The sequence below is a fragment of the Callithrix jacchus genome, chromosome 8, assembly GCF_049354715.1.
Source record: "Callithrix jacchus isolate 240 chromosome 8, calJac240_pri, whole genome shotgun sequence".
NCBI lineage: Eukaryota > Metazoa > Chordata > Mammalia > Primates > Cebidae > Callithrix > Callithrix jacchus.
Genome location: NC_133509.1, coordinates 106,674,550 through 107,827,982, shown reverse-complemented (window position 1 = coordinate 107,827,982; position 1,153,433 = coordinate 106,674,550). Strand labels below are relative to the sequence as shown.

The window sequence follows — 1,153,433 nt, the reverse complement described above, 5'->3', positions numbered from 1 at the left end:
TATTCCATGGTGTATATGTGCCACATTTTCTTTATCGAGTCTATCATTGATGGGCATTTGGGTTGGTTCCAAGTCTTTGCTATTGTGAACAATGCTGCAATAAACATATGTGTGTGTATGTGTCTTTATAGTAGAATGATTTATAATCCTTTGGGTATCATAATAATGTATATACTCTACATTATAATCCTTTGGGTTTATATCTGGGTAGACCTCAGGTGATCTACCTGCCTCAGCCTCCCAAAGTGCTGGGATTACAAGGGTGAGCCACTGTGCCTGGCCTGTGTTTTCTAGAGATTAAGGAGATAGTTTTAACCAAGACTGGATGCTGAAAGTTACAAAAGAGAAATGCATTTGACTAAAAACATTAAAAATATTTTATAAGTGATACCATATACAAAGTTACTGGGCAAATGATAGTAACTGTAATGCAGATGGTAGTCAGAGTTAATTTCCATATAGTTAATCTTGCAAATTTCAGCTCCTATAAATTGACAAGATGAATATTAAATAATACAAGTAGATATTTTCTATTGCTTCCCAACAGAAAAATGGGCAACAGATATGGAGAGAAAATTCACAGAAGTCCAACTACATCCAACAGCCATATAAAAAGGTGTTCAAATTTCTTGGTAGTCAGGATGGGTCCATTGGCATTACCTTCATATAAACAAGAAAAGATTGGGGCCCCTTTTTCTGCATTCAACACGGTCAGGATGCCTGTCTTTGCAAACCATTTGTGGGCCAGATTTCTCCCCATCATCCTATGCACAAACTGCACAGTGTATGCAGTGGCCCGGATTCAGAGAAATGCAAATAAATACATAATGAAATGTTCCTTTTTATCCATTAAACTGGCAAAAAGTTAAGAAGAGTCCTATTACCTGTTGCCAGCAGGACTGTGGGGTGACAGGTGCTCCATCCGTTGCTAGTGTTGCTGTAGAGCATTCTGGCCTTTTTTTTGGGAAGGCAATCTGGCAGTATCTATTAAAATTAAAAATACATATTTCCCTTGACCCCAGAACCCTACTCCTAGGAATCTATTCCATAAAATAAAAGTGCTTATTTGTACGAACATGTGTGCAAGAATGTTTATTGCAGCCTTGTTTGTAGCTGCCAAGAACCGGTAACAGGGTGAATGGCCATTATCAGGGAATGGCTGAAAAATTAAAATATATTACTCCATAGAATATTATATGGCCATTCAATGGGATGAATATTAGCCTTACCAGATGTCTGAGAGAGATTTCCAAGAGATGTCGGTGAGCGAGAAAAGTAAGATACAGAATGAGTGTGATATGATTCCATCATGGTAAAAAAAGAACAGAAAACCTCTCCACATGTGTCAGTGTATATGAAAATGTATATAGGTGTGTGTGTATGGTTACAAGGAAAACATATACACATACACTCTAGGTTGCTGTTAAAGTTGGAGGAGAGAAAAAGAGAAGAGTTGTTTGTAACAGAAACAGCAGATATGCTATGATCCCATCCATGTAAAACTGGCGTGTGTGCATGTGTGTATACATACATGTGTACATAAATATACTGCAAGAAGTCTACCTCATTATTACTGGTTACGATGGTGAGATTTTAGGAGACTTTCATTTTCATGATTCTATCTTTATGTATTGTTTCAATTCTTCTTTTTTTTCTTTTAATTGAGACGGAGTCTCACTCTGTCGCCCCAGCTGGGGTGCAGTGGAGCTATTTTGGCTCACCGCAACCTCTGCCTCCTGGGTTTAAGTGATTCTCGTGCCTCAGCCTCCCAAGTAGCTGGGACTACAGGCACATGCCACCACAGCCAGCCAATTTTTTATATTTTTAGTAGAGATGGGGTTTTGCCATGTTGGCCAGGCTGGTCTTGAACTCCTGACCTCAGGTGATCCACTCACCTCAGCCTCCCAAAGTGCTGGGATTACAGGCATGAGCCGCCACACCCAGCCATATTGTTCTAATTCTTCATAATAGATGTGCATTGTTGTTATGTCCAGGAAAAAGATGAAATTATTTTCACATTGAAAATAACATTAAAAACAAAAACCAAATAAACATCAAACCTCTATACCAATAAGCCTCAGTAATGTATACATTCTTATTTATTGTTGGCTTGAGGGGGCTCAACTGGAGAAAGGGGTGAAAAAGAATGAACAACGGGAACACCTATTGCTCTGAAGTATTAACTCTGTTGCATTATGGGGCAGTTGGGAAAAGGTTTAAAGTCACACATGTTTTATTACTGCCCATCTCTTTGATGGCTTTACTGTGTCAGCAGAATCATTTGCTGCTTTAGGTAAACTTGGAGTCTCGCTCTGTCACCCAAACTGGAGTTCAGTGGTGTGATCTCGGCTCACTGCAACTTCTGCCTCCCGGGTTCAGGTGATTCTCCTGCCTCAGCTTCCCTAGTAGCTGGGATTATAGGTGCCTGCCACCATGCCCAGTTAATTTTTGTATTTTTAATAGAGATGGGGTTTCATTATGTTGGCCAGGCTGTCTCAAATTTCTGACCTCAAGTGATTCACCCATGTTGGCCTCCCAAAGTGCTGGGATTATAGGCATGAGCCACTGCACCCAGCCTTAGGTAAACTTTAAAAAACTTTTAGTAGAAATTTGATGTTTTGGTATTTGTTTTTTTCCTTGCAGGTATGCACCATGGTAAACTGGTTTGAAATTCTCCACTCTCCCCAGAGGGAAACGTCGAGGTGGCAGAAAGGCCAAGAGAGGAAAAAGAAACAGTATAAAGGAAAAGGAGGAGCTGGGAGTGGTGGCTCACATCTGTAATCCCAGCACATTGGGATGCTGAGGTGGGAGGATCCCTTGAGTCCAGAAGTTTAAGACTAGCCTGGGCAACATGGTGAGGCTTTGTCTCTACAAAAAGTGAACAAAATTAGCCAGGTGTGGTGGTGCGTGCCCGTAGTCCCAGCTACATGGGAGGCTGAGGTCGGCAGATCACTAGAGCCTGGGAGGATGAGGCTGCAGCCTGGGTAACAGAGTGAGACCCTCTGTCTCAAAAAAAAAAAAAAAAGAGACTTCTCCAATAGTAGGGGCACTAATGGTTGCCTGCTGCTTCAAACGTATGTGTGGTTTTATTTGTCTGAGAAAAAGGTTTCTTCCCTGCTTTTCAAGTAGCTAATGAAAATAGCATTGTGTGATATGACAAACCTGGTGTTGCAAATTTTAGATTTGAGAGTAAAATTCATTTTAATTTTTTTCTATATTTTTTTTAAAGACGGGGTTTCACTATGTTGGTCAGGCTGGTTTTGAACGCCTGACCTCAGGTGATTCGCCTGCCTTGGCCTCCAAAGTGCTTGGATTACAGGCGTGAGCCACCACGCCCAGCAAAATTCATTTTTATGTTTTGAACTTGAAAGAAGAGATATTTGAATCCTTTTATAGTTCATCAGCATGATGACTGGGTTTTCACGCGCATGTGTGAGCTGTGCTCCCTCAAACCTTGTTATGATGCTGGCATATTACCCGTCTGACGTGAAAAAAAGGTTCTTTGGACTGGAGTTTAGAGATTGGCAAACTCGTTGACCCAGTTTTAAGTGGAGGCTGCTAGTTACTATCAGTTTGCTTCTACAGTCATCCTTTGATTTCCTGCCGGTAAAATGAGGATCTTGAGAGTATGTCTAAAGAGTGGTTGAGGCCGGGCGCGGTGGCTCAAGCCTGTAATCCCAGCACTTTGGGAGGCCGAGGCGGGTGGATCACGAGGTCGGCAGATTGAGACCAACCTGGTCAACATAGTGAAACCCCGTCTCTACTTAAAATTACAAAAAAATTAGCTGGGCATAGTGGCGTGTGCCTGTAATCCCAGCTACCCAGGAGGCTAAGGCAGGAGAATTGCCTGAACCCAGGGGGCGGAGGTTGCGGTGAGCCGAGATCGTGCCATTGCACTCCAGCCTGGGTAACAAGAGCGAAACTCCGTCTCAAAAAAAAAAAAAAAAAAAAAAAAAGAGTGGTTGAGAGGCTTACACAGGCTCATTCCGATAAAGCGATTTAGAACAGTGCATTCACCTGGGAGGCACTATTCAGAGTGGTTTTTATGATGATGATGAATCCTTTCTCATTGGTTGGGCTCAGCTGTCTGCTTGAACAGGAAGCACCTTACACAATTTTTTTGGAAATAGTTTATAATGTTATATAGGGTATTGATAAAGTTTAAGATTCTGAGATATTGTCTGAATTACTTTGTGTATAATATTTCACCCAACACCGTGAACTTGAGGGCACTAAATTCTATTTGATAGCAAAATTCAACCAATGGTAACTTATAGTGAACTTATAATGAGATTTAGGGATTTCATAGGATGTGGAAAATACTTTTGATTTCTTTAAATAAATGTGTGTGTGTGTGTGTGTGTGTGTGTGTGTGACAGGATCTCGCTCTGTCACCCAGGCTAGAGTGCAGTGGTGTGATCTTGGCTCATTGCAACCTCTGCCTCCCGGGTTCAAGTGATTCTCCTGCTCCAGCTTCCTGAGTAGCTGGGATTACAAGCATGCGCCAGCACACCCAGCTAATTTTTGTATTTTTAGTAGAGACGGGGTTTTGCCACATTGGCCAGGCTGGTCTTGATCTCCTGACCTCAGGTGATCTGTCTGCCTCGGCCTTCCAAAGTGCTGGAATTACAGGCGTGAGCCACCATGCCTGGCCAAATGTGTTTTACAATAAAATCAGGCACTGTGGATTTTTACAAGTAGGAAGTTGAGCTCCATGGATGTCTAGCAGGTTCATCAACAATGTCTCTTTCTTTTTCTTTTCTTTCTTTTTTTTTTTGAGATGAGGTCTTACTCTGTTGCCCAGGCTGGCATGCACATTGCGGTCACAGTTCTCTGCAGCCTTGATCTCCTGGGCTCCAGTGATCCTCCCACCTCATCCCTCTGAGTAGCTGGGATTACAGGTGCAGACCACGACACCTGGCTGATTTTTATGCTTTTTGTGCGGACATGGTTTCACAATGTTATCCAGGATGGTCTCAGACTTCTGAGTTTAAGTGATTTACCCTGCCTCAGCCTCCCAAAGTGCTGGGATTACAGGTGTGTGCCACCGCACCCAGCCAAAAATGTCTTTTTCTAATAATTAAAAAAAAAGGGCCTTTTATGATGTCATGTTATGAGGATCAATTAAGAGATTTTGCTATTGGATTTGATGTACTGTTTCATGTTCCAATGTCCCACCACCTATTTGAGCTCTTCAGTTCTGCCATCGGAATGCTGGAGGCCATTACCAACTCCCTGCACCTCCTCCTCTCTTTATCCTGGTGTTCTGGGTAAGCTCTTTTGACCACCTACTGGGAGAGCGCTCTGGGTGCTGGAAGGTTAGGAGCCCTGAAAAGAAGGCTGGAGAAGAGAAGCCCTCATTCTTCTACATGAGCTGCGAGCCTGCAAAGGAACCCCCCCGCAGGGCCCCCAGATTTTAGAAGCACCCTAGTGAGTAATGACCTGGTGAGTAACTGCTCCTGCAGAGCACATGCGGGACTCTGCCCTGTCTCCCACCTCTTTCCTTGTAGTCCTTACTTAAAATAGAAACCAGTTAAATATGGTAGCCAGCTGGGAGCCTGACTTTCTACTCCTAATGCCTCACTTTTATAATTTTTTTTTTTTTACAAAGTGAAAGCAAGTTTGTTAAGAAAGTAAAGGAATAAAAGAATGGCTACTCCATAGACAGAGCAGCTCCGAGGGCTGCTGGTTGCCTATTTCTATGACTATTTCTTGATAATATGCTAAACAAGGGGTGGATTATTCATGCCTCCCCTTTTTAGACCATATAGGGTAACTTCCTGACCTTGCCATGGCATTTATACACTGTCATGGCACCGGTGGGGAGTGCAGCAGTGAGGACGACCAGAAGTCACTCTTGTCGCCATTTTGATTTTGGCTGACTCCTTTACCACAACCTGTTTTATTAGCAAGGTCTTTATGACCTGTATTTTGTGTTGACCTCCTATCTCATCCTGTGACTTGGAATACCTTAGCTTACTGGGAATGCAGCCCAGGAAGTATCAGCCTCATTTTACCCAGCTCCTATTTAAGATGGAGTTGCTCTGGGTCACACGCCTCTGACACCACGAGTTCAAGACCAGCTTGGGCAATAGCGCAAGACCCCATCTTTCTTGGGAGACCAGGTCCTGCTCTAGCAGCTGTTCTACATGCAAAAGCACACCCAGGCTCAGCCTGGCCCCTTGGGATTCACCCCACTTTTAGAAATGTTAAGTAAGTTTCAGCGTACATGGACGCCCTCTCCTAAAGGGCTTTGTGTGGGGGACAGAATTGCAACCCTTTTCCAGCAGCACCGTGTGCCCTTGATGCATTTAAGGCATCTGTTCTCCCTTTATTCTCCTGATCCCAGAAAGAAGATTGGAATACTGATTTGCATTTTCAGTCTGTGCTCTGGGTACCTCTTCGCAGAGTGTCTGAGGCATGAATCTGTCTATGACTTCTGGGACAAATGAATAGTCATTTGAAATATCAGCCATGGGTAAGTGTGGCCTCTGGGGCTTTTCCACAAGGCAGGGCAGGTCTAGTTTTTTGAGGCCATTCTGCCGGATGTTCAACTTCAGGTATTTAATCATTCAAAAAACATAGATATAGGCTACAGGTACAACATGGCATTCACAGAGGAAGAAGTAGAAGGTGTAGGTTTTGTGAACAAAGAAAGTAGCGTGGTTTGCAGTTTTATCACAGGTGTAAGCGACAAGAAGATAAAAAACAAAACAAAACGAAAGTGGCATGGTGCTTGTCTTATATTTGCACAGGGCGTGTCTTTCCAAGTTCTTGCAACAGGGAGAAGGCATGTTCCAAGAGCACTGTTAGCTATCCCAGCAATCCGTGCACTCTGATCGGATAGATCACTGCAAGCTAAGGCTGTTTTTTATTTTTTAATTTTTTTCTTCTAAAGCCTTGTAATCCTTCTGGGCAAAACTGGAATGGCTTGGGAATGCTTAGATTAGTCTACTGAATCTAAGTTTCTTGCAACAAAAGAACTGACTGGCAAACAATTTGAGGTCAGTGTGTGAGGTTAATTTTTTCTTCTGCTCTCAATGAATATCTGATCTGATGCAAAAACAGCTCTGGCAATGGAAGTGGGCATGTTCCCCCACCACCTGACTCAGCATAGGAGAGAAATAAATCAAACGTGTTTTACTGCTCTAATGGTATGCAGGATCATAGGTAATCTTTTCTTAGAGAAAAGTCTTAGCTCCCCTTGACTTTGCAAATGGACTCACCAAAGCTCAGTGAGGAAAAGAGGACTTACAAAGAGGACGTACTCTTTTTTGTTTGTTTGTTTTTTTGAGACAGAGTCTCACTGTGTCACAACCTCCACCTTCTGGGTTCAAGCCATTCTCCCGCCTCCATCTCCCGAGTATCTAGGACTACAGGCATGTGCTACCCAGGCCCGGCCAATCTTTGAATTTTTGTATTTTTAGTAGAGATCAGGTTTCACCATGTTGGCCAAGCGGGTCTTGAACTCCTGACCTCAGGTCATGTGCCCGCCTTGGCCTCCCAAAGTGCTGGGATTACAGATGTGAGCCACTATGGCCGGCCAAGAGGATATACTTTTGTTACAGCATATATATTTTGGTTGATCCAGTGGAGTAATTTCTTTAATTTCAGCTAGGTATCTAGCCATGGTTCTTACTCAAGTATATCACTCCGAAAGTATCCTAAGATCTGGCGGGGCACAGTGGTTTATGCCTGTAATCCCAGCACTTTGGAAGGCTGAGGTGGGCGGATCACATGAGACCAGGAGTTGGAGAGCAGCCTGGGCAAATGGTGAAACCCGTCTCTACTAAAAATACAAAAATTAGCTGGGCGTGGTGGCAGGCGCTTGTAATCCCAGCTACTCAGGAGGGATTCACTTGAACCCAGGAGGTGGAGGTTGCAGTGAGCTGAGATCATACCATTGTACTCCAGCCTGGGTGACTGAGTGAGACTCTGTCTTAAAAAAAAAACAGTATCCTAAGATCTGAGCAGTCAAAGTGTTCATTTCTGCATCAGTTTGACAGGTGGTGTATTCATTACATGTCAATATCCAGATGGGGCATTAATGCAAGATTGTCTGCCATGGACTTAATTGCCATTCACTTTCAACAAACATCTCATGAATACCTACTATGTTCCAGAATACCTACTATGTTCCATGAATACCTACTATATTCCTACTATGCGTGACAGAAGGACTCGTTTGTGTCATATTGGAGCTCTTTTAGCCTTTTCCTGTCTTCCAGATATCCATGTAAATACTGCTGTTTGGCAATTTCCTCTAGAGCTGGAACCCAAGAGGGTTTCCCAACTTTATGACTTTCAAAGGGTGGCATCCCTGCTAACTGACACTAGAGGGCGCCCAATTGCCAGTAACAAATTTGGGCGCTGGGACTTAGGGCACTATTTCAAAACTGGTTTTACTCTTTTCAGTAAAAAACAGTTGCAGAACTCCATCCTCCTCCCAATGGGGCATCAAAGGAGCAGACACTCTAATGTGGACTAGACGTTGGTTTCCATTAAGGCTTGCTTTCTTCAAACCCAGGCTTTTGGAATATCCCTGAGAACAGTGGGTAACTTGCTGGTAACTGCATATCCTGCTTGCTACATTTAATCCCATCCTGCTGTCATCCACCACATCCCTATCAAATTCCATGATATCTCAGCATGAAGCTCTCGAAAGGACTGGCTCCTTTCTAAACCCCAAAGGGCTTCAGACAGACCAATCCGGCTCTCATTTTGTTTTCTGTTTTGTCTAATGCCCTTTTTTTCTTGAATACAAGTAAGCCTTATCTCCCATTTTGGCCCAGGACTCTCTGGCTACAATGGATTTGTTTGGTCACATTTTGTTAACTCAAACTCCCTCTAACTCCACCATTCCTTGTTGTCTGTTCTTTCCCTTCTATGTTCCTCTTCAGCATCAACCAGTTCTTTATTTTATAAAAAATTTTTTTTTCTTAAAGTCACTGTAAATCAACATCAACCAGTTTTTAATCTTGCATTTTTCTATCCAGGAAGAAGAGAGAAGTATTTATCCAGTGCTGACTACATGTCAGTTACTCTTCTTTATGTTGTTTACACTATCACATGGAGAAGCTGGTATGAATAGCCCCATTTTCCAGATGAGTACACTGAGGCTGAGGGTCAAGTCACCTGCCAGAGGTTGTGTACCTTGGAAGTAGTCAAGGTGGAATTCAGGTCTAGGGTTTTTAGATTTTGCTTTCTCTGGTACCACCATCCTTCCTTCGACTTTTATATTATTTAGTATTGTCATCAGTGCTTCCGATCATATTCCTTTTGTTTTTGTTCCTTGGTTTTATCACATGAAAGTTTATCCAAAATTCTAGCTAACGACATTATAAAACTGAAAAAGAACCTCAATTTTGATGGAATTGTCCCTTCTACCCTCATTATATCTCAGAACTTAAAAGAAACCCAAATTTGAGATAGGAGTAGCTTTGGTCATGAAGTAAAACAGGTTCTCCGTTCAGCCCGCAGTGTGAGACTTCACTTGAGGAGTCACTCCAGAGCAGCTAATATGCAATATTTTGTTTTTTTCTGTCTTGCTTTATGGCTCAGGCTAGAGTGCAGTGGCGTGATCATGGCTCACTGCATCCTCAAACCCCGGGTTTAAGTGATCCTCCCACCTCAGCCTTCACACTTCATATAAATATAGAAGCACTAAACTGAAAATTGAATCTCTTCTGTCTAACAAAGTTCTAAAGGAGAAAATAGCCACAGAAATTTCTGGCATTTATTATCAGTAGATAATTTTAAAAAACAACTTAATTGAGATATAATTCATATACTATAAAATTTACCCATTTATAGTGTACAAAGCTGGACATAGTGGTGTGTACCTATAGTCCCGGCTACTGGAGATGCTGAGGTGGGAGAATCCCTTGAGCCCAGGAGTCCACTTGGGCAACATAGTGAGACACTGTCTCTAAAAACAAGCAAGCAAACAAACAAAGTCCCCGGTTCAATAGTGTTTAGTATATCCAGAGATATGTGCAGTCATCACCACAGCCAATTTGAGAGCATTTTCATCTCGTCGGGAAGAAGCCCTGTATGGTTCAGCTGTCCCCCTCCTATTCCCACACGCTTGCCCGCTCCAGCCCTGAATACCCACTAATCTCCTTCCTGGCCCTGTGGATTTCCATATTCTGGAATTTCATGAGAATGGAATCATAGAGCGTGCGGTCTTTTGTGACTGGCTCCTTTCACTTAGCATAATGTTTTCATGACTCATCCATGTTGTAGCATGTATCAGTGCTTTATTCTTTTTATGGCAGAATAATGTTCTCTTGTACTGCCGCCCCACCTTTGGTTTATCTGTTTGTCTGCTGGGTGACATTTGGGTTGTTTCCACCTTTTGGATATTGTGAATAATGCTCCCATAAACATTCAGGTCCAGTTTCTTTGTGGACATATGTTTTTATTTCTCTTGGAGATATACCTAGGAGTGGAGTAGCTGGGTCACATGGTAACTCTAGTTTTAATCATTTGTGGAACTGCTGGACTGCTTCCCCAAATAGCTGGACCATTTTACAATCACACCATCAGTATATAAGGGTTCTGATTTCTCCCTTTCTCTATTCTTGATAACAATTGTTATTTTTGACTTTTTGACTTTAGCCACCTAGTAGGTATGGAGTAATTTTTTTCTGTAAATAGAGACAGAGCCTCACTAAGTTGCCCAGGCTGGTTTTGAACTCCTGGCCTCAAGCCTCCCTCCCTGTTTTGGCTTCCCAAACTATTGGGATTACAGGTATGAGTCACCAGGCTGGGCCTAGATTTTTTTTTTTAGTTGGGAGGGATTTATATCACTAGATTTAGTAATTTGTTCTTTTACTTATTCTTTCAATGACTGATTATTAACCATCTGCTAGGCCTTGGGCCTGACTATGGAGATTTCAAGGTGTCCTATCTGGCTCTATACCTTGTGGGGTAGGAAAACTGAAAATGAGATGTACCAGAATACGAGCATTTTAATAGACCTCCACATAACACTCTGCAAAAACCCAAAGCAGCAAGTGCCTAACTTGAGATCCATTTAATCCAAACAGGTTTAGATTTAAGCTGCTGAATGGCTAAGATTAAAATATTTACTATCAGCTTTATCAAAAGGCTTTCCAGAAACATGGTGGCTTTCAGAGTCACTGTTGATGAGCCCACTGTGTCTAGAAAATAGCCCTCGTTTTCAGAATTGTCATTGAGTTCCAACTATTACAGTATGGCGACTATGCAAATATTTGTCTGTTGTACATGGAAACAATAAGTTGTGTTATCCTTCGATTGGTGAGAACAAAGAGCATCTGATGACTTTGGGATTCCAGGTACAGAAAATAAATTTCCTCTGCTGCTTAGGTCTTAAGCAGTCCACTTTTATTGGACTTTTGCCTTTCCCCCTCCCAAAACCAATTACTTCCATTTTGTCCCTTCTCTCAGTAGTCCCACCTCACTGATTTTCCCTGCTCCATTTCTCTATCTTTATTTTCTTTCGGGTACTCTGGGCTGTACCTCTGTCCCAGAACCCATTGCTGCATCGAAAAAGTTGTCCTCAGCCTGGCTGCCCTGTTGGCTTAGATGTGTTTAAAATGCACTGGGCCCTCTGTGGACCTTAGGAACGTTTGCTCACCTTCTTCTCTGTTCCTCTGGAGTAGAATAAACATGGAGGTGAGGTCCTTTTGTGACTATACAGGCCAGAGTTCATTGCCCGAGGCTGCCAGAGAACAGAAAACACCTGCTTTAATTCAGCAGGCCTCTGTCTCCTTTGCCAGAGTGGGGGACATTTTAGGTTCCATGGCTTCCATCCATCTTTCCTGCTGCGGTCACCTATTTTTATATGGTGGTGTAAATATCTGCAGAACAACAAGACTTAATATGCCCTCCTGTGCTTGGCTTGAGACTTCTCCTGGATGATTCCTGACTAATGACAGAGTAGAAGCCTGAGGTCATGTCAGTGTTGTGAGTGAGGGAAACAGGTGCCTGGGAGTGTCACCGCACTTAAAGCAACACCCTGTAGAAAGCCCTCTTTGGGGGCCTTTGAGGCATCTACTTTGTAGATGAAAAAAGCTTCTCTATCCAGGAAATGGCCAAGGGGGTGAATTTTCTTTCTTCACATGTATATGTAGTTTTAGGGGAATTTTGTTCATGCATGTCTTGGTCACTCCCCATGCTGGTAATAAGGGACAGATTTTTCTTCTGTCCCGTTCTGTCCCTGTCTGCAGGAGGCCTTGGCAGTTGCTTTGACTTAGGACAGAAGAATTACCAGGATTTCAGATATGGTGTCCACATGGGTGGGCTGAGGGAGGTCTTGGAAAATGTGGACTTGGCAGTACAGAGGATGTGAGAGAGAGGGGAGATAGCTATCTTAGAAAAATAGACCCTGTGAGAGTGCTGCAGCCAGTGGCTTTATCAGGAAGAAGACCCGAGGCCCACTTGAGATGGTCTGGCGTTAGTGAGAGAAGAGGGGAGAAGGGGGTTGGGGCTGGACTTTAGACTGTGATTACTCTGTGTGATTTGAGTGGAGAAAGCTCCTGTGTAAAAATAGCCTATCTGCTGGCTTTCCTGATGCCTGAGGTTCTAATCAAGCCACTACTTACCTGTGTGTGTGTGTGTGTGTGTGTGAGAGAGAGAGAGACAGTGTGTGTGTGTGTATGTGTGCTATGTATCTTATGAAGTCTTAATCCTTTCCTTGTGTAGGTTTTGAGGTGTCCCAGAATTCCCTCTTAAAATGCAACCACCCAGGAGGGAAACTCCTGTAAACCAACTCAGAGCATGTCCTAAGGGAAAGGGGGGGATTAGAGGAAGGGAATTTGGAAGAGGTCCCCACTGAAGGTGGAGTCCATAGAGAAAGGAAAGCTGGCACTGTTGTGGGGAAGGGGATAGTCGAGAGAATCTCAGCCCCTCACAGCCTCAGCCTGGGTTGCCCACCATTCCCCCAGGGAATAGATTTATACCAACATCAGGGGAGGGTTGGGGATGGTGGACTAAGTTCTTCCAGTAAGGCAGATGCCTGCCCTACAATAGGAAGTCTCAGTGCTTCATTGGCCTGCAGCCCTCAGGCCTTGACCTTGACTGTGTGTTTCCAGCCAAGACCAAGCTGACTGATGTCCATTCCCAGGAGCATCGTCCTGGGCCCTTCCTGTGTCCCTCAAGCCCACAGAATGCTGGTCACCAAGTCCTGCAATTCTACTTCCTTAGAAGCCACTGTTTTTGCCCTGTATACCTCATCCTGGCCTGCCACAGCCCCTTAACAGGTTCCCAGGCCTCCAGCTCAGCTTCTTCCAATCCACAGTCATGCTGCTGCTGAATTGAACTTCTAAGAAAGTCAGATCTCTTCATGTTCACTCCTAGCATAAAATCTTTCAGTGTTGCCTGATTGCCTCCCAGATGAAACACATTTCTTAGCAATGGCACCGCTCCTTGCTTCTGCTTTCTCTGTCTCACTCACCCCCGTGCAGAAACTACCTTCCTGCCAGAGGGATCCCTTGAAATCACAGTGCCCTCTCGCGCTTCCCTGAAGGTGCTGCCATGTCTGTGCGGAAACCCTTTCCTCCTCCAGATCATTTGGGACTTAGCTCAGGCATCACCTCTTCTAGGAAGATGATCCTGACCTTCTGTGTTCTGGTAGGTGCTTCTCCTCCAGCCCACAGTGCCCCGAGCTCTGTGGCTTCCTGGTTCTGCCTTGTAACTGCCTTCTCCTACCCAACCTCTCAAATATGATCCCTTTAAAGTAGGGGCTTGGGGGTTTTCTTAGGTTTTTCTGTACCCCAAGGCCCAGCAGTAGATACTCTACAAATATTTGTTGTATGAATTAGCTGTTGCTAGGTTATGGTTTTGGTGTGAAAAACCTTTCACACCTTGGCTTATTTCTAAGAGCTCCCCAAGCAAGGCCCAATTTAAATATGACCTTCTCCTTGAAGCCTTTCCCTTGCCCAGCGTGAGAGCTGCTCAAGAACTTCTCCCTCCCTCCACTGACATTCTTTGACATGTATCACTTCTCCTTTGTTTTTTTTTACAAATCTGTGAAAATCTCAGTACCTTGAAACCTTGAAAACCCAAAGGAGTGAATGCACTCAACAAATACTCAAGGATGAAACCTCTGGGGCACCAGGCCAGGAAAAGAAGACGGCTGGGCAGGCTGCTGCTTCCTCTTAAGTCACATCAAGTACTTGCTCTGCTTGCTTGTGGGGTTGAGCCTACTGTCTTTATTCTTTCTCCAGATGGATGGAAATTGCTTTTTGAGGATTGTTTCCACGTCTGGTTTATTTTTATTTTGCCAACTATGCCTAGCACAATGCCTCCCTTAGAGAAAGCCTCCAGTGAATAAATGAATGAATGAATGAACTAAGTTAGTGGGTAGCAGTAAACATTGATTCTGTTTGGCTCTGCCCTGAATTATGAGGGTTCAAAGGACTACCCCAGGAGCATCTCCCATACTGATATTGATTGTGTGTGTGTGTGTGTGTGTGTGTTTGTATGCACTGAGATACTGTGAAAAGCCTGAGAATTCCTCTCCCCACATTTCCCCAGGAAAAGAGAAAACTAGATTGCAGTTCTGATGCTCCCTTTTTTTCCAAAGAATTCCTCTTCCTCTTCAGCTCAGTGCCTGGAGAACATATCAGAGCTGGTTCTGGATCTCAGGGAGCCAGCACAGCCAATCAGCTGCTGAGGCCATGGCTGGTTGTTCTGTGGATGAATGGAGGGATTGAGGGTGAGCTTGTTCTTGTTTTTAATCCCCATGGGACTTAAAACTCCTTTAGCTCTTGGAGCCCATTGGGAACTGTATTTGTTTTGGATGACTTTTGTGGCACACATCCTCTTTCAAATGCACTCTTTGGCTGTTTGGAAGGCCTGTGTCTCCTTCCCTTACGTCTCTCTCACGTTTATATGTGCCTTTAAAAAGTCAGTTGGAAAGGTTGGCACTTGCTACAGAAATGCCATTCTTCCCTGCTTGTGGATGGGTTTCTTCTCAAAGCTTTGTGTCATTTGCTGAAACATCCCTCAAACTTTTAGGAGTAAAGAGAGATGGGGGCTGGGCACGGTGGCTCATGCTTGTAATCTGAGCACTTTGGGAAGCTGAGGCAGGCGGATCACATGAGGTCAGTAGTTCGAGACCAGTCTGGCCAACATGGTGAAACCCTGTCTCTACTAAAAATACAAAAATTAGCCGGGCGCGATGGCAGGTACCTGTAATCCCAGCTACTTGGGAGGCTGAGACAGGAGAATTGCTTGAATCTGGGAGGCAGAGGTTGCCGTGAGCTGAGATAGTGTCACTGCACTCCAGCCTCAAAAAAGAAATAAATTAAAAAAAGAGAGATGGGTGTCTTTTTGACTTAGGTTCTTGGGTCCTTGGTTGTGCCCAATGGTCCTTCAAATGGATGGCATTCAACAAATACTTGAGCTGGGCCAGGCAGTTCTGCTCACTGGCAACAAGGCTGAATTTGAGAGGGCTATGCTGGATGAATGAATATGGTTGAGAATGGTCCCCACACTTCTTTCCCTGGTGATGTATACTTCTTATATGTTTTTATTGTACAGTGCAACACTGCACAATAAAAATGCAATGCCAGCCACATGTGCAATTTAAAATTTCCTAGGGGCCTTTAAAAAAAGTAAAAATAAATAAGTGAAATTAGTCTTTAAAATGTATTTTCTTTAATCCAGTAAATCCAAAATATCATTTCAACATACAATTAACATAAAAATTATAATGAGATATTTTACCGTCTGTTTGTCCTAAGTCTTTGAAATCAGGTGCCTTGTTTTACAATTACAGCGCATCTCATTTGGGAATAGCCACAGTGCTCAGCAGTCAGTCACCTGTGGCCTGTGGCGGCCTACATTGGACAGTGAAGCTCAACATTCTCCAGGTGGGATGAGGAGGTGATTATTCCGGGGCCCCTCTGCTCTCCAAATTAAGCTGCCTAACTAGCTAAATCAAAATAAAAGAGATGGAGTACAATGAAGTATATTCAAATATATAAAGAGCTGTAGAGCTTTAGAAATGGGATTTTAGGCTACGGGTGCAGTGGCTCATGCCTGTAATCCCAGAACATTGGGAAGCTGAGGTGGGAGGATCAGCTGAGTCCCAGAGTTTGAGACCAGCCTGGGCAACGTAGTGTGACCTGGTCTCTACAAAAAAATTAAAAAAACGAACTGAGCATAGTGGTTTGTCCTGTGTTCTTAGCTACTTGGGAGGCTGAGGTGGGAGGTTCGCTTGAGCCTGGGAGTTTTTTCAGTGAGTTATGCTGAGCTATGTTTGTATGACTGCATTCCACCCTGAGCAACAGAGCAAGACCCTGTCTGAAAAAAGCAACAACAAAAACAAAACCCAGCACTTCGGGAGGCTGAGGCAGGTGAATCACCTGAGTTTAGGAGTTTGAAACCAGCCTGGCCAGCCTGGCCGGCATGGTGAAACCCTGTCTCTATTAAAAATACAAAAAATTACCCAATGTGGTGGTAGGCACCTGAAATCCCAGCGACTTGGGAGGCTGAGGCAAGAGAATCCCTTGAACCTGGGAGGCGGAGGTTGCAGTGAGCCCGGATCACGCTGCTGCACTACAGCCTGGGTGACAAGAGCATAACTCTGTCTCCAAGAAAAAAAAAAAAAAAAAAAGGATTTTAAAGGCATTTTGGTATCATCAGCAAGAGGCTTTTTTTAGGGTTATGCAGTTATGTGACTCCTCACTGAAACATCATTCCTATTATTTTATTTTCATTGTCCATTTGCTCATTTTTCTTGGATTAATGAGTTTAGAAAACTAAATGTAATGGCTAATTTCACTTTCTATTGTGTCTTGTTTTTTCGGATTCCCTACATTCCATATGCCATAAGGAAAGAATTAATTTTCTCTGTAAGAAATAATAATCAACATGGATTGAAAGCTTGCTATGTGTCAGACACTTGACATATATTACCTCATTTAATCCTGGCAAGTAAATATGCCCCAGCTAACCTAGCTGGTAAATAGTGGACTCAGGCAGATAGATTCCAGAGCTCATACTTCTGCCGTGTACAGCACCATGAAATTGCCCCAGAACTGTTAAAATTCTCCAAAAGTCTGTTTAAGGATACTGTCTTCTTTAAACACGCCTGCTCTATGCCCCTTTGCTTTTGAGCATTCTGGTTAAAAAAAAAAAAATCTTTGTATTTTAATTTAGAATATAAACACTAAAGTTAAAATAACTTTTTAATGTTAAATATAACTATTTAAAAGTCATAACTGTATTGATAGAGTTAAAATGACATTCTCCTGGGTTACAAAAAGCAAGGCTATTCTTTTTTTTTTTTTTTTTTTTTAAAGTACTGTCTTTAATTCACTATTTTCCAATTCAGTCAATAAATCTGACCTCACATTTTCAAGTTTGTCAGGTAGTCAGAGATTAGGCTGGTTTCTGCATCTAGGACTTAATTAATGATATGTACATGCTTAGAGTATGTGTTTTCTTTAATACGTAATATAAATTTGTTTTTCCTCTCTTTCCTCATTAAATTGTAAATCTTGTTCAGGGCAGGCTCTGCATTTCCTACTTCCTTTATCAGGCTGCACATTTGAAAATATGTTGTCCTCTTCCATCTGAATTGTTGTGTCTTTGATACCTCAAAGAGGTTGGTAGCAGTTCTGACTGATACTTCAAACTCATACTTCTTGTGTCAGAATATAGAGCTTGCTTTTTAATGATATCAAGGCCCACCTAAGGCAAAGCAGAGGCTTTTGAACCAATCCCTTGCCGAACTAGTAAAGAAGAGATTTTTCAAACTTTAATTTTGGAAAAAGGAGATAACTATAATCTCTGCCAAGATGCTCTGCAAAGAATTTATGAAGGAATCTCTAGAACTTGATTCTGCTTATTACATAGGCAGAGAGGAGTTAAAGATGTCAAAGCTATTACAGCGATTCAGCCATGTTCTGTTTATCTGTAAATCTAATAGTGTATGTAGTTTAAACTCTTAAAATTCTGGAATGTTTATTTTGTTTTATTCATTGTCTTGAGAGGAGCAAAAGGAAGTGAGAGGGCATAGCTTTGAAGAACTGGCAATTTGGCGACTTCTTTCCCTTGCCGCCCCTCCCCCACTATCTTAGCTATTTGACCTGATTAAACAGCTTTGGAATGGTAGCCAGACTTCTGTATGCTAACGAGGCCCCTGCCTTATTCGCGATTTAATGTGATTTCATCCACCCAGAGCTTCCCGGTGCCCAGTGGAAGCCTGACTTCGCAGAAGTCTCCCAATTTTGTCAGGGGCTCGCCAGTGAAGAGTTCACACTGACTTGAAGCAGACACAGACTCTCTGGACGCCTCGGGTCACATCAGATTATTCATTAGCAAATTCTTTCCACCTTCTATTTAGGTAGTGAAAGGTGACGCCAGAATCGCGTGTGCCACTCCTCTAAAGGGACTCTGACAACACCCGGTCCAGGTTCTACAACTTCTGCCTAGGCACTTGCTTCCTAGTAGCAGAAAGTTTCCAAAAGTTGCCTTAAGTCCTCCCTACCCCTAAGCCTAAAGGTCAGAGCGCCAGGTCCCATCAGCGAGCAGGAATCTGAGCATTTTGGAAGTTTCTGGCGTAGGGAGGGGAGAACAGAAGAGGTGGTAGCGGGAGACCGCGCAGAGTGACCCCCGTGCACTGCGTAAGGAAAGCCCTGGCTGCAGAAGGGAGCGAGTCTGACTATGAGACATTCCAGGGGGAGGGTGGGTTGCTGTCCTGGAGTCGCCAGGAACAGCAGCGGCAGTTCCGAGAAGCGAGAGAGGAAGGTGGCCGAGAAAAAGAGAACACTTAGGGAATAAGAATATTAAAAAGCCGCAGGACCCAGAGCATTAGCAAACGGCAGAGCACGTGTAGTAATTTGTTACACGAAACGGCAGTCTTCCAACTTTTGCACTGAAACACTGGGATTTACCCTTTGGGGAATCAAAAACGTTGATACGCAAAGCCAAAAGCTAATGAATGGGATTCCGTGGTTTGCTGGCAATATTTAAATATTTCTGTCCAGGAGCGCAAACTCTCTGCAGTTATTTAGAAGAGTAGGGAGTTAAACCAAACTGTAATACTTTCACGTGCGTCTCCACTTTCCCCAACCCGAAAAGGAGCTGCCAGAGCGGTACTGTCCCTTTAAGACCTGCTTGCTCTCGGGCTCTACAAAAGGGAGTGACCTCTGGGCTTTGACAGCTCCCCTAATAACTACCACCGCGCAGGCCCCGCCCACCTGGCGACCAGCCGCGCCGATTGGCCGGCGGGCCGGTATCCCGCACTCTGATTGGCCCGTCGCTTCCCCTGAGCGAACCTTTAGAACTCTGAGACAGACAATATTCTGTTACATTGTAGCAAAATGGCGACTGTCATTCACAACCCCCTGAAAGCGTAAGTAAGACTAAAAAATGTACATATTCCGCGTGGTTTCAATATGAAAAAAAAGGCGCCTTTTGCGTGGCGAGCGCTGCCAGTGCATCGCGCTTGCAGGCGCCTCCAGCCGCGGCGGGGCTTCTCTCTTCTTTCAGCTCTTACTTCTTCATCTTCTTTTTTTTCTCCCAAAGCGCAGAAACGTCAGGAGATGCAATTAACAAGAAGAAAATTGTTACATTTTTGTTCCGCTAAATTGCAGAGTGAGAGAGAGCGAGAGCGAGGGGTGGCCGGCGGAGGAGCCCGGCGCTCGAGCGCTCTACAGCGGGGGGTCGCGGCAGCTCGGGGACTGCGCGGTCCCCGGAGTCCCCCACCTCGCGGGCAGCGAGCGGGGCTCCCGGGGCGGCCGGGCAGGGGGCGAGCGCCAGGCAGGGGCCGCCTCGGTGCACTTGGCCGAGCCCCGCGCCCCCGAGCCCGCGGCCCCCGCCCCGCCGCTAGGTCGGCGGGGTCCAGCGGACGGACCGCGGCGGCTCCGGAGTTTGCAGGGCGCTCTCCGCCTTCCGATCGCTCTCGGGGAGTTTGTGCAAACCTTCCGGAGTTGGGAGCACCGCAGGGGAAGCGGTGGGTCCGGGACTGGCTGGGGATCAGGTGGTCGCCCCGGGCTTTCCCCGGCAGCCCCCGGATCTTGGAGGCGCTCAGGGCGATCGCGCGTGTGTCTGCGTGTGTTTGCGAGCGAGCTGGCTGTAGTGGATTAACGACTCGGGTTAACTTGCGGCGGATTTGGAGGCAGGGAAGCCGCAGGTCTTATGAATGGTGTTCTCGCCACCTCTGGGTGAGGCACCGAGGCGGGCAGAGAGGTGGTTTGGGGCTCCTGGCCCAGGGGCAGCGTCTGCTCCCGGCTGGGAGAGGGGCAGGTGCCTCTGGCCGCCTCGGGGAGACTTTGAGCGCTTGCCCAGATCCTGGACAGAGCGGGGCGGGCCGGCCGAGGACTCGCGGGGGCCAGCCGCTGGTCCAACAGCCAGTTTCTGCCTGCCCGCCTTCCTCCTCCTTTTCATCCTGGCTTCCTTCCTTCCTTTCTTCCAGTCGGTGGAACTGTTAAGCCGCCAAGTCCGCTCGCGATCGCGGAGCCAGGGGTGGCCTCGGAAAACTAGTGTCGCTCTGAAAGGGGTGCTATTGGGTGCTGTCGGCAGAGGGTGGCTCCCTCCGTATCCGAGGTGGGCTCGGGGTCCGCGCCCCTTCGACCAGGACTTCCCCGCCCGGATGAAGCCGAAGGCGAAGAGGGGGGGAGAGGGAGGTGCGGGCCGGGTTGGGGGAGATTTGTGCCGAATTCTCGCTGGTGAGGAGCCACTGTCGACACTGGTTCCTTTAATTCAGCGCATCCACGTCCTTACCCCTGGCTACTACTGGAGTTGAAAACCAGGTTCGCTCTGGGGGGCGGTAGGGGGGGGTTCTAACGCAATGGAATGCACAGGGAGAATCCGACGTGTTTGCACCAGCTCATCGCCCACTAGAAATAAGGAAAGGGGTAGGAATGCCCCAGAATTCAAATATATTTATATGAAAGCTGACGTTAAGAGGACGTTGGAAGCTGAGGCTGATCAGGTAGGAGCTCCTGGCTTCAGTTCTGGCTTGGAAGCTCGGATACACTGCACTTGAACGCCACAGCGTTTCACCCAAGAAAGAAAATGTTTTATGGCAGAATAAATGGGCGTAACTTCGCCGCATCCTCGCTCCCGGTTGCTTTTGCTGCAACACCGCTGATGCTGTTTCTACCGAACCCACAACTGATTTGCAGTTTCCCCATTTCCAACCGAAATCATATAACCAGGCTGATGCCATCTGGTAAACTCAAGTTAGAGAATCTATTTCACATGTGCACCAGGTTTGTTTCCTACTGGGGAAGCCGTACCCTAGTTACCCGGGAGCCCGCTTTCGCGCGGGCGGGAGCAGTATCCCTTAGCTTCAGGGTTTTCCTGCTAGCTCCAGGGTTTTTTTTGGATCACAGCAGGGTGCGTGTTTGGGGAGGGAGTCTGTGTAGGGTGAGGTTAAGGGTTGGGGAAGGGACAGACGCGGTAAAGAGGGTGGCGGAATCCCGGCTGCTTAGTGGAATTAGTTCCAAATTGTACTTTGTGTAATTAGAAACAGTTGCAGTGTGATATATTTGTAATTGCGTCGCCACACACATACACACATCAGCATACACGCAACGCCCCTGCCTGCTTTTTCTAGGTGGGAGTTGAGTGGTCATTTATAATTAGCCGTTTCTTTCTGCTTCCCAGCCCCTTTCCCTGGGGGTAAAGGGGTGTAAACAATACCCCGGAGCCGCCAAGCCACTCGCACCCTGGACGGTTTTTAACAGCTCCTAACGCGGGATCACACACGTTGTTATTGGGAGACGGACACCATCTGCCTTTATTTTTTTTAAAAAAACAACTTGTTTAATAAAACATCTTATATATTTCATTTGTTTTTAAAAGTTGCTGATCAGGAAACAATACACATGTGAATAAATTATGCATGGGATAAATTAGAACAAAGTACAGAGACACATCAAGCCGAAGGGATGGTGGCGGTGCAGGGAGGAGGGGGAGCGGGGAGAATGGTTTGGAGAGCTATGTTTTTATCCTCATGTGTCCCTCCTGACAATGAAACAGAGCTGAACGACATTAGCATTTTCTCTGTGTGCGTTCTGAGTCTCTCTCTTCCCTCCTAAAAAAAAAAAAAAAAAAAAAAAAAAAAAGCCAACACCACCAACGCCCCCTACAGAAAATGGTCATACAAAGGTTTCCTCAGGATGGGGGTTAAAGTGATGGTAGTTAGTGTGTTGGGAAGAAATAAGCTCAGGTTTCCAGCAGCACCTATGCAGGGCTCTGCCTATACTGAGTCTGGGCTATTTTTCACTGTACTAGCTTTTTCCATGTGGGACATTCAATAATTCACTTAGCTGGGGTGATGGGATGGCACAATTTTGAATCTCATTGCTTTGGGGTTTTCCTTAGGGTCCCAAGCTCCTGAAGCCACATCTCCTCTCTTAGCAATTTGGCTTTCTTCCTGCCGGTCTTTGATCTCCCCTCAACTCCCTTTCTCTTTCTTCCTTGTTGTACCCTTCACCCCCTTCCTCTCTGAAGCTGACAGCCCGGCTTCTCTCTCTGTTGTCGCCTTTAACATCTTATTACTGCCCAACAGGGTGTTAGAGGCAGAAATAGGAGCCGCCTGCACTGATCAGATCACAAAGGGGACACGGCAGGTGGCCCCCACAACCAAGCAGTCACATCTGGACAAATAGAATTCAAAAGCACTGGTGGACATGTATGATGTGTAAATGTGTATTACATGCTATTTAATTTAGCAGCTACATTGTCTGAGGAAAGACGTATGAGAGTTACCCTCATTTCTTACATCTACAAGCAAGATAACGGCCCATGTAGTGAAGTAAACACATGCAGGTAACATAAATATGGATTTGATAAAGGGCTGCATGTAGGTTAGTCACATTCTGGTTGACTTCTCCATACCTGGGAAACATAATGCTTTTATTATTATTATTCTGAGGCAGGGTGACTGGAGAATTTCTAGGTTGGGTGTCACCATCTTGGCTCACTGCAACCTCCGCCTCCCGGGTTCAAGCCATTCTTGTGCCTCGGCCTCCAGAGTAGCTGGGATTACAGGTGCACACCACTACACCTGGCTAGTTTTTGTGTTTTTTTTAGTGGTGTGGAGTTTCTCCATGTTAGCCAGCTGGTCTCAAACTCCTGGCCTCAAGTGATCTGCTAACCTTAGCTTCCCAAAGTGCTGAGATTACAGTCATGAGCCACCGGGTCTGGCCACGTAATGCTTTTAATATAAATTTGAATCTTAATATTTTATTCAGATAAGCCACTTTTCCCCAAATATGCAATCAGTCCTTTAAACAACTTACTCTTGTATTAAGTTATCAAAATGCTGGTTGCTATGCATTTAACTGAGAATGTCTGCCACCTTCTGCCAGACTTGATTATACACATATGTATCTATCATTGTAACTGGCTACTTAGAAACAAAATAACTATTATTATTATTAAATTCCAGGTAAGCCAACAGGGCTTTACCATAAGTAATTATTTATAAAGAGACTAGTAAACTATTTTGTCATGCTTATAGCTGGGAACACACACATATATGTAATTGTATTAAAACTTTCTTTTGTAAGCAGTTAACCTTGCTTGAGGTAAATGTTTATATCCCTGTTTTGTTATTAAGAACACAACTCTGGGAGAAGAAAACAAACGTACTTAGCCAAGTCAAACAGCAGGTCATGTGTGTAGATGAACCTCAAATCTGGATTTCTTTGTACATTCCATGATCTGTATTAGTGTATTCTAATCTAAAGTGGTTTTGTGCACGTGAAAGTTAGAAGCCAGACCTCACTCTTGCTGTGGCACTCAGTTTAGATATCAGAGGGAAGGGGTGGGGGTCACATTCCTGGTTCTAATCTCCTCTTAGCCCTTTCTGGTGGGGTTGGGGGATGTGGGTAGGTACTAAGTAGACAGCATGGAGGCCGGGACTTTGTGAACTTGCTGCCTTTTATGGACATTGCTTTAGCCTCTTATGAAAAAGGACCCTCAAACGTTGTAAGCCAACAGATTCCCAAGAACCTGTTCTCCATCTGCTTCTGCTTGCCACTGTAAAAAAGCCCTAAATTCTCCAAACTTCATTAGCACGCATTATTTTTTCAGTGGGATAAATGTCTGCTTTTGATGAGGCACCTATGATGGAGATAATGTCTACGAGAATGCAAGTGGAGGCATTGTCGCAGGGTAAACCTCTGGAAATAGCCTGGCCTGCAGGCCTCCTGGGAGACTTCGGAGACTGCGGGTTGAATGGGAGCTGCTCAGTCCCTTAAGGTGGGCTTGAATTCAGAGACAACTGAGTTGGAGACTCCTCATCCGCCTCTTTTTGGAATCATGCAGGTAGCTGGAATTTGGATACATCTGAAAAAGACCACAATGTCTAAAGCTGTTTCAGAGCCATCTGTTCAGATCAGTGCAAAAAATAAAATGCCATGGTCAGCATGTTTTGTTTTGAGCATGCACTGGAAAAAGAATGGAAACTGAGGCTGATGTTTCGGTTTTCTAAGGCAGCTACGCTGCCAGCAGTGGCCATGGGGGCTGGGTCATAAAAAGGCACCAGCATCCAGGCCTGTTTATTATCCCAACCTCTGCCAAGTAACTTTTGTGGTTTTTGAGTGTTTTGAAAGTCACTAGAAAACAGGAATGTAGCCAAATGTGGCAAACCTCTGGCCAAAAACATCCCACAACCACTGAAATATTTTTTGCCCAGCCACGACCCAACAGGGGTGTTATATAAGCCCTAATTTTAAATGGTCTTTAAATACGAGGGCATTTAACAAGAAAAGATAGAGAGTGGCCTAGGGTAGGGGAGGACGGAGGAGTGGATAAAACCACTATGTGGTCTGGAACTCTGCAAAGATTATTGTTGAACTGCAAGAGAGACTGCCTAGTATGATCCATTGCAAATTCCAAAGTTTTCTAGTTGTTTGAGTGACTGGGGAGAGATGAGGTGTTGCAGTGTTTTTGTAATTTGTTTTTCTTATTGGTCCGGTTACTGGTGTTTCACAGTCTGTCAAATCATATGGATGAATGGAGCTAGCATCATAAAACTGTCACTGAGGGAAGGTTTTTGAAGCCTGTGATTTGCATTAGAGTTTTAAAAGCAGTGGTTAGGAGGTGTTGGTGGGGCGGGGGGAAGAGGAGCAGACTGGAGAATTTCTAGGTTGTGTGTTTGTGAATATTAGTGTGGCAGACAGTGGCAAGGGAAGGGAGAGAATCCCTGAGGATGCTAAAATTTAGGGGCAATGTGTGGAAACAGGGAGGGGTGAGGGAATTAGGCTCAGAGCTCCTAATAATGGGGTTCAAATAGCCCACATTGAGTCCTCACCAAGCAGGCCTCAGTTCTGAGCCTATAGAACAATGCTGGCACATGTCTAATCCCCCCTTTGCACCCTCTCCTCCCTCTCTGAATCCAGGGACTGTGGTCATCTCAGGTTGCTGGGAAAAGTTTTTTTTTAGTTGTTATTCACCTTGAAAATCTGCTGTTTGAATTATCTGCAATTGGAAGCTCCACCAGAAAAATTTTCCCATCCTCACACTTTCACTTGCTATTGATGAAACCTGTCTCAACCTCTTTTCCTCTTCCGTGTTCATTTCTCACCAGTGGCTGATTTTTTTTGTAGCCTTAGTGACTTCAGAGTAACGGAGAGAAAAAAGCCCTGGGAGAGGAATCCCAAGCCTTGAGTTCTGCTTCCAGAGCTACAGGCAACTAGCTTGTGATCTCAGACACAGAACATCTTTGAGCGGCATATTCCTTGTCTTTATGATGGTGATGCACTTTGATTCCCAAATTTCTTTTCAAGCCAACAGCTTCCTGGCTCTTATTATGGTGAGTTAGGACAGGGAGGACAGTTAGGGGCCAGAGTTCTGATTTTTTCTTATTTTTAAAGTGTGGCTCTAAAGAGAACTTGTAAGACTGGAGACTTCCACAGTTTCTTTCTCTCTTTTTCTCTCTTTCTCTCTCTCTCTTTCTTACCTTCCTTTTATCTTCCTTCCTTCCTTCCTTCTTTCCTTCCTTCCTTCTTTTTGTTTCTGTCTTAAAAAAAATTTTTTTTTAATGGAGTCTTGCTCTGCTGCCAGGCTGGAGTGCTGTGGCGCAATCTCAGCTCACTGCAACCTCTGCTTCCTGGGTTCAAGTGATTCTCATACCTCAGCCTCCCAAGTAGCTGGGATTACAGGCACACACCACCACACCCAGGTAATTTTTTATATGTTTAAAGTAGCGTATACATAACATACAACACACCATTTTAGCCATTTTAAAGTGTGCAGTTCAGTGGCATTAAGCACATTCATTTTTTATCTTTAGCAGAGATGGAGGTCTCACTATATTGCTCAGGCTGGTCTTGAAATCCTGGCCCCAAGCAATCCTCCTGCCTCGTGTAACCATTGCCACCATCAGTTTCCAGACCCTTTTCTTTCTTTCTCTCTTTTTTTTTTGAGACAGAGTTTTGCTTTTTGCTCAGGCTGGAGTACAGTGATGCCATCTCAGCTCACCGCAACCTCTGCCTCCCTAGTTCAGCAATTCTCCTGCCTCAGCCTCCTGAGTAGCTGGGATTACAGGAATGTGCCACCATGCCCAGCTAATTTTGTATTTTTAGTAGGGATGGGGTTTCATCATGTTGGCCAGACTGGTCTCGAACTTCCGACCTCAGGTGATCTATCCTCCTTGGCCTCCCAGAGTGCTGGGATTACAGACATGAGCTACTGCATCCAGCCTCCTTTTTTTTTTTTTTTCCTATGGAGTCTCGGTTTGTCACCTAGGCTTGAGTGCAGTGATGCGATTTTGGCTCACTGCAACCTCCGCCTCCCAGATTCAAGCTATTCTCTTGTCTCAGTCTTCCGAGTAGCTGGGACTACAGGCATGCCCCATCATGCCCAGCTAATTTTTGTGTTTTTAGTAGATGGGGTTTTACCATGTTGGCCAGGCTGGTCTTGAACTCCTGACCTCAGGTGATTCACCCTCCTCAGCCTCCCAAAGTGCTGGGATTACAGGCATGAGCCACGGCTCCCAGCTGCCCAGATCCTGTTCATCATCCCAGAGAGAAACTTTATATCCTTGAAAGTATACTGTTCCATCTCCTGCTTCCTCCCGTCTCTGGGAACCACCATTCTGCATTCTTAGCATCCCATGTAAGGGAATCATACAGTATTTGTTCTTCTGTGTCTGGCTTATTTCACTTAGCATAATGTCTTCAATGTTTGTTTATCTGTGTTGTAGCATAGTCAGAACTTTATTCCTTTCTATGGCCATTGAATGGATAGAGCACATTTTGTTTACCGATATACCTGTTGATGAACATTTGGGTGTTTACCTTTTGGCTGTTGTGAATAATGCTGCCAGGAACATTGGCATACAATTATCTGAGTCCCCATTTTCATTTCTCTCAGGTTTTTGCTATGCCTAGGTCTCCTTCATATTTGGACTATAAAATCTAGGGACTAGGCCAGGCTCATGCCTGTAATCTTAGCACGTTGGGAGGCTGAGTCAGGAGGATCCCTGAGCTCAGGAGTTCTAAACCAGCCTGGGCAATATTGTAAGACCCAGTCTCTACAAAAAATTAAAAAAAAAAAAAAATAGCCGGGTGTGGTGGTGCACACCTGTGGTCCCAGCTACTCAGGAGGCTGAGGCAGGAAGATGGCCTGAGTTGAGGAGGTTGAGGCTGCAATGAGATGTGATCACACCACTGCACTCCTGCTTGGGTAACCGAGCAAGACCCTATCTTAAAAAAAAAAGGGGGGGGGGGCTAAGTTTCTAGATAATACAAACATTCTCCACCATATAAACTAAACAAAGAAAAAACCCAAACTTAATAGTGTTACAGAACTCAACCTCTCTGCCTCTCCTTCCACTGGCATTCCATTGTTTTTTGGGATAAATGTATTGGGAACTGGGAACCCAGAGACTCATACTTCTCCCATTCCCAGCCTTCCCCTCACATCCACCTTTTCTGGAAGGCAGGGACTCATGATTGGGGGTTCAGGGTTTGGTTTGAGGTAGTTCCAGGGGCTGTAGCACTAGCAGTTACCTGGTGAGACTTGGAGTGAAGGCTCCCTAGGTGGATGGAGGTGTGACATCTGACAACAGGAGGTGGGTGGAAGCATGGTGATGGCAGGCTAGCTTGGGGGCAGGAGTTAGCAAGTCAGGCCTGTCCTTCCAAACAGCCAGGAGAGCTCATATCTCCCTCCTCCTCCCTTCCCCTGCCCCCAGCCTGGCTTCCCCCCAGTGGCCCACATGAAATAATGGATGTGGAAATATTTCAGAAGGTAGAAAGTGCAAATGTGAGGTGTTACTATGAGAACTAAAAAGTTTCCTGTAGCTGACCGTGGCCTCCTTGGAGAGTCAATAATACCTACTATATTAAACGTTATTGTAAATATTAAAACAAAAATAAATTTGTTTCTGGCGTTACCCATCACATCTAATCATTGTTTCTCAGGAAATGCAAGGCCTACTCATCCAGCCGTGTGTAAATAGCCCTGGGATTGCAGTGGGATTTTCCCATTGTCTGGGTTTGAAATAAGTGAGAATGTAAGCACAGGGGAAACCCTTATTTCATTTCTGGTCATCAGCCCTGACCTGAGTTCACCCACCAAACCAGAGGAAGCAGAAGCATGGTGGGAAGAGCAGGGCACTCTTCTGGGAACTTGGGTTTTGGGTCCTCTCCGGGTCTCTGGCTCCTCCTTCAACTGAGAGGACTGAGAGAGGGAGAAGTGGAAGCAGGGTGGGGGCTTAGATCCGCTTGTGAATAAGGAGGGTGAGCTGTTGGTATTGGCGGTCAGTGGCAAAAATGGGTTCTTTTTCTTTTTTTTTGAGACAGAGTCTTGCTCTGACATTCAGGCTGGAGTGCCGTGGCGTGATCTTGGCTCACTGCAACCTCCACCTCCCAGGTTCAGGCGATTCTTGTGCTTCAGCCACAGGAGTAGCTGAGATTAAAGGCGCGTGCCACCCACCCAAATAATTTTTGTATTTTTAGTAGAGATGGGGATTCACCATGTTGGCCAGGCTGGTCTTGAACTTCTGGCCTCAAGTGATCTACCCACCTGAGCCTCCCAGAGTGCTGGGATTATGGGCATGAGCCACTGCACCTGGCTAGATTCTTTATAGAAAAGTAGACCAGACAGCATTGCGGTAGGGGTCAGATCTCAGAGTTACACACTTCTTGGTTGCTAGCTTCGGAAATGGTTCTGATTCAGTCTTGCTGCAAAGCTACAACTTTTTTTTCTTTTCTCGTTTATATTTTTTAGAGATAGGGTCTCACTCTGTCACCCAGGCTGGAGTGCAGTGGTGTGACCACAGTTCACTGTGGCCTCAAATTCCTTGGCTCAAGTGACCTCCCACCTCACCTTCCCAAGTAGCTGGGACTACAGGCATGTACTGCCACACCTAATTTCTAAATTGTTTATAGAGATGGGGGCCTCACTGTACTGCCCAGGCTGGTCTTGAACTTCTGGCTTGAAGCGATCCTCTCATTTGAGCCTCCCCAAATGCTGGGATTACAGGTGCAAACCACTGCACTTGGCCCTGCAACTTTCCTTTACAAGAGCAAATTAAGCAAAAAACGTCATCCCTACTCCTACTGTCTGCAACAGCAACTCTCACACATGTTCGGCCGCCAGTTGAGCATGGTAAGAACTGTCTCATCCTCTTTGGAGTTCCTTCATCCTGTAACCAACACGGATTGCCTGCCTGCCCCTGAGAACGAATCAGCATAGTCGTCTGCCTCCCTCCCTACACAGAGGAGCTTCCACTCCAACAGAGACTTCTGATCTGTCTCTTTCTTCTAGACCCTTGTTTTTTGGCAGGGCAAAGTAAGCGCTAGCAAACCAGGAGGCTGACTGCTGCCCCCGGCTTTTCCTAGGAAAACCATATAGGCGAGGGGAGTGGGGAGAGGGGAGGCAATGTGGTGCTGGTGATGTGGGGAGGGCAGGGTGGATGGGGCAGTGGGAGTGGAGAGAATATATTCTCTCCTGCTAATTACTTTCCCTGAGGACTTAGCCAGTGCAGAACCATCTATTATCGTGGGAGCGCTCTATGGTGGTTCTGCCTGTGATGAATGCTAAGTGGAAACAAGCAAGAAGAATTAACAGGCGGCTGCTTCTGTCCACCTAATTAAAATGCATATCCAAATGCATAATTCCTTATGTTTCCCCATGCACACACTCCCCTTCCAATCCCAGTTCTATGGACGAGAAAAAAAAAACACTTTCCCCCAATCATTTCTCTTGATTATATTTTCATCAAGGAAGAACTGGAGGGAGGCTTTCCCTTAGAATAGAGAAGGGCCTGTTCTTCTAACGCTTCTGAAATAGCTGGCTTTTGACTGAGATTGAGCCCCAAATTTTGGAGCTCTTTTTTGTTTTAAACACAAAAACTAGCTGCAGAAAAAAGGGAGAAGAAAAGAAGCAAAGAAAGAACAAAAAAAGAGAGTTCCCACCATTTCTGCTGACCTTTTAGATTTGTGTGAAAAGTCTGGCATGGATCAGCAATGCCAGTTCTGGAGGTCTTTTCTATCTGCTCTTCCTCTTCATTACTTTCCCTGACCCTGCACTGCCTTCTTTGGTCCCCCAAATCAACATAAGTTTTGTAGAGAGATTTTAGAAGACAAAGACACATCTACCTTTGCAGATCAGGTAGAGAGAAAAAATGCCAAAAGCTTCAGCATCTGGGGACAATATCAGAGGTGCTCACGTCACAGTCACATTGTTTGAGTCGAACAATACCTCTTCATCCTTATCGTCCCCTCACTTCACTTACCCAGCTGATCATTTTCTCTCTCTCCAAAGAATAACTTTATTCAGTGGTCATAAAATAGTTAATAAAACATAAAACTTAAGTCCCTGTGTTCAATTTGCCATCACAGCCGTCTCAGTGGCAGACCCCCTTCCCCTGGCCAGCCCACCCCTTCCTGAAGCCCCTTGCCTGCCTTCCACAGCAGCCCCAGCTGTTGATTTATCAGGGCTGGCTGGCTCAGCAGTGCATGGAGATTGCTTTTAATTAACTCTCTTCATTTTTCCCAATCTTCAGGGAGCAGCAGCCCTTTAATGATTTTAATATTTTATTTGGATTTATATCCGCCTTATTTGTTGTTTGACTTCGCATTTGTTCTTCCTGAATCGCCTCCAGACTGATATATTTATTTATTTGCCCCTTTTCCTACTACCCCAAAGACCGTTCCAGATAATGGACTGTGGATTCCAAAGAAGGCTGTCTTCCCAGGCTTCCCACTGTCCATCAGTAGACGATCTGGTGTTGGCCTGGGATATAGGCCTGTGATGGTTTGGATTGGAAACTTTGTCTTAGGAAACCCAGTCTCACCTGACTCTTAGCTTAAGGAGTTCCTGAGCTTTGCATTTTTTAAAAAAACAAAAGACAAAAAAACCACAACAACTCTGAATTTTAGAAAGTGAGATCTCTGCCTCTTTCGTGCCTCTGTAAGGGAGTGAGTTGCCTTGGAGAGTTGGTTAAAAACTGCTTCCCCTGTTTCACTGTTAGTAGTAGTTTGAGGCCTGTCATCCTGCTCAAACCCCAGCCTTACGTAGTTCAGTGGGGTTTTTGGAGCTGCAGGAAGATGATGGCTTTAGGGAAGGACTGGGTGTAGGTTCAGTCAAGTCTTCCTGCTGCTTTACGCATCTTTAGGTGTGGCTGGCATCTGCTCAGCAACTGCTTGGAAGAGTAACCATAGGTATGATCTGAAAGAGGAAGTGAAGAGGCACCAATTGCCTTCTCTCCTGGAGGCTGCCTTCTCCTTTAACCCTCAGTTCCCCTTCTCATGCCTACCCCCCAGAGGTGGGAAACACATAACCATCAAAACACCTTCCAGCCAGGTGCAGTGGCTCACACCTGTGATCCTAGCACTTGGTGAGGCTGAGGTGGGCAGGTTGCTTGAGCCCAGGAGTTCAAGCCAGCCTGGACAACATGGCAAAATCCCATCTCTACAAAAAATAGAAAAACTAACTGGGTGTGGTGGTGCACACCGGTAGTCCCAGCTACTTGGGATGCTGAGGTGGGAGGATCACCCGAACTCATGAGGTCGAGGCTGCAGTGAGCCGTGATTGTGCCACTGCACTCCAGCCTGGGCAACAGACCCTGTCTTAAAAAATGAAAAACAAAAAACAAAAAACAACACCTTTCTATCTTTCTCCTTCCAGCCTAGCTTTGGCTGCAAAGTCTACTCCTTACCCCACCAGCCCCAGAGAGGCCTGACAGACAGACTGATGAGGGGGCTAGTTTCAGAACAAGCTTGTCCACAAAATGCCCTTTTTGGCATCTTGGTTTGGTGATGTGTCTTCAGGGTTACTCGTTGCTAGGCAACTGCCAGCTAAAGTTTGAGCCTGATCTGGGGACTGCAGTGAATTGCCCTGGGTGACTTGAATCCACATTTAGGGACTCCAATTTACAATATTGGCTCTAGGAAAGGGTGGCAGATAAGACATTCTTCCATGTGCCTTTATGGAAAGAGTTACTGGTTTTTAAAGTCTAGTCCAGAGCCTGGCACACAGTCAGTACACACAGGTCTATGTTTTGGTGGTGCAAATGGTGATTCCTTCCCATCTTCTTATCCTGGAATGCTTTTCTCATTCCTTTAGCCCTGCCAGTTACTGAGCTGTATGTAGGAGGCAGATAGGGAGAAACTGGCGTCTGTACCTCAGTCTAGTGTGCAGGCTACTCAGACTTGATGTGTGTTTCTTTTTCACTTTTCTTTGGCAATCACAGGCCCTTTCAAGAATCCTATGAACATTGTGGATCATCTCCCCAGAAAAAAATGCATATAGGTATGAACATCTGCCTATGGTTTGATGGGGCTCAGAGACCTGGAAGAACCCATCTTTGGATGCCCTGGAGGCCCATGGGCTCTAGGATAAGAACCTCAGCATGACAGACATGTGTGAACTTGTTAGTCTGAGGGGTGTTCTGTGTTCCTGCCCAGAGAGATAGCTCCTGTCATATGTTCCCCTGGTGTCTCAGCAAACTGCTGTGGCTTCTCAGGACAGGTGGTTTGATTGTCCTCCAGCTCCACCCTGCCTCTGGGTGCACTTGACTCATAGGTGCCTACTCATCTTCCAGGTGGTTTAAGTGGCCCCTCTCCCTGGTGGAGCGCTTGCTGACCCTCAGGTAGAATTGACCACACCTGCCCTGGGCCACGCCTGGTCATGCAGTCCTGAGTGTACTCTTCTCTCTCAGCTACTGAAATAGTTGACTGTAGTTAGTTAGCAGTAAGGGCGTGGAAGGCAGGGGCAGTAGCCACATGTGTCTTTCTTTTCTTTCCTTTTTTTTTTTTTTTGGAGATGAATTCTCTCTCTGTTTCACCCAGGCTGGAGTGCAGTGGTGTGGCTCATTGCAACCCCTGCCTCCTGGGTTCAAGTGATTTTCTTATCTCAGCCTCCTGAGTAGCTGGGACTACAGACACACACCACCATATCCGGCTAATTTTGTATTTTTAGTAGAGATGGGGTTTCACTATACTGACCAGGCTGGTCTTAAATTCCTGACCTCCAGTGATCTACCCACCTTGGCCTCCCAAAGTGCTGGGATTACAGGCATGAGCCACCACGCCCGGCTACATGTGCCTTTCTATTGCTAGGACTTAGCCTAGCAGGCATGTAGGAAACGGGAATAGCTGAAGAAACGAAGCCTGCAGGCAGGCACCCTGCTCTGCAGCCTTTATTTGTTTCTAGCACTTTAGAAAGTTCATATGTTTCTCATTCTCTCCCTTGATAGTAGGAGTTTGAAAAAGGCAAAATTCTTCCCTAAGAGGCTTAAATTTCAGGAGTTGGGAAACAGATACAGGCTTGGCCTTGCTTGCATGTAGGATGTGCATTTATGACACATGGCAGCCTCGCTCATTCTAGCCTCTTGTTTCTTGGTCACTTTATCTAAAAAGCTTGGATTTCCCCCTTCGGTCTTGGGAAGTAAGACCTTTGCTTTGCTTTGCTTTCATTCGGGGGAGTAAGTCACCTCTGGCTTATGGATAGCCACTGACAAATCAGCTCCATTTTTATTCCATCCTCCTCTATGCTTAGCTATGTGTGGGATTTCCTTTACCTTATATACACTGGAAGACTCTTTTTTTGCTTTTGAGTTTTTAAGATAGAGAAGACCAGAAGATGCAAAACGCTGTAATGGTCTCAACTCGAGGCTGGGACCTGGTGAACATCTACTGTCCGCTCCACGGAGCTTTAGCTCAGTTTGAGTTGGCCCTCCTTGGGGACGAAGCCAGAACACTCTTTCCTTCCTTTGCGCCTCTTCAGTGCTTTTTGATCAAGATGCAATTCATGGGGGAAAGAGAAAGATGTAAATAGTGAATGAAGGAAGGGGACAAGGGATCAGAAGGAAACCTAGGCTGTTTTTGGATACATCTTCTTTGAGAGAATGCCTTTTATATACTTTCACAGTATCAAAGCCTAGAGAGAGAATGACTTTCCCTACGACTCAGTGTCCCAATCCAGTATAGCAGATAACTTCATTCAAAAAGGATGAGCTTCATTCATCCTCCCGAAAGGATGTCCTGGGGGCTCACGCGAGGGCCTTTCTCTCTCGTATTGAGAGAGATAAAGATACCAAGCATATCATTGTAACTTTTGTATGTCCTCTTATGGATTTTCCACCCTCCCAATAATTCTGTGTGGGGGCTTTTGGGAAGAGGGTACCCCCATGAAGAAGCCTGAAGGAGGAAGAGGAAGTCCCAAGGTGGAAACGGACTCTCAGAGTCAAGTTTCAATTGAGATCCTGGTCCAGATGACATTCTTCAAACTTGGAAAGCCAGAGAAAATGCTGATGATGTGCAAATATGGGCTGCAGGAACAGAATTGTAGAAAAATACTCGTTAACTCAGAAAGGTCATACTGCACTAGCAACCTACTCACAAAGGTAAGTCTCCCTCAATCCCAGTTCAGGACAGCGGGTGACACAGGGCTGTCCGATTCCTGGTGCTCATTTTCTCTCTGGGCAGCCATCCCAGTACAACAGATACTTAAACATATTCTGTCCTCATTTTATCTAATTACACATGTCTCTGGGGGATGGGAAACAGGTTTGAACCATCCAATTTTAGGTCACTTACGCACAGGGTAGCAGGGATGAACACAAATCTGTAGAGTTCTGTGAGATTTAGGAAGTTCTCATAGTTCTTCGGTCCCGAGCACACAGAGGGGATATTGTTTGTCGTCTCAGGGGCTGAAGATCCTAGCGAGGGTCAGAGGAGAGATGGAGGCTGCCTGGTTTGTGAGTCTGAATTCTGAAACCTTTTTGAGACCTTGCTAGCTCTTTCTATCCTTGGAGTAATAGGATGCTTGTTTTATTATTTTATAATCTGCTGCATGAAGAGGACCCACTACCATCAGTCCCCATCCTGCGGGTCATTTGTTCTCATCCCTTACCCGCTTGGAATGTGTTCAGTTTTCTAAGAAATACAGAACAAAAGGTGCTCCCGCTCCTGACTGATGGAACAGTCTTTCTTACCTGACGTCGCCCTGGGTGTGCTCCTCCTTTGCTACCCAGAGGAACTGGTCTGGATGGTATAAAAGCTCCACGGCATCTCCACCTCTCTCTAAAACCCAGAACTGGCAGCCTTGGGCAGCCCGCTTTCCTGCCATCTCACCTCCAGGCTTTCCTGTAGCTTTTCAAATCCTTGGGAAGAAAAGCCTTTTGCTTTTCTTTTGCTTTCTGCTGCTGATTTCATTTTCTGACTCAGAGTTAAGCCGCCCCAAGGCCCTCAGAGCCTTGAGTTTGCACCTCCAGCCTAGGTTTCCTTCTGATCCCTTGTCCCCTTCCTTCATTCACTATTTACATCTTTCTCCTTTCCCCCATGAATTGCACCTTGATCAAAAAGCACTGAAGAGGCACAAAGGAAGGAAAGAGTGTTCTGGCTTTGTCCCCTAGGAGGGCCAACTCAATCTCATGAATATGGGAGTGGGGCGAGGGAGGAAGGAAAAGGACAAAGCTTACAGGCAGCAGAGCCTGCATTTGTGAGAGAAGCAGCGGCTCACGAGGTTCCAGGTGGTGAATAGCTGCACTAAGCGACCATCCCAGGTCACCAGGGGTCCCTGACGAGAGACAGCAGTTCCTGTGGTTGGGATGTCAGGGGATGCTTCAGAGGGCAGCTGAGTTCAGAAGGACAGTGGGATCTGGGTAGGCTCAGGAGGGTGAGGCTAGGGAACTTTAGGCATGAAAGGGAAGTGAACAAAGATGTGAGACGTTGGAGGGATTCCTTCCGGGATGTCCTTCGTGTTTGCGGGAAGGAAGTCCAGATGGGAAGGTCTGCGTGGGGGAGAGCATGCAGATCTGTTTGACTGGTTGGGAGTAGGTGGGGGTGTCGGTGATCAGAAGAGAGAAATGGAAAATCAGCCTGGGCCAGGTTGGTCTGAGCGGAGCCCCATTTGGCAGTCAAGGCCTGGGGAGACTCATACACCTCAGCAGCCAAAAGGGAGGCTCCAGGGGGAGGGTAGGTGGCCATCCTGTGTCCTCCAGCAAGGGGGATCGTCTCTCTCCCATCCTCCCCTTCACTATGGGGTAGATTGGACCCCATCCTTGGTTTCCTTTGTTATGCATTTTGGATACTTTCCAGGGCACCTCCCAGAGCAGGTGGGGTAAGGGAGACACACTGAGGGACCCACACTGGTATGAGCCATCAATCCTGTCAGCTACAGGGCAGCTCTGTCCACCTGCAAGGGTGGATTTGCAATGTTGGATAGAGCCCGCCTGAGCGGTGGACCCAAATGTCTTCTTCCCTTTCTGCACTTTAATCCTCATTCACTTCTTCTTCTTCTTTCTCCATCTTCTTCTCCTTCTTTTTCAACAACAACAACCACCACCAATAAATGGTGTAAGTAAAATATACAAATTCGATCCAAGGAGCAAAATGTAAATGCCAGCCTGTGTAGCTTACAGTGTGGTGCCCTGAGGATTAGTTTCATGATTCAAACAGGGGAGAGTGAGGCTGCAGGTCTCTAAGGCAGTGGGTTTCTTCCTGGGGGGATCGGGGTGGTTTATTCTGATGGCGGTGCTGCCCTGTTCCCACTCAGGCACCCCTGCCACTGGTGCAGCTGTCTACCTGCATGTGCTGGCCACTCCCTCCCAGAAAGGCCCTGAACCTATTAAGCTAGCTCTCATGGGGAGGCTGGGGGTTACACAAGTCCTTGGGGTTACAGAGAATTCCTTGCATGCTTTGTAAGCCTTGTACACTTGAAAGCTCAGACACTTCATGGTGGGGAGCAGGAGGCTGGGGAGCAGTTGCTGTGTCACCCATGGCTTGGGTGCAAGCTCTGGAGCCAGAGAGTTTGGGTTCAAGTCCAAGCCCTGTGACCTTTGGCAGGATTCCTAACCTCTGTACCTGTTTCCTCATCTGTAAAGTAGGACTAATAGTTTCTGCCTTTATAGGGTTGTTGGAAGAATTACAAGTTAATATATGAAAAGTGCTTTGAAGAGTTGGCACACAGTATCCTTTTTTTTTTTTGAGACAGAGTCTCACTCTGTCACCAGGTGCCAAGCTGGAGTGCAGTGGCACAATCTTGGCTCACTGCAACCTCTGCCTCCTGGGTTCAAGCAATTCTCCTGCCTCAGCCTCTCCTGAGTAGCTGGAACTTCAGGCGCACACCACCACGACCAGCTAATTTTTGTATTTTTAGTAGAGACGGGGTTTAACCATGTTGGCCAGGATGGTCTCGATCTCTTGATCTTGTGATCCACCCGCCTCGGCCTCCCAAAGTGCTGGGATTACAGGCTTGAGCCACTGCACCCGGCCACAGTATCCTTTTTTTTTGAGATAGGGTCTTGCTCTGTTGCCCAGGCTGGAATGCAGTGGTGCAGTCATGGCTCACTGCAGCCTTGACCTCCCAGGCTCAAGCAGTTTTCCCACCCCAGCTTCCCAAGTAGCTGGGACCACAGGCGTGCACCACCACGCCCAGTTAATTTTTATATTTATAGTGGTGATATGGTTTGGCTGTGACCTCACCTAAATCTCAACTTGAATTGTATCTCCCAGAATTCTCAGGTGTTGTGGGAGAGTCCCAGAGGGAGGTAACTGAATCACAGGGGCTGATCGTTCCTGTGCTATTCTCATGATAGTGAATAAGTCTCATGAGATCTGATGGGTTTATCAGGGGTTTCTGCTTCTGCTTCTTCGTTTTCTCTTGCTGCCACCATGTGAGAAGTGCCTTTCACCTCCCACCATGATTCTGAGGCCTCCCCAGCCATGTGGAACTGTAAGTCCAAATAAACCTCTTTTTCTTCCTAGTCTCAGGTGTGTCTTTATCAGTTGCATGAAAACGGACTAATATAGTAATTGGTACTGGTAGAGTGGGGCCTTGCTGAAAAGATACCTGAAAATGTGGAAGTGACTTTGGAACTGGGCAACAGGCAGAGATTGGAACAGTTTGAAAGGCTCAGAAGAAGACAGGAAAATGTGGGGAAGTTTGGAACTTCCTAAAGACTTGTTGAATGACTTCGCCCAAAATGCTGATAGTGATATGGATAATAAAATCCAGGCTGAGATAGTCTCAGATGGAGACGAGGAACTTGTTAGGAACTGGAGCAAAGGTGACTCTTGTTAAGTTTTAGCAAAGAGTCTGGCAGCATTTTGCCCCTGCCCTAGAGATTCATGGAACTTTGAACTTGAGAGAGATGACTTAGGTTATCTGGTGGAAGAAAATGTCTTTTTTTTTTTTAAGATGGAGTTTCACTCTGTTGCCCAAGCTGGAGTGCAGTGGTGCGATCTTGGCTCACCACAACCTCTGCTTCCTAGCTTCAAACGATTCTCCTGCCTCAGCCTCCTGAGTAGCTAGGACTATAGGAGGCTGAGGCAGGAGACATGCGCCACCATGCCTGGCTAATATTTTTGTATTTTTAGTAGAGACAGGGTTTCACTATATTGGCCAGGCTGGTCTTGAACTTCTGATTTCATGATCCGCCTGCCTTGGCCTCCCAAAGTGCTGGGATTACAGGTGTGAGCCACTGTGCCCGCCCTGGTGGAAGAAATTTCTAAGCAAAGCATCCAAGATGTGACTTCAGTGCCATTAAAGGAATTCAGTTTTGTAAGGGAAGCAGAGCATAAAAGTTTGGAAAATTTGCAGACTGACTATAAGATAGAAAATAAAAACCCATTTTCTGGGGAAAAATTCAAGCTGCTGCAAAAATTTGCATAAGCAGCAAGAAGCCTATTGTTAATCCCCAAGACCCTGGGGAAAATGTCTCCAGGCCATGTCAGAGACCTTTATGACAGCCCCTCCCATCACAGGCCTGGAGGCCCAGGAGGAAAAAGAGGTTTCGTAGGGTGGGACCAGGGTCTCCATGCTGTGTGCAGCCTAGGGACTTGGTGCTCTGTGTCCCAGATGCTCCAGCTGTGGCTGAAAGGGGCCAACATACAGCTCAGGCTGTGGCTGCAGAGAGTAGAAGCCCCAAGCCCTGGCAGCTTCCATGTAGTGTTAAGCCTGTGGGTACACAGAAGTCAAAACTGAGGTTTGTGAACTTCTGCCTAGATTTCAAAAGACGAATGGAAACACCTGGATGTCCCAGAAAAAGTTTGCTGCAGGGGTGGGGCTCTCATGGAGAACCTCTACTAGGGCAGTGCAGAAGGGAAATGTGGGGTTGGAGCCTCTACACAGAGTCCCTCCTGGGGCACTGCCTAGTGGAGCTGTGAGCAGAGGGCCACCATCCTCCAGACCCCAGAATGGTAGATCCACCAACAGCTTGCACTGTGCACCTAGAAAAGCCACAGGCACTCAATGCAAGCCTGTGAAAGCAGGCGGAAGGAGGCTGTACCCTGCAAAGCCACAGGGGTGGAGCTGCCGAAGACCATGGGAGCCCACTTCTTGCATCAGTGTGACCTGGATGTGAGACCTGGAGTCAAAGGGGATCATTTTGGAGCTCTAAAATTTGACTGCCCCACTGGATTTCAAATTTGCATGGGCCCTGTAACCCCTTTGTTTTGGCCAATTTCTCCCATTTGGAATGACATAATCCCACTGTATCTAGGAAGTAACTAGCTTGCTTTTGATTTTACAGGCTCATAAGCAGAAGGGACTTGCCTTGTCTCAGATGAGACTTTGGACTGTGGACTTTTGGGTTAATGCTGAAATGAGTTAAGACTTTGGGGGATTTTTGGGAAGGCATGATTGGTTTTGAAATGTAAGGACATGAGATTTGGAGAGGCCAGGGGCAGAATGATATGGTTTGGCTGTATCCCCACCTAAATCTCAACTCGAATTGTATTTCCCAGAATTCCCACATGTTGTGGGAGGGACCCAGGGGGAGGTAATTGAATCATGGGGCTAGTCTTGTGATAGTGAATAAGTCTCTCAAGATCTGATGGGTTTATCCGGGGTTTCCGCTTCTGCTTGTTCCCCATTTTCTCTTGTTGCCACCATGTAAGAAGTGCCTTTGACCTCTCACCATGATTCTGAGGCCTCCCCAGCCATGTGGAACTGTAAGTCCAAATAAACCTCTTTCTCTTCCTAGTCTCAGGTATGTCTTTATCAGCAGTGTGAAAATGGACTAATACAAGTAGAGACAGGGTTTTGCCATGTTGCCCAGGTTGATCTTGGACTCCTGGCCTCAAGCCATCTACCTGCCTCAACCTCCCAAAGTGCTGGGATTATAGGCATGAGCCACTACGCCCAGCCTCATTATCCTTTTAATGGATGTTTGCAGTAACCCTGTAAAATAAGTAGACAAGGTGATATTTTCCTCACTTTGGCGTCTTTAAGAAAATGAAATAAGTAGAAGTGCTGGTTTTCTTAGAAGAAAGAAGTTCTAGAAATCTATGGCATTATTATTTTGATCAATTTATTTTTTTTACTCTTAGAACAAATGTGTAGAAGGGTCTTTAAGAAAGATTGATCTATGGCATGCTTTGTCCAGGAGCCCAGCTTATTGTGTACTAGTGAATTGGTGCTGATATTGGGTCCTTCTGAGAAAGAACAAGAATTTCACAGATGTGGAAACACAGCACACAGAGGCGAAGTGTCTCTGTAAGGTGACTGGACTCGGCCCACAATTCCATTCATGGCTGCCTCCTCCAAGGGGAAGGAGACTACTTCTTGCCTAGATAAGCTCTTCCCTTTCCACAACTGGAAGAGGGCTCGGAAGTCCTTTAGACCAAAGGTATTGAGGATTGGGAGTTTGTCCTCCAAGTTTGTCAGGGTGGTAGGAAACAGGCACCTTGCTCATCCATGACCCTCCTGTGCTGGTTGATGTATGTGTGAGTTCCCAGCACATGCTTTTGGTAGGCAGGGATCTGTGCTTGACAAGCTGACATTCCAAACTCCAGATCTCCCAAACACCGGGCCCCTATGTTATTTTTAACTGTCCAAAGTTTTTTCCACGTGGTGTAATTGATGGGACTCAATAGCCGAGTCAGAGAATCTAAACTTCAGTCTGTTTTGCATCCCTTGAATGGGCATGGGTCTGATAACCAAGCAGAAAAACACTCCGTTTTACGAATAACCTGCTCTGAATCTTCCTGCTCACCCTGCTCCCAACTCATCTCTAGGGAAAAAAAACAAGCTCAAAGATAACCTGAGTATGTCTGTTTCTGTGGCTCCATATAGGAGTGGGGACGATGGTTTCTGTCTGTGACCTTCTCTTCCCCACTGAGTTCTGATAGTGAGGGACGAAGTCACATTTTCAGGAGATAACAAGAAGGGCATTGAGGAGGTTGGCACTCTCTCTCTCTCCCAGCCCTCTTTTTCAGGCCCGCATTCCTTAGGAGGTCAGTCACTTTCTCCTGGTCCTTCCTCTGGGGACAGTCCTGGAGAGATGCTCTTATTTGGGAGAGCCTGAGATCTTGTGGCATCCAGTGACCACCATCTGTGTGACCGTCCAGAAGATTTTCAGTGGCCGTGACCAGGAGAAAGTGCACCGTTTCACACTGGCCTGTCATTTGCATTGTGGATTTTTCCAGTGTGTGTCTCACTTTTCTGCTTCATCCATGTCTCCCCAGACCAAAGTGCACTGGGCATTTATGCTGTGTTAGTTGAACACATACAATGTACCAGCTACTGTGGCCCTGGCTACATAATGGTGAGCCAAACCAACACAGATCCTATCTTTGTGAGCTTATGGTCCTCTTGGGAAGACAGATGTTAATCATATAATCACACAAATATATAAGTAAATGTGGGATCTGCATTAGGCTGAAAAGTTCAGTAAGATAGAAGGGTGTAGGAGGGGGATCTGTTCTGGTCTGGTGCACTGAGGGACAGTTTCCTTGAAGAGGAAACATTTCATCCCAGGCAGAGGGAATGGCATGTGCTCAGGTCCTGTGCGTGTTGGGGTATCCACGGAAGGCCACTGTGGCTGCAGCCCTAGAGAGGGATGAGATCATAAGAGAGGTCAGGAAAGGCCCAACTATGCAGGGTTCTGATGGAGAATTTTGAGGATTGCGTATTTTATCCTAAGAGCAGTGAGCAGCCGTGGAAGGATTGAAGTTAGGAAAGTGACTTGATCCAATGCACTGTCTAAAAATTTCCCCTGGACATGGAGAGATTTAGTGATGGACCCAGGAAGGTCGGGATGAACGGGTTTTGGGGAGGCTTGTCTGGGTGAAATTAAAAAAATTAAAATGAGATAGGCGCATAGGCAGGAAGGATAAGGGGTTAGCTGAAGAAGGCTTTGATGATGGCGCATTCCCTTTAACTGCCTCTCTTCTTCCTGTCATTCTGATGGACACTCCCTGCTTGCTCCTGGGAAGTTTTCTATGCTGTGGGTAGATTGTTTTCCTCCCAAGTAGAGTTGAGCAGTTTGCCTCTCTCTGCTGTTCCTTTGGGTTTGTCCTCTGAGGACTACCTACAGGAGGGGCACCTGGGTGACTGATGGAGAGGTAGATTCCTGGGGCTTCCCGCTGGAGCCACTGAATCAAAATCCCTGGGGGTGAGGCCATGCAATCCGATTCTCATGCCCTGGAAAGTTTGAGCACCATTGTTCTTCCGAGCTCTGCATATGCAACCACAAAGGTGATGATGCTTTAAATGTGTGTAGGGTGGTTATAAGGGGACCAAGTGCTTTGGAGACAAGGTGATTTCCTTTAGGCCCCTCAAAAATGCAATTGAGGAGACTAGGGCTCTGGGAACTCGGGCATCCTAGTTGAGACCATTACCATATGATGGAGTTGGTGAGAAGAGAGAGATGTCTGACTCCTAAGCACTCTTTGCTCTTCTTCCTTCCTACCTCTTTTTCCAGTGTTCGAGGTTAAAAAGGCATTGAATCTTACGATGTTCAGAGGTAGTTCCTTTAAAAAAAGATCAGTACCTCTTTGAGGGTTCAAAAGATCCATATCCAGTTAGTACATGAAAGGGTGGAATCAGGTGGGTTTATTGCTGTTATTATCACTTCTTATGGCCAGGTGTGGTGGCTCACACCTGTAATCCCAGCATGTAGGAGGCCGAGTCAGGCATATCGCCTGAGTCCAAGAGTTTAAGATCAGTCTGGGCAACAAGGTGAAACCCTGTCTTCACAAAAAATTACAAAAAAGTAGCCAGGCATGGTGGCAAATACCTGTGGCCCCAGCTACACGGGAGGCTGAAGTGGGAGGAACACTTGAGCCTGGGAGGTGGAGGTTGCAGTGAGCCAAGATTGTGCCACTGCACTCCAGCCTGGGTGATAGAGTGAGAACCTTTCTCAAAAAAACAAAACAAAACAAAAAGAAAACCAAACCAAACCAAAACAAAACAAAATACAATCCCCAAACCCAACTTATTGTGGAAGATATCAAGCCTATACGGCAGTAGATAGAATAGTATAAAGAACCCCCAAGTATCCATCCGCCAACTGTAATAGTCAGAGGGGGTGGGGCATCTCTTCAATTATTCAGACTTTGCCGCATGATTGAATGAAACGCCGGAGAGGAGAATGGGCAGAGGGAACAGAGAAGCCTTCAGAGTACCCCAGACAGCTATTGGCCAGAGAGAGAAAGTTCTTTTGAACCCTCTGTTCCTCAACAGTTCGGCTCATAGGAGAGCTAGTGCTTGGAATAATAGATCTAGAAACCACCTTAGAGACCCTGGGGGGTCTTCTTCACTATCTAGACACAACACCAGAGGCCTGGCATGGCCTGGGATAGTTCTCAGGCCTCACAGTTAATAAGAAGTGGAGCCAGGCCTGGGATCAGGTTCTCCAGTGCAACTCATCTCCCTTACTCGTCATAGATGTGCTCAACATTTTTTGCTCACATTTTCCAGCATTGAATCTTACAATGTTCAGAGGTAGTTCCTTTAAAAAACGATCAGTACTTTTTGAGGACTCAAAATATCCATATCCAGTTAGTACATGAAAGGGTGGAATCCGGTGGGTTTATTGCTGTTATTATCACTTCTTATGGCCACGTGTGGTGGTTCACACCTGTAATCCCAGCACGTGGGAGGCTGAGTCAGGCATATCGCTTTGAGTTCAGGAGCTGTAGCGAAGCTGTAGGAGGCAGAACTCCTATAAAAAACTGTTATACCTGTAATCCTAGTACTTTGGGAGGCTGAGGCAGGAGGATTGTCCAGGAGTTTGGGAACAACCTGGTCAACACAGTGAGACCGTCTCTATAAAAACTATTTTATTAAAAATAAAAGCTGTCCTTTTAAAATACCAGTATTTGGGCACCTAGGCCTTTGTTTCCTCCTTGTAAGACCCTTGAGGTAGCCTGAAGAGTTCATGGTTTGGCTAGAAAAGAACACACTTACAAAATGAGTACTAGCGGGCCGGGCGCAGTGGCTAATCCTAGCACTTCGGGAGGTCGAGTGGGGGCGGATCATGAGGTTAGGAGTTTGAGACTACCCTGACCAACATGGTGACACCCTGTCTCTACTAAAAATACAAAAAAATTTAGCCAGGTTTGGTGCATGCCTGTCTACAATCCCAGCTACTCAGGAGGCTGAGGCAGGTGAATCGTTAGAAGCCAGGAGGCAGAAGTTGCAGTGAGTTGAGATCACGCCACTGCAATTCAGCCTGGGCAACAAAGCAAAATTCCCTCTCAAAAAAAAAAAAAAAAAAAAAGAAAATGAACACCAGTGGAGGCAAGATGGGCTACATGCCCAATCTCCCACCGCTTTGCCTTCCCTAAAATTCTGGAGGCTCTAAGACGGCCTATGACACAATCATGGTTGAGGCAATGAGTGACATGAAATTTCGGGGAAAGAAGAAATCAATTTCACTGGCCAACTTTTTGATGGAGACAGGGCTTAAGGGGGTCTTACTGCTGGCAGAGGTTAGAAAGCTGATGAGAGGGGATCCTTACCTCTGGGAAAGGGAAACCAATCTCTCAGCACAGCACACCAACTAGAAATTGTTTAGCACCTCCTAAAGTGGAAGGCTCTGTACTTCACACCGTGGAATATTAAGAAGTCAAGGCTACAATTTCTATTCTCCAGGAACTTTCTGTCTCTTTGAGGGACAAGACATATATGGAATGCTAATAGAAGTTGAAAACTATAAGACTTTAAGATGGAAGTTGACTTTTCAGATAAGCCCGAGGAGGAATGCAGTGGAAACCAAGAGACGAATCACAAATCGGAACATAGGAGCAATATTAATGGCTTCGTGTCCGGTGTCTTCTGTGTGTGTGGCCACGTGCTGGCTGCTGCAATAACTGCGTCATTACACAGCAGCCCTTTAAAGTGATGATCGTTCTCGTTCTAGCTACCGTCGGGTGACCACTGATACTTTGCTCAGCAATCTGTGCCGTATGCTTTACATACACGAACTCATTTAATCACCCTAACGCCCCTAGGAGGCAGGTAGTATTAACTTTTTTGCTCCAAGGAGTTTAAGCAACTTACCCAAGACTCCATGGCTGGTAGCGATGGAGCAGAGGTGGGGACCTGAGCCTGAGCAATCCAATAGGGTTGGGTTCAGAAAGGAGCAGTGAGTACACCAGCCAGGCCATTGGGAGAGAGAAGTTGGACCAGTCATGAAGGACCTGGTTATAAATACCTGGGTGAAAAGTTTGGCACTGATCCTGCAGGTGCTGGGCAGTTACTTAAGGTCTGGCAGGCTGGATGTTGAGGGTGATGAATTTGCAGAATGGCTTGTGCGGGGAGGCTGTGGTGGGAACATGGACTGAGGGGACCGTGGTCTATGGAAGGGGTGGTGGTGGGAATGTGCCTGGTGAAACCAAGTAATGAAAACCCTCACAGTCTATCAAACTAAATTAAAATCAAATCAACAAACTGGCAAGCCCATCTCATACAAAGTGGAGGTAGAGCTTCCACATCACTACCAGGGCATTAGTGCTGCTTTTTTTTTAAAATCTTTTTTTGAGACGAAGTGTCACTCTGTCACTCAGGCTGGAGTGCAGTGGTGTGATCTCGGCTCACTGCAGCCTTTGCTTCCTGGGTTCAAGCAATTATCCTGTCTCAACCTCCCGAGTAGCTGGGACTACAGGTGCCTCCCACCACACCTGGCTAACTTTTGTATTTTTAGTAGAGATGGGGCTTCACCATATTGGCCAGGTTGGTCTTGAACTCCTGACCTTGTGATCCATCTGCCTTGGCCTCCTGAAGTTTTAGGATTATAGGCCTGAGCCACCATGCCCAGCCTCTTTTTTAAATTTTAATTCTTTTTTGAGACTGAGCCTCGCTCTGTCACCTAGGCTGGCGTGCAGTGGTGCCATCTCAGCTCACTGCAACCTCGGCCTTCTGGGCTCAAGTGATTCTCCTGCCTCAGCCTTCTAAGTAGCTGGGATTACAGGCACACACTACTACACCCAGATAAATTTTGTGATTTTTGTAGAGACAGAGTTTCACCATGTTGGCCAGGTTGGTCTCAAACTGCTGACCTCAAGTGATCCGCCCACCTCGGCCTCCTAAAGTGCTGGGATTACAGGCGTGAGCCACTGCTCCTGGCCTAGTGCTGCTGTCAGTCCAGTGGCAGGGACATAAAGTGACATCAGTCTGGGAGGCCTGTGAAACAGGCATGTGCTGTGTGCGGATGGCTCCTGACCTCCCTGTGCTTTCAGCCCTCAGCGAGGTCCTTGGTGCTCCATCATAATCTCTTCTCATCCTTTCCATTTCTTCCTATGGCAGAGAATAGTCCAGTGTTTTTTCATTTACCTGAAAACTATTTCCATCTCCCTGTTTTCAGCCTATGATTTCACCCCAGATTTGTTGAAGAAAATCGCAGCCACGAAGCAGAAACTTTGTGGTCGTCCCTGTTCTCTGCCTCATCGTGGCAAGGCCACCTCTTTACCCTTCCTGGACCACCGTGTCTAATATTGTCCCCGCATCACGCTCCCGTGGCTGGTTTTATTTTCTTCACAGTGTACATAATATCAGAGATTCTCTCTATGTATTTGTTTCGCCACCTTTCTTTTGTTTACCTTTCCTCTTGGAATGGAAGTTCCGCGAGAGCACAGACCTTGCCTGTCTTGAGCACTGCAGCGTCCATAGTGTCCAGCAGAGTCAATGCCTGGGACCCGGCATGGGCTTAAAAAGATAAGTGAATGAGTGATTCCCATGGCTCCAGCCAGCACCCATGACTCAACCTCCCTCTCTCCTCCTGACCGTTCTACTGCCTGGATGTCCTCCCTCACACTTCATCCTGAATGAGTCGAACTTCTTCCCTTAAAGCTGCTTATTCTCCTTGGAGTTTACTGTCATCTAAGCAAAAATATGAGGGTCATCTTTGGTTCCTCCCTCCCCTCATCCTGACTTACACTTGGTTCCCAGTCATATTGGCTTAACCTTGGAATGTCTCTGGACTCTGTTCCTTCCTCTGTTCACCTCCCATTCAGGCCACACTGTGGCTGTGGTGACACTGGCAGGAGCTTCCTTGTTGACTTCCCAGCCTGCAGTGCTTCTCCCCACCAGGCCACTTCCCACAGGAAAGGCATTGCACAGTTCAGTTTCTTTATACCTTTGATGACTCCTACTGACTATAGAATGCAGGCATCCATCCAGCCTTCCATTCCACCACCTCTTGGCAGACTCTGAGCTTGACTCACACCCTTCCATGCACTTCCTACCTCCAAGCCTTTGCTTCTGTGACTTTCGCTGCCAGGACTTCGTCCCCGACCCCCAGGTCTCTACATGATGATGCACTCTTTCAGTGTCTCTGCACACTTCAGGGCCCAAGCCTTCTTTCTAGGCAGAAATAGCTGCCCCCAGTGCTTAATTTCTGCCAGCAGAACATTTGCACAGTGGCGCAGTGACTTCTGATGGGCTGTGTCTATGCCAGCCCCTCCCACCTGCCAGAACTCCTTGAGAGGAGGAATTGAGTCTTAGCTGTTTCTGGTCTGCTGGGCACACAGTAGGTGGCTCAATGCACGCTCAAAACAAATGCACTGGAAAGCAACTTGTTTTCTTACCAGACCACTCTGTATATGTGTGCGGGCAGACATACGTGCCCTTTTCTACACATCAGTTTCTTTTTTGTTTTTTTTTTTAGAATTTCACATTTCCCAATGAAAGCAACAGGATCATGAAATTAATTTGTCACTCTGGTGCCAGCTTCACTCAGCTGACTCATGGCCTCAGAAGGAGTTTTTAAACATGTGTTTCTCATCTATGTGCTAATTTCTCTTCCCTTTCTCAGTAATCTTCTCTTCTCCTGAAACTTGTGGGTGGTAATTGCCTTCAGGTCGGTGGCACCTGCAACTCCTCCTGAGTCCACTGAGCACACAGATTCCAGCTTTGGGCCAGGGAAGTGAGGAGCTGGTCCTTGACTTGGGAAGGGCAAGAGAAAGTTAAAATGAAATGAGATGTCTTTCTCTTTTGAAATTCATTAGAGCTTATTTGTTTGCTTGTGAAAAGCCTGTAGGAATATTTATATATAAATGGAATAATATATCTTTAAGGGGGTTCTGTAATTTTTCCTCCCTAATGGTGATATAAAAATATTTCCAGGTGTCCTGGGATTAATTCAATTCAACAAATACTTATTGCTTAATTAATCACACTATTCTGGGTGCTAGACATAGAGCAGTGAATTAATCACACTATTCTGGGTGTTAGACATAGAGCAGTGAACAAATGGGTAAAATCCTTGCCTGCATAGAGCTTGCATTCTAGTGGGGGCACCCAGATGATAATGTAACTAAGTAAGGAAGTGAGATGGTGAGAAGTTTATGGGGGTAACTAAAGTGGGGAGTTGGGACCAGGAGTGTTGGGGAGAAGAGCTCCCTGAGCAGCAACATTTGAGGGTCATCTGGGAGAAGAGGATTCAAGTCAGAGGGAACAGCAGGTGCAAAGGTCCAGAGGCGGAGGTGTAGGTGATGATTTGAAGGACAGCAACAGAGGTCTTGTGGCTGGAGCAGAGTGAGAGACAGGAGGAGGAATAGGAGCACTTTGGCTTATCCCTGGAGTTGGGTTTTGCAGCATCACTCTGGCTGCTGAGTTGAGAGTAGATGGAGGAGGCAGTGACTTGGACCACGTGGTAACAGCAAGGGTGGTGAGAGGTGGTTGGATTTTGAGTACATTTTGAAAGTAGAGATGGGATCAAGAAGGAGTTAACAGTAGGATGTGACAACAAGAGAGGCATCCATCTGGCCTGAGCGAGCTGAAGATGAATGGTAGATTGCTGTGATGGGGAGGACTGTGAGGGCAGCAGGTGTGTGTGGGCTCCACTTTGCCTGGAAGGCTTGAGATGCCAATTCGACTTCCAAGTGGAAATGCCCAAGAGCAGGTGCATAGTTGAGAGCATGCAGGGAGGTTAGGGGACTGTTCAGGGGGCCTCGCTGGGACCTGGATGCAAACTGGTTGCTATAAAGGCACAGGGAACTGACTCTGGTTGTCGGCCACTGAGCTCTAATTTTTAAAGCACATTGGGATTCAATTCAAGAAATGTCTATTAGCCCTAATTATATATGACGCATTGTGCTAGGTGATGAGGATATTTCAGAAGAGTAGTGCTGAAGCGGTTTGCCTTCTTGGAGCTTACAGTCTATGGGTGAAAGCATATAATACATACATTTTTGTTAGAACAATGATAAATTCACAAATAATGTAGAACAGAGGCTATATTTTGATGAATGCATTAAAGCCCTATCACACCATTTCCATTATTGTGATAAAAATTGCAGTTTTTCCAAATTTATTCAATCTTTCTCTTTTCTCTTTCTTTCCTTCCTTCTTTCCTTCCCTCCTTTCCTCCCTCCCTCCCTCCCTCCTTTCGTCCCTCCTTTGGTGATTTGGAAGTCCTTGTGCACCAAATGTAGGCTTTATGAGGATTAGCCAAACATGGCTAGATGTTTTCCATGACCAAGCATTCATATAGGAGGTCCCTGGTTGTATTAGCAAGGTATATAAGTTATCCCTGGCAGGCAAGTTTTGCTTTTTAAAACTGCTACAATCATGTATGCTAGTAAAAAAATCCAAATTCATCCTCAAAAGTGGATGAGAAACATATTCAACATATTGAGAGAGAATATACACAACTTAAGGAGAGCTACGGGGGTTTGAACTAGCGGTGAGTACATATAACACTGAGCAAATGAGTTAAATAAGGCAATTATTAATTCTAGGAATACAAGTTATCCAGTGGAGGAAATGTAACTAGAGAATACTACATGTCACAGTTCTGAATAGAGTTTACATAATCATAGTAATAAAAAGAATAATTGCTGAGAAATAAAAATATATATTCACCAGTACACGCACAGAGTGAGCGAGAAAGGGAGGGAGGAAGGAGACAGATAGATGATAGATAGTATGCAGGCAGGCAGACAGATGGAGAATAGGGGGATGGAGAGAAAGGTTGAGTGTGTGTGTGTGTGTGTGTGTGTGTGTGTGTGTGTGTAGTGAGAACAGATAAAAAAGCACAGCCTACAAAAGGGTAAATCCATTCCTTCCTACCTGGGGAAGCCTAAAACTGAAAAATCAAGAAACAACAGTTAAAAACATGTTATTTAGAGATATGCAGGTAAAGATCACAATCTTCAGTTAAAAGAATTAAGCTGCAGTGGACCACGATTTTGTATAACAAGCCTTATAACAGGAAATTTAAGATGTTAACAAAGGGCCAGGTGTGGTGGCTCATGCCTATAATCCCAGCACTTTGGGAGGCTGAGGTGGGAGGATCACTTGAGCATGGGAGTTCAAGACCAGCCTGGGCAACACAGTGAGACGTTGCCTCTACAAAAAATAAAATGAAACTAGCCAGGCATGGTGGTCTGTGCCTGTAGTCCTAGCTACTTGGGAGGTTGAGGTGGGAGGATCACTTGAGCCTGGGAGGTGGACGTTGTAGTGAGCTATGATGGTGCCACTGCACTCTAGCCTGGGCAGCAGGGTGAGACTCTGTCTCAAAAACAAAAACAAAAGATGTTAATAAAAATAAAAGTGATATTCAAGCAAATGAAAAAAAAATGTGGGGGAGAACTTTGGTCAACATTACAGCAAAGCTTGTACAAATTCTGAATTTGGTCCCAGGTGGGCCTGGCACAGTGAGGTCAGGGTGCCCTTTCCTTTGCTGCTGTTTACTTACATGGTGGGGCTTATACCATTTCTGGTTTATTTGTCTGTGAAATGAGGAACTGGATTGGGGTGAGTAGTTGGGTGGTATTCTAGCTCTTGGCACTAGTTTATGTCTTTCAGGTTTAAATGACCTGGGACTAGATCCCAGGTGATTCAGGGATGTCTTGGAGAATACACCCTGGCCCTAAATCTGGGAGGGTTGGGGAGATGACATTGATAGTGGCTCCTTTACTAGCATGAAAACGATGTGAAGGTGGCAATTTAGTCTTGTGGACTGCTGGGTCCCCAGCATCTGGCTCAGTATTTGATGGGGGAATGAGTGAACTGTGCCCCTCACACCCAGGAGTCAAGCTGTTCTACCTATAGCAAACAGCTGGCTTTGAGCGGAGGTGTGTGGGAGCATTGCTAAGGCCCATCCCCTCTGTCCCCTGGGCCAGGGTGAAGTCAAAGAGGGATGGCCTGGGCACTGGAATGTACAAACAGACATGACACGTGATTCCAGAAGGTTGGGGGAAATGGTGTGGGGGTGGGAGGAAGCTACAGAGAACAAGTGAAGTTAAATTGTGATAGTCAAAGAGGAGAGGAAGCCAAGGGTGGTGGAAATCCCAGGTAGAAAGGCTGCCGGCTGGGAGCTTAGCTTAGCTTTGGGGAAATGTTGCTTCCCTGCTGGCCTTGAAAAGAGTTCCTCTTTTACTGTATAGTATGGAAAATTGCAAACTTATGCAGTGTCATGAACCCTCTTATACCCATTCACCCAAATTGCTCCCACAAATTGGAACTCAGAGCCAGTTTTGTCTCACTTAAAGCCTGCTCCTACTCACTCGCATTAGGGATTATTTTGAAATAAATCTCAGATATCATTTTGTCTAAATATTTCAGTATGTATCTGTAAAAAATAAAGATTCTTTCTAGAAATCTTGTCACAATCTTATTTGAGTTAACAATGATTCCACAGTATTATTAAATATCCAGTTACTGTTGAAATATATCTGTGTGTATATGTACGTGTGTGCATATAGACATACATATACTCCCATACATGGTATCGTTTAGCAGTATTTTAAAAATGCCTTTGTTTTTATAGAAATGACATATATTTGTTACTAAAAATTCAAGCAACACATAAAATAAAAAGATGAGAGCAAAAGTATCACCCCAAATCCACTGGGCGAACATAATTTCAGATACCTCTCCACACATATGTCCACACAGAACAAATAGAAGATGAATATGAATGCTGTCAGAAACACTTTGCTTGTTCAAAAGGAATCTCTGAGTCTTTTAGACCTGAAAGGGCTCCTAAGGCTTGTTAGCTTTTGCATAAGACAGGGCTAGACTGTAAACTCCTGGAGGGAAGGACCATGCCTTAGTTGTGTTTATACATTCTTCCACCCCCTATCTTAGTGCCTGGCACTCAGGCGGCCCATCAGTAACTGTGGTTTGAATTGAAGGGGTCCCTTGTGGGGTGGAACCCCACAAGGGTCATCGCAAGGGTCTGAAGACTTAGCCTGTTCCCATATAAATACTGATTTAGAAAAGAATTAGTGCCAGGCGTGGTGGCTCATGCCTGTAATCCCAGCACTTTGGGAGGCTGAGGCAGGTGAATCACCTGAGGTCGGGAGTTTGAGAGCAGTCTGACCAACATGGTGAAACCCTGTCTCTATTTTTATAAAAAAATAAAAAAAAAAAAAAAAAAAAAAAAATAAAAAAAAGGAAAAAGAAAAAAAAAAAGAATTAGAAATGTAGGCACATAGTTATTCCTTTATATAATCATATATAATCTTTTACTCACTTATAATCATAAAGATATATACTCAATATAACCTTTAATTTTACTAATGACTTTTGGGTTATGAAGCATGGAACTGAGGTGACACTGTGAACAAAGTGATCCTAAGGCAAGATGCTTTAAGCCCTCTGTCACGTCCGCATAAGGGCTGCTGGAAGGTGCCTCGGCTGCGCGGCAGTGCCGGTGCTGTGAAAGCGCCTGCTGTTTAGCCAGCTAGGGAAGGAGACATCCAAAATGACCGAAACATCTCCTTCCTGGGGAAGTTAGGAGAAAACTGCTTTTCTAAGCTCTTGTGGCAAGGCCTGCTGGCTGTCAGGTAGGCCCGTAGACATCCGGGGGCTTAACTGTCTCTGTGTGATGCTGTGCTTCAGTGGTCACGTTCCATGTACACTCTCACGCCCTGCTTCTGCACCTGGTTTCTCTTTTTTCTTAAAAGATAAGAATAATAGTAACATAATCTTAGTGTCCTTGATATTTCTGACAAACATGTGAAGAGCGCCGACGCATTAGCTTTTCTCCTTGCCTCGGCTATTTGAAAGGCTTGGCCCCCTGTCTTCAAGAAATGTGATTTCTATCACTGACCACCATTACCTCACCCTACCTTCCCTGCCCACTGCTTTGTACTCAATAAAAGTCAGAGTGTCCAGGCACTCGGGGCCACCGCAGGTCTCCGCGCTTTGGTTGGCCGTGGACCCCCAAGCCCAAACTCTCTTTTCTCTATCTCTGTGTCTGTGTCTTTCATTTCTACAGTTTCTCGTCTTTGTACCAGCAGGGAGGGGCTCACAGAACTCTATGGGGCTGGACCCTCTAGTCCCTAAGACATCATTCAATCATCTGATGGAATAGGATGCCCTACGAGCTGAAATCACTTGTCAAGATCCCACAGCTACTCAGGGTGCCTGTGGGGCTGGAGGCTGTTCTCCTGAGTCCTATTTCCAAGCTCTTTCTGCAGCCCATGGAATTTAGCCATGTAGTAGAGTTGGTAAGTGCACAAGCTTGGAGTGAGACACACCTGGGTTTGTGGTTTTTTTTTTTGAGACTGAGTCTCATTCTGTCACCCAGGCTGGAGTGCGATGGTGCGATCTCAGCTCACTGCAATCTCTGCCTCCCCAGCTCAAGCAATCCTTCCACCTCAGCCTCCTGAGTAGCTGGGACAATAGGTGTGTGCCACCACACCTGGCTAATTTGTTTTGTATTTTTGGTAGAGATGGGGTTTTACCATGTTACCCAGGCTAGTCTTGAATTCCTGTCCTCTAGTGATCTGCCTGGCTGGACCTCTCAAAGTGCTAGGATTATAGGCATGAGCCACCTTGCCCAGCCTACACCTGGGTTTGATTTTGCTCTGAACCTTTTCTATGACTTACCAGCTATGTGGCTTTTCTTACCCACATAATTTCCTTATCCTTGCGACAAGAGATGTTGCAAGGAGTAGATGAGATCGTGCGTAAAGCACTCAGTGCAGGCCGGGCGTGGGGGCTCACACCTGTAATCCCAGCACTTTGGGAGGCCAAGACGAGTGGATCATGAGGTCAAGAGATCATGACCATTCTGGCCAACATGGTAAAACCCCGTCTCTACCAAAAATATAAACAAATTATCCGGATGTGGTGGTGCACGCCTGTAGTCCCAGCTATTCGGGAGGCTGGGGCAGGAGAATCGCTCGAACCTGGGAGGTGGAGGTTGTGGTGAGCCAAAATTGCACCACTGCACTCCAGCCTGGGGACAGAGCAAGACTCCATCTCAAAAAAACAAACAACAACAACAACAAACAAACCAGAATTCATTGCATACTTCCTAGCATGTACTATGTGCCAAATAAATGTTAATTGTAGTCATTATTATTTGTGGTAATAGCAGCAGCAGTAGTAATAGTACCATTATTTTCTTATTCTTTGGGGCTTATCAGTTGAAGCTTAGAGGAAGTTCAAACCCTCCCTCCTCTACCAGTTCCCAGTTGCAGATGGAACCATGTTTAAACTTTTGCTTTTTAAGTAAGTTTTTAATAAGAAGTTTATAACTTTTGCTTTTTCCTACTATTGGGAAGAAAAGGTGATTTTATGTGGGAATTCTTGTCCCCCATAAAATTATTTTTCCTCAGTCAGAAGCTGATTGCGTCAGCTTCTGATTGGCCGTTCACATTTGGTGGTCAAAGTTTGCGTGTCTTCTCTCCATACATGGTTTAGAGGTGCTGCCTTAACAAGAGCTTAGCAAATAGTTATTCTAAGCTCTTCAAACAGAAACTCTGAGCAAAGGGCTGGGTGCAAGACGTCTGGCCTTCCTGGTCGCCCCTTCAGTCTGCTGATTCAGCAGCTCTTCTAGGTGCCTCCTCCAGGCCCTTGGTCGGTCAGGTCACTAATGGAATCTGCTGGAGGCAAATTTACTCATGAAGAAAGGGCCAACAAATCACTCCAGCTCTTGGTGTCTGCCCCTGGATGGCTGGCACTTCCCAGTAAACTCCCAAGTCCTCGGCGCACATTTCACACCTCCCCTGGGGAGGCCCGCCTCCTCTTGTATGGTTACTGAGGGGCACAGGGGCTGCCCCTAACCTCAGCCCCTCTGCACAGAGCTATGGCCTGCACAGGTGAAAAGGCCATCTGTGTGTTGCTGCTGTGTCCTCCTGTGCCTCATGCGTTATTCATACTTCTGGATTTGGGTTGGCTTAACCACTTACTCTAGTCGGGGCTAGGAAAAGGAGGGCAGATGGAGGAGGAAACAGCTATGCTCTTAACCCAGGGCATGGGCTCTTCTTCTCTGATTAAACATGTGCTCTTTTCAAAATATTATCTCCTGTGGGTGGGATCCATGCTCCAGCGGGTCTGTCTAGCCTCCATGCATTCCTGGAATGCGGTTTCCCTCCCTAGATCGGGTTTGGGGGACCTTCACAGAGCAGGCTGGGCAATAGCTTATTTCCAGAAGTGCCAGCACCCCACTTCCTCTTCCTTTTCCCCCCAACCCCTCTCACCTCCCCAAAGGTTCAGGGGAAGGTGTGAGAGGAAAGTGCTTCAAAGTCCATGGAGGCAAGACACAGCAAAACACAGGGAAGTGCCACGGAATGCCAGCGCCAGGAGGCAAAGGGACAGCTAAAAGGTAGGGGGCCCAGCTGCTGGGGGCTGCCTGCCCTGCCGGGCCTGTATACTTGGTGCCTCATGGATCCCTGAGTAAATTGACAGTGTTCTGGCTGGGAGTCCTGCTGGCTGTAATATGGATCTTCAGAGAGGGGGAAAGATGTCCTCCTTCTGTTTTAGAGGAGAAAGATCCAGGGGGAAGGATTTTGTGGGACTGGGGAACCCACCACAGCACCCTGTGATACTCTCGGAAGAGGAGAGTTAGAGTAGTGGAATTAAGGTGGGGCTGTGACTGATAACGTGTCTAGGGTGGAAAGAACAATGGACATCCTCATCCTCCTTCTGTGGTTGGAGTAAGTCCAAAGAAGTTGTGCCCTGCCCAAAGCTATTGCATGAGACAGCTCTGTGAAAGCCCAAAGCACAGGCCAGGCCACAGAAGTGTTTAATGAGGCCACAGTCACTAAACCCTTGTTTCTTTCTTTCTTTACAATTCACCCAGCTTCTTGGTAAGCCGTTGTTGGTCTAGATTCTACAACCTGTTTCCTGACATTTCCAGCCCACTAATAAAATTTGTATCAGAGTACAGGGATTATGATGTGTGGCTCTGCTGATTGCTCATGCCTCAAGCCGTTAAAAGCCCCAGAGGTTTGAGGTCCCAGCTAACAGTACCTTGATGCTAACCTTTCTCCTGTCCTGGTAAGCCAGGGTTGGAAGGGTTGCTTTGGATGGAACGTACATGTGGGTTACATACTGGCCCAGTAGGATCCTTTGCCTCCTGCACCATCCCCTGGGCCAGTGAGACTCTGAGGTTGGCTTGGTTAAAAAGTTCCCTATAAAACTAAGCTGCATAGAAGCCGGCTAAGGCCATGGAGAGAACTCCAGGCTGGAATGGAGAAGGCATGGCAAGGTGTTCTAGGTCTCCCACCAGGTGGCTGAACCTTCTAGACACATTCTAGGAAGGTCTTTACAGACCAATATCTCTGGAATACATTTCAATGCACTAAACAGGCCGATGCTTCTTCTACAGACCATGCTGCCATGGGCAGATCACCACTCTGTGCCTCAGTTACGTTTTTTATAAATTGGAGCCACTTGTAATGGCCTACTATCTCCCCAGGAATACAGATGAGATGGCACATGTGAAATTTCTTTTGAAAAGAAGGTATAGCATGGGCTCCATTCCTAGTTCCCTCATTCCTACTGATTTTTAAAAATTGTCAGCACAGTGGCTCACGCTTGTAATCCCAGTGCTTTGGGAGGCCAAAGCAGGTGGATCACGAGATGAAGAGATCGAGACCATCCTGGCCAACATGGTGAAACCTCATCTCTATTAAAAATACAAAAATCAACTGGGCGTGGTGGCACGTGCCTGTAGTCCCAGCTATTCAGGATGCTGAGGCAGGAGAATTGCTTTAACCTGGGAGGCAGAGGTTGCAGTGAGCCGAGATTGTGCTACTCCACTCCAGCCTAGTGACAGAGTAAGATTCCATCTCAAAAAAAAAAACAAACACCAAAATTGTCATGGCCAATAAGCCATTTGAGGTTTCATTTCGTTCGTCTCACAGATAAAAATGTAGACAGGTAAGTGTAGGTCATCCCTGCTTAGTAAATAGGCGTGATCATCACGGGGCCATTCAGTGACAGAGCTGCAAAAGCTGAGCCCTAGGCCTCTCAGTTTGGTGTATCCACCCCTCCTGCCTGTTACTGTTTCATATTCCATATCAAAGTCTCACTCTTTATTTCAAGTCCTATGTAGTCTGGGCTCTGATCATTCAGGGACTGCACAAGTCTTATTAATATTAAAGGTGAGGGTTTTCTTAGCCTACTTCCCTTCATTTCTAAATTAGTCTGGGAAAGGAGAGGGCAAAAGTAGAATCGGAAGTATAACTATGCCCCAAAAGGAATGCATTCTGGTTTGTTGCAAATTTGGGCTCCCTCTGGTGACTTTAAGGATTGTGCTGAATGAAGTGTGGGCAGTAAGTAACTGATTATCTGCAGAACTTCTGTGATGGTTAGAGGGTTTTGATTTCAGGGCCAGGCTGAAATTGACCAATCATCCTGCTGCCTAGCTCTGGCAAACACTAGGCCTTCAAGAGACCCAGGATGTACATTTTCCCTCCTTTCAGATTCCAAGTCACTGATTTGCTGATGACAACTATAGCTATATTCATGAGAAAAACAGCTGTAAGTTAACAATTCTGTAAAATTGGATTTTCTTATCAGCTTATCACTTCAACCTGTTTTTATTTTTTTTCTAATTGCTTTATGACTGGAAAGGGGCCTTTGAGGTCAGGTCCCCAGTTCCTGAGCTTCTAACTGAAATATTCTGTAAACATATACTTAAATGACTGAAGAAGTTGATGGCCCATGAAAAGTTCATTCTTTAAGAGAAGAAAAGTTTTTTTTTTTTGACACAGGGTTTCACTCTACCACCCCGGCTGGAGTAGCGTGCAGTGGTGTGATCTTGGCTTACCATAACCTCTGCCTCCTGGGTTCAAGTGATTCTCCTTCCTCAGCCTCCAGAGTAGCTGGAACTACAGCACTTGCTACCTTGCCTGGTTAATTTTTGTATTTTTTTCTTTTTGGAGATGGAGTCTTGCTCTGTTGCTCGGCTAGAGTACAGTGGAGTGATCTTGGCTCACAGGAACCTTTGCCTCCCAGGTTCAAACGATACTCCTGCCTCAGCCTCCCGAATAGCTGGGACTACAGGTGAGTGCCACAACAACCCAGCTGATTTTTGTATTTTTAGTAGAGACGGGGTTTCACCATGTTGGCCAGGATGGTCTCAATCTCTTGACCTTGTAATCCACCTGGCTTGCCCTCCCAAAGTGCTGAGATTACCGGCATGAGCCACTGTGCCTGGCCAAAAAGATGATTTTAATAACTGAAGAGCTTCCGGTTTATTGGTTGGTTTTGTGAGTTTGTGTGTCCTAGCCTGTCTGGTGTTTCTCAAGTCATCCTTAAAGAAGTCAAGTTAAGGAGCCTGAGTGGCTTCCTGTGTCTTGGAGGTTTGTATGACAGTGTCCTGCCAAATGCAGTTTCAACCTTTTCTTCTGGTAGGTGGGTTTGAAGATATTGTCCTTTCTTGGTATGGTACATTGTAGATGGTGACCTGAGGGTTGACAGTACTTCAGTTAAAGTGTGAAATTTTTTTTGTGTGTAAAAAAGGCAGCAGGCTGGGTGCAGTGGCTCGTGCCTGTTATCCCAGCACTTTGGGAGGCTGAGGTGGGCAGATCATGAGGTCAGGAGTTCAAGACCAGCCTCGCCAACATGGTGAAACCCCGTTTCTACTAAAAATACAAAAATTAGGCGAGCATGGTGGTACATGCCTGTAGTCCCAGCTACTCAGAAGGCTGAAGCAGGAGAAGCGCTTGAACCTGGGAGGCGGAGGTTGTGGTGAGCCAAGATCGCACCATTGCACTCCAGCCTGGGCAACGAGAGCAAGATTCTGTCTTAAAAATAATAATAATAAAGAAAGGCAGCAAGCTATTTCTAAAATCCACTGGTTTACTTTGTGCAGGCATGGGGACAAAATACCACACCTGGGGAAAAATAGATGATCTTAGAGTAACTTTTTCATTTTGTGATTTGAAACATTCAAAAGGCAACATGCTAGCTGTTCTGAAGGTAGTGAGTTATCCCGATGGATTGTTCAGTCAGTTACAGATTGAACTCCTTGTTCTTTCTTTCCCCCTTTCTCACTGTTGCACTTGACTAGTCTTAAAAAAAAAAAGCAACATGCTGATTGTAAACAATGCACAGTACAGAAGAACATAAAACAAGAAAAAGAAAAAAAGAGGTTTCCTTCCTCTGCCCATTCTGTTCCCCAAAGCTAAGGAGTTTTTGTAAATCCTTCCAGAATTTTCTATGCCTAGGCAAGCATGGATATATATATATATGCACCTATATCTACATATAGATACATACGTATCTCTATATATGCAAGGCTATTGCAGAATAGCTGTTGGTAGTTTAATTTCAAAAAATCAGTTTTAGGGGAATTTTCCTTATTTTTTGACCATTGGTAAATTGAGAGAAATCCTATTCAGATTCTTTAGGAAAGTCCTTTCTATAAACACTGAAATGTCTCCAATAAGCCCATAACATTGCATGTGGCATGGGCTCTGTTTAGTGGCCCAAACAGTATGTAGTGTGTGGCAAGAAAGTTACTCTAAATGTTAAAATGCAGGCTAAAAACATTCCATGTAGAAATAAGCGTGTAAGACAATCAACACTGACCACGTGAGTGGGGAAAAAATAGTGGGTTTGACCAGTGACATACAAGTTTTTCAGGAATCTCAGAGCAAAAATTAAAGGTCGAATAAATGTGTAATGTGAGACTGTGTGACGTTTATTGGCAATCATGGTGACAGGCTGTGATCACAGAGTGGGAGCCGTAAAAGTTCTGGGTTGGTCCTCCTAAGATGGAAAGCAGGGCAGTGCCTCTGTTTACACACACCGATCCCACCCCCTCCCCATTTTAGGAAAGGGGATGTGTGTGTGTTGGGGCGAGTTACCAAAACAGACTCAGTGTGGCAAATTGCATCCAGATTTCAATTTTTCCTCCTTCCACAGACTCCCATAGGTTGTTGTGCTAAAGAAGCATTTCTGAGCACAAATCTGGTTGTTGTAACTCTTTCTCTGGTGCCTGGCTTGGTGCACACAGCTGTACTCAGACTTCCAACCTTGTTTCACTCTGTGGCCTCCTGGGGGATGGAGCAGTGGGAGCCTTGAGGAGCACACCCAAGAGCAGCAGCTTCTGCGCCACGTCTCCCTGCCCAGCTTCCGTAGGTTCATTCTTCTCCTGCAACTTGACTCTCTCTGGAGAACCAGAACTGGGGCTGAAAGCCCGGTGCTCCACTTTCTCTTCTTCAACTTCCTGCCTTCCCTTCAACTACCTGCGGCACCTCTCAGCTTCCGCGTCTCCAAAAGGGATAATGTTCTTGAAAGTGTCTTTTGAGGATTAATTGATGTGAGCTCTATGCTTTGAAGAGAGGCAGAATCCTATCAAGTGGCTCTGCTGTCCTCAAAGTTTGCTCTGGTTCCAGCCGGTGGCAGGCCTGGCCAATTGGGAGGCTGGGCGAGCTGTCACCCCCACTGGCCGCCTGTCTGGGCATATCGGTTGCCTGCTCAGTACCTGGTAGAAGGGCGATTACCCACATGGGGAGGAAGAGATCCTCCAGTGGACATTTTGTACATTGTACATTTTTCACTTGGAGGAGTATCTGCATCAAAATACTTATCCCTCGGGAAGTTACTTTGTGGCCATCTGTGACGTTTTCTCATTTGGAAATTGTTCTTTTCTGTCTTTAAAAAAAAAAGCTTTATCCGTATAGGAGCAAGAGGAGTTATAATCTGCCACCTCTCAAAGAAGTCCCTTTGCCAGGCCATTCATATGTTAATTGCTTGTAGTTTGGGGAGGAAAAGGATGTTACCTGCTTCATGATAAGCATTTTCATCTCAATGAATTCTTTGTTCGAGTTGTTTAATCAAAGAAATGGAAACGGCAACCTACTTACTGGAAAGATCCAGATAGTGCAGTGTGAGTTAAGGACCTGAGGGCTCTATGGAGAAGATGGATAAGAACAAGAAAAAAAAAAAAGGCTTGTTTTAAGGTCAGAGCAAACAGGGATTAAGAAAAATATTAGTCAAAGACATTCTTAGGCTGGAAGGCAAAGTCAGCCAAGCACACTGGGGTCCTTTACAAAGTCCTGGGATGGGCTGATGAGGGACTGAGGACCTAATTCCGATCTCACCAATGGGACATTCAAAGGAGAACCTTCATTTCCTGGCATTCTGTAGCACCTGATCCTCCTAAAGTCTCTCAAGCACTTAGGAACTTGTTTCTCAGCACAGGTCTTTAGAGACCATTGCTCCCCTCTTCTAAGTTACATTCCTGGCTTCTTGAAAAGTTGAAAGATCTGGCAACCCTGAATCTTCATTCCACCCAGACAACCATCAGCAGCTGCTGCCCTTTTAGAAGGGGCAGCGGGACTGATACTTTCTGGTTCTCCAACTGGGGCAAATGTTGACTTCTCACCTGCCTGGGAAGTTAATGAGAAGAAAGAGTGTTAATCTAGAAACGCATGCATGAGTTCACATGTGTACATACATGCACACACACACATGCACACACACACACACATGCACACACACCCCCCACCAGTATTTAGGTCCAGGGGAGATTAGCCTTATTGAGAGGTCACCCCTCAGCAGCTTCAGGGTGTATAATCTGAACCACAGATTTGAGAAGAGTTAATCTTGGGGTGAGGTGAGGAGAATCAGATTGTCGGCACACAATAAAAGAGCTGTTTGTGACCTATGTGTGGAGTGAGGTGTCTCTGGCATGCGCAAGGCATTGGGGCAGCCACATGGATGAGTGCAGTGACTGAACAGAGCAGGGGCGGGGACATCTGGGAGCTGGATAAATATTGTCTAATGATTGCCAGCCCTGGATTTGCTGATGAACTCACATGGAGATCTGGGGGATCTCTAATTTCTCTTTGCCTTTTCTCAGTTTGCTCATCAGCAAAATGGAGGCACTGCAGTGGGCGTGGCAAGCTCAAATGCCCACAGGGGCTAGTCAGGCTTTGTAAGCTGGTAGGAGAAGAATAGGGAGTTGGTGGGAGGTGCGGGTTGGGGACTGTAGTCAACTGGGAAGTTTATGCACTTCCAGGGAGGAGGTTCACATTCAATGCTTGCTGCGTGGGAAGGTGAGCCCAGTGTTCCCCCGGCTCCTATTTTTCTGAGAGAAGTTTGAAATTTGCATTTTGATATGAACTCTAATGACTTTAAACCTAGCTAGTTTTTTTTTAGATGGAGTTTTGCTCTCTTGCCCAGGCTGGAGGGCAGTGGAATGACCTTGGCTCACCGCAACCTTGGCTTCCTGGGTTCAAGTGATTTTCTGTCTCAGCCTTTTAAGTAGCTGGGATTACAGGTGTGTGCCACCATGCCTGGCTAATTTTGTATTTTTTTAGTAGAGACATGGTTTCACCATGTTGGCCAGGCTGGTCTCAAACTCCTGACCTCAGGTGATCCAGCTGCCTTGGCCTCCCAAAGTACTGGGATTTCGGGCATGCACCACATGCCTGGCCTAAACCTAGCTAATTCAGTTTTCGAAAAGCATAGTGCATACCCAGAAAGCAATCCCAGGGGTTGTATTTGGCTCATAGCCCCAGGTTTATGAGCCCTAGGTTTACCCCAACTTCTGGGATAAAGGCTACCCTACCTAGCTCCTGACTGCATTGCTAAGTCTAGGAAACAGGGAGGGAGTAGTCATTGTGGATAAAGAGTGGCCATGAGGAGGAAGTTAGGGTGAAAGTGGGAGGTGAGATGTGGACCACACCATTACCGGGCCAGACCTGGATCTTGCTGGCTTTAGCAAGGAGAACTGCAGGGCCCGGCAGGAATTATGCACAGAGGCAGGCAGGAAGGCAGCCCAGGGGGATGGTGTCCAGGCTGTGGGCGGCAGCAGCGTGGGCAGAAGAGTGCAGAGGTCAGGGAGGCAGCCGGGGCAGCCCAGGGAGCAGGAGAGGGCAAAAGAGAGCTGAGTGGACCCTGGGGCTGAGGCTGTTTGCCCTCTGCTTGAGTCATGTCACCTGGTGGGTGTGTGCACCCCTCATCAACTATGCACAGAGGAGAAGTATCACAGCCACCAGTGGATGCTCCAGGCATGAGACGTCTGTTGAGATAAACACAAAACGTGGGCCAGCCCTTGAAACTTGTAATCATAGTTGGGAATATTGGCCTGTCACACAGGAAGAGAGTGGCAAATTGCTTTTGAAGAGAATACGTTTAGGCTCAAACAACTTGGGTTTGAATTTTACTTTCGTCACTAACAAGCCATGCAGCTAGGGGAAGTTATTTAACTTTTTTGGGGGGCCTGGTTTGTTCTTCTGGGGGTATTAATATTTCCTACCTCGTAGGGTTATTGTGAGAATGGAATGAAAATGAATGCCGTAATGTAAATGAAGTGCTTGGTACAGAGCCTGGCACACAGTAAGTGCTCTAATAGAGCTCAGTATTATTATCAGACAAGCAGTAACCTCGGTTAACTTGTGATTAAGCATGAAATCCATTGTCTCAGCAGAGAACCAGTAACAGATGCAGTAAAAACTTATCCCTTCCCTATTGCAAATACTTCCTTAAACATACTCTCTGGCCTGAACTGTTTCCAGGAAAGCAGGAGACATTGTAGTCATCTGGATAAGGGTCATCTGCACAGCTTGAGCAAATCAGTCTGTTTAGCCCTGGTACTACCTGCTCTACATAATGGTGTTTTCATTCAGCTCACAAATATTTACTGAGCGACTACTATGTTCCAAGCACTGAGGAAAGGTTCTGGAGATGTTGAGTAGAATACGACAAGCTGTGGGACTTTAGGTGCTGAATCCAGCATACAGACTAAGCTGCTATAACAAAGAGGTCCCCAAATAGAATGGCTGTATAGGCCGGGTGGGGTGACTCATGCCTGTAATCTCAGCACTTTGGGAGGCCGGGGGCAGGCGGATCACATGAGGCCAGGAATTTGAGGCCAGCCTGGGCAACATGGTGAAACACTGTCTCTACTAAAAAATACAGAAATTAGCTGGGCATGGTGGTGCGTGCCTGTAATCCCAGCAACTTGGGAAGCTGAGGCAGGAGAATCACTTGAACCTGGAGGTGGAGGTTGCAGTGAGCCAAGATCGTGCCACCGCACCTGCACTCTAGCCTGGGCGACAGAGGGATTCTGTGTCCAAAAAAAAAAACAAAAACCAAAAAACAAAAAACTCGGTTCGTATGCAAGGTAGGTCCAGAAAGTTATCATTCTGGATCCAGGTTTTTTTTTTTTTCTATTTTGTATCTCTTAAGTTTGTGTTTCAGGATGTGGGAAGCAGGAGGTGAAATCCAAGACAAGCAGCTTATCATTAAGGAGTTTCCACTCATATCCCATTGGCTGAAGCTTAGGCTCATGGCCGCACCTGGTTGCAAGGAATGCTGGGAAATGTAGTTTGGAGCAGATGGCCATATGCTTGGGTGAAACTCATGGTGGGAGCTATCGAAAGAAAGAAAGGAGAATGAGGCTGGGCACGGTGGCTCATGCCTATAATCCCAGCACTTTGAGAGGCCGAGGTGGGCGGATCACTTAAGGTCAGGAGTTTAAGACCAGACCAGCCTGGCCAACATGGTGAAACCCCGAATCTACTAAAAATACAAAAATTAGCTGGGTGAGGTGGCGCACGTCTGTAGTCTCACTTACTCGGAAGGCTGAGGCAGGAGAATCGCTTAAACCTGGGAGGCGGAGGTTGCTGCTGATATGGTGCCACTGCACTTCAGCCTGGGCAACAGAGCAAGATTCTGTCTCAAACAACAAACAAAGACAGGAGAATAAATAATAAGGCACGGTTAGCAGATTAAGCTTCAGGGAGATAGAAAAGTAAATCGGCGCTTGTAATACAGTGAGGTAAGTGCTCCTGTCAAGAGCTCTGATGGAATCCATGAATAGAGAAATACGTTGTGGCCCTCATGGAAACTTGGGCTTTGGAATCAGACTTCTGGATTAAAATCCCAGCCCTGTCACTTACCTCTAGTTCCTCCCCTACAGGATTGGTATGAGGATTGAATGACCACACACATGAAGCTCTTACGACACGTTCTGGTCCAGAGGGAATGCTCAGTAAGTGTAAGGTAAGGGTAAGTGTAAGGTAAGGGAAAGATGTGTTCAAGAAAGTCAGCCACCAACTCAGGATATCTGGGAATCACTCCTGGATTTACTACCGCCTCTTCAGTTTTACAGCTTCCCACAGGCCTTGTCTGCATGGATACAAAGTACAGTGTGGAACCCTGAGCGCTGCTTATCACTGAGAAATATGTTAATGAAGATAACACATTAATGAAGATAAACCAGGCCATCTGAATGGGTTGGTGTTTTGAAAAAAAAAATAGAGTCAATTTGTGTTTAACTGGACTGGAACTAGGGAAGGAATTTAGAGAGGATATTCCAAGGTCCTCCTCGGCTTCCTATAGCTTGAGCGGGAGCCAGTGAATTTGGTCATGGTCTATAGGCCTCTGTGGGAAGAGTAAGAGCTCATCTTCTTGGGTGTGTCTCCAGTAAAGGGCTCTGGAAGTCATTTAAAAACTCTGCTACTGGCTGGGTGTGGGACCTCACAATCCCAGCACTTTGGGAGGCCAAGGCAGGTGGCTTTCTTGAGGGCAGGAGTTCCAGACTAGTCTGGCCAACATGACGAAACTCCATCTCTACTAAAAATATAAAAATTAGCTGGGCGTGGTGGCGCATGCCTGTATTTCCAGCTATTGGGAGGCTGACGCAGGAGAATCACTCGAGCATGGGAGGTAGAGGTTGCAGTGAGCCGAGATCGCGCCACTTGTACTCCTGCCTGGGCGACAGAAGAAGACTGTCTCCAAAAATAAATAAATAAATAAAAAATAAATAAACAATAAAATAAAAACTCTGCTACTTAGCTAAATAAAGACGATGGTGGGCAGTGAGGCCTCCTAGGGGAGAATTTTAAGGAAAACCCTGGTGGCCTTTCCAGAGGCCTTTAGGCAAGAAGAGAAAAATGGAAAAATTGCCCTGCTGGGTGCTGTGCTGGCAAGAGTTGGGGTATCCTCTTACAGGGAGCCGGTGTCCTCTGATCTGCAGAGCGTATCACGTTTTCCATCTTCTGCAGGTGTCATGTGAAAAGAGAACCCTTCTCGCTTCAGAACAGGAATCTTAACTTTCCTTGGCAATTCACACAGTGGATAGATTTTAGCAGAAAAAGAAACAGATGTTGGAGATGCATTTCCACCAGCTTTCTGCCCTGTCTCTTCTAGGGTCTGGGAAGCCGTAACACTTTTTACCCCCCAGGTCTTAGAATTGGACATCACACTACTCTGGAAAGTGGCATTGGTACCATGTTGCAATGGGCACCATGATTGACTCCTAGGAAATGGGACGTGGGAGAAGGCAGCACACATTAGAAGATTCCTGGTGTTTAGGGCCTCACCTGTGCCTGTGGCGAGGCCAGCAGGAGTGGGCCAGGAGGTGAGTGTAGACGTGAGGCCTGGAGAGGACTAGCACATGGACAAGTAGGCAGCTGATGGAGTTCCTGCCTGCCTTTCGGAACCTCAGCTGACCTCTTGGACTTGACCTCTAGGTGTCACAGAGGTCTACACCTGGCTAGCCTGGGTCTGTTGGTGGCCGTCGTCCAGGGTTTTCATCCACATTTTCTCCCTCTCTGTGTGCCTCCTTTCTTCTCTATCATGGTTTCCCAGCTGGGGCTTTCACTGTTCTTTCCTTACTACTGGACTCAATATTTTGTTCTTTTTCCCTTAAGGAAGGCTTAGGAAGGGGGTTAGGGTGGAGTGGGAGCTGATTTAACTTGGTTTTCCCATTCATGGAGGCTTCTTTTTAGAGACAAGGTCTTACTCTGTCACCTAGGCTGGAGTGCAGTGGCACGATTGTAGCTCAGTACAACCTCCAGTTCCTGGGCTCAAGTGATCCTCAAGTAGCTGAAACTACAGACAGGTGCCACCACGCCTGGCTAATTTTTTGTTTGTTTGTTTGTTTTGAGATGAAGTCTTGCTCTGTTGCCCAGGCTGGAGTGCAGTGGCGTGATCTTGGCTCACTACAACCTCCGCCTCCTTGGTTCAAGCAATTCTCCTGTCTCAGCCTCCTGAGTAGCTGGGATTGTAGGTATGCGCCACCATGCCCAGCTAATTTTTGTATTTTTTGGTTTCACCACGTTGGTCAGGTTGATCTTGATCTCCTGACCTCGTGATCAGCCCTCCTTGGCCTCCCAAAGTGCTGAGATTACAGGCATGAGCCACCACGCCCTGCCCATGACTGGCTAATTTTTAAATTTGTTGTAGAGACTGGGACTCACTATGTTGCCCAGGCTGGTCTTGAACTCCTGGTTGTGATCTTCTGGCCTTGGCCTCCCAACCTACTGGGATTACATGTATAAGCCACCACACCTGGTTTCATGGAAGCTTCTAATGAGAGTTTGATATTATCTTTGTACTAGATTATACATGTAGTCACCAACATGTTCATCACAAAGCATCCAATGCATAGTCTGTGCCTTGACCATGCCATTCCTGGGGCATTCTGAGTCAATACTTAAAAATGCAGAGCCTTTGATTCTCCTGTGATCATAATTATTGTTCATTGTGTATTTGACTTTGTGTGTGTGTGTGTGTGTGTGTGAAAAATGTAAATTTGTTGTGTGAGGATCTATAATGTGCCAAAAATGTTGTAATCCTGCTTTGTATTTCTTCATTTTTTAATAACCTGAACACCTGGGGTTCTTTTACCTCTGAGAGCCCCTGTATTCAAGACCCTGCTAGATCAGTGGTCAGCAATCCTTTTCACATAAAAGGGTGATTCAGGAAAAGAAGAAAACATATTTATGGGGCATTTTTCCCCCTCCAACCAAAATGAGGAGAGCTTTATTGAGTTTCATGACCCAGGGATGGGTGGAGCGTCAAGGAATGCTTAATCCTACAGTTGGCTCTATTGAGCAGATAATATCAGTGAGAAAATGGGCACTGCATTTAGTTTTAATGTCCAGGTGTTTGGAGGCAGTTTTCTAATGTTTCATTCTGAAATTAGATCTCAGGATGCCTGTATGATTCTCATCACTGCATGGGCTAGAACCTGTGATGTGTGGACCTGTGTTTTATACATCTCAGCACCCCTTTTGCCCAACATGGTGCCCAGTGCACAGTAGGGGCATAATAAATGCTTACTAGGAAACAATATGGTGTAATGGTTAAGAGCTCAAAACTGCCTAGCTTTGTTACTTATTAGCTGTGTGACTTTGGGCAAGTTACTTACCCTCTCAGGGTATAAAGTGGGGATTACATCAATCCCAACCGCGTAGATGGAGATGGAATGAGTTAATATATAGAAGCTCATAGAGCAATGTCTAGCATATGCAAACCTTGCATAAGTGTTAGCAGCTATTATAAATATTATTATTGAACAGAATGGAAGCCCAAGTTGGCCTTCGGTGCCAGAGCCTCACAGTGAATCTTTTCCATCTCTGGCTTCCATTTTGTCACCATTGATCAGATCTCTTTAACAGATTTCCATATAAAATAACTATGCCTTTTCTACTCATTCAAAACAAGTTTTTTTAAAGTGAAGAAAAACCCAAAAACCCCAGATGCTTTTCAAGCAGACCTGGACCCAGCTGTAATGGATAGTGTGTTGGCCTCATTACCTGGGGTAGAGGCTGCACATCTAGGTTTTAGAAACGACTCTTTTCCAATGAAAGTGCCAGTTTCTTCTTTCCCTTTCATCTGTTCTTACAGAATACCGTCTCAAAATGCTCAGCTAGTCAGTCCTGGCATTGACAGGGGAGAGTTTCCCGGAATGATACATGCCAAGTAAAATATGGCTCCAAGAGCCTTGTCCACTGGACGGCTTCATCCTTAATCATGTTTGTTTTTGTTCATTGGCTAATTTCTTAAGTTTTAAAAACTGAAGTATAACATACACACCAAAAAGTCCACATATGTTCACCCACCCAAAATTTTCAAGTTGAACTTGCTTGTGTCACCAACCCCCAGAGGAAGAAACATTATACAAGTGTAGCTGTGCCCCTTCTGGGTACTCCAATGTCCCCTACCCCATCCCACCAAGGGTGACTATTCTGATTCTAACCGCCCCGGAATGGAATCTCCGAGCACATACACTTTAGTAGCTGGAATTCCCCCTTAACACTGGGTTTTTGAGACTCACTCAGCGTTAGCTGTGGTTGTAGATCATTCATTCTCAATGCTGTATAGTGCTGTGTTATGTAAATTCGCCATGATTTATTTTCCCATTTTACTTTTGATGAGCACATGATTGTTTTTGGTTTGGGACTTCCGTGAGTAGTGCTGCTGAGAACATGTTGATGCTTGTCTTTTGGATACCTTAAGTATACGCACCTGGCAGGGGAGTTACTGGGTCATGGGGCAGGTGTGTGTTCAGTAGATACTGCTGAATGCTTTTCCAAAGGGGTTCCAATGATCTGCTTGATTCGATTTTGAGAAAGAAAATTGTTCTATAATCAGATTTTGAGTTTTTTTTTTTTTTTTTTTCCTAGAGACAGGGTCTTGCTCTGTCACCCAGGCTGGAGTGCAGTGGTATAATCATAGCTCATTGCAACCTTGACCTTCTGGTCTCAAGCAATCCTCCTGCGTCAGCCTCCTGAATAGCTGGGATTACAGGCGCACCACCACACTCAGCTAATTAAAAAAAAGTATTGTAGAGAGAGAAGTCTCATGATGTTGTCCAGGCTGGTCTCGAACTCCTAGCCTCAAGAGATCTTTCCACCTTGGCCTCCCAAAGTGCTGGGATTATAGGCATAAGCCACTGCACCTGGTCTTGATTTGGGTTTTAAAGCAGAGTATCATGACACAAACTCTGTTGGTTTTCCCATGCCTTCTCCCCTTCTCTCACGTGTGTGCGCCATATGATAACCAGGTAAATTCATTCCAGTTTGCTGTAGCTCCTTCTTTTTGGAGAGACTCTTGAAAGTCTTTTAGAACTGCTACCGAAATGGAAGTTTTAAAGTTGTTTTCCTAAAATTGCTCCTTTTTTCTTTTCAAGAATAGCACATATAATCACTATACTCCATGCAAAAGAAGTCCTCCTTCTCTTCCCCAGCCTCAACTTTTTACTGAATGAAATACAGAGCTTAAGGAAATTTTGAGTGACAATCATACACCAGTGAGATTACAGATTTTCCAAAATCTGCTGATTGGATCACTCTTCTTATAATTTCAATTATAGTTGCCCCTCTTTGGAATCTGACAAAACTGGGCAAGTGGAGCGTCCAAGGCTCCCCCCCGTCCAGTTCCTAACTTTTCGTTGTAAACAACCACAGTGCCAGGTGTTTCAGAAATGTAGAAGATAGAAGCGCCTTCCCATCCAGCCCCAGGTACCTTATAAATAGGGGCCTTTAGTCTCAGAGGCAACTTAATTGAATCTGTTAGTTCTGGCCTGACCTCCCTTCCCTGACCCCCAGACAACAAGCCAGAAACAACATCCCACAGAATTACAGTAAAAAGATTTCACACACTGCTCCCTCATCAAAATCCCTTACCCAAGCGCTCTCAAATCCTGTAGCCTGAGGCAGTTATGATTTTATTTTACAGATGGGAAAATAAAGACCTGCAGAATTGACTTGACACAGTAAGAACCGGAAGAACTAGAGTTTGGAAGCCAGACCCATGCCTGGGAATTTGTACTTCTAGGAGCAGAGGGTCTCCTTTCTAAGGAGAATGTTTAGTTATTTATTTATTTTTATTTTTTATCTTTTTGAGATGGAGTCTTGCTCTGTATCCCAGGCTGGAGTGCAGTGGCATGATCTTGGCTCATTGCAACCTTCCCTTTCCCAGTCCTGGTTCAAGCAATTTTCCTGCCTCAGCCTCCCAAGTTGCTGGGATTACAGGTGCGTGCCACCATGGCCAGCTAATTTTTGTATTTTTAGTAGAGACGAGGTTTCACCATGTGGGCCAGTCTGGTCTTGAACTCCAAACCTTGTTATCCGCCCACCTCAGCCTCCCAAAGTGCTGGGATTACAGGTGTACAGGCGTGAGCCACTTCTCCCAGCCTCTAAGGAGAATTTAAGGATGATGTGGCTGAATCAGGCATTCATCATGAGGTCCTTTTCGTGGGTGACCTTCACATCCTGGGGCCTGGGCTTTTGTTGGGTTGGAAATGGTCTTTGGTTAGGACATATTGTCAAGGAATTTAGTGCTTTTTTGTTGGTAGTGGCCAAGAGTTGAAACTGAGTGAATACCCATTAGTCGGGGAATGGCCTGATAGCTTTGACACCTTTCTATAATGACTTATAACAGAACCATTAAAAGGATTTTGGCAAATTATGGTAGAATAAAAAAGGAGGGAGAGACTATGTGTGATGTATAATTCCATTTTTGTTAAACAATAATGCCCCCACACTGCCCAAGTCTTCACTATTGTTTGTGTGTGTAGAATTACATGAATATGGGGAGAATTGTGGAAGGACACAAACTAAGATGTCAACACGGGACACCTGCAAAGGCAGGGATGTGGGTAGCCATGTGGGAGCATAGGGCACAGGAGAATAGTATCAGTGATATAATGCTATTTGAATAAATTTTACCTATGCCTGTATATGTATACATATGCATAAAGGAATGCACACAATTATGTGTATAAATTAAAAGAAAAATCAAACCAGAGTGTCTCTAATATGAAGAAGGCTCTGAGCCCTGCATGGGTCCGTTACCTTGGTGAGAGCTTGGTTCCATGGCTGCAGGCTTTACCCTCTCAGCCAGCTATGTTGCAAGTGAAGGACATTGGTCAGCAGTGGGTGGCTGAGTACAGACACTGCTGCGTTTGGCAAACCGATAATTATAACTCCCATCTCTGCTGTGTGTATGTACTGTGTGCTCGCAGTGTCATAATTTCTCAAAGTCAGGTATTTTTATTCCCATTTTATGGATGAGAAAAAACAAGGACAAGTCACTCAAGACCACACAGTGACTGAGTGGTGCTGAAATTCAAGCCTGGGTTTGTGAGTCCAGAACTCCATCTTCTTCTTCTTCTTTTTTTTTTTTTGAGACAGAGTTTCTTTCTTGTTGCTCAGGCTGGAGTGCAACGGTGCAATCTTGGCTTACTGAAACCTCTGCCTCCTGGGTTCAAGTGATTCTCCTGCTTCAGCCTCCTGAATAGGTGGGATTACACGTCCAGCTAATTTTTGTATTTTTAGTAGAGACGGGTTTCTCCATGTTGGCCAGGCTGGTCTCGAACTCCTGACCTCAGGTGATTCTCCTGCCTGGGCCTCCCACAGTGCTCAGATTATAGGTGTGAGCCACCCTGCCGGCCTCAGAACTCCAGCTTCTCAGATTACTTCCTAATCGCACCTGGAGCTGGGCTTAACTGCCCTCAGTGGAGTGAGCGTCCACCTGCCTGCTTTGATCCAAGCTGAGATTCCTGTGAGGCCCTCTCTCACAGATGTGGATCCTACAGTGTGCGTTTTGCTACTTACACAAACTCAGCCACCACTGAGTGAGCATTCCCTGTGTGTCCTCGCTGGCCTCTTTCTTGGTTTTGGATGGCAAAGTTTCTTATCTGTATTTGGGGTGAGCAGCCTGTTGGGGCCACTGTCTCAGGAGAGCAGGGCCACAAAGCAAAGTAGGGCATCCGGATGTCCTACCTCAGGACAGGTGAAAGGCAGACGGGGCTGTGAAAAAGGACACTGTGACCAAGTCTGACATCTATCTGGGACCTGTGTCATTTCACCAGTCCCTTGGGGAGTCGATGCTTAGGGCTTTCATGTGGGTCTCACTTCCACTTCTGCCTGCCACATCCCCAACTCCACTAACCACAGAAGAACTAATAGTTGTAGCTTATTTGGTGGGCTGCTAACATGGCTTCCACACAAATTGCCGAGTGCCTTTGCTGTTGCCAAAGGTCCCTCAAAGCCAGAACTTAAGAGAAATATCACAGGTCTGCAAGTTGATATTACTTGAGACTCCTTCTCTTTGCTCATTTGAAAATGGAAATATGATTTTGCTCCTGCTTTCCATTAAAAGAATATATATGGCCAGGCACGGTGGCTCACACTTGTAATCCCAGCACTTTGGGAGGCTGAGGTGGGCAGATCACTTGAGGCCAGAAGTTTGAAACCATCCTGGCCAACATGGCAAAGCCCTATCTCCACTAAAAATATGAAGATTAGCCAGGTGGGGTGGTGGGCACCTGTAATCCCAGCTACTCGGGAGGCTGAGGCGCAAAAATTGCTTAAACCCAGAGGTGGAGATTGCAGTGAGCTGAGATCATGCCACTGCACCCCAGCCTGGGAAACAGAGTGAGACTCTGTCTCCAATGTACATATGATAGGTAATTTGTAAAAAAATAGCAAGAGACACATATATTGGAAAGATAAGGCTAGTTCTGTGTCTTAGGTTTTGGCTGAAAATAACTGTGCTGCTGGCACCAGCCATAATTGCCATTTAATTTTTTCATTTTTTTGAGACGGAGTCTTGCTCTGTCATTCAGGCCATTCAGGCTGGAGTGCAGTAGTGTGTTCTTGGTTCACCGCAACCTCCGCCTCCCGGGTTCAAGCGATTCTCCTGCCTCTGCCTCCCGAGTAGCTGGGATTACATCACCACCTCGGCGTCCCAAAGTGCTGGGATTACAGGCACGAGCCACTGTGCCTGGCCAGTAATCACCATTTTTATGTAGTAAGTCTGGATGTTTCCAGTGTGAATGGACTGCTGTCTTCTCCAGGGTGCTCCTCTCCCCTCTCCCCTCTCCCCTCTCCCCTCTCCTTTCCTCTCCGCCCTCCCTTCCCCTCTCCTCTCCTTTCCTCTCCCCCCTCCCTTCCCCTCTCCTCTCCTCTCCTCTCCCCCCTCCCTTCCCCTCTCCTCTCCTTTCCTCTCCCCACTCCCTTCCCCTCTCCTCTCCTCTCCTCTCCCCCCTCCCTTCCCCTCTCCTCTCCTTTCCTCTCCCCTCTCCCTTCCCCTCTCCTCTCCCCCCTCCCTTCCCCTCTCCTCTCCTTTCCTCTCCCCCCTCCCTTCCCCTCTCCTCTCCTTTCCTCTCCCCCCTCCCTTCCCCTCCCTTCCCTTGTTTCTTTCATTCTCTCTCTCTCTCTCTCTCTCTCCCCCCCCCCCTTTCGTTCTTCGCAATCTTGGCTCATGGCTACCTCCAGCTCCCAGGTTCAAGTGATTCTCCTGCCTCAGCCTTTTGAATAGCTGGGATTACAGGTGTGCACCACCATGCCCAGTTAATTTTTATATATTTAGTAGAGAAAAAGTTTCACCATGTTGGTCAGGATGGTCTCAAACTCCTGACCTCAAGTGATCTCCCCCCTTCGGCCTCTCAACCTGCTGGGATTACAGGTGTGAGCCACCGTGCCCAGCCTGGTGTTGTGTTTTAACAATGGCATCAGTGACTTCCAGGAGCAGGCCCCTTTCGTGAAAGTCGACTTGACTGTGCAGGTTAGTTGGCTGCAGGGACAGCCTCCCTGGCCCTCACGCCTTCTCTGTGGCAGATGGCCTCATTCCCCGGGTGGGGTTATTGCAGCTGGCACTGGAGCCACTGCTTGCTGCCTTCCTTCACTGCCTGTGGAAGCCGTCACAGATCCCAGGAGGGGAGGCCAGAGCAAGGACAAAGCGAGCAGCAGGCTGGGGTCTTCACTTGAGGATCTGGGGCAAGACTTGTCATGGCCAGCTCCTTTCCTCTCTGCCCACAGATCGTAGACTGAGCTTCATGAAGGCTGTAGACAAACTGTCTGGCTTCTCAGCTTATCTTTCTAGAGCGGAAATTCTTTTGAAGGAGCCTGTAAATGTTATGATTGTGAACAGTGATCTTATTGTTAGTTCCTTAAGGGCTTGGACTAAGTCTCTAGTACCTGCCACAATGCCTGATGCATAGTAAGATGCAGAGAAATGCTCTTTTTTTTTTTGAGACGGAGTTTCGCTGGTGTTACCCAGACTGGAGTGCAATGGCACGATCTCGGTTCACTGCAACCTCCGCCTTCTGGGTTCAAGCAATTCTCCTGCCTCAGCCTCCCGAGTAGCTGGGACTACAGGTGTGTGCCACCATGCCCAGCTAATTTTTGTATTTTTAGTAGAGATGGGATTTCACCTTGTTGACCAGGATGGTCTCGATCTGTTGACCTCGTGATCCGCCCGCCTCGGCCTCCCAAAGTGTTGGGTTTACAGGCGTGAGCCACTGCGCCCGGCTGAGAAATGCTCTTCATTGGCATGAAACTCCCTGTAGACCCTATGGCTGGACAGCACAACAAGTGATCCTTTAGTAAAGTTTTCTTTTTTCCTTTGCCTTCCCCTGTGCATGATAAAGTGTGGTATCAGCAAAGCTTTCCCCCACCCTTATTCTTTGCATTTATTTTACTTAAAAAGTGATTTCTGGCCAGGCATGGTGGCTCATGACTGTAATTCCAGCACTTTGGGAGGCTGAGATGGGCGGATCACCTGAGGTCAGGAATTCGAGACCAGCCCGGCCAACATGGTGAAACCCAGTCTCTACTAAAAGTAAAAAAATTAGCTGGGTGTGGTGGTGGTGGTGGTGGTGCGCACCTGTAATTCCAGCTACTCAGGAGGCTGAGGCAGGGGAATTGCTTGAACCTGGGAGGTGGAGGTTGCAGTGAACTGAGATTGCTCCACTGCACTCCAGCCTGGGCAACAGAGGGAAACTCTGTCTTGAAAAGAAAAAAGTGATTTCCTTCTGACCCATTAAGTAAAGGTGATTGGACCTTCCCACAGGCCCCTCTCCTGTTCGCATTCTGAGAGAGGATGTTGGATAGGTTCTGTTTGGTTCTGCTTAAATCTATGAGTAGATTGACCAGCTTGAGAGACATTTTCTCCATCCTGGGAGCTCTCCTGTTAGGAATGTGGAGTCTTCTGAGGTCCCAGATCCAGATAAGACAAGGGCGGGAGCTCCCAGCGGGCTCCTGGGCACCATGTAGGAGGATGTCCGTCAGAGAAAAGGGAAAACAATTCATCCAGATAGGACGATAAAAGGAACGACATCACAGTAGGCATGGCAACTGCAGGGTAATCACACTCTCCCCACGAGGTGGTCAGGACCCCAAGGGAAGACCTAGTTTCATTGTGTTCTTTCTCCCTTTAGGGCAGGCGGGAGCAGGGAGGCATGGAGGAGGGGCGCTTCTCCAATGGCCGGAGTAGGCCAGGGGTTTTGCTCCTTATCCCCACACTGCTTCCCTGTTCTGACAGTTTCTCTGGAGTACTGGTGTGCTACCTGGAAGCATTCGCATTCGGTTGCTTTATTATCCAGGGTTGCGCTGGGAGGACGGTGGGAGAGAGGGAGCAAAAAGAGAGAGCGAGGGGAGCAGATCACTGGTCAGGGAAGTAGAGATGTGATACCATCCGCAGAACGCCAAGCTCTGTCCTCGGTGCCCCCTCCCCAGAGGCTCCAACCCCTCCTGAGAACACAGTGGTCAGCTTCCTGTTCCTCACTGGCTTCTTTGGGCCTGGATTTCCTCAGCGGATCTGAAGCCATGTTTAAGTTGTGCTAATTTCAAAGCCACTTGTGTCTCCCGCATCTCCCCGTGGCACCCGTGAGGTGAATGCTGGCCCTTGGGACGTCTGGGAATGCTGTCTCTGGCAGGTGGCTCTCGAGCACAGTGCACAGGTTTTAGGTGTCGAAGAGTCAAATAAAGGGGATGAACCATGAGGTTGGTTTTTGAGGGCTCTTGGGTGTCCTGCGCTTGGAAATCATTTCTCCTTTCCTGTCCCTGTGGGGTCATTATGCCTGGGTCAGACCTGGTTGCTGCCTCGCTGCTGGTCAAGTCATAGTTGCATGTATGTCTCGCTGCCACCCTGAATTTGGGATTTTACAAGTGGGCGAGGTAGCCAGACCACAGAGTGATCAGCCAGGGGAGGCTGATGCTCCATCTTCTCCTCTTCACCTGCACTCTCTCCCCCAGCTGTGGATGCCTAAAGACATTTAAGGGGTCTCCTGGGAAGCAGGCTGTTTGGCTTCTTTAGTCGGAAGGTCTGGAGCTCCTGCTGCAAGCTGGAGAAACTGCTGCCCCAGCTCCTTGTGGCTGTGGGTCACTTTGTAAAGGATGATTGCATTTTTCTATTGAGAGAAAATTCACACAACATGAAATTCACTAGACTAACCATTTTAAAGTGCATAATTCAGTGGTGGGTAGTACATCCACCATCACCCACATCTGATGCCAGAACATTTTCATCACCCTAAAAGGAAATCCTGCACTCGGGCAGCAGAGTCTCACTCCCCTGTCCCCCCACCCCTGGTAACCACTAATCTGCTTTTTGTCTTCATGGATTTCTCTATTCTAGATATTTCATAGAAATGAAGTCATGTAACACATGTGGCCTTTGTATCTGGCTTCTGTCACTCAGCATAATGTTTTCAGCATTCAGCTATGATGTTGCCTATTTCCGTGCTTCCTTCCTTTTTATGGCTGAATAATAGTCCCTTGTATGAATACGCCATGTTTGATTTACTCATTCATCTGTTGATAGATACTTGGGTTATCTCTGCTTTTTGGCTGTTATGATTAATGGTAATATAAACCTTCATGTACAATCCTTGCATGGACATACGATTTCAATTCTTTTGGGTATATGCCTGGGGAGGAATTTCTAGGTCATATAGTAACTCTACGTTTAAAGTTTTGAAGAACTGCCAAACCGTTTTCCCCAGTGGCTGCAGCATTTTATGTTCCCATGAGTGATGTAAGGGGGGAGGGGTTCAATTTCTCCACCTCTTTGCTGACATTTATGATTCTAGCCATCCCAGCACGTGTGAAGTGGTAGCTCCTTTTTTCTTTTCTTTCTTTCTTTTTTTTTTTTTTTCTTGAGACAGTCTTGCTCTGTTACCCAGGCTGGAGCGCAGTGGCATGATCTCAGCTTACTGCAACTTCTACCTTCTGGGTTCAAGTGATTCTCCTGCCTCGCCTCTTGAGCAGCTGGGACTACAAGTGCACGCCAACATGCCCAGCTAATTTATATATTTTTAGTAGAGACAGAATTTCACCATATTGGCCAGGCTGGTCTCAAACCCCTGACCTCAAGTGATCCACCCACCTTGGCCTCCCAAAGTGCTGGGAAAGTGTTGGGATTACAGGCATCAGATTCCGTGTCTGGTCTCATTTTTTTTTTTTTTAAATTTTTGAGACAGAGTCTGGAGTGCAGTGGCACAATCTTGGCTCACTGCAAACTTCTCCTCCCAGGTTCAGGTGAATCTCCTGCCTCAGCCTCTTGAGTAGCTGGGATTACAGGCACATGCCACCACACCTGGCTAACTTTTGTATTTTTAGTAGAGAAGGAGTTTCACCATGTTAACGAGGGTGATCTCGAACTCCTGGCCTCAAGGGACCCACCCACCTCGGCCTCCCACATTGCTGGGATTACAGGCATGAGCAACCGCTCCTGGCCTATTTACGCCTTTTAAAATTGGGTTGTCTTTTTGTTGAGGAGAAATGAGTTTATTTTAACACATGATTGTTTATTTCCCAGCCTCAGCATGGTGTGACCAGCCTGTGGAGATGGAGGAGTTTAGTGGGTCACTGAGAAGCAGGCACAGATCTTTGCCTATCAGGCTACTCCTGAATATTTTTTTGGGTCTCTTCCTCCCTGGCTATCCTTAAATGTTTTTTCCCCCAGAGTTCCTGTCATTGACTCAGTTCTTGTTTTGCTCCTGATTCTCTAGCTGACCTCCTTCGAACCCTTGGCACCCTTCCCCATACATAATGTTGGTTACTCCCCATGCACATATTCATCCTGGGCTTCTCTCTGGAGCTCTGCATTTGCATATCCAACTGGGACCTCAACATGATCAAAACTCACCATGCTCCCAAGCCTTCTTCTGCTCCCGGCTTTCCCATCAGGATGAGTGTTGTCATCGTCTACCTCATTGGCCAAGCTGGATGTTATCGGGGTCCCTCCTCTCTCTCTCTCAGTCATGTCTGCCCTCTTCCCACCCAGTCTTCTTCCTTTGCTATGGTAGTAGCTCTTCCTAATGTGTTATCAGTTCATCGCTACCACTCTGCCTTAGTTCAGGTCTTCGTCATTCCCATAGACTTTCTAGCTTTGAGTTACTTTCATCCATCTGTACTCTACCAGAATGATCCATTTATATCACTGCCTACTTCAAACCCTTCAGTGACTCCTTGTTTTCTGAAGGATCAACTTCCAACTCCTTTGTTGGGTGTATGAGCCCTCTACCTTCTCTCCAAGTCATATTCCCTTGTTCATGGTTTCCTCAGAACTTACTTCAGCCATGAGGAATTCCTTGAGGTTTCTTGGATAGGTTGTGTTCCCTCAAATCATCACGCCTTGAGTGCCCTGCTATTGGTATGAGTTAATATATGTGACCCAGGATAGATTTTCAGGACTGGATTATGGACCCAGTATAGCCCAAACCAAATACTAATATGGATAGAGAACATGGTGAGTGTGGGTTGGGTGTGGATTTTGGTTCAATCATTTATGTGAAAGAATTTGCAAACTGAATAGAAATTAGATGGCATTGTATTGCATTTATAAACTACCTGTATTGCAAAGGTGATGGAGTCTTCTGGGAAAATCTGGTATTTGCCCTATCTATAGTTCATAGTTACTTTTTGAACCAAAAACAGAGGATACTTGATAGGACAAGCATATGGGTACTTTGGGAGCTGATGGGACAAAATATCTGACATCTTATTTGGATTCCAAGACTGCCATAGCTACAGACTGCTAAGAACACCAGCATCTCTTACTTGTTTGGAGTCCCACCCCTTTAACCTCTGGATTTCCTGTAACTTGGCCTAAGGATATTAGTCCCTAGCTAGGGAAATTAAATGAAATTGAAGGAGCGATTTTTTACTCTTTTCTAAATACTTTTTAAAAACCTTTTATTTATCTTGGATTGCTTAGAGCATTATCTTTCTCCCTCAAACCTTTTTATTTTCTTAATTTTAATTTTTAAAAAGAAACAGTCTCCCTCTGTTGCTCAGGCTAGAATGCAGTGGTGCAATCATAGCACATCACAGCCTTGAACTCCTGGGCTCAAGCGATCCTCTTGCTTCAGCCTGGGGAGTAGCTGGGACTCCAGGCATGAAATATCACATCTGGCAATTTTTAATTGTTTTGTTGCGATGGGGTCTTGCTGTGCTGCCCAGGCTGGTCTCAAATTCCTGACCTCAAGTAATCCTCCCACCTTGGCCTCCCAAAGTGCTGGGATTACAGGCATGAACCACACCTAGCGCTTCCTCAAACTTTTCCTTGGAAAAATGTCAAGCCTTCTGAAAAGTTGTGAAAATAGTTCAATGAACACCAATATCCCCTTTGCTCAGATTCATCATTGACTAGCATTTTACTAGGTTTGTTTTCTCTCTCCTTACCTTTTATGTGTGGGTGTGCCTGTGTGAGCACGCATCTGTATTTTCAGGAAAGTGAGATGTAGTTCATAGTACACCTTCCTTTTCTTGGTACGTTTTCAAGCCTCTGACAAAATGCAGGCCAAAACTGAAGGCTTGAGTTCGCTGCTCAGTGCTGCCACTGACGGGAGCATACTTGGACCATCCTGAACAAGTTCTTCCCCTCTCCAAGCCTCAGTTTCCCCATCAATGAAATGAGGGCTTGGATCCCCTGTTCTTGAAGTCCTCTCCTTGTACTCAATATTCTACAGCCCCTGTGATGACCAGAAAAACCCAGCCCTTTGGGAAATTGTCAGAAGATACTTAATGGACTTGTGAGATGAACCCCAGAAATTTATGGCTCGCTGGGCTTTGGCCAGGACTGCATCTGGTTTATAACAAGGAGTGTTTTTTTTTTTTTGCTTGAGAGAGCTACCAGTGCTTTGCCTGCTGAGGAGAGGAGGTGGGCTTGGTGGGGTTTCTACCAGAAGGAAGCAGCAGGAACTCTGACCAGCTTGCTGCCAAGTGAGCAGACAGAGAGGCTTGGAACCCCCTCCCCCGCCACGTTTCCTTGAGGTGCCTGCTCGTTTTATCTGCCGTTTGCCTTGCTTCCCCCACACCCTTTTATAGCTCCTTTTGTTCAAGGATCTTGCCACCTCCTTTTTCTGTCCCTGGCCCACCTCCAGGTTAAATATCCAAGAAGGACAGCAGGAGTCTGAAGATGCTGATGACATAGGGGGCATTCATGGCTGGCCCCAAAGAAAGGCTTTCATAGGTGGGGGTGATTGATATGGCTTGCTGGAGGCTTCCACGGCGCTCCCACCCGCAGGGCCCAGGGCAGAGGTCTGAGATGCACCAGGCTTATTTTATGGCTTTAATTCCCATGAGTAGGATTGGAGAAAGGTTTAGTAAAAGAGAAAGGACTCAAATGTGTTGGGGTTGAGGGAAGGAACAAGTGAGATCAGGGTGACAAGGGGTTCATTTGTCCATTTGGTAAGTGTTTATTGAAAGTCTGCTATATTACGTATAAGAGCCTTTTGACCCAAAAAGTCTGAAATTTGGGTAGCAATCATTAATTTGTGTTAGATACTGTACTATGTTATAGAAGTGGTAGAAATAATGTTAATGATTGTCGTACTTCCTTCCCCGACAATCACATGCTAAGCATGTCACATCGCTTCCATTGACTCCTCCCAACAACTTGGATGGGGGGCTATTGTCCTCACTGTGCAAGGGAGGAAAGGGAGGCTTGGAACAGTGCCTTGTTCAAGGTCGGGGAATGAGTAGAGGTAGGATGGGGATTTGAGTTCAAGTCCGATTTCAAATTCCACACACTTCATCTCTGAGTCTCTTGTTCCCAAAAACTGTTTATGGACTGGTGCCAGTCTGTGATAGTTTTCACTGACCCAAAATATAAGGACAGTGTAACTGGATTTCTAATAACGCTTACTTTTTAAAATTCAGTGGTGCTGAACTGGGGCGATTTTGCCCCCAGGGGACATTTGGAAATGCCTGGAGACTGTTTTTGGTTGTTATAACTGGGAAGTGCCGCTGGGATATAAGAGTATTGGCCAGGGCTGCTGCTGAGCCTCCCACAGAGCATAGGACAGCTCCCCGTTCTCTTCCCTCCACTGCCATAGCAGAGATTTCTCCAGTCCAAAGAGTTAACAGGTCTGAGGTTGAGGAACTCTGATTTAATTTGAAAAATTCATCTTAAAATTACATTATCCTGACTTTTGGGATATATATTTAATGCCCTTCCTTTTAAGAAACAATGGTGTTAAAAATAAGTTGTCAAGACCATGTTGAACCCTCCAATTTTGTTGTTGTTAAAAATATCTTGGATTATGGCTGAGCATGGTGGCTCACGCCTATAATCCTAACACTTTGGGAGGCTGAGGAGGGAGGATCACTTGAGGTCAGGATTTTGAAACCAGCTTGGCCAACGTGGCAAAACCCTGTCTCTACTAAAAAGTACAAAAAAGTTAGCTGGGCATGGTGGCAGGAACCTGTAATTCCAGCTCCTTGGGAGGCTGAGACAGGAGAATCACTTGAACCCAGGAGGCAGAGGTTGCAGTGAGCAGAGTCATGCCATTGCACTCCAGCCTGGGTGACAGAGTGAGGCTCTGTCTCAACACAAAATATCTTGGATTGTGCAATTCAGACATCTAGGAATTACTTAATCTAGGAATTATAAAAAAAATATTGTTGGCCCAGCATGGTGGCTCTTGCCTATAATTCTAGTACTTTGGGAGGCTGAGGCGGGTGGATCACGAGGTTGGGAGTTAGAGACCAGCGTGGCCAACATGGTGAAACCCCGTCTCTACTAAAAATACAAAACATTAGCTGGGCGTGGTAGCAAGTGCCTATAATCCCAGCTACCGGGGAGGCTGAGGCAAGAGAATTGCTTGAACTCTGGAGGCAGAGACCGTACCACTGCATTCCAGCCTGGGCAACAGAGTAAGACTCCATCTCAAAAAACAAAAAACAAAAATGAACAAAAAAAACCCCTGTTTATTAGGGATTAAAGAAGGCAAATATCTCAGGTTCTAAGTAAGGCAATGCCTGGTGATGGGTTCTTGGGGCTTCTGGAGTTTGATTTAATAACAAATATTTGGGCTGGGCGCAGTGGCTCACGCCTGTAATGCCAGCACTTTGGGAGGCTGAGGTGGGCAGATTGCCTGAGGACAGTTTGATACCAGCATGGCCAACATGGTGAAACCCTGTCTCAAAATTAAACAGACAAACAAACAAACCAACCCCAAATATTTATTGATCACATGTTGTCATGTATAATGCAAGGCCTTATGGGAGGTCAAAAGGAATTTTGCCCTAATGATCTTAATGAGCTCCATAGGACAAAAAGGGAACACATATAAAGTGAAAAACAAGGAAAGCCTGGCAGATGATGGTTCAATTTATTTGCTGATTGATGTTAATGAGGCAAACAAGAGGTTTCTACCAGGAGGAGCTTGAGGTTCTTGATTTGAGTTGTCCATCAAGTAGAGCAGGTGACCCTGGGTAAGGCTTTCTTACTGCTCTTGTATCTTGGAAGAGGGCCCCTCAAGCCCGAGTGAGAAAGCTGTTTCTGATATCGCCTTTCGTCCTGTCTCCAGTGGGACACCCAGTCCTGCGAATTCTATTTTGGGAATGTTTCTAGAGCCTGCCCAGTCTTTTCCTAGTCTGGTGCATGCTCCACCCCGTGGCCAGGGTAATCTTGCTGAAACAGAAATCTGCTCACGTCACCCACCTCTGCTTAAAACCTTCAGTGATTTCCTCATTGCCCACAGGATAAAGTCCAAACTCCTTGGCAAGTCACTCTTGGCTCCGTCCACTGGGCCCAGCCTCCCTGTTCAGTCTTCGTCAGCCTTTGCTCCTCGTTGCTTCTCTCCCTGTGGTCTGGATGCTCCAGATGGCTCTCTCTGTGCAGGCTGCTGACCCGCTCCTTTCCTCTCTTTTCTATCTTTGGAATCCCCTTTCCTCTCTTTTCTACCTGGTAAAATCATACTAATTTTTTAATTTAATTTTTCGTTTTAGACAGGGTCTCACTCTGTTGTCCGGGCTGGAGTGCAGTGGCACCATCACAGTTCACTGCAGCCTCGACCTCCCAGGCTCAAGCGATCCTCTCGCCTTGGCCTCCCCAACTGTTGGGATTATAGGTGTGAGCAGCGCACCTGGCCCATGCTGACCTTTTAATGCTTGTCTCAATCTTCTCCTCTGGAAGATGCCCCAGACCCTGCACACAGGGACCACTTCCTCACTTCTCCCCACGGGTCTGTGAACCTGTTGAAGGCAGCACCTGCTGTTTTTATGCTGCGTTGTGTGACCGTATACCCAGCATGCTTCTTAGCACAGGCAGGTACGCAATCACGGCTTGTTGAGTAGAAAACAAATGGATAAAGGAGGGATAACTTAAAGTGGAGATAATAATGTTTAACCTTTGTTACCACCAAGACTGCTTGTGGCATGTATGTGAGCATATTTTTTGAAGAATTCTGAAAAAAAACGTAAGGCTCTACAAATGCAAAGCAAGGTATTCATTATTGTTTTCAAAAGTAGAGATGATTAACCTTTGAACTATGATATCACCATTATACATTGTATTTTTTTTTGAGTCAGGGTCTGCTCTGTCACCCAGGCTAGAATGCAGTGGCATGACCTTGGGTTACTACAGCCTAAAGCTCCTGGGCTCAACTGATCCTCCTGCCGCAGCCTCCTGAGATGCTGGGACTATGGGCATAAGCCACTACAGCTGGCACATTTAAGAGAAAAGGGGGCCAGGCACAGTGGCTCACACCTGTCATCCCAGCATTTTGGAAGGCTGAGACAGGCAGTTCACCTGATGTCAGGAGTTTGAGACCAGCCTAGCCAACATGGAGAAATCCTGTCACTATTAAAGGTAAAAAAGAAAATTAGCTGGTTGTGGTGGCGCACGCCTATAGTCCCAGCTACTTGGGAGGCTAAGGCAGGAGAATCGCTTGGAGCTGGAAGGCACAGGTTGCAGTGAGCTGAGATTGTGCCCCTGCACTCCAGCCTGGACAACAGAGTAAGACTCTGTCTCCAAAAAAAAAAAAAGAGTAAAGGGAATGGTGGTTGAGTACTAGGAATTGGTATACTGAGGCGACATGTAGAAAAACCCAGGTGGCCAGAATATTGCACAATTCAGCAAAGATATGCCTTGTTGGCGCAGGAAGCAAACACGGCTTGGCTTGTGACTCAGTGGCATGGACCTGCCTGGAGGCCTCTAGTGACAGCACACCCTTTTCTTCTCTGGAACTAGGGCTGAAGATAGAGAGGGCCACGGCAGGAGGGAAGAGGGCCTTGATTTTCTTTCTCTTGTGTGTTCCACTTTCTTCTCTTTCTGATTCTTCCATTTTCCAAATATTGTTTTAACCACCCCAAGTGGAACATGGCACATGAAAGAAGCAATAAAATGGAAGAAGAGGCTATTGGACTAACTTTTACGATTGACATCTGGGAAATGTGTCTTATTCCCAGCACCCCACCCCAGGCTTTAATTCCATCCAGGGCAGGTATTTTCTTTGTATACTTTTGCATCCTCTGCAGGTGCCTTGCACATAGTAGGTGTTCATGAATGCTTGCTGAATGAATGAATGAGCTCCTAAGTAGGAATGAAGTTGACCTCTTGTGCCAATTCCTTGGTGCGTCATCTCTTCTCTCTCCTTTTCCCTGAAAAGAGGGGTTCTTCCTCCTTTTAGCCAGATGAGGATAAAGGCAATTTTCTTTGGCACTTCCTCTGGAAACTCTTATTGTCACCTACAGGTTTGAGTCTAGGGACTGGATCCCTCACTTTTCAGACCCCTGAAGGTTGCCCATAGCAGAAAGGAAGATGGGGGAGTAGGCAGAGTGCAAGGAGGAAGCTTAAAGGATTAATTGGTTAAACTTTATTACAAAGGCTGGTCCTATTGTTTACAGGCCATTAAAAACCATTATCATCTTCCCAGGCCAGGCAGACAGCAGCCAGCTGCTTTGATGCATGTCTTAGGGAGATAAGGAAAATTTATCCCTTGTTTTGACTTCACAATTTCTTCTTGGTTTATTATCGGACATGCGATTCAACTTTCTCTCCATATGTCCCTGATCTCAAGACAACTTTTTCAAGTTGTTGGCAGGAGAGGTTCAGGTTAGACTCCTACAATTTTTAGACTTGGAAGAGCCCGCTGAGATCAATGAGTGTCCCTAGCCTGCCCCCTCCCTTTCCCGCCTCCGCCCCCATCTGTATTTTTCCTCCATGGCAGAGCAGTTCCTAGACTCTCAAGTAATTTGTACTTATTGATCTCTCAGGAGGGCAGACTTTTCTCATGACCTTCAGTGAATCCTCCCACCTCCACGGTCACATCTACTCTGCAGAGAGGACTTCCTGGAGCTCGCCTGCCTCATTCCCAATGACCAGCTCCTTACTTAGCATCCGCAGGGTACTGTGCAGATAGATGGAGTTTTCTTAACTGCCATCTTCTGTGATAGGTGTATCTAGGGTTCCCCTGAATGGTCTGGGCAGAGCCTGTGGGGGCCCTCATCCACACCCCAGACAATCTGTCTTCCTCGGGGCCTTCTTGAGAGTGTGACTTTCCATCTGGATAGAAACAGGCAATGGGATGTAGGCTGTGCCCATCCTGCAGTGTTCGGGTTATCCTGTGAAATTTTCTAGGTTCTAGACCTGAACCTGAAAAGAAGCCCTGAATTGATACTGAACTTACTTTTAGCTTGTTGATGAAAGAGTTTGAGTGTGCTCTGTGAGAGTGAGTGAGCCAGGGTGGCAGATATTAGGCACTCACATGGTTGTTGAGCAAATGAATGAATGGATGTAGGGAGCAAAAATGTCAGCCATTACCAAGTTGCTCTTTGTGGGTCTGTGTATTCAATTCAGTATTTACGGAGTGTCTGCTCTGGGGAAGAGCTGGTGCTGGGGGATGGGGTCAGAAAGATGTATAAGATCTAGTTCTTTTCCTGAAAGCTAGACTGAAAAGAGAACAAATAAAGAAAAAAAGAAAAATAAATAATAATTTAAAAAAAGATCTAGTTTTTGACCTCCAAGAGTTTACATTTAGAAGAGAGAGACAGACTCATTATAAGACAAGGCATAGGCTGGGCAGGGTGGCTCATGCCTGTGATCACAGCACTTTGGGAGGCTGAAGTGGGCAGATCACCTGAGGTCAGGAATTTGAGACCAGCCTGGCCAACATGGCGAAACCCCGTCTACTAAAAATACAAAAATTAGTTGGGCACGGTGGCGCGTGCCTGTAGTCTCAGTTACTTGGGAGGCTGAGGCAAGAGAATCACTTAAGGCCGGGCACGGTGGCTCAAGCCTGTAATCCCAGCACTTTGGGAGGCCGAGGCGGGTGGATCACGAGGTCAAGATATCGAGACCATCCTGGTCAACATGGTGAAACCCCGTCTCTACTAAAAATACAAAAAATTAGCTGGGCACGGTGGCGCGTGCCTGTAATCCCAGCTACTCGGGAGGCTGAGGCAGGAGAATTGCCTGAACCCAGGAGGCGGAGGTTGCAGTGAGCCGAGATCGCGCCATTGCACTCCAGGCCTGGGTAACAAGAGTGAAACTCTGTCTCAAAAAAAAAAAAAAAAAAAAAAAAAAAGAGAATCACTTAAATCTGGGAGGTGGAGGTTACAGTGAGCCAAGATTGTGCCACTGCACTCCAGCTTGGGTTACAGAGTGAGACTCCGTCTCCCGCTCCCCCCAAAAAAGAGAGCATATAGGAAAGCTTTGGCTGGTTGTGGCGGCTCACGCCTATAATCCCAGAACTTTGGGAGACTGAGGTGGGAGAATCACTTGAGCTCAGGAGTTTGAGACCAGCATGGTCAACATGGTGAAACTCCATCTCTACTAAAAATACAAAAATTAGCTGGATGTGGTGGCGGGCACCTGTAATCCCAGCTACTCAGGAGACTGAGGAGGAAGATGTCTTAAACCCGGAAGGTGAAGGTTGCAATGAGCCAGGATGGTGCCACTGCACTCCAGCCTGTGCGATAGGGTGAGACTGCCTCAAAAAAAAAAAAAAAGATAATAAAAAAATAAAAAGAAAGCAACTTGAAGGAGCGCAAAGAGTTGTAGGTTAACTCTCAATGAGAGCATCAGGAGAACTTCCCGGAGGAGATGATTTTTAAGGATTTCCACGAACAGGGAGAAGAAGGGGGAAGGAGATACGGGTGAACACCAAGCGCAAAACTGTGGCCACCTGGGAGTGTTCTCAGTTTGCCCTGGACTGTCCTGGCAGCCCCAGTCCAAACCCACGTCCCTCCTGCAGCCAGGGTGCCTCCAGAGCCATCTCACACAGCACCGAATAATCCCAGGAATTTTTCCAGGCATATGACCCTGGGGCTAGGCTCCGGGCAGACATTCCTTTTCTCCACTTTCCTCCTCCACTGTGCAGGTGCCCCTTATTTCTGGATTTTGCTCTCCTTGGAGGATACCCTGGAGTTGGAGAAGGTAGATAAGCTTCCAGTGCCTGATCCCTCAGCTTCTAGAAGAGATTTCTTTACCTCTCCCTCCACTTCCTCACTGCCAGGACAAGAACTACCCCTTCTTCAGGCTTTGCTCATGTGGTCGCCTCTCCTAGAAGGCCTTCCATCCATTCCTGTTTGTCCAAATCTGTGCACTCTTCCCCAGGGGCTCAGCTTTCCTACAGCTGGAAGGAAGCATAGCATTTTCTGAGCTCCCTAAGCATAGATCGGCCTCTCCCTATTTCTCACAATGATTGTCACTGGGTGCCTGTCCCATAGATGAAGGTAAGAAGGAGTTTCCTACTCCGTTTTATTGCAAACAAGTATCCAGGATAAATGTGATTTTTAACACATTAAAACACTTATATACCTCCCCACCCCCCAATTCTTCCTAGTTCTCAAGGTAACTGCTTAGTTACATTTCAGGGAGTGGGAGGAAGCCAAGAAAGAATTCTGAGTCTTGGGTAGCAGGATCGAGTGCAGAAATGTCTTGGAAGTGGAAGATTCCCCTGACTCCGCACCACAGCAGCGCTGCAGCCCATATATAACAGTGGGCGAGCTCCCCCTCGCCGCCTCGCTTATCTCTGCTTCACATTCACAGACTCACCAGCCTGGAGTCTCTCTGGATGTTGGCCAAGCCAGTTGGGAATGCATAATTGCTGAGATACGGGATGGGGCGCGTCCGCCATGTCCTTGCATGTTGCAGTGAAGGTCTCCTTCTCTCCCTTGTTCCTCCCTCTTAGCCTTTTCTCTGGCATTGGGAACTAAGCTTTCTGGTCTCACCTCTGTAATCTTCGAAAGAAGGAAACCCAGATTCCACGTTGGCAGTTGGCTGTGCTAGTAATTAGGGAAACCCCTTGGAGAATTGGAGGGAGATTTGGGTGAGCAGATTTAGACCAAATGGCGTCCAGCTAGCTGCCATTTTGAAACCTCAGCTACAGTACCTGGTGAGCTTGAAACCTTCCCTGCAACCACTGCCCTCCCTCGCCAGCTCATTTGGTTTTTGTGACTAAGACTTTGGTTTTGCTTTGGTGTCCTTCTGTTTGCTTTTTGTACTGGTAGCAATAGGGATGAGAGAAGGAAAGGCCTCTGAAAAGAAGATTCTAGTCTGATGGGATCAAGAGCTTCTGGGAAATTGGGTGAGATCTTCATGGGTCATGTTGATGCTCAAAAAGTTTCGAGTTTGGGAGCATTTTGAATTTCAGATTTGTGAATTTGAGATGTCCGACCTATAGGGGACATCAACATATAAAGGGGATAGAATTCAACTTATGACACTCCCCTTCCTTCTAAAAAATTCAACTCATAACACTCCCCTTCCTTCTAAAAAAAATCAGTGTTTTTGGTGGTGTTTTTTGAAAAAGAAAAACCTGTATACGATAAAAAAATTTAAACACTATAGAAAGTAAATGAGAGCAAAAAGTAAATCTAAGTCTTCCTCACCCCTCTTCTCACATCCTCAGACCCTAGTCTTTCAATATCGACTTACCCGTTTTGTTTTTTCTTCTGTATCTTTCTGGTGATAGTATGTGAACATAAATATAAGGCCGGGCGCGGTGGCTCACGCCTATAATCCCAGCACTTTGGGAGGCCGAGGCGGGTGGATCATGAGGTCAAGAGATCAAGACCATCCTGGTCAACATGGTGAAACCCCATCTCTACTAAAAATACAAAAAATTAGCTGGGCACGGTGGCATGTGCCTGTAATCCCAGCTACTCAGGAGGCTAAGGCAGGAGAATTGCCTGAACCCAGGAGGCGAAGGCTGTGGTGAGCCGAGATCGCGCCATTGCACTCCAGCCTGGGTAACAACAGCAAAACTTCTTCTCAAAAAAAAAAAAAAAAAAAAAAAGAACATAAATATATATCTATCTTTTTATTTTTTTCTCCCTTAAAATAGTAGCATTCCAAAGTGCCCTGTACTGCTCCTTTAAAAAAAATTTGACAATCTAGGACATAGATTATTTTATTTAATTTTCTGACATGGAGTTTTGCTCTTATTGCCCAGGATGGAGAGCAGTGGAGCAATCTTGGCTTACCGCAACCTCTGCCTTCTGGGTTCAAGGACTCCTCCCACCTCAGCCTCCCGAGTAGCTGGGATTCCAGTTGCTTGCCACCACACCCAGCAATTTTTTTGTGTGTTTTTAGTAGAGATGGGATTTCACCGTGCTGGTCAGGCTGGTCTTGAACTCCTGCGCTCAGGTGATTCACCCACCTTGGCCCCCCAAAGTGCCGGGATTACAAACCACCATGCCCAGTCTAGGACATAGATTATATCTGGCCTGTTTTTAACAGATGCATAGCATTTCACTTGTATGGACAAATCATGATTTATGTAATTTTATCTCTTTTTTTTCAATACAGGATCTCACTCTGTCACTCAGGCTGGAGTGCAGTGGCATGATCATAGCTTACTGTAGCTTTGAACTCCTGGGCTCAAGTGATCCTCTGACCTTAGCCTTCTGAGTAGCTAGGACTACAGGTGCATTTGACAGTGCCTGGCTAATTAAAAAAATTTTTTTGTGGAGATGAGGTCTTGCTATGTTATTCAGTTTAGTCTTGAACTCCTGGCCTCAAGCGATCCTCCTGCCTTGGCCTCCCAAAGCTCTGGGATTACAGGCATGGGCAAGTGCACTCAGTAAATTTCACCTCCATTGATGAACATTTAGATGATTTCCAATCTTTGCTGCAATAAAACAATTTGTTTATGCCTTTCTTTACCCAGGAGCATAAGTCATCTACACATCTCACTCCTTTCTAAAGTTCTTATATAGTATATATATTGAGTATGTTTGAGAAATATTTGTTAAGTTTGTACCATGGACAATATTTGATATTTCATCATATTGAGGTCAGCATTTACTCAACCTAGTGGCTTCTCCTAGATTGTTTCTTTCTAGAAAAAAGTCAGTAATACAAATTCTTTCTTGTCCCTTTTTTGGTGGAGACAAGGGTCTTGCTATGTTGCCCAAGCAGGTCTTGAACTCCCAGGCTCAAGCTATCCTCCTGCCTCTACCTTGCTAAGTGCTGAGATTATAGGACTGAGCTGCCAGGCCCAGACTTTTTTTTTCTTGTTTTGAGACAGAGTCCCACTCTGTTGCCCAAGCTGGAGTGCAGTAGTGTGACCTCAGCTGACTGCAAACTCTGCCTCTTAAGCTCTGCCTCCCACCTCAGCCTCCTGAGTAATGTGCATGCCACCACACTTGGAAAATTTTTTTTTTTTTGAGACAAGAGTCTCTCTCTGTTGCCCAGGCTGGAGTACAGTGGCACGATCATGCCTCACTTCAACCTTTCCCTCCCAGGTTCAAGTGATTCTCCTGCCTCAGCCTCCCAAGTAGCTGGGATTACAAATACGAACCACCACACCTGGCTAATTTTTGTATTTTTAGTAGAGATGGCGTTTCATCATGTTGTCCAGGCTGGTCTTGAACTCCTGGCCTCAAGTGATCTGCCCACCTCAGCCTCTCAAAGTGCTGGAATTACAGGAGTGAGCCACCGTGCCCAGCCTAATATTTAAAATTTTTTGTGGAGATGGGGTTTCACCGTGTTGTCCAGGCTGGTCTTGAACTCCTGACCTCAAGTCATCCTCCCACCTTGACCTCCCAGAATGCTGGGATTTAGGTGTGAGCCACAGTGCCTGGCTGAAAACTTTTGCCTGTAAATCTCTAATTTTGATTGTTCATCTTTGTTTATTCCTTAGCATAGGTTTCTAGAAGTGGGTCAAATAATCTGAAAATCGCTAAGGTTTTGGGCCGTAACTTTTTTTTTTTTTTTTTGAGATAGAGTCTCACTCTGTTGCTCAGGCTGGAGTGCAGCAGTGTGATCTTGGCTCACTGCAACCTCTGCCTCCCAGGTTCAAGCGATTCTTTTGCCTCAGCTTCCCAAGTAGCTAGGACTACAGGCGTGCACCACCATGCCCAGCTAATTTCTGTACTGGGACCTGTAGTAAATAAGAATAAATAAAAGGTTCCTCTTCAAAGCTTTCCTCTTAGTTCATTATGAATAAATAATAGTTTCTTCAAAGGTTAATTTACTTTAAAGCTTTTGCTAATAATCTTAAAGTCGCTGTTAGTCATAATAAAGAAATAAGTGCATCCCGTGTACTTAGTTCTTACACTTTAACCTAGATATTTGCCCTGACATGCCTGGAAAAGCCCAGGCAGTTCTTAAGTCAAAGCTTATTCCCCTTCCTTATTTGGAAACGTTATCGCTTTTCTAAGCATTCCTCAAGTTACTTCATCTTTTCTTTTGTTCTTCTCTGCCTTAACTTCGTTAGAAAATTTCCAAGTGTTTAGCCAATCGGATCAAGAGCATAGAGCGTGAGGTCCTGTTCCTGTCAATGGGAACTGGACGCAGCAGTAGGGCGACTGCATCAGGTTATGAAAGTCATAAATGTCCCTGTCTCCTCTGTTCAGGTGTGCTCTCTCGGCATGACTGCCGCCGCGTTGCACCCCTTCCTGCAGGAAGTAAAGCTAGCCTTGCTGAATAATCCATCGACGTGGTGTGGATTTTCCCCAATGTTATGGACGCATTTTCAACAGGGCCTTAACTTTAACCTTCCTGCTAAAGCTTCTATAATAGTATTCCTGCTAAATTGCGCTCTAGAAATGTATGTTTATATTTGTCCCAGCAGAGTGCTCATCTCTCCCTACAATACTAGCATTATCATTAAAGCAAAGACAAAAGAAAAAATATCATTCAAGCAAAAAACAGAAATAAAACTCATTTGGCATATGAAATGTGCTCATTTGGTTTGGGAAATATGGCATTTCGTTGTTTTAATTTTAGCCTGTTTATTAGATATTCTTATTTCCTCTTTTGTGGTTTCTCTGTGTCCTATGGCCATTTACCTATTGAGATCTTAATGCTTTTTATATCAATTTGCATGATACTTCATATATTAAGAATATGAGTTTGTCATACATGCGGCAAATATTTTCACCAGTTTGCACCTGTGCTTTTAAAAAGTTCCTTTTAAACTGTGGCATAATTTACATTCAATAAAATACACTCATTTAAAGTATATGGTTCTGTGAGTTTTGACAACTGTGTATGCCCATGTAACACAGCAGAATATTATTATTATCCCCAAAGTTCCTTAGTGCCTCTTTGTCATTACCCCCTCTCTGTCACTATAGATTAATTTTGCTGGTTCTAAGAGTTCATATAAATACAATCATATACCATCTACTCTTTTTTTTTTTATAAGATAAGTTCTTGCTTTGTTGCCCAGGTTGGAGTGTAGTGGTGCGATCTCAGCTCACTGCAACCTTTGCCTACTGGGCTCAAGCAATCCTCCCACCTCAGTATCTCTAGTAGCTGACAGGTACATGTCACCACAGCTGGCTAACTTTTTGCATTTTGAGTACAGATGGGGTTTTGCCATGTTTCCCAGGCTGGTCTTGAACTCCTGGGCTCAAGCAGTTTGAGCCTTGGCCTTCCAAAGTGCTGGGATTACAGACGTGAGCCACCATACCTGACCACTACCTACTCTTTCGAATCTAGCTTATTCCACTCAGACTTTAAAAAAAAACATGTTGTTGTGTATATTAGTAGCTAATTTTTAGTCCTAATACCAATGCAGTAACATCTTCTTTTTATTGCTGAGTTTTCCATTCTATGAATATCCCAAAATATTGTAATCGTTCACCAGTTGATGGACATTTGGGTGGTTTCCAGTTTTTGGCTATTATGAATCAAGTTGCCATGAGCATCTGTGTGTCTCTTTTTTGACATACCTTTTTTCCCCATTTCTTTTGTATAAATACTTAGTAGTGAAACTTCTCAGTCACATGGTTAAGTGCCTGTTTTTAGAATAAGCAGCTACCATACTGTTTTCCAAAGTGGTTGCACCATTGTACATTCCCATCAGCAGTAGCTGTGCTTTTAGTTGCTGTACATTCTCACCAGCAGTTGACATGATCAGTCTTGTGAATTTTAGCCATTTTAGTGGGTGTGAACGGTAGCTCAGCTCACTGTAGTTTTAGTTTGCATTTCCCTGATGACTACCGATGCTGAGCATATTTTCATGTGCTTATTGGCTGTCTTTTGCGCAGGGCCTGTTCAAATCTTTTGTGTGTTGTTTGCCTTATTACTAAATTGCCAGAGTTCTTTATATATTCTGGATATAGATCCTTCGTCATATATGCATATACATGTATGTGCTATGTATGTACTGTGTATATACATATCAATATATATATGTACTATGAATCTTTTCTCCCAATCTGTGGCTTGTCTAATTATCCTCTTAAGAGCATCTTTTTTTTTTTTCCCTGAGACAGAGTTTTGCTCTTGTTACCCAGGCTGGAGTGCAATGGCACGATCTCGGCTCACTGCAACCTCCACCTCCTGGGTTCAAGCAATTCTCCTGCCTCAGCCGCCCAAGTAGCTGGGAATACAGGTGTGCGCCACCAGCTAATTTTTGTATTTTTAGTAGAGATGGGGTTTCACCATGTTGACCAGGATGGTCTTGATCTCTTGATCCACCCGCCTTGGCCTCCCAAAATGCTGGTATTACAGGCGTGAGCCACTGCGCCCAGCTAAGAGCATCTTTCAAAAAAAATTGTAGTAAAATATACATAACATAAAAAATGCCATTTTAATCATGTTGAATATTTAGTGGTATTAATTATGCTTCCATTGTTGTGCAACCTTATACCCTATCTTGAACAATGTATTTTTAATTTTTAAATTTTTATCTTTTTAGAGACGATGTCTTTGTTGCCCACACTGGGGTGCAATGGCATGATCAAAGCTCACTGTAACTCGAACTTGTGAGCTCAAGCGATTCTCTCACCTCAGCCTCCTGCAGAGCTGGGACTGCAGGCGTGAGCCATCACACATGGTTAATTTTTAATCTTTTTTTGTAGAGATAGAGTCTCTATGTTGCCCAGGCTGGTCTAGAATTCCTGGTCTCAATGATCCTCCCGCCTTGGTGTCCCCATGTGCTGGGATTACAGATATAAGCCACCGCACCCAGCATAACAATGTCTTTTGAAGAGCAGAAATGTAAAATTTTGAAATCTGAGTTATTTTTTTCCTTTCGTGAGTCCTGTTGTTTGTGTCCTAAGAATCTTTGCCTACACTAAGGTTCTGAAGATTTTTCCCATGTTTTCTTTGGAAGTTTTTTTTTTTTTTTTGAGGCAGAATCTCGCTCTGTTGCCCAGGCTGGAGTGTAGTGACTCAATCTCTGCTCACTGCAAGCTTTGCCTCCCGGGTTCAAGGGATTCTTGTGCCTTAGCCACCTGAATAGCTAGGATTACAGGTGTGTGCCACTATGCCCAGCTAATTTTTTTTTTTTTTTTTTTTTTTTTCCCAGCTAATTTAATAGGGGTTTCATCTATTGAATCCCAGCTTGTTGGCCACGCTGGTTTCAAACTCCGGGCCCCAAGTGATCTGTCTACCTCGGCCTCCCAAACTGCTGGGACTCCAGGCCACCACACTCGGCCTTCTTCTGGAGTTTTCAAAATAATTTTAGCTTTTCTTTCATTCTCTGATCCATTTTATTTTTTTTGTGTACGACATGAGGTAAAGGGAGTGTTTATTGACTTTAAAAATATAGATATCCAGGTAAAAGAAGTGAAAATAGGTAAATGTTAATTAGTATTCATTTTATTGTCCTCTGATTTATTCCATTGCTGTGTAGCTTAGAAATTCCAACCCCATTCAGCTATCAGATAGATATTCACCTATATAATCTGAACTTTTTTAAACCTCAATTCTTTGTGTGTGTGTTTGGTGGTGTCTTGTTCTGTCGCCTAGGCTGGAGTGCATTGGTGCAATCTTGGCTCACTGCAACTTCCGTCTGCTGGGTGGGTTCAAGCGATTCTCCTGCCCTGGCCTCCTGAGTAACAGACTATAGGCTTGTGCCACTATGCCCAGCTAATTTTTGTATTTTTTTTTTTAGTCGAGATGGGATTTCACCATGTTACCCAGGCTGGTCTCGAACTCCTGACCTCAGGTGACCACCACCCCCACAAAATGCTGGGATTATAGGCATGAGCCACCACGCCCAGCCATTAGCCACAATTCTTTGATTCACTTGGAATATATTCAGGCTGATGTAAGAGTTCAGGGTCTAGTTTGATACCTCCTACCCCTATAGCTAATTAAATAGTGGGAAAGGGAGTTCCAGATATAGTGGGGACATAAAAGTGGGAAGAGAGTTGAGTTTTGGGAAATGGGGCCCCTTAGGCTTACCTGGGTTGGTGAGTCTTGGGAGACAAGCTGCAGAGCTTCGCTGGGGCAGCCCATGGAGGACCTCTGCACCCTGTCCCACAGGGGCTGTGAGCCTCTGACAGAGGTGACTGGAGAGGTGCTTTTGCATCATATAGGTTGGTTCTGATGGAGGGATGAGGACTGAAAGTGGTTGCTGGAGATTTCTAGCTTTCAAGCGGGGCAGACTGCAGGAGAAACTGATGATGGGATGGTGGGTGGGGTAGAGAATTGCCTGTTTTTGATTCAGAAAGGGTGAAGCTGGAAGAAGGAATTAAAGATTGATCTTGAGAAGTTGGAATGTTGGGTAGAAAGTCTCTGCTTTAACCAGAAATAAAGATGACAGGAAGAGAAACTGGCTTTTCAAGGGGATGAAGTTGAAAAGTAGTGACAATTATTCACTTTTCGAGAAAATTTGTAACATTTCTTGAGAGTGTAATCAGAATAGTTCCTTATAATTCACGTAGCATTTTAACATTTCCAAAGTGCTTTTACATACTACTTCCTCTTTTTTTTCATTTATGCCCGGTGGGATAGGCAGGGCAGGTATTACCCTGTGTTCCATCCTACAGATGAGGGAGGGGAAGCTCTCCTTGGTGGGTGGGTTTGCCTGAGTTCTGTTCTGAGTCAGTAGGCTCTTGTGGTGTCAGGGGGTGGGCTGGGGTTTAGATTCTGTTCTTGGCTTCTACCCACTTGCTGTGTAGGAAAGTACCTCAGCTTTCTGAGGGTTGGAGAATATGACGTGGAGAATATCTGCATCATTAGACTCATACGATAGAGAAGGCCAGATAAAATAACTTAAGTGTAAGAATGCTGATGAGTATAAAACAGAATGCAAATGTCCATCTTTTTTTTCCTTTTTTTTTAAGACAGAGTCTAGCTCTATCACTCAGGCTGGAGTACAGTGGTATGATTTTGGCTCACTGCAACCTCTGCCTCCTGGGTTCATGTGATTCTCCTGCCTCAGCCTCCTGAGTAGCTGGGATTGCAGGCATGCACTACCACACCTGGCTAATTTTTGTATTTTTAGTAGAGATGGGGTATCACTGTGTTGGCCAGGCTGGTCCAAAATTCTGACCTCCCAGGTTCAAGCAATTCTCCTGCCTCAGCCTCCCGAGTAGCTGGGATTACAGGCATATGCTACCATGCCCAGCTAATTTTCTATTTTTGGTAGAGATGGGGTTTCTCTGTGTTGGTCAGGCTGATCTCGAACTACTGATCTCAGGTGATCCACCCTCCTCAGCCTCCCAAAGTGCTGGGATTATAGGCGTGAGCCACCACGCTGGCAGAAAATATCAATTTTATTAAGGTTATAATGTCATCCTGCTGGAGCTGGGAATCTGCTGGTTCCAGGGTGGGGAGATGGGGAGGCCCAGGGTCTTGCTTGGCTCCACAGGCTTAGCTGGTGGCACAGTGTACAGGGGATTCTCCCTTGGACTGGGGTGGGCATGCAGGGATCTGAGACACAGTAGAGATGCCTATCCAAGGTCAAGATGGGGAAGTCTGAGGGCTCACATGAACTCTGGATTTGGATTCATAGGCCTTAGGGTTGAACATGATTTTCACCATGTCCTGGACCTCGGATAAGATACTTGATCTTTCTAAATCTCAGTCTCCTTATCTTTGAAATGTTACATTACACACCCTGGAAATATGGAACTACTTATACATTTCCCAAACTTGCTATGGCTCTGTGCCTTGATAAATTCCTGTTCCCTTAAGCAGAGGTTAAGAGAGAGACAGATTGGAAGATGCAATGTAACTGGCTTTGGAGGAAGGGGCCACAGGCCAAGGAATGTAGGTGGCCTCTAGGAGCTGAAAAAGATCAGGAAACTGACCTTGATGTTGGCCCAGTGAGACTGATTTTGGACATTCTGATCCCCAGACTGTTAGACAATAAATTTGTTGTTTTAAGCTACTGAGTTTGTGGTAATTTGTTAGAGTAGCAATTGGAATGGATACCATGCATTTAAGACTTATCCACATTACTGCATGCATGGGTGCATTCCACTGTGTGGCTGCGTCGCGACTTGCTGATTGGTTCACCAGCCGACGAACACTTGGATTGTTCTCAAGTTTTGGCCATTATGTGAAAGGCTGCTGTGAATATTCCTATATATAGGTCTTTGTGTAGACATATGTTTTTATTTCTTTTGGACAAATCTCTGGAAGAAATGAAAATATAATTGTATATTTAACTTTATAAGAAATTGCCAAACTGCTTTCCAAAGCGGCTGTACTATTTAGCATTCCCACCAGCAGGGTATAAGAGTCATAGTTATTCTACATCCTTGCCAGGGCTTGGCATTGTCAGCCTTTTCAATTTTAGCTATTATAATAGATGTTTAACAGTATCTCATTATGATTTTAATTGCATTTCCCTGATGGTTAATAATGTCAAAACTTTTTTTTTTTCATGTGGTTTTTGGCCATCTGTATCTCTTCTTTTGTGAAATGTCTGTTCAGTTCTTTTGCCCTTTAAAAAAAATGGAGTCATTTGTCGTCTTCTTATTGAGTTTTAGGAGTTCTTTATATATTCTGACTAAACATTCTTTATTAGATATATGTTTTGCAAATATTTCCTCTCAGCCTGTAGCTTGTGTTTTCATTTTCATATTAGTGCCTTTCAAAGAGTAGACAATTCAAATGTTGATGAAGTCCAATATATCAATTTTTTTCTTTTACGATCCATGCATTTTGTGTTCTATTTAAGAAAATTTTTGCTTAACTCAAGGTTAGAAAATTTTTCTTCCTGAAGTTTGATAGTTTTAGTCTTCTATTTAGCTGCCATTTTGAGTTAATTTTATTTTTGAGACAGAGTCTCACTGTCACCCAGGCTAGAGTGCAGTGATGCGATCTCGGCTCACTGCAACCTCTGCCTTCTGGGTTCAGGTGATTCTCCTGAGCATCCCCAGTAGCTGGGATTACAGGCACCTGCCATCATGTCTGGCTAATTTTTATATTTTAGTAGAGACGGATTTCATCATGTTGGCCAGGCTGGTCTCAAACTCCTGGTGTCAAGTGATCCACCTGCCTTGGCTTCCCAAAGTGTTGAGATTACAGGTGTGAGCCATTGCACCCAGCTCAAGTTGATTTTTATCTAGGGTATGAGGTAAGGGTTAAGAATTAAAAAATTTAAAAGTTCTTTTTGGTAATGCCTTTAACTGGTTTTGGTATCAGGGTAATTCTGGCCTCATACAATGCATTAGCATTGGACTAGGCACTGGAGAGACTATAAAGGTAAGATCTAATCCCTGCTGCAATCTCTCTCTCTCTCTCTCTCTCTCTCTCTCTCTCTAACGCACACACGTCCCCCAAGTATAATAAAGGCAGAGTTTGGTGAGCTAATAAGAGAAGTACACATGAACTGTTATGGGCTTTCAAAGAAGGGCGAAGGCATGGGAAGCCTCAGAATCTTCTTCGTGATGGAGGGACACCCAGGAAGGGCTTTAGGAGGGCTGCACCATTGCCTCAGTGTGGAGGCACCATTCAAATGACCGTCTGTTGAGTCATCCAGGGCCACATTGGCTGAAACATGGATGGTACCCACCTGGAGTTTTAAAACAAAGTGGCCCTGCTAGAAAAGAAAACATCCACCAGCGGAGAGACTGTCAGCTGGTGGAGATGGGGAAAGGTGGGTGAGGCGGGCAGGAAACCATGCACTGGGCGAGAGAGAATTCTATTAAAGTATGCCTTTGCCTCCTCAACCTCTGAATTAAACTCCCATTGTTCTGCGTCCTTCCCACATTGATTACGGTGCTGGAGGGCCCTGGAGAGGAAGGTGGGAAGGAGGGGGACCAGCCCTCATAGAGACCCTCGTCTCTTTGCTCGAGACCCAGCATCTATCATCTCATTTAGCTCTCTCACCAACTCTGCAAGAGCAGCTTCATTCTTTGCATGTTTGCAGATTAAAAAATGAGACTCATGAAGGTTAAGTGCCCTGCCTGGGGTCAGCCGCTAGCAAGTAGAGAGCCTGGTTGCGTTCAGCCCCCTGGCTTCCTCTGGCCCCTGCCACACTGTCTCCCACTGCTCTGACAAAATGTCATTTCTGAGGAAGGTAGGCACACAGACCCAAAAGGAATGGGTGCCGGGGGGAGGCCAGGATGAGATATTTGTGAGTGGGTTTGTTCTGATGTAGCAAACTCCCTTGTTGCTGTGGGCTGGGAAGTGGCTGACTGGCTGCGTGGTCAGGGTTTGCAAAGCTTTTGCAGATCCTTTTGCTAGAGGGGCTTTAAAAGCTGCAAGCGCTCAGCAGTTTCTATCAGTTGGAATTCTTTTCCTCCAGATTGGATCCTGTCGGGGCTTTACCAGAATGACGCCGTGTCCCCTCACCTGAGCCGCACAGCCTTGCTGCCATGGCGCTCCCTGCCACCACGCGGCTCCCGGGAGGAATTCTTCCCCAGCCCCGTCCTGTGTTTTGTTTCCCCAGCCCTTCACCTGATTCTCTCAGAACCCTCTGGTTTCTCCCAGAAGTGTGGAGCCGAACCCATCAGGGACCAAGGAATGCCAGGACCTTGTCTGGATCTCAGATTTGGGTGTTTGCCCCCTTTCCTAGTCTCATAGTTGGAAGCATTTTCAAAGGAGTCCCTGAAAAGCGAGGACAGTGTGGAGAGGCTGGTGCCCAGAGGAGATGTGGCATGTTTGGGAAACCAGAGGGCACCCTGCCTGCCAGTTCCCATTGCCCCGACCCCATTCCTATCCCCATGATCCCCCAGCCCTTCCTCGCCAGTGCCTGGATCCTCAGAGCCCTCTCAGGGAGCCGCGCCCACCGTCCTCTTGGGCATTTGGCTTCCCATCCTTTGTTTGGTCACCATGGGCCCTGCCGCTGCCAACTCAGGCAAACAGAGCTCGGGCCAGCTCTGGGCTGCCCAGCCTCCCGGATGCATTGCATACTGCTCTGCGTCAGCAGAAAAAGTATCCACGACAAACAGCATTCTAGAGCGCCCTCTCCCCCCAGGCCTGGCCTCGAGGCCTCTGTGCCCTTCTGAGCCCTGCCTGCTAGGTCCAGAGCACTCTCCGCCCACCAGCAGCACTTCAGGAATCCTGAGGTGCAGCTCAGGTGGCTCTCGGTGACGTCATGGGAAGTGTTCTGGGTCAGTTCTTTTTGCCTCCCTGCCTCCACCTCCTTCCCAGACTCGCCAAGGATGTAGCCTCCAAGTCCCTCCCAGCTCCCAAAATACCAGCCCTGCCTCCTGGCCCTGCCAGAAAATGCTTAGCACATTAGCGGGTTTAGCTGCCACAGTGGCAGTCAGTGGGGAGCTGCAGAGGCACAGATTTCATTCTGGAATTCTTTCCAGCTCCTCACTATTTTGACAACACTGGGCAATGCAGTTACCAGGGACCTGCCCTGCCTGTGGGATGGGACAGGCTGGGAGCCTGGGTTGGGAATGGGAAAAAGGTAAGGGGGGCTGGTGGGAGCAGCCTCAGGGTAAGGGACTATGAGAGAAGCGGGGACTGCACCAGGATCTCATGGTGCCGTGGCCGCCTTGGTTTTTAACTTGGACTTTAACGTGGCTGGCCTTCCTCCTTGCCTCTTGGAGCTCACTCGGGGCAGATCTTAGATACAAGAGAGCTCAGCGCTGGGGCTTCTGCTCACAGGAGGCAAGAGGTTCCAGGATGGCCAGAGAGGCAGCAAGACAGGCTGAAAGAAAACAGCCACACTAACGTGGTCTTGCACTCAAGACTTTACTGTAGACCCCTCTCTGCCACGCCAGGGCCGGGTGTCCTGGAGCAAGTCACCAACTCTCCGAAACTCAGTGTTCTCATCTGCACAATGGGAATAACCTACAGCCTGGCCTTCATCTCAATGGGATGCCCTTCCCATCTCAGTGTGAGATAGGGGGATACACAAGAGACAACGTGTGTCAAAGTGTTCAGCAAAGTGAAACGTGACAAACATTTGTATGCCTCAGAGCCCTGGAGGGCAGGACCTATGTCTTGTTTACATTTGAATTCCTTCATCATGTCTGGTTTATTGGGTAGAAAAGTAAATGTGGAGACTTTTCTGAAATTTCCAACTTGCCTCATTGGTAACCAGTGTGGTGAAGGATAGCAGGTTCTGGGTGTATTCGTTTGTTAGAGTGGCTGTAAGGGCCACAGACTCGGTAACTTAACAGAAATTTATTTTGTTCTAGTCTGGAGGCCAGAAGATCAAAGTGTTGACAAGGTTGGTTCCTTCTGAGGGCTGCGAGGGAGAGTCTGTTCCAGGCCCCTCTGCCAGCTCCTGGGGCTTGGCTGCCAGTCTTATGTTTGGCATTCCTTGCTTTATAGATGTATCACCCCAATCTCTTCCTTCATGGTGCAAATTTCCCTTTTTTATAAGGACACTACTTGATATGATTTGAATGTTCGTCCCTGCAAAGCTCATGTTGAAATGTGATTCCCAGTGTTGGAGGTGAGGCCTGGTGGAAGATTACTAGCTCTTGAGGGTGGATCTCTCATGAGTGGCCTGGCACCATCCCCTTGGTGATGAGTGAGTTCTCACTTGGTTAGTTCTGGTTATTTGAAAGTCTGGGACTTCTCACCCTTGTTCTCTTGCTCTTGCTGTCACCACGTGACACGCCTTCTCTCCTCTTCACCTTCCACCATAATAGTGGCTTCTTGAGGCCTCACCAGAAGCACATGCCGGCACCATGCTTCTTGTATAACCTGCAGAACTGTGAGCCAAATATACCTCTTTTCTTTACAAATTACCAAGTCTTCGGTATTCCTTTATGGTAATGCCCACAGACTAATACGGTAGTCCTGTTAGATAGGGGTCACTCTACTCCAGCATGACCTCATCTTAACCAACCGTATCCGCAATGGTGTAGTGGCTCCAGGAGTGCTGGTAGAAGGGGAGCCGTCATGCCTGCACATGAGTGGGGAGAGGGTGGCTTGTGTGGCCGTGCTGACCTGCCAACTTCTCAGTCTTTCTGGCAATCCCTATACCCTTTCCTGGTGCTATGTTCCCCCAGGTCCTAGATGGAGGGACCATGCCTGGTTTCGGCAGGCAGTGGCCAGGGCGAGGCAGCCTGAGCCCTGTGTGGTAACGATGTGGGAGTGTCTGTCTGTATTGCTGTAACAGAATACCAGGAACGGGGTCATTTATAAAGAAAAAAGGTTTATTTAGCTTATGGTTCTGCAGGCTGAGAAGTTCAAGGGCATGGCCCTGGCCTCTGGTGAGGGCTTTCCTTCTGCATCACAACATGGCAAGGAAGGTCAAAGGGAAAATGGACATGTGTGAACAGGGGTAAACCCAAGGGTACCCTCGTGTTTTAACAACCAACTCTCCAGGGAATGAATTCATTCCTGTGAGAACAAATCCAGTCTTTTTTTTTTTTTGGAAACAGAGTCTCACTGTTTTTGCCCAGACTGGAGTGCAATGGTGTGATCTTGGCTCACTGCAGCCTCCGCCTCCCACGTTACAGAAATTCTCCTGCCTCAGCCTCCCGAGTAGCTGAGGTTACAGGTGTCTGCCACCACGCCCAACTAATTTTTGTATTTTTAGTAGAGACAGGGTTTCAACATGTTGGCCAGGCTGGTCTTGAACTCCTGACCTCAGATGATCCGCCAGCCTCCGTCTCCCAAAGTGTTGGGATTACAGGCATGAGCCACCGCACCTGGCACAAATCCAGTCTTCTGAGAGTATGAATGTTAGACTACAAGGCACTGCCAAGTTAATCTTGTCTAGAAGGAACAGATGAGCAAACAGGGGCTCAGAGAGGTAAAATCACTTGCCTGGGTTTGCACAGCAGGCAGGTAGTATGGTTGGGGCTAGAATCCAAATTAATAGGATTGCTCCTAGACTCCTAAGAATGCCAAAATCCAAACCATCACTTCTGAAAACAGATGTCCTCACATGCCTGCAGACCTTTGGCTGGCTTCCTGGTAGAAGAAGCTGTTCAGACCCCTCTCTCTTTCTGGTTCCCTGCCGCTTCATGCTACTGGAGGGAAGCAACAAGCTGGTTTTTCCCCTCCCAGAATAGGAGGCATCCCCGAGCATGTTGGCTTGGATTTCCAGGCCAACTTTCTAAACACTACCTCATCCTAAGAGTAAATGGCGAACTATTTTCACACACTATTAAAATTTTAATTTGGAAAACTCCTGTCCTTGGAATGCAAAGTTCACCAGGCATTTTACATCCTGGATGCTGAGCTAGTTACTAGAATCTTCTTGCAGATCCTGCTTGTAAGTCCCACTTGTAGTATTGCAGCAAGGACTGGGGTGATTTGTACAGCATAGTGACTCTTACTATTTGAGTTCAAAATGTCAAAATGTCCTGCTTGTTTTTTTTTTTTTTTTTTTTGAGAAGGAGTCTTGCTCTGTTGGCCAGCAGGCTGGAGTGCAGTGGTGCGACCTCAGCTCACCACAACCTCTGCCTCCCAGTTCAAGTGATTCTTCTGCCTCAGCCTCCTGAATAGCTGGGATTACAGGTGTCCACCACCACACCTGGCTAATTTTTGTATTTTTAGTAGAGACGGGTTTTCACCATGTTGGCCAGGTTGACCAAACTCCTGACCTCAGGTGATCCACCCACCTTGGCCTCCCAAAGTGCCGGGATTACAGACGTGAGCCACCGTGCCTGGCCTCAAAATGTCCTGCTTGTTTTAAAATGTCCACTCAGTTAAGGTTTCTTCTTCCCTCTCCCTGCTCCCACTCCTTCAGAGAGCAGGACATTTGGATGCTGTAGTGGGAGGTGGAGGTGAAAAATTAAAGTTATTATGTCACCATCCATCAGATGGTCCTAAATCTCACCTCAGTTCTGCTGTCTCCAGCCCTGACCCTTACTCCATTTCTAACTTCCTGTTCTAGATCTCCAATCCATCTTTGATCCTTCCTTTTCCTAGTTCTCAGTCCATCCCTGACCCTACTCCATTCCTAACTCCCACCTCTACCTTACCTCATCTCTGAGCTTATCTTTCCCCATCCTGGAGGTCAGGGCGGAGGTGACCCTCAGGGAGGGAGGGAGGCATTTGTTTCTCACATTACTTGTTGTTGTTGTTTTTAGAGACAGATTCTTCTCTGTTGCCCAGGCTGGAATGCAGTAGCGTGATCATAACTCACTGCAGCCTCAAACTCCAGGGCTCAAGTGATCTTCCTGCCTCAGTCTCCTGAGAAGCTAGGACTAGAGGTGTGTGCCACTGTGCCTGGCTAATTTTTAAATTTGTTGTAGAGATGGGGTCTCACTGTGTTCACCAGGCTGGTCTTGGTCAACAAAGTGAGACCTTATCTCTTGGTGGTGCCTTGGAGCTCTGGTATTTATACTCTTGTAAGACTGGATTTGTTCTGGCAGGAGTGGATTAGTTCCCTGGGGAGCTGGTTGTTAAAAACCAGCCTCAAGAGATCCTCTGGGCATCCTCTGGCCTTGGCCTCCCCACGTGGTGGGATTACAGGTGTGAGCGAACTGTACCCAGCCTATCTGGTATTTTTTTTTTTAAACTGAAAGTTGATTGGTTTTTTAGGTGTTGCCAAAGGGCCCTCTGTCAAAAGCAGCCAAGTCAAAGCGGCAGTATCAGAGTTATGCTGAAGCCAGTATCGCTGCAGCCCTTTAACCTGTCAATAATAGTAATAATAATAAATAATCGTGTATTTATTGAGCCTCTGCCACATATTAAACCATGCTAGGTACATTCCCTAGTGCTAATTCATCAAATCCTCACAATAATCCTAAGAAATAGGTGTTTCAATTCTCATTTTATTGATGGGAAAGCAGAAACAAATATTTTAAGGAGTTTGCCCAAGGGCTAAATTATAGAATTACTAAGGGACAGAAGCTCATTTAGTCTGTGTCCTGAATGGGTGAAATGTTTGCTTCAAGGTCCCTAGATCTCTACCCTGTGGGCCTGCTTGAGGATTCAGGGTGGTCTGATGGTGGGCCCTGCAGTGCCCAAGGTCACAGAAAATTCACCTCCTTGACCCTGTAGGGTAGGCCAGCCCTCTCTAGGGCCATGCTAGAAATAAACCCAGGAACAGTTTTCAAATGGGCAGACTTTCCTGAGGAATGGAGGGGGGCAGAGATGAGGTTTCCAGGCTCAGGTAAACAACTGGTGCTGAATTACTCCCTGATCTTGCTGCATTTCAACCAATATTTAAGCACTGGGTAATATAATGTGGAGTCTACAAAAAGATCCGTCAGTTGGAAGCCCTTCAGAAGCCCACCACTTAGAAGAGACCCACAAAATGACTCTGCTGTAAGGTAGACAAGCAAAGTGCGAAGGGAAAGTGGGCAGGGAGGGGAGAACTGGGGGTGGGAAGGACACACAAAAGCATGTGGAATTCCAGGAGCTCTTGGCTGCACTTCCAGTAGAGATTTCCCACATTTTCAGAATAGTGTTGGTTGCAAGAATAGGTTCTTTTGCCCAGTGGGGGAAAAAATAGGATTATGATATAGAGTGTTTTTGCAAAGTTTGCAGAATTGAATTTTGTTATTACAAGAGGTAAAGAGTGTGGAGGTGCTTGGAGTCTTTGAAAGCCCTTTGCTGACGTAAGATGAGAGTTGGAGCCACAAGTGTGGGTGTGGGGAGGTGAGCAGAGGGTTAAGAACCGGGTCTTATTTATTGTCAAATCCCCACCACCTAGCAGGGGCTCAGGGAACTTTTGGGGAGAAACTAAATGAATGAGTAGAATCAAGGCTCTGAGGGTTTCAAGGAGCACAGGGAGAATACTGTCATATGTTGGTTGAGCAGCAATACCACCCATGAGTGGCCACTGGATTTGGCAAGAAGGAAGAAATTAGTCTCCATGAAAAAATAGCATCTGAGGAAGGATGGCTAAGAGCTGAGGGGAACGGGCAGAGGGGAGGAGCATGTATTTGATGAACTTTTCAGTAAACATTAAGGAATGAAGTTAGATCATTGCTAGGTGGCCCTTTGACGATTTAAAGGACTTGTCTTGAAGACCCTCAAAGGGAAAGGAGGCTGAGGAGTGTCGACGCTGAAGGTACCTGAGCACGAAGGAAGGTGCCCTGACTGGATCCCAGAAGAGACGGAGCCCATGGGAGCACACTTCAAGTGGAGGGTCCCCATTAGAGAGGAGAGAGATGTTTCCCTTAGAAACTAGAGATGTGCTAGGAAGCACCAATCCTGTTTTTCATATCTTTGCTGTATATATATATATATGTATATATATATTTTTAGATGGAGTGTTGCTCTGTTACCCAGGCTGGAGTGCAATGGCGCGATCTCAGTTCACTGTAACCTCCGCCTCCCAGGTTCAAGCAATTCTCCTTCCTCAGCCTCCCGAGTAGCTGGGATTACTGATACCCACCACAATGCCCAGCTAATTTTTGTACTTTTAGTAGAGACAGGGTTTCACTGTGTTGGCCAGGCTGGTCTCAAACTTCTGACCTCAAGTGACCTGCCTGCCTCGGCCTCCCAAAGTACTGGGATTATGGGCATGAGCCACCATGCTTGGCCACACTCTTGCTATGACCCTGTGTGTGCATGTCATGCTATGACTGTTCCATTTGCCCTGGGTGGGCCTTGGGCTTCCGTACAGTTTTTATTTTTTATTTATTTTTTGAGATGGAGTTTCGCTCTTGTTGCCCATGCTGGAGTGCAATGGCATGATTTCAGCTCACTGCAACCTCTGCCTTCCAGGTTCAAGTGATTCTGCTGCCTCAGCCTCCATAGTAGCTGGGACTACAGGCATGCGCCACCATACCTGGCTAATTTTGTATTTTTAGTAGAGATGGGGTTTCACCATGTTGGCCAGGCTGGTCTTGAACTCTTGACTTCAGTTGATCCACCCGCCTTGACCTCCCAAAGTGCTGGGATTATAGGCGTGAGCCTCTGTGCCCGGGCTTCCATGTGGTTTTAGAAGCCACAGATTTCCCCCTTTCTCAGTCACAGCCTGTATAGGCCAGTCCTATGGGAGACTGGGGCTGTGCCTTGTATTTAGGAGAGAGAGAGGGAGACAGAGACAGAGAAAGTGAGAGAGAGAGAGAGAGAGAGAGAGAGAGAGAGAGAGAGAGAGAGAGAGAGAGAGAGAGAGAGAGAGAGTGTGTTTGCATGTCCAGGGCTGTGGAACTCCCTCATTTTACACAGGAGGAAGCTGAAGCTCTGAGAGGAAAGTGACCACTGCTTTGTTTTTTCCTTCCATTGCTCGCTTGATGCCTAGCATGTGCAGATAGGGAACACATATCTCTTGAATAAATCAAGAAAACTGTTAGTTAGTGGCCGTGATATGGAATTCAGATATTCTGATTTCTTATCCCTGTCTTCCATGACACCTCCCAGTGTTCTGCCTATTTTATCCCAACATCCCTGGAAAGTAATTTCACTGGAGCAGTAAGAAGGAATCTCTTTATTAATGGAATGGTTTCACAGTAGAATCAGATTCAACTACCTTAAAGGGCTTCCTATGTGTCATACGCAACAGGGGCCCTGTCTCCTGCCCACGACATCCTCTACTTTCTGCCTCCTTATTGGAAAAACAACAAAACCTCAGAAACCGCCCCCAACTTGTCAGCCCCTTCCCCCAGTACTCTCTCAATTCCAATGAAAGAAGGCCTTGTGCTTAAATAATCACGTGAAAAGAGAAAAATCCCACCCTCATGTAAATGTGAAAGGGTACTGGCTTAGGCAGCTTTCAGCCTTTTCTGCATTAGAGATTTTGTGGATTGTTGTTGTTTTTGTTGTTGTTTGCTCTCGGTGGGGTGGTATCCAGTACTCCAGTGTTCACATAATGCCCTGACTTCGCTATCGCTTCTCCTAGGATAATTATAGGTTGGCATAATGTACCTATTGTTCTATTCCACAAAGATGCACTGTCACAGGATGATGGGGTGGGGCTGGCGGGAGGCACACAGTGTGGATCTGGAAGGGGGAATCTTTGTCTGCGTGTGTGTGAGTGTGTGCGTCCTGGACAGCAATGCTGCATCTTGAATTATTTTTCCTGTACCCTTCTTTGGATTCCTACCCATTCATCCCTTCTCTCCCGTCATTTGTTCCTTATTGTCCCCTTCACATTCTTGTTTCTTGGTCTCTCTGCACCCTTCCCTTCTGGGGTTATCACTGTGACTGGGCATGGTGGCTTCAACCATAGATGCTGAGCTAGGGTGCTGGAGGAAGCGCTTAAAACCCTTTCAGTGAAGTTATTTGACTGTGTATGACAGGCTCAAGGGCTCGCCACATTGCCAATGACAGTACCGGTCACCCAGGCCCATCCCTTTCACTGGACGTGTTTGTGTTTCTTATTTGAGTTGTTCAGAGCCTTTTGCACTACAAAGCTCTTGACACTTTCTGGGACATATCAGAGAATGTAGGTATTCATTCATTCATTCATTCATTCATTCATTCATTCACTTTTCATAAGCTCATCAGAGGCTCACTCTAAGGCTAGGTCCTGGACTAAGTGGACTAGTACACAGGAAAGAGGAAAACAAAAGACACCATTCCTACCCTTGTGGACCTTCCACTCCAGCTGCCCGCCTATGCAGGTCAAAGATCGGCAGGTACTGTCTGGTCCATGTGACCTCTGTGGGATCCATGCTGGGCTTGTCTCTTGCATCTAGAAATCAGAACTAGATTTTCATGGCCCATTGCCAGCCTTCACCAGGCAACAACCTCTTTTTTTGTAGTGAGATTTCCCTGGGAGGTTTTTGTGGTAATATCTGTTTCTCGTGTCTCCTCTCCAGACCCTTCTGCATTGGGGCTGGTAGTCCTGCTTAGACCACAGCTGTAGGCAGCTGTTTTGACTAAGAACTGTTGGTGTCTGAATGGGATGACTACCTACGTGCCTATTGGCCTTGGAAGCCAGGGCCTTCACACCTCACCCTGAGAGAGGGGCAGTGGCAGATTTCACTGAAGCCAGAGGACAGAAAGGCCACTGGGATGAGATTCTATGAGTACAAACTTAGGAAGAGAGGAGGACTTTTCTATCCGTGGAAGGAGCCTGCGTCAGTTGCGCTGTCTGGGAAGGCACATGTTATACTAAAATATGATTTGTTCTCCATCTGACACTTGCATTTCACTGGGAGTCCTGTATTTTACCTGTCAACATGACAGGGGGTGGATAGGTGGAGACGTGGGCACAGGTAGAGAGGTGGGCAGTGGGGCAGGGGCTCTGTACCCCCATGGGGGTGATGATGGCAGGATGTGGTCATTGGAGTGCTGAGGTCCTGAAGGGTGGTGTGAGAGCTGCCCAGGTCCAGGCTATCATGTCAAGACAGGCTAGAAGGGAGATCAAAGATCTCTGCCATTTGCAGTCTTTGGAGAATTCACTGTGAGGAATAGCACTCACATGAGCTAAGGGAAAAGAACAGTCTTTATAGCCTTGCTCCTCATCTAGTTTGTATCTGAAAATATACAAATGTATTCCCTTTGTATATATTTTAAAAAGAATCCAAATTCTTTTCTCTTGGTAAGTTAAAACAAACATTTCCAGGGCTGGAAATCCGTGTACTTAGGAACTGTCAAAAATGTGTCAGGTCTGGGCTGTTGGGGGCATGTGGCTCGAGGTGTGTGCTGACAAGAGGGGGTGGGGGCTCAGAAGCTTTGCTCCCACTCCCAGGAGCTAATTCTGAGCTTTGATATCTATGTGACTCTCAAGAGCATGCATGTGGGACCCAGCAGGTCCTTGGAGAGTAGCCAGTCTGAGAGATGGGGACTCACAGCACTTAGGAGCTGTGAGGGGTTCACTCTCGACAGATGAGCAAACTGGAACCTGGAATACTTCATGATGCACTTCAGGGCCCCAAAGCAACAGACCAGGGCAAGAACTCGGGTCTCCTGACTCCAGGTTGTGTACAGTTCACTGTGACTCTGCACTCAGTGGTCCTGTGGCCTCTCTCAAATATAAGCATGTTGAGGGCAGAAACCAGGAGTCCGGTTTGCCTCGTGGTGTTCAGGTGATGGGGGGTAGGGGGCGCTGTGACAGCCCTGTGCACCCAGCTGTCCCTGCGTGAACATCTGCCTGCTCACGTCACTCACAGGCTGCCACTTGTTGGTGCCACTCTCTTTGCTTCTCAGCAGGAATTTGTTTTCCATGGCTCATCCCATGCCTGTGTTTTCTTGGCTCTGAGTCACCCTGAAGGTGAATGCCTGGCAGGGGCAGTGTCAATCCCTAAGGATAAGTCCCTAAGAATCTAGTTCTTCCTAGCTCTTGGAAACCACGATTCTTTGATGTCCTTGGGGTGTTTGTGTGTGAAACTCTGTTTTCTCCTACTGTCCTGTACCTTCAGTCCATGGCTGTAAGAGACATGAGATGACAGGTCCTCCTGTGTTGTGTCTTGTGCCTTGTGTTCAGGGCGGCATATCCAAGCATGCATGGGCCTTGTCCAGGCACCATTTAGTATGGGACTGTTTTCCTGATCTGTCCCCACTGGACGTCCACGTCCTGTGCAAAGTGAGAGCCGAACCCACCCAGCTACAGTGTCACTCCTTGGCAATCCCTGGAAGAATTCTTCCACTCAGACCTTTACGATGACTTCACAAAGACAAACAAGGAGAAATGTGATTCATAGGGGTGTGAACGATATGTAGCTTTCTAGGCAATTGCCTGAATTGTGAGCATATAAACCATGGTGAAGAATTCAAAGTGTGGTTCTGTGTGAATCATCAGTTACCTCCTTGAGGTCATGGTAATGTCTTCAGCCAGGTAACTGAGGGACAGGCCTTGTCCTGGATCTGACTCTGGTCTCTATTGCTGCTATGTTTTATGTTTTCTCAGTTCTTTGAGTCACTTACTGTCCCTCACCAGCCATCCTTGAGTCCTCACATCCATGTTTCAGGACCAGAGCCTCATGGATGCATTTGTGGATACTGGCCTGCAATTCTTCCATGTCCAGACACCAAAACCCAGTGCCTGCAACCTCTACAGCTTCTTCTGTTTCTGTGGCTGCTGCCCAGATTCAAGTAGATGCTGGGGATTGAGTGAGGCTGCCTTTTAGGGCCAGCTTTTCACAGCTACCTGTGAATGCCAGGCCTGGCTTTTCTTTGTGCTCCACTATTGGTGAGGTGGTGTTAACCACTGTGGCTTGAGAAGGAGGAGAGCAACTATGGGGTGAGTACTACCCAGAGTCATCTCCCATTATTCCAGACACCCAAACCATGCAGAAGTACGTCTATGGTTATCTCCTTTCCTATATTATCAAATGGTTCCCTGACTGCAGTGGCCTGCAGTTTTAATTCTTTAGTTGTATCATGCCTATTTGTGTGTAGGTTCAACTTGTAACTACATAACCGCTTGCTTGTCTGCCCATCCATCCATGCATCCATCCATACTTGCACCATCCATCCATCCATGCGTCCATGCATCCATGCATCCATGCATGCATGCATGCATGCATCCATCCATCCATCCATGCATCCATGCATCCATCCATGCATCCATGCATTCATGCATCCATCCATCCATCCATTCATGCATCTCCCCATGCATCCATCTATCTGTGCATCCATCCATCCCTCCATCCATGCATCAATCCATGCATTCATCTATCCATCCATCCATCCCTCCATCCACCCATCCCTCCATCCACCCACCCATGTATCCACCCATGCATCCATCCATGCATGTGTCCATCCCTGCATCCATCCATCCATCCAATAAGGGATGGTAAACTTATATATTTAAAGGGACCAGGCAGGTAAAGTAAATGAGAAAATGGGCTTGGCAAAGACAATAGGGAATGGTGGGGACCATGGTGAACTGCAGAGGGCAGTTCACTGTGCTGCCATCTATAGCATTCCCTGTCTAGAATTTTCTCTCAGGTTTGATGTATGGCATCTGACAAGCCACAGTGAACCATCCTTATTTCAAAAGCATTTGAGTTCAAGCAGCCTACAGATATTTGGATGGGGCCCTTGGGGTCTTCCTCAGCCTTATTAGAGTCTGTTGGTAACATCAAATGATGGGGTGTGCATAAGGCAGGGCTTTTTAAGGTTGCAAATGGCAAGAAGCTCAACTCACAGTGCTTAAGCACACAGAGGAATGTGTGGGTTCATCTAACTAAAAGCTTATGAGTGCATCTGCTCTTTTGTGACTCGGTCTAGGGGCTCAGCAAGGTCCTCCTGACTCCCTCCATCTCTCCTTCATCTCTCAACTCCATTTTCTTTACATTGGCATCCTTTGCAGACAGGCCTGCTTGATGGGTGGCTCCCAGCAGCTTCAGGTATATATTGTTATCTGCTTTTCCATACTAAGAGAAAGAAAGTGCCTTTTCCCCCAGAAGTTCCAGGATTTACTCTAATTTGCCTGACTCAGACCACATATTCGCCCTTGAACTGATCACTCTTGAACTGATCACTAAGGGATGTGGTTCTCTCTCTCTCTTTCCCTCTCATATGTGTGTGTGTGTGTGTGTGTGTGTGTATGAATGAATGATCTTGCTCTATTGCCCAGGCTGGAGTGCAGTGGTGCAATAGTGCCTCACTGCAGCCTTGACCTCCTGGGCTCAAGCGATCCTTTATCTCAGCCTCTAGAGTAGCTGGGACTACAGGCTTGCATCACCATGCTTGACCAATTTTTGTAGAGACAAGTTCTTACTATGTTGCTCAGGTTGGTCTTGAACTCCTGGCCTCAAACGATCCTCCTTCCCCAACCTCCCAAAGTGCTGGGATTACAGGTGTGAGCCCCCATGGCCAGCTAGAACATGGGTGGGTTTCGCCTAGTCACAAACCTGTCTCTGAAGTTGGAGGGTGAAGTGGGGTTGATTTTACACAACTGATGGTGAGGGAGAGGTAGAAAATGAGGTACTGTTACTAGAAGGAGGTAGAGTGGTATCTGGGCAGGCAGACAACCTATGTCCATTACAGGGAGGATGGGTTGATGGAAGGACAGAGCTCTCAAAATTGCACTGTCAAGGAAGACCCAGAGCCCTGAGCAGGACCAGTGCTGCCCATCCATTCAGTGCCACCCACCCATCCATGCATGGTTTGGGTTGCCATCCTGATAGCTTCTGTCCAGCCCCATCACCTACAGGATGGGGAGAGCACACTGCCTCGGGACAAGGCTGCCTTTTACTGCCTCCTGCATACTCGTGAAACCCTTGGGTGTGAGGACACCTGATGCTTTCTCCAGAACCGTGACTTCCAAAGGTTTTGGGAGTTTTAGGAGAGGGCAGGAACCCAAGCAGGCCCTTATATGCCTGGAGCACCCTGTGAACTTCCAACCTAGTTCTGCCATTGTGGAAGGAGTTGCCAAGCTGAAGGATTTCCATTTAGCATTGCCAGACCTGGGCTCGGAGCTCAGTGACACTGATCTCATGACTTGGCCCAAGGCAGGAACGGAGGCCATGGAAGACCCATATTTGGATTTTGTAGCCTCTGACTTCCCACACTGGGCAGAAGTCTCTGGAAAGGGAAAGGGATCCAGCTGCGTCCTCAGCAGCTGGCAGCCCCTGCTGCAGCCAAGTAGGGACCCAGAGTTCTCCACAGGAACTCGGGTGCTAGAGGCTAAATCTTGCAGGTATCAGGTCTGACCTTGGTCATGTAATCCTCAGTGCCAGCAATATTAGCTCTCTTTGGATTGAGCAATAGTTTTCTCCACTATCAAGGATAATTTTAGCTGTTTCCTATCTTGGATTCATACATGTATGTATGATGTATGTTGAAAATGTGGTTACTGGGATGCATGCAGAATATTAAAAGGAAGATAGCAAAAGGATAAATGGGGTCCTTAAGAGGATATATTATAAAAACACTAGAAACCATCAAAAAGTAAAACTCTGCTTATAGAGGAAGTAGAATTTTTTTTTGAGACAGAGTCTAGCTCTGTCTTCCCAGGCTGGAGTGCAGTCACTACAACCTCCGCCTCCTGGCTTCAGGAGATTCTCCTGTCTCAGCCTCCAGAGTGGCTGGGACTACAGGCACCCACCACCATGGGTGGCTACTTTTGTATTTTTAGCAGAGACAGGGTTTCACCATATTAGCCAGGCTGATCTCGAACTCCCAACCTCAGGTGATCCGCCTGCCTCAGCCTTCCAAAGTGTTGGGATTATAGGCACGAGCCACTGTGCCTGGCTAGAAGTAGAATCATTGATGGTAAAAAGTGCTCAGAGCCTTCCCATACTATCTTATTTGCTACAACAATCCTGTGAGGATGACAGGGAAAGGTAATTTTTTTTAACGTCTATTTTATAGATGTAGAAATGGTAATTAAGGGAATTAGCAAGGTCTCCCAGTTACTGGGAGAGTTGAATCTAGAACCCAGACCTCTAAGCAAACAGTCTAGTTTTCAATCACTGCATCCTACATTATATGTTTGTGTGAAATTTTCTTTTCTGTTTGTCTAAACTTGGTGAAAAAGAACATTGGCTAGGAAGAAAAAAAGAAAATGGATTTTAAAATTCGGTAACTGGTTACCCTAGTTAAAAATATTCCTTAAGCTGAAGTATCACGATGGAATTATGCAATCTTACAGGATTTCAGTTTTCCAGCATCTGTCATTTATTTATTCACACTTTTATTGATTTATCAGTTTAATACTTTATTCATGAAGCATTTACAGTGTAACTGTTATATGCCAGGACTTTTATTGACTGTTGAGGATATAAAGAGGAAAGAGACATTGACTCCTGCCTGTATCTGTTAGTTTTGCTGTTTACCAAAACACATCAAGCTGTAAAGCTTAATGGCTTCAAATAGCAACCATTTGTTTTGCTTACTATTCCGTGGGTTGGCAATTCGATTTAGGCTCAACCAGCTGGTTCTTCTGATCTGGGGTTGGTTACCCTAAGTGTCTGCAGTCAGCTTGTCCTAGATAAATAGCTTCATCTAGGCCAGCTTGTTTCTATTCCATGTCTGCTCATTCTCCAGCAGGTTAGCTCAAGTGTATTCATGTGCCAAGCAACTAGGCAGGGTTCTGGGAGAGCAGAGGGGAAGCTTGCAAGGCCTCTTGAGGTCTGAGCTCGGAACCAGTGTAATCTAACTTCCACTGTGTTCTATTGGCCAAAGCAGGTCAATGAATGTATCCTAGTAGACCCCACAGCCGCGGGAAGGCAGCTTTACTTAGTCTTCTTTCCAGGTGTGATGCTTTGTCCTGTACCCTTACAGGTTTGGCTTTTCTTGTCACTTCTTCGTGCCTTGCCTTACCCTATTGGAAAGACTTGGCCTTTTTCCTTCCTCCTTTTCTCTAAGCCTCCCTACCGTTTGGAGTCTACCTTTATAAAATCTCTTGTGGTGATTCCAGACTCAACTAACTTCTCAGTTCTTTTAGTTGGCAATGATACCTGTAGCTTGCATTTACCACTCGCAGGGTATTTGAGTATGGAGTTGGAGATAAAAAAACTATTCCTGCCCCCAAGAGATCTACTTTTTTAGGAAAATAGGAATAATAAACAGCACCTCATAGAGTTGTTATTAGCATTAAATGAATTAATGCAATACAATGTTTAGTGTAGCATCTGAGAGGTAGTACATGCTCTAAAAATCCACATGCCAAGGGTTTTACATATTTAACCCACGCAGTAGTCTTAAGGGGCAGATTTTCCTGTCTCCATTTATTTATTTATTTAGCTATAAATAAATCTCACTCTGTCGCCCAGGCTGGAGTGCAATGGTGTGGATCTTGGCTCACTGTGACCTCCACCTCCTGGGCTTAAGCGATCCTCTCACCTCAGCCTCCTGAGTAGCTGGAACTACAGGCACATGCCACCATGTCTGGCTAATTTTTTGTATTTTTGGTAAAGATGGGGTTCTGCTATGTTGCCCAGGCTGGTCTTGAACTCCTGAGCTGAAGTGTCTCAGCCTCCTGGGATTACAGGCATGAGCCACGGCACCTGGCCTCTGTCTCTTTTTATAGATAGGGAAAGGGATGCTGAGATAAATTATGTAATTTCCTAAAGTCACCCAGCTGATTAGCGGATCAAATTCAAGTCTAATGCATTCTAATATGGACCATATATATATTTATATATTTGAACTTCACCCGAGAGATTTCAATGATGGAATCAAATGGTTCATGTAGATAAAGTTCTTGTTCCTTTGGTCTTTGCCTCAGTTTGCACATGTGCAGAATTAGAAGGCAGAAAGATTTGTGATAGAAATAGTTGACTATAAGCTGTAGCTCAAATTTATCACAACACAATTAAAAATAAAGTACAATTGTTTATAAGAGAAAGACATACAGGGAAATAGAGCTCGGGTTTGTGGAAGAGAGGAGTGTGTGGGCCTCACCTTTTCTTCTTTCTGCAGAAAGTAAACTGAGATCCATGATTCTGGACGATGTCCTGACAGGGAAATTTGGATCATATCTCTAGATCTTTGGGTGTCTCTGCTGGGGCTCCTGACCTCAGCATGAAAGGGTTAGTCTGCATTGACCAAACAGCCCCTCTGGGTCCTGGGACTTGACAGGGCCTGGTAGTATTTGCTGATAGCCAAGTAGTTCACATCAAGCTGGTTTATTTAGTGACTGGGTCTGATAAAACCAAAGTAACAGAGTAACAGTACTGAGCAATTTCTTAGTTGCCATTTACTAAGAATTCACCTTGTGCCAGGCATGGTGTGAAAGATTCTGTGTGCATTTTATTCTTTATTCTTTTTTTTGAAATGGAGTCTTGTTCTGTCACCCAGGCTGGAGTGCATTGGCATGATCTCGGCCCGCTGCAACCTCTGCCTCCTGGGTCCCCGTTCAAGCAATTCTTCTGCCTCAGCCTCCCGAGTAGCTGGGATTACAGGCATGCGCCGCCATGCCCAGCTAATTTTTGTATTTTTAGTAGAGACAGGGTTTTACCATGTTGGCCAGGCTGGTCTTGAACTCCTGACCTCGTGATCCACCCACCTCGGTCTCCCAAAGTGCCGGGATTACAGGTGTGAGCCACCGCGCCTGGCCTGTTCTTTATTCTTTAGGATACATGAACCCTACAATGTTAGTGCTTCCAGTTGGGAAAATAGAAGTTCACACAGAGGAGCTTCTGGTTTTGAATAGCTTCAGCTGGGACTGATGGTGAAGCTTAGATTTGAACCCAGAGCTATGTGGCTCCAAATCCCTTGCTCTTGGGCATCATATGCTTTATACTTTAATTTTTTCTTTTTTTTTGTTAAAAAGAGGCGCTTGAGTATTCCTGGGCTTAGGACATAACTGCGTTTCTCCCAGTTCCTCGCCATTGCTTCCACAGTATCCAAGTGTACCTTGCAGCAGCAGCAGAACCCACCTTTGGTAGATGCCCCCAAAGATGTCCACATCCTAATCCTTGGAACCTATAAATAGGTTACCTTACGTGGTACAAGGGATTTTGCAGGTGTGATTAAGTTAAGGGCTTTGAGATGGGGAGATTATCCTGGCTTATGTGGGTGAGTCCAGTATAATCACAAGGGTCCTTGTAAGAGGGAGACAGGAGGGTCAGAGCCAGAGCCGGAGATGTGATGATGGAAGTGGAGGTAGAAGTGACACATGGGAGGAAGGAGCTGCAACCATGAAGTGTGAGCAGCTGCTGGGAACTGGAAAAGCCAAGGGAGCAGCTGCTCCCTTAGAGCTTCCAAAAGGAATACAGCCCTGCCAATGCCTGGATTTGTAGCCTTAGGACTCGTTTTAGATTTCTGACTTCTAGAAACATAAAATCATAAATTTGTGTTTTCATAAGCTACAAAGTTTTTTTTTTGAGACAGAATCTTGGGTCTTACACTGTCGCCCAGGCTGGAGTGCACTGGCACGATCTCAGCTCACTGCAACCTCTGCCTCCTGGGTTCAAGTGATTCTCCTGGCTCAGCATCAAGAGTAGCTGGGATTACAAGCACCTGCCACAATGCCCAGCTAATTTTGTATATTTTTAGTAGAGATGGGGTTTCACCATGTTGGGCAGGCTGGTCTCAAACTCCTGACCTCGTGATTCGCCCACCTTGGCCCCCTACAGTGCTGGGATTACAGGCGTGAGCCACCGCACCCGGCCAAGCCATGAAGTTTGTAGTAATTTGTCTCTGCAGCAATAGAAAACCAACACAACACTTTTCTACTTTTCCTATGGATATCCCAAAGTTCAAACCTGCTAAGGCTCCTCCTTCCTTGTGACCCAGTGCCCTTTAAACAAAGGTGATGGATGCCTTCGACCCACTTCTGGGAGGATCTGTGCTGTGAGATAGGTTTCTGCTGCTGGGGATGGTTTTTCGTGGAATCATCCACACACTGTTGGCTGTGCTTCTGACTACTGATTCTACTGCCTCTACTGCCTAGAAGCTGACTGGTGAGATGGTGGTGGTGGGGCAACCTGTAGCAATGGCATTGAGCTATTTTATTTTTTAATGCATTCTGCTTCGGCTCATCTGTGTGGACAGAGAGGCCCCTGGAGTGGATAATAGTGTCTGGGAGTTAACCCATGAACTGCCTTTTTCTGCCACTGGTGGCAGTGAGTGGAAGATAGGACTCCGCATCGTCATAATAACCGCTAATATTTACTGATCACTTATAGCAAGGCTGTCTCATTTGTTCTCGTCAGTGAGTCCATGAGAAGGGTCCTATTATCATACCCATTTTGCGGATGAGAATAGTGAAGCTTGCAGAGTTCGACAACTCCGACAGCAAGTAAGCAAGGAGCTGGAACTTGAACCTGGAGTCCTAATGCCAGTGCCCCAGCCTTTCATGGAAGAGTTTTGCTGCCTCCCACTTGGGGCAGCATGGCATGGAATGGGCAGCATGGCATGGAATGGGCACTCCTTGGATGTTTCCTGACTGAATGAATGTTCATGTTTACTGGCCATTTGGATAGGCCAGGAGCAGCTTCATGAACCCCCATCCAGAGGCAGCAGGGTGGACTGGAGGGTGGCCAGAGAAACCCAGCTGGCCAGTGAGGCCTTTTCTCCTGCAGGTGCAAGAATCATATGGAGCAGGCTGTGTACTTGTTATTAGGCTGCCACATCTGGACTGCTGGGCAGGTCCAATGAAATTCTTGTTGAATTTGCTAGCATCCTCTATGCGAGGGAGCTGCAGGCAAGCGAGAGGTGGGGATGGAGATCTGTCAATGTCTCCCTCTCCCCTGGGGCTTCCCCACCCCATCTTTGGATGCACTACATGGCCCAGCTGGTGATTCAGGATGGATGTTGGATGCCGGCTTGTTAATTTCCTTTCTTCCTTCCTGGATATGGAAGAGAGATGGAGGTAGAGCGTGGGGATGGAGATAAACATAGCATGAAGCTGCAGGGTGAGCCCATATGGCCTTTGCCTGCCTGAAGATTACCAGTGTCCTTAACAGACTGGCAGCTTGTGTGGATGTTTTCTGCCTTTTACTTTCTTTTATGTCTTGCTTCTGTGAGAAAGAGGAGAATTTACCACTAGTGAGCCTCGTGCTGTACGATGAGGAGAAAGCAAGTGACCTCAGCCGTCTCTCCCCTCCCTCTGTCCCCAGGAATGTCTTGTCAGCTTGAGTGGTCTCCAGCCAGCCAGTCCGCATGGGGCAATGCTGCCTTGTTAAATGGCCTCATGACTGCGGTGCGATGCTTTCGGTTTCTTTTCTCCCCACATCTCCCTCAAATTATTACTTCATTTGCAGTGGTGATCAGAACAAGGCAGTTCTATTGATTTCTCTCCTTTCATTCTGAGTTTCTCCATAAACTAATGGGACCTAATCATGTTTGCAACCCCATCTTCAGGAGGAATTGAACTTTCAGTGTTTAAAGGGAGGGACAGAGAATGATTTTGGAGTGAGAGCATTCAAATTCTATTTGTGCAGAGATTTTAAGATAACACCCAGTTCTGTGTTTCAGCGGTGGTTTTTTTTTCTTTTACTGTTTTGAAGAACTGGTCTCAGTTCTGGATATTTTCCTTGCAGTCTATAAAATGTTATGGGAGCCACTCCCCTGGAGAAGTAGCATCAGCAATCTAAGATTTGGAGGGGTTGAGGGAGAGAGGTTCAGGTCAGCTCTGGAGATTTGGGCCACACTGGGTCACTGGAAGTGGCCTCTGCTCACTGTACCTGGTTCTGTCAGGACACAGTGGGACTTTGCAGGGAGGGGTGGAATGGTCTGTAGGAGCAGGCGCTGCTGCTGCTGCGGGTCCTTGGAGTGCTTTGTTACCCTGGGGAGTGAGAGCTGGCCAGCAGTCACGTGGACCAAGGTTGGGAGGCTGTGCTGAGCTGGGTTCTCCAGGAGTCCATGGTGTGGACTATTTTGGGCTCTGTGGGGGCAGCACTGTGGGGTGTGTGTGCAAGAGAGTATGTTTGCCACCAAGAATCGCTCCCAACACTAGAAATGCGGGTTTCTTTTTCTTTTCTCTCTCTCTCTTTTTTTTTTGGCCATTGGTTCCTAAAACATAAAAAGCCAAAGCCTTTGGATCTTGAGTGGCATTCACAGGGGATGTGTCTTTTCCCTGCAGAAGGAACTTTGGGAAGTACAGTGGGCTCCAGGCCCAGTGGCAGGAGGCCTTCCCCCTCTTTGTGTCACCCTGTCCCTCCCCTCCCCTTCATTTTCCTCGTGACAGTCCTGGGCATGACTTGGAGGGGTCTGTGCTTGCAGGCATGTTTTGTTAAAATGCTGGTGTATGCCCAAGGACCAGTGATGACTCCCAGCTGGCTCTGCAGGAAGGAGCAGTGGGTCAGGGGTGGGGCTGGGGGGCATGTTCCAGCTCCCTGGCTGCTCAGCATTCTCTGTGGCCAAACTGCTGTGCCCCTTGAACAAAGTGACTCTAGGCAGCATGAAGCCTTCTGTGCCCTTTATCCTAACTCTCACGCTGCTCTACGTGATCTCCTCCCAGCCATGGGTCGCTGGCATCTCTGAGCTGCCTGCCTGGTTTAGGTTCGAGTCTGTGGTCCGTCTGTCATTCGAAGGGATCGGTCATGAGGTGTGTACTGGTGGGAAATTAAGGCTTTATAGATTTGGGCTGACCTGGTCTCTTATTCAAGTTTTGCCCCTTAGTAGTTTTGAGGTTTTGGTTAAACTCCGTAACTTATGTGACTGTTTTTCTCATCTTTAACATAAGAGTGAATGTATGCAAATGCAACCCAGACCCTGCCACATTGTAGTTGCTCACAAATGATATTGTGATTCTGAAGCTGTGATGGTGGCTTTGTGTGAGGTACCAGGACATCATCTGAGGGGTCCTCCAACACCCTGCCCTGGAGGAACCTTTCAGCACAGGGGACCCCTGCATTGGACCCGATGCTCTCTGCTTTCTCCTAGTCTTGGTCAGACAGCTGGCTGTGGGCTTGCTGGGCTCCCTGGGGCACTGCTCTCCCTGGTGGAGCTACCAGGGCAAACCCTCAAGCCAGCAAATCAACGTTTATTTATAGGTCTTGGAGAGAGAGAACGAACCCCAGCAGCAAAGAAGGGCCTAGCGAGGCAGCTGGAGTGATGAGGGGACAGCGGCAGTGGTGGGGGAGCTGGGGGAGGGGCAGAGGCCATGTGGCACTGGTATGTCCGAGAGTCAGGGTTCCAGAAAAGCAGCGGCTTCACAAGAAGTAAACCCAGGGGTGTTTAATACCATGTCTAGTTTCAAAAGTGTGGGCAGGGACTCACATGAGGGGCTAGTGCAGCAGTCTGGGGCTAGGTTCGCAGAGTGGGGAAGGTCACTGGATTGCAGAAGTAGCTGTATGAAGGGGGCTGGCCCACGGGAGCTGTGACCTTCAGTGGGCAGATGCAGACACTCCATAGTGACCTGGCAGGAAGGGGCTGGGAGAGGAAATCCCCTGTCTCTCTCTTCCCTCTCTGGATACCTGCCATTGACCCAGACCATCAGAAGCAGAGGGAAGTGGGCAAGCAGTTGATCTCACTGGACAGACTCCTGCAGCACCCAGCGGGGAAAAGAATGGTAGAGAGAGCATCTGGAGGGGCCGATGGAGGAGAGCCAGCACACAGGGGCCAGAGAAGGAGGCAGTGGGGCTCTCAGAGGGGAGAAGTAAGGCTGGGGTTGTTTTAGAAGTTCAGGGGTAAAGAGAGTCACTTTGCTAAGGGGACCCAGCCAGGGGCAATGAGGAAGCATGCTTAATGTCATGGGCTCAGGGGGATTGATATAATGTGGGTTAAGTCTTACCCTATTTCTGTATGGTCTTGGGCAATCTAGGTAACCTCTGAGGCTCAGTTTCCTCATCTGTAACATGGGAATGATAAAGACAATATTCTCTCCCTCATGGTGGGGTACAGTGAAATCCTAACCTACTCAGCAAGGTGCCTGGACACTGTAAAGCCTCAATAAAAGACAGAAAGACGGGTTTGCATAAAGTGTCCAATTAAGTACCCAACATGTACTATGGAAGGCTCAGTGGGGACATCAGAGAAATCATTTATCCAGCTAATATTTATAGAGTGCTTACTATATGCCAGGTACCAGCTTTAGGTACTGGCGACACAGGGGTGAACAAACTAGACTGATCTTTCTCCCAGGAAGCTTTTATATCTAGTGAGAAAAGCAGGTAGTAAATAAACATATACATTAATTAATTATATATATATTTATTATTATTTTTTAAGAGATGGGGTCTTACTTTGTTGACCAGGCTGGTCTTGAGCTCCTGGTCTCAAGCCATTTTGCCATCTCGGCCTCCCAAAGTGCTAGGATTATAGGCATGAGCCACCGTGCCTGGCCATTTAATTAATTTTAAATAGGGATAAGCTCTTACTATGTTGCCCAGGCTGGTCTTGAACTCCTGGGCTCAAGCGATCCTCCCATCTTGGCCTCCCAAAGTCCTGGGATTACAGGCATGGGATCCTTGCACCTAGCCCATACAATAATTTTTGATAGTTGGCATCATGCCAGAGTGATGGGAAAGGAATGAGTGCTGGAGCTAAGGAGTTTGGGGGAGGCCCCCTGAGGAGGAAGCAGTGAGTGGAGTCCTGAGGAAGAGATCACCAGCCCAGCTCGGGGCTCATGCCTGTAATCCCAGCACTTTGGGAGGCTGAGGCAGGTGGATCACTTGAGTTGAGGAGTTTGAGACCAGCTTAGGCAAAAAAGTGAGACACGATCTCTCCTGAAACAAACAAACCAAAATAGCTAGGAGTGGTGGCACATGCCTGTAGTTCCAGCTACTGGGGTTGCTAAGGTAGGTGAATTGCTTGAACCCTGCAGGTCAAGGCTGCAGTGAGCCATGTCACTGCACTCCAGCCTGAGAGACAGAGTGAGACCATGTCTCAAAAAAATTTAATTTTTTTAGAAAAGGATGATGTAAATAAATGGATGGATATAACACAAAATGTCCTAATGGATCAGCAGACCTTTACTGTAGAGGTAGCATGGGTGGAGGGGTTAAGGACCCAGACTCTGAAACAAGACTACCTGGTTCAAGTCCTGACTTGGCCACTGACAAAGTGACTTGGCCTGGGAATTAAGCTCTCTCAGCTCCCAGGTCCTCAGCTGTACAATGAGGGGCAGTAGCAGCATCTCTCTCATAGCGCTGTTGTGGAGATGAAATGCGATTCCTGTTTCTAAGCAGGGAGGGCAGAGGCCCGGCCAAGTGCTGTTATGGTGGCTCAGGCTCTGCAGTCCTGATCCTGTACTGATCCAGTACCCACGTTTCCCAGGAGCTCACAACTGGGATGGCAACATGCCTTTAAAGAAATCACGCAACCCAAAGCAACAACCGGATGGTTTTCAAATAAGTAGCCAGGCCATTGTTGGAGGGAGGCCTCACTGGAGGGCCGGAGTGGGGATGGGAAGGCTTTGAGGAGGGATGTGAAGACCAGAAGATAAAGTTAATCCTAACCAGATCTGAGGGCATTAGGTGAAGACAAAAATCACCTGTCAGTCTGCCCCAAAGCATTGCTTGGCCCTCCCCACACTGTTTGGCAACAGCCTGTACTTCCCCAGCTGTGGCCTCAACTTTGGGACTTATCTACCAATTAGGGACAACCCACCATCCCCTTTGTCAGCTACGGAACCTTTCCATCTGTTAAAAGTTGTCGTGATCCTTCCACCTCCACCTCCTCCAAGGCTGAAGAGGCAAAGAAAGGTTAGAATTCAGAGGTCAGAAGTCAGGAGCCAGGGCGAGGGAGGGCAGTGTGGATGGAACTGACTAGAACCCTGTGTGTCTGGTGACTGGCAGATTCTTCTGTTAAGATAAGTGGAACCCTCTGCAAGGTAATTATTAGAGAGCATAAATTCCCCAGATAACCTGTCCTCCTAAGAGATATTGATGGCTGTGGGGCATGTGCCGGAGGCGCTCTCCCTCCACCCGCAGTGACTCCGCGGCCCCACTCCTCCTCCTCCTCCTCCTGTTCCCCTCCTTCTTTGTTGCTTCTTCCTCTGATCAGCTGCCCTGCCCGGCCCTCCTCCCCACAGACCACAGCCTCTGCTTGCATGAGCTCTTCTGAATCTTTCTCAGTGCTCACCTCCTGCTCATGTAATGAGGTCCAGGACACAGTGTGGTCCTCCTGCATCCTGTGGTCCAGCAGGATTGGCGGCAGAGATGCAGCTGCCATGGGGAGGAGGAGTTTTCCAAGAACAGAAGGAAGGCTTGAGCTTTGCCTGGTCCAGGTCCCCAGAATGAACATGGGCCAAGCGCATGCCCGTCAGGGTCAGGCACTGTGAAGGGCCAGGGTCATACCTTGTCCCAGGGATCAGGTGCTTAGCATGGCCAGGCAGGTAGTAGGCACCTGCTGGCAGGTTTCCTTTCTCTTACAGTACTCTCCGAAGCCCTCTCTTCTCTCCAGAGCCTGTGGACCTCCTGTGGGGGAGGGGCTTACATTTTGGCAAATATTCTTTAAATGTTTGAAGACGTGAGGGCTGTGTGCCTGGCAAATGGAGAAGCCGGGCCACCTGAGCAGGCCAGTTCTGGCCCCAGACCTGCACCCCACCTCTTCACCAAACGGAACCTGTCTTCCTTAGAAGCCCATGTATCGCCATCACTGTCCCTGCCTTGGGCAGGGGTGGTGTCTCTCCTCATTCCTACCACAAACAGCTTATTAGTAGAGTGACTATCATTTATCAGCCAAACAAGGGCACTTTGAGAAGGAAAAGTCTAATAATCATTACAGTGGGACCTTGATGCGAATCGGATTATTCCATGAAAGCCGGGTCCTATTTCTCAAAGTTCTCTGCCTGAGTGACACTAGTAAACCTGTCTACGTTCCTGGTCATGACTTAGTGTGATTGGAGACTGGGGCCCGGGTGCCGCCGGGTTGGCCTGCTCCACCCCTTAATTTGGCTCTGCACATGTGAAGACAGTCTCTCCATTTGACACATGGGAGGCCTGGGCCCAGAGAGGTTGAGAGATTTGCCAAAGACCCAAAGTGACTAAATTCCGACTCCAGTCTGGAATCCAGATCTCTTATTTCCCACATCAGCCTAACTGGGGAGACCCGCTTTTCCCTATTCCATGGGATGAGAGAATGGTGGCGTAGCGTGGGCTGGGCTTCTGTGGGCTGTGTTCCTATCCTGATGACTTTCTAGGGAGGAAAGAGGCATCAGCAGGGCATGGAGGCACAGGAGGGAGAAGAAGCCAAAAAGAGAGCCTCTCCCATGCCTGGCTGTTCCTGAGGGTTCTATTTGAAGTGAAGGGCATAAGGAGGGTTTTGGCACCAAGGCCTTTGACAGAGCATCAGCTCTGAGTCCACTCTGGAGAGAGGGCAATGCTCTCAAGTCTTCAGCTGCCTCAGCAACAGCCTTTGATTCAACAGGAGGAAATTAGGGCTGCGTGCCTCTAAGAAGCGTCCTTTCGTCCACTGGCCAACAGCATTTCTTAAATGAAACAGGGCTTTCAAGGGAGGCTAGAAAAAAACCCAACAAACTAATTTTCAGCTATGAGTTTTGCTTGCTGTAGTTAACAATAATTATTAAATAGGTAGGGTGAGCTAGTGTTTGTTTTCCTTATGATTAACTGTATTTATGGGTTTTTATTAGGTTGTACCAAGCTGAGATAATTGTAAAACTATCTGCTTAAGCTGTGTGACTCTTTGGTTTCCTATTCTATTATTTTGCATTCTGAGGGTGGAGGCTTTTCATTATTCAAGGCTTATGTTATAAACCAGGAGTCGGCAAACTTTTCCTGTAAAGGTCCAGATGGTAAATATTTTAGGCTTTGCGGGCCACATGGTCTCTGTTGGAACTACTCAGCTCTGCCATTGTAGCACAAAAGGAGCCACAGACAATATGTAAACGGATGGGTATGGCTGGCCTCCAATAAAACTTTATTTACAAAAATTAGTCCTGGGCTATATTTGGCCAAGGGGTTGTAGTTTGTAGACCCCTGCCATAAATAATAGAGGAATCCCTGAACTAGGAGTCTGGGCTGGGATCTGATCTCAGCTCTGCCTTGGTATGTCCAGAGGATATCACTTCACCTCTGTGGTTATTGATTTTCTTTTTCCTTCCTTCTTTCTTTTCTTTCTTTCTTTTTGAGATGGAGTCTTGCTCTGTTGCCCAGGCTGGAGTGCAATGGCATGATCTCGGCTCACTGCAACCTCCACTTCCTGGGTTCAAGTGATTCTCCTGCCTCAGCCTCCTGAGTAGCTGGGATTACAGGCATGTGCCACCACACCCAGCTAATTTCTTTGTATTTTTAATAGAAATACAAAAAAATTTCTATTAAAAATACAGAAAGTTCACCATGTTGGCCAGGCTAGTCTCAAATTCCTGACCTCAGGTGATCCAACCTCCTTGGCCTCCCAAACTGCTGGGATTATAGGTGTGAGCCACCGCGCCTGGGCTGGTTATTGATTTTCTTTGCAACTTTCTTTGCTGGTACCAGACTAGACAGTGTCTAACATTCTAGGATTCTTCAATCTGACCCGTTTATGACTTTCTGGCATTTCATTTTTTCTGCCTTGGTCGATGTTCAGAACCACAGGGCCTCGTAGAGTCCATTGCTCCTTGCTCACATTTGGGATGGATTTGGTTTCTAAACTGCATAATAGCATTTTGTATTTCTCTGATGGTATCTTTTCAGGAAGCCCCGTATTAACTCTTTTTGAGTTACTGCATGGTGGCTCTGTGATAAGAAGGTTTATTTCTGGGTTACTTGACAGTTTGGGAAACTGAGGCATAAAGAAACGAAATAGCTAAGTTTACCCACCAAGCTGGTGATGCTCATGGAAACCTAGTGTCTCCAAGAAAGGAAGTGTTCAGGTTATTGTAGTTCTGGAGGCAAAACTCGTTGTGAGGCGGCAATGGCGCCCTTGTGAGAGGCCAACAGTGCGGTGGCCAAGAGTCAGGTTCTGGCAAGACTGCTCAGACTCAAGTATTAACATGGCCATGTAGATCCCTAGCAAATCCCTAGCAAATCTCTGCGCCTCAGTTCGCTAATCTGTAAAGTGGGGTGTGTGTGGGAGGGTATAAAATCATGGAGTTGTATGGAAAAATACAATTACAAGTTGTATGGGCATAATACATATAAAGTGCTTAGAACAGTGCCTGGCACACATAGTAAATGTCAATAAATATTAGCTATGCCAGTATTGCTCCTATGACCAGCATCCTGTCATCCTTCTGTAAATATATTGAAGGTGTCTCTTCTTCATTAAAATATTTTTTTTAATTAATTTTTTTTTCTGTAGAGGATCTCGCTATGTTGCCCAGGCTGGTCTTGAACTCCTGGCTTCAAGTGATCCGTCTGCCTTGACCTCCCAAACGGCTGGGATTACAGGAATGAGCTGCTGTGCCTGGCCTCTTCTTAATTTTATACCATATTCATTTTCACCTTTAAAAATTTTTTTGAGACAGTGTTTGGCTCTTGTTGCCCAGGCTGGAGTGTAATAGCGCGATCTTGGCTCACTGCGACCTCTGCCTCCTGAGTTCAAGTGATTCTCCTGCCTCAGCCTCCTGTGTAGCTGGGACTACGGTGCCTGCTACCATGCCCAGCTAATTTTTGTAGTTTTAGTAGAGACGGGGTCACCATATTGGCCAGGGTGGTCTTGAACTCCTGGTTTCAAAGGATCCTCTGGCCTTGGCCTCCCAAAGTGCTAGGATTACAGGCGTGAGCCACTGCACCTGGCCCATTTTCAACTTTTGGTTTGGAGACTTAGGCTGACTACTTTACTCCCAGCCTGTATTATAAGTGACTCTTGATGAAGTGGAGGAACTGGGAAAGAAGGTGGTAGAGGGGAAAGGCCTGGGAAGGAAGGGAGAATGGGAACTTGTGAAAATAGGTTTAGGGAAAAAGGAAAAGCAGATTCTAGATTCAGCCAAGCTAGCTGATATTTTTTAGAATGAGAAGAAAATGAGATTTCCCATCAGCAGTACAGAGGTTTTGTATCCTTTGTTGTTATCCTGGGATGTAGAGGTGACAAGGGCAGATTTAGGCATTTCTAGGGTGCACTCAAGATTCCAGTTTCAGTCCTCCTGGTTCCCAGTGTGTTTTTACTTCCTCCACCAGAAAACTTAAGTCTGGGGACATAACCAGCCTCTCCGTCAGTCTGGCTTTGTTCTATTTACAAGTGTGTGCCTCCAAAAATGGCAGGTCTGAGATGGTTTTCTTAGGAGGCTGTCAAGAGAGATTGGGGTGACTCTCAAGCTTGTGGAGGGTTAAATGAGACTCAATGCTTCTTTGTTTGGCTGGATGTCCCTTAGAAGGGTGGCCTGGAGATCATTTGGTGTGCAGGGCATTTGCTTCTGTAGGCTGATTTTAACCAACTCTGACAGGAGGGCAGAGGCCCGCAAGCGAGGTCAGGACCACAAGTCCCATGCCGGCAGGTGCATGATGGGGAGACTGCGCCCTCCGGATGACCTTCAGTTCACATCGATTTCCTGTCAAGCAGCTGCCCCACCCCTATCCTGCTGCTGCCCCTGGCACCACCCGTGGGCCCTGGGTTCTGCTGGAGGACATGGATCAGCTCTCTGGGAACGACCACACAGAGGAGGTTAATCCTTTTTAGGGACATGGATGGGTACATTGGAGACCATCTTTTGGCACTGCTAGTTTCCAGTGCCAATATCAGGCCTGGAATGTCCCTTTTGGGCATAGAAAGCAGTGACTGATGTCTTGAATGGCATGGTTGATCTACCTGGCTCTAGTCTCTCTCCAGGTTTGGGGTATGTGGGTGGCATTGTAGGGCCATGAGCAAGATTTGAGTGTGGACTGTGGAACGGGCCACTGACCTGCTGTCATTCATGGTGTGTTGCGCAGGGAGGGCCAGGAATGAGGCGATGGCTGTGTGATTCTTATTCCCTGTGCTGGGGGCCTCCCACCAGCACTGACTTCCAGCCCTCTACAAGGCCAGGCTCCCATATCATCCAAGCTGTCAGTTGCAGATGGGCCTATAACTTTCATGTATTTGTTCAGTGATATCTGTCGAGCATTTCCTATGTGCCAAGTCTTGTGATAGGGGCTGGGGATCTGGTGAGACAAGGACCCTGCTCTCATGGTGCTTACAATTTAGTTGCATAGAGATGATCAGTAAGCAAAGAGAAAAACTTTGATAGTGGCATTATGAAAAAATAAAGGATATGAGATAGTGGGTTGGGCTACTTCCAGATAGGGTGAACCCAGGAAGACTTCTCAGAGGAGCAGCCAGCCACAGGAAGATCTGGGAGAAGCATGTAGTGCTGGTAGAGGAGATAGCATATGCAAAGGTCCTGAGGTGAGCTGCCTGTAGTATAGAAGAGGAACAGAAAGAGGTGCAATGATGATGGAGCCCAGTGGGGAAGGAGGCAGGAGACAGGATGAAGTGGGGAAGGTGAGCCCAGCCAACCTGGGGATCTGTAGCCATGGGGAGGAGTTTGGATTTTATTCTGAGTGCAGTGAGAAGACATTGGCAGTGTTAGTGGGAGAGAATGCCATGGCCTCCTTTCCATTTTTAAGAGATCACTGGGGCTGGGGGTAGTGGATCATACCTGTAATCCCAGCTCTTTGGGAGATGGAGGTGGGCTGACCTCTTGAGCCCTGGGGTTCCAGACCGGCCTGGGCAACATAGCCAAACCCTGTCTCTACCAAAAAAACAAAAAAACAAAAAACACACAAATTAGCCAGGTGTGGTGGCATGTGCCTGTAGTCCCAGCTACTCTGGAGGCTGAGGTGGGAGGATTGCTTGAGCCTAGGAGGTGGAGGCTGCAGTGAGCTGTGACTGTGCCACTGCACTCCAGCCTGGGCAACAGAGCAAAACCTTGTGTCCAAAAAAAAAAAAAAGGTCACTTGGGCTGCTGTGTAGAGAACTGACTATGGGAAGAACATGTTCTTTGTGGCCATGTTAAATACCAGACTGATATCCTTTACTGGGAGGGCAGCGCCCCTTGTATTCCAGTGGAAAGATGAGGGCTGGGGATCTGTTTGTCTAAGAATTGTCTCTAATCAATTGTCTGCTTCTACAGGCGATCACACCCAGGGGGCAACATCCCAGTGCCCTGCTCACAGTGAGGGTTTCAGAAAGGACTCAGTCTGTGGACCAGGAAACTAAAAATACTTTCTCAATCAATGAAATTTCTGTGATGGATGTGTGCTTTCTCTCTAGGTATGATTCACCCTGGATAAAGCAGGCTTCCCCCCGCCTCACTTTTGTTGCTTTCTACATATTCTTTAGCCTCCAGAGGAGAGATTTATTTGGTCACGTCTGGATGGCATTTGAAAGGCAAACCTTGGATACAAAAAAAGCTACAGTCCTCTTCCTCCCTGGAGCATCCCCTTCCTGCCGCCCCCCGCCATTATTTACTGGAAGGAATCACTCTGCTTTTACTCTGCCTCCAGCCTCCTGTCCTTGGCAGCCCCTTGACTTCAACCCCGAGATCCGTATGTCATCAGAACACCCAGTGGCAGCTCAGAAATCATGGCCAGGTTCAATATAAATTCCATCTTGCTTAGGCAGCTTTGCATAATAAGTCCCTGAAAAGTCTTCACCAGGGTAGATGCTGGAAAAGGGATTTATTGAGTCTGGTGGGCCTGTGTATCAGAGTGAGCCACGTGGACGTCATAATGAAGGTTTTAGGGTTCAAGCCGTTTGTCGGACATCACTTTCACAAGGGATACCTTTGTCCCCAATGTGCCCTTCCTGGGATGTTTTGAAGGTCACAGCCACCCACAGAGTGACTAAGGATGTCAGATCTTCATACATTAGCCTTGACCGGGGCTTTTGGCCATTTTGTAGGGGATGAGGACGTCTGTGGGATTAGTTTGCTCCAGGTTAGTGCTGCCAGGGTGATCCCTGCCAGCTTCCTGAAAGAAGTTTACCCACAGGAACAAAACCAGCTGAGTGAAACAAAGTGGGCTAACTGGGCCACCCAGCTCTGCCATTCAAACATGGCAGCCGAGGAGCAGCACAAGCCCCTCTCCTTCTTGCCCTTGCTTTAGAGGTTGGGGAGCTATCTTTAGATCAGCTAGTCTTGTATTTCTCAGGATCACTGGGGAGCCGATGTCTGGATCACATCCCAAGCCTCTAGGATCAAAATCACACAGCTTCCCACCCCTTACCGATTTTTTCACAATCCCAAGTTTGAGAGCCATTCTTTTGGAGAATGTGGTGATGGCATTCTCACTAAGCACAAGAGGGGCATTGCTACCCCCACAGAGAAGGAGCTCGTTCTCCTGGCATAGGTCTGATGTCGGTATCATTGAGAATTCAGTGAGCTTCTTGTAAAGTTCAGAGAAGGAGAATGTCAGTTCTGTGGCACCTTGCAGGGTGGCATGAATTTGCACATGGAGAAATAAAAATCTCAGGAGCTGAAGGAACCTTTTTTAAGGATATGGGAAATAAAGTCAACAGGATTTGAACTGGGAGGATATCTATTTTCAGATGCCCAATCCTGGGCTCTGGAGAAGTAGCCAGATAGCTTCAGGCTTACCTCGTATTCCCATGGAGAAAGTTAGGAAACCCCAAACACCTCTCATTAGCTTTCATTAGTTTGCTGAGGATGACATGATATTTCAATCAAGCAACCCGTCTATCACATGCTTCTACATGTGTGCATGGGTTGGGTAGCATGCAAGCACATAGCTCTCAGTTCCTGTCTTTAAGATACTTCCAATCTTATTAAGTGAGCCGAGATAAGGAAGGTGCAGAGACCAGTGAAAATAAAGTGAGGCAGGTAGGTAGCTCAGAGAAGCCAGACAGCAAACCCTACTGGCAGAGATAACCTGTGAACCTTCCTGGAAGAGGCAAGCCTTCAGCCAGCCTTTGACTAGGCTAAGATCAGCCAGGTCGAGGATAGAATACAAAAATTCCAGGTGGGAGGAAATAAAGTATTTTGTTGGTGATTCAGGAGTACGGCTGTTTCATATGTGCAGGGGAATCAGAGGAGGATTCACTCACTCACTCACTCACTCACTCACTCACTCATCATTTAGCCCAATGTGACAGGCATGACCCAACATATACTGGGCTTTGTGAGAGAGCAGTAAATGAGCTAGATGTGGTCTCTGTGCTTAGGGCCGTCCTTGGGTGGATTGCTGGGGTCACCATCCACCAGCTGCCCTGCTCTCTTGGATGCCTGAGGCTCAGCCTTGGTGACCCCAGAGGCCTTCTGTCCTGGGACAGAGGTTTGAGTGGGTTCCCAACAGCCTCAAGGATACTGCCATAGTGAGTGTGGCATCACATGGCAGGGATCAGCCTGCTCAGGCAGAGGGTCATGCCACAAAATGGCAGCAAGTACTGCACTTTGGGGAAGGAGAAAGGAGGCTATTTATTGCAGGCATCTATGTCTGTGTGCCAGAAGTTCTATCTTATTACATTTTCTCACAGGTCTGAAGTAGGACTCTCACAGGTCTGAAGTAGAGTTTAGGCCCAGGGAGGGTAAGTAACTTGCTGAGGGTTGTGTAGCCATTAAGAGGTGGAGCTGGACTCAGACATGCTCAATTCCAAGTCTTCTTTCCACTCTACCCCCATATATAGTTTTTCTGGAAACCTCCACAGCTGGTAGAGGAACTTGGGCACCACTTGGATTCTACACTGAGGAGTGAAAGACTAAATGCTGAGTTTGAGGGAGAATTCCTCTTGCCAGGCTGGGTAAGGGTAGGGCTGCAGTTCTTGCAGTTACACCACCCAGGTGCTGCAATGACCCAGGTACTGGGTGATGAGGACTGAAGGAGAGCAAATGCAGACCTTCTCTTAATGTTTTTTCTGAAGCTGTAGTGGACAGCCATACAGTTTAAATCACCAATTACAGACTCTGCAGACTGTGCCCATGCATGCCACATGCGTCTTCCTGCTCTAATTTAAATGCCTTCCCTAGGTGAGTGGAAGGTGAGTTGTCAAATGCTATTCAATGGGGACTTACTGGGCATCTATGATGTGCTGGGCGTTGTGCTGAACACTGGGGGTAAATCAGCAAGAAGGCCAGGTGTGCAGGGGTGCTGGGCTCCCCCACTTGAGGGGCTGACCTTCACGTTGATGATAATGTGAATGGTACTTGCTAGAGTTTTTCAGCCTGAGAGGCTGTGTGCTGTGGCTCTGCAGATGTGACCTCTGCCCTCATGGAGTTTATAGTCTAGTAGGGAAGAAAAATACTAAATGTCGAATTGAGTTGAAGTTCATATTATAGTATTATTATTGTTGTCTTTATTAGAAGAAGAAAAAATGAGGAAGGAAGGGGATTGGAATCTCTTACTTGTCCTCCTTAGCCCTTTTTTGGGAAACATCTAGAAACCCTTCCTTAGTCATGTCTAGCTGCTATATTAAAATGCCATAGACTGGGTAGCTTCAACCACTAGTCCCCAACCTTTCTGGCACCAGGGACTGGTTTCATGGAAGACCATTTTCCCACAGACTGTGGGGGGTTTGGGCTGATGCAAGTGCATTAAGTTTATTGTATACTTTATTTCTATTATTATTACATAGTAATATATGATGAAATAAGTATACAACTCTCTATAATGTTGAATCAATGGGAGGTCTGAGCTTGTTTTCCTGCAACTAGACAGTCCCATCTGGGGGTGATGGGAGACAGCAACAGATCATCAGGCATTAGAGTCTCATAATGAGCGCACAATTGAGATCCCTCATGTTTGCAGTTCACAGTAGGGTTTGTGCTCCTATGAGAATGTAGGGCTGCCATTGATCTGACAGGAGGTGGGCTCAGGCAGCAGTGCTCACTTGTCCCCTGCAGCTCACCTCATGCTGTGCTGCCCAGTTCCTAGCAGGCCATACACTGGTACTGGTCTCTGGTCCAGGGGTTCGGGACTCCTGGCTTAAACAATAATGATCTGTCACAGTTCTGGAGGCTGGGAAGTTCCAGATGAGGGTGCTCCTGATGGCTTGCATACAGCTGCCTTCTTGTGTCCTCTCATGGCAGAGGTGGAGAGAGTGAGAGAGCTCGTTCATGTCTCTTCCTTACCTGAGGCCTAATCTCATCATGAGGGCTCCACCCTCATCACCTAATTGCCTCCTGGATTAGGCTGTTCTTGTGTTGCTATAAAGAAATACTATTATAGTATTATTATTGTTGTCTTTATTAGAAGAAGAAAAAATGAGGAAGGAAGGGGATTGGAATCTCTTACTTGTCCTCCTTAGCCCTTTTTTGGGAAACATCTAGAAACCCTTCCTTAGTCATGTCTAGCTGCTATATTAAATGGGGTAATTTATTTAAAAAAGCACTTTAATTCACTCATGGTTCTGCCATCTGTACAGGATGCACAGTGCTGGCATCTGCTTGGCTTCTAGGGAGGCCTCAGGAAACTTACAGTCATGGCAGAAGGCAAAGGGGGAGCAGGGATGTCACATGACAAAAAGCAGGAGCAAGAGAGAGTCAGCCAGAAGGCATCACATGCTTTTAAATGACCAGATCTTGCAAAAGCTCACTCACTATCACAAAGACGGCACCAAGCCATGAGGGATCTGCCCCCATGATCTAAACATCTCTCCTCTCACCATGCCCCACCCCCAGCATTGGGGATTACAGTGCAACATGAGATTTGGGCAGGGGTAAATATCAAACGATATCACCTCCCAAAGGCTTCATCTCCAAACACCGTTGCATTGTAGATTTTTTTCAGGTGAGGAGGAACGACACAATTCAGTCTGTAACAAACACTAAACTTGGTCTTCTTTCAAGCGCTGCATTAGGAACAGGACCACTTCAAGGAAAACAAAAACTTGGCCGGCCGTGTCTCATGCCTGTAATCCCAGCACTTTGGGAGGCCAAGGTGGGCAGATCACGAGGTCAGGAGTTTGAGACCAGCCTGACCAACATGGTAAAACCCCATCTCTACTAAAAATACAAAAATTAGCCAGGTGTGGTGGCACGCACTTGTAATCCCAGCTACTCAGGAGGCTGAGGCAGGAGAATCACTTGAAGCTGGAAGGCAGAGGTTGCAGTGAGCCGAGATTGTACCATGGTGCTCCAGCCTGGGTGACACAGCGAGACTCTGTCTCCAAAAAATAATAATAAAAAAAAGTATTCTCCCACCTTGCCAGATATTGCCCCCTGCATGCTGGTTTTTCTAAAAGACTGAATGGGAGACAGAGCTTTCCATGAACAGTTTGAGTTAAACGTGTTTAAATGCAAATAACAGGAAGTTAGCATATTGGTGTAGATGAGCTTTCTTGTGTGTTTGTGGGTGGCTCTGGCAGTGTGAGCAGCTGAGTGAGACAGCTGGAAAACTCGGTGCCCACAGTGAGGAAGAGGCGCCACTGGGGGAAGGAGGGCCCTGAAATCCTGCCACAGGCTGGGGCTTCTCTTCAGCTCTGCTTATCTCTTCTTCTGTGCACAGATAGCAGTGATGGGCCAAGGTCCTGTTTATACAGCAAAGAGGACTTGGGGCCACAGAGGGGGAGTGGAGAGAAATGACAACTTCCTGAGAAATGAAAGAACTCAGTTCCAGATGGGATGAAGGCAAGGGAAGGGTCAAGGCCAACTTGTTAGGGAGAGGGAGAACGGCATAGCCTCGGCCCCCACCCCCACCCCTGGGAGGATTGAGACGGGTGGACGTGAGCAGGCTTCTGGCAGAAGATAAGAAACTTGCTATGAGACACGTATTTCTGGTGTGACAGGACACCTGTCCTCGGGTCAGAACACAAAACCATAGAGATAGTGAAATGCTGGACCTGACAGTGATCTGAGAAACTGGAGTGAGCAGGTATGGTCTTGAGAGCAGGAGGTTGGAGGAAGAGGAGCAGAGGTCTTAGAGGGCTGTGATTGATGGCTCTGAAAAATCACATCTGGAGCCTGGTTGGCAGCTCATGTTTCCCATTCTGAGTCTTTTTTGGCCCCCTGGAATCCATCTCTCCACAGATATACTCAAAGAGGGTTTCTGGAAATCTCACATAGGAATGCTCAGCTCTCAGAGCAGGGGCGGCTCCTCATTTCAGATGATAGGATCACACAGGGACCTCCATCTCTTACAAAGCCCCTAGAACTAGGCAGCCAGCACTGCTGCAACCAGGATGCTGTCTGGGGGGTCTGGGGAGCCCAGCAATTTGTTCCCCTTGCCTTTCCTATTTCCGATTGCAGCCTTGAGTAGCCTGAAGTCAGTTGTTGATGAGAACATCATTCTACCCTGCCTTGTACCATCTTCCTCCAGCCTAAGACATCAATCATCCCTTGGGGATCCAGCCCCCTTGGTTTGGTTTATGCAGGTGATGGCTGGGGCTGTCCATGTGTGATCCAACTCAGGGGACATTGGTCATCACTTCACGGATGAAGCATTCACTGCCAGCATGTCCTTGCTCCCTCTGACCCCTTCAAGTTTAATATAAATATTATTCCTGGGATCCTATCATTGTGGGATTTTTTTTTTTTTGGTAGAAATACCATGCTGGAAAGGACATTTGTCCTCTCTGCTGTTTAAAATGCTTTCTACAGGTTAGGGAGAACTAGCCATCGATTTTCTTCTAGAGAGCATAGCAAGCGCTGTGAAGATTTTGGCTAATTAACTTTTGGAGAAGTGCTTCTTGAATTTATCGGGGAGGTTGAAGTCTTCTTTTCTCCTCTTATGTCTTGAAAAAGGCTTCAAATTTTGGTTCCGAATCTCTGCCAACACTTGGTCTGTTTAAAAGGACTTCCCTGGAGATGGTGGTAGAGGGACTGTTGAATGTCATGTTTTTGCAGCTTCGATCTTAATACAGTTGTTCCAGTCCACGGAAAGTGTTCTCTGTTTACATAAGAGAGGTATCATTCACACAAAGATTACATTTAAAAATATACATTTCCCCCCCAGCATGCTTGTTACTAATAACATTGCATGTTCTTAAAGTGGAAAGTATTTAAGATGAAATTAATTTTCGCCCAGCGTGCCACTCTGTTTGACTTTCTCGATCCAGTTGGTATGGGGCACCAATGTTGGCCAACCTCACTTTGCATTTTTAGCAAGGCCACTGTCTTGTTCTCTCGTCTGGATTGACGCTGCTGGAAGTGAGTTACTAGCATATTAGGACAAGTCCACTTTGGAATTCTACTGTGTAGATTTCTTTTGTATTGCTTTCTAGAAGTTTATTTTGAAAATATTCATCTCCAGTAGATGAGTTTTGGAATAAAATTTTTAGTTTTCATTTTTTGGGGGGCCTGATTTTAAGGGTTCACTTTTCAGCAGAATTTTTGGGGTTGGGATAATTAGCATCTTTATTTTGGCAGTCTGTCAAAAGGTCCTGGGAAAGAAGATTGCTGCTCTCACGTTGGACACCCCTCCATCACATGTTCTCATCAGTTCTCATTGATGTGGCGTGGCTGCTTGCTCTTTTGTGGGTGGGGGCTGGAGCATCCAAGACACCCTGAGCAGCCTGTGTCATCTTATCTGGGCCAAGCTGCCTGTGAAGGCTCTATTCCACTGAGCTACATCGCCATCGCAGAAGGAAGTGTTTAAGCTGGTGTGACACAAACACTTTGTAAAAAGTGGTTCTTTATTTTTGATCAATCTCATGATCCTTGTTACCAGCTTGGATTATATCAGCTTATGTGCCATTCAGTTTCGTAGCATTTTAATGGGCTTTCATCTCCCCTCCCCAATTCATTTCCAGCTGCATGACTATTACAATTTGATTACAGTTTGGTTTTGCAACTGCCAGGACACTCTCTGAGCATATTATGCCTTCATGTGAATGTGAAGGTGTTCAGAGGTAAAAAAGGAGCAAAGGGGTTTTTGTTTTGTTTTGTTTGTTGTTGTTGTTTTTTTTTGAATGCTTGTCAACAAGTGATTTCCAAATGATGCCTCAGAAGCTTCCAGGATTGTGTTTTCCCATAGTGAGATATTTGCTTTAAGCTCTTTGATAGGACCTGACCCACTGACTTTTTAAAAAGAGTATAGAATAGTGCATTTAAAACTTTGCTTTCTAACAAGTGGTGATGAGAATGTGGAGTAGATGGAACGCTTGTACACCACTGGTAGAAATGTAAAATGGTACAGCTGCCGTGAAAAACAGTGTGGTGGTTCCTCAAAAAATGAGAAATAGAACTACCATGTGACCAAGCAGTTCTACCTCTGGGTATATACCTAAAAGAATTGAAGGTAGGTTTTTGTTTGTTTGTTTGTTTTTTGACAGAATCTTGCTCTGATGCCCAGGCTGGAGTGCAGTAGCAGAATCCTGGCTCACTGCAACCTCCACTTCTCAAGTTTAAGGAATTCTCCTGCCTCAGCCTCTTGAGTAGCTGAGATTACAGCCATCCGCCACCATGCCTGTCTAATTTTTATAGCCAGGCTGGTCTTGAACTCCTGATCTCAGGTGATCCACCTGCCTCAGCTTCCCAAAGTGCTGGGATTACAGGTGTGAGCCACTTTGCCCAGCCTGAAAGCAGAGTTTTGAAAAGATATTTATATACTTATGTTCATAGCAGTGTTATTCATAATAGCTAAAATGTGGAAGCAACCCAGATGTCCATTGACAGATGAGTGGATAAGCAAAATGTGGTATGTGCATACAACAGAATATTATTCTGACTTAAAAAAGAAGGAAATTCTGACATACGCTATAACATAGGTTAACCTTGAGGATATTATGCTAAGTCATATAAACCAGTCACAAAAGGACAAATACTGTATGACTCCACTTTTATGATATGACTCTACTTTTATAAAGTACTTGGAGTAGTCAAAATCATAGAGATAGAAAGTAGTGGTCAGGTGCAGTGGCTCATGTCTGTAATCCCAGCACTTTGGGAGGCCAAGATGGGCAGATTACCTGAGGTCGGGAGTTCGAGACCAGCCTGACCAACATGGAGAAACCCTGTCTCTACTAAACAACAACAACAAAAAAAATTAACCGAGCATGGTGGCACCTGCCTGTAATCTCAGCTACTTGGGAGGCTGAGGCAGGAGAATCACTTGAATGTGGGAGGTGGAGGTTGCAGTCAGCCAAGATCGTGCCATTATACTTTAGTTTGGGTAACAAGAGCAAAACTCTGTCTCAAAAAAAGAGAAAAGAAAAAAAAAAATAGAAAGCAGAATAGTAGTTGCCAGAGATGGGAGCAGAGTAGGAATGGGGAGTTGTCGTCTAACGGGTAGAGTTTCAGTTTTGCAAAATGAAAGAATTCTGGAAGTGGATGTAGTGGTGGTTGGAAGCACTGTTGTCTGCATGTGCTTCATGGGAAACTTCATGTTATGTGTATTTTACCACAATTAAGACATTGAAACAAAATCCCAATTTTGCTTTTTAAAAATTCTTCCAAATACTTGGGTTAAGAAATGTTATTTTTAGAGACTTTCCCTCTCATTTTAAGCTGTTATAATCCAATTTGAAATCTACATAGAATGAAAACAGAAAGACATCACAATATTGCTTCAGAATAAACCCTTGATTCTCCCTTTTGCCCTATGACCTCTGTGGTTCCTTCCCTTTCTACTTATTCTTCCCACCGTGCACTCCTTTGTGCCCCTGCCGCCCGACCCCAGGAAGAGGCTTAAATTTACCTGGCATAGGTTATGTTATGTGTATTTCCTTGAGGCATTTATTAGTCTGTGCCTATATTTTATTTGTTAGGCATTTGATCTCATTGATTATTTTAGTGCTTTGCATTTGATCAATTATATCGTGCTCTATTTTTGGTCTTTGAAAAGGACACTACCTTAAAATCAGTACCATCACCACGTGTCCAAAAACCAGAGTCAGGAATGTAAAATTTACTGTGCTTAACCAGATTCTCAGTCCAGCAAACCAGAAAGGTCTTTCTATTTGTGTTTTAAACTCCGTGAGTTGAATTATTTTGAATTCGAAATTGTTGAATTCCGTTAGTTTTTTCTCAGAAAATTATTTTTCTTTAAGTAATACAGTTTTAAAAGATTGGTGCCTGTTCCTCTATGCCTCCTTCCTCCTGCAATAGCCCTACTTTTATAGAATGTTTCCTCTGTCCTTCTAGTTTTTGTTTATATGGAGTGTTTCTCTTCCGTTGTAATGGAAAACTGGGTATCTTTGCTGGTGGTTTGGGTTCACCTAGAGTGCCTTAGCTGGTGACTTCTGAGAACAAAACGTAGCCAGTAGGAGTGAGGAGGTTCTAGAAGCACGATGCCCTCTAGATTCTGTACATAAGGTTGTTCCCGAGCTACCTCCCCTCTGGAGTGGGACCTATGCCTTTGAGAACATGGACCGTTCTCTCTTACTGGTGATTCATTCTTGAAAGCCCATGCTCTTTATTAAAGGAGTTTCCAAGTTGCTTGGCGGATTTGGGATAGAAAATAAAACCTGGTCAAGACCTGACACTGAGTTGCATTCTGCTCGTTCACAAGGCTCTTGGTGCTCATTGCCTTGGTCTTCATAACTGGGAGATCTTCAGTCTTCCCAGGGAGGTGGGTGTTTGACATCAGTTTCCCTCTGGGTGTGTTTCAGTTTTCCCTGGCCTCACTCCTTCACTCTCTGACTCTGGCAGGCTCGGGGACCAGTTCTACAAGGAAGCCATTGAGCACTGCCGGAGTTACAACTCCCGGCTGTGTGCAGAGCGCAGCGTGCGCCTTCCCTTCCTGGACTCACAGACTGGGGTGGCCCAGAACAACTGCTACATCTGGATGGAGAAGAGGCACCGAGGCCCAGGTGAGCTATGCCACTCCTGCTCTGGAGGGAGGAAGACCAGAGCTTGTCTGGGAATCCAGGCAGCCTGGGTGGGATCGGGGCGGGGCAAGCTGCACATGGGCCTCTGAGATACCTTAAAGAAACTCAGCTACTTTTATACTCATGGCAGGTGTTCCAAGGAATGCGTGTGAGTCATTGAAGCCATGTGGCAGGGGTGGGGTAGGGTGGGAAGTGAAAGAGCTAAAGGTGTTTATCCCAAAGAAGGCCAGACCGAGGACATGACAGCAATCTTCATCTTTTACCTTTGGGTGTTGGTTACAAGCTGGAAATCTGCTGTTAGATCTGAGTGTGAGGCCTAGCTTTGTCATCAAATTTCTGTCCCTCAGGTTCTTCATCTGTAAAATGTGAATAATAGTACTTACCACATAAGATTTTGTCTGAAATAAATGGGAAGTTTGATAAAAACTCATAACATGAGTTTAGCACATGCTAAGTATGAGCTTCCAAATTGCTGGCTATTATTATTATTACTGTTATTACTACGACTACAGGACACTAGTCTTCTAGGCCCCAAAGAACAGAATAAAGACCTTCTTATTAGGGAGATGGCTACAGGAATGTGACTTTTTGGCTCTGTCTGACTCTATTTTTTAAAACGTTTTATTTGGAAAAATTTCACATTTATATGAAACTGAAGACAACAGTCAAACAAATTTCCATGTAACCCTGCTTCAACAGTGATCAACTCAAGGTCAATCGTGTTTCATTTATACGCACTTCTCACTTTCCTCCCTGACCTCAGATTATTTGGAAGCAAATCCACGAAAGCACATGATTTTATCCGTAAATATTTTGTTGTGTATCTCTAAATGGTAAAGAACTTAAACAAACAAATCAACCCACAATCACTATCACAGCTCAAAGAATTAGCAATAAGACTTTGATATCATCAAATATTTGGTCAACATTCATGTTTCCCCCTGTAGTTTAAATCAGGATCCAAATGGAAGCCCTACATTGCAAGTGACTGATGTGTCTTTTAACATCTCTGGGTTTCTCTCTGTCTCTGCCTGTGACTCTCTCTTTCCTTCTTGCGTGTTACCTGTTGAAGATGCTGGGTTGCTTACCCTGTGGGGTTTCCCAGAAGGATTTGGTGGTTGCATCCCCACAGTGTTATTCCTATGAATTGGTAGTTAGGTCTGGAGACTTACTCAGGTTCAAGGTTTTTTTTTTTTTTTGGGCAAGAACAACTCCTAAGTGGTAGTGTGTACTTTCATCAGGAGGCTCATACAGTCTGGTTACCTTTTACTGATGTTAGCCCTTCATGATAATTGCCTAGATTTTTTATCCCATTAAGTGTTGCAAAAAGTTAATATCCAATCCAGGACTATCATTATATCTTCATTTGTTAGCTCTGCAACTTCTATAAAGAAAAACATTCCCTCATTAAAGTTTTAGTTATTGCGAGATACAGTTCACATATGAAAGGCAGGATAAATGACTTTTTTCCCCTCTGTTTACCAGTTTTCAAAATAATGAGTTGGTTCTCTAGCATTCTCCAAAGATGATCAATGTAATAGTAATTATTTTTTTGAATACCACCAGAAACTCACAGATGTAAACATATTTGATGTATTTTAATCCAGTGTAGCTATTACTCTTAGGATGCGTACCTTGCCTCATCTTTGGTCCTTCAGGATTCTGGCCAGTGCTGGTGATTTGAAACAACCCCAGTAGTTTCTGATAGCCTTTTTGCCACCCTACTATTAGGATAAAATATATCAGGCTCATCTTGTACACTTCTGGCTCTCCAGGCCTGAAATCAGCTATTTCTTGAAGAAATTCTGGCTTCTTTCTGTAGGAAATGTTACTCAGAGACCACAGTCTGGTGGTGGTCATTGCTACTGGCTTGGTCATTGTTTCTAGGCCTTATTGGTGACTAGAACTAAGAAATAGGATTTTTTTTTCTTTTATTTATTTATTTATTTTGGAGACGGAGTTTCCCTTTTGCTGACCAGGCTGGAATGCAATGGCGTGATCTTGGCTCACTGCAACCTCTGCCTCCCAGGTTAAAGTGATTCTCCTGCCTCAGCCTCCCGAGTAGCTGAGATTACAGGCATGCACCACCATGCCAGGCTAATTTTTGTATTTTTAGTAGAGATGGGGTTTCTCCATGTTGGTCAGGCTGGTCTCCAACTCCCAACCTAAGGTGATCCATCTGCCTCAGCCTCCCAAAGTGCTGGGAATACAGGTGTGAGCCACCGTGCCCAGCTTTTCTTTGTCTTTTTAAGAGAAAATACACTATAAAATTATGTTGATACATTCCATTCAATTCAGTTTTAAACAGTTTTTACTTTGCTATCTTAATTCTGTATCTCCTTTCTCCTACACCAAAAAAATCCTAGAAATGTTACTGACATAATTACTTATGTGCTTTATTTGCATACACACTTATTTGCATACACACACACTCACACACACAGTATCAGAATAACAATATAAGTATTAACAAGATTACTGAGACGTTACTAAGATATTTTCTTTTTTTGCAATTCTTTTTTGTCCTTAGGATATATTCCATTAAACATGTGCGGTCAAATTACTCTGCTTTAAGGTGACTTGAAATAATTCCTCTATGTGGTTGTGTCAGTAACTCAATACACAGTTGGATTTATTTGTTTCAATTTTCTTTCACTTATCAGGATTTGATTTTTGAGTGGGGAGGGGGGTTCCTATAATTTCTTCTTTATTAAATCAACTTTTCATCTTGAAATAATTAATAATTGCAATTGTGACTATATTTGCAATTATTTGAAGTTGCAAATATAATATAGACAGGTCCCTTGTCTGCTTCACCCAACTTCCTCCAAGATAAATAGATCTTACAATATCAAAACCTGAAAATTAACATTGGCAAAATGTATATACGTAGCTCTATGTCATTTTATCACATGTGTAGATTTGTGTAACCACCTCTACAATCAAGATACAAAACTATTACCACCCAACACTGTCATTATTTAAATCCTTTACCCTCCCCCATTTAAAATATAGTTGTTTAAACATTTCCTCTACATACACTGAAAAGCATACTAGTGTTATAATTTTTGCTTTAACCATCAAGCATAATTTACAAACTATAAGAGAAGCGTTTATTGTATTTACTCATATTTTTACTCCTTCATTGTTTTTCTTTCTTCGTGACATTCCAAGATTCCTTCCTTTAGCATTTCCTTTCTGGGGTAGTACTTTCTTTCACCATTCTTTTAGAGTAAATCTGATGCTAACAACTTCGTAGTTTTCCTTCATTGGAGAATGTCTTGATTTTGCCTTCATTCCTGGAGGATATTTTTGCTGGACATAAAATTCTGAGTTGATAGTCCTTTTATTTTGGCAGTTGAAAAAGGTTTTGTTACTTCTTTCTGATGGGTAGTGATAAGAGATCTGCTGTTATTTAAATATTTTTTTGTCTCTTATAAGTAAGGTGTCATTTTTCTCTCATTGTTTTCAAGTTTTTTCTTCTTTGTTTTTAGTTTCAGAAATGTGATTTTGATGTGTTTTTGTATACATTTCTTTGGGTTTATTCTGTTTGAGTTTACTCAGCTTCTTGAACCTGTAGGTTTATTTATATTTATTTTTGGCCAAATTTGGGAAATTTTCAGCCTTTATTTCTTTGAATACATCTTCAGTTCCACACTCTTTCCCCTCTCCTCCTGGGACTTCAACAACACAAATGTTAGCTCTTTTGTTACAGTCCCATAAGTCCCTGAGGCTGTGTTTATTTTCAAAATTCTTCTCTCTGTGGTTCAGCTTGGGTGATTTCTATAGTTTTCTCTTGAAGTTCACGGCTTCTTTTATTCTGTCCTCTTCCTTCTGCTGTTCAGCCAATTCGTTGAGAGCATTTTTATTTTTTGTTATACATTTTTTCAGTTTTCAAATTCTATTTGGTTCTTCATATTTTCTATTTCTTTGCTAAATGTGTCTTATATGTTTGTAATTGCCCGTTGAAACACGTTTAATGATGGTGCTTTAAGATCCTTGCCCGATCTAAAATTTTAACATTTTTTGTTACTTTTTGTTGATATCTATGTCTTTTCTCATTTGAGATTTTCCTGGTTCTTCATATGATGGGTGGCTTTGACTGAAACTTGGTCATTTTGGCCATTATGTTATGAGACTCTAGTTATTATTTAAATCTTCTGTATTAGCTATAATCTTCAAGCTGTGCTAGTAGGGGAGGCGAGGCTCCTCTCATTACTGTCAGATGGGTGTGGAAATTCAGCGTCTCTACTTGGCTTCTGTTGACATCCTAGTACGACATCCTCTTTAATAGGAGAGGAACACCTTGCTGTTGCTGGGTGGAGGTGGGAGTTTAGGCTCCTCACTAGGCCTCTGCTGATATTATCCTACTTGGGAGGAGGAGAGTCTCTACTGATACCACAAGGCACCTGCTCTTCCCTTAGCCTTCTCTGACACTACCCCAGCAAAGCTATTGGGATGCCTGCTTGTCTTGCTAGGCTGCTCCTTTACTGGGTCTCTGGCTAGAGAGAGCAGGATTTTCTGAAGGCTTTTTTTGGTCTTTATTTGTTGGCGTTTCTGGGTTGTCAGCTTTTCCAGAATCCAGTCCAGGATATATGAGGTATAAAGGATACCCAAGATTGGGCTGGGCACGGTGGCTCATGCCTGTAATCCCAGCACTTTGGGAGGCCAAAGGAGGAGGACTGCTTGAGCCTAGGATTTCAAAACCAGCTTGAGCAACATAGTGAGACCTTGTCTCTATAAAAATTTTAAAAATTAGCCACGTAGGGTGGTGCATGCTTGTAGTCCCAGCTACTTGGGAGGCTGAGGTGGGAGGATCACTTGAGTCTAGGAGTTTGAGGCTGCAGTGAGCCAGGATTGCACCATTGCACTCCAGTCCAGGTGACAGAGTGAGATGTCTTGATAAATAGCTAGCTAGCTAGATAGTTAGATAGGTGAGTGGATAGGTAGATAGAAAAAAGAATACCCAGGAGCTTACCACCCACCATGTTGTTTCTGAGATCCCAAAGTCCCTAGCTAGTCTGACTGGTTCCCTTCACCTTTCAGTTATTTCTTATGTCTCTTCTATGAATAATGTCCAGGATATTTAGTTGTACTTAGTTGGAGGAACATAAAAATGTGTATCTATTTCATCTTTCCAGAAGCAGAAATCCCAGAAATAGCCTTGTCATTAAAAAAGTTTAACAGCTTTATTGAAGAATAATTACATACAATAAATTTCACATACTTCATGTGCACAGTTTGATAAGTTTTGACATGTATTCACCTGTGGAACCATTACCACGATCAAGATAATGAACATATCCATGACTTGCAAAGGTTTCTTATGTGTCTAGTAATCCATCCTTCCTGTGCTTCCCTTTGTCTCCACCCTTCTTCGCTCCCTCCCCAGAGGAAGTCACTGGTTTGCTTTCTATACTGGAACCACATACCATGTACTCCCTTTTTTAGGGGCAAGGGCATGTCTGGCTTCTTTCGCTTAGCATAATTACTAATTAATACTATATCAGTAATTCCTTTTTATGCTGAGTAGTAGTCCATTGCATGGCTGTATCACAGTTAATTTATTCATTCACCTGTTGATGGACAATTGAATTGTTTATTGTCTGACTATTACGAATACAACTGCTATGAACATTTGTGTACAAGTCTTTGAATGGACATATGCTTTCCTTTCTCCTAGCTAGGTTAACTACATAGGAGTAGAACACCTAGATCATAAGAGAGACAGATGATTAACGTTAAAGAAACTGCCATGCTGTTTTCCAAAGTGGTTTTACCATTTTACGTTTACTCCAGCAATATGTGAGAGTTCCACTTCCTTCATATCCTTGCCAACACTTGGTGTGGTCCGTTTGAAATATTTTTAGCCATTCTAATAGATATATAGTAGTATTTCACTGCAGTTTTAACTTGCATTCCTCTAGTTAATAATGATTTTGAGCATTTTTATCTGTGCTTATTTGCCATCTGTAAGGGAAAACAAACTTTTCTTCTCTGTACTTTTTTTTTTGAGCCGGAGTTTCACTCTTGTCGCCCAGGCTGGAGTGTAATGGCACAATCTTTGCTCACACAAACTCCACCTCCCAGATTCAAGCGATTCTGCCTTAGCCCCCAACGTAGCTGGGATTACAGACATTTGCCACCATGTCCAGCTAATTTTGTATTTTTAGTAGAGATGGGGTTTCTCCATGTTGGTCAGGCTAGTCTCGAACTCCTGACCTCAGGTGATCCGCCCACCTTGGCCTCCCAAAGTGCTGGGATTACAGGCGTGAGCCACCACGCCCGGCTCTTTTCTATGCGTTTACTCAGTATTTCTGTGACCAGATGTGTGGATGCCCTAATTTCATATGCCAGTTTCAAGTCCAGGTTGTCAGCTGTGCTTCTGACTGATGGGCTATAAATGGAGGTTTCCATGACTGGCCATCATTTGCTAGAACTCAGGAAAACCATTTACATACTAGACTGCCAGTTTATTACAAAGGACATGTATCTGAAACAGCCAAATGGAAGAGGTGCACAGGGCAAGGTATGGGGAAAAGGGGCATGAAGCTTCCATGCCTTTTCCAAGTGAGCCACCCTCCCAATGTTCACCAACCCAGAGCTCTCTGAATCCAGTCAATTTGGATTTTCATAGAAGCTTCATTATATAGGAAGAGTTGATTAAATCATTGGCTATAAGTGATTAGCTCAACCACTAGTGCTGCTTTTCTTCCTAGAGATCAGAGGTGGGAGGTTAGAGCTGGGGCTAAAAGTTACAGCAGCTAATCTCGTGGTTGGTTCCCCTGTTAATAATCCCCTATCCTGAGGCTATCCAGCAGGGTCATCCATTAGCTTTTAAAAAGACACCGCACTTGGGAAATTCCGGGGGTTTTAGAAACTGTATGCCAGGAAGTGGAGATTAAGACCAAAATGTGTATGTCTAATTATATCACAATATGACATCATCCATGTATGTTCTTTGATAAAGTTCAAATCTTTCATCCATTTTGAAACTGAGCTATTTGCTTATTATTGAATTTTGATTGTTCTTTATATGTTCTAGATACAGGAATTTTATCAAACATATGCTTTGCAAATATTTTTTCCAGTCTGTGGTTTGTATTTTTATTAACTTAGCAGTCTCATTCAAAGAGCAGAAGTTTTCAATTTTGGTGAAATCCAATTTATCAATTTATTCTTTATGAATTGTGCTTTTGATGTTATATCTAAGAAATTACTACCTAATGCGGGGTCAGAGCTTTCTTTTTTTTTTCCTAAAATTTTATAATTTTAGGTTTTGCATTTACGTCCATGATTCATTTGGGTTAATTTTGTATATGGTACAAAGTATGGATTAGTTAATTTTCTTGCAGATGGCTTTCAATTGTTTCAACATAGTTTGTTGAAAAGAGTAGCCTTTCTCCACTTAATTGCCTTGTCAAAAAATTAGATGTCCGCACATATGTGTGTCTATTTTTGGACTCTCAATTCTGTTTTATTGACCTATTTTTCTGTCTTTACACTCTTACCACACCATCTTGATTATTATAGTTTTATAATGCTTGAATCAGGTGGTGTTAGCCCTCTAAATTTGTTCTTGTTTTTTTTTTTTTTGAGGCAGAGTTTCGCTCTTGTTACCCAGGCTGGAGTGCAATGGCGTGACCTCGGCTCACCGCAACCTCCGCCTCCTGGGTTCAGGCAATGCTCCTGCCTCAGCCTCCTGAGTAGCTGGGATTACAGGTATGCACCACCGTGCCCAGCTAACTTTTTGTATTTTTAGTAGAGACGGGGTTTCACCATGTTGACCAGGATGGTCTCGATCTCTTGACCTTGTGATCCACCCGCCTTGGACTCCCAAAGTGCTGGGATTACAGGCGTGAGTTTTTCTTTGTTATTTTGATTATTCTAGGTCATTTGCTCTTTTATATGGATTTTATAATCAGTCTTCAATTTCTACAAAAAAAACTGGCTAGGATTTTGTTTGGGATTGTGTTGCATCTGTAGATCCATTCAAAGAAAATTAACAGTTTTCAGTGTTGAGTTTTGCAGTGTGTGGATATAGCATAGCTCTCAATTTATTAATATCTTCTTTAATTTTTCTCATCAATGATTTTTAATTTTTAGTATATAGATCTTTCACATATTGTCAGATTTATCTCTAAGTACTTAATATTTTTGATACTATTATAAATACATTTTTGTAAATTTTAATTTCTGATGTTTGCTGATACACAGAAATACAATTGATTTCATATATTCTTCCTGTATCCTGCAACCTTGATAAACTGATTAGTTCTAATAGCTTTCTATAGATTCTGTAGAATTTTCTGTATAGTTGATTACCTGTTAGTTCAGTAATAGATAATCTGAATAGTAAAGAAAACTTACTTCTTTCTTTTAATATGGATAACTTTTATTTATTTTATTTGTGTCTTGTACTGGCTAGACTCTCCAATATAATATTAGGTTAAAGTGGTGAGATTGAACATCCTTTTGTTGTTTCTGATCTTAAGGAGAAAGCATTTATGTTTTTTTTGTTATTAAGTATGACATTGGCTGTAGATTTTTTTGCAGATATTCTTTATCAGATTGAGGATGCTCCCTTCTATTTCTAGTTTGAGAGATTTTTAAAAATCACAAATGGATATTTGATTTTGTCATCTGATTTTCTGCATCTATTGAGATGATCATATGGTTTTTCTTTTGTGGTTTGTTAAGATAATGAGTTACATTGATTGATTTTTGAATGTTAAACCATTACATTCCTAGGATAAACCCCACTTTGTTGTGCTATCTTATCCTTTTAATGTAGTGTTAGATTCATGTTGCTCAAGTTTTATTAGAATTTTTGCATCTATGTTTATGAGAGATATTGGTCTATAGTTTTCTTGTAATATCTGTCTGGTTTTGGTGTCAGGGTGATGCTGGCCTCATATAATGAGTTGGGAAGTATTTCTTCCTTTTTAGTTTTCTGAAACTTTATATAGAATTGGTATTATTTCTTCCATAAATATTTTATAGCATTTACCAGTAAATTCATTTGGATCTGGCAATTACCTTGTGGTAATGTTTTTAACTATAAATTTAACTTATTTTATAGCTATAGGGCTATTTAGGTTATTTATTTCATCTTGAGTAAGCTTTGGTAGTATGTGTTTTTGTTTATTGGTTGCACAAAGTTGTTCATAATATTGCTGCATTATTTTCTTTTAATATATGTAGTAAACACATACACACACACAAATACATATATATATATGTAGAATCTGTGGTGGCATATTATTTCACTTATTATTTTGGTAATCTGAATGTTCTTTTTTACCTCATCATTCTGACTAGAGGTTTATCAACTTTATTGATCTTTTCAAATAAATAGCTTTTGGTAGAATTGATTTTCTCAATTGTTTTTCTGCTCTGATCTTTATATTTCCTTCTATTTACTTTGAATTTAACTTGCTCTTCTGTTTCCTATTTCTTTTAATTTTTAAATTTTTGTGGGTACATTGTAAGTGTATCTATTTCTTAAGGTATAAACAGGTCACCGATCTGAGCTATTTCTTCTTTTCTACTATAGCATTTTCTAATATAATTTCCCTGTAAACACTGTTAGCCTCATTTAAAAAGTTTTGATACTGAGTTTTAATTTTAACTCAGTTTAAAATATTTTCCTTGTTGGATTCTTCTTTTACTCCCGTATTATTTAGAACTGTATTGTTTAGTTTCCAAACACTTGGGACATTTCCAAAGATGTGTCCATTATTTATTTCCACTTTAATTATGAATGGTTAGAGAGTAATTTTTATGGTTTGAATCCATTTAAATTGATTGCTACTTGTTTTATGTCCCCAGATATGGTCTACCTTGGTAAATATTCCGTTTGCTCAGGAAAAGAATTGTGTTTTGCTCTTGTTGGTTGGAATGTTCCATAAATATCAATTAGGTCAAATGGGTTAATAGTGTTGTTTAAATCTTTGACATCCATACTGATTTTCTGTTTATTCTATGAATTACTGAGAGGTGGGATATTGAAACTTATGACTATAATTGTGGATTTGCTTATTTCTCCTTACAATTCTATTACTTTTTGTTTGATGTGTATTGAAGCTTTGTTATTAGGTACATAAACATTTAGTATTGTTACGTCCTCTTAATAAATTGATTCCTTTTTCATTATAAAATAATCCTCTTAATTTATATTAATATTATTTTCTCTGAAATTTCCTTTGTCTAATTCTAATATGGCCAGTCCAGTTCTCTTTTGGTTAATATTAACATGAAATATCTTTTTCTATTCTTTTACTTCTTGCCTATTTGCATTTTTATATTAAAAGTAGTTTTTTAATAGGCAGCATAAAGTTGTGTTATGCTTTTTAAATTTAATCTGACAATCTGTTTTTGAATTAAGGGCATTTAGACAACTTACATTTAGTGTAATTATGTTTTCTCTCTTTTTTGTTGGTTTATTAACTACAACACTTGTTTTGTTATTTTAGTGATTGTTTGGTATTTATAGTGTACATCTTTAATTATAGTTAACCTTCAAGTGATATTATTCAGCTTCATGGATAGTATAAGAATTCTATAATGGTACTATGATAAACAGAATAAGGCCCCTCACTGACCCCAGGCATCCACATTCTAATTATTGAAATCTGTGCATATGTTACCTTACATGGCAAAAGGGACTTCGAAGACATGATTAAGGATTTTGAGATGGTGCGATAATCTTGGATTATCCAGGTGGGCCCAATGTAATCAAAGAGGTTCTTATAAAAGGAAGGCAGGAGGTCAGAGTCAGAGTAGATGTGATGATGAAAGCAGAAGTCAAAATGACATAATAGAGGAAAAGGCCATGCACCGAAGAATGTAGGTGGCCTCTAGAAGCTATTATAGAAAAGGCCAGCTAACAGGTTGTTTCCTAGAGTCTCTGGAAGGAATGCAAATCTGGTGACACCTTGGTTTTAGCCCACTGAGCCTGATTTTGGACTTCTGACCTCTGGAATTGTAAGATAACAAATTTGTGGTGGTTTGAGGCTCTAAGTTTGGGGTAATTTGTTACAACAGCAATAGGATATTACTATAAGTATACTTCTATTTTTTAAATATTTTTTCCCCTACTGATCTTTGAGCAATTGTTGTTATACATTTTATTTTAACATGTGGTATAAACCACATACTACATCATCATGATGTTTTTAAAAGTAGTTAATCATCTTCTAATGAGTTTAAAATAATAAGAAAAATATCTTATATAATTATTAATATACTAAACCATTTATGATGCTCTTCATTCCTTTGGGTAGATCTAAATTTAGATCTGGTATCACTTTCCTTCTGCCTAAAGGATTTATTTTTAACATTTGTTAGAGTATGGGCCTGTTGATGATGAATTCTTTCAGCTTTTGTATATCTGAAACTATCTTTAGTTAGCCTTAGTTCTTTTTTTTTTTTTTTTGAGACGGAGTTTCGCTCTTTTTACCCAGGCTGGAGTGCAATGGCGTGATCTCGGCTCACCGCAACCTCCACCTCCTAGGTTCAGGCAATTCTCCTGCCTCAGCCTCCTGAGTAGCTGGGATTACAGGTGTGCACCACCATGCCCAGCTAATTTTTTTATTTTTAGTGGAGACGGGGTTTCACCATGTTGACCAGGATGGTCTCGATCTCTTGACCTCGTGATCCACCCACCTTGGCCTCCCAAAGTGCTGGGATTACAAGCGTGAGCCACTGCGCCTGGCCTAGCCTTAGTTCTTGAAGGATATTTTAGCTGGGCATAGAATTCTAGTTTGTCAAGTTTTTTTTTCCTTGCTGTATTGTAGGGACGTTGAACCACTCTTTTCTTGCTTGCATTGCAAAGATAAGGATGTTTCTGTAATGTAACATATCTCCTTTCTCTGGTTGCTTTTAATACTTTTTCTTTATCACTACTTTTGAGCAGTTTTGATTATGATATGCTTTGCTATAGTTTTCTTCATGTTTCTTGTACCTGGCTTTATTGAGGTTCTTGAATCTATGGGTTTATAGTTTTCATCAAACTTCAGAAATTTCCAGCCCTTATTTCTTTTTTAAATCCTCCCTCCCTCCCTCCCTCCCTCCCTCCCTCCCTCCCTCCCTCCCTCCCTCCCTCCCTCCCTCCCTCCCTCCCTTCCTTCTTTCCTTCCCTTCCTTCCTTCCTCCCTCCTTTCCTCCTTCCCTCCTTCCCTTTTTCTCTTCCTTTATCTCTCTCTCTCTTTTTGTGGAGACAGGATCTTACTGTTTTGCCCACCTGCTCTCAAACTCCTGGGCTTAAGCCATCCTCCCAAGTGTTGGGATTAAAGGCATGAACCACTGCACCTGGCCTCCAGCCATTTTTTCTACAAATATTTTTTCTTCCCTCTCCTCAATTACACATATATTAGACGATCTGAAGTTGCCCCACCACTCATTTATGTCATTCTCTCCTTTTCTTCTTTTTTCCTGTAGGTTTCATTTTGGAATAGTTTCTATTTCTGCATTTTCAAGTTTACCAGTCTTTTCTTCTGCAATGTCTAATTTGACATTAACTCCATCTAATATGTTTTTCATCTTGCATATTGTAGTTTTCATTTCTACAAGTTAAATTTGAGTCTTAAAAATATAGGTATCTCCTAAATTTTTACTAAACTTGAACACATAGCATACAAATAATAGCTGTTTTAATGTTCTTGCTACTAATGCTAATATCAGTTTCAGTTCTAGATTGGTTTCATTTGATTGATTTTTATTTTCTTCATTATAAGTCATATTTTCCAGCTTCTTTACAGGCCTTGTAATTTTGGGTTCGGTGCCTCACATTGTGAATTTTACCTTGCTGAATGCTGTAGATATGTTTTATTCCTATAAATGTTCTTGAACATAGTTTTGGGACATATTTAAGTTATTTGGAAACAGTTTGATGTTTTCTTTTCTTGCTTTTAAGATTTGTTAGGTGGAGCCAGAGCAGTACTTAGACTAGGGCTAAGTGTTGCCTATTAGTGAGGCAAGATCTCTTTGCTCTGCTCTGCTCTGCTCTGCTCTACCCAGTACTCCATGAGTCATGTGGTTTTCCATATTGGCTGGTGGAAACAGACTATTTCTGGCCCCTTGTGCACACCAGACACTGTTACCTCTAATCTTTTTGGGCAGTTCTTTTCCCAGTTCTGCCTAATTTCCTCACAAACTTACACGGTTCAATTCTAAGCTGAATACTTGAAGGGGACCCTCCATGGAGGTTCACATTCTCTGTGCATCTCTCTTTTGTCTACTGTTCTGTTATCTTGGGTTCTAGTCATTGTGATCTCCTCAGACTCTTGGCATTTTCTCTTCAACTCAAACATGGGGAATCTGCTGGACTCTACCTGTATTCCTCCTCCTTGTGTTCCAATCTGGAGACTCTCTGAAGGCTGTAAGCTGGAACAATCATAGGGCTTATCTTGCTTGTTTTCAGTGTCCCAGGGATCACTGCCCTTCAGTGCCTGATGTTCATCGTCTCCAAACCATTGTTTGATTTTTTATCTCCCTCTCTTTTGGTTTTAGGTGGGAGCTAAAACTGTCTTTATACTCCATCTTAGTCAGAAACAGATATATGCTTTTTATTTTAACTTAATTTTACTTTATAATTGTGTATTTGCAGGGTTCTAGAGTCAAGTCTATAAAGCACGGCCTATTAGAGAACGTCTAGCTGCGTCTTCACTTTCACCCTGTTTCTTCTTCCTATAGGCAATTTCCCCTTCTTCCTTCTCTTTTTCTTCTTGCTACTACTATTTTATTTTTTCTCTTTCTCTAGGTAAGTTTTTCTTTAGTTTTTGGCTTATACCCCCATTAAAAAACCCACGCAAACACACCACACATATATATTTGTCTAAGTATGTGTGTATCACCATTCGTTAAATAAATGATAGTATGTTAATATACATAACAGTCATCCTTTAGTATCCACTAAGGATTGGTTCTAGGATCCCAGAAGATACTAAAATCTGTGGGTGATCAAGTTCCTTATATAAAATGGCATACTATTTGCATATAACCTACACATATCCTCCCGTATTCCTTAAATCATCTCTAGATTACTTATAATACCCAATACAATGTAAATGCTATGTAAATAGATGTTATACTGTATTTTAAAAAATTGTATTTAAATTGTCGTATTGTTATTTTCTATTCGGAGACTTTGATCCTGTTGCCTTGTTCTGAGCAGGTATCATCACTACCTCTTTCCTACAACTCTTGTTCCTCTCTAGTTCCTTGGCTTCTTGGTTAGCTCCCCTTCAAACCCAAGCGGATATAAGGGATGCAGGATTGGAATGTAGCTGTTTGCTGTTAGAACAGCAGGTGGACAAATTGGTATAACTTATAGGAAGATAGATTTTAATTCAAAATACGGGCTGGTGAATCTCTTTATCACAGTAAGAGTTGGCTAACAGTGGGACACTCTGTCCTATGACGTAATACATTTTCAATTGCAGGGAAGTTTCAGGGGCAGCTGCGGGCCCACCTCTCTGAGATCCTGTGGGAAGAGCCTTTCCCTGGGGGGCCTGAACTGCCACAGTTCAGCTTCGGATGGGAAAAGAGGAAACTACTTCAGTTCTTTTCTTCCCATGCCAATTGCTGTCCCTATTCCATATCCTTCCTTCCTTCCTTCCTTCCTTCCTTCCTTCCTTCCTTCCTTCCTTCCTTTCTTCCTTCCTCTTTTTTCTTTTCTTGACAGAGTCTTACTCTGTCACCCAGGCTGGAGTGCAGTGGGGTGACCTTGGCTCCTATAATCTCTATCTCCTGGGTTCAAACAATTCTCCTGCCTCAGCCTCCTGAGTAGCTGGAATTATGGGCATGCACCACCACACCAGCTAATTTTTGTATGTTTGGTAGAGAAGAGGTTTCACCATGTTGGTCAGGCTGGTCTTGATCTGCTAGCCTTGGCTTCCGAAAGTGCTGGGACTACAGATGTAAACCGCTGTACCTGGCCACTTTTCCTTCTCTTTTCTCTCCTATTTCATCTTCTAAATTCTGAGTAGCTTATGCTTTGTCTGTGAGAGATGCCCAAACCCTCAGGATCCGCCTGCTGAATGTGTGCAATGTGCATAACCAGCTCTTCATCTGGAGCCTGCTGACCATAGAGGCATCAAGCCTTTCGGTGCCAAATGTTTCCATGGAGCCGGTTCTCCCAGCAGGTGTGTGAGTTTCTGATTGTGTGTGTGTGCATCACATTTGTACTTGCACAGCAGCACGACTGTTGTAACTGGAGTTGCAGCTAGTAACAGAAAAGTAGTTTGCTCAGTGGGGTATGTGAGCTGAGGGGTCGCGGTGGCCTTGGTGACCAGGGAGGATTGGTTTCCCCTCTTGTCTTCAGCCACTTGTTTCCCCTCCTTCATATCCCCTCCCCAGCCTTGGGCTCACTCCTCAAGGTTAATTTCCCTGATAGCAGCTGGGACTCCATCCTCCTTCCCCCACCCCCATCTGCCACATATGCACACACACGTGCACATGCACAGAAACACACACACACACACGCTTTGAGTTATGTGCCTCCTGTTCTAATGAGATAAACAACATAAGTCTCATGGGGCCCTGCTCTTCCCTCTGTAAGTGGAACTCCAGGGCTGAACGTGGTGTTCCTATAAAGGAACACTGGTGCCTGTCAGCCTTGTGAGGAGGGCAAGGAAGGGGCCAAGGACCCCCAAGAAAGCTCTTGGGGTCATTTCCTTGTTGTGATGAGGTGGATTCAAAGAAGAAATCAAAGAAAAAGCTAGTTTCCACCCTCATGGCTAAAGAACCGAGGGACAGCATGGTGGGTGGGGCAGGCCGTGTTGTGTGACCGTGGAGTCCAAGACTAGAGTCAGCTAACTCGTGATAATTAACTACTGACATTTGTCATCTTCATGGGTATAGCGAACTTTCTCTTGAATATAAGCGAATCCCTGTGACAGCCCCTAGGAGCTAGGCATTAATGTTATTAATGTCCCTATCTTACAGGTAAGGCGACAGGCTCAGAAAGGTGTTAGGATGCTTCCCAGGACTCACGTGTTCTTCCTCTGCACTGCTGAGCTTCTCCAATCCAGCAGAGAAAGAATGAAACAAAAACAGCCCCTTCTTCTAGAGATTCATACTAGTTGCTAAAATGAACTCTCCCAGAAGAGTGGACCTAAAGCTACGAGCAGATTGGCCTGGGGCTTCCCTGGTACCACTGACCACCAAGCACAGTGACTGCTGTTTCAGGGAGGGTGTAGGACCTGAACATGTGTGGACACTTTTAAACTCTTGCCTCGTAGACCTTTTGAGAGTGTGGTGGGGCCAGCTCCCTTGTACTTATCTGCGTTTGAACAGGTTGGAAGCACATGAAGCAGCCCTGGGGCACGGAGGAAAGCTAAGGCCCAGAACCTGTCATGGTGGGAGAGGGGGTGTAGAGATCTCTGGCCTCAGTCCTGAACCCTCACTTCTGGAGTCCCTCTTGGATGGTTTGGATCTGGGTGGATAAGTCCCTGGAGCTGGGAACAGCAGGGCCAATGGTCATTCGATTCTGACATTTCTGAGTCCAGGTCAGTTCTGGTTTTTAAGAACCAGAGGTGCGGAGCGGTCAGAACCTCCAACTTACTCACAATCTTGCAACCTGTGGGAGCAGCTGTGTGATTAAACATAAAGAGACCTGGATATTTTGGTTCCTTTAATGCTGGGATAATTGACTCTGTTTAGGACCCATCCTGATAAATGGGTAGAGTTGACTGATAAAAATGAAAATGAATGAAGGAGTGTATAGCAGTGAAAGTTGCATAGATTTTTCTCTGCAAAGGTGAAAAATGATACCAGTTTTCCTTCTTAACTTTTAAGAGCCCTAAACTGGAAGATAGCAGATAAGAATCAGGTGCTGATGTTTTCTGAACCCATGGTCCTAGGTGTGCGCAGTGACGCTTTTGCGGGAGGCCATCTGTGTCCAACAGCTGTCATGTGCCACATTTACCTGCAGAAGACAGAATTGTGACTTTAAAAGGAAGCTGCAACGTATTCATTCATTCATTCAATGAGTATTTAGTTTGATTCTGCTCTCTGTCGGGCACAGTTCTGGTTCTGGGGTTTCTGACAAGAACAAGATGGAAAATTCCCTGTCCTCATTAGGCTTTTCTCTCTGTTAGAGGGTGGTTGACTTGCTGGTTTATTATGGGGGATATCAGACAGTCTCGTTAGACTGCAGATCACCTAGCCGATCTGAAAATTACCTAGCCAGTCTCAAACACCCGCCTCTTTACCCCTCAGCCTCCACCCTACCCCACTTCCCTGGAAATAGTGTGCAGCCTAGCATGGAGAAGCCCCTGGTCCTCCAAGGCCTGTGGCTGCCACCAGAGCCGCAGAATTGTTGTCTGGTGAACAGGAGGGTTTCCCGTGGTGCTTGGGATGACAGTATGCTGCTGGGTCAAAGGCCACATACATGGTGTAACATGCAAGCCCAGCCCCTGGCCTCCTACCTATTTCTTTTTGCAAGGCCCACACACACAGGTGGGAACACAGAGGTATGTGGGCTCTGCGGGTCATGCGGCCTGGTCACCAGAGTGGGCTTATGTCCTCATGGGGGTTACACAAGGCTCCGTTTGTCTGTAGTGAGCTGCCAGCAGCTGGGAGTGGGTGGGAGATGCCTGAGTAGATCTGGTGTTTTTGGTTCTGTCTTCTTGTGATGCTTCTCAATCCAGGCTGTCCATATGGTAGGCCAACTGACTACTGCTCCATTTTGAAGGGAACCTGCTTAACCTGGATCAGGATGGAGGGGCAGTGGATAGAGATCCAGTGCTATGGAGACACCGCAAAGGTCCCTCTTGTCTGCAGGTCCAGGTGGTGGTCTCTCCAGGCAGGGCAGCAGAACTGGTTTTGGTGAAGGCAGTGGCTCTTGTTAGCATGGGCTTGCTGAATACCATGGTGAAGCCGACAGAGCCAGGGTCCTGGGGTCAGATGACCTAGACTCAGCCCACTAGCAACCAGCTTTGTGACGTTCACCAGTTACTTCTCTCCGGGCTTCAGCTTCCTCTCCTTGTGAATGACAGGGTTAGTCAGGGTAGTTTCCAAGGCCCCTTCCAGCCTGGAGCCTTTAATCTTCACACTGTCTTTGTCCACAGGCCTTGCCCCAGGCCAGCTGTATACATACCCTGCCCGCTGCTGGCGTAAGAAGAGACGATTGCACCCACCTGAAGATCCAAAGCTGCGGCTGCTGGAGATAAAGCCTGGTCAGTGCCCTCTGGAGCTTGGCTGGGTCCAAGATGGGAAAGGTGGGAGGACTGGGCGGGGCCCAGGACAAGGTTGGTTTGCTCGTTTGTCCATAAGCTAAATTTTCTGGGAGAGGGAACATGCCCATACTGCTCAAGGGTGCGCCTCTGTGCCTGCTCCTGAGTAGAAACATGACCACATGTCCACCTGAGGTTTCCTCCCCTCTGGGTGTCTCATGCCTTCCCTTTGCTACCTGGGGGGAGGAAAGAAGCAGGAGCTGAGTCGGGCCAGTTCCAGGATGACTTTCCCAACAGGACTGAAGGATGTGCAGCTCTTTCGGGTCATGTGATACCTTTCTTGTGGCCTGAAGTAGAGAACTCTTGGCCCAGTTTGTATGTTTCTAAGGAGAAGAGAGCACACAGCGGACCTTCTACCCCCTTACTCTGTATGTGCTTTGGAGCATCTTACACAGAAAGGGGCCAATTCACTAAAAATCACACTTACCTTGGATATGGAACTGGAAGAGTTTGAGTTTAAAATTCACCCGAGTGGTACAGATTGCTCTGTGGCCACACAGGAAGAATTGGTGGATTTATCTTTATACTGACCTAATATATATATATTTTGAGATGGAGTCTCTCTTTGTTGCCCAGGCTGGAGTGGTGGTGTGATCTTGGCTCACTGCAACCTCTGCCTCCCGGGTTCAAATGATTCGCCTGCCTCAGCTTCCTGAATAACTGAGATTACAAATGTGCGCCACAACTCCCAGCTAATTTTTGTATTTTTAGTAGAGACAATGTTTCACCATGTTGGCCATGCTGGTCTCGAACTCCTGGCCTCAAGTGATCCTCCTGCCTTGGCCTCCCAAAGTGTTGGGCTTATAGGCGTGAGCCACTGTGCCCGGCCTATGCTGATTTAATATTACACTTCTGACTACGTGGCTGTCTTCAGACCTGTGTCTGTGTTGCAGCAAAGCCAAGTGATTACCCCAGGTCCTCAGCTTTGAGGGCATCTCTGGTTTTGAGGGTGCCAGGCTGGGATGTGACTCACAGTGGTAGGAACGGTGCTGTTCTGTGGCGCAAATAGAGTTGATATGCTTTCTCCCACTGTCACCAAAGCGTTGCAGTCTGCCACGGCTGGCTACCTGGCAATGGTACCTCACTCATTCCTTTCAACACGGGTCCTATAGGCTGACTTTGCTCTGCAAAAGCCCTACCTGCAGTGGCTGGAATGTTTTCACTCACAGTTCCATTGTTACGACTGCTTTGATTGTTCCTTTCAATCCACATTCCACTTGAGTAGAAGTTTTATTTGTTAGGGGTGAGTGGAGGCTAGATTCTTCAATATGCTCTATCCCAGTTCTCCAGGGTCCTTATGTCAATTTACAGACCCTTGCAAACACTGCAGGGTGATGACCCAGGTTGTCCCAACCCCTGCGTTGTTGCAGATGGTAGGAGATCAGGGTCTCCTAGACCAGCGCAATGCAATAGAAATATAATGCAAGTCATGTATGTCATCTTACATTGTCTAGTAGTTACATTAAAAAAAAAAACAAGGGAAATGACTTTCAATAATATCTTCCATTTAACCCAACATATCAAAAACATCATTTCAGCATGTCATTGATATAAAAATTATGAGTGAGATCATCTATGATTTTTTTTTTTTGGTACTATTTTTGAATTCCAATGTGTATTTCACACATCCCCACATCTCTTTTTGGGCTAGCCACATTTCAAGTGCTCAGTAGCCACATATGGCTAGTGGTGACTGTATTGATCAGTGTGGCTCTAGAACTACATTCAAAGTGCAGTCCTGGCCTGCTGTGGCAGCATCACCTGGGGCTTGTCAGATGTGCAGAAGCTTGGGCCTCACTCCAGACCTGCTGCCTCAGAATCTGCATTTTATCACAATCTCCTGGAGTGCATCTGCAGAGTGCACGTTGAAGTGGGAGAGGTGCTGGTCTCAAAGGCTTATGGGTACCTAGATTACAGGTCACCCCGGCATGACCATAAACACCAAAAAAGCCATATGTAATTTTCAAATTAAAAACTTGTAAAATTTATTTGACTTTGAGTAGCAAATACAGTTACATGTGTTTTTATTTTATTTTTTATTTATTTTAGAGGATAGGATCTTGCTGTGTTGCCCAGTCTGGTGTACAGTGGTTGCAATCAGCTCACTATAACCTCCAACTCTGGAGCTCAAGTGCTTCTTCCATGTTGGCCTCAATGAATACGTGGGAACTACAAGTGCGTGCCACTGTGTCTGGCTAATTTTGTCTTCCCCTGGGAAGCCAGGGTCTCACTATGCTTCCCAGGCTAGTCTTAAACTCCTGGCTTCAGATAATCCTCCTGCCTCGATTTCCAAAGTGCTAAGATTACAGGCGGGAGCTACTGTGCCTGGCAGTTACATATTTTGACATTCAAAAGATAAAAGGATATACTGTATCATGAAAAATAAGACCCAATCTCCCCAGAGGTAATCAATGGTAGCAGTTTTTTTGAGATTCCTTCAAGAGAGTCCATGCATGCACCAGGAATTAAATCTATCTGACTTTTCCTCTTCTTTTTACGTAGCACAACCACTCTGGATTTTGCAATTTTCAGTTAAAAATGTGTCTTAGATATTGTCCATAGCAAAATATAAAGTTTCTTTATTTCTTTTTGTGATTACATAATGAATATACCACAATTTGTTCGACCAGGCTGTTCTCAATTTTTATTTCTAAATCTTCCAATTTAACCAGTGATGCAAAGAATATTTTGCATATATATGATGATGTCTCATGTGTAAGTTGTTAATTTAAAGGGTTTTACTACAAGTACTTGACATGTTTTAAATTATTGATCTTGATTCATAACATTTCTATAAAAAGTCGATTAAGAATAATTTATATCAGACTAATTAGATCTTCTTTTATGGAAGCAAAGACATTTAGCACTGTACAATACCTTAGATATCAGTAACTCCAATTCTTTATTTTACTGGAGTCTAGACAGTTTAAGAAACTTTTTCAAAGTCACACAGGAATTTGTGTGGATCCAGCAGAGAATCTAGGTTGCTTGATTTCCCTGTTCAATGTTTTTGCTGCTTCCTCGTATTGCTGATAGGTATACTAACTTAAAGAAACTTTAGCAAGGCCTCTTCTCTTAAAAACTTTATTTTATGATTATAAAACTAATATATATTAATTATTAAAATACATCAAGATATAGTTGGAATTCCTTTAGTCATAAACATTAGAAGCTCAAGTCAAACTATCTGAAGCAGAAGAAGGGAAGTTGGCTCATGGACCAGTAAATTCCAGGGTTCACTGGCTTCAGGCATAGCTGCATCAGGGTGTTGAAGCATTATAGTGAGGGTAGTGGGGGCTACATGTCTCTCCCCGCCCCCTTTTTTTTTGGCAGAGTCTCACTCTGTTACCCCAGTTACAGTGGCATGATCATAGCCCACTGAAGCCTCAACCTCCCTGGATGGCAGCAGGCAAAGAGAGAGCTTGTGCAGAGAAACTTGTTTTTAAAACAATCAGATCTCATGAGACCCATTCACTAGCATGAGAACAGCAGGGGAAAGACCTGCCCCTGTGATTCAGTCATCTCCCAGTGGGTCCTTCCCATAACATGTGGGAATTAGGGGACCTATAATATGGAGGACACAGAGCCAAACCATATCATTCCACCCTCGGCCCCTCCTAAATATCATATATTCACATTTCAAAACCAATCGTGCCTTCCTAACAGTCTCCCAAAGCCTAACTCATTTCAGCATTAACTCAGAAGTCCACAGTCCAAAGTCTCATCTGAGACAAGGCAAGTTCCTTCTGCCTATGAACCTGTAAAATCAGAAGAAAGTTAGTTACTTCCTAGATACAGTGGGGATACAGGCATTGGGTAAATATACCAGTTCCAAATGGGAGAAATTGGCCAAAACAAAGAGGCCACAGGCCTCATGCAAGTTTGAAATCCAGCATGACAGTCAAATCTTAAAGCTCCAAAATGATCTCCTTTGACTCCCTCTCTCATATCCAGGTCACTGATGCAAGAGGTGAGTTCCCATGGTCTTGGGCAGCTCCACCCCTGTGGCTTTGGAGGGTACAGCCTTTCTCCCAGCTGCTTTCATGGGCTGACGTTGAGTGTCTGCGGCTTTTCCAGGTGCATGGTGCAAGCTGTTAGTGGGGGATACCATTCTGGGGTCTGGAGGATGGTGGCCCTCTTCTCACAGCTCCACTTAGTGGTGCTTTAGTAGGGATTCTGTGTGGGGGCTCCCACCTGACATTTCCCTTTCACACTGCCCTAGTGGAGGTTCTCCCTAAGGACCCCAACCCTACAGAAAGCTTCTGCCTGGGCATCCAGGCATTTCCATACATCTTCTGAAATCTAGGCAGAGGTTTCCAAACCTCAGTTCTTGACTTCTGTGCCCTCACAGGCTCAACACCACATGGAAGCTGTCAAGGCTTGAGGCTTGTACCCTATAAAGCCACAGCCCAAGCTCTAAGTTGGCCCCTTTCAGCCACAGCTGGAGCAGCTGGGACACAGGGCATCAGGTCCCTAGGCTGCACATAGCAGATACGCCTTGAACCCAGCCCACAAAACCATTTCTTCCTCCTAAACCTCTGGCCTGTGATGGGAGGGGCTGCTGTCAAGACCTTGGGGATTAATATTGGGCTCCTCATTACTTATGCAGATTTCTGTAGCCAGCTTGAATTTCTCCTCAGAAAATAGAATCTTTTTTCTATTGCATTGTCAGGCTGCAAGTTTTTTGAACTTTTATGCTCTGCTTCCCTTATAAAACTGAATGCCTTGAATAGCACCCAGGTCATGTCTTAACTGCTTTGCTGCTTAGAAATTTTTTCCACCAGATATCCTAAATCACCTCTCTCAAGTTCAACATTCCACAAATTTCTAGGGCAGGGGCAAAATGCCACCAGTCTCTTTGCTAAAACATAACAAGAGTCACCTTTGCTCTAGTTCCCAACAAGTTCCTCGTCTCCATCTGAGACCACCTCAGCCTGGATTTTATTATCCATATCACTATCAGCATTTGGGGCAAAGTCATTCAACAAGTCTCCAGGAAATTCCAAATTTTCCCACATTTTCCTGTCTTCTGAGTCCTCCAAACTTTTCCAACCTCTGCCGTTACCCAGTTGCAAGGTTGCTGCCACATTTTCATGTATCTTTTCAGCATTGCCCCACTCTACTGGTATCAATTTACTGCATTAGTCTGTTTTCCCACTGCTAATAAACACATACCTGAGACTGGGCAATTTACAAAAGGAAGAGGACTATTGGACTTACAGTTCCACATGGCTGGGGAGGCCTCACAATCATGGTGGAAAGCAAGGAGGAGCAAGTCACATCTTACCCAGATGGCAGCAGACAAGGAGAGAGCTTGTGCAGAGAAATTCCTGCTTTTAAAACCGTCAGATCTTGTGAGACCCATTCACTATTATGAGAACAGCATGGGAAAGACCTGCCCCCATGATTCAGTCATCTCCCACTGGGTCCTTCCCACAACATGTGGGAATTATGGGAGCTACAGGATGAGATTTGGGTGGGGACACAGAGCCAAACAATATCACCCAGCTATTTTTTTTTTTTTTTGGTAGAGATGGGGCCTCACTATGTTGCCCAGCCTGGTTGCAAACTCCTGGCCTCAAGTGATCCTCCTGCCTCAGGCTTCCCAAAGTGCTGGGATGATAGGCATCAGCCACTGTGCCCAGCCAGTCTCTCTGTACATCTAACACTCTCATCTCCTTGTAGGGCAAGTGAGGGGGCTGTCAGCAACTCCAGCCTGAGCACATACCACACCCAGCAGAAAGGCAGTCCCCCTCCATAGCTATGGCAGAGAAGGCCCAGGAGGAGCAGATTAGCTGGCTGGGGTTATGTCTCTCCCACCAGTTGCTGCCACCAGGGGAATGGGACACTGGTTGGGCATCATCATAACCAGAGTCTAAACGGCATGCTGTAGTTCACGCAGCATTTTCTTTCATGTTGGTTCCTTGGTCCCTACCATAACCCTGGGAGGTAGAGAGGGAAGGAAGAGGTAAGAGTGTTGTGAGCCCATTTTAGAGGTGAGGGAAATCAGACTGTGGCTAGAGCCAAGGAGACTTTGCTGTGCTGCTCATGTATCTGAGAGGCCCCTATTAGTGGGATTGAGGCAGGGGCAGCTATTTCTAGAGGGTTTGCACCTTCTGCCCGCAGACATTTACTTCAGGCACACTGGCCTGCCAGTGTTTATGCCTGGCCTGTGGGTGAATGTGGAGCAGCTGGGTTCACAGGCGGCTTTGGCCGCGCCCTGTCGTTGGGCCTGCCATGACACGCAAGGGGAAGGAAAAGGAAGAACCCAGGGCTGGTGGTTTTCTGTAGCCAAGTCCCCACCCCACATGGCGTCTTGCATCTGTGGTCATTTGAGAGCTTTCTTCAGCCTCTGCCCAAGCATGAGGCAGAAGTGGCTGGACTGTTTCCAGGGGTGAACGTCCACCCCGGGGATGGGCAGGGGCCCGGCAAGGACCCCATCTGCGGAGACAGGTGCCAGCTTTTGCGATGATGGGCCCCCAGGGGAAAAGTTGGGTTCCCCCAAAGCAGGCTCATTCCTCCACACCAGCCCCCAGATGCTGAGAAGCAGTGAACAGCCGGGGCTGGAGTAAGTGGCTATCACGTGGCAGAGCACCTTCTCAGAGGAACTTGTTCTTTCTTTGGGTAAACAGACCTACTACTAGGCCTGCTAAAAACACAGAAACAACCCCCACAAACCCTAGGCCAGATACTTGTCATTTCCCAGTCCTGTTCTGAGTCTGAACAGCCAGGGCTGCCCCTGGCTCCCAGAATATACCACCATGCCAGCCTGCAGCTGCGGGTGGTGAATGAAGAGGCCGTTGGAGTGCCCTGGAGTCAGGGGTAACGAGCCTCAGCCTGGTACCTCCAAGCAGCCGGGCCCATCTAGAGAATGAGAAAACAGTGCAGCCAAAGAAATGTACCACTGTCTTCCCAGAGGTGACGCAAGTTTGCATTTGAATTTTTTGCACAGGCCAAAATTTTAGAAGAGTGACTTCTCGGCTAGCTCATATAGTTCATTTGTGCAAAAGTGGAGGGTGGTACTCCCTGGGAGGGTGAACATTTACAAAATGTATGGTGCCCTTTCTGGTATGTTAGTACAGCATGAGCTAGATCTCATCCCCCCTCTTCTGTGCACCTGGTGGGCAGTCCCTGTGCGACCTGCCCACCTTCCAGAGCCTCTGCCCTCATCATTCATAAAATGCACACTTTCCACTTGAGAGAACTCCTCCCTTTTGGAGGGGTGTGTCCTCCCTCAGGACCAGGCTAACTCAGGCAGTATTTTAAAATAACTATCTCTTATTTTTATTCCATTTTATTTGGTCTCAAGGAGAGCTCAGTTTTTTGGCTGATACTTTGCGTGTGACTCGGGATAGAGTCGCTGGCTGGAGTCTCTGGGGAATTTGCTGCAAATTCTTAGGAGGTGGTGACCATCAGCTGGGTGGACTGAGGCTGCCCTTCCCAAGGGGAGGGGAGCAAGTGAAGGAAACAGAGATGGTGATGGAGGGAGAGGCGCTTTTACATATTGCTATGGAATCGTAGCACACACAATAAAGTGTGACTTTTTTGAAGTACAATGAATAGTACCTACCAGTATTTAAAACGCATATGCCCTTTGACCTAGAAATTCTATTGCTAGGAACTTATTCTATAAATAAATATATGCATATAATATATATTGCATATATATTTTTTACTGTGGCATGGTTCATAATAACAATGAATGGAAACTTCCAGAAGGTCCATTGATAGGGGACTAGTTAAATATATAGTACTTGTATATTCTGTGAATGGAATATTATTTTGTCTTTGAAAAGCATGAGTAGAAAAAAATGGAAAGATGTTAAAGATATATTGCTAAGTGGCCAAAAAAAAAAAGCAAATTATGTAACAAAAAGCAAATTGTTCAACACTGTATATAATCCTTTGGGCCAAACTTGCTGAAAATCAGTAATTTGTGCATCCTGAGCTGCATCTCTTTAAATTGACAGAAACTTGAAGACTGAGTTTATGTTGGAAGAAACCGAACTAGCCAACTCATCCACCCTTGGTGCCCTCACCACCAGCCCCTGAGGGTGCCTGTCCTTTCCTCTTCTTCCCTCCCAGCCTCCTGGTTTGAGCTCCCCTGGATAAAGGATGTTCCGGGAATCTAGTTATGCCCAGGACTCTTGAAGCCCACCCGGTACCACCACCAGCACTCCCTGACATGTCCTCATGTCCTTGGGGAAGAGGGAGAACAGTTTGCCTGCTCTTCGAAAGATGGAGGGGTCACTGGCCTGGAGCAGAATGTCTCAAAGCATGAGCTTCCTTCCACGTCAGACTCTCCTTTGGACAGTGAGGAGATGTCACAAACACTTTATCATGCCAACTTGTCATGTCCCTCCTGTATATTCCTTTCTGTCTCTGCCTGAGTCAAGCAGTGATGGGCAGGTTTCAGCAGCAAAGGCCAGGAGTGATGAGGGTCAGGGTTGTCTCTGACCTCAGGTCTGCAGAGCTCTCTCTGTCAGGAAACCAGGTCTGAGCAAAGAGGGGGTGGTGGGGTGCATGTTCAAGAATCTTAAGGGCTGTTGGAGAAGATCTGAGGACAGGGCCACAAAACCACCCTTTTCTGATTCAGTCCCCCAAAGCACTTTGCTCATGTGGTATGAGTGGACCTTCCAGGCTGGAAAGTGGGGAGCTGAGCCTAGGTGACATGGTGAGACCCTCTCTCTACAAAAAATAAAAACTTAGCCAGGTGTGGTGGTGGGCACCTGAAAGGTGGCGTTATTAGTGAGGCTGAGGTAGGAGGATCAGTTAAGCCCAAGAGGTTGAGGCTCAGTGAGCTGTGATTTCTCCACTGCCCTCCAGCCTGGGTGACAGAGGAAGACCCCGTCTCAAAAAAAGTGGGGAGCTGGGTCAAGTCATTTGTTCCTGGGTGGAATTATTCTCTCATGGAGTGACTCCCCAGTCCTGTTGTCCTCACCCCTTCAATATCGTAAATGAGCCATCCTGCCTCTGTTTCTTTACTATTTGCTAAAAATAAATATCTGTCCTCACGGGGGTAGGAAGCGCCTGAGACCTGGGAAGAACTCTGGAATTTGAAAGCATTCTTGGCATCCCTGGACCTATGTGTTTCTCACGCCAAACGTTGCTTCTCCAGTCAGTCTTGAATAAACATCTTGAAACCTCCTCCTTGCCTGGGCATCTGAAGGACAACACATACAACATGATTTCTCCCCACTGACTGACAATTGAGTTCAGTGTTCTCTGCAGCTCGCGCTTGGCCGCAGAGGCAAACGCAAGGTGTTTCATGATGTAGACATCACAATTCTGCAACACGAAGACTCCGGCAGGGGCCCAGTGCCAGCGATGTGCCTCCCCCGGCCCTTCTCCCCAAGAATAGGGCTCTGTCCTTGTGAAGGGGGAGTGGAGCTGGCAGAAGAGAAAGGTGGAGAGTAAATATCCACCAGAAGGCCTGGGAGCACAGCAGATGTTGGGCAAAGGCCAGCTGATTAAAAAAGAGGCCTTTAACTTCACTTTCTTTCTTTCTTTTTTTTGAATGAAGGAAAGACAAAGGCTGGGAACAAACTTTTACTTGTGTCCCCTTGGAGTAAAGGCTCAGATAGTCTGCTTAGATCAATTTAGCATCTTTCAACCCCAGACCTTCAGTCCCCATGGTCTTGGACAGACACTATCTTCATTTTAGAGACTGGGAAACTGCAGCACGGAATTAGGAAGCTGATTTCCCAGGTGATGCTGGTGATCCCTAGGACAGAGCCCTGTGGGAGCCTGCTGGAGCTGGTGCCGTGTTGCTTCAAGGCCCAACACGCTTGCTCATCCAGGACCCACAGATTAAAAGGGCTTTACAGCCGATGCTCTTCCTGCACCTGCAGTGCACCTGAGGCCTTGTGGATACCTTCTGCTCCAGGACACGTGGGGAGCAGGGTGGTTCTTTGCCACCCTCACCAAATTCTGAGGGTGATGGGAGGGAGGGCAGCCAGGAATAGGGTTCTCTCTCTCTTTGTTTTTTTTTCTGTTTTTGGCGGAACTTCAATGACTTGGGATGAATGACCAGGATGGTCACCCTCATCACGTGTTGTTGGGGGACACTCAAATGAGAGGGCAGGCGCCTTGGAGACGACAGTGGCTTAGGGTGTCCCAAAGCAGAGAGGGCCATAGGCCAGCCAAGAAGCAAGTCACAGGGACCTGCAGAGGGGTATCCCCCAAAGGGGCGGTCCAGGCGGAGGGACCTGAGTCTTGCCTGCTCTGGCAGGGGTGGTAAGGCGGCTTCACCCGCCCAGGGTGCTGTCCCCGCTGCGCTGAACTGCCAGAACTCTACAGATGGGAGCAGGCTGCGGCCAACTTCCCCCGCTTTTGAAAATCCTGCATCTTAATTAGTTCCCTACTGCTTTTGTACATGGCCCACATTTTAATAGTCTCTAGGCTTCTCCACCATTTGCTCTCTGATGTTCAGTGTGATTTCTCTTCTCCTCAAGACAGTGCCCCTGGCTCCTCCGACACCCTCCCAGTCCGGGAACAACTTAAGGAACGCCGAGGTGCCAAGCATGTAGCCTGAGATTGATGAGCCTGTCAGCCGGCTCCCTCTGCCCCCAGCCTTCCCCCTCTGCTGTGTGCTCCTCAGATGGATGAGCCAGGCGGGGGTGGGCAAGAGGGGGGAGATGGAGGAAGGGACCCACGGAGCCTCAAGCCAGGTGTGAGCCAATGGACAACGTGACCTTCTCCTGGCCTGCAGAGGAGTCTGGCTGTGTCCTTCCGAGGGGGAAGGACGCTCCGGCTCCCACCCCCATCTGTCAGTGCTTATCTGTCTCTGGGCAGGGGGGTTGCCTGAGCTTGGTACGGCTGGGAGAATGGATGCCTTCAAGTGCATCAGGGGGAAATGACCAGTCATTTATCTCTTTCCTGCAGTGTCAGAGCCTGCAGCCATCCATCTGGAGGCCGGGAACAGCAGCCTCGTCAGCACCGGTTGGCCTCCTAAGAAGGGGAGCTGGAGTGAGGCGGGCAGGCCGTGCAGCTCCCACTCAGGCTGTGGCTATTATGTGCTGGAAGTGACCTGTTCCTTTTGCCTTTCTGTCAGTCACAGGAAAGGAGCCAGGACTGGGGGATGAAGTCTGGGTGTCCTCACCTCTGCTCCTGTTCCCCAGCTCTGCTGGTGTTCTGCAGGGCTCTGGGAGCTGGGGCTGGCAGAGGAGGTGGGCCAGCAGCAGGCAGTGGGCAGGGCAGCGGCATGGCTGCTGCTGAGTGTCCACGGTCATGTTTTGCAGTGGAACCTGGCAGAGCCACGTGTAGAAGGATCACCCATTATGCTATCACTTGCTCACCTGTGCCTCTGCCCACTGGGAGGTGGACACCTTGATGGCGAGGGCGCATCTGTTTCTTCATCTGCATCCCTGGCACCCAGCATGAGGCTTGGCACATAGTACATGGGCAGTACGATTTCTAAAGGGATGAGGGAAAGAGACGTGTCTGGTGTTTGATCTTAACCTTGGAGCACGTGACTTAGCTCTCAACATCTCCGCTTCACAGATGAGGGAGGCTCTGCCGGAGAGGAGAGGCCTGGGGCCGCTGAGCTAGGCTTCCCTTGCGGTTCCCAGCCTGGCCTGGGGCCCCCAAGTGTTGCCATCCTGCCTCTTTGGTTTTGGGTTCTAGGGGTCTTCCCTGTCCAGATCTCCTTGTTCTGCAGGAGGAGAGGCACCAAATGGGGATCACAAGGCCTAGGTTCAAGTCCAGATCCCTGAAGCCACTGGCTTTGTGATTTTGGGCAATTTCCTAACCCTGCCTCAGTTCTTCATCTGTGAGACATGCATCATGGTGGTTTTGCGGGGTTATTCTGAGAGGTGTGTGGGGTGGAAGATGGAGGACTTGGCAAGCGTGCAGAGGCGCTGTGATGCCACCTCCACACTGCACTGCTGGGTGGGTCTCCGCAAAGTGGTTGCTGTCCCCAGCACCGATGAGGAATTTGCTGCAGACAGCTCACTGTCCAGCTGGAAAAGTGTGTGCCATTTGGCCCAGAATGGCAGCTCATTCTGCCTGAGAGTCTATTCGTTTTATTTTATTTATTTATTTTTAGAGATGGGGCCTTGCTGTGTTCCTCAGGCTGTATTTGAACTTCTGGGTCCAAGTGATCCTCCTCCTGCCCCAGCCTCCAGAGTAGCTGGGAATTCAAGCATGAGCCACCATGCCCAGTTGTGTTTTACAGTCTTTTAAAAGGCTCCAGCCTATAGATGACCTAGAACTTGGCTGTGGGACTCACCTTTACCAGAACCACAACTTGCATGGCCTCATTCCTACATCCCAGAGCTCAGCCCGAGGCACCCGTGGCCCAGGGCACAGAGATGGGCTCTGAAGGCCTCTTCTCTGCTTTTACTACACCTGTTATCTCATGGTATGCCAGGCTGGGCCCATCTGGCTGGATCTTTTTCCCTGCCTTTGTTCTAGGCTGGTCCACTTTCCTCTTGAAGAACCATTCCTCCATGGACTTTCCCTGGTATGGCTCCACACCTTTGCCCCCTTTGCACTGGATGCCAGGCTATCCACTCAGCCTCCATCCTGGTTCACTGGGTGAAGAAGCCCCCTGCTCAGGAGACTGCTTCCTCCCCAGTGCCTCCTGCCCCCAGGACACATCTGAGAACCACCATGTAAGCACCATGAGGACAGAGCTCTGTCCATATCATGCCTAGCTCCCTCCCCAAGCACCAGACTCACTGAGAGGGCTCCACACACCCTGCAGCCACTCCTCACTGGTCACCCCACATCTGCCCTGACCCCCTTCACTTCTTCTCAGAGTGATTCTGTTAACATGCGGGCATCATTGTGTCATGCTTTGCACCTCCAGTGGCCTGCCATGGCACGTGGGGTGGAAGCCAACATTCTTGCAGGTGACTACATGGCCTTCGAAGCCCCTGTAGCTCCCCAAGCTGGTCTCCTCCCATCCCCTGGCTTACCCTGCCCCAGGCAGATGGGCCGGTTTCAGAGCTTTTGCACTGAAGGCTCCTTCGCCTGGAACATTTTTGCCTGGATGTCAGTGTAGCCCCCTCCCTCTCTTCCTGCAGGCTTGCACTTTCCTGGCCACATTTAAAAGTGTAACCCCCCTCCCATCACCCTGATGCTCCAACTTCTCCTTGGCTCTGCTTTTCCTCCAAAGCACTGATTACCATCTGTCACACTGAAGGTTTCACTTGTTTGCTTCGTGTATTGTTTCTCTCCTGCTAGAATATAAATTCTATGAGGGCCAGGATTTTTGTCTCTTCTCTTCACAGCCATTGCCCCAGCACCTAGAACAGAGTCGATACGTAGTAGGTGCTTAATGACATCTTGTCAAATGAAGGGAGAAGGCAGGGTATCTTCCACCGTGGTTCTGCTGTGATTTATTCCCCCAAAGCTGCAGAAGCAGCATCCACCCTGGACTTGGAGCAGCACCAGCATCTCTGCTTTCCAGCTGCGTCTCAGTCTTGGCCTCTTCCATCCGCTTACCTGCCTGAGATTCCATTTGTGTCCATTCTCCCTGGGCTCATGCCCTTGGTGGGGTTTGCTATGCCTCACCATGTCTGGTGGTCTCAGAGAATTGGAAAGGTGAGGAGTTTTTGCTGAAAAGCACAAGGAGAGGAAAACTGTGGGAGGTAAAGAGAAGGGAGCTCACACTGAGCATCCTACCTCTGCCAGACACTTCATATGTGTTATCTCCTTTGGCCCCACAACAATGGTGGGAAGTGGGTTTTGTTCTCGTAGTGTTACAGATAAGGAGATCAAGGCCACGTGTGTGCTTAAGGGTAATGGAGCTGAGAGTTCACCCCGGAGCAGCTTCTTGCACTTTCCAGTTGTCTGTATTCCTTTGAACTATGCTTTTATTTATTTATTGTTTTTGAGACAGAGTCTCGCTCTGTCACCTAGGCTGGAGTGCAGTGGTGTGATCTTGGTTCACTACAACCTCCCCCTTCCAGGATCAAGTGATTCTCCCACCTCAGCTTCTCGAGTATCCGGGACTACAGGTGTGCACCATCATGCCTGGCTAAGTTTTGTATTTTTTTTTTTGTAGAGATGCAGTTTCACCATGTTGGCCAGGCTGGTCCCGAACTCCTGACCTCAAGTGATCTGATCACCTTGGCTCCCAAAGTACTGGGTTTATAGGCATGAGCCACTGCCTCCAACATGCATTTTTATTTATTATTTATTCCTTCCAAACTTTATTAAGGCATCATTGACAAATAAAAATTACATATATTTATGGCACACAATGTGATATTTAAATATATGTATACATTGTGAAATGACTAAATGAAGCTGTGTCTGTCACCCCACTTATTTGTCATTTTTTGTGTGTGAGTGAGTGAGAACATTTAAGTTCGACTCTCTCAGCAATTTTCATGACTGATAAGTAGAGTCACATGCTGTACGACAGATCTCCAGAACATGTTCATGCTGTCTAACTGATACTCTGTACCATCTGACCAGCCTCACCCGCTTCCCTGACCTTGCCTTTGGAAACACTGCCCGCACTCCCTCCACTCCCACCCTCACCCTGCTGCTAGTTGCAATTACCTGGTCTGCTGGCAGCTCAGCGGTGAGCTTCCTCAGGCAGTGTGAGTATTTTTCTGTCTTGACCCCTTGTCTGTGGTCCTGATATCTATATGCTGGAACCCATCCTGGTGTGTCTACTAAGGGGTGAGAGGTAGGCACAGCAGAGGCCATATGGGGAAGGGATGCATCCTCCTGTTATATGGATATCCTAAGATTCTTTTTTTTCTTTGAGATGAAGTCTTGCTTTCGTTGCCCAGGCTGGAGTATAGTGACATGATCTCGGCTCACTGCAACCTCCGCCTCCTGGGTTCAAGCGATTCTCCTGCCTCAGCCTCCCAGAAGCTGGGATTAGAGGCACCCGCTACCACACCTGGCTAATTTTTTTATTTTTAATAGAGATGGGGTTTCACCATGTTGGCCAGGCTGGTCTCAAACTCCTGACCTTAAGTGATCCCCCTTGTTTCGGCCTCCCAAAGAGCTGGGATTACAGTGATGAGCCAACATGCCTGGCTGATATCCTGAGATTCTAAAGCAAGTGGTAACAGGGCCTGCAGGGTGCAGCCTGGGTGATGGGTCCTCAATGTGAACCTCATCTATTTTGAGCTTTATGAGTCACAAAACAGGGAGTCAAAGGCAGCCAAGAAAATGGCACCCCTAGGGAAGGAGCAGATGGATCCCTGGGCCTGCCACCATCTTAGGAAATCAGGCCTCTGATCCCCTCCCAGTCTCTTCCCCTGTGAGGTGAGAGATAACAATACCTCCCTCCCTTCTCCCTCCTCATGAGTCTGACAGTCTGATGGGGATAAATGAAATAATGATTCTTAAGCTCCTTTCTTCTTCATGTAAGTTGATATATAAATCCAAGGAAATATGATGAGCTTAACTCCTCAAAATAATAAGCACCCGGAAGAGAAAACTGCATGTTTGTATTTTTAAAGAAAAACTAGAGGCCGCTAAAAAAAATTAAAAAAAAAAATGGAGCACTCACAATCTAGCAGGAGGATTCTTTGCCATTGTCTGTGGGATTTCTCCCTCCCTTTGCACCATAACTCTATCTCCAGGCCCCTGCGTCAGTGGGAGCCCATGATGGATGGACGGATGGATGCGCCTTGTCGGGGTGTTTCACCACAATTTCCCTGGGGGCAGTCTGTCTGTTGGCAGAGCACACAGCCTCCCGAAAGATGGTATCTCTTGCAAACTCGACAGCTAACAGACAGCTCCTCTCTTTGTATATTTCCCCAAAGAAGAACTGTCTTAATCTGTTTTCTATATGGCGTATTTTATTATAATCCATATATGACTTGCAGGTTTCCAATCCTCCATCCCGAGCCAAATAACGAAGGAGTCAGAGGCTTCGGGAGCTCATGACATTCGTGGCGTTTGCATTTTTAAATGACCTGGGATTTAATTACTCACTGTGCTCCCATGTTGCACTTTCAGACTCATCTCGCCTGCATTCTGTTAATGAGCTCGGTGGCTCCACCAACCCAGTGGAAGCTTTTCTTTTAGTATGTTGGGTGGCAGGCTTGGGGCACCTGTGTCAAAAGCTTGTGGCTTTGATCTGCACCCAAGAGGATGGCTGCCCTGTCTGTAGCCCTGAAGAGAAGAAGCCATTGCTCTTTGCTAGATTTTTTTTTTTTTTTGCTTTTATTTGTGCTTTTTTTTCCCCCTATGCTTCAATCCTTGTTTGTCTAAGAGGTTTTTTCTTATTTAGAAACCGATTTGCTTCGGTTTGCACAGAAGCTGTCTCTGGTGTGATGGATCGTGCTGGAAGTCACCCAAGGAGTATCTCTGTTCCCAATTAGAAGTAGAGGCAGAGCTGCTTACGGGGCCCGGGGAGGCGACTGGCTTGGGTGACAGCTGCTGCCGCTCTGGAGAGAGTAACGATCCATGGGTTTATATCCATGTGTATAAAATCAGGCTAATTTAAAGATGAATTATGTGTGGTTTTAGACCATTTTCTTTTAATGTTGAAGGTTCAATGGCTCCTGTCGGGCTATGTGGGCCCCAAATTTGTGTGAGTTTCAAAATGAGCACACCTTTAAAGAATGATTAAATCCTATATCCAGATGGGCCATATTAGAATCAAATTGAATCAATGAATTCCCTAAGGGCTCCATAGATGTGTGTCTAGGATGTACATTGTGCAAGAGCTGGGACCTGTTACCTTTCTTTCCCCTTCACTCTGGGACCTCCTGTGATCAGGAGGCAGAGTGCACCCTGTGCTGGTTTGTAGGGAGGGGTGGCTACCCTTTCACTCTGTCCTTGCAGGCCTTACCCATAATGCTTTGCAACCAGGGTTTGCCAGTGGTCTATTAGAACTCTGCTGTTGGAATGGCACTTGGCAGGTATTATGTAGGCAATATTAAGAACCACATTAAAAATCTTCCCAGTTTTTGGAAGCAAAGTCATAGTCAGTGTTACTTTTAATGCTGCAAACCTGCACTGTCGGGTATGGTAGCCAGTAGCCACGTGTAGTTATAGAGCACTTGAAATGTGGCTAGTCTGAACTGAGATACACTCTAAGTGGAAAATACCCACCAGAACTTTGAAGATAACGCAGATAAAAGAATGTAAAATTGGCCGGGTGCAGTGGCTCAGGCCTGTAATCCCAGCACTTTGGGAGGCCGAGGCGGGTGGATCACGAGGTCAAGAGATTGAGACCATCCTGGTCAACATGGTGAAACCCTGTCTCTACTAAAAATACAAAAAATTAGCTGGGCATGGTGGCACGTGCCTGTAATCCCAGCTACTCAGGAGGCTGAGGCAGGAGAATTGCCTGAACCCAGGAGGCGGAGGTTGCAGTGAGCTGAGATCGCGCCATTGCACTCCAGCCTGGGTAACAAGAGCGAAACTCTGGCAAAAAAAAAAAAAAAAAAAGAATGTAAAATTTGCATCCATATTTTATATTGATTTCATGTTGAAATGGTAATGTTTTAGAAAGGCCAGATTAGATAAAATATCTTATTCAAATTAATTACACTTGACTTTCTTCCTTCTTGTAAATGTGAATACTAGTAAGTTAAAAATTACGTAAGTGTCCCCTGTTATATTTCTGTTGGACAGTACAGCTGTATCATTAAAATCAAAAGTATTCAAATTTCGGAATAACATTTAGCATTTGTAGGATACTTACAATGTTGTAGATTCTTTACATATATGATCTAATTTTGAATATAAGTTTTGAATAGTATAAAACAAAAATGGATAAGCCTCATCTTCTACTCTATTTCTCACATTAGTTTTTTTTTGTGTGTGTGTGTATCCTTTTAGAGTTTCTTTAAACAGTGCATTACAGTGTTTGTTTCTGCAACCTTGTGAAATAGATACTGTGACCACGCCCATTTAGCACATATGGAAATGGAGGCTTAGGTTATGTAGCTAGCCCATGGTCACCTGACTTAATAAAGCAAGGCTGGGGTTTGACTCCATGGCTGTCTGAAGGCAGAATCTATAGGAGTCAATTAAATATTGTGGTAATTAGGGAAGCATGATGCCACTGAATGTCTCTGTGACCCCAGGAGAGTCTCTATATCTTTCTGTGCTTCACTTTCCTGTTTAAGGGATTAGACTCTCAATGCTATTGGAGATTCCTCCTTCCTTTTTCCATTTCACTTTTCCCATTTGCTTCCGTTTTTCCTCTTGATTCTTACACTGCTTATCTGGTAAAGTTTGGTTAAAGAGGACCAAGAGAGTAGATTCAATTACGGGAAAGCAGGATGGAGGCATATTTAGCAGGGGAGGAAAGAGGAGCAGGAGAAGGGAGAGCGGAAGTTTGCTACTGATGGAAAATTCTATAGTGGGTAGATACTGTTGAGGAAGAGCCAGCATTGCATGGGGATGATCATGTAGGGCAGGACCCGGTGCCATGACACGAACCTACCCTCATCCTTGGCTAAAGATCTGCCCTTTATCCTGAAATATGAAAACGATGGAGTCGCAAAATGCAATGAAAGTATAAAGGTTTGGAAAAAGACTTCTCAAGGAAGGACCACAGAGAGACAGGGTGTAGTGTGTGCAGCCTAGTTAGGTGAATGGGTTTGGAGGCAGACAGTTCAAGGCTGGACTTCGCCGCTTACCAGCTGTGTGGTATCAGGCAAGTTCTCAACCTCTATAAGCTGCACAGCCTTCACCTGTAAAAAGGGGTTGATAACTGTGCTTTTGGGAGTGGTGGGGTTGATGCATAGCAGTAACAGCTGCCAAGTTTTGAATGTTTGCTACTTGCCAAGCCCTCTGCCTGTACACAGAATGTACCACAGCCCAGTCAGGGCTCAGCCGGGGCCTGTCAACCACTAGTAAGAATACAATGAGTGGGGGACCCTGTCACGATTCCAGTGGCATCTCAGAAAGATCATTGGGCTGCATTGTCATTCTGCTGTGTGGCTTTTCGTGGTTACTTAACTTCTCTGAGTCTCGGGTGACTCATCTACAAAGTGAGATGATTGAATTAGCTGATCCTTAAGGTCTTTTCCAGCTCTAAAATGCTGTACAATTCTGGGAAATAACACTAATAGGATTTATTTCATGCTGAGAAGGCTGAGGGGGATACTAAAATATGAACTTCAACTCTGTATATATGATTATTATAAGTTTGAGGGATGGTGACCAGCTGTTCTCTTTTGACTGAGGACAGGACAGGAGGCAACACATGCTAATTACCTTGATTAGGCATTTGAAAGACTTTTCTGACTTGGGAGAAAGAGTAATATGTCATCAGAGCCGGCTGTGGAGCTGCACGCCCTGAGCTCATTAAAGCAGACAGTCGGCTGTTTTTCTGACACTCACCTTAAATGTAACTTCATCACACAGGTGTTCCCTGACTCCCTGATCTAAGGCAGACCCTACCTTTATTCTTTCACGTTTTATTCTGTTGTTTGCCTCCATAGCACTTAAGACAATTCACAATTGCATCTTGATTTTGTATTTAGCATTTAATGTCTGTCTCTGGACTAAGCCTCCTAAAGGCAGGGCCTGTCTTTATTTGGTTCATCTCCCATGTCCCTAGTCCCAGCACAGCTGTGGTCACAAGGCAGGTACTCAGTAAGTATTTGTTGGATAAATAGATGGGTTCAGAGGTGGCTGAACTCGTGGTAGCACTCCTTGATGGGAAGTGGATCCTTTGCTCTTCTTTTTTGGTAAGAAAAATCCTAAAGACTTTGTCTCTCAAGAGATTTTAGATGCTGTTTCTCCTTCCCACCTTCTTTTTCTGGGGGTGTGCATTTGTTCGGTTTTAATACATGCCCACGTGCCCCTTCCTTGGGGATTGGTTAGCCTCCCTCTGTTTCTGGTGGAGGAAATGGGAAGTGTAGGTAGGGTCCTGTTGGAGTCGGAATGGAGCCCAGTGGAGCAGACGTGATGGTGCCACTCTTCCCATTTGCCCCTCCAGGTCCATGCTTTGTCTATCTTCACCCTGCTCGGACCTCGATAGGCTGCGTGAAGGGGGCTCCCTTCCCATCTCACTTCTGGTTAAGCTTGGGGTAGGAGGGAATGACAGAGCTGCGTGAAGGGGGCTCCCTTCCCCTTTCACTTCTGGTAAAGGTTGGCCTGTGGGAGACAACACAACAGACTGATGGAGGATGGCTGGAGAGAGTGGCTGGCTGTCCCTTCCCTTGGTTCTGGCCTCTGCAAGCCACAGCTCCTGCCCTGGGGCTCTGCTAATGGTGCTGTCTACAGACATTTGCAAGCACTCTACCTCTGTCCCTCCAAAAATAGCGGCAGCAGTAATGACCCCTTCCCACCCTCATCCCCACCCAAAACCCCCCTGGGGTGCTTTACCCTACCTTAATCTCCTCCCCCATCTCTGTAAATAGTCCCTGCGCTAAACTCTCAAAACCTCCATAAGAGCGGGCCGTTTGTCTCTCCTGTTTTCTGGGGCACCACCGCATCATAGTTCCGGCTCCCAGCTTACCTGGTACAGTGGGAGGGTCCACATATCCAACTGCGGCAGTGTCGGGGCTATGAGGTCCAGGATCAGAGAAGTATTTTTTAGTAAATCAGAATGATCACCTGTACCTTAGGTTTGCATCTTTAATTAAAACAGCAGGGTATGGTGGCTCATGCCTGTAACCCCAGTGCTTTGGGAGGCTGAGGCAGATGGATTGCTTGAGGCCAGAAGTTTGAGGCTGCAGTTAGCTACGATAGTGCCACTGCACTCCATCCTGGGTGACAAAGTTAAGACCCTATCTCTAAAAGCAAAGAAAGAAAGAAAGAAAGAAAGAAAGAAAGAAAGAAAGAAAGAAAGAAAGAAAGAAAGAAAGAAAAGAAAAGAAAGAAGCCCAGTTTCAGCGACTCACACCTATAATCCCAGCACTTTGGGAGGCTGAGGCGAGAGAATAATGAGGTCAGGAGTTCAAAACCAGCCTGACCAACATGGTGAAACCCCCATCTCTACTAAAAATACAAAAATTAGCTGGGTATCGTGGCGGGCACCTGTAGTCTCAGCTACTCGGGAGACTGAGGCAGTAGAATCACTTGAACCCGGGAGGTGGAGGTTGCTATGAGCTGAGATTGTGCCACTGCACTCCAGCCCGGGTGACAGAGCAAGACTCCCCGTCAGAAAAAAAAAAAAGAAAAAGAAAGAAAAGAAAGAGAAAGAAAGGCTAAGAAACACACCAACCCTCTGTCAGGTCAGGAGTTTGGGACACCTGGAGGAAGGGGTTCAGCTTCTCTCTGGTCTCTCTTCTGGGAAGGGCTGGCTTGGTGACCTCAAACCCCAGGTAGCTGATCCAACTCCTGATACCTTCAGAAAAACAAGTTGTGGTGTGTGGGCCATGCAGTGCCCACTCTGCTAATCTGGGGCCTGTTAGGCATTTGCCCTCGCTCCTTCTCTTCCTGTGGCTTTTGAAGCCCTCACTCCCCCATGGGTTGATAAGAAGAGCCTCTCTGAGGCTGAACTAACTTTTCATGGAGGAAAGCAGATTCGGACAGCCAGCATGGCCACGGGGAGGTCACAGAGTTGCCAGACAGAGCTGGGGTAGGAGGGAATGAGCATAGTTGGTGCCAGCACTGTGCATTGTTTGAGTTTCAAAACACTTTAATGCAAATGAACACATTTCTCCCTACAAAACCACCTGTGGGGTTGGGCGTTGTTATTCTCACTTTGTGGATGCAGTAAGCGCTCCGGGCTCCCCCACACCTGCGTTGCCCGATGTCATGGCTGGAGAGGTAGAAGCATGGCGTGTGAGCTCATACCCTTTCTGCTCTGGCCCAGCTTCCTCTGGGGTGTGGGCAGGGTCGGAATCTGTCTCTGGATTATGAAATGGAGATGGAAAAGCTGGACGCAGCTCCAGTGTTCCTCTCCCTCCAGGAGGAGAGAGCACAGGCCCCGAGTCCTCCCAAGAGCCCTGGGCCCTGCGTATCCTCCAGGACTGTCCCTCCTGCCCCGCCTGCTTCTAGTGGCCTGACCTGCCTTTCCGTCTTTGTTTTCCAGAAGTGGAGCTGCCGCTGAAGAAGGATGGGTTCACCTCAGAAAGCACCACACTGGAAGCCTTGCTCCGTGGTGAGGGGGTTGAGAAGAAGGTGGATGCCAGAGAGGAGGAAAGCATCCAGGAAATACAGGTATTCCCGCACCTGCTGGGGACCCTGTAGAGTGTCACGGCGCTTACAGAACTCCAGCACCGACTTGGCTCTGGATCCTCCCTGCAAGGGCTGGAGCTGAGTCTCAGACTGCCTCGTTTCCATGGTGGCCAGGAAGCTCCCAGATTCTTTTCCAACTTAACATATCTTCCAGAGGGAGTCATTATTGCCTCCACCTTGGTTCCCCTCCCTCTCTTCTGCCTATTTATTCAAAGTGAATTTGTTGAGCCTAGTGAACACAGGGGCTGTGTGGGGTTCCAGGGACACAGGGTGGAAAAAACAGCCTGAGTCCTTGTCCCCGTGGAACCAAGAGTCCATCGTCAAGGCTTGAAAATGTGGGCGAGTGTCTTCTCCAGTTAGAGCCATGTGAGTCTGGCTCACCCACCCCCCCACTCCTCACACCCTGCCTCGCTGGTCTCCACCACTGCACACTCCCTTTCCCAGCCATGCCCACTCATCTCTCAAGCCCATGCAGTCCTCACCCTTCAGGTGGGCTGGCTGCTCTGTCCTCATGGGTCCATCACCCTCTATCCATAGATAAAGCTCTCACTGAATAGGATTATCATGGTGCATACCTACCATTTCTTTTTTTTTTTTTTGAGACAGAGTCTCCCTCTGTCACCCAGACTGGTGTACAATGATGTAATCTCAATCTCGGCTCATTGCAGCCTCTGCCTCCCAGGTTGAAGCGATTCTTGTGCCTCAGCCTCCCAAGTAGCTGGAATTACAGCCCTGTGCCACCATGCCTGGCTAACTTTTGTATTTTTAGTAGAGATGGGGTTTCACCATATTAGCCAGGCTGGTCTTGAACTCCTGACCTCAAGAGATCACTTGCCTCAGGCTCCCAAAGTGCTGTGATTACAGGTGTGAGCCACCGCGCCCAACTTCACACCTCCATTTTTTCTTATTTGTCTGGAATCCTCATTGTCTACTACAATGTTCGGCATGGAGTGTTGTAATACGAATTAATCTTACTATAAAATAATAGCATTGATAGTTAAATATGAAATCATTAAAATTAAATTGTATTTCTATTAAATTTATATTGCATATTAAATATTTCTATTTTATGCTATACCTAATGTGCATATTTAATATTCAATTAATTAATTAATTAATTAAAATTAAATTTTAATTAATAATAATGGAATACATTGTTGGTTAGCTTGGTAAGTTCCATCAAGCCAGGGACGATGCTGTCATGCTCACCACTGTGTCCCCGTGGTCTTTCCCAAGCTAGGTACAGAGTTGAGTCTCCATCAAGGCATTGAATGAGTCAGGGAATCTGAACTTCTTCTCTGCCATTCCTGTGTTAAGATGAATTGTCAAGTCTTTTCCACTGAGTTGCCACGGCATGGCTTGTATTTGTTCCCTCCCCTCCTTTCCGCGAGCTGCAGCCCTAGTGAAGATCCTCATTAACGGTCACCTTTATTTGTCTAAGAGACCTTGCAGTCATCTTTGACTCCTGCCTGTCTCTCACACCCGACATCCTGCTCATCAGGAGCCCTGCTGACAGTGCCTTCAACATAAACCCAGTTCCTCCACATCTGCTCTCCCCGCACCTGCCACGGGCACCCTGGCCTGAGCTGCCCTCATCTCTCGTGTAAACTGCTGCGGTTGCCTTCTCAATGGTCTCCCTGCTAATGCTCCAGAAGCAGCCTTAAACAATTTTTTTTTTTTTAACAGCAGTTTTAGGTTCACAGCACAATGGAGAGGAAGATACAGAGACTTCCCATATACGCCTGGCATAGCCTCTCCATGATCAACATCGCCCACTAGAGTGGTACATTTGTTCATATAGATTAGCTGCACTGACACATCGTTATCAACCAAAGTCCAGAGTCTGCATGAGGGTTCACTGTTGGTGTACATTCTGTGGGTTTGAACAAATGTGTGACGGCGTGTGTGTCCACTCTTACGGTATCATACAGAAGTTTCACTGTCCTAAAAATCCTCTGAGCTCCACCTGTTCCTCCCTCCCTCCGTCCTAATGCCTGGCTGCCACTGGCCATTTCCCCATCTCCATAGTTTTGTCATATACTTGGACTCATGGGGTGTCACCTTTCCAGATTGGCTTCGCTGACTAAGTGACATGCATTTAAGGTTCCTCCATGTCTTTTCATGGCCAGATAGCTCATTTCTTTTTAATGCTGAATAATATTCTGTTGTCTAGATGCACTACAGGAGAGGGAGCTTTTTAAAATTTAGGCCGATTCCTATCATTCCTGTGCTCAGAACCCACTACTGCCCGTGCTATCTCAGAGTGAAAGTCAGGGCCTCCTCACCCTTCTCTGACTCCACCCCTTTCTCTTTTCCTCACCTGCTCCCACTCCAGGTATAAGGATCTCCTTTTGCTCCTTCTAGAACATGCCAGGCATGCCCCAGCCCTCAGGCCTTTGCCCTGGCCATTTCCCCAGGTGTCCACTTGCCTCTCACCCTCACCTTCTTCATTTTTTAAATGTTTACTTTTTATTATTTATTTAGACAGAATCTCACTCTGTTGCCCAGGCTAGAGAGCAGTGGCATGATTGCAGCTCACTGCAACCTCCGCCTCCCGGGTTCAAGCAGTTCTCCTGCCTCAGCCTTCTGAGTAGCTGGGATTACAGGTGCACACCACCATGCCTGTCTGATTTTTGTACTTTTAGTAGAGATGGGGTTTCACCATATTGGCCAGGTTGGTCTCAAACTCCTGATTGCAGGTGATCCACCTGCCTCGGCCTCCCAAAGTATTGGGATTACAGGCCTGAGCCACCACACCTGACCTGCCTCATCTCTTAGAGACACCCCTGACCACTGCATTTCATCCCACACCCTTGCCCTTCCCGCCCCTGCCTCTTGATTCCACTCCACTTTTCTCATTCTTCTCCATCACTCTATCACCATCTAATGTACTTTCTAATTTACTTACTTATTATGTTGTTGTTTATTGTCTGTTTTCTTCCAGTAGAATGTAAACTCCTCGAGGGCAGGATCCATTGCCAGTTTTGCTCGCTCATATCCCGCAAGCACCCAAACAGTGCTTTGTGCTTACCAGGTGCACCATACATTTTTGTTGAATGGATGCATGGGGGAACAGATTTCAGGAATCGCCCTCTCTGACATGTCCTACTTTGCTAGCTGACCTTTTGTTCTAGAGCAAAACTCTGCTAAGAAACTGTTGTTTCCCACTAAATAAATCCAAAACGATGAGTGTGACCTTCCCGGGCCAGTCCTCTCCGTTCCTAACCTAGTTTTCAGGCTTATTTTCCACGACTCCTTTCCTCCCTCTGATCTTCAGCCTTCTTCCCTCCATGCCATTGGTCCCGCTGTGCCCTTTATCTGGCATGCCTTTTCTTCCATCTCCATGTGTACAAATCCCACTCGTCTTTTAGGCTCAGCCCCAGTGCCACCTTCCCCATCAAGCCTTTCTTATCTCCCCTCCAGCGAGGGGGATCTCTTCTTGGCTTTGGTGTTTAATCCACCTACTGCTTTCTTCCTCTTGTGTGTGTGTGTGTGTGTGTGTGTATGTGACTTTCAGATTCTGAATCAAGGTCTGTCATCTCTGTGTTACTTGCTAGAGTATTTTTTTTGCTCAGTTCATGTAATTTGACAGAATCAATGAATAGGGCAGAGCCATTGCCCAGAGTCTTGATGCTCTGGGGACATGGTTCGCTTTCCCTTTAAAGCTGGTGGTGGGCTTGAGTTCTTCTGATGCAGCACTGCGCTGGGTCCATATTGTCATCATCACATCACCATTGTCTCTGATGTAAACCAAGTGTCTGCTCAGTGCAGTGCATGGGTCTGCTATCAACTGTGCTAGAAGACAGAGCCAGGACCATAAGTCCAATGAGTGTACATGTTTTTTATTGCTGTGACATTATTAAAATACACCTGTAGCTGGGTGTGGTGGCTCAGTAATCCCAGCATTTTAGGAGGTAGAGGCGGGTGGATCACAAGGTCAGGAGTTTAAGACCAGCCTGGCCAAGATGGTGAAACCCTGTCTCTGCTAAAAATATAAAAATTAGCTGGATATGGTGGCACATGCCTGTAATCCCAGCTACTTGGGAGGCTGATGTAGAGAATTAATTAAACCCGGGTGGCGGAGGTCGTCATGAGCCAAGATCGCACCACTGCACTCCAGCTTGGGTGACAGATTGAGACTCTGTCTCAAAAAAAAAAAAGTGTAGTAAATGAATTATGCATTCATTCATTCATTCATTCATTCATTCGACCAAAGTTTAATGAGGGTTTCCTTTGTGCAGGCTAGGGACCTGCTGGGTGCTAGGAATACAGAGACCAAGAGAGACCTGTCCTCTCCACTCATATTCCAATGTGACATACAGGCAAGAAACAAGGAATACAAATAAAATAATTGCATTTTAGGATAAAACCCATAAGAAAAAACAGTATGAAGATTCAGCATCAGAGGAGGGACAGATTCTAGGTAGAGTCCTGGGGGAGATGAAGGATTTAACCTCAACCCTATGGGATGAAAAGAGCCAGGAAAGGGAGGGTCCTGGGGAAGAGCTTTCTGGGCAGAGGAGTAGTGGGTGTGAAGGCCCCTAGGCAGGTCAGAGCTGGTTGTGTGGAGAGAATAGAAGACCTGTGTGGCCAGAGTACTCTGCCAGGGAGAAGGGAGACCAGGAGTTCAACAGGTGGGCTGAGACCAGACCACCGAGTTCCCACAGGACACGGAGGTAGCTTTTGGTTCCATGTGAAATAAAGAAGGAAGCCATTTGGAAGATTTTGATGAGGGCCGTGAATTTATATTTCATAAAGATCCTGTTGCCTGCTGCGTGGAGAGGAGATTGGATACAGGGCCAGCAATGGAAGGAGGGAAATCAGGAGATTTTTGCAGTATTCCAGGCCAGAGATAATGTAGTCTTTAAAAAGGATTTTTTTTTTTTTTTTTAAAACACAACCACAAACCACTGTTATCACCATAAAGACTGTTTAGAGTAACAGGGAGAAAAGTTATTTTAAAATGTGTTTATTTTCCAGATACTGTCCTTGGACAAGGAATGCATGTCTGTTACTGAGGGATCAGCTGACTTTGCTGGACACCCCACCCCCACTCCCCACTCCTGATTCAGGACTCCCCCTCTGCTTCCTGAGCCCTGAAACGAACTTTGTTTATTAGAAACTCCTGGCTCCTCCTGAGTTATGTCCAGAGGCGTCTGGGGTCAGGGCCACGTCGCAGGAAATGCAGACTCACTGGGTCCGCTGCCATTACATTTGAGGCCTGGGGCATAGACAGAGCTTTGGAGTCATAGGGCAGCTGATAGGCAGAGGGAGGGTGGAGCCTCAGGGAGAAGAGAAGTCAGTTTACTCCCAGACATTGAGGCCAGGTGGCACTCTGGGGACCAGCTCAGCTGCCTCTACCAGTCTTTCACCTTCCAACCCAGAGTCCATACTGCGGGTAATAAATACCCTTATCATGAAAAATAAGAGTCAGAATTGTAGCGAGATGCCAGAGGCAATGACCTTTAAATTCGAGGCACTTGGAACTTACCATGATTAAATGACTTCAAGACCTGGAAAGTTTGCAAGATGACTGTATGAGCAGCAGCCTCAGTCATAATCAGGCCTTATATTTATACTACGTCTTTGCCCCTAAGGCTGCAGAGCATTTGGCCTGTCACGGTCTTGGTTGGCTTTTGCTAATGTTCCCACCTACAGGTCGGGAACCCAAGAGACTTACTGTAAATGGGGGCCTGACATTTCCTAGTTATGGGCCAGAGGTCATGTCCAGCAGACAATGCTCTTTCTGTTAGATGGTTAAGGCTGGCCCAGAGACCCATTAATTGCTGTCAGCTGGTGGCTTCCCAAATAAACCTAGTAGATAAGTCAAAGAAGAATTTACTAGACCTGTTTTGAGTTTTTTGGATGGACTGGGAGACTAGAAGTGTGATTTGAAGCAGAACATTCTAGCCAAGGGGCCGTGGTGGAAGATCACTGCTTGGTGGCTCAATCCTGAGCTTTCTGCTTTGAGGACAGGCCAGAGGTGTTGTCCAGGACGCTGCTTAAACAGCGATGGTTATCAGATGACGGTGCAGTGCATGCTGCTGTCTCAGCCTTCTCAACATTTTTGTGGTCTGTGACCCATCGCCGCAAGGAGGAGGAGATGGAGTTATCTTGTATGATAGGATACCTGTCCCCCTTACTAGCTCCATCTTATGCCATCTCTCCTTGAGCCACTCAGTACCGGCCACACTGGCCTTTCTGCTCCTCAGATGAGCCGTGTTCCTCTCCCTACCTCGGGGAGTTTGCTCATGCCGTTTCCTCTGCCCAGAACCTTTTCCCTCCCCGTCCCGCATTTCCATTCACAAGGCCAGTCTTTGCTCATCTTTCACATTTCAAATTCCCTAGCTCACATCCTCATGTAGGCCTTCCCTGGCCCTTGGATTAGGAAAAACTCCCTCCTAACACCCTCTCATAGCACTTTGAACTTGCCTACACTGTTTTGAGAACAGCTGTAATTATATGGTTGCATATGCACATTGTTTAAATCTGTCCTCCCTTCTCTAGACTGTAAAGTCCTTCTGGGGCCGGGACTGCAGCCATGTTGAAGCTTGCCTAGCATAGAGCCTGCCATGTAGTCAGCACTAGATAAATGTTTGTAGATTGAATGAATATTTTGTAATTGAGGAAACTGAGGAATGAAGAGATGATGACTTGCCCCAAGGTCACACAGTGAGTCTATAAAGAAACCCCCCCAGGTGGCCAGGGTGGTAGCTCACCTGTGTGATATGCCTGTAATCCTAGTATTTTGAGAGGCTGAGGTGGGAGGATCACTTGAGCCCAGGTGTTCAAGACCAGCCTGGGCAACATAATGAGAACCCCATCTCTACAAAAAATGAATTAGCCAGTCATGGTGGCATGTGGCTATGGTCCCAGTTGCTTGGGAGGCTAAGGTGGGAGGACTGCTTGGGTCTGGGAGGTTGAGGCTGTATTGAGCTGTGATTGTGCCACTGGACTCCAGCCTAGGCAACAGAATTAGAACCAGTCACATGGAGCCCAGTGAGCTCCATGCCCCTTCCCTCTTTTCCTATTCCCACTCTGGGGCTGGGTCCTTTGCCACAGTCTTTCATCCCTCCGTTAAACTCAGGAAAACATCCTACCTCCTCTGTCCTCTAAAGGCAGTGATGTGCATGGAGAGGATGCCCCTCCATGGAGAGTATGCCTGATTACATCTTGGAATTCTCAGTCACCATGCTGAGAAATGAATGGGAACCCCAGAGCCAGTGAACCTGACCTTGCCTTGGTCATGGCTGCACTGGATGATCTGGACCACTTAATACTGTTTTCAGCCTCAGTGTATTCACCTGCAAAATGGAAATTGGATTCTATGTTGCAGTGAGACTGGCAGGCAGTTGGAGAGAGATAATTTCAAATTCATGATCTTTAAGCTCCGTGACAAGTCAGGTGCTAAATGAAAGTCTATTTTTCTTAAAAAAAAAAAAAAGCAGTGGCTTATGATGAACGTGAATTTAAGATTCACGCAAAATCTGCTCAGATGAACAGGAAGTTACTTGTTTTCATCAGACAGTGCAGGGTTCCAGAATGGCAGGGAAAGGAGAAACAGTTTTGTATTTCTGAGGTGGCTCTTTGGGAACAAAAAAGAAACATTACATTTTAAAAAGTAAGTTTTGATAAAACATTTTGGCCCCACATAGAAAAGGGCCCCTACCAGCATAGTCTCTTGTTAGGAAACTCTTGATGGGCAAAAAGAATGGAAAAAGGTCGGTGTCCTGGGAGCACTTGTCTGGAAGGGACCAAAGGACTTAGGAGAGCCTCGGTAGTGCCAAGCGTTCAAATTCCGGGCAGCATTTTGGAGGCCCAACTGCCCAAGCAATGGTGGAGTCTTCACATCATTAAAAAATAACAGCAAAGCAGACCACCCTTCAAATGAGCCTCTGATGGTTTTCCCCTTTGCATTTCATTTCTCACCTTTTCTATTTTTTTTTTTTCACTTCAGAGGGTTTTGGAAAACGATGAAAATGTAGAAGAAGGGAATGAAGAAGAGGATTTGGAAGAGGATATTCCCAAGCGAAAGAACAGGACTAGAGGACGGGTAAGTTGGGGATGACATGAGTGAGGAAAAAGGTTGGGAGGCTGGGGTGTCTGGCCAGCAGTTGATCTCCACCTCAGCTAGATGGAAATCATGGCCATGGTCTTACTTGGAGAATGCTCAAAGAAGAAAACTCCAGAACAGCTCTGATCCCAGGTCATAGGCTGGAAGAGTTTAGAGCTGGGAAGAAGGAGGAGAGGAGGCAGAGGGGTTGCCCCGAGTGGGTGGTGAGGTCAGGGGAGGGCCGAAGGGTGGGATCAAGGTGAGGGTGAAAGACAAGGAGAATGTGCCTGTTGTCACCACTACCTGGTTACTAAAGAAGGCTGGACGTTTCCTGCTTTGAGCCTGGTGCTGCCCCAGAATGACAGAGTATGCTTTTGAGGTATGCTTCACTAGGCAGAATAGAAGTTTGCTGAGGTAGCAGGGGCTGCAGCTGGTGGCTTCCAGTGGCTTTGACTTGGCATGAGCTCTGGAGGCTTGAGACCATTGCAGGGGTCTTGGTATGGGACAAGGAAGAAGCCAGAGCCTGGGGAAGGGCAGAGGGAAAACCGAGGTAGAAGGAATAAAAATAAAAGACCGGTCAGGCGCTTCCAGGCATTTTTAGGTTGAGTCTAGAGTTCAAGCCTGAAGAGGCTTTCTGTGGTTGCCTTCAGGGGTCTGCAAGGGCATGTGACAATAACGAGGTGGAGGGGGACCTCCAGAAGTAAACTGCTGCTGTCTACCTGGAGAATTAGCTCTCAGGCTTGAGGATCTCACCCCTTCAGGCTCTAAGCAGGACCCTTACCCCTCCCATGGATAAGCAGTTAGTCCTGGGTGTTCTGTGAGTTTGCGACCAATGATAATCACAGTAGGCCTCTCCACTCTCATGATTCTCATGCTTCAGCAGACATCAGTATCCCTGAGAGAGCTTATTGAATGCAGATTCCCAGGACCCCACTCAGAAATTCTGCTTTAAGAGCTCTGGGGCAGGGCTTTATACTGTATTAGAAGCAAGTTCCCAGGTGGCAGCTGCAAGTCAGCCAGTGCTGCACACACTGTGAGCTGAGACGTTCCAGCCTGGCACAGTGTGGGGCTGTGCAGCCTGGTCAGGGCCTGGGTAGGTAGCTCTCTGATGGTGCAGCCCTGGCACAGCTGGCACCAGACTCGTCCCTTAGCAAGATCTTGACTATCTTGGCTCATCTCTTCTTTTTTTCTTTTTACTTTTTGTTGATTTATGTTTGTGTGATTTGTTTTCTGGAATATTTGAAAACAAGTCCTAGATGTCTTATGTAACTGGCACATGTCTCAGTGTGCCTCTCTAACAGATACTGTTATCATACCCAATAAAAGAATCGTTATACCTGCCATCTAGTCCCTTATCCTTTCCCCCTTTGTAAAAAAAAAAAAAAAATGCCTTTTTGTAGTTGGTTTGTTTGAAACTTAAGTCTCTCAGATTCCATGACCTACCTCTTCTGTATTACACCCTGACACACACATTTTTTTTCTCCTCCATGTCATTAATTTGTTGAAGAATTTCGGTTGTTTGTCTTGTGGAATTTCTCACATTCTAGTAGTGGTGGGAGGGTGGTGTTTAATGTCTTTCTCCATCCTCTGCATTTCCTGAAAACTGGTAGTTTGATTAGAAGCTTGCTTAGGTTCAGGATGTGTGTGTGTGTTTGCGTATGTGTGTACAAATATTTCTTGGGGGTAGGTAAGGATCTTTCTTAGGTGGTAATAGGTTCTTCTTGTATACATCAGGGGCATATCTTGACCAGTTCTGCTTGGAGTGGGATTATAATGGATCAGTAGACTTGAGTGTTGTCAGCCTGATCTCTCCCTTACAAAGTTCCTCATCAAGATTTCACTTAATGATTTTTGCAGCCATCGGTAAACTGGTCTAGACCCATTCATGGAGGGGAGGGTATTCAAAAGAAAATCTAATTCCATTTTTAAAGGACACTTTTGGGCTTGGACTTCCTGGGCCTTTTGTGAACTCCAAAGAGCTGTGTACCTCCAGACCTGCTTCCTTTTCTCCTCTCACCCCAACCAAACTGACTCGACTGTGGAAAATGGTCCTCTTTTCACCTTCTCCACCCCCAACCCACATTTACAAGATTGAGCTTGCAGTCAGTGAATACAAATTGGGTGTCTTTGTGAAAACATTAGCAGCCACTGCAACCATTTATGCTTACGGTGCACTTCCTGTAAACCAGGCAATGTGATGGGCTCTGTATAACAAGGGCTACCGTGTGGAGGGATGCCTTCGTGCCAGTTGCTTTAGACTACCTTCTCTGTTTCCGCACTGTGCATTATGGCAGCTGCTGGCCACATGTGGCTACTGAGCCTGCAACACGTGGCTAGTCCTAATGGAAATGTGCTGTAAATGTAAAATACACATGAAATTTTGAAGACTTAGTATGAAAAAGGAATGCAGAACAGCTCAGTATTAATTTTTATATTGATTAAATGATAAATGATCATTTTTGGATATATTGCTAAATAAGATATATTATTAAAATTAATTGGAACCTGTCTCTCTTTTTTTCTTTTAAATGTCCTATTGGAAATTTTAAAATAATGAGTGTGGCTCACATTGTATTTCTATCGGTCAGAACTGCTTTCATTTCCACAAGTTGGCATTATTGTCCCCAGGGGGGTTAAGTAATTTGTTCAAGGTCACTCAGCCTAGTAAGGAAGGAGCTAAGATTTGAACACAAGTCTGCGCTTTTTCCTCTGAGTTCATGCCTGGCCCAGGGCCCAGCATGTAGCCCATGACCAGCTTGTTGAATGAATAATTGAATGATGGAAAAGAGAAAAGTCATATTTCAGGTGTAGGGGAGATGAGAGAAGCCTGAACACAGTGAGAGGGCTAGAAGGAGCCTACACTGGCTCTGGGCCCACCGAATACTGGCCAAGAGGCATCTGAATGGCTCCATGTTGTATAGTGACACTGTGGACATGTCACCTATGTGGGGAGCCATGGAAGGACCCAGAAGGCTGTGGGCAAGCCTCTTGTGCTGGGGTGTGTGAAGCTGCTGCACTCACAGCCGCAGTTCAGCTGTCTGGCCCACCTTTTATTATTATTATTATTTAGAGATGGGGGTCTCTGTTGCTCAAGCTGCTCTGGAACTCATGGCCTCAAGGCACTCTCATGCTCTCACAGGCATCCAATGGAGTTTTCCAGAGGCAACATGACAGGTGATGATGCTGTCACTGTGTGTGTCTGTATTCTCTAGTTTAAAATGTTTTATTTTTCTTTTAAATCTTTTTTATTGGGCTTCCCCTTGATGCAGTAGGTCCATGGGGTGGGGGCTGAGCACCTGCCTTGTTAATAGGCACCCAGATGATGCTGGAGCTGCTGGGTCAGGACCACGCTTTAAGTGATCCTCCTGCCTGGGTCTCCCAAAGTGCTGGGATTACGGGCATGCGCCACCAGGCCCAGCTCATTACCCACCCTTTAGAGTGGTATATTTCAGCTTCTGCTGGCACTGGGGAACTCCTGTCAGAACCTAGAGGCAGTCTGTGTCTTGATTTCTCTGTGTGTGGTCCCTGGACTGTAGCATTAATATCACCTGGGAGCTTGTTAGGAATACAGAAGGCCAGACTTCACACTAGACGACTTAGAGTCTGCACTTTGACAAGCCCCCAGGTGCTTTGTGTGCTCACTGAGGAGGTCAAGGCTAAGGTAAGGATTATGCCATAGGCTCTGCTTTATTTGACCTTAGACCTTGAGAGTTCAAATTCCAGCTCTACCACTTACTACACGTTGGGTGAATTATGTAACCTCTGTGGCCTGATGATGGCCAAATGTATAAGGACCCTGGGCCTCAGTTTCTTCATCAGAAAGTTTTGAGTGCTTCATACCAGCTAGGTATTATCAGGAGGGTGAAAGCAAAGGGAATAACTCTCGGAACTTAAATACTGCATATTCTCTTGAGCGGTGAGGGAAATTCAAACCCAACGATAATTGTGTCTATGGTAACTTTAGCCCAAGAAGTCAAAGCTCTTTAAAATCCATGAGTTACTTGTGAGTCATTCATGTGAGTGTTATCAATTAATCAATCAATGCTGAAGTATTTATTGATGCACTATGGTATTCGGGTGCCTCTCAAATTTTACGTGCATATGGAGCACGTGAGGATCTTGGTAACTTACAAATTCTGATGCAGTAGGTCCAGGGGGTAGGGGCTGTGCTCCTGCCTTGTTAATAAGCTCCCAGGTGATGCTGGAGCTGCTGATGTAAAGTCAGGACCACACTTTAAATAGCAGGGGTGTAGGGTGGGGGTGGTGGCTCACACCCATAATACTAGCACTTCGGGAAGCCGAGGTGGAAGGATGGTTTGAGCCCAGGAGTTTGAGACCAGCCTGGGGGCAACATAGCGAGAACTCATCTCTTAAAAAACGAAAAAAATTAGCCAGGCACAGTGGTGTGCACCTGTGGTTACAGCTACTTGGGAGGCTGAGGTGGGAGGATCACTTAAACCTAAGTGGCCAAGGCTTCAGTGAGCTGTGATTGTGCCACTGCACTCCGGCCTGGGTGACAGAGTGAGACCCCATCTTAAAAAAAAAAAAAAAAAGCAAGGGTTTAGAGCAGTGGTTCTCAGTTTTTTTGATCTCAGGAATTCCTTACACCGAGAGCCCCCAAAGGCTGTTGTTCAGGTTATAACCAGTAATATTCATATCACTAGTGATCTTTGCCATATTAGAAATTAAAAAGGGCGTCTCGCTGAACCTATTGTGGTTCAAGGGGCAGCCCAATAAAAAGATTTAAGAGAAAAATAAAAAATATTTTTTTTGAGACAGAGTCTTGCTCTGTTGCCCAGGCTGGATCTCGGCTCACTGCAACGTCTGCCTCCCAGGTTCAAGTGCTTCTCCTGCCTTAGCCTCCTGAGTAGCTGGGATTGCAGATGTGTACCACCGCGCCTGGCTAATTTTTGTATTTTTAGTAGAGATGAGGGTTTCACCATGTTGGTCAGGCTGGTCTCAAACTCCTGACCTCATGACCTGCCCGCTTTGGCCTCCCAAAGTGCTGGGATTACAGGTGTGAGCCACCATGCCTGGCCAATTAAAACAAATTTTAAGCTAGAGAATACACACACACACACACACACACACAGTGACGGCATCATCACATGCTATGTTGCCTCTGGAAGACTCCACTGAAGGCCTGTGAGAGCGTGAGAGTGAAGAAGACAAATAATGTTTTAGGACTCTTATGAAGATAGTGTAGACAGTTGCAGAGTTCCTGAAAGGACACTCAGGGGGCCCCCAGAATTCCTGGGCCACTGTTTGAGAACAACTGGCATTGTTGAGATCTAGCTCTCTGCTTGGGACCGAGTCTGTCCTAGTCAAGGGTCTTTCAGCTTCAATAAAAATGGGAAGGATTCAAAAAGCTGCCAGGCCATTGCCCCAGATTTGAGCAACCTTTGTAGATCCAAACCACAGGAAGATCAGGAAAGTGACAGGGACTTAGAGTGGGGAAAGAGTGAGGAACCCAGGTTGTTTCTGGCCTCTACTTCTCCCTCCTTCATTCTTCCTGCTTCTCTGAGCATACAGCCCCATAAGCTCCTGAATTTATGGGTTCTCAGTTCTCATGGTCTATACTAACTAGGGTCACTGTTTTCTAATTCCAAGTCCCTTGGAGGTAGGATCTGATTGGCCCAGCTTGGGTCAGGTGACTACTCCTGAGCCAGCCAATTAACTATGGCCAGTGGGGCAGGACCATCTGGCACACTCATGGCTGCCATGGCCCAGTAATGTGGGGATAGGGGTAGGGAGGAGTGGAGTAGGGTGGGCAGTTCTGGGGGAAGGAGGATTGGCTTCCTTTGGCTAGTCGGCTTCAAATCTTTCTATAACAGAGCCTGGAAACCTAGGCCCTGCTCCTGCTGACCCTGGGACTGTGGACAGGTCAGAACCTGCTTTATCAAGGGCAAGATAGGAATCATAACACTACTTGGTCTAACTCATAGGGGTATTGTAGGAATTAACTGAGCTAATATGTAAAAGAGCTTTGCATGCTATGTGCTAAGTGTTAGGGGTTCATAATAAAGTATAGAATGCCATCTTTGCCCTCAAGGACCTTAGAATCAAACTGGGAAGAAGATGCTAATACCCATGATACCATTAGAAACAGCAGGCATCTGACTATTCACTAACCAAAGGCAACAGGAGTTCAGAGGAGAGAGATCAACCTAGGCAAGGAGGGAAGTAACGTATCGAGCGCTTCCTGTGGACTTAGTGCTGTCCCCTGCGGCTTCACACACTCTCAGCTCGAACACTCCCAACAGCTCTGCTATATAGGTGTTGCTGTGCTCATTTTATAGTTGAGAAAACTAAAGCTTAGAGAAGCGACTTGTCCAAGACACGTAGCTGGTGTTGCCATCTGTGTCTATCTTGACTTTAAGTGGATGCTCTTTCACTCCTTAGTGTGGCAAGAGGAAGATTCTTGGAGAAGTGGAGGTTAGCAAGGGCAAAGCCTGGATCAGATGTGCATGGGTGGAGGAGAGCATGAATGTGGGGTGAACCCGAGGGGTCAGTGCTAGGTTGCCATTGGCTGCATAAGTGGGTTTAGATGGCAGTGAATGAATGAATGTGTGAATGCATGAACCAGTGACCATGGGCTCCTGCCTTTCATCCCTTTGTCTAATGGTCTGAAAGTCCCGTGGGATGGGCTGGGGGCAATGTGGTGGTAGATCCCCATTAGTGAGTTATTTGAGCAGTTCAGCGGTCAGTCACTGAGCTCCTGGATGTGCAATAGAAGGGAATTGCAAAACCTAGATGGCCTTTGAAGGAAGAAACAATAGCATTTGGATATAGAGCATGAAGGAGAAGAACCAGAGATGACTGACTCGCTGCCTGCCTGATTGATTCATTTATTTGGCAAATGTTTATTAAGTGCTTCTTGTGTGACTGGTCCTATGCCAGGTTCTGAGAACAGTTGTGGCCCAAATAAACATGGTCTCCACCCCCATGTGGGGGAGACAAAATCAACTCGTAAACCAACACAGGTATAATCTAATGCCGGACAGTGCTCAGTGCCATGAGATGGGAGGGGAAAGAAAATGATGGAGAGGGCGTGAGTGGATGTAAGTTGGTCAGGGAGGGCTTCTCTGAGGAGGTGACATTTGAGCAGGACAAGTAGGATTCTGAGTTTCCAAACCTGAGATCTTCCAGGAGACTCTAAGAGTGCTACTGCCTCAGGAGGACTCCCTTATATGTCCCCTGCAGTGCCCTATAGCCACAGTCCCCATTTTGCAATTGAGGAAACTAAGGCACAGGGAGTGTGGCACACAGAGTCACCCTGTGGTCAGCCCTGCTGCGAGAGATGAAAGCCTGGCTCCCACCATGCCCTCCCTTTCCTGCTGGCAGCTCCCCCAGAAGCCCTCATGCTTTGAGTTCTGCTCAGCTCCTCCCCTTCTCCCTGGAGGTATTTTTAGTCTCCCAGAGCCCCTTCCCCAGTCTGCTGTTGCCTCGTCATTCTGCTTGACTTGCTTTCACCTGCTCAGAGGCAGCTGTGACAGGGCTGTGGGCTGCATGTCAAGCTGTCCCTGGCTTCACAGAGGGGTGTGGAGGGGGAGGGCAGCTGAGGGTGACCACCTCGGCAGTGCGGGCAGGCGGAAGGCCTGTCAGTGCCCGGGGTGACTGCCAGCGCCTACAGATCCCTCTTGGGGTCAACTCCAAGTAATGAGGGCAAGGGGAGGAGGGCTGCTGGCTGTCAGTGCTGCAGGGGTGGCATGGGGAGGGAGACTGGTGGGAGGGAGGGAGGAAGTGGAATTCGTTTTGGAGAGAGACAAGCTGAGGAGGTGGCAGAGGTGGTAGCTTGGCAGGTGGTGTTGATTGGGAAGTGGGTGTGTTTTGTGAGTGTGTGAGTGTTGCAGGCCTAGGGGACAGGCCTTTCCACTGTGACGTCCCCAGTGAGTGTGTGCATGGAATGTGTGTGCATGGAGTGTGTGCATGTGTGTATATGAGTGTGAATGTGTGTGTGAATGTGTGAGTGTGAATGTGTATGTGAGTGCATGTGTGTGAATGTGTGTGTGAATGTGTATGTAAGGGTGTGAATGTGTGTGTGGAGTGTGTGTGAGTGTGCATGCAAGGAGTGAAAGTGTGAATATGTATGAGTGTGAGTGTGTGTAGTGTGTGATGTGTATGTGTGAGGGTGAAAGTGTATGAGTGTGTGAATGTGAGTATGTGTATGTGTGAGTGTGTGTGTGAATGTGTATGTGAGTGTGGGTGTGTGAGAATGTGTATCTGAGTGAGAGAGAGAGAGAGAGAGAGAGTGTGTGTGTGTGTGTGTGAGAGAGAGAGAGAGAGAGAGAGAGTGTGTGTGTGTGTGTGTGTGTGTGTGAGAGAGAGAGAGAGAGAGAGAGAGAGAGAGAGAGAGAGAGAGCATCCCAGAGACTTTCCACCATTAAGTCCCCATGGCCACTTTTCCCAGCCAGGCCCCAGGGGCTGCCCCATTTCTCCTACATCCCAGGCTGCTGCCAGATCTTATTCCTCATCTGCTGCCCCTTCCTCTCTGTCCCCAAAGATCCCAGCAGGCCCTTTCCTCGGTTGGGAGTTGACTGCTACTTATTACCAAAGAAATGACCTGGAGAGGCGAGGTTGCTACACACGTGACCTGTGTCAGACTTACAAAGGTTTAAAAATAAACCTCACCGTGTTCTTGTCACCACTGCCCTGGGGCTGCAGAGCTGCCAGCAACCTCTCTGCCTGGGCTCTTTGATTCTTGAAGGTAGAGCTCATTCCACCCCCACCCCAGGTCATGCTGACCCTGTCTGGGAGATGCACACAGGGTGGTATATCAGGAGTCCAGCCCAGGAGACCATGAGGGTCAAGGTCTCTGTTACTGGCTGGAGGCCCAAAAGGCAGACCACACAGGGAGGCCGTAGCCAAAGCCCACCCCTACCAACTAGGCCAGGTCTGGGGTGGTGGCGAGAGCTGCCCTGTGGCTACACTCATGCCTTGGGCCTGGATACCAGGACTGTCTGGCTCTTGGGACACCGGAGGGGTGGGACGTGTGGGCACAGGAACCTAGGAAGACAACTGCGATTACGCCTCCTTGCCCTCATCAGGACTTGCTCCTGATACATGCATCAGCTGCTCAGCTGAGGGACCTGGGGTTGTCATCCTCAGCGTGTCAGTGAGGCTAGAAGGCTGAGGAGCTGGAGGAAGGGCCCTTAGTGGCACAGTAGTGTGTGGGAATTCGGTAGAGGGGGGCTTTTCAGTGTGGCTGCCCTGAGTAGCCGAATGACTTGGGCAAGCTACTTAACCTCTCTATCACTTCAGTCCTTTGATCTGTAAAATGGGGACCCGAGTAGAAACCACTTCTTGGAGGTGTGAATATTTAGTGAGATGACATAGATGAATGATTTGGGGCGAGTTCCCTGACCTCTCTGGGCCTGTTTCCTCGCCTGTAAGATAGGACTGTTGGTGTTAGCACAAAAGTTCGGATGAAGATGGTGTAAGGAGCTGCAGGTGGGGTGCTGGGCCTTGCAGAGCGCGTGTTCCGGAGCCGTAGTGGTGACCATGGTAACAAACATCTGTACCCCAATGTCTCTCCAGGCTCGTGGCTCTGCGGGGGGCAGGAGGAGGCACGATGCCGCCTCTCAGGAAGACCACGACAAACCTTACGTCTGTGACAGTAAGTACGGGGCCGGTCCCACCTTCCTTCCTCTGACCCTACCCCCTGGCCCCCCTTCCCTGTGCTTCCTGGGCTGCCAGCCTGCCAGCCTCAGTGCACGCTTGCCTCTTCCTCTCCATCCGCACCCCAGCTTACCTGCCTGCTTCCTCCACCGCAGTCACCACTTCCTTGGACCACTGCTGCCCTGGGTGTTTCTGCAGAGGGGAAGCCAGCCAGGTGGCCCTGCCCTCAGTTCTGCGGCCCCCGCCTCCTGCCGTGCCTCCTGCCGTGCCTCCCGCGTGGCCACCTCTGGCTCTCTCTCTCTCACGCTCTCTCTGTCTCCTTTAAGATTCATCCTCTATTTCTTTCTGTATTTCAGAAAGTTACAAACAAAAGCATAACTCAAAACTCTCCGACAGAGTTACTTGGTTCTCGTGGCTTTTCATTTGTTTCCCTTTAATTTCCTTTCCTTCTTTCTCTCCTGTCCTAGGTAGGGCAAGTTATGAATCTTTCTATGACAATGACTTACTTTAACAAATGGCCCTCGATCCATCTCCAGCCTTTCTTGCTTGCTTCAGAAACATCTTTTGGACAAGTGACTGCCTGGCTTGCTCCTGGGTTTAGGGTCTGCAGACAGAGCTAGGGAGCCCACGGGAGGTCTTAGGGAGCCAGGGCAGTGGGTGGACCTTGGGAAACCTGCAGCTTGAGGAGGGAAGTGGTCAGCTCCAGATGGCAGAGCACTGGGTGGCAGATTGAAAACCCATGCCCTAGTCACCTTCTCACTGTACTGGGTACCGTTTGCTCATTCTATGGGAGGCCAGGTCTCACCACCATACTCCTGAGGATCTTCACTTGCCGTCTTCTCTGGAGGGTGCAGAGCTTCACCATAGGAGGGGAGGGGCTACAGCGAGGATGGTAGTGAAGCAGTCAAGGCCAGACCCTGGCACGGGGCTCCTTCTGGGCATCCCACCCATCTCACCAGGTCTGCAGTCTCCGTGAAGGCAGGGAGAGAACTAGGGGAGAGGGTTGCCCAGTGGGCACGCTAGGGGTCGTACTGATTTTCTCCACCTTCACTGGCCTCTTTTGATTTCAAAAAGTTGTTCTTTGTCCGATGGGGTGACAGCTGTTTGGAGAACATTTTGCTAGAAGAACTCAAACTCCATGACCCCCATTTGGCTGCATGATAGTCCGTGCAGATGCCATTCCCGAGACTACTGCAGGTAACGTCTCCACCCCAAAGCAATGTCAGTCCAGGATGTGGAGGGAGCAGGGCATGGGGTCTGATGCTTTGGCCTGGTTCTTGCTTCCTACATTGCATTTTCTTTTGGTCTGATATGTAGAGGCCCAAGCATGCTGACCCTTGAGAGGCTGGCTCTAGGCCATGGGCTGGGAAGGGCCCTCAGACTCCCTTGGCCTTTCCAGCTGTGTTTGCCTGGGCCAGCCCCTCTATCAAGAATGCCAACAGCTGCTTTGGAACTGGGGCATTGCTACTCTATTATTTTTATTTATTTAACTTTTTTAAGAGAGGCTCTCACTTTGTCACCCAGGCTGGAGTACAATGGTGCAATCATAGGTTTATAACTCACTACAGCCTTGACCTCCTGGCTCAAGCAGTCCCCTTGCTTCAACATACCCAGTAGCTGGGACTACAGACCTGTGCCACTATGCATGGCTATGTTTTTAAAATTTTCTATGGAGATGGGGTCTTGCCCAGGCTGGTCTTGAACTCTGTTTCAAGTGATCTTCCTGCCTTGGCCTCCCAAAGTGCTGGGGTTACAGAGGTGGGCCACCATGCCCAGCCCTTCGTTCCTCTTTTAAAAAGCTGTATTTTCTTATGTGATTGTCTGCTGCCATAGATGGTGGGATTTCTTTCTGTTCTCTCTCTACAGCTTTCACTGGATTCCCAGCCAGTCGTAATCCCATGGATTCCCAGACACGCACACCTCTGTGCCCTTTTCTTCGAATTCACTCCTCCCAGTTCCTCTTCTCTCACCTTTGCCTCTGACTTCTGCCTCCTTGTGGATCATCGCCATGCAGTGCCTTTGTGGGGGTCCTACCGGACACCCCTCTTTGTGCACAAAGTGCTTGCATCAAGTGCTCTCTCCTGAGCCCCTGTGGCTTTGTTTTGGGGCTCTCTCCCGATGCCCGCCCCGCAGGCTCTCTCCAGCCTCCTGTGTGCCCTGTAGTGCCTGGGAGGCCTGACAGTGGGGAAGGCTTTCTGGAAGTCTCAGTGACTGCTTTCTTGGCTCTGCCCACATGTGTGTGCTGCCTCCCTCTCCCTCCCTTGGTGGAGCAGGGGCCACCGTCGATTGCCCTTCTCTGTTCTGGCTCTCTTAGGAAATTGTGTGGCAGCTCAATGATTAATAGACTTTATTTTTATCTGGTGCCCTTCAGACATGTGATCCTTTGGGATAGAAATGACCTTTGGAGAGGTCACGAGGCCCACCCCCCCACCCCCAAACTGGGCAAGGAGTGCTTTTAATAATCTCTAATGCATCCTAAGTAGAGAGGTGTCTGGCCGCCTCCTCGAGCGTCCCCAGGGATGGTGTTACCATAAGCTGCCCTTTCTTCCATGATGCCAGCTGTGCTTTGAATGAGTGTTTTTCCTTAACAGGAGCTGAAGATGTTCTCTCCTACAGGTCTCCTTGTCGTTTGTGCATCTTTTCCCAACTAATAGGCACATTAGGCCTTTGTCCATTTGGGAAGCCTTCTAAACATGTGTTCTTGGTTGACCTGGGGCCCCACCCCATTGTCGCTGTGGCACCCTGCTCGGAATTCCCCTCCAGGTCTACACTTCAGCATGGCACTCCTATTGGAAGTAGCATCAAGTCCAGGTGGCTCACAGAGCAGTAGACATATTTCCTTATTTACATTATGCAGCAGCTGTTAGCATGGCCCAGTGTCTGTAGAGGACAGAAGTCTCTGGCCACCCCTCACCCTGTCCACCCTCTCAACAACTTCCCAGTCGGAGCCCCTCCTAGCCCCGGTGCCAATGCCTCTCTAGGTGCATGCTCTTTTCCACTTATGCATTTGATTATTCCTTCTTCCATAAATCACCCTGCATTTGGTCCCATCGAGTCTCAATAAACAGATCCAATAATATGTGACTTCAATATACAAGATTCAATAAAGACAAATTTAAAGACATTGCCCAGTAGTTAAATTTCATTCTCCACAGATTTGCCATCCCTGCCATTTTTGTATCATCTATGGTGTGATTTGCATAATTCCCACTCCATCTTTTGAGTTATTTATGAAAACATTAGATCACCTTGGACCCCAACCCCTTTCTGGGTTTATGTGGAGTGGTAATAGCTATCTTTCAGATGTGATTTGTTTAACCCTTTCTGGAATGCGTTCCTGAATATAGCTGTCCTATTGTGCTCTTGGTACAAGCTTCCCTTTCAAAATGGGTGGCTGGAATATGATCGTGGCTGCTAACTCCAGGTGATAGAGAGTGTGCCTGATGCCTTTCACTCAGTCATTGAATTTCTTCCATCTCAGAGAAACGTTAAATCATCTGAATATGATTTATGTTTGACCCAATCCGTGGTGTATGGGAGTATGAATACTTTGTTTTCCAGCAAGCAACCAATCTCTTTTAATTACCTTGAAAGTTTACCAAGCTTAAGGATTAAAGTTCTGTTTCTTCCCTTTTAATCTCTTGCCTAAGGAAAAGTGTTCGTTACATACAAAGAAAGCAACTGAATAGGCCACTGTGGAAAAGGCTGGTGGTGTTTGTGAAACTGTAGGCTGGGCCATCTGCATAGCAATGCCTAGTTGCTTCTTAGAATTCAGACTCCCGGGCCCCACATCAGAACTCCTGTATCAGAATCGCTGGAGGGAAGGCCAAGGGGCCTGCATTTTCTGAGCGCTTCGGGGGATTCTTGTGTCTTCTGGCTTTTGACAGTGACAAGGCTTCATTGAAACATGCAGGCTTCTGGCTCCTGACTGCTCAGCTCTTATTATTCCCTGCTCTTTGCATCTGGACATTCTGGAGTCTCCAGGAATTCTCCAGGCAGGTTGCCACTGGCTTGCATCAGTGTTTTAGTTGGTCTCCTTAGAATCTATTCTTTCCATTTATTCCGCATTGATATACAACTCAGCAATCCAGCACTTGATTTTTAATTCACTTAGTCCCTTTAAATCCTGGCAGTATCCTTAGCCCCATTTTATAGGCGGGATGGTCACTGGGGACAGGTATATGGAAGCTATCCTTGGGTTTGGGCTGCTAGAGAGTTTTAACAGTCATTTCGAGAGTTTGCCTCTTCTCTTCCTCACTGCTCCCAAGCCTGCATTTTTCTGTTAGCGTCATTGGAGCAGACTCCTGATGAGAGACCCACTTTTCCATTTTCTTTGTTCAGGAAACATCACAGAAAAGAAGCTGGTGATGACGGTATGATGTTCAGGAGAACATTTTGTCTCTGAGCATTAGCCATGCAGGGAGGAGCAAAGTAGGCATGTGCCCTTTTGCCAGACTCAAGGGAAGCCATGTGGGAAGTTTTCTTTATTCCTTGAAGTGTTTTCTGAATCACGGTCTTAATTCCCGCGAGTGGGTGCTTAGGGTGTGTAGAGCACTAGGCTAAGCGTTTCACGCGGATTAGCTCTGTAAACCCCCACACCCCACACCAACCTTGAGAGGCAGGGACACTCAGCCTCATTCTACCATGAAGAAACTGAGGCTCAGAGAGGTGAAGGGCCTTGTCCGTGGTCACACAGCTGGGATCTATGACACGGACACTGGGATATAATCCCAGCATCCTCGACTCTAGAACCGTCACACCCCAGGACATCTTCCATCCTAACTGCCCCTTAAGTATGCCCTCCTACCCTGGAGTTTGGTTCTCTTGAGGCCTGAGGAAAAAACGTTTTCAAAGTTAATTAATGAGCATGCACACGTTATTTATGAGGTGAAGCCCTGGCCGCCGTTGACGGGCAATATCTAGGCATCAGGGCTGGCAAGCTGGAGTCAGGTAGTAATTACCATTGAAGTGGAATGGAATGAATTGTATGATTTCCAGCCTGTTCAATTTAAATCGATTAAAATCTCTGCCCCCGAACTAGGGCATTAGGCTAGATGCGTGACAAAAGGCGAATAGATGTGGCTGAAGCCCTCCTGGAAGCGTGGCTCACTTCTGAGTCATGCCCGGTGTCACACACCAGAGGTGGGTCCTCTCCAGGCAACCTCTGGATCAGCAAAGTCTTTGTTCTCTATTGCCTCCACCCCACGATATGCATCTTCCATTGTGTGGCCAGTTCGCCCCATTGCCTCCCTTCTGGAACCCAGCAGGGGTGTGTGCAGCCATGCCCAGTGGGGGTAGTATCAGAATAGGGTCTAGGGTCTCTACCCGTCCTACAGTCCCTTGCTTCTTGGCAGTGGTGTACTTCAGAGAGAAGGGTATCAGGCTGAAGGGAGGAGCAGGCTGGAGGTCTAGCCCTGGTTTATACCACAATTGCTGTGTCACTGGTTTCCTCCTTTGTCAATGAGGGAGTGGCTCCTTCCTTGGGTCCCCAGACTGCCCTAATCATCACTCCTTTCCCCTACGGTGGCACCTTTCTTCCCAGGCAGCAGCTTAACAATGACGCTCTTTACTGGGAGGCAAGATGTCTGGAGGATGGGAAGGGAGCAGTGGACTGGGGAATTTAATGGGAAACTGCCACAGGCCAAGAGGTGTGATGGGAGGGGTGGATTGGTGGATTAGACAGACAAAACCTTGAACCCAATGCAGTCCCAGAAAATCTGCTTGACTTCAACCTCCTTTAAACGAGCCTGGTTTTACCCTTACCTGCATGCAGCAGGGACAGTTAGATGACTCTTGCAGTTTTGCTAAAAAAAAAATTTTTTTGAGGGCATTAAGGCCCATATTCTTTAAGACTCATGTGCTTTTAGCTTCAAGCTGCAGTGGAAAAGCCAATAACGTGGCCTTCAGGCTCGCTGCTTTTGTTGCTGAAGGGAAGCCAGGCTCATCACTCAGTTGTCTTGCAGGTCCTTGGATGGGGGAGGATAGGAAAGGCTCGGTGCCCCCAGAAACTTGATTTGTGGAGTGGGGCATGTGGCATGGGATTGATCCCTGGAGATTGAGTGCGCCCGTTCCAGCAAAGCTGGGTCAGTTTAAATATTTAAATACCATTGTGTCATGGACGCAGGTTGCAGGTGCTCGGCAGGGCTGGGCAGAGGCAGGGCGGGGGAGAGGGTGGAGTTTCTCTTTGCGTACCTAGACCCTCCTATGTCCGCCTCCTCTCCTTCAGGGCTCGCATCTTGGTGTTAACCTCCTCACCTACACCTGCCTTTTCTGGGCTGTGACCCACACCCTCTGGAGTTCTTTTCTCTTCAGTCACAACCTTGTTCTCCACTGACTGTTTCTTGATGCAGACTTTGTGACAATTCCTATTACTGTGTGGATGACCCATTATAGGGTTGATATTAACGTTTGTAGAGATGCTTTTTGTTATGTTTTAAAGTAACTTTTTCTATGGAAATAGTAGTTGTTCATTGTGGAAGAATCAGAAATTACAGATATGCAAAAGAGATTGCAGTGAGCTGAGATCATGCCATTGCACTCCAGCCCAGGTGACAGAGCAAAACTCCGTCTCAAAAAATGTAAGAGGGAAAAATAAAAGTCACCCATAATCTCACTCCTCAGAGATAACTGACATTTTGTTTTGCTGCATTCCATTCTAGAATTCATTCTCTCTCTCTCTCCACACACACACACACACACACACCCCGACTCAAATGATACGTACCATTTTAATGCCCCTCTGCCCCACTCAGCGATACATCAGAAACATCTTTCTGTAATACACACATTTTTATGACATCGTGTTTAGGGCTGAGTAGTGTTCCATGATGCAGCTGTGCCACAGCTTATGGACATGTCTCCTAATTTGCTCAATGTTCTCCTGTGAGATGTTTAGACAGTCTAAAATCTGTTGACTGTAGAAAGCACTGTTCCAGCTTTCCAGCTATACCTTTGCATGATGCTTTACTGTTTCCTACAAGCACAGCTGTGAGGCTGCAGGGCCTGGTGCATGGCCTTTGATCTCTCTTATTCTGAGTCATGGCAGGGAGGTAGAGGAAAGCAAGGAGCCTGGTGGGTCTGCCAGGTTGCAGAGAGCTGGGTGAAGCAGGATGTGCCCTGACTGTGGAGTGGCTCTGCTGCTTGTTATCTGTGACATCGAGAAAGTCATTTGGCTGCTGGGAGTCTCCGTGTCCCCAGGCATGTGGTGGGGATGGGGCGCGCTGGGAAAGCTGACTGCGATGATGTATGTAAAAAGCTTTGCATGTGGCACGTGCTTCGCAAAGGTTTCTCCCACCTTGGTCTTCTGATTTTCTCTTTCTCCAATATACTTGGAAGGAGAAAGGCTGATGTCGCAGGAGATAGCACACTGCCGGGCGGTATTTCATCGAGGGGACAGTGTGCACTGAGGGAACAGAGGAGGGAGTGGTCACTTGAAGAGGGGCTGCTGGGTCATAGGATGTGGCCCCAGGATGCCAAGGAGGCCCTTACGGCACACGCATGGAATCGATGCTGGCTCCCAGGGATGAATGGTGTGTCCAGGGGTAGGGGGAAAATGTAATAATGATAATGCTGAAGTTTGTTGACCTATATTATGGACCTGGAATGTTCTATTGGCTTCATCTACATTAACTCTTCAACCTATAAGGAAACTGGGAAGAGAAGGGGTTAATTCACTTTCCTGAGGTCGCACAGTGGATAAATGGCAGAGCCAGGGTTTGATCCCAGTCATTCATCTCTCTCTCTTTTTTTCCTCTCACTCACTCTCCTTCCCTCCCCTGCCACACACACTATCACTCCCCCTTTCTGGAAGCTGCTGGTACCTTGTGCATACCTCCCAGGCTGTCTCCCACAGTGCGCGATGACAGTTTGTTTCTCTGCTCCCTCAGGCTGGACTGTGAGCCTTCTGAGGGCAGGGCCCAGGCCAGAATCAACTTGCAGCCCAGCCCCAGCACAGTGGTGCTTTCAAACTGTTGAATGTCTGGAGAAGGGAACGTGGGATGTGCATACCAGGACAGAGGATGGATCAGCTCGACTAATCCAGAGCATGTGGGTAGGGAGACTAGGTGCTCAGAGTTAGACCAGGATTGCTGGAAACATCAGGCTGAGGTGCTTCGAGCCACAGTACCCAAGCTTTTTGGCACCAGGGACTGGTTTCATAGAAGAAAATTTTTCCACAGACCAGGGGTCGGGCAGGTTTAGGGATGATTTGAGCACATTACACTTATTGTGTGCTTTATTTCTATGATTATTACATTGTAATATATAATGAAATAATTATACAGCTCACCATAATGTAGAATTAGTGGGAACCCTGAGCTTGTTTTCCTGCAACTAGATGGTCTCATCTGGGGGTGATGGGAGATAGTGGCAGATCATCAGGCATTAGCTTCTCATAAGGAGTGGACCACCTATCCCTTACTTGAGCAGTTCACAATAGCATTTGTGCTCCTATGAGAATCTAACGTGAGATCTAATCTGATCTGACAGCAGACGGAGCTCAGGTGGTAATCTGAGCGATGGGGAGCAGCAGTAAATACAGATGAAGTTTTGCTTGCCCACTTGCCACTCACCTCCTTCTGTGCAGCCTGGGTTTCAGTCTGTAGCCTGGGGTGTTGGGGACCCCTGGCTTAGAGGTTGGCCTGCATGGTCAGAGGTAATTCATGACAATCCTGGGGACATCACTAGGAAGGTTGATCTGTAGGATTTGGTGTTCAGGGAGGAAAGCCTGAAGCCTGATGACCAAGAAGGGTCTTTTCTAGTCAGCTAGGAGAAGACATGAAATCTGGAGGGTGATGATAGCAGGAATGAAATGGACGGGGCAGACAAGGAAGGCTTAATGAAAGCAAAATTCACAGAACCTGGCAGATGATGGACAGGGTGTGGAGAGAAGGGAAGAGGAGAGAGGGAGGTGGCAATGATGACTCTTGACATCTTACACTTGAGTTGTTGAGACACAAGGGGAGGCTTAACTGGAATATTCTAAAGGGGGGAGTAATTTTGGGAGAGTGATGAAACTGACATATGCGTTTGTGGAAATGGCAGTAAATCCAGGCAGAAACATCTAACAGATGCTAATGGACATTTGTTGTTTCCTCAAAGGAACTGAGGAACTTACACTGACATTGTAGGTGGAAAAAGGCCTACCTCAGGCAGGGGTGGTAAATCACACTGGATAGCCTTGGACTCACAAATAAGGCCTGCTTGAAATTGAGGCCGTACTGATGTCCCAGCATGCGAGGTGTACAGAGATGTCGAGAGAGAGCGCTAGCAAGAGGGCTGCCTCAGCAGAGAGGAATCAGGTCTGATTTTTGACCTTTCTCTTTTTACCTTCCCCAGAAATGTTGACAATGACATTTGTTATTTAAATTTTTCTTTCTTTTTTTTTTTTTTTGTAAAATTGAAAAGAGAATTCGATGTCACTCTTAATTGAAGCTAATTAAGGGCATGGTAACATAGGACTCACTAGAATCAGGGATCAAAGACACTGCCCTGTGAGGGATGCCATTGGAAGAAGGTGGCTCTGGAGTCAGAAGGCCAGGATTTGAATCTTTACCACGTCACTTCCTAGCCACGACCTGAGGCAAATCGCAAAACCTCCTTGAGCCTTGGTTTTTTGTTCTGTTAGGTGAGGATAATAATATTAACCTTATCGGGTTTCCAAGAAGGTTAAATGAGACAATGTGTACAAACAATTAGCTCCCTGCTTGGTTCATAGCTGTTCTCAATAAATGTTTATTTTCTTTATGCCAGATCTAGGAAAGGTATTTATTTAACACCTGAGCCGGGGCCCCAGTTGTGTTCTGTGCCCGAGCTGCTGGAGCTGTCAGCGTCTAGGGAAGTCATCTGATCAAGTTACATGAATGATCAAAATTAGCTGGTGTTTGTGGAACATGTGCTGTGTGCCAGGTGCTGGGCTGAGCATTGTACAAAGATGAACTGCAGTTCTCACTACCCTCCTCATGAGCTACAATAAATTGCCCTCATTCTACAGACAAGGAAACCGAGGCTTAGGGCGATTAAGTAGCTTGCCCAAGGTCACATTGCAAATTAGCTGACCCAAGAAGGCAGACCCCAGAGTTCGCCTGCGTTCTGCTACCCTGCTTCTCAGCAGGCGGGAAACATTCCTGTAACACATGCTTTGGTTTTAGGGGTTTCTGCGTTTCCCTGCTGAGGATCCAGAATCAGGTGATGGAATATGTTGAAACAAGAGTCTGGTTGCTTGTCTCTGTTCTTCCTCACATCTAGTAAATTCCTAAAATAAGCAGGACACTCTCCCTCGATGAAGACACTGGGCTTTTGGGTCACTGGAGTTTGATAGATCCTGGCTCACTGCCAGGCCCCAAGGAATGTGGCTGTGAAAAATCAGGATGCTTTACCCCACACCTACCCCCAGCCCCCTGTGTTTCCATCCAAAGGAATTCGGTTTAAAATAAGCAGCAAGGGTGGCCTGAAAGAAGGTATGAAGCCATGGGAACTGCCAACCATGCAGAGTGGGATGGAGGGGAGGTGGCTGTAGCTAGCCCCTGGGAGCCTCATCATTTTCCTATCACAGTTGAGGAAATAATAGCTTCAGGACGTACAGAGAGTTGTGAAGTGCTGGAATGCAAAGGACTTAGAGATCATTTGGTTCAACCCCCGTATTCTGCAGTTGAGAAAATCAAGGCCTGGCACAGTGGCTCATGCCTGTAATCCCAGCACTTTGGGAGGCTGAGGCAGGTGGATCACAAGGTCAAGAGTTTGAGACCAGCCTGACCAACATGGTGAAACCCTGTCTCTACTAAAAATACAAAAATTAGCCAGGCGTGATGGCGCACACCTGCAATCCCTGCTACTTAGGAGGCTGAGGCAGGAGAATCACTTGAATCCTGGAGGCAGAGGTTGCAGTGAGTCAGGATTGCGCCATTGTACTCCAGCCTGGGTAACAGAGTGAGACTCTGTCTCAAAAAAAAAAAAAAAGAAAAGAAAATTAAGACCCAGAAAAGGGTATGAATTTGTCCAAGGGTGCTAGTATCAGACCCAGGGCCAGACCCTGGGTCTCCAGAAGGCCATCAACTCTGCTGGCCTCTGAGCCTCCAGGGCAGGGGAGGGAGGAGAAGCCCGCCTGGGTGCTGGAGCCCTGGACTTGCCCAAAGGGGCTTCTTTTCACTTAAACAGGGGTGGGCCTAAACATCGCAGGACCCGGACAAATCTTGAAGCCTTGACTTGTATCACATTGAGCTCTGTGGATCCGCTGTTGGCTTTTGAGAAAAGCCCGGGCAGTTGAAGTGGCTGTGGGATGGAGAGCTGTACCCTGTGTACCCAGCCTGAGCAGGTGGCTTTTGGAAGTATCTCCTGGGCTTTATCCCGATCTGAGTTTGTATCTGGGAGTCACACTGGGCTTTTCTCAGTTAGTCTTCTCCCCGCTTGGGGGAATTGGTTGTAGGAATTTCTCCATCCCCCAGATGGTTCTGCAGAGAGAAGACGGAGGGTTTTTGGGAGATGTTGGTGGCCCCAAACTTCTATGAACCAGTCTGCTAGGGGGTGAATATGCATCATAATGGTATCTGGCAGGACGTGGGATTCCACTCAGAAGGGCTACATGTAAAGGAATGTGATGCCAGAGTGATTCTGAAGGTGTGGGTGAGATGAAGGTGCTGACAGGGAGAGCGGGGAGCCTTCCCTATCCACAGCTCCAAGGAGCAGGGCAGACATGGGGTTCCCAGAGCCAGGCAGGGCTGGAGTCTTGGAAGAGGGCCCTGTATAGCTCCTGTACAGCACAGTGGCCAAACAGGGCAGGGCCCAAGTCCCCACGTGTTTCTCTTCCCATCCCCCCCCACCGCCCCCGTTCTCCTGCTGGTGCCTCCTTCTTGCTGAGAGCAAGTCATGGGAGCAGGCCTGTCAGCCCCAGGCCCTTGGGGCAGGAGGGGAGGGAGGCAGTGCCAAGCAGAGACTCACCAGCATACTTTTCAGATGCGTGGTTCAAAAGCAGATAGACCAGGGCTCAAATTCTGGCTGTGCCATCCAGAGAATTGCTTAAATGCCCCCAGACTCAGTTTTCTCATCTGTGGAATAGGGATCCTTGCCTCCTGAGCTGTGAGATTCTGCATGAGAATGGGTGCTGCTGGGCATGGCGGGGCCTGGGTGACAGATGAGGAAGTCCAGCTGCCGAGAGAAGGAAGTGGTATCCTCAGGGTTGTATGTCAGTGCCACGGGGTAGAGCTGGGAATGAGGTGCGGCTGGTGACTCCTGGGGCACAGGCTTTGTCTCTGGGACACTCATCCTGTAATTGCCTTCAGTCACTGCTTTCAGTCTCTTGGAAACCACTGGCTCAGATACCCACTGCGTGCTCCAAGTTTGGCTGATGAAAATGTGCCAGAGTCATTAAGTTATCAGTGGGGAAGGCTGCCGCTTCTCCCCGGCAGGAAGGATTCTGCTGTCTGCTGCAGTGGCTTTGTTCACAAAAACTGCCCCTGATTCCTCCTCCTCCCTTTCCCTCCCCGTCCACCCCCCACCCAGACTAGGAGTGAGTGGGGTGGGATTGAAGGGGGCAGGGGGCATGCAGTAAATATTTTGGAGCAGCACTGAAGGCATCCGTAACTCCAGACAGGAGGTCCTGCCTGCAGAATCCAGTTCTGGATTGGGAAGTGGGCAAACACTCCTTCTGCAGCTTGACAGATGGATCCGCCCCAGGGGGAAGGAGAGAGAGAAGGCAAGCTGGACCTCCCTTATTGTCACAGCCACTGCTCTCCATGTGCACCGTGCCAGGAACACAAAATCCAGGTGCATGCTTGCCAAGGTGAAAAGAAGGACCTTGGGTTGTGCATAGGCAGGGCTGCCTGGTCCCAGGGGTGGTGGCTTCAGAGGTGCCTGATGCAAAAGCACCTGCCCCTGGGGAAGGAGACTGGAGTGGGAAGCTGGGGCATGGCCTGCTCTGCTGCTTCAGCGCTCCTGGGGCTCAGGCTCATTCCGCACGACAGATATTTCCAGAGTGAGAATGCGACATGATAAAAGGAGAGCAGATGGTTTCAGTATTTTGTTTTGAAAATGTTTCTTTTCCCACCCCCTTTTCCTTCTATTCCACTCCAGACTTCAGAGGAGAAATAACTCCCCACTTTGGGGTTTATTCTCTTTGTTGGGCCACTTTGACTGCAGTGGTGATGAGGGCAGCTGAGAACAGCCTCGACCTCCGATGAGCTGGGCATTGTTTTGAATGCATTCTCTCCCCTGGGTCTCACTGCTGGGAGTAGGTGTGCTGTCATCATCAACCTTGTTTTACAGAGAGGATGCTGAGGCACAGAGAGGATCAGGAACTTGCCCAAGATCACACAGTCAACAGCAGAGCTGGGACTGGAACCCAGGCAGCTCAAATTGAGCCTGCCTGCTTACCTGCTACAGAGTCTGCCTCTCTGAGGGCAGAGGCGATCTAGAAGCCAGGCCTGAGTGGCTGATGGCACTGAGATGATGTCTCCTGAGCGGCTAAGCACTCTGACCAGACGTTCAAGGTTATCTCAGAAGGGAATTTTATGCCTGACTCAGGGCTGGTGGGGAACCTGGGTTTACCTTGGCAGCTCTCATACTATCAGGTCAGCGATTTGGAGTAACTTAGTCCCAGAGCTCCACTCTGAGTCCAACAGGTTTCTAGAAGCGGCTGCATGATTTCTAGGGTCCACTGCAAAATGGAAGTGCGGGGGCCCTTGTTCAATAAATATTAAGAATCTCAAGATGGCATCAGCAGGGCATTAAACCAAGCGTGGGGCCTTTCTGAACTCGGACCCAAACTAGACATACAGGTCGCAGGCTCACGAAGCTGGTCCATGGTGCTTGCAGTGACAGGAAGACATGATTAAACACAGAAGGAGAAACAGTGCTGGCTTCACTAAGCCAGTCAAAGCAGGGTTTCAAGACATCTCTTTCCATTGTAACGAAGCAGTTTGATCCTGATGCAATCCAACCAAAATAAATCTTGGAAGTCTTTGCTGTTCCTCTTGCCCCTGTGATGAAATCATTCGAAGGACTGGGAGTTGGGAGTCAGAAGCTAGCCTGGTAAAATGCAGGCTCCACTCTGGTCTCCTCTGACCCCAAGCTCCCCTCCACCCGCCAGCCTCCCTCTTTCCTCCCTTGCACAGCTGGCCCGTCAGCACTTCCTCATTTCTCGGGGCACCCTGTAGCTGTGCTCCACGACTTTGCAGATTCTCTTCTTGTTAAGGCAACTTCCCAATTGCCAAATCCAGTGGTCTCCTCTCAGTCTCCAACCTTCTTGACCCTTCTCACGCATCTTATTTATTACTGTGGCTCTGCCTCGGTGCGGAATCTCCTCATCTTTCTTTAACATGGGGATACAGGTTACTGTGAGTTGATTTACTTGAAGCACTTGGAATGGGCCTGGCCCACGGTAAACACTCAATAGCTGTTGGCAGGAGCTGTGACTGGTGGCGTCATTGTTACTGTCATTTTGAAACTCTATTCTTTTGGCTTATGTTGCTCACTCCTGTGTGAGCCTTTCTTAACATTTGTTAATTTTTTTTTGAGACAGAATCTCTCTCTGTCACCCAGGCTGGAGTGCAGTGGCATGATCATGGCTCATTGCAGCCTCGACCTCCTGGGCTCAAGTGATCCTCCCACCTCAGCCTCCTGAGTAGCTGGAACTACAGGTGCATGCTACCTGGCTAATTTTGAATTTTTTTTTTTTTTTTTTTTGTAGAGATGGGGCCTTGTTATGTTGCCCAGGCTGGTGTTGAACTTCTTGCTTCAAGTGATCCTCCCAAAGTGCTGGGATTATAAGGGTGAGCTGCCACACTCAACCCTTTCTAAACAGATTTGTACAGTTTCTCTTTCTCCAACAGTCTCTTAAGATCCTGGTGTTTTCTGAGTTCTTTCCTGCGTAGGCACCTCTTTTTTTCTCTTCCACAATCTCTCTTGACACTTTCCCCCATACCCACAACATCCATTGCCACCCTGCTAACTCCAAAATCTATGTCTCTTTCCCCAGCTTCAGGTGAACTGAACTCATTCTCTTCCTTCTTTAAATCTGGTTTTCCTCCTTCATCCTTCTACCCAATTGCCCAAGTCAGAAACCTGGGCATCTTCTTTGCTTTCCCTAGCTGACATTGAGCACCTGCCGCAAGCGAGGCCCTGTGCTGATCATCGGGACACAGCACCTGTGGACACACAGGACCTGCCGCACTTGCCGCCCGTGGGGGAGATGCACACAGATGCTCATCCTCTTATGGTGGGGCTATGTCCCGTCAAACCCATCAGAAGTTGAACATATCCTAAGTCAAAAATGCATTTCATACGCCTAACCTGTCGAATGTCATAGCTTAGCCTAGCCCACTTTTTTATTTTATTTTTTGAGGCAGGGTCTTGCTCTGTCACCCAGGCTGGAGTGCAGTGGTGTGATCTCAGCACACTGCAACCTCTGCTTCCGGGCTCCAGTCATTTTCCCACCACAGCCTTCTGCATAGCTGGGACTATAGGTGCATACCACCATGCCTGGCTAATTTTTGTATGTTTTGTAGAGACAGGGTTTTGCCATATTGCACAGGCTGGTCTTCAACTCCTGGGCTCACGGGATCCTCCCACCTCGGCCCCACAAAGTGCTGGGATTACAGGTGTGAGCCACTGCACCCAGCCCTAGCATACTTTGAACACATACATTAGCCTACAGTTGGGCAACATCATCTAACACAAAGCCTTTTTTTACAATAAAGCATTGAATATCTCTATAATTTACTGAATACTGTACTGAAAAACAGAACAGTTGTATGGGTCCTTAAAGTATGGTTTTATGATTGTAAAGTTGAAAAATCAAAAGTCAAACCATTGTAAATTGCGGACTGTCTGTATTGACACGTGATTAGTCCTAGGAAGGCAGAAGAACTAAGGTTCTAATTTTGATTGGAAAGATGTCCCTGGGGGAGGACATTTGAACTGAGATCAGAAGGATGATTAGACCTTAATCAGGCAAATTGGGGATGGGGCCATTCTTAGCAGAGGAAAGAGCTTGTGCGAAGACTCTGTGGTGGGAAGAAAAATCTATAATAAATGAAAAGGCCAACGAGCAGGAGGGCTGCACAGGAGGCGGACCCTGGTGTCAGAAGACGCTGGAGAGGTGGACGGGGCTGGGTGGGGCACGGCCAGGAAGGCCGAGTTAGTCTTTCTAGGTTCTTCCATGCTTTCTTGCTCACTCCCTCTTCCACCAGATTCTCTCTTTAACCCTCTCCCACCCCATTTTTCCCCTCCATGCATAAGTCCTCATTGCTTCACAGGTAAACAATTAAAATAACCCCTTGCCACCTTCAAATCCATCTTCTGCCCTACAATCTTAAGCAGTGTTTCTAACACATAAATCGGCTTAAGTTGGTCCTCAGGATAAAATCCTCCCCTGGCTGCCCCGAGGTCGGGGAAAGCCCTGCTCAGCTTCCTCTCCTGTTAGTCCCCCTCACATTCACCCCACTCCTCCTCTCCACCTTTGTTAGACTTCTCTCAGCTCGCAGAGATGATGGCTGCAGGTGCTTTGGTCCTGCTTTGCCTGCTGAAGTCCTGCTCACGTCAGGGGTTCCTCTCCTGGGAAGCTACCCCACTCACTCAAGCCAGCTTCCTGGCCCCTCTTTGATATCCCCCTTTGCCCGGCAGGGGCTCACACTGTTTCCAACCTTCCTCTCCCTGGCTTGTTTACATACAGATCCATGCTAGACTGCGACCTCCTCCACGGAGGAGTCTGGGGCTTATTCATCTTTGTCCCTCTTGTGCCACAGGGTGGGGCATATAGTAGATGTTTAATAAGTATTTCTTGAAGACCTGGTGATGAAAGAGTGACATGGTACAAGCACACGGTTAGAAATGGAGCTCCAGCCTCAGCCTCCTGAGTAGCTGGGATTGCAGGCACGCGCCGTCATGCCCACCTAATTTTTTGTATTTTTAGTTGAGACAGGGTTTCACAATGTTGACCAGGATAGTGTCGATCTCTTGACCTCGTGATCCACCTGCCTCGGCCTCCCAAAGTGCCTGAACCCAGGAGGCGGAGGTTGCGGTGAGCTGAGATCGCGCCATTGCACTCCAGCCTGGGTAACAAGAGCGAAACTCTGTCTCAAAAAAAAAAAAAAAGAAAGAAAGAAATGGAGCTCCATCCAGGGGTCTCTTCGTGAAGAAGTCTGGCTTCCAGGAACTCCACGGACTGTCTGGTCCAGATTGTACTGATAACTGAACACAGGCCTCAGGGCTGCCTGCCCTGCCCCTGCCTGCCACGGCCATCCATCTAGAAGGACGGGTGAATATAGGGTGGGTGGAGTCAAGCCGAAATAGGTCTAGCCTTCTAGCCCAGTGGTTCCCAAACTTTAGTGTGCACCAGAATCACCTAGAGGGCTCTAGATTGCTGGGCTCCACCACCAGTGTTTCTGATTCAGTCAGTCTGGCATGGAGTCCAAGAATCTGCATCTCTAACAGGTTGCCAGGAGATGTTGATGGTGTGCTGGTTTGGGGACTACTGTTTGAGAATCTCTGTTCTAGCGAAAAGATTTGCTCTAAGTATGATTACTTTCTACCATGTTGGGGAAAGAGAGAGGGAGCGTTTTGCTTAGGTTTGGTTTTGTAGATTTTTAAGAACAATGAGTCTGAGCTTAATGTGGATAGAAGTATTAGATTCTGCAAGCTTGCCTCTTCCCCCAACTCCTGGCTTTCCCACAAAGTGGTTCTGTATTCCTTCATCAGCCACTCAGCAAATATGTTTTGAATGTGTAGTATGTATATGTCAACATATACAGTGGAGTTGTTGATATCAAGATGAAATTGATATGAAACTGTCCTTAAGAGAGGTCCTTCAGTGCAGACATAGCCATAATTCAAGGAGTCTAGAGGAGAAATGCCTGCTCTGAATGGTGGTGAGTTTCCTATCAGTGGTGTCCAGAACAGGCTTCTAGAGTTAATGGGAATAAAACATTTCTCTAGATACACCAAATGACCATTAAGATCCAGAAATTGTGTGATTAAGCAACAGTGATGATTGACATAACAAAATGGCAAAAATGAAATGCTATGAGTTTAAACTGGGGATCTACAGAGGCGGCTGAGGCCTCCTTGTATAAATACTGATATCAATATCATTATTTTTAATAAACGTTTATTTTTTACTAACAGTATGCTTGGCGACTAAATGGATTTATATGCAATGACCCCATAATTTGCTGTATATTAACTTCAGATCATCTAAAAGGTTAAATAGAAAAAGCCACAAGCAAACTCGGAGTGCACCTCCGGGGCCTTTTTTGGGTCCGGCTTACTGCGTCACATGGAATTGAGATGCATAACATCATTTTATTTTATTTTTTGAAATATTTAGGAGAGAGAAGAAGAGAGAATATATGAATGTAAGCGGTCAATGATAGGCCTGTTTATTTTAATTTTTTATTATTTTAGATTCAGGTTTGTTACATGCCTATATTGCATAATGTTAAGATTTGGGCTTCTATTAAACCCGTCACCCAGATAGTGAACATACTACCCAATAGGTAGTTTTTCAAGTCTTGCCCTCTTCCTTCCCTTCCCCCTTTTGGAGTCTGCTGTTTCCATCTTTATGCCTTTGTGTACCCAGTGTTTAGTATATACCGTGGAATATTACACTGCCATAAAAAAGAACAGAATCATATCCTTTGCACATGGATGCAGCTGGAGGCCGTTATCCTTAGTGAATTAATGCAGAAACAGAAAATCAAATACCATACGTTTTCACTTATAAGTGGGAGCTAAACATTGGGCCTTGAATTTATAGTCACTAGGTCACCAACTTGAATTTCAAACTCTCATCTGGCCTTATCAAGGAAGTCCAACCAATTGCCAGATTTTATAATATGAGGCAAAGGTCAAAGTCCCTCTTTTTAGGAAGGTCCAGTAATTAAGATGTGGCAAACAATGCTGACAGCCCTTGCCCCTCACTTACCATTTATTGAGCATCCATTATGTGCTGGGTATTGAGAGAGCCACTTTACAAATGCTATTTATAATCCCTTTACCCATCCTTCAAGATAAGTACTGTTATCCTCATTTTCAGATAAAAGAAAAGGCACAGAGCTACGGTTTGTCCAATTTCACGCAGCAAAACTCTTCAGTTCATTTTTAGAGATCAACATGACCATAAAATTGAAACCTGATAAAAGATAGTCCAAAAATTGTAGATTGAGCTCAAGTCTTAGCACAGATTCAAGAAGCACTATTAGAAAACAGGATGCAGCAGTATATCAAATGAATAATATACTCTGATCAAATGGAGTGCATTCTAGGAATGCAAGAATGGTTCAATAATTGGAAATATTAGGAAATCAACATAATTTATCTTAGCAACAAACTAAAGGAGAGTCATATTACAGTAGCTGCTGAAAGGGTAGTTGATAAATTCTCCTGTAATAAAACTCTGTGACAGGAATAAGAGGAACTACTTACATTTGGTAAAGACTAAAAATTAGCCAGATACATCATTCTAAACAGCGAAGTGCTGAATCTGCTCCATTAGAAATGCTTACTTTTGCCATTTAAAAATATTGTTTTGGTGATTCTTATAAATGATCTAAGCTAAGATAAAAATCATCTATGTAAATATGGGGAAGAAGAAATGACATTATCTTGGCCAATGTTTGTCTACTGAAAAATCCCGAGAGAACCTGGTAGAAAGAGAAACTCTATCAGAAGTAATAAAGGTAATGGATAAGATGACTGGCCAACAGCACTTCTCTATACTCTAAGGACCAGCCAGTGAACCTCAGCAGTTGGAACTGGGATTTGAACTTAGGTCAGATGCTGAAGTTGTGCTCTTCCCACCTTGTGAAGCATTTATGCTTTCTTGTAGGACTCAGTCATGTCAGCACAAGGGAGAAGTCTTTTAGACTTTGTAACTTTCAAGCACTCCAGCAGAGCAGGTTGGTTTGCTCTGATGGGGATCCAGGCTGGGGGCAAGTGTAGAAGGTTGGCATGGGTGTTTCACCGTGAAGACTCTCGAGGTTTCTGCTACCAGCAATGCTCTCTCCCCGCAGGGGCTGAGATAAGAAGTCTATGCGGGGAGCTCGAGGGTGATAGTGTGGCCTTGAGCCATTTAGCCAGACTTCTGCATCCCAGGAACTGAGCATCTAACTAACAGAACTGCTGCCCTTTCTTCTTGGCTCCAAGAAGCCAGATTTCGATTGCTCGCTGCCCTTCGCCCAAACTGCCCCACTTGAGAGGTAGTACTTGTGAGAGCACCTTTTACAGATTTGGCTGCCCTGGGGCATCAGGGGCACAAGCTCTTGGTGACTACACCCACCAAGGATGCCTTAACTCCATGGCGTTCATGGTGTAAGTGGAGCATGTGTTTCTGGAACAAAATCACTGGGTGAGACATCAAAAGTATTATCCAGATAAAACTTTTCTAGTGTTTGCAGTGGCCAACCATGGTGGGGTGGAGTGGTGGAAGGGACAGTGCACAGGAACCCAGGAGACATGGGTTCTGGTGGCTCTGCCAACTAGCTGTGTGTTCCTGGGCAAGTCACCTGGTGTTGCTGGGTCTCACTTGCCTCATCTGTGTCATGGGATGTAGGATTGGGTAGATTCCCAGGGCCCTTTGAATTCAACATCCTAACAATTACGCTTACAACGTGCCTGACACTGTTTTAAGTACTTTGCATAGAGATTAACTTATTACAATAACCCTATGAGGTAAGTACTGTTATTATTCCCATTTTAGCTCTGAGGAAACTGAGGCACAGAGTGGTCAAGTGACTTGCCCTGGGTCTCACAGCTAGAAATGGTGGAGTGCTTACACAGCACTCCAACGTAAAACTTCATGTTTTACTTTTACAGTTTTCCTTCCATGAGCCGTGTTATGAGGGTGTTGGTTCTGCTGGGTAGGGGAAAGGGGTTTTGGGGTGGGAGACAGTTTTAAGGGAAGCCTGGCTCTGGGGTGGATGGATGGGGGTCACTGCATGGGAGAATGATAGTGGTGTCTGCACGGGCTGCTAATGTTTGCACCTCTCCCTTTCTTCCTCTTTTCCTCTCTAGTCTGTGGCAAGCGCTACAAGAACCGGCCGGGGCTCAGCTACCACTACGCTCACACTCACCTGGCCAGCGAGGAGGGGGATGAAGCCCAAGACCAGGAGACTCGGTCCCCGCCCAACCACAGAAATGAGAACCACAGGCGTGAGTGCCTACTTGTTAGGTTGGGGCAGTGAAGAAGTGGGGTAGGCAGGCTGGGGAGTGTCCTTTGTTCCTTTTTCTCACCGCTGGCATCTTCTGGTAGCAACTGCTGAGTGGTCTCAATATACTGGAGTGTGTTGGCTCTTTCAGCCAGCCAGCCAGCTGCCCCGCAGCTCAGCCCAACCCCAGGCTTAGCAAGAACAGGGCTCACACACCCGGCTCTGCAACAAGAGGGAGGAAGGTGAGTATTCAGCAGAAGAGAAAGCCCTTACCTGGCCACCGTCAGATGCCAGACCCACAGCTCTTGTTCCTCAGCTCCTGAAGAGCCACTCAGACTGGGATGGGCATAGCTCTTGGGTGTGTCAGTTCAGACAGACGTTCAAAATGCCTGCTTGCTCACTAAGAGCCTTAGAGTATTCTTAATTATTGCTGTGGTTTTGTTGTAGTGGGGAAGGGGTCACAGTTTTGATATAGGGCTCTCCTGCCTTAGAAACGCTGCCTGGAGAACCCATGTTCTTTGCGTCAGCACTCAAATGGCAAATGTGATCTGCATGGATTTGTTGTTTGGGATGTTGGGCTCTTAAGACCCAAAATGATCCTGAAGATTCGTGTTTCCATTTCTGTTCTTTCCTACCTGAACTTCCACGTATGAATTAGCGAACCCAAAGGGGCTTAGCATTTTCCACTTGGCTTTCCTCTAGAACATCCCTTGTGGTCTCTGCGCCTGCAGAAATCTCAGCATGGAAATGGGATACTGAAATCTTTAGAGCCTGCTTGAAGATGTGGACCACACTGAGATCTCACAGTGAAGGATATTTGTGGACAGGCCATATGTTTTTCATTTTGTTCAGACAAAAGTGTTGGTGGCAGGTATTCTGAAAGAGTACAACTCAAAATGCAGTGAAAGGGCTCAGACCTCTCAAAGTACTCAGACTCTAGGATTCGAGGATACATGTTAGTCATCAACTTAGTCAACCCACGTCCACTGGCCACCTTCACCAAATATTTGAAGTAATGAACACACCTACGGCCAAGACCATTCTTCGTATTAGTGTGGGGTCTCCCTTAACCTCCACTCCACTTTCCCCCTGTAACACTACCTTCTTTATGGGTTTGCTAGGGCTCTCATAACAAAATCCCACAGATAGGGTGGCTTAAACCACAGAAATTAATTTTCTCGCAGTTCTGGAGCCTGGAGGCCCAAGGTCACGGCGCTGGCAGGGCTGATTTCCTCCGCTTGGAGTGCAGATGCCACCCTCTCACTGTCCCCTCGCACAATTGTCTTTCTGCACACGTATGCCCTGGCATCTGCTTTTGTGTCCACATTTCCTCTTCTCATAAGGACACCAGCAGGTCGGATACCAGAGTCTATCCTAACAGGCTCATTTTAACTTTACCTCTTTAAGGACCTCTTTAAGGACTCTACCTCCAAACCTAGTCACCGTCTGAGATACCATGGGTTATGCTTTCAACGTAGGAATTTGGGAGTGTGGAGGGTATGCAATTCAGCCTTTGGCATCTTCTCGAATTTTTGCTCACTTCCAAGGTGCAAGCCTTTAGTGTGACAGACCCTTGCCCTCTCACCTGCTATCGTCATCTGGACAGAACCTGAACAGCAGAGCAGGAGGTGCCCCCCGCACCTTGCCCGCCTCTCCTCGCCAGGGCCTGAGGAGCTCCAACACTGAGGCCTTCTCTCTGGGAAGAGTTGTCCTTGGTCCACTCACCCTTCTCTTTCCAAAAGGAAAAGATACTGACCTGTACGGAGGCAGCCAATATTTGCATTTCCCCGTCTTTCCTCTTTTCCCTGATCTAAGTGACCAAGAGGTCGGACAGAGCTAGCTATTGTCTCCTACCACGAGGAGGCCGAGAATAATTGCCTTGGATTTTGGTCGCTCTCCGAAAAGTGTTTCTTCGCCATTGTTGTGCTCTCTAAAGTGTGTATTAGCTTGGTATTATTTCTCACTCCCCTGTGCTAGCTTAACTCTTTATATCTCTTCTCAAATGTCAGGCCGTTTTGTTCCTTTATTCATGCTCTGGGGTTTGGAATGCCTCTTGTCTGTGTCTCATTTTCCTTGGTTCTCCTGTAGCCTCATTATGAAAGGGGTTTGTGTGTGGTGTGCGCGCGTGTGTGCACATGTGTGTGCATCTGTGTCTGCATGTGTGTTTGTGCACATGTGTGTGCATGTGCATGCATGTGCATGTGTTCGTGCATGTGTATGCATGTGCACGTGTGTGCAGGTGTGTGTGCAGTGGGAGTGTGTGGAGAGCGTGTATGTGTGCACGTGTGTGTGTGCATATGTGTGCATGTGTGCATGTGTGTGCGTGTGCCTGGTGTTTGTGACCGCAGCACGGAGAGGTGTGCTGCAGACCCTCAGTAGAAGGAGGCAGTCTCCCTAGCGACCCCTGTGGTTCCCTCTGGATTGGTTGACTTCTGAGACCAGCACTCGGGTGTGGATCTTCTCATGCGCCCTCGTGGGCAGGGTGTTTGGCCTTCTTGGGTCCTCCCCTTGAGGCCACATGGCCTTGCTCGGGAAGGAAGGTATGCCTGTCTCCCACATCCTACATGGGACGTCTGCCTAGGAAATCTCACGGGTGGCTTGTTCTCACCTCTGTGGGCTTGTCACTGAGCAGCATGCACTCCAACTCCTCCCTCCCCCTTTTCTCTTTCTCACCTCGCTGTTGAGAAAGTGGGTTCTTCAAAAAGGATCATTTGCCTGGCCAAGGGTTTAAAACCTCCTAGAAAAGAATAGGTATTCCCAGGCGGATCCAGGCCTCACATGAAGAAGTTTCCAGAACCCTCACAAACACCTTTTCAACAACATCTCCTCACCGCACCCTCCCCCAAAACTCTGTGATTAACCCAGTTTTGCTAGTGGGGAAGGTGCAGCAGAAAGGCCCTTAGTGCCTGCAGAAGCCATTCTTCTCCCTACCCCCAATTTCTCTGGACAAACCCATGAGGTGGCTGCTCATCCGGGTTCTCTGCACCCCACACACCACTGACTTGCTTGCCGCCCAGAATGTGTGCTCTGTTCCCTCCCCGCTGGTGAGCAGCCCCCCCACTATTTTCTTGTGAGCACTAATTGCCAGCATCATTAATACCCAGTCATTAGCTGCTCCCACTGTTTGGTGGTAGGGGGTGGCTCCCATCCATCCTGCCCCTAAATGCCACTGGGGCTGTGTGCTGAATTGGATGTGACAGCTCAGCAGCATCCTAAGGTCTCAGCTCCATGATCCTCCCTTGGCGAGGCTTTTGGAGGGGAGGGGCAGGTAGGAGAGCTTAATCCAAGAGGCTAACCTGCAGCTCCCCCAGGAGAAGGTCTGGACACCAGTGAAGTGGAAATGCTGACTTTTTCCCCCTTTAGCAGAACTGCAGGGTGACCCAAGCTGCATGTGAGCAGACGCCTAATGGAAAAACAGCCTTACAGACACAGGGGTTTGCAGGGCCAAGGGCAGCTGGGCTCACACCACCTGCAGCAGTAGCGACCTTTTGACTTTGGTCCTCCTGCTGTCGCTTGCTCCATCGGCCCCCAACTGTGTCTTCAGCAGAGCCCATGTCTCATCCTGAGCCTGCTGCTGCTGAAAGGGCAGAGTGGCCTGCTGGAGCCAGCACTGACCTTCCCCGCCCCCGCCCATGCTGCCCCGGGCTGCAAGCTCAGCAGTCCACTGCCACTCCTGATCGCCTGGGCCCCCAGCCGACGCTCTCACGCCTTTGTTTCTCCCTTCATCTCTCATTTTCTCCTGAGTATACGCTTCTTGTGTTTCCTCTGGATTTGTCCCCTTTCCTGTGTGCCCCTGCCTCTGCCTCAACTACAGACAGCCAGGGATGCTTGGAGCTCAAATACTCCCCTTTGGGAGGTCGTGTTTACTGATGGGGTCCTTCGCACGTGACTGCATCTCATCCTCTCCCTGCATGAGGCTGGATGCCTCTTCTCCCTCCATTTCTTTTTACCACCTTTTTGCATATGAAATAAATTACCATGTATGTACACACAAACACACACATAGATATACACATGCATGAATAAAAGGAGGGCAGCTGGGGAGGATAGGACTCTGAAGGATGCCCTCAGAAGCATGCCATTGTGACTCCTGAAATGCAGTGTTGGTAGGGAGCCCCAGTGGGACAGGGTAGCAGAAAGAGCTCTGGATTAGAATTCAAACCCCCCTTAATATAGGCTCACGATGTTAAACTCTTTGAATTTCTTTTTAACCTTCTCTGCACAGTGGGAATTGATTATAGATGATGTTTTCAAGGTACTTTGTAGTGAGGATAGGCATTTATGAAGTCCTGGACCTGGATGAAAAAACTGTGTAAATAAATTCAGTCTAATTCATCCATCCATTTGCCATCCATCCATCCATCCATCCAGCCATCCATCCATCCCATTCGTCCATCCATCCATCCACTTAATAACCATGCATTGAACACTGTCTATATGCTGGGACTAGGAAGGACAGGCATGTAAATAGGACTCAGCCCCTATCCTTGAGCTCACAGTCTTGAGCGGGAGTGTGCCATGGGTGTGTCCAGAACTGTGAGGGAGCTCAGGACTCAAGGGCACAGGGTACTTTCTAAGCCTTAGGGCAGTGGTGTTCCAAGTGTGGCATTAGCGTCACTGGGGACCTTATTGAAAATGTAGATTCTCAGGTTCTACCGGATCTCCTAAGACAGAGACTCCAAAGATGGGGGCCAGCAGTCTGGGTTTTACAAAGCTCTCCAGTGCACACTAAGTGCACACTAAAGCTTTAGGACCACTGCATTAGGGGATTTGCAAAGGCTTCACTGAGGAGGTGATATTCAAGTTAGCTCTTGGTGAATGAGGAAGAATTTCTTAGGAGGGAGAGGGCTTCCCAGGTAGAGGGAACTATTCATCCATGAAATAGCAGACAGACAGATATGAAATAGCAAGGCACATTCAGACAATTGGAAATCATTGGGTCTGACAGTAATGCTGGATTTAGGGGATGCAGAGGAAAGGTAGAAATGTACTCAGGGCCCACAGTGGGAAGCGTCTTCTATGCCCCTCTGTGTAGTCTTTATCTTATAGGCAATGGGAAGCCACAGCAGCCATTACTAGAAGGCAAGAACAAATATAAAGACATCTGTTTGGAGTCTCATTGTTATATGGTATATCTCTTCTATTTAATAGCGTAAGTAAATATGACATACTCTCTATAGCATACTCAGAGCTCCCAAGAGGGAAATCATATATATATATATGAGTCTATAAAATTTATTTCAAGCTTATTTTTCAGGTCCACGAAATTGAAGTTGGGTTGTCCTCGGTTCCTGGAGGTCTCAGCCTTTTGTGCAAGGGTGGTGTGCCTGGCGCAAAGTTAGGCTTTTCATCTCTGTTGAAAGAAAAGTGGCCCCAGCCCTAGCATGTCTTTGAAGGGCATATAATACCCTGCAGTGCTGAGAGGGGAGAACCGAGTTGATTAAGGGTAATGGCTGCTGATTAGATAATCTGAAAATTCATCTGATAATGTGCAAATTATCTAAAAGAAGCATATGATGTCATTGCCACACTGTTGGGGAAGATCTAACAGATGTTAGTCCTCTGACATCTCTTGTCCTCTAACATATGGTCCAGGAGTGGCCAAAAGCTTTAAGAGATAGAGTGAAAATTACCTTTGAAACAAGCTTCGACATTTTGGATCACTCTGAAAGGTGAATGGAAAGCCATAAAGCCCACACAGCCAACCATGTACCTAAACTTGCCACAGGAGATCCAGCCTTTGTTATTAGGGGAGACGGAGGGAAGCTGAGATACAGAGCTCCTTCCGGGAAATTGGCCTGCTGCTTCCTTCTCAAAGAGCTAATTGGGAAACTAGCAACAGGTGTTTTTTAAGATACATTATTTAACTAGACAGTTTTCAGATTATAAAGCAAAGAATCCATGGCGTTGCTCTGGTCTTTGCAGGGATACTTGGGGCTCACTTTCTGGCCTCAAAGGTCATCTACATACTTGACCTTGTGGCTGAGGGAATGGCTGTGCAATTGATCAGTCCAGGGTGTGAATAGTGACCCTGCCACTCTGCCATCTTCGAGTGGCACAAATATCGGCCTCTTACCTACACTTGTGCTTCTTAATTGCCTCGTCTATAACATGGAGGTAATAATCCTACTGACCTCACGGGGTTGCTGTGAGTCTTAAATGAGATAATGTGAGTGTTTGGCACCGTGCCTGTGAGCACTAATGTCCCATCTCTGTCCCATTTGGGCCCACAGGCATGTCTATGACCATAGATGGCTCCTCTGAGTTATGGTTCCATCTGAGCCCATGTGATGGGACTTTGCTACCACTGTGAAGCTAATGACCTGTGGGTTCTCATTGGCATCAACAGTAACTATCAGAGCCTGACCTGGCCCTGGCATATCCTTGGCTAAATCTTAGCTATGGGACACAGATCTGTTTAAACAGGCTCACTATGAGTATTTATTGAGCACTTACTGTCCCTGCACCCAGTTGTGGGGAGAAGGGTAACTGGGCCTCCAAAAAGGGGTAACGTGGTCTCAGCCCTGGGAGAACTTCTGGTGCAATTGCAGAAGTAAGACAGGGACATAAAACACAGCCAGAGAAAGCTGTGTAGGGGAGTCTAGACAAGTGTGGCACCCTGTTATTTGCCATGCCATCGCCCTACGATTGGGCCTCCACATGTCTCTTGGCTATCTCAGTTTTATTTCTTTCACATTTGGGGCCTAATTACCTAGAATGTGCAGAATGGAAGAGACCACATAGCGAACAGCAGCAGTGGCAATGGTGCTCGCTTGCATTCCCAGAGTGTGTCAGACATGGTGCTAAGCATGCCATGTTGATCTCATTCATTCCTCACAATCACCCTACAAGGCAGGTGCTGTATCCCCCAGAGGACAGCAAGGCACACAAAGACCAAGTCATGTATCCATGGACAGGGAGGATGAATGTGAATCCACGAGTCATGTACCACTTATTGGGAGAGTTTACTTAGTTTGGTCTTTGATTTTTCCTGCATTGTTTTAGAAATAAGATTGTCTTGCATGTAGAAGAGGAAAGGGGGAAAGAGATGATGGAATAACTACTGGGTGTCAGGCATTCTACATACATCATCGCATGTTATCCTCACAAGGTCATTAGGCGCTTGTTATTATTCTCATTTTGCAGACAAGGAAACTGAGGCTCAGAGAGATCGAGTAACAGACAGCAAGGTGGGAAGCTGCGATGTGAATGGGCTTGAGTTGGTTACCATTGAGTTACGTCAGGACTTTGGAACCCTGAGTGATGGGCCCCAGTCCCAGGCTTGGATCTTTGTCATGGTCCTACTGATGTCCCTTAATTTTTTTCCTCAAGACTAGTTGTCTAACATAGCATGTTGCATGGTGGCTTTTCAAAAGAGATGAGCATATTAATAGGCACTGTCTTAATGGGCTTGGGCTGCCGTAACAAAATTCCATAGACTGGGTGGCCTAAACAACAGGAATTTATTTCTCACAATTTCAGAGACTGGAAGTTCAAGATCAAGGCACCGGCAGGGTGAGAGTGTGGTGAGGGCTCTCTCCTTGGATTGCAGATAGCCACCCTCTCATTGTGTCCTCATAAGGCCTTTCTTTGGTGTGTATGGGTGGAGAGAGAGAAACAACCTTTTTGGTGTCTAATAAGGGCACTAATCTCATTACAAGGACCCCATCCTCATGGCCTCACTAAACCTAATTGCCTCCCAAAGACCCTTTTCCAAATATCATCCCTTTGGGGGTTAGGGCTTTGACATATGAATTTTGGGGATGAGGAACACACTTCAGTCCATAGCAGGCACATTTGTTCTTCAAAGCTCTTTACTAACTTTGGCTGTTTGGGATGTTTTATAGACCCTACCCCTGCATTACAAATTCTAGTTCAGACTTTAATTTGTAAATGACTTTGTAGAAAAAAAAATCACACATCATTCTATTCAATAATTTTCTTGAGTCTCTCTCATTCTGTATTTCACTGTCTTTCCTGGTTCTCTTTTTTTCTTCTAAACTTTCTCTTTAAAGAAAAAAAAAGCTTGTGCCCAAAGTAAAATACTAGGATTCATCCTTGCCTCTTGGTTTTCCTTCAGTCCTCCAAAATAGACCCTACAGTGTCTTCCTCTCTCCATCTTCTGGCCACCTCTGGCTTCTGCCTGGGTCATTACAACTTTTTTTTATTGGTCTCCCAGCCTCTAAAGCAGGCTGGGCTTGGTGGCTCATACCTGTAATCCCAGAAGTTTGGGAGGCTGAGGTGGGCAGATTGCTTGAGCTCAGGAGTTTGAGATCAGCCTGGCCAACATGGTGAAACCTTGTCTCTACTAAAAATACAAAAATGAGCCAGGCATGGTGGTGCGTGCCTGTAATCCCATCTACTCGGGAGGCTGAGGTGGGAGGATTGCTTGAACCCAGGAGATTGAGGTTGCAGTGACCCATGATTGTGCCATTGCACTCCAGTCTGGGAGACAGAGTAAGACCTTGTCTCTAAAAACGAAACAAAACAAACAAAGTTTAGAAAATATAAAGCAGATGATGCCACTCCTTTGCTGTCAACACTTGCATCACATTTGAATACAACCCAAACTCCTCATCTTGAGGGTCTGTGTTTTGCCTCTGACATGTGGTCAGCATCACCCGGGGCTTGGGGACACCTCGTCCAGGTCTGTGCAGCTATAGCACTGAAAGCCCCATGCCCTGGAACCCTCTGTCCCAGGCAAACCTGGATGCATGGCCACCCTTCCAGGGGAGCTTTTAAGACATGTAGAATTTCAGGCTGTACCCTGGATCTATGAATTCCAATCTGAAATTTAGTGAGATCCCCAAATGATGTGCACAGCAAAATCTGGGAAGGCCTGGACTGTAACGCCCTGTGCGTCTGCGTCTCCGACTCACCTTCCCTCGGGTGTGTGGTTGTCTGGGTTCAGAGCCAAGTGAGCCACTCACTGACTGACATGTGACCTTAGCCGAGCTGCGTAGCCTCATGGATCACTATGTAAAATCAAATCATTAATGGCATCTATCTCATAGGTTATGATAAAGATTAAGTAAGTGACTTCCAGGTGACGTGGCTGTTAGTCCGCATTAGAGCCATGTTTTCAAGCTCGAGTCTGCATCAGAATCACCTGGAACATTCGTTAAAACACAGCCCACTGGATCCTACCCCCAGAGTTTCTGATTCAGCAGGTGGAAGATAGGGTGGTGGAATTTGCTTTTTTTTTTTGAGATAGAGTTTTGCTCTGTGGCCCAGGCTGGAGTGCAGTGGCGTGATCTCAGCTCACTGTAACCTCCACCTCCTGGGTTCAAGTGATTCTCTTGACTCAGCCTCCCGAGTAGCTGGGATTATAGGCATGCACCACCCCGCCTGTCTAATTTTTGTATTTTTAGTAGAAGTGGGGTTTCACCATATTAGCCAGGCTGGTCTTGATCTCCTGACCTCAAGTGATCCACCTGCCCTGGCCTCCCAAAATTCTGGGATTACAGGCATGAACTACCATGCTTGGCCAGGAATTTGCATTTTTGACAAGTTCCCAGGTAAAGCACTACCTTAGAGAAATCCAGCTTTCCAAGACTGATGTTCAGTCAGTCACTTCCCTTTTAAATTCCTTTTTCTTTTGGATGCCAGGTAACTTGCCAGGAATCAGGTTGTATTGTCAAATTGAAGGGGTAGCCTTGGTTTTTGCTCTTTTCCTAATGCTCTGTCCCATATAGGACAGATGTCTCTGGCTCTCAGCACTGACTTCCTGGCCTGCCTTTGGGGTGTGTCCCTGCCTGGGCCCCCATTCCCAGGCTGTGTTGCCCCTCAGCTCTGTGGTCTCTTGATTCCTTCTAGATGCTTGGGTCTAAAGCAGGAGGTTCAAGCTTTTCTTTTCTTTTCTTTTTTCTTTTTGTTCTGAGATGGAGTTTCACTCTTGTTGCCCAGGCTGGAGTGCAATGGTGTGATCTTGGCTCACCACAACCTCCACATCCCAGGTTCAAGCGATTCTCCTGCCTCAGCCTCCCGAGTGGCTGGGATTACAGGCATGCACCACCATGCCTGGCTAAATTTGTATTTTTAGAAGAGGCGAGGTTTCTCCATGTTGGTCAGGCTGGTCTCGAACCCCTGACTTCAGGTGATCTGCCCATCTCAGCCTCCCAAAGTGCTGGGATTACAAGCAGAAGCCACCATGCCTGGCTAAGCTTTTCCTTTTCTTAAATACTGCTTTCAGTCTGAAGAACAAAGAAAATGCTGGTCCTCTTGCATTCTGAGTTCAGTGGTGCTGGTGAAGAAGACTGAGAGGGCATGGCTGGGCAAAGCAAAACAAGGGGCTTGCTGAATCCTAATTATGTCAATAATAATATCCCAACAACTTAAACAGACAAAGCTTATCCAGCTCTAACACATCAAGGTGTCCTGGAATACATGAAGGGGAGTGACGTCACTTTGTTTAGAGCGCAGTTGATATAGTTGCTCTTAAATTAATGTTTTCTCCTTCAACAAACTCATTTGGTAGCAACCACAAGTTGCCACACCAGCGCATGAACCGACCCATATCCCCAAACACTGGAAAACAGAAATATCTCATTACGCGTCCCGTTCCCTCATCGACACTGAAAATATTCCTGAGCTTTACTTGGTCTTTTTCTTACCTTTCTGACGCATTAATGGCAGACCCAGCATTGCCCACCTAATGCTGGAGCACAAAGGACATTCCTTGGGGTCCATGTGACTGTCTGCCCCCAGATCTAGTGACATGGTGCACACACTCCTGGCATTGTTGTGGCCTTTTGGCAAACCGCAAATCACAGCTCTCACCAAATACATCCACCAAGATGGGGACATCAGTGTGAGTGGGTATGTTTTCTGCTTTTACAGCACAGTTTTTAGGAGTGACTATTCACAAGGTTCGTATGTAAAGGTGTAGGTCTTGGATAAAGATGGAGGAAAAGAAGGCAGGCACAGGAAGGGTGGAGGGCTGACTCCACGTTTTGAAATATTTGTAATATTTCTACAGTCACCAAAACACACAGCAAGATGAGGCCTATGTTCTTACTGGCTGCTGCTGGGCCCCTGGTGAGAGACTGAATGAGACTCAAGACTCCAGGACCAGCTGAGCCTGGGAATTCTTGATGCCTTCCATTCTGGTTGACTAAGAAATGCCTAAGAGGATTCCTGGGGGAGGCAGATGCAGTGGCTCTCCACACCACAGCTTTCTTCTCTCCAGTGTTTCTCCTTCCCACTTCCTCTGTGCGAGGATACGAGAGGGACTTAGGATGGTCACCCTGTGCTCAGGGGACTCTCCATCTGCTCAATTCCTGGTCATTAACTTCCCTTTGCCTGGCAGATTTTTTTCCTTAAAAAGCCTCTGTGACAATTTGTCCATCCTTTCCCTCAAGATTGATTGTCAGCTCTGTGTCAGTCGCTACCAGCCAGGTGCCAGCGATACAGAGGTGAAGGGCATGGCTCCTGCCTTCAGGTAGCACATAGCTAACAGGAAAAGAGGCATTTATACCAGCACAGAAGAGCGATGAAAGGCTGGGTTCCTCTGGGCGTGGAAAACTTGGTTTTTCTGTCGCTTACCTGATGATAATAGTCAAATAATAGACCTGAAAGGGACCCTAGGACTTCACCTAGCACATTCTCTTGCCTCTCGATCACCAAAGTAGTCAAAACCTTGGGCCTCGGGGCCCTTCCCTGTGTGCAGAGGCCGCTCCAGAGAAGCCCGCCCTGATTGTGGCTTTAGTCATTAACCACATGCCTTTCCAGCTCTCCTGTGGCACATGCTGCCTTTCCAGCTCATCTTGCTTCACCTTGTCCTTGACGGCGTGGAGTGTGACAGTTTATCAGCCCCATCCGTAATTGTGAGGACTGATGACAGTGGCCCCGGGCCTCAGTGCCTTCTGCACCTGCTCCCGAGCAGCCCCCTTCACTTTCCTGTACATTCACGGTGCCCTCAGGGCTGGTGGCAAGATGGCCTGTGGGGAGAGCAAGTTGTCTGTTGTTGAGGACTCTGATGGTTGGAGGGTCCTATAGGGAGCAGGCCCTGGTGTCTGCTTCCCCACTAGGCTTCCAGGCCCCTTGCCCCTCCACATTTGGGAGGAAGGTTTCCTTTGTCTTTCTCCCGGAGCCCTAGGGTGGGGCCTGAGTTGCTATTAGGTGGCCAAGGAGAACTAGCCAGAAAGAAAACCCCACACTTTTTATTCCTGGGATCTGTGGGATTTATTTTTTCATCAGTTCTAGGGAAGCAATGAAAAAAGGTGTCAGGCCTGGGGGATAATTTATATGAGTAAACACGACCAGCAAGCAGGAGCATGAGAATTAAGGCCATTTATCCCAGCTTTGATGCTCCCTTTGCCCTCTGGTCCAGCCTTCCCCACAGTCTCTATCACGCCACTTTTAACCCTATCCTGGCTCTGCTCCACTCTGGGCCTGCCGCAGCTCCTCGCAGCCGCCTTCTCTCCCCTGCCTGCCTCCCCCTCCTCCAGCAGCCCTCATTAAAGGCTGGGCAGAGGTAGCAGGCTGTGGCAGTGGCCTCCAGCTGAGGCCTGCTCCTGATTCTGCAGGGAAGGCACGTCAGGGTCCACCCTTGCTCCCCACCTCCTGTCTCCTGCCCCCAAGCTTCCTCCTCTGGACTGGCTTGGCTGGCATGTCCTGCCTGGCTGGCCTGAGTTCCTTTCCTCTTTCCCTCCTATCCTCTCCCCTTTCCTTCCCTCCGTCATCCTCTGAAGATGCACTCTGCACAGCCAAGTGGCACGGGGCTAGCATCCTTTACACTTGAGAGATGAAGTCATAACAGGTGGCAAGAGCGGAGGCTGCTGGAGCCCAGGATTCCGGTTGCCATGGAAACATGTCAGACCTGTAGAGGGACACGGGAACTGTCAGCCTGTGGAGGGTGGCGGGGGGAACAAACAAGAGGGGCGAGGAGAGGCGCATCTCTTCCCAGAGGGTTCTGCTCACTGCCCCTGAATTCCCCAAGGGCTGTGCACCCCATCCTCCCAGCCTAGCAGGCTCCGGAAATGGAGCTGCTCAGCTGTGGCTGGGACTGGGGCTGGGGCTGGGTGGTGGGCACTGAGCATGGCTGTGCGTTTGTGCACACCAGGCCCTGGCAGGCGGTCAGAGCGTCTGCTCAGGATGTGAGGCCATGCTTTTGTGCACGTGCCAAGGAGGAGCCTGAACTTCTGGCCTGCTTCCTATTCCCTAGGATGCTTGGGACACAGCTCCGGTCTCAGCAGAACCCAGATGAGTGGCTGTTGCCGACGGCTGGTTTGTCCCCGCCACTCATTCTTTCTGTGAGTGGCAGCCACATCACAGCAGAGATCAGACTCGGAGGGGGAGAGGCGGCACTGCCTGGGTGGTAGTTTTATGGAAGATTTGGAGCCTTGTTTGCCGTAGACATAAAACCTGATTTAACTCAAAAACCCTGTAGTGTGCACTAATGCCTTTCCAGAATGCCCGCTCTCCCTTCCCTGAGCGTGGTGGTGGGACTGTGTGAAGCTTTTCTTTTCTTTTTTCTTGCTTTGATTTATCTGAATGCTCTTCCCTGCCTTCTGTTATTTTTTTTTCTACTCTCTTCATGAAATTTGTTCCTGATTTCCATTTTTTTCTTTGAGCTTTTTAGAGTTATCTCCCTCAGGTAGATTTCTAAACTCTTAAGGCTCACTTTATTTTCTCAGCAACTTACTTGTATCTCTTATATGATCTCGGTCCATGAACATTAATCAACAGAAAACCACATCCATCATCGCAGATGCTGCCATAGAGATACCACTCGGGTCTTTGCCCTCCCTGTCATCTTACTCTATAAAGCAGGACTCAATTTCCCATAAGCAGAAGCAAAATCTCTATTTAAATCCCACTTGCAAGGTCTAGGCGAGCTTTCTATTTATAGTAAAATCCTCTTTATAATGATCTCATATACGGTACCAGGAAATTGCTCATGGCTGGGTCAGGCCATAGGCCAATCTAGCCATGATGTGAGCTTTACTTAAAAAAATTCCTTCATGAGCCTCTGGAATTCTCCAGAGAAGTGTTTTCATAGAGTAGATTACAATAAACAGGATCACCCAGGATGGATTACTGTAGTAGGGACATTAAATTTAAGTTCAAAGGGAATTTCCACTTTTATCAGGCCAGTCTCAATAATTTTTATCGCTTTGGGCTTTGTAAATATCATATTGGGCAAATCAGGTTGACTCTAAAGAGATTTATGAAACATTTTATATGCAAGGTATGGCTGGAAAGTGTTTGCCTCTGGACTTCCCAGGAGGCAGAGAAGTGTGATTAGAGGCACAATCTCTGGGGACACAGACAAGCTGGGGGTGAATCCTGCCTTCGAAGAACCCAAACGAGGCTTGGAGCCAGCGCTTTAATCTCTTTGGAGTTCAGTTACTGCATTGTCAAAAAAAATCCCTACTTCACAAAGTTTTTGCAAGAATCAATGAAATAACATGTATAAAGCATCCAGCAGAAGATTTGCCACAGTTTTGTGATCAATGTCTGCTTCCTTTTCTTCTCGATATGCAGTTGAACAAAAGGGAGGCTGAGTGGATAGGCATGACCTGGTATCCTCTCCTCAAGAGACAATGAATCATTGTCTTACATGTTCTTGTGTGTTTGGCATAGAAGATGTCTCACCTCCCACAAGAGGGGCACAGTGTTATTCTTCCAGTGACGCGGGGCTGTTGGCTGCTGACTTCTGTGTACTCTCGAGGCTGGCTGTGAGACCACATGACAGGCCAATTCATGCACACATGGACCAGCTCTCCTCCGGTAGGGAAATCAACCAGGAGCAGTGAATGATATCCAGTGGTCCCAGGGGCATCACTGTGCCACCCACTAACATCCCTGCCATTGCTCTCTAAGTCATTCATCCCACAGATTGTAGGTGTTCCAGCAGCAAGTTAGAGCTGGTCTCTGACCTGAAGGAGTAGATCTGTTTAATATGTAGAGATGATAATGTAAAATGGGGAGAGGAGGCACACAGACGCATGTATAAACAAGGGTCACGATGGCAATATCGACAGTGTCCTCCCCAGAGCATGACTGATATGTTTTAGCTGAAGTTTGAGACAGTTCCATGGGAGAACCCTTGCTCTGAAACTAACCCCAAGTACCAAAAAGCGTAAGGAAATCAGGTGCATAAGCAATTAGTCCATTCCACACCATCTGACCACAATGAAAGGATGCTTTGAGCTCACTGTTATAAGAAGAGAGTAGAAACTGAAGCAAAAATGATTTCTCTGAAAATAAAACATAGCTGTTCATGATCATTTTCTATACAGGGCCATTGCCAGATGAAAAATGTACTTCCACACCCCAGATGACCTGGCATGTCACACTGCACACACCAGGGCCTACACATGGGATTTTAGACCCTCCCTCACTCCTTGGACAGGAACTTCGTATGGCCAACAGGATGCTGCTCTGACTCCATCTCCTCATAAGCTTCCCTTCTTCAGATGAATTCAGTTCTTTTCCTTTGGTCTTTTTGCAAAGGCTCAATTTCTCCATCACTGCCTGCTTAGCTCTACCACATCATTTCTGATTGTTTTTATTTCTTGTAGTATTAGAGTTCATGATTCAATAGGGTGTTCTACCAATGGTCTGTTGGTAGTGAATGCTGTATAGAATTGTATTAGTCCATTTTCATACTGTTAGGAAGAAATGCCTGAGACTGGGTAATTTATAAAGAGAAAGAGGTTTAATGGACTCATGGTTCCACCTGCCTTGGGAGGCCTCACAATCATGGCAGAAGGTACAGGAGGAGCAAAGTCATGTCTTACATGGCAGCAGGCAAGAGAGCATGTGCAGGGGAACTGCCCTTTATAAAACCATCAGAGCTCATGAGAATTATTTACTATCACAAGAACAACATGGGAAAAACCTGCCCCCATGATTCAGTTACATCCCACTGGGTCTCTCCCATGATATGTGGGGATTATGGGAGCTGCAATTCAAGATGAGATTTGGGTGGGGACACAGCCAAACCATATCAAGAATTAATCTGCAAGTTTTTATACTCTATATTTTACTTCATCATCCTCAGACATCACAAGGGATACAGTGTGCTGAAGAAAATGAGATTCTTTGGTTACTTAAAGATCTTGTGGATGGGGAGGAAATTGAACGTTATAGGAAGTCCCTAAGAGTATACGAGAGAGACAGCTGAGAGAATAGGCCCCCTGCACGTTTTTATGGAATGATATATATGGGATTCTTTGATTGCCTTCTATGCAGGAAGCTACCTAAGTAACAACTGGCATCTCCACATTTTATATCTAGTTCATATCAATTGTGACACTTAACTTAGGTTTACTCTCAGCCCCTAAAAGTATAGTATACCCGATCTCTTCTTTCTGTTCATCATTTGATAGATTTCCATCCATCTCTTGATGAGGAAATCCTGAGTTTATTTGCTTCCTAGAGATGCTTGGATTTTCTTAAGAGAATTCTAAAAATGACGAAGATGGCAATTGAGGGAGAAGGGAGAAAGGGACACTGGTACTTCTGGGTTTGGGTAATGAAAATTTTATAGGCAGAGTAAAATTTTTGCGGATGTACTTCTTTTTGGAGATTATTTGCAAAACCATTCTGTATGCCATGCAGATGTGTTTGAGATCCAGGGACTGATGAAAAAAAGCCCACACTCAACAGACCCCAGAATGTGGCCAGCTCCTCTGTCTCCCCCAAACAGCTAACACTTCTTGCAGAGAATTGTCTGCCTCCCTGAAGATGGAAATCAATGACTTAGAAACCAATTAAACAATCCAAATAGCAACTGATAAATGGATTAACCCTCTATAATGAAATTCTGCTAGCTTTTGTCTTCCGCCTTCCTCAGGTAAGTTTTCTATTCCTGGAGGCAAAGCAGAGGCATGGAGGAAGTGGAGGCCAGAGGGAATCACATTAAAGTGGGTGAATCTGTTTATCACTTACTGTCTGGATGGTATTTCTGCTCACATCTCTGCTACCTTTTTCAGATTTGTGCCCTATGGGAGCCTGATTAACATTAGCCAGTTAATAATGAAAGGCAGCAGCAGACACTGGGTCTGGAGAGGAGGAAGATACTTGGGTGGTTAAGGCTGATCCCATAAAAAGAGAGACATTTCTTCTTAGTCACGAACAGGCAGTGTGAATGTGACAAAGAAATGCCTGCAATGGGGAAGGAGAAACAGAGAAAAAGGGAGGCATTTCTCGCTCTGCAAATAACCTGTTCAAGACTTCTCAAGCAGCCGCTGGAAACGGAATGATTTTGGTGCTTGAGAACACAGGTGCTGTTCTCCTCACAGGCTTTGTTTTCAAGGTTATATTCCAAGAGTTATTTTGGCCTTTGTTTAAGGGCTTCTGCAGGAGTGGGTTTTGAAGTCAGTGTGTTCAGTTACTTGCGATGGTCTTAAGCCTAGAGATATGCTCAGTAACTCACCGTTTAATCCATCTCTGGCATGAGGCTGAGCCAAGCGCCTAGAAACCTGGGTCTAGTTCTGATTCTAGGCACTTGGGGTCTTGGGTACTTCCCAGAATCAATGCGTCTGGGCTTCAGGGAGATGGGGCTCCCCTTCAGGGAGACTGATGCCCTACCAAGATGTCTGTCAAAGTTCCCAAGAACGTCTTTGGTATTATTCCTGGAAATGACCACCCATCGGTGCTTCTTTGTTCTCCACTTCAGGGACAGGAGGAATATCTATTAAACAAAAGCACCATTCCCAATGACAAGGTTCAGACACGGGTTGTTTCCTCTCCCTCTTCTCACACTGCGGTGTGTGGTTTCCATCTGATGCCTGGAGCCTGGGCCTGCGGGCCTGATTGTTGAGGGCTGAGAGTAGTTCACTTGACCAGTACCCCTTCCAGATGGTTTGATCATCTAAGGATGCAATCAGAGGAGCAGGGTGATTTCCACAATAACATAGAGTTGGGAAATACTCTAAAAATGAAAATAAACTCTAGATGACTTGAAAGACATTAGTACCATTAAACCCGAAAGGGTTCAAAAGAAAGCCTAGCCCAATTTGCCAACTCGGTTATAATAAAACTTCAAATTCCTTCTGGAGCAAATTCTACCACACTGTAGGAAGAGAAGGGGCAGTTGAAACTCACGTAAGCCTGAAATTGGAATGTTTTAAATGTTCCCACAGCCCAGAAAGGACCAGATGGAACAGTCATTCCCAATAACTACTGTGACTTCTGCTTGGGGGGCTCCAACATGAACAAGAAGAGTGGGCGACCCGAAGAGCTGGTGTCCTGCGCAGACTGTGGACGCTCTGGTGAGTGTGACCCCTTCCCGCACTGGGTGCTCGTAGACCAGGAATGCTCCTTTTGCATTCCTCTTCCATCTTGTGGTGGTGGAGACTGGAGAGGGATGCGATGGCAGTGACGCTTTCTAGTGGAGAGGGGTTTTCAGCTCGTCCTGATATTTTTCCTCTTTGGGTCTCAAGAACCAAAAGTTGTGCCCTAGGATCCAGGGAAAAGGGCAAAGAGAAGTTTTGTATTTGTGTCTGGCCTTTCCATGAGGTGCCTATTTCTTTGTGCGTGTTTTTACAGACCACAGCGAGGTAGGGTGGAAATGCCTGGAGAGAAGGCAACGTGCTTTCTCGTAGTGGATGATGCACATGTAACAAAAAGATGTGTTTGTTCTGTGGAAGTGCCTAGGGCAAACCCAAAGAGTGTGGTATGGAAACATGAGTATTGGGAGAGCAACCACATCTTGGATTGTGGGAGTCAGAGGTCCCTGGGCTCCTGGCCAGCTGCATAAACACCACCTCCATCGGCCGCTCATCTCATTTTCTAAAATGGAGCAAAAGAGACCCTGATAGATCAATGAGGCAAAAGGACAGGCATTCCTAGGGCCAATCTGGGGTTGATTCAATGTGTATGTTTATATTTCAACCTATCTAAAGGCTAAAGTAACAAAAAGAGACTTCTGGTCTTGTTCCTTCATTCTTAAAATGAATTCAGGGCTTCAGGTTACGTTCAAGCTGTTGTTCTGTTTTTTAGTTCTAACCAAACCATTATTTTTGGCTGGCCATGGTTGGTTGGTACCCTCCATTTTTCATGTTGTATTATGTCATCGCCAGACCACAGTGCAAGGCAGGGAGGAAGGAATTTAAACCTCAGTTTTAGTATCATCAGCTCCTGATATGAGTAGGTGAAACAGTTTGATTGGATGCTTGGTTCCAGCAGTGAGAAGTCATTTCTCCTTTTTACCTTTCTATCCAGTGTCTTTTTCACTCCCAGTCCCCAGAGAAGGACTGAGATGACCCCCTCATGGTTTACTGTAGCAACTCAGTTCTTTCCTTGCTCTGGGTCTGCCAACCTTAGCTTTAGCCGTTTTATATTTTGATGGTAGGGCTGTTTAGAGCTTAAGACTGGCTTGAGTAGCAAATCAGCAATTTAAAAAGGACTGTGGTTTCTGCTGCATGCAACCCTCAATGTGTAACTCTCAAGGATCCTGACAGGGTGGTCCATTTGTGCAATTCTGTCAGTTCATTTACTGTCCAAACATGGTACCTGATGTTGAATTTTTTACTCTACTGATGCTAGCTTAGAAGACAGGGCCCTTGTGATAACGGGCTCTGTTTTTTTTAGATGCTTCTAAAAAAAAAAAAAAAACAAGATAAAATTCAATGCCGTGTTTTTTAAAAGCAGGCAATCAGATGAAATCTCTACTTCCAGAGGCAAGGTCACTTGGAGTGATGTTCTGAGCAACATGTTATGGACTGCTGTAGGTTTGGATGGGTTGTGGGGGCAGCTTGAGAATTCTTCTTGCAAACTGCTATAATGTATATCTCCCCTTCCTTTCTTACAAAAGATGGGGTGCTAGAATCCCAGCCATGGGATGTCAGGAGTGGGAATTCATTTTTTCTATGCAAAGCTCTTTCCACAATCTTCTCTCAGCTTTCCTCGCTGTGTGGCTTGGGAGCCATTTTCTACCAGCCATTTCTAGATATTCTCATTGCATTTGCCGATGATTAGTTTTGGTGGATCATTTAGACAAGGTCTGACTCTGGTATTCCTGAAATAGTTGACACCTTGGGAAGAAACAGGTGTCATTGGCCCATGAGATGAGATGTGCTTGTTAAGGGAGGTGGGCGAGTACTTCCCTGTGGCCTCCCTACGGTCCTTCCAGAGAAGAGTACGGAGCTTGGAAGAGCTTCCTTCCCGCTCCCATCTACCCCACCACAGCTGTTTCCTGGGAAAAAATGAGATTCCTGAAATTGACACCATGTGGATTGTATCATTCCCTTATACAAGAACAGTCCTGGGGCTCATTTAGAATGTGAAAAAGTTTAAACCTGAGTTTTACAGATTTCAGAATGCTCTGTTTTATTAGGACTTTTCTACTCCGATTTCTCACCTTCTTAGTGCTCTGAGTGAGACTTGACAAGTGAACTTTCTGGAGTAACCAATACCCGGGCTCGGTTGGTGGCTGGAGTGTGTGTGTGTGTGTGTGTGTGTGTGTGTGGTGTGCGCATGCACACATGTATGTGGATACAGTTCACAGCAATTTCCTCCAGTGGTTAAAGAAAGCAAACCCTTTTATCACCTGCCACTTATCAGACTTTCCAACTTCCTTTTGCTTTCAGTGCAAATGAACTACATGGTGTAAGGGGAGAATTGAAAGGGTTCTGAAAGGATGGGATTAGAAGCGGGTAAAAATAAAAATGAATGGAGGCTTAACCACCTTGAATGGGTTATCTGACAGTAATACCTTTGTAGAGCTGACTGTCAAAGTGAAGGACAATCATTGTTCAAAGAAATACCAACAGAAAACACCAAAGAAATGCCAGCCAGGCTTAGAAATCACCAAGGAGAATCATTGTCTGGGGCAGGGTCGAGTGAGCATGCAAGCGTCTGTGTGTACGCACAGCCGAAGATCATGGGTGGATCTTTTGCTGTCTGAAGCTGTGGACATATGTACTGTGGTAGAGGCAATGCCTTTTTGGGGAGTGGGGGAAGCCTCTTCCCTGGAAATGTTTGCGTTGTCCCAAATCCCCGCCACCAGGTGATGCACCTGGTTAATCCCTTTGGTGTGAAAATGGTTTAATATCTTGCTATTAAGAATAACATTGTAATATCATAATGAGAATATTAATAATGCTGTCTATTGCTTAACCCATGTGCTGATATATTCATCATACATGTCAGCTCATTTGGGAGGAGAAGGCAGGAAGGAGAAGGAGGCAGCGGCCGCAGCACGCACCACGGAGGACTTATTCGGTTCCACGTCAGAAAGTGACACGTCAACTTTCCACGGCTTTGATGAGGACGATTTGGAAGAGCCTCGCTCCTGTCGAGGACGCCGCAGTGGCCGGGGTTCGCCCACAGCAGATAAAAAGGGCAGTTGCTAAACCCATGGAACAGACTCTCTGGCCAGTTAGCCATCCCCCTCTGACTTTGGTCATTGTGCTGGTTCTGATATATTTTTTTTAAATGACAGACAACTTTAGGTTTTACCTCTACCCTTGCTTTTTTCCCCCTCACCTCCCATGTGCCCCTCTATCCCTCCCCCAGCCCTCTGTTTTGGGTATGTACAACAGAAGCACAGACTACTGAAACAAAGCAAAAGAGCAGAATGAACGTTCTTCCAAGAGATGGCATCGTGATGTGCTATTTATTTTCCGTAGAAATAGGAAGTTAGGTGGATTGTCTCTTTTTTGAGGGGAAGGTGGTCTTTTTGACAGGAGCAGAGTTGATTTCCTCAGTTTTCATATTTATTGGCAAAAGGAAGAGAAGAGGAACTTTGGGTTTGGAAACAAAGAACCAATAACATTAAAACATTATTATTTATATATTGTAGCTATTATTAGAATCAGACTTTTTTTTTGAGAGAGAGAGAGAGAGAGAGAGAGAGAAGGGAAATCAAAGAAATTGAAATAATATCCTGTTTACAGGCAAACCACTGGGGGAGAATTTCCTCAATGGGAGGTGGTCGCACTTTCTGTGCCCCACAGAGTTTGTGGCTCCCTGCGCAGACCCCTCCCTCATTCTCCTCCCTGACCTTTCCATCTTCCTCTCTGCTTGCGAGAAAATGTCAGTAGTTCCAGAGAAGTCGGGGCGTCTATGCCTGGCCTCCCTCCACACCCGGGCCCTGACCAGCCGCCTCCTGGGATCCTCCTCCTCCATCAGTAGAGCTGCTGTTTTGTTATTGCTGGTTTTTCCTCACTTTCCTCCTGGCAAAGAACGACTTCCAAATGCAGGGATGGAACATAAGCAGAACATCACGGGCTCAGCAGCGACTCCACCACCTGAGGCCAAGACTGTGCTCCTGGAAGAAAGAGGGAGACCTCACCGTGTGTTTCCCCTCCCCTTGCCCCTGTTAAGAAACATACCAATACCCGTTGGATGATGAAGCCTACCGTATTTCTTCTATATTTTTTTATAGTGCCCGCCAGGCGCTTTGTTTTATGTTTCCAATAGTACTTCCTGAAATAAACCAAAGCAACACTGCTCAAGACCCCTGGGGCGATGGAGAAGGCTACCCACCTCACTGATAGTCCCAAGAATGACCAGCTGCAAGGTCCTAGTCAAAAGGTATGTCTTGGCTAACCTGTCTTACAGTGTGGGCAAAACCATCATATCTATTTTTTAGTTTTCTTTTTCCTTTTCCCCCCAGCTTGCTTTTTCGTTTTCCTGGGTTTGGACCCACTTCTGCGTGTAAGAGTGGCTACTGGAGTATCTCCCCCGGCCCTCTGTGGTCCGTGTGTGCATGGGAACTCACGTGTGCCCAGGCGTAGGTGTGGGAACTGAGTCTTGCTTGGAGTACGGGAGGGGCTCAGTGTGGAGAATGGCAGGCTTCTGGCTTCCACTACGAGAGAAAATGGCTGGGGAAGTGCTTGGCTAACCCTGCCTCCCTTAGCTAGACCTGGAAGTGGAGTCCAGGGAACTGAGATTGGAGTTGGCTGCTGGATTTGGGTAGGAATAAGGAGGTGTGGCACTGCATGTATAGGTGGTATTTCTTACTCTGGGTTCCAATTTCACAACCAGGGGGATGAATCCATATTAAAGAAGATCCCTGATTAGGCACAACACTCAACTTAGCTGTTTGGAAGATTCTGAACTCCTTTAAGGTTGGCCAAGTCTCCGGCTCCAGGAGTGCACAGTTCCAGAAACGTAGGCAGAACCGTCTGACATGGGCTGGGAGACCCAGGTAGCCGCCTGGTTAACAGGCTGCTTATCCACCCAAATGTCTGGGAAGATTTGCTTTGACGGTCCAGCCCCTGCAAATCCTTACGAATTAGACCGACTGTTGAAATAAAAAACTAACCCAAACACAAGGACAAGCAAAGAAACCCAGAAATAAACTCTTTGTGCTTTCCTGGTAGCCTGAGACAGAAAGGGCTTCCACTTTTCTCATGCGTGAGATGTGTATGTGACTGCCTGGGCATTTATTCTCAGTTGTGAGAGAATGAAAGTAACAATCCCACCCACTTTTGGGATGTTCTGTCTAATCTGTATGTGGCCTGTTCCTAGGAAATACGGCTAAACCTCCAACATTGTCATACTCTGCATGCTAAGCCAATAGAGTTTGCTCCAGTGAGTTTCTGCTAAGGAGATACAGCCCACACTTGCTGACATTTTCCACCTCTTGACTCTGTACTTTTGACTCAGATGTCGGATTCATGGGATTATAACTTGCTTTCATTGGTAAAATGTGAGCTTCTATGTTAAATAAATATATGTTCAATCCATACTCTTATCTGAATTCTGTGTAGTTGCTTATAGTCCCAGAATTCTCAATGACTATTTGCCTTTACACTTGAGGGGGTTTTCCCCCCTAAAAATCCACATAATTAAGGCAAATTATAAAGGGCTACCTAATTTCAGAGTCTAGCCTGGAGTCTCACAGAGAAACTAACTGTTTAGAACTAACAAGGCAAACCCACAGGAGAATGTTTGAGAATGGGTATTGCTTGTCTACTTTAATGATGTAGCTTGATCTTTGATGTGCATTTCCTCTTACTGGAGGTAGTAGACGTCCTCGCCTTTCTTACTTGGGGTAATAGAAGCGCAGTAATGTTTTTTAGCATTGCCAGGGTGTCTTGTCTCACCTTGCTTATAGTGTCTTTGAACAGACTCAGAATGTATATCCTTAAAGAAAAACTGGAAGGGACTTTTAAGATGATCAAGTTCAGATCTTTCACTTTTCAGTTGAGAAAAGTTGACCCAGAGAGGTTGAGTTGAGTTTGCAAGAGTGGAATGGGCATTGCTTTGGAGGGAATTGTTTTAAGGCAAAGGAAAGAAACTCTGAGAGACCGTATTGGAGGAGGAAGCTGGCTGTCCTCGGTTTCCAGCCACTTTAATGTGGATGCATATCTTTGTCTCCCTTTCTCTAGATAGCAGTCATCAAAATTTATGTGTAAGGCATTGTTCCGGGTGCTTTCCTTGGAATATTTCACTTCATCCTCATGACTACTCCCATGAGACAGGTGTTTATATTAATCCCCAGTTTGCAGAAACTGAGGTTAGTAATAAGGTTAAGAAATGTACAGCTAGGAAGGAGCCAGGTTTTGGTCTTTGGCAACCTAATTGTAGAACCTCTACTCTGTCATTGCCTGCACTGCCCCTAGCATTGTCTATGATTAAGGAATACATCTATGTGTGTGTGCTCGTGTACATAGTTTGCTATTTCTTAATTCCAATGGAAGAAAATGTAATGAATATAGCTTTTTAAAGGTAGTGTCATTAAAATAGATTTCAACAACTGAAGAGTAAGCAATTAGATCCCATAAGAGAGAATTCTGATTCAGATTCTGTGTGGAATATTGTAGATAACTTACCTTCTTAATCGTCATTTCTAGATACTGTACAAAGAGATCTCCTTTTTTGTGACCTCAGGAATTATAGGAGCTGTGTGAACAGTCAACACACCTTTCTGTTCTTGCTTTTGTTAAATAAGTGTCACTACTCAAAATGTAAATACAAAAGAAATGAGAGTCATCAAGATGAAGATGATCTGACTAGCTTCCTTTGCCCTCAGCTCAGTAAAGTGTCACCCTGAGTTTTCTGAGTCCTAGCCCAAAGAGAGGGGAACCAAAGATATAGAACTTTCTAAATTTGTTACACTAGTTTAATCCCCTGGAGAGGGGGGCTGTTGACATAAAGGTGACAGTTGTTATCATTTAGCTGATTTTTTTCCCGATCTAGAACAATCGAATCCTTTATTTCTGTTACTAGGAGACTATGTAGAGATCAGATGCTATAATCACTATAACCCTGGGAATTAGAAATCTGCATTTAATTTTTTAAAGGTACTTTAAAGTCAGTAATCCAATTTGCTACTGGTATGTTAGAGAGAAGAATTTAATATAAAAACTTGATGTTCACATGAATGGCATCCCTTTAAGGGTTCCTGCTTACTCTACATTTCTCTCTGCACCTAATGGGCTGCAGACTGAGACTGCCTTTATCCAGCACTGGAGGGAATGCAAGATCATTACTCGGGGAGAGAACTAAAGGCTGTCTGGAGGTTCTTGCTTTATGGTGGAATAAAATTAATTCACTTTATCCCACTATGCCTCCTGTTACCTCTGATGGATATGATCTTGAACATGTACTTAAAGTTGGAGCAGACTCATCTGTTAGGAATTTTTCCTCATGGGATTTTGCTTCGGCTTCGGAGAAGTGACTTGTGTTGTGTATTCTCTGAGTGAGGTGTCTTTGATTTGGTGTGTGGAAGCCTAGAGTAGAGATAAAAAGTTCTGGGCTCTGGACTCAGCTCACTGTATGAATTTGTTGACAGGGATCTCTGCCTCAGTTTCTTAGAGAGGAAATGGACAATTCTTTCCCTATTAGAATATGTAACTCATATTGTCTCTTGATGATGCTTAGTGCTGTGAAGTAGGGTAGACGTTATTTATTCCCATTTTACTGATGAAGGAAACTGAGTTTTGATCCTGTTTGATGACTTGTCTAAAGTTCCAGACTCAGCAAATGATGTATGGATCTTCTAATAAGCTTTCCTCAGTCTATACGGACTTCCCTGGAGATCATCTTTTGAAGAATTCTTGAGTGAAATCACTAAAGTCCATTTAGGTCTTTTATTTAAGAACTTATTGGATGAAAAGGAGGTATTTGATGCTGTAAAAGAAAAACAAAACCAGCCGGGCACAGTGGCTCAAACCTGTAATCCCAGCACTTTGGGTGGCTGAGGTGGGTGGATCGTGAAGTCAGGAGTTTGAGACCAGCCTGGCCAACATGGTAAAACCCCATCTCTACTGAAAATACAAAAATTAGCTGGGTGTGGTGGCAGGCACCTGTAATCCCAGCTACTCAGGAGGCTGAGGCAGGAGAATCACTTGAACCTGGGAGGTGGAGGTTGCAGTGAGCAGAGATCACCCAACTGCACCCCAGCCTGGGTGACAGAATGAGACTGTCACAAAAAAAAAAGAAAAGAAAAAGAAAAATAGAACCGAAAAAACATAAACCCCAAATGAAATGATGACCTATTAGAAGAATGTTTCTGAGAAGCAGCAATGTCTAAGTCCTCAGGAACTTTCTGTGAGAACTAAAGTTGAGCTTCCTAAATGGTCACTGTTTTGGTGGTGCCTGTGGTGGGGGGTAAAGGTGGCAGGGAGTGAACATTTTGGGCATGTTTTGGTCACAAGCCCAGTTGCTTCTAAAAAAAAAACTTTGAATTATGTAATATTGTTGTGTTCAATAAAAGTGATTTCTGATTACTCAAATAACAGTATAGGAAAAGCCATTCTGCTTGATTGATTTGCAAAATAAATGAGAATGATGGAAGAGTCCTGTTAGAACCGAATTATTAACTAAAAAACACTGAAAATTAGGTTTTCAAAGTATCTTATCACTGGCACCCAACCAGTAACTAAGACTTTTTGGAAAAAATTACTTTTGAAATAATTTTACACTTACAAAAAACTTAACGAAGGTTAGACCAAGCATTCCCATATGTCCTTCACCCAGATTCTTCAAATAACCACAGCACAGTGATCACAACCAGGAAATTAACATCGATGCAATACCAGAACTGACAGACTGTATTCAAATTCTGCCAATTGTCTCACTAACATCCTTTTTCTGGTTCAGGATCCCATCCGGGATCACAGGTTGTCATGTGCTCTTACCAGCCTTTGAAATAGTACCACAATCTTGCTTTTCACAACCTTGATACTGGCTAGTATTTCATAGAAAGCCATTCACTTCTGGCTTGTATGTTGTTTTTCTTTTTTTTTTGAGACAGAGTCTTGCTCTGTCTCCAGGCACCAGGCTGGAGTGCAGTGGAGCAATCTTGGCTCACTGCAAACTCTGCTTCCTGGGTTCAAGCAATTCTGCCTCAGCCTCCTGAGTAGCTGGGACTGCAGGCATGAGCCACCACACCCAGCAAATTTTTCTATTTTAGTAGAGATGGGGTTTTACCATGTTGGTCAGGATGGTCTTGATCTTTTAACCTTGTGATCCGCCCGCCTCGGCCTCCCAGAGTGCTGGAATTACAGGCGTGAGCCACTGTGGCCGGCCCTGTATGTTATTTCTCTAATGACTACACTGAAGTTGTACGTTTTGGTTAGAATACCGTAGAAATGACGTTGTCTCCTTCTCAGTGCATTACATCAGGAGGTATGTGATTGATGTACCCCATTACTGGTGACTCAGACATTTGGCCTTGCAGCTGAGATTTCAGGCTAGTCTGTTTACAGACCTTGGATGATAACATTTTCATTCAGATATACTTTGGTTCATTTGGTAACTAGGGACTGAGTAATAACAGTATTCATGCCACTGCTGAGCACTGTGAAGGACGGGATCAAATTAGACATGGGGCCAGGAATTTATCAGCCATTGGATTTATTTTGTGACCTAGTGGATCAGACTAGAAATTCACAATGGTTAAAATCGTGTGAGAGCTGTCATGGGATAGTTTGTGATTATTTTTGCCAAGGATCTCAGTAGACAAGAAGATTGTCTTGGAGGAAGCCATCTAGATCAACAAAGAGCTCCAGACTGACTGTTGCTGTTGAATCTGTAGGCAAGAATGTCTATTGTCAGCGAGAAGGGAGATCATATTTGAACAAAAAGCAAAACTGGGAATCACAACCTGACCCATGTAAAATGGCAAAAATCACCGTTTGAAAACCCGCCTAAGTACCATTCCATAGCAATTTGTTTCTGCTGCTCTTGTGGTTATCGCAACACACCATGTTTGTTTGCAGTCCTTCTCAAACAGATGGCGTGTTCCTTGAGGGCAAAGGTGATCTCACTCATGTCCCCCAGACAGTGCCTGACACGGGTGTGCCATAATTATTTGTTGAAATACACCGAGAACTGAATTGTTTCTGAGCTAATTAGTGGAAGTCTTACTAAATCTCACTCTATACATAGTGGATGCTTAATAAATATTGTTGACAGAAAGATTGGAGAAGTCGTCTTTGGACACAGCATCCATTGGTTGAGTCAGATGGGGCAGGCGGGAGCCAGGAGGTGTTGAGGTGGTGAGGGGTAAAGGAGGGAAATGGGGGATGTCAGGACAGGGGTGGGGAGGGGTTGGCCACATGTGGAGGGGTAGAAAACGATACCTTTTTGCAGGGGATTGAGAGCAGGAGTCTAAGAACATAGCTGCACATTTTTCCATTTTTGTGGCCTGCAGTTGACCTAGCCGGAGGAAACAAAAGAGAAAATGGGGTGTTAGGAGTGCAAAGTTGGGAACTCACCCACGATCTTCTAGGTGGCTTAAATGGGGCAAAAGAAAAATATGTTTGTGTACTGGGGGGTCAGGGGTGGAAATCTGAGGAAACTTAAAGTGCATGGTTGTATGCTTATGAGACAGACTCACTACAGAGTGGCAGGTAACATCTGATCAGAGGGTCAGGGTATTGGGAGAGGGACAGAAAGACTCCTGGCAAGGAGTGAAATTTTGACAGGTGCTCAAGGAGAGAAAATCCGCAGGCATTCTGTAGGAGGTCCCAGGGAAGGCCACTTGGGTTTGATCACCCAAGGGAAGGGGTTAGAGACAGGTGGGACAACAAAGAGCATGAGGGAAGAGGGCGCTCACCAGCAAAGTGGATCAGAAAGGGAGACAGTGGGGTGGGATGGGGTAGAGGCAAGGAACAGGAGCAGGTGTAGAGGGAGGACTCAGTCAAGGAGGAAAGCTGGATGGATGGAGTCTCAGCTTTGGAAGAGCATCTAATCCAGGCTTGTGCACCTGGCCAGTGAATGACACCATGGGTACCAGGAGAGATGGGGCAGGGGAGGGGGCTTTCAGCTTGAAAGAGGCTGAGCTGCTCATTTGCTTTTGAGCTTTCTTCCCTGCTGGCTTGGCCATTTTCCATTTAGGTCCATCCTCTCTCTCTTCCCTCCCTCATCACTCAGCTTAATGTGACCTGGGCACTGTTGGGGCACCCATTTCTGCCTTCAGAAACTGCTTCTGGGGTGAAATGTGAGAGTTCTTGGTCTTATTGCTTACTCCGTTACATCCACTGCTTTGTTCCAAAGAGCAAAATGGCAGATTTCATTTCAGTTGGAAGCAAAAGCTATGCTTGGCTGTCCAGGCTAAAGGGCCCACCTGGTGTGAACCAGCACCTGCAGGTTCTAAGGCTGATAAAGGGATCACTGGATTAGTGGAGGACTGGAGCAGATCTCTTGGTTGGGGTCTCTCTTCGAGTAATTCCGACACACCCGAATCACTGGGGCAGGGTTGGAGGTGAGTGTGTGTGCTTGTGAAGGAAGCAGTGTCCTTTTGGACTTGTTAGGCCAAGTGGGGCATCTGATGGGGTTTTCTGTGGCCGAATTGGTTCTATCCCATAGAACTACTTGTTTCTACTTGGATCACAGGGAGAGAGATGACATCATAAAGGTCCTTTCTGGGATGTTTTAACTGTGGAAAGATTCAGTTTGTTTGGTTTCCAAGTGGAAGGACAACTTTTTTTTTTTTTTTTTTGGTGAACACCCAGTTCTGCCTGCTACACCACCTGGAAATTGAAAATCCAGCTGTGTTCTCTCTGCCTCTGGCTCAGTAGCAACTGACCTGCCCTGTCCTGGCTGATCTCGTGCTGCTGACGTTCAAGGCACTGGACACACTAGCCTGATTTTTGTTGCACCTGGCCTAGCCATATTAGCTTGGCGATTCGTTGGTGGTTTTCTTTCTTTCTTTCTTTCTTTTTTTAAAAATTCATTTCATTTCTGTCACCCCCTTAGTTTTAATCTTTCTTTTTTAGGTAGTTGTTCCATGCTGTTGTTTTTTGTTTTATCTTTCATTGCCTTTCCCTCTGCAGTCAACACTGTGACCTGGGGACTCCAGCATCCTTCAAGCAAGCCATTTCTGAAGAAGGTGAAAAGAAGCCAGGATGATTGGCTCCTCCTCCTCCTCCTCCTCCTCCTCCTCCTCCTCCTCCTCCTCCTCCCCCTCCCCCTCCCCCTCCTCCTCCTCCTTCTCCTCCTCCTCCTCCTCATCCTCCTCCTCCTCCTCTTCTTCCTCTTCCCTTGTCCAGCCCCCTCCTGTGCGTGTGTTTCAGAAAAAACAGGAGCCAACACGGAAGTGGAAAATCCTGCGGCGCAACTCAGCTCAGCTCAGCTCACAGACGCCTCGGGAATGGCCTCCGTTTGTGCAATAAGAAGATTTTTTTTTTTTCTTTTTAAAATTCTTCATTACATTTTCTTTGATTGTCTGTGAGAAAGTACCCAGGTCAGCCTGGAATTGCTCTACAATAGAAATAACTGAACACAAACAAACTGACGGAAAAAAGAGTTAACTATTTTATTTATTTCAATATTTCAAAGGAAAAAGTGCTGGCATTGCACAGTATTTTTGTTGAAAGTACCTCCTACTTCAAACGTTAAACACAATTTGTGAAGACATGAAATCATAAGAGTATTTACTGTAAAAATAAAAGACTGCATATTAACTCTAAAGAAAAATACCCCACATTTTTAATAAGAAAATAAAGATCAACTCTGCTCTCTTGGGCTTTTTAAAAAGCCATTCATGTATGTGCTTTAGGTATTTTTATTTCTGCGAGTTGGATGTGGTAAGTGAGGAGTGATCAGTTTTTTTTCCCTTCCTTCAAAAGCCTATTGAAAATGTTGGTGATGTTAAATGATTGTGTGTTAAGACTTGACTGAAATAACGTAGCCACAAATCAGCAGTTTCCCCTACCCTCACTGCCCCCACAGCCCAGGCAAACCCCTTTTATCTGAATGTCAGAAGCAGCCTGACTCCTGGTTATCATGTCTGATGAGGTCTAGCTCAGAAAGGAATTCCATCTAGTGATGGAATATATCCCCTCAAGTTCAATAGATTCAAACACAGAGAGCTTTGTTTAAAATAATGCAGTGAAAAAAAAATAGCAAAAATAAAAGCATCAGCTAAGATGATATTAGTTCAGTCACCTAACAACTCCTAGAAGAGATGAGCAAAGAGAACCTTCTGCTGAACTGGCTTCTGGGACCTCAGCTTCCAGAGCTGTCCCCAAGGGCTAGGAAAGCCAGCCTGAAGGACGGGAACCTCGAATTCAGTTGCTGGTTGGGGCCACGGAAGAAGGCGAGTATACTAACACGGCCCTTTCTGGTCATCGGCGGAAGTGGGCATTCTGGCCGATGGGATGTATCTCAGTGTTGTGTCTGGGCCCAGCAAAGGTGCAGGGCTGACTGGATGAGCCACTGGGTTCTACCCGCAGGCTCCTCGCTGTACTGGACCTTCACACAGCCATGCTGTTGGGTTTCCCTCCCTTGTAAGCAGAGTCATAATCTAACACACAAGCAGAGGTCCTTGAGTCACAGTGTTACTAAAATCTCTTGCCTCAGACAGGGGAGGGTGGGTGGGCACAGACTTCCTGCCAGTCCCTTCAGGTTTCCTGTTCAAAGCCAGTCCTGGTGGTGGAGGGGATCACCGAGAGTGTCTATATCATTTTGTAGCCCTTTTCTCTGACGTTTTCTGGTAGAAAATGTCCCTTGTCAAAATGCTAATAATGATCATAATAATCTGCTTTCCAACCAACTCCCACAAGTGACAACCTGTGTAGAATTGTGATAAAGGTTTGCATAATGTAGGGTTTGTACCAAGTGTGTGTAAGTTTCTGTTAAATAAAAGCCTGTTTCCAATGCTCCTATAGCATCTCTGTAAAATTTGCTTGACCACCCAAGCTCATCCTGCATGAGTTCACTTTCACACTGTCATGCGGCAGGGACTCCTGAGATGATTCTTCCACTTGCATGCCAAGATTTATTGAACCTTGTTTTACTTACAAGCACAGTCTAGAAGTGCAGTTGCCACTGGCTTGGCTGACAGATGGTGGCCTGTAAAACGAACAATGCCCAGGGTTGGTGCCAGTGTTCGTTCTCTGAGCCCAGGGTTGCTGTCACCCACTCCCCCATCACCATCACCATCACCATCCTCATCCTCTCCGTGGCCAAAACAGATGGATTGAAAGCCTGATTATGTGTACAGACTTGGTATACCTATCCAGTGTTGCTGTCACACCTGTGCCAAGAACAGACGTTTTGCACAAAAGTGCAAGATGTAGTGTGTGCTTAGAATAGGTAGGAAGTTAAGGTTTTCATTGCCTGAAATGAGCTGTTGGTGTAGCCCCCCCCAAGCTGCCGGTTGGTGCAGCTGTAAGCTGGACCCCCCAGGGTAGGCTTTCCTTGAGCGTGAATATGGACCCTCTTATCTGATGGGTCCTCCAGGTCAGGCAGAACCAGGGCAGCATGTCAGGCCAGGTCTTGACCTTTGAACATTGCCGGCCCCCAGTGGGGCCAAGTGGAGAGGAACATGACATTGTAATGCTGCTGCTAGTGTACTTCTATTTTTCATTAGACTGAACATCACCTTATGACTCACATTGTGAACTTCGTAAGTTTTCCTAGCCGTAAAAAGAAAGGCCCATATCAACATGGTGCCCTCCTTAGGTTTTTTTTTCCCCCTCTTTTATCCTGCTGAAGTATGCATCATATGAAATTTACCTTTCTAACCACTTTTAAGATACAGTTCTGTATTAAGTACGTTTACATTTTTGTTCAACCATTGCCACCATCCATCTCTAGGACTTTTCATCTTCTCCAACTGAAACTCTGTACCCTTTCAACACATACTCCCCATTCCCTCCTGCCCAGCTCCTGGCACTCACCATTCTACTTTCTGTCCCTCTGACTCCTCTAAATACCTTGTGTAAATGGAATAATATAGCATTTGTCCTTTTGTTACTGACTTATTTCATTTAGTGTAGTATCTTCAAGGATCATTTATATAGATGTGTGAAACTTTCTTTACTTTTGAAGGCTAAATAGTATTTCATTGTATATATAAACCACATTTAGTTTATCCATTTATCTTTTGATGAACACAGAGTAGAAATGAAGTTTCACATATTTATTACACATCACCCACTTCCGATAGTGACTCCAAATTTGAGACATTAGGCTCAATTCAGAAGTCACCTAAGGGATTAACTATCTTCTTCCGTGGGAAGTGATTGCACCCTTTAATTTACTCCCTAGAAAAGATCTGATTCTGAGTCAAGTGCTTTCTACCTAGAATGTGTCTTTCCTTGTGACTTAGGCTTTCTTTGCAGATACTGCCTTTGGGCTGCTTACAGTGGCTGAGAGGTCTGGCATGAAGTTGTTCTATCAATGTAAATAATTAAGAATAGAGGAGATCCAGGATCACCAAATGTCCAGAATGAAGGGTCATGAGGACAGGGACTGAGTTTTTCAAGTGTCTGATAATTGGTTGTTGGCCAATAATGCTTTCTGTCTGTAGATGGTCACTGATCAAGAGGGAGGGCAAAAGTATACACATGGTATGAATGAAAAAGAGAGAAAGAAATTATGTTCCTCATCCACTTGGAAACATTTAGTTACCATAGATGGTTAGCTCTGGGGTTGAAAATTAGATGCTGACCAAGCAGGTATCTTTGGTGAGTGAAGCAGGGCAGGTGTGACAAAAATGACAGTGCCAGGGAGATGTGGAACAGCCCTTGAGGCTCAGCCTCAGGTCGCAGGGAGACAACAGGAGTGGTAGGGAATGTCTCCAGCCAGGAAGCCCCTATGCTTCCAATGGGGCAGCTGTGACTCAAGGGATGCAGCCTGCAGGAGGTGGGCCCGGGGTTCCCAGGTCTTCTGCTTTTTCGAGAGAGGTCACAATTCAAACATTTTGATGAGATCTCCCTATTTTTTGGTGTTGGTAGTAAATGAAAAATGAAAACTGAAAATTGGCTTTGAGTTTCCTAACTGAACATGACCGTGTGCCTACCAGGCACACTTGGATGGCTTTGGGGCAGCTTTTCCCAAGGGCTGCCGGTCTGGGTAAGGTGGAAGCTGAGGTTGGAATGCCTTGTGTGGATTCTCCTAACAGAAGATCCTTGTCTTAATTTGTGGATGCCTCTAGTGGTATCCTGACTTAGGGTTGTTATGTGGTGGAGATGGGTCCCTGGGTTGGTCTCCGGATGAAGCTAGGTTATTACTCAGCACGTGTTAGGGATGATTCAGGATATGGCTCTACCAGAAAACATTCCTCCTTCCATTTTCTTTTCCTCTGCTTCCTGAGTAGCTGGGATTACAGGTGCATGCCACCACGCCCGGCTGATTTTTTGTAATTTTAGTAGAAACAGGGTTTCACCATGTTAGCTAGGCTGGTCTCGAACTCCTGACTTCAGGTGATCTGCCCACCTCAGCCTCCCAAAGTGCTGGGATTGCAGGCATGAGCCACCGAGCCCAGCCCTAATTCACTTTATTCTTTTTTTTTTTGAGACGGAGTTTCGCTCTTGTGACCCAGGCTGGAGTGCAATGGTGCGATCTCGGCTCACCGCAACCTCCGCCTCCTGGGTTCAGGCCATTCTCTTGCCTCAGCCTCCTGAGTAGCTGGGATTACAGGCACACACCACCATGCCCAGCTAATTTTTTGTATTTTTAGTAGAGACGGGGTTTCACCATGTTGACCTGGATGGTCTCGATCTCTTCACCTTGTGATCCACCCACCTCAGCCTCCCAAAGTGCTGGGATTACAGGCGTGAGCCACCGCACCCGGCCCACTTTATTCTTATTGATGACCCGTTGTCTATCACATCACATTCCTTTTACCCTTCTTTTCTATGAAACCCAAATCATACCATGTAACTAGAACCATAGTCGAGTTTTATTGTATCCCTAAATCAGCAATTTCAGAACTTCCTTTGATTAAAAAGTAATCCTTCCAGAATTTTAATTTAATCTTTTAAGTATTTTGTGTATAGATGTTACAGATTTTTTAAATGAAATTTTTTTGTGGGTACATAGTAGGTATAGGTATTTATGGGGTACATGAGAAGTTTTGATTCAGGCACACAGTGTGAACATAAGCACATCGTGGAGAATGGGGTTTCCAGCCCCTCAGGCATTTTCCCTTTTGTTATGAACAATCTGATTATATTCTTACATTATTTTAAAATATACCTTTAAGCTACCACTGTCTATAGTCACCCTACTGTGCCATCGGATAGTATTTTATATTTTATATGCATCTCATTTCAGAGTATACTTTGTAAGAGAGTTAGGCTTGCTTTTAATTATGCAACCACTACTCGCTTGGCTCAGGGTTGTTTTCTGGTTTTGTTTTCTTTTGTTGGGTTGGAGAGGAGGTTATTCTGAATAAGCAATTTATTTTCCTTATCATTTATAATGGCGATCAGCAAACTTCTCTCCTGTAACATGCCAGATAGTAAATATTTAAGGCTTCGTAAGCCAGACATCTGTCACAACTACTCAGCTCCGGGGTGAAGCATGAAAACGGCTGTAGAAGATATGTACAGGAATGGGCGTGGCTGTGTTCCAATAAAACTTTATTTACAAAAATAAGCAGTTGGCCAGATTTGGCCCATAAGGCATAGTTTGCTGATCCCTAATTTAAAAATAGGGAGTATTGCACTGCTTAGTTGAGGGGTAGGCGGTTGTGGTAACAGGGTGTTTTCTAAGCCTCAGGACTAAGGAAAGATAATTTCACGTTACCAGGTAAAAGGCTACTGATGCATTTCATGATCAGTACTGTAAGCTGTTTCAAGGCCAAATGCAAAAAGTGTTTCACAGCCAGTAAAATCTCACCACAAGAATTTGGAAAGCTCTTTACTAGTTTTTCTAGTTTTGGGACAGAGTCCAAACTGCAGTAGTGCAATGTTTACCAGAAGTGTCTATGAATAATGCAGCCATGCATAACAGTGACTCTCTGTTATGGACATGATGACTGATATTATTCATCTCCAGCAACTTGGGTCTTATGAGTCAAGTGAACATAGGTGGTAGAGTTTCACCTATATGAGACAAATGATAGGGGACACTGAGAGTGGGGTCCAACTTGGGAGATGCGGATTTGTTGCAGTTAAAAAAATGGTCTCTTTGTGGTGAGCACAGATTCTTTAATGGCTGTGGTTCCTTAAAGTAGTTAATTATGGGATGTTGAGGATATTGTTAAGATGTATTTATTCCTAAGTACTCAGATTTTTCATATTCAGAATCACACTTCCTTAATTTCTTACTTCACCTCCCAAAACAACCGATGAAAAAACATGTTCTTCCTTGGATGGTGGAGATTACTGATACCAGACCTACTACTGAATTGAAACCTTCTTACTAGTTGCACATGGAAGTATCAATGAGCTAGTTATGTAGGTGGTAGTGGTCAAGTTAAGTTTATTGAAGGGATGCTCTTTAGTGGATATTCCATTGTGCTGAGAGGATCAGTGACTTTCAGACCTCAGGATAACTTTCAGTGGGGTTTATTTCTAAGTTTCCCCAGTTATCTTCAAGTTTCCTGAAAAGGGGCAGTGTTTTGGATAAGCATGTTAAATATCTGCTTCATTTTCTCCAAGCTCTACCCCGTGATCACATATGAAGCCACCCAGAAGTTAGTTTTCAGGCGTAGACTAGGAGGAGAAAGAGTCTTCAGACTAAAAGCTAGAAAATGCTCTGCTTTGTATTTTACTAAATACGGTGTGAGCAGCACACACCTTTTGGTTACCTGATCTTTTTTACACCAGACTGGGAAACCCTGTCTTGAGAGGTGATGACAGTGGTCATCAGTGGTTTAGCATCAATCTGCTTGACTGGATTATGCTGATTGTATTCTTAGCCATCACCTGGCAAGGCACAATTGTAGCCGAGACAGATCTGGAAGTCCTGGTAGAACTCAAGGTGGAGGAGTGTCGTGTGGTTTACTGTTAAGAAAGCGTCATAAGCAGGCTGTGTTAAACGGGGAGTGATGTGGAAGTCTGGGAAGCGATGCTCCAGCTCTAATGTTTGACACCACGGTATTTGAATTAGCTGAAAAAGACTGTGGGAAATCCAAAAAGTACAGAAAAGCTTGTTAACGATGTGTTTAGCAGGATGAACAGTAAGCCCTTTGAGGAAAGGTTTGTGGATTTGGGGTTGTTTAACTTGGGGAAGAGAATCAGGGCCCACTTAATAGCTGTTATTATGTGTATCACTGAGATAAAGGCACTGACCAGTTACATTTGGTGTCCGGGGAGCACAGGAGAAACACCCTAGTGCCTAAAACAAATAGACAAGCAGTTCTTTTGACACCAAGAATTTTAGACTGTCAAGGTGGATGGATGGGGAACTCACTGACAGCCAAGCATTTCTCTTGCATAGAGTTGAGGGCATGGGCTAGATGGCCTCTTGGGGTCCCCATCTAGCTCTGTAATGAGCTAGATGGATTCACATTATAGATGGATTCACCTGGAAGAGCTGGTGCCTAACTCACCACCAGGGAGTGGAGAGACGTGGAGAAAGTTAGTTTCACGGATATGTATTATAGTCACTAACTAAAATTACATTTCCAGGCATGTTTCTATTCATGCTGAAGCAAGGTCTCAAGCCTTTTGTTGACTTCCGTTATTTTGGTAGCATGAGACACCAGCTGAAAAGTGAATGCAGTGGCAAGAGACATTTTCTTCCAGAGAAATGCCAAGTATGTGAACAAAGAACAGTGAGAAGAAACTGTAAGGACAGTAAGGTCAAAAGGCCACCAGGTGAAAATGGTTCTGCTGAAACTCCATTTGAGTTTCACTCCACTTTTCATATCACTGGACCCACCACATCCAACATCATCCTCAGTGCATCGATTTCATAATTGCTCATAGGACGTGGATATTCTCAGCATGATTTTTGTTGAATGACCTCACTAATATTCATGGTTATCTACTCTATTCTCTCCAATCTGAGGAGGAAAAGTCTTATTAGAAGACAAATTTAATTATATATACAATTATATTTATGTATGTTACATATATAGATAAATGACAAGAATTCTACTTGGGAAAAGAAGTGATCAGCATTCTTTCTAAATACTTATGAAAAGAACTCCTTCAGAAAAATTTTGCTGTGTGTTTCATTTGAAAAAGTAGCAAGGATTGTACCACATTTAGCACGTGAAGTGAACTTTCTGTGGACCATGAATATAACTGAGTTTGAGGATAGAGATGAGTCGTATAGGAAAGAATGAGGTATGAATTACCAGCATGAACATTTATGCTGAAACTTCTGCTTGGCTGAGTGATGGGCACAGAGAGACTGGCAGTTTGTAATCCTGAAAACTTCTGTAGCTAAAAGAGATTGTTTTACCCTCCATAGATCTCAACCTTTTGTCCATGATTGAAAAACTAGATCGATGTGTTTTGACGGCATGCTGTTACTTTGTATAATGACCCTCCAGTTACTGGTTTGCTATATGCTACTGATCAAGGAATCAAACCTTTACCGAATGTCTTGTGTTGCAGTAATGTGCTAGGTTCCGCAAGACATGAAAGAGAAGCAAAGGGGAACTAGAATAAATTTTGGGGGGTTACTCTCTATGCATGAGGTACTGAGTCTAGGCTTTTTATAGATATTAGCTTGTTAAAGCCACGTAACAGCCCTTTGAGATTAAGATTATTATTCCTGTTTTACAGAGATGGAAATTGAGGCGAAGGGAATTTGAGTTGACAAAGGCAGTAGTGATTCCTGGTGGTCTGATTTTTCTGGTCAAGGATTTTTCTGCCTCTAAAACCTTCTCCACTGTGTAAGATACCTTTTCTGTTCTGGAGGAGGAGAAACAGGTGGTTAACATGTTATTCAAGACAAGACCGTTTATAATTAAGTGCCAACTTGGTGGAAAGTGTGAGTGCCAGGTAGGCTCAGGAAACGGAGTTACCAGTGCACGTTGGGGTAGCAGGGGAAGGATAGAAAGAGGCACAGAGTTGGGGTAGACAAACAGAAGGCAGACCCCCAAAGTAAGAGTGGGAAGTACCTGAGCAAAAGCTCTGACATGAGTGGGTCCAGGAGGCTTAGAGCCAGAGCAGAGATGAACCTGAATGAAGTGGAAGGAAGATCTCAGGCTGTCGGGGGGAGTCACAGGCATGTTACTAATATCCACACTGTTTTGGGAGCTTGATTCACAAGGGCATTAGGGCACAGTAAGAAGGAGGAGGCCGGCCATGAGCTCTTGAGCAGGATGCATGTGATGTGTGGGATGACTGTGTGAGGACAGTTGAACTGGGCATGTCAACCTTCCCCCACCAGGTTGCCTCTGATCCTGTTGTGATTGTAGGATACTAGACCTTGTGGGGAAAAGAAGTGATCAGTACCCCTTCTAGATGTAGATGTCATAAGAGAACCCCAGTTTCTCCCGTCGTCTGGGTGATACTTACCCAACTGATAAAATGTTCAAAGCACGGCTGGGTGCAGTGGCTCATGCCTGTAATCCCAGCACTTTGGGAGGCCAAGGCGGGTGGATCACCTGAGGTCAGGAGTTTGAGACCAGCCTGGCCAACATGGTGAAACCCTGTCTCTACTAAAAATACAACAATTAGCTGGGCATGGTGGTGGGCGCCTGTAATCCCAGCTACTTGGGAGGCTGAAGCAGGAGAATCGCTTGAACCCAGGAGGCAGAGATTGCGGTGAGCCATTGTGCTCCAGCCTGGGCAACAAGAGAGAAACTTCATCTCAAAAAAAAAAGTTCAAAGTGCTAAGTGTCAATTCCATGGGCATTTCCCATGAGTTATTATTTTGAAACCAGATAAACTGCAGTTTTACTACCTGCTGGGTGATAATGCATTTGGAAGGAGGGTGGGGTATCCTGAGAGGCTGGCTGGCTCCAGAAAGCTTTGTTTCTGAGAGGCCAATTGAATTTGGGATCAAAATCTATAATTGTTTTCTTAGTCAAGTTGGAAAAGGGTTTATTTGAAAAAGCGCCCTCTATCTAGACTGATAGGTCACTGAATGTGGTGTGAGGAAAAGAGAGGAAACCTGGCTGAGATGCTGGCTGTGACGCTCCTTGGGGTCTGACCCTCAGCTGATTGACTTCTTGGAGGACCTGAGAAGGGCTGGCTTGCAAGCCCTGAGTCCTGGCTTCCATTTCCATCACCAGTTCTCTTCTCTCTTCACTTCACCTTGTCGGTGGGCCCCTGAGGCCGAAAGAGGTGCAGCCATGTGTGAGGAGTGTACATGGCGAGTCAGGGAATCTGAGCCATCTACTCCACAGTGCCCGGCATGGCCGGCCCTCCCTGACATGCTGAATAATCACCAGTACGCTCTCAGTGTAATCTTCCTAGCAGCCTTGTCAGAAGATATTGTCCCACTTAGCGGATGAGTAGACCAATTCTTGGAAGGGTTAAGTGACTTGGGCCAAAGCTATGCAGAAGCGATAGGGCCAGCCGGGACTCCAGGTCTTCATTCCGATGTTCGCGTTAGTGTTAGTTCGCGTTAGTAACACTGAGTGTTACTCACAATATCGTTCAGTGACAATTGTCTTGCTTAGGCCTGGCTGGAAGTGGCAGAGCCCCGGACTAAAAAGGTTATTTGACAGCATGGAATTGAAACCCACAACAGAAGAATACCCAATCTCCTCCTGAGGAAAGGAGAAACCATTGGAAGTGAGTGTCCACGCTGACCTCTCTTCCCCGCTCTGCCCACCCCTGCATCATGTGTATAGCACCTGAGCCTTGTACAGCGTGGTCTCACCCAACCCTTGCAAACTCCCTCTTCTGTTCATCTGCCTTCAGGTTGTAATGTTTATGTAGATCTGGTGCAGCCTGCATTCTGGGGCCCACTGTTAATTGTGCATTCAGGCAAATGGGGTAGTGTTCTGTTTTATGCACCCACCTATGTTACCTACATACTCGTTTGAAATTTCATGGCGTACTCTACAATAAAAGCCCCAGGTCTGCCTCTGAGGGCCATAATAGGGCTATTGCAGGCAGTCCTCTGAGTTGATTTTGCCTAGCAGAGGTTGAGAAGTTTGGCTCTAAAGGAAGTCTCTGCCTGCTAAATGGCCCAGGGAGAGAGACTGCCTCCATGCTTCTCCTGCCTTAGTTTCAGGAAACTCTGCAGCTTCCCCCACCAACCCCCTGCCACCATCCCTCTGGTCTCTGCTGTGCTAATCACAGCTCATTCTGGCTGCAAGCCTCATTTGGGGAAAGAGTGCTCCAGGACTCCCAAAATGTGAAGAGGGAAATTAAGGACAGTTGGCCAAATGAGTCAGCCCTCCACCACCAATGAGTCATGGGGACCACCCCACTCTCTAAGCCTGGGAAGCTTTGCGGGGAAGGCCCCTCTGCCTTGTTCAGGGCTCACTGGAAAAGACTTTCCCTGTGGGCTTTACCTTTGGAGCAGGTGGTGCTGGCTTTTATTCTGAGAGAAAGGGAACCAGGCTCACTGAGTGTCCATTCCATATTACCCCAGGTTCTCTAACCTCATTGCCCCTTATGTGACAATCCTGTGATTGTCCCCAGTCACGGGGGTGTTCCCATTTTATAGCTGGAGAGCTGAGGTCGAGAAAGTTTGACTTGCTCAGGATCAGGAAAATGCACATGTCTAGTAACAGAGTCCAGCCAGCCCCGGGGAGAACCCATCCTGGCTGTGAGTCTTGTTGCCCATTGGCTGGTCAGCAACGTGGGGTTACGCCAGTGTGTGAATGAGCCTGAGCTTCCCAGCAAGGGCAAGCTGGGTGGTTGCAAAGAGCCAGCTGCTCTGGCCAGTCTACCCCATGCTGGGCAGCTCTACGGGACCCTACCACGTGGCTGGCTGTGAGACTGTCAGGAGGGGAGCAAAAAACCCTCTCTCAGCCCCAGGCAGGACACTTTTCCTCTCCCCAGATTTCTTTGCCTCTTGTTACCCCATGTTAAGCCCACAGACATCATTTGGTTGTACCGCTTTAAAGGAGATTCCGTCACCAGCTTTGTAAATAACAAATACAACCTGGTATCAGTCAGATGGTCTTGAAAGTTCCCAGATGCCATTTTGGTGAGAATGTGACATTTAAAAAGTTACTCTCTTCTTCCATCCCCCTGTCTTCCTGCCTTACCTCCATTGCCCAAACACAGGAGTGCTTCCTAGAGAGGCTTCCTTTCTGTTAAAGCCTTTGGAGCTGTCTCTTTTGGAGACTTCTCCCTCCCAAGAGGCTGGGAAAAAGAGAGCTGGGTGCAGAGCAGACAGGGCCCAGGAATATTTTGGCTCTGGCTTCTGATGTGCATTCATCCTTCCGGAAGGCAGGGTCAGGGAGGGGTCAGTCGCTGGCTGAGGCCCCAGGGGCTGTTTGCTGTGGTGGTTGAACAGGAAGAAGGAGCAGCCCCGGAGCACAATGCCAAGATTCCAGACCCCCTGCCCGCCTCCATCCTGGGCTACCTCCCTCAGGGGCCAGGGCCATGCTGCAGAAAGACTTAGGAGACCTGGCTGCAGTTCCAGCTCTGCTGCCACCTGCTCCTGTGACCCTGAGCCAGTCACTTCACCTCTCAGGGGCTTGGTTTCCTCCTGCGTCTCAAGAAGGGGTTGGACTTGGTGGTCTCCAAGATTCACTCTGGTGCTGACAGTGTCTGAGTTGATCAAGTGAGGAACCTCGATAGTGTTATCCTCTTTAAGAAAGCTGCTTGCGTTTTAACTGGGGGGTTTTGGAAGTGTGGTTTTAAGGCACTGGGGCAACATCAGTGGTGGAAGTTTCAGCACTGTTCCCAGGGTCCGTGGAGGGGAGACGGCATTTTGTATACCTCTCATCCACACACGCTGATCCTGTCGTGGAGGGAGATACCTCTTTTGTCCTCTTAGTTTGCTCATACCTGTGACTCCCTCTGACCCCCTAGCTCCATCACCTTTTACCTCAAAGAGGCAGATGGAGAGGTGGCATGGTTGGAATTATAGGGGGCATCTGTGTGGATCCAGGGCACCTATGGGCTGTGCGTCTGCAGAGAGCCACTGGTCTCTCCCCTACCACCTCCGCTTTAAAGAGGTCACGGCCCTCATAGTGTGGCTATAAGGCTGGACCCACTCCAGATGAGGTTGTGCTGGCCACAGGTGCAGCCCTATCCTCAGCTGTTGGGTGCAGCGAAGAGACCCTAGAGCTTGTCTGACAGAGGAGGAAACAGACAGCAGAGAGCCATTGCCAAGATCCCCTGGCCCCCGGGGTGTGCTGGCCCGAGTCTCTGGAGTCCTAGCTGAGTGCAGCGTTCTCTCCCTAGTGGGGCTCCCTTCTTCAGCTGACCCCTTTATCCAGTCTCTGTTTTCCCCCTTTCCTTTCAGGGAGCTGATCAACTTCTCTGTCTTTTCTGCCTTTCCAGTTCTTCGCCTTTAATTCTGTGGGGATAGGGTTTGGAAGTGGCCTTGACCTGGTTTTGCCCTGGGGTCATTCAGGGAGTGCCTTTAATCCTGGAGCTTAGATTAGCTACCAGGGCTGGGATGAGCAGCCCCCCCACATCCCCAGGCCACCCTCTGGGTCCTCGTGTTTCCCTCAAGGGCAGCCTGGAGTTGGATGGGGTGGGAGGGTTGTGGGAAGAAAGCAGGACTTGAGCACAGGTGGGCAGGCGTCTATTGCCCCAGCTCTCTGGCAGGGAAGGCCACCGGATGGTCAGAGCCCAGTGCTCTCTGGAGTCTGCTCATCAGCCCCTTGGCCTCCTGTGTCAGCAGAAGGGTCTCTCCTCAGTGCTTGTTTCTTGTGGCCCAGCAGTGTAGTAGTTACTTGCATGGATGTTGGTTGGAGTAAGATATGGGTTTTCCTCTTGTCTCTGCCAGCAGCTGGCTGGGCTGTCTTGAGTGAATTACTCAGCTGTTCTGAGCTTCAGCTTCTTTGTCTGTAGAATGGGGACAATAATGCCTTCAGCTTCTTTGTCTATAAAATGGGGAGTCACAGATTATTATTTTTTATATATATTTCATTGCATTTTAGGTTTTGGGGTACATGTGAAGAACATGCAGGATTGTTGCATAGCTACATACCTGGCAATGTGGTTTGCTGCCTTCCTCCCCATCACCTATATCTGGCATTTCTCCCCATGCTATCCGTCCCCAACTCCCCACCCTCTGCTGTCCCTCCCCTAGTTCCCCCCAACAGACCCCAGTGTGTGATGCTCCCCTCCCTGTGTCCCTGTGTTCTTATTGTTCAACACCCACCTGTGAGTGAGAACATGCAGTGTTTGATTTTCTGTTCTTGTGTCAGTTTGCTGAGAATGATGGTTTCCAGGTTCATCCATGTCCCTACAAAGGGCACAAACTCATCATTTTTATGGCTGCATAATATTCCATTGTTCAAAGTGCCTAGCACATAGGAAGTGCCTCATTAAGTTGTAGCAATAGTACTAATAAATTAATACCCCTCCAGGGATGAATCAGACAATTGAGTTTCTGCATCTTTTAAAGAATTTGGCCAGAATTCTGGTTGAGCTCCTGAGTAAGCAAGGACCAAAATGACTTTCCGAGTTCTTGTTCACCCCTTCCTTCTCGCTCCTTTTTTCTTTGTCTCCTGTCTTCTTTCTTTGTCTCTTTCCTTCCTCTTCTCACTTTATTGCTTCTCTTTGTCCTCACTCTTCTGGAACCTGTGATGACCTCTTTTCTTTACTTATTCATGATCCAAAGTGCATCCTGGCAGTTCCTAAAGCTGGTGATATGCAAATAATTTTCTGCTTGCTGTGAGTTCCACCTCCTGCCTCCAGCTGAAGGCTCCCCGCTTGGCTGGCAGGGTACTCACCACCCTTGAGATGAGAATTGTCCCACTAAATCCTTTCCCATCTTAGGTCTTTTTTAGCTTTCTATTCTTTGGGTTCCCAACCACCATGACAAATGGATATATGAGTCTGGAATTCAGAAAGAGGTTCATGCTGGAGATATACATTGGGAATAACAAGTGTATAGAAGATACTGAGGGGAAGTGAATTGACATAAAAGGAAGAACTGGGAGAAAGGGAGAAGAGGATGATTCAGCAAAGAAGACCAAGAAGGGGCAGCCAGCAAGGTGGGAGGAGAGCCAGGCGAGTGTGAGGAGAGGGGAGAGTGTGGAAAGGAGGGGGATGGAGGGAACTGGCCCTTTCCAGGTATGCTAAAAGGAGGATCAGAGAATTTGGGCACTCAACACAGGGGGCTGCTTGGTCAGGATGGCAGCTTTTACAGCTCGTTTGCATGCTGGCTGAAAGGTCTGCTAGAGAGAGAGAAAGATTGATGATACAAGAGGGAATAACAGCAGGAGCCAAATTCTCAGGGTGAAAGGTGGGGAGCCTGGCGAAAGTGGGAGACTGGGTTTGGGTTAGGAGCTGAGATCATTCATTCCTGGTAATAGGAGGGAGACAAGCATAGGGATGCAGATGCAGGGAGCTGGGTGGGCGTGATATGGAGAAGATGCGATAGTTTTATTCTTTTTTTTTTGAGATGGAGTCTCACTCTGTCACCCAGGCTGGAGTGTGCAATGGTGTGATCTCGGCTCACTGCAACCTCTGCCTCCCAGGTTCAAGCAATCCTCCCACCTTAGCCTCCTGGGTAGCTGGGATTACAGGCGTATACCACCACATCTGGCTAATTTTATATTTTTAGTAGAGACAGAGTTTCACCATGTTGATCAGGCTGGTCTCCCACTCCTGACCTCAAGTGTTCCATCTGCCTTGGCCTCCCAAAGTGCTGGGATTACAGGTGTGAGCCTCTGCACCTGGCACAAGAGTTTTATTCTGATTGCTTATGTATTTTTCAACTAAATAAGGAGAGTGTGAGGAAGGGATATATAATATGGGAGATTTGAAAAGATGGAGAGAGATGGGAGAATAATTTGATTAGAGAAATATGGGAACAATGACCATGACTGCTTAGCACCATGGTGTATTTTTTTTGCTCTTGGTATAGGCTTAGAGTAGGTGAAGAGTTAGTCTTAACTGAAAGTTGAGTAAAGAGGAAAAAGGGGTAAAGGGGTAAGCAGACATGTGCAAGGCTGCATGTGGAATCTAAGATGGGTCCACGAGCAGTGACAGTGCAAGAGGAGGTATGGTGAGAAGTGGTACTGTCTGTGGACTGGAGCTCCTGGCGAGATGAAAGAATGGATGGCATCTGCCTCCCTGCCCTTAATAAGTTAGGACCAAGCTTGCCACTATTGGCCATCTCCTTGTGATTTTTGGCTCTGGTATATTCCTCTTAAAATAGTTGAATAGACACTAAAATAGAAAATGGTCAAAAGCAATGCTTGTTCTAGGGCTGTGGAATCCATCATCATTTAATGGGTGCAATCTAATTAGGTTGCAAAGACATCCAAAGCTTCCTAGTGAAACAATGGAAACTGTGTCTATTATTATTATTATTTGAGATGAATTCTTGCTCTGTTGCCCAGGCTGGAGTGCAGTGGCATGGTCTCGGCTCACTGCAAGCTCCACCTCCCAGGTTCAAATGATTCTCCTGCCTCAGCTTCCTAAATAGCTGGGATTACAGGTGCCTGGTCTCAGCTCACTGCAACCTTTGCCTTTCAGGTTCAAGTGATTCTCCTGCCTCAGCTTCCCAAGTAGCTGGGATTACAGACACCTGGTCTCAGCTCACTGCAACCTTTGCCTCCCAGGTTCAAGTGATTCTTCTGTCTCAGCTTCCCGAGTAGCTGGGAATACAGGTGCCTACCACAATGCCCGGCTAATTTTTTGTATTTTTAGTAGAGACAGGGTTTCACCATGTTGGCCAGGCTGGTCTCGAACTCCTGACCTTGTGATCCGCCCACCTCGGCCTCCCAAAGTGCTCAAGGCTGGGCACAGGCATGAGCCACCGTGCCTGGCCTGCAGATTATGTCTTAAATCTGTTCTAAATCTTTCCTAACAATTCAGTTGAATCAGTCCTACAAATACTGGAGTGGGCATTTGTGTTTGTTCTTAACCTACAAAGGAAATACTCCAAATGCTTTGCCTTCGAAAAGGCCTTATCTAGGGGAGAGAGTATATGGTGCCTGTCTCAAGTTGCTGAGAGGAAGCTAAGACCTCCTGTTTATGCAGGAGACCCACAGGTCTCTGGCAAGCAGGATTGCTGTTGGGAAGACAGTTTGTGCCTGGACACTGGCCGGCGTGGACTGATGTCCTTTGCATGCAATAATCATAGGCCTGTCTGAAACACTTATGGGTATGTTGACAGTGGGCTGTGAGGTTGAAAGAAATTTGGAATTTCTGGGAAAGGGCATAGAGGTTTAGTGGTGCCTAAGCAAAGCAGAAGAGTGATAAACCTTGGCCTTTTGTTCTTTTAAAGTTTTCCAGCTTAACAAAGTCGTCGTACATAGCCCGTGGTCTTGATCCTCATAATAGAAGAAGGATGAGGTGGGCAGGAAAGGCTTTCGAGCCCTAATTGAGCAAGGCTGACTCAGATGAGAGTGGTGGGAAGACTTGGCTGTGTGTCCACGCACTGCGTTATAGAGCAGCTCACTGATGTGCAAAAGCCCCCAGGAGGCGCTGGCAGCAGAGGGTCTCCAAGTGTGCCCAGGGCCATCTGCATTTGAGCCCCCTCTGGATACTAGCTAAACAAGCAGATGCCTACCCACGCCAGGGCAGGGGAATTAGAAGCTTTGGGGCCTGAGAATCTGCGTGTTTCAAACTTCTCTTGTGGCGATTCTTCTGAACTCTGAAGCCCGAGAGCAGCTGGGTCACCAAAATTGCATTGCTGTGCCTTGCAGCAGTGAGGGGGCCAGAAATGGACGTTTCCGCTCTGAGGTCCTTGTTCTCCAAAGGAAAAACTCCCCATTAAGGCAAGGGTGGTAGAAGAGCTGGGTGCCTGGGATGTGTGTTTGAAGGATGGGTGGAGAAAGGTCTTCAGGGATTGAGCGACCTGGGTAAAGAAGAGGCATCAGGGACTAAGAGCTTCAACGAGGGAATCTGATTTATGAGCCGCCTCCATGGGGCTTCATCCACCAGCAAAATTAGTCTTGTTTTACTGGTTCCAGCCTTGAAGTCCTGCCCCTGAGAGTGACCGAGGGGCTTCTATCCGAGGTCGTGGGCATCCTTTTTAATTTTTTTATTTTTGAGACTGAGTTTCGCTCTTGTTACCCAGGCTGGAGTGCAATGGCGTGATCTCGGCTCACCACAACCTCTGCCTCCTGGGTTCAAGCAATTCTTCTGCCTCAGCCTCCCAAGTAGCTGGGATTACAGGCACGCGCCACCACGCCCAGCTAATTTTTGTATTTTTAGGAGAGACGGGGTTTCACCATGTTGACCAGAATGGTCTCAATATCTTGACCTTGTGATCCACCCACCTCAGCCTCCCAAAGTGTTGGGATTACAGGTGTGAGCCACCACGCCCGGCTGGGCATCCTTCTTAAAGGCAGTGCATTGCTGATGCTGAGAGCACTCACTGGGCTTGGCGTCAGGTGGACTCCACATAGCGGCTGTGGTGCTGTAAGCAGGTTCCCCATCCTCTTAGGACTTTGATTTCCTTATCTGCATTAGTGGGTAGAGAAGGCATCAAAGAAGTAAGGTCCTCTGGACTGGACTTGGAGGATGAAGAGAAGTTCCCAGGACAGGCAAAAGGTGGAAGTAGTAGTTTATTTATTCTTTTATTCATATCTGCATGGATAGATTTACTCATTTAATGATAGTTTATCTGGGGCACACCTGGGTGAGGGTCCTGAACCTAGAAGAAGGCATTGGGCCTCGTGGTGGTGAAGTGTGTTTTGTACTGATGGCGCAGGACCGGGTGAGGCAGTGGGAACTTGATCTTGGAGTCATGGAACTGCCTGATGGCTGGCGGCCCTTGCTGGATCTGGTCTCCTCAACCTTCGTGATCCAGATGGAGTGGGTGTAGTGCTGGGCACCCATGTTGATGAGAGTTTTTTTGGTGGAAAAGTGAAGAGAGAAGTCAGTGTGGAGAGAATGAAGACTGAGTCGGTGTCCCAGAAAGAGTGAATTTAGAGAAGTGCCTCTCAAAACACACTGTGCATGGGAATCACCTGGGGATCTTGTTAAAACTGCAGATTTACAGTCCCTAGGTTACAGCTGAGGTGAGCATTTCTAACAAGCTCCCAGGAGAGACTCCTGCAAGTGGTCTGCGGACCCACTTTGTATAGCCAGAGTGTAGACAACCTGTTTGACAGGTTCGGTGATGAATGGGAGTTGAGCGATAGTGAGAGACCTTTGTGTGGAAAAGTGGAGGGCAAAAAGAACAGTGCTGTTTGGCGGTGGGGGTGGGGATGTGGCAGATACTCTTCTGTGGTGGGGTGGAGGCTGGGGTCCACGAAGGGAAAAGGGCAGTTGTGACCAGACAGCAAAGAGGCTTGCAATGCTAAGAAGCTTACGGCATGCTGCAGGCAATGAGAGACAGAGGAATTACTTAAGGAGGGGTGGGTTGATGCCTTCTAGCTGGTGGAGTAGAAAAAATATGAAACATCATTAAGAAATCCCTTCTTACAAGACTGGGCAGCACAGGGAGACTCCATCTCCATATAAAATTTAAAAATTAGCCAGGCACGGTGGCACGCACCTGCAGTCCCAGCTAGGGCCAGGGTAGGTTCGGGGACGGGAGCGTGGATGCTGAGGAGGGAGGATTACTTGAGCTGAGGAGGTGGTGGCTGCAGCGAATCAAGATTGCACCACTGCACTCTAGTCTAGCCTGGGTGACAGAGCGAGACCCTGTCTCTCAAAAAACAATTTTTGCTTCTTAGCATCTCTAGATGATTTTCTTTGAAAACAGAACTATATGACTATAGCAATACTGTGAGTCCAACCACAAAACATGGCCACCATTTGGTTTAAGTCTTAGCTATTGTGATAGAGTTTCGGCCTCATGGAAAGGAAAACAGAAGTTACATATTTGACAGTGACCTACCTAAGATGTTTAAACCTATGAAGCTTAATAGCTCCTAGCTCAGGGATAGCAAGTAGGTTTCTTCCTGTATGCAAATGTGAGACTGGTAACAGCCACTTGGAGTGCTGTGCTGAAAAGGATCCATGCAGATTGGAAGAGAACATTGAATTGATTAGTAATGTCTGCTATGGATACGGGATAGAATGGTGGCATATGTGCCACATATTTAGCTAACCCTGAAAGGAAGTCAGATTTCTGGTGATCTATTCCTAATTCTCTCGCACCTAATGCTCAGGTGAACCAGAGCCATTTTAGAGATGGTTGGTGCTTTCATTTCTCTGATTATGGAATGGGGTTGGTCACTGCTTATCCAGAAGGGCCTTGTGAATCTTTGAATACTTGTGAGGCTGCTCTTGTCTACTTTACAAAGTACCGGGAAAGGCCCTCACTGCTGCACTACTCTAATATTGATGGGTGTTTTTGTACTGAATAGACCAAATAGACTGTATGTCTTAGGGCATCATTTCTATTAAACCTGAAGACAGATGCTGGTAACTGGAAATAGCCATTGATTTGCTTTCTTTTATACTATTCCAACTCCCTAATTTCTCCAGAGGAAAAAAAGAAAGCCCACGTAAAAATCATCCCCTCTAGCTTTTTGAGTAAACAGCAAGATCAATTCTCGTTCAGGAATTTGTTGGATAAATATTTGATTGTCAGGAAAAGTTGGATTAATCTCAGATGAAAATGTGGCTGCTGGAAATGGATCTATCAGTTGGGTTTAGTGATCACAGATACAGGAGGAGTGCAGACCTGGTGCTGCCTGGATGTTGAGGCTTGGAAGCAAATATGCAGAGGTAATACGCTGCCAGATGGTGCTGGGTTTTGATGTACTCCCATGGAGCTCCAAGGATGTTTCTCTGTAAGCAGCATCGGCTCAGCACGATTGCTGTTTCTTCCTTTTTGAAGCTGTTGAAGGACATCAGGTACCTCCAGGGCTCAAGAAGCCTGGGTGAGAGACTTCTGGGAAAGCTGGTTGTCACCATCATCATCCTCATTTTCCATTCTCCTGCCATTGCAATTTGAAAAGTGAATTCATGACTTGGGGAAATCGGAAGGTGGAGAATGAAAGGGGGAAGAGAATTAAAAGGAGCCAGTGATCATTGGGGTCTCTGGTGGGGGTGGGGTTGTGGGTCTCTTGACTGTAGTACAGTCTGGCGATGCCAAAAGCGGACCCTTCTTGTGTGCTCTTTCGTTCCTTTCTTAGATGAAGTGAGTGAGGAACATTCCTGTCCTTTCTTGACTGATAGCGTAATGGAGGTGTGGTGTCAAATCGGCTTTGGATGCCAGACGTCTTTCTGTGCTCCTCTCAGAGGCTTCACAGGGAAAGCTGGTGATGGGTGGTTACTCGGGGGAGCCCTAGGGAGGACCTGGACACCCAGCCCCAAGTGGGAATAACTGGCTGACCAGTCTGAGTGGGGCCGTGAGGTGGCCGGGAGCGGGGATGACCCCTCCTCACTCCAGCCACGGGCTGAGGAGCTGTCACCAATGAAGTCAAGTACCTCTGCTGAGATTCTCAGGAGCTGAAGCCCAATAACGCCACCATCGGCTGCTGACCTACTTCCTGCAGCCTCCAGGCCCCTTTGTGTGGGCTGGACTGGCTCACTCCTGAGCAATTCTTCCCCAGGGTTTTCCAGGATTAGTCACTGCCAGATGGTGAGGACTCAGTGCCCTGCCTCATTGTAAGCAAGTCTGGCTTCTTGAGGGATTTTGCTAGAGGCATGGAACTCCCAAAGGGGCCTGAGGGGACAGCTGGTGCAAATTGAGGAAACTGAGGCATGAAGAGAGTCAGTGACATGTTTCGTCATGCCTTGGCAAACTTTTTATGCATACAAGGAGAAAATGTTGCTGTATTTAGCAGTTTAAACAAGGAGCTGAAATGCCGTTGGGTTTCCACTTTGGGGTTGGCCATCCTGGGACGGGGTGTAGTTTGAGACCGAAGGATTAGAACGTGAAGACATGGATGTTCCACTAGCCCGGCTCCACTGCTTGCTGGCTGTGGCTACCTGAGCCATGCTGAGCCTCGACTTCTTCATCTGTAAATCAGGAATACTCCCATCTGTCCTGCCCACCTCACAGGGTCGCCATGGGGAATCAAAACAAAGTCAGTGACTAGAAAGGTGCTTCCTTGGAAATGTAAGGATCATTGAAGTATCCAGACATGGCTTTCTTTTGGCTAAGATGCTGGCTGCAGGTTCTTCCTCTGCTCATATCAGTTGGGCCATACTTCTAGGAAGCCTCTGACTTTCTAACCCTGGGGTGGTGTTCTGGGGAACCAAAGGGGAGGCTTGTTGGAGGTGAGAGAGGCTCAGGCAGGTGGAAGGAAGGAAGAGCAGGGTGAGGGTGAGACGGGGACATGGAGGGCGATGCCCGAGGGGAAGATGGCAGGGGAAGATGGTGCAGCAAGTCTCCTCAGGCCACGCTGTGGAAACAGGTTGGACCCAGGCAATTGAAGGCAGATGCACTCACCTTGCTGTAAATGCTGAGGGGTACACCCATTCACATTGCCACCGAAATCATCTTTGTTCCCACTATTAGCTCTTTTAAATAAGATTCATTTAAAAAAAAATAACAGCATGGAGGAGATAACTGATCTAAAATCCCAAACCCTGCTCCTCTCTATGGTCCAGCCCAGCACTGGACCTCACTGTGGCTGGGAGCACAAGCCAGACACTGCCTAAACAGGAGTTCTGTCCTATGTCTGCTTTCCAACCAGACCCCTTACTGTTCCTCCTTTGCCATTGTATTAGTTAGCTATTGCTGTGTAACAAATTATCCCCCACCTCAGCAGCTTAAAATTGCAAACATTTATTATCTTCTAGTTTTTGAGGGTTGGGAACCTGAGAATGGCTTGGCCAGGTGGTATGTCCACAAAGTATCCCATGAGGCTGCAGTCCAGATATTGGCCAGAGCTGCAAGCCTCCTCCAGGGCTGAAGGAGCCACTTCCAAGCCCACTCTCATGTTACTGGTAGGCCTCAGGTCCTCATGAGCTGCTGCGCTGAGAGCCACAGTTCTTTGCTGGCTGAACAGAGGCTTCCCTCAGCTCTCTGCCATGTGGGCCTTTCTATGAGGCAGCTCACAACACAGCAGCTGGCTTCCTCCAGCGTGATCAATTAGTGACAGACAGAGATATAGAGACAGGTGCACCATCAAAACAGAAACCACAGTGCCTTTTATAACTTAGTCTCCAAAACTGTATACGATCACTCCTTTTTACTGTGTTTGTTAAAAGCAAGTCATGAAGTCCAGTCTACATTCAAGAAGGGGGGAATAGCTTCCCCATCTTGAAAAGAGGAGGACCAAGGAATTTGTGGGCATCTTTACAAAGCACCACAGCCAACAACATTGCTGCCTGCCACCATTTCTGTCCTCGCCTCAACATTCCGCCTGGCTCCCAGTGCTGCTCCTCCTGCCTTTGGCCGCAACCTCCCTCCTGGAGAATTTTCATGACTGCCACTTGACCAGACTCTGGGACTGTGGGAGAAGCCTCCACCAGGATATGCTCCAGCCTCATGGACAGGGATCAGTCACCTAGGACTGAAGAGCTTCAATCCAAGGTCAGAAAGAAAGGCATGGCTTCCAGTGGGATTTGATTCATCTCCTGGGGAAGGACAGAAACTGAGGCTGGCAGAGGGCCTGGCTTTGGCCCCAGAATCCATATTGGAAAGTGATTCCCGCTAAGAATGAATGGAGTTGAGTGAAGACAATGCTCCTGAGATCATCGCACATGGTGCTTCCAAGCTTGAGTGCTGGACAAAGCCTGCAGCAGGAGAAGCATGCTGTGAGACCATCTGTGTGTGAGTTCTTCCTTCTGCGCTGCTGAAACCAACAGTGGATTGGAGAGGCGTGAAGGCTCGCTGCTACTAGCGACAGTGTTAGTTCTCTCATCACCAGTGGCTCACCCAGGGCAACACGTTCTCTTTGGTTCTGATCTTACTTCACCTGTCATGTGGTGGTAGTACCACCCTTCCTCTTTCTTGGATGCCATGAAGTGCCTCTCTCCAGGTCCTTCTCCCTTCTGACCACATTGTCTCCAGCTTTCTCAGTAGACTGTCTTCTTGGTGCTTTTTAATGCTTTCAAGTCCCGTGGTTACTCTTCCCCCTACCCCTAACTAGGTCCTTTTTATTTTGTGCTCTGTGGTCTCTCCCTGAGTGTCTTGCCAAGTTCCAAGTCTTCATCAACCACCCAGACCTGATAATTTCTAAATTTGTATCTCCAACCTGGTCCTGTCTCCTGGATGTAGGCCCACATTTTCTCATTGATTCCTGGGCATCTTCATCTGCACCATAAATGCAATGTGCCATTGTTATGTTCTGCAAGCTGCGTCTCTGCTGTTTTGTCATCTACTCTGTGACCCAACCTAGGAATCTTGCTGCCATTTTTTACTTCTCCCTCTTCCTCACACACATGTTCATGTAGGCATCATGTCCTGTTGACCAACTCTACCTCTCAAATGTTTCCTTCTTTCATCCCCATAATTATTAGATCTGCCCTGGACTAATGCCTCTCACTACAGCGTAAGCTCCACAGAGGTAGGGTTTTGTCTGTTTTGTGTTGCTCAGCACCTATTACAGTGTCTGGCTCATTGCAAGTGCTCAATACAACTCATTGAATAGATGGATATAGTGACTGGTCCCCCTTTCCCCAGCCATCTCCAACACATCTGCCTTCTGCCCTATCCCCAGACTCATCTCTCTAAAGCATGGGTACAAGCACATCAGGTTCTTGCTTAAAAACCTCCTAGGAGTCCTCACTGTTTAAAGAATTAAATTCATATTCTTACACCTACATAAGAGGCTCTTCGTAATTTCTCCCCATACCTTTCTAGCATCATCTCCTGCAATTCCTCTTTTCCCTCCCTTCCTTGAGCTACTTTGCTTTGCCTGAGTAGACCATGCATCTTATATTTCCTGCTGTTCCCTTTCACTGTAATGCTGTTTCTTCTTCCTCTTTTTTTTTTTACTTAGAAAACTCCTATTTATCCTTTAAGAACCAACTTGAAAGCTACCTTCTCTCAGTGGCTTTCCCCTAGCCTCCCCAGCATTATTTATTGCTTTCTAATCTGTCAGAACTATATTCATTCTCCTATTATAGCACTTATCACATTGTATTATAGTCATTTAAAAGAGTCTCTTATATATAGTACTTACCTGCTGCTGTGTAACAAATAACTCTGAAACTCAACAGCTTAAAACAACAGACACTTATTATCTCATAGTTTCTGTGGGCCAGAAATCTATATGTGGTTTATCTGGATGCCTCTGATCTAAGGTCTCCCATGAGGTTGCAGTTGAGTTGTCAGCTGGGGGGCTGTGGTCTCATCTGAAGGCTCACTTGGGAGAGAATTCAATTCCAAACCCACACATGTAGGTTCTGGCAGGATTCAGTTCCTCCTGGGCTGCTGCAGTGAGGTCTTCCTTCATATGTTGCCACATGGACCTGTCTGTAGAGCATGTCACAATATAGCAGCTGGCTTCCCTTAGGGCAAGTAAGTGAGAAAGCATAAGAGAGAGTGTGGAAGATGAAAGCCACAGTCTTTTTGTAACCTAATATTATAAATGACATCCCATCACTTCTGCCATATTCTACTGGTTTGAGGTGAGTCATTTAGTGCAGCCCACACTCAAGGGAAGAGAATGACACAAGGGCATGAGCACCAGGAGGGGGATCATTGGTGGCCATACCAGAGACTGCCTAGCACACCTACCAAACTGAGTTCCTCAAGGCAAGCATCATGTCACATTTCTCTTTGAAACTTCAGCACCTTGTACAGTTCCTGGCAATGAACAGGTGCTCAGTGAATTTGGCCAAATTAAGTGGAATTATTTTTTTATAAGAATCTGATCACAATTGGATAGATTGCAAAGTCCACAAGAACCCTCAAAATTAGACTAAAATGATTTCAAAATGTAAAAGAAAGTGTCCAAGTGTCATGAGTATACTGTCAGTCCTCTACTTCTAGGTACTTCTAAGGCTTACGTAGGCTTCCAAGGTATTGCTTCCAAGGCTTACATAGAAAAGGATAGAAAAGCGGGAAAGTATCTTTTTTTCTTTTGATTTAGCACAAGTCTGTGGAATATTTTTTGGAAGAAAAAATGAGAACGCTACTTCAAAGGGCCTCAAGCAACTCAAGAACTTAGACCACTCATGAATTCATATTCTAATTCATGAATGATCAGCAGTTGGAGGAACATGGGTAATCAAATGTTGGCTAATCACTGCTGTTTTCCACCAGCTATCCATCAATTATAGACATTATAAAACTCTCCTGGATGTACTTAGGGCAGTAGGAAGTACAGGGATTACAGGTCTTCAGTCTAAGCAATGGTTTCTTTTTCAGGCCCATTTTCATGAAGAAAACACAAAGCCTTCAGCCAGGGTCCATGGTTGGATGCTCCTGAGATCCAGAAGGGCCTGGAATACATGGCTGATGTCAGGGCTTTGCATCTAAAATCGACGTCAGGCTCTGGACAATGATTCAGCTTGGCCTCCACACACTGTTGTGGGACAAGAACCACTCTGGGCAGCTGGTTACCTACAGTCTGCAATTCCAGAGAAGCATTTAAAAGGAAAGCCATCCTGAGTGCTCATACTGATGACCCTCTTCTCTTAGTCGCTCCCTGCCTGGCAGTATCTGCTGCTGTCACACAATCAGCTCAACCCAGCTCAACCCAATCTCACATTCCTCATGGATAGAACCTTGCCTAAGGCCTCTGTCTGCCTTCAGTTTATGACAGCTCATCTGTATAGACCCAACTTATTGCATGGGGGTGGGTGGTATTGTTGATGAAAAGTGCTTTAGATTTCTATATTTCCTTTGCTTTCTGTTGTGGCCATCTTTTGTTGTGTTGACGTTGGGCTAGGACTGTACTGGTTAATATGGGAAAATTGACATGAATCTAGAAGGACTCACTGGCTATTTACATTTCTTTCATAGTTTTTTTTTTTTTTTTTTTAACTTTGAGTTTTAGTTGGCAAACTTTAGAAGGCTTATGTATCCCACCAAGCAGATGGGCAATTGGGGATCAGTAGTACCTCTCAAAATTTATGGGTGGCACCGACAAAGCCACAGCTTCATTGATAGCAGATTCCAATGCTTTAACTTAATATATTGAAAAATAAATGTCCAGAGAAGTCAGGTGACTTGTACAAAGGACTCAGGTGCTGTAATGTATCTCAAAGCGTGGCGGTTGTAACACGAGGGCAGGGGTTTGGATTTTCTCACTGCTATATCCCCAGTACCTAGAAAAGTGCCTGCCACATTTATGTATTCAACAAATTCTGTCAAAGGAATGAATAAATTATTTTTGATCAGGGGCTTTGGGGTCATTGCTATGACCCTCAACAAATTTCTAGTGCTGTGCGTTGGCCTCAAGTTGAGTCGAGTAAGTTGTATAAATCCAGGTCAAGGCTTCCCTATCCCATTATTTCACTTTAAGAAGACCTATGATGCATGCCCATAGGTTTATAGACAGGTATAGATCCACTTCCTGGAGACTCTACCTTGGACCACACTTGATCTTGAAAACTTGGGAAATTTCTAGAACCATTTGAGAATGGCGCCATGAGCTCTTGGCTGTTTAGCCCATTAAAAGTGCCCATAATGCTCTCGCATGAATGTGCTTTGTGTGGTTATTTATAAGAATGACTGGTGCAACAGCCCCTGTGGCTTGCATCCCATGTGGTTCCTGAGTGCGCAGACCCGGACAGCTGGACGAGAGGATAAGCAGACTTCTAAGAGGAGTGGAACTGGCTGCATAGGAAGGTGCTTTGCCTTGGAAAGGGCAGCCACCGCTCACACTATTATTTATTTTTAATGCATTTTTGTTTGTTTGGTATTTGTCCTTTCCATCCTGTTTCTCTTCTTTGTCCTCTTTGAAGTACGATAAAAATGGTGAGAGAAAAAGGGAGCCATTCAGATGCCTCTGGAGTGCCATTGTGATCATAGATTTGCAGGTGTCTTCAGCATTAGAAGTAACATCTGGGGGCAGATAGAGATAAACCTGCAGACCTTTGCAGAAAGGTTACAAAGCAGGGCTTGAGAAATAATTCTGTGAAGTAGCAGCGCCCAGTTATCGTACTTGCCATAATGTATACATAAGGAGGTTGAACTCTTGATTGCTTGGAATTGGTCCACCCCTCTCTCCTTTACAGATTGAATGTAATGATTGAGGCTTCTTCCCTCCACCTGCCAAGCTGGGTCTCAAAGCAGAGGAGCATGAAGAGAGGGGGAGGGAATGGGGCAGAGGGAGAGAGGAGAGAAACAGAGAAGAGAGGAGAAAGAGAATGAAAATGAATGGATCTATTGAGTGAGATGGCTTCCTAGAGAGAACTAATAATAATATTTTTTCTCAAATTACTCTGTAGCATGATGATTCAGATATGACTATACTTTGCATAAATGCTTTAGCTAAAACTACATATGTACATTTGCAATTTATAAATACCAGGAATTTTAGATGTATATGAGAATATAGAGAACTATTAAAAATTTGAGCCAAATTATTTTCTAATGAATGGCCATGGAGACTTGTTTTTGGTGCTATTTTGGGTTGAAATTGATTCTGTGTACTTTATATAATACAATTTCTATAAATCAAGAATCAGAACAAGGAGCACAATTTGAAATTTGCATTTACTTGCCTGAGAACCATGGATATTTAAGTTCTTTTTCCTTGAGAAGTTAGTTTTTAAGAGATCAACATTGATAAATAAGGTCATAAAGTATAATTAGATGTTTATAATTTCACAGTGAATAAATAATAGACCATGCTGGTTCCAAAGTTATTTGTATTTATTTTATTTATGTTTTCCACACATACCTAGCAAGGTAATTTTTTTTTCCTGGAGCCTTAATTCAATCAGTGATGTGGCTTAGCCTAGTCTAAATTAAATACCGGCGATAATGAAATAAAAGCTCTTTTAATAAGGATCATAATATAAGAGACACATGTCATAGCAGTTTGTGTATTTCTTTTGCCCAGGGTTTGTTGAAAATGAACTGTGTTTCTCTCAATGTACTGAATATCTATAGAGGAGACTGACTAGTAAGTGACTTAGGTTAGCTTTTAAGTTACAATCATAATGTGAGCTTAATCCACAAGGTATATTTAGATATTTTCTCCCCTATACGTCTGGAAATATCCTTGTGTCAGGGCAGTTGTGTATTAGTATGCATGGAAATGGGCAGCTGTGAATATGAAACGAACACTGGTTTTGCCTGGATATTCATCTGTGTGCCTTCTCACTCAAATACCACAAAATCCCATTTGCTGTCCCTTGAACATTTTCAGCATCTGTGTACATGTTTCTATAAAGACATGAGATGTGTCCTTCCAGTGGCATCTCATGCAGTCACTGCTCTCAGAGGCCTGCCTGTCCTTTTCTACTGAGCTCAGTAGGCTGTAGTGTCAGAAACACTGGGTACTCCCAGCCTCATGGACTATCATCTGAGAAGTTTCCCATCCCCGTTGCTTTCCTTTTTCCTCCATCTGCTGAAATAGCACCTCAAAGCCAAATCCTGAACACCCAAAAGTCTGCTCCAGAAGTTAGATCTCCCATACACAGTGGCCATGGGTGACACACCCAGTGTCAACCTCTAGGGAGGATTGAGCTGAGTTCTGGAAGGGTTAGGGCTGAATCAGGAATGCCTCTTCAGACCACGTTCACTACTGAACCAGCAAACAAGCTGGCAGGAGATTTACTGAAGGCTCCTGATGGAATAACTTTGGAGGAACACCCGGCAAGGACTTGGTTTTTAACGATCCGGCTGGGCCGAGTCAAGCACACTGCACCATTTTCTAAATTCATTTTGGTAATTGGAATCTGATAAATGTTCTGTTGAATCATGGCACCCAGGGGGCCCTGAGAGGGGTTGTCTCTCCTCTTCTACACTGGGCTACTTAAATAGCAATACGGGTATTTTGTGCTTTAAAGAAAACTGGAGATAGGAAAAAATCTAGATTTCCAAGCAAGTATTAGGTTGGTGCAAAAATAATTGCAGTTTTTGCCATTAAAGTAATGGCAAGTACTGCAGTTACTTTTTCTATAGAATGAGGGTTCACTTTACCTAAGAAATTATGATAGGGATCCTCAAATATTGAGTGACCATAAGTATTATAAATTACCTTATAGTAATGTGGCTCTTTTTTTCTTGGACCTTTGAATTGGAGAGACTGTATCTGTTATTCTCTCACTTTCAAGGCATTTAGGAATTCATTCTGGGCAAAAGAAGGAGTTCTATCAGTGAACCTTAGAAACTTCTTTTTGTCCGACAGTGTGTATTATGTAAGTAGTTTTTGTGGCAGGTAAGAAGCCTCATTCTTGCAGTTTTATCCAGCAAATGATATTTGCAGTTTTTGGAGAAAGGCGCAGGAGCAAACCTGTTACAGTGGTCCAGGCAGGAGGATTTAGTTCTAGGCTCAGTTTTTGCACCTGCAGATGGCTTAACGTTCTGTGCCTCGCCCTCCCTGGCTGAGAAGTTACAATAAAATCATCCCTCCCCTACTTTCCTCTTGCACTTGAGTGTGGAGGGGGAGGACTTCTGCAGCCAGAGCTGAGGCCTGTCTCAGTTCTGCATTTTATTGGGGGCTTGAGGCTGTGTGAGCTTAGCGCCCTTCCTCTGGTTTAAAGATATTCAGGAGGCTGATGACTTTCTCAGGATGGGAACACAGAGAAAGCCATGAGATCATTTCAGAAACTTCCAACAGGTGTTTTCAAAACCCACTTGCTACCATCCATTGTCCAAAGCTATCCCAGAAAATGTCTTCATGGCTCAGCACAGGAGTCTTAGAGCTGGCTCTCCATAAATACGGGTGGAGTGGTGCTAAACGCATGCAGTACGCACCACCCCCAGACCCTCCTCACGGAGACAGCTCCAGATGCACAGTTGGCTGCTGAGTTCTGTCATATTCTGAAACATGCTGACTTTCCTTCCTCGGGAAGATGGCATGACTGACAGGTGTTATTTTTAGGAGGCTAGCTTTTGCCCTGATCTGTCAACATTCCCTCATTCGGTTCTTTACTGAGCAATAATAAACTGCAGAACCTGTGGCGGTGAACAGTTGACCACCTTCTCTGTCTTGAACCCTCTTCTTTTGGTTACTGTGACCCCATACTCGCCCGATTTGCTTCTTACCTCTTGGGCCATGCTTCTTGCTTTCCTTTGCTGGTTCTTTCTTTTGATCTCTAAATAGCTGAGCTCCTCCAAGCTTAGTCCTAAACCCTTTTCTTTATTCTCCTTTCCTCTCCCCTTTTCCTTTCTTTCCCTAGATACTTCCTCATTCCCCTTTCCCTAGATAATTTCATTAATTCTTATGGTTTCAATGATCACCTATTTAGCAAAATCTTCAGAATTTCAACTCATACATTCAACTATCCACTCAACATTTCCACCAGAAGTCTCATAGTCTCAATTTCAACATGCTCAACACAGAATTCTCTCTTCCTCCATGTGGTCCCTGAAATCCTTCTGCGGCCTTCCTCATCTAAGTCTCCCTGTCGCCTGTAATCTACCTAGTTTCTTGGGTCAGAGACTTGGGAATATTTCTCATCACTTTCCTGTGTTCCCAACATTCAAACAATAGTCAAGTCCTGTCAAGTATTTTTTTTAACATTTCTCAAATTTCCACCTTAGTTGAATCATACTTGTATCTCTCCTGGTAGCTGCATTAGCCTCCTAATTAGTTTCCTGGCAACAATTCTTACATTCCTGTACCCACCCACCCCCCCAACAATTCTTTCCTTAGAGACAACCCCTTTCTCCTTCCTTTCTCTCTTCCCTCCCTCTCCCCTTCACCTCCCTTCCCCCGTTTCCCTCCCTTCCCCTCCTTTCCCCTCCCCTTCCTCTCCTCACCCTTTCCCCTCTTTCCTTTTCCCCTCCCCTGTCCTCCCTCCCCTACCCCTTCCTTCCCTTTCCCCTTCTCCTTCCTTTCCCTTCCTTTTTTCCTTCCCTTTACCCTCCCCTTCCCTTCCCTCCCCTTCCCTTCCCTTCCCCTTCCCCTTCCTTTTTCCGTTCCCCTTCCCCTTCCCCTTTCTCTTCGCCTTCCCCTTTTCCTTCCCCTTCCCTTCCCTTCCCCTTCCCCTTTCTCTTCGCCTTCCCCTTATCTTCCCCTTCCCTTCCCTTCCCCTTCCCCTTTCTCTTTGCCTTCCCCTTTTCCTTCCCCTTCCCTTCCCCTTCCCCTTTCTCTTCCCCTTCCCCTTTTCCTCCCCCACCCCTCCCCTTCCCCCTTCCCTTCCCCTTCCCTTCCCCTTCCCTTCTCTCCCCTTCCTTTTCCCCTTCCCTTCCCTTCTCCTTGCCCTTCCCCTCCCTCCCTCCATCTTTCTCTCTCCATCCCTTCCTTCCCTTTCTCTTTTCTTTCTTTTTTCTTCTTTTCTCCTTCTCTTTTCTTTCTTTCTTTTCTTTTTCCTGCCTTCCACCTTCCTTTCTTTTTCATGATTTAAATGTTTGTTTTCCTTATTTAAAAATATATTTTCAACTATTTATTTTGACATAATTATAGCTTCATAGGAAGTTACACAATGTATCACAGAATGGTCCATGAGCCCTTCACTCAGTTTTCTCCAAGGGCAGCATCTTACATAATTATAGCACAATATCAAAACCAGGCCATTCACATTAGTACAATCATCGACTTTTTTCAGATGTGATTGGTTTTACATGCACACATACATGTGTGTACGTGTATGTATAGTTCTGCGCAGTCTTATCACATATGTAACCACCACCACAATCAAGATACAGAACCACCTCATCCCAATAGCCCCCACGCTAAAGAATGCTCCCTTAAAACAATGCACTCCACTCACTGCCTTGCTCAACTACCTTTAATGAGCTAAAGGCCCCAGATTCTTAAATAAGGGCTGCAAATGCCTGTAATCTGGCTCCAGCTACCTCTGCAGCCACCTCTTACCCCTTTCCTTTTGCTTACCAAGCCTCTGCTCCCTGGCCTTTCTCCTTGTAATTTGCTAAGCTGCTTTCCTGCTCAAAGCCTCCACCCATGTTGTTCCCCTTACTTGGAATCCTCTACTTCCCACCTAGATAACTTCTCATCTGCAACGTATCAGCTTAAAGGTTTCTCAGGCAAGGTTTTCTTGACATCTCAGGCTAGGTTAGGTTCTTCTATTGTTTGTTTTTATGGCCAATTATACTTTTCCTTCATGGCACTAATCATACAATCGTAATTGATAGATAGGTGTGTATGGCTGATTTGAGGCCTCTTAGGCTAGGCTGGAAGGGCTTGAGGTGTCTTGCTCATCTCATGGTGTCTTTTCTGTCTAGCACAATGGCTGGCCTGGAAGTACTTGGCAAGTTAATGAATAGTTATCCTGAGCTGGCTGGGTGTGGCTGGGGTGTGGCAAAGAAGCCGGCAAAGTCAACTTGCCTCTATGGGCATCTGTTCCATGACCTCATGTTCATGCTCCTGGTGGTGACCTGTCAGAGAACCTGGGCATCCCTGGAGTTCCAAGCAGATATTTCCTCCCCAGTTCCCATCCCAGTGTTCTCTCTGAGAGATTGGAATAGGGAGCAACCCTGGCTAGTGTTCTTCTTAGACAGATCTTTGAGATGCTTTCAAGAATGTCGGCTGGCTGTTCACCCAGGCTTTTAATGTACTACTTCTTAATCCTTGGGGTCACTGTCATGGTGTCACCTTGAGAGGGTTATTAGTTGAGAGCTGTGGGAATTTTAAGTTGGATGGTACCTTGAAAAGCGATTAGATCCGGCCTCTCCTTGCTTCTTCTGCATGTATTCACCGAGTGTCCCCCCAGATGCCAACAAGTCATTTCCACACCCCTTGAACTCTCAGAGATAACTCAGTGTGGTTTCTATTTGTGGAGTTAAAATTTGAAGGATCCTTACATTGGCTGAATTGACAGTATTTCATCCAAATGGCCATGATGTGAACATGGACTCTGAAGACTTGGAAGGAAGGAAATGGGGGCTCCTGCTAAGATGTGGCTTTGCCAAGGGCGGTGGTGCCATGGGGGATGCTGTCTGTGGAGGACACTAGGTTGGTGGTGCTAATCATGCTGTCTCTAGCATCCTTCTTTAAAGCACATAATCCTTCAAATGAAAGAGGCAACACAAGGCACCATATAATGGTTTGGCAGAGTTGGAAGCTCTGGAGAATGGTGAATGGCCAGCACTGGACAAAGCTGTCCATTTTTTTGTGATAGAGTCAGTAATGGGCTTTGCCCTGGGTGCTCTGGGCAGATTCTGATCTGGTTCACAGCCCTGGGAGCCCTGGGAATGTCATCCAAGTTTTCCTTCCATACCAAATAGAAGGCCAAGGGTCTCCACATTCTACAGTTCATGGCCGTCTTCTCCCTGAAAGCACCTCTCTGTTAGATGACCTAGGTCTGCAGACAGAGTCCAGCTCTGCAGGCCAAGTCTTCATCATGGCCCACTGGGGCTGTGCTTGCAGGTCACAACTTGATGCGCCTCCTCTCATCTTGTGATTGGGTTGGCTCCCAGGAAACTTGGGATGGAGAGAAGAGTTAGAGCCAGTGACCAGTCCTTTTGGGATAGACCTGGCCATTTGCTCTGATGCTCCATTTTTTTGCCATCCCTGACAGTCCACTTCCTTCTGTAGTCCCTGGTACTGTTCAGGATGTGGACTTTTGCTAGTCTCATGGGTATCAGCATGGATACTTTAGGTACCAGTGCAATGTCTCATCCTACCCTGGAGCACTGATCCTGGAAACCTCATGCAGTCCTTCTGATATCCTCCCTTGCACTGCAAGGCAGTGTGAATAACTGGTTGAGTCAGAAGGCCAAGCTCCAAATAGTTCTTACTTGTTGCTGCTGCCATAGCTGATGCTGGGGCTTGGAGGGCCCTGCTGGTGTTTCTCGCAGTGCTGCCCTGGGCTGCGTGCTCTGCAGTTTCCTCTCTCGTTTTCTCTGATCACTGTTTTCTATCCTTATCAACTGGTTACACCTACTGGGGAGCATGGTCTTAGTGCAAGTGGAATTGGATATGCTTATATTTCTCTTTTGCCCTTGATCTGAATAATGGGGCAGTGAAGAATGTAGGTAGAGCCGTGTCCGGGCCCTGATTCTTTTCCCTACACCATGCCACCCTGCCCTGACTACACATTGGGCATCAATGTGTTTCCAGTTAGTGGTGTTGAGGGGTGGCAGGTCAGACCCTTTGGCCCTAACTCTGCTGTTTCTGGCTTCCTCCAGGTCACCCAACCTGTCTGCAGTTCACCCTGAACATGACCGAGGCTGTCAAGACCTACAAGTGGCAATGCATAGAGTGCAAATCCTGCATCCTCTGTGGGACCTCAGAGAATGATGTGAGTGTGGGGCTTTCCCTGTGGGAGGGAGAAATCCAAAGAGCTGGGGTCCTTTGAGAGGTGAAGAGGAAGGAAGGACTCTTGTCATTAGGACCCTGGGGCCTGTTACCTTGGCACTTGGGAGCAACCTGGCCGTTAGCCCTTGAGGGTTCAGTGACTGACAGGGGTGACCACTGCTTACGGCAGGGATGTGTCTGACTGTTTCCACCATGTTACAGTATGTGATCTTATTTGGCCTAAATGTTAAATATAATACATGCAGAATTTTCAAAAACATTTTTTATTATAGGAAATTTCAAACATTCCATAGAGAGAATAATGGAATTGATGTGCGCCATCATCAGCTTCAACAAAGATCAATACACGTCCAACATTTTTTCATAAATGCTATGACCTCCCCCCTCCATAGTCTGGGTCATAATATCATTTTGCCTGTAACTATTTCATATGTATCTCAAAAAGATAAGGAAGCTTTGAAAGGCTGAGGCGGGTGGGTCACGAGGTCAGGAGTTGGAGACCATCTTAGTTAACACAGTAAAACCCCATCTCTACTAAAAACAGAAAAAAATTAGCTGGGTGTGATGCAAGGGCCTGTAGTCCCAGCTACTTGGGACGCTGAGGCAGGAGAATCACTTGAACCCAGAAGGCGGAGGTTGGAGTGAGCCAAGCCTGGGCCACTGCACTCAGGCCTGGGTGACAGAATGAGTCTCAAAGAAAAAGAAAAAAAAGACTAAGGACTTACTTTTACACCTAAATAACCAAAATATTAATGTAGCTAAAAAATCAGTAATTCCTTAGCATCATGAAATGTCTAGTTAGCAGTTCTATTTCCTCAGTTGTCTCATCAGTGTTTCCGTTGCAGCCTGTTTATTTAAATTGGGATTCAAATAAGGCCCATACTTTGCAATTAGTTGATATGTCTTGAAGTTTATCTAAATATTTGTAGGTTCATGTAAACATATACATATAGCTTTTTAAAATTGTTACATCTGAGTGAGTTGTTAGGAAAACGCCACACTCTGAAATCTGATTGTGAGTCCTTTATCATCAGCGACCGAGAGTCAGCTCATGCTCAAAATCTCTCAGCCCCGAGGAAGGGGTTTGATTTCCTTTTATATGTTGCTCAGAGTAAGGGGGCAAAGCGGAATTTGATAGAAGCAGAATAAGCAAGTTAGGGGAGGAGGCTCCCATGATTGTTGATTAACTAAGGAGGGTATACACAAATGGTTCCCATGATTGCTGGTTACTGGGGGGGCATTCCGTACTTTCCATACAATCGATCAAGGGGGTATTCAAAATAGCGAGTGGGCTTGTCAAGCAGGATATGGTTACAACGGTTATATGTTTCTATAGTTCTAAGCACAACATGACCCAGCACAGTGTGGCCCAGGTATGCACTCAAGGGAGAAATGGTGGGGTGGGGGGAGAAGCCAAGATGGAGTCAGTCAGGCTCACATCTAAGACGGAGTTAGTTTGGTTCATCTCAAAATAACACATAGATTTTTTCCTCCCTCTTATTCTCTTTCTTCCTCCCTTAAATTCTTCGTTAAAATTATATCATTTGTTCAAGTCCTCATGACTGTGTGCCTGTGCTAGTTGACATTTTTTTCTGTCTCTTAAATTTCCTGTAAATAGTTAGGGCGAGAGGCTTGATTGAGGTTGTCTCTCTGTCTCTCTTTCTGTGTCTGCCTTTATCTATCTCTCTGTCCTCTCACCAACTCTGTCTCCGTCTATCTGTCTCTCTCTTTTGGCAAGACTACTTCATAGACGGCGGTGTATACTTTCATCAGGGGGTTGTCTAATGCCTGATGTTTCTCTTTTTGTAAAGGTAGCATCTATTGATAATCTTTGACTAGACTGACTATTCTGTTAGCGGTTGCAAATAGTGATATTCTTATTGGATAATTTCTTTTTTGTTTATTGCTGGAGTAATTCCAGGAAGAGAAACTTGCCCAATCTTTTATTTGGTTACTTTCAGGTATAGATCGTATAGAAATGGCAGGAAAAATGCTTGATTCTTACCCTTTGTCAGTTTTCAAATAAGCAGTGTGGTTAAAATATCTATTTCTGATAAAAACATTTAAAAATAGTAATTGTGGGTTATCTTCTTAACATGATAAAGTATTTCTACCTTAGTACTAAAGCCAGTATCATATTTAATGAAGAAAACACTAGGCACAATTAGGAACCAGGTGAGGATTCTCACTATCTCTATGACTATGGTTCAACACTATTCTAGAGATATTAGCTAATGCAATGAGACAGGACAATTTAATTAGAGATGTAAGAATGGATAACAAAGCAGTAAAACTATTTTTATATTATGTGATAATATATCTGGAAAACCTTAGAGAATCAATGATAAGCTAACTCAAATATAGAAGGTAACAGATTATAAAACTAACACACAATAATTAATAGCCTTTCACATACAAACAATAACTAGTTAGAAAACGTAATTCCATTTATAATAGCAACAAAGAAGAAATACTTAGAGATATATTTAATGACAAATGTGCAAAACCTACATAAAGAAAACTTTCAAACACTTTTGAAAAGACACAAAGAACAAGTGGAAAGGCATCCTAAGATCTTGAACAGAATGACTTGACCTTATAAAGATGTCATTTCTTCCGGAGTTAACTTAAAAATTGGACTTATCTCAAGTCCAATAAAAATATCAATGAACTTTTTTATGGAGTTAGACAAATTGTTACTTAAGTCCATATGAAGAAACAACATGCAAAAAATAGCCAAGAAAATATTGATAAACAAACTGTGATGAAAACTAGCAGTACCAGATATTAAAACATACCATAAAGCCTCTATAGATAAAACAGTGTAATACTGATGCATAAGGAGACAAATAGACCAGTTGGGATAGAATAGAAAGCCCATAAATAGATCCAACTACATATGGAAATATAGTATAGGGTAAAGGTTGCATCTAAAATTAATGGGTCAGAGATAGACTTTTAAATGAATGGTGCTGGGACAATGGGGTAGCCATTTGAGAAAAGACAAAATTAGATTTATATCTTATACCATACATAAAAACAATCACCAAAGACACTGGGGATCTAAATGTACAAAGTAAAACCATGCTAGTACTAGAAGAAGCAGAAGTAAATCCCTCTCTAATCTAAATACAGGAAAAGGTTTTCAAACTGTACTCAAGATCCAGAAGTAATTCAATGAATGTTGGTACATTTGCCTACATAAAAAAGTTGCATAGTCAAAAACATGATAAAGTCAGAAGACAACTGACAAACTGGGAGGAAATGTTGGTACCATATACCACAGTTTAAGGGCTAATTCCATATATAAAATGTTAAACATTGAGGACAAAGGACCAGGCACCTGATAGGAAATGAGAAAAATACATGAAAGACAATCCACAAATGATATAAAAATGACCCTTAAAGATGCAAAAAAAAAAAGTTCAAATGCACTCACAAAGAAACTCAAAGCTGAGATATCATTTTTTTACCTATCAAATGGGCAAAAGTTGCAAAATATGACAATATATTCTGTTGATGCAAATGCAACAGATATAAATGCAAAAATGGTGCATTTATATACATTGTTGGTGGGAATACAAATTAGTACAACCATGTGGAGGGGACTCTGACAATACCTAACAGAGCTAATATACACTTAACTTGTGTATATTAAATAAATAAAACTTGTGTTATAATTTGTGTTAAGTGTATATTAGCTCTGTTAGATATTGTCATAAGCATTCTCACCTATAGGAATCTATCTTGAAGATATACCCTCTACAGGTGGAAATACATATGCATAAGGTTATTTGTGGTAGCATTGTTCATTATTACAGAATATTGGAAACAACCTAAATATCCCTACATAGAGAAGTGTTGTTGAATAAACAATGGCATAGCCATACAGTGGAGTACTATACAACTGTAAAAAAGAATAAGGTGGCCGAGGCAGGTGGATCACGAGGTCAAGAGATTGAGACCATCCTGGTCAACATGGTGAAACCCCATCTCTACTAAAAATACAAAAAATTAGCTGGGCATGGTGGCGCGTGCCTGTAATCCCAGCTACTCAGGAGGTTGAGGCAGGAGAATTGCCTGAACCCAGGAGGCGGAGGTTGCAGTGAGCTGAGATCGCACCATTGCACTCCAGCCTGGGTAACAAGAGTGAAACTTTGTCTCAAAAAAAAAAAAAAAGAATAAGGCAGATGTCTATGAATTGATTTGAAGTTATTTCCAGGATATGTTGTAAAGTAAAATAGAATAGCTATAGTTTGCTGACCTGATTGTAGGTAAAAAAGAGACATAAGAAAACCTACATGCATTTGCTCACTTGTGTCAAAGAAATGTAGGAAGAATAAACAAGATGCTAATGAGATTGGTTATCTACACAGGTCAGGGAGAATAGGGTAGAGAAAAATGGGAAAATGAAAATGGGGTAGTAGGGATAAGGGAGGAACAACACTTTTCTGAGAATACTTTCTTGTATACCTTTGACTCTTAGAGCCATCATAAGGTTTTCCATACCTCCCAAATAGATAAATACTTAAAATCAACTAGGATGCAGGGAAAACCTAATATGGAATAGAAACAGTAACAAATGAACCTACCTATAACATAATTAGATAATATAACCATACCGAAGGGTGAGAAAGAAAAGAATAACCTAAGTAACTTTGGAAAACAGTATTTTGACTGTGTGTTGTAAAGCTAAGGACAGAAATAACTGTACCACAAATACTGTACTCTATTTTCATAGATATATGAATTATTAATTCGGAAACTACATATGCTAGGTTTGAACTAATAACTGTGTATTGTGACTAATGAGAGTCCAGTTTCTCAAAGTCAGAAAAAGAATAACCAAATAAAGGAGGGAAGGCTAGATTGAAGGCATTGGATTGGAATAGTGGTAATCAGTATAAACTCATGATTTTACATACAGTATATTATGTATAGTTTATATATTATATCTATATCTAGCCATATGTGTACAGACCTATGAATAGGCAGAAAGAAGTAGAGATGTATACATGTGTACCTATACATACATTTATTTCCTAGCTCTGTTGGCTGGGAGGGCCTAGAAGCAATGACAACACAGAAGCAATGAGGACACATGGCATCAAAAAATTGGTTTCTAAACACCATTCTCTCATAAAAAGAACCATGAATGCTTAGAGAAATGGCTGATGCCAGGGCTGGGATGCAAAATATGCCAGATGAGCTTGGAGTACCATGTGGTGTCAGAAAGTAAGGAGGTGTTCAAAGAATGAAAGGGCATGTTTAGAGGACACAGGAAGCAACTTGAAGGAACCCCTAATGACCAAATCTAGGAAAACTTGACCTATTATTGTGTTATAATCTGAAGAAAAAATAAATTTCTATATTAATATAAAAAATTGAATAAATAAGTAAACAGAGGAGAAGGTAAGCTCTTAGAGCAGAATTCCAATGAATAAATGTAGAGGTAATCATTGGGAAAACTTCACAGTTGTGGTTGTAAGCAAGAAACATCAATTGATGCTAAAATTAGTGGGCAAAATATGATGAGAAATAGGATATTTGCATAATCTCAAATATTTTATTTCTCCTGTTGGGGAGATAATCTCAAAGTATCTCCCCAACAAGATTACATATTAGTATATTACAAAGGGAAAAATAGTAACTTTGCAGTGAAAAAAAAAAAGCAGACACTACCTTAACTATATGATCACAGTTAACATTACAAGTAATGAGCTATACTGGCATCAATATCCCCCAAAATGATGTGCTGAGAAGGGCACATCAGTTTAGTGGTATTCTTGCCCCAAAATGCATGCATATGTGGATCTTCTCATAAAAGATCCAACTGAAATTGAGTGACATGTACAAAATCACTGGCTTGAATTTTTCGAAAGGGTCAAGCTCATGAAAGACAAAGAAACTGAGGAACTGTCACAGATTGAAGGATACTAAGAAAACATGACAGTTAAATGCAGTGAGGGATCTTGGACTGGACCCTGGGTAAAGAGACATAGGTAAAAACCGGAGAAATTCAAATAAAGTCTGTACATTAGTTAATAGTGTTACACTAATGGTAATGTTCTGATTTTCATAATTCTTCTATAGTAATATAAGATGTTAATATTAGGTCACACTGAGTACAATTCTCTGTACAATTTCTGTACTTTTCTCTAAGTTTAAAATTATTTCAAATAAATAAACATATAGTGTGATGTTTCTCTAGCATCTTCTGAAGGTGACTAAGGTTTTAAAAACACGATGTTTATGAACTTAAGAATTTAAACATATTTTATTTGTTGTAATTCATTATAGGTAAAAATTGTCCCATCTTTGACCAGTGGTAACATATTCAGGTTGGATCCTGAATCCTTTTGACATAATCCTAATAGCATACTCATAATAGCTTCCGTACTTTGTAATATCTAAAGATATTTGTACATTTTATGCACCAGACCTAGAATCACCGATTTCTCCCAGAACTCCTAGTACCTGGTCTTTAGAGAACATAATATGTGTGCTAGAGGTGCTAATTTTGCTGTTAGCCATTGTTCTGGAGCACTTTCTATGAACAAAGGTAGAAAATATTTTTTGCTTGTTTTAAAGATAAACTACACCATGAATTTATACTGATGCATCCAGTTCATACTTAGAACCAACTACTGAATTTTGATTTAACTTCAGTGGCCTACATTTTTATTTTCTTTCAATCATGTTACAAAATCTTGCTTTTCAATGATGCCAACATAATTACTCATTTGATGCACACAAAGCAGTCTCAGAATATTGATTCCAATATTTAAACCAATAATATAATTGCTGAACATTGTACACACATGCATACATGTGCATATTTGATTTACTTATGACCTTAAGGTATGTCCTACTAAGGATGTATTGCCAAATTACTTGTTTTATAGCCAGTTGAAATAGTTTATCTCTGTGTGGTTATGCCACCAATTGGATATATAACCAAATTCATTTGCCTCCGTTTTCTTTTTTTTTTTTTTTTAGGGATATATTACTATTTAAATTGTTTTGTGACCGTGTAAAATATTTATTGGTTGGTCCTAAAATAAAATTATAAAGAAACATTATGTCAAAAGAAATCTAGCTTCTCAGTTTACCCCTTCCACACTAGTCCCTCGATCTGCATGTAGGTAACCATTAAAATAATATGGTTTGGGTTTCCATTTTGTTTAAATGTGTGTGTATATGAATCCGTAGAAAATGTTAACAAATATACATGTTTTCTCTATCTTGCTTGTTTTCACTGAATATCTTAGAGATTACTCTGGAGAAATACTAGACATATGCTTCATTCCTTCCTACAGCTGCATAACGTTTACTAGCCTATTCAACCAGTCTCTTACTAATGGACATTTGGGTTGGTGCTGGTCTTGGGCTTTACAGATAGTGTTAACATAGGTTATTTTTTGGTGTTGATTTGGCAGGGCCTTCGAGGAGTCAGGGTGAGGTTGCTGGGGCACTGGGTTCCTCTCACATGGTCAGGGATTTACCCTGGATATCCCAGAATGGGATTCCCATTCTACTGGAACTGTAGTAGTAGGTGAATCCTGGTTCCTGGACACTTGGTAGTAAGAAGTACTAAAATTGTGTTTGTCATGAAGTTAGCATGAGATGAGGGTTCTTGGTGATGGAGGAGAAGAGAATATGGTGCTAGACAATGATCAGCCCATGCAAAATGCACTTAAACTCTCAGATGCCTAGTTTTCCTTTGGGAAATTGTAATCCAGGATATTCTACCTTCTTTTATGTCCCATGTCAGTGCTATAGTAGGGTTATTACTGTTTTTAAGGCATTAATAACACTGTTTCTGACAAGTCCTGTCTGTTTTCTGTCCCCATCCTAACTTGTTTCTCCTTGTATTATCCTTAAATCAAATTGTCCTATAGCTTATGCTGGCTCTGCAATAATGACGTAACTTTTTTGGCATAAACCACAGTGTGCTTGTCTTCATCCTACCTTTCTGACTGTTCCTTCTCAGTATTTTTCTCTGCCTGTCCTGTAAAGTTGGTGTACCCCAAGTGCCCATTCTTGGCCTTCGTCTCAGGAAACTCTTTTGGGTCTCTGATCTTTCAGAGAATTCAATGAAAACTACGGATTTACTTTTTTTTGTAGAAAAACATATATTTCTACCTATGTACAAACGTGTATATTATTTCAAGGGGTTCGTGGACACTCCTCTCTGAAGACAAGTTCAAAGACATTTGCTCTCATACCCTGGGCTTCCTCTCTGAGGACCTTCATTTGCCATCTAATTACAATGACCCCCAAACCCATATCTCATGCCCAGACTTCTCTCCATTGGAGAACGGCCTCCAGGTCATCCCTATGTGTAGGATATGTCTATAACTGAGGTTGCCCTCTCCCTCCCATGAGTCTGCTTTTCCTCCCATGTCCCAATGGGTGGCTGCATCATCTAGCTTGCTGACCAAGCCACGACTCAGAGGGCATCCTTGGCTTCTTCCCTGTCACTCTCCCCATCTAATCAATGATATTTAAATGGGAGCAAGACCCATTTCTTTCTCCCATGCCACAGTCATAATTCAGGCCACCATCATCATGCACCTGGATAGCAATAGCAGCTTCCTAACTGTTGTCCCGGCCTCTTGAATGAACCTCTCCCCTGCTGGGTATCTACTCTTACATAGTAGCTAGTAAGATCTTGCTGAACTGCAATCTGATGATATCACTCCCCTGTGATAACTCTTCAAAAGCTCTCCTGTTGCCCCCCTGACAGGCTTTAGCATGACAAAAAAGCCCTCATTGCTTGCTCCCTGGGGATTCCAACTGCTATATCTCATTTTATCCAGGATTTCTGCACTGGTGGGAGCCAAGGTGAGATTTGATACAAAACTTTATTTTACAAAAGCCTCATAAGCCATCCAAACAGGTTCAGTAATCACCAAATACAACAGGGCTGAAGCCAGAGGGTGGGGCCAGACCACAGTTTCTGAGCAGCTCCTGTATGCAAGGAAGTCACTGCAGTGGAGGCAGTGATGAGGAAAACAAGGTTTTGCCCCGAGGACCTTATCGTCCATAAAGGGAATAAAGGGTGGAAAAAAGAGGCATGCTCCAAATGAACTATTGAAGAAAACAAACATGTAGATGTCTTTTTTTTTTGAGACAGAGTCTCACTCTGTTGCCCAGGCTGGAGTGCAGTGTTGTGATCTAGGTTCACTGAAACCTCTGTCTCCCAGGTTCAAGAGATTCTCCTGCCTCAGCCTCCTGAGTAGCTGGAATTACAGGTGTGCTTCACCACGCCAGGCCAATTGTAATATTAGTAGAGACGGGGTTTCACCATGTTGGCCAGGCTGGTCTCGAACTCCTGATCTCAAGTAATCGACCCACCTCCCTAAGTGCTGGGATTACAGGCGTGAGCCACAGTGAGAGGCCAAGAAAACAAATGTGTATAGATGTCTACCACGTGCCAGGCATGTAACATAAAGCAAAATGCAATTAAATGTCACAGAAAGGGAAAGTACCATGGGGCTGCAAGAGCAAAGAGAGAATTTCCAGTTGAGGTAGATTAGCAAGGTCTTCACGGAAGAGAAGTGCTTGAAGAAGACTTACTTGAAGAGCAGGCAGGGGATGGACATGCAGAGAAGAGGCCAGGGCCTGGAGACCCTCCAGGCAGATGTAGCCACAGGTGCAAAGATATGGCCTGTGTCCTTTGAAGTTAACCCACAACCCTGGGGGTTTCTGCTCTCACCTGGGCTCCAGCCTCCAGACAGTTGAAAGCTTCTGGAAGCCAAGGGATGGCACTACTTGCATGTTTCTACATTCTAATAAAACACTGAAGAGGTTCTGAGGTTTATCCCAGTACAGCCGTTGACCATTTCACAGATGGCCAGAGTGGAGTCCAGAAGAATTCAATTAAGATTTTCAAATATATAGTCGTGGAGGATAGAGACATTTTCTGCCCTTTGGAAGCAGAGCTATTGGCTTTGGAAATTCAGAAGAATAAGTGATCCCTTTAAATTTGGATGTGAGGTGGTAGTCAAGGAAGGCTTCTTGGAAGAGGTATGAGTTGAGCAGAAACCTAAAATGGGGGTAGGATTTATATAGGTTGGAAAGCAGAGGGGGAAACCCCAGGTGTAGGAAAAGCACAGGCGTGTTCAGGGGACAGTGAGGACTCCAAGTGGGGCCTGGAAAGGGGCATCCAGTAAGGCTGATGTGGAAATAAGGCTGATGTGGAAATAAGGCTGATCAGTAAGTGGGGGCCGGACATTGGCCTCAAATAATGGAATCGCTCCTCTGTGCTTGCTCTGTGTTCCACCAGGACCAGCTACTCTTCTGCGATGACTGTGACCGTGGCTATCACATGTACTGTTTAAATCCCCCAGTGGCTGAGCCCCCAGAAGGTAATGACGATGAGGCCAACAGTAATACCAGCAACAATAGTACTCGTAGCACTTACTGAGCCCTCACCATGGCACAGGCCTTGTACTAAAGGCTTTACATGTCCTTGTCTTGTCTCATTTAATCATCACAACCCTACAAGGTAGGTATGACAACTGCCATTTTACAGATGAGGAAACTGAGGCACAGTCCCAGCAGCTGAAATTTCAACTTGAGGGCCAAGGAGGTTTTTCCCGGACATTCAGTGGAGAGGATGGGGAGTGAGCTTCTGGGGGACCTGGTGCAGGCCCGGTGACACTAGTTGGAGCATGACCAGGGAGTGAGTGTCCTGATCAGAGCTGAGCCCATCTCCTCCAAGCACCTGCTTTCTGCTGAGCCACAGACGCTGCCATGTTTTCAGGCCTGAAACTAGGTTTCTGCATGACGAAAGTCCAAAGAAAACAGGGTTTACAAGAAGTTAGGACCACTGGGGTGGGGCCCCAGAGTCAGGAGAGGGGCTGCTACTAAAGCCATCTCATTTCTTGCAGGAAGCTGGAGCTGCCACTTATGCTGGGAACTGCTCAAAGAGAAAGCCTCAGCCTTTGGCTGCCAGGCCTAGGGCCCCAGGTCACAGAATGTGACTTGCTGCTGGAGAGGCTAAAGCAGAGCCCAGTTCAAATCAGAAGGCGCCCTCCTCCCACATGTCCAGACAGACTGACTGTAAGGAAAAGAAATAGTCTCAGAGGGGCACAGACACATGGAACCAAGAGGGTGCGGCGTCTCCCAGCCTCCCCCTATACATGCGGGACTGCGGCCAGCACCTCCTCATCTCCACCGGAAGGAAGCTGCACTCTGGAAGGACACCCCAGACCCAGACCCGTGGAACCCTCTCACTGTCACCCCAGCACTGAGGCCCTCTCCTTTCTTCCCAGTTGAAGGGAAGCCATTTCGTGACGATTCACCCATCACTTGTGTGTAGTGTGGTGTTTTTTATCTGTTGTGTTCCAAGAAGTCTTCGCACAGCCTCCGCCCCCTCCCCCCAGCTTAGGCTCTTCATCCTGAAACTCACCAGCGGAACAAAGGGCTGTGGAGAAGTTATCGTTTATGGCAAGCCTCGCTGGAAACTTCTAGACTCAGAGACTTGAAACCCCTCCTTGTTCCTTGGAGTTGTCTTGGAGACAGAGAGTTGCCTTCTAGAATGCATCAGTGGCATCCACAGCCAGCCCGGTCTCCATCCACTGTGTTAAGTTACTAGATGGGGGTGGAGAGGGAGGGAGAGGCCCAGAGACATGGAGGAAATGTGGCGGAAGTGGTGCCAAGGCCCCGCCATAGCCAGTCAGTATTTGCTATCCATCGGGAGAGACTCTGCAAGAGGCCTGGCTGGTTCCTTGACCTTCAGAGCTGGGCATCCTCTAGGTGAGACCAGCCAAAGTCTATGGACAGAGGAAGATGGTCCAGCCTCTGCCTCTCAGCCCACCTGAGTCTGGAGACCTGGTTTAGCTTCCCCTGGTAGGACTCAGGAACCAGGAAGGGGAGCGTAGGCTGCCCAATCATGTGTCCGAATGCTGGATACAGAGGGCTGCAGCTTTGAGAAACCTTCAGTATTGATCCGACGCTCTGAATTCCTTTTCCCAAGTAATTTCTTCCTTCCATGTGGTGTATATTTGCTATTGTCTACTGAGCCCTGACTGGGAATTTTAGGATGGGAGAGAGATGATTGTTATCTAAACAAATAATTGGGGTGAGGTGGTCATGATTCGCCACCAGGGTGGCCACGTGTTAGAACCCTCAGGGCGAGGGCTGCTGTTGTTTCTGAAGCTCCCCAATACATACAGGACTCTCACTTTCCAAAAATTGTGTCTAGAAAGGTGGGGAGGCTGCGCTTCCGAGAACTCTGTGCGTTGGAAGATAGCCCTGAGGGTTGGAGTGGATTGGGCTGACTTTGAATCGAAGCAGCAGCGCAATCACTGACATATTTCTGGAAAAATCATTTGCCCAAAGGGCAGGTCTCAGTGAGTGGGACCCTTGCGCATGCCTGGCTTCTCTGAAATCAGCTCCATCTCAGTGGTCCAGCTGCTTACAACAAAGGCCCGGGTTATTTTTAGCTCTTCGTCTCCTGAAGAAGCTCCCAGAGACTGTGGCTAGTTGGGCCACTTCTGCTCAGCGGCAGCATTTGTGCCGTCCCTCAGCGGGAGTGCTCCTCTCCAGGCTAATTGCTCTTGGCCAGTGGACCCAGGGCAGCCTGGCATGGAACCAAGCAGTGTGGGTCTCCCCCATGCCTCTGCAGAGTGACCTGTGGCAAGAGACAGGGGTCACTCTCCTGCAGGGCTCTGTGGTCTCAGAGTGAATCACATACATACATAATGGTCTCATTTAAAGGGCCCCTGTCTGGATGGAAGTTTAATCTTCCTCATAAGTAATTTCCTTCTGCCTGCTGGTCGGTGAGCTCGTCTGGATCCTGGAGGGACCAGGAGGGTGACATTACATCAGAGGGGCACATTTTCTCTCCTGACTACTCCAGCTCTCTCTCTTCCCACAAAACCCAAAGCAGGCTGTCTCCAAAGGCTAATGATGGGTTTTAAGAGTCATTTTAATTTAAATTTAGAAAAAAAAATGTCCCAAATATTCCCAAATGCCACAATAGCTTAAAAGTTTAAAAAGCAAGTCTGAAACCCCAAATTGTGGCTCCACGACTTGACAGGTCCTCTTTGGAGTATGTGCAAATTTGTTTTTCACAGAAGTGCAGGTGATGGGGCACCCCCATTCTCTCGCAGCCCCACGTCTGCTAAGGATGAGCCTAAGCCAGGTCTCAGGGCTCTGGGACTTGCCTGCAGTGGTGAGGGTCAGGGCTCTCGAGTGACATTAGGAGGGCCCTAGAGTTCCCTGCGTGCTTCATTACTTGCAGAATGGGCCCAACCCCTTCACCTTTGGAGGCCTCAGTTTCCCCATCTGGAAAGCAGGGATAGCAATGCCAACTGATGGGCTGGCACTGTCAGGGTCCTGCAGCAGACAAAAGCCTTCACGGCCACAGTGATTGCCTCTGTGTTGAAAAGAGGACGGCATTGGTAAACTTTAAATTGGTCTCTTTTTTTTTCGAACCCCAGATAATGAGCTAGAATCATAGGATGCATGTGAAGGATCAGGGTTTTTGTGTTGCCTCTGCCATTGTGTAGCTGCGTGACGTTGGGCAAGACACCAAACTTCCCTGAACCTCAGTTTGCCCACCTGGAAAATGGAGATTGTAACACTGGCCTTGCCTATGCCAGAGTGACATTGGGAGTCTTAAGCATCATGTTACATCAACAAGCACTGCAGAATCTTGCTCGTCTGGGAAGACCACCACAGGTTTTCCATGTCCACTTTCTTGTGTGCATTAGCCAATGTCAGATGTCTTCTTGGTATGCCCCTTGTGACCAAAGGGGGTTTCTATTGCCAGGGCTGGGCTGCCCATGGTCAGGGTCCTGGCAAAAGCTGAGACCAAGGACATCACAACTTGCATGGGCTATGGGGTGGAGGTGAGGGATGTACCATGGGGTTGGGGATTTAAAAATGAAGATGCTCAGGATATTCCCTTCTGTAAGATCAATGCAGTTTAGAAGGGAAAGGTGACTTCTAGAGAGGGCTATGACTCCTTTCAGTTCATGGGTAATGCTCACTTTCGGACCAGCACTGCCACTTTCTAGCTGACTGACGTTGGGCCAATGACTTTACCTCTCTGAGCCTCATCTCCCATGTCTGTAAGGTGGGGAAATGTGGCCTATCCAGCGTGGTTTTTGCAGGTATTCGAGGTGACGTTGGTAAAGATCCTGGTGTGGGTCTGGCATGATGATGGATTCCACTCCATGGTGGCTATTGTCATTTTCTGCAGAGGCCACCAAATGGAGATGATGTGGTTGTCATCCAGCTCAAATTCCGGGAACAGCCAGGAGACCTTTTCTGGGCTTCACCCCTCTGTGTTGTGGCTCCAGCAGACCAGAGAGGTGAGGCTGCAGGATCCAAGCCGGAAGTGGAAATCCTGTTTCCTGTCGGCATTTTTGAAACCCTGCATTTTGGACCTGTAGCAAATCCAGTGTGGGCAACATTATGTGGAAATAGAAACAGGGCTCCTGCTAGGAGAGTGACATTATGGCTTTCCTTCGGAATTGCTCACTGACTCATCGCCCCTGAAGCAGAAGCCATCAGGTCCCAAGGCTCCCTGGCTCCTGTCCCTGCCCCAGGGCGAGGTAGGAAGCCCAGGCAGGCTGAGCCCAGCCAACTGGAAGCAGGGAAGAGCCCATGGGTGGGTGGAAGGGAGGGGAGGCCAGATTCCTTCAGAGCTGGGGAAGATAATAGGTTTCGAAGCTGGGGGTGGGTTTGGGTTTCACAGTGGTGGTTTCATGATACCCTGGAGCGTTACACACTCATGGTGCATTTTTGTCTTCGTGCTTTGAATATAGCTCATTCCCTTTCAACCCTCTGCTTAAAAAGTTCCTATGTTTTAAGGAAGAAAAATGAGATGATTGTTATTACTTTTCCTTTGGGGGCAAGGCGAGGAGACCTGCACTGTGCCGCTGAAGAAAGATTGCTGGCAACCTCAGGCTTCAGGACTCAAAGAAGAGGGGCTTCTATCTCCTCTTTGGGTCTGTGTGTGAGGGAGTGGGGGGTTGCGCTGCCCTTGGCCCAGGGCGGGCCCTGAGGACCACATCCCTGCCCCCCAGGCTGGGTTTTAGCCTGTGTGGAAGTGCTGGGACAGGAACAGCCCCTTCTTCTCTCACTCACTGGCTACCCTCCCTGGCCCTTCTTAAGGGGGGTTCCAATGTCACAGCCCAAAGGAGAAGTTGGCTCTGGCCAGAGCCATGCTCACACTCCCATGGAAGATGCCATAAGTCCCAGGCCTGGCTCTTTGTAGCAGTAGTGACTTGGTGTCCCTTTTAGCAGGCTCCTACCATGGGGAGGGAGTGAGACAGAAGGGGCTGGGGAAGGGAGGGTGGGTATTTGGGAGGGGCGAGGATCTCTGGGGGAACAAGGCAGGGAGCTGGATGTCCCCAGGTAAAGATCCTGGAGCTTAGGAGTGGGAGGGCATCAGGTGGGTGTGATTGTAACCTTTTTTTTTTCCCCTCAGGCCTGTGATCCTGGGCAACAGATCATTTACTTGTTAAAAAAGGTCAAATCTCTGCCCAATTCTGGACACAGATTCAGCTCCCTCTCTCTTGAGGCCCCCGGTTGGTTGTGTGGGGTTTTAGGGATGTTTCTGAGAGCAAAGCAGGCCCCTCATCCAGCTGGGGGGAGAGAGAGATGGCAGTGAGGGAGGGCTAGATCGTGCCTGCAGCCTTGGGGAGTGAAGCCGTTCCAGGCACTGCTACCAGAGGGCTCAGGCCCCTCAAGGCCAGGACACCAGTAGCCGAGAAGAGGAGTGGAAGCCTGGCCAGTCCTGCCCCTCCGCTCCCTGCAAAGTGGACGGAGCTCCTCCACTCCCTGCTGTGTGTTACCCTGCCTGAAATCTTACTCCCATCTCCAAAGCATGCTTTTGGATACCAGGTGAAGGGGAAGGATAGCAGTGGTGATGAACAGATATTTTACTTTGTCTCAGGCCTATGATTCTCCCTACCTGATCCCCAGCTTGCCGTAGAGTCTAACTGATCCGTGTTGAGAAGGTGGGCTCCACAGCTGTCTGCGGGTTGGGGCCCCCTCCCCCATTTCTGAGCGTTCCCAGGGTTTGGGAGTCTGTTTATGATTCTCTGCCAGAGGCCACGGCCACCAGCCCTGACTGTGGAAAGAGCGGGACAGATGGCCTTTGGGTAGCTGGCGGAGGGGCTTGGAGAGCTGGGAACCCCTTTCTCGGGAGGCTGGAGACCCTCTGCTCTGAGTGGACAGCTGAGAGGGAGGCAGGGGGAAGGAGGGGAGAGGAAGCTGTGGGTGCTGCCTGCTGGCCACCCGGGCTGTGGGAGGACGGACAGCCTCCCAGGCAGACTGAGTGGGAGCTGGCTTGGAGCCTCTGAGCAGCTGTCCCCCAGGGAGGCCTGGCTGTGCAGCAGGCGCCCCCTCCATGTGCGCAGCCCAGGCACTTGAAGAGAGGCCCAAAGGAAGTGCCGCCAGGAAATTTGAGGAGGAGGAGGGGTCTGGGCTTGCCAGTTCCCTACCAGGGGGTTTTCCAGAAGGAACAGGGAACTCCCTGCATGAGGGCAAAGTTTTGGAAGTGAGTGGGTTCCCGGAAAGGCTCTCTATCTCTGGGTTCTGAGTGTGCCCTGGCTGTGAGGAGGTCCTGAGGTGACTCCCTAGGACCCTTGGTTCCAGCTTCCATTCCCGCTCCTTCTCTTTCTCTGCTCCAGTGCTGGCCTCAGATCGCAGGGCAGGTGGCCTTGAGAGAGTGCCCTTCCACAGTGTCCCCCTCTTGGCCCCACCAAGAGAAGGAAGTATTTTGCTGATGGTGACATTTCCCAGGGCAGGCCAGAGGAAGGCAGGAACCAGGACTGGCAGGCAGCCAGAACCCTCTCGGACACAGATATAATTACTCATCATGACCTCTAGCCCAGGCAGTGAGCAAAATGGCCCTGCCGGCTGGCACCAACCCTGTCTAGCAAATAAACGCGGCTGTGGGGGGACGGGAAGGGCAGGTCAGTGGGCCCAGTAGGAAATGGGAGAGGCCCACAAGCCCCTGGGCCTCTACATTCCCTCAGCAACACAACCCTACAGACCCCCAGGTTAGATTGTCACTCACTGCCTCCCGCTTGCTCATTTGCTTGCCTCTCTGCATCTGTTACTCGTTTCAGTGTTATGAATATTGATGATGAGAACAGGGATGCCCATGTGCATGTGCGCGCACGCACACACACCCTGCTTAATGAACTCAAGGGAAACTTTGATGTTGCTCCAGGACTTGAGGGAGAGCCAGGGGCTGCCAGGCAAGGTGCATCTTTCCCGAAGTCTTCTCCAGTCCCGCTCCCCCAGCTCTCAGCTCTGGCACAGCCGCAGGGGTTGCGAAGGGAGTCTTGTGCTGTGCTTGGAAAGGCCCTGGCTCCATGACCTCTCCCCTTCTCTTCCCTTCGTTCACCTATGTGTCTTTTTGGGAGAGATATTTGACAATAGTTGGAGACTTGAAAAGTCTCAATTCTGCTATCAAAGGGATGCAAAGCTTTCATGGCTAGAATTGGGGTTGTGGGTTTTATGGACTTGGTTTGCCCTTCCACGTCTACTCCCCACTGAGACCTTGATTCTCACCCTGCCCTCTCCCTTCCCTGCACTGCTTCCTCCCTTCCCTTTACCATGCTAGATGCTAAGGGGTGGAGGTGGGAAGTGGGAAGCAACAGTGGCATAAAGGAAAAAGAAAATATACCCCGTGCACATTTTCAACATGTAGTTGAAGAGGCCTAAATTAGGTACTAGAAAAAAAAGGAAAGAAACATTGCCTGATATGTGAGTGAGAGAATGAAAATATAGAACGATTATCTCAGAACAGAGGAGGTGGGGAGCAGGTGGCTGGAGAGAGGCGGGGTAGGTAGGCAGGGTGTCCCTGGCTCACCAATGCAACTGGTCCACATGGCATTTGGGAAAGCAGACGGGTCATGCTTAGGGGGCATTTGTGTTCCTCAGGCTGGGAAGGGGAACAGAGTCCACTGGAATTGTCCCCCACTCATCTGCCATGTTTGTCCACTCTTGGGGGTTCTCCTCTGAAGGAAAATGAATCCATCTTTTGCCTGCCATGAGTCATTGCAGGGCAGGCTGTTACTGGCTAATTTAAAACCCCTGGCAGGGCATCGACTATGTGCAGGGCAATGCTCTAGGTCCTGTAGGGGCTGGAAAATAAACCACATCCTGGCCTAGCCTTCAAGTTGCTTTTCAGCCATAAAATTAAACTCTGCCAAGGAATCATGACTGCAGGTCAAGTCTCGCGCCACCACGGAAGGTGTATGTATATGTAGGTTTCTCTGTTGAGCATGTGTGTTCATCAGTAGAAGAGAAGCAGGTAGGAGCATCCAGTGATTTCTACCCTGTGGAGCTTGGGGGGTGGGAGGAAGAAAACAGATGACTTCAGCCTAGTTGCTTTCATTTGCTTTTTAAAGCACTAGATGCCCTTGGATAATGGCGTCCTCGGCACTAAAACTGGTGAACCGAAGAAGGTGCTTGGGCTGGAGTGTTGGGCAGCCAGTGCCCCAGTGCTGCTTGTGGGGTCCTGGGCTGGAAGGCAGACAGGTGCAACTGGCAGGGCCTGATCAGAGGCAGAAAACGACCCCCACAGTGGTCTTCTCTGTGCTACAGAAAGCGGGGGTGGGGTGGGGGAGCTTCATGCACAGATTGGGCACACTCCACCAGACCCCAGCAAGGTCGGCTGCACCATGCTTCCGTCTAGCACTGCAGGTGTGCGCAGGGATGAACCCAGCATCAGAGAAGTTTTCAGCAAACCTTCCATGTTCACCTTTGGCCAGGTGCTTGTCAGATCCTAGCTTTATGCTGCCTTAGACTCTCTGTTGTTTGTGTTGACAGCATTGGGAAGAAACCATTTGTTTCGGCTTTCCTTTTCTCCGCACGTGTCACCGCCAGATTTTAGCTTTGAGTTATTCCCTGAAGAAGCCACACCAAGCTTGCTTTCAAGCATAATGCCTGGGCTTGGGGGAAGGCATGTATCTGTCCATGTGTGGATGTCGGCTCAGAGCTGTAGCTCCTCTGTGGGGGTGGCCTGAGGGAAGGCTCCTCTGGGGCCCTGGGCGGCACATGGCTCCCAGGGTGGGGGTGGGAATTCTGGTGATATCTGTGGAGGTAGTCAGGGACATAGGCTTTGCTGTGAGTCTGGTTTTAAAGTGCTTGAGAGCTTGAAAAGCATGTACGTTGGGGTCTGATCACTCACCTACTTGAAAGTCGGTGAGCAAGGCTCCTCTGAATGGCCCTGCTGGTGGAAAGGGTGAGGCAAAGGCCTCTGACTTGGACTCTATACAGACTACACTGGCAGCACTGCCCCCAGGCAGCCAGCAGTTGACCCTAAGCCCTCAGGTCCCCAGCTCCTCGAGGGACGAACCTGGGAGCCCGAGAGCCTGTGGCTGAGCTCTGAGAAGGCCCCATCTCCCACCTGCCCTAGAGTGTGCTCTCAGGCTGAGCACATGGTCTGATCTGGCACCTTCCAGGCCTGATGCTGTGCTGTCTGTGTCACACGGTCAATTCACAAAAGCCAGAACTAGTCCTCAACCAGGTCGGCTCCCCCTTGTCAATTGGGTTCAGGCTAAGGGCAATTTTAAAGCCTGGTTTCTCTCTTAGCCAAGAAATGGAGCATCTCTGCTAAGAAGTCAAAAGAAATTGGTTTTCTTCTTCTCGTTGCTGAAGCCCCCTGTGTCTCTCTCAGGGACAAGCTGGTCCAATGGCTTTGGGGAGGGCACCTTCATTTATAAACGCTGGGATTCCTCTGATGGGTTTTGGCGGCGGCTCCTACAGTAGGAAGGACAACGAGGTCCCTGAGAAGGAGCTGCCTACACTGCTGCTCCATGAGGAAGCTCAGGCCTGCACAGGCTCACCAGGCCTTGGTTGCCCTCTGGTTGAGTCAGAAAGCATGAGGACTTGCAGAAGGGGTGTGTGTGGTCCTCATTGCCCTGTCTCAGCTGGTGAATAGAGATCCTGGGCATCTCACAGCCTTAGGAAGGTACTGCCTCTCCATCGCTTTAGACTGCATTTGGAAAAGGAACCCTGGAAATGCACTGAGATCTCCAGTGCATTTCTAGCCAGAAGATCTCAGGCTCTTTTCTCACAGGTTAAAGACTCTGAGCCCCTGACATTGACTCTTAGCTTCAGAAAGTGGCCCTCCATGTGTCATGTGGCAACTAGGGTTCCATGGGAGAGTTTGCCCTAGATCTGGGTCGCAGTGTCTAAGACACAGTTCCCAGGCAACCCCAGCCCAGCCTCCCTAGGATAAACAGAGGTGGGGCTGGCACATTTTGAAAGCCACTGAGCTCACTGTCTCTCCACTTGGAAAGTCCAACTCTAAATCACTGCTGTCAAAGTCCTGTACATCCCTCAAGGTTCTGCTCCAACGCACCTACTCATGAAGCCCTTCTACAGATGATCTCCCTTCCTGTTGCTGCCTCCACTGGTATCTCTAGAGCTGCAGATATGATGCAAACCGGGGGTCATTTCTTCCAGGTGTGGGCACCAGAGAGGGAAACCAATTCAACATTTTATCCCCATCACTCCAAAATGCTTTCTTGTCTCTTTTACCCCACACGCACAACTCCTGAGACTCTCATTCATCAAAGAATGACCAAGAGAGTTGTTCTCCAGTGGCAGAAATGCCTGTGAGAGTTTCCCTTTCTGCTCCTTGAACGCCCTCCTCCCGATCTGTGGGACCTAGTGCCTCATTGCTGATGAGTTTTTGCCTTGGGCTGCTTGGGTACTTGAGACCAGGACTGAGGTTGACACAGCTTTCATGAGGTTACAGAAAAGGGCTACAGATTTGGGAAGTTGTGTGTAACGGTCGTAAGACATTATTTCCATTTGGCTCACACCGGCTTCTCTAAAAAGCAACTACAGCCACAGATAAACAAAAAGCCCTGCCTCCCACCCCACCAGCTGTCCTCCTCCTTCCGCTGTGATGTGGTTTCGTTCTCTCTCTGTAGGTGTATGTGCCACCCCGCTCCTCTGTCCTCTGGGGATCCGCCTTTCCCACGTGTGTCAGGTTCCCACTCTTTTGTGGCTCCTAACATGAAGTGCTGTGATGTTTCTGGCCTGTCTAATGGAAGTATCAAGATTGCTCCGTGTTTCAGTGCTGGAGATGAGGCTGTGCCATGTCTCCCACTGTCCTAAGGGGATACGCTGCTTCTGTGACTTCCCAGAGAGCTGGCAAGTTATGACAGTCTCCAGGAGGATCTACACATTGGAAGCAGCCCACACCTGATGTGGACTCGCTGACCCGGGACTTGCTCTTCATGCAGAAGACTGGTGGCCCATGTGCCAGGACCACCCCACCTCTCTCGCTGCCTTTTCTCCTGTCCTGACAGGGTTCTGGGAGGGGGACCTGTAGCTGATGAGAGAATGACATGGGGATCGAGCAGCCTTCGTCTTTGGGACCCTTCGATATCCCAGCCCCTCTGTGGAACCCTCGCATGTTCACAAAGACTGTCACAAGCCCCCGTCCCTTCCTTGCTGTGGTTAGTATCTTGTTCTGTGATTGGTTAGCAATGTTGACTACCCATGTAGTGACTCTTTTGTCTGCAATTTAGAGAATGTGTAAACAAATAAAAGGCTTTAAAAATCTTGGAAACTTTTATTTTCTGTGGTTGAGCTCTCTAAGAAAGTTAACTGTCTAAGAAGGCTCTCTGTTTCAGTGTTGGAGATGAGGCTATGCCACATCTCCCACCGACCTAAGGGGACATGCTGGTTCTGTGACTTCCAAGAGAGCTGGCAGGTTGTGACAGTCTCCAGGAAGATCTACAGATTGGAAGCAGCCCACGCCTGATGTGGACTGCTTGCCATTTAGAAGACCAACATTTAAGGCACCAATTGCAAATGTAGAGATCCTGTGGGGGTCGAGCCCTTTTGTGTTGGGGTGTGCAGTGAGACTGCATTGTGTGTGTGTGTGTGTGTGTGTGTGAGAGAGAGAGAGAGAGAGAGAGAGAGACACACACACACACATGCATGAGCATCAGGCTCCAGAGAAACACTAGTGCTTTCACGGTTGCAAGTTAACTCCAGGAACAACAAATTCCAGGTCTCAGTTTCTCCCTGGTGATGGACTTCTGACCACGTCATACGTAGCACCAGGGAAGCCACAGTCATGTCGGCAGTTTTTATGGGCACTGTGGGCAGCATAGCTTCAGGCCTTAACTGAGAGCCTCATCTGCAGGAGTAGAGCAGCTCATTATCTGGAGACCCTCAGAGAAGACCCTAGGGCATCCTGAAAGGAGCCTCCTAGATTTTCTGGGGGAAGGGAAGTTGATGACTCAGAGATGATTCACAGAAAGGTTGGGGAATGTGGTAGGGGAGAGAGAGACCTCCAGTGCAGGAACCATCTAGAAGCCAGCTGAGTCATTGCTCCTTCCCTCTCGGCTGCCTTCCATAAAGGCAGTGAGTTGGCTGCCCTGGGCAAGGAGCAAGAGGCATCACAGAGGATACATCTGCCCCTAGAGTCTCCAGAGTCTGCTTAGCCTTAAAGGAACAGCCTCTGGGCACAGGACTCCTGGTCCATGCGGGAATTGGTTTCCAGGGGCTGAAAGTTAAGAGTCAGTCTTCCAAAAATAAATTTTAGATAGATAAATAAAGGCCTCTACTCTATGTTATGTACTGGAGCTGCAGCAGAGAAGACAAAGCTCCCTTCTCATGAGGCTCACAGTCTTGCCAAGGAGGCAGGCACCAGACAGGTATCACCAACATGTGATGAACGGGGTCAAGGGGGTAACTGAGGGAACTAGAACATGAGCTCCCAGTCTCAATCAGTCAACGTGGTTTTAGTTGAAATCTGCTGTGCATTTTGGTAAGACACAGGTGGGCATGGCAGTGGGGAGACACCATGTCACTTCTCATTCCTCCCCTAAGTGAGTGTTCACTGTTCTTTAGTAAGTCATCCATGTGCCTTCAGCCTTTGCTTTTCTAAGCATAATATGGGGCTGTTATTTCAGCAGAGGAGCCGTTGATGGTTGCTGCAGACATGGGCCATTGAGCAGGTTGTTGAGCCATCTCTGCAGTGGGAGTGATGTCTGCGTTCAGGGACCAGAGGAGAAAGGCCAGGCCTTTACTCAAAGCAGTTTCGAGTGACAGCTGGACCTGCAATGCTGCTAATTTCAGCCATCGGGGGGACTTAGGCTCATAGCAAAGTCCAGGCAGCAGAAGATGACACAGACACCCACATTCAGGCCTTTCATCTGCACAGAGAACTGTGCACGTTTCTGTTTTAACCTCAGGGAACTGGGCATTGCATCCTCGTCTGCTACGGTATGAATGTTATGTCTCCCAAAATCCATATGTTGAAATCTCCACCCCCAGGTGATGGTATTAGACGCAGGGACTTTGGGAGGTGATTATGTCATGGGGGGCAGAGCACTTATAAAGTGCCCTTATAAAGGAAGCCCAAGATAGACCCCTTGCCCCTTCACCATGTGAAGGTAGTGTGAGAAGGTGGCTGTCCATAAGGAAGCAGGCCCTGGTTGGACGCTGAATCTGCTGGCACTTTGATCTTGGACTTTCCAGTCTCCAGAATTGTGAGAAATAAATTTGGCTTATTATTTATAAGCCACTCAATCTATGGCCCTTTGTTATAGGAGCCCAAACAGATGAAGACTGTCTTATCCCACCAATGGCCGAGAGAGGGCTTTTGAGAAGCCAATAGATGTGCCATGTTCTGCTGGGCCTGAGAAAGTTAACTATCAACACAGACCAGAAACTGCCATTGCCCTGAGTTGGAGGGATAGAGGAGGGAGGGGGTGTTAGTCCATTTTGTGTCACTAAAGGAGATACCTGAGCCTGCGTAATTTGTAAAGAAAAGAGGTTTATTTGGCTCAGGGTTCTGCAAGCTATTCAAGAAGCTTGGCACCAACATCTGCTTCTTATACGGACCTCAGGAAGCTTCCACTTGAGGAGGAGCAGGTGTGTCACGTGGCGAGGAAGGAGTGAGACAGAGAGAGGGAGGTCCTAGGCTCTTTTCAACAATCGGTTCCGGTGTGAACCAATAGAATGAGAACTCAGTCATTCCCTACTGTTGGGAGGGTACCAAGCTATTTATGAAGGATCTGCCGTCGTGGCCCAAACACCTTCCATTAGGCCCCACCTCCAACACTGGGAATCACATTTCAACATGGAATTTGGAGGGAACACACATCCAAACTATCAGCCGGGAAAACTGGAGGGATCCAAGTTATATAAGTTCAAGCAAACACAGAGCAGAACGACCCTCCTCTGTTTTTTCCCTTGGGGAGAAGAAAAGTCTTGGAATGCTGGTGGAGTGAGGTGGAGAGGCACAGGAAGAAGGGACCAGTGGGATAAGATGTTGATGAGTGGCTCAGCACCCAGCAGTAGAGGGAATCTGAGGGATGGGGTTGCCATAGAGATAAAACATGGTTTTCCTCCCTGGGTTGGCAGAAAGGCTCCTGAGACAGGAATCAGAAGTTCTAGGTCTTGTCTTATTGGCTGGGTGACATTTGACTTTACAGATACAGGCATGAGTTTCTATAAACTCAGCTCTAGACTTGGTGGGTTTGGGGAAGGGGTCATGCAGACCGGGGTGTGCATGTACCAGAGGACCGTGCCTGTCTGTCAGTCCCCATAGCTGGCCTGAGTCAGGGGCCCTTGGGGACATCTGGCCAAGTGTGTTTCCATGCAGTGCCTTGGAATGGCATGATTTAATAGCAGACACGATGAGGCCAGAGGTTTACATTGTTCTAGAACAGTGGTTTTCCAAGCAGATTCTGCAGAGGCCTAGGCTTCTGGGAGGGATTTGGGGATGCCCAGAGATCTTGGGGGACAGGGGTGGAAGGAAAGTCCTTGAGCCCCGAGCCCCAACTTCCAACTCAAACCAGTGACCAGCACAGCTCCCATTCGATCTGTGTCTCCTATTGGTGGTTCTGCTGCTTCAAAAAACACACAACAGTCTGAAACCATCTTTGGGGCTAGATGGTGGGAAGGGCACAGGGGTGTCCCCTGAGGCTGTGGGAGGCAGAGTGATGATGGGAGGCCACCTCCATTCCATGAGCCTCTGCCATGCACAAATGGATGCAGCTCATTCCCGGCTTTGGGTCTAATCTCCACTTGGGGCTTCTCCCTTGGGTTACTCTTAGGAAGAGCAGAGGGACATTGGTGTCATGACCAGGAAGTCCTACTCTGTCTACTCCTGGGCATTCCTGCAGTCTGCAGCACGCACTACCCTACCTGCCCCCACCCTGGCTGGCCTTGGTGTTCTGCTGTCAGGTCTTGTCATAAGCCTCAGCCCCTGTTTTGAACCATCAGCGCTTTTAGCAGGGCCAGAACAACAGTGTGTCCCCAAGGCGGGTGGGTTAGGAATGTTCGGGCTAAACTTCAGGTAATTAGCATTGTTAATGCTCGTTCTGTGATAGTACAGCTGTGAGCCTCATTAAAGTGTTCTCCGGGGGAAGCAAGCTGAGATCCAGGTGTCAGTTCTCTCTGCGCGCAAGCGCCTGCCTGCCATCTCCAAGGCCCTGTGCCGAAGCCTGGCTCATTCCTATCCCCTCCTCCTGCTCCTGCTCCCTGTCTGCTGGCATCTGGGCTGGGCCTGCTTCCCTTCACTGGGATTTGCTTGTTCCCACCCCACTTCTCCAGCACAAAAAGCTCTGTCCCCTCTTTACCCAGAGAGAAACATGCCCACAACAGGGAGTGGAATGGCTGCCGCTGGTCCTCAGTCACTCCAACTCAGCTTTGAAAGAAAGGTTATTCTGCTGCAGGCAGGGAGCCCACACCTGCCCTCTACAGTGCCACGGCATTTTATCCAGGGCCATACCCTCCCTTGCCTCCCAGAAGACCCAAGACCCGGTACCCCCACCTCCTGGCTGTATTTCCTGGGCCCAACTGGCATCTGCTGCAGCAGCCCCGCCTCAGAAAGAAACCGGAGTCCCTCTGGCTTTAATTTCTGGGATTCCTGATTCCTGGGAGGGGAGGCAGGGGACATTTGCCAAACAGAGAAATATGAAACGCTCTTCAACCCCCTTGAAACCTTGAGGAAAATAATGCCATTCCCACCAGGGACTAAACACAGGCTCAACCCAAAACAGAGAGGGAAAACACAATTCCAGAGAGCTTCCCTGGGGCCTGCGAGGAGCTCAGGAGGGGCCCAGACCCTGCGCTGTCTCCTTTTCTGCCTTCCTTAACCCCCTGGGTCCTCTGTGTCCACAAAGGTGCATGTTCAGAGTGGTCATCCAAGCCATTTTGTTGGACACAACTCACTGTCTCATGTGGCTACAGACTTGGAGGATAAAACTTGACAGCAACTCGAGAACTTCCCAGTGGAAGCAACTTGTCAACTGGGGTACAGCATGTAGATTGTTGCCTTTAACTCAGGATGGAACCACAGGTATGTGGTCCCATAGGCACATAGGAAGGGAGATCATCTATAGAAGGGCATTGGAGCAGAACCTTGAAGGATGCATAGGACTTTGACAGCAGTGGTCTGGGATTGGGGATGGGCTTTCTGAATCGAGAGGGTAATTTGAGTAACTGCCCCACCTCCGTTTATTCTAGGGATGCTGGGCTGGGGTTGCCTGGGACCTGTGTCTTAGACACTGCCACCCAGGCTGCACCCCAGATCTAGGGCAAACTCTCCCATGGAGCCCTAGTTGCCACAAGACACATAGAGGGCCACTTCTGAAGCTGAGAACCGACGTCAGGTGCTCAGAGTCTTTAACCTGTGAGAAAAGAGCCTGAAATCGTCTAGCAGCTAGTATTCCACTTTGTTTGATGTGTGAGCTTGCATCCCATCACACTATAACTTTTACTCTCTCTCCCATCCTCTGTGTAGCCTGCAGAAAGATAGCTCCTTAAACCTCTGTCTGATTCCTTTTTGTGTGTTTTCTTACAGTCTTCATTTCCCACCAGGAACTCCCTCATTTCCCACAAGGAACCACTCTAACCTTCTCTTTTTGCTTTTGTCAGTGTGTTTGAATGGAGATCTCTGATCTGGAATCTCTGGAATGCCACCCCCACCACCCACACTCCGGCTTTCTTGCACACACATTCGCTCTCCACCTGCAAACATTTCTAAGGCCTACCTCCATGTTTTGCCTGTATCTCTCATACAGCACCTGAGGCTTCCTGCTCCGTTGACAGCCTCCCTGATGAGATTAGCTCTTTGAGTTCACTGTTGAATGTCAACTGCCCGGATCATGTAAGGGAATGGATGGATGGATGCAGGGATGCTTGAATGAATGACTGAGTGTGTGAATGAGTGAATGAGTGGATAAGAGGAAATCCAGTGGGGTGGGGCATGGAGCACAGTTTGTCTCACAGGCATGGAACTTTCTCCCTCTGGGGCATGGCCCTGGCAGAATCAGAAGCAGATTGCCTCCCCTGGTCCCCGTGGGAGGAAGGCAGTTCTGTTGGCTGGGAATGGACTGGGCTGCTAGGCCTTTACCCATCACTCTCGTCGGGTTACTACAGCCCACTTAAAACCCAAATCCTTCAAGTCTCGCTGCATTATTAATCACGATCTCTTCTAAGTGGGCCACCCTGTGTTCCTCCTAAAGGAAATCCGTTAAGCACTTAAAGAAATAATAAATTATGAAAATGATCTCCATCTTTCTCTGGGGCAAAATGACCAACTTTCTTCTGAAAGAGCTCATAGAAGACCTTGAAAAAAAATTATTAGATTTACTTCCTAAATAGGCATTCACAGATTAAAACTACTTATAAACAGTACCTAAAAGCTCAGGGCTTAAAACTGGTGGCTTATAACTATCCTTTTATTTTAATTATTTTTCTTTCTGATTTTTTTTTCTTTTTGTTTATCTTCCTCAGTGATCCTTGTTCTGATACACTTTGATTTTAAAGGACCAGAGTCGAGGCCTGCCTTTCTGAACCTGGATCTAGCGTTGGAGGGGAATGGAATGCAGCTTCTGGGGTGATCTTTCAGATGTGCTTTTGTTGTGCCATAAAATCATTAACTTTCCTCTAGTTATGCCATTTAAAAATATATGTTGCACTCCTGTATGCTTTTAATTATGTCTTGAGGCCAAAATTATTGCCCTTGGGAATACATTTCCAATTACATAATGGAAGTCAGAAAGAAAATACTTTCAGTTACAAAAATCACTGGACTCTCACCTTTGGTGATCCATTTGCCAACTGGAGAGAGGCACCAGGAGAGCTCACCCCGGCCTCAGTGTGCACTGTGAGCCTGCTGGTGCGGTGGAGGGTGGCTTTGGGGCTGGGGAACCCTTGAGAGAAGGCTGGCAATGCCACTCACAGGCTGGATGACTGGTGGTGGGTATATTACATAACCTCCATGAGCCTCAGTTTCCTCGTCTGAGAAATGGGGAGAGTGACACCTGCTTTGCAGGGTTGCTGTGAGGATTAATCACATGTGTATAGTGCCTGGCACGTACGGTTCTTCCTCTCTCATCCTTCTACCATCCTCTCCCCGGCCATGGAATCACCAATATGCCAATAAAAACTTGATCTGAGAACACCAGGGGAATAAGTTTCTACTCTTAAGACACACCTTCCCTCAGGGAACTTAGGTGGCAGAACAGGGCAGAGGAAAGCACCCTGGCTTGGGAATCAGAGAGACATGGCTTTGCCTGTTCTTCCTTTTTCTCTTAATGGAGAGAATTATAGCCACCTTCAGGCTTGCATTCCTGGGAAGGTTCAATGAGGCAATGTGGGTGGAGCCGTTGGCCCCATGTCTGGCACACGACAGGCTCCCAGTAATAGCAGTATCATCTGGGATTGTGAAGTTTACCTGTGGAAATTGAGGAGAATGTGGTGGAGGCCACAAGCACCCCCAGACACCGTGCCATGAGAGTTCAGAGGGGAGGGCGCCTCCAATTGGAGAGAAAGCTAGGAAGGTTTCAGAGAGGAGGTGGCATTTGAGCTAATTTGAACCTTAGGTGGCAGGGAGGAAGAGATTATGTCAGGCACATATGTGTAGACAAGAAAATGTGGCTGGTAGTCCAGGTAGGCCAGTGTGGAGGAGAGTTGTTTTATTGATTTTTAATTGACACGCAATAATTGTACATATTTACAGGATACAGGATGATGTTTTGATACCTGTACGCACTGTGTAATGACTGAATTAGGGTAATTAGGGTAATTACCAAATGCGTCGCCTCAAACAGTTATCATTTCTTTGTGCTAAGAACATTCCAAATCTTCTCCTCTCACTCTTTTGAAATCTACAATACATTATTGTTAACTGTAGCCACCCTCCTGTACAATACAACAGCAGAACTTACTTCTTCAGGAGAGTTTTAGAAGATGAGGCAGGAGTGCCTGGGGCTGAAGTCAGACCTGAAGCACCTTCAGTGGGAGAGGCCGCAGCTTCTTCTGGAAGTGACAGGGGCACGGTGGAAGGGTCCTGAGCACAGGTGGGGTGGGAGCTGTGCTGAGGGGGTTAGATTCGGGAATAGGGGTGGTGAAGGAGGTCCCTGGCTCTCAGAGCAGGCTCTGTCAGAGCCTGCTGCTGGCTACGATGGTGGGAGGCTGGCCAGGCTGGGCCAAGGTTGCTGCTAAGGGTGTGTGAGCAGATGCTTTGTAGACTACACCTCCCAGGACAGGCTGAGCCCCTTTTCGGGTTAGGATGAAGGGCTAGAGGCTGCGGCCCCTTTAGTCTGTACCTCGTCTACTAAGGGAACCATTCCCTTTCCTTACCCTTTTCCTGCTCTTCCTGCCCAACTCCTCCTCCTGCTCTTCCTCCCCTTCTCCCTCTACTCCTCCCCCTGCTCCTCTCCCTCCTTCTTTTCTCCCTCTTCTTTCCCGTCCTCCTTCTCCCCCTCCTCCTCCTTCTCTTCCTCCTCCTTCTCTTTCTCCTCCTCCACCTTTCCTTTCCCCTTTTCCTCTTTGCCTCTTTCCTGCAGCTGTAGCAGGCTGGGGGGAGGGCTACCATCAAGTGGGAGGTGGGGGGAGCTGTGCAGGGAGCAGGGCCCTTCTGCTGGTGATGGTGGCCTGGAGGTGGAGGGGAGAGGCTGGGAAGCTGGGATGGCCAGTCCGGGTGGCCGCTTGGCCTGGCTGGCCCTCCTGTGACTCCTTTGGTGTTTCCTCCAGCCCAGGGAATGAGGAGGTGCAGCTGGTATGGTGTGGAGGAGCCCAGCTGGGGGCCAGACTCAGAACATGAACACAGACAAGATCCCTGGGTGGCCTTTCTCTAGACCATGGCTGGGTTTCAGGGCTCCATGAATTGTCTGTAAAATTGTGTGTGTGTGTGTGCGCGCGCCCACACGCGTCTGCCTGACTTCCATCAGATTACTCAAAAGATCTGTGACACCCCAAAGCTTAGACACCCCTTGTCAATGCAACCCTCCATTTTCCAGAAGAGGAAACTGAGGCCTAGAGAGGGGGCGTGACTTCCTGTGTCCCACAGCTAGTTCACTACTAGCCTGGGCAAACTGAAGGAGAAGAACGTTGGGCAGGGGAGCAGGGGTGCTGGGAGCTGGCCCAGGGCTGGGGACAGAGAAGAGGGAGGGAGAGAGGAGGGCAAGAAAGGAAAGCCCAGAATCGCCTGGGGAGCAGCCATCTGTGTGTTTTGTAGGGGCCAGTGCCCGGCCAGGATACCTGATCCCCTTCCCCAGGTATTGTTCGTGTACTTTCCCAGGGTCCACGGCACTGGGCTGGGTAGATCGGGAGAGAGTGAAGGCAGTAACAAGTTGACTGTGTGTGTGTACATGTGGCGGGGAGAGAAAGGAGGATCAGGAGGGAGGGGGGAAGGAGAGGGCTGGAGAATCACACAATGACACAATGACAATGACAGGCAGAGGAGGAGGCAGAGGGCCAGCTGGAGGGGCAGGCCCTCCCTCCCTGCCCTGAGAGGGGAGCTCTCCTGGCTCTGGAAGTCCTCTCCAGGCCTTGGGGCCAGAACAGTTGTAGATAGAGACTGAGGCTTCTGCCAGAATTTTCCCGAGGGCAGTTCCAGAAACAAGAACCCGAGGACTGTGTTCGCCCACAGGACCAGAGGCAGGTCTCAGGGCTTGCCTCTAAAATCTTATCAGTCCTTCCTCAGCCCCACTTCTCCCCGCTCCCCACTCTCATCACAGGCTGTGACTGGTGCAGACTCGGGCAGCAGGAAGGAATCTTAGCAGTCAGTGAGCTCAGTGGTTTTAAAAATGTGCTCTGATGAGCCCTGGGGGCACCATGGGATGAATGGGGTGGGGCCAAGGGCTGAGGACACCCCACCCCCAGTGCGGTTCCCACCACAGCAGCACCGCTTTTACTGAGTAGTGTTCCTTCTAAGATTTCGTTGGGGAAAGAGTTTTTTGGCTAAACGTATGAATTCTAGCCCTCCTGCTCCCTCCCCTGAGTTTTATGGGAGAGGAGAACTGAGGTTGAGGCTTCCTTAGGGTAACAGGGAATCCTGTGGCTGTGCTGGGTCTCCCAATGCCCAGACCAATTGCCTGATCTCTTCCTTCTTCTCCCCAGAATGAGCTCAGTCTGAGGGAAGAGGAGACCGAAGTCCTAGCAGGGGAGAAGGAATGGGCCAGGGCTAGGGAGACATAGGAAGCCCCCTAGAAGGGTAGTGGCTCTCCTGCTGGCAGAGCACAGGGAAGTCCTCCCAAAGAGAATCCTGGACCATGGGTCTGGCTGCTTGCTCCTGCCAGAGTGTTGGGGAGGCGGAAGCTCTTTGCTCCTCTAGTCCTTGGGTGTCAGGATGACTCTTGTGCCCTTGTCAGCTTGGTGGGAAGCTGTGGCAAGCCTGTCTCTCTGTCTTCCGAGGCTGAGCAGACAGATGAAAGCAGTCCCTAGCCGCCGAGCAAGGCACTCTGAGCAGAGGTGGCTTCTGGACAGCTGTGGAAGGCCTCGTTTGCATATATGCAAATGATGCCTGGCTTCTCTCTCCCTGCATCATTCAGGCGGATCCAGGTGCTGCTGGAAGAGCTCCAGATCTTGCATCAAAATTAGCCTCTTGAATGAGCTTTTTCGTCTCTCAATGAGAAAATTCCTTTGAAATCTTTCCAAGACCCTGGGACCCTTCCTGGGCCCCAGTTTCACTCCCACTTTCAGTCATGTCAACCTCTCAAACTCTTGGAAACAGAGCTGAAGAAACAGATTTAGAGACATCCCGGGTGGAGGGCAGCGCTTGAGCCTGGCAGTCAGGAGGTTCTAGGTGCTGGCCCTGGCCCTGCCATGGTGCAGTGTTTCCTGGATGAGCCCCCTAACTTCTCCCCACAATGTCCCAGAGGGGCAAAAGAAGAGAGGGGTTGCGGGTCCCTTCCAGCTCCCTTGGTCTGCAAATGTTTGCAAACACCTGTGCACTGGGGCTCTTTTGTCATAAATAACAGACACCCACTCAAGGCCACAAAATTAAAAGATGGCCATTTAAGGAGGGCACAGGGTGTCTCAAGAACAGCCTTGAGTGGGCATGGGGTGGGTTCAGGAGGGGAGGAAAGGAGGGTGTGGAGAGCTGCCAGCTCCCTCCATCTCTCTTCTCAGCTCCTTTCTGGGCAACCGCCTCCATCCTCTCTCTCTGGGGGCTGATTTTTCTCTGCTTCTCAGTGCACGTAGTGAAAAATGAATGTCCCACGGTGCCCAAGTCCAGGAAAAATGACACCCAGAGACTGAGTCCAGTGTCTGTCAGGGTCCAGCACAAAGAAATGATCAATGTTTGAGATGATGGGCTACTCTGATCTAATCACCACACATGGCAGGTATCAAAGCATCACCATGTACCCCATAAATATGGACAATTATTATGTGTCAATTTTAAAAGTCTGGCAGGAGCCTGATTCCAAATTACTGGGAGAAAACATCGATGAATTCAGCCTGAATGAAAAGATTCACTCTGGATCACTCAGTCATGGCCGAGAGGTCAGGGACACGTAGCCGAAACGTGGCTGCCTGAGGCCCACAGCCCTGGTGCTTCCAGGTGCTGGGTGTAAACTCCTTCAGTGTTTACACCCCACTAAGCTGAATTACAGTGAGAGCTACTGAGCCTTTACAATGAGCCAGACACCATGCTAAATAGGTTTCATACGATATTCAATTAAACGAATGCATTCAATGCTATTATTATCACATTTCATCCTCACAACTGTCTCTCTTTTTTTTTTTTTGAGATGGAGTCTCACTCTGTCACTCAGGCTAGAATGCAGTGGCATGATCTTGGCTCACTGCAACTTCCACTTCCTGGGTTCAAGCGATTCCCCTGCCTCAGCCTCCTGCATACCTGGGATTACAGGTGCATGCCATCATATCCAGCTAATTTTGTATTTTTAGTAGAGATGGGGTTTCGCTATGTTGGCCATGGTGGTCTCAAACTCCTGACCTCCAGTGATCCACCTGCCTCAGCCTCCCCAAGTGCTGCGATTATAGGTGTGAGCCAACACCCAGCCCCTAACTCTTGAGATGGGTTTCATTATTCTATCCTTTTTACAGAAAAGGAACCTGAGGATTGGTGAGGTTAAGTAACTTGTCTATGGTCATACAGCGAATGTGAGGCAGAGTGGGGAATCTTACCTGAGTCTCTCTGAGCATCACGTTTATCTTCTCTAAAATAAAAATTTCTGTTTAATAGGACTCTCATGAAGCTGAAGATGTAAGATACAATGAGTGCTTAACAGAGTGTTTGGCATGCAGTAACCACTTCGTTATGATGAAGTGGCTCTTTGACCTCTGCTCGAAACCCTCTAAGAATTAGGGATTTAGTATCTTTAAAGGCAGTCAATTCTTCCTCTGGGCAGCTCTGACTGTTAACAAGTTCTTCATTTCCTGAACTTTTTTTGCTGGACTGAAATTGGACTTTCAGTAACTCCTGTCTATCGGCCTTACCTCTACCAGTTAGGGGCTGTAGTCATTGCCTCTTGAAAGTGTTCATGTCCTAATCCTCAGAACACGTTGTTCGATGATGAGGGAAAATTAAAGGTGCAGGTGGAACTAAGGTTGCTAATCAGCTGACCTTACACTAAGAAGGTTAACCTGGATGATGCAGGTGGGGCCAACATAATCACAAGGGTTCTTAAACGGTGGAAGGAGGAGGAAGAGTTGGTATCGACTGAGAAAGACCTGACGTCGGAGACGCAAGGGAGCGACAAGCAAGGAACGTGGGCAGCTTCTAGAGAACGGAAAAGGCAAGAAAGTGGATTTTCCCCAGAGCCCGAAAGTAATGCAGCCCTCCCGACACCTGGACTTTCGGACCTCTGAGTCTCAGAACTGAAAGGTAATACGTTTGTGCTGTTTTAAGCATTTGTTACAGCAGCGATAGAACAATGACTACAGGCGTCGTTCTAAGCAAATCAGAACACTGGTATTCCCTTCCCGAGTGTCTTCTTAGGCTGTACAACCCTGGTGTTCCTTCAAGTGCTCCTCACATAAATGTTTTAAAGAGCTCAAAGCCCTATCAGAATCAAGATGAGATCATTAAGTTTGGCAATTAGTGGGGGGTCACCAGTGGGCTTTCTGTGGAGGTAAGTGATTTAAGCATCGCGAACGCGAGGAGTCTAGGCCATAGGGGTTTGCCACCGCGTGATGGTGGTGGTGTGGAAAAGGGTAAATGCAGGTACAATTTATCACTTCTCAGGCTCTCTCAACATCATGCTAAATATCAGCGTAACCTTTAAAGAAGGCAGAGGCCATCAATTAAATAAACAGATCCTTGGTGGAGAGTGGAAGTGTAAACACAGGCACCATCTCATAATTTACTGATGGTAAATCAGCCTTATTCACTTGGTGGGCTGTTCTCTGTTCACCCTCAAGAAAAAGGAGGAAATCCATCACAACAGCATGAGGACCTTCATAAAACCTGCTAAGCACCAACATAGATTACAGAAAAAGGTTTGACATTGTATTCCTGGGGCTAAACTTTTTTTTTTTTTTTAAACCAAGAGGTTGCAGGAATTTGCTGGGAATGATTTAGTCAGTGCCTTTGGATATGCAGGGTGTGGATGAGATGATCTTTGGACAATTCATCCTGCCTTTTAGTTCCAGGATACACAGGTTCCCGCTCATGATTAAACCATACCTACAGGTTGCTTAATATAGATAGAAAAATACACTGACCTGAGGATGCGTGTGACGCATTCAGCAGAATCGGGCCAGGGATTAATACTGCTAAGGTCAGGATGGTCATTTTGGGCACACAGGGGGTAATCTTTTATAAGGGTTTTCCACTCTTCCATATCTTAGTTCATCTATAATGAACTGGCAGAGAGAGATGGTTATTAGCAAATAAAATGCACTTAGAGTCCCCCATGAATCATTTATGGAAGACACCACGCTTAGCAGAGACTATGAAAATATGGCTGTTAAGGGCAACTCGGGCACTATTTCTGGATGACTTTCAAGCATGACCACTGGCTACAGGACTGGGCCTGGACACATGAGAAGAATTTAGGGCTTCAGATGGAAAGGCAAATGTGTGGACAGAGTCTGAGTCCAAGGGAGTGGCCTTCAGGAGGCACCCTGTGGTGGTGTTCACAGTGCAAGGCGTCCCTCGCCTGAGAAGGGAGCTTTTTCTGCACAGGATGACTCGTTACATTTGCATGTTCCCACCATGAATGAGACAAAGAGAGGTCAGCTGAAAAGGCAATTAATTCAACACAACTGAGGTTTGGCAATTAACTTTTAAGTATGCAAGCAGTTGAGGAGAGAGGAAGTGGTTTCCTCTTAGCACAGCCAGTGAAAGATGGCGCTATGTTACCAATGCTTTTGGGTAACCAGCAAAAAGTTTTAAAATTCCTACTCTGCCCACAGTCAGAGTATGAGTGGTGATAGCCTAATCATAGGGGTGCAGGAGCCCAAAGCAGGGGAGAATTGGTGTTCTCTGGATCAACTATAAATAGAACTTAAGATCTTTCTAGAAGGCTGGGGGAAGCAATCAGCTAGCTAAAGATTTGTGCAGGAGTTTGCCCGAGAGAACACTTCCACCTAGGCTTTTTATTTCCTTTACAGTCTGTAACTAAAGTGAAATAGATGAGCTTCCCCACAGGTGAGTTCGAGTTCTATGACCGCCTGCTGGGAACTGGGAGGGGTCCTGTGGTGGAGGTGGCAGTGGGGCAGGAGGGCTCCGCTTTGAATCTTTGCTCCACCATGTTTGAGTTGTTGGACCCTGGAAGCCCTTTTACCTGCTTTGGACTCCTCTGTAAAGTAAGGTCAAAATACTTACCTGGTAAAAGACTTGCCTATTGTGAAGATGAAAAGATGTTTCATAAGCCCACACTATGTTTTGGGGCTTCTAGGGAGATAGAAATGCCTGTCTTGGGAGTGAAGAGATCTGGGTTCTGGTCCCACTCCCACCACCAACCCACTGTGAGGCTTTAGGAAAATCACCCCCTCTCCCCTCTGGTGAACCCTCAGTTTCTTCTTACAGGATGAGGGAGTATACCGCATGAACTACACTTTGCTGTTGAAAATTTATTTGGAAAAAAGTATTGATGTGCTGTGGGCCTCACCCTTTCCAAGAGGGAGAGTGAGAGGTACCTGTCCTTCGTCTCAGATCTTGTGAAAGGAGCTTCAGGGAGACCACTCGGTTTAACATCTTGTATCACCTGGGTGGTTCAGCTTCCTGAACCCCTCTTCTGGACATTCTAACTCAGAAAAGGTGGGCTGCCTCAAGATTTTTTTTTCTTTTTTTTAAAGAATCACTGGAGATGTTTGGGAAACACTAGATTGGATTCCCATTTTCTAGATCTAGCCGATCATGAGAGTTACACAGTGGATACGAAAACATAGACATCCAGGGTCTCTAGCAATAACGTCTGGAAAGCTGCATTTCTTTCAGCTCATATAATCAGGTATGTTTAGCAAACACGAGTCTAAATCTTAGAGTCAAAGTTTCTGAATAGTTCTACTCAGATCTGATGTTCAGCTAAGATACACAGATCTGAAGCCTTACTTGACTGGCAGCATGGAAGGATGGCCTCTGGGTGACTGATGCTCTTTCTTGGGTGTGATTGTGGGTGTTTAGGACTCCTTTATTCTACCCTTTCCTGCAGGTCCCTTGTCCAGGATGGCCACCCCTCAGCATGCCCACAACTCAGAGGAATTGGAAATCATGTCAGCTTTTCTCTGCTGAGGATTGCTCACCCCTCGAAGTGGCCTCTTTTGAACAGGGCCCACTGTGACCACACCTGCTCTCCCTTGTACCATTGGTTCACAACTGGTCCAAGGGACACTATCGGGTATCCCTGCCAAGCCACATTCTGAGAGCACGTAGGTCAGCCCTAAGGCTGCAGAAACATCTCCTTTCTTCCACAGTGGGAGCAGCCAGGCAGCTCATCTCTCTTTGCCATCCACTGTTCCATTCATCGCAGCAGACATGTACCAAGCTTTCCGAGTGGTCTCCCTGAAGCTCCTTTCACCACATTTGAGATGAGAGACAGGTACCTCTCACTCTCCCTCTTGGAAAGGGTGTGGCCCACAGCACATCAATAATTTTTTTCCAAATACATTTTCTTCACAAACCTTCTCGCTTAATCTTGAAAAGCCAGGCCATTTTATACCCTCAATGTAGGTATGGGTGGGAAGCTTGAGTTCTCTAATAAACTTTTAGCTCTTTCCTTGAAAATATGCATCATCTGGCACACTGGAATGTCATGCCTGTCGTATCATGGTGTCTCAGGCAAACCTTCAGTTGAACATCTTGTTATACTTCCTTTGGTCTTAATGCAATTGCAGGTGGAGTTAGGAACAGCCATGAAAAGTTCTAATGCTTGAAACACCATACTGTGCCCCATGTTCATGCCATATATTTCTTGTTGAGAATTTCTTGGGAACCAGTGAATTTGGCTGGACCATCAGAAAATTTTGTGACTTCTCCCTCTGCCTATTGTCCAATGACGACGAAGAGACGAACCCTTGTGGCCAGAAAAGATGCTGGTGATTTCTCAGACTTGGAGAGCATTTTCAGAGAGATCTCAGGGTGCTTTTTCCCTTTCTCTTTATTGGCTTCTTTGTTTCCCATGGGATGACTAATGAAGCCTAGTTCTCCTGGAGTTGAGTGTGGTCAAATGGTAAAGAATCCCAGGTGTTTGTTGCTATTCTTCTTTGTCTTGGACATTTTGGAGGACTCGCCTCCCACGACTGGAGAGGAGGTGAACTGACTTTCCAGGGCCTCTGTTGGTTTTAGCGTGGCAGAAGGGGTAATGGGCATTGAGGAGATGGGAAAAAAGAGAGCAGAGAGAAGAGCTGCCATCTTAATTCCACCAAGGATGTCCAGGGTGGGGCTGGCCGGGACAGGATACCCAACCCTTCAGGCTAGATGTATCCATTTGTTGTCTCTGGGCATGTTTTCCATCTGTTTTTATGTGTGGATGTTTATTCTCTTCTGCGAACTGGTCTGCCACACAACAAACTCAGAGTCTGCCTGTGTCCTCTGCTTCCAACACCCACACAGTCCTTGTGTAGGTCACTGGACACAGTAGGCACTAAGTAAATGCTGATTGAGTGACTGTGAAGCTGAACGGGCTCAATTAGAAGCAGTCACCAGAAAACCTCATTTACATTCAGTTCCCTTAATGCCACAAGTGTTCACAGAGGGCTTTCTAGGTGCCTGGCACCATGCGGAGACTTACATTATTATTTTGGTCGAAAGCCAATGGAGAGATCAAATTTAGTTCTCCAGCCAAACCTGGTTTAATAATGGTTATTATGGGGGGAAAAATCAGGATAAAAAAGGAAAGATAAGATGAAAAAAATCAGCTGTAATTCCACCACCAAGAAAATTATTGTTAATATTTTCTTAAATGTCTCTAGTTTCATGCATGCCATTTTAAATAATTGAATTTACTTTTATATTCAATTGTGTTTCCTTCATTTCCAGTATGATTTAAAACTTGTTTCTAAACATCATTTTGCTTCTTTATATAACGTTTTTTTTCCCATTTATAAAAACAATGCATGCCCATTGCAGGAAATTTGGGAAAAAAGTATGAGTATAAAGAAGGGACAAAATAGCATCATAAAACTTTCACCCAGACAATGACTGCATTTCCTTCAAGTCCGTTTTTTTGTGTATGAATTTATTTATGTATGTTTTACAGTACTGGTAACCATACACCATGCACGGTTGTTTTAAGTGTATTTTTTAATGTTTGGTAAAATAATATGTGCACATCATTAATAAAAATGGTATAGTTAATAAAAATAACAGAGGGCTTAGGATGAAAAGCAATCCTATTGCCTCCTCCCTCCCTTCCCCAGTCCTGATCCTCAGAAACAGCTGCTTCTAGCCCTTCTGGTCTTTTGTTGGTGGTTATGTCTGCCTGTACTTCTCCAGCTGACATGGGTTTACCACCATTTCCTGCTTACCAGTGTTAGACTTTATCCACTAGACTTCCTGCCCTCATGATAGGCTCCTCTGTCTCCACCTCCCAAATAGTTATAATTCCTTTATTGGTTACTTTTTGCTGCAAGGAACACAACATTTATCTTTTTACTCTTGTTCTATCAACTCTACCGTTATTTTGACCGTTGCATCCCCTTCCTCACCTAGCCCCAGGTAACTACTATTTTTGTTCAGAATTTTATAGAAAGGAAACTTACAATGGGTACATCTTTATGTCTGGCTTTTTTTTCTCAGTGTAATGTTTTTGAGATTCTTCGAGGTTGCTGCATTGTTCCTGTTTTTACTGAGTAACATTCCATTATATAAAAGAGCCACAATTTGTTTATTCATTCACCTGTTGGTGAACATTTGGGTTGTTGCAAGTTTGAGGCTATTACGAATAAAACTGATGTCTATTCATATTCCAGTATTTTTGTGAATGTATATTTTTATTTCTTGGTTAAATATCTAGGATAGGATTGCTGGGTTATGTGGTAAGAGGAAGTTTCAGTTTATGCGAACTTACTAAACTTTTCTCCAAAGTCATTGGACTATTTAAACTCCCACCAGCAATGAATGAGCGTTCTAGTTGCTCCACATCTTTGCAATGCTTGGTATTGTTGGTCTGTTTCATTTTAGACATCCTAATGGTGTGTAGTGGGATCTCATTTGTTTAATTTGCATTTCTCTGATGACTACTAATGTTGAGCATCTTTTCATGTGCTTACTGGCCATTTGCATATCCTCTTTTGAGAAGTGTCTGTTCAAATCTTTTGCTACTTTTAAATTAGGTTATCCTCTCGTTTAGTTGTAAGATTGTTTTATATTTTGGAGTTGAGTCTTTAGTCAGATAGTCCCTTTGTGTGTTTTTGAACCCTGTGTTCCCCCTACTTAATACTGCATGGTAAGCAATTCTTTGTGTAGCGACTTTGGAAACGTGATTTTTAAAGTTTGTTAGTCTTATAGTATATAATGGTGTCATTATTTATTTTAATAGTTTTCTTTTTCAGACATTAATGTTTCCATTGTTGTGATTGCTGTAATAATGTATATCCTCTCACAGAAATCGGGTTTGTTCCTTAGGATAGATTCTCAGAAGCAGAGGAACAAGGTCAAAGGGGAGAACATTTCAAGCACTTTTGATATTGACAGGTGTGTGTTTGTGTGTGTGTGTAATGACATATTGCTTCCCAAAAATGTACATCAATTTTTTTTTTCTTTTGAGACAGGTTCTCATTCTGTCACCCAGGTTGGAGTGCAGTGGTGCTATCTCAGCTCACTGCAACCTCTGCCTCCTGGGTTCAAGTGATTCTTGTGCCTCAGCCTCCTGAGGAGCTGAGATTACAGGTATGTGCCACCATGCCCAGCTCATTTTTCTATTTTTTGTAGAGATGGGGTTTCGCGCTGTTGCCCAGGCTGGGTGGAACTTCTGGGCTTCAGTGATCAACCTGCCTCGGCCTCTCAAAGTGCTGGGATTACAGGCATGAGCCATGGAGCTCAGCTGAAGTTTGCAGCAATTTTAAGGGCCCCCAGCAGCAGGTGAGAACCTCACTTTACACTCCAACTGTGAGCTCTGGATATTTTTATTTTATTTTATTTTAAATACTGATTTAATGGGTGGAAATGGCAGTTAGTTTTAAACTGTATTTCTTAAATTATTAGTGTAGTTGGACATCCTTCCAAGTGTTCAGCAGTCATGTATTTTTCCTCATCTGTGAATGGTTTATTCATGTCTTTTGTTCCCAAATGGATTTCTGAGGCATGCTTCCGAACTCTGCGAAGGAGCTGTAGCAGGTAGAAGCGTTTGGTGTTGGAAGAGAGGTGGGGAGTGCTGGCAGCCGACAGAGAAGGGGTGCTGGCTTGACAGGATACCTGGGACACCCAGGGCCCCTGCACACGACCATCCATCTCCCGTGCACACTCCTTTCTTCACGCAGGCCAACCAGTTTGTGGAAGTTCCCATTTTTTTTTGGTAAATAGCTAGGGGGCAACAAAGAGGGGGTGCCCCAAAAGAAAGAACAGAAACGTGCCCTGTGAGAGTTCAAGTGTAACTTTGTTACCTAATGGAGCATAACATGACATGTGAGGTCACCAGACAGGGTCAAAATGGCTCCAGGCCAGCAAGTTTCGATAGCAACCACAGCAAAAGAATTGCCAGCCCTAAATAATGTTCATTACTCAGAAGGGGGAAGGGGTGAGGTTCTCGGTCATTAAAACGAGTATAGAAATGCCCCAGGCCCATGGGTAAAAGAAGGTCACAGGAGTTATAATCCTCAAATTTCACTGGAGTTTGCCTCAGATTGATCGTGCCGAACATCTAATTCCTGCAAAGGACCCCCAAAAGTTCAAGCCTATGCTCTCACAACAAGTGCCTGCATGAGGAGGTAGGAGTCCTCAGAGGCGTCTCTCATGAGCTCAGGAATAACAGTCCCTCCCAGGTCTTTCTGGGAATCTCTAGGGCACATCTCAGATATACTCACAAATGAAAGACCCTTTTACAATATTTATGATAATCCCCAAGGAGTCCCATAGATGAGCTTGCAAACAACTCTTCCCAAGTATTTCTGGGAACTCCCAGGGGCTATCTCACAGAGGTTCACAGATGAGAGTTCATCCCAATATTACAGGGGTCCCTAGGTAGTACCTTATATCTGTACCCTAATGTGTTTCTGTGCCCAGATATTCCTGGGAATCCCCAAGGAGAGTTGCACCCTAGTTCCCCAACAGGGCTGCCTTTTTTCCTGCTCTAGCTAGAGGTTCCCCAGGTTCTGGAGCCTCCCAGACACCTGGTCAAGCACGGCCATCTCTTGCTGGCCGATGATGTCTCCCGTTGTTGGAAGCTTTTGAGATGCCAAAGCTGCAGGATTTGTGAAGCAAAGCAGAGTAGACTCCATCTCTTTCTGTAGCCAAGCAGGGCCTCAGGGTGGCCAAGCAGGGCTGGTTGTGCCCAAGGTTTTACACAGTATTAGTAGACAGTTCTTTCTACCTTACTGATGGTTCTCCTGTCCCAAATGAGACTTCAATAGGGCGCACGTGGGCTGGGCCGGGAGATGAGTCTGAGGGGCAGAATTTTCCTGCAGATCATGGAGGCTTTACTGCTGGCTTAAGTTGATCGCATCTGACTCTTACCCTCGAGGTTGGACTCTTTCCAAGGAAACGCTTCAGGCTTTCTTGTAAGTGGGCATATTAATTATTTGCTAGTTTAAGGATAAAGGAGTTTATTATAAGTTATGGGGTGGATTTTACCTGCATCAGGAAATGGGTCAGGAGAAATGCCCAATGACTATTGGAGCAGAAACTCACTGCTGGGCCCGCCTGGACCCACTTCACTGTCTCTAAGATGAGGGACGAAGTGGTTAGAACCATCACAGCTTCCCCCAACAACCAAACTCCTCAGTTACCAGTTCTGATCTCCCCATATATGGCTGCCATCTCACACTACTCAGTCCTGTTTTCCAGTTCTCTCATGGGTATGTCTGCTTGGTGGAAAGTAAGTCATGTGGGGGCTGGAAATGGATGTGGTTTCCAGTTCTCAGTCTCTAAGTCCGGGCATGACTCACACTAGAAGGGCTTGGCATGAGTTAGATGAGCTATCATGGGCATTCATGGATGTGTCTCATCAGCTACCAGAAACAGGCAGACATGGCTGACCCTCAGCTTATGTGAAAACCATGCTCGGAGGCAAAAGGCTGTTATGGCTGGACACCGTCCTAACACTCTCTGAAGGCTGTTGCCCTGGTATGATGATTCAATCTGCCCATTCTTTGTGGGGATTATATTCCTGTTCAGTAGATGAGTTTGTGAGAGTATGTTGTTTTAGTATTAAATATTCAGATAATAGGACTAATGCCTCTTATTCTCACTGGTTGACTAATTGATTGAGTCATCAAATATTGACTGAGCAGCTATTCTACACCGGGCACTGCAAAATGGTATTTGGGAATATTAAAAAGAACAAGATACCATCTCTGTTCTCAAGAATCTTCCTGTCTTGTGGGTAAGGTAGACAAGGCATCAGGCCATTATGAGATAGCTGGAGACTGAGATGTTTTGGGATGAAGTAGGGATGGGTTGTGTTGGGTGTATTGTTTCAAGATAGAGTAAGCTCTGCATGAAAGGTCAGAGAGGGTGGAGATTAAATAGGCCCTTCTGACCAAAGTGCCCTCTGTTGAAAGCATCAGTATCTCAGTCCATTTGTGTTGCTGTAAAGAAATACCTGAGGCTGGGTAATTTATAAAGAGAAGAGGTTTATTTAGCCCACGGTTTTGTGGGCTGTACAAGAAGTGTGACACCAGCATCTGCTTCTGACAAGGACTTGAGGCTGCCTCCACTCATGGTGGAAGGGGAAGAAAAGGAAGCAAGAGAGGGAGGGGGAGGTGCCAGGCATTTTTCAGCAACCAATTTTCTCAGGAACTAAATATGAAAGCTCACTCAATCCTGTGGGAATGGTAACAAGCCATTGATGAGGGCTTCACTCCTACGACCCAAACACCTCCCACTCTGCCTCTCCACCAAAACTGGGGGTCAAATTTCAGTTTCAACATGAGACTTGGTAAGGCCAAACAGACCCTATCCAAGCCATAGCAATCAGGGGACACTAAGCTGTGCAAAAAGCCTGAGTCCAGAGATAGGAATGAGGATAGGTCAGGACAGAGAAGTCAGTGGGGGCCAGGCCATGAACGACTTGCAATTCTGTGATCTGAAATTCAGATTTTATCTAGAGGAGAATTCAGGTTTTATTCTGAAGACAGACAAGGAAGAGTTTTCAACAGAGTACTATGTTCAGATTGGGTCTTCGAAAGGTAGTTCAGATAGTTATATGGAATACAGACTAGAGAGGACCAGAGAGAGCAGATTGAAGACCCAGTCTGGGTGAGAAGTTCTGAGACCTGAACCAATGGCAATATTGGAAGGAGAGAACAGGATGGATAGGAGAAATATATAGAAGGTGGCCCCTCAGGCTCATCCTTCATGGGACAATGAAGATGAGACAAAGGGAAAATAAGTTAAGGACAATTGAGCGGAGGCTTTGATGTTCTACCAGAACTCTTCAAGACTAAAGGACTTATTCCTCCAGCTCCTGGGAGAATTGCCCTTGGCTGAAGACAGCCATCTTGTCCAAGGTCACACTGCCTTCCTGGACAGCTCACATCCAATGACTGGTCAACATTTGGGTGTAAAAGCTACAGCCCAGACCCCTCAACCCAACTGAAGACAACTTTGTAGGGCCATCCCTGCTTCAGAGCTCCCAGAGGGGCTGGCTGAGGCCTTGGTTGAGACTGTGTTGCAGCTTAACTTCCTCTTCTTTCCAACCTGCTTTTTACCCTTTCCTTCCACAGGTGGGATCTGAAGAGCTCTTTCTAATACATCTCCTTACGTTCATATACATCTCAGAGTCTGCTTCATAGGAAACTCATGTCCGCAATGTCTTAGTCTCCTGGCTTGAGAAGAGTGTAGATGGTGATGTCATTCATTGATTTGTGGAATAGGGAAAGAAGAGGTAATTTGGAGTAGATGGGAGAGAGATAGTGAGTTCAACTTTAGAAAAGTTGGAACTTCCTGAGACTTTCAGAGAGTTGAGACTAAAGTTCAAGAGAAGTGAAAGTATAGATTTGGGAGTCATTAGTGTTCTGGGATGGATAAATTGGTCCTTATCCCAATCAGAAGCATATATCGAATTTCTTGGAAATGAAGATGATGGTTGGGTCTCTTGGTCTTTGTCTTTGCATCTAGCTCCTGACTGCATCTTGGGTTCCTGGTCCACTGGGTTATTATGGCCTCCACCCCTGCTCAGCCTGGACTTGGTTTAATGTCAACTTCCAGACATAGCTCATCTCCAGCCTCTCTTATACTTGCCTGCTTCATTTTTAGCCTTGATTCAACCCCCCGACCCCACTTCCAAAAACCTGGCTTTCCTACCTGACTCCATGATCCAATGTTAAGCCTAGTCCTGGTGTGAATCCCTCTGATAATTCTGAGCATCCTGATGGTAAATATTGCTGAGCTGGTCACTGTCAATCTCTGCCTTCCGCAGTCTCTCTCAGCTGCAGGTGGTGATGCCTTCATCCCATGGCAGAATCTCACCTTGGGCCTTTCACTGGCTCTTTTCCCAACCTCTGTATGGTTAGCTGGTCCCTTCTTGTCATTCAGATTGTCATTCAGCTTCAAATGTCATCTTTTCAGAGAGGACTTCCTTGACCACCCCATCTAAAGTACCCATCCAGCCCCTATCATGTCACCCATTTTTACTTTTCTGCATGGCAATTATTACTACCTGACATTTTCCTGTGTTTATCTCTCTGTCATCCCCTGACTGAAGTACAAATCTCTTAAAAAGAGAGGTTTTGATGTTAACTGGCTATTTTATCCATTCTTTGATGTAAAATAGCCAGTTAACATCAAATGGCAGTAACCCTAAATTTAAGTCGACTAAATCCCCCAATCAAAAGATACAGCCAAAACCTAACGATATGCTACATCCAGACCCATTTCACATCCAAAGATACACAAAGACTTAAAACAAAGGGATGGAGAAAGATTTACCAACCAAATGGAGAGCAAAAATAAATAAATAAAAAGCAGGAGTTGCAATTCTCGCATCTGATAAAAAAGATTTCAAAGCAACAAAGATATAGTGGTAAAAGGATCAATGCAACAATAAGAGCTAACGATCCTAACACCCAGATACATAAGACTCATAAAGAGATTTAGACTTAACCAGACATAAAATGAATAAGGATATCCAGGACTTGAACTCAGATCCGGCACAAGTAAACTCAATGAATATTTATAGAGCTCTCCATTTTAAATACACAAAATATACATTCTCCACCTTAAATACACAAAATATTGATCGGCCATTATTAATACCCATTTTTAGAATAAAGTTACATTCCCGTTTTCTCTCCCTCTTTTTCTTCCCTTTCTTTCTCCTTCACTCCTATTTTTCTTTCTTTCTTTCTTAAAAAAAAAAAAAAAAAAAAGGGAGGTTTTGTGAAAATTGTTCGCCATTCTGTCTGTCCCCAGCACTCAGAGTGATGCCTGGCCCATGAGTGTTCAATATACATTGAATGGCTAAGTGAATCTGCCATTGGCTGTTGTTGATCTTTATTAGATTGAACTTACTAGATTGAACACCCCAGACAAGGTACCCACTGGAATGAAATTTGAAGCCCACATCCCCTGTCTCTGAGTTCCTGGCTTGCTCTAAAGCAAAGCCTGCCTGAAATATGGCCATTTATGTTATGAAATCCAGATGCACCCCCTGCTTCCTTGGCCACCAGTTCATTTCACCTCTTGGATGATCATCCTTTCTCATTTTGTTTTCTCCTGCACCACTGGCTTGATTAGTGGTGATTAGCAGAGGGTGGTCCATTTATGTGAAACACCTGCTTTCCACCTGTGTCCCCATGAGCAGTCAGCTCTGGACCCAGTGCAGGAAGCTGGCGGGTGCCCTTCATGGCTGAGTGGGATTCCAGAATTTTTTATAGGAGTCAGATCCAAACTGGCACCATATGGGTAGCCACCTGTATGACATTTTGCCAGCATTGCATTGAACACATCTGCCAGCTTATTAAAGAGACCTGGTGAGGCCTGGGTTATCAAGAAGGTTTGGCAGAGAAGCTGGCCCGAGAAGAAGGCTGAGCCAGAGGGAAGCAGTTTCCACTTTGTGACTTGGTTGTGATTTAATCAGCCTCCCTTCGCTTCTTCATGGAACCAGCAAACACTAGCCCAGAAAACTCTTCTTGCAATACCATTTATCCACTCTGAGAACAACACTCTGAGAGTGGACAAATATGTCAAAGATTATTTTACTCCAGTCCAAAGCTCATCTTGACACAGCAATGTTACTATGTGTACTAGTCAAGATTCTCCAGAGAAACAAACAATAGGATCTGTCATCCATCCATCTATCAATCAACCATCCATCTAGATCTGGATAGATATGTGAGAGGACTTATTAGGGGAATTGGCTCATACCATTATGGAGGCCAAGGAGTCCCATGACAGGTGTTCTGAGAGCTGGAGCCTGACCCAATATGAGAAGGTGGCTCACGGCTTGTATGAGGGAAGCTAGTAGCATGGCCTGAGAAGCAGGAGAGCTGGGGGTGTCACTCTCAGTTTGAGGCTGAAGGCCCGAGACCCTGGGGGAACTGCTGGTGCAAATCTCAGTCTGAAGCCTGGAGATCCTGGAGTTCAGTGTCCAAAGGAGGAGGAGAAGAAGAGTGTCTCAGTCCTGGAAGAGAGTGAATTTGCCTTTCCTCTGCCCTTTTGTTGTACCTGGGCCCTCAGCTGATTAGATAGTATGTTTGCATAAAAAGTAAGGGCATTTTTTTTTTTAAACTTAGTCCACTGATTCAAATGCCAATCTCTTTAGGAACCACCCCCACAGACATACCCAGAAATAATGCTTTACCAGCTCTCTGGGTTTCCCTTAATCCAGTCAAGTTGATGCCTAAAATCAATCATCACACCATGATAAAAACCAGACGGGGCAGAGGCTGTGACCATTCCCCTAGTGATGGCATCATAGCCACGTCATGCATCCACTACCTAGTCAGGCTACACTACACGCTAATGAACAGATGTTGTTCTTTGGGTCAGGGATAAGACTCACAGAACCAAGAGTACACGCCTTTTATTGCATGGGTCTAGTTGGAACACACCAGCCAAAACTGTAAGGGAAACCCTAAGCTACAGGTATTCCATTTGAAAACATGTCTCAGTTTTCCATGTTTGGTTTCCACGTGATTCTGCCATCCTAATCTTCAGTTATGTTTATCCCAAGCTATTGTCCCATTGGGTGATTTCCAGTCTTCTCCATTGTTTTTTCATAAATGCAATCATTTATACTTTTGAAATGGTTATTGTTCCATGCTGTAACAGACACAGGGGATACAAAGTTGACTACAATAGCATCCTTGCCCTGTAGGAGCCCACAGGCAGGTGGGGGAAATAGGTGTTACAGATTAATACACTGTAATAGCTCAGGAAGCAGACCCAGCTGTGCTTTGCCTATGGTTTGTTTCCACCAAAGCTCATGTTGATAGTTGATCCCCAATATGGTGGCATTGGGAGGTAGGGTCTGTCTTAGGTGTTTAGGTCATGGGGGCAGATCCTTCATGAATGGTTTGGTGCTTTCTCCTGGCAGTGGGTGAGTTCTCCCTCGGGCAAGACTGGATTTTTTTCCCTGGGAAACAAATTAGTTCCCATGAAAGTAGGTCGATATAAAGCCAGGAAACCTCTGGGTTTTGTGTCTTTGCACGTGTCCATTTCCCCTTTGATCTGCCATGTTGTGATCAGCAGGAAAGCTCTCACCAGAAGCCAGGGCTATACTCTTCCCAGCTTGCAGAACCATGTGCTAAATATAACTTTTTATTGATTAATTATGCAGCCCCATGTATTCTGTTATAATAACATGAAACAGACTAAGACGCTTATCCCAAGTTTGGAGGAAAGAGGAATCAGAGGTTTCTAGAGAGAAAAGGCTCTTGTGATCAAGTTCTAGAGGAGGAATAGGATTTGGTCTAGTAGGGGGACAAGGGAAAGTGTTCCAGGCAAAGGGGCAGCATGTGCATAGGCTGCTAATGAGAGAAGAACCACTGGGACACCATGGGTAGTTTCAGTATGGCAGCAGCTAGGTTCACGCATGTGCAAGGGATCAGAGAGGCATTTGGACACACATCCTAAGGGCAATAAAAGCTATTGAAGGATTGATCAGAGGCATTACAGGATCAGACCTGAAATTTCTAGAAGGCGATTATGGCTGCAGCGTGGAAAGTGGATTGAAGAGGACTGGATTGCATGCAGAAGACCCTGCTGAGCTGTCGTGGTAAGAGCTGGAATCAACCTGAGTGGCACTGGGGAAGGAGGAATGTAGTTGGCCTGAAAGATATAAAAACAGAATTTGCGACTGACTGGATGTGGAGGCAGATGAAGGAAAAGATGAGAGCCAAACCGTAGCCCTGAGGGTATGGATGGCTGGGGTGCCATGAACTAAGGCAAGGAACTCAAAGAAGCAGCTGGTGGAAACATACTTTCCTCTTTCTATAGCCTCTGAAGAAGGCGGCCTGGATCTACTAAGTGGCCAGAAGGAGCTGGGCAGGGGGCTTCATCTACTGGGGACTCTGAGGATCCCTCTCCTCTCAAGAGGCTGCCCCAGACATGAGACTGCCATTGATTCCCCTTAGACAGCCTGAAGGGGATGGGATGGTCACATGTGGCATTGGGCACTAGACACTGCCAACCCTGGGGCGCAGAATGAGGCTACTTGCCTGTGAACTAAAGAGAAGTGTTCCTGAGCCAACCACCCTTGCAGGGACTCTGGACTCTGACTCAATATGAGAAGGTGGCTCATGGCTTGCACTTGCTGCCATAAGGCAGGCAGAGTAGATTGAGGGCAGGACTTTTCCTGGAAGATCCTGTTTACTCCTGAGGCCCAGGGAAGTGAGTAGTTCTGACCATGGTTAGCTGGAGACCTGAGTCCTATCTTGGCTGTGTAGGAAGCTGAAGAGCTGCTTGAAAGAGATCACATGCATAGATTATACCAACATAGACTCTGCTTTCTCTGAAAAGCCATTTCAAAGCCACTCCATGCTCCACCTGCATTTCGCTAATAGCCCGATTACAGCCACACTAATAATCTTCAAACATTCTTGGCCTTGGCTCCGAAAGGTGTCGCCTCCCTTTCTCCTTGCCCTATCTCATGCTTCCCTGTGACTGCAATGAGAACAGCTGTGCATTCCTCCCAGGGCCTTTTCCTACTTAGAAAAAAGGCAGATGGCTGTGGGCTAATTCCTAAAGTGCACTTCTGGGGACCATCAGCCTCAGCTCCCACTCAGGGCTACAGGTCAGAACAAGAACAATTCTCCATGAATATGGATGCCAAAGATAGGAGCTGCTTGCTTCTCTCCTGCAGGGCAAAGCTGTCACCCTGGGTGGGGGAGGGCATTTTTGCTGAGATATAAGGTCTAGGGAAGTGGTGTCCTCTGAGTCACGAGGCAGGACATCTTAAGATTTAGGATGCTGGCCACTTGGAGAAAGGTGTCTCTGCCAGGAGAGGCAGAACAGAGGAATTTGCATTTGTCGTACTTTCCCTCCATTAATTATTGCCTCTTACTCTTACAGCACTAAGTTAAGAGGTTGGATGGTCACGATGCTGAGAAGGATTTTTACAGTAGCTAAGAATTTGAATGGATGAACAGCAAAGTGTCTTCCAATTGAAGAGGCTAGGTGTCCTCATTTGTGCTGTAGCTGGTATTATTCCCCCTGGGTTGCACTTTGTCCCTCTTTCCTGTTGTCTAAATCTCACCCAATCTCTATGATTCCATTCATGCTCCACCCTTCTACTCTTTGAACCCATCCCTGATGGCCCAGTCCACACTAACATGACTTTTACTGTCTGAAGAGCTTAGTTATGACAATGGCCTCCAGGTGGCACCTTATATGCTGCCATGTTTACTTGTTGCTCTTCCTGGATCTCACCTATCCCGTGAGATTATGAATACCTAGTGATCAGGGCTGACACCCTTTGCTGTCCCTTCCTAGTTTCCTATGTCAAACTGGTGAGTGTTGAACAGCCTATATTCTAAGGAATGAGTCTTCAGGATGCTCAGAGGGGCCGGGCATTGTCACTTGATGTCATTATCCTTGGGCTGCGGGAATGCCTCACCCCAAGAGAGATGCCCCCGATGACAGGTCCACAGGCTTCCCTTTAGTGTCTCAGGGCAACAGGACTGGACATTTCCTGTTCTTCCATAGCCCCATGATAGAGCTGTGGAGGAGGGATGCATTCTGATCACTGTTAGTATTTGGCTGACTGGCTTTTTGTCTGGTGCAACAGCCAAGACAGAGTGCTGTGCTCTGGCCTGATTTAGATGGTCTTTTACTAAAGATGGTACAGGTGGCACATGACAGTGATGGCCAGGGACAATGATTACCCATTTAGAGGCCCTGACCCACTCAGGGACTTCCAGGTGGTGGTCAAGGAGGACCTGGGCTTGTTCTCCTCTGATTTCCTGTGGTGAGCACACTGGAGTCATCCCTTTTCCTTAGGGTAGATAGGCCATTGATCAAGTACCCAGTCAGTTAGATCTGAAGCATGGCGGGGAAACAGACAGACACTGGGAACTAGGTACAGTGGAAGGAGTAGCTAGAGATGAGATAGGAGCATAGGCTGATGCAGGTAGTTGATACACAGGTTGATACATTTTTCTAAGGATTACAGACTTCATCTCATCTAGGGTCCCCTTCTCCAGCCTCTCACACCACCCCACTTGCTTATTCCCCAAATGCCATCAATGATCATAATTCTACAGCTTTACCCAAGCCATTTCCTCTCCCTGAAAGACCCCTCAGCATCCCTTTCATTAGTGTCCACTTGACAAATACTTACTCACCCATTAAGCCTTAGCTCAAATATCACCAGTATTCTGTAGTTTCTTCTAACCCTTGGCCCCCAGGACTCCAAAATGTTTTTATAGTCCCTTTTACTTTTGCACTTTTCCTAGGAAACCATACCCGCTGTGTGCCTGTCTCACTGTGAACTCTTGAAGGGCTCAGACTGTGCCTCATTCACTTTGTATCCCAACGCTACCCCAGTGCCCTACACATCATTGGTGCTCAATTCATGCCTGAGAAATTGTACTGAGTGAGTTTTGATGGCATTAGGGAGCCACTGAGATGTTTTAAGTAGGAAACAGATATTTTTCTAGTTCTAGGAGCTTTTGATGGGACAGGGATGTTATTGCAAATAGTGAAGGTCAAGTTCTGGACCTCAGCTCAGAGGAAGTAGGAAGGGATGGAGTGAACACAGATGTCACAGGATTTGATGACAGGTGGGGCACAGAAGGTGAAGGAGGAGGATTAGAGGTCTTTTATGTGAGGAGGTGGGACTCACAGATGCCATTACAGGAGGCATGTCCTATGGGAGGAGGAAGATGTGAACATGTCCCAGAAAATGGTGAAGGTTCTCTAAAGCCCAAGAAAAATTCAAAGAGCATTCCTTTCCTGAAATTAGTAAAAGAAGGAGCTTTCAAATGAGGAAATCTAAGTTCTAATGGTCAGAGCAGATAGATCCGGCTCTTTGCATTCCGGGTTAAAGAGAGAGAATCCAGGCCTAAGGGAAGGTCAGGTCATTTTGGCCACTTACTCTGAGGGCTGGAGCATTTAGAGGTCAAGGAGGGAGAGGAAAGGCTTTTATCCTGTGCCAATTCCCCAGCCACTCATGCAGTCTCTGCAGTCTGCCTCAAGGTAGCTCATGCTGGGAGTCTTAGCTCTGACTTCTTTTTCTGTTTAAAGCGAAGCGTATTCTGGGTTTTGAAAGCAAAAAGCCCATTTGTTACTGGGGCCGATGGCTCAGGTTAGATCATCACCAATCTTGCTCTTCCTGTGTCCCTCAGATCTGGAAATAGTAGCTCAGTGCTATGGAGAAGTGGCTTTCTCCTGTGAGGGCTGAGCTGGACTCCTTCCAAGGATGTAGGACAGAGAAGTCACCATGCAGCCTTGAGTTGCCTGATAGGTAGGCAGTGCTTCCAGCAGCCTGTGTACCTGGAGCACTAGGGGCATTTTCATTAAGTACATGGGTAAACCTGAATCCAGCTCTCTTTAAATTACATGCGTCTTGATGTTTCCCTGGTGACATTTCAGCTCTTCCTCAGGCAGGATAGTAAGAACTGGAACTGCACTCAATATGGGTGTTTTTCAGAGGTGGGGTTAAAAGGAGCCAATACAGAGGTAGAAAGGGTGGGAGAGAGAGAGTAAACGGTCAGTACTAAGAGCTGGTGGATGCTGCAGGAGTGTGGAACCCTGGCCATGTTTAAACGAGAGAATACTCTGTTTCTTCTTTGCTCTGATGTCTAGAATTCAGCCATAGAGGACCGCCCTTAGCAGATCACATTTCAAACTTTTAACTTATTTTCTCAGAAAATTTTCCTATTGATATGAATTACATATGGCTATGAGTAGAGAATTTTGGGCAACAGAAATGATTGGTAATATTGTATCACTCAGGAGTTACTGATTATAATGAAGGCAGTTCAGGCTCCATTGTTATCGTCAAATAATAGACCTGCCTGCTGCAGCCCCCTGTTGGGAACTTCAGTGCAGATATGCATGAAGATGACTTTAGTAGATAAAATGGGGCTCAGCCTCATGTGCCTGGGGCCCTCTTCCCACAGTCTCACTATACAGATTATACTGATGTTCCAGAAATGAAAGGAAGGAGTTCTCTGTGTAGACGCAAAGGCTTCCACAAGCGCATGTGTTTACTACACCTGAAAGGCACAGGGCATCTTGAAGCCTTAGGCTCTCAACCCAGAGCCCAGTTTTAGAATTTGGTGTAAATTAATATTACTAACATTAACATTACTAATATTTTGGTTCTTCTCTGAAAATCATCAGTTCTTGCAAGGTATAGTGGACAGCAGGTTAGAAGCATTGAGAGGCTGGAAAGGGGCAGCTGGATCCATTATGCTGAGAAGCCTGGATTGACAGTGGGGGAGAAGAGAGCCAGATTTTAGCTCCCCAAATCTGTCTGCATCATGGGATCACAGCATGGGTCAAAGAACAAGCATCACATGCCTGTTATCACAAAACGATGTCATAACAGATACACATTTTGATAATTTTTTTTGCAAATAATTCTGTTCCAAATGGCTAAAATGAACAGACAAAAGGGTTTATGTTTCAAGGTGCTGAAAGCATTCTATGAGATTACAGATGTGTCGCAATCTGTCTGCTGCCAATAGTATATGAAAGGAATGACATCATTGCGTTGGAAACATGGGTCCCTTTGCTACATACTATCACCATTTATTTTATTTCTACTACAGATAGGATAATGCTTTTCAATGGAGACTCCGTGTGTACTTTCTGGGAGGAGAACCATGTACAATCCTGCCTTGTTGGGAACTCCACAATATATCCTCCCTTACCTGGCCAAACAGAGACGTGTCTCAGCTGGTTTCATAGGACCTGGAGGAAATATCCTATATAGAAAAACTGGGAGAATAAAAGTGGTACTTTCAAGGAAAGGAAAGTAAAATGTGACAAGAGAGCTTTCCCCAATTGCATTCGAGGAGACTGGAATTTGGTATGAGGCAGTTCACCTAGAATCTAGGGAAGTGCCCAATGACTGAAAAATCAAAGGGCTGTTGGCATCAGATTGCCATGCTTGTGAGGCAGTTCTACAAGATGTCCCCTGAAGACAGGAATGGGAACCTCTGGCTCTGGCCATCTGAGAAGACATTCAGGAAGGATGGGTGGGATGCCAGGCCAGAATGTGGTCAGGGAGCCAAAGGCAAGCCGATCTGGCGCTCAGACAGGCTGGCTTAAAAATGGGATTGCTTTTAAAAATACATTTATTTTTAATTGACACATAATAATTGCACATATTTATGGTATACATTATGGATGTTTTGACACCTGTATACATTGTGTAATGATCAAATCAGAGCAATCTGCAATTTCATCACCTTAAACATTTATCATTTCTTTGTGGTAGGAGTATTCAAAACCTTCTCTTTTCGTTATTTTGAAATATCTGATACATTATTTGCAGAACTGATGGAGGTGGTGGAGAAAGCTTTGTTCCAGATGTCCTTCTGCAGGCCATCTGGATGAAGCTGGAAGCATGCCCATCCCTTTGCTGTCCTTGCTGCCTTCAGGCCACCAACCTGTGAGCTCTGTCCAGGACCCTATCTCCTTCTGAAGGAACACTGGTTGGTTATTCTATCCTCTCCTCATCCTCAATGCCCTCACCCACAGACATCCAGGTCACATTTCCATATTCCTGCAGGACAAGGGCACCAGCCCCGGCTTCCAGCCTCTTCCTCCATTCCACATCCTGCTGTCATTTGGAGTAACCCCAGTGTCCCCTGATGACCTACACAATCCCTGCTGCCAGGACCTTCATCTTCTCCATCATGACCTTTGCATGCCTCTCCAGTCCAGCTACCCCATGGCATACACCTGGGTGCTTCACAATTGCTCTACCTCTGAAACAACACACTCTGAATGCTACCTTCTATCATTTACCCACCTTACAGCTTCTATTTCCAGAAAGCTTGCCCCTAGGCTGCCAGCTCTATCCTCACCCGCTTTGGAATCTGCTCTGGTATCTGCTGGCTCCACACAGTCCCTGCTGCCTCCTCCCACCCCCTCCGTGGCCCAGCTTCATGTTACAGCAGAATAGGAGTGACCACCCCAGCAATCGGCACTGTAATTCTTTGAAATCCGCAACACCCACCTCTCCCTTTCCAACCTCCACATTGAGTCGCCAGGGGCTTTACATCCTACTGCAGCATCTCATGAATCTGTCCCTCTCTGCACCCTCCCAGCTAGTCCCTAACCTGGTTTGAGCCATCATGACCTGTCCTTTCTCAGCCTTCATGCCTACTCCAGTTCCCCACACTGCACACTCTGCTCATGGAGTCCACCCACTGCACCCTCTCCAGGTGGGGGCTTTTCATGCTACCCCCTTCCCCACTTCCTCCTAGGTCAAGTGAGTTGCCTCTTGCCATGTACATTCTATTTGTACCTATGCCCCTTTTACTTGCATCATGGTAGGTTACGTATCTATATCTTCTACTAGAAGGTGTGGTCTTTGAGGACAAGAACCACTTTCACTCAACTCTCTGAGCTTAGTAGGTAGCCTAACGCCTGCCACGTGGCCAATCTCAATAAGCACTCATAGACTTAAATGTCCTCAGATATACCTTCCATCAGACCTGCCCCCTGGGTCATTATCAGGACAGCCACCAAGCCCGGCCTCACTCCTATCTTTTTCTGGGAGGAGACACACACCTGCCTTCCTCTTTGCTGGGCAGATTGCTGGAGTGGTCATTTCTATTCTGCTGTAGCAGGAGGCTGGGCCATGGAGGGGGCGGGAGGAGGCAGCAGGGACTGAGGAAAGTCACAGAACACTGTGCAAGTGAACTGGCAGAAGTTCTGTGGGCTCACCAGCTGGCACCCTGGGAGAGAGCCAAAGAGAAAGTTCATTTTTTCCTGCCCAAAGCTTGGAATCCTGAGAGCAGCCATGAGTCTGAGTGCTGAAGGCTTATGAATGAGAAGTGTCAATGTCACCTCTGCTTTGTGTCTGACCGGGGATGGGCACTATGGATGTTGCATGTGTGTGTATTTGTGTGTGTGGGGGGTTGTTGCAAACCACTAGGCATGTCTGGATAGCTAATAGCATGCTTCCTCAGCAGAGCGAGAGGACGATCCACTAATCCAATTTGTAATTTATCTTTTGGTTTGCACCCAATGTTTTCCCTTTGTTTCTGACTTGATGCATTTATCTGAGGGCTGAGTTCACCTTGGCAAAGTCTTGCATGAATAGGAGCATTTAACTCAATAGATCAGCTCGCAGTTGTGTGTGTATGTGTGCATTCATGTGTGTGTGCATGTGTGTGTGTGTGCAAGCATGTGTATATGCATCCTCCTTAACCCCTAACTGAGGGCCTCCCTCCCAGGAAGGGAACCCAGGATTGGTTGCTGCAGAACAGCTTTGTGAGGGTGGCAAGCAGAGGTGGTTGGAACCGGTTTAGAGAAATTCTGGATGCAGCAAGGCCACGGCTCACAGACTGGGGTAGATGGAGGTGGGCATCTCTGGTTGGAGAAGAGGCGAATAGGAGGTATTATCTATTATGGACTTCAATCTGACTCCTTTCCCGGAGTCTTAGTGTTCTCAAGCTGAAAGGAAACACAGGGCATCTGGTTCATGGTTGCCATCTGCCTGTGCATCCGAATCACCCAGAATTACTTGTTAAAAATGTAGATTCCTGGGGTCCTTCTCAAACTTCCTGATTTGTAATCTCTGGAGGTGGGGCCTATGACTCTTTCTGTTAAACATTTGCCCCAGGTGAGCTGGGGTACCAGCTGCCTACAGCCCCACTGTTAGTGGTGAACCAAGTCTTCCCACTCTCCATCCAGGGTGTCTGTTCTTACAGCTCAAGTGTCCCTGGGGCTTCAAGCTTTAGGAAACAAGGCTTTTATTTGACACAAAGTGGGCATGTGAGTAGCTCTCTTATGCTGCTGACCAATAATCCATCTAATTAAATTCTTTTTTTCCTATAAGGGGGCTCAAGGGCTTCAATCTCCATTGTGGGCAGAGACAGCTTAAGACCACTCGCTCTGGGATGTCCTGGCCCCTTCCAATCCTGTCTTTGGCACTATGCAGGATTCAAAGTCCTCTGTGGCTGCCTTACCTTCTTTCTCTAGGGAGCAGCCCTGTTCTCTTGGCGACTTCGAGAAACAGGCTTGGATTCGTTGTGATCTGTAGCTAGCTCTTTTCTCTCTCTCCTTCCCTCCCTCTCTTTTTCTTTCTCTCTTCCCTCTCCTTTCCTGGTCCCCTTCCCTCCCTCCTTCCCTCCCTCTTTCTTTTTTTTGTTTTTCTTAACAGCTTTACTAAAATGTAATTCACATACCATACAATTTATTTGTTTCAAGTGTATAAGTCAATGGTTTTAAGTATATCCACAGAGTTTTGTACAATCTGTACACATCACTACAATAAGTTTTAGAAGATTTTCATCACCCCTCAAACTCCATACCTATCAGCAGTGACTTTTCATTTCCGCCCCACCAATCTCCTTGTCCCTAGGCAACAACCAGTCTCCTTTCTCTCTCTATCGATTTGCCTGTTCTGGACATTCTATGTAAATGGAATCATACAATGTGGCATCTTTGGTGACTGGCTTCTTTCACTTAGCATAATGTTTTCAGGTTTCATCCGTGTTGTGACATGTATCCATACTTCATTCCTTTTTATTGACAAATAATATTCCATAGTATGATTATGTCACATTTTGTTTAACCCATTTACCAGTTGAATTGTTTTAGATGTTTGAAGTGTTTCCATTTTTTGATTATTATGAATAATGCTGCTATAAACAATTTGTGTCCAAATTTTTGCATGGCTCTGTTTTTTTATTTCTCCTGGGAATATATCTAGGAATGGAATTGCTGGGTCATAGAGTTAACTCTATTTTTAACATTTTGAGGAAATTTCAGACTGTTTTCTAAAGCGGCTGCAGCATTTTACATTCCTACCATTTTATATTCCAGAACTCTTTACAACCTCACTGACACTTGTCAAAATCCGCCTTTTTCATTATAGCCATCCCGGTGGTTGTGAAGTGGTATCTCATCATGGAATTTATTTGCATTTCTCTAGTGACTAATGATGTTGAGCATCGTTTCTTGTGCTTGTTGGCCATTTGTGTATCTTCTTTAGAGAAATTCTGTATAGATCCTTTGCCCGTCATTTAATTGAATTATTTGTGTTATTACTGAATTTTAAAAGTTATATATATTCTGAATATAAATACCTTGATAGCCAGATATTTTTTCCCAATTTGGGATATCTTTTCACTTTACTGATGGTGTTCTTTAGACCACAACAGTTTAAAATTTTGCTAAAGTTCAATTTATCTATTTTTTTCTTTTGTTTGTATTTTTAGTGATTTATCTAAGAAACCATTGCCTAATCCAAGATCATGAAGATTTACTTCTCTGTTTTCTTCTAACAGTGTGATAGTATTAGGTCTTTTAACCATTTTCAGTTAATTTTTGTATATGGTATGAGGTAGGGAATCAAATTTCATTTTTCTACTTCCATTTTGTTTAGTTATCCCCGAACCATTTGTTGAAAAGATGATTCTTTCCCCTATTGAATTATTTTGGCACTTTTGTTAAAAATCAGCTGGTTATAAATGCATGGGTTTATTTCTAGACTCTCAGTTCTGTTCCATCTATCTACATGTCTGTCCTCTTATCAGTACTACACTGTCCTGTCTGGATTACTGTAGCCTTGTCATGAGTTTTGAAATCAGGATATTTCTGCTTTTTATGTCCACCTTTCAGCACACACAGCAAGGCTAGGGCGTGGCTTGGGTGGAATTGTCTGACTAGATGGGCTGAGGACATATTAGGAGAGGAAAGGCCATGGGAAGCATGAGACTGGGAGTCAGGGACCCTAGTCTTTAATCCTTGCACTGAAATAAGCCTGTATAACCTTATGTAAGTCACTTGATGCTTCTGGGTGTCTGTTTCCCATTCTGTAGAATGAAGGCTCTGGACTGGCTGATTGTTAAAGGAATTTTCAATTCTAATAATCTGTAGGCATGGGGGATTCAGTTTACATAGGAAAAGTCCATCACAGGACCCTCTAATTTTATAGCTACATATTCATAGACTTTCACTCACTTGAAACTTGGGTATGGGAGAGGAAATGTACAAGACAGGTCTGGATTATGCTGTCATACCAGATAGCAGTGAAATTCTCAAAGATTATCAAGGTCATGTCTAAAGACTCAGGCCCTCAGTGGCCGAAGATAAGGTACTTGGGACATCAATAAGGACAATAAATGCAATGGATCAAAACATATTAAATATATTTAAATAATGATGCTTAGCAAAACTCCAATTATTTGGAACTTGTGAATTTTTAGACCTCTCACTGAGGGGACTCCTGAGTCATCTCCTCCAGTTGACCTGGTTTTCATGGCTGCCTCACTCTACCCTGGATCCCCATGTCCCTGGGGTCTATTCCAGCACTTTGTTTCCAGTTAGCTTTTATCACTTTGTTAAATCTGTGTTAATCTATTTGGAGAAGGCATGGGAGAGCTCAGAGTTACTGGTAGGAGCCAGTCAACCTAGAGTTGCACCAAGCACTGCCTACTAACTGAACAGATAATGCCTCACTCTGCTATTCACTATTGCTTATACTATGAGGTAACCACCACCACAAATCAAGATAGGGAATAATTCCATCACCCCCTTGTGCCCCTGTATAGTTCCATTTCCCACTCTGATAAGCACCACTGCTTCCCTCTGTTTCCAGGTACAGTTGTCCCTCAATATTTTTCGGGGAGTTGGTTCCAGGACTCCCCACTGTTCTCACAGATACCAAAATCTGAGGAGCCTAAATTCCCTTTTAGAAAATGGTATAGTATTTGTCTGTAACCAAGGCACATCCTCCTATATACTTTATATTATTTCTAGATTACTTAGAGTAATTAATACAATGTAAATGCTGTATAAATAATTTTTATGCTGTAAGGTTTTTTAATTTGTATTTTTAACTGTTGTATTATTTTTTAATTTTTTTCAAATATTTTTCATCCATAGTTGGTTGAATCCATGGAAACTGTGGATACAGAGGGCTCACTCTAAGTAACTTCTGTCAGATGAAGAAAGCATGCATTCTCTTCCTTGTGCAGGTTCTGTGATCATGTGCTTTCTCACACTGGCTCACAGCATTTTTCTGAGACAGAATTTTGCTCTTGTTGCCCAGGCTGGAGTGCAATGGCGCGATCTTGGCTCACCACAACCTCCGCCTCCTGGGTTTAAGCAATTCTCCTGCCTCAGCCTCCCAAGTAGCTGGGATTACAGGCATACACCACCATGCCTGGCTAATTTTTTTTTGTATTTTTAGTAGAGATGGGGTTTCACCATGTTGACCAGAATGGTCTCGAACTCCCGACCTCAGGTGATAGCCCAGCTTGGCCTCCCAAAGTGCTGGGATTACAGTTGTGAGGCTCACAGGCTTAAGGGGGTTAAAAAGGTGACTTTTGTGAAGAAGTAGGGCCAACCAGCCTGAGGATCTGGGTGGTAGTCATGACCTGAACGCTAACCCCTGTTCCTCCAGCTCCCTCTGCTCTTCCCACTATAGCCACAGTTTCTTTATGGATAAAACAAAAGGCTGAGGAACGTGCTACCTAGACAGGCAACAGTGTGCACTAGCTGAGTGAGGGGAGCCAGGCTAGGGTCACATAGTGTATGACTCTTTGGATGTGGCCCTGCCCTCCCCTCTCCTTTCCTTTTTTTTGAGACAGTCTCATTCTGTTGCCCAGCTCTGTGGCTGCCGTGGAATTGTGTGATCTCAGCTCACTGCAACCTCCACCTCCTGGGTTCAAGCAATTCTCTTGCCTCAGCCTCCCAGGTAGCTGGAATTATAGGTGCCTGCCACCACCCTGGCTAATTTTTGTATTTTTAGTAGAGACAGCATTTAATTATGTTGGCCAGGCTGGTCTCAAGCTCCTGACCTCAGGTAATCCACCTGCCTTGGCCTCCCAAAGTTCAGAGATTACAGACGTGAGCCACTGTGCTTGGTCTGTATGTGGCTTCCTAAAAAAAGCAAAACTACAGAGTCAGAAAACAGACCAGCAGCTTCCAGGAACAGAGGGGCAGGGGGAAGGAATTAACTAAAGGGGGACAGGAACGTTTAGGGGTATGAAATTATTCCCTATATTGATTTTCAGTGGTGGTTATATCATTGTATATATTTGTCAAAACTGGTAAGTGTTGTAATATAAAACGGTGAATTTTAATGTAGGTAAATTATAGCTTAATAAACTAAGTCTCTTACGCGCACACACACACACATGTGTGCACACACACACACACTCAGACCAGAAAAATCTCAAAGGTTCCTCCCTGTGTTAACATTCAGTGTTCTCCACGGAGGGTGCGATCACAGGTGAGGCCACAGGAGGCGATATCCAGAGACTGGTCTCATTTTTTAAATGTGCCCTCCCTCCCTGCTCCCTCCTACCCCTTCCCAACCCACGGCAGTCCTGTGATGTACTGGGAGGAAGAGAAGAACTAGGCTTTCTTTTCTTGGTTGGAAGTTGTAGGAACGAGGCTGCCCCTTCTGTGGAGGTCCAAGTGTTCCCTTGGACGCCGGATGTTCTCAGAGGATGGAGGCAGGTCTCTGTCCTAGGTCAGAAGGCAGAGTCACTGGCCTGAAATGGAGTATTTTGGAAGAAGAGATCAGAATCCAAATCTCACTGAAGCAGCCACGAAGCCCATTGGGTAAATGGAATCTAGATGGACAGCGTGAATCTCCAGCGTTTCCATTTTCCACTCAGGGTCTGGGGAGGAGGCCTCCGGCCCATCACTCTGTTTCTCATGCCATTAATGCAGGGTTATTGATTGAGGCCATCCAAGTGACACAATGAGGGAACCAGAGCCTTGTCAGATGCAGAGAGAGGCCACTGCCCACACAGGCAAACAAGGCCCACAGTCTGAAGGCTGGTAGAAGGGCTGGTATGTGGGAGGCGGGCTGCCAGGGAAACTGCCCTCTGGCAGGGATTGCAAACATACCCTCCCTTTTCTGCCTTTCAATGCCTATCTCAGACATGGCTCCTGCTAACACCAGCACCCATTGTGTGAACATTTACCATGTGCTAGGCCCAGGCTAAAACCTCTAGATTAATTCATAGCCACCCTAGATGTTGAAATTCTCTGGACTGTTTCACAAATGAGGACACTAAGACTCAGAACAAGGGTGGCTCAGGCTCTGCACTCACGGGCTGTTCCTCTGTTCTGTCTGCTGAAATAAGCCAGACCTGGCCAGGAGAGCTCAGGGCTCTGAGGAGGAGAACCGAGCCCACGCTTTAAGTGAGCGAGAGCGTACCAGAGAGCTCTGTGACAGATGGAGCTCTTGTGGATACATCCCACGCCCCAGGCCCCCTTAAAATAAGCCAGATCCTGCAGCCTCTGTGTATGGGGTCTGGGGCGGATCCAGTAACCAGCATTGGGTGTGCTGAAGGGTGGGATACACGGAAAGGGGCCTAGCTGCAGGTGTCGGAAGTCCCATGATGGAGACCAGGAGTTCATGTGGGTGTTTCTGTGAAGGAAGGGAGGTGGAGGGAGAGCCTGCTGGGCAGAGCTCCATGGGCAGGAGGAGATAGGCTACTCAGAGAGCCACTTGGTTTTGGAAGCTGCCACATCCCAGGAAAAGTTCTAGGATCAGAGACGCCCATCAGAGGCCCCGGTGATTCCTCAGAGGCTGGGATCAATGAACAATTGGTGGCTGGCACCGAGGGAGAGGACAGCTTCATGCCTGTTAGGCCACAAGTCCCCAGAAGAGTGTAAGAAGAGAGGGAGCCGGCAGGACAGCTGTCATTCTTGGGCGGGTGCAGCTTTTTGTGTTATAACTGGTAACCTCAAATCTCCACCTTGATTCTGGACCTGAAAGCAGAGCTCTCCTCTTGGCGGTCAGTAGGGCCGTGCGCATGCACCGCAACAGCCTGATAAGCAAAGATTCTGGAACTAAGCCAGATGGCCCAGCTGAGTAGCAGGTGCAGCTCTAGGTTCCCTGGAGGTGGTGGCCATGGTCAAAGAGGACAGGAAAGCATAGCTCCTTTCGGGGCAGGCCAGGACATGATGTGGGTCATGTTATGGACCTGAGGCAGATGTGACCTTGATCTTGACTCTGTGGGGCAGAAAATCCTGCACAAGGGGCTGGCCCAGGGGTTTAGAGACAAGTTGGTTCCCTTCTAGCTGTGGCTAGAGTCCCATTCTCAGGCCTCTGAAATCATTTCTACCTTTAGGAGCAAAATTTCCGCCACGAAGTATGCAGCTAACTGTTGGCCTTACCGTTCATGGAGGGATTGCAGTACAGTAGCACTGCTTTTACCTTGTGCTCATCTTCCTCTTGTTGGCCTGATGCTCAGGCGCTCAGAGTCCTGCTGCTTTGGCGTTAGTGGGAAATGCAACTGTCTGTCACTCAGGAAACAGACTCCACATAAGAAGGGCTGTCTGTATACAGCGGATTCCGAGCCTGGGATCTTATTCAAGAGGGTGTCAGAGCAGCCACAGGATTTTGCACCTGAGTACAGACAATGGGGAATGGAGAACCCCCTTCCCCAGCCAAGGAGACTCTAGAAGAGTCAGGGACTTTGGCTTTATGGTGACACCACTGTCTCTACCTACCAGGATGAGTCCAGTGCCCCAGAGAGCTGGCTTTTTCTGTGCTGCTTGGCATCCTGCTTGGGAGTGAGAAGTAAACGGTGTGTGTGTGTGTGTGGGGGAGGGTAATGGGGAAGGGCAGGGTATAGGGAGGGGTGGTCGATGTTTCTAGAGGAAAATCCTGCCCAACGAACCCCCAAACCAAGGAGCCACACAGAGTTAGCTGGATTGAAGTGGGTTCAAGTTATTTATTTTTAGAGTACCAGCATGTTTGGTTCTGGGGTCCAATCCCCAAATTCCAGAAAAATAAACTAATGAGAACCACATGCACTAAGAGGAGGGCATTCCGACGTTTCCATGATCATGCGGTGAGTGGGCTTAGAGTATAGGATGGGGGCCCAGTGTGGGGCAGGACTTTGTGCCCCAGACAGCTGACAGCAGCTGGCTCTGAGCCCTCATCGGGGCTGGGGAGAGGGCCAGGGCCTGGTCATTTGGACCCTGACCCCATATGGACCTGGGCCCCTTATTGCTACATTTGCTACTTTGCTACTTTATGGCCCCTGGGCCTAGCCCAGGGGATGCCTTATCACTGGGTGGTACTAATGAGTAGGTTGTTGGCATCTGCTGTTGCCATGGTTACATGAGCACAGGCCTCTCTTCAGAGGGTCCCATGGTGAGTTATTAGTGATTCATTTGGCCACTATTCAACTTATCCCATGGCCTTTGCTACATATTCAACTTGGGCAGTTCCTTTTCGAGGCTGGTGGCACATTCTCTCCCTCCCCATGTCCTCCCCAAGCCCAGAGCTTCCCAGCTCCTCGACATGGCAGCAACACCTCCCTCCAATATATTCTAGAAGGCCCAAAGGCCAAGAGCCCTTAATCCTTTTCTCCTTCTGGGAAGGCTCTCCTGGTGGTGGTTTTTGAAGCTCATGTATTTGGAGCAGAACAGGAGGGATGTATTTTAGGAAAAACGTCATCTTCCACAATCACCAAGGGGGCCAGTTGGGTGGCAGGCTCCCGGTTCAGTGTCCTGTTGGTGAGGTAGTTTGAACATCCCGGGAATCCTGCCAGGAAAGAAGCCCCTGGAACATGTCCCCACATGTTTAGCTAGTCCAAGCTGCAACTCAGTGGCGAGAGGCCCTTCCCAGGGTGCTGGCCGGGCACCTGACTGCTCAGTGGTGGTGGGCCTGGAGTGCAGGCCCAGCTGACTGCACTGGCAGTTGGGCCCTGCTTTGTTCCTGGGGTACAGCAACACCTTCCCAGGAGAACAAAGCTGATGCATCGCTTTCTGGAAGGGCAGGAGCCTCCTTTCCAGTCTGGAGAGTTCCTGCTGCTTCGGTCAGGCCATCTGGCTGCGGCTGGTCATTTATATGTGCCAACCTACAAGCTTTCCTCTTCCCATGTAGGGAGATGGCATTTTAGTCAGATGCCAGTGCCTGGTGTATCTAACCTGATGGGTGGGTGGTCACTTGCTACAGCTGCCCTGACACTATGGCTGTGGCTGTGGGGCTGCCAAGTTGTGGCTGAGAGCATTTTTCCTCATAGGGAGGAGTCCTAGGTTCAGAGACCATACCCAGTCAGGGAGGCTAAGGCAGTTTCTAGGGGGCAGGACTGGGTAGGGGAATCTGCTTTGCCACAGAACTGCCTGCAGACGTCTAATCTAGTCTGATGTTTTGGCTGTGTAGACCAGGCCAAAGGGGGATGGGCCAAGACTAGATTTTCCAAATGTACTTGCGTGACCAAGGTCTGCATGGTAGATGAACCTTGGGTTGGCAGCCTAGTTCTACTCCCTTCTTGCAAGCCCCTGGCTTGATCTACTGGGGAGCATGGGCGCCTTCACTAGGGGGTGGTGTGAGGGGTTATTGCTCTGGGTTTGAGCCCATCTGAAGTCTCCTTAGCTCTGTCGTGCTTACTGACCCTCCCCTCTGGATGCCCCCAGAGGTGCTTGGAAGCCTGCAGCCAGCTTCGTCTCAGGGCCACAGTCCTCCTTGCTCTGGGCAGATCCTCTGAGGATCTCCAGGATGAGACCGGTCAGAAGGAGAATGGGGCCAGAAGGAATGGCCGAGAAGCCAACCCTGCCCTGTCTGCGGCCTGGCTTAGAATGCCTTTTGTACCATGGGGAGCAGCAGGGGGCAGCCAGGCCCCTTGCCCTGGATGACTGAGGGCACAGAGGTGCCTGCTACTTGGGGACACCCTTTGCCCTATGCCCTGTGCCTGCGGGTCAGCACAACCTGGGGATCCTTGGGCAAGGCTAGGTGCAGATGAACTTAGACTGCAATTTTGTTCTGAAACAGGTTTATGCAGAGAGAAATGGGATGAAAGGGGAGTGTCAAAAGACCCTGTAACTTGGAATGGGACTTCATGGCATTCATTTACTCATCCAGTGGTTACCGAGTGCCTCCAAAGTACCAGCCTCTGTGCTGAGCGTGTGCAGGTGTCCAGCAAGAATCTGGGTCTATACTGCTGCCTCTGGAGACAGAGCAGCACTGAGGATTCAAGATCTGTCATCTCTCTAGTTTCCACTGTACCTCCAAGAGAGGAACTATTACCAGTGGGGGAAACTGAGGCATGGTAGTCAAGAACTCACGAGGATACGACATAATGAAGACCCCTAATGCCCATGGTGGCATTGCTGTGAGGACAGAAGGCTGCTGCCCGGGGGCCAGGGCTGTGTGGAAGCAGGCATAGACAGGACTCGGAGGTGGCAGGGTGGAAAGAGGGGTCACTGGGGAGCACCCAGGAGGCTGGGTCTGCAAATAAGAATTTGAGCCTTCGGTGGTCACCAGCTGGTGAGTTTGACTACATGAGAAAAGAAATACCAGCAATCGCTTTATTGCTTCTATGTTTTTTGTTTATATGCTCCCAAGGGAAACTTTTGTTTTAACCTATGGCCAAAAATAGATCAAAGGAGGATAGTCATAGCAAATGGGGGAGTGAATGTCTGGAATCCAAAACAGGTTACTTAACACAGCTCTGTCTGGGGGCTCCTGGGTGTCACAATGACAATGACGATGACAGTATTAGCTACCATTTGCTAAGCACCTCCATGTGTCAGGCACCTGACCCAGTGCTTTACATACATTACCTCAGAGCTGAGATGAAAATGGTCATTTTGACACACATACAGGGAACACAGGTGGGTCTTTCGCAGGTTTTTGCCCCCGAGGCAACTGGTTTAGTGGGGATGCCTTTGCTGGGCCTTCAGATAAGACTAGGAGGAGAACCCTGTGGTCTGGCCTGGTCCCATCATAGCATGCTCTGCCCCAGCTTCACACATAAAGGGGACCTGAACCAGCAGGGGTCTCACCACGCCTGTCAGGATGCCACCACGTGGGGGCTGCCAGCCCTGCAATCCAGCTGCCTCCCAGGCTGGGGACCCTCCCAGCTCCCATCTGGGGCTGCCGGAGGGGAGAATCCTAACGGCCCCTGAGTTCATGGCCATGTTTATTTTGAGTAAAACATGAGGGAATAAACCAAGGAGCAAGGGGGCAAAACCAGAATAAATTATGAAATAATTTATAAAAAGATGGTCAGCAGAATCCCTGCAGCTGTGAAACAACGAGCTCTGTCATCGACACCAGTGCTTCCTTGAACACTGGACCCTTGAGACCTTTGATGGGACCCAAGGGCAGCCACCAGGCTGGTGGAGACCTCTCTGAATGCTGATCTCAAAGAGGGTGGGAAGAACTGGAGGTGCAGCAGTCCATGAGGTTGCTTTCTTGCTGAAGACGCGATTTGGACATTCTACATGGAAGCGGTGCTTGGTGCTGGCAGTGACACCCGGGTGGCTATGCAGACATGAGGGATGACAGGCGGCGATGGGGATGTGGTGACTGACTATGGGAGGTGCCAGGGAGGTGATGCATAATATTGGATGTGCTCTTGGTCCACTCATCCCTCTTGAACTTGCCAGAAGGTGTGAGCGCCCCTGGACAGCTGGGGAGTGAGGATAATAATATAATCTCAGTGGTACTTGCGACAGGAACCCTGTGACGTGTTCTGCCCTGAACGAGCTGGGATCAGGGCCTCTTAGCGGGTGGAGTGTTGGAATACAAGTGTACAAGGAAGAGAGGGCTGTCGATAGGCGCCGCCGCCGGGCCGAGTCTGGGCTCTGTGGACTCTTTCCTTCTGGCCTCCCCATTCACCCACTGGGTCTCCCCACCGTCGCCCATCATGGCCCTCACTCTTTCTCCTTCACAGTGACCAAATCTCCCCGTAAGGAAACTCTGTCCGCGGAGGTGGAGCGCCGCCGGCTGCCCGTGGGGTCCGTGGGCCCGGGCCCTGGACCTGCGCTGGGGACGGTCAGGAGGACTGCATCAGGCCCGTGAGGCGCTTGCCCGCCAGCGACTTTCCCTGCAGAGAGACAGTCGACAGAGAGGCACGCACAGGCGCACACACACAGATAGGGACAGAGACAGAGAGCCGGACAGGTGGATTAATTGTTGCCTGAGCCACGGAGGCCACATGACCGACCAACCCAACTGATCGCCTTAATAGTTTATCTCAGGCTATACGGGAGCCTTAACTTTGGACAGCTGGAGAAGCCAGGGCTCCAGGGAAGGTTAGGGGAGTCCTGGAGGGTCCCCTTGTGAGGGCGTGTTGCTGATACTGTTTTTGGGGTATGGCAATTTTACTTACCAAAACCAGGTATTTAAACCCTGAGGTAGAGCAATTTTTAATTCCAGTGGGCTGCCCTGAACTTGGTTTTATTCACGTGGGGAAGGAAAAGGTAGACTGGGGTGTACTGAGGACAGGGAGGGTGGGTTGACTCAAATAGAGGGTGACCCAGCATCTGGGTAATGCGAATCTAATGAATGAACGAGTCTTAAGAAGGCAGAGTCCTGTTTGGAATGCAGGGTAGACACGAAGGCCTTGAGTCCTCTTGATGGTGCCTTCCGGGACCGTGAAAGTGAGCAGCATTTGCTGGGGCTTGGAGCCATGGTAGGTACCCAGGCAGTACACTCCTGCTGTCGCCTATGTTCTTGGCTTCCCATCTGTGGCACCCACTGGTGGAGTTTGATGACCCTATGCCAGGAAACCTACAAGCCCTTCAACTATAACCCATGTGGGAGATCCTCTCAAAAACTCAGACGATGAACTGAATCATGAGGCCGGGTGCATCAGCCATAAAGGCACCGGGAGAGGCCAGTCGTGTATGTGTCCTGGAGAGGTGGCAGAGAAGCCCCCTGATCTAGGAGGGGAGTTGTGACTGGGCACCAGGAGGAGGGTGAGGGGGGCAAGTGAGGCTAGGTGACTTTGCTTACTGTCCTTACATAGTGTGTGCCTGTTCTCCAGCTCACCCTCTTTAAAAATCCATATCACTGTACAGGGGTCTAGAGGAGAGTGTGGTTGGGCCCAGGCAGATTGATCACTGTGTCTGAGAAAGCACTCCAGACCCATCCTATTATTGACAGCGGGTCAGCGACACCATTGCCATCTGTGAAGGGCTGCAGTGTTTGGCCGTGAGATTGCAAGGGCCAGTGATTCCTCATGTTCATTTCCAAGTGGGGTGTGAGGGCTCGTCTTGTTTACTGGGCTTGGCTGAGTGTAAGCTAGATGTAATTAAAAAAATTGATCAGGTTTGTGAAGCCTGATAGGGTCCTCAATAAACCTGCTGATTGATGAATTGATGGATAACAGGTCTGTCTAATAAACGAACGACACGGGCTGTGGATTTGCTGGATACAGGACAATGTGGCATCTGGCTTAGATCTCCATGGAGGGGCATGGCCAGCCTGACTTTGAGAATTCATGGGAGTTTGTCCAGAAATGAAATTGCCCTCAGGAGCTGTCAGAAAGTCTGCCTTTCCCTACCTCTCCTTGACCTTTTCCCCCTATTTCTTTCACTGCCCGTTTTCACTAGACCAAACTTATCATTTTTTTCTCCCCATCTTAAAAAACACACACACATGCCCACATAATCTCCTCATCAGCAACCTTATCTGAATCTTCAACTACACTAAACTTGGCCTGCAGCAGGATACATTTATACTCAGCTAAGGAGTTTTTAATCAGATTTTTAAAAAAAATCCACAAGGGTTATGGTGTCGGTCTTTGAAAATTGCTAAGATAGAACGGCTATGCCTTTGTCCAGAGCGGGTTAGGTACAACAATAGCTCTTAGAAGGCAGAGGCTGACCTTCAAGGGCTCCCCCGCCCAGCCCCGGGTTCTGTGGCACACACCCAGCTATGACTCTCCTTGAGTGCCCTTTCTTACATAGAGTGTGAGGCATTTGTCACTTGGGAAGGTGCCTTTCTGGTGCAGGCCTGAAGGCAGGAAGCATGGGGGTGTGGGGCATCCTCTCTGAGGAAATGTGGGGCTGTTGAGCCTAGGGGCCTGCTTGTGTGAGAGCTGTTAGAAACCTCCCCTGCCCTGTTACCCATGCCCATCCCTGCCCTATGAAAGGCACAAAGGAAGTTTGCTCTCCTCTTAGGTGCTGCTTATTGCTGTGATCACCACCACATACTAATATTGGCTCCTCCTCCTTCACACATTGTGTATCCACATATATATGTTCTGGGTTTGCAATCCATAGCATTTGGGGCTCTCATTTAGCTGGTGGATAGGTGGAAAAAAAATCACTCAAGCTTCTGAATAAGTCTGTTGCCAGTATGTACATTAAAAGCCTGGAGACAAAGGAGGTGAGGTTTACCAGTTGCCCAAACCCTCACTGCAGCTTCATTCTTACTAGCAAGGTCATTTTGGCTGGAGTAGGGACTGTGGGTTGAGGGAGGTTAGAGATTCTATTTCTGGAGGATTCTGTGTCTGTCTGTTTTAGGTGAATTTGGCCCTGAGGCTTCCCTATCCTCAACTCTTCCTCGTTCTACAGAATGGGCTGGGCTGGACTTGAAGGCACTAATTAATCTCTTCCTGACTAAATCCTGGAGCTCAGCCTCACAGTTCCGACTCCAAGGACCTGTGGCCAGCCTGTCACTGCCCGCTCCTCTGCTTCCCCCAATTGCTTTTATTTCCCAGGACTTCAGGGAGGGATGATGCGGCTGACCAGCCCAGGGGCCACCCCTGGGATTGTTCCCAACCTCTCAGCAACCTAGGAGGTGCTGTTTGGCATTTTTGTCTCCCTCTCCCCATTCCTGCTTTCACGCATTTACCAAATGCCAGCTCTGCTGCTAAAGATGGAGGTCATGAGGGTTCAGGTCTGCTTGAGAAGCAGCTCAGCCCAGCTGCAATCTACCCGCTACCCAGCGACCTCCTGGGTGAGTGAGGGCAGGCTCAGGCTGGAAGGCGGTTAATCATGCAGGATGCAGGCATGGCTAGATGCCTGGCCCCGGGCTTTGGGGAAGAAATACTGCAATCACACTTGCTCAGCAGCTGCCTCCCTTCTGAAGAGCTGAGCTACTCCTGTAGTTTTCAGTGATCAAAGTGAAATCTGATAGCAGAGGCTACCTGTGTTCAGAGATGAGCTGCCCTGAAGTGCATGCCCCTATAGGCTTGCAGGAAGCTCCCAAGGAACTGTCTCCAGAGAGAGGGGAGCTCCTGCCTATTCCGGGCATTTACCCCCAACCCCCACTTTACTCTCATCCCTGCCTCCAATTTGGATGATCCTGAAGGAACCACTTTAGAAGGGGAGTGGTAATTCTGCCTGCCTGTGCCTGGCATTTGCATAGTTACAGAGGAAGCAGTTTTTTTCAGGGTGTGAATATATAATGTTCCTCAGTGCTGGTCAGTTGGGAACGGATCATGGTGCCAGGAAACGGCAGCCAGCTCAGCCCGAGGCCTTGGCGTAGCTGAGCAAAGCAGCTGAGGATGGTTGAAAATGCTATTAGCAGGCAGCCTTTGTCCAAGTGAAAAAATATACAGTGATTAAGAACTGAGCTGCAGAAGGTACATTCCAGAGACACCAAAGCCTTGCATACCGACAAAGTGCTTTTCACCTTTGAGACATTTGGCAAAGTGTAATCCAATAGAATTTGGGATCCTTCAATTTCATGGACCATGGACTCAGTGCTGGGTTCACTAACACCTACACATTCAATTCCCACCCTCCACTCTGATTAATCATTTCAGCTCCGTGGCCATCTCGATGGCTAGAAGCCTGGAAGAAGGTGGTCATGGAATCCTTTGTTTCTGAAAGGAAACACACAAAAGGAATGGCCCCCTTTTGTGCAGTGAGAAAAATCAACATGCTGCTTGACATGCTGTGGCTCTGTGCATTGCACTTCCACATATTAATCAACAAAGCATGCACTATCTGGGTTACCAAGAGCTTTTGCCACTTACTTACCTGGGAGACTGAGGCTAAACTCTTTGGCTGGGAGGAGGGCTGTGACTCAGAGAGTAGCCCTGGGGTCAGATTGGGGCATAATGAGGGACAGCAGAGCCAAGCACTAGCAGCTCAGGGAGGACCTTTTCCAATACTAAGAGAGTAAAGACACCTGAGCTTCTGATGAGATTCTTTTGCTGATATGCTCAGATGAAGTAAGACCAAAGTTACAAATCTCAAGTCTGCCAAGTCAAAATCCAGGCTATTATGGGGAAAGAAATCAACCATGGTTGCCCCTGGGGGAGGAGGATGAAATTGATTGGAAAGGGACATGAGGGAGCCTTCTAGGGTGATGGGGTATACGTTACACGGGTGCATACACTTGTCAAATTCATTGAGCTGTACACTTCAGATCTGTTCATTTTACCATATATAATTATATCTCAAAAAAAAAAGACATTAGGAAAAAAAAAACGTCCCAGCTATCACATCTATGCCTTGGAGTTTCCCACTCCTTATTCTTCTTCCGTTGCTGGGCCCATCCCTGGCCTTGGAGAAATTCAGTGCTTCCCCCTCCAGTATAGGAGGAACCTGGATTCCACTGTTAGGGGAATTCGAACTTGCAACAGAACTTATGTGGAACACTATTTCTAGCCTCCATTGACCCAAACGGACCCCTTGGGTGTGACACACAGACATTTTTCATCCTTGCTCATGAAAAATGGTGTTCTGTTGAAAACAGCTCACCAAGCGACCTTAGCAGGCAGGAAGTGAAGACCTCAGAGATGAGCCGTACTTTCAAGGAGCCTGAAGGTCACCTTTGAATAGATGGTGCTCAAGTTCATAAAGGATGTATATGTGTGGAATTAGGGTCCTGGGGCTGGACTGGGGAGACTTCCTGATGACAAGGGTTGGGAGCCCAAGAGACAGGTGGAAAGATAGGGGATCCTAGCTTGGGTTTGCAGGATGGGAGAAGCGAAAGACCTACTTGACTTCATCGGGTGACTCCCAGAAGAAGGTTGTTGCCCCTGGTGCCCCTTCTCCACCGAGCAGAGCAAAAGAAATACTTTTTAAAATGGAGTGCAAAGAATTCCATGGCATCTCCTTTCTCAATGATGTCTAAAACTGGGGGGAGAGAGTGCTGTCTGGGATGCCTGAGAAACGCTGGCAGGGGGTGGTGGGAAAATCCACACTCAACATAGAATAATTTGAAAACACTTTTAAAATTCTCTATTTCTTATCACCCACTCTGTTCAACTCTGTGAAACAAGGTGGGGCAAATGAAATGAAAAAACGGGTTAGGGGACCTGCTATGGCTCTTCCACAACAGAGATAGGTCAGAGTGGCATGGGAAGGAAGGGAGGCCATTCCTGGCTTTCTTGCCCTTCCCCAGTGAGGAGGGGCAGGAGCCTGTGGCTGACCTATTCCTGGAATCTGTGTTACTCATAGGTCCTTGACAAGCTTTCTGATCTCTCTCAGGGGCTAAAGGGCATTTTACATGATTTTAAAATGTTCTGTTTATTTGACCCTTTTTAAATAGGAAGCTATATAACAAATATAAAACAATACCCCAGTCTTATAAACACCAAGGGATTGATGAAAAGAAGATTAATCAAAAAAGAAGTTCACTGGTTGAAGAATTAATATATAGTGGACTCATGGATACTTAAAACCGAACCTGTTTAAAAAAAATAAGAAATTTGATCAAAATAATGATTTTTTTTTCTTTTTTTGCAGTAGCCCCTGTCTTATGTACAGTGATATAAACACTCAGGTTCTGCCTAGTAGACAGAGGGGATATGGGATCTACCCAGGAGTAGGTCATCTGAAAACAATTTCTACAGAATGTCACTAGGACCACTGGTGGGCTCAGACGCCTTACTCTACCCTGTATTGGTGGTATGTGTCCCCACCCAAATCTCACCTTGAATTGTAATCCTTATAATCCCCATGTGTTGAGGGTGGGAACTGACAGGAAGTAATTGGAGCATGGGGGTGGTTTCCCTCATGCTGTTCTCGTAATAGGGAGTGAGTGAGTTCTCATGAGATCTGATGGGTTTAGAAATGTTAATACACATGGGCTCTCTCTTGCCTGCTGCCACAGAGGACGTGCCTCCTTCCCTTTCCAACATGACTGTAAGTTTCCTGAGGTCTCCCCAGCCATGTGGAACTGTGAGTCAGTCAGTTAAACCTCTTTTCTTTATAAATTACCCAGTCTTGGGCATTTCTTTATAGCAACGTGAAAATGGACTAATACAAGTGGCAACTACCAGTGCTTTAAAAATTTTTAAGTTTTTGAATTTAGAAAAGATGAATTGCCAGTTATCCTATCTGGATTAAATGTAAAAGGACCCACCTATCCCCTGATTTCCCATGGGCCTTTCTCTTTGAGTTTCTTATTCCAGTTTGATGGAGTGGTGTGGATAGCTGATGTACCCTCCCTTCTCAAGTGCCCTGCTCTTCAAATCACCCAGGCCTTGACAGGGGCATGGTGGGAATGGTCCCCCTGCTAGGAACACATGTAGCTGTGAGGACAGTTACTAACAGCCACCTGCCGATGGACCATTGAGCAACTATTGTGTGTGGAGCACACGAAGCATTTTACAAACACCTGGACTTGTGTTCACAACATGCTTGCCAGTTAGGCATTTCTATAAATGCCACTAAATGAGCAAGGAAACAGACTCAGAGCTTGAGTAACTTGCCTGGGAGTGCATGGCTAGTCAGTGGCAGAGCTGAGTTGGTCGGCCTTCACGACCCATGCCTCTCTTCCTTTGCATGTGGCTGTCATTCTCAAGGAAGGAGGCAGATGGAAACACTTGGGGACGAAGGAGTCCCCCGTGCCCACTCACACCAGGCAACCTCTCTGGGCAATGCAGGGTGATTTTCTCAACTTCCCTGAGAAAAGAACTTAAGCTCTTGAGCATGCCTGAACCCATCTCAGGCAGTTTCTACCCTGTGAAGGGGCTTCCTCTCATCACATTTGGGAATCCTGAGAGAAAGGAGGTACCATCTGCTGGCTGGCTACCCTGGCAAAAGGGGCTTTGGTTACTGCACTGAGCTGGGGCACAGGTCACCATGGCTTGGTGCATGTAGATTTCAGGTGGTGGCTGCTGGATAGCCTGGGTGAAGCCACCATTCTGTTTGTGGCCCTGTGTTACTGGTGCTGATTCCTCTAGGAACACACATGGCAAAAGCTCCAGGGAGAACAGAAGCAGGTGTGATGTTCACCATTCTTAGGTGGGGCAGGCAGGGTGGACTTACTCTAATGAGAACCAACCCCACTTCGAATCATTCTAAGTCAAGTGCCTAATTCAGGGTGCCCAGCTAGGTGGGGGGAGCCTTCCCTGCTGGTGTTCCTGGCACCTCTAACCCTGCCCCCGCCATGTTCATCACCTACTTCTGCCTGTCAGTTTTGCTGAGTGATGGGGGGCCTTTCTCCATGGTCCCCAGCTGTGTAGGGACAAATCTGGAGTCGGGCAGGGATGCCAGGAGAGACAAGGACTCAGCAGCAGAGGCCTACATGAGTGGCAGAATGCCAGGCCCAGACTCCCCGGTCTCACGTCCAATTTGTGCATTGCCGTTTTCCCTGCTACTCTATATCCCCGTGTGGTGGAAATGCCCCGTTTTCACACCAGCTCTCTCTTCTCTCCCTCCTCTCACCTGACTGAACAATCCTGTTGCTCTTTCTACTCTGAGGTTGCGGGAAATTCTTGGCGGCTTCAGGAGTAGAATGGAGGGGGGCATTCTGCCTGTAAGGCCTCTCAGTGGCATACCTTCCTGTGACCCACTTAATGCCCTCCTGTTCCTCTTCTCTTCCTCCTTCCCAAATGGACTCTGGGATCTAAGCTCTTATTCACTCCAAATTAGGCAAAGACCAAAAGACTCCAGGAAACAGGGACATGGCTGTGCTGCTATTGGCAACAACTTGATGCTACTTTTTTCCAACTAGGAAATTCAAGTAACCCTTGACTATGACTATGGGAGACAGTGAAGCCAGAGTTTAGTTACTTGATACTGTGGATGAAGCAGAAAGTTATTTGCTTGGCAGTATGTGATATTCCCAAGGACCTGTGAGGAGGACTCTGACTTCATCCTCCTAGGGACACTTATCATTTCTTGCAAATGTTTTTGCCCAAAACACATACGTTTGTTGAGGTCCTTGGTTTAGCCAGCTGATAAGGCAGAGCCTAGAACTGCTGACCCCTCATCCCCTCACAAAAGCATAACACCAGTGAATGTCCATGACCATTTGGATGCATATGCAAGGAGGGCTGACTCATTTCTCTTTCTTCCCCATGCTCAGGAATGCAATTCAGTAGGAACTTACCAGACATGCATTCCTAACCTGAAAAAGTACAGCAGGGAACAGACTAAGCAGCATTTTCAAGAGATACCTGGATAGAAACTTGGGTCATTGGAATTCTTAGCTACAGGGAACCTTATTTCTCTACAGGCTCTTTACGGATTGCTGAGATGCTATCAGTCCCTGTGGGACAGGGGATGGGCTGTTTCCCAGCTTTCTTCTCCCTGGTGGTATAGTGTGTAGAAATGTGAGATTGCTATGTTTCCTGCAGGACTTGGCCAAGGGCCCACAGAGGAAGAGTTATGGCAGCTTTCACCAGGAAATGAAGCCTAAGGATGCTGCTATTGGATTTAGAAGCATCTTCAAAGATTGCAGGCATTCCCTATTCTGCTAGGGAATGGGGACCAGGAGAAGAGAGTTACTGGGTCAGTACCTAAGGATATTATCTGCACATTGCCTCTGGGACAAGGGACTCATCTCAGCATCATTTCTGGACCCCTCAGCTCTTTGTTTCTTAACGAGAGAAAAACTATGGGTACAAAAAATGGGCAACAAACATGGAGACACCAAGAAATGGGTGCTGCCAACTGTCCCTGAAACCAGGGCATGAGGACAGAAGTGGTGGGCAAAGAAAAGGCCATGGACAAACAGATCATCTCTTTTGGATTTTGGGACACCTTCTGTGCAGAAGGATCCCACAGGTCAGAGAGCGTGCGAACGCCGGGATCACTCACCCACTGCTGGAAGGAAGCCACCTCGGGGGTGAAATGCAGCGGCCATTCTGACTCTGCGCCAGCAGCACTAGGCAATTGTGTTTTTAGGAAGGGAAGTGAAGAATAACTTATCCAGCTGAAACTGTGAAGACCTGTGGCTTTAGAGGAGCCCCTGCCCAGACACACATACAGCTGCAGCGGGCATGCAATCCATGCGACAGAGACCCTTGCAGGTTTGAGGCATATGGTTATACACATACCATACACCGAACACAGAGGCGGACATCAGGCAGCCGGCACATGCACCTGTGTATGCGTTCATGTGCATGTTTAGACCACAGGCACTTACAGAAGCATCTCATGCGAGGTGCACAGGCAATTGCTTGTTTGGCTGTAGAGTTTTATATCAGCTCCTAAGATGCCACTCTGACAAATACTGCAAACTTAAAGCATTCACCTTAAAATACATATATAAAAACAGAATCCTCCCCCATGAAAAAGCCATTTATTCACCTCCCTGGAAATGGCTTCTCCGCTTCTGCTTCTGTCGGAACGATAGGCAGTAGGAATGCCCACCCCAGGGGTCCGGTTTATCAAGGGATTTCAAAGTATCCCCTGCTTCTGACTCCTCCACTACCTCACTTTGGAACAAGTGATTAAAAAACGGAAACCTCTGTTTGTCGCACCAATGGAGCAACTAGACTTTGTTGAGGTTGCATTGCTCAGGGTGGCTCCAGGCAAGCAGACAGCTGAGAGGCGAGTGTTTCTGTCATGTGGTGGGGCCTACATTCGGAGGAGTGGGTTTCACCTTCTTATCATGGGTAGACCCATTCCTGATCTGTGTCTGGTAGTAGGAGGCATCTTTGGGTCCCGCACCTCTGTAAGGGACCAAATGCCAGATCCCCACAACACATGCGCCATTTGCCCGCTGGCCCTCCCCACCTCCCATCACCTTACAAAAGGCTGACAAGCCCCGTGGCTCCCACTGCTTCCTGGGAAGTGCTTAGGGCTCCAGGAAATTGACCACAGAGCAGGAGCTGGCCTGCTGGGCACCACAGTCCCTTCATTTCCAGGAAATGCAGAAAAACTACCTCTCTGAGTTGAGTTTAAAAATAAGCCAACAATAATAGCTACCATTTATCAAGTAGTTACCATGAGCTCATCTCTGTAATAAATGTACTCTGCACACACTGTCATATATGAGATACCCACATACCCACCCTCAAGCACAAAATAGATATAATCATGCCTACCTTGCAGAATAGTGTTGGAAATTAAATAAGTGCAGAGCTAAGTATGAGCTGGCTGCAAATAACATGATGATGATGAAACTGATTCTAACAGCCATACCTATTAAGCAAACACCCTGTACACAGTGTGCTAAGCACATTGTGAATTTTATTCCTACTTATTTACTCTTATTTCCCTTTTATGGATGAGGAAACTGAGGCTTAGAAAAGCTGTGCAATTCACACAGCTACGGGATGGAGCTGGAGTAGAACCACAGTCCATCCCAGGTGAAGCCAGCACGAGACAGTACAACATTATGAGCTCCCAATAAATGGCAGCTCTTGCTATCACACCCTCATTTAATGCCAGCCTCTTCCCTGTGCAGTGGGCTTTGCTGTACCCACTGGGCATGCAAGTGACTTGCCCAGGATCATATACTTCTATCAGGTGGAGGAAAAGGGATTCAGCTGGGTTGTCTGACCAAACTTAGCTTACTTCTGTGCATTCTGGTGGGTACTAAAGGGACGTGGTTCTTAAGAGGTCACATAAGCAGGTTATCTTCGGTAGTGGATGAGAATGCAGTTAGGGGAAATGTCCCTGCCAGGTTTTTGACATCTAGCTCCAGGTCGTTGGTGCTGTTCAGTTGCAGTCTAGCTCCTTGCTCTTTTGACACATGGACAGTGTGGTAACTGGCTACCTGCAGGATAAAAGGCAGTTTGGTGGGTGTGGGACTGTCAGCCACAGGTAGCCAATCAGGGGCCTCTCAGAAACACAGTCCTGCTTGGGCAAGATGCACCTCCCTGTGTAGTCATCTGTGTAGTCTCGGGGAATATAGAAATAAAGGGAACCTGGATGAACCTGCTCACACACATAACCCACACTCATGATCTCCTACAACTCTGATAACTCTTCAAGAAAGCTACGGGTGGGGCACAGTGGCTCATGCAGCACTTTAGGAGGCTGAGGTGGGCAGATCACTTGAGGCCAGGAGTTCAAGACCAGCCTGGCCAACATGATGAAACTCTGTCTCCACTAAAACTTCAAAAATTAGCTGTGTATGGTGGTGCAGGCCTGTAATCCCAGCTACTTAGGAGGCTGAGGCAGGAGAATCGCTTGAACCCTGCGGGTGGAAGTTGCAGTGAGCTGAGATTGTGCCACTGCACTCCAGCCTGGATAACAGAGTGGGGCTCTGTCTCAAAAACAAAACCCAGCAACAACAAGAAAGCTATGATTAAAGGCTAGCCAAGAATGAGATCCGAAGCTGAATCATTATCAAGGAAACCTCCATCAGGTGTAAAACCACAGGATGGTGGTGACTCACAAAGGCTAGTGATTGGCTCCTTTAATTATTTAAAATTATGGATTCCTCAGAACCTTCCAGTATTAACCAGGGCAGAGCAGCGGTCAGAATTCCCCCACTACTTTTGCTGCAGATGACAAGGTTGGGTTGAGTGTTGTCTTGGATGTCCCATCTTCCTTTCCCAGTGTAATCTGCTATGATGTTAAGGCCAGGCTTTCAGTCCTTGCCTGACAGTCTGTCTTTTCCTATCAGGCATGGGGGCTTAGATGCACTTGACACTTGGTGCACGTGGAACAGGCCAGGGGCATAGTGTGGAATGTGACTCCAGCCCTGTGACTAAGTTCAGGTGCCCTCTGCCTCCCTGCCCTCCCTTTTCCCCACCTTTTATGCCCAGGCACCAACTGTGCCCGATAGAGTTTTAATGGAATATATGAGGGAACATAGTAGCAATCAACCCTGACTAGGCTTTCTTTAGCTGTAAGAAGTGTCTATTAAAACTTTGCTGACTTTACCAGGATTGCCATGCTTAATAAGAGGCCTCAAAGAATTTGAAAGCAAAAGATGAAGAGAGGAAAAAAGCCACAAGCTGTAATAACCATAATTATACAATCCCACGATAGTTGAAAGCAGCCCTGGTGAAGCCCAAGAGAGGAGGGAGTGTCATCGGCAATTGGGTGGCTCTTAGGACAGCTGGAAAGAATGTGACATGGGAGCCCTTTCCTTCCCCTGAGCTGGGCTGAGGACGTCTCCCAGCAGGGCCCCAGAGGAGGGGAGCTGGGATGGGGGGACAGTTTCTTCTCAGTTCGAGGTCTCTGGGGGTATGCCCTGCTCCTGGCCAGCCTGAGGTGTTTTTTGTTTTTGTCCGAGATGGAATTTTGCTCTGTTGCCCAGGCTGGAGTGAAGTGTGAGTTCAGCTCACTGCAACCTCTGCCTCATGGGTTCTAGTGATTCTCCTGCCTCAGCCTCCTGAGTAGCTGGGATTACAAGTACCCACCACCATGCCTTGCTAATTTTTGTATTTTTAGCAGAGATGGGGTTTCAGCATGTTGACCAGGCTGGTCTCGAACTCCTGACCTCAGGCAATCCACCTGCCTTGGCCTCTCAAAGTGCTTGGATTACAGGCACGAGCCACCGCCACCCAGTCAGCTAAGGTGTTTTTGATGTCAACTCATTTACCTGGAGTCTGCAACTGGCGTTGGGTAAAAGGCAATTGATTTCATGATCCTTTTTGCTTTCAACAAAATGCCTTTCCAGATGGGAACTATGACAGGAAGAGCTTTCTTCAACCTGGGGCCAGGACGCCCCATGCACATGGCCACCCTGGCTGTGCTGGGGCTCACTGCACCCCGGTTGCCAGTGCCCTGTGCCAGCGGGCACCTGTGTCCTCCACTCACTGACCTCCTTTTAGGCATTCAGGAGAGAAAGCCCTGTTGCCCAGAGCTCAGCTGCTGTGGCAGCAAATGACAAAAAAAAAAAAACAAAAAACAAAAAACCAAGGATGACATGTGAAGGGCAGTGATTCCATTTCCTGACGGTTTCCCTTGGTTTGACTGTGTCATCGTGTGGCGTTTTCTCCCTCAAGGCAGAGTCTAGTCTGAGTCTTTCAGATCCCTCTCCTCCAATCACAGCAAACTCCCTCCATATAATTCATTCTCCTTTTCCACGACTTATTTATAAACCACAGAATGAAATGCAGTAAGATCCATTTAACAGCTATTTGGGGCAGCATAGAATTCCGGTTGCAAAACAAAGATCTTGGGATCTGGTGTAGAAACCTACTCTATACCATCCTTGGCCATTCAGCTTCTGATTGGCGAGCCAGGGGCTCGTTGCTAATTTGAAGGGATGTAGTCCATAGTTGGAATATTTTGTTACTGTTAGAATATTTTTAGTATCTTTTTATTTTCTAGCCATTTGTTCCAGCCTTGCTCTCTGGAACAATCCAGAAGCGTCTACTCTCGAGGACAAATGCAAAGAGAGCTCATGGTGGCCACTGTGTCTGCTGGGGACTAGATGTTTTTACTTCCGACTCTTGTGACATGGCTTCCAGAGTCCCTATCTCTCTCTAGTTCTCTCTGCATTGTTTCTAGATGTTAACGTTCCCGATAATGTGGGGGCTTAGAACCGATACTTAATATTGCTTAGAGCAACAAAAAGCAATGGAACACTTGTCCTTTCTCTGACCATCCCACTTTTGATATAGAGCCTAAAGTTGCCCTTTGGAAAGCAGCTGCATTCTGCTTTTACTTGCACTAAGCTTGTAGTCAATGACATCCCATAGAACTTTTTTTTTTTTTTTTTTACTTGATTTTTAGGAAAGGCTACAAATGCCATCCTGTAGTTGGGAAACCAAATTTTAAAAAACCGTAACTATGACCTGATACAATGTTATCTGTTTTTGACCCATCATCATCCCAGCTACAGAAATGCTTTCCAAATAGAATTCCATTATCTACCAAATGAACCACACTTTGGAGGTCTGGATCTTGGAATGTGGTTGGAAGGTTTCTCTCTCCATCTAGGTCATCAGAAAGGATGTTGGATGGGCCATGGCTGAACACTTGTGGCCCACTGCCTTTCCAGCAGACATAGATGGACTCACTCACCCTCTCACCTGCCATGAAGACGCTGAATATACTCACTTCAGCCACATAGGGGCAAACGGAGGCAAGTGGAGGTGAGCAGGGGGAGGGAGGCAGGAGTGGACATTGCTTTCAACCTTATTGTGCTGTGAACAGGCCACATGTGGTTTTTTTCTGGAGCAGGGCATGTATTTTTTTAAGATTATCCTTCTACAGTAAGCCAGACTGCCATGGGGTGTGTGGAGAGAATCTGCCAAATATTACACTAATGAGGCACATTCCCATTTGTGGCCATGGTGCTGTTGTTCAAGCTGATGTGATTTGACCATGATTAGGGAGCATGAAAGAACCACTGCCCTGTGGGCCCTGCCACTGCCGGGGTGACTCCATGCTTCCAACCCTGTCTCACCTTCCCACCCATTGGCAAGTCACTGAGCAAACACCCAAGGGTCTTTCTCCCATCCACCTTTGGGCAAACGTGACAAAACTAAAAATCCCACTGCTCTGAGCTCTTCTAAGCGCCCCTCCCTGCTGCCGGCAGTGTCCCATGTAGCCACACAGCTGGAGGGCAACATCTTACGGGCTGTTGCTACCTATGGACTGATATCGTGCCCTCCTTCCAATATGTCATGCTTTCCTAACTCAACTCGAACTAGGGACACTCATTCGCTATTTTAAAAAGAGAAAGCATCCCCCGTGGTTTCCACCAGGAGCTTGTTCTAGGGGGACTTCGTGAAGGTCTTACGTCTTAGTCTTTGAGGTCCTTAGACATGGAGTGCTCTGACTTCTCTTTGAACTTTCTAGTCTGGACCACAGGCAGAGTTGTATCTCCTCTCCTTGACCTTGACATTGGCAGTGCTGTCCCCTTGCCAGGCTCCTGCCATTGGATGCTCTCTTTCTGGCCCCTTCTGCTGCAGTGTTGCTGCTCCCCACATGGGACTGAGGCAGGCTCTGCTCTTGGCAGAGGTGGGCATCCTGTCTCCTGTGTGGTTGGCCTTCCCATGGTTTATCCTGTGAAGGGGCTCCTACACTCCCCACCTTCTCACCAGGCAGGTGGGAGCCCACGCAGTTCCCATGTGACTGCACAGGAATGGCACTAGGGTCTGATTGCACATGTGACAAGCAGCAGGCCGAGACCTCACAACCCCATCGGCTGCTTGTGAAGTGAGAGTGCCTTCCTGAGAGGGGGTGGAAGGAAGCCACCGCCATGGCGAAGGGCTGCAGGTTACCTCCTGAAATAGATCCCTGCCTGTCACACACACACTCTGCCCCCAGCCTGCCTTGCTGGAGACTGGCCGGGTACGCGATTTGGATCTGAATCAGTGGCTGTAAACACACAGCTGTGTCCTTCTGCCTCAGAGGATTTGATTTTCACTTGACTGCTTGGCACACTGGGGTCTGGGGAAGGCAGGAGAGGGCCTGGGCGGGGGGTGAGGGAGGGCTGGTGAGGGAAGGCCAGTAGCGGCTGCCCCCACTGGACCCCGATCGCCCTACATGTCCAGAAGCTGAGTCATGAGTGGGGTTTTTCTCCAAGTGGGCACTCTATGGGGATGGCATTTTGGCTGCTTTTGGCAGACAGGTTGAACTATCAGCGGGAACAGCTGGGGTTTTTTCATTCCAAGGGAAATGCCAGGGTCTAGGGCCCAGTGTCTCAAAAATGACAACCAACCTGTGGCCCTTTAGGATAAATAAAAGCCTCGAGATTCTTCCCCATTGACCCCGTGGGGAACCACTTTGCCACTGTGTCTTCTCTGCACCCACCAGCCTTGCTGAGTCTGTTGTTTTACATTTTATAGTTTATTAAAAAAAACTTATATTTTCATTTTCCGGCTACTTAATCAAAACAGTAAATATGCTTTTCCTAATTTCACACAGAGCCGAGAGAAAAAGTGAAGCATGGAGGAGCTGTAACTTGGTCTTACTGTGGACTTCACCACTGATTGGAAACAGGATAACACCGTCTCTCCTACCCTTATTTCCCGTCTCTAAAAGAGGACAGCAACAAGCCGGCCTAGGGCTCCCGAGGGAACCAGAAAGCCTGGTAGCAGGTGAGCAGCAGAGTGTGCCGAGATTCCCAAATGCTCACATTTCATCCTTTCCCATACCCATAGGGCCCCTGAGCCCCAACAATGCATGCAGTGATGTGGCAGCACCCACCCTGGTGTCCACCTTTCTACCCAGTTGACCCCATCTGACACACACACAGCTGGGCACCTGGACCAGAAGGGCGGGGAAGGAATGCAGAAGTGGCGAGGCTGCAGGGTGTGGGGCACTGATCCTGTTCTCTGTGAGTCCTCCCTAGGCCTTCAGCAACTCACTATATATGAGTGAACCCTGAACAACCCAGCAGGGCTTGCAGGGCAGGTACGGGGAGCCTAGGGCACTCAGTTCTCCTGCCAGTGCATGTCCAGGGTTTGTAAATACACCCCTCAACTCTATCCACATTTATCTCCCAGCCTCATAGGCTGGCAGGCAATTCCGAATCAGGTAACTAATTGGGCAGGAAGGTAGCTCCTCTCCCATTCTAAGGAATAAGCCACATAACTCAGAAATCTCAGGACAGAGGGAAGCACAGAGCTGCAGAATACTCCTAGCTGGAAGGGATGAGATGACCCTGTCCATGTCAGAGGAGAAAACCAGGGCTCAGAGAGGGCTAGTGATTTGCTTGAGGTCACACAACTAGCACGCTGAGGCTGGAAGCAGGAGCCACTCTGTACGGTGGCTACTGCGGCATCTCAGAGGCCCAGACTTGGACTCGCTGTTTGAGGCAGGTTTCCATGCTTGCCCTCCCACCTTGATGGATGTCTCCCTCCAGATCCAGCCAGGGCCAGGGTTTTACTGCAGCTGGATCTCAGCGCTCTGAGATGGGAGAGGCTGGCACTAATGTTTGTGACCCAGTAGTCCCAAAGGAGTCCAAGGACTGTTCGCAATAAAAACTAACTCCTTGAAAGGATTTTTAGTTAATTGGCCCTTGCCAGAGGCCTGAAAAGATTATTTCAACTGAGGTCAAAGCCCTCTGGGGACTCTGCTGAGTCTAGGTGTTTGGGAACTCATTCCACTGAGGTGCGCGGCTGTTTACCCTGAAACCTTGAGGAGGGGAAAACAATACTGCCCTCCCGGGGCAGGCAGGAGCTGCTAGGCTGACTGCCCTTGTTGTCTGCCTTCCCCTCCCCTGCTGAGAGCCTCAGCCCTCCACTTCAGGTCAGCACCTGGGCCTAGAGCTGGGGGTTTCTCTCTGCAGAGCTGCCTGGGGCTGGGCGTGTGGGTGAGCTGTTGACTTCTTGGCTCTCATTAGCTCTTCTTTGGCTTTTGGCAGGGGAAGGAAGAGGGGGAGGGAAGGAGGGGATGAGGGAGGCTGAGTGGCAGCTGGCTCCCCAAGCTTCCCGCTCCCCATCTGACTTGCCTGCTGCATTCCTTGGCAGACAGGACAGAAAAGCCTGTCGCAGAGATGCCACCCATCACGTGCCAAGGCTTCTGCAGCTTCCGGCCCTTGCTGCCGCAATTCCAAGGAGCAACTTGGCAAAGCTAAACTTCGATGCTCTCTTAGGAGGTGGATGAACGCCTGGTCCTCCTCTCCCCTCTCCTCTGTGGCCTCCAGTGCTTGCTCTGGCACCAGCAACCCCATTTCCCATCTTCGGAGCCCAAGGCTGGAGCCGATGAAGCTCTACAAGAGGGTAGGTGAGGTTTCAGCTGAGCGCCTAGACAAAGGTACCCAGGAGGTTGACGCCAGCCTCACTCGGGGCTGCCATTTGCTCCTAACTTCAGTGCCGTCACTCTCTGTGGCTTTTTCTGTGGAACTGGACGTGAGGAGCAAAGGACTTTCTCCAGCTTCACTCCCCCCAGGTTGGAGTTCTCACCAGATGGCTTCAGCCACTTTCTCAAAAACGGAGCTGCTGCAGTGGCTTGGCTAAGGGCCCCGTTTCCTCCTGTCCCCTCTCCCTCCCATGCATGCTCCTAGTCGTCTATGCCAGAGCCAGGCTCTCTGTGGTGAGGCCCCCACCCCACTGTGGTAGACTCTGTGGAAGCTGAAGGAACAAGTACACATAGAGAAGGGGGCCTGGTGCAGTGGCTCACGCCTGTAATCCCAGCACTTTGGGAGGTTGAGGTGGGCAGATCACTTGAGGTCAGGAGTTTGAGGCCAGCCTGGCAACATGGTGCAATCCCATCTCTACTAAAAATACAAAATTTAGCCAGGCGTGGTGGCGCATACCTGTAATCCCAGCTACTCTGGAGGCTGAGACAGGAGAATCGCTTGAACCCAGGAGGCATAGGTTGCAGGGAGCCAAGAGTATACCACTGTACTCCAGCCTGGGAGAGCAAGACTCTGTCTCAAAATAAAAAAAATAGAGCAGGAGGAGGGTGAGCCTTTTAGCTCTGGCCACCTTCATGCCCCCATTGTCCTCTGTCAACTGCAAAACTAGGAAGACAGCAGAGTGGCAGGCTGGTCAGCACCAAGCAACAGGAAATGGTCTTTAGTGAGAGAAGGCCCCTCCTCTCCTTGGTCAGTAGCCCCGAGACTTCCCACCAAAGAATCTGAAGAGGAGCTGGAAGGTGAAGCAAAGGCAACCCACCGTGACTAGCTAGATTTCTCCTACCGTGGCTTTCAAAGTTTACAGCCACTGAGACAGGAAGCTTCCCCGTGAGCAGGATTAGGCAGAGACAGGCTCTAAGTCACATGACCTGAGGCCAGGTATGGGGGGCCCTTGAGAAGCTGCTATGTGTTACAGCTCTTTCTCAAACTGAGGCTCCTTGGACAAGCGCTGTCATGTACTGTGGTGTGGATCATTCACTGCACAAGGGCAGCTGAGGATCTCTAAGGGCTAAAACCCAGCCTGTGTTTTGCCTGGCCAGCTGGGCAACTGAGGGGTTGAGCCCACCGGAGGGAGTCTTGTTTTCCATTTTGGGTGAATGTGCATTGCAGGCTAGGTGCACGCTGCCGTGGACTTCAGTCACGTTTGGCTCAGAGCCTGGGCCTTCCTGATCAAATGAGCAGGGTGTGTGGTTTCCATCCACAAAATGACAGGATGCTTGGCGCAGGGTTCCCAGAGATTTGCTTTGTATATCCAAGTCCTGAGTGACCTGGAATGAAGCTTGCATTGGAAAGAGAGGCTCACCCAGCACTTTCTCCATTGACTGGGGAGTGCCAGGCCTCTTCAGCACCCAAACTAACATGGCCCTAAAGATACCATGAACCATACTAAACATCTTAGGATTTCGTGGAAAAGGGGGCATGTGTGTTCTTAACAGATAATCCCGCTATGACATGGCACAACTTAAGACTTGGAAACAATTTGTTTTTTTCCACGTTTCTCTTCTACCAAAAAAAGAAAGGACATTGGCATGTTCTGGGGAGAAATTCTGAATTCAGATTCAGACTTGACAAGCCTCCAGCTGAATGATCTATCCAATCACCTGGATAGCTTTTTTTTTTTTTTTTTTGCCATTCATTAATCCTAAATGGCAGTTGGCCTCACTTCTTTAGTCCGTGAGCTGCCCAGCTTCACTCCCCCATTTCCATTATTAGCCCCATGACGTGGGTCGTGCTCTTATGCATCTCTCCCAGCAACATGGGAATGAATGTTAGAAATGAGCCCTTCATTTAGTTTATAGCTTGTAGTACACAGCAGATGAAACATTCATGTGGATCTTCTCTTAGACAAATCAAATACTTTATGCATATGATATTCAAAGAATGACTATCAGACTGTGAGGCATATTGGTTGGTCAGTTAGTTCTATTTGATGAACTGGGCTATTGCGATTAAATTCCTGCATTCCAGTCTAAAGTAATCTGAGAGCCAACACACGGGTCATATCCCCAAACTTCCACAGTTGTGGGCCATATCCCCAAACTTAGCCACATCTTGTGGGGGCATGGTGTCACCCAAGAGCACGAGGAGCATGGATGAATGGCAATCCATCTCCACCCATGGAACCCCAAATTCCAAATGCATCACCTATTGAGTCCCTTGTTCATAAAAGAACAGCAGGGAATTTAGGTATTTTTTTTTTTTTTTTTTTTTTAAGTTGGGGCCTTTTATCCATACCCTCAGGACTCCTTCAGCTCGCCCTGAAACTCTCTCTCTCTGCCAGTTCCCCATGTGTCCACTTCAGACACTTGGGGGTGACTTGGTGCTTTCTTGATCCAAATGCTTTGCTAACAGACCTTGGAGAACCACTGAGCCAACGTCACTTTTGGGATGAAGGGAAATCAGTAAATGCTCCTCACGGAGCTGCGGTGAGACCATTCTTGCCTTTCCTGATACTCACTTCTCTTGAAAAGCAGTGCGAAGATTTTTGGACATCCTGTTCAAGTACCCAGCTTCCTCTCTCTCACCCTCGGCCTGTGTGGTCACCCTGAAGAGCTTCTGGAGGGCTGTTAGAGCTCTGCTTTCATACAGTTTGTACCCGAGAGTCACAGGCACTCTTGGCCTGTCAGCAAAATCTCTAAATATCCTGTACCCACAGAGTAGCCAGGCCTCAAAAGAGACAGAGAGATGGGACCCCACCACCTTCTCTCAGGCCATCACGGGGTGAAGGAAGGCCCAGAGGCCTTGCCTCTGACAGCCTGTGGCGGCTTCTTAGTGTGCGGAGCCACACGGCCATGGCAAACCAGCCATGAAGACAGGCGAGGCACCTGCAGGGCGTGCATTCTCTACCTACTGATTTCTCATGAGGGAAAGCCACGGAGAGGGAAGACAGAGGAAGGGAAGGGATGAATACTGATTTTTAACAGCCACCTACTAGTTATTTGATGTTTACATGTAGCAAATTCAAGACAATGTTTAAAGGCATTTAAAATGCATCTAGCTATGACAGGTCAGTGACTAGGTTGCTTTCGACCCGAGATCCTTAGACTTTTTATCTTAAAAGGATGAAATACGCATACCAGTCACACAGTAGTCAGGTTTTACAAGGACTTTCCTCTTCAACAGAGGTGGAAACAAGGCAAGTCAGTGTCAGCAGGCTGCCACCCTTCAGAAAGGGAATGTGGACAGTCCCCTGGGTGGGAAACCTGCTCCCTGGTTGCTATCTTGGTTCCCTCTGGTTTGATGTTCATGGTACAGGCAGGGCCCTGTGATTAAGCAGGATTGACTATTTCTTGTGCGCTGAGCTTGACATTCACATCTGGAGGTGACCAGCATGGAAAGAGGAGATTGGCCTGTGCTGTTCTACAGAGACGGTAGAGTGTTTCAGCCATGCAGCCCAGGGAAGAGCCACGGACTCCCCACTCCCACCTGTGGCCACAGCCGTATTTACGTGCCACTGTGGGAGCTCTACCACTCTCCAGGTGGGGCGGACCGTGAAGCTGTAGGAACCTGAAGCCCATCTCGACCCACCCTGTCAGTCAGAATCAAGGCCTGAGGAGGCTGTGAGGACCTTGCCCCTGGGAGTACCCCAGACGGCTCAGGGATTCAGCTACTGCCCTCCTCTCCCTGGCCCGCTGTGCACATGAGGCCAATGGGGGCTGGAGGGGATTCATGCAGAGGCGACTAACACACACACCAGCTAGGCCACAGTGCCAGGACCCATGCAGCACGGCCGCTTTCTGCACACAGCAAAAGCTGCCTACACAGCAACATCAGCTCGCAACCCGCACCGGCGTGACTGCCAGGATTCACAGAGGGAAATCTGGCTTTTTTTTTTTTTGAATGAGCTATGGTTCTGAGCCAATGTATTTCACGGTATAGTTCCATGGCTTCTCCCTGGGCTGCTGCAGAAGATGCACAATGCATGGCCCCAAGGGCGGCAGGGCCCTCAAAGCCGTGAACCCACGATCAAATGCCCAGGCCTGAGGCTGGGTGATCAAGTGTGCACCTTCTGCAGAGGGAGCCGCTTGCTCTTTTTGCATTTGTATCCCTAGAAGAGAAGCTGCAGACACTCGCAAAAGAAAAGAAAAGGGCTGAGTCGAGGGAGAAAGCACTGGACTCCCTCCCACCCGAAAGGAAACAACAACCAAAGGAAAAAAAAGAAAAAATCAAAATCAAAAGAAAACTGGAGGGAAGAAAACCGACTGAACTTACCACACTGCGAGTGAACTTTTCTAGGGAAGTTCTACGACCTTGCTCACTTTCTGGCTTTAGGAAAAAAAAAAAAAAAAGGTAGGGAGAAAAATACAGGAAAAAAAATCTTCAGCTTACACATGGTTTCCAAACAGCAGTAGCCGCAGCTAAAGAATCACAAAAACCAAAGCAAAATGGGGTGAAAAATGGGAAAAGAGAAGCAGCCAGCGGCGTTGGAAGAGTCAACGTGAGAGACAGAAGACAGAAGCCCACAAGAAACGGTGCTGCCTCCTTGGAGCAGTGAGCACAGAGAAGAGGGTTTACTTCCCCAGGGACCATGAATTGTGCTGCGGGGCTCGGATCAGAAGCCTCACGACTTTGCACAGGACCGCAGTTGGTGGGTTTGAGCAGCCTGTTTGCTGCTTTCAACCTGCCGTGCCCACAGGCAGGAGTCCTGGTGGTTGTGGCACTGAGGCCCTGGGGCCCTGGGGGCTCCACGTCCTGACTCATAACAGACTAGCTCCGAGGGCCAGCGGGGTGTGGGAGGGGGAGGGATGTCAGGAAGTGGCCGCCGGGGAAGTGAAGTCGTCTACTCATCCCTGAGTCTGGGTTAAGACTGTTTTCTTTCTTGAGATTTCCCTGCCCAGAGGCAGCCAGAAAGTTTGCTAATTTCCGTGACTTCCTAATGACCCTCCTCTGTGTCGTTAGAGCAAGGAGGGTCTACTCACGGCCTTTGCCATGGACAAAGGGTCTTGGGTCTCAGAAGACAATAAGTCTTCTGACAATGGGGATTGTTCTGAGAAACAAAATGTTCTTTCTGTATCTGAGAGGTGACATAACACCTGCCGAGATGTGAGCAGGACAGGCTAGAGGAAGCTCAGAAGCCACTGTGGGAAGCTCTTAGCTGGAAGCCCAGAACAGGGGCGAGGAGAGGCAAAGCCCTTGACGGGCCTCCCAGGCCTAGCCTCCCTCTACTACAAGAGGAAGAGAGGTGTGGATGCTCCTGACCTTCCCTTCACCCCATGTCTCCTACCTGCAGGGGTTCTGGGAGAGTAGAATCACTGCCCAAATACCTGCTAGAGTATCCTGGAGCCCCGTTCCAGGGTCCTGAGCCCGGGGCTGAGAAGTTTGGAGACGCACATAGTACACCCAGCAAATAACTGAAATGAGGGAGCTAAAGAGGCAGCCGGGTGTCTGTGGGGCTGCGGATTGTGCTGAAAGCAGAGGGGACAGGCCACACGCAGCTGCCTGTGTGGATGAAGTCGGGGGCGTCCTTGACAGCCAAGCCCCTTGTCAGCTCAGCCAGCTGCCAGAAGACAGATACGAGGTCGCAGAAGGAAAATACAACACAAACGACACATCACCAGAGAGTTGGGCTGGGCTTGCTTTTGCACTAGAAACTGAAGGACTCATGCTTGACCCCGGCTCCCATACCAAGTCTCTATTCTGGGGAGGGCAAGACTCAGCTTTAACCCTGTGGTCAGCCTGGGTGGCATGCATTTGGCTGAAGCCCGGTCAGTCCTGGTCCTGCAGCTGCCATTCTCGGTCTATCACTCTTGGCGTCTGGCCCACAGAGGGCAGCCACTGGTATGGCTCACTTGGGCTCCTCTGCCTTGCACTGGTCACTGAGCTGACCTTCTCTGCCTTGCACTGGTCACTGAGCTGACCTGGAAAACCATCACTGGGACAAGTTTCCTAGAATAGCCCTCAGGACTCAGCTCACCTACCCCCTGAGAACTTGGTTCTTCAGTGTAACTATCACTGATTTTGAAAATATTAGAAAAGAGGCTGTGCCTCAAGACTCTGTCCAGGTCAGTCCTCAGCAGACAAAAGGCTGATTCATACTCCCCCTCTCTCCGCTGGAGGTTGTGACTCTCACATACCTTTTATGACCTGGATACAGTGAGCCCATCCCTGAAATCAGACAAATACTCTCGGCCTACCTGAAAGTGCCGAGTTACAAATCAGATCCGTACCTGGAGACTCTCAGGAAGAAATAGAAGAAAGTAGGTTTTGTCACTGTTCTGGGAAGCAACTCCTCGGTATTGGAATGTTGGTTTCTGCAAAGGTTTCCTGTCTCAAGAACATCCCTGACTTTGAGAGCTGGGAGGATAATTCTAAGGAACTTTTACCAGGCAGGTTGGCTGTTCCTTCCTCACTCCGATACCTCCTCTGAGAGGTTTTCTTCTTGGAAAGGAGGATCTGCAGGCACCAGGGTCTCAGCATGGTTTGGGGTACATTTTTCCTTCATGTTGAAACCCACAAGGAGAATGAATGGCCTCTAGCTTCTCCTCTTCTAGGTATGCAGACAGGCCCAGATTGGTCACACTGCTAGAACCTTAAAATGTCCCCAAATTGTGATCAGGTCAGGTGTCTTGAGCCACAGAAAACAAGGGAAACTTACTTTGACCTTTGCCCTTGAGATCTGGGCTAGAGATATCAAAAGTTCCTATAACCTTTCTTTCCTCTAGTTCTTAGAAAAAATGGGCATTAGAGCCATGTCTGGGGGTGTCAGCCTCCTCTAAAGGAGCCTCTCCATTGACATCCTCCAGCGGGAGTCGACAGGAGGCCAGGCTCCACACTGTCCATCACAGTAGCCACACCTGAGGGGGAGGGATGCAGGAAGCCCAGAGAGCTGAGCTGTTGACAACTGGGATGCCCCAGAAGTCCTCTTCCCTTTCTCAGACTATGGCCTCTTCCCAGGGCATGCAAGGGCAGGAGAGCAGGGTATAAATGCTCTCTGGGACTCTGGAGCTGTGTGGTCCCTACTAGATACGCAGACAGGATCCTGGCACATGAGGGTGACGACACACAGAAGACTTGCATGGCTGAGAGGCAGCCCAAAGGAGAGCGTGGGATGGGCAACGATGTGCTTAGGGCCTGGCGCTGGGAAGCCAGGAGGGAGGAGAAAGGGATGCATGTGCTCTTAAGTGGCATGGCACAGAAGTCATGGGGTTTGATGCAAATTGAGCCACACTTAACCACACATGGGCCTCAGATCAGAGCTGAAATGCACAGAGGGTGGGCAGGCATACTGAAACCAGGAGCCCTCTCTCTTGCCCTCCATTCCCTTCCTGGACCCTATTCCCCTGCATGCTGAGAGCCCCTGCACCACAAATCTATGACTCCACGGGCTGCAAGAAACCATGGCTGAGTTCTACAGAGGAGGAGGAGGAAGGAACTGGGTGCAGTTACTTCTTGGTTAAGAGAGAAAACACGGGGGGGCAGGTGAGGGAGAGGAAGGGGGTGTCCAGGAGGAAGAAATCCCAGGATGACTTCAGGTACTGGATTGTGCTCTTGAAACTGACAAGACTTTCTGTCCAGTGAGGGAGCTGCCCCAGCCGTGGCCTCATCCTCACTTCTGGGCTGGTCAGGGAGAGAAGTCGAAGGGAAGGGCTCTGGACTTTGCAGTGAGGGGCTCTCTCCAGTGTCCTGAGGGTTTTGCTGGTGCTGCTGTCAGCCCCGTGCTCCTGTGCTGAGCCACTGTGGCCTTGGCATTTTGTCACCTCACATACCCACCCCCGCCATGGGCAGGACATGCAGACAGAGGCAATAGGGATGTGGAGGCAGGATGCCCCATCCTGGACTTAGCAGCGGGGTTGGGGTGGTGACCATCCTAACTAACTGTTTCCATTAGAATGGGAGCAGATAGAGAAGGGAAAGAAGAAAAGAGGAAACAAAACCCAAGGGATGACATTCTCATTTCAAACCAGCAGCAAGCAGCAGGCAAGAGTAAACAGTGCTAAGAAGGGCAAGCCTGCCCTTCCCAAAGATACCTTCTTCTTGGCCAGCAGCAAGTCCTGGTAAGCATTTGACCGGAGGAAGCGGGCATAGCTGTCACTTTTCATCAGCTTGTAGATGTGCTCCTGGGGAGGAAGGTGACAAGGAGACACAAGGAAGGGCTGTCAACCAGTGCTAAAGAATATTACAATCCAACTGATCACTCTTCGGGGGAAAGAGGCAAAGGAACTGAGGTCTATTTGCATGTACCTTGAAAACTTGCAGCAGGTTCCACCCTCATACCTCCAAACTCAGAAGCACCAAATAAAAGATCCCTGAGGATCATATCCCAAGGGATTTGTAACTGGACCTGGGTGCCATGCTGGGGTGCTTAATGATTACAACCAGACACGGCAATGAGAAGGAACAAACTGTTCTTACACCCAACAGCGTGGATGAATCTCAAGGGAATTATGAGTGAAAAGGCCACACTCCAGATTATAAACTATATTATTTCATGTATGTAACATTCTTGAAATGACAAATTAGAGAGATAAAGAACAGATTAGTGTTGCTGGGGTTAGAGATGAGTAAGGACAAGGGATGAGGGAGGTATGGTTATGAAAGGCAACAGGAAGTATCTTTGTGGTGACAGAATGGTTCTGTATTTTGACATGTCTTGACCCACATGATAAAGTTGAATAGAACGAAATGCACACATATATGGGGTACAAGTAAAGTTGAGAGATATGAATAAAGTCAGGGGATTGTAGCCATGTCCATATCACGGCTGTGATATTGTACTATAGTTTTGCAAGACGTTGCTGTTGGGGAAAACTGGGTAAACAGCACATTATTTCTTACAACTGCATCAGAATCAATAGGTATCTCAAAAAGTTTAACTGAAAAATGAAACAAAACAAAACAGGCAATAGGGATTTCCGCCAAGATGGCCAAATAGGACCAGCTCCAAAGTGCAGTTCCCAGAGAGAGGGATGCAGAAGGTGAGTGATCTCTGCATTTCCAACTGAGGTTCCAGGTTCATCTCATTGGGACTGGTTAGACAGTGGGTGCAGCCCAAGGAGGGTGAGCTGAAGCAGGGTGGGGCATCACCTCACCTGGGAAGCACAAGGGGCCGGAGAACTCCCTCTTCTAGCCAAGGGAAGCCATTAGGGACTTTTCCCGACACTCTGGCACTCTGGCTCAGATACTGTGCTTTTCCCATGGTCTTCTGTCTTCACAACCCACAGACCAGGAGATTCCCTCTGGTGCCTACAGCGCCAGTGCCCCATGTTTCCAGCACAAAACTGGGTGGCCATTTTAGCTGCAGTGGTTTGTTTTTTCTCATATCCCATTGGCACCTGGAATGTCAGTGAGACAGAACCACTCATTCCCCTGAAAAAGAGGGCTGAAGCCAGGGAGCCTAGAGACCTGGCTTGGTAGGTCCCACCTCCATGAAGACCAGAAAGCTAAGATCCACTGGCTTGAAATTCTTGCAGCCAGCACAGCAGCTTGACCTGGGACATTCGAGCTCAGTAGGAGGAGGGGTCCACCATTGCTGAGGCTCTGGTAGGTGGTTTTAACCTTGCCTATGTAGGCAAAGTCCCTGGGAAGTTTATACAATAACTGGGTGGAGCCTACAGCAGCTCAGCAAGGCCTCTGCAGGCTGACAGTCACTAGACTCCCATCTTGCTGGGCAGGGCATCTCTGAAAAAATGCAGCAGCCCATCAGGGACTTATAAATAAAACACATACCTTCCTGGGACAGAGCACCAGGGAAAAGGGGTGGTTGTGGGTTCAACTTCAGCAGACTTAAACATCCCTGCCTGGTAGCTCTGAAGGGAGCAATGGATCTCCCAACACAGTGCTCAAGCTCCGATAAGGGACAGACTGCCTCCTTAAGTGGCTCCCTGACCCCCAGGTATCCTGACTGGGAGACACCTCATACAGGAGAGCTCTGGCTGACATCTGGCAGGTACCCTTCTGGGAGGAAGCTTCTAGAGGAAGGAACAGGCAGCAATCTTTGCTGTTCTGCAGCCTCCACAGGTGATTCCCAGGCAAGCAGGTTCTGGAGTGGACCTCCAGCGAACTCCAGCAGACCTGCAGCAGAGGGGCCTGACAACAGTCAGGAAAACTAACAGAAGGAAAACTAACAGAAAGAAATAGGTTCAACATCAACAGAAACGTCCACTCAGAGACCTCATCCAAAGGTCAGCAACTTCAAAGACCAAAGGTAGATAAATCCATGAAGATGGGAAGAAACCAGTGCCCAAAGGCTGAAACCTCCAAAAACCAGAATGCCTATTCTCCTCTAAGGGATCACAACTCCTCACCAGCAAGGGAACAAAACTGGATGGAGAATGAGTTTGATGAATTGACAGAAGCAGGCTTCAGAAAGTGCATAATAACAAACTTCTCTGAGCTAAAGGAGCATGTTCTAACCCAATACAAGGAAGCTAAGAACCTTGAAAAAAGGTTAGATGAAATGCTAACTAGAATAACCAGCATAGGGAAGAACATAAACGACTTGATGGAGCTGAAAAACACAGCATGAGAACTTTGTGAAGCATACACAAGTTTCAATAGCCAAATCAATCAAGCTGAAGAAAGGATATCAGAGATTGAAGATCAACTCAATGAAATAACGTGAGAAGGCAATATTAGAGAAAAAAAAAAGTGAAAAGAAATGAACAAAGTCTCCAAGAACAATGGGATTATGTGAAAAGACCAAATCTATATTTGATCAGTATACCTGAAAGTGACAGGAAGAAGGAAACCAAGTTGGAAAACACTCTTCAGGACATTATGCAGGAGATCTTCCCCAACCTAGCAAGGCAGGCCAACATTCAAATTCAGGAAATACAGAGAACACCACAAAGATATCCTTCTAGGAGAGCAACCCCAAGACACATAGTCATCAGATTCATGAGGGTGGATATGAAGGAAAAAATGCTAAAGGCAGCCAGAGAGAAAGGTTGGGTTACCCACAAAGGGAAACCCATTAGACTCACAGTGGATCTCTTGGCAGAAACCCTATAAGCCTGTAGAGAGTGGGGGCCAATATTCAACATCCTTAAATAAAAGAACTTTCAACCCAGAATTTAATATCCAGCCAAACTAAGCTTCATAAGTGAAGGAGAAATAAAATTCTTTATGGATGCGCAACTGCTGAGAGATTTCATCACGACCAGGCCTGCCTTATAAGAGCTCCTGAAGGAAGCACTAAACATGGAAAGGAACAACCAGTACCAGCCACTGCAAAAACATACCAAATTGTAAAGAGCATTGACACTATGAAGAAACTGCATCAACTAACAGGCAAAACAACTAGCTAGCATCAATATGGTAGGATCAATTCACACATAACAATATTAACCCTAAATGTAAATGGGCTAAATGCCCCAATCAAAAGACACAGGCAAGGCAAATTGGATAAAGAGTCAAGACCCTTTAGTGTGCTACCTTCAGGAGACCCATCTCATGTGCAAATACACACACAGGCTCAAAATAAAGGGATGGAAGAAGAGTTACCAAGCAAATGGAGAGCAAAAAAAAGCAGGGATTGCAATCCTAGTCTCTGATAAAACAGACTTTAAGCCAACAAAGATCAAAAGAGACAAAGGCAGTAATATCATACAGGGAGGGATCCAAGATGGCTGATTAGGTGCAGTGCCCAGCGAGAGAGTGGAGGGTGAGTGGACACTGCCTTTCCAGATGGATTTTTATTGCTCACAGATCAGGAGATTCCCGGGTGGAGAAGCCCCATGGGTCACCAGGGCGGATGTTTTGGCCAGCACAGTGGGTCTCCACACAAAATACATGGGTCTAGGCACCATTTTAGCTGGCGATTGGAGTGCCTGGGAGACAGAGTTGCCTGCTCAACTGATAAAAAGGGGACTAAAACAGGGAGCCAGGCCAGGAGATTCCCAGACAAAAAAGTGCTACAAATCTCCAGCGTGGCTGTTTCAGCCAGTGCAGTGGGTCACTGCTCGGGAAACCACACAGATCTGGATGCCTTTTCAATAGGTGACTGGAATGCCTGGGAGACAGAGTCACTCATTCAACTGAAAAAAAGGGGACTGAAACAGGGAGCCAGGCCGGGAGATTCCTGGGCAAAAAAGCACCACGAGCCCCCAGTGTGGCTGTTTCAGCTGGCACAGCATATCTCTGCACAAAATCTCACACAAATTCAGGTGCCTTTTCAACTGATGACTGAAACACTGGGGAGACAGAGTCGCCCATTCAACTGAGAAAAAAAAAGGGGTCTGAGGCAGGGAGCCAGGTGATCAGGCTCAGCCAGTCCCACCCCCACAAAAAACAGCAATCTGAAACGCTCTGGATTGAGAATTTCACAGCAAGCACAGCTGAACCCTGGATGGTCCAGCTCTGCGGGGGAGGGGCATCCGCCATTATCAAGGCAGTCCACCACTACTGAGGCAGTCTGCCATTACTGAGGCATTCTGCCATTACTGAGGCAGTTTGCCATTATAGAGACAGTCTGTAATTACTGAGGCAGACCGCCATTACCGAGGCAGTCCACCACTACTGAGGTAGTCTGCCATTGCTGAGGTGGCCCTCCATTGCTGAGGCAGTCCACTATTACAGAGAGAGTCTACCATTACAGAGGTGGGCTGCCATTGCCAAGGCAGTTCTAGCTATATCCCTATAACTGTAGGGAAGTTCACACAGCAGCTGGGTGGAGCCCACAGCAGCTTAGCAAAGCCTCTGCTGACAGACTGTGATTAGGCTGCCTCCTCACTGGGCAGGGCAGCCCTGAAAAAAGGCAGCAGCATGACAAAAACTTATAAATAAAGCCCTACCTTCCTGGGACAGAGCACTTGGGGAAAAAAAGAAAAGGCATTATGAGTTCCGCTGCAGCAGACTTAAACGTACCTGCCCAGTAGCCCTGAATGGAAAAACGGAGCTCACAGCTCAGCACTTGAGCTCTTATAAAGGACAGACTGCCTCCTCAAGCAGCTCCCTGACCCCTGTATATCTAAAGAGTCACCTCATAAAGGAGAGCTCAGACTGACATCTGGTGGGTATCCTTCTGGGACAAAGATAGCAGAAGAAGAAACTGGCAGCAACCCTTACTGTTCTGCAGCTGCTGCAGGTGATCCCCAGGCAAGCAGAGCCTGGGGTGGATCTTAGCAGTCCTACAGCAAAGGGGCCTGACTGTTAGAAGGAAAACTAAGAAACAGAAATAAATAACTTCATCATCAATAAACTGGACATCCACTCAGAGACCCCATCTGAAAGTCAATAACTACAAAGACCACAGGTAAATAAATCCACAAAGATGGGAAGAAACCAGTGCAAAAAGGATGAAAACACCCAAAACCAGAATGCCTCTCCTCCTCCAAGGGATCACAACTCCTCACCAGCAAGGGAAATAGGCTGGATGGAGAATGAGTCTGAAGAATTGACAGAAATAGACTTCAGAAGGTGGGTAATGAGAAACTTCCCTGAGCTAAAGGAACATGCTCTAACCCAATGCAAAGAAACTAAGAACCTTGAAAACAGGTTTGATGAAATGCTAATGAGAATAAACAGCTTAGAGAGGAATATAAATGAATTGATGGAGCTGAAAAACACAACACAAGAACTTCGTTGAGCATACACAAGTTTCAATAGCCGAATTGACCAAGCAGAAGAAAGCATACCAGAATTCAATGAAATAAAGTGAGAAGTCAAGATTAGAGAAAAAAGGGTAAAAAGAAATGAATAAAGTCTCCAAGAAATATAGAACTATGTAAAAAGACTTAATCTACATTTGATAGGTGTACCCAAATGTGATGAAGAGAATGAATCCAAGCTGGAAAACACTCTTCAGTATATTATCCAGGAAGACTTCCCCAACCTAGCAAGGCAGGCCGATATTCAAGTCCAGGAAATACAGAGAACACCACAAAGATATCCTTCAAGAAGAGCATCCCCAAGACACATAATTGTCAGATTCACCAGGGTTGAAATGAAGGAAAAAATGCTAAGGGCAGCCAGAGAGAAAGGTCAGGTTACCCACATAGGGAAGCCCATCAGACTCACAGTGGATCTCTCAGCAGAAACCCTGCAAGCCAGAAGAGAGTGAGGGCCAATATTCAACACCCTTAAAGAAAAGAACTTTCAGCCCAGAATTTCATATCTAGCCAAACTAAACTTCATAAGTGAACGAGAAATAAAATCCTTTACAAACAAGCAATTACTCAGAGATTTCATCACCACCAGGCCTGCTTTATAAGAGCTCCTGAAAGAAGCACTAAACATGGAAAGGAGCAACCAGTACCAGCCACTCCAAAAACATACCAAGTTGTAAAGAGCATCGACACAATGAAGAAACTGCATCAACTAATGGCCAAAACAGCCAGGTAGCATCAAAATTGCAGGATCAAATTCACACATAACAATATTGACCCTAAATATAGATGGGCTAAATGCCTCAATCAAAAGACACAGACTGGCAAATTGGATAAAAAACCAAAACCCATCAGTGTGCTGTTTCCAGGAAACCCATCTCACATGCAAGGATACACAAAGGCTCAAAATAAAGGGATGGAGGAAGATTTACCAAGCAAATGCAGAGCAGAAAAAAGCAGGAGTTGCAATCCTAGTCTCTGATAAAATAGACTTTAAACCAACAAAGATCAAAAGAGACAAAGAAGGGCATTACATGATGGTAAAAGGATCAATGCAACAAGAAGAGCTAATGATCCTAAATATATACGCACCCAATACAGGAGCACCCAGATACATAAAGCAAGTCCTTAATGACTACAAAGAGACTTAGACTCCCACACAATAATAGTGGGAGACTTTAACACTCCACTGTCAATATTAGACAGATCAACAAGACGGAAAATTAACAAGGATTTCCAGGACTTGAACTCAGACCTGGAACAAGCAAACCTGATAGACATTTACAGAACTCTCCACCCCAAATCCACAGAATATACATTCTTCAAAGCACCACATCATGCCTACTATAAAATTGACCATATAATTGGAAGTAAATCACTCCTCAGCAAATGCAAAATAACAGAAATCACAACAAACAAGTCTCTCAGACCACAGTGCAATCAAGTTAGAACTCAGAATTCAGAAACTAACTCAGAACCGCACAGCTTCATGGAAACTGAACAACTGGCTCTTGAATGCTGACTGGATAAACAATGAAATGAAGGCAGAAATAAAGATGTTCTTTGAAACCAATGAGAATGAAGACACAATGTACCAGGATCTCTGGGACATATTTAAGCAGTGTCTAGAGGAAAATATATAGCAATAAATGCCCACATGAGAAGCAAGGAAAGATCTAAAATCTACACCCTATCATCAAAATTGAAAGAGCTAGAGGAGCAAGATCAAAAAAACTCAAAACCAAGCAGAAGACAAGAAATAACTAAGATCAGAGCAGAACTGAAGGAGACAGAGACACAAAAAAAACCCTTCAAAAAAATCAATAAATCCAGGAGGTGGTTTTTCAAAAAGATCAACAAAATAGACAGACCACTAGCCAGATTAATGAAAAAGAAAAGAGAGAAGAATCAAATAGATGCAATAAAAAATGATACCACAGAAATACAAACCACCATCAGAGATGACTACAAACAAGTCTATGCATATAAACCAGTAAACCTGGAAGAAATGAATAAATTTCTGGACACTTACACCCTCTCAAGCCTAAACCAGGAAGAAGTCGAATCCCTGAATAGACCAATAGCAAGGTCTGGAATAGAGGCAGCAATTAATAACCTACCAATTAAAAACAGCCAAGGTCCAGATGGGTTCACAGCCGAATTCTACCAGACATACAAAGGAATGATACCATTTCTTCTGAAATTATTCCAAACAATCCAAAAAGAGGGAATCCTTCCCAAATCATTTTATGAGACCAACATCATCCTGATACCAAAACCCGGCAGAGACTCAGCAAGAAAAGACAACTTCAGGCCAATATCCATGATGAACATAGATGCAAAAATCTTCAATAAAATACTGGCAAACCAACTGCAATAGCACATCAAAAAGCTTATCCACCATGATCAAGTAGGCTTCATCCCGGGGATGCAAGGCTGGTTCAACATATGCAAGTCTATAAACATAATTCACCACATAAACAGAACCAAAAACAAAAACCACATGATTATCTCAATAGATGCAGAGAAGGCCTTTGACAAAATTCAACAGCCCTTTATGCTAAAAACTTTCAATAAATTAGGTATTGATGGAACGTATCTCAAAATAATAAAAGCTATTTATGACAAACCCACAGCCAATATCATACTAAATGGGCAAAAACTGGAAGCATTCCCTTTGAAATCTGGCACTAGACAAGGATGCCCTCTCTCACCATTCCTATTCAATATAGTATTGGAAGTTCTAGCCAGAGCAATCAGGCAAGAAAAAGAAATAAAGGGTATTTAGTTAGGAAAGAAGGAAGTCAAATTGTCTCTATTTGCATATGACATGATCGTATATTTAGAAGACTCCATTGTCTCAGCCCAAAATCTCCTGAAACTGATAAGCAACTTCAGCAAAGTCTCAGGATATAAAATCAATGTGCAAAAATCACAAGCTTTCCTATATACCAATAACAGACTTAATGAGAGCCAAATCAAGAATGAACTGCCATTCACAATTTCTACAAAGAGAATAAAATACCTAGGAATACAACTGACAAAGAACATAAAGGACCACTTCAAGGAGAACTACAAACCACTGCTCAAAGAAATAAGAGAGGACAAAAACAGATGGAGAAATGTTCTATGCTCATGGTTACAAAGAATCAATATTGTGAAAATGGCCATACTACCCAAAGTAATTTACAGATTCAACGCTATCCCCATCAAGCTACCAATGATCTTCTTCACGGAACTGGAAAAAAACCACCTTAAACGTCATATGGAACCAAAAGAGAGTCAGTATAGCCAAGTCAATTCTAAGTAAAAAGAAAAAAGCTGGAGGCATCACACTACCTGACTTCAAACCATACTACAAGGCTATAGTAATCAAAGCAGCATGGTATTGGTACCAAAACAGAGATGTACACCAATGGAACAGAACAGAGGCCTCAGAGGCAAGGCCACACATCTACAACCATCTGATCTTCGATAAACCTCACAAAAACAAGTGATGGGGAAAGAATTCCCTGTTTAATAAATGTTGGGAAAACTGACTAGCCATGTGCAGAAGGCAGAAACTGGACCCCTTCCTGACACCTTACACTAAAATTAACTCCAGATGGATTAAAGAGTTAAACATAAGACCTAACACCATAAAATCCCTAGAAGAAAATCTGGGCAAAACCATTCAGGACATAGGCATAGGCAAGGACTTCATGATTAAAACACCAAAAGCATTGGCAACAAAAGCCAAAATAGACGAATGGGACCTAATGCAACTCTACAGCTTCTGCACAGCAAAAGTAACAGTCATTAGAGTGAATCAGCAACCAATGGAATGGGAAAAAATTTTTGCAATCTACCCATCTGACAAAGGGCTTGATATCCAGAATCTACAAAGAACTAAAACAGATTTACAAGAAAAAAACAAGCCCATTCAAAAGTGAGCAAAGGATATGAACAGACATTTTACAAAAGAAGACATACATAAGGCCAACAAACATGAAAAAATGCTAACCATCACTGGTCATTACAGAAATGCAAATCAAAACTATGTTGAGGTACCATCACACGCCAGTTAGAATGGTGATTATTAAAAAATCTGGAGACAACAGATGCTGGAGAGGATGTGGAGAAACAGGAACACTTTTGCACTGTTGGTGGGAGTGTAAATTAGTTCAACCATTGTGGAAGACAGTGTGGTGATTCCTAAAGGACTTAGAAATAGAAATTCCATTTGACCCAGCAAACCCATCACTGGGTATATAGCCCAAGGATTATAAATCATTCTATTATAAAGACACATGCACACAAATGTTAATTGCAGCACTGTTTGCAATAGCAAAGACTTGGAACCAACCCAAATGCCCACTGATGATAGACTGGACAGGGAAAATGTGGCACATATACACCATGGAATACTATGCAGCCATAAAAAATGATAAGTGTGGGTCCTTTGTAGGGACATGGATGAACCTGGAAACCATTATTCTCAGCAAACTGACACAAGAACAGAAAATCCAACACTGCATGTTCTCAGTCATAGGTGGGTGTTGAATAATGAGGACACATGGACACAGGGAGGCAAGCATCACACACTGGGGTCTGTGGGGGGAAAACAGGGGAGGGACAGTGGGGGGTGGGGTGTTGGGGAGGGATAACATGGGGAGAAATGCCAGATATAGGTGATGGGAGGAAGGCAGCAAACCACACTGCCATGTGTGTACCTATGCAACAATCTTACATGTTCTTCACGTGTACCTCAAAACCTAAAATGCAATTAAAAATAAAAATAAAGAGACAAAGAAGAATATTACATAATGGTAAAGGGATCAATGCAACAAGAAGAGCTAACTATCCTAAATATATATGCACCCAGGACAGGAGCACCCAGATACGTAAAGCAAATTCTTAATGATGTACAAAGAGACTTAGACTCCCACACAATAATAGTGGGAGACTTTAACCCCACTGTCAATATTGGACAGATCAATGAGACAGAAACTATCCCAAACAATACAAAAAGAGGGAATCCTCCCTAACTCATTTTATGAGACCAAGGATATCCAGGACTTGAACTCAGCTCTGTACCAAATGTACCTAATAGACATCTACAGAACTCTCCACCCCAAGTCCACAGAATATACATTCTTCTCAGCACCACATCAACTTATTCTAAAATTGACCACATAATTGGAAGTAAAACACTCCTCAGCAAATGCAAAAAGAATGGAAATCATAACAGTCTTCAGACCACAGTGCAATCAAATTAGAACTCAGGATTAAGAAACTCCCTCAAAACCACACGACCACATGGAAACTGAACAACCTGCTCCTGACTGACTACTGGATAAATAATGAAATGACGGAAGAAATAGAGATATTCTTCAAACCCAATGAGAACAAAGACACAACGTACCAGAATCTCTGGGGCACATTTAAAGCACCGTGTAGAGGAAAATGTATGGCATTAAATGCCCACAAGAGAATTGAGGAAAGATTTAAAATTGACATCCTAATGTCACAACTAAAAGAACCAGAGGAACAAGATCAGATAAATTCAAAACCTAGCAGAATACAAGAAATAACTAAAATCAGAGCAGAACTGAAGAAGATGAAGACACAAAAAATCCTTCGAAAAATCAGTAAATCCAGGAGCTGGTTTTTTTAAAACATCAACAAAATAGGTAGACCACTAACCAGACTAATAAAGAAGAAAAGAGAAAAGAATCAAATAGTTGCAATAAAAAATGACATAGGCAATATCACCACCAATCCCACAAAAATACAAACTACCGTCAGAGATCACTACAAACACCTCTATGCCAATAAACCAGTAAATCTAGAAGAAATGAATAAATTCCTGAACACTTACATCCTCCCAAGACTAAACCAGGAAGAAGTTGAATCCCTGAATAGACCAATAGCAAGGTCTGAAATAGAGGCAGCAATTAATAGCCTACCAACCAAAAAAAGGTCCAACACCAGATGGGTTCATAGCCAAATTCTACCGGAGGTACAAAGAGGAGGTGATACCATTCCTTCTGAAACTATTCCAAACAATACAAAAAGAGGGAATCCTCCCTAACTCATTTTATGAGACCAACATCATCCTGATACCAAAAACCTGGCAGAGACACAACTAAGAAAGAAAATTTCAGGCCAATATCCATGATGAACATTGATGTGAAAATCCTCAATAAAATATTGGCAAGCCGAATCCAACAGCACATCAAAAAGCTTATCCATCATGATCAAGTCAGCTTCATCCCTGGGATGCAAGACTGGTTTGACATATGCAAATCTATAAACGTAATCCATCACATAAACAGAACCAAAGACAAAAACCACATGATTATCTCAATAGATGCAGAGAAGGCCTTTGACAAAAATTCAACAGCCCTTTATGCTAAAAACTCTCAAACTAGGTATTGATGGAACATATCTCAAAATGATAAGAGTTATTTATGACAAACCCACAGCCAATATCATACTGAATGGGCAAACACTGGAAGCATTCCTTTTGAAAACTGGCACAAGACAAAGATGCTCTCTCTCATTTCTCTTATTCAACATAGTATTGGAAGTTCTGGCTAAGGCAATCAGGCAAGAAAAAGAAATAAAATATATTCCATTAGGAAAAGAGGAAGTCAAATTGTCTCTATTTGCAGACCACATGATTGTATATTTAGAAGACCCCATCATCTCAGCCCAAAATCTCCTTAAGCTGATAAGCAACTTCAGAAAAGTCTCAGGATACAAAATCAATGTGCAAGAATCACAAGCATTCCAATACACCAATAACAGACAAACAGAGAGCCAAATCATGAGTGAACTCCCATTGACAATTGCTACAAAGAGAATAAAATACCTAGAGATTTTCTAAGAAGGGATGTGAAGGACCTCTTCAAGAATAACTACAAACTACTTCTCAAGGAAATAAGAGAGGAAACAAACAGATGGAAAAACGTTCCATGCTCATGGTTAGGAAGAATCAATATCATGAAAATGGCCATACTGCCCAAAGTAATTTATAATTTCAATGCTATCCCCATCAAGCTACCATTGACTTTCCACAGAATTGGAAAAAACCACCATAAACTTCATACAGAACCAAAAGAGAGCCTGCATAGCCAAGTCAATTCTGAGTAAAAAGAACAAAGCTGGAGGCATCATGCTACCTGACTTCCAACTATACTGCGAGGCTACAGTAATCAAAACAGCATGTTACTGGTACCAAAACAGAGATACAGACAAATGGAACGAAACAGAGGCCTCAGAAATAATGCCACACATCTACAACCACGTGATCTTTGATAAACCTGAAAAAAACAAGCAGTGGGGAAAGGATTCCCTATTTAATAAATGGTGTTGAGAAAACTGGCTAGCCGTATGCAGAAAGCTGAAACTGGATCTCTTCCTTATACCTTATACAAAAATTAACTCCAGATGGATTAAAGATTTAAACATAAGACCTAGCACCATAAAAACCCTAGAAGAAAACCTAGGCAATACCATTCAGTACATAGGCATGGGTAAGGACTTCATGACTAAATCACCAAAAGCAATGGCAACAAAAGCCAAAATAGACAAACGGAATCTAATTAAACTTAAGAGCCTGTGCACAGCAAAAAACTATCATTAGCATGAATCAGCAATCAATAGAATGGGAAAAAAATTGTAATCTATCCATCTGACAAAGGGCTAATATATAGAATCTGCAAAGAACTTAAACAAATTTACAAGAAAAAACCCCCATCAAAAAGTAGGCAAAGGATATGAACAGACATTTCTCAAAAGACGACATTTATGCAGCCAACAAACATATGAAAAAAAGCTCATCATCACTGGTCATTAGAGAAATGCAAATCAAAATCACATTGAGATACTATCTCACACCAGTTAAAATGGTGATCATTAAAAAATCAGGAGCAACAGATGCTGGAGAGGATGTGGAGAAATGGTAACACTTTTACACTGTTGGTGGGAGTGTAAATTAGTTCAACCACTGTGGAAGACAGTGTGGCGATTCCTCAAGGATCTGGAAATAGAAATACCATTTGACCCAGCAATCCCATTACTGGGTATATACCCAAAGGATTATAAATCGTTCTATTATAAAGACACATACACACATATGTTTATTGTGGCACTGTTCACAATAGCAAAGACTTGGAACCAACCCAAATGCCCATCAATGACAGACTGGATAAAGAAAATGTGGCACATATATGCCATGGAATACTATGCTGCCATAAAAAAGGATGAGTTCATGTCATTTGCAGGGAAATGGATAAAGCTGGAAACCATTATTCTCAGCAAACTGACACAAGAACAGAAAACCAAACACCACATGTTCTCACTCATAAGTGGGTATTAACAATGAGAACACATGGACACAAGGAGGGGAACATCACACACTGGGCCTGTCAGGGTTGGGGGCTAGGGGAGGGAGAGCAGCAGGTTGGAGGCGAGGAGAGGGATAGCATTAGAAGAAATATCTAATGTAGATGATGGGGTAATGGATGCAGCACACCATCATGGCATGTGTATACCTATGTAACAAACCTGCACGTTCTGCACATGTACCCCAGAACTTAAAGTATAACAACAGCAACAACAACAAAAGCAAACAGGCAATAATGCAGTTGGATCCGTTTGTGTATTTCAGGGCCACCACCTCGTTCTGGAAGGAGTTCTTGGCAACCACATCACAGGACATGTAACTAACACCTAGGAGGGACAGGTACTACAGCAAGGTGCCACCTCTTCTCTTCAGCTCCCAGGGGCATTTATTACACATTCTGGCCTTGGAAAATAATTTCACCCCTGATTTCCAGCCAGTTCCTAGAGTCTTGTGGTCCCTTCCAAACAGATCTGTCCTCACCAAGGGTAGGAAAATACTGTTCCATTAGAAAAGAGGTCTTGTCAGTGGACAAAAGATTATTTATTTATCCATTGAAGTGGAATTCAGCTCAGCTGCAGAGGAAAGCTTGGCTGTTCCAAGAGAGAATGTGTTAGGAGGGAGGTTGGCCTTCATTAGGGAGGGCAGGCTCGTTAGTTAGTGGCTGGCCTGGTGGAGGAAGCATCTTCCCCCATGTATGCTTATTGTTCTTCCCATGAAGCCAGCCAAGGGCCCTAGTGGTGGGGGGAATGGAGAGCTAGTCAGGGAGGAAGAGAGTACTCAGCTGAGAGGCAGGACTGGTCATTAAAGGCCTCTTCCTTTGGTGCTCTTTCTAGGGAAGGCATGGAAGGAGGAGGCAGAGACTTCCCATCAGCTGGGGGACATATTTTAGAGATGCCTGGCCAGAAAAAGCCAGAGCAATGACAAGGATTCACCAAGACTCACTCCTTACCCAGCAAAAAAGAAACAGAGAGCACAGTAGATAAGATATGGAGTCAACCTATACATCCATCAATGAACAGGCAAATGGGTAAATGCAATGAGGTATACAGGCATAATGGAATACTATTTGGCCTTAGCAAAGAAGGATATCCTGTCATTTGTGACAACATGAATAAACCTGGAGAATATGATGTTAAGTGAAATAAGTCAGGTACAGAAAGACAAATATCACTTCTTCACTTACGTAGGGAGGCCTTGGAGATATTGTGGGTTTGGTACCACCAGATCATCACAATAAAGCAATTCATAAGAAATATCTGATTTCCCAGTACACATAAAAGTTATGATTATACTATATGGAGTCATGATGTATGCAATAACATTATGTCTAAAAAACCAAGGTATGTACCTTAATGAAAAAAATACTTGATTGTTAAAATGCTAAGGACCACTTTGGGAGGCCGAGGTGGGTGGATTACGAGGTCAAGAGATTGAGACCATCCTGGTCAACATGGTGAAACCCCGTCTCTACTCAAAATACAAAAAATTAGCTGGGTATGGTGGCGCGTGCCTGTAATCCCAGCTATTCAGGAGGCTGAGGCAGAAGGGTTCCTTGCCTGAACCCAGGAGGCGGAGGTTGCGGTGAGCCGAGATTGCGCCATTGCACTCCAGCCTGGGTAACAAGAGTGAAACTCCGTCTCAAAAAAAAAAAAAAAAAAATGCTAAGGACCAACTGAGCCTTTGGAGAGTCATAATCATTTTGCTGGGGGAGTGTCTTGTCTTGATATTGTTGGATGCTGACTGATTAGGGTGGTGACTGCTGAAGGCTGGGGTGACTGTGGCAATTTCTTAAAATAAGACAATGAAGTTTGTTACATCAATTGACTCTTTTGCGAAAGAACAGAAAATGAAATACTGTATATTCTCACTCATAGCGGGGTGATGAAAAATGAGAACACATGGACACAGGGAAGGGATTACTACACACTGGGGTCTATTGGGGGAACGAGGGACAGCAGCGGGGGGAGCTGGGGAGGGATAGCCTGGGGAGAAATGTCAAATGTGGGTGAAGGGGAGGAAGGCAGCAAAACATACTGCCATGTGTGTACCTATTCAACTATCTTGCATGTTCTGCACATGTACCCCAACACCTAAAAAGCAATTAAAAAAAAAAAAGATTTGTCTGTAGCACGTGATGCTATTTGACAGCATTTTACCCATGGAAGAACTTTCAAAATTGCAGTTCGTCAAATCCTGCTGCTGTTTTATCAACTAAGTTGATGTAATAGTCTAAATTCTTTGTTGTCATCTCAATAATGTTCACAGCATCTTCATTAGGAGTAGATTCCATCTCAAGAAACCACTTTCTTTACTCTTCCATAGAAAGCAACGTTTCATTCATTAAAGTTCGATCATGAGGTTGTAGCAATTCAGTCACATCTTCAGGCTCTATTTCTAATTCTAGTTCTCTTGCTATTTCCACCACATCTGCAGTTACTTTCTTAACTGGGATCTTGAACTCCTCAAAGCCATCCATGAGGGCGGGAATCAACTTCTTCCAAACTCTACTCAAAATACAAAAAATTAGCTGGGTATGGTGGCGCGTGCCTGTAATCCCAGCTATTCGGGATTAATTGACATTAATATGTCAATATTTTTACTTCTTTCCATGAAACACAAATGTTCTCAATGGTATCCAGAATGGTGAATTGTTTCTAGAAGGGCTATGATTTACTTTGCCTAAATGCATTAGAGGAATCACTCTCTGTGACAGCTATAGTTTTATGAAATGCATTTCTTAAATAATAAGACTTAAAAAGTTGAAATTACTTCTTGATCATAGGCTATAGAATGGATGTTCTGTTAGCAGTCATGAAAACAACATTAATCTCCCCGTACCTTTCCATCAGAGCTCTTGCATGGCTTGGTGCATCGTCAATGATCAGTAATATTTGGAAAGAAATATTATTTTTTTCCTCAGCAGTAGGTCTCAACAGTGACCTTAAAGTATTCAGTAAACCATGCTGCAAACAGATGTGCTGCCATCCAGACTTTGTTGTTCCATGTAGAGAACACATGCAGAATAGATTTAGCATCATTCTTAAAGGCTCTAGGATTTTCAGAATAATAAATGAGCATTGGCTTCAACTTATAGTCACCAGCTGCATTAGTCCCTAGCAGGAGAGTCAGCTGGTCCTTTGAACGTTTTAAGCCAGGCATTGACTTCTCTTCTCTAGCCCTAGATTTATCTTCTCCCAATATAAGGCTGTTTAATCTACACTGCAAATCTGTTGTTTAGCATAGCTACCTTCATCATTGATCTTAGCTAGATCTTCTGGATAACACTGCAGCTTCTATATCGGCGCTTGCTGTTTCACTTTGCACTTTTACGTTACGGACTTGGCTTCTTTTTGTAAATCACATGAACCAACATCTGCTAGCTTCAAACTTTTCTTCTGCAGCTTCCTCACCTCTTTCAGGCTTCAAAGAATTGGAGTGAGATAGGTCCTTGCTCTGGATTACCCTTTGGCTTAAGAAAATGTTGCAGCTGATTTGATCTTCTATTCAGACCACTAAAACTGTCTCCACATCAGCAATAAGGTTGTTTGCTTTCTTATCATTTGTGTGTTCACTGCAGTAGCATGTTTAATCTTCAATAACCTTTTCTTTGCATTCACAACTTGGCTGTTTGGCATAAAGGGACTTACTTTCAGCCTATCTTGGCTTTCAACATGCCTTCCTCACTAAGTGTAATCATTTCTAGTTTTTAATTTAAAGTTAGAGATGTTCCTCCTGCTTGAACACTTAGAGACCACTGTGGAGTTATTAATAGGCCCAATTTCAATATTGTTCATCCCTGCTTCTTTCAATATTGTTGTCATTTCAGGGAATAGAGAGACCCAACGAGTGGGAAAGAGATGGGGGAATGGCTGGTTGGTAGAGCAGTCAGAAAACAAACACACACAACATGTATCGATGAAGTTCATTGTCTCATACAGGTGCAGGTGGGCACCCCCAGGGCAATTAAAATAGTAACATCGAAGATCACCAATCATAGACAACCATAAAAATATAATAATAGTAAAAAAGCTTGATGTTACAAGAATTACCAAATTGTGACACAGACAAAGAATGAGCACATGCTATTGGAAAAATGGTGCTGTTAGACTTGCTTGATGCAGGGTTGCCGCAAACCTTCAATTTGTGTTTTTGACAAATTGAATAAACCCACTGGAAGGACTCAAATGAAATTAAATAGTGGCTTGGTTCTTTTTTTCTCTTGTGAGACAAAGTCTCGCTCTGTCACTCAGGCTGCAGTGCAGTGGTACGATCTCAGTTCACTGCAACCTCCGCCACCTGGGTTCAAGTGATTCTCACGCCTCACCCTCCTGAGTAGCTGGGATTACAGGCACACACCATCGCACCTAGCTAATTTTTATATTTTTAGTAGAGACAAGGTTTTGCCATGTTGGCCAGGCTAGTCTTGAACTCCTGGCCTCAAGTGATTCACTTGCCTTAGCCTTCCAAAGTACTGGGATTACAGGCGTGAGCCACCATGCCTGACCTCAAATAGTGGCCTGGTTCTAAGACTACTTGGATAGTCCAGATGTATTCTGATTTAACACGCTTGGTGGGAACATACTTCACTAAGTATTTTTCTGAAAATTTCAGACAAAAATCCAGCCCACTCTTGTTTAAGTGCCTTGAGGAACAACAGCATGTGTCTATCGTTTATAGACGCATAGTGTCTAACACAGGGTCAGATGTTAGTCAGATATACATGTTCACTGAAATGTCTGTTTGAATTTAATGTTCAGCAAGCTTACTGGCTACATACTTGTTTGGGTTTACGATTGCATCAAACTCCTGCTCTCTGCATAGAAGGAGAGTGAGGATTACACTCAGTTCAGAGTAGCATGAGTATCTTGGCTCATCCATCCCTAATGGTCTTGGAGCCCAGGCTGAGGGGTATCCTTGGTCTTTGCTTTCATTTGTTGTCTCTTTAAATTGTTCTAACTTTTTTTTTTTTTTTTTTATGGAGTCTTTACTCTATTCCCCTGGCTGGAATACAGTGGTGTGATTTCGGCTCACTGCAATCTCTGCCTCATGAATTCAAGCAATCCTCCTGCCTCTGCCTCCAAGTAGCTGGGATTACAAGTATGCGTCACCATGCCTGGCTAATTTTTATATATTTTTTAGTAAAGACACTGTTTCACACCCTGTTGGCCAGGCTGGTCTCGAACCCCTGGCCTCAAGTGATTCACCTGCCTCAGCCTCCCAAAGTGCTGGGATTACAGGTGTGAGCCACCACACCCGGTCAAACTGTTCTAATATTTAACGCTTAGGTACAAATATTAGTCCTGAGTAAAAATGACACACTGTCTCCTTGTGTCAGGCATTACTTCTTTTCTGGCTGACAGAGCCAGGTGGCTCCTGAGTCATCTGGAAAGGCCTATCATAGCACCTGGACCCTCTCCAGACCCTTCTCCAATGCAACAGTTCCCTGCCTCTTGTTCTGACTTCTCAAAGGAATTGAAATCCCCAGTCATTATCTCACAGTACCCCTCTGCTGTCCCATGAGAAGTAAGGAAACCTTTCCTAGCCAGCTCTTCTGGCTCAGCACCAAATTTCCCACTTGATCCAGCTAGTTCCTATAGACTCATTGTGGGGAGGAAAGGCCTGGTTCATGAAGAGAAAGAACTTGTCCATCAAAACAGAGCAGGATAAAGCAGATGCCTAAACATGGAATCAAAATGATATTCAGCAAATATTTATTGAGCATTTACTAGATGCCAGGGCACTGTGTCAGACACTGAGATAACAGCCTGAAGAAGACAAGTAAGTCCCTTGTGACAATAAAGCTTAGATCCAGCTAGGCAAGATAGACTTTGCACAAGGATGCATTTAGCCAATTCAGCTAAGGGCTGCAGAGATAAAGTAGAGGCACAGGGTATAAATGGCTGTGGCTGGGGATGACCTATCCTGCTACAAGTGGGGAATGGTGGTCTAACAACCAGAAAGATTCTCATCAAGGTGGAACGATCTGAGTAGACAGACAGAAATATGTCTCCTAATTCTGTGGGAATTGCGGGGAGGGAGGGTGTGATCAATCAGAGGAGAAAGACAATCAAGGGGCAAGGAGGAAAGGGCAGCAGAGGTCATGTGGGTCAGAGGAGCAGCCTGGGCACCGCTCTCATCTTCTCCATGTCACGTGGCCAACTCCAAAGCCAGATACAAGGTGAGGATGGTGTGGGGAGAAAGATAAGAGGATAAGGACACAGCCTACTGGAGGTGGTCTTACCACGCCAATCCCCTTGCTAGCCCTTGACCACCATTATAACCTCAGCCATCCTTCAAGGGAAAACTAGCCAAAGCAATAATAGCAGATTCAAGGTGCAGGTGAGAAAAACGGAATCTGAGAACCTCTGCGGATCTCCCACACCCCGTGCACAGCCCATGGCCTCAGCCTCCCTCTGGCCTGGACCTCTCTTTCCCACAGCCTAGGGACCTGTGACTCTCTCCTGCCCCGCAACTCCTCCCCCAAGCAACGAAAGGCAGCCTTTGATGATCCGGTTATGGAACTGTGTTCTTTCCTCCTTGCCAGCTTTGTCTAGGAAACACAAAGACGGTAAACAAGGGTGGGTAAACAAAGAGCTGAGATTTTTCTGGGAATGGGAATTAAGATTGGACTCAGGGTCTCTGGCCATTTCCCAAATGCAATGAGTTTATCATTGCCAGGGACAGCAAGAGTACAAAGCTCTTGGCAGTGACCTCTGCTGATTTATGGGGGTGCTGGTTTGTTTCCCCTATTCTGCAGACAACCAGTCTTAAGGGAAATGTATATCCAGAATCTGCAAAGTGCAAGGGAGTCACTGGCAAAACCAGCCAAGCTAAGCCCCTGCTGAGAGTAAATTCCTAAGGGGATAGCGAAAAAGCACTCTCTCTCTCTCTCTTTTGCTTTGTCTTGCCTTGTGTTCTTCCCTCCCTTCCCGCTTCCTTCCTCTGTCCCCTCCTCTTTCTCTCTTTCTTGCTCTCTCTCTCTCTCTTTCTACAACAGATGACTGAGCTGACTATGAACAAGCAGAACTATCAGACATCACTCCCACCTTGGGGTGCAGTGGAGAGGCACCTCCTCCAGGGAGGATGAAGATGGTTCTCTAAACAATGAGAAACCAATGCTCTAGGGCTCTAAGTCACGCGGTGTCTTAGCCAGAGTCCTCGGCAGTGGGAGGAATCACACCCCCGGCGTGGTTGACGGCTGTAGTGCAGGGATGTTACCCCGATGATCCACTCTGCCTTTATTTTCTCTTCTTGGGCCAGGAGAACTCTGCTTGCCTGGGATGCTAAGGCAGAATCAAAACCAACTAGAATCAATAGGGTCCGAGGTACACTGAGAGCTGGAGAGAGCATGCAGTACAAACTGTCTCAAAACCGCACCTGCTGGAAATCAATACATTGCTGTGAGAGTCCTCGTTTGGAAATCTCTTCTTTTTAGATAAAACACAGTGACTGTCTCAAGAAGTGGGGAAGGTAATCAGACAAATGACTGGAGCCCTGGGCCACAAGCACACAGCCTAACTCCTCAAGAAGACCCTTATGTCCTCCCCTTTGCTGTGGGCTCCTAAGACAGCACAGATCTCATTTCCCAGCTTCAGAACGTCCTCCTAGAGTGGAGAACCACTCGGCTGCAGTGCTGCACAGCAGCCAAGAGCTCTTCTTGTGATTTTCAAGTATCCTATTTTTCTTTTTGCAGGTGTTTGTGCCTCATCTCTGCCCTCCATACCTAAGCTGCCTAGAATCACATCCAGACTCTGGGAGCTGTTGGGTCCCATGTAGTCTCTTGAAGGAAAATGAGGCTGTGTGGGCAGGATGTGGTGTTGCTGTGTGGGGTGATGGAGAAGGAACCGGACTGGGAGCCAGAGGCTCACCTTTCTAGTCCTGTCAGTCACACAATTAAATGTGGAAGTAGAAACAGAAGCACCACAAAAATGATTGTACATGTCAAGTGGCAATGATAATTGCATGCTGTGACTGTCCTTGCAAGGGATGATGTGTAGGATGAGAGAGAAGATTCTGGAAAAAAAAAAAAAGCAAAGAGGATCTGGGAGCAGAGTCTAGCTATATTATTTTAGTCATTGGTGATGTTTGCTCTGAAGCAGCGCTTAGGTTTAAACAACCCCATTTTACAGATGAGGATACTCAGACTCTAACAGGTCAAGTGGCTTGCCCAAAGTAAGTACGGATCCAGGATTTGAACCCAGAGCTATGTGACCCCAAAGCTCATGCTCTTCTCATGTTGATGTGTTGCTTTTCATTGACCTTGACTTGGGTCCCAAGGGGAGTCAGCACTGCTTGGCTGAGAAAAAGTCCTTCATGTCGTTTCAGGAACGTTAGGGGCCTCCTCTCGAGTCCTGAACCTGAGTCCTCCTAGTAGGATATGTGGCCACTGCTTACGATTCCCTTTTGGGTACCATTCACAGTCACTGCTGTTAGCAATGGTAATGGCCAAGACAATAGGGATGGCCCAGGTGTCTTGACAGGCAGGTCATGCACAACCTGCTATCCATACTTGAAGGAAGCTACAAACATCTTTGGAAACAAGGTCCCAAACTGGTAAAGTGTTGAGGGATGATGGGCTCTTAGGAAGTCATAAGTCTGTATCCTTGAGTCTCACCTTTCGGGAGACTTGAATATGTTTAACCATACCAAAGGCCCTCAGACCTTAGGCATAGTTAGCAGAAGCCTAGGGAAACTGGCTTTTCTTCAGCATGGTTCTTGCAAGACAGCACAGTGGTGAGGACTTGAAGTGGATCACAAGTCAGTATTTGCTTCGTAATCACAGAAGAGGCAACAGAAAACACACTGCAGCAATACGGACACCCACGTAAGTGAAGGGTAGGAAGCTGGTTGCTCCTCCTGGATGCGTCTTTGGACGAACATCTTGGCATCATGTGGATTTAAAATGAGAAGCCCCCTTTTGGATTTCCTTAGCCTCTTAAGTAGGACATGGGAACTCCTTGTTTCCACATAAGGCATCATTCCAGGTCATAAGAGGATGTAAGAGTAAATGATCATTTACCTTTACTCCGCAAAGCATTTATTAAAACATATTTAATTTAACTGGCCAAAGGGCACATTATTTTCATGCTGTTCAATCCCTATTCTTAGGTAACGGTAGCTTCAAAGACAGCTTTGCATATTGTCTTTCACATACCCAAATATCACAGATATTAACATGGAAAAGTGTTTTCCTTTTCCTCCTCAAGTAGGTCGGGGGTTTGGTACAAAAAACCTATGCTCAGAAGTAGAAACCAAGAAATTTTGGAATTGAAATCTTTGAACTACTAGTCTGTGGGGTAATAAACAGAACTGGATCACAACTGACTAATTTATTCTTTGCAAAATGCATCCCTCACTCTGCTGTTCATCTCCCAAAAATAAAACCACCCACAGGATAAAATGAGCAACTTCCCTAGAGCAAGCAGTGTCACAGACTCCCTTATTAAAATATGTCTGGCATGAGAGTCTACCAGGAAATGCCCTTCAATAGAGGATTAACAGCAGGAAACTTGGTGTGGTCTTGTGATACTGGTATACAATGCCGCCACCTCCACCACTGGAGCAAAGATGAACAGCTGGGAAGACTTCTACTTCTGAGTAATCTGGGCAAACATGAAATCACACTCCACTGGACTTTGGCTTTTAAACCAAGCAAATAGTAGAAACCTTGCCTTCCTTATTTAAACATCTGCATTTAGGTAATAATATAAACTTTTTGCTAGCGGCTTCTTGTCTGCTCATGGTGGGAGTGGACTTGACAGTATCTTTCTCAGCTCTTTTATCGCCCAGACCTCATTCTGGCCTTCAGCTTGCTCTTTGATCCTCTCATGAGTTCATGATGGCCAAGGAGAGCTTTGGTGAGTCAGACTGAGGGCCACTTAAGGGAAGGAGCCCACCTATGCTCTTGTGTATTCACAGCGCCTAGAACATCTGGCACTTAGTGGGTATTCCAAGTTTTGCTGAATTGGCATATTGTAGAAATTTAATGTAAGTCACCTTTCTTGATTACCTAGTAGGTGTACTCCCCAAAGTTGTCTGGCAAAGCTCTCCAAAGTTGAAAGCTAAGGGACAAATTGTCCCCCACTTCTTTGATGATAGGCACAGCTAAGAATGTTATAATTCTGGACTGAGTTGTCAGCGTTCAGCATTGCCTTTGTGCTGTAGGAACTTACAAAGGGTAAAGAAGACCAAATCTCTGCTCCCATGAAAGAACTTTCAAATACAGAGGTCTGGAAGACCCAGACACTCCAGGTACAGGGCAGGGTGGGGCACCTCAGCAGGTACCGCAGGTACCAGGAAAGCAGTGGAGCTGGGACAAAGAGGAAGGTGAGGTGGGGAACTGTAAGGACCAAAGCGAGCAGCACTGAGCTGGCTCGTCCTCCTTCGCTATCGGTCCATTTAAAGGACAGATTTCCAATCCAATCCCATCTCAATGAAATGCTTTCTTAGGTCTTGTTTGTTTAGTTTGTAAAGAATGATGTGCTTTTAGACAAGCTCTGCCTGATGGCTAGCCATCTGGGCCTCCTATTTCCTGTGTTATTTCCCTCTGCACAGAACCTCATGCCCCACAGGTCAAGGTTTCCCAACCTGAATGGGAAAATGGATGCTCATGACGTGGATGGATGGGCAGATGGACAAATGAGTTCCAGGGCCATTGTCCTTGGAATGTCCTTGGATACTCTGAGACTTTTAAAATGGAAGCCAAGCAGCCACTGTGCTGGCAGCTGATTCCTATCTCCTCTAGAGCCTGTGGAGGCTTTGGAAAGAGGCAGATGTCCTACAAGGAAGCTGTAGGTTCTCAGTACTTCCTGTGGTTTAATTCTCTCCACCAGTAACTGCCAGCAGAGCTTTAGACGACATGCCCCAGGATCAGATCTCCCTCCTGGCTCCAGCCCGCTCTGCCCATCACCATGGGATTCACCGGCTTCCAGGTGAAAGCCTTCAATGCATTGCTACTGTCTTCAGGATGAGAAGCTCAAATTCCTTAAGATGCACTCCAGGATCAGAACATTCTGTTCTTATATCCTTTTCTGGCATCCACCCCTCCCAACGCCCCATCTAAGGGAAGATACTTGGAGAGAATTTCTTTTGGATTCAGCTTGGAATTATGAGACCCCCCCCACCGAGAGTTCATTAATTTTTGAGAGTTCACAGTTACAAATATATAGCACTTTTTACTTTTTCAAAGATTTTTCAGGGCTATTAGCTCATCTGATTTCTCTAAAATCCTTAGCAGGCTGTAGAGAAGAAATCACCCCCATTTTACAGATGAGGAAACTAAGGCACAAAAGGTCAAGGCTTTTGCCTGAGACCACATAGCAAGTAGGTGACAAGGCAGGTCCTTTGAGGCCCCACGGTTAGGAACAGAGAATTCAATCCATAGCATAAAGAACCGAGTGTCCTTTAAAAAAAGTAATCGTGGACCATATTTTTTCTCCCCTCACAAGGCTAAATCTATGAAATTGGAACAACACAGCAAACAGCTGAGGGCTATGGTCGCAGCCCACAGACCTTTATGGAAGATTTGGTCTTGGCCCAAATTTTCAAAGCTAAATGGATCAGCAAAACACAAGTGCAAATGCTGGGCTCATGCTGACAGGGTGTCTTGTGAAATATTTCCACAGGAAGCAAACACAGGCAATTAACTTGGCTCCAACAATGCATGTGGTCAAATAAGAAAGAAAACCCTTGCAGAGAGCCTGCACCCACCCCAGTCCCTGCCTCCAGTGAATCCATAAATCTGGCTGTACTTTCACCCAGGCTACTGAGCACTAAGGTTAAAGCACATGATGACCACAGGGGTATACGAGAACCATCAGGACCATCTGAGAAAGCCGCCCAGAGTCCCTGAGCCCAACGGGCCACCCGAAGGGCTGAGATATTAACATCCCCATTTACCAGATGGGCAAACTGAGAAGAGAAAGTTTGAAGAACTTAAATGTAGAATTCTACAAGGAACTTCTAGACTCTTGGCCTTTCTCTAGGGACTGTCACTTTTCCAGGTCTCAGTGTGACAACCAAGCTCTCAGCACTAATAATCCAGGGACAGAGTGGTCTGAGCAGAATCTCAGTCAGCAAGTGAGGCCATGGCTGGTCATGGTCTGCTAAGGATTTTAACCTTCTTGTTATACCCGGGAACTTCTGAACTTCACCTCCCTTGCCAGGGCAGGCAGCCAGTGCTGGCCAGGAAGGTAAGGCAGTGTGAGTCTCTTGGCACCTGCTGACCTCTGCTCTGCAACACTCAATCCTGATAGAGAAATATTCACAATTCAGACTGATGTGCTGCCATGGCTGGGTCAAAACAAAGTCTCCTCTAACCTACTCTCTGAGATCCATCATGCCCAATCCTCCAACCTGTAGATTTCTGGATTTCTTGAAGCATTTCAATAATTCTCATGACATACTATTTAGTACAGGGCCTGGGATTCAAATGGCTGAAGAAAACGAAAAGAAAAATTATATTTTGTGAAAAATTGTATGAAACTGGATTTCACTGCTCATAAACAAACACAGCCGTAGGTCCTCATTTATGCTGTCTACATTGCTGTGTTGTGGCATCATCGCTGCTTTTGTATGGCAGAATTGAATTGTTGTGACATAGACCATAGGACTCACAAAGTCTGCAATGTCTGCTATCTGGCTCTTTTTAGAAAAAGTTCAGTTTTTTAACTGACCCCTGGTTTTAGGTAAAAGGCAGGTTACAGGATCACCGTATTTGCAAACTCCCCTGTTGTGGAATGATGTTGTGTCTCCCTAAATTTCATATTGTGGAAGCCCTGATGCCCAGTGTGGTGGTATTTGGAGGTGGGTCTTTGGGGAGCTAATTAGGTTTAGATGAAGTCATGATAGAGGTGCTTATGATGGGATTAGTGTTCTTATAAGAAGAGGAAGAGAGACCAGAGTGCGCATCCTGCTATAGCTTATAAGGACACAGCAAGAAGGTGGCCACCTGCAAGCCAGGAAGAGAGCCCTCAGCAGCAACCAAATCTCCCAGCACCTTGATCTTGGATTTCCCACTCTCAAGAACCGTGATAAATAAATTTCTGTAGCTTAAGCCACCCAGTCTGTGCTATTTTGTTGTAGCAGCCTGAGCAGACCTTACACGTAGCTACACACATAAATCAAGGAAGAAAATATGCCCAAAGAGGGGTTATCTTTGCGTGCTAAGATTACATGAAATTATTTAAAAATTTTCACCAAATACATTCAACATAAAAGCATCAAAAGAGAATATTAGTGACGTTATAAAAATAAGATGGTAGTATTTACTCTGTCTTACTGTGGGGCAGACACTGCTAGCGGTTGACATGCTTCCTTTCGCCTGGTCCCCATTCCACCCCATGCATAGGCTCCATTGCATCTCTGTCTTACAGGTGAGGGAAGGAAAACTTAGGGAATTTAAGTAACTTGTCCAAGGTCACTCTGCTAGCAAGGAGCACTTTGGATATTACGATGGAAATACACTTAAGAAGCGATAGAGAATTGGGCTGAAAATAGGGATTGGCTTAGAAAGATTGTTTTATTCCCTTCCTGGAGACTAATCCTAGCAGATAATGGAGAAGATGGAGATGCTTCTGACATCCTCATGTCTAGTTTACCTCACAAGATTGCTGTGAAATGAGACGTAATGTACTTAGAAGCACCTGGAAAATGGCAGAGCACTGTACTAATGGAGGTTGGATATTCAGAAACTTGTCAATGTCTAACTTCATTAGGGTCACTTCTCCACTTCTTCCATCAAATCTTTCTGAAATTTGAAACAACATGAACGTCTAAGAAGAGAGAACTGGCTGATGAAACTATGGTGCCTCCACGCAATGGAATACTATGCAACAATTGCAGAACGAGGCAATAGTCACATTGTTGCTCTATTTTTAGTGTTGTGGTTTAGAGGCTGTTCTGTGTAGCATAAAGCAAATGAGTAATTATGCTATCATCCACAGTGCCCTTGAAAGTCAGGATTCTCAGCGTAGAGAAAAGAGGCACAGATATAAGAAATGAGTGGTTAAATAAAATCTCCCACGGGTCAGAATTTGAATTAAAAGAATCAGTATGAACTCATGATATATTTTTATTATGAACAACAACACATTTCCTAGCTCTGTCAACTGAAAAGGGCAGAAATGATCAACAATCCAGAAACAATGAGCACTCTTAAGTGCCTAAATTTTAGTCTCGAAAACCATTTCTCACTAAGCAGAATCAGGGATGCTTGGAGAAATGGTTTATTCTGGGTAAGGGCAAAGCCTGGAATATCTTAGCTTCCTTGCTATTTGGATGACATCAAAGACCACTAGGGCTGTGTCAGAAAGAGCTAAAGAGATGGTCCAATCCAAGCATCAATAAAAATAATCAGCAAAATGGATTAAAACATAGCACATATGTTTAAACCCATGAGTTTACAAAGAGAGTAAAATCAAAACAATAGACCCTAATGTTTACCATAGGAAGATAATAGTAAACCACTCATGTTGGAAACTGGCAAATGAAGGGATAGAATCAAACATTCATCCTGCTCTTCTCATGTGAACTGTACTGCCAGTTAATCCCATAGCAGTGGAGGGAAGTTTCTCTTTGTCAAAGTATTCCAAATACTAAGTAAAGAAAGAATGATGAACTTAGTATGTCATCATTTTGTAACCTCTAATTAACTAACGGATATAAGCAATAGACATCAATATCTGCAAAAAAGACAAAAAGAGAGGTGGCTACACATGTGCCTTCTGATAGGAGAGTACCAACAATCCATGACGTCGTTTTGTGCATAAAAATCAAACCTAAATCTGATTAAATAGCTAAAACAATTAGTTTATAGGAAAGAGAGATGATAGAAGAACATGATAAATTATACCACATGGCTGCAGTCAGAAAAATCCAGAGCTTGGAAATCTTTACAGGACAAAGGATCTAATTCCTTCATCAAATAAATTGCAAGGGGATGTGGGGAGGGGAGGGAAATAAAGGACATCGTGGCAATGTTAAAACAAAAGGATCTGTTTTCCTTAGTGATACATATCTCCGTGTTGCAGATAAAATGATGCAATATCTTGGATTTGTTTTAAAGTCAACCTGGTGGCAGGTGAAAAAGTAGGTGGGGCTAGAGATAAAACAAGATCAGACATATACTGATGATTTCTGAGGCTGGATGAGGATCTATAAAGATTTGCTGTTTTGCTCTTTCCACTTTTCCAAGTAGTTAAAAGTTTTCATGATACAAATTAAACTCCTCCTGATGTCATGCTTGAAGTGGTAATACTATGCTGGCTGCATCGAGTTTCTGACCAGTATCCCTCTTCTCGTGTTTCATGAATAATGGAGCTTTGAGCTTCAGCTCATCCATGCAGGGAACCCCCACGGATGTTCCCTGTCACTCTCTTCTCTGGCCAAGTCAATATGGTGCTTGAAAGCCTACATACATACACATAAGCAAAAACATCTCAGCAAAGAGCTCTCATGACTCAAACATTCTGCTTTGAAGCTGCAAGGGGGATAAAGGAGTCATGATTTCATGACTGGCACAGGCATCTGATGGAGTTCGTGACAGGAGGAGAGAAGTTATGGTGCTGAGGTTAGCAGGGGTTTCCATCTTGAAGCTCTCAGCAAAGGACAAGGCAAATCCGGATGACAAGGGACACTGTGTTCTCACACCATTATTTGCACTGATGCAGCTACACTGAATTTCTTCAATCAGATAATAATGTCTGCAAGAGGTCAAACTACCCAAATTCTCTACTGGGGACCCCAGAGGTGAGAGAAATCAGTGGGGCCAAGGAGATAAAGAAACCAATCCTATGCTTATTTTTAGAAATGGCACCTCCCAGCCATGAAAGTTTAGTCTGCTGTTTAGGGTAGTTTCTGTTTCTTCAGCCAGCATCACTAGCATCTGTAAGCATCCTAATTGTGTCCTATAGGGCTGGGGGTCCCTCCTGCGAGCTTGCTTTAACCAAGGGCTCACCTGTTTGGGGCACTTCCCACACTGTTGAAGCTGCCCGCTTACTTGTCTGTCTCCCACACTTGCTGGTAACCTCACTGAGAACGGGGGTTTTGCCTGTTCTTTGTGGTATCTTACCACATAGCACGGAGCCTGGAATGTGTTTAAAAAATATTCACTGCAGAGTTGGAGATCGCTGCAGAAGCAGGGTAAAGGGGCAGTTATCAGAGCAGGCTGCAGAGGTAGACAGATGTGGGCCTGACTCATGGCCCTGCTAACTCACTACACCCACTTTCCCAATGCTGTGTTATGGTTTCCAGATTCTACCACCGACTTATTACAAGGCTTCAGATTTTGCAAAACACTTTGAGCCTTTCCTGGAATACATAAAGCATACAACTGCACATTTTTGTTTCTATATAATAATGTAACTCATCTAGGAAAACGATCCTCGGATTTTGCTGTGCATCTATCTGGAATGGTTTCCATGGATGGACTTATAAATAACCAAATCTGAAATTTTAACTACCCACAGTGCCTTGGACTTGAGTTACTAGGTCAGGTGATGAAGTGGACAAACGCACACCTTATGACAACCACTTGAGTAGATAAGCAAACCTGGGCATCCTCAAATGTGTATCTCCCTCCATCCTTGACGTTTTGACTGGTTATCTCATAGCTGTGAGAATCCAGGTTGATTGCACTTGGAGCCCCTGGAGCCAGAAACTCTTGCCAGATTTCTTCTACCCTCTTGGCCACATCCTGTAGGGGCTGTTTCTTAAGATCTTGGACAGCCAGCCAGAACCTGAAGAGGGAGCAGAAACACAGTCAATTCAAGAGGGCTCAGCATCGGGATCTTGCCAGAGATGGCCCCAGAGCTGACGGCCCATGAAACCCATTCTGCTGCATCTCTCAGCCTGCCCTGATGCCACCACGCAGGCTGCAAAGACCATGGAGATGACCGAAAATATCAAAGGTGTTCCACTGTTGTGGAGGACAGAAAAGAACTGCATATTAAAAAATCAATGTGCTTCTCGTTATCAGAAAGAGATTTCTCTCCCTTTACAAGGTTTCTCAAGCTCAGCACTATTGCCACTTCGGGCTGTGTAAGTCTTGGCTGTTGTGTATAATGTAGGATGTTCAGCAGCAACCTTGGCCTCTACCCACTAGATGCCAATAGCAACCCCCCTTCCCAAGTTACGACAACTAAAAATGTTTCCAAACATTGCCCAATGTCCCCTGGGAGATGAACTCATTGCTGGCTGAGAACCCCTGTGCTACATACATGCTACCACACAGACAGTGTGAGTCCCTTTGTCAAATCTAGTTGGGATCAATTGGTGGCATCAAAATGAAGGAAAGATCACAGAAGCAGGCAGGATCCTGGAATCATAAAGACTATCTGTGCGAGAATGAACTGGCCATTCCTATTCATTTCTATTATAGACGGAGAAACTGAGCCAGTTCAGATCGGTGTTCAGCATGGTGCTTGGTAAATAGTAGGTGCTCCATACATGGGTTTCAGAGGGAAGATGGGCGCATCTGGAACAATGCAGAAGAGGCACACACTGAAGACTTCTGCTCATTTCCCTCTGTTTAATCCCTCAGCATCCGCATGGGAGCAGCCCGTGGGAGAACCGTGTGTGAGCTCTTTTCTGCTAAGAGCAGCAGCAGCCAGAGCCAAAGCTTGGACAACAGCTACCGGGTCTGGAGGATGCTTCCCAGGGCAGCCTTGCAGCAGGACCCAGGTCTGGGTGTCACATCCTTTGCCCTACGAATGAACAGGCCAGCTCCCCCACATCAGTGAGTTAGAGAGAAGGTCCCTTGCTGGTTCCCACAGCTGTGGGAATCATAGGTAGTCTAGTTGACAGAAAGAGAGGGACAATCCAAGCTGAACCACGACGTGGTGGAAAGTGCGGCAGTGCATTCGATCTGTCATCAAATTTCAACCAAAGTAAGATGTACTTTTTTTTTTTTTTTTTTTTTAAGGTTAAACAGGTTTTTGTGTTGCTGTTCAGAGAGAAATGTCTTTGGAGCCAAGTGCATGGCCCAAAGGTGCCACTCAGTGGCAGAGTGGAGTAATGCAGCCCCATTTCCACAAAGTGAGAAGACACGTGTGTGTATGTGTGTGTGTGTGTGTGTGTGTGTGTGTGTGTCCCGTCCCCAAGTGCTGGGCTCCAACTTTTCCCCTAATTTGCGATTTGTGGCCATTTAGGATTCTGATTTCCTTAAAGGAACCCCTCAGTGACCCTGCAGAGACAAGGCAGGGAAGGCTTCATGACTCCCATCAGATGAGGAAGTGGGCTCTGACCTCCTCCTGTTTATGCATATCTTGTACCTTTCTGGGTGCCTCTCTCCTCATCTGTAAAATGGGCATCGAGTGGATGGAGGGATATGTGACATGGCTTGGGAAAACTTCCCATCCAGACTTAACTCAGAGCTTTCAGGTCCTGTGAGTGGGAGCTGAGGAGGGGTCAGTGTGGTGGCCAAAGGCTCAACGCTGGCTCAGTGTGACCCTCAGGATTCCAGCCCTCTCTCTGCAGGTGATCTGGGCAGACACTGCTGCCTAGCTCTTGCTGCTGCCATCTGGCATCCCCTGCTCTTCCACAGCTCTCTGACTGCCCCAAGTCCTGGCACTCAGGTCCTTCTGGCTTCGGGGTGAGAGGAAAGCAGTCATGTTCCTTTATCCAGAGCCCAGAGAGGGTAGAGAAGGAAGGGCTTGAAAGGAGCTTCAGGTGGGCCCTAGACTCTCAAGCTGGGGCACGGGTCTCCTCCATCTCCCAGGCTGGCCCTAGGTTCCTCAGGGCTGTCTGCTCACTCTCTCAGGTCTCAGAAGGAAGTGGCTGAGAGGCTTAAAGGTGAAAACGGCCATCTGCTGGCGAGAGTACCTACAAGGCTTTCTCTGCCTGGAAGGCCACATCTGACCAGCAGGTAAAGGACGCAGGGACCCTGGCTGTAAAGGAAGAAGCCAGTGTTGGTGTTTCCGAGCACCGGAAGGAGTCAAGTCTCCAGAGATGAAGTCAGTGAGTGCTCCTCAGTGTGATTCTGGGCAGATAGGAGAACCAGGCTCACATAGGGAGGCGCCTGGGCTGAACCCTGGCTGGAAGCAACCTTCTGGGTCAACGTCTTCCCACGCCCCCTGGGCCCCTGCAACTTCTCACACAAATGGATGACACCCGGGTGATTTCCTGCCCCCTCAATCGATGCCACATGGGAGGCTGCCTTCTGCCATCTCTGTCAGCACTGAGGAGGAGCTGCTGAGACCCTCTGGGAAGGCCCCGAAAACCCCAGGAACTCTGCAGTCTCCCTGCAGTTCCTGAGGGCTCAGGGTCCTTTCTGCAGGATGATTTGGTGGCCACATGAAAATGCACATCACTCAGCTGGGTATAGAGATAATCCAGAGCTGATGAAAATACAAATTTTAGAATATTTTTTTTTTTTTTTTTTTTTTTTTGAGACAGGGTCTTGCTCTGTCACCCAGGCTGGAGTGCAGTGGCTCGATCTTGGCTCTCTGCAACCTCTGCCTCCCAGGTTCAAGCAATTTTACTGCCTCAGCCTCCTGAGTAGTTGGAATTACAGGGGCATGTCACCATGCCCAGCTAATTTTTGTATTTTTAATCAAGATGGGGTTTCACCATGTTGGCCAGGCTGGTCTTGAACTCCTGGCCTCAGGTGATCTGCCCACGTTAGCCTCTCAAAGTGCTGGGATGACAGGTGTGAGCCCATCACACTAGGACCCAGAATCAAATTTAATAAATATTTACATAAAAATTAAAAGGTTTCCTTTGTCACATAAAACCAAGAATTTTTTTTTTAAGTACAAGGAAAAACAACAGGCATGCTGGAAGAAGAGGAAGGGGAGGGGAGAGACAAGGAGGGAAGGAAGGGGAAAGGGGGAGAAGGACAGGGGAGGGTGTGGGGTAACATTCCCTAGACAGCAGTTTTCTCTCCCTGCACACACTGGGGACTCTCCCTGGCCTTCTGTGCGCCGTGGAGCTGACCTGCCTTGTCTCTCTCAGACAACAGCATCCTGACATCCCATGAGTTTACCATCACTGGTTTCAAAGAACCTTTGTGTCCATTCGAAATTCAGAACAGGCTTTGGTTCATGTTGGCTGGCCATCTTCAAGCTCCACAGGCCTGAGCCAGAAACTCAAGAGCCCAGGCTGCCCAGGCCACCCTCCCCAATGCAGAGAGCCTCAGAAGCCCCTCTCTGCACATCTGCTGCCCATGGGAGGCCTGTTGAGGCTTTGGAAGCTTCTGCTCTTAACCTGCAGGTACCACTCCTCCCAGAAGGCAGGAGTGGGGAGTGAAATGCCGGCAACTGCATCAAATCCACCCATCCTGCACTAAGCACCATGGCTTGCTGCAGAAGGGCCACTGTGACTGGCAGGCCACAGGGACTGGTATCTGGGAGACCATTTGGCCTGCCCTGATCCTGGTCCATGCCAATTGTCATAGCAGCAGTGGGGAGGCAGCTCCTGTGCAGGCATTTGATCCCTGTTCACGACTTAGAAATGCTGGTAGGGCTGGGCGCGGTGGCTCACACCTGTAATCCCAGCATTTTGGGAGGCTGAGGTGGGCAGATCACCAGGTCAGGAGTTTGAGATCAGCCTGACCAACATGGAAAATCCCTGTCTATACTAAAAATGCAACAATTAGCCAGTGTGGTGGCACACACCTGTAATCCTAGTTACTCAGGAGGCTGAGGCAGGAGAATTGCTTGAACCTGGGAGGTGGAGGTTGAAGTGAGTCAAGATCACAACACTGCACTCCAGTCTGGGCGACAGAACGAGACACTCCACCTCAAAAAAAAAAAAAAAAAAAAAAAAAAAAAGAGAAATGCTGGTGGGGAAACTGGCATTTGGAGAGAGGCAGCCCAGGCTCAGATACCACTGAAGCAAAGCAGCGGAGAACAGGATGGGAGGGCCACCCAGGGGGAGCCCCCTTTCTCCCTAGAGGCTTTCAAGGAATAGGATTTTCTCTCAAGGCTGGCTGTGCAAGACAAACCGTGTGGCCTGATCATTCTCCATCCTGCCAGGTCTGGGCAGACCCTCAGTCACCACTTTACATATCTTTTCAGAAACTAGAATTTTCATGGGTTTGAAAATACAGTTTTTGGTTTGTTCCCAGAGAAAAAGCAAACTCCGGGAGAGAAGAAAGTGTTTCTGTGCCCTCTGCTGGTCAACGGGAGATGTAGGAACTGGGCTTAAACTTTGTTTAGTTCCCTGAGGGGCTGAAATTCCCAGGCACCTACGTTAGTAACCACCTCCAGCACCACTGAGGCTGAGTTCTGCTCACTGGGCAGTGGCTGAAACCTTGCAGATGGTTGTGGTGTTGTGGGAGTCATCTCCGTTCCTATTAATCGTGGGTTTGGTAAGCGGTGGGTCCTGCTGGGCCTAGCAAACCTTCTGAGGTCTTCCTAGGACTCAGGGCCCCTGCCAGAGACTAGAGCTCTGGAGAGGAACCAGGCACCCCACTGTGTTCCCTTTTAATTGCTTCTCCCTTCAGCCGACACCGTGTGGAACTCGGATCACCAATCTTCAGGTTAGAGGAACAACTACCTTCTCTCAGGCGATGTTACAGCTCATAAAAAATGTACAGGGGACACTCTTGGCTGTGGATTTTTAACTCATTCTCTGCCATGCAGCAGAGGGCGTAAGCCAGGGAGGACAAAAATTTGTGTGGGGGAGATGTGGGAGAGGGCACAAAGATGGATGGCAAGGAGTGACTGTCACTATTCCAGGAAAATGCACAAAGCAGGCAGAAGGATGAGGCCAAGAAACTCAGCAGAGCTCCCTGTCTCAGAGCTGTGAGGCCCCTGCCCTGTGGGCAGAGCCATCTGCATTCCCAAGGTACTCAGCAAACAGCTGTCTGTGGCTCCATTCAGGGAAAAGGGAGCCTGCACCTGGCTCAGGGTGGGTCTGAGAAGGAGAAAAAGAGGTCATCCTTGCCACAGACAGCTCACAGCTTCAGCAAAATGCACTGCTGGCAACAGCCCACCCAGCCCACGGAGATGACGCCCCACCCTCATCTCACAGAACCACCTGATCAAAAGAAACTGATCAAAGGGGACTTCAAATTCTATTATGTCATCATAGAAGTCATTCCTTAAAGGATCCAGGGTGACACTTTGGTTCTCCTCCATTCTGCATTCTGAAGCTCTGATACAAATTTAGCTGCTTGGCTACTTAATTGGCACCCCGTAGGTTGCACAAAATGTGATAATCTAAGCATCCCTTTCACTGGAGAGACAAGAGGGAGCACAGGAGGATGGAGGAAGTGGACAAGCACTTTGTAATTTACCCAGGTGAGTTCTGGGTCAGGCTTTTTCTGGCCATGCTACAATGCCAGTGGCCTGGGCCTCTGGCCAACCCTGCAGAGAAGGGATGGCTCCAGCACAGCCAACGTGACGGGTTGGCAGGATCCTCAAGTTGTGCCATGTTGCACAACTCCCAGGGACTGCTATGGCATGGGCCACAGTGGAGGTGCATCTGCGTGGCTGTGGATGGCTGCCCTGATATTTATGCAGTCAGCTTTGAATCCTCAGGCCCTGTGCCATGGTAGGTGCTACGTTGGTATCTGCAGCTGAAGGAATGGGGAAGAAGCCACCCTGTGATGGGTGACAGAAGAGTCCTACTGGACTTCTTCTCCCACCCACCATGTAGCCAGTCATGCTGAATATCATAAAAATGTAATTTGGGCATCCAGAGAGGATTTCAGAGGCTCTTGCCTCTCCTTTTCCTACCTACTACTGTTTTCCTTACTTCCTCTCCTGTCATGGATCAGGGGTGACCCTCTGAAGTCTGGATTTCTGCATGCTAGGGGGTGTGGCTTAGGCTCTGGCACACAAACACATGCTCACATGTGTGCTTTCACCCAAGATTAAATGTAGCACAGGGAAAGGAGCTGGCAGAGGTGCAGGAGGTGATGGCAGGAGGAAGCACTGAACACCTGCCAGGGACACACTCCTCGGTGCACTCCAGGCCTTAAGTGTGATGCATAATTTGTGGAGCTAGTCTGAATCGCTGGGTGGTTCTGACTACACTCAGAGCTTTCCAGAATAAATGCTCTGACCAGGCAAGGTGGCAGCTGAGCCAGTGGATGCTCCTGGGACCCTCACAACGACCAAATCATGGGTCATTCTTCAAGCTCTCTGCAATAGTGCAGGCAGTGCTACCTGTGGGCTGAGATGTAATTAGGTAAAGGGGACTCTACACCACTCCATCTTGGAGACCCAAGGGGAACAGGTAAGAAGGGGAGATGAGAAAGACTCCCAGAAGTGGCTCATAGGGGCCATGGTGGGGGTGGAAACTGGAACTGAGCTGCCTACACAAAGAGACCACCTGGGTCCATCAAGCTGGCCACAGAGGGCTTTCCTTCCTATGCCCGGGAAGCTAGTCTGGGTGTGTCCCTGGTGAAGAGTATGAGAAGTCAAACCTTCTGTTACAAATGCTTCATCAGGCATTGAAGCAAAGATCTGAAGTGTCTGGAATCATGCTTCAGCATAAGGAAAAGTGCCTGTATCATAACCCAAAATAAGATACTCAGCCTTATCTGGTTTATAACAGACACATGGATGCCTAGAATGGTATGCTCCATACAGCTAGTCGGCATCTACGCGTCCTCCCAGGACCTTACAGCGTGGGAGAGTCGCACGGCCACCCCTTTCCTCATTTGGTCCTCCAGCCTGGGGTATCCTCTCTCCTTCTTCCTTGTCTACTGTTATCCTGTATATCCTTTAAAGTCCAGCTTATGATTTAACCACTTCAGCTTTCATTGGTTCTTCTCCTCTAAATGCTTTCAAAACGGTTCTTAGAGTTTACACTCATTTACGTAAATCATTACATTCAACGATTTAATCACTTCTTGTGCTTTTTCCTCAAGGACCTACAAGGTCGTTGCAGGCAAAGATCACACATCTTGACTTGCGTCTCTCAGCAGACTCTCACAGGGCTTGATACAGCACAGGTGTGGCATAAATATCACTTGATTGACGTATGGGACTGAGATGGTCTCAACTTCAACTAAGTAGATGGATGTTACACATTAACTTTGGAGGGGCAGTCCTTTGCCTGCAGCACATGTTCTGAGTTTTTAAAGTAATATGATATTTAAACATTATTAAAACATCTTTAAAGCAAACAGCACTGGAAGATGGGTGTTACTCTGCTATATAAATCAGAACCTGGCACAAAGAAAAAAGAGAGAGAGAAATTCCATCTTACCCGTTAAGAAATCACCAGTTTGCTAAGATCACTAGGTAAGTCTTAGATAAGTCACATTTTCTTCAGATTTCTGATTCTTCATCGAATGCGATAAAAGTCTAAATAAACAAGTTCCCAAATTTTTCATGACCAAAGAGATCTTCCTTTTAATTTGCCCCCTTTTCTTCCTCTCATATTAGACCTAAGTTTTTGAGTATCTTATTTTTCTCCTATTAAACAATTATTATTATTATTTTATATATATATTTTTTGAGACGGAGTTTTGCTGTTGTTACCCAGGCTGGAGGGCAATGGCACGATCTCGGCTCACCGCAACCTCCGCCTCCTGGGTTCAAGCAATTCTCCTGCTTCAGCCTCCCGAGTAGCTGGGACTATAGGCACGCGCCACCATGCCCAGTTAATTTTTGTGTTTTTAGTAGAGACGGGGTTTCATCTTGTAACAGTAATTATTAATACATTCTCATCAAGTACTAGTTTATAGAACAACAGGATCAGTCAGATGTTCTCACTGGCATCAGATGATAAGAGTAACCACTATTTGGAGTTGACAGAAGTTCTAAAAGAAAAAAGCATGTTTTTATTGGCGGCTACAGTTACGTAGCTGCTACAGTTACATCTCTGGTTATTGAGCGGTATTTACTTTGCTTGTTGAAACTCTGAAATGAGCCCACTGACTCCTCCCTCTTCTGTTTAGCATCTCAGATATTCAGGTCCCTAGACTGGGAAGTTGGGAGGAGAGAGCCTTTGAGCTGCCTCTCCACTCTGAAGCTTCCTGGTGCTATGGCTGTACTTAATGAATAATGTCATAAAATCCGTTTGACTATTTATTATTGAAGACTTACTTCCAATTAGTTGAACAAAGGTCATAGAGACTTGAAGTAAAACACGCCGACGTTAGTCGGTGCTATTACGGTAGAATCAGAGTTGCATATTTTAATTTGTTCTTCCCTCTTTCAACCTCAGCCAGATTAGCTGGTATTTGAATTTGAATCCTGATAATGTTTTATTGAGAAAGAGAGATGGAGAGACTGATCATGCAGATTTCTTCACACACATTCTGCACACAGCTCAAACTTTGAGAGATTTACCTGAGGTTTTCTGAACTGAATTCGGACTCCAGGAATCGCAGAAACTGGTCTCGTCCCACCTGGTCTTTCAATATCTCATCGAAAGAGAAGCCCCATCTTTTTACCCGCTGTTGGCTGGGCTCTTTGCTTTAGGGTGAAAGAAGAAGGTTTTAAAAAAAATCAATACCAGGGGAAAGCTTGTATCATATTCTCTTCAGTGACTCAAAACTGTTTTGCAGTCATGTACCAAAGGGAAACATCTCCTATTTAAGGGGAAGATTCTATAAAAGCTGCACAAATTCCGAATGCAGACCTCTGTATACCAACAGTAACCAATGATGAACAGTTTCTTTAAGAAGGCATGTTAAGGGATGGTCACCAGCATGCCTTTCAAATGGTTGCTGTCTACCATGCCATTTATTAAGCTCCCTGGGCCATTCCTGTCAATTATGGACCCAACTTTTGACTCCATAATTTTTTCATGAGTGCTATAACCCAGGATACTTCATGGACCCAGTCTTTCATCAAAACATATTATCCCCCACCTCCCACATCTCCTTCAACCCTCAGGGGAGAAATTAGGGTCCTGCTTAGAGTCAAGGGATGTACAACTGGTTACAAATGTATTGACACATCCAGAATAAAGCATATTCTCTGGTTAGAAGCAGACTGTTACATGCATTTATTGCTTTAGCAACCATGGACAGTGCTTACCATGTGCTAGACATGGTCCACACATTTTACATCTGTTAACTCACTGAGTCCTCACAACTACTCTGTGAAAAATATACTAGTATTATTCCCATTTTCCAGATAGAGAAAGTGAGGCCTCATGATAGTTTGCCTAAGGACAAACAGCTAGGAAGTAATTAAGTCAAGAATCAAATCTAGACAGCAAGGCTCCAGTTTTTTTTTTTTTTTTTTTTTTTTTTTGAGACTGAGTCTCACTCTGTCAGTGCAGTGGTGCGATCTTGGCTTACTGTGACCTCTGCCTTCCAAGGTTCAAGTGATTCTCCTGCCTGAGCCTCCTGAGTAGCTAGGACTACAGGCATGCACCACCGCAGCCAGCTAATTTTTTGTATTTTTAGAAGAGATGGAGTTTCACCATGTGGGCCAGGCTGGTCTCAAACTCCTGACCTCAGGTGATCCCGCAATGTGATGTGTACAGATTCACTAGGGTGGTTGGCAAAATATTAAGGGAAATATTTGGGAAAGTGGTAAGATTATAGTCTCAAACCTTTTGGAAAGCTGAAAGGTTTTTATTAACTTATGGAACAGGCTGAAGGCAGCCAGTCCTTACCTTAGAGCCTGAGGTCATAGAGTGAAGCATCCCCAGTTAAGTCTGTTTAACCCTACATTCCTTTGTCTCTACTCTACCTACTTGTTTACTCATATAAACTTTGTGCTGGATAGCCATCTCGGGGAGGTTGAAGGGGAATTACTGGTTAATGGTGTTTGCTCTGGGCTCTGGAACCAAACCTTTTGTCATTTGTAAAACCACTCTTTTAACCATGTTAATTATCCACAAGCATGTTGACTTAGAACCTCTGTTATTAAATCTATACTGAATAAATGTGAGGGCGAACAGCAAGTAGGGGTTGGTTAGCTACAGTTGCCCTCTGAGAGCAGCTGATGACCTCTCTGGCTCACTCAATTCACTGTACTTTGTGTGTGAGTGTATTTATTCATCCATCACAGAATCGGGGTCTGCAGGACAGACCTCTGGAAGTGGTGATCAGCATCTCAGATGGTGTCTCTGACATGATCAATACCACAGTGATGGTATTAGGAGGCAGAATCTTTGGGAGGTGATTAGGTTATGAGTGGGATTAGTACCTATGAGAGACCAGAGATCTAATTCATAGATGGCTGTCTTCTTGCTATGAAGACATAGCTTTCTATGTCAGATCCTTGCCAGATATTGAATTTGCCAGAACTCTGATCTTGGACTTGCTTACTCCAGAACTGTGAGAAATAAATTTCTGTTGTTTATAAGCCACACAGTCTATAATATTTTTGTTATAGCAGCCCTAACAGACTGAGACAGAAATTGATACTGCAAGTAGGATGCTGCTGTAATCAACAACTAAAAATGTGAAAGTGGCTTACAGGGTAATAAAGAGTTTTGAGATATATGTTAGAAAAAGCCTCAGTGGGCTGGGTGTGGTGGCTCACGCCTGTAATCTCAGCACTTTGGGACACTGAAGTGGGTGATTCATGAAGTTAATAGTTTGAGACCAGCCTGGCCAACATGGCAAAACCCCATCTCTACCAAACATACCTATACACACACACAAAATTAGCTGGGCATGGTGGCGGGCACCTGTAATTCCAGCTAATTGGGAGATTGAGGCAGGAGAATCACTTGAACCCAGGAGGTGGAGGCTGCAGTGAGCTGAGATCACCCCACTGCACTTCAGCCTGGGTGACAGAGTAAGACTCTGTCTCAAAGAAAAAAAGAAAAGAAAAAGCCTAAAATGCTGTAACCAGGCCTTTATAGGATATTCTGGTGAGGGCTCAGAAAGAAAAGAGGAGAGCTGTAAAGAAAGCCTCAATCTTCCTTGATAATACCTAAATAATCCTGAACAGAATGTTGGTAGAAATACAGATGGTAAAAGCCATTCTGATGACTTTTAGACATAAATGAGACTTAGATTACTGGAAACTGGAGAAAGTTGATCCTCACTATAAAGTAGCAAAGAATTTGGCTGAATTGTGTTTGTATTCTAGTATTTTGTGAAAGGTAAAACTTGCAAGCAATGAAATTAACTATTTAGCTGAGGAAATTTCTGAGCAATGTGTTGAAGGTGCAGATTGGCTCCTCCTGACTACTTATAATAAAACATGACTACAGAATTGTTAAGCAAGAAGAAACCAGAACCTGAAGATTTGGAAAATTCTTAGTCTATCCATATTGCAAAAAGAATAAGACCACTAATAGTGTGGCCAAGTGACTGTTTGATAAGGATATTAGTATGGATGAGTCATCTTAATAGAATCCAGGAACTATTCTTCAAGACAATGGAAGAATTATTCAAAAGCAATTCAGAGCTCATCAGGGCCGCCACTTGTACCAGAGGTCCAAAGTGCAAGGGCCATGTGGTGGGACAGCAGAACAGTTTTAAAGGATCAACTCATCTCTTCAATTTAGGTAGGCCAGGATACCCCTACCCAGTGCCTTGGGGATGAGGTCCCCACAGACAGCTGCAATGTGGGCTGCACCCAGCAGAGCCATGGGGGACTGGGCTACCCAGAAGGACCTGCAGGCAAGGAACCCCAGCCTGGGAAAGCCAAATGGGCCCCAGGAGAAAGCTGCTGTGGGGCCATCCCATCAAGCTGTGGGGATAACGCTGCCACCCAAATGGGCCTGGAAGACAGAGCATCAGCCCAGGAAAGCCATGGGTGCATGACTCCAGCCCAGGAGACCTGTGGAGGTGGGGTTACTGCCCCAGTGGGTCTAAAAGACAGAGCATTGAGCCAAAGAGAATTATTCTAGAGCCTTACAGTTTAATGTTTTTTGCCCTGTTATATTTTGGACTTACTTGGGACCCATTACTTTTTTCTTCTTTCCTATTTCACATATCTTCCTTTGGAATGAAAATGTCTATCCTATACCTCTCCCATCCATTGTAGTTTGGAAGCACATAATTGTTTGGTTTCACAGGTTCGTAGCTGGAGAGGAATTTGCCTCTGGATAAATGATATTTTTAATCTCATTCATATCTGATTTACATGATATTTAGATAAACTTTGGACTTTAGAAGTGATGCTAGAACAAAGACTTTGGGGACTATTAGGATGGAATAATGTATTTTGTATGCAAGAGGACATACACTCTAGGGATCTTGGGGTAGAATGTTATGGATTGAATGTGTTCCCCCTCAAGTTTACATGTTGAAATCCTGATCCCCAATGTGATGATGTTGGGAGGTGAAGCCTTTGGGAGGTAACTGGGTCATGTGGAATGGGATTAGTGTCCTTATAAAGACACCCCAGAGCTCTCTTGCCTTTCTGCCATGTGAGGATACAGCAAGAAGCCAGCCGTTTATGAACTAGGAAGGAGGCCCTCACCAGACACCCAATCTGTGGCATCTTGACCTTAAACTTCCCAGCCTCCAGAACTGTGAAAAAGAATTCTCTTCTTTTTAAGCCACACAGTCTATGGCATTTTTGCTTTAGCTGTCTGAACAGACTAAGATAGGTTATTAGAAAAATTATGAAATAATAAGACAGTTCCTTGAAAAGAAAATAATCCAGTATCCCCATCTCAGAGCCAAGGCTACTGAAGAAACAATCATAATTTTATTTAATACCCCAAGAACAACCTGAGGGTCCTGATTATGCCAATGGAGAGTGGTCCAGTTATTTACGTGGCATAACAAACCATCCTAAAAGCCAGGGGCTTGAAAAAGCAACTTATTACTCCCTCACTCTCCTATGGGTTGACTAGGCTCCACTGGAGCTGTGCATCCAGGAGGGCTCATCACCTAGCAGGTGATGCTAGTTGCTGACCAGGAGCTCAGCTGAGGCTGTTGACCAGACTCTCTGCACATGGCCTCTCCAGTGGCTTTAGCTTCTCACAGCATGGCAGATGGATTCCAAGAAGGAATGTCTCAAGAGCAAATATTTAAAATGACCACGGTGGAAGCCACCACAGGGGTACTGCATTACTTGTTCTCAAACAGCTTGAGAGAGGGAAAAAGATGTTCCCTTCTTTTCATCTGGCCTTGGTCTTGTTGTTCTACTTGATATAAACAGGGAAGGCACCAATGGGACATATTTGTAGATCCACTACCATAGGAAAGGAGCTTGACTAACTTCCTGGATTAATAGTTCTGTCAGACTCGCTGTGCATGGGCAGCTCAGGGATGATCTCTGCCTCTCAGCAGGTCAGGCTGGCTGGGAGTGAATGCCTATGGCCAAGCTGGACAAGCCAGGTTCCTTGCAGCTCTTTGCTCATGTGCCTGATACCCAGAGAGGGAGAGAAATACGGAAGTCATGTGGCGAGAGCAAATCACAAACCACATTCTGCTGGCAGCACCAGGTTTCATTAGACTCCAGCATCTGGTTAGTGGCATCACCAGAAACACTTTCCATATGTGTCTCTGGGACACTCTCCTGGTGGTGTTCAGATGACATAAAGAATTATGTCATCTGGCAACTTTTGGCTGACTTTTTCTCAATGAACTGTGAGAAAAAGAAGCCCTGGTGATCACTATTTCCTTTAATTAAACTTTATTTCTCAGAATTGACTCTTTTTTTAGGGGTCTTGCTCTGTCACCCAGGCAGGAATGCAGTGGTGCGATCACAGCTCACTACAGTGCATAAACTTGAGATGTGGTTTGCCCATCCTTTAAAACAGTAGCCTTTTTCCCCTCTGCATATAATACTTTTATTCTTCAAATTCCAGATCGAACAGCTTGTCTGAGAAGGAGAAAGCACAATTTTCTACTATTTACGCTATATCTTATGTCATCTTATCCATATTCTATTCAACTACTATGCCATCCTCCATTTGGCTGTCTGTAACCTCCCCATGGCAGACAGTATATTCTCCACCTTGCAGAATTCAGACATGGTCTGTGACATCCTGGACCCTGGAAATCATAACAAGTGTACTTAGATCCCTTCACCCAGCCCAGTAAAGTCCAAAGCCCCCCTGAGACTGACATGAATTCCCGAGGGAGTCCTGCTTTCTCAATGTCTCCACTTTCCTGCAAATCTTGATCCACATTCTCCAAACCCCTCCTCACATTAAGTGTTTGGGAGGGTGGGGGCCTTCATTGGAATTTGAAGATCTTGAGATGGGGGTACATATTGCACCTCCTGGCCGCCTACTACTTAAAAATTACATACTAGACATTCCTGTGTTTGAAAAGTCCCTGGTCACCTCAGTGTTAGGCATTTCCCTGGCCCTGCACAGAGACCTAGTTTTTGTTGGCCTCTAGCTTCTCTCCCTCCTCTGTTTTCCCTCCCCTTAGTTCTCCCCTCTCAGGAACAGAGAATTCATTTGTCTCATTTTCTCAGGGGCACAGAATAACCCCATCCCTTTGTTGTTTGAGTCTCTGCCAATCTCTCTGCCCTAAGGGCCTTACTTTCTACCCCAAGTGGCTTAGTGTCCTTTGCCAAGCAAGGAGGAGTTCTGGTGCCAGATGGTAAGATAGCATGTTTTATTTACCTGGCTACATTGGTATCCCAAGAGCCCTTCCTGTTCAGAACACAGCAGATAGTAGGCTTCTATACGTATGTGCTGAATTAAACTGAAACTGAGAAAAAGTGACTCAATTATTTTACTGGTCATCTTCAGCCTTCATTGTGTGGCTGAAACTGTCCGTTGGCTGAAGTGCGATGTTGGCACTGATCCCACACTCTGTTTTTCCTAACATCATTGCCAGCAACTAAGTGGGTAGGAGCAGTTGGAGGAAGAAACAGGGCTTCGTTTTCACTTGTATCCGAATGCTTGATTCTGCCTGGAAGTGGACAGAACACTGTAGCTGTCTTAGGTTAGGCATGAAGCTCAGAGTTGAAGCTGGAACAATAGCAGTAGAACCAGGGCATGAGTCGTAAGGGGCAGGTAGCACCTTCTTGGGGAAAAAGTGCTGAATAGGTTGGAATAAACCAACAGGCCAGGCGGCCCCATTTTCCTAAATGATTACATACTTCTTTGCTGACTTTCAAGAACAAAAGAGGAAGTTCATTTTATCATGGTGAATTAGGTTCACATGCTTGCCTCTCCTCCCTTCCCAAATACCAACGAAATGATCAAAGAATGACTTATTCATCCATCCTCCCTCCAGCCCACACGGTGCCCACTGTGTGCCAGATAGGCCCAGGCGCTGAAATAATCCTAAGTCCTGTTTAGAAAGGGAGCCAGTGGGAGGACAGAACAGCTGGAGGGTGGGGCGGTCACTCCAGATTGGTGGTCACAGAAAACCCTTCTGAGGAAGGGACACTAACGCTGAGTGAGACCTGAATGAGAAATGAAGATAGCCATGCGAGGATCTGGGGGACAAGTGGCCGAGGAGGAGGGAATGGGCAAGTGCTCAGAGATAAGTAAAAAAAAAAAACAAACAAAAAAACCCAAACAACTCCAAAACAAAAACTAAACATAGTATATAGAGGCAAGGAAATTTCCTATCAGCAGATGAGAGCTCTGAGATATTTCAGAAAGGCACAAAGCAGATGGACTGAACTTGTGACATAGCTGATTGAGAGCAGTCTACAATTTCAGTGAAGGCATCAGAGAAGGAAATAGCTGAGTGTCCCCAACAGAAGCCTGGGCATCAGGCCTGGAAGTGGAGGCAGTGGGTGGGCATCAGACAAGGGGCATATGGAAGCAACTCAGGAACATGGGACAGGCTCCACATGGCAGAAAGCATGTGCTAAGTTAAGGGGGCTGCTTCCTGGCCAGCTTCTGAGATGGACACTAAGGCCAGAGGACTGTGCTTCTGCCAACTAGAGGGCAGCATAACATGCAGAGGAAAAACATCTTGGGAACCGGGGAGACTTTAAAGACTTGCTAGCTTTCTCCCCACCTTCCACTGGCTTCTGCAGATCCAAGTGGGTTCCCCTAAGACCCATCAGTGGAAGGAGAAAAGTGGACTTGTTGGGGAGTATCGTGGTGAAGAAACAGAAAGACATCAGAAATTCCACTGGGGCTTGAGCCACAGAGCAGAGCCCTTGGCTGCAGGGATATCTCACTAGGGAGGGTGGGGTCTACCTCCCCAAGACTCCCATTGCCACCTGTCTCACTGTAAGAGAGGACCCAATCTTTTAGTCTGTTCTTGGACCACATACCCAGGACCCAGAGAGGAACTGTGGCAACGGACCTATGCCCATCCATTCATACATTCAGGTGCAGCCCTACACCCGTGTAAACCGCTCAGGAGAAAGCCGGCCAGGGAACTCTGTGAACCACACCAGGAGTTCTTAAACCGTGGCAGCCTCAGAATTGCCTGGGGTGCTTGCCTAAGATGCAGATGGCCAGAGCCACCCCAGTATGTGTGTATTTTTTCTTTCTTTCTTTCTTTTTTTTTTTTTGAGATGGAGTTTTGCTCTTGTTACCCAGGCTGGAGTGCAATGGCGCGATAGCAGCTCACCACAACCTCCACCTCCTGGGTTCAGGCAATTCTCCTGCCTCAGCCTCCTGAGTAGCTGGGATTACAGGCACGCGCCACCATGCCCAGCTAATTTTTGTATTTTTAGTAGAGACGAGGTTTCACCATGTTGACCAGGATGGTCTCGATCTCTTGACCTCGTGATCCACCTGCCTCAGCCTCCCAAAGTGCTGGGATTACACGCATGAGTCACTGCGCCCGGCCCATGTGTGTATTTTTAATGAGCACCCCAGGTGATTCTGATGCACAGCATGGCTTAGAACCATTGACTCACACCATCACTGAGAGCACCCTCACCAGCTACTGATAGAGTCCCAGGCCATGGCTGCACCGTAGACTTTTGTGTCTCCCCGAATGTGGGGAGATCAAAAACAACAACAAAAAATCTAGCGTCCAACTGTCCAACTGCCAGAAATTCTGAATTAATTGGCTGTGTGTGAGGATCAGGCATTAGTATTTTTTAGAAACTTCCAGGTGGTTCTAATGTATGGCAGGATTGAAAGCCAAGACCTTCCTTTATAAAAACGAGCAGTCTTCCAAATAGCTGGGCATATGAAAAGAATGATCTGCTTTGAGCAGTGACCAGAGGAATGAAACAATGACCAAAGATGATGATTCTCTAACAAATAATCCTGAATGAAAGTAAGTGGCAGAAATAAAGAGGAGACATGAAGATATGGGAAACATATAAAATATGAAAAACATCTGTATCACATTTCCAGGGACATTAAGATGATAAACACCAACAGAGCAGAGCAGGCTGCTAAGAAAAGAACAGTCCAAGAAGTATTAAGAAGTGTTGGGAATGAAAAGTGCGGCTGTCAACCACCCGCCCAACACTCAGAGGGAAAAGAAAATCTCCCTGAGTATAAAATCACGAATGGACGCTGCTGAAAATCAAAGCAGTGATTCTGAAGAGCAATTCGGGATATCGTACCCTTTGAATATAGAATAAAAAGACTATAAGATGGAAATTATAATGGGGAAAATATAAGAGATATAGCAATTCCATCCCAGAGGCCCAGAATTCTTAAAAAAGGATTTTCTGAAAAGTGAGGGTAGAATGGAAAAAAGAACAGCAACAATTGAAAAGAGAGAGAGAGAGAAAAAATCCTGAATTAAATGAAGAGTTAAGTTCTTGACTTAGAACAGAAGAAACTACTTAGGTCTCATCAGAAATATTAGAAAGAATATACATACTAAATGCTAGTTATTTTTTAAATGTTCACAGAAACATAAGTTCAAAAATGTTACTTTAAAATATAACAAGTTAACACACCTCTGGGAAGAATGGGATTTAAAGGAGGCAAAAGTAACGTCTACTTTTTATTTTATATGCTTCAATCTTATTTGTTTAAATTGATGATGTTTTTAATTAAAACATTTAAAAGGAAATGCAACTAGAATAGAAACTAGAGTTTTTACAAAGTTAACATAAAATTTGATTAATAAAGTAAAAGGGAAGAGAAAAAGAAACAAGAACAAAGAATGAGATTCAGAAATATGTCAGGAAAAAGATAAAATATATAATTCAAGTAAATGTGGCTGTTGTATATCTCAATATCCAAAGCAAAACATATTGCTAGGATCTGTCTAAGAACAATGTGAAAAGGTTCTCAAGTATATTAACAAAGAAACGAAGGAGTAAAACGAGAATGATTTTAGCCTTTTGGATTTGCAAAGATAAAAAGATTGATGATGCTTGGGATGGTAAGAATGTGGGGAAATGGGCACTTCTAAGCTATGGGAATGAAAAAGATGTGTTACGATTTTGCTCAAGAGGAATCTGGACATATGAACTAAAATTAAAATATGTGTATCATTTCTAGGAATTCTACTCCTGGAAAATTTATACTAAGGAAATAACTGAACTTGTGTACAAAGATGTTGCTGGAATCATTGTTTTTAGTGGCAGAAATGGAGGATATAACCTAAATATTTATGACCCAGGGATTGGTAAAATAAATTTTACTTCACCCATGCCAGGGGATACTATGCAGCTATTAAAAAGAGTAAGGTGGATCTATGTGTTTACGCAGAAAGACTGCCATGACATATTGTTAATTTAAAATTATTGGAATATATTATATTCATATATACATATGTATACACACACAGAACCCAATAGCCAATATACAAAAGGATGGAATATTACACATGCATAAAAATCCAAAGGAATAGACACTAAATCAGACGTTCCCAAACTTGCTGAGCTCATGGGACCCTTAGTGTCTCAGTAACTTTTTTGCAGTGCCCCTGAGCCAAAAGAAATACTTAACAGTGGCATTTACTATGGCCAGGACCAATTAACTTAATATGTATTTGTATCCTGACAACTTAGTAGCTGTTTGAAAGACACATGAATGGATTTTTTTCATTCTTAAATAACTACAATATGTACCTATTGGGCACTACATGTTTTCTTAAATTTTGGAATTAGATTGGACCTTACCATCCCTATGTCCTATTCCATGTTAATTTTCTCACAGTACTTGCTTTTTATCACAGCAACTGCACCGAAAAGCCAGGTTTGCAAAGATGTTTCATCACAAGGGATGTAATGTGGTCTAACGTTGAAACGGAACCATCTTAAGCTAGCAGTTTATGCAGTATCTGGCATGAGTCAACTATCACTGTTTTTCCCTCAAACATTTGGGATATTCTGTGGTAACTCTCTGAGTTCCCCACAGTGCCCAGGGCGCTCTGGTCCACTTTGGGAGCCACAGCATCAGACTAGAAACAAAGGTTCTTTTCGGAAGACGAAATTGGGTTGGAGGAAGAGAGTGTTTTCTTCTTTATGCACATCTGGATAATTTGAACTTTTTACAATAAGCATCTGTGGCTTTTATTACTTTTTATAAGATTTTTTCCCTTTCAGGAAAAGAAGCCAGAAAAGGAGCAAAAGACAATGTGAGAGCGACAGAGACATGAAAACGGAAATAAATGCGGGGGTGCGAAGGCACATCACACTAGCTTTGTCTGTGTGTTTCCTTCCATTATTCTGAAAGTAGTCCAGGCCCCTCTGGGCTTTGGTTCCTCCCCTCTTAAGTAAACACACTGGCTTCCCTCATAGGGAAGGAGAAACTGGCTGGAATCACTGCCGGAAGTTACTCCGAGAGCGCAGAGTGATAAATCATGGTTCTGGAGCCCTCTGCCTGAGTTCTAGCCCTAATTCTGACGTACTAGCAGAACTTGACCTGGGGCAAGTTCCTTTACTCCTCTGTGCCTCAGTTTCCATACCTGCTCAATGGTGAGAATAGTAATGTTTACCTGTCAAGATAATTCAGTGAGAGACACTTACTGCAGGATGTGGTCAATGTGGAATATGTGCCAGCTATTACCACTGTTATTGCTGTCTAATAGGAAAAAAATTGGAACAGCGAATCCTTTCCTTCCAGCAATCAGAACTAGGGAATGATGAGGGACTGTCCCAGTTATCATGATATCCAAAGGGTCAGAGGGATGGCTTTGCACAAATCAAAGCTATAAGGAGGTAGAAACTGTAAGTAGAACTCAGCGGGAGGCTACTTGAGGCATTTCTGTTCTAGCAATAAAAAAACTCAGGATAGAATATAAGGTAACCTCATGATCTCATGGATTTTTGCCTACATCCATCCCACTCCCAAACCTTAAAACATTTTTTACCTCATCTCTATGTCCCACAAAGCAACATCGTCGCTGATCCAAGGGTTGGATGGCTCGGCTGGTGTTATCAAAGGGTCATATTCCATGTATTGTTCTGTGTAGGCAATTAAGCTGCAGGAAGAAGGCAGACCAAAGAATGCCACTGATTTCCTTAAAAAGGAAAAAACTATTCTATTTTACACAAACATTATGGCAGTCTTCACATAATTCTAAATTAAAGGAAAAAATTTATTTCCACTCCCACTTCTGACACATCAAACTGTTTTCATTTGTCCTTATTTCCTTCTCATTATGAACATGACATTTTTGCATTGTTGCAGCCATAATATACACATACATTTTCTATCTCTTTTCCCTACTTGACTCTTTACCTGAACCTTGGTGCATCTCTCCCTGGTTATGCTAGCCTTGCTGATGTTAATGCACTGGTTAAACCTGTTTGTGTATTACCCTCCCACAAAGACTGGTTCTCAAGGCATTGGATCTCACAAAAGGCAGCTCCACCAGATTGCTAGCTCAGCATTCCCAGCTGAAGGACTTTCTTATTACAAAGTTTTTTTTATTGCATTTTAGGTTTTGGGGTACATGTGAAGAACATGCAAGATTGTTGCATAGGTACACACGTGGCATTGTGATTTGCTGCCTTCCTCCCCATCACCTATATCTGGCATTTCTCCCCCCAACCCCCACCCACCGCTGTCCCTCCCCTATTTCACCCCAACAGATCCCAGTGTGTAGTGCTCCCCTCCCTGTGTCCATGTGTTCTCACTGTTCAACACCAGGGAAAATGTGGTACAAAGATTTTTAAATACAGGCAGACCACAAGGAGTTAACATAAGCATTAAAAAAACTTAATTTTTCTGGTTATAATTATGATCTAATAGATGTTGATTTAATAGATTAACAATCTATTTTAGACTAATTTTATTTTTATGAAAATGTATGTGAATTGTTAGAATAATAAAATAGTACCAAATGATTACATATACTAAAAAAGCAAAGGAATTATTTTTTCTCCTAACCCTTCTTAGAGAGGCATCTACTTTCTACCTTGTTTTTTTCTAAAAGTTACCTATGTATTTCTAAATTATATGCTTTTATATCCATTCTAGATTTTTTTGATTTTAGACAAGAATTTAACTTTCTGTTCACCAGTCCTCAACTCCCACCTTTTTCCTACACAGTCCTCCAAGTAGACTTGTATAATAATTTTTGTTAACTCAATGGTCAGTATCTACATTATTAAACTAGATAAAAATTGTTTGCTGTTTAGCTGAATATCATACTACTTTTTCCAAGTGTTTTAACAAACCTGCAAAACATCTAGCAATCATTTTTTTTCACATCTTAAACACACCAAATAATTGAGCACTTCTGTCTCCTTGTTTCCCAGAGATTATCTCTCCCAAAGTCTTTAGTCTTCTTGCTCAAAACTGGATCATTTGTTCTATTGGCTTGATGCACAATTATCATCTTGGGACTTCCTTCATTTCTGTGTTGAAGCCCATGTTTACTGGATTCCATGCCTATTTCTTGTTTTTACTCCCTGGTTGTGTTGAAGCACATCCTTTAGTAGTTTCCTAATAAAGGATGCATGAAAATCTTTGCAAGTCTAAAAATGCTTTTATCTCCATACCTGACTAATAGTGCTAGACACAGAACACTAGATGAAAATGTTCCTTTAGAATTTTGAAGGCATCACTTCATTTTTTTTTTTTTTTTTTTCTGGCATGCAGTGTTACTATTAAGAAGCCTCGATCCATTTTGGTTCTTATTGTTTTGCTCAGTTTCTTTTCTCTCTGTCAACTTAGAATCGTCTCTTTATTGCCAGAATGTTCTGAAATTTCAACATGGCTCTTGCTGGTTGTTTTTATTCATTATGCTTGGCACAGTGTGCAACAGATAAGAAAATATTTTATCAGGAATTTTATAGTATTTCATCACTAACTTTATACCCTTCATTTCCTTGGTTTGCTTGTTCTATATTTTTTCCAGTTCAATATTGGACATCTTGAATTGTTAATTTATTCTCCCTACCATTTTTCATCTCCTTGTCTTTTGTTAAACTCTCTTTCAACTTTCTCTTTATTTTTTAATTTTGAGTCATTACTTTCTTAAGTTTCCAGAATTTCCTTTTCGTTATCAGAGTGTCAAGTTCTTGTTTTATGGATGAAATATCTTCTCTTATCTCAGATAAAATTAATTCTATACTTTTATTATAAGTTTCTTTTACATGTTGAATTATTTTGGTTCTTCCAAGGTCCTTTTTTCTGTCTATTTTGATTATACTCTTTCACGCGGAGGCTTGAGTGTCTGGAAAATCTTTGGACATCCATTTGTGCTTAAGGGTGAGGTACTGAGACCTGCTTGGAGGCTCAGTGTGCATGTGGATGGGGCTGGTCACTGACGGGCTTCATAGTCACGGGGAAGTTAACGAGTGTTTTCATGGGAGCTCCACATAAGGCATCTGGAGTCTTTCCTGGGGGATCTATTTTTCTCTAGAGCAGGCATTGGCAGGCTTTTTCTACAGGGCCCAGAGAGTAAATATTTTAGGCTTTGTGGGTCAGATGGTGTCTGTTGCTACTACTCAGCTCTCCTTTCATGGCATAAAAGCAGCCATAGACAACTTGCAGATGAATGCGTGTGACTGTATTCTAATAAAATTTTATTTGCAAAACAGACTGGAGTATGGATTGGCCCACAGGTTGTACTTTGACAGTCACTTGCCTGTGGGTATATATGCTTGGCTCCTGGAGGCCTGAAAGCAGGGCCAGGGAGGGGCCAAGGGTCTGTTGGGGCTCAGAACACGATACTCCAAAGTATGGCACTTTGGTATGCTGAGTACTTTGAACTAAAGGAGACTGAAAGGGCCTCAGAAGCCAAGGCTTTCACTTTCTCTCATGCCTCTATCTCCCATCCCTTTTTCTCCCCTGACACCAGTCATAGAAACAAGAATTTTTTTTCCCAAGGTGGGTCATAGAAACTAGAATGCCTTTCTCGCAAAGCAAGCCACAAAACCTAGAAGGTCACTCTCTCCCTTCTCCCTGGAAAAGCCTCATTCCAGAGAGGTCCTGTTCTATACCCTAGAGGAAGGAACTACTCAGAGAGACTAAGAAGAATCTGAACAGAGAGGCCTTGCTGGGTTTCCCCCCTCACGTTGTTACCAGTAGATCACACCCTTTTTTCCAGTCACATTTCTATGAGGCTGCCCATTCTTCATGGAACCTAAGCATAAAAACAGACAGTTTTTTCCGGGTCTTTGAGTCTTCGTTTCTGAATGCTTCTGTGTCATGTAAAACTTTGATGAAATAAATGCATTCATGCTTTTCTCTTGTTAACCTCTTGTGATAGCAGTGTTGGCCATAATCCTGATGGTGGATGAGAAGAGGTATCCCACTTTCCATCCCTACAGGCCTCACAGCTCGGTGTGTAGAGCTTGCATGAATTCTCTTGTTTTCGGCTGGCCTCTTATGATATCTGATGTGCCTGTGTTCTGAGCGTATGTGGCTCAATTTCTTTCAAGAATAAACTTCCCATCTCCTGTCGTGGTGGTAGGTGGGAAAGATTGTTTCCTAGTGGGGCAGGAGATCTAGGGGTGCAAAGTCTCCTGAGACAGACTTGAGGGTTCCTCTGCCATTAGCCCCATGCCTCATTCCTGTCTTCCACGGTCCCTGGTGCCTTCAAGAGCCAAGGCCAGGCTTTGTTGGGAAAATGGGCTCACTTTGTCACATTATTTCTGCCCCCAGCATGTAGGTTAGAATGTTCTTCACTCTGTCCCTATGCACTTTGTTTTTTCTCTCTCTCTATTTTTTTTCAAGGTGGAGTTTCGCTCTTGTCATCCAGGCTGGAGTGCAATGGCATGATCTCTACTCACTGCAACCTCCGCCTTCTGGGTTCAAGTGATTCTCCTACCTCAGCCTTCTGAGTAGCTGGGATTACAGGCATGCGCCATCACACCAAGCTAATTTTGTATTTTTAGTAGAGATGGGGTTTCTCCATGTTGATCAGGCTGGTCTTGAACTCCCAACCTCAGGTGATCTGCCTGCCTCAGCCTCCCAAAGTGCTGGGATTACAGGTGTGAGCCACTGTACCCGAACCTGCACTTTTTTTTTAAATTAAATTTTGAAAATTTTCAGGCATACAAAAAGGTATAAAAATTGTAAGAAATCACCCTTGTACTCACTGATCAATTAAAAAAATAAAACATTACAAATAGAGACATGGGGGCCTGTACTTATGTTCCCCAATTCTGTAGACTTTGTATCTTGGACAAATATGTTGAAATTATTAACAAATAGTTTGGTAACCTTGTGTGTTAATGCCATTTTTGTTCCTTTAGTGACATGTTGCATTTGAGGAAAGGAAGAAGATGAACAGATGTCTACAATATTGTGTTAGTTACATTGAGCGACTTTATTACAATTTACTTAATCATTTCCTTTATATTAGACAGACTTTAAATATTTCTTCTTTAGTATACATAGGACTGTTGTAGAGCCACTGTTCATACAGATTTTTTTTTCATCTTCCGGGTTATTTATTTAGAATTCACATCCATGCAGAACTATTTGACTCAAAGGTGTGAATATTTTTATGGTTATTGATCCACAATAAAACTTTCCTTAAGGATTGCCAGCTCATGTGTCAGCAACTTCGCCCACAACAGCAAAGTCAGAGCCACAATTCCTACTATTGAATTGCGAAGGGCAAACATGGCCAATTAGCTTAATGCTGAACACACAGAGAAATTAGTCACAGGCTCCATCTCATGCTGCTGGAAATGTGAACCATGAACCAGCAGCACTGGCATAACCTGGGAGCCCATCAGCAATGCAGGATCTCAGGTCCCAGCCCAGGCCTCCTGAGTCAGAATCTGTATTTTAATAGGATCCCCCAGGTGATTCACATGTACATACAAGTTTGAGAAGAAACACATCTCATTCCTCAATTTTGCAAAGGGTTCAGGACATGAGATGTTTCATTTATCAAATCAAAATGGAGAAGCCCCTAGTAATTTTGGTTTTGAAGATGGATGTACATTTTCTGATACCTCAGAGCCTCCCCACTGTCCCAGGTGTAGACTGTGACCCAGCGGGCTAGAAGAAGCAGTGGTCACAGTTGAAAAGCACTGGTTTGAGTTCTTGGTTGAGCCACTTAACTGAATCTTTGTCAAGTTCATCATATGTTATGTAATGGCCTTGCTGAGCACTCAGGACCATTGTGATAGTGGGAAAGCATCTCACAAGAATCTTGACAATCCTCTACAAATATAAAATAGACAAGTGAAACCACGTGCACAGTAGAGGCACATCCTCTGTCCTACAGATCTCCTGCCAGGTATGCATCTTCCCCAGGGCCAGGCTTCACCAATAAGAGCTGTATTAGTTTGATTTCATGTTGCTGATAAAGACATACCCAAGACCGGGCAATTTATAAGAGAAAGAGGTTTAATGGACTTACAGTTCCATGTAGTTGGGGAGGCCTCACAATCATGGTGAAAGGCAAGGAGGAGCAAGTCATGTCTTACATGGATGGCAGCAGGTAAAGAGTGAGCTTTTTCAGGGAAACTCCCATTTTTAAAGCCATCAGATCTCATGTGACTTATTCACTATCGTGAGAACAGCACAGAAAAGAACTGCCCTACGATTCAATTACCTTTCACCAGGTCCCTACCCCAGCACCTGGGAATTCAAGATAAGATTTGGGTGGGGACACAGCCAAATCATATCAAGAGCTATACAGCATCTCAGGCAGAATGAACATGTGCAAGGAGCTTTAAGAAAGCTCTGTGGCAGGAAGGGTCAGGCTATAAGTTGGTGATGCAGTAGGCAGCCACTTCTTAGCCACTTGGGCTGACTGAATTCTTTATAAAAGAAATGGTGTTGCATGTTAAGGAATATGTTGGTTTTCTAGAGCTGCTATAATAAATTACCACAAATGGTTAAAACAACAGAAGTTTATACTCAGTTTTCGAGGCCAGAAGTCTGAAATCAAAGTGTTGGCAGGGCCATCCTCTCTCTGAAGACTCTAGAAGACACTCTCCTCTCTTCTCCTGTCCTGTCCTGTCCCGTCCTGTTTCTGGTGGCTCCAGGCATGCCTTGGCTCGTGGCTGCATCATTTTCATCTCTGTCTTCACATGGCCTTCTTCTCTGCCTGTGTCATCTGCTCTCTTTTTTTGTCCTATAAGGACACTTGCCATTGGATTTGGAGTCTCTCTGGATAATCAATGATGATTTAGATATCTTTAACTGAATTACATCTGCAAAGACTCTTTTCCCAAAGGAGGTCATATTCACAGGTTTCAAGGGTAAGGACTAGGACCTACCTTTTGGGGGTCCACTATTCAACTCACTACAGGGAATGGGAGAGAGTAAGCTGGATGTGGGGATAGAGAGAGCACACTGGGCCACCTGTCTCCTTTATTCAGATCAGCACAAACACAAGCCAACAGCAAAAAACCAAAATCCTGTTCAGGGGGTGATGGGTCATAATGAGGTGCCCCAGAGAATCTGAGTCATGATGCCAGATTGGGGGGTTCTCCCGATTATGAGACATTTGAGCATCCATGGCATTCTTAAAATCTGAGATGAGCATACAGCCTGGGACCTTTTTCCTCCCAGGACATATGCCTCGGCCATTCCAAACATCTCAGCCTTAGTTAGCTTTGAATCGGAAATAAAAGACATCCACTTGGCAAGCTAAGGCAAAAGGTAGGGCCTCTTTTAACTAGTTAATTGTGTTATTGGGCAATGTTTTTTAAAGACCAGAAACAGGTTTTTCTGAAGTAGAACATAGGGATTGAAAATGAAATTTCCTCCCCTCCTCCCTCTCATTGCCTTATTTCACTGAGACCGGCTGGGGTTTTCATCAGACTCCTCCTGGAATGTGTTCTAGCAGACCCTCCATGTGGCCGTATCTCCAGCCTGGGAAGGAGGAGTCCAACCAGCCAGGTCAGGTCCTGTGGACAAGTTCCCATATGGAGCCGAGTGAGTGCTGGGGTGAGGGGGGTTAGGTGGGAAGGCTCAGGAGAGGCTGCGGTGAGAATTCAGCCGGCACCTGGTCCCTTAAGGAGCCTGTGGGGTCTAGCTGACTATTACTGTATGCACAGCAATGAAGGCAGCTGCCCGCTGACCTAAGGCAGCAGAATCTTAAAAGTCCAGAGAGCAACTAAAGAAATGGGAAGTAATATGTAATTACTTAAGCTGTAATGAAATACAGGCACATAGCCAGATCTCTTTAAGAGAAATCTGGGAATATCTTCAGAGAAGTGGATGGAGGGGAGGTGGTGAGAGCTAACAGTGATGTTGGTTTAGGAGAATGTGGTTGAGAGCCTGAGGTGAGATTTTTGTAACCACCCAACATAAGAGCACAAGATATGACTTTATAATAGGTATTAAGCATGAACTGAATTGTTCCTGTAAGCTTGTGCCACGTTGCACCTTCTCCAAAAAAGGTCTGGGCAAGTGGCATCAGGACACGTTGTAGAGGAACACGTGGAGAAGGAACACAGAAAGTCCTGATGATCTGAACCAGGCAACAAAGCCAAAATCGTTATGAGCAACTCATCTGTCAGCCAGTGTCAGTGATGAGTGGTATTGGTCTGAAGGGAAATTTATTCTATTAAAAGAGGGAAATCTATTCTTTTAAGTTACATAAAGTCAGAGGCTTTGAAAGGAAACAGTAAAATTCTATGGCCATATGTATTTTGAATGATGTAATTCATTGGTAGAAAAAGGAAGTACCGAATCATAGAATTAGACATATGCACACTGGGGCTATAAGAGGCACTCCTAGTCAGCAGGGCGCTTGGAGATGCTGGTATATTCAAGACAATGAGGATGAACAATTTGGTCTTCAGATTCTAAGACAAGGGGAGAGACTGGGGTTTTATATTTGTTTCTAATGGTTGCTGAAACAGATTATCTCATATTTAGTAGCTGAAAACAATACAAATGTATTGTCTTATAATTCTGAGAGAGAAGTCTGAAATGGCTCTCACTGAGCTAAAATCAAGGTGTCAGCATGGCAACGTTCTCCTAGGGGAGAATTCATTTGCTTGCCTTTTTCCAGCTTCTAGAGGCTCCCCAGATTCCTTGGTTCATGGCCCCCTTCCATCTGCAAAGCCAGCTATGGTTGTCTCATGCTGCATCACTCTGACACTGACTCTTCTGCCTCTCTCTCCCACATTTCAGGGCACCTGTGAGTATCCTGGGCCATCTGGGCAATCCAGGATAATGTCTCTATTTTAAGGTCAACTGATTAGCACACTTAAGTCCACACTGTCACAACCCATGCAAATAAACTCAGTGTTCATGGACCTGTGCTCCCTCGTTTGTCCTATTTGCCATCACCACTGCATGGAAAAGACAGGAGACGGCAAAGTGCATCTCACTGGAGGCTCCTACAGGTCACGTGGGCTTTTAGTATTCTGCTGCCTCAACTGCTCTCCCAGCTTCTTGGGGCAGGGACGGGGGTTGTATGTGATCCTTCCCAGAGAGAACAGCAGAGAGGGTTAACTTCACAGCCAGGGTAGCTAAAGACTGAGAGGAGCTGAAAGAACACCCCCTACTGGACAGACAGGGAAGGTGGCCTCCTCTTCCCTTAGGCTTCTCAACATCATCACACTGTACAGAAACAGCACAAGAAATGAAAGCAAGGACTCCTTGCCTTTTCCTTGCTTTCCTGTCTCCTTAATCTGGGCTGGAGGTGCCTTACGCCTGGTAGCTAGAGCTTCCAAGGTGGGACACAGGAAAGAAATGAAGGTTGGCCACATAGGGTAAGATCTAAGCTTAATGCAAAGAGATGAAAAGGCTTTTGGGTTTGTGCCTAGGTTGTCCAGTGCCATTTCTCAGGCATGAAAGGAGAATCCAAATGGAGATAGAAGTGCTGCCTAGGAATACAGTGAATGAACTGGGTTGTGTTGACCCTTATGCTGGGTCTCTTGAGAATCTGAGTGAAGGAGATAGGAATTCTGGATGGTAAGAAGTACTCCAAAATGGGTGAGCAGGCATAGAAGGCCTCTCTGGGTTTCTGCTCAGTTCTCCTTGTCTCCTGACATGTACACAAGGCTACTTCAGGAGCTGCCATGTATTTATTTATAAGCCCTGATCCTGGCCACGCTTGATTTGTCCAGGAACAGACAATGATGCAAACGGCATTCATATACTCTTTCCCCAGCTTCAGCAGTAGAAGCTTACATTAGTCCATTCTCACATTGCTATGAAGAAATACCCAAGACTGGGTAATTTACAAAGGAAAGAAATTTAATTGACTCACAGTTCAGCATGGCTGGGGAGGCCTGGGAAACTTACAATCATGGAGGAAGGGGAAGCAAACCTGTCCTTCCTCCCATGGTGACTGGAAGGAGAATGAGAACTGAATGAAGGTGGAAGCCCCTTACAAAGCCATCAGGTCTCATGAAAACTTACTATCACGAGCATAGCATGGGGGAAAACACCCCCAAGATTCCATTACCTCCCACTGGGTCCCTCCCACCACATGCGGCAATTATGGGAACTACAAGATGAGATTTGGGTGGGGACACAGCTAAACTATATCGAAGGTGTATAGTCACAAAGTTCAAGGGTTAGTGGTGTCATGTTTCCTAACACATGTCTGTCATTAAAGAGAGTAAGGCCAGCAAGGAAAATGGGCAGGAGCAGAGAGGAAGAACAGGTCTTGGAGGCGCTCAAGGCTCTAGCTCCAGCTCTTCCTGAGCTCAATGGCATTGCCGCCTTTCCCAGGGTTCAATTCCACAGCCCCTCCTTGGATACTGGGAGCCAATGTATGCTCTTATTTTGCAGAACTAGGTTCAAGCTGGGGTTTTATTGCTTGGAATCAAACAAATATAGTTGCAAAGGGGATGAAGATGATGTGAATGTGAAGGCAAGTTCATCAAGGCAGCCCTTTGTAGAATTATCCAGAGAGGTTCTCTTTCAGAACATGTGCTTCCTGGTGGTGCACAGATTACAAGATGAACACAGTCGGTTTGCAACACACAAGACAATGAGAAGGCCAGGCAGGCAATGGCCGATGCACAGTCAATACCAATGACTGCAGAAAGACTAGAGGTAGGAGAGGAAAAGTAAAAAGGGAGAAGAAAATAGAGGCATACAATGAGCTTTGTAGGATGTCCAGCACATAACAGTACACAGCAGAAATGGTCCTCCAACTGCTGGGTGTGAGTGGCAGAAAAGCAGAACTGGAACGAGATGGAAGAAAGAAAATAAATATAGGGAATTCAGAAGTCCTTTGAGAACAATATTTCTCATTGAGTAATTTTAGCATTCTTGTTCCTTTATCCCTGACTCCTGATTGATAGGTAGTTTTGTTATTTTCAAATGACAAATTCTCACATCACTAGAAGATGCTGATCTGTGAAGCTTTAGCAAATGTGCTACCCACCATTGTCATGGGCTTTGAACTAGGTCTTGGGTAGAAGTGTGGAACTGGCCGATTTGTTCACATACTCCTGTGCCATGACCCTTTAGTAAGTGGCAAAGATCTACCAGAGGGCTGCCAGGGGCACAGTCATCTGTAGACATTATGCAGTACCTATTATGCCTTTAAGTAGCAAACAGCTCTCTGGATCTCAGGGAGTTGTTAGGGCTGAGCTAACAGCAAAGTCACAGCTTCTAATCATAGTAACCAGTCCTGGTAGGAGGGCAGTTATTAATGCAAAACATTCCCAATTTAGATTGCCAGTGAGGGTCTACCTTTGACAAACTTGGAGGGGACGGAAACAATGAAAGAGAATTAGAGTCTATACACTTGAAAAAATATGAGAAAAATAAAATTTTAGATTTTCTTTTTTCTCTCTTAAAAAAAGACTTATAATTTTATTACAAATTGTATATATGCGACCAAAAAGAAAAAAAAAACTATGATGAGTTGGAGGAAGAAGAAATGCTGTCCATCCTGAGTTAAGCAATGCCTAGGAGGAATCCCTAGAGCTAAGGACACATACAGAGCAGGTGGGGGGAAGATGAAGAGATACCGACATGGCTAGGCTCCAGAAAAAACGGACAGAGAAGTATGGCCTGCAGCTATGGGAAACTATTATTAAGAAAAACATACAAAACTGAGGCATGGAATCGAAAGGATTATGGAATATGACCATTAGTCCTACTTTAGAAAGACAATAAAAATGCACTAGATCACTCATGATGAAATCAGGGACTCTAAATGAGGGAAGACCTGGAAACAGAACGTGAAAGGGAGTGAAGGGCAGAGCATGCTGGCACGCCTCGCTTTGCTCCGTGTGGTTTCTGAACTGTGATGCACAACAGGGAACCGGGACAGGAAGGAATGATTAGAAAGGCAAATGAGAAGCAGAGCAGCACTGCGGAGAGGAAAGAAGAAAGTTTGATTCCCAGCAATTAATTAAGTAATCTAGCTTTTTTTCACGTGGAGAAGGTGGGAAGTAGAGAGAATATAAAGAAGGAAATCCTTAATTGCAGGCCACCCAGAGAAAACACATTCAATAGAGTAATTTGGGATGAGTGAAGGAGCATGAAGGTGATTCAGTCCTGCAGGAGCAAGAGCTTACACTGGGCCGGGTATGGAGGCCCTCCTTTCCCAGATGCAGCAGACTCCAGATCTTGTTCTGGATACGGTCACCCTGGCTATAATGATACCTCTGGTCTTTTTTTTTAAATTTCTGTCACCTAGAACAGGCTAGGAGAAAGGAGGAGTAAAGACCCCCATGGTTTCTGGAATCCCATAAAAGCAAAGTTGTAATGACTACTGTGACCCTCTGTTTTTCTCCCCTGAAACTATCATTAGACATTAAGTTCACAAACCTCTATCACCCTAGCAGGTTTTTAATAGACGCTTAGGGTGTCCAGTCCCTTGCTGTCTTATCTCATTTCATTAATTACATTTCATGATCACCAAGGGTCAGGAGGTGGAGGAAGAACCAGCATCCAATTTCAGGGAGCAGCGGCAATCTCAGACATGGGCAAGCAAGATGATGCTTAAAAAAATCAATTCAGCAGTCAGCTGTGACACACAAATGGCTCCCAGCAATACTGTGAGGATGAGCCAAGTACAGACGTAGGTAAGAAATGAAACAACTCGGTCTCTCTGCGTGCCAGCAGTGTGTTGGGATAGCTGCAGTGACTGAGGTGTAGCTCGCTATGGGTGGGAAGAAGTCTCTGGGGATCGCAGCCACATGTGGAGACTCTAGACAGTTTGGGAATAAAATGCATGGAGTTCTGCTTCTCACAGTTGGTTTGTCAAGTGCTATAAGGCTTAGGTGAATTAAAAAGGGGCTCCCTTGGGGATGATTGCACAGAAGAGTAAGACCTCATTTACCTGGCAACTTCAATTGTCCAGAGAGCACAAATGAGCTAAGAGACTGTAAGAGCCCACGAGCAGTCTACAGATGAAATAAATGCCACACCTCAAGGTTCATTGTCTGTTATTTGGGAGAACACACCTCCCAAAAACAACACACCTCACACTTGCTTTAGGATCAAGGCTAAGAAGTTTGGTTATTAGATTTCCTGGTGTAGTTCAGTTTCAAAAAAGGAGTCTATTTCTCAACCCTTGAATCTAGTCCAGCTTAGTGACTTGTTTTACCCAATACAAGGAAACAGAAGTGACAGAATGCTAGTTCTAAACCACAAGAGTTTTGTTCGCTTCCGTTCTCTCTCTTGGAATCCCACTATCCCCATGTGGAAAAGGTGAAACTAGCCCTTTGGAGGGTGGGAGACCATGTTAAGGGGTGCTCAATTGTTACAGCTGAGGCCATCTTAACCCAGCAGAAGCCAAACACGTGAGAGAACGCGGCAAAGATCAGCAGAGCTGCCTAGACAACCCGCAGCCACGCAGGAAACGTGGCTGAGACCAGTGGAGCCAGGAGGCACACACACATGTGAGCAATAGTAAAAACCTATTTTTTAAGCCACTGAGCTCTGGGGTGTTTTGTTACTCAGCAACAGCTGATATCCTGGTCTGCTACAGATTGGAAAGTGGGTGGGTGGGGTTAGTTAGAGATGGGGAAGGGTTAGTAGAGACAAGCAGACAGACAACTAAAAGGCAGAAACAAGAATTCAAAGGACATTATCATCTGGGGCCATTTAGGGAAGGGGAAGCAGTTTTTGGCACCTTAGAAGATCCCGACCACTGACAGTTTTAAAGCACAATAGAAGACACCTGACTCTGAGTCATCTAGAAAAAGTAACTGAAATGTAGTGTCCTTTTATTAGGAAGGCAAGTGCATGAACCATATTTAAGAAAGATTGCCATTAAAAATAGTTAAAATCAAAGGCTTAGGGGGTTAAGTGTCATTTAGCTGAGACATTCATGTGTGTGTGCAGGGACAGGACGTGCTGCAACAGAAATTGGCTAACAGCTCAGAAAGGCTCGTGTGTCGCTCCAGGGGCAGAAGGCAGCCTAGGAAATGCAGTTCGGTTGCCATGATGCTGGCATTCTGGGGACACTTAAGCATTCATGAAGACAAGGGACAGAATATTTGGAACTGGGATGGCCTGAGAAATTCTGTGCTGAAGTGCAAGTCCTTTCTCCCCCAAAGCCCCAGATTAGTGATGGCGTGTGAGGCGGTGGGAGGAGACAGGCAGGGCAAGGTCAGCCTGAGGCAGCCTGCAGAGACCTCTGTGCGGGAGACTGAGAGCAGACAGGGTGCGGGAAAGAACTGCATTAGCGGCCTCCCTCCTTGGCCTGCCCTTTGCTTGCTCCTCTAAGCACCGTATATCCAGTTCATTCCGTGCCATGCACTTGAATTCTGCTCTCTTCCGAAGCCCGATCAAGTGCCATGCTAGAAAATCAGCAGCAGCAGCATTCACATTCCTAGTGTGCATAATGGACCAAAGGACTGGACCAAGCTTTTGCCATGCGTGAGCTCATTAACCCTGTAACTTAAATGTGACTACTACCTCCCCTCTAAAGAGGTGAAACAGGCACCGAGAGAAGCCACTGGCTTCATCAGTTAGAAAATAGGAAAGAACAGAAAATCAAACACCATATGTTCTCATTCATATTGAAGGGTTATGAACAGGCAGGTGTTGAACAATGAGAACACATGGACACAGGGAGGGGAGCATCACACACTGGGGTTTGTTGCAGGGGACTAGGGGAGGGACAGGGTGGTGCGAGGTTGGGGAGGGATAACATGGGGAGAAATGCCAGATATAGGTGACGGGGGGGATGGAGGCAGCAAACCACCTTGCCATGTAAGTACCTATGCAACAACCCTGCACGATCTGCACATGTACCCCAGAACCTAAAGTACAAAAAAAAAAACAACAACAGGAAATGGCAGAGGCAGGATTCAAACCTTGATGATCAGTTCCAGACCCATCCCCTAAACTGTCTGTTCTGTCCCTTTAGTTTGTAAAGTTCTCTTATTCCCTCCCTGCTGGTCTGGACACACCCTTTAGTCCAACCCTGACTGCAGCCATCCCAGAACCCAGCTTCGCTGCCCCCAGCCCTCCTGCCTCTCCTCACTGTTAGTCCTCACAGAACTCAGTGAAAAATGATGAAGACCTTTCCTGGGGGATGCAGTTCTGATGAACTGTCGCTTATCACCTGGAGCAGGCCCAGGAAAGCCAGATCGGGATGGGGATGTGGATGTGCGTGCCCACCTGAGAGAGCTCAGTCTGCACCTCTGGCAGCTTCTCACCAGCTGCCAGCACCTCCTCCCTGGCCCCATCCTCACAGACCCCTGACAGGCCCTGCTCCCAGCTGCTTTATCTCTAGCTAACACGCATCTCCTCTCCCTCCTCCTCCCTATCTGGGGGTTTCCTTGCGGCTCTAATGAAAAACCCTAGTGTCACATTGAAAAGTTGCCAATTATTGCTGCTGGGAATAAAATCCAGCATCTGCCGGGCAGAGACTCATGAAAGCTTCTAGCGGGGCTCTGAGGAGTAGCCAGTTGGAATAATCCTTCAATATGAGCAGCCTCTCAAGTGTAATTAGGTGATACTAGGTGGGCCCCTCCGTGACAGCAAGGAAACAGACAAATAATAGGACAGGACAGGCTCCCCACCCCCACCTTGACTTCCTCCATTCCTTGGCCTCTGCACACCTTCCCTGGAGTCTGCCTATCTCATCTGACTGGTTCAGGCTCTTTCCCTGCATTCCAAGATACAACAGAGTGTATGTCCTTACTGATGTGAGCTCTCAGGTCAGCCTGAGTAGCAGGCAATAGCTTCACCAGATTGTGAAAGGCCAGGTCAGTCTACCTGAAGATTATCCAAAATGTGGATTTCTTGGCTCTACCTTGGAACCACTGAATCTGAATCCCTCGGGCTGAGGTTTGGAAATTTCAATTTTTTAACCCCTTCCCTCACCTAGATAATGCTACTTAGAACCACTGGACCTGAGCAACTAGATCCAAAGAAAGATACTCCTATATTTATGCTCTTCTAAATTGTAAACCTTAAAGAGCCCTTCCAAGGCCAGACATTAGCGTTGCTGGCACACCGACCCACAAAGTATACTAGGACAGTCATTTCTGTCCCTAGTTCACAGAGAAGGAAGCTAGTGGTTCCTCACAGACTATAGATGACACCAAGAGAGTTGAGGACATGCTGCTGTTTCACTCACAGACACTCTTCTGGGGCAAAGGAACCAGAGTCAGACCTAAAAAGCATTTTCAGAGCCTGGTTCTCGCGCCAGAAGCTACACATAATGAGAGAGGCAGTGTGAGGTGCTTCTGCAGCCTACACAGCTAGCCGAAATGGTGACTTCAGGCTGATTGGTACCTGAGTGTAAGCTGAGTTTCAGCCACGGCAACTTTCTAGGACTTTTGCAGAGAGAAAGCAGGAATATCAGTGATTCTCAATGGGAGTGACTTTCACCCTACCCAGGGGACATTGGCAACGTCTGGAGACATTTTTCATTGTCACAACTGTGGTAGTGTGGGGACTACTGGCCTCTGATGGGGAGAGGTCAGGAATGCTGCTAAATATCCTATAATTCATCGGACATTAAGAACACAACAAGGAATTATCTGGCTCAGAATGTCACTAGTGCTACGATCGAGAAACCCTGGAAGAGATGAAGACGTCAGCCCAAATGGAGGGACGCCCTTAGCCCCCAAAGGTAGGGTGTTCAGTCAGGCTCTTCGTTTGGGGTCGGAGTTGTTATAGCTTCCATTTGTTGTTATTTATCTAGAAAAAAGATGTGGATCAACACAGGGGCCAGCAGAGAAAGGCTTACAGGCTTCTAGGGACCTCACACAGCTAGCTCCCATAAGAGCTGGGCTTAAAAGACTCACTTTATCTGGTATCCAATAAAGACCAAGATCCAACTTAAGCTCTTGATTCCTTCAGCAATTGGTCATTGCTTTAACGGTGGCAGATGGACAAATAAATATTCAGTACTCAGCTGCCTGGTTAGATTTATTCCCTATAAAGTCCCCATGTGGTCTTCTGTCTTCATGGAAGAGTTAAAAAAACAGACCATTTAGTTGATAAAATTGAGTCTCCCACAAGTTAACGGAGCGGAACTAGCTACTGATGCAGACTGAAGCACACACGCCATGGTGGAGGACAGGCTGGAGGGGCCAAATATTTTCTTTCCAGCTGATCCGATGCAGTTCAGTGGTTGATGGTATGTGGAGGCAGATCTCTTCCTGATGATCCAGTCCCCTCCTGTCTATCCGGCCAGCGCCTCAAAGGACACACATAATTTCTTTTCCCCTATAAAGTGAATCTGGGCATTTTATAGCTGAAAAGGGAGCAATTTCCATTTGAATTAATCAAGAGGCTGAAGGCAAAGGTGCAGTATGTAGCTTTTCAGGATGTTCTTCCTTGATTGACAAGGTCCCGTGGCCACTCCCTGTATGTAAAGCCTTAGCAACGGAATATTTCTTGACATCACTCCAGGGAGTTATGTTATCTTAGTTATACTCACATGGAGCCTGTGGGGTTTTTTGTACCTCAGTCTAAGGAGTAACTACAGTCTGACTCTTGGCATTGAACACATTTGTTAACCACAACCCTGTAACATTTCTTCCTTGTTAAATTAGAAGAAAGGAATAGTATTATTAAGAGAAAACATACCTTTCAGCCACTTTGGACATTTTCAAACAATGTCTGTCGATCTGTGCATTCAAAAATGTTATCTGGGAAAACAGAGAACATAGATGTTAAGACCGAACTAAAATTATTTTTTCCCTTTGCTCCCCAAACCCAAATCCTGCATTTCCACCAAGATCCAAACACCTCCTGTGGCCAGACATCTCTGACTCCAGCTCTGCCTTCCAGAAACTCAGCTGTGGCTCTGGACATCCCTATCACACAAGATTCATATTCTACCATTTAACCTGCATCTCATCTCCTCCTGTATTGTGGTGTGATTTAAGTCTTGCTTTCTAAGACTGAAAGGCTTAGTCTACAAAGCTTAGCAACGGCATGAACAGGTGAAATGTGCACTACAGATACCTGTTTTGAACAATCCCCAGTGAGCCTTCCTCTGCCACCTCTCACATGCATGTCACACCTGTGTTCTTGGCATGCTTGACGGGGATCATCAAATAGCTTTTTTCTTTTTTTTTTTTCAAGATGGAGTCTTGTTCTTGCCCAGGCTGGAGTGCAGTGGTGTGATCTCAGTTCATTGCAACTTCTGCCTCCCAGGTGGAACTACAGGCACACACCACCACGTCCGGCTAATTTTTTTGTATTTTTAGTAGAGATGGTGTTTCACCATATTGGTCAGTCTGGTCTCAAACTCCAGACCTCAGGTGAGCCACATCTGCCTCGACCTCCCAAAGTGCTGGGTTACAGGTGTGAGCCACTGTGCCCGGCCAGACAGCTTTTTTCCATACATCCGTTACCTCTTACCCACAAGATAATAAACTTGTCAAGGGCAAGCACCTAAAAGTTTACTCCTTTGCATTTTGCTCTCTAGGACCCAGCAAGGCATAATATAAATAATAGGCCCTAACGTTGCTTAATTATTAGTAAATCAGAAGGAAGTAATATAATTAGCCATTGGCTGTTGACATGGGCTCTTCATCATGAAAAAAAAAATAACATTCAACTAAGTAATATTGAAATGGCATTGGGAGTAGGGCTTTATTTATTCTTAAAATTTCCTTTCAAATCAGAGCAATAAAGTCCACCATCCTGAGCCGGTTTAGTCTGGAAGTGCATTCCAGTTTTAAGGACTGTGCGACATGAGCCCCTCCTTTCTCCAGCTCCCAGAGCGGACTGTGGGAAACCCCGCTGGCGCAGTTACCCCCAGGCCCGGGGGGACTCATTTACACCCTTTTCTAATAACTGCTGGAGGAAGTGGGTAGAGAATTCTTTCTCTCCAGCTTCCGTGGCTGGTTCTCAAACAGCACTCAAAGGTTCAAGTCACCCACAGCTGGGTTCCACTGTGGTTTTCAGGAACTCAAAGCTTGCTCAATCTTCAGAAGTGAACATTTGAAAAGGTTTTTAAACTAGCCACATCTCCTCCTGCGAGCGCGAGCAGACAATTCATTCACCTGTTTCCGGATATCCTCTTTTGTAGTTTTCCTGATTGGTTGGCTGAGTACGTGCACCGGGCTCTGTGACTGGGACTCTTCGGTCACGCCATACACGGACTGGGAGAAGAAGCAAGAATGTAGGATCATTTACCCGCAGAGTCAGAGGGTAGCTTAGGGGTCAGCTAGTTCAAAGACTCATCCAATTTCTTGAATCCAATCATGACAATAAGAGATCGGTCTCTGCTTTTATTTCTTCAATGATGAGAATGTTGTCTCTTAAGGCATCTCATCTCATCTTTGGGGTACCACTGTAACCTAAATCCTGCCTTTTATTGGGCTGAGAATAGCCTCCTTGTATCTGTGTTTCTCCGAATACAGTCCATAGACCATCTGCAAATAATCGCCTGGGTGTGCTTGGAAAAGACACATTGCTGAGTATCCCCTCGCCCCCTGGACTTACTGCACTGGAATCTTTGTGGGTGGGTTTGGGAATCTGCACTTTTATCAAATGCTCCAAATGATTCTGCGGTGAAAGGAGGTTGAAGAGCCACCGTGGAAGGGTATGCATGAAAGATCCCCTTGACATTTCTGCTGGTCAGCAGATGACCATCTGGTACAAAACTGGGATAGCGGGGTTTCAGGTTTTCCCTTTCAAGTTAAACAGTTTTCTGGCCTCAGTTTCTCCACAGGTCTGTAGCTATAGCTATGTTTAAAGCTGTTCCTGGGATTATGGACAGACTAAACACAATCTTTGCACTGGGAAAGAAACAAAACCCTGAAGTGTATGCAATGTATAGCCCAAATTCTGAAAATCAAGAAGGGCTCACATAAAGTGGATGTGACTCCACGAAATTCTGCAATATTAGAATTAGGGGGGTCTTGAAGATGAAATGAGGACATTTTAGGACTAATATTTTAAAGTATAATATAGTGGGTATTGTTATCTCAGTGAAGAACAAAATACGTAAGGAGATTGAAGAAGTTTATATGTATGTGCACGCCATGTCGTGTGTGTGTGTGTGTGTGTGTGTGTCTTTGTTTTTAAATACAAACACAAGAGAGAGCTAATTGGTCATCAGAAGAAATAGGAATGTATGAGGACACATCGCCACTCTGAAAATTAATATTATGGAGTCTGGTCATGCTCTCCTGCAATACTGTCCCTGGTGCTGTGGAGAGGGTGGGACATAGGGATTGTGGGGGGTGTGAGCATGGCACCCTCAGATATGCTGTGGCCACTACTTCTTTCAGTAAAGTGAAACACAAGTGACCACTGGGTCATTAACAATTGGGCAAGATGGTGGTTTGAGTTTGGATGATCCAGCTCTACCAAAAAAATAAAACATAAAAAGACTTTCATTTGTTTCTAACTACAAAGCTCACTTTCACTTGTGAGCTCTGCTACTTCTTGTTCCTTTTGTTTCCTCCCCTCCCTGCCACCTCCCCAGAGACACCTGCAACTTACCCTTCAGAACACCTGACCCTCTTTCAGGAAGTCCTTGGGAAGCCCCTATCCCTGCCCCCTCCAGCTGTGGCTCAGCTGCCCCTCCTGGGCTCCTCAACTGTCCCATGACTCTCCTAACACAGCATTCATGGCCCTGTTGCCTGTTGGCTTGTTTTACTCCCTGCCAGGCTGTGGGCTCCGTGAGGACCTGCCACTGTATCCTAGCACAAACACAGTGCCAAGCATGCATCGGCTGCCCAATCAATATTCACGAAATGGTTATGGTTTCAAAAGACAAAAGGTGGCAGAATAGCAAATTACTGTTTGAATAGTACTAGAACTGGGAGGGCTATTCACATCAAGAATTTTTAACTCAGCTAAGCCAGCGAACCTTTTTAACCTTTTGTGGATTCTTCAAACGTCGACATTTTCGGATATCCATTTCTGTTGTGTTCACACAGCCTGGCTGAGGAAAAAAAAAAACACATCATATAAATTACTAAGTGAAAATTATACTTCCAATTTAGCCCATGTAACACCATTAGGACCAACCTTTATCTTTTGCCATTACAGATAATGAATGATTTTTTTTTTCCATTTTGCCATAATATGTGTTCCTCTTGGAGTTCTCATACAACATAGAAGAGCTTACCTCATAATCTAAGGATGATATGTAAAGGGTATAGTGCACAGTTTCTAAGTGAAAATTAACTATTCAAGTGGCAAGACTACATCAGCAACAGCCTTTTAAAACATTTTACATGCTTAGCCATTTGGAAAAGACTCCACAATATCAGGATGAGTAGCTATTTCTTTATTTTTTGCTTTCAATCAAATTTTAAGAAGACAAATAGTTTATTCCCTTTTAGTTCCATTTCATGAGGAAAATGAAAGATTTGTTTTAATAAAGTGAAATTAGAAATACAGTCAAACCTTGTTATCTACAAATTTTACATTCGTGAATTTGCCTACTTGCTAAATGTCATTTGTAACCCCCTAATCCATAGTTGCCCCTTGAGTAGCCTGACGTGCGTGTTTCCCGCTGAAATTGAACAAGGCGACGTCCTGCCTTTTTGTTTCAGGCCTGTCTATTTAGGGCTTATTTAGTGCCCACTTTTCTGCATTTTTTTGCTTTATGTTGGTGATTTTGTTGTTTAAAATGGCCCCAAGGACAGTGCTGAAGTGCTGTCTGCTGTTCCCAAGCAAGAGGGCTCTGATGGGCCTTTGGAGGAAATAACCGTGTTAGCTAAGCTTCGTGCAGGCATGAGCAATAGTGCTGTTGGCTATGAGTTTAATGTTAATGAACCAATGATATATATGACATAAGGTATCTTTACACAGAAACACATTTAAAAGGTTATGTATTGATCGGCTGATAAAATGTTGTGGCCACAGGCCCTCAGGGACCTCGCTTGGTAGTTCCCACAGGAGTGATGTGCGCTAATTCAGTGTTTGCGAAGACTTTATAGAACGTAACTGCCATGGATAACAAGAATTAAGTGTATTTGGCAGAGAATAGTTTAAGATTTAGAGTTGAATGGCAGTGGAAATGAAAATTGTCGATTTGGGGAATGTAAACCTTTGGGGCCCAAAGGTCTTTTGGTGGAATTCTCATAGCTCCTCCATTTTCAATTCCATATTTTCATGGATGAATAATTTTTAAAAGGTGGAACTTACAGATATTCCAGAAAATTTACTGAGATTATATAACTGAATGGCAAAATCAATTCCACAAAGCGCAGTCATTTTCTTAAGAATGAGATACCTGGTGGTTAAAGACAGTCTTTTCCTTATTCAGATGAAAATGAGAAAATTAAGGACAAAAGAAATCTAGAGAACTGAGTAGAGCTTTCTCACCACAGGCCTGTGGACATCCCAAAAGGCTCGTTCTTGACTATCCAAAATTTTCCTTTCTGTCTTGTCCTTTTTCCGGTCAATCCTGAAAGAGTAAAGAGAGGAAGGAAATAAGAGGCTTTGTATTCCGTTTTTTCCCTCCAACACTTGCCCCAGCATTTGCTCCTGTTTTAGGAGCTAAGTGAACACAGGGCTTATTGGTACCTGCACAGTGCCTGCTCTCTGCAGACTGAAACAGGGGTGTGCACTTCCCTCCCAAAAACCTCAGAAATTCCACACATGGTAAGAGAACTTGTTTTAGGCTAGATTACAGATTGTCATATGGGTAATGAACATGGTGGCCTAAAGGGAAGAACAAGAATGCAGCTGTTCATCTGAAGTATTGAGATTTGGATTATTAAGAACTGATTTATCTACTGGCATGCCCCTCTCATCAAAAAGGATACTGCATATACAAATTATAAGAAGGAACAGAACCACCATCTTGCCAGTGTTTCATGTTCAAATTTGGAAGTTTACTTTAGATTTAGAATCAGTAGAAAGAACCGTCTTTAAAACGCAGCAATTATGTGTTTTATAAGTCACGTACACCGTCTGGCTTTCTTGAGGCAGTATAATGGCCCTAGAGTGAGACAAGATCCAGGAGGCAAATATCACTGGCCTTAGCTGGGGAAGGCACAAATTGCAAGAGGGAAATTGCAGGTGACAAAGACAGATTCTTATTGTTTTGATCTGCAACAACGATAAGAGGTTTTTTTCTTTTTCTTTTTCAAAAAAGCATGTATTACTTCACTTTATTTCTTCAAGTAAAAAGCAACTCAGATTAATTGCCGTGTAACTCCAGTTCTTGGCTCTCTTGGGAACACTTTAGTTTTCTGGACTGAAATAAACCCACAATCACCCTACAATTTTTGTAATAATTACTGTGTACTTAGATGGCCCACAATTATAATATAATCACAGAGTTAATAAAAAAGTTAATCGAGAAATACCATATATTTATGAAGTAACAATTTCCCCTCTGTTTATAACCTGTGATGCTGCTTGATCCTGGAAGAACAAATTAGTGTTCCTCTTTGCTCTCCAGTGGCTTCTGAGTACACAGGCACAATTCTGCGTCAGCCCAGTAGAATCCCAGTCTCCATCCCACCTACTCTCCCACCTTCAGCTCTTCAGGGCCACCCAGTGCCTGGTACCCGCCTACCCTGGGGGCTGCTGGGTGGTCAGGAGGTGGCTTGGCATCATGGGCAGGAGAAGGGCAGAAACTGCAGGGGGAGGGTTACAGCAATGGCAGTGTGCAGGCCAGTGGACCAGATGGCCTCAGGCCATTTCCAGCTGTGACCATAGCTCACACAGCCTGAGACCCAGCTCCGGGCCATGAGCTGCAACACCCCCCAGGAATGTGAGAGGATTTCTCTGAAGACCCAGGGGCTGCTCACATGCAAGTGGTACCCAGAGGAAGTGTAATCGCATTCTCCCAGCTCAGCATCCCTTTCCTGTTCCTGTCCCACTTCTCCTCTTAACCATCCTGGCTAACCTAGACACCATCCCTGGGAAGGACACAGGAGATCCAGGTCCAATCATTCTGTTTCCCAGAATTAAATGGATCTGGTTGACAACCATGGGTTTGTGGAGTGGGGAACTTATAGTATCCACTCCTCAGGCTTCCTTAGAGAGGAAGAAATGTCCACTACAACCAGGAGAAAAAAATATGGGAAAAACTCTTCTAACTTTTTTCTTCCTTTGATCTCTTACCCTTTGGGGAGAAAATGACTTAACTAATTGGTAGACTTGAAAGAAGAAACTGAGAAAGTTCAGGCTTTCCCCTCTGGGCCCCCATCTGGGTCAGCCTGAGCTCAGGATAGCTGCTCTGTGTGTGCAGGAAACTTACAGGGGTCAGCTCTGCCCTGGTGGGGTGGAGGTGGTGATGTGGAGGAGAGGAGGCCTATAGATACACACCCCTGTCCAGGAAGAGCAAGTTTAATTTGCACCTGTGGCCACAGATCCAATGTCATGCCCTGTAATCTTGCTTTTTTTTTTTTTTTTTCAGAGTTTCACTCTTATTGCCCAGGCTGGAGTGCAATGGCACGATCTTGGCTCAATGCAACCACTGCCTCCTGGGTTCAAGTGATTCTCCAGCCTCAGCCTCCCAAGTAGCTGGGATTACAGGCATGCACTACCATGCCTGGCTAATTTTGTATTTTTAGTAGAGATGAGATTTCTCCATGTTGGTCAGGCTGGTCTCGAACTCCTGACCTCAGGTGATCTGCCCACCTTGGCCTCCCAAAGTGCTGGGATTACAGACATGAGATACCATGGCCGGCCCTAATCTTGCTTTTAATTAATATAATAATCTGATATTTTGGACTCCAACTGTCTGACTTCTGTGCCTTATTTTTTTTATTGGTTCTAAACTCCTCCCCTATCAGGGAGAAGAAGACAGGGCTACTTGTCCTTCCTAAAACTCAACCTGTTTTCCTATGAAGACAAAATCTCCAGTCCAACGAGTAAAATGGGATTTCAGCCTTTGAGCACAGAAAATACCTGGAAATTTCTTAGGTAAATAGGTACACCTTCTTATAACCAGCGTTCTACCTTTGGGAGGATCTCCCTTGCCTGCGGAAACACACACTTCTGAAACTGCTTTAGAATAATATTGGTTATGAAGATGAAACTTATCCATCCTGACCTTAATTTCTACTCAGTTGGTCTCATGCCAGATTAGAAATACTAGCGCCACCTGGAAACTTCACTTTGGCAATCCCCCCTTCACACCATTTCCAAATTCCAGAGTCTTTTCCTCTCTGAAAAGGTCTCTGTTAAGTCCACCTACTTTACTTGTGCTTCTGCTTGCATAAAGATGAATTCCCACTTCCTTGCAAAGGCCCTCTGGAGTCTCGCTAAGTTTTCCTAATGAGAAATGAAAATCAACAAGAAGGCATTAATCATTGTAAATTAGCACATGGACGTCTATGTTTTTCATAAGTCAGCCATCCATTTTGGTTACTTCCGACAAAATAGCAAGACCTGCTTTGAATCCCCTGGACATGCATCCAATCTGACTTTGCACCAGACCCTGCTGTACAGAGCTGAACTATTAATACTCATTTACACACCCATTAAGTCTGAAGTCTCTATGGTTCACCAGATTCCTTTCTTCATATGTGTTTTACAAGAATGCAACTCACATAGCACTTGTTTCAAAGGTTGCTGAAAATAGGGAAAATTGTTTGTGGCTATTGGGGAATTAATGACGAGTCTTCGCCACCTGTTGGTATCTCCAGGCGCAAAACCAAGGCTGGATTTCTCAGGACTCGTCCTCCAGCAGGGAGCTGGAAAGGAGAACCAAGGGGACCTGGCTTTCATACTTTTTCTAATGTCAGGATTCAAAAGTGGCCCAGGCTGGGTGCAGTGCCTCACACCAGTAATCCCAGTACTTTGGGAGGGCAAGGCAGGTGGATCACCTGAGGTCAGGGGTTTGAGACCAGCCTGGCCAACAGGATGAATCCCCACCTCTACCAAAATTATAAAAATTAGCTGGGCGTAGTGGCAGATGCCTGTAATCCCAGCTACTTGGGAGGCTGAGGCAGGAGAATCGTTTGAACCTGGGAGGTGGGGAGGCTGCAGTGAGCCAAGATTGTGCCACTGTACTCCAACCTGAGCAACAAGAGTGAAACTCCATCTCAAAAAAAAAATTTTTTTTAAGTGGCCCAAAGGGAGTGTCTACATTTGTGATGTTGATGAAAGAAAAAGCCAAAACAGAAAGAAAGTCACTGAGGGTTGCCATTAGAGAAAAAGAAAAGTATTTTCTCTAAGTCTATAGAGTTACCTCGTGGAACATGAGGACAGACGGTGAGGAGGGGAGTCTGACAGGCGCCCTAATGGTCTCCCTAAGTCTGATGAATGCAAGGCTGGAGACCATATTATGGTATGTATTTTCATAGAGCTCCTGCCAACACTAATTGATTACCCTCATTAATGGATTATTAATATAAAAGGAGCTTCAGTTGGAGAGTACTACACATGAGCTCACAGTTACTACCCAGGCTTAGTGCACAAGTACTTCTAAAAAAACTGTCTTTCACTAGAGTGGATCGGCAACCAACAGAATGGGAAAAAATTTTCGCAGTCTACCCATCTGACAAAGGGCTGATATCCAGAATTTACAAACAACTCAAGCAGATTTACAGGAAAAAAACCAACAAGCCCATTCAAAAGTGGGCAAAGGATATGAACAGATACTTTACGAAAGAAGACATATATGAGGCCAACAATCATATGAAAAAATGCTCATCGTCACTGGTCATCAGAGAGATGCAAATCAAAACCACATTGAGATACCATCTCACGCCAGTTAGAATGGCGATCATTAAAAAATCTGGAGGCAACAGATGCTGGAGAGGATGTGGAGAAAAAGGAACACTTTTACACTGTTGGTGGGAGTGTAAATTAGTTCAACCATTGTGGAAGACAGTGTGGCGATTCCTCAAGGCCTTAGAAATAGAAATTCCATTTGACCCAGCAATCCCATTACTGGGTATATATCCAAAAGACTATAAATCGTTCTACTATAAGGACACATGTACACGAATGTTCATTGCAGCACTGTTTACAATAGCAAAGACCTGGAATCAACCCAAATGCCCATTGATAATAGACTGGATTGGAAAAATGTGGCACATATACACCATGGAATATTATGCAGCAATCAGAAATGATGAGTTCGTGTCGTTTGTAGGGACATGGATGAATCTGGAAAACATCATCCTCAGCAAACTGACACAAGAGCAGAAAATGAAACACCGCATATTCTCACTCATAGGTGGGTGATGAAATATGAGAACACATGGACACAGAAAGGGGAGTACTAAACACTGGGGTCTATTGGGGGGAAAAGGGGAGGGCCAGTGGGAGGGGGAGGTGGGGAGGGATAGCCTGGGGAGAAATGCCAAATGTGGGTGAAGGGGAGAAGAAAAGAAAAGCACACTGCCATGTGTGTACCTATGCAACTGTCTTGCATGCTCTGCTCATGTACCCCAAAACCTATAATCCAATAAAAAAATTAAAAAAAAAAACAAAAAAAACTGTCTTTCAACTCTTCCACTGCTCATAGGAAGCAAAACTGGTAATGTCTAAATGCCAATCAACTGTGACACACTTATAGTACAGAATTCTAGGCAGCCATTAAACACAATAATGTAGATTATAGTTACTGACATGGTAAGGGCCCCGAGATACCTCCAGTAGAATGACTGGGGAAAGAGAAGTAGCTGACACAATAATGTTTATGATATGATTCTAATATGTTTTGTAGAGAAAAAAATGTATGCATAGAAGAAACAGGTGGGGGAGAGTCACAGGTTATAGTCTCTCCTTTATTGTTTGAATTTTTGTTTTTGTAAAAATAATATGTAATCAAAAAATTTATTAAAAATTATTGCATTTTGGAAGCAAAATGCTTTTTTTTTTTTTGAGACGGAGTTTCGCTCTTGTTACCCAGGCTGGAGTGCAATGGTGCGATCTTGGCTCACTGCAACCTCCGCCTCCTGGGTTCAGGCAATTCTCCTGCCTCAGCCTCCTGAGTAGCTGGGATTACAGGCACGCGCCACCATGCCCAGCTAATTTTTTGTATTTTTATAGTAGAGACGGGGTTTCACCATGTTGACCAGGATGGTCTCGATCTCTTGACCTTGTGATCCACCCACCTCGGCCTCCCAAAGTGCTGGGATTACAGGCGTGAGCCACCGTGCCCAGCCAGCAAAATGCTTTTTTGGATTCAAATCATTTTTGTGCAGAATTTCAATCTGAGAGCACATCCCACTGCCACATTCTTTACAAATCCCAGGACAGAACATGAAGGGACAAGAGAAGAGACAAATCAATCAAATACAGCATGAGGTGATACTGTCTGACATCTGTGTGGGACCTTTTCTAAAACATAAAAAATATGGGGAAGAGACACACAGGAGGGAAGGGTCCCAGGCTTCTGCAGTCCGGGCCTTTCCTCTAGGTTGTGTTAAGGAAGTAACATCATCATGTCAAAGCGACTTGCACTGGGTGTACAAAGAGTCCAACAGCAGTCTTTTGAAGCGGGGGTGATGTGACTGCTGGACATTGGGGCAGACAGGGGCACGACTGGGCTCCCAGGATGTCCAGAGCACAGAACAACCAGGCCAGGGTTTATCCAGAGAGATCATAATGTTCCAACATATGATCATCCGATAATGCAAGCTTTAGCCAGGTCCTGAGGCTCTTGACAAACTGCTACAGTGTTTCCTCCTCTACTGCCCCCCGAGCCCTATTCACAGGTCCATCATGCCAGTGGGATAAAAGAGGTGAAGGGCCGTGCACAGATCCTGCTCTCCAATGGCATGCACGTTCTTACTTGGGCTGTAGAGAGGAGAGCAATGGCCCAGCTGGCTTGGTAGGCTGGGGAACATGAACCTAGGAGAGGTAAGGCCTGGCAGAGTAGGACCTCACACTTGTTTTGAAAGACCGAGACAGTGAAAGCAGGACAGTCTTTGGAGGTGGGTGGGTCTGAAGATGCTGTTAATGCAGATTATCCAGGGAAGGATTCTCTGCTGCCCTTAATGTTGCCCCTCCTCCCACAGCTGCTGGCCCTTCAGTCATTCATGGCTCAGCAGCACATCCTCTGGAAGACTTATGGGAAGAGGGAAGTGGAAGGTATATGAAAGTTCAGCCAATTTCTCCCATTCTCTGTGACCCATATAACGTTCAGTTTGAGGGAAAAAGTTAAAACAATAAAATAAAATCTATGAGTTTTCAAGTGCTTTGGTTTCTGGGCTGTGTCAAATGGGAATGGACCCAAGCTTGGTGGCGGGGCCTCTAATTTTTGCAAGGAGCCCCATCTTATGAAGGAAGATGGCAGAGGAAGGTAAGAAAGCTGGGAAGTGATACCTCATGTGACATACATCTTATTTTCTGAAATTGAATTTTACCCTCAGATTCTGCCTCTATTACTGAGCACAGGAGAGTGGGTAAAAAGATGCAAATTAAAATTTCAATTTAAGATACTATTATACAGCAAAGTTGACTTTCTTCCTTTTGTACAATTCTGTAAATTTTAACACATGTATAGATTCATACAACCATCATCACAATCAGGATACAGAACAGTTCCATCACCTTCCAAAATTCCCCGACCCCATCTGTAGCCCTTAGCAATCAGTGATCTGCTTTGTATCACAATAGTTTATTCTTTTCATGAATGTCGGGTTTCTTTCATCCAACATAATGTCTTTGGCACTCATTCAAGTGGTCATGTGTATCAATAGTTCATTCCTTTTTACTGTAGTGTAGTATTCTATTGTATGGATGTACCACAGTTAGTTTAACCATTCACCTGTAAAAGTGCATTTGGGTTGTTTTCAGCTTTTGGTTACCACAGATGAAGCTTGTATGAACATTAGTTTACAGGTTTTTGTGTGAATGAAGTGGGACTGCCTGGTTATATGGTAAATGTATGTCTAACTTTATAAGAAACTGCCAAACAATTTTCTAGAGTGGCTGTACCATTTTACATTACCACTAGCAATGAAGGAAAGTTCCAGTTGTTCTCACCATCATCCTCACCAGCACTTGGTATGATCAGTATTTTTTATTTTGGCCATTCTAATATGTATGTAATGGTTTCTCACCATGGATTTAATCTGCATTTCCTAAATGGCTAATAATGTTGAGCATCTTTTAATGAGATTATTTAGCATCCTGTGTCATCTTTAGTAAAATATCTGTTAAGTCGTTTGCCTATGTTGAGTTCTTTTTTTTTATTGTTGAGTTTTAAGAGTTATGTAAAAATACAACCTTATTGTGATGGTAAGAGAAGCTGAGAACAAAGGAGGAGAACTAGAAGATACTTCCCTTCCACTGTGTGAAGGGATCAAAAGGGAACAAAAGAAAAAACAATACAAGCCTAGACAGAGCTGCAGATGGGATTTTGCTCTCTTCTCATATGTATCCTGGAAAATAATCATACTTACTGCTTCATAATCTGCCAGTTCCAGTCTAGCTTTATTCTGCATTGTCCTCTTACAAAGATAGATGGCTGAGGGAAGAAAAGAAATGACAACATGTACAAAACCAGCATCACAGTGGAATCATAAACCCATCTGTCCATCCATTCACCCATCTATCCATCCATCCATGTATCCATCTATCCATTCATCCATTCAACCATCCATCCTTCCATCCATCCATCCATCCATCCATCCATCCATCCATCCATCCATCCATCCATCCATGCATCCATCCACCCACCCATGCATCCATCCATCCATCCATCCATCCACCCACCCATGCATCCATCCATCCATCTATCCACCTATCCACCCATACATCCACCCACCCACCCATGCATCCATCCATCCGTCTACCCACCTGCCCTTGCTATGTTCCCAGCACTGCCCTTGCTATGTACCCAGCATTGTCTTGGGAAAAATATATTTTCTAAGTGGAAACAGAAGGCTACGAAAATGTCTTTACATTCTTGATGCACTTTAAAGATGCCAAAACAGGGTAGTTTATTTCAAAATGTGGTTGATTTAAGAAAGAAACTAAAACTATTCAGCTCATAATCAAAGAGAAGACTTCGGTCCTACCTCACAAGGCTGTCAAATGAGTGGTCATTTGTTTATCTTACCTTTACATGAAGTGATTAAGGTGTATATATGTCATTAAAAAATTATTTTCTACTTACTAACTTTTCCAATGAACCAAGCAGCTGTAGTGTTCCACTGTATCTGATAAAGGGGTGTCTGATCTATCACAAAGTACTTCCTTCAGTCTCTTGGATCGCTGGCAGAATTAGGGGTAATCTCAGGCAGGAAGCTTGACATGTCACCAGCCCCACAGGGCCAGGTCTTCATTACCTTTGAGCAGTGCAGGGCAGTGGAGGTGGCAGCTGCTTTGACAATCCTGCCCTAGACGGCATTTTGCACTGGCCAAATGTAAAATCAGAGAAGGCGAACCTGGACTTGACTATGGGTTTTATGCAGGCAGTCACTCAAGAAATCTTTGGACATCCAAGATATGTCCAAATGTGACAGCAGGGTTGTGAAGTCAGGTATCATGCACAGAATGCAGAGCTGGGGCCACTCCTGATGGCCCTGAGTCACAAGGTCACACACTGAAAGCTCACTTCCCTGGCCTAAAGTCATACAACAAATCTGTTCACCACAATGAGGGAGGTGGGAGGTGGCTGTTCTTGGCATAGAACTCCCTGGGGCTTGTCTGCATGCCATAATACCTTCACCAGGGCCTGCTCTAACTTCCAGCCAACTCTACTGACCACTGGTGACAACAGCCAGCCCTACAAGAGGGCATCTGGAAGAACTGTCTTAAGCTCAGATACTGGTTTTTCCTGGATATTTAATTCCTTACTGAAAAATGTATATTTCCTTGCCCTCACACCTGGCATTGCACCCTTACCTGTGTCTCATCTCCCATGCAGATAAACCCACTGCCATCTGAAGTTCACCATGTGTCACCACTAAAAAGTGGAACATGTTTAAAAACTGTATAAAGGGAACAGATTCATGTATTATATGTGCAATTAAATTTCTTAAAAAATATTGAACTTATCGAATTTCAATGTGCTTAGGAAACTCACCCCTTTCTATACTGTCTGCCTTTATTTGTGACATCACCATTTACCTCAATCTCCTAAACTAGGGAACCTATAACTCACTTATTTCTCTGTCTTACTCATATTCTCTGATGACTTTTTAGAACAACATTTTAGCATTGGAAGTAACCTTGGCAACCATCAAGTCCAGACCCCTCATTTACAGATGGGGAAACTAAAAGCACAGAGAAGTCAAGTGATGGACCTGAGGGCTAGTGATGGAATCGGAATTAGAATTGAGGCCCAGTGCAGAGTTTCCTCTATGACATCACTGATCCATTTGCTCATTCATTCACTCATTAAAAAACGTACTGAGTGTCTCCTATGGGCCAAGTACAGTTTTAGATGCTGGAAAAATCACCATCGTAGCAGCTACTGCTTCCACTGAGCCCAGTGTCAGGGACTATCTGGCTAAATCGCAGCCCTTACTTAATCCTCCACAGCCCACTTACTAAATCCCCATACTAACCCTATAAGGTGGGTTCTGTTATTACCCTCTTCTTATAGATGGATTGATTTTTTTTCCCGAATTGGAAAAAAACCTGGGAAAGTTTGTTCATTGTTGGGTACCCACAATAGCTCCCCCAAAGTGCTGAATCCATTCTAAATGTCTCTCCTTGACTGCCCCTCCAAAGCTATTCAGCCTTCTCAATCATTTATCACATAAAACCTTTGAATACTCAAGCCAGATCCTCACACCTTTCTTCCCTGCTTCTTGCTGCCTCTTCCAGCTTGGAATGCCTGGGAGAAAAGGCTGTGACTTACTTAAATCTCCAACACAGAATCTGACAGAGTAGGGACCAGTAAATGTTTGTTGATTGGATGAAAATCTATGGGGTACTTCATCATTCCAAATCATACTACATTGAATTCTTAGCTTCAGTTTCACATCCTTCCTGGTGACAGGGCCACCTCGGTAGTAATGACATCAACCAACATCCCAGTGGCAATAATACCAACCCCACCCCATATTAACTCAGCAAACCTTACATGCATTTCATTTCTTCCTAACAAAACAACACAAGAAGACAAGTGCCACTATTCCTCTAATTTTAACATAAGGTCTCTGAGGCACAGAGAGGTTAAGTAATTTGCCAAGATCACCCAGCTAGTGGAACTGGTTGATCCTGGGGCTCACTGTGCTGGATTCTCTCTTGGTAAATACATCCTGATTTTCTAACTAAACTGCTTTGGAAATCCTGGGGAGTGCCGGTTTTTCTCTGTTTTAGAGACAGGTCTTACTCTGTGGCCCAGGCTGGAGTGCAGTGGCACAATCATAGCTCACTGCAGCCTTGAACTCCTAGGCTCAAGTGATCCTCGCATCTCAGCCTCCCGAGTCACTGGGATTACAGGCATGCACCACCATGCCCGGCCTCTGGTGAATACTTCTGCATCCTGAGCCTTGATTTCTTCCTCTGATTTGCCATAGTGGCACAGGAATTTAAAATTACTTTTCTTTAATGAGAGCCTCAAACAAACTGTTATTTCTATCCCTGTTCATGGTGCCAATTAAAATTATCAAATGAAGAAAACCTGCAGACACACAGAAATGATGCTGTTAGTACTCAGCGTCAGATGGCGCAAGCTTCAGTGAAGTACATATTTTAATCTTACTTGGACCCAGGTATCTGGTCTTACTATCCTCCCACCCGCTCCACTGCTTGAAAAAATACTGGTTTTCACTTTCACAAGGGTACACGCTACTGCCTGGAATCGAGCTATAATTATTCGAATTCCAAGCAGGGCTTTTGTGAGCAGTCTTTTCAGCCCCAGAAGCACTTGTTTTATGAGCAGTCAAATGCAGCTCTCGCTTGCAGCCAGAAGCCTTCCTGGATCCACTTATCACATCAGTTATGGTGCGGCAGTGTCAGAGGGCCCACAGTGGTGCCTGTGGATAGCCAAGCAGACAGCCCCAGGGCCTGCCCTTCTGCATGACTGACGACTGAACTCCCAACTTCACCTACTCTTTATTTTCCTAGTCCAGGGTAACTTCTGTATACCCCTACCTGGTCCCTCTCCCTTTTCCCCTAAATTGCAACTATCAAGAACACCAAAAGGTTCTTAGTAAGTTTTGACAAGTCTGTGAGAACAGAAAGGGCCAGGAGGAGGTAGCCCCTTGATCCAGCCCTCCCTGAAGTCCTATCCCTAGAAAGAACAATTAAAAGTCACCATCCCATAGTGTTGCTGTGGGATCCTGGTTCTCCATAGGCCCTAGATGAACATTTTGACCACCCTTGATAAGATTTTTCTTCCCTCTCCTGCTTCCCCTCCAAGGACTACATCTTTCAGTGAGCTGGGCCCTCCTCTGTTACGTGGAACAGGACGTTTGTTATATAGCAACAATATGAGAAAGGACTAAGCAGAGAGGACCCTCCTCCCCATGTACCACAGTTGCCCGGACACCAAGCATTTGTCTTCTGCACACCCGGAAGTGACACACAGTGTGGGCTGTGGCTTCAGTTCTCACCATAGTCAGTGTTTTCAGGTTCCCAGCAGTTTGAAGGCCAGAAGTACGGAGCCTGCAAAGAAGCATGGGTGTCAGGGCTCAGAGGCGTGCCATGCTGCTCTTCCCTCCCACACCCAGGGAGGAGCCTCCCGCTCTCCCCCATCTCCTTGCTGGTGCTACCCTGCAATGCTCTCCTTTTTGCTAATGCAGCTGAGGTGAGTCAACATTTTAATCTAAGCATTGAGAGGCAAAATCTAAGGCAAGCAAAACAAATGCAAAATTGAGAAGTTTTGTTCACAGGGGAATATATTCCTATCCTGAGACAATAGAAGTCTAACTGCAAAAGCCAACCTGGCACAACGTACTGGGGACCTAAGCCCAAGTTCCTTTTCTCCCTTTAACCTAGTCCGAAGAACTCTTTTCCCAAACACTTTTGTTTTACTCAAGCCCCTATCCTCTGCCCTCATTCCCTCTAGGGAAGGATCTGGGAGAAGGGATGCCAGATGGGTGGGGAGGATGATTAGGCAGCAAATAGAAACTTGAATCTGGGAAGGTGGCATGAGACAGTAGAAAGATCAAGGTCTGTGCTAACAGGCTCACTTAGGTTCATAAGGCTGCCTCCTGCATTTACTAAACGCCACTTTAATTCTTTGAGCACTTCAGCTTTCTCATCTGTAAAATGGGTGATATTTACCCACTAAAGTGTGCTCTTCAGAATAAACGAGGAAATCTATACAAAGTGTCTGCCATGGTCTGAACGTCTGTGTCCTCTTCAAATTCATATGTTGAAATCCTAATCCCCAAGGTGATGGTATTGGGAGGTGGGGCCTTTGAAGCCCTCACAGATGAGATGAGTGCCCTTATAAAAGATCTTGGGCACCTTGATCTTGGACTTGCCAGCCTCCAGAACCATGGGAAGCACCTTGTTGTTGTTTATAAGATACCCAGTTTATGGTATTTCACTGCAGCAGCATGAATGGACTAAGACAGTACCCAGGGAATGGTAGGCTCTCAATGACAGCCTTTTACTATTCTTCAAGTGGGTCACCCAATCACCCAGTCAAAAGTTCTCTTGGCTTTCCCAGAGCTGATGAGGAGTGAGGGTTTCTCCCTCAAATATCCCTTCGGTTTTCTTTGTAGTTCTAATATGAGATAAAATGATGTTGAGAAGAAATGATTCTTGAGGAGAGGGAGCCAGGAGGCTTACCTGGAAACGATAAAAGGTGCCATCATCCTTCATGGTGAGAACATGGTCTGAGATTGGGAAGATGTAGCCCTGGGCAGCGATAAGGCTTCCCAAGTGTATTGCTTCAACTGTGAGAACAGAGCACAGGGAGAGAAGGAATTAGGAAGCAGATTATTCAGCTGAAAACTAACCTGGGAGAACAGAAGTCAACTGTCATTGCCCCCAGATGACATGTTGATGATATGATCACCCTTGCTCAGTGTGAGGGTGAGGAGCGTGCCAATGGCTGGAAAGGGCCACTATATGTCTGGGACTTGTCTGAACCCCACCTCTGAGAGTCTGACATTGCTTAACCCTTCCCCACTTTGACCTTCAGAAGAAAGTCTGGCTTCAGGGTCAAGGGCATAAGTTTTGGCATAGATGAACCTGTATTTAACTAAGTGAGATATTTCATATAAAGTGATTAGCAGTGTCCATTACAGGTCAAATACTCCGTAAGTGCTGGCAGCTCTAATTCATATATTTAGTTTCATCATCCCCAGAAGTAAGAATGCAGCCTCACTGCCCATAGAGACAAAGGAGTCCCACTGCGTTCCCCAATATGACAGTCACATCAGGGATGAGAAGGGTGTTACCTTCTCTTATGGACAAAGAGGAAAACCTCACTTCCTTGGAAAGTTAGAGGAAGGACACTGAAGTAGGCAGTGACAGAGGGAGGCTGACCTGGTAGAAATACTTATATTTTTGCCACAATCAACCTGTTCCTTTGTTCCTTTAGCACCAGCCATAAATAGATGCACATAGAAAGCTGAGAATATAGGCCTGGCACGATGGCTCATGCCTGTAATCCCAGTACTCTGGGAGGCCAAGGCGGATGGATTACTTGAGCTCAGGAGTTTGAGACCAGCCTGAGCAACATAGTGAAATCCTGTCTCGATTTAAAAAAAAAAAAAAAAAGTTAAGAATTTAGATTTAACCTGAGGAGAGCTAAGAAAAAAATAACAAACCTCAATGCTTCTACCACACACAATAATCTTTCACAAATCCAAAAGTACTGTTACAGGTTAAAACTAATTTTTGGACATGGAAATTGCTGACATGCTCAGGGAATCTCTAGCAATTATTAATTTCATGAGCTCTGAATTTTTAAGAGTAATTTGTTTTACTTTACTTGCAAACTTTTCAAGAAGTTGAATATGATGCAATGTTTTGCTTATTAAGAACTCATTCTCCTTTGAAAGAAACATACGTGTAACCGGTGGAATTAGAATGAACGAAGTTTTATTTTATTTACTTAGTGATGACCAATTTGCTTTTTTTAAGAGGCAGGCCTCACTCTGTCACCCAGGCTGGAGTGCAGTGGTGCAATCATAGCCCACTGCAGCCTTGAAATCCTGGGGTCTAGTGATACTCCTGCCTCTGCCTCCCAAGTAGCTGGAACCACAGGCACATGCCATCACACCTGTCTCATTTTTTTATTTTTAAATTTTTTGTAGAGATAGGGTCTCACCATCTTGCTCAGCCTGGTCTTGAATTCCTGGGCTCAAGCAATCCTCCCAGCTCAGCCTCCCAAAGTGATGTGATTACAGGCATGAACTACCATGTCTGGCCAGTTTGCTTTTTAAAGTCTATATGCTTCAAGAATCATGAGTCCAGCTAGAAGTTTCATCAGCAGCAGCTGCTCCTTCCCCAGGGAAGGAAGAACAAAATCCAGTAGGAAGGTGACTTTCATGCTACCAGTCTGAAAGTCTTTTTGACTTTCATGCAAAAAGGAAGGAGAGAGGGGCAGATACTGGATCTGCTCGTTTCCCAAGGCCTTGGTTTGCTTCATCTCCCTGCTTCTATTCCCAGCTGGCAAATTGTTCTTAGCTCCTCCTCAACCACTTTGCAGAGCCCAAACAGGCCCCAATACTACAGTGTCTTCCCAAGGGCATCAGAGTGTAATGGATCTTCATAGAAATAACTCTCATCATTCAGGACCCTTCACAGAAGCTTCTCATGCCAGGGCCAGAGGATTCGGAAGCTCATTTTCACATACTGCTAGCCAATTTAGGTTTCTCATAACAGTAATAATAAAATACATGTCAGAACTGCATTGATTATTTTGAGGGGGGAGGGTAAAGAAGCCAGTGCTCTTGGGAGAGAAAAGGCGGCCATGAGGAAACATGTTCCTTAGTTTAGGATTATAATCACAGGAAACACTGACTTTAAATAAACACAACTAAACAGGTAGACACTGATCCAGTCCAGACTTTCCAAGAGGACACTCAGAAGCCCAGGCTGCATCAGAGATAACACATACGGGGGTTGCTTGGGGTTCTATCCCTTACAAAGGGCTGGCATGTATAGTTTTCTCCCTGTGAATCAAGAACTTGACTAGAATTCAGAATTTTCACGAGTTATGAGAGTAGCCACTAATCAAGGGGGTAAAAAGACTCAGGTCACTTCTATGAACGATCTGCTTTTCTGGCACTCAGAGTTCTAACAACTATATATAATTAAACTGTACAGAAATTGTATCGTTTTGCAGTCAACAGGTTAGAAATGTTTGGTTAAAATACAGGAATGCCAAGCTGACACACTGATTCCAGCGAGGAATCACAGCTGAAGGTCACAGAGCGAGAATGGGCACTTGAAAACCATCTTCAAAAAGCACTGTGGTTTGCGGCCATTTCATTTGGGGCAGATAAGTCTAATCACGCCAATGTCCATTAAGAACATAGAGTGAATTAGTGGATCTTTATAAATGTGACCTTCAGGCATCAAGAATACTCAGGTAATCAAGGCAAAGGAGTATGTAATACATTCAGAAAAGTATTAACTAACAGCACATGGGGATAAGCTTTCCTTGCCTTGAATTTTTATTTTTCTGGAACACCCCCCACCCCATTTCCTAATTATGCTGTGAAAATAAATTTCACTGCTTATTTTCTGGTGGGAGGACAGATTTGGAAATTGTTTTATTGGCCAGGGTTTTGCTGTTGTTTTCCTGGTAAGGCCTTCCTAATTGAAATGCGCAATTAAAGTTGAAAAAAAAATCATTCCTTCACTTCTGCAGAAGCAGAAAACAGAGGGAGTCTTAGCAAATAATTAAACATCTGAATTGTGGATCAGGCGATCTAATTTTAAGAGCTGGCTCTGGAAGGCTGTTCAGTGGCAGTGCTGCAACTTATCTTTAATTGCTGCAGCTAAGGAGAATTCAACTCATTTCACACATTATTGTATTGGGCTCTTTGGCATTCTAAATAGTTGCTCATTTCCTCAAAGCATGATTGAAATTTAAAGATAAATATTCAGTGGAGAAAATAAATTAATTCTATTTGTAAATAGTGTGATTCCACATCTTGGAATTCACATTTACGAGCCCAGTTCTCAGGAGGGTAGGAGGATCTAGTTTGGAACTTGGTTATGGGACGTTTACTGATATAAGGGTAGATGAGGGCAGGGTCAAAGGTCAAGTACCTGGGTCCTCAATGGAAAGGTTCTTCATAAGCCACTGCACAATGTCAGTACCTGCAACGATAAAGCAATTTCGGCTGAAGACCTCATGAGTGTTTAACGCTGTGGCAGAAGAAACATATTTACCTAAGAGAATCCTAATTCCAACTAGTACACACTGTAGAGTGGAATAATATGGACGCTTTCTGTTTTTCAGGACACTTCCATAGTTACAATTCCATTCTTGGCCAAAAAACACTCACTTCCCATGATGCAGGAAGAGCTTACATTCACATTTCTAGAAAGTGTCTATAGAGGACTTCCCAGAGACAGGCTAGGTGAAACTTTATCGTGCCTGGCCCCCTGACCATTTCTTGAAGAAGGAGGCCTCTTCAGCTCCCTGCTGTCACTGACAAAAGCTCACTAAACACAGGTGACCTTATAGGCTCTTGCAAAACTCTCATCTCTTCTGGCATAGGCCTATCCTGAATGCATGTGCCCCTGTGTTTGTGGCAGAAACGTCTATGTATTCACCAAAATCTCTTTCCTCACTGTGCCACAGCCAGATTACATCTCCAGACTCCCCTGCACTTAGGCATGGACTGAGTTCTGCCAATAGAATGTGGGTAGAAATGACCTATGCCACTTCCAGACCTGGAAAAAAAACTCCTACATGGCTCTGCATAGCTCTGCCCCTTTCAATTACATTCCCTGGCTGGATGTGGGGGACTCCAAAGATCTGGGGGGAATGCAGAGCCACAATAGGGAGGGAGCTATGGTTCCAGCCACGGACATTAAGCCCATGTGGGGCTCTGACTTGACTGAGGAATACACTTTGCTGTGTGAAGCCCCTGAAATTTGGGGCTTCGTTGTTTTGGTATCTAGTATTACCTTAACAAATGTTAATCTTAAAAGTCTGAAGGCACTTTTAAGTTGAACTTGTATAATTTGGAGGAAATTGACACATGGGCACATGTACACACACACATACACACACACACACACACACACTCTCTCTCTCTCTCTCTCTCTCTGTGACTAAGAATGTGAATGAATAGGAGTATTTTTGATCAGAAGTTTAACTCACAGATGCCATTCGTGAGCATCTACTACTCCAACCCTAGCCAATACATGAGTCCCATCCACAACACCCTGGAGAAGAGGTGTTGTAATCTGAGTTTAGAATCCCTAGTACCTGGAAAGCCACAAATTCCCCCTACCCAGCCTGACCCAGTTAAACCAGCCTTGATTCGTCTGAACAGAAACTTGCCCCTCTGACTTCCTCATTTTGACCTTAGTTTTGCTCTTTGATGACCGAAAACCAAACCCTGTCCTAATCACTGTGTGACAACCCTTTGGCTATTTGGACAGCCCTACGGGGTACCAGTGACATCCTCCCTCCAAATGCAACAAGCCTGGGTCCCTCAGCTGCTACCTTGCAGGGCATGGCCTGGAGGTCCTCACCATATGTTCCCAATCCTCTGAATACGCTCTCTTTTGTCTGCCTCTCTTTGAAAATGTGACCCGCAAACAATGTTCTGAGAGTAGCACTGTGTACATGGAGGAGAGGAGTCTGGTTTTCTGGAAGGTTCTGAATTTCTGGTCAAACCACATTTGCTACCCAAAAATCTCACTTTAAACCAGTGCAGAATATTGAAGGTGTAGCATTGTCACTTCTGAATTGTTTGGTGGAAAACAGCCTGCAAGGGGAGATGTTTCTAGATATCAGAGTCCTACCCTGGGTCTGAGGCTTTGGTTACGAGGGAGGGGATGAGCCAATAACTCTTCTGGGCTGGATTCCTGGCTGAAGGCCTGGGGATCCAGCAGAGGGGCTTCATGAGGATTGCCTTTTCCCAGAAAGCAGATTTCTTGGATACATGACTGGTGGCCAGAAGTGGGTCTGGTGCAGGACAGAGAGCCTGGACATTTTGTTTTCCTCTGGCTCCGTGACATGTGACATAACCCTGAACAGTGGAACTGCCAGGGCCATCCTCATCCTCCTGTGTGCCCTCTTTCTGCTGACACAGCCTTGCAATTTTGCAATGTCCTCGCACCAGCCTCAAAGGCAGAATTTCTAGGCTTCTTGCTCTTGCTGCTCACAGATAGCATCTGTGAGTTAAACTTCAGAAGAAAAATATTCACTCACATTCTTAGAAAGACAAGGAGCGAGAGAGTGATTGTGTATGTGTGTGTGTGTGTGTGTGTGTATGTGTGCATGTACCTGTGGCCGTGTGTCAATCTCCTCCAAATTATACAAGTTCAACATTTGTCCCAGGAAATGAAGAACAAAGCAGAAATCAAAAAAGAACTGTAGTCCCAAGCTGGGGTAGGGGAGAGACTCTAATCTGTTTTTTCCTCAAAAGAAAAATAGTTCTGGCTGGGTACAGAGGCTCACACCTGTAATCCCAGCACTTTGGAAGGCTGAGGTGGGCGGATAATGAGGTCAGGAGATCAAGACCATCCTGGCCAACATGGCAAAACCCCATCTCTACTAAAATATAAAAAATTAGTCATGCTTGGTGGAGGGTGCCTGTAGTCTCAGCTACTCGGGAGGCTGAGGCAGAGGAATCGCTTGAACCTGAGAGGCGGAGGTTACAGTGCGCCAAGATGGTGCCACTGCACTCCAGCCTGGCGACAGAGGGAGACTCCCTCTCCAAAACAAAAAAAAAGAAAGAAAAATAGTTCTCTTTTTGTGGGTTGCCTAGAAACTGCGAGGACTCCTGCATTAGCTGAGCTCTCCCCCAGGCCGGCAGATTATCTTTCTGCTGAGCTTGCCGAACCATTATTTATCACCTGCCAAGATTGATTACTCACCCTGGGACAATGACAGCCCTTCCTTTCCCCTGTTAATTACTGTCATCATTAATATCCATGTCACTAATTAGTATTCATTCGCATTGAATGAAACTCCTTCCTTGCTATCATATCCGCTCCCCCCACCACCCGAACCCCCGGCTCAGCATCATTGTCTGGGTTTCTGCCCCCTTTTGGTTTCCTGTGCTCAGTCTTTGGCCTAATTGTTCTCCCTGGTCCACCAGGCCCTGGTTTGCATTTACAGAGTGGAAGGATCACATTTGAGCACCTTTGTTTCTAAAGAAAGGAAAGTCACAAAAACCCATTTCCTTTTTTTCCCTAGCCCCATGGAGACCACAGAGCAGAATTTCTTTTCCCTGGTTCAGCCACTGTGACAGCTGCTATTTCTGCTGGGGGCTGATCTGAGCTCAGGCCCACGCAAGGGCTGAGCTGCTGCCCCTGGCTGCCTGGGACACTGCATTCCATCTGCAGTGCCATCCACTCCGCCACCATCCCTTCCATGCCACGGCACTGCCTGGTAGACTTCATTTCAGCACAAGCAACAACACCTAGAGACAGGACGCGCTCACTCTTGTGGGCATCAGGTACTGCAGGCTTCCATGGACCAACCCAGGAGTGGCCACGCCTCCAGCCTGTGGCAGGAAGTAAACCACAGTGTGTTCAGCCCCAGGAACAAGAAAGGGAAATGTGTCTTAACATTGCATCCTTTAAAACATTTACAGTTATTATGCTGTAGCATCTGACAAGAGTAGTTCAAACATCCAAACCACCAGCAGGAGAAAGCATTTCCATTCTTTTTTCACTTTCCTTTCTTGCTTCTTTCCTTCCTTCCCACAAACCCATGATCATTCTTTCCTTCCTGTTCTAAAGAGAATTTGTAGCTGATTCCTTTTCTGTTCCATCTAAAATTAATTGTTGACTTGTTATCACGCTTGGTTTCTGGATCTTATCTTAGTCAAGCTGCTTTGCCAAGGACTTAAAGCCAATATAACAACATTACACACGCTTTGTTGAAACAACAAAACAAATGCAGGACGACCACTCTTTAATCCCACAAATCCTAAAACACTGAAAGCTTTCTTTTTGAGGCTGATTTATCAATATATATTCCAGGGATATCCATGAAATACACCAGGAGGCACCCAAAGCACCTCTCTGTTGTTGCATGTGTGTTTTATTAGTGTATTTAAGGATATATTTATGATATGTAGTTATGGGTTATGTTTCTATATGTGTTACAGGTATTTCAATTATGTCTTTTATATCTAAAATCATGTTTATTAGATGACTGGGAACAAACCAAAAGCCCTCTAATAAGGGATTGAATAAATTATGGCTCATTCATGCAATAAATATTTATTAAACATCTACAGTGGAAAAGCATCTTGAGAACAGGATGAACTGTAAAATATTTACATTCTATTAATTATATATGTCTCTATATAAATATGGAGATGAAAAATTCCGGATGTATATTCAAATTGTTAACTTTAGGTTATTTTGGGGAGAAAGGAGGCATCAAATAATGGAAAATTTCTAATCTTTAGATTTCTGTATTATTCAAAGTTCACAGAACATTCGTATAATACTTTCACACTAGAAAAATAATTCTTTATTTTAAAGAGCTAAGAGAGAAGAAAGAATTGGCCTTTGAGGCCAAAGTGGAAAGGGTATGGGTAACTTTGGATGGCCTCTGGTGATCCTCAAGCCCTGGGCACTTCCTGCTCTCTGGGGAAAGGGCCAGGAAGACCCAAGCTGTCTTTTTCCTGAGGGGTAAACAGTGGGAGGCTCAATAGTGTGCCTCCAACTGGCCATCTGCCACTCCGGGAATAGCCGTTTATCGACTCTGACAGGGCTGTCCACCCAGAGCCCTGGCCTAAGGGTGACAACCTGCACCTCCTCGCTGTGTTTGTTAGTTTATTTACTCCGTTAGAGTAAGACGCAGTCATCTTTTTCTGGTGATTTTCCACGCTGAATCAACTCTATTGAGTAAGCTGGTCAGGGGTTTCTGTTTCTGGTTTCAGGCAGACATAAAATTCAGGGCATTGTCTTCAGGCATTTTAAGCTCCTCTAAAACTGTAGCATTTGACCCAGATACCTTCCTCCCACGAATGTGTCCGAATAGCAGGGGATCCTAGTATGAAACACTCCCCCAACTCTTCCCAAAGCATTCTATCAATCTGAGCCCAGATCAGATGACGCGAAGTGGATAAAAAGACTGGTTCCCATCACCTGCAAATTTCCAGTTACTTGAAACCTGGTGGATTATACAGTACATCATAGTACTGATAAATGAAGCAATGTATACATTAATTATCAATCTTGACTGCTGGGGAAAGACACTTTCTTTTGAGTAAAATGTTTCTGGAGCCCTATGAATGATCAGATGGTTCCTGCCATGAGTGAACTCACCATACACCCCAGTCAAGGTTATAACTCAATCCACTGGATTTTCACATTCCTACCAGGTCTCTGCTGCACCTCTGGGTGGGGAGGACAGTTCCTGCCACCTTATCACATAGATGTCATGTGCAGGCCAAAGCGTATGAAGAGGGAGTGACATTTCCTGAGTACCCATGCTGTACCAGGCCAGAGCTGGGCATTTGACCCTTTTATCACATGCCATCTTGACAATAATTGTGTCCAATACAATTATTATTGTATCCATTTTAAAGATTAGGCCCAGAGAGGCTCAAGGCCACACACTAGTGCCTATTTAGAGCCAAGGTTGCAATCCATGCAATTTCACGCCAAATGTTATTTTCACGGTACCATTCTGTGTTTCTTAACTCTGAAGAACTTTCCAAGTAGTATAAATAAAAACAATTCGAAAACTGATATTCTGTATTCAGTTTTTTTTCTGAAACAGGCATTAATTTAGTGATAATAATAATTGGTACTATTATTAGCTATTGCACTAATAATGTATTGAGCAGTTTCTATACTCCACGCTTTGGAATAATCCTACTCTACTAATCCTATGTGGTAAATAGCTTATTATTATCTCCATTTTGCAAGTGAACGGAAGGATATTCTAAGTAGGGCAATCTCTACAGTCTCAGACCTTTCTTTTATGCCTTAGTTGAAAAAAATGCAACCATCAGCTAGCAGAGAAAGCTTAACCCCAAGGAAATGTTAAACTGGGCCTGGGTGGGTGAGCACAGCGAGTAGCTGGCAGTAGGCAGAAGGGAGCACAGCTGGGAGAAATGGAGTGATGACAAGTTCAGTGGCTTTTTCAAATAGTATTGTTTGGTCAATGGGCTTGAGTTTTTCCAAGGAAAAGAGTGGGAAATTTCACATCACTTGCTTACCAAGCATATGAAACAATAAGGCGCAGTGTTTATAAAGTCAGACACACTTGAGAGCAACTCAGGGTACATCACTTACAAACTGTGGGAACCTGGGAAGGTCCCTTACCCACCACCTGCCCTGATTTCCATTTCTTCATATGTCAATTAGGGGGAAGTACTATATAGTTAAGAATAAGACCAGGTATACAAAACCCTCTTCACCATGACTATTTTATGGTTTTGCTGAAATGGCCTAGTTGTTAGCAAGCCATCTGCTGGCCCTGTGCCTTTATTCCCTCCTATGAAAAGAGGACAGTATACTTTGGGAGGCCAAGGCGGGTGGATTATCTGAGATCAGGAGTTTGAGACCAGCCTGGCCAACATGGTGAAACCCCAACTCTACTAAAAATACAAAAATTAGCCTGGTGTGGTGGCCGGCACTTGTAATCTCAGCTACTTGGGAGGCTGAGGCAGGGAGGATTGTTTGAACTCTGGAGGTGGAGGTTGCAGTGAGCCAAGATCGCACCACTGCACTCCAGCCTGAGAAACAAGAGTGAAAGTCTCAAAAGAAAAGAAAAGGGAAGGGAAGAAGAGAGGACAGTAATAATGGGACCCAACACCTTGGCTGTGAAGAGTAATGAACCTGGCACATCATAAGCATTGCTATTAAAACACATTGGCTACTCATAGAGTCCATGTTTCAGGGGCCTCACACCAGCCAAGTGTCTAACCCAATCATCTGCATGGCTGGAGAGATGGCAGCAACTTGGAATCCTTGTGTATTTACCAGCTTTTACATTTTAGGTCTTAGAAAATCTCAAAATGTCTTCTAGTACTTTTAGGATGGATCTTCCGATAGCTTGTTGGACGAAGGGGAAAGGAGGAGGGCATTGTGGCCGGCCAGCTCTAGATACCCTGGCGAGGACTCACTGAGAGACTGGGACCCCTGACTGGAAGCTTTTCTGACCTTGATCCAGGATGTGCATTTCTCAGAAGTGAGGGCACAAAGCAAAACAGGTGCCCTCACCCCACTGTAATTCAGCTGAATTAAGTTTGAGTTTTTCCAAGGAAAAACTCAATTTTTCCAAATTCAGTTGAAGGTAACAGTATCTTTCTGGTTTGGGTGCTCTGGTTGCTGCCCATCCCAATGCCCTCTTCTTCCCCCACCTCTCTGGCCTTGGGAGCAGTTTTCCCTTCCCAGAATGCACCAATCTCCGTCGCACAGCAAGCCCTTTGCATCTGCTCCTCTCTGGGCCTATAATGCCTTCCCTTTCTCCTCCCACCTCTTCCTCTAGCTCAGGGGTCCTCATCTCCACAACAGGTAATGATCCCTGGCCTGTTAGGAACCAGGCCTCATAGCAGAAACTGAGCGGCTGGTGAGCAAGTGAAGCTTCATCTGTATTTGCAGCCACTCCCCATTGCTTGCATTACCGCCCGAGCTCCCATCAGATCAGCAGTGGCATCAGATTCTCCCAGGAGTGTGAACCCTATTGCGAACTGTGCATGTGAGGTAGGTTGCACTCTCCTTATGAGAAGCTAATGCCCGATGATCTGTCACTGTCTCCCATCACCCCCAGATGGGACCGCCTCCTTTCAGGAAAACAAGCTCAGGGTTCCCACTAATTCTACATTATGGTGACTTGTAGAATTATTTCCTTATATGTTACAATGTAATAATAGCAAGAAAGTGCACAATAAACATAATGTATTTGAATCATCCCAAAACCATCCCTCTGCACCCTGTCGGTAGAAAAATTGTCTTCCATGAATCTGGTCCCTGGTGCCAGAAAGGCTGGCGACCACAGCTCTAGCTGACTCCGACATACCCCTCAGCCCTAACTCCCTCAGGAAAGCCTTCATTTCCCTCCAGACTGGGTCAAGGTTCTTTGGCTTTCAACCTCAAGAGAAGGAGGTTCTTTCTCCTTGGAGCATTTATATCAATTTGGAATTAGCCACAATGTAATTATTTGATCAATGTCTGTTTCCTCTTTATATTAGTTTGCTATGACTTCCATAATAAAGTATCACAAACTGGGTGGCTTAGACAACAGAAATTTATTGTCTATGGTTCTGGAGGCCAGACCTCTAAGATCCAGGTGTCAGCAGGGTTGTTTCTGAGGGCCGTGAGGGAGGATCTGTCCCAGGCCTCTCCTGATCCTCCCACTTCAGCCTCCCAAGTGGCTGGCATCATAGGCATGCACCCCATACCGGCTAATTTTTAAATGTTTTGGAGAGACAGGGTCTTCTTATGTTACTCAGGCTGGTGTCTAACTTCTGGACTCAAGCAATCCTCCTGCCTTGGCCTCCCAAAGTGCTGGGATTACAGGCATGAATCACCATGCCTGGCTCAATTTTCTCCTTTTAATAAGCATACCGGTCATACTGGATTAAGGCCTACCCTAATTACCTCACCTTAACTGATTACGTCTGCAATGAGTCTATTTCCAAATAAGGTCACGTTGTGGAGTTACGGTGTTTAGAACTTCAATATATGAATCTTTGAGAGGACATAATTCAACCCATAAGACCCACTAAACTGTAGCTCTGAGGGAGCAGGGACCCTGTTAGTTCTGTCCCTGGCATGGAGCAAACATCTGGTGCAGAGCTGGGGTTTAATGAATGCTTATTCACTGATAGTTGTATTCAAATATACGTCATAATACACAAACACCCACACACATGTATTAATTATGTTTTAAAGTTTTCCTCAGTTTTTTTGCGGCCCTTGAAAACATCATCACAGACTAGTACCAGACGTCATATAGGCAGTTTACAAACACTGCTTTAGAGGAAAGGTTCAGGGCCTTTCATCCATTGATACGGTTTAAAAAAAAAAAAATCACATCTTTTTTCCTGTAATCCTAGCACTTTGGGAGGCTGAGGCAGGTGGATCAACTGACATCAGTTTGAGACCAGCCTGGCCAACATGGTGAAACCTTGTCTCTACTAAAAATACAAAAATTAGCTGGGTATGGTGGCGGGTGCCTGTAGTCCCAGCTACTCAGGTAACTAAGGCAGGAGAATTGCTTGAACCTGGGAGGCAGAGGTTGTAGTGAGCCAAGATTGCACCACTGCATTCCAGCCTGGGCAACAGAGTGAGATTCCATCTCAAATAAATAAATAAATAAAAATAAATCTCAACAAATTACTACTTAAACAAACATTAGGCAGCAATTCAAAGCCTTCTTCTTTTCCTATGAAACACTGACTGTCACTGGGAAGAGGATGGCAGGCAGAAGGGCAGAAGGAAAGGTAACGTCTTCAGCTCCCTAGCTCTGGGCTGAGAGATACTCACTGGCCCCCTCTTACCTCTTCAGGCTGGCCTTGCTGCTCAACTGCACTGTGAGCCTACTTTTTGACTGTTTTTTGTCCAGTGGGTGATTTTCCTTTTTCTTTTCTCTTTTTTTTAATTTTTGAGGTGAAGTCTCGCTCTGTCGCCCAGGCTAGAGTACAATGGCATGATCTTGGCTCACTGCAACCTCTGCCTCCTGGGTTCAAACTATTCTCTTGCCTCAGGCTCCCAAGTAGGTGGGATTATAGGCTCCTGCCACCACTCCTGGCTTTTTTTTTTGTTTTTTTTTTTGTATTTTTAGTAGAGATGGGGTTTCATTATGTTGACCAGGCTGGTATCAAACTCCTGACCTTGTGATCCACCCACCTCAACCTCCCAAAGTGCTGGGATTACAAGCATGAGCCACCGCACCTGGCCTGATTTTCTCTTCTTAACACGTGGGCCTTTCCGTCATTCTGATGTTGTCTTGAACAGGGAGGCATTACATCCAGACACAGCAAATATGATTTTGGGCCCAGTGATGCCTCAAGCATCCTGCCATATGCAGTCCTAAACCAGGGCCACCTCCCTGGTATCTTCTCCCAGGTTGGCCAAATCAGCTTGCTGGCCTCCACGGGGTATATGTCAACTGCACCCTGTGGTGACCCGAAGAAGGAAAGCGAAGGTCCTGACTGTAGCTGGGACAGAGAAGGATGAACCTCAGGCTTCTCCGGATATTTTGCCTCAAGAACTGGAAATTGATCTGGGAGAAGATCCCATGCTGAGGGAGAAGCCGCAAGACTGAGAACAGATGGGCTCATCTATTAGAATGAAACAGATAAGCTTGAAAGAGCCAAGGTAGAACAACTCCTGAACTGTTCAGGAGTAGAAAACCTGCAGCAAAGGCCTGCGGGGAAGGGGCAGGAGAGACAATCAGCTTCGGGGAAGCCCTCGGCCACTGTTCTCCCCCAAGCCCCACCCCTGCCTCCCTCCCACTCAGACTGTGCACTTCCCCATTCTCTGATATTTAAAGTTTCCCTGTGCATTATGAAAAATACTAGGGGCCAGGAGACCCAGCGAGGTTATTACCAACTCATAAATCAACCAGGAGGCTCCAAGGGCTGTGGTGAGGTGTCTGAGATGGGTTCCCCTGGTTTGTGATCTCACCCAAGCCCCCATGATTGATTCATAACCTCATAACCCTCCCGTGTCTGAATACCAAATCTTGTATCTAATTGTCAGCAGCCGAGTACATGATTTGCAAGAGGATGTGGGCAGCAGCAGACGTGGGGGTGGAGGAGAGATTAGTTTTGTCAATCAAAAGCATCCAGGGCAAGGGGAGAGTGCACGGGATTTAGCTCAACAATCAGCTTATTAAATGGAGGCTGGGTATGTGCTACGTTGATTAGGCCTCAGTGCAGGGAGACGGAGGATCATTACCACTGTGGACGTCGCTTCTGTTCCTCAAGGGTGACTGCCACTGATGACTGCCTTCCATTCAATCCAAAGGCAGAAATGAAAATCAAATAAGCAGAGCTGAGCTTTGGGAGAGAAGTGATCTAATGTCGGGTGCCCAGTAGCACCCACCAGAGAGCATTACGGATATTTTGAGGACAGCTGAACATTACGGATGTTTTGGGGGCAGCTGAGCTGAAAGGGACCCCATGGCTGGCAGGCTTGGGAGCTTTATTACCTTCCAGTGGTGTCTAATGGTCACTTCATTATGCATGTTTGAATCTGCAAAGTAGTTTATGAATATTTCATATTGAAAATAACCTAGGGGTGGCAAGCAGCGGTGGCTCACGCCTGTAATCCCAGCACTTTTGGAGGCCGAAGTGGGTGGATCACGAGGTCAAGAGATCGAGACTATCCTGGTCAACATGGTGAAACCCCGTCTCTACTAAAAATACAAAAAATTAGCTGGGCATGGTGGCGCGTGCCTGTAATCCCAGCTACTCAGGAGGCTGAGGCAGGAGAATTGCCTGAACCCAGGAGGCGGAGGTTGCGGTGAGCCGAGATCGCGCCATTGCACTCCAGCCTAGGAAACAAGAGCAAAACTCCGTCTCAAAAAAAAAAAAAAAAAAGAAAGAAAGAAAATAACCTAGGGGGCTAAGGCTTTCTTGAGGAGAACAGGAGAGGCAAGGGGGAATCTTTCAGATGCCAGGGCTGCAGGCTGCAGTCACTCACCAGGAATGTGATAAGCCTAATCACAGTGTTGGAGCAGTAATGCTGTTAGCAGTTCCACAGCATGCTCTGAGATTGAAAGTTTGCAAAGCGCAACAAAGTCTGCCACCACCTTGGAAAAGAAGAGGTCTGAACAGCAGGGTGTGTGAGTAAACCAGGTTTCAAGCGTGGTCTGGGACACACAAGTTCTTGAGCAAAGATCTTATTGGTGTAGTGCTCTGAACCTCAGTTTACCCATCTGCAAAATGGGGCCAAGCCTAGGAACTACCTCAGACTCTGCTGTATAAGGGTTTAAAATGAAGAAATGTAGGTAAAGACATTTGGCACAGTCTCTGGCACTTACCCTCCCTCCTTCTCCATCACGTGTCCCTTCCATCTGTTGAAACTAGAAGCTGTCTTGGAACTGATCTCCTGGTAGAGGTTCCTAATTTATAATCCAGCCTTTCCGCCCCTTCTCCTCAGGCCTTTGCTATGGGTTTTCTTGTCCTAGACAGTTCAGAAATTGTTCTACCTTGACTCTTTCAAGTTTCTCTGTTTCATTCTTTCTCAGTCTGGAGGCTTCTCCCTCAACATGGAATCTAGTCCCAGATCAATTTCCAGTTCTTGAGGCAAAATATCAGAAGAAGCCTGAGGTTCCTCCTTCTCCATCCCAGCTACAGCTAAGCTCCTCACTTTCCTTCTCCCATAGGAATGGCCAGAAGGCGTGTGGCTTGGGTATGAATCCCAGCTGCCCTCCCGCCAGCCCCGTGACCTTAGGTATGAATCCCGGCTGTCCTCCCGCCAGCCCCGTGACCTTGGGTATGAATCCAGGTTGCCCTGCCACCAGCCCCGTGACCTTAGGTATGAATCCCGGCTGCCCTCCCACCAGCCCCGTGACCTTGGGTATTAATCCCGGCTGTCCTCCCACCAGCCCCGTGACCTTAGGTATGAATCCTGCTATCCTCCCACCAGCTCTGTGACCTTGGGTATGAATCCAGGCTGCCCTCCCACCAGCCCCGTGACCTTGTGTATGAATCCAGGCTGCCCTCCCACCAGCCCTGTGACCTTGGGTATGAATCCAGGCTGCCCTCCCACCAGCCCTGTGACCTTGGGTATGAATCCAGGCTGCCCTCCCACCAGGCCTGTGACCTTGGGTATGAATCCAGGCTGCCCTCCCAGCAATCCTGTGACCTTGGAAGTAGGCGCTGCCCTTTCCATCCTTCGGTTTCTGCAGGATATGATAGGAGCACAGTATGAGAGAGTGAACGTGAGGATGATATCTGTAAGATGCCCTGTCCTATGTCCTGTGACACAGCCAGTGGCCGGTAAGTGTTGAGTTTAACATTGTTGTCATTGCCATCATTACTGACTTGAACATTTTTATTCATTTACCTGCAATGATGAATGAGACAGGGCTCTGTCCTTAAACAAATTGGTGTACCAGAATGTTACAAGGGCTATGATTGAAGGATTTGTGGGGTGCTAGCGGGGCACAGGCACGGGAGTAATTCTGGCTGACCCAGTGTCAGGAAAAGGCTCACATAGGGCACACTTGGGATCAATGGGAAACAGTGAAGAGATTGACTGAGCAGTGAGTATTGGAGGCAGACTCAAGGAGGTCTCACACACAACAGCCTGCAGCTCACCATGCTAACGGGACTCTGTGACAGCTAATATTTATATCCAGGTCAAGGCGGGTTTAACAGCAAGTCCCTATGAAATGGAAAAGGGTCCTAGAAGGGCAAAGTCACCAGCATGCTCTGGCATTACCTATATGCAAAGCACCAGCCTCTACTGCCAGACACCAGAGATTCAAGCATCAAGCAGGAAGAGAACCAAGCTTAAGAACTGGGGGAAATCATCTCAGCATTGATAATGACCGATCTGTTTCTCAGCATCAGGATGCAAATGTTTCCCTCCATCCCAGTTCTCAGCCTCATGTTTGGGGCTCATGGCATTCCAGCATCGCTGTGAGTGAACCTTTCCTGCAGGCTGCTTTGCATAGCTGGTGCACTGCTAGGTCAGTCTACGTGGCCAGGAGCTGCGCCTCTGGGCAATGCCAGTTGGCAGCCCCTACCCCTCCACTGCTGGGGGCTGGCTATCCAGAAGGGCTTGGTGTGCGGAACAATGGCGTACCATCATTATACCCCACTTGCCATCTTTTGAGGGAGAGCCAGCTGCTTTGGGCGGTGCAACAGACACCCAACTCATTCCTCTCTAGGGCCATCTGCTCTGATGCCATCACAGGACATCCTTGAGTGCTGGGCAGCCTGAGGGCAGGGAAGTTGTTTTGACCACAAAATAGGACTGGCAGCAGCAGTGACAGGAGCAGGTCAAAGGCTTGTCCTGGCCCTGCTGAGGGCTGGTGAGGGCCCTGGATGTGAGACGCCAGTAGGATGGTGCTCAGTGCCCTGGCCAGCCACAAGAGGCCAGCACTCTGGCCAGGAGGGGAGCCTGCAGTGACCAAGGTACACTGCCCAGGAATGCATTTCCTGCCCTACTTTTTCCTCCTAAGATCCCTAATTCCGTTTTTTTCTTTGGACATTTAGATAGGGGGTCAAGGCCTGGCTTTGGAGGACTGGTGAGAAAATTGAAGTCAGCCATGTGACACTGAGGGGAGATTTTAGAGACTGCAATTCAGACCTTCACACCTGCCTTTTCTGGTTCCTGCAAGGAGAGGAAGGGGCACCAAGGGGAGCGAGGCTAGGTCCCTGAGGCTGCAGGGGCCTGCCTTCCTCTTCTGCACTCCTTCAGTTTCTCATTCCAGCCCTCCTTCATCTCCTGAATAGACAAGGTGCCCTCTCATGCCTACCCATCAGTATCAGCGCACAGTGATTGCCCATCTCTCATTAACACAGATGCCGCAGCTGTACACACTCACACAATCATACACACCTGCACACATGTGGAGATGCAACAGACACCCAGCTCACATGCAGGCAACACTCACGCAATCATACACACCTGCACACAAGCGGAGATGCAACAGACACCCAGCTCACATGCAGGTAACACTCATGCTAACTCATCCACCTGCACAGATGCACACGTAACACACAACTCAGGCATGCATGCAACGCTCACACACATTCACACCCACTTATACACACCTGTGCATGCAAACAGATGCAACACATGCAACACTCATATATGCCTGCAGCTCACACACACACACCTAATTGCTTCCGTAATACGTTCCCACCCCTAAAACCCTGAAAAATAACAAAAGCAGCTCAGGTTAAGAACAAAGTTTTAGGAAATAACTCTATGTTACCTGCCAGAAATCTAAGTAATAAGAAGCATAGGTCAAATTTCAACATCACTCACATGCTCAACTGCTCTGAGTCCATTTGCTAGAAATCATCTGAACTGCCTGCCTGCAGTAGTTGGAGAGAAGCAAAGAGGGTCTGAACACAGCCCGGGGGAGGGAGAAATAAATCCCCTGCGCAAACGGCATTCATTTTCAAGATGTCAAATACATTTTCTCTTTCAGGCTCCTAGGCGATTCTGGTCCTCTATGGTTAAGGAATGGTCTTGTAGCTGAGGGGCAGAAGGCTGGGATATCAGGCAGGAAAAGAAAAGGAAGAAGGCAGAGTGCAAGTGCTGTACCTGCAGACAGGTATATTTGTAGAAAGCAGCAGCACGTGGAGGCCAGCAGGGCCCTGAAATGCCACAGCTGGGGAGAGTGTCAGGAAGGTGTTTTAGACAATGGTTTAGGTGGGTTAGGGATTGTGGAGCAGCCTGCAGCTAGAGCAACAGCTAAAGGAAGTTTTCCAACCTTAGGTCAAACAGGATGGCAAGAAGGAATGGTTACAGGAATCCACAGGATGTGGTCTTTCTAGGAGAAGGTGGACAGAGAGGGGCCACAGCCTTCAGCAGAACACAGCTACTTTCTGATGAAATTTTCATCTGCTAGTGAATAAGTAATGTGGCCTCCCTTTCCTGCCCTCTGATCTCCTTCTGGTGTCACCATCAGTTGAAGTCATTGTACCCAGAGGGCAAGGGAGCTTCCTGAGGCAGCCTGTGAGGCACAGAGGCAGGTAAGAAGGGTGGAGAGGGGCTCTGGAGGGACAAGTGGAGAACGTCCAGCTCAGATGCAGAGGAGAGGAAGTATTTATTGCATAGGATTAGCAACAGCATGGGAGAGGTGAGCTTTATTACTTGGCACACTTTGCTTCTGCAGAGCAGGGTTTTGCCCTGATGTCCTGGTTAACACAATGTACACTGACACTTTGCATCTATAAGGAGATTTAGGGCTCAGAAAGGCCTCATATCCATCACCTTCCACTTTACCCTCACAATACACCAGAGTCTCTTCACTGATGTGCCCATTGTACAGCTGAAGCAACTGAGGTTTGGGTCACCTCATGGTTTCTTACTTTGTTTATGCATTTTCTAAAGCATTTATTGAGCTCCTACTGTGCCCCATATCCTACTGTGCTCCTCTTTGTGCTGAGGTGGGGAATGAGACAGAGATAGATGTGGTCCCTGCCCTCTCCAGGCTTACTCTCTAATGGAGGAGTCAATGAATAAGAAAACTGCATAAGACCAAGAAAAACCAGTGCAATAATAAAGCTAAAATGGGAGATGGGAGAGAGGGTCACTGGGGACTACTGGGATTGGAGTGGGAGTGCAGTGAACTTCATTCATTGAAAATAAAGAGCTCAGGGACAAGAAGGAGATGGCCATGTGACTCTTTGGAGGAAGAGCTCCCCATCAGAGGAACAGCTAAGGTCAAATCTCCAAGGCAGGAAATAAGCTTGACCCACCCAGAGGGCAGGAGGCAGGCTTGTGTGCCTTAAGGCTGGCCACACAGGACACGGTAGAGAGGAGGCCAGGAAGGCAGGGGCTGTGCTGGGTTTTAAAAGCAACAGGAAGTCTCTGGAGGGCTTCAAGTGGGAAGGGGTCCAGTTTATGTTTCTAAAAGATCACATTGGCTGTGAGTGCAGAATAGATTGTCAAGGGACAGGAGTAGAAGCAAGGAGACCAGTTGGGAGCTGTGTCCACTGGGTTAGCAAACGGAAGGCTGGTTGGGCATAGGTGGTATGGTGAAATCAAGAGGGGCAAATGGGTCTGGAGGTGGGGCTCCTGGTCCTGTCTGATGGATGGGGCCTTGCCTGTGGGTAAAAGAGGAGTCCCAAGTGACTCCAGGTTTCTAGCTTAACTAGTTGGGTACACGGTGGAGCTTACATCAACTGAGATGAAAAAAACAGGGTGGGAGGAAAGCTGGGCTTGCGTGCTAGCCTTGTTCCTCGTGAGGTCTGTGGGAGCCATCCGAGTGGGGACGTTGAGTGGCCAGTGGACCTATGAATCTGGATGTGGGGGAAGAGGGCCGGCTGGAGATTGCATTTGAGAGTCACTCGTGTAGGAATGCACTTTAAGCAGTGAGGCTGGATGAGGTCACCCAGGGAGAAAATGCAGAGAGAGAAGAGGAGCTTGGAGCCAAGGCCTTGGCTTGTAAGTGGGTGGCAACAGGGACCTGGCCTGTCTGTTCTCAATCTGAAATGCCTCCTGTCACCTGAGTTTCACTCTTCTGTAACTTAACCTGTGATCACGGCAGTCCATTCTCCTCTTTCTCGGGAGAAAGCAAGAAAAACGAGCTCTAACAGCTGAACCCTCCACCAGGCCCTGCTGGAACCTGCCTGTGATCTCCACCCGCCCCTTTTCCTGCTCCTGTCTTGATTCACAAAGAAATCGACGCTGACCACTGATGGCAGCTGATAGCTCTGCTCCATGACCAAGTCAGATAGACAGCTGAAAAAGCCTGTTCTCTTCTGATAACTAACAAGTTAAAGCCTGTTTTCTGACTTGTCTATTACTAAGTCACAGCAGACTCCCTGAAGTGTCTTGTGTAACTTAGGAGTGGTGGACGCTGCTTCCACGTGGACAGATCACACAGCCAGACAACTGACTGCAATCCCCAGATTCCAGTGTGCTGGGACACTGTGGGGTGGAACGTCATCAGAGCCATGCGCCTTTCTAATGCGCGGTCTTCCTCTCCCATGGATCGACTACAGACCAAGAGAAATGGACTTCTGTTCAGAGAACAGGCTAAGAATGTTCCCAAATGGGAAAACCCTGTAACTGGGAAAAGGATGGCATAAATGTCAAACTCATCACAGGTTTATTCCTTTCAGCCCTGTTTTCTCAACCCAACTCCTGCCCCCAAGTGCTGGTCACTTGCAGAATGGATTAGATTTGAAGCAGTGAATAATTTTAAAAACTGCTAAAACTAATAATGAGAATACAATAGGACCCAGATAATGAATGAGGAGAGAGCTGAATGAGGAAACCCTAGCAAAGGATAGCTGCTGTTAGTGGTTATGGAATCTAGCCTGTGATTCTCTCTTTTTTTTTTTTGGATACAGAATCTCACTCTGTTGTGCAGTGGCACCATCTCTTAGCTCACTGCAACCTGCGCCTGCTGGGTTCAAGTGATTCTCCTGTCTCAGCCTCCTAAGTAGTTGGTATCACAGGCAGCCGCCACCATGCCTGGCTAATTTTTTGTGTGTTTTTAGTAGAGATGGGGTTTCACCATGTTGGCCAGGCTAATTTCAAACTCCTGACCTCAGGTGATCCCCTGGTCTTGGCCTCCTCCCAAAGTACTGGGATTACAGGCATGAGCCACCACACCTCGCCATGATTCTTGACAATATAAAACAAAACAAAACAAAGGTACTTCTTGGTCTGTCTCTCCATGAATGCAATGGAGGTTCTTAAGGAGAGAGACCCTCATCTCCTCAACCCTGCCCTCTGACTCACTGCAGAGGCCACACCATAGATTTCCAATAAACATCTGCTGAATACACTAAGGAGTGTTGCAAAATCAATGACTTGCATCTTTGTGTCACTAATAACTACGCTGCATTTCCTTACAGACATTGACTTTGATGTGTTCGATTACTTTTTAGGTCCTTGACTCTTGATATTAAGAGTAAGACAGGTCAGTAGAAAGTGACCTTGCTATTTCCTATTTCAGGTTGTTAAATACGTTTACGTTAAAGATGAGGAAATAACCACATAGCCCTATTTTGAGCTACTCAGGGACTAGAAATTGACAGGTCAGTAGCCCATTCCTGCCCACCTGATTCTCCAGGGAGTACAATGTGGCCCAGGATCAAAGCTCTGGAAGAATGTTAACGGCCCAGAATATTGAGGCTGCATGGCTCAGCCCATAGGCAGAGCTAGAGGCTGACAACTGATCAATAATTGATAAACACACTGTCTGTTTTTGGAACACATTTTCTGAGCAATGGTCATATTGAAGCTGACTGCCTGTCTGTTCCTTAGGCAGGGTAGTAGGCTGAGGGAACCAGCCTTGCAGTTTATTGAGAAGAGAGCTATGCATAGTTTTAAGGGACTGAGATCAGGTCCAGCTATATGTTCCAGGAAAACAAAAAACAAATAAGATAAGAGTAGCTTAAGCAAGATAGAAGTGTATTTGGTAAAGGAAGTCTGGAGGTGGCTCCATGGCATCCTCAGGAATTTATATCTTAATGTTTCTCTTCTACCGTCCTAGTGCTTGGCTTCCATCCCCATAGCCACCTCATGGTTCACAATGGCTGCTAAAGAAACAGCCATCACATTCCAGCTTTAGAAAGGAAAGAAGAAGGAAAGGCTGAAGGGTCAAGGGATGTCCTCCTCAGTTGAGACACCTCCCTTTCAGCACATGTCTGAAAATCCCATACTCTGTTTACACATTATGATAGAATAATGGCCCCCCTTAAAGATGTCCATTCCTGGTCCCCAGAACTGTGAATGACACCTTACATGGCAAAAGGGACTTTGCAGATGTGATTAAGGACCTCAAGATAGAGAGATTATCCATGTGGGTTCTAGCTCATCACAAGGGTCCTCATGAAAGAGAGGTAGAAGGATCAGAGAGAGGAGATGTGATGACTTGATAACACAGCAGAGGAGGGGGTGGAGGGAGGGATGGGGGAGAGAAAGAGAGAATATGAGAACAAGAGAATATGAGAACGAGAGCACAAACATATCAGAGAGCTGCTGGCTTTGAAGACTGAGAAAAGGGCCACGAGACAAGAAATGCAGGTGACCTTGAGAAGCTGGAAAAAGCAAAAAAATGGACCCTTCCCCTGTAGCTTCCAGGAGGAATGCTGCTCTGTAGCCTCTAAGATCCATTTCAGACTTCTGGCCTTCAGAACTACAAGATAAGTGAGTGAGTGTGTGAGTGTGTGTGTGTCTGTGTGTGTTATGTGTGTGTTTTGAGATGGAGTCTCAGTCTGTTGACCAGGCTGGAGTGCAGTGGCACAATCTCTGCTCACTGCAACCTCTGCCTCCCAGGTTCAAGCAATTCTCTGCCTCAGCCTCCCTAGTAGCTGAGATTACAGGTGCCCACCACCACATCCGGCTAATTTTTTTTGTATTTTTAGTAGAGATGGGGTTTCACCATCTTGGCCAGGTTGATCTTGAGCTACTGACCTCATGATCCACCCACCTCAGCCTCCCAAAGTGCTGGGATTACAGGCATGAGCTACTGTGCCCGGCAAATGTGTGTTGTTTTAAGCCACAAAGTTTGTAGTAATTTGCAGCAGCGTAGAAAACTCCTACACACGTCTTTGGTCAGATCTTAGTCACCTGCCCAGGCCTATCAGGGAAGCTGGTTTCAGTGGTTCATTCTGGGCAAGAAGGTGCTCAGCCCAAAATGGGGCTTTATGACTAAGGAGGGAAGGAGAAATGGACGCCGGGGCTGGTAACAGCAGATTGCTTTGCAGGGCTATTACAGGAACCGGAGGGTCCCTATGCTTAGGACATCAGAAATGTATTCTTCTCCAAAGAGAACTGGCCACATCTTGAATCCGTCTTGAGGAAATATACCTAAGAAGTCAGCATAAAAAACCACAAGTACTGTGGCAACTGATTCAGAAACGTTTCCAGTTATGTTTAGGGCAGAACATTTCCTGGCCTGCCTATGTCAGCTGAAAGTTACTGATCACAAATGCGGTGGCCTGAAGGATTGGTGAGCCCAGCTGTGAAGTTGAGAGGCTAAAACAGGGCTCTGAGTTGGAAAGAAAGAGCTCATTCAGTTATCAGTCAGACTTCTGGTCTCTAACATTTTTTCTTGTTAAAGTCAGGCCATGACCAAAGTCACACAGAATTTGGTTCTCTTTTTGTCCCAGTTAAATGTGAGGACTGACACAGAGATTACAGATCATCAGAAAGAAGCTGCTGGTAAAGAAAAGCACTTGGTTTACATCACAGAGGCTCAACAGGTGTTTTCTGAACAGAGGAAGAGAATGAGTGCGTTAATAAACATATGAATGTAATGGATTTCAGCAGAGTGTTACTATTTATTCAATGTGAGGGCCTTCTATATTCTAGGACTATGCTGACTGCCGGGTACAAAGCCAAGTGAGATGTGGTCCCTACACTCCAGGGGCTTGAAACCAGGGGGAAGACAGACAAGGAAACCAACAACTGTGCCTCAATGCATTGAGTGCTACCAAAGATACATTTTCAGGAAGCATGGACAAGGCCCTGCGTCAGACCTGGGTGCCAAGAACACTTGGCTGGAGGAGGTAGGGCCTGAGATACATTAAATACATTTTTTTTTAATTAAAAATTAAAAATGTTTAGAGACAGGGTCTCACTCTGTCACCCAGGCTGGAGCACAGTGGTGAGAGCAGAGCTCAATGTAGCCTCAAATTCCTGGGGTCAAGCAATCCTCTTGCCTCAGCCTTTGGAGTAGCTGAGCCTATAGGTGCACATCACCACCTCTGGCTAATTTTAAAATTTTTTTCTGTGGAGACGAGAGCTTTCTATCTTGCCCAGGTTGATCTCAAACTCCTCGGCTCAAGAGATCCTCCTGCCTCAGTTTCCCAACGTTTTGGGATTACAGACGTCAGCCACTGTGCCCAGCCTTGAGCTGAATCTTAATGGACACGTTGGAATTGGCTAGGTAAGGTAAGGTGGCATTGCAGGATGAGAGAGCGGCATTTTCAAAGCCACAGAATCATGGAGCACAACATCAGCAAACATTTACATAGGACTTCTGTTTCCTAGGCACTGTTCTCCGTAGTTTACACATATTTGCCCGTTTGTATGCACAGCACCCTGATGAAACAGGTGGTCATTATCCCCCTTTTCAGTTACGGACAGTGAGGCAGAGAGAGGTTAGGTGACTTGCCTGAGGTCACAAGGTCTGTAGTAAGTGGCAAAGAGCTGGGAGTCAAACCCAGAGTTTGGCTCCGGACTCAGTACTTAGGGTCAGTCATCTTGCACACTTGCGAGGAGGCCGGGGAGTTGCATCTTGAGGGTATGACTTAAGAGGCAAGAGAAGCTAGAACCTGAAAGCTACCGAAGACCTGACGGGCGTTACTTAACTGACAGGTGTTAAGTAGGGGAGCTTCCTCGACATCCTACTCATGATGGTCTCCTTCCTAAAACGACTTTTTTAGTTAGGCTTTTCTTCACTTTCTGGACGATTCTTTTTTTGTCTTAATGTAATTTTTATTTTTGTTTTAAGTTCTGGGGGACCTGTGCAGGACGTGCAGGTTTGCAATATAGGTAAATGTGTGCCATGGTGGTTTGCTGCACCTATCAACCTATCACCTAGGAATTAAGCCCAGCATGCACTAGCAATTTTTCCTGATGCTCGCCTTCCCTATACCCCACACCCCAGTAGGCCCCAGTGTGTATTGTTCCCCTCCCTGTGTCTGGACCATTATTACCAAAGTAACAAACAGGGTGGCCAGTCTCCCAGCTGCCTAGGACGGGGAAGTTATTTCTAGTTTCAACCTGTGATTTGTTTTCAGGCAATTTCCGGGGACATGTGATCAGAAAACCATCAGGTGGAGTATAGGAAGTTCTTTGCACCACATTAAACCACCAGTCATATCTCACCCTGTCTCTACCTTCTAAACACCTCTTGCCAGTCAAGTTGTGTGTGGTCATTTGGATGGTTCAGAGCTAAGGAAATGAATAAGAAAGAATCACGTATGCCCTATGAGTTCCACTCCCCAGATGGAGCTACACCAGGGACTGATAACTGATTCTTCATCATCCTTACTCCCTGCATTGGAATGGTGTGTGACACTCCCTTTCCACAGTGTCTGCTGGCTGCCATTAGACTGTATTTGGTTGTGATTGCAGAATTTGGCTAAATATTTCCTTCTGCTTCAAGAGGCTACTCCTAAAGCATGGTTCTGGGGTCACAGAATTTTGTGAAGATAAACAACAACCAAAGGGTAGCCTGTGGCTTATTTCCCAGTTTATGGCTCCCATTCATCCATGCTTTCTGGAAGCAGAGATGCTTTAGCTGGAGTGAGAGGAAGACCCTTCTTCTGTTCTACTGCCTGAAGGAGGTGGAGTGGACAGGGGCAAGCACTAAGTGGGCTCCTCAGGAATGCATTATGAGGTTACTGTACTAAGAAAGATACAGTACCTTCTGATTAAGGACCAAAACTTATAAACAGATCTGGTTAAGCAAACACACTGGGTCTGCCTTCCATGATCCTTCCTCTTGCATACCTTACCTTCTCCACTGTCTCTTCTCTTGTGCATGCAGCTGCCCAATACTTGGGACATGTCTTTACTCCTGGAAGGTGAGATGCCAAGGCAGAGGCTGTCTTCCTTTCTCTTTAAATGACATCCTTCACTTTTGTGGATCATGTAGAATTGTTAGCTGCCAGAACAAAGCCTGCCATTGATGAGGACTAGAAAACTGACTTGCACAAGGCAAGTGGGCCATGCTCATCAACACGGCCCAGGACTGGTTCTGAGGAGGAAATTACTCTTGCCAGGGGACAAAGGACTCCTGTACCCCATATCCCTGGCTCCTGAGTCAATGTCTTACAGGGATGTATCTAATCAGCAGAGCCTGGATCATATTCAATGTCCCGGCTTCACCAGAGATGAGCAAGGTAAAACAAAAAACAAAAAACAAACAAACAAACAAAAAAAAAAGAGATGAGCAAGGTAATAGCTATTATTTCTCTATTGTTGGGAGTGGTCTTTGCCCCTAACAACATTCATTCATTGGGGGTTTACTAATCCAAAGCAACATACTCACATTTGGACACAGAAGACAAGTGACCAATATCCCCTAAATTTCCTCCTTGCTGACCCTGTCTCAACCTTCTAAACATTTTCTCATTCAAAATGAGAAAATCCCAAATGCCAAGACCAGGAAAGTCTTAAGGGAAAAAAGGCAAAAGATATCATGGACTATCACTGGCATAAGAGGGGAAGAGGCAGCCCAAACTGAATGGCCATTGGGAAATCCAGTGGGCATTTGCCCAGAGAGCTTTCCCTGCACTTATCCCTTGGGGACCTGGTGATGGGTGCAGGGACCTTGAAAAGCAGGAGGATGAGATTCTAAGAGCTAACATCTGGTTAGGAGAAAGAGAAGTTCAAAGCACTCTACAGTGCCTTGCAGTATACATGCCCAAGGCAGACATATCACTCTAAGCCAAGAGATGAGACCAGCCTGGGCAACATGATGAAACACCCACCGTGTCTACTGAAAAACACACAAAAAATTAGCTAAGTCTGGTAGTGCATGTCTGTAATCCCAGCTACTTGGGAGGCTGAGGCATGAGAATCACTTGAATATAGGCGGTGGAGGTTGCAGTGAGCCAAGATCGCACCACTGCATTCCAGCCTAGACAACAGAATGAGACTCTGTCTCAAGAAGAAAAAAAAAGAGCAAAAGCAACTGGGTGCTTATTAAGATGGCAGATTTCAGGGCCCTATCCCATCAAGTATAGGATGAGCCTTGAAGTCTGCACATTTTTCACAATTCTGCAGGGTGATTTTGGAGCAGGTGGTCTACAGTCCACACTGAAGACTTCCACTGCTACACAGAGCAGGTGTCTGGTCCACTTAAAGAATCCTCATACCCAGCTTCCTTATTGTTTCCAACTGGACAGTAAGATCCTAGTACATATAGACTTTCCTCCTCTGCTTCCTTTCTATAGCCTTGTAGCACTGTGTAGAGTATGTGCTTAATAAATGTTTGCTGCATGCATGATGCAACACTTGCATACCCATTATTCATGCTGTCTCCAGGGCTTCTGAACTTCACCCCCTCCAGTTGGATGGAAATGGATAGCCAGCAGGAGGGAGGAAAAGACCCAGGAGAGGTCTGAATGAAGCAGAGCAGAACAAAAGAATGTTTTCTAGATTAAATAGTATTTTCTGGGCCCTGCAGACCACAGACACCAGCTGTTGTGGGTTTTAAAGCCATGGTTGCAACCGTCAAGAAGCATGCCCATGGGTGATCCACATTTGGGAGGCAAGATAAAACAAGATGCCGAAGATCACAAAGGAAGTGCCTGCATAGGATTCGCCTACTCACACCCTGGTGAGGAAACACAACATCAACACCACACAGAAAAAAACCCAAAACCAAAACCAAAAGCCTGCAGGTGCCAGACACGTGCTGGGACTCTGGGAGAGAAGGGCTTTGTAACTCAGAAAAGGTGGCAATTTTGCTGAGTACAATTAAAGGCATCTTAGCTGGAGACCTTGGCTGGGTGCACATTCCAAGCTGCTGTGAAGCCAACAAAGGTGAGCCTGTGCACACTTATTTCCTGTCTGCAGAAGAGAATTCTGACCTGACCTCTGCAGTTTCTTCCCACCCTCAAAGGAGTGTCCTTGATCAGCCCTAATGTTTTTAGGCTTTTGTGAATGTGAATTGGGGAGAAACTGGAAGGGGAGTAAAGGAAAAGTCAAGTTTAAATAATGACTGGAGAGTTTTAATGTTTTGCTTAGTTGCAGGTGGAGAGCTTAGAGATGATACAGACTAGCTATTGTGTGTCAGTGAAGTGGATGGGAGAATGGAAAGGCTATTTTAAAGAACATCTATCTGCATATATAGATCCCTTCCCTGAAGTCTGAGAGCTATATGTACTTTGCGTTTTCTCCAGATTGCATGGAGCTTGTTGCATTAGTCCATTTCCATACTGCTATAAAGAACTCCCTAAGACTGGGTGATATATAAAGGAAAGAGATTTATGGCTTGGGAGGCCTCAGGAAACTTACAGTCATGGCAGAAGGTGAAAGAGAAACAAGGCAGCTTCTTCACAAGGCAGCAGAAAGGAGAAGTGCTGAGCGACGTGGGGAAGTGCCCTTTGCAAAACAATCAGATCTCATGAGAACTCACTATCATGAGAGCAGCATGGAGGAAACTGCTCCCATGATTCCGTTACCTCCACCTGGTCTCTCCTCTGACACATGGGGATTATGAGGATTATAAATCAAGATGAGATTTGGGTGGGGACGCAAGGCCTAACCATATCAGTTGTCTTCTAACACTGCTGCAAGCCTTCCTACTTATGCAGCCCATCTATGACAAGGCTTCCCTAGGCTACTTCCATCCTATGGCACCTGAGCACATCTGGAAGCCACGTGAGCACGTTGCAATATCTTCTCTAAAAATACAGATTTAAGTTCTGATGAATTATATAAGATGTTTCTCCTCAAATTCCCATCTCCCCTATACCCAGTATCTCTTTTTCAGGGCCGGTTTCATTCTATTGTCCTCAGCCTGTCCTGTACTTTTCTTCATAGACTTTTCCAAATCCCTCAGCTAGCAAAAATCCTGGCCTTCATAAGCCAGATAACAGTCTCAGCAGAAGACTAGAATGAATTAACTGATCACTGACTCCTTTTTGTTTTTCAAGAATATACCTGGGGCCCTCAACATCCACTCACCCTGCCACATATGAAGTTAAGAATGCCTAATTTAAACCTAACTATGCAGGATGGAAATGATTCCCAAAGTGTGGTCTTAGCAGTATCAGTATCACCTGGGAATTTGTTAGAAATGTGCATTCTTTTTTTTTCCCCCTGAGACAGAGTCTTGCTCTGTTGTCAAGGCTAGAGTGTAGTGGCATGATCTTGGTTCACTACAACCTTTGCCTCCTGGGTTTAACCTGTGCCTCAGGCTCCCAAGTAGCTGGGACTACAGGTGTGGGCCACTACACCTGGGTAAGTTTTGGTATTTTAATAGAGATAGGGGTTCACTATGTTGCCCAGGCTGGTCTTGAACTCCAATCCACCTGCCTTAGCCTCCCAAAGTGCTGGGATTATAGGTAAAAAATGAACATTCTCAGGCTTGCTCAGCCCTGCAGAATCACACCTTCTAGACACACACACGTGTTTGAACAAGACCTTGTCTAGTTGACAACTACTGACTTAGGAGAAAGTTTGGAAAGGGTAGATTCCTTTTTACCAACAGCATCACTATTTATATTTCTACAGAATTGAAAGTGCTACAGGTTGTGCCCACTGGGCTTTCTATTCCCAAGTCAGAGATAAGACCTGCTTCCTATCTGTTGCAGCAAGGCTGCTCTTCAATAGTTACATGGAATTGAACCACTGGCTACAGGAGCCATCACAAGTGGATAATGAAGTTGTTTAACCAATGATGAAGGGAACTCTGCACTGAATGCCTGTACACCCCAGTAACAGATCAGTCCAGAGAGGGCTTAGCCTCCTCTTTGCCACCCACTGCTTCAAACATTCAGAGAGAGCCTCGGAGATAACAAATGCTCCTAGGGCTATCTCAGAAACACTATCACTCCTGGGCAAGCTGAATCACCCACAGAGAAATCCTCACATCTGTCCATTCATCCATCTGTCTGTTCATCCACTGCCATCTACCATCTACCCACCCACTCATCCATCCATCCATCCTTTGATCCAACTAACACACAAATATGTAAAATATGTATTAGGTTACCTGTAACTGCTGTTAGAAATGTTGAGACCAACTAGTACCCCCCATCCTTGCTGAGTAATATCCAAGTGCCTCTGGAGTCCTGTTATTTCTCTGTCTCATCTCTATATTGCTTTGAGCTCCCTCTTTCTTTAATCAGTCCCTTTCCCACTCTCCACACAAACATCTGGAACATCTGTTCTCTGGCTCTATTGGTGAGATAAGTCCCCATCTAGCCTTTGCCTAAGCACAGAAAGATCCCTTTACCACTTGGTATTCATGTGGTTTTTTCCAACACCCTTTGTTCTTTTCACCTTCTCCCACCTCTGCCGCCTAAATTGTGGTTGGTAGGGAAAATGAGCATCTTTCTTGCCTTTTGATGCCCTTCATGACATTCCTCCTTTCTCTCATGTAAAAAATTCTTGATTATTTGAGCTTGTATATTCCATTAGCTTCCTCTCTACTCCTCCAAGCAATTTTCAAACAGAAAGAGTAAAATGGTTTGAATCTGAAGAACACTGGAGTAGAAGACAAGGAATTGAGAAGCTAACATATCGAGTAGGTCCCCTTCATGGATAATAGTGTCACCAAGGATAATGGCAGGTTTGGGGTGGAGAATAAGGTTGTGATCCAGGTGCCAAAGTCTGCTACAAATGAGGAGGAGTTAACAAAAATAGAGATGACAGGCCAGACTCCCCCTTCCTTGCCACCTAATTTTGGGTTAGGAGGGAAATGAGTATAACAAACTATCCCCAAAAGACTAATCACTTATTTTACACAGAAATCTGCAATTTGGGTGGAGGTTGGTGGGCTCACCTCACTTTGCTCAATGCAACATCAGTTAGGGTAGGCTACTTAGGAGCAGGAGGATCTACAATACTCCCATTTATCCAAGATTCCTAGTGGATACCTGCAACCGTGGATAGTACTAAATCCTATATATACTATGCTTTTTTCTATATATCTATTATAAAGTTTTATTTATAAATTAGGCATAAAAGATTAACAACAACTAATAATAGAACAATCATAGCAACATAATATAATAAAAGCTATATAAATGTAGTCTCTCTCTCAAAATATCTTATTGTAATATACTCACATATTTTTGGGCCACGGTTTAGCATCAGTAACTAAAACCTTGGAAAGTAAAACCTTGAACCTAAAGTACTTTCAAGATGACTCACATGGCTGGCAAATAAGGCTGATGGCCAGGAGCTCAGCCAGGGATGTGAGTTGGGCATTTCAGTTCCTTTCCATATGGTCCCCTCCACAGAGCTGCTTGGGCTTCCTCACAGCATGGCAGCTGGATTCTAAGCACACACATCCCAAGAGAGCAAGGCAGAAGTGCATGGAATGTTGATGATTTAGCCTTGGCAGTTGCATAGTGTTGCTTCTGTTCCCCCTTTTGGGATGGAGAGGTGAATAATTTTACAACAGTATGAGGGACACAAGATATTACTCCAGATATCTTTGGAAATACAATCTGTTACACAAGATTGGCCCTCAGTCTTGTTAACCCATGACACCCATATGGAAAAGGAGTTTAAGAGAGACATCACCATATCACAAACCTTTAAGAGTATTATGGGACAAACTGTTAATGAAGTTATGAATTTATTATACCGAACTGAAGTAGACAGATCAGGCATTTAGACTGAAAGTGTTTAAATCCTAACTTTACCACTTACTGTGTACAGCCTTGGGAATGTCACTTAACCTCTCTGAGCCTCAGCTTCTCCTCTATAAAATGGGAATAATAAATGTATCTTGCCTACTTGACACAAATAATCGAATGGAGTAAAGCCAAGGTAAGAGCTCTCAATACCATAAAATAGTTTGCTCTACACCTTTGCAGGCCATCAGCAGTCTAATGGTCATTTAGATTTTTGGTTTGAAGCAAGAGATGATAGAGGAAGAAGCACTTAGCTATGGGTGTGGCACCCTAGACTTTATGGCCAATTTTACCATTCATTAACTATGTGATATTGAATAAGTGATTTAACTTTTCTGAATCTCAGTGTTGTCATGAAGAATAATGCTCTGCTTAACTATTATTGTAAGGGCTTAATATAGGTTAATTCAGAGGCCCATGAAAAGAATTTAGTAATATAGGTTAGATCAGTTGGTTAATTTAACATAAACATACAGTTGCAACAAAAAACAACATAAATATTATGATTATATTATCATCTAAGCAGCTATGAGTTTTATTTTAGAAATTTCTTTTGTTTAAAGAGTTTTAATTAAAACTTTAGAAAATATAGCTAAGCAAAAAGAAGAAAAGTCAAACATAATTTTCCCCTGAGTCTCTCTTTCTCTTTTCCCCACCCTCTTGATTTTTAACATATTATGGTGTTATATCATATCACTTCCTTTAGCTGAAGTAGTTTTCCAGTTTTTTTGTGCAATGATAAGCCATACAGCAATAAGCAGGTGCAACTTTTCATGCCTCCTGTGATTTCCTAAAGATAAATCTCTAGAAGGAAACTTTATGGATCATTTTCAAGGTTTTGAAACATACCATACAACCAGTCTTTAAAACCAAATTATCCTCCCTTTGGAAGTACATATATATGCTAGGCTGGATCTGCATTCTTGTTTATTTTTGCCAGTCTGATTGTGAAAAAATGATATCCTGTTTAGAAAAATAATTGTTTTTATAAGTGAGATTCAAATGTTTCTAATACATTTATTGGTCATTCGTATTTCTTCTATTTGGGTACTCATATTTGTATACTGATTAATAGGAATTCATTAAGTATTAGGATATAACTGAATTATCTGAAATTCATGTTATAAGATTTTCCCCTTCTGGTCAGGTGTGGTGGGTCATGCCTATATTCCCAGTGCTCTGAGAGACCAAGGTGGGCAGATCACTTGAGGTCAGGAGTTTGAGACCAGCCTGGGCAACATGGTGAAACCCCACCTCTACCAAAATTACAAAAATTAGCTGGGTGTGGTGATGCGTGCCTGTAGTCCCAGCTACTTGGGAGACTGAGGCATGAGAATTGCTTGAACCTGGGAGGTGGAGATTGCAGTGAGCCAAGATCTCACCACTGCACTCCAGCCTGGTTGACAGAGTGAGACTCTGTTTCAAAACAAACAAACCAAACAAACAAACAAACAAAAAACTGATTTTCCCCTTCCAATCTGCCATTTATACTTCAGTTGCCCTTCGAGGCAGAGTTTTAAAATATTTTATGTTTTAATCCATCAATTCTTTCTTTTATGGTTTCTGCCTTTGGTATCATCCTTGCAATACTGTCGAGATTTTTTGTCGAGTTGTTGTTGAATTCATTTATTCAACAAACACTTACTGAAGTAACACTTAGTGAACGTTTCCTGAATGCCAGGCACTGTTCTCAACACTGGAGCGTCCTCTGAAGCATGGAGCTGAACTCAGGATGAAAACAACCATCACTGAAGGGTTTGTAAACTGAAATACGCAGAAACCTCAAACATATGCCACTCTATTGAAAGGCCATCTGCACAGGGAAAATCTTGGTTCTGGGCAGGGATTATAGCATTGCCCCCGGCAGAACTCGCATTCCTGGATCTGATGGCATTTTACAATGAATAAAATCCATATAAACAAGATGATGTCCAGAAAATACTAATGCACGTATCCATGAATGCCAAGGATTAAAATCACACTAAAAAGTATTAACAGCATTTTCCCCATATCAGCCGAGGAGGAATAATCAGCAATGATACAATTTTTCACTTCATTAGGAAGATAATACAGATATGATTTACCCTCTGGGAATCTTTTTTACAATCTCTCTGAAACAAAGACTCCCAGCAAGGGAAGAATTCTATCTCCTTCAAGAGTTTCACCAAGAAAGGCCAGAAAGCAACAGAATGGCATGTCAGGATCACCCACCCTGGCCTGGACACACATCAGTTCCACAAGGGCTGCAATGCCCTTCGTTTGCTGACCTCTGAACTGAACGAGCCTCTATTTATTTGTTACACTTTACTTCTTTGAATCCTGCATTTTTCTTTTTAAGTGAAACATTTCAAACTTCCAGAAAACTTACCCCCAAACGAAGTGCCGTGCCAAAACTGCAGAGGACTCAAGCCCACAGCACTTGACACATTCTAGCAAAGACTGGAACAGGACACAATACTTGGCCTGCCCTTGTGACCACAGGAGAAGGGACATGGGCTTCTAGGCAGGGCTCCAGGCCCTACCAGAATAGACCCAAGCAGGGTGGCAACCCAAGGAGACTGTCCCAGCTCCATTTATAGGTACCACCTCATGCCTGCCATGCCACCTGGATGGCTTCATCCTCAGAGGAAATGCCTCCACGAGACTGGAAGCTACTTGTGCAGAGGGATGGGTTCGCTTTTGCTTATCACAACCCCAGCCAGCATTGAATGAACGAATGGATGAGAATGAAACTTTCAACTAGTCTATAATTCCTAGTGTCACGGGAGGGATCCTTACTTATGATTTGTATGCAGTCAATAATTTTGGAATGAATATTGTTTTTTGACTTTTAGGCTCAGGGGGTACATGTGCAGGTTATATGGGTAAATTGCGTGTTGTTGAGGTTTGATAGACAAAAGAACTCATCACTCAAGTAGCGAGCAGAGGACCCGCTAGGTAGTTTTTCATCCCTTGCCCCCCCCCCCAACTCTTTCCCCTCTAGTAGTCTTCAGTGTCTATTATTCCCAACTTTGTGTCCATAAGTACCCAGTGTTTATCTACCACCTGTAAGTGAGAATAGGCAGTATTGAGTTTTCTGCTCCTGCTTTAATTCCTTTAGGATAATGACCTCTAGCTCCATTCATGTAGCTGCAAATAACACGATTTTGCTCTTTTCATGGCTGTGGAGTATTCCGTGCTGTATGTGTACCACATTTTCTTTAACCAATCCATTGTTGAATCAATAACTTTAACAGTTATTTCCATCTCATCTCGTATCTTATAATTAGAGACCAGACATCAGCTTTCGAGAGGAAAAAAGCAGCCCAGGGCCATCCATGGGAGCCTGTGTGCCAGGTAAACATTACATGGGATGGGGAGACATATGGGTGGAAAAAGAGAGTCTCCATAAGTGGGACAAATTTCTGTCTATTTCATGACTTGGTCTGTGGCTAAATCTGACACCCATAGTCCCTAAAAAGAATCTTTTCCATCTCATATTCCTTGCTATATTCAACATGCTGCTAAGGAATGGCCTTCTTCACAAATCCTTTTCAAAACCACCTTCCCTGTGGCTCAACTCTCTGACTCATCTGCCACGTGGCCATCTACCTGGCCCTTCTTCTCTTCATAGTCTTTTTCTTCCTTTGTGGGTTAAAACAATAGAAATTTATTCTCTCCCAGTTCTAAAAGCCAGAAATTGGTTCTTCCTAGAGCTGAGTCCACTGCACGCCCTCTCTGGGCTGCTGCTGGGCATCCTTGGTGCTCCCTGACCTGCAGGTGGGGCCTGGATCTCTGCCTCCATCCTCACCTGGACTTCCTCTTTCAGTCCTCTTCCTGGGCCTCATAAGTGAGTCCATTTGTGTTTGACCTTGTCTGCCCACAGAATGGCAAATCCCCACATCTGTCACCCATGTGCTTAGCCCTTTGATGCTGCGCATAATGGCACCACCCATTCTCATGGGGACACACACAAGCCGTGGGCACCCACTCCCCAATCCTGGACAACGATGAGGGGTGAAGCTGCTCTCCTGAGTACACAGGGCTCTCCCAGTCTCCTGGGCTGGCCTGCTGAACTGTGCCTGAGCTTTCCTGGAAAAAGAAGAAGTGGGCCAGGCACGGGGGCTCATGCCTGTAATCCTAGCACTTTGGGAAGCCAAGGTGGGCAGATCACGAGGTTAGGCGTTTGAGCCCAGCCTGGCCAATATGGTGAAACCTCGTCTCTACTAAAAATATAAATTAGCTGGGCATGGTGGCCCATGCCTGTAGTCCCAGTTACTCGGGAGGCTGAGGCAGAAGAATCTCTTTGAACCTAGGAGGCAGAGGTTGCAATGAGCTGAGATCAAGCCACTGCACTGCAGCCTGGGTGACAGAGTAAGACTCCATCTCAAACACACACACACACACACCCCCCAAAAAGCAAGACTTTTCTCTCACTCACTTGACTCTGCAGCTCCAGTTTGGACTGCTTATTTCTCTAGATTTGTTTTCTCCAAGATTGCAGACACTAACAAGAAGTTACTGAGCTACCCCCCTCCTTTATTATGACTTACAATATACTAGATACTTTATGTTATTATGTCGATCAGTATTATAGCATAACTCAGATGTAAAGCCCCTGTTGCAGTTCTAAGGATATACGAATTGTATTTTTACATCCTATTTGTATTAGTCCATCTTCACACTGCTGATAAAGACATACTAAGACTGGGCAATTTACCAAGGAAAGAGGTTTAAAGGACTCACAGTTCCACATGGCTGGGGAGGCCTCACAATCACAGCGGAAGACAAGGAGGTGCAAGCCATGTCTCACGTGGATGGCAGCAGGCAAAGAGAGAGCGTGTGCAGGGAAACTCCCCCTTATAATACCATCAGATCTCCTGAGGCTTATTCAGTATCATGAGAACAGCACAGGAAAAACCTGCTCCCATGATTCAATTACCACCCACCAGGCCCCTCCCACAACATGTGGGAATTCAAGATGAGATTTGGGTGGGAACACAGACAATCCATATCACCATTTAATCCATGGAATGATTCTGCGAGGTCTGCAGGGAGCGTGATCCCTGCTTTTCAGAGGAAACAGGAGCCCAGTCTTTCTTGCAGCCCACAGCAAGCTACGTAGCACAGTGGCCTCCAAGGGAGGAGGCATGGGGAGCTGTGCACAGGGTGCAGGTGATTAGGGGTGCAACTGCCCAGAAACAATGTAAGCATCATAACATACATCTGTGATGAATACTTTCTGCCCTTGGTGCTCCACTGATGTTGGGACTAGAACCCAGCTGTGGGGTTTCTAGGCCAGTGCTGTTTCCCCTCTCCCATGGCCCCTCAAGGTCAAGGCGGAGGTGATTTTAGAGGCTCCTGGAGGGGCACATCCCACATATTCAATTCACAGTCAGGAGAAATGAAATCCTCTTTTCTCAAAGGGGTATGTTAGGTCAGCCTGCGGTGGGGAGGCAGTCCCCAAGGCATCATGTTAGAGCTGTGAATTCTCAACTCTGGTGATGCTACTCCTCTGTTCTGGGTGTAAGATATTTCAATACAGTTTTTGGTTCATTTTAGAGTATAAATGATGACATTTCCCATAGGTTTGATGACCAGGAAAATCCTACCCCAACCTCACTCTGCTCCCTGCCTCCCAGCCCAAGGCAGCGCACCTCATCTCCACGTGGCTCATCACACCATCCTGCCAGACCACTGTTCTGGCCGCAGTCCCTTCCTTTCCCCTCACCCCACATTTCTGATGAAAATTATTCCAACCCATCCATGCTGCTCACTGTCCTCTTCCTGACTTCACAGGGGAAAAGAGATCCTCTCAAAGATAAGACAGATTCTCAGTACAAAAGAAAAATAATCTACCTGCATCCATCTTTTGGCAGACAAACAGTCTGTTGGCGGAAAGCAGAAGTGATCTGGGCATGAACAGGTGTCCTTGCTTGAGGCCGGCATTCCTTTCTGCCTTATTTTCAATCACTCCCTGGTTGCAGTGCACAGTATTACCACATAGGGGCGCTGTTGCTCTGGAAAACCATACACTGCTTCTGCAGGGAGCTGTCTTCAGTTAAGAAAAACTGCCAGGTTACAGAGGTGTGCTATTGATTCTTTATTTCTTTTAAATTAATAATCACTGGCATTCTGAATGCTACTTAATTTCTTAGTTGCAGGGTTACAGAGCTGAGCCTGTTAGATGTTGTTTACGGCATTTTCCAGAGGCAAATAAAGAAGGCCCAGGGATAGCTTGGCTACAGTAAAATTACTGACGAAGCTTTTTCATGAGTTTAACAGTGTTCCTGGACCTTCAGGTAATATGAATTAAATAATTAAAATGTTAATTGCAGAGATCCAAAAGATAAAAAGAAAAAAATGAATTCACAGGAAAGAAAAGTTTTAGGTTTCTTAAAGGATAGGGGTGGGGACAGAGTTAGCAGAAGGGAGCAGGAATCATCCTATCTCAGACCTCACAGATAATGTAGTGATGGTGACTGCTTACTGAAATGTGTCATTAAGCCAGCAGTTCCAGAGTTCAGGGGACTGTGGAGCAGAGGCCTAGCTTCCTCAAAGTTATTTGCAGCAAATCCCGATTCCCAAACCTCTAGCTTCTCCCACTGTAAAGGGGGTGCTTATTCTTGCCTGCAGACAGTTAGCATTTGACTAATGTTAACTTCAAATACGTAATTTTGGAGACCCTCAAACAGAACAGGATATAAAATCATAACACCCTCCTGGCATCGTGAGACCCTTGTTATCTGCATGTTTGTGCCGGGAGAGCAGGCCAAAGAAAACTGGGGGCAAGCCCGGGGTTTGAGACTTACTTCTGCCATGAACTTGGTACACTGAGTGAGTCACATATCCAAATTCTTTCTTCTTTCATCTCTCAATTGAAGCTTATAGCTAAGCTTCCTTCTGAGTCCATTCTGATTCTAACAAACACCTCCCCTCCCTGTGTTCAGCCCACTCGGTGCCAGCCTTCCTGGCCTTCTAGTCCACTTCTCTGTCTCGCAGCCTTATGGGGGCAGACTGGACCATTTAGTTCTACTTCTCTCTACCTACAATGTCCTTCTTCCCGTTCCGCTGCATTTCTATGTGTGTGTGTGTGTGTGTGTGTTTTTTCTCTCTTACTTCAAGTCTTAGGGCAAAAGCCACCCACTCCGAGAAGCATTCCCTGATGCCACAAAGGCAGTCTCCCGCTCTTTCATGATTTTGCTGCACTTTACCTATACTTCTCTTTAGCACCTGCCCTTTTCTCTTTTGAGTTATGATGATTTAAGGAGCCTTTTTGCACTAGCCAGGTCTCCAGGGGCATGATTGACATCAATTTATCCATCCCACAGGGTCCAGCTCAGTGGCCAGCGCACAGCAGGAACCAAGAAAATGGCTGATTAACAACCACATGTGCATAGAGCATCTGGGCTCGACTTAAGCACTGATGTTCAGCTGACAGGATTTGGTCCCTGGTATACTCACACTGTCTCTCTCCTATGATTCAGGCAGGCTTCCGCAGTGGTCAGTGCTCTTGGACTCTGAGTGAGACTGCCTGAGTTCATAGCCTGGCTCTGCCACGTACCGGCTATGAGAGCTTGGACAAGTTAATGAATTTCTCTGTGCTTCCATTGCTCACCTATGCAGTGAAGATAATGACAGTATTCTTTTTACACAGATGCCGTGCAAATAAAATGAGCTAATACTTGAAATACACTTGAAAAGGTACCCAGTGCAAAGCAAGCTCTCAAGAAAGCTACTAGCTTTAAATGGTATTTTTACTACTATTAATCAAAATATAACAACCCTGGGACTTCCTGCCAGTTAGCTGTATCTTTCTCTAATGGTAAGAACAAAATATCCCTTTGTATTTATCCTGGTGCCCATTCATGTCTCTAGTTAGTTTTACTAGCATCCACTGTAGAAGGCTGGGGAACTCATCCAAGACAGCCTGCTCCCTGAGTGGGCTCCAGCTTTGGGTCTTCACAGCGAATCTCAAAAACCTTGAGTGCATGGAAAACAGATGAACTCACCATCATTTCAGCCTGCCACCAGCCATTTGCTAAACTGCACAATTTGATCTGGTGTGTGTGCTCCTGGCCCCTCTCAGACCTGCCCAGGCGCCAGCATTGCCCTTATCTATATGGTGCTATGGCTGTAATTCATCTGACCACTTGTGACATGCATCCTCCTCTCAGCAGATTTGTCCTTTTATCTGCTGCGATTCAAGGACAGCAGAAAGCAAAGGGAATGAAGAGAGATGAGAATAAATAACAGGAGAATAAATCCATTTCAAGACACCTCTGTGCAAGGATTTTCGAGACGTTCTCCCTCCAGGTTGGAGCTGAGCAGCAAACGTGCCTCTCCATCCATCATTGGGCTAGCTCAGCCTGTGTTTGGCTGCAGTATTATTTCAGAGAAAGCTTCTTTTTCTCTCTTTCTGATCCTACTCTAATTTCCTTCTACCTCCTCTTAATCCTATTTCCTGGTAAAGAAGTTTGTTTTGAAGGGAGACACTGGTAGTAAAGATGACGTCTGCCTGCCTCATGGTCTTTGCCCAAACTATCAGGATCCAGTAAAATGGGCTGAGGCTTTTGGCATGCACATCCAGGTGGGGACAGGGGGATGGAGGACAGGTGGGAGAATGATAGAAACAGGGACAGCCTAACCTGTCTTTTTGCCTCCAAGTGTTCAGATCTCCCCCAAGCTATTCTATATGTCACTGCCACATTAAGCTTCAAGTTCCACCAGAGCTCTCTGGATCAAAAACTTGGGTGTAAAAGGATGTAAAATTATGTGGTCCAGTGCTCCTTGTTATGGATATGGAACCTGGGGCCCAGAGGGGCCAAGAACAGTCAGCACCTACGTAGTTCTGATTATGTCAAGCACTTCATTTAAATGTTGACACAGATGAACTCATTTAAGCCCCAGAACAACTCGTGAGGTAGGTACTGCTCTTTCACGCACATTTTGTAGGTGAGGACCCAGAAGTGCAGGCTTGCTAAGGAATGAGTCCAAGGTCATCTGGCTAATGAGTGGCAGAACTGGGAGTGAAACCCAGAGCTGGCGGCAGAGCCATGGGTTCCCCAAGTTATGACGCCTCCTAGGAGTGATCTGTCAACAGAGAGTGCCAGAGGGTCTAGGGGGTCTCATGTCTCCAAATCCAGTTCCCTATTATCTGGGGGAGAAAATAAGAAGGCCTGGATCTTTAGACTGGCTTTTTACACCTTCCCCGCCTAACGCCATACCACCTTTCCAGCTCAGCTGGCATCTTCTCCCAAATGCACTTAATTCTCCTGGATGGACGGCACAGTGAAGGAGTGAATAAGAAATGAAGGACTGAATTCTCCTAGGTTGACATGAGGGGGGTCATCTCCCTACTGCAGTCATTCAGTAGACTGAGAATATTTGACAATGACCTCATCAACATTTCAATCCATCTTTCTCATTCTTTCTGAGCCTAACACTTTTCACACAACGTGGCTGGAACGTTACGGAAACCAGAATGCCGGCTGCACAATTTCATGTTTTCCCTCCATGCAGGTGGCATGCTCAGGGAGTGACGCTGCGAAATCCCTGAAGGGTTAAGGTCTACTGCCCCGCCCTGTGGTGGCAGCAGTAACAGTACTGACAGTAACGTGATGCAGTGCTAACATCTGCTAAGGCAGATTCTGTGCCCGGTGTTGTCCCACGTGTTTTGTTTTGTTTGAGATGGAGTCTCACTTGCTTGCCCAAGCTGGAGTACAGTGGCGCAATCTCGGTTCACTGTAACCTCCACGTCCTAGGCTCAAGCGATTCTCATGCCTCAGCCTCCCGAGTAACTAGGACTACAGGCGTGTGTCACCATGCCCGGCTAATTTTTCGTATTTTAGTAGAGATGGAGTTTCACCATGTTGCTCAGGGTGGTCTCAAACTCCTGAGCTCAGGTGATCTGCCCACCTTGGCCTCCCAAGGTGCTGGGATTATAGGCAGGAGCAACCGTACCCATCCTGTCCCATGTGTTTTATACACACCTATCAACCCGTGTAATCCTCATGCCACGGTTATAGTGGTACATACACTATTATTAGACTCACGTTGCTGAGACATTGAGAGATTAAGAAACTGACCCAGAGTCACATAACTGGCATCAGAGGTGGTATCTGAACCCAGGCAGTCTGTTGTCAATATTCACACTCTTAACCACACTCTTTAGAGAGTTCAAAGAGAGAGGTTCTTGCTCCTGCCTGAGTTTAACTTCGGGGGATCATTTCCCTGTTTGCAATGGGCAGCTGCTGGCACAGGTTATATTAGACTAGAGCCTAAGGTCGGGTGCCCACTGCTGCTTCCTGAGAAGGGTTGTGGAGTTCAACCCAAATACCCGAAACTCTAAACAGATGACGTAAGCTTAATTTTGTTTTTTGATTTTGTTTTTCATGGTGGGGAGGAGGCACTTTACAGTTTTCACTTCGGGTTAATATAATTAACTGAGAGCACTGTGAAATTAAAGTTCAGTCAAGCTACAAATCCATACTTCATAAATGTTAGGCTTCATGTAAAATACTGGCATTTTTGCAAAACTTTTATCACGCAGAGCTCAGAACAGGGGACAAGGAGAAAACGAGACCCATCTTTATATCTTTTGCCGGCGCTCAGGATCCATGAGGCATAGGAATATGCAGATTAGTGTTTCTCAAAACTGTGTAATGCATACAGCTCTCTGTTAAAGAAGAAATCCTCACAGTGCTCTGGTATTTCTTTACACTCTTTTAATTTCAATGCCACAAATGCAAAACTAAGAATACGCTTTTTTTTTTTTTTTTTTTTTTTTTGAGACAAGTCTCACTCTGTCACCCAGGTTGGAGTGTAGTGGCACAATCTCAGCTCACTGCAGCCTCTGCTTCCCAGGTTCAAGTGGTTTTCCTGCCTCAGCCTCCTGAGTAGCTGGGATTACAGGTGCGCACCACCACACCTGGCTAATTTTTGTATTTTTAGTAGAGATGGGGTTTCACCATGTTGGTCAGGCTGATCTCAAACTCCTGACTTTGTGATCTGCCTGCCTTGGCCTCCCAAAGTGCTGGGATTACAGGCATGAGCCACTGCGCCCAGCCTAGGAAAATAAACTTTTAATGCTTTTAGTTCTTACACAAGTGTACAACCAAATGAATGCACATAAACACAGAGACAGAGATGAGTAAAATTCAAATCAAGAAGCAGTATTTCTCGTGATGGATGTTGCTTTGGTAGCACTGGTCACCAATGTTGTGCGTGTCAGGTCAAACCATAGGCAGCTGCCACTTCTGTAGATCAGAAATAAAAGTAGTGTTTAAAAAATTTTTAATTGGGAGGTCATAAGGCTGAAGCAATTCTAGAATGTTATGTTCCTATGTAAGCAAACCAAAGTCCACTGTAAACGTAAAATGAAACTAGAGAAGTAACCGATCAGAAATCTCCAACTAACCTCTAACTGGGGACTTTCTACTCTAACAAATCAAATATGTTTTCTTGGTCTTACTTCCACGTTCAGCCTATTAAAGCTCACTACCCACGCTGCTGGGTAGAGCTCCCTGGACCTCTTCTGGTTGAGTGCTCCCCGATTCATGAATCCTTTAATCTGCACATAAACTCTGTTAAACGTGTTGTGTCCAAAGCTTTTCCTTTTAACAGTGGGAAAAGGACTAACTTGCATGTTCCATTTTTGTTGACTTGAATCTTTTGACCCTGAACAAGAGGGACCCCCTCATTGGAGTCTCTGTTTTTATTATGATTTTAAAATAATACGCTAGTTTTTTGTTTGTTTGTTTTGTTTTGTTTTTTGAGACGGAGTTTCACTCTTGTTACCCAGGCTGGAGTGCAATGGCGCGATCTCGGCTCACCGCAACCTCTGCCTCCTGGGTTCAGGCAATTCTCCTGCCTCAGCCTCCTGAGTAGCTGGGATTACAGGCACGCGCCACCACGCCCAGCTAATTTTTTGTATTTTTAGTAGAGACAGGGTTTCACCATGTTGACCAGGATGGTCTCGATCTCTTGACCTCGTGATCCACCTGCCTCAGCCTTAGTTTTTACAGAAGTAATCCAAGTGTGCTCCAACATACATGACTTAAAAACTTTGTTTCATTAAAGTAAGAGTCATTTTGTATTTTATGCTCTACTTTCTGCCGCAGAATTATTCCAAGTTGTTGTGAACTAAGATGGAACCCAAAGCAGACGTCTTCCAGCCAGGCGCCCCAGGTGTGCACGTTACAGGGCAGGCACCCTGTGCTGACTCCATTCTCCCAATCACTTTTATCCTTCCACATTGCTCTAAAACTGGTTCGTTAAGCTTGCCATGACTTTACTTAGCGGAAATGCACCAATTATCTAATAAACGCTTTTCTGCTCTTTATCGTTAAATTGTGACACTTAACGTAATGTGTGCCTCTTATGTACCACGCCATTTCCATGATGTCAAATTGATTTAATATCTACTCCAAGAAACTAAACTCTTGGTCTATAAGAATGTCATTCAACTGTGAACTATCACGGCAAAGGAGTTTTGCTTTCGTACCTGATGATAGAGTCCCACACAGTACAAAATGAGGACAAGACAGATTTTATCAACCCAATCACAGCCAGATATGCCTTGCAAATATTTAAAGTCAAGTGATGTTATTTTAGGTGATGTCTTGGTTACCAGCAGGACTGGGAACAAAGGCACTGAAATCTCATGACAGTTCTAAGGTGGTCATCTAGGGCATATATATGTATTATTATCATAAATACTGAAAAGATTATCATAAAAAAGTTTTTAAAGTCATCATAAAAAAACACACAATTTGAAAAATCAGTAGAATTTGCAAGTCATCTGAGAACCACCAGGGGTCTGTGGATCTTAGTATAAATAGACTTGAGTTGATCTGAAACTGCTGAGTGCAAGTCAGTCTTCAAAAGATAGGGCTTTGCCAACTATGCTGTCACAACAGAGAAGGACTCTATCATTTCCTTTAAATAGTTAAGTGTTATAAGTGGATTAACAAGCATGAGTCAGTTTGTTAAAACTTGATTTAAATACAACTTTTTTGGAGCATACCCTCCATACAAAGCAAGAGCCAATTACTATAGTTCTCTCCAGTGGAGCAGGGGGAAGGCCCCCGGTAATCAGAAAGCAAAGAAAGCCTGGAGGTTTCATAATTGGCTATACTGTTGCCAATATACAGCTCCTTCGGAGAGTAGTTTACCTCTCTACTTAACACAGACTGCAACAATGTTACAATAAGAGAAAAGCGCACTTAAGAAAGCAACAGTAGTAATGGTGCTCTGCATCTGCTGAGGCGTGAAATGATCCAGCCATCATCGCAATGAGCTATTTCCCTTGCACTTCAACTACTGGGGTAGGATTTTAATGTCATTGCACTACAATGGTCAGATTCTAAAGAAAAGTAACATTTTCTGAAAAACGGGGATTTACAAGCCTCTTCCAGCTCCCTGTCTGGAATAACACAGACCTTGCAGGAATTACATGGCAGTTGAAAAATACAGCACTCACAATAACGTTTGACTAAATATCTAAGCACCCAGTGGCAACTGCAGATCCGGGGGCTTCTCAGCCTCCATAATCACATGAGCCAGTTCTTTACATAACTCTCTTTATACACACACAGACATGCAGCACTCACCAGAAAGACATTAGGAAGAGCAATACAATAGGACACCCAGAGGGAAGCAGCGCTTTCCATTGACAGCCACCAGGAAAGACGCCATACTACAAGACGGTTCTCCAAACAACAAGCGGATAAGCAAAGACTAAGACAGAGCTATGAGAGTCATGAAGCAAAATAAAGTGGGCAGCTCAGCATAGGTAGCGTGGGGCAAGGCTGCATGGACACACAGAGGGGACTCGGATCCTCCCAGAACTATCATTGTTCCACCACGTGAGTTAGAGGTGGTCATCGATTTTTAAGACAGGAACACTATAATCCCAGCACTTTGGGAGGCCAAGGCGGGTGGATCACGAGGTCAAGAGATCAAGACCATCCTGGTCAACATGGTGAAACCCTGTCTCTACTAAAAATACAAAAATTAGCTGGGCATGGTGGTGCACACCTGCAGTCCCAGCTCCTCGGGAGGCTGAGGCAGGAGAATTGCTTGAACCCATGAGGTGGAGGTTGCGGTGAGCTGAGATCCCGCCATTGCACTCCAGCCTGGGTAACAAGAGTGAAACTCCATCTAAAAAAAAAAAAAAAGACAGGAACACCTGGGGTCTTGGTGTTAGAACTTAAAATAGAACATGATACATTACAAATCTATATAATTATAAACAGAATGTAACAACATCAATGTAACGAAAGCAAACTGTATAGACAGTTTTCATTAGCCAACATGGCTTTGGCTATTCTCATCGGTTATTTTCATGAAGTCTGAGTTAATGTTACCTGGTGGTGTCCGGACAATGTGGACCAAGCTGACTATTGAGCTCACAGCTGGATATCCACATAGTGGCCACGAGCAAAGCTGCAGCCATACTGAGTACAGCCTTAAGGAGGCTGACTTCCCTCTCCGTCCAAAGGTGTCTGTTGGTACCTGTAACCACCTTTGTGTGGTGGCTGGTTTGGGAGTTTTGTCCCCAAAATATTCAGATGAACACACCCATATTGCTCCATATCTATTATAAGGCAATAACAGACATTGCCAAACACAAAGAAAACACAAAATTGCACTCAGCTCTACAAAGGAAGCTTTACCCATCTTTAGGAGAAATCTGGTAGGTAGTGGCAGAAATTAACACCCACCTCCTGACACCCAGCCTCTACTCCCTTCGTAAACAATCAGTGAGCTTTGGGAGCCTCTTAACTCTGCACAGCTTCTGTTCCTGGTCACCAGCTCCTACACATGACTGCCTTTGCCTCAGTTTCACAGAAGTACTCAGGCATATGCAGCAAACTGCTTATTTGATGTTTTGCTAAATAGCAGTTTCTTATTTTATTTTTGAGACAGTCTCACTCTGTCACCCAGGCTGGAGTGCAGTGGCACAATCTCAGCTCACTGCAATCTCTGCCTCCCGGGTTCAAGTGATTCTCCTGCCTCAGCCTCCTAAGTAGCTGGAATTATAGGCAGAGCCACCACACCTAGCTAACTTTTGTGTTTTTAGTACAGACGGGTTTCACCATGTTGGCCAGGATAGTCTCGATCTCCTGACCTTGTGATCTGCCTGCCTTGGCCTCCCAAAGTGCTGGGATTACAGGCATGAGCCACTGCACCTGGCCCTAATTTCCTCTTTTGTGGCTAAGAGCCTTTCCTCCAGGTAACTGGACAATTTTCTCTAAACATCCTCCTTCCCCCACCCGCTCCCATTTACGTCTACAGTAATATTAACATCTGAACATAGACAGCCCTAGCAATCCTGGAAGAAATCTTGGGAATCGGAGGGTTATCTTCTATAAAACCCATAGCAGCTCGGAGAAACCAAATGGCATTCCAATCTTTAAAAGAAGGTACAAGGGGGTGAAACTGAAAGCTGATTACATTTCTAGAAATAGAAAATTCAATCCTATCATCAAAGGAAGTCCCTGCCAGAGATTCTTCCAGCCCTCAAGAGGGGCAGGCAAGGAGACCTAGTACTAATGTAGAGGTTTGTACTTCCCAAAACGCTGGTTGTTGGGAGCTTCAGCGAACTTCCCTGTGATGACACAAGGCCACATGGGTTAGAGGCAGTCATCATTTACCCATAAATGATGTGTACTTGTATACATACACATGTAAAGACTGTATATGTCATCATGTCTAAGCACTCACCAATCAACCTGGGTATATGGAACTGCTTTACAGAGAAGGTTGTTAAGGCATGCATGACTGCTCAATGTGACACTGTCATTGGTGGAGCCACACTCTGAACCCACTTCAGAAAGCAAGTCATTTATTCTTCACTTTGCTGTGTTGATGTCCTTTCAGAAATTTAAGTAGTTAAAGAAATGTAGGGGGTAATTAGTATTATTTAGTGGCCAGCTGGCTTCCCTGCTAGGAGTAGACTGCCTACTCCATGGTTGAGGGAAAGATGGAAATGCTGCTGTGAGGTCCTCTCCTCTCTCTTCTCTGTGCTGCCTTCCAGGCTCCCTCGCAAGTTACAGGATCACAAAGGAGTGGATTTGGAAGGCAGTGGAGACCTTGCAGAGATACATTCCGGCCTCTTTGCTGGCGCCAGCCAGCTCTCCCCTTGACATTCTTACTATAGTGACCCAATCTCAGGAAGCTGCTGATTCTGTTTTGAAACCTCTCTGATTGTCAAGGATTGCTTTTCCCTTACACTGATCTTAAAAAGTCTGTTCCCCTGCAACCTTGTCTCATTGGGCTCTGCCCTCCTCAACTTCTTGTGAATCCCTTTAAATTCTTCTCTTCTCCAGGGTCCCCCCTTCCTCTCACTGCTCTTCATCCTGACAAATCTTCCTGGCTCATCACTCTGCTGGGCACTCCCCAGGGAGAAACTAAGATTTGTCATTGTTCTCTTACAGTGGGTACCTCAACATAAGCCAGCACTTCTGAGGTGCTCTCGCTACGTTGGGATGTGGGAGGACTCCACATCTCTCGATTCCGACACTCAAATTCCACCTGTGGTAGTAACCCTGATGGCAGCCCTGCCACTCTTTCAGCCTTCATTCTGGCCAACGCTTAGACAAACTAGCTCTATAAACCAGAGAACTCTGATGCCTAACATGTCCTTTAACTTGGCTCATCAGTTGAAATCTTTTGAGATTTGGCCTCTTTGTTGTGCTTGCCCTATGGGGCCACACAGAGTCCTGAAGCATGCAGGGCTGCTGGCAGGGGCCTGCATCCCGGGGAAAGCTCACCCAGCATCATGGTTGGGAGCACAGGAGCGGGCATCAGGGGTTTCCCTGAGGGAAAGGGTGGTTCTCAGTATCTGGAACCAGAGGCAGTGCTGGAACAAGGCAGATGGGACATCAGGTTCTGGCTTCATCCAGAACACATCAGACAAACTTCAGTAAACACCTCCCCTCAAGCTTCAGGAAATATTCTCCCATCCATCCAGAATTTCCAGCTGTCCCATGGCTTCATAGCCTCAGGCATCTTAAGGGAGCTCCTCAGATCCACAGAACTGACTTTTGTTTCTAACTTTGAATCACTCATAAACATGACTTTGACCTGCACCTCCTGTCTTCATTCAAGACTTTCACAGAAACTTGAATAGACGTGGGTCAAAGAGAAGGGTCCTGTGCCCTTTTCTCCTCATGCCATGCAAGCATCACTAATGAACACTAGTGCATGACTGTCTAACCCGGGTCAGTACAATCTTTCTGTATGGCCAACATTTCCTCAGCATATTCATTACCAACCAAACTTTGAGAGGCTCCATTAAATAGCTTCCCGAAATCAAGAAACCTGAGATCCTTCACATTCCTTTTAATTTTAGTAACTTTATTATAGGTTCGATAATATGCTACATTGATCCTTTCTGGAAATTAAACATAATTTTCTTTCAGTGCTCTCAGGTAAGATTCATTTGGGCTTGCAGACAGGCTTAACAGAGTCAAGCATTGGCTTATTGTTTTGACCATTTTGGGCTTGTTTCTTCTGCTTTCAATGTTGTTTATTCTTTACGTTACTTTTAATTGAGTATAATCATTGTACATCTTAATAGGGTAGGGAGTGGCATTTCGATAGATAACAATGTGTAATGATAAATCATAGTAATTAACATATCCATCACCTCAAACAGTTTTCATTTCTTTGTGTTGGGAATATTCAAAATCTTCTATTCTAGCTCTTTGAAAATATACAAAAGCTACTGTTAACTGTAGTCACCAGAGAGCGCTACAGAACACTAGAACGCACCCCTCCGACCTGGCTACAATTGTGTATCCTTCAACCAACCTCTCCAGCTCAGCCCCTCCTACCCTTCTCCACTTTAAATAACCACAATTGTACTCTCTACTTCTAGGAGATCCACTTGTTTTCAGCTTCTGTATGTGAATGAGATCATATGGTATTTGTCTTCTGTGCCTGGGTTATTTCACTTAACATAGTGTCCTCCAGGCTCGTCCATGTTGCCATGAATGACAAAATTTCATTTTTAAATGGCTGAATAGTATTTCATTGTGTAAATATACCACACTTTCTTTATCCATTCATCTGCTGATGGAAACTTAGGTTGATTCCATAGGTTCCATATCTTAGCTATTGTGAATGGTGCTGTGATGAACTTGGGGTGCAGGTATCCCTCTGATACCTACAGGTTCCCTTTCTTTGAATACATGCATAGTAATGGGGATTGGGCATGGTGGCTCACACCTGTAATCCCAGCACTTTGGGAGGGCAAGGTGGACAGATCACTTGAGATCAGGAGTTCAAGACCAGCCTGGCTAATATGGCGAAACCCCTTCTCAACTAAAAATACAAAAATTAGCTGGAGATGGTGGCATGTGCCTATAATACCAGCTACTGGGGAAGCTGAGACAGGATAATCACTTGAATCCAGGAGGTGGAGGTTGCAGTGAGCTGAGATCACACTATTGCATTCCAGTCTGGGCAACAGAACGAGACTGTCTCAAACAGAAAAACAAAACAAAACAAAACAGAAACCTAGTAGTGAGATTGCTGGATTTTGTTCTATTTCTAGCTTTTTGGAGGAACCTCCACACTATGCTCTATAGTGGCTGTACTAATTTGCATTCCTACCAACAGTGTGTAAGTGTTTTTTTGCATCCCTGTGAGCATGCTATTGTCTTTTTGATCATAGCCATTCTAATGGGGGTCAGATAATATCTCACTGTGGTTTTTATTTGCATTTCCCTGATGACTGGTGATGCTGAACAATTTTTTCACATACCTGTTGGCCATTTGTATGTCTTCTTTTGAGAAATGTCTGTTCAGATCATTTGCCCAGTTTTTAATCACAATGCTGTTTATCATTTTCTTTCCAGTTAGACCATTGCCTTTGATAAGAAAGATAAATGTGAAGTTGTTTGTACTTCAGCTTTTTTTTTTTTTTGGAGACGGAGTTTTGCTCACTGCAACCTCCGCCTCCGGGGTTCAGGCAATTCTCCTGCTTCAGCCTCCTGAGTAGCTGGGATTATAGGCATGCACCACCATACCCAGCTAATTTTTTGTATTTTTAGTAGAGACGGGGTTTCACCATGTTGACCAGGATGTTCTCGATCTCTTGACCTCGTGATCTACCCGGCTCGGCCTCCCAAAGTCATCTGCTTTCTTCATATCAACTACCATAGCACTCAACCTCTTGAAGCAGGAAGTACTTCCGTGCCTTCTTGCCCTTACTGCTGGATATCTCTATTTGTTCCTTCAGAAATGCTCCCTTTCTGTACCCTGCTCTGAGCCCTGAAAGGGATCTTGGATGGACTGGATCAATGGGTTTCTGTTTGCCTTCTGGTTTCTGGTTGGGTTCAGCCAACGGGAGGCAGCACCAGGAGGTGGTGGGGCAGACAGTGGGTCAGTTCCCTTCCTGCCCAATCCCATGGGGTGGCTGAGCTCCGCCATTGAGAGCCAGTGCTTCCACTATGGGTCCCTTCCCCACAGATCACTCCCATCAGGGTCCAACTTGCTCCATCTCTCGTCACTTTCCCTGTATCCTACTCACACCTTTTAAAATCTTCTTTTTATTAAAATATCCTCAAATATCTTTAGTGAGCCCTCTGTTTCCTCTGAGATCACATCATCTTTCTTGTCACTCCAAATCAAATGGTCTTTTTGCTGTGGCAGTGGCTGACCTCAGGATGTTCTGCAAGACTCCAGTCTTTTCTGAGTGTTAGCCTGTCTGAATGTCATTCTCTCAGCTTTGGATGCTCTGTTTCTTTCTCCTTATCTTCCTTGCTTTATTTTTTTATGCATCCTTCCTTTATTATTTTATGCATCTTTTAAAAATTTCAGCTCTTCAGAAAGAGCTACCTAGTTTTCTAATTTAATTGCACAGGTTTCCCCCCCCCCCCACCTTTTTTTCTCAGTAGAAACATTTAGAAATCCCAAACTTGCTAGAGAAACTCAAGTTTGAAAAGGAGCTGGGGATCACAGGAGGGTTACTCAGTCTGGCTCTTCTCATTCTATGCCCTCCCTCAGGCAGCACCACACATATTTAAAATCACGTTTGACTTTTGGCTCCATATTTCCAGTTAACAGAGTGGTTGTGATTCCTTCCCAAATGACGGAGTGTGTCACAACAGTGAGGCTTGTGAACCACTCACCCAGCTAAGTGACAAAATTATTCTCTCTGCTTTGAAGCCATTCAGGAAAACAAGCCAGGCCTGGAAAAGCTTAAAAGAGGCTCAGTCAAAATTATTCTGTAAGAATTGATCCAACGTGAAGCATGCTAAAAAAAAAAAAATAGTTAACATATTTATCTGCCCCTACTCTAGGAAACACTTTATGGCTTGATTTTACATCAGGGATTTGTGCTCATAAAAGTATTTAAGGAGTTACACTTGGAGTAAAGATAAGTTAGAGAAGACTGATCATAAGATTTCTCTAACCTAGCAATGCTTAAGAAAAATAAATAATTACAGCATCAAAATAGAGAAAGCAGCCAAAATTCTTATTAGAAGCCACCAACCAAGGACAGGGGCATAACCTAATGTCACACACTTCCAAAAACCGCAGCCAAGGAAATGCTGCAGAGAAGCAGTGGAGAAAGGCTTGGCCTGCCCCTGTCACCTGCCCCTTCCTCACTCCTTATGCTGGGGAACCTTTGGCTTGAATCTGGAAAAGATGGAGCTGCTTCTTCAAACCTGGGAAACCTGGAGAAATCTGCTGCGGAGGATCAGAGATAAGAAGGTAGGTGGAGGATGGGCTGTCTGTCAGTGACGGAAGTGAATTTATAGTACCATGCCATTTTCATAAAAGTGAGTCTGGCTATCTCTCCAGTCTGCCAGACTTCTACTGATGTATATGCATAGAAGGAATTCAAATATAGAGACAATACTGAACAATTATGATGCTTATGGCTAGTGAACAGAATCAGCACAATGTCAAAGAGTGATTTACTTTTTCTTTCTATTAAAATGCAAGTCCCATGATGTGTGAGAATCTTGTCTGTTCCATTGATAGCTTATAGCTCTAGGTTCAGCACCTTGAAGGTGCCTTGCACAAAGGATTCTCTAAATAAACACTGGTTGAGTGAATGAATGAGAACAAACTATAAAAATTGGGAGGTGTGGCAGAGAAGTGAAGGAAGCATTCAAATTATCTTTCATTGCTGGAAGTTGACTGATACTCTATAAAAGTAAAACGTTAATTAATAAAAATATGACTCCAATGGCTTTTATAATCTCTTTTGATAAGGCATCTATAAAAAATCAATATGTTCGATAGTAAAAAAAATTTGTACGAGGGTCTGAATTCCTCCTGTGTTACTTTAGTTTCATTTACTTCTGTATATAAGCACAGCGGATCTGAATATGTATTTTTTAAATTAAAAAATGGCATTAGAGTATGATTCCATTCTTATAGTGTGTCTATCTAGCCAGCCAGCTTCTCTCTCATAAGTATGTATCCATATATATGTATAAATACACACACATATATATCCTTAATCTTGGAAAGAGTATGAAATGATGACCACGTCATGCTCAACATCATTATTTTTGGAAGGTGAGATTTAGAAAATGATTTTATTTTCTTTTTACTTTTCCATAACTCTTGACTTCTTTAAAATGAGCACTCATGGTCTTCACAGAAACATACTGCCATTTTTCTTTAAATTTATTTGAATAAAGCAAGGTGATAATGAAAGTAGAAGCTGGTATATCATGTTACTGCCACAGACTGAAATGTCTAATAATTTGATTTTGCTTCTTTTAAAATAGATGATTAATGATAGCTCTGAGCTAAGACTGTAGGTTGAATAAGACTTTGCTTATTGGCTGGGTGCAGTGGCTCATGCCTATAATCCCAGCACTTTGGGAGGCCGAGGTGGGCAGATCATGAGGTCAAGAGATCAAGACCATCTTGGCCAACATGGTGAAATGCTGTCTCTACTAAAAATACAAAAATTAGCTGAGTGTGGTGGTGCACACCTGTAGTCCCAGCTACTCGGGAGGCTGAGGCAGGAAAATCACTTGGACCCGGGTGGCAGAGGTTGCAGTGAACCAAGATGGCGTCACTGCCCTCCAGCTTGGCAACACCATGAGACTCTGTCTCAAAAAAGAAAAAACAAGACTTTGCTTATTTACAAAGGTTTTCTTATTTACAAAGGTCTTCAGTTCACACACTCTCTCTCTCTGCCTTTTTCTAAAGCACACTGTCACAGAGGCTCCCAGCTCAAGTCTATATTGGACTGATAATGTCAGCACATGCTAGAAGACAACTCCATTTTTAATACACCTAATTATTGGCTATTAAAGCTTTCCCGTAGTTTATAGGATCATTCCAAAATGCATTCCACTGAACAGCACATTCCTAGACTTGTCTATTTTCCTTCTCTGTCACACATATGGGCAAGGTAAATTGAAAGAATCAGACTTCCAGGAGGTATTAAGTCTGTAGGTCACACACGAGCGTGTGAAGCACCAGTCTCACTCTGCGCACTAGTCTACAGATAGTGTGCATTTCAAAATCACCCTATTCTCAGCACACAGTAGAAAAGGCAGTTTTAATGTGTGTTTTGTACTCTTCTCAGCAGCAGATACGGCAGGGCATATAGTGAAAGGTGATGAGTTTAAGAGTCGGGAGACTTGGGGTCTATTCTTTGTATTCGCTACTGGTCAACACGCCTAACTTCTCTGTGACTTCGTTTCATTATCTGGAAAAGGGCTAGGTTAGATCCTTGGTTCTACACTCAGGTTGCACCTTGGAATCACCAGGGGAGCTTTACTAACTGGTGATGCCTTGGGTGCACCCCCAAAATTTCTGGGGAGCTTGGACATCAGAAAGGCTGTAAAACTTTGCCTGTGATTCCAATGGTAGAGTCGGGGTTAAAAACCATTGAGTTTCTTGATCACCAGAATCTCTTTATTCTAAATTCCACGTTACATCACAGAATATTTCACTGCTGGCTCAGTCCCGGCTCCCCAACACTCTGAGAAAAGTGGGGACAAAAATGTGTCAGATCTTCATGTGTAAGGGTGGCTTGGAAATCCTCAGGTATGACTAGGCAGAAAAACATCCCTTCTATCTAAGCAGATAAGCCACAGATGAAATGACATCAGACCCTTTGTTCATTAACATGCCACGCAGGGTTCAGTATTATCTTCAGAAGCCTGTCGCTTTTTATTTGATTTGGCCATTAAGAGAGTCTCTTTTACCTCCACTTTCTCTAATTGTAATGGTGAAGGTTTGCACTGCTGCCAAATGGCCTTATAATGTTATTAGCTGCTGCTTCTCAACCTCTGCCTGCTGGCAGCTCATTTGGAAATTCCAAAGTTTTTCCCGGCACAACTGGTGTGTGGGGTGAGAGGCTGCATCACCAGAAAGTGCACACTTGACCCTGGAGAGAAGGGTGGGATCGGCAGGAAGGAGCGCGGAAGGCTTTGCAACCCTTCTCCATGTCGCAGCCCGAGGGGCTTGTGGAGCGTTAGCTTGGAGAGGCTCCCCACCCAGATCTCCTCTCCTGAATGTTTCTGGTTCGAGTGGGCCAGAGATGTTTCCACGTGAGATTTGCAGGAGGAAGGGAAGCAGCAGCCATTCTGTAGCTCACACCTGTTTTATCTGTGGTTCACGTTGCTGGGTGGGGCAGCAGCCGCGTCGCAAGTGCTCTACCTTCCCTGAATTCTCCTTCAGCTCCTGTGACTCTTGGGCCAGGCGTGTGTGTATCTCTGTTACTATGGGAGGCGGCACATCCTGCAGGACAACTACAGCACTCAGGGAGGCGGCAATGACTGACATGGTTCTGGTGGGTCTTCATGGGTTCTGTGTGTGCGTGTGGGTCCCAGCCCATCCCTACTCTTCCAACTTCATACACATCTTCCTCTGCTGACCATCTGCCTCTTGAACCTCAAGCTCCAACATCTCATGGTCAGATGTAAAGACAACAGCCTTACAGAGATTGCTTAACTAGCAAACATAATTGCATAAGGACAAACCCTTGTGACAAATATATACATACATACATGTGTATGTGTGTGTGTATATATATATATGCACACACACAATATACACACATATTTATAATGGCATTCACATATATGAATATATGCACACATACACATAGTGCTATATCCTAGTAGTTCTGCTTTTCTGATTGAGCCCTGACTATTAGTGGCCTTTTCAAAATTCACATCTGAATTTTGTCATCCCTATTGAAAACCTTCAATGGTTTCCCACAGTTCCCCAAACCGAAGTCCTGTCCACCCCTCCAGCCTCACACCACACTGTGCTCCTCTGCCTCCTTTCTTGCCCCAGCCACCATGATCATCTTTTAATCCCTGCTCTTGCCATCGTCTCTTCCACACTAGCATTTTGCGCACACTGTTCCCTCTGCCTGGATCTTTCTTTCCAGCTACCATCAGCTGCTTAACACCAAATTCAGCCTTCATATCTCAGCTCTTAGGTCAGCTGAGTCAAAGTGTCCTCTGGTGATCTCTTCCGTGACCATGTGCCTCTCCTCTGAATGCAAGCACAGCCTTGACAGTTAACTTCCTTGTGTGATTTCTTGCCTAACGTTTCTTTCCTCTATTGGACTGGAAGCTCCAGGAGGGCAGGGAGGGCTGCCTATTCTTTTTCTTTTGAGACAGTCTTGCTCTGTTACCCAGGCTGGAGTGCAATGGTGCCTTCTCAGCTTACTACAACATCCACGTCCCAGGTTCAAGCGACTCTCCTGCCTCAGCCTCCCAAGTAGCTGGGACTACAGGCACATGCCACCATGCCTGGCTAATTTTTTGTATTTTTAGTAGAGACGGAGTTACACCATGCTGGCCAGGCTGGTCTTGAACTCCTGACCCTGTGATCTGCCCACTCTGGACTCTCCAAGTGCTGGGATTACAGGCATGAGCCACTGCACCCAATGGGCTGGCTATTCTTACTCTTCATTGGGTCTTTCCTACCTCTAGAAACTTCCTCAGTAGACAGTTTACTTTCTTCTTGGCACAAGAAATGTGATTTGAGTGAATGAAGAAATAAAAGATGTAGCCTGGCCAACATGGCAAAAATCCCATCTCTATAAAAAACACAAAAATTAGCCTGGACATGGTGGCACACGCCTGTAATCCCAGCCATGGGAGAGGCTGAGGCATGAGAATCACTTGAACCTGGGAGACAGAGGTTGTAGTGAGCCAAGATCGCATCACTGTGCTCCAGTCTGGGTGATAGAGACCCTGTCTCAAAAAATAAAAAAATAAAAATAAATACAAGCTGTTAAATGGATGAAGGAGATGGAGGAAGAGTGGCAGAAATGGCCCAGGGGGTAAGATGTAAAGGGATTTAAGGCTTGGAGCCCAGCCAGGTCTGGCGATCTGTCCGGATCCACCACTATGGGGAAAGCCCACCCCGATGGCACACAGGCACCTAGCCTTTCTCCAGTGAGAGTGAGAAACTACTCACTCGCATATGGTGTTTAATTTTTTTCTTGAAGTTTGAATTTCTTTAAAGTAGAAGTCGATTTTGGAAATGCAGCATTCCCTTCAGAATAAATTAGTGAGTGTCTGCAGAAGAGAGAAACAATGAAAACATTCATGCATTATGGTTTAGTTTTCACCTTTCTTTCCAAGGGCAATTTATATAAGAAAAGCTGTTTGTCCTGATTTCGGTTATTTATTCATGTGCTTGCGTTTGCCTAAGTATATTTGAGTTTCACAGTCTCTGCTTCCAGCCCAGGACAACACCCTCGTAAGCCCTGGACAGGACCCTGGAGCATGAAATCTGAGTGGAAGGTTCTAGCTTGGTGCTTATCTGTGGCTCCAAAAGAAAGAAGCCAGCAGCCGATGAGAGTCTGTCTGGTCACTACATCTCAGCCCTAGAATAAAAGCCAGGAAACCTGGCTTTAGCTTCTGATTTCACCACTATTTAGCCATGAGTCCTTGCAGGGCTAACCTAACCAACCTCTCTGAGCCTCCATTTCTTTGCTTGTAAAATGAGTGCTGGACTAGAAGCTCACAAAAGATCATTACACTCAGGAATACTATGATTCTAAGGTTTACTTTTTCCGGCAGCAATCAGGGCAAGTGGTTTTTTTCCCCTCTGAACACTTCACCTCTAGACATTTACACATAAATATTTTAATCTGAAGATAACATTTGTGTGTGTGTGTGTGTGTGTGTGTGTGTGTGTGTGTGTGTAGGTATCCTATAACTTTCATTTTGCACTAGAATTAAAATGTACAATTAACTTTTCGTAACTGTCCCTATGTCTTCTTTCTTCTTCCCATGAAACCTTTTTGTCCCAACTATAATGAAGATTTTTCCAGACATTGCAATAGCTGATGTGAAAAGCTTTGCTTTCCACTAAGAACTATGGCTCCCAGCTGGGCATGGTGGCCCATGCCTGTAATCCCAACAGTTTGGGAGGCCGAGATGGGTGGATCACCTAAGGTCAGGAGTTTGAGAGCAGCCTGGCAAGCATGGTAAAACTGTATCTTTACTAAAAACACAAAAATTAGCTGGGCGTGGTGGTGTGTGCCTGTAATCTCAGCTACTGGGGTGGCTGAGACAGGAGAATCGCTTGAACCCAGGAGGCAGAGGTTGCAGTGAGCAGAGATCACATCACTGCACTCCAGCCTGGGTGACAGAGAGAGACTGTGTCTCAAAACAAAAAAAAAGAGAACTATGGCTCTTTACACTTTGCTTTTTATTTAATATTCATTTGTTTTAAAGACTCATTTATTTTTTTAAGAATTTTTCCCACTTTCCTACACTTTACTGTTCCCACTATCTGTTTTGAGTCTTGAATGCTAACAAGTTGGACTTTTGCTGTTAATTTAAGAATATACAATTGTATCAGAACAATTTCTGAAAACTAATTCAATAGACTCATTAGTTAACATAACTCCAAGATTTTTATTCACAGACTTCAACTTTACTAATTTACACAAAGCATTCAAACTCAAAAATAAGCTATCCACAAACAGCTTTTTATTGTGAATTCCCCTCCTCATTCTTGCATAACAGTTTGTGTTTAAATGACTAGAAAACAAATAGCCAATCACAATTACTGGGGAGACCGCTTAGGAGGCTACCACTCATGATGATTGGTTTCCAAATATTCCCTGGACCGTCTGTCAGGCCCTGGGGATCGGGTTACAGAACTCGGGAAGCAGAACCTCGCTCTCTGATGTGGGTGGGGCCTTTGTAAGGTTTCCCTGGTGTCACTGGCAATAATGTATTCTGATAAATTAACTGAGATAATTATTTTCCACCACACTTTTCACCCAGTGTGTGTGTCCTTGCCTTCACCCCAGGGAGCAGCCAGGTGAGGAGTGACCACACAGAACCAGCAGACCAAGAGTCAGTGCTGACATTTGACTCTCAGAAGGTCATTTATTATCTTAGGGCATCCTGGGCAAAGCAGGCTCCCGAGGACTAGATGCTAAGAAGGAAAGAAAGCGGGGGTGGGGGTGGGGCAGCCTACCCTGGGGTTGGTATGGGGCCACACAGTTGATAGAACATCCAGGACAGAGACAATTAGCACTGCTCTACTTCTCAAGGGAAATTCAGGAAGTCGGCAAAGTCATACACCTCCCTGTGCCCCAGCCCGACAACCTGTATTCCCAGCATGATGCAGGAGCAGAAATATGGGCCTAGCCCACGGGCCCAAGACAGCCCAGGAGAATTTCTCTCTCACAGCTAAGAGAAGTAAATGGAGTACTTTATGTGCTTCTAAAACCAAAACACCAACGAGGCAAACACCACAGTAACAATACTGCTACTAACACTTACAGTGTATTTTACTACAGGGCAGACACAATTTTAGATGTTTTTACACACTAATTCATTTAATCCTCCCAACAGCCACATGCAGTAGACACTATTATTGGTAGCTTTAATTTACAGATGAGGTAATCAAAGCACAAATAAGTGAAGTGGTGAAGGTACACAGCCTGTAATGAGTAGAGCTGGGATTCAGACCCAGAGAGTAACAACAGAGTCAAACTTAAGACGCCTTAGGGTCAGGACAGAGGATACGGCAATGATGCATGGGAGTGGCCAGGCAGGAATGAGGCTAAGGGAGGCCATCCTGGAGAAATGACTGTGTACCCTGACAAGGTCCAGAAGAGCTGCATGCCTTCCCTGGCTGAGACCACAGACACCCCCAGCGCCATGAACTGAGATGCAACTTTGAGAAAAGGGGGACTCGAAGCAGAAGTTCAGACACAGGAGAATCAAATGATAACTCCTGCACAGCTGTGTGTGATGACTGTATTAGCTACTGCACTGATGCGGAAGGTCATAGATGCAGGTTACAAGCGATAAGTTATGGGGACCAATAAGTAGCACAGTCCTTTGATCTCATCAGCACATATTTGGGTCACAGATGATCTCTGCCTTGTTTGAAATATACACACACATATGTATGTATATATATGTATGTGTGTGTATGTTTTCCCATATTTTTTTTTTTTTTTTTTGAGACAGAGTCTTGTTCTGTTGCCCAGGCTGGAGTGCAGTAACACAATCTTGGCTCACTGCAACTTCCACCACCTGAGGTCAAGAGATTCTCCTGTCTCAGCCTCCCAAGTAGCTGGGACTACAGGCACACACCACCACAGTTGGCTAATTTGTATTTCGGTAGAGATGGGGTTTCACTGTGTTGCCCAGGCTGGTCTCAAACTCCTGAGTTCAGGCAATCTGCCAGTCTCAGCCCCTCAGAGTGTTAGGATGACAGGTGTGAGCCACTGCACCTGGCCCCCCAAATATTATTTCCTAGTTTGCCATCAGACATGACTTTGTAAATATTTTCAGACGGGAGAAAGTAAGATAAAATGATGAGGAATGGATTCTCCAGGTCAGTGCCAGGACTAGACACAGAAGGCAGGCGACCCTTGCTGCCCAAGACATTGGGTTTCTCCCTTCAATCCATGTCCTGCCCATGCCTAAGAAAGCCCCAGGGGTAAGTCTGTGATGAGGGGAAATGCTCATCCAGGAGCATGACATTTTTAGGGTTTATCCAGACCCCAGCAAGCACATGTTCTCTTTCAGAATATTCAAGCAGAGTTTCTTGGTGGCAAACGAAACATCAATATGTGACATTAGCTTTCTTCCACTCTCATTCATGATGAAAAATGAACCAGATTGAAACTAGATTTGGACCATATTTACAAATTAAAGAGCAGTTCAGAAAATGTTTCACCTTTCCCACTTGCCCCACAGCAACCTTTTGTCTGGCATAACGTTGAAGGTCAAAGCCAGGGCTAAACACAGGAGAAAGAAGATGGGAGACAGTGTACCCCCTGGGGCCTTCAGAGCCAGACACACCGACCATGTCCTGGTTCTGCTGCCAGCCAGCCTTGTGTCCCTGGGCAGGGCAGGTCAGCTTCCTTAGTCTCACCCTTGCAGTCATCAAAAGGTCCCCACATACCTGGGCTTCACATCATTGTTTGGAGTTTCAAAGAAGAAAACGGGCATTCAGAACGGATTAACCAGTCCCATCCCCCACTATATGTTTAAGGAATATGCCCAATTGACTGAAATTTCTTTTTCAAGAATTCTTTCACAAGAAACACCAAGGAGACTTGGCTAGCGACAATCCTTCCACATGTGCACAATGTCTGATAACACTACTTTACAGCACCTGTCTTCCAAAACTTTTCTTCTTTGTGTGATCCCCTAAGAGAAATTGGAAAAATGACATCCCCTCTTAACATATTTTTAGCATAACGTCTAAACATTTTAAAGTACATTGAGATAACTGCAAAGGATGTAATTTCAGGTGTAATGTATATTAGACCCAAGTTGTGAATATGTTTTTGACAAAATCTTTGAGATTCAAATATTCTGTTCATGGAAAAACGATTACCCTATAAACTACATGGCAAGCAAGGTGTGTTAGAGCAGACCAAGTTAAGGAAATTGATATGCAGAAGCTAAAGATACCATTAAAAATATGCAAACCACGTCTCCCCTCAGTTAAGAGTCCACTGGTTATGTCTCCTCCTGCTCTTGGTCCTTACCCAACTGGATTTCCCACTGACACTGGGGACCTGACCAGAAAAGAGAATCACAGAATACACCTAAGGATTTGACACCCAGAACACAGCATTTGTTACATCCTCTCTTTCCTGACAACAGCCAATATGTGATCTATGATAAAACTGAAATGTCTGCAAACAGTCCAGTTTAGGCAGGCAACCACTAAATTATGCTAGTAACATAATGTGTCATTTTCCAAAATTTCTTTGTATCCACTTTTAAAACCAAAAGATAGGAAAAAGTACACATTTCATTTTAAAAGATATTTCTAACATGCAATCATTACTCTCATGTGTGCCGACATGTGTATTTACCAAACAAAAAGAGTATGTCTTGCACTTGTTACTTTCACTTAAAACAATTCAAATATAATTGCAAAACACAAATATAAATTCCAAGTGGTCACACAGTGCGACAAAATTGAAATAATTTACATTCTGTTTTTTTCATCTTTTCCATCACCATGCTCCAGTGTTCATTTTAATGAGAACATGTGGACACAGAGAGGGGAGCATCACACACTGGGGTCCATTGCGGGGGAGCTGGGGGAGGGATAGTGGGAGGGAGGGTGGGGAGGGATGACGTGGGGAGAAATGTCAGGTATAGGTGATGGGGGGCTGGAGGCAGCAAACCACCTTGCCATGAATTTACCTATGCAACCATCTTGCATGATCTGTACATGTACCCCAGAATCTAAAGTACAATTTGAACAAAAAGTACCATACAGGTCTGAGACACGCCCTGTGCCCAGTTCCACACTTTTAGGCACTTATTATACTCTCAAAATGTGTGTGTGTCACTGAGTGTGCTGGCAGTCCTGTGCAACTTCTGGTTCTCTGAGTTAACTTCCATGTAGAATATGATAAGTAATTAAAATATGCTAATTTGACATTTACGTATATATATTATTATAATGCAAAAGTAATCATAGCAATTTAGAACTCTTAGACCAACAAAATAATTTTTAGGGGAGGAATATTTTAATGCTAACATTGTTTAGAACTGCACAGTGTAACATATAGCAGCTCACATTTTTATGATTATGTTGAAATTCCTTGCATTTGCTGTGGATGGCTCCCCGAGCCCTGCCCTTTGTTCACCACTAGAGGATAAATGTCCGTTCTTGGGAAATGGTAAAACAGAAGGAATTAAGTGAGAGAAATTAGTACTGAAGATGAAGTTGTCTGCTCTTTTCCTTCACAATCCTACTTAAGAACTGGACCGGTGATCCATAAGGGAAGGTATCAGCTCCATGCAGAAATACTGTGTGTTTATGGCTATTAATAAGCTGAATATATGATAATTGGATAATAACTAGAGCGCAGCCAGATGGATCACACTGCAGGTTTACAGAAGCTTGGCAATGTGGATGAGACACACAACACCCAAAATAATACAGTCTGTTTGAAAATACTTAAGACTGAATGGTGTTCAATCATCTCCTGCCTACCAAAAGCCCAGTGAGACTAATGAGTCAGCACAATCCTAAAAAGCACAGTGAATTCAAATTCATCTTCCACAAGTGAATGTGTTCATTTAGTCCCACCTCATGATACACTTTTATTTTACATTCCTTTAAAATCAATCTTTCTTTCTCCCTCACCACTCACACACATACTAGTGTGTATGTGTGTGTGTGTATGTGTGATGTGTGTATGTGTGTGTATGTGTATGTGTGTGTGTGTGTGTGTATACACACACATATACATACAGTTGTTTTCATGGCTGTAAATAGAGTACATATATTTATACAATGGTAAACTCCCAAAAATGTTCTCATTGTGAAATTTATCATAAGCATATATGTAAAAGTATAAAGATAGATTCTAAAATAAAGGTACTCACAATCCAGTAAAAAGAAGAAAACATTATGAATACACTTTGAGATTGATACCAAGTACCTCCATACCTAACCCACAAGTTAGCCCTTCTTTTCAAGTTTGTATTTTTACCATTTAACCAAATATGCATGAATCATTAGATGATATAATGATCACTGTAGGCTGATTTTAAACTTTATATAAGTGGCATCATGAGATGCCCTGTGCTTATTTTTCATGAATATTGAATTTTTAAACTGTATTCTTGTTAAAGCCTGTAACTGATTCATTTATATAATTCTACCATCTGACTGTAACATACTTTCTCTTTCCATTCTAGAGCCAAATGCCATGCCTGGATTATTGCAGAATTTTGCTAATACGAACAATGCTGCTAAGATGAGTGTCCTCGATCACTTGCACAATTGCTTCTCTAGTCTACAATACACTCCTTGTAGTGAGATGCCAAGTCACAAGTATGCAAGAGTGCAGCTTCAATTGGCATCATCACCATGTTGTCCAGTGTGGTCTGTGGATGCACACTCCCACCAGCATTAGCTTAGGATTCCCTTTGTTCCACACGTTTGTGCATACTTGGCATGGTCAGTGTTTTTGATTTTTTCCAGTTGGGTGAATTAAAATGCTATCGCACTGTAGTTTTAATTAAGTTGCATTTTATGATTGTTAATGACGTTGAACAACTGTTATATACTCATTGGTCATGTATATTTCCTCTTCTATGAAATGTCTGTTCATGGTTTTGCCCATTTTTCTATGGCATTATTTGTCATTTTCTAATTTTTAGAAGTCTTCTATGTATTCATGATTCTAATGCTTTGTTGGTGGGTGCTGCAAATATCTTCTTCCAATTGGTGGTTTCTTCTTACTTTAATAGTATCTTTTGATGAGCAGAAGTTTTACATTTTATTAATGCAGGTGAACTAAATTTTAATATTTTACATGACTGTAATTAATTTCAACTTAAAAAGCCATGCAGAAGAATGACTGCTTAAAAAGCCATTAAGAAACCATTCTTCTGCATATGGGTATCTATTTTTCCCCAGCACCATTTATTTTAAGACACTGTTTTTTTGCCCCAATGAGTGTTCTTATCAGTCTAGAACTACTAAGTATCTTGACCATTTTTCCAAACAATAGAGGACCTTTATCAATTTGCATGCTCTTGTTTTCCAGTAGGGAGAAGTCGTTTGGGTTTTTACTAACTCCCCATAGTGGACATTATTGCTTTTGCGTTCTACAGTCCATGACTGTTCAGATTAAGCCACACTTACCACATTCCTTACTTATCATTCCTTTTGACATCTCAAACTTTCTTCCGAGGTAATTTTCCTTCTTCCTAAAATGTATTTCGTAAACAGGTTTTGGGTTTTCTTTTGGTAAAGATAGGGTAGTGACATCTTCCTTTCATTTTTTTGTATGATAATTTTGCTCTTGTCGAAAGATAGTTTCATTACATGTAGAATTCTAATTGTTTGAGCACATGGAAGATTTTCTTCTCTGCCTATAGCTTCCATTTTTACATAGGAGCTTTCTGTCAGTCACTTTTTGATAAGCAGCCTTTTATTTCTAGTTGTTTTTATTTTAAAAATTGACATGTAAAAATTGTACATATTTATGGGGTACATAGTGATGTTTTGATACATATAGTGTATAGTGATCAGATCGGAATAATTAGCATAGTCTATCATCTCAAACATTTATCATTTTTTGTGTTGAAAACATTCAATATTCTCCTTCTAGCTATTTGAAACTATGTATTACTATTAATTAGAGTTACTCTACAGTGCTATAGAACACTAGAGCTTATTCCTATCTGTAATTTTGTATCCTTTAGCAACTCTCTCTCCCTGTCTACCCTTCTCAACCTCTAGTATCCTCTCTTCCATTTTCTACTTCTATCAGATCAATATTTGTTTTGCTTCCACGTATGAGTGACAACATGTGGCATCTGCCTTATTTCGCTTAGCATAATGTCCTCCAGTTCCATCCATGTTGCCACAAATGACAGGATTTTATTCTTTTCCTAAGCCTAACAGTATTCCATGACATACATCTATGTATTAACAAACACCACATTTTCTTTGTTCATTCATCTATTATTGAACACCTAGGTTGATTCCATACCTTGGCTATTGTGAATAGTGCTGCAGTAAGCATGGGGGTGCAGATATCTCTATGATATACTCTATCCTTCCCTTTGGATAGATGCCCAGTAATGGGATTGCGGATGCTATAATAGTTCTTTTAGTTTTTTGGGGAACCTCCATACTGTTCTCCTTAGTGGCTGTACTAGTTTACATCCGCAACAACAGTTCATAAGTTCCCTTTTCTCTGCATTCTGGCCAGCATTTGCTATTTTTGTCTTTTTGATAATAGCCATCCTGACTGGGTGAAATAAGACCTCATTGCGGTTTTGATTCACATTTCCCTGATGATTTCACAATGTTGAACACTTGTTTCCTGTATTTTTTGGCCAGTTGTATGTCTTCTTTTGAGATATGTCTATTCAGATCCTTTCGCCACTGTAAAACTGTTTTTTTTTTTTTTTTTTTTTTTTCTGTTGAGATATTTGAGTTCCTTGGATATTCTGGCTATAAATCTCCTGTCAGATGGAAAATTTGAATATATTTTCTCCCATCGCGTAGCTTGTTTTTTCACTCTTGATTGTTTACTATACAGAAGCCTTTTAGTTTGGAATAATCCCATTTGTTTATTTTTGCTTTTGTAGTCTGGGCTATTGGGGTCTTATTCATAAAACCTTTTCCCAGACCAATGTCTTAAAGCATTTCTTCTTGTTTTCTTATACTTGTTTTATGTTTTCAGATTTTATTTACATTTAGGTATTTGATTTATTTTGAATTGACTTTTGTATAGGATGAGAGATGAGAGTCTAGTTTCATTCCTCTATATTTGGATATCTGATTTTTCCAGATTATTTATTTAAGACACTGTTCTGTCTTGTTTTGCCTTAGTGAGTGTTCTTCACATCTTTGTCAAAAATCGTTGGCTATAGATATGTAGATTAATTTCTGGGTTCTCTATTCTACACTATTGGGCTCTGTGTCTATTCTTATGCAAGTACCATGCTGTTTTGGTTACTACAGCTTTGTAATATATTTTAAAGTCTAGTAGTGTGATGCCTTCAGTTATGTTCTTTTTGCTGATGATTGCTTTGGCTATTCAGGGTCTTTTGTGGTTCTATATACATTTTTATAATTTTTTCTATTTCTGTGAAGAATATCATTATAATTTTGGTAGAGATTGCACTGGATCTATAGTTTACTTTGGGTAGTATGGTCATTTTAACAATGCTAATTCTTCCTATCCATAACATGAGATGTCTTTTCATTTGTATCTTCTTCAACTTATTTCATCAGTGTTTTGTAGTTTTCCTTACAAAGGTCTATTGCCTTTTTTATTTCTTTTTCATCAGTCCATTGTTCAAGTACAGAACCACCACTGATTTTTGTATGTTGATTTGGTAACCTGCAACTTTTCTGAATTCATTTATCAGTTCTAAGAGTTTTCTGACAGAACTTTTAGGTTTTTCTACATATAAGTTCATGTATCTGCAAACAGAGACAATTTGATTTCCTCCTTTTCAATTTGGATGCCCTTTATTTCTTTTGCCAATTGCTCTGGATAGGGCTTCCATTACTATGTTGAATAAGAATGGTGAGAGTTGGCATCCTTGTCTTTTTCCAGTTCTTAGTGAAAAAGCTTTCAGGATTTCCCCATTCAGTATGATGTTAGCTGTGGGTGTGTCATATGTGGCCTTTATTATGTTGAGGTACTTTCCTTCTATAACTTCTTAATTGAGAGCTTTTATCATGAAGAAATGTTGAATTGTATTAAATGCTTTTGCTGCATCTTTGGAGACAATCATATGTTTTTGTGTTTCATTCTATTAATGTGATGTATTATATTTATTGATTTGCATATGTTGAATCATCCTTGCATTAATGAGATAAATCCTACTTGATCATGATCTTTCTGATGTGTTGTTGGATTTGGTTAGTATTTTGTTGAGGATTTGTGTATCTATGTTGATTAAGGATATTAGCCTGTATAGCCTTTTTCACTTTTTGGTTGTGTCTTATCTAGTTTTGGTATAATAATTACACTAGCCTCATATAATTAGGAAAAATTTCCTCCACCTCAGTTTTTTGTAATAGTTTAAGAAGGATTAGCATTAATGTTAAGATTTAGTAGAATTCAGCGGTGAAGCCATTCAATCCTGGGCTTTTCTTTTGTGGGAAACTTTTTATTACTGGTTTAACCTTATTACTTGTTAATTGATCTATTCAGGTTTTCTATTTTTTTTTTTTTTTTTTTTTGGTTCAATCTTGACAGGTTGTATGCATTCAGGAATTTATTTCCCCTAGGTTTTTAAATTTACTGGCATATAGTTGTTCATTATAGTCTCTAATGATCCTTTGTATTTCTGTAGTATTCATTGTGATGTCTCCTTTTTCATTTCCAATTTCATTTATTTGGGTCTTCTCTGTTTTTTTCATTGTGTAGCTAAAAAATTTTTTTTTTAATTTTGCTTACCTTTTCAAAAAACAACTTTTTATTTCATTGATTGTATTTTTTTTTTAGTTTCAATGTTGTTTATTTCTGCTCTGATCTTTATCATTTCTTTCCTACTTTGGATGTGGTTTATTCTCACTTTTCTAGAGATGCATATTGAGCTAATAATTTGAAATCTTTCTAGTTTTGCAATCTAGGAATTTATTGCTATAAACTTGTTTCTAAAACAGCTTTTGCTGTGTCCTATACATTTTAGTATGTTGTGTTTCTAGTTTCATTTGTTTCAAGGAATTTTTAAATTTCACTTTAAATTTCTTCCTTCACTCATTGGTCAATCAGGGGCAGGTTAATTTTTGTGTGTTTGTATAGTTTCAAATGTTCCTCTTGTTATTAATATCCAGTTTTATTCCATTGTGGTCAGATTAAATATTTAATATATATTTTTTTTGAGACAGAGTCTTACTCTATTGCCCAAGCTGGAGTGCAGAGGCATGCTTATGGCTTGCTGCATCCTTCCTGCAACCCTCCTGCGTTAAAGAGATCCTCCCACCTCAGCCTTTTTAACAGCTGGGACCACAGGTGTGCAGTACCACAGCTGGCTAATTTTTTAATTTTTTGTAGAGTCAAAGCCTCACTATGTTGCCCAGGCTTGTCTCAAACTTCTGGGCTCAAACAATCCTCCTGTACTGGCCTCCCAAACTGCTAGGATTATAGTGCTGGGATTACAAACATGCCTGGCCTTAATTTTGATTTTAAAAAGCTTTTTGAGATTTGTTTTGTGTTCTAATATACGGTCAAGCCTGGAGAATGTTCCATGTGCTGATGAAAAAAGTGCATATTCTGCAGCTATTGGGTGAAATATTCCGTAAATGCCTGTTAGGTCCATTTCATTTGGTCTATAGTACAGTTTAAATCTAATGTTTCTTTGTTGGTTTTCTGTGTAGATGATCTGTCAGAGGCTGAGAGTGCAGTGTAAAAATCTTCAATTATTACTGTATTGTAGTCTATCTTTCCCCTTAGATCTAATATTTGCTTTATATGTCTAGATGCACCAGTATTGGGTGCATACATTTACAATTGTTATATTCTCTTGCTGAATTAATCTCCTCCTCATCATAATGCCCTTCTTTGTCTCTTTTTGTAACTTTCATCTGGAAGCCTGTTTTGTCTGACATAAGTACAGCTACTCTGCTTTTTGGTTTGTTTGCATGGAATTGTCTTTTTCCATCACTTTACTTTCAGTCTATGTGTGTCTTCATAGGTGAGGTGAGTTTCTTGTGGGCTGTATATTGTATCTTGTATTTTTAATTCATTCAGTCAGTCTATATCTAAATGAAGATTTTAATCCATTTACATTCAAGGTATTATTGATAGGTGAGGACTTTTATCATCCTATTGATTTTCTTTTCCTTGTTTTGTATATCCTTTGTTCCTTACCTCCTCTCTTATTTTTGTGGTTGGGTGTTTTTCTGTAGTGATACGGTTTGGTTCCTTTTTCTTTCTCCTTTGTGTGTTGGCTCCACCAATAAGTTTTATGGTTCTGCATGTCTTCATGAGTGGTCATTGTCTTCTCACTTCTAGATGTAAGATTCCCTTGAGTGTTTCTTTAAGGTTGGTCTAGTGGTGATGAATTTTCTTAATTTTTGCTTGTCTTTGAAAAATTTTATTTCTCCTTCATTTCTAAAGAATAGCTTTTCCAGGTATAATATTGAATAGTAAGTTTTTGTTGTTTTTTTTTTTTAGTACTTTGTCTTTATCATTCTAGTCTTTCCTGGCCTACATAGTTTCTGATGAGGAATCTGCTCTCAATCTGATGGAGATTACCTTATATGTGACTTGATGCTTTTTTTTTTTTTTTTTTGCTGTCTTTGACTTTTGACACTTTGACTAAAATGTGCCTCAGAGAGGACCTGTTGGGGTTATATCTATATGAGGTTCTTTGAGCTTCCTGGATCTTTCTCCTAAGACTTGGGACATTTTCACCTATTATTTCATTAAATACTTTTTCTGCACCTTTTCCCTTTTCTTCTTCCGGAATGTCCATAATGCAAATATTTGTTTAATTCCTTTGACTTTTTAATTCCTTTTCATTATTTATTTAATTTCATCTTTTTTTTTTTTTTTTGGCCTGTATTATTTCAAAATACCTGTCTTCAAGTTCAGAAATTCTTTCTTCTGCTTGGTCTAGTCTGCTGTTGAAGTTCTCAATTTTATTTTTTCTTTCATTCATTGAGTTCTTCAGCTATAGAATTTGTTTGGTTCTTTTTAAATGATATCTATATCTGTTGAATTTCTCACTCAGATAATGAATTACTATTTTCATGATTTCACCAAATTGTCTATATTTTCTTATATTTCACTGAATTTCCTTAGGAGTATTCTTTTGAATTCTTTTTCTGTCATTTCATATATTTCCTTATGATTGGGGTCTATTACTAGAGAATTGCTGTGTTCCTTTAGAGGTCTCATGTTTCCTTGCTTTTTCATGTTTGATGTGTCCCTACACTGATTTTCATGTTTGATGTGTCCCTACATCTGATGAAACAGTCACTTCTTCCAATTTTATGGAGTAGGTTTAATAGGAAAAGACTTATTCATTTATATGGGTCTTGGGGTATGGGTTCAATGCAGCACATTGGCCTTGGTTCTTGGTAGACACAGTAGTATAGTACCCAGTAGTTTCTTAAGCTGTAAGCCATACTAGTGACACTTATGAATGCCTCAGTGGCCTAAGCTTAGACAGTTTGTAGTGGTAGTGGTACAGCTTTCCCAGGGGTGGGCTTGCTGAGATGTTTCTCAGATTGGGAGCATATGCCTGTACATAGTAGGTCAGTCTACTTGGGGTCTGGCTCATTGGTTTTGGGACCATAGGACTGTTACTCTGTCTAGGCGCACATGGTTTCTCAGCTGGCCTGGGGGCATGCTTGCTGGGGCAGCCTGTAGGGCTCTTTCTCAGGCCCAGGAAACGGGTTCACAGCTGCTCAGCCAGCCTAGGAAGTGGTGGCTTCATACCAGGGGTGGCCCATGGTACTGTTTCTCAGGCCTGGAACACAGGCACAGGTCTGCTCAGCTGGCTCTCTCTAGTCATTTTAAAGATTATTTTTGCGTTTAGTGTTCTGCAATTTGACATCAGTGCAGCTTGTTTTCATTTTATTTTGCTTGGAATTTTTTTGGCTTTTGTAACCTGAGGACTGATTCTTTTAATCAACTCTGAAAAACTGTCAACTATTGGATCTTTAAATTTGGAAGGAAATAGCAAAGACAATGGGGAAGAATTGCTCCTCCCATTTTCTCTATTATTATCAAAATTTGATTCGATGTTATAATTTATCACTTTTTTCAAGTCTTTTAACCTCTCTTTCATATTATTTATGTTTCTGCCTTTCCATGATACAATCTGAGTGCTTTTATCTGCTTTATCTTCTAGTTTATCAACTGTTTAGCGGTGTCAAATCTTCTGTTTAATGTTTCTATTAAGTTTCTAATTTCAACTGTATTTTTCATTTGCAGAGATTCCATTTGGCTACTTATCAAAGCCTCTAGTCCTTTTTGAGAATCCTTCATTCTCTTTTCAACATACTTCTAGTACTCTTATTTCTTTAAAAACATTATGTTAACCATATGAAACTGCAGATAGTTGCCAGCTTTGACCTATGAAAATAGCAATTTCATATGATACAATACTCTATAATCTGAATGTAATCACAATGTCTGCTACCTTTATGTGTTGGATTATGCCCGTTTTGCTTTTTGCTGACTTATCCTCATGTTGTTTTGTTTTCTTACGTTTCTAGTGACTTTTGTTTTTATTGGGAACTTTTTGTGGTCTGTACTTAATGTGTGTTTCTCCAGAGAGAAGATGTGTTTGCTTCTTCCTGGTAGCTGGGGGCAGTACTGAAATAGAGAAAGTTTAAGTTGTTTGCTTGAATTTTTGGGCCACGTGGGGTTTAGTGAGACATACCAGCAAGAGTAGACTTAGAATTTGGAATCAGGAATTTTCTAGGGAGACTTTTTCTACTTTCTTTCACTCTCTTAATAGCCAAAGACAAAACAATTCTTTCCATCACCTCCTTCTCCAAAGCCCTTCCCTCTACTCATCTCATAATGACATTGCTCTTCAGGAGTCTCTGAACTGACTGCCACTCTACTCAATGTTTTACTTGATACCCATATACATGGGCTTTTAAAATTCATGCCCTCGGCTACCCAGGATGGACAGATGTCCTCTGAGAAAAGACTAATCGAAAACCAGTTTACTTTTCTGAATTCTTACTTTTCATTTTAAGGCCTCTAAAAATTTCCCTTACTTTCTTACCAGTTCAGTATTCTGCACCAGTGGGTATTGTTCTGGCTACATGACCAGAATAATATTTGGCTGTATGACAAGAACAAAACAGAAGTCCTAGTCTCTATCACTAGGTCTTATATCCAGTTTCTTGAACAATATGCACTCAATGAGGTGCCAATGGGAAATAATTTTACTTTTCCCTTATGACATCTTGGACAGACCATTTAGCTTTCTAGTCACTTGAAATTTAGTCCAGTTTAAAATTTAAATCCCATTTTGTCTTTTATTTTTTCCCCTTCTACCAGCTCTGTCTAGAGATACCTGGACAGGAACAGGGTGTGACCCACTCCCTCCTTTCCTCTCTCTCTCTGTCTTCCTCTCCAGTCATGGTCCTCCTTTGAGCCTCCAAGGGTCACAGGGATCCCGGAGGTGGAAAAGTGAGTGCTCCATGTATTTCTCCTTAAGCATCACACTACAATATGGGCCCTATTTGCCTTTTGGTGTGGGCTGCCCTATGCAGCCTCTTAGCCTCAAGAAGCAGACACCAGTCTCATTTCCCATACATCCGCAAACACTAAGAGGGACCTGGCAAATGGCCTATGAACCTTTCTGTATTTTCCTCTCTGGCAGCAGAAGCAAGGATGAGCCATGGGTTCAACAGCTCAGCAAGAATCCAATCAGGGAGAAGGGTTAACACCTGCTTCCTGTGGGACCCCTAACCATCACGTGATTCCCCTGGAGCCCTCCTTATTTGGCTTAGTGGGAGGAAAAATTTAGATTTAGAAAGTGTTCTTTAGAAAACCTATAAACTGTGACTCTGTTGTAGAGTGTCCTCTTTTGACTCCCGACCCACCCTCCACCCAACCTAGAAGTTTACTTTTATACCTGGATAAACATGGGAGATTTTAGACAACATTGATAGTCAACAAATGTCATCAAAGATAAGCTCAACAAATGTTTCTGTTATTAATTCTCACAAAAAAAATAATATTCTAGGGGCATATTATCTGATGACTATATAGGATAGGTCACTGTAGAAAATCCTGAGCCAATGATATTGCTCTTGGATCTAGAAAGTGATGTCATAGAACTTGAATTAAGTGTTGGAATTCAAGTTTTATAGAAAAATGACTTTAAATTTCCTGTGGCTGCAACTGATGGTAGAATTAGACTTTATTTGTACAAAACATGCCTTATTAAACTCAATGTGTTTAAGGAGAACAAAGCCTATATAAATAACACAATAATACCTTCTAAATTTAGTTTTTAAGATTTTGTATATATAATACATGGCATAATTATTTTAACATGCCAGTAACAACAATGTTTTGTGTTTAAAGCTTGTATCTGGTATCACTGTCTTCAGTAGAACAAAGTAACAGAATCAATTGCACAAGGAGCCAAGCTGAACACGCATGTTCTCGAAGCTCACAATGTGCACAGACTTTCTGTCAGAAGCATGACTTGCTTAGGGTCTTCCCACCAGCACCCCAGGAGGCCATTTTCGTGTACAGAATTTAGTGCTGCAACGATGATGCAATAACATCCATAGTAATTGTTGCTACGGAGCATGAGGTCCACTGCGGTTTCCCAGCTCCTTCTCTACAAGAGAGTCAGGGATCCCGGGTCAGCTACACCAAATCTGGATTCCATTCTCTTCTCAAATTTTATCTTAACTGAAACAGTATTTTTTAATAGAAATGTTTAAAAAGAAATTTTGGAGTACAATTCAGAGTTTCTATTGTGCCTTTTGACTTTTAATAAATGGTCTGTATTTTCCTTCCTTCATTCCACTTAGCATTTCTTCTTCCAGGAGAAAAAAAAAATCACACAAGATAAAATGTTGAAAAGATGAATTAATGTGACACTTTGAGTAAGATTTTAATAATAAAAAGGCCAGAAACATCAGAGATATGCCTTTGCTTTCACAGTTATAAGTTAACAGGATTTCAAGAGGTTGTTACTGAAATGAATCTCATAAGGAGAAAAATTCATACATTTTAATAAAACATGCTACAGTGAAGTTATATTTGTTAAGGCAACCACAGCATAATTAATATTGAATTAAGCATTGTGATTTTCAGAGTTGGTCCTACAAAAGCCACACCCTTCTTTCCATCAGTATTGGCTGTGCTACAAAAGTTTTTGGAAATCCTCTTTGAAAATAAACTTATGAAATAGCTTTTAAGGACAACAAGAAAACTGACTTCATTTACCCAGAGTCACATCTTATTTAAATCAAAATTGGCATTCCTCTGTTTAATTACCAACTTCATTGACCAAACTGACTTCAAATTACCTTTTGTAAAACAAAAGGAAAAAAACTATTTTTATTGTGAAATGTTATACAAATAGAAAAGTGCTAAGAAGAAATACTGTGGGAACAGTTTACATTATTTTTTTTAAATCATGTTACCATGATTATGTTTAAAAAAAATTTTTAACACTCTGGTTGTCTCTTGCAGGTACTGTCCAAATCACAATATACTCCCTGCCCCTTAGAGGTAAACAGTAGTCACTGCCCATCACAAATTTATTTAATATAGTTGCTGCCTTGGCATCCATTTTTAGGCCTAACCTAAGTTAACCCAGATGTACCTCATCACCTTTGGCCTAGTTGAAACTTCCCCTCCCTGTGTGGTGAAGATACAGCCTCCTTGTTCCTCATCTCCCTGACCCAAACCCGACACAGCCCATAGCTGCTGACCATGGTAAAACCTAATGGTCAACACCAGAGTCAGGTAAATAAGCTGTCACCTTTGCATGTGATTTCCTTAAACTAGCAAATCCACAACCCTCAGGGCAAAGGGGATAACATCCATGGGTCTTAATGAAGGCATCATCTGACAGGTGCTCTCTTGGATTGCCAAATGTCCCCAGGGCAAAAACAGCACCCAAAGCCACCGTCATATCTATGGATGTTTATGGTAGCACGAATCTTGGCCCAGTAATTCCTTATTCTCTTGTTAACTCTCCAGTGACATAAAGTAAATTTTTTTTACCAGATTTTATAATTCTTCTCATTCAGACAATTGGTCTGAACAGGCTAGTCTACTATTCTCCAAAGCAGAATCTCCAAATCAATTTTGATTACATAAATGTATAAAGGGTTATGAATTCATGGCTTTGCTTCTCTTGAGGATATTTAAACAAGTTCTAGAAATTCTAAAAGCTCTTACTGGAGGAAAAAATCTGAAAACAAAAATCGAAGCAATGGAAGCATTATTGAAATAAATATACCACTTCTCAAAGTGAATATCTGAAGAGATTATTTTATATATGTATAAATTCTGGCATGCTAATTAAGAATAAATTTTATTTTATAATTGATTTAACTTCATTACAAATGTGGAAATAATATGATTAGTTATGATATCCAAAAGCTATTTTAAACTACATTAAATGTGGACAAATAAGATCTATAACATTATTGAACAATTTAAGCTGAGTGATTATTAAATAATTATACTACATAAGTTCATGTTAGTATAATTTGCTTTCAAAATTAATTTTATAATGTATATTTTTTTTCACTAAAACTTTGGAATAAAACTGTAAATTTTGTTTATTTCTTTTTTCAGTAAATAAATCTCAATTTTTCTAAAAAACCATTGTGTCATTTGCTTTACAGTATAATGTGTTTAGTGTAATTTTGGCAATGTATTAGTTTTCTACGGCTGCTTTAACAAATTGCCACAAACTTTGTGGCTTAAAACAAGATAAATTTATTATGTCACAGTTCTGGAGGCCAGAAGTCCACAATTGGTTTCACTGGGCCACAATCAAGGTGTTGGTAGGGCCATACTTCCTCTGGAGGTGATAGGGAAGCTTCTGGTGGCTGCTGGCATTCTTGGCTTCTGGCCACATCACTCTAATCTCTGCCTCTGAGGCCATATGGCCTTCTCCTGTTCTGTCTATACCAAGTTTTCCTCAGACTCTCATTTATAGGGATACATGTCATTGCATTTAGGGCCTACCCAGATGATCCAGGACCAGCTTGTCCAACCTGTGACCCATGGGCCACATGTAGCTCAGGATGCCTTTGAACGCAGCCTAACACAAATCTGTAAACTTTCTTAAAACATGAGACAGTGTGTATGTGCATTGGGTGGAGGGTGGTGGTGATTTTTTTTTTTTTCTATCATCAGCTATCATTAGTGTTAGTGCATTTTATGTGTGGCCCAAGACAATTCTTCTTCCAATGTGGCCCAGGGAAGACAAAACATTAGATACCCCAATCTAGAATAATCCACCCATATCAAGATCACCACACCTGCAAAGACCCTTTATCAACAAAATGTTTACAGATGCAAAGAACTAGGAGCTGATATTTTGGGGGGCCACTCTCCAGCCCACAGCATGCAGCCAACAAATATCTCTATTTTGAGACACTTTTAAAGTTCTTCCTTCCAATGATACAGAAGCAGAAGAGTAACAAAGACTAAGAATGCTGCTTAACTTTGGGCAATTATCAGGGAATTACTAATTTGGGTAATCCATTTCTCTATTTGTAAGAAAAAGATAGAATTGGGATGAATGAACTGAAGCAAGAGGCAGGCAGGGAAGTTCATTATAAAAAAAAGAAGTTTCTAAAGGTGAAAGTTGTCCAAAGATGGAATGAGAGATGATGCCATCCATCACTGCAAGTTATGAAAACAGAGGCTGGTTCTTATTCTTTGTTTTTTTAATCTGGAAGTACCACAGTACAATGGTCTGGATGTCTCCTCCAAGACTCATCTTGAAATTTAATTACACTGTAACAGTATTAAGAGATGGGATCATTAATGAGTGATTATATCATGAGGGTTCCACCCTCATGAATGAATTAATGCAGTTATCCTGGGAGTGGGTTAGTTATCCAAAGAGTAGGTTCCTGATAAAAGGCTGAGTTCACGCCCCCCGTCCTCAGTTCACACATATGCTTCCACGTTCTGCTTTCCACCTTCCACCATGGGATATACCTTGTTAGATGTTGGCACCATGCTCTTAGACTTCCCAGGCCCTAGAACTGTAAGAAATAAGTTTCTCTACCCTTTCCCCAATCGGTGGCATTCTGTTACAGCAACAGAAAACAGACTGAGACACACATCTTAAGACAAAACTGGTGGCCTGGATTAACTCAGAGGTAGATTCAGTTAGAACATCTTGACAAAAAATGAAAAGCATTCACTTCAGATAGGACTTTGTACATATCTTGTGAAGAATCACAGAAGATCAGAGCCAGAACAGACCATAAATATCAATTAATCCAAACCTACCAATTAACAGATGAGAAAACTGAGGCCCAAAGAAGTTGGTGACTAGGTCAAGGTCACACAGTGACCAGCTCAGGTCACATAGGCTGTTTGGAGCCCTAGACTCCAAACCGCGTTGCCAAGAAACCACAAGAAAAATACTTTTAAATGTTTAGGTCAATATAAAGCTATTAAAAATAAATTTGTGCATAATGAAAAGGCAGAAATGTATTCATGAAAAAATATGTTAAGTAAAATAAAAATGCATGTATGTACCTCAGATATTTTCTGAAAATTATTTGTACACGAAAATTCCATAAGGAAGAGCTAGGTGGGCATACATTTAATCAAATCCATTCCTCTACTCTTTGTGGGACAGAGGTAGAATTGGAACTAATGCAGTGAAGGAACAGGGAGGCTGGTAGATTCATTATGAAAAAAGAAGTATCTCAAGACAAAGTTCTCCAAAGATGGAATGAGAGATGATGACATCCATCACTGCAGACTGTTAAAATGGAGGCTGGAAAGCACTCTGTAGGGGTCTTACTCATTCCCAAATTTATACAGGCTGTAGGAGACAAATCTGAGAAGTTGCTGAAAATAGAGGTTCCTGAGTCCAGACCCATGGGGATGTCCTGGGAATCTAATTTTAACAAATTATGCAAGTGATTCTCATGTTCAGGGAGAACGCAGCAAACACCTTTAAGAACTGTTGCAATCCAAGAGTCTATAATTTTGCACATGAGGTCATGGGAACAGTTTGCAACGGCGGTGAGGAATCCCGATTCCAGTCTTGTTTCTGTCCCTAACAAGCTGTGTGATTTTTGAGCACATTACATCATGTCTCTGGGACTCAATTTTCCTGACTAAAAGAATAAGTGAGACTATATGTATCTTATGGCTCTTACACACTAGAAAGTCGTGTTTCTGAGGGTGATCTTGGAGAAATCAATCTCTAAAGTCCCTGGAAAATTCTTCATGACATTAAGGTGATGGAGAATTATGCTGGAACAACTATCTATGACAGCTGGGCAACGCTGCACAATCTGGCTGCTTTCCTGGGGCTGGTAGGCATTCTGCCCAGGATATGTCTATCATCTGCAGGGCAGGTGGGGCAGAGAAAGAGCTGGCATGCTGAAGTTGGAAACTCTGAAGCTTCACCATCTTGATTCCAGTGATCAACTTTGTTACCTACTTACTATTCAAAGAGAGTCTGAGAAGGCTGGTCTGTGGTCCTGAAAAGGGATTGGTAGGGTGACTCTGAAGTATCCTTTCTATGGACACCTTGCTCAGAAATCTTAAGCCTCTTGAAGATAAGATGGTTTGCATGCGACTTCCCCTGCAAAGCCAATGAGCCTTGGAGTTTGATCTAATATTGGGCTCTCCTTTCTTCCATATTTCCTTTTCTCTCCAATTCTCTACCTATTTTTGCTTAGGGAAGATTTATTTGCTAAACCTTACCCCTTATAGCTCTTAATTTTTCACTTTCTAAGAGAGGGATTGTATTCTAATGGCTAACTTTTGGATTTGACCTTCTCCCAAACATACCCATCCGCTATCTCAGTGCATTTACTCCCAGGGCCAGCCTTCCCAATCCCAACATTTCTAACCCACAGGTGAACCAATGGGCATTCCTTTTCCCTCTTATTCATTGATATCTCTCCTTCAAGTTTTTCCATTCCCTTGCATCATCTCCCCCTCTCTACTGAGTCATTTCTAGAATACAAACATATTATCTTTTTCTTAAATTAAAAATCTTCCTGTTCTGACCTAATGAACCCCTCTAGAGCTGACTTCATTTTACAAAGGAAACTCCTTCCAAGATTAACTATCTTGCCATCTCAAATCGCTCTCCTTGTACTCAGACTTCAACACATTCCAATAAGGATTTTTGCTCCCAATGTTTCACAGAATGTGCCCTTACCAAGGTCAGCAATGAATTCAGTGTTGCTAAATTCAGTGATCAATTCTCAGCCCTTAGCTTATCAGTATAGCTATAGTAGGTCACTCCACTCTTCCTTAAAATACTTTCTAGAAAAGTTGGCTTCCAAGAAATTATATCCTCTTGATTTTTCCTCCTTGTCTCCAGCTACTTGTTGTCAATTTATTTGGCTGTTTTCTCCATCTCTCCCTCACATCTATAGATTGGAGTTTTAGGACTAGGACTGTGTGTTCTATCTATACTCACTCCCTTGTGACTTCATTATTCCCATGGCTCTAAATACTGTCTACATGCTGATGGCTTATGAACCCATCTCAAACACTCCCTTAAAATCCAAATCCACATACTCAAATACCTACTTGTCATCTTCAACTGAATGTCTAATAGGTCACTAAAATTGATCTGTCTAAAATTTATCTTTTGATTTCTTACCCTTTAGCTAACAACTGCCCCCACCCCCACTCCTGGTGCCACATCATAGTCTTCCCCATTGAAATTAATAGCAACTCCATTTTTCCTGTTGCTCGTGCCAAAAAGTGTGGATCATGGCTAATTTCTTTTTTTCCTCCCACATTCTATATCTGATCAATCCCCTAATACTGTCTGTTCTACTGTATTAGTCTGTTCTCATGCTGCCAATAAGGACACACCCAAGATAGGGAGATGAAGGAAACAGGTTTAATTGACTGACAGTTTAGTGTGGCTGGGAAGGCCTCAGGAAACTTGTAATCATGGCATAAGGGAAAGCAAACACATCCTCCTTCACATGGCAGCAGCTAGGAAAAGTGCAGAGCGAGGAGGGAGAAAGGCCCCTTATAGAATTATCAGATCTCATGAGAACTCACTGACTATCATGAGACCAGCATGGAGGTAACCAACCCATGATTCAATTACCTCCCACTGGGTCCCTACCAAGACATGTGGGGACTACTGGAACTAAAATTCAAGATGAGATTTGGGTAGGGACAGAACCAAACCATATAATTCCACCCCAGCCCCTCCAAAATCTCATGTCATCACATTTCAAAATTCAACCATGCTTTCCCAACAGTCTACCAAAGTTTTAACTCATTCCAGCATTAACCCAAAAGTCCAAGTCCCAAATCTCATCTGAGACAAGGCAAGTCCCTTCTGCCGATGAACTGGTAAAATCAAAAGCAAGTTATTTACTTCCTACATACAATGTGGGTACAGGAATCGAATAAACCTGTTCCAAATAGGAAAAGTTGGCCAAAACAAAGGGGCTACAGGCCCCACACAAATCTGAAATCCAATAGGTCACTAATTAAAGTTCTGAAATAATCTCCTTTGACTTCATGTCTTATATCCAGGTTGTGCTGATGCAAGAGGTGGGCTTCCACCATCTTGGGCAGCTCTGCTCCTGTAACTTTGCAGGCTATAGCCCCCCTCCTGGCTGCCTTCATAGCTGGCATTGAGTGTCTGCAGCTTTTTCAGTTGCACAGTGCAAGCTATTGGTGGACCTACCATTCCTCCTTGGGTCTGGAGGACAGTGGCCTTCTTTTTACAGCTCCACTAGGCAGTGCCCCAGTGGGGACTCTGTGTAGGGGCTCCAACCCCACATTTCCCTTCTGCACTGCCCTAGCAGAGGTTTTCCATGAGGGCTCCAACCCTGCAGTACACCTCTGCCTGGATATCCAGATGTTTTTATACATCCTCTGAAATCTAGATGGAGGTTCCCAAATCTCAATTCTTGTCTTCTGTGCACCCATATGACAAACACCATGTGGAAGCTGCCAAGGCTGGAGGCTTGTACCCTTTGAAGCCATGGCCTGAGCAGTACCTCAGTCCCTTTTAGCTATGGGTGAAGCAGCTGGGACACATGGCACTAAGTTCCTAGGCTGCACACAGTAGTGGGGCCCTAGACCCAGTCCAGAAAAACACTTTTTCCTCTTAGACCTCTGGGCCTGTGATGGGAGGGGCTGCCTTGAAGGTCTGTGACATGCCCTAGAGACATTTTCCCCACTGTCTTGGCAGTTAACATTTGGCTCCTCCTTACTTCTGCAAATGTCTGCAGCCAGCTTGAATTTCTCCTCAGAAAATGGTTTTTTTCTTTCCTACTGGTTCAGTCTGCAAATTTTCCAAACTTTTATTCTCTCTTGTGTCCACAGGTGTCTGGTATCACCTCTTGAACACTTCCCACCTAGACATTCCTTGACAGATACCCTAAATCATCTCTCTCAAGTTGAAAGTTCCACAAATCTCTAGGGCAGGGGGAAAAATGCTACCAGACTCTTTGCTACAGCATAATGAGAGTTACCTTTGATCCAATTCCTAACAAATTCCTCATCTCATCACCATCTGAGACCACCTCACCCTAGACTTCATTGTCCATATAATTATCAGTACTTTGGTCAAAACCATTCAACAAGTCTCTAGGAAGTTCCAAACTTTCAGACATCTTCCTGTCTTCTGAGCCCTCCAAGTCTCTGGGAAGTTCTAAACTTTCCCACATTTTCTTGTCTTTTTCTGAGCCCTTCAAACCGTTCCAACCTCTACCTGTCACCCAGTCCAAAGACGCTTCCACATTTTTTTTTTTGAGACAGGGTCTTACAGTCTGGAGTGAATTGGTACAGTCTCAGCTCACTGCAACTTCTGCTACCCAGGCTCAAGTGATTAGATTACTAATCACTTGAGTAGCTGAGATTACAGGTGTGTACCACTACCATTGGCTAATTTTTGTACTTTTAGTAGAGATGGGGTTTCACTATGTTGGCCAGGCTGGACTTGAACTCCTGACCTCAAATGATCCATCTATCATGGCCTCCCAAAGTGCTGAGATTACAGGCATGAGCCACCACACCCGGCTGCTTCCACATTTTCAAGTATCTTTACATCCATGCCCCACTCTCTGGTACCAATTTACTATATTAGTCCATTCTCATGTTGCTAATAAAGACATACCCAAGACTGGGTAATTTATAAAGGACAGAGGTTTAATTGACTTATAGTCCAGCATGGCTGGGGAGGCCTCAGGAAACTTAAAATCCGTGGCAGAAGGGAAAGCAACCTTCTTCACATGAAAGCAGTAAGGAGAAATGCAGAGCAAAGATGTAGGAAAGCCCCTTATGAAACCATCAGATCTTGTTTGAATTCACTAACTATCATGAGAACAGCATAGAGGTAACCATCCCTTTCATGATATGTGGGAATTATGGGGACTGTTATATAACTCCAGATGAGATTTGGGTGAGGACACAGCCAAACCATATCATCTACCTTCAGACTTGAATCAGAATCTGACTACTTCATACATCTCCAGTACTAATAGCTTAGTGTATTAGGCCATTTTCACACTGTTATGAAGAATACTTTAAGACTGGATAATATATAAAGAAAAGACAATTTATTGACTCACAGTTTCAGATGGCTGGGAGGGCTCAGGAAACTTACAATCCTGGCAGAAGGTAGAGGGGAAACAAGGTATGTCTTACATGACAGCAGGAGAGAGAGAGAGAGCAAGGGAAAATGCCACACTTTTAAACCATCAGATCTTGTGTGAACTCACTTGCTATCATGAGAACAGCATGTGGGAAACACTCACATGATCTAATCATTTACCACCAGGTCCCTCCCTTGACATATGGAGATTATAATTTAAAATGAGATTTGGGTGGGGACACAGAGCCAAACCATATCACCTAGTCTGAGTCACTATTTTAATAGTAGCCTCCTATCTGGCACCAAAAATCCTCCATCCCCCAGGGAACTCTGAATACAATAGAGTGATCTCATTGAAAGGTAAGTCAGAGCATGTCAGGCCATGTGCAAAATCCTGCAGTGGTAAGAGGCTAAGTGATCTAGCTCACCATTCTCATGTGGCTTCATCCCTGCTCTCCTTATTTTCTTGACTCTATTTTAGCTGCCCTGGCTCCTCCTCACAGATCCTCACTGCTCCAGGAAGTCTCCCGACTTGGGCACTGAGCTCTGGCTGTCTGGAATGCTATTTCCCTCAATATCCATATGATTCAGTCCCTCATCTCCTTTCCATCTTTACTCAAATGTCATCTTCTCAAGGAGCTCTTCCTTGAATACCTATTCCAAAATTGCAACATTCAAAACTCCCCATCCTTTTTGTGTATTTTATTTTTTCTCCTTGGCCTTTATCACTACCTAAAATTCTGCAAGTTTTCCTTACTTATTTCCTCCTCTACCAGAATATAAATTCCATGAGGGTAGAACTTTTTATCTGTTTCATTTACTTCTGAATCTCAAGTCCTTAACAATGCTTTGAGAATAGTTAACACTCAATAAATATCTAAACGAATAAATAAAAAATGAATGACCGAGCACATTGTAAAAAGAACCAGAGGAAATTTTAGAAATAAAAAATAATGGAAATTACATACCTAAAACCTGGATTAAAGGGATAATTAGTTTTCAAAGAAAGGCAGGATATCAACAAAAGGGAGATATTTCATGGCTCATTCATGAGGCTAGCATAAATTTGATACTCAAACCAGCAACTATGGTAAGAAAAACAACAGACCAATGTGGCCCATGAAAGGGATACAAAAATCTTAAACAATGTTATTGAACAAAATCTAACCATGTGAAAAATAATATAATAAAATTACATACAGAATATATATGTATAATATATATAGTAAAATTCCATTTACATAAATTTTTACATTAGAAAACACTAACAATACAAGTATCCTTCATTACCCAAATCTATGTGGGATCTATTTTGGACTGAATGTGTCTCCTCCAAATTTATATGTTGAAATCTAATCCCCAATGGCATTAGGAGGTCTTTGGGGGGTTTATGAAGGAGCACCCCTCATGAATGGAATTATTACCTTATACAGAGAAGCCAGAGAGCTATCTAGCTCTTTCCACAAAATGAGGATACAACAAAAGTCAGCAGTCTACAACCTGGAATGGGCTCTTACTAGAACTCATGATGGCAACCTGATCTCGGACTTCCAGCTTCCAGAACTGTGAGACATACATTTCTGTTCTTTATAAGCCACCCAGTGTAAGGTGATTTGTTCTAGCAGCCTGAGCTGAGTAAGACAGAACCTTAGTTCAAACAGTGACATTCTGAATAATGAGTTGGGATACTTATGAGTACTTGAACTGGGTCCATTTATTTTTTAAGTTAATATACAGTAATATTGACTCTGTGTGTATGTGTGTGTGTGTGTGTGTGTGTGTGTGTGTCTGTGTGTGCATCCTGTTCCATGAATTTTTGTTGTTGTTGTTGAGACAAAGTCTCGCTCTATAGCCTAGGCTGGTGTGTAGTGGCACAATTTCGGCTCACTGCAACCTCTACCTCTCCCAGGTTCAAGTGATTCTTCTGCCTCAGCCTCCCAAGTAGGTGGGACTACGGACACACACCACCACAGCCAACTAATTTTTGTATTTTTTAGTAAAGATGGGGTTTTGCCATGTTGGCCAGGGTGGTTTCAATGTCCTGATCTCAGGTGATCCACCCCACTCAGTCTCCTAAAGTGCTGAGATTACAGGCATGAGCCATCATGCCCAGCCTGTTCCATGAATTTTGGCCTGTAGAGAGAGTCATGTTACCATCACCGCAATCAGTACAGGGAAATGTTCTATCATCTTATAAAACTCCCTCCTGCTGTTTTTTGTAGCCACACTTGCCCTGCAACTGCCAGTCTATGGAAATCACTGAGCTATTCTCTATCACTGTAGTTTTGTGATGTATAGAATGTTGTATACATGAAAGCACATAGCATGTAACCTTTGAGACTGGCTTCTGTCACTCAGAAAAATGACCTAGAGATTAATCCAAGTTGCTGCTGGTATCAACAGTTCCCTGGCTTTATTACTGAGTATGGAGAGAAAACAGTTTGTTTATCCATTTTCCCCATTCATTGAAGGACATTTGGGTTGTTTTCAGTCTTTGGAGATTATGAATAAAATTGTTATATTCAGTATACTTCAAAAAAAAGTTGCTATAACCACGTACATACAAGTTTTTGGGTAAACACCAGTTTTCATTGCTCTTGGATGAATACTCAAGAGTGGGACTGCTGGCTCATATGGTAAGAACATGTTTAACTTTGTAAGAAAGTGCCAAACTATTTCCCAAAGTAGCTGCATGATTTTGCATTCCTATTAGCAATATGTGAGAATTCCAGTTGCTTCACATCCTCACCAGCACTTGCTACTATCAATATTTTTATTTTTAGCCATTCTAAAAGGTATATAGTAAAAACTAAGTCCTTCTGGTTACTGAATTTTGAAAAGCATATAGGCAGATTAAGAGATTTATCTCAAATGTTATCTTAATTTATTTGGTTACTTGTTTGGATAGCAAAAGATACATGCCTAGGTAGTAAAACTATGAAGAAAACAATGAATTGATTAGTATATGAGGAGATAATGTTTAGGGAAGTGGATGTAATACAGTAGATACCAAGGGGGCTCTAAGAGATTGATAATATGTTCTTTATAAGGCAGGATGGCAGATACATGTGATGTGTTTTATTATTCTTGAACTGCCCACGTGCTTGATATATTTCACAATACAAAATTTTAAAAGAAAGATGAACACACAAAACACAATACAAGGAATGAAAAATATTTTAAAACCTCTTCCAGGACTTCAAGTATGGTGAGTTAAAAAACTGAAAATAGAAGCATTTTGTAGAATTTGAACATAGCACTTTCTTTGTTTTAGGTATAAGTTTTAATTTGATCATTTTTTGGTCCAGTTAGCTTAGATTCATCATATGCTTTTACTCCTGCACAATTGTCAGCGTAGTTATTCAGTACCTTGTCTATAAACTGCACTGTGCCACTGCTGTGGCTAGTGCTAACAAAATGTAAAGTATGTCCTTTGTTCTCAAGGATCTTATAAAGGACCTGGGCAAACAAAACTAATAACCTGAAGTACATCGTATCATACACTGTTAAAATCTCTCAGTGAGTCTCTATTAACATTAGCATTCTGTGTTCAATAAGGCTTCTTTCATTCCCCATCCCATCCCCTTAGCATGTTTTTTTTTTTTTTTTTTTGAGAGACGTAGTCTTGCTCTGTCACACACTTTCTTAAAAACCTGTTTAAACTTAATTTCTTTAATATTTCGGTGCTTGTGTATATCCCACAGGCAAAGTTTCTAATGGGCCACTTTATTAATGGGCTTATTTATTTCCAGAGGCCTCAATCTACATGCACTTGAACGGCTGCTCATGGTAAAGTCATTCTTAATGATAGGCAACAAGTAGCTTCTTCCTAGAACTAAGACTAGGATGGAACCCGAGTCAAGAAACATTCAGACATCCCATCAGGCCACAATCTAGACTTATAACTCTTTGGTAGTTCTGATTGTTACCAGCCCCGGAAGGAGGTGTTACCTGTGACAACACTGGGGATTTTGGAGAGAAAGCTCTTGACTGTTCTGATGGGCACACCCCCTGTCTTGTCATCTTGCATCTTTGTAATGATGTCTTCAATCTGAAAGAGGTTCAGAAAAGAAGTGTTATTTTCTCCCATGATATAATCGTAAATGGTACCTTTTTAAACAGCCCAAATGTGTAAACTTGGACATCAACAACATACCAGAAAAAGCTCCCATCTAATCCTTCAATAAATACAGTATCGGTATTTGCTATCTACCACATGCTGGGTATAGGGAGGTCTGAGGTATACATACAGAGCCTAAGTCATGTCCTGGAACAAGTTCCCAGTTCAACAAGGTATGGAGGAAGAAATATACTAGGATTCTTGATGGGATCCAACATATAATTTAATATGAATGTGATCACAGTCTCCTTCTTTCCCAAATTGGGTTTATACATAGGTTGAAACATATGAGATTTCTACATTCAACCCCCACTCCTTCCACAAAGGTAATTTCTTATGGTTCAATCTAATATGTTGACATAGATTAACATGCTGCTATTGCGAATTGCAGACAGGGCTACCTTTGGGATCAGAGAAGAATACATCTAGAGTCACATGAGAGAAAACAAGACATGGAAAGCTCTGATCTGAAGAAGCTGGAAAACAGGTCTCAGTGGTCATAAGTGGTGATGTGTGGATAGCTATTTGAGCCCGTACTAAGGTGGTCAAGGACAGGATCTTCTTTTGGTAAGACCAGGCTAACAGGAGAAAAGATCACAGTGAGCTGTGACATCTTACTGGGGAAAACAGAACAGAGAATGAGGATGGACTGATGAGGGTGTAGGTGCCTCCTACACCAATTTTTAGCTAATAATTTACAAGCCAGAGACATTTCCTGATCAGAAATATTCAGAACAGGGTACAGGAAAATTTCTGTATTAAGGACAGATCTTTTTGTTTGGGGAAGGGAGAGCAACTGAAGGGGAGAAAATAATGTTTAGTATTTTCACGTTTTATTTTCCTAACCAATAGAAATATCTTCAGAACACCAGGATGGAGTCTCTGAATGAGTCCTTAATAGAGGTTCATAAGGCTAGAAGTGAGTCTTACAGCTCACTTATTCTAACACACCACTATTGCAACTTGATGTTAAGTGATTTACTCGAAGATGTATGACTAATAACTTGTTAGAGACAAAGTTAGGGCATGGCATGACATCATCATCAGCACTAGCAGCCAAAATATGTTAAAAATTTATTATGTGCAAGGTACGATTCTAAGCATTATAACACATTATCCTGTTTAGTTCTCATAATTACTTCATGACACAGATTCTACTATTATCTCCACTTTTTCATATAAAGAAATGAAATTTAGTGAGATGCATCAATCAGGGTAGGGTGGATTAAGTTATGGTAGCAAATAAACCCCCAAATGTCAATGGCTAAGCACAAAGGTTATTTCTGCTACATGTCTAACTCATGCTACATGTCTAGTGGAGGTTAATAGGGGAACTCTGCTCATTGGAGTTATGTCACCTTGCATGTTGCTGGTCACTGTGCCAGAAGAGAGAATTCTGGAGAGTTTCTCACTGGGTATTACACAGTATAATCCAGAAGTTACATAAAGCATGTTTGCTCACAATCCTTTGGCCAGAACTGATCACATAGCATCGCCCAACCACAAAGGAGCCAGGGACTCAACCCTCTGGGTGCCAGGAGGAAAGGGGAACTGAAGATCTGTGATGAACATGAGTGACAACTGCAGAGGTTAAATAACCTTTGCAGGGTCACACAGCTACCCAGGTGTGCAGCCAAGTTTGAATCTAGCCATAGATCCCAGAATGGCATCTAACCCGAGCCATTCTGCCTACCAGTAAGATTCCCAGAAAATCAGCCAAGCATGGAAACCATTCTCACTGGATTCTTCTGGATTACTCTAAGAAGTACCAAAAGTGAAAAAGAATCCTTAGCTTCCAGCCCTTCAGAGGGTAGATGAGTGTCATGCTAAAAAAAAAAAAAAGTCATTCTCTGAAGACCTGAATTCTGTTAAACGAAAACTGAAGAGGGGGTTTTATCGTAATTCATGTTAATAATCTCAGTTACTGCTGGCCTTTTGTCTCCTAAACTCAACCCAACAATTGAGAGCAGTCTGAGTATTATCTGATAGCCAAGGAGAGCTATTCCTAGAAAAGTGGTCACATTTTCAAGGTAAGTTATGCATTTGATGTAGCATATTATTTGAAACCAGAAGTATCAGTTACATTGACGGTTTCTATGAAAATGGCCAGAAAAATCATTGAGAATTGGAAGGAGTCCAATAGTTTGAGTCAGGTAGACCCCTGAGTGGACCTTAGATGGTAATGATTTACACCTCTGCTGCTGTTGGCTGGATTTGAAGGACTGGCTCTGTGACTTCTTTTTCCTCCACTCAGTTTAGTTATCTCACCACACAACTGAATCTTAGAAGGCTCATTTACTAAAGAGGTCCTGTCTCCTTATGTTGGCCCCTAATGAATGACGTACTAAGAGGTACATCATTCATCAGGGGTCACAGCTAGATCAAAAGGACAATCCTCTCCACTAACAGACAGGAGACTACACTCCAGGAATAGTCTGCAACATCACAGTTGTGGAAGAAGGAATGATTGACCCTCAATTTCTGACTCTGCCACGGTATTAATAGATACCTGAATACTTGCCCTGGTCTCATGGTGAGCAGAGTCTACCTCTTCTCTTTTGGGTTTGGCCATATGATTTGCCTGGCTACTGGGGTATTATCGAACATGATAGAAACAGAGACTTGCTGTGTACTGCATGGCTGTAGTTACTCTCTTCTCTTGCCCTTTTACCATGAGAAAAACATGCCTCAGATAGTTGTTATTCCAAGAAAGATGAGAGACATCTGGAGCAAATGGTACTGAACCCATTGCTAGATCAGCCAAACTCAGCTGGCCTGTAGACTCATGAGTAAGAAATAAATGCTTATTTTTGTAGATCATGAAGTTTTAAGTGGTTTGCTCTACAGCAAAATTATGACACAACAAGGCTCTGAAAAAAAATGCATTTATCAGAAATTTTTGAAGCCACAACAAGTACTTGGCAATCAGAGTCAGTGAATTGTAGAATTGGTGTATCTCTCAATCACCCTTTGTAAGAATGCAGATATTCAATTTGTTACCACCCATCTATTTAAAAACTCTTAGGGACTACATATGCTATTTAGGCAGTCCATTCCTTTGTTGTGTCAGACAAATTTTTGGTGTTGTTGTATTTGATTCTTGAGCACAGTCCACTACAATATCAGCTAATAAGGCTCTCTGAAATTCCTTGTCATGGCTTCTGGAGAATTCCCAAGAGTGCAGATCCAATGAAAATTACAAGTGGGCTCTCAGGAACTGATAAAAATAATTACAAATCTTTTCTGAACATCTATTTTATGATCGATACTGCCCTCGGTATTTAAATATTTGATTCTCCAGTCATAAAAGTTATTTAATAAAGACACTGAAATTGAGGCTCAGAAAGGTTAAGCAATTTGTCCAAGGTCAAACAGCTAGAAAGTGGCAAAGCCAGGATTCCTACTCACATCCTCCTGACTCCGACGTGCAGCCCAGTTTAAAGTTCATCTTCTATTTCTCAGACATTTACAAAAACTTGTGTACAACCCTTCCCTGAGTAGTGTGACTATTAGGTTCATCAATGAGGGCAGCTCCTGGAAGGTAATGTTCAGAGGCATGAACCCAGTGAGTGGCCCAGAGACAGGCCAATCCTAGGAACCTTACTTCTCCTAGCGCCATATGCCAAGGTTACTGCTTTGTTTGCTGTGGATCCCAGGGTGAGCTCCAGTGGAGTCTGGAGTTGGCCCCTTACACTATACAACCCATTAAGTCTTGAGCTGAACTTGGCACCCAAAGAAAGCTTTTAGTCTCAGTGCCACCTGGTACACTCCAAATTCTTAACCTTTTTGCCTCTATTATTTTTAATTCATTTCTGCCTTGCTGGACAATGAGTATAATTTATTTTACCTTACAAAAGGGGCAACTCTTTGTCTATGGCCTTAGTAGTTGATTGAAAATACAAAACAGAGGCGTATATACATAGCCTCTCATCTCCCTCCTTAGATTCAAAGCCTTTTTTTAAAGGCAGAGATTATAGTTGAGCTTTCATTTTCATTTTCTTAGTTAACATGAGTTGAGTATCCACTCTGGGCCAGGTGCTGCTCTAAGAGCTTTACCTTATAAACTCACTGAATTCTCACAGGAGGTAGATTATTCTATCCCCATTTTATAGACAAGGAGACAAAGATTCATCTTTGTGTCTTCAACCAAAGCCTGCCAACAACCTTTTCAGACACAAGGCACTTAATACCATTTGCATTGAAGGGAAAGTTTAGCACAGGCCTAAAAGGGCAGAGGAGGATGCAGAGAAATCGATCCAGATAATCAGATTCTCAACCATCTCATGATTTATTTCTTCCCAGTGAATGCTGCTGTCTTGCTGTGCAGCGTTCTCTCCCTTTGTCCCATGGGTTTGGTTAGATTTATCTTTCACTGGTAGATCATGGCTTCTGGGTCAGGGATGGGGTGATGGGAAGGTACAGAGACTTATGTTTTCCTGACTGTTCAGTTCCCTCTAATATCTGATACCTTTTGTTCCTAAAGAAGAGCAAAATCAATTCCCCAACATCCTTTAAGATGAAGTTCTGTGTCATTAGGAAGGCTGTTTGGACTTAAGGGTCACTGTGCCAATCAATAAGCAGGTGGCCCTTATCTGACAGCCAAATGATGCCGAGAAACCACTTGGCCAGCTCAGCTGGTTCTGCCTGGAGGGGCCAAGCCATGGGAACATCCTTCTTCAAGGAGCTCAAAGCTCAGAATTGACAGGCAGGTAAAACATTCTTCCAAACAGCAGGGCACTGGAAACCATTATGCCACAGAGTGGGTTTTCTTTTAAATGAGAACTGCATAAAGGTAGATATAATTCATCGAAATAGCCCCAAGAGTGTGTGAAGGGAGTGAGGAGAAGCAATCTTCTCTTTACAAACCGAAGCCACAGACGAGCAGTAGGAAGAACGTGGGGAAGAACCCAGGAGACTGGCTGGCCTCAGCTTTTCCCACATGCTGTGTTGACCTGGGACAAGTTGCTTCACCTCTCTGGGCTTCACTTTTCTCATCCCTACAGTGATAGGCCTGGTTGCTAAACTGAGGTTTCTCATTCTCAAACTGGAGAGACTTCTCTAGCTTGACAGTTTGAAACTGTCTGTGAGGGAAGGGCAGGACAGGAAGCCAGGTCTCTGGGCTCTTCTCCACGCTGTCTGTCTTACCAGGTGGGTTCACACAGAACACGTCCCTGCACTAGGAGGTGCAAGGTGGGGGAAGAATGTTGGGCAGGACTGGGGAGTTTCTGATGTTTCCAGAAACTGCGCTGGGCAGATGTCATCAGAAACCAGACAGAGCTCTGACCCAGAGAGGCCCTCACACTGCTCTTTCTCCATCAGCCCACGCCCCTTGTCTCTGCTTGTACCCGTGACACTCCTAACAGAAATGACAAAGGGCAATATTAATTTTGTTTCTATAAATTAATGATCCAATGAGCTCATTTATTTAGCGCCTTCAATTTTTCCCCAGTGGAGACTTTAAAAACTTAAAGTATAGCAAACTATAACGTGATTTTTTAAAAAAATCCACCACGACTTCGACAAAGCAGCAGAGAGTATGCCTCAAGCATGAAGGTTCTTTTTACTGAAGCATTTCATCTTGACTTTGCAATCAATTGCTTGTTTCTAGCTACTAATGACCGTCACTTCGGAGTCTGCCTTTCACTAAAGACCCCTTCTGTTTTGGTGTCTGCAAATGAGTGAAACTGATTCCTCGGACACCATCTTATCAGCCTAGAGGCAGAAATCTGAGCTGACTAATGATAATCATATTTCTTAATCCAAAATGTGCACGCTTCATTGTACAGGCTCTGCCCCATATGTGTTTCAAAAGATCAGGCCATTTCTTTTTTAAAGACACAGTGTGTTGCTATTTCCGACTTTTGCATGTGTTCGGGTTATGTACTGGCTTAGTGGACATTCACTGAGCACCTCCCAAGTGCCAGACACTGTGTTCATTTCCACAGTTACGCAAATAGTAGAAGACAGAATCTGTTCTCCTTCCTCATGGACTAAAACATTTCAGAGTGACTTGGGGATCTAGGCTTAGGGAGTTAAGGCTGTGTTTGAGGCTGAAGAGCTAAGTATGGGTTCCAAGGAGGCTGGAAGTGAAACACTAAGGAATGCCCCTGTAGGCCCATGGAAGGAAACCATCACGGCTCCCTTCCTCTTTCCCTGCCTCTTTTATCATCCCATTCAAAGGCTGTGACTTCAGTGGCACAGGGGAATTTGGGGATTCCACTTGCTAACTATGACAACGATCAAAATGCCTATTAATTTGTTTTCGGCTAAGCCTATGTTTGGATTGTTGTATCTGTTTAGAACACTTTGAATGGAAAGTAACAACCACAATAAATCCAACTTCCAAAGATGGGGGCTGATATTTTCCACATAACACACAGTTCATATGTGGGTGGTGCTGACATGTCTGCAGAAGCTCGAATCTACAAACACCACCATCCTGGGTGTTCCCTTGTGGTTGCCCGACAGCTGCCCAGCTCTAGTCATCCCTTCTCTGTGAAAGGTGGGAAGTGGGGAGGGGGAAAAGCTGCACTCATTCCTTTTATCAGGGAAAGTACATTCCTTCCTAGAAGACCTCAACGGATCTCTGCTCAAGTCTCAGGCCAGAGCAGGGTCACATGCCTACGCTGAGCTGCACAGGAGGCGGGGAAGAACGTACTTCACTTTTCCAGCCTCTATACCACACTTCTCTTTCCATCAGGGAAAGAGAAGAATGGAAATGGGTTAACCCTATAACACTGTCTGCCACGAGACCCTGTGTTAAAGAACACTCATATAGGATGGTTGGGCAGGCCCTGAAGCCTCTCTGATCTGTTTCCCACACTGCAGCCTGTATGATACTCTTAAGAGGGAAAATCTGAGGGGAGGGATAGCACTAGCAGAAATAACTAATGTAGACGACGGGATGAGGGATGCAGCAAACCATCAGGGCACGTGTATAACTATGTAACAAACCTGCAGGTTCTGCATATGTATGCCAGAGCTTAAAGTATAATTTAAAAAAAAGGGCCGGGAGTGGTAGCTCAAGCCTGTAATCCCAGCACTTTGGGAGGCCGAGGTGGGTGGATCACGAGGTCAAGAGATCGAGACCAACCTGGTCAGCATGGTGAAACCCTGTCTCTACTAAAAATACAAAAAATTAGCTGGGCATGGTGGCGCACGCCTGTAGTCCCAGCTACTCAGGAGGCTGAGGCAGGAGAATTGCCTGAACCCAGGAGGCAGAGGTTGCGGTGAGCCGAGATTGCGCTATCGCACTCCAGCCTGGGTAACAAGAGTGAAACTCCGTCTCAATAAATAAATAAATACATAAATAAATATAAAAAAGGGAAAATCTGATCATTTAACTCCCTTACTTAAAATCTGTCCATGGTGTCCCAGTGCTTATCCTGTTATAAGCTCTTATTAAACCCTCTATCTTTTCTCCACATCAACAATCGCTCTAATTTGCATTTATATCTCCCATTGGAGTGTTTCTATCTCCTGTTAGAGTCCTAATAATAGGTACTCAGTAACTATTTCTTGAATGACTATATCAATGAATGAATGAACAAATGAATGACATGAGTGCTATATTCTTAAAGAACTTTATCTTAGATTCCAGCATTCAGTGAGACTCAATATATTAAAAGGGTCTTAGGGGTGGTGATGTCTGCAGTTGACAGTAAATTTGTTATTTACACTTAAGATCATTTTGCTTTGGGAATGCGTTCCATAAACAAAACTCTCGAGATTTCATGAACCTTAGCAACAATGTTCAAGGTAAAGCTCCAAAGGCATCCATGTACCATTTGAGTGGGGAGCCAGTTCCCCGATGTACTGTGCCTGACATTACCCAGGGGCAGTAGTACCAGGGCAGATGGATGAGGCAGCATTATTTGTTTTGTCCCCTAGCAGCTTACTTTTACAGTTTTCATATTGCCATATGGAGTGCTTCATAAATTACTTTTATGGAAAACATTTCATTTTCTTTCATTTAATTGGAGAGAAGAGCAGACAAGAATGACCTTCTAAGTCTGAGATCAAATGGCTTGTTGATACCTTAGGAAAATGTCTTTCCCCTAAGCTTGGCTAGAATAGCCAAGCCTTAGAAGGCATCATCTTTCTTGTTTAAGAATCTGTTGTTTGCTTTGCAATGTGAGTGGAACAATTTCTTTGGTCAGGCCCTGGACTGAGGAATCTCTGACTGCAGACGGCCAGCAACAATGTAGATGAAGACAATAGATATTGGCCAATGAAACATCCTAGCAACTGCAGAAGACCTAAAATCCCTTCATTCTAATCTCCTCAAGTTACCTGAATTTGAGTGTGTCATCTGCTTCTTGTTGGGAACCATCCCTCCTTTAAAGAAAAACATGCTGATATTTGAGAAGGGTAAATTGCTCAAGGCCAAGTGAGACTGTTGGATAAATGAGATTATTGGCATGAACCAGAGCTGGCTCCCTGGATCACCACACCAGCTGGCCAGGGCAGCTGCCAGGGAGGCCTCAGCTCACCTAAGGCTTTAGCTGAGTGGAAGAAGATGCAGAAAACAGGGCCATGCCATAAGCAATAAAGCTTAATACACACTAGTAGAAGGCAGAAAAATGTTCCCCCAAAAGATATCCCTGTCCTTATCCCTGGAATCTATGAATATGTGACGTCATATGGCAAAGGGACTTTGTAGATGTGATTAAGTTTAAGGACCTTAAGATGGGAGATGACCCTGGTTATCCAGGGTAGGCTCTGTGAATCACATGAGTCCTTGAAAGCAGAAGACCTTTCCCAGCTGTAGTTGGTTAGAGACAGATGTGATGATGGAAAAGGTGTCAGATAGATGAGACTTTGCTGATTTTGAAGATGGAGGAAGGGGCCACAAGCCAAGGAATGCAGGTAGCTCCTGGAAGTTGGAAAAGGCAAGAGAACAGATTCTCCCTTAGGGCCTCCACAAACAGTCCTCTAGCACCTTGATTTTAGCCCAGTGAGATCTTTTCAGGTTTCTGACCTTCAGAATTATAAGATAATAAATTCATGTTGTTTTCAACCATTAAGTGTATGGTAATTTGTTATAGCAGCAACAGAAAATGAATACACATAGTGATAACCATCCACTAGCAAATCTTTGGCTAATCAGTATGCCATATTGTTTCCAAAACAGATTCGTATGCACCTTTTCCTTTTGCGCAGGCAGGGGGTGGATTTCACCAAACTCTGTGGCTCTCTCTTCCCTTCTGAACAGCTTAATGGCCAAACCAATCATCATCCAGGACCTGTGGCAGCCCGCTTGGGAAGATGTCAGGGATGATGATAGGAAAGATGCCTGTTTATGAATACTAAGTCATTGCCTCCATGGCATTTTCAATACTGCGTTTCTTTGGTTTATCCGGGATCAATTAGATGGGTGGCTTAGAGGTTATTTCTGGGAGATTTTTTTTTGAGATCGAGCCTTTCTTGCCCAGGCTGGAGTGCAGTGGCATGACCTCAGCTAACTGCAACCTCCACCTCCAGAGTACAAGTGATTCTCCCGCCTCAGCAGCCCAAGTAGCTGGGATTACAGGCGTTCACCACCATGCTTAATTTTTTTCTTTTAAAGACAGAGTCTTGCTTTGTCACCCAGGCTAGAGTGTAGTGGTCTGATCTTGGCTCACTGCAACCACCCAGGTTTAAGCAATTCTCCCACCTCAGCCTCCTGAGTAGCTGGAATTACAGGCGTGGGCCACCATGCCCAACTAAGTTTTATATTTTTGGTAGAGACGACGTTTCGTCATGTTGGCCAAGCTGGTCTCGAACTCTTGACCTCAAGTGATCTTCCACCTTGGCCTCCCAAAGTTCTGGGATTACAAGTGTGAGCCACGAAACCTAGCCTCTGGGAGCTTCTTAATTGGGTTACAGTAGCCTATTTAAGCATCACAAGCATAAAAAAGCAAAGATCCTTTTTAATTTCTCATCTCACATTTTACCCAGCCACATTTGTAACCCAGCTCACCAAGGAGAATTGTATATGGAATACCATGTGGCACCCTAGCCCAAATAATTCAGCCAGCACTGTGACAGGCTGCACATTTGAACATAAGGCCTTTAATATTAAGGTTCTACAGAAACATTCAAGTTCTAACATACATATCACTTTTCCCTTACCGCTGCAGAGAAGTCAATAACCTTGTTTCCAAAGAAAAACATGTCCATCTAGTGTCCTGGACTATTACTACTATTGCTTCTTCCTGGAAAAGGGCAAGGGACATAAGATCTTGTCCTCCCTCTGACCCCTAGACTCTAGGATCACTCATCCTTTCTGGTTTACTTCCTGTCCAACCCTTCCTCAAACCAAACAAGTGAACTAGCAACTAGAGTGAATTTGAGGGCTTGGAATAATTGATGTAAATTATTTCTTCAGTGAAAACCTGCTATGACTTCCTATGGCTACAAAATAAATGCCAAGTTCACTACTATGGAATTCAAGGTCCTCCATCATTCGGCTTCAACCACCTTTCCAGCACCACCACTTCTTCCAGCCCATTTTGCTTCTGGACATACCTATCTGCAAACCCCTCCTAAATCTGCCCTTGCTGGTCATGCTCTTCATCCACCCACAACAAACACACCTAGATCCTTGCCCTGCTTCTAGGCCCTGCTCAAAAGCTACTTCCCCTAGGAAACTCCTCCTTGATATTCTAATACCTGCATCCATGTGTATTATACATGTTGTTATGGTTTGGCCCCGTGTCCCCACCCAAATCTCATGTCGAATTTTAATCCCCAGTGTTGGAGGAGACGCCTGGTGGGAGGTGAGTGAATCATGAAGGTCGACCTCCCCTTTGCTGTTCTCTTGAAAATGAGTGAGTTCTCATGAGATCTGGTATTTAGAAGTGTGTAGCACTTCTCCCTTGTGCTCTTTTCTTCCTTCTGCAGACATGTAAGATGTGACTTCTTCCTCTTCACTTTCCACTATGACTGTAAATTTCCTGAGGCCTCCCAAGCCATGCTTCCGGTACAGCCTGTGAAACCGTGAGTCAATTAAACCTCTTTCCTTTATAAATTACCCATTCTCAGGTTCTTTATAGTAGTGCAAGAATGAACTAATACCCATGTCTATATTTTTTATTCCCATTTCCCATTCCAAAGCTGAGAGGCAAGAACCTGAATCAAGTGTTTCTCTCTCTGCTCCAATCACAAGAGCCACACACTCCTACTTAGGACCAATTTCATTTTCATTGTCTTTTTTTTTTTTTGAGATGGAATCTCGCTCTATCACCTAGGATGGAGTGCAGTGGTGTGATCTTGGCTCACTGCAACCTCTGCCTCCCAGGTTCTTCCAATTCTCCTGCGTCAGCCTCCCGAGTAGCTGGGACTACAGGTACACGCTGCCACACCTGACTAATTTTTTGTATTTTAGTAGTGACAAGGTTTTACCATGGTTGCCCAGGCTGGTCTCGAACTCCTGAACTCAGGCAATCCACTAGCCTCAGCCTCCCAAAGTGCTGGGATTATAGGCGTGAGACACTGCACCCGGCCACCAATTTTGTTTTCTCTGTTACTAAAGTTCTGCTTCTTTCCCTCTGGAACATTAACTTTCTGGAGGGAAGAGAGAGTTCTCATCTCTGAAGCACCCTTGATTCTCTACATCTGGACTGCATGAAACGGAAGTAGAGGATAGAAAGGTTCATACTTCTTCCCTAAAAAAAAAAAAATATTTCAGGGCAATGAGAGAGCCTTTCACAGTCTTCCAGAGTTCTGGAGAGAAGTGCATTTCCAGATGGAACAAGAAGAGTGAGAACAAAGTTTCCTCAGAAGCTGCAAAAACTGGAAAGCCTAGAGAAGGCTTAAAGAGTCTACATCCGAGGCTGTCATCCCCAGGCCCTCCCCTCTGCCTTCACTTTGTCTACATGTCAAAGTGCTGCCCCCAGATGGCCCACCTCGTTCTCTGGAGATCTTCCCAGCCTGCCTGAACCCGAGGGCCCTTGTCTGCCTTGCACAACGACCATTACCCTTCCTCCTGAGGGCTGCTCCTGCTGCCCCTCCCGAGCACAGCTGGCCATGATCCTATGCATTTGGGGCTTCCTCTGGCCCACTGGAACCTTCCCTAAGGAGCCTCCTTCTTTCTACCATTTCCTTAGATGGCAGCCTCCCTGCCCCAGATGGTGCCATTCTCTTCCCTGGGTGTTTTCTTTTCTCACTATGTCATTCTTCATGTTTGATGTCCCAAACTGCTCCATTGAGCACATAAGAGCCACCCCTTGGGGAAAGATACTGAGATAAATTATAGGGTAGAGAACCCTCCCCGCAATTTATAAGCAAAATCAGGTAGAAATGAGTATCAAGGTCAGCCCTGAAGGAGAAGCAGAGGAGAATAATCACTTATTCCAAATATAAATTATATTTGAGCACTCACCGCATCCTAGGTGCTGGGAAACTTGACAGGCAGGGCCCTTCCTTTGGTGCTTACTTAGAGCAGAGAGGCCCCTTGAGGATTTTAAATGACTTTAAAAAAGGAGAACAGTCCCCAAGGAGGCCGTGTGGAAGGAGGTGCAACCACAAGGCTGATTTCAAGAAATTCCTGGCTGATCCCAGCAGCACCTGAGCTCTAGAACCCCACAAGGGGCCCCAGGACAACTCCCTTCCTTGTGCTGCCTGAGGCCCAGCAGGAAGGATCCCCTTTTTGGTTTCACATTTCATGCCTTTCCTGCTGATTTTTAATGCTGCATCTGAACACACCAGCTCAGGCGCTGCTGCTTTCAGGAGTGCCTTTCCAAGTGACACCAGAGTGCTGCTCTGGCTCTGCAACTGACTGCCCCGAGACCACCATCTCATCTGGGGACTTGGGCTCCTTTTCCTCATGGTGTTCCTACACCATAAAATGCCCTCTGCATTGCCCAACTCCTCACTCTTTTACACAGAAGGAAGCATGACCAGGTCCCCACTGGTCTTTCTGAATTGGCTGGTTTCTTTACTGCCCAGCTCTTCAATCCAGCCACCAAAGGATTCAATGGAATAGGCTAAGGAGCAATGGCATTTTAGTTCTTTTGTACTGCTGTACCAAAATATCTTTGCCTGGGTAACTTATAAATAATAGAAATTTATTACTCATAGTTCTGGAGGCTGGGAAGTGTAAGACCAAGTCACACACACATTTGGTGTCTGGTGAGGGCTTGTTCTGCTTCATAAATGGCACCTTCCATGTGACCAGATGTGCTGGAAGAGCCAAACAGGCTTCCTCAAGCCCTTTAATAAGGGCTTTAATCCCATTCATGGAGGTAGAACACTAATGACCTAATCACCACCCAAAGGCCCCACCCCCTAATAGTATCTTTTTTTTTTTTTTAAGACGTGGTTTCACCATGTTGGTCAGGCTGGTCTTGAACTCCTGACCTCAGGTGATTTGCCCACCTTGGCTTCCAAACTGCTTGGATTACAGGCGTGAGCCACTGTGCCCAGTGGTGGCTTTCAACATATAACTTTCAGTAGGACACAACATTCTGATCACAGCAAATGTATATTTCATTCTCTATGCTGTACAATGATAATTACTGAAATATCTCTAATATCCATGAACTAATTTTATCAATTTTTAAAAGATAATAGTTTATTTCTCAAATGTATTTATTTTTTTAAAGCTAGCCCTATGTCTAAAATTTAAGTGAGCATGCAGGCAAAAGCTCTCAGTGCAGTGCCTACCACACAGTTGCTCGCTCCTCAATAATGTTCATTTCCCTTTCCTTCACAATTGGTTTTAATTTCATTTTCTATCTGAAGCAAATGAATAACCACAAAAGCTTCTATGGCTCCCTTCAGAAGCATGTGATTGGACCTTCTTTTGTGCTGCTCCCTGACAAAGCCCCAGAGGACAGCAGCTGGGATTGGAGACTCACGCTTTCCAAGCAGGTATCACTAAGGTCACTTCTAACATAACAAGCCCCACTTTGAATAGGTTTCCAACTATGTAGAAAATGATTATTTCATTAGCCAACTCTGCACTAATTCTGTGCTTCTGACATGGTTTGGCTGTGTCTCTACCTAAGTCTCATCTTGAATTAAAGCTCCCTTAATGCCCACTTGTTATGGGAAAGGCCTAGTGGGAGATAACTGAATTATGAGATCCTCTCATCTTTTTGCCTCTCCTTACACACACACACACACACACTCACTCACCCACACACACTCTCTCTCTCTGTCTCTCTCTGTCTCTCTCTCTCTCTCTCACTCTTTCTCTGGAGATGATACCTAATTATTTCCAAATTAGACAGCTTTCCATGAGCCAAACTGACCAATTTGACTTCTTGCAACTCTTTCCCCCATACTGTTCTGGTGGTAGTGACTAAGTCTCACAAAATCTGATGGTTTTATAAGGGTTTCCCCTTTTGCTTGGCTCTCATTCTTTCTTGCCTGCCGCCATGTAAGTTGTGCCTTTGGCCTTCTGCCATGACTGTGAGGCTTTCCCAGCCACATGGGACTGTAAGTCTGTTAAACCTCTTTTTCTTTATAAATTACCCAGTCTTGGGTATGTCTTTATCAGCATTATGAAAACTGACTATTACCCCTTCTCAGAGCAGCCTTATGTTTATCCACCTTATGTCCCAACTTCCATTACATGGCAGGACAAGCAGCAGGACCTTCCTGCCTACAGGTAGCACCTTGTCGAGGGGAGGCCCACATCTGCCTGGAGAAAGAATAAGCTATGCAGGCTCAGGCAAAGGTGTTTTTAAACTTCCAAGTTCTTTTCTTCCTGATCCTGAAATCAGGGACTGCAAGAGAAACTTATTTTTCATCCCCAAGAAAATGAGATTTGATAAAGCATGTATCTATCTGATTTAATTCTGATTTTAATCTAAGAAGGAACCCTGACTGACTCTGGGAAGCATTTGATGGACTGCAGGCTGCACATTGAAATTCAGTGGGATAAATACCAGTATCTGAAAATAAGCCCCTCGTGCCCCTTGGGAGAGCAAGAGGGTCATTTGCCAATCACTTCTGTTAATCACACAGATTAAAAGGTTTTTGTAGCTTGTCTCCCTGTAGCTCTTCTGCAACAGGAGGGTGAGCAAGTGCAAGGTGGAGTCTGCAGCATAGTCAGGCAGGGCCTAGGAAAATGCCTGGGCCCAGCTCCATTTAGCAGGAAGACAGCCAGCTCCATTTAGGAGTGCTTCCTACCACTCATTGAGCTGGCCAGGTCACCTCACTGCATGTGTTCTGATGGGGATGTTGCTGTCTACCCTACCCAGCCATCAGGAGAAATGAGAAAGGGCACCCAGCACCTCTGCTCTAAACAACAGGGTTCTTCTCTTCTCCTTCCTCTGCTCGTGGGTTAAGGAATTGCAGGGAACCAGGAGGTGGAGAGGAGGGATGTAGAGCTGAGAAACCACTGCATTTGAAACACTGGCCATAATAATGTGAAGAGTTTACCCCCAACCTAAGGAGAAAGGCTTTACAGGGGAGGGAGTGTCAGATAGGTGGTGGGGATTAGAGGTTAAAATGGGTGATATGGGTGGGGATCAATTCCAGAGCTGAGCCACAGCAGAAGCACTATGTCTCACATGTGACTTTCCTAATGGGGGCTGCACCTGCTTTGGGAAGCTTTGCTTGAGGGGCGCTATCCTACAACAACTCTTTGGGAATCCCCTTGTTATGGACTGAATTGTGCCCCATCCCAAATCTATACATTGAAGTCCCAATTTCCAGGACCTCAGAATGTGATTGTATTTGGAACGGGGCCTTTACGGAGGTAACCAAGTTAAAATGAGGTCGTTAGTGTGGACTCTGATTTCCTCACAAAGCGGGGGAATGTGGACACAGATGGGCATGCACAGAGGCAAGATGCTGTGAGGAGACACAGGGCAGAGTCAGCTACAGGCCAGGGAGAGAGGCCAGGAGCAGCCCCGGGAGGGAATCAACCCTGCCTGCATCTTAGACTTCCGGTCTCCAGACCTGTACACAATAAATGTCTGTTACTTAGCCCACCCTGTGAAACTTACTTGTGGCAGCCCTAGCAAGCTAATATACTCCTGAAAGGACTTTGCAGAGCATACACATTTTTTTCCCAACTCTTTCTGACTAACATGCAATGAAAACTATTTCCTCTCATCTTTTTTTTCTGTCCTCTCTTACTTCACCTTCCCCATTGCCTCTCCTTACACACACACACACACACACACACACACTCTCTCTCTCTCTCTCTCTCTCTCTCTCTCTCTCTCTCTCTCTGGAGATGATACCTAATTACTTTGAAATTAGACTGCTTTCCATGAGCCAAACTGACTAATTTGACTTCTTGCATATTGTTTAATCCCCAGTAAGCTACACAGCACAGTACTTCAAAGCGCGGTTTTCTGAAAGCCAGTACTCTGACTCATGTTAGGGGATAGGAATGAATGCCAGATTCCTTGACCAGATTTAAAACCAGGAGGGTCAAGAAAGACAGTGTTTCCTAGATTCGGGAGTGAGAAGTGTCATCAGTAAGGTGGTCTTTCATTTGTTTTAGGATGATATAAAGTAAGGAATAAATATAAATCCTTATACTTATGGTATAGACATATAGTTAGAACAGCACACAGTTTGAGAGATAAGTGATTTAGTAGCCCAAATAGAAGCTATTTTGCAATTGAGTCAACTGAAAAATTAGAATATAATACGGCAGCAAAAACCAAAAGGTTAATTTGATCTCAGGATGCATGAACAGAAACATAGTGTCCTGAGGGAGAGCTGGAGTTCCTTCATCTGCTTTGAGTTCACACTGAGGAATACCAAGCTCCCTTCTGCTGCTAGACTTAGCAAGACACATCCACAGGCTATGGTGATTACCAAAGCCAGTGACCTAGATTAGCCACAGGGAGAGGACAGTCATTAGATCTTCTCCTCAAATATCTTATCAATTTAAACCAAGCTTGTCCAACCCGTGGCCCACAGGTCACATGTGGCACAACACAAATTTGTCAACATTCTTAAAACATTAAGCTCATCAGCTGTCGTTGGTGTCAGTATATTTTATGTGTGGCCCAAGACAAGTCTTCTTCTTCCAGTGTGACCCAGGGAATACAGAAGGTTGGACACCCTTAATTTAAACAAAACTATAAACTGTGTAAAAAGCATGCTTGTTCTGTGAGCGCAGCTCCAAGCAAAGACGGTAGCCCTTGGCCCTTTCCACAGAGACTCAGGCTCTGCCAAGCTGTAGAAGCACCTGTTGAGCCTTGTCCCTGGGAGTCGCATTTTCACCTTAAAATGTAAGTCAGCCTGGAAGGGGAACTTGGTAGTCTATTAATCTAGTCCTCCCTAGGGTGAATTAGTCCCTCAGAGGAACTAACTCTCTTCAGGGAACCCAGAAAACAGGAGCACCCTGAACAAACAGGGACGGGGGCAGTCAGCAGGGGAGGAGGAAGGAAGGGTGGCCTGCAACATGAACTCTAAGGAGGGAAAGCCTAGGTGAGGGGCTGTATTGGTCTGTTTTCATGCTGCTAATTAAGACATACCTAAAATTGGATAATTTACAAAAGGAAGAGGTTTAATTGACTCACAGTTCTACATGGCTTGGGAGGCCTCACAATCATGGCGGAAGGCAAATGAGCAGCAAAGTCACACGGCAGCAGGCAAGACACAGCTTGTGCAAAAGAACTCCCCTTTAGAAAACCATCAGATCTCCTAAGACGTATTCGCCATCATAAGAACAGCACGGGAAAGACGTGCCCCTCGTGATTAAATTACCTCCCATCCGATCCCTCCCATGACACATGGGAATTATGGGAGCTACAATTCAAGATGAGATTTGGGTGTGGACACAGCCAAACCATATCAGAGGCTGCAGGGAGAAAGGGTGTGGGTGGCAGGTAGAAGCATGTGGGCGGCAGGTAGAAGCGTGTGGGCGGCAGGTAGAAGCGTGTGGGCAGCAGCTGGGTGGAAGCGCATCTCTAGAGCCAGGGAAAGCCTAAGGCAGCCAGATCCTATGGAGAGATGCTGGAGGGTGGGGAGACTCCTAATGGGGGTGTGGGGAGAGTCTCGTCTGGAAAGCCTTCCCAGAGGCTTCTCTGCAAGCAGTTCTGACCCTTGCTAGGTTTGCAGACATCACTTTCCTCTGAGGTCTCAGTCCCCTCGTGAATGAACTGGATGAGTTCCACCACGGAACACATTCCTGCCAAAAAATGTTTCAGATCAACATCCTTCATGTCCCTGAATTCTGAATGCCTCTGTGGGTGCAATTTGGGTTTCTGGGTGTTTTCAAGTCAATTCAGCCAAGCACCTTTTCCTCCTGCCATCAAGGTGATTGATGGTTTCATGGGGGAGGGGTGAAGAAGTGAGGGGAGAGGAGGGAGCAGAGCCTTGTGGCTTGTTCACCCTATGGCCTTAACCTCCCCACCGCCTGCCCTGCCAGCTTCCCCAGGTTTTCATAGGCTTCAAATGAGACATATAGGAAGGCTCTTTCAGGAGCTGGGAGGGGCTGTGCTTGGCCCAGCTCCCAGGCTGACTTACCCTCCAGAGAAGTGGGGTTTGGCATGAGCCTTGGGGGTGGGGTTCTGGCTTTGCAGCACTGGGCCTTATAGAAAAGGACAGCTCATTAAACGCAGGGGTGAGCACACACAAAACCCTTTTTGTCCCCACGGGGCCTCTTTCTGAACAGGAATTACATGCTGGCTTCAGACGTTCTCCTGGGGCATTGAAGACTCAGGGGTGGTGGAGGTGGAGGTTTAAGGGGAGGTTGTGGGTGAGATGGAGAAAGGCCTGCACTACCTGCATTTGTGGTAACACATGTGCAGTGAAGAGAGAGACAGACAACTTCGATTTGATAACTTCTGACAGATAAAAAGCCTTTGCCCACAGGTAGGTCATTTGGGGATGCAGAGATTTAATGGGAATGGAAATCTGGTGTGTGTATGTGTGTACTTGTTACCTTGCAGTGCTGGAAATAAATCTCAGCCAGTGGGTGTCTATATTGTGCTAGCTCCTCTGGCAGGAAGGGGGTGAGGGGGGTTGGGGAGTGTGACAACAAAGGTGCTGGCCACCCCGAGGTCATGGGTGTGATGGGGAGGGCCCTTTCCTGCTTCCTCTAGCACACAGTGTAGGTGCTGTAGTGGGGCCCAGACCAAAGCATTTCAGCTTAAGCCCCAAACGCCAGCTGAAGACAAGACAGTATACAGATTCTGTGACACGGTAAGTGGCTGGGAGGAATGTGATTCCAACAGTGGAAAGTGCCAACCAAGTAAACACAGCAGTGGGAGGTGCATGGAGAGGACAGAAGGAAGAAGGCCAGGGAGCTGTCTGCAGTTCTGAGCATTCACAGAAGCAGGCCTGACAGGACGCCCATCGGATGGGGCGGCCACAGCCTCCTCCCAGTGACATGCCCATGCCGGTCCCCCGCTTCCCTCATCTCTCCCTGGGCTGGCTGTCCTGCCCAGTGACTCAGGCAGGAGCTGATTTGCCTTCCCAACTGTCTGCTCAGGGTCTGAGAAGCTCAAGGACAAAGCCTCAACAAAACACCTTTACTTGACTTCATTTCACGATATTTCCATTTTCCCCCAGAAGTGATCATTTGCTGTGAGTAGTAGTTCAGTTACTGTGCATCCGCTAAGCGTATCACATTTCCCAAGGAAGGACAGATGAAGTAGGAATGGACACCTGCCCTGAGACCCACAGTGGGGTGGAGCCACATAGATCAAGAAGCAGCGTGGCTCCCCGTGGTGAGATATGGGTGTGAAATGCCCACTGCTGTGTTCTTCATACCATGAGGGGCGGGCTTTAAACTGCAAAGCGCCACACAGATTCAGCCCTGCCCCTAACCAGCTATATAACAATGAGGGAGTCCCTTCACCCCTATGCCTTCATTTGCTTCTGTCAAAAGAGAGGATTCCAATGACTTCTGAAATCCTCTCCAGCTCTTGCAATCTGACTTCCTCCTCCAAATATATGCAGGTCCCATCTCCCTGGGAGATATATGGGATCCTGTTTACCCCAAGGAAGGCTTTTCCCCAGATGCCCCTATCTCTTGCCACAGCCTCCGCCCTCTCCTTGGTAGGAGAGGAAAAAAAAGCTCACCTGAAAAGTGAGATGAGACAAGGAGAAGCGAGAAATTGGCCCTGGCTTCTTCCTGTAAGGAGCTGGGTGTTTGCAGAAGGTGTAGCTCCTTTCTGTTCCTGCCCCAGGGTACAGGGACCCAAGATCTTGCCTCCTGGGGTGAGGCAAGTGAGGCAGATGGTTGCTAGCACTGGACGTGAAAGTATGTCTCTACGCTGGGGTTTCTCATCAGGACGTCCCCTGTTCTCTGAGAGATCTGTTGGTGACAAAGGTGATGTTTTGAACTCAGTCTACCTCACTCCTCTCTCTTTTTCTTTCATAGGTTCCAAATTCAGATGGGAACCGGGGGTGTTATTAAATGGACTAAAACCTCAACAATAATCCTGGCATTCACAGCATGCAGGCAAACCTGCCGCCTGGACTGGAAGATTGCCAACTCTCTCTTTTTTGGCAAAGCTTTCAGGACTCTGCAAAACTCCTCTCTAGTTTGTGAGCCATCTGGAGCCAGGAGGAGCTTAGTTCAAGTTGTTCTCAAGGAGACCTGGTTCTGGCAGCAACCCACCGTGTCTGTCAGATGGTTTCCCCAGCCAAGTGGAAGCTCTCGGGCCACAGGCTGCACCTCCAAAGGAACTCGGGCTCAACAGTGTCTAGTCAGACGCTGAGCCAAGAGTCCCTCCAGTTAAATAATTCACAGGCCACATCTGGTTGTGTAAATACAGCCCTATCTAATGCGGGCTGACAGGTGATTTTACGCATCATTTAACTCTTTGCAGGGCTGAGGAATGCAACAGAGATTATATAATTGGAATAATTTCACATTGTAAACAGCTTTTTTCTCTAAGGGACAAAATATCGCAAACATGAAATGTAAAATAATAACGCATCTGGATAGCTCGTGGAGAAAAACAAAATCAGGTGTTTGTTACGATAATGATTTTTCACTTCTTCCCTTCCTCTCCTCCACTCAGGGTGAGTGGCCTTAAAGAAAGGTGTCCAAGGCCAGTAGGAGGTACCACCCGAGCTCTGTGCTGAAGAAACTACCTGGAGGCAGTCAAGGGAAAAAGAGGGGGAGAGAGTGAATGAGTGGAACGGGGAGACAGAAAGAATGATGATGGCCTAAGGGCAGTACCCATGGGTTGTGGAACTGTGGTCTCAAAGGGACCCCGGAGCCCCAGGTGAGGCAGGTCTTGGCCGACACAGAGTGGAGATGCAGCTGTGGGTTTCTGAGCTATGCTCCTGGGGCAATTATCTCCACAGAATACTGCACCACATTCAACCCTCTGTAATAGAAACTTCATCAGGCATTCCCAGATTGTAAAAGCAGGGCACATCCACCCTGCAAGAGCACAGTCTGTTGGCTTATGTTTATTCCAGGGTTAAAAACAAAATCCTAACGTCTGCTCGCCTCACTAACAAACTGCTATGTTCTGTAAGAAAAGTGTTCAAACACCAAATAGCTGATTGTTTTTTTAACAACAGGGTGGTTTTAAGCTTGGTGATAATGATTTAGGACAGCAGGCCAGGACAGGTGCTATGGGAAAATGGAACAGGTGGACCCAGCATCTTGAGTCTTCCTGACCTCCACTTTTGGCCAAGTGACCTTGTGTCCTCTGTTCTAACAGAATCCTGGAGGAATCCGCTGCCTTGATCCCATCCCTCTACAGACTGACCCTCCGGAGGGACTCAGCTGAAAGCCCTCTCTGGCCTAGGCCAGCAGCCTTGTCTGTGTTGTCAATGATTAACTGATTAACTGGATCAGAGGAGGCTCCTCGAAGGCACCCTGCACACCACTGGGCTTTGGAAAGAGCACAAAGTGACAAAAACTTGCAGCTTGTCTGGGAAGATGGGGCACACCAAAAACTTAAAATGTCAACTCAGAAAGAAAAATCTCTGCAGGTGTCAGTTGAAAGCTGGGACAGAATCCTCATCACCCCACTATGGCCAGGAGCCTCTAGGAACCACATGGGGCCTGCTGGGAGAGGGTTTGGAATTCATTCTGACAAGCATGCAATAGTAACTTTAGATGTGGGCCCTGTGGATCTGAAATGAAATATCCTGTCACTAACACAGATTTTTAAATCCCACTCTGCAGAGGTAATATGAAAAGTTAATCCCCTTTTGGAGGAATCAAACTCAGCCACATGGCAAAACCCTTGATTTTTCTACCTCACTATGACCTTCCTGGCACAAGGAAGGTAGATATATGGTAAAAGAAGGTATTGGGCCTCCTTGGGTCCCCAGCTTTTCCCAGTTAATGAGTGTTCAGGGTGCCGCTGGTTCTCGAGGACTTCCTCTCTATTTACAGTCACTGATTACAGCTGAAGGGTGGTGCAGCAAGGTACACCCAAATTACAGATGCTCAAGAAAGATGAGCAGGGCTTGGAATACCTGCTCCTCTGCAGAAGTGTTCCTCCCTGTCTGGTGCCACTCTGACGTCACCAGCTTGTGTCTCACACACATTTGGTGGGTGTTTAATACACACGTTTATGGCATTAATTGTCAAGGACAAAGACTGACACTGGGGGAGAACTGGACTGGAAGGGTTCAAACCATTATCCTGGGTTGGGAGTCCCAATGGCAGATCCTAGCAAAGCAAGGCCCCTGATGCTGGAGAAATATTTGCACCTACAATCTCTGTCCCTCAGATTGACTGTGAACCTGCTGTCAGGTGTATGAGATCAGTCAGGTGGTGGGAGAAATTATAAAATAGATGCAAAGCCTTTTTGGAAGGCTGAAAGGTTTTGCCAAAGCCTCAGGAGACAGTTATGGCTGAAGGCAGCCTAATCCTCTTACCTTGATCTAATAGCAAAGAGCAGATAACTCAGAAATACAGAGGAGTTTATCTAAATAGCCTGTTTACTAAGACCAACTTCTGTCCATCCACATGCATGAGTGTTCGCTACTCAGTGCGTTGGCAATGTTAATTACCCACAAATGGTATTTACTCAGGACCTTTGTAATTAAACCTGTACTAATTAAATACAAGGATTGCTGGCTTATCTTGCTGGCTTATCAGGGCCACCACACTCCCCTTGGGGTCAGTAAGCCGTGAGCCCTCTAGCTGTGCAACCAGGCAAAAAACCTGTGTTTGTATATGTCTCTCATCCATTGTTCAGCCAGAGTCTGCCAGCCAGACTCAACAGTCAGGTGCTATGGAGCACACAGAAGTGGACACAATGCCATCCAAGGGTATAGTTCACCATGGAGGGGTCTTCACTCCACTTGGAAGTTTGGCACAGTGGCCTTTGACCTCAGAATTCAGTGTGTACAGAAGGGAAGTGGGTTGTGCAGTCAGAGGTGGGGAGAGGGGCTGCCCTGTGATGCCTCCCAGCAGGTCTCTGGACCCCATCTAGGGGATAGCTCCACATGCCCCTTCCTCCTCAGGTGGGCAGCCCCTCCCTCTTTTTTCTCCAGGTGCTCATTGCCTTTAGGCTGCTTCCAAGATCTGTCACAGAGCTGCTCCAACTGACCTACCCTCTGCACAGAGTGCTTCCATGCCAGGGTTTAGCCAACTTCCTCTTGACACTTACATGAACCTTCATGAGGCCTCATAATTCCAGGGTTCTTCTCTTTTCCTAAAACGAAAACACTTGCATGTTGCAAATTAGTCTATATTTGCCTTCCTTAGAGAAGAAAGGACTTACTGGATAGACAATGCCAGTTTAAACCTACTCAGGACAGTGCCCACTTGGGAGGATGTGGTATGGACCTTGGCCACCAGGCCGCCTGCCCCTGTGTTTCCCACAACCACTTCCTCTGAGAAGATGATGCTGTGTCTACTGGCAGGCTGCCTTGCCCACCTAGAATGTGAGGGGCCCAAGAGACTTGGCACCAGGGAGTGGAGACTTTATCTTGTTTATTGTTCCTGAATAAGATTTCACCAAACAAGGATTAATGATAAGAAGTGCCGTGAAGTGTGTGTGTGCGCGCGCATGCATGTGTATGTGTGTGTATGTAAATGAGAGTGGACAAGAGAATTTTCATGAAACTTCCCAACATCTAAAATAATAAATAGTGTTGGCTGGGCACCATGGCTCACACCTGTAATCCCAGAACTTCATGAGCCAGAGGCGAGTGGATCACTTGAGGTGAGGAATTCAAGACCAGCCTGGCCAACATGGTGAAACTCCATGTCTACTAAAAAGTACAAAAAATTAGCCAGGTGTGGTGGCAGGTACCTGTAATCCCAGCAACTGGGAGGCTGAGGCAGGAGAATCTCTTGAACCAGGGTGACAGAGGTTGCAATGAACTGAGATCGAGCCATTGCACTCCAGCCTGGGCAACAAGAGTGAAACTCTGTCTCAACGAAATAAATAAATAACATAAAATAAGAAATATTGTATGTGTGTGAGCACTATATATAGTTCACCTTTTTCTCAGTATAATATTTAATGTATTTTGGGAGAAGAGCTTAAAATGTCTGCATTTTGTGACTTCTTGAATTTCACACCCATTTCATCTTGTTCCTAACAGCTCCCAGGCCTTCCTGAGGACTCTGCTGGTTTGGGGTGTGTAGGATTGGCCCTCACAATGATGTCTGCTCTCCTCCTTGGTATCCTGTCTCCAGTTAGTTAATGTGGCCACTAGCTCACTGGTGGAGCATTAGAGAGGGAAAGGAAATTACTCTTTATGAGTCGTGCCTACCCTCTTCAGTTTCTACCCTTAGATGGCTTCGTGCTTTAGTCATTCGGGTCACTGTTTCATCTCCCTATTAATTTGTGTAGACCCTGAAGGCAGAAACCGTTTCCTGCTCCCTGCACAGAGTGTTTGATACTTTTCCAAAAATATTTGTTGAGTGCTTATTATGTACTGGGTGCTTTTCTAGATGGACTTTATGTATTCTAGACAGCATCTGTGATGGTTAATTTATGTGTCAATTTGACTGCGTTTTGAGGCACCCGAACAGTTGGTAAAACATTATTTTTGGATATGATTGTGAGTGTGTTTCTGAAAGAGAATACCATTTGAATCAGAAGACTGAGTAAAGATTATCCTCACTGGTGTGGACAAGCATCATCCAATCCATTGAGGGTTCAGATTGAACAAAAAGATGGAGGAGGGGCAAATTCCCTCCTCCCCTTGACCTACGACATCCTGCTTCTCCTGCCCTGGGACATCAGAGCTCCTGGTTCTGGGCCTATGAACTCATACTGAATGATACCACTGGTTCTCCAGCTTGGAGACGGCATATGTGGTGCTTCTCAACCTCTACACTCACATGAACGACTTCCCACAATAAATCCTTATATATATCTAGGCTATATTCTATTGTATATAATGTAGATCCTATTCATTCTGTTTCTCTGGAGAATCTAATACCGCACCTCTGTGAGGTATTAAACAGCAATTCCCATTTCACAAGTGATGCTGTGGGAGTCTGCAGAAGTCATAAAACATCTCCAGTGACAAAAGGCTGCCAAGTCGCAGTCAGGAATGACAGAACCCAAGCATCTCAAGTCCACAGCCATACGTAATTGTGCTCTAGTGGCTTCAGTCCTTTAAATCTTTTTCTAGTTGTGCCAAGGACTGGTGAATCTCTACACTTGGCTCTGAATAAAAAGCTTCACTTTTACAATCGGGAAAGAAGTATGCCTGACCAGTGAAGTACACTGCTCTCTCTTTTACTTAATTACACCTATGGAAGCCAGATGTTTAAATCATTCAGGTACTATAAGAAAATTAAAAACACAGCAAAGCACAATTATGTACCTTATTAAGTCATAATAGTTAGATGCAGCTTACTTTAATTCTGGGGGGAAAGAAGTGGAGGGCATTTACTAAGCAATTACATGTAATTGCCCAATACTTTTCCATGATTATCTCATGTAGCTTTGATCACACCCTGGGATGGGAGATTTTGACAGTCCCTGCTCCACAAAGTCAGCTGGCCTGCAGTTTGCTCTAGGTCACAAAGCTGGAGGCAGCAGATGTAGAGCTGAATTGAGATCTAAGTTAATTAAAAATTACCTTTTGAATAGGTAATACATATACATGTACAAAAATTAACAGATGAAAAGGGGGACACATTAAAAATACTTTTTAAAAAAAAATTCTTACACTAATTTAAAAAAATACTTCTTATCACCAACGCTAGCCACTCAAGTCCCCTCCCAAGAAGCATCTACTATAATCAGGTTCTTATGTATATGTGTCAGGCCATTCTTCCGTTGCTGTGAAGAAATATCTGAGACTGGGTGGGGTATTTAAGGTTTAACTGGCTCGTGGTTCTTCAGGCTGTACAGGAAGCATAGTGCTGGCACGTGCTTCTGGGGAGGCCTCAGGAAACTTACAATCATGGCAGAAGGCAAAGGGGGAGCAGGCATTTCACGTGGTAGGAGCAGAAGCAAGAAGGGTTGTGTGAACCACAACTTAAACAACCAGATCTTGTGAGTACACACCATTGCAAGGATAGCACCAAGACACAAAGGATCTGCCTCTATGACCTAGACATCTCCCAGCAGGTCCCACCTCCAACACTGGGGATTACATTTCAACATGTGACTTGGGCAAGGACAAATACCCAAACTATATCAGTATACTTTCAGGGCATTTTATTTATACACAAGCATACATTTACATAATAATTATTACTATTGCCATATTACAATAATGGTAATATACCCTACGATGCTGTCAGCACTTTGTTTTCTTAGGGATTACTTCCTTCATGGACAAAGGATTTCTTTATCTAAATTGACCAGATCTTTGTGGTAATGAGTGTATATCGGCCAGCATTTGATGGTTTGTAATCTTTCATTCTCACAAACAACATGACGAAGCATATTCATGTACCTATATCATTCACACAAGTGCAAGTACACACAACTGCACAAGCGTAACGTAAGATAAACTCCTAGAAGTGAAATTTCTGAGTCAGGAGATGCATGCAAGTTACATGATAAATACTGGCAATTTGTTCCTAATCAACATTGTACCAATTCATGGTTCCACCAAAGATGTATGAGGGTAACTTCTTTCCCTACCGTGTCGCCAACAATGTGTGATTAAACTTTTTTATCTTTGTCAATCTGAAATCAGTAGTCTTAATATACATTTATTGTGAGTGAGATTGGGCATTTTTTCAATGGTTTGCATCACGTATAGTTCTTTTTGTTAAAAACAACATTGGGCTGTTTTTAATTTTATTCAAGAGATTTTTAACATGTTAAGAAGAACAGTCCTTTGTAAATGATTTTTCTCAGTATATCGTTTTTCTTCTGATTTTGTTTATGGTGTTTCTGCTTGTTTATTTTTTCCAAAGAGGTATTCAGTTATTTCAATAGCGTTTTTGAATAGACTGATTTTTATTCATTGATATGTAAATACTACATTTGTCATATGTAGTTTCGTCTATTTTTAGACACCTACATAAAGCTTCCTGGTTGTTAGGATACGGAGATACAAATGAATAAATTCTAGTATTTGATAGCACAACAGGGTGACTAGTCAGTGATCATTTGCAGTACATTTTAGAATAACGAGTGGGTACAATTGAAATGTTTGTAACAAAATGAAATAATCAATGCTTGAAGTGATAGATACCCTATTTACCCTAATGTGACAATAATACATTGTATGCCTGTATCAAAATATCTCAAGTACCCCATAAATATATATACCTATTATGTGGCTATACAAATTAAAAATAAAAAAACATATGGAGACATACATATTTTTAAATTCTGTAGTTTTACAATACTTTTTTTTTTTTTTTTTTTTTTTGAGATGGAGTCTCGCTCTGTCACCCAGGCTGGAGTGCAGTGGTGCCATCTCAGCTCACTCCAACCTGTACCTCCCGGGTTCAAGCAATTCTCCTGCCTCAGCCTCCCAAGTAGCTGGGATTACAGGTGCCTACCACCATGCCTGGCTAATTTTTGTATTTTTAGTAGAGATGGGGTTTTCACCATGTTGGCCTGGCTGCTCTCGAACTCCTGACCTCAGGTGATCCACCCATCTCGGCCTCCCAAAGTGTTGGGATTACAGGCGTGAGCCACTGCACCCAGCCTCCAATACATTTTAATATTTGATAGGGCTAATCCCCTTTTCTTACTTTTTGTCAGAAATTTTTGGGTTGGGCTTATTTGTTCTTGGACTTTAGAATCTACCCCTGTACTTCTAAGAAGACCTATTGTTTTTTATCGCATTGCATTACATGTATAACTTAATTTAGATAAGAAATCTATATGCTAGAGTATGCCTTTCCATTTGTTTAAATCATTTTTCATGTTTCTCAGTAGCATTTAAAAATTTTATTTGTGTAATTTTGGCACATTTCTTGTTAAACTTCTTCTTATTGTAAATGGGATCTCTTCAGTTATATTTTCTAACCAGTTTCTGTTTGTGAAAATGTTATCAGGAGTAGTATTTTTGTACTCAATTACCTAAGAAAATTTCCTTACTGTTTGTACTATTTTTTCCATGTGATTCTTTTTGTTTTACAGTATATAATCATATCATCTGCATATATGATCATTTTAACTCCTGGTTCCAATTATTCTGCTTACGTTTTTCTTTTGTTTACTTAGGCTGGCTTGGCTCTCTGGAGCAATGTTAATTCATGCATTGATAACGGTATCTTTTCTTGTAGTGGATCTTAATGACACTTAATTCAGCAGTTATATCAATAGCTTTGGGGAAATGTTACTAAGTATGTATTAATATGTGTATGTGTGTATGTCTCTGTATAATAAAATACCATTTGATTATTAGTTTCTCAAGATTAGAGAATTTTATCAAATGCCTGTTCAATTATTTATGGAGATGATAAAGTGATTCTTAATTTTGATAATATTTTATGAATACAGTTGTGAATTTTGAAATATTTTTACATTTTTAAGACTAAATCCCATTTGATCATGGTAAATTCTTATCTTCGTGAGGTCTTAGATTTGTTTTCTAATATTTTAATTAGGATTTTTTTACACTGACATTTATAAGCAATATTGGTTTTTAGTCTGATTTTTTGTGTGCTCTATCTATCAGAATATGAATGATGCATGCTAGCTTCAGAAAAATCACCTGGAAGCTTTCACTTGGTTTAAATAATATTGGACCTGTCTTTTCCTTACAGCCTTGGTAGGAGTAATCTGTGAAACATTCTGGGACTGTTAGGTTTTCTTTTTCTCTACATTCTAGATTTCTCATATACTAATTCATTTCCTTAGATTGTTGTTTTCTCTCCATCTGGGCTCATGCCTGGTAATGTTTTATTTTCCTAGAAAATAATTTATTTGCATCCATTTTGGTTTGTTTACTAATGATCTATTGATTTTTCATAAAGAGCTAACTTCAAGATCGATTTTTTTTCCCTAATTATTTTCTGCGTTTATCATTGTTATCTCACATTTCCCTGAGGTTAACTTTATTTTTCTTGTACTTCATGAGTAGAAAATGCAATAAGCTGATTTTCTTTATTTTTGTGTTCATTAATGTAAGTACTTATGTATACGAATTTTCCTTTGAGCAAATGCTTTAGTTGAGCCCATAGGATATGTAATGTGGTTATAATCATTATCATTAATTTTAAATAGTCTATACATTCACATTGATTCCTTTTTGACTCAGAGTGATTAGAGGACAATATCTGCACAATTTCTGATTTGGGGAGTTTATTTAGGCTTTCTGTGAGTTTATTTAGGTTTTCTGTATAGTCAGTTCTTGGAAATGTTTCATGGATATCTAAAAGTGTGACATATTTTTAGTTTTTAGAGATGGAGTTTGATATACGTAACTTTGCTACTTACTTCTATTATTTAGGCAATCTATGTCATCTTTCAGGTCTATTTTATCTGGTAAGCCTCCTATAAAGTATTTCCATTTTTCTTTATCTTTTCAGCAGTTTTTGCTTAACTTTTCAACTGACATTGATACAGAAACACTTACGACTGTTAGATCTTCCTTGTGAATGATACACCTTATCACACAATTGTCATTATCTTTCTCGTTTAATGGTTTTTGCTCTAAATTCAACCTTGTTTTATTCTAAAATAACTGGCCTCTACTTTTCTTTTTGTCGACATTTGATAATATTCCTTTGCTCATCCTTCTATGTTCAAGTTTCTGAGACACTTTGCTTTATATATATACTGGGTATAGCATATGGTTAAGTTTTACTTTATTATTCGATTTCAGAATCTTTTTCTTTTAATATGTGAGTTTAACTCACATATTTGTTGATAGGAGAGACATGTTTGGTCTTACTTTATAGTATTTTGATCATTTTTCTGTTTCTATTGCTTTTTCTAAGAAATCTTCTACTCTTTGGTTTATATTTTCTTTTTGTGAGTAGTCCTTGTACTATTTGGGCAGGTTTGTATTGTGGTTAATTCTTCCAGTGATTACTTTTATAACTAACCCTTATTTAACTACTTAACTTCTCATGTTTCTTGAAACACTGACATTTTACTTTCCACTAAAAGCAATAAAAATTGTTCTTTTCCTTCTATCACCTGAATTTGGTTAATAAGCACTAAAAATTGGTTTGATATTTACACATTTACATACTAAACAGGTGTCTTATAAATTACATATATATTTCAAACTAACATATATGTTCATTCTTACACTTATTTTTGTATATTTAAATATACTTAGTATATTTAGTAAATATATTAATTTATTAATATATTTAGTAAATATGCTAAATATAAATATACTTGATTTATCATGTTTAAATGAGATGATGAATGAATCTACATACTACCTTCTGCCTTCTTTATCCTTATATTAGTTAAAATATTTATATACATTCAGAGTTTATAATTTTTTTTTCTGTAACAGACATTTCTGCACTTACATTTACTCAGTCTAAAAGCAGAATAGATTCAGTGTTCACTGAAAGTCCTTTTGCCATGATTTCTTCATTGGTTTCTTAGTTAGATAAAGCCTTTAATAGTTTTTTAAAGAATGACTCACGGGAATTATCTTCTCTGGGTTATTAAATATTGGACAAGTTTTATCTATTGTTTTCACATTTGAATGACAGTTTGGCTGTGCATAAAACTCTTAGGCCAAATACTTCTTTTTTTTTTTTTTTTTTTTTAAGCACTGAGGGCTTCATGGGCATTACTCTCTGCAATCTCGGAATGTTGCTGTAAGGGAGGCTTAGGTTAACCTGAGGCTTTTTAAAAAACCTTTGGTCTTATATAGGTTACTTGATACTTCTGCTGGCTTGATCAAATTATTCTTATCTCCGAGATTTATCAGTACATCTATAATACAGAGTAGTATTGATTGTTCTTTAGCAAATTTTCTGGAACATAGTAGACTTCTTCAATCTATAAATTCAAATTTTTTATTCATTAAAAGTTATATAGAATTATATCTTTGTTTATGTTTCATTTGCTTAGTTCTCTTCTTTGAGGATATTTTGTGACGTATCTGTGGGATCTTCCATGTTACCCAAATATACTATTTTATTTGTAATACTTTTAAACCATTGTTTCCCTTTTGTTTGCTTTGATCATCCTGTCCTTCATATCCTCTATTCTATCTTCAGCAGTGTCTAGTGTCTATTTTACTTTGGCAGTTTCAAAATCGTCTTCATATCTGTGATGATTTTCCTCCTCAGTTCTTCGGAGAGCTACATCAGTGTATGTTTCTTCTCTTCTCACACTACCATATTACCCCTGACCTCTTTATCTCTGTTTTGAGCTCTTTGGTGGTTTATTTACGTTGTTGAGATCATGGTAATGTTATTTTTTTATTTGCCTGTCAGAATCACCTACAGTGAGTGTTCTGCATTTACCATCTATTTTCCAGTTTTTTCTTCTTTTATGTCACAAAATCTTTGTAGTGTCATGTATAGTGTATTATAATATCCCGTACTGGTTCCTTTTTAATTGTTACTTTCCTCTGAATATGGAAACTTCTTGATTCAGATATTCAGAGGGCATTTTTGTGGGACAGGAGTCAGGATGTTGTGAATGGTAAAAAAATTGCCTGATTTACTGTGAAACCTTATTACAAAGGGTTGTGTGCTCTGAGTTATTTAAGCCACTGCTGCTTCTCAGCCAACAGGCTGCTGTAGTGCCGTAACGATCCACTGCTTCCCGTATGCACAGGATGACTGTGCATTTCCCTTTCCATTTTATTTGCTGCTACATAGTACCAGGTAGGGTTTAGGGAGGCTTCTACTTCCAGTCTTGTAATACCCTTGCCATTTTCTAATCAAAGCATTTTTGGTGTCATCCTTTAGGGTATGCCTGCTCTGAAGTACCAGTTTTGGAGATATGTTTTTTTCTCGCTTTGTCAAAATCTATAGCCTGATCATAGTCATTGTCTCTTAGCTCTTCCTGAGTTCTCATTCCACTGCGTGTGGCCAGCCTTACCTCATATATTGTGGTTCATGGATATCCCAGCTTTTTAAAAAGTAAAATTTATGCTTTTCAGTCATTTTTCTGTTTCATGATTGTAATAGCTAGTACTGAGTGGCAACTTGATTGGATTAAAGGATGCAAATTATTGATCCTGGGTGTGTCTGTGAGGGTGTTGCCAAAGGAGATTAACGTTTGAGTCAATGGGCTGGGAAAGGCAGACCCACCCCAATCTGGGTGGGTACCATCTAATCAGCTGCCGCATGGCCAGGATATAAAGCAGGCAGAAAAACGCGAGAAGGCTAGACTGGCTTAGCCTCCAACCCTACATCTTTCTACTGTGCTGGATACTTCCTGCCCTTGAACATCAGTCTCCAAGTTCTTCAGCTCCAAGTTCTTGGGCTGAGGTGGGATTTTTCCCTCCCCACAGTGCACTGAGCAATGGTAGGTGGTGAGGGGTGAGGGAGTCATGCTGCTGAATTCTGGTTGGCATTCTCCCCTGTGTAAAATGGGGGTGCTAGGGTAGGGCGGCCTCTGCTTGGGTTTGATTGTAAGATAAACCTGGAGGAGAAGCACAGTTGTCCTACTGAATTATCTGAGCAAAAACTACTGTAAGTTACTTTTGTTTTTGTCTTTTGTCAAATAAAATTGTTTGGGACTTGGACTGGCTTCCTTGCTCCCAGCTTGCAGACAGCCTGTTGTGGGACCTTGTAATCATATAAGTTAATACTACTTAATAAACTACCCCTTTTATATATATCCCCTATTAGTTCTATCCCTCTAGAGAACCCTGTTCCTCCATGATTCTCAAGAGGAAACTAGGAAGAGCTTCCTTTCTGATGACATCTTAAAATTTAAAATGCTCCATGCTGTTTTTGCTGTCAAAGCTTTTAACAGACTGAGTTTGCTTTCCGGTTTAACATTTACAATGGCCATTTCACAAATCAACACAACACAGGGGGCTAGAGGAAAAAAAGCAAACAAAAAATTCCAAATCAAGTATTGAACTTTGAGCCCCTAAGAATGTCAGGAAGCATCTGGCTAGAATCCTCAGGTAAAGTAGTGAAGGCCTTTGACAATGGAAATAGAAGAGTCAAGGCAAACGTGCACAATTTCACCCTTCACAAGCCCCTAAGGAAGCTTCTCAAGGAAGTGAAATCATTGACCTTTTAATTTTAGAAGGACACTAGTGTTAGATTAAAAAGGGACCGCAGAAGATGAATCTAGACAGAGAAAATTAGAATATTTTCACCTTAGTTTTTATATATTTCATCAAATTCCTTCAATCTGTAAGTCTTAAATAATTCTATTATTATCAGCCACAATAATACCACTGAGTGCTTGCTTTGTGCCTGATCTTGTGTCAAATGCTCCTCAAATCTCTGTGAGATGAAACTACTCTTACCCTCAGTCATACATGAGGAAATGTATGCAAGGCCAACGAACGGGCTCAGGGTCACACAACCAATCAGTGCTCCAGCCAGCATTAAGACCCAGCTCTGCCTGACTTTTACATCTTTTGCTCTAATTGCTGTAAGTGATCAGTTACCAAATTTACACTGTCATTTTAATAGAGTTGCATTCTCCATTTTCAAAGGAACATCAACCTGAGTGATATGTGAGATACACACACACACACACACACACACACACACACTTCACCTGCTTTCAATTCTCTACACCTAGGAAACAGTTTATAAGCTAGTAGCTACCAGATGGTCACTTTGAGAAGTTCAGGTTTATGATTTGGCCATGTATTTGGCTATGCAGAAAAAAAAGAAGAATGTCAATCAGTGATCTGAACACAATAAGCGATTATTATTCTTGCATAATAAGGAATGTAATGGCAGGCAGGCTAGGGCTAGAGTAACTGTTTGAGAATATCACCAAGCAACTAGACTTCTTTTACTTCCTGTTTCAACAACCTCAACCATGTCTTTCCTTCTGACGGTTAGAAGGTGGCTGCATGTCTCAAAAGTGAATCTTCTTTTCGTGAAGGAAAAAGGGGAACAACAAAGGGTAAAGGGCAACGCAGCTGTACCTGTTTGGGGAGAGAGAAATGTTCCTCAGGGAACTCTGTTTATGCACGGTTGGGAAGAACTGTGTCTACTGGCTACCCCAAGCCAAGCCACAGGGAGGCTGGAGATTTGTGGTTTCTGGCCTCTGTGACAGAAGGAGGTAAGATAGAGTGGGGGTAGAACAAGAGTTAAGTGGGCCAATCTGCTGAGTCTGCCACACTGCCCAGGAAGAACTGACTTGTATGAGCAAGTGGTGGAAGGTCTTCCTTCCTTCCTAGCCATGTGGCCCTGGGCTAGTTACAACCTCTCAGGGGCTCGGCTATCCGTCTGGAAAAGTAGAGCTAGGAATCCTACTGGGCTGGGCGAGAATTTAATGATCCATGCTTAAAAAATTACCAAACTTGGCGCCTGGCACATAAACATTAGCTCTTAAACATCACTGGTAGGTTCAGTAACATTCCACTCTGTTAAAACTATTAATTAACTTAGGAGTATTAAACACTCTTGCTAAACATAAAAGATTCCCCAGAAAAATGCAGGGGGATTTACTTTGTCAACACTGAATTACAGCTCCCTTCAGGGCAGCTATTATTCAGCTCACCTGCAGATTTCATGATTTATTCAATGTTTCGACTACTGACTGAACACGTAGCCTGTGCTATACTGCCAATTTACTGCCCGGAGCATTTAAAGAAAACACAACAAAACATTCTTGCACAATATCCCATAGCTAAAAAGGAAGAAGCCAGTGTAAACGATATTTCAAATATCTCCAACAGAAACATATTTACATGTCCAGACTCTGTTATTTCTCTACGTGGGACTGAATTATCCAGCACAGCTTCCCCGCTGTGGCGACTGCAGTGGAGAAATTCCTCCTTGGCTTTTGTGTCCAATCTCTCAGGCTGATATTTACCTATGTTTTAAACTCTGGTCTTGCTTCAGGAAAGTGAGTTTAATAAATTAGTAAAGGCATCCAAATATGATCTTCATATGTAAATAGTTCCTACCAAAAAATAAACTGGCTGTGGTTTGAAGAGCAGCAGAGTGGGAGAAGGGCAGCTTAAGGCCAGACGGGCACCATCCATCCTAAAGCAATGTTTCACACAATTTCTGGTCGTGTGCTTCTAAATACACTACAACGAGTTCTACAAAACTTTGCATGCACAGAATTTCTCACGTGAGAAATAAATTTTCTATATAACACCTTATCTCTGTTTAACATAACTTGGAGAAAGTTCTCTCTCAGGAATCTTACGTTCCCTGTTTTAAATTTCCAATAACATGGAGTGACATCTGTCTGCTTGTCTCAGCAGGAAGTGGACAAGCTGAATGCTACGGAATGTATTTTTTAAAAGAAGAGCAATATGGAAGAGTGGCAAAAATCTCTAAATTCAAGATTAGAGGACCTGGGTTCCGGTTCTGTCTTTGCCACTACAAAGTATACACTGTTGTGTGCTTCACCCAAGAGCTGCCTTTCCCCACCAATATAAAAGCTGGAAAAAGCTAAACACCCACTTTCTCAGTCATTTATATAGCTAGGAACCCCCCTAGTTCTGGCCAATGAGACATAAATAGAAGTCTGTAAGCCGGTGGATGCCTGAGAAGGTGTAACTTTTTCAAGAAAAGAAAAAGAAATATGGCGGATACTGTTTCTTCCCACATTTCTTCTTTTGACTATGTTGTGATGCCTGGACCCACAGCAGCCATCTTGTGATTATGAGGGAAAAGCCAAGAGAGTAGCAGCTAGGAGCCATGATGTCAGTGAGCTGTCTAACCCCTGAGGCAGTGGTCTGCCTCCAAGCATCTCGTTAGGAGCACCCCCTCCCCAACTTCCAACCCCCAACACAGACACTGTAAATCAGGCTTTCTGCTATTTGGAGACAAAATATTTCCAACTAACACAGTAACTATGGGTGGTTCCTCTGTCTCCTCCTCTATAAAACGAAGATAGAAGTAGCATACCCAAATCCACAGATACTGTGAATCCTGAATAACGCATAACAAATATTTTGTTAATTACGAGGTTTAGAGACAAGGGACATAAGTGCACAGAAAACGTCTGGTTGGCTTATTTAGTGGAAGTGGCTGAAAAAAGCTGGGAAAAGTGCATGAGGTGATTTTATAACTAATATCCCTCAATCATACTTAGATACACGGCAGCAAAATAACAACCTCTGTGAAGCGCAAGCTTTTATCTTCTAATACCTTTGTTTTCCTTTGTTCTGTTAGATATACTGAACCCCAAATTTCTCTTCAAAGAATCAGCATGTCAGTATGTTCAGCTCTCTTATTCTTTAATTCTCCATTTTAAAGTTTAACTTCCTTGTATTTTCAGTAAACAACCAGTCACCTGCTCCAGTCACCTGCTTTGACTCCTGGTTACCTGCTCTGACCTGCCATTCACCGTCCTTCCTGCCAAACTATCAACCCTGCTACTCCGACTTCTACCCCTGCTCCCTTTAAAATAGCCAATCAGGATTAGACTAGACCGTGTGGTGTAACCCTAGCCAATAGGGGAAGGACACAGCAGTAGGGGCAACCTCCGTCAGGCATAAGTACCCCTTCCCCTCCCTTGTCCAGGTGTGGGCTTGCCATTGTTCCATCTGTGAGTTGTGCCCTTCTATAGAAGTAAATTGCCTTGCTGAGGAAATTTATATCCCAGTGCTACTTCTTTTGCAGCACCGAAAATTTTACGCATAACAGTTCTATCTTCTTTGCCTCAAAACACCTTCTCTACCCTTACTCCCCAGCCTGCCACACATACACCATAGGCCTTTTGTATGCATCATGATGTTGTTAGTTCATTTTCTTGGTTTATCTTTGAAAGAACTTGGGAAATACGGACATAGAGATGGGAGGGTTGTGTAGATAAGCTATCTTCTCTCAATGACTTGGCTCCCTGATTTCAGAGGCAAAAGAGAAGCAGCAATTTAACCAGCAGAAGGAACTATCATAAGGGGAGAAACCGTGGCAGGAAGTTTAAGAGTAAATGCAACTCTCCAAGGGAAGGATTCGAGGCTACAAAGGGAAGACACAAAGAGGAAGAAAGAAAAGCAAGTAGTCTTTACTGAGTGCCCACTAGGTGGCAGGCTGTCACTATGGGAACCGTGGCCAGGGTGGGCTTCAAGGGCATGTGACCTACACAGTTGCACAAGACCCTGAGCTCACAAGGCCTAGGGCTTGGTTTCATGCTCTACTGCTGCATGTCTTGAAATGCTTAATATGCTTGAATAAGGGGTCCTGAATTTTCATTTTGCACAGGGCCCAGCAAATTAGGTAGCATCTCCCGACTGTATCATCTGTGTCATTTCAACCTATTAAGTCCTCTATGAGGGAGATGGTATGACACTATCCCCAACTGAAGACATTGAGAAACAAGGTATTGACAGTTGCCTGGAATCAATCACACCCAGCTAGTAAGTGGCAGAGCTGGGATTTAAACTCAAGTCGCTATAGCTCCAAGGTCATTCCCATTACAAGGTCATTCTGTGTTAATGCCAGATTCCCTGAGAAAACGCAGCTGAATTCTACAAATGTCTGGAAAGAAGGAATGAGGGGCTCCAAAAAAGCAAAGTCTCCAAAGCCAAAGAATATGAACAGCATTGAGGTGAGCACTGGGGCTATTTAGATTCCTTTGCTTTACATGGGAGAGGGGTTATGGAAGGGATTTGGTGGTCACACCCTTGCTCCTTGCTCTTTCACCTGCCATCCACTGACTGTCCTTGTGTGTCACACTGTCTTCTAAGCCTTTTGACATTGGATCCTCACAATCACCTTCTGCAGTACGTCTATAATTCATTACTTCTGTCAACACACGAGAAAACGCTACCTAAGCACCTTAGAATCTTGCAAACTTTCACATTTGTGATTTTACCCCATGCATAACTATGTTACAGGTTGGCCGGGCAAGGTATTATTAGCTCCCTTTGACAAATAAAGCAATTAATTCCCAAGAAGATCTGGACACTTGCATAAAGAAGCACATGAAATTAGAGGCACAGCTGAAACCAGAGCCTGGCCTGTGAGGAATCTGAGAGGTCAGATTCTTCTCCTAAAACATAAAAAGATGAAAAGGAAAAACACACACAAACAATAAAACAACTTATTTAGTGCCTTTACAGCTCTCTTTACTAACGTTCCTTGGCAAAATAATGAGCAATAGTAGAACTGCGTGAGAATTTATTCTCATGTTTTCGAGGGGTACATTCACCTCAAGTTTACAGAACAATATTTGCCAAGGAAAATTAGGGCCGAACACCAAAAAAAAAAAAAAAAAAAAAAAAACAAATTCTCAGCCAACGTAAGTAACTCTATAAATTCTGTAGAAGCTTTAATCAGAGTACACATGCCCCTGCAGAAACTCTGAGGGGAGCCATCCTCGTGCAGAATGAGCAAGGTGACCCTAGTAACCTCAGGCTGCCCCCAAGAGCTGATGCCCTTTCATGGGCACCTCATGTTACCCAAGAAGAGTTGCTTCTTTCTTCAATTACTAGAAATCCCAGGGCTGGAGTTTTCTGCTGGGGCCTTTTCAGATTGCTGCCTACAGAAAATGAAGAAATCGATCTTGACCCTTGCAATCTTTTGATTTAGCAAGAGAACTGGGAGCAGAACTCTGCAATTTCCTATTGCATCACCAAAGGTCATTCTTCCTTTTCCCATCAGAAGTGATACTCCGGTTGCCAGAGCTAAAAAACCAAACCACAATTTTGTATGTAAATATCCGTGTGTATCAATCATGGCAATAAAACCCCACAGCGGTCTTTTCTAATGACAGTAAGTGGAGCACTTTGAGAATGTGGCATATTCCAGAGATGCTGTTCATCATCATCATTAGAAACAAAGAGGGAGAGGAAAGAGACAAACCGAATGAACAATACAAAGGAAATTACCAGGTCGCCAGGAAATGCCTAGCGCAGGCTTGGCTATAACAAGTTTATGCTGGATTCATTTGAGCAAAATGCAACAGCTACAATGATGTTTTCTTCCCTTTTTATTTTCTTTAAGAAAAGGCTCACTTGACCTTCAGCAGAAGGATTATCCCACTTTGATGAGAGTGCATTAAACATTAACAATCTTACTATGTTACTCTCCCAGGCCAAATCTTATTAGCATTTAGTTCTGACATTGGTTCTTGCTGGTGAATTATTTTAAAAATGTAAGAATCTGAGATTGTGTGATAAAAATCACGTAGTCACATAATGGAGGTTATTAAAGGCCTTTGAAGCTTTGAAACAGGCAGAACCAGCAGTACATGAGGCTTTCAGTCACCGTTTTGCGTTCATTAAAGTATTTTGTGAAGCAAAGGGGTCTGTCCTTTTGTGAGATGATTCTCAGCAAGGCTTGAAAAACTTTAGGTGCATTGTCCCTTGTAGGAAATTAGGACTAAAAAGATGGTCTTCGCTTCTCTCTACATTCTTTAGCTCGAGTTTCCGTGCACATTGCCGCCCTCCCTTTCTGTATTCTAACGACAAGGTTGGAGGTGGCTGGAACACAGCAGGAATCTGTTTTCCTATTCTGACAACATGAGTACCTGTTTGAATTTTGGGGAACTGGGAAGTAGGTGCCTTATTGTTTTTCTCCAAGATTATCCTGGTCCCTGTGAATTCTGAACTCTAACTTATGATTTCTGACTATTGTGGGAGAAGCTGGAGTCAGATTGGTCCCTGGAAGGGTCTGGATTGTTCATGTTCCTTAAAGCAGCAGCCTGTGTCTTATAAAGTCTCAGGGGAGACTGGCGGTGGAAGGAGCTCCATGTGTTCAAGTGAGGCATACAAACGTGAAGGTGGACAGTCATTTCCAAGGTGTGACTCCAGCCTTCACCGAAGAACAGACAAGCAGAGCCTCCGCCTTCAGAAAGGGCACGCCATGCAAATTAGCCACCACATTGTATCTTGTCAAGACTTGGTTAAGTAACAACTAGAAAAATGGTGAGAATCAGTTTCTTTTCTTCCACTGCTTTTCCCCAATAATTAAGCTAACCACACACATTAGCCTCATTCCTTCTGACTAAATAGAAAGCAAAGAAAACCACTCTAAGGAATGAGCAGTGGGTGTGTCGGAGTAAAGGTCAAGGGGTCTAGGAATCAGCTCACTCCAGAAAGACAAAGCTTGGTGTTTTACACTCAAGGGAGGCTCTTAAAATGAACAGTTTAACCTTTTACTTCCTAGAAGACATAGGAGAGAAACTAACCCTTCCTAAGACTGGCTGCTGCTGCCACTGTGGCTGTACCTCTAGTGCCAGGCATCCTCTTTGACAGCCAGGAAGGGAAAGAGTCCTGGCAACCTCGGAGCAGCAGTCCTGGACCCCTGCTAGATCCCGCACCTGGCTCTGCTCAGCAGTGCACAGGGCTATGGGAACACCGGGGTGGAAAAGGTGCTGGAGGGTCATCAATAATTAATGCCCAACATGCCGAGGAGAGCTGGTGGAGAGAAGCTGCTCTCCGAAAGAGCCGACACGGGCAGCTGGCACCCTGAAAACTCAGTTGATATCAATGTTGGGGGCAAAGGAAAAGAGAAAGAGATGAGGATAGTGCCTTAAAAATCAAGACGGAAACACACTAACAGCCACACTACCCAGAATATGTCTCTAGTTACAAAGACATTCTTTGAGTTTATACTGATCATACAAGTTTGGCCAATCACAAAAATGTCAATACATATGGTCTGCAATTGCGGGTTCTCTCCTCCCTGGGCTATGACCAGAGATTTGGGGGACCAATCTGTAGCCATCATCTTCACGGATTTTTTTTTTCCTGAGCATAAAAGAAAGAACCTCTTTAAAAGAGCACATAGCTTAAAAGGATTTGCTGCTGCTTTCAGTGCATGTGTTCTTTCAAATGCATGAATTAATAATAAAACTATATTTATCAAGTAAGCAACCCAAAGTTCACAGTACCGCCTGAGGATTAGGTTAAGGAAAGTTTTCTAAACCAAGTGCAAATATACAAACTACCAACATCAATCACACTGGAAAGCTTAGAAAAGCCCATAGTGAATGTCAGTTCATGAGCCGGCTCCCGATGAGACACATGTGTATCCAGTCATTCACTTATCTGCCTAGTCATTCATGCATTGAATGGACATTAAGAGCCAAGTATGTGCCAAACAGCATGCTAGGTTTAGGGTGCGAGATTCGCAACCATGATGACAAATCATGTTTCCTGGTCTGGACACACTTTCTTCCTACTATGGCTTCTAACCTGAGGTGGCAAGAAATTCAAGATCCCACATCCACTGCCCTGTACACCAGCCTTGCTCTGACCTCTGAGGATGTTGGGAAGAGGGCACGGAAAACAGCAGCCTGATGACAGGCCTCCCTTGAGCAGCTCCAGTTCCGTATGAAATGCTTCTGTATAGACTTACAAGGGGGGCAGAGAGCAACAGTGAACACATAACACAATACACGGAGGAGCTAAAAATAGGAATTTAAAATCAAGAGGATACTCTGTACTAGCTAAAACTGATTACACATTGCAAAGAAACCAAACACTGATACTAAGGCCACTCACCCTATTATCCCTGTTGAGAGAGGCTTTTTAGAGAAAAAGATCCTAAAGTTAAGTGTAAAAAGCATGAAATGACTTGATGATTCATATCATTTCACCTAGATTTAGAGAACTGGTGGCGGTTCAAAGACTCCAAGCTTTCTGGCTCCAAGTGGCTTTTTCCTTTCTATCTCATTCTGTCTATAATAATTTAGAGGCAAATGTTGCGCCCCCTTTGGGCTAGTGCTAAATAGGAATACATGTATATTTTGAGAGCCGGACTTACATTTATTACTCATGGCTAAGTGCTCTGCATGAGAATCCTGCATTTTATCTGAGCAGATGCTTACTATTTGTTTGAATATATCTGAACAAATTTTCATATTAATTTATAATTAACTAAGCAGAACGGTGTTGACCATTTGCTGTGGGAAGGCAGAGTTCTGAGGGTGACTAGATGAATTGTCAAAGATTCTGCCTTCTCTGAGCATACCGATTTTTAGTGGATGATTTGAGACAAATATACACATAATTCTAAAGTAGGATAAAGAGGAGGATGGTACAGGGAAGGAAAATATAAAGTTTGGAAGAGGTAAAGACAATTTCTGTTTGAGATGATCAAAGTGGGCTTTGGAAGAAAGTGGATTTGAGTTGAGTCCTGAAGGACAGCTGGATTTGCAACATCCTGGTGCCCGGAACATCATGGATACTTAGTATTTGCTGTAGGGAAACTACGGACCCATTTTTGTTAACATCAAGAACAAGATAAAGACATCCTTTATCCTTTACTCAGTGTTGTTCTGAAGGGCAGCTCAAAACCTACAAGGGAAAGACACAAGGACTACCAAAATTGAAGCAAGATCAGTAAAATCATCATATTTAAAGATGATATCACTGTACACCTGGAAAGCTAGTATAAATAATGAAACATTTGATTAGATGGCTGGGGGAAGCTCATATCTAGAAATCAACAGCCTTAATATTTATAAATGACAAGTAGTTAGAAGACAGTCTCAAAGTAAGAAAAGGCTACTATTGAGATACCTAGGAATAAATGTAATGAGGCATGTGGAAGAGCTATATACACGAAACTCTAAAACACTATCAGGGCATGAAGACCTTGAAAGAAATAACATGCACATCACAGTCTTTGATTGGAAAACTTGGCACTGTAAAGATTCAATTCCTCTTACTTTAATACATGAATTTTCAATAATTCAAACACAGCAATAGAATTTCTTCATGGAGTCATAGGCAAGATGATTTTTAAAGTTCATTTGGAAAGCAAAATAAGAATAAGGAAAAGACAAATATAAATAATGAATATTAAAATATTTTAAATATGTAATAATTAAACATTCTTGTTTTTGTGCATGAAGAGACAGATAGAGCCATGGAACAGAACACAGATCAGAAAGTCTCTTAGTATTTGATAAAGATGACATTATATGTAGAAAAAAGTGTTCTCAAACTATCAACCTTAAAAACAGTTATGTTTCTTCATCTCATTCCTTATATCAGCATAGATTACAGATGAATGAAATATTTAAAGGTAAAAATTAAGCCATTAAAATTTTGACAATAACATCAGAAGAATTTTTTTAATGCAACTATAGGCATACCTCAGAAATACCTGTGTTCAGTTTCAGACTGCCACAATAAAGCAAATGTCACGATAAAGTAAGTCACATGAATTTTTTGGCTTCCCAGTGCATATAAAAGTTATGCTTATATTATAGTTGACTGAGTGTGCACTAGCATTATGTCTAAAAAACAATGTATCTACCTTAATTTTAAAACACTTTATTGCTAAAAATTGCTAAGGATCATGTGAGCCTTCATCAAGTTGTAATCTTTTTGCTGGGGGGAGGTTTTGCCTTGATGTTGATGGCTGCTGACTGATGAGGATAATGGTTGCTGAAGGTTGGGGTGGCTGTGAGTGTTTCTTAAAATAAATACCACAGTGACATTTGCCACATAAATGGATCCTTCCTTTCATGAAACATGTCTCTGTAGCATGCAATTCTGTCTGATAGCATTTTAACTACAATAGAATTTCTTTCAAAATTGGAGTCAGTCTCTCAAACCCTGCTGCTACTTTATCAACTAACTTTATGTAATACTCTAAATCCTTTGTTGTAATTTCAAAAATGTTCACAGCATTTTTACCAGGAGAGATTCCATTTCAAGAAACCACTTTCTTTACTCATCCGTAAGAAACAACTTTTCATTTGTTCAAGTTTGATCATGAGATCACAGCAGTTTAGTCACATCTTCAGGCTTTGCTTTGAATTCTAGTTATCTTGCTATTTCCACTACATTTGCAGTGACTTCCTCCAGTGAAGTCTTGAACGCTCCCCCCGCAAAGTCATCTATGAAGGTTGGAATCAACTGCTTCTAAACTACACTTAATGTTGAAAGTTTGGCTTCTTCCCAGGAATAAAAAATGTTCTTAATGGCATATAGAATTGTGAGTTCTTTCCAGAAGTGTTTCAATTTACTTTGCTCAGATCCAAGAGGAATCACTATCTATGGAAGCTATAGCCTCACAAAGTGTATTTCTTAAATAGTAAGACTTGGAAATCAAAATTATTCTTTGCTCCAAGGCTGAAGAATGAATGTTGTGTTAGCAAGCATAAAAACAACATGCCTTGTATTACACATTATTATACATCTTCATAAGGCTCTTGTGTGAATCAGGTGCATTGTCAATGAGCAGAAATATTTTGAGAGGAAATCTTTGTTTCTGAGCAGTAGGTCTCAACAGTGGTCTTAAAATATTCAATAAATCCTGCTGTAAACAGATCTAGGCTTTGTTCCACTTTTAGGGCATGGGCAGAGTAAATTTAGCATCATTCTTAAAGGCTCTATGATTTTTGGAATGGTAAATGAGCATTGGCTTCACCAGCAACAGTAGCCCCCAACTAGAGAGCCAGCCTGTCTTTTGAAGCCAAACATCGGCTTTTCTTCTCTAGCTATAAAATTCCTACATGGCACCTACTTCCAATAGAAGACTGTTTCAGCTACATCTAAAATCTGTTATGTTATGTAGCCAGCTTCATCAGTTATCTCAGCTAGATCTTCTGGATAACTCATTGCAGCTTCTATTATCACCACTTGCTGCTTTGACTTGCATTTTTTATGTCATATAGATAGCTTTTTTGCTTAAACCTCATGAACCAACCTCTATTACCTTCCAACTTCTCTTCTATAGCATTCTCACCTCTCTCAGACCTCAAAGAATTGAAGACAGTTAGGGCTTTGCTCTGCATTAGACTTTGGCTTAAGGGAATATTGTGGCTGATTTGATCTTCCATCCAGACCATTAAAATTTTCTCCATATCAGCAATAAGGCTGTTTTGGTTTCTTATCATTCCTGTTTTCACTAGAGTAGCACTTTTAATTTTCTTCAAGAACTTTTCCTTTGCATTCACAACTTGGCTAATTGTTTGGCCCAAGAGGTCTAGCTTTTGGCCTGTCTTGGCTTTTGACATGCCTTCCTCACCAAGCTGAGTCATTTCTAGCTTTTAATTTAAAGTGAGAGATGTATGGCTCTTCCTTTCACTTGAACACTTAGAAGCCACTGTAGGGTAATGAACTGGTCTAATTTCAATATTGTTGTGTCTCAGGAATAAAGAAGCCTGAAGAGAGGGTGAGAGATGTGGAATGGCCAGTTGGTGGCACAGTCAGAACACACACATTTATTAAGTTCTCCATCATATATAGGTATGGTTTGTGGTGCCCCAAAGCAATTATGATAGCAACATAAAGATCGCTGATCACACATCACCATAAAAGAAAAAAATGATAATGAAAAAGTTTGAAATATTTCGAGAATTACCAAAATATGCCACAGAGACATGGAGTAAGTACATGCTTTTGGGACAATGGCGCTGATAGACTTGCTCAATGGAGACTTGCCACAGACTTTTAATTTGTAAAAAATGCAATCTCTGTGAATCACAACAAGGCAATGCCCAATAAAATGAAGTGCTCCTACAAAGGGTGGAGAAGATGTCTCTGTGTGTAACCCCAACACCGGAATCTACAAAAGAAGGTATATTTGACAACATAAAATAAAAATCTAGGCAGCAAAACCTACTATAAACATAAATGACGTTTCAACTTCATATCATAGAAAAAGGGGTAATTTATTCAATAAAGGAAAAGCTTCCTTGAGTCAATAAGAAAAAGGTCAGAAATACAAATGACTCATAACCACATGAAAAGACACTTGCCCTCACTTCTTATAAAGATGTAAACTAAAACCACAAGGAATTGACATTTTTTACCTCTCAACTTGGCCAAGATCAGAAAGTTTGATAATGTCCTGGGTTGACAAGTGGGAAAATAGACTGCCCAGCTGCCTGTGGAGGTATAAACATTCTAGCAATTGGCAAAGTTTATTACATTTGTTTTTTTGAGATAGAGTCTTGCTCTGTTGCCCAGCCTGGAGTGCAGTGGCATGATCTCGGATCACTGCAACCTCTGCCTCCTGGGTTCAAGCAATTCTCCTGTCTCAACATCATGAGTAGCTGGGACTACAGGCACATGCCACTGTGCCCGGGTAGTTTTTATATTTTTAGTAGAGATGGGGTTTCACCATATTGGTCAGGCTAATCTCGAACTCCTGATCTCAAATTATCCACCCCCACCTCGGCCTCCAAAAGCACCAGGATTAGAGGCATGAGCCACTGCGCCTGGCCAGTGTTTATTAAAACTTAATGTGTATAGCTTTTGACCCACACTTTACTTGTAAGAATTTACTCCTTCAGATGCAAGATGTGGAATAGAAAATTCACTAGAGCATTGCTATGGAACCAGAGTAAAAACCCAATATCTACCAACAGGGAATAAGGTAAATAAATTGGTTCCTATTTATACTATAGAGTTCTGTGCAGCCATTAGGAAGAGCAAGGGCTTGCTCTGTGCAGTAATGTGGACTGATTCTAATCACCTCCTATTCAACCAGTTGGTAAAGGTGGATCCTCTGCCCTAAACAGTGTGCGAAGGCCAGACACCCAACACCCCACATCAGACAAAAGAGACAGCTGGTGGTTAACTAGTCACATGCACTTGCAGCCTGGGGGAGGAGGACACTGTTCACCATGTAGGATCACACAGGGGCCACACTCCAGAGCAGAGCAAAGCACAGGGGCTGTGGGAGGCCGGATGTGTAGTAACAAGAAGAAGAGGTGTCCTCTGGTTCCTACAGGAGGATGTGACTCAAGTCATGGGCTGGCTGGGAGGTGAAACTTGTTATATTGAGGAATGAGTAGGGCTCAGCAGGCCCAGATGATAGACTAGGTAGGGAGCCTTTCTCTTTGGGAAGGTTGGGGGAATATCTGGAGAAAGCAGGGAAACTCAGGACTTTTGGGCTCAAAGGCAGCACAATAAGTTTCCGTATTTTCCACAATACGGAAATGGTATCTTAATAGGTGAAAGAAGAGGTTTAGAATACTGTGGAGAGTATGTTACTTTTTAGATGAAAGTAGCGTATGGATGCTAATATGTTTGCATCACACATAGAATGTCTCTGGCTGAAACACACACACAAAATGAATGATAACAGATTTTTATAGGAAAGGAAACTTGTTGAGGATGGGGTAAAAAGGAGTCCATTTTTGCTATGAAATGTTTGTATTTTGTGCATATACCTGTGAATAATTATGATTTATATATCTTAAAAATGTCATTATTGAATTAACTAGTGGAGCCAGAAACTCTTGGGAAGCTGGTTGTTTTTGTTTTGCTTTTTTTTTTTTTTTTTTTTGACAGAGTCTCACTCTGTCACCCTGCTGTGCTGCAGTGCAATGATGCAATCTCGGCTCACTGCAACCTCTGCCTCCTCAGTTCAAGCAATTCTCCTGCCTCAGCCTCCTGAGTAGCTGGGATTGCAGGCACATGCCACCATGCCCAGCTAAGTTTTGTATTTTTAGTAGAGACAGGGTTTCACCATGTTGGCCATGCTGGTTTTGGACTCCTGACCTCAGATGATCTGTCTGCCTTGGCCTCCCAAAGAACTAAGATTACAGGTGTGAGCCACCACACCCAGCCTGGAAGCTGGTAGTTTTCGTTATATAAATGATGTGGTGCATGACAAAAAGCAAGGGTGAATAACAGAAAGAATATAGGTAAAGGAAAGACGATCTTGGCCTTAGATGGCTTGTATTAGTCTGTTCTCATGCTGCTAATAAAGACATAAAAAGAGGTTTAATGGACTCACAGTTCCACACGGCTGAGGAGGCCTCACAATCATGGCAGAATGCAGAGGAGGAACAAGGGCACGTCTTACATGGTGGCATGGAAGAGAACATGTACGGGAACGGCCCTTTATAAAACCATTGGATCTCCTGAGACTTATTCACTATCACGGGAACAGCATGGGAAAAATCCCCCCCATGATTCAATTATGTCCCACTGGGTCCCTCCTACCACATGTGGGAATTATGGGAGCTACAATTCAAGATGAGATCTGAGTGGGGACACAGCCAGGCCACATCATGGCTGTACCACAGAAACTGAGGGCAGGAAGGACTGAGGTAAGACAGTGTGTGTGTATGTGTGCATGTGTGTGCTGGGGGCCAGCTGAGGCTGTTTGGAAAGGTAGATTTTTAAATTGTGATTGCTTGGATTTACTCCAGTAATGATGTAGGCCCTGAAATTTCGAATAACATTAAAGAAGGTATGAGTTTTGTAGGGTTTCCAATGAGTATTCTGAAAGGGGAAAAGTTTGATAAACACTGGGTAGAAAAAAAAGAATTAGAGGTGGAAAGGACAAGACTTTGCCTGAGTTCTCCTTTTAGTGACAACTAACTTTTACATTGGGCCTTGCATTTTACACAGAATTTATATAGTCAAGCTCTCCTGGTTCCCTGGTTGAGAGAATTGGCACTGTAGCCATTCTTCCTGGGTTTGAATCTTGGCTCTGCTACTTTATTGGCTCTGTGGACTTAGGCAAATTACTTTACTTCTCTGTGCCACTGTTTCCTTTCCTGTAAAATATGTCTACTCTTATTATAGTACCTACTATTAATACCACTCGATAAATGGCAGCAGCTATTGTTAAAATTGACTACAAGCCTGTAACATAAGGAGAGCAAGCATTACCTCTTCCATTTTACAGAAGTAGCAGCTGAGGTTGGGATAATGAAGTAATTTATTCCAGGTCACACAGATGCTTAGAACAAATAGAAGATAAACTACAAATCTGTTCATCTTATAGGTTCCTTATTAATAAATATATAGAACCTTTTCCACCTATAAGCAGTATTGTAAGTTTTACCATGTTCCCCAAAATGTATATATTGAAGTCCCCATCCCTGGTGCTTCAGAATGTGACCTCGTTTGAAGTAGGGCTTCTGCACATGTAATTTATTAAAGTTGTCCTGGAGTAGAGTGGGCCACTAATCCAGTGTGAGTGGGGCCCTTACATACAGAGGAAACCTGGAGACATACAGGGACAACACCATGTGAAGATGAAGGCAGAGGTCAGAGAGATGCTTCTATAAGCCAAGAAATGCCAAAGCTTGTCAGTCAACAACATAAGCTAAGGAAAAGGTGTGGCACAGATTCTTCTTTGCAGCTCTTGGTAGGAGCCAGCACTGCCAACACCTCAATCTTGGACTTTTGGCCTCCAGAATTGAGACCACAAATTTCTGTTTAAGTCACTCAGTTTGTGGTTCTTTGTTATGACAGCTCTAGGAAACTGATACAACCAGGGAGTAGCTTCTGACCAGGATAGTTTCCATCCGTTAAGAGAGAAAATGAGAAACAGAATCACAGTTTTAGCTTCTCCACGCTGAGAAACTAAGACATGACTCTATCAATTAAAAAAAAAATCCTTCAAGGGCTAATAACAAATACTTCACTGATGATACGTTGATTTGAAATATCAGTCTGGAGTAGTCTAGAATGACACACAAAACACTCTCTCTCCTGAACCAGGGATGCACACACGTTTACTTCACTATGAAACCCACTAATCAGAGAACATGACAAACCAGAAGTTTCCATTTATTTACATTGTTCAAGGATTGCATCTTTTATTTCTTTTATATCTGCCCCATATTGTTTCCTCTGCTTGGTAAACATTGATACTATTCTTTCTGAATCTGAAAAGTTGGAGAAAAATATTAGATGGTGTTACAAATCCTCCCTTCATTTCACACAAACCAAGCTATCCCTGCTGCTTTGAATATACTCCTGTGTTCACCAGTATATCAAATCAGGGGGTTCCACAAATAAGTCGTGTTTCCCTCCCCTCCAGTTCTGTGAACTATAAAACTTCGTTTATTCTTGCACGTTTCTGTCATGGCCACATGGCCTCATTTAACATTTCATTTAGTAACAGTCAAGATCTTGTTCTGTGTATAGGAGACATCACGGTCTCACCCAAGTTGCATTTTTTTCAGTCAAATAACCTGGTGCTTGACTCACAGAAAAAGTCAAAGAAACAATAATACACATGAGCTCTATTTGACAAACATTTACTGGCCACCACCAAGATGCCAGGCACATGGACATTCTGCATGCCTGCCTTCAAGAAGACTCCAGACTCAGGTGAGTGAATACGAAGGAATTACCTGTGTATGCCACGCCCTTCACTGATGATCGAAATGTCATTTCGAGACATTTCACAACTCAGTCACATTAGTCAACAAATACTTTGCTTAGTCAACAACTGAAGTAAGACCATAAAAATCCAGGTGTTTAGCAAATAAATCAAAAACTCATGATATCCCCCTCAAATATATCTTATCAAACTGTGACAAGCCGAGACGGAATGCTTTTGCTATACTGGAATCATCAGGTCTGCAGGCACACTGTACTGCCCCTTCCAACTGGCTTCCTGTCTGTACATTCTTCCAACCCAAGCGGTGGAGTCTACTTAACTTTCATCTCTAGGTCAGCTGCACACCAGCAATCGATCACCTTTCTGAACCTCAGGTTTCATTTTTTTTTTTTTAATTTATAAATTGGGTATAGAATAACCTATTCAAGTTTTATGGGTATAGAACTTTGAAATCTAGGTTAAAGCAGTTTTTCCAAGCAATCAATAGTACCAGAAAAAAAAAAAAAGAGAAAATGTGAAAGCCCCTATCAATACATTGATCTTTTCAAGTTCACATGGTATGTTGACCTGGACAGATCATATGCTAGAAAAAGCTAGTTTCTTAAGGTAGAAATTTAGATCACTGATCTAAATAATCTAAGGAGCAAATGAAACTCAGGGTAAATAAAAGAATGAAGTGGTAAAGAGAAGAAATGAAATAGAAAATTTATAAATAATAGAGAAAAATGACTAAACCCAAAAGTTGGCACTTTAAAATATCAGTAAAATTTATAAACCTCTCTTTAGACTCACTAAGGAGAAAATGAGAGAAATGAAGATTACTGATATCAGGAAAGTGAGAAGGGACACTGCTACAGATTCTGCAATCACTAAAGGATAACAAGACTGAATGGATATTTCCGTAAGGAAGATACATACACACGCCCAACAAGCACATGGGATGATCTCAACATCATTAGCCACTAGGGAAACGCAAACTCAAAGCACCATGAGTCCTACTGCACACCCACTAGGATGACTGTTAATAAGACAGACAGATAACAACAACTGTTAGCAAGGATTTAGAGAAATGAAATCCTCCTGCACCACTGGTGAAAGTCTAAAATGGTGCAGTCATTTTGGAAAACAGTCCATCAGTTCCTCAAAAGCTTAAATGTAGAGTTACCTTATGACCCAGAAATTCTTCCCCTAGGTATATTCTCAAGAGAAATAAAACTGGATGTTCACACAAACATTTGTACGTGAATGTTCACAGCAGCACAGTAAACCTTCAAAACATGATTCTTGTATTATAAGTGTATTATTATATACTTGTATTATAATACAATAGTATTACAAGTGTATTATAAATGAAATTGTATTATAAGTGAAAGAAGCCAGTCGCAAAAGACCATGTATTACATTATTTCATTTATATAAAAAGTCTGGAATAGGCAAATCGACAGAGACAGAAAAGAGAGGAGTGGCAGCCTAAGGCTGGGGAATAGGGTGGGGAGAACTGGTATAGGTGCACGGTTCTTTGTAAGGGTAATAAAAATGTACAAAAATTGGTTGTATAGCTAAATATCTTTTAAAAACATTGAATTGTATACATTAAATAGTAAATTGTATTATATGTGAATTATATCTCTAGAAATATGCTACCATAAAAAGCTACAAAAACACAATAAAATATGGAAATTATATGAACAAATTTATGCAATAAATTTAACAACCTACAAGAAATGAATAAATTCCTTCAAAGACTAAAATGAACAAAATTACCCTAGAAGAAATAGAAAAATTGAATAGCCCTGGGTCAATTAGACAAATTTCACTAATAAATACAAACTTCCCACAAAGAACTCTCCCATCCTGGATAGGCTCACTGGCAAATTCTACTAAATGTCTGAGGAATAAAATAATAAAATCCTCTACAAGTTCTCTGAGAAATGGAGGAGAGAACATTTCCAATTATTTTATAAGGCCAATGTCGCCCAGACACCAAAAGAAGCAAGTTATAAGAAAAGAACATTGATGACCTCATAAACACAAACACAAAAATCATTAGCAAAACATTAAAAATTCAAATGTATCAATACATAAATAATAATAATATATCATGATCAAGTGAAGTTTAACCCTGGAATGGATAGCTATTTAACATTCTAAAATTAGTCAACACAGTTCAACAAATTAATAAAAAAAGAAAAACAAATGGCCACCTAGATTCAGAAAAAACATTTTAAAAAGCATTCATAATAAAAAATTTCTGTAAGAAAGAAAAAACTTCTCTCACTATAATACTCTAGTAAATTAAAATTTTATCCCACCATAATGTAGTTCTTGACTGACATCAGCTATAGAATAATCTGCAAGATAGAACAGGAAGTGACAGGTATATAATATTAAGCAATGTTTTACGAGGCTATAATTAATCAAAGATACAAACAAACCAAAACTAATTAGCAAACCTGGTAGATAAATAAAATTCTATAATCATCCAAAAAAAAAACTTCTACATAAAGAATTCATCAACGTGACATGTTAAAATACTATTTATAACAGCATCCCCAAACAGAAAGTACTTAGGAATAACTTTACTGAAAGATATGTAAGATGTATAATGAAAACTACAAAATACTGCTGAGAGAAGTTAAAGAAGATCTAAATAAACAAGATATACCATATTTAAGGATTAGAAAACTCAATAATCTTATGACTTAATAGATCTCAATTAAAATTTCTGGAGTTGTTTTGTAGAAATTGATAAGCTGATTCTAAAATTTATACAGAAATGCAAAGGACCAGAATAGCCAAAACATTCTTGAAGTAGAAGAACAAAGTTGAAGGACTTTATCTAATTTCATGATTAACATAAACATACAGATCAAGAGCATGGTTTTGCTGAAAGAAACAGAACAATGAAATAAAATTGAAAGCTGCAAAGTAGGCCCACATACATATGGTCAAATCCATTTCAATAAGATACCAAAGCAATTCAATGAAATAAGAAACAACTTTTCAAGAAATTGTGCTGGAATGACTAGATAGTCATGTGGAAAAAGAAAAGAACTTTGAAAAGTATGCCAAGTTTCCTCATATCATATATAAAAATTAACTAAAGATGAAGCATAGACATAAATGTATAGAAGCATAAATATTCTAGAAGAAATGTAAGATAAATCTCTGTGACTTTGAGGATGGCAAGATTTCTTTGAACACAGAAAGCAATAACCATAAGAGAAAAATATACACAAATTTAACTTCGAAATTTAAAACTGATTATCAAAAGACAATCTTAATAAAATAAGCAAACCACAGATTGGAACAAAATATATGCCAGACCTACATCTCACAAAGAATGCCTACAATTTAACGATAAAAAGACAAAACAAATTTTTAAAGGACAAACATCTGAATTGGCATTTGACAAAAGACAAGTGAATAGCCAATTGTCAAATTGGCATTTGACAAAAGACAAGTGAATAGCCAATAAGCTACTCTACCATTCTACTTGAAAAGGCAATCAACATTATTACAGAGAAATGCAAATTAAAGCCACATGAGAAACACACCCAATAGAATAGCTAAAAAATTTAGTCTGATAATATTAAGTGTTGACAAGGATGTGGAACAACCAGAATGCTCACATATTGCATGGGTGTGTAAAACAAATAATTGTTGTGAAAACTCTGATTTTTTTTTTTTCGTAAAAGATATACATCACTCTTATAATTCAGCAATTCTACTCCTAGGTATTTTATCCTAGAGAAATGAAAATATATGCCCACAAAAAGCCTTGAAAAAGACTTTTCATGGCAGCCTTCTGATCCTAGCCAAATACTTGAGACATTCTAAGTGTCCATCAACAGGAGAATGGATAAACTGGCATATTCATTCACACAATGGAACACTACTCAGGCATAAAAAGGAACAAGGTATGGCCATATGCTGCAACATGGATAAATCTCAAAAACATTATGCTAAGTGAAAGAAACTAGACACAAAAGAGTACATATGGTATGATTCCATTTATACAAAGTTCTAGAATAGAACCAAGTGTGGTGATAGACATCACATCTGTGATCGCTTCTGGGTGGGAAAGATTTATTGGGAAGGGGAATGAGAGAACTTTCCAGAATGATGGAAATGTAGATTTTTGGTAGAGCTGTGGGTTACATAAGTATAGTGAACACAGATCAAACCGTGCACTTAAAAGCTATGTATTTCACTGTATGTAAATGCACCTCAATACAAACAAATAACTGAAACAAACTTCTATCGAGATCTTTAAATGCACAGCTGATGGGCTATTTCATTCACATGGTAACAAACACTAATAGCAGTTTCCTTTGTGTAGTTATTTGAATTTACTCTCTTCCCACTGGCCGCTTAAATCCAATAGAATGTCAAATACTAATATGAAGCCTTACAATTGTATATTGTCCTATATAAAAATATCCTAAATATGGCCGGGCGTGATGGCTCACGCCTATAATCCCAGCACTTTGGGAGGCCGAGGTGGGTGGATCACTAGGTTAAGAGATCGAGACCATCCTGGTCAACAACGTGAAACCCCGTCTCTACTGAAAATACAAAGATTAGCAGGGCATGATGGTGTGCGCCTGTGGTCCCAGCTACTCGGGAGGCTGGGGCAGGAGAATTGCTTGAACCCAGAAGGCGGAGGTTGCGGTGAGCCGAGATCGCGCCATTGTACTCCAGTCTGGGTAACAAGAGCGAAACTCCATCTCATATATATATATATTTCCTAAATATATATAAGCAACCAAAAATTTTAAAGTAGGGGAAATGGAAAGGAAAGGGTGTTTCATATCAACAAAACCTGGTAGAAAACGTTATCACCTAAAATTATTTTATGTCTTTGCGCCTCCGTTGTTTCACTTGCAGTGAAGAGATCAGTAACTCTCCAAACCAGGTCCTGGGGGAGTCTCAGCAGCTCCCTCTGGGTGGGATCTGGGGAGGGAGGTTAGTGGGGGCACTCTTGGTCTTTCCTCTCCAGCTGCACCAGAGCACTCTCTCTTTTTCACAGTTGATTATACTGGAGTTCTAGATAAGATTTTATTTGAACAAAGGATTCTGATGTCAAAATTTGAAAAAGTATGCCAAGTTTCCTCCTACTTTAATTACTCTACCATTCTAAGATGGAGATTGGTGGCTGATATGGTTTGGATCTGTGTCCCCATCCAAATCTCATGTTCAGTTGTGATCTCCGATGTTGGAGGTACAACCTGGTGGGAGGTGACTGGATCCTGGGGGTGGATCCTTCGTGAACAGTGTAGTGCCATCCCTTTGGTGCTGTTCTCATGATAGGGTTCTCACAAGATCTGGTTCTTTATCAGTAAATGACACCTTCCTTCTCTCTCTCCCTCCCGCTCTGGCCATGTGAAGTGCTCTCCCCGTTGCACCTCCACCCATGATTCTAAGTTTCCTGAGGCCTCCCAAGAAGCCAAGCAGACGCCACCATGCTTCCTGCACAGTCTCCAGAAACATGAGCCGATTAAACCTCGTTTCTTTGTAAATGACCCAGTATCAGGTATTTCTTTACAGCTATGCGAGAATGGACTCATACAGTGGCCTAAAATCACAATTTTGGACAGGACAAACTTTGTAAAGGGATTATGGTTTTTGTAATAATACCCAACAGGCCCCCTAACCAATAAACTCACCTTCTTTGGGGTCCCTCTTACCTGGAGTACTTTCCCGGTCTACATCTCTGTTGGAGTTTTTCCTACCACTGACTCCCGGTCTATAGGTGTGGGCTCAGACAGCCATGTTTGAACAATATGGCTCTACTCATTTCAGTAACAGCCTATTGGATCAAAGGTTAACCCTTAGCCTAATAGAGGAAAATTTGGTCCCTCTTCCTCCCACTTACACAGACCAAGGTAAGTACCCTAATGTATTAGGAAAGGTGCTTGTTTTGGTTGGAGACAGTCTGTGAACAAACGGTATCTCCATATGAATTACAAAGAAGACATATAGTCCACCGATTATTATTATTTTTTGAGATGGAGTTTCACTCTTGTTACCCAGGCTGGAGTGCAATGGCACAATCTCGGCTCACTGCAACCTCCGCCTCCTGGGTTCAGGCAATTCTCCTGCCTCAGCCTCCTGAGTAGCTGGGATTACAGGCACGCACCACCATGCCCAGCTAATTTTTTGTATTTGTAGTAGAGATGGGGTTTCACCATATTGACCAGGATGGTCTCGATCTCTTGACCTTGTGATCCACCCGCCCTGGCCTCCCAAAGTGCTGGGATTACAGGCGTGAGCCACCGCTCCCGGCCCTTTTTTTTTTTTTGAGACAGAGTCTTGCCCTGTCATCCACGCTGGAGTGCAGTGCAGTCTTGGCTCACTGCAACCTCTGCCTCCTGGGTTCAAGCAATTCTCCTACCTCAGCCTCACGAGTAGCTGGGACTACAGGCACATGCCACCACGCCCAGCTAAGTTTTTGTATCTTTAGTAGAGATGAGGTTTTACTATGTTGGCCAGACAGGTCTCAAACCCCTGACCTCATGATGCGCCTACCTTGGCCTCCCAAAGTGCTGGAATTACAGGCATGAGCCACGGCACCTGCCCCAAAAAAGGGTCTTTTGTGGTGGAAGGAGTGGAGAAGCAGAGCATGTATTATATTTCGGGTCCCATTTGCACCCCTGGCTAGGCACTGTCGCACAGGACACAGCATGCATATCCATCAGCAGTACCCCTGCAATAGCTTAGCCCAGGGATTGGAAAATGAGGATCTGTGGGCCAAATCCGGCCTGTCCCATTTCTATAAATAAGTTTACTGGAACACAGCCAGGCCCATTTGTTTACTATTATTTGTGGCTACTTTGGTGCTATAAGAGCAGAGTTGAGTAGTTGCTACAGAGTCTATATGGCTTGTAAAGACTAAAGTATTTACTATCGGGCCTTGGCTGAGCCCATGTCTGATATTCCTTTTCTTCAGGTTCATACTCTAAAATAATGAAATGAACCTATTGCTGGGCACAGAATATACCGCCACCTACGGGAGCTGAAAGGGCACTTCTGGCTACTTGGTTGGCATTTGCTTATAAATAAAATGCAATGCTGGATCCTACAGATTCTAAGAATATATGTAGTTTTGTTTCTATTTAAGAGAAATGGAGGGGGAGGAAGGAAGGAGGAGAGCAGAAGTGGGAAAGGGGGAAGGGGAGGGGGAAATGAAAGGAAGAGGGAGAAAGAAAACAAAAACTAGCCCATCCAAAGAAATTTTCAAAACCTCACCTCAATCACAATCTCAAGAACATCGTGCACCTCAAATTTTTCTACATTTTTTGCAAACAGACCTTATCTGTTGCTTTGCTACTATTCTGGGTGGCCTCAGTAATCGTCATCATGCGGAGGGGCTATGAATAATAATTGGAAATGAAAACACAATTATCTTGAACTTATTACGTGATAATGGCAAAGAAGGAACCAAAAGAGATAGGTGGGGGTTCTGATGGGAATACTCAGTAAGAACACCCCCTTTGATATAACTACACGTAGATTTCTGTTTAGAGTCTCTTTAAGAAGGGCCGAAGAAACTAACCTTTTGTTGGTTTCTGTTTTGACAGAGGAGCAGTTAAAAAGGTATGAAATTCTTAGAGCTGTAGAAGAATCACAATGCAAATATCACCAGGGAAAAGTCAGTAGTCTTCAGGGATGAGAAAGAGTCTCACATGTGAGACCAAGAGCTGTTGGAAAGCGATGCTTTCAGAAAATGCAGCATTGTTCTTAATCCACCTGCCCATGTCAGGGTCCCTGGGTCATCCATGCCAGGACAGCTCTGGGCCAGTTCAGGAAATTTCAACTCCTAGTGGACCTTTACAAAGAAATCTCTCAAGAGGGTAAAGGTCCTTCCTTCCAGCGGATGGCCTGGCCCACTTCTTATGCTTTTAAGAAACTATACATCAGTGACATCTTCCTTATGTCAAGAGAACTTTGAGCTGAGTTCATCTTGCAGAAAGAATTCCTAACGGAGAACAAGAGCAGATCAGGCCGGCAGAACACTGTCGTTTTGGAAATAGCCAGTAGAGGGCACTGTTAAAACAGTATGATGGGAAAATAGAAGTTAACTCAACAGACAAGAGAAAAAAGAAAGGGTTGTTTTATTATCAGGCAGGATCAACGCATTTCCCTCTAGTCTGCAGATATGAGTAATTCTAAGTCTACGGGATTTCTCAGCTGTTTTTGATTCCATCGTTCACTTGCATTGGCTCAACCTGAATTTCTTCGGTCCAGCCAGAGTCTCCTCTGTCCTTGGCAGTGGGAGAAGCGACTGTCACTTTTGGCTGTGTATGATCAGGGAAATGCAGTGTTGTGAGACACTGGATACAGGTCCCAGCCACTGTGCTGGAAGAGAGGGGAGAACAAACAGCAGCTGGAATTGACCATACAGGGGCGTCAAGTCTATGCTTGTGACTCAAACATGCAGCTTACTAAATAAAATGTTTGATGCCCTGGGAAACCAGTAGTTTCCCATGGGGGGAACTGGGGAAGGCAGGCTCTCGGTGTGAGCATTCTCCTAAGTCTCTTCTGCTTAGGACAGTCTGGAAAATCACACAACTCCCTACCAGTGAGTTGCTGTGTTCATGTCCTTTAGGCTTGGCTTCCTCTGGAGTGTGCTACGTGATACCAGATTTTTTTTCTTTTTCTTTTTTCTTTTTTTTTTTTTTTTTTTGAGACGGAGTCTCACTCTGTAGCCCAGGCTGGAGTACAGTGGTGTGATCTTGGCTGGCTGCAACCTCTGCCTCCTGAGTCTCAGTTCAAGCAATTCTCCTGCCTCAGTCTCCAGAGTAGCTGGGATTAACAGACATGCGCCATCATGCTCAGCTAATTTTTGTATTTTTAGTAAAGACGGGGTTTCACCATGTTGGCGAGGCTGGTTTTGAACTCCTGACCTCATGATCTGCCCACTTGGGTCTCCCAAAGTGCTGGGATTACAGGCATGAGCCACTGTGCTCGGCCTCGTCACACCAGATTTTTAAACACACTGGGATGCACATATCTATCTGAACGTTTATGGGCAACTATTTCAGGGTTAATAATGGGATGCACTTTGAGGCCTCACTTGTGAAAAGGGATCAGCTCTAAAGTAGAAAAAGCACCTGTTCCTTTTTTTTTTTTAGTAACTTTCCATTGTGCTTAGTGCTTTGCCCAGTACACAAGCACACTCGGTAAATATACTGACGGGCTCAGCCCTCACTTGCTTTTTAAAAAATCTGCTATTGTGATGTGATAAAGACCCTAAAAGAAAACCTTTCTTTGAGCATGACTTTAGCCAGCCTTGTCCTTTCCATCTTTAGAAATGCTACTCTGCTCTATCTTTCTAGGTATATCTTTCTAGCCCATCAGAAAGGTTGGCTTGCTGTTCTCAATTCAACAAATACTTTTCAACACTAGCTTTGTGCAAAGAACTTGATTAGGTGCTGTGAGGTTACAGAGATGAATATGACAGAGACCAAGCCCTTGAAGAGTTTCAACTCAGCAGGGGGTAAAGGCATATGGACTACTGTAATAAAGCAGCAGAACAAAATATGTGCAGCAGTGCTGCAGAGGACAAGTGCTTCAGGGGCATTAGGGAAAGAATAATGCACTCTTCCCGGAGAGTAAAGGAGGGGGATTTGAACCCAGCCATGAAGAACTAATAGAATTTCCTTAGGTGGGAAGAGAAAAAGGGCAGTCTGGTTGGAATGATGGCATGGGGATGCAGGGTATGTGAGGGACAAATACCCGTGGAGAGCGGCTTGCCTATGAAGCTCACGGAAACAGATGGCGATGGAGTTGGACACAGAAAGGTCACCGAGGAGCTTGAATGCCATCTAAGGGCTTGAAGTTAATAGCCTAGGGAATGAGGAGTTGAGCAATTGGAGCCTGGCAATTAAGGAGAAGGATCTAGGTATAGCCTGGCCCCAGGATGTGGAGAACATAAGCTAGAACACAGGCAGGGAAAAGAGTGTGAGTTGAGAGGCACGTGGTCATCTGGCAGGAGCAGAAGCCAGAGGGACATTCACTCCACCTGCTGTTCGAGAGCCTTGTCCCTTGAGAGTCTGGCTCCCTAGATTCTACACAGTGAGTGAAAGAACCTTCTGCATTTGGAAGAACTCACATTCAAACCTTGCTCCCCTTGACACAGTTGACAGCTGCAAACAATTCAACCCAGCCATGAAAGGTGTCACTGGTGAGAGGAGCAGCTTCTAATTAATCCATGCGAGGCTCTAACATAGGTGCAAATTGGGCACTTTCTTTAAGAATCCCAAATGAGGACCAATTCCTAATTAAGCACATTTTCTTCCACTATATGCCCAGTTTCTCTCTTGCTTCCGCAGCAACATAAGCCACACTGACTTACCAGCAACAGATGATTCTTCAAATCCATCCCCAAAGGTGTCAACTAGAAGAGGGGGCCCCGTGAAGCCAAGAACTTCTTAAAGTCCGAGACTCAATAAAAGGGTTTACTCACTAAGGACCTGTTTCAAGGGACTTCCAAAATACCTTAAATTGATGCTGTGGAGAGGACGCAAGCTGAGGGAGAAGAGGGCTGGCCGAAGGTCAGAAGGAAAACAGCTACCTGCTAGGTGTGAAGCTATCAAGAGTACGGCAGGTAAAAGTCTTTTGAGAGTGGGGAGGGCACAATGAGAACCTCCGGAAAAGATTGTGGCCTAGACAAAAGATGGAGATGACATGAAAATGGAAAGGATGTCACCCTCTGGAGGAGGGGCCCCGACACTGATTAGGGTTTCTGCAGCATATTGGATATAATGCTTGAACTCAGAGACCAAAAGGCCTTTATGTGCTGTAGAATTCTTTGTGACGAAATCTCTATTTCTTCATTTTATGTGAGATTTATCTTCCTAGGATTTCTCTATTATGTTTTTCTTATTATGATTTGCCACACCAAAATGAACTTTTCATTCTCTTTTGAATGGAAAGGTCTGTCTTGATAGTGAAGAATACACACATTTTAAATGCCAATTTTCTTCATGCTTAATTTTTTCTAATCCAATCTGAGGAGTGACAGGGAAAACAACAGTTCTGACACAGAGCGACCATTAACTTTCAGCAAATCCATTAATTAGGGTCAGATTTACACTTCTCGTCGTCAACTAAACATCTGCCTAAATAGGCTTTCTTAGTTTACAAAGTCGTAGCCATCTGTCCACATGAGATAATGTACTCTATTTAAGTTTTAAAAGTATGTGAGGACTGTGGGCTTCTATTTTCTGTGAGAAGGGAGATTTAGCTGTATAAAGAATGCTGGGTGTGGAGTCAGAAGACCTGGGCTGAATTTCACCTTTGACATTTGATAGCAGAGAGGTGTCGAGCAGATAACCTGCATTTCAGCATTTGAAAAGGTAGGAGTAATAATTACCTCCCAGTGTAAACATGAGGTTCTATGATACCAGGCATTGAGGAATTCAACAATAATGTCCTGAGGGACTCTTGCTAAGAGTAGGGGTGGAGAGTGCATCTTCCAGAGCTGCTGATTAATGGTTAATACCAACTCCCTAGGTAGGGAACGTTTAAAGACTGACATGAGAAACATTGTATGATCCTTTCTGGTTTATGGTAGACACATCGTATATGCATTGTTTGTAATTCTCATTTCTAAATTTGGGCTTCATGGCTCTGCCGAGCCCTTTGCCATCTTCCATGCCATTTCAAGAACTCCCCTTGGTACTGGCATTTATAAACATCCAGGCCAAGTGAAGCTTATCTAAGTCTTAGAATCCAGATTCAGGTACTCAGAGTGAGCAGGAAAACTGTTGTCCTTTAAAAATTCTATATAAGATGTTTATGGCAGGGCGAGAAATTCATGACAAGATCAGGCCGATGCTTCAAGCGGACAGCGTTCTTGGGGGCAATCTTCCTCATGCTTCTTAGACCTCTGAGCCTTCTAATGTTCCTAACCTTCTTTCCCCTAAGCCTCATTCCTCACTTCATTCTCTAAATCTTGACCTGCAACATTCGCTGTCACTCACCATTGCATACTAGACTTGCCCCGACTGGTCAACATACATCTAGTTTCCCCAGATGGTGACTGTGACCTCCCTCCAGCCTGTGCTGTCTTCTTTCCACTTTAACCTGGGGAACTCCAACAGACTACTTAGCTTATTCTTCTTCCATCCCAATCAAACCAATGCAACCTTCTTCCCTGCTACCTGTGGGGGCAGCCCCCTAGCCAAACTGTCCTAGAATTATTGAGGGCTGCACCTGGTTGGTCAAGGGTAAAGCTTCCAGCAGTGGCTCCCTTCCATTCAATAGTATGATGGAGTGCATTTCAGTACTATGGTGCTACTCCATTCTAGCAGAATAACTAGAAGAGTCTTAAAGTAAGAACTGAATTTCCTAGTACCTTTTGAGGAACAATTCTTGACTTACTAAATTATGTATACATAATATTTCCATTATGGCTTCACTGGCAAATTCTACCAAATATTTTTTTTAAAACACCAATCCTTCCCAAAGTCTTCCAAAAAAAAAAGAAGAAAGAAAAGAAAAACTAAAGAAGAGAAAGCACTTCCAAACTCATTTCATAAGGCCAGTATTACCTGACACCAAAGGCAAACAAAGACACTACAAGAAAATAAAACTATAGGCCAATATCCCTGATGAACATAGATGCAAAAATTCTCAGCAATCCAGAAAACAGAATTCCATAGCACATTAAAAGAACCATACACCACAACCAAGAGGGATTTATTTCTGGGATCCAATGATAGTTTGACATATGCAAATCAACTGATGTAATACACCACATTAACAGAATGAAGGACAAAAATCACACGATCATCTCAATAGATGTAGAAAAAGCATTTGACCTTCCATGATAAAAACTCTCAACAAACTAGGTATAGAAAGAATTTACCTCAATATAAAAAAGTTGGTTGGCCGTGATGGCTCATGTCTATAATACCAGCACTTTGGGAAGCCAAGGCAGGTGGATTACCTGAGATTGGGAGTTTGAGACCAGCCTGGGCCAACATGGTAAAATCCCGTCTCTCCTAAAACTACAAAAAATTACCCAGGCATTGTGGCGTGTGGAGTCTGTAGTCCCGGCTACTTAGAAGGCTGAGGATGAGAATCACTTGAACTGGGGAGGCGGAGGCTACAGTGAGCCAAGATCATGCCACTGCACTCCAGCCTGGGTGACAGAGTGAGACTCTGTCTCAAAAAAATAAATAAATAAAAATACAAAGGTCACATATGACAATCCTGCAGTTAACGTCATACTAGTGAAAAACAGAAGCTTTTCTTCTAAGATCAGGAAGAAGATAAGGATGCCAGTGTCACCACTTCTTTTCACCATAGTACTGAAAGCCCTAACCAGAGCAATTAGGCAAGGAAAAGAAACCCTAGCAGGAAAGAAGGAATTGAAAATACCTGTTTGCAGATGACATGATCTTATAGCAGTAAACCCTAAAGACGCAACACAGAAACTGTTAGAACAAATGAATTCAGTGAAGTATCAGGAAACAAAATCAACATAAAAAAACTAGTCGCATTTCCCTATACTAAGTATGAACTATCTGAAAAGAAAATTAAGAAAACAATCCCGGGCAGGTGCAGTGGCTTGTGTCTGTAATCCCAGCACTTTGGGTGGCCAAGGAGGGTGGATCACCTGAGGTCAGGCATTTGAGACTAGCCTGGCCAACATAGTGAAACTCCGTCTTTATTAAAAACACAAAAATTAGCCAGTCATGGTGGCACACGCCTATAATCCCAGCTACTTGGGAGGCTGAGGCAGAAGAATTGGCAGAGGTTACAATGAGTTGAGATTATACCACTGCACTCCAGCCTGGGCAACAGAGCAAGACCCTGCCTCAAAAAAAAAAAAAAAAAAGGGAAAAAGAAAAAGAAAATAATTCTATTTCCAATAGAAACAAAAAGCATAAAATACATATGATAAACTTAACCAAGAAGGTTTAAGATTACTCACTGTAACTAAGGAAACATTGATGAAATAAATTAAAGAAAACCCCCAAAATGGAAAGATACACTGTTTTTGTGGACACAAAGACAATATTGCTAAAATGTCTGTACTACCCAAAGTGATGTACAGGCTGAATGCTTACCCCATCAAAATGCCAAGGGCTTTTTTTTTTTTTTTTACAGAATAAAAAAAAAAATCCTAAAATTCACATGGAACCACAAAAGACCCCAAAAAGCCAAAGCAATCTTGAGAAAGAAGAACAAAAATAGATGCATCACATTTCCTGGTTTCAAAATATATAACAAACCTAAAGTAATCAAAATAGTAATGTTACTGGCATAAAGACCGATATAAAGATCAATGGAACAGAAGAGACGGTGGAGAAATAAATGCATGCATATACGGTCAGCTGATCTTCAACAAGGGTGCCAAGAATATACAATGGAGAAAGATTAGTCCCTTAATAAGTTATGCTAGGAAAAAAATGAATACTTTTGTGCAAAAGAATGAAATGGAATGCTTGTTTTGAACCATATAAAAATCAACTCAAATCTAAGACCTGAAACTATAAAACTCCTAGAATAAAACATGGGGCAAAGCTTTATGATACTGGTCTTTGCAATGATTTCTTGGATGTGACACTAAAAACAAAGGCAACAAAAGCAAAAATAGGCAAGTTGGACTACATCAAATTAAAGAGCTCTATGCAGCAAAGGAAACAATCAACAGGGTGAAAAGACAGGCGATGAAATGGGATAAAATATTTGCAAACCACATATCTGACAAGAGTTTAATATCTAAGAGATACAAGGAACTCTACAACTCAATGGCAAGAAAATAAACAAATTTTAAAATGGGCAAATGACTTAAACAGACATTTCTCAAAAGATGACATAAAAATTACCAACAGGTATATGAAAAGTTGGTCAACATTGCCAATCATGAAAGAAATGCACATCAAAACCACAGTGAGATATCACTTCATACTTGTAGGATGGCTATTATCAAAAAGACAAGTTCTGGCAAGAATGTATAGAAACTGGAATCCTTGTACACTGTTAGTGGAAATGTAAAATGTTGTAGCTGCTATGGGAAGCAGTATGGAGATTGTATTAGTCTGTTTTCATACTGCTGATAAAGACATACCCAAGACTGGGTAATTTATAAGAAAAAAGAGGTTTAATGGACTCACAGTTCCACGTGATCATGGTGGAAGGTGAAAAACACACCTTACATGGTGGCAGACAAGACAGAATGAGAGCCCAGTGAAAGGGAAAACCTCCTATAAGACCATCAGATCTCATGAGACTTACTAACATGAAAACAGTATGGGAGAACTGCTCCCATGATTCAATTACCTCCCACCAGGTCCCTCCTGCAACATGTGGGAATTATGGGATCTACAATTCAAGATGAGATTTGGGTGGGGACAGAGCCAAACCATATCATTCTGCCTCTGGCCCCTCCCAAATCTCATGTCCTCACATTTCAAAGCCAATTATGCCTTTGCAACAGTCTCCCAAAGTCTTAACTCATTTCAGGATCAACTCAAAAGTCCACAGTCCAAAGTCTCATCTGAGATGAGGCGAATCCCTTCCGCCTATGAGCCTGTAAAATCAAAAGCAAGTTAAGTTACTACCTAGATACAATGGAAGTGAAGGCATTAGATAAATACACCCATCCCAAATAGGAGAAATATGGCCAAAATGAAGGGGCTAAAGGCCCCATGCAAGTCCAAAATCCAGCAAGGCAGTGAAATCTCAGAGCTCAAAAATGATCTCTTTGACTCCATTCTCACATCCAGGTCATGCTGATGCAAGAGGTGGGTTCCTATGGGCAGCCTCACCGTCGTGGCTTTGCAGTGTACAGACTCCCTCCCAGATGCTTTCAGGGCTGGCTTTGAGTATTGCAGCTTTTCCAGGCACACAGTACAAGCTGTCAGTGGATCTACCATTTTGGGGTCTGGAAGATGGTGACCCCCTTATCACAACTTCACTAGGGAGTACCCCAGTGGGACTCTGTGTGGGGACTTCAATCCCGCATTTTCTTTCTGCACTGCCCTGTAAGAGGTTATCCATGAGGGCCCCACTCCTACAGCATACTTCTGCCTGGACATCCAGGAGTTTCCATACCTCCTCTGAAATCTAGGCAGAGGTTTCCAAACCTCAATTCTTGACTTCTGTGCACCTGCAGGCTTAACACCACATGGAAGCATCCTCTAAAGCCATGGCCCCAGTTATACCTTGGCCCCTTTTAGCTATGGCTAAAGCAGCTGGGATGCAGGCACCAAGTCCCTAAGCTGCACACAGCATGAGGGCCCTAGGCCATTTTTGTCCTCCTAGGCATTTGGGTCTATAATGGGAGGGGCTGCAGCAAAGTTCTCTGACATGTCCTGGAGACCTTCTTCCTGTTGTCTTTGTGACTAACATTTGACTCCTTGTTACTTATGCAAATTTCTGCAGCCAGCTTGAATTTCTCCTCAGAAAATTGATTTTTCTTTTCTACTGTGTCATCAGGCTGCAAATTTTCCAAACTTTGATACTCCCCTTTCAAAACTGAATGCTTTTAACAGCACCAAAGTCACCTCTTGAATGGTTTGCTGCTTAGAAATTTCTTCTGTCAGATACCCTAAATCATCTCCCTCAAGTTCAAAATTTCACAAGTCTCTAGGGCAGGGACAAAATGCCACCAGTCTCTTTGCTAAAACATAGCAAAAGTCACCTTTACTCCAGTTCCCAACAAGTTCCTTGTCTCCATCTGAGACCACCTCAATCTGGACTTCATTGCTTATATCACTATCAGCATTTTGGTCAAAGCCATTCAACAAGCCTCTAGAAGTTCCAAACTTTCTCACATTTTCCTGTCATCTCCTAAGCCCTCCAAACTCTTCCAGCCTCTTCCTGTTACTCAGTTTCAAAGTTGCTTTTACATTTTTAGGTATCTTTACAAAAGGGCCCCACCCTACCAGTACCAATTTACTATATTAGTCCATTCTCACACTGCTGATAAAGACACACCCAAGACTGACTAATTTATAATACTATTCAGCCTGAAAAAAGAAGGAAATTCTGAAATATGTGACAATATAGATGAGCCTGGAGGACACTATGCTAAGTGAAATAAGCCAGTCACAGGACAAATACTACATGGTCACACTTATATGAGGAGTCTAAAGTAGTCAGAATCATAGAAGCAGAGTCGAATGGTGGTTGCCAGTGGCTGCAGGGAGGGAGAGATAGGGAATTGTTACTGAACAGGTAGAACGTTTCAGGTATGCAAGGTGAATGAGTTCTACAGATCTGTTGTACAACGCAATCCCTATAATTAACAATACTGTATTGTGCACTTAAAAATATTTGTTAAGAAGGTGGATCTCATGTTAAGTGTCCTACTACACAAACGAACGAAAATAACAAAGAGGCACAAGGAAACTTCTGGTGGTGATGGCATGTTTATTCCCTTGATTGTGGTGATAGTTTCACAGGTATTTGCATACACCCAAACTGGTCAAAATGTACACATGAAATATGCATCCTTTTTCACATATTAATTATACCTCAAAAACTTGTTAAATTAAAACTTTTTTTTTTTGAGCTGGAGTTTTCGCTCTTGTTACCCAGACTGGAGTGCAATGGCACGATCTCGGCTCACTGCAACCTCTGTCTTCTGGGTTCAGGCAATTCTCCTGCCTCAGCCTCCCGAGTGGTTGGGATTACAGGTGTGCACCACCAAGCCCAGCTAATTTTTGTATTTTTAGTAGAGACGAGGTTTCACCTTGTTGACCAGGATGGTCTCGATATCTTGACCTCGTGATCCACCCGCTTCGGCCTCCCAAAGTGCTGGGATTACAGGCGTGAGCCACTGCGCCCAGCCAAAACTTTTTCTGTTATCCTGCCAGCTAAAGAGAAATTGGGCACATGTCTTAAACCAGGCATAGCATACGCAGGGGTGGAGGGGTGTCCACTGCTACCTTTGCGGTTCCATCTTGTCTTCCAAACCCTGTTAGTGGGATACTACAGACTTGGAAATTGCAACTCTTGTTAGGGTCAGATATTAATGGATTTCTTATAATTTGGGCATTTCAAATGGTTTAAGGAAACCTGTTATGTGAAAAGGGTAGCACACTGATCATCTGTCACAGTGACCCCAAAATTAATAAATGCTGATCACTTAGAACTTAGTCACAAAGAGGTGGAAAGAGTGACATGAAGGTCAACCATGTTTGATAGAAAGAAGTGGAAAACAGGACCACACAGCCATCACATCCATCTCTGTGGCTGCCAAACTCAAGGGTCCACACCACAGCCAGGATCCTAGCAGCTTCTTCATTCTGCTGTTCCAGAAGTTCTCCATTATTCCCCATCTTGTTCATTTCAAGCCAGGATTTCCCAGAATCTCCTGCCTTGAATGTTTCTGAGCATGCATGAATGATCCAATGCACACACATCTTTTAAAAGAGCAAAAAGCTTACAGTTGCTCCATAAGTGATAGTTTTATAGCAGACAGTGATTTTTAAAAAAATATCAATGGCTTGTCACTCTTGCTTAAAATCTTCCTATGGCTTCCCCTGTGTCTTAATATATTAATAAAATTCTAATTCCTTACTGTGGGCTAAAAGGAACTAGCTCCTTTGTACCTTTTCAGATGCATGGATTACCATGTCCCATTTCCTCAGCAACCTCCAGCCACTCTGGTCTTCATTTTGTTCCCCAAGGACACGAAGCTCATTTCTGCCTAGGGCTTCTGCACCTGTGTTCCTTCTCCTAGAATGGGCTTCTTCAGATTTTCGGAGATCTGCCTCCTCATTCCTCGGGCATATCTTAACAGTCTCCTCACAGAGGCCTTCCCTCACCAACCAGTCTAAAGAGATCTCCTCCCCCATCACTCGACCCCATCACCCCCTTTTATTTCCTCAATTGCACGTATTCCTCTAGTAGTAGAAATCTGTATTATGTGAAGTCATGAAATACATGTGGCTAGTTCCCAGTCATTTCTATTGCCTTAAGAAACTTGTTTCAGGCCAGGTGCGGTGGCTCACGCCTATAATCCCAGCGCTTTGGGAGGCAGAGATGAGTGGATCACCTGAGGTCAGAAGTTCAAGACCAGCCTGGCCAACATGAAGGAAACCCAACTCTAGTAAAATACAAAAATTAGCCAGGCATGGCGGCGGGTGCCTGTAATCCCAGCTACTCGAGAGGCTGAGGTGGGAGAATCACTTGAATCCGGGAGGCGGAGACTGCAGTGAGCTGAGATCTCGCCACAACACTCCAGCCTGGATGACAGAGCAAAACTGTCTCAAACAAACAAACAAAAATCTTGTTTCACTTCTCACTTCTAAGCTTGCTACATATGCCTTATTTGTCAATTAATACAGAATAACTATCTCTGTATTAATAGCAACCAATAACTTGCAGAACACACATTCATTAGGGTCATGTTTATACTTCTTTTCATCAACTAAACATCTGCCTACATAGGATTTCCTAGTTTGTAAAGCCATAACCATCTGTCCACGTGGGATAATGTACTCTAAGTTTCACAGGTACATGAGGACTATGTGCTTCTGTTTTCTGTGGAAAGAAGCATTTGGCTGTATGAAGAGTGCCGGGCATATGGAGTCAGAAGACCTGGACTCAGTCTCACCTTTGACCCTTGATAGCAAGGGGTCTTAGACAAGTAACCTCTGTTTCAGCATTTGAGAAAGGTAGTAATAACTACCTCCTTGGACGAATGTGAATGTATGATTTCTATGATATTAGACAGTGAGAGACTAAATAATAAACTATTTCTTTAATTGCTTTTGTATGTCTCTTCTCACTATATTGCAAGTTCCATGAGAATAAGGACATTGTTTCTCTATTCATTCCTGTGCCCCCAGTCCTGGGAATAGTGCCTGGCATAGGGTTAATGGTAACTACATTGGCAGTTGGTTTTCATGATTGTTCTGTGATATAAATATGTCAACACCGCTTCACATGTGACATGCCTGAGGCTAGAGCAGATTGGCCAGCATGGCACAGCTGAGACATACATTCTCTGTACCATAACTTGGAGAGGATCAGGTGCTATAAATTATACATGTGATTTCGAGGGTCATTCAGGCTACATCTTTTACTTTGTAGAGTTTTAATTCTAAAACAAGTCTTGGGGATTGCTTTCTGTTTCTATTCCCTATTATTTTAGAAACAAACTCATGTTTTGATTCTTACAGTAATACTTCAACTGTCTGGTTCCATATGTATCCCCTGCCCTCAGCTCCCATAAAAAGAATAAGACCTGTTCCTTTTTTGAAAGAATACCCAGGTAAATACCTTTAGAGTTTGGGCTGTGGGGTGAGGTAGGGACTGCACTGACTTCACAACCCCCGCCTCCATAATGTTGGGCAGGAATGACATGTAAATAATTTTTATAGGCATCCAACACAATACCCTGTCGTAGAAAGTCAGTATCATTGAGTCCGTGAAGTAAATGTGGCTAGTTCCTACTGATGTTCTCTTTCGCTATGAATCTTGTTTGACCTCTCACTTTTTAGCAGGCCACACATGCCTTGTGCTCTGCATTAATGCATTCTGGCTATTCGTAATAAAGGCATCTCAAATGCCACCCTCACCCTTTCTTTCTCATTTGCACGTCTTTAACTCTGAACGAACACCCCATCACCACATCGCTCTTCCTTTATTTGCACCGCTGTTCTTTCTCATCAACAGAGATCCCTTTGTAGATCAGTTTCTGGGCCACTGACTATTCATCCAAGTACAGCTAATGGCTCCGATCTCCCCTAGCCCTGGACCTCATTTCTCCTTAGAGACTGTGGTGACTTTGTAGGATGTCAACATGGCTGATTTCAACTGGATTTCCCAGAATCGCCTGCCTTGTATGTTTCTGAAAAGAGTGGGCCAAAGAGACCTTCTTATGGAGGATCTTTGGCCAACAACACAGCAGCTGGGCCCACACCGCCCCACCTTCCTCTAGACCCTCCTCCAGCTTCTTTGATGTCTGGATCTGTCCTGCAATTAGCTCCATGATGCACATCAAAGTCAGAGGCAGCTAGAACTGACCTGGGTTTCAATCCAGCCTCACAGGTTCCCACTTCTGCTTGTAGGTTTCAGCTTTTTCCTGTTTCTCTAGTTTACATCTGCCATGTCCCTGCAAAATTCTTATGTTAAAGTCCTAACATCCAATATAACTGTCCTTGGGGATAGTGTCCTTTACAAAAGTAATTAAGGTTAAGCGAGGATAAGGTAGGGTCTCAATCAGATAGGTTGAGTGTCTTTATAAGAGAAAACACCAGAGAGCCTGTTCTCTTCACACGTGCACAAAGAAGAGGTCACATGAGCACACAGCAAGAGGGCACTGCCCACAGCCAGGAAGTGGGGCCCTCACCAGAAACTGAACCCTGCGAGACACTGATCTTGGACTTCCAGCCTCCAGAAGTGTGAGAGAATAAATCCTGTCCCACAGACTTCAAACTCTAGCATCTGACCCAGACAACAGCTTGATGGAGATGGTGGGACCAGCTCCTACAATTGTGTAAGGCCATGTTCCTGTAACCAATTCCTTATTTATTTATAAGTATATAAAACATATATAAATGCATATGCATGTATGTGGCTATATAAACCCACACACACACTTCCTAGTGAAGTTCCTTTAAAACAGGTATCAAATCATACAATATTTTGTGGGTCTGTGTTGTGTGCCTTAACTGCCATGTGTCTCCTACGCGATGCATATTCCCAATGCGGGGAGTAAAAACACCTCTCTCTGTCAATGTCTGTCGGAAAGCAAGCCCAAGGTAAAGTGAAGTCAACTGTTTACTCTTGACATCCCTTCTAGATTCTCTTCTCGTCTGCCTCCTCAAACCCCTCACCACAAGCCTGTAAATCAACATTCTTATATTGCCTCTTTTTCTATCAACACTAAATTGTTTCTGGACAAGGTGCATCATTTGGACACAATTGTTTTGAAAATTCAGGAAGTGTTGAAGGATGCTTAGAGATTCATAATTCATGTTTGTATGTTAAACGTAACACCAACTGACTTTCAAATGCTCAAATAGTCTGTAAAGCTCCACCCTCGGGCCCCCACCTGCACCTCCAGACACTACCGTTTTCTTTTCCCATTCTACCCCACCCTCCTATCAAAGGACACTGTCCACTGTCTTTTACTTTCAAGGACCGCGTTAAAGTACTTGGGGCACAAAGCTAGAATATTAGGGTTGAACAGCAGAGGTTTTTATTTTTATTTTATTTTACGTTATTTTTGAGACAGAATCTCCCTGTCATTAGGCTGGAGTGCAGTGGTGTGATCTTGGCTCACAGCATCTTCCACCTTCCGGGTTCAAGAGATTCTCCTGCCTCGGCCTCCCAAAGTGCTAGGATTACGGGCTTGAGCTACAGCACCTGGCCTGGATAGTAGAGATATTTAAAAGGCAAACAATGGATGCTCGAGTCGGCAGGGGGCTCACAATGAAGATCAATGTGCACAGTACCAGGAACAAAGAGGCCTCCTCTGATGCACCTGCCACCTTAAACTACCGTGAATGCACCTGGAAGAGCCCAGTTCTGGCACTGTTCACAAATCTTCCAAATTGCCAGCTGCAGTGCTGAGAGAAAGTGGACTCTGGGATGCTGAGGGAAGTTGTTCATTCATGCATTCAATTCAACATGTATGGACTGAATTCCTCTCACACCCCAAGCACCATTCTAGGCACTTAGGATAAATCAGAGAACAAAACAGACAAATATCCCTGCCTTCATGGAACTTGCATTCGACGAGGAATGGACAGCCAAAAAAAAAATTACAAGTTGGATACTTAAATTTTACTATAGATTAGTGTGTCTCAACTTTTTCTTTTTTTTAAAAAAAAGAGGTTTAATTGACTCACAGTTCCACATGGCTGGGGAGGCCTTACAATCATGGTGGAAGAGCAAGGAATGTCTTACATGGCAATAGGCAAGAAGAAAAATGAGAGAGAAGTGAAAGTAGAAATCCCTTATAAAACCATCAGATCTCATGAGACTTATTCACAACCACGAGAACAGCACTGGGGAAGCCACCCCATTATTCAGTATCTCCCACCAGGTCCCTTCCACAACACATGGGAATTATGAAAGCTACAATTCAAGATGGGATTTGGGTGGGGACACAGCCAAACCATATCAAGTATCACCCTAAGGAGGGTTTTTAGACATTTTTCCACCTCTATATGAAATTTTAGTATCACAGATATGTATCATTCTATGTACTGTATGTATATTCTGTGATTTATTTAAGACTTTTTTCACCACTCCCAATCCAGAACCAATTTTGGGTTCTCTTAAGTGCCTCCTTCCCCAAATTCTGCGCTGCTGCCCAGCCCCGGGACCCAAAGTCTTGTGGGACAGAGAGTTCCAGACCTTGGAGAGAGGGTTTCCCCTTGTGCTGATGCTGGCTTCCTAATGGAAAGATGTCCACTGCCCATCTGTCTACCTACTGCCTGCTAATTTCCTCCCATGAGGTGTCCTCTATAGCTGCCCATGGGAAGTAGACTCTGAAATATATACTACACTTTAGTTATAATTTTCCAGTATGTTCCTTACATATAGGCAAGGAAGTAACTTAGAAGCTCAAATAACCCACATATGAACATTAGAGTGAGGGGGGAAATAAGTGAGAGACACTGGTAGTGTGTGAAAGGACAGAAAGAGAAATGGGTTGCTTGTATCCCAGTATGGGCACTAAGAATGTTTTATGCCAATAGATGCTATAGATTATGTAGGAATCTTGCCCACAGAAACAGAATAACTGAGGTTTTAGCCTATATATAATTGAGACTACAGAAATTAACTCCCTATGCTACATAAATTGCCAGGTTGTAAGCTTTTGAATCTGTAGCCTGGATTTCAGTTCCTCCTACTGTGAAACCAATGGCCCGTGAAGCTTTTGTTGTAGAGATGTCTTTTGATCCTTGTACCCAACCTTCCAGCATATACTTAGTCCTTTCAGCTATCTAAAGTGCCTCATGAACCAGCCTAAATTCTAGGGTTTATGAACCAAACTTGGTTTTGGGGACTATCTGTTGAGATAGCATGTGGCCTGAATTTGTTAGTATTATGGTTTTTTTTTTTTTTTGAGATGCAGTCTTGCTCTATTGCCCAGGCTGGAGTTCAGTGGCGTGATCTTGGCTCACTGCAACATCCATCTCCCATGTTCAAGCGATTCTCCTGCCCCAGCCTCCTGAGTAACTGGAACTACAGGTGTGCACCACCCAAATTTGGCTAATTTTTTTATTTTTAGTAGAGACTGGGTTTCACCATGTTGGCCAGGATGGTCTTGATCTCCTGACCTCATGATCCACCCCACCTGAGCTTCCCAAAGTGCAAAATGCTGAGATTATAGGCGTGAGCCACCATGCCCATCCTAGCATTATGGATATTAAGTGACTAAAACTGCCATCTCCTTTTAAAATTTATAATTATTGTGTCATTTAACCACAAAATTAATGTGCTCATTAAAGATATTTTTTAGAAAATCAGAAAAGTGAAATAGTAATGCTACCTTCCACATGTAACTATTATTTAAGACAAATGAGCATTTTCTGAATTGCAATATAAAAGAAGAATACCACAGCAGACAAGCTGACCTGCCCAAAGACAATCATACACTGGTTTGTGGAATTTGTTGGAACCAGGGTGACAAACTTTCACTCTGGTGGGTGAAGGTAAGTGTTTTGTTGAAGGAAGTGGAGGTACTGTTGTTGTTCATTAACCCCAAAGTAGTTAATAGTGAGTAATGGAATAAGATAAATTGTATTACTTTCCACCTGCTTTTGTAACAAATTTTCACAAGCTCATGACTTGGAGCAGCACAGATTTATTATTTCGTACTTTTGGAGGCCAGAAGTCTTGGGATGAGTTGGCAGGGGTGAGGTACTTCTGAAATATGTGGGAGAGAATCTGCTTCCTTGCTTGGTCCAGTCTCTAGAAGCTGCCCATGCTATTTGGATCATGGTTCCTGCCTCCATCATTACAACTTCTTCTCTGACTCTAATACAGGCCAATCTCTGTATTGTAATTCACTCACATTTTCAAAATCTCTTTTACCATGTTAGGTAACATACACACAGGTTCTCGGCATGTGAATGTGGGCATCTTTGGGAGGCCATTATTTGGAGGCCCAACCTTGGGCCTGAAGGAAGAATCAAGCCTGTGGTCTTTGGGTTCATGCTAGGAAGCCATGGGAGGAAGGGAGTGATGCCAGAGGTGCAGGTTGAGCGCCCTAGTTATACCACTGATGACCTGATGGCAGGAAGCAGAACCCCAGGCTCTGGATGCAGCACTGGTGGTTGGAGACCCCAGGGGTGTGCACCTGAATTCTAATTCCACTTGACCTAATAGACTCTAGCAGAGGATGAGCCTGCCTTCGAGCTCAGAGGGGAAAGCTATTTCCGGAGCTGGTGAGGATTGGTGCTGAAACCTCTCCTAGTACGTGGTCCTGGTCACCGTAGGTTTGCCTGGAGGAAATGACTATCTAGTGTACCCCTAACTGGGTATGGCATGGGAAGAAATGACTCCCTCCCTCAGATTTCCAGGAATGATCTGGGCATAGCCACCAACTCTGTGGACTATCCTAGCCTGGCATTAGCACTGTTTCCTGTGAGGAAATACTGCTGCTGAACAGGAACAAATGGTTCTAAATTAGTCTACACACTTGAGCAGGGACTGCCTCTTCCTTTGCAGCTAGCCATATTCGCATGCATGTTCTGGAGGAAATTCCACTTCTATCTCCACATGCCAGAGTCAAAGGCATGCTTTCTATACCTTTCTCTAATGATAGCTCTTGCAAATGGATGCAGCTCCACGTGCCTGCCATACCTAACATTTTCAGGTCTGCTCGCAACCATCCAAACATCGTTTTTGAGCGACTACAAAGAGGACAATTCCTAAGTATTCTTTAGGTCTGCTCTGGGGAAGAAGGGTTACCACAAGAGATTATACTCCAGGCATTAGAAGCCATCAAGTGAAATGAATGCCTTCATAAGGCAAGAATGTTTATCAGCTGCTGATAACCATATGTCTGCTCATCTTTTATTACTTTAATTCTGAATAAGGCCCTTGCACTATTCAACAGCTTATCAATGCCAGCAGCACAGGATCGTTTATTTCCTGTGTATATACCACTGGCTGTCCCTGCTGTCCACACTTATGCTGTGTTAGCTGTTGACCCAATTTAATGCCTAGCTGAAAACTTTTCTCTCAGCTGTGATTAAAGAGGAAAAAAAAATGAAAGAAGAGGTGATTCAGTTTCTTGCATATGTATAAGTCTTTGATTAAAGAAAAAAGAAGGTGGTGAGGGAGGAGACTGTCTAATGACCCACATACATATGAGTTCTTTTTAGGCTTAAGTTTCTTACCATAATGCAAGCTCTGAAAGCCAGAATCCACTTTCTCAAGTCACTGTGGAGGGCTCACTTTCAATCATATGTGACCCCATACGTCTCCAAGTTGATTTTCTTTTCTTTTTTTTTTTTCTTTCGAGACAGAGTTTTGCCCTTGTTGACCAGGTTGGAGTGCAATGGCGCCATCTTGGCTCACTGCAACCCCTGCTCACTGCAACCTCCTCCTCCTCCTAGGTACATGCAATTCTCTTGTTTTAGCCTCCTGAGTAGCTGGGATTACAGGCGCCTGCCACGACACCTGGCTAATTTTTTGTATTTTTAGTAGAGTTGGGTTTCTCCGTGTTGGCCAGTCTGCTCTTGAACTCCCGACCTCAGGTGATCCACCTGCCTTGGCCTTCCAAAGTGCTGGGATTACAGGTGTGAGCCACTGCGCCTGGTCTCCAGGTCGATTTTCTGAAAGCCAATATTTCAGCTGTAGAGCCACAATTTTATCTCTAATTCACCTAATTCATTTACCTAATTTATTCATTATTCTTTTGGCATAATTTCCAATGTAGGAGGAAAAAAGAATGGTAGTGAACACTGCATTAGAATGCTCAGGGTCAAGATGATGGGGCTGGGCCCAAGAGAGAACTAAAAGGGGCACAGACATTGAGTTGTATATTATACAACATTCTGTACATCATTCCAGCATTTTTGATGAAATAATGGCACTTCATTTTCCACAGGCCTTCCTTTCTCCATTTCCAGTACATTCCCTGTGGAAACAAAGAGCCATGGAAAACTATAGACTGAAAGAAGATTCGAGAACATCTCACCACAACCTTGATTTTTTACTGAGAAGGAAATGGAGGCCCACAGCAGTTCAACAACTTGCCTACTGACCCTCAGCAGTCTGTTTAAAGGAGAGAAGCTAAAATCCAAGTCTCCTGATACCAGGCAAGTGCTATTTGCATATAACATGCTGTCCATCTTTCTGTCTTGACTGAGTCACCTCAATTGCATTGATTATGGTGATATGAAGTCACTCTTGGCAAAGGCCAGGTAATCGCTGTCACTCCTGAGCCCAGATCATATGTCCCCAGTCCTTATCTATCAAAAAACCAATGGTTTTAGAGAAGGATGAGAGGTGGTGGTAGGAAGATTCATTCCCCCACCCCAATAGATCCATATCCTAATCCCAGAACCTATGGATATGTTCAGCTACATGGCAAAGGGAATTAAGGTTACTTAGAATTAAAGTTGCCAATCAGCTGTTCCTCGATTATCCAGGTGGCCCCAATGCCATCACAAGAGTCCTTAAAAGTGGGGAAAGGAGGCAAAAAAAAAAAATAGAGAGATGCCACATAAGGAGGAGTCAAGTACTGCTGCTGGCTTTGAAGAGGGGAAGGGGCAAAGAGCCAAGGAATGTCGGCAGCCTCTAGAAGCTGGAATTGGCAAGGAAACAGATTCTCCCCTAGAGCCTCCAGAAAGGAGTGCAGCCTATCTATCACCCCTTGCTTTTAGCCCATCTATTTCAGATTCTGACTTTCATTTACATGGTTTTAAGCCATTAAGCTCATGGTAATTTGTTACAGCAACCACAGAAAACTAATACAAAGTTGGAATGACTGCTCACCAATCAATCCACAGGTTAAAATGCTGTGCTTTTACAGGGAAGATGCGGCACCATTCACTTAGGCTCATTTGACTACTGACCAGGTCTGAACCTGGTCACATCTACAGTGGTTGATATAGTTTGGCTGTGTCCCCACCCAAATCTCATCTTGAATTGTAGCTCCCATAATTCACATGTGTCCTAGAGGGACTCAGTGTTAGGTAAGTTAATCATGGGGGCAGTTTTCCCCATACTGTTCTCATGGTAGTGGATAAGTCTCTCGAGATCTGATGGCTTTATAAATGGGAGTTCCCCTGCACAAGTGCTCTTGCCTGCTGCCATGTAAGAAGTCCCTTTGCTTTTCCTTCAACTTCTGCCATGATTGTGAGGCCCTCCCAGCCATGTGGAGCTGTAAGTCCATTAAACCTCCCTTCTTTATAAATTACCCAGTTTTGGGTATGTCTTTCTTAGCAGCATGTGAGCACATTAACACAGTAGTGAAATGAGAGGAACAATATTAACGAGGTACAGCGGTTCCTCACTCTCTCTTTCCTCTGGCCTCCCAGGCACATGGCTGATGCTGCTTCTCCTGTACTGTAATAATCTGAACAAAAGGCATGGCTTTTAAGACCACAGTTTGTACATCTTTTTAACCCCACTGACTTGCATAACAGTCGGTGGTCAATAAATCTTGATGGAGCTGAAATGCATGACAAAAGGAGATGGCTTGTGTCTTCTGCACTTCCCCTAGAGACATGTGCACAGAACAGAAATTTTTAAAAGGAATTCTACCTAACTTTTGGTGCAATCAAAAGTTTTTTGTGGCAGAATGAGGACTTGGGAAAGGTGTAACTGCACGAAAGGTAGAAAATCGCGGCCTTTGATGTATTATAAAATTCTTTAATGACTCATCTTCCCAGCTGCCCAACAACAAATGAAGATGTATTTTCAGTCCTGCTTGACAGGCAGTGTTGGAAGTCCAAACTATTGTTGCCACAGTGGAACAGCTTGTCACAGCCACATAATTTATTCTCTTTCTCTGAAAGCCTGGCACAAGATTTGCAACTGAAACTGCTTTTGTTTAAGACTCAACTAATGCCGCCAACCAAGCCAAAATGTGTAGTCACTATGTGTGTGTGTGGCTGCATGTTGATTGTGGCAGTGTCCTCAGGTGACATCTGAAAGGCTGGACAGTTGACAGTGCACACCACGTCAGAGTCTTTGCCAGTTGTCCTCTCTCCCATCCTTTCCTATTGGCAGTTCCTGGGGTTATGCTGTTTCATTTCCCTTCGTTCTTTCTCGTCTCACTGCCCTAGAGGATTCCATTTGTTCTGGCTGTCATCCAGTCTCATGCTTTTCTGTAGACCAACACTGTGGGCACAGACCTCGTTTTAGTCTATGGCTGAGTGCCAGAAGAGTTGTACAGGGCTGAAATCCTGCAAACGAGAGCATTTTGAATGCCATGAGGAGCACGTGGCATAGGGGAATTTGATCCAGAGCGTCCCCATTTGTCAAGGTCTCCTCTACTAGCACCTCCTCCAGGAAGCCTCTCTAGATTTCTGCTAAATGGTTCTCCGTGCATAGGGCTTGAGTTGCAAGTTTTATTGGCATGTGTAGTATGCTGCTACAAATTCTAGTTTTTTGTTTTATCTCCCCTTCAAAATGTAAACTTCCTGAGGGCAGGACACAGATGTCCCTTTATCTTTTTATCCTCTAACTTCCCAGCAGAATAGTTTACATGGTAGGAACTAAGGCCATATTTGATGCATTAAAGCTATACAAAGGCTGGGTGTGGCAGCTCACACCTGTAATCCCAGCACTTTGGAAGTCTGAGGTGGGCAGATCACTTGAGGTCAGGAGTTCAAGACCAGCCTGGCCAGCAAAGGGAAACTTCGTCTCTACTGAAAACACAAAAATCAGCCGGGCATGGCAATGGCTACCTATAGTCCCAGCTATTTGGGAGAATGAGGTAGGAGAATCACTTGAGCCCAGGAGGCAGAGGTTGCAGTGAGCCAAGATTGCATTCCAGAGCGAGACTGTTTCTTTAAAAAAAAAAAAAAAAAAAAAAAGAATGGATAAAGTAAGTTTCACTGCAAAAACATTCCAGTAAATACGTGCAGGAGGTAAGGGACTCAATCATGCAGTCTCCTGGGATAAGAGTGTTTCAAGCAGAGGGAGTAGCAAGGGCAAAGGCCCTGAGTATTCGGGAGACAGCAGGGAAGCCAATGTGGCTAAAGGGAGGGAGAAAGTGATGGAAGGGAAGGCCAGAGATAGTGTGGGCCAGGAGGCAGGCTGCAGCAGTGTAAGGACTTCCGCTTTTATTTGGAATGCAATGGGATTGCCCAAAGAATGGGAAAACAGTCACAAGTCTGATCTGGTTTATCTGCCTGTGTATTGAGCATCAACTTTAAGAAGTTAGGGCAGGAGCAGGATGACCAAGAAGAAGGGTATCACAGTGCTCCAGGAGAGAGATGAGTGAGGCTTGGAGCAAGGTAGGAGTGGCAGAGGTCATAGATTCTGGGTGTATCTTATAAGTAAAGCCAGCAGGGATTTATTGCTGGATTAGAAGTAGGATGCAGGATGGGTACAGTGGCTCACACCTGTAATCCCAGCACTTCGGGAGGCTGAGGCAGGCAGATCTCGAGGTCAGGAGTTCGAGACCAGACTGACCAATGTGGTGAAACCCCATCTCTACTAAAAATACAAAAAAAAAGTTAGCCAGGTGTGGTGGTGGGTACCTGTAATCCCAGCTACTTGGGAGGCTGAGGCAGGAGAATTACTTGAACCCGGGAGGTGGAGGTTGCGGTGAGCAGAGATCATGCCATTGCACTCAGCCTAGGCAACAGAGTGAGATTTCATCTCAAAAAAAAAAAAAAAATGTAGGATGCCAGAAAAATAGAAGAGAAATCAAATCACACCAACACATTTGACAGGAGCAGGTGGAAGGATACACTGCCACTGACTGAAATGGAAAAGGTGGAAGGAGGGGAGGGAGATCAGGTCCAATTGCCAGCTGTGTGTTACTGGGCAAGGCTCTTAACCTCTCTGAACCTGAAATTCCCCCTCTGTATTCGGTAATGTCTATTTACAGATTTGTCATAAGATTCAACCAAGATAATGTGTTAGGCAAAATATTTCTTGGCATAAAGTATGTCTAAAGATTAATATCATCTTATGGGGCAGGATGGTGCCACAGCTGTTCTGCCTACCTGTCTCCCCTCTCCCAACCATCCTTTCTCACCTAAAGTCTCTCTCTTTCTCTCTCCTAGCACAGGGTGGATGAATCACTGCTACAAAGTCCATTTGAAGGCACGAGTGGCTTACAGTATCTGGTGAATGAAATCCTATATAGGATGAAAATGACTGAACAATCACACGTAGAGACGGTGCTAAGCATATCCCTGTGGGTTCTTTAACACTGATTTGTAAAGGAGAGAGGGAGGAAGTGAGGAAAATACTCTGCGGGGTGCTGTTCCATTTCCCTCAGGCTGAGACATCTCCCAAGGGAGGGGGTTCATTGCCTATCAAATCTTGTGAGGAGGTTTTCATTCAAAAGTTGCCATGAAATTAAAGAAAAGAAAAACCAGTACAGAATGGGGCAACAGGAGAACAAAAAACTCCCAATACCATACCTATAACAACCCACATCAGACTGCAGCTTGTTCTTCGGTTAACAAAAGAGGACCTCATGAGGGACCTGCCATGCTCCAGAAAGATGAGCTGCCCCGAAGCAGAGTGGGGTATTTTGAATGAGTGTTTCCCACAATGTGGTGGGTGCAAGAATAATCATCTAGACGAGCCACAATGTCAGGAAGATTTCAACAAATACAATAGAAATATCTTAAAAACCAACTGTAGAATAATTGGGAGGATATGATGGCACCTGAATGAAAATGAAGTCGGATTCTTCCAGTACATTTTCTAGGGAACTGCATGTAACCACACGAGTGTGTATGTGTGTGTGGGTGGGTGTACAAGAGTGTGAATAGGTATTTCCCATTCCCTGTATCATCAATGACCCTGGAAATTAAAATAATGACAGAAATAATCATAGTCTATGCTTCGGGGCAGAAATTAATTGGCTGTGAGGACAAAAAAATACATTTTTTTCTTGTATTAGGAATCACTGAAGTACAGTGGGCTGAAAGAACGGATTCAGCTGTGAGGAATAGTCTAACAACGAGTCTTTCATTCTTCTCCCAGTTCAGGTAATTAGCTTCTCTGCTGGCTTTTAGGAAGCCATTTGCTCCATGGAGTTGGAATGGCAAAAAATACATCTGTCGCTAACGCTCCTAACGGTTGCGTCTCTCCCCCTTGCCCCGTCAGCACCCAGTCACGAGCTATACTTTCTGGTTTCCTTGCTGTAACTCTGAGCCTGGAATCCAGCTTTAAAAAATGCATTTGGTCTTAGGCAGGGACAGCAAAAAAGTTACTTGTCTGTAAAGAGCAAGGTAGCAAATATTTTTGGCTTTGCAGGTCATCTAATAATTGCTGTCACAACTATTCGACCCGGCCCTCAGGGTGAAAGCAGCCATAGATACCACGTACATGAACAAGCACAACTGTGTTCCAAAACCTCATTTATGGACAGTGAAATGTGAATGTCATTATAATTTTTATGTATCATAAAATATTATTATTTTAAAATCTGTTTCCCAATCATCTAAAAACATAAAAATCGGCCGGGTGCAGTGGCTCACCCCCTATAATTCTAGTGCTTTGGGAGGCTGAGGCAGGCGGATCACTTTGAGGTCAGGAGTTTGAGAGCAGCCTGGCCAACATGGTAACACCCCACCTCCACTAAAAATACAAAAATTAGCCAGAAATAATTTGAATGGGGGAGGCAGAGGTTGCAGTAATCTGGATGAGACAGTTTGGGTTTGGAGAAAGCAATACAATCTTCAGAACATCAGAGAACAGAGGAGGCACATGTGGATATTGACAGCGGTGGCGGACTTTGTGGTAACACACAGGGAGAGGTTGGGACTAGGTGAAAACTAGGAGGATTGAGGAGCTGTGCGACCACAGAGCATAGCAGAGAGGATCCTGGGCCCAGGCTTTGGAGGCTTGGCCACTTCCGCTTCCTCTCTTTTGAAATGCTCACTCTTGTGGAAGCCAGCTACCTAAGAGAGGTCTGACTTCTCTGAGACCACCATGTGTGGGAGCCCCAGTGCAGAACATGCCTTCCAGCCATCCCACCAAGGCACCAGTCATGTGAGTGAAGCCATCTGAATCACCTCCAGTCCACCCATCTGCCAAGTGAAAGCACCCAGTGACCCCCTTCAATATCACAAGGAGCAAAAGAATTTCCAGCTGGAGCCTGGCTGGAATTCCCAATCCACAAAACCACGAGAGATAAGGGAAACGGTTGACTGCGTTGAGCCATTAGATTTTAGAATAGTTTGCTATAGAGCATAAACAGAACAGCAAGGATGAGGAGCTGTACACCTCCCACCTGCCCCACCCCCCAGAAAAAAGTGGTAGGACTGATATCTAGAGAAGGAAAAGAAAGGTTAATAAAGGCTGAAGTCGTTGCGGAAAGATACGGAAAAGGAAGAAACTGGAGGCTGAGGGAGCAGAAAAGGGAGGCTTTGTACAGGCAGCTGGGCAAGGCCAGGAGAGTGGACGGGAGCACAGCTCTAGTTCAGGTAGGGAGTACGTGTATGTGTGAAGAGTGGGGTGCTGGAGGGAGGGTGGGGGTTAAGAGACTCTGAACAAGGAGATTTAATATAATGAGGCAGTCAAGCCACCCTGGCTCTCGGTGGATATCACGTACCTTGTGGCCACTGGGTACCTTTAGTAGTTAGTGGCAGGTTGGTGATGGCAGAGTTAATGAGAAGGGGTGGTTGCAAGCTCTACCTCTGGCAACTTCACTATTAGTGGGATGTGATCAAGCAGCCCGTCACTTAAAAACAGGCAAACATGGCAACCCTACAGCCTGTCTGTGGTTCCCAAGAGGTCTTCTCCATCCTTGAGAGCACTGACCAGTACCTGGCAGCACATGCCCCATTTCACCCCCAGGCCTGTGGCTGGGCCAGGTGGCAGGATTTCCCACGAAGCAAGGAGAGAGACACAGGGTCAGGGGCCTTGGACCACAAATGCTGCACTGGCCACAGAGTTGCCTGGCTTGCCAGTTTTCTGATACCTCATGTATGCCAGGATGCCCAGTCCCATGTCACCATGCCCATCACACTCCATATATTGAACACCACTAATGTAATCAATCCCAAAGTGTTTTTCAAATTAGGACATTTCACATGCACTTAGCTAACCTTAAAATCTTCATACCACCATTCAGAATTTTCACAATTCTAATGAGAAGACCATCCCCTAATTCCATTCTCCCATATCGATAGCAGCTTATATGTGATTATTTGGATTTACTAGAAAATTCTTTAAGCCCCTCCTCCAACTCCCTCCTGGCAGGCGTCAGAGAAAGGTGCATCAAATTCACCCTTGACAGTTGCCAAGCACCGGAATGTAGTACTGCGAAGTTCCGGAAAGCATGGTATGTTGAAATACATCAAAGACTCTTAGAGCTGACAGACGGGATAACTGAGACATTGTGATGATAAATGGTTGACACAAGTTGGCAGGCACATTAGCAAAACTAGAATGGATTCTGCCCTCTAAATCTCCCTGGGAGAGACCCAGGGTTGCAAACTTGAAAATTCTCTTGAACTTATAATGCTAAGTGGTAAACGAACTTATTTTTGGATACTTGAACTGCATGTACTCCTGGTAAGAGTGTCCTCTAACGTATGTGCATGAAGACAAAAGACTTGGAAAATCCTTTTATGAAGACCCCACAAGGGTTGTTACAAATAGAGAGTTGCAAACAAGTTTCATGTTGACCTAATTTCTCTCTGTAAAAACCTTCTTTGGTGAGAGTACTTTCCTCTCCCCTGGACAGTAAGTTGTACTTTAAAGAAATGAATAAACATGTTTAATGTTGTAGAGTAGCCTTCTAATTCTTTGCTCCCCAGTAACCACTCAGAGTGAAGATACTGGCTGAAAGTCTGTTCCTTACAGTTATTTACTCACATTGACACACTTACTTTAAACACTTTAACAGGAAAATGCTGCTTAAAGTGCTTTAATTTAAAATGTTTCTTAAGTTTGAAATCTTATAGAGACCAGTCCCAGCTGCTGAGAGTCCAACAAAGGTAGTCATGAGCACTTAATACATACAAGGAAATATAAATTCAGGATCACTTGTTTATAATTCTGAAATTACAAAAAGCCCTGGAAACAAATGTTTCTCCTAATATGTTTGGTGACAAAACCTGACCTGAACTGATATAAGGCTACTATTGATTTTCTTTCTCCTACGTAGTATGAATATTCACAGGTTTCCCTGCAGAAATGTTAATGAGATGGATGTCTGCTACTGTCTCAGACTCTGCTACGGGTGTCAGTAAACAGTATGTGTATAGTACTCCCTTTCTGAGATTAGAAACTGAGTTCCAGAATACACTTGACCCCAAGAATTTCAGATAAGAGATCGGGCTCTTGCATTCACATGAAATGGGTAACACGAGGTGTTTTAGTCCATTCAGGCTGCTGTAACAAAATATCACCAACTGGGTGGCTGATAAACAACAGACATTCATTTCTCACAGTTCTGGAGACTGAGAAGTCCAAGATCAAGAAGCTGGCGGATTCAGTGTCTGGTGAGGGCTCACTTCCTGGTTCACCGATGAATGGTGTCTTCTCTCTGGGTCCTCACATGGTGAAAGAGGTGAGAAGTCTCTCTCAAGCCTCTTCTATAAAGGGAGTAATCCCAATCATGAGGGCTGCCTCCATGACGTAATCACTTCCCAAAAGACCTACCTCCTAATACTATCACTTTGGGGGTTAGGATTTCAACATATTAATTTGGGGGGACACATACATTTAGATATAACAATAGGTATGCATAATAGGACAGAGAAGGGGGAGGTTAGGGGAGGAGTGCAGAAACCACAGCCACAGCCATCATGCCAACAGCGCATGGTTAGCCAGGCTGGAGCCAAATCTCCAGGTGGTGACAAGGCTGGGTCGTCTGGAGAGTCTGCAGAGCAACACCTGCAAAGGCCGACATCAGTTGACTTTCAGAAAGGTTCTAATGACCTTCAGATGGAATCTCTTACATATATAAAGATGAACTAATTTGGACCTTCTCTGGACTATCAATTATATAATTATACAAGTCACAAAGCACAAATAAGTGGTTTTAGCTCAGAAACCTAGAAGGGGAAGACTGTGGACATGTCTTACAGTTTGATCTACCTGGAATCTTCCATTTGGTCCTCTCCCAGCTGTTGAGACTGCAAGCCTGTAACTACCCAGGTAGGCCCAGGGCCCAGGCTGCCGGAACATATCCCTAACCCAGGTGGGGGCAGTCAGAGTTGACTCTTGGGCGCCAGTTTCTTTCCATTTAAAGTTGCAAACTCTAAGGGCCACGTCAGCCTGGAGCTGCCCCAGGTCATCAATGCCACCCTCCTGAGGAGGATCAAGCATGGGGGGACACAGAGCTCAAGGGGAGAACAGAGGCCTGATGACATGAACCCTGGATCCAGCTGTGGCTGGCATATCTGACCCTTGGTCATCTGCTATGTGAGCCAAAAAATATCCACTTTTGCTTCAGCTAGTTTGAGTTGAGTTTCTGTCATTTGAAAAAGAAAATTTCACAGGCAATTGGTTTTAAAAGTCTCTTAAATTTGGAGAATAAATATATTTCTCAGAAATGTCAACTTGAAGAGAGCACTTTTTAAGAATCTCTTTCTTCCTCTCTGTTACAAACTGTGTTCTCCCCTTGCCCCCAAATTTATATGTTGAAGCCTTAACACCCAATGTGACTACATGTAGAGATAGGCCCTTTAGGGAGTTTAAATAAGGTCATAAGAGATGGGCACTAACAGGTAGCACTGGTGTCTTTAGAAGAAGAGAAGAGATGCCAGACAGCTCTCTCTCCCTCCCTTAAGTACACAGAAAAGAGGCTGTGTGAGGTCACAGTGAGGAGGTGTCATTCTACAAGCCAGGAAGAGAGAGGTCTCCCAAAAAACCAACCCTGACAGCACCTTGATCTTGGACTTTCCAGCCTCCAGGCTGTAAGAAAATAAACCACTGTTGTTTAAGCCACCCTGTCTGTGGCATTTGGTTATAACCGACAGCCAGAGTCAACTAATACACTCCCCATAAGGTTTCCAGGGGAGACAACTTAACAGTTTGTCTTGCTGTGAGGGTCACCTTCAATCCTGTGTTCTCCACTGTGATCCAAAAGGAACAGCTACGATGAGGCTGAATAGGAAACTAGAGGCTGCCTTCCAAAAACTGGAACTGCTAGAAGGTACTAGTGACTAACACAATTGAAAAAAAAAAGCAATCCAAGATGTTGTAGGTTAATTTCTTCGTATTTTATATAAAACATGAGTTACAGTGATTTAAAACCTCATTTGAAATCACCATGACTAAAGATAAAAATCAAAATATAATTTTAAGTATTAGGTATCATGACTCAGAAATTATCTCTAGAACAGATTCACCTTTAACATTAATTAACCAAGTAATTTGCTTTAATTCGGCTGTAAAAGAAATATTTTTCAAGTAAATTTTAGAAGAATATGATTTTGACTTTTGGCTACAAGACTTCAATTTTGAAAGAGCAGCAGTGATCCCTCCAAAAAATGATTATAATACACAGAAGATGGCAAGCGAAGGTGCCTCCTTCTGTGGAATTAGAATATTAGAATCTCAGTGTCTTTGTATTGCATGGGTTTGGTAACTGGTTCATTGAATGGTGGGAATTTAAGAATCACTTTTTTTCTCATTATTATCTTTGACATGTTCTGGTGGAAATCCATTCCCTGCAGCTGGACATCTCAGGAAGACCCCATCATTATTCAATCACTTTCACTGATAATAGCCTTATTCATGGAAACTAAGAATCATTCACCTACTAAAGGTCTAGTGATTTCATATCAAAACTTCAATCTCATATCAATTCAAAGCTTTTCCCTCCTCCTTTTATACGACCTGTAGTGGGGAGGGAGCTGTAGTCCCTCCATTTACCCTCCTCCTCCTCTTTCATTCTCTGCTCCATCACTCGGATGCTATAGCTAACTTCTGGAGTCAACACAGGGAAGTCACATCAGTGGTGAAGAAGCTGAACATCTTTCTACATTAGGTCATTCTGTTTTCACTTCTCTTGGCTACCAAAGTCATTTGTGCAAGGCAGGTGGTCGCATCCTGGGACCTTCATGGGGAGCATTTGTAGGTTCTTGAGAGGCCCACATGGACCCTCCATGCCGAGTTCCCTAACATGGTTGAAGAACCATTGGACCAGCCTTTTGTGAGCCCCTCCCCCAAAACATACATCTTCTACCTCAATGTACACGTCAGGGTTCTCACAGTCTGCGTTGCCTCAACCCAAAAGGTCACCTCTGGCCAAGGAAGCAGCAACAATTGCTGAAACTCTCTACCTTTCCTCATGTTGCTTGGCCCCATAAAAATGCACACTTAATTCTCTGCAAAAGGTGGAAGTTGAGCTTGCCAACTACTAAACATCTTTTTCTCTGTCTCACTTTCACAGGTTGCTCTAGCAACTTTGCATCTACCAAATACTGTGTGTTGGAAGCATCTGTGTATATGCTCACAGATCCCTAACGTCATCTCTGTGCTGCATTCTGATGGGCTTGGAGGCAGCTCTACAGGCATCCGATTGGGAAGTGAGATGCCAATCTCTCATGGTTGCCATAACCCCAATCTCTAGATCAGAGCCCTTCTCTCTTGGCTTGGGGTAAGGGTAAGAGCACTCTTCTCTCCATGGCAATGGGAGGGAAAATGCCCAGTACTCTTTATGAGCTTCTTCACTGAGATAACCTTCTATAAGCTCCTCCTAAATCACTGGTCATCTCTAATGTTGGCTAGAGCTGTGATGGGGGCTAGTGGTCACAAACCAACTTTGACATCTTTTATTAAACACTCCATAGCCATGTCTAGCAGCATGTTTTAGAATATTAGATAATGATCACTCATTTTCAACTTTGGAGAATTAATTCCTTCTGATAATTGGGAATGTCCCATCTAACATCCTCATTCCAAATTACATTTCTGGAAAATTAGCAACTCAGTGCTGAAAACATCTTACCAAACTCAACAAGTCTAGAAACCAAAGTGGACCTTGACAAAAACACCATCTTTACAAGGACTCACCTCTAACAGTAACGACTACTGTCACGAAGTCATAGAGCCTAATGATCATACTTTATACATTTAAAAGCATACTTAAGAGGAAACGATCCAAGATGGCTGATCGCTAACATCCCGGGATTGCAGCTCTCAGGGAAGGCGCGGAGAACTAGAGGACGCCACACTTTCAGACAAATTCTGGTCGCTCACGGAGCAGGAGATCCCCCAGTGGAGGAAACACACGGGTGGCCAGCGCGACTCTCCTGGCCAGTGCAGCGGTTCCGCCGGCACCTCGGCGCAGCAGCTCTCGGAGCAAAGTAAGCAGGTTCGGAGGACCCGCACGGGTCCCCAGCAGGACATCAGAGCCCGTGACGGCACCTCGGCGCGGGAGCGCTCAGCGCAGAGTAAACAGGACCGGTTTCCCTTCTGACCGAGGTTTGGAGTCCCAGGAAGGCAGAGTCGCCTACTACCGACACAAGAAGGAAGCCCGACAGGAGAATCCTGGGCAGAAAAGCACCATCAGTTTTAACGCCGCTGCTCTGGCCCTGGGAACTAACAACCTGGACGCCCACTCAAGAGACCTAATCTGAAAGTTGGTAATTTCAAAGAGACAGGAGGATAAATTTACAATGACGGGAAGAAACCAGTGTAAAAAAAGCTGAGAATACTCAAAATCAGAATGCCTCTCCCTCTAAAGATGATCACAGTTCCACATCAACAATGGAACAAGGCTTGATGGAGAACGAGCGCATCCCAATGACAGAATCACTCTTCAAGGAATGGATAATAAGAAACTTCGGTGAGTTAAAAGACCATGTTGTAGCCCAACGTAAAGAAACTAGGAACTTTGAAAAAAGGTTTGATGAACTCCTATTGAGAATAGACAACTTAGAGAGGAGTATGAGTGAATTAATGGAACTAAAGAATACAATGCAGGAACTCCGAGAAGTATGCACAGGTTTAAACACTCGAATTGTTCAAGCAGAAGAAGGGACATCAGAGGTCAAAGTCCAACTTAATGAAATAAAACAAGAAGACAAGATTAGAGAAAAAAGGATAAAAAGGAATGAGCAAAGTCTCCAAGAAATCTGGGACTATGTGAAAAGACCAAATTTACGTTTGATAGGTGTACCTGAAGACGACGGAGAGAATGAATCCAAGCTGGAAAATACCCTTCAGGATATTATTCAGGAAAATTTTCCTAAACTAGCAAAGCAGGTCAATATTCAACCCCAGGTAATACAGAGAACACCACAAAGATATTCCTCAAGAAGAGCAACCCCAAGGCACATAATCGTTAGATTCACCAGGGTTGAAACGAAGGAGAAAATACTAAGGGCAGCCAGAGAGAAAGGTCATGTTACCCACAAAGGCAAGCCTATCAGACTTACAGCAGATCTCTCAGCTGAAACTCTACAAGCCAGAAGAGAGTGGGGGCCAATATTCAACATCCTCAAAGAACAGAACCTTCAGCCCAGAATTTCATATCCAGCCAAACTAAGCTTCACAACTGAAGGAAAAATAAAATCTTTTATGAACAAGCAAGAACTCAGAGATTTTATTACCACCAGGCCTGCTTTACAAGAGCTTCTGAAAGAGGCATTACACACAGAAAGAACCAACCAGTATTAGCCTTTCTAAAAATACACCAAAAAGTAAAGAGCACCAACATAAAGAAGAATTTACACCAACGAATGGATAAAACAGCCAGTCAACATCAAATGGCAGTAACCCTAAATTTAAATCGACTAAATCCCCCAATCAAAAGACACAGCCAAAACCCAATGGCATGTTACATCTAGACCTGTTTCACATGCAAGGATACACAAAGATTCAAAACAAAGGGATGGAGAAAGATTTACCAACCAAATGGAGAGCAAAAATAAATAATAAATAAATAAAAAGCAGGAGTTGCAATTCTCGTATCGGAGAAAATAGATTTTAAAGCAACAAAGATATAGTGGTAAAAGGATCAATGCAACAACAAGAGCTAACGATCTTAACACCCAGATACGAGACTTAGATTCAATGAGACAGAAAATTAATAAGGATATCAAGGACTCGAACTCAGATCCAGAACAAGTAAACTTAATAAATATTCATAGAGCTCTCCACTTCAAACACACAAAATATACATTCTTGTCAATACCACATCACACCTACCCATAAGTTTAAATGAAACATTGATTGGCCATTATTAATACTCAATTTTTTTCAAAATAAAGCAATATTTCCATTTACTCTCCCTCTTTCTCTTCCTCTTCCTTCCTCACCTTTACTTATTTTTTTTTTCTTTCCTTCTCTCAAAAAAAAAGAAAAAAAAAAGCATACTTAAAACATGGCTTTCCTGTGATACTGCTTTCTGATGAAAATATATAGCCATGTAAATATTTAAATAAAATATTCTGAAATTTTTATTTGATTAAAGAACAACTGGAATGGATACTCTGGGTAAACTACTTGTTAGGAGATTAGTTTGGAAGTTTCGCTACTTTGCTGAGGTTGTTTTAATTAGCTATTTGAGACTCTTGTTCATAAGCATTTTTTAACCTTTAGTCATGATTTCAAAGTACTAACAGTAATGTCAATATTCTAATTCTACACTTTTATTGTAGGACAATGTTGTACAGAGTGCCAGCATTTTTCCATATCAATCAATCTTCTCAAGGATTCTTAGCCTTATAAAATGTATTGCTGAGCTTACTACAAGGACGTTATAGAATAGAAGTCATTAAATCAGGTGCCTAAACGCCAAGTATGAAATAAAATGTAGCCAGTAAGGCAGTAGGGAATGGCAGAGACTGAGGCAAACCTGAAATCATTGCTGCATTAAAAAATAAAGCTGCTACTCAGTGCCAATTAATGTTGATATATAGTTACAATATTAACTGATCATTTGATTTTAAAAGAAAACTTAACAATGGAAGTTTTGCAAAATCTGATTCTTTTAAATGTTGGAAGAAACTTTTTAGACATCAAGTCAAAATGAAACAAAACAAAAATCCCAACAAATGGTGGTTGGTGGACTGCTAGTTTGCAGCTTCCCTATCTAGTAGATACTGCAGGCTGCATCATGCAATGTCCTCTTTTGCAAACCCCTGAGGACAGTCTCTCTCTGTTAAGCTATTAGGAAAAGGAATATTTTTCCTGAGTTCCTGCTGTGTTGCTTATCTGGTAGACACCATGATTAAAGAAAATAAGGCTTCTATTTTCTCTTTGGCTGCTAGAAGGCACAGAAGCAAATTTGTGGCTCATTCCTAGCAAGCATATAGATCTGTATAAAAGGCACAACTTCTTGACCCCATTTTATTTGTCTACTTTTAATTTATGTTATCTTGCTGCATTTCATACAAACCCATAGGTCCACTTTAAACCTCTATAACAAAGCACAGTATAGATAATCTTCACAACAAGCCCTGTGAAATAGACATTATTTGCCCTATTGATAAATGAATAAACAGAGGCTCTACAAAATTAACTGGCTTGATAAGTAATCAAGAAGGGTGAAGATCCAAGCTTTCTCTTCTGGCTCCAAGTCAAGTGCTCCATTGACTTTAAAAACAAACAATACAGTCTTAGAGTAGAAATTTCAAACTCAGGTGCAACCCAGACTTGGGTACTATAGAAGCTGGAGAGTGCTACTCAAAGTCATGGCATTGTAAAGGGGCACAGTTCCCTAAAACACAGTGTGATCACAATACGAAAGAGGCCCCCTGGAGTTGTGCAGTGCAGCATGCCCCTTCAGAAGACAAAATCTACTGTTTTCACAATGGCAACAAATTCATGGGCTAGACGTGGAACTGACACCCCAGTTTGAATGTCAGGCTATAGAATCTGGCCAAATCCAACATGGGAACACACTACATACAGAATGTGATTCAAATGAGCCTTCTAAAGATTAAGTGGTGTATAATGGTGTATCCGATAGCCTGTCCTGGAGGGGTCCTCACTGTAATGTCATCTCCAAAATCTGGGCCATTGTGCAGTTTTATGTGTAAGACAGCCCAAATAAATCCTCTGAATTTTTCTGTAACCAAATCCCCAGAGAGTGCTCCAAAATGGATCTGCTATATACAAAACTCTGCTCTTGGCCTAGAATTGAATTATGGTGTGGTTCCAATGTATTTGGATTAAATTATAACTGTACAAGAGCACAGAATGTTCCCAGGTCTTAAGGAATTAGCTGTTTGAATTCTATATTGTTCTTATTCTTAGTTTCTTTTCTCATAAACAATGCTAGAGCAGTGGTTTATAAACTTGTTTAAGCAGAACTTTTTTTTTTTCCATTGACTTCATGGAACTCGAGTACTCTGCATCCTGGTGACATAGAGAGGGAGGCTTGTGGACTTGCCCTGGACAGGTTGCCCTTCTTTGACCAGGATTGCTGTAAATCGGCTTGGCCACTCCTCTCTTTCTGAGAGGGTGACCAATCCTCAGGGCTCCTCAGCTACTGTCTTACTAATGAGCCTGCTTTGTGCCATTTCTTCTTTTGCTATTTAGTTTTGTATTAGATTCGGGAGGTATGCGTGCAGGTGCTTCACATGGGTACACTGCATAATTGGAAGGGTTGGGCTTCTAGTGAACCCATCACCCAAATAGTGAACATTGTACCCAATAGGAATTTTTTAACCCTCACTTCTCTCCCACCCTCCTCACTTTTGGAGTCCCCAGTGACATGATCTTATATTTAGAAAACCTAAAAGATTCCTCCAAAAGACTCCTACTAGACCTGATAAACAACTTCAGTGAAGCTTCAGGATATGAAATTAACATAAAAAATCAGGTGCATTCCTATACACCCACGACATTAAAGCTGAGAACCAAATGAAGAACTCAACCCCATTTAAGTGGACATGAGGATGGAAATAATGAGCCTGCTTTAATGTGATCCAAATGTTCAGGGAAAAGTCTAAAGCAGTTCTGAAGAATCTAAGTGTTCCAAAGAACATGGCTCAAAAAGTACTCTTTTTCAGGACATATTGTTAACACAGTAATTGCCTGAGTGATTAACTATGAGGGATATTACATCCCTAGAACAAATCAGAAACACAGTGGCCCCTTATTCTGGTTTTCACAGCAACTTCTAACATCATTGGCAACAGTCTTATTGAAGTAGAACACATCTTCATGTAAAAAAGTTTTAAAAGCCCACCTCTTGCAGGTGGCTACCTATCTCGATGACATGTTCTTGGGGTGCACATGTATTTTTCATAGGATTGCTGTGTGCCTGGCCCCAATCTCAACATCACTAAGTTGACAGCTGTTTGTAGTTATTTGTTAAATTCAAATGAAATTATAAAATCAAATAAAGCATAGCATACTACTCTATTAAGAGTGAGACCACTTTTGCAAAAATTATGACACTGAGAGAAAGCTAATCAGCAAAATAGTTCACCCCATTCTGCTTCTAACCTCCCTAACTGTCCTGGGTATAGGCCAAGCTTACTATGGGAGGAATTTAGTTTACAGTTTAATTTTAAAGCAAGGAAGATAACAGTCCTTTCCCAAAACTAACCCCCCCGTCTATCCTAAGCTAACTGTCCTGGGTATAGGGCAAGCTAAACTATGGGAGGAATTTAGTTGATAGTTTACTTTTAAAGCAAGAATGATAATGGCACTTTCCCAAAACTAACCCCCTCCTTGTTTAGGGATTAAAAAACACCCTTGTAAAATTAAAGAAAAGCCACAGTGTTAGAATTATGGGAGGGGACTGAATTCTGCTAAAATGTAGGAGTAACTAAATGATAACCAGCCATGGTACCGAAGCTTGCTTTTCTATAATTTCTTACAGCTCAAGAGTCATGTAGCCAGAAGTCACATGATTGGCAACGCCCTCCAAATACTCCTATAGATAACATCACTATTTTAAAACCTAAGATGGTCTTTGAGATATTTTTTCAGAGTTTTGCATTCTGGCCACTCACTGACTCTACCTGGACCCATGACTCACACCAAGGAATGACTCAACTGGTCCTGTGGCCCCCACCCAGAAACTGACTCAGTACATAAAGACCCCAGTGATTTCATCTTTAACCAATCAGCAGCACCTATTCCCTAGTCCCCTGCAAGCCTGATTATCCTTAAAAACCCTAGCCTCTGAGCTCTTGGGACAGTGGATTTAAAAAATGTCTCCCTTTCTGTCGTTTGGCTGCCTTGCAATAATTAAAGATTTCTCTGCTGCAACACTACTGTCTCAGCACATTGGCTTTGTCTGTGCAGCAGGCAAGAAGAACAAAAGCAAGTGGTGTATTTCCTTATTGAATTTAAAAACATTTAATATGTGTTCAAAGAAGTTACATGTTTCCAGAATCACAAAAGGAATCACAAAGAAAAGCTACAAAAAGGGGGAAACATTTTACTAACATAAAGCAAAAAAAAAAAAAAAAAATTTGAACAACACTTCGTAAGTTATCACTTAGTTCTATCCTTAGAGAATGTGAACAACTTTTTCTATTTGGTAAGGAGTGATAGAAAATGTGAAATGCAAATAAAAGTTTTCCAAATAAGCAAAACACTCTTTTATATATAAAGTAAATGGTACTTTCTTTGAACATAGAGAGGTATACAATTTTTAGCAACAGAAAATCGGCCTCTTTGAAGTAAAAGGTATCAACTGAATAGTTAAAGAGAATTTGTGCCACATTTTAAGCCTGCCTAAGGTATCCACAGGTCTCAGTTCATCTCTGGGAAATGACGAGGAAAACAATTCAGAGTCTGCCTAAACAGGGACTTCAGTCCAGAACTCCATTTCACTCTTACTAGACAAAATGAAACATCAGTGTGAGGAATAACTGTGGTAGGTACAACCCCCCCGTATGTTGACATCTGTCATAGTTGTAATGTATTTTTTATTCTATGCTGTCTTCACCCTGTTTTGAGGCCCTAGCTAGAGGCTAGTCAATCCTCCTTGAGTGATTGATTGAGTTTAAATTCCCACCACTTGCCTTAAATGCTCTCACACCCTGGGCCACTGTTCACCCACCCTCATTGCTCTGGGGCCAGGTATGAGACAACCAGGGACAGCCTCTATGCCCCAGAGCCCCAAGAACATTTTCAAATTTGCCAATCCTAAACCTGCACACCCTGCCTTTCCCTTTCCTTTCCCTGGAAACCACAATAAAGCTGCTTCTCTACCATCCTCCATCTCCCTCTGCCTCATGCCTCACTCTGTGCTTCCCCTGAGTGCCCTGGCGGCACAGCCTGTTGTGTCTCCCCAGGAAACTGTGAGCATAAAAACTGTAAAATCCATCCTGTTTCTCTCTCTTGATCTGCATCTGGCCTTCAGCATACCTCAGTCAAGGTACTATGATTAAAGCACTGGTCTGTAACCTTTCATGATAAAGAAAAACTCTGAGACTAATTGTAGGTGTTGCTAGAGAAAATGTATGGAAAGCATGAGCCACTGCTATGGTGCTAATGAGCCTGGACCCCCAAGACACAGAGTTGCACGGAGACTATATGTTCTCTGACAACAAAGGGATTCTGCCTTTTACTTTGTAACTCACCCAGGATTGATAGCTTGACACATGGAGGGATGGCTGCTTCTGTGATTTATTCTCCCTTGAGCATAAAGAAGGGAGAAAAGAATCCCCAGGGAATAGAAACTTTCTAGAAATATTAGTGGTGATCAGAGTAGTTGCAGAGGGGTTCCTGGTATGCTAAAATTGGACAATAATTTAAGGCTGCTGTTTGACATGTTACACAGAGAAGCAATTAACCAGACCTGGGAGAAGGATGGGGACTGTGGAAAGGCAACTCTAGGCATGCACTGTCAAGCAGCAGATGAGGCTTCACACATGAAAGAGGATAAGGCAAGGGAAGCTGCAGGTCCGAGCCAACCATCACAAAAGAGTCGTGGCCCAACCGTGCTGCTGGCAGACTGGTGATACAAAGTGATGACTTCAATGAACCTGCACTGCCATCATTAAGCAAGAGCCCAATAATTAACCCTCACACACCAGGGAGAACATGGCTCATGCAGGATTATCCAATTTGTACTTTTTCAAAGGCCAGGCTTGTGAATCAAACTAGTAACAGATTTAAGCCATCAAAAATTGAACTCAAAAATTATTTCAGGTGATTTCATACCTTTGAAAATATTCAAGAGCTCATGAAGTTCACTGATTTATTTGTAAAATATTTGTAGTCACACTGTTTCAATAGAACAATCCTCTCCCACACTTAAACGATAATCAATCATCTTTAAGTAAATTCTGTCATCATGGTCTACAACTCAAACATTATAAAGAAGTCAGTAACATAGAATGCCACATGAGGTGCCCTGGGATGGCAGTGAGCAGAGGTGGTGCCCTGAAATGTAATGCCAGATAGACCTGTATCAGTCGAGACAGGCTCAGTTATACATGCGGCTGTAACAAACAGCCCAAACATCTTAGTGGTTGTAAACAATAAGGTTTATTTCTTAGTTATGCTATATGTCCGGCATAGGTTGGCTGATGCCCAGCTCTCTAATGGTATCAGACTCAGACGGACAGAGTAGCCACTACTTACACCAGTTCTTTGAATGGCCTGCTTTCCACTAGGCAAAGCAAGCGTCACAACCAACTTCACCGGCCACATCCAAATTCAAGGAGGTGAGGAAGCAAATCCTATGGCAGGGGCTGGCAAACTACAGCCCACAAGCCAAAGACCTGTGTTTGTAAATAAAGCTTTATTGGTACATAGCCATACCCATTTGTTTATATATTGTCTATGGCTGCTTTTGCCATAGAACTGAGTAGCTATGACACAGACTGCATATGGCCCAGAAGCCTCAAGTATTTACTATCTGGTCTTTAAGAAAAAGTGGGCAGGTCTCTGGCCTACTGTATAAGTTGTCTTTCACTAAGTTATGCAGCAGGAACAAATAACCTTTCACCCACAGGGGTGTACACAGCAAAGGTTTATTTCCCCTTCACATTACATGCCAGTGGCAGGTGGGCTGTGGCTCTGCTTTGGTCTGTCTCCACATGGTAACATGCCATTCTCATGGCAGAGAAAAGAGCATGGCTAAGTCACATGATGGCTCTGATAGCCTAAGCATGGGTGTGGATAGCCATATCACATCTGCTCACATTTTACTGACCAAAGAAAGTCACATGGCCAAGCCTGGGACCATTGGATAGAGAAGTGAACTCTTCCACAAGAAAGCACCGCAAGTCACTAACTTCATGCAAATGCTAACACAATTGACCATGCTTATCACACTTCCTGAGCAGTTTGGGTGGACAACACTAGTGGCTGGCACAAGACCTTGAGAGGTCCTGGGCAGGTGTACAGGAGCAGAGGGAGTCCCCCATATGTTTGAGTCAGTTCAGTCCTTTGAGAAACCTAGGATCAAGAGTTAACAGACCATAAATCTAGAACACATCATTGTATCTTCCTTAACATTTATAGAGTCCTCCTCTATAAAATGAGATAGCTGGACTGCATCACTGTTTTCAACCTTTTCATGTTCCTGCATTTTGACTATCACCCCTCTCCATATCATGACTATTACTGCTCTTCTGTGAGTAGCCACAGAGTGAGAATATGCTTTTGCTAAAACCATCATATTCATCAGTTGCAAGCCACTGTTTACTATTTCTAAAGGTAATTTTGAGAAAATTGTGAAAGACAGCACTTCTCTCCTGGGATTACTAATTAACACTTGAGCAGATTTGTACAGACTAACAGGGAGATGGGAGCAGACATGCTGGCTTTAAAGTAGTATTTCTAGAATTACAGACACCTAAATTTATACCGCAGATAGATATAATGGGATCAGTACTAAATTCACTAGACGGTAATCATCTGTTAATCTGTATGTTTCTCGGATTTACGGCTGTCAGATTCACTACTGAATCCCAGGGTACTTGTAATTGATACAAAGTTGATGGTCATTAATAATTTTTAAACTAACTGATAAAAGGAATCGTGTGTTCAGTAATGCTTTTAAACGTTTTTTTAAAAATCTCTTCTGTCAGTCAAGCCCACGCATGCATTTGAAAAAGAACGGTGGGCATATGCATGAGTGAATCATATTACATGTTTGGTTTACAGATAATGCAGATTTGCATTCCTTGTCTCTCCAGGGACCTTCCTTAGGTCTGAATTCTTGTACCTAAAAAGCACAAGTGCATCCATCTTAACTAAAAAACTAGTCTAACACATTCTTTTTAACTCAGTTAAGAGTCTTTGGGCCGGGCGCGGTGGCTCATGCCTGTAATCCCAGCACTTTGGGAGGCCAAGGCGGGTGGATCACGAGGTCAAGAGATCGAGACCATCCTGGTCAACATGGTGAAACCCCGTCTATACTAAAAATACAAAAATTAGCTGGGCATGGTGGCGCGTGCCTGTAATCCCAGCTACTCAGGAGGCTGAGGCAGGAGAATTGCCTGAACCCAGGAGACGGAGGTTGCGGTGAGCTGAGATTGCGCCATTGCACTCCAGCCTGGGTAACAAGATCGAAATTCCGTCTCAAAAAAAAAAAAAAGTCTTCATTCCAACGGCATGCTCATCTAGGGAATAAATGAGGAATTGAACTTAGTTTTCTACACTTTCAACAAGTTTCCCACTGGGACTAATAGTCATTAGAAAAAGTCTAAGGTCATAAAATTCCTGTGTTACACAGGATTTATTACTTTTTCTTTTTCTTTTCAACTTTTATTTTAGGTTCAAGGGGTTCATATGCAGATTTGTTACATGGGTATTTTGTGTGATGCTAAGGTTTGGGGGTATGAATGATCCCATTGCCCAGGTAGTGAGCATAGCTCAACAGGTAGTTTTTCAACCCTTGCTGCTCCTCCTATCCTCCCCTCTGGTAGTCTCCAGTGTTGACTGTTCCCAACTTCATGCCCACATATTCTCATGTTCAGCTCTCACTCATAAGAAGATGTGGCATTTGTTGTTCTGTTTCCGTGTTAATTTGCTTAATTCAAATCTCTGGACAGGCCTGTTGTGGCTCAGAAAAATGATACTCCCAAGTATAGTGCTTTGACATGCTGACCACTTCTGAATTAAAAGAAGTTGGAATACCTTAGAGGCTGCCTCAGAACCCAGGGCTTTCTAACCTTCTGTTTTCCTTGCTTCTGAGTGCAGGGAGAGGCTCTCTCTGGAATTTCCCTATCTGATTAAGAAAACGTTGTCTAAAGAAAATGCAATTGTCTTACACCCCCTTCCTAGGAATTTCATTAAATTAACAGGGAAGATTAACTACTGGAAAAGAGAAGAAAGTAAAAGCCTGACCATACCCAGACAAACAGTTCAACTCTCCTTCTAAGGCTACTTCAGGAAATGACCTAAGAAATTTTATCTGCATAAAAAGACAACCTTGTTTGCAGTGTAGTTCTGTCCCTTACCTTCCCATAACTTGTCAGTCCCATTTAGCTTCTAAAGAGAATCATTTACAAACTATTGTTTGCTCTTTGGGTCCATTAAGCTCTCCTAAAAATCATTTACTAACCCTCAATTTCATAGGTCCACCATCTCTGGCTCCTCTGCAAGTAGAGTGCTTTTTAAGCTTCAGCTATCTGGCCTTCCTGCAAGCCTCATTTTATTTTTTTATTATTTTTTTATTGCCTCATTTTTTGTATGGCTTCCATGCTTATGCACATTAATACATTTGTATGCCTTTGCCCTGTTAATATCTCTCATCAGTTCATTTCAGCAGACTTGAAACTTCATGGGGGGGGTGGATTTCTCTTTGCCCCTACAGAATCTAACCATGGATAAAGAAAAATGGATAAATGATTGAATCCACACACTTAAAGACCATGGCCTTTGTGTCCCATCTGCTCACATATTTGACTACGCCATACATTCTTATTCCTCATTGTGTTTCAAAATCACCTTGTCAAAATTTTAAAGGTAAGTAGGTAAGTATCTATCAAACTCTGATTCCATCTCCCAGATATGTTTTTTTTTTAAATAGGTGATTCTCTGTTTATTCAAGATTGAAGCCCACTGGTCTAGAGCAATGACTATTATTCTCCAAGGTGAAATAAATGAGACAGTTTAATCTTGACAACTGATTACTTTCCCCTTCTTTCTCAGATCCTGTGATTTCTTTTACCTCATAGTTACACCAGACAGAATGGATGATGACGACGGCTACTACCTCTACTTCTTCCTTTTTTTTTTGAGACGGAGTTTAGCTCTTGTTACCCAGGCTGGAGTGCAATGGCGCAATCTCGGCTCACCGCAACCTCCGTCTCCTGGGTTCAGGCAATTCTCCTGCCTCAGCTTCCCGAGTAGCTGGGACTACAGGCACTCGCCACCATGCCCAGCTAATTTTTGTATTTTTAGTATAGACGGGGTTTCACCATGTTGACCAGGATGGTCTCCATCTCTTGACCTTGTGATCCACCCGCCTCGGCCTCCCAAAGTGCTGGGATTACAGGCTTGAGCCACGGCTCCCGGCCTTCTTCCTTTTTTTTGAGAAACCACTCAATGTTTTTACATCTCTTGGGATTTTTGATCAGTGGATTTACATGTAAAAGTCAAGAGATCAACACACTGAAAGGCCACTTTCTTATAAATTCAAGGAAGAAAGCTTCGAGGAAAACTTCCTTAAAGAGAATTTGTAGGAGAGTACAACAATCATTAAACAGAAGGAAAGAGAGGTACTGTTTTTCAGTTTCTCAACCCTCTCACTCCTTACTTAAATTAATGTATCAGCTTCACCACCTCACGACTGTACAAAGCCAAAAGGCCATAAAAAAATACAACTCCAAACTGATCCCTCATTGCATTCACATTGGAGGATGAATATAAATGTCAGACGAGTCAGTCCTTTATCAGATTTCCTTAGAAGGTGATGGAGTTCAGGACATGCCACCCCAAAATACAACTGTAGGAAGCCAGAATATGCCAATTCAAATATGCCTCTTTGGCATGGGATTATTTTGAACTGTTTTTGAGAAACTGCGCATATACAAGAAACACTGAAAAGTTACCTTTTTGTAGCCTAAATTTACATCTCTACAGGACATGTCCATTAGTAAGGATGTCTCCCTCTCTGCACCATGAAGAGAAAAATGTCTAAATCACTAGAGACACTTACCAGTGCAGAAGGCATTACTTAAATCCGCATAACAAACCTTGCTTTTGTTTACCATCCTTTTCCTGGCCATCTCTTCCTTTCCCTATAACCCTCTTTTCTTTGTCTCAGCAAAGGATGTTAGTTAAGCCTGAAGACTAAGACAGTTTCTTTAGATCTGCTCTAGAGGTTTAGTCATTTCTCTGAGTTATCTCCCCTGTGCACAGCAAGTATACATGTTAATAAGTTTCTGTTTGCTTTCTCTTGTTAATCTGTCTTTTGTTACGGGGAGTCATAGCTAAAAATTCATGAAGAGTGAAGGAGAAAAGTATTTTTTCTCCCCTACAGAAATAAGTTTTATCCGGATAAATTGCAGTTATCACCGCGAGCCTCATTAGGAGAGACTCAAAGGAAGAGAGAGTTACTTAACATGGTCAGTAAAGTTGGAAAAAGATCCAGCCAGATTCAGGAAGGCAAAGTTGAGCAGTGCTCATAACTCTCGACCTGTAGATTAAAACTACCCACTGATCCTGCTAAAATGCAGAATCTGATTCCGTAGGCCCGGGTCAGGGCCCAAGAGTTTAAATTTCTAACAGATGTCAATGGGCCAAAGATCAGGCTTTTCATAACAAGGCCAAAGAATTAACATAGAACTAATTAATTTTTCCACTCAATTCAGCTGCAGCACATTGATTTGATTTGGAGGTAAGCAAGCAAAGAATGAATTATAAGAATATGTTTCTAAAAATCTCAGCTTTGGCCCAAGGTAGAGGTTCTCAAACTTTTTTGTCTTACTCTTACTGAGGGCCTCAAGGACCTTTTGTTTATGTGGGTTACAGAGTGTTATTTGCTGTACCCAAAATATAAACTGAGGAATTAAAAAAAGTGTTTATGAATTATTTTAAATTAGCAATAAACTCATTAGATGTTAACATAAATAGGAAACTTTTATGAATTATGACTCTATTTTCCCAGACAAAAATCTCTGTGAGAAGACTGGCACTGTTTTACATTCTTTGCAAATGTCTTTATTCTCCTGGCTTAATGGACCAAGCTGCCTTCTCATATCTGCGTCCACACTCAATCTATAATGATATTACATGTCATATAGTATCTGGAAAATGCCTTGATACATTTATGAGAGGAGAGAGAAAAAGGCAAATAGTGTCTAGGTCATGTTATAAAAATCACTGGACCTACAGAAACCCTGGAAAGGTCACTAGGACTCCTGGGAGTCCCTGGATTGTATTTGGAGAACTGTTGGCCTAAGATAGGGGCCACATATAAAGATGGCTTTCGCCGACACAACTGAGAGAATGCTGAATAGCTCTTCAGTGAGTACCTCTTTAGAGTCACTGTCTTCGTCTGTTTTGTGTTGCTATAACCAAATACCATAGGCTGCATAATTAAGAACAGAAATTTATTTCTCACAGTTCTAGAGGCTGGGAAGTCTGAGGTTGAGGGGCTGGAATCTGGTGAGGGCCTTTGTGCTGTGTCTTCTCACAGTGAAAGGCAGAGGAGTAAAACAGCACACAAGAGAGCACGAGGAAAATGGACCAAACTCATTCTTTTTATTAGCAACTCACTCTCTAGATAACTATTCCACTCTCAAGTCAATAGCATTAATCCATTTATGAGGACACAGCCCTGATGGCCTAATTACTCTTTAAAGGTCCCACCTCCAAACACTGTTGCATTGGGATTACATTTCCAACACATGAATTTTGGGGGACACATTCGAACCACAGAAAGCAGTATTTTATGGGTAAAACCAGAAATTAATTGCTCATGTCGATTTCACCTATGCCTCCTTGTGTACCTTTGTAGTGAATGTCTAAAGCAAGCACTATTTCCTTGAAGCTAAGCAACTGCATTTGGTCATTCAGACCAAAGTTTTAGAAACACCTGATTTCTAAAATGACCACATAAAGTTATGAGAGGATAATAATGCTTGTAGGTGTAGGAGAGTTGGTTTTGAAGGATTTGAGTTGGTTATTACAGAGCATACATCTTAATGAGATACTTCCATTAGTTGTGTTTGGGGGAACACAAAAGAGGAAATAGAAGGTATAACCCCAACTTTCAGGGAGCTCACATTCTATCTCTGGAAAAAATATTAGAAAAAGTCCAAGCTGGCATACCGCCATGTGCTACATTGTGGAAAAAACTATAAAGTGTTAGAAGAATTCAGAGAAGAAAGAAAGAAGGTAGACTTATCATGGCAAGTCTTCACAGAAGTCAAGTTATTCTAGGCGTTTAGAATAACTTCTGAAAACATCCTAGGTACGGGAATGAGAGCGCTGAGGCAGGTGTGCAGGAAAAGAGGGAGTACCCAGCATATCTGACAGCCAGAGAGCATCATTTAAGACCCCGCTCCTCTACACAACAAAATTGCCTTCAATAATTTTTTTTATTTATTTATTTTTGAGATGGAGTCTTGTTTTGTTGCCTAGGCTAGATGCAGTGGCATGATCTTGGCCCACTGCAATCTCCGCCTCTCAGGTTCAAGCAATTCTCCTGTCTCAGCCTCCCAAGTACCTAGGACTACAGGCGCTACCATACCCAGCTAATTTTTGTATTTTTAGTAGAAATGGGGTTTTGCTGTGTTGGCCAGGCCGGTCTCAAACTTCTGACCTCAGATAATCTGCCCCACTCAGCCTCCTAAAGTGCTGGGATTACAGGCGTGAGCCACTGCGCCCAGGCTTCAATAATATTCCTAAAATAACAGTAATAAAAGCCAGAAAAGAATGACAAACATAAAACATAGTCTTTTATTAAATTTTGTATATACATTCAAGTCAGTTAGAAAATTACTGCAGGACAAAAAAGAAAACAAAGTAACGGATTAATAGTTTTTCTCTATTAATATTAGTAACTAGCCAAGTGCAGTAGCTCACGCCTGTAATCCCAGCACTCTGGGAGGCTGAGGCAGGTGGATCACCTGAGGGCAGGAGTTCAAGACCAGCCTGGCCAACATGGAGAATCCCTGTCTTTACTAAAAATAACAAAAATTGGCTGGGCAAAGAGAATCGCTCAAACCCAGGAGGCGGAGGTTGCAGTGAGCTGAGATCGCATCATTACATTCCAGCCTGGGCAACAAGACTGAAACTCCAACTAAAAGGAAAAAAACTAATAATTTTTCTCTAACAAGGTTAGAGAAAGACCTGCACACAAAACTGCAATAAGGCAAGCTCTGCAACTTTATCCTCAGGACTGCTGAAGGGCCATTGCTTCATTTTGAACCTACTCTTTAAACACAGGACTAGGTATTATCACAGGACTTAGAGACACAAACTGTGCTAGCAGCAACACTTATGAACCTACGCTCAGCTGAGAATAGCTGACTTGCCTGTAGGGGGCCATTGGGTCAACAGTCATGACAGCAATCGTTTAGAACTTACCAACAAAAGGATTTTCTGGGGAGGAATATTGCATCACTGATGATAAGGTTCAAGACATACTACCCCAAAATACGATGAGTTAGAATACTGAATATTTTAAGTTGAAAGAATCTGGAAAACAGCATGTAGAGCAAAGATTGTCTGACCTTTCCCTGAAGTAGATCATGTGAAAGGAGCCCTCCTATGCCTGGAGGAAAACAACATCTTTCTCTCCAAAGCCACAGGGAGGGCAAGAGGAATGTGAACCTAGAGACCTTGCTGCTTCTCCAGTTTACTGTCCTCGGCTCATACGTCTTCTGTCCCAACACATTTCTCCATGACTCTCCACTCTTCACCAAAGCCGGCATAAAGACTCCCAGTTTTACTGTGAAGATTCCCATGCCACATAAAACTGGCATTCAATAAACGTGTGCACTTGTCTCGTTAATCTGTCTTTTATTATAGAGGCCCCAGCCAATGAACTTCAGATGCGTAGAAAGAAAAGATGTTTATCCTCCCCCACACTGACAGAGTTTAGAATTGCTGGAACATGGTGATAATAAAAACAAGACAAGCCTGGTCAACACAGTGAAACCCTGTCTCTACTAAAAATCCAAAAATTAGCTGGGCTTGGTGGTGGGTGCCTGTAATCCCAGCTACTGGGGAGGCTGAGGCAGGAGAATTTCTTGAAGCCAGGCGGCGGAGGTTGCAGTGAGCTGAGATTATGCCACTGCACTCCAGTCTAGGTGATTAAAAAAAAATTTTTTTTTAGTTGATTTTAACATTAAGACTTTTGCAGACAATGCACCTCTTATTGCCTGTATCTGGGGCCAATGGCACCCATTGTCTTAGCTGGATCCTTGACTCCCACCAAAGGCTTGGAAACGGGAAAGAAGACAAGCTTTGCGTATAAATGTGGGGTGCAGGGATGGAGGAGCTTCCTGTAGTCTCAGCAATAGGTCCCTCTCTTTTTTATCTTCAGTTACTCTGTGACTAAGTGACTCCTGGCATGAGGAAGGAGCTAGCAGCTATGATAAGGAGAACAACTGTCCTTGGAATAACTTCACAGTCTCCACTGGGAGGCAGAAGGGGTGACACTAAGATCAGGTGCAGCCACTTCCCTTCTCCTTGGAAGACAGGGACATGTTGGCAGCCCAGATTAAGGTCTAGATAGCATCATAAAGCAGGGGGCTATGATGTCACCCCCATGGTAGCACCTTTCTTGGTGAGGTAGGAAGTGTGGGTTGTTTGTTCAGAGAGAGGTAGGTAGAGTTGACATTTGAGAAAAGCAACAGAAGTCTGAAATAGAAAATCTCAAAAAAAAAAAAAAGTTAGACAAATAAAAAACCAAAAGCATGGGGCAGGGGCTGGGCCTTGTCCCAGAGGTCTTAACTGCTAACCTTCCTTGCCTCCCATTCTAGCTTTCCTCTGTTCCCTGTGCTATCAGTCTTCAGTCATCATTATCTCTCAGGGAGTAAACAGAGCCTCCAGGGTCTCAGGTTGGCTCCGTATGTCTAGCTGTTCTGAGGGTAGACTGCAGGGACTTTTCCAACTTGCTAAATATAACTGCCGTTTCTATCTTCCATATATAATTAGAGTCACTGATTCAGGCCAACAAAAATATTGAGGAATAAAATTCAAAGTAAAGCTCTAGCAAACCTTTGGAGGGTAACATTCCTGGTCCCTGATCGCCCAGGCTGTTATTTCTCTAACGGAGTGAACTGTATTCCCTCTATAGCTTCCTCATAGCTCTAGAACTTAAAAGTCACTTTGTCCCAGACTGAATAGCTGAATCAGTGACAACAAATAATGGTTATGAAGGCAAAGGGAAAAAAAAAGGTGCTTTTCCTAGAGAAGGTAGGGAGTATTTCAGTGCCTCCTTCTCCATTAAATAAAAGTAAACAAGGCTGTTCACTGAGAGCAGTGTATTTTGCCTTCATATTAAATCTAAATAGAAAGGAAAGAGTTTATCTGGTTGAAAATAGAAATATCCTTTCACCCAAATGATTTACGCCTTTAAGACTAGCAAAAGGCTCTGGGAAGAATTGGAAGGCAACAAATATCTGTAGCAAATATGCAATGGAGGGACCCAAATCAATTGCGTTGTCACGTACAACGAGCCTTTGTTTTGAGGTATGTAACCCATTTTCTCACTTGTCATACTTTTCAATTATGTCTCTCACACGGCATTATCCACAAAGCTGCCAGGGGATGTTCAAATCAAGGGTGGCTACAAAAGTCAAGGTTCAAGGAGCTGAGGTTCCAGGAACTGAGATTTGCCTGAACAGTATCGGTAGAAAAACTATGTCCTGGGTAAATATCCCAGGAAGAAGGAATCAATCTAATTTTCCATTCCTGACATTTATGACTATTTATCCCAAACAGGGTAAGTCAGAAGTTTTCAACATATTCCATGACTGTGACTTGAAAGAAATGAAATTGGAAAAATACTGCATTAAGAGATGCGTTAAAAAATTTTTGAAAACCACACCTACTATTCACCCTCGCCCATACAGTAGTGATTATTTCTGACTAATTCGTCTTCTAAAAAGTTGTCAGTTCCAAACAAATATATTCACATCTGTAATAAGAATTATCCTTGTGACAGTTCTTTATTTTCTCCTCTTCTCCTCCTGCATCACCCCTTACTGGTAATTTACCTGTCAAAAATGGCAGAAAACACCATTATTACTAATATTCAATGTTTCATGATGAAAAATATATCTACTATTGAGCACATTTACTTGTGATGTTAAAATAGAGAGTATGGGAATGCACTTGGACCTTTAGAGTTTTTATAAAGGTTATTTAAGTGAAAATATTTGAGCCGCAGAAGATGCAGAAAGAAATCTTATCTGAACTTCCCTTATCTGACTGTAGCAGAGCCTCCCAAAAATATAGCTGCCAGTAACTCCCCTCAAACGCAGTTTCCTCCTAATTCAGCTGCCATGAAGACATTCTTCCTATTTCCATTATCACTGAAAAGCCCAAGAGCACCTTCATGCCTTCCCTCTAAATCTCTAATGGCCCCCTTCACCTTTGTTAAGTTGGTATATAAACTGTATCTCTGGCTAGTTGGTGGGTTACTTACTACTGAGCAGCTCTCCCATGCCTGGGCAAATAAACGTTAATTTTTCTCTTGTTAATATGGCTACTACCAGTTAATTTGCAGCCCCTCAACTACTGAATCCAAGTTGAGAGAGAAAGAAGTCTTTCTGCTCCAAGATGCAAAATGAAGTTGAGATAAAATAGGTCATTATTTGATGTTCCACCATATCTCATTCAAGTTTCCAAATTCAAAAACTATCAAGTTAGCAAGTTAATATGATTTCAATCATATTAGATATGTTACTCGGTATGGCGGCAGTAGGACAGACACTCTGGAATGTTTCTAGCGCCCTGGAAATCGGTGTCATTTTCTGGAAAGCAATTTTTCAGCATGTATCAAGAACCTGAACAATGTTCATGTCTTTAGGCATAAAATGTGTATTTCTAGGCATTAAAATAGGTAATTAGAGATACTGTCAAATATTTAAAGAACTGTCCAACATACCATATATCTATTATTTGCAAGGACAAAAATTACAACAACTTAAATGTCCAGCAATAAAGAATCACTATATAAAATGCTAAGGGGTAAAATCAAGCGACAAAACTACGTGATCCAAATTATGTTTGATATATGCTTGGAAAGGCATTTGAAAGGAACTACATCAAAATGCCAATAGATGTTTTCTATAACCTGGAGAATTATAAGCAATTTTTGTTCCTTCTTAGAATAAGAGACAAAAAAGAAAAAAAAAGAATGAGAAAGAAAGAAAGACCAAGCTGTAGGTAAAAGAACCAAATGCACCATAATTACCTATGAACCCATTTAGTAACTATTGTCTGGAGAGTTGGATCAGAAGACAGGAAATGATTTAATGTATTTTCAAAAATAAAGTATATGATGGGAGGGGTTGTTAAAATGCACATGGACTTGGTTACATCTATATTTGATCAATATTATTTGAGTTCCCATTTTTTTGTACACAAAATGCCAGGTTTTTTCTTTTGCTTTTCTGTCTGCTTGCTCTCATAAAAGGCATAAGGCTTTTTGTTTTGTTTTGTTTTTCTTCCTCTTGAGATGGAGTCTTGCTCTGTTGCCAGGCTCGAGTGCTGTGGCGTGATCTCAGCTCACTGCAATCTCCACCTCCCAGGTCCAAGGGATTCTCCTGCCTCAGCCTCTTGAGTAGCTGGGATTACAGGCACGTGTCACTACACCCAGCTAATTTCTGTATTTTTAGTAGAGACAGGGTTTCACCATGTTGGCCAGGATGGTCTCCATCTCCTGACCTCATGATCTGCCCACCTCAGCCTCCCAAAGTGCTGGGATTACAGGCATGAGCCACTGCACCTGGCCAAAGGTATAAGTTTAATTGTTGGAATAAGCTACAAATTATCAGTGAATGGGTTAAATATTTAAATACTAAACCACATTGTTAAATACATTATAGAAATTTCTGCTGCAAACCATGTAGAAAATGTTTTAGTAGAATAGACCAATAACAAGGGCAGAAGTTGAGGCAGCAATTAAGAGCCTACCACACACAAAAAGCCCAGGTCCAGACGGGTTCACAGCCGAATTCTACCAGACACACAAAGAGGAGCTGGTACCATTCCTTCTGAAACTATTCCAAATAATCCAAAAAGAAGGAATCCTCCCCAAATCATTCTATGAGACCAATATCATCCTGATACCAAAAGCCGGCAGAGACCCAACAAGAAAAGAAAACTTCAGGCCAATATCCATGATGAACATAGATGCAAAAATCTTCAATAAAATATTGGCAAGCCGATTGCAACAGCAAATCAAAAAACTTATTCATCATGATCAAGTAGGATTCATCCCGGGGATGCAAGGCTGGTTCAACATACGCAAGTCTATCGACGTAATTCACCACATAAACAGAACCAAAAACAAAAACCACATGATTATCTCAATTGACGCAGAGAAGGCATTTGACAAAATTCAACAGCCCTTTATGCTAAAAACCCTCAATAAACTCGGTATTGATGGAACGTATCTCTAAGTAATAAAAGCTATTTATGACAAACCAACAGCCAATATCATACTGAATGGGCAAAAACTGGAAGCATTCCCTTTGAAATCCGGCACTAGACAAGGATGCCCTCTTTCACCACTCCTATTCAATATAATACTGAAAGTTCTAGCCACAGCAATCAGGCAAGAAAAAGAAATAAAGGGTATTCAAATAGGAAAGGTGGAAGCCAAATTGCCTCTATTTACAGATGACATGATAGTATACCTAGAAGACCCCATCGCCTCAGCCCAAAAACGCCTGAAACTGATAAGCAACTTCAGCAAAGTCTCAGGATATAAAATCAATGTGCAAAAATCACAAGCCTTCCTCTACACCAATAACAGACTTAAAGAAAGCCAAATCAAGAATGAACTGCCATTCACAATTGCTACAAAGAGAATAAAATACCTTGGAATACAACTCACAAGGAACGTAAGGGACCTCTTCAAGGAAAACTACAAACCACTGCTCAACGAAATCAGAGAGGACACAAACAGATGGAGAAACATTCCATGTTCATGGTTAGGAAGAATTAATATCGTAAAAATGGCTATACTGCCCAAAGTAATTTACAGAATCAATGCTATCCCTATCAAGCTACCATTGACTTTCTTCACAGAACTGGAAAAAACCACCATGAACTTCATATGGAACCAAAAGAGAGCCCACATAGCCAAGTCAATTCTAAGCAGAAAGAACACAGCGGGGGGCATCACTCTACCGGATTTCAAACTATACTACAAGGCCACAGTAATCAAAACAGCATGGTTGGTACCAAAACAGAGATATAGACCAATGGAACATAACAAAGGCATCGGAGGCAACACAACATATCTACAACCATACAATCTTTGATAAATCTGACAAAAACAAGCAATGGGGAAAGGATTCCCTGTTCAACAAATGGTGTTGGGAAAACTGGCTAGCCATGTGCAGAAAGCAGAAACTGGACCCCTTCCTGACACCTTACACTAAAATTAACTCCAGATGGATTAAAGACTTAAACATAAGATCTGGCACCATAAAAACCCTAGAGGAAAATCTAGGCAAAACCATCCAAGACATAGGAGTAGGCAAGGACTTCATGAACAAAACACCAAAAGCATTGGCAACAAAGGCCAAAATAGACAAATGGGACCTAATGAAACTCCACAGCTTCTGCACAGCAAAAGAAACAGTCACTAGAGTGAATCGGCAACCAACAGAATGGGAAAACATTTTTGCAGTTTACCCATCTGACAAAGGGCTGATATCCAGAATCTACAAAGAATTCAAACAGATTTACAGGAAAAAAACAAACAAGCCCATTCAAAAGTGGGCAAAGGATATGAACAGACACTTTACGAAAGAAGACATATATGAGGCCAACAATCATATGAAAAAATGCTCATCGTCACTGGTCATCAGAGAGATGCAAATCAAAACCACATTGAGATACCATCTCATGCCAGTTAGAATGGCGATCATTAAAAAATCTGGAGACAACAGATGCTGGAGAGGATGTGGAGAAAAAGGAACACTTTTACACTGTTGGTAGGAGTGTAAATTAGTTCAATCATTGTGGAAGACAGTGTGGCGATTCCTCAAGGCCTTAGAAATAGAAATTCCATTTGACCCAGCAATCCCATTACTGGGTATATATCCAAAGGACTATAAATCATTCTACTATAAGGACACATGCACACAAATGTTCATTGCAGCACTGTTTACAATAGCAAAGACCTGGAATCAACCAAAATGCCCATCGATGATAGACTGGATTGGGAAAATGTGGCACATATACACTATGGAATATTATGCAGCAATCAGAAATGATGAGTTTGTGTCGTTTGTAGGGACATGGATGAATCTGGAGAACATCATTCTCAGCAAACTGACACAAGAACAGAAAATGAAACACCGCATATTCTCACTCATAGGCGGGTGATGAAAAATGAGAACACATAGACACAGGGAGGGGAGTACTAAACACTGGGGTCTACTGGAGGGAAAAGGGGAGGGCCAGCGGGAGGGGGAGGTGGGGAGGAATAGCCTGGGGAGAAATGCCAAATGTGGGTGAAGGGGAGAAAGGAAGCAAAACACACTGCCATGTGTGTACCTATGCAACTGTATTGCATGTTCTGCACATGTACCCCCAAACCTAAAATGCAATAAAAAATTAAAAAAAAAAAAAAAAAAAAGAAAATGTTTTAGTAAAGAGAGAAAATGACCATCACATACCTTTCAAATGTACCTAGTACTGGAAATAAAAAACCCAAACTCTTCATATGTTGAGAAGGAAGCTTAAGTGTTTATTATCTCTAATTTTAATATACAACTTAAAAAATTCCCTGAGCTACTGCCTAGCCCTACAAATTCATAGAAGCATAATTAATAACAATAGTAGAGCCAAGAATTAATAATGAGGCTATAAACTTAATTAACAGCAACAGTTACCAAATGAGTGGCACTTTAATAGCTCCAAGAGTCACTTGAAAGGCTTATTCTGCTGCTCAGCTTCTGTGCTGTGTGCCCTGAGTAAAATGGCTCTCCATCCAAATGAAAGTCACTTCTGATAGCCAAGAAGCATAATCAGAGCTGCATTTAAACAGCAGACTTGTGTTTAAAAATGCCCCTTCCTCTGATTAACTCACAGTTGATTTGCCTACTCACTGGTTTGCTATCCATAAGGATGAGAGATCAGGGGAGATTAGGATACAGGCTGGAGCTGTAACCACATTAAGTGTGGAGGCAGAAAATCCTGTTTACTCAAAGGATTCCCTCAAACTGAAAACTCAGGAGTCCAGTGGCGATGCCATTGTTACAGAGGGGAAGAACACATGGACTCTTGTACCTCCCCACTGTGATTCGGATTTTATGGTGAAACACTCCACCATTCGTAGTGAGCTTTATGTGTGTGTGTAGATTCATGTTAGGACATTCTCAACAATTACTAGTTAATATATGAAGTACACTAAGCAGGAAGTACCAAGACAGTGATGTTAGTGAGCATCTGAAAGATCCCAAGCAGTGTTTACATTCCCAGAAGTGGCCTCTCCTATCTGAATTTGCAACAGAGTGTTCATTAGTTAGCATAAAGGGGTATTAGAAATTGTTTTCAATGGTCAGATGAAGGCTATGAGAGATGTGTGGGTTGGCTAGAAACCTTGACGTTTTCATGAAAAGGGTGCCGGGCTTAGCCAGCCTAACACTTTCAGAGGAGGGCTGAGGCCCAGAACTTCATTCACACCATTGTCCCACCACTTCTGGAAAGACTCTGTCCTCAAGAAGCAGCTTCCTGATCCTGCTGTAAGACCACTGTGTCCAGCGAGGTGCCCACTGTGTGACAGGTAGTTAGACAGGCATGAGCGGGGCAGGAGAGGGCTCTTCTCCACCACCCACTAGGAATGTCAGGTGATGATCTGACAATGATCACACTGCCTCTCTAAAAATGATAACTCAGCAACCAGTGCCAGGACACCAGGGAGAGACAAGCTTCTAATGATCCACAGCTATTAACATTAAAGTGTTAATTGAATGCAGGCACTAGGGAGAAGCAACTTCCTGGGCATGTGATGAAGAGACAAAATGGCAAAGTATGACTTCTGGGGGCACTCCATCAGAACAAGGATGGGCACACGTACAACTTCCTAAACACATTGTGCCTGCACAATTCCCAAGGTAAGGAGCGCACTGCACATGCCGGCAGCCCACCGTGAGGGAGGAATCAAGGGAAAGAGGCGAGCCTGGAAAGTCCTAGCATCACTGGTAAACGGGGCTCTGGACCTTCAGGTGCCCACTTGAGTCTCTTCCAAGTGAATTTTTCTTTCCTGTTCTAAAGACTTTTTAAATAAACTTCCACTCCTTCTCTGAAACCTGCTTCAGTCTCTTTTTCTGCTTTATGACCCTCCATTGAATTATTTATTCCGAGGAGGCAACAATTGAAGTTGCTGCAGCCCCACGTGGATTTGCTGCCAGTAACTCGGACACCTTTCACTGGTAACAACTGGGCTGCCTAAACCACAGATGGGGAACACTTGAGTTTACAGAACAGTTTGTATGAATGTTTTAGGCATGGTGTATGAATCTCCTTGCTAACAAAAGTTTCTGCGTGATGCAGAATCAGGTGGGAGGCAGGCTTTCATGATCCCAGAGCAGCTGGGAGTGACAGTAGAGAGAGACTCAGGAACCTCTTGGCTGACTTCTCTGATTGGAAGTAACTGAGAGCCACCAATCAAAACTGCCACATTGGCTTAGGTCACTTCTCAATAACTCCCTCCACAGACCCTCCCTGCTGCTACTCCCCTCACCCAATATATACACACTGAGAAAACAAGATGATATCAAAGGGGAAAAAATGTGTAAGTTCTGGTGACCAGAAGCTTAAATGGAGCCAAAGTACAAACCAAGAACTCTTAAAGATTATAACTGTGGCACAGAGCAACGCGTCGGGGGAAGGGAGAATGCAAAGTACACACACCTTCAGTTTGGCCCTGAGATAGTGACACAGACAAGAGACAGGGAAATACTGGGTAGAAGGAGGCAGTTTTCCAGCACAGGCCCTACCCTCAAGCCTGGAAACCACAGCCCTAAATGAGAAGTTATCCCTGTTTTCCCACCCAAATGTTACTTTTTTGGCCCTCCTGTTCCCCACCTCTCCTGTGCCCATATAGACCTCAGACCTTAGACAAGCAGAGACAAGCAGCTGAACATGAAGAGGAGAAGGAACTGAGTGTCGGAGACTACAAATCGATGTGGCTTAACTTCAGACAAAACAATTTCAGAGAAGAGCCTGGTCAGAGAAGGCCAGGCTTCAGAGGAAGAGTACCTTCTTCCTGTACCATCCCCTTTCTAGCTCCCTTTCCCACAACATCCCCTTTCCATCGAGAGCCACTTCTACCACTTAATAAAATCTTAATAAAATTGAAAGTTTACTTCAATTATGCCAGAGAAAGGCCTTCCATATTCTTGTGTTCACCATCCTTCAAGTCTAGGTGACCTGATTTTTCCAGGACACCACACAAGAACCCAGGTACCCAGAGGGCAGGGTGTAAAAGGTTATCACCCTGACTCTTCATTGAGCTGGTTAACACTTAGCTTCTGCAGATGGCAACTGCTAAGAGCATTGTTTGTAACACATGCCCTCTGGGGCTCCAGAGGTCATGGACAACCCTGGATGCTGCTGTGGACCAGGACAGGGTTCGTTCCTGCCACACTCGCCCCAGCTCCTGTACCTGCTCACCTGCATGCTCCCCATGTAACAGGGGGTTTGAGCATGGTAGCAGTCAAATAAGTGAGCCACACCCCTTTGCAAATCCTGCAAAGGGTTCAAGGGAACTCTTCTGTCTCAATAGCAAGCAGCCAAAGAGCACAGAACTAGGAGTGAGGAAACCTGGGTCCTCGTTTAGCTCCAACAGTTAGTAAGTACCGTAATGTCTCAGTTTCCATTATGTGGATGGCCTCTGCCTCTTCATCAGGTAATTACAAAGCTCATCTGAGAACAGACAAGGAGGAAAATGTCTGGTATACTCTAAAACCGAATGTCATGTGGGTTTTATGCCAGGGCAACATATATATTCATTGAGTAACTACTATGTATAGACCCTATGCTGAGGTGGCATATTACAGAGGTTTCAAAAGTAAGCAGAAAGCTTATGCCTACAAGAAACTTGCATAAGAATGTGCACAGCAATTTTATTCATAATAGTCACAAACGGGAAACAGCCCAGGTGATCGTCAATAAGTAAACAGATAAATTGTGGTATATCCACACAATGAAATATGACTCAGCACTAAAATGGGTACAGATTGCTGACCTATGCAAACAAAAATGGATGAATTTAATAAATGTGCTGTGAAGGAAGCCTTATGCAAAGTAATATGTATTGTATATACTTATCCCAAATAGTACGTACTATATGATTGTAGAACTGTATGAAGTTCTAGGGAAGATTAAAGTAATCCATGCTGAGAAAAAAATCAGAACATTGGTTCCCTCTGTGCGCAGGTAGGATGGAAATTGACTGGAAAGAGACACCAGCATTATCATTCTGGGTGATAAGAATGTCTATGCCTTGGCTTGGGATTGGCATTGCACAGGTGTATGCATTTCTCAAAACTCACTGAATGGAAAGCTTAAAATGTGTTTATGTTGCTGGGTGTAAATTATACCTAAAATATATATAAATATCAAACTCTAGTTAATAACAGGCATGTTGAACTGTTTAGTGGTGAAGTGTACTGATTCCTGCAATTTAATTTAAAATATACCAAAAATAAGATGAAGAGAAGGTTGAATACATGGAGAGCCAGTGAGGAAGGAAACAGAGCAAAACATGAATTGTGAAATGCAGGTGATGGGTGCAGGGGACCCACTGAGCAGTTACTTCAGATTCTGTTTGTGTGAAGTGATCCTAATAGAATGCTGGGAACATCCATGACCATTCTTTTTCCCTTTCACTTTTCCAAGCAATTTTAAGATATGAAGAAAATGGAAGTGTGTGATCAACACAGCTGCTATAAAACACATTTTTCAATGCATCATGAAAATTGCATTGTCTACAAATCTGGCTTACTTTCTTTAATTATTGAAGAAGGTCCAAAAGTCTTTAGTAGTAAGTAGCTCCATTTGATCTGGAACAAGATAGGATTTTAATGGTCTTTAAAAAGATTTAAAGAAAGCAATTTCACTTTCTAATACAATAAATGCAAGGTAATTTCTAGAAATTACGTATTTCTACATCAAAGGTGTATCTGATAAACAATACTGGACACTTGAGTTAAAATGTTGTGGTTATTCACCCAACAAAATATGCAGAATACATATATGTCCATCTACAAGCTGTTAATAGCTAGCAAATTGGCAGACTGTGCCAGAATCATATAGTCAAGGCTTAGGTTTGGTATTACAAGAATGCAACCATTGAGCCACTTATTCTTTCTTAGATATCAATGCCTAAAACTTAGGTGGCTAAATTTACCTGGTAAATTTGGGTAAATGGTATTCCCTTTGGCTGAGCCATTATAGATGGATATAATTAAAACAAAATGATAAAGGATGTAGATTACACATGATTCGTCCAGCTACAGATATTATCTACAAAGATATTTAAAACAGGACAATTGTTCATCAAAGTTTATTTCAATTATGCCAGAGAAAGGCCTTCCATATTCTTCTGTCACTGTGTGTCACCGGCTCCAGTCCCCATTGTCACATGCTGGTTTTTTAAGAAGACACAGGGACACAAGGACCCCCAGAACATGCCCTGAGTTTTCATCTGATTTTCATTTTGGTTCAGATCTTCTCATATTTTCCTCCCTTCCACCACCTCACTAAACTGAAGGTGGGGTGTGGGAGAGACTGGGATTGAGGTCCTGCGTCACCCTTCTTCCATCCACGCATACTCCTACCTGCCCACACCTACCTCATACCACTTACCATTCCAGGTGCTGGGAATATGGCAAAGACCTGCTGACCCCAAGTTTACATTCTAACAGGAGAAATAGACAATAAACAAACAACTAAATAAATACTGTGTCAGATGGCAATGGGAGCTAGGGGGAAGAATTAAGCCATGCCGCCTAGTTGACTCAACTGTAAAATGAGGACAATAACAACTTCTCTGAGGTGGGAAATCAGGCTGGCAATATGGTGCCTCTCCTCTTTTCTTCCCCTTTCCCACAAATTTGGAAATGGAACAATACAACTTCTCTGTAGAGCTTACAGCCACAAAACAAAAATAACGAACGGAAGTGGTGAGATCCAAAGATACCACAAAGAGAAAACTTGCTCTCAAAAGACGATGACAACTTACTGAGGGTCCGTCCAATGCAAAAATGTCTAAAGAAAGAATGAATCAGTGTTAGAGGCACTGTAGGCAGACTGAGTGCAGCTGGGACTGGTGGTGGTGTCCTGATTACTATGAGGCAACCTCACCATCAGCCCTACGACGGGCAGGGCAGCACTGGAGCCAAGAAGATCACAGCTCTGTGACCCTGTCAGTAAGACGCCCTATTCTCACTCAGCCTATACTGTTTCAGGCTGATAAGCAACCTTCTGGTTTTAATTCATGCTCTCATATAAATTTGCCTTCATATTGAATGCACTGATGAGAGAACATATATATCTGGTTCAGAGGATTATTTTTTTCTTCTCACAAAATAAGCAGCTGGCATCATTTCTGTCTTTTATACATCAGTCTCTTATGAGTTAGGATAGTATATGTCAGTTTCCTACATATCCATTCACCTCTGTTTATGCATATCAGAATTTTGACCCTAACACAGTTGAGACCCAGCTCTCAGAAAATGGTTACCCCTCTGAGGTACAGTCACTATGTGGGGTTATGTCAAGGGATGAGCCTGTCTTAACTGCGTGCCTTCCTCAACAAGCAAAACGGAATGACTGTGAAAATAAAAGGCAGTGTTTGCAAAGTGCTTGTCAGACATAGAACACAGGTGCTTAACGTAAGATGCAAGACACACAACACTATAAGGATTTGACTCTCCCCACCTCCAGAAAGTGAATATACTCACAGCATAGCACAACCATGCCTGTTCATTCCCTTAACCAGCCCTAAGTGCAGCCACCACCACCAAATGATGTGTTTGGAATCTCCTGCACCACAGACACTTGGAAAGAAGTCCAACTATTCGATCCTTCACCCCATCACCACAAACAGCCAGGGTCTTGAAGCCATGGCTTGCCCTCCAAAGAGCCCATGTGCCACGATGTCCACATCATGGGCTGAGAGGGTCACGCTACTGCCTCATGTGCCAAACGCCGCCTCTAGCGTCCGGTCCGTCCCAGTGAGCATGCAACCCTCTCTCTTCCAGGTCATTGTGAAACCATGGCAGGAGACACCATGCTGCCTCTGCTCACTGTGAACGTTTGTACAAACCAGCCCTGCCACACACACACTAAAAAACAGCTACCAGAAAACGGTGTCCTAAGCACTGCACCACTAGCAAGCAGACAAAGCATCGACCCAGAACGTTTGGTGTAGGTTTCAATTTAAGTGACATTTCATATGCAGAGGCTGTGGAGGCTGCTGATCTCAACTCCTTTTTAATACCGTTTCCACACTGATAAGCCATTTTTAAGTCCCTCCCACAAGTTTGCATTCCGTAAACAATTTACCTGCCCGAGCCATGCCTGCACTCTGTCCCGATGGAGATAAGCACCAGGCAGCATGTGACAAGGACACACAGACGCTCTGGGCAAGTGGAAAATAAAGGACATCTACTCTAGCCCCCAAGAAATACCCAAGCCTCCATCCTGCACATTCCTTCTAAGTGGCTGTCCTCGTCATTGCTTAGTCACCTCCAATCATAGGGAACTCATTTCTATATAAATACAAGGCCAGAGAGGCAGGCATTGCAATCAGAGCCCTTGGGGCCCTGAAGTGGGACAGGACGAAGGGCCTAACTAGGACGAATAAGGATGTTTTGGGGCCTGCTCCTTCTCTGCCAGTCACACCTGGTTTGCATTCAGGTCTACAAGCCATTTCAGGCTACAGCTCATTCAAAAGTTCAGTATCCTGAGAGCTATGTAGGCAGGTAGAGCCTGGTCACTCCTCACATCCCCTCAGACAATGCCCCTCACATCTCTTATGACCACCCACACTCTGCTTGGTGCCCCAGGAAGTATACAGACTGCATGCACACGAGCCTCAGGCTTGTCAGGCCCTCCCAGCGTAGTCCACCCCGCTTTCTGGCATCCTCAGTTCCCATCCCAGCACCTGTTCTCTGGTCCTCTTGTTATTTCATCCCCATTGATTCTTCCCTCCTTTCCCGACTTCCCTTCAGACACTCCCCATGGTGCCTGCTGAAACCCCTAGCCCATGGTCAGTAAAGTCCCCAGCATTCTTACCCCTTTCCCAGGAGAGTCCCCTCACCTCTCAGCCTCAAGCCAGACCACAAGACCTCCCAGGCAGCGGCTGCTTGTGCCACCCCATTCCAGGTGACAGAAGGATGGAGGTGACAGAGTTCTCTTCATTCTTCCATGTACTATTTCCTGACAGCAGCCTTCCAACCTACTTAAACAAAGACCTGAGGTGGGAAGGAAGAGACTGAGTCACGTGGATATTAGGAAGAGAATGTTCCAGAAAAGAAAGCAGTACGTACCAAGGCCCTGAGGCAGGAGCCTCAAGCAGCTACCTGCAGGCAGCTAATGCTCCTCTTTCTACCCGTTTGCTGCTGTCCTCCACCACCCTCTCACTCCTGGAGGACTTCAGAACCTGGGTCAGAGTCCTTCTCCCCACCCCCACCCATCCTGTCTCCATCTTAAACAGTTTCACGTCAACACAGCAGACCCCTCCAGACATGCCGCTCTAGGGTCCTGGGCCACTTTGGTCTTCGCTGGCAGGCTGCTTCACCAACGCATCTCCGTGGCCACATCCCATCCATGTTAACACCTAGCATGGCGTTCCGGCCACAGATGCTTCCTGCCTGGGTCACTGTAACAGTTTCCCACCGGTCTCCTTCTTCTACCCTTGTCCTCCTAGTATCCCTTCCTCACACAGCCTCCAAAATGGCCCTTAGAGAAGAATCTTGTCACTTCTGTGCTCGAAACTCTGCATTGTCCTGCCACCTCACTCACAGTGAACTCCAGAGAGCTTACAATGACCCACCACACCCACCATGGCCCCTTGCCACCTACTCCAGTTCATCCCCGACCCCTCTCCTCCTCACCAGCAGGGAGAAGCAGGCCCCAGCCTCTGAGCACCTTTGCACACACCATGTTCCTTCCTGTGAACACACTCTTCCTTCTATACGCATAGCCCACGCTCTCCCTCCACACCTTCCGTGTCCTGTTTAAATGTCACTTTATCAGAAAGGGTTTCCCTCATAAATCTAGCATCCCACCCAGCCCTGTCTGGCCCCATCACTCTCTACTGCCCAACTTGATTTTACTATTGTTCATAACAAGCTTACCACTGGACCTGTGGCTAGTTTTGCCTCCTGAAGTTGTCTGCTTATTAGCAGATACCTCCTCCCCCAACCAGAATGCAGGCCCTCTGAGGGCAGGGACTTGGTCTTTTCTGCTTGCCACTGTATCTCTAGCACCTAAACAGTTCCTGGCTCATAACCGATGCTTACTAAATAACTGGTGGTGGAGTACGTAAACTCCAACAGGCCTCTTAGCTCATCCTCTTACTCCCGCTGTAAACTGTCAGTTCCGTGACAGTTAAATGAAATCACAACCATAATAATTTAAAATTAATGTGGTAGTTAGTTCAGTGCCCAACCTAAGTACTATTCATGCATTCTTCATTTTAACTGGTGTGGCTGGTATTCTTATTGTCACCACTTTCCACTTGGGAAACTAACTTCTCAGACCAGCCACAACCCTGAGGGACTTCATCTACCATTCTCTCAACAGAATGTCAAGCTCTTCCCTTGAGGCCCCAGGGTCCCCATCCGGAGGATTCCTCCAATCTTCAGTCCGTTTAACAATTCACTCTCTCGGCTTCTATTTGCTAGGTATTCATCTCTGTGGAACTGAGGAGGAAATGTATCACCCAATGTCGTGCAGCCTGGCTCAGAGTTTAGGCCTCTGTGACACGCAGTTGTATGTGTTCACTTGGCAAGGCCACAGTACCTGGTTAGCCCATCAAACACTAACTGAGGTGCTGCTGTGGAGGTATTTGATAGATGTGGTTCACAGCTGCAACCAGCGGGCTGCCAGGAAAGGAGATGACCGCCGATCAAGTAGGGGAGCCTGATCTCTTTGGTTGGAAGGTTTTAAAAGCAAAACGGAGGTTTCCCTGAGGAAGAAGAAATCCTGCCTCGAGACTGCAGCATCAGCTCCTGCCTGAGTTTCCAGCCCGCAGGCTTGTCCTAGAGATTTTAAACGTGCAACCCCCACAGTTGCATAAGCCAATTCCTTGAAATAAATTTCTGTGTGTGTGTACATACGCATATATATCCATCCCACTGGGTCTCTGGAGAACCCTGAGTGCTACAGCTTCCAATCTTAGTTGGATGCTCAATGTCTCTTAGCAGTCCTCTACATTGTCCTTGGGCTCATCTCTCATTCTTCAAAACCTCAACTAGCTTTTTAAGCTCTCTGACTCTGCCCTCCTGTCTTTTAGCAAGCCCATTTTGTTTTCAATTCACAAAGACAATTAAGGCCATTAGGTCTAAACACCTTTAACTTCCAACCTCACACACATAAACAGCTTGGTGCTTACAGCCATCCTTGCCTTCTTCCATCAACACTGACCATAACTCCCAGAAGGGACAACCACAGGAGCCATGTGACATTCCTCTCTCCTCACCACAGGAGAAGATACCAGATCCAAACAGGACTAAAATGGACATTAGCTGTTCTGTCCAGCCCAGCATGTCAATATCTCTTCCTTTGGAAAACTCTTTTCTTCCCTTTCCATCTGGTTCTACTAAGCCTGACAACCTGATACCCCAATCCCAAGTCCATCAGATGATAAAGAGCTCAGGCTGAGTCACTGGTTGATTCATCCAAAATATACTACATCCCGTTGCACAAGGGACTGGCCCATGGGATTGGCCCAGGATGAAATGAGGCCAGAGCCTTTCCTCAGCAGCGTGTTGCATGGATGGTGGAGGGGCAAGTCTGATTTCTCATGTGTTACTCAGAACTATAAGGCTGTATCTCCAGATCTGCCAATGGCTATATAAGCCACACCATGAAGAGCTTGAGGTCAACAAATCAACAAAAGCTGGAAGGGAGAGAGAACCCTGATCATATTGTTTGAATCCCGGAATCTCAGAAAGAAGCTTTATTGAGTCCCAGAATCTCCAAAGGGAGCTTTATCCTTGGACTTCCCAGCTCAGAAAGCTGGTACATTTATGTTTCTGAAGTTAATTTGATCTGTGCATCTGTCACTAGCATACCAAAGTCCTAACTATTATAGAAACGAATTTCTTAGAAATGTGGGACAAAGGCCCTAAATGACTCTGTCAGTTATCTGGGAGAGCTGTGGCCAGAATCAACCCCCGAATCTGCCATGTATTTAAAATATGGTAAGAGGACTGCTGAAGCTGGGGTCCCTACAAGTGGACATGGAGGGTACATGTAGGGGGTACCAGCCCACAATAGGAGGCTCTGGCTTTAGAAGGTCAGGATGGATACCAGGCGTCCACCAGAGACATGATTTTCCCCACTAGGGTCAAGATCCGCTTGACCAGGGGAGCGTGGGGACAGGGCCCGGTACTAGAGAGCCATTAGGTATGTGTGTGGGAAGCTGGTGGGGTCAAGGGATGGCAGGAGTCAGGTGGTCAGGAAAATAGTAAGAAATCAGCATGAAAGTACAGATATTTTTACTTAAAATTGTTCATAATCATACAATTTTCAGAAGGGTTTATTTTACTCTAGTTTTGTAAGATGTTACCACTGAGGGACAATGGAATCTCTTTGTATTATTTCCCACAAATGTATCTACAATGATCTCACAAGGAAGGGAAGACAGAAAACAAGGAGCAACTGTAGAAGAAAAGTAGACGAGGTGAGAAAACTACTTACTTTCCATCTTGGCATCAATGACCTTCAAGTTCGCCTAAGTAGAATCTTCAGTGTTTCTTGTCTGTTTGCTCTCCCTACTCTGCCTCTTTGCTCAGTCCCTAAGCTGCCTGCCCAACTTCCAGTGTATCTCCGAACTCAGTCTTACACTACTATCGCTGTGCCTCTATTCAAATTCATCTTCTACCACTCAATGGCTGCAGTGACTTCCTGGTTGATCTCCCTGCCTCTGACCTCACCTTGCTCTATTTCCACTGAACCACCAGAATTACCTTTCTTAAATACAAATCTAATGTCATGCCTTCATTAAAATACTGCAATGGGTCACTACTAACAAGATGATGAACACATTTGTTAACATGGCAACCTACTTTTGTATTTTTTTTATTACTTTTTTTTTGAGACAGAGTGTGGCTCTGTTGCCCAAGCTGGAGTGCAGTGGCATGATCTTGGTTTACTGCAACCTCCACCTCCTGGGTTCAAGCAATTCTCCTTCTCCTGCCTCAACCGCCTGAGTAGCTTGGACTACAGGCACCCACCACCACCATGGCTGTGTGTGTGTGTGTGTGTGTGTGTGTGTGTGTGTTTAGTACATACAGAGTTTCACCATGTTGGCTGGGCTGGTCTCAAACTCCTGACCTCAAGTGATCTGCCCACCTCAGCCTCCCAAAGTGCTGGGATTACAGGCATGAGCCACCGCGCCTGGCCTGCTTTTGTATTTTTCTATTCATTCTTCTAGTTACCTGAGGTGCTGGTTCCTCCTGGTTCCCATCAGGGAATCTTACTATTCATCAAGATTCAGTTTAAGTGTCCTTGTGCTGTTAAGACCTCCTGGCACTCTAACACAGAGCAGGTTCTCGCTCTAATCCCAGGACATGCATGTCTTTATAATTGTAATCACTGGCACATAAATTGCTCTTCCTCCCTCCCCAATCAAGTACCTGGCATGCTCTGGACCCACCAAATAAACCAAGTCACATCTAACAGAATTTTTTCTTTTCTCCCAGAGGACCCTCTATACAGACACATCAAGTTATGTGCCACAGTTTAGCTGGTTAAACAGAAGAAATCATATTCTTCATCTCATATACTTTAATATGACAACTAGATTCTAAAACTTCAACATCTGACAAAATATGCAAAACAATAACACAGCAGTTAAAATGCTCTGTTTTTTAAAAATACTGTGTTTGAAGGCCAAATTATAGCTTATGATTATGCCTGTGCTTATGAACAATTTGTAGAATGACTGGCATTGGGAAGGGGCTTCAAAGCCTTAAAATCATTATTACCCCAAACACTAGGGATTTGTGAGCACCTTTATTCAATGTTTTCATCATTTTAATATTGTAGTCTTAGTTTAGATGTCTCCAGATAAAGAAAAATCTCCTAAACCCTGTGCAGTGGTGCTTGCCCGTAGTCCCAGCTACTCAGGAGGTTGAGGGGAGAGGATTGCTGGAGCCCAGGAGTCCAAGTCAGGCCTGGGCAACACAGTGAGATCTTGCCTCGAAAACATTTTTTAAAAACCGCACAGTATGCTATATTAAAATAAAAAGAAGGAATGAAGGGGCTCACCAAACCCCCTATTATCAAAATAAAGTGAGAAGATTCACTGTATGTAACTCTTTATGTCAATTTGATTGAACACATGCATTTCTATATGAAGGCACATACAACAGCTTCATATTTTTAATCACTTTACACACCTGCAAGAATCTATTTATTTGAAAGAAATGTGGATCTAGTGGGGAGAAGCAGATGGATGTTGTGTATATATCTGGTTGGTCTGATTTGTTTGGTGTCCTCAACAGCATGCATGGGCATGGTAGCTCACATCTGTAATCCCATCACTTTGGGAGGCCAATGTGGGCGGACCACTTGAGGCCAGAAGTTCAAAACCAGCCTGACCAACATCATGAAACCCCATCTCTACTAAAAATACAAAAAAATTAGCCAGGCATGATGGAGTGTTCCTGGAGGCTGGGGCAGGAGAATCGCTTGAACCCAGGAGGCGGAGGTTGCAGTGAGTCAAGATTGTGCCACTGCACCCCAGCCTGGGTGGCAGAGCATGACTCTGTCTCAATCAATCAATAAAGTATATAAGAATCACCTGGGGATCTTGTTAAAATGAAGATTCTGATCCAGGATGTGTGGGCTGGGATTCATGGTTTACTTGATTCGTTCACTTGATGAGTGAATGGGGCATCTAGTTCCCGGTTCATATGTTTGCCACTGGTCCATGGGCCACACTTTGAGTAGTAAATGCTACAGAGCTTACACATGATATAAAATTGGCAGCTCTGGGCCCCCCAAACATATCAAGCCATACCTAATAGAAATGTTTTTCCTTTCTCCCGGAGATCCACCCATAGAGACACATCCAGTGACATGCCACAGTTTAGCTAGACAAAAGAAATCATATTCTTCATCTCATATACTTTGATATGACATCTAGATTTTAAAATTGTAGTGTCTGATAAAATATACTAAGCAAGAACATACCAATTAAAATGCTCCCTTCTTTAAAAATACTCCTTTTGAAGGCCAAATTATAACTTGCTTTAGGAACTGCTAAATGTCTAATTAAAAATGATTTCAGTGGTATTTTCAGTTTTTTCCTTTGAAATTTCAGAGACTATGGTGATTGCTTTCAAAGAAGGGGGTGGACGTGGGCTATAGATTTGGATTTTTATTTATTCTTATTTTCCAGAACAAAGCAAGAAGTGAAAATTATATCTAAACATCCTTAAACTCTGAGGAATTTCTTTTTAAGCAAGAAAACTGGATGCTACAAAGCACCTGTTTCTTCAGAGACTCCAAAATTAACCATAACAGCAGCAAAAATCCTAAATGTTAATGGCTATAAGCATAGAAAGATGTTAGGAAAATCTCATTTATGGAATGAGCCTAAGCATCCATTGACACTTAAAGTGTACATAAATGTTACAGAATATTAGCAGCCAGTGAACATGATAGATGGAACTTATTGAAGTAGATACTTAAGATCTAAGTGAAGAAGTCAGATTCGATTACACTAAGTATAGTATGATCCTATTTTTGCAAAAAAGCACAGCATGTTTGCTAGAGAAACACATGCTATTGTATTAACATTAACAGTAGGTGTCTTCAGTCATAGTATTATAACAAGTTTGATTTTTCTGTTTTCCAAAGCAAATTATTTTTGGCTAGGCATGGTGGCTCATGCCTGTAATCCTAACACTTTGGGAGTCTGAGGCAGGCAGATCACTTGAGCCCAGGAGTTCAAGACCAGCCTAGGCACATAACAAAAACCCATTTCTACAAAAAATAATACAAAAAAAAAAAAAAAAGCCAGACAAGGTGATGCATGCCTGCAGTCCCAGCTACCCAGCAGGCTGGGGTGGGAGGATCACTTGAGCCCAGGGAGGTTGAGGCTGCAGTGAGCCGTGATTGCATCACTGCACTCTTGCCTGGGCAACAGCGTGAGGCCCTGCCTCAAAAAATAAAAAATAAATACAGTGAATGGCTTTTAAAAAATCTAATTTATAACAGGCCCAAACCAAGCCAAGGGCACTTCACGTATCACAAGACTAATTCTGAGGTTGCAAGACCCATACGCCAGAGAATATCATCTTAATTTGCAGTGATAAAACATAAATATAAAGCCCGAGCCCAGCCCAGGAGCCCAATGTCATTAGTAGGACATAATCCTACTAAATTCATCAAATGCACCTTCAGTTAAGGCTCTGTTGCTAAATATGGCACCAGGCCTTGATGAGCGAATGGGGCATCCAGGCTTGCCACTCAAGATGGGTAAACGTGTAGTATTCTTGTAGAGAAATAAGTATTTTTGTGGCAATTCTGACAGATTTAAAGGTGGGAGTCGAGGCCTTGAGAACTGCTGAATTCCTCAGTTTGGGTTTCATCCATTTTTTTTTCACCCAAACCATGCCCTTTCCCTTCTTGCTACGGCTGAGTCATAGGTGGAGCCACTTGACTTAGTGAAGCAGCAGACTGGGTGGTTTAGGCTCAGGTCAGAGGTTCTTGATTTGGAGCCCAGAGAGCAGAAGTCTATAAATCCCCAGAGATTAAATGTAATGCTTTATATGCTGATGTACATGCATTTGTAGGAACCAGCTTCCACGCCTTTCATCAGATTCACAAAGTGTACAGTATCCTAAAAAAACTTATGAGTTATTGGTACACAACTTTTTAGGCATGGGAGACATAAATTTGAGCATATCCATGATTCTTGTATGTATAGTAAGAGTACTAAAATTATTTTATGCACCATACTCAAATACAAATAACTAAATAAGACCACATAGAGCAAAAAAAAAAAACCAAACAAACAAAACCCAAACCACACCCAAACACATTTATTTTTTATTTATTTATTTTTTTTGAGATAGGGTCTGGCTCTGTCACCCAGGCCGGAATATCCAGTGGCACTTCTGGAACTTCTGCCTCCAGGGCTCAAGCCATCCTCCCACCTCAGCTTCTTGAGTAGCTGAGACTAGGCGATGCCACCACACCTGGCTAATTTTTGCACTTTTTTGTAGAGATGCGTTTTCACCATGTTACCCAGGCTGGTCTCGAACTCCTGAGTTCAAGTGATCTGCGTACCTCGGCCTCCCAAAGTGCTGGGATTACAGGAGTGAGCCACCTTGCCAAGATCCATTTCTTATTGCTTGTTGCAAATTTAAAACTTTCTTCCTCTTAAATATTGTATTTCAACTGTTGAGGGCAAAAAAATCCCAATAATAAATACCAGTTGAATTATTTCTCAGTATTTTCCTACTTAATGTTTTAATGTCTTTGCTATGTCGAATTTGTTTCTGTGTCTCTTCTCTCACTTGTCTCCTGCAGTGGTTCTCAATTTTAGCAAGCCTAGGTATATTCTGGTGTGCTTACTAACCACACAGATTCCTGGGCCCTAGCCCCAGAGGTCTAGAGTATAGCCTAAGAGCACACCTTTTTAACGAGCTTCTCAGATGATTCTGACGCAGGTGCTTCTCTCCCCATTTGTAGAATAAAACCGACCTAATGGAAGCTTTTTTCTATGCAAAATCCCCCTTCTGGATCATTTGAGGCAATCCCTTTGCATCTCTGGGTAAAACACTTCTCTTCTTGAATCTGGAATAAGACTCATCTAACCTAAGTGGCCCTTGTCTATTACTAGATGAGGTGGCATCACCTTGCCTTAGCCATTCCAGGCAAACTTCCCAGATTTATCTACATGAATAGTCTCTAAATGGGTCACATCCCCTCGATCCACACCAATAAGTGTTCTAAGCATAAACACAAATTATCACACTAATTAGAAGTTGAACACAAACAGATTTTTTCACAACCTTATCACTGGCAGGGACTAATGACTATAATAAATGGAAATTTTAATACACCCTATTAGAGGTGACAATCAGAGGTGTGATCAAACACAACTAATGAATTTGCTAATTGAACTTCATTGTTACATCACCATTGGGTTTTAAAGCATTACAAGAATCTATTTAAGAGAGTGAGTTAAGCTGCAAGATGACTTTAAGGCCAGGTTTGTGAGGCTGTTCCATTGCTGCCTCCCATAATAAAAACTGGGAAGAATATCTTAGAGTTTTTCTTTTTCAGGGATGACAGACTGATCATTGTGAAGTTTAATGAGAAAATTTCATCAACGAATTTGAACTCTTGAAGGGAAAGTCTTTACAGAATTTTAAGGAGTTTTAATTAGCATGCAGTTAAATCTCATTAATTTGAATTCCACAAACACAAGGTTTGTTGTAATTTGCTCAGAAACCACAATCAAGTTGGAGTTTGTGATATGAAGAAAGGCCTTGTAAAGTAAATTAATGAGATAAATAAAACTGCCCAGGAAAAAAGATTGAACCTCCGTGAGTACAGTACTCAGTTTTGGATGTGAAAAACTTAAAGACCATTCACATGAAGTGATTTGCTCATGGACAGCCATAGTAAAGAAAACGAGCACTTAAGGCTTCGGTCTTCCTGTCCAGAACTCTCTTTATCCTACTGATTATTATTGATAACATCTCTATTAGTCAGATGTATATCTTATTGTACTCAATAAATATTAGCAAGTTAACTGGAGCCCAGATGCTGTACATGACACTTGGTAACCTATGGGTTACAGAATCAATGACTTACTGTTTTGCAAGCTCATCCTACATTTTTGTCATTGGTATTATTCTAGTTACATCTGTCACCGCATCCTTAAAGGGAATCTGATTGGTCCCAATCTATAGTGGTCAAGGTTCTGGAATCATGCTGATTCCAGGAAGATGGGAACTGGACCTGTCCCACCCTGCACAGTATCTTTGGTACTTCTGGAGACTGGGCACTTGTTACTGCTGAAATCTTACATAAAATAAAACTTATGACATCTACAACAGTTTCAAGGGTCCCAGGAGATGCTAAAAAGTACAGCAAAGGGAGCTCCCCAGGAGGTGAGTGGGATAGAAGCCATTTACCTGGAGAATTCCTGTTCTAGGATCTGGCCCTCAACGTCCTTACAGACTCAAGACCTGGCTTGTCATCACAGGTAGAGCAGATCTCTTGGAGGTGGGGGTGGAAGACTTACATTAACTAAGCTCAGACAGAGATGCTGACTCATAAAATCTTCTATGTAAATGCACTGACTGAACTGGCAATCAGATCACAATGTTAATATTAGATTCGTTCCTATCCCTCTTATAAATTACATGGGAAGTCAAATCCAACCAGCAGATTGTTCAGTGACCATGAAAGTGGAATAAGAGTAATAAATTTTAATGACATATTCACAGTAGGGATGAAGTGGACACGGTACTCACCTATTTCACATCCAAACATCTCCTTTTTTTCTTCTTAGCACTTCTCCCATGGAGCTACAAACAAGTGGGTTTAATGGCCTTAACCCCAGTTTCCAGGGAGGGCCCTACTGGCTCAGGCTAACTAGCACACAGCAATTGTCTGGCCAAACTAATGGAATAAAGTGTTGGTATGGGATCTAAATTAGCAAAATCAGTGAAGCTCAAGAATTTTCAGTTTTTCAAGGGGAAAACAGATGCTTTCTAAGTCTTTGCTACATTTTTGCATCATCAGTGCTGATGACTGCGTTTGGCTGAATGTATCAATTAGGTTTCTTTGTTTCCCCTCCATTAAGAGAGAGAGGGTAGAAATGAATGCCATCACTTGTTCAAGGGCTTTAAAATGTCAGATTAAAGGTCCTAGCAAGTCTCCTGGCCTTTCCCTCATGAGTGCAAGATGACCTCTATAGTTCCAGGAATGACGACCAAGCCCACAAGGTAAGAAGGAATATACAAGAAGGAAGGGTAGTTCTTAGGGTACCAAAACATTTTTTAGAAATAATCAGTACAATTAAACTTAAGTCTCATTGACTAGGTCCCATGGCCGCCTTTCTAGATAGTAGAAAGTTTGAGTAATGTAGTATTCTAGTAGAGTCACTGCAAAAACAGATGTTTCTGTTAGGAAGAAAATTAGGATGGATAATGGATAACTTTATGCAAATTTTGTAGACATAAATTGCAAAATCTTGTGATTTTTTTTTGGTATGTAAAAAATTGTAATAGCAGTGGCAGTAGTAGTAGAAGAAATATATTTCTCCCAAGGTATGACTTTATGATTAATCTCTGGGACACACTAGGATCTGACTTCAAATAGGTAAGTAAAGGTAATAAGATAGGAGTGAGTGATGAGGAACTGGTATCCTCTTAGAAGCTAGGCAAGGTCTTTCCAAAGTCTTCAGACAGGGTTGTGTCCTTCAGACGATCAGAGCTGCTGCTGCTGCTAAGAAGGATTTAGAGAGGTTGGGATTGTGAATCATCTGAATCCTCCCAAATGTTTCTACTCCAATTCTCAGGGTCCCATTCTTTTCTTCCCAATGCCCTAACTTTCACTTAAGAAACACAGACAGTCTTTAAATTTAGCCTATAATTCAGTAAGTCACAGAATCAGAGCATATATTTGATGTTCAACTTCATCAACCCCGTTACTATAAGATATGATATCCTTTTAGGCCCATCAAAAATTCTCTTCTTTTCTAAGACTACATTGAGGCAAGAAATAAAAACCTTTAGCGTTTTATTTTTCTTTAAGATTTTTTAGCACAATTACATGTAGTCAGTACAGCTACATTTGTTTAAAATATTACATGGAAGCAGCCACTTGAGTTTCCCAAAATGCTGCCTTCAGTAGGCACTTCACTCCAATTAACCGTAACCAATATTGAAGGAAATGTTTCACTCCACATGCCTTCAAACTCAGCGATGTTAAATAGCTAATCCCACGTTCCCATTTACTTGACAGTCCGGTAGGTACAAGTATCTCCTGCACCAATTACTACTCTTAGTTGTTAAATCAGAATCTACTTTATCCAGGCTAAGTAGAAAATGATCAATAAAGGATATAAATAGTTCACAGAATCTCTGGGAGGGCCTGGAAACCAGGCGTGGATAATGTAGATCCAGGAACAACTCGGACGAGGGGAAAATATTTCATGTGGAATGTTTTTCAATTTGTTTTCGTCATCTCTGATTTCTTTCAGCAGCGTTTTGTAATTCTCTTTGGGGAGGTCTTTCACCTCCTTGGTAAGCTGGATTCCTAGATATTTTATTCTTTTTGCAGCAATTATGAATGGGATCGCATTCTCGATTTTGCTCTTAGCTTGAATGCTGTTGATACATATGAATGCTACTGATCTCTGTTCACTGATTTTGTGTCCTGAAACTTTGCTTAACAGGAGGCTGAGGCAGGAGAATTGCCTGAACCCAGGAGGCGGAGGTTGCGGTGAGCTGAGATCGTGCCATTGCACTCCAGCCTGGGTAACAAGAGCAAAACTCCGTCTCAAAAAAAAAAAAAAAAAGTTGTGTATCAGATCAGGGAGCTTTTGGGCAGAGACTACAGGGTTTTCTAGTTACAGAATCACATTGTCTGCAAACAGGTAGAGTTTGATTTCCTGTCTTCCTACATGGAACAACTAAGAATGTTCATCTGGAAGAAAAAAAAAATGAACAAAGACCCCTGCCTAACACCAGATACAAAAACATTCTGGATAGAGTCAAGATTAAAATGTAAAATATGAAACAATAAAAGTTCTGGAATAAAAATTGTAAATTCTATGTAATCTTGGAGATAGAGTGAGAGATCTTTAATCACAAAAGGCGGATAAATTCAGCTATTAAAATATATAGCAAAGATACCCAAAACAAAAATAAAACAAGCAATAGAACAGAAAAGTATTTGTATAACATATAACAAAGGATTGATATCCCTGATATACAGCTTCTAAGAACTGATGAGAAAAAAATTAAGTTACATAGTTGGACAAAGGATTACCTACATGAACAGGTAAGTAATCAAAGACTGCATTTAAATGTATAATAAATTAAGAAAATATGCTTAACCTCACTAGTTAGTTGGCAACAAGGAAATAGTTTTCTCCTAAAATTTCACAATTTTTTTTTAAAATGAAATATTCAGTGGAGGTGAAGAATAATCAACATGAGAAACACATTGCTGGTGGGAATCTACGGTCAATCCTTATTATTTGTGGTTTCTGTATTCACAAATTTGCATATACTATCAAATGTATTTGTAACCCCAAAGCCAATACTTGTGGCACTTTGGAGATCATTCATGGTCATGAATGGTCATGTGCAGTGTGGTTACCCAGCACGCATGTTCCCAGTCCAGGTAGAACAAGGTGACATTCTGTTTTCTTGTTTCATCCTCACAGTGTAAACTAATATCCTTTTGTTTGTCAATTTAATGCCAAATTTTCTGCACAGGGCTGAATGCCTATGTTACACATGAACTTTCTCCATAACACACTTTTACAGACTTTAGTCAAGGCACTTTCGTCTATAAAGTGCCTTATGGAGAAAGGCCATGTGTTAGATAAGCATTGTTTGGGCATGAGACATACTGCTGGCCATGAGTTCTATGGCAGGTTATCTATAATATATAACAAAGAAGCTGTATTTAAACAGAAACACATGTAAAATAAGATTAATTATTGATGGGTTGACAAAAATGTGACCAGGAGCTTACAGCAACCTAACCTGTATTTCCTCAAGTTAGTCATTAATATTAATATACAACATATTAATACATTAATACAGTGAGTCAACATCTGCTACTTTAGTGCTCAAGGTGATTTTATAGGACATAACTGAGTGGAATCATGATAATCAACTGTAATTTACCTCAAGCTTTTCGGAAAGTCGCACTACTAACAATTTAAAATGAACATAGCCTTAGACTCAGAAATACCATTTCTGCTCATCTATCATCCCCAAAATAAAGGCATTTGTAATGGCAATGAAATAAAACACGTGCAACAACAATAGGAAACAACCTGAATGTTCATATATGGGACATGCTTAAAATCCATACCGTAGAAAAATAATATAATTTAAAAGAATACAATTCTTCAGAGTTTTTTCTTTTTCTCAAGTTTTCCTTATGATAATGGACTAGTGTGCCAGTGTTTAGCCTTAAATGGAGTTTAGCATCCCTTTTGAGCTGCATTTTCAAGCAACCGGACACACATGTGAATGTGTTTGTATGTATGTGTGTAAATGTGAATACATATATAGATGTACATACATTTTTTTATAAAACCTGGAGTGTCTGGCATTATGACTTAAGTAAATCTCAAAATATTATTTATAATATGCCTAGTTTATAAAAACAAATGAGAAGCAAAAAAATAACCTCTTAAAAAAATGTATGTATGTTTGTAAGTGTGAAAAATGGGATGGAAGGGTGCTCCTGTTCACCAGGCTGCTAGTACTGTTACTTCAGGGTAAAAGAAAAAGACAGATCAACTAAGATTTACTTTTCTTTTCCTCATATTTACATTCCTGGTCACAATGAGCCAATATTGTGTTAATTTTTTTAAATTAGAGAAAAACTCTAAAAAAGAAAATTCAGTTGAATACAGATTCTTTGAGCCCACCCCAATTATTTTTGGTGTCTATGCAGCAAAGCCCTAGGATATGTTTTTTTGTTTGTTTTTTCTGTGACGGAGTTTCGCTCTCGTTACCCAGGCTGGAGTGCAATGGCACGATCTCGGCTCACCGCAGTCTCCACCTCCTAAGTTCAGGCAATTCTGCCTCAGCCTCCTGAGTAGCTGGGATTACAGGTGCGCGCCACCATGCCCAGCTAATTTTTTTTATATTTTTAGTAGAAACGGGGTTTCACCATGTTGACCAGGATGGTCTCGATCTCTTGACCTCGTGATCCACTCGCCTCGGCCTCCCAAAGTGCTGGGATTACAGGTGTGAGCCACCACGCCCGGCCCTAGGATATGTATTTTTACAGAGACCTCAGGAAATTCTTTTTCTTTTGAGACACAGTTTCACTCTTATTGCTTAGGCTGGAGTGTAATGGCACAATCTCGGCTCAAAGCAACCTCTGTCTTCTGGGTTCAAGTCATTCTCCTGACTCAGCCTCCTAAGTAGCTGGGATTACAGGCATGTGCTACCACCACCTCCAGCTAATTTTGTATTTTTAGTAAAGACAGGGTTTCTCCATGTTGGTCAGGTTGGTCTTGAACTCCCCACCTCAGGTGATCCACCCACCTCCAGCTCCCAAAGTGCTGGGATTACAGTTGTGAGCCACTGCACCTGTCAGGGAAATTCTCATGCCTGTGGTCTTCTTACCACACTGTGAGAATCCCAGCTATGTGATGGCATCCCTTTAAAATCCAGGGAGTCTTCCTGTGGGAATGCAGCTGATGAGGTTGTTACAGCTAAATGCAATCATCTCCAGTTCGACCTTCATGAGACTGCTCCTGTATCACCTTAAGGTTTTGGGTGTTCTCAAACTCTTTAACCCTCCATTGATTGACCACCTCTTCCTTTCCCATCGCAGATGGCTAATGACATCCACTGCATGTGGGTTTTCCCTCATTTAACTCCCAGGGGCACTCTGATTTTCCTCATCGTTGAGCTGGTAGGGGACAGGGTCTACCGCTAGCCCCCCGAACCTAGAACTTTGTCATTTTCCATACAAAGGTTTTTACTAGGGGAGCTATCCTGTAAAATTAAACTCCCACCCTGTATGGGCCTGTTTTTCTGTTGCTGAGGAAGAACTTGGTTATCTTTACCAAAAGGTCAAAGTTATTTCTTTATATACATTTGTAAAGTAAATGTTTTTTTCTCCAAAACCAAATGTATTTTCATCTATGTAATTATCAAAGAGAACTGTGACCTTGTCGTCCAACATAAAAATTGTGTGTCTTATCAAAGGCATGGATGGAGGAGGAAAGCAGAGAGACAAGCAAGAGATGAACAGCAACCAGAGATAGAGAGAATCGCACACCTCAGTGCTTTTCAAGGCTGATCAGCTCTTCAATCTTATTTCTACAGGCTCATTATTTCACCAGAACAGTTCCCAGTCAGCAAGTATCATTTTGAACTTACGTTAATTATTGTTTCCTTACAACCGAAATTGTAAGACCTGCAATCTGATGTGCACATGTTTGTATTTTCCTTTACATGTTAGTGAAATAATCTTTACATTACCTTACTATGTTTCACATTTAAAGAGCCTAGAAAGAAATGTGCCCTACATGGCAAGATTCCTCCGTCCTCTTGGTAACAAGATGGTAATTCCTTGCAATCGATACCTTGCATTTGTTTTGCTGTACCTGTGGTAACTAATTGGAGTTAGGATAAATGACAAAGCCTGCATGAATACACCTTTCAGGGGACACCTTTACATTTACAGAAAGCATAATCCGACAGCTAAAATACTTTATAACATCCAGCAGGTTTGGCTAGACCAAAGGCTATATCCTGCTCTGGGCAAGGCCTGAGCCTTACCAAGCGAGGCACTGAGCATGTCAATGAAACAAACTAGCTCTGAAGTCCACATAATTCTCAACAGAGAATTTGGACCTACAGAATAAGGTAAAATATATACTTCCATATACTGTTTGTTGTGAGCTCTTTAGATGATAGTGAACAATTAATCAGTAGCATATAATATTATTTAAGTATGTATGATACTTTCTGTTTTCCAAAACCTCAGGAAAACTTTAAAAGATCTAGGAAGGTAAGGGAGGAACAGAGAAACATTCCCTTCCTTTCCATCACTACCCCTTGTCAGCAAAGCACCATCCCCCAAGTACTCAGAAATAGACACAGCCTCAAAAAGATGACGTGCTGCATGAAGATCAAGTCTCTGGCTGATTGGTTGAAAGTCAAAAATGAGTTTTTACACATTTGAACAGTAAGGTCTGCTAGAAAAGGAGGAAGAGAAGAGTTGATAGCAGCCCCTCGTGCTGAAATCAGCAACGGAAGTGACAAGTTGCAGAGTCTGGCAGTGAAACGCACACCAAGTAATACAATTAAAACTGTTTTCAGTCTGTGTTACCTGGAACTCACTAAGGGAAAGGCTGGCAGAGTGTCCTGATGAGAGTCCTAGACCAGAAAACAGAGGAACAGAGTTCTAACCCTGGTCCGGCCACTTACGAGTCAGGTGAATTTATGCAAATCACAAATCTTCAAATCTCATATTTCTCATTTATATTAATAAATGAGAATAATTTTTATATCACATTGCTCTGTACAGCCTCATGGCTGGATGGTTTTCTTCTCTCCTTACCTGTTTCTTTCCTTACCCTACCTGCCATGTTTTTTAAGAGACAGTGTCTCACTATTTGCTCAGGCTGGACTCAAACTCCTGGGCTCAAGCAATCCTCCCGCCTCAGCCTTCCAAGTGGCGGAGGCCACAGGTGTGTGACACTGCACCCAACTTTCCTGATCTCTTTTTTGATAAAGGGCTGCACATACATAGTCTTCTACATATTATACATGTAATTAAGCAATTTTACTATCAATTGTCATTTTAAAGGTTCTTTTTCTTCTAACATTTGTGTTCCTTAGGGGCTAAAAATAAGATGGTGATCAGATGCCTGCACTGTAGCTCAATGACTTTTTGGAAAATTAGCTTACATTATTTTATTCTTGTTAATTTCTAAACATAAGAAATTGTAATTTATACATACACATGCTAGATAGTTATAAATTCTAAGATTATTTTTAAAACACTGTCATTATGGCAAAATCCCATCTCCACCAAAAATGCAGTCAGCCAGGCATGGTGGCATGTGCCTGTGGCCCCAGCTATTCAAGAGGCTGAGGTGGGAGGATGCTTGAGCCCAGGAGGCAGAGGCTGCAGTGAGCCGAGATTGTACCCATTGCACTGCAGCCTGGGTGACAGAGACCCTGTCTCAAAAAAAAAAACAAAAAAACACCTGGCAATTCCTGCTCGACTACTCTCCATGCCTTCCCGCTTGACTCCTTTACCCAGGTAATGCAATACAACTGGTGTAGAGATCTGACAGGTGAGAGTTTCAAAAGGGATAGGTGGTCAGGTACCTGTATGTTGCTTTGAAATGTTCCCTTTTCTTTCGGAAAGTGATGTAAAGAGTTAGAAAGATGCCCTGTTCCTCTCTGGATGTACAGGATACCCACCGACATCCTTGGAACTGGGCCTACCCCACCACTAGGGAAGATGAATTCCTTTACTCTTGCATGAGCCTACAAAGGGGGTTATGTTGTGGGTTTGTGTCCAACTGTAAGACTAGAGACTCACTCCTAGAGGGCATGTACTGATTCGGGGATTTCCTTGTATCTTCCAAAATTAATGATAGTGACAAACACATACTGGGAAACAAACATTGATTAAGCACAAAGGGGAGAGATGTCACAGAGAGCAAGAATACAAAACTGTCATCATTTATTAAATCTCTGATGTGTCACTGGAAAACTTCCAGGGTAACATGCCTGCCAATTTTTGAAAAGTCTCAACCGTATGCAGCTACCCACAGCATCTATTCACAATCCCCATGGACAAAAACACTGCCTTCACGGCCCCACATAAATCATAACACTATCTGCCTCCAGTTTTACCATTACTCTCCTCTCCGATGAAACTGCTGGCGGCTAACACAGGCAATTCAGCAAGGTCAGCTTAGCTAAGAGTCTTTGGGTTAGCAATATCAGTGTAGACTAGACAATGTATCATAAGTATTTAGCATAATTAGCATTGCCACATCCCCAAAACATTGCCCAGTGCTTCACACCTTAGAAATCTTGGTGCTGAGTCCTCAAAATGGACACAAAGGGAGTTATGTGCAATTGAGGAGTCTGGAGGGTACAGCTGGTCACAGCTGTTCTACTTGTTAAATTCTGGCCTTTCTCAGGCACGCCAACATCCGTGCCTCTAGGTGCTCTCCTCCAGGTAATATACTGGTTCCACGTTAGTTTCTTTGGTGACAGCTTTAAATATTTAGAAATCTGACCTGAGATAAAACCTAACTGCCCGGCTACTTCACCTCTCTCAGGTTATGGCAAAGCTAAATTAACTTGTAGTTAATTTACTGGCCATATTCAGTTTCTAATTTTAATTGCATGTATCTTCACTGCCTGCCCCTCTCCTTATTTTTACCAGGCTTGAGGTAATATCCAACATAACTCTACATTCCTTAGAATCAAACATGGAGAAAATAGTAACTCAGCCCTCTTCTTTTTTCCTTCAGGCTGGACATTGTTTCCTAAATTCAGAGGCTGTCTAAAAATAGGGTCTTTGCTGTTGAACTTTGTATCCCAAGTCTGTTCTAAGATAATTATTGGGTTTGGAGGTCATTGTGGATCTCGGGAACTTAACATCATCTATTCTATTTTCTCTCTTGGTTACTGCACCTCTGCCTTCAGCTGAATCCTTCCCATAAGCTTGAAACCTGTTCAAGTATCTCCCATCAAAAATAAATTATTTCCTAGTCTTCAATCCCCTATCCTCCTCCAGCCACTGTTCTATTACTGTCTTTACTGCTAATCTGAAGGAAGGGTCTAGACCCACAGCGCAATGGCCTTAGCTTCCACTAATTCCTCAACCTACCAGTTTGACTTCTAGCTCCATAACTCCCCAAAAACAATGTTTGTTAAGGTCACTAATAATCTTCAAGTCTCTAAATTCAAGATATATTTTTGAGTCCTCTTTATACTTAATATTTTAGCTGCACCTGACACTGTTAACCACTTCCTTTTTTTATTGCACTTTAGGTTCTGGGGTACACCTGCAGATCATGCAGGATTGCTGCACAGGTACACACAGCAAGGTGGTTTGCTGCCTTCATCCCCCCATCACCTATATCTGGTATTTCTCCCCACGTTATCCCTCCTCACCCCCCACCGTCCCTCCCCTAGTGTCCCCCCACCCCCACTGACTGCAGTGTGTGATGCTCCACTCCCTGTGTCCACATGTTCTCATTGTTCAGCATCTGCCTATGAGTGAGAACAAGCAGTGTTTGGTTTTCTGTTCTTGTGGCAGTTTGCTGAGAATGATGATTTCCAGATTCATCCATGTCCCTAACAAAGGACACAAACTCATTGTTTTTTATGGCTGCGCTTCTTCCTTTTTAAAACACTTTCCTTGGCTTCTGTGACACCTCTGTATCCAGGTTTTCCTCTTATCTTTCTGATCCTTCAAAACCTCCAAGATCTCTAGATTTTTTTTTTTTAATAACTCTAGGTTTTGGCCAAGATTAGGGTCAGCGACCTGCTCTGTTCACATGTTTATCTGAATTTCTTTGATGTATATGCTTAGTATTTTCTTAGAAATTTATGTACCCCCAGATTTAGAAGCAAATGGTAAAATAGAGGGGTCTGACCCTGACAGAAGATGAAATATGTGACATTGGCCATTTGTGATTATTATTTTGTTATTAAGTGTTTTGATTGGTCGTATGGATATGTACAGTCAAAAGTGTGTTGTTTATTGCTCAATTTTACAGCACCATTTGAAAGCTGTCTCTTTGTATGATGGTAAAAAAAAAAAGAAAGAAAGAAAACTGGCAGGAAAAGGACAGGGGAAAGGGTAGTCAGCAGTTTTGGAAGAGTTTTAAGATGGCATTTCTGGGAATTCAAGGCAAAGCAGAGTGGAGAAAGGAAAAAGCAGAAGACCAAGTAGGCGAATTCTAAAAGGATTTGCACTGTTATGGTGTAGTGTCTCGTTTTCTAGATAGTTGGATGCAATGACTTAGAAGTGCTCCCTCCCATCACCGCAAACATTCTCACTGAGATAGCGTTTAAACAGGAGTGAATCTGTTATTCAGGACAAAGACCTGAAGTGACTCAAAAATACAACACTCTTCTTTCTTTCAAATGACAAAAATTATTTTCCTCAAAGACTTCCCACCTAAATACACTCATAATGTGGTATCACGTCCTTCCTTGATTAGACACACACCGGTGTTAAACTCTGAACAAATTTGACAGAGGGAAGGCTTGTGGAGACCAACTACAGGAGAAAGAAATACAAGCAATCTGAAGTAGGAACGCCTGGCAGTTCACCTCTCTAGCAGCGAAACGGGACTAGAGGGACTCTGCCATTTCTCATCCTTCTCTGAGTAAGTTGCTTCTTCTGAGCCAAGAATAGTGTGCTCAATCTGCCTGTGGCTCTCACTAAAGGATTAATCCTCAGTCCACACATGGGCCAACCAAGTTTTTGAACACTTTATTAGATGACTTTCTCCATCTGTCAAAATTCCAACTCTAAAGGAAAAAAGTGATTCCGGGATAACTCAACTCAGTTTTCAGCTCCTGCAAGACAAGAGATCCACCTTCTGGGTATCCGTGTATTCTGCAAAGAGTTTGGTCCGTAAAAGGTGCTCTCTGAATATTTACTGAATACAGCAGTAATTCGTTTTGATAAGGCCATTATATAGACAACTGAATGATTAGTAACTGTATTTAAGTGGTCAATCTACTTATGTCGATTACTTTATAAGAGTGCTTTCATAAGAAAGAGCCGGGCCACACTACAGTCTTCATTCTTAGGTTCTGAGAAACTAACCTAAAACAATATAAATTGTTTACAGATGGAAAACAAGGATCATGATTTAGGTGTTCTCACTACTGCATGCTTCCTAAACAAAAGAAGTCAGGGAGCCAAGCATAAAAAATCCTTCTGGACTGAAGGCTGCTCAGTGCTTTTCTTCTGGCCATCTAGTCCCAAACCTGAATGTCACCAAGTATGGGAAAATAAGCTGGCAGTGTGGGGGGATAAGAGGATTTCCAGTGACCTTGAAATTGTCCCACATATAGACAACTATGTCACTTCCCCCAGCTAATTAAGTGGCTGAGTACAAGCATATCACTCTCTGTAATCTTAAGTTGACTTTGAATTTAAATGTTTTACTACCGAAATGACATATTTTAATAAAATCACTCACTTCGATGCTAAGAAGAAACAGAAGACAAATGTATAAAATACAGCATTTTGAACTCAAAAGATTCAAATGATTATTGCCTTTTAAGAAATAGAACATGTATACTTTTTATCTGCCTTTCATTTTCCTTGTTAGATACTAAAGGTATGCTTTTTTTTTTTTTTTTTTTTTGAGATAGGGTCTCATTCTGTCGCTGAGGCTGAAGCACAGTGGCATGATCATAGCTCATTGCAGCCTTGACCTCCTAGGCTCAAGCAATCCTCCTACCACAGTCTCCCAAGTATCTGGGACTATAGTTGTGTGCCCCCGTACCCAGCTAATTTTTGTAGAAATAGGGTTTCACCTTTGTCCAAGCTGGTCTTGAACTCCTGAGCTCAAGCAATCCACCTGCCTTAGCCTCCCAAAGTTTTGGGATTACAGGCATGTGCCACCACGTTTGGCCCTTTTTCTTATTTCACTGATATTCTTATTGAATTGTTCTTTTATTTACTGACTTGGAAGTACAGTAATAGACCTATCATGGGAGAGCAGGAAGGGAGAAAGAGCAATTACACTTTCTGATTAAATGACATAATGTAAAGCATCATCTACATTACCTGGTTACTGACAGGCATTCAATAATATTAATTCCTTTCCCCATCCCATTATGTCTTGCTGATAGGATTCGCAGAATTTTAGGCCTGGACAAATCAGCAGCATTGAACAAGTTATGCTGAAATAGTCAAGGTAGCCTCTGAGACATTTTTTCATTCAACAAATACTTAGCATCCAATGTAGTTAAGCACTATGTTGGAAGCTGGAGATACAAAGGGAAATAGAACCCCAGCCCTGTCCTCACAGACCTTAAGGTCTCCTGCAGCAGAGAGACCAATAGAAAGACCGTTATGCTAAGGGATGACATTAGTAAGACATGGGATATATCTCTTGAAACTCTGGGTTGTGACAGAAAACCTAACCCTTACTGGTTTAAACAACAAGGAAATATTTTGGCTCAAACAACTGAAGAGTTGGAGGAAGAGCTGGTCAGACATGGCTTGATGAAAGGCTCGACCCAGTGTCACCAGGACAGGACTTCTCTCTCTGCTCTGCTGTGTTTGCCTCTGTTGGTTTCATGCTCTGAGGGGCTTCCATCTGCAAATCTCTCAGCTGCAATTGCAGTAAGCCTAGCATGCATTGTGCACGTGCCTGGAGATAAAGACTTTCTCTCTCTCAGAAAGTAAAGGCTTCATAGTGACTCTCCTTGGCTCAAACTGGGTTTTGTGTTCTCTCCCGAACCCATCACAGAATCTAGAAGGATGAGATTTACTGATTATCTTAGCAACCCCTAGAGCAGAGGGTAGAACCAATTCAACCAAACTAGATGGACTGAGTAAAAGAGAGATGATTCCAATCACAGCAACTACAGCCTCAAACACACAAAGCCCCCTTCCCATGTCCCAGGCACTTCTAATCCACTGAGAGATATTCATTCTTTTCCTCCAGTTAATAATCTCAGGAGGTTGGTACTATTATTATTCTATTACTAGATGATGAGCCCTGATGAGCCTGAAGCATGGAGAGCTAAATAACCTTGCCCGAAGTCTCTCACACACAATGAACTATTTTGCCAGGAAAAGGAAGACTGTCTATTGAGTGGACAAAGGGGAAGATGCTATGAGAAACAGAGACGTAACTGAATCAGAAATGAAGTCACTGGGGCTAAAACCTGAAGGTGGAGTGAGAATAAAGCTGGGTGGGGTGAGGTGAGCCATTGATGGGAGTTGAAGATAAAGGTGTTGGCCAAAGATGTGCCAGAGGAAATGTGAGCTGCAAAGTGAGGGGCCTTGCAATCCATCTAAGAAAACCAGAAACTTATCTTGAGGGCAAGGGGTAGTCATGGAAAATTTTATTCAAGATGCTAATGGAGATTAGGCATAAAAGGTGGACAATGTAGATGTATGGATGAACAAGACTGAAAGCAAGAAGCCAGGTAACAGGATACCACACTATGAATTCACCTTGCTCATTTCAAATGCTTAGTTTCTAGTAATCTCATGTACCTAACAAATGTAACATTAAAATCATTAGAAATATAATTGAATATCTACTGGCACGTAAATGTGTTCATTATGCAACTCTTCACGAAATAATCACATTTATCCTATATTGTGAAATAAAAGCAGCAGCTTACAAAATGGTCCAAATGGAACAATTACATTTTCAAAAACAAACAATGCATATATAAAAAAAGGTGTGGAAGATTAATAGTAATTATATTTGGGCAGAGAGATTATAGGGTTTTTTCTTTGCTTTGCTTAAAAATAAATGTTATTTCTGTAATAAGTTTAAGAGGTAATGTTTCAATGGTTTCATAAATTACAAAAGCAATGTATACCAATATAAAAAATTCAAACAATATGCAAGTATACACAGTAAAGCAGGAAGCAACCCTTCTACCCTCTAGCAAATTTGATTTCTTTCTCAAGAGGAGGAATAAGCACTATTAACTGTTTGGTGTGTATTCTTCCAAACAAATGTATGTGGTTGTACATGTATTTTACATATACATATGTGATATGGCTTGGTTGTGTCCTCACCCAAATCTCATCTTGAATTATAACTCCCACAATTCCCGTGTGTCATGGGAGGAACCCTGGGGGAGGTGACTGAATTATGGGACAAGTCTTTCCTGCACTGTTCTTATGATAGTGAATGAGTGTCATGAGACCTGATGGTTTTAAAAATGGAGATTCCCTGCATAAACTCTCTTTTTTCACCTACTGCCATCCATGTAAGATGTGACTTGCTCCTCCTTTCCTTCTGTCGTGATTGTGAGGCCTCAGGCCTCCTTAGCAATGTGGAACTCTAACTTCAGTTAAACCTCTTTCTTTTGTATATTTCCCAGTCTCAAATTCAAATATGTCTTTATCAGCAATGTGAAAACAGACTAATACCATACACACACACACACAAAATATTGTGCATATATATAGAAATTATATATATAGTAGCATATGTATATATGTTTTCCTACAGAAGTGATTACATTAAAATATTGCTCTAGGACTTGCTTCTTCCAGGTAGCAAAATACTATGTCCATCTTTCCACATAAGTACATACAAATCTGTTGTTTAGTTTATTTTAGAGATGTGGGTGTGGGAGGGGGTCTCTTAATGTTGACCAGGCTGGTCTTGAACTCCTGGCCTCAAAAGATCCTCCCATCTTGGCCTCCCAAAGTTCTGAAATTATAGGTGTAAGGCCGGTTGCCTTGCCAGGAGCTTGGGCACACCCATCCCTCTCCTCACCTGAAAACTACGTCACCAGAATCTGCACTCAACACATGCCCACTTCTGCACTCTGCACCAGAATCTGCACTCAACACTAAACTCTGCACTCGGTACCTAGCTTGCCGTTGGAAAACCCTGCCAAAATTTAAAAGAAGCCCTGCCAAAACCTGCCCAATAGCACAGCCCACTCACTGGAAATCCCGCCTACCTACCCATAGCAGCTCGCCCCGTCCACATCCTGTTTCTCCACAGCCAATCAAACACCTTCACTCCCTATAAAACCCCATGCCTGAGAGGAGTCAGGCGCGACTTCTCTGGCCCCTTTCCCCGGGACCACAGAACCTCGCCCGGGAGTTAAATAAATTGGCATTTAATTGTTCTTATACTGGCCTCAGTTTCCTCATTTTAAACTTGGCAATAACCCTTACAATAGGCATAAGCCACTATACCCAGCCTGCTCATTATTTTAACTGTTGTTCAATATTCAAGAGTCAAGGCACATTATATAATTGATTTATCTGGTCTATTATTGACATACAGTTGTTTCCCCCTTTTTCTTACTATAAGCAGTACTGTAACAAAGCCCCTTGTATACATGTGCAAGAATGATTTAAGGTTAACTTATAGAAGTAGAGTTGTTGGGCCAAAGGCCATATACACTTTAAATTCTGATAAATGCCACAAAATTGCTTGCCTAGAGGCATGTCCAATTTGTACTCTCATCAGCAAACCATCCATGACTGTTTTACCATATTCTCATCAACCCTAGAGATTATCAATGTAATTTTGGTCAGTGGGAAAATAAATAATATTTCAGTTCACAGAACACACTTTAGAAAACACTGATCAGTAATTATTTGATCAGTAATTATTTTTGTTATTATCAGTAATTTTTTTCCTGAGCATTAGCCAGTATTTTTATTTCAAATGTTTTTAACAGTCTTTCCAAAATACATTGTAAAATACTGCTCAGTTATTATTTGATCAGTAATTATTTTTGTTTTTCTGAGCATTAGCCAATAAACTATTTTTATTTCAAATGTTTTTAATAGTCTTTCCAAAATACTCATCACCGGAAACCTTTGCACACAATTTTAATTTGCTTCTTTAGCTTAAATATGCAATCATCTGAATTAATTTTCAGCTAATTAAGGATCTGCATTGGTACCATTCCGTAGGACCACAGAAGTAGAAAGACATGGCTGGAATGTATGATGGCTCAAAACACATCCATGAGCTAGTGTTTGGAATGAGCCCCTGACTTGTTTAGGGTCGACCTGTGAGAGGGGACAAGGTTGGGAAGAGATACTGCCATTTTGAAAAATTTTAAAGGACAGTTTTAAAAGTAGCCTGCTTGCTCATTACATAATCATATGCAAGGCCTCCAGAGGAAGTAACTGTTTCTTATTCACTGCACAGGACAGCTCATCAGGAAAAAGGACACATTAAAGTGACACTGGGAATGTGCATGGAAGAAAGAGTAAACCAAGATGGGTAAAACAAGATGGGTACTGAGGGAGCAGCAGGTCCATTTCCAGAGGAGGCATGATGAGGGCATGGGAGCTCAATATTGTCCAGGGCAGGCTTCTCCTTCCTTAGAGGAAGCTCTGCTCCCCATAAAGATTGTGCTGGGAAGAAGATGTAGGAATCATATTCTGAATCGCCATAGTACTGCCTCTGCTCCGCCCTCTATCTGCTCATGCTGTCAGCGATTTAAAGATGGGATCTCTGCCGAAGCACCATGGAGATCTGAGAAGCCATGCAGGAAAAAACTGCCTGGAGTCCAAGGTGGCCAAACATCATGGCTCAGGAACATCCATTTAATCTCATATTGAAGAGTAGAAACTTGGGAGTGCTCCCCGTGGATATAAGTACAGCACTATGAGGTAGGCAGAATCATCTGCTTGGTCTGAATATTTGTGTCTCTCCAAAATTCATATTCAAATTCTAACCCCAAGGTGATGGTATTAGGAGGTGGGGCTTTGGGGAGGTGATTAAATCATGGGAATAGGGCCGTCAGGAATGAATTTAGTGCCCATAAAAAGAGGCCTAAGAGAGACCCCTTGCCCCTTTAATCATGTGAAGACACAGCAAGAAGGTGCCACCTGTGAGGAAGCACCCTCACCAGACAGACTCTGCCTTGCCCTTGGACTTTCCAGCCTCTAGAACTGTGAGAAATAAAATTGTGTCATTTATCAGCCACTCAGTTTATGGTATTTTGTTACAGCAGCCTGAGCAGACTAAGATTTTTCTCTCTTTTTTTTTTTGAGACTGAGTCTCGCTCTGTTGCCCAGGCTGGAGTGCGGTGGTGCAATCTCAGCTCATGGAAACCTCCTCCTGGATTCAAGTGAGTCTCCTGCCTCAACCTTCTGAGTAGTTGCAATTACAGGCATGTGCCATCATGTATTTTTAGTAGAGACAGGATTTCTCCATGTTGGTCAGGCTGGTCCTCATGATCCACCTCATGATCCACCTGCCTCAGCCTCCCAAAGTGCTGGGATTACAGGCGTGAGCCACTGTGCCCAGCACAGACTAAGATTTCATCCTTGTTTTACAAAGGTTGAAACTGAGGCTTAGCAAGGTAAAGTAACCTGCCTAAGGTCACATATCCTGTATGGTAAGCAGCTTATGGGGCTGCCTTCTAGGATGTCTTCTTCCTGGGCTTCTTGCCCTTCAAGATCCCCTCCCTCTGGAAGTGTGGACTACAGTTGGTGACTTGCTTCCAAGAATATAACAGAATGGTGGTATGTTGCTTCTGAGATTAGGTTATAAACACACTGTAGCTTCAAGTTTCTGTTTTGGGTAATGAAAAGTTTTAGAAATAGATAGTGGTGATGGTTGTAAAACATAGTGAATATACTTAATGCCACTGAATTGCACACTTAAAAATGGTTACAATAGGCCAGATATGGTGGCTCAAACCTGTAATCCCAGCACTTTGGGAGGCCAGGGTGGGTGGATCACTTGAGATCAGAAGTTTGAGACCAGCCTGGCCAACATAGCAAAACCCTGTCAACTAAAAATACAAAAAGTTAGCCAGGCATGGGTGGACACACTTGTAGTCCCCGCTACTCGGGAGGCTGAGGCACAAGAATCTCTTGAACCTGAGAGGTGGAGGTTGCAGTGAGCTGAAATTGCACCACTGCACTATAGTCTGGGTGACAAAGCAAGACTCTGTCTCAAAAAAAAAAAAAAGGTTACGATAGCAAATAATGTTATATATATTTTATCACTCACATAAAAATATTTTTCAACACCTCCCCGCTACTCCCACCGGAAACAAAAACACTAGCTTTCATCTCGGATCTTTCTCTCAGATTCCTCTCTCTAGGGGAAGTCGGCCACCCTGCTGTGAGCAGCCTTTTGGAGAGGCCCAGGGGGCAATGGACTGATGTCTCTAGCTAACAGCCATGATAGGTTTGAGGCCAGCCAACAGCCACATGCCTGAGCTTGAAAGCAGGTCCTTCCCTGGCCCCGCCAAGCTTTGAGATGACTGTAGCTTTGATACCCAGAGAGCCAAACCCGGATCCTTTGCCCACAGTGCTATGAGGTAACTTAAGCCACTAAATTTGGGATAGTTTGTTATACAGCAATAGATAACTAACAGCTATTAACTGGCAGAGATGGGATTTAAACTCGATTTTGCTTTTCTCCAGAGTCTGAGGTCTTAATTCATCTATTAATTTTTGAATGCACTCCAATATGCATTTGTGCCTATATACATGGTAGATGTTATCTTAGAGACAATACATAAAGTGATGGATGAACAAACAATCTACTTTCTCTAAAAAGCAGGATCCATCCTACGGAATCCCTGACTGTCCTCCAGGGGACAGACTTGCTGTACAAACAGAAGTGGACAACTGCAGCCATACCTGCTTTCATCTACTGCCCTTTGAAACACGTGCCTGCCCTCCCTGGGCCCCTCCCCTCCAAGGGTTTGCATCTCCAGTCCTTGTGGAGAAATAGCCTTTGCAGTCGGCAGCAAAATTGAAGGCAAAGACACTTTGCAGAACATCTGTGCAGTAACTTTGCTTACTCTCCTGGGAGAAAAAGTGGCCTTGATGATTGTGAGTTTGGCTGCAGACTCAGGAGAGCCAGATATTTTTTAATTTTCCATTAAACTGAGGGCATAAATTGGTTGTGTAAGCTCTTCCTGAAGCCCCCTATACGCAGGGATTTGTAATGGATAAGAGCTGAAACTGCTCGAACGCAGAAATGCCCCCTTGCAAATGGACTCAGAGTAGGTCCACAGGAGAATCTGGGGGTGGGGGCAGGAGAAACTTCTCTGAAATGCACTACATATGCTCTTGTTATCTGTGGCCACCTCTCTTCCTAACAGGTTTTGTAAACTTGGGTAATTAATGTGGCCCTTCCTCTGCAGTGGGGTTGATGCATGGTCTCAGCGATTTGGGAAATATTTCTCTCTGTTGGTGAAGATGACTTACTTCATATTTTGTATTCTCTAATTTGTGTATACAGACACACATGAAAACAAGAGATATTTTCAGGATGTAAGGGTCAAATATTTCTTAGCTAGCTAACCATGTTAATACATCATCATGAAGAGGAGGATATTTTCAATTTAAATCCAAATGTGTCTAGATTTTTAACCACTGTTAAAATGTACCAGTGTGCTGGTTCTTAAGTCATTTTACCAGTCAGAAGTAGTGAACAATGTTGTGTTTTTTGTTCTGTTTTGTTTTTTGTTTTTTTGAGACGGAGTCTCGCTCTATCACCAAGGCTGGAGTGCAGTGGCACAATCTCGGCTCACAGCAACCTCTGCCTCCTGGTTCTAGTGATTCTTCCCCCTCAGCCTCCCGAGTAGCTGGGACTACAAGAGTGTACCACCACGCCCAGCTGTTGGCCAGGATGGTCTCCATCTCTTGATCTCATGATCTGCCCACCTCGGCCTCCCAAAGAGCTGGGATTACAGGTGTGAGCCTCTGCACCCAACCAAATAATGTTTTTTTTTTTTTTTTTTTACTTCTTATGGGTGTTCAGTATATTCTAGACCAAGAGTTGGCAATTTTTTTCCCCCTGTGATACAAGAAGTAAATATTTTTTCCCTGTGATACAAGAAGTAAAAATGCTGTCCCAGCTGCTCACCTCTGCCTTATAGCTTGAAAGCAGCCACAGACAATAACTATTATGTAAATGAGCGGGCATTTCTGTGTTCCAACAGAACTATTTATAGAAACAGGTGGCAGGTGGAATTTGACCTTGGAGCTGCAGTTTGCCAGCCTCTAGTTTGGACCGTTTTATCCTGCCTCAGTTTATTTGGGAAGTAGAAATGGTGAGGGGGATGCATAGTAGAGAAACCGTTTTTAAGCTGTGTTATAATTTGAACATACCCAAATTTACTTCTTTAATTAAGATTCTTAGAGATTAATTTAGAGTACTGTTAATCTACAATCTGAACAGCTCAGGCTTTAGATAATCACTGTTGAATTTAAAAAGCCAAATTTAGTGTGACGTGAATGAGGGGGACACAGTTCTCAGGGAAAATTTCCCAGTTTCTCCAGCCTAGATTGCAATTATTCATGAGCTGTCATTTTTATCAGACTTGAGCTCTTTAAAGATGGGGCAAACCTTACCTGCCACTGTGCAGATTCCAATGACACATAATAGGTGCCCAATAAGTTTTAGTTGCAGGAACATATAAGAAACATGTGGCAAATCATTAGTTGCCATAAAAAGCAATTAACATATAATGATCCCCTAGAAATAGAAATGCCATTCGACCCAGCAATCCCAGTACTGGGTATATACCCAAAGGATTATAAATCATTGTATTATAAGGACACATGTACATGTATGTCTATTGTTCACAATAGCAAAGACTTGGAACCAACCCAAATGCCCATCAATGATAGACTGGATAAAGAAAATGTGGCACATATACACAAAGGAATACTATGCAGCCATAAACAAGGATGAGTTCAAGTCCTTTGCAGGGATATGGATAAAGCTGGAAACCATCATTCTCAGCAAACTGACACAAGAACAGAAAACAAAACACTGCATGTTCTCACTCATAAGTGGGTATTGAACAATAAGAACACATGGACACAAAGAGGGGAACATCACACACACACCAGGGCCTGTTGGAGGGTGGGGGGCTAGGGGAGGGATAGCAGGGGGTGGAGGAATAGGGGAGGGGTAGCATTAGGAGAAATACCTAACACAGATGACGGAGTGATGGATGCAGCAAACCATTATGGCATGTGCATACCTATGTAACAGACTTGAACATTCCGCACATGTACCCCAGAACTTAAAGTATACTAAGAAAGAAAGAAAATGATCCTGATGTATGTGACCATAATGAGAACAAGATTCTTTTCTCTACATATTAAAAAAGCAGGACCATGTAAGTCCCACGGTGGCCACCTGCTATTGCTTTCTGGTGCTGGCTCCCCAAGGCACCACTTCCTTGAGAAAGCTCACTGTGGCTGACCTAATCCTCAGAGGGTGGGCGATGCCAGTGCAGGCTGGCTAAGAAGGCTCAGCATTGTGGTTATTCCCAACACAATTTCTCTTCTTTTAAGCAGAGCATCTTCAGGAGTAAGTATCTCCTTCTAAGAACTGTTCCTAAGTCATATCGAGCCCCCTCGCCCTTTGACAATTTCCCAAGGCATGTCTAAGGAGAATGCCATCTCCTGTCACGTGTCCCAAAGAGCAATTGACTCCTGTGCTTTTCGTATTAGTCTTTTTGTGTTTGTTCCCTAAATAAATTGACAACATTGAGAGATTATTTGTTAAGTGTCTGAAATCCCCCAGACATTTAGCAAATGTTGTGAGGCTTTTGAGGTGAGGTAGACTCTGATCTGTACCGTAACCTGGGGATGAGCTACACTGAGCCATGCAGCCACTGAAGAGAATGGTGTGTTTCCAGGGATAGCCCTGTCCTGCCATCCACCCTCCCTGTGCTGCCTGCTGATCCCTTCTCCCTCCACTCCTCTGAGTTGGTCAGACCTTTCAGGGAACGCAAAGCTTCCTCCTATACGTAGAGGGGACAAAAAGCTTCAAGTGCAAACACCCTTGGAAGAAGCAAGAAGTGGACAAATCAAGTAAATTTAAATGTAGGTAAAAGTGAGACATCAGAGTCTTCACTGATGTGCCCGAGAAGCAGGACAGAGTGAAAAGGCAGTGACACAAAGACATGAGGAAGAGAGGGGACTCCAAAAGGAAGGGCAGACGGGTGGAAACACAAGTGTCTCATTCACTGTGCAGCCTGAGGCCAGCTCTGGCAGGTGGGGTTCCTGAATCAAACAGCATCTTGCTAGCCTCCAGCATCAGAAATGGTTACATTTAGCCCATGTGTCATAGGGTACTGCTGGATAGTAAAGATTCTGGACTCTGTGAGCCAAAGGGTCTCTATCACAATTACTGGACTAAGGCATGATAGTGGGAAAGCAGTCACAGACAGTCTGTATATAAATGAGTGTGCCTAAATTCTAATCAAATTTTATTAACCAAAACAGACTATGGGCTGTGTTTGGTCCACAGCCATAGTTTGCTGACTTCTGGCTTAAGCTACGTTAAAGGGAAGACATATCCTTCCACCACTTAGACCTTGTACATCGTAACGTCTTACAAAAGATTTGGTTCTAAAGTCAACAAAACAATAGAATTATCTCAGAATCCAGAATTGCCCGTGGGAACAGCCACCTATTGGGGGTAGAGCATATCACATCTCCCACACCAAGTTCCTCCCAAGTATTTCACACAGGGACAGCAGATCAGCTCATGCCACCTAAATTATCTCTCATGCCAATAACTTCTCATAACTTAAATGGAAGTGCTATAGGAAGTCAGTGTTCACAACAAGCTTGAGTAATGCATAGACTCTTTCTAAAAGAAAGATGAAATCTCCTGGACTGTTGGCATTGTTTTCGATTACTTTCACTGCAATGTTGCTTCAATGTATACAAAGCTAACACAGCTAGAGGCAAAGTGCTTTTGCTTACAACTCTTCTGTAATTCTAACACCAACATAAATGTAAAAACTAAATACAAAGCTAGTAACAATTGACTGCATTAAAATGATGCAATGGATAATGGCATTTCACTGCAATTACATCACACTGCAATTACATCATTGTAATAAAAAATAATGTAAAAAAAAAAAGTCGCCAACTGCCACAACCCCAAACTAATGCAAAGCATCATCATTCCATCACCGGGCCTTCACTCAGTGTATACACATCAATTACAAATCAATTCCCTTCTCCCCTTCAATGGCCAGGAAACTGTCATACTCACTCACAGAAATGATTAAGAATCCTGAAATTGTATATTCACTGTTTTCAAAGGGAACTCAAAGTCCCCTGAGAATGCATTTGGATACCCCAGTCTGAGAACCACTGCTAAGAGACACTGGCTTGCTTGAATCTTGTTATGTTTCTGAAGGAATTTCTGTCCTATAAACCTCTATAGTATTTACTGTTTTTGCCATTAAGGGGACATCTGTCATCTAGTACCACTTTCCTCTGTCTCTCTCTTTTCTTTTATAGGCTTGGAATATACTTTGTTATTATCTAACACATTGGTCACTGGTTCCTTCAGACCAGAGGCCAAGGCAGGTGGACTCTTCTCTGAAGGCTCATGTTCTCACCCGGGTTACAGCTGTATGACTTGAACAAGTCCATTTATCTTCTCTGAGCCTGTTTCCCCACCTGCAAATTAGGAAGTTGAACTTCAAGATCCTCTCCACCTCTTCTCCTTTCTAGTTCTGTGAGCTAAAAGAGGGGGACTAACTCAAAGCACTCTTACTCAGGTATGTGTAGAGATAAATACAGTGTCTTACTCTAATAGAAACCCCGTGAATCTGTGTTTACAGAGAAACATCAGAGCAACAGAATAGTACAACTAAAATGGACCCCAAGGACTAGTTAAGCTATTGTCCTTATTTAGTAACTTAATTTATTTGAATTGTCTGCTCGTGGCCTGGGCCTCATGTAAGATGTTGGAGATTTCTTTATTCTTTATTTTTAGACAGGTTTTGCTCTGTCGCCCAGGCTGGAGTGCAGTGGCATAATTTTGGCTCACTGCAGCCTCCACTTCTGAGACTCAAGTGAGCCTCCCACCTCAGCCTCCTGAGTAGCTGAGACTACAGGTGCACAGCATCACACCCAGCTAATTTTTTGCAGACATGGGGTTTCGCCACATTGCCCAGGCTGGTCTCAAATTCCTAGGCTCAAGGGATCCATCCATCTCAGCCTCTCAAAGTGCTGGGATTACAGGCTTGAGGCACTGTGCCTGGCCAAGATGTTGAAGATTAATAACAAACACAACAAGTACTTATTCTTATGGAGACTCAATTACACTGACGAGGTTTGAGATAAGTCCAGAAGCAATTAAAATATAGTAACAAAAATATATAATACGAAAAATATAAAATATTACATATATTAATAAAAATTGCTATGGCTACCTTAAGAGCATTGGACCTGGAGGCTCAAGAACATCATTCCCTGAAGGACCTCAAACTTATCATGACAGCAAAGGATTCTGGTGGCTGTGACCCACCGGGGACCACATGCCTTGAGTTTAGGACACCAGCTGACCTCCAGCTGAAAATTACCAAACAGAAATTTGGGCTCAATGATGTCATATTTTCTGATTTTTCAAGAGAAGTGGGATATTTGGATTTTTAAACAAGAATTACTGATTCCTAAATTTTGTCACAATTTAAATTTTTAAAAATACTATTAAATAAAGTCCTCATTCAACCCATACATCGTCCCCTGGGTCTCTGGTGCTCCCTACCCACTGTAGCCCTGGGCCTTCCCTTCTTCATTTGCCAAGTGTTAGGCTTGTGTGTCCCTCGCAGGACGGTGGAAACGTGGACCCCGGACTTCTGTTCAAAGCGGACATTTATAATGAAGTCTGAACGAGGCACTCTGGCATCGGTATTTGAACTTAATTAGAAAATATTTGTCCAGGTGTGGTGGCTCATGCCAGTAATCCTAGCACTTTGGGAGGCTGAGGCAGGCAGATCACTTGAAGTCAGGAATTTGAGACCAGCCTGGCCAACATAGTGAAACCCCATTTCTACTAAAAATACAAAAATTAGCTAGGCATAGTGGCATGCACCTGTAATCCCAGATACTTAGGAGGCTGAGACAGGAGAATGGCTTGAACCCAGGAGGTGGAGGTTGGAGTGAGCTGAGATTGTGCCACTGTACTGCAGCCAGGGTGACAAAGCAAAACTCCATCTCAAAAAATAAATAAACAAACAAACAAACAAACAAATAAATAATAAAAGAAGAAGAGGAAGAAGAAGGAAGAGGAGGAGGAGGAGAAAATATTTGGAATTTGGGGGACTGAGAGATTCTGAACATTTCTTCTACTTAAACAACCTTTTCTTTCATTCTCATTGGTCCAACAAGAGGTCAGAATGTCCCTCAAGAATTAAAGCAACTTAAGAACCTGGGGAATTTACAGATCTCAGAAACATTTGCCCAACTCAGCTTCAGTTTTCCCATCAGCACTCAGCATGAAGCGGCTACATCAGCCTTGGGGAACGCTCATTTCATAGTAGAAGAGGCAGTTTTCAGGAGGACGGAAGTCCAGATGGGAGAAGCAGAACACAAATCGCAATTCCAAAGTGGAAAATTCAACTTTGAGGTGTGTTTGACAGATGCAAGAGAAACGACTCCCAAGTATCTGAAGAGGAAAGTTGCCATGGCATTTTCGCAAAACACCACTAGACAGAAGGATAATTCTGTGGTCCACACATTTTCCCTTTTCTCTGCTTTTTCATTAGGTGAGAACTTCAGAAGAGCTCTGGAAGGAGAAAATCGGATGTCAAGGAGACCCTTTCAGAGTTAGGTTCCCACGAGTGGGGGGCATGTCACATGATGGCAGTAATTCTGGGTCCCCCCCTCCAGGCACCACAGCAACTGTGGGGAGGCTCAGCTCCATTCCTCCCACCCCACCAGGGACAGGCTGTAGCATTCATCAGCCACCACCTAACTACCAGCTAACTAATTAGTGAGGAGGGGGGCTCCCAGGTCCCTGTTTCTTAATAATGAATCCTAAACTGGTTAATATGACAGCAAGAACCATCTCCCAGCAAGAACCCACAGTGGGCTCTATCCTCCAGTCACACAAGATAGATCCCAAGAGTGGTCTTCACTCCTCCTCTCTTCCTACCTCCTGCAGTCACTTACCAGATGCGGTCTGTCCACTTTCTCTGTCTCTCCAGTCTCTACTCCTTTCAAATTCTCGCTGCTTCTCCTCTGGTTCAGTTCCCCGCCCACTGCCCCCCATGCCCGCATTTCACAGCTCAACTACTGAAATACCTCCCTGCCTATCACCTCTCCTTCTTCCACCTCACCCTTCCTTCTTTCTGCTCCCCAAAATACTTACATGGAACAGGCTACATATATCACTCTCCTGCTGAAAATCCATACCTAAATCCCCAGTGCCTATAAATTTAAGTTCAAAATCTTGGGCGTGGTATTGACTCTTCTGTGATCTACACCCACTGCCCTGTCTGGAGAATAGCATTTTTAATTATTCTTAATAAATCACTTAAGAATTATTCTTAAGTGAACACATGAATACCGGCAAACACAAGGGGCTCAGCCCTGGTGTTCCCGTGGGCACACAGGGAGAGGCCACCTTTCTGTGACTCTACACACCACTGTGAAATAGTTAACAACAGGGGACCTTGATTGCTTACTGCTCAGGAAATCGCTTATTAAAATTCTCCTAGTTACTTCCTCAACCCACTCACCATCTCACCTGCTGCTTTGAGCTTTCTACCTCTTCAGCTCTTCATTCAAGCGCCTCATTTTTCTCCCACCTTCTTGACAATTCCTTCTGCATCTCCTTTGCTAATTCCTCTTTTCTTCTTTCCCCTTCGAGGACCCAGTATCCCCTAGCCCTGGCCCCTCTTTTCTCTCTCCACTCTCATCCTTGGGGACCTCATCTGGTCTTACGGCTTTAAAGATCCTCTAGGCTGGGCAGGGTGGCTCATGCCTGTAATCCCAGCACTTTGGGAGGCCGAAGCAGGCGGATCACAAATTCAAAAGATTAAGACCATCCTGGCCAACATGGTGAAACCCCATCTCTACTAAAAATACAAAAAAATTAGCTGGGTGTGGTGGTGCACGCCTGTAGTCCCAGCCACGCAGGAGGCTTAGGCAGAACCACTTGAACCCAGGAAGCGGAGGTTGCAGTGAGCCAAGATGGTGCCACCGCACTCCAGCCTGGTGACAGAGCAAGAATGTATCAAAAAAAAAAAAAAAAAAAAGAAAGTAAAAAGACCCCCTAGACAGAGCCCTGGCCTCTGCCTAAGCCCCATATTTGAATATCCAACTATCTACTTGGTATTGTCATTAAGAGACACCTCGAACTCAATACTCAAGGACTCAAGGACACCAACAGCTTGTTTACCGCACCCTAACCTCCAACCTGCTTCTCTTCCCACTTTTATTTATTTATTCTTTTTTTTTTCTGAAATGGACTTTCACTCTGTCGCCCAAGCTGGAGTGCAGTGGTGTGATCTTAGCTCACTGCAACCTCTGCCTTCCAGGCTCAAGCAATTCTCCTGCCTCAGCTTCAGGAATAGCTGGGATTACAGGTGTGCACCACCACACCCAGCTAATTTTTGTATTTTTAGTAGAGACGGGATTTCGCTATGTTGACCAGGCTGGTCTTGAACTCCTGACCTCAAGTGATCCGTCTCCCTCGGCCTCCCAAAGTGCTGGGATTTACAGATGTGAGCCACGCGCCCAGCCTATTTATTTATTCTTTATAGAAATCTCATTAAATAGTAGCGTTAGCATCTGTCTAACTACTAAGGCCCAAAAACCTAGGTAACCTCTTAAGGATTCATTGCCCTAGTTAAAATTTCAGCTGTTCCCCTGCCCCAGGGTCCCTCTTCCGCTCTCTTTTTTCTTTTTTACCCTGACAAATATCATCTTCTGAACATGTACTATAATTCATTTTGTTTTTTGCCTTTGTTTCTTTTTCTAAAATGTAAAGTAGGCCAGGTGCAGTAGCTCACGCCTATAATCCCAGCACTTTGGGAGGCCAAGGTGGGAGGATCACTTGAGGCCAGGAGTTCAAAATCAGCCTGGGCAACATAGTGAAACCCTGTCTCTACACAAATTAGCCAGGTGTGTTGGCATCACCTGTAGTTCCAGCTCCTTGGGAGGCTGAGGCCAGAGGATCACCTGAGCCCAGGAGATTGTAAGCTACGATTTGCACTACTGCACTCCAGCCTGGGTGACAGAGCAAAACCTCATTTCAACAAAATAAAAAATAATAAAATAATAAAATAAAATGTAAGTTCCACAAGGGCAGGAAGCTTTGACTATTCTGTTTACCAGTATAACCAAGCGCCTAGAACAAGGGCAGGTATTCGACAACTATTTGAAAATGAATGAATGAGTGCTGCTCGACCCACTGCTTTCTCTCCTAGCCCACAACTGGTACAGCAACAATGATGAATGAGCTCTGCCTTCAAAATGCATGAGGATCTGACAGCTCCTCACCACCTCCACTGCCAACACTTCAATCCAGTCACCTGCGTTTTCTACTTGGATTATTCCAGGAGGCTCTCATCTGATCTCTCTGCCGCACTCAACTCCACTCATTGCACATGGCGGTCAGAATGGTCCCTTTCCAGCATAAGTCAGATCATGTTGCTCTTCACACACATTTCTCCAGTGTCTTTCCAGAACACATGCAAGCAGCATGAACTGTTTCATGAAACCTCCTGCTTCAGCCCTTGCAAGCATCCCTGGCTTCACTTCCTGCCACGCTTCCCAGCCATGGTGGCCTCTGGCTGATTGTTAGATGATCACTTTTACCTTGGACTCAGAGTTTTTCATCAACTGTATACCTTGCCTGATAAGAACTTCATGTCAGGCCTCTGTTCAAATGTCACCTGGTTTGAAAGGTTTTCCTTGGCTACCCTGCCTGCCACCTTCCACCATCACCAAACATTCTCTCTGCCTTCCTTCATTTATTTTTCTCCATACCATGTATTACTGGAAATAAAACTTATTTGACTACGCATTCATTGACTGTTCCTCTCATGACAGTGTAAACTCCAGGAGGGCAGGGATCGGTGAGCTGTTTACCTTATATCCAAAGGGTCCAGAAGTACCTGGCACATACTGGGGCTCAGTAAATGTGTATTGAATGAATGAATGGAAGTCCATTCCTGAGGCAGTGCTCAAGCCTCTGTGTCGCCTGCACTGACTATAGGGAAGGGATGTGCCCTCCCGTTAGAGGGAGCAGTTGCTACTAATGGGACATTTCCAAGGCCTGTCCTTTACCCCAGTGGGTTTCAGGCAGAAGTAAAAATAGCAGGGCCAGGCATGGGGGCTCACACCTGTAATCCCAGCACTTTGGGAGGCCGAGGCAGTTGGATCACCTGATGCCAGGAGTTTGAGACCAGCCTGGCCAACATGGTGAAACCCCATCTCTAGTAAGAATACAAAAATTAGCTGTGTGTGGTGGCACACACCTGTAGTCCCAGCTACTTGGGAGGCTGAGGCAGGAGAATCGCTTAAACCCAGAAGGCAGAGGTTGCAGGGAGCTGAGATTGCACCACTGTACTCCAGGCTGGGTGATAGAGCGAGACTCAGTCTCAAAAAAAAAAACCAGCCAGCAGCCAAGGGCATCTGCCATGGCTAGATGAAGCCAATTAGATGGTGTTTTGGGTCCTTATCCTTACGAAACTCTGTCAAGTGAACAAGTCTAAGAGAAGACAATGCCTCCATGGAAGCCAGTGGAACCTGAATTTCAGACAAATAAGAGAGCCACTTCCAATTGAGTCCCTCATGGTAAAAAGGACAAAACAATTCTGAGACAGTGAGTGAAAGAAAGAAAATTATATCCTATCAAAAGATATCTTTTAAGGCCTTTTGTTTATTTTACTGCCTTTTATTTATTGCGGTGCTTAAACCCAATAGCCTCTAAGAGTAGAGACGTGCAAACTGGATGTCTTAAGGGAGGAGCAGGAGAGGTGGTCTAGAAATTGGCAAAGCATTAATGTTAGGAAAAGATTCCCAATTCCCTTTGTCCTTTTTCTGGAAACTGAGAGGGGAATTTCCTCCAGGACCTTCTCCTGAGAGCACGACCTGGGGCCTAGGACAGGATTAGTTTCAGAGCTGTAAAACCAAGTCTGAGTTCTTGCTGTGCAACAGCCTCGCGGGCAAGGCATTAGCTTCCCTGAGACTCACTTTCCTCCTCTGCAGAGTGATGGCCTCATTTTTCTTTGTACCATCTTACTCCCTCTTCTAAAGGATTTGTTAGCGATAACTGTAAACAGAGATCATGAAACAACCTAATCTACCTGCCAGAAGACAGGGAAGAACTCTGCAAATGGTGAACAAGGTGTGGTGTTGCACTCACCACCAGGAACACAATGACTTCATGTCTCCAGATCTAATAGCATGACATTACGTCAGAAGCATATCAGAACAAATGTCCATTAACTGTTAGTGATCACTGAAGTGTGAGTCACTGAGTGATAAGAATGACTAATTCAGCCCTGCCCTCATGGAACTTACAATCAACTGGAGGAGTTTGGTGTTAATAAACAAAATGACCCAAGTGCATGTCTGCTTGACAAACACTCACTGCTCCCACCCGCTGCCCACCTTGGGGCTCAGGGCGGCCAACAAGAGGGAAGGGGCACTTGAGCAAGTTCTGAAGGATGAGCAGGGACCAGCTCTGTGAAGAAAGGTAACAACCCGTGTAAAGGCCTGTGGTGGCCGTGACCACCAAAGTCAGCATGGATGGAGCTTAACATGTGACATGGTTTGGCTGCATCCCCACCCAAATCTCATTTTGAATTGTAGTTCTCATGATTCCCACGTGCCAGGTGAGGGACCCAGTGGGAAGTAATTTATTCATGGAGGCGGGTCTTGCCCATCCTGTTTTCGTGATGGTGACTAAGTCTCATGAGATCTGATGATTTTATAAAGAGCAGTTCCCCCGCACATGCCTGGAAGACGTCTTTGCTCCTCCTTCATCTCCTGCCATGATTGCGAGCCTTCCCTAGCCATGTGGAATTGTGAGTCCATTCAACGTTTTTCCTTTATAAATTACCCAATCTGAGGTATGTTTTTTCTTTCTTTTTCTGAGATAGAGTCTTACTCTGTCTCCATTTTTGAGATGGAGTCTTACTCTGTCTCCAGGCTGGAGTGCAGTGGCACGATCTCAGCTCACTGCCACCTCCACCTCCTGGGTTCAAGCCATTCTTCTGCCTCAACCTCCTGAGTAGCTGGGACTACAGCCATGGGTCACCACATCCAGCTAATTTTTGTATTTTTAGTAGAGATGGGGTTTCGCCATGCTGGCCAGGATGGTCTCGATGTCTTGACCTCGTGTTCTGCCCACCTCGGCCTCCTAAAGTGCTGGGATTACAGGCGTAAGCCATCATGCCCAGTCAGGTATGCCTTTATTAACAGCATGAGAATGAACTCATACAACATGGAATGTCAAGACGGTTGTGCTGGGGCCAGAGATGGTGCTGCAGTGGCCTCTCAGTCACTGTGTGAGTTGAAACTTCATTTACAAATGCAGACGTGGGCCACAGTTTGCCAAGCAAAAATCTTAAAATAGTGCATTAAATATTATTTATCTTGACTACTGACTTTTTTTGACACTCTCTTAAATCTTGCCTGCTAGTACCAGCCCCATTAATTCTAACACTCTCGGGAAGCTGAAAAGGGTTTTAAGCAAGAGGATAGCAAGATTAGTTTTCAATTTTAAAATATACTGAGAAATTCCCTTGGAATAATATTGATGAGATAACTTTTAAAATACAGGAGTGACAAAGACCTGAGCAAAGGAGAGCAAACCATTGAGAAAAGAAATGAGAAACATATTGCTAGTGATGAGAGGAAAATCTATCTCTACCTGATATCCAGTAGTGGTTCGACAAAGTTACTAGGCGGGACAGTCTACATCTCTAATCCCAAGAATTTCCAGGGATTTTGAAAGGAGTCATGTGACGATGGAACAGCTGGAAAAGAGGTACAATCAGGCATTTCTGCGTAATCTAGGCGTTGGTGGGCTGCACAGCCTGGTATAAGGCTAGGATGACACCAACAGTAAAAAGTGTGCATCCCAGATTCTCAGCCCTTGTACTGCATCTCCCAGATTCTCCTCTACACACTTCTAGAAGTCTCTTTACTTCTCCCTTATTTATGCATGAATACATCTCATCTCAAAAGCCCCGTAAGGGTGCCCTGTCCCTGTCTAGGCGTAGCCTGTGGAGGGTGAGGATCTGGGGCCATTACCCCAGTGACTCTCCACTGCCCTTGAAGGGCTTAGTGTTGCTGAGTAGCCACCATTGGGCCTCTTCCTGTGCCTCAGCCACATCAGAAAATCCTGGGGTAGACATGACACCAGCCCAAGTAAAACTCTCTCCCACAACACACATACACATTCCACAATGTTGTCTTTTTCCTTATTCCCCAGTGGAGTCATAGAATCAAATGATGGAAAAATGGTTCTTTTCCTTCAAGAAATAGGCATGACTGGATGCTGAAATTGTCTGCAGAGCGTAATAAGGTGGAGCATTTTATTTACCAGGGCATGAATGGAACTGCCCATGCCAGTGAGTTCCATGAGCTTCCCTCCCTAGGGAGAGAGGCTCAGTGAAGAACCAAGAGGCTGCAAGGCCCCGGTAGCTCAGATAGGCCCAGGGTGATGATCAGGCAGAAGGGGAAAGTGCTCAGTGCACTTCCAGAAGAAAATGGGCACACAGGTTGGCTGGGAAAGGGGGACAAAGGAAGTCCTTGGGGATGGGCTGTCTGCGAGTTTGGTGAAGAAATTGAGGGTTTGAAGAGGAAGAATATTTGCAGGGGGTGAGAGAACTAAAGAGGACCACGCAAGGGCATATGAAGGAGAGTGCATATGCGTTTTTATGAATGGGAGCCTATATCCCATGCAGCCACTAGATATGTGGAATCTGGCTTATGTAAACAGTTATGAGAAAGATGCTCATCACTAAAGATGTACCTGAATCATATGCCTGTCTCAACCATGCAGTATTCATTTCTCCCTAGAAAGACCAATAAGACAAATAAAAACACAAAGGGAGTAGACGACGCTAATAAATCCAGTCCCAAGTCAGCAAATGAGGGGACTCTCTTTTGCTCCTGGTTGAATGCCCAACTGACCACTGAAAATCTGTTCATGACAGCTAGCATCTACTTACAGCTAGGTATGAAAGGACTAAGTTCTCATTAATAAAAATCACCAACTGCACAATGACCAAAGCCCTCTTCTTTCAGTGGGTTTCTGGCGGCCCCATCAAAGTGCATCCCCTTCCCTAAACTTCATGTCTCAGTCTGTTACACGGTCCTATTTCCCACTGTTTTCTTCCTTTGCAGTATTCATCAACACATGCAATTATACAGTAATTCATACAATTTTATTAAGATCTCTCTCTCCTCCTTCAGACTATAAACTTCATGAGGCATAGAAAAATGTTTTGCTATTCTTGCTAATGTTATTGGCAACCAGGACAAGGCCTAACATACTAGAAGTTTTGTGGAAGAATAAAGTAATAAATGCACCGCCCACTTTGGTGTTAAGACATATTCTGTTTGGAATTGTGCATTTGTACATAAGGTTTTATAGGAGCACAGCCACTCAATTGTTTAATAATATCCATTAACATTACCCATAGTTTTGGCTACAATGGCAAAGTTGAGTGGCTGCCACAGAGATCATACGGCCCACAAAGTCTAACACATTTACTATCTGAGCCGTTACAGAAAATGTTTGCCAACACCTGTATTAGACCATCACGCTCACAAAGACTAGAGTTACACTTCTTGTGTAATCCCTCAAGCACCTTGTTCTATTGAATAATGACCCAAACCCTCTGACTTTAAACATCCCATTTTCCTCTGGAGAGAAGATCACATAATACACTTCTCTGCTCCATAAGAGTTTTCTCTCTATTGCTCAGAGCGAGTTCTTTTTTTACAATTAATCACAGAATTTTCAGGCATATTGGTGTTGTGAGCGATTAAGTCATCATTATACTTGAAGAGAGCTGCTCTTACATCAGCCCAGGAAGAAAGTTTTTACTACTTTCAGTCAAGAAGACCACAGAAATGAAGGCTGCGAACATGACATAATGGTAGGCAAAGAAATATTCAAAATTGTATGTATTTTAATTCAGTTACATAAAAATGTGAATGCAGTGAAGCAATGACTGAAGGAAATGTAAGGTTTATTGCCAAGTTTAAAATGAGGAAACTGAGGCCAGTATAAGAAAATGAAAATCCAATTTATTCAGGTCCTGGGCGAGGTTCCATGGTCCCAGGGAAAGGGGCCAGGGAAGTCATGCCAACTTCCTGAGGCGTGAGGTTTTTACGGCTAGAACAAGCAACAGCTGGGTGCTCTGTTTAACTCCAGGGGAGCGGGATTGAGACGGGACAGGCCGCTATTGGTTAACGGGTTGTTGGGCGGGTTTTCCCGTGGGAGATCCAGCCAGGAGCCTTGCATCAGCTGGAGCCTTCCAGGGGAGCCATGCAGCAGAGCTAGGTGCCAAGTGCAGAGCCTGGTGCCGGGTGCAGAGGTGGGTGTGTCCAACCTCCCAGTGAGGCAACCAGCCTTACAGGAAATACCCAAAATGAAGAGAGTTGTTGAGATACAATAGTGAGATTATGGGTAATTTTTTCTCACATTTTAATTGATGATGACGACGACGACGACAATTGCTATAGTTAGAAACTATGGGGCACACCATCAGGCACCATGCATTTTATGGGCATTGTCTCATGAGACTCTCACATCAACTCCAAGAGGTGGGTATAGTCTGTTCTCATTACTTGTGGTGGTTCTGTTCCATGAAGTCTTGGCAAGTACTGAAGCATTGCTCCTGGGAGAGAGATACAGGCTTAGGTGCCTGTGAGCCTCTGGCCACAACACTTTCATCAACTGATAAATATATAACTTTGTTGTACATAAAATGCCCTTGCCTGTTCCTCTTTGGTTCTCTCACTCCCTGCAAATATTCTTCCTCTTCAAACCCTCAATTTCTTCACCAAACTCTCCCAGATAACCCATACCCAAGGAATTTCTTTATCCCCCTTTCCCAGCCAGCCTGTGTACCCCTTTTCTTCTGGAGGTGCACTGTGTTCTGCTTAAAGACAGTTTATGTAATACATATTGTTGATTCACTAGCATTGGACTCACAGCAACAGCACCACAACTCGTGCCTGAACGAAGCTTATCTAAGGCTCATATTTCTTCCCAAGGCACATCACAGCCGTCTTGCACTTATGAACTCTGGACAGTAGGTTGGCACTATCCTTGGGCCATCTCAAACAGTAAAATCACCAAAAAAAACCCAGAAAAATGTTTTAAAATGTGGCACTACGCTGACCACAAAAAAGGACACTTGTTTACAGTATGAAGGCTGAAACAAAAAGAGCTGTCTCCTGGTTTAACTTCAACTAGAAACGTGAATGGGGAACAATTCAAATTTTTCATTGTTTTGCACATGTCTGGAAATAACCACAAAAGCACCGTGAGCATTGATTTTCCCGTTACGAATACATTTTAGCAAGCAGCGAATTCACAAATACAGAATCTGTGAATAATGAAGATTGACTGTATTATTATTTCCTCCATTTCACATATTCTGAAGACAGGAGGAGAAAAGAGAATTGGGGGCTGAAAGGAGGGAGGGGAGGAGAGAAGAGCTGGAGCCAGAGATTTGTTAGGCTCTTTTTTTCTTTCAAGGAAATCTTAGTGGGTGTTTAAAATCAGGGTGTCCTCCTTCATATTGGATGGATATTAGACTGAAATTTCAAGCCTGCCCCCTGCTTCTCTGCCCACTGTCAAAATGGAAATCAAAGACTGCAAATCTCTGTGTATATGCAGACACTCAAGTCTACTGCCAACCCTGAGGGCATCTAACCTAAGGCAGCATGCCACCTTCTTACAGCAAAGCTAACAACCAGCTGCTACTAACAAACCACCTGTGACCTGTCAGCTTTGTGGAGGGACAGAATCAACACGATGACAGAGATATCTTTGAAAGAAATGTCTCCTTTGTGCCAATGGCATTTTGCATGTGTGGTTATACACAGCTGTGTTCTTTCTCAACGTATTCAAGACATATTCAACAGTATTCTATAAGGCAGTGCTCATTTACTGAGGCTCAAGTTTCTTGATGTTAACTGTAGATTTAAAAAATGCATCTATTTGAATAAGCGAGATATATGGATAACCAACAATAATGGCTTTACATTTTGTAAGCCCTTTTGAGCTTTTGAGGGCTTTCCTGTTCGTTCTCTCCTTTTTGAGGCATTTGCTCTAGTTACAAAGCAGAAAGTCTAAATGGCCATTTTTTGACACTTTCCATTCAGGGAGAAACTGATCCTTTCACCTGAAGGTGTGTGATCCTTACATCAGCCTTTCTGCAGCTGAGCACAGTCCTCTCAAGGGCTCAAAAGAAGTTCTGTTGCCCCAGAGACAGACATTATTCCCATGTATTTATGCAATCAGATTCCACAACGGCTTCCACTGACTCATTTAAGCAGGAACACATGTATTTGGTATCTATTTAAACAGTGCTTATTGCCACAGTAGCTAGGCACTTGGACAAGCCTGCTATTTTTATAAGAAAATGGAAAAACAATGTAGATAAAGTAAAAAGAGGTCAGTACTAAGGCCGGTAGTAATCATCTTCCTTGGCAGGCAGAGCAGGAGGGTTAGAATCAGGTCAGATTGTCCCCAGTAAAAGGCGTCAGTCATCTGGAATGTTTTTATTATCCCAGACAGAAATAGGTCACCTTGGCACACTCAAAGTTGGCCAAGTAGACCAAAGTTCTTGTGCAGTAAGAAATAAAGGAAGTAGATGTTTAGCAGAAGACCTCTCCCCTCCAAAGGAGGCAACACAAACTTCCCGGAGAAGATAAACACATCAAACCCTTGGATGCTGCAAGTTGCTTCCTTCAAGGGCAATTTGCAGGCTCGTGTTAAGGTGCTTGGTGATACTACACAGCACTTAACGCAAATTCCATCCATATTAATGCCCAGCAAAATACACTGAGAAATAACACAGGTCAGGATAGCATATAGATTTCGTCTATATTGACAAGGATTCGTAGGCTCCATCTGGTTTAGTGAGAGAGAAATGGGATCAGCTGATAAAATCTGCTTTGGTAAGGGCAGTTTTGCCTTGGCAGACATCTCTAGTCATAGGCTTTGGAGTCAAAGGCACTGGACTCCAATCTTCAATGCCCTCCACACCAGCTGCCTAAATATGGAAATGCCATTCACCTCTACTCACTTCCTCCCTTTACATAGAAGAGAATAATACTCACAGGATTATTTTGAGGACCAATGACTTGTTAGGAAAGCAGATGATGGGTAAAAAAAAATATATGTATAAATTATAATTTTTTTTGAGACAGGGTCTTTATCACCCAGGCTAAAGTACAATGGCATGAGCTCACTGCAGCCTTGACCTCCTGGGGCTCAGGCAATCCTCCCACCTAAATCTTCTGAGTGGCTGGGACTACATACAAGTGTATGCCAACATACCTGGCTATGTTTTTAATTTTTTGTAGAGATGGGGTCTCCCCATGTTGCCCAAGCTGGTTTTGAACTCCTGGGACTCAAGTAATCTGCTCACCTCAGCCTCCCAAAGTGCTAGGATTACAGGTGTGAGCCACAGCACATGGCTGATAATTTTTTATTATTTATAATTATTGCAAGTTCATCTGTGGGAATCAGTTACATCTACTTGGCAATCCATCCAAATAACTCACACTCAGTTCAGCACATTCTAGCCTTCATTTGTCATACTGTTATTTTTTGATATTAAACATTGATTGAAATAAATGTGTTATTGAGAAGACTTGGATATAATCATTACTATCATCAAGAGTTTTCTATGAGAGCATTTTGGTAGGATTTGACTTGCCATATAATAAAGCATGTCATTTACAGAAACACTCAGCTAGAAATATACATGAGATAGTTAATACCGAGTGTTACACCTTGATTGGATTGGAGGATGCAAAGTATTGTTCCTGAGTGTCTGTGAGGGTGTTGCCAAAGGAGATTAACATTGGAGTCAGTGGGCTGGGAGAGGCAGGCCCACCCTCAGTCTGGCTGGGCACCCTCTAATCAGCTGCAGCGCGGCTAGAATAAAGCAGGCAGAAGAACGTGGAAAGACTAGACTTGCTGAGTCTTCTGGCTTCCATCTTTCTCCTGTGCTGGATGCTTCCTGCCCTTGAACGTCACACTCCAAGCTCTTCAGCTTTTAGATTCTTGGATCTATACCAGTGGTTTGCCAGGGACTCTCAGGCCTTTGGCCACAGACTGAAGGCTGCATGGTTGGCTTCCCTACTTTTGAGGTTTTGGGACTCACACTGGCTTCCTTGCTCCTCAGCTTGAAGACAGACTCTTGTGGGACCTCACCTTGTGATTGTGTGAGTTAATACTCTTTAATAAACTCCCTTTCATATGTTTATCTATCCTATTAGTCCTGTCCCTCTAAAGAACCCTGACTGATACAATACATATAAACACATTTAATAGAATTTTACATTTGTGCAAACAATACTTTTGCCAGTAGGATAAAAACATTTATCTTCTTGTGCTTAAGCAAATAATAAACTTTGCCAAGTGACAGAAAGGCAAATTAAACTTTTTGGCATCTACTCCACAAGAGACCCAAGAATAACTATACAGGAACATGCCCAAGTCCTCCTGCTGCCTTTTGTTTCAAACAGAACATTTTAAGATCTGGAATATCTATGATAGGTATAAAAACAGGCACAGTTTACTTGTACATAATGAGTATAATATATATTCCAGGAAAAGCATAAATTAACTATAAACTCAGTAACTCTCAACAAAGATACCATTTTCATGGTTTCCCTCAAGTGGTTTGTTGGGTTGGGCCTCTCCCCTCTCTCAGAGTGAGTGAAAGAGAGAGAGAGAGAGAGAGAGAGAGAGAGAGAGAGAGAGAGAGAGAGAGAGAGAGAGAGAGAGAAAGTAAAATGCTTCTGTTATATGAAGAAATCACTGCATGCCAGTACTTTTACTGCTTTAATAATAGCTTAAAGAAGGTATTTGTAAACCTCACGGACTGTATAAATTATGCCACTTATTTATTGAATAATATTGGTGAGAGCACTGTGAAAGATAAAAAGATGAATGAGGTCCAGTTTCTGAATATAAGGAGCTTTGTGAAGGAGAAATGCCATCTAGGAAAAAGCCTCAAAAGGTGTGTGAAATTAGGCTACATAGAGGCAAAATGTAGGGACAATAAATTTGCTTTTAATTAGTTAAGTCCAATCAAAAGCAAACCTTTGAATTCAATATTACAGAAACTATAGAAGGTTCAAACCCATAAGAAAAACTTTGAATATGGAGACTGCTGGTAAACAACCTCCTAAATGGCATACTATTAGGATTTCATACATCAAGCATCTAGAATATTTACCCTGAGTTGAGCCAACACAAGCAACTACATCCTGCAAGATGAAGAATCACCGTTCCCAACGATCACTATACTCCTTCCCCCTCAAGACACATGTGGTCACACAGAGGTAGCTCTGAGGCACAGAAGGAAAAAGAATTCCTTGCACCTAATTTAAGACATCAGCATGCTTGCTCTCATATTTATTTTATTTTCTTCTTCTCTGTTTTTAAACATTATGCAATATCTCTTCTTCCACTTGCTGAATGTCCCCTTCCCAGCTTCCACGTTTAGCATATTATTCACGTCCTGTCAACAACACTGTCCCCCTGCTGTGTTGTAAATTTATGTACTATTTATGTACCAATTGAAACTGTGTGTCCTGCCTTGGAGTTGAAGATTAATAATTGTTCTCGGTGAGTGAATGATCAAACCACTGCAGAACCAGACAGATATAAAACCCTACCTGCAATTTTACCTATGTTATTATGGTAATTTATAGGCCTACAATGTAAGTCCTAGCCCAGACCCAGAATCTATTAATCCCACAAATTATACAAGAGGCTACACTGGGTCTTCGATCTACACGCAGGAGAGATGTGTGATTGTGAATGTAAAAGAGAGAAGAGAGGTTTTTAGCGACAGAAGCAATTCAGACAGTTTTGAGCATTACAATGCAATTACCTAAGCCAGACGGCCTCTTTGCCAGTAGAAATGGAGAGCAGCCATTGAATACTTTATATCTTGCGGTGCTTGGCTTGACCTCATTTTAAGGTGACATAAGGTAAGCCTACCTTATCAGATCAAACAAAAAAGAGTTTTTAAACTCGTAATTAATAGCACATCTGAAAGCCAGGAAGAATGTATTTCAAAAATCACATCTGCATAAGCATCTAGTTTCATGTGGTCTCCGTCAAATGTTTCTGGGACCTTACCACGTGGCTGAAGATGACGCTGGCCCCGGCTGGGTCATGGAAGCACTGAAACTACATCATTCTTTCTTTCAGTCACATATAACCCAAACAACAGAGAGTATGAATAAAAAAGTCATCAATGACAACACCACTACGTTTTTCCAAAGCGCTTCAAACACAGTTTGTAAAGTTTTGCTAAATCTTGCCCATTCAAACCTTTAACCAAAAACAGTCATTGGCACATTGTCCCACAATGGTTTTTCCCTCTTACATCCTAGAAACTTGCTGCTGACCTCATCTAAAATAGTATGAGCACTTCCCTTTTTCCTAGTTTCTTTAAAAACATCCTATTTTAATTTTCTCTCATGTGAACCAAGTTTCCACTTGACTTTCAGGATAGACAGATGTTACTGTCAGCAGTTTCCCAGAATGCCCTGTCCACCCTCTCTCTCTCTCTCAGGGAATTAAAAAGCCACAGTGCTATTGGGCTGCACTAAGGAGTGCAACCCAGCATTTTAACATTTGTTTTGTTGGCGTTAATAGAAAATATAAGCTATACATTTTCTAAAGAAAAGAATGAGAAAGAAACCTCACACCTGATTTGATTACAGAAAGAATAGTTTTCATGACTGAGTTGTGGTGAAAATGCACACAGAATCAGAATGTAAAACAAGGAGTGGACAGCAACAAATCCACGTAATTTTCCTATCCTGTTTATGGTAAATCAGTCCCTTCGAAAGCCGCAAGTAGGCATACATTTATTACTAATAATCATTCTGTTGTCATTGCATATTTTTAGAAGAAGGACACATTTTTGGAAGCTAATTAATTTTAATGTAAGCTACTCTGACTCTATTAGGCACACAGACGTTACCCAAATGCTGGTTAAAAAACAAAAACAAAAAATCCCTCATGTTATTAGAAAGACAAAGAAACAGCTTACTAGTATTCAAGGTTATAGAGAACCTAATTATTTTACCGTATCATCAAGGTATAGGTGTTTTAAAGAAAATATCAATGTATCAAATATGGTTGAAGAGATTTTACTCCACACAGTGCAAATCAGGATGCAGCACATTATGCTGAAGGAATCCGTTTAGTCCTGCTAAGCCACAGTCCAAGGCATACATGGGTTCTCCCTACACCTGGAGGCTCAAATACCAGCAATGTCAATCCAGATTTTTATTCTTCAAAGATAACACATTTAAGTAACAAGCAATTTGCTCTCTTGCAGAGCTGTGAATGATGGCAAAAAATGAATGTCTGGTCAGCCCCTTATGGTCAGGAAGACTTTGGCTTTGAACACTGTCTGCACAGCAATTATGAGAGCTTGAATCAAACTATCAGGTATTAAAATATTACTTGTCTCTGTGGCATAATAATCACCCAGTAAAGAAAATTATTTTATCTGCTCCTTACTGAGTCATGAAGGTCAAGGGATGGAAAACCCACTGCTTACACTGAACTAGCCAAAAAATTTTAACAGTAGCTTTCTCTGATGTAAATTATAATTAAATGGGGACAAATAAAGCAAAGTTCTTTACTTAAAGCAATGCTGTAGAGACACTGAAGGGATGTCTTATAATAAGTTTCCATTCCCACCCCCTGCCCAAACTTTCCAGAATTAAGAGAAAACCTGAATACAAATAGAGGTAGAAGGTTATAACATAGGTGCTTTCTTACACTGTGTTAGTCTGTGCTGCTATAATAGAATACTCAGTAATTTATAAAGAAAAGAGATTTATTTCTCACAGTTCTGGAGGCTGGGAAGTCCAAGAGCATGGCATGAGCATCTAGAGAGGATTGTCCCACGGTGGAAGAGGGAAGGTGGAAGTGAGCACACGAAACAAGAGAAAATGGCAGCCAAATGTATCCTTTTACCAGGAGCTCACTCCCAAGACAGCAAACTCACTCCCATGATAACAGCATCAGTCCAATCACCTCCCAGGGGCCCCACCCTACAAGTCTACTGCAATGGCAACCAAGTTCCCAACACAAAAACTGCTGGGAACACATTCAAACCACAACATGCACTCTGGCTATCTTGGCTACTTAAAATATGTGGGGTGAATTTACCATTTTTGAAATTGATAATGAACCAAAATAAACCTCAGCTAAATAGATGGGAAACATCACTGTGACAGAATTTCCCATGACAGCCAATTGAGTTGATGATAACCTGAGACTGAGATTTTCTCAAGGGAAGTACAAGAAGCCATGTATCATAAAGGTTAAGATCAAAGTTGCCTTCACCTGTCTTTTAGAAAGTTTGGTGGCTCACGCCTGTAATCCCAGCACTTTGGGAGGCCAAGGCGGGCAGATTACGAGGTCAAGAGATCGAGACCATCCTGGCCAACATGGTGAAACCCCGTCTCTACTAAAAATACAAAAATTAGCTGGGCGTGGTGTCTTGTGCCTGTAATCCCAGCTACTCAGGAGGCTGAGGCAGGAGAATTGCTTATACCTAGGAGGCGGAGGTTGCGGTGAGCCGAGATCAAGCCACTGCACTCCAGTGGGGTGCCTGGCGACTGAGTGAGACTCTGTCTCAAAAAAAAGAGTTTGGAGTGAGCCATTCATCTCCCATTCTATTCAATTACACAAACATTGATTGCGCATCTCTTATATTCAATTCCAACAACAGCTGCTATCTGGAGAAGTGCCTTTGTCTAGTCAACTCAAGAACTCTGGTTGCTAAGATTTCATTTGCTTGGGGATACATCTGTTAGTCAAACACTATACCCAAAATACCAGCTCAGATATAAGTAGAGATGTGATACACTGACATTTCAACGGATCACAGCAGGTCTTGGCAGTTGTAGCCACCATACAAATAATGGAGGATAAATAAACTTGGCTTGTGATTCTCCTAGCAGTAAAAGTCCAAACTTCCTTTTAAACTCCCATTCGTTTTCCACCTCCAATCCTAAACATCCAACATCACTAGAGAGGCTCTGCAGGAGAACCCCAACAGAAAGCACCGGACCCCATCAGAAATAAGGAGTTGTTCTTCTGACAGTGCTGCTGGATTTGTTGTAATCCTTATACAACAGTGGTTTTTGAACTTTAATGTGCATTAGAATCATCTGTTAGGCTTATGATAACACTGATTGCTGGACCCACCTCCAGGATTTTTAATTCAGTAGGTCTGGGGTGGGACCCAATAATCTGCATTTCTAACCAGTTCCCAGGTGATGCCCACCCACTGGTTTGGGAACCACACTTTGAGAATCACTGTTACATGAGCTGACTCAATTCACAAATAACCTAAAAGTATAGCCCTCTTCAAACACAAAGTTAACAGTATGAGGGGTGGGGAAGGGAACACCCAAGTCACACAAAATTGTTGTTGGCAGGAGTCGGTGCAAATATTTGGCTGAATATTCTCTGCTTCTTTAGTGACTGGGGTCACGCTTTGCACACAGTAGGAACTCACAGAAGGATCTTCTTTCCTGTCCCTGCCATGGGGCTATGTTACTGCTAATTAGCAGCACTGCTGCCCACAACTGTTGGGAATATCAGTTAGTTTAATAAACATTGGACCTACCATGTGCCAGGCACTATCATCAACTGAGCAATGCTTGCCAGCTCCAGGTGACTGGCTAGACATTTCTGAGACATAAAATGTAGCCCGATAGGCCTCTTCAACTAAGCCCACTGAATTTTAGGAATCCCAGCATGCCCTATCACATCTGGGGCTGGCACTCATATGCAGATTAGGCATGCATTTCAGCCACGGAAAGGGGGTGAAGGAGATTAGCTTGCATAACAGAGAAAAAGATTTTTTCTCACGAGTTTTGGAATAATCTGTTCCAATGCTGGGGCTCACTGATCCATTTTCACTTTTCAAAGCAGCTTCTTACTTTTCCAGAGAAAGTATTTGGCCAGATTTCTGTTGTATGATTTCCTGGTAATTTTTATGACTGAGATAGTTTTCACCAGGTCAGAAATACGTGCTGGATCTCACACGACCAAAGGTGGTGCATGAATGTCTAGAAACCGTAAGTACAGATATTAACTAACCCAAAAGGGGACTTTCCCCAAGATCAGATAACATCAGTTCTTTCTGGATCTTTGAAGGCATTGCCACAAGGTGTAAAACTATTCTAAATCTGAAAGTTTGAACTATTTATAGAAATTAGGAAGACCTTTCCCTTTTAAAAAATTACGTGGTATTACCTGAGATGTTCACTAACATTCTGTTTGTTATAGTCCACCACCCTGCAATTTAGGTAGGCTGTCACTAGGTGGCAGTAATGCATCAGCACCTCCCAGCCTTGAGTAGGGCTTTTGGCAAAACCCTTCTCTTTCTTTAACATGAAGCATTTTCATGAAATGTTTTGTATATACCAGATAACTAAGAACCAAGAATAGAAAGACAAACTGACCTTGCCCTGACTTCGTCATAAGTATAATTCTTTATTAAAATAGCTAAACTGCAGCAAATAATAAACACAAGTTGTAAAGATATTTTGGTACACCTCTTGAAAGAGCAGATTGGAACTCAAAGAGGTCTAGAACTCCTCAGAATAGGAGGAGGTCAGGAATGACTGGCCTCTGCTAATATGCCAGGACCAGGATTGTCTGAGGCGGGAAGGAGTGTCCCTCCTGCAGGAGGCTGGGTTCTTTGGTTGGAGGAAGCACTCTGAGATATCACAAGGGTGGGCTCCATCCAGTAGGGCAGGAGCTGGGTGGCCATGGCCTTAGGCAATTCAGGAAGAGTATCAGATATAGTTTAATATATGTGATGCTGGTTGCAGTGACTGTAACTGGAGTTAATTTGAGAAAGAAAAGAAAAGAAAAAAGGAAGGGAGGGAGGGAGAAGGAGAAAGAGAGAAAAAGGGAGGGAGGGATGGGGGTGTGAGAGAAAGAGAGAGATCAAGATCTAGATCGAGATTCATCAACCTGTGTCTACCCTGAGATGTGGTTTTCAGTGAATGAGAAAGAACAGCCAGCAGACCAGCAGAAGCATTGGCTGCAGGAATGCAAATAAGGGAGGAAACAGACTAGCTCCTACGGGAAAAGGCTGTCTGGTGGGGAGCCAAAAGTGGGGGGGAAGAAAAGAGGCTCAACCACTACCCTTGAAGGACCAATGGCACATGGCTAGACTGGTCAAATAAGGAAAACCCTAGGAACACATTTTCATAATATCTTGACGTGCAGTTGCGGATGTATAGATAACAGCATGAAGTAACTGGGCTTTTCTCAGTAATCTCCATGCCATTTTCTCTTATTACTAGAATTGGTCATTCACAACTAAGCCATTATTGACACAATTATGAGATGATGAAAGCTCAAAGGCCATTTAGGAATTTCTCTGTACAGCCTAAGGGATCCAGTAATATACCCACAGCCAATTATTCTGTATTGTGCTAGAGGACAAAACTAGAAAGCTGACCGAAAATCTTTCCATTTCTTCAATCTACCTCTCTGCCCCTTTACTTGGGTCTTTTTAATCATTATTCCCATGCTAGCTTTCCCTGGACCTACACGTAGCAAAAATTATTCTTAATGAGTCTTCCCTAGTCTCTGGTTGGATTCACACCACACTTTCCCCGGGATTTTTCCAGCACCTTCTCTTTCTGCCCTGGCACAAGCCATCTACTTACCCTGCTCTCAAGAGAGCCTTTTTAGCCTCTCTGCTCTCAGACACCCTGTTTACTACCTTTGTCGTGGGCAGAAGACTAGAACAAATCAAGTACAAATAGGCTTACCTATATGTGGCCTATGGAATCTACAGTTCAAACCTTAGATATCCAACTGAGAGACATGAGTGTCTACATCCACTAACAGACATGCACAAGATGTTCACAGCAGTTTCATTTAAAAAAACAACAATTAGAAACAACTCAAATTTCCATCAACAGGCAGATGGATAAACAAATTGTGGTTTATTCGTGCTGTGGAATTATACATGGCATGAAAAAATAAAATAACTGCTACATGCAAAATCTGGGATCAATTTCATAAATGTTACACTGAGGAGGAGAAGGTCAGATGCAAAAAAAAAATACGTGTGATATTTCATTTGTGTTAAGTTAAAGAATAGGCAAAATTGGTTGATGGTGACAGAAGTCAGAATAATAATTATCTTGGGGAGAACTTGGAAAGGGGCACAAGAGATCCTTCTGGGGTGGTGGAATCATCGGTATCTTGACCTAAGTGAACGTTACACAGGTGTGTCTGTGCACCTGTTGTGTATGTGTAAAAGTTCGTGGAGACGGATAAGATTAGTGGACTTTATATTTTCAGCCTCTTCCCGTTTAAAATCAGTCTCTCCTGGATTAAAATAATCTTTCTACACAGGCAGATTCAAGTATTTTCATCAACTCATCACTGTTCACAGACCTAAGTTCACTCTTTCCCACCTTACTCCCTCACTTCCAAGCCGTCTGGACCCCCGGAAGACATCAAGCTTGCTCTTGGCTCTCTGAAAGGGGATGTCTTCTGTATACGGACGTCAGAGAAAATGGCACAGCACAGCGGTGCCCTCACCAGGCTCTGCATGCCATCTGAAATCCTCATCTCTTTTGGTGGTATCTGTTTCTGTGGTGTTTTCCCCTTGCTCTGAAGACACCAGAGCAGGTCTGCAGGTCCTACCCTCACCAAACCAAGGAGCAAAATCCCATTCTCCCCTTCCTGTAGAGACCCCCAAAGCACATGGGGAAGTATGCCCCATCTCGTCTCTCCCCATGAGGGGTGGGAGGAGGGACGATGTATCACTTTCTTGGGTTCCACAAATATAGTTCTCCAAAACTCATGCTTTCCTCCTCTCCTCAAAAAACTGGTTCAAAACAATGGACTTATATCACTGTTATGAAACCTCAGAACAAATTTTGCCTTACTCTAACTAAGGGGTGGCCTGGAAAAATCTACAGGGACTCAGGGCCACCTGTGAGATTTGCCACTTGGAATTCATTGTCTGTTTTCAATGGAGAGCTCCCTCCAGAGGATTCTGTGTCCTTCCAATAAGCTCTGAGATGAAGAGGAGCCTGGTAGTGAACTAGGGGAGCAAGGAAGGGCATCTCTTGGTGATAGCTGACAGTATCAAGAGACAGGCTCATTCACCCAAGCCACATGGGTGGAGAGTGGGAGACCAGCACTGCCCATATGCTAGGTCAGTTTCCTCAATCCCTTCCCCTATCTCCCTCCCTCCCTTTCCTCTCCCCACTTGGCAGTCTGCTCTAGCATTTCAGCTGATACTTAGAAAGTACACACCAGCCACGGGGCACTGTGCTGATCCTAGGAGTCTCGTGACACTCAGCACAGGCGACCTTTGAGGAACCTGAAATGTAGTCTCACAGATGAGAGCGCTCATTTGCACACTACTTTGTTTCATCCTAAACCACTGTGGTTCCAGGAGAGTTTACAATCTCCTAAGCCAATGAATGATCTTCTCCATTCCACACAAACTTAACTTGAGAGGAGGAATGTGTCATTTCATCTTGGCATTTCCCAGAGGTCAGCCCAGCCCCATTCCTAGAACGTAACAAACACTCCATTAAGGTCTGATGAAGGCATGCATGAAGGAAGCGAGTTGGTATAGATAGGTTACGACCATGCTGCTTTGTCTTCGGTGGAAAGAAAAGCTGATTGTCGGCACACGGGCTATGAGACATTAGTATCACTAACTGAAAATTCTAAAAGTCACAGAATTTTAGAGGATATGCTGAGGCATATCCTCTGTTGTCTTATTTTGCTTCCTCTCTCTTACGCTGGAATACTTAACCAGAATCGGAGAGTTTTCATTCCAGGTACCTGGTATGCAAATGGAAAACAGAAGGAGAGAATTATCCAGGGTTCCGAGAGAATGGAGAGAATGATTTCTGGAGGAAAGACTCTTGGTCAAAACAGAAAAACTGCCAGGAAGACTTTTAATGACTGCAGTAACAAAGAAGTTCCGCAGGGTGACTGGCCGTCGCATGGCACTCGGCACAGACCCTCCACTGCAATGTGGAGCAGCTCCAAGACAGGTAAATCAGTCCCTTAGTGGATTCCATGGAGAACAGGCCTGTCTGGGACCTAGAGGCTCAGGCAACCACCCTGACTGCTTTCCTTCCCGTGCAGCAATTCAATGCCTTGCATCCTTTCCCATTTTACAGCCAGTAGGGAAAATGCCTGATAGGTTCATTCTCCACAAGGGCATCTGTGAGGACTACCAGCTGCTGAAACTGGCACCTCCTGACATCACTGCCACCTCAGACTGACAGCCATGCTGTTCATGGTTGATTGGCTCTGACAGGTGGGTGGGTCACCTGAAGTCATATCCTGGTACTAAGTTCCTTCCAATCTGTGGGTAGCTGGGGAGGCTCCTGGCTTGCAGGAGGTGAAAACAACGAAGACATAAGCCTTGTATTACAGTCCATATACTCTGACTGGGTCCACTTCAGGGCTAGCTACATATTGGGATGGGAAGTGGTCTTTCTAGGACCCCACAAGAGGAGAATTACATGAGATATTCTAGGGAGATTCAAAGAAAAACAATTTTTTGACACCCTCTTGTCAGGCTTACTCCTAAAACATCCCTGAGCTTCCCTGCCTTGTGGGTGGGGGGCTCAGAGCCACCTCCCAAGAACTGCATTTAGTTTGGCATCGGACTGCTTAAAATCCCACGTGGTTGCTGGGCGCGGTGGCTCGTGCCTGTAATCCCAGCACTTTGGGAGGCCAAGGCAGGCAGATCACCTGAGGTCGGGAGTTCGAGACCAGCCTGATCAACATGGAAGAAACCCCATCTCTACTAAAAATACAAAATTAGTCAGGCATAGTGGTGCATGCCTGTAATCCCAGCTACTTGGGAAGCTGAGGCTGGAGAATCACTTCAACTCAGGAGGCGGAGGTTGTGGTGAGCCAAGATTGCACCTTTGCACTCCAGCCTGGGCAACAAGAGGGAAATTATCTCAAAAAAAACAAAGCAAAACAAAACATTGCTGGCCAGGCGCAGTGGCTCAAGCCTATAATCTCAGCACTTTGGGAGGCCGAGGCAGGCGGATCACGAGGTCAAGAGACTGAGACCATCCTGGCCAACATGGTCAAACCCTGTCTCTACTAAAAATACAAAAATTAGCTGGGCGTGGTGGCATGCACCCATAGTCCCAGCTACTTGGGAGGCTGAGGCAAGAGAATTGCTTGAACCTGGGAGGCAGAGGTTGCAGTGAGCCGAGATTGTGCCATTGCACTCCAGCCTGGAGCCTGGAAACAGAGTGAGACTCTGCCTCAAAAAATAAATAAATAAAAATATAAATGCCATGTGGTCTCACCTCCATAAAGCACAGGGGTGCAGGAGCACAAGGAGCTGAAGCTGCTTCTCCAGGGAGAAGCCACCATGCTGCTGCTTACCCCTTACCCCATACTCAGAGCAGGAAAGGGGTGTGCCAGTATGTTCCAGGCACAGCATAAGTGACTGTAGCCCTATTCCGAGAGGGTATTTTTCTCTTCACAGGTGACCTGGGCATCCTCTTAAATCACTCTGAATGGGAAATCCTGGCAGCTGAGGATCAATTATCAAGAGGATACAAAATAAAGAAATATAAAGTACTTTTGAAAAAGAAATAAAGCTTTCATCTTCTGTTGGCACCACACCCCTAAAGAGAGGAGGGGACAGGAAGGTTCCTCTATGTTATTTTGATCCAGAGATCTCAGGGACACTGAGTATTTTTAAATGAAATTCATGAGACAGGCCCAAAGCGCAGATAGACAGCTCTTGTGGAAATGTCCCTCACCCATTCAAGGGACGAGATTATTGGAGAGAAACTGAAAAAACATGTGTCATGGGAAAAATGGGTTGTGTCATGACAGCTGTCTCCCCGAACACGCATTTTACTGGTGAATGTCCTTGGCAACTCAAAGCATGAAGATGGCATCCTGATCCTGCCGTGATCTCAATGCCCTGAAGAAAACCATTCTGTCACCGTGACTGGCCACAGCACCAGCTCTCATGGGCCAGAAAAAGGGGCCATGCCAAAAGGGAGTCAAGTTTACCTTTCCACACCTACCTAAGAAAGTCACCTGAACCCCTGGGAAGAAATCTAGATATTTATTCACTTTGGCACTCCTGACATTCTGAGCCAGATCATTCTGTTGTGGGCAGCTGCCCTGTACGAGGCAGGATGTTAGCAGCACTCACAGTCTCACATGCTAGATGCGAGCAGGACTTTTCCCTGAAGGATGACCACCAAAAATGTCCCTAGATTTTGCAAAATCACCAGCAGGAAAGGAGTCTGCCGGCATGTTCTGGGCACAGCCTAAGAGGCTGTGACCCCACAAACCTAAGAGGGTATTTTCTTCTTTACAGGTGACGTGAGCATTCCCTCCAATCACTACGAATGGGAAATCCCGGCAGCTGCCCTGACCCAAGTAGCACAGAAAAATATCTCCAGTTACTGCAAACTCACCCCTGGTTCAGAACTCCTGCTTTAGAGCAAGAAAAGCCTGGGAGAGCTCGTGCAGCCCTCTGCTGAGACGCCACCATAGCTCAGGACTTACCCCCACCTGACAGAGGACATATGTGTTTTCTCTCTAGCTTCCTAGCTAAACATTCAGGTCCTCAAGTGGAGCGACTCTGTTTTAGTCACTGTTGTAATGCCCGTGCCTGGCACACAGCTGGCACTTAATAAAAATCCAGTGAGCATGTGAAAGGGGCTTGAGGACATAGCACTAGATCTAATGCCAAATTGCGCACTTCTCACATATTCTAAAAGCTTAACATCTTAAAGTGCAATAAGCATCACAATTAGTGGTGGATGCAAAATATGAGGAGGGAGTCAACAAGATACCACCTGAATTACATGCATCCATGCTGGGGGGAGGATGTCTACATGTATATAATAATATACACAACACATGTTTACAAATATGCTTGTAGGTGTGTTTGTGTGTATACATACGCATGTTTGTATGTATACTACTTCTCATTGCTACAAAAATAAACACTAAAAACCACAACCTAATTTTTATAATCCCCCAAACAGTAACTAATACCACTTACTAAGCCTCAAGGGTGCTGTAAGGATAAGATAACATTTGTAAAATTCACTGGCTTCCTCCTCTAAAAGGCATTACTAGATTACACAAAAGAACTATGACATCATCTCAAAAGGACTGCTGAGTGAGGTTCTATGGAAATCTTAAAGAGTTCAGATGCATCTTAAATCATCAGTTCTTGATTTTTGCAAACTAGCGCAGCCCATTAGGAAGGGAATGAAATTGATTTCCTTGGAAGCCCCACCCTGTCAATGAGCCATTTTTGTATCCCTGAGCAGCCTAAATCTTCGTGAAACTTCCATATTTAAATGAGTTAGCCAGATCCTGAATCACAAAATGCTGAATCACCTTAGGGAACGACCATAAGGCATGGCAAGCAAATCAACCCCTGCAGGAGAACAGTGTGGTTAAGAGCTCAGCTTCTGGAGCCAGACAGCCTGGGTTAGAATCCCAAGGGATGCTGGGCAAATTACTTAGTTTCTGTGTCTCAGTTATCTCCTCTGCAAAATGGTATAATAATACTACCTATCTCATAGGGTTGTTGTAAGTGTTAAATGATACAATACACATAAAACACTTATTAATAATCCAGGTTTCAATAGGAAACGTCAGGCTAACTGAACTCACACTTTGCAGAATACTTACTCCTCTGCTCTACCACTAAAGATAACAAAGCTAAGTCAAGTTGCGCTGTCAGGCTAGGAAGTTTTATCATAGAAGCCAGACAGAGGACAAACTGTTCCTTCTCCTTTTACTTCAGATTCCCCCACCCCTTAAAACAAATCTGAGCACAGATCACCCTCAAGATATTTTAGGTGAGAAGTGAAGGAAAGTTATAATTTGGTAGAACCTCCATGACGGTGGTACCTAATCTTTTCAATACCTTAAGGGCATCCCCAAGTTGAGAAACGCTGGTCTATTGCTAGTATAGACGAACTAAAATGAGCTTCAAATAATCCTCTCTCCTCTACCACTAGGCTGGTAGTTCTTGTATATGACATTCTTCTGCTTGAATTTTTGCAGCAAATAAAAGTTGTCTTCTTCTCTACAATGACTGGCTGAAAAAAAGAAGTTGATGGGATTTGTATGTTCATGCATGTCTATACATGTGCATCTTGTGTGTGTGTGTGCATATGTATACATGCAATGCATGAGAAAATACCTTCAGCTTTCCTTTTCAGCATATGTGCATATATGTGTGTGTATGCATAGATATGTGTATAATTAAAGAAAATGGTGAGGTTTAGACATACTGGTCATGTAATAATAATTCAGTTCCATGCACAATTTAAACCGATAAGCAAAAATGACCTAGGTTTCTTAAAGTGTCTCAATATAGGAAATTCTGATGAATGTTTTAAAATAGTGGCTCTGCCCAAACCAACACAGACAGCATTATTGGAGACAGCATGCGCCCTGAGACATACAAATGCACACCAAATAACTCATTCATCTAGATAATACCCTGTATCTCCAGATCCATAGGAGAAATCAGCAAATCTCTCCTGTTAACACCTGAGAGGCTGATCTTTAAGGGCTTTTCTGTACCTATCATAAGAACTACAGATTGTTCCTGACTGGGCTGTTCTGTATACTAGGAATGAATGAATAGGTAAATATGTAAATAATTTCACAAATCGTGGTAACAAATAGATATTTTGATCATTTGGGCTAACTAAGCTGTAGAAATCAATGTTGACCTAAATAAATCATTGCCAAATGACAATAACATAATAGAGTCAAGAGAGATGAAAACTCACATGCTTAGCTCTGTATCTTTTCTAAATTTGGCTCTCATAGGGATTATGCAAACCAGTGACCTCACCCATTCACAGGACCAATGGCAGTTTTCACTTCTTAATCTTGCTGCTACTGAAAAGTGAAGGAGGCCATTGAAGAAAAAAAGAAAAAAGTAAGGGAACTGGGAAAATTTAGAGAGCATACATAGTGTGAATGCAAATTTGCCCGGCAAACTTTTCTAATGTTGGTGATTTCTTAAAATTGTCCATGAGGCTTCACTAATGCCATGTATAAGACTTTATTACACATTTTGGACACTGGGGGTACAATATGATCATTTTTGCTGGCAGAAGTTATTGGTAAGAAGGAAATACATTATAGGTATATGGCATTGTTTAAATACTTTTTAAGTATACTATCCAGGGATGACTAATTGCTATAACAAACAACTCCTAAATTTTAGTGACTTCATCATGATAAAATTTGACTTCCTGTTTATGTGCCAATCTAAATAGGCTTCTCCAAGAGGCAACTCTCCTGGATGGCTCTCCTCTAAGACACAAGGCAGGGACCCAAGATCCTTCCATCTTGTGGCTCTGTGATCTCTAAGGGTAATGTTTCTCAAATGTTAATGAGCATACGCATCACCTGGAGATCTTGGTAAAATGCAGATTCTGATTCCCTACACATAGGAGGGGGTTAAAGATTTTGCATTCTTAATGAGCTCCCAGGTGATACCCAGGTGCTCCTATTCACCGCATCTCAAAGGCAGAAGAAAAGGAGAAACAGCAGATGATTGGACAAGAATATACCACTTCCACTAGCATCCCATTGGCCATTGGCCAGTCTCAGTCACATGGCGACAACTATCTGTAAGGGATGCTAGGAAATGTAGTCCAGTTATGTGTCCAGGAGAAAAGTTTTATTAACAGCTACTCTCTGCCACAATAAGAAAACAAACAATAAACTAAAGAGATTTCAGACATCTAAATCATTACTCCTTCCTACTTGTAAGCCCAGATCAGATTTATTCAAGAGCAAGAGGCACCACTTCCCTAAGTAAGCCACTGCTTCTGTTGAAACTCTAAAGCCATGGTCTAAAGCATTCACCATAAATTCTTAAAGCTATCATACAGCAACATACTACCCACAAGAATTTAGTAAGCAAGTCATAAGGGACTCTCTAAAAGTTTCCTTTTCTAGAGATTAGATTAGTAAATTTTATTCTTAGAAGACATCTGTATCATATTTCCACAAATCTTACATTAACCCCTAACACATATAGCACATTTTATACCCTTTGAGTCCAAAAATGTATTCCTGATCCTACATCATTACTCCATCTGAAGAATTAATAATGAAAGATGAACGTACCCTACAAACCAAAGGGAGAGGGAGTGAAAAGACTCCTTCTCCCTGTAGAAAAATTGCTTAGTGATTAGATTCTGTCTCACCCAAAGAATAATAGCTTCTCAAAAGATAGTGTCAATACAGAACAATTTTACTTTCTGTGCCTGGTTATATTGACTCAAAAGTGGTGGTGGCAGTGGGAGCGGGCAGGTAGAAGGTGAGGAAGGCTATCTTCTTGCCTTGGGTAAAATCACACATAGGCAAAGGAGAGAGATCTGGAGTCATTTAGCCATGAGAGAGTGACACCAAATAGATCATAAACATCAGCTGAAAGCAAAACCACCCTAGGCCAAGAAAGGCTCCTGCCTGGGACCCAATGCTTTAGAGGGCTCTCTGCTCTAGCTGCTCCTCCTCACAGGGCAAGGGGTCCAAGGTAGCAGGAGACATGTCCCACACTTCTAGGGCAGCACTGTCCCATAGAAATGTTACGGGAGCCACAAATGCAAGCTACACATAGAACTTTAAAGTTGTTAGTAGCTATATTAGAAAGAAATAGATAAAACTAATTTAATAATATATTTCATTTAACGCAATGCTATATCCAAAACACTATCATGTCAGTACATAATCAGTATAAAAATTACTGCTTTCTTACACCCTTTATTTTTTGTATTAAGTCTTCAAAGTTGGGTGTGTTCTTTACATTTATGGAACATCTTAACCAGTGCTCTGGAGCCAACATGTGGCTGCTGGGCTGCCCAGCACAGTTCTAGACTATGCTCTGGGTCACAGGACCCTGGGATTCTCTGTTACAGGATTCCGAGTCCACTTGCAGGGCCTGAAGGAACCTTTCCTGACCGTATATTCCTGATGGTAGACCTTGTCAGATTCTGAGGCCCATGGGGGACCAAAGAGCATCTGTTTGAGGGGTGTTTATGTGGAACCTTGACATGTAGCCTAGATCATCTAAGTGTGCATCAGGTGCTTCATGAAAGGGAGGGGGCAGGGATGGAAAAAAAAAGGGGAGTGGGAGGCAAGCCTGGAGATCTCTCTCCCCACTCGGTGCACTGGCTCCAACTTTGAAAGCATTCGAGAATTTTTGATTCTTTTAACTATTTAGCCATAGAGTATTTGGTCTTCTGTTTATACCTTGATGCAGCCCGTAGGTATTAAGGCAGGAGAGCTGCTTTAAAAATCTGATAGAAACAATAACAGCAACTAGTAACAAAATCTGCAGTCCTTAGAGGGGAGGGGAGAATCTCATTCTTTAATTCCAAAATAAGTGAGGGGATAAGATGAGACACTTTGTAAAGCCCAGGGAGACCTCTGTATGATGATTGACAACTTTCGAATGACCTGCTCTTGTATTTCCCATGGTCAGAACTGTGCCTTTGCACTTGATTGTTTTCTATAGGTCCCAAAAGGTAGAGGCCATGAGGTTTCAGGTGAGTCAATGTCCTCAACAGCTTTGGGTTAAAGATATTGCCAGATATGTTTATATACTGTAGAAATTAAGCACTGCAGTTATGCATTGTTTCTGGTTTTGTTCATGCCTGTATTCCTAGCAACTAGAACAGTGCCTGCACATAAGAGGTATTCAATAAATATTTTTGCATAAATTGTCCTAAACACTTTTGGCACTTTATATAAAATGCTACAAATCCCAGAGACAACCAGGCCCTCCAATAAAGCTCAGACTCTGGCATAGGAAATACTGCATTCCCTTTCTGTATACTGCAAATATTACATATTGAGAAGAGCACAATAAGGGTTACCTATTACTATTAGCTATTCCTAAGAATTCATACTTAAGTAGTTTGTACTATACTCATACTGATGAATAAGTAATAAAAATGTCTTAGTAAACAGTGACTGCCTGAGATCCCCTAGGGTTTCTCCACAATTACTGCTGAGCCCCTCTTCCCAGAAGCCCCACCAGAGACCTCCCCACTGTTCAGCAACTGATGGGTTAACCAGGTACAGCAAGGTCCTCTAGGCAGGTGCTCCAATAGGGCCAGAGTCATTGATCAGCATTTCCTCTGCACAGAGCCTGCTCATTATTCTAGCTCTCATCCCTAGCTATTTAATATTAGCTCTTATGTTTGATATATTCTGACCCACTTCTCCTGGTGATAATAGTTTTATTTGCCTACAATATGCAAATGGCCTTTTATTTCATGTTGGTTGTTAATTAAATGTTTGGAGTAAGTGTTCTATTTTAGCACTATTTTATGCCCTAAAGCTTTGATAGTAATAAATCATGCGTGGGGTAACTAAACGGAAAGCAAGAAGATCAAAAAGTATTATCTGGCACACAGCAAAGTTTCCATTCAGAAAACTGTTACACAGAAATACAGACTACATTAGTATTCAGTATTCAGATGGAATGAGGACACAATCCATGATGGTCTCCAAAGATCCTCATCTCTTGGTGTCATGTGTAATACACACCCCCCTGAATGTATGTGGGTGGGTGCTGTAACTTGATTCTAACCAATGGAATATGACAAAGATAATGAGATAGCACTTCGGTGATTGCATTATATATAATTGTGACTTCTGTCTTGCCAGCACAACCTCTCCCTTACTGAGTTTGAGGCTGTAAATTGTCCTAATGGGCAGGCCCATCAGGCAAGGAACCAAGGCTATTCTCTGGCCCACAGCTAGGAGCTGAGGCCCCCTAGTCCGACAGTCCAAAGGGAACTGAATCCTACCAAAAACTGCATCAATAACCTCAAATGTGGGTACTTCCCCAGTTGAGCTTTCAGATTGGACCTAATCTTGTGTAACAGTTTGAGTGTAGCTTCATCAGAGACTCCAAAGCAGGGAACTCAAGTTAAGCCATGCCCAGACACCTGCCCACAGACACTGTGTGATAACAAATGTGTGTTGTTTAAAGTGTAAGATAAAAAAATCATCACCAGGAGAAGTGAGTCAGATTATATCAAACTTAATAGCTAATGTTAAAAGGCTAGGGGTGATAGAATAATAAGCACGTGCATAATTTGCCATACAGTAATAACTAGCTAACACAGAACATGTTTTCATTTAAAATATGAGTGTGTATAGATAAATGTACAGTTATGCACACACATAAATTTGTGTATGTGTAGAAAATGTCTAGACTAAAAAGAAAATTTTAACAGGTTAACTTTCTTAACTCTTGTGAAAAAGAGACTCATATTCAGGGGAGAGAAGAAATTCACTTTATTTGAATAGCCATTTGTACTATTTTGGTTTTGTAGTTCAAGTTTCATTTTTAATAAAATTTTTAAAATCTAGCTTAGATAGACAATAGATTTGAGATGCTTTTCTTTCCAAATAACATAATCTGTCCAGGAAAATACTTAAATCTTTAGAGCTGCAATCTTATCTTTCTAACTGGGATAGGATTGTAAAGCCAACACAACCTGAATCCACTAGTTCTGATGCACCAGTTTTGCAAGGAAGGGACCCTCAAGAGGCTAGCCTTGCTGATTTCACAGGTGGGATCTCAGGTGAACATGGGTAGGGGTATGCCTTATTTAAGGACCCAAACTGAGTAAGGGAGGAAGTGCTATGGTATTGTATTTTTATTTTCAGATGATGCTTTTAATCCCCACTTGACCCATGAATTCCCATTTAAGGACAGACATCAGAAATGAAAGATCTACGGAGCCAAGGTTTAGACAAGGAAGGGACACCAACTCAAGGTCTATCACCTGCCCCCCACCCCCCACCCCCAGCTCAAAGCAGAATGCCAGGACTGGGAACTCAGAAAGAGGAGCAGTTAGGACCATTACATCTTTCCCTTTAGACCACAAGACCCAATAACTAAATAGGCACTCTCCCTTAAAGAAAAAATACCTGGTATTAAAAAATGACTTATTTATTTGAAATTGACAACTGGGCTAATAAGAGATTGAAATAGGGTGAATTACTGAGCCTAAAATAGTGCCTAATATTTAAAACAGTAGCTGACGAAACCACACATGAAATGATTAGGCGAACAAGTGAGAGAATGAGAATCAAATTAGTTCAGCTACCAGTCCTCCAAAATGGCCATGAAAAGTTAGCCAGTGAAAACATTCACAATACCGTGACTACATCCGATGAGGAAGAAAATAGAATGGTGTTAGTCTGGTGATTGATCATTACCCTCTACCAGCTGTGTTGTATCTTCTGCAATCAATAGGTCTATAAAAAAGTACGTTTTGTTCCTTAGAGCATTTTCAAATTGTGAGATGGAACCACTCCTTCCAATTATTTTTTGACCTCAAACAAGAATATCTCCTATGCTTCCTTACTTAGATTTCTCAAGCCTACCTCCATCCTTGGTCTATTTCTAAAGTCTAACACAAACAGACTTCAGTAGTACACCTGGCTAGCTAGTGTCACCCTATAATGAGATCTTCCCCATCCAAAAAATTCCTAAATTCGGAAGCTCCTGAGCACATGAAACAACATAATTCCATATTTTTTTGTTATATAAAATTACTGTTCTGTATTCAGGATTCATTTTGCTTTGTCATATAAATTTACTAATCTGTACTCAGAATTTTGAAAAAATAATTATTAAAGGAATTCACAAATATAACAGAAATAAGAGCTCTTTAATTTCTATTTAATTATATATTTTAAAAAATAAGAAATATAGTAAAGCAAAATTGCAACTAAAGTGGAGATTTTGAAGGCAGGAAGATAATGGAAGTAACATAAAAGAAGGACTTCCATGGCCATCAGTAAAAACCAGTAGGGTATAACAAAGTCAGTCAGTCAGCTGGCCTGCCTGCCTGTCTCTGTCTCTGTCTCTGTCTCTGTCTCTGTCTCTCTCACTCACTCCCTCTCTCTCTCTCTTTCAAAAATGGGACTAAAGGGGATGGTTTGAATGGATTAGCATTGGAAAAATAAATTTCAGAACATTAAGATAGATATTATCGATTAAGATATCCTAGAATCTGTAATCTATGCTGTTTCGGTAAATTCAGTAACATGGGTATGTTATAAAAAGGTATTTTCTAGAATGTGGGACAAAATTTTATCAGTGCATTATTACATTCAACATAGCAGGAACTGTCTGAAAGGGTTTTAACTTGCAAAATAAACACATCATCAGAGAACAGGATCATTTTGGATGATAGAGCTCTGGAGAGGCAGGCACACTAAATGATTCTGAGCAACAACGCTGACAGGAAGAGGCAATCTTAGTGTTCGGTTGCCTGGTCTCTTCAAACACATGGCACATCACAACACATTTGTTCTTTTCAGCAATATTTTCAGAAAACGACGTGCTGGCATTTGTAAACATGTTGCTTGGGTGGAAAGATGTCCAAGCACAAAGCAAACTGTAAAAATCCATGCAGTATATTTTGCCAGAAGAAACCACTAGACCATAACGAATAAAAGCAAGCCCCCAAGGAATCCCAGGAATGCTCTTGTGAATTGTGAGCTAAACGGTACATTAACTCAGCTAAGGCGGTAGGAGAACACACTGCTCGTTATGAGCCATGCCACTTAGGACACCAGCGCTGCACATCATCTTTCCTCATGATGACACACCTGCTGGACTGCTGTGTTTCCCCTTTACAGACTGTTCCCCACAAGCAAATCCACCTGGTAGGTAGACATTCCCCAGGGATTCTTCCTTGCGTCTCTGGCTGGCATAAAGACATGGCTTGGGCATCCCATAATCACTGCACATACACATTATGCTGACTTTCCTGTGTCTGTGCCTGACTCATGTTCTAGACGTGGTGAGCAATTCAAAGTGAGAGCCCTGGATTCTTTACTTCTCCATTCCTAGCAGGGTTTCTGGCTCCTTGTTGGAATTCCCCACGTATTAGCTGAGCTGCCACTGAAGTAAGTGCCGCTTAGATAGAAGAGGAGGACCTATCATGAGCTCCAACCTTGCTGGTCTCCTCACCTCTACCCTGACTGGTTGCTGATGCCATGTCTGCTTTAGAGGTTTGCATATTTACCCTGATTTTACAAATAGAAAAAAGAATGATAGCAAGCACAGTCATGCATCACCTCTGTTAAGCCTGCCAGAAAAAAACAACTCCAAGTGTTTTACCATTTGTTAAAAAGCTAGAATAAAATTATGATTATAAATTTAAGTCAGTCGCCATTTATTCAAAATGTTCCTCCACTAGTTAAGTGTTATCATCATTCACATCAAGGTAGCCAACAAGAGGGAAGGAAGGGAGGGAAGGGAGGGAGGGAGGGAGGGAAGGAAGGGAGGGAAGGGAGGGTGGAAGGTGGGGGAGAAGGAGAGTAAGAGCGAGGATGGCAGGGAGCGTTAAGTCACGACATTTCCCACTTCTGAGAAACAACACTGATTTTGAGCCATATAACTGCACCCTGCTAATTCATAGTTGTCTGAGCTTCTTGCTCTGCTATTCTGAGGTTTCATTTCCTCATTATAAAAATGGAAAATAATCCCCATATCAGTGGGTTGTGCCAAAGATTCCATGAGGTGACTCCCTTAAAATGTCTGACACAGAGAAAAATCTCCAGCAATAAACTCCATGTCCCTTTCTCTCCCTCCCCACTCATCCTGCTTCCTTTTCTCGGTCTGACCCCATGGTTGGTCAGGCAGGGCTGCCACGAACATCTCAAGAGTGGCCAGATAAAATATTCCATCTGAGCTCTACTTGATAGGGCGAGGGAAACAAACAACCTGCACATCAAAGGCTCTGTTGTCTTTTTACCACCGTAGAGCAGTACAGTTCTGAAACTTTGGGCCTGGAAGGCAGAGATGGCTTCCCCCTCCTGGGCTCTCCTTTACTCTCATAAGATAACAAAATGCTACAACAGGACATCTGTAGACTAGTGAGTGACTCGCTGCAGATGGGTAGAGGGCAGGTTAAACAACCCCCCTGCTGGTTACCACATGTCATTTCCCACAAAACCTTCTCAGGTGGCGAGCGACCAAAAAGTGGAACCTTTTCATCTTATGAAACGTTTCCTAAAGGAACGTTTCCTTTGCAAGCCTTCCTCTTGCCACCCCTCCCAACAAAGATTCATACTTGAACAAAAACATTCTGTTTCCATAACCTCACAGTAGGGATTTCAAACCTTCCACAACCACATTTTTTACTGACAAATCCCAAGTGTCTCTTGTCTGGGTTTTCCCCCAGGTTTTCCAGCCTGTGGAGTGTCACTATTAACGCATTTATTTTCAATGGCTCCAGCCCAAGCCTCACCAATCTCATACACTCTTGAAAGTCCGGTACCTGCCTCGAAAGTTCTGTGGATTCCTGGTGGGTTTACATTCTCCATCACTGGTCGCCTGTGACTTGTTGGTCCCACTGAATTATCAACCTCACTGGCATTTCATCTCCTGTAGTAATTCTCTTTCACCAACCACCTCATACAGTAATGTGGAAACCCTTAGGGTTTTAATTTCCCAGAAAGAAGGCTCTAGTAGGTACCGTAGTCTTATATAAAGATTTTTTTTTATTTCTACAAATTTTATATTTCTATAGATTTTTGGGGACCAGGTGGTATTTGGCTACATGAGTATGTATTTTAGTGGTGATTTGTGAGATCTTGGGACACCGATCACCTGAGCAGTACACACTGAACCCAATGTGTAGTCTTTTACTCCTCACCCCTCCCATTCTTTCTCCCAAGTCCCCGAAGTCCACTGCATTGTTCTTATGCCTTTGCATCCCCATAGCTTAGCTCCCACTTATGAGTGAAAACATACGATGTTTGGGTTTCCATTCCTGAGTTATTTCACTTAGAATAATAGTCTCCAGTCCCATCCAGGTTGCTGCAAATGCCATTATTCATTTCTTTTTGTGGCTGTGTAGTGTTCCATCACATATGTGTGTGTATACACACACACACACACACACACACCCCATAGTGTCTTTATCCACTCATTGATTGATGGGCATTTGAACTGGTTCCACATTTTTGCAACTGCGAATTGTGCTGCCATTAATGTGCATGTGCAAGTATATTTTTTGTGTAATGACTTCTCTTCCTCTGGGTAGACTGAATTGATACCCAGTAGTTATGTGAAGGTTTAGAAAGTGTGGCAGACAGAGGTTATGAAATAGCAAAGCTCAGTAACAAGAGACATGACTATCTTACAGTGGCCTGCCCCCACCCCCATCCTACCTCAGGGACCATCTCCTGGGCCGGCCTCCTCAGCGCCCCTCTAGACACCACATTGCCCAAGCCCCTCATCCTTGTCAGAGCTCACCCTACTTCTACTCCCCAGAACTCATGAAATTCCTGGGGTTTCATTTTGCAGAGTGGTTCAGCATCATCTTTGCTGTGAAGCACCCTTCCAGACGGCCCAGCAGGGACTAGAGGTGGGTCAGGGTTCATTCTTTTCACAATCCAGGAAACCCAGCAAAGGAATTTTTCCAAATACAGAGTTGAAATAAATCCAACCTTTCCCTCTAGTGAGTAAAAGAGCCACCATTTCTTTTTTTTCCCTCATATGGCTTTTGTTTCTGCTGCACTTATTAGGAATTTTATGCTAGTTAATGTAAATGAACAATGTCAAATGCATACAAGTGCAAATAACTGGCTACGTCATAGTCAAAGTTTTCATTCTTGAAATTTTGAGAAAGAATTCACATCACTCAAATTTCCTAGCAGAATTCTGCTCTGCTATCAACCTTGCCCTTGAGTATACAAAAACACAGAGGACTAGATGAGAGGAAGAGGAGAAGAGAAGCACTAATTTGAAGTCAGATACTCTGGATAGACTCCCTCTTCCCGTGGGTTTCCCACAGAACTTAAAAACAAGAAGAAAACAGAAGCTCCATTATACAGTATAAAAAAGAACTCAAACTTAGTTTTTCTTCTGTTCTTCAGCACTCTAGTTGAGAGATGTGTTCAGTTTAGTGCAGCGAGCCCGGCTGTAAACAGACTTCTACCTGAAAGGCGCCGTTACTCAGCACTCCTGTAGTTGAGCAACTTGCTAAGGTTGTAGAAAAGGCCCAGAGCGACGTGCAGAAACTACACAGAAACACAACGTTCCAATAATAACCTGGCCACGTGTCTGTTTTGAGCCCCCTAGTTTCTGGCACCTGTGTGGAAAATTCCACTCTGCCTCATCCAAGACTGGCTCTGGGGTAAGTACTGAGGAATGAGGAACTGGTACCATGAGAGATCGGAAGGAGGTTTGCACAGATTCTTCCATAGACCACCGTGAAACTTAGAATACTTCCGCAATGCAAGCAAAACTCTGTGCCTACCTCACCTACCCTTTATTTTGTGATAGTCTGAAATCCTTGGATTCTACGAACTCTAAAAAGTAGGTGGTTGTATTAGATTGGTAGGGATAGTCTGAAATCCTTGGATTCTACGAACTCTAAAAAGTAGGTGGTTGTGTTAGTTTGATAGGGATAGTCTGAAATCCTTGGATTCTACGAACTCTAAAAAGTAGGTGGTTGTATTAGTTTGATAGGGCTATCATAATGAAATGATCACACACAACAAACTGTGTGACTTAAGCAACAGAAATTTATTTTCTCACAGTTCTGGAGGCTAGAAGTTCAAAGTCAAGGTGTCAGCACCGTAGGTCTCTGCAAGGGCTCTCTTTACAGCTTGTAAATGTCCTCACATGCTCTTTCTTCTGTGGGTGTGTCTCTCTGTGTAGCCAAGTTTCTTCTTCTTTTAAGGACAACAGCCATATTGGATTAGGGCCCATCCAAAGGCCTCATTTTCACTTTAAATTAATCACCTTTTAAAAGATGGTTATCTCTAAATACAGTCACATTTTGAGATACTGGGGGTTAGGACTTCAACACTGGAATTTTAGAGGAACACAATTCAGGCCATCACAGTGGTCAAGGTAAATAACTCGCCAATGGACTGAGTGCTTCCCCAACTTTTACCACTTCCATTCATTCTTGCCACATGCGATTAAACAAGGATCCCATGGGAATCAGAGTAGTCCTCTCCTACAGCATTTGATGACTCTTTTTTTTTGAGATGGAGTTTCGCTCTTGTTACCCAGGCTGGAGTGCAATGGCGCGATCTCGGCTCACCGTAACCTCCGCCTCCTGGGTTCAGGCAATTCTCCTGCCTCAGCCTCCTGAGTAGCTGGGATTACAGGCATGCGCCACCGTACCCAACTAGTTTTTTGTATTTTCAGTAGAGACGGGGTTTCACCATGTTGACCAGGATGGTCTCGATCTCTTGACCTCGTGATCCACCTGCCTCAGCCTCCCAAAGTGCTGGGATTACAGGCTTGAGCCACCGTGCCCGGCCTTGATGACTCTTTTACATATTTACTGGCTTCCAGTTTCACAGGTTGATTTGATCATGAGGGGAAAAAGAAGTAGCTATAGTTCTGCCTTCAAAAAACACACTGGATTTGTTCAAATCATTTTTATTCTCCCACCTGAATTCAGTGCGTGTTAAGACATAACATGGGCATTTCCAGTTGCCCAGGGAAGAGGAGATTACATCTACATTTATAATTTGATTGAACATTGACTATTTATTGGGCACCCACTATTTTCCAGGCATTATTGAGCCCTTTAGTACAAAGTTAAGTAGATATTAGTGCTTACCCATAACGTGGCTCATATCTAATTGGTAAAAGATACATGCATAAAGAACTGTAATTCGACATGACAAAAATAATGTTGTAAGGTATCTTAAGTTGAACTTAACATCTTGAAATTATCAAGATTGGCCATTCTTACAGGAATTTGCAAAGTTCCAAAATGTCAAGACGTAGTCATGTTAATAATATCTTCCTCCAAGCATGCGTCATCACTAAGAGAATAGAGATTTCCCCCCATTTGTTTTTGGTGTCCATGCTTGAGGACGCAATAAGAATCCCCACCACTTTGGAGAATATGGAGAAACTTGTATTTGGTGCAGTGTTCTGAGTGTTTCATTAGGAGCCCTAGAAAAAAATTACAGACCATATGTAGAGCACTGGAAACACAGTATAAAACCCACACATGGAGATCACGTGGCAGAGTTGGTACATGACTAGGAAATCTGAGGCAACTAAATTCCATGAGTCCAATCTAGGAAACCACCACATTCAAAGATTGCCTTTAGCATCAAATAGCCAAGGAGGGTTCAAAGTTCAACCACCTGGACAGGATCACAACTGGGATGCACTGACCAACTTTGAGTTTGTTGTCTCATCCAGTGTTTGCCTCTTTCATTGTGTCTCTTTTCCGGATAGCCCACAGTCTGGCCCTTCTTCCTGGGGAAAATCCTATATTTTTGGAATTCTTTTTAATGATTGCCACTCTAACTAGTGCAAGATGGTATCTCATTACAGTTTGATTTGCATTTCTCTAATGACCAATGATGATGAGCTGTTTTTCATATGTTTATTGGCCACATAAATGTCTTCTTTTGAGAAGTGTCTTTTCATATCCTTTGCCCACTTTCTAATGGGGTTGTTTTTTCTTGCAAATTTGTTTAAGTTCTTTGTAGATTCTGGATATTAGCCCTTTGTCAGATGGATAGATTGCAAAAATTTTCTCCCATTCTGTGGGTTGCCTTTTCACTCTGATGATAGTTTCTTTTGCTGTTCAGAAGCTCTTTAATTAGATCCTATTTGTCAATGTTGGCTTTTGTTGCCAACATTGGTGTTTTAGTCATAAAGTCTTTGCCCATGCCTATGTCTTGAATGGTATTGTCTATGTTTTTTCCTAGGATTTTTATGGTTTTAGGTGTTACATTTAAGTCTTTAATCCATCTTAATTTTTGTATAAGGAGTAAGGAAGGGGTCCAGTTTCAGTTTTCTGTGTATAGCTAGCCAGTTTTCCCAACACCATTTACTAAATAGGGAATCCTTTCCCCATTGCTTGTTTTTGTCAGGTTTGTCAAAGATCACATGGTTGTAGACATGTGGTGTTATTTCTTAGGACTCTGTTCTGTTTTGTTGGTCAATATATCTGTTTTGGTACCAGTGCCATGTTGTTTTGGTTACTGTAGCCTTGTAGTATAGTTTGAAGTCAGGTAGCATGATGCCTCCAGCTTGGTTCTTTTGCTTAAGATTGTCTTGGCTATACGGGCTCTTTTTTGGTTCCATATGAAATTTAAAGTAGTTTTTTCTAATTATGTGAAGAAAGTCAATGGCAGCTTGATGGGGACAACATTGAATCTATAAATTACTTTGGGCAGTATGGCCATTTTCACGATACTGATTCTTCCTAACCATGAGCATGGACTGTTTTTCCATTTGTTTATGTCCCCTCTCATTTCCTTGAGCAGTGGTTTGTAGTTCTCCTTGAAGAGGTCCTTCACAACTCTTGTAACTTGTATTCCTAGGTATTTGATTCTCATTGCAGCATTTGTGAACAGTTCACTGATGGTTTGGCTGTTTGTCTATTATTGGTGTATAGAAATGCTTATCATTTTTGCACATTAATTTTGTAGCCTGAGACTTTGCTCAAGTTGCTTATGAGCTTAAGGAGATTGTGGGCTGAGATGATGGGGTTTTCTAAATATATAATCATGGAAGCTGCAAACAGAGACAATTTGACTTTCCTTCTTCCTATTTGAATACACTTTATCACTTTCTCTTGTCTGATTGCCCTGGGCAGAACTTCCAATACTATGTTGAAAAGGAGTAGTGAGAGAGGGCATCTTTGTCTTGTGCCAATTTTCAAAGGGAATGCTTCCAGTTTTTGCTCATTCAGTGTGATACTGGCGGTGGGTTTGTTATAAATAGCTCTTATTATTTTGAGATACATTCCATCAATACCCAGTTTATTGAGAGTACTTAGCATAAAGGGGTGTTGAATTTTATCGAAGGCCTTTTCTGCATCTATTGAGATAATCATGTGGTTTTTGTCATTGGTTCTGTTTATGTGATGGATTACATTTATTGATTTGCATATGTTGAAACAGTCTTGCATCCTAGGGATAAAGCCGACTTGATCATGATGGATAAGCTTTTTGATGTGCTACTGGATTTGGACAGGTTGTGAGAAACTTCTCTAGTAACAAACTATAGAAACGATCCCTGAAAGTACAGTCTTGCATAATGTCTTAGAGCCTCAGTCTCTTCATATGCAAAATATAACTCCTTCTACTCCACAGGGCTGCCATAAGGGCAAAGAAGAAAGCAGACAGGAATGTGCTTTGCAGTTTGTTCAGTAGTATAACAACAACAATAGCAGCTAACATTTATTGAAAGCCAATCACAGAGAAGGCACTATTCTAAGCAGTATATTAGGTATTAGTTTATACATCTTCTAAAGAACCATGAGGTAAGTGCCATTGTAATACTGCTTGTTCAGATGAAGGAAGTATGACAGGTAAGTTAAGTAATTCACCTAAGGCCACACACAGAGAAAGAGGTGAAGCTGACATTTGAACTCAGGCCAACTGGCTCTAGAGCCCTTGCTGCTCCCTGCAGTGTTATACTGGATATTCTAATTAGGCTGCTCTTTGTCCCAAATCTGAGGTTCCCTTACAAGTTGTCATACATTCATACTTTTACGTAGTATGGTAAATGACTTCACCCAGTAGTTCACTGGCTCTATTATTACCCTCTTACATAAAAGGAGTGCATGTTTATGGAAATTATCTTAAAACATTACTTGATTCAACCAAGTAATTCTAGTGATGGTGTAACAGGTACCACGAGATGATGAACATAATTTTGGGCAGATGGTGGGTGGAGGAGGGGGTTGCTGGGTCTTCAAATACCCCTTAAAATAGCCTGTAATTACCTAAGTGTAAACCCCCGAAAAGAGAAAGTCTTCAAAAAACACTGGCTGTGATGGACTGAACTGTATCCCCCTCAAAAAATTATATGTGGAAGTCCTAACCCCAGTATCTCATATATGACCATCTTTGGAGATAGGATCTTTTCAGCACTAATTAAGTTAAAATGTGGTCATTAGGGTGGGGCCTAATCCAATATGACTGATGTCCTCACAAGAAGAGGATATTTAAACAAAAACAAAAACAAAAACAAAAACAAAACCAGAGAGACGGGAGGAGACAGGGAAGAAGGTGACCATCTACAAACCAAGAAGGAAAACCTGGAACAGACCCTGCCCTCGAAGCTCTGAGGAGGAACCAACCCTACCAATGCCTTCCATCTCAGATTTCCAGCCTACAGAACTATGAGAAGATATATTTCCGCTGTTAATTGCTGCCCAGTCTGTGCTATTTCTTTATGGCAACTCTAGCAAACCGATACACTGGTCAGGAGAAGATGGTATCCTTGAGGCACCAGTCCTCAGAGAAACCAAAAGAACGGACAAAGGAATAGCGGCTACGCATCTTTACATTCACTCACATCATTCCCCTGACTCTTCCTAACAAGCCAGTGGCTAAATACTAATATTATCCTCACCCACACATGATCGCCTAGTGCATTTTCCCAAAATACATCTTTCAGCATGTGGCTACCCTGTTTGAAAACCTCCAGCAGCTGCCCCACTGCCTCCAGGAAAATGTTCAAATTTCTCCCAAGTTGTCCTGAAAATATCCTGTAATTTATAAGCCAGAGAACAAACATCTTACCACAGCAGTACATACCCACAGAATTGTGGTGAAGGAAACCGGGGAAATCACCTCTCAGAACAAGGAGGAAAATTCTTCAGTGACACATAGCACCTCTGCTGCTATTGGTAGTCAAGGTACATGCAACGGGTTTTCTATACAAGAGACTTTCCATAGTTTCAAGTGAATAACGGACATGTACACCATGGAACTCAAAGGTTCTGAACTTCTGGGGCTAGAAAACCTGAACTACATTCCTATTTCCATTGGCCAGACATCTAACGGTCTCCACTGAATCTGCTTCTTGTTCCTAGGAGTCCACTTCGAGGTGAGCCCTGAATGCCTTGGTGCAGGACTTAAATTTCCTGCTGATGCACAATGCAATGGTATTTTTCTCTAAGGAACCCAGAGAGTTCTTCAGAGACATTAATACTTCCTATATTAGAACTGAAGGGTATCATCAACCTGGGTTTGGGAGATTGAGTCACTTTCACGAGAAGGAGAAGAACATTTCCTTTCCAGGTGGTCCTAATGACTCACCTGATAATGACAACAGATTAAGGGCCAGCCTTCCCATCCAGACTTCCTGGTCCCATGCCTGCCAGTCTCTGATTGTCTCAGTCTTGGTCAGCATGAAAATTCCAGTTTTCCTGCAGGCCCAGACTTAAGCTGGGAGAAGCCAACCAGAAGGCAGACTCTTGAACTGCGGCTTGTGGACATGGCTGATACCACTGGCTTTTTGTTCAAATTCCTTACTTGACTGTTCCCTGCTGAAATAGCAGATCTCATCTTACTTGCTAGAGAACTATCAGTCTGCCAAATCTCTGCCATCAATCTGACCCTTAGTAGCCACATCTTGTCACTGGACACTCATCAACCTGGTCAGTAAACAGTCCCCCAAAACGCCTGCTACCACCAAATTAGACCTCAAGGGTGAACATATGAACGTGTATCACAACTCTGTTTTATAAACACCCCTTGGCCACCACTATTTTGCCCATCCTCCTTGCTGACCAGCCCCTTCAGATACTGGTTGGCAAGCCCGCCCACCCACCTGCACATTGGAATTACTCAGGGAGACTGTAAAATTCCAGATGTCCAGGCTGCAACCAAGGTCAATTAGAATTTCCAAGAGTGGAACCCAAGTGGCAGTATTTCTTAAAAGTCTGCAGGTGATTCTAATGTGCAGACAAGCCTGAGAACAACTGTGCCAGGCCCTTTTCCCAGGTGAACCTCATTTTCTCACTGGCACAGAGATGAGGTCCCAGCCTAGTACAGGTATGCACCTAAGTAGATAATGACAATACCAGAAAAGAATACTGAAGCTGGAGAATGAAGATGAAGCGGTCCCAAGCCACCACAGGAGAAGCAATGATTCAAACGGCTGATATCAGAAGGGGAAGTTGCCAACTGTTGGGCATTTGCCACTGTGTTAAAAGTGGGTCTGAGCTTCATGTTATATTTTTAAAAATGGCTTAGAGTGAATCATAATTGGTAATCAGAAAATCCATCATAAACATAAGGAATCCAAATCACTATAATAATTAAGGTCGGAAATAAAAGTAAACCTCCAACACAGCGTAGCTCATGAATGTGGGTTTCATGACATCTTGGGAACAGGTCACTTCTCCTGAAATGACACAATTGCATTGAGTGACTATGATATTACTAATCTCAATGTGGGTGGTTAGCGCTGGAAATCATATCCTCAGGAGGACGTTGAATGAGCTTGCCTCTAAGGTCATCTTGAGTTCTGGCAAGTCTCTGATTCCAGGTAACAAGCCCTCAGGGTTCTCAGGAATGATGGAGGAAATGATCCGTTGTTAAGCCTGGGCCACTGTTCTGCTCTGCAGAGCTCAGCCAAGCCAGGGAACAGGATCCCCTGCTGTTCGGCCAATGTCACAGGCTGGATTTGGGATGGCTGCAAGACCTGAGCTAACTAGAGACAAGAATCCTGGTTCCAGAAAGCCCAGCTGTGACTCAAAGTGACAGGCAGGAGGACTGTGTGGGTGACACGGGCCCCTGCATTCTGGAAGGAATTATATGTTTTTCTGCCTTATTTGCCACCTTTCCAGAAAGCCAGCAATGAGGCCTGCAGGGTGTACCACCTAATGGTGAAAGTGTTTACTTCACTCTGGATTACCTCCATACAGAGGACCAAATTCTCTTAGGGGTTCATTACCGCCCACTACTGAATGGTGCCTGCAGGGCATCACTGAGGATTGTTTTTCTTAGCATGCTGCTTCGGAACGCGGTGGTGCTGCTGTACCTCACCAAGGTCCCCTTGAGGGAACCAGCCTCATTAGGGAATACTGATGGGGAAGAGATGTGGGGTTTTCCACTTACTGGGAAAACAGCAATCAGAGCAAACAACTGAACTGTTGGGGACCAGCATTTGCAAAAAAAATAAGGAAGGCAAAAGGAACACTGAGTATCATTTATTTAGAAAGAGACGATTTGGAAACGCTTTCGTGTCAGTTGACTGGAGCCCGATGTTGTGGCCAAAATTAGACGTCAGGTCCCTGCAGCCTGGTTAGCACCATGCAGGGAGATCACACTGTCAACACAAACTCCTGCCCTTACCCTGATTAAGTGTTCCCCAACGATCTCACTGCTAAGAAGAACGAGGGATCTCATTGACAAGTTAACTGTGCCACTCATGCTGGGCCAGTATGCATCCAAATATGGTCCCCAGTGAAAAGGAGGCAAACAGCCTTCATGTCCCACCACTCTTCACACTCTGCTTTGTGCAACTGGCCCAGTCTACCTGCTTCCCAATGTTCTGCTTCAAACACCAGATAATGCAAGGCTATCAGGCTAAGCAGCCCTGTAACCCAACCCATCTAATACCAGGTTTCCAAAGGGCTCCACGAAGGACCCTCAAAGGCTGGTTCAGGGAGACCATCTGGGCTTCAATGAGGTACGGCGTTTTCCAGCAGAGAGCAACTGGCATTTGGAGTGGGATAATTTCCCACTCCTGTCCCACTCATAATGAGACAGCCAAATATAAAGGGGTCACTGGAGAACCTCCAAGTGGCCTGCACACTGGGGGCAGGGTCTTGGAAAGGTCAGGCCATTTGCAGTGGGGAGGAGCCTGGCCCCTCCTCTTCCTGGGTGCTACCCAGGATTCAATCTGCAAGGCAGAAAGCACACTAGCAGGAATCTGGCTTTGTGGGGGAGTCCCTGTTTCCCCCCCTTTTTTCCTTTTCACCCAATAAATTCAATTCTTCTCATTCTTCAAAGTGTCTGTGAGTCCAAGATTCCATGGCCATGTGACAAGGACCTGGATGTTAGCTAAATTAAGGAGAAAGTCCTAGAACAATTACAGGACATTTTATAGCTCTGGCCCCCACCCCCGAAGTGCCAGAGGAGCTTCTCGGTCATTAATAAAATCTAAATATGCCCCATCCCTTTTCTGAAAGGCCTGGAATGAAGGTTACAATAATGTTCATGGTAAAGAACACCTAAAAAAGCATAACTAACCTGACATGTCTTACTTGTAAATGCTTTCTATGAAAGCTTTCTTCAAATAAGTGTTGTCCATTTACAAACAACTGTATGTCAGCCACTGCCCCCACAGGAAGCCAGAAACCCTATTACAGAGCTGAACCAAGTGGTCTCATTCAGTTGCTGCCGCAGAGCCCTGTACATCTTCAAAATCTGGCAGCTGCTTTAATTGCTCCAGTGATTTAGAACATACTACCCTCTGGAGCCAGCTGAGAACATCCCTGGACCATTCACTAGACAGTTCCACTTTCTGTTGCATTGAAGTTTATCTCCCTATAATTTCTACCTGCTGGACTTGAGCGTGACCCTTAAACACTGCACGCACGCACACACAAAATAAGTCTGTTACCTCTTCCAAGCAGCTGCCCTTAGAATATCTGAAGAACACTACCCTATCCCTCCTCATTTTAGCAAGCAGCTTGATCTGACTCTTCTTCAACATTTTTATCATTTTTAGACCACTTAACTGTGTGTCAGTCACTTTACCTGTGTTTTCTCTTATTTTCACAAAACCCCATCAAATAAGCAAATTATCCCCATTTGATAGAAGAATCTAAGTAGTCAACCCAAATCTCCTCGGGAAGTAAAAGACTTGGCCCATATTTACCATTTTCGAATTCATGCTTCTTCCATTAAAAACCTGTATTTCCCACACCTGACCCCCAGAATCAGTAGGACAGGTTTATTCTTAAAATAGAAATACTGTACAAAAGTCCTCAAACAGATTAATCAGAACCATATGGTTCTGACCAAACTGATCCAGAGATTGGTATTTAAAAACTGCTGCCTCATGGGATATGTAACCTCCTCAATCTCCTGTTTCCCTTTTTTAGGAAAATAAAAATCAAGACACCTCCTACAATGTGTACGCCAAGGGTGGCCTGAGCAGCACACTCCAGAACAGACCCACTTATACGTGGGACCTGAGATGCCATCTTGTCACCTGTAAGAGTGGGGAAAATGGCACCCAAGCACATGGCGAGGGATTCAGCATGGCCACTCCCCTCAGACTCCGTGCCTCTAGCTTATTTCCCTCATACTAGTCTTCACGTGAAGTGCGTCTCTCGAAGGCAATTAAAATTACACAGTGCCCTGATTTCAATCCTCCTGTAACCATGCTGAATATTTGCCACTTAAAAAAATTAAGTTTTAATTAAGTTTTTTCATCAAAACACAAGTCCTGCTGATAATGTCAGGCAGGTCTGAGAAAGTAATTACATGCGCAATCTGTTTTTGACATACTTCATTCTCCTTTGGGACATTTCTTCTGTCTCCGTTACTTCATTAAAAATCCCCTATTGCCATAGGAAAGCTTGATTTCTTCTCTATTTACCATAATACAAAGACCCAGGTTCCCTCCTTCAGTACACAGCAACAACACCTTGTGCATCAAATGGACTTTGTTAGGCATTTGGGTTACACATGTGGGTCTTTGTTCTATGTGTCCCTTTGTTCTGATCACTTACCACTGTAGTTATATGAAGGCACTTTGGTGGAGCCCATCACTCACTCTCCTTAGCTACTGTCTCAGGCTAATATGTATCTCACCATTCCATGAAGAAAATATGCTCTACTCTCTGATTTCCTGAAGGTAGACCTGATAAAGATGATACACAATTATCAACAGATCAAACACTGTTTCTGTTTGGCATCTGGCAAACCAGCACCCATATTTTCCATGTGACATGGTTTGGATTTGCGTCCCTACCCAAATCTCATGTCAAATTGTAATCCCCAGTGTTGTAAGAGGGGCCCAGTAGGAGGTGATTGTATCAGTGCAGAGGAGGGCCCTGGTGGGAGGTGACTGGGTGGTAGGGGTGGATTTCCCCCTTGCTGTTCTCGTGATAGTGAGCTCTCACAAAATCTGGTTGAAAGTGTGTAGCATCTCACTACTCTTTCTCTTCCTTCTGCTTGGGCCATGTAAATTGTGCCTGCTTCCCCTTCATCTTCTGCCATGACTGTAAGTTTCCTGAGGTCTTCCCAGGCATGTTTTCTGTAGAGCCTGGAGAACATCTTTTCTTTACAAATTACCCAGTCTCAGGTAGTTCTTTAAAGCAGTGTGAGAACAGACTAATACATCATGTCTGGCTCTAACTTCGTGTATAATTTCCTAGGACTGCTGTAAGAAGCAGCCACAAACTAGGTGGCTTAAAGCAACAGAAAATTATTCTCTCTCAGTTTTAGAGGCCAGAAGTCTGGAATTGAGGGTTGACAGGGTCACACTCCCTCTGAAAGCTCTAGGGAAGTATCTTTTCTTACCTCTTCCAGCTTCTGGGGCTCCTGGCATTCCTTGGTTTTAGATGCGTAACTCTAACGTCAGCTTCTGCGTGTTCCCATGGGATTCTTCACTTTGTCCCTGTGCCTTCTCATTTTCTTATGACACCAATCATTGGATTCAGGGCCCACTGTAAATTCAGGATGATTTCATCCCAAGAACCTTAACTAATTACATCTACAAAGTTCCTATTTCCACACACAGTAAAATTCTCAGGTTCCAGATAGACACAAATTTGGGAGGAATACTATTGGACTCACCAGTCTCCTCTGATGCAGTCCTTTTGGGATAGCAGTAGTAAGGTGGGAAAAGTCTGAAGCCACAGGCAGAATCAGAAAGACCAAGATTCTTATCTTAATCCAATAAGGGATAAAGGAGAGATGCCTCCTAAGGGAACCATCCAGGCATGATTTTTTTGACTCATATTTTTGACTGGCACAAGGTACAAAGCCCAACTTAAGAGATTTGAACATGCCTACAATTTAAATTTGGAGATATATGACCCAAAATCCATAGACTAGACCCCACAAAGTTGGCATGAATTATTTTATCAGCAAGTAGAATTATTCCTAACCCATGCCAGGCACTGTTTATCTCTACTTTTTATCTTTATTTAATAAATCTAATCTTGTATTCATCCCTGACAATTTGTTTCCACATTCAAAATAATAGATTTCAGGAAGTTTGGGCTCTGTTATAATTTGGTCCCAAACATTTCTTTATATTTCTTACTGTTCATAACCCTTCACACATCCTCCAGGCCATTCAACAGCAACCACTCCACTTCTATTGAATATAATTTCTACCTTCCTGTTTCAGCCTGTTCCTTCTAGCTGGAATGATCACTGACTTCTTTGTAAATCACCCACCATGTGGTGATTTAAAAACCTGTTCTCAAATTCTTCAACACTCCTCCCATTGAAAGGTGAACTCTAATTCCTCTTCCCATGAATATGGCTGGGCCTAATGACTCATGTCTAATAATGCCACGGAAATGATGCTGCATGACTTCTGAGGCTAGGTCATGAAAGGTGATACAGTCTCTGCCTGGCTCTCACTTTAGTCTTGTGAAACCTTGAAATTCAGCAGACTAAGCTCTGAAAAAGCTAAGAAGCCACATGGAAAGGACACAAGTAGGTGCTCCAGCCACCATCCCTGCTCAAGTTTGGCCAACAGCCAGCATCAACTGCCACACATTTGAGTGAGCAAGCTGTCCCATGTTTCCAGCCCCAGCCTTGAGTTTCCCCAGCGGACACAAGTGGTGCTGACATAAGGCATCCACCAAGCCTTGCCAAAATTCAGACTAATGATCACAGTAAATGTTGCTTTAAGCCATAACTGTTGGGAGTTTATTACGTGATGTGAGAGAACTGGAATGCTCTACTTCTGCCCATCTCGACCTTTTAAAAATCCATTCAATTTTAGGCTATGTAACAACAGCCTGCTGTATGACACCATACGACACCTTGAGTTCAACCTGTCCAAAGTAAAAGTCAACTTTCCTCCCAAATCTTCTTTTAGCTCAGCCTTCTATCTCAGTGAATGGTGTGACCATTCATCCTACTCAGCAAGCTAGAAATCTGAGGGCCATGCGAATAACCCTACCCCCACACCATATTCAATCAATACCAAGTTCTATTGATTCTGCCTCTTCCACATCTCCATAAATCATCTGTGGCTCTCTTCTTCATGCGGTCCCCCTGAATTACTATATCTTTCACCTGGGAGCCACAGCACCCTGAGTAATCTCACTACCACTCCTCTCCAATGGCACTAGAGCAATCTTTGCAAACCAAAAATGCGTTCCCTCCATGTTTACTGTGTAAAACCCATCAATAATTTAACACCATTCTTTGAATAAAACTCCCATTTTTTAAAAGACATGGTCTCGCTCTATTGCCCAGACTGGAGTGCAGTGGCACAATCCTAGCTTGCTTACTGCAACCTCAAACTCAAGTTTGAGGCACAAGTCATCCCCCAACCTCAGCCTCCTGAGAACCTGAGACTACAGGTGTGCACCACCATGCTCAGATAATATCTGTCACAAGAATAAAGTGAGAGCCAGGAAGAGACTGTATCACCTTTCATGACCTAGCCTCTCTATTTTTTGTAGAGAGGGGTTCTCATTATGTTGTCCAGGCTGGTCTTGAATTCCTGGCCTCAAGTGATCTTCGCATCTCTCAAATTTTTAAAGTGATTATGAAGTCTCGCATAGCCCAGTGGTGGTCTCCACCTCCCACTCTGGATTCATCTCACCTGTCCTCTTCCTTGTTCTCTGGTGCCAGTGCCCCTACCCTTTTTCTTTCTTTTCATTGCCTTGTGCTCTCTCTCACCACACAGCATTGACATGAGCTGCTGTCTCTACCTGCAATACAATTCTGTATCCCATGTGGTATGATTTGAATGTGTTGCCCTAAGTTCATGTGCTGCAAACCTAATCCCCATGCAACAGTGTTGAGAGGTGGGACCTTTAACAGGTAATTAGGCCATGAGGGCTCATGAATAGATCAATATCATTATTGCAAGGGTGGTTTGTTATAAAAGTAAAAGTGAGTTCGACCCTCTTTTGTTCTTTCTTGTGGAGATGTTCTCTTGGCCTTCTGCCTTCTGCCACAGGATCATGCAGCAAGAATGTTCTTGTCAGACACCAGCCCCTGGATCTTAGACTTTACAGCCTCCAGAACTGTAGGAAATAAATTTATTTTCTTTATACATTACCTGGTCTCGGGTATTCTGCTATAAACAGCATAAAATAAACTAAGACAGGAAATTGGTATCAAGAAGAGAGTTTATTGCTATAACAAATACCTGAAAATGTGGAAGAAGCTTTGGAATTTAGTAATAGGTAGAGGCTGGAAGAATTTGGAGGAGCAGGATTTTAAGAAGCATAGATTGTCATGAATGGGTCATTAAGGGTGATTCTGGTGAGAACTCAGAAGAAGAAAAGAACTTCAGGGAAACTGGGATTTCTTAGAGGTTACTTAAGAGGTCATGATCTGAATGTTGGTAGAAACATGGACAATAACAGCCATCCTGATGAAGTCTCAGAGGAAACCAAGGAACAATGTGTTGGAACCTGGAGTAAAGGCCATCCTTGTTATACAGTTACAAACTCAGGAGAATTGTGTCTATGTCCTAGGACTTTAAGGAATGCAGAACTTAAGAGTGATGAACTAGGCTAAGTAGCAAATGCTGTAAGTTACAAAGTGTTGAAGGTGCCACATGGCTTCTTTTAGCCACTTACAGTAAAATGAGAGAAGGAAATGATTTAAAGACAAATTTATAATTAAAAGGGAAGAAGTAAACATTTTGAAAATTTTCAGCCTGGCCATGTAAAGAATGAAAAAAGCATGGAGGGGAATAATCCAAGATGGCCGATCGCTAACATCTTGGGATCGCAGCTCCCAGTGAAAGATCAGAGAATGAGGACGCCACACTTTCAAGACAAATTTTGGTCGCTCACGGAGCAGAAGATTCCCAGCAGAGGAGCTGCATGGGCCGCGAGCGCGAATCTTGTGGCCAGCGCAGCGGTTTTGCCAGCACCTCAGCGTGGCAGCTCTTGGTGCAGAGTAAACGGGACTGGTTCCCCTTCTGACCGAGGTTTGGAGGAGCCGCCCATGGGTCGCCAGCACAACTCTTGTGGCCAGCACAGCGGTTGTGCCGGCACCTCGGCACGGCAGCTCTTGGTGCAGAGTAAACGGAACTGGTTCCCCTTCTGACCAAGGTTTAGAGCTCCGGGAAGGCAGAGTTGCCTATTACGGACTCAATAAGGAAGCCAGACTAGAGGTTCCCGGGCAGAAAAGCACCATCAGTCTTAATGCCGCTGTTTTGGCAGGTGCAGTGGGTTGCTCATATTTTGGCCCTGGGAATTAACAACTTGGAGTCCACTCAGAGACCTAATTTGAAAGTTGGTAATTACAAAGATGACAGGTGGATAAATTTACAATGATGGGAAGAAACCAGCATAAAAAGGCTGAGAATACTCAAAATCAGAATGCCTCTCCCTCTAAAGATGATCACAGTTCCTCATCAACAATGGAACAAGGCTTGATGGAGAATGACTGCATCCCAATAACAGAATCAGGCTTCAGAAGATGGATAATAAGAAACTTCTGTGAGTTAAAAGAACATGTTGTAGCCCAATGTAAAGAAACTAAGAACTTTGAAAAAAGGTTTGACGAAATCCTAATGAGAATAGACAACTTAGAGAGGAATATAAGTGAATTAATGGAACTGAAGAATACAATACAGGAACTCCGAGAAGTATGCACAGGTTTAAACACTCGAATTGATCAAGCAGAAGAAAGGATATCAGAGGTCGAAGTCCAACTTAATGAAATAAAACAAGAAGACAAGATTAGAGAAAGAAGGATAAAAAGGAATGAGCAAAGTCTCCAAGAAATGTGGGCCTATGAAAAGACCAAATTTATGTTTGATAGGTGTACCTGAATGCAATGGAGAGAATGAATCCAAGCTGGAAAATATTCTTCAGGATATTATTCAGGAAAATTTTCCTAAACTAGCAAAGCAGGACAATATTCAACCCCAGGTAATACAGAGACCACCACAAAGATATTCCTCAAGAAGAGCAACCCCAAGGCACATAATCGTTAGATTCACCAGAGTTGAAACGCAGGAGAAAATACTAAGGGCAGCCAGAGAGAAAGGTCAGGTTACCCACAAAGGCAAGCCTATCAGACTTACAGCAGATCTCTCAGCAGAAACTCTACAAGCCAGAAGAGAGTGGGGGCCAATATTCAACATCCTTAAAGAACAGAACTTTCAGCCCAGAATTTCATATCCAGCCAAACTAAGCTTCACAACTGAAGGAAAAATAAAATCTTTTATGAACAAGTAAGTACTCAGAGATTTTATTCCCACCAGGCCTGCTTTACAAGAGCTTCTGAAAGAAGCATTACACATAGAAACAACCAACCAGTATTGGCCTTTCCAAAAATATACCAAAAAGTAAAGAGCATCAGCATAAAGAATTTACATCAACGAATGGATAAAACAGCTAGTTAGCATCAAATGGCAGTAATCCTAAATTTAAATCGACTAAATCCCCCATTCAAAATATAAAGCCAAAACCCAGCGGTATGCTACATCCAGACCCACTTCACATGCAAGGATATACAAAGACTCAAAACAAAGGAATGGAGAAAGACTTACCAACCAAAAGGAGAGCAAAAATAAACAAATAAATAAAAAGCAGGAGTTGCAATTCTCGTATCCGATAAAATAGATTTTAAAGCAACAAAGATATAGAGGTAAAAGGATCAATGCAACAACAAGAGCTAACGATCCTAACACCCAGATACATAGAGACTTAGACTCAATGAGACAGAAAATTAATAAAGATATCAAGGACTCGAACTCAGATCCGGAACAAGCAAACTTAATAAATATTTCTAGAGCTCTCCACTTTAAATACACAAAATATACATTCTTGTCAATACCACATCACACCTACTCATAGGTTTAAATGAAATACTGATTGGCCATTATTAATACCCATTTTTTTTAGAGTAAAGCAACATTTCCATTCTCTCTCCCTCTTCTTCCTCCTCTTTCTTCCTCTCCTTCACTCCTTTTTCTTCTTTCCTTCTCTCAAAAAAAAGAAAAAAAGAAATCAACTTGTAGACCTCTAGATCCAGGTCAGCAATGTCTCTCTCATTGCCTGATTTCCTTCCTTCCCTTCTCTCCCTCCCTCCCTTCCTCCTTTCTTCCCTTCCTGCCTTTCTCCTTCCTCCCTTCCAAAAAAAAAATAATTAAATAAATAAATAAATAAAATAAAAAAGAAAAAAGCATGTTTGGGAGACAATATTAAGGGTGTGGAGATTATTCTCCAGATTTATGACTTTATGTAGTTTTTCCTGTTGGATTTGGAACTTACTTAGGACTACTCTTTTTTTTCTTGCTTATTTCTCCATTTTGGAATAAGAATGGCTATCCTATGCCTGTCTCACTATTGTATTGAAAGTAGATAAACTGTTTAATTTCATAGGCTCACAGCTGGAGGGCAATTTGCCTCAGGGTGAATCATGCCTTGAATCTCACACATATTTGATTTAGATGAGACGATGTGGACTTTGGACTTTTGAGCTGATGTTGGAATGAGTAAAGATTTTTGGAGCAATTGGTATTAAGTAAATACATTTTACATGTGAGAAGAAAGTGAATTTTGAGTACCAGGGGCAGAATGCTATCCTTTGAATGTGTCCTCTAAAGTTCATGAGTTGGAAAATAAATCCCCAATGCAAGAGTGTTGAGAGGTCAAACTTAGAGGAGGTTAGGTCATGAGGGCAGAGCCCTCACGAGTGGATTGATGTCACTATTGTGAGGGTAGGTGTGTATCACAGGACTGGGCTTATTGCAAAAGTGAGTTTGGCTGTTTCTTGATCTGTCTGGCACATGTGCTCTCTTGCTTTTCTGCCTTCCACCATGCGATGGAAGAGCAAGAAGGTTCCTGCCAAATGACAGCCCCTTGACTTTGGACTTCCTAGCCTCTGGAACTGTAAAAAATAAATTTCTGAGTTTTTAAAGTAAATTACTGAGTCTCAGGTATTCTATTATAAAAACAGAGAACATCCTTTGCCAAATGAATTGCTCTTAATCCTTTAACCTTCCCTTAAATATCAGTTCTACGGGGGAGCCCTTTGCCCCTAGACAGATGAGATTCCTCTATAATACATCTCATATCATTCAATATACATGTAATTTTACACTTACTTGAGTAATAAAAAGATTCATGGCTGAGCATCGTTGCTCACACCTGTAATCCTAGCATTTTGGGAGGCCAAGCCAGGTGGATCACTTGAGGTCAGAAGTTTGAGACCAGCCTGGCCAACATGGTGAAACCCCATCTCTACTAAAAATACAAAAATAGTAGCCCAGTGTGGTGGTGGGTGCCTGTAATTCCAGTTACTTGGGAGGCTGAGACACAAGAATCACTTGAACCCAGGAGGAGAAGGTTACAGTGAGCTGAGATTGCACTACTACACTCTAACCTGGGCAACAGAGCAAGTCTCCATTGAAGCCACCTTTACGAAATTATAACTGAGAAAATTATGATGGTAAAAGAAATCAAACCTAACTGACTCCATCTTGTTTCTGCCCTTTAAGCAGTCCTTGTTCATTCCTGAGCATAGGCTGAACTAAGGAATTCAGTTCATGGTTTGACTCTGAAGCAAAATTGATAACAGCCTTTTCTGAAAACACCCCCTTCTTGCCTGGGTGTTTTCAGAAAAGGCTGTTATCAATTTTGCTTCAGAGTCAAACCATGCAGTCTGCCTTTGCAGGACTAACAAATTAGCTGCAAGATTAGAAATCACAGTTTAGTGGTCATGCAGCCTCTGGCTCCAAAAGCCTGAAACTCCCCAAATTGCACCTGGGGAAAATATCACTACTGTAAAATCTAAGATCAGTGCTTGAGATATTTTGCAGACCCTGTACTCCATGGATCAGCTGACACCACCCATATCAGTAATCTGGCTCAATCAGTTCTACCATCCCACCCAGGAACAGAAGACAGCAAGAAAACCTCACTTCAATCCCACTATGATTCCATCTCCAACCTGACCAATCATCACTCCTCACTTCCCAAGTCCCTATCTGCCAATCTTTAAAAACTGATCCATGAATGGCGGGGGAGACTGATTTCAGTGATAATAAAACTCTTGTCTTTTGCACAGCTGATTCTGTGTGAATTACTCTTTCTCCATTGCAATTCCTCTGTCTTGATAAATTGGCTTTTTCTAGGCAGTGGGCAATGTGAACCCATTGGGCCATAACACTGCTTCAAAAAAAAAAAAAAAAAAAAAGAATCATGAATGTCTCCTCTACCAGACTCAAATGCAGAAGGGCAGGAATGGTGTCTCTTTTTCTCTCCACTCTGTTCCCAGATAGCATATGCACAATAAATATTAGCTGAGTGGATGAACCATTTCTTCTCTGTCTTTAAATACCTTGCTCCAAATAGATTTTCCATACATACGAATAAATGGAGAATGGCACTTTAAATCATTGAAAAGGGCTCTTGCAGAATAAAAGACGTAGAAGAGAAAAAGTTGAACTTCAAGGCTCAAAAATACAATAATCTTTCCACTGATGATCTATGAGCTCATGAAAGAGAAGTTTCTCTTAGGGACATGGTAACGATTATTGGAGGAAAGGGCTTTTAAAACATTAAACATAAGTTTGCAAACTTTTCCTTTAGGGCCTAAGAATTTAGCTTTTTGCCAGTTATGATTCCCAAACTTCGTTAAGTGATCACTATGTGAAAACAACATTAAATAGAAAGAAATGGAAAGAGTGGTCTTATGAATCCACACAATTCAGGCCAATTTATTATGGTTGTAATTTTTCTTTTCATTTTTGAGAGTCAGGATTTTCCAGAGTAAATATGCCAGGAAGTATGATGGCTTTCTAGACACACAATGGTCAAATGATCTGGTCTTGGGGCATCATTCTTTCAAGATTCAAAAATAATTTTCCCAGTCTTGCTAATATCTCAATGATGAGTTTGAAATTCTTCAAAGACTATTCCAGCTGTTCCTTCCATTCTTTGGTGACCTTTATGTTACAGCACCAAAAGTCCTGTGACTGAGATATCTCTTACTAATTAGATGTTAACTTGGTTCTAATCTGATGGTAGTAAATATTATTAACATTAAACAAAGATTTTATTAAATGCTGTCTTTCCTGCATTATGTTTTATTATAGACACTGTTGAGAGAAAATTGATGTCATTATCCGATTAGACTATCAATAATACTCTAAAGGTAGAAATTTAGACTAAAATGTTGGAAAATATTAGATATTGAACCTTAAAGACATGTTCTGCTAGAAGAAAAGTCTAGGAATGGCTAAGTGAATATCCCCTGAAGCTCAGAACCACATTCCAGTTTGCTGAAGTGTCCATTAATTTTGCCTGGACACAAATTGCTCCCCAAAAGCCATTAATCATGTTTGGAAAATAAGCCATTTTAGAACAATGACTATTTTTAATTTCCAGCTCAAACTGCAAAAGGCCAGTAGTCTCTTATGTATAATCCTAGAGTAAAAATTAATGTTATTAATCAACAACCGATCAAATAAAAGGCAAATGGAGGGTAGGGTGAAAGAAAATGGGCTAAAAAAGATGGTTGTCTTCTTTTTTTTTGAAACAGAGTCTCGATCTGCTGCCCAGGCTGGAGTACAGTGGCATGATCTTGGTTCACTGCAACCTCCACCTCCTGAGTTCAAGTGATTCTCCTGCCTCAGCCTCCTGAGTAGCTGGGATTACAGGCACCTGCCACCATGCCTGGCTCATTTTTCTATTTTTAGTAGAGACGGGGTTTTGCCGTGTTGGCCAGGCTGATCTCAAACACCTGACATCAAGTGATCCACCTGCCTCAGCCTCCCAAAGTGTTGGGATAACAGGCGTGAGCCATGGAGCCTGGCCAGTTGCCTTCTTTATCCAGGATTCTCCATCTCTTCTCTCCTGTACTTCCATGTAGTCTTTGAGCATGATTTCCCTGCTACCAACTTTTTGCACAATGGCCACTGATATCAGGAAGAGCTTTGCTATAAGACTGAGAAATGGGAAGGAAGGATTCCTAAGAATAGTATTAATTTATATCCATCTGAGACTGTGTTTGTCTCTTAGACTGAATTTTCTTGGATTCTTTAGTTTATGGGCCTCTTCTGCAGCATTAAGAACCCCTTAAACCATCTGCCCTTCACTTGCCACTACTAAATAAAGCCTCACCTGTGTAAACAAAGACAGGAATGGAACTATCCTTGAACATTAAATGTTGCAAACTGGTTCTTGAGGGAACAAAACATGGACTAGGTTATATTATAAGACCACTACTACAAAGGCTAATTTACAAAGAGCTGTACTTCAGGGCCCTAACTGACCATCAGCTGATGGCTCCTCTGGATAAAAGAATCCCTCTTCCTAAACCAGCTGGAAAGCCACTGCCCTTGATTCACTCTGATTTACATCAGAGAAATGCATGGAACAGATGCAAATGATCTCAGAGCCCCTTGGGACTTCCTCTGAGTGATTTTCATGCAGGCCTGGTGAAGCAATGTCGCATTGAAGGGGACTGCATTGGTATATTTAATCACTGAAAAGTTGTCATTTATAATTCATAGATACTTAGACTGCTTGGAATGCCTTATTAAAAAGGATGTCATCTCTCTCCCTCCCTCTCTCTTATTTTCCATCACTTTATGACCACAGGAAAAAGAAACCTCTTAAATGTGGTATAAGAATAAATTGTTACCAAAATAGAAGCTGGTGCCCATTAATTACATTGCTATCCAACCAGTATTTATAAAATCATCGTCATCACTCTATGAAGAGAGGAACATATACTTTAGTCTTTAGCTAGTACAATTAACAGTTTTTTTTAAACTCAGTACCATTAACAGTAACTATCTGATGACTACTAAAAATACAAATTTTCTCTCTCAGAAGGTCCTGGGTGGGTAGCTCCCTAAAGTAGGGAAGTAAATAGTAAGTATCAAGAGAGGGGTTATTAGAGCAGAAGAAGTTACTTCAATATGTATTTAATGGATGCAAGCATTTATCAAGAATCCAGCATGGTTCTAGATGCTTTGGGTGTTTTTCTTTAATGTAAAATATGTAATCTAGGAATGTAATCTAAGGAACCATAAGGAACGGGGTACCTGAGGTTATTTCTGGCACTAAATTTAACATGAATCTTGCAGTCCTAAGAGGGAATATACAGAGATGTGTTTAGAGTTGATGCCATATCCTGGAGAAACTCAACTGAGGACACAGCCAGCAAGAAGTGATGGGCTATTTCAGAGTACACTAGGCAAAGACATCTTTGGGGAGGACAAGAAATCATTGTGAGTCCAGGAGCCTGGATGGCCTGTGCCCTTCCTCACTGTCCAGCAGAGGACAGGCTCAAGGACTCACCAGCATGACAAACCGCAAGGTTTTAAGAAACTTGTCTCTCTGCAACTTCAGAGAGCTCCAGATATTGCCCAGAGAGAATCAACTCTGAAGGAGACGTAGAAACTCAGTTCTGTCCCTACAGTGCCCACTGGGGCACTATGACTGCCCACTCAGCTGAGAGAGAAGACTGAGAATTTCAGCAACAGGAAGAGTCTGACAGATCCAAGGCTCCAGGGCGGGATGCAGAGGAGAGAGAACTGAGTACTCAAGGGTAATAGAATGTGCATGAAGATAGGAGTTCTTGAGACATAAATGAGTCAGCAAAATGGGGACTGGGGCACCAAAGACCTATGTTAATCCTCTGTAGCTGGGTGTTATTCCCTCCCTGTGTCAATGGCATCAGCTGGGTCAAAGAATGGCCCCAGAAACTCCAGGTGAGGGTTTTGATCAATAATAGAGACTCAGAATATAACCAAGTCTCTGGATGCCTACTTAAAAAGTAAACTGAGAATGACTCAACCTTTGCCCTCCCAGAACTCACCATCTGACTAGAAAAATAGGGACCACGACAAGAAATGGTAAAACAATGTTCAAATACAGTTCGCCACATCTTGACAAGGATTGCAGCACATTTACATGAAAAGAGTTAAATGGTCAAAAGAACCTATCCCAAACCTATTCACTCACTGGCCCACTGCTTATCTCCTGCTGTGTGTCCCAGTTCCTAAAAGGTAACAGACCAGTTGGAGACCCCCTGGACCAAGTCCAAGCTTATGAATGGAAGGAGACAGGAACACCAGCAATTCACCACCAAGACCCTCACAATTCTGTGCCTGGCTTGCCTCCATCCTCAGACTCAAGATGCAGTCTGCTCAAACGGCCAGCTGAAAACTCTTAGGCCAAGACAAGAAACCAGAAGGAACAGTCATTGGCAGAAAGGGGCAAACCCAATGTGATCTCAGGTGCTGGCTTCATACGGGTTAATGTACCAAGGGTGCTTTTACTCAGATGTGTTGTTTTGGAAAACCCAGCTTTAACTCTGTCACAGACCTCTGTTAACATTTGTAATGGTGTTTTGGGTCATTTCTGCCCTTTTTACTTGTAAGAATCAATCATCAACTCCTTCCCTCCACCCTACCTAGCCCTCTAAGATTACAGAAAGCCCTCATTGAGTCCTGTGGCCTATCACTCTGATTCTAGTACCAGCTTCTCACCAATTAACATCTTGTGTCAATTCCTTCTCAATGGCACATAATTTTCTGAGAAAGTGGTGCCAATAACACCATATCCAGGGCTTTGGTGAGAAACCACTAATTAAAATGATTATAAAGCACTTTTCAACTATAAAGACTGTGTATAAAAGCTGAAATAGTAATAAGGGTATAGTGCCTTTTCTTCCTGCAAGAGATCCTACCAGGTGGTCAGCTAAATGTAAATCTCATTTTGCTTTTCGAGAAGCAGGTTACGGATGCTGGTGCCCTTGAAACTTCTTGCCACCTTCTAAAAAATCAAGCACATTTCCTGGGGAGCATCATAGCATGGAGATGAGCTGGTCACTGGTAAGTGGGCACATGGGCCAATTCCATCAAAACATGTCAGGACCTTTTTAACTTGGAATTGGTGAGAGAATGTCTAATGTCTACCAGGGAATGACTTGGTGGCATTTATAACACTAAATGGTTTTTTTTAACAAGTCTCCAAGAATGAAATAACTGAGAGTTAAGTGGGAAAAAGAAAGCCTGACCATTTCTTATGTGATTTTTAAATTGTTATTTAAACATGCAAGTGTTGGCACAGAATACCAAGAGGTGGGGAAAAAAAAAGTCTGCCTGGGAAATGTGAAGGACTCTCACTATGTATGAATGTTAAAGATTTAAGTGTTCTGGGTTCTAATACTTTATTCAACATTTTCATCCTCTTTGATGCTTTATTTTCTTCTTGCTATGGATTTCCCTAGCTCTTAGGCAGAACTAGGCAGAAAATAGAAACGGCAAAAAAATATAAATAAACCTTTGGTGCTTAGTTGAAATTCTATCTATAAACAATTTTAGTTCCTTACATTTTAATGCTCAGTCCAAACAATATTTTTTTTCTTCTTTGCTTTCTGCTTATTAAACTCAGAAACCAAAATAATTATGCTTTCCCACATGGAGCAAGTTTTTACTATGAAAGTTAAAATAATAGTGATTCATATGGCCCATGGCTGCCTCTAAGCTGCGTGAGCAGAAGGTGAGCCATGCCCAGTAACTAAACAAAGCTACAAAACACATTAAGCGACTGAATTAGACAGTCACTGGTTGCAAGCAACAGTTTTGTCTGGCTACCTAAAGCAGAGAATGGAGAATTGACAGAAGTGCTGGAAAACTAGGCAGAAACCAAGGGTGGCTTGGGCAGCAGGTCTTACCACAGCAACTATCTGCTCAAGACATGGCAGCCAGCACCAGCACTCTAAACTCAAGCTACTGTGATTTGAGTGGCTTTCCTTTGTTTAAAAATATATGGGGTTGGGATTATAGAGAGGGGCTCTGAGGAAGACTGGGATGAAAAACATGAGAAGTAACAGTCTAAGGCATTCTATCTCCATTTCACTTGGAAGCTACATTGGATAATATATCTCCAGAGAGTAGGTTCTCAAGTAAGCATACAAGAAAATAGTCATATTAATGTAACTGAATGTCTGAACCATAATTCACTGAACTAACAGTTTGATGGACAGCATATTCCAGTGGGCAGAGCAAAAAAGCTTCAAAGACCACTTTCCTAAAAAAGCTCAATAAATTCTCTATTTCCCAATATTTCAATTCTTTTAGGTTAAGTTTTGATATGGTTTGGCAGTGTCCCTACCCAAATCTCATCTTCAGTTTGTATTCCCACATGTTGTGGGAGGGACCCAGTGGGAGGTAACTGACTCATGGGGAGTGATTTCCCTCACACTGTTCTCGTGGTAGTGAATAAGTCTCACCAGATCTTACTGTTTTATAAAGGGCTTCCCCGTTTGCTTGACTCTCATTCTCTCTTGCCTGCTGCCATATAAGACGTGTCTTTTGCCTTCCATCATGATTGTGAGGCCTCCCCAGCCATGCTCAACTGTGAATCCATTAAACCTCTTTCCTTTATAAATTACCCAGTCTTAGATATGCCTTTATCAGCAGCATGAGAACAGACAAATACAATTTCTTTTTAAAGTTTACTGAACACCTACCATAAACCACATACTTGATCTATGCTGAAGATAAGACGTCTTTGGACCACAGTCTCAGTTCCTTCTTTCCAGTTATCAACACAGAGAGTGTCTCTTCTTTGGGCGATAGTGGGAGTGTAAATTAGACCTACCAAGAGAACAGCATAATTCCTCAGGAGAAAGGCTGTGTCAGTCCACTGCATCGATGACTTAAGCAAGTGAGATTATTCAGGAAAGGGAAGAGGCAGCTCCAGCAAAGAAAGATCCAGAAAGGCGTTTCTTCAAGGAAAATGGTAACTGTAGGGCAAATGGTATAACAAATTTCCTTGCATTTGATCTCAAGTACATACCACTGTCCAAATTAAAAACCTTGGAACAATAAGAAAATTGAGATCATGCAAAGATATTCTAAGTGTTTCCTTGACTTTTCCTCCCCCTCCTCCACTTTCCCCCCTCCTTCTCTTCTTCCTCCTCTGTCTTTTTCTATTTCAACAGTGGATTTAAACCTAAACACTGAAGACATCCTACTATTCAGGAAAATAGATTTGTTCTTTTAATAACACTCCTAAAATGGCACCATATAACCATCTGTTGTTAACCTTGCAATTCTGCATTTTTCACTCCTCTCTGAATATCAATATCACTACAGCCACCCACCAGTCCACCCACCCCCACAAAAATGTTGGGAGAAGGTGAGGAAAAGAAGTTTGGCAGAAAAAAAAAAGAATATTAGAATACTCAGAATACAATTTTGTTAACTATTCCTTACCCCTCTCTTGTGTTGTAACAACTTATAAAACAGGGACACGTTTATAATATCGAATACAAAAGACATGCCAGAAAGTGGAGGATACATAGCAGAGAAAAAGCAGACTCAACAAAATTCAGAGCTGAGAGGGAGCATGGTGATGAATTCCATCCTCACACTCCACAGATGAGGAAATCGAGTTCCTTTAAGGGAGCCCCAAAATGGCAGCCAGTTAGATCCAGCACCAGGACTACAGCCAAGTGACTCTTTGCCTCACAGTCCGGGGAGTTCTTCAAGACACCAAAACACCTTAAACTTTATCATTATAAAGTACTTAAGGCCAAGGTTTTCGTGACCATGTGTTAAATGCCATTCAGAGAACCCCAACACAGTGACCCTACCCAAGTGGCTGGCAAACTCAAGTGATAAGATACTAACTCAACCACTACCCGTGTACAAGAATTATAGACAAAAAATTAAGCTACTTTAAAACATATGTGAAGCATATTGTGACGGTTAATTCCATGTGTCAGCTTGACTGGGTTAAGGGATACCCAAACATCTATTAAAACTTTATTTCTGGATGAGTCTGTCAGGGTGTATCCAGAAAAGAGTACATGACTCAGTCTACCCATTCAAATAATTTGAATGCATTTGACTCAAATTCAAAATACATTTGAGACAAGTGCTACTTGACTTGCTACTTGAGTACTTGACTCAGTCTACCAATTCGAGTACTTGAGTCAAGTAGATCTGTTCTCACTAATGTGGGTGGGCACCACCCAATCTGTTGAGGGCCTGCCTGAATACAATGAAAAGGTGAATATGACAAAAAGATGGGGAAAGGGGGAATTCACTCTCTCTCTCTCTTCTTGAGCAAGGACAACCACCTCCTCCTCCCCGGGATATCGAAGCTTCTGGTTCTTGGGAGTTAGTTACACCAGCAACTCCTCTGGTTCTCAGGCCTTCAGACTGAGTTATACCACCAGCTCCTCTGGTTTTCCAGCTTGCAGACTGCAGATTATGGAGCTTCTCAGCCTTCATCATCACATGAGCCAATTCCCATAAGAAGTCTCTACTTCTCAATCTCTCTCTCTCTCTCTCTCTCTTAGCTCTGTTTCTCTAAAGAACCCTAACATACATGTTGCATGTTGGCATATACCTGCCTCCATTTTTGTGCCCAAGGACCTAATTAATTACTATGTTTCTACACATAAAACAAGGGAAAATAGAAAGCCAGTGTAAGGGTTGAAAAGGAATCCGCAAAGTGAAACAGGAACAAATAAATGAATGATGTCCCTACCCAATGAGAGATGGACATGTTTCTGCTTTTGTTACATCTTCTTGGTCCTTTGGGTTCCTCCTCCTTAGAGGAAGTCATCCCAGTGCATTTGAATTCAATCATATTATAAAGAAACACCACAAACTATGGCTTTGAAAACAAACCACTGTGATTTAACATCAAGTGGAGCACATTTCCTTTAGTTTGATGCCAAATGTCCTTTTACTGAATCTTCCCTATCAGCAAAACATTGCCAAAGATACTAAGATCAATGACACCAAGTCCCTGGTCTCAAAGAGTTTTTCAGAAGCTTATGGTGCAGGCCATGTCTGACGGAGAAAAAACAGCAAACAAAACATGTTTGGCTTCCAAACTTTTGACCAGGTGCGTTAACAGAGCCTAGAGAACACTTAACCATGACCACAGTCAAGTCACTCTTCAAAATGGCTGAATGCCTTCATTGTCCATTTAAAAAAAAAAAAGGAGTGTGAAGTGGAAATGCAGCTTCAAAGTGACTGACATATGCAACAAACATACAGAATGTATACAAAATGGGGCTAGGTGCGGTAGCTCACGTCTATAAACCCAGCACTGTGGGAGGCCAAGGCAGGAGGATTACTTGAGGTCAGGAGTTTGAGACCAACCTGGCCAACATGGTGAGACCTCATCTCTACTAAAAATACAAAAACTAGCCAGGTGTGGTAGGCATGCCTGTAGTCCCAGCTACACGGGAGGCTCACTCAGGAGGATCGCTTGAAGCCAGGAGATGGAGGCTGCATTGAGCCAAGATCATGCCACTGCACTGCAGCCTGGGCAACAGAGCAAGACACTGTCCATAAAAAAAAAAAAAAAAAAAAAAAAAAAGAATATATACAAAATGAGGATTATCTTCCTCCTTAGGAACACTAGAACAAAGTACAGTACCTGGTACCTCTCAGATGCTTAATTTAAATGATTGGTTAAGAAAATGAAGCCAACAGCTTCCCACATCCAAACTGCTCACGTCCAACAGGTAAGACAGGATGGGAAACAAATAATTACAAGACAATATCTGAAGAGTCGTAATACAGCTACATAAAAAGTTCTGTGGTGTCTGAATAAGAAAATGACTAATCTTAAAAACGAGCTGAGTTTAGATTTCTAGAATGGTGGTCTCTGGGGTGGTTTATGAAGATTGCCTAGGATTTTACCGTGTATTTTTTAAAAACAACTTATGTTATAGCCACAATTCAAAGTTCATGGAGCCTAGCCCCATGGCGGCCTTCTAGTAAGCACTCTAAATTAACAGGCAACCTCAAATCTACAGACTAGGTTTTCTTTTCTTTAACATATATTTAAAAAGTAGAGGTAAGAGCTGAAATAATAGGGAATGGATGCTGCAGCCGTTAACACTTGAAAATCTTTTCTCAATTTAATTCACCAAAACTGCCCATTAAATTATTCAGTCTATCCTAATTAATTCCCCAGAGAATTATCTTCAAGGCACAGTTAGTTGGTTGTTGCCTAAGGCCAAACTCCAAGCGAGCTCTGGGATGTGGGAGGGATACAAAAGTTTTCTTTTGCACTTGAGAATTTCAGTTACACAGTAACCTTGGGTGACAGACAGGGAGATGAAACTATCTCATAAAGATTACTGTTGAACCCAAAGGGGCATATAGAATTTCATATCATAAGTTGTCACTGGCAGCTTATCAGAAAATGTCCCTTACAAAATAAAACTCCTGATAAGGAAGCATTACGATTTTAAAATACTTGATTTGAGATAATAAGATTCTCCCTAAGACAAGTTGATAATTTTTTTTATGTTTCTGATGTGGACTGGGGAATCCTAAAAAGAAGACTCAAGCAGGAGATCGCAGAGGAACCTCCAAGCTAGGCCTACTGAGATAACGATGCCAAAAATCCACAGTCGGGCACTAAAATAGCTTTTTAGCAAGACTGGGTTGAAAGAACACCAGAGAAACCAGAATAAGATGATTGAGTTAGGGGACTAGGAATTTGGCTCAAGAGAATAGTCTGCAAGCAAAAGATGAAAACTAGGAGATCTGAGTCAGGTTTGGGTGAACAGAACACAAAGGTGGGCAAGGCAAGAATAGAGACAGTCGTTAAATGTAAGGAAACAGAAGAGTTGAGCTCTCCCAAGGCAGAGCCCAGCAGGCGCAAGAGGGGATCAGGGCAGTGGCTGCAAAAGGAGTCACAGTGGGAAACAGCATCCGACTCTAAGGCTATTCCAGGAGGCTGTCCCTTCACCCTCCTGTCCCCCCAGCACACATACCAATGCAACAGTCTGTTTCTTATGCATCCATTTATGTATCTGTATGTATACTTAAGACATAGCATTAGCATTCCAGAAACCTGCTCTAGGGGAAAGTGAGATAAACACCCAGGGTCATTTCCTAAGCATAAGATAGGAAAACAGTCCTTGGTGAAATTTCATCTATTTTGCTTGAGTCTGTAGCAGACCAGTGTCATAGATTAAAGACAGCCACCCATTCTTTGTCATCAACCCTGTGATAGAAAAGTAAAACTATTTTGTCTTTGTCCCCAGGTCCCTAGGCACAAAGCTTCAAAAACCGGTGGAAATTCCTGAGCAACAGGAGTGCCTTTTGTTGTTCATAATGAACTCCTTTGGGCTATTCCTTTATGCTATCAAGGTGACTCAGGGTGTGCCCTTAGATAGTTTCAAGGAAGGTGCCAGCTGCATGGGTACATAATTAGAGGGCTGGAACTTTCAACCTTGTCCCTGACCCTGGGGAAGGGACAGGGACTAGAGATTGAGTTAAATCACTAATGGCCAATGATTACCCCAAGCATGCCTATACAATGAAGCCTGCATTGTTCACTCTTGAACAATGAAGTTTGGGAACTTTCTGGCTGGTAAATGTATGATGTACCAGGACAGTGATGTGTCCCATCATGGGGACAGAAATGCTTGCACTCAAGACCCTTCTGGCCTTTACCCTGCATATGTTCTCAGCTGGCTATTCATTTGTATCATTTATAATAAACTGTAAGTACAGCACTTGCTATACTCACTTCTGTGAGTCATTCTAGTGAACTGCCAAACCTGGGGGTTCTCCCAACTCTCAGATTCGTAGTCAGCCAGGAAGAAATGTGGGTAACTTGGGCATATTCCACTTTCAGCTGGCGTCTGAAGTGGGGGGAGGCTAAGGGGACTGAGCCCTTATCCTGTAGGGTTTGTACTAACTCTGGGTAGTGAGTGTCAGAACTGAATTGAGCTGTAGGACGCTGGGTTGATATCAGACAGTTATTGCTGGGAAACAGTGGTGCCCCATCATGAGGTGGGGTTTCTTTTCCCTCCCTTTGAATCTGGTCAGGCCCCCACGACTGCTTAACGGTAAGAGGTAACAACACAGTGACAGTTCCAGGCCTTGGCCTTTGGGAGGCCTGGAAATGTCCCAACTTTATGCTTTTTGGAAGCCGTGGGCCACACTATGTTAGAAGTTCAACCACTCTGCTGGAAAAGCCACACAAAGAGTAGAGGCCCTGAGAAGGGGATAGCCCAACATCCATATAGTCAAGCAGAGCCTCCAGAAACCCCAGTCCCAGCTGCCTTCTGACTGCAGGACAGATGTCAAGGAGAACTTTCCAGCGGAGCCCAGTGAACCTCCATCTGCTGCTATGAGCCACTGGGTGTTGGAGTAGTTTGTTGTGCAGCCATAGACACCTGGGACCAACAACACAGCCAGGGCGAGGTGTGTGGAACAGTCCGAGAAAGTCATATTTCACAACAAACATCAACCACATTTCAGTTTGTTCATCCATTTGTTTATTTATTTATTAAACAAATATTTACTGAACCATAATTTGGGCTGGACTCCAACTAGGGACAGAGGGCACAGATGAAAAAGAATTTTTGCCTTCAGGGAGCTCCCAACTGAATAATCTCACTCCCTTGTTTCCTTCATTCATACAGCTGTCAACGTTTATCTTCCAGCAGTATCTCCTTCTTCAGTTTCCCTACTTTCTGGGGTAAGCAATATTCAACTCAAGCTCCCCTTCTGCATGCAGTTCTCTCGGCCCAACCTGGTCTCTAAATTTCAATTTCTCCAACCCTAGAAGAAAGCCCAAAGGAAGCTAACACTTCTGCTAAAAGACTGATATGAAGTTAAAGCAGAAATTTTTAAGAGACTTTATACCATTAAAAAAAAAAAAACTGAATAGGTGATATTTCACTGACAGTTCTAAAATGTGACTACAGAAATTCTGTGAATCACATTAAAAGCATTCACAAATGACCACTGTGGAGGGCATCTGCCAGGTAGCTACCAGGGTGGTTGCTGTGTGTCTGTGCGTACCACAGATATGGAGCCGATATGGAGCCTGAGAAGATGCACACACATATTTTGTGGGATCTGAGGGACTACAGACAGGCTTTTTCTACTTTCCACCTATATAACCACATTTCTGGGCATCCTTCAATTGATGTGCTACTATCCATCACCTATAAGCTTCACCCGCTGTGACTATGCTGGCTCTGCTGTTCAAAAGTCTTTATTTAATGAATCTGATTCATCAGAGACACCAAGGGTATCACGGTATATAATGTTTTAAAAACATCTAACAATTGGGCTTGGCAGTTAAAAAAATAATCAGCACAATCAAATGCTACCACATTGACAGGTTCAACAAACACAGTGAGATGTGAGAGCAGTGTTTAACAAAGGTGAATATAGTGTGCTATATTGAGCAGACATTCAGGCTGAGAACAGGAATGAAAACATAAACACAATGTGACTATTCACAGATTCTATTGTGGACACTGGCCAGTCATTTACTTAAGTTTGATTAAATCCCGTGAAGAGAATACACTTATGAAATCAAGCTACTTTGAACTAGGCTGTCATAGTTTATAACATTTGTTTTAATCCTAAGTGACGCTGCCTTTAATCTGATTCTCCTCATATTCTGTAATAAGACATAGCCATAAGCATTTCTGTAAATGTGCTTTTTAGAAGTCGTGCTTGCTTTTTTATAATAAGCAAAAACTTGGAAACAGCACAGATGTCATTCAAATAGTTAAACTGTGGTCCATCCATACCACAGAACACTGCTCAGTAATAAAAAGGAACAAACTCTTGATAGATGCAACAACTTGGATGAAACTTGGGCAATTACGCTGAGGGAAAAAAAGACTATTTTGAGGATTACATATTATATGATCCCATTTATGTGACATTCTTGAAGTGGTAAGTTATAGAAACTGAGAACAAATTAGTAGTTGCCAGGGGCCAGGGATGGGAATGAGGGGGTTCAGCTATAAAAGGGTAGCAGAGAATCTTTGTGTTAATGGATCTGCCCTGTATCTTGACTATCAACTGTCAATATCCTGGTTGGGATATGGTACTACAGCTTTACAAGATGATACCATTGGGGAAACGGGGTAAATGGTAACACTGGAACTCCCTGTATTATTTCTTGCAACTGCATGTGAATCTACAATTACTTCGAAATAAAATGTTTGGGTTTTTTTTTTTAAAGCCCTAGTTAATTGTGTTCTGTGCTAAAACTTTATGTGAATATTTTTTTTTATTACTTTACATTTTAAAACCAGTAATGTATTCTTCTAGAAAATACTGTTAGTTTCCCAAGTAATGAAATCCAGCTTAAGAATTATCTTTTCAAACCATAGTTTGAGAAAAAAAATAAACAAATATTAAAATGTATTCAGGCTATACTTATGCAATATAAACCTCATAATTTAAAAATTGAAGACAAAGATTCAGTGCAGTAAACGAAGTGCTGCTTTACATACTAATTTCGGAGTAAAGGTAAAAATTCATACTTTTTCAGTAATACTATTTCTTTTGTCTACCATTTTCAAGGTGGTTTCATAGGTCAGTGACTTTAAAGCATTGTTTTCCTATCTGTATAACTTTCCCCATCACTTTAACTGTTAATCATAATCTCATATCCTCACTTGAGAAGTCCCTAGAGTTTATGGCAGTCTTTTTAAACAGAAAAATGCAATGGTACTGGTCATTTTGATAAGACAATTTTAACACTGCTTTTTTAACTTGGGCGCTTTGTAACAAAACCTACAACAATTTTTTTCTCCCAAATAATATATGATACACACAAGTTCCCCCACCCTCATGCCTCCCCAGTTCCCCACCATATCAGCTAAAGCTGAGAGATGAGATAAGAGATGATGGGACATGAAGTCAGGGATGGGGTTTAAATGAAGTAGTGGTGGTGAGGGATCCATTTGTTCATTGCTTAACCATTGAAAAGATAAGCAGACAAAAGCTGCATTTTCCTCATTGACACAGCTGTATAAGCCCAGCCAGGCGACAGTGTCCTCCCACTTAAAACAGCCTCATGAAATTGGTTACACACAGTTGGCCACTTCCAAGACCCTGATTTAAAGATAGCCACATGCAAAACAGAGAACTCAAATATTTTCTATTTTCTTAGTAAGAAGTGTGTAAAAAGCACCCACTCAAAAGGTCTTAAGGAATTCAAAGCTCTCAGAGACAAAAATGCTCACAGTGAGCAAGGACTAGCCAGCAGGGCATGAAGCCACCAGTGGGTCTGTATTGTGGAAAATGAGCAGCATCACTTAACCAAAGGCTCTATGTGAGCAGAGGGAACCCTCTAGAAAATGACATCCGTGACTGGTAACAGCAAATCTAAGTCTACAATTGACTGTACTCTCGAGGAGATGGTGGGGAGAGGTTCCTGTAGAGCTGCAGTCTACACAAGCCACATGGGGGCTTTCCCCTTCACCTAACAGAGGTGTCCAGACAGCATGGGCCACTCACAGCAGAGGTCCCTGCTAGCAGGCTGGCCAATCCCAAAGTTTTCTCTGGCAAACTTCCCACAGATCTCTATTAACAGCAAAGAAGTTAGCATGTGAAGTAAATGAGGACTTTCCTCTATGAAGGGGAAAGCTAAGAAGAAGAAAGAGCCCAACCCCAAACTTCTCAAAGTATCTGAGAAGTAGCTGGATCTGTTTACTGTACTTGGGCAGACGACTCTGAAAACAAGAGCTAACCTGATTAGGCCTGCCAAACTTAATCTGCCTCACTTGCTTTTAGTTGCTTACTTCTAGTTATCTTAATGCTATATACCTAAAATTATCTAACTAAACTCTCACTAGCTTCCTCATAGGTAATATCTCTAATGTATAGGTCATCATGGTAACAGTTGCTTACAAGTTTTATAGAAACCTGAGGTCAGCTGTTATCCAGTTCAAACTGGGTGAGACCACCAACCCATCAACCAGGCCTGTGTGAGTGTCCGATGAGTGACTTTTGACACCAAAGGACCAAAAACTCCACCCTCAGATCATGCTAACAATGCCATTTCATGAGCATACATCCTATGAAAAACCATGAATTTTTGACTATGCTTGTGCAGATCACCAATTATCTCCCTTTTCCTTACCTCCAATCACCTTACCCCTCACATTAGGCCATGTTGCTTCTTTATTCCATAAATATTCCTAAACCCCATCTTTAAGGAGGCAGATTTGAGATCTATTTTTCTGTCTCCTTGCTTGGCTGCCTGGTGAACAAAATCTTTTCTCTACTGTAAAGCTTGTTGTCTCAGTGATTAGCATGCTATGCGATGGGCATGAAGGGGCCTGGATGGATTATCAGTTTGCTATTCTACTTGAAAGGGGATAGTGGAGAAGGAGGCATGGTGGTGCTGGGAAAGGCAGGGACCCACCCACCAGCACACACACAGAGCACAGCAGCCTTGCAGTCCTGAAAACCAAAACCTGATACCTCAAACTGGCAGTGGAGCATTTTTACAGCACTACTGAGGAAGCATGAGGTGCACAGTTTTCACCCAGCTGGGGCACTTAGATAGGTTGTAAAATTTCCTAGGATGCCTATCCTTGAAGCCACACAACACATACTTTCCTGAAGTGCTAGGAGTGACTCAGACTTGGGGTGCCAACGAGGACTTCCCTCTCAGGACAGCTGGAAAGAAAGGCTGGAGGGTCTTCTAATTCTATTACAAGTATCTGAAGTCTGGTGGGAGTTGGCACCTTTCATATTTGTTAAGTAATGAAAGAGAGCCTTTGCAAAAGTTTATAATTGAAAATCTTTGGAAAATGTCAACTGGTGTCTTTCTATTATATGAAACAGCCTCATCCTCATCTCTAGTGCTGCCGCCTTCTCTTATGTTGTAGATCTGACTTTTGGTCTTTACATTGCTTAGTACTGGAGAAGGGCTTGGTAGTTACAGAGGGAGCTTCAGTCTCAAGTCAGTCTTTAATTTCCAACAGTGTTGTCACTGAACTGTTCCAGATACCTTTATGTAAACTGAGCAAGAAAAATGGCTCTTTCTATAGTGAAAGTTATTAAGGAGAGATAAACAATATATAATTCAAAATCTATACAAAAAATACCTTTGATTTCTGTAGCTATAATAATGGCCAGTTACCGCAAATGCTTTTCTATTGTTAAAGAATCCAGATTTTTTTCACCAGCAATGAATTGCTTCAAACCTAGGGTAAACTGTTAATAGACTAAATTATATTTTAAATGCCTAAGACACACTCGCTGTTTAAAGGCGGCCTACGGTGGTTTGTCTTGTACAGTTAAGAATCCTAGCAAAAAGCCCCTAATTTAAATATAGATTTTCATATAATAAGTCTTTACCTAGAATCAAAGGCTCATTCGTTGCTATGCTTTCCTGTGTATTGTGTTCATTATTAAGAAAAAAACCTTGATTAAGCCAATCTTTGCCTGCGGTGGTTTCCTGCGAACTGTGCAAGGCAGATTAAATTGATGAGATCTCTGGGAGATTATAAAATGAAAAATGCAGCTGCAGACAGTGACATTCTGTTAACTAATATCGAAAGCTCATGCAAAATAAACAACATAAAGCAAAGAAGATTGTATCAGCAAACAGATTAAATGGCCATTTTTATTAAACAGTAAGAACTGCATTCCATGCCCCCGCTGCAGGACACAAAGCATCTGTCACCTACCTTCCATTTCATATCTTAATTAGTGCTTCAGCCAGCAGCTTGAGGGGAAATTCTAAGTGAATGTTATATACTGAGACTTTGAATACTTCGCCACTTGTTGATCTTTTAAGGTCCTTTAAGTCATTACTCAAAGTAATCATGCTCTGACCAGTTTGGGGTGTACTCAGTCCTTGAGCAAATGAGGGACAGGGAACATCTGTTATAGAGTCAAGTGGAGGGTATTTCCATTTACATATTTTTCATCTGAAGCTTCAGAATGTTTTTGAAAGTTTTGAGAAATATTTATTTCTTAGTAACGATATGCCATCCTTACTTTCCATAATGTGCTTGGATAAGGTTTTGGGCAGGTCAGACTTTGGAAAATAATATCACTTAAACTTCAAAATTCAGTCTGTTATTTTAAAGAATTCTCTTATCAATTTTTCAGCATTACCCGTCATGTTCAACAACAATGAAACTAAGGTGACTCCTAACTTACCTGATTCTAAGTTCAATTTTTGCCACACTAGGTTTCCATGTGCTAGTCATACTTTCACTATGGTCATGTGTCATGCATCACCATGCTCCATGTTTGGTTCCCCCGTTAAAATATGAGGAAACTGAGGCACAGACTGTCTGAGAAGCTAAACACTCTTGGAGAAATAAGAAACAGCTTTCCAATCTAAGCTTATAAAACTGTGCTTCTTGATTTCTACCAACTATCAAAGCTTGCCTTTCCTGTTTTAGAACAATTCTTTGTTAATTCCTGTATCCTAAGTTGTTGGATACCGGAGGTTTAAACTAGGAAAAAATGGATATGTTACAATAAAAAGAAACCATCCTGGCCGGGTGCTGAGACTCACGCCTGTAATCCCAGCACTATGGGAGGGTGAGGCAGGAGGCATTCAAGACCAGCCGGGCCAACATGGCAAAACCCCTTCTCTACTAAAAAATATAAAAATTAGCCAGGTGTGGTGGCGCATACCTGTAATCCCAGCTACTTGGGAGGCTGAGGCACGAGAATTGCTCAAACCCAGGAGGTCAGAGGTTGAAGTGAGCTGAGATTGTTACACTGCACTCCAGCCTGGGTGGCAAAGTGAGACTTTGTCTCAAAAAAAAAAAAAAAAAAAAAAAAAACAACAACAAAAAAAAAACAAACAAAAGCAAACAAAAAAACACTTATCCGTATATTCTTAATTTTTAAGACCTAAAAGGTAATCTTATCTTAATGATGAGAGATTTATAAGCAGCTTATCACCAGTAATGCAGTTAATTCGTGATATGACTAGAAAATGTCTGGTTTTTCATTTCAAGTTTCCACATTTAAACTTGTACCTTAAGCATAACAAAGATTCTTAGGAAGTATACAGAGCGGAAAAAAAAAAAAGATAAATTAGAACCCGGAGTACTGGCCTCATTCTGATTCAGAACAGAGGAGGGGAAATGACAGCGTGTAACAAACACGGTGATGTCCCTGCACGTATTTAACAGTCTAAGCCCTGGACCAAAATTTCTAGAGAACCTCTGATGAGAGAAATTAGTTTTACTAGGGAGAGGTGGAACATTATAGGAAAGACAAGAAAGCCAAGAAGAATGTATGTAGTGATAAATGAGGACTTTTGGAGCCTTCAGACAACCTGAGTTTGAATCTGGCTCCAAAACATACTGGCTGTGTGACTTTGGGCAAGTAAACTTAATATAACCTCATTTTCCACCCCACAAACCCCTTCTAAGCAGCAGACGTCAGTGGTTTGTGCTAAGGGCTATCATTATGGCTACTGATAATCAGATGAAGTATCTGAACTTGAATCAAGGCAACACCGACTTGGGAGACAGACAGGTTCGAACTCTGCAGAAAGGCTTATTCCAGTTTGCTTAGAGGCTTAGTCAGATACCCCTCATCTCAGGCTTAAATATGATGCTTAGAGAATCAAGAGTGGAAGTAACAGAAGCCGAGATACCCTTCACAACACAAAGCATTGGTCTCAGCCTTGAAGATGTGGTTGAATCTAGTCTCTTCTATACAATAAAGTATAATCTAGATAAGGGCTTCTTATTCTCGGCACTAGGGACCTTTTGGGTTGGTAATTTTTGTTATGGGGAACTGTCTTGTGCACAGTAGGAAGATAAGCAATACCACTGGCCTCTACCCACCAGACGCCAGTAGAATCCTGTCCCCAGTTTCGACAAAGACCTCTTCAGACATTTTTGATGGCGGTACTGGCAAAACAGCTCCCAGTTAAGATGCACTCTTCTAAACTAAGGCACCGTTGCAGACACTGGGAACACAAAGGTGATGAAGATGCAGTCCTTGAAACGTCCTCAGGAGACTGCAAGAGTCTGATATGAATACATGGGATAGTGGGGATGGACAGTGTAGCTCAGGACACTCCAGGTAGGAGACTTGGTACAGAGGAGGTTAAATGAGCGAAATATTCTTATAGAGCAGTCAGCAATTACTAGGGCTGCCCTGCTGTCCCATGCTTGCATGAGAAAGAAGGCAGCAATAAACTCTCACACCTCCCCCGTACTCTTAGAGCAATGCTTCTTCATATATATGCCAAAGAACACAGCACAGTATGTGGTACTCTGTGATCCCTAACACACTTAAACTGTACGTCTGTGCAGGTGAGCCTCCAGGCCACCTAACAAGCATGGCTGGACAGTTGGCATTCCTTCAGCGTAGACAGGCCTACAATGGAAGCCACTGGTGTCTTCTGCCCTGTCCAATTCCCATGGAGCTTTAAAATGGTTAAGGTATTCAAGACCCTTCAGGCTATGGAATAGAGCCATTTATCAGCAGTTTGGCAATACAGGTAAAGCATGGTCCAAGAAAAGCGAGGCTGCATTTGCCAGTCCTGGTTTCACTAGAATAGAGTTTAAAAGCCGAGTCAGAAACAGCACAGTGCCATCAAGTTAATACTTCACAGCCACAGTGGGGTTTGAGCAGGGAAGGGGATGTCTGGGGAGGGAGGAGCCAGCCTTCATGCTGTGCTGAAGAAGAGGAGGATGACTCTGAGGGAGAGAGGTGTGGTAAAAAGAGCTAGACCAGGAATCCTGGAAACCGAAGCTCTAGCTGCTAGTGTTTCTCATATGGGAACTGAGCAAATCTCCCTCTAAGAATCTTCAAACTCAACTTTTATTAAGATATAATTAACATACAGTAAAATACACACATCTTAGGTGTTCCAAATGGTGAGTTTTGACAACTGCATACACAAATGTAACCATCCCGCATAATAAGATACAGATTTCCAATACCTCCGAAAGTTCTCTTGTGCTCCTTTTGAATCAGTTCTCCTCCCTGACACCCAGGCCATCACTTCCTAATTTCTTTCCCCCGACATTCGTTTTACATGTTCTTCTGCATCATATAAACAAAATCCAAGGATCATGCTTCTTTCACTTAATGTCTCTGAGATTTATTATGCTGCTGCATGAATCAGTAAGTTGTTCTTCGCACGTCTGAGAACTACTACACTGTCTGAACACAACACAACTTGTCTGTTCTCCTGTTGATAAACATTTGGGTGGTATCCTGCTTTTCAGTTATTATGAATAAGGCTGCTGGTGATGTTATGGTATGTGTGGTTTCGCAAGCATATGTTTTCATTTCTTTTGAGTTACTTCATCTTTAAAATGGCAAACTGTTCCATTACTTCGTGCTTTCTGTAGAGGTACCCTGGGGATGGCCACAGGAATGAAGAAACAGAAAACAGCAAACGCAAGACTCTTCCCATAATGTTTCTACCAGAACTGCTCTGCTATCTGTTTTATGGCTGAGGCATTTGTGTAAGATGTCACTTGAAAGGTTTCCTCTGTTTTAAAACAGTATTTGGAAACCACCTCAACAGATAATCTCTAGTGCTCCTCTTAGCTCAAAGAATCTATGATTCCTTTATAGTGTCAAGGAATATATTCCATAGTTTAAATCTGAATTATGTCCTCTAAATATTCCATGACAATCTCCTACTCAAATCCCTCTAACGGGATTTCTTGCATCGCATGGAAAATACACTACAAATCCATCAGCGAGATCTTCACAACTGCTCTCCGAGTCAGTCTGGATACTTTCAAGAACAATCTCCAATATGTCTACTTCCTCCACAGCTCCAATTATAGGAAACTATTGTCCTCATAAAATAAAACAGGCAACACCCCACTCCTTACCTTTGCCCGGGCTCATTCTGCTACCAGAATATCCTTGCTGACTTCATCTGCCAAGGTTCGAAGCCTTTCATTTAAACTAGATTGGAATCCATATCCTTCTATAAACTTTCCTAAGCCCATTAGAATATTTGGCATTTCCATTAGGACATATATGATATCCATGCTTTACATCAGAGCTACCTGTGCATGTACCTCTAGTCTCACTTCTAAATTACAGGAACCAAGGTAGTCCATCAGCTCTTTCTCTCTCTCTCTCTCTCCCTCCCCCCCACCCCACCCCCCTCATTTGTTTCATGTCTAACACCAAGAATAGTCTTTGCTCATAGAGGGCTAAAATCAATACTTGAATTTGTGAGTATATATGACTGTCATTTTCCTAAATCTTCAAGCTAAATGAAAATTCAAGCCGTTTACAGAAAGAATAAAACTTGTAGGACATGCATGGAAAATTCATTCACAAACTAACTTTCATGAATGACCTTTCAAACGCACGGTCATTTCTGTAAGTCCTGCCCCCACCAAAACTACCACTTTCACAAAAGGCCCATGGAAAACTATTGGTGACTATCTCTTATGCCCACTGGGGTATGGTTTCCTATGAAAGCCCAACAGTATCTTAAAAACATGCTTCCTAAATCCTTGCATTACCAATTTTGCCCATGATCTAAGTCAACGGCTATCTTCAACTGTGTTTAAAAGCTCTTCCTGGGGCTGGGCATGGTGGCTCATGCCTGTAATCCCAGCACTTTGGGAGGCTGAGGTGGGCAGATCATGAAGTCAGGAGATCAAGACCAGCCTGGCCAACATGGTAAAACTCCAACTCAACTAAAAATACAAAAAGAAAAAAAAAGCCAGGCATAGTGGCACATGCCTGTAGTCCCAGCTACTTGGGAGGCTGAGGCAAGAGAATTGCTTGAACCCAGGAGGCGGAGGTTGCAGTGAGCCGAGATCATGCCACTGCACTGCACTCCAGCCTGGGCAACAAGAGCAAGATTCCATCTCAAAAAAAAAGCTCTACCCGACTCCTATACAGTCATGCTCCAGCCCAAACATTTACCTTCCTTAGCTTCCGTTGCTATTCCTTCTCTCCTTTTAGTATCTATTTAGGTAAACTGAATTTGTATTCCTTAAACCACGCCCCCCATCACTCTTATTTCTCTACAGAATTATTTTGCACCAACCACATATTCTCCAACTTTTATGTATCCTGGAAATCTTACAATATTATACAAATAATAGATAATATCTGTCAAAAAAAAACATGCACTGAAGCAAAAGAATGGACTAATGTCTTTTAGAAGATTCCACTGGAATTATGCCAAATAATAAAATTTGGGGGAAAGGGAAACATTAGAGAAGCATCTGGATAATTCATTATTCTCTCAGATAAATAACTTTCAACACCAAAACCACTCCTAGAAATTTTTTTTTAAGCATTTTACAATTAAGTGTAACTAAAAAGTATAATATATTCCTCATTATTAAATAGACTTTTCTAAGAAGAAATTAACGTTTTATTGCAATGTTTATTTTTATTAGGAACTCCATTGCCATGCCATGATGGCCTGTCATGCAAAGAATGCCTCAGGATGACTTAGGGATGGTGCTGTCCAGGGCTATGACCCTGTAATGACCTCGGAAAGACATTTTTGAATCCTGGGTCTATTGTTCTGCTTCTAGACTGTATATAGCAGGATTCTTCTTTCCATCTACCTCTCTGCTTCTACTAAGACAACCAGGTATAATCAAATGGTAGCCAATACGAAAGTAAATTGTTTTTCTAGGAAGGACAGGGTGCCCTTCTATGAGTAAAGAGCATGAATGGTCATGCTTGCGTAATTCAAATATAAATGGACATAATGCCAGTAAAGAGTAGAACCTTATGAAGGCATGGGGTAGGAGTGTGGGGTATAGGTGGAGGGAAATAACCCAAAGAGGAAAAGCTTTCTGATCAAAGGGAAAAGAGTATTATACATAGTAACTGGACAGGAGGGTGTTTTAGACAAACTCCAAATCTGTGAAGGTCTCTCCCATTATAGCCTTGGGGAGAAGCTGATGTTCACCAGAGGCTGCAGACGACCTATTTCTTTAAATGATAGTGAGGGTGGGGCCCAACACTCACAGCAAGGACATTCATGTACACACATGAGGACCAGAAACAAGTGGCCAGCGCTTGAGAAATGCTGATGACGACAGTGCCATAGTTTCAAGCCCAATTTTGATCATTTGTAGGCACAGACACTACTATTAGTTTATAACTCTGGATAGATGGAAACAGCCAGCTGCAGGTGGGTATCATAGGTCCCTGTGGGTCACAGGGCAAGGGAGGCAGAAGGGGAAGAGTTGTCTATGCATCCACCACACAGTAGCCAGTGGGGTCCTTTGAAGACATGAATCAGATTGCAGCACTCCCTGATCACATCTTCCATGAAGGCACTGAGTAACCAGAGTTAAACACAGATCCTGCACCTTGACCTGTACACAAGGTCCCTCATGTTGTGGCTGTCTTCCCTGCCCCATGCCCTCCTCTCTTCACTCCATCACCTGCTGTGTTAGTCCTTTTGCACTGCTATCCAGGAATTCTGGAGACAGGGTCATTTATAAATAAAAGAGGTTTATTTGGCTCACAATTCTGCAGGTTGTACACAAAGCATGGTGCCAATATCTGGCTCTAGTGAGGCCTCAGGAAGGTACAGTCATGGTGAAGGGGAGCCAATGGATCACATGGGGAGAGTGGGAGCATGAGAGAGAACAGGAGGTCCCAGGTTCTTTAAACAACCAGATCCTGGGTGAACTCATGACCTCAGGAAGGACATCAAGACATTCAGGAGGGACCTCCCCTCCTGATCCAAATGCCTCCTCCCACTAGGCCCCACTTCATCATTGGGAATCACACTTCATCATGAGACTTAGAGGGGACAAATGTCCAAACCATATTATTCACACTCCAATCTCCCAACATTTTTGCTATTTCAACATGCCACATATGTTCTCCCCCGCCTCCTCCCCAGGGCATGGGCACTGGCTCTTCATTTTGCTTGAAGCATTTTGTCCCTGTTATCTCTGAAGGGCTGCCTACATGTCAAATCAAAGGCTCTTCCTTGGCAAGGGCTTCCTCAACCACCTTGGTAGTCATGTAAACATATCATTCTACTTTACACTTGTTTTTAAATTATTATTATTAATTTCTGAGTTGAAATCTCATTCCGTCACCTAGGCTGGAGTGTAGTGGCATGATCTCAGATCACTGCAACCTCCACCTCCCAGGTTCAAGTGATTCTCCTGCCTCAGCCTCCCAAGTAGCTGGGATTACAGGCACCAGCTAATTTTTGTATTTTTACTAGAGACGGGGTATCACCATGATGGCCAGGCTGGTTTCAAACTCATGACCTCAAGTGATCCAACTTGCAGCCTCCCAAAGTGCTAGGATTACAGGCATGAGACACCACACCCAGCCTACATTACACCCTTAGGAGTACCTATTAGCACCTGAAAGTATCTCAGTGGTGTTTACCTGTCTCCTCTGGAACACTGGTTCTCAACTGAGGATGATTTTGCCCCCATGTGACACTTGGCAATGATTAGTAACATTTTTTATTATCTCAACTGCAGGGGAGATGGGGATGAAGAGAGGGCAGCATCTAGTAGGCAAAGGCCAGCAACACTGTTAAACCTCCTAAAATGCCTAGGACAGATCCATACAATAGAGAATTACCCCAATGAAAATGCCAATGATGCCATGGTTGAGAAAACATGGAAAACAAAGTAAAACCCTCAGGGCTGACACTGTACCATTAACTGTTGTATCGCCTGTACCTCTAGTGCTACCTACCACATCGCAGATGTTCATCGGCATGTGTTCACTGGCTGGCTAAGCCTCTCTTCTTCTAGCGTTCACCAATGCACTGAGGAGGACTGTCTGGCATTAACACTAGATCATCCTACAGCAATATCTGTATATTATTTGCAGCACATATGTGTGTGTATAATATCCATGTCCATTTTTGCTTATGTATCTCTACATCATACAGGACTATAAGTGGAGCATGCCACACTCTACTGCTGGCTGGTCTCAAGTAATGCTTTTGAATGTGTCATTACAAATTTAGGAGTTTAAAGATTCCATCAGGGAAGCAGATCCTTAACAGGGAATACAGAACTGATGTCTGCATCTAAGAACTTAGTGCCCTAGGTGGACAAACAGGTAAAGGTTGGCCCTTCTAAAACAGTGAACCAGCAAAGATTATTCCAATCTGAGTGGGCCACACATGACAAATGGGCTTGGTGAGACCAGGTTTGGTAGATTTATAGCATGTCAACCTAGCTAAGCTGGAACTGCTTCCCAGAGCTCTTCTCCTGCACAGTTCTGGGTTAGCATAGACCCCCAAGGGCCATTTCTTGTGACTTTTGGAAGAAAGAACTGAAGCAGCAGCTGTAGTCTTCTGCACTGGTGCATTTGAAAGTTGATGGGGGGCCAGGGGCTGCTGCAGCTTTTGTGGGTTATCTGCTGGCTCCCCAGCAACTGAGTGGGTAGGGAAGCAGGCAGACCTGTCCAGCCCTTCCCAGATCTCCTCCTTTACCTCCTCTGACTCCTGGGCAGATACAGGTTTAGTTCCATGATGAAGGGCAGTCAGCCTCTTCTGGAAGTCACCTCCATCATGGAAGTTCCTTGAAAGGCAGCAAGAGACCAATGTGGGGTTCAGTCCATCTTGACGGATTCCAGCTTATCCCCACGGGTTCTAATTTGTCTTTGCTTCCCCAGCTTCATGCCCATTTTCCCTTCCCAACTGCCTAACCTGCTGGCCTCAGGTCCCAGCATCAGAGAGAGACACATCTACTTTCCATTGTCTGCTCTACCAGAGCCTACAAATGCGTAAGTCAAATCCAGAGAAGAAATCCTATAAAGTAATCCTGTGATTGTCCTTCTCTAATCAAACCCTGAGCCAGACACTAGGGTTGAAGATTTGGTGCCTTCTCATGCCCTTCCATATTCTGTGATATGTTCCACGTCAACAAGATTGCCACATAACTGAGATCCAAGTGGATGAAGTCTTATGAGAAGGAAATAGATTTCAGCATGCAGATAAACTCAACTCTGACCCCAGATAGTAAATGATCTTTTAGATAAAGTAGCCATACTTATATAGTGCCTATGACTACGATTCTTCCGACAAAACAGGTTGGATGTGCAGTTTTTCTTCTTTCCTTTATCATAATTACTGTTGTTTCCCTTTATCATACTTGGTTGTTCTATAAGATAATCACTTTCTCACTCAGACATTTGATGAAAAGCCCTTCGATCACTTGGGATACGTGACTTGCAATGTTTAATGACTGTCATCCAAGTAATTAAGCTTACTGGGAAAAACAGCCTTAAGTCAGTTCTGTCCCCCTAATCCTCTAGAATTAAATCTTACTTTGCAACTTTGATTCTGTGCATTAAATATTTTGCATTTGTATTTATGAACTCTGCATAGGGTACACCTCAATATTCTACTGGGGAGAGAGGATCAAAGATGGCTGAATAGGAACAGCTCTGGAGTGCAGTTCCCACCAAAAACACAGAGGGTGAGCGATCATCACATTTCCAAATGAACTTCTACTGCCCAAAGGCCAGGAGATTCCCAGGTGGAAAAGCACCATGAGTCTCCAGCGTGGCTGTTTCAGCCAGTGCAGCAGGTCTCCACATAAAAAAAAAAAAAAAAATCACACAAATCCAGGGACCATTTCAACTGGCAACTGGAAGGCCTGCGAGACAGAGTCACCCATTCAACTGAAAAAAGGGGGCTAAAACAGGGAGCCAGGTGATCTGACTTGGCTGGTCCCGCCCCCACAAAGACCAGCAATCTAAAATGCTCTGGATTGAGAGTTTCACAGCAAGCACAGCTGGACCCAGGATGGTCCAGCTCTGTGGGGGAAAGGGCGTCCAGCATTACTGAGGCAGTCCACCACTACCAAGGCAGTCGGCTGTTATAGGGGCAGGCCATTACCGAGGCAGTCCGCCATTACTGAGGCAGTCCACCATTACTGAGGCAATCTGCCATTACTGAGGCAGTATGCCATTACAGAGACAGTCTGCCATTACTGAGGCAGACTGCCATTACCGAGGGAGTAACTAACTATACCCCTATAAACAAAACTGCAAGGAAATTCACCCAGCAGCTGGGCAGAGCCCATGGCAGCTCAGCAATGCCTCTGCTGGCAGATTGTGACCAGGCTAACTCCTCGCTGGGCAGGGTATCTCTGAAAAAAGGCAGCAGAATGTCAGGAAATTATAAATAAAGCCCCATCTTCCCGGGAAAGAGCACGTGGGGAAAAAAGGCGGTTATGAGTTTCGCTGCAACAGACTTAAATGTACCTGCCCAGCAGTTCTGAACAGAACAACAGAGCTCACAGCTCAGCACTTGAGCTCCTATAAGGGACAGACTGTCTCCTCAAGCACCAACCCCCGTATAACCAAAGAGACACCTTATAAAGGAGAGCTCAGGATGACATCTGACAGGTATGCCTCTGGGACAAATATAACAGAAGAAGAAACTGGCAGCAACCCTTATGGTTCTGCAGCCACTGCAGGTGATCCCCAGGCAAGCAGGGTCTGGAGTGCACCTCCAGCAGTCCTGTGGTAGGGGGGCCTGACTGTTAGAAAGAAAACTAAGAAATAGAAAGAAATAACTTCATCATCAACAAAAAGGATGTCCACTCAGAGACCCCATCTGAAAGTCACCAACCACAAAGACCACAGGTAGATAAATCCACAAAGATGGGAAGAAACCAGCACAAAAAGGATGTAAATAACCAAAACCAGAATGCCCCTCCTCCTCCAAGGGATCATAACTCCTCACCAGCAAGGGAAATAGGCTGGATGGAGAAAGAGTCTGATGAATTGACAAAAACAGGCTTCAGAAAATGGGTAATAAGAAACTTCTCTGAGCTAAAAGATCATGTTCTAACCCATGCAAAGAAACTAAGAACCTTGAAAAAAGGTTTGATGAAATGCTAACGAGAATAAACAGCTTAGAGAGGAATATAAATGAAGTGATGGAGCTGAAAAACACAAGAACTTCGTGAAGCATACACAAGTTTCAATAGCCAAATTGACCAAGCAGAAGAAAGGATATCAGAGATTGAAGATAAAGTCAATGAAGTAAAATGAGAAGGAAAGATTAGAGAAAAAAGAGTGAAAAGAAATGAACAAAGCCTCCAAGAAATATGGGATTATGTGAAAAAGACCTAATCTACATTTCATAGGTGTACCTGAATGTGACAGAGAGAATGAATCCAAGCTGGAAAACACCCTTCAGAATATTATCCAGGAGAACTTCCCCAACCTAGCAAGGCAGGCCAATATTCAAGTCCAGGAAATACAGAGAACACCACAAAGATATTCCTCAAGAAGAGCAACCCCAAGAAACATAATTGTCAGATTCACCAGGGTTGAAATGAAGGAAAAATTGCTAAGGGCAGCCAGAGAAAGATCAGCTTACTCACAAAGGGAAGCCCATCAGACTCACAGCAGATCTCTCGGCAGAAACCCTACAAGCCAGAAGAGAGTGGGGGCCAATATTCAACATCCTTAAGGAAAAGAACTTTCAAACTAGAATTTCATATCCAGCCAAACTAAGCTTCATAAGCGAAGGAGAAATAAAATCCTTTATGAACAAGCAATTGCTGAGAGATTTCATCACCACCAGGCCTGCTTCACAAAAGCTGCTGAAACAAGCACTAAACATAGAAAGGAACAACCAGTACAGCCACTCCAAAAACATACCAAATGGTAAAGAGCATCAACACAAAAAAGAAACTGCATGAACCAACAGCAAAACAACCAGCTAGCATCAAAATGGCAGGATCAAATTCATACATAACAGTATTAACCTTAAATGTAAATGGGCTAAATGCCCCAATCAAAAGACACAGACTGGCAAATTGGAGAAAAAGCCAAAACCCATTGGTGTGCTGTATCCAGGAAACCCATCTCACATGCAAGGATACACACAGGCTCAAAATAAAGGGATGAAGGAAGATCTACCAAGCATATTGAGAGCAAAAAAAAAAAAATCAGGAGTTGCAGTCCTAGTCTCTGATAAAATAGACTTTAAACCAACAAAGATTAAAAGAGACAAAGAAGGGCATTACATAATGGTAAAAGGATCAATGCAACAAGAAGAGCTAATGATCCTAAATATATGTGCACCCAATACAGGAACACCCAGATACATAAAGCAAGTTCTTAATGACCTACAAAGAGACTTAGACTCCCACACAATAATAGTGGGAGAATTTAACACTTCATTGTCAGTATCAGACAGATCAATGAGACAGAAAATTAACAAGGATATCCAGGACTTGAACTCAGACCTGGACCAAGCAAGCCTAACAGACATTTACAGAACTCTCCACCCCAAATCCACAGAATATACATTCTTCTCAGTGCCACATCACACTTACTCTAAAATTCACCACAGAATTGGAAGTAAATCACTCCTCAGCAAATGCAAAAAATGGAAATCATAACAAACAGTTTCTCAGACCACAGTGCAATCAAATTAGAACTCAGAATTCAGAAACTAACTCAGAACCACACAACTTCATGGAAACTGAACCACTGGCTCTTGAATGTTGACTGGATAAACAATGAAGTGAAGGCAGAAATAAAGATGTTCTTCAAAACCAACGAGAATGAAGACACAATGTACCAAAATCTCTGGGACACATTTAAAGCAGTGTCTAGAGGAAAATTTATAGCAATAAATGCCCACATGAGAAGCAAGGAAAGATCTAAAATTGACACCTATCATCAAAATCGAAAGAGCCAGAGAAGCAAAATCAAAAAAACTCAAAAGCTAGCAGAAGTCAAGAAATAACTAAGATCAGAGCAGAACTGAAGGAGATAGACACACAAAAAACCCTTCAAAAAATAATAAATCCAGGAGTTTTTTTTTAAAAAGATAGACCCCTAGCCAGATTAATTAAAAAAAAAAAAAGAGAGAGAGAAGAATCAAATAGATGCAATAAAAAAGGATAAAGGGGATATCACCACAGATTCCACAGAAATACAAACCACCATCAGAGATTACTACAAACAACTCTGGTTTATGGATATAAACCAGTAAACTTGGTAGAAATGAATAAATTCCTGGACACTTACACCCTCTCAAGCCTAAACCAGGAAGTTGAAACCCTGAACAGACCAATAACAAGGGCTGAAGTAGAGGCAACAATCAATAGCTTACCAAAGAAAAAGCCCAGGTCCAGATGGGTTCACAGACAAATTCTACCAGACATACAAAGAGGAGCTGGTACTACTTCTTCTGAAACTATTCCAAAGAACCCAAAAAGAGGGAATCCTCCCCAAATCTTTTTAAAAGACCAACATCATCCTGATACCAAAACCTGGCAGAGACTCAACAAGAAAAGATAACTTCAGGCCAATAACCATGATGAACATAGATGCAAAACTCTTCAGTAAAATACTGGCAAACCAATTGCAACAGGACATCGAAAAGCTTATCCATCACAATCAAGTAGGCTTCATCCCAGGAATGCAAGGCTGGTTCAACAAACTCAAGTCTATAAACATAATTCACCACATAAACAGAACCAAAGACAAAAATCACATGAGTATCTCAATAGAGGCAGAGAAGGCCTTCAACAAAATTCAACAGCCTTTTATGCTAAAAATTTTCAATAAACTAGGTATCAACAGAACAAATCTCAAAATAATAAACAAGCCCACAGCTAATATCATACTGAATGAGGAAAAACTGGAAGCATTCCCTTTGAAATCTGGCACTAGACAAGGATGCCCTCTCTCACAATTCCTACTCAATATAGTATTGGAAGTTCTAGTCAGAGCAATCAGGCAAGAAAAAGAAAGAAAGGGTATTCAATTAGGAAAGGAAGAAGTCAAATTGTCTCTATTTGCAGACAACATAATTATATATTTAGAAGACTCTATTGTCTCAGCCCAAAATCTTCTGCAACTGATAAGCAAACTCAGCAAAGTCTCAGCATACAAAATCTATGTGCAAAAATCACAAGCATTCCTATACACCAATAACAGACTAACAGCAAAATCAAGAGCAAACTGCCATTCACAATTGCTACAAAGAGAAAAAAATTTCTAGAAATGATGTAAAGGACCTCTTCAAGGAGAACTACAAACCACAGCTCAATGAAATAAGAGAGGACACAAACAGATGGAGAAACATTCCATGCTCATGGTTAGGAAGAATCAATATCACGAAAATGGCCATACTGCCCAGAGTAATTTATAGATTAAACACTATCCCCATCAATCTACCAATGACCTTCTTCACAGAACTGGAAAAAAAAGACCTTAAACTTCATACATAACCAAAAGAGAGTCTACATAGCCAAGTCAATTTTAAGCAAAAAGAACAAAGCAGGAGGCATCACGCTCCCTGACTTCAAACAATACTACAAGGCTACAGTAATCAAAACAGCATGGTACTGGTACCAAAACAGAGATATACACCAACAGAACAGAGACCTCGGAGGCAACAGCACATATCTACAACCACCTGATCTTTGACAAACCTGACAAAAACAAGCAATGGGGAAAGAATTCCCTGTTTAATAAATGCTGTTGGGATAACTGGCTAGCCATGAGCAGAAAGCAGAAACTAGACCCCTTTCTGACACCTTACACTAAAATTGATTTCAGATGGACTAAAGAGTTAAACATAAGACCTAACACCATAAAAACCCTAGAAGAAAACCTAGGCAAAAGCATTCTGGACATAGGGATAGGCAAGGACTTCATCACTAAAACACCAAAAGCAATGGCAACAAAAGCCAAAACAGACAAATTGGATCTAATTAAACTCCAGAGCTTCTGCACAGCAAAAGAAACAATCATTAGAGTGAACTGGCAACCAACAGAATGGGAAAACATTTTTGCAATCTATCCATCCGACAAAGGGCTAATACCCAAAATCTACAAGGAACTAAAACAGATTTACAAGAAAAAAAGCAAACAAACCCATTCAGAAGTGGGCAAAAAATATGAACACACACTTTACAAAAGAAGACATATATGAGGCCAAGAGCATATGAAAAAATGCTCATCATCACTGGTATTTAGAGAAATGCAAATCAAAACTACATTTAGATACCATCTCATGCCAGTTATAATGGTGATCATTAAAAAGTCTGGAGACAACAGATGCTGGAGAGGATGTGGAGAAACAGGAACACTTTTACACTGCTGGCAGGAGAGTAAATTAGTTCAACCATTGTGGAAGACAGTGTGGCAATTCCTCAAGGACCTAGAAATAGAAATTCCATTTGACCCAGCAATCCCATTACTGGGTATATATCCAAAGGATTAAAAATCGTTCTACTATAAGGACACATGCACACGAATGTTCACTGCAGCACTGTTCACAATAGCAAAGACCTGGAACCAACCCAAATGTCAATTGATGATAGACTGGACAGAGAAAATATGGTACATATACACCATGGAATACTATGCAGTCATGATGAGTTCATGTCCTTTGGAGGGACATGGATGAACCTGGAAACTACCATTCTCAGCAAACTGACACAAGAACAGAAAAGCAAACACCGCATGTTGTCACTCATAGGTGGGTGCTGAACAATGAGGACACAGGGAGGGAAGCATGACACACTGGGTTCTGTGGGGGAAAATAGGGGAGAGACAGTGGGGGGTAGGGGGTTGGGAGGGATAACATGGGGAGTAATGCCAGATGTAGGTGATGGGGATGGAGGTGGCAAACCACATTGCCATGTATGTACCTATGCAACAATCCTGCACGATCTTTACGTGTGCCCCAGAACCTAAAATGCAATAATATTTATATATATATATATATACACACATATATGAAATAAACATTAGTAATAGCTCAAAAAACAAGTAAATAAATATTCTGCATCACTTGGTGCAGGAGTTACCCGGTAGCATATTTGCTGAGATACAGCAATGCTAGCACACTGTGTTCCAGGGAGATTTATTCTTGTTTGGTCTCTTATCCATTTTGCTTGAACCACTTTCAAAGATGACAGAATTCAATGACCTTAGCCGAATCTGACAGTTTACGAAGGCAAATTAGCCAGCCTCGGGTAAGAAATTGTAAACTACCATGGGTTTTAATGATGGTCCTAGGAATGGCTTCAGAAGGTAAAGACTTAGAGCTCAGAGGTGGAGTGACACCAGGACAACAAACAAGGAGAGAGTGGCAGGGAGAGACTGGATCTACAGACCAACCTGCAGGAAGTGTCAGGGACAGCACTGACAGGAGGGAGAAGGTAAAGCACAGACTGAAACAAGGACGGAGGCTGACAATGCTGATAGACAGAGGCATGCTTTTATTTTGCACCTCTCTGTGTCTGACATACACACACTTATACATCCATCCTGCCTAGATAATGATGATGAAAAGATAGAAAACACTGACCACAACCCAAACTGGCGGCCACTCAGAAGCAACAGTCCTCAGGCCTGATTATCTCTGGGTATAAGTCCTTTGTCTTTTACAATACGACAGCCACTTCCTTTTGATTTTATACATACATAAGGCTTGAAGGACTTTAATAGATGATACAGTTTTTCCATGGACCTGTAGATTGCGTTATCATCCCCAGTTCTTCACCCCTCTCCGCGGCCCTTCCCTCGCCATCGCGTCATTATGAGCAATGTACTTCCCTCTCCGCGGCCCTTCCCTCGCCATCGCGTCATTATGAGCAATGTACTTCCCTCTCCGCGGCCCTTCCCTCGCCATCGCGTCATTATGAGCAATGTACTTCCCTCTCCGCGGCCCTTCCCTCGCCATCGCGTCATTATGAGCAATGTACTTCCCTCTCCGCGGCCCTTCCCTCGCCATCGCCTCATTATGAGCCATGTACTTCCCTACCCCTTGACTTTGGGCACCACCATGCAACTTGCTTTGGAAGCAACAGTACACCAGTTCCAAGTCTAAGCCTGAAAGAAGATGTGGAGAGCATGTCCCATCTATCCCCTGTCCAAAGAGAGTGAGAGGCCTGAGGAACAGAGCCATCGAGCTGCCCTGCAGCTGCCACCTGCAGCACAGCAGCCTGGCAGAACCCAGCCAAGCCACACAGGTATGGGCAATAATAATGAACTAACTTTCGATGGTGGTTTGTTACCTAACAACAGTGAGCTGTTAGAACATCAGACCCTTCTATAAAACAAAACCACATGCAGAGCCCTCTACACCGGTCAGATAAAAGCAGAGGTGCTCCAGTTGAAGCAGTGTATGGGTCTTTGAGTCCCCTGGTTCCCACTCATTATGATGGCTTCTGGGGCTCCTCCACCCACCACAGTTTGAAAGCTATTATTCTAGCAGAAAGGGCACTCCATCAGGAAACAGGAGTCCTGAGTTTGGATCTGCTCCATCTCTCTTAGTTATTCTGACACTCAATTTCTCCCTATATGAGGAAAAAGGCTAACACTGGGTCAGCTACCTGACCTTGTGGTAGAGCAAATAAATATGTGTAAACATACAAGGTACACTAACATAAGGCAACATTCCTACCATCACCACCACCACAGTGATCCACCTGTTGGGAGCCTTGCCAGAGCCACTGCTTTATCACTGCCTAAGCACGCAGTGGGGTGTGTGTGTGTGTGTGTGTGTGTGTAAGCCTGGCAGAGGAAAGAGCTGGTCATTTTCAGTAGCCCCTCACATGGTCCCCACTAAGTTCAAACGAAAATAAGATAATTATTTTCTGGATTTGAATCAGAGGAACGAACTTGATATTTTAAGGGTCTGCTTATCCCCCTGTATGTTTCTTATGTTCAAGGTAACAACAAATCACCTCCAGGTTCTGAACTAGATAAAGCAAGGCACCTACAGATAGTGGGGTTCTCAGATGCCCAAGACCAGGGTTTTGGAGTCACACCAATCTCGGTTTGACTTGGAGCTACTGACTAGCTGTGTGACCTGGTTGGCAAGTCATTTAGCCCCTATGACACTCAATTTTCTCATCTGAAAATGGTGATGACATTCCCCATGCATAGGACTATTAAAAGGATTAACTGAAATGATGCCTGTAAAATGATTAGTTCAGTTTCTATGAGCCCAATAAACGATTCCTATTGTAATTATCACTGGACAATCCACAATTTCACACCCATTATTTTTCCCTTAGAGGACTGTTGTGATTTCTATGATATGATAGGCCTTCTAATTAAGAGCCTGAACTTTGGAGACTGATGAATGAGGCGTAGAATCCTACCCTGCTGCCACTCAGCAGCTTTGTGACCTTGAGCATCGTGTTGCGTCTCGTAATCCCTGGAGGAGAAGCCAGGTCCCTGCCCCTAAAACCTTGTCAGCCTGGTATGGGAAGCGTGCATCAAAACAGATTACTATAACCACCACCAGTGAACAGCATGGAAGAAATGCAAATGTAAGTGGTATACGAACAAAGAGAGGGAACAACTAACTACCATGGCGGGTGTTGGGGAGGCTGAGGTGCTGCTGCTGGGACAGCCTCCCGGGCCATCTGTGGCTGAGAGCACCAGGACTCCTCCCCCATCAGCATGGTAAATGCCACCATCTGCTAATGTGACAGGGACCATCAGAATAAATCTCATACATTTTACAGTCATATCGCTCTAAGACCCAGAGCTCTCCCTGCCAGTGGATTCTGGCTTCTCAAGGGGATTATGCCAAAGAGCCAAATAGCACTGTAGCCCAGGAGGAAAGCAAAACTGATAAATTGGCAGTAGAGAGCAAACTATCTGGCTCCTTCAATGTGTTTAGTTAAGAAACTCCCTGGACCCAGATTAACTACCAGATCTTTAGTTGAGTCTGCAGGTCTGCCCATCTTAATGAGAACATAATGATTTAAGCAAATGGTCGGAATGCTCCTCTGAGGCTCCCTTTTGAGGGCACACTGAATGGCCATTTGAAGCTTCCTTGAGGTTCGTACCCTGGCGAATGCTGCTGGCCACACACATACAAATGTGATCTTCCCCAGGTCTTCTTGTGGAGGTGGTAACCTCTATTGGGAAAAGGGGTTTTGTCAACACCCCGTTTGGAATGGTACAGATCCTGGCAATCAGGATTTTTGAGTGTTCTAGAAGTCTACTAGGCCTTTTAACATGTATATGTGGCTTTGTTGTTCAACGTGTATTTCGAAGACATAAATGTGGATTGGGCATATGACCCATCCATCTTTCCATGTGAGATTATTCGATGTGTAATTTGTAAGTGGAAGTTATGTGGAAACACCATGAATCCTACTGAGAGGTGCACTAGGTTCGTCTCAGTTACCACTTCCCTTCCATGTGGGATGGCCATTCACCAGTTACATTTGTTTTTTATTGCCCTGGAAGGGAAACAGCAAGAATATCCATCCGTTCCCGATATGGTATCTGTCAGCACTTTAGTGCCTTTTCTCCATGTAAGGAGAGTTGGATGTCATTTACTTTAGCTAAAAAGAATCGATTTCTTTTTACAGTAACTGTGGAAAAGAAAATGTTACTCTGTGAACTGGCAGAGCCAGGCAAAGTGGAAGGAAAGGATCACAGATTATTATCAATCTAAGCCCTCTTCTCCAAGAGCTGTCAGCCAAGGTGGTCAGGAAAAGAACAGAAGGAGAGTCTTACAGGCAGAGGAGTTCAGATTTGATTTGGGGAACATTGAAAAAAAGCCAATGGGTTTAGGACAAGAAAGTAATCTTACAAAAGTAGAGCTTTAGGGCCTGAGTTGGTTGGTGTCTGTAGTGGATTCTAGAGAGATTAGAGTGAGGCAAGGGGCAAGGTCGGAGGGTGCTGGGTGTGACCAGACCTTGCAAAGATAAAGGCCTGGTTCAGTTTCTTCATCAGCAGAGTGTGGGCAATGTCCTGGGCTCTCCAGTCTCATATGGTCCTTGCGACAATTGTCTGGGTCAATGAATATAAAAGATCAGACAAAAAGTTTTTAGCCGGGTGTGGTGGCTCACTCCTGTAATCCCAGCACTTTGGGAGGCCGAGGTGGGCAGATCACGAGGTCAGGAGATTGAGACCATCCTGGCCAACATGGTGAAACCCCATCTCTATTAAAAATACAAAAATTACCTCGGCATGGTGGCACGTGCCTGTAATCCCAGTTACTCGGGAGGCTGAGGCAGGAGAATCACCTGATTGGTGATTGGAGGTTGCAGTGAGCTAAGATTGCACCACTGCACTCCAGCCTGGTGACAGAGCAAGACTCGGTCTCAAAAAGAAAAAAATATATATATTTCCCCAAAAACATTTCTGGCTTTTGTTATTGCTCATTCTACAGCCTTATATACCAGGGCAACAGGTTGTAGACTTCACGTAGAAATTTAACACACAAAGTAGCATAAGAATGTCCATGTTGGTATAAGTAAGAGAAACTGGATTTACACTCTGACACTCAGTGAGCTAATTTAGTAGAGAGGAGAATGGAAAGGAAGAAGGCAGGGAGACAGATGTGGCTGCCTGCCTCTTACAAGACCATTAGACATGACTTTCTGCCAAGAGAGTCAATTTCTGAGGATGTTTTTCTCCCCTCCTCTCTTCTGTGTATGTGTGTTGGGAGGGGCCAGAGAGGGCAGTGAGGCACCCAGACCTTGGTGCCAACAGTGATGAGAAGACAGTCTATTATTGGCTGCCTGGAATGGTTTACATATAAAAGAAGAAAGTGTCTATTAGCAGGGTAATTTTGGACAACATACTCAGAGTTACAATAAGTTTCTTCATGTGTAAACTAGCAATGAGGAGAATGATTTGCTCGGTGCTGAGGGTTAAGTAAGATTATGTATACCAAGCAGCCAGTGATGTCTGGAATACAGCAAATTACCTGGTGGATGGTGACAGCTGTGTAGGCCTGAACAAAGAACTCTACAGTGAAAGCTGCACTACTGGCTCTTGAAGAACAGAGAATTCACAACATTCTTCACAAAATAGCACACACTCGATGTCAGAAAGTTTTCTCTTTTGGTGCTAACAAATCTATTTTCTTGATACCTAGTAATGAGATTGAATATTGGGGTGGAAGGAATCTTGGATTGGGAGTTACAGAGGTCCAGGCTTCTGGTCTAATTTTCAAAGTATTGTGTAGTATTATTGGGAAAGCCACTTCCCTCCCACTTCCTTTAGCCAGATCTCAGGTCCTCCATGTATAATTTTGTTATACACAGCATTGTGAGGTAGGCCAGACAGGCAAGGGCCAACATATTTTTTAAGCACTTCATATGGTATCTGTCCATTGTAAGGGACTATATACATTTCTTCACTTAATGAAGAAATAAAGTATATATACTGAAAATAAGTCTAAAGCATGCCGATTAACCTGCTTCTACTCCAGCCCATGTTTACTTCTGTATTGTCATCTATTTTGCTCTGTAATTGGGTGAGACAAAGAGAATATGTTTATGCATCTCTGCATTGCATTTTAGAAACCAATTCTTTTCATTACTTCTCATAATTAAAAACTTTTTTGTCCCAGGTCCAAAAATGCTATTATCTCCCAAGTTACAGAGTCTAAAATTTCAAAAATCATCATTTTAAAAGCTGAGGAATTCTTGAGGAGATGGCAGTGGTAACAGTGATATAGTTTTTGGATCTCCCAGAATCCCTGCATATAGAGAGACAGGGCAATGAAATCGAAAAATAAAAAATAAATGGACATTGATAACGAAACTTGGAGACAAGGCATCTCCACAAACATCAAGATACAAGTAGGTAAAGATGAATCGCAAATAGCTACGCAACTAGCCAGCACCTGCTGCTCTCAGAGCAATGTCCCATACTGGAGATAAACTGCTGGGAAAAATAAAATAAAAATAGAGCAAAACAGAAAGAAAAAAACGGAGAAGATTCAGGTAAGGGTGGAAAAGGAAGAAACAAAAAAATTTACAAAGCAAATTTTTTAAAAACACGATCTAAAAACAATAGAAGAGGGAGCTCTGGGAAGTTAGAAAAATCTATCCGAACAAAGTCTCTTTGTAAAACTTGAGGAAAATGAGCAACAGAAAAGTATGGAGATAAAATTTCACGCAATAGTACAATAAGGATAAAAGAGAAAACGAAGTAAAACAACATCTCCACAGACAATGAAAGCACACCAGGAAAACTGGCTCCAAAATCAAATCACGACTGTAACATACGATTTCCAAATTTGCCAAAAGACACTAAGAAAACATGCTAGACATGAAAGAACAGTATCAATTGGAATTAGGGAAAGTTCAGAAATGAGGTGACAGAGCTTAGAAAAGAATTTGAAATTTTCTTTAAAAAGGTTCAACTAGAAGAAACTTAAAGTGAATAATAAAATAAAATAACTCTTCAGAAGTAGGAGGGGGAAATTAAATTTCTTTTTAATCAAAAGAAATGAAGAAAGATCAGAAGGCTTCAAGAATATGATAAATTTTGGAGACAGACAAGTAAGATGCAATATAAGGACAACAGGAGTCCCTAAAGAAGGCAGAAACAGTAAAACAAGAAAACATAACAAATTTTCAAAACTATAATTCAAGAAAAACTTTCTTAAGATACAAAAAAAGAAACTACATATGTGAGAACAACCCATAACTATCAACATCAAGACATATGCTAGTAAAATGACAAGACTTTAAAGAAAAAAAAAATCTCCATGGGCTTCTTGCCAGAAAGAGAATGTGGCTTGTAAAAAAAATGAAAACTGGATTATCACCAGAATTTGACAGTGTTTTATGCCAGAAAGATATGATCTAATGTATTCAGGGCACTCAGTGAAAGAAAATATAAGCCAAGGATTTTATATCCACGCAAAAATGAACATTAAGTAGAGAAAACATTCTTTTCTCTACTTAAGAACTCAGGGTATGCTGTTCCCATAACTTCTTTCTAAGGCGACTACTACAGAATGAACTTTGGACAACCAAATGACAAGTATGTAACTGACACGAAGACGGTGATGACCATCAAATGTATGGAACTAAGAACTAACATTAAATGGGGGTTAAATGGAAGAACATATAGTATTAATAACTATTATCTGATACAATAGATTAGGCATAACTATAAAATATCAGGGGAAAATGGGAATAGCACACACACAAAAATGTTTTAACTCTTTTTAGTAATCATAATTGGCAGTGGTAGTATTAATGTTGTGTGTGTAATGTGGAAGCATGCAAATGGGTAATTACGAGATATTCCAATCTAGCATACTCTATGTCCTTGAGAACCAAGATTGTTTGGGCAGCAGAAAGAAGAAATAGATGCCATACAGAAGAAATGAAAACCCTGTAGTCCTGAACTGGAACTATCACTATAAACTCATCAGGTATTTCAACTCTAAATATATTTAAATACATATAACATCTATGTATCAGTATAGAAAAAGCTTTACAGATATAACTATGGGTATTTCCCAGCTTTGTCCATGGAAAAGACTCACAAAAAAAGAATCAAGCCAGTGGTCATGAGTATCTAGTTTGTGGTTTTTACATATTTTCCACCAAAAAAAAAAAACTGGGAGAGCAGGGTGCATTCTCAGAATCTTGGTCTGGGGCAGGAAATATACAAGATGAGCCCAAAATAGAAAAGGAAGTAACCCAAGAGTGCTAGAGCTGCATCAAAAGGAATCAAGAGCCAAGTTGAAGAGGCTCCCTGTGGCCAAAAACGGGATGATTTGAGCTTCAATAAGGGTAAGATTTGCTACCGTTTGATGCTCTTCCAGTATGTTTAAACCCAGTAGTTCATGTTTTTTTTTTTTCTTTAATTGGTCACCTTCTGAACATGACAGGGAAGCAATTTAGTATCTTGAAAACTAAGTAAATAAAAGAAAAAATGAGCAGCCAGCCAGCTTTTCACATGTGAAATCTATCACAGGGTAGCCACGTAGTGATTTAAATTTATTCCATCTAAGATTTTCCAGCTAATAAATGAAAATAAAATGACAGAATATCACCATTGTGCTTCTCTCAATCAAGCTAGGTATTGGGTACCTATGGCTGTTAACATCAAAAGACAGTGAAACATAGACATCATGTGCCTCCTGATGAAAAAAACAGTCCTACCCATAGTCTTGGAAAAGGATCAGGTTAGGGTGTGATGAAACCCCTATATCCAGCTGTTGATATTCGGGAAATTCAGAAGAACATGTTACACTGCACGACGAGTACACAATCAGCAAAATTTACTCTGGGAACCTCCAACAGGTCTAATAGTCCACGTTCTTCATCAGACACACTGTATGGAAAAGAAGGGGACAATGGGGATTGTACAGACTGAGAGAGAAGTTAATACCTATGGAAAAGACTAAACGACTGTGCTAGGGATATGCAATTCAGTGATAAAACTATAAGAAGGCAAGGTAGTCATTACTGGAAGTCAAGAGAGTGGGTAATTTGGAAGGAGGAAGGAATGGTGGTTGGGAAGGCACACATGGAGGGGCTTCTGAGTGACTGGCAGTTCTATTTATTTAGCCAGGTGGTGGTTTCAAAGTGTCCACTTCATACTAGTTCACACTAAGCCACTGGTTCTCAAACTCAAGCATGCATGGGAAGCTTCAGAAGGGCATGTTAAAATAAATGCCCCACCCCCATAGTTTCTGATATAGTAAATCTCCACTGGAATGCAAACATTTGCTTCTTTTACAACTTCTAAGGCAATGCTGATCTGGAGACCACATTTTGGGAAACTTTGCATTAAGTTATACTTACTTTGTGCGGTTTATTTGAGTCTGTGTTTTTCAATAAAATGTTAAATGAATGACAGAATAGGTGGAAAGATAGATAGAACTTGGAAAAAAAGTTCTTATCAATATCATGAGAATATTGCCTTACCATGCATATATGTCTGGTCGCCTTCTGTTCTCTGATGTACTATACAACTGATTCATATGTTTGTTAAATATTCAACTGTGACCTCTGGATCTTTTTCTCCCAACCACTACCTGGGAATTTCTCAGTCCAAAAGAAGAGTTGGAATGTCATTAGGACCTACACTGAAAACATCTTATAATGGTTTATTGATAAGGTCAGGCACTGTTTTCCTTTTCCTCATAGGAAAAATATTTTATGCATAAAGCCTACATCTGGGTATCTCTCTACAAACTTGAATTTCCTTTTTAAAGAACAACTCATTCTACTGTCTCTTCTACCAGAACTTCTCTCTGCAAGATTGCTATGGAACTGTTTAGAAAAGATAAATTCTGTTCACACAGGTTATCAACTAAATAAGTGTTTCTAATGTTCTCAACATTTATTCTCAGAGGAAAATTAGATGCAAAGTGCACCTGAGAGCCAAGAGCAATAAAAATGTGGTGTATGTTCAAATATCAGAGACTAAGCTTTAGTCATTTCAATTTTAGGAGTCTTTCCTAGAAAGAAAAAAAAACAGTAGTAGTAAATAAAATAACGAGTCTGAAACATAACATAAAGAGCAAAGTTCCTGGAATTTGGTTATGCAAATAGCAGAAAACCTTGGTTATGCAAATAGCAGAGGGCGCTTTCAAGATTTATCTAGCTAATACATTCAATTCCACAAATGTTTGTATGCCTGCTGTATGAAAAGTACAAAAGTGAATAGAACATGATCCTTGCCCTCAGACTATTAACGTCAAAAAAGAAAGCTGTACCAACACCAGGCAAAATGTGAGCGGTGATATAAGGAAAGTACAAATAAAATTTCACTTGGGCAAAAATAGATTGGATTTATTAGAGGGAAAAAAACATATCAGGCGTGTGCCACTGGTTGAGGAGTCATCATCTGTGTTGGGTCTGAAATATTCAGGAAGGTCTTCATACAATCGTCATTCCCTCCCTGTATTACTGGCTGATGCCTGATACTCAACACATACAACTTCTCACTTGGTGTCTGGATCTGATTCCCACAGAGCCAGTATAATGCTCTAATAACCTAGCTGCATGTATGTTTTAGTGCAGTGAATCTTACACTAGAGATCAAGGACCTATCCATAAACACATTAACTTTCTACTTATTCTTAAATATGTGTGTACTTCTTTTTTTTTTTTTTTTGAGGGAAAAAGAGAAGAAGAAGGGGAAAAAAAGAAAAAGAGGGAAAAAGGAATATTACTTCATTCCTAAAATGGGTTTCAATAATGGCCGATCAATATTTTGAGTGTTTAAAGTGGTTAATGCATATTTTATGTGTTTAAAATGGAGACCTCTATTGTGTTTATTTGTTCTGGCTCTGAGTTCAAGTCCTGGATATCGTTATCAATTTGTTGTCTCGTTGAATCTAAATCTCATTATGTGTCTTATGTATCTGGGTGTTAAGATCTCTTATTGTTACATTAATCCTTTTACCCTTGCATCCTTGTAGCTTTGAAATCTATTTTATTAAGTGTGAGAATTGCAAATCCTGCTTTTTATTTATTTATTTTTGCTCTCCATTTGGTTGGTGAGTTTTTTTCCATCCCCTTGTTTTGAGTCTTTGTATATCTTTAGATATATCGTTAGATTTTGTGGATAATGTATATTTTGTGTGTTTAAAATGGAGAGCTCTATTGAGTTTATTTGTTCTGGATCTTAGTTCCAGTCCCAGATATCGTTATCAATTTTCTGTCTCGTTGAATCTAAATCTCATTATGGGTCTTATGTATCTGGGTGTTAAGATCTCTTATTATTACATTAATCCTTTTATCCTTGTATCCTTGTAGCTTTGAAATCTATTTTGTCAAATGTGAAAATTGCAACTCCTGCTTTTTATTTATTTATTTTTGCTCTCCATTTGGTTGGTACTTTTTTTTTCCAATCCTTTATTTTGAGTCTATGTATATCTTTGGATATACCGTTAGATTTTGTCTGTATCTTTTGATTGGGAGATTTGGTCGATTTAAATTTAGGGTTGCTGCCATTTGTTATTAACTGGCTATTTTGTCCTTTTGTTGATAAAAATTCTTCTTTATGTTAGTGCTCTTTACTTTTTGGTGTATTTTTAGAAAGGGTCATACTGGTTGTTCCTTTCTGTGTATAATGCTTCTTTTAGAAGTTCTTGTAAAGCAGGCCTGGTGGTAATAAAATCTCTGAGTACTTGCTTGTTCCTAAAAGATTTTATTTTTCCTTCAAATGTAAAGCTTAAATTGGCAGGATATGAAATTCTGGGCTGAAAGTTCTGTTGATTAAGTATATTGAATATTGGCCCCCACTCTCTTCTAGCTTGTAGGGTTTCCGTTGAGAGATCTGCTGTAAGCCTAATAGGCTTACCTTTATGGGTAACTTGATCTTTCTCTCTGGCTGCCCTTAATATTTTCTCCTTTGTTTCGATCTTGGTGAATCTAATGATTATGTGCCTTGGGGTTGGTCTTCTTGAGGAATATCTTTGTGGTGTTCTCTGTATTGCCTCGGGTTGAATAGTGTCCTGCTTTGCTAAATTAGGAAAATTTTCCTGGATAATGTCCTGGAGAGTATTTTCCAGCTTGAATTCATTCTCTCCATCACATTCAGGTACACCAATCAAGCGTATATTAGGTCTTTTCACATAGTCCCATATTTCTTGGAGACTTTGCTCATTCCTTTTTATCCTTTTTTCTCTATTCTTGTCTTGTTTTGTTTCATTAAGTTGATCTTCGACCTCTGATACCCTTTCTTCTGCTTGATCCATTTGGCTGTTTAAGCTTGTACATACTTTACTAAGTTCTCGTGTTGTATTTTTCAACTCCATAAGTTCATTTGTATTCCTCTCTATATTGTCTATTCTTTTCAACATTTCATCGAACCTTTTTTCCAAGTTCTTAGTTTCTTTACATTGGGTTAGAACAAGTTCCTTTAACTCCCAGAAGTTTCTTATCATCCACCTTTTAAAGCCTACTTCAGATAATGGAACACAGTCCTTTTCCATCAGGGCTTGTTCCATTACTGATGAGTCCTTTTCCATCAGGGCTTGTTCCGTTGCTGATGAGTCCTTTTCCATCAGGGCTTGTTCCGTTGCTGATGGGTTCTGATTTTGAGTACACTCGGCCTTCTTAGGCTGTTTTTTTCCCTTCATTGTAGATGAACCGCCTTTCTAATTAGGTTTCTGAGTCGACGTTCGATTTATTGATTCCCAGTGCTGGGATCCGAGCAACCCACTGTGGCGGACTAAATAGCAGCGATAAAACTGATGGTGCTCTTCTGCCCGGGAATCTCTGGTCTGGCTTCCCTCTTGAGTCTGCAACAAGCGGCTCTGACTTCCCAGAGCTCCAAACTCCGGTCAGTAGGGGAAGCAGTCCCGTTGGCTCTGCGTGAAGAGCTGCTGCGCCGAGACGCCGGCAAAACCGCTGCGGCGGCCACAAGAGTCGTGCTGGCGACCCGTGGGGCTCCTCCACTGGGAATCGGCTGATCGGTGAGTGACGAAAATTCGTCTAAAAGTGTGGCGTCGTCTCGTTCTCTGGGCTTTCACTGGGAGCTACAATCCTGAGCTGTTAGTGGTCGGCCATCTTGGATCTCTTCTCCGTGTGTACTTCTTTTAAGTAATAATCTAAACAAATTATCTGACCATAGTCAGATCCTTGTACTCAAAGTGTCATCCCCAGATCAACCAACAGGCATAACCTGAGAGCTTCTTTAAAATGCAGAATTCTGTACCCTACCCCTGCCCTTCTGTACCAAAGTGAGCATTTTAACAAGACCCCTGCTGAGTTATCTGCACGTTAACATTTGAGAGGCAGTAAATAAAACAGCCATCTTATAAACAAGCTCTGTTGGGTGACTTAGCTCTTGTAGTTGTGTTTATAACCAACTTGTCACCACGTGGTGCCCTGTTAATTCTTATAAGCTAAAGAGAAGTGAAAAGAGATGGGCTTGATATCTAAATGATGCTTTCATGACAAACGAAGGTCAGATAATTTCACAGCACACTGTATTTGAAGAGCTTGCAGTAATACATACAGAGAATGTGTGGGAAAACTGAGTCATCAAGGCCACAGTGGCTTTGCGTCTGGATGTAGGTTTAGTAAAAAATAACATCAACATCATCTGTCATGTTAGGTTAATGCTGCTATTTTGAAATGCTGAAGTTTTCTTTAACTTTTAAATCTGGTCTGTTCAAGTTTCATTTCCTTTATTTTATAAATGCATAAAAGCTATGAGAAAGCATAGTTTATACATAGTTTCATGTTTGTACATATTTAAGTAATAAAAATATAAATCAACAACTAAATTCACAAGACTGCTTTCCTTTAAAAGGGAAATATATCATTCACAGTTGGTAAACACTCCAGTGGTAAGAATCAAGAATGAGAACTCGTTTTGACAGAGAGGAAAGGAAAAGCATGACATGAGACAGCTGGGGATTCCCTGACAGCGCCACCTAGGGGAGAGAGAGCAAAACAGGGAGCGCCCATGGGGGCCAGAGAAACATCTCTGGGAGACCAGCCCATATGCAGCATTTGCAGGGTCTGAAAAGTCACTGTTGTTCCATCCACACCATTTTTTAATACAAAACAGAAGATCAAAGGGCATTCAATATGCTCCTGGGGGAGATACCTAGAGAGAATAATACAGTAATAATAAATAGCAAAACAGCAATTACCATGCACTAGGCCTTCTAAGAGCTTTACCTACATTAACTCATTTAAATTGATTAATAGCCTAGGACCAAGTCACTCCTTCAGAAAATTGTAAAAATGATCAAAATCCTTCTCTCATAGGCAACATCTGTTTCCTCCACCTTTGAACCTGGGCTGGCTGGAATGGCTTTCTTTGATCAATGGAATATGGCAGGAGTGATAATGTGCCATTTCTGAGTCTAGGCTGCAAGTGACCTTGGATGCTTCTAGCATACTTCCAGGAGCCCTGTCTCCTCTGTGAGAACAAGCCCAGGCCTATTCATTTCAATCTGCATAAGAAATCTTTCACAATTTGATTTTTGTTCCTTAATTAGCACACTATACTTATGATTTTCTGTAACTTTCTTAGGGTGAAAGTTTTTCTTTTCTGATATTATGTTTTTCCCCTAAGTTGTTGCATATACAAAAATATGTAAGTTCAAGAGAACAAGAAGGTGGTAGAGGTTGGCTTGATGACTACTGCTATTCAAAGAAAAAGAGATAATGTTTTTCTCCTGTGTTTAGTTGGCTAAAATTGCACAAAGGGTATTAAGCTACACAGATAAAATGGGACTTTTCCACCAAAACTTTAATGGGACTTTTCCACCAAAACATTAATTTAAAAATCATTTCAAGGGGCTGAGGGTTTTGCTTTTCTTCCTAAGTGATACTTAAATGCAGTACATGCCACATTTGACACTCAGATATCCACATATTGACTCCTGAAGACATTTTAAAAGATAATACAAGCTTAGATTCCCAATGGGAAAGGAAGGCACTGGAATTGCTATAAAGCAATGTGAAGGGGCTCCACAGGTCAGCTATTACCACTGTAAGGAAGGCCTAACTTCCTGAGACACAGGTACTGTTATATGAGCGATAAGAAAGGGCTATTTCACAGTGGCTCATGCCTGTAATCCCAGCACTTTGGGAGGCCGAGGCGGGTGGATCACGAGGTCAAGAGATCAACACCATCCTGGTCAAGGTGGTGAAACCCCGTCTCTACTAAAAATACAAAAAATTAGCTGGGCATGGTGGCGCGTGCCTATAATCTTGGCTACTCAGGAGGCTGAGGCAGCACAATTGCCTGAACCCAGGAGGCGGAGGTTGCAGTGAGCCGAGATCATGCCATTGCACTCCAGCCTGGGTAACAAGAGCGAAACTCCATCTCAAAAACAAAAAAAAAGAAAGGGTTATTTCATAAGTCTGAAATAATGGAGCTCTCAAATTCCTCCTCAGGTATTTCATACACAGTGTTTAACTCTGAACAGCAAGCCAAATCTTTGGTTCTTCTTTGGGGCCTTAAGACAACCTTGTAAATCTAGCTTTTCTAGAGCATTCTCAACTTTAAATACTCTGTTCTGTTCTACTGTTAAATCACGAGCCCTCAGTCTGACCTTGTGATTTCACGAACGAGTAGACTTTTAAGAAAAAAGTAATCAGAAATGATGAGTTTGTGTCGTTTGTAGGGACATGGATGAATCTGGAGAACGTCATCCTCAGCAAACTGACACAAGAACAGAAAATGAAACACCGCATATTCTCACTCATAGGCGGGTGATGAAAAATTAGAACACATGGACACAGAAAGGGGAGTACTAAACACTGGGGTCTATTGGGGGGAAAAGGGGAGGGCCAGTGGGTGGGGGAGGTGGGGAGGGATAGCCTGGGGAGAAATGCCAAATGTGGGTGAAGGGGAGAAGGAAAGAAAAGCACACTGCCATGTGTGTTCCTATGCAACTGTCTTGCATGCTCTGCTCATGTACCCCAAAACCTAAAATCTAATAAAAAATTAAAAAAAAAAAAATAATAATTAGGAGTCCGATGTTAGATTGCCAACCTTTAGCCAATAGAGGTATTTAAAAATAATGAACAGGTTTCCTAAAGTTAATTGTACGTTGCTTTATCAAAAATATTCTACACTGTCTTCATTTTCTTGTTTCATTGTGCACATGTGAAAACTTTCATTAGGAACTGTCACCGGTCTCTAGATCAAGGAAAGGCGCTTTACAGTCAGGCACACTAAATTAAAGTCTTGATTCCACCATCGAACAGCACGCGCCCTTGAGCTTCGGAGCCTGAGTCTTCTCACCCAGAAAATGGAGATAATACTCATCTTGTAAAGTTCTGCGATTAAAAGAAAGTATCCAAAGTTTGGCCCATGGTAGAACTACAATAAATACGCAAAAAACCCCCCAGCTTGGTCAACCTTGAGATTTTAGAGTTCTCTTCCAATTCTTGAGTATTTGTTTTTATTTCTACTAAGCTTTTTGATATTTCTTTATTCTTATTTCCTGGACATATTGTTATATTGTTTATGTAAATGGATTTTGGTAAAGCAGAAGATACACAAAAGCAAGAAAAAAAAACGTAAATAGGGAAATAGCAGCAGCTACTGTGTTAGGAATTAGAAGCTTTTTCAACTTCTAAAAGGGCCCTTCTAGAGAAGCAGCGCATCACTGGTGAGGACATACTGAATACAGTTAGAGAGATGTCCTGAATATGGCCAGAGATGAGCAGACAGACTTGCTGTCCCTCAGCCAGAACGATGTTCAATGTGGGACTACCTTTTCAGAAGCCCAATGGCAAAGAATATTCAAGCAGCAGACACTGATAACCACTACCTACAAAAGCCCCTTCTCGGCTGCTCTTTTCTTCAATGTATCATAAGGTTTGTCAACACCAAGAAGCCAACTCCAAGGATACAGGTGGAGGGCAGGTAAGAGAAGAGAATGGAAAGGGATCAGAGATCAAGGGATCAGAGAATGTGCTAGTCTGCTCAGGCTGCCAAAACACAATAGCACAGACTAAGTGCCTTAGCAACACTAAGTCCAAGACGAGAGCCAGCATAGTCCGCTTCTGAGAGAGGAGAGAGACAGAGAGAGAGTAGGTGTCTCTTCATCTTTTTTTTTTTTTTTTTTTTTTTGAAGACACTACTGCTAGGGCTGGAGTGCAGTTGTGTGATCTCGGCTCACTGCAACCTCCACCTTGCAGGTTCAAGTGATTCTCCTACCTCAGCCTCAAGAGTAGCTGGGATTACAGGTGCCTGCCTCCATGCCCAGCTGTTTTTTTCTCTGTTTTGTTTTTTGCATTTTTAGTAGACATGGGGTTTCACTATGTTGGCCAGGCTGGTCTTGAACGCCTGACCTCACGATCCACCCGCCTCAGCCTCCCAAAGTCCTGGGCCAGGTGCTGAGCAGGCATGAGCCACTGCACCCAGCCTTCATCTTCTTTTAAAAGCAGTAATTCCCCTATGAGGGCTTTACCCTTGAGACCCCATCTAAGCCTGCTTATCTTCCAAAGGTACCATTTCCAAATAACATCGTGCTGGAGGTAGGGATCCAACATGGCAAGTTTTGGAGATACACAATTCAGTCCATAGCGGAGAACGTACTTGGGAACACAGACGCACAGTGCGCATCCAAGTCAGATGCATGCTCCAAAGAGTACACTTTTCCCAGGCAGCAACCCCTGTCTTGAAGAAACACGAAAGGATAACAGCACAACAGTCCAGACCCAGAGGCCTCAGAAGCAGAAAGCCTCCTGCTGCAGCTACAGACACTCATGGTGTACATTACTACAGCACAGTGTTCTCTAAGTGCTAGGTATCATAAGACACTCATTTATTCTACAAGTATTTACTGAGCACCTATTCTGTGCCAGGTACTGTTCTGATACTAAGAACACGGAAGTGAACATATCAATGCTTACTTTTAAGTTGCATGGAGCTCAAAACAGTGGTAGACACTCAAAAATGAAATTGATGGATGAGTAAAAGAATGTCTCCGTAGACTTGTTTCATCTGTTGTTTCATTAAAACTGAAGCAGTGGCTGTCAGACCACAAATTAGAGTATCTGTGGACGAAAAGGTTTTGTTTGTTTGTTTTTGAGTCAGAGTCTCATTCTGTTGCCCAGGATAGAGTACGGTAGCAAAATGATGGCTCACTGCAGCCTCGACCTCTTGGGCTCAGGCGATCCTCCCAAGCTCAGGTGATTCTCCCTCCTCAACCTCCCAGGTAGCTGGGATTACAGATGCATGTCATATGCCCAGTTCATGTTTGTATTTTTGGTAGCGACAGGGTTTTGTCATGTTGCCCAGGCTGGTCTTGAACTCCTGAACGCAAACAATCCCCTACCTTGGCTTCCCAAAGTATTGGAATTACAGGCATAAGTCACCATGCCTGGCTGAACATATATTTTTAGATGTCAATGGCTAGATTCTATCTCCCAGAGACTTTGATTTAATTGCTTGGAGGTGAAATTCAAACACTAAGATAAATGGTAGGAGTAGATACTGAGTTGCTTACAGATAGATTCACTTAGAAAATAATTATTTACTGAGTAACTGCGGAAATCATGAATTCAATTAGGGAACAGATATTTACTGAGTAAGGTGGGAAAGACACTGGGAGCTCCTCCTAATCATCTTGTGACATCTTCAACTGAAAGTCAGAGAGTACATCAAACTGATGTTCAAAACTGAATTTATGATTCTTCACTCCCCTGTCCCCACAATGCCTTCTCAGCCTTCTTATACTCTTTCTTTCTACTATTTTTTTTTGTTTTGTTTTTGAGAGTCTTGCTCTATTGCCCAGGCTGGAATGCAGTGCTGTGATCCTGGCTCACTGTAACATCCACCTCCCAGGTTCAAGTGATTCTCCTGCCTCAGCATCCTGAGTAGCTGGGATTACAGGTGTGTACCACCACACCCAGCTAATTTAGTAGAGAGAAGGTTTTGCCACGTGTGCCAGGCTGGCCTCAAACTTCTGACGTCAAGTGATCTGGTCACCTAGGCCTCCCAGTGTGCTGGGATTACAGGCCTGAGCTCCACACTCAGCCCCTCATGTTCTTTCTTATCCATGCTGCTGTCCAAACTGTAAAACTGGAAATCATTCCCCTCCTACCAGGCCTTGCCATTACTACCTTCTAAGACTCTCTCAAACCTTCCCCTCTCTTCACTGCCCCTTTGCTCTTCACTCACCCCTCCCCTCTACGCAACAGTCTCAACCAATTTTCCTGACTCTTACTACTGTGCCGGTGACTTCCTCTCTGCTTGGCTTTCAGAACCAAATCCATGAAACGCCAACCTGATTATGGCATTCCTGTGTTTAGGATCTTTCAAGAAGTCCCCATCACTCACAGGGTAATACTTGGTTTCCCAAGCAGTGTGTTGCTTATGCCTTTGACATAAGAATTTTAGAGATACCTCCTTGGGAGGCTGCAAACACCCAGATCCTACCCTGCCAGAGCCATCTCCAATGAACACCACAGCCAAAGAATGGAGAGAGATGCTCAGATGATGTGGTCAGACAAATGTACCTTATTTACTACCATAGGGTTTTGTCTCAAACATGACGTTCATCCCCTGGTGAGTTAGGCTGACGCCTTAAAGACTCCATGTAACTGAGCTGCTAGGAATATACTGAGGAAGCTCGCTTACAGCTTTGCTCAGAGGAATCCTCTGCCATTTACTAGTGGTACAATCTTAAGTAAATTACTTAGCTATCTAAGCCTCCACACATTCATCTATAAAATGGGGAGCGTAATACAGTTGGAAAGTGCTTACTACATTTGGCACTGTAAGTGCTCAACAAAAGTAACCATGACTACTAACTACTATGACTGTCACTACTGTCACTTTCATAAAAAGGGAACAAGCCTAAAAACAAATAGTCCCAGACAAAGCCACAAGGCAGAGTAAAGAAGCATTCCTTACATGGTCAATGGCAGAGCTGGCTGAATACATCTGCCCCAAACTTTGTCTAGGGAAAGCACACTCCCTGGAAATGGGTGTTTCTAACTGGGAGCTCATTTAAGTACCCACAAAACAGACATTTAAAGAAAATGATATCGTCCTGGAAAGAAATCTTAAAGATGTGCTACTCCCTCCTCCTGTGCTTGAGTTCAAACATTAGCTAGTCTACTTCCCGGCTGTGTGACCCGGTACTAAAACTGCTTCTCATCTGTAAAATGAAGACAGTAAAGCACCCAGCTCAGAGTTTTTGTGAGATTAATGAGTTTATATTTAGAACACGAATGAATATATAGTAAATACTCAATAAAAATGAACTATTTGATCCTTGTTGAATAAACCAAATTATGAAAAAGCCATACAATTCTAAGGATGCATGGACAGAGGCTTTCTCTTAAAGTGTGCACAATAAGAAAGAAATCCACATGTAAGCTCTGTGTCTACCAGGTTAGTTTCTGTCTGCCCTGTGGCTATGAGGGCTCTAGGCACTTAGCAGTACAGCAGCACATATGACAGACACCTTCCTTGAACAATTTATCCACAAATGAGGCAGGTAACACAAACGAAAAAGGAGAACACGCAGTACAATTTTACAGGGAATGAAGGAAGGGAGGCTTGTTCTGTGTGAAGGGAATAGTTACTGCTTGGTTAGAAGCAATTTTTGGTAATTGGGGCCCAATTTTGCCAAAACTTCCAAATTTTTGAGAGAAATGGAAACTCTGGATTTTTATGTAGAATCTCCTGATTGTTAAACGTTGGCAACTCTTCCAATTATCTCTAAAAACCCTAGGCATGTCAATCAAAATATATCTGCAAGAAAAATTTGGTCTAAACTCTGACAGTTTGTGCTCGTTAAGCTAAAGCAGAACAATGCCACTAAACTCTGCCTCTGTCCACACCATCAAAAGAACAAATTGCCCCTGCCTGATGGCATACGGCATGGCGAGTGCTAGGGTTGGGCAGACAGTAGTGAGCACCTGCCACATGTCCACATGACTTCACCTCTTTCAGGGGACAGAGAAAAAGCAAGGACGGGAGCTTATTGTCTTAGTCAAGTGGCCAGGAAAGTGAAATGACAGCAAATGCTGTGACATCGAGGTACTAGAGGAATCTGGGAGAAGGGTCCATAGGGTTCAAAGGGGACCCTTCCAGGAGGACTGGGGCCCTACACGAGATCCCGGGGATGGGGGAGGTTTTGGAAAAGATGGAGAGGGTTGCTCTAGGTGAAATGAACAACAGCACAGCTGTGTTGGGATATTATAACATCTCTCTCATCTGGGCTTTTGGAAAAGTTTATATGGTCAGTTTGTTATTTTTAGAATTTGCTTCGTGTGGGTCCAGGAGAGGTATAAGCCACCTAACACAAATGCTATCGAACATCAGAAAAATGACCGATGTAGTTGACAATATATTTCCACTTTCCAAGTTGTGCCAAACCTCTGCATGCTGCACTTTACTTGGCTGATGATATCAGGCTAAGAGCTGGTCTCTGTTCCTAAGAAGCTATAATCTGGGGAAGGAATACAGAGACAAAGTGATAGGCAGAGGAACTGTGAGTGTGGGGGACAAGAAGTCACGCTGTCCAGTGAGAATAGCTGGGCTGCATGCAAAAGCCAGCAGCTGGGCTGCATCTGGGGTAAGGGGGAGTCTTCCAGGCAGAGGAGGGGGAGGAAGGGCTGTCCAGTAGCAGCAGCAACACAGGCCGAGGCGCACGATGGTGAAAACTAGTAGTTTAAAGCAACACAGCCACCCGCCCTCTTTTCCACCTCCTCATTCTTGGTCTCTGCTAATTACGGCCTTCCTGTTTCTTAGCAAGACAGGAATCTCTAGAGATCCCTATAGATTCCTAAAACTCTCTCTATTGCCATTCATTCAGATGAAAAGCAACACACGTAAAAACTTACCAAAGATCAATGTAAAGAGAATGATTCGACCTGCCGATGGTACATTCAGACGTGCTTACTGTGTCCCTGTGTTCTTGGCACAAATAAAGATGCTGTTAATAAAATAAATTCTATTTGTTTTGGATTGGAGCATTTTCTGCTCAGCCACTAACACAAGAGGATAGAAACTGCACATCAAAGCTCAGGGCTGGTTTTGATTTGATCTTGGAATTGCTGCACATTTTTTTTGTTTTGTAATTATTAATATCAAAAGCATTTTTTTTAAGTTAATGTTTACTTCTTTTTGTTCTGAAAAGGACAATACAAAGTAGAAAGCTCAAGATTTCAACTCACTCCCAAGTACTACTGTCAAGTCTCCAATGGCGTGAAAAGGACACTTGGGGGTACTAGGAGGGCAACCCTTGGCATTCTGGGTTCATTCCCTACTACATACATGCAACAGCAGTTGTATCCTCACCCTTTGCTTCTCTTTCTGACCAGCTTTTGATAACCCTTTCAATCCCCAAGAGAAGGAAGGAGACTGTAGTTGTGTATCTTCAAAGATGGTCCCTAAAGACCCATGCCTCTAGGTATCCACGCCCTTGTGTACCTGCCCCTTCCCCTGGGCTATCCAGCACAACCAACAGAAGGTGGATGCTTCATGACTTGCAAGCCCTGGTCAAAAGCTTTGCAACATCCCCCTTCGTCTCTTGGAAACTTCAGGCTCAGAACCCAGCCAACAGACCGTGACAAGCCTAAGCCACATGGAGATGCCATGTGTAGGAGCCCCAGCTACTATGTGAGAGCCAAAGCCTAAGAGATGCCAATGAGAACCGACTGGCTGAGCTCAGGCCACCCACAAAACCCACGTCTTGAGGACAGAGCAAGACCATAACCAGAAAAGGGATGCCAAGGAAAACCTGAAATCAGAGAAGAGTCTTTTCTACTTGGGGCAATATGGTAAATGATACTGAAATTTGCAGCCAAGGTGAGGTTTTTTTTTTTTTTTTTTTTTTTAAGCATAGTTATTATCTCTGGGCTCCTTTTCCTCCTGATCACCCAAAGATAATCAAGGCATTAAAGTATGCATTTTCTGTGAATATACACAGAATTAATAAGCTCTATTTCATATGTCTGTGTGTTTTTCCTTTTTTTTGTTGTTTTTAAGATGAAGTCTCACTCTGTCACCCAGGCTAGAGTCTAGTGGCATGATCTCAGCTCACTGCAACCTCCACCTCCCAGGTTCAAGTGATTCTCCCTGCCTCAGCCTCCTGATGAGCTAGGATTACAGGTGTGTGCCACCATACCCAACTCATTTTTTTGTATTTTTTAGTAGAGACAGAGTTTCACCATGTTGGCCAGGCTGGTCTTAAACTCCTGACCTCAAGTGATCTGCCTGCCTTGGCCTCCCAAAGTGCAGGGATTACAGGCAGGGGGCCACCACACCTGGTCCTCTTCATTGTTTTTAAAGTTCCGTTTTTAGCTGGAAGAAAAACAAAAGCAAAATCTTCTGAAACAAAGCAACACTTTCTCGTCCCCACCAGCATCTTTTATGTAATAAAGTCAACAACCAAATACATTGATGTAGACAATGCACCAGCATTTCCTATCTTTTCATTTCAATTATGGCCTTTGCATGACATTAAACTATGCTTTTCCACTTTCATGGTGATGACATTCAGTTTTTACATTTGCTGCTGCACAGCAAAACTCTATGCATGTGTACGAGACGTAATAATAGGCTGATGACTGGTAGTGACCTGCCCCAGCAGCATACGTTCCCTCTCTGTTCCTTGTGAATGCCCTTGCCTTTGTTTAAAAAAATAATTTTTTTTTTTTGTGAGACGGAGTTTCGCTCTTGTTACCCAGGCTGGAGTGCAATGGCGTGATCTCGGCTCACCGCAACCTCCGCCTCCTGGGTTCAGGCAATTCTCCTGCCTCAGCCTCCTGAGTAGCTAAAATTACAGGCACGTGCCACCATGCCCAGCTAATTTTTTGTATATTTTTAGTAGAGACGGGGTTTCACCATGTTGACCAGGATGGTCTCGATCCGTTGACCTCATGATCCACCCGCCTCAGCTTCCCAAAGTGCTGGGATTACAGGCTTGAGCCACCGTGCCCGGCCCTGTTTAAAATTTTAACGTGTCTGTGAAATACCCAACTTTCTGAGCTTTCTTTGAAATAAGTGCAGCCAACGTGACACTGTTACATTCATTTCAGATGAAGAGAGCAAGTCCACTGGCGAGTTCTGATGAAACTTTTGCTGTCCTGACAAAGGACAGCTGTGGCCAGCACAACCACTTTGCACCTCCCTTCCTAGGAAATCTGCAGTCAGACCAGCCATTTTGCAATCTTGAGGCAAAAGGTCCAAGGATAAAAGCTGAAATACTATGAAAAGCAGAGCGGAAAGCACAACAGTATTGCCAAGCTGTGTCAGGGAGAAAAAGCAACCCTACTTGTTACAACCACCGATGACTCAGTTTTCTATTACCTGCAGCCAAACGCACTTCTCTCTAATAGTGCTGAACTATTTGTTAAAAATAAATAAGGTTTTGCAAGACCGAGCTCAATCATAGCTGCTCAAACATAATTTTCATCAGACCATGTCCACAAGGTTGATGGGGAGGTACATTTTCAACCACTCATTTAGATAGCTGACACGTTCGCACTGAGAAAGGACCTGTCATTTAAATAGCATTGTACCAAGGGAGAGCCCACTACTCAGGCTGACAGTCAAAAAAAAAAAATCAGAAGAAAGAGCATTAGGCTTTCAAAAGCACAGTGATTAAGAAAAATATCAGAGTGATTTGTGGGATGTGTTTCTCCCCCCTTGCTTGTTGTGTAATTGCAACAATATTCTTGCCTTTGAAATATACTGGCAGAAACAACTGTCGTGCTTATCAAAGATCTCGGCTTTGCTTTAGCATTTAATCACCCACAAAGCCCCATTTATTGTCTCTCCTACTCCTCCATGGTTATCAGAATCCCATAATTAAGGTATAATGAAAGTAAACAATGTCACAGAAAACTAAATGTCTGTTAAAAAAAAGAGAGGAGTTAAAGCAAGACAAATGTGCCTAAAGATAGTACAGCCAAATGGAATTGCTAAGGAGTTTTGTTTGTGTGTGTGTTGGTGGTGATTAAAACCAAATCATCATCTAAGTGAAATATTTAGAGGACAAATTGACTCTTGATGGATAATAAATTTCATAAATTTATATTGAAGTGAAGCAAGCATGCGAATATAGTAAGATCACTACACAAATGCACCAAAACCAAGTAAAAACAAGGTCATTTGTCTCTGAAAAGTGGGGGTGACCAACCACTTAATCAACAATATCTTGTCCCCTTTCCAAAATCTGTACCTCATTACATTCACAATGATTCAGCATGCAAAACAAGTCGTAGAACAGTATGAAAGCCATTTATTTAAAAAGCCAAAATATAAATATAAATATACTAAACATAGCTGGGATGGTCCAGGAACTGCAGCTAGTCACAGCATTTACATGAGAGATTCCCAGTAGCCAACACAAAAAAAGAAAGTTTGCTTTGCATTGCTTCCACTGTTAGATAAAGAAAGCATACATTCAGTAGGAGAGTAGCATTTTCCTCGCCAGAAATTCTTCAGGTAATTTATGATAAAAGAAACATTAGGAAACATCTCTTAATAAGCCTTATGTATTTTTCATGGCACACAACACAATGTATTGTTCATTATTTGTATGATACAGCTGTATAGTACATACATATCTTTAATTACTTCTTTCATGTTTGTTTTCCCAATTAGATTGTAAACTCGAGTGAGGGATAATTTATGTTCTGTTTATCTCTAGAGCCTGGCTCAGTTTTTACACGGTCCATCGATATTTATTGAAGGAATGAACTGCTTTAAGGATAAAATTTCAAACCCCAAAATCCCTCTCCCCAAGCCTCAAGGTAGAATGCTTGCTCCCATGCAGAAGGGACTTGTAATGAGTGTCTGTTCAGCACAATGACCATGATAATTATGGAAAGGAAAACACCTAGATAACCATCAACAAGAGAGGGGAGTCATACAAGAGTCTGGTTTAGAAACTAGATACATTAGAGCAGTGCAGATTTAAAAATCTTGTATGAAAAAAAGCAAACTGCAGAGCAATGCTTATAATACTCATATTGTTTTAAAATGTGCAAAGCAGTCTGGGGGCGGTAGCTCACACCTGTGTGTAGAATCACTACACACACACCTGTAGTCCCAACACTTTTGGAGGCTAAGGAGGGAGGATCACTTGAACCAGGGAATTCAAGACCACCCTGGGCACCATGTGAAACCTCATATCTACAAAATTTTTTTCAAAATTAGGTGGACACAGTGGCACACAGCTTTAGTCCCAGCTACTCAGCAGGCTGAGGTGGGAGGATCACTGGAGCCCAGGGAGGCAGACACTACAGTGAACCATGATCATACCACTGCATTCCAGCCTGGGCGACATAGAGTGAGACACTGTCTCAATGAAATAAAATATGCAAAGCAACACTATATATAGTTGTTTCCAAGCATGCCTGGGACAAAAGCACTGAATTGAAGATATTGGTTGTCCTTGAAGAGGGAAGGAGAAAGAGATTGAGAGGGGTATAAATGAGGCTTCAATCACGTTCGTCATATTCTGCTTCAAGGGCTGAATGCTGGTTATGTTGGTATCCTTTACACACACACACACACACACACACACACACACACACACACACAACTTTTGGTATGCCTACAGCGTTTCATAATGGAATCAAGGAAAGTCTAAGAAATTGCTGTGGAGGATCCAGACACCTAACAGCACAAGTAATATGGCATGGGATATTGGAATAGAAAAAGGACGCTAGGTAAAAACTAAAGAAAAATGAAAAACCGCACGTACAGATGCTAGTTGATATTCTGTATCAATATCGGTTTGTTCATTGTAACTAATGTACTATGCTATTGTAAGGTGCTAATGATAGTGGAAACTAGATGCAGGGCATACAGGAACTCCTTGAATTATCTTTGCAACTGTTCTGTAAATTTAAAACTGTTATAAGATAGGAGGTCTATCTTTAAAAAGTAAAGGGAGCTGAGGCTGGGGTGGTGGCTCCTGCCTGTAATCCCAGCACTTTGGGAGGCTGAGGCAGGTAGATCACCTGAGGTCAGGAGTTTGAGACCAGCCTGGCCAACCTGGTGAAACGCCGTCTCTACTGAAGATATAAAAATTAGCCAGGTATGGTGGCACCCTGTCTCAAAAACAACAAAAAAGTAAAGGGAGCTGAGTGTGTGGTGGCAACATACCTATAGTCCCAGCTACCTTGGAGGCTGGGGCAGGATTGCTTAAACCCAGGGGTTTGAGACCAGCCTGGGAAACATGGCAAGACCTTCCATCTTAATTAATTAATTAAGTAAATGACATAAAAACATCCTTCAAGTGGACCTTTCCCATAATACTCCTTCAAAAAGACAAGCTCACTTTGGGAGGTCGAGCTAGGTGGTTTACTTAAGGTCAGGAGTTTGAGACCAACCTGGCCAACATGGTAAAACCCTGTCTCTACTAAAAATACAAAAATTAGCTGGGTTTGGTGGTGTGTGCATGTAATCCCAGCTATTTGGGAGCTCAAGGCAGGAGAATCACTTGAATCTGGGAGGTAGAGGTTACAGTGAGCCGAGACTGTGCCTTCACACTACAGCCTGGGCAACAGAGAGAGACTCTGTCTCAGGGGGAAAAAAAAGGCATAAGCTATAACCAATTACTAAACCTAGTAAAGGTCTTTCTGCAGGAAGCTAATACACTCCAAGTATGTCATTTGTGAATGATCTGACTTATTCTAGAAAATTAGAGAACAGAGTGTTAATACATCTGGATCACTGAATTCTTCTCAAATATCAGATGGCTCAAGGTATCCTGTTGTAAGAGCTGGAGAGCAGTCAGATACAATTTGATTCCCATGAAGTGAGTGTATCTGAGGACAAGGGTCCACAGCAAATGCCTAGAACCTGCTTGGCTCCTTCCACTCTCCGCCTCTGCTCTCCTGGCAGCTTCTCCATCCTGCTTACCTAGGTCATTCTCATAGTGACATGCAGCCAAACCATTTACATTCTCTTTAAAGTAAAATGGAGTAACAAAGATTCCACGGTATATAGGGTCATACCACATGGACTCCAACATACTTAAAAGGATTGCCTTCTCATAGTCAATCTCATATGAGTCAAAAGTTGCAAGAACATGGAGCCAGAGAGCAGCTTTGAGCTCAACTCATCTGGCCTCTTTACTGAAAGAGGAGTTCAGTAGAGTCTAGGGAGGTTGGGTAATCTGGTCCCTCCCCAACCCCTCTCTCCAGAGTGCTCCTCCAAAGCTAAGGGCACCTAACGCCCTCCTCACATGAGGAAGGGAAAATGCATCCTCAGTGGTGTCTAGGACTTCTCTTAGGGAAGAAGTTGCCTAAGCCTAGCTGCTTGCAGCAGAGAGCATGAGCAAAGGCAGCGGCCAATACCACACAGAAAATGGCCTAAGGGCTCTATGTGAGAGCAGGCAGCAGGGAGGGGACAGAGCCAGGAGCTGGAGGATAGCAAGGGTGCTGCGGATCTGTGAAGAGACAGCCAGTGTGAAGTCCCCTCCCAGGAAGAAGACAGCTGGAGGGCGAGTTGAAAATGGTACTGACTTTCTCACCCCACTGCACTACAAACATTCATGCCACTCCCTCTCCCCCCGCAAATGCTTATTAAGAAGGGTTTATTTAGTGGAAATCACTGAAGGGTGATAGGTCAACAGAGATTGCCCACCAGGAGCAGGAATTCAGTGCCAGATGACCCAGAGTAAATAAGGACCCTGGAAACAAGAGCAACCGGGGAGGAGGGAGGACCTTTCCTGAGTGCTGCAGCAGGAGCCTATGCCAATTCCATGTTGATTTCAAGGACACCACAGAAGACATCAGCAAGGCCAACGTGGGTCCTGGTAACACTCCCTGGCTGGGACTCTCCAAAAAGGGAGCTTGGTGGCAACCGTCCTACTTTGCCTTTAACCTTCTCTAAGATGACCTAACTTTTCACTGTCCATATGTGAACTTGATAATTTAAAGAAGCAGTCCCCAACTTTCTGGCACCAGGGACTGGTTTTATGGAATACAATTTGTCTATGGATGTTGGGGAGTGGGGGGAGATGGTTTCAGGATGGATAATTCGAGTGTGTTACATGTACTGTATACTTTATTTCTATGATTACATTGTAACATATAATTATATAATTATACAACTCACCATAATGTAGAATCAGTGGGAGCCCTGAGCTTGTTTTCCTGAAACTAAACAGTCCCATCTGGGGGTGATGGGAGATAGGAACAGATCATCAGGCATTAGATTCTTATAAAGAGCGTGCAACCTAGAGCCCTCACAGGCACAGTTCACTAAAGAGTTCATGCTCCTATGAGAATCCAACGCTGCTGCTGGGTTGACAGGGGTGGACGCAGCTCAGGCATTAAAGCTCTCTCGACTGCTGATCACCTCCTGCTGTGCTGCTCAGTTCCTAACAGGCCAGGGACCAGTACTGGTCCATGGGCTGGGGTTTAGGCACCCATAACATAAAGGATATAAAAAACAAAGTATTAACTTTGTCCGACAAGGACCCATATTATAAAAGAACTACAAAGGCATTTTAAGAAATCTAAAGGGGGCTGGGCGTGGTGGCTCACACCTGTAATCCCAGCACTTTGGGAGGCCAAGGCATGAGGATCAGAAGTTGGGAGTTGGAGAGCAGCCTTTCCAACATGGAGAAACCCTGTCTCTACTAAAAACACAAAATTAGCTGGGTTTGGTGGTGCATGCCTGTAATCCCAGCTACTCAGGAGGCTGAAGCAGGAGAATCGCTTGAACCCAGGAGGTAGAGGTTGTGGTAAGCTGAGATTGGGCCACTGTACTCCAGCCTGGACAACAAGAGTGAAACTCCATCTCCAAAAAATAAATAAAAATCTAAAGGGATTGTGGTTTTATGTTTAGCCACTGTTGAAGGCTTTTAAAGAATTTTTATGATTAATGAAATTTGATATGTTATATTTACATGTCTCTTAACAGTACCGATCTACTATAAAGCTGTTTGATTCCAATCTCCTTTCCTGTCAGCCCACTTGGGAGTTGGCACCCTGGTGTGGCGATGGCAATTTGGGGAGGGAGAAGGAAGGACTGTGCTTTGGAAACCTGAGGCACTCCCAGCCAAGCTAAGCTGTGAGGTGGTGATATATGGGAAGTTCTAGATCCGGCCAGGGGAGGAGGCAGGGAGATGAAGTTTGAATCATCCTTTCCATTCTGCTTTATGCCATGCAGCTCTCCCTCAATGGAACTCAAATTCATTAGCATATGTAAAATACATAAAACATTCTAGTTATTTGACTCTAGTAAATATTTTTTTCCATAGACCATTTCCATCAAAAGACCAGGAAATGAGGGCCAGGCAAGCTACTTTTAAAATTCAACAGTGATTTTTCAGCTAAGAAAACACAAATGGGATAGAGCAGATAATCTTCATATCTAACAGGAAAGACATACTGTAGACTAATTAATCCAGCTTTGATCATCAGGAAACTAATACACAATGTACAGGAAAATTAACTCAGATCATCTGATGTGGGCCTACTTCCTTTGGCAGTATTCATTGAAACACACACTATGGGGTCACAGCATTTATTAAATGCCATCCAATCTATGTGCACTTATTTTCCATCCTTTGTAATATTATTTGAGAAAAATGGGAAGGTTTTCCCCATGTGTATTGGCAGTGATTTAATTTGGTTCTATATGTAGCAGATAGGCAGTGAGTGCATTTTAATTTTCTGTTGTGCTTTTATTTCCTGAATGCTTCCCACATGTCAGTCATTGTTGTGGGCACAAGGAATTGAAGGGTGAACCAGTCAAGATTCTTGTTCTCTTTAAGAAAAGTAATTCTAATCAGGACAGCCAAAAACACACATGTGGATAGAATAATTTCAGAGAATGGCCAATTGCAGTGAAGATAATAAAAGGTGCAATGTGACAGGGTCCTTCGAGGTGGCTGGACTACTGTAGACTGGGTGGCCAGGGAAGCCCGTTCTGTGAACAATGAGAACATGTAAGCTTTGCAGAGACCTGGAGCGGGAACGTAACTGACAGGGGAAACAGCATATGCCAAGGTCTTGCAGAGGGAATCAGCTTGGAGTGACTGAGGAACAGAAAGAAGGCCGGAATGACTAGAATATAGTGAACAAAGGGCAAAAGGGCAAGATGAGGAGAGGGGTGCAGGCAGGGGCTGGAGCTTGAAAGCCCCTCCTGCAGGATAAAAAGTGTGGATGTTGTTCTAAGAGCAATGAGAAATGACTGGGGATTTTTAAGCAGAATGATCTGGTCTGATTTAAGCCTTCAAAAGATCACTCTGGCAGAGGACAGAAATGGGTTGGGAGGGTGTGGGGTGGAGGCATAACGGAAGCACAAAAATCTCATAGCTGTCCGAACAAGATATGATGGTGGCTTGATGTCAGCAACTCTGTGCCAGACAGTTCCCTTCCCTTCTCCCCAGCCCATCATTTCAAAGGAAGTCCCACTTCTGTTTTGCCAAAAAGAGCAGAAGCCTTAATAGAAATACAGGAATATATGGTGAATGCTGAGCTGAGGCCTCTCAGCCAGCAATCGGCGCAGGCAAGAGGGCCTGCAAAATCCAGGAGCCAGTCACTCAGAAACACATTTGTGTGGTAATGGGAGGGAGGAGCGCATCACAGATGGCACTTGCAGCTCTGATTCAAATGAGTGGCCCTCACATTTATTCTTATGAACAAAACATGCCCTGAAGGTTACTCATGAGCAAAGCGAGCCATGTAATCAAAACCCTGCCCCCAAAGATAGCTCAGGTAACCGGCAGCACAGAAGACTGGGGATGTTCATATTTTAAAAGACTTAAGTTTCATCTCAAATGTGGAAGGAGATGGTACCAAAAGATTCTGGTCTTCTCTTTGCTCACCCCAAAGCGCAAACTCCTCCACATTGGTCTCTATCTGATGGCTCTCCCATTCTCATCTGACCTTTATTTCTGCCATGAGGAGACAGAGACCTACTGCCGCCTAAGGATCATAGCCATGAATCCAAAGAACTGGGAACAGCAGAAACTTTAAAGACACAGATTTGGAATGAGTGAGCGCATCCACACAATTTATTTCCAAGGATCTTGGATGATCAAAATTTATGGCTCATAACTAGGAGAAACCATCATCACTGGCCCCTTGGTAGGTCTTCTAAAACTTAGTTTTAATAATACAATGAAGAGCTGTGAACCCGTGACTTAGTCCAGCAACATTACCAGTATTTCCCCCAACCATAACCACTATCCACTATTTTGAATTTTGTCTGTTTCCTTCCCCCCTACCCAAAAAAACCTTATTGTTGAAGTCGGTGTGTTTCCAAATTTTATAAACCGGCTATCAACAGGCTATCATACATGTATTTCTCTGGAACTTCCTTTTTCACTCACAGTCATTAGTAAGATTTACCCAGCTGTATGTATCTATAGTTTGTCATGTTTTACTACTTAATAATACTCCATTGCATTCCATATTTTAAAATATAGGTATATGAATTTCAGCTGGGCGTGGTGGCTCATGCCTGTAATCCCAGCACTTTGGGAGGCCAAGGCAGGCAAATCACTTGAAGTAAGGAGTTCGAGACCAGCCTGGCCAACATGGCAAAACCCCGTCTCCACTAAAAATACAAAAATTAGCCAGGCCTGGTGGCGTGTGCCTATATTCCTAGCTACTTGGGAGGCTGAGGCAAGAGAATCCCTTAAGTCTAGGAGAAAGAGGTTGCAGTGAGCTGAGATGGCGGCACTGTACTTCAGCCTGAGCTACAGAGTGAGACTCTGTCTCAAAATAATAATAATGTAAAATAAAATAAGAATGCATTCCATCTTATCTGATAAAAGAGGCAACCATACTGAAAGATATTGTGTCTTCCTAACTCAGTATTTTATAATTATGGTCCTAAGAACACAGAGTAATAAACACTTCCGTGAAAATGTGTTTAGCCAGGCGCAGTGGCTCACATCTGTAATCCCAGCACTCTGGGAGGCAGATGTAGGTGGATCATAAGGTCAGGACTTCAAGACCAGCCTGGCCAACATGGTAAAACCCTGTCTCTACTAAAAATACAAAATTTAGCTGGCCATGGTGGCACACGTCTGTAATGACAGCTACTCAGAAGGCTGAGGCAGGAGAATCGCTTGAACCCTGGAGGTGGAGGTTGCAGTGAGCCGAGATCACATCACTGCACTCTGGCTTGAGCTACAGAGCAAGACTCTGTCTCAAAAAAAAAAAACATGAAAAAAGAAAATATATGGGTATAAGTATTTAGCAGTCAGGACAATTAACTGTTTTGGGACTGTTGCTCATTAGCTATTAACTATTCAGAGACCATTTAGCTGACTGATTAGAATCTGAATCAAGAGAAAAACTTGTTTTTAACTTCCAGTTCGAAATCTTACATTTACTATCCCATGCGTCTAGAATGCAGTTCACAAGATCTTTAGGTTTCCAGTCACCTGCTTGCAAAGGAACTAGTCAGCTTCAGATAGTTCAGGGCTTATCTGCAAACAAATTCCATAAATCTTCTGCTCAGCATTTTGGAAGATTTTTGGAGGGAGGGTGGTTCACAGTTGCAGCCAGGAGGTGGGAGGGTCCAGAGAGTAGATACTTCATCAAAAACATGGCTCAAATCAGTTTACAAAATTCCTCGACAGAGGGCTCAGGGAAGAATGAAATATGTTCTGATAGAGTGTAGTAAGGAGGGAAGAGAGCTGCAAGACCAAAAAAGAATGAGAGAAAGCCTTATAAAAAGGCAAAACATCACTGTGGCTATTTTCAAGGTCACATGGTATTATAGAAATGCCCAGCTTAAGTAAAATGCACATACCGGTTCTTTCGGAGGTCAGGAGTCAGGTATAAATGCAAAGAAAAACACCAACAACTAGGGTGTCATCAATTCAAAATAACAAAGCCAAATACTGTGGGAGAAAAACTCTAGTGCCTTTAGAGCAATGGAGGGCACAGAGGTCAAGCAAATGTCTCCGGGACCCAGAACACTTTTGAAAAACAACTTCATCTCCCATCACGTTATCAGTGGGCACGGGAGGCAGAAACTTGTCGGCACAGTTGCATTTCTGGATGCACACAGCTTAACTGAAGCCTTTTCTGAGACAGTAATGATTTCGTGCATTTTATTCCTGAGGTTTTTTTTAATGACTTTAGTATGTCTCTAAGGGAAGAGTGCAGAAATAAATATCACAGCCTTCATCCTAAACAAGAAGAGGAGAGGGAAAAAAGATGAATAGAAGGAAGTCCAGGGAAGGCAATGTTTTCTCATTTATCATAGAGTGGAAACAAAGAAAACATGATATGAGTCAGAAAACATCCCCCTCACCTGGATGACTGTAGCTCCTCTGATGTTTGTTTTTTTTTTTTTGTTTTGAGATGAAATCTCTCTCTGTCTCCAAAGCTGGAGTACAATGGCGTGATCTCGGATCACTGCAACTTCCACCTCCCAGGTTCAAGTGATTCTCCTGCCTCAGCCTCCTGAGTAGCTGGGATTACAAGTATGCACCACCACACCTGGTTAATTTTTGTATTTTTAGTAGAGATGAGGTTTCACATGTTGGCCAAGCTGGTCTTGAACTCCTGACCTAAAGGGATCTGACCACCTCGGCCTCCCAAAGTGTTGGCATTACAGGCATGAGCCTCTGGGCTGGAACACCGGCTCATATCTCAGCCCAGGTACTCAGTACTTCCAGACTAAAGCCAAACCTCGTAGAGTGTCCTAGGTTGATGTCTCTGCTTTATCACTTAATACTGAGGTGACACTGAGTGAGTGACTTAACCTCGCTGGACCACGATTTCCTCACACATAAATTAAGGTAATAATCACCTAATACGATAAAATTAAATATGTCACTTATTGACCACCTTCTACTGTCATGCAGAAAGTGGTCGATAAATGTTAATATCTTTTCCTTCTGCTTTATTGATTTCTGACCCTCGAGCCTTCCTGTAGCAAAGATGCTTACTCTTGGTAATTCTACATATATGGAATTTGAGCCCGATCTGGAAGAATCTTCACCATTCTGTGAGGAAGGAAGTTATTCCTGATCAGGCTCACAGCAGGTCATTACCACATGTGCATGTTGATGATGAAGATAATGTTGCCCAAAGTGGTTGGCCTCATATGTAGCAGATTTCCCCTGCAAATCAATCCAAGGTGTGGCCGGGGGATCGAAGCTTAAGCACCATATGCACAAACATACTGTCCTCCCAGAGAGGCCTTCCACCTGCTCAAATATTTTCAAGATTATATAGCTTAGTTTATTATTTGAGAACAACTCAGGCTTCAGGAAGACGAGCAGCCACAATACTATACCCTGAGCTGGTGAAAATTAAATTTGGTTTCTTTGTTTTTTATATATGTGCAAGTTTCAGCAGAAAAAAAAAAAAAAAAAATCAATGAATGAGCTTTGACCAGATCTATGCAGGCCTGAGAGATTTCACCTGATGCACTTCCCATTGATTTCTAAAAACAGTAAAAGCATGAGCAAATGCTAACTCTAGCTGCTACCAAAATCATGAGTTCTCCTGAACAGAGAAAGGGATCCATTTTTTATCTGAGATAAGGGGAATTGCAGGACCTATAAGTACCTATAATTCAATTTTTTTTTTTTTGAGACGTAGTTTCGCTCTTGTTACCCAGGCTGGAGTGCAATGGCACGATCTTGGCTCACCGCAACCTCCGCCTCCTGGTTTCAGGCAATTCTCCTGCCTCAGCCTCCTGAGTAGCTGCGATTACAGGCATGCACCACCATGCCCAGCTAATTTTTAGTATTTTTAGTAGAGACGGGGTTTCACCATGTTGACTAGGATGGTCTCGATCTCCTGACCTTGTGATCCAAACGCCTCGGCCTCCCAAAGTCAATTTTTTTATTTTACAGATGAGGTACCCAAAGCTGAAAACAGTCCAACACCTTTTCAAAGTTGAGCAACTGAGCTAGGATTTGCAGAGATCCTTAATTGCTTGATCCAGAATGTTCTAGGACAGGGGTCCTGAACCTCCAGGTCCTGTACTGCTACCAGTCTGCACAACAGGAGGTGGGTGGTAGGTGAGTGAGCGTTACCACCCAAGCCTTGCCTCCTGTCTGAGCAGTGGCAGCATTTGGATTCTTGTAGGAGCTTGAATCGTATTGTGAACTGTGCATGCGAGGGATCTAGGTTGCATGCTCCTATGAGAATCTAATACCTGATGATCTGAGGGGAGCTGTTTTATCCCAAAACCATCCTTCCCTCCCTACAAGGTACATGGAAAAACTGTCTCCCACAAAACTGGTCCTTAATGCCAAGAAAGCTGAGGACCATCGTTCTAGGATATTATTAATTCCAAAACCACTGTGTTTTTAGGAGGGAAGAAATGCAAACACCTATCCGACATGGACTTGCATTACATGACTATTTCTGGAGGGATAAGTACAAGTGAACCTCTCTGTGAAGCTTGAATGACCTCCCTACCTGTCTTCCAGACTGTCCTGGACCCCAAGTATAAGACTGATGGGCCATCATGTTTAATTCTTGCCATTTTTTCCATGCAACGATTCTTTAGGCTGCCAGACAAGCAACACACAGGCTCACAGATATTCTTTCATAAATACCTTCTCAAATTCATTAGAATTATCTTTAGCAGAAAGTATAACAAGCAAGAAGACTAGGAATGAGTTAGAGAAACATGAAATTCAATGTGGTTGGTTAATTTCTTGCAGCCTAAAACCCACAAACTTGAGCTTCCCTTTCTGAGCAGCTCTGAGGATCAGCTCCATCCGATGGATGTCATGATAGCAGGCACTCCTCCCAGTGGGCTACACAGCATCCACACAGCCAAGTGCTTCAGTGATAAACAGCTCTTTCCTTGGCCCTGAAGGGTGAGACCCTGACTGGTCCATGTGAAGGCTTCTCAACGTTGACACTAATCACAGTTGGACCCGATCCTTCCTTGTTGGGGGGAGCATCCCATGCACGCTAGAAGGCTCAGCAGCATCTGCGGCCTCTACCCACTAGACACGAGTAGTCGGGGTCCCCAGCAAGCACAGTCAAAGATGTTTCCAGCCTTGGCCAAATGTCCTCTGGGGGTAAAACTGCACCTGGTTGGAAACCGTTGATCTATGTCAGATCCATCTGTGTCAGATTCAATAGAATTCCCGTGAATTCCATTCTTTCTTTCCACCAATTGTTCAGGAATGAGCATATCAGTGAATTGTAGCTACTGAGACCCTATAGGCACATTTTCAAGGGAGACTCTGGAAAAGATTTTCTCGTTCCTCCTTAAACACAAAAGGCAAATGGCATTTCTCATTCTTGAGCACACTGGTACATCTAGCGGTACATACACGGGAGTAAGTACACCTTGAATTTCTGTACCCACCATGTGATCGCATGACAGCTTGGACTGAGACAAAGCTGAGTAGCCTTTTGAGTGAGACAAGCACATTTCTTTACTCTTTAAGCCAGTTTGAGTTGGGATTCTTGTAACTTGCAACCAAAAGCATCCTGATACAGTACCCCTATTGCATTGTACATGACAAATATTTATGAAACAATATTGACATTCGGGATTCAAGTTCCATGACACTAGGAAATAAGCTTATTTCCCCCAAGAACTTCTGAGTTTTTTCCCCATCATTTGTGGATTTTAATTATTCCTTTTATTTTTGAAAAACAATGTAGTATGTAATTTCTTAAATTTATGATTGATGCATACTACCCAAAGTGACCTAAAGATTCAATTAATCCCTATCACAATACCAATGACATGCTTCACAGAATTTTTTTTTAAATTCAAAACTTCATATAGAACCACGAAGACCCCAAATAGTTCCTAGAACTTCCTTCTGCTGCTCTGCCATTTCTCAAATTTCATTATCCTCCAATTCACAGACAACTGTCTAAATACTATTAAAAAGTAACTGAATGACTCTAACTCCGGTCTTCTAGACCACACTGTTAAAAAAAGATCTAAAACAAATATGGCAAAAGATTATCTTTTTAACTCTTGCTGCTTGGGCTAAATGAGAACTTTCTGCATTATTTTCTGTACTTTCTGTATTTTTTAGAAAAACCATAAAAATTATGAGAAGAAAAAGTAGGCGTGGTAATATTTAAAAGTAGAAGAAAGCTTCAGTGGTTTTAAAACATCAGTTTCCAGTTTGAAGTTTTTGCTGAGTTGAAGATAGACTTGCATTTTTAGCATAAAAAGGCTCAGATGTTCTAGTTAGCCTCAAAAAAAGACATCTGGACATATTCAAGAGAAATTTCTTCAAGGACAAAGAGAAAAATCTTACAGCCTTCTGTTCAGACAAGACAAGTAAGTTAAAAAGGAAAAATAATTTGTCTACCATCAGACTTCTCGTCCGCAATGCTTGACCACAGATAGCAATAGAACAGTGTTTACACACATCTGAATAAAGAGAACTGCAGTCCGAGGCTGCACAGCTAAAATACATATTTGAGAAGGAAAAGATAATTTAGAAGAAAAACTCAAAGTATAACAATACTGGTGTCTAAGGAAGCATAAAAATTAAAAATTAAACAGAAAAGATCTCAAGGGGAAGATAAAACATGTAAGAATTAGTGATGATGCAGCATTTCCATATACAACAAACTATCTGAAAAAGAAATTAATAAAACAGTCCCATTCACAACAATAGCACGAACAAAATAGGACTTATGGATAAATTTAACCAGGGGTTGAAAGATCTGTACACTGAAAACTGTATGACATTGATGAATGAAATCAAAGAAGACACACATATATGCAAAGATATCCTGTACTCACGGATTGGAATCATTAACATTGGTAAAATGTCCATACTACCTAAAGGAATCTATAGATTCAAAGTAACACCTATCAAAATTCCAATGGCATTTTCACAGAAAGAGAGAAAGCAATCCTAAAATTCATGTGGAATCACAAAAGACCCCAAAGAGCCAAAGCAATCTTGAACAAAAAGAACAAAGGTGGAAGCATCACATTACCTGACTGCAAAATCTACTACAAAGCTGCAGTAATCAAAATGATGGTACTGGCAATAAAAACAGACACACAGGCCAATGGAACAAGGGAGAAAGCCCAGAAATAAATGCACACATTTATGGTCAATAGTTGTTTTGTTTTTTTAAACAAAGGTGTCAAGAACACACATGGGGAAAAGCTTGTCTCTTAAATAAATGGTGTTGGGAAAACTGGATATCCACATACAGAGGGTCCATATGAACTGGACCCTCATATCATACCATATACAAGAATCAACTTAAAGTGGATTAAAAATTTCAACCTAAGATTTGAAACTGTAAAATTACTAGAAGAATACATAGGGGAAAAGCTCCAAGACATTAGTCTGGGCAAAATTGTTTTTGATCAGATCCTAAAAGCACAGACAACGAAAGCAAAAACTAGGTAAGCAGGATTACATCAAACCGAAAAGCTTAGACAGTCCACAGAACAGGAGAATATATTTGCAAATAATAATCTGATCATCTGATAGGGATTAATACCCAAAATATATAAGGAATACAAACAACTTAATAGCAAGAAAGCAAGTAACAATTTTTAAAATGGGCAAAGGACCTCAACAGACATTTCTCAAAAGAAGACATATGAGTGGCCAACAAGTATATGAAACAACATACTCAACAACGCTAACCAGGAAAATGCAAATTAGGACTACAATGAGGTATCACCTCACACCTGTTTGAATGGCTACTATAGAGAAGATGAAAGATAACATGTGGCTAGGATGTGGAGAAAAGAAAACCTTTGTACACTGCGGGCATAAATGCACATTAGTACAGCTGTTATGGAAATGGTCAGAAGGTCCTTCAAAAAATGAAAAACAGAACCGCCCTAGGATCCAGCAATCCAATCCTGAGTATATATCCAAAGGAATTGAAATCAGCGTGCTGAAGAGATATCTGCACTCCCGTGTTCACTGAAGCATTAGTGACAATAATCAAAGTATGGAATCCACTAGGCGTTCAAAAGCAGACCAAGGTGTAAAGGAAATGTGGTGTGTGTATACCACAGACTGCTACTCAGCCTTAAAAAAGAAGGATATCTGTCATTTATGACAATATGGTCAACCTGGAGTACAGTATGTTAAGTGAAAAACAACCCAGGCACAGAAAGATAAGTTATCACATGATCTCATTCACGTAAAATCAAAAAAGTTAAACTCATAGAAACAGAGTGAAACAGTGGTTGCCAGAGTCTAGAGGAGGTAAGGGGACTGAGGAGGTGTTTGTCAAAGCACAAAAAATTTCAATGAGGTAGGAAGAATGAGTTTATGGGATCTATTATACACCATGGTGACTATAGTTCATAACAATGTAGTTGAAAGTTGCTGGGTGGGTGAATTCTAGGTGTTCTCACTTCAAAAAGACGAAGAGCCTGTGAGGTGATGCCTGCGTTAATTAACTTGACTTAGCACAGTGCATATATCAAAGCATCATGTTGTAAACATAAATACATACAATTTTTGTCAATTAAGAGAAATAAAACTGTAAAAGAATAGTGTTGAGCAATATTTTAATAAAAACAAATATATGAGAAAGTAGCTAAGTCTTTATAGATTATATATGTAACTAGTGATATGTATAAAAAGCTTTGATTCTTTAAACAGAGGCATGCTGCAGAAAAAAGTTAATGATATCTTAAAAGTAAAATTCTAAATTATTTCAACAAGCTCCAGAATTTTCAAGGAAGAAATAAGTGGAAAAAACAAAGGCACAAAAGCCTTCTAAATATCCTGCCTCCATTAGGGAGAATTCATGGATTTGGACACAGTAGTAAACACTTTAGCTGAAGGAGGACATCCTAGGAGTCCTTTAATTTTGGTGTATCAGTGGAGAAATAGTTTAATATATGTCTGTTCAAAATAGGAAGATGAGCATTGGCAAAACAGATATATTAATTGAATTAACAAATTATTAGGGTTAAAGAAGATTTATGAACCGATAAATCGAGTACAAGTATAGAAAGAGAAAACAGAAACAAAATATTAAAATAATAAATATAAGGGAAGATGGAAGAAATAAAATCAAAATGCAAGCTAAAACCACGATGGGTAGACAAAGTTGAAGACTTGGATTCAGAAGAATGAAGAGGAGCCTAAGTGCAACATCAGGCTAGGTATAGTATGCCATTCTCACACTGCTATAAAGAAACACCTGAGACTGGGTACTTCATAAAGGAAGATTTAATTGACTCATGGTTCTGCAGGCTGTACAGGAAGCATGGTGGTTTCTGCTTCTGGGGAGGCCTCCGGAAACTTAGAATTATGGCAGAAGACAAAGGGAAAGCAGGCACATCTTACATGGCCAGTGCCATAGTTTGGGGTGGTGCCACATACTTTTTAACAACCAGATCTCACGAGAACTCACTATCATGAGAACAGCACAAAGGGGATAGTGCTAAGCCAGTCCTAAGAAACAGCCCCACCATCTAATCACCTCCCACCAGGCCCTACTGCCAACACTGGGCACAACTGAACATGAGGTTTGGTGGGGACACAGATCCAAACCACACCACTGGGACATCTTAGGGTTGGACAGTCATCAGCGGGCTCTAGGGAGAGAAATACTGGTAGAGGGGATTGGAGAATTTTGGTACTATTCTTGGGAATCTGAAAGTAGAGGGATAAAGACAGACAATTCCTGTACTCTAACTTAAATCAGAAGATATAATACCTCAAAGATGTCAAATTCTCCCGTGAATTAGCTAAAAATTTAATGCATTCTAAATACTAATACCCTTAGGGTTTTTCCTGAAGCTTTACATGGTGTTTAACATTGATTTGAAAAAATAACCATTGGAAAAGAGGCTAAAAATTTTCTTAGCAAAAGGGCAAAACAGGTGTGCTTGTTCTTTAGATGTAAGTATGTAGCCTATAGCAGTCAAGACAGTAACAAACAGGCACAAAAAAAGACAGGCAGATTAAAGAAACAGAATTAAAGGGCTTCAAAATACAACAAATTATGCAAGAGTGTTTACTAAATATTAAAAGTCACAGTTCATCATCATGTTCCAATGGGTTGATAACTTTGGGGTGGAAAAAGGGCTTCAATGTATGTCATCAAAGCCAGAAATAGTATAGAAAAAGACTGAAAGATATGATGATATAAAATTTAGCATTTATGAAGGAAGGAAAAAAACTAAACTAAGGTTAAAAGACTAATGGAAAACAGGAGAGAATGTTTGCACTATTACTGTAAAATAGGCAAAGAGTAACATCCTTTATAGAGAGAGAGCCATTACAAATCAATAGGAAACCCCCACAATGGAAAGGTTAGCAAAACTAGTAAGATGGAATTAATATACATTTGTACAATAAAGACATGGAAAGGCACTCAATTATACCAATAAACAATTAGAAATCAATATAAGTTATCATTTATCTTAAAATACATACAACTTTCAGACAAAGTTTGCAAGGATTATAAATAACCAGTGTTGGCAAGGCTCTGTGAAAAGGAATGCCCTGTTATAAGAATGTAAATTGGTACATTTACATTATTTCCTGCAGGATAATGTGACTATATATACAGCTTTATATAATTTGGCTATATATATAACGTTTATATATATATATAATTTGGCATATACGTATAATTTGGCTATCTATAGCCAAATTTATAGGTATATTTGGATACATATATATGAAATAATTTGACTACGATAGCCAAGTTTTATAGACAGTACAGCCAAATTATGTATACACAGGCCAAGCCCGGTGATTCACTCTTATAATCCCAAAACTTTGGGAGCCTGAGGTGGGAGGATTACTTGAGTACAGGGAGTTTGAAACCAGACTGGGAAACACAGCAAGACATATCTCTAAAAATAAAAATGTAAAGTCAGCTGGCGTGGCGGCATGTGTCTGTAGTCCCAGCTACTCAGGAGGCTTAGCTGGGAGGATTGCTTGAGCCCAGGAGGTCGAGGCTGCAGTGAACTGTGATTGTACCACTGCATTTCAGTCTGGGTGACAGAATGAGATCTTGCCTCAAAAACAAAAAAAGTGTGTGTGTGTATATATATATAATATATAAATGTATATTATATATATATAAATGTTAAATGTACACATCTTTTTAGCCAGCAATCTTCCTTCTAGAAATAAACCCCAAACAAAAGGATATTCACTAGAATGTTAATTAGATTTTGAAAAACAGAAAACAAACACCAAACAGTTAGTGAAAGGACATCCTATATAATGCAATGTTATATATTAAAAACTATACTGAATAGGACAACTGAAAAGAACTGAGATTCAGAAGTGGAAAAATAAAACTTGTAAGGTCAGTAAGAGTGAAAAAGCCAAGAACACAAAAGAAACAGCCGTGGAATAAATTCTCCTCTTCCAATCATGGTGGATTGAAGAACACGCTAAGGTGCCTGTGGAGGGTGCATGCTGCTCTGGCAATGGCCCATCCTCCCTCTAGTCATGGCATGACAAAAAGAAGGAGCAAAATGTAAATGCTGTAAAGATAGTTAGAAGTCAAGGCACATGTGGTCTTCCAGGACTGCATAGAGAGAAGGTCTACGTAGGAGTTTGGGAGGATTTCACTGTCTGGAAAACAAAAGGTTTCAGACCCGGAGGGAAGAATTTGAGGAATGCATCAAGGCTAGACAGAGCCTTGTGTCGGAAGAGCTCCGTGATAGCACCAGCGACCTGCTTTTCCCATGGACTCTGGTCTGAGGAACAGAGACGACTGATCAGGTTTTAGCATATTCCCAGCAGCCTGCCGTTTCCAACACCGGCGCTGCTGTCTGGAGGTCACCCAAGGTACCAGGACAGAAAGAGGGAGGGATTCATCCTGGACCTCCAGATGCTGGGGTGGGACTTCAATAACTGCAGCTTCCTATGAATATACAGAGCAAACATCTGCGAGGAAAAGTGTCAGCCTATGAACACAGAAAAAAAACTGTACAAGTAAATAACAAAATGCTAAACAAGAGTTATTACTTCTAGGCGGTAGGATCGCAAGTCATTTTCTCTGATCCTTTATTGCCTCTCTTTTATAGTGAACGTGTCATATATTTATAATAAAAAGTATCCCCTACTATTTTGTGGGAAACAAAAGACAGACTTGATTACAAGAAAGATAAAATGTAAAAGAACTTGATTTAGGTCCCATCTTCATCTTAATTCTAGTCATAGTTCAGACATGATAAATACATACACACCATAAAATCCCCAATGCAAGGCTGTATCATATTAACTTATCCTGTTGGGTATACCAATAGTGAATAAATAAATGAACACAGGAAATAATGAAACTGAGTCTTTACAATGGAAACAAAGTAATTAAATTATATTTATTAAATGCTGAATCGTGTGGTGTTACAAGTCCTGGCTTACTTTTAAATACCATGGGAAAAGTGGCGAGTTTTCTAATAATAATATATGTAGTTGGAGAAACCAGACTGAGATAAATAATCAGAAACTATTTGCGCTTTCCTTTCACAACGAAAAAGGCAAAGCCACATACAGTATGGAGCAAAGGCTTAGAGAACATGGCAGATTTCTCAAGAAAATCCTGAACAAAACATTATTTGCATTACAAAAAGATCCTTCACTCGACTAAAACATTTCTTTTAAAAGGCAGTTCATTTACAAGTATGTTTCCACATCAGTAAGAATGGAAGCTAAATAAAGGACTGGAGTCAGGGATATTGACAACTGAACACAAATCAAAAATGAGAATAAAGTTTCTCCGAAATGATTAAATCGTTTAAAGAAAAAACAGAATATGATCTCCAAATGCAACCTCTGTTGATGACTGTCTTACTTGCCCACTTGAGAGAGACATAAAAATGTAAAAGCAAGGCACAGAACTATTTTTGCCCTCTTGTACATGAGGTAAGACAGAAACAAGTGAGGGGATGCTGGAAAACTGGAGAAACACCACTGAGCATGTAGATTCTGGGAAAAACAGGCTCTACACTGGTAAAACCTCAAAAGGTGGTACAACTTAGTTTAACAGAGATTTCCTCTGAAAATCTGACCCTTTTCAACAATAATGGTACTTGTGAAATTATTATAAAGGTGCTAATTTCCAGTTTAAAGAAATGCTCAGTTGGTCAGGCATGGTGGCTCCTGCCTGTAATCCCAACATCTTGTGAGGTTAAGGCAAGAGAACTGGTTAAGGCCAGGAGTTCAAGACCAGTCAGAGCAACAGAGCAAGACCCTATTTCTACCCAACCCCATAAAAACTCAGCTAGGCATGGTGGCAAGCACCTATAGTCCCAGCTACTCAGTAAGCTGAGACAGGAGATCCCTTGCGTCTAGGAGTTTGAGGCTGCAGTGAGCTATGATCACACCACCACATTCCAGCTTGAGCAGCAGAGTGAGACCCTGCCTCTTAAAAAATAAACAAGAAATGCTTATTTTTGTACTACCATTTTTTTCTCTCTGCTATGGTAGGAAGCGCTTTCTCCAATCTACCTGTGAGCTGTCAATCATTCCTCTGCAAATATCTTGATTTAATTTCTCCAGTCTTTTGGAAACAAACATCTTAAATTATTCTAACAGATATCTGCTAAATTGGCAGGGTAATTAGGAATACCTTTTAAATAAAACCATGGGAAAAACAATTAAACAAAGGCAAGAAAACACCAAAGTGGGGTTAGTACTATGCAAAATTTGGTTTAATTTAAAATCTTAGCCCTCAAGATGCTTTTAAGACAGAATATCCAAATAATAAAAACAATTTTTTCTTTGTATACTTAAAAGAGCTCACAGTAAAAGTTTACTTTGTGCCAGTCACTATTTCAAGCTTTTTATTCATAGATATAAATTGTACAGGAGGTCCTACAGTAACATTGCTTCATTGTAAAATTGGTGAGGAAAAAATTATTCCCGCCAAGGCCATTGTCTGTGTGGAAGTTGCATGTTCTTTCCACATCTGCACAGATTTTCTCCATATCATCCACTTCCCAAAGCTGTGCCCGTTAGGGGAACTGGCATGTCTAAGTGGTCCCAGTGTATGTGTGGATGAGCGAGAGTGTGCCCCATGAGGGGATGGTCCCATCTTGCACCTTGAGCTGCCAGGACAGGCTCAGGCCACCCACTATTCTGGAGTAAATAATTGGGTCATCAATTGTACAAATCTTTCTTAAATGTATGTATAGCCTACATTTCTTTCCATGTTTAATATTGGAAGTGTTTATGTAGAAGTCTGACCAAAACTATGCTGTAGGAACTTAACTCTTAAGTGTATCCATTAGCCTATGGGAATATTGGCTTTGTCATGCATTGTTTCACTTAAAGTTGCAGTTTCCAATAACCTATAATGGACATTAAGGATTTACTGTACCCCTTTAATCCTCATAACAATGCTCAGACATGCAGACACTATTTTTATCACTCACCCCCATTTTACAGATGAAGACGTAAAGAAACTGACAAAACTTGCGTAAGGCCACACATCTAGTGAGTGGCAGAAGCAGAATTTGAACCCCACCAGTCTGAATGTGGCACCTACATAACTAATGACTATCAAGCAATCTTCAAGCTTGGCTACACGTTAGAAATGCTTGAAGAGATTTTAAAACTCCTGGTACCCCAGACCAGATAAATCAGAACTTGAGAGTGATATCGAGGCAGCAGTATTTTTTAAAGCTCCTCATGTTGTCCAATATGCAGCCAAATTTGAGAATGACAGCATGAAATGACAGCATGACACCATATTGCTCTAATAAGGACAAGACTACCTTTGACTCTAATGTGATGCTGCTGCTTAATATATTTGACATAAAAATTAGTATTGATTTGAAACTAACTTAAACTGCAAGTCATATATTAAGTTGCTAACTGAGTGGAAGACCAGTGATGACCTGAAAGGACTGTGAACTAATAAGTAAACCACTAACTTCTCAGACCAGAGCTTCCGCTTCCCCTACACGCTCCCTGCCTCCTAATATAAAACACAGAAGCATCCCAGACCTACATCCACTTCCCAAAATAAAACAGGGCTTTTAGATTAGAGAAGGAGATGGTCCCCTGAGAGTACGACTGTGGGACCTTGATCCAGACCCTTAACTTCTCTCCATGCTTTAATTCACTCCTCCATGAAAGAGGATTAACACGGGCACCTGCCCTAAAAGTGGTGGAGAGAATTAAATGAGACAGTGCATGCCGTGTACTTAGCACTGGGCCTGGCACACAGGAAGTTGCAAAAGAAATTTCTGCTTTTTAAATTTGTATTACTAAAGTAAAAAGAATTTACAACAAGTATTGCACTTGATATTTACAGAGAAGGAACTTAAAAATACGGTGCTGAGAACAAAAAATCTCCAATTCCTGTAAGTCAGAACAATGCAAAAGCAGTTAATTTGGCCTACAACACAGAGATTTCTATGAAACATGAGGGGTAATACAAGGAATCTTGAAAACATTTAATTCTATATACTTAGTTCATATTTATGCAAATATAACAATTATTGTTTTCAAATGTGGCAATATGAAGACTAATACATATGTTGCCATGGCTAATTTCTATTCTGATTCTACTAGAGTACTGCATAAGTACCTATATGATAAGACAAACATTCAAGTATGACTATGAATATATATGTTAATTTTAAGAAACAAGTTATAGCAACTAAACTAAGCAGCTATTAAATCCACCCACCTAACAGGCAAGAATTAAGAAACCTGGCTGGGTGCCGTGGCTCATGCCTATAATCCCAGCACTTTGGGAGGCCGAGGCAGGCAGATCACCTGAGGTCAGGAGTTAGAGACCAGCCTGACCAACTTGAAGAAACCCTGTATCTACTAAAAATAGAAAAAATTAGCCAGGTGTGGTGGCACATACCTGTAATCCCAGTTACTTGGGAGGCTGAGGTAGGAGAACTGCTTGAACCCAGGAGGCGGAGGTTGTGCTGAGTCAGGATTGCGCCACTGCACTCCACCCTGGGCAACAAGAGCAAAACCCCGTCTCAAAAAAAAGAAAAGAAATCTGGTAAGAATTGGTAAGGACACGGAGCCACAGAAAACCTTGTGTACCGCTAATGGAAGCATAATTTGGTACAACCACTTTGGAAAACCATTTGTAATTACCTAGTAAGGTAGAACACGTGCCTATACAATGAATCATCAGTTTTATCCCTAGGAATATATTCTAGAGAAGATTCTGGACATATGCACCAGAAGACATGTACAAGAGGGTTCCCAGCAGCAAAATGGAAAAATTCCAATAGCAAAAATTGGAAATAATCCAAAAGTCCATCAACAGAATTTGAATAGTTAAACAAATTATGTTGAATACCTAAAGAAATTCATATATTGGTATAAATATGAATGAAGCAAATTGCAAAAGATTACATAAAGTTATTCAATTCACGTTTAAAAATAGTCAAGCACTAAATATTGTTTATTGGTACATATATAGATGGTAAAACTAAAAAAAAGCAAAAAGCAAAGAAGACTACATCCAGCTGGTCCAGTATATCTGGTAATTTATCCTGACCTACATTTCTGCTGTAAACCATGAGAAGAGATGAATAAAGTATTTTAAACATTTAAATGCATCGATGAGTTGTAACAAGGGAGTAATTAACACTCAGTGGTGAAATGCACACACCATACATACATACATACATACATACACACACATGCATACATACATATGATCCCTGTAAAGTAAGTTAAGCACTGAAGCTGGCTTTTGCCTTGGGCCGCTTGTTCCACTCCAGAGTACTTGGGCCTTGGTTTAAGACATACCAGGCAGAACCGTAACAAACAGGAAACTTGCTGAAATCCAGCCTGTCGTCCCTCCCTTTAACAAGCTGAGAGCCTGCACCTATTTAGAGTGGAGCCACATGGGCTAGCAGAAGCACAGCCCACAAGGTTCAGGGTTCAGGATTCAGGGTGAAACAAACCCCAGGGCTTGCAAAGACAGGATGGCTAAGAGGATCTCCTCTCCAGCAGCAGTATCACCACCAACAGGAACAGCAAGTCAAACTACATTCCTGGACTGCAGGGAAACTTGCCTGTCTCAAATCTTGGCCATGGATGGAAGAAGAACTGAGAATCTACTATAATAAAACTCATATTAGTTCACAGTGCAAATTCATACAACTCTTGGAGTCCCAAAACCCTAAAGCAAAAAATTTAATGTGAAGAGTTACAGTTGTTAATAATCCAGGCACATAGTAGAAGCAACCTTAAATACTCTCTGGGAGAATTCTTCTTAACTCAGACCTGGAAGAATCCTCCTAACAAAGCTATAAGAAAAATGAGGAGCACACAGTGGAAAATTAATCAACTAATTGGCAAATTCTCTCTCTTACACACACACACACACACACACACACACAGAGAGAGAGAGAGAGAGAGAAATAAAGCACAATGAGTGACAGCCAGCAAATCTTTAGATACTGGTAATACTTCAGATACTAGAAATAAAAAATATTGAAATATAAACAAAAAACAAAATGTATCATTTAATAACAGATTAGAATAAGGGCAAAATAAAGATATTTTTAGACAAAATCCAAGACAGTTTGCCATGAAGAAACCCTCAGTTAAGGAAGGTCTAAAGAATCCAAGTTGCAGAAGGTGATTCCAAGTAGAAGGTCTAAAATAGAAAAATGGGTAGTAAGCAACGAATGTGGCATATGTGTGAATAAATGTAGATAAGCATCCACTGTTACACAACAAAATCAAATGTGATTGTCGGGGCCCTGTGGCTCACGCCTATAATCCCAGCACTTTAGGAGGCCAAGACAGGCAGACTGCTGAAGCCTGGGAGTTCAAGACCAGCCTGACCAACACGGTGAAACCTTATCTCTACTAAAAATACAAAAATTAGCTGGGCATGGTGGTGGGTACTGTAGTCCCAGCTACTCTGGAGGTGAGGTAGGAGGATCACCTGAGCCCAGGGAAGTCGAGGCTGCAATCAGTATGACTGTACCGCTGCACTCCAGTCTGGGTGACAGAATGGGACCCTGTCTTGAAAAATATAAATGTAAGTAAATCATCTAAGATTAATAATTTTTAAAAATAGACTAATACACAACAAGAAAAATATACAGCACAAAAGGAAAATGGGAGTTAAAGCATTCTGAGATACTGTTTAGAAGGAAGAAAAGAGATTGACTGAATTTAGACTTTTATAAATAAGTATGCATGCTAAAATTTCTAGGATTACTGCTAGAGTATATAACAAACTAGCAGAGGAAGGAATAGGATGAGAAAAAGTATCAATCTAAAAGAAAGAGAGCCAGGCGCAGTGGCTCATGCCCGTAATCCCAGCACTTTGGGAGGCGGAGGTATGTGGATCATTTGAGGTCAGGAGTTCAAGACCAGCCTGGCCAACATGGTAAAACCCCAGCTTTACTAAAAATACAAAAAATTAGCCAGGTGTGGTGGCCCACACCTGTAATCCCAGCTATTTGGGAGGCTGAGGTAGGAGAATAGCTTGAAGCCAGAAGGCCAGAGGTTGCAGTGAGCCAAGATTGCACCATTACACTCCAGCCTAAGTAACAGAGCGAGACTCTGTCTCAATAAATAAATAAATAAATAAATAAATAAATAAATAAATAAATAAATAAATAAGAAAGAAAAGCAGAACAGAAAGTACAAAAAAGAAAAAATCCAAATATGTCAAGAATATAATGAATGTAAATAAATGAACTAAATAATCCATTTTAAATCAAATATTATAAGACTTATTTTTAAAAAGAAAGAACAAGAAAAGGAAGGAGGAGAGAAGGGAAGAGTGAGCCAGGCGAGTTGGCTCATGCCTGTAATCTCAACATTCTGGGAGGTGAGGCGGTGGATCATAAGGTCAGGAGTTCAAGACAAGCCTGGCCAAGATGGTGAAACCTCGTCTCTACTAAAAATACAAAAATTAACCAGGTTTGGTGGCAGGAACCTGTAATCCCAGTTACTTGGGAGGCTGAGGCAGAGAACTGTTTGAACCCCGGAGGCAGAAGTTGGGGTGAGTTGAGATTGCGCTACTACACTCCAAGCCTGAGCAACACAGCGCGACTGTCTCAAAAAAAAAAAAGGTGGAAGAATGGGAGGGAGATAGGGAGGAAATACTGAATAAAAAAGAAGTGGTCTTAGGCCAGATGCAGTGGCTCACACCCATAATCTCAGCATTTTGGGAGGGTAAGGCGGGCAGATGGCTTGAGCTCACAAGTTCAAGAACAGCCTGGCCAACATGGCAAACCCCATCTCCACAAAAAATACAAAAATTAGCTAGGTGTGGTAGTGCATGCCCGTAGTCCCATCTACTCTGGAAGCTGAGGTGGGAGGATAGCTTGAACCCAGAAGTCAGAGGTTGCAGTGAGCCAAGATTGTGCCACTGCATTCCAGCCTGGATAGAGCCAGACCTTGTCTCAATCAATCAATGATATTAGTGTAATCCGGACTCAGTTTCCCAGGACTTAAACAACTAACGCATCCCCCATTAGCCATTTCCTCTGAGACTTGGAATCTAAATTAAAGCCAATATAATATTACAGCAATGCTTCTTGATCTTTACTGCACACGTGAATCACCTGAGCATCATATCAAAATGCAAATCATGATTCAGCAGCACTGTGGTGGTACCTGTGATTCAGCATTTCTAGCAAGCTCCCAGGGGATGCTGATGGTGCTGGCCTCTAGACCATCCTCACAGTGTCAAAATATTACAGGGTTGGTAAACATAAATTTCTTTAAAAGACTAATAAGGTAAATATAATCTAAAGAAAAGCAAGGAGAGACCTACAGTCTAGGTGTAAGCCCAAACTTCAAAACATTTGAAAATAAGCTCTTCTTTAAATTTTGGGTTTTTTTTTTAATTCCAATTTTTAAAGTTTGCTATCAAGACTTAATACGAGGCAAAACCTTATCTAAACTGATGTGAAGTTATTGTCTTTATATCGGTGTGAATATTCAGTTTCACTAGAGAAATATTAGTGTGCATGATTAAAAAGTACTCCACCAAACCCTGCTAAATCCAAATGTATTATTTACATATATTTTTAATTTTACTTTAAGTTCTGGGATACATCTGCAGAATATGCAGGTTTGCTACACAGGTAAATGTGTGCTGTGGTGTTTTGCTGCACCCATCAACCCATCATCTAGGTTTTGAAACCCACATGTATTAGGTATTAGTCCTAAGGCTCTCCCTCCCCTTGCCCTCCACCATCCCCGACAGCCCCTGGTGTGTAATGTTCCCCTTCCTGTGTCCATGTGTTCTCACTGTTCCACTCCACTTATGGGTGAGAACACGCAGTGTTTGGTTTTCTGTTCCTGTGTTGGTTTGCTGGGTATATATGCATTACTGGATATATATATATATCTCCTTAATCTGACAAGGATTAAGGATGCCCAAAGGATTATAAATCATTCTACTATAAAGACACATGCACACCTATGTTTATTGCAGCACTATTTACAATAGCAAAGACTTGGAACCAATACAAATGCCCATCAATAATAGACTGGATAAAGAAAATGTGGCACCTATATACCATGGAAAACTATGCAGCCATTAAAAAAAAATGAGTTCATGTCCTTTGCAGGAACATGGATAAAGCTGGAAACCATCATTCTTGCAAAAAAAAAAACAAAAACAAAAAACTTACATTCCAAAATACATCTGTCCCAGAGGTTCTGGATAAGGGACTTTGGAGCCACCGTGCATTTCTTTCATTCTTTGACTAATCAGAACTTTTATGATCTTAAAAAAAAAAATTGCCTCTAGAGTATCAGAACACTGGGAGAAGAAAAAATAAGTAATTATTCAGTAGTATAATAATTATTCAGTATCAAAAACTTTTTTTTTTCCTGTAAATTAAGTACTTAAATAAAATCCCAAGTCATTACTCACTTGGGGTTTTATTTTTGTTAGCTCAAGACAAAATAACACTGACCTAATTTCAGCTTTTAAGTGGACAGCCACAAGCACCTTCTAGGCAAAGTTATTCCTTGGAGATGCCACTCTTTGAAAAGATAAACATATCACATTAGCTTAAAAGCACCTAAAAAAAAAAACCTTCTGACAAGATTAAATTAAATGTATCTTTATATACAACATATAATTCCAGTTAAAGTTCTATTGTCCTTTATATTTAAAGAAAACACAGTTTCGGTGAAACCAAAATTAGTAGTTGCTGGGCTTGAAGCAGTAAAATACAGGGCTATATATAGACGTAAAAACCTCTAGAAAAAAGTCTTTAGCCCCTACAGAGTTTTTCTAGACTGTTACCTACCTTTGATTCCCAAAGCATGAAACCTGGAGAGATAGCAAAATCTCCAGTCACCTGTTCCCTCCCCACAGTCAAACCACAAAGTACTTCTAAGGCAGTAATAAAACAGTCACATCAGGCATTGCTACAATTGGCACTTCTGAAATCAAGACATATTTTACAGATTTTTTAACTTCACCTACACAGAAAGAAGATATCTTCCCAAACATTTGCAGTAGACACTGACCTCAGACCATAAGCAGAAAGTTAACATCAACCAACAGGCAGAGACAGGATTGAATAACGAGGGCCACTTTCAAAAGCCAAGTCTACACAAATGCCTTTCACTCTTTACTCCTCTGAAAACCCTCTAGGTTTAGGAGAAGTTTAAGTTATGAAAATAAAGCAACATCTTTTATTAACCCCAACGACTTCTGAGGATCTGTTATTGTTGTTTTAAGGACAGGAAGAATATGGTAATAGAAAAAGATCGTTGTCAAGGGAAGACATTTTATCGGGTAGCGAAGCATGGGTAAATTATAATAAACAATGAGTGAACCTGGTCCTAACTCTGCCACATTAAACCAAAAGTCATATTAAGACTTAAGGGATTGTGCATCCTACACCCCAAAACAGAGTAATATAGAAATCTGTCTAAAATTATTTCAAGAAATAGTTGCTGACTATAGTTTTGGGATAAACCCTCTGGCAGATCCACCAACTTTGACCTGTAAACCACTTGACAAACCAAAGATGCAGGAAAAAATGCAATTTGTCACCCTGTTTCCCACTGTCCCCCACTAAATTCAATAAAATAGGAAAGTGGGCCAGGCGCGGTGGCTCACGCCTATAATCCCAGCACGTTGGGAGGCCAAGGCAAGTGGATCACGAGGTCAAGAGATCAAGACCATCCTGGTCAATAAGGTGAAACCCCATTTCTACTAAAAATACAAAAATTAGCTGGGCATGGTGGCGCGTGCCTGTAGTCCCAGCTACTCGGGAGGCTGAGGCAGGAGAATTGCCTGAACCCAGAAGGCGGAGGTTGCGGTGAGCCGAGATCGTGCCATTGCACTCCAGCCTGGGTAACAAGAGCGAAACTCCGTCTCAAAAAAAAGGAAAGTGAGAAACCAAAATAAAGCCAATGCTAGATGCTGAGATAACATTTTCAAAGCGTGCCAGTTGTATATTTAATAAAAATGGCAATTATATTTGAGTTTCAATTCAGATGGCTCTGCTTCTAGACAATATATATTAATCATTGATAAAATTTCTCCTAAAAATATAATGTATGTGAAAACACTTTCAGTGGGTTTTTCAGAAATATGAAATGAATCTATTATAATAATAGTTCTGGCCAGTAGCCTCCAAGATGTGACAAAATATAATGACAAGATTGATCTGTGACATATTTATATGGGTAACCACACTTTACCTTTGCCACATGATACCACTGCCACACTTCACCACTGTTATGTTTTCAAAGCAAGTTTTTTTTTTTTTTAAATCACTGATGTTCTCAAGATAAATACACATGATAAACAGCAGGGAGATTTCTTTGTGTGCTATTATTTAGCAACCAAATAGGTGACATCTATCCAATGATCTCTCAAATGCTTCTTTTGTTGTGCCAACTAAGATTATCTTCCAGTTTTATCTCCTCATTCAAGGCTTGGTGGCCCAACTAAAATGACAGTGCTGCAATCCTAGCCTGCTCCTTAAAGTGCAACAAAGCAGCGAATTCAGTGGAATCCAAAAATCACTAAGTATTCAGTTCTGCTTTCTCACTCGTCTCCTTGTATGGGTGAAAACACAGAAAGAGTTGACAGATTTTAATGATTTACCCAAGAATATCAGTGTGAATACCCTGGTACAAAATGAGTTGAAGTCATGCTGAAAAACACATTTCTCCCCAGCCATGCAGCAAAAGGAAGTAATTTTTAAATGTCTCTTTTGAGATTAAGCTTGAGGAAAGCTGCCAACTTTTTATTTCAAAGGAATTTCCAGCTCATTCCCTCTCATGCCTCCCAACAATTCAGTGGCCCCCGGATCCATTGACTTGGCCACCTCCCCATGGCCCATCCTCTGCTTCATGTCTTCATCCTCCTCCTTCACCTCCTCCAGCCTGGCCTTTGGCACCCACAATAATTGCTCCCTTGCGTGTGCCTCAGGCCACGCCTGCCCATCTCCACTTCCACATTATTCAGATGGCAAAACTATGACCATGATTAACTACAGGAGAATCCTTAGACTCTCTCCCAATACCACAGCAAATGACGCAATCTAGAGAAAAATAAAGAACTACATCGGCTGATTTTGCCTTAAAGCTGTGACAGTAATCTCAGTGTCCTTTCGGTTCTACTCAGCAATCTTATACTTCCTTGGTCAACTTATACTCCTAGAAATGACCCCTTCTGCACACCCATCTGATGATCTTATTTTTCTTAGAAAACAGAGGCAAGCAGAAGATAATCACAGCATCTTCCCATAACTATGTGCATTCACGTATATGTCTCTGTATAAATCTAGAACATGTAATGCCTTAACTCCAGCTAATGCAGCCAACCCACCACTTGCATTAGGTCCCATCCCTCTTGCCTACTTAAGGAGATCCTTCTGTCAATTTATTTCTCTCTACTAAATAATGATCAGCTTTCAAGTGTAATGTAACTCCCGTCTTCAAAAAATTAAATTTTTCTGACTTCACATCCTACATAGCTAATCTTCCTTACCTCTCACCCCATAGCAAAAATACCTCAAGAACTGTATGTTCTACTTCTATTTTCTCACCTCTTATTCTCACTTGAACCAACTTCAATAAAGCTTGTGCCCCCATCCAACCAATGACATGATATTGTCAATGTCACCATGATCTCCATGCTGCTATATCCTTTGTTCAAGTCTCAGTCCAGGTTCTCAACCTCTCAGTAGTATTTTCACGATTATCTTTTCTCCTTCTTCCTTGGCACTCTCTTCATGTAGCTGTGGAATATGTCACTTGTCTGACTGCCCTCTCACCTCAATAGCTTCTCCTTTTCAATCCCTTTCACTGGTTCCTCTTCAGCTTTTCAACCTCTAACTGTTGGGAACATCCCAGACTCAGTTTTTCAACATCTTTTCTCCTCTCAGTACACGCCTTCTTTTGAGAATCTCATCCAGGCCAGGCGCGGTGGCTCATGCTTGTAACCCCAGCACTTTGGAGGCCAAAGCAGGCAGATCTCTTGAGGCCAGGAGTTCAAGACCAGCCTGGCCAACATGGTAAAATGCTGTCTCTGCTAAAAAGACAAAAATTAGCCAGGCATGGTGGTGCACATCTGTAAATCTAAGCTACTCGGAAGCTAAGGCATGAGAATTGCTTGAAACTGGGTGGCAGAGGTTGCAGTGAGTTGAGATTGTGCCACTGCACTCCAGCTGGGGCAACTGAGCAAGACCATGTATCAAAAAAAAAAAAAAAATCTCATCCAATCTCATAGATTCAAATCCACCTATCCATTGAATGACCAACCTCGTATCTCCAGTCCTAACCTTTCCCCTCAAGTCCAGGCTCATATATGCAATACACGATGGCCATCTTCTCTTGAGTATGTAACAGCATCTTGAACCTTCTCCTCATCTGAGAAAATGGCATCATCAGCCAATCAGATGCTCAGGCCAAAGTCCACATCAAATCACAAAGTCCTAATAGCAATATTTTCAAAACATATCCTGAACCCAACACATCTCACAATTACCACACTTGCCAACTGTGTCCAAAATCCCATCGTCTCCCATCTGGACTCATGCACAAGTCTCCTTGCTACTCTCCCAGTTTGTTCTCTTGCCCTCCACAGACTACATTAGTTTCCAACATAAAGCAGGGCATGGCTCTCCCACATTCAATGCCTTCTCATCAGATGCAGGGCAGGCCCTGGTTCTGAGGCTCCTGACCACGTCGACCATGTCTCTGGCTTCATCTCCTACCCATCCCTCCTCACTTGCTCACCCTTCTTCCAGCCGTGCTGGTTTCTTTGCTGTTCTCCAAACACCCTACTACATCCCTGCCTCAGGGTTATTGCAATGGCTATTTATGCCACTTGAAGGATTCTTCCTCGGGGTAGTCACATGGGTTTTCTCCCTGCTTTCTTCAATTTCTTGTTCAAATGTCACCTTCTCAAAGCAGCCTTTCCTGACCACCCTATCTGAAATCTTGCACCTTGAGCTATTTCATTTCTCTGTTTTGTCTTTATAACATTCATCACTGATGCCACACTGTACCTTTATTTGTTTATTACCCAGTTCTCTCACTAAAATGTAAGACAGAAAGTTAGAGACTGTCTTGTTTCTTGCTGTACTGGCAGCACTGACAGCTATGCCTGGTTTACATCTGATGCCCAGTAAATGTTTGTGGAATGAATTACCAAATAAGGAAGGAATGAATTAACAATTTCACCAATACTAGCCATGGGTATGTGTTGTCAAGCAGGTCATCCTCACATACTAAAAAGATAAAGAACAATTTCAATTAGTAGATGCCATCAAAGTAAATCTGTGCTGTTAGAAATATTTTCATTTCATTTCCTATGCAGATTACAATATAAGAAGAACAATAAGAGATAACTCATAATGAGTCTTTTTTAAAGGTATCAGCTATCCAGTGGCTAATTTGTAGACAGTCATAATACCTTGCATAGGTATTTTGATCAATGTGATCTGAAAGCCTTAGGAAACAAAAAGTTATTTTTCCCAGTTGAAACCAGGGTCTCAGGAATATACTCAAAATCTCAATATTATGCTATGATCAGCTTGTCTCTTGTTCAGAAATGTGGTTAAATAAAAAGTACAGTTAAGCAGCTGGTTCCTTCTTCATTATGCAAACACATCTTCTCTGCTATATTAAATCGAAACTCCCTGAGTGTAAGGACACTTCTCTGATTCCCTACAACAATCAGAATAGGTCAGGTTACACTGGGTATGCCAAATCGGTATCCTTTGCTTGGGATTTTGCTGAGTCCCTCATCCCAACAAAATCCCAACCAAAGGATATTGCTAAAGATATATGTCTAGTACAGGTTGGTAATAATTTGTCTTATCACAGTCAATTAAAGACCCAGAAAACAGAGGCTCCATCTCAACACTTGCTTTCACAATCACTGCGGCAATGGGATGGGAAGATGATGAATCATGCACTGGCTCTTAAAGCTTCCAACACTTTTCTCACATTTCATTAGCCATAGCAAGACACAGGGCTTCCATCTACCTTCAGAGGAGGAGCGAAGGTACAATCCTACAACTTGCCAGAATATTTGCAGCCTTTAGAACTGCCACAGTCCCCTTACAGAGTCTTGAATAATAACTTTTCCATGATAACAAGTGAATATACCCATTTACCGCTCTTCTACCTACCCACATGTTTGAACACACAGATGGCAATCAATGGATAGACCCAAAATCTTTGGAAAGAAAAAATGAAGGAGAAAGTTCATGCTAAAAAAATTAAAAGCAAAATTAACTACATTACATTTTATAGGAGTTCTACCAATAACAACAAAAAGCTTTCATCACCAGGGCCTAAAATTTATTTCAGAATAAGACTTCAGTAAGCAAAACACTCCACTGATGCGTCCTTGGCACTGCTTCTAATTTTGTAGGCACTTGGTGTAAAATCTTTCTTGGCTATAATCCAGGTTTAGCTGTACTCAGTCTATTTAAATAAAAACTGGCTCTGACCTCAGATGATTTCAACTTCAGCAAAGCGATTCAGAAGCCAAAGAAACAAGGTAAGATTAATAAATAGCTAAAAAGACATTTGGTGTCTATACAGAGATTTGCATATGATGGACTAAGTACTCGTCATAAGAAAATGACAGATATGGCAGATAGAATATCTGCAGTATTCCAGTCTTTTATAGCTCAGGTTACATAAAAGCATATGAACCATGGCAAAAAAAAAAAAAAAAAAAAAAGTGGGAGGGGTGGTACAAGGGACAGGAATATATTTTTAAAAAAGATTATAAGCAATTATGTAAATGAAGAGTAAATGAATAAATACTTGCAGGGAAATTATTTATATAACATGCAAAATAACTGGATTACAGAGCTTTTATGTTCTATAAAAACCTGTGAACATTAGCACTCCCCCAGCTCTTGATTCATATGAGATTTTAAATCACCAAAGACCTAATAGAAAGGGGTCAGATGACTGCTTTTGCTCGAGTCCCTGGCCCAACATCCCCACGTGGCACAGGACTTTGGCAGGTAGAGAAGAACCTCGATGCATCTTATCAGTCATGCCTCTTCCATCATGGAGACATAGTGAAAGTGCAGCATTTAGGCAAACAAGGAAGTAAATAATTGAACAACACACACTCCAGCAGAGGTGTCTCAGCCTGTTCCAGCCCAGCTACCATAACACAATATCATAGACTGCGTGGCTTGAACAACAGAACAGAGTTCTTGAGTGTGGAAAGTCCAAGATCAAGATCGGACAATGTTTGGCTTCTAGGGAGGTCTCTCTTTCTGGCCTGCAGATGGCCACCTTTCTGCTGAGTCCTTACATGGCCTTTTCTCTGTGTTCACATGGACAGGGAGTACACACTCTCTTCCTCTTTTTATAAGGCCATAAATCCCATCATGAGGGCCCCACTATCATGATCTATTCTAACTTTACCTACCTCCCAAGGGCCTCGTCTCCAAATGCCATCACACTGGGGCTTAGGGTTTCAAAGAGAAACCCAGGGAGTCACAGGCATTTAGTTCATAACAGGAGGTGACATATGCCTTAAGTGGGTGGCATGAAACACAGACCTCTCTGGAGCATGTGTTCTAAACAGTATCAGGTTTAAAACACAATATGGTACCTGTTGGAAGTGTCAGGATACCTCACAGTTAAATGAGAATGGACCAGTAAGGAAAAAAACTACCTAATTCGGCTTCTAAAAGAACATGTGACAAGTTATCATTACACTCCCTCCCAATGTCCCTGCTCTTCTTCCATATTAAATCCTTCCAAATTGCACTGAGAGAAGTTTTAAATGATGGAGCAAACATACTCATACAAGACTTCTAAACAAAGGCATTATAAAAGCTGAAAAGCTACCATCTTGTTCTGGTTACCAAGATCCCTGAGAAAAAAGTATTGAAAATAAGCACAGCAGCTTGGTGCAGTGACTCACACCTATAATCCCAGCACTGTGGTAGGCTGAGGCAGGTGGATCACTTGAGGTCAGGAGTTCAAGACCAGCTTGGCCAACATGGCAACACCCTGTCTCTACTAAAAATACAAAAATTAGCCAGGTGTGGTGGCACCTGTAGTCCCAACTACTTGGGAGGCTGAGGCACAATTATCAGTTGAGCCCGAGAGGTGGAAGTTGCAGTGAACCAGATTGTGCCACTGCACTCTATCTAGGCTGGGCAATACAGTGAGACTCTGTCTCAAAAAAAAAAAACTACTGCTAATAATAACAAGTGCAGCCATGAACTGACTAACACAAATTAACAACCTATTTGATGGTAGGCACTGGGTTAATAGCATTTTTTAGATATAGTCTAGATAATTGGCACAACATCACACAATCAAAAGTACCAGTCAGGTCTCAGACAAAGTTGTGCCTTTAACCACGGACTGGGAAACAATTTCAGGGCCATTCATTAGCTAGTTCGTATCTGTGCAAGCACGAAGTAAACGGTCATTCACTAGCGAGGTCCGTAAGTGAGTGATTTAATCTCTCTGAACTTCAATTTCTTCCTCAGTAAAATGGCAACGTCTAGATGACCACTGATTATGCTTCTCTTTTGCAGGCTTTATGGTAACTGTTAAATAACAGTAGACCAAAAACAAACAAAAACCCTTTATATGCCTATTCCACAGAGGCTGTTATAAAGAATACATTCATGGATGTAAAAGACTGTTCTTAATGCTGATAAATAACCATGTCATTTTAGAGTTCTGTCTTCATTTTATGACCAGAAAAGGCATCCTCAAGTCTAACCAGCTGTCTTAAAATATTTCACACTGGAAAGAGTCTGGATGAGCATATACTCCCATTAAAGAAAACTACCTCAAAATGTATGCTCAATTGGCAGCTATTTTATTGCATCAACTTTAAAACATTTTCTGAAGATGAATATTCTAGCATAAGTTTAAAAAAAAACCCTTGTTGAAGCCTCAGCACATCTGGGGAAACTGGACTGATTGCAGGCACACCTTCTGCAAGCCAATGCCTCTGCTCTGGAAATACTTACATGGAAGAGGACAAGCAAAAAATAAAACCTCATCAACTGACAACACGATAGCCAGCATCACACAGCAGGATAAGTAAACACTTTCACCATGTGGACTTAATGGCAGTCACTCAGATATGTTATTCTTACATGCAGAGATGGTGTGATCCTGAAGAAGAACTCAGTAGAGAGGCAAGCCCATCTTCAAGAGACTTGGAAAGAGTATTTGGAGTTAATCCAACACTGATTGCCAAGCCAGATGGAAATTCTCCTGAGTGAAATTTTAACTTTCTGAAGATCCTGAGAACTTGGAGGAGAAATCATGGTGGCAGCTCCGCCTCTCGAGCGGCTGACTTTGTACCACCTCTGAGCAGTAAGTAGGAGCACAAAATGACCTGCGAAAGACGCTGCAATTGAGTGATTTGAGAAAAACTCACTGAAATCAAGTCTGCTAGTTTGATAATGAGTTAAAATGAGAACACTTAAAAGAAAGCAAAGCACTTAAAGGATGAGATAGGAAAGCAAAACTTCCTAGGAAGTATCTCAGCAGTGAATATCATCATGGGAAACAGCAGCATTAACAGACAGACAGATACACTTCACATGTAGCCAACAGAACCAGTGGCTCTCCTAGAGTAAATACACTCAGAAATACCCAGATGGGAAGAGCAAGAGTGTAACCACAGATTCCATGACACCCTTCTTGTAGCAGCTACAGATACAAACTGGACTATGCCCTTGACATCACAATAGGTAGACATAAATGTGCCTACTGAGGAAAACATTCTTTTTGAGACTGAGTCTTCCTCTCACCCAGGATGAAGTGCAATGGTGTGATCTTGGCTCACTGCAACCTCTGCCTCCTGGGTTCAAGCGATTTTCCTCCCTCAGTATCCTGAGAAAATGGGATTACAGGTGCCTGCCACCACACTCAGCTAATTTTTGTATTTTTAGTAGAGACAGGGTTTCAGCATGTTGCCCAGGCTGGTCTTGAACTCCTGACCTTAAGCGATCTGCCCATCTCGGCCTCCCAAAGAGCTGGGATTATAAGTGTGAGCCACCGTACCAGGCCGCAAACATTCTTAAGAGGACGGTCTTTACATACAGAAATATTTATCACACGGCCAACACATATGATAACTATGTATTTATTACAGGTAGCATGAAAAGGATATGTAATTATGGAGAGAAATTATGAGGTTTTCGTGGCCAAATACAGACAGGATCAATGTTTCCCTGACAAGCTACCATCCGCTCACGAATGGAATTAAACCTAAAAGTACTGCGTTTCATGTAAACATATATGGCTGTGTTACAGATGGTTGCAGATGTAGTACGCTATGAACATGATTAAAAATACATAGGCCAAAGGTCCTAATTTCATAGTAAAGCCCTCACTCGGCGGGAAGGGGAGGGTGGCAGGGAAGGGAAACATGCAATGAATATAAGTTTCTAAGTGTGCACAGAAATACTTCCATCCACTTGTACATGAGTTTAGAAATAATTATTAAGGCTGCATGGAAGTCACTGTCAACTAAAGTCATTGTTTTGGGGTGAAATAAAAACAAAAATATAACATATTTGATCTTTTGCAAGCTCAATTTTTAATAAGAAATTCTCTATGTACAATTTTCTTAGAAAAAATTTAATCCATTTCAAAATCAAAATCAAAGCATTGAGCCAATGGCAGGCAAGTAGGCATTTTTAGCTTGCCTTTGGTTATCTTTGGAGATGGCCATACCATAGAGAGTTACTTATGTTATACACAAGCTAAACGCTTTAACCATACAGAAACCCAAATACACAAAGTTGCTGTGCTCCTCCCAAATTAGCTAGATGCACTGAATAAGCCATCTATTGCTCTGACTGTCCAGCAGTCCCTTAGCCCCGTATCTAGGGCACATTCCTCCACTTTTCAGGAAAACTACTCTTTTCTCCATTTCCACTATGAAGCTGACAAGCATAGTGGCTCACCATCTGTCCATAGTTAACTGATCCTGGGTCAGGCATGTAACCAAAATGAAGCCAAAGCTTTCTACATTGGAGCTGGGATAGGCAACCCACTTTCCAATAGTAAATCTGTGAAGAACAGGGCAGTAATCCTGCCAAAAGCCACATCTGCTACTAAGCAGAGGGCAGAAGAGGACACCGTGGTGCACTGATGGACAGAGGCATGAGATCCTGAATGGAGGGAGGTCCTTGCATGGCAGTTGCATCCTTGCCTGTTCTTGTGATATAAACCAGTAAGTTCCCCTTTGCTTGCTTGGATTGGTGTTCTCTACTTTGCAATCCAAAGTGTCTCAAATAATCAAACCCCATAGGTAAATGAAACTCACGCATGTATGTCTAAAAGAAAACACTTGCATTGGTTTATAGATCTGTGGAATGAGGCATCCTATAGAAAACACTAGGCAGCCTCGGACCATGTTCAGAGTGCAACCTACCTGAAAGTTCACAGGAATGAGGTGGATTTGGGTAGGAGATTAAATACAGGTATTAGATACAGGATGAAGGGACTGCCAGACAGAGCAATAGGTGGCTTATTCAGTGTGTCTGGCTAATTTTGGAGGACCACGGTTTTTACGGTTTTTTGATGAGGAGAGAAAGTCATGTCAGATTAAGAAAGAATGTAAGTATAGAGAAGATAAACCATGTTCCAAACCGTGGCACACTTTCCTAAATTCTGAGAGCCTTGTTGGAGGCACACTATGAGCAGGGCTGAGAGCTCACAGAGCAAAGGCTAGTCCCCCAGGGAGCTGTGTGACCTGGTGCGGGTTTCTTAACTTCTCTGAGATTCACATCCCCTCATATGTAAATGAGAATACTACTTACATTGTAGGTTTAATATGGGGCCGTTTTTAACCAGAGGTGACCCTAGAACCACCAACATCATAATCATTTTGCTAAAACACAGATTCCTGGGCTCACACTGAGACTTACTGAATCAAAGTCTGCATTCTAAAACAAAACAAAATGCTTCCCAGGTGTTTCTTATGCACACTTGGGTTTGAGATCCACAGTTATAAGAATAAACGTTGAGCATAATTGCTAGTCCATGCTTTTATTGAATTTCTACTATTTACTTTTACCAACAACAAGCACCAAAACGAAACTCAAAAAACTCTCAAAGGCTGCTGAGCTTGAAATTAGAGGCAAGATAATTCTCCAAAGTAATGCAAACTTTGCACTTTAGAAATGAGAAAAAGAATAATTAATAATTAATAATTAAGCTACCCTGAGCTTATGCTTCTCAATATTTCTGTATTTTAAAGCAGTAATTTTCAACCTTGACTGCACATTAGAATCACCTGGGAAGCTTTTATTTTAAAAATCCCTATGTTCAAATCTGGGCTCTAGACAAAGAAATCAGAGTCTCTGGAGGTGGGGTCCAGATATTAGCATTTTTTAAACGTCCCAAGGGATTCCACTGTGCAGAGGTAAAGGTTTTCATATTCCTAGTGAGGGTGAGAAAAGAATGTCAACTACTGTGCAGTGAGACAACGGGGAGAGAAGGTGGGTGCCATCAAACCAAGTGGGCATGATACTTTGTTTTCCAGCCTCTATCTGTGAAGGCAACCACAGCTTATTTCCTCCTTTTTTTCCCTAAGTGGTAGACAAAATACATAAGAAGTCTATCCGTAGATTTAGAAACACAAAATGGGCAAAACTTGATGTCTCAAAATACAAAGAGTTGGTGAAGATGTGAACAGACAGGATCTTCTTTGCACCTCTGATGGGAGCATAACCGATACAGCTACCCTGGAAGCCCTTTCACATTCTTTTGTAAAGTTGAATGACTTCATACACCACAACACAACAGTGGTTGCTGTTCTTCCTTTAGAGATACATATACATGCAAGGGAAACCTCAGCACATGCATGTTAGGAGACTCAAATGCTTACAAACGGCTCTAGTCATTAATGTAAAAACAGGAAACAGCCTGAATGCCCAATGACACAAGTATTGATAAATCACAGTTTTAAGCTATACTATCATTTATAGAAAAACTGCAGTATAAGTACAAATAAAAATATTGCATGGCAATGACAGCATGGATAAATCTTAGTAATATAAAGCTGAGTGGAAAAGCAAGTCTCAAGAGACAGTATAAGACTGTATAAGCCAGGGCTGATACCTCTTCATAAAGTTCAAGGTCAGGCAACATGAAACAATGTGTTGCTTACCCATACACGTAGATATGTAGGGGTGAAGCAAGAGAATGATAAACAGCGTTCAGAATGGTGGTTACCTCTGGTGGCAGAAGGACAGGGAGGCGAAGGAGTAAGATAAAGGAGAATTACAGAGATACAGGTAAAAGAGAATAATGTTCTAATCCTTAGATTAGGCATTGTGTTCACAGATTTTCATTTCAAATACAAGTAAAATGAAGGAAGACCATGCACGGACAGTTGGTTTGTCATGAACCAAGAATGGAAGGAAAAGAAACTTCTGTCAGTGAAGACAACAGAATCCAACGCCAATGAGAAAAGAATTCAAGGCATGTTCTAAGATTCCAGTTCAAGTCAAATTCTTAATATGTTAGAATCATCCCATCCTTTAGGTTCCATCTTATTTTAGAAGGAAGAATCTCAAAATTGTCAGGCCAAGATGTGCAACTGTCACCTTCAAGCACAGTGCCTCCTTCCCCTTTGCAGCCAAAGATGCCTCTGGTATAGCTAAGTGAGTCAACTGTTATCAAAGAAAGAAAAAACCACAAAAAGCTCCCAAACAATAGCCTCCAAAATTCAATGTATAATTTAACAATTCCCAGTTTTTTGAAGCTTATATTCTTTATATTTCTAGCATAAATTAATGTAATGCAATCTCTGACACAGCAGGAATCCTTCAGTATGAGAGTTGCATCAATTGTCTTCACCGTTGGTTGGGAAGGGAAGGATTATTTCAGAGTATCCTCAACCTAAAAGATAGTTCATAGGATTTACAGAAATTTCTATTCCCGTCTCACCTCTATTCTTGTGATGTGAAATTAATCTCAACCATTTTGTCTTATCTCAATTTCCACCTTTTAAAACCAAGTGACAGGCTTAGTTCTTTTCCACTAGAAACTTTCGAAAATATGTTTTGACTTCCAGGAAGCATCTGAATACATAAGCATAAGGTCAGCAATTTTGACAGGCAGCAGCCAGATACAGGACAGATCTGTTTAGCATTTGACTCAGCCAGTCTCTTTAAGATCAATTTCGTGGAGGGATTTTCGTGTAGAGAATATTTCTCCTATACAACAAGGCTCTTATTAATTTGAAGACAGTGTTCTAGTTTTACCAAAAATAAATTCTCAAACTCCTACTTTGTATGACATAAAATGAAAACAGAAAAATAGGTTTGCCTGCAGAAACTATAGTCTTTAGCATTGGTTCTCAAACTTTGGGGAGCCCCCAGGAGATTATGCTAAATAAAATGCAGATTTCCAAGGCTTACAGAGCTACTGAATTAGACTCTGGAGGGTAACATCAGGAAGCTGCATTCATAGCAAGCAGTTCAGGCCATTCTGATGCAAGGGACCCCTAAACAACACTCCAGAGAAAACATGGTGCTCTAACTTACAATGAAACTCTGAACATGTGCTCTGTCCTGGACATTAGACATATTGGAAGAAACTCTGGGGGTCTGAAATCATATCCACACAACTTGATCCATAGTTTAAAAACATACTTTGGTGGCCTCTGAGAGTTAATGCACTTACAAAAATGCCTCTGTTTCCTTACTTATAAACCCTCATAGCAATTTTAAAGGAAAAGTATAGTGATGAACCAGAGGTAATCACTTGAATTTGCTATTTAATCACTGTAGAATAGTGGCATTAAAAAATTCCAGTCAGAAAAATTCTTTATGCTAGGGAATCTAATTCTTTGAGATCTTACTATAGATTAAGTAAGTAAGCAGGGAAGATTCCGACTGCTGGTCTGCCCTATTTTTAGTCCATGTGTTAGAATAAGCCTTGTCTACCATGTGGGAACAAGTAGATGCAGAACGAGGCTTCTCATCATTGCAGCAAGAGATTGGGGAGAAGCTACTCACTAGGTTAATTTGTCTATATTGATTTCACAAACATTTCAAATCAGTATATTATGAAAAGTGGGAAGGGGATGAGAGTAAGGACCTCCTACCACTTACATTCATTCTAGTTATCCATTATTAAACTCCTTTATAGGTTTTTGATAAAATGGAACATTAACATGTTCTATGTTAAGTATCAAATGAACTGAGAATATCTGTTGTCCATATATTGTGACAAAATCACAAAGCTATTTGATTAAAAGGTATATACCAGGAATCTTTTTTGGGGGGTAAACAAAATGTGCTCTTCTGACTTAAATGTTAAGTCCAAAGACTTTTTTTTTTCCAAGTCTCTAGAGCTGGAAAAGCTGTTTGTGATGCCCAAGGCCTATCTTCCTCCATCCCCTGCATGCCTCCTTTCTATTTACCATCCCACCTGACACTGGCACAGCTCCACCTTAGTTTCCCACAGAGAGCAAATCATCCTCCTAGAACTTATTAGGTGGACAGGCTAGAAGCTATAGAGGCAGGAAGGATGTTAGGATTGCGTGAAGGAGAATGAGTCCATAAAAGTGTTTTGAATTTTTTGGTCAGGTCGCTCCGTTTTACTAAGTTGGGAAAATCAGCAGCCTTAGGTCTCAGTGACTTCGTGATGAGAACAGAAGTTATAGCTCACATACTAAAAGTCATGACAGTAACTCCTGATAACACTTTTATCTCAAAGTTTTCAATTTCATGGGTGTTTACAATGAGAAATGTCACAAAAATAAAACTTTTCCTTCCTTCTACAAGGAAGTGATTAAAACCTACAATTAGGATAAAGTTTCTGCACCCCTTTCACCTCCACACGCACCCTATCCCCAACAGCCCTGTCTTTCACGTTTCCTTTGCAGGTACAGACTTTTAAATATGGTTTATTTTTGTACTTTAAATCATACCATTGGTTATTCTAACTTTCTAAGTACTAATATTTTTTGCCTTATTCTTTAATTCTGTCATCTTCTAACAGTTTTTGCTTTACCAATTTCAGTGCTAAGTTTGCATATGTAAAGAGCTATGGCTATGTAATTTCTTGGTGGATTCTAACCCTTCCCATCACAAAATATCACCTTTTGCCCACTTAAAGCTTTTTGCCTTGAACGTGCCTCCATGCTAATAGTGCCAGCCCTGTTTTCTTTTTGCTTGTGCTTCTCTAGAATCGCTTCCCATCTATTTATTGTCCAAATGGTACCATTTTGTTCAGGTGCTTTCCTTGAAAACAATGTGGAAGCAGGCAGATTTTGCTTTTTGCTTTTTTTTTTCCCCACTGCATTTGAGACTGTGTCTTCTCCTACGGAAATTTAACAAAGTTTTGCTAGTGTAATTGTCAATCAAAGTTTCTTATAAATCATCTGATCACCTTTTTTGTATGTACACGGATTAAAAAAAAAAAAACAGAATTAAATAAGGACATAATATGAAAAGTATGAGCTTGCCTTACTCCCATATGCCTCCACAGACTTTAAACAATCCACAGTTGCCCGTCAGTATACTTGGGAGATTGGTTCCAGGACCTGTTGCATATACCAAAGTCCAGGCATAGTGGAGTCCTGCAGTCCACCTGCAGAACCTGCATATGTGCAAAGTCAGCCCTCCATATATGCAGGATTTGCATCCTGGGAATACTGTATTTTTAATTCACATTTGGTTTAAAAAAGACTGGGATATAAATGGACTCCTGAATTCAAACCCGTGGTGTTCAAGGATCAAATGTGTATTGATTCCTTGCTATATGAGAAAACAATTTTGAGATATAGTGTCTCCTTTCCCATCTGTCCTCTTCAGATAAATAATCTATTATTTGTTACCTTAATCATGTAATCATATTCCTAAATCTCTATTTCTCTATGTATCAAAACTAAAGAGTACCAATTTCAACTATCCACTATGAAACAGAAGAAAAAATGTGCTCTTATACTCCATTCCACCTGAAGCCACCCTCTCTTACATTTTATCACCTATAATGAGCATTATTTTACAACATCAAGTTTTAGAAAATTCCCATTTTGTTCAGTAAACATAATTTATCTTCCATGCTTGGCGCAAAGGTTAATTATGAAAAATGAAAACTAATAAAATATTCCCAGTATTACAATGAGGTAAATATTTTCACTCAGTGCAGTTCCAGATGGTGAAACTAAATCAGTTAAAGGGGATCTAGTCCTTTGTCACCATACTAGCTGAAAGCATCAAGTTCCAATGTATTCTTTCTTTTCTTGTTTCTTATATACCATCAATTATACAGAATTCTGTCACATTTCAGTTTACCTCATGTTAAATTGGGACTTCATTTGCAAATTTCTGTTTTTCCAAGACTTTCTAATTGCCTCTTTTCTTGTTGACAGAAAGACAAGTTTACTGTCAAGTTAAGAAAACTTGTCTTTACTGCATCGACATCATCTAGCTGGTCACTTTAGGATAAGTCTAGTGTTCTTTATCTGTATATATTTAGCATCACTGTTTGGTTTGGTTTTGGTTGTTATATTTTCTACTTTCTTAAATTGCTTTTGATATACAGCATATCTTCAAAAAAACTTTTGAGAGACTATACATGGTAGATAAAATTACAAGTGCTTTCCAGTCTGAAAAGCAGGGATGAGTCAACAGAAGGTTCAGAGTTTCAAGAACAGAAACCCATCAGCAAATAAGGCAGATGTCTGCAAGAAGACGTCAGAGACAGAGCTCCAACTACAGTTAACCGCGCTCATTAGGGGATTCTAAGGGTGAATGCCGCAGCCAGCCACTCTGTGTGGGCTGCTGGCCATGACATGTCCACACCCATTTGTTTGCTTCTGTCTGATTGCTTCTGACTCACCCACTCTTTCTCTGTCTACGGATGGATGGGATCTCAGTGCATCTGCAAACGATGAGTGATTTTTGCCAGTAGAAAGCAGTAGGCATAAAGGTAGACATCACGTTTTTGCTGAGCTTTCCCAACACCTTGACTTGTGGCTTGAAGCCCTTGCTTCTTATCAGTGCCCCTGTTAAGGGCAGGTAAAGCCTGGGGCCGATGCCATGACCAGCTTCTGTGTTCCAAAAGGGGACAGTTTCCAAATTAAAATCCTTCAACTTGCCATTTCCTACTCCCATAGTCCTCCTGCTATTACTAGAAAGTTTTCCAAGGTTTTGTTGGGAAAACAATTCTATTTATTTCTAAGGATGAACCATGAAAGCAGGAGTTCGAGACTTTCTCTGTTTTGAAATCAGAACAACCCAACACAAATACACACTTAAGAAAAATTCTTTCACTGTTATATCTTTCTCTTCTCTCTACTTTCCAACTGAGAAGATAAAACTCTGACTTTCAATTATGACCAAAATGTTTAAATGTCTGGGAATTAACTCTGGAAAATTGTTTACAAATCATAATAAAAGTAATGCTATTCTCTTAATATGAATAGACAACATGAAATGCAATAGTTGCACAGAACCTGTGAGATGAACAGGGTCAGAACTTATCTCTGGGTGATGGGATTATAGAGGTTTTTGTTATTTTTAAGCTCCTATTTTTTTTAAAAAAAATGCTGCAATTGCTATGTACTGTTAGTGAAATTTGGCAGTTTAAAAAACAGAGTAGAAATAATTATGGTTTGGTTTATTATTGTAGAGATTAAGGAAATAATTTCATCTATTTTCTCTGTTTAAGAAAAAAAAATCTGCAAAAGGAAAGTGCCCCTGTAACCAAGGGCAGTCTGTATTTTAAGAAAGCTAACCTAGTATTTCCCAAAACCTGTAAGAACCACTGATAAGAGCATTGATTGCCTGGAAACTTCTAAATACCTGATGGAAAGCGTTGCAACCATAAATTTCCATTCTGATTCAAAAGGAAAATCAGCCCAGAAAAGTCCTTCATTTCATACTGCCTCATCATTTCTCTTTCTGTTGAATTGCAAAGGGAGACAGAAAGCAGTAGGGTGCATGGGAAAATGGAAAGGAGAATCAGTAGTAGGAGGAGGCAGCATGGACTCTCACCTCTGGCAGAGAAAAGACTTACAAGAGTTTTGATACCTGGAGAAGCAAGTTAAAGGACTCACTGATTCAGATAACCTTGGAAAAATTCTAGAAAAAATTTGTGGTTCTGAAGCTTGATAGAAATTCAAGTTTACAGTACGATTTGGTAACTCTGTTAAAGTGAAAACATTTAAAGATGGAAGACAATAAAACAAAACAAAACAAAGATGAATGATAATTAAGCTATCATTTACCCTTATACACACCGACTACCAGTTCAGAAATATGGCTACATAGGAAAAGTCTGAATCTGCAGTCTCTCTGATTCCATTCACTTTGCCTGGGAAATTTCTGGTTTGGCGGAACATAAGATCCTCATCCAGGTACCATGTGGTAGTTTACCTCCATGGTGGGCATCATACACTTAAGGCAATGCCCCCATCTGAGATTTGTCAGGAGTTCAAGACCAGCCTGGTCAACATGGTGAAACCCTGTCTCTACTAAAAAAAAAAAAAAAAAAAAAAAAAAAATTCACCAGGTATGGTGGCATGTGCCTGTAATTTCAGCTACTTGGGAGGCTGAGGCATGAGAATCGTTTGAACCTGGGAGGTGGTGGTTGCAGTAAGCCAAGATTGTAGCACTGCACTCCAGACTGGGCGACAGAGCAAGACTCCATCTCAAAAAAATAAAGAGAGACAGAAAAATAAATGAAGTTTGTAAATTCAAACCATTATGTGGATGCAAAAGTCAAATATTACATTTGGATAAGGCTACCAGTCACTGTTAATGCCATATCTGTTAGGCATTATTTCAAGAACTGCAGACTCACATAAGAAAGCGAGCTTTGTCCAGCCTGTGTTCCCAGTCACTGCTTACTTCCCCTGTGCCCCATTCTCTCAGTGGTCAGCTGCAGGCTAACCAATCTGATAAAGTGTGTCTGTATGATGGAGCTGATGAACGTTATTAGCTAGAACAGGACATCTCACCAGCTTCACTTGTTAGCCATTGAACCTTCGGTGTCTTCACAGGAAAGGAGGAATAATATCTCTCAGATAGGTTATGGTGATTAAACAAAAATAACACATAAAAAGCCCTTGGGTCTGGCAGACAGTAAGTATTCACTAGATAATAACCATTTCAGTTACTCATTCCAGAAACAACACTGTTTAATCATAGGCTTCTGTAGCTTAACCCCCCAAAGCAGCTAGGAGAAAATTCCAGATGAGAATATCTAGAAGATTACCAGTTCACTTGGAAACTCCAGAGTGCACTGTCATCTGGAGCCATCACTGTGATCAGTGTGTGTGGCATCGTGTCACGTGAATGGCTGCCTACTCAAGTTACTGCCCAAACTGGAATTTTGTGTAGAAGCATCTACTGTAAAGAAAATGGAGACTTACTATGTGTCCAGGCATTAGTCCTAGTGCATTTTTCAGCCATTGGATCATCTAACAAAATCAGAGGGCCGCAAGCCTAGGCAAATAAAGGTGTTGTTATGTGAAGTCAATTTTTACTAGATCTCAATATCAGAAGGCTGTGAGGTTTTCAGTACAGCTGAAAATAGATGTGTCTTCAATAAGGAAATAAATTTCTTGCCATGTTGGTACTCAAAGAGCCATTTCCTATATGACATTTGCCCTAGAATCCTGTTATCAGCTGGAAACTTCTGAAGTTATAATATCTGAAAAGTATAGCCATTAAGGGATATTTTTAATGTTAGCCTAACTCTTTTTAGTAAAGGATGAGATAAGATGAAAGAATAAGCAGAGGAGGAGGAAGAATAGAAGGAGGAAGAGTTGAGGGAGGAGGAAAGTGAAAAGAGGGGGAGGAAGAAGAGGATGAAGGAATAAGCAGAAAAGGAGGAAAAGCAGAAGGAGGAAGGGTTGGGGGAGGAGGAAGGAGAGAAGAGGGGGAGGAGGGGGAGGAAGAAGAGGTGGCGGGAGGAAGGAGAGGAGGGGGGAGAGGAGGAGCAACTATTCACTTTCACACACATTGGTACCTTTCAATCTCCTCTTACTACATTGATCAAAATAAGATACTTACTCTTTAAAAACAAAACGAAAACCCTGAGTTGGATTCTAGATTCTGCCCTACTGATGTAATTACAAGCCATGTAGATGTTGTATAATTAGATAATTAATTTTAGAAATAAAATGTTTCAGGCTGCCAAACCTAAGATTAAAATAGACATTGGACATGGGAGTTTAAAAGCAATGAAAATAAAATGAGAGGTGTGTGTATGTGTCATGCTTTAAAGTCCAAAACAGAAATTTCAGCATTAAAGCCATAACAAGATTTTAAAAACACACACATGAATAAAATTCAGGGAGTACATTTCTCCCTAACACTAGCCTGGTAATTTGACAGTAGAGGAGATGCTCTTACGGAGAAAAATGACTTTAATGCTTTGAACTCCATTAGGAGGATGGATGACATCAGTGAACCTTTGGTGAAGAAAAGGATAGACCCAAGAAGACCTCTGAGGACTTCACTAACACCAAACGTTTGAGAACCTAAATTTCTCAATACCTCCACACACACCCTACCACACACACTCACATAGACACACACTCACAAGGGCATACAAACCACACATTCTAGGATATACCCTAGAACCAGAGCCATAGATTAAGATGGCAGCACTTGCTTTTGTTAGAACAACAAAACCTATGAGAATACATCAAGGTACCACTTAACTCTGGTGCGAGTTGCCTCTGCCAACTTGCTTCTATCTTAGTTTCTACTCATCTGGTCTCTTATAACCTTAGTTGACGTGAACTCTCCTTTATTAACATATAAAAGTAATCGGTGCCAAGAAACTGGACAGATAATAGCCCTCAGGCAAGATGGTACAAATTCCCAAAAGGCAGCCAGAGACAGTAAAGTGTGAGCCAAAGAAACTGAAATAGTGGAATGAGATAGCAAAGACCTGTGAATAAACACAACATAAAACATAAAATAAGGGGGGAAACAGAGGATCCAAGGCAAGGGTTTAAGTTTGGGACAGAAGTGAGGAAGAATACGAATAGGATGCATCAGAGCGACCCTGAACAGTTCCCCTTGGAGTTATGCAAGATGGTGCCTTAATTTGAATCCGTAAGAGTGAAGGAAGAAGACTCTCTCTGTTTTAAGGGAAATTCTAGCAGCTAAAACATAGCAATCTCAGATATGGCGAGGAGACCAAACTTTCTTGATGGAGAGCCTGAGACATACCAGCTTGGCCATGTGAGCCAAGTCACATCCCGCAACATTGAATCCACGGCTCTCCTGCACCCTTCTTTGTTCCACTCCCCTTGGAGCTTCCCCAGAGTGCAGGTGGTGCTATACTTCCCTATCTTTGTGTAGGCAGTACTTCCCATCAAGAACACATTTCCTTCATTGGGATTCTGGACTTCTTTCAATTTAGCTCACAAGTTTGCTCCCATAGGAAGACTTTTTTCGTCTCCATCACCCATGTCCAACTGACTGTGCTATTCCATAGGTCCCTGTGGTACACTCTCCTACCATATTATCTGCTGTACATGTGAGCTGGTCTCTTTTTCTATATTAAATTGTGAACTACCCAGTACAACGGATGGTCAAGTAACAGGAATTTGGGAAATTATTGAGACCTGCAGTGTTCTGGCACTGTTCTCAACTCTGGAGAGACTGTGTGAATATGACAAAGTCCTTGCCCCAAAGAGCAATGAACACACATATAAAATCACACTAGGCAGTGATAAAGAAAGACCATTATGTCTGCATAATGGTTTGTGACCCTGAGTATGTATCCGTGAGTTGCCCTTAATAATCTATGATTTAACTAGACAGTGTGTGCCAGAAACTTATGATGTACAATTAAACTCTGACTACAAATAATAAGCAACATGTGCTGTGTACCTCCAAAGCACTTTACATATGTCACCTCCAATCCATACAAGATACCTGCAAGGTTTTAAGAAAAATGGAATTCTGATAAGTACATAAATTCCACAAGATCACACAGAATTCAAATCCAGAACTTTCTGAATTCAAATCCATGATCTTCCTTCAACACTGAGCCAACCAATGTATATGCATGTTCATGTATGTGGATATGTATATGTGTGTGCCACTTCTCAAAGCACGTTTTCTGGTCCAGGACTGAAGTAGCAGACAAGAGCCTAAGGAACCTGAAAATAAAAACACTCTGGGTTTGGGCACAGGGCTAAAGTCTTGAGGGAAAGAAAGTTAGGGAGGTCAGTGCCCTAAGCACGGTGTCCCATGATCAATCACTCTACCTACTTCCCACCACCACCACCACCTGGACCCTAGCTATAGCTTTCACTTCCTCTTCCTCCATTCTCCTGTCCAATCACTATCCTCCAGCTCATCCTCCTTTGGCCTTCTGTCTCTCCAGCACACCAAATCTATTCCTTTTGCTGTTTCTCCTGCTGGCAACAATCTTCCCCCAACCTTGCTTCCTTTGCATTAAACACGTGACTCAAAAGCAGCCTCCTGGGGCCACCTTCCCCAGTGACCACTGATTGAGAAGCACCCATCCCAAGTCACTCTCTACTATGTTACCCTTTTCTTTATCTTCTGATTAGCTCTGATCAAAATTATATATTTATTTTTCCCTTCTCCCCACCCCTCCCTCTGACCAACATACAAACTATAGTATTTGCTACCAGACTTATGCACAAATGTCTCATTTCCTGCCCTCTCCCTAGCGGGTGGCATAGTGCCTGGCACAGGGTAGAGGCTCAAAAGCTACTTGAATTTATACCTACTGAGACTCCCTTTCAAAGAGTCCAGTATGGAAAGGAGAGATGAAAGAGTAACTTGACGGCACAGCAATCAGACAAACGCTCCCTCAGCCAGGTGACCAAGATAATCATCAACAGGGTAAATCATGTTAACAGCACGTACCCTTGATAGGATGTGACCAGAATGGCACTTTACCTCTTGGATCTTCCCTACCAAATACCCAGAACCCCAGTCTCATCATGGGAAAAGCATCAAACAAATGGCAATCAAAGGACTTTTCACAAAATGCCATGAAGAAGTACTCCTCAAAACTGTTAAGGTAATCAAAAACAAGGAACGCCCCAGACACCAACACAGCCAGAAGGAGCCCCCAAGGAGGCATGACGACTAAATGTAATGTGGTATTCTGGTGACAAATGTATCATACTAATATAAGATAGCAGTAATAGTGAAAGCTGGGGATGGGGTAAATGAGAATTCTTTGTACTGTCTTTACAACTTTTCTGTAAATCTGAAAATCCTAAAATAAAAAGTTGGGCCAAGAGCAGTGGCTCACACCTGTAATCCCAGCACTTTGGGAAACTGAGGCAAGAGGATCACCTAAGGGCAGGAGTTAGAGAACAGCCCAGGTAACAAAGCAAAACCCTGTCTCTACAAAATAAGATAAAACATTTATTTTTAAAAAGGCAATAGAGATTTTTATCATTTGACTTATTAACATCATGACAATTACTACCAAATTCTTATAAAGGATTCCTGACGCTCTGCCCAAAGTCCCACCAGAATTGCTTTGGGCAGGAACAGATTTGAAGAGATGACAAAAGTAACCACATTTATTTGGGTTAATATTTCGTGGTGAATATAAAATTTTTAAAAAGTGAACAAAAAAAATTTTGTCCTGTCTCATGACAAAAAGTATCATAAAGAATAAAAATTCAAACTGTATGGCTCAGGTGCAAAATAACATACAAAAAAAACAAAAAAAGTTCAAAAGCCTGAGAATTAGAGGAGTTAACAATGTAACTCATAGTTCAAGATCAGTGGCCTAAGAAACCAGGGAACTGCAGATCCAGAATCCCAAGGATGGAGAACCTGGAGCCCCGGAGCTCCTCTTTTTTTTTTTTTTTTTTTTTTTTTTTTTTGAGATGGAAGGAGTCTCGCTCTGTCACCCAGGCTGGAGTGCAGTGGCATGATCTCAGCTCACTGCAACCTCTGCCTCCAGGGTTCAAGCAATTCTCCTGCCTCAGTCTCCCAAGTAGCTGGGATTATAGGTGCCCACCACCAAGCCCAGTGTTTTTTTTTGTTGTTGTTGTCATTGTTTTGTTTTGTTTTTTTTAAGTAGAGACAGAGTTTTACCATGTTGGCCAGGCTGGTTTCAAACTCCTGACCTTAAGTGATCTGCCTGCCTTGGCCTCCCAAAGTACTGGGATTACAGGCATGAGCCACCACACCCAGCTGAGAACATGGAGTTCTGATGTTCAAGATCAGAAGCAGATGAGTCTCTCAGCTCTAGAAGAGAGGGAGAGAAGGAAAAGAGGAGGAAGAAAGGAGGAGGAAAAGAGAGAAAGAGATAAAGAGAAAAAGATAATTCATCTTTCCTCTGCCTTTCTGCTGTATTTGGGACCTCAGCTGATTGAATGGTATCTGTCAATATTGAGGCAGGGCAGATCTTTCTTACTCCACAGATTCAAATGCCAATCTCTTCCAGAAATACCCCCATAGACATACCCAGAAATAATGCTTTCCCAGCTATCTGGGGTATTCCCTTCTTCATTCTCCACTCACTGCAACCTCTGCCTCCCAGGTTCAAGCAATACTCCTGCCTCAGCCTCACGAGTAGTTGGGATTACAGGTGCATATCACCATGCTCCACTAATTTTTTGTAGGAAGGAGCAGCAGCAGTGATCTTCCAAGAAAAGTTGAATAATTGCAGATATGCAACATGTGCATAATTGAATATCAGAAGGGGAAGAAGGAATGAAGCAAAAGAAATTTTGAAGTAATAATGACCAAGAATTTCCCAGAATAAATGATAGACACCAAAATAACAATCTAGGAAGCTTACAGACCATCAGTAAGCTGAATAAATGTCAAAAATACCGATACCTAGGCTATCATATTTACAGTGCTGAAAACCAAAGTCAAATTGGAAATTTTGAAAGAAGCCAAAAGAGGGAAACGTCTCATCTACAGAGGTACAGCAGGCATTTTCTTAGGAACCATGCAAGAAGACATTGGATATGTGTTGAATAGGGGAACCCACCGACTTAGATTTCTATATTCAGCAAAGCTATCCTTTAAAAGTGAAGAAAAAATAAAGACTTTTTCATACAAACAAAAACTCAGGGCATTTATTGCCAGCAAATTCGCCCTTCAAAAAAATGTTCAAAAAGGTTATTCACGGAGAAGGAAAACAGTATAGTCAGAAACTCTTCTATATATATAGAAAATTTAAAATCTAGGTGAAAATGTATCTAATATCTGGATGGTGTGTGACTGCAGGCAAAACAGCAAAGGAAATAGATACTAAAGAAAATTGTACAAATTTGACTAAATAAAAGTTTCAACCCACAAGAACATAAGACAAATAAAAGCTATACAGACTACAAATCAGGGGAAAATATTTACCACAAATCTAAAAAAGGATTAACACTCTTAATAAATAAAGAGTAAAACTAATTGAAAGGGATAATTCCAATATCACAATAGAGAAAAGGGCAAAACGGATAAAAATAAACAAGCACAGAAGCAGAACAATTAAAGTTCAAAGAAATATAAATATAATTTTATCTATCAAATTGGCCAAAAATTTTAAGAGTATTCAAGAGAAACAAAAGGAATGTAAGAGTCACTGTCACACCTTTTCAAAAGTAACTGGCAAAGGCAGAAAAAGGTCTAAAATCATTTATGTCCACACTCCTCTTTGACCCAGAAATTCCATCTCCAGAATCTAGCTGAAGAAAATAGGATATTTTAAAAGCATATAAAATATTTCTACAAACATTTTCATGGCCTCATATTTATAACCTCCTGCAATAGAACTATGAGAAATGATTACATTGTCAAATGAGGTATATTACAGCAATATATTAGGACAATATGTAGGTATTTAAAAACCACTGAATGTTTAACATGAAGGAAAGTTTATTATAGCCTGGTGATTGGAGAGTAAACAGATCTGTGTATAGAGAACATTTAAATATACACAATTTTGAATACATTATACAGATACATACAAAATGTAAATAAAATATTCCAGAATGTTAACAGTAATTACCCATGTTGAATGAATTGCAGATGATTTACATATATAGTCTACTGAGCATTCATCAGGTTCATAATTAGAAAAGTATTGGAGGCTGGGCACAGTGGCTCATGCCTGTAATCCCAGCATTTTGGGAGGCTGAGACAGGAAGATCATATGAGATCAGGAGTTTGAGACCAGCCTGGCAAACACAGTGAAATCCCATCTCTACTAAAAATACAAAAAATTAGCTGGGCATGGTGGCATACACCTGTAATCCCAACTACTCAGGAGGCTGAGGCAGGAGAATTGCTTGAACCCTGGAGGCAGAGGTTGCAGTGAGCCAAGACTGCATCACTGCCGTCTAGCATGGGCAAAAGTGTAAGACTCCATATCGAAAAAAAAAAAAAGAGAGAGAGAAGGAAAAAGAAAAAGCATTAGAGGAAATGTCTTTAGTATTAGTACTCTGAAAGCAGGCAGAAGATAAGCAATAAATTCCTTCAGATTGTAAAGCTTCAAAAATATATTACTACAATCTCTATTCTAGCAGCATTTTACATTTTTATATGTAGCAGTAGTTCTTCCATTAGTAATAGAAACAGATATGAAACCTTATCTACTGGCTCCCCATACAATGACATTTCTACTGTCATACACTGATAAGTATAAAATTTGATCTTCCTGGGAGGTGATATAAGCAAGATTACAAAATAGGAAACCCCAGATCTCATTCCCTGCCCACCCCGCCCCCAGACTTACCAACAACATATGATCCAAAAAGCCTTTATAAGACCTACAGAAACCAGTTATGAAGACACAGTGCCCCTCAGCAAATGCAAAGTGAAGAACAGTAGAATTAAGACAGGTAAGAAAAGTCATTTTATTTTGCTATTCTTAGTCTTTCTCCAGGCTGGCACAGCTCAATGAACTGGGAAAAAACGACCTATTCAGAGCTTCTCCTTTGGGAGGGAAAACAGAAGAGTGAATGCATATCCAGTGTTCATTCCAGTTTTTCAGGGGGCTGCCTCAGAGACTGGTTTGTGTTTTGCTTAATGTAGGCCATAATGGGGAACTGGCATACTTTGGATACCTGGGGGCTACAGAGAACAAAAGAACTTGATGGTTTATTGCTGTACCAGAGAATCTGGCCTACTGCAGAGTGTCACCAGAGAGAGCAGGAGATCACAAACTCTTAAAAAAGAAATTAGCAAACTTCTCTAATTGGGAAATTACATGCAAGCCCAGACAAGACACATCTCCAGAGGAAGTTTCAGAGACCCTCAGAATCTATAGCCAGGCTGACTGGTAAAGGTCTTCCCCTATACAAAGCCAGTCCATGAAGACTGGAAGAGCTAGTTGTTTTTTTCAAATGCCCAAATCCCAGCAAAAATCAATGCATATGAAGAATGAGGGGAACATGGCTCAATCAGAGGAATAAAATAAATCTCCAAAAGTAGACCAGAAAAACACGTATCTATAAATTACCTGACATAAGATCCAAAATAACCATCTTAAAGAAGTTCAAAGAGTTAAATGGGTACACAGAAAACCAAACAACCAAAAATAACACCCCCGCCACAAAAAATGAATAAAATTATAATATAAACATAAAGAAATTGTTTTTTAAAAAAACCTTACTGAAATTCTTGAGCTGAAGAATACAATAACTGACTTGGAAAATTTAGTAGAGGAGTTTAATAGGACACTTGATCAAGACAAGAAAGAATCAATGAATTTGAAGCCAGGTAATTTGAAATTTTCTAGTCAAAGTCAAAAAACAAAGACAGAAAGGAACACCAACCAGCTACACATCATGAGAATCCCTGAAAGAGAAGAGCAAGAGAAAGGAGAAATTAATAACTGAAAACTTTACAAATCTAGTGGGAAAGAAGAATATCTAAATTCAAGTAAGCCAATAGACTCCAATTAGGATGAATCTAAAGAACCTAAACTGAAGCACATTATAATCAAACTGTCAAAATCAAAAACAGAGAGATAATCGTGAAAACAGCAAGAGAAAAGTGAGTCATCATGTACATGAAATCTTCCATAAGATTAGTAGCAGATTTCTCAGCAGAAATTTTATAGGCCAGAAGGAAGTGAGATAATATATTTGACATGCTAAAAGAAAAAAAAAATCCAACTCAAAATACTGTAGCCATAAAAGATGTCACTCAAAAATGAAGGAGAAATAAAGACTTTCCCAAATAAACAAAGGCTGGGAGAGTTCATCCCCACTAGACTTGCCTTACAGGAAATGCTAAAGGGAGTCCTTCAAATGGAAGGACGTTAGATATCAATATGAAAGCATATTAAAATATAAAGCTCCCTGGAAAAGGTAAATACATAGACAAATACAGAACCCTGTAACACTATACCAGTAGGTCATATGTCATTTTAAATTCTAGTATAGAATTTAAAACATAAAAGCTTAAAAGAAAACTAAAATTATAAAACTATGTAAATGGATATGCAATATAAAAGCATGCAGTTTGAAAGACTGGTAACATAAAGTAGGAGGGGGAATGTAAAGGAATTTTATATGTGATTAAAGTTAGGTAGTTAACAGTTTAAAACAGATTGTTAATGACTATAAGATGTTTTTTACAATCTCCATGGCAACCACAAAGAAAATACCTATAGAAGACATATAACAAAAAATGAGAAGGAAATTAAAGCATATCACCACAAAAAAAAATTCAATGAAACACAAAAGAAGGCAGCAAATAAAAAGAAAAAGAGGGATAGACAGGTACAACACATACAGAACAGTTAACAAAATGACAACTGTAAGTCCCTCCCAATCAGTAAGTACTTCAATGTAAATGGATTAAACTCTTCAATGAAAAGACAGAGTGGCTGAAGGGATTAAAAAACAAGCCCTCACTATATGCTGTATACAAGAGATTCCCTTTAGAGGTAACATCACACGTAAGCTGAAATGAAAGTATGGAAAAAGATATTCCATGCACATGATTACCAAAAGAAAACAGAGGTAGCTATGCCAATATCAGACAAAATAGATTTTAAGTTAAAACTGTCAGAAGAAACAAAAAAAGGACATTATATAATGATAAAAGGGCCAACTCATAGGGAAGATACAATAAGTATAAACGCAAGCCCCTTTCAGGATATGTATTCCTCCTATAAACAACCATCAGAGATTATTACAAACACGTCTATGCAAATAAATCAGTAAATCTAGAAGAAATTAATAAATTCCTGGACACTTACACCCTCCCAAGACTAAGCCAGGAAGAAGTTGAAACTCTGAATAGACCAATAACAAGGTCTGAAATTAAAGCAGCAATTAATAGCCTACCAACCAAAAAAAGTCCAGGACCAGACAGGTTCACAGCCAAATTGTACCATAGATACAAAGAGGAGATGGTACCATTCCTTCTGAAACTATGCCAAACAACACAAAAGAGGGGATCCTCCCTAACTCATTTTATAAGACCAACATCATCCTGATACCAAAACCTGGCAGAGATGCAACTAAAATAGAAAATTTCAGGCCAATATCCATGATAAACATTGATGAAAAAAAATCTTCAATAAAATACTGGCAAACTGATCTAACAGCACATCAAAAAGCTTATCCATCATGATCAAGGCAGCTTCATCCCTGGGATGCAAGGCTGGTTCAATATCCACAAATCTATAAATGTAATCCATCACATAAACAGAACCAAAGACAAAAACCATGATTATCTCAACTGATGCAGAGAAGGCCTTTGACAAAATTCAACAGTGCTTTATGCTAAAAACTCTCAACAAACTAGGTAACAATGGATCATATCTCAAAATAGTAAGAGCTATTTATAACAAACCCACAGTCAATATCATACTGAATGGGCAAAACTTGAAGCATTCTCTTTAAAAACTGGCTCAAGACAAGGATGTCCACTCTCACCACTCTTATTCAACAACACTGGAAGTTCTGGCTAGGGCCATCAGGCAAGAGAAAGAAATAAAGTGTATTCAAATACAAAGAGAGGACATCAAATTGTCCCTGTTTGCAGATGATATGATTGTATATTAAGAAAACCCCATTGTCTCCGACCAAAATCTCCTTAAGCTGATAAGCAACTTCAGCAAAGTCTCAGGATACAAAATCAATGTGCAAAAATCGCAAGCATTTCTATACACCAATAATAGACAGAGAGCCAAATCATGAGTGAACTCCCATCCACAATTGCAACAAAGAGAATAAAATACCTAAAACACCTAGGAATACAACGAACAAAGAACATAAAGGACCTCTTCAAGGAGAACTACAAACCACTGCTCAATGAAATAAGAGAGGACAAAAACAGATGGAGAAACATTCCATGCTCATGGTTAGGAAGAATCAGTATTGTGAAAACGGTCACACTGCCCAAAGTCATTTATAGATTCAATGCTATCCCCATCAAGTTACCAATGACTTTCTTCACAGAATTGGAAAAAAACACCTTACTTCACATGAAACCAAAAAAGAGCCTGCATAGCCAAGACAATCCTAAGCAAAACAAAAACAAAATCAAAGCTGGGGGCATTACACTACCTGACTTCAAACTATATTACAAGGCTACTGTAATCAAAGCAGCATGGTACTGGTACCAAAACAGAGATAGAGACCAATGGAACAAAACAGAGGCCTCAGAAAGAACGTCACACAACTACAACCATCTGATCTTTGAGAAACCTGACAAAAACAGGCAATGGGGAAAGAATTCCCGGTTTAATAAATGGTGTTGGGAAAACCGGCTCACCATATGCAGAAAGCTGAAACTGGACCTCTTCCTTACATCTTATACAAAAATTAACTCTAGATGGATTAAAGATTTATACATGACACCTAACACCATCAAAACTCTAGAAGAAAACCTAGGCAATATCATTCAGAACACAGGCATGGGCAAGGACTTCATGACTAAAACACCAAAAGCAATGGCAACAAAAGCCAAAATAGACAAATGGGATCTAACTAAACTTAAGAGCTTCTGCACAGCAAATGAAACTATCAATAGAGTGAACTGGCAACCAACAGAATGGGAAAAAATTTTTGCAATCTACCCATCTGACAAAGGGCTAATATTCAGAATCTACAGAGAACTTAAACAAATTTACAAGAAAAAAAAACCATCAAAAAGTGGGCAAAGGATATGAACAGACACTTTTCAAAAGAAGACATTTATGCAGCCAACAAACATGAAAAAGAGCTCATCGTCACTGGTCATTAGAGAAATGCAAATCAAAACCACATTGAGATAGCACCTCATTCCAGTTAGAACGGCAAGCATTAAAAAATCAGGAGAAAACAGATACTAGAGAGGATGTGGAGAAATAGGAATTACACTGTTGGTGGGAGTGTAAATTAATCCAACCACTGTAGAAGACAGTGTGGTAATTCCTCAAAGATCTAGAAATACCATTTGACCCAGCAATCCCATTACTCAGTATATACCAAAGGATCGTAAATCATTCTATTATAAAGACACATACACAAGCGTGTTCATTGTAGCATTGTTCACAGTAACAAAGACTTGGAACCAACCCAAATGCCCATCAATGATAGACCAGATAAAGAAAATGTAGCACATATACACCATGGAATACTAAGCAGCCATAAAAAAGGTGAGTTAATGTCCTTTGTAGGGACGTGGATGAAACTGGAAACCATCATTCTCAGCAAACTGACGCAAGAAGAAAAAACCAAACACCACATGTTCTCATTCACAAGTGGGTGTTGAAGAATGAGAACACATGGACACAGGGAGGAGAACATCACACATCAGGGCCTGTAGGGTAGAGGGCTGGGGAGGAATAGCAGAGGATGAGGGGATTGGGGAGGGAGAGCATTAGGAGAAATACCTAATGTAGATGATGGGGAAATGGATGCAGCAAACCACCACCATGGCAGGTGTCCACCTATGTAACAAACCTACTCATGTACCTGAGAACTTAAAGTATAATAAATAAAAAGGGAGGAGGAGGAGGAGGAGGAAGAAAGGAGGAGGAAAGAATGAATTATACATTGTTAAGTATATACCAATAAATTGGATAATCTAAAAGGAATAAATTCCTGCAAACATACCACCTACAAAGACTGAATCATAAAGTAATAAAAATTCTGAACACAGTAATATAGTAGACCCCCTTTATACACAGGAAATGCATTCCAAGACCCCCAGTGAATGCGTGAAGCCCTGGATAGTTCTGAGCCATGTATATACCATGTATTTTCCTTTATAGTAACAGGGGAGTAGTGTATCCAGAATAAATATGCAGGACAAAGAGACGATTTATGTTCTAGGTGGGATGAAGTGGCACAGTGGGAGATTTTATCATGCTACTCAGAATGACATGCAATTTAAAACTTATTATTTCTGGAATTTTCCATTTAATATTTTCAGATTGTAGGTGGCCACTGGTACCTGACTCTGTGGAAAGTGAACCCTCAGATAAGAGGGGAATATGGTAACTAGTAAGGAGACTAAGTAAGTAATCAAAAACCTCCCAATATAGAAAAGTCCAGGACCAGATGGTTTCACTGGAGAATTATATCAAACATTCAAAGAAGAATTGGCACCATTTCTTCTCAAACCCTTCCAAAAAATTAAAGATGGAAAATTTTCAAACTCATTTTTTTTTAGGCCAGCATTACTCTGATACCAAAACCAGACAAAGATACTACAAGAAAACCACAGACAAATATCCCAGATAAATACTGATACAAACGTTCTTAACAAAATACTAGCAAATCGAATTCAATAGCACATTAAAATAATTATACATCATGACTAAGTGGGATATATTCCTGGAGTGATAGGATGGCTCAACATTAAAAAATCCATCAATGTGATATACCAACATTAACAAGGGCTAAAAACCACATGATTGAATTTCTGTTTAAAAAAAAAGCATTGAAAAGAATTCAATACCCTTTCTTGACAAAAACACACAAAAAATTAGAAATTACCTCAAGATAATAGAGACCATATTTGAAAATCCCACAGCTAACATCAAATTTAATGGTGAAAAACTCAAAGCTTTGCCTCTAAGTTCAGGAACAAGACAAAAGGCCCACTCCCACCACTTCTTGTCAACATAGTACTGGAATTCCTAGCCGAGCAATTAGGCAATAAACAAACAGCATCTGAATTGGAGTAAAATTATCTCTTTTCACACAACAAAACAAATAAACCAATTTTAAATTGGGCAGAAGACTTGAATAAAGACATTTATTTAAAGAAGGTATACTATAAAGGGCTAACAAGCATTATGAAAATATATTCAACATGACTAATCATCAAGAAAATGCTAATCAAAACCATCATCACTTCACATCTGTTACCTGTTAGGATGGCCACTATCAAAATAAAAAAATAATTAAAAAGAAAAAAGAAAAACAGAAAATAAGTGTTGGTGACTGAAGAAACTGAATCCCTGGTACACTGCTGGTGAGACTATAAAATCATTCAGCTGCTATGGAAAACAGTACAGTGGTTCTAAAAAAAAGTAAAAATAGAATTGCCATATTACCCAGCAATCTTACCCTTAGATATACACACAGTCCTCAACTCACAACAGTTTGACTTACTATCTTTCAACTTTATAATGGTGTGAATGTGATAAGTACTCAGTAGGAGTCATATTTTAAATTTTGATCTTTTCCAAGGCTAGCAACATGCAGTAAGATACTCACTTATGATTTGGGGCAGTGGAAGAGAACCACAGTTCCCAGTCAGCCACACGACTGTGAGGGTAAATAACCAACGCATCAGCTGGGCACACTGGCTTATGCCTGTAATCCCAGCACTTTGGGAGGCCAAGGCAGAAGGACCACTTGAGCCCAGGAGTTCCAGACCAGCTGGGACAACATAGCAAGATCCCATCTCTAGAGATAATAAAAAAAAATTAGCCAGATATGGTGGCTCATGCCTATCATCCCAGCTACTCAGGATGATTACCCAGGTGTTGAGTCTCCAGCAAGCTGTGATCACACCACTGCATTCCAGCCTGGCTGACAGAGTGAGAGACCTTGTCTCGATAAACAACAATATCAAAAATGCAATGCAGCCATTTTGTTTTTCACTACTGGTACAGTATTTAATAAATTACATAACAAAGTTAACACTTCACCGTAAAATCAACTTTGTATTAGAAGCTCTTGCCCAACTGTAGACCAATGTAAGTGTTCTTAGCATATTTTAGGTAGGCTAAGCTATTGCGTTTAATTGGTTAGTTGTATTAAATGCATTTTTGCTTTATGACAGTTTCAACTTATGATGGGTTTACTAGGACATAACTTCACTGTAAGACAAGCATCTATACATTCAAAAGAATAAAAAATAGAATCATGGAGAGATATAAGTGTACACTACGTACATTACAGCATTATTCACAATAGCCAAGTCGTAGAAGTAACCTAATGTCCATGGATTAATAGATTTTAAAATTTTATATATACATACAATAAAATATTATTCAGCCTCAAAAAGAAGGAAATCTGGCCGTATGCTACAATATGGATGAACCTTGAGAACATTATGCTAAGTAAAATAAGCCAGTCACAAAAAGACAAATACTGCATAATGCTAGTTATATGAGGTGTCTTAAGTAGCTGAACTTTTAGAAAGGAAACGTTTCTAAAATTGCCAAGTGCTGGAGGAGGGTGGAAGACAAGTTGCTGTTCAATGGTTAGAGTTTCCGGTTTCCAAAATGAAGTTTCCAGAGATCTGTTGCACAACAATGTATATATAGTTACCGTTATTTTACTGTACACTTAAAAAATGGTTACTATGGTAAATTTTATGTTTTTATCACAACAAAAACCAAACGTATGAAAAATATCCAGTCTTACTGATAATCAAAGATGTGCCAATCACAATGCTAAAAATATAGAGATATTTATTTTGACTTTTGGTTTAGCAAAGGAAAATAATCAGTGGTGGCAATGGGTGGTAAACTGATAAGACATTGCTGACTCACATGTGCATTTGTTATAATTCTTTTGGAAAGCAATTTGGAAACACAGAAAAAGCCTTAATAATAGTTTTACCAATTGACCCTTCCCACTTCCCCAATTATTCATTCCTTCATTATTTTTATTTAATATCCATCAAATGGTTAGTAATAGCTATTAAATGGTTATCTATTTAATGGTTAGTGGACACAGTGCTGAGAAAAAGGTGTGGTCTCTATATGAAATTTATAGCGTGTTGGCAGAAACTAAGTGCTACAAAGTAGACATACAGCAGGTCATTAAACTGTACAGCAGGGGACTTAATACAGGATTAGTTTAAGTACTCCAGAAACAGGAGCAGTGTGGAGGAATGGTGACTATACCAAAAACCCCATTTCAGCATTATTAATAAAGTATTGGCACTGCAAACATTAAAAAGGGGTAACTCTATAGACTATGGCATAGGCATTTCTTGGAATATTATCCCAATCATCTAAAAAAGTGTTTTCAGTGGCAATCTGGAGTAGCCAATTAGGCTGTTCCCAAATAGTCCAGCTCTGGACATACAGGCTTGTGCTTGCCCACCTTCTTCCAAGTTAGCATGGCCACGTGACTCGCTTTGGTCAATGAAATATCAACAAGTGTTATTTCTCTTCTTGAAAGACTAAGAGCCAGTACAAGGATTATCCTACTTTCCTATGCTGCTTTGGTGACTGTGAATGCCTGTGCATAGATGGAGCCTCCCCTCAGTGTCAGCATGGAGTCAATTCAAATGAGCAGTTTTCCTGTTGCTTTACATTAGCCATGTAAAACACTTTTGTCGCTTTAAGTCACTAAGATTTGAGGAGTTATGTTACCACAAGCATTTAAAGAGATAGTGTTTTTACTCCACAGGAAATATATCAGTTATATTAAATAGACCATTTAAAACAATACAATTAAAATAATACACTCTGAATACACCCCTACATTATAAACATCTTATTCATAGAAAAAAGCCTAGCAGTCCATATCCTCAAACATTAAAAAAATTATCTTTCAATGGACATAAAGGAAATGTTTCCTAAGCATCCATTCATAGCATGCATTCATGGATTATCTCTAATGGGTTAAAATACCATTCCTTACTAACAGCACAATAAAAAATTTCAGGGAGAATTCTATCATTTAATATTCTCAAAATAGAAGTTTTTCAGAAAGAAGATTATCCCTTTGCATGAACATGATCCCTGAAAAAAACGGAGTCTATGTGGCCAATGTCTGAATCTATTCAGTATGTGTATTTGTGCTCACCTACAGTTGCAACCTAACACCGAGTGTCTTGCATCCTGTGCTATTAATAACTAATCTCAAATCCTAAAAAAAAGTTGTTGCTAACGTTCTCATTCCTAGATTCCAAGTTTAATATGTAAGTGCTATCAGTCCCCAGAATCTGTATCTGCAAATGAATCCAATTAAATTTTGCTTTATTTAAAGAGTATCATTGACCTGTTTTAAGCTAAGTCACTGGTCAGGAAAAAATGACTAAATTTGGCTGTAAAGCCTATTCCCCAGCTAACTTGATTTCTACCATATTCTTCCCAACCCTTTCCCCATTAAGATGATGATATTGTTAACACAAGAGGTTTCCAATTAAATTACAATTGTTTGAACAAAGTATTTATGCTCCAGGTTATCTTACATAAAGGTACATAATTCACATCATGACTAAAGCCCTCTTCAGATGCAGTAAAAAGCCTACATCTTTATCTAACAGAAAAAGAAATCAGAAACAATTGTGAAATCTTTCTATTAATTATACCGTTTGATCATCTAATTTTTTGTAACTATAAGAAACTCTGATTGTGAATACTTTCAACATAAGGCACAAACTCATACCATAATCAATCACCCAATCACATCCACCAACACTGATATCGACCAACCTACATCTGCCTTCCTTTAGTATTGGCATATTTTTCTATCCTTTCATTTTTTCAAACTTTTATTTCCTTATCTTTTAAATGTCTCCTGAAAAGATTTTTCATCCACCTTTATCTTTTGTTTACATCATTTAGTCCATTTATATGTAATGTAATTACTGAAATATTGTGTTTACATCTACCACTGTGTGCAGTACTTTTGTCCCAAGGCTCAAATTTTCCTCCTCCTTTGTTCCTATTGTTTAACCATTAATATGGAAGTTATGCTCTTTACTATCCTTTTTGGAGTTATCCTAACAATTACAACATGTATCATTAACTTCTAAAAGATGAATATTGATTAATATTTCGACTTCTTCCCAGACAATGCAAAGATCTTAGAACACTACATTTTAGCCCTCTATAGAATGATGAGATAATTGACAAGATAAGAATCAAAGAAAAAGAAAAGATTGCTCAGAATTCAAACTCCTGTTCTATCTATGAAAGCAGACTCCTGGCCTCAAAGAAGACATGTAAATTCCATCACTACTTATACTTCAATACAAAGCCCTAATTTAAATATGACACTCAGCATTCACCTTCAGTTCTCAAATGAGCTGGTTCTCATCACAAAAAAAATAAAGCACTTGACCTTTCTCTCTCCATCTTAAGGTTTAAGAATTTCATTTTTTTCTCTTATTCAAAGCCCTTCCTCTAACCAAAGAGAAGAGAGGAAAACGCTTTTTGTCACATGCAGATAGGAGAACACTTCCACCAGGCATTGCTTTGAAACTTACTTCTCACGTCCTACCACTAATTAGCAGGAATCAGAACACGCATTCCCACCCCATCCACAGTTGGGTTGAGTTCCTGCTCCTGCAGCTAAGGAGAGCACTTATGGGCGCTGGATGCTGACTGTGTAAGAGGCAAGGCCTCTCTGTGAGGATATTACTTAAGAAATCCAGCAGAGTATGCAGAGGGAACTTCCATAGTAGTTAACGTCACTGAACATCAGGTACTTGAGATACCTTTGTAACCAAGAAATCCAACAGCTGAATGACATTCGGAGGACACAGAGACTGATGCATCAAAATACAGTGATGGCTGCATGTTTCTTATGTGGCCAAATGACAAAAGAAATGTACATCACTAATTAGCAAGGCCACTGTTGCACAAGTTCTGTCAAAATCTGCAGTCTTTGGGTGACAAGGATTACACAGTGTATTGCATTTCAAGCTATACTACAGGCCTCCAACATAGAAGCCAGGTAGCTGCTACAGAAAGAGGGATAAAGCAAAACTGATTTCTGTTATAGGCAACACTCAATAGTGTTTACAAGTGTCCTATAACTTATAAGCAATGTCCACATTCAAAACATGTTATCCATTCTCTGTTGACTCTTCCTGACGTAAGGAAATTCTTAACAAAATATAACCCTGCCAGCCAGGCATGGTGGCTCACGCCTGTAATCCCAGCATTTTGGGAGGCCAAGACAGGAGGTTCACAAGGCCAGGAGGATCAAGACTATCCTGGCCAACATGGTGAAACCCCATCTTTACTAAATACAAAAAAATTAGCCAGGTGTGGTGGTGTATGCCTGTAGTTTCAGCTACTCAGGAAGCGGAGGCAGGAGAATCACTTGAACTTGGGCAGTGGAGGTTGCAGTGAGCCGAGATCCTGCCACTGCACTCCAGCTGGGCGACAGAGCGAGACTCCGTCTCAAAACAAACAAACAAACAAAAAACCCAGAAAATATAACCCTGCCTAACTCATCAATGGAACCCAAACAATAGAAGTGAGCATTATTCTAGAAACCGGCTAATGTGTTATGGGGATTCTGCTTTTATGACTCCAAATATTTATGTCACATTTTAATTACAACTTGACCTACAGATGAGGAACTGTCAGAAGGATGTCAGGGAGACATCATTGTTTACTTTGCAGTTCCTAGACAACCAAAAGCAACAAACAGAGGGTCAGTCTGTGTTGATTTTTCAACTACAGCTTCTAAAACTTTCACCAAAGCAGGCACAGTGGCTCATGCCTATAATCCCAGCCCTTTCGGAGGCCAAGGTGGGTGGATAACGAGGTTGAGAGATTGAGACCATCCTGGCCAACATGGTGAAACCCCATCTCTACTAAAAATACAAAAATTAGCTGGGCATGATGACACATGCCTGTAATCCCAGCTACTTAGGGAGCCTGAGGCAGAAGAATCACTTGAACCCAGGAGGTGGCAGTGAGTTGAGAGCATGCCACTGCACTCCAGCCTGGGTGACAGGGCAACACTCACCTCAAAAAAAAAAAAAAATTCACCAAACCAACCAAGCGCCGAGTCTTCTCTAGCTATTTCAACTTCCATAATCACTAGTGGAGCACAGATGCAGGCTTAGAATAGGGTCTCCATGTGCTGACATTTAAAAAAAAAAATCTAAGATAACAATATGTTCCAGAAAGATATCTGTCCTTTGAAACCATATTATGAGAATATTTCTCGAAAGGGCTTATTCACTGCACTTTGAAGTATAGCATTAGCATGCTATTACCACAAAAGATATAAGAGTCACTATGCACAGCGCTTAGTGTGTTTAAATAAATCCCCCTTTCAGAGCTAAGGGTAAGACGCGTTAGCTAAGAAGGAAGAAGGATGAAAGAACACCCTCTGAGCTCTACTAGTTCCTTGTTTGTCTTTTATTTCCTGCTACTGGATGTAACTGGTACTCAGGAATTCTGCCAACAGCTGCCAGTCTAAGGAGAAGGTGTCTGCAAAGCTGCAGTTCAAATGTGAACAAGCAAAACATATCCTGAAATATCCAAGGCCGACTGGAGGTGTGCCCGAAGACATGGGTTCAGTAGTAGGGGCTGATGAGAAAGAAAAGGACTTCCAGCCGGATGGAAGTTCATGCTTTCAGAAGGGCAAAGCAACCACAAATTGAAGAGCAGCCTACCTGCCCACACAAAACTGCGAGGCTGGCCTTGTAAATCCAGTATCAGTGTGAGCAAGGGCCAGCAGCGCAAACACGCAGTCACCCGGCGCAGCAGCAGAGCAGTCCCCAGACTAAAACAAGGAGCATGTATGGCATTTATTTCCTACAGCAACTGAGATCATGCTTCAAAAATTAACAAAAACATGCCCAACAGAAGAGAGTCAAGTCTTCTCACCAAAGACACAACTGTGCAAAAGAGATAACAGGAAGCATATTTCCATCTCCCGATTGGCATCTACCCCTTTCTGAAAGAAAGGTGATCAGGATAAATCATAACTGACAAATGCAAACACAAAGCTTTACACTAAGGGAAAACATGGTTAATATATTTAGGAGCAGACCAAACCCACTCTGTCTTGGGCAGGCACCCACAATGGCTTGAGACTCTACTCTGACCCTAGACTATGTACCTCCCAGACTATGTACCTGAAGTGACACAGCAGCTTTGCAACAAAGTGGCCAACCGCTCCAGAATCAGACTTTTGACATCACTGATCATCTGTCACTGGGCTACAACAGTGGCAGTAAAATCATTAATGGGACTCCCAGTGGAAGAGGGTGCGCAGGTTTGGGAGCACACAGTGGCGGGCGTACTGACTCACATTTTCAATGCCAGAAACATGTACAGGACCTTTGAACCTAACTGTAAAACTTGTATGTATATACAATATGCATATATGTCCATTTATATATACACAGTAAAGTATAAAGAGACTCCAAGAGGCACTCCTGACCCTAAGCCCCCATCCCCTTTCTTTCAATATGCACATATGTGCAAGTGTATATTACACACACACACACACACACACACAATCTCTCTCTCTTTTTCTCTCTCTCTCTCAAAGCAGAGGACATGGTCCTCCCTGGGTGGTTTCCTGCCTCCCCATTGCACTTGAAGCAAAATCCCAAATCCTGACCATGCCGTGGTCCACAAGGCCCTGAAGGATAGCCTCCACCCATTTCCTCTCCACTCTCATCTACTTCTTCCCCAGACACACAGGCATCCTCTCCTACATTAAGACCTTTCCTTTTTGGAAACCTGAAAGTCTGGATGTTTCTCAAATCATACAGGTCTCTCCACAAACCCTCCACCTCCTAAGAGGCTCTCCTGAGCTTCCCATCCAAAGTTGCCCCCACCACCACCTGCCCTGCCCAATCTCTTACCTGTGCTATTTTCTCTGGAGCCATACACTACCCAGTGTGTGCTTGTTTGTTCAAATAACAATGAGACCACCACTCAGTATGTGATACAGAGCTCCAAGGCTGAAGACATTGCTCATCATAGTAGAAGAGAGCTAAGCTGGCCAAACAGTGTCTCTGAGCAGGACAGATGGCAGATGGCATAGAGGGTTTGAAAAGCATGGAGCTCTGTGGTTGTGAGATGTTCACAGGCATACATGGGTTGACAGCACGTGGGTGCTCAGCTGAGGCTGTAACTGATTTGTTGATCCGCTGGCACTCGGATGTTTACTGGAAAGTGTCCATCCCTGATGGGTGGAAGTAAAGATCTGACATTGGTCAGTTCTGTCAGTTTTAAAACCAACGTTCACTGAGACAAGTTATTGTTGACCAAATGAACAGATTTTAAATGGGTTCTGATGGCTACCTTTCCTTTCTTTTTTCTTTTTTTTTTTTTTTTTTTGAGACAGAGTCTTGCTCTGTCACCCAGGCTAGAGTGCAGTGGCGCAATCTCGGCTTACTGCAACCTCTGACTCCTGGGCTCACTACAACTTCTGCCTCCCAGATTCAAGCCATTCTCCTGCCTCAGCCTCCTCAGTAGCTGGGATTACAGGCATGTGCCACCATGCCCAGCTAATGTTTGTATTTTTAGTAGAGAAGGGGTTTCACCATGTTGGCCAGGCTGATCTCAAACGCCTAACCTCAAGCGATCCACCTACCTTGGCCTCCCAGAGTGCTAGGATTAGAGGCATGACCCACTGTGCCCGGCCCCTGATGGCTTATTACTGAGGCTATGAAACAATCAGGTTTCTCCTCAGTTTGAGGGAACTTTTCGACTATTCTCTGAAGTCCAACTTCATGTGATCAGGTTTGTCTGTTTTATTCAGATTATTGAATAAGTAATTGTTTTTTGCTGTGTTACTGATGGTGAGAGCTTCTTTCTGAGGTTTGCCACTTTCTTACAGCATAATATAGTGGTAAGAGCATGTCTTTATAACCACACCTCCCTGGCTTTGGATCCGGGCTCTGCCATTAACTAGCTTTTGGACTTCCTAAACCTCCATTTCATTATTTAAAACAAAGGGGGAAGAAAGAATAATGGCATGTCCCTCCCAAGGCTCCTCTGAGGATTACTGAAATAACGCCTAGTTCCTAACATGATCATTGATCATGTATATTACTACTCTGAAAGTTTCCAAAGGGCTCAAAGATATTTCAGACCATAAAGTCAGGATGATCAGACTTGGCCCTATAAAAAGGCACAGACTAAGGTCTGAAATAAAAGATTCTAAGAGGCAGTTTTCACCCTAAATTCCTCATCTTCGTTCCTCCAATCCTTCCAGTCCAATTCTGCTTCCCTTCAACCTCCCTAGGAAGTTCATCACTCCTGATATTTCCAACATTAAAATCTATGCCTAGAGATACTTTAGGTGAGTTAAGTCATTTTCTCCCTCCCAAAAAACACTATTTGGCAAGTGCATTGTGCTAATCTATTTTTATTAACCTGTATAATTAACTGTGACCTACCAAATAATGGAAACCACAAACACCAAGACACGGGACAGATACGACTTGAAGGGGAGGCTCGGATGCTGATTTGGCCCTGCTGGAGCAGAGGGCTCTATGGGCCTGAGGTTCAAGGCAAAGTTCTGGCTTAACTCTGAACTTTGCTCTGCTGTTTGCTGAAGCCTAGTCCTGGCAAAATGATGGTTTTCCAGGTCTACTTCGGATTTAACTCACTCGCTCTTTCAAACTCTGTCTCTCTCTATATATAGAAACACAGGGACATACACATTCTCAATCCAGCCTCTCCGTCCCTAGCTCTTGCCAATCAGAATCTCTAGTACCCTTAACTAGGTTTATAGGCACAAAGAAGCCTCAGGCTAAGTATTTATTTCTTTGCAACTGTCTGAAAGCTGCCAAGAGCTGAGTGTGTTGGCTCACACTGATAGTGAACTGTCCTCCTTCTCCAGGACATTACTTCACATTCCCTGAATTTCGTTATATTTTCATCCCTGGATCTCATTAATGCAGATACATTAAACCTACTCCACATAAAACAGAATAGAGATCATAGCACGACCTAAGGGCAGATGGTCCTGGGCTTGAATCCTTTCTGCCAACATACTTATCTGTGTTACTTCGGGAAAGCTGCCTAGGCCTGCTGAGCTGGTTTCTTAATTGATGCCCATCTTGTGGGACTTTTCTGAGAATTTCAACCACAGAAACCTATTTCAACATAGGCAGTCATCAGGTAGCTGCTTAAAATACACAGGGGTACCCAGTTCTTCAACCCATGAGCTGCAAGAGCTGGATACGAATCCGTTAGTGATGTTGGGGACGAGTTTCTGAGAAAATATGGAAGCAAGGGCAGCATGTGCTCTCTTGGAGGACAGGGGATAAGCAGGAACAACAGAAACTCACTTGGCCTGGGATAGAACTGGTTGTAAATCCCAGAGCTCAGCCAACAATGAAAACCTTACTTGACCTTGACTCAAGTAAAGAAAGTCAGTGTCAGCCACACATCTGAATCCTGTGTGCACATTCAGCATTAGGAAGAGAAATTGTAATGTACTTTTAGACGGCGTGCACAAAGACAAGCGTTCTGAGTCAACTCCAAGGCTTCTCTGTTCACTGGAATGATTTCTTTTCCTCCTTTTCCTAAGAAGGCACCACCTGGTGGTCACTACCAGAAATGACAGAGCAGAATTACAAGACCTCTCAACTCCCAGCCCGCAATTATTTTTCATTCATTCAGCGAATATTTACTGAGTCCTCAATATGTGCTAGACACAGTGCTAAGTGCTACATGCACAAAGCAGGATCTAGTTGAATGGCAAATTTCAATGAGCTCATTGTTGAGAACACCTCTGAGTGCTGGAGGTATATATGGCTTTGTCCCCAGAACAAGAGCAAAGATAAAGTTCACATTCCAACTTGGGCCACGCCCTCTGCCCAGATTTCACTCCATTTTTCAAATGAAACGTTCTGTTCAAATTTCCCCTGAGGAAGGCTTGAATTAAGATGAGGATGTGATTTCTGTTTTGGAAGTTTTAGCTGTTTTCTCATGACTCAGACTGCCTCTGAATGTTTTTCTTTTTATTCTAATGCTTCCTTTCCTCCTCTTCTTTCTGCTAAGAAGCAGGTAAGTCAGGGACAGTGGGTTAAGAGAAAGGTTCCAGTTCCCTTCTCTCATTTTCACTCCTTGACACTTTGAGCAAACCTTTTCAGAACTCTTATTTCTAAATTTTCCTGTGGAATGTTCTAGTGAATATCTAGTTTTCATCCCTTGAGCACTGATTCAATTTAGGGAAAGAGTCAAATTTTAAATGGCTTCCCCACTGATGACTCAGATAGGTGACTGAACTGGGAGCATGCCATCATCAGTCCAAAAAGGAGTCACAGCTATTAAAAAAAGGAAATTGACTTTCTTGGGTAGCTGGAAGGCAATTTAGAAAAAAGAGCTCCACCAAATATACTTACAGCCCCAGGAGGCCCTAGTGAAATACATATACATCTCCCAAGACCATTGCTTAGAAAAGTTAGACTCATTTTGGATGTATACGTTTTCTCAATAGTTTAGGATCAAGGCTATGGAAATACATGGGAATGGCAAGCTGGCAATAAGAAGGGGCTAGAGGAGCTACGTCCTCTGATGTTAGGACTGGCATCAAACAGGCAGGACATGCCTTCTACCTCTGGGAGGGGAGGTTGGAAGTAAAGATGAATACAGATGAAGGGAAGAGAGGAAGAGGAGTCTGAGCTGGGGCATGAAGAAAGAGTGAGTTTAGGTGAAGGGAGTAAAAAAGCATGCACTATACAGTGCATATATAAACATAGGCATCGCTGTGTTTACCTCCATGGCATATTTGAGTGTGTTCAGCAAAGGTTGTTACAGGAGGGAGCTCAGATACAAAACCAGAAGACAGGAGAAGTATGGTCCAGGCATGAAAGACCTCAATATTATTCCAGAACATCTGGACTTTTCTCCCACAGATAATAGTAAGCATGAAAGAATCCTGAGCTAAAGAGCAGAAGAGCAAAGCAGGGGCTCTATGGTGGTCCACAGCAGGGTACGTGCAGCTTGACCTGGTGGCTAGAAGAGCCTGTGGATTCCACTGGACCTGAGTACAAATCCTGGCTTAGCCACCTCCTGGATTAGCAAGTGACCTTGAGAAAGTCTGTTTCCTCCTCTGCAAAATGGGAATAATAATTGTAATAGCAACTGGTCCAAAGGTAAGAGTTGTCTCGATTGCTCAGTCAGTTACCGATCAAACTCCTTGTTCTACTCTATTCTCCTTTCTCACTAGTGTACTTTACCCATCTTAAAAACAAAAAAACAAAAAAGCTTTGTAAAAGAAAAACAAATTAGTTCACCCATTCTGGAAAGCAGTATGGCAATTCCTGAAAGAGCTGAAAGCAAAACTGCCATACGACCCAGCAATCCCACTGCTGAGTATATACCCAGAGGAACAGAAATCATTCTACCATAAAGACACATACACAAATGTTCACTGCAGCACTATTCACAAGAGCAAAGACATGGAAACAACCTAAATGCCCATCAATGGCAAACTAGATAAAGAAAATGTGGTATGTATACATCATGGAATACTATGCAGCCATAAAAAAGAATGAGATCATGTCTTTTGTCAGAACATGGATGGAAGTGGAGGCTATTATCCTTAACAAACTAACACAGGAACAGAAAACCAAATACTGCATGTTCTGTCTTATAAGTGGGAGCTAAATGATAAAAACTTATGAACACAGAGAAAGAAACAACAGACACTACAGTCTACTTGAGGGCTGGGGGTGGCAGGAGGAGAGGAGCAGAAAAAATAACTAGTGGGTACTAGGCTTAATACCTGGCTGATGAAATAATCTGTACAAAAAAAACCCTGTGACATGAGTTTACCTATGTAACATACTGTCACATGTACCCCTGAACCTCAAATAAAACTTAAAAAAAGGCCAGACATGGTGGCTCATACCTATAATCCCAGCACTATGGGAGGCCAAGGAGGGTAGATGACTTGAGGTCAGGAGTTCGAGACCGGCCTGGCCAATACAGTGAAACCCTGTCTCTACTAAAAATACAAAAATTATCCTAGCACCTTGGGAGGCCAAGATGGATGGAACACGAGGTCAAGAGTTCGAGATCATCCTGACCAACATGGTGAAACCCCATCTCTACTAAAAAATAAAAAAATTATCTGGGCATGGTGATGCATGCCTATAGTCCCAGCTACTTGGGAGGCTGAGGCAGGAAAATTGTTTGAACCTAGGAGGCGGAGGTTGCAGTAAGCTGAGATCACGCCACTGCACTCCAGCCTGGCACCTGGTGACAGAGTGAGACGCTGTCTCAAAAAAAGAAATTAGAGGGGAACGATCCAAGATGGCCTATTGATAACAGCTTGGGATTGCAGCTCTCAGTCAAAGCGCAGAGAACTAGAGGACGCCACACTTTCAGACAAATTCTGGTCGCTCACGGAGCAGAAGATCCCCAGTGGAGGACCCACACGGGCTGCCAGTGCGACTCTTGTGGTCAGCGCAACGGGTTCGCCGGCACCTCGGCGCAGCAGCTCTCGAAGCAGAGTAAACAGGGCTGGCTCCCCTTCTGACCGAGGCTTGGAGGACCCACACGGGTCCCCAGCACGACTCCTGAGACCGGCGCAGCAGCTGTGACAGCACCTCAGCGTGGCAGCTCTCGGCGGCACAGAGTAAACGAGACTGGTTCCCCTTCAGACCGAGGTTTGGAGCCCAGGGAAGGCAGAGTTGCCTATTAGGGACACAAGAAGGAAGCCAGACAGGAGAATCCTGGGCAGAAAAGCACCATCAGTCTTAACACCGCCGTTCTGGCCCTGGGAACTAACAACTTGGACGTCTAATCAAGAGACCTAATCTGAAAGTTGGTAATTTCAAAGACGACAGGAGGATAAATTTACAATGATGGGAAGAAACCAGCGTAAAAAGGCTGAGAATACTCAAAATCAGAACACCTCTCCCTCTAAAGATGATCACAGTTCCACATCAACAATGGAACAAGGCTTGACAGAGAACGAGCACATCCCAATGACAGAATCACTCTTCAAGGGATGGATAATAAGAAACTTCTATGAGTTAAGAGAACATGTTGTAGCCCAACGTAAAGAAACTAGGAACTTTGAAAAAAGGTTTGACGAAATCCTATTGAGAATAGACAACTTAGAGAGGAATATAAGTGAATTAATGGAACTGAATAATACAATACAGGAACTCCAAGAAGTATGCACAGGTTTAAACACTCAAATTGTTCAAGCAGAAGAAAGGATAACAGAGGTCGAAGTCCAACTTAATGAAATAAAACAAGAAGACAAGATTAGAGAAAAAAGGATAAAAAGGAATGAGCAAAGTCTCCAAGAAATGTGGGACTATGTGAAAAGACCAAATTTACGTTTGATAGGTGTACCTGAAGGCGACGGAGAGAATGAATCCAAGCTGGAAAATACCCTTCAGGATATTATTCAGGAAAATTTTCCTAAACTAGCAAAGCAGGTCAACATTCAACCCCAGGTAATACAGAGAACACCACAAAGATATTCCTCAAGAAGAGCAACCCCAAGGCACATAATCGTTAGATTCACCAGGGTTGAAACAAAGGAGAAAATACTAAGGGCAGCCAGAGAGAAAGGTCATGTTACCCACAAAGGCAAGCCTATCAGACTTACAGCAGATCTCTCAGCAGAAACTCTACAAGCCAGAAGAGAGTGGGGGCCAATATTCAACATCCTCAAAGAACAGAACCTTCAGCCCAGAATTTCATATCCAGCCAAACTAAGCTTCACAACTGAAGGAAAAATAAAATCTTTTATGAACAAGCAAGTACTCAGAGATTTTATTACCACCAGGCCTGCTTTACAAGAGCTTCTGAAAGAGGCATTACACACAGAAAGAAACAACAAGTATTAGCCTTACTAAAAATATACCAAAAAGTAAAGAGCACCAACACAAAGAAGAATTTTCATCAACGAATGTATAAAACAGCCAGTTAACATCAAATGGCAGTAATCCTAAATTTAAATCAACTAAATCCCCCAATCAAAAGACACAGCCAAAACCCAACGGCATGTTACATCTAGACCTGTTTCACATGCAAGGATACACAAAGACTCAAAACAAAGGGATGGAGAAAGATTTACCAACCAAATGGAGAGCAAAAATAAATAATAAATAAATAAAAAGCAGGAGTTGCAATTCTTGTATCGGATAAAATAGATTTTAAAGCAACAAAGATATAGTGGTAAAAGGATCAATGCAACAACAAGAGCTAATGATCCTAACACCCAGATAGGAGACTTAGATTCAATGAGACTGAAAATTAATAAGGATATCAAGGACTCGAACTCAGATCCAGAACAAGTAAACTTAATAAATATTTATAGAGCTCTCCACTTCAAATACACAAAATATACATTCTTGTCAATACCACATCACACCTACCCATTAGTTTAAATGAAACATTGATTGGCCATTATTAATACCCAATTTTTTTCAAAATAAAGCAATATTTCCATTTACTCTCCCTTTTTCTCTTCCTCTTTCTTCCTCTCCTTTACTTATTATTATTATTTTTTTTTTCTTTCCTTCTCTCAAAAAAAAAGAAATCAACTTGTAAACCTCTAGATCCAGGTCGGCAATGTCTCTTTCATTGCTTGATTTCCTTTCTTCCCTTCCCTCCCTCCCTCCGTCCCTCCCCACTTCCTCCCTTCCTTCCTCCCTTCCTTCCTTCCTTCCTCCCTTCCTTCCTTCCTTCCTCCCTTCCTTCCTCCCTACCATCCTTATTCCCTTCCTTCCTGCCTTCCTCCACCCCCCAAAAAAAATAAAAATAAAAATAAATAAATAAATAAAAAAGAAATTAGCCGGGCGTGGTGGCCAGTGCCTGTAATCCCAGCTACTCAGGAGGCTGAGGCAGGAGAATTGTTCGAACCCAGGAGGCGGAGGCTGCAGTAAGCCAAGATTGCACCATTGCACTCTAGCCTGGGTGACAAGAATGAAACACCATCTCAAAAAAAAAAAAAAGGAAAAAAGAAAAAACTGTAGTGGCATCATCAAGTTCTTGTGAGAATCCAGTGGGTAGCATGGAGTAAGCTCTCAAACGATGGCTTACGTCTTCCAGTGCTTTGGTGGTCACAGATTGGTGAGAAGGGCAAGACTAGCAGCTGAGACCATTTAGGAGGCTAATATGGGAATTCAGAAATCAAACAGCAAAGTGCTCAGCCAGGCAGATGTTTCCTAACCACAGAGGCTGTGGAAAACATGTTGCTGCCACTTCTATTTCAAAGGAAAGTCAAAGACCTCTGGCTATTAGAAAAGCAAAGTGGAGAGAAGGACCTAAGCTCTCCCAGGCCTGGGCTCTGGGAGAAAGTGGTTCCATCAGCAGAGAACAGAAGAGCTAGTTCCACGCCAGGCATGCTCGGTCCCAGCTGCCAAGACACATGGAGGAAGAAACTGGAAGCCAACTGGGCTTGCTCCTTCACTTCCTGGGAGAAGCGCTCTTCTCAAATATCCGCTTATCCGCTGACCAGCTCATTATGCACAATCACTTTCTACTCACACCCCATTTCTCCTTCAGAGCACGTCACCACCTGCCAAAGTGTATGTTTGTTTACTGATGTGTTTTATCATCTGGCTGGGTCCCAATTAAATGTAGGTTCCAAGAGGGATGGTGTTTGTGTGATTTCACATCTTTTGTACCAAAAGCAGTGCCTGGCACATAGTAGATGCTTAATAACACTAGTCATTGTTATTATAGTGCTTTAAAAAGTGCCTGGCACACTAAACATATTCAGTAAGTATTTGTGCTTATTGGTGGATATCTCAGAAAACTTGGAAAAAGAGAAAGACAGCCAGGAAGTGCTTGAACCTTGGAGAATAGCCACACTTAGTCGTCAGGAAGAAGAAGAAGAAACCAGAGAGTAGTTACAGGGATTAGAAAACAGTGGCCTTCTTTTGTGCAAAGAAGAGAGGCAAAGCTTGCCCACTGTGAAGGTCACACCTCAGACCAAGGAGCCACAGGCTTTTCCAAGTACTAATGCAGAAAACAGAAAAAGAGGCAGAACCCGTTCATCCTGGGACAGGTGAACAGTTGGGAGAAAAAAGTATTTTCTGACAACAGGTAAGAAAGGCCCTTGGTCTGAGTCAATTTCTAACTTATAAGAAACTGACATGCAATGGCCACTTTGGCCCAGTCCTTTCCTTTCCTCTCCTCCTGTGAGATCATTTGGAAATCCAGATTCTGGCAGAGTTCACAAGAGCTCACTTAGCTGGGAGACCAAACATCAAGGTAATTAGCAAATTCATAACTGACTACTCCAGATATACTGGGATTGCAAGATCAGCTCGTTCAACAAATATGCCTACTGTGCACTGAGAAAATTCTTGTCAAAGTCATTCATATAACTTCATGGTGACACTGGTCTTTATAGCTGGTAGAATAGAAGTTTTGCCACTTTTCAACCTCTCCCCGACAGGTCTGGGCTCAGAGGCTGTGAATGCCCAAGCATCTCAGGTAGCATCAGGTAACATGTGGCATTCCTGAACGCTCTCACAAGGGCTGAGCTAAAATTCCCAGCGCTGTCTTTCAACTCAAATCAAGATGTTGCTAAATTAGATCACGGACAAGGATGAGCTATGGTGAAGTACCCTGGAGTCCATCTTCAGCCATTAACTGAGATCAAAATGTCAGCCATCTATAAACCCCTAATCAAAACAACAGAATGACCACTGACTCCATCTTTATCATCTGCCTTGATTTCAGAGTATGGGCAAATAAGCCTAGAGAGAATATAAAAATCCTTCTCCCTATAACCTTCCATAAGCCACAATCAGGACAAGATATCCTTAAAACATGTCTTAGTAAACCTGAGAGTAAAACATTTCTCTAATATCTTGCCAACCTGGAAAATAATGCCTTCCTATTAATTCCATCGAGATCTACCTCACTCAGAAGGAAGCACTAGTGGTGCGCCTATCTGCCTTTTCACAAATACTAAAAACTCCTGAACTGCTACTTTCTGATTTTTCTTGAATTTAAATCCATGAAAAAAAAAATGGTTAATTCCCACAGACAAGCATGATCATTACTCTATCTTAGAATTATCAGGTGAGACTAATGTGTAAAAATATATTAGGAATGTTAGATGGACAATAATGTTGACCTTTGTGGTAGCTCCCTTTAGGAAGGATACACTTAACACCCACTGTTCTTACTGTTCAGACATGTGAAATGAGGCAGTAGCAAATAAAACAGAGAGGTTTTTGGCCTGGCTCTGCCCTGACATGGGATTAGCCCAATTTCTTAACTTCTCCACTTAAAATGAGTTACAGAGTTTCTATAAGAATGGCACGAGCTGGGCCGGGCGCGGTGGCTCACGTCTGTAATCCCAGCACTTTGGGAGGCCGAGATGGGTGGATCACGAGGTCAAGAGAACGAGACCATCCTGGTCAACATGGTGAAACCCCGTCTCTACTAAAAATACAAAAAATTAGCTGGGCATGGTGGCACGTGCCTGTAATTCCAGCTACTCAGGAGGCTGAGGCGGGAGAATTGCCTGAACCCAGGAGGTGGAGGTTGCAGTGAGCCAAGATCGTGCCATTGCACTCCAGCCTGGGTAACATGAGTGAAACTCCGTCTCAAAAAAAAAAAAAGAATGGCATGAGCTAATATAAAGGACTTCACATGCCACCTGGCTCACTGTTAAGGAGTTGATTTAGGGGGTTGCTTTTTGTTTTATTGGGGTTTTGTTTACCTTTTCAATATTGAAATTCATTTAGAGGGCAGCCTTGCGTTTCAGCAAGACAGTGAGAAGATACACATTCACACTCACCTCCTACAAGCACCTGGAAATATCCTATATAATTTATTTTTAAATTCATAGCTGAACCTGCAATAAGAAAGAAGAAATTACCAGGTGCCAGAGACAAAGCAACAACTAAAAGCAGAAGCAAGTATAAATTCACTCCACTTAGGGAGTGACAGGATCATGGTGAAGGGGAAGGAGAGAAGCAAGTACTGGTCCAGGGGAAGAAGGCATTTCAACTAGCATAGAGGGGAAACAGGCAAAGTCTGTGGGGTCTGCCCCAGGTAGAAGGCTGCTGCCCTGAGTGAGGCCCCTCAAGGAGCTGAAGCCACAGAGAAGAGACTCATATGTTTCTGTCCCTCTCCAGGGAAGGAGAACAAAAGCCTTCCCTTGCAAAGTTTAAACTCCAGACCTCGGCCCCTGGAACAAAATGTTCCAGCACAAATATGGGCTTCCTATATGGTCCAGAAATGCCCAATCTGAGAAATTCACATAAAAATTTGTCCTGGACTAATGAATGAGCAAGGGAAAAGCTAGAGCAAAATTCCCACAATCCATGCTGCAGACAATTCCCACAGAGAAATGAGACCCACTGAGTTCACAAGTTACAAAAGCACATCAAAGGGGAGGATTCTAGCCCCAATGACTAGAAGTAGAAAAATTTAAAAGAATATAATTGAGTGTGTTTAAAATGAGAGAAAAACTAATCAGATGCCAAAATTACATTTGATAAAATTCAACAGTCAATCATAATTTTTTAAAAAAAACAAACAAACAAGAAAACACGTCGTACAAATCTAAGAAAGACATTTTCTTGTGTGACACATATACACCACGGAATACTATGCACTCATAAAAAGGAATGAGATGATGTCCTTTGCAGGGACATGAATGGAGCTAGAAGCCGTCATCCTCAGCTAACACAGGAACAGAAAACCAAACACCACATGTTCTCACTCGTAAGTGGGAGCTGAGCAATGAGAACAATGGACACATGGGAGGGAACAACACACACTAGAATTGGCAGGGTGGGAAGAGCATCAGGAGGCACAGCTAATGGGTGCTGAGCACAATTCCAAGGTGATAGGATGATCTGTGCAGCAAACCACCATGGCACACGTTTACCTACGTAACAAACCTGCACATCCTGCACCTGTACCCTGGAACTTAAAAGTTGAAGGGAATAAAAAGACATTTTCTTAATCCAATGAAAGGTACACTTCAACCAACCCAGAGCAGCATTATTCTTGGTAGCACAAGCTCTCCTTTTAAAGCCAGGGATGAGACTAGAAAGGTTACTATCACTGCCTCTTCTCAACACTGTTTTGGGAAGGCAGGCAAACTTTTTGTAACAAGACTGAAAGCAGACATTTAAGCTTTGCAAACTAGGCAGTCTCTGTTACAACTACTCAACTCTGATGTTACAATACAATGGTACCACAGGCAATATGGATGTTGCTATGTTTCAATAAAACTTTATTAACAAACACAGGTGATATCATTAAAGTCCAAGTCTGTACATCAAGACAAGAAAAATAAGTGAAAGTCACAAAACATGAAGAAGAAAAGACCTGTCATCATTATTAAAAGGTATCTGTCTGCATAAGATATGAGTATCTAAACCATGAAAATTAATGAGTTCAGCAAGATATACAAAAATAACATCCTATACACCAGCAACAATAGGAAAAGATGTAATTAAAAAGATGCCGTTGACAGCAACAAAAATGTGGGATAAAAAAATTTTAATTAGCTGGATGTGGTGGTGAGCACCTCTGGTCATAGCTACTCAGAGGGAAGCTGAGGCACGAGTGTCACTTGAGCCCAGGCGCTGGGAGGCTGCAGTGAGCTATGATTGACCACTGCACTTCAGCCTGGGAGAACTTATCTCAAAAAAAAAAAAACAAACAAAAACAAATGAAAGAAATATGAGATACTTACAAAGATATTTAACAAAGATACATAAGAAAAGGCAAAAATTATGAATTCTACTGAAAGACCTAAAAAAAGAACTAAACATAGCTATACAATGGTTGTAGATGAGAAGACCCAGGATGATAAGAGAGCAAATTCTTATGATTTATCTGTAAATCATCTGAGTAATTTCAACAAAAGCTCAATAGGGGTTCCACATTCCTAAAATATATTTGAAAGTATAATGAGCTTAGAACAGCCAAAACAATTCCAAAGAAGAAAAATGAGGTGAAACAAACTACCCAACCTATAAGACCAAGGTAATTAAAATAGGCTAGAGCCAGAGTAAGCAAACACACCATTAACAAGGAACAGAAGCCAGACACGGGCACATGTATTTGGGAATGTGGTGTATGACCGTGGGAAAAGATTGGCTCCACACAACTCAGACAACTGGACATCCATATGGAAAAAGATAAAAGTGGATACCCATGCTACATACACACAAAAATCAGTTCTAAATGTCTGTGAAACACTACCTTTGAAAACTTTAAAAGAATGTAAAGGAAATTTTTTTTTATATTTTACTGTGTTTTAGATTTTGGGGTACATGTAAAGAACATGCAGGACTGTTGCATAGGTACATACATGGCAATGTGGTTTGCTGCCTTCCTCCCCCTCACCTATATCTGGCATTTCTCCCCATGTTATCCCTCCCCAACTCCCCACTCCCTGCTGTCCCTCCCCTAGGTCCCCACTACAGACCTCAGTGTGTGAGAACACATGGACACAGGGAGGGGAGAATCACACACTGAGGAAATTATTTTTATGACATTGAGATAGAGCAGTGTGTCTTTTACAAAGTACACCAAAATATACAAACCACAAAGGAGAAATGGATAAATACGACTACATTAACATTTAGCAGTTCTCTTTAATAAGATACATCATAAAAAGTGAAAACATAAGCCGCAGACTAGTAAAGCAAATTGGGGCCCATTAAAGTGACAAAGAATTAATACTAGACTATAAATGATTCTTATAAATCATAAATAAAAGGGCCAATGGCAATAGAAGAACTAGCAAAGAATATAAATGGGCAATTCACAAAAGAGGAAACGCAGATGGCCGCTGAGTACAGAAGAGACACTCAATCACACTAGAACGAAGAGAAATGCAATTTGAAACAATGAGATACAATTCTGTGCCAATCAGATTAACAAAAATTACAAATCTGATAACTAAGAGAATATGGGGAAACAGTAACTAGTGATGGAAGCATAATTACAACTGCTTTGGAGAGCAATTTGGAATATCCACCAAGTTAAAAATGTGCGTGTTCTAGAACTTAGCCCTTTTTCCTTTGAGTACTGGCTCTAGACAACCTCTAGTACATATTTCTAAACAGATAGGCACACAGATAGTTACTGCATCACTGTTTGTATTAACAAAAAGAGTGAAAGCATCTGAACTTTCTCTCCGGTGAACAGATGAAGACTCTATTTACATATACTGGAATCCTATGGAACAGGTGCTATAGTTTGGTTTGCTTGTCCTCTCCCGATCTCATGTTCAAATTGGATCCCCAATGTTGAAACAGGAACTGATGGGAGGTGTTTAGGTCATGGTGGCGGATTCTGCATGAACGGGTTGGGACTGCCCTTGCAATAATGAGTAACTCTTCACTCCATTAGTTCCCTCAAGAGCTGGTTGTTAAAAGGAGCCCGGCACCTCCTTTTCTCTTTTTCTCCTCCTCTCTTGAAATGTGATCTGCACACACTGGTTTCCCCTCACCTTCCACCATGAGTGGAAGCAGCTGGGAGCCCTCACCAGAAGCAGATGCTGGCGACATGCTTCCTGTACAGCCTGAAGAACCAGGAACCAAATGAATTTCTTTTCCTTATAAATTACCCAGCCTCAGGTATTCCTTTATAGCAACAGAGATGGACGGAGACAGCAGTTAAAACAAATCAACATGGATAAACCTCAAAGATAATGTCAGAAGGATACATACAATATAATTCCTATAAATTTTTAAACATTCCCTCAAAAGGCACAAACACACCTGGGAATGAAGCATGGTGATACTGGCAGAAGGATGAATACTGATGGGAAAAGGGGAGAAGAGAGACAGGTAGGCAGGGAAGCGGGGGGTGTTTAGGAATATCTAAAATATTTTCTTTCAAAAACAAGGAAGAAGAGCAAGATGAAAGAACACACGCAAACACACCAAGCACATTAGCATCTGTTTCACATCCATGCTGGGAACATGCCTGTCTGTCATTTAACGTTCTGTAGTATTCTGTAGGCTTGGACTATTTCATCATTTCACACATTATTTTAAAAGGAAATCATGTTTGGAACAAATGTACAAGTCTCATGACATTATTAAAAGGCCTCTAAAACCATATGTTGCCCTGAACAAAACAAGTACTCTCTGCCCTCATCACCCACCTCAGTTGCTGCACTTGATGCCAGTTCACTCTTTCCAAAAATCAAAGTTTCATATAAAGAATGAGTATTTGTTAGACTCAAAAATATTCACAAGAATGTGCCACATGCTTTAAAGGTAATTTTAAAAGGATTCCGGAAATGTTTGGGGCAACAGCAACATCAATGGAAGCATCAAAGAGTTACATCTATCCCAAGGTCACTGCTTTGAAGAGAGCAAAATCCATTTACACTGTAAGTCTGATTAAAAAAAAAAAAAATTCAGCAGCAGCAACTAAAGTCATTCCTCTCTTAACTGTCAACGTTATCCAATATCGGAGCCAAGGCATTGACTGCACTGAGAACGCCCTGGGAGTGGACGCTGGGGCCAGCATTATAAATTACACCACATCCGTACAAACAGCATGTCATTGAACACAAGGCTCACACAGCGGTTGTAAATTATCGCAGATCCTTGTGTCATCCAAGGGGGATTTACCTAGGTATTTATCTCAGAAAATGGGAAACTTGTTAATCAAACACTGAGCCCTATGGGTCGGCAGAAAGGAAACACTATTTTCACAGTGAGCTCCGACCCACTACAGTAAGGACAGAGTACACTCAAGGGAACGGCAGAAGAATTAAAGAACATGACCAGCATGGAGCAAGGGATTCACTTTCGACAACAGCCTCCTGCATTATTTCTGAATCTATAATCAGGAGAAAAGCTTGAAAGGCCCCAGCCCACTTTGCAGACAACAATTTCATTGTCAATTGTCAGTTCATCACACAAAGCCTTCATTATGTTTACAACATACATTACAATATATTCACAAAGCATGGACATATTTGCTCATAAATATTTACGTATTTCACAAATATTCATTGACTGCCTACTATGGCCCAAGAGCTGAATCTGTACACAAATAGTAAAGAGAAATGGGTCCATCCTTGTCCTCATTGAATTTGTGATAGATTAACTACATTGTTAACAAACTAGATGGCCAGTTGCTTCTAGCAAGACTAATTCTCCCTTCATTTATGAATATTTGAATCTGCCTAATGAAGGACTCCTATTTACCTTTTAAATTTGCAAGATTACACACTGTCCCTATAAGCTACCATATGTTGAGATTCCTGTGTCCGTGGTTCCCGGATGTAAGAACTAATCAAATGGAATCATTAATATCTCATTCACCTTACTGAATAATATAACTATGCCTTATTTTTATTTTATTTTATTTTTTTTTGAGATGGAGTCTTGCTCTGTCACCCAGGCTGGAGTGCAGTGGCATGATCGTGGCTCACTGCAGCCCCTACCACCCAGGTTAAAGAGATTCTCCTGCCTCAACCTCCTGCGTAGTTGGCATTACAGGCACGCACCACCACGCCTGGCTAATTTTTTATTTTCAGTAGAGATGGGCTCTCGCAATGTTAATCAGGCTGGTCTCGAACTCCTGAACTCAGATGATCCACCCACCTCAGCCTCCCAAAATGCTGGGATTACAAGCATAAGCCACTGTGCTTGGCCTTATGCTTTATTTCATAGGAGCCACTGGATGATTAACTTTGCTTATGTGACAAGAGAAATGCCTCATCAACAATTGCTAAAATGTATTGTTTGCTTACACTATGTCATGCACCATCAAGTACTTTCTACTAATTAACTTGCGCACTCCTTACAACCACCCAGCAATGTTGGTATTAGTGTTTCACCTAGTTTACAGATGAGGGAAAATGAGGAACAGAGAGGTTCACAACCAGCCCAGAGTCACACAGTAGTAACTGGTTGAGGCACAATTCAAATTCTGTCCTGAGCTCTCCACCATTACACAAAATTGCCTTACAGACAGGCAACAAAGGTAGAGGTAAAACCTCTCCTATGAAAGGAAGGTGCTACTTTTAGGAGTCTCGTAGGGAATCATCACCGATGTGTCAGGCGTGGCTAATAGCATCTGTTTTTCAGAACTGTTTATAATAGCAAGAAGGGAAGCAGGGAAAACGCTGCAAGAGTCTAAAAATCCAACAGCACATGAATTAAGGAATTAGTTTTATAAGTTTATATAACAAGGCCATTAAAATATAGGGGGAAAGAATCTTTAGTACCTAAGAAAATGTTCACGACATTCTTTAAAGTTCAAAGAACCAGGAATAAAAGTTTTATAAATTATTGACACATCAAGATCTTTCCTCTTTTAAAAGAAAATCTCATTTGTGTGTATAGAAAACTAACTGCAAAGAATATACAATAAAACATTCATTATACTTACCTCTTAGTGGTCATATCACAGGTGATTTTACTGACTTTTGCTTTTAGCATGTTTTAAGAATGTTCTCGACAAAGCAGAACCCCATCTAATAAGCAATTAAAGTGTCAAATCATTTATATCCAAAGTAATATCAAAGACTATTTCTAAAATGCCTACTGATCTATCATTGTTATTGGTTTTCAGGTCTTTTTGGTTATGCTCCCCAACCACCCAAAAGTTTGAACATGGATTTCCAACATAAAGATTTAGTTATTTCAAAATTACATTTATTCCCTAACTTCATATACACTTAAAATTTCCATAAAAACCAAAAATTAATGAAGTAAATAGAAATTCTAACACCTTATTTTCAGGTCCTAATGGATTATCATCCACAAACCCTGAGAAACAATAGAGTATAAATACACTATTACCAGAGTACTGAAAATAAATTACAGTCATCCCCCGGTTTCCCAGGGAGATTGCTTCTAGTACCCCCAATGGAGGATACCAAAATCTACAGATGCTACAGTCCCTTATATTGATATGAAGTGGTGTTGTATTTTCATATAACCTATGCCACCCTCCTGTATGCTTTAAATCATCTCCAGATCAGTTATAATGCCTAATACAATGTCAGTGTTATATAAATACCTGTTATACTATATTGGGTTTTATTTACTTTTTTTTTTAATGTTTTCAAGCGACAGGTTTTTTGACAAATATGAATTCCTTCCAATCTCCTGGGTTTTTCTTGGATCTCTGGAATTGGCTTCAAAGCTGAATTCGACTCACAGAACCTGATACAAGGGAATGCCATGAGCAAAATGGATGCAGTGAAGCAAGGCAGGTCAGGAGAGAAAGTTCACCCCTCCTCAGGAAACTCATCGGAGGTTTTCAAATGATGCATGCCATCATGGGGCCAGAATTTCACTCGAAAGATCCATTGGGCCCAAGTATATGGGATTGAAAGCAGGACTAGAACTCTCTGAAACAAAGATAGATGATTCTCTGACACAGGGAAAAAAAATGAAAATTAAAAAAAAAATTAGATGGAAAGAAGATAAATGAGAGAGCTTGTACTGACCACCCTGAGATTCTCAGGAAAAAACTCATAATCAAGCCCATCTGCTGAACTGGAAGGAGACTTGAAGAAAAAAGTTCTGTCAAAGGACAAAATGACAACACATTTATGTTAAAGAGCTCAAGTGGCTTTATTTGCAATTCTAGAATGGGCCAACACTTCGTTGCATTAAGAATGTTGCATCAACCTAATAGATAAGTGCACCAATGAGCGGGTTGGCTTTGTAAGCAGAAAAGGCTAGAGAAAGCAGAAACACTGGTCACTGCAAAATTACTTTCTTTGTAAGCCAGGAACAGGGAAACAAAAGGAAAAAAACACCTAACATCATTAACATAGCAGTTAACATCATTCCTTCAGGTTACTTTTTGTTGTAAGGATCAAAGCAAAGAGAATTCATTATCAGGTTGATTGAAAATTGAAACCGCCCTGTTTGGGAAATTAGATTGTTATCTCGTTTCCCTGATTTATTAGAAGGTGACATGGAATTTTAGCATGAGGGACTTCATTTTGATTTTCAGTCTGGCTTGCTGGGGTCAAGTGCAGAAGCTTAGTCCAAAATGATGGCCTCCTGTAATTTTTATTTAACAGTTCCAATAACTACCAAGAAGGGTGCCACAGGAATCAGTGTGGGGTGCGGGTGGAGGGCGGTGTATGCATATACCTGTGCATACACTCAAACATGCCTTTGGATTAAAATAATTCACTGTAAATGACTCAAGGAGTCTACTTTCAATGTATGCTTTGAGTTTCTCCCCCCTATTAAATTCATTTTAGCATAAATGGTTCCCATCTTTCTATGTAAGTCCATTTCAAGACAGTTTGCAGAAGCTGGAAAAGTGGGGTGCAATGTAAAATGGAAAGTTAATTTGTCTGAACTTTTCTCAAGGCAATCATATGACAGAGAAAGAGGCAAGACTCGATATGGAAATATTAATATCTTATAAGGCCCTGAAACACTTGGTAATTAATTTTTCAGCAGGAAGAAGTTTTTATTTCAGTGGTAAGAATAGCTACCACCACCATGGCATAGAAGAGAGAGAAAATAAAAATCAAAGGACCTAAGAAGAGAGTAAAAGAGAAGAGGCATGGTCATACACTAATTCTTATACCCATGGATCTCACTCAACAGGAAGATGGCAGAACTTGACAATTTCAGGCAGGCTGCTGCCACTGTGATTGGTTCTTCTAGGCCAAAGAAAAAAGAGGGTAAGCCTGCTTTATAATACCAAGCCAGGATTTAGATCTCTCCAGCAAAGGAACCAAATGGACTATGAAATTCTTCAAAGGCAGAAATAACATCAATTCACTCAACAAATATTTCTTTAACACCTATATTCCAGACACTAAGCTAAATGCTGGGAGAGAGAAATGACTGGCTTCCAGAGTTAGTTACCTATTGCTGTGAAGCAAGCTACTCCACAACTCAGTGGCTCAAAATAACAACTATTTATTACCCTGTGGTTTTTCTGAGGGTCTGGGAAGATCGAGGTGCTCCTAGCTCAGGGGCTCTGAGTTGGGGGTACTCAAGATCACCCTCAGGTTCAGTGATGGCTAACAGGATTCACAGGACTCATATAAAATTACTCATAGCTATGATTTATTATAGCAGAAGAATATAAAGCAAAATCAGCACCTTTTCCCTTTGCCAGACAGGGAATCAAGTGCAAGTTTCCAAGATTTTCTCACTGTGGAATCACACAGAAAGGGCTTAATTCCTCCAGCATCATATTGTGACAAGTGGAAAATGCTGTCTATGAGGGAGGTTTATTATAAACTCAGTGCTCAATGTTTTGTCCCTCTGGTTTTTTTTTTTTTTTTTTAAGTTGGGGGGGGTCTCACTCTGTCACCCAGGTAGGAGTACAATGGCACGGTTAATGGCTCACTGCAACCTTGACTTCCTGAGCTCAAGCTATCTTCCTACCTCAGCTTCCTGAGTATCTGGGACTACAGTGTACATTACCATGCCTGGCTTATTCTCTAACTGTTTTCAGAGATGGTATCTTGCTCTGTTGTCCAGGTTGATCTCGAACTCCTGGCCTCAAGCTATCTTCCTGCTTCAGCCTCCTGAGTCACTGGGATTACAGGCATAAGCCACCAATCCTGGCCCAAGGTTTTTACTGAGGGTTGCTCATTACATATCCTCTGCCTAGCACATATAAAAAATCTCATCTGGAAAGCAGGTGCTCAGCATAAATAATACTGTTTACACTGTTTAGGCACAGGGAGCCACTCTTATCCATTCAGGAATGTTGTCAAGCCTTCCCTAAATCCAAATTCCTGGATGACAATTTCACAAGCAGGCCTTTTTAGGTACAGCAGTCTAAGGCATCCTACAGCAGTTTTTTCTACACAGTGTCTCAAAAGGTTACAAACTGTCAATCGGGTCTGCATCATCTGAAGCCCTGACTGGAACTGGAGGATCCACTTACAAGAAAGCTCACTCACATGGCTATTGGCCGGAAGTTCTTCACCATGTGGGCCTCCACCAGACTGCCTGAATGTTCTCAACTTACGGAAGCTGGCTTTCCCCACCGTGAGGGATCAAGGACAGCAAGGGATTGAGAGCATGCCCAAAATGGAAGCCGCAGTCTTTAATAAACGAATCTTGAGAGCAACATACCATCACTTTTGCCATTTGCAACTGGTCACACAGGCCAACCCTAGTACAATGTGGGATGGGGAGGGGAGTAACAACTATGTGAATCCAGGAGTCAGAGATCAGAAGGAGCCATCTCAAAGGCTGCCTAACATAGGACACCCTTTGGCTCCCAAGGACTCCCATCTCTCCTACACACAATATACACTACCCCTCCTACTGTCCCCAAAAGTCTCATCCCAACAGAGCATCAGTTCCAAGTCCAGACCCTCATCATTTAAATTTGGGTATAGTCTCTGACATACAGCTCCTGAATGTGGTTCTTCTTGATCTAGAGGCATGTGCAAACGAGGAAACAAGTTATCTGGCCCCACACACCCAATATACAATGGCAGGACAAGGAGAGGATAACTGCCAGAGACATCCCCACTCACAAAGGGGAAAGTGGGAATTATGCGAGGATAGTAGTTCTGAAATCCAGGCAAGCAAACGATGAAAGCTCCTCGATTTGATCTCTAACTGAGGTCTAGGAATAGTTCTCTAAGGTTTTAGTCCCACCCTCTGGACTCTTGAGTCAGCCCTCTCAGGTATTCTTTCATTTTCATGAAAGGTAACATGTGCTTGTGGAGTACTTTTCTCAGTCTACTGTTTATTTGTTGATACTTGGTGGTCCAAAGGCCTCTTTGCATTTTGTACTCTTTATGTCTCTTTTCTTTCAAGCTGACAGTGTTTCTTCAAGCATAACTCCCTTTCAACTCTGTGGGTCTTCTGGGAATCCCTTTAGCCTTAATTCCACTACACAAAAGCCACACCCACAAACCTCTTTGCAACAGGATCTTCTTGAGCTTGACTGAGGTACAATGTCTGTGAGCCTCCAGGGAGCCCTACTGGTTGACAGAGAGGATCTGTAAGGCAAACCCTTAGTGCAGGGGTGTCCGATCTTTTGAATACCCTGAGACACACAGGAAGAAGAATTGTCTTGGGCCGCATGTAAAATACACTAACAATAGCTGATGAGCGAAAAAATAAAAGTAAAAGTAAAAATAAAGGTCCATGCATAATGTCTTAAGAAAGTTTACAAATTTGTGTTGGGTCTCATTCAAAGCCATCCTGGGTCACATGCGGCTGGCAGGCCACAGATTGGACGAGCTTGTCTTAGTATCTTCAGGTTTGTCTGACTAAACAGTATTCTGAGACACCATCTTTGTTTCCTGAGATGTTAAGAAAAGGTTTTAGAATCACATCCTTGGCTTAATGTTTCGACCTTGCTTTCCTAAAAGTGGCCTGAATTTGGTCTTTGCTCAGATGCCATTTCTTCAATATATCATCGTGTGTCATGTGAGGCGGCTGGGAATCTTTAAAACCAGCAAGTCCTGGCTCTTTCTTAGTAGTTTTGCCTTCAGTTTCTCTCTCTTTTCTTGCAGTTTCACGCTAAGCAACAGGAAAAAAATAATCAGAAAATACTTTCAGCACTCTGGTTAGAAAGCTCCTGAAATCTCCTTAACTATATCACCAGTTTATCAGGTCCATTTTCTACTTTCTACATTACTGCAGGTGACAGTGATTTTTTGTTTTGTTTTTGTCGTTTTCCCACTATGTAACAAGGATTCTCTGTTCTCCAGCCTCCAAGAGGATTTCTCCCATTTTCCTTGAAGCCTTCACTGGCAGCCTCCTCCAAGTGCAAACTTCCATGAACTGCGTGTTCAAGGCACTTTACGCTTTGACTAACATGTTCCTTACTCCTGACGGCTTTTCCATGGCCACAGCCTAGTTCAAAACCACTATCACAGTTTCATATCTTACCACATCAGCACTGCACTGCTGGTACCAATGTGGATTAGTTATCTACTGATGTATAATAAACCATCCCAAAACTCAGAACTGAAAACAAGAATTTAAAGTGTCATGTGTTTTCTGAGGGTCAGGAATTGGGAGCCATTTAAACAGATGGTTTTGACTCAGAGTTGCTTATGAGTTTGCAATCAAGCTGATGGCAGGGCCTGTAACACCTGTAGTCTTGACAAGGTGGAAGATCTGCTTTGGAGCTCACTCACATGGGTGTTGCCAGCTTCCATTTTTCTCATTCTGTTGCCGCATGAGCTTCTCTGTGTACGTTGCCTCTCTTCACAACAGCCAGCTTTTCATAGGTCAGTGAACCAAGAAAGAGAGTCCAGCATGGAAACCTCAGTCTTTCATAACCTAACCTCAGAAGTGACATAGGATCACGTCTGACATCTATTTGTCAGGGGCTTGAATATGAGGAAGTGGGGATTGCTGGGAGTGTGTTGGTGGGTGGCAACCATATTTCCTATCTGGAGGTCTAATGCATTGGTAGACATCAACGACTACATAAGTAAGATTTAATAAGAGTCATAATAAACATATGGAGAAGTCAGCACCAGCTTACCCTGGGAAAGTCAAGGTGGGCATCACAGAGAAGTGATGTTTAATTTAATACCTAAGGGATAAATGAGATTTGTCAGACACACTGAAGAACTCCTGCCTACAGGAAGCACTTGCATGCATTTCTCTTTTTGCATATCCTAACTGCCTGGTAAACTTTATAGCCTCAAAGCTCTTCCCAAGGACAAATATGGAGTGATTTAATTTAACATCAATATTTTTGGAGAACACATTACTATTTAATAGATGAGTCAAAAGCATAATGGTAGATGATGGATGCTATGCTTGGAAATGTATCATCTAAAGGTCGAATTATACTTAAGAAAAAGATAATAATGAATAAAGCAAAAGTGTACATCTTGGTAACAAATGCAAGAGTCAGAATAACTGGCCTAATTAGGTAAAGCATACAAAAAGTTCAACACAGAATTGTGATTATTTAAATAGGACAGCAGGAAGAAAGACATGGAGAAAGAAATGCTATCCAAAGGACCCTTCAAATGAAATAGATGCAAGAATGGATAGAAAATAGGTCAGGCAAGTGCACTGAGATATTAAAAGCTTTTTAAAAAATGTCTTATAATAAGAGTGATACAATCTCTTTATAAAAATCTAAAAAGTACAAACAAGCACAAGAAAGAAAAATAAAAATCACCCATGACCTCAAATTCCAGGGATAACTACTAATTGGATTATAGACTGATCCATTTTAGGCTGCCAAATAAGTAGGGAGATAGACAAACATGCATGTGTGTAATTTTGGAAATGTGTAATTTTTGGAACTAGCTCCATGCTCTTTATGAATATAAAATTAACACATAATTAAATAATATGTAATGCTTTCTAAGTATAAACATCATAAAGAGATAGGAGTTGGACAATAACTTTCACCTGTAATTCTTTTGCTCAGGGAAAGAAATACTGTTTACTGTTAACATCTTATATTTTTCTCAAAGTCATTTTTCAATGCAAATGTTTTAATGCAAAAAGCAGATTCACACTATTTTATTACCAGCTTCTCTCATTCGAAGTACATAGGTATGTGCTAGAACTTATCTAAATAATACATTATTGATGAGCATGTGTGCTTCTCCTAATTGCCAGCAAGACCCAGGCAATTACAACTTAAGCACACAATTTTACATACTCATCTGTTATTTCTCAGTATAAACTTTTATAATTAGATTTGTTATGTCAAAAAACATTTGCTTTTTATAAGTTTTTATGTATGTAGCCACATGGTCTGCCATTCATGTTACACCAATGGACATACCAAGAGGATCAGAATACCTGCTTTTATGTTTCTTTTTTTATTTTTATATTTGAGACAGGGTCTTGCTCTGTCGCCCAGGCTGGAGTGCAGTGGCATGATCTCAGCTCACTGCAAGCTTCGCCTCCTGGGGCTCAAGTGATCCTCCTACCTCAGCCACCTGTGTAGCTGAGACTACAGGTGTACAGCAGCACACCTGGCTAATTTTTGTAGAGATGGGGTTTTACCATGTTTCCCAGGCTGGTCTTGACCTACTGAGCTCAAGCAATTTACCCATCTTGGCCTCCCAAAGTGCTGGAGTTACAGACATGAACCACCATGCCCAGCGTAAGAATGCCTTCTGCCACCAACTTCACCATTACTGAGCAATAGCAATTCTTTTTCATCTTTGCTAATATGCAAATATAGTTTTAACTTTCATTCCTTCAGTTACTATTAAAACAATATATTTTCCAATGTTAAAAATCATTTGGAGTTCTTATTTGTGAATGATGCATTCTTGTGTTCTATCAAATTTTGGGGGAAGTGTTCGCTGTTTTTGTATTAATTTGTAGGTGCCCTCCCGGCCACCCAGGTGTACCATCCATTCATATTTTTTAAAGCCTAGTAGCAAAATCCTAACAGTACATAAATAAGAACTACAAAGTAAGTAAATGGTTGAGCCAGTTCAAATTTTCTTGAATCGAAAGTCGATACGTTTCCCATGATGGTGTATATTATGCTGACACCCTTCAAGACGGCAAGCAGCCACTTCCAGTCTGTGCTGCCCATTCAAACCTCCTGGGGAGCTTTGGAAGCTTTCTACTTCTCTCTCACCCCATACCAATTAAATCAGGCAGTGTCTTTTTGAGGATGCAGAGGTGATTCCCATGGATAGCAAAGTTTAGGGAAGTAAACTCACTCCCCAGCTGCTGGCTCTTAGCTCTCCGCTGTCAACCTTCTCTGATTCTTGGTTGGAGAGAATTTGCCTCAGCCCATGCGGCTTCCTCGGGGCAGCCTGCTGAACCCTATGACTGGATGACACAGTATAAAGATCCATCTGTTTCCCCAACTCAGGAAATGCCAGTTCCAGGGTTCCATTGGGTGGAGTGAGGCCTTCCAATGACAACAAAGTACATCATCTTCTTTTGCCCAATCCTGCCTCCTTCCCTTCCCCCATCCAATAGAAGTGCTGCTCTGGCAATGTCCTACATACTACTCTCACAGGCTGCTTTCTGGAGGAACCTAATCTGTGTCACCTACTATATGGAACTGCCCCTTAAAACATAAACTTCCCAGCCAGCCATGGTGGCTCACATCTGTAATCCCAGCACTTTGGGAGGCCGAGGCAGGAGGATCACTAGGTCAGGAGTACCAGACCAGCCTGACCAAGATGGTGAAACCATCTCTACTAAAATACAAAAATTAGCTGGTGTGGTGGCAGGCACCTGTAATCCCAGCTACTCAGAACACTGAGGGAGGAGAATCACTTGAACTCGGGCAGCAGAGGTTGCAGTGAACAGAGATCACGCCACTGCACTCCAGCCTGTGCAACAGAGTGAGACTCCATCTCAAGAAAGAAAAGAAAAGAAAAAAAAAACTTTCCCTGGGGGAACAAAAAAAAACAGACTAAACAAAATCTTCCTCAAAGGGTTTACATACATTCAAAGCTAATACTCAAGGCATGTTTCAAGAATCTTTCACTGTTGTTTAATGAGCATAGAGTTTCTGTTTGGGATGATGATAAAGTTTTGGAAACAGGTAGCAGTGGCAGCTGCCCAAAACTGTGAGCATAATTAATGCCACCAAGAAGAATATTAAAGTGGCAAGTTGTATGTAGACACAGGGCAACGGTTTTTAAAAAGTAATAACATACCAAAAACATGGAATGGTAAACTTTGCATGGGTGGATTGTATAGTCTGCGAATTCTATCTCAATGAAGATGTTTTTAGAAATCCTTTCACTGCAGTGTAAGTATGTGGTGGCCAGTGGATAAGTAAAATAGTAGCTGCAGCTCCATCTATTAATCCATCAAACAATGCCAATATTTTAAAACCCTCATCAAAGGGTTCTCGTTCACTCACTGTCTCATTCCCCAAAATACAGAAACAAAATGCTCATTGATTTGTACTTTATGTATCTTTGGTCAGCAGTAATTCAGGATTTATATGCTGAGTGATACAAGGAAAAGAATAAGCAGTTTCTTGGGCCAGCTCCCAGGGCTAAGAATATTTAAAGACTACTGAGGGTGAAGATATTGGCAATGTCATTGAATTCTATTTTGCAGTAGTACAAGTGTTCGGTGTAACTGAAGCACAAGCTCACACATACAGAAAACCACCATGACTCTAGATGACAGGCTCCCTTCTACAGGAGGAACAAAACAAGCATGCTTATAAAAACAAGCATGTACCAAAGGCACCAGTGTCCAGAGGATAATGTATGCAAAAATCTGTCTCCCCAGAAACACACAGTCTACTGCCACACCTCCAGGATTTATAAAGTACTTGAGATTTGCAAACTCCTTCATAATCACTGTCATTAGCCATCCCCAAGGAGCCCAGGGGTTCCCATTTTTCTGAAAGGTTGGCAAGCCTCTTGTCTCAATGCGTACCTTTCCTTAACAAGAGACTTCCATTCAATAAAGGCCAAACCTCAGATAAGGGTAACTTTCATTTAAAGACTGTGGTTTCTGCTTCTGGGCCCTCCACAATCAATGTACTACCAGAAACCAAGCTGACAGTATACAAACCTCAGACACGGAAACGCTTAAGGGTTAAAGAAAACACTAATGTCAAAAATGGCACTCGGGCTGGGCACGGTGGCTCACGCCTATAATCCCAGCACTTTGGGAGGCCGAGGCGGGTGGATCACGAGGTCAAGACATCGAGACCATCCTGGTCAACAAGGTGAAACCCTGTCTCTACTAAAAATACAAAAATTAGCTGGGCATGGTGGTGCACGCCTGTAGTCCCAGCTACTCAGGAGGCTGAGGCAGAATTGCTTGAACCAAGGAGGCGGAGGTTGCAGTGAGCTGAGATCGTGCTATTGTACTCCAGCCTGGGTAACAACAGCAAAACTCCGTCTCAAAAAAAAAATGGCACTCAAAGCAGAATAAATCTGTAGCTGAAAAATCTGACCTTTAACCCTGAATCTGCCTCTAATAAGCTGTGTGATCCAAAGCTAGTTAATAAGTCACTCTGAATCCAAGTTTCTTTATCAGCATTTGAACTTCATACTTGGGCTGCCTATCACACAGATTGTTGTGAGGTAGAATGGGATTAAGGAGCATTTGTTGTGAGCACTTTGGGAGGCTGAACTGGGTAGATTGCTTGAGTCAAGGAGTTTGAAACCAGCCTGGGTGACAAAAAAAACCTGTCTCTACAAAAGATACAAAAATTAGTCAGATGTGGTGGTGCACACCTGTAGTGCCAGATACTTGGGAGGCTGAGGAGGGAGGATCACCTGAGCCCAGGAGCTAAAGGTTGCAGTGAGCTGAGATTACACTACTGCATTCCAGTCTTCGCAGTGGAGTGAGACACTGTCTCAAAACAAAAGATAAATGGATGTCTAAACACTTCAAAGACAAAAGTTCTGTACAAATGTGAAGGAGTAGTTGTAACACTTATCGTAAATATCTCCAGAGAAACATAACTTAGGGCCCTTTAGAGGCAATGTAACTGTTTAAATATGAGTGAGAAAGAGAATTTCACTGGGGGAAAGGTATTAATTCAAGTTATCGCTTCTAGCATCCATCTCATAAACCATTTGAGACTCAGATGATTGTGTTATGGAAGCCACAAACCAAGGTGTGAAAGAAAATAAGAATTAGAATATGTCTTTAATTTGGACAGATAAAACCATTGCATCTGTAACTCTAGAGTGAGTTTGGTGTGTTGTTTTGTTGATTTTTGCTGTTGTTGCTGTGTTGTGTGGTGTGTGTGTGTGTGTGTGTTCTGTTTTTATCTTAGAAAGCGCTGATATAAAATACACAGTTCCTTTCGGGATCTGGGCATAACTATTTTTTTCTAAAAAAGGCCCTTGAGAGAACCAAATTTTCACAGAATTGCATAGCAATTCTCTAGTATATTTTTAAAGCATTCTATGAGGTAGGAAAAATCATCAACACACTGATTTCATATTCCACAAATGTGTAACCTCTGAGATTTCAAAGTCAGGGACTCTTTGTTTCCCACTGAATGAAGACTCAGATTGGGACAAATACGTGTTCCCAATTTAGCAGGGCCACCGTGACCACGAGCAGTTGCTTAACAACTGCACACACTTGTGCGTGACCTCCCACGTTGCCAGGAGAGGTCCCCAGAAGGGCCAAAAGCAGAGTCAGAAACAAATAGATGAAGAAAACCAATTCTGAAATCAAGAGAGAACAAAACTAAACGGTGTTCCTCTTTCAAATTTCTTTAAGTCTCGGGAGAAATCAGAATATCTTCTGAGACCAAGTTCTTTGTGGTCTTTTGGCACTGAGGAATTAATCAAGTTTAAAACAAGCACACATTTCAATCTCCCATCTTCTCTCCTCTTTTCTTTCAGTATGAAACTCCTCAAGAGAAGACTCTACACACTAAACAGCTCACAGGTCGCCCAGGACCTTGAGATGGGGTCACCAAGTCCAGGGGTCTTTCATGAGTATTACTTGCCCTTTCTGTGGCATGCAACACTCCTGGCTGTTTCTTTTTCTGGAAATAGCTCCCCACCCTGACTCCTGTGGTACAACACATCCTGCCACACTGACCACCCTGCCTGCTGCACCTTCCCATCTCTTGTCCCTCTCCCAGTTCTGGAATAACAAAGTCTCCTGGATTCTCCTTCCAGCATCCTCCACGTCTGCACTCCCTCAGAGAGCTGAGCTCTTACGTGGCTCTGACCACCTGTATGGGATGACTTCCCACCAACCCCATCTTGAAGATGAAGCCTACATTTCCAATTCCCTACTCCATATTTCCGTTTCTGTCCCTCAGCACCTCATACCCAAGATGGGCCCCATCACTTTGCCCACAAAACAAGCTCCCATTTCTCATTTCCCTAGCATTATTATTCATCTCTTCCCATCAAAGCCATCCTTCTATTCCACCCACATTTGTAAGTTGCCCTGTCCCATTAATTGCTCAAGACTCATGTCCACTTCTTCCTTTGCATCCTCATGCAAAGATATTACAGTAACGTCCAGAGTGAATTCTTGCTGGCTGTATCTTCTGACTTACACAAAATTCTGCAGAACAAAACCAGATAGTTCTTCCTGAAGTAATATGTGAGTATCACAACCTGGCCCAAAGACTGTCAGTGCTTCCCCCTTTTCAAGTTCAGATTCCTAATCCCAATATCTAAGTTCTCCCTGATCCAGTCTTATCACCACTAGCATCCTAGAAGGTCACAATGTTCAGATGAGTTTCCATTTCTGGCTGCTTTCCTCAACTGTCCTTGCAGTTTCTCACTCCATCAAAAATGTGCTTATATTAGTTCTCACACTGCTAAAAAGAAATACCCAATATGGGATGATTTATAAAGAAAAGAGGTTTGATTGGCTCATTGTTCTACAGGCTGTATGGGAGGCATGATGCTGGCAACTGATTGGCTTTCTGGGGAAGCCTCAGGAAGCTTACAATCATTGTGGAAGGCAAAGCGGGGAGGAGCCAGGCAATTCCCATGCCCGGAGCAGGAGAAAGAGAAAGAGGGGAGGTACTACAAAATTTTAACCAACCAGATCTCAGGAGAACTCTATCATGGGAACAGCATCATCAAGGGGATGGTGCTAAACTGTTGATGAAGGATCCACCCCCACGATCTAATCACCTCCCACTAGGCCCCACCTCTAACACTGGGGTTACAATTTGACATGAGATCTGAGCAGGAACTAAGAGCCAAACCATATCAGCTCTTTTGACTCCTCCCCCCCCCATCTCCACCTATTACAGTTATACCTTTCTTCAACATCTAGCTCAAACTATTTCGAGAAATCAGCGTGATACTTCTGATTTCTCCTGTCAAAAATGCAGTGTATGCAAAAGCATTCTGCACCATTCTTGGAGCATTTACCATGGTCTGCACCAACAAAGTGCATATTTTATCTCCTCTGATAGATCCCAAGCCTTGTAAGAAGAGAGGCTGAGCAACATGGTTTTCTGAAGAACATGAACTTTGAAATCTAAATAACCAGGACATTTTTTCACTTTCTCTGGCTAAATTACTCTCTCTGGTTTTAATTCTCTTATCTGTAAAAAGAACCTATGGTAATTATTGTAAATTGATTTGCTTACCTCAGAGGTCAATAAACTATACCCTACAGGCTCCATCACTCATTTTAATTTAATTAACTAATTGATTTTTTTTTTTTTAGCGATTGGGTCTCACTCTGTTGCTCAGGCTGGAGCACTGTGACACAGCCAAGCTCACTCCTGCCTCAGCCTCCCAAAGTGCTGGGATTACAGATGTGAAACACTGTGCCTCGCCTGATTTTATAAATAAAGTTTTATTGGAACACAATATGCTCACTCACTTCTATAAGGTCCCTGGCTGCTTCCATATTTCAATGGTAAAGCTGGGGAGAGACTACATAGCTCATAAGACAAATATTTCTTATCTAGACCCTTACAAAATAAGACCCCTTCTCTAGCTCCATTTTACTCCCCTTTAAGGAGGTGAGGTAGTCTAGTTAAAGATATCTTCCAGGCTTCTCTGCATCTAGAGATTCAGGATTGAACTGGATTCCACTAATTAAATGTACTCACATGAGGAGTTCTGGAAGGTGGAAGTGAGATGAGGGTCATGTTTTGGCTTCTATTTGACTGTTCACTGCTGTCAAGGCAGGACGTGGAAATAGATGTCTTAACTACAGTAGTGTCCCGCATTCTTGCTTCACCTCTATGAGGGCCAAGAAACAGCTGCAGCCATGGTGGCTTTCCAATCGCAGCTGTTAGATGCCAGGGTGGCAGGTACGGGGATGTACTCTGACCTTGGTTCTATATTGTTCTGGGAATCTTTCCCTGGAGTGCCCTTCTAGGAATTTTGTAATGTGAAAGGATATCTTGGGTCCCCAAAATCACTAAGTGAAAGGGAAAATTCAAGCTGTGAACTGCTTAGGGCAATCCTGCCTCCCATTCTATTCAAAGTTAACCCTCTGCCCTCTGAGATAAATGCATATCTGATTGCCTCCTTTGGAAAGGCTAATCAGAAATGCAAAAGAGTGCAACTGTTTGTCTCTGTCCTACCTGTGACCTGGAAGCCCCCTCCCCACTTTGTCTTCCTGCCTTTGCTTCTAGTTGTCACATCTTTCCACACCAAACCAATGTACTTCTTACATATATTGATCGATGTCTCATGTCTCCCTAAAATGTATAAAACTAAGCTGTATCCCAACCTGCTTAAGCACATCCTCGGGTGCTCCTGAGGCTGTGTCACGGGCATACATCCTCAACCTTGGTAAAACAGACTTTCTACATTAACTGAGACCTGTCTCAGATTTTCTGGGTCCACAGTAAGCACCTAATTCACTCTAGAAATCCCTTCTTTAAATTTATAACCAAGTTTTCATGTCCTGTACTGAACCCTAACTGATACAGAGCCAAATTATAAATATCTAGTTGAGTTACTGAGAGATAAAATGGCAGTGTATGTCATAGTGCTTTATGAGCAGTAAAGCTATTGCTATCTATAAGTCTTTATCTCATTCCCAATACTCTGACCCCCGGCCTCTGACTCAGCACAGTGCCTCCAACCCTTGAAATGCTGATGCTTTTCACAGCAGAATCCCTGGCTCTCTTCCCTTCTCACTGCCTGAAAAATCTCCTCTCTCCTGGCTTCAGTAACCATATGCACCAAAGGTTAACCTGTTTGAGGACATGAGCATTTTTCTTTTTTAGACAGAGTTTCGCTCTTGTTACCCAGGCTGGAGTGCAATGGCGCAATCTCGGCTCACTGCAACCTCCGCCTCCTGGGTTCAGGCAATTCCCCTGCCTCAGCCTCCTGAGTAGCTGGGATTACCAGCATGCGCCACCATGCCCAGCTAATTTTTTGTATTTCTAGTAGAGACGGGGTTTCACCATGTTGACCAGGATGGTCTCGATGTCTTGACTTCGTGATCCACCTGCCTCGGCCTCCCAAAGTGCTGGGATTATAGGCGTGAGCCACCGCACCCGGCCGACATGAGCATTTTAAAAAGTTGATACAAAGCTATCTCTCCAGAACAATGCACATGCATTATGATTTTAATATACTTTCTGAAATTTATAAGGCTTCTTAATTTTATCTGTGTTCTTCTAGGCTATGAAGCCCTGACCCTCTATGCCAATGAGTGCCCAAACCTGATCACTCTCCCGAGGTGAAGACTGCTGTAGCAACTGCCCTCTGGACTTCCCACAGGCATCTCGAACTCACCATGTACAAATGAGAATTTAACCTTCCCACAGCTCCTTGTCTCATCTGATTTACCACATGACTAAGTGGTGTCTACATCCCCTGGAGGCCTGGGCATCATTCAGACATCTCTCCTTCCTTCCCCATAGACATTTAATTGCCAGGTTCTGACAATTCTGCATATCTAGTTGCTTCTGAATCTAGCCACCTCTCCATCTCAGGGATAATTTGTCCTGCTACCACCATCTCTCATCAAAATTGCTGCTGTTGTATGTAAATATTCAGTGCTGCAAAAGAAGTAGCACTGGAATATAAATTTCCTCAGCAAGGCAATTTACTTCTATAGAAGGGTACGGTTGACAGATGAAACTGGCAAGTGCACGCCTGAACAAGGGAGGGGGAGGGCGTTCTGATTCCTCACAGAGGTAGCCCCTACTGCTGTGTCGTTTCCCTATTGGCTAGCATTAGACCTTACCTACAGTCTAGTATAATTCCAGTTGGCTGTTTTAAGGGAAGCAGGGGTTTGAGCCAGAGTGGTGGGGTGGGTAGTTTGGTGGGAAGGACGGTTATGGGACAGGTCAGAGCAGGTAGCCAGGGGTGACCTAAGTCAAGGCAGGTGACCGAAGCAGGTGACTGGGATGAGTCAGGACGAAGCAGGGGACTGGGGGAATGGATGTGAACTACTGATTAGAACTGGTGGAAAATGTTGTTTACTGAAACTACAAGGAAGTTAAACTTTAAAATGGAGGACAAAGAACCGAACATACTGACATCCAGATTCTTTGAAGAGAAATGTGGAGTTCACTATGTCTAACACTGCAGTAGCCATCGAATGGCCTCTCCTCTTCCACTCTGTCCTCTCTAATCCATTTCCTGCAACTCAGACCAATCATATCAAACTTCATCACGTTAAAAACTACGAACTCTGTTTTTCTCACCATTCAGCTCTGCCCAGGCCCCCACCTTGAAATGGCTCCATGACACCCACCATATGAGCTAACATTTCCCAGAACTGCAATTCTTGTCACCCCCAAGGAGCACATGCTCCTCCCTCCCAGTGTCATCCTTCATCACCATTTTACTTCCTACTGCCACCCCCTACCTCCTACACTTTCCTACTGGCAGACTCCTCATCCTTCAGTTCTCAGCTTAGATATCACTTAATTCCCTTACTCATCAAATGTTTATTGACCCTCTGTTATATGTCAACCACTAGGCTAGGTCCAGACATAGAGCAATGAAAAGACAGTCACAGTCCCTGTCCTGAAAATGCCCAATTTTACTAGATATTAGATCAATAATGGCAAAACTGATGATTCCCCAGTAGAATTCAAGCAATTCTCCTGCCTCAGCCTCCCTAATAGCTGAGATTACAGGCATGTGCCACAGCTAATTTTTGTATTTTTAGTAGAAACGGGGTTTCACCATGTTGGCCAGGCTGCTCTTGAACTCTTGACTTCATGATCCGCCTGCCTCAGCCTCCCAACCATAAGTTCTTTTTACAGATGAGGAAATTAAAACCAGAGAGTCATTTAGCCAGGAAAAGTGAAAATATGTCCTGTTTATTTAGGTTTCAGTTTTCCCAGCCTCAGGCTGAGTCAAGATCTTGCCTTTCCCGGATCCCATAAATAACACCTGTGTTCCCCCAGCTCCACCCATTGCTGGTCAGAGGTCTCTCCCAATGACTAGACTACACACCTCTTACAGGCAGGACTGTGTCCTAGCACTTCATTTATCACTGACATCTACTAATGGATCTGATGCCCAGGAAGAAATGGATCTGATGCCATCATGTCTGAACGATGCTCTATTTACTTAATAAATTTCTTTTGATCAATAAAAACTCAGTCAACAAATATTAGCTAAAGAAGTCTTCAGCACTGCTTAGGAGTGGCCCAGTAAGGGGAATACAACTGGGGGAAACAACTGGTGTGTGGAGGTCCTCACTGTCGGCTTGTCTGGGGTTTGTCAGCGTCTCAGATCACAAGGAACATGCTTCTAACTAACACCTGACTTGCTCCCTGGATTTCATGGTAAGCAGCTGTTCCAGCAGCCCTTCTTGACTGCAGGATAAATACCTGCATGCTCAACACTGTACCTAATTAGAGGGATCCCCTGGCGACTCGGAAGGCCTCGGGAGGCCAGTCACCAAGCTGTGCCCTTGGTCACTGGAACTGAAATAACACAGAAGGTAGAAAGCACTCGGCAGCCAGGAGAGGCCCAGGAGCTCCACCAAGTGAGATCCTGGGAGCTTTGTCCAGACTCCCTGCTAGCCCAGCTCTGAATCTCTGTGTATAAATTACAGCCACATTTTCTTAATGTGTATGAAGCTGGTGCCTGATGGAGAGAAACAAAAACACAAGAAGTAAATATGCTCTGCTTTGGGAAAAATAATAAAGCAGTTTAGATAAAGGGTGACAGGATTTTTTGACTACATAAGAATACAAGTGAACATTCCTGGTGCAACTGCTGTGCGTCAGGGTCTAATCTCCTGATACGCATTAAATCATTTCATTCTCTCAACACCCCTATGAGGTGAGCACCATTATTATCTCCATTTGCAGAATAGGAAACGGAAGCCCAGGGAGATTAAGGAATCTCCCCGTGGCTGCCCTCAGCCAGTAAGTGACACAGCAGGACATAAACTGGGCAGCTTGACTCAAGAATGATCTTAGGCTTTCCACTTATGTTCCTGTGAGAGAGAGGCAATCACTTCCACCCTGCCAGGGGCCAGGCTCCAATGCCCACAGGGTCTGGCATGTGACGTCAAGCAGGACCGAGGACACATCCTCTATGTTCAGGGCCAGCCCATCAGTCTTGCCAATTATGGCCATGCAGTAACAAGGGCCTGGTGCTGCCAGATCTTATCTATCCAGAAGAAGGCATAATTCCAGATTTTTTTTTTAATTGGGGATGAGAAAAGGGAAGAATTATAGAGGGACTGAGAGGAACACCATAACAATAGTTTAGATGGGCCTATGAGGGAGAAGGGGTTTGGAGAGGAAAGACGGGGCATTCCATTTTGAAATGCTGAATTGCTGGTGCTGAAGATGAGAAGGCCTTGACTACTCAGGCATACAGATAAGAGATGGCTCTTTGGTGACTCTGTTATCAGGCCACCCTGCCTCAGCCCCCAGTCCCACATAGGACAGGGTCATCTAAAACATACCATCTTGCTAGTTGCAAGGACGGTGATTCCCAGGCTTGTGGTACTCTCCTGGGGCCACTGTAACAAAGCACCACCAACTGAGTGGCATAAGCAATAGAACTGTGTTGGCCCACACTCTGGAGGGTAGAAGCTGGGATCTGGGCATTGGCAGGCCCATGCCCACTCTGAAGGCTCTGGGGAAGGGTCCGTTCGGGCCTCTCTTCTACCTTCTGCCAGTTCCTTGGCTTGTGGCAGCATCCCTGTTCTCCCTGTGTGTGCCCAAATTTCCAGCGTGACACCAGTCAAACTGGAGGAGGAGTCCACCCTGCTTCGGCATGATATCATCTTTACTAATCACATCTGCAACAACTGTATTTCAAAACAATGTCACATTCTGAGACACGGGGGGATAGGATGTCAACATATAGACTGTGTGCAGGGGGACAAAATTCAATCCACAACGAGACTCTGAACAGTGGTTTCACGTCTTTCAGAGTCAGAATCCCTAAGAATAAGATTAAGGCATGTCACCGTTTACCTGTGGAAAAATGCTGTATTCGAGGAATCATGCAAGTCCTACAGGGAATATGAAAATGAAGTAGATCTCACTTCTCAAGGGCCTTCCAATAGAACGGGAGGAAAAAGACAACTGTATAAAAAGCTATCCTACAAGTAAGAAGGTTATGATTGACCTGAGAGTGCTATAAATAACCATAAAAATCAAATAAGAGGAGAGAAATTGCTTTTGTCTATAAGCATCAAAACTTCTTTGTTAGGTAGTACTTAACCTTGGTATTGAGAGAGGTCCAGAATTCTAACAGAGGGAGACTGGGGTTGGAGAAATCAAAGACACTCCAAGACACAAAGGAAAGAAAAGGAAAAGTATAAACTGTGTTTGGATCAGGTCTGTTTGCCCAGAGAACTGAGTGTGTACAGTGCAGTCATGTGATAAAAGACTAAACTATAGTTTGGGGTCAGTCTGTAGAACTCTGAATTGGCAGGATGAGTTTGGATATAAATTTGCAGGCAACTGGGGGTAACTTTGGTAGCCAATAAAAACAGTTCTTCTGTCCTAGAGCCTAAGATGCCTTCCAACTCTTCCTTTTCCCTATCAGAGACACTACCAATTTGATGGTACTCAAGCACCATGGAATAAAATGCAGCCATAAAAAACAATGAGTTCATATCCTTTGTAGGGACATGGATGAATCTGGAAACCATCATTCTCAGCAAACTGACACAAGAACAGAAAATCAAACACCGCATGTTCTCACTCATAGGTGGGAGTTGAACAATGAGAACACATGGACACAGGGAGGGGAGCATCACACACTGGGGTCTGTTGGGGGGCGCCTGGAGGAGGTACAGTGAGGGGTAGGGAATTGGGGAGGGATAACATGGGGAGTAATGCCATATATAGGTGATGGGGATGGAGGCAGCAAACCACATTGCCATGTATGTACCTAGCAACAATCCTGCATGTTCTGCACACGTACGCCAGAACCTAAAGTGCAGTAAACATATATATATTAAAAACAAAGAAAAAGAATATATCGGGGCAGACACCCTTTGTGCTCTTCTAATCCAATAAGCTTCAGAACTCTGATCTTCATAATAATGAGTTACGAAATTCTGGGTCAGATTCACTGTGACCCATTGATGCCAGTGTCATCTTGGACTCTAAGTGACCTCAAGATTTTCCATCCATGCTACCAGTGTTGATTTCAGTATATATCTTAAAGGCTGTAAGAAACCTGTCAGACTCAGTCAGTAGAAAAATCAAGCTTAAGGTCAAGGTGAAACCCAACTACTTATCAGCTGTATAAGCCAGAGCAAGCCACTTAACTTTTCTGTTAATTTCTTTATGTATAAAGTAGGGATAACGACAATATCTACGACACAAGATTATCATGAAGATCAAATGAAATAATATGAAACACAGCACCGTGGCTGGAATACAGTAAGGGATCATAGATAGTAACTGTTCATTTCACTATTATTACTATTACTATAAAAGTATGGGTCTACAATCCATTAATTCATCTAGACGCCATGAATACATTGGATAATGAATTCCATCTAAAAGCTTCTCTAAAAACATATTTTGTCAAAGTGTGTGCTGTTCATGGCAGTTAAGATGTGTTGCCATGGCCACAGCAAAGTAATAGTTCCAATTAAAGAACACAAATTCTAGTACTTAAAAGATGGAAACTAAAGGGACGAGTTCCTCAACAGGAATAAGCTGTCTCTTAAACCTTATCGTTTCTGGGAATTCTTTCAATTCCAGGAGTGTAGCTATGCTGTGTTAAAGAGAAATACTTTTCTGTTTAATTCTCTTCAATTGTAAAGACATTTCTTTAAAGTAAAAGGCCAGGTTCATAACACATTATGTAGCATTGACTGATATACCACAGAAGTCCCTTACATAAAAGCCTCCAAGAAATTAATAGAGAAGACAAAACGCTCTTATAGAACAACGTGGAAAGAACGTGGATGAGACACTCACCTTAGAAGAAATATAGAGGAGAAATATGCATAAGATAAAAAACGATGAAGTTTGTTTCCCGTATTAAAGTACCGAAGGGTCAAGAGAGTCCATGTTATAGATGAGGGTGTAGAAACACAGCCCTGCCTTATACCATGCGACAAATATGACTTGGCCATATATATCAACCTGACAACAAATACCAGAACCTTAAAATGCACCCATTATTCTAATTCTAGAAATCTATCCAAGCAAATAGCTACTAGTGTGCCTATAAACACAATGAGTAGTTAAGAGCCTGGCTTCTAAAAATCAAACAAACTTAAATTTTGACGTTTCTATTTACTAACCATCTAATGCTGGGCAAATTACCTACCTGTTCTTTATCTGAGTTCCCTCCTCTGTTAAATGGAAAGAATAATACCCACACTGCACAGGGCTGTGTGCAGGTGTAAGTGAGCATGCAAGCAGACAAACCCAGCCATGCTGCAAGCACACAGTAAGGCCTCAAACAACGTGAACTAGTACTCAGACTGGTCTAGTAAATAATAAAATATCAGAAAAACAGAACACTATTTAGGCATTAAAGATGATATTCTAATGGGGCACAGTTGCTCATACCTGCAATCCCAGCACTTGGGGAGGCCGAGGCAGGAGGATCATCTGAGGTCAGGAGTTTGAGACCAGCCTGGCCAACATGGCGAAACTCTGTCTATTCTAAAAATACAAATAAAGTAGCTGAGCATGGTGGTACAGACCTACAGTCCCAGCTACTCAGGAGGCTAAGGCAGGAGAATCACTTGAACCTAGGAGGTGGACATTGCAGTGAGCCCAGATGATGCCACTGCACTCCAGCCTGGGCGACAGAGCAAGGCTCTGTCTCAAAATAAATAAATAAATAAATAAACTCTAGACAAGCATAACCAAACTATAGCCCAGCCCATGGGCCAAATGTGGCTCGTTGCCTGTTTTTGTAAAATTTTACTAGAACACAGGCATGCCCATTCATTTACACACTTTCTGTGACTGCTTCTGCATTATAACAGCAGAGTTGATTAGTTGAGACAGTAGGTCCCACAGAACCATGCAGCCCTTTAAACAAAGTCATCCAATCGCTGGTCTAGAGGAATACTGTCTGTCACAGAAAATATTCGCAATCTATTAAGTGAAAAGAAGTTTCCCCACAGCAAACACATTGTCTATTTCTGTTAAAATATGTACATAGAAAAAAATATAGAGAGAAGTAGGTACTTCAAAAGTTAAAACTCTCTGAGCAGGAGGTTGTTACATATTTTCTTTCTTCCTTCGGGCTTATCTATAATTTCTGAATTTTTCTTTTCTAATTAACATGAACCATTTCTAAAACAAGAAAAAGATTAAAAAAGGAAGAAACAAAGCAGCAAATAATCTGTTTTAATTGAGACACAGAGGGCAAATACCACATTCAATGGTAAAACAGAATGGAAAAGCTATTTTTCATTGGTGAGAGAAATATGGATTTGTCTGCTTGTCTGTTTTTCCTCATCTTCTCTCACAGATAGGAATGTGCAAGATGGGGAGAGAGGGAGGAAGAAAGCAAGGAAGGGAACGTGATAGCAGAACTGTCACATGATGTGGACAACTGCCAAGCTCAATAGTTCCTGAGATAAGTAACTTTACAAGGTTTAGAAGCAATAACCAATTTTTGAACCTCAGAGTTACATGATCCACCCAATATAAGGATAAGCCACATGGCACAGAATCTCATCTGAGAAAGATAACAGGCTATGTCTCAGGAATGCTTAATCCACAGGTCTGTCCTTCACATTTATTTATCACCCACTTGGTGCCAAGCATTGACAATATCCTAGGGAGACAAACAGAAAATGTAATTTTTTTTAACGTGGCATTGGATTCACATGGCACGTCATTTTCATATGGCATCAAGTGGCAAGTGATAGTGCCTCTCAAGGAGAATCAGGTTCAGGTTGTGCCCTAGACACTAACCGTGTGAAGGATGCCACACCAAGCACTGAAGCTCAGAGGACAAGCAAGAAGCTGTGTCCTACCTGTTATGTTTGCGGTAAGTGAGGAAGATTCAGAGATGCCTTTTTGGTAGCTGGATATAGGCATTTGGAGTTTGGAGCGAGGATAGCAACTTGGGATCTTCAACTCAGCATGCAGAGAGGAGGAGATGGCTCCTGGACAGCACATGGAAGAGAAGGGGCCAAGGTTTCATGGGGTGGCCAGAGGAAGCTGCCCCAGGAATGAAGACTAAAAAGGAATATGCAGAGATTGGGGTAAAACCAAGACAGAATGCTTATGAAATGTGCCCAGGAATGATCCTCTCTACTACTTAAAATTTGCTTATAATGAGCTGTTTCAATATATCCCTCGGCAGCTATAAGCTGCTGTCCTGATTAATAACATATTCCCATGTGCCAAAGGAGACAAACCTTTGAAGATGTGTTTCTCAGAAACTTTCAGCCTTTTTCTGAGCAGAACACATAAATTCTGGCCTTCCTCATTTGGAACCATGTGGGAAGCGGAACCATGAATGGGGATCTGCTTTTGGTTCGGGGCTTTCTATGGTTTAGATATGGTTTATTTTTTTTTTTGTTTGTCTCCACAAATATGTTGAAATTCACTCCCCACTGTGGTATCAGAAGGTGGGGCCTAGGGGAAGGTGTTTGAGCTATGGGGGTAGATCCCGCAGGAATGATTTAGTGCTGTGCTGCTATTCTCACTCTGGCAAGATGGGATTAGATTGAGTTATTATTACGTAAAGCCAGGAAGCCCTCTGGGTATGGTGTCTCTTCACGTGGCCTCACTTCTCCTTTGACCTTCTCTGCCATGTTCATGCCAGGGCCATGCTTGTCGTACAGCCTGCAGAACTGCGAGCTAAAGAACCCTCTCTTCTGTACAAACCCTCTTTTCTTTATGCCCAGTGTCAGGTATTCCTTTATAGCAACACAAAATGGACTAAGATAGGACTGAAACTCAAGCAATGGATGTGTGATAGGGAAGAGAAAGCTACACTGTATTCAGCAGAGTCACAATTGTAAAGTAATACCAAAAAACACATCTCCAACATGAAATTGGTCTCTGGAGGTCAGCTGATGACCTGAGGTTCACTGAGGATAAACTTAATAACCATACTGCTGAGGGTCTATCACAGGCTCTTTTACGGTAAGTGTGCATGATGCAGCTCCATTCCTGAAGGCCTGGCCCATGGGAAGTAGTGTATAGGCACCAGAGCCCAGGTCAGGAGGTCTGGCTCTGCCCCTAAAAGCTGGTTGAGCCTAGACAGGCCTCTGAGCTTTAGTTTCCTCGTTTACAAAGCAAAGATGGATTATGTCTGCCTTATGCTTTTCACAGGCCTTTTACAAATATAGCATACAGGATGGAAAGTGCTAGAAGAAACTATAAAATGGAAGTTGATATTATCCCAGAACACGGTAACTCGGTGATTAGAGCATCTTGCCTATGAGGTTGATAGCCCTGGCATCCCAGAGAAAAGATCAGAAGTAAGCAGCTCCCCAGGTGGTTGTCTTGCTCCTTCCAGGTCTTGTGAAAAGAGCGTGGTCTGTGAAGGAGAGACAGCCTAACCTGCTACTCGGGATTCCCACTTACAGGGGAGCCCCAGGCACGGGTTTACCCGGCATAAGCTCCTTTCTTCACATGCGGCGTGAGAATAACAATGATTTTACAGCAGTGCTGCCAGTGTGAGCAACTCGTGTGCCCAAAGCACTGGCCCAATGCCTGGCACAAAGTGGGTCCTGCAGAAATGACAGCCATTTGGACACTGCATCTGAGACGGAGGTAGCCAGCCAGCAAGTAGAATATCCTAGTGGGATATTTCAGAACACCCAGCTCAACACTTCCAGCAGCTCAATATGCCTGTTTTTTATTTAAAAAACAAACAAAAATATCATCAACAATGTACTGGCAGAAATTATGTGACCCCTCAGTGAAGGAACCATATTCTCTGAGGGGTGAATGGCAGGTCTTGTGTATTTTTTGCAGAACAGGAATGTACACTGGTTTCTAATTTATCTTGTATGCCCCCTCCCCAGTTAGACCCTCCTTGGGTTCCTGGAAATGAATCTACACCACATGGAATCACTGGGTCTTGGTTCCTATGGAAATATTGTCCCAACAAGGACATTTGCCGATGCTTTTTCAGTCTCTTTTAAATCTCCTGAAACAGAAGCTGCAAACTTCTCTGTAGAAAGCCAGTTAGTAAATATTTTAGGCTTCACCGGTCATACGGACAGTCTCTGTCACCACCACTCAACTCCTCCGTGGTAGCTCAAAAAAAAAGCCACAGATAATTCATAAACAAATGATGTGGCTGTGTTTCAATAAAACTTGATATACAGGCACTGAAATTTGGATTTCACATAAATTTCACATGTCACGAAATACAGCTTCTCTTTTGAAGTTTTCAACCATTCCAAAATGCAGAAACCATCCTGAGGCTCAAGGGAACAAAGGTCTGGGGACAAATTAGGCCCAAGGACAAGTCATTTGCTGACGACTGTCCTAAAGCTGTAACATATCATCACCCACAGAAGACTCTGTTTCAACTACTGACCCCTCCCTTCCCAGCAACATAGTTAAGTTAGGACAGTCATAACTCCCTTCAGAAAGGACATGCTCACTCCCTGCTCGCTCACTGACAGTCAGGCTTTCTCATCTGTTTCCTTGACTAGCTCCTCATAGGGGCTCATCTACCTTGAGTCATGTTAGCACCCAGGGTCAGACTCTTCCCTGGCAGATTGGCCACCAACGCTATCCCTTGTGTGCCTTTTGTCAGCCACTGAATGTCACAACTCTAGACCAGAACACGGAAAATGGTGGAAAGAGAGGCCTTGGCAGAGTCAACAAGTAGATTGTCACGTCTCTCAAGCCAAGGGAAATGCGCTTTGCCAGCACTTTCTCTCACTGTTTGAGGAAAAGCACATAAAGTCTTCTACTGTGCCAGCTACACAGCCATGAGAAGGTTATCTATTCACCTTCTCATTGCATTGTTTAGTATTGTAATTAATAAAATACAGGCCAAGCATGGTGGCTCATGCCTATAATTTCAGAGCGCTGGGAGGCCACAGTGGGAGGATATACTTAAGCCCAAGAGTTTGAGGCCAGCCTGGGCAGCACAGTGAGACCCTGTTTCTACAAAAAACTTTAAAAATTAGCCAGGTGTGGTGGTCCATGCCTATAGTCACAGCTATGGCAAGGCTGAGAAGGGAGGATCACTTGAATCTGGAGGTCAAGGCTGCAGTGAGCCAAGATCACAGCACTGCTGTACTCCAGCCTGGGGGACAGAGTGAGACTCTGTCTCAAAAAAGAAAAAAATATATGTAAAATAATTGGAGACAAATAATCCTATAAGGAAGCCATACTGGATGGGACTACAGTAAACAAGGCATTCCGTTGTTCATTTTGAATGCATCTGCTCAGTAATTTCTCCTGGAGAGTAGGGGCTTGTTTGTGCCCTGAGTGGGGCCTGATAGGAGCAGGCAGTGTGCAGGGAGTGAAGGAGCAACCACTAAGCAAGGAGTGAAGGTCTTTAACTGAGCCATCCTCCCATCCACACTGCCAGTCTCTGAACCTTTTCTGCCTGCCAATGAACTTCAGCCAATACAAACACATCCCAGACTTAGTTTAGATGGCCACATATCAACCATCACAAATACAGGAAGGAAAAACAAAACTTCAGCATATCCCCTCCCTAGCTATGAAAAAGACAAAATTCCAAAATTATTTTCCTTTCCTAAGACAGCGTGGTAAGTAGAAGAGCAGCCCTCCAAAGATGTCCACACCCTAATCCCACAAACCTGTTATCTGCCTTGGCAAAAGAGACTCTGCAGGTGTGACTAAGTTAAGGTCTTTGAGATGGGGAGGTACTCTTGGATTATGTGTGTGGGCTCCATGTAATCCCAGGGGTCCTATAAGAGAGAGAAAGGAGGGTCAGGGTCAGAGAAGGAGATATGATGCCAAGAGCTGAGGTCAGAGTGATGTGGGGCTGTGACTCAGGGAATGCAGGCAGCCTCTAGAAGCTGGAAAAGGGGGGAAAATGAATTCTAGAGCCCCCAGAGGGTAGACAGCTCAGCCAAATCCTTTTACACCCCTGATCTCGAGAGCTGTAAGAAAATAAATTTGTGGGCTTTTCTGTTCTTTTTTTGTTTGTTTATTTTTGAGACAGGGTCTCAATCTGTCGCCCAGAATGGAGTACAGTGGCACAATCATGGCACACTGCAGCCTTGACCTCCCCAGGCTTGGGTGATCCTCCCACTTCAGCCTCCCAAGTGGCTGAGATGACAGGTGTGCAACGCCACACCCAGATAATTTTTGTGTTTTTTCTTAATAGAGATGGGGTCTTACCATGTTGGCCAGGCTGGTCTTGAACTCCTGAGCTCAAGCAATCTTCCCATCTCAGCCTCCTGAAGTGCTGGAATCACAGGCATGCACCACTATGCCCAGCCTTTTGTTTTGTGCTAAGCTACTAAATTTGTGGTAATTTGTTATGGCAGCAATAGGAAACTAATCCAGGCAGCTGCTCAAAGCGTTACAGACAAAGAGAAAGTGTAGTTTCTAATAAGTTAGCCACTGAACCTCATTACATCTAACCCTGAAGAATGGTTTACTCCTCTTTCATGCAGGGTCCCTAGGCTCCAAAACTACTGAACGTTTAAATAAAGTGAGGCATGAAATGGAAGGTTGAAAGGGGTGAGTGGGCAGTTCGAGAACACTGTAGTCATATACAAAAAGATTACCCAAGAGGACTGCAAAGGATGAGATAGAAATGGAATGTGACTTATTTATAGCAAAGCCTGCCTCCCCTCTCAAGTGTGTGACAGAAGAGCCGTTTTAAAGTTCTATTCTTCCAACTTGGCTGCAGAACTTGGCTGCTTCTCAGAACTGTGCTTTTGTATTTAGCTTTAAAATATAAGAAGCAACCCCATGGTTAAACTGCAGGCAGGGGTGGTGCAGGGAGGAAAAAATGCTGTGGGGAGTGGAAGGAGGTTGAAATATGATTCTTATTTAGTTAGTTGCTTAAGAAAAACAAATAGAGAATAAAATAGCAAACGTCTTGGAAAGGTTTCAAGTCGAACATTTCTGAATACCCCTGGCATCGACAAAGCTCTCAGGATCAGGGTGGTGTTGCAAAGCCAGGCAGACAGGAGAATAGGGCTGTGGTCTAGAGGTGAAGAAATACTGGCCCTGATTGTCAGAAATCCCCTTCTCTCTCTCTGTAGTTCAATGATATAGAACTTTTACAACAACCCAAGAATCCCAGTCTATATGCACCAAAATCAATATTGACCTTCAAGAAAACCATATATATAATAGGAGTTGTAACACAGGTCATGTATTTTGATCCAGGAATTTTTTGCTGTTAATGACAAACCCTAAATAAGTAAATTTGCTGTTAATGACAAACCCTAAATCAGCAAATTATGGTACTTAGCCACTTAGAATATTATTCCCGCAATCAGAAATGATGAGTTTGTGTCGTTTGTAGGGACATGGATGAATCTGGAGAACATCATCCTCAGCAAACTGACACAAGAACAGAAAATGAAACACCGCATATTCTCACTCATAGGCGGGTGATGAAAAATGAGAACACATGGACACAGAAAGGGGAGTACTAAACACTGGGGTCTATTGGGGGGAAAAGGGGAGGGCCAGTGGGAGGGGGAGGAGGGGAGGGACAGCCTGGGGAGAAAAGCCAAATGTGGGTGAAGGGGAGAAGAAAAGAAAGCACACTGCCATGTGTGTACCTACGCAACTGTCTTGTATGCTCTGCTCATGTACCCCAAAACCTATAATCCAATAAAAAATTTAAAAAAAAAAAAAAAAGAATATTATTCCCCCTTTAAAACTAGATAATGATGACATATTATGGCACAGATTAGTGCTTAGGCTAGAGAAGCACAAAATCGCACATACCCATTAGCTTAACGTGTGATTACCCACTTGGTTCATGTGTTACGTGTGCTACTGATGCAAATTATAAGACTGGAAGGAACAGACCAAAATGTTAACTTTAGTCATATTTGCATGATAGGAATACGGGAAATTTTTTTCTCTATGCTTTGATCCTTTTGAAATTGAATTATTACTTTTTAAATGGAAAATAATTATTTCTGAACAGGAATGAAAAAAAGATAAATTGGCAGAAAGCTCAGCTTTACCCATACCTTACCATGTGAGCCGCAGAGTTAAAAATGTTTGTTTTCTTGCTTCAAGGTCTCCATGTGAAGAATGAGGCTATAATTATATAAAGCACATCTCTTATATGCAGTATTATAAAATATATGTTCTCCTAAATATATCTGATACTTTCTTATCATACCTTGGTTCACATAGCTCCCATCACCTGGAATCATTTTGTTGACTCTTTTCCACCGGGCCAACCCTTTCTTAAAAATACAATTCAGATCATTTCTCTTCAAATCTCTTCTTCCTCAATAAGCCTTCCTTGTCCTGTTTGTTCATTTGTTTGTTTTGAGACAGTCTCACTACATTGCACAGGTTGGTCTCGAACTCCTGGGCTCAAGGGATCCACCCACTTCAGCCTCCTCAGTAGCTGGGACTACAATTGCATGCTACCACACCCAGCTCTCACTCTAACTCTCTTAGGATTAATTTCAAACAGCTTTAAGATTTTATTTTACATAATTCAGTTTCTTCCCCAAAACCACAGGCTTTAGAACACAGCAAATCTAGATTCAAATCCTGATAGCACCACTTAATATTAGTTATTTATTCCTACTGATCTTCAGTTCCCTTATCTGTAATATAAGGTGAACACCACCAATCTAGCAAGCTACTCTGATGATTATGTGGTTCAATATATGTACAGCACTCACTGCAGTATCTGGTACATGGTAGGCGGCCAACCAAAGCTTATCTTCTGCCTGAATTCTGCATCACTCTTTGTCTCCCCAGTTGGACAGTAAAGTTGTCTAGGACAGAGACTGTGTGCTGTGCTACCTTTTAGACCCCCTCAGTGCTTTGTGAGAAGCAACAGCTCCATAAGTGCACCACATGTTGATTTAATCTTTGCAAAGAGCAGTAAGTTTCACACAGTGATAAGCTAGAAATTGTGGGTTGAGTTGCATCTGTCAAAAAGGTATTTTGTAGTCCTAACCCCTGGGACTTGTGTATGTAAGTTCATTTGGAAATGAGGGTCTTTACAGATGTAATTCATTAAGATGAGGTCATAATGGATTGGGGGTAGGAGGATGGAGGTCCAACTTCCACAACTGGTATCCTTATAAGGCCACGTAAAGACACAGAGGTAGACACATGAGGAAGGTGAGGTAGGACAAAGGTGAAGACCAGGGTGATGCTTGCCACCAAAAATCCTGCAACCACAAAAAGCCAGGAAGAGGCAAGAAAGAGGTCTTCCCTTAGCCTTTAAAGTGAGCATAGCCCAGCCATGCCTTGATTTCAGTTCTACCCTTCTGAACTGTGACAGGATAGATTCTTGTCGTCTTAAGCCACACAGTTTGTGGAGCTTTGTTATAGCACCTTAGGAAACTAATACAGAAATGTTCAAAAGTGTCATACTGACAGATACAAGCTACTTCCTGCTTTCTAAACTGAAGAGGTCTCTGGAGTCACAGGAAGTTTTCCTCCAGGTAAAGCTTCTTTTTGGGTCCATTGCATATTTCAAGGTATCTGCCTGGATTTATTTCCCTCTGTCTAGAGTTTTACATAACTAGGTTGTGGTGAATATCATTCTGTTGCTGTGGTGACTTTAGGCTCCAGTGTCACTCCCCCTCTACTTATCCTAGTGACTGGACATCCAGATGCCTAGACCAGATCCTGGCCATTAGCTTTGAATCCTCCGCTCTCATCTCTATCTAAAGCTAACCACAGGTTAATTCTACTTTTTAAATACACTGAAAGTTTTACTTTTCTTCACCTCTACCTAGACCACAAAGAAACTCAGGATATGTCTTTTCTAAAACATTTTAAGAGCAAACCAAGGCTATAAAAGATGGATCCATCTTCTTTCAAAGCCAATGCTCTGTGGTTCTACTTCTGGCAATGGCTAACTAGATGTTTTAGAATCACCCTCCTGCTGAGAGCAACTGGAAATACTAAAAACAGTTTGTTAAACATGTTTGAAAGCATTGGAAAGCAATCAAGACAGTAAGAATTTGTGAGGCCATGACCTGAAGAAAGAAAACTAAGAAGATGAGCCCAGCAACTGGAGCTGCCTGTTCCTCTCAAGAGCATTGTCAATTTCTTAAGCAAAAAGTATGACCAAGAAGTCAGGAGAGCTTCTGGCAGTGTCATGGAGTTTAAGGAAAAAAATTAGAGGTCAGAGTCCTCCAAAGAGGAGGGGCCTGAATGAACACCCAGGGTTCTGGTTGGAACCAGAAGGGTTCTCTACAAAGAGTAAAGGTCATCTAGAGACATATCTAGCCCTAACAAAAACTGAAGTCCAGCTACAAGTAGTCTTTGCGTCTAACTTGATTAAGGTAATCCACTCCTATTTTGACAGACATAAAAGAAAAAATACTTAAGTATTTTTAATATTTAAGTTCTCTCAGAAGTAACATAATATTCTCCTAGAGCCGAAAATGACTTCTTCAATATTATTTGTATAATGCTCAGAACTTAATAAAAATAAACAGAAATGCAAAAAGATTAAAAAGCATAGTAGAAACAGTCCAGCAAGTGATAAAGACTTTAAAGTATCAGATATAAACTTTGAAACAATTATGATTAATATGTTTACAAATTAAATGACAAAATAGAGAAGTTTAGCAGAAAACTTAAGAACTATAAAAAGAAATTAAATGAAAATTTTAGAACTTAAACATCAATAACTAAGATTACAAATTCAATGGGATGGCTTTAACCACAAATTAATATGTTGAAGAGAGAACTAGTGAACTGGAAGATAAGTCAATAGAAAATACGCAAGTTGAAACACAAAATGACAAAGGAATAAAAAATACAGAAAAGAGCATAAGAAACATATGAAATCTAGATGAAAAAATGTCGTAACATATGAACACAATCCCAAGAAGAGAGAAAAGAGAAAACTAGGCATAAACAATATCTGAAAAGTTAATGGTTAAGAATTTCCAAGCACTAATCAAATAAAAAGTCTTATTTATTCTCCTTAGAGCTTATAAAACAGAAAATCGCACACCTCATAAAGAAACTGCTAAAACCAAAGTGAAATAAATCTTAAAAGCAGCCAAAGGAAAAAACAGATTGCATTCAAAGGAGCAATAATAAAACTTTCAGCTAACTGCCCAAGAGAAACAATGAAAGCCAAGAGACAATGACAGTTACGAAAAATAAAGTAACGATAATATAGAATTCTAAATCTAGAAAAAACACCCCTCACAAAATGAAGATAAAACAAAGACTTTCTTTTTTTCTTTGAATCCGTGTATCACTCTGTTGCCCAGGCTGGAGTTAGGTGGCACAACCGTGACTCACTGCAGCCTTGACCTCCCAGGCTCAAGTGATTCTCCCACTTCTGTCTCCTGACTATTTGGGACTACAGGAATGCACCACCACATTCAGCTAATTTTTTTAAATTTTCTTTTTGTAGAGACGTTGTCTCCCTATGTTGCCCAGACTGGTCTCAAATTCTTGGGCTCAACTGATCCTCCTGCCTCGGCCTTCGAAGTGCTAGAATTACAGGCATAAGCCAACATGCCTGGCCCAAAGACATCTTAGACTAACAAAGACAGAAAATTTATCTTCAGCAGTCCTGCACTAAAGAAAATACTACAAAATATTTCAGATATAAGCACAGAGATGCAGAAAATAATAAAGAGCAATGGAAAAAAACCACTTTTGAGTAAACTTACATGACCATCATATTTAACAAACAGGACAAACATTTGATTTTAAAAAAAGAAAAAATCTTGTAGGGTTTTGAAAATAAAAAATATTCTCCCTAACCATATTCCAGGATGTCAGTCGCCATCTCCCTTTCAAGACAATTATTAGGTCGACCAGAACAGAAATCCAGTAAACTAACAATGAGATCATCCCAAATGTGAATCCTATCCCCTAAAGTTAGTTTCCTTTCAATGGATATTTGATTTCTTTCAAATCTTAGGATACTATTTACCAGAAAGATATCACTATTCTTTTGGAGTGGATGTCTGTATCTATCTATCTGTATCTATCTATCTATCTATCTATCTATCTATCTATCTATCTATCTATCTATGTCTTTGCATATTCTTTCCTTAAGTTTTTAGAATAGAGAATGCTGATTTTAATAAATGAGTCCATGTTCTGTTCTGATCTGTATTAGCAAACTAACAGAACTTTTAAAAGCCATCCTCCTATCCTCCAATAGTTTTAAAATATATTTATTTTTCTTTCACAGATACCTATTTGCTTTTAGTTTTTCTTGTTCAAAATCCTGCCAATAGGGAATTTACAGCCATTCAGGTTCTCCATAGCAAAAGAATACTGCAAAGGAGCGTGAGTAACAAGATGATCAACTGCTTGCCAAAATGAAAAGTCCTAGACTCCTTGAAATGAAATGAGAGGGAAAAATTGGAAAGATGAAATGAAGACTTAAACACACCAAAGGCTTTTCAAATTAGAAAGTTATACTCATTGAAATGCATCGTATTAAACCACACTGAGCTATTCCCCACACTAAAAATACCACCCCTTTCATCTGTGGACACCGATACCACTGGTCTGGGACTTGCCTGCCTGCCTGTCTCCTATCAACCAAGATAATGTGATGGGGAAGCTTTTCTTCCAGCAAGTCTAATCCTGGGGGAAAAGGAAAACAGAACAGTTTTTTCCTAAGGCAATAAAAAAGCTTCAAAACACTTAATGAAAGGATTCTTAAAATACAGACTGAACAATTAAATTAGTTACCCTGAACACTTTCTGAAGTTAGTCCTTGAGAATTTTGTATTTTATTTTATTTTTTTAAGAAAGAGTCTTACTCTGTCACCCAGGCTGGAGTGCAGTGGCACCATCTCGGCTCACATAGCCTCCACCTCCCAGGTTCAAGTGATTCTCCTGTCTCAGCCTCCTGACTAGCTAGGATCACAGATGCCTGCCAATATGCCTGGCTAATTTTTGTATTTTTAGTAGAGACAGCATTTTGCCATGTTGGCCAAGCTTATCTCGAACACCTGACCTCAGGTGATCTGCCTGCCTTGGCCTTCTAAAGTGCTGGGATTACATGTGTGAGCCACCACACCCGGCCAAGAATTTTATTTAATGTTTAAAAAAAAAAAAAGAGTGGAGGAAAAAAACAGGCCCTAAGTGCTCAAGAGCAAAAGCCATTTGTTTTTAACATTCTGACTTACCTATTTTCAAAGTTTTGGCTGGGTTCTTTTTTTTTTAAAGAAACTTAAAAATAAAGTGAAGGAGGCTATGAAATAATACAAATCATAAAATGTGGGTTTCTCAATTTTAGATTCTGAAAAACCTAGAATGTTAAACTAAAGAATGCTTTTGAGATCACCCTGCATAGCTAACCCCTCACTTCACAAACTAAAGAACCAGACTTAATAAAAGGTAGGAACAACTTGTGCATGGCCAGAGGTGAACTAGTGGGGCAGCCAGAATAAATACCCAGATATCCTGGTCCATTTCCAGACTCTTTCCCGGGCTCTCTCAATTTATCTGCATACAGCGAAGAGTGGAGCAGGCAATCCAGTTCTACAGGTATTTGCTTCAAAACTTCATCCCAGGAGACTTTCTGAGAACACACACACAGCCTAGGGAAAAGACTCCTTCTCATTGCTCCTCATTATTCTCAAATTCTCCTTACGACTTCTCAGCCACCAAATCCTGTTGCTTTAACCTCCTGAACATTGCTCAAACACACCCTCTCCTCTGTATTATCACTGCCACTGATTTGTACATCACTTTTCCTCACCTGGATTCCTGTAAAATCTCTAAACTGTCCTCCCCCTCCAATCCTACCACTTCCCCAACACTCTCCCCCTACACTGAACCGCTCCGCATTGCTCACCCATTGACGTCCACACTAAATCTTCTCCACACTGACGTCCCCACTTCAAATGCCATTCTCCACTTTGAACAAATGACTCCCCTACTTCAAACCTTTCAGGAAGAATTCCCTTATCAAGAAACACAAAGTCTCAATGGCTTCCCTTTGCTTGTGGGATAATACGTGCAGTCGTTAGGGTCTTATTGGTAAACAGATGATACACAGAGGACGATTTAAGGAAAATGTATTTTCAAAAGATCCAAGTTTAAAGAAGTTCCAGGGTGCGGGTAAATTATAAGGAAACACTCAGAAACCCCTGGCTAGTAGAAGCAGAGCTGTGTGGTGGTTGCTTTCCAAAACGGCCCACAAAGATACTCTGAATTCTGGATCCTGGTATTCACATCCTTGTGTAAATCCCTCCCCTTGGATGAGGGCTGGACCTAGTGACTTCTCACTACCAAAAGGGATGGGATAATATGTCCAAAATTAGTTATAAAACACTAGGACTCCTACCACTCACCTCCTCTCTCTGCCTGTTCTTGTTACTCTTATTAAACAAACAAAAAAAAGCCGCCATGTTGTAAGCTGCCCTACAGAGACACATGTAGTAAAGAACTAAGAATGGCCTCTGGCAAGCAGCCAATGAGGAACCAAGTCCACCATTCCAACAGCCCTTAAGGAACTGAATCCGGCCGATAGTCACGTAAGTGAGCTCGGGAGTAGACTTTTCCCCAGCTCAGACTTCAGACAAAACCACCATCCCAACCAACATCTTGATTACAGCCTCTTAAAAGACACTGTGCTGGATAACTCACCTAATCTGTACTTGGATTACCTACCCACAGGAACTGTGACATAATAAATATTTCTAATCCATTGAGTTTTGAGATAATTTGTTACACAGCAACAGGTGACAAATATAAACTGGAATCACCGCAAGGCCCAAAAGGATGAGTAGAGGAAGAAGATGTCAGGACACAGAAGAGGGAAGTAGTCTGCCTCGAGAGAATCAATAAACTTCAGTAGAGGGATATGGCCAGTGCAAGGTTTTGCAGAGTGAGACCCAGGAGAAGAAATTCTCTGACATTGCTCTTCTCCTTCCCTCCCATGTCTTTCCAGACGTCCACTAACCAAACCCAACCGAAACCCAGAGGTCACAGGAGCGCTGTAAATGTAGTCCTCACAGCTCAGCCTCTGGGACAGAGAGCAGCATGCAAAGGAGTTGAACATGGGTGTGGAGGCACAAAGGGAAGATACCTGTATAATCTCGAAACTCCTTGGCATGAAACGTAAGGTCTTTTGTGATCTGGCCCTAACCTACATATCTAGCTTGATTCCTCAACCTTTAATCATGGAAACCTAGCTCCATGATAACAACCACTTGAAGTCTCCAGTACTCAGTATATGACATCACAAATCTGCCCTTTTACATGCGCTAGTCCTGCCTCTTACACCTTCTCCCTCCTTCTCCATCTGGTTAATTCCTAGTCATCTTTCAAGAATTGAAACAAGTGCCAAATCCTCTGGATGTCTTCTATGACATCATCATCCCCTCTACTGGGATGGACTACATGACCCTTCCTCCTCCTCCCATGCTCCTTAGTTGCCTCTACCAACACTGTAACTGTCTAGTTCCCCATCTCTCCCCAGCTGGCCTGTGGGCTCATTTAGGGCTCAGTCTTCATCTTACATTCCTAGCATCTAACAGTGTCTGGCACACAAATGACACTCAATACATATTTCCTGATTAGACAGTTTCTAATCCTCATCATGCCTTAGTCACCAGGACCTCAACTGGTCCCCAGACTCTCAACTGTGCTGGCTTCTACCACTGCCTTCTATGAATTTCAAACCACGTCCTATCCCTAGCTTCCTCCATAGCACTGGATTCTTCCAGGCTAGATCTTTCCCTTCTTGTTGCATACCGCAGCCAAGGTAACTAAAATAGTGCTGCGTTTACTTTCCAGATGCATGCCTAAACCAACTACTGCCAAGGACCTCAAGGGCCCTAAGTCATTAGGGAGAGTGACTGTGGGGTATCACAGCAACACAAAGGCTAGACTCAAATCCCAGCAGAAATGAATGGGTGAAGGAAGCCATCAATGGCAAGGCTGTGTAACCAACCCTTTGATATACAAAAACGTTGACTTTCTTTGTCTTCCTCTAAAACTCCTGTTTCATCTATGACACTATATACTACTGGCAATGTACAGTGTTGCTACTTAAACACCGCTTCTGTTATGTATATAGCATGTAATTAGTACTACAAAATGATAATTTTATAAATATCTTAAATGTTATTAGCAAGCCAAAGAAACAGGTTGCCACCAAGAAGATGTCATCTTTCACTGTTGAATATTAAATCATTTATATTAGAGCTTTTTCTTCGAAACACTGACTTAATTGGGTTTTATCTCAATCCAATTTAGATTAACTACAACTATCTAAAATATTTACCCCAAAATTCAGAAGATCTTTAAATATGCATATAGTCTCACAACATTGTTTTGCTATTAGGGAAGTGTATTAACTTATGAAAGATCAAAAATTATAAAATGGAACTTTGAAATCATTGCAGAAAGGTATTTGCACATTTTTAGAGTAATTTCCTCCCTTTATTGAAGAGGAAATGAAGCCAAAGTATTATATTTTATTTATTAAGCTAATGATGGGTGCACAGAATTCATTTTTTAATGCTTCTTTTTACTTTACATGGACACTGAATGTATTCTTTTTGTGTTAGAAGTATCTCATAATTGAGAAGGAAGGAGGAAAGGAAAGAAGAAAATAGAAAATAAAACAAGTAGTAGAATCAGGAAAATTAAGTTCTCCACACAGAGCTGGGACCAGACAGGCAGAACCTCCAGCTCCCCACGTGACATCTTCCATGCCTCCCGACCCAAACAAATCAAATTACTAGTCTAGCTGGGGGAACTCTGTCAAGAGGCATTGTTACCACCACTCAAAGATCCAAACAAAATCAGAAAGCAACCAACTCTTACTCAAAAGCAATCTCAGTTATAAAAGAGGGTAAACATTTTAGAATACCTTTACCGCAGAAGCAAAAGCACCAAAGAGTAGAATGAAACTTCAGCATTAAAACTGTGAGACATTAATCGAAGTCAGCTTCCCCAGGAAAAGCATGAAAGCTAAAGATCTCCCACATATTATTTTCATTAATGTAATGTACCCCATGGCTACTCGGCTCCAACAATATGGTAGCAGTAGTCTATGGTTGATAACATGGCAGTCACATAGGGTGCTAGAAAGGCCACTGCCTGGGGTGGCCAGGCTCCCTGGACATTACCATGGCTTCCATGGGAAAGTGCTGAGACACCATAATCAACTTACTCGCCCTCTCTATACTTTTAGTTCTTTCATCTACAAAATAAGACTAGAAAATCTCTAAGGAAAAGCTACTAAAATCCCTATGACAAGAGCTTGGTTCTTCTATGTCTTGAGAGAGCCACAAATAATTGTGAAATCAAAAATCTAATTCAAAACACCAACTCTCTCATTACTTTGCAATATATACTATGCCTGGATATTGTAAAAGACTAAGTAGGCGCTTTTCACACTTAGCTGGGCGTCAAATTCTCCTGAGAACATCTTGAAACCCAGAATCCTAAGATCCAGCTCAGACCTATTAAATAGAAATACCTTGTGAAGAAGGTCCTTTGAGAATGAACTTTTTTATAAAGCACCCTAAATAATGTGATGTATAGCTAGGTTCAAATATCATCATTCTGTTGGACAATTCAGTAACTCAGGGTCCTAAGGATACAGGAATATCAAAAAGGTTAACAGGTCTGGGTGTCTTCCTGAATAATTAAGGTTTTCTTTTAAATAGATCTTTAATGTGACCAATACATTTTTCATACACACCTCCATTCCAAACTGTGAATATGAAGGATGAAAAACTAAATTAGAAAGTCTGCTCAAGTCAATAAATAAGTCATGCCTTGGGAAAGTACAACTTCTCACAGTTAATGACATGAAAACACGAAAAGGGAATGAGGAGTGTTCTGGAAAGTGTAGGCTTTAAACACCAACCCATCATCACTCGTACGTCAGGAGGTCACCATTCTAAACGTCATTTAAAAGTCACAACAACATTATGGACATGATCATCCGCTTATTACTTGAAAGTTTACCCAAAAGCTTCATTTCTCTAGATTTGGCTTTTTAAATGTCAGCAACTGCATCAACACAATGCAGTCCAAGCAAAAATTTCACACTGAAGGTGTCTGACAACAAGAGGAAAAAACACAGCAACCACAAATAAGAGAAAGAAAACAAAAATGAAAGCACCATTTTTTAAATGTAAATTTTAGTTGTGGGTGTCTAAGGAAAGGTTTGGGTTTATGGCTACAACTTTGAATAAATGATTACACAAAAGGACTTCTGTAGAAAATGCTTTGAATTACCATTGGCTTCAAAATCCAACCTTTACTGATGATACATTGAGGATAATATCCTACAGCAGGTAAGTCCTTGGTTGTAGCCAAAGGGCAGCCTACAGCATCAGGAGTAGAAAACGACATGAAAATCCCCTGGTTCAAGTACAACCATGGTTTAAGAAGTCAGGTTAACCAGGTTTAAAATGGTGTCAGGGCCTGAGCTCACACTGTGTAATAAGTGTGTCTTCTTTCTAATAGACTGAACCGACTCAATGTCCTTTTATGGTAATTAATTAATATAGCAAATAAACATTAATATAGCAAATAAAATATACTCTCTAAACAAGATTGTCACATGAAATACATAGTTTCACTACTAGTTGTCATTTCTCTAAAGAACTGCAGCAACTGACATGTTTGTTACTAAATTAAACCAGAAAAGAGTCCCTCACTACCACTCAAAAAGCAAAAACCAAGTTCTCATAAACCTGCAGGAAGTTTTCTTCCTGTAAACATAATACAGACATTCTAGTAGAAAGGTGGTTGGATTATATGACCTTTGCATTTCTTATTCTTTAATTATTCATGAATTTGCAATCCCCTGAAGCATATAAAAACATTTTTATTGTTTTCCTGTGTCTTAAAAAAAAACCCACTGTATAAATTTCCTCTAGACAACTTATATCCAGCATCAGCCTTTAGAAATTTTATAATTTATTTTCTCTCCGAGTTTCACTGTCACTACAAGACCTAAACATGTAAAGAAAAAGAGATACTCATCATGGACCACATTGTGGTCCAAGTAGGATATAAGATGCCTCACTCAATTTATCTAAATTGATCTTCACAATTACCTTCCTCACACATTTTTTTTTTTCCTTTTACTGATGAAAAAAATTGAGGCTCATGGAAGTTAAAGGGCTAACTTACAGTCACACTGCTAAAGAGTGGTCAAGTTGGAATTTTAACCTAAATCTCACTCCAAAGCCCATGCTCCTACCAGCCTGGCATGGGGCCTCCCAGTTTGAGGATGGGTTAAGAAAGAAACAACGACTCAATGTCTTTCTATTACTCTGTACGCTTCACTAATTGCTCAGCCCCATTAATCTATTTTTTTCTTCACTGCAATTTAACCAGCATCATTCTTAGAGATGGATTATCTAAGTATTCTCTTGCAAAGCAAAGAATTACAGAATTTTACACTTAAAGCAAGAATAATTTGAGAACTCTATTTTTACAAGGAAAAGAGAAAAATTCACCATATTGATCATCCAGGAATATCTATTTCCACATTGCCCACGTAAGTAATGTAGACTGCACACAGAGCCTCTCAGAATGCACAGAAGTGAGCAGAAACTCAAGTAGTTAGTGCAATAAATGAACATTAACTTATTTCCTTATTAACATACAATAGGTTAAATTTTCACAAACACGCAAACATTAAAAAGGTGTACAATAAGAAGCAATTATGTCCTCAAATTCAGCATGTACTAAAATAAACTTATGTGCCATATTTTCTTCCTTTAAAATGTATTCTTATTTCAAATAGCCCATTTCAAATTAATAGCACCAATGATTTTCATTCACCCAAGGTCAAAAACCCAGTCGCCTTTGACCCTCTACTTGCCCCCTATATTCATTGTTTCCAAGTCATTTTTAATCCAGACTTTTTAATTCCTCTTATTAGTTCCTCTCAATTCTGAAGGTGATTTCACAGGCTATATTAGTGTCTCTCCTTTCCCTCCTTCCCTTTCACACAGACACAGAAATCTCTCTCCGAGAGCCTCTGCTCTATCTTGACAACCATCATTCAATACACTGGGGCAAGATTCATAATCCCAAAGAGATGTTGATCTTACAACTCTTGGCACACACGTTTTTCATAATTAAATTGACTATATAACGTCTGGCTCCAGCCAGCCACTCTTCCCAAAATCCTACCTTCATTTGCTCCTTATAATGTATCCTGTGCCCAAGCTAACCAGTTCCCGTTGCTGTTATTTCCCCAGCTCTGTGCTCTGGCTGAAACATCTCATCACCTTGTATGTTCTTCCTCTCTGCTTTCCACATAAAGCAATCCTGCACACATTTTAAAACTGAGTTAAAAGACCACTCTTCCACAAGCCCATTCTCACCTCTGAGGCTGGGAGAAGAACTGGCCTCCTCCTCTAAAATTATATAACACTACTTGCATGTCTATTTGGGAAATTAACATTTAGACTCTGTAACAGTTACTTGTGTACATCCTATGTCTCCTACCAACTGTAAGCATCTCATACAAATATACCACGTTATCTCCCACAGCATTCAGCCCAGATTTCGTACATACTACGAGTCTGAAGAACTTTCAGTTCATACATCTTACACTAAGGACTTTCCACCAAAGGAGAATGTGCCTTCCCCATCTGCATAGCTTAGGCAACCTTTGGGTTTAGAGAAAACTAAATGGCATAATATTTTTCAAGTGTTAAATACCAAGTGCTCAAGTACGAACTTCATTGAATTTTAGAACTAGGAAACCAGAGGATGTGAGAAGAAAATATTCATTTATCAGTGAGGCAGTTTAAGCAGAAAACATTCGTCTTTTTGTCAACCCTACACAGAGCACAATAGTCTACAGGGGCAGCATGCACAGAGCGTGACCGGATGCCTTACTTTGCAGTAGACGATCATGTTGGGAGAACTCTCCTCTGGATCAGCAATCCCCAGTGCTCTTTGATCCCCGGATCCCTGAGCCATCCTGAGTGTCTTCACTCACACTGCAAAAATAAATGAATAGATCATTAAGTCACGAAGGAATTATAGAAAGAGGGCTTTGAAATGCAAATAATTAAGTAACTGTTGACAGACGCCATGAAAACAAAATATGACATGACATATTTTTTCAAATTTAGAGGATGATTGTAGCCTTACTATCCAAAAATATTCTAATCCCCAAACATGTTATTGATTTTCAGCTCAGAATCGCACACTCCAGGAGTAAATATACGGCAGTCTTAATCTCCTGAAAACACATGAAGCCAGTCATTTTGCTGTTGAGTTCACCTTGCCAAAGTTCATTTTCTGATTAATTCTGTGCATTAAAATATGAATATTTTATTAAGGAAATCAAAATCCAGACCACAAGGAGATACCACTTCATACCCATTAAGATAATTATAATTAAACAAAAAACCCTCAAGTAAGTATTGGCAAGGATATGGGGAAATCAGAATCCTCATACATTGCTGGTAGGAATGTAAAATGATACAGTCACTGTTGAAAACAGCCTCGTAGCTCCTCAAACAACATTGAACATAGAATTACCATATGATCTACCAATTCCACTCCTCAAAACATACATAAAATAACTGAAGGCACATATCAAATACTTGTGCAAAAATGTTCATAGCAGCACTATTCACAATAGCTAAAAGGTGGAAACAACCCAAATGTCCATCAGTGGATGACTTGATGAATGAAATGTGTATAGCCCTACGAGGGGGTATTACTCAGCCATAAAAAGGAATAAAGTACGGACACATGCTACAATGTGGATATATCTCGAAAACATGCTAAGTGAAAAAAGTGAAAACATGCTAAGGCTGAAAAAAGCCAGACACAAAACGTCACATGTTGAGTCTATTTGTAGGAAATAACCAGAATAGGTAAATCCACAGAGTCAGAAAACAGATTGGCAGTTGTGGTAGCTGCAGGGAGGATAGAATGGGTGACGGCTTAATGGATCCAGGGTCTCCTTCAGGGACCTCGAGGGAGGTGATGGCTGCAGAACACTGCAAAAGCATGAAATGCCACTGAATTAATTATACACTGTAAGATGGCTAATCTTATGTGAATTGTACCTCAATTAAGAAAAAAATATAGTTAATTTGGCCTTTTAAAAAAGCCTGAAAAGGTAACAGTGAGATAAGAACAAGCATATGGAATTTTTGAGTGAAGAAGGAAGTTCAATCCTTGATGTGACACTGTATTTGTTGTGTGACCTTGAGCAAGTGCAAGAATCTATTGGGTTTGTTAATTTCCTGTTAAAACAAACATATCGAATGCCTGCTATATGCTCTGAGTCATGCCAAGACACCTTCCTCTACATTGCTCTCAGCAGTAAAATGTTAATTCCACCAACTTCCTCACCGGTAAGAGTCCAATAAGCCGAGTGTGAGAGTAGAGTATAAAGCCATAAAAGTTCTACACAAATGTTATCCCTAATCTAAGAGGCTGCCTGGGTTATTTGCACAAAAGTCAGAAGCTTTTCATCAAAGAAACTCTTATAAATACCATACGTGACAGAAAAGGCCATTTCAGTTTAAAATAAAAACTTGGGAAAACATTTTATTATAAAATAAGTTGCTACCAAAGGTCATTCCATTAAAACAAATTTGGTTGGTGGAAAATGGGAGAGAGATAGGAATTTGTAATTTACTCTAAGAATTTAATTACCCAAAATATTCCATTTGAATCACACTACATACTTTCTTCACTATTTATGAATTACAATGTATCTTAAAATTAGATTACATAAAGAGGTAAAGAGCATCATTCTATAATAGTATCTCTAACCACTATAATATCAGGATTTCTATGAATATAGTGCTACATGGAAGTACTGATTATCATTCTGATTAATGGTTTTTAAAATTAAATGAACACCTCACTGTTTTATTTTTAAACTACTTAGTTGCCTACTCCTTTGCCTTAATACAGAATATGACAGAGCATGAAAAAAAAAATCGTATACTCATTTGTCCATGTAATAGAGACCTTTTGGGTTTCTGCTGCTTTATTTTTAAAAGGAACACTTCCACTTTAATGAGCATATTCTCTTCTGCCTAGAAAACTGTGTTATAATAACAACATTAGAAACGACCTAGAAACAAAGGTGTCAGGCCTCCCTCCGCCTATGCCCGGCCACCCCTCCCACCAACAGAAGCATTTCTATGTGTTAAAACAGGCTGATGCTCCAGAGTCCAGACTTGAAACTACAAAGTGAATGCAGACAGTGTCTGTGTTAAGAATTTTAGTAAGCCTCGTATTCAGTAGAAATGTTTCTATTTTTGGTTCCTCTATTAACTCATTTTGAAACTCAGACAAGCTATTTAGCTTTCCTGTGTCTGGAAAGAATCGTTTCTAAAATAATAATATAGCTACTTTCTAGTCCATATATCAACAATGTTAGAGAGAACTGGATGTGAAATCTACATAGGTAAAGATTTTCTAATCAAATTCATCGACTATAAGCTGGGGCTTGTGAAATTAAAAGACTAGGTTTTCATTCATTATAGTATGATGTAAAATATTTCTTCTAAATGGTACAATAGAAATGGAGTGTTTAAATTTAGTGGTAGAGAAAAACGGAACGTTCTTCATTGTATTTATATATACATACAAACAGTAAACAACCCTGGGACTTCTATATTAATATTTGAAGAATGCAAACATTTTTCTGAAAGCACATAATTGCATGTCAAAAGAAAGAAAGCATGTTAATATTATTTTCTTATACTGACTCATTGCTAACCAAAGAGGAAACCTGAAAATGGGCTAGGACCTTGCATTTCACAATCTCCAAGAAGAGACAATATAGCTTGGTAGTTACAAGCTGCCTCTCATCCGACAGATCCTCATCTGAATTCAGGCTCCACCACTTCCTAGCTCTGTGATCTTAGGTAAGTTACTTCTCCTCTCTGTGCCTTTAATCCCTTACCTGTCACACACCACAGTCCCAGCAGAGCAGAAAGCCCTCTAAACAAGGAGTTCTAGTATGCCCGCCCCCTGCTCCTTTGCAACTAACCAGCTACCAGAACCAGGTTACACAGCTTCCCTGGCCTCAGTTAGGCATTAGCTATAAAACCTGGCATCCTTAGAATTCCTTCCAGCTCTGAACTAGAACCTCAGAACCTCACATTTCTAACTTTCCTTCAAAGGCTCTCACCAGAATGTTCCATGCCACCTCTGTCATTACTGCCTATATCCCAGCCCATCTCCTCTATTCATGACAGTGCTCAATGTCTCAAGGAATAAATCACAAAACCACTGGAGTGGAGCATCCGCTGTCTGACTCAGCATCCGTCCCCACGATGGAATTCCTTTACCACACCACCCACGCTCAGGTTCTTTAGGACTCAACATTTATTTGAGCAAATACACTAAGCATCTACTTTCATAAGACTCCATGCTAGGCCCTGGGGATATACAGATAAATCAGACACAGATCCTCTCCTTAAAATGTTCAGAGTCCGGTAGGAATAACAGATGTGTTCACAGAAAGGACATTGTAAATGTGGCTGCTCAAGTATGATGGCACAGAGTAGGAGGAGGTGACAGATGAGCAGAAGCCTGGGAGAAGCAAAGTTTGCCATTCCGGCCAAGGCTATGCACAAACACAGGCAGAGGAATCTGAAGCCCAGAAGTGGCTCAGCTCTGCGCTAGACAGTCAAGAGAAAAAAGCCAGAAAGATAATCTGATCCCAGAAAGATTAAGTGGGAGACAGCCAAGTGTGGAGAGTGAGATAACAGATTCACACCTATCTGAATTTGCGGGACTTCATTTACTTGTCTATCAGCAACTTCCTCTGCTAGAAAGTCAGTTCTTCATAGGCAAGGACTTTGTAATTGGGGTTCACCCCTCTCTCACCTGGCACATACAAGGTACTTAAATATATTTGAATAGATGATGGAACTGATAAAATTCCACCAAGATACGGTGTTGCAGAAGAGTCATCTGGATAACAAGCCATTAAAACTGGCCAAAAGGGTGGGCACGGTGGCTCACACCTGTAATCCCAGTACTTCAGGAGGCCAAGGTGGGCAGATCACTTGAGGTCGGGAGTTCAAGACCAGCCTGACCAACATGGAGAAACCCCGTCTCTACTAAAAACACAAAATTAGCTGGGCATGGTGGCACATGCCTGTAATTCCAGCTACTCAAGAGGCTGAGGCAGGAGAATCGCTTGAACCCAGGAGGCAGGGGTTACGGTGAGCCAAGATCATGCCATTGCACTCCAGCCTGGGCAACAAGAGTAAAACTTCATCTCAAAACAAAACAAAACAAAAGGCCAATAAAGAAGGCTCTTGATCAACAAAGACCCATGTGTAGTATCACACATGAAGATTTTCCCCAGGGTTTATTGATATGAACAAGCCTGGACACAGCAGCAATCCACTTCTAGAATTTACAAGCAATTTAGGTAAGAAGGAATAGGTGGGAGGGTAGAAACTATAGTGAAGGGGGTGCTCTGTGCAGGACAATTAAGCACCTGTGATACAAATGGATTCTTGAATCTTTGAAAGTCAGGATTGTGCTGCAATCTACTCAAAACTTACATTGCATCTGTAACTTGCAGTTACAATAAATGCCTGCTGCTTATGATGCCAGCCCCTCTGGAACAAGCGAAGCCTAGGGTTCAGCAGCTAACGATTTTGAGCAGAGCAGGAAGGAAGGGCCTTGATGGTACAGGAAAAGGAAGGGCTTGGAAGTCAGACTGGGAATCACATCTCAGCTCTCGCCCCACTAAGGCTATATGTGGCCTTAGACAATGGACTCTCCACCTTAAATTTCCAGCTCCTTGCCTGGAAGATGAGACCCCCCTCATCACACAGGGTTGCGTCTGAAGAGCAAAGAAAGTAAGTCATGGAAATGCCCCAGCACAGAATGAATGTAGAAACTGACCAGTGACCTTGTTCTAAGCCAGTGTTTGGCCAAGTAAAATGCCCACGCCACTGGCATCAGAATCAATGGAGAATCCCACAGCAACCCCCACCCTCAGATGTTCTGACTCCTGCATCAGAGAAGCAGCCTTCAGAGGTCCAGTGACCTCCTCAAGTGATCCTGACACAGAGCTAAGAGAAGAACTGACTACAATTACCCTACAATGTCACTGAAATCACCACGGCTTGCAGCTGAAAGCTTTAAACACCATGCCTGCCACTCCTAGTGCCCAGCCCTCAAAACCCTATTCAGGGAAATGTCATGTAGCAGAAGTAATCAAACCCTGACTGTAATATCATTTGAATATTTACGTTGCCATATAAGAATTTCTGTTGAAGTTATTTCCTCTCCTTCATATTATATCAAATTCACATTGTTTGCCTCAGCCCATTAAAACCCAATGGATTTTTTTTCTGACATCAGCAATGTTAAGCACTTCAAGAAAAAAAAAATTTACAAGATGTGTGCTGGCTCAGTAGTACGAGCTTGTTTATATAGCTCTAATCTGACTGAGTGGGCAGGAATCCCAAGGGGAAAGAAAGAAGAACAACAGCTCTAAATAACAAATCACTCTTTCTGTTATAGCTGAGTCTGCCAACTTGACATTTCCTATATATTCAAAGTTCAAATGCTCAATGACAGACAGGGTGTCCGTTTCAGGTAATGCACCAAAGATCTTAAAGTTCGGCAATAGCACTCAACCCCTAAAGGCCAATTTTGGTGACACTGGAAGGCACCCAGTATTTTAGTGGGATATAATCACCTCATCATTTTAGGACATTGACTAGAATTCAGTGGTTCCCAAAAACTTGCCCAAGGACCCGAAATAGACTAGCAGTCTCAGAATAACCTGGGGGAGATTCTAAATATACATACTCCTGTTTCCCATGCTCCAGAAGTTCTGATCTAGTTAGTAGGCCAAAGGTGGTCCCTGGAGATTTACAGATTAACCATTTTCCAGATGATTTGTAAGTACAGCCAGGTTTGGAAACCACTGACCTAGATTCCATGGAGCCTGCCTTCCCGTCACTTGATCCCTCCATCCCATCCCATGCTGCCTGATGTTTGGGCAGACATGCTGATGGGGGGCTCCTTTAGCCTCCCATGTATTAAAGCAGAAACTCAATGAAGTGGATAAAACAAGGTTCTGGAGTCAAAAAAAGTGGCTCTCAATCCTGGTTATGTCACTTAAGTGCTGTGAGACCAGAAGCAACATATTTAGCCCCCCTGGGCCGTGGTTTCCTCACCTATAAAATGGAACAAATGCTAATCACGCTGCAGCAGCGGTTCTCAGCCCAGCCTGCTCATTAGAATCTCAGCCCAGACAGCTCATCACAGCAACCACAACAGGCAGATGTTATTATTCCCACTCTACGGATGAGAAAATTAAGACTGAAGAACATAGGTCACTTGCCCAAAGTAACAGTTCGTCAGCCGAGCAACTAACATTCAAATCCAGGACTGACGCCAATGCCCACAGTTTTTCCAACGTGTCCATCTTGTGAAATCACCTATATAAAGCAGATGTTTAGCACAAAGCCTGGTACATAGTAGGTCCTCAACTAATCTGTGTTTCCTTCTTTCTACTTGCTAGTTTTCAGTGAAGTTGACTACTCCATTCCAATCCTACCTTAAGACTTATAAATAAATACAATGTTCTCTAAGCTGCCACACCTGCCTGGTAATTTAATTAGGCTAAACTAATCGAATTACCAAAGATATATATATCTTGGACACTGGACTCTCCAACCCTAAATTCCCAGGGATAAAGGGATCACTGGTCAGTTTCTACATTCATTCTGTGCTAGGGAAGCACAGAATGAATTTCCATGACTTACTCTCTTCCCTCTTCAAAAGCAACCCTATGTGATGGAGAGGTCTCATCTTCCAGGCAAGGAGCTGGAAATTTAGGGGGGGGAGAGTCCATTGTCCAAGATATATATATCTTTGGTTACATATATATATGGAAAGCAAGAGAGCCAGTGAGCTTGAGAGAGCAAGCACGCACGCAGGCAGGCCAGGTATAGTAGCTTATGTCTATAATCCCAGCTCTTTGGGAGGCCAAGACAGAAGGATTGCTTAAGCCTGGGAGTTCAAGACCAGCCTGGGCAACATAGCAAGACCCAATCTTTATTAAAAAAAAAAATACAAAGAGTAGCCAGGCATGGTGGTACATGCCTGTAGTCCCAACTACTCGAGAGGCCAGTGCGGGAGGACCGCTTGAACCCAGGAGTTGAAGGCTACAGTAAGCTATGATCATACCACTGCACTTTAGCCAGGGCGAAAGGGTGAGGACTGATCTCTGAAGTAAAAGTAAAAATGTTGCATTCCATCTGTTAAAGTTTCTAAAAATTAAGCTAGGAGGGAGAGGTGGAAAGATAACCACGCAACAGGACACACTGGCCCTGGGAGTCCTATTCCTGCAATCTCTGCTAGAAAACCAGGTCTACCCAGGCATCCTCTCGCACCAGGGCTCTGAACTCCACACTGCTCTATAAACCCCAACCCCTCTGACTCCCCCCAGACTCATCCCACCCTTTGCACACTTCTGTAACTAGTATTCCCACCATGTCCTTCCACCTCTTCTCTGAACTTTAACCTTCTGTGACCTTAATGGAAACTTGCCTTCTCCTCTCCTGCAGCCCTCTGTCCTCACACCATATATCTCAAAACCAAAAAGTAGGGCAGGCAATCTCCTGGCTCTCCACTGCTGCTTCAAATAATCTCCCTCCCTCTCTCCAACATAAATCCCTGCTCTGTGGCACTCAGGCCATCTGGCTCTGCCACTTTCTGCTCATCCTCACTGCTGTTTTCCACCTCCCTCCTGCTTATGCCATCTCATTTCCTGAAGACTCCAGCTTCCACCTCTCAGAGAATTTCTCCTCCTTCCCTAACACCTTCACCACTGTCAGTGACTTTAACAACAGAGTCAAAGACCTATCAGAAAAACCAGTTTCTCAGTTCATTATTTCCTCACCTGAACCTTTTTCCTTCTGAGTCACTATTTCACATGGCCAAATCCTAAACTTTGTCATCACTGACTGTACCACCTCAAGTCCCACTACAAGCATCCTCCACTCTGTCCACCCTTTCTGTTTTCAGCTCACCTACTTACTCTGCATTCGCTGCACACAATCTTCAAACTTATTTAGGCATTTAATCCACTGAACGCACAGCATTTTCACTATCCATTCCTACCCTTCACTTGGCCTTCACGTCCACACTGGCTCCATCGTTCTTCTCACTCATAATCACTCCCTTTTTCCCATATCCTCTACTCCTGCATCTCCCACTCTGATGGTTAATACTGTCAACTTGATTGGATTCAAGGATGCAAAGTATTGATCCTGGGTATGTCTGTGGGAGAGTTGCCAAAGGAGATTGACATTTCAGTCAGTGGGCTGGGGAAGGCAGACCCACCCTGAATCTGGTGAGCACCATCTAATCAGCTGCCAGCGAATGTAAAGCAGGCAGAGAAACATGAAAAGGAAGATGAGCCTAGCCTCCCTGCCTACATCTTTCTCCCATGCTGGATGCTTCCTGCCCTAGAACATCAGACTCCAAGTTCTTCGGCTTTTAGACTCAGACTGGCTCTTCTTGCTCCTCAAGCTTGCAGACAGTCTATTGTGTGACCTTGTGATCATGTAAATTAATACTTAATAAACTCATATATATATAAACTCACATATATATAAACTCACACACACACACACACACACACACATATATATATATATATATATATATATATATATATATATTCTATTATATATATTCCCTAGAGGGATGGAATAGAATATATGTGCATATATTTATATATATATGTGTGTGTGTGTGTGTGTGTACACACATATATATAGGTATATATACACACACATATATAATATATATTTATTGTATATGTGTGTGTATATATACCTATATATATACCTATATATGTGTGTGTATATATATATTTATATATATATTCTATTAGTTCTGCCCCTCTAGGGAACCCTAATACACACCCTTTCTGTGTCATATAATCCTTTCAAAACTCCAACACTGATGGAACCCAACCATCCACCAACCCCAAGCTCCTATCCAAACAGATGAACAGACTGGGATGGAGAGGAAGTAACACAATCAAGCTGACTAGCTGCATCAAATTCATGGCCACAAACATTAAATGAATAGTCAACACTGCCTGCCAAACCTAAAATGTTTTATTACCAAGCTTGTTTCTCCCTTTCTGAAACGGCTATGTCATATCTTTTCCCGGCTCGTATTTAACACATAGTCTTAGCTGATGAGCTCACTTCAAAATTTATGGAAGAAATGGAAGCCAGCAGAAGGCAAGTCCCTCATCTTCAGACAACCTCATCGAAGCTACCATGTTCTCCATCTTTCTTTCCCTTATAGGGAAAAGTTTTGCTGTCAAAGGCGTTTGAACCAGAGCAACTCCATCTTGAATAGGGGCTGCGTAAAATGAGGCTGAGACCTATGCGGCTGCATTCCCAGAGAGTTAAGGCATTTTAAGTCACAGGATGAGACAGGAGGTCAGCACAAGATACAGGTCATAAAGACGTTGCTGATGAAACAGGTTGCAGTAAAGAAGCCAGCTAAAACCCACCACACCACCAGAACGATGATGAGAGCACCTCTGGTCGTCCTCACTGCTACACTCCCATCAGCACCATGACAGTTTACAACTGCCATGGGAAGGTCTGGAAGTTAATATGGTCTAAAAATGGGGAGGCATGAATAATCCACCCCTTGTTTAGCATATAATGAAGAAATAGCCATCAAAATGGGCAACCAGAACCCCTGAGGGCTGCTCTGTCTATAGAGCAGCCATTCTTTTATTCCTCTACTTAATAAACTTGCTTTCAGTTTACTCTACGGACTTTCCCTGAATTCTTTCTTGCACAAGATCCAAGAACCCTCTCTTGGGGTCTGGATCAGGATCCCTTTCCTGTAACATCGCTATTTACCAAAGATGGAATTCTTCCATCTTAGCTCTTCATTAGATGGTTATAGAACATTCCTGCTCACATACACCCTACCACCACACCAGCCTGGCTCTGGTAACAGGGGATAACAGATAAAAGACTTCCCTGTGGAAGGCAGTTAGGGAAACCTAAAGTCAAGAGAGGAGACAAAAACAAGGGGTCGGGGGTGGTGCGGATTTGAAGCCTCTAGGACCTACAGCTCAGCAAATACTAAACACAGCCCAACTCCTAGCCAGATTAAGTAAAATCTCACACTAAATGCTTACCTACCTCAGTTCCTATGACCCAACACATCCTGTCTGGCTTTCAACAAAAATTACAAGGCGTGCTGAAAGGCAAGAAAAACACATTCTGAAGAGACAAGCAATCATCAGAATCAGACTCAGTTATGTCACGGATGTTGAAATTATCTGTCGTTAACAGGAAATTTAAAGTAACTATGATTTAAAATGTTAAGGGTTCTAATGGAAAAAGTTAATGGTAATGAAAGCAGAGAGATAGAAACACTTTTTAAAAACTCCTTTAGAAAGGAAATCCTAAAAATCAAAAACGCTATAACAAATGAAGAAGGCATTCCATGGGCTCATCAGCAGACTCAAAACGGCCAGGAAGAGTAAGACCTACCATTCAACAGCACAACAGGGTGGCTAATGTCAGTAACAACTTAACTGCACATTTTAAAATAACGAAAAGACTGTAATTGGATTGTAACGCAAAGCATAAATGCTTGAGGGGATGAATACCCCACTCTCCACAATGTGATTCTTATTCATGGCATTCCTGTATCAAAACGTCTCATGTATCCCATATATACTTAGCTATAGAAATTTTTACATACAAGTACAAAAATTATACTTATTCATAAGTATTAAAGGTCAATCACGAATTTTCAAACTAAAAAGAGAGAATTAAGGGAGGAGAAAAACCCAGAGCAGAATATTCAGGACCTCTAGCACAGTATCACAAAGTATAACATAAATGTAATCATAATTCCAAGAAGGGAAGAAAGAAAGGAGAAGAAATATTGGAAGGAATAACAACTGCGCAGTTTCCAAAATTAGTGACATACAATAAACCACAGATGCAGAAAAATCAGAAAATACCAACCAGGACAAACACCCAAAAAAAGAGAAATGAAAAACTCCACCTAGGCATATTGTATTCAAACTTCAGAAAACCAAAGACAAAGAGGAAATCTTCAAAGAAGCCAGATCCTTACCTATAGAAGAACAAGGATAAGATTTACAGAATCCATGCAAGAGTGTGGAGCAAAATATTTTAAATGTTGAAGGGGAAAAAAAAAGAAAGAAAAACGCCCACTTAGAATTCTACATCTAGTGCAATTATCCTTCAAAAGTGGAGAAAAAATAAAGACTTTCACAGACAAGCAAAAACGGAGGAAATTTATCACCAGCAAACCTGCTATGCAAGAAATGCAGAAAGAAGTTCCTCAGGCAGAGGAAAATTATACAGGTCAGAAACTTGGATCTACGAAATGAAAGAACAAGCACGGATGAAGGAATAAAGGTAAAACAACATGTTGTATTTTTCTTACTCATAATTGGTCTAAAAGAAAGAAATAGACCCTTTTGAATAATGTTCATAGGACAAAAACTATATATTTTAAAAGGCTAGCATGTCAATGCCTAACGGAGCTCTGGAACAGCCCTTAGCAATTAACCAGCTCAAAGGTTGGTAAACTTGGGTCCATGGGACAAATCTAAGCCTGTTGTCTGTTTTTATATGATCTGTTTGCTAACAATGGTTTTTACATTTTTAGATGCTTGAAAAAGTTGAAAGAATATTTCATGACACATGAAAATTGTATGAAATTTGTGTCCATAAATACACTTTTATAAATAAATACCCGTTTGTTTATGTATTGTCTGATCATTTTTATGCTACAACAGCAGAGCTGAGTTGTTGCAACAGGGACTGTATGGGCCAAAGAACTCAAAATATTTACTATTTAGTCCTTTACATTGTCATTTTTTCTGTCCCTGGAACAAATCCAAGCCTTTGTTTTTTAGAGGTTGGCACTAAGGCCTGGGAAAGTCAAGTTGCATTCTGATGTCATCCTGCTGGTTAGCAATAAGGGTCAGCATTTAGAGCTTGGGTCTTCCCTCTCTTCTCACATGAGAGGACTTATATTTTGTAAATGTGGGTTCCAAGATTATAGTTTCTAATACTGCTGACTATTGGGACTGCAGAAATAACATTTTATTATTCTCTTATTTCGCATGAAAGATTGTATCACTGCTAGAGAAGAAGTGGGAGTGACAGAGCAGCTTTGCCAATTTTGATACACAAGAAGCGGATGACTAAGAGATGGATGACATGTTCCCAGGGGACCTAAGAAGAAAAGAGCTCCTATTGGCTTTTTCTTTTTTAAAGAATGTCAGTTTAATTCCTTGGAATTTCATTGCTTTCTTTCTTTTTTAAAAAAAGGACAGGTAAAATCAGTATGTTTATATGTAAAACTAGGCATTTAAATGTAATGTAAGGTGCACCCTTCAATGACTCTGTAATGCCTCCATTAGGAGCAGCAATGGTAGACTTTGCCTCTTCTAAAGATAGCAAAATTTAACAAAAGAAAATCTTTTCAAAAAGCTCACCAGCCAAAAGCATTATAGATAAAAGAAATAACAACTGAATAGGTTCTTGGGGTTTGTTTTACAGTTTTACTCATACCATGTAGATGACAGACAATAACAGCACCGCTAGAATTTACAGTACCAGTTCCTACAATGATGATCTAACTTGTAACAGTCCGGCTGCCAAGAACAACTAGAAAGGTAGATTGTATATAAAAAGAAGAGCTTCCAAGGCAATGAGGACACACGGGATTAATATCCAAGAGAAAAAGGAAGTACAGAGGTGAGCCCGCTATTCTGTGTAATCTTGGCTTTAAGGCATTTAATCAAATTCAAGGCCTCTTCATGAAAATACTCTGGGCCAATTTTAAATGTAAGGGGACTTACTTGATCTGATAAACAGTATTTTTAAAACACTTACAGAAATATTTCTAATATTTAATAGTAAAACATGGAAAACTTTCTCATTGAGATTAGAAATGAGACAAGAATGCCCATTATCACCACCTGTATTCACCATTACATTAAAGGTCTTAGCCAATGCAACAGGTGAGAAAAACAAAGCCACAGTAACTAGAAAGGAAAAAGTAAAAACTCTTTTACAAGTAATTGAACTGTGAACATGGAAATTCATAATAATTTATGAATGCAATTACTTTTGCACCAACCTAATACACAGAACTACTAGGATTAGTCAGTGAATTTAGCAAAGTCAATAGATACAAAGTCAATATGTAAAACTCAATTGTATTTTTATATATCAGCAACAATCAGAATATGATATATTTTTAAAGCTATTTATAATAGCATCAAATAATTTCAAATACTAGGAATACATCTTTAAAAGATGTGCAATAATTTTACAACATGGATACAAAAACACTAACAGGAGAGACAGATCTAAATAAATGAAAGGATATTCCGTATTAATGGATTGAAATTGTCAACACTGTAAAAACATTAATTTACTCCCAATTTAGGCTAGAGATTTAATGTAATCTCAATCAAAATCCCATTAAAAGATCATTTAAAAATGTATATAGTAATGCAAATGGATAGAAATAATGAAGCTATTTTTTTAAATTATATTTTAAGTTCTGGAGTACACGTGCAGGATGTGTACATTTGTTACATAGGTAAATATGTGCCATAATGGTTTGCTGCACCTATCAGCCCATTGCCTAAGTATTAAGCCCAGCATGCATTAGCTATTTTTCCTGGTGCTCTCCCTCCCAGCTGTACCCCCATCCCCAACAGGACCCAGGTGTTGTTCCCCTCCCTGTGTCCATGAGTTCTCACTGTTCAGTTCCCACTTAAGAGTAAGAATATATGGTGTTTGGTTTTCTGCTCCTGCATTAGTTTGCTGAGGATAATGGATTTCAGCTCCATCCATGTCCCTGCAAAGGACATGATCTCATTCCTTTTTATGGCTGCATAGTAGTCTATGATATATATGTACCATATTTTCTTTATTCAGTCTATTCTTGATGGGTACTTGGGTTGATTCCATGCCTCTGCTATCATGAAAAGTGCTGCAATGAACATACACATTCATGTATCCTTATCGCAGAATGACTTACATACATATATAATGTATCTTGATCACAGAATAATTTATACTCAGTAATGGGATTGCTGGGTTATATGGTATTTCTGCCTCTAGGTCTTTGAGGAATCACCACACTGTCCTCCACAATGGTTGACCCAATTTACACTCCCAACAACAGTGTCAAAGCATTTCCATCTCTCCACAGCCTCGCCAGCAGGTTGTTTCTTGTCTTTTTAAAAATCACCATTCTGACTGGTGAGAATCACCATTCTCACTGTGGTTTTGATTTGCATTTCTCCAATGATCAGTGATGGTGATGTTGAGCTTTTTTCATTTTCTTGGCCACATAAATGTCTTCTTTTGAGAAGTGTCTGTTCATGTCCTTTGCCCACTTTTTAATTCAGTTGTTTTTTTGGTTGTAAATCGGTTTAAGTTCCTTGTAGACTCTGGATATTAGAATTTGTCAGATGGATAGGTTGCAAAAATTCTCTCACATTCTATAGGCTGCCTGTTCACTCTGATGATAAGTTTGTTTTGCTGTGCAGAAGCTCTTTAGTTTAATTAGATCTTTTGTTGCAATTGCTTTTGATGTTTTCATCATGAAATCTTTGTCTATGCCTATGTCCTGAATGGTATTGCCTACATTTTTTTCTAGGGTTTTTATAGTTTTGGGGTTTTACATTTAAGTCTTTATCTTGAGTTAATTTTTGTATAAGTTGTAAGGAAGAGATCCAGTTTCAATTTGCTGCATATGGCTAGCCAGTTCTCCCAGCACCATTTATTAAATAAGGAATCCTTTCTCTCTTGCTTGTTTTCATCAGGTCTGTAGAAGATCAGATGGTTGTAGATGTGCGGTCTTTTTTCTGAGATCTCGATTCTGTTCCATTGGTCTATGTGTCTGTTTTTGCACCAATACCATGCTGTTTTGGTTACTGGCACCGTGTAGTCTAGCTCAAAGTTGGGTAGTGTGATGCCTCCAGCTTTGTTCTTTAGAAGGTATTCTTAATAAGAACTAGAGGGTGCATACTACTGAATATCAAAACTTCTTATAAAGCTCAAGTAATTAAGACAGTGTGGTATCAATATTATATTAGAGAAATAGAAAAATGGAAGGGACTAGAAAACACAGAGGCAGACCACATATGAGATTGATAACAAAGGTGACATTTCAGAGCAGTACAAATGAAGAGATTTTTCAATACGTGGTAGTGGGTTTATTGGATATTCATAAGGAAAACAAAATAAACATGGATACCTTTCTCACACTATAAACAATGATCAACTACAGTTAGATTTTTCAACCTAAAGATAAAAGGCAAAAAAAAAAAAAAGGACCTTCTATAAATTAAAAGAGAGTAACTTCACAACCTTAGGGTAGGCAATAATTTCTTAAGCAGGCACAGGAAGCAATAACCATAAAGGAAGAGACTGATAAATTGGATTCTATTTTAAGTGAGATCTCCAAGTCATCAAAAGAGAGTAACAGGCAAACCACGAGTTGGGAAAAGATATTTTAAATATATATGACAGGTAAAAGTATTTGTATTAAAAATTTGTTTTTAAAAGAAGACTTCTACACCTCAGTAAGATTAAAAATCTAATTTTAAAATAGGCAATAAGCTTGAACAGGTACTGCAAAAGGCAAATAAAAGTGGCAAAAAACATTAAAAAGACACAACATTAGTCACCAGAAAAATGCAAATTAAAGCCGTAATAAGACATGCACCCACCAGAATGGCTAAAATTCACACATTTAACAATCTCAAGCCTTGCCAATGATATAGAGAAACTAAAACACTCGCAAACCAATGATAGGAGTATAAATTGGTGCAGCCGCTTAACCCTTTGTAAGGATCTAATAAAGCTGAACATATGCACACCCCATGAGCCAGCAATCCAGTCTTCGGTGTGTATACCAAACAGAAACACATTCACGTGTGTGCCACAAAACACATACAGAAGTATTCATAGCAGCAATACTCATAAAATATCTAATGCAGAAGTGTCCCTCAACAGTACATGAATTGTTTGTGGACTACCACAAAGAATTCTGTACAGCAGTAAAAATAGTCTACTGCTACACATTGCAACACAGACAAACAATGTTGTACATGAGGATCCAGAAAGAAATAGGACAGGCATTTATGTATCATTTCATATATATTTCATTTATTTCAAAAAAGAGAAATCTACAGTGTTTCATTTATTTCAAAAAAGAGAAATCAGGTTAGTGGTAGCTACTTGGGAGGCTGAAGTGGGAGGATTGCTTGAGCCTAGAAAATAGTGGCCATCCTGGGCAATGTAGTGAGATGAGAGAGAGAGAGAGAGAGAGAGAGAATATGAATGAGAATGAATAAGAATCAGCTTAGTGCTTACCAATGGGGAAAAAAAGAAATATATACTTACTGGGAGGGCCCATGAGGTGGTTTCTGGAAGAAAAGTAATATTCTCTTTCTTGATCTGGGAGAGATAACATGGATGAGTTTACTGTTTGAAAATACACTGAACAATAATTTGTATACTTTTCTGTAAATATGTTATGCTTCAGTAGAATTGCATGTTTGAAAAAGAATAGTGCAAATAAATGCAGAGCTGGAGGAAGGATGCATGTCGGGTTCTCAAGGTGCACTGTAGCCCTCTCACGTACAGTGATCCAAAAAGTGACATCATGGCAGGGTTATAACTGCAGGGATGGTGGAGGAGCCAGAGGTTGTGTCTGTTACCACTGTGGACTGTCCTGGCCAGAGCATGCCTTATCATCGGACACACAGATTAAACCAATGTAGACGTGTGACTAACCAGGACAAAGTCTTTCCTTGAGACTGAGACAAAGATGCTGGAAGAAAGAAGATTCCTCCCCGTGAGGTGACTGTCGAAAAGATGTGAGGGTAGAAATATTAGTGACCATCTTCTTTTTCTCTCATGACATAGGAGGAGGAAGACAAGGTGTCAAGAGTGCCGACAATGTCATTTAAGTCCCTGGATCCAGCTAAGTCTGAATTCTCAGATTATGTGGCCACATACACTTATTTTTGCTTGAGATACTTGGATTTGCTTCCGTTCAGTTGGGGTACTGGTATTTGTTCAGAGAGAAGACTGAACCCCGTCACTAACATCACTATCATGTGGCGTTCAAGTTCCTTTGCACTCTGGCCCCACTGGCACATCTAGGTTTAGCCGTTGCTGTTCATCTTCATATGCCCAAGAACGAGGTAATCTCAACTACAGAAAACTCCCTCAACCAAGAATTCCCAATAAGCAAAGTTCAACTTATATCTATTTCCAAATACATTTTTGATAGTCAATTGGTCATTCCTGTTAAGAATAATTAGAAAACATAAGAATCTTGCACCAGCCTAGGCAACGTGATGAAACCCTGTCTCTACAAAAAATACAAAATCAGCTCAGATCGGTGGCGTATGCCTGTAGTCCCAGCTACTCAGGAGGCTGAGGTGGGAGGATCACTTGAGCCTGGGAGGTCAAGGCTGCAGTAAGCCAAGACTGCACCACTGCAATCCAGCCTGGGCATCAGAGTGAGACCTTGTCTGGGCGGGGGAAGACCCTTGGGATTAGAAACAGATTTTTTTTAAGTGGGGGAAGGGGATTTTAAGGCAGATGGCAGGCAGGGGAAGTGGTTTTTGCAGAGATGCTTTTGAAATCTAAAGGAAGCCAAAAAACAAATGAAAACCTAGAAGTGGCAGCATATGCTTTGGCATGACACTAAATACCCTACACATGGGGGTGAGGTATCTGAGGACTCCCTAATCACCCATGTCAACTAAGTTAAATAAAGATGTATCTATCCACTTTACCCTTCAGCCACAGGGAGACCCAGAGGTCAGCAGTCAGCCTCTCTGACAGAAAGGCATTGAACATTTGTACAGAAGGCCTGGCACGGAGGAAATGGCCTTGCGCGTGAGAATTGTGCACTGAGTGTAATAAAGCAAAATCACCTGTGAACATTTCACTGCGGGTGGTGGGGGGAAAGAGGGTGATATCCTGGAAAACAGCAAAAGGAACTGAAAATTCACTGTGGCACACTGCTCTTACCAACACAGGTGAGTAAAATGTGACTCACAATCTACTTTTCTCATTTAACTTTCAGTAAATATGACAAATACTTACTGGACAGTTTTGCTTACACCTAGATTTCCCCTATCCCTGTTTTCACTAGAGTTTTAAATTCGTCAACATGGACTCCTCCCACCAGAAAGGTTTTAGAGGACCTCAGTCTCTGTATGGGGGACACTAAGTCTCCTTTGCCCATTCCTTGCATTTGATCACCTGTATAGTTTTGTTTACATTGAAATGCCCCAAGCACACTCTTGCCATCCCTGTCCCTGACTCCATTTCTGCAGGCCCCAGACCCCTCGGTCCTCCAAGGTCCAATTCATCTACTTAGCCTATTCAGGGAAATCTCTCAGCGGGAAGTCATCTCTCCCTCGTTTTCCATATATGGAAAATGCATATATATTGAAGTTCTCTCTCCCTCATTTTCCATACATTGCTTACCACATTTGTTTCCCTTTTATTCCTCCTCCAGAATCTTAAGTTTCTTGAACACAGGAGCCATATTCGATTAATCATTATCTGGAAATGGGTCCTTGGTAGGAAGAGAGATGCACTGTCTGACACAGACCAGCAGGGCAAGGAGTGGGGAGGAGCGGCAGAGACACCAGGGCAGCTGTGACCTGAGGTAGGGAACACCCCTCCCCCACAACCCCATTAAGAGTTGACTAAACCAGAGATTGTTTCCAGGTGCACACTCTTTCAGTAACAACCGCAAAGCAATCACAATTTCTCAGCCTTATTCTGCAACTGGGAGGAATGCAGATCAAGAGAGTTCAGCTACTTTGTCTCCTGTCACACACCCCTGGCTATCTGCAGAAACCAGCAGCCAAGCCCTAAACTACCTACTATCCTGAAAGTACCTTCCCCCCCACCCCACCCAAAAGTAGTCTAAAATGTAATCAATAAATTTATTCTTTGTGAATGCGTCCTTTCTGTTTTGACCAGCTGCTGAATCACTCTTTGTATTAGGATGTACGGTCAGCAAATAATATAATGGCATCTTCCTGCTTGGTTTGGAATCTAAACACTGTAGCACTTACACAGAAGTTTAAGGGGAAAATATATTGGACATGTTATTTAAAGTTATCTTTTTTTCTAGAGAGGTCACACCAAAAAATGAAGCCAGCTCAAAAGGTGTTTCTCTTTGATTGGGCAGTATAGACATACATAATATTTTCTTTTTTTTTTTGAGATGGAGTTTCGCTCTTGTTACCCAGGATGGAGTGTAATGGCATGATCTCGGCTCACTGCAACCTCCACCTCCTGGGTTCAAGTGATTCTCCTGCCTCAGCCTCCCGAGTAGCTAGGATTACAGGCATGTGCCACCATGCCCAGCTAATTTTATATTTTTAGTAGAGACAGGGTTTCTCTGTGTTGGTCAGGCTGGTCTTGAACTCCCAACCTCAAAGGATCCACCCACCTTGACCTCCTAAAGTGCTGGGATTACTGGCTTAAGCCATCGCTCCCGGCCTGATATACATAGTATTTTTCTAATTGAAATTGGTTGTTAATGATTTTTAAATGAATTAAAATTCAGCAACAACAGGGCTTTCTGAGCAGCACATATTTCTCGCTTCAACGCAGTCTCCATCTGTCCCTAATGCAGTGCCAACCCAGAGGTCCAGGGTCAGATGCCATTCATCATCACACATGGATGGCTGTTTTGCTTTCAGACAAAAGGAAATGCTATTTGGTACCCAGGTCTCTCTTGACAATGAGTCAGAGGACCCCATATTTCAAGAAAAACAGATACAAATGTATTTCTGGGAATAAAAACTTTCTATATATGTAATGTGCAAACAAAGCATGTTTCTGATTTGTAAAAATTACAACTTAAGCTACCACTGTGAAAGAAACCTTATTTCCTTTACCTAACTGGTCTATTGAGTGAGTTTGCAACTCATTTTTAAAATGCTTTTTCCTTCCTTCCTTCATTTCACAAATAGTTCTTAAACAATTATATGAATCACAATCTGTCATAGAGGCTGAAGCTACAACAGGAAATAAGAGTCCCTGCATTTATGGAATGTATATTCTAGCAGAGTACGGAATGTATATTCTAGCAGAGGGAGACAAATATGTAAATACACATAATGCAATGTTGTGGTAATAAAGCTATGATCAAAAATAGGGCAGGTAAGAAAATGAACAATGAGAAGGGGCAGGACTTATTCCTTTAGCTAGAGTGTTCTGAGATGGCTTTAACTATCAAGATTTTATATTAGTCCTTACTCTGAAATCAAACAATTGTTTTAATAACCAATTACGATCATGCACCATGAGTCAGTGGTGGACCACAAATATGAAAGGGGTCCCATGAAACTGTAATACCATATTGTTACTGTATCTTTTCCATGTTTAGATATATTTAAGTATAAAATACCACTGTGCTGCAATTGTCTACAGTATTCATACAGTAACATAATGCACGGTTTGTAGCCTAGGAGCGCTATACCACATAGCTTAGGCACACACTAGGCTATACCATCTAGGTTGTGTAGGTACCCTCTAGATCAAAATCACCTAATGATCCATTTCTCCAAACATATCGTGGTAAGTGACACATGACTGTGTTATCAACACCTTTCATCTGAAAACTTTGCCGTTATCTCTCTCTGCACCTATCAAATTTCTTCCTATTTCCCAAAGCCTGTCTCTTCCAGATCTGATGACAGAATGCTGTCTCTGAAGTAAACTATAATGTACTTACTGCCTTCATCATCTATTTGCTACCAAATCTGACTTATGAAATCCCCTGCATTTTTTCCTAAACTATCATTTAACATCTTTTCTTGCTAATTTTGTATTTATTCCTATCCTCTCTCCAATACAACTGAAATGGTGTCTAGGGTAGGGTCTCTGTTTATTCCCCATCTTGTGATACATGAAAGAGACTCTGGACTTCGGGGTCAGATAAGATATGAGCTTAAATCTTGGTTCCTCAATGACCATCTGACTTAGGGCAAGTGGCTGAACCTTTTTTCCACTCAGTTTCCTCATCTATAAAATGGGCATAATAGCACCTAACATCTCTTAAAGGGCTTTGACCTGCAAAAAGCTTAACAAATGCTGATTGTTATTTTGTAAGATCAGTCCACAGTCATATGACAGACCCATAATTTTGCATGCTGAGCAAGTTTTTGTTTTGGCAGTCAATTTTTATCAAGCATTTACTATATGTATTGGCCTTGTGCTGGAGGTGGAGATAAAATTCCAAACATAAATCATAAAACAAAAAAGCCAAGCAGACCAATAGCCAATGGAGTAGATAAACATTAATGTAAAACTAGAAGCTAGGATGACAGTCTCACCATATCATGGATATGAAGTGGATCTTGCCAGGCAAAATCAAGCAAGCAATAAGAACGAGTGCTGTAACCACGTGCACCTTGCATCCACACTCACACCAATCCATGCACCCACACTAGTCCAAGAATTCCTACCAATACTAGCCCATCCTTCCTCCCCAACCCACGGCTGTCACTCTGCAACTCAATAACTCAGCAAACATTTACCAGACTCCTACTATGTGCCACGCACTGTAAGAAACCCCAAGCATGCAGAGAAAACAAATAAAACATGGGCTTGCTCTGGGTGTCTGGCATAAGCCCTATCAATGCAGCAGCAGTCTCCTTTGTCACTTCTCTTCCTGCTGGTGATTAATGGTCTTTAACCTCCAGGAAACTGAGGCATCTTCGGTTACCACAAAGGTCTTGCCCACGCTGCCTTCTCCCACGTAGACGTCTGGGCCACTTGCTTTCTAATGGACTCCTCAGATTCCAAGGTGAGAACTGTGGAGCAGGATTCTCAGAGACTTGGGGGCCCTTCAAATGCTAGACTAACAGAGCAAGTCCTCAGGAACAGAAAATAAAAAGGAACCATTATCCTGAAATACTTATTTCTCAACAGACTCATGATAAAAATTATTAGAAAACAGGTACTGTGCTGTGAGAGTCCCATCCTCTTAAGTGTCTATGCTTTCTGTGCCCTGTACTTCATACAGGGTCCTGCATTCTCCTCATGGTTACACACACTCAACAGGTATTTTTTAATTATTCTTTCACAGATGAGAAAACTAAGGTTCAGAAACACAATTAATAGGATTTTTAAATGTCTGCTGTGCTCCTTTAAGAGCAAATAATAGCAGTTCTCTCTCTGGGCTCCAGGCTAGCCGGGTCTTCACGAGAGCAACACAGGTGCCTGGGGTGATTCCAGGGAGTGCTGCTGCCATGACCAGCTCTCATTCATGCAGGAGACCTCACCTTAGCAGGCTTTGTAGAATGCATGCTTCCATGTGTGCAAGAAAATAGGCTCTTGGGTCAAGCAGATACTAGTGAATGAGTGAACTCTACCATGGACAGATTTAAAGGTGGCTTTCTCTTTGATGGTTTAACCAAATTACTGTGAAATGCCAAGACGGTTAGCCTCTAAGACAATTCATTTGAATAGCCTGAGCTATTAATAAATGAGCATCTATTTGAACAGCCTGAGCTATTATTAAATGAGCATCTATTTTGTTCATATACAAATATTTACACTTCTTTTTGAAGTTACCACACATAAAAATTGTGGTTGTTTGTACCACCCTATGTTACTAGCACCTAAGAAGGAAAAGATAAATTTTCTATATAAAAGGTAGCCAAATAAGGACAACCAAAAGTTCTAACTGGGGTATTTCAGCCAGCTGGAATCTCCTATCAAATACACATACTCAAGATCACCAGAGGGAAGTGGTGAAGAACACCACTCTTTGGTGTCAGAAGGCCTGGATTTTACTTTTGATGCTGCTACTTCGCTTTGTGGATGTATGCAGGTTTATTTCTCCCTCTGAAGTTTTAAATTTCTTCAATCTAAAATTGGGACCCATCTTACAGAATGGTTGTAGAGTTCTAACAAGCATTGCTCTGCCTTTTTTCTTGATGGGAGGGATGGGGGGATGGGGAGAGAGGGGTGATTGCTTGCTTTACCTGCTGCCTTGATAGCTGGGGTAATAGCGAACCCCTCTCTTTTGGAATATGTGTAGGTGTTAGAAAATAAATGGTCTCTTCCAGGTCTCAGAGAGGCAACGGTGAAGTATTTGGCAGGCTTTCTGGTTTGTAACATCTCAAGTAGATACTCCTAGTTGTTATTTAACGTGACTCAGTAGGTTTCATGATCATTTTAACTGCCTACTAATAAGCATTTTTGCTTTCTTTACAGTTTGAAGTACTGTGGTCCATGAATGATTGGAACTCTTATTACAGACTTAATGTTTCCAAATTCTGGATTATTCTTTTGTCTTGACTACTCCAGAAAGATATTCCTCCATAAGAGAAACTGATATTGATTCAACCAATGCTTACTGAACACCTATTGGCAGCTATATGTTGGGACACTGGAAGAACGGATGCAAAGAAAAGTCAAATAGGCTTTTTGGTCCCAAGGAGCTTACTGTGATGGTTAATATTAAGTGCCAACCTGATTGGATTGAGGGATACAGAGTGTTGGTCCTGGGTGTGTCTGTGTGTGTGTTGCCCAAAACAGATTAATCATTTGGGCAACACACACATTTGTGTTCCCCCAGCGGGCAGGGGAAGGCAGATCCACCTTCTGCATTCAGTGTAATCTGATGGACACAATCCAAACAGCTTCCAGTGAATACAAAGCAGGCAGAAAAACGTGAAAAGCAGAGATGAGACAAGCCTCTCGGCCCACATCTTTCTCCCATGCTGGATGCTTTCTGCCCTCAAACATCTGACTCCAAGTTCTTAAGTTTTGGGACTTGGACTGGCTCTCCTTGCTCCTCAGCTTACAGACAGCCTATTATGGGACTTTGTGATTATGTAAGTTAATAATTAATAAACTCCCCAAGATATATATCATATATATAAGACATATATATAAATAAAAAGCTCCCTGATATAGCTATATATATCTTATATGATATATATATCTTATAAATATCTTATATCTATATATTATATAAAGATATATTTTATATATATCATATATAAGATATATATAGATATATCAGGGAGTTTTTTATTGTATATATTGGGAGTTTATATATATCATATATGTGAATGATATATATATTTTATTAATTCTGTCCTTCTAAGAGAATCCTAATACATATTTTGGTACCAGGAGTGGTACCAAAGAGGAACAGAATATTAAAGATGGAGTTCTTTCATTGGTTTTCAGGTTTCTGGAGTTGGCTGCTTAATATGATTAGACCCCAAAATGCTAAGGACTCTAATAGTATAGAAAACACTGATAGTCCTTGGCAGAAATTGTTTAAGGAGTTATGCAAAATAAATGCATTTGACACGGATTCACCACTCATGAGAGGCAAGGAGTTTTAGTGACTCTACACATAATACATTTGACCTAGAGGGAGAAACAAGGAACATAATGAAGCTGGTTGGTTGCTCCTAAGCTCAATGGACAAACTGACGAAAGAAAATAATGAACTCAGGGATTCTGTCTCATGGCTTCAGAAGCAGATACTGAGCCTCAAACCCTCTAGGATTGCCCCGAGTGAGAGTCTAATCTCCTGTAGGGAAAGAGCCAAAATTGTGGAAAAACAGACACAGGCTGTTAAAGGTGGCCCACTGTGAGCAAGCTGAAAATGCCTGATCTCCCTTGGCTTAATGTGGAGGAAGGGATCCAAAGATGTAGGGTGATTGGAATGACAGAGTGGATTAGTCACTTCAGATCTACTCATCCCAGCTGGGAGGGTCCAGAAGATGCATCCCTGACCAATGCCTTGTGAAACAAACTTGTGAGGGCAGCACCTGCATCTCTGAAGAGCCCCGTAATTGCTCTTCTCTGCATGTCAGATTTAATGGTGAAAACCACAGTTACTCAACTACAAAATTTAAATACAATAGGAATCATTGGATCCTGCGGTGGCAGAGGCCAAATGGCAACATTCAACCAACAAAGGCAAGGTGGGCACAGCTACCATAGTGAACAGCAGAGGCAAAGTGGCAATCAGAATAGTCTGACTTGCATAGAGCTCTGGCATTGGCTAATTAATCATGGGGTTCCTAGAAATTGATGGGAAGCCTACTGCATTCCTACTTAAATTATATAAAAAAGAAAAATTCTAGGGTGACCGGACAAAAGACTAATTCGAACTAGAAAAACATAGAATCACAGTTCCTCAATTTCCAGACTTGAGCCACTTTACAGACCCAGAACCCCTTGGATAAAGGGGAAGCTGGGTCTCCTTGAGGAAGCACCCTAACTATATTATCAAAAATGTATGCAGTGAATCATTCTCTCATTCTTCCCCAAGGAGACCACCAGCCTTTTACCAGGGTAACTGTGTACTGGGGAAAGGGAAATGACCTGACATTTCAGTGACCACTGGACACTGGCTCTGAACTGATACTGATTCCGGGGGACCCAAAATGTCATCCTCCTCCTCCAGTTAAAGTCAGGACTTATGGAGGTCAGGTAATTAATGGAGTTTTAGCTCAGGTGCAACTTATAATGGGTCCAGTGGGTTCCCAAACTCATACTGTGATAATTTTCCCAGTGCCAGAATGCACAACTGGCATAGACATACTTAGCAGAGGAGGATTTTGATAATTAAGTGGATAGGATGACATGATCTGTGGACACCACTCAGCCTCTTTCCCCAGCCACCCGTCATCATCGCCCAATGGGCTCATGAACAAGGTGGCCATGGTGGCAGGGATAAATGTTACACATGGGCTCAGCAACATGGACTCCTACTCACCCAGGCTGACCTGGCTATGGCCACTTCTGAGTGCCCAATTTGCCAGCATCAGAGACCAACACTGAGCCCTCAATATGGTACCATTCCTCAGGGTAATCAGCCAGCTACCTGGTGGCAAGTTGATTATATTGGACCTCTTTCATCATGGAAAGGGCAGAGGTTTGTCCTCACTGGAATATTTGCTCTGGATATGGGTTTGCCTATCCTGCATGTAATGCTTTTGTCAAGACTGCCATCTGTGGTCTCACAGAATGCCTTATCCACCGTCATGATATTCCACACAGCATTGCCTCTGACCAAGGAACTCATTTTACGGCCAAAGAAGTGTGATAGTGGGCTCATGCTCAAGGAATTCACTGTTCTTTCCATGTTCCCCATCATCCTGAAGCAGCTGGATTGATAGAACAGTGGAATGGCCTTTTGAAGTCACAATTACAACCCCAACTAGGTGACGATATTTGCAGGGTTGGGGCAAAGTTCTCCAGAAGACTCTGTATGCTTTGAATCAGAATCTGATATATGGTAGTGTTTCTCCCATAGCCAGGATTCACAGGTCCAGGAATCAAGAGGTGGAAGTGGAAGTGGCACCACCTACCATCACCCCTAGTGATCCACTAGCAAAAGCTCTGCTTCCTGTTCCCACGACATTACGTTCTGCTGGCCTAGAGGTCTTAGTTCCAGAGGGAGGGAGGAATGCTGCCACCAGGAGACACAACAACGATTCCATTAAACTAGAAGTTAAGATTGCCACCTGGACACTTTGGGCTCCTCCTACCTTTAAATCAACAGGCTAAGAAAGGAGTTACAGTGTTGGCTGGGGTGATTGATCCAGACTATCAAGATGAAATAAGTCTATTACTCCGTAGTGGAGGTAAGGAAGAATACATATGGAACACAAGGGATCCATTAGGGTGTCTCTTAGTATTACCATGCCCTGTGATTAAGGTCAATGGAAAACTACAACAGCCCAATCCAGGCAGGGCTACAAAGGGTCCAGACCCTTCAGGAATGAAAGTTTGGGTCACTCCACCAAAAAAAAAAAAAAAAAAAAACCCACGACCTGTTGAGGTGCTTGCTGCAGACAAAAGGAATACAGAATGGGTAGAAAAAGGTAGTCATCATTACCAGCTATGATCACATGACTGGCTGCAGAAATGAGGACTGTAATTGTCATGAGTATTTCCTCCTTTAGTTAAAAACATGTATGTGCATATATACACTTGTTCTAAGAAAATATCTTCATTTGATTTCCTTTTTCTCTGTCATGTGACATTAAGATTTATTGACTTCGCATCAGCATTTAAGTATTGTTAACTTTACGTAATAGTATTTGGGTTGGCAATTGGTGCATTTCCGGTTGTACGAAGGATAGTTGTAGTATGGTAGACATAATTATGACTAATTATTGTCTTTATTTGAAGATTATGTATGATCTCAGGAGCTGTGTATGGGTTCAAGTTGATAAGGGGCGGGCTTGTGATGGTTAATACTATCAACTTGATTGGATTGAGGAGATACAGAATATTGATCCTGGGTGTGTCTGTGTGAGTGTTGCCCAAAAGACATTAAACATTTGAGTCAGTGGGCTGGGGAAGGCAGATTCAACTTTAATCTGATGGGCACAATCTAATCATCTTCCAGTGAATATATAGCAGGCAGAAAAATGTGAAAAGGAGAGAGGGGCCTAGCCTCCCAGCCTTCATCTCTCTCCCATGCTGGATGCTTCCTGCCCTCGAACATCCTCCAATTTCTTTAGTTTTGGGACTTGGACTGGCTCTCCTTGCTCCTCAGCTTACAGACAGCCTATTGCAGGACCTTGTGATCATGTAAGTTAATACTTAATAACTTAATATTTAATAAACTCCCCTTTATATATATATACACACATGCACATATGTGTGTATATATATTACATATACATATTACATATATATTAGTTTTGTTCTTCTAAGAGAACCCTAATGCACTTACCCTCTAGTTTTTACTGTCACCAAACCAGCAGAGTCAGCTCATCTGGGGACTTGTTAGATATATATGCACGTTCTCGGGCCCTACCCCAGACAGAATGGATCAGAGACTCTGGGGGTGACCCCCAGGTGTTTCTGTGTTTCAATAAGCCCTCTTCAAAGATCATTCTCAAGTCAAAGCAACAAATATGTCATTAGCTTACTGAGTGAAATCTAAAAGTGCCTTTTGCCCTTTAGGGAAACAGGCCCAGAGGCCACAGGAGTTGGTGGAGTAACCGCAACCAGAACTCAGGTCTCCCACCCCCAATGGCCAGTCTTCTACTTTTCTGATGATTTAATCCCTAAATCCAATTGGAAGCCCCGAGTATTACCAGCCCAAAGTGCAAACACTTGTTCTCAAAGAATAGAAAAAGAAAGAACTTACTCTCTTTGAAAATAAGGTCCAATAAAAACTAATATCTGATCAAAATCATTCTGTAAACAAGCAGTAATTTCCCAAACCTTTAATACATTTCCAAGTTATATCTTATATTTATAAAAATTTGTGGTGGAGGGGGGACTGGGTAGAAATTTGATAATTGACTAGAATAATATTTGGAAGAATATACAGTTACAGACATGTTCATAGTGGCTCCCCTCCTTAGCAGATTATGGATAACCTTTATTTTTTTCTTCATATTTTCCTTAATAGCTAAATATCACTTTTGGAATCAGGGAAAAAGTTAAAATTGTTTTCTTGGCATATCCATATCATTCAACATGAAAGTTTATTTTGTAATTCTATTTATTTCCATACAGCAGGATAGTGTGTGTATAGTAATTATTTATATCGTGCCATATGTTACAATGAAGATGAAATTTGGTAAATATATTCCTTCCAGCTGGCACTGAGAAAGAAGAGGTTAAATGCATTCCTAGGTTCAGAGCACTATGCATTAAGACAAGCTAACTGCGAAGCTAAAGGAAAAATTAATCCCAGTATTGAGAGCTCTGGAAGCATCCTTTCGAAATACGTTTATGTGACACACAGCTCCTTATTCCCATCCCCTTGATATTTAACCCCTGGCACAAAACAGAATGTTCAGCAATTCCTGGCAAAGTCTTAGGAATTCAGGGGATAAAATGCATGGGAGAAGATGAGAGACATAAGAAACAGAATAATCCGGTTTTCACATAAAATTATGTCCCTGTAGACAATGAGACATCCAAAATTACTGGCAAATTTCACTGTCCACAGAAACCTTAAATTTTTTTTTCTTTCTCAAGAAGTGTCTACGGACTTCAAAAACATCTATGTTGGGGATCTTATTCTGCCTATCAGAAATAAATAAATGATGAAAATGAACTCATTTAAATAAACATTTCTGCCACAAAAGCATTGTAATGTTTCACGTGATAAGATGAAATTTATTGCTTCAAAGAAAAACTAGTCTAGTTTTACTGAAACTCTCAGCAATATAAATTCAGTGAATCTTAACTGAAATTCCTTAAAGAAAATTGGAAGTTAAGATCTGCTGGAATCAATATAAAAAGGAAACACCGGTGGCCTCTCTCCATCACAATACCTCCTAACAGCTGACATTTCTAGAACTTGCAAATGCTTTCAGGAAAAGACGAGTTATTGGAAATAGACTCTCCACATATATCTATAGTTTATAGTGCATGAGATCACATTTACACAATTTAGCTTAACAGTGGTACAGTATCAAAGAACTCAGAATTTATCATCTAGGCTTTCCCTGTTTAGCATGCAAGATTTGGCTTGCAAAGGTATCTCTTTCAAGAGTCTCACCAAATTTCCCTCAGCCCTCTACTTTCCTTCAGAGTAGTCCCACCCATTGCAAAAGTAATAAATTAAGAATAAATAAGCATCTTACAGAAAGTTTCCCACCAACATCCCAGCTCCCACTCCATGTAATTACCTATTTGCCTATGAAAACTGATCTATAAGAATCGTGTTGTCAACACAAAAAAAATAAACCTAACAGTTTAAGTCTTACACTTTTTAACAGACCATACACACGCACAAACTTGTAGCTCATTCTCTAACTCCATGTTGATACTTACAAGCTCAGTGCTTCCATCTCTCACCCACTCTGGAGAGAAAAGAGTCCAGAGGCAGATTTTACCTAGTCTCGATTATCTCTGCAGTTTTTCTTTGGGGCTGTTAAAGGTATTGATCAGAACTCACCTCCTAAGCATTGATAATTCCAAGTCCACGAGACCTCAAATACCTTCAGTTTGTAACATAGAAACGCCACTGGTCTCAACGAGAGAGAAAGAAAATAACGTTCCCACTCCGTCAAATTAACGGGAAAAAATGACATACAGCACCTTTCATTCTGAACAAAATTAAATTTTCTGGGTCACTTTCCCTGTCTCACTGGACCACTTTTTACGCAGCCTGCCGGTGACTGTAAACACGGTCTCCACTCCTCACGCAATCAGTTCAGTTGTCATTCTCTCCTAGCGAATAGCCACCGCTTCCTTTGCTAGCGCAGTTCCCAAACAACAAACCTCCCCACCCGCCCCTACTCTCCACACCTCACCACGGAGATTCGCCTTTTCTTCCAGACCACTGATGGGCGAGCTTGTTCACAGAAAAAGTTAATGAACGCCTGATTTAGAGGCAACGCTGCCCTACCTGCGATCACAACATCGGAAGGCTGGAAGTACCTAAAAGCGCCATCCTCTGCACCCTCGTCCCGGTCGGTGTGCGCTTCACACCCAGAAACCCAGGAACATGATTTATATGCAGACCTGCACCCATCCCACACAAGTCCACACGCCAGCTTGCCTAACCACTTATGTAAGCTCGTGCTTCCACAGTCCCAAACTGCAGACACACACACACGGGCACCTGTCACGCATCTGAAATGGACAAGCACCCACACCCAGGAGATGAAATCAACACATACGAGGTGGGGGGGGGGGGATACTGTTTTAAACCATGTTTTCCCCCGTTTGTTTCAAACCCATTTTGGTCACAAGTACAATTACCTTAGCAACCAAAGAATTGCCTTGACGCTCCCTCCGGCTCCTGAATTTCTCCTAAAGCCAACCTTGCGCAAGGTTCATGATAAAGCTGGAGAAGCCCAGGGAACCGGGGACCGGCAGCCTCTTGGGGGCGGAGGGGAAGTCTAGTCCGTCCCCGCGCCGCTCCCCACAGCCTCGCCTCCTCTTTCCGAGTTTCCGTGGTGGCGAGCGCAGGGGCTCAGCAAGCAGAGAGCGAAGCCCCGGGCCCGCGAGGAGGACGCGCGGCGGGTCGCATGGTGCCAGGACGCGGGGCGCTTGGGGTGTCTCCGGTGCGCTCCGGACTGGCCTGGCTCTCCGCTCACCCGGGAGCTCGCCGCTCGCCCGCCCGCCCCGGGCCGGCAAATGGTACGCGGAGGTCGGCCCGTCCCCTCGGCGCCCGCCGTCTCTCGCGGCTGTAGGAACCCGGCGCCCGGGCGGAGCTCTCGCCGCCGAGCAGGGCCGAGTGCGAGGAGCTGCCCCAACTCGCGAAGCTGTTCAGCTCCGCTGCCCACGAGCTGCTGCAGCGGCGCCCGCTGTCGGATGCCGAGCGGAGCTGCAGCCCCGTGCCCCGCGCACCTGGGTGCCGGCACCTGGGCACCGACCGCGTGGTGCAGGGAGGGGCCGGCGGGAGGGGACCAGCACCTGTGCGCGTCTCGAGGGCGCCGCCGTTCGGCTCACCTGTTCCCAGCGCGGCGGAAGGCGCAGACCGTGATTTGCCCGAGGAGAAGAAAACCTAGAAATTCCTCCTCCTCCAGAAGCCGCGAGAAAACCGGGAGACTGCCTTGACCGGGCGGAGGCTCCTTTTGTCAATTCCAGACTGACCCCGTCTGGAAACTTCAGAGGCGTTAAGGTTCTCTTAGGGATTCCCAGCTTCCGATTCCCTCACTGACGTGTTGCTGGCGCCCTCTAAATTAAAACGGGACACCGCGATCGTCAGTAATATTGTTCCTGATCTCGTCATTTTTATTTATTCAACCTGCACACCACGCGCTGCATTGGGAGTGTTATAAGATGATTCCTATCTGGAACACTACAAAAGTGCTTTCGAGAAAATTGACTCTCAAATATTCTTGGGGAAAGAAGAAAAATGTTAAAGACAGAAAATGAGAACGTGACTTGAAATGATGCCTTTCTTTAACGTGGGAGATTTGAAATGTGATGTTTATTTACAGATTCAGGAAGCTGCAGGTGGACATAGGACAAGATCGTTAGTGCTGGACGGGAACCATGGGATTTGTGTGCAATATCAATGCTATCAGTATCAAGAATAAATTCGAGATTTATTATTGAATTGTAATATGTCACCAGAAAAGGGGGGAAAAAACTTAAAATACCTAAATGCTTTTAAGGATGGATGACCTGGACTCTTCATTCACATGAGTCCAGAAGGGAAAGAGTAAAGTCTCCTTCCCAAAATATATCTTTTCCCACCATTCTACATTGATTAATAAATGTAGTCATTCTTTTATTCAATAAATAGTACCTGCTCGGTGTTAGACCCTCTGCTAGCATTAGAAATGGATGATAAAGGAAGCAGTCTCTGCCCTGAAGCCTTCAGGTCGAATGGGACAGTCCACAAGCAGATATGTGTGCTATGGTAGGCTTAGTCCACAAGAGGAGCCACAGAAACCTGGGGGGAAACCTGCAACCAAGAGAAGCCATCCCCTGCCTAGTGAGTAAAATAAAATTGTTAGCAGATGTCCCAGTTATTTATTAAAGTTGAAATAAAAAAGATTTCCTTCCCTAGGCTCAATACTTGGCTCAAGCTGGTTGTGGAGCTGGCTGTGGCTATTTGTCACAGTTAAATAATGAGCTGTGCATGGAAAGAAAGGTGATGACTAGGTGAACTTCCGCTTTGAGGAGCTCTGCATTTTTTATTTATGATTATTATTATTTTCTTGGAGACATAGTTTCACTCTTGTGTAGTGCAGTGGTGCAATCTCGGCTCACTGTAACCTCTACCTCTGGGGTTCAAGTGATTCTCCTGCCTTAGCCTCTCTAGTAGCTGGGATTACAAGTGTCCACCAGCTCATGTTTTGGTGTTTTTAGTCGAGGTGGTGTTTCATCATATTGGCCAGGCTGGTCTCAAACTCCTGACCTCAGGTGATCCACCCATCTCGGCCTCCCAAAGTATTGGGATTACAGGTGTGAGACACGTGCCCAGCTGTAGCTCTACATTTCTGAGGCTAGCAGCTTCTTGAGGGTCAGACAGAGCATGAAGGAATAACACTGTGGAAGTATGAACAGCAGACTCCAGGCTCATAAGAAAGCCTTACTGTGTACTTCTCTTTTAAAAAACACATATGTGAAATCAGATATTTATAGAAATTAGATATATATTTTCACATTGATACATTTTGTGTATATGGGATTCCCGATATAGCTACATAGTATGATACCTTACACATAGAATATCTGATTTCATTTATATGTGTATATATGGGGGGGTATTTTATATATTTATTTATTTATTTAATAGAGACAGGATGTGTCTCTATTTTTGCTGACATGCTCAAGAGATTGGTTTATGTGCTAGGGAATTGAGCAAAAAAATACATACATTAATAATACTGGAGCCAGTCATCTCACTGTTGGAGAAGGGAATTACCAATATAGAAAGGCAAGAGATCCAGTTACGTGGCTTGAAATTGTAAGTGAAGATATAAAATTATTTTGGATCCAAAGAGATTATAGACAGAAAGATAGAAGTGTATATGTGTGTATATATGTTGATATATTTCCTAGGTTTGTGAACTGAGAAGGCCTAAAAACAGTGGCACCCCAGTAGCAATGAACACACGTAACAATCAGATGTTGGTTTCTTCATACCATCCTCCAATAAAAGGAACCAGGATTCCTTGGTGTAGTGGATAAAACTAGAATAATTTGTTCTCCAAGGAAATGAGAAAGTACTTAAAGAATTATGAAGACATGTCAAAAGAATATAGAAGTCAGCTTGAAGAGGTTCCTGTTGGCCAATCTTGGACACTTTAAGGAGTAAAATTGTTAATGACAATGACAAATTTAACCCTTTGATTAAAATAAGAATCCATGAGTCCATGCTGATAGAAACAGAGAAAGGAACTCTATAGTAGAATGCAACTAATAAATGAAGAAGAAAAGATAGAATTCGAAAACCACCATTTGGCAACCACCATCTTAATGATTGATTCGGGCCAGAATCATCAGTAGATACTAAAATTGGTGGATAAAATTTTGATGAGGAACAGGATATTTACCTAGTCTCAAAGTATATCTCTAAAAATGTTGATTAATATATTATTAATTATTAATAAGTATAGCATACTAATTACTTAACATGCAGCTGTAAATACTTGGGAGATATCATCTTAATCAACTGGTAAAATTTTACATAAATGAAAACCAGCAATGGGGCAAATCAGCCTTGTGCTGCATGTTGATATGATATGCCAAGAATGTAGTGTCATTTCTTATGCATAAATATGTAAGTCACGATAAAACATCAGACAAATGCAAATTGAGAGAAAAATCAAGTAACTGGCCTGTACTCTTTAAAAATGTCAAGACTATGATAGTAAAGATTGTTCCAGATTGAAGGACAGTAAAGAGATGACACCACTAAATGCAGCAGCATGTGATCTTGAATGGGATCCAAAACGTATAAATGACTTTTGTGGCATACTCAGTGGATTCTGTGGATTTGATGGATTAAATTGGATAGTTGTTATTTTCCTGATGTACTCAAGTTAGAGTGTTCTTGTTTTTAGGAAGTATAAACTGAAATATGAAGCGGCAAAGGGACATCACATCTGCAACTTACCCTCAGAAGATGGTAAGGGAGCTCTTTGAATCATTTTTGTAGCTTTTGTAATTTATTATAACATTAATTCAAAATGAAACATTTACAAAAATACATTAAAGTATAATTGTTTTCCTTACCAAATAAAAAAATAGTCTTCCCTTTTCTAAAATGATCACCATGGGTTTCTTTAAGAATCAGCTCATGACTGGTTTTGCTAAAAATATGATTCGAGCTATTGCTACATACAATGATGTGATTCAGCCCAATATTTTGTTCATGCACTCAACAATTACTAATTGAGGGCACAGTGCATGCAAGGATCCTGAAATTCATCTAAAGTATAAAATGAAATAATATTTATAGGTAAAACCCTGATTCTTTTGATTACTTCATTATCAAGTGAGGAGTTGCAGGAAAGTGTGTAATAGAATCGATTGTGGTGTAGCTCTCAAAACGGGTGATAAATTGAACAGAAGAATGGAAATTAGTTGGCAATTTCATTTCAGTAACTTCATTGACAGGCCAAGGCAGAAAACTATTGTGTCAGTGCATTTTGTGCATGTATTGATAATGGTGGTTTTGGGGAGGATAATGAGTTTTGGGTCATGTGGCCCATTGATCAAGACTGCACATTCATAACATTTGACAGTTCATGATGCTTTTCTTCAAACTCTCACATTTTCTTTTTTTTCACTCAAGTTAGTCTTATTCTGAGAGATAAGGATTCTTTTCTTTGCATTTTGGCAATAAAAGGAGAAAAGATTCTGGGTCACTTTTGCTTCATGTAAAATCCTGAAAGAAAACAAATGCCTGATTAGATATGTTAGAAAATGTTTCTTTCAAACAATGGCTCAAAGGGCATAGAATTGGTATCTCCTGGGGTACTTATTAAAACTTAGCAATAAAGATTCTTGAACAACCAGGTGCAGTGGCACCACCTACTATCCCAGCTAACTCAGAAAGCTGAGGTGGGAGGATCAAGTGAGTCGAGGAGTTTGAATCCAGCCTGGACAACATCGTGAAATCCTGTTGCTAAAAAATTAAAAATAAAAAAAATTGGATCTGTTTCTTAAATATATGCTAATCATTTCTGATGGTTAAAAAAAAGATTATTGAACTTCATCTGAGATCTAATAAGTCACAATTTCTAGTGATGGAACCAGGGTATCTACTTTTGAACAAGAATTTGTGAATCACAGCCTATGGGGTCCTTCCTTCATAGAATGCCCAGCATTTCTGTTACCACTAATTGCATAATCCCCTTCTCAAGAAGAGTGTATGGCAAGCAAGTTGATTACAGTGTAAAGTGGATCTTTTTATTCCTCTTTGCAATGCGAAGTGGATTTTTTCTCTTTCTAGTATTAGCACTTGATCTACAGTTTTGAAAGCCATGTGTCTGAGAATGAATGTGTTTATATCACAGTGCTAGAATAGTTATGTTTCCAGACTTGGAAATAAAGTTATGTCAGAGTGCAATGCATATTTACAAAGTCCCATGCTTAATAATCAGAATGCAGGGATATGTATATGTACAGCCAATACATACAGAAACAAATCTACATCAATCATAACAAGTTTTTAAAAACCTACACCAGGCCCAAAATAACCCTGGAATACTGTTCACGCCAATTGTTTGGACCAAGTTTCTTAACCTAGGCATCTCCTAGACACTCTCATGCACTGCCTTTCAGAAGCCTGTAGTGATAATTATCACAGAATAGGCAGGTGCATGTGTAATATGACTTGAAAAGTGTACAGGTCTCCGTAACCAAAAGTATCCCACTTCTGTCTCCTTCCTGCTAGATACTGGGATATCCACAGTTGATTAGAATCAGTGACAGGCATGTTTGGTTAGGACCATGGTAAATAGGGAATATACTTCAGCAAGAAGGATCTTCTATAAAGTCAATATATGTCAATTACAAACCCTATCAAAAGTCCTAGTCATATGAGACAACAGGTAACCCAAAAAGCTAAGGACACTAAAATTAAATGCATAATACCCTGTAAAACACGAGAAAGACTTTTTATTAAGGAGAACTATATTTTAATTAATTAAAGTCCTTTTGCTGATATTTAAGAACTAGAGTTCAACTCACGTTATTGTCAGCCCTCTTACAAGTCCTATATTTGCCAACTCTTCATTGATTCTTTCTTTCTCTTTCTCTCCCTCTTTCCTTCCTTCCTTCCTTCCTTCTTTCCTTCCCTCCTTCCTTCTTTTCTCTTTTTCTTTTTCTTTTTTTTGGACAGAGTCTCACTCTGTCACCCAGGCTGGAGTGTAATGGTACAATCTCGGCTCACTGTAACCTCCACCTCCTGGGTTCAGCGATTCTCCTGCCTCAGCCTCCAAAGTAGCTGGGATGATAGGAATGTGCCATCACATCCAGCTAATTTTTGTATTTTTAGTAGAGACAGGGTTTCCCCATGTTGGGCAGGCTGGTCTCAAACCCCTGACCTCAGGTGATCCACCCACCTCCGCCTCCCAAAGTGCTAGGATTACACATATGAGCCACCACTCCCAGAGCATTCATTAATATTCTAAAGACCACAGAAATGAAATTTGTAAGATAATTTGAAATCAGTATGCCTTCAACTTTTGCTTTTTTTTCCTCAAGATTGCTTTGGCTATTTAAAAACTTTGTGCTTCATAGAATGCCCAGCATTTCTGTTTTACATTTTTTTTCTATTTCTGTGAAAAATGCCATTTGAATTTTGATAGTGATTGTGCTGAATCTGTATATCACTTCAGGTAGCGTACATATTTTGACAGTATTAATGTCTCCAATTCATGAATGTAAGATATCTTTTCATTTATTTGTGTCCTCTTCAATTTATTTTTATCAATGCTTTATAGTTTTCCATGTACAGATCTTTTACCTCCTTGGTTGAATTTATTTGTGAGCATTTTATTCTTCCTGATGCTATCATAAATGGGATTGTTTTATTAATTTATTTTTGATAGATCAATATTAGTATAAAGAAATGAAACTGATTTGTGTGTGATTTTATAAGCTGTAGTAATCAAGATGGTATGTTACTGGCATAAAAACAGACACAAAGACCAATAGAACAAAAGAGGAAGTCTGGAAATAAACTTAATAATATAATATGAAGTCATCTAATTTTTGACAAAGGCACCAAGAAAATGCACTGGGAAAAAGAGAGTCTCTTAAATAAATGGTACTGGGAAAACTGGATATTCACATGGAAAGGAATGAAACTGGACGCTTATCTTATACCATAGACCAAAGTCAACTCAAAATAGATTAAAGATCTAAACATAGACCAGAAACTGTAAAACTCCTAGAAGAAAACATAAGGGGAAAGCTCCTTGACATTGGCCTAAGCAATAAATGTGTTGGCTAGTATACCAAAAGCTCAGGCAACAAAGGCAAAAATAAACAAGTGGAACCACATCAAACTAAACGGCTTCTGTACAGCAAGGAAACAATCAGCAGGCTGAAGAGGCAACCTATGCACTGGGAGGAAATAGCAGCAAACCTTAGGCAAATAAGGGGTTAATCGTCAAAATACATTAGGAACTCAAGCAATGCAATAGCAAAGAAACAATCTGATTAGAAAATGAGCAAAGAATTTGAATAGACTTAAAAAAAAAAGACATAAAAATGGCCAACCAGTAAATGAAAAGAATGTTCAACATCATTTTAATCATCAGAGAAATGCAAACCAAAACCACAGTATCACCTCATGCCTATTAGAATGACTATCATTAAAAAGACAAAAACATGGCCAGGTGCAGTGGCTCAAGCCTGTAATCCCAGCACTTTGGGAGGCCGAGACGGGTGGATCACGAGGTCAAGAGATTGAGACCATACTGGTCAACATGGTGAAACCCCGTCTCTACTAAAAATACAAAAAAATTAGCTGGGCGTGGTGGTGCACGCCTATAGTCCCAGCTACTTGGGAGGCTGAGGCAGGAGAATTGCCTGAACCCAGGAGGCGGAGGTTGCGGTGAGCCGAGATCGCGCCATTGCACTCCAGCCTGGGTAACAAGAGCGAAACTCCGTCTCAAAAAAAAGAAAAAAAAAAAAAGACAAAACCATAACAAGTATTGGCAAGGATGTGGAAGAAAGGGTACACTGTTGGTAGGAATATTAACTGGTAGAGCCATTATGGAAAGCAGTGTGTAGGTTCCTTTAAAAATTAAACATAGAACTGCCATATGACCCAGCAATCCTGCTACTGGGTATCTACTGAAAACAAATAAAATCTATTATGCTAAAGAGATATCTGCACTTCCATGTTCATTTAAGCGTTGTTAACAATATTCTGGCTATCGAAACCAGTGCCCATCAATGAATGGATAAAGAAACTGTTATTATATAAATTTAGATATATAGACACACACATATAATGGAATATTATTCAGCCTTAAAAAAGGAGAGTCTGTCATTTGCTACTACATGAATGAAACTGAAAGATATTATTCTAAGTAAAATAAGCTAGACATAGAAAGGAAAATATTGCATAATCTCACTTCTATGTGGAATCTTAAAAAAGTCAAATACATAGAAACAGTATAACAGTGGTTACCAAGGGCAGGTGAGGAGCATGAAGATGAGAAGATGTAGGTCAAAGGGGACAAAATAGCAGTTACGTAGGATGAGTAAAACTAGGAATCTAATGTGCAGCATGAGGGCTATAGCTAATAATATTGTCTTGTACACTGGAAATTTGTTGAGTAGACTTTAGGTGCTCTAACCAAACACACCAAAAAGGTAACTAGGTAAATTACAGAAATGTTAATTTGCTTGATTATAGTAATGATATTTTATGTATGTATATCAAAACATCATGGTGTACACCTTAAACATAGAAAAAAAATGTAATTACAAAAATACCAGCCTGAGCAACATAGCAAGACCTCATCCCTACAAAAAATAAAAAAACTTAGCTGGGCATAGTGGCACGAGCCTGTAGTCCCAGCTACCAGGGAGGCTGGGCACTTGAGCTGTGATTGCACCACTGCACTCCAGCCTGGGCAACATAGCAAGGTGCTGTCTCAAAAAATAAATGAATGGATGAATGAATAATAAATAAATAATAGGAAGAAATTTTTGCCATTTGCTCACACAAAGCCTGGGCATGTTACCCTATCTCTCAAGACAACAGAACTATTCCCTGTGTAGATCATGAAGGTTTCCTGCAATGTCCTTTGTCCCTTCTTGTACTATCTCCCAAGACCCAGGAGTTTTCTCTTTAATCTATAGAACATTTTAATGGTCCCCCCAAAAGTTCCCTAATTCCCCTTTGGATCCAGTCACCTCCCTCCTCCCTTGCCCCTGGTCACTACTGATCTGTTTTCTGTCACTTTGGTTTTGCTTTTTCTAGACTGTCATGGAAATGGAATCCTACAGTATGCAGTCTTTTGTGTCAGGCTTCTTTCACTTGATATGATATCTTTTAGATTCATTCATGATGTTGCACATACCAGCAGTTCATACATTTTTATTGCTGAGTAGTGCTTCCTGTATAGATATATCACAACTTAAAATAGAGATAGGGGTCTTGCTATGTTTCCCAGGCTGGACTCAAACTCCTGGGCTCAATCAACCCTCTCACCTCAGCCTCCCAAGTAGCTGGGATTATAGGTGTATACCACCATGCCAGCTCTAAGACAAATTTTTTTAATCCATGCCAGACAACTTTTGGTAAATATCATACTTCTGACATGCCTCACCCCTAGGAGGTCATGCTCCATTTAAACCTTACCTATACACAAAATATATAGACTCTGTAGCAGCCACCCTTTGTTATCTACCACACCCATTCCCTTTCCTAACCCCATCCTGGACCATTCCCTACTCACTCCTTCGCTGGTTTATCCTCCTTCCAGAAGCCATGACTCAGAGAGCACCTAATCCCACCTCCATGAGAGTGGATCTTCATTAGACTGAGCTAATCATGGCCATGATATAGAATTATGGCCAATAAACAGTGATGGAAAAATATGTTGGGGGCTTTTGGGAAAAGGCTTCTTAACTTTTAGTCCTTGCTCTCCCGTTTTCCTTAGTCCTTCTGTCTCCTGATTCTGGGATCAGAAACTTAATCACCTAGGAACCCCAAAAAGCTAAATTCTAGCAAGATTTTCATTGGGTTTTCTGAAATGGAATTTTGAGAACTACAGCATCTAGATTCCTTTTTTTTTTTTTCTTTTTGTCTTCCCATCACATTTACTTCTATGGCTAACAAACAACAGAGCATGGTACAGTCTACAAAATACCCAGCCAGTACTGTTCAAAACTATAAAGATCATAATTGTTTAAAAGACTAAGAAATTAACACAGACTGGAGGAGACTAAGGAGGATAATGTACTAAATGCAATGTACTATCCTGGATTGCCTCTGGAACAGAAAAATGGCATTCGTGGAAAAACTAGGAATATCTAAATGAAATCTGTAGTTTAGTTAACCATATTGTTCCTGTACCAATTTCTTAGTTTTTAACAAATGTACTATGGTTATGTAAGATGTTAACATAGGCCAGGATAAAGACTTTGGATGTTATTTTAGGTGTGAGGGAAAGCTGTTGGGGGGCTTTAAGTAAGGGACTAACAGAGTCATATATATGATTCCCATTCTAGCTGCCATGTTTAGAATATACCGTAGGGGAGAAGAGAGTAAGGGTTGTGGCTGCTGTGGTGATCCACTACAGTGAGAGATGATGGTGTTTTGTCTTGGGTTACAGTGATAGAGGAGAACGTAATGAGAACCTGTTGAGTTCAGAACAAAATTTAGCTGATAAAACTTGTTGATGAATTAGATGAGGATTGTGAGAGGAGGAGAGGAGTCAAAGATGACGCCAACCTTAAAAACTTGGGACTATGACACTGCCATTGACCAAGGTCAAGAACAAGATGGAACAGGTTTTCTGGAGAAGAGAACTTGGTCTGGAGCTCTGTCAGGTCTGATATGTCTGTTGGGAGGTTGCATATTCATTTCAGTGGTCTGGGAGAGATGGAGACTAAGAATATAAAAAAGGTGGGATTTAAAGCCATGAAACAAAGAGAATTTCCTGTGGCAGTGACAGTATCTACAGGGAGCAAAACAAGGTGAAAAGGCTTGGGAGAGTCCTCCAAGCATACACTATGTGTTAAATTACACACATGCACACATACAGATATGCTGATGTAAGCCCATAGGCCCTTTCATCACCTTTGTAGTCCCTCTTTTGAGGCATTCAGCAGGGGCATCAGGAAATCATGCTTTAAAAAAATCTTTATATCTGCATAACTGAAACTTTCATCCTTTAACCAATGTCTTCCCATTTCTCCCATCTCCCCACCTTCTGGCAACCACCATTCTTCTCTCTGCTTCTCTGAGTCTGACTTTTTTAGATCCCACATATAAGTGAGATCATGCAGTATTTTTCTGTGTCTGCCTTATTTCACTTAGTATAATGTCTGCCCGTCATCCACATTGTGTTACAAATGACAGCATCTCCTTTGTTAAGGATGGATAACATTCCATTGTATATTTCTTTATTCATCCATCAATAGACACTTAGGTTGATTCCATACCTTGGCTATTGTGTATGATGTTGCAATAAACATGGGAGCACAGATACCTCTTCAAAATACAAATTCCATTTCCTTTGGTTACATATCTAGTAGTGGGAATGCTGGGTGATGTGGTAGTTCTACTTTTAATTTTGGGGAGAAACCCCATACTTTTTTCATAATGGCTGTACTAATTTACATTACTACCAACAGTGCAAGAACTCCCTTTCTTCACATCCTTGCTAACACTTATTTTCTGTCTTTTCAGTGATAGCCATTCTAACAGGCATGAGATGATATCTCATTGTGGTTTTGATTTGCATTTCTCTGATGATTAGTGACGTTGAGAATTTTTTCTTTTCTTTTCTTTTCTTTTTTTTTTTTTTTGAGGTGGAGTTTCGCTCTTGTTACCCAGGCTGGAATGCAGTGGCGCAATCTTGGCTCACTGCAACCTCCGCCTCCTGGGTTCAGGCAATTCTCCTGCCTCAGCCTCCTGAGTAGCTGGGATTACAGGCACACGCCACCATGCCCAGGAAATTTTTGTATTTTTAGTAGAGATGGGGTTTCACCATGTTGACCAGGTGAAACCCCATCTCGATCTCCTGACCTTGTGATCCACCCGCCTTGGCCTCCCAAAGTGCTGGGATTACAGGCTTGAGCCACCGCATTTTTATGTCTCCTTTTGAGAAACGTCTACTCAGGTCCTTTGCCCATTTTTAATCAGGTTGTTTTATTGCTACTGAGTTGAGTTTCTCATATATCATGGCTATTAACCCCTTAACAGATAGTTTGCAAGATATTGCACATATTTTCTCCCATTCCATAGGTTGCCTCTTCACTCTGTTGATCGCTTCCTTTGTTGTGCAGAAGCTTTTTAGTTTGATGCAATCCCATTTGTCTATTTTTGCTTTTGTTGCCTGTGCTTTTGGGGTCATACCTAAAAAATCATTGCCCAGAAACTGATGTATTTTAACCTGAATTCTTGTAAGACAAAAGTATTTCCATTAGATTTAATATACACATGAGCAGTCAGTTAATATTTAAAATACCCCAACCAGACATACTTATTATTCTTAGGGTAACTGCCCCAAGTTGGGGTGTGTGTGTGTGTGTGTGTGTGTGTGTGTGTGTGCATGGACATGCAAGAAGGAATTAAAAGAAAGGCTTTAAGTTCTCTTCAATTAAATGTTTTTTTAATTTCTATTTCTCTGCATTCAGACAAAGTCTTTATTTCCTACCTCTTTCTCTTCAGTAGACCTCTGCTCCGTCATACACATACACTCAACCATCAGCCCTCCTCACCAGCTCCCTCGCTGACTTGTTCAGTGGAGTTTTCCTTCCATCTCGACTCCCCACACTGGGGAAAACACAACTCTCCTCCTTTATACATGATATGATTATTCCATAGCAAATCGTGAACACAACAGTGACAAAAGTAGAGCCTGTAGTAGATCCTTTGGTCTGGATGATAACGCTGCTGAGCTGCCTTGGGTGTGTTAACCAGTAGCACAGATTAATCAGTACCCCAGGCTCACCTTTTCCTCAGTCCTGTGCACAATTAATCTCAAAGACCTGCCTCTGAATTCACAGGTGTTAGGATTTGCCTCAATTTGGGATGATTAGTTTATTCTGTTCACGCAAGGGTGAGCTGCCTGCGTAATATTTCTAACTTACCTACATATCTTGAATACCACTTATATCAACAATAAAAAATTCTTTCTTTTTTTATCGAGATGGAGTCTTGCCCTGTCACCCAGGCTGAAATGCAGTGGCGTGATCTCTGCTCACTGCAACCTCCACCTCCTGGGTTCAAGCGATTCTCCTGCCTCAGACTCTCGAGTAGCTGAGATTACAGGCACATGTCACCACACCTGGCTAATTTTTATATGTTTACTAGAGATGGAGTTTCTCCATGTTGGCCAGGCTAGTCTCAAACTCCCGACCTCAAGTGATCCACCCGCCTCAGCCTCCCAAAGTGCTGGGCTTACAGGCGTGAGCCGCTCTGCCCAGCTTAAAAAGTAATTTTTAACATGCATTATGCTAACTAACAAATCCTCTGGTGTTGATCGGAGATATAGTTGAAGCTGCACATATTAACCATCTCCCACCCCCAGCACACACATGTGCAGGCTTTAGAGAAGAATTTCTACGGACTCTCAGACTGCTCCTGGAATAGGCATTCCTTGTTAGGAAATTTCAAATAATAACTTTGTATTTGTCTGTCCATTAGACTTAACATATACATACATGTCACACACACACCTATATCTTGTTGACATGCAGGTTAAAATGCAGCTTTCTCAGCCAGGCATGGTGGCTCACACTTGTAATCCCAACACTTTGGGAGGCCGAGGCAGGTGGATCGCGAGGTCAAGAGATCGAGACCATCCTGGCCAACATAGTGAAATCCCGTCTCTATTAAAAATACAAAAATTAGCCAGGCATGGTGGTGCGTGCCTGTAATCCCAGCTACTTGGGAGGCTGAGGCACGAGAATCGCTTGAACCTGGGAAGCCAGGGTTGCAGTGAGATAATGCCACTGCACTTCAGCCTGGAGACAGAGTGAGACACCACCTCAAAAAACAAACAAACAAAAACCAGCTTTCTCATCCCCAGAGGAGATCTGCTAAGTGAGAAATGCTGTGACTAGGAGCTAAATATCAGTGCTGTAACTCGCTTTATGGGTAAAAAGGCCATCCTGAGAAACCCTAGAGATAGAGGAAGGCCGTTGCAGAGAGTAAGAGTAGGGGGACCTGCCCTCAGCCCCGCGGGCACTTACTGTGGAAAACTGTGTAGAAGCCAAGGCAGAACCAGCCTCTGCTCTTCTCCCCTTCAGAGGTGGAGTCCCTACCAGACGCCGTGGGGAAGCTGGGAGCTGTGGATGAGAAATTGCTTATTTGAAGGTCCCGGAGTCCCTGCAGGCACGTGACCACAGAGGAAGTAAGCTCTTGTCTCTTTCTGTTTACCCAGCACTAGGGCAGATCATATATGGTTTTTTTGGGGAACATCACTTTCTTGGGAAAAAAAGGAAGAATTTTCTCTAACCATAAAGAAGAGAAGTTTGTACAAACTATATCAGAAGAAGAGTTTGTAGGTGTGTTTCAAACAAAACTTTATCATCGTAACTCAACAACACCCTGCTTACCATATCTATTTGCTTTTCTTTTAAATGTATATCTTAGAAGGCAGTAAAATAATATTATCTGTAAAAAAAAATAGAACAATTGACTAAAATGAAGATTAAAAACTAATCCCAAAGAAAATTGTTAGGAGGTTAAACTTGAGGATGATAGATTAATAGGCTTGCATACCAGGGATGAAAGCTGTTTCACGTAACGGAAAAATATCGAGGTTTAAGAAAATATACACATGTAAATATTTATGCTGAGAAAGTAGAAGAGCTTTTTTAAACTGTATCAACTCAAATGGAAACGCAAGGTTATTTTGCTGCAAACTACCTCTCTGTTTGCATCTCTTTCCTCTCAATTATGAAGTAAACCATTTCAGCAGTAAAATTCCAATCCCAATAAACTATGCATTTTCATTCTCTTTGAGGGGTCTCTAAAACTAGACAAAATTAAGACAAGGAATCTACTGGCTAATCCTTTCATAGAATCAGGATTTAGCAACTGATTTAATATAGCAAGAGAAAACAAGCCTGTACATGGTGAATGCAGCCTTTAACTTCACTAGGATGGTAACTATGAGAAGTGTTTATCAAATGAGATAAACCCAAGCTGAAAAATCTAAGAACCACCAATGTAAAAACATGGAATTCAAGAGTTTCTCCAAGTCGGCTTTATACTTGAGAAGCTTAAATTGACAGGAAAACCCCACCACTAAGAAGTCCTAGCTGATAACATGTGCAGTTCGTCTCTGCTACTTATTTTACAGATAAGAAAATAGGCCCAGGGAGAATCATGAAATGATCAGGGACACATTATGGAAAGATGACCCCTGGAACAGAACTCAGATCCCCCAGTTCCAGCCCTGCATTCTCCCTAATGACAGTTTCCAAAGTTTTTGCTATTGTTTGACTTGTGTTTTGTTTTTTTTTTTTTTTGAGGTGGAGTTTCACTCTTGTTACCCAGGCTGGAGTGCAATGGCACGATCTCGGCTCACCGCAACCTCTGCCTCCTGGGTTCAGGCAATTCTCCTGCCTCAGCCTCCTGAGTAGCAGGGATTACAGGCACGCACCACCATGCCCAGCTAATTTTTTGTATTTTTAGTAGAGACGGGGTTTCACCATGTTGACCAGGATGGTCTCGATCTCTTGACCTTGTGATCCACCCGCCTCGGCCTCCCAAAGTGCTGGGATTACAGGCTTGAGAAACCGCGCCCGGCCCTGTTGTGTTTTTTTCCAGCTAAAAAGCAGCCAAGACTGAAATGATGATAGGAGAAGGAGCAGGTGGGCCACACACGGGTCTATAGCCTAGGCTCCCAAGGTCACAGGTAGGCAAATCAGGTGCTTCTCATCTCCCCAGACCTCCTGTTGCTTGACATCGGAGAAGTCTGATTGCTTCATGCTCTGATTACTTAGGCTTTATTTGTAAATAGTTGTGGTAAAAATTTTTTCCCGACCCAACTGCTTTATGTATACTTTTGACAGCAGCAGCAACAGAAAAGGGGGTGTGATCTCCACCAAGCCTCTGGGATGAGATCTGTCACATGTGCCATGCAATCCCAGCATAGGTCTGGGGAGCTCTGATGATATGGGGACCCATATACAGTCACCCCACATCTCCATACCATCACAGCTGGCAGGACAGTCCAATGAGTTAAGAGAAGTATCTAAGATCATTGGTAATACTAAAGGTGGTCCTAATACCAGAAGCATCTGGTAATTAACTCTGTAGACTGCTTTAAGATCCATGACCCAGGATCTTAAAGCAGCCTGACCCATGAGTATAGTCCCAAAGTGATGACCGGTGGCATCCTGTTTCTGAATCTGATGGAGCCCTGACCCTGGCTTGCTTACCTATTTTCAGCCATTCTCTTGCCTGGTTAGGGCATTCTATTTCCTTAATTTAACCCTCTGTGCACTCTAAGGTTGTCAAAGGGTCCTCACCTAAAAATCAGCTGGGCAGCTACTTGACATGCACATCCCAGACCGTGCATCCAGGGATCCTGATGCAGTGACTTTGGCATGTGTCCTGGGAATCTGTATTTGAACAAACCCCACCAGTCCTTTACCCTTTGCCCTATCATGCTGACCCCGACATGAATGAGCTCCTCACAGAGCCAGCAGTTACCTTCATGGGCCACGCTGCCAAGTTTACCTCAGGTTGCCATGATTGCCCGATCCTCTCAGAGACCCCATGCCTCAGTGGTGCTGTCTCTGAAGGGGGTCAGGCTTGGCATCTGGAGAATTCCTAAAGCATTATAGTCTCCCAGACCTGCAGAGTCACACTGCAAATTCATGCTTGAAATCAGGCTAATTTTCTTTTCAATCCTCAAAGCACAGAGGATTCATTTCCCTCCCTTTTTTGGGAAAAAACAAACAAACAAAAACACTTATTCCCTTGAAGAACCTATATTTACAAAGCATATAGACCTATTTACTAAAATGTCTTGAGGGCAGCTTCTTCCTCAGCCTGTAAACACAAAGCATAAGCCATTCCATCAGTGGGGGCCTTTAGATTGCTCCTAATGGAAACTTAATCAACAGTAAAGAGATTTCTTGGCCCAAGTAGCTGGAAGGTCCAGCCTGGTCCAGGCCCAGTTTGATTCAGCTCCTTTCCATCTGCATTTTTGTTTTGTTTTCCATGTCTCAATTTTGCCTTCCATGGCGTAAGTGGCACCCAGCTCCACATCTACAAACCACAAAAGCAGAGGGGACGTGTCTGCTACAGAAGCTAAAAGAATCCTGATTAGCCCATTTTGGTCACATGCTGGGCTACTCTGCTAGGGCTGCCATGACAAAATAGAGCAGACCGTGTGGCTTAAATAACATGTATTTCTTACAGTTGTGGAGGCTGGAGGTCCAAGATCAAGGGCAGGTTGGTATCTCCTGAGGCCTCTCTCCTTGGTTTGCGGACAGCCACCTTCTTGCTGTGCCCTCACATGCTCTGTCCTCTGCATGTGAGCATCCCTGGTGTTTCCCTGTGTCCACATTTCCTCTTATAAAGACACCAGTCAAAGTGGATTAAGGCCCAAACTCACAACCTCATTTTAACTTAATTCCCTCTTTAAAAGTTCTCTCTCCAAATAAACACAGTCACATTCTGAGGTACTGGGGGTTGAGGCTTCAATATTTGAATTTTCAGAGAGAATGGGGGACACAAAATTCAGCCCATAACACAAACCTACACTGAACCAATCACTTCAGCACCAGTGAACATGCTGATTGACTTAATCCCACCCTGAAGCTAGGGGTGGGAGGAGAGTCTTCCCATGACTAACATAGGCTGTGTGAGGTGGAGTGGACACTGGGCCCTACTGAGATGGAGGGAGGGAAGAATGGGATGTGGGATAATCATACAACAATGGCCAGGATCTCTACTGCAGCCTCAAAATCCACCCAGGGAACTCACAGGCATCTCCCTGACTATAAGCAGCAGAAGCAAGGCACAAAATGAGTCTGCTACACATGAAGACAGGTGAGGGAGATATGGGGGATAATGGAAAAGGTGGGGCTCCCATCAAATGGGGAAAGGTTTACCTGACAGACAACTTCCTGTCCTCTACTTGCTCTCTTCTAAGTTGAATTTTTTCTTTTCTTTTCTTTTTTTTTTTTTAAAGGGAGTCTCACTCTCTCACCCAGGCTGGAGCACAGTGGCACAATCTCACCTCACTGCAACCTCCATTTCCTGGGTTCAAGTGATTCTCCTGCCTCAGCCTCCTCAGTAGCTGGGATTATGGGCATATGGCACCACAGCCAGCTGATTTTATTTTTTTGAATGTTTAGTAGACACAAGATTTCACCATGTTGGCCAGGCTGGTCTCAAACTCCTGACCTCAAGTGATCTGCTGCCTCAGCCTCCTGTAGCACTGGGATTACAAGTGTGAGCCCCCACCCCAAGTTGAATCTTGAAGTCTTCTCCAAATGAAAGTCACATCCATTAATTGCACTCATTTCTTAAGTCACTCTGTAACAATTTTTAAAATCTATAGATATCTACTCTTAAGGGAGTGGTGCCTGTTTTCTTTGTGAGCATAAAAATATGCTTAAGCAGAAGAACACATAGAAGTAAAGCATTTTTAGCTATGAAAACAATAGTGTGCCTGTCTAGCTTTTTGTCCTGTAAAGAAGTTGGTACCACAGTGTTTTTATTTAAAAAATAAAAACACTATTTTTATATTGGGGATCGGGAGGTGGAATGAGTAAGTACCCAAAACAAAAGGGGCCTGATTCTTTTACAGGAAACCAACTGATAAGTCATGATTTACTGGTAAATGAAATACTCATCAGCGAGGAGGGACCGAATGAGTTAAGACTTAAAGCCAAGCTGGCGAGGAGAAAAAATTAAGATCACTTAGTACTTAAAGAGATTGCGAGTAGAAAACAAGCTCACCAGGGTCCATGACAAATCTCTAGGAAAAGGAAAGATAAGACAAGTGAAACTGGGAGTTGGTCATTGGTGTAGGTTCCCCCAAATTCATTCTACTCCAAATGGAGCCCAGGATGGCCACAGCAACCTCATTTCCATTGCCAGAGACTGATTTTTCAGGAGAGAACAAGAAGTGAACCATGGCCAAAAAGGGAGTTTTCTTCACTTCTCTAAAGAAACACAGGAATAGACAATGCTTCTTCTCCCACTGGACATGGTCTTTTTAGGATGTGATGCCTAGAACTTAGCAGTCAGTTGGCCCAAGGACATAACCCATCTCCAGGGAGAGAGGACCAGGAGAGTCTCGGAGAAGCAAAGCCAGGGCACACGGCACATGTAAATGCCCAAAGCCTGCCCTAACACTGCTTCCAGTGATCAGGTAATAAACGTCCCTATACTGAGCCAGTTGGAGTCAGGCTTCCTAACAGTTACACTGGGTTTTGATGACCACGAGTTCTAACCGTTAAGTTCTAGCAGGTAAATTAGATAACCCATTTTAATTATCAATTAGGAAGATTTTGGCTGCAAATTGCAGAATACATGACTAAAAGCCTTTTAAACAGTAAGAATATTTATTTATCTTGCTTAACAAGAAGGAGGGAGGAAAGTCCTAGGCTCTGTATCAAATTAAACTCCAAATCTGTGATTCTCAGATGACCAAAGAGCAGGAAGAGAGGTGTGGAGTTTCTTCTTGCATGTCTCTCCCTTTTTCAGCAATAAAAAATTGTTCCAAGTTCCTCAGCTCATTTCCTTCATAAGCCTCACTGTCCAGAACAGAGTGGGTTACATGACCATCCTCTCTTCAAGCAAGTACATTGCCTTTCCAACCTCTCTCATGGAGCTGCCTCTGCCAGGCAGGAGGAGGTGGGAGGGGAATGACGACTGGACATGAGAAACCGTTCACTTAGCCAAATCCCCAGCCCACCTTCCTCTGTTAACCTAAGACTGTGAGAGCCACAGAGGAAGGAAAGGAGAACACTTTATTTTTGGTCGGGCGCAGTGGCTCAGGCCTGTAATGCCAGCACTTTGGGAGGCCATGGGGGGTGGAACACCTGAGGTCAGGAGTTTGAGATCAGCCTAACTAACATGGATAAACCCTGTCTCTACTAAAATTACAAAATTGGCTGGGCATGGTGGCGCATGCCTGTAATCCCAGCTACTTGGGAGGCTGAGGCAGGAGAATCGCTTGAACCCGGGAGGCAGAGATTGCAATGAGCCAAGATAGCACCATTACACTCCAGCCTGGGCAACAAAAAAACAACACACTTTATTTTCAGAGGGAGAAACAATCCACAGATTGGGGAGTGCAGCTACCAAGAAAGATGGAAAGTACAGACTCCACAGAAGGGTGGAAGAAGCTGGTACCTACGCCCTGCAGGGTCAGCCTTATACATATTAAGCAAGTTTAGGGAATATTTATGAATATTCATGAGGGATGTCAGGTACATATGTGGTGGGTAAATGCATACGTAACGTACATTCAATGTTCATTTCAGGGTACGGTTTCAGCATTCACATGAAGTGAAATCTGGTTCTTTATGTCAAAAGGTGAACTGCAGGACCAAAGACAGTTTGTGTGCAGTCTCTATAAGGGAACCTGAAGTGGCTCGATCTGCAACTACTTATCAGGAGCGAATGCTTAGAAGACCAGCCCTCTGTCCAGCTGGAGAGTGGGACCACGAGGCTGGGAACGGGGTGGGAGTGTTGGTCGACTGGTACCAGGTGGTCTATCTGGGTCATTTGGGAACATATCCAGTTGTAGTTGTTTCAGCCATGCTTTTCAGGAACTAGTTTCTGCTCAGTTACAGAAGAGAAAGCTTCTGGTGGTTAGTCACACAGGGATATGTGACCAACCCCTTATCCTGCTATGGCCATTAGATTCTGGTTCGGGTGTATCTCATTTTAGCCACAGGACATCCCTTTTGTCTGTTTCAACACCTCCAACCCAAGTTATGACTGTATCTCTGAGGAATGCCATGAAACAACAATGTATGAGTTCCAGATATTATGTAATAATAAAGCTGCATATCAAACCCATGGAAACAGCCTGGGCTGCCGTTTGTGTGATACGCAAACAGCATAGGGAACGGAGCCCTAGAAGCTCTTGCTTTGCTGGTAGGTCATTACCAAGCCTTATTGCTGGGCCAGAAGTTAGTGGAGGTTCCTGCAGAGGAACCGCACAGGTTCAAAGGCGTTGACTTGTTAAACAGGTCATTAGACAACAATTTAATCTTTTACTTACTTGCAACTACACCTAGATTTTTTTTGTATACTCACAGAGTTTCTCTGTCACCTGTTTGTAAACAGATGCTTTCTCTTAAGTCATATCGCTTTAATTTTGTTTAAATGACTTTATTTTAAAATGTCATGCCATTGCCTTAAATAGAAAACTATAATGATTTGCCAAAGATAATGATAGTATTAAAAATATACAACCGTTAAAATAGAATTTTCATATGTTTACATCCAATCATCTCATCATCTCATAGCCCAACAGTGGTATATTCTAGAAACACCACTCTAAGATGTGGGTTTTTCTTTCCTCCTAGGAGGTGAGTTAGCATCTAAAATACACTAATCAGAAAAGCTTATTCTAAGGTTGATTGCCCCAAGTTGATATTTTTCTTTGCAAGAAGGAATCTAAGGAAGTTTTTCTAGTTCTTTTCAATTAAATCAAAACACTTTTTTATTCCTATTTCTCTTCATTCTGGCCTCTTTTCAGATGAAGTCTTTATTTCCTACCTCTTTCTCTTCAGTAGACCTGAGCTCCATCATATATACTCAGCCATCAGCCCTCCTCCCCAGCTCGCTCCCTCCTTCTTCAGTTTTGGGGTTTTCCTTCCATCTTCATTCTCCCCACACTGATGACGCTGTAACACTATTCATTTGTAAGTAATACGATTATTCTACAGCAAATTGTGAACACAATGGCCACAAAAAATAGACTCTTTAGTATGAGAAATAAAAATAAAATCATAAGCCCAGCAAATTGAACACATCCCCTCTTGGCCAATGGGACCCCTGAGAAACCTTAAAAATTGAGTTCCTAGGCAGGACAGGACACTGGACATGCCCCATTATATACTCTCCCCCTTGCTGACCACAATTAGACTCTTTCCTATGTGTTTAACAAAAACCAGCACTTTTGAAAGTCTTGCCAGACTTCCTTCTCTCTTTCCCACTTTGACGTAACACCTACCAGCATTTCTTTCTAGTAAGAGACTACCACTAGAGACTACCGAGCATTGACTGGTTCTGGCAGGTTTACAGAGGCCACTCACAGGATGCTCTGTGTCTTCCATTTAATCTTTTGATGGATAGAACCTAATTTTAATGCCTTTAAATGTTAAGTCTCCACCCCAAAGTGAATATGGGACATAAGCAATATGCATGGTTGCCTTCTACACATGGATGCCCCCTTCATGAATAGTCATAGCTCCTCCTATAATCTGTTGAATATATATGTTTAGCCAACCTGTTCAGCTTAAATTCCTGTCTCACCCTTCTCTCCCTCAAGTGCCTGCTTTCAGTTTCCACCAGAGGCCATGCTTCCCAGCCTGTGGGATGGCCAGTCTGCAGACTGCAATCCCTTATAAGAAATAAAATTCTTCACTTTAAATTTATGAACCTCATGATTCTTCAGTTGACAAGTAGAGTCTTTGGTCTGGATGGTAATGCTGCTGAGTAGACGTGTTAACGACTAGCACAGATTAATCAGTACCCCAGGCTCACCTTTTCCTCAGTTCTATGGGCAATTAATATCAAAGACCTGAATCTGAATTCACTGGTGTTAGGATTTGCCTAAGTCTAGGGTAGGATGATTAGTCTACCATGTTCATACAAGGGTGAGCTGCCTGTGTAATATTTTTAACCTATCTACATATCTCAAACCCCATTCATTTTCCCTATGAAAAACAGAATACTTGTGTGACCCAGTGTGCATCTCAATTTTGTCTAAAACCGGATGTCTTGCCCATCCTGGCAAATGGGAATGACGAAGTCATTTAATTAGGTTTAGGAAAAATAAAGAAGTGTGATGGTTCTTGAATGAGGTGTTGAGTAGCAAACCATTACCCTTTAGTCCCATAGGAATTAAGGCATCGTGGTCAGAGGACAGGCAGTGATATTGTCCATTTTGCAGAGAGATCTCCACCAGATGCTCTGTCACGATGCAAATAAGGCACATACTCTGCCTATTAAGTTAAATGTGCTGTTGACTCTGCTTTTTACACCTTTACTTCCCTGAAAACATAAATATTTACATTTGCGAGGACATTTCCAAAGCACTTTCTTCTCTATGAGATCAAGCCAAGACAGGCAATAATATACCTTATGGACAAAAAGACAAGACTCAGAGAGAGAAGCCAAATAAGGTCATACCAACAGAGCTAGGAAAAAAGTCAGGTGTCATTACTCCATACCCTGTCCCTGTCCAGGCAGACCTCAAGGAATTTAGTTCCAAACGGATCTCATGTTTCTCCAAATTGCATCCTTCCTCTTGGGTTTCCACTCTGAGAATAGCACCATTGCCCCATCACCCAAGCTGGAAATTTGGGCATCTTCCTAAACATCCCATACTTTCTCATTCCTTACCTCCCCCAATGTCACATCCTTCTTGATACCTCTCAAATCTGTCCCTATCTCTTTACCCAGTGTTGCTGTCCTCATCATTTCTGATTTGAACACTTGCTGGGGAAAAAACATAATTCCTCCTCAACCCTCATAAGTTCATAGTAGCACAGACCCCTGAAATAAAAGACAGATTAGCAAGAGAAAAAATAGGCAAGGTTATTAATATGTGCAATGCACATCATGCCAGAAAAACTTCAGTGAAAAGTGTCTCAAAGCAGTAACTTAGAACACTGGCTTATGTAGCACCTTAAACAAAAAACAATAAATCTATAAAGAAATAACAGGACAAAGCGAAGCAGTCTTAGGCTTTCAGAGATAGGAAACTATGGGAAGGTAAAGAGATGGAAATTAACTAACATAGCAAGTCTTGTTTGCAGATTTCTTTCCTGAAGCTGTCTCCAGTAAAGGAGAATTTATATTCTGTCTTTGGGCAGCAAAGGGGAAGCATAGAGAGAGCTCTTCTCTGCTTGTGGTTTCTTTTTATTTATTTATTTTATTTTTTTGAGATGGAGTCTAGCTCTGTCACTCAGGTTGGAGTGCAGTGACACAATCTCAGCTCACTGCAACCTCTGCCTCCTGGGTTCAAGCAATTCTCCTGCCTCAGTTTCCTAAGTAGCTGGGACAACAGGGGCACACCAATACCCCTGGCTAATTTTTTTTGTATTTTAGTAGAGATGGTGTTTCACCATGTTGCCCCGGCTTGTGTTGAACTCCTGAGCTCAGGCAATCTACCCAACTCGACCTCCCAAAGTGCTATGATTACAGGCATGAGCCACTGTGCCTGGCCTACTTGCTGTTTCTTAATTGTCTCAAAAATACTTATGTCAAAGAGGCACATTTTGGGGTGACATATTCTGGTTTCCTTCGCCCTTATAAAAGCATTTTAGGTCCACAGGAGTCAAGATGGCCAAATAGACACAATTCCAGTACTCAACACCCAGCGAGAGAGACACAGAAACCCAGAGATCTCCTAGCTCCAACCGACATAGCAGGTGCATTTCAACAGGTCTGGTCTGATGGTGAGCAAAGCCCAGGCAGGGCAGACCGAGGTGGGCAGGGGTGCCGCTTCACCCAGAAAGCGCATCTGACCAGTGAGTCAGAGGCTCCCCCTCTGGCATGATACAACGCTTCCTCCAAAGCCTCAGCAATACACAGAACAGGGGATCTTAGCCAGTCAAACACCGGGAATTACAAGTGCAGAGTTGAATAATAATTCAGGACAGTGTCCCAGATTGGCACACAGATCTAAGCAAACGCATAAGCTCATAAGCCGGCCAGGAGAGACTGTGGACAGAGCTCTTGCCCCCTCCCCCTGCCTGGAGAGAGAGGGAGATGAAAGCAGGAAGACTGACAGAGCAGCTGGGCAGGCCCCTCCCCCATTACCAGAGAAAGGGAGCTGAAAGCAGGGAGACTCGTGGTGTGGCTGGGCAGGTCCCTACCCTCCCCCACAAACCCCAGAGGGCTGAAGCACTAACTCTAGTGGGTTACGCAGCCAGTGCCACAGTCTGAGCTGAACCCTGAATGATCCAGCCCTGTGGAGAAAAGACATAACCCACCATTAAAGGTGTGGGACTAGGCTTCGTGTTTTAACAAAAAACACAGGAAGCCTACATAGCAAAAGACGGATGGTGTTCTTGACCACCGTCACTGCCTCCAGGTCAGTGGAAAAGGCGAGCCTAATCTCCAGTATAAACAAAAAAGACACAGGAAGCTTACCTAGTAACCTGAAGGAGTCCCTAGAAAGTCCAGTAGCACCTCGACAGGCAGACAAGCAACCTCATCAAGCAACCTCCCGGAGATTGCAGCCAGGTAAATCCACTAAGATGGGAAAAAACAGCGCAAAAAAGATGAAACCATCAAAGACCAGAACACCTCTTCTCCTTCAAGGGATCACAACTCCTCAATAACACAGGAACACAATGTGACCGAGAAAGAGGGCAATGAATTGACAGAAACAGGCTTCAGAAGGTAGACAATAACACACTTTGAAACAGGCTTCAGAAGGTGGATAATAAACTTTTCTGAGCTAAAGGAACACGTTCTAACTCAATGAAAAGAAACCAAAAACCTTGAAAAAAGTTTAGACGAAATGCTAACTAGAATAACCAACTTAGAGAAGAACATAAACGACTTGATGGAGTTGAAAAGCACAGCATGAGAACTATGTGAAGCGAACACAAGTTTTAATAGCCAAATCAATCAAGCAGAAGAAAGGATATCAGAGATTGAAGATCAACTCAATAAAATAAAAAGAAAAGGCAAGACAAGAGAAAAAAAGAGTGAAAAGAAATGAACAAAGCCTCCAAGAAATATGGGATTATGTGAAAAGACCTAATCTACCCTTGATCAGTGTTCCTGAATACAAGGGGGAGAATGAATCCAAGCTGGAAAACACACTCCCGGATATTATCCAGGAGAACTTCCCAAGCCTAGCAAGGCAGTCCAACATTCAAATCCAAGAAATACAGAGAACTCCACAGAGATATTCCTCAAGAAGAGCAACCCCAAGGCACATAATCATCAGATTCACCAGGGTTGAAATAAAGGAAAAAGTGCTAAGGGAAGACAGAGAGAGAAAGGTCAGGTCACCCACAGAAGTAAGCCAATCAGACTCACAGCAGATCTCTCAGCAGAAACCCTACAAGTCAGAAGAGAGTGGGTGCCAATATTCAACATCCTTAAAGAAAAGAACTTTCAACCCAGAATCTCATATCCAGACAAACTAAGCTTCATAAGTGAAGGAGAAATAAAATCCTTTACAGACAAGCAATTGCTGAGAGATTTCGTCACTACCAGACCTGCCCTACAAGAGCTCCTGAAAGAAACATTAAGCACAGAAAGGAACAAGTACCAGCCACTGCAAAAGCATGCCAAATAGCAAAGACCAAAAATGCAATGAAGAAAATGAGTCAACTAACGGGCAAGAAAACCAGCCAGTAACAAATGGCAGGATCAAATTCACACATAAGAATACTAACATTGAATGTAAATGTCCTAAATGCCCCAATCAAAAGACACAGACTGGCAAACTGAATAAAAAGTCAAGACCCATTGGTGTGATGTATTCAGGAAACCCATCTCACATACAAAGACACACATAGACTCAAAATAAAGGGATGGAAGAAGATTCACCAAGCAAATGGAGAACAAAAAAAAAGCAGGGGTTGCAATCCTAGTCTCTGACAAAACGGACTTCAAACCAACAAAGATCAAAAGAGACAAAGAAGGGCATTACATAATGGTAAAAGGATCAATGCAGCAAGAAGAGCTAACGATCCTAAACATATACGCACCCAATACAGGAGCACCCAGATACATAAGCAAGTTCTCAATGACCTAAAACGAGATTTAGACTCTCATGCAATAATAGTGGGAGACTTCAACACTCCACTGTCAATATTAGACAAATCGATGAGACAGAAAATGAACAAGTACATTCAGAACTTGAATGCAGAGCTGGACCAAGCAGACCTAATAGACATATACAGAATGCTCTACCCCATATCCACAGAATATACATTTTTCTCAGCACCACATTGTGCTTACTCTAAAATTGACCACATCATTGGAAGCAAATCACTCCTCAGCAAACGCAAAAGAACGGAAATCATAACAAACAGTCTATCAGACCACAGAGCAATCAGATTAGAACTCAGGATGGAGAAACTCACTCAAATCCATACAACCACTTGGAAACTGAACAACTTGCTCCTGAGTGTTGACTGGATAAACAATGAAATGAAGGCAGAAATAAAGATGTTCTTCAAAACCAACCAGAATGAAGACACAACTTACCAGAATCTCTGGGACACCTTTAAAGCAGTGTTGAGAGGGAAATTTATACCAATAAATGCCCATGTGAGAAACAAGGAAAGATCTAAAATCGATACCCTATCCTCAAAATTGAAAGAGCTAGAGGAGGAAGATCAAAAGCCAGCAGAAGACAAGAAATAACTAAAATCAGAGCCAAACTGAAGGAGACAGAGACACAAAAACCCTTCAAAAAAATCAATAAATCCAGGAGCTGGTTTTTTGAAAAGATCAACAAAATAGACAGACTGCTAGCCAGACTAATAAAAAAGAGAGAAGAATCAAATAGATGCAATAAAAAAAGATAAAGGGGATATCACCACTGATCCCACAGAAATACAAACTACCATCAGAGAGTACTACAAACAGTTCTACACACATAAACCAGTAAACCAGGAAGAAGTGGATAAATTCCTGGACACTTGTACTCTACCAAGACTAAACCAAAAGGAATTTGAAACCCTGAATAGACCAATAACAAGAGCTGAAGTTGGGGCAGCAATCAATAGCCTACCAACCAAAAAATGTCCAGGTCCAGATGGGTTCACAGCCGAATTCTACCAGACGTACAAAGAGGAGCTGGTTCCATTCTTTCTGAAACTGTATCAAACAATACAAAAAGAGGGAATCCTCCCTAACTCATTTTATGAGAACAACATCATCCTGATACCAAAACCAGGTAGAGACTTATTTAAAAAAGAAAACTTTAGGCCAATATCCATGATGAACATTGATGCAAAAATCTTCAATAAAATACTGACAAACCGATTGCAACAGCACATCGAAAAGCTTACTCATCGCGATCAAGTAGGCTTCATTCAGGGGATGCAAGGCTGGTTCAACATATGCAAGTCGATAAACATAATACATTACATAAATGGAACCAAAGACAAAATCCACATGATTATCTCAATAGATGCAGAGAAGGCCTTCGACAAAATTCAACAGCCTTTCATGATAAAAACTCTCAATAAGCTAGATAACATCAGAACGTATCATAAAATGATAAAAGCTAATTTACAACAAACCCACAGCCAATATCATAATGAATGGGCAAAAGCTAGAAGCATTTCCTTTGAAATCTGACAGTAGACAAGGATGCACTCTCTCACCACTCCTATTCAATATTCTGGAAGTTCTAGCCAGAGCAATCAGGAAAGAAAAAGAAATGAAGTGTATTCAATTAGGAAAGGAGGAAATCAAACTGTCTCTATTTGCAGACAACATGATTGTATATTTAGAAGACTCCATTTTCTCAGCCCATAAAAATCTTCTCAAACTGATAAGCAACTTCAGCAAAGTCTCAGGATACAAAATCAATGTGCAGAAATCACAAGCATTCCTATACACCAATAACAGACAGAGAGCAAAATCATGAGCGAACTCCCATTCACAATTGCTACAAAGAGAATAAAATACCTAGGAATACAACTAACAAGGGATGTAAAGGACCTCTTCAAGGAGAACTACAAACCACTGCTCAATGAAATAAGAGAGGACACAAACAGATGGAAAAACATTCCATGCTCATGGTTAGGAAGAATCAATACAATGAAAATGGCCATACTGCCCAAAGTAATTTATAGATTCAATGCTATCCCCATCAAGCTACCAATGACCTTCACAGAACTGGAAAAAAAAACACTTTAAATTTCATATGGAATCACAAGAGAGCCCACATAGCCAAGACAATCCTAAGCAAAAAGAACAAAGATGGAGTCATCACACTGCTGGACTTCAAACTATACTACAAGGCTAAATTAATCAAAACAGCATGGTACTGGTACCAAAACAGAGACATAGACCAATGGAACAGAACAGAGGCCTCAGAAGCAACACCACACATCTACAACCATCTGATCTTTGACAAACCTGACAAAAATAAGCAACGGGGAAAGGATTCCCTGTTTAATAAATGGTATTGGGAAAACTGGCTAGCAATGTGCAGAAAGCAGAAACTGGACCCCTTCCTGACACCTTACACTAAAATTAACTCCTGAAGGATTAAAGACTTAAACCTAAGACCTAACACCATAAAAACCCTAGAAGAAAACATAGGCGAAACCATTCAGGACATAGGCATAGGCAGGGACTTCATGACTAAAACACCAAAAGCAATGGCAACAAAAGCCAAGATAGACAAATGAGATCTAATTAAAATTCAGAGCTTCTGTACAGCAAAAGAAACTATCATTAGAGCAAACTGGTAACCAACAGAATGGGAAAAAATTTTGTCAGTCTACCCATCTGACAAAGGGCTAATATCCAGAATCTACAAAGAACTAAAACAGATATACAAGAAAAAAACAAACAACCCCATTCAAAAGTGGGAGAAGGATATGAACAAACACTTCTCAAAAGAAGATGTATATGTGGCCAACAAACATATGAAAAAATGCTCATCATCCCTGGTCATTAGATAAATGCATATCAAAACCACATTGAGATACCATCTCATGCCAGTTAGAATGGCGATCATTAAAAAATCTGGAGACAACAGGTGCTGAAGAGGATGTGGAGAAATAGGAACACTCTTACACAGTTGGTGGGAGAGTAAATTAGTTCAACCATTGTGGAAGATAGTGGGGCGATTTCTCAAGGATCTAGAAATAGAAATTCCATTTGACTCAGCAATCCCATTACTGGGTATATACCCAAAGAACTATAAATCATTCCATTATAAAGACACATGCACACGTATGTTCATTGCAGCCCTGTTTACAATAGCAAAGACCTGGAACCAACCCAAATGCCCACCAATACTAGACTGAACAAAGAAAATGTGGCACATATACACCATGGAATACTATGCAGCCATAAAAAATGATAAGTTGGTATCCTTCGTAGGGACTTGGATGAATCTGGAAACCATCATTCTCAGCAAACTGACACAAGAAGAGGAAACCAAACACCGCATGTTCTCACTCACAGGTGGGTGTTGAACAATGAGAACACGTGGACTCAGGGAGAGGAGCAGCACAAACTGGGGGCAGTTGGTGGGGGTTGGGCAGGGACAGTGAGGGGTGGGAAGGGTGGGGAGGGATAACATGGGGAGAAATGTTGGATATGGTATGCACCTATGTAACAACTCTGCATGACCTGCACATGCATCCCAGAACCTAAAGTAAAATAAAAAAAAATTTTTTTACAGCATTTTAACCAGTCCTCTTGCCTGTAGTTTGGGATCTGCCCCCCAGAATCAACTATCCTCTACCCAGTGCCTGAGTGAGCTTTGGGAGTGCATCTCTGAACACTGCAATCCTTTGCTTCAAAGTCTTCAAGCTCCTCCTTGAACAGAGACTGGAGTCCAATCTTAATCCCTCTCTCTTTCCCCTCTCTCTTTCCTTCCTCTCTTCTCTCTTTCCCTCTCTCTCTCTGTCCTTTTTTCTCTCTCCCTCTGTATCTCCCTCTTTTTCACCCCCCCCCCACCCTCTGTCCTTATTTCTCTTTGTCTCTCTGTCCTGGTGTGTGTCTTCCTGTCTCTGCCTGTCTTTTTACACATATATACATAGAGCAAACTGTATATTACACCTCTACTAAATTGCATCCAGTTTTTGGAACATACCAGATACTTTTATAATGCTTTTGCCAGAAGAGAGGGTCCTGATACAGACCCCAAGGGCAGGTTCTTGGATCTCATGCAGGAAATAATTCAAAACAAGTCACAGAGCACAGTAAAAGAATCAAGTTTATTAGAAACTACTCTATTACTGAGTAGGGCGCCCTCAGAAAACAGGCGGAGGAACAGGCCATCCTTTGGTAGTGCCTCTACTTACTAGAAACTAGAAGGAGCTAGAATTAAACTTGGAACATGCAGATGTGCTCATTAAAGGTAGAGACTATTGGTGTTATAGATGACCATTAATCCTTCAACCTAAGCCCACTTGTTAACAGTAATTAACTCATTAACACTCATTAACACTTTACTTAAGTAAAGTGGGCTGTATTCTTGGGACATCCGGACATTCTGCAGGCTTGGTTGGAGATGTTCTGTATGGCCATAAATATTCTGTAATTATAATTGATGGGCAGCTTAGACTGTGGCTGTTTTCCGACCATAAGTGTTAACCTTATAAGTGCCTTGTGAGTACCTAGCTACTCACTTCAAGATGGAATCATTCAGGTCACGTTTTGTTAAGCCAGAAGCCTGTAGGCAGGGGTACCTCTAACATGTTTATTCTCCCTAGAAGGGCATTCTCTCCTATGCTGCCCATTTGCCCAACTAATACTTGCATATAAGTCAAGACTCAGCTTGAAGGATACATCCCCTAGGAAGCTTTGCTTGATTCTCCTATAGAATTGACACTACCCCTCCTGTGGCCACAGCGTGTCCTGAATATAATTCTTCTATGGGGTCTGTGATGCCTCATTAATCACACTCACTTATTTACTTTTTTGTTCCTGCAAAATTTTAGCTCCCATAGAGAAAAATTTCTTAATTATCTTTGTACCTCTAGTGACCAGCATGAAATGAACACATCACACATTGTAAATAAGTGAATTAATGAATTTCTATAGCAATGAATGATTACTCACCAATAATTTTCAGACCAGATTTTTTCCCTGTTAGAGTGGTTAAAGATCCCCAGGGGGAACTTGGAAATTTGCTGAGTAGTTGGGCAGAGAAAGCTGCTTTTTTTAAGGATAAAATAGCCCATAGATGACTAACCTAACCTCTCAACTCTTCCCCCTTGACCTTCCCCCAACAGCTGCCCACCCTAAGGACTGTCTTGGTTACTGGTCAAAGGTAGCTTGTCCAGCCAACTGATGCCTTCTCAATTTGTTCTTTCTAGGTAAGGCCACAGTTACTCTTCTAGAATCAAATTATTGATTTAGATAGAGGGGACAGTACACATATACTGCCTACAAGGATCCATGAGGACACTGATTTGGCCAAGCCAGAGGGTTTATTTTAGGAAGTAATGGAAAATAAGACTGGGTAGGTAAGACCAGATGCGAACAATAATATGTTAGCAATGGAAGACAGCTTAGAAAGCACCTCACTTGGAGCTTCCTAGAATTGGGAAATGAGTCAATTTAAAGGGGAAAAAAAGGTTAAGAAAGTAATAAGTGAAAGTCAACGTGGCCAATATTCTGAGGGTGATATCAGAAAGACAGAAGCTGGAGAAATGTTGACCTAATCCAATACCTCCTCATATTATAGGCCAAAGAATGAAGACCTAGAGAAGCAAAATAATATGCCCAAGTGCCAACGTTCCAGTAAAAAGTCAGTAATAGTAATAAATCAGACACGGACTGTTCTGTGCCATTTCAACTTACTGAATGGAAAAAAGTTTTGTTGTTATTAAATGAAAGTATTACAAAATAATTTTATCTACAAGGAACCATTTGGGAGCAGAAAGGGCAGGTTTAAAAAGAAAGAGCATCACGCTGGCATGTGGCTTCCAAAGCAGCCAGTCCCTACTTCTCTTGCTTCAAAAACAACGGAAAACTCCAACACGGGAAACGCTCACTCGAAGACATTCTGAAATGATCAGTCATACCGAGCTGTCCTTGCTGTTCCGCTTCATCACGCTTGAAGCTTTGCCGACTGGGATGTTTGCTGCCTTGGCAAACATGATGATGGTGTCAAACCTAATGTTTCCTAAATTTTTGCAGAAATGCAGAAGACTTCTGTGGGAGCCTATTGTCAATTATCTGGAAAAAGAGAAGTTTGCAGACATTAGAAACAAGAACTGTGTGGGGATCGGCTCTGGATTTTAATGAGAAGAATTCAAATTAGAATGTCGGCTATTTCCTATAGTTTGCTAAAAATAACCTGGGTGCCTGCTTCCTTCCCTGGTGCTTCATTTTCAGTGCCTGCTCATGCTGAAGATTCAGAAGAGATGGAAAATGTTCCTTGGGATCCAGTACCAGTGTGGTCTGCTCAGAGAAATGTAATTTAGCTTTGATCTGCTCTCTTGTGCACCAACAGGCACGCTACCTTTAGGCTCCTGTCAGATTTACATTTGAGGAAGCTTCAAGGTGATGAGGCGAGCACAAACATCAAGCCCTGTTGATTTCACCTCTGAAATCTCTTTCCATCTGATTTCACCTCTGAAATCTCTTTGCAAAGCCCTCCTGCCTGCTCTTCCTACCTTGAAGAATCTGCTTTTCCCACTCCGACCCTCATACTCTAGCTAAGAACAATCTCCCCACACAAATCTAAACATATCCGCCTGACACCACTGATGAATGACTCTCATTGCTTGTATGATAAAGACTAAACTCCTTGACTAGGTCTTCAAAGCAGGGACCTCCCCGATCTGTGCCCTAGACCCTCTCCAGCCTTGCCTCTCCCCTCTCTACAGCTTTGCCCCTCTCCACTTGGCTACCTACTCCAACCCATGGTCCTCATACTGGTGCCTTCTTCTCCCCATGCCCCAGCCCCACAGGGCCTCAGCTCATGTTCTGTCTTCCCTTCTTTATCTACCTAATTCTTACTCATCATTCAGGTCTCAATCCAATAATTAGTTTTTCAGGAAAGCAATCCTGCCCCTGCAGACAAAGTCAAATTCTCTTCCATATTGGCTCTCAGAGCCCAGAACACTTCTCCTTTGCAGCACTTATCTCTGCTGCAATTGCAGATTTATTTAATGATTAACTGATTAGTAGGATTACCCCTCTGGACTCTAGCCTCATGAGGGCAGGAACCACATCTGCATCCAATACCATGCCTGGCACATATGGGATGTTCAATATTTGTTGAAGAAAACAGAATTAATCTCCCTTTTCTTAACAGAGGTCCTTCCCAAGAGAATGGAAAATATTTCCATATCTCAGTACAGCATTTTCTCTACCTCAGTCTGGTCCCATGAGTGCCCTTGTCTCCCAGCCCTTACTGTTCTTGACTTAGTCATTTTGGTGGGAAATGCCTGTATATAATAAATTGGGAGCATTTTTCCCTGAATCTCCCTGAAATGTGGGGAATACATTTGTATTATGCTTTTTAGCATAAACTGATCTGACCTCTGCCTGATCTTTGGAGACATGAGTGCCTAAATAAATTCCATATTATTTTTCAATTTCTTGAATCAAATGGAAGACCTCATAAATGGAAGACCCTTCCTCACTAAGTTAAATGATACATATTTTAACATTTGAGTCCAGATGAAGTCTAAGGCACTCTCTTGCATCATGGAGGAGATTTAAAGAAAGAAGGGCGAGGGGAGAATGAATGGTGTCAAGGGAAGAGACTCAAAGGTTTCTATGTGAAGCTTTAAGAAATCTGTCTGAGGGCCAGGTGCAGGCAGTGGCTCATGCCTGTAATCCCAGCGCTTTGGGAGACCAAGGTGGGCAGATCACGAGGTCAGGAGATCAAGCCCATCCTGGCCAACATGGTGACACCCCGTCTGTACTAAAATACAAAATATTAGCTGGGTGTGGTGGTGCGTGCCTGTAGTCCCAGTTGCTTGGGAGGCTGAGACAGGGGAATCACTTGAATCTGGGAGGCAGATTGCAGTGAGCTGAGATTGTGCCACTGCACTCCAGCCTGGGTGACAGAGCGAGACTCCGTCTCAAATAAATAAATAAATAAATCTGTCATAGGAAGAGGAAGAGCAGAGTAAAACCAGCAACAGGCCCTCTGAGGTAAATGGAGGTTGGTTAAGGAAAGCTGACAGAGAGGGTGAGCTGTGACACTTCCTCACCCAGTCTGTCCCATACCCCTAACCTAAAGTAGATCAGACCAGTTCTTTGGTTTGGGGTAAGGTGCATCTGGAGCCAGGAGGAAAAGAGCCCCTAAGTGGGCAGACAGCACCCTGCCCACCTTTTCTAGAGGGACAGCACTCGGCATCTGATGCTTTGGAAATCCAGCCCAGCCTGTGTTGAGAGAGTTATTATTGGCACATTCTTGAATTTTATTGGGTATCTTAAAACAACAATTACTGCAAGGATACACAGAGGTCTACAAACACTGGGAAATGTATTTATCTCCTTGCTCTGTGACAGCTGGGCCAGCTTCCACATGCCAAATGTTTTGGGGCAGGGTCAGATCAAGATTTCAGATGGTCGCCAGCAGGGAGCTACTATTTTGGGGGCACAGGTCATGGGAAAGTCTTATAGCCCAAAGTTGGCTTCTGTGCCTATCCCATAACTTTTCCTTCAGCCTCATGTATCACAATTATCAACAAACTTGTCAAATTTGAGGAAATCCTTTGATATCTTTGTTTAATGACCCAGTTGTGGTGCTGCCATACAAGACTGAGATGAATGGGCTCACCTTACAGAAGGGAGCAGGCAGCTTCAAGCCTCTCCTGCCTTTCATAGAAACAGACACTGGGCACAGTGGCTCATGCCTGTAATCCTAGCACTTTGAGAGGCCGAGGCAGGCAGACTGCCTGAGCTGAGGAGTTCAAGACCAGCCTGGCCAACATGGTGAAACTCTATCTCTACTAAAAATTCAAAAATTAGCTGGGCATGGTGGCATGTGCCTGTAATCTCAGCTACGCAGGAGGCTGAGGTGCAGAATTGCTTGAACCCAGGAGTTTAGCCAGAGCTCAGCCTGGGTAACAGAACAAGTCTCCGTCTCAAAAAAAAAAAAAAAAAAGAAGTAAACAGGAAAAAGAAAATGTTTAAATATCATGTATTTAAGTATACATTTTCAGTTTCTCATTTGGGCTGAGTATTGGTATGTCCCTTTCAAAACCTGCAGCTGCAAAAAATATAGAAAACTACATGTCAATGCACTTACTTGGAAAATTTAAGTTCAGATTTTCAAAGGGCAAACAGCTGAGGTTTAAGGTCGTTCATCTGGAAAATATTTTCCAGCTAAGTGAATGAATGGGAAAGTTCAGGGTCACATGCCAATGAGAAGTCCACGCAGCTCTATTTATTGTTTCTCATTCGTCCAGCCATGGATGGAAAAGGAAACTGATCACGGGCAGAGTGTGACTTTGGGTCTCTTGAGAAACAACAGAAAGCAATCACAGATGAGGGTCTAGTGCCAGGACTCTGATTTGCAAATTTTAGTGCATAACAGAACCACCTAGAAGTGTTATAAAAAGGATACTCTTGGACCCTTGTGGTATGCGGCCCAGGAATTGGCACTTTCGATAAGCATTTCATGTGATTCAAAGTTGCCTGAGGAAAAACTATGCTAGGAAAGTTAAATCACAGTAGATAAAACAGACACTGGAGTTCAGTACACACTATCATTGTTAAAAGCCCATGGGTAAAAGCCAAATATCAGAAAAAGTATAAATTCAAGAAATATTCAGGTTATTAGAAGGTCGAGTCCCATGCAAACATTAGGCAAGACCAAGGTAAGCTTTGCAGTTTTCAAAAATAACTGTAAAGTAGTAAATGAGGAACCAAATTTTGGTTGCAAAGTGAGAGAAAACCCAACTCTGACTTATGCAAAAATTATCAAGAATCTCTTGGCCCATGGAAATGGAAAGTGTAGCAGTACAGCTGGTCTCCATGGAACTCAGAGGCCCAAACAACATCATTTAAACTCAGTCCCTCTGTCTTTGCCTCTTAAGTGTTCTATTTTCTCTGTCTTAGTTCTTTTTCCATGGGCTTTCCCCTTATGGGGAAGGTATTTTTCTGAAGTTCCACTTTTTTCTATTTGATTCCAAGTCTGTAGAAAAGAGAACTCCTCTTTTCTGATTATTCTAGGGAAAAACACCACCACCACCACCACCAGGGCTACCTCTGATTGACTAACTTGGGTCTCAGGATCACTTCTGAAACAGTTCCTGTGTCGGAGTTAAAATAGAGTTTTGCTGAGGTCTGGATCTTCTTCCCACCTGTAGGGGAAGAAGGAGGTAAATGGAAAACCAAACTCCATTTACGCAAAGCACAGTGGGGAAGGGGAGATGTTATCCTGAGAAAAAAATCAGGATGCCCTTCCCAGAAAAAGAGGAAATAGATGCTGGATAGCAGAAGCCACAATTGTCCATTACGACGGCTGAGAATTATTCTTCCTGTGTATTTAATTACACAAAAATGTTCCTATCAGTTAGTATTCACTTGTTTTAATAAGCATGGAGTTCTATATTTACATATGAATATTTTATTATTAAAATGTCCTGTCTTGTTGTTTATATTCCCCAGTGGATTATAAGCCTCAAGGCGGTGTTTATCTTGTTTATCCATGTGTAGACAGGTAGTCTCCAAAGTGGTATGTCTAAAAGAAGGTACATAGAGACAATAGTAGAATTTCCATATATTTTTCTTACCTAATTTTTCCAAGGATAAATGGAATCCTTATTTTAAGATTTAGTATAGTATAGAGGCATTGGCAATGACAGTCTCACTATGTTTAGAAGTCACACCATCATGGTAACGGTAATAAGCCTCCCAAGAGAAGCATGCACGTGAACTCTACTCCTCCTTGAATTTGTTCCTCCAGCTCCAGGCCTTCCATGCTCTACTCTGTCTCGTCGTCCCACTCATTTCCATTCAGATTTGTTACCTCACAGTATGGCTGTCTGACTAACCCCAGGACCTCTCTCTCAAGAACCACCCTCATCCAAGTGGGAGACCCACCTTCTTTCTGAGCCCAGCAAACTGGATGTGAGCCACTAGCAGTACCATCTGTTAATCCCCATGACCTTTATCCAGAGCCTCACTAATAAAGAACCCAACCTTTCAAAATATGGACTGAAGAACAGGCTGACCTCAATAGTTAGCCAAGTAGGATTTATCAAACACTTACTATATTCAGAGTACTGTGCCAGGAAGAGGGAGATGAGATTCATAAGGGAATAGCCTTGTTCTCAAAGACCTCAACCAGTGAGGAAAAGAAGTCATGTTACTAGACAGATGGCTGCCACGTAGAGAGGAGGATGAGAATTACACATGCTTCCTTCAAAATGCATTCCACACTGAAGTTTTAAAGGGAGAACTGCTGTTACTCCCCACAGACAGGACCAGCTCTTCCTGAATCCCAGGTTCCTGGAGTTCTTTTCAACATAGTGTTGGGCTTAACCCTGCCTTACCTAAGCCAACATCATTATTTCTTCCATAGATAGAAACAAAGGGGATTGGATATGTACCTGGTTTATCCATTGAGACAGGAAACCATCCAACAAAAACTAATGAGTAAAGATTTGATTCCAGGTTTAGAAACCAGACACATCACCTGCCCAGTGCTCATTCCAATCATGTAAACAGACTAGCTCCATTATTCGTTTATCTACAATGGTTGCAGGCAATATTGCCAATGCCCTATTTTATGTTTCATTAAGATTTCAATTTATCTCTTCCTAATTTAGTCTGAGTGAAGGATTGGTATGCCTTTCAATAAATACCACACAATCTTTTACTTTCAAAAGGCAAATAAGTTTATGTATTTATTTGTTTTGTTATAACATGGCCCTGAAGCAATTTCTATTCTTCTATTTCTCTAACTATATCAATTTTGCCAAAAGTTGTAGTTCTTGGAGTTTTCCTCTTGACTGTCCCTAAGAGAGGAATTTTTTTTTCTATGAATCCTACGTTTCCAAACAGATACCTCTCTGAGAAACAGACTTTAAAAGAAAGCTATTAAATGTGAGCATTCAAACTTTTTAAACCTGCATGATGAAATAAAATGTCCCAAGAGACACTCAAAGGGCCTCTTGGAGGTACCTAAGGCTCTACAAGGCTCACCACCCATAGTATCCAAGGCTCAAAAAGGTTTTGCTTTTTCTTTAAGCCTAATAAGATTTGGCATCATTCAAGTGACTATGAAAATAGTGAGTTACCAAAATAATCTTTGTTCATTCTTTTGTGTACAAAATGAGTGGGGAAACTCATGTTTTTCCAGATTATCATGCCCCATAGCTGAATCAATTAGATTTTTTAAAATGCAAGTAACAGAAAACTCAATTCTAAATGACTTAAACAGTAACAGGATTTAATCTTCCATAGAGCAAGAGTCCTGAAGCAGGTTGGTTTTCAGTTGATCAAAAATGTCATCAAGAACCCGTTTTTTTCTCCAGGTTTTTCCTCCTCAGAATGTTGACTCTTAATCTCAGGCTTGACACACTATGGTAGAAAAGATGGCTGCAACCAGCCAGGTGCGGTGGCTCATGCCTATAATCCCAGCACTTTGGGAGACTGAGGTGGATGAATCATCTGAGGTGGGGAGTTCAAGACCAGCCTGACCAAAATGGAGAAAACCCTGTCTCTACTAAAAATACAAAATTAGCCATGCGTGGTGGCATGTGCCTGTAATCCCAGCTACTGGGGAGTCTGAGGCAGGAGAATCACTTGAACCTGGGAGGCAGAGGTTGCAGTGAGCCAAGATCACACCATTGCACTCCAGCCTGGGCAACAAGAGCAAAACTCTGTCTCAAGCATCACATCTTTACATACCAACCCCCAAAGGCTGGAAGACAGAATATGCCATCCTTATTTGCCTGATAAAAAAAGTTTTACTTTCCAGAAGTCCTGCAAAAGGTTTTCCTCAAAGGTCATTGGCCAGAATTGTATCATACACCTGTTTTTAAACCAATCATTGGCATGGAAATTGGAATTAATCAAGATTCAGTCCTCTAAGGTACCCACATGACCAACAAGTATACAAAATTAGATTTCTATCAGCAAGGAGACATGACTATCAAGTAGGAAATAAACAGCCTTTGTGGCCAAGACCAACCCAAGAACAGGGAGATGGGAGTGGGAACAGGGATTGACCAAAGGAAACAGCTTTGAAGGAGTTATATAACTCTCGCCTTAGGACTGGCCTGGGATGTCAATGACAAGCCATTCGTTTGCCATCTGAACTGAGTATACTGTCTCCAAAAAGGCTTAGTTAATTACTTAGTCAACATATTAATTGGGAAGAAGAAAGACCAATAGGTAACCATGTCTATCGACATGTGAGCAAGGACTTATTGATCAAATTAATTATAAGCCACATTGGAAAATAACAATATGAATAATTGTGTTAGACATTTATCATATACCTGCCACGTATAAGCATTGCATAAAATGCTTATGTGATTTGCATGTTATAGGAATGAAAACTGAAATTAGGATAAACTAAGCAATTGCCAGTGTTCACACAACAGGTTTGTGGCAGAGCCAATTCAATCTGACTCTAAAGTACATATTCTTGATAGAGATAGTTAATCCCTGAATTTATTTGGGAAAGTCATGAGTTTAGAAACCTATGGACCATAGGACTGGCTCAAATAACTTTCTTCAGTTTTACTCACTTTGAGAAAGATATATTATGCATTTGATATGGTTTGGATGTTTATCCTCTCCAAGTCTCATGTTGAAGTGTGATTCCCAGTGTTGGAGGTGGAGCCTGGTGGGAGGTGATTGGATCGTGGCGGCAGATCCCTAGTGAATGGCTTAGCACCATTCTTTTGGTGATAAGTGAGTTCTCACTCAGTTAGTTCACATATAATCTGGTTGTTAAGAGTCTAGAATCTCTCTTTTCTTATCTTGCTTGCTCCTGCTCATGCCATGTGACATGTCTGCTCCCCCTTTGCCTTCTGTTCACTGTAAGCTTCCTGAGGCCCTCACCAGAAGCAGCTGCCACACCATGCTTCCTGTATAGCCTGTAGAACCATCAACCAACTAAACCTCTTTTCTTTTTAAATTACCCAGTTTCAGGTATTCCTTTATAGCAACACAAAACAGCCTAACACAGCATCTAATAAGGCATAGTTCTGTGTGCTCTCCATGTTATGGAGGAAATGAAGGAACCAAAGATTAGTAAGATCTAGTCCTTGCACTCATTAAACTTTCAGATTCCTAACATAGACAGATACACCAAGAATAGTCATAGTTTTAGTTTCAAGGTAACAGAGAAAGTGTACAGGGAATGATAGTCATTCTCTACTTTGAAATAGTAAAATTACAGAAGAAATTGTTTTTTTGAAACAGAGTCTCACTCTGTCACCGGGCTGGAGTGCAACGATGCAATCTCAGCTCACTGCAATCTCCACCACCCAGGTTCAAGCAATTCTCCTGCCTCAGCCTTTGGAGTATCTGGGACTGCAAATACACACCACACACCCAGCTAATTTTTGTATATTTAGTAGAGATGGGGTTTTACCATTTGGGCCAGGATGGTCTCCATCTCTTGACCTCATGATCCACCCACCTCAGCCTCAAAGTAAGAATATTTTTACATCAACATGTGATCACATACAAAAACAAGATGAATTGATTTCATGGACCCACAAATGTAACGAATCTGGGAGACCAAAAGCCAGTAAGTAGCTCAGATAGAACAGGGAAATGGCATCTCAGGACATGTGTAAGTAGGCTCATGGCCAGATATGACTGATAAGAAAGCAGAAATAATACAAAGTGGGCTCCACATACAGAAGTGGTAGCAACCAGGAGCCTGAGGTAGCCAGTAAACTAGGAAACACTGAAGCCTAGAAAAGCAGCCAGTGAGGTACCCTACTGAACTGTATGTTCTGCCCATATCTCACTCTCTCTTAAAGCAGGGTATGCACAAGCTTCAAAGATGCTTCTCTCCTTTTCCCAAATGGAAGGTGTAAGGAGAGGCAGCAAGCAATATAGCAAGGAATAACAACTGTAAAGATGTACTTAAAGAGTCGTCGACATTTGGAGAACACCAATACCTCAAAAGAAAGATCATAAACTTCTCTACAGAGGAGTCACATGCCTGAAGAAATAGTTAAGAAAACAACCAGAAAAGTCATTTGAGTTAATGTCCTCTGAGATCTAAGAGAGGAGATTGCATCCTTAAAACAAGAACAGATGGCTGTAAAACAAGAACAGGAAAAGAATCAGTCACAGATTTTGGACATAAATACAAATATTAAACTTAAAATCTCACTAGATAGGCTGATTAGCAGAATGGGCAAAACTGTAAGGTGAACAATGAGAGTTAAAGCCTGGAGTTTGGTGCTGGGGGCTAAATGACTATAGAAGTTCCAGATTCTACATTCTACATCCAGAAGATAAAATCTTGTATTCTAGAATTCTTAGTAAAAGTCTCAACTTATCAGCTGATTAGATCACCTGTGAATCAATTCCTGTGGCCAACAGAATAGCACAAATTGATTGGTTGAGGCCTGGGTTACTTGAACCAGTCACTTCGGCAAGGCAAAATGAAATTACCTGGATTTGTTTATGCCACACAGGACCTATCCCTAAACTGAGGGGTTGAGTGTAACGTACCTAAACAACATAGTTATTACTCATGTGGTGGAGGAAAAGTTAATACTGGGGAGATAACCACATGTCCTCAACAATGTTTCCTTAAAGTAGGAAAGTGGAGGGAATTTGCAAAAGGGATTCAGTTTACAAAAATATTGCTGAAATTGGTGGGACACTGATGATACTCCAGGGAAGAGACAGTAGCTCTAATGAAGAATTTTCATGGCAAAGGCTACACAGCAAGAGGCAAATACAAGATAGTTCTTGAATAGTAGAATTATGGGTGAGTTTTATATTTTATTGTTGATTTTGCTTATCTGTATTTTTTATTTTTTATATAGTGAAACTGTGTGTTTAAAATATTTTTAAAGATCACTTTAAAAAATCAGGGGAAGGAGAAGATGTGCTTTATTGATAAGCACTTGAAAAGCGAGCCCACAGGACAGCATCAGCCTGTAGGTTTTTCCACACCAGCCTCACTTTAAAGAAAACTAGATTTAAAAAACAACAGTAAAGTCATACTTAGCTTTAAAAAACAGTTCATCACAGGATTAATGCTTTAAATGCATTTTAAATATATTCTAACTTTTAAAAGTATATGCCATGGAATACTATGCAGCCGTAAAAAAAGAATGAGTTCACATCCTTTGCAGGGACATGTATGAAGCTAGAAACCATCATCCTCACCAAACTAACACAGAAACAGAAAAACAAACATCCCATGTTCTCACTCATAAGTGGGAGTTGAACAATGAAAACACATGGACACAGGGAGGGGAACATCACACAGGGGCCTGTTGGAGGGTGGGAGGAAACAGGAGGGAGAGCATTAGGACAAATACCTAATGCATGCAGGGCTTAAAAGCTACGTGGTGGGTTGATGAGTACAGCAAACCACCATGGCACATGTATACCTATGTAACAAACCTGCACATTCTGTACATATATCCCAGAACTTAGAGTGAAATTTTTTTAAAGCGTACCTATATATCTTAGGAACATCTCTACTGCACATAGCCACATGACAATTCCATTGGATATCCTGTCCTACAGATGCTAAAGGCTTCAACCAGGCTGAATATATTTCCAGCAGATTTCACTAAACACCAGGACCAACAAACAATTAAAGGAGTAATTTCAGCAAACCCTCAAAAAGAGTAAGATGGTGGTTGGGGTGTGAGAAGGTTGGGGGAGAAGTGGGGATGGCGGAGATTAGTCAAACGGTATAAAATTTCAGTTAGAATGAGTAAGTTCTGGAGATTTACTGTTCAGCATGGTGACTGTAGTTAATAACAATATATTGTATGCTTGAAAATTGCTGAAAGTAGATCTTAAATGTTCTTGCCACAAAAAAAAGGTAGATGAGGTTACTGACAGGTTAATCAGCTTGATTTAATCATTTCCACAATGTATACGTAGAGCAAAACACCACTTTGCACCAAAAACAAAAAAAGGGAAATAAAAAAGAAAAACAGGCTTGTTCAATGAAAATTAAAATAAAAAATAAACCCTCAAAGGATAAAGCCTTTATATTATACTCTAAGCCCCTGGGTGTTCCTTCAAGAAAAAAAAAATATTTAAGTGAGCACTGAACATTTGAAAAAAGTCTTGCCTTGCCATAAACATTCAAAACCTAACAATGGGTGATGAGACCAGCAGCTGGTGTCACTCTATCTCCAAACTGTCTTCATGCTCCTAACCCTGCATAGCACTTGACAGCATATCTGACTTAAACTTTAGTAAGTAGGGAAGTAAGTATAATCCCCATACTACAGAGGAGGAAATCAAAGTTTTGAGAGATTAAGCAATTTGCTAAGGCCACATGTCTTTGCTAGCGCCAAGATTTCAATCTAATTTTTCCTTATTCTGGAACCCATACTCTCTCCGTTTTACTAATGCTGGCTTGCTGGCAGAGAGTCAGAGTATTTATTCATTTATTCAATAAATAATTATCCACCACCTACTATGCGCCTAGCAGTATACTAGGCAGTCTAGAGAGACACATGTCTTGGATCTCATGGATTATACTCACTAGGTAGATGGACCGGAAGACAATAAACCAATCTACAAAGCAATACATATGCAATTATGAGTGGCAGTAAGTGCAACAAGGGAGAAGGACAGTGCTGAGTAGAGAGATGGTAACAAGCTTACCTAAGTCCACCTAGCCCTTCACAGGTCTGAGGAATCAAGAAGATAATCTCTTTCTGATAGCTGTCACTACTTACAGGTAGATGAATCAATAATAGCAAGGTCAGACCAATTTCTGCTACACATACTGAGAAAGAATATTATCCCTAATCAGTGGGATTTTGTGGTCTGATTTGATTAGCCGCTCCTTTGGAGAGGTTATTACCATTCCTGATAAATTGCATAAGCTACTTTCTGGTAGACTTCAAAGAGTTCAACAGTCCTTTTGTCAGAAGCATTTTTCAGAGCAACTCCATCTTGAATAGGCACTGGGTACAATGAGGCTGAGACCCACTGGGCTGCATTCTCAGAGAGTTAAGTCATTCTAAGTCACAGGATGAGACAGGAGGTTGGCACAAGATACAGGTCACAAAGACCTTGCTGAAAAAAACAGGCTGTGGTAAAGAAGCCAGCCAAAACCCACCAAAACCAAGATGGCAACAAGAGTGACCTCCGGTCATCCTCACTGCTACATTTACACCAGTGCCATGACAGTTTAGAAACACCATGGCAATGTTAGGAAGTTATCCTATATGGTCTGAAAAGAGGAGGCATGAATAATCCACCCCTTATTTAGCATATAATCAAGAAATAACCATAAAAATGGGCAACCAGTAGCCCTCGGAACCGTTCTGTTTGTGGAAGAGCCATTCTTTTATTCCTTTACTTTCCTGATAAACTTGCTTTCACTTTACTCTGGACTCGACTTGAATTCACCCTCGATCTGAATTCACCTTGTCTTGGGGTCTGGATCTGGACCCCTTTCCTGTAACACTTTCTAGAAAACTTATTGTGCTGGATCTTCTATTTGCCCCTCCAGCTCTACTCCCCACCCTTCTCCACCCCACTGAGACCAGGAAGCTGGCCGGCATGGACTGCACCCATGGGCTCCTGGGCCTTCCAGCTTATATTGGGTTTGGCCAGATGAGAAGCACTATCAGGAGACTGGAAATCAAAGAGTAGGAGAGAGTGAGGTTGGGTATGCATCTCCTGGCTCTCTCTGAGCAGAGACGCCATGGGCTGGTGAGAGCTCTCTACTGCAGGACTCAGCTCTGGGCAGAGGGCACCTTCCATGGAGCCCTGTTCTTTGGGTTCTAGCACCAGCTCCCTTCTCTTGCCCTTCAGGCCAAGGAATACTAATGGCTCCCACTGTTGCTAGCATAAGGACTGCAGTAACCCTTTTAATATCCCTATACTCTGCTCATAACATAACAAACAGTGTCTTTATTCAACTGTTTTCTCATTACCCATTAAGAATCAGCCACCTGCTCCCTACCAGGATTCTGACTAACACATCAAGCATGTGTTATCAACAATGGGAGTGCTTAACAACCTTTGACCAGTCTCCCAGGATGTCTAATGATCTTTATCTAAACATTCTCTTAAAAAATATACAGTCTAGGCCAGGTGTGGTGGTGAATGCCTGTAATTCCCAGCACTTTTGGAGGCCAAGGTGGGTAGATCACTTGAAGTCAGGAGATCGAGACCAGCCTGGCCAACATGGTGAAAACCCATCTCTACTAAAAATAAAAAAATTAGCTTGATGTGGTGGCAGATGCCTGTAATCCCAGCTACTTAGGAGGCTGAGGCAGGAGAATCGCTTGAACCCAGGGGGCAGAGGTTGCCGTGAACCGAGATCATGCCATTGCACTCCAGCCTTGGCAACAAAATGATACGCCATCTTAAAAAACAACAACAACAACAAAAACGGTTTAATAGTGATCATATAAGGCTACCTTTTTTTCCCCTGAGAAGTCTGTACTAAGTAAGAAATATCTAAGTTAGTTTTCCCATAAGCCTCCTCCCTGGCAGCAAATTAAAAAAATACCTTTGATATATGCTTGCAATTAATTTGCCTGAAAAGTTACTTTAACAATACAGACATAAAAAGAATCATACATTCTATTCTGTAAACTCAGTGAAGTCCTGGTTTTCTGTCCTAGGTACTGGGACAGTATCTTTTCTGACAAGTTCACTCAAAACTGTGATCTTGTTACAGGAAAGCAGTCCCAATCCAGACCCCAAGAGAGGGTTCTTGGATCTTGAGCAATAAAGAATTCAGGTCGAATCCTCAGTGCAAAGCAAAAACAAGTTTATTAAGAAAGTTAAGTGGTGAAAGGACAGCTACTCCATAGACAGAGTAGGACATTCCCCAAGGTAAGAGGAGGAACGTGTCTACCCTAGGTGCAATACTTGTGTATATGGACAGATATGCTCTGCTACAAGGGTTTGTGATGAAGGATTAATTTCCTTAATTACTATATTTTGCAAGACTCGATATTATATCTTTAAAGCAAAATTAGGAATGCCTTTGTTCTCCAGATACTGGGATATCTGGACGCTCCCAAGTCTGGGTCTGTTTAGTAACCATTACTTTGTTTCTTTAACCATAAACATCTAGAGGCTAGGAAGGCCTGACTTGCTGAGAATGTAGCTCAGCAAGTCCCAGCCTCAGTTTCCTAGCCCTCACTCAAAATGGAGTCGCTCTGGTTTGAACACCTCTGACAATCTGAGGGACAAAATAGACGCCTCTAAATCAACTAAGATGAACCCTAAAATTAAGGAAACAAAATTACCTATAGGTCAAAGGTTCAGGACCAAGCTGGCATGAAAAATTTCTAAATTCCTATGGCAGTAAGAAAAACTACACTTTTACTAAACTCCCTAGCAAAAGGAGTTTTCAGACCCCTCCTAACTCTGATTTACTACTCTGACCATAACTCTGATTGGACAGAGGACCAGCCTTACAAATATTCTTTTCTGATAAATAACTATGCCTTAAGCCAATTTCAGCCAACTGCGCACAAATTGTCTTTGTATCCTATAATTCACTTTTCGATTTAAAGGGCCAAATTCCCCCTCATTTTAACACTAAAACCCCACCCCAAAGTGAACACATGATGTATGGTACATATGTATTTACCCAATGCACATGTTCTTGGCTCCCCTTATAAATATGTATGACTAGGAGTTTGAGACCAGCCTGGCTAATATGGTGAAACCCTGTCTCTACTAAAAATACAAAAATTAGCTGGGTGTGGTGGTGGGTGGCTGTAGTCCCAGCTACTCTGGAGGCTGAAGCAGAAGAATTGCTTGAACTGGGAAGATGGAGGTTGCTGTGAGCTGAGATCACACCATTGCACTCCAGCCTGGGTGACAGAGCGAGACTCTGTTGCTCAAAAAAAAAAAAGTATAGCTTTTCCCCAAAACTCTACTGTGTAATACAAACTCAGTGTGGCATGAAACCCAACCAGTTCCTTCCCTCCTTAAAAAGAGGGTACCTTCAGTCCATGCCAGATAATATCTCCTCCCAGTTTGCAAACTGATATCACCAATGAAACTCTCCTTTCTGCTATTTAGCCTGGCGGTCTTTTGATGACAAAGGCAAATGTAATATTCTGGAGTCAGGATTCAGCTACCAAGCCAAAGTAAGGTCACAAAAATCCTCCGATCAGTGTCTGAGCACAGGGATTAAGTTTGGGATCAAAATCCTAGAGAGAAGGTAATGGCCCTGCAGGATCCTTATATCCCGTTTATGTAAAGGTGCGAATACCCAAACAATATTTTAAGCAAATCCACACATTTAAAGACCCTCATTTCATCAGTGACAAAATTCTTAATCAAGTCCTCTAGCATAAGTCAGAGATGAGGTATCCTGAAGTCCCTCTGGTCATACCTGCCTCTGGAGTACAGACCTTGTTTGGAACTTTCATAGCCATCCCTTTAGTGCATGATTTCTGATTGGAGTACATAAATATTAACTAACTGCCTCTAAAGTACAGATAAAAACCAACTAATAGAGATTTTACAATGTCTACATTGTAAAGTGTGAATATTTTAAAAGTAAATTATAGAGACTATAACTAATAAAAGCCCTTAGGCAGATCGCTGCCATCCTGTGAGGCTGGCTCGGGTCACTTCTTCATCTACATATAGAGCACGTGATTATTATCTTGTTACTCTATTCCTGTAAGACAAAACTACATATAAAACATTAATATAAAGTCACCATGAAAAGCCATAAAATGCCAATGTCTTTTATAGAAACCACATTATACTTGTAATTACCTAATAATCCCTTCTCCTATATAAACTGTATTTAATTTTAAGAAACAATTCATTGTTTGTTAAATAACCCTATTGTAGTCTCAGCATACTATTCCTTCTAAATTTACCATTTCCTTTTGCTCAGGATAACAGTTTAAGCAGTTTGCAAATCAAAGCCCATATCCTTGGAAGAGCTTGGTGTGAATGCTCACCAAGGTTATACTGTGATCTGTGCTCTGGATCTGCATAATCCGTCTTCAGAACTACCTCATAGAGGAGACAAAACAACTCTTGCATCCTTACTCAAGTACAAGGAGGTGGGTGGCATCCATTCTGCCAATTTCAGTTCATTCATTATTAGGGAGCTCATGCGAGCATCCTGTTGAGGTTGACCTGCAAGGCTTGAAAAGGAAAACCGAAAGTGTTTGTAGGAAGGCTGTATCCATCTTGCTGAAGATTATTGGCAATTATCCAATTTTTAAAACAAGAAAGGATCTATTTTTGGAAAGCCTACCTGCTGGTGGCTAATTGCTTGAAAATGTTAGACAAAATACAATTTCTCAGGCAGTGAACCACCTCCCAGCAGATTTCCTCTTCTCAGGTAGACCCAATACGTGACAGCTGCTTCCAAAGGACTCCCTGTAGTGCTTCATGTGAAGGGATTTCATCGTATTGTTTGAAAGAGAAGGGCAATTAGGTGCCATTAAGGTGAAAAACACAGAGACTCCTCACTGAAATGATACGTATTCATAATGAGATTCACGTGTAATGAAGTCATGTGAAAGCTATTTCAGAGAATGAGCTATTATATTAAAATCTCAACTTTGTAAGAAATATAAAAATAACATTTCATGACAGACATTCTACATGCAAATTAGGAATCTATTGACTGATCAGAGCTAAATCCACTAGGAAGTGCTTAAAAATGGGGAAGAGATACCTAAGGTGATTTGTCCAAGCAGATAGGAAGAAAAGGGAGAAAAATACAAGGAGGTGCTGGGAAGAAGCTAGAGAAGAGAGTCTGCAAAATGAATATCCAGATACTAACAGAGTTAAACATGAACTTTGTAAGAATCCCCAGAGAGTGCTCAGAGAGATCTGAAAGCTGACGTATAAGACTGTAGTCGTTTGGGTTTTGTTTTTTTTAATAGCTGCAATTCATCTGATCCTTCTCCCATCAAATATGGGGTCTCTCCCTCCTCCCCTTGAGAGTGGGTGGCCTGTGATTGCTTCAACCAATATCATCCATATGACATCGGAAGTTATGAGCTTCTATCTAGTTTTGTTGGGATGTTTGTTCTCAGAGAAGCCAGTTGCCATGTAAGAAATCAGAATACCACCTACTGGACCACCACGCCTAAGACCACCCTGCTGGAGAGGCCAAGTGTGGGCGCTTTTATCAATAGCCCCAGCTGAGCTCCTGGCCAACAGCCAGCATCAACTGCCAGCCATGGGATGAGCCACCTTGTATTTGCAGTCCAGGGTATCTGTAGTTCAGGTGACTGTAGCTCCCATAAACATCTGACTGCAACTCCAGGAGAGGCACCCAGTGACAACTACCCAGTTGACCCCTTCCCAAATTCCTGGCCCCTGGGGTAATTGCATTATATCAGTGCTAACCAGAACGAGGACTGATTCATTGACCTACAGGAGATCAGGGTGAGAATTTTACAAACTACGATATTTTATGAACTGCATTAAGCAAGCTTTAAGAAAAATAGGACTGGGAAACTGTTGGCAGGGTCTGGCAAACTGTCTTAACAACTGTGGAGCCTTCTTTTCTTTACAGATCTAGAGAAATACCCCTGTCCCCCAGACATCAAATAGAACTGAAATAAATTACCCCTTAACTCTGGAATCTGTTTTCTCACATTTCATTTTACCAGAAGTCCCACTGAGTACTAAAATATTTTTTCAAAATGTGTCAATTTGAGATGGAAAAAGAAAATGTTTATTTAAAAAGTACTGCATTTTGCTGCTTTTAATAATTCCAAGCTGAATGGAGTCCTTCTTAGTTGCTCCTGAGCTAAATCTTTTTCACTAATACGTTTTATTCTTAAAGGTTTCACTAGCTCTGAACTAAATTCTGTTGTGATTCATGCGATGTGTGGGTAGCAGCTAAAGACTTTCAAGAAGGTAAGTTACTACAGGGGAAACATCCCAAAGGATTTTGAAAAATAAGTGGTAACAGTTATAAAATACCCAAGGCAGAATCTGCAGGGAGCCCTAGAATTAACTGTGCTGAGGATTAGCTGCAGGTTCATGTTTAGAAATGGAATAAACTGGAAAAATACCCTTTGGAAGAGTGGATTGGAACAAAGGTCTCTGCTCATCAAAAGCTTCTGACAATTGGCCCAACAGGAAAACAGATGCCATAGAATTATGAGGGGTTAGCAAGAGCCGAAGTACAGGCAGATGCTAGCTCAGCCTCTAGACAAGATTTCTTCCTCTCTCTGTCTGTCTCGTGCACAAGCATGCGCGCACGTGCGCGCGCGCGCACACACACACAGCAAATTATCTGAGAGCCATAAAATCAGACCAATCCTACTGGCTGTCGTTCTTCAGGGTGGACCTCTCCTGCACTGATTTTGCCTTCCATGTAGCATGAAAATGACCCAAAATGAGTCAGGCTGAACAAATCTTTGGTCTGCTCAGTGCAGAAACTTGGTGTGTTAGCCTGTGCTCACATTGCTATAAAGAAATACTCAAGACTGGGTAATCTGTACAGAAAAGAGGTTTGACTGGCTCACAGTGCTGCAGGCTCCAAAGGAAGAATGGTGGCGTCTGCTTCTGGGGGGGCCACAGAGAGCTTCCAACCACGGCAGAAGGCAAAGTAAGAGCAGGCTATCTTAGGCTGGTATCTTAGGCACAAGTAATCATGGTTTTTTTCTTTTGCTATTATTTTAATGGCACCCAACTATTATATGGTGGGAGAAGGAGCAAGAAAGAGAGAGAGAGAGGAGGTGCTACACATGTTTAAACAACTAGATCTTGTGAGAACTCACTCACCATCATAAGAACAGCACCAACGGGATGGTGCTAAACCATTCATGAAAAACCTGCCGCTAAGATCCAATCACCTCCCACCAGGCCGCACCTCCAACACTGGGGATTATAATATGACCTGAGATTTTGCAGGGCCACAGATCTAAACCATATCACTTGGCACAATCACAACATAGGAAAGTTATCACCAGCCTCTTGCTTTTTCTTTCTGTACCTTATGTCCCCCAAAGTGCAGTGCCCCAGCTCGCCCTGCACTCAATTGTCCCCTCTCTTACCACATGGTGTCATCCACTCAGTAATCCTTGCCTCAGACTCTATTTAAACGTCCTCACTAAGGGATAGTTTCCATCACAGGACTTTTTCCAACTCCCCATCTCCATCCTCCAGTTTCCCATTCTGTGAGTCCTAAAATCCCTCCACCGACTCCCCACTGCCTTTAGGGAAAAAATCCAACTCCATTTCTTAGTATTTGAGAATATTCCCAATTTAAGATCCTTAGAGCTGCACTTCTCACTCTTTTCTTCCCCAGACAAAGGCAGAGATTCCCTGTTTCTTCTTCCATTGCTGTTGGCCACCATGTACTTTCCCGCTATCATATCTTTGCCTGTGCATTGCCCCCAATGCAGAACACCTTTCTCCTACTTCAAACACGCATATGTCCACCTTTCTTTCAAAGCCCAGATCAAATCTGACCACCTCCATGACATGTTCTCCTCTCCCCTGGACCACAGTGATCCTGCCCTCCTCTGAAATCTCCGTCAGTCATTTGGCCCTTACTCACACTGTGTTGTTACTCACTTGTTTAAGTTTTTATCTCTCAATGGAGGGCCATGACAATATCATGCATCCTTGGTATCTCCAGTGAATCATGCCCAACCCTCAGCTTGTGTTAGATGACAACAATGCAGCAGTCAAGAGACAACCTACAACAAAAACTCCTGACTTTGTGCTCTTTTCAGGGATCCAATACATGTAAGTGTTTTGTTTTCACCAACGTGATAATGCTTAGGAATAACACTAAGACTGTTTCTTAGCTCCTCTACAACCAAATGGAAAAGACTTACTGAGTCCGCTCAGATGACTCTTTAGAACGAAGTAAGTCGTTCTTGACCCTACTTGCTCCCATCATGGTCTATATGTGCCTATAATGAGGACAGAAGCCTGTTACTGTCTCAAATTCCCTTGACCACCTCTTTCTTTTTTTCTCTTGAATGAAATCCTACCTACGTCAAGTCACCCTTCCACTGATGGACTTAGATAAAATACCCAACTGCAGAGCATGGGATGTGGCCAACCTGAGCAGACCAGCTCACACAACCTGGAAGGAAGGGAGGTTTGCTTCCTGCAGGATGAGCCTCAGTCAATAGGAAATGGGAGGGAGCAAGGCAAATAAAATCCCCCTTTTCTTTTTCTTCTTTTTTTTGGCTCTGTTTCCCAGGCTTGCATCCAATGATTTGATTTATGCTCATTCAACCTCCATCTCCTAGGTCCAAGCAATTCTCCTGCCTCAGCCTCCCAAGTAGCTGGGATTACAGGTGCCCACTACCATGCCTGTCTAATTTTTGTATTTTTAGTTCAGACGAGGTTTCACCATGTTGGCCAGGCTGGTCTTGAACGCTTGACCTCAGGTGATCCACCCGTCTCGGCCTCCCAAAGTGCTGGAATTACAGGTGTGAGCCACTGTGCCCAGCCTCCTTCTCTTTTTTACCACTTTTAGCTCTTCCAGGGTATGGTGTCTCCTTGCACCCCTGCTGGGAGAAGTCCTGCACGCTGAATGAACACACCTGCTGAAGAGCCTGCCGTGTCCCTTGTTTCTCTGCAGCTCACTGTAAAGCAATGACTAGGGTGGTATACATTGCATTACCTCACCTCCCACCCTCCTTGCTTCACTTCTCTTTCTCTATTACCCTCCCTGCTTTGAGCTGGTACCTCCCCAAAAAAGGGATGAGCACCTTAATCCTTGCCTCAGGCTCTATTTAAAATATTCCCCTTTATTAATCACCACATTTTATTACTGAGACTCAGAGTTCTACTTCACAGAAGAGAGTACAAACAACAGCCTTCCAGTAGTATCTTTAAGTTCCATGTTTGATCTCTCATCTGCCCATTTGATGGAAAATCTGCCTTTCTTTCTGGGATCTTCCTCCTCTTTTAGACTCCAAATCTTACTAAGGTACAGAGAGTCAGACCTGGACATTCTTGCATCACTACTGGAATCAGGACAACCCCTTGACACTAGAAGACTTCACATCACATATGAGAGATTGCTGTTGTCTGCCAGGATCTATTTCCCACTTCTTACATAGTAATATAGTTTTAATGGGATACATGGCTGCCTAGTTAAAGGCTACAGTTCTCAGCATCTCTTACATCTAGGTGTCCCTGGATCTACATTCTGGCAAAGAAGGTTATGAGCAGAAGTGATGTGTGTGCCACTTCCAGCCCTTGCTATCAAAAGGGTTGGTACTGTTCTGGCCCTTTTCTCCTTCCCTCGGGATAAGAGAAAGAGAGAGAATGGGAGCAGCTTCCTTGCCCTGAGATGGACATCACAAGCTGAGAGCTGCTCAAGCAGCCCTGGACAGTTCACCTCTGGAAGTTTACATGTGATTGAAATAAATGTCCATCTTGTTCAAGCCACTGTGTTTTGGTGTCTTTTTAAATTATATCAGCATAAATCTGTTCCCTGTTTAAAATAATGCATACCTGATCCTGGTTCCTTTGGAAACTTGCTGTCACCAAAGTGACAGTCTTCTGTGGGGCCATGTTGTGGCAGGCCAGGTCTCACAAAAGCTGAACAGGCAGGCCTCCATGACAACCATTTCAGCACTGACTGAATGGTTAGGTTAAATATAAAAGGCTGAAAGAGCCAGTGTCCTTAGACAAAAGCTGGAAGGTAATAACAAAAAACCACTAAGAGTCTTGCCTAGGCCTTTCCCGGGCCTTGAAACTTGACAATATAATGAAGGAATTCTTAACAGGACCCACTTAGGATTAAACAAGCTTTACTGGGGGTCTGAAGAAACTCCCCAGACCTCCACAAACAACTTTTATTGGGGGGCTAAAGAAACTCTCCAAACCTCCATAATTTAGCAGCGGACAAGATAAGGGTAATCATCCCTGGCACCTGGAGCCATCTAGGTTATGGAAATTTACTGAGGTTCCAGAGAAAGGTCTTCAGGAGTCAGACCGTAGTGATAGACTAGAAGAAGTTAATCACATGTCTTTAGATGAATGCACACTTACACGTAGACTTTTTTTTTTTTTTTTGAGACGGAGTTTCGCTCTTGTTACCCAGGCTGGAGTGCAATGGCGCAATCTCGGCTCACCGCAACCTCCGCCTCCTGGGTTCAGGCAATTCCCCTGCCTCAGCCTCCTGAGTAGCTGGGATTACAGGCACACGCCACCATGCCCAGCTAATTTTTTGTATTTTTAGTAGAGACGGGGTTTCACCATGTTGACCAGGATGGTCTCGATCTCTCGACCTCATGATCCACCCATCTTGGCCTCCTAAACGTAGACTTTCAAGGTCCAGATCAAATCTGGGTGAGGAAGGAGACCCAGACATCTGGGATCAACTCCCTCTTGACTTCCACACTGCATTTCAATAGAAAAAAAGGCTGGCCAACTGGCACATCCTGAATCACCTTCCTGTAAATAGTACACTTGATATTGGAGAAACTCTCTGGAAGACACTGTTTTTACTTAAACAAGATCAAACCTCACCCCACTCCTCCATCCAGAGACCAGAACCTTTTCACATGTGATTCCTAAAACTGTAAACCCAAAACCCTTTCACATGTGATTTCTAAAACTGTAAACCCAAAACCCTTTCACATGCGATTCCTAAAACTGTAAACCCAAAACCCTTTCACATGTGATTCCTAAAACTGTATACCCCAAACCCTTTCACATGCAGTTTCTAAAACTGTAAACCCAGAAACCTTTTCACATGTGATTCCTAAAGCTATAAATCCAAAACCCATTTTCTAAGGCTGTAAACCTTAAATTCTTTCATGCGTAACATCTAGAATGTAAGCCTACATAAAGGCAAAGCCTCTCTGTTAGATGAAGTGGGTTAAGATAAATCATCACCCAGCTCCCAGCCGTAATAATAATAATAATAATAATAAACTCCTTCCTTCCCTGTTCAGTGTTCGAGAGCTCTGTTTCTCGTGGCCACTCCTGCTACATGATCATGTCCATGACATGTTCTCCTCTCCCCCCGACCACAATGATCCCGCCCACCTCTGAATTCTCCATCAATCATTTGACCCTTACTCATACTATGTTGTTATTCATTTGTTTAAATTTTTCTTTCTCATTGGAGGGCCATGACAATATCATGCATCTTTGGTATCTCCGATGAGCCATGCCCAACCCTCGGCTTCTGTTAGAAGGTATATAAAGACTGGAAAACTTTGTAATTTTCAGTTGGTCTGGTGATATTTTCCTAGCCTTCTCCCTGTACCCTGTTACAGAAACCAACTCTCTTCTTTCCCAGTTTGCTTGCATCTCCTTACTGGGCCATGAAAACAAGCACCAGACCCTCGGTTTGGACCAGGAACAATGTCACTGCTTTGGCTGCTGACGCTAGAGTCTGCTGTCACTGCCTGCTGAAAACCCAGCATTTTTAAGGTGTGTTCTCCCGTGTAACACACCAAGTCCTTGTTTCCAGTCACTAACCACAGTCAGGCCAGCTTAGGCTATCTGAACAAGTTTGGGAGGAAATAAGTCCCCAGTGGAAGACTCCGCAAGTGACTAGATGTTTACCCTATATTTATTCTCTTCTTTTTCCTTGCTAAGTGAAACCTGATTTTGTAATAGGGTAGCATTTGCCATTGGTCCCACCCTGCAATAAATCTTTTGCCCAGGGAAAAAATACTATATTCTTGGCCAAGACGGTGAAACCCCATCTCTGCTAGAAATACAAAAATTAACCAGGTGTGGTGGCAAGTGCCTATAATCCCAGCTACTTAGTGGCTGAGGCAGAAAATTGCTTGAACCTGGGAGGCAGAGGTTGCAGGGAGCCGACATTGTGCCACTGCACTCCAGCCTGGGCAACAGAGCGAGACTCCACCTCAGAAAAAAAAAAAACCTACAGTCCCAGCCTCTCTGCATTTGAGGGTGACCATGCAACACAGTTTGGAAGAAGCCTCACGGTGACTTCAAGGAAGACTGGGAGACTGAGACAGAAAGATCATTTGAGGTCGAGTTTGAGACAAGCCTGGGCAACATAGCAAGACCTACCCTCTACAAAAAATAAAACAAAATACATTAGCTGAGTGTGGTGGAGCACACCTATAATGCCAGCTACTTGGGAGGCTGAGATGGGAAAATGGTTTGAGCCCAAGAGTTCAAAGCTGCAGTGAGTGACAGCCTAAGTGACAGAGTGAGACCCTGTGTCAAAAAAAAACTTTTAAAAAAATTTTTAGAGAAAGACTTTGATTTTCCACTATAGGTACCTCCCCCTCCACCTTGTCCCTCCCTTCTTCTTGAATGGAAAGTGAATATGGATAGCCGGGCATGGTGGGGGATGCCTGTAATCCCAGCTAAAGCAGGAGAATTGCTGGAACTCAGAAAACGGAGGTTGCAGTAAGCCTAGATTGCAAGCTACTGCACTCCAGCCTGGGTGACGGAGTAAGACTCCATCTAAAAAACAAAAAAGAAAAGTGAATATGTGGAGGCCTGAAATGGAACAAATACTTTATGAAATCTAAAGCCTGGGATGGCAGAGCGAGAGCATAGAAAGATCCTAAAACATTGACAACACCGTGGAGCCACTGCACCATCCTTAGAGTGCCTCACCGGCCTGCCTGTTACAGAAGGAAAAATAAATCCAGTGTGGTTAAGCTTCTATAGTCAGGACTCTAATATATGTAGGAAAAGCAATCTCTAACTGATATGCCCTTCCAGAAGCCCTGGATTTCCTTCAAAACTCTGTTAAGATATATCTAACAGCCTTCATATTATACCTAAATTATTTTCCTCCAAAGCAAACCAACCAAATTAAAGATATACCTTGCACACATGCAGTTCACCAAAATTACATGTTTATTGCTTTTATGTTCTACTAGGCTCTTAGCTCTATAAAGGCGGGAGCCACATTGCTCTTGTCCACTGCCTTAATCTCAGTGCCTAACACACTACCTGAAATACACCCTAGAGAGAAATCTACTAAACGAAAGAACTCAAACACATTAGTGCTTACTTAGATTATTCATGATTAGAACACAACTCACTCGTATATTCATTCATTCATTCATTCATTCATTCAATATTAGTTGATTGCACAATGACATAAGTTGAAGATCCTGTCAGAATGAAACAAAGATGCTACTTCAATGAACTTATCTTTTAATGGGAGAGACAGACAATCAACTTTTAAACAGGAAGAGTTTCAGACAGTGATAAGTGTGATAAGGATGAAGCTACTTTACCTGGAGTGTGCCAAAAAGGCAAAATTTAGGTATGATGCACTGTCATCCTATCAACAGGGCTTCAACCTTAATCACTTCAGTCCACAGAGCTAAGTTCTGAGAACTAATTGTTTTCTAAGGACAAGCAAAGGATGATATGATCCATTTTCCTTCTTTGGATTTGGCATTGCATACATTTCTGAAGAAAATAAAAGGAAGTGGGGTAATGGAGAGAAGAAAAGTGAAGGTAATTGAAGGAGAGGGAAGGGAAGGAGAAAAAGAAAGAGATAAAAGAGAGAGAAAAGGAGAGTGAGAGGTAGAGAAAAAAGAAAGAAGGAAAAAAGGAAAGAAATAATTTTATCCCACTAGTATTAAACAGCCTTCTTCTTCTGTGGTTAAAGAGAGACACTATATGTGTGAAAGAGAAGGCCAAACAGCAAGGTGTTCTCTAAAAGTAGACAGCATTGGAAAGAATCGCTAATATCCACAAGAACAGCCTTCCAACTTCCTGTGTTCAAAAGAATGCACTGAATGCTGTATTATTAATTTTGCAGCCCTTGTTTATATTTTAGACTCTCCAATGACCTCAATCATTATTCCTCAGATCCTCTCTGGGCTCTCTGATGTGATTTCTGAGCCCCCAAGTGAGCCCTCATCACATCCTAGGAGAACCACAGAGACATCCCCTTCATGCTCTCACCTCTCTCCATATTTGAGCTCCACGAAAAAAGCAAGCTGCCCCTTTGAGAACTGGCTCTCCTAAGAGTTGAAGTGAAGACTACTTTTAATTTCTCAAGTCCAGAGAGGGCTGTAATACTGCCCAGCTCAGGCATGCTAGAAATTAATGTCACATGACTTTATACCCTGAGTTAGCTTGGCAACTTTAGAAAGGAAAAAATGTTTTTAACTTGGCTGTGTTGATGGAGTAGAGATGTTTGCTTTTTGTTTGTTTTCTTTAGTGTTGATTAAATGAAAATGTGTTTACAATTTAAATACCTTGTCTCTTCCCATAGGTGGGTTGGAAGAATGGCTGGGGTTCCAGGGAGTAAAGGAAACGAGGCAAAGCCCTCTGAGCCCAGCTGAGGGATGTACTGAGGGAGGGCGATGGTATTAGAGAGAAAGCTGCTACATTTGCAGTGCTGTCAGTTTCCATAAAATGGGGATGATGGGGGCCAGGACTAGGGTAAGGCAAGTGAGGCATTCAGGGCACAAAATTTCAGGAGGCACAAAACTTAAGGAGGTACTGTCCTTGAGGAGCTGACAGTCCAGCCAGAGAAATACAAATCCCACCAAATTAAAATAATAAACATGTAAAGTTGTAAAATGATCTGGGGTAGGGAAGATAGGTCTGAACTTTTAAAGAGAGAGAAGGATTCTTCCTAAGAAATAAAGATTCCAGTACAGCCTTCCCACCAGTACAAATGCATTCCTGCACTTTTCAACTTAGCCAAACAGGTTTAGCTTAGATTGTGCAGTCCAGGTGCTACCCTGCCCTTACACTGCAGGAACAGAAAGGGCCTCCTTAAATTGTATGCCCCAGGGCCCTCTCTCACCGCATCCTAGTGCCTAGTTCTGGCCCCAGGGAAATGAGTTCTATTAGGATTTCAAGAACGTCCATAGATACAGACATCAGTTCTCTTAGTCATGACAAATGAGTATGCAAAGGTGGAAAATGGGATTGGTGAAGAGTTGACAGATTTACCACTAAAAGGGAATAGACCTCATTTTCTCGGTTAGGAAGAACAAAGTATGTCTTGGCTTAGAAGAGACAGGATCACTTTCCCATGGCAAAAAGAGGTGCAGAAACCCACCCTTGACTCTTCTCCCTCTTACTCATGCTATTCTCTCTTTTCTACACCCAGCCCACAACCAAATTAAAATAGCAAACATGTAAAGTAAAATGAACTGGAGTCGGGAAAATAGGTCTAGACTTCGAAAGAGAGAGAAGAATTCTTCATAAGAAATGAAGATTCCAATTGAGAAATCAAGGTTGTTGACCAAAAAGCTTTGTTGGGTGCTAGAAGAACCTCTACACCTCCCCCACAACTCCAAATAACTTCAATCCTGCCTCAGCACTCCACTGGCAAGCTCTGGAGGCTTAAGACACTTTGTGTTTTCTTCTTTACCTCTTAATGTAAAAATCTGTATGTCTCTGGCTGGACTATCAGCTCCTCAAGGGCAAAGATCATTTCTCCTTTGCCCACATTCTATCATGACACAGGGGAATCCCTGGCACATAGGGGTGTTGCTGTACAAGATCCAAAGCTCTCTGGATAGGGGAACACAACACAATGACACAGAGAGATCATAAGGCAGAACTCCTAGTAAAGGTGTTACTGTGAAGAGGGTCCCAATACAGATTTTGAGAGAGGGATCCTCAATCTCGTGCAAGAAAGAATTTGAGGAAATCCACAGAGTAAAGTGAAAGTTTATTAAGAAAGGAAAGGAATAAAGAATGGCTGCCCCATAGGCAGAGCAGCAGGTTGGGCTGCTGGACTAATGTTGACTACAGTAAGAAATTCTTCTTCAAAGGTTTATCTTACTTAACGTTTCCTCGTCCTTTGTTCCCTGCTTTCAAGGCCAGACATCCTTACTCTCTGTGTTTCCCCTGCCCTGGTATACAACCTTCCTGCCAGTCCTCTATAAAGCCCACATTCCACATCTGCTATCCACTCTGTGAATTACCCCTCCCATCACAACAGCTACTCCAGCTGAAACTGATCTTCCCACCTTCCCACTGGTATAACCACACTCCTGAACTTTTCAAGTCAGCCAACAGGGTTTAGCTTAGATTGTGCAGTCCAACTCCAGCCAATGGAGTCAGGACACAGTAACAGTGACAAGCCGCATTAGAGACAATAAAAACCCCTGCTTTCCTTTGTTAGTGTGTGCTCTCGTGGTGACCAGACCTTTGAAAGGCACCCTTCCACAGGAATAAATTTGCTTTACTGAGAAATTGATGTTTGAGTGCTATTTTTCTTGTACCACCAAAAATTTATTTTTAACAACTAAGGTTACTTATAGTTATTTCTTCTAAACAGGGGGTGGATTATTCATGAGTTTCCAGGAAAGGGGTGGGCAATTCCTGAAACTGAGGGTTCCTCCCCATTTTAGACCATATAGAGTAACTTCTTGGCATTGCCAAGGCATCTGTAAACTGTCATGGCACTGGTGGGAGTGTCTTTTAGCATGCTAATGCATTATAATTTGCATATAATGAGCAGTGAGGACGACTAGGGGTCACTTTCATTGCCATCTTTGTTTCAGTGGGTTTTGGCCAGCTTCTTTATGGTAACATGTTTTATCAACAAGGTCTTTGTGACCTATATGTTGTGCCAACCTCCTATCTTATTGTGTGACTTAGAATGCCTAACCTCCTGGGAATGCAGCCCAGTAAGTCTCAGCCTTATACTATACAGCCTCTACTCAAGATGGAGTTGCTTTGGTTCAAACGCCTTTAACAAAGGCAGGGTCACACTGAGCGTTGTCTAAGGCCAGGGTAATTTGGAGCTGGAGCTGTAGAGGCAGCTTAGTATAGCAATCAGGGTGGGGTTAGCTAGCTTTCATGAACTTTTCGTGAATTGGCTAATTTGAATAATTTTGTGGACTCCAGGACATAGAGGACGTTCCTAACTGTCTGGTACCTGGCTCTGGGGCAATTGGGGTGGGTACACAGAGGTCCAGAGTCTGAGAGATGCTGGAAATGTGAACTTAATCAGCTGTTCAAAAGGGAAACCAGTCGGCATTTAGCCAGGCCCCAAAACTAGAAGAAGACAGCATTTAGAAAAACCAAAAGCTACATGACAGGTGCTTCATAAGTATTTTCTGATTTATCACATTGATTTTAAAAACCTGATGTTCCTTTATCAGAGTTCACTTAGGTCACAGTTAAGAGGCTTAAAATGTAAATGCCCCTGAAAAAGGAAACACTGATTTGAACTCAGCCACTCTAGGAATTTAAGGCTCAGGTAAAAGCCTGGCACTGGAAGAAGTTTTGGGATATGTTGTTGGCACCCAAACAGCCAAGAAACCCTTGGGTTTGGCCCAGAACCAGCTCTGGCCTAAGGAGGGGCAATTTATAGGAAACATCTGGTAGGTGAAGGGATAAGCATGCCTATATGCTGTAGTTTTTTGGAAAGCAGAGCAAGATATACACCAAGAAGCAAAATCATCCTCATTAACAGATTTTCTCTTTCTTTCTCTGACTCTTTTAAACCTATTAAAATATCCTATAAGGAATTAACTATAACATTGGATTAGCTTTCTTTTCTCCTGGGCAGAAATCATTTGCATTGCTATTGGGCAAGAATCACTGTAACACTATCAGTTTTCTACACACTGAACTTTATCCATACAGATTGTAAAATAGCTGAATCAATCATAAATGCAGCTCAAAGGTAAGCATCCCTAGAAAATCAGATATGTCCATGCAGGATAGACCTGTTCCATTTAACAGCACCTAGCACTTCACTGGAAGGTCATCCAGAAATGTCTCTTGCCTAGTTCCAAGTTTGCATAATTTTTCTTAACAAACCACATCTTGTAAAAGTGCTTTGCAGAAAGCAGAGGCTCAAACAGGTATGTGTATACCAGTGTTCATAGCAGCATTATTCACAATTGCCAAAAGGTAGAAGCAACCTAAATGTCCACATCAGTAGATGAATGGATAAACCAAAGGTGATATACACACATACACATTCAATGGAATATTATTCAGCCATAAAAAGAAATGAAATTCTGACACACACTACAGCATGGATAAAACTTGAGGACACTGTGCTAAGTGAAATAGAAGCCAGACACAAAAGGACAAACAGTACATGATTCCACACATATGAGGTACCTAAAATAGGTGAATTCATAGAGACGGAATGTAGAAGAGTGGTTACCAGAAGCTAAGAGGAGAAATTAATTGGGAATTAATGAGTACAGAATTTCAGTCTGGGATGGTATAAAAGTTCTGGGAATAGGCCAGGTGCACTGGCTCATACCTGTAATCCCAGCACTTTGGGAGGCCAAGGAGGGCAGATTACAAGGTCTAGAGATTGAGACCCGACTGACCAACTTGATGAAACCCAGCCTTTACTAAAAAAATACAAAAACTAGCTGGGTATGGTCACACACGCCTGTAGTCCCAGCTACTCGGGAGGCTGCGGCAGGAGAATCACTTGAACCCGGGAGGTGGAGGTTGCAGTGAGCCAAAATCCTGCCACTGCACTCCAGCCTGGTGACAGACTGAGACTCTGTCTCCAAAAACAAAACAACAACAACAAAAAGTTCTGGGGATATATGTTGGTGATGGTTGTGCAGCAACGTACATGTTCTTAATGCTACGGAATTGCACACTTCAATGGGTAAGATGGTCAGCTTTATGTTATTCATATTGTACATACACACAGCAGAAAGGTTCTTAATGCTACGGAATTGCACACTTAAATGGGTAAGATGGTCAGCTTTATGTTATTCATATTGTACATACACACAGCAGAAAGGTTCTTAATGCTACGGAATTGCACACTTCAATGGGTACAATGGTAAGCTTTATGTTATTCATATTGTACATACACACAGCAGAAAGGTTCTTAATGCTACGGAATTGCACACTTAAATGGGTAAGATGGTCAGCTTTATGTTATTCATATTGTACATACACACAGCAGAAAGGTTCTTAATGCTACGGAATTGCACGCTTCAATGGGTAAGATGGTCAGCTTTATGTTATTCATATTGTACATACACACAGCAGAAAGGTTCTTAATGCTACGGAATTGCACACTTAAATGGGTAAGATGGTAAGCTTTATTTTATTCATATTGTACATACACACAGCAGAAAGGTTCTTAATGCTACGGAATTGCACACTTCAATGGGTAAGATGGTAAGCTTTATGTTATTCATATTGTACATACACACAGCAGAAAGGTTCTTAATGCTACCGAATTGCACACTTAAATGTGTAAGATGGTAAGCTTTATGTTATTCATATTGTACATACACACAGCAGAAAGGTTCTTAATGCTACGGAATTGCACACTTAAATGGGTAAGATGGTCAGCTTTATGTTATTCATATTGTACATACACACAGCAGAAAGTTTCTTAATGCTACGGAATTGCACACGTAAATGGGTAAGATGGTAAGCTTTATGTTATTCATATTGTACATACACACAGCAGAAAGGTTCTTAATGCTACGGAATTGCACACTTAAATGGGTAAGATGGTAAGCTTTATGTTATTCATATTGTACATACACACAGCAGAAAGGTTTCAGAATAGGCTTCCAATAAAAATAAAGGGAGGAAAGGAAGAGGGAGGAAGAGAAGAAAGACAAATAGAGAGAAAGAAAGAGGTACTGTCCAGTTGTCAGATCCACCTTTAGTTTGGGGAATTTGTGATTTGTGTCTGCTACTATGTGTCAGGTTCCACACTAAGCACCTGCATTAGTCTGTTCTCATGCTGCTGATAAAGACATACCTGAGACTAGGTAATTTATAAAGAAAAAGAGGTTTAATGGACTCACAGTTCCATGTGGCTAAGAGGCCTCACAATCATGGTGGAAGGTGAAAGGCACATCTCATATGGTAGCAGACAAAACAGAATGAGAACCAAGGGAATGAGGTTTCCCCTTATAAAATTATTAGACCTCATGAGACTTATTCCCTACCATAAGAACAGTATGGGAGAAACAGCCCCCATGATTCAGTTATCTCCTACCTGGTCCCTCCCACAACACATGATAATTATGAGAGCTACAATTCAAAATGAGCTTTGGGTGGCAACACAGCCAAATCATATTATTCCATTCTGGCCCCTCCCAAACTCATGTTCTCACATTTCAAAACCAATCATGCCTTCACAAAAGTACCCCAAAGTCTTAACTCATTTTGGCATTAACTCAAAAGTCCACAGTCCAAAGTCTCATCTGAGACAAATCACGTCCCTTCTGCCTGTGAGCCTGTAAAATCAAAAGCAAGTTAGTTACTTCCTATATACAATGTGGGTACAGGCATTGAGTAAATACACCCATTCCAAACAGGAGAAACCAGCCAAAAAGAAGGGGTTGAAGGCCCCATGCAAGTCTGAAATCCAGCAGGGCAGTCAAATCTTAAAGCTCTAGAATGACCTCCTTTGACTCCATGTCTTACATATAGGTCACACTGATACAAGAGATGGGCTCCCATGGTCTTGGGCTACTCCATCCCTGTGGCTTTGGAGGGTGCACACTCCCTCCTGGCTGTTTTCACAGGCTGGCATTGAGTATCTACAGCTTTTCCAGGTGCATGGTGCAAGCTGTTGGTGGATCTACTATTCTGGGGTCTGGAGGACAGTGGCCCTTTTCTCACAGCTCCATTAGGTAGCACCCCACTGGGGACTCTGTGTGGGCTCCAACCCCACATTTCCCTTCTACACAGCCCTAGCAGAGGTTCTCCATGAGGGCCCTGCCCCTGCAGCAAATTTGTTCCAGGACATCCAGGCATTTCCACACATCCTCTGAAATCAAGGCAGAGGCTCCCAAACCTCAGTTCTTGACTTCTGTGCACTCACAGCCTCAACAACACATGGAAGTGGCCAAGGCTTGGGACTTGTACCCTATGAAGCCACAGCCTGAGCTCTATGTTGGCCCCTTTTAGCCACATAGATCCTGAGCCTGGCCCACAAAACCACTTTTTCCTCCTAGGCCTCTAAGCCTGTGATAGGAGGGACTACAGTGAAGACTTCTGACATGCCCTGGAGACATTTTCCCCACTGTCTTGGAAATTAACCTTTAGCTCCTCATTACTAATGCAAATTTCTGCAGCTGGCTTGAATTTCTCCTCAGAAAATGCGATTTTCTTTTTTACGGCATTGTTGGGCTGCAAATTTTCCAAACTTTTATGCTCTGCTTACCTTACAAAACTGATACCTTTAACAGCACCCAAGTCACCTCTTAAATGTTTTGCTGATTTGAAATTTCTTCTGCCAGATACAGTAAATCATCTCTCTCAGGTTCAAAGTTCCACAAATCTCTAAGGCAGGAGTAAAATGCCACCAGTCTCTTTGCTAAACCATAACAAGAGTCACCTTTGCTCCCATTCCCAACAAGTTCCTCATCTACATCTGAGACCACCTCACTCTGGACTTTATTGTCCATATCACTATCAGCATTTTGGTCAAAGCCATTCAACAAGTCTCTAGGAAGTTCCATACTTTCCCACATCTTTCTGTCTTCTTCTGAGTCCTCCAAACTGTTCCAGCCTCTGCCTGTTACCCAGTTCCAAAATTGCTTCCACATTTTTGGGTATCTTTACAGCAGCACCCCATTCTAAGAGTACCAATTAACTGTAGTAGTCTGTTCTCATGCTGCTGATAAAGACATACCCAAGACTGAGTAATTTATAAAGAAAAAGAGGTTTAATTCACTCAGTTTCACATAGCTGGGGAGACCTCACAATCATGGTGGAAGGTGAAAGGCACATTTTACACGGCGGCAGATGAGAGAATGAGAACCACATGAAAGGTGTTTTCTCTTATACAATCATCAGATCTCATGAGATTTATTCCCTACCACGAGAACAGCATGGCAATGACCCACCTGTATGAGTCAATTACCTCTCACCAGGTCCCTCTCACGATACATGGGAATTATGGGAGCTATAATTCAAAATGAGATTTGGGTGGGGACAGAGCCAAACCATATCAGCACTTGTCATTTAATATTCACATTATGAGGAGTCATCTTGCTTGACTCCTCATAATGTTGTGAATTAGGAGAGGTTAAGTAAATTCTCTTAAACCACATAGCAGAGTCAGTTCTGTCTTCAAAGCCTATGCTCATAACCAATCCTCTATACTGCTACTCTTATGTCCAGCCAAATCTTCTTTCATTTATAAATACAGCAAATTTTAGAATTATCTATTATACCTTCAAGCACTTTCAATTTTATGCTTCCAAAGAAGGCAAATGAAAATAAATTTTTCCTATAAATCCATATTGAGTTTTTTTTTCCTGGTGAGGTCTTATGGCTTAGAGTCTCAAATCTTTGAGAGTTTTTTTCTTTCTTTTTGTGAACATCAGGTTCAGCACATTGCATGGTTGAGAAACCAGGTAAGGGTGCTGTGGGGGGAAGAAAATGAATACACCATAAAGTGAACAATATACAGAAACATGAACATATCTGCCCAGTGTGTCTGACTCAATGACATAAAACCACACACACACAAGCAAAGGCTTGGTGGGACTCTAATTTTAGATCAGCACCCCTAAAGAATGGGAGCTATGGCAAGGATGAAACAAACTGCTGGATTTTTGTAAAAACTTATTGATATTGGGTTTGGGAATATACTCTCTTTATTTACACATATCCTCTCTTCCATTTTCAGAGTTCTTTACAATTGGAGTATTAGATTTAACACTCTCTTTAAGGAGTTTCCACAGGAAAGGGATGACTAGAGACCCAAGTATCCATAGCAGTTTGAGAGCACCTCTCAATCCAGGTTAAGTTCCAAGGGCAGAAAAGACAGCATTGTGTTAAGCTGAGAAGAAAAGGAATCACTCCCCTCTCCATCCTGAGCCCAGCCATGCCACACAGATCAGGCAAACCTAATCCCGGAAACTGCACCATGGGCAAGAGGGTAGGATTATCAGCAGAAGGAAACCCTGAGTCACTGAATCAATTCTTTTATCTGATCCTGTGGGTAGAAGTATAGAAAACTGCTCATTTTTTAACTTCTCTTAATGAGAGCAATATGTTAGTGGCTAAGGAGTTGGGGTGGTATTGTGGTATTGTGTTCACTTGTAATTAGAATTGAATCGACCTCCATATAAACAAGGGACAGAGTCCTGCTGGGTGGCTGCCCACAGAGTGCTCCCTGCAAAGTTGTCAAGGACCAGGAAAGCCTGCCTGGCTCCTTCCTCACCTTCCCTCTCATCTCCACCATCCCACCCCCTCGACCCCCATACAGATTGAGCTCAAATTCAGTGCTTCAGGAAATTGACATCAGAGGTTTAGATGTAAGTGGGTGACAGGACATAGCAAAGATGCCCGAGAAAAATTCACCTGACAGCAGAGGGTACAGAATGAGCTGGAGAGGAAAAGAATGCTGTTGGCTAGATTTCTTGACGCAATAACTCAGATGTGAGATGGCAAAGGTCATGGTCAAGATGATAGACATGGGAACAACAAAAAAGGGACAGGAAAAAATAATAGTTCTGAACTTGATGGTCATGCCAATGTGGTGGATGGACTCAAAGGGGTCAGGGAGGACCTCAAGGCTCTGGGTTTGTGGATGACACCTAGGTAACATGAGCATCCATGTGGGAAAATCTCCAGGCAGGAGTGGAGACTGGTTTAGAGGAATCCACAAGGCAACATTTAGTGAGTGAGCTTTTTGGGAATTAGCTTTCAAAAGAGGGAAAGAAATCAGATCAAAGAGCTAAAGGCCAAACCTCGGGAATACACAGTGTATGTTCTGAAGAGGGAAGCGTCCTCAGAGATGAGAGGAAAGAATATGGAAGTCATTCGGGGAATAACAATAAGGAGATTTGGGTAACCTTGACTTCTATCAAGCACATGTCTATAGTCTGTTGGCCTCTATTTTTTTTTTTTTTTTTTTTTTGGTGAGTGGAAGATTCTGGAGAAAATGCCCTGGTTTGGAATTTCCCCTATATTCCCTTTCCTTAATCATTGTTTTGACTGTTTTGATTGCTTTCTTCAACCATTCAAACTACCCTGACCTCACCAAATAGTCCTCACAGCCCAAATAGCAGGTAGAGCCTAGAGCAGACCCAAAGAAGCTCAGTCTGTAGAAAGAAGGTCTCAGTGCCAGAAGCTCTACCTGTGCTGTTCCATTCTGTGCTGAGTCAGCTGGAACCCCTGGGCTGGGGAGAGTTTTGACTGAACTGTCAAACAGTGTATTTAATTTCTTCCATGTTCCCACCTCACTAATGTTATTTTCTCCTCCTTCCAGGAGAACTTCTACACAATCTCTACCAGCCCCAGAAAGGTCCAAGCCTCTGTATGCCTTTCAGAGTGATGGGGATAGGAGGCCCAAGGCCTCCTAATAAGGCTCCCTTTTCAAATGAGCCCTCAGGTGGGTAATCACAGTGGACAGTTCTGGAATCCTGGACCCACACTGGGAGGGGAACGACTCTGGCAGCTGACCCTATGCATCTGGTTGTCATCTTTGGCTACAAATGGCCTCCCTCCATTCTGAGCCAGGGCCTCCAGGGTGATTACGAGAACTAAACAGTGACAGTAGTTGAGCACCACAGACCTTTGGAAAGTCATTTCCCCAGGAACTTTTCCCAGCCTTGGTTTGCTTCCTGTGATACCAAGCCAGTATCACTGTGGAAGTGCCTCATTCCTCACTCACAGAGGCAGGCACAAGCCCACTAAAACTCTCTTAGCTCTGGATGAATTCTCAGACTCCCCAGACCTCCTTAGAAACAACTCCTTAAATAGTGTCCAGGGGCCATATGCAAAATCACCCTCCTCAAAACACACACAGGTCTTCACCCTCCCACCCTCAACAGCTCTGGGTATCTCATAAGGAGACAATGATGTAAATTAGCCTAACTAAGGCTGAAGACCCTTCCTTTCTATTTCCTCCTACTTTCTAGGTGAATCAGACTCATGTAATTGTTGTTATGGCTATTCTCAGCTTTCTTTAGCCTAATTGCAAAGGAGCTAATAGTTAAATTAAAAAAAAAAAGAAAGCAAAAGCTTTGTAGAGATGGTTTTGCTTTTTGGTCACACAGGATTGGCCACCGTGTGATTGCAAGAGAAACTGATTGGGTGATGCCCAAAAGACCTTGGCCTGGAGTTAGGCAGTTTAGTCCTTTGGCAAACTACTGTTTTAGTTCATTTTGTGCTGCTATAACAGAATACCTGTGACAGGGTAATTTATAATGAATCGAATTTTATTGACTCGCAATTCTGGAGGCTGAGAAGTCCAACGTCAAGGTGCTGGCATCTGGCAAGGAACTTCTTGCTGTGTCATCACAGGGTGGAAGGAGAGAGGGCAAGAGACTAAGAGGGGGTCAAACTCACCCTTTTATAACAGCACCAATCCCACTCACGAGGGTGGATCCTCATGGCCTATTACATCTTGAAGGTCACACCTCTCAATAATGTCACAATGGCAATTCAATTTTAACATAAGTTTTGAGGGGACAAATATTCAAACCATAGCAGCTATACTGTGTCAAGTTTTGATATGCCAACTTTTAGGGTTTTAACCAAAAAATATTGCCTGATTTAGTTGCCAGGAATTCTACAGCTATAATAGGTTTTCTGTCTTCAAAATGGATATTTTACTTTCAATTTAGCCCATCGAAGGATGAGTCATTTTCCTTTGTTGGGGAAGCTTGTTAAGTTCAGTTTGAGTCTCAGCAGTGCCTAGTGCAACAGTGTCTACAGAGTAATTTTATTTCCCCAATTACTGTCATTTCAACATAATTCCATTTGCAAGGCAAATGATGGTCTCCCTCTACCTGGGAAAGGTCCCTGGAATTACAGTCCTGGTAGTCACAATGGAGTTGGGGACTGAGGGACTTTCTAATTTTACTGTCTTCTGGCAGACAAGTGAGCACTTGTTGATATAATGCAGATAAAAACCTTACTTGCTCATCTCTAGCTCATATCATCTTCAGTGCTAACACTCACAAGGCAAATCTGGCACAGAACATAAAATGCAATACATTGAAAATGTAAGGCAGGTATTCACACCTGTCCCAGCCCAGTCTGACTTCCTCAGAAGTAGAGTTCAAGTCAAAGGCTTAGGTGTTACTCCTTATTAAGTAGTACAATTCCAGGGAAGTAAGAGTGAGCAAACAGAGGGGTGAGGCAGGAAAGGAGGGATGCTTGGTGTCAAGCACAGCTGACTCCTTAATCTCAAAGGCTCAACTTCAGAGGGGTGCTGTATATGGCATCCCAAGGCAGTCTGTCCTGGAAAAAAGGGGACATCTCTCATTGGTCAAAGATTCACTCACAGGGCATGAATGCCCAAACTTCGGGGCTGTGCTGGGCACCCTAGAATACCTCCCAGTAGAGTAGTGGCTCCCCCTCATTAGGAATGCCCCAGGGTAGGGGATGGAAGAAGTGCAATAGGACAAGAGGCCAAGGCGTTATTGAAATTGTGCCCTTCTGAAGTTGACTGAAGTCCTTAAGAAAATGTCTGCTGGAGCAGCCCAAGTGGTTGTAGGTCCCAAGGGCAAGTGAGATAAACAGAAACCAAGGGGTTCACTAAAGGTATTTAACACAATAATGTACCACAAAGTGGCTTTCTAGAACTTTCTTCCATATCTGCACTGTGTGACCACCTCAACAGGCCATCAAGCCTTCAAAAAGAGCATACCTTTTATGTAAAACAGTATTGTTAACTGGACAATGTTTTGAAGAGGTATATAATTGGTTTAATAAAGAAGAATCCCATATACGAGTGCAAATATAATATAGTTCTGTTTTTCCAGTCCCTGCTTTCTACTGGGTTCTTTTGAATACTTTTTCCCACTGGAAGAGTGAAATTCCTTAAAGACATGTCATAAGATAGCTCTTCAATCACTTTCAGTTATCAAAATCATTTCGTTTTGACTATAAAGTTCTGCTCCTGTTTATAGGAACCTCTTAATTTCAAATTCAATACACAGCTCCCCATCCTGCCCACCCTTGCCAAGCCCAGACTAGAGTGGAGCATCATGGGGCACAGTCAACTCTCCCTGACCACACCCCTCCTTACTTGCTATGCTCCTCCTGCTGGTGTTGGGCTGGGAGGAGACAGCAGAAAGATGGCACTGGCTCCATAAAGACTGACATTTGACCCTTTCCTTAGTTGGTTGGAATTACTTTTCTGTTTTCTCTCATCTGGATATGGGTGGATGATGGTCTCAACAGGCCTGATGAATGTGAGACTCACTTTCCAACTGGTTCTGAGGTATCTGGAGTCCCTTAAGAGGAGATCACATTTTTAGGATGGTCCCACCATAGGTAGTCTAAGCTGCACCCCTTGGGAGGCCTTGGCTCCTTGCTTCTTGGTGATGGTGCCCAATGAGCCCACATCCCCTACCTCATCAATCCTAAAAAGCCTATAGTCCTGGAATTTGCCAGAATACATTGTAGGAAAAGATGGCCAGGGGCAGACCTGTGTTATTTATAGTTAAATGATTACAAGCTTGCTTTGCTTTTTATACACTGAGATTTGTCCCACAGATCAAATGTTGCACTAAGAAAACTCCAAACTATGGTGCAGTAAAATAAAAGCAGAGATCAAGTGGTAAGAGGAGGCCTATAGTAAAGACCATGACAGTGCCCTATAACTGCGGAAAGCCGTGGTGTGGTTGCAGAGCAGGAAAAACTGCTTTGGTCCCACATCTCTTTCCAACATAGAGCCTGCGTGAGGGTCTCGTAAGGAGGGCTTGTGCAAAAACTCTGGGAAGGAACACAACCTCTGCTCACAAGATTCAGGAGGATCTTTGCAGATGGGAGCTTGCACAACAGAAAAGTCTTGCAGGGCAGAGATAACCGAAATGCCACAGGCTCTGCCTGTGTTCTCAGAATATGGAGTAATTCTGATTACTAATGCTTGGGAGATAAAAACCCCTCAATGTATTGCGTGTGGTCAGACCTTATGGCGCCTTATCCGGCTTATGCCTTATCCACTGTGCCTCCTTTGTAAATGCACCTGGATAGACAATAGGTGGTAAAAAGTTAGTGTCCTTAGCATTTCTTAGGAGAACTACATTGCTATTGAATGCTGCAGACACATGCTCTTCCCCTGGCCATCTTCCTTCTCAACCCCCCTCCCCACAGCCCACAAGATTAACAAGATTATGCACCCAATACAAAGCATGTGGAGCCCAGAGCTCAAAGCCAATATGGTTAACCCCACAGGAGAGTGCCATGGACCCCTGGACCCATGCCGTGAACTTCTATTCTTGTCTCTATCTTATTTCTTTTCTCACTCCCTCGTCACCACCGGGACATGGGGCACCCACGTACAGGATGGGGCTGGTTCCCAGCATATGCGAAATCTATTGTCTGTACCTCTAAGAATAAGAAGTGTGAAGGGAAGGTTTTTGCCTCCTCCTTATGTGGTCATCTCTTTTCATCTCTCTAGCCCCATCCGGAACTTGAGATGCCAGCTTATCCCTCTTGAAGACATACCCATGTTGTACAGATGATTCTCTCCATGCCCAGCTCCTTCCAGTTGTCTTGGAGTTACTCTCCATCCCTATGAGGAGAGAAAGGTGAGACACAGAGGCTTTTCATATTGTTCTCCTACTTGAAAAACCATTTCGTTCCCTCACAGTCTTCTACTGGATGTGAGATGGGATGGGAGAGTAAGAGGAGCTGCAAGGGGTACTACTGGGAGTTGGTGGTGGTACTAGTGAGGGACCTATGGAAAGTGTTGCCTCTCAGCAAGTGATTTTGGAAAGCTGCTATCCCAAAAGCTGACCATTCTCTTTTTTATGATGTGGAGAAACTAGTGATTTTGTTTTCAGCAGTAAAGTGAATTATCAGTTCCAACCAATGTTAAAGACAACTCCTACTTGGCACCTGTCTTCATCTTGTTACATAAATATTTCCACATTGTTTTTTAAGAGTCTCACTCTGCACTACACACTGGGGTCTGTTGGGGGAATAGGGGAGGGACAGCGGGGGTGGGGAGTTGGGGAGAGATAGCATGGGGAGAAATGCCAGATATAGGTGAAGGGGAGGAAGGGAGAAAATCACACTGCCACGTGTGTACCTATGCAACTATCTTGCATGTTCTTCACATGTAACTCAACACCTAAAATGCAATTAAAAAAAAGAGTCTTGCTCTGTCACCCAGGTTGCTGTGAAGTGGCATGATCACAGCTCACTGTAGCCTTGAACTTCTGGTCTCAAACGATCCTCTCACCTTAGCCTCCCAAGTAGCAAGGATTACATGTGAACACCACCACACTCAGCTAACTTTTAAATTTTTATTTTAAGACGTGGTCTTGCTATGTTGCAAAGGCTGATCTCAAACTCCTAGCCTCAAGTGATCCTCCCACCTCCAGCCCCGCAAAGTGATAGGACCATAGGTATGAGCCACTATACCTGGCCACTGATTTTTTAAAGTATTATAAACCCCTATGCCTTTTGGGGTGATTCTGCAGCCTCTATGAACTTTTGTCCTTATCCACCATGATCAAGTTGGCTTCATCCCTGGGATGCAAGGCTGGTTCAACATATACAAATCAATAAATGTAATCCATCACATAAATAGAACCAATGACAAAAAACCACATGATTATCTGAATAGATGCAGAAAAGGCCTTCAATAAAATTCAACATCCCTTCATGCTAAATACTCTCAATAAACTGAGTATTGATGGAATGTATCTCAAAATAATAAGAACTATTTATGACAAACCCATAGCCAATATTATGCTGAATTGGCAAAAACTGGAAGCATTCCCTTTGAAAATCAGCACAAGACAAAGATACCTTCTCTCACCACTCCTATTCAATATAGTACTGGAAGTTTTGGCCAGGGCAATCAGGCAAGAGAAAAAAATAAAGGGTATTCAAATAGGAAAAGAGGAAGTTAAATTGTCTCAGTTCACAGATGATATGATTGTATATTTGGAAAACCCCCTCATCTCAGCCCAAAATCTGCTTAAGCTGATAAGCAACTTCAGCAAAGTCTCAGGATACAAAATCAATGTGCAAAAATCACAAGCATTCCTATACACCAATAACAGACTTAAAGAGAGCCAAATCATGAGTGAACTCCCATTCACAATTGCTACAAAGAGAATCAAATACCTAAAAATACAGCTTACAAGGGATATGAAGGGCCTCTTCAAGGATAACTACAAACCACTGCTCAAGGAAATAAGAGATGACACAAACAAATGGAAAAACATTCCATGCTCATGGTTAGGAAGAATCAATATTGTAGAAATGGCCATGCTGCCCAAAGTAATTTATATATTCAGTGCTATCCCCATCAAGCTACCATTGATTTTCTTCACAGAATTAGAAAAAACTACTTTAAATTTCATGTGGAACCAAAAACAGCTTGCACAGCCAAAACAATCCTAAGCAAAAAGAACAAAGCTGGAGGCATCACGCTACCTGACTTCAAACTATACTGCAAGGCCACAGTAACCAAAACAGTATGATACTGGTACCAAGACATATATAGACCAATGGAACACAACAGAGGCCTCAGAAATAAAACCACACATCTACAACCATCTGATCTTTGACAAACATGACAAAAACAAGCAATGGGGAAAGGATTCTCTATTTAATAAATGGCGTTGGGAAAACTGGCTAAACATATGCAGAAAACTGAAACTTCCTTACACCTTATACAAAAATTAACTCAAGATGGATTAATGACTTACACATAAGACCTAAAACCATAAAAACCCTAGAAGAAAACCTACGTAATACCATTCAGGACATAGGCATGGGCAAAGACTTCATGACTAAAAACACCAAAAACCATGGCAACAAAAGCCAAAATAGACTAATTGAATCTAATTAAACAAAAGAGCTTCTGCACAGCCAAAGAGTGAACAGACAACCTATAGAATGGAAGAAAATTTTTGCAATCTCTCCATCTGACAAAGGGCTAATATCTAGAATCTACAAAGAACTTAAATTTACAAGAGAAAAACAAACAACCCCATCAAAAAGTGGGCAAAAGACATGCAGCCAACAAACATTTTAAAAAGCTCATTGTTACTGGTCATTAGAGAAATACAAATCAAAACCACAATGAGAAACCATCTCACACCAGTTAGAATTGTGATTACTAAAAAGTCAGGAAACAACAGATGCTGGAGAGGATGTGGAGAAATAGGAATGCCTTTACACTGTTGGTGGGAGAGTAAATTGGTTCAACCATTGTGGAAGACAGTGTGGCAATTCCTCAAGGATCTAGAACTAGAAATATCATTTGGCCCAGCAATCCCATTACTGAGTATATACCCAAAGGATTATAAATCATTCTACTATAAAGACACATGCACATGTATGTTTATTGTGGTACTCTTAACAATAGCAAAGATTGGAACCAACCCAATGCCCATCAACGACAGACTGGATAAAGAAAATGTGGCACATATACACCATAGAAGACTATGCAGCCATAAAAAAGGATGAGTTCATGTCCTTTGCAGGGAAATGGATGAAGCTGGAAACCATCATTCTCCGCAAAATGACACAAGAACGGAAAACCAAACACTGCATGTTCTCATAAGTGGGTGTTGAACAATGAGAACACATGGACACAGGGAGGGAACATCCCTGTGGAAAGCATTAGGATAGCATTAGGAGAAATATCTAATGTGGATGACTGGTTGATGAGTGCAGCAAACCACCATGGCACATGAACACCTATGTAACAAACCTGTACATTCTGTACGTGTACCCTGGAAATTAAAGTATATAAAAAAAAGTTGGTAGGATGTGCTACTGCCCTTTCAGTCAGAAGGGAGAAGGTATACATTAAAGATCCATTTTTTTAGTTTTCTCAGACCTCAAGTTTTTCTCAAATAGGATTCCAGAAAGTTTGTGGCACCTCTGCAGAATATACCATTAGAGATTTCCAGACATTCCTCAGATATAAAGAGAGGATGCCCAGAAGACCCATCCAGCCTTGAGTTCTTAGAAGCAAGGAAGCTTTCACTCCTTTTGATTCCCATCCCAGAAAGAGAATGAACTGCTCCTTATCCTTGGCTTTTCTCAGAATTTCTCTGAAGCTAAATTAATTGCCACCACTCATACTCATGACTGCAGATTCATTTCCCCATCAGTCCCTTCCCTTGAGAGGCACTGAAATAACATCTTATGGCAATTGGCTGGCTCTTTTGGGTTTTTTTTCTGCCTTTATCTCATTAACTCCAGCAACTGAGCCCTCTGCAAATGTAATGAGGAAATCCACTTTTTCTGGGGATAAGAAGACCAACCTTGGTGTTATCCATCAGGTAGGTGCAGCTGAGCTCAGGGGTAACACGTGGACAATTCTAAGCCAAGCCAGACTAGCTATCCAGATTCCCTATGGGACTAGGTTCTGCAGGAAAGCTGTGGAGATCTGAGGAGGCACCTTTTAAGCATCAACATTTTTATTTTGTTTAGTCATTTTACATGGCAATCTTTTCAAAATCCATTTCATACTTCCGACCTTTCAACAGAATATATTATTGAATGCAATTAAGCCTTTTCTTGATGGAGATCACCTTATGGAACAGTCATTTTAAACATTTATTGGGAGCCAATTTTTGTTCCAGGCACTATGCTAAAGGAATCAAATATGAATAAGACGAACACGCCATGACAGAGAATTCGCAGTCTAGCAGAAGAGACAGAGAACTCATCAACTAGTCACAAAACTTGCTGATAATTAAATGAATTGTGAAAAGAGTTACTTGGGGACACAGAAAGTAACATCTAACTCTCCCTGACTTTCGGAAAGGGAGATCCTTCGACAGAAATTGATGTCAAGAGTTAAAGAAGAAACGCTTCAGTTCAAAAATAGTGAGGATGATGGAAGAACATTCCAGGCAGAAAGAAGCATATGCAAAACATCCGAGTTGTGAAGGACATGCTCAGAGGAACCGTCAATAGTTTGGGCTAGCCAGATGGTAGTACGCACTGGTAAATGGAAAGAATTTGGACTAAGTCTCAGAGAGGCTGGTATGTCATACTGAAAGGTCTAAATATGACTCCTGAACTCGTTTCACAGAGAGGAAATACATAAGCTGGTGACACTCTTTGGGGATGTAAAAAATCAAATGTCATTTATATGTGGTACATGATAAATAGTTTTGCATTAAAAGTACTTTTAGATTAGTATTATTTCAGATATTATACTTCACTTTTTAATGCCATCTTTAGGAATTATTTTAAAATATAAATAGTTTGTTCCACTTAATAAGCAACACATGCTCCTTAATTTACCTTAATTAATTTATGTAAGGAAAAGCATGATTTCTTGGTCAATCCATTTAATATTAACATCTTGTATTGTGGGTATGTTTTGAGATTGGACACACTTAATATAGAATAATTTTTATTGCATTTTATGATAGCAAAAATAGATTAAAATTGCTTTCATGACCTAAGGTTGGAATGCTTGCCTTTGCCATTAAAAAAAAAACTGAGTGATTTATTTTTGAAATGTTCATGTTTGTTTCTAAATTATGAAATTAGAAAAGGGTTTCAGGCTGCTCTCTCCCAGTTCTTCCCAGCAAAGAACATATTACAGGTATTAATGGTGTTTATACCCAATAGACTAGAGACATAATTGCATATAACAGCCACTAGTTTCTTGAAGTATCAGAGATATTTTTGTTGTTGTTGACATAGAGATATTTTGAAGGCTATACGAGAAGTTTTATTATGTAACTGCAACTTCCAGATCTGATGAACTCATCTTGCAGAGAATTTAGAGAATGTTCTTTCTAATGTTTTTCACAGCTTGTTGTATTTCAACGTGGGAATCTGCATGTGTCCCATCTTTTACCATTAATCCAGTCTGGGTATAAATTTTAAAATATATGACCAAAAATAAAAACAACTTAACATAGTATAACAGCGAATACCCCTACAGTGCATATTAGTCCCCTGCACCTCAGCTGAATAAGAGCTTAAAGACAGTATTCCTGGCCGGGCACAGTGGCTCATGCCTGCAATTCCAGCACTTTGGGAGGCTGAGGTGGGGGACGGCTTGAGCCTGGGGCATTTGATTGCACCACTGCACTCCAGCTCCTGCAAGACACTGTCTCAAAAAAAAAAAAGTATTCCTTCTGATCTCATTTACCTCTTCCCACCTCTGCCCCACTGAGGGGCATCAAATCCTTCTGCTTTAATTGGTGGGAATATTTAAGTAATGCTAATGTTTGTATTTCAATTCAGAAAAATAGAAATGAAACCGGAAATTGAAAAAAAAAAACTTTAAGGGATGAACCCTCTGAATCATCCAGGATGTTTCTTGTTTGGGAAACACTGCTACTGACAGATTTTAAATATAATTTGGTTTGCATTTTAAAATAATTTTTCTGGCAACAACAGTGGGGATGAATTAAGGAGAAATGAGCCTGAAGCCAGAGAGACCTACTGCAATCATGCCAGAAAGAAGGAAAGAGAGTCATGGGCAATGAGCTGTTATATCAGGTCAAAAGCAAGGACTTAGAAATCAAAACAATTTCATCTATAGTTCTATAAACATCAATCCATTGGGGGCCACCTGGAGTGCATTGAGTGTATTAAACTAAGTGGCCCCCACACTGCTGTGAATACTGAATGATATGGTTTGGCTGTGTGCCCCCTCCCCACACACAAAATCTCATCTTGAATTATAATCCCCACAATCCCTACATATCAAGGGAAGACCAGGTGGAGGTAATTGCATCATGTGATAGTGAGTGAGTTCTCATGAGATCTGATGGTTTTATAAGTGTTTGGTAGTTCCTACATTCATTCTCCTTCCTGCCACTTTGTGATGGTGTCTTGCTTCCCCTTTGCCTTCTGCCATGACTGGAAGCTCCCTGAGGCCCCCCAGAAGCAGATGCCACCATGCCTCCTGTACAGCCTGCAGAACCATGAGCCAGTTATACTTCTTTTCTTTATAAATTACCCAGTCTCAGGTATTTCGTTGTAGTGATACAAGACCGGACTAAGAGCGGGTATTAATTATCTGAGTAGGGACCAAGGGAAAATTTCCTCTTAGCCCTCTAAAGTTTCGATGAAAATCAACTGTCAAAAGACAGATTCATAAAAGAAAAACCATACAACATTTATTTTAATGTGCATAGATATTATGGGAGAATCACAGGAGAATGATTACCCAATAACCCAGTGGAGTGCAGATGTTTATATACCCTTCATAGAGGAAGGGGAGATGGGGAAATGTGACAATTTGGAGAACAACAAATGATTTTTATGTGGAAATGAAATGGGCCTGGAGAACATACAAAGGCCTGGGGCAAAGTCTGTTGGATCTGCCGAACAGACAATGGCTGGTAATGAAACACTAAATGGAAGCAAAATAGAAGGCAGTGGTTTACAACTAGTCTGCCCCAGCGTGTTGACAGACTTCAGTCTTTCTTCCTGCAATAAAAGGTAAGTTAATGAAAACTCAGAGAAGGGACCAGAGGTCATTATTTTCTTCTTTTCTGGGACTGGACTTTAGGCAGATGAAGAAACTTTGTATCCTGTGCTTTGGGAGGGACGGAGACTGACAGACAGGAGGTGGGGGCAGGGGGCTCAGAGATCTTGAGGCTCCTTCTTTAGTCCAGCATGTGAAAGCACCATATTTGGGGTATCCGTTTCTGAGTCCCAACACCTCACATTCTGGCCTGCCATGTGAGCAACAAAATGGGCTCCAGCAGCAAGAGAAAGAAGTTTCTTAGGGAAAGAAACGCTAGCGCCACCAGTGGGCAGTCTCGTGATGCACATGTTAGCGGTAAGAGTGAGGGATCTGGGCAGGAGATGCATAGTGACTGCTATCCAGTCAGCAAAGGTTAGAGTGGCTGAAATTCTGCATGTTACATTATTATTTTTATTATTATTATTATCATTATTGAAGAGGGAGACCTAGGCATGTAAGACCACCTCCCCCTTGACTTCCACATTTTATTTCAATAGGAGAGGTAAAGGTTGGCAGACTGGTGCCACCTTAATCACCTCCTACAGATCACAGGTGTGGTATGGAGGAATCTTTCCGGAAGGCATTGTTTTTACTTAAACAGAATCAAACCCCCACCCTACGCCTACTCCATGGACCAAGACCCTTTCACGTGTAATTTCTAAAGCTGTAAACCCAAGACCCTTCCACATGTAATATCTAGAGTTGTGAGCCTTTATAAAGGCAGAAACTTCTTTTGTTAGACGAGCTTGGCTGCTAGGCAGCTACGCCCACTTGCTCCCAGTTGAATAAATCACCTCTTCCTTCCAAGTTCAGTGTCTGAGAGGTTTATTTCTTGTAGCCATTCCTACCACTTTAGAGACCTCAATTCAGTCAGAGTTCTCTGGCTTCTCAGTGCCTCCCACTGCTGTGCTCAAAAGCCAAATAAACGCAGGTATGTTTCCATATTTTACTTACAACCACCTATGGGTCATCACAGTAATAATGGGAGAAAAAAGATTGGAACTAAGGATACAACTGGAAAGAGAGATATAGTGAGGAAACAGAAAGAGCAAGACAATGCAAAACATTTGTTTTCCAGGAAACAGCGTCAACAGACATGGAAAGAGAAAGTCCTTGAAGAGAAGAAAGGAGAAGTTTGAAAACAAACTGCACATGACCCAACCTGACCAAGGCCAGCCACATCTCCACAGTGGACACACAATGTGAGAGGAGATCCAGGCTCACAGAAGTGGGTCAGGGAAAAGAATTGTGTACTAACACCAGTGTCTGCAAACCCACAGTAATCCAGCCTTTAGCCCCAACCACAGGGCAGTCCTCCCTCATCTGCTAGGCTGAAGGCTCTCACATTTGTCCTCAACTCAGATGAGACCTAGTCAACACAGAGCTATCAAGTGTAATTCTTCCTGAAAGCTTCCAGGAAGTGAAGACACTTGAAAATATAAGACTTTTTTTTTTAGAGTAGTTAGGTTCATAGGAAGATTGAGAGGAAGGTACAGCAATTTTCCATATATCCTCTGCCCCTACACATGCATAGGCTCCCCCATTATCAACATTTTTCACTAGAGTGGTACATCTGTTACAACTGATGAACCTACACTGGCACATCATTATCACCTAGAGTCCGTAGTGTTTACATTAGGGTTCACTCTTGGTGTCATACAGTCTATGGGTTTGGACAAATGCATGAGATGTATCTACCATTATAGTATCATACAGAGTATTTACACTGCCCTAAAAATCTTTCGGAGCATGGAAGACACTTTTTATTCTAGAATCTTGGCATGTTGGAGAGGGTCTTCTGGTCAGACTGACAATCTTCCTAGTAAGGTATTAAAATTTTTTTTCCATAGGTTATTGGGGTACAGATGGTATTTGGTTACACAAGCAGGTTCGTTAGAGGTGATCTGTGAGATTTTGGTGCACCCATCACCCAAGCAGTATACACTGCACCTTATTTTATCCCTCACTCCCCTTCCACTCCCCTTCCACTCTTCTCCTCAAGTCCCCAAAGTCCACTGTATCATTCTTATGCCTTTACATCCTCATAGCTTAGCTCCCACATATCAGTGAGAACATACGATGTTTGGTTTCTCATTCCTGAGTTACTTCACTTAAAATAATAGTCTCCGATCTCATCCAGGTCGCTGCAAATGCCATTAATTCATTCCTTTCTATGGCTGAGGAGTTGGATAAAGAAACTGTGGGGGGTGTGTGTGTGTGTGTGTGTGTGTGTATAGTTTTCTTTATCCACTCATTGATTCATGAGCATTTGGCTTGATTTCACGATTTTGCAATTGTGAATTGTGCTGCTCTAAATGTGTGTACAAGTATCTTTTTTGTGTAATAACTTCTTTTCCACTGGGTAGATACCCAGTAGTGGGATTGCTGGATCAAATGGTAGTTCGGCTTTTAGTTCTTTAAGGAATCTCCACACTGTTTTCTATGGGCTGTACTAATTTACATTCCCATCAGCAGTGTAAATGTGTTTCCAGATTATCACATCCATGCCAATATCTACTTTAAAATTTTTTTTATTATGGCCATTCTTGCAGAAGTAAAGTGGTATTGCATTGTGGTTCTGATTTGCATTTCCCTAATCGTTAGTGATGTTGAGCATTTTTTCATGTTTGTTAGCCATTTGTGTATCTTCCTTTGAGAATTGTCTATGCATGTCCTTAGTCCACTTTTTGATGAGATTGTTTTTTTCTTATCAATTTGTGTGAGTTCATTGTAGATTCTGGATATTAGTTCTTTGTCAGATGTACAGATTGTGAAGATTTTCTCCCACTATGTGGGTTGTCTGTTTGTCGACTGTTCCTTGTGCCATGCAAAAGCTCTTTAGTAAGTCCCAACTATTAATCTTTGTTTTTATTGCATTTGCTTTTGGTTTCTTGGTCATGAAATCCTTGCCTAGGCCAATGTCTAGAAGGGTTTTTCCAATGTTATCTTCTAGCATTTGTATAGTTTTAGGTCTTAGATTTAAATGTTTAGTTCATCTTGAGTTGATTTCTGTATAAAGTGAGAGAGGAGGATCCAGTTTCATTTTCCTACATGTGGCTACCCAATTATCTCAGCACCATTTGTTGAAAAGGGTGTCCTTTCCCCACTTTTATGTTTTTGTTTACTTTGTCAAAAATCAGTTGGCTGTAAGTATTTGGGTTTATTTCTAGGTTCTCTATTCTGTTCCACTTGTCTATGTGCCTATTTTTATACCAGTACCATGCTGTTTGGGTGACTATGACCTTATAGTATAGTTTGTAATCAGGTAGTGTGATGCCCCCAGATTTGCTCTTTTTGCTTGGTCTTGCTTTGGCTATGTGGGCTCCTTTTTAGTTTCATATGAATTTTAGGATTGTTTTTTCTACTTCTGTGAAGAATGATGGTGGTATTTTGATGGGGATTGCATTGAATATGTAGATTGCTTTTGGCAGTATAGCCATTTTCACAATACTGATTCTACTCATGATCACGGGCTGTGTTTCTATCTGTTTGTATTATCTATGCTTTCTTTCAGAGTGTTTTGTAGTTTTCCTTGTAGAGGTCTTTCACCTTCTTTGTTAGGTATATTCCTCAGTTTTCTGGGGTTTTTGTTTGTTTGCTCTTGTTTCGCAGCTATTGTAAAAGGAGTTGAGTTCTTGATTTGATTCTCTGCTTGGTTGCTGTTGGTGTATAGAAGAGCTACTGACTTGTGTACCTTAATCTTATATCCCAAAACTTGCTGAATTCTTTTATCAGTTATAGAAGCTTTTTGGAAGAGTCTTTAGGATTTTTGAGGTAAATAATCATATCATCAACAAATAGCAACAATTTGACTTTCTCTTTACCCATTTAGATGCCTCTTATTTCTTTCTCTTGTCTGATTACTCTGGCTAGGACTTCCAGTACTATGTTGAAGAGGAGCGATGAGAGTGGGCATCTTTGTCTTCTTCCAGTTCTTAGAGGGAATGCTTTCAACTTTTCCCCATTCAGTATGATGTTGGCCATGGGTTTGTCATAAAAAGTTTTTATTACATTGAGGTATGTCCCTTGTATGCTGAAAGTTTTCATCATAAAGGGATATGCCAGATTTTGTCAAATGCTTTATCTACATCTATTTGGTTTTTAACTCTGCTTATGTGGTCTTTTATTTTTTTTGAGGTGGAGTCCCACTGTGTTGCCCAGGCTGGAGTGCAGTGGTGTGACTGTGGCTCACTGCAACCTTCACCTCCTGGGTTTAAGCCATTCTCCTGCCTCAGCCTCCTGAATAGCTGGGATTACTGGCACAGGCTGCCATGCCCAGCTAATTTTTGTACTTAGTAGAGGCAGGGTTTCACCAGGTTGGTCAGGCTGGTTTCAAACTCCTGCCCTCAGGTAATCCACCACATTTATTGACTTGTGTATGTTAAACCATCCTTGCATCCCTGGTATGAAACCCACTTGATCATGGTAGATTATCTTTTTTATATACTGTTGGATTCAGTAAGCTAGTATTTTGTTAAGAATTTTAGCATCTATGTCTATCAGGGATATCAGTCTGTAGTTTTCTTTTTTGGTTATGTCTTTTCCTGGTTTTGGTATTAGGGTGATGCTGGCTTTATAGAATGAATTAGGAAGGGTTCCCTCTTTCTCTATGTTGTAGAACAGTGTCAAAAGAATTGGTACCGAGTCTTCTTTGAATGTATGGTAGAATTCTGCTCGGTCTGAATCATCTGGTCTTGGACATTTTTTTGTTGGTAATTTTTAAATTACCATTTCAATCTTGCTGCTTGTTATTGGTCTATTCAGGGTAACTAATTCTTCCTGATATAAGCTAGGAGGGTTGTATTTTTCCAGGAATTTATCTATCTCTTCTAGATACTCTAGTTTATGTGCATAAAGTTGTTCATAGTATCCTTGAATGATCTTTTGTATTTTAATTGTAATATCTCCTGTTCCATTTCTTAATGAGGTTATTTGGATTTTCTCTCTTCTTTTCTTGGTTAATATTGCTAATGGTCTATGAGTTTTATTAATCTTTTCAAAGAACCAGCTATTTGTTTCATTTATCTTTTGTATTTTTTTGTTTCAATTTCATTTAGTTCTGCTCTGCTCTTATTTCCTTTCTTCTGCTGGGTTTGGGTTTGGTTTGTTCTTATTTCTCTAGTTTCTTGAGGTGTGACTCTAGAATGTCAGTTTGTGCTCTTTCGACCTTTTTGATGTAGGTGTTTAGGGCTATAAGCTTTCCTCTTAGCACCACCTTTGCTGTACCCAGAGGTTTTGATAGGTTGCGTCATTATTGTCATTCAGTTTAATTTTTTAATTTTTATCTTGATTTTGTTTTTGATCCAATGCTCATTCAGGAACAGCTTATTTAATTTCCATGTATTTGCATGGTTTTGAAGATTCTTTTTGGAGTTGATTTCCTGTTTTATTCCACTGTGGTCTGAGAGAGTACCTGATATAATTTCAATTTTCTTAAATTTATTGAGGCTCATTTTATGGCCTATCATATGGTCTGTCTTGGAAAAAGTTCCATGTATCGTTGAATAGAATGTGTATTCTGCAGTTGTTGGATGAAATGTTTTGTTTATATCTGTTAAGTTCATGTGTTCCAAGGTATAGTTTAAATCTATTGTTTCTTTATTGACTTTCTGTCTCGATGACCTGTCTAGTACTGTAAGTGGAGTATTGAAGTCCCTCACTATTATTGTGTTACTGTGCATCTCATTTCTTAGATCTATTAGTAATTGTATTATAAATTTGGGATCTCCACTGTTAGGTGCACATATATTTAGCACTGTGATATTTTCCTGTTAGACAAGGCCATTTACCATTATATAATGTCCCTCTTTGTCTCTTTTTTCTTTTCTATTTTTTTTTTTTTTTTTTGAGACAGAGTCTCACTCTGTTGCCGAGGTTCGAGTGCAGTGGCATGTTCTCAGCTCACTGCAACCTCTGCCTCCCAGGTTCAAGTGATTCTCCTGCCTCAGCTTCCCGAGTAGCTGGAACTATAGGCACATGCCACCATGCTTGGCTAATTTTTGTATTTTTAGTGGAGTCAGAGTTTCACCATATTGGCCAGGCTGGTCTTGAACTCCTGATCTGGTGATCTGCCTGCCTTGGACTCCCAAAGTGCTGGGATTACAGGTATGAGCCACAGTGTCTGGCCTCTTTGTCTCTTTTAACTGCTGTTGCTTTAGGGTTTGTTTTGTCTGATACAAGAATAGCTGCCACTGCTCACTTTTGGTGTTCATTTGCATAAAATACCTTTTTTCACCCCTTTACTTTATGTGAGTTTGTATGTGTTAGGTGAGTCTCCTGTAGGCAGCAGATAGTTGGTTGATGAGTTATCCATTCTGCAGTTCTGTATCATCAGTGGAGCATTTAGACCATTTACATTCAATGTTAGTATTGAGATGTGAGGTACCATTGCATTCATTGTGCTATCTGTTGCTTGCGTTACCTTGGTGTTTTTGTTTTTTGTTTTGCTTTTTAACTTGTATTTTTGTTTTACAGGTCCTATGTGATTTATGCTTCAAAGAGTTTCTGCTTTGATGTGTTTCCAGGATTTGTTTGAAGATTTAGAATTCCTTTTAGCAGTTCTTATAGTGGTGGCTTGGTAGTGGCGAATTCTCTTAGCATTTGTTTGTCTGAAAAAGACTGTATCTTTCCTTCATATAGTTTTACTGGATACAAAATTCTTGGCTGATAATTGTTTTGTTTGAGGAGGCTGAAGATAGGGCCCCAATCCCTTCTAGCTTTGTAGGGTTTCTGCTGAGAAATCTGTTAATCTGATAGATTTTCCTTTACAGGTTACCTGGTGCTTTTGTCTCACAGCTCTTAAAATTATTTCATTTGTCTTAACTTTAGATAACCTGATGACAATGTGCCCTGGCAATAATCTTTTTGCGATGAATTTCCCAGGTGTTCTTTGTGCTTCTTGTGTTTACATGTCTAGGTCTCTAGCAAGACCAGAGAAGTTTTCCTCGATTATTCCCCAAAATATGTTTTCAAAACTTTTAGATTTCCCTTCTTCCTCAGGAACACCAAGTATTCTTAGGTTTGGTCCCTTAACATAATCCCAGACTTCTTGGAGGCTTTGTTCACATTTTCTTATTCTTTTTTTCTTTGTTGGATTGGGTTAATTCAAAGACCTTGTCTTCAAGCTCTGAATTTCTTTCTTCTGCTTGTTCAATTCTATTGCTGAGACTTTCCAGATCATTTTGCATTTCTATAGGTGTGTCCAATATTTCCTGAAGTTTTGATTATATTTTTCTTTATGTTACATATTTCCTTAAATATTTCCCCTTTTACTTTTGGTATCGTCTTTTGGATTTCCTTGCATTGGGCTTTGCCTTTCTCTGCTGCCTCCCTGATTAGCTTCATCCCTAACCTCCTGAATTTCTTTTTCAGGTAAATCAGGGATTTCTTCTTGGTTTGGATCCACTGCTGGTGAGTGAGTGAGTGTGATTTTTGGGGGGTGTTAAAGAACCTTGTTTTGTCATATTACCAGAGTTGGTTTTCTGGTTCCTTCTCATTTGGGTAGTCTCTGTCAGGGGGAAGGTTTAGGGCTCAGAGCTGTTGTTCAGATTCTTTTGTCCCATGGGATGTTCCCTTGATGTAGTACTCTCCCCCTTTCCCTATGGATGTGGCTTCCTGTGAGCCAAGCTGCAGTGATTGTTATCTCCCTTCTGAGTCTAGCCACCTAGCAAGTCTACCCAGCTCCAGGCTGGTACTGGGGGTTGTCTGCACATAGTCCCATGATGTGAATCATCTATGGGTCTCTCACTGTGGATACCAGTAGCTGTTCCCAGATAGGTGGCAGCAGGGTGAAATGGACTATGTGAGGGTTGTTAGCTTTGGTTGTTTAATCTTCTATTTTTGTGCTGGTTGACCTCCTGCTAGGAGGTGGCACTTTCCAGAGAGCATCAGCTGTGGTATTATTGAGAGGAAATAGCAGTGGGCAGGGCCCTAGAGCTCCCAAGAGTATATGCCCTTTGTCTTCAGCTGCCAGGGTGGATATGGAAGGCCCATCAGGTGGAGGGTTAAGCATATCTGAGCTCAGATCCTCCTTGGGCAGGTCTTGCTGCAGCTGCTATGGGGGATGAGGGTGATGTTCCAAGGTCAACAGAGTTGTGTACCCAGCGGGATTATGGCTGCCTCTGCTGAGTCATGGAAGTTGTCAAGGAAATGGGGGAAAGCCAGGAGTCACCAGCCTCACCCATGCAATGTGCAGCTCCCATGCAATCTGAAGGGCTGATCTAACTCCCACCATGCCCCCTCTAACAGTCCCAAGTCTGTTTCCAGGCAGTGGGCTAGCAGGGTTTAAGAACTTGCCCCAGGATACCTGTCTTCCAGCCGCAAAAGAAAAGGGCGTGGTTCTTTCCCCACCTGTGGAATCTGCACACAGGATTCGTACCCTCCCGCAAGTTCTGGCCAGGAGGCCAGAACTTCTTGCCCAGTTCAAATTGTTACAATGGTCAGCTGCAGATTTCCTTCTCCCTGTGGTGTTTCCCCGACACACACCTCTGGTTGCCTCCCAATGGATCCCCATGGTGCCAGGCAGGAATGGCCTGCTTGGGGGCCAGTGAACTCCCAGGGCCTTTCCTGCTGCTTCCTTTATCCCTGTACTTCGCTCAGCTCTCTAAATTGACTCAGCTCCAGGTAAGGTCAGAAACTTCTCCCACCAACAGTCCTTCTGTTTCCCCACTGGGGCTGTGTGTTCAGGAGAGGAGGATCTCCCTTTCCTACTTCAACAATTGGGGCATTCACAGTACTTGGGATGTCTCCCGCATCCTACAGGAGCAGTCTGTTTTCTTCAGCGGGTCTGTGGGTCTTCTCATCCTTGCTGTCATTCTGGAGCTAAAATTCACAATGTGAGCCTCCACATGCTGCTCTGTCCATCTGAGACAGAGCTGCAATCTAGTCCTGCCATGATCATTCCATTTAAGTCCCCTGGTAAGGAAATTTTAGGGGAGGCTGTATTGTTCTTCACAGCTTGTTCAACCAGGTAATCTCCCTGAAAGACAAATATTCCTCTGAGCTGACTTTCTGACCATCTTTCCTCATGATATCAAATTAATTATCTCTCCCATGGAAAGACCTATCACCACACTAGAGCTGAGACCACTAATTAAATCCCCAGCACCCATTTTTCCCCCTTGCTTTTTAGCAAAACCCTGATTTTATACTGAGCTGCAATCAGCCCAGCTAACACACATTTCCCAACCTCCTTTGCAGATTGGTCTGGCCATAAGTAAGATCTGGCCAGTGAAAGAGAGTAGTATATATGGAATTCCTAAGACAGCTCCTTAAAATAAATGGACTCAGCTGGAAGCTGCATCCTTTTGCAAATCCTTCCCTTCATCTTCCTTGTTACCTGAAAAGATTAATATATTATGTTGGCGTTCCATCAGCAATTGACTATGAGGTAACCTTGAGGGTTTATGCTATATGCCAAGGGTGGAGGAGCAGAAAAATAGAAGACTGAGTCTCTATTGTGTTTTGACTGTGGTTAAGGGTAGTTTCTGATTAAAATACAAATGTGTCCTAATAAGGTTAAGAATAACTTCTTACTCCTTTCACTTGCGTCTTCTTGCCTCACACATTAAAGATAATGACTGTCTCAAATAAAACACTTCTTTCCTTTTTACTATCCTATGATCCTTCTAGTATTTGAGACTTTTTGCCCAAAAATTACAGTATTTTAAGCAATAAATTAAATTTAGATGAATCTCTCAGTGTTGAAACTTTCAATTCATGAACATGGTATGTATGTCTCAGCAAATCTTTTTAAGGTTTTTATTGATTTCCTTTTTTGAGCTTTGAAGTTTTCGGCATACAGAACCTATACATGTTTTGTTAGATTTATATCTCAGCATTTTTTTCTTTCTTTGTAAATTGTGTTTTAACAGTTGTATGGAAATCTATTGTAAATTGTATAAAAATTTTGGTTTCCAATTGTGCATTGCTACTGTATAAAAATATGACTGATATTGTGAATTGACTGCATACTCTTGGATGGCTTAGTGCACTTGTTAATTCTAGGAAGGTTTTTTTGGTTTGTTTCTGTAGATTCTTTGGGATTCTCTTAATCCTGTCATGATTAAGTAAGAGGGACAGTTTTATTTCTTCTTTTCCAATATGTGTGCATTTTTGTTTTCCTTGCCTTATTGCACTAGCTAGAACCTTCAGCATGATGTTGATAGGAGTGAGGAGAGTGAACATTTCAGTCTTGTTTCAGAAAAACATTTGTTCTTTCATCATTATGTTGCTTGCTGTACATTTTTTGTAGGTGCTTTTTATCCAGTTGAGAATGTTACCCTCTATTCCTAGTTCATAAGAGCTTTTATTGTGATGGAATGCTGGATATTGTCAAAAGCTTTTTCTGCACCAATTTATATAATTCTGTGTTTTTTCTTTAGACTGTTAATACGGTAGATTATATTAAAATCTACCTAAATCATGAAACTAAAAATTTCACTCTCATGTCCATTTTATCTAAGTTGTTACTTGTAAACTGAACCAGCCTTCTTACATTTCCAGCATAAAATTTACTTTGCCTTGGTGCTTTATCTATGTGAGCATGTATGTGTGTATGTGTATTATATGTACAAGCATACACACATACATATGAATATATGTACATATATGTAGAGAGAAATAGTACTGTATTCAATTTGTTAATATCTTGTTGAAAATATTTGCACCTATGTTCATAAGGGATATTGATCCGTAGTTTTCTTTTTTGGTAATATCTTTTCTAGTTTTGGTAACAGAGTAATTCACTAATCATACAGTGAGTTGCAAAGTGTTCTATTCTATTTTTTAGAAGAGCTTGTATAGGATTGGTGCTATTTCTTCTTAAAATGATTAATAGAATTTGCCAGTGAAAGCATCTGGGTCTAGAGATTTCTTTTTCAGAAGGTTGTAATCTATGATTTCATGTTCTTTAGTATGTGTAGGACTATTCATGTCATCTATTTCATCATCAGTGAGTTTTAGTAGTTTATGGTTTTTGAGGAACTGGTCAATTTTGTCTAAGTTGTTGAATTTATTTTATTATATATATATATATATTTTAATTTTCTTATTCTTGTTTAGTGTCTAGTATAAGTTGTTGAATATATGTATGCAGAATTATTTACAGTATTTTCTTCTGATCCTTTTAATGTCTGCAGTGTCTGGATTGAAATCACCTTCTTTACCCCTTGCTAATTTGTTGTAGGATGACCAACTGTTCTAGTTCGGTTAGGACTGGGAGATTTCCTGGGCTGTGGGACTCTCAGTGCTAAAACTAAAAAGTTCCAGGCAAAGCAGGACAAGTGGTTATTCTTTTTTCTTTTTTCTCTTTAGCAGTCTTGTTACAAGTTCATCAATATTATTGATCTTTTCCAAGAACCAGCTTTTACTCTTGATTTTTTTCTGTTTTCAATTGTATTTATTTCTGCTGTTATTTCTATTCCCTTCCTTATGATTGCTTTGGGTTTATTTTGCTTTTCTTTTCTAGTTTCTTTAAAGTGGAAGTTAATATTATTAATTTGAAATATTTCTTTTTTCTAATATATGTATTTGATGCTACAAATTTCCCTCTAAGCACTACTTTAGTAGCATTCCACAAATTTTAATATACTCTATTTTCATTTTTGTTCAGTTCAACATATTTGTTAATTTTTGTGGACTTAACCCTTTCTCACAAGGATTATTTAGAAGCATGTCTTTAAATTTTTCAAGTGTTTGAGGACTTTCCTTTTATCTTTCTGTTATTAATTTCTAGTTTAATTCCATTATTATTAGAGAGTATATCCATATGATATCAATTCTCTTAAATTTGCTGCTTTTTTCCTAATAATCCAGGAGGTAGTCTATCTTGAAGAATGTTCCAAGTGCACTTGAAAATATATCTGAGCTCCAGTGCCTGCCCTACCACTCACTTAGCAATGGGACATTTGGGAAACTACCCTATGTCACATGGTCTTCCATTTCCACATCTGTAAAATGGGGAGAGTGAATCAGATACTCCCTTCAAGTACCCTTCCATCTTTAATACCACCTCCCCTTCTAAGAGTAAACAAAATGAGATCGCTTCCTACCTGTCCACCTGCCATTAATCACAAAATAATCTTATCAGCTCCTGAATAAATGGACATAGAAAATACAAATAATCTATTTTCAAAGCCCTCTTTACTTACCCAGATGCCATAGGGAATTTGGGAAATAGCCTACAAAAAAAGGTTTCTTCCTATAAGGCAGTCTTTATATAAACTAATATTAAGAAAGGAGGATATGAATCTGTTTGTTTTCTGAACTTGAAAAGATATTGCAACTTCTTTAGTCTCTTGCTAACCAGTCTTAATGTTACAATTCCCGTTGTGATCTGGGATTACAGAAGTCATCCCATAATCTCCTTGGCACAGTGCCAACACACTAGGATTCTGCTGGATGAAAAGAGCATTGTTTCTCTGCTCACTCAGACTACTATTAGCTGTCCCAGAAATCACCAAACCAGCCAAATATGTTGTGTTCAACACATTTGAACACAAATATGGGGTTAGAAGACTTGGGTATACCTTAAAAACACACTCAAGCAGGCACAGTGGCTCATGCCTGTAATCCCAGCACTTTGGGAGGCCAAGGAGGGCAGACCATGAGATCAGAAGTTAGAGATGAGCCTCAACGATATGGTAAAACCTTGTCTCTACTAAAAAATGCAAAAATTAGCCAGGCATGGTGGTGCACGCCTGTGGTCTCAGTTACTCGGGAGGCTGAGGCAGGAGAATCGCTAGAACCCTGGAGGTGGAGGCTATAGTGAGCTGAGACTGGGACGCTGCATTCCAGCCTGGGCAACAGAGCGAGACGCCATCTCAAAAAAAAAAAAAAAATTAGCTACTCGTTTGGCCAGGCACAGTGGCTCACACCAGTAATCCCAGCACTTTGGGAGGCCAAGGCGGGCAGATCACCTGAGGTTGGGAGTTCAAGACCAGCCTGGCCAACATGGAGAAACTCCGTCTCTACTAAAAACACAAAATTAGCCGGGCATGGTGGTGCATGCCTGTATAGCTACTCTGGAGGTTGAGGCAGAAGAATTGCTTGAACCTGGGAGGTGGAGGTTGCGATGAGCCCAGATCACGCCATTGCACTCCAGCCTGAGCAACAAGAGCAAAACTCTATCTAAAAAATAATTATAAACATAGTCAAGGTTGTCTTCAGCAACCTGCATTCAGCCCTTTCTCCCTTCTGGTCCATCTGAACTAGTTATTTTGTTTACACATATTTCACCAGCATCACACTCAAGAAATCTAAAATTAAATAAAAACAAAAAGGATGGTATTTCTGAAATATATTTCCTATAACATGTCCATAAACAGAATGAAGAAATCAGAAGGATGAAAATGGAAGGAGGAATGGGGCATCAGCTGAGGCAGAATGGGAAGTTGGTACATTTTGTAAATCCTCATCCCTGCAAAATAAACCACAAAGTAGGAGCTTCTGTGTCTCTTCTATCTCCCCACATGCCCATCATGCTTTTTTAAAAGCAGGCATTAAGAATTTGGGAATAGAAGGGACATTCATTTATTAAACATCATCTAAAATGAAGAGTCTAATCTTTAAAAACCTTCTTCAGTGGAGGGAGCTCACAGCCCTCTGACATGGTGGGAAGCTTATCCTCATGCACACAAAATGGCAGGGGCCAGTAGTAGGCAGCAGCACAGCAGGAATATCATTTATTTATTTATTTGCACTTTAGGTTCTGGGGTACATGTGAAGAATATGCAGGGTTATTGCATGGGTACATATATGGCAATGTGGTTTGCTGATTCCATCCCATCACCTATGTCTGGCATTTCTCCCTATGTTATCCCTCCCCAACTCCCTACCCACTGCTGTCCCCCCTCCCCAGTGCCCCCCAACAGACCCCAGTGTGTGATGCTCCCCTCCCTGTGTCCATGTGTTCTCACTGTTCAGCACCTGCCTATGAGTGAGAATATGCAGTGTTTGATCTTCTGTTCTTGTGTCAGTTTGCTGAGAATATTGGTTTCCAGATTCATCCATGTCCCTACAGGGGTCACCAACTTACCGTTTTTTATAGCTGCATAGTATTCCATGGTGTATATATGCCACATTTTCCTGGTCTAGTCTATCATCGATGGGCATTTCGGTTGGTTCTTTGCTATTGTAAACAGTGCCGAAATGAACATACATGTGCATGTGTCTTTATAATAGAATGATTTATAATCCTTTGGGTATATACCCAGTAATGGGATTGCTGGGTCAAATGGAATTTCTATTTCTAGGTCCCTGAGGAATCGCCACACTGTCTTCCACAATGGTTGAACTAATTTTACACTCCCACCAGCAGTGTAAAAGTATTCCTCTTTCTCCACATCCTCTCCAGCATCTATTGTCTCCAGATTTTTTAATGATCGCCATTCTAACTGGCCTGAGATGGTATCTCAATGTGGTTTGATTTGCATTTCTCTAATGACCAGTGATGAGCATTTTTTCATATGTTTATTGGCTTCATATATGTCTTCTTTTGAAAAGTATCTGTTCATATTATTTGCCCAATTTTGGATGGATTTTTTTTTTTCTTGTAAATCTGTTTTAGTTTTTTGTAGATTCTGGATATTAGACCTTGTCAGATGGGTAGATTGCAAAAATTTTTTCCCATTCTGTTGGTTGCCAGTTTACTCCAATGATTGTTTCTTTTGCTGTGCAGAAGCTCTGGAGTTTAATTAGATCCCATTTGTCTATTTTGGCTTTTGTTGCCATTGCTTTGGTGTTTTAGTCATGAAGTCCTTAACTATGCCTATGTCCTGAATGGTTTTGCCTAGGTTTTCTTCTAGGGCTTTTATGGTTTTAGGTTTTATGTTTAAGTCTTTAATCCATCTGGAGTTAATTTTAGTGTAAGGTGTCAGGAAGGGGTCCAGTTCCTGCTTTCTGCACGTGGCTAGCCAGTTTTCCCAAAAACATTTATTAAACAGGGAATCCTTTCCCCATTGCTTATTTTTGTCAGGTTTGTCAAAGATCAGATGGTTGTAGATGTGTGGCATTGCCTCTGAGGCCTCTGTTCTGTTCCATTGGTCTATATCTCTGTTTTGGTACCAGTACCATGCTCTTTTGATTACTGTAGCCTTGTAGTATAGTTTGAAGTCAGGTAGCATGATGCCTCCAGCTTTCGTCTTTTTGCTTAGAATTGACTTGGCTATGCTGGCTCTCTTTTGGTTCCATATGAAGTTTAAGGTGGATTTTTCCAGTTCTCTGAAGAAGGTTATTGGTAGCTTGATGGGGATAGTGTTGAATCTATAAAATACTTTGGGCAGTATGGCCATTTTCATTATATTGAGTTTTCCTAACCATGAGCATGGAATGTTTCTCCATCTGTTTGTGTCCTCTCTTATTTCATTGAGCAGTGGTTTGTAGTTCTCCTTAAAGAGATCCTTTACATTACTTGTTAGTTGTATTCCTAGGTATTTTATTCTTTTTGTAGCAGTTGTGAATGGCAGTTCGTTTTGATTTGGCTCTCTTTAAGTCTGTTATTGGTGTATAGGAACACTTGTGATTCTTGCACATTAATTTTGTATCCTGAGACTTTGCTGAAGTTGCTTATCAGTTTCAGGAGATTTTGGGCTGAGACGATGCGGTCTTCTAAATATACAATCATGTAGTCTGCAAATAGAGGCAATTTGGCTTCCTCCTTTCCTATTTGAATACCCTTTATTTCTTTTTCTTACCTGACTGCTCTCGCTAGAACTTCCAATACTATACTGAATAGGAGTGGTGAGAGAGGGCATCCTTGTCTAGTGCCAAATTTCAAAGGGGATGCTTCCAGTTTTTGCCCATTCAGTATGATATTAGCTGTTGGTTTGTCATAAATAGCTTTTATTATTTTGAGATACGTTCCATCAATACTGAATTTATTGAGAGTTTTCAGCATTAAGGGCTGTTGAATTTTGTCGAAGGCCTTCTCTGCATCTATTGAGATAATCATGAGGTTTTGTCTTTGGTTCTGTTTATGTGGTGAATTACATTTATAGACTTGTCTATGTTGAACCAGCCTTGCATCCTTGCGATGAAGCCTACTTTATTGTGATGGATAAGCTTTTTGATGTGCTGTTGCAATTGGTTTGCCAGTATTTTATCGAAGATTTTTGCATCTATGTTCATCATGGATATTGGCCTGAGGTTTCCTTTTCTTTTTGAGTCTCTGCTGGGTTTTGGTCAGGATGATGTTGGTCTCATAAAACGATTTGGGAAGGATTCCCTCTTTCTGGATTGTTTGGAAGAGTTTCAGAAGGAGTGGTACCAGCTCCTCTTTGTATGTCTAGTAGAATTCAGCTGTGAACCCATCTGGACCTGGGCTTTTTTTGGTTGGTAGGTTATTAATTGCTGCCTCAATTTCAGCCCTTGCTACTGGTCTATTCAGGGTTTTGACTTCTTCCTGGTTTATGCTTGGGAAGGTGTAAGTGTCCAGGAATTTATCCATTTCTTCCAGGTTTACTGGTTTATGTGCACAGAGTTGTTTGTAGTCATCTCTGATGGTGGTTTGTATTTCTGTGGTATCGTTTTTTATTGCATCTATTTGATTATTCTCTCTTTTCTTTTTTATTAATCTGGCTAGTGGTCTATTTTGTTGATCTTTTCAAAAAACCAGTTCCTGGATTTATTGATTTTTTGAAGGGTTTTTTGTGTCTCTATCTCCTTCACTTCTGCTCTGATCTTAGTTATTTCTTGTCTTCTACTAGCTTTTGAGTATTTTTTATCTTGCTCCTCTATCTCTTTCAATTTTGACAATAGGTGTCGATTTTAGATCTTTCCTTGCTTCTCATGTGGACATTTATTGCTATATATTTTCCATTAGACACCATTTTAAATGTGTCCCAGAGATTCTGGTACATTGTATCTTTGTTCCGGTTGGTTTAGAATAACATCTTTATTTCTGCCTTCATTTCATTGTTTATTCAGTCAATATTCAGCACTTTGGGAGACCAAGGTGGGAAGATCACTTGAGATTAGGAGTTCAAGATCAGCCTGGTCAGTGTGGTAAAATCCTGTCTCTACTAAAAATACAAAAATTAGCTGAGCATGGTGGTAGGCACCTGTAATCCTAGCTACTGGGAGTCTAAGGAGGGAAAAATAATGTGAACCCAGGAGGCGGAGGTCGCAGTGGGACTTTGTCTCAACAAACAAACAAAGAAAAAAATCCAACCATTCCAGGCAAAAAGAAGGATGACCAAGTCTAAAAGGCAAATGTTAAAAGGCCACGTTCAGCATGAGAGACAAAGAAAGACAGGGTGCTGGAGAGCAGTATAATTCAGGGGCCACCACATGGAAATTCTAATTCAGCATCAAACATACGTGATGCTCAGAGGAAAGATAAGCTTAATAAGCCACCTATGAAATAGGAAAGCATACCAGGAAGTCCAACTCAGGAAAAATGCAACTGACATTTATGTATCACTTCTTATAGCTTCAATGAGATCAAGACTATACATCTTATCTCATTAAATCCTCACAGCAACCCTATCGAGTAGGTTAAATAATTTTACAGATGATGAAATGAGACCTCATAACTTTCTCAAGCCTACAGAGCTAGTAAATAGTGGGTCCAAAATGGTCTGCTCTTCATTGTCCTAAGTTTCTTATTACTGATTCTTTCAGAGATACAGTATGTGTTCCTCATGAGAAAAAAATCTGTAGTCCTCACCATCAAAGGCCACTACTGCATGTACTTGAGTCCAACCCAGGAGCACCAAGCTGCACAGTCTTCCTGTGTCCCTTGCAGTACACTTTTCAGCAAGCTGCAGACCTAGCTGCACCTTCCACAGCGGGAGGGGGACGGGAGGCTGGGTGAGGGTCTGGGCTGGGATGAGAGGCCCTCATCCCCCAGCTCAGACACATCCTTTAAGAAATGGAATAAAACCTCCATGAAGCCATTGCTTTTCTGCTCTTTCCAATAAAAGGACATGCATGTAGGTCCACTGGGCTCAAAGTGACCACCTGTCAAGGACTTCAAATTGTCTTCAAAGATGGAAAATACTGCTCTGTGCACAACTCTTGGGATGGTTTAATCATGAGCTGAATTTCACATAAAAACAGAGATAAGAGATTTGATGCAGTCCAAAATTCTTCAACTCATGAAAGTTTTCAAAAGCACGCAAAAGAAGAGAGTATAATATATTGAACTCAATACACCTATCGTTGGATTCAATAATTATTCACATTTTGCTCCAGTTGCTTCATGTCTTCCCTTTGTCAGCCTTATTTTTTTGTGGATATTTCTTCAAGCAAGTCCCTGTCGTCAGGCCATTTCACCTCAAAGTCTTTACATATATCTCTCCAGTAGACTTTTTATGTATAAACATAAAACCTTTACCACAATCAATGGTATTAACACTCACTCTATATTCAAATTTTCAGCCAGGCATGGTGGCTAATGCCTGTAATCCCAGCACTTTGGGAGGCCGAGGCAGGTGGATCACTTGAGGTCGGGAGTTGAAGATGAGCCTGGTCAACATGGTGAAATCCTGTCTCTATTAAAAATACAAAAATTAGCTGGGCATGCTGGTGGGTGCCTGTTATCCCAGCTACTTGGAAGTCTGAGGAGGGAAAAGCACTTGAACCCAGGAGGCAGAGGTTGCAGTAGGACTCTGCAGAGGTTGAGGTCAGGAGTTGACCTCAAGTGATCCAGGCCAGTCTAGCCAACATGGTGAAACTCCATCTCTACTAAAAATACAAAAATTAGCTGGGCATGGTGGCAGAAGCTAGTAATCCCCGCTACTTGGGAGGCTGAGGCAGGAAAATCACTTGAATCCAGGAGCCAGAGGTTGCAGTGAGCCAAGATGGTGCCATTGCACTCCAGCCTGGTTGACAGAGTGAGACTGTCTAAAAAAAAATTTTTTTTAATTGTTTCAAAAATGTCTTTTTATAATTGGTTTCTTCAAAACAGGATCTAAACAAAATCAGGTCACTGCATTTGACTGTTATGTTGCTTAAATTTCTTCTAACCTAGAGTAGTGTTACCATCTTACTGCCAGCAAGGTTCCCCAACTTCTTGAGCTCTTCAACTGCATTCTTTCTCACCCCTACACCTCTGTACTTGCTGTGCTTTCTGCCTAAAAGACACCCCCTGGCCCATACATTACCCCCAAATCTTCTGCTCGTCCTTCAGCTTTCAAATGGGATATTCTTCCTTTTATAACGCAGCCCTCTATCAGAGCTTCTTTTGTTAAACCCTTTGACTGTGATCCTGGTTTGCATATTGTTACTAAATTTGTCAAGAGTTTTTGCATCGAATGGAAAATGGCTACCAATGGGACTGGGCGAAAACTTCAGAGTCTGTTAAATGCAGACTCTGATTCCACAGTTCTGGGATGAGGTGTGAGGATCTGCATTCCTGACAGGCTCTCTGGTGATGGCAGTACAGCTGGTCTAAAGACTGCACATTGAGTGTGACAGGCTAGAACATTCCCCACTTCCTCTATCGTAACACTTACCACACTGTACTGTAATGGTTTCTTTGAATATCTGTCTTCCCTCTAGAACAGGGGTTTGTAAGCTATTGGAACAAAGCCATACCCATTTGTTAATGTCTTGGATATGACTGCTTTTGAGCTATAACATCAGAGTTGAGCAGTTGCAAGAGAGACCATATGGCCCACAAAGTCTGAAATATTTACCATCTGGCTCTTAATGGAAAAAGTTTGCCAACCTTCCTTTAGACTGTAGTGCAGGGAGATAGTTTTTTTCATTAGAGTGTCTCAGACCCAAGTCCCAGACCCTGCCCATAGTAGGGACTGAATAAGCAAGTTACTGAATGATGAATAATGAGACTAGCTGACAATAAGTGAGCACTTACTACATGCCAGGAATTATACAAATGCTTTCTATGCAGCATCTCATTTAATTGCCATGCTAACTCTGCAGGGGGGAAGGCTATTCTCATATTTCAGATGAAGAAACAGAGGCTTAGCGGTTCCTTTCCTACTCATGTTGAAAGGACTCACAAGCTCATGCAATCTGACTCTAACACACTTTAACAATTGAAAAGTTGCCTGTGGAAAGGTAGGCACAACCTGTTTACCCTGGGCCCATCTGAGGCAGACTGAGTTGCTGTCTCTGTGAAAATGACTACCAATGGGACTAGGCAAAACAATTAAAACCTCCTTATAGTTTCAATCAAAAGATGCCAGTTTAATGGAACATACACACACATAAAAGCACCTTCTTTGTAGTAAGAATTACCCAATTACAGTGGACCCAGACATTCTTTGAAGAGTCCAAAGCATGATCTGTACTTAAGAGAATAGCATTACAATATTATAAACTACCTAGGGGCTTCTTTTCCTTGAAAGCTCTTTCTTCACCATGCACATCCCCAAAACTCTCTCCCAGTACAGCACCTTACTCAGCCTTAAGCCACTGTAGGCACTGGATAAGAGAAGGGCCACATGGATAAATGAAGCAGATGAAATCTATTAACCTTGAGAAAACTTCTCATATATACTACTTCATTTTCTAGCGCCAGAATTCCTGGAAGATAGGGAGAAGGGTGGCAACTAGTTTAACCCTTTATTATTATTACTATTATTATTCTTATTCTGTTGAGCAGTGGTGTGATCTCGGCTCACTGCAGCCTCAACCTCCTGGGCTCAATCAGTCCTCTAGCATCAGGCTCCCAAGTAGCTGGAACTACAGGTGTGCACCACCACACCCAGCTAATTTTGTTTATTTTTTATAGAGATAGGGTTTAGCCATGTTACCCAGGCTGGTCTTGAATTTCTGGGCGTAACCAATCCTCCTGCCTCAGCCTCCCAAAGTGCTGGGATTACAGGTATTAGCCACTGTGCCCAGCCTTATTATTATTTTATTAGAAGTCAAAGGCTTAAGTGACTTAGCCAATGTTTCATGCAATAGTAATAATTCCAGGAGTGAAGTGAACGTGTCTTATGTTCCAATATAATAAGAAAGAGAAGTTGAAAGAGAGATAGAAATAATGAAGGAGGAAGAGAAATACAGAGAATGGGAAAAAAGAGAAAACCACATACAAGGCAGATACTTGTCTGCCAGAGCAACTGAGCAAGCCCAGAAGCAGTGGTGAGAAATTAGTCTAGAAAAGAAAACTCTTTGATTATAAAACTAGTTTGCATATTGATTACTATATTTGTTAAGAGCTTTTGGATCTTATGGAAAACAGAAACTGGAATATACATTTCAGAAAATCTCATAGTGATTATTAGCTCTGAAGGAATTTCCAAGGGAAAAAGAGTCACTCCTCTTCTTAACCTGGAGAATAACACTGACATCTAGTCTCAAAAATTCCCTTTGAACAGACCATTTCCCTGCCCTTGTGGAGGATTCTGTTTTGTGGCTCTAAATGTTCATCTCATTCAGAAATTCAAGGTTTGATAATGAAGGAGCTGAGGTCTTAAGGAGCCTCCTTACGATCAAATTTGACTGCAATCAGTCTGTTCTCTATGAATTCAGATAGAATGGAGGCACGATTATCTAACTTTACAGTTTAAAAAAGAACTCCTTTGACTTGCTTTCAGACAAGATAGAGTAGCAGGATTACCTTTTAAGCCTAATTGATCAAAAAAGTAGACAATATATGAAAAAATTATATTCAAGGCACTGTACATCATAAAATGAAGCATAGTAATCCCAAAGAGACTGTGAGCCCACAGCTGACCTCAGCTTATTGTTCTGAAAGAACTTCCAAGCCAAGATGCAGGAAAGGGGGCCTAAGCAGAGCTCAGCAGACTCCTGATTTCAAGAGACTGAGCTGAGAGTCTGGGGGAGACCAAGGTAGTTAAAACTGTTAGGTCGTAGAAACAGAGAGTAAAAAGCTGCACAAGAGAACATGGAGATCAGCAGAGGGTCTGCCTTGAGAATTCAGGAATGTACTTATCGTCACATTTATGCAAGGAAACTACCTAAGGCCAGGGAAAGAACCAAACTAGAGAATTCAATGGAAAATTGAAAACCTCAGAATTGACAGGGCATTGGATGGGTGACTCAGAAGGGTCTTGGGACCTGGTCCTATGTAAAGAATCTCAAACGAGTTTAAAAGGATCAAATGGCTTCAAGTGACCTAGTTGTATCCCAAAACTAAGCTCAATAATATTGTTACGAAGACACAAATGTCCTGTACCTAATGAACAGTGTAAAATTCACAATGCTGGCATTCATTCAAAAATTACCAGGCATCCAAAGAAGTAGAAAAATATGACCCATAAGGAGAAGAACAATCAATCAAAACCAACCCAAAAAAGATTCATATTATAATTAGCCAACAAGGGCAATAAAAACAGTCATTATAACTATATTTCATATGTTCAAAAGCTTAGGGAGACACAGGAAAGAAATAAGAATGACCCAAGTTAAACTTGGATACATAAAAACTAGTGTCTGAGGTGAATAAAAATTGGATGGAATTAATGGCAGATTAGCTATTTCAGAAGAAGAGATTAGGGAACTTTAAAGATATATTAGTAGAAAGTACCAAGTGAAACAGAAAAAAATAATAAATTTTAAAAATAAGCTGTGAAACAACTTTAAGCATCCTGATAAACATGTAATTTGGAGTCAAAGGCAGAGATTGTCAGATTAATGAAAAAGTGAGATACGGCCATATACTATCTACAAGAAACACATATTTGTTTTAAAGACACAAATAAGTGAAAGGAATGGGAAAAGATATATCATGCTATACTAATCAAAAGAAAGCTGGAGACCAGGTGCTGTGGCTCATGCCTGCTATCCCAGCACTTTGGGAGGCTGAGGCAGGTGGATCACCTGAGGTCAGGAGTTCAAAACCAGCCTGGCCAACATGGCAAAACCCCATTTCTACTAGTAATATAAAAATTAGCCAGGTGTGGTGGCACATGCCTCTAATCCCAACTACTCCAGAGGCTAAGGCAGGAGAATCACTTGAACTCGGAAGGTGGTGGTTTCAGTGAACTGAGATCATGCCATTGCACACCACTGCATGCCAGCCTGGGCAAGAAGAGCGAAACTCCATCTCCAAAAAAGAAACTGGAGAGACTAAATTAGTAGCAATAATATTCAAAGCAAAGTATATTACCAGTGGTCAAGGAGATCATTTCATAATGATGAAGAGATCAATTCATCAAGAGGACATAACAATGATAAAGGTTTATGCATCTAATAACAGAGCTTTAAAATACATGTAATGAAAGCTGATAGGCTGGGCATAATGGGTTCACATCTGCAATCCTAACACTTTGGGAGGCTGAGGCAGGAAGATCACTTGAGCCCAGGAGTTTGAGGCCAGCCTGGGCAACATAGTAAGACACTGTCTCTGCAAAAAAATAAATCTTTTTTTTTTTTGAGATGTCACCCAGGCTGGAATGCAGTGGTATCATCTCAGCTCACTGCAACCTCTGCCTCCTGGGTTCAAGAGATTCTCCTGCCTCGGCCTCCTGAACAGCTGGAATTATAGGTACCCACCATCACACCTGGCTAATTTTTGTATTTTTGGCTAGGCTGATCTTGAACTCCTGACCTCAAGTGATTTGCCCACCTCAGCCTCCCAAAATGCTAGGATTACAGGTGTGAGCCACCACATCTGGTTTAAAAATAAATCTTAAAAAATTATTTTAAAATACTTTAGGTCTGGTGGCACATGCCTGTGGCACCAGCTACTTGAGAAGCTGAGGTGAGAGGATAACTTGAACCCAGATCTAGGTGGCAGTGAGCCAAGATCGTGTCACTGCACTCCAGCCTAAGCAACACAATGAGATCTTGTCTCAAAAAAAAAGAAGAAAACCAAACAAAACTGATAGAACTGCAAGGATAGACAAATCCATAACCATAGTCAGAGATTCTCATAGCCTCTCTCAGTAACTAACAGAACAAATGGAGATAAAATCAGTAAAATTAGAAAACACTTGAACACCACAAATAACCACCATGACCTAATGGCTTTTATGACATAATTGACACTCCACTCATCAACAGCAGGATTTACATTTTTTTTCAAGTGCACAATAGACTATATTCTAGGCCATAAAATAAAAGGACTCAAATCATGTAAAAGATATAATCTCTGACTACAGTAGAATTCAATTAGCAAGATCTATGGAAAATTTCTCATTATTTGAAAATTAAGTAACACACTTCTAAATAATCCATGAGTCAGAGAATAAATCAAATGGAAAATTAGAAAGTATTTTGAACTAAACAAAAAAGATAACATATCAAAATTTGGGGGATGCTACAAAAGCATTACTTAGGGGGAAATTTACTGCTTTAAATGCTTAAATTAGAAAATACAAAAGGTGTTATACCAATGACCTCAGTTTTTGTCTTAAGAAGCTAGAAAAAGAGGAGCAAATTAACCCAAAATAAATAGAAGAAATAAATAATAAAGCAAGAATCAGTGAATAGAAAAACAATAGAGAAAATCAGTAAAACGAAAAGCTAGTTTTATGCAAAAATCAATAAAATCATTAAACAACAGACATCTAGCCAGACTGATCAGGAAAAAAAAAAAAAAAGCAAAAATTGCCGATATCAGGAATGAGAGGAGAGGTGGAGCAAGGTGGCCTAACAGAAGCCTCCAGCAATCATCCCTCAAATAGGAACACCAAATTGAACAACTATCTACACACAAAACACCTCCATAAGAACCCAAAATCAGGTGAGGGGTCACAGTACCTGGCTTTAAAATCATATCAAAGAAAGAGGCACTGAAGTAGATAGGAAGGACAGTCTTGAATCACCTTAGTCCCCCATCCCCCAGCTTATGAGACACCAGCTGGGGAAGCCAAGGGAATGCTCACGACACTCCTTCCCCCAACCCCAGGCAACTCAGCTCCCAGCCCTGGGAGAAACTCCTTCCTTATGCTTGAGGAGATGAGAAGGGGGCATAAAAGGGACTTCGTCTCGCAACTTGGATAAGAGTTCAGCCACAGTAGAACAGGGCACCAAGTAGAGCCGTAAGGCCTGCATTTCAGACGTGTCTCCCAGACAACATTTTTAGACATACCCTGGGCCGGGAGAGAACCCACTGCCTTGAAGGAAAGGATCCAGTCGTAGCAGGATTCATTACCTGCTGACTAAAGAGCCCATGGGCCCTGAATAACCAGCAGTGGTAGTCAGGCAGTACTCACCACTGGTCATGGGTGGCACGCAGAGCCATGCTGACTTCAGGTGTGATGCAGACACTCCTAGCTGCATCCTTCTGCCCAAGGAAAAGAGAGGGAAGAATATAGGGGACTTTGTTCCACAGCTTGGGTACCAGCTCAGCCACAGTGGGGCAGAATACCAGGTAGGATTCTAGAGTCCCAGTTCCCGGCCTTGGCTCCTGGATAGTATTTCTGGACCCACCCTGGGCCACGGAGCCCATTGCCCTGAAGGGAGAGACTCAAGACTGGGCATTCACCACAAACTGATTGAAATGCCCTTGGGCCTTGAGGCAGCCAGGCAGTAGTTACTGCGGGCCTTTGGAGAAACCCAGGGCTATGCTGGCCTTGTGTCTGACCCAGAATAGTCCCCATAGTGGTGACCACAGAGGTGCATGCATCAGCCCTCCCCCAGCTCCAGGCAGCTCAGTACAGAGAGAGGGAGGCTATTTTTGTTTGGAGGAAAGTAAGGGAAGAGAACAAGAGCTTCTGCCTGGAACTCCAGGTAATTCTCCCAGGTCTTACCCAAGGCCATCAAGATAGTACCTCTACAAGTCTTCAAGAGCCACAGCATCATTGGGCTTGGAGTGGCCCCTAATGCAGATATGGCTGCAGTGACCAAAGACTGAAATCACAACACCCAAGTCCCTTTGAATAGCTGGAAAGCTTTCCCAAGAAGGACAAGTATGAATAAGCTCATACTGGTAATACTACAGTAAATATCCAACTGTTCAATGCCCAGATGCCAAAGAACATCCACAAGCATCAAGACCATGAAGTAAAACCTGACTTCATCCAGTGAACTAAATCAGGTACAAGTGACCAGCCCTGGAGAAACAGAAGTATGTGACCTTTTATACAGAGAATTTAAAATAGCTGTTTTGAGGAAGCTCAATGAAATTCAAGATAATACAGAGAAGGAATTCAAAATCCTGTCAGACAAATTTAACAAAGATATTGAAATAATTTAAACGAAGTAAGCAGATATTCTGGAGCTAAAAAATACAATCAACAAAGATGGCGCTATAGGAGCAACTCAGGATTGCAGCTCCCAGTGAAAGTGCAGAGGGTAAGTGGATGGCGCATTTCCAGACAGATCTTTATTGCCCATAGACCAGGAGATTCCCAGGTGTAGGAGCCCCACGGGCCACCAGTGCAGCTGTTTGGGCCGGCATGGCTGTTTCGGCCGGCATCACAGTACAGCGGCACTCTGTACAAAATACACTGGTCTGGTTGCTCTGTTAAACCGGAAATTTGAGATTTGGGAACGCAGATTAGCACATTCATCTGATTAAACGGGTCTTAAACAGTAAGCCAGGCCAGGAGAGTCCCAGGCAGCGACGTTGTTTCGGCCGGCGCAGTGGGTCGCTACACAGGAAATCACACAGATCCCAGCACCCTTTCAGCAAGTGACTGGAACACCTGGGAGAGAGTCAACCGTTCAACTTAAAAAAAAAAAGGGCTCTGAGGCAGGGAGCCAGGTGATCAGGCTCGGCGGGTCCCACCCCCACAAAAACAAACAAACAGCAATTGGAAATGCTCAGGGTTGAGAGTTTCAAGGCAAGCACAGCTGAACCCAGGACAGTGCCGCTTGGTGGGGGAGGGGCGTCCGCCATTACCGAGGCACTCGACTTCTATGGAGGTACTCTGCCATTGCTGATGCAGCCTGCTGTTGCTAAGGCAACCTGCCATAACAGAGAGAGTCCACCATTACAAAGGTGGGCCACCATTGCCACAGCAGTTCTAACCACATCCATATAAACAGGACTACAGGGAATTACACACGGCAGCAGGGCGGAGCCCACATCAGCAGGGCAGAGCCCAGAGCAGCTCAGCATAGCCTCTGCAAGCAGGCAGTGACTAGACTGCCTCCTTGCTGGGCAGAACAGTGCAACGGATACTCATGAATAAAGCCCTAACTCCCCGGGACAGAGCATCTGAGGAAAAAAAGGGGCTTTATGAGTTCTGCTGCAGCAGACTTAAACATACCTCCCTAGCAGCCCTGAATGAACAACAGAGCTCACAGCTCAGTTATAAAGTACAGACTGTCTCGTCAAGCAGCTCCCTGACTCCCGTATATCCAAAGAGTCACCTCACAAAGGACTGATCAGACTGACATTTGGCGGGCATTGTTCTGGGACAAAGATAGCAGAAGAAGAAACTGGTAGCAACCCTCACTGTTCCGCAGCTGCTACAGGTGTTCCCCAGGCAAGCAGGGCCTGGAGTGGACCTCAGCAGTCCTACAGCAGAGGGGCTAGATTGTTAGAAGGAAAACTAAGAAACAAATACTTCATCATCAACAATCTGGACATCCATTCAGAGATCCAATCGGAAAGTCAGCAACTACGCAGATGACAGGTGGATAAATCCACAAAGATGGGAAGAAACCAGCGCAAAAAGGAGGAAAACACCTGAAACTGGAAGACCTCGCCTCCTACAAGGGAACACAACCCCTCACCAGAAAGGGAACAAAGCTGGACGGAGAATAAGTGTGATGAAATGACAGAATCAGACTTCAGAAGGTGGGTAATGAGAAACTTCCGTGAGCTAAAAGAACATGTTCTAAATCAATGCAAAGAAACTAAGAACCTTGAAAAAAGATTCGAGGAAATGATAAGAATGGACAACTTAGAGAGGAATATGAGTGAATTGATGGAGCTGAAAAACACAACACGAGAACTTCGTAAAGCATGCACAAGTCTCAACTGCTGAATTGACCAAGCAGAATAAAGGATATCAGAGGTCGAAGATCAACTCAATGAAATAAAATGAGAAGGCAAGATTAGAGAAAAAGCGCAAAAAGGAATAAACAAAGTCTCCAAGAAATGTGGAACTATGTGAAGAGACCTAATCAACGTTTGATAGGTGTACCTGAATGTGACAAAGAGAATGAATCCAAGCTGGAAAATACTCTTCAGGATATTATCCAGGAAAATTTCCCCCACCTAGCAAGGCAGGTCAACACTCAAATCCAGGAAGTACAGAGAACACCACAAAGATATTCCGCAAGAAGAGCAACCCCAAGGCACATAATCGTCAGATTCAACAGGGTTGAAATAAAGGAGAAAATGTTAAGGGCAGCCAGAGAGAAAGGTCGGGTCACCCACAAAGGGAAGCCCATCAGACTCACAGCAGATCTCTCAGCAGAAACCCTACAAGCCAGAAGAGAGTGGGGGCCAATATTCAACATCCTTAAAGAAAAGAACTTTCAACCCAGAATTTCATATCCAGCCAAACTGAGCTTCAGAAGTGAAGGAAAAATAAAATCCTTTGCAAACAAGCAAGTACTCAGAGATTTTGTCACCACCAGGCCTGCTTTACAAGAGCTCCTGAAAGAGGCACTACACATAGAAAGGAACAACCAGTACCAGCCATTCCAAAAACATATGAAATGCTAAAGGGCATCAACAAAATGAAGAATCTGCATCAACTAACGGGCAAAATAGCCAGCTAGCATCAAAATGGCAGTATCAAATTCACACATAACAATATTAACCCTAAATGTAAATGGGCTAAATGCACCAATCAAAAGACGCAGACTGGCAAATTGGATAGAAAGCCAAAACCCATTGGTGTGCAGTATCCAGGAAACGCATCTCACATGCAAGGATACATAAAGGCTCAAAATAAAGGAATGGAGGAAGATTTACCAAGCAAATGGAGAGCAAAAAAAAAAAAAAAAGCAGGAGTTGCAATTCTCATCTCTGATAAAATAGACTTTAAAGCAACAAAGATCAAAAGAGACAAAGAAGGACATTACATAATGGTAAAAGGATTGATACAACAAGAAGAGCTAATGATCCTAAATATATATGGACCCAATACAGGAGCACCCAGATATATAAGGCAAGTTCTTAATGACTTACAAAGAGACTTAGACTCCCACACAATAATAGTGGGAGACTTTAACACTCCACTGTCAATATTAGACAGATCAACCAGACAGAAAATTAACAAGGATAACCAGGACTTGAACTCAGACCTGGAACAAGCAAACCTGATAGACATTTACAGAACTCTCCACCCCAAATCCACAGAATATACATTTTTCTCAGCACCATATCACACCTACTCTAGAATTGACCACATAATTGGAAGTAAATCACTCCTCAGCAAATGCAAAAGAACTGAAATCCTAACAAACAGTCTCTCAGACCATAGTACAATCAAGTTAGAACTCAGAATACAGAAACTAACTCAGAACCACACAGCTTCATGGAAACTGAACAACTGGCTCTTGAATGTTGACTGGATAAACAATGAAATGAAGGCAGAAATAAAGAAGTTCTTCAAAACTAATGAGAACAAAGACACAACATACCAGAATCTCTGGGACACGTTTAAAGCAGTATCTAGAGGAAAACATATAGCAATAAGTGCCCACATGAGAAGAGTGAAGAGATCCAAAATTGACACCCTATCATCAAAATTGAAAGAGCTAGAGGAGCAAGATCAAAAAAACTCAAAACCTAGCAGAAGACAAGAAATAACTAAGATCAGAGCAGAACTGAAGGAGATTGAGACACGATAAACCCTTCAAAAAAATCAATAAATCCAAGAGCTGTTTTGAAAAGATCAACAAAATAGACCACTAGCCAGATTGATAAAAAAGAAAAGAGAGAATAACCAAATAGATGCAATAACAAACGATAAAGGGGAAATCACCACAGATTTCACAGAAATTCAAACCCTCATCAGAGAATATTACAAACAACTCTATGCACATAAACTAGTAAACCTGGAAGAAATGGATAATTCCTGGACACTTGTGTCCTCCCAAGCCTAAACCAGGAGGCAGCCAAAACTATGAATAGACCAATAACAAGGTCTGAAATTGAGGCAGCAATTAAGAGCCTACCACACAAAAAAGCCCAGGTCTAGATGGGTTCACAGCCAAATTCTACCAGACACTCAAAGAGGGACTGCTACCATTCCTTCTGAAACTATTCCAAATAATCTAAAAAGAGGGAATCCTTCCCAAATCGTTTTATGAGACCAACATCATCCTGATATCAAAACCTGGCAGACTCAAAAAGAAAAGAAGACTTCAGGCCAATATCCATGATGAACATGGATGCAAAAGTCTTCAATAAAATCCTGGCAAGCCTATTGCAACAGCGCATCAGAAAGCTTATCCACCATGATCAAGTAGGATTCATCCTGGGGATGCAAGGCTGGTTCAACATACGCAAGTCAATAAACATAATTCACCACATAAACAGAACCAAAAACAAAAACCACATGATTATCTCAATTGACGCAGAGAAGACCTTTGACAAAATTCAACAGCCCTTTATGCTAAAAACCCTCGATAAACTCAGTATTGATGGAATGTATCACAAAATAATAAAAGCTATTTACGACAAACCAACAGCCAATATCATACTGAATGGGCAAAAACTGGAAGCATTCCCTTTGAAATCTGGCACTAGACAAGGATGCCCTCTCTCACCACTCCTATTCAATATAGTACTGGAAGTTCTAGCCAGAGCAATCAGGCAAGAAAAAGAAATAAAGTGTATTCAAACAGGAAAGGAGGAAGCCAAATTGTCTCTATTTGCAGACAATATCATAGTATATCTAGAAGACCCCATCGTCTCAGTCCAAAAACTCCTGAAACTGGTAAGTAACTTCAGCAAAGTCTCAGGATACAAAATCAATGTGCAAAAATCACAAGCATTCGTCTACACCAATAACAGACTTAAAGAGAGCCAAATCAAGAATGAACTGCCATTCACAATTGCTACAAAGAGAATAAAATACCTAGGAATACAACTAACAAGGAATGTAAAGGACCTCTTCAAGGAGAACTACAAAGCACTGCTCAACGAAATAAGAGAGGACACAAACAGATGGAAAAACATTCCATGTTCATGGTTAGGAAGAATCAATATCGTGAAAATGGCCATACTGCCCAAAGTAATTTACAGACTCAACGCTATCCCTGTCAAGCTACTAATGACCTTCTTCACAGAACTGGAAGAAACCACCTTAAACTTCATATGGAACCAAAAGAGAGCCAGCATAGCCAAGTCAATTATAAGCAAAAAGAGCACAGCAGGAGGCATCAGACTACTGGACTTCAAACTATACTACAAGGCTACAGTAATCAAAACAGCATGGTACTGGTACCAAAACAGAGGTATAGACGAATGGAACAGAACAGAGGCATTGGAGGCAACACAACATATCTACTATCATACGATCTTTGATAAACCTGACAAAAACAAGCAATGGGGAAAGGATTCCCTGTTTAATAAATGTTTTTTGGAAAACTGGCTAGCCATGTGCAGAAAGCAGAAACTGGACCCCTTCCTGACACCTTACACTAAAATTAACTCCAGATGGATTAAAGACTTAAACATAAGACCTAAGACCATAAAAACCCTAGAAGAAAATCTAGGCAAAACCATTCAGGACATAGGAGTAGGCGAGGACTTCATGACTAAAACACCAAAAGCATTGGCAACAAAAGCCAAAATAGACAAATGGGACCTAATGAAACTCCACAGCTTCTGCACGGCAAAAGAAACAGTCACGAGAGTGAATCGGCAACCAACAGAATGGGAAAAAATTTTTGCAGCGTACCCATCTGACAAAGGGCTGATATCCAGAATTTACAAAGAACTCAAACAGATTTACAAGAAAAAAACAAACAAGCCCATTCAAAAATGGGCAACGGATATGAACAGACACTTTACAAAAGAAGACATACATGAGGCCAACAAACATATGAAAAAATACTCATCATCACTGGTCATTAGAGAAATGCAAATCAAAACTACATTGAGATACCATCTCATGCCAGTTAGAATGGCGATCATTAAAAAATCTGGAGACAATAGATGCTGGAGAGGATGTGGAGAAATAGGAACACTTTTACACTGCTGGTGGGAGTGTAAATTAGTTCAACCATTGTGGAAGACAGTGTGGCGATTCCTCAAGGACCTAGAAATAGAAATTCCATTTGACTCAGCAATCCCATTACTGGGTATATATCCAAAGGACTATAAATTGTTCTACTATAAGGACACATACACACAAATGTTCATTGCAGCACAGTTTACAATAGCAAAGACCTGGAACCAACCCAACTGCCCATTGATGATAGACTGGACTGGGAAAATGTGGCACATATACACCGTGGAATATTATGCAGCCATCAAAAATGATGAGTTCGTGTCCTTTGTAGGGACATGGATGAATCTGGATAACATCATTCTCAGCAAACTGACACAAGAACAGAAAATGAAATACCGCATATTCTCACTCATAGGCGGGTGATGAACAATGAGAACACATGGACACAGGGAGGGGAGCACTACACACTGGGGTCTATTGGGGGGAATAGGGAAGGGACAGTGAGGGGGGGGAGCTGGGGAGGGATAGGATGGGGAGAAATGCCAGATGTGGGTGAAGGGGAAGAAGGCAGCAAATCACACTGCCATGTGTGTACCTATGCAACTATCTTGCATGTTCTGCACATGTACCCCAAAACCTAAAATGCAATAAAAAAAAAAGAAAAGAAAAATACAATCGACATACTCAAGAATGCATCACAGTCTTTTAATAGCAGAATTAATCAATCAGAAGAAAGAATTAGTGAACTTGAAGACAGGCTACTGGAAAAGACATAGAGGAGACAAAATTAAAAAATAATAAAAACCAGTATCTAGAAAATAGCCCCAAAAGGACAAATCTGGCTGGGCATGGTGGCTCATGGCTGTAATCCCAACACTTTGGGAGTCCAGAGTGGGTGGATTAGTTGAGGTCAGGAGTTTGAGATCAGGCAGGCCAACATGGTGAAACTCTATCTCTACTAAACTATAAAAATTAGCTGGGCATGGTGGCAGGTGCCTGTAGTCCCAGCTGCTTGGGAGGCTGAGGCAGGAGAATTACTTGAACCCGGGAGGCAGAGGTTGCAGTGAGCCTAGGAGACCGAGGTGGGTGGATCACGAGGTCAAGAGATCGAGACCATTCTGGTCAACATGGTGAAACCCCGTCTCTACTAAAAATACAAAAACTTAGCTGGGCATGGTGGTGCATGCCTGTAATCCCAGCTACTCAGCAGACTGAGGCAGGAGAATTGCCTGAACCCAGGAGGCGGAGGTTTCAGTGAGCTGAGATCGCGCCATTGCACTCCAGCCTGGGTAACAAGAGCGAAACTCTGTCTCAAAAAAGAAAAAAAAAAGGTTAAATCTAAGAGTTAGCAAGATATAGGCGTAAAAAGTTTATTCAAAGGGATAATAACAGAAGTTCCCAAACCTAGAGAAAAATATCAATATCCAGTGTTATAGAGAATGTTCTAGAACACCAAGTAGATTTAACCCAAAGAAGACAACTTCAATACATTTAATAATCAAATTCCCAAAGGTTACGGATAAAGAAAGGATCCCAAAAGCAGCAATGGAAAACAAACAAGAAACATACAATGCAGCTCCAATACATCTGGCGGCAGAGTTTTCAGTGGAAAGCTAACATCCAGGAGAGAGTTGCATGACACGTCTCAAATCATAAAATGACTTTAAGAAAGTTATTTCTGATTGAAACAACTGAAGGGAAAAAAAAACTGAAGGGAAAAAAAGTTTATTCTAGAATAGAATATCCAGCAAAAATACCCTTCAAACACAAAGGAGAAATAAAGCCTTTCCCAGACAAACAAAAACTGAGTGATTTCATCAGCACCAGACCTGTCTTACAAGAAATGTCAAAGGGAGTTCTTCGGTCTGAAAGAAAAGGATATTAATTAGCAATAAGAATGAGAGTGGCTAGTTCCTTATGCAACCTATAGATGTTAAACAAATAATGAGTAAATATTATGAATAACTTTATGACAATAAATATGACAATTTAGATTAAATGAACCAATACCAAATCTCACTTAGGAAGAAGTAGACTAACAATAAATCAGAGACCTTGACTTTCTAGTTAAAAATCTTCCACAAAGAAAACTTCAGCCCTAAATAGATTCACTGATGAGTTCTATATTTAAGGAAAAAATATAACACCCATTCTACACAAAGTTTTTCAGAAAAGTGAAGAAACACGTTTCAACTCATTATATGAAGTCTTCATTACCCTGATACTAAAACCAGACATATTATAATAAAAGTTCAGACCAATCTACCTAATGAATGTATATGCAAACATGCTAAACAAAATTTTAACAAACTGAATCCAAAAATATAGGAAAAGTATAATATATCATGACCAAATAGGATTTATCCTAGGAATGAAAGGTTGATTAAACAGTGAAAAATCAACTAATGTAATTCATCCCGTTATCAAACATTTTTAAGAATTTACTAAAAAGTTAAAACCATGTGATCATTTTAATAGACGCAGAACATGCACTGACCAGAATCCAACATCCATTTCTAATAAAAGCCCTCAACAAACTGGGAAAGGAAGGGAACTTTCTCAACTAGATAAAAAGGTCACCTAGAAAAACCTACAGCTTACATCATACTTAATGGTGAAAGACTGAATGTTTTCCCTAAGATCTGGAATAAGACAAGGATGTCTGCTCTCATAACTTCTATTAATCTTGTATTTGAAGGTCTAGTCAGTGCAAAAAGGGAAGAATAAAAAATAAAAGACATCCAGTTTGGAATGATTGCCAATGTAGACAATCTGCTGGAATCTATTAGAAAGCTACCAGTATTAGTAAATAAATTGAGCAAGATTTCAGTATATAAGTTCAATATTTAAACATTATTATCAGACCAGGTGCGGTGGCTCATGCCTGTAATCCCAGCACTTACAGAGACTGAGGTGGCCAGATTGCTTAAGCCTAGGAGACTGAGACCAGCCTGGGCAAGATGGCGAAATCCAGTCTCTACCAAAAGTACAAAAATTAGCTGGGCATGTTGGCAGGTGCCTGTGGTCCCAGCTACTCGGGAGGCTGATGTGGAAGATCGTTGAAGTGCCTCTACACTCCCGCCATGATTGTACCTCTGCCTGGGTGACAGAGTGAGACTGTCAAAAAATAAAAATAAAATTATCATTTCTATTTACCAGCAATAAACCAAAAAGTTTACATTTTTTAAAAAGATCATTTATAATAGTGCCAAACATAGGGAATATCCAGGAATAAATTTGAACATCTTGTTTATGAGTTGAAAGACTAAAAATTTTTAACATGTCAGGTCTCACCAAATTGTTCTATAGATTCAATGCAATTCCTTTCCAAATTCCAGCAGGGATTGTTTTTTTTTAGAAATTCACAAGCTGATTTTAAACTTCATATGGAAATGCAAAGGACCTAGAATACCAAAACAACTTGAAAAAGACACAGTTGAAAGGCTTACACCATCTAATTCCAAGACTTTTAATTTCAAGACAATATGGTATTGGCATAAAGTAAACAAATAGACTAATGGCACAGAATAGAGGGTCCAGATATCAGCCAGTACACATGTGGACAACGATGTTCTGATAGTTACAAAGACAATTCAGTGGAAAAAAATAAATAGTCTTTTCAAAAAGTGGTGCTGGAACAACTGTATCTCCAGAAGCCAAAATATTAAACTTAGATCCAATCCTCACACCATATGCAAAAATTAACTCAAAATGGATCAGACACCTGCACACAAAACTTAAAACTGTAAAATTTTTAGAGGTCAACATAGCAGAAAATCTTTATAAACTTGAGTTAGACACAGATTTCTTAGCCATTATATCAAAATCATAGTCAACAAAATACTGATAAACTACACTTCATCAAAGTTAAAAACTTCTGCTCTTTGAAAGACATATGTTAAGAGAACAAAAGGATCACTGAAAGACTGAGACAAAATATTTTCAAAGCATATATTTGATGAAGGATATATCAAGGAAAATTTAAGAACTCTGTCACCTCAAAAACAAGAAAACAATCCAATTATCCAATTTTTTTTAAACAGGCAAAGGATTTGAATAGACAGAGACTTAACCAAAGAAGGTATACAAAGGCAAAAAGCACATGAAGAAAAATGCTCAACATCATTGGTAATTAGGAAAATGCAAGTTAAAATGACAAGGAGATGCCACCATACACTTAGAATGCCTAACACTGAAAAGCGTGGCCATACCAAGCACTGGCAAAGACGTAGGGAAAGTAAAACTCTCATACCCTCCTGGGAATGTAAAATGGTACAATCACTTCTAAAAATGATTTCTCAGAAAGTTAAAATACACCTGCCATATGACCCAACCATTCTAGTTGTTGGTTTTTACCCAAGAGAACTAAAACCATATGTCCACAGAGAGATTTATACATGAATGTATATATCAGCTTTATTTGCAATAGCCAAAAACTGGAAACACTCCAAATGTCCATTAACAGGTGAATGAATAAACGAATGGTGGCATATTCATAACATGGAATACTACTCAGCAATAAAAAGTAATGAACTACAAATACATGTTAAAATAATAATATAAAACAATTATGCCAAGTGAAAAAATATATATAGTATGATTTTATTCATATACAATTTAAGAAAATACAAATTAATTTATAGTGACAGAGAGCAATTAGTAGTTGCCGAGGGGGAGAAGATGAGAAGGGGGAGAAGACAGAGGCCAGGGGAACTTTTACAGGTGGCAGATGTGTTTATTGTCTTGATGGTGGTGATAATCCCATAGGATTATCTAACTTATCATATAATGTAAATATCTGCAGTTTATTATGTGCACATTCTATTCCAATAAAACTGTCTTTTTAAAAAAAAATCCCTTATGTCAAATTAATAGGACTGGTTAAGGTAAGACAGTGGTGCAGGCCATCAAGCGTAGCTACATGGAAAGAAAAAATAAACCTGTCCCTGAAAGTATTATAAACAGAATGCAATTTCTTTCTTTCTTCTCTCTCTCTCTCTCTTTCTTTCTTTCTTTCTTGTGCGATGGAGTCTTGCTCTGTCGCCCAGGCTGCTGGAGTGCAGTGGCGTGATCTTGGCTCACTGCAACCTCCACCTCCCGGGTCCAAGTGATTCTCCTCCCTCAGCCTCCCAAGTAGCTGGGACTATAGGCATGTACCACCATGCCCAGCTAATTTTTATGTTTTTAGTAGAGACTGGGTTTCACCATATTGGTCAGGCCGGTCTTGAAACTCCTGACCTTGTGATCCGCCCGACTTGGCTTCCCAAAGTGCTGGGATTACAGGCCTGAGCCACCGCACCCGGTTAGGATGCGATTTCTTTATGCTTTCCTTCCTGCCTAGGGAAGACCCCTCTTCCTCCCTCCCTGGCATTCCATGGTGTTTCCTGCTTACCTGGTAGTCAGGGCTTGGCATCCTATTCCTAACATGAATCATCCTGGCAGTGACTTCTTCTCTCATCTTTTTTCTCTCTTTTCTTCTTCATGGAACCCATTCTTAACTGATCTGTCAATTTGAAAAAGAGATAATTTATGAATTCACAGAAAATTGTAAAACATGAACACACACACACACACACACACACACACAAATGACCACTGAAAGCAGCTCATCATGTTATCTCTGTTAGCACTGTCCCCTTCAACTCTGGGGAGATTTGCATTTCGAAGGATGCAATTGCTTTTATCCAAAATAAATGTTATAGGTGGAATTTTAGGCAGCACCAAGGAAGTACTTCAGGGCATAGAGAATTTGCTGGCATCTACCGCACACTTTAAATCAATCCTTGTTTAAATAATAGTCCCTGTGTCCTCTTCCCATTGGTTAGAATAAATTCATTTAGAATCTGAAGAAAGGATAATTTAACAGCTTTGGCTACTTTTTTTCCCTCATAAATATACATGACTTTGCATTTTTAGTTTCCAGATGGGACTGGAATCTACAAGGTCAAAATACCAGAAGAAATGCTTCTCCAGCTTTTATACAGCACAAAGTTCTGGAAATCTCATCTCCTGAGGGTTGGTCCCAGGAGAATGCTAACCTAATTTTCAGACAGTGAATTAAGTCCTGGATATGAGTTCTATGAAGCGTCTGAACTGTTTCTAAGACACTCCAAATTCTCAGAGGCCATGGGCCCAGAGAGAGGGATATAGCTCAAAGATGCCAATTTTACTTCTGGGACTTAAGCAACCAGTTTAATTTGTTTTTCTTTGAGGCAGGGTCTCACTCTGATGCCCAGACTGGAATGCAGTGGTGTGAACACAGCTTACTGCAGCCTCAACCTCCCAGGCTCAAGTGATGCTCCCATCTTAGCCTCCCAAGTAGCTGGGGCCACAGGCATACGCGACCCTGCCTGACTAATTATTGTTCTTATTTTGTAGAGACAGGGCCTTGTTGTGTTGCCCAGGCTAGAGTGCAATAGCACTATCGTAGCTCACTGCAGCCTCAACCTTCTTAGGCTCAAGCATTCCTCCTTCCTCAGCCTCCTGAGAAGCTGGGACTACAGGTACACACCACCAAACCCAGCTAAGTTTTGGTGGTTTTTAGAGAGGGGGGTCACTCCCTGTTGCCCAGGCTGGTCTCAAACTCTTGGGCCCAAGCTATCTTCTCGCCATGACCTTCCAGTGTTGGGATTACAGATATGAGCCATGGCACGTGGCCAGCAAACAGTTTAAATACATTTATCATAGGGCTGTTATGTGCCAAGTCCTTTGTTAGGCAATGGGAACACAGCTGTGAATGACTGTCACCCTCCCTGGCCTTAGTAAGTTTAGAGCTAGATGAGAAGGCACACCTACAACAGCAGTACCAAGCGTGGTAAGTGTCAGAGATTGTCATGACCATGTATGGGTGGGTAGCATCAGAGAAGGCTTCCTGGAGGAGGTAATATTTGAGACTTAAAAGATTACCAAGCAAAGAGAAAGAAGAGGGTTTCAAGCTTAGCGAGAAGGAGAACCCATACTGTATCTGAAAATCTTAGAGATGAACAGTACAAATGAGACAAAAGAAAACAGTACAAAAGAGAGAAACTAATTCAAAATGCGGCTGAGGAGGTGAACAGGAGCTAAATCTTGCAGGATTTTATAAAACTGTTAAAGGATTTTGTTTTGTTTTTGTTTCTGTTTTGAGATGGAGTTTCATTCTTGTCACCCAGGCTAGCGTGCAGTGGCACGATCTCAGCTCGCTGCAACCTCTGGCTCCCAGGTTCAAGCGATTCTCCTGCCTCAGCCTCCCAAGTAGTTGGCACTACAGCTGCGCATCACTATGCCTGGCTAATTTTTGTATTTTTAGTAGAGACAGGGTTTCACCATGTTGGTCAGGCTGGTCTTGAACTCCTGACCTCGTGATCTGCCTACCCTGGCCTCCCAAAGTGCTGGGATTAGAGAAATGAGTCAGTTTTTAACCTAGGAACCATGACAAGATTGCAAAGATTTGAGGAGTAAAGCATGGTGAACAGATATGCATTTCAGATTCAGAATCCAGCAGTTTGCTTGAAGTCACTGTGTCACCATTTAGCTTTAATGCTTCAGAGTTGGGCTCCTGAGCTGTACTGCCTAGGCTCAGCCTCTCTTCTCTATTAGCTCTGCAAGTAAGTTAACCTCTCTTAGCCTTAGTTTCTCGTCTATGAAAGACAGCAATAGAACCATCCTGATACGGCTGTTACAAGCATTAAGCCTGTTGGTACATGTTAAGTATTTGCAATTGTCCTTGTCATATATAAAAGACTCAAAAAAATCTCTGTTATACTTAGAATCTCAAACATAGTATGTCTGCAACTGAGTTCTTTGTTAGCTGTCTCCATGTGAAAAATAAAAAAGACACCTACTATTTATAGAGCCAGAATTCCAAATAATCACACTGTTGAAATAATTCCAAAGGCAATAGAACAAAGAAAATAATAAAGATAAACCATAAACTGATGAAATTGTGTATAGAATTAAAACCAGAAGCTGATTTCTTAAAGGCTCATAAAATCAAAAAAATCTCTAGAAAGATTCCTAGGAAAAGAAAGAAAATGCAAAATAAACAATATAAAGAATAAAAAGAGAAATATTAATCTAGATGATGCAGTCATTTAAAAGCTAATGAGAATATTATAAACAACTTTGTACAAATACATTTGAAAATTTAGATGAGATGAGTAAATATTTAGACAAATATAGCACCAAAACTGACTCAGGAAGAAATAAAAAATATAAATGTCCTAAAACCATTAAGGAAATTTAATCCATCACTTTTAAATCCCACAAAGAAAACTTAAGCTCCATATGGCTTCCTACCTTTTAATATTTATTTATTCTACCAAACAAATTTAAATATAAATTGAAAAACTGGCCAGGCACGGTGGCTCACACCTGTAATCCCAACACTTTGGGAGCCTGAGGCAGGCAGATCATCTAAGGTCAGGAGTTTGAGACCAGTTGACCAACATGGTGAAACCCCATCTCTGCTACAAATACAAGAATTAGTCTGGTGTGGTGGTACACACCTGTAATCCCAGCTACTAAGGAGGCTGAGGCAGGAGAATTGCTTGAACCTAGGAGGCAGAGATTGCAGTGAGCCAAGATCATGCCACTGCACTCCATCCTGGGTGACAGAGAGAGATGCCATCTCAAAAAAAAAAAAAAAAAGAAAAGAAAGGACAACAATCTTATGCAAGCTATAGCCAAGTACAGAAAAAAGGGAACATTCCCCTATTTGTAATGTAAGGATAATATAATCTTAATATCAATACCAGACAGGGAAAATACAAGAAAATGAAATTATAAGGCAATCTCTCTCATAAACCAAGATTTAAAAATAAACAAAATACTAGAAAAATCAAACCCAGAAAAGTATAAAAATGAGACTACCACATAAGCTAAGTTTGGGTTTATCCTAAGAATGCAATTCTGGGTTGACACTTATTTTCTTTCAGCCCTTTAACAATGTTGTTTGACTTCTTACTCGCACTCATGTTCTCTGCTGAAAAATAGCCATTTGAGTTATTTCCCACTCTAAGTAATGTGCTGTTTTCTTGACTGCTTTTAAGATTTTTCTCCCTTGTCTTCACTTCTCAGCAGTTTGAGTATGACGTATTTGGACACAGATTTCTTTAGTTAATTTTGTTTGAGGTTAACTGAGCGTCTTGAATCTGAAGTTTATGTCTTTGAACAAATTAAAGAGTTTTCAGACACTATTTTTTCAAATTTTTTTTTTTTTTGCATTATACTTCTTATATTCTAGAACTCTGATGCCACAAATGTTAGACCTTTTGGTGGTATCCCCACATGGCCATGAGGATCTCGTTCATTTTTTCTATATATAGTTTATATTGGATAACTTACATCTCTCTATCTGCAGCTTCGCTGATTCTTACCTTTGTCATCTTGAGTCTACTGTTAAATCCACCCAGTGAATTTTTTATTTCAGTTATTATATTTTTTAGTTCTAAAATATCAACTTAAAAAATAAATATTTTGGCTGGGCACAGTGGCTCAAGCCTGTAATCCCAGCACTTTGGGAGGCCGAGGCGGGTGGATCACGAGGTCAAGAGATCGAGACCATGCTGGTCAACATGGTGAAACCCCGTCTCTACTAAAGATACAAAAAATTAGCTGGGTATGGTGGCACATGCCTGTAATCCCAGCTGCTCGGGAGGCTGCAGCAGGAGAATTGCCTGAACCCAGGAGGTGGAGATTGCAGTGAGCCGAGATCACGCCATTGCACTTCAGCCTGGGTAACAAGAACGAAACTCCGTCTCAAATAAATAAATAAATATTTTTTATTTACTTGCTGAGATAGTCTATCTTTCCACTCATTAAAAGAATGTTTGCCGTTAGTTCTTGGAGCATATAATATGATCCAAGAAGTAGTAGCTACTTTAAAGTTCTTGTCAGATAATTTCAACATCTGTGTCATTTTTGAATTAGTGTCTTTTGATTGTCTTTTGCCATAGAAATTGAGATTTTTCTGATTGATTTTGTTTGTTTTTTTGTTTGTTTGTTTGGATACAGGCTCTTGTTCTGTGCCCCAGGCTGAGTGCAGTGGCATAATCACAGCTCACTGCAGCCCTGACCTCCTGGGCTCCAGTGATCCACCTCAGCCTCCCAAGTAGCTGGGACCACAGGCATGAGCCAACATGCCTAGCTAATTTTTGTATTGCCTGATTGTTAGTATACCAAATAATTTTTATTGCATTCTGGACATTTTGTTTATTATGTTATCAGACTCCATGTCTTGTTTAAATCCCATGGAAAAAAATTTTTATTTTTGTTTTGCCAGGCAATAGACCCCTTTGGCTTTAGGCCTCAAGTTCTGACTGTCTTTATGTGGGATGTAATTCCAGTGTCAGTTCTATTTCCGAATCCTTTCCTGTGCTGTTCATATCTATCTGACATGTGCCACCCAGTTACCAGTCTGAGACTTGGGTGGTGGCCCATCCAGTAGTTCACTTCTCAAGTCTGTGGTATGCTGTTTGGGGACAGGGCCACATATGTACAACTTGGGGGTGAACCCAGGAGCTTCATGGGGTTTCTTTCCCAATCAGGAGCTCTTGTGATACCTCTGATACTTTCTGGCTCCCTGGGGTTCCCCTTTATGGTCTTCTGACGAGAAAGCTAGGGCTTTTTATTCCACTCTGCTGAATATTTCCCACAACTGAGCCTATGACAGAGACCAAGTGGTAGAAAGATGGAGGGAAAAAGCAAAATAGAGGTTTACCTTACACTTTGGGACCACATCCCCACTAATCTGAGAGGAAAGAGGTTTAGGTGTTTGCATGTCTCTGCTACCCTATACTGCTGTTACCATTGCAGGATTGTCTTGGGCCCAGGATGCAACAGAAAGGAGAAAAACAAAGAGAAATGGGGGTGGGTTTCCATACATTGGGAATCCCCATTCTTACTCTTCAAGCCAATACTAGAGTGCCTCTCCTAAAGCTTGTTTTCATGTCTGGCTGCCCACTTACAGTTTGGGCTGCCTTGAGTAGTCTAGGCTGGGGGATAAGAAAGGTAAAGGAGTGGGGTAAAGTCATCACTGATTATGCGATACTTTGAATTCTCATCTTTTTCTCTAATCTACCAGCTATCATTCACTTTCAGAGTCCTCAAATATCAGTTTCAAGTATTCTGTGCAAGTTTTAAAGTAGCATTCAGTGGGAGAGACAAAGTACAGTGTGTCTACTCCATCTTACCTGGAACTGGAACTCTGGCTCCTTCCACTTGCTCATGACCATTCTCAGTGAGCCAGAATCACTTCCAGCATTCTAGTGTGTCTGTATTTCAGCCAGCAAGAAGGAGGAAGAGATAAAGAAGGCAAACCTTCCATTTAAGAACACTTCTTATAAATCTCACATAATGCTCTCACTTATTTCTTACACATCAGAATTTCATCAAAAGGCCTCAACAAACTGCAGAGCAGACTTTATTTCAGTTAATTATTTGCCCAGTTAAGAAATGTTGGCTGCATTGACAAGAAAGAAGAGAGTCAATATATAGGGGAATAGGGATTAGCTGCTGTCACAGGTTTCTGGGGTTTTTTGTTTATTTATTTTTGAGACAGAGTCTCACTCTATTGCCCCGGCTGGAGTGCAGTGGTATGATCTCGACTCACTGCAACCTCTGCCGCTTGGGTTCAAGCGATTCTCCTGCCTCAGCCTTCTGAGTAGCTGGGACTACAGGTGCCCGCCACCATGCCCGGCATTTTTTGTATTTTTAGTAGAGGTGAGTTGGCCAGGCTGGTCTCGAACTCCTGACCTCAGGTAATCCATCTGCCTCAGCCTCACAAAGTGCTGGGATTGCAGGGTTTCTGGTTTTAGATCTTTTCAATTTCTTGCTCTAATCCTCACCCCTTAAAAATATCCAAAGTGTGTCTAGAATTGAAATCAACCTAAATATATTATAGAAGGTAGAACAATCCAGGCTGCTCTGCATTTCCTCCTGGTCTCCCTGCAGTATCCTGTGATGGACTTCAAGGCAGATGATATTTGTTAAGCAGAGAATAGGAATTTTTTTTTTTTTGGAGATGGCGTCTCACTCTGTCACCAGGCTGGAGTGCAACGGCATGATCTCAACTCACTGCAACCTCTGCCTCTGGGGTTCAAGCAATTCTCCTGCCTCAGCCTCTCAAGTAGCTGGGACTACAGGTGCATGCCACTACACCCAGATAATTTTTGTATTTGTGGTAGAGTTGGGGTTTCACCATGTTGGCCAGGATGGTCTCAATCTCTTGACCTTGTGATCCACCTTCCTTGGCCTCCCAAAGTGCAATTGCATCTGAGTTTGATTAGAGGAGCATGGCATAGGCTGGCCCTTTGAACACTCTCTTTCCTTTCTATCTCCTTGCAGCCTCTCTCTCTCTGGTTTTCTACCTTTTGAGAACCTCAACCTGTGATAATTAGCCAGACTTTTGACATTCAGCTGGCTCTGAGGAGATATGGGAAGAAGATAGCAGTTACTCTTATTTTTTTTTTCAGTGAGTAAGAGGCCATTAAGATCAGAGAAAGGAACTGATAGGAAGAAATACAATGTACAAGAAGAATAATTGAGAAACATAGGGGAAATAAAGAGACTCTATGAGAAAGATCAAACTACTTATTTAGGCAGATATTCCCTCTAAAAGATCTATATTTCTGCCTCATCCATGTATGAGGTTGTATGTGTGTATGAATGCAATTTTTTCAGGAAAATTAAAAATGACAGTATGCAAGCAGTGCAGTGTGTCTTATTAATTGTTAGAAGTACAATCACATTAAGTTTGGCACTGGTCTGGTTCTGGCCTGCTTCAGTGAGATCTTTTGTAGTCTACCATTGCCACCCTGTTTTTAACCAGGTGCCTGTGACAAACCTATCCTCACACTTCCCTCCTTTTCCCATAATCTGGTATGCATGTTACAGTTAGATAAGATTCCAATCTGAGTTCTTTCACTTGTTAGCCCCTAGGAAATACTCAGTGGCCATTTATTAGGGGTATAACTATGCTTGGGGTGGCAAATGATACAATCTCTCGGAGCCTCACTTTCTTCAATAGACAATGGGGATGATTAAATCCTTCTTTCAGGATTTTTATGAGAATTAAATATTATATAATATATAAGTGACTTAATAAATATTCAGAAACAATAATGATGATCACCCCTACCTTTCGGAGCCTCCCCCAGGCCTGTCTAGAGTGAGTTTCTAGAATCATCTTCCAATTCTATAGCAGCCTCCATGATATCCAGAACCAAATCAGACCTTTTGTATGTGACTTGCTGCCTAGAGGTCAGAGTGGCCACAAGCTTCCCTTCCCTTTCAAAGCTTCCAGGGGAATTACTGACTACAGATGAATATGCTCTGGCCAGTTCATCTCCTGCAGCCCTGAGACCTCCGCTTCACAGTCCATTTCCTCATAATTTTTTGCTTGCAAATGCAAGATGATTCTGTATGCTAATTGCTAAGGCCCCTGCACTTTAAGTTAATTGAGTTAATAACTGAGACTGTGGTTCGCTTCATCAATCTTGTTGTTTATCCCATGGTTCTAAGTACATTAAAAATGTGATTTCCTCTGCTCTTCAAGACCTTCGAGGGTTTCATTTTTTTTAAAACAGGCTTCACAGTAAAGTACGAGGGTTTAATTACATCACTGTTTTGTTTCTCTTTTCCCCTAGCGTTCCCTTGTTTGTGTGTGTGTGGTTTTTGTGTTTTGTTTACCCGTTGTTCGCTACCTTTTTCCACTCTACACTAACGGCTACCCACAAGCATTTGAGAGACTTTGCACTTCCTTGTACCCAAGATTTCAGCAATGTAAGCATGAATCTCATCCACTTGCTATAGGACTAGCCCCTGGAAGATTGAAGGGCTCTCCTGGAATCCAGGCGGTGAGGCAGACTCAATCACATTATGGCCCTTCTATTGTAAAACAATCTCCTTATGTTGAGTCAAAGGTCTGCCTTCCTATAATTTGAGCCCATGGGTCCTAATTTTTCCCACAGTGACAAAACTAGCTCTTATAAAATGGCATTTTCCACCATTTTCTTAAAAAGAACTACCTGGGTGCTTGTTAAAAAAACAGAACAAACAAAATATTCTCTAGTCCTACGCCATACCCAACAAATCAAATACGGGGAAAGGCCTGGGATTCCTTTTTTTCTTTTCCTTTCTTTCTTTTCTTTTTTTTTTTTTTTTTGAGATGGGGTCTCGCTCAGTTGCCCAGGCTGGAGTGTAGTGGCGCAATCTTGGCTCACTGCAACCTCTGCCTCCAGGGTTCAAGTTATCCACCTGCCTCAGCCCGCCACCATGTCTGACTAATTTTTTTGTATTTTCAGTAGAGATAGGATTTCACCATGTTGGCCAACCTGGTCTCAAACTCCTCACCTCAAGTGATCCACGTACCTCGACCTCCCAAAGTGCTAGGATTACAGGCATGAGCCACTGTGCCCAGACAGGATTCCATATTTTTAACAAGCTCCTCAGATGATTCTTGTGGTAAAAATGCTTTTCTGCCAGATTAATCTTCCTACATTTGAAGGTTATTACTATCCATACCCAAACTTTTTCTTTTCCAAAATAAAATATTTCTTGTTCCTATATCCAACCCTTCCAAGAAATGGTCTCCAGATTATTTTCCAACCTATTCATTTTCCACTGTAAACAAGAGATCCTATCAAGTTCCCTGCTGAAATATGACTCCCATGTGTGAAAACAATCTTTGTTTACTCATTCATTAATGTACTCCTTGTTTTAACACATATCTCTTAGTACCTATTACAGACAGGCATTGTGTTAGGTATTGAAGCTAAAGAAAGAGGAAGATAATCATTATTCCTGCACTGTACTTATAAAACTGGAAAGAAAGAAAGAAAAAGAGAGAGAGAGAAAGAAGGAAGAAAGGAAAGAAAGAGAGGAGAGGGAGAGAGGAAGGAAGGGAAGAAAGAAGAAGAAAGGGAGGGAGGGGGGCAAGGAGGGAGGGAAAGAGGAATATGGAGAGAAAGGAAGAAATATAGGAAAGGGGGAGAGAAGGAGGAAAGAAGGAAAAGAGAAACATAAATAAATTTTAGGTGCTGTGAAAGAAGCAAGCAAGAGGCCAGGGAAGTCATCTAGAAAATATGTTATTTAAGTTCAGTGCTATAAAGTGAGAAGGACCTAATAATGTAAAGAATCCTGGGACTAGGGCAGGCAGGAAAAAAGGAGTGTTTAACAGACAAAGACCCTACAGTGGTCAGAAACCTGGCATATTCTAAAGGCCACAAGAAAGCCACTGTGACCGGAGCATGTTGTACATGAGACAGATTTAAGGTGAGGTTGGAGAGATAAACAGAGACTTGACTGTCACAGGAGACTTAATAGTACTGGGTAGAAATTCTGATTTTGTTCTATATAAAGAAGTTACCAAAGGATTTTAACCTGGGAATGACATGATCTGGTTTTTATTTTAAGAAGGTCATTCTTGGCCAGGCACAGAGGCTCATGCCTGTAATCCCAGCACTTTGGGAGACCGAGGCAGGTAGATCACCTGAGGTCAGGAGTTTGAGACCACCAAGATGGTGAAACCCCATCTCTACTAAATAATACAAAAAATTAGCCAGGTGTGATGGCACACACTTGAAGTCCCAGCTACTCAAGAGGCTGAAGCAGGAGAATTGCTTGAACCCAGGAGGCAGAGGTTGCAGTGAGCCAAGATCATGCCACTGCATTCCAGCCTGGGTGACAGAGCAAGACTCTGTGTCATAAAAAAGAAAAAGAAAAAAACAAACTAACAGAATACTGATACAAGGATACCATAAGGAAAAAAAAAAGATGAAAAAAAGTAGTAAAACTTACCAACAGGTAAAATCACTATTAGAAAATAGTACCATGAAATAGATGAAAATCACAAGAAAATATTTTATCAAGGATTTAAATAACTAATAAAATAATTGTTTCTACAAAGGAAAAGAACAGGAGGCTGAGGCAGGAGGATCACTTGAGCCCAAAAGTTTGGAACCAGCCTGAGAAACATAGCAAAGCCCCATCTCTATGAAAATAAAAAATTAGCAGGGCATGATAATACACACGTGTAATCCCAGCTACTCAGGAGGCTGAGGTGGGAGAATTGCTTGAGCCCAGGATGGCAAGGCTGCAGTGACCCAAGATCACACCACTGTACTTCCAACCTGGGTGACAGAGTGAGACTCTGTCAAAAAAAGAAGGAAGGAAGAAAGGAAGGAAGGGAGAGAGGGAGGGAGGGAGAGAGGGAGGGAGGGAGGGAGGGAAGGAAGGAAGAACGAGAGAACAAATGTAAGAAATAAACTCAGATATGGCAAGACTTCAGGGGGAGATAAAATCTGAGCTGGTGAAACTTGGGAAAATATCAGTGAGAAAAAAGCAAAATTTGAAAGGAACACAGGAAAAATAGGCATTTTAGAAAAATATAATAGGGGAAAGGACTCCCTGTTCAATGAATAGTGCCGAGATAACTGACCAGCCACATGCAGAAGATTACAAATGGGCCCCTTCCTTATACCATATACAAAAATCAAGTCAAGATGGATTACAGACTTAAATGTAAATCCCCAAACTATAAAAATCCTAGAAGAAAATCTAGGCAATACCATTCTGATTCTGGACATAGATATGGACAAATATTTCACAATGAAGATGCCAAAAGTGTCTTCACAACAAAAGCAAAATTTGACAAATGGCATCTAATTAAATTTAAGAGCTTCTGCATAGCAAAAGAAACTACCAACAGAGTAATCAGACAACCTATAGAATGGGAGGAAATATTTGCAAACTAAGCATCAGACAAAGGCCTAATATCCAGCATCTATAAGAAACTTAAACAAATATGCAAAAAAATAAAACCATTAAAAAGTAGGCAAAGCACATGAAGAGACACTTTTCCAAAGAAGGCATACATACAGCCAACAAACATGAAAAAAAGCTCAATATCATTGATCATTAGAGAAATATAAATTAGAACCACAATAAGATACCATCTTAAACCAGTCAGAATAGCTAGTTAAAAGCCAGAAAATAGCAGATGCTGGCAAAGCTGCAGAGAAAAGGGAATGCTTTTCACTACTTTATTCATTTTGAAATGAATGAAGAACTAAGGGCATTAAATAAAATTATAATCATAAATTATTCTTATGAACAAAACAAAAATATCCTTCTAAATGTCAGAAGTACCAGAGAACTAATGCAAAGAAAAAGAAAAACAGCAAAAAGACTTCTCTAAATACAGAAAATATTAAATAAATTAGAATGTCAGAACTAAACCCAACATATCTATCACATCAGTAATACAAATGGCTTAATTTACTGATTAAAACAAAAAGATGTTCAGATTGGATCACTGAACAAAATCTACCTCGATCCAACAATCAGAATACACACTGAAAAAGCAAGGCTGGGAATGGAAATTTGTGCTGAGATATTCTAAGCAAGTGCAAACAAACAAAAAAGAGCAGATGTCATCATCTTAAATACAACGTCAGCTAGAATAAGAACCAGAAACGCATTAAGTGGAGCAAAGAATAAATAAGATACAGAATACCTAAATAATTGATAAGGTACATTTAAATTAATATACATCAAACTGTGTATCCTAAAAATTAAGTACCTATGGTACTTTCACAAAACTTGATCATATATTAAGTCCACAAAGGAAACCTCAACAAATTCCACATACTAGTGTTAACCAAAAAAAGCGAAATTCTGTAAAATATTTGAAGAGGTTATTTTTTTTTTTTTTTCGTTGAGACAGGGCCTCATTCTGTCACCCAGGCTGAAGTGCAGTGGCATGATCATGGACCATTATAGCCTCTACCTCCCAAGGCTCAAGTGGTCCTCCCACCTCAGTCTCCTGAGTAGCTGAGACTATAAGCGCATGCCACTGTGCAAAGATAATTTCTGTATTTTTTCTTTTGAAGAGACGGGGTTTTGCCATGTTACCCAGGCTGGTCTTGAACTGCTGAGCTCAAGCCATCTGCCTGCCTCTGCCTCTCAAAGTGCTGGGATTGCAGGTGTTAGCCACCTTGCCCAGCCTGAAGAGGTATAATTTGAACCAACTATGAGTGACCATGACCCAGGACACAGCCTCAAGAGGTTCTGAGAACATGTGTCGAAGGTGGTCAGGTTACAGCTTAGTTTTATAAATTTTAGGGAGACCAAAGTTACAGGAAAAGACATAAATCAATAAAATCAATATATGTAAAGTATACATTCATTCAGCCAGGAAAGATGGGATATCTCGAAGCTGTGGGACTTACAGGTCATAAGTAAATGGAGTTGAAAATCTTTCTGATTGGCAATTGGTAGAAAGAGTTAAGATTTGCCTAGGCTAGGCGCAGTGGCTCACACCTGTAATCCCAGCACTTTGGGAGGCCGAGGCAGACGGATCACCTGAGGTTGGGAGTTTGAGACCAGCCTGACCAACGTGGAGAAACCCTGTCTCTACTAAAAACACAAAATTAGCCAGGCGTGGTGGTACATACCTGTAATCCCAGCTACTCAGGAAGCTGAGGCAGGAGAATTGCATGGACCCAGGAGGTGGAGGTTGCGATGAGCTGAGATCATGCCATTGCACTCCAGCCTGGGCGACAAAAGAGAAACTTCATCTCAAAATTAAAAAAAAAGAAAAGAAAAGAAAAAATTGCCTAAAGAGTTGAAGTCATCAGAAAGAAATGCTTGAGTTGTGGCAGCCAAGGTTCTTTTTATGTAAATGAAGCCTCCGCATTGCAAGCCTCAGAGAGAATAGATGGTAAACGTCTCTTTTCAGACTTTAAAAAGCATCAGACTCTCTGGAAAAGATCTAGTAAGCGAAAGAGACACTCTACGAAATGCAAATTTCCCCCACAGGAGATGGCTTTTCAGGGCCATTCCAAAATATGTCAAAGAAATATATTTTGGGGTAAAATACTTTGATGTCCTTCAGGGCCTGTTCTCTGTCATGTGATGCTGTACCAGAGTCAGGTTGGAATCTGGTATCTCATTGCTACAAAGAGTCTGTTTTGTCAGTCTTATGATCTCTAATGTCAATGCTAGTCAATGGTGCCAAAACTCCAAAAAGGAGGAGGGTATAATAAGGCACAGTCAACCTCCTTTTATAGTCTGAACTAATTTGTCAAATTTCCTTGAGATCCCCTTATCCAAGAGAGTGGGGTCTGTTCAGTTGTTGGGTGGTGGGATAAGATGGTTTTGGATCTGTGTTCCCAACAAATCTCATGTTGAGATGTAATTCCCACCTCTTGGTGGAAGGCATTTGTATTAAGGGAGCATATGTCTCATCAATGGCTTAGCACATCCCCTTGGCGATGAGTGAGGGAGTTCTCATGAGATCTGACTGTTTAAATGTGTGGCACCTTTCCCTATCCCTTGCTCCTATTTTTGCCATGTGAAGTGCCTGCTCCTGCTTCGCTTCCCACCATGAGTAAAAGCTCCCTGAGGCCTCCCAGATGCTGGTGCCACACTTCCTGTAAAGCCTGCAGAACCACGAGCCAATTAATACTCTTTTCTTTATGAATTACCCAGCCTCAGGTATTTATTTATAGCAATGTGAAAAGAGCCTAATATAGAAAATTGGTACCAGCAGTAGGGTGCCGCCCCACACCTCAATTCCTGAAGGATCTGGGCCATTTGTAGTCCTGCCTGGATTGGGTTGTTATGGAGTGGGGACACAGATCCAAGCCCTATCGGGGACTTAGAATTTTATTTTTGGTTTACACTAGAAACAGTATATATAACATTTTCTAGTCAAAGGCAATAAAATTAGAAATTAACAACAATCAGAAAACAGAAAGTTTCTTTCACCCGCAAATTTTTAAAAACTCTTAAACAACTTAAGAGGTTTAAGGCCTAAAAAAATACAAACAAAAACTGCAGACTTTCTAGGAAGAAAATAACCAAGATGTGTCAGAACCTATGAAGTGCAGCTAAAGTCATATTTAGAGGAAAATAAACCACCTTACAAATATTCATAAAAATAAACATGAAAGAAAAAAGAACATATGAATTAGGCATCTGACTCAAAAGTTAGTAAATAAACAACATAAACAGAAAGAAAGCAGAATAAATCAATCAATATAATCAAACATCTTTTCTCTATAAATTATCCAGTTTCAGGTATTTCTTTTTTTTCTTTTTTTTTTTTTTTTTTTTTGAGATGGCATCTTGCTCTGTCACCAAGGCTGGAGTGCAGTGGTGCAATCCTGGCTCACTGCAACCTCCGCCTCCTGGGTTCAAACAATTCTGCCCTCAGCCTCTTGAGTAGCTGGGATTACAGGCAAATGCCACCACACCCAGCTAATTTTTGTATTTTTAGTAGAGACAGGGTTTCACCATGTTGGTCAGGATGGTCTCGAACTCCTGACCTCGTGAACTGCCCGCCTCAGCCTCTCAAAGTGCTGGGATTACAGGTGTGAGCCACCATGCCCAGTCAGGTATTTCTTTATGGCAGTGCCCAAGATGTACTAATACACTGTACAAGCTTCCCCCTCCATCTCGTAGCTCAGGATACTGTCTACGCTTCAATCGCTTGACCCTTCTTCTAGTCTCATGTTTTATGGGACTCCCAAGCACGTGCACATAATTAAATACAATTTTCTCCTGTTGAACTGCTTTATCTTTGTTTAATTCATAGCCCAGCCAAGGCACCAAGAAGGGTGGGGGGGAAGATGATTTTCATTCTCCTATGCTGTGCTGTAAGTAGCCCCTCACTCAAAGTTGCACCCCTTTCTGGAGCGGTGTCTCTCCACTAGCTGTTCAAAGCAGGAACAGAAGCCTAGACATCCCAGACGAATGGGAAACAACAGTGAAGGGCTATTCTAGTTCCAGAGCTGCCCATGAGGTCACCAGAGGTTTAGTGGAACTGCATCACAGCAAAACTTCTCCTCTGTTCTCTCCTACTTCCTTCCCCTCCCTTTCACAGGTGTTTATTCCAGTGGCATTGCCTGATAAATGTTTGTACACTCAGCTCCCCCTCACAGTCCTCCCCTGGGGAACCCAACATGCAACAAAGCACTAGCCGGTGAGGAAAGAAAGGACTTAAGTACATACACACAGAATAACCAATTGTAGGATAGTGGCCATAGATACAGAGGTAATTAAGAAAACTACAACTTATTAATAGGAAGGAAATGAATGATTTTCTAGGAAAATATAACAATAAAACTAATGCAGAAGAAAGAGAAAAATCGAGACAGATCTATTCTATAGGAAAAAGAACAAGTTGTGAGAGTTGACCCCTAAAAAAGAGCATCAAAAAGCTTAGGAATTCTATCAGACTCTCAAAGAACAGAATTCTAATAGTGCAAACCATTTCAGAGCATGAAAAAATGAAGCAAGTTTTCAAATTCTTTCCATAAAGCCAATTAATAATTTTTAAAAAATATGTCCAAGTGTATACAAAACAAACCAACTATAAATCAGTCTCATATAAGAGCATCAATTCTAAATCCAACAACTCATTTAAAACGAATACGTGACTGGGTGCAGTGACTCACTCCTGTAATCCCAGCACTTTGGGAGGGCGAGGTGGGCAGATCACTTGACGTCAGGAGTTTGAGACCAGCCTAGCCAACATGGTGAAACCCCATCTCTACTAAAAATACAAAAATTAGCCAGGTGTGGTGGCATGCACCTGTAGTCTTAGCTACTTGGGAGGCTGAGGCAGGACAGTCACTTGAACCCAGGAAGCCAAGATTGCACCACTGCACTTGAGCCTGGGTGACAGAGTGAAACTCTGTCTCAATAAATAAATAAATAAATTTTTAAAATAAAAAATAAAATGAATACATTATGACCAAGTGGGATTTATTCCTGGAATGCTCAGACTATTCAATATTAGAAAAGCTATTAACATAATTTATCTTATTAATAGCCCTAAAGAGAAAATCATATAATCATGTTCATAGATGCTGAAACAGCATTTGACAAAACCAATAAGCCAATCTTCATAAAAACACACAGTAAAGTAGGAGTATATGGATACTTCTCAACACGATAGCTCTATTTCATCCCTGAAAACCCACTGCTTACAATAAAAGAGTTCAGTACTCCGGTTGGATACAAAGTAAGTATACAAAACCTATAGTTTCATATATATATATACAGCAACCAGTTAGCAGGCACAGAATTTTTTTATGTTTAAGTAGCAACATAAAACATAAAATACTAGCTAGGCACAGTAGCTCACATCTGTAATTCCAGCACTTTGGGAGGTGGAGGCAAGTGGATCACCTGAGGTCAGGAGTTCGAGACCAGCCTGGCCAACATGGCAAAACCCTGCCTCTACTAAAAATAAAAAACTTAGCCAGGAATGGTGGTGCATGCCTATAATCCCAGCTACTCAGGAGGCTGAGACAGAAGAATCGCTTGAACCTGGGAGGTGGAGGTTCCAGTGAGCCAAGATGGTGCCACTGCACTCCAGCCTGGGTAACGGAATGAGACTCCCTCTCAAAAAAATAAAAAATGAAAAGATAAAGATACTAGCAATGAATTTAACAAAAAGTGTACAAGGATATAGAGAAAATGTTTAAACATCACTAAATGACCCAAAAGAAGACTTGATCAAACAGCAGAAGCAAGTGGATCTGCTGGGCAGCTTTTGCCCTAATCTAGGGGACATGCTGTACCCAGTACTAAGAACCGTGAGGCTTTCTCTTCGCATGATTTGGACCTTTGTCAGGCTTTGTTCAGTAAATTCTCTGGGGATTGTCAAGTTGCTTCAGAAGTCAAGCTAGAAGGGGGCCTTGCCTTTTCTAAATAGCACCTGACTGAAGACCCCAAAGCAGAGAGCCAGGCTGGTGCTCCCTCAGCTCTACAGGTGTCAGAGGAGAATAATCAGGCCCTGAGGGCTAAGCAGAAACCCTGTCACTGTGCCAGGCTTACTAAGGAAGGGAAAGGGGCCTCGGAGAAGCAGCAGGAGCAGGGATGAGGAAGGGGAAGCCTGTTGGCACCAGCGGGTCAGAGGCCAGGCCAGCCTGGCAGCCCACACTGTATCAAATGGGGATAGTAAGAGTGCCTTCCACATGGGAGGCACAGAAGATTAACAAGATGATACATTAAAGTGCCTGACTGTTCAAAGTATTTACTATTATCAACCACAGATGTAGATAGTGGGGGTAGGGAAGTTAAGTAACCTAATAGGTTGTCTGCTGATCAAAACCTCTTCTGTTCAGCCACTGGGGGTGCCTCTTAGAGCCGAGGACCCATGTCCTCTGCCTGGGGGTTTCCTCTGTGGGAGGGACACTAGGGGGTTGAGTGCCTCTCGGGAGCACACACTAGAGAAACCACGTGTCTCCTCCAGGTCCACATGATGTACAGTCAACCACTGCTGGCTCAAACAGGCCAGAAACCTTAACTCTGGTCCAGCTGATCTACCTGTGAGTGAGCTGGGGTGGGGTAGTCAACTGCATGGAGTGCCTGAACTTTTCTGAGGCCCAGACCCACCCAGCCTCCACCCCTGGACATGGCCGTGGGAATATGCCTGATGGACATTCAACATAAAGCAGCCAAAACAGAACGCGGATCTGCCTTCCTTCCCAAGCCTGTTGTTCCCATGTGGCTCCCCTGCACAGACAATGGTGTTTCCGTTCATCCAGCTGCTTGGGCCAAAAAACTGGGAATCATCTTCAGCTCTCTCTCAGTGCCCACAACCCAGCTGATGGCAAATGCCAAATGGCTTTTACTTCAAAATGTATCCTGAACTCAGCTTCCTCATCCCTTTCACCTCTCTGACCCTTGATGAGCCAAGTCACCATCATTCCTTGCCTAGAATACAACAAAATCCTCTCAACTAATCCACTTCCCTCTTCTCTTGCCCCATTCTCCTTCTAACAGCTAGAGTGATCTTGTGAAAACGTACACGAAACCGGTTCACGAGCCCCTGCTGAAACCTCAGACTACAGTCTGAGAAAACACTGGCTTCATCTGTCTTGTTTAGTTTATAGCCACATCATCTACAATAGTAGCTGGCACATTGTTGGAACTTAATAAACATGAAATGGATTGAACAAATGGATTAATGAATGAGGGAATAAATGAATGAATTTAAGTCCTTTACAAGTTCAGCTTCTCTATTTCAAAAATGTGGGCAATTTGACCCACAGGGAACATCATCCACGGGCTCAAATGGGGCTGATGATTCTTTTGCATCCAGTATGGAAATAACCTCTCAATATCATTTAATATGTTGCAAATGATTCAAACTTCAATATACATTAGATCCTTTGACTGTCTTTTTTAATACCCATTTTTGACTATAGTTGTTCAGCCATATCATGGCTTAAACACCTTTAGAGGGAAGGTAGGGATATTACCTTTCCACCATGGGTCACTAGTCACAAGACTATTCAATTACACACCCTAGGGATGAACGTAATAGCGTATGATAATGAGGGAGGCAGAGGTGCTATAGTGGAAGGAGCCTGGACACCACAGCCAGGCAATTTGGTGTGAACCCCTACTGCAACGCTTTTTGTTTGTTTTTCTTTCTTATTTACTTCTTTTTTTAACTGATACACAATATCTATACACAGGGATGGGGTACAGGTGATATTTGGTTACATGCATGGAATGTTAAGGAAAGTAACATTAACGTGTAACAATGTGCTGTACATGTAACAATAATGTGTAATGATCAAGTCATGGTATTTAGGTTACCCATCACCTGCAGCGTTTATCATTTCTATGAGTCGGAAGCATTTCAAGACTCTCTATTAGCTATTATGAAATATACAATGCTTAGTTGTTCACTGTAATCACCTACTCTGCTATCAAATATTAGAACTTATTCCTTCTACCTAACTATATGTTTGTACCCATTAACCAACCTGTCTTTATCCCCTTCCTCCACCCATACACTCTCCCTACCCTTTGGTAGTCATCATTCTACTCCCTACCTCCATGAGATCAACTTTTTTAGCTCCCACATGTAAGTGAGAACATGCAATATTTGGCTATGTCTGGCTTATTTCACTCATCATAGTAATCCCAGTTTCATCTATATTTCTGCAGATGATAGGACTTCATTCTTTTTATGGTTGAACAGTATTCCATAAAATACTATCGACCACATTTCTTTATCCATTCATCCATTGATAGACACTTTTTAACAGTGTGATCACGTGCATAGCTGCCAAAACTTTGGACTGAGTGTGAAGCTCACTTCAGCTGCTTACTAGCTGTGTGACCTTGGGCAAGGCACTTGGTCTGTCTGAACTTCAGCTTCCTCACATTTTAAATGGAGGAAATAATATAGTCCACCTACTATAATTTTCATAAGTCTCAAATGAGATAGTGCACACAAGTCACTTAGCAATAAACCTGATTGTTAGGTGGTAAATGCTTAATAAATATTGGCTATTATAATCTCGGGCATAAGCATTTGTGAGACAAAATAAATCTACATATAACATCTATATTGCATATATAATAAATGTTAGTTCAATTTTTCTTAATCCATTTTCTGTTGCTTATGACAGAATACCTGAAACTGGGTAATTTATGAAGAAAAGGAATGTATTTCTTACCATTGTTAAGATTGAGAAGTCTGGCGGGGCACAGTGGATCATGCCTGTAATTCCAGCACTGTGGGAGGCTGAGGCGGGCAGATCACCTGAGGTCGGGAGTTCAAGACCAGCCTGGCCAATGTGACAAAATGCTGTTTCTACTAAAAATAAAGAATTAGCTGTGTGTGGTGGTGCATGTCTGTAATCCCAGCTACTCGGGAGACTAAGGTAGGAGAATCGCTTGAACCCAGGAGGCAGAGGCTTCAGTGAGCCAAGATCATGCCACTGCACTCCAGCCTGGGAGACAGAGCAAGACTATGTCTCAAAAAAACTAAGAAGTCCAAGGCTCAGGGGCTGCATCTGGTAAGGACCTTCTTGCTTGTGGGGACTCTGCAGAGTCCTGAGGCAGCACAGGGCATCACACAGTGAGGGGGCTGAGGGGGCTAGCTCCGAACTCTCTTCTTTTAAAGCCACTTATCCCACTCTTGTGATAACCCATTAGTCTATGAACCCATTAATCCATTCCATCTGTAAGGACAGAGCCCACATGATCCAATCAGCTCTCAGTCTTTAAATTGCCTTAAAGGCCCTGCCTCTCAATACTGACACATTAGGGATTAAGTTTCAACATGAGCTGTGGAGGAGACAAACATACAAACCAAACCACAATTCAACTCCATCCCTACCCTGACTCCATTCTCCACAGGGAGAGGAAAAAAACAAGAATATCCATTGCCTAGGTATTCAATGCTAGAAAAGGGAAATTTGATACTAGTTCAAAAAATATGTAAAAGAAGAGTTACAAGATAAGATATTTTTAAAAAGAAAAAGAGGGGTAAAAGCACAGAAAGCCTAGGAACTATTTAAAAGACCACTTACTGAAAACCCAGGGAAAAAAGTGGGCCACAGACCAAAAATACCAGACACCCAAAACCAGCAAAGGCAAAGAGAGTGCCACAATGAAAGAAGACTTTTCAAAAACTGGATTGAGAGCCCAAGTATCCAGAATGGAAAAGTCCACAGAACACAACAAAGAAGAACATTCAACAGGAACTTTTATTTTGTACCGACCATATAACTTGGAGTAGGGCCACAAATGACTGTAAAGAGCACTTTGCAAAGAACTCCTGGGTCAAGAAGAGCTCTTTTCACTCTACTGCAAGGAGGAAGTGATCATTCTGTGACCCGCTTATCCAAATCTCAAAAAGACAGGAAGTGGTGGAGAACACGGAGCATTGAAGTGTGGGCTGCTTCAGCAGGACAGAGAGCTGGGACTCCTGGGTTCAAAAGCCAGTTAGGGCATGAAAGGGACATATTAGAAGACATTCACAACAGAGGCAATTTCTCTTCTGTCATAATATTTATAAGCACAGATTATACTAATATAATGACTACAACTTTTTGTTTTAACAGCCTAACAAATATCACAATAACTACCCAGGAGAGATGCCAGAATTATACGTGAGAGGTAATGTAACACAATGTTTTCAGGCTACTGAACTTCAGTCAATGCAAACTCAACAAACGCGTCTTTGTGAAGAGGTCAAGTTGCTTATGTCACATGATGATTTGAAGGAGCCTCTTTGGGCTCTTTTATCATCTCAGAAAACATAGGTAAAGTGGCTTTTTCCATGATAAAAGATGACTAGCAACATTATTCCTTATTTTACCAGCAATGATGTAATTTTGGATTCACATAAAAATTTTAAGTGACTCATGGTCTCCATAATCGACTGTCTTTATCTGACTCTCAGACTTCTTTTTACTTGTGATCAAATCAAATGCAATTTCAAAATATTTATTTTTGCCTTTGTGTTGAGAGAGTTCAGTCTTGAAAAGAATGTTGTGAAAAGCAACATAGTGAGTCACTTATGATCAAGGTCAGCAATGAAATCATTCACCCATTTATGCCTTTACTTTTGCCACAAGGTCTTAAGTTTTCTCCACAAAAACAAACTAATCTAATTCTTTGCTTGAAAATTTTAATGAGCGCCTTCTCCTAGTTGAGATCACATACAGATATGGGCTAGCGCAAGCTTTTAACTTTCTCTAAAAAAGGCTGGTATTCAAACCACTGTTCTTTACACAGGTTAGATGCTATTTTTACCACTGACCAGCTGAGAACACTGATGCTTACTGAGAAAATCAAGACTCAGACCCTTTGAGGCGAAATAAGCTAAATAAAGTGGGGTGTGACTAAGGTATATGGCCATGGCATGGCTTTGGCACCTGCTGCCTCTCCTGAGCTCTGTCTGCAAGCATACATGAGCATTGGCTCAGGTTAACTGAATGCATGCTCACTACCTCTTACATACCTTTGTATAAAAAATAAAGTGAGTCTTCAAAACCATAACAGGTGAATCAGTGTAAAAATCTATGAGAAATTTAAAAAGCGTAAGATGTACTTAGATGCTTATTTAAAACCTGGGCTTTACTGTTAAGGAAGCACAAATGGGCCTAAACATTTATGACTCTTGCATGATTAAACTGATCATTGAACAATCATTATTGCAGTAACATTTGAAAATCAATTATACAAATTTTGAAGGAGTCTCAGAAAGTCTTATGGCTAACAAGAAAGCAGTCTGGGCTAGAAATAATACAATGGAAAGCAAATAAAAATTGCCTGAAGCTTCTTTCCAACTTTAAGAATGACTTAACAGGTGAAAACTTGGTTGACCCCGATGTGATGGATCTGACTGTGTTTACACTCAGGAAGAGACAGCCGAGCTGAAATGCTGCATTTTGCAACTTCAAAAGACATACCTGAACCCTGAGTGACAGACTAAAGTCAACTGCATCTTTACCTTCTGACTGGACTAAAAGGCCATTAATGAATTTGACATTTGATTGTGCTTGGTTTGCTTTATTTTTAAATGATGTGTGGGTGAAAATGTGTTGATTTGCCAAGTCCTTTCGGTGAAGTTAAAGAAACGTTCAATCAGATATGCGGTCCACTTGTAATAGCTTTGATAGTGCCATCTTTGCTATTTATTACGGAAATTCATTATGGACCCTCAAGACCACACCCAGATGGCTATAATTATTATTTACTTCAGTTTGCTCTGAATGTCCCTCATTGTCATATGGATATTATAGTTTACACTTTAAATGGCTTTCAACCATCTATCTATGCTCTCAGTTGAAACTTTTTTAATTAGAATTTAAAATTCTTCCACTTACAAATAGAATGGCATTAAGATCCCTTTCCCCATTCCCTTCCCTTCTGTTCTCTTTCTTCCTCTTCCTCTTTCTTCCTCCTTTCCCTCCTCTTCCTCTTCTCTCCCTCTTCATTATCTCTCTGTCCCTCTTCTACTTTAGGAGGAAACTCATCGCAATTTTGGCCGGTAGAGCACCTAACCTGAACTCATATCTCATGTCACATTTCCTTTTCCTGGCATAGCCAATTTACTCCTCTGCTCTCCCCACCCACCATACACCACTTAGAGTCAGCAAAGGAAACCCTTCATGACCATCCTATGGAAACCCACAGAGCCAGAGTTTGCAACATAACAGGAACATGAGGTTAAGATTTCTTTATTACACAAGAAGGAATGAAAATCTCTAGGAGGGATTAAGACTACCAGGGAGGGAAGGCTGTGGGAAGGGGTAAGGGATCAAAAATCAAAGGAAGGGAGTAAATCTGGGAGGAGTGAGGTCTCTGGACGCCTAAAGATGTTCACCTTCAGACAGTAGAAAGAAATGAGTTAACTAAAAAAAGTGACTCCTAGACCTCCGACTTCGACTCTGACTCTGTTCTTTAGGATGTTCATTTGAACCTTCAGCGTGGGAAAGCTTAACCATCCATCTAAGATCAAAACATGTTCTGGCTAGGAAGGAGGGATGAGATGGTCCTTGGAGGCAGTCTGTGGCCATTTTCTGAGCCCCTGTGGTGCGCTAGCCCCTCCCTTGTGTATTACAAGATCCTCAAATAACTCCCCAGTCTGGATCCTAAAGGCTGGTTCCCATACCAGCCCCCTGTGGCAATTCCCCTGGGAATTGCCTCCTTGGTTACAAGTATGTTGCTGCAGAAAGAGACACCTGTGGAAAGAATGGGGAATAAATCACTAAAGCCCTCACCGTCCCCAAATACAGCCTCCCTCACAACAATCCTGTTGGTTGAAAATGCATTTCTGTTTCCAAGAAGCATGACCTCTTCATGACAGTGGCCAACATGAGTTACTATTTTCAAAGCACTTTTACAAATCTTTTTGTTGTTGTTGTTTGTTTGTTTTTTTACATTTACAACAATCATGTAAAGCAAATCTCCTTGTGCTTCTGCTGTAGATCTGTGGTTGAAAGGGCTAAGGTCCTGAAGGTGGGATCAGACTGATGATACCTCTGGCCTTTGCCTCCAAATCCAGTTCTCTTCACGTTATGCTAGACCACCCTTCTATTTTTTTATTTTTATTTTTATTTTTTTGAGATGGAGTCTCACTTTGGTTACCCAGGCTGGAGTGCAGTGGCATGATCTTAGCTCACTGCAACCTCAGCCTCCCAGGTTCAAGCGATTCTCCTGCCCCAGGCTCCCAAGTAGCTGAGACTATAGACAGGAACCACCATGCCTGACTTTTTTTTTTTTTTTTTATTTTTAGTAGAGACGGGGTTTCACCATGTTGGTCAGTCTGGTCTTGAACTCCTGACCTCAAATGATCTGCCCACCTTGGCCTCCCAAAGTGTTGGGATTACAGGCGTGAGCCACTGTGCCTGGACTAGACTGCCACTCTTGAGACATGTCAGACCCTAGGCCTTTGCTGAACCTATGTTTTGGTTGGTTGCTTTTGCACTAATTTAATATCTCTGAAACTATTTCACCTTTTTCCTCTTCCCTGTTCAACAAATGCCCTAATGCATTTTCTGATTTGTAGCAGAAAACACATTGCAGTGGTTTTCAGGAGGGGCAGGTAGAACATCCATGAAAAATTCAGTGAGCTTTTGGCAAACAAGGCTCTTGCAATCTAACAATATTTGACCACTTCCCCAATCTTTGACATATGGAAAAGAATTGAAGTGTGATGTTTACCAGCTGAGTCTCAACAGAGTCCTTTGTTGTAATTTTTACCATGGCTTCCAGAACTATTCATCACCCCATGAAGAGAATGCAAACGGATACAAATACATTTTCTTTGCTTCTATTTCATTGAATTACGTTTTGTTCACTGAAAATTCCCTGGATGAAAACCTAATTGAGGCATGCCCTCAGAACCTGTTTCTCATGCTGGTTTGCAGAGGTTTCCCTCACTAAAACAGTCGTTCTACTTCATTAAAGTATTTATTGGAAGCCTCGTGTCTTTTTCAATGTCATCCCAGTTTAAAGATTAAGGAAGGTTTTGGTCTCTGAAAATATACTGGGAAGAATAGCATGGGCAAGGGTAAGGAGAGAAGGACAGGAGAAAAATACCAAACCAAAAGCAGTAAGTGCATCTCTTTACTCTGCCTAATTTATATTGCAGCTATATAGAAACATCAGTCTAGGTTTCTCTTGGGGTCATTTTATAATGGACAATGGGCTCAAAGCAGCCAGGAAATCTGGCATAGGAGATTAGAGCTGGAAGAGACTCTAGAGATTATTTACTCAGTCCCTTCCAGTCTTGTTTTCCAGATAAGGAAGCTGAGGCTCGGATAGGCCAAGCAGCTTGCCCAAGGTCACAGAGCAAGTTGGTAGAGCAGCCATGCTGGTATCACACCCCGGGGGAGGCTCAAAGGCACAGTGGATACTAGCTTCCCCTAGGGGTCAGTGCTGGGTAGACAGTACTCTAAGAGCCAAAGCCCAGCTTTAGTTTACTTGAAAGCCAAGAAGCAAGGAAGCAGGCCAGGACACATTCTACTTCAAATAAACTACTTCCGCGGGGTTTGCACCAAGAAGAACTTTTAAGCTGTCATATTCCTAACATCATTGTGCCTTCCTGAGAGTTTTGCCCTTGGGCTGCCATCTGGGCTCCTCTCTGGATGAGCCAGGCCTCAGCTATTGCAAAGATTTACAATCTCCATCTCTCCATTTCCCATCTCCTCTGTCCACACTTCCTCACACATGAAGACACATGCTTGTCCAAGTTAACCAGATAATCTAGAAGGAATTTATAATCTAGAAGATAATCTATAAGCACATTTACTCTGCTTAACCACAATTTAATTTAGGATATGCCTACATTAAACTCAAAGTAACCACCATGAACATTAAAAATCTAACTTCTGGCTATGTCACAGCCACTTGATAGTTCTTGCCCTAAGACTTTGCTTAGTATCATAAGAATGTCAAATAAACAGAGCATGGTGGCTCACGCCTGTAATCCCAGCACTTTGGGAGACCAAGGCGGGCAGATGGCTTCAGCCCAGGAGTTCAAGACCAGCCTGGGCAACATGGTGAAACCCCATCTCTACAAAAAAAAAATTACAAAATTAGCCAGGCATAGTGGTGTGTGGCTGTAATACCAGCTACTCAGGAGGCTGAAGTGGGAAGATCAGTTGACCCCAGAAGGCGGAGGTTGTATTGAGCTAAGATTGTACCACTGCTCTCCAGCCTGGGTGACAGAGTGAGACTCTGTCTGGAAAAAAAAAAAAAAAGGTCAGATAAATGTACATCTATTGCAGATCTCATTAAAGAGGGGCTTGTTGGCAATGTGCCAAAGAATCTTGTTATAAGGTGCCAGGATTTTACAATGGCACTCAGTCTAAGTTATGGATCAGCCCCAGCACATGGCGAGCAAGTACTCACTTCAAAGGACCTGCTCAGGAGTTGGTTAAAAACTAGTTTTGCACTTATGGAATGCAAATAAATTGTGTAGCTACTCGACCCTAAAAGAGTGGGCATTGTTCCATACTACTTAAGTGTGGGCTGCACATAATGACTTCCGCCCAAAATGTACAGTATGGAAAGAAGATTAAAGAAAAAAAAAAGAGTAACTTCATAGCAGAGAAATCTGACAAACCTCAGATCAGAGAAATCTGATCTACCTCAGCCAGATGATCAAGGTCAACATCAACAGTTACAAATCGTGTTGACAGTGAGTACCCTTAATATGACGTGATAAAAATGACACTTTACCTCTGTGAATTGTCTCCTAAAAACCTACAGCCCCATTGTAATCCTGAGAAAATCATCAGGCAAGTTTCAACACAGGGACGTCTTACAGTATACCTGATCAGTATTCCTCAAAACTGCCGAGGTCATTAACAACAAGGAAAGTCTGAAAGCTGTCACAGTCAAGAGGAGTCTAAGGAGACGTGGCAAATACAGTGGGCTCTTGAACAACACAGAGGATGGGGACTCTGGCTTCCCCCACCCCCCATGTAGTCGAAATTCCACGTATAACTCTTTTGATTCCCCCAAAACTTAACTATTAGTAGCGTACTGTTGATCAGAAGCTATCTTTTTTTTTTTTTGAGACGGAGTTTCACTCTTGTTACCCAGGCTGGAGTGCAATGGCGCGATCTCGGCTCACGGCAACCTCCGCCTCCTGGGTTCAGGCAATTCTCCTGCCTCAGCCTCCTGAGTAGCTGGGATTACAGGCACGCGCCATCATGCCCAGCAATTTTTTTTGTATTTTTAGTAGAGACGGGGTTTCAGCATGTTGACCAGGATGGTCTCGATCTCTTGACCTCGTGATCCACCCGCCTCAGCCTCCCAAAGTGCTGGGATTACACAGAAGCTTTATCTATAACATAAACAACCAATTAACACATACTTTGTATGTTATATGTGTTATACACTGTATTCTTACAATAAAATATGCTAGAGGAAAGAAAATATTTTTTAAAAAACCATTAAGGAAGAGAAAATGTATTTACTATTCATTGAGTAGAAATGGAGAATCATAAAGATCTTCATCCTTGCCGTCTTCATGTTGAGTAGGCTGAGGAGGAGGAGAAAGAGGAGAGGTTAGTCTTGCTATCTCAGAGGTCGTAGAGGTGGAGGTGGTGGAGGGGGAGGGAGAAGAAGCAGGCACACTTGCTGTAACTTTATGGAAATACATCATAATTTCTGTCTTTTTCGCTCTTTCAGTTCTCTAAAAACATTTCTATACCAATCTTTCTTCCATCATTTTGCTTTAGTGTTGATGCCCATCTCACAAAAGGGTTCATGTTGAAAAAGAAGGCAAGAGCAGTCTTGAATAATCAGAACACTTCCACCAGGTTGTGTCAAGTCAACTTATTTCCTGGCACTCTTCTTCTATGTCTTCCTCTTCATCTGGCAGTGGTTTGGAAGCACTCATCTCTGACAAGTCATCTTCTATAATTCCTGTGGTGTGATATCAGTTAGCTCTTGAGCTTCCCCAAGATCTCTCTCTTGAAATCCTTCACCCCTCTCCCCACCTTTTTGCCATATCCACTGCCTCTTCCATGATTTCCTTGATTGGCTCTGTCATAAATCCTGTGAAATCATATACAACATCTGGACACAGTTTTCTCCACAGGTATTTATCATTTCAAGCTCGATGCCTTTCACAGCTTTTTCGACAACAATAATAGTATCTTCAAGGGTGTAATCCTTCCAAACATTCATGATATTCTCTCTATAGGGTTTTTTTCGTAGCATTATCAATCTTTTCTATGGAGTACCATGTTTAATATCCCTTAAAGGTTCTTGTGACCTCTTGATCTGGAGGCTGAATTAGAGGTGTTGTGTTTGGGAACAAGTAGAACACTTTAACATTTTCAGTGCTAAACTCGTGGGGTTCTGGGTGGCCAGGGGCATTGTCCAATATTTAAAAAAAAAGACTTTAAAAGGAAGTCTCTTTCTGTCAAGGTGCCTTCTAACTTCAGTGACAAACAATTGATGGAAGCAATCTAGGAGAAGTGTTCTCATTGCCCAGGCCTTCTTGCACAATCAAAAGCCTGGCAACTGCTGTTTGCCTTTTCCCTTCAAGGCTTGGGTGTTGGCAGCTTTATATGTAAAGGAAATCCTGATCATAAACCCAACTGCATTTGCACAAAACAGTTGAGTAGCCTATTCCCTCCTGCCTTAAATTCTGGTGTTCACTTATCTTCCTTACTAATAAATGTCCTTCACAGCATTTTTTGCCAGAGTAGGGCACTTTCATCTACATTAAAAAATCTGTTCAAGCAGATATCCTTTCTTCTCAGTGATTTTCTTAATCTGGAAACTCATCTGCCGCATCTTGGTTGGTATAAGCTGCTTCTCCTGTTAGATTAACACTTTTTTAAAGCCATACCTCTTTCTAAAGTTATCAAACCATTTTTTATAGACATTAAATTCCCTAGCATTAGACCTTCCTTTTGCTTTATGATGTCGTATAACAACTTCACTTTTAAAAAATCAATACTCCAGTCTATAGGCATGCCTTTCTTATAGCCATCCTGTACCCACATACAAGCTGCATTTTCAATATGAGATTAAGAGGTATTTTGCAAAAGAAAAAAAGTGCAAGGTTTTTGAGGACCTCAAATACCCTGACTCGGTCATCAAACTGTCTAGGCATGTAATAAAATATCACATGTACTTCATAAATATATATAAATATGATGCATCAATAAAACTTTTTTATTTAAAGTTTTATTTATTTTAAAATTATGTGTAAAACTGTTTTAAAAATGGAAAATTAATTGCAAATCAATAATCTACCTTAAGATGATGGAAAAAGAGCAACTTAAATGCAAACAAATAGAAGGATATAATAAAGATTAGAGCAGAAATAAATGAAACAGATAATAGAAAAACAATAGAGAAAATCAATGAACATGAAAGTCAGTTACCTGAAAAGATTTTAAAGTTTCAAACTTTTAACTTCACTGGCAGAGAAAAAGAGAGAGAAGACTCAAATTACTAAAACTAGGAATGAAGAGAGATTATTAATACCAATTTGACAGAAATAAAAATAATTACAAAAGAAAACTATGAACAACTACATGCCAACAAAGTAGATACCATAGAGAAAATGGAAGAATATTTAGAAAGACACAAACTACCAAAATTGGCTCAAGAATAAATAGAAAATCTAAATAGCTATATAATAAGTAAAGAGATTGGGCGAGTAATAAGAAACTTGTGAAGAAGAGCCTGGGCCCAAATATCTTTACTGCTGACTTTTACTAAACATTTAAAGAAGCAATACCACTTTTCCCAAACTCTTCCGAAATACAGAGGGGGAGAAACTACTTCCCAATTTGTGCTATAAGGCTAGTACTAGCCAGATATCAAAATGAGACAAACATATCAGAAGAAAAAAAACCCTACAAACCAATAACTCATAAATAGGGACACAAAAATCCTCAATAAAACACTACCAAACCAATCCAGCAACACGTATAAGAAATTATACACCATAACTGATATTTATCCCAGGAAAGCAAGGTAGTTTAATATCAAAAAATCAATTAATATAGCATGTTAATAGAATAAGATCCACATGATCATCTCAATAAATGCAGAACTAAAATTTGAATAAATTCAAACCCTTTTATGATAAACATATTGAACAAATTAGAGCTAGAAAGAAACTTCTTTAACCTGAAAAATGGCATCTATAAAAACCCAACTGCTAACATCTTACTTAAGGGTAAAAGACTGTATTCTTTTGATATCTTGTCTTGATATTTATATTCCACATTGTACTGGAGGTCTTATCCATGACAATTAGACAGACAGACAGAAAGAAAGAAAGAAAGAAAGAAAGAGAGAGAGAGAGAGAGAGAGAGAGAGAGAGAGAGAGAGAGAGAGAGAGAGAGAATCCAGATTGGAAAGGAAGAGGTAAAATGCTATTTGCAGATGGCATGATCTTGTATGTAAAAAACTCTAAATGATACACTAAAAAGTCTTAGAATTAATAAATGAATTCAGCAAAATTGCAATACAAGATCATATACAAAAATCAACTGTATTTCTAAGTACTTTAATTGAACATTTCGAAAATAAATTAAGAATACAATTCTATTTAAAATAGCCTCAGAAAATAATATTTAGGAATAACTTCTACAGAAGTAGTACAAAACCTATATTCTAAAAACTACAAAACATTATGAAAAGAAATTAAAAGAATACCTAAATAAATGAAAAGATATCCAATATTCATGGATAATTCCTATCAAAATCCCAACGGGCTTCTTTACAGAAATTGACAAGCAGATCCTAAAATTTGTATAGAAATACAAGGGACCCAACATAGCCAAACTATCTTGAAAAAGAAGAACCAAATTGGACAGTTCCATATTGTTTAACTTACTATAAAACTACAGTAATCAAGACACTGAGATACTGTCATAAAATAGACATATATATGTATATCTCAACAGAATAGAACTGAGAAATTAACCATTACATTTATAGTCAATTAATTTTAAACAAAGTACCAGGACAATTTAATAAGTAAAGAATAGTCTTTGGTCGGGCATGGTGGCTTACATCTGTAATCCTAGCACTTTGAAAGGCCGAGGTGAGCAGATCATGAGGGCAGGCATTTGAGACCAGCCTGGCCAACATGGTAAAACCTGTCTCTACTAAAAATACAAAAAAAAATTAGCCAGGCATGGTGGTGCATGCCTGTAATCCCAGCTACTTAGGAGACTGAGGCTGGAGAATCACTTGAACCTGGGAGGCAGCAGTTGTAATGAGCTGAGATTGTACCACTGCACTCCAGCCTGGGTGACAGAGCAAGACTCCATCTCAATTTAAAAAAAAAAAAAAAAACTCACAGTCTTCAATAAATGGTACTGGGACAACTAAATATCCTCATGCAAAATAATAAATTAAGACTTATATAAAATTAGCTCCAAAGGGAAAAAAGTTTCAGGATACAAAATCAATGTACACAAATCAGTAGCACTGCTATATACCAACGATGACCAAGGTGAGAAGCAAACCAAGAACTCAACTTCTCACAATAGCTGTAAAACAAACAAACACACAAAACTTAGGAACATGCCTAACTAAGTAGGTGAAAGACCTCCACAAGGAAAACCACAAAACACTACTGAAAGAAAGCATAGATGACACAAACAAATGGAAACATATTCCATGCTCATGGATGGACAGAATCAATATTGTGAAAATGACCATATTGTCAAACGCAATCTACAAATTCAATGCAATTCCCACCAAAATACCATCAACATTCTTCACAGAAGTAGAAAAAAACCATCCTAAAATTCATATGGAACCAAAAAAGAGCCCACATAGCCAAAGCAAGACTAAGCAAAGAGAACAAATATGGAGGCATCACATTACCCAACTTCAAACTATACTATACAGCTACAGTCAGCAAAACAGCATGATACTGGTATAAAAATAGACACATAGGCCAGGCACAGTAGCTCACGCCTGTAATCCCAGCACTTTGGGAAGGTGAGGTGGGTGGATCACAAGGTCAGGAGATCGAGACCATCTATGGTGAAACCCTGTCTCTACTAAAAATACAAAAATAGCTGAGAGTGATGGTACATGCCTGTAATCCCAGCTAGTAGGGAGACTGAGGCAGGAGAGTCACTTGAATTAGGGAGTCAGAGGTTGCAGGATCTTGCCACTGCACTCCAGATTGGTGACAGAGCAAGATTCCATCTGAAAAAAAGAAAGGAACAAAAAAATAGGCATATAGGCCAATGGAACAGAACAGAGAATCCAGAAATGAAGCCAAATACGGCCAACTGATCTTTGACAAAGCAAATAAAAACATAAAGTGGGGAAAGTAAATCCTATTCAACAAATGATGCTAGGATAACTGCCAACCCACATGTAGAAAAATAATACTGGACCATCATCTCTTACCTTATACAAAAATCAACTCAAGATGGATCAAAGACTTAAATCGAAGACCTGAAACAATAAAAATTCTAGAAGATAATGTTAGAAAAACCCTTCTAGATGTTCATTTAGGCAAAGACTTCATGACTAAGAACCCAAAAGCAAATGCAACAAAATCAAAGGTAAATAGATGGGACTTAATTAAACTAAAAAGCTTCTGCACAGCAAAATAAATAATCAGCAGAGTAAACAGACAACCCATAGAGTAGGAGAAAATCTTTGCAAACTATGCATGCAACAAAGGACCAATAATCTACAAGGAGAAGAATCTACAAGGAACTCAAACAAATCATCAAGAAACAAACAAATAATCCCATCAAAAAGTGGGCTAAGGACATGAATAGACAGTTCTCAAAAGAAGATACACAAATGGCCAACAAACATGAAAAAATGCTCAACATCACTAATGATCAGGGACATGCAAATCAGAACCACAATGTGATACCATATTGTGATACCCTACTCCTGTAAGAATGGCCATAATTTTAAAATTAAAAACTAATAGATGTTGGCATGGAAGTGAGGAAAAGGGAACATTTTTACATTGTTGGTGGGAATGTAAGCTAGTTCAACCACTATGAAAAACAGTATGGAGATTTTGTAAAGAACTAAAAGTAGATCTACCACTTGATCCAGTAGTCCCACTACTGGGTATCTAACCAGAGAAAAAGAAGTCATTATATGAAATGACACTCACACACACATGTTTATAGCAGCAGAATTCACAACTGCAAAAATATGGAACCAGCCCAAATGCCCATCACTCAATGAGTGGATAAAGAAATGTGATATGTATATATAATATATATGTATTATACAAGCACACACACACACACACACGAATACTACTCAGCCTTAAAAAGAATGAAACAATGGCATTTTCAACAACTGGATGGAGTTGGAGACCACTGTTCTATGTGAGATAACTCAGGATTGGAAAACCAAACACTGTATGTTCTCACTTATAAGTGAGAGCTAAGCTATGAGGATGTAAGAACGTAAGGATGATACAATGGGCTTAGGGACTCAGGGGGAAGGGTGGGAGGGGAGTGAGGGATAAAAGACTACACATTGGGTACAGTGTACACTGCTGGGGTGATGAGCGCACCAAAGTCTGAGAAATCACCACTAAAGAAATTATCCATGTAACCAAACACTACCTCTTCCCCAAAAAAAGTGACTGAAAAAAAAAATCAATAAAACCTCAAACAAAAACCACAATTTTAAGTGGAGAAATAACCTCATAAAATATGGGCAAAAAATATGAATAGAAATTTCTTCCTTCAGTGGAATATTATTTGGCAGTAAAAAAGAGTGAAGTACTGATTCATGCTACATGAATGAACCTTGAGAAGTCATGTATAGGAAGCCAGTCATTGGGGAGTTGGGGAGAGATAGCATGGGGAGAAATGCCAGATATAGGGGATGGGGAGGAAGGCAGCAAATCACACTGCCACGTGTGTACCTATGCAACAGTCTTGCATATTCTTCACATGTACCCCAAAACCTAAAATGCAATTTTAAGGAAAAAATGTTTTCTTAATCCTGTGGAAATTTTTATCAGCTCCCATATATTTTCTTTTAATTATAAGTAAAAATACATAACATCAAATCTATTATCTAAAAAAAAAAGAAGCCTGTCATAAAAGCCTTCATATTGTATGATTCTATTTACATGGAAAATACAGAATAGGCAAATCCACAGATAGAAAGTAGACTAGTGCTTGTCTAGGGCTGGGCATGCTAGTGACAGGAATACTGCGTTTCTGCTAATGGGTCTGGAATCTTTTTCAGCTGATTAAAAATCCTCTACAATTGATATGGTGATGGTTATACAATGCTAAGAATATCCTAAAAACCACTGAATTGCCCACTTTAAAAGGATAAGTTGTATTGTATGCAAATTATAATGCAATAAAACTTTTTAAAAACATTTTGCAAGCCTTAGCTGACCAACCACTTTGTAGTCTAAGAATTTGGAGAAACCTAGACAGACGTTAGAGACAAAAAATGTCAAAGGTGAGACGCTCCCCCATGGATATAATGTGGGCCTCCCTTTCCTTCACTTCAAGATCAGTGAGAGGCCACTTCAGAAGCTTGATATGAATCCCTGAGGTGCACAGTGGCACAGACCTGAGGAATCTAACAAGCAAGAAGCTGGAGGCAGCAACGGAGAGCTATGGCTGGGATGGAACTGCACTTCCACCAACAATGGGTCCAAGGCCCATGCTTTCTGGGAAGGTTCTCAGTGCATAACAGTCATTTAGGAGTGGCTTAGATCTTGCCTGAGGACTGCATGGAGGGACAGAATTATTCTGTGGGATGTTCAAAGGCTGAGGGAGGAATCATGAGTGCTTACAGAGAGGACATATGCACCTTCAGGAAGGGAACTACCCAGGTGAAAGCCAACTTTAGACATCTACCTCATCCATCTTCAAACACGGTGTCAGCCATGGCTGGGATTACAGCAAGGGATGAAGCAGTTCAGGTGGGCACAAAATTAATGGGGACACGAAAAAGTCAATCATCAAGATAAATATTTTGATACAATATTTTAAAAATTAAAATTAAGGTAAAAACATCCATGATGAACAAAATATCAAAATATTAAATAAAGGTAGGATCAATCATGGTGCTACCTCAATCCATGATGAAATTGGGGGCAAAAAAAAAACCCGTGTGTTCTATACACAGGCACACCCCTAAACCATTGCAGGTTCAGTTCCAGCCACATCAATAAAGCAAATACTGCAATAAAGCAAGTCACATCAAGTTTTTGGTTTTCCATGCATATAAAAGTTATGTTTATGTTTATACTTAATAGACTTGCATACTGTAATGTGTTAGTCTATTCATATATACTATAACATACTAGCCTCTTAGTATATTCTAAATACATACTATACTAATCTACTAAGTATACATAGCTTCAAGCAATGTATATACTTTAATTTTTAAAATATTGCTAAAAAAAGTTACAATCATCTAAGCTTTCAGCAAGTCATAATCTTTTTGCTGTTGGAGGGTCTCACCTCAGCACTGATGGCTGCTGACTGATTTGTGTAGTGGTTGCTACCAGTGAAGGGGCTGTTGCAATTTTTTAAAATAAGACAGTTATATTTGCCACATTCATTGACTTTTCCTTTCACAAAAGATTTCTCTGTCGCATATGCTGTGGTTTCATAGAATTTTACTCAGAAAAGAACTTCTTTCAAAATTAAAATCAATTCTCTCAAACCCTACCGCTGCTTTATCAGTTGATGTTATGTAATATTCTAAATCTTCTGTTATTTCAATAATGTTCTCAGCATCTTTACCAGGAGTAGCTTCCATCTCAAGAAACCACTTTCTTTGCTCATTCATAAGAAGCAACTCCTTATCCAATCAAGTTTGACAGAGGGATTGCAGCAATTCAATATTACCATCAGGCCCAACTTCAAATTCTAATTCACTTACTATTCTCACCACATGCGCAGTGACTCCCTCCACTGGAGTCTTCAGCCTCTCAAAGTCACCCATGAGGGTTGGAATCAACTTCTTTCCAACTCCTGCTAATGCTGATATTTTTACCTCCTCCTGTGAATCATGAATGTTCTTAATGGCATCTAGAATGTTCGATCCTTTTCAGAAGGGGTTTCAATTTACTTTGTCCAGATCCATCAGAGGAATCAGTATCTCTGGCAGCTATGAACCTTAACAAATGTATTTCTTAAATAATAAGACTTGGAAATAAAAATCACGCTTTGACTCGTGGGCTGTAGAATGGACGTTGTGTTAGCAGGCGTGAAAACTACATGCCTCGTATATTCTTGTACATCTTCATCAAAGCTCTTGGGTGACCAGTGTGCTGTCAATGAGCAGTAATATTTTGAAAGTGATCTTTTCTTCTGAGCAGTAGGTTTCAACTGTGGGCTTAAAATATCCAGTATGCCCTGCTGTAAAACAGATCCAGGCTTTGTTGCTCCATTTTTGGAGCACAAGCAGAAGAGATTTAGCATAATTTTTAATGGCCCTAGAATTTTTCAAATGGTAAACGAGCACTGGCTTCAACTTTAAGTCACCAGCTGCATTAGCCCCTAACAAAGCTCAGCCTGTCCCTTAAAGCTTTGAAGCCACCCACTGACTTCTCCTCTCTAGCTATGAAAGCCCTGGATGGCACCTTCTTCCAATAGAAGGCTGTTTCATCTACATTGAAAATCTGTTCTTTAGGCTTGGTCATCTTCACCAGTGATTAATGTAACTACAGCTTCTGGATAACCTGCTGTAGCTTCTCCATCAGCATTTGCAGCTTCACCTTGTACTTTCATGTTATAGAGATAACTTCTTTCCTTAAACCTCTTAACCAACTTCTGCTAGCTTCAAACTTTTCTTCTGCAGCTTCCTCACCTCTTTCAGGCTTCATAAAACGGAAGAGAGTTAGAGCCTTCCTCTGGGTGAGGCTTCAGCTTACAGGAATGTTGTGGCTGGTTTGATCTTCTATCTGGACCACTAAAACCTTCTCTATTTGAGCTGTAAGGATCTTTTATTGTGTTCACTGGAGTAGCACTTTTAATTTCCTTCAAGAACTTTTCCTATGTATTACCACTTGGCTAACTGATGCAAGAGGCCTGGCTTTCCACCTGTCTCTGCTTTCAACCTGCCTTTCTCACTAAGCTTAATAACTTCTAGCTTATTATTTGGAGTGAGAGGTTATGTGACTCTTCCTTTCTCTGTAATTCTTAAAAGACCCTGTAGAGTTATTAATTGGCCTAATGTCAATATTGTTGTCTCAGGGAATAGTCAGTGGGACAATCAGAACACACACAGCTATTTTATTTATTTTTATTGTACTTTAGGTTCTGGGGTACATGTGCAGATCATGCAGGATTGTTGCATAGGTACATACATGGCAAGGTGGTTTGCTGCCTCCATCCACCCATCACCTATATCTGGTATTTTTCCCCACATTATCCCTCCCTACCCTCCCACCCCCCACTGTCTCTCCCCTAGCCCTGCCTCCACTGACCCCAGTGAGAACACACACATTGATTAAGTTCACTGGTCTTCTGTGGGTGCAGTTCATGGCGAACCAAAACAATTGCAATAGTAACATCAAGGATCACTAATCACAGATCATCATTAACAGATATAATAAAAAATAAAATAAAAAATAAAAATAAAAAAAAAACAGATATAATAATAATCTAGGCCGGGCGCGGTGGCTCAAGCCTGTAATCCCAGCACTTTGGGAGGCCGAGGTGGGTGGATCACGAGGTCAAGAGATCAAGACCATCCTGGTCAACATGGTGAAACCCTGTCTCTACTAAAAATACAAAAAATTAGCTGGGCATGGTGGCGCGTGCCTGTAATCCCAGCTACTCAGGAGGCTGAGGCAGGAGAATTGCCTGAACCCAGGAGGCGGAGGTTGCGGTGAGCCAAGATTGCGCCATTGCACTCCAGCCTGGGTAACAAGAGTGAAACTCCGTCTAAAAAAATAATAATAATAATAATCTTAAAGTTTGAAATATTGCAAGAATTACTGAAATGTGACCCAAAGACATGAAGTGAGCACACACTGCTGGAAGAATGGTGCCGACAGACCTGCTTGATGCAGGGTTGCCACAAACTTTTCATTTGTAATAAATACAGTATCTTTAAGGCACAATAAAGCAAAGTGCAATAAAATGAGGTATGCCCTATATATGCTTAAGGTATGTTTTTTAATGATTCATTTTCCCCAGAACATTAACATTATTAAATAATATGAAAAAATTACAAAGTTATTGAAACCACATTATTTTAAATTTCAATGTTTTATTTACATCCCAAATAGAGTTATCATTTTAATTTACTGGCCTCAGTGAACACAAACTTATCAACAATATTTTCAAAATCAAATTCTTCACTTTTTCTTTTTTTTTTAGATGGAGTCTCACTCTGTTGCCCAGGCTGGAGTGCAGTGGTGCAATCTCAGCTCACTGCAACCTCCACTTCCCAAGTTCAAGCGATTCTCCTGCCTCAGCCTTCCAAGTAGTTGGGACTACAGGCGCATGCTACTACGCTCAGCTAATTTTTTCATATTAGAGACAGGGCTTCACCTTATTAGCCAGAATGGTCTCAATCTCCTGACTTCATGATCCACCTGCCTCAGCCTCCCAAAGTGCTGGAATTACAGGTGTGAGCCCACACTAGGCCTATCACATTTTTAATTGTAATAATTGCTATGCTTGAAATTTCTCTTGACTCGGCGATGATGCAAAAAACATTTTTAATTAACTTCAACTTATTCTGTCTTTATTTAAAATTTTGACATATTGTTCATCATGGATTTTTGCATTAATTTTAGTAATTTTTACATTAAAATGTTATTTATATTTTTTACAATTTTGGGGGCCCCTTAAGTTTCATGTCCTAATCTTGGCTCTGATGTTAGACATGTCCATACTCGTTAGGAAAGACCTCTCCTGACATCTTCACTCTCCCCTGTCTTCCCTGCTTTTCCTGAAATGGTCAGAAACTTGGTTGTCACACTGAGGAAGGAGGCTAGGGAGCACAGGTGTAAGTTCTAAGTTGAGGAGTCTTGAAGAATTCAATTAGGTCCTGAATTATGTTAGAGTTCTCCAGAGAAACAGAACCGATAGATGATAGATAGATAGATAGATAGATAGATAGATAGATAACAGATAGATAGATAGATAAATAGACAGACAGACAGACACACACACACACACACAGCCATGTGTAACTTAATGATGAGGTTGGTTCTGAGAAATGCATCATTAGGCAATTTCATCATTGTGCAAAGAACATAGAGTGTACTTACACAAACCCAGATAGTACAGCCTACTACACACCCAGGCTATATGGTACAGCCTACTGCTCCTAGGCTACAAACCTGTACAGCTTGTTACTATACTAAATCCTGTAGGCAACTGGAATGCAATGGCAAGTATTTGTATATATATACAGAAAAGGTATGGTAACAATTCCATAAAATAATCTTTCGGACCCACCACTGTACTACACACTATCTGTCACTGACCAATATATCATAATGTGAGGCATGACTGTATATACATATGTGTATGTGTGTATGTGTGTGATGAAACTTCTTAGCCTTTATAATCCCATAAGCGAATACCCTATATAATAATTTATATATATCTATATATATATATATACTCTATATATACATATATATGACCTATATATACACATAAAGATATAAATATAGATTATAAGAGTTTGGCTCACATGATTATGGGGGACAAGAAGTCCCACCATCTGCAGGCTGCAAGCTGGAGGCCCAAGAAGGACAGCAGTGTAGTTCCAAAGCCCAAAGCCCCGAGAAGCAGCAAAGCCAATGGCATAGGTCCCAGTCCAAAGGCCAAAGAACCAGGAGCACCAATGTCCAAGAGCAGGTTATGATGGATGTCCCAGCTCAAGAAGAAAAAGCAAAGTTTCGTTTAGTTTTGTTTCCCTTTCCCTTCCCCTTCGCCTCCCTCCTCCAAAAAGAGTACAATTCCCTTACTTTTTTGTTCTGTGTAGACCCTCAAAAGATTGGATGATGCCTACTGGCCTTGGTGAGAGAAGTCTTTTGTATTAGTCTACTGATTCAAATGCTAATCTCTTCCAGTAACCACCTCACAGGTACACTGAGGAATAATGTTTTATCAGATAGCTGGGCATCCCTTAGCCCAGTCGAGTTGATACATAAAATTAATTTATCACAGACCATTTTTCTTGGAGCAGGTCTGAGCTAAGGAAGAAGAGAACCTTTACCTAAACATAGACGAAGAGGAGACCAATCCAAGATGGCCGATCGCTAACATCTCGGGACTGCAGCTCTCAGTGAAGGCACAGAGAACTAGAGGATGCCACACTTTCAGACAAATTCTGGTCGCTCACGGAGCAGAAGATCCCCAGTGGAGGAATCACACGGGTCGCCAGCATGACTTTCGTGGCCAGCGCAGCGTTTCCGCCGGCACCTCAGCGCAGCAGCTCTCGGAGCAGAGTAAACAGGCTCGGAGGACCCACAAGGGCCCCCAGCAGGACACCAGAGCCCGGTGCAGCGGCTGTGACGGCACCTCGGCACGGCAGCGCTCGGCGCAGAGGCGCAGAGTAAATGGGACCGGCTCCCCTTCTGACCGAGGTTTGAGCACCGGGAAGGCAGAGTCGCCCACTACGGACACAAGAAGGAAGCCAGACAAGAGAATCCTGGGCAGAAAAGCACCATCAGTTGTAACGCCACTGCTCTGGCCCTGGGAACTAACAACCTGGACGCCCACTCAAGAGACCTAATCTGAAAGTTGGTAAATTCAAAGACCACAGGAGGATAAACTTACAATGACGGGAAGAAACCAGTGTAAAAATGCTTTGAGAATACTCAAAGTCAGAACACCTCTCCCTCTAAAGATGATCACAGTTCCACATCAACAATGGAACAAGGCTTGATGGAGAACGAGTGCATCCCAATGCTAGAATATCGCTTCAGGGAATGGATAATAACAAACTTCGGTGAGTTAAAAGAACATGTTGTAGCCCAACGTAAAGAAACTAGGAACTTTGAAAAAAAGTTTGATGAAATCCTATTGAGAATAGACAACTTAGAGAGGAGTATGAGTGAAATAATGGAACTGAAGAATACAATACAGGAACTCCAAGAAGTTTGCACAAGTTTAAACACTCGAATTGTTCAAGCAGAAGAAGGGATATCAGAGGTCAAAGTCCAACTTAATGAAATAAAATGCAAAGAAAAGATTAGAGAAAAAAGGATAAAAAGGAATGAGCAAAGTCTCCAAGAAATGTGGGACTATGTGAAAAGACCAAATCTACGTTTGATAGGTGTACCTGAATGCGACGGAGAGAATGAATCCAAGCTGGAAAATACCCTTCAGGATATTATTCAGGAAAATTTTCCTAAACTAGCAAAGCAGGTCAATATTCAACCCCAGGTAATACAGAGAACACCACAAAGATATTCCTCAAGAAGAGCAACCCCAAGGCACATAATCGTTAGATTCACTAGGGCTGAAACGAAGGAGAAAATACTAAGGGCAGCCAGAGAGAAAGGTCATGTTACCGACAAAGGCAAGCCAATCAGACTTACAGCAGATCTCTCAGCAGAAACTCTACAAGCCAGAAGAGAGTGGGGGCCAATATTCACCATCCTCAAAGAACAGAACCTTCAGCCCAGAATTTCATATCCAGCCAAACTAAGCTTCACAACTAAAGGAAAAATAAAATCTTTTATGAACAAGCAAGAACTCAGAGATTATATTACCACCAGGCCTGCTTTACCAGAGCTTCTGAAAGAAGCATTACACACAGAAAGAAACAACCAGTATCAGCCCTTCTAAAAATATACCAAAAAGTAAAGAGCACCAACATAAAGAAGAATTTACACCAACGAATGGATAAAACAGCCAGTTAACATCAAAGGGCTTGAACAATTTAACCCTAAATTTAAATCGACTAAATCCCCCAATCAAAAGACACAGCCAAAACCCAACGGCATGTTACATCCAGACCTGTTTCACAGGCAAGGATACACAAAGACTCAAAACAAAGGGATGGAGAAAGACTTACCAACCAAAATGGAGAGCAATAATAAATAAATAAATAAATAAAAAGCAGGAGTTGCAATTCTCGTACCTGATAAAATAGATTTTAAAGCAACAAAGATATAGTGGTAAAAGGATCAATGCAACAACAAGAGCTAACGATCCTAACACCCAGATACATAGAGACTTAGACTCAATGAGACAGAAAATTAATAAGGATATCAAGGACTCGAACTCAGATCTGGAACAAGTAAACTTAATAAATATTTATAGAGCTCTCCACTTCAAATACACAAAATAAACATTCTAGTCAATCACACGTACTCATAGGTTTAAATGAAACATTGATTGGCCATTATTAATACCCATTTTTTTTTAAGAATAAAGCAATATTTCCACTCACTCTCTCTCTCTCTCTCTCTTCCTCTCCTTTACTCATTTTCTTCTTCTTTCCTTCACTCAAAAAAAAAAAGAAATCAACTTGTAAACCTCTAGATCCAGGTCGGCAATGTCTCTCTCATTGCTTGAATTCCTTCCTTCCCTTCCCTCCCTCCCTCCCACCCTCCCTCCCTCCCTTCATCCCTCCCTAAAAAAAAAAAAAAAAAAAACATAGACGAAGATTTGACTACTTCATCCTAACTGCTAAGATGCACCTAATTGAGTCACTTGATGTCACCAGATTTTTTTCTTATCTGAGAGTAACCAAGAAAATTTGAGGCCTGCCCTAGATTTTATCCAAGAATCAGGAAAAGTAGCTGCCCAGAGCAGATATGAGCCAGGACCTGGGATTGGGGCCACCAATACAGTTGCTTTGGGCTACACCTGAGAATTCTTTTTTTTTTAATTCATTGCATTGGTTTTATAAGGTTACCACTCCAGAAAACAGTCCTATGAAAACAAAGAACATGATCACAGTGACTCTCTAGCCTCTGAATTTAGTTAGACCAGATTCATTGTCTGAAAGATATGCTGTTTTTCAACACTATTTCCACCACTGCAATAAAACGTTTAATTTCCTTGTCCCTTTACAATGAGTGATCCATAATGCTATTTCTGCACATACTGAAGTTTGAGCTATTCATTTCTTCTTCTGACCTTTTAATCAAAAGCTAAGAATAGGGCCTTCTCTAAACCGACAATCTCACTTTAACAGAATGTATTTTAAAATCAAGAAATCCCTCCAGCTACTTTCTTTTCCCCTTCCCCAATTACAGTGTTTCCTTTTCAATCTCATTCAACATTATCTTGGTTTTAATATCTTCCCTTTCAAGTATATTCCACAGTAATTTCCTAGGGGAATGCTGAGTCTTCTGTATTACATATCTCTATTAGCTTTTAAGTCTCTCTTCACCAGGAACACTTCTAGTGCAATAACCCAATTATTTCAAGGAAGATTGAAAAAGGAAAAGCTAGCAGAGAAGACAATTATGTTTGTGTGAAGTGGAGTTGGTACAACTGGCTTGAAAGTTTCGTGACAAAGGAGGGCTGACTCTAGTCCTTAGGGAGTTTAAGAAATAGAAACTAAAAAGGGTGGCTGGCTGCTTCTAAGCCACAAGTATTGCAGTAGGCTGTAGCATGTTGACAATCACTATTGTCAGGAAGGCAGTGGAAAGGTTTTAACCCCAGGCATAGCTTACCCAGGGGTTGCATATTCACCAGCCAGCAAGAAACCCAGACGCCAAGTCAGTGCCTGAAGCTAGCTGGGTCTAAGAAAACTCTGCACTTTAAAAATATAGGAAGGGTCTTTATTTTCACATAGAAATATGCTCCCTCTTACTTCATGAAACAGACAGCCTCTTCTGTTTTCCATTTTTGATAGAATTATGCTACTTTATCGTAATACTTCTATAAGGAAAATAACAAGGTGAGCTTGATGATAAACAGCAATGTACAATGTCATGTAGAAAACAGAGAATAATAATGACTAGGAAGGACTGGAGAGGGCTTCCAGTGGGGCAACTGCCACCTGGCACCAGCCTTGTTGAGGCAGCGTCATTTGTCTGGGGTGATACCCAAGGTTCACCGTCTCATGCTGAGGAAATCAAGGACGTGGACACACACACAGTGAGGTTAAGAGCAGAGGTTTAATAGGTGAAAGAAGAGAGTCCTGCGGAAGTGGGTTGCTGCTGCCACAGTGGAATGCAAGGGGTTTTATAGACGAGCTTGAGGAGGTGGTGTCTGATTTACATAGGGCATGAAAGATTGGTTGGACCAGGTGTGCCGTTTTCACAGGTCATGAAAATGTGGCCACCCATATCCTAACTTTTATTATGCAGATGGGCTCTCTGCCAGCCATGGCCACCCTGTCTGTTTCTTTACTGTACATGTGGTGACAAAGAAAAGGGAAGATGGCGCCTCTACATTGAACATATCTTACCTCCAGGTGGCCATTTTCTATTGGCACAGCTGCCGGCATCACCTAGGTAAGCTTTCAGCTTATCTATGTCTGCAGCTCAATTTTTCAGGCTGCTCTTTAATAGAAAAGAAATTATTTGGGGAGCTTCATTTTTGTTAAAAGGGAAATTCCGCCAAGGGTTCTTTTACCCTCACCGCCTGCCCAAATAATTTCCTTCTAGCTCCTGTGTCATTGTTACTATGTGGGAACATTGGTATTTCTATTGCCAAGAATCCACATATTTATGTCTTCCATCCACTCTTAAATGTTGGTTTTTCTTCTTTAAAAAACACTTTATGGCTGGGCATGGACACTCATGCTGATAATCCCACTTTGGGAGGCTGAGGTGGGCAGATCATGAGGTCAAGAGATGGAGACCATCCTGGCCAACAAGGTGAAACCATGTCTCTACTAAAAATACAAAAATTAGCTGGGCATGGTGGCACGCACCTGTAGTCCCAGGTACTCAAAAGACTGAGGCAGGACAATCTCTTGAACCCAGGAGGCAGAGGTTTCAGTGAGCCGAGATCACACCACTGAACTCCAGCCTGGCAACAGAGTAACACTCTGTCTCAAAACACACACACACACACACACACACACACACACACACACACACACGTATATTCAGTAAAAAAGATATTCTCAAGGTGATAAGAAACCAACTATTTGTTGTATTGTACCTTTTAAAAGATGAAAATTGAGAACAGACATTCTTGATTCCAGAATGGTGTTAGTTTTTTTCCTTTACACAAAATGTGTAGTCACCAATTCTTTGACTAAGAGGAAGGAGTCTCAAAAAAATTTAAAACCCGCTTTACAAGCCTACACTGATGGATTCAAATAACTGTCTCTACAGGAGCTACAGGTTGGGTTTTGTTGTTGTTGTTGTTGTTGTTGTTGTTGTTTCCCCAAGACGGAGTGTCGCTCTTGTTACCCAGGCTGGAGTGCAAAGGCGCAATCTCGGCTCACCGCCACCTCCGCCTCCGGGTTCAGGCAATTCTCCTGCCTCAGCCTCCTGAGTAGCTGGGATTACAGGTACACGCCACCATGCCCAGCTAATTTTTTCTATTTTTAGTAGAGACGGGGTTTCACCATGTTGACCAGGATGGTCTCAGTCTCTTGACCTCATGATCCACCTGCCTCAGCCTCCCGAAGTGCTGGGATTACAGGCTTGAGCCACCGCGCCCGGCCTTACAGGTTGGGTTTTACCAGAGTAGTAAAAGTTTATAAGATCTGCTATATACCCTCAGAAATTCTGTCAAGCTCAGCTAAATAAAGTACCTAAAGGATCTTCTGTTTAATTTTCTTTTAGTTTGAAAGATATAGCCATATATAAACACATATATACACACATCACATATACATAAAATAAACTCAGGCTACCCCAATATTGAGTAGGATACTCTGTAAGCCTGGTTCAATCATTCAGCCCCAGCTGCCTCACATCAGGACTACACTCATGAGAGAAGCAGCTCAGTTACAAATCAATATCTGCAGTTCAAAGCGAGTTTTGATTTGGGATTCATATTTAAAACCATTGTTTATTGTCTTCTTTGCTTTTATTTTTTTTTTTTTTTGAGAGGGAGTTTTACTCTTGTCACCCAGGGTAGATGCAATGGTGCTATCTTGGCTCACTGCAACCTCCACCTCCCAGGTTCAAGCAATTGTCCTCCCTCAGCCTCCCAAGTAGCTGGGACTACAAGCGCCTGCCACTACCAGCCCAGCTAATTTTTGTATATTTTGTAGAGACGGGGTTTTACCACATTGGTCGGGCTGATCTTGAACTCCTGACCTCAGATGAGCGGCCCACCTCGGCCCCCCCAAGTGCTAGGATTACAGGTGTGAACCACCGTGCCTGGCCCCATGACTTATTTTCTTTGTTCACATCTTCCTACTACATGTATGGTAGGTTACTCCCAGCTGGAAGCCACTTGAGCTTCCTGTTATATTTGAGTCAGAAGTAAAACCGACCCTCCAGAGTCAAATGAAGGCAAATCACATAACTTGTATTTTATTATTTATTTATTTTTATTTTTTTAAGACAGAGTCTTGCTCTGTCACCCAGCCTGGAGTAATGGCACGATCTCTGTTCACTGCAAACTCCACCTCCTGGGTTCAAGTGATTCTCCTGCCTCAGCCTCATGAGTAACTAGGATTACAGGTGCCCGCCACCATGTCTAGCTAACTTTTGTATTTTTAGTAGAGATGGGTTTTCACTATGTTGGCCCGACTGGTCATGAACTCCTGACCTCAGGTGATCTGCTCCCTCAGCCTCCCAAAGTGCTTGGTTTACTGGCATGAGCCACCGCGTCTGGCCAAAACTTTTATTTTAGTTTGGGCCATCCAAATGTGCCCTCCAAACTTCATATTCATATGAAGAGTTAAGATATGTCAGAAATCAGGCCAGGTGCAGTAGTTCACACATGTAATCCCAGTGCTTTGGGAGGCAGAGGCAGGAGGAACGCTTCAGCCCAGAAGCTTGAGATCAGCCTGGGAAACACAGTGAGATCTGTCTCTACAAAAATATTTTTTTAATTTTTTATTTATTTTTAATTTTTTTTTTTTTAGTAGAGATGGGGTTTCACCATGCTGGTCAGGCTGGTCTTGAGCTCCTGACCTCAGGTGATCCGCCCACCTCGGCCTCCCAAAGTGCTGAGATTACAGGCATGAGCCACTGTGCCTGGCCTACAAAAATATTTAAAAATTAGCCAGGCACAAAAGCGCACACCTGTAGTCCTACCTGTTTGGAAGGCTGAGACAAGGGGATCTCTTGCACCCAGGAGGTTGAGGCTGCAGTGAGCTATGATCATGTCACTGCACTCCAGCCTGGGTGTTAGAGCAAGACCCTGTCTCAAAAAAGGAAAAAAAAATCGTAAATCTCATTGGTTTTGTTTTTGTTTCTTTTTTTTGTTTTTGAGACAGAGTTTCGCTCTTGTTACCCAGACTGGAGTGCAATGGCACGATCTCGGCTCACGGCAACTTCCACCTTCTGGGTTTAAGCAATTCTCCTGCCTCAGCCTCCCGAGTAGCTGGGACTACAGGCACGCACCACCATGCCCGGCTAATTTTTTGTATTTTTAGTCGAGACAGGGTTTCACCAGGATGGTCTCGATCTCTTGACCTCATGATCCACCCGCCTCGGCCTCCCAAAGTGCTGGGATTATAGGCGTGAGCCACCGTGCCCGGCCTGAAATCTCATTGTTTTAAAAAGATTTTCCATGGAAGACAAACATCATGTTTGGTTGTATGTGACCTGTGGATGAGTTGTCTGGGGACGGCAGGGTGTTGCCTCAGATGTTTATAAGGTAGAGGCTGTAGCGAGTTGTGATCATGCCACAGCACTCCAGCCTGGGTGACAGAGTGAGACCCTGTCTTGGGGAAAAAAAAAAAGAGAGTTTTACAACTTTACTGAAACATTAGAGATTGATAGTCACTGATAATCTTGTCAGATTTCTTAGATTTGTTGGGAAAATTGCTACTTTGTTTAGACATCTTTTTTTTTTTTTTTTTTTTGAGTTGGAGTTTCGCTCTTGTTACCCAAGCTGGAGTGCAATGGCGCGATCTCGGCTCACCGCAACCTCTGCCTCCTGGGTTCAGGCAATTCTCCTGCCTCAGCCTCCTGAATAGCTGGTATTACAGGCACGTGCCACCATGCCCAGCTAATTTTTTGTATTTTTAGTAGAGACGGGGTTTCACCATGTTGACCAGGATGGTCTCGATCTCTTGATCTCCTGATCCACCCCCCTCAGCCTCCCAAAGTGCTGGGATTACAGGCTTGAGTCACCGTGCCCGGCCTAGACATCTTAAAAGTTTTTAAAATAAAAAGGGATATATTACCTTTATAAGTAATGTTTAAAAGAGGTAAAAATTTGTATTAACTGGGTTAAATAGAATTGATAAATAAAAATATAAGATACACATTACACATAAAAGTTTAGAGAAAAACTAAGCTTCTGAATTTGCAGCATTAATAAATCAACTACTTATTTTAAAACCCCAATTAGTACCAAACAGCTATGAAGGAGAGCAGAAATGCTGCTCTGGCTTAGAGCAGGAGCTTCAGGAAACCATCACCCTAATTTTTATCATTAGTTGTGTGACCCAGGGTTAAGTCACTCTATCTCTATGGTCCCTAAGTTTTCTCTTCATTTACAAAATAAGGGCAGTGGCCTAGCTGATCCCTAAAGCACCTTCAAGATCTAACATTTCAGAATTCCCAGACCTCCTGTTCGATGTGCCATCCGTTCTGACAAGCTGCTGACTTGACAGATTGCTCAGGAAGGCTGCCCCACCTTGATAAGAATCCTGTTTGGCTGTTCTCCAGGGAATCTTTCGGTTTATGGCTTTGGATAGCATCCTACTTGTTTATTTTTAAGACTTAAGAAAATGTTTCCTTCCCCAAACCCAGCTAGGACAATAGGACAAAGCATAAACAGGGAGAGCCTCATGTGTATAACTTTCTGTCTTGTTCCAGAAAAATGCCCTATCTTGACCTAGACTTTTTGAATCTAAAAGCTAATTATTTATTTCAGCTTGTTCACACGATGTCAAAATACTGGTCTAGAAAGTCCATTCTATTCTCAAATCAAAGAAGCTGAACAATTCAAACAGTTCAAGAAGACTCTAATGACCTTGCGAGTGAAGCAAGCAGCTGCTTGTCTTTTTGGCTGGTTATCAGCTGAGGCAGCTCTTCCGGCAGGTAGTACTGACCATGGGCAAAATGATGATGTCAGAGAGGTTATTCCCATGTGCGGATGGCATCTCCCACTTCTTAGGGGGTTTCTCTCAAATCTTTCCTTGGCAGTTTTCTTCCCCTCCATCAGCCCCTTCAGTTGTATCTTGTCCTGGGGCAGTTCTCACAGCCACCATGTTTTAACTGTGGGACCAAGTGAATAGATCGCAGACTGCCTAACTCCACGGACTGCAAGGTCACTGCCCCTCAGGGATGTGCAATGACCCTTTGGATAATCTTGGACAAGTTTG

At 43.2% G+C, this 1,153,433-nt stretch overlaps 3 protein-coding genes, 1 long non-coding RNA gene, 1 other non-coding gene and 1 pseudogene across 34 annotated transcripts; 4 read left to right on the top strand and 2 right to left on the bottom strand.

Annotated features, from left to right (window-relative positions):
* The first annotated feature begins 3,384 nt into the window (after window positions 1-3,384).
* On the top strand, window positions 3,385-3,487 carry LOC118145420 (small nucleolar RNA U13). The gene has a single exon (XR_004730535.1). It is a non-coding gene; the product is annotated as a small nucleolar RNA U13 (small nucleolar RNA).
* A 15,822-nt stretch (window positions 3,488-19,309) lies between these two features.
* DPF3 (double PHD fingers 3) lies at window positions 19,310-308,902 on the top strand. Of its 12 annotated transcripts, XR_013521358.1 has the most exons (13): window positions 19,830-65,847; window positions 142,748-142,908; window positions 161,001-161,108; window positions 183,088-183,215; window positions 191,191-191,286; window positions 200,824-200,902; window positions 221,905-222,042; window positions 240,134-240,262; window positions 243,144-244,529; window positions 252,227-252,979; window positions 287,205-287,317; window positions 297,626-297,707; window positions 298,233-308,902. XR_013521358.1 is itself a non-coding variant. In XM_035260921.3 (12 exons), the coding sequence occupies exons 2-12, from the start codon at window positions 65,783-65,785 to the stop codon at window positions 298,301-298,303; spliced, it is 1,170 nt and encodes a 389-aa protein (XP_035116812.1). In that variant the 5' UTR covers window positions 19,310-19,354; window positions 65,765-65,782; the 3' UTR covers window positions 298,304-308,902. The 12 variants fall into 12 exon arrangements, 3 of the variants coding, with proteins under 3 accessions (XP_035116812.1, XP_078191445.1, XP_002754118.1); XR_013521362.1 differs by lacking the exons at window positions 19,830-65,847; window positions 252,227-252,979 and adding an exon at window positions 19,310-19,354; XM_035260921.3 differs by lacking the exons at window positions 243,144-244,529; window positions 252,227-252,979 and adding an exon at window positions 19,310-19,354 and having other exon boundaries at window positions 65,765-65,847.
* LOC118144977 (uncharacterized) lies at window positions 19,361-51,173 on the top strand (annotated as a pseudogene). The gene is made up of 2 exons (XR_013521364.1): window positions 19,361-19,958; window positions 20,009-51,173. The product of XR_013521364.1 is annotated as an uncharacterized LOC118144977 (transcript).
* Window positions 249,787-251,755, bottom strand: LOC118144979 (uncharacterized). 2 transcript variants are annotated; one of them, XR_004729998.3, is made up of 3 exons: window positions 251,419-251,755; window positions 250,532-250,607; window positions 249,787-249,978 (listed from the first exon to the last, which is right to left on the bottom strand). It is a non-coding gene; the product is annotated as an uncharacterized LOC118144979 (long non-coding RNA). The 2 variants fall into 2 exon arrangements; XR_004729997.3 differs by having other exon boundaries at window positions 251,518-251,755.
* A 12,364-nt stretch (window positions 308,903-321,266) lies between the features above and the next one.
* On the top strand, window positions 321,267-407,795 carry LOC144577438 (uncharacterized). Of its 6 annotated transcripts, XR_013521356.1 has the most exons (5): window positions 321,267-321,439; window positions 369,533-369,687; window positions 371,468-371,640; window positions 395,604-395,678; window positions 396,173-396,594. XR_013521356.1 is itself a non-coding variant. In XM_078335317.1 (4 exons), exons 2-4 carry the CDS (start codon window positions 369,560-369,562, stop codon window positions 406,399-406,401), a joined length of 531 nt encoding a protein of 176 aa, XP_078191443.1. In that variant the 5' UTR covers window positions 321,267-321,439; window positions 369,533-369,559; the 3' UTR covers window positions 406,402-407,795. The 6 variants fall into 6 exon arrangements, 2 of the variants coding, with proteins under 2 accessions (XP_078191443.1, XP_078191444.1); XR_013521357.1 differs by lacking the exons at window positions 395,604-395,678; window positions 396,173-396,594 and adding an exon at window positions 406,787-407,795; XR_013521355.1 differs by lacking the exons at window positions 395,604-395,678; window positions 396,173-396,594 and adding an exon at window positions 403,033-404,659.
* Window positions 351,458-987,026, bottom strand: RGS6 (regulator of G protein signaling 6). 12 transcript variants are annotated; one of them, XM_035260909.3, is made up of 19 exons: window positions 986,876-987,026; window positions 955,233-955,336; window positions 554,851-554,950; window positions 470,802-470,852; window positions 467,361-467,467; window positions 466,175-466,226; window positions 462,065-462,129; window positions 456,898-456,974; window positions 454,068-454,149; window positions 452,602-452,676; window positions 450,785-450,883; window positions 449,358-449,419; window positions 432,328-432,438; window positions 420,587-420,712; window positions 411,889-412,075; window positions 381,371-381,460; window positions 377,616-377,669; window positions 364,502-364,568; window positions 351,458-355,593 (listed from the first exon to the last, which is right to left on the bottom strand). In XM_035260909.3, exons 2-19 carry the CDS (start codon window positions 955,314-955,316, stop codon window positions 355,421-355,423), a joined length of 1,662 nt encoding a protein of 553 aa, XP_035116800.1. In that variant the 5' UTR covers window positions 955,317-955,336; window positions 986,876-987,026; the 3' UTR covers window positions 351,458-355,420. The 12 variants fall into 12 exon arrangements, with proteins under 12 accessions (XP_035116800.1, XP_009004519.1, XP_035116799.1 ...); XM_009006271.5 differs by lacking the exon at window positions 986,876-987,026 and adding an exon at window positions 986,183-986,682; XM_035260908.3 differs by lacking the exon at window positions 986,876-987,026 and adding an exon at window positions 985,374-985,907.
* Between the last annotated feature and the right edge of the window lie 166,407 nt (window positions 987,027-1,153,433).

Excerpts from the sequence above, each read along its gene's own strand:
- DPF3 (XM_035260921.3), top strand. The coding sequence starts at position 65,783 with ATGACCACACACATGAAGCTCTTACGACACGTTCTGGTCCAGAGGGAA. Across the intron at positions 161,109-183,087 it reads GCTGCTGGAGATAAAGCCTG|AAGTGGAGCTGCCGCTGAAG; the intron begins GTCAGTGCCCTC and ends TTTGTTTTCCAG. Across the intron at positions 297,708-298,232 it reads AGTGGCTGAGCCCCCAGAAG|GAAGCTGGAGCTGCCACTTA; the intron begins GTAATGACGATG and ends CATTTCTTGCAG.
- LOC144577438 (XM_078335317.1), top strand. The coding sequence starts at position 369,560 with ATGGCTGAACACTTGTGGCCCACTGCCTTTCCAGCAGACATAGATGGA. Across the intron at positions 369,688-371,467 it reads GCAAACGGAGGCAAGTGGAG|AGCCGAGAGAAAAAGTGAAG; the intron begins GTGAGCAGGGGG and ends AATTTCACACAG. Across the intron at positions 371,641-406,171 it reads ACCAGAAAGCCTGGTAGCAG|TAACTGCCAGCAGAGCTTTA; the intron begins GTGAGCAGCAGA and ends TCTCTCCACCAG.
- RGS6 (XM_035260909.3), bottom strand. The coding sequence starts at position 955,316 with ATGGCTCAGGGATCCGGGGATCAAAGAGCACTGGGGATTGCTGATCCA. Across the intron at positions 470,853-554,850 it reads AATCCCCAGTGTTGTCACAG|GTACTGACATTGTGCAGTGG; the intron begins GTAACACCTCCT and ends TTATCGTTGCAG. Across the intron at positions 420,713-432,327 it reads TTGTGGGACATAGAGATGAG|CAAAGAGCCCAGCCAACAGC; the intron begins GTAAAAAATGTT and ends TTCACCCTAAAG.